The sequence below is a fragment of the Lagenorhynchus albirostris genome, chromosome 9, assembly GCF_949774975.1.
Source record: "Lagenorhynchus albirostris chromosome 9, mLagAlb1.1, whole genome shotgun sequence".
Taxonomy (NCBI): domain Eukaryota; kingdom Metazoa; phylum Chordata; class Mammalia; order Artiodactyla; family Delphinidae; genus Lagenorhynchus; species Lagenorhynchus albirostris.
The window spans coordinates 106,347,171-107,500,603 of record NC_083103.1 but is presented as its reverse complement, the minus strand read 5'-3'; the positions used below and the strand labels follow the sequence as shown (position 1 = coordinate 107,500,603).

Below are 1,153,433 nucleotides of genomic sequence, written 5' to 3'. Positions count from 1 at the left end.
AGCATGTGCTTCACTGTTCCAAAGTCTTAGTCTCCAGCAGGAACCCGGTCCGAGGAGCCAGCTGCATTCTGATGTCCGGATGGGACTGGAATGTTTACACGTGGATGGCGTAGCTGGAACACATGTCTCCTACGGGCCTGTCTGTACACAAGCCAGGGCATAGGGACAGGGAGCTTAAGCAATTAAGCACCTGCATTAAGTACCTTCTGTGTGCAAGGCAGGGAATTACATGTGACTGGAGAGGGTACTGCAGGGGGTAAAAAGACCAAAGCACTGCCTCTGTCCACTGAGGACCTCAGTGTCTAATGTGGAAGGACAGCACATAGGTGCTTGTAAAAATGTCAGTTTAGCAATAGAGACGTGAGCCGGGTCTACTGGGAGGAGAGATGGGGAAAACTCTCTGGAAGAGGTGACACGTGAGCTTGGTGGGATGAGTAGGAGTTTGCCAAAGGTTGGTGGTTGGTTGGGTGGAGGAGGTGTCATGCAGCTTTTATTTTATTTTTATGAATTTATTCATTCATTTATTTTTGGCTGAGTTGGGTCTTTTTTGCTGCGCGTGGGCTTTCTTTAGTTGCAGCGAGTGGAGGCCACTCTTCATTGCGGTGGGCAGGGCTCTAGGTGCGTGGGCTTCAGTAGTTGTGGCTCGCGGGCTCTAGAGCACAGGCTCAGTGGTTGTGGCGCACGGGCTTATTTGCTCCGCGACATGTGGGATCTTCCCGGACTAGGGTTCCAACCCATGTGCCCTGCATTGGCAGGTGGATTCTTAACTGCTGTGCCACCAGGGAAGCCCTGTCATGCAGCTTTTAGGCACACGGCCTAGCTTCAGCAAAGACATGATACTTAGTGTGTATACTACGTTGTGTGCATATATACATTAACAGGTACATATATACATACTAATATGCTGCATACTTACAGCAGTGTGTTCAGGATTTTTGTGGGTTATCTCATTTTTTGGACATTATATTCTTACAAAATGATTTATTAAACGGTTAAAAGTGATTTTGTTATGCTTTTCTGTGATCTCCCACATTGACCGTTTCAAATAGGGAAAAAAATACAATCCCTTGTCAGCTGACATGACCTAATTTGAGTTCAGATAACACGTGCACTGTAGTAACCATCACGTGTTGAATACCTTTTACGTGCCAGGCTCTTCACATTTAACTGTTGCAACAATTTAATGAATTATATATTATTATTGCCGTTTTATGTGTTAGGGCTCCGAGGCTCAGAAAGGTAAAGTGACTGTAAGTGGCCATGCAGCTTAGAGATCAAGTAAAAGAATGTTGAGTCCAAAAATAGATCCACATCCGTGTGGTCTTTTGATGGGGAAAGGAGTCTTTGAAACACGTGCTTTGATTCAACTGAGGATGCCTGGATGAGAAAGTATCGGTTTGAACTCTGTGTAAACAGGGTGACTGGACCTCCTGTCAGTTAGCACTAACGTGTGAGCTCCCATCTACGGAATGCTTTTAAGAGGAAAACCTGCTTTCTCTGTGATTGTTTACAGTAAACAGACCTGGACTCTGTGGGAGAACGTTTGCGTCACCTACGTAATTACCAGGCAATTCTGGAATGTAAAATGGTGATGATTCACGAGCAAACTCCCTCCCTTTGTGTAAGTGGTGCCCTGTGGGGTGTGCATCACTTACAGATCTCATATGTTAATCCTGGGATGGCACACATCCTAATGTAGCAAGAAAGGCACATGGATACATCCCACTATGTGTGTGTGTGTCTCCACAGAATTATCCTGAATGGAAAATGCCAATCTCAGAAGGGCACATCTGTACAATTACATGTATATAACATTTTTTAATGCTGACGTTTTAGAAATGGAGGGTAGATTAGTGGCTGCTAGAGATTAGAAAATGAGGGGAGGGAGCTGGCTGTGGTTATAAAAGGACAAGGCGGTGTAGTGATGGAAATGTTCTTTACCTTGAATGTTAATGGTGGATAGACAAACCTGCACATGCAATAAAGTTGGATAGAACTAAATACACACAGAAATGAGAACAAGTAAGATGAGGGAAATCTGAGTAACGTTGGTGGATTTTAGCAAAGTCAAGATCCTCGTGTGTACTGTAGTTTTGAAAGTTGTTACCCTCGGAGAAAATGGGTAAACAGTACAGGTATCTCTGTATTATTTCTTACAACTGCATGCAAATCCACAATTATCTCAATTAAAATTTCAATTAAGAGGTCCGATTTTTGAGTTAGTATTGTACCACATAACACTTCCCACACTTGTTACATCATTTCCAAACCATAGTGATTATGAAACAGTGCATCTCCATTTTACCCAGCACTAACTTGGTGCTGTTATTTAATACTTTTCACTTCTGCCTCCATATAAATCCTGCCCCGCAATGTAGTGTCTGCTTTCAACACAGATAACTCTCACTTTGCATAGTTTTTTTTTTTTTTTTTTTTTTTTTGCGGTATGCGGGCCTCTCACTGCTGCGGCCTCTCCCGTTGCGGAGCACAGGCTCCGGACGCGCAAGCTCAGTGGCCATGGATCACGGGCCCAGCCGCTCTGCGGCATGTGGGATCCTCCCGGACTGGGGCACAAACCCGTGTCCCCAACATCACCAGGCGGACTCTCAACCACTGCACCACCAGGGAAGCCCTGCATAGTTTTGATATACACAGATTTCCATTATCACATTTACTTAATTAATACTAGTCTTCCAACAACAAAATTTATATATCGGTTTCCAGTGTATTAACTGTGAATAACTGTATAAAATGCAAACTTTACTTCTAGCTTTCCCATTCATAAATCACAACATAAATAACAGATGTACCCCGGGTTAGATCCCCAAACATGTCACTTCTTGCACAGTCTGTCCCTGATTATGGCACCATGCATCTGTTACGTAGTTTATATACAGATAGCAAAGCAGGTAGGGGTGTCACCTCTTTGTCTCCCAGTGACAAACCCACACAACATTGTACAAAAATGGATAATCAAATGAGGAAGTTGTCCAACAAAGAAAAAGGAGCAAGAAAGAAATGAAAATGAAGAAGTAGTCGACCATGGGAATGTTGGCCCTGCCACCACTAGAGACTCTGGATATCCAGCCAAAGGACTTAGTGAAGACAAAACCACCACCGTAAATGAGGAAAGCTGTTGTGATGCAGAGGGGTAACAGTGTCTTAGAAGAAGTAAGGCCACCTAAGAAAATCACATTAAAAAACCTTGGAGATACTTCATGACACTGAAAGCACGAAGACTTAATCAGTTAGAAACTAATGCAAACTTTAAAAAGAGATTAGATTTTTTCCCAAGGCGTAGAAGAGATGCCTACTCTTTATCATAAGTTACGTGAAGAGAAAAAGGAAAGCACTCCTCAAACTAATCTTGGTAATTTGTATTTTTTAACAAAGAAAATACTTCAGTTCTCAATGTTTCTCATGTTTTAAACTACAGTGTACTAAATAGGTATTAATTTTACTATTTTTAAACTTTCCTGTACATTTCTGTAATCAACAGTAGGAGAGTTAGTATTTAGACAAATAATTTTAAAGGTCATGGAACTGTCTTTTTTTTTAAACATCTTTATTGGAGTATAATTGCTTTACAATGGTGTGTTAGTTTCTGCTGTATAACAAAGTGAATCAGCTATACGTATACATATATCCTCATATCCCCTCCCTCTTGCGTCTCCCTCCCACCCTCCCTATCCCACCCCTGTAGGTGGTCACAAAGCACCGAGCTGATCTCCCTGTGCTGTGCGGCTGCTTTCATTAGCTATCTGTTTTACATTTGATAGTGTGTATATGTCCATGCCACTCTCTCACTTCGTCCCAGCTTCCCCTTCCCCGTGTCCTCACGTCCATTCTCTACGTCTGCGTCTTTATTCCTGTCATGGAACTATCTTAATTATGTGCCATTGATTATGAATTTTGCACAGCTTCAGTGTGCTAATTTTTATGATCGTCTGTCTAGCACCGTGAAAAGAACGGGCTACCTGTAGTCACGTGGTTTTTAGGAAATAACGAAAAGGAAAAAGCCCAGTGTTTTATATTTCCTTATTGACCATGAGCTTCCGTCTGGCATTGTTCTTCAGCGCTCCTTGAATCTACGGGTGAAACGTTCTTGCAGCTTTAGTTTATTTAAGTATGTCTACATTTCACCCTGATTTCTGAGGGGTATTTTCACTGGGTACAGGGTTCTGGGTGGAGGGATGATGCTCTTTCAGCACTCTACAGATGTTCCATTGTCTTCTGGCTTCAGTTGGTTCTAAGTTGGAAATAAATCCGGTAATCCACATGGCTGTTTCCCTATATGTAATTTTCACCCCAGCCCCACAATAGCTCTTTCAAGATTTTCCCTTTTCTTTGTTTTTCTTTTAGCAGTTTTCCTATGTTGTGCCTAGCTATGATTTTCCTTGTATTTATCTAGCTTGGGTTAGTTGAACTTATTGGATTTGAAAGTTGATATTTTTCATCAAATCTGGTCAATATTCAGCTATTAATTTTTTTTCAAATATCTTTTCTGCATCATTCTCACTCTCTTCTCCTCTCTACATCTATTATGTGTGTGTGAGACTGTCTGGGTTTGTCCCTTGGATCCCTGAGGCTCTGCTCATTTTTCTCTAATCATTTTTTCTCTCTTTCTTCTTAATATTGGATACTTTCATTCATATATTTTCAAGTTTACTGACTCTGTTGCTACCTCCAATCTGCTGTTAAGACCCTCCAGTAATTTTTAAAATTCTAGCTATTGCCCTGTTTCCTTATAGAATTTGGTTCTTTTTATTTGGTTATTATTTATAATTCTCATTTCTCTGCTGAGAATCTCCTTCTGTTTTCTCGTTAGACCATCCTTTCCTTGAATTTTTAAAGTTCTTTGAGCATATTTATAGAAGTTGCTTTAAATCTTTGCTAAATCCAACATCTGGATCATTTGAGCATGTTTCTATTGACTACATTTTTTTCCTTTACTGTGGGTCATATTTTCCCATTTCTGAGCATATCTAAGATTTTTTATAGTTTAGTGGACATTGTTGATGGTACATTACAGAAATTGGATTCTGTAATTTTTCTCTGAAAAGTGATCATTGTTATTCTAGAAGGTAGTTCAGTTACTGACTGAGGGACTTGCGTTTACACAGAGTTCAGTTTGTGCTTTATTGGATGATCTGAAGAAAGCCCAGGGTGGTTCCAAAATCCCCCAGCCTGGCAATGCTCAACCTCCAGATTCTCTCGCCTGAGGACTTTGTCAGTGCTCGTGTGCAGACCCTGTTAGGGTGGGTCAGGATGCCTTATTCTAGGGCTTGGTCCTTGATCCTAAGGCATGGCCTCTCATGGTGTCTCAGCTGGATTCTTGGAAAATCAACAAGATGTGAATGAGGTCTCTCCACTCGAGTGGGGCAACATTTCCAATACTCCCCAGAACTGCTTTAACTTAACATCTCTCTTCTGTCCTCAGCCTGGAGGATTCGCTCTCTGGTAAGCCCTGTGTAGTCTTACCCTGGGCACATGCATCCCAGACTTTGGGTATGGATTTTCGGGGACCCACTGCATACACTCCTGGCAATCACCCCCCCGACAGATGTGCTACTTCCTCCTCTCTGGTTCTTTGCCTTAAGGATCCCAGCCTCTTCAACTACCTCAAAGTCTGAGCTCTGCATCTCTAGCCCAGTAGGGCTACTGTGTTGGAGTCCAACTTGTGTTGCTAATGTCAGGGAATTATCCACAGGCAGATCTGAAGTACTCGTGAGGCTCCCTTGTGAGTTTTTCTTCTCTCAGAGATTGCCTGTTGTCCAGTGCCTGAAAACAATTGCCTAATCAATTTCATTCAACTTGTATGGTTATTGAAGGTGGTCAGGATAGTCCATTACCAATGAATATGTCTTGTTCAGAGTTGTGGCCTCACATCCCAGTTTGAATTGATCAAAGTGCATGGGAGATGATCACTAATTTGCCATAATTGTGGTCCCTGGAACATCATCGACATGACAGCTCCTGATACCTGGTCGTTAATTTTATAGTTGGTCTGAGTTTTTCTAAGAACATCTTTTTTGTGTGTGAAAGTTATGAATCTATGTGAAATTCATCCCAGTGTTGAGTGGACCTAGGAAATAAAACTCAGTTTTCATGTTCCATATGGTCACTGCACAGTTTCATGAGAATATTAGGATGACAAACAATGAAGTAAACAAAAACATACAAAACCATATTCCCTGGGTTCTAAGGTGCACATTAGCTCGCTCTCTCTCTTTTTTTTTTTTTTTTGGTAGTACGCGGGCCTCTCACTGTTGTGGCCTCTCCCATTGTGGAGCACAGGCTCCGGACACGCAGGCTCAGCGGCCATGGCTCACAGGCCCAGCCGCTCCACGGGACGTGGGACCCGCCCGGACCAGGGCACAAATCTGCGTCCCCTGCATCGGCAGGTGGACTCTCAACCACTGCGCCACCAGGGAAGCCCTTAGCTCTCATTTTAACAGCTCTGAAATGTTGATGTATCTTACAATAGAAGTTAAAATTTATTTTGCCATCACAAAAAGCTAAAAGAAAACTGATGATTTGTCTTAAAACCAATGGAATTTATAATCAAGAAAAGATATTTGTAGGCATCTAGTAAATTATACTCTTCTCAGTTGCTATTTCGTTTGGCCCCAAATTTCCAAATACTTTCAAATACTTTTCCATATAGCGTCAGTAGACATTGCCTCTTTTCTTCACAGAAGATAAAACAATAGGAAATTGATTTTTTTGAACATCAGTGGGTTTAAGGAAAAATATCCTGACTTCAGCGTGGCTCTATGTTGAAATGCACCTGCATAGAAAAGGCTGAAAAAAACGTAAGTTTCTTTACATAAAGGACAACACGTGTTGATGAAGACGGTGATGATGGAAGATGGTGACTGTAGAGGGGTCTTAGCCGGGAATAAGGAAATTGATCCGAAGACCCCTGAGGGACTTACTTTTGAACTCCAGAATTCCATTTCCAAAGTCCTGATGTTAATTCCCCCATCACTAGGCATCTCCTGACCCACACAGATTAGCTCAAATTATGACAGTTCACTATGTAAGGTTGATTACAGGCATATCGTTCACCTTTCATGGAAGCCCATTTTTACCATGTCGTCATTTCTTGTTTAAGGAAAGAAATGCTTCTCCTATCTTGACATGTTTGTCATTGCGCGTCTGAGCTAATTATCTCTATGGGCTCAGCGTAGCTCCTAGAGCTGATAGATTATTATCATGTCCTCTGGAAATGATGCATGCCACACATGTGCAGCTGTGTGCCAAAAGGAAGCAGTGTTTGAAGACTTTATCTGCGAGGTTTACTGGCAATTGCATGTTGCGTTCGAAAGACCACTTGAGTGAATGACTGTGTGCTGAGTAAGACTATGTATATAAAGCCATGTATGTATAATATGTGGTATATACTATGTGTAATACATATGTGTGTGTGCATTGAGTTTGCTTTTTTATGTAGCTCAAGGTTCGTGATGATCTCATCAGCTTGATTTCTTATCTGAGATCTAAGATGTTCTATTTCTCATCTGTTTATCTCTAATTTTTCTCTGTGTCAGGTTCGGAATTTAATAACTCTTCTCTCCTTCTGCCTGTGTCGTCTAATCTAAACCGTTAAGGCGACTTAGCAGCTAACAGGAGAGATGAGGAACATTTCTTTCTGTAACTGGAAACTGAGGCTCCATTTTCATTACGACTTTAAATCTGCCCAAACCACCCTGCTGGCACAGAAACTCAGAACAGAACGTCACCAGGGATGCTTTTATCCGAACCACTAGCTTTGTTGCTCTTCTCTTTTGGGGAGAACCTACACCAGACTTTCAGAGTTGGAGTGAATACCTGGAAAACCACAGGGTTGGAACAAGCTTTCAATCTTCCCACAAGCGCCCCTCAGTCCCCAGGTCTCTGTGAGCACCATCTTTTTACCTGTCTCCAGGAATTATACCCACGGCTTTGTCCAGTTGATGTATTGAGCGATTGGTTGATGATGCTTCCAGGCTGGCGTGAATACCAGCTGGATGAATTGAGAACTATCTACATGGCAAACGGCCCTTCTGAACATGTTGTAAGCTCTCTTTCTCTAAAAAAATACTACCAGACCCAAAAACTGTAAGATTCTTGATACTTTAAAAAAGTGGAATGTGGTAGTTACAGCATATGAAAAATTGGTTGGATAAAGAGGGAGGCTACACAGGAGGCCTGCGTGGCCAGCTCCAATCCACGGTCTAGTCTGATAGCCCGTTGCTTAGAGTCCAAGTCCTGTGTGTTATTTTTTCAGTCTCAGAGACCTTTAGATCCCCATGGTTCCCCGTTGCTTATTTGCAGTGTGTTCTCTTAATTCCCCTGGCAGACATTTTTCTTCACACATTTGGAGGTTAAAAGGAAGGGGAGAAAAAAACCATCCAAAACATAAACCCCAAACTACAAAACATAAGTAGGAAATGTTGAAGCTGGGAGCCTGGTTACCGTGGCAACTCGGCTTTGCCAAGCCCCCCTCTCAGAAAGCCGGACCTTTGCTTGAATTGGTTGCTCCTCGGATGGGCCTCCACCACTAGGTATGTGGCTGTAGCCAAGCGCGTTGAAAGGGAAGGCTGGATTTGGAACTGTCTCGTCTCCTGGGAGCATCGAAGACATGAGAGCTACTGATCGCTTTGTTCAAATCCATCTCCAGCCCACATCCTTTCTCTGGGGGAGCTAGAGAAGGCCAGAAGCTTCCTGGCCATAGTAGCTGAGAAGAGACGTAAAAAAGGCGGGGAATTATCTGGTCTCTACAAGAACAAGACTCTATAGAGCCTCAGGAAGACAGTTTTGTTCTGCTGATACTCTTCTCAACAAACATGTCTGGCACCTTTTCCAGGGACAGGGAACCATACTAGTTGTGAGGAGTAAAAACAGCAGCTGTTAAGTGGACCTCGCCCTTAAGATTCTCGTGGTCTCCTTGAAAACCACGGCATACGTGAGGTAGCAAACGATGAGCACAGAGGATGTTTTCGGAGGAGCTGGAAGACGCTAAAGGCAGGCGACTTGACGCTCAGAGAAGAAGGGGCTAGAGCTCAGGGCGGCAGGAAACGGGGGGTGCACCCAGGTCCCAGCATCATGACGCGGTTGGAGTGACGGGCCTGCCGGGTGTCGGGGTGCTCACAGAGGAGCACGATGGAAACGGGCTGGGAGTGTCGGTTGCGCTCCTGTTCTGAGAGCCTTTGAACTAAGACTTCAGATTGAACGAAGCACCACCGAAGCTTTCTCAGCAAAGACGTAGGTTGATGTAAATGAACGTTTAGGAAATTTAATGTGGATGGAAAACTGCTACAAAGAAAGATGTTGGAAAGAGAAGAAGCAAAGGAGGGGCTCACATGATACTCCTCTGGTTTGATTTTATCTACTCTTTCATGAAAGCGTATTACATTCTGAATGCTTCGCAGAGAAGGCGGAACCATTTTTTGAGCCAGGTTTTTGTAACTCTTTCTTTCTCTTTTATGAAGCAAACTGGAGTCCACTGGCTATGTCCTCGGTTTGCAAGTCTCAGGGTCCACCATATATCTGTCAAAAACTAATTTTGACACTTACATCGACATTTATCTCAGAAAATGGAAGGTTGGCATTTTCTGTAGCAGGAAATTACATCTTTAATCCATTAAGCCCTGTCGTCTTACCAGTCCCCCGCCGCTCACTGGGAGATGGACCCCTTTGTGAAATACCTTTGCACGGGAGGTTGCAGGATCCCACTTTCATTATTCAAGATAAGCAATATGAGTTCTCCCATCACAAGCCTGTTAAGAGATTTTATGCAAAAGAAACACGTTATCATTTTATTCCTGTTACTACTAGTGAGAAAATTACATTTCAGTTCTATGATATTTTTTATTTTCCAAGTACATCTAAATAAATAATAAAACTCTGTAAACATCTACCAGTGGTGGTAAACACCAGTATGAATTAATGGAACATCTGAACTCTAAAATATATTTTGAAAAAAGAAATGCCATTAACAGGAAAAAGCCAACTCAAGCAGTCCTTGTCAGCGATGCTACCTGCTGGTGCAGAGCACCAGCCCTGCTCTTATTTTCAGAGAAGTGTTGATACAAGGCCACCCAAATAAGTAATAGTTTTCATGTCAACCGATACCATTGGCAGGAAGAGCCAGGGTCCATTCCAGGGCACGGCTGGCACTGAGCCACATCCAGTGTCCCAGTGGTGCCGTCCACACCGCAACTCCCGCTACCCTGCAGCCGACTTCCTGTGTCATGTGGACATGTTAGGTATTGCAGTGGAAGGAAAACAGAGATGTAGAGCGGGGGTACCAGGACGGGGCAGGAGAGGGAGTTTGTTGCTGAGCAGGAATCAGTACTGGCTCCTCGCATCGATCCCCAACTAAAGGGCATTGCTTTCAGATGTATACGCCTATGACTCAGCTCATAGGGATCCTTAGAGGGGGAAGGGTGCTTAAAATAATGATAATTTTTATGACCTCTATTTCTGTTCAGCATCATTAGAGCACAGTGAGGTAGCCATTATCATCCCAATATTACAGATGAAGGAACGGATGCTCAAAGACATCAAGAGACTTTCTGAGATCACACACCTGGTGGGCTCAGGATGCAAATGCACATCTGACGGTACACAGTGTGGCCTTGCGTATTCCGCGAGCAGGTCCGTAAAGAAGAATTTGCAGTGAACATAGAAGGTGAGCTTAAACTAATGCTTCCAAAGAGCCTGGTGAGACTCAGATATATTATGCTCCCATAGGAAGCAAAACATTTTCTCGGTGATCCTTAACACAGGGAATTGAAAATTCAAAGCCCATGGTGTCTCGACAGGAACTATAAATGTGCGAAAAGGGCCGGGTGAATGGTCATGAGAAGCTGCAGGGCTTGGGGGACTCCAGCGACCTGCCCTGCTAAAGATGGCAGAATCGATGCTTGTACAGACACTGTGTGGTTGAAGAAAAGAGTTCAGTTTACTATTCAGTACCCTAGCTTTTCAAATGTACAGAATTATCACATGTAGTGTTTTTCTTCCCATCGAATATATTAACAAGACCACAGCCTTGTCCAAGCATGAACTAGTTGGGACCAAATCAGAGAAGACTTTTTAAAAATTTAGGCCCAGAGCAATGAAACTAGATATCTTAGGAAAGCGCTGTAAGCCACCATGCAGCGCTGGGCTAACTTAGAGATGAGCCACTTCGTGCCAGGCTACACAGCCAGTTACTCATGAAGTTTGTGCCAAGGCTCAGAACGGATGGGGTCCAGACGGTGGTGGGCTAGGAGACAGCCTTGAGTGCAGGTCTGACAGGGTAGAAGCTGGATAAGCTTGGGCAGCTAAGGCCACACTAGGCCACATGTAAAAAGGAGAACAAACATGTATAATATTCTGAATAATGAAAAAAAGGGTTGTAAAGGATTCTAACATAAATACTTATAAATGTAAAAAGACGCTTACATCTTTATGAAATCAAAAAGACATTAGTCTGGTGGGAAAGTAAAATCATGCAGTCACCGCGTAAGGCCCAGCAGTTTTGCTCTCTCAAGTATATACCCCAAGGAATGATAAAAACAGCTGTTCAGATACAAACTTGTACTTGAATATTCACAGCAGCTCTATTCACAGTAGCAGAAAGGTGAACTCAACCCAAATGTCCATCTACAGAAGAATGAATAAACAAAATGCGATGTTTGCATACAAGGGATGTTAGGGATGGAAAGTTATGTGGCCACTGGAAGGTGTGGAGCGCTCGGCTGGCACCTGCTACAACAAGGAGAAAATGTGAAGACATTTCCTTGAGTGAAAGAAGCCAGTCACAAGAGACTACACATTATACGGCTCCATTCCTGTTCACTGTCCAGAAAAGGCAGGTCTATAGGGACGGAAGGCAGGTTAGTGGTCGCCCAGGGCTGGGGAGGTGGAATGGGAGGCGCGGCTAGAGGCTGCGGGGCTTCCCTTTGTCCTGACGAGAAGCGTGCTGGTGCAGACTGTGGATACACTAGAAACTATTCAGTCGTGCACTTTGAATGAGTGTGTTGTGTGGGCAGCGAACTACATCCCAATGAGGATTTTTTTTAAATTAATTTATTTAAAAAATTTTTATTGGTACATAGTTGATTTACAATGTTGTGTTAGTTTCAGGTGTACAGCAAAGTGTATCAGTTATACATATATCCACTCTTTTTTTAGATTCTTTTCCCATATAGGTCATTACAGAGTATTGAGTAGAGTTCCCTGTGCTGTGTGGTAGGTCCTTGTTAGTTAACTGTTTTATATATAGTAGCGTGTAAATGTCCATCCCAACCTCCCAGTTTATCCCAATTCCCCTTTTCCCCTTGGTAACCATAAGTATATTTTCTACACCTGTGACTCTACTTCTGTTTTGTAAATGAGTTCATTTGTACCCTTTGAATGAGTGTGTTGTGTGGTGAGTGAACTACATACCAGAAAAGATGCTTTTAAACTGGGCGTTGGTGCCATGTGGGCCTCCTGCTTCCTCTTCCCGGGCACCTGTGGCTTCCAGTTGATCACGATAACGGCCGGGCTCCGGTGGCACCTTTATTTCAAGGACGTCAGGCGGTTTGCAAACACTAATTAAGCCTGTGCTGCTGGCAGATGGGTAAACACTGTTTTGCTTCTCAGATAAACATTCCAGGAAAGCCGCTCGGGATTCCTGCCCCAGTGCCTCCTGCTGGCTGGCTCTAGAGCATTCTGAGGGATGTAGGAAGGGAAGCATCCTTACTGGAATGTCCACCAGGCACTTCCGGATGCTGGAGGACATCCTGTGAACCCCGTGTGTCACTTAGACCTCTCATGTCAGCTCAGGAAGTGAGGATCGTCCCAGCATTTCATGTGAGGAATTGAGCTCCAGAAAGGTTGAGAGCACCGGGCAGGGGTCTTGCTTCCAGGCAGTAGATACCCGCTCTGACTTGTAGCCACCAAGGGTTTAGAAGGACACCTGACAGCACCGAGAGGCACAAGGCAGGGGCCAAGGCGGGGGCGTGGAAGTCGCGAGCACAGCAGGCTGGACCACCGGCACCCCACCCTCACGGCCCTGGAGACGCCACTGCAGGCCCTGCCAACCCTGGGTGCTTGGGGTCAGGACCCCGGGGTCCTAATTAGACTCCGGCCCCTATGATGAATCTCTGGCTGTCCCTGTACTTTGTTAACACCTTTTCGTGTCAGAGTTCTAAGCCCACACATCCAGTTTGCTGAGCTTGTCACATGGCTCCCCTGCACGGCCGAGGGGCAGAGAGGGGGAACACCGCTTCAGCTTACCTTCCAAGAGGGGGAGGGCCTATCCTGGCCTCCCCAGAGCAGGGGAGGTTCAGGCGCTGGGTCGCCAAACGGCACAGGAGATGTGAGCGCAGGTCTTCTGGGTCCACGTCGAGGGCTCCTTCTGTCTCATGGCCTGAGCTCAAGCCTGTCTCATCCACTCTGGTCACTGACTAGGCCTTGGGCAGCTGTGGAACCTGTTGGCGAGAGGGAGAAAAAGGCCACACTGTGCCTCAAGTTCAGGCCAGTGGAGGAGATGGGGAGGAGAGGCACCTGAAAATGTGGCACGTCATGTGGAGGGACCTCCAGGGACTGCGGCACGGCGGGGAGGGGTCCACAACCCAGGCCCCGGGGCGTCAGGGAGGGCTTCCTGAAGGACGTGCGGACCAGCGTGCGGACCCACTGAGGTCCAGGTGTTAGCTTCTGATGGACTGTCTCCTGCACGTTGCACGGTTTCCTCTCTCCTGTTAGGCATTTGCTGAAAGCATAAATAACTCTCCTATTGTATTTATTACTCTTAACGGAAAGGATTCTTATTATAGCAAGAACACCGTACCTGACAGCGGAGATGGGTCCCTGATCACAGAGGCTTCCTCACCTGTCAGCGCCTCACCTGGACATGTCTTCATCCTTTCATTCGTTCATGTGTTCATTGGGCATCTGCTATGCCAAGGCCAGTTCCAGGCACTGAGGTTTCCCAGTGCATAAGACAGAGTCTGCCTTTATCCTGGCAGGAAAGGCATGCAGTAGACAAGTATATAGTCCCGTGTTGGGTCCTGGGTACTGAAGCAGGGTGAAGGCCCGAAATGAACATGGTGGGTGCCTGCTGCTTTAGACACAGGGGTCAGGGGACACATACATGGTCAGTGTCCTTAAGCCGAGACCAAAAAATCTTTCTTATATCTCAGTGGAGGGAGGGAGGCCAGAGTTTGGTGCCCTGGAGGGAGGGACATGCGGGGCTGTTCCTCTGACTGGGTCAGATTGACGGCTTCTCCAAGAGGGGAGGCTTTCTCTGCAAATGATATCTGGCCACTTACATGTTAGTTACTGCATGGAGTGTCCACGTGGTCCAGTGTGTAGGAAGCAGGCAGGTGAGAGTGAGAGGGAGGGAGGCAGAGGCCGACGATGGAGGCCTTGATCTCACCCTTGACCCTTGATGGCTGCCACGTGCTGGGCACACATACTGGTTGGATCATAAATACACATGTCAGGCCCTGGGAAACACCGAGTCTCTTGAGTGGAAGGGTGGAGATGGGGTCAGATTTGTGCCGTAAGAAGGTTTAATCTGGTGGCAGGATGGAGACACTGTCAGAGGTGAGGGCAAGCTTGGAGTTGGGAATACTGGTCAGCACGGTCCTGCAGAATCCAGGCGACAAGTGGTGGGGCCCGAGGGGAGGGTGGGACGCGGTCTTCTCTCTGGTGGTCATGCCAGGCGTGGCCCTGGGTGCAGAGAGAAAGGCCAGCAGTGCCACCAAATCTATACCATTTATTGAAAACTCCTGGGAGAAGCCAGTCTACTTTTTTTTTTATAGACTTTGTGAAGCCCTAAAATATACCAGTATACTCAGTAATAGTTGTTTTAAATAGATTTAAATTTTTAATTTTGCAAGTTTTTCGCCATGACTGTGTCCGAGGCAGGTCTACCCCCAACCTCAAAGAAGGATTTTTGCTTCTCAGTTTGCTCTCCTGTTGCTTGTTGGATTCTTACAGGAGTTCCGTTGGAGGACAGAGTCTTCATGAATACCTTCCTTTTTATTGTTACTTCTCTGAGGTTCCTTCGCCCCTGAGGTAGTAGCATCCAGCATCCCACCCAGTCACTCCACAGTGTTCTGTCCCCTTGGTGTCAGAGCTATTTCATGCAAAACTGTTTCCTCTCATGAAGCCACAGTGGGAGCCCGAGGGCAGTGGTTTGCTGGTCTTGGATGGTCCAGCCCTGCTGGAAAAGTAGCTGCTGCTGAGCTGCACGATACTCGTCACCCAAGACGGCTGGTGCTCTAGGTGGGCATCCTGCCCCCTTCCCCGGTTCCCATTAGGGACATCCAAGCACATTGGGGGACGGGGTCTTGCCTCCTTTCTGGGCTGGGCAGGGAATGTACTGCATTGTATTTGGGACCTCACAGCATCAGGAGACTCAGACTGGGGTCTTCTCCCGAGAATGAAAACTCTTTCAGACTCCATCTAACATAAAGCTTCTGGCTTTGGTAACTCTTTCCTTCTTCCCTGCCCTCCATAGATTATGGTCCACGACATGCTCTTGTTATAGACTCCGGTGTGCAAAGGAAAATTAACTTGGCTTCTGTCCTGAAATTGCTCAGTCTGTTGGTAAAGAATGATAAATAAACAGATGACTAAAATATAGAAAAATAAGAGCTCTGGTAGAGATTTATCTTTTCACTTTTAGGAAGTTTTTTTAAGAAAAAAATATCAGAGAGGCTTATAAATTTCCCTTTAATTTCCCGTTGGAGTGTTTACAGATATATTTTAATGCTTCGCCAACCCTACATCAAGAAACAAAATGTCACCTCAGTCTTCTTGTCTGTATTTCTCCGCAAGAGTCAATTGCCTAGTTCAGGAGTCACAGACACAAGTGTCTTCCAGGGCCAGGCAGGGATGTGAATGAGTGCGGGGCCTGGGGGTGCCGGGGGAGGGACCAGGGCAAGCTGAGGACTGAGTCTCTTACAACGCAGGCAGCTGCTCCTCAGAGCAGGCAGATTGTCGCCAGGCAGGAAGACGCTTCCAGTGAGTGATGCCAGCTCTTATAATTTTTCAAGAGAAGCTGGGTTGTATGTGAAATCCCTGATTTTTAAATGTTAGTAATGAACTCAAATTTTTAAAAAAATCATGCAACGCCAATGCCATTCTTCTTGGGCTGGATTGTCCAGAGTGATAGCACTTAGTGTCGTAGAAGAAGGTTTGCCTCATCTCCTACGGATGGGATGGATGGATGGGACGTGACAACCAGGGCAGAAATGCCTGGAGTTATCAACTAGCTCTCATCACAGATAATGCCTTTGTTTTGGAGAGACAGAAAGGGAAGCTCAAATGCTTGTCATTTGCTTTCTTCTCTTTGTCACTGAAAAGCACTTTGCAGTATTTGAAGAACAGCTCAACTAAACAACGCTATTTTTTCTCTGAAGATGAAACAAATCCAGAACACACCCAGTGGAGGCTTTGACAGAGGCCGACCGTTTTCCTGGTCCCCCTGCAACCACACCAAATGAGCCCCCCAGCGCCAGGCTCTTTGCAGAAGCGAGCAGAAGGCTGGGGCTCAGGGAGCTGGCTGTCCCGGGAGAGCGGGTTCCTTCTCACAGCAGGTCCACCCGACCGCCTGGTCCTTGGGCTCCGAGGACCCCTGCCTTCCTCCTACCCCGCTCTCTGTCCTCCGTGGATGCTGGAAGGAGCCCCTGGGGTCGGGGGTGGCCTTCAGAACTGTGCCCCTTCTGGGCCCAGTCCATGACCCTGGGCATCACTGAATGTCTGGCAGCTACAGCCTAAGGCGGGGAGACATGCTTGATCCTGGACGATTTGACATAAAACTGGTGTGACTCTTCTTGGAGGATGAGTAGGCCGTGAGCGCTGGGAGCAGCGGAGGCTTCTGGGGATGGGGTGTGCCGGGCAGGCCGCTCCTGACCCGGGCCCTGCTCCTCGGCCGGCTGCGTCCCCACGCTGTCGCTGGCGCCGGCTGCCCTTTCGCTTTCCACCAGCCAGTGGCTATAAATACAGTCACATTTCCCACATACTGTATTTATGTTTCAGAAAATGTCTGCGTTGCATACGTAATGGAGCAGATATAATTATAATATTTCAAAACTGGCCAAATTTCGTGAAATATAAAATAACAGATGGCACCAGACAATATTGGTGCGGTGCGCTTCACTTAAATCCTAACTCGAGCCTGAAAACCTTCCCAGTTGGTGCAGGGCAGTGATGACAGTGTGTGCTGGGAGGTGGGGGTGGCCTGGTCCCCTCCCCTGTCCCCTCCACGCTTTCCTTTCCAGGGAAAGCGGAGTTACAAAGATACACATTCCTAGGAGTCTCAAGTTTTGGTCTTGTCGCTCTACCAATTTTATGCTGCCTGGGTTTCCTTGCGCCGAAGAATAGAAAGCATGATGTCTGATCTTGAGCTTGGACACCAGACAGCCCACCAGACAGGGCACCTGGGTGTCAGGGCTGACCTGGACCCCTCACAGCCATCCGTTCTTATCTAACTACCAAGGAGCTGTTGCTGAAGTTTAAAACCTTCAGACACGTGTTTTGCACCCTCGGCTGCGGCTGCACTGGACCTTCCTGTGCTGGGCTGTGCACCTTGGAGGAGTAGCAGGTGGACCTGCTTTGTTTCGAGTCCATTGCTTGTTCCCACCTTCCCCCGAAGCGGACACGATCCGAGATCTCCCTGACCCTCCACAGGCCTGTGGGGCACTGGGGTAAGAGTAGGAAAGTTGGTTCGCTCTCAAGGGCACAGGCTTGTCTAGAAGGAAGGCTGGGTTGCCAGACACCCTCACTCAAATCTCCGCATGACTCAGATCAGGATTCCTATAAGCGTTTGTGTACAATCCACGTTCTCCAAGTGGTAGCATTTAGCTGCTGCTTTTTTTTTTTTTTTTTTTTTGCATCTCAACTGCTCTTCCCATCTCACTGAAGAAACCATAAAATTTAGCAATAAGGTTTCACACTCCCAAATTCATGAAAAAAAGAGGCCAAGGAGCCATGGATGTCTGTGGCCGGCCCTCCTGACCTGTACGTGAAGTCTTGTGTCTCAGCCTTTAGGGAATCAAAGGGCAGCTGGAAGAGCCACACCTGGACTCCCGCAGTGACTGGGACTTTGCTCCGGGCATCCGATCATTCTTTCCCTGTTCCGGTCTTTACTCAGGATGAGCTTCCAAAACCTTCTGAAGAAGTTAGAAGAACTTATGATGCCGCCTTCCCGTTAACAGCAGGAGGAGAGTCGAAAGGTAAAGGCGTTTCGTTTTCCCTCTCTGTCTGCAGAGAACAAGCTCACAGATGAGGTCCGGGTTAACTTGGAACCGTCTTCTCCGTACACTGGGACATTTCGGTCTGTTCTTGAGTTTTTTTCCCTAATGGGCCGTCTAGGCTGGAAACATGTGTCTATTCTGTTGTGCTGTGATAACGTGCAGGGAACACAGAAACCTCTCGATCCATGTGTGTCCTGGGATGTTTCCACCGTGGTGGAGTTGGGGGAAAGGCCAGGGCTGGGCACGGGCTGTGGAAGGAGGGGCTGACTTCCCTGTGAAAAGAGCTGTGGGGCTGTGGCTGTACTTTATGATGCGTCTGTATTTATCTGGGGAACCACCAAGGGACCACAACATAAAAACAATCAGCAGGTATGCTTCTGAATACTGCATTTACTCTTCTGAAGGGAATTATTTCCTACAGTTCCTACCCATCACAGATCCTTGGGAATCTGTAGGTCAGGAAGTTGACCTTGGACCTAGTGTGGTCACAGGTGTTACCTGAGAGAAGACCTCAGTGTCTTCCTGTGGCCCTAGTGGGTAGAACACATTTAATGGGTGAGGTGACAGATCTCAGCTCAACAGAAGGAAGTACATTCTGATAATCAAGGGGTCCAAGACTGAAGAAACTACCTTAGGAGTAGTGAGCTCCCCATCCGTGGAGGAACCCAAGGTAAGTCCAGGTGGCCCCTGGGTTTTGATGTGGCAGAAGGAACTTAGAGCCTTGTTTCTCAGACTGCGGTCCCAGAACCAGAAGCATCCGTGCCACCTGGAAGCTTGTTAAAAACGTGGACTCTTGGGCCCCACCTAAGACCTGCGACTCAGAATTAGCATCTCGGCAAGATTTCCCCCAGTAATTTGTATGTGCGGCAGAGTGTGAGAAGCACCGCTGTGTGGATTCCTTCTCAAGTTCGGATCTGCTTCTAAGTGAACTAGGCGAGATGCACGTGTTTACCACGAACGTAGACTTGCTTCACACTCAGCACCCACTCGACCAGAGAGACCATGTGTCAGGAGGATCTGGAGAGACTCCCAAAGACGCCTTCACTCAGAAGCATTTCTAAAACAGTGGGATTAGAGCGTTTAGTCCTCTTCTCCTGCCCTCCACGCCACCCTGACCTGCCATGTGTGCTGAGATGCACACAAGTTATTCCTTTCAGGCCGAACATTGAAGGACCCCATGAAAGCGATAATGTCTTAACGAGATGGGGTGATGCTTTAAGCCATTATTGCCAGTTAAGCTATTAATGTTAATTAGTGCATCAGTTTACTATCAGAGAGCAGGGCTTATCATCTTTGTATCCCTACCACTTAGCATGTTTCCTGACAAATATTAACCTGTAATTTATTTTCTATGACAGCTCTTTCCAAAAAAAAAAAAAAAAGATTTGGGGTGGCATTACCTGGACTGTTAAATCCTCATTGAAAGGGAATAGCTCAGACTCTGGGGGAATAAATCGTGTCTGCTGGTTGGAAGGATTCTTCCCAGTGGAATTCCTGAGGATAACGGGTCCCAGGAGATGTGGACAAGCGTGGGTGGTACCCAAGAGAAGCACACACATTGGAAGCTCAGTGATCCACATGGAGAAGGCATCCCAGGACATCCCTGCCTCTTGCCTTCCTCCCATGGGCTCTAGAACTTGGATTACATGCCAACGCTTGCAAGTTTAAGTGTGATGTAATGAAGTAGCTCAGATCATGGGCTCTGGAGCCAGAATATCTGTGTTCACGTCCTGGCTATGTAGCTTATTAGTTGAGTAATAGCCTTGGGCAAGTTACTCAACCTCTTTAATCCCCTGTGTCTAAATCTGTAAAATAAGGAAAAGAGTAGGACCAACCCAGAGCGTTTTTGTGAGGATGAAAGGGTATAACATCTGCGCTTTGCAGGGTGCCCAGCACAGAGTAAGTGGTGAGTGAATACTAAATGCTCTGGTCACTGGCATTGTTTTCGATGGCATGTTTCCCAGGCCATACAAACTTACATTTGAATATACTCATACACTTAGTAGCCTCAGAATGTCACAAGCCATATTATTTCTTAGTACCACTTAAGGTTTCCGAACCTGCCATTTCCACTGATGGGCCTGTGTGCTCCTGGCTACAGATGTCATTGTTCTTTTGTAAGTGCACACAGTTTCTTGGACAGCCTCCATTTGCGTAAGGCTATGGAAGACCCGCATTCCCTGATGAGAAAGGGGCAGGGCTGGCGGTATTTCATTTGATATTCATTGTCATATGGTTGTTAAATAGGCTCTCCAGGAAATCTTTGGGCATGAGAGCAAAATGCTAAAGATGGAACCAAGTGGAATAAGTTATGACCAAGTTTCCTGTACCTTTAAACAATCCTGCCTGAAGGAACTGGGTGGGGTCCTGGAAAGGAGGTTGACACCTTTCCCTTAATAAGAGATCTTTTTGTGAGGAAGGCTAACTTGTTTCTCAAGGAGGCATGAGTCTAATATCGTTTGACCTTTCCATACCCTTGTGCTCAACTGCTTCAAAGCAGAGAATTATACCTCTCAGCTCTTTCTAAGAAATGGAGAGCCCTGGGTACAAGTAATTAGGGTCCAGTGCCTCAGGCTAGGTGCCCTGAGGGCATTTACCAGTTTTCCCACTAATTTCCTTCTTTTGTTCCAGGATCCCATCCAGGACACCATATTGCACTTAGTCATCATGCCTCTTTAGTCTCTTCTGGTTCGTGTCCAACACAGAAATCCAATTTTGTCAACAAATATCACCACAGACGTGGAGCTGCCACTTCGCCATTACTTTACAGTCACTTATTGAGTTCCTACCACGTGAGACAAGTGAGAATTATTGAATCCCTGCCCTAGAGAAGTTTACCAGCTGGGGGTGGTTACATACAGATAGGTAAAGAAGTAATGACTGTACCTTGTGATACGTGCCGTAACAGGAAATACACCAGGCGCTATAACATCCCTGGCAGAGGGATGACTCTTGATCCTTGCCAGGAAAAGACAATGGCCCAATTCGTATATTTGGGGGGATGGACCTCACGGTCAAATGAATCCATTGAATTGGGATGTTCGTTTTTCTTTATAAATTTATTTATTTATTTTTGGCTGCCTTGGGTCTTTGTTGCTGCCTGTCGATTTTCTCTAGTTGTGGCGAGCGGAGGCTACTCTTCGTTGTCGTGTGGGGGCTTCTCATTGCGGTGGCCTCTCGGTGCGGAGCACGGGCTCTAGGCGCATGGGCCTCAGTAGTTGTGGCACGTGGGCTCAGTAGTTGTGGGCTCTAGAGCACAGGCTCAGCAGTTGTGGTGCACGGGCTTAGTTGCTCCGCGGCATGGGGGATCTTCCCGGCCCAGGGCTCAAACCCGTGTCCCCTGCATTGGCAGGCGGACTCCCAACCACTGTGCCACCAGAGAAGCCCCGGGATGTTCATTTTTATAAGTGATATGTTTCAACCCGGTCTTGAAAGAAAAAAAAAAAAATGCCTGTGAGCATTGTTCCTATGAAGCAATGATTAAACAGAGAGCGTAGGGTGGGGGGAATTACATACACAGAGCCGAGCTCCTCCAAACCAGCTGTGAAGTGCAGATTTGGGGTTTCCTGGGACGGAGAACTAGATGGGAGATCCATTTCCACTGTATCTTGCTCTGCCTTTTCAGAGCTACATTTCTTGAAAAGTTGTCATTATATGCTTTCTCTTTTTCCTTGCCTTCCACTCACGCCCCGACCCACAGTAGTCTGGCTTCTATCCCTTTGTTTTACAAAAGAATTTTCACCAAGGCAATTAACGACCGTCCTGAAAACAATCTAATAGAAAAATGTTGACAACCATGTGCTGCGTTTCCTGGTACCCTTCCGCGTTGCTGATCATGCCTTCTGCAGAGTCTTTCACCTCTTGGATTGATAACCTGTTTCCATCTTCATCCGCCTCCCCTTGTCCTCGGCTAGTCCTTTAGCCAGGACATTAAAAAGCATTTTTCAGACTCGGTTCTAGCTCCTCTTATCTCTGTCTGTTTTCCTGAGATTATCTCATAGACATCAGCAATGGCTTCAATTCCTGTTGGGATTAAAAGGTACAGTTGATCATTTCTGTCTTCCACGAAGGCCTGAACCAACTGAGAAATACAAAGTCAAGCAGGCATCAAACTCTCCATTTTATTGCGGGTGAAGCTGAGTTGCAGACTGCAGTCTTGAGTCAAGTCCAAAATGAGCTCCTCACTTTATACTCGTCTTTCTCCCAGTCAGTTTTATTCACTTAGCCACAGGCAGAATAATTTGTCAACTGGAGCTGTGGGCCTCCCCTTGCAGAGACAGGACCTGCCAGGGGGCTTGGCATGTAGAGGCTGAAGGAACAGAAAGGAAAACACACACAAACCACAAGTAGTCCTTTTAAGGCAAAAAAGGGAAAGAGAGAAACGGAGAGAGGGAGGAAAAACGAATGCATATAAGCAGAGGCCAGAAATACATTAACCCTGCCCAGTAAAGAAACAAGGACGCAGACGTGCCACACCTTTGTCTTCTCCCTAATCAGATAAATCAATCTTTGTTTTTTTGAAAGATTTATTTTTTATTTATTTAATTTATTTTTGGCAGCGTCGGGTCTTAGTTGTGGCACGTAGGATCTTTGTTGAGGCATGTGGGATCTTCATTGTGGTGCGTGGGCTTCTCTCTAGTTGTGGTGCACGGGTTCCAGAGTGCATGGGCTCTGTAGTTTGCGGCACGCGGGCTCTAGTTGAGGCGCGCGAGCTCAGTAGTTGTGGCACGTGAGCTAGGTTGCCCTGCGGCATGTGGGATCCTAGTTCCCCGACCAGGGATCGAACCTGCATCCCCTGCATTGGAAGGCGGATTCTTTACCATTGGACCACCAGGGAAGTCCCCAGATAGGTCAGTCGTATCCCTATATGGGTGAAAAACAAACAGCGAGAAGTGAAGCAAAGACGGAAGCTGCTTCTTCAATACTTTTCCTGGGCAGGCAGAAGTTTCCATTCCATGAGCCTGAAGAAACAGATACCACGAATCACCACCTGCACTGGGACATCCTTAGTCAAAAGCTCTGCTCTGAGCTTCAGGTTTGTGTATTTAATTTCTGAAGTGATGTCCCCTCTCGGACGTCTCACATGTAACTGCAACACAGCTTGCCCCAAATAATCACCCTAGTGACCAAGTATTGAGCTCTTACAGGTGCCGGGCTCTGTGCTAACAGCTTTATGTAGATTTTCTCATTTGAGCTTCTGGTCCACCGTATGAGGTGGGTGGGGCTGCTTCAGGCAATCGAGCAGAGAATTCTGATCACACTGCCGGTGAGCAGTGGATGTGGGATTAGAACCCAGGTTGTCTGGCTCTAGAACTACCCTCTGGGCCATTATTCCGCTTTCTCAGCTGAACCCATACCTCCTCTCTTAATCCACGCTGCTCCCCTACACCGGGTCTGAATCCAGTGAGTCCTGCCTCAGTCATTGTCATAATGTCCATCAAGAGACACAACTGGGAACCAAGGCATCGTCTTGAAAACTCCCCTTGGCTTGTCCCCGTCTCCACCAAGTCCTGTGGATCACGTCTCCTAAAAACCTCCACCACCCCCTTGGGGGCGTCCACGTCCATCACCGTCGTCTAGGACTGTAAACAAAGCTCCTCTCGTGCCCGCCTGGACCCCCTCTCCTTTCTTCTTTTTCTTAAAGAATTATTATTTATTTATTTTGGGCTGCATCAGGTCTTAGTTGCGGCACGCGGGATCTTTCGTTGTGTCGCATGGGTTCTCTCCGTGGTGGCATCCATGTTTTCTTTGTCTAGTTGTGATGTGCAGGCTCCAGCGTGTGTGGGCTCTGTAGTTTGCAGCACATGGGCTCTCTAGTTGAGACACGCAGGCTCTCTAGTTGTGGCGCGCGGGCTTAGTTGCCCTGTGACATGTGGGATCCTAGTTCCCCGACCAGGGGTAGAAGCCACATCCCCTGCATTGCAGGGTGGACTCTTGACCACTGGACCACCAGGGAAGTCCCTGAGCCCCTACTTTTAACTGTCCATGCCCATGCCTGGTGTCTTCCAACCCACTCTGAGTACCACGTGCAGAGTGGTCCTGCATGTCCCCTCCCCCAATCTAGAAATCTCCCATGGCCCCCACCACTCTGGGGATGAAGACAGGGCTGCTCTGCAGAGGCTCTAGGTCTCCACCTGATCTGGCCCCTCTCATCCCCCAGCTCCTCTGTTCCACAGGTCCACTCACTCTATGCTCTGGCCACCTGGGCTGTCTTCCAGTTCATTAAGTATGTGTGGTCATTTCCCACAGCTGCTGTTTCCTCTCCCTGGGACCCCCCTGCCCTAACTTGAAGGCTTTCTCATCCTTCAGGGCTCAGATGAAACGTCTGCTCCCCAGGGAAGCCCTCCCCAAGCTGTCTAGCCCGTCACACTCCCATCCGTCCTCTCTTAGTACAGAGCTCCTCATTCAAGGTAACCAGCGCTATTAATAATCAGCATCTCTGGCTGTGATCATTTGACAGACGTCTTTGCCTGCCTCCAGATTTTAGACTCAGGAGGCCCGAGGTTCTGCTTTCCATTGCGTGTCACATGCCCAGTATCGGGTGCAGCATGAGGGAGTTGGTCCATAAACGCCGACGGGAACCGCTCACTTTGCTATCGGAGTCAGAGCGCCAGCATCACGAGCCCCTGACACCCTGAGATCATGGCCAGAAAGTCACAGCCGGGAGACCAGGGCCGACGGGCCCTCCCGCATGTGTGGACCCCATGCTGCCCATCGTGTCTCACTCTGTGCCCCTCAGCGACGACCCTGGAGCTGGCGGTTCCCAGCCAAGGCTGCACTAGCTGAGTTCTACCTGAAAACACTGACATGCGGGGGTGGAAAGCAGCCTTTCGAGGACCTTGGAACCATCTAGGGTGGAGCTGTGACAGCGGGTGATTCCTAAAGGGACACGAGGAAGCCGTCCGTGAGTGAGCGTCTGGTGGCCCTGGGGAGTCCCGCGCAACTGCTGGGGGCTTGGGAACACTGTGCAGAGGCCACTGTGTGCAGTTAGCGGCAACAGCAGATCTTCTGACCCCTGATTCGGTGTTTTCCCACATATTAATGAAGTGAGTTTCTCCAGCCACACATTTCAGATAAGAACACGTGCATTTAAGGAGGCTCCGGACATATTAACGTCAGGCAATGAGAGATACATCCTGGAAGGAGGTCACTGAAATCTGTGGGCTGGATCATTCTCCGTGCTCCAGGGTTGCCGAGGCCACAGGCCTGATTTCCCTGGCGAATTCAAAACCTTTGTCGGTGGAAGTACAGAGGCGCCCGCCTAGTTTACGTGGAAGATGACGAAGGAGGCGCTAGCCAGGGAGACGCTGCGCCAGGTGCCCCAACAGAGTCCACGCGGCCTTCTCCTCAGCCCTGGCCTCTCACTTAGCAGCTCCACGTCCCAGGCACGGCAAAGATTTGGGGGAGAATCGTTCATTCCAGGGAATACTCGGCATGTCCCTCAGCAGAAAAAAAGCAAGAACGCTTAGTTCATGATCTGCCCTTGTGGGGACACAGCGCGGCCCTCGGAGCAGGGGCATCTACAGGTGAGCATCCTAGCGTGTGAGGCCTTGGTTCAACTGAACTTCCGGGGCCTCAGAGGCTCTTACCTCCTTCAAGGAAACGCTGAAAGCAGCATCGAGTGTGTCAAACACAGGTACCTAGTGAAGCTTGAAGAATCTAATTTTGCAGGAGGACATCTCCTAAGTGCTGCAGTTCTGCTGTAAAGTGAGTCAACCTTCTGCTGAGGAGGGAAATCAGATTCATTTCAGTCTCAGGCGATCCACAATTTCCAGGCCAAACAGACAGAGCTTGAGTTTGTTTTTCCCTGTCATTACTGCTCGGTCCGGTGTTTCCATTTTAAAAGGCGTGCGTGTGGACTGAACCAAAGCCGGGATTATTTAAAACACTGTGCCTGCTGATTCATTTAAATGGCCCCAACATCTCTGGCTAATAGTAAGTGCATTCTTAGTAAAGCACACAGATTTGGCCGGGCCTAGAGAATTTTATATCAGCTGCAGCAACAATAGCCCCGGGCATTTGTACGACTGGTTATCGTTTTCCGACGGTTTTCCCACATGTTCCTCATCCGCTCTTTCCCTTCCCTGGGAATGCAGGGCAGGATGGCAGGGCCACGGCCCCTTCCGCAGCGACTCAGTCTTCTGTTCAGACCCAGCTTCCTGTTGTGTGCACTGTTGTGCCAATTAAATGCTCAGTAAACGTCACTTGAAGATAAGCTAACATGGCCCACAGTGAGACGCTGACTTAATTTTCCACGTAGAAAGACACATTTTGAATTGAAATAATGCCCCACGGAGGACGAGCTCCCAGCCCCCAGCAGAGCCAACCCATGTCTCTGTGCAGCCGTGGACGGGTGCCGGGTGCTGGGTGTGGTCCCTTAGAGAACAGGCCTTCCCTGTGCCTGCCTGTTGTCTCCCAGAAGAGATGAACGTGGGATTGAGTGTCTCATGGCCAGAAATGTCAGAACCTAGCATGTCACCTAGGCGCATGGTTCCTAGCTGTGTGCTCTTTCATTACTTGGGCTTTATTTTAAAGTGGTTAAGAGCAGAGGCGTTGTCACGTGGTCTCCGGGCCAGCCTTTGCTAACCAGGCCTCCGGCCTCTTCTGAGCCCCTGTCCTGCAGGAACAGTTCCTTGGGCCTTGAGCCTCACACAAAGGGTCAGTGTCAGCCCCGCCTGAGCCCATCAGTGGAGGAGGGGTGATGCTGAGATGCAGTCTCTGTGCCGGACCCTCCAGCACCAGCACGTGGGCTCCGGGCTGGGCGGGGCCAGAGCAGCAGCTGGTGTGATGCAGAGGCGGGTGGAGCTGGGGGGTGGAAAGAGGCACAGTTAGAATTCTCCGCCGTCGCCTGAACATGGCCCCCTGGTAGCCTTGAAGTCAGGCAATGTGTGACTCTGTGTTTCTCTTTTCTAACCCCCCCCTTCTCTTTTTCTTCCTCCAAATGCAAATCAATAGACGAGTATTCACAGCCCAAAAAGATGTCAAGGAGAGAAGAGTAGCCTTTTTATCCAGAGAGGAGCACAGGCAGCCTCCCCTCCACACAGGGAGGGGAGGAGGACAGGAAATGGGAGGGGGAGAGAAAGGGGGCGGGGAGAAAGGGGGGCATATCTGGCGAGAAGACGATGGACATTTGGCCGTGGGCGTCCTCACATCTTCCTGTACTCCACTTCCGAAAGGGGTGATAACTTTTCTCCCTTACTGGCTAGAATATTTCCACTCTTGCTCAAAAGCTGTTTTGGGAAGAAAAAAAAATTCCTACTTAGGTGAAAATCGGATGCCATTTTCTTTAATAATTGGCTAACATTTGTTCAGTCACATCTAAGTAGAAGGCTTTATGATGATGTGAGATTGGGTAAGATATGCTCTTGAGCAAATCTAGCAGTTTCTGGGCTGTATATGAACTAGGGTGATGCTTATCTGATTGGAAACAGCAGCAAGAACAGTAGTAACCGTTGCACCGGACGTTCATTGTTGGATTGGCTGATGGGAGAGGCTACCTGTTAGGAGATGTGCCTTCTAGTCCTGGTGTCTCCCTTGACTTTCGGTCTCTTGGGACACATTGATGCTGTAAACAGCCCGATACGCCAGGTGTTGGAGAGTTGTGTGTGACCTTCCCTGAATCCAGGCACTAAGCGCAGTCCATCACAGAGGGCCAGCCTCCCTCTTGGCCTCCGATATCTTTCAAATCCCACAGAGATGGTAGCCAAGCGTAAACAAGGTATAAACCCCAAATACAAAAAATAAAAATTGGAAGAGGAAATAAAAATGGGTGTGAACTTTTCTTGGAAAAAGAATAAAACGAGTGGCAGGAGATTCAGTGGAGTAAAGAAAGCCTGAGGTGTGAGGATCTGCGGAGGGAAGCGGTAGCTAGAACCAGGCGGTGTGCCACTGAACCAGGAGGTCCAGGAAGGACAGCCATGGTTTCCGTGGGCGGCAGAAATGGGGAGGCGCCAGAGACAAAGGGTGGGTCAAAGTCTGTGTTAGACACTCCCACTCCAGAAATCTCTGCTTCCCCACTTCTGCATGAGTGGGAAGTCTATTTTCTGAAGGAACTGAAGAAGAAGGCTCCGGGCTCAGCCCCAGAAGAGAGCTGAGGGTCCCACTGCAAGCAGAGAGGCAGAGGGTCCCCACCCTGAGTGGAGAATCCCCCGGCCTTCCTCAGGACGCGGGAAGCCAGGACTTTACCCTCTGGCAGGAGAATGGGGAACGCCTCCAGCTCGAGACAAAAATAGCCCCATGACTAACACTTGGGGAAGTGGTCCCAAGGCCAGTTCCCAGCCTCGCCATCTTTAAAGGGTCCACAGGTAGATAAACTCCATTGATGAACACAGAGATTCCAGTCAGGCTTTTATTGCTTTGCTCTTAAATATGAAAGGAAGGCCAAAGATCACCAGACAGTTGAGGAGGCTTTCCTGCAGGAAAGACAAAGATGACAACAAATGAGCAGAATAAAAGGACTCTGAGGAAATGGAGCCTGAGCTGCCCCACAGGGGAACTTCGGAAGCTATGATTGACATCTTCAGAGAGATGCGAGAAGACACGGTACCCAGAGAACACAATCAGGCGCTATAAAAAATCAGACCACAAGAAGACAGAGGGAAACTAATAATTTGTAATAGAAGTTTTAAAAAAAGCAGTAGGAGTACTGGAAGTTAAAACCAAGGACATCTTGATAAATGAAAAGAGAAAATATAAGAAAATTAGGGAACTAATCCAGAAGATTAACATCCATTTAATAAGAATTCCACAAAGAATGAATAATATAGAGGAGAGAAAAATTTCAAAGGCACAATACAGAAAAATTTTAAAAATCCCAGAATTGCAGAACATGAATTTTCTATATTGAAATAGTATATTGAGTGCCTGACACAATTAAAGAAAAGAGACCCACATTAGGAAACATCTTTGTGAAATTTCGGGCAGCCATGGGTAAAGAGAACACCCTCAGTGTTTACTGAGAGAAAATAGAGCCATTTCACATACAAAAAATACAAATTGACATTCATCAGACTTTTCAGCAATTATGCTTAAGCTTAGAAGAAAACAGAGAAATGGCTTTGTAGCATTTGGAGACGATATTGATTTTAAACCTAGAATTCTATTTGCAGCTGAATTAACTATATATAAGTTGAGTGAGATTAGAATAAAGCCATTTTCAAATAAACAAGATCCCTGCCCGAATGACCACCTATGTATGCTTTCCCAGCAGACTGTTAAGAGATTTGTTATATTAAAACAAGGAGGAACACCAAGTGGAAGAAAACCTAGATCCAGACAACAGGAGAGAGACACGGGGTTCTGTGAACTCTTAGGAGAGGGAAGTCCCAGATGACAGCAGAGGACCAGGGAACAGAAGGGGCAGAAGGAATGCCTTTAAAACGTAGTGCCTATAAATTACTAGATGAATTTTAGAATTCTGCAGGGAGTTTGGGGAGATTTAACAATAGGTCCATAGAAAACTAAAGAAATGAAACAAAAAGGCAAATATTTCTGGGGAAAGCAAAATGTTGTACTGGAAAGACAAATAATCATAACAATATCAATGCTAACAATTGATATAGTTGAAAATCATGACATGTATACTGGGTTGGTGGAGGGAGGAGCAGGGTGGGGGTGGTGATCAGGGCTGAATCTTCACCTTCTGTAGTAGGAAGTTGCTGGATAATTGTTAAAATTGTTAAATCAAGAAATATCAGAATAAGCACATCTTTAAAAAGAAATAAGGAAGCAAATACCAGACAAAACAGCTAAAAGAGATGAAAAAGGTTGCTTCTGAGGAATGGCATTTGGAATGCAGTTTTTAATCATGAGCTTTTAGTCCTAGTAACTTGAAAAAACACGTATGTCACGTATTATTATTTTTTGTATTGAAGTGCAGTTGATTTACAATGTTGTGTTAGTTTCGAGTGTATATAGCACAGTGCTTTGGTTATACATACGTACATGTATGTATATATATTCTTTAAAAAATTCTTTTCCATTATAATTTATCACAAGATATTGAATATAGTTCCCTATGCTATACAATAAATCCTTGTTTATTGTCATGTATTATTTTGATTAAAGTTTTTTAAATGAAAAAAATACTGTGCGACACTGGCAGCCGCGTAGTAAATATTTTTTTTTTTTTTAGCGTAGGATTTTTTAAAAATTTAAATAATTAGTCTTATTTTTGGTTGCGTTGGGTCTTCGTTGCTGCACACGGGCTTCCTCTAGTTGCAGCGAGCTGTGGCTGCTCTTTGTTGCGGTGTGCGGGCTTCTCATCGTGGTGGCTTCTTCTGTCTTGGAGCACAGGCTCTTGGCGCGTGGACTTCAGTAGTTGTGGCATGCGGGCTTCAGTAGTTGTGGCTCGCGGGCTCTAGAGCACAGGCTCAGTAGTTGTGGCGCACGGGCTTAGTTGCTCTGCAGCACGTGGGATCTTCCCGGACCAGGGCTCGAACCCGTGTCCCCTGCATTGTCAGGTGGATTCCCAACCACTGCGCCACCAGGGAAGTCCCAAAATGGGATGTTTTTAAAACACAAATATAACTGATGGGAAATAGGGAAAGAACATAAACTTTGGAGTAAGAAAGACCTGGGTTCTCTGCCACTTCGTAGCTTTGGAGAAGGCACTTGGTTTTCTCTGCCCTGGTATGCGTCTGCACCTGTGGAGGGAGGAGAGCAGTGAAGGATGGGTGGGAATCAGAGAAAATACACACGGAGCGCCCAGCATTGTGTCGGGTCCAAGAGGCTGAAAAAGGTTGATTCCTGTCCCGCATCAGCTCACCGAGGGGTCGCGTGTGTGTCCTTCCCGAGAAGGGCCAGAGGCTGTGCCCTCGGAGCCTGTCGGGACACAGCACGCCCTTGGGGCTCAGGGAAGCGTGTTGAGTGCATGCTTGGGTGCAGGAGCTACGGATGCTTCCACCGAGGTACAGCCCTGGTGGGGACGGCAGGCCTGGGCTCAAACCGGGTCTCCGTGCATGCACCCTCTGCAGCACTGGGGAGTCATTTAAAGTCTTTGAGTACCACGTGGCTAGTAGTACCTACTACACTGGCTGGTTGAGAAGATAAATACGGGATCTGTAGGCCAAAGACAGAGGACCTGGCTCGTGGATAAAAGTGACAGTGCTTGACATTAATCATTTCTTTTTAGGGAGGCATTCACTTTGAAAAATAGAAAAACATGGGTTTGAATTTTGACTGTGTTACTAACTAGCTGTGTGACCTTGGATAAATCACCTAACTGCTCCGAATCTCAGTTTCCTTATCTCACAAAAAACGTGTAATTATACCTCTTGGGAGACAAGGCTAGGGATAAAATATGATATTTGAGAAAACCGTGGTCCCCAGAGGGTGCAGAAATGATGCCTGTTATTTGTATGAAGCTATCAGTCACCAAGCCCTACTAATTCTGCCCTTTCCCCCCCGGCCCCTGCTTTTCCTCTTCCACTGCTATGACCTTGTCCCAGGTCCGTCAAATCTGGAATGGCCCACCAACAAGTACTCCTGCCTCAACCCATGCTGTGCACTCTACACAGATTAAAATCAATAAATTATTTCCCGTTTGTTTGTAGCACTCCCTGCTTAAAATGAAATTATTTTTTTCCAGCAGCAATAGGGAATTTCTAAATATTGTTGGTTTAGAATTCAAGGCCTTTTCCACTGTGCCTTCCACCTACTCCCCCAAGTCCTCTCCCCATTTTTCACCAAAGGGTTTTGGCCTGTCTGTTCCGTTTCCCCTCCCTGGGGCATCCATCTCATTTCAGTGGCCCACCTGATCCTGCACCCACCCCAAGCTAGTTCTGTCCTGCAGATCTAGCCACCAGTGACAATTCTGATGAATAGGATTCTGGCTTTGTTCAAGAATTCACATGTGAATTTGCTTGTGAATGACATGTTTGCAACTACTGGCTCTGTAGAATCTGACCTTAATACTTAGTATGTACATGTCCTAGTATCTTTTATGTAGAGTCAAAAATATGTGAATTTTTCGATGGTGTCTGCAGATATCTTGTTTACCCTTTTCAGACAAGAGCAAAATACGTTCTTTATATTCCCAGCCTTTGAAAAAGGACTTTAAGTACTTTGTAAGTGCCAGGTGAGGATACTATCACCATAGTATAGAAAGCCTTTCAGACTTGTTAATAAGGAGGGAAGTATTGATTGTTTTACTTCTTCAAAAGGGAACAGTCTTAGTTTTGTAGAAATGGAGGCACTCAGACCAAAATAACCCACTGGCAATTGGCGGTAGGCATAGCTGCTTAATGGCAACTGTGAGGTGTTGGGTTTAGGACAGCTCTGGGTTTGAATGCTGACCTTCTTAACTGTGTGGCCTTTAGCCAGTTGCTGAACCTCTCTGAACTTGATTTTCAGCCTACTAAAGTCCAGCAGTAGTGTTGCTATGCGGTGGGACTACGGTGAGGATGAGCTAAGATGGGAACTGTGAATACGTGCCCATGCAGGCACTTGGGAAAACATTAGCGATCGTGGTGAAGGGGAGGGAATACTGTCTCCCATAGGGTCGGTCACTCACCTGCCCCTGTGGTGAGCTGCGCACACACTGAGCTGGGGGGGGAGTCCAAGCCACTGTGGGCTCTTGGGAGGACACCCTGGGACAGAAGTAGTTGCGCCCTGTGTGCCCAGCCCCTTCTGTAATACCCTCTGCTGTTCTTTTCACAGATCCTCAACACTGAGCGGATCCATCAGAGGGGCACCTCCTCAGCAAGCAGAAGGCGCAGCCCATGGCGGGCCGGGGGGCCTGGGGGTGGGTGCTGCAGGCCTTCCTTAGAGCAGGCGTGGAGCTGGAGGAAATCTGCCACACGGCACACCCAGAATACCATCCACGGGAGCTGCTCTTCCACGGGAAGGGCCGACTGGACTGTGAACAGGAGAAGCCAGGATGGAAGACGGAAAGCCACAGGTTCCTTCCGTGACCTTGTCACCTTGGAGATGCCCCATGACTTCAGCTGGTTCCTGCCTCCTTGCCGTCTAGTCTGAACGCACCCCGCCTGTGCTGCAGTCACAGCAGTTGTTCCGGCGTCTAGGGCATCTAGTCTAGGGAGAGCTTGAGGATGCTCTAATTGTGGGGAACTCGGCCAATTCTCTTTGCATCCTTGGTGGAAAAAACCCTAACGCACCCATCTTCCTGCTGGGCAAACTGAATTGCGTCTGATTTAAATGTCCGAATGACCCCGCCACGGGCCACGGCTCCTGCCCTCCCAGCCTGGAGACCAGGAGGAGGAAAGATGGTGAGGAATTGGCACAAGGTTTGGTCACACTGCCTTTCTTGTCCTGCTCTGAGCCCTGCTCTGTGAGGTCCCCACTGCCAGGCCCAGCCCCTCCCACCGCCCACGAAGGGGCTCCGGTGCCCACGGAAGGAAGCCCTGCATGCTGGCATCTCCCCCAGAGACCAGTGCACACGCGTGCTCCGGGCGGGGGCGAGCATGGGGCAGACCGAAGCTCCCCAGAGCCCAGCCTCCCAGCTGGAAAGTGCCCGCGTGTCGCTCAGGAGAGTGGAACCAATGCGAGCCTTGGAGGAGGTCTGCTCCGCGCCCCGCGCAGATTGGTGCTCATGGTGTTCACCAGTTGTGTGTCTGTGCAGCAAAAAACCCGAGACGCTGCCTGCCTGCTCCCTCTCTCTTCTGCTCTCTCCCTCCCTTTGCAAACATTGGATTTAAACCTGCTCAGAATTCAGCACAGAGGAAGGCGGCAGCGGCAGCAGCGGCAGCCGGCCCAGCCGCGGGGACACCGCAGCCTCAAGATGCACCACCCCGCCTGCTGGATTGTGTTCTCCGTGACAACCGCCCTGCTCTTCATCCCAGGTACCCAACAGTGGCTCTCGGCTCCCCCCGGGCGGTTCGGAGCAGAAGGGGAAGGGGAAGGGGAGCCCGAGAGGAAGAGGGAGTGTGAGCTGCGTGTGTGGGGAGAGGTGGGCTCGCCGCGCGCACACACTGCTTAGCTCGTCGCTCCTGCACACACGGGTGCTTGCAGCTTGGGTTTGGGGGTTCGCTCTCCTTTCAGGCAGTGGGTCTGGTGAGCTGGGTTCGAGATGTGCACCTGCTGTGAGGCACTGCAGTTGCTGTGCAAGGTGCTGGCTGGCTTTAACCAGTTGTGGTCCCAAGGGTAGGAGAAGAGGGGCTTCAACTCCCAGGGATAAATCCTTCTCGCCGCTTCTGTTGGGACCGGCAGGATAGAGGGGACATCCTGATTCCTCTCTGCATCTGCCGGCATCTCTTTTTCTGTCTCTCCCTCTTTTTCTCTCTCCCTCTCCCCCTCCTCCCTCCTCCCCCCCCACCTCACCACCCTCTCTCCTCACTCTCTCTCCAGCCCCTTCCTCTCCCCTTCCTCCTCCTTTGCTCCTGCATTTCTCATCTTAACACAGTCCTGCCACCTCCATCCTTTCTTTATCTTTCCACCAAATGGGCAGATTGTGCCTTTGAAATTCAGAATCCCGTTTCCCCTTCCTTCTCCCCGCATCTGAAACGTGAATGTCCCTGACAGAATTTGGAATGTTTGTATCGGGGGTAGGGTGGGAATCTGGGTTTACCTGGTCCTCCTCAGCGCCTTCCCTACCTTACCGAGCCATTTAAACGTGGTCCACCTATCGCAGCAGTTACTTGTTTGCAGTGACACAGGTAAGATGCTGCAATCCTGCCAGAATGGGCTTAGTGGAAGTGTTGCAAAACCCAACACGTTGTAATAGGTTTGATAATTGCATGCGTGTCTTCGCAAGCAGACAGCTGAATGCCTGCAGGCATCCTTCAAACAATGCTGAAGGGACGGGGTTATGCTTGCAAGGGTTTAGGCAGCATCCAGGGGTCTGTGGGGTTTCTACCCTAAACCCCAGCCCAGTGAGAATTTTCCTTTTTTTTCCCCCAAATTGAGACACATGCATTTGGTTAAACATGAGCTTAAACCTAAAATCCTGTGCATATATACACAGACATAAATAATAAGATTCTTAAGCCTTACATATCCTGTATGGGTAAAACACACAATTTTACATTTTTATATTCAGAATTCCTTGGTTTTTGTTTTTAAGAACATAAAGCCCAAAGTATTTCTAAGCTACCAAAGTGAAATCAGAAAAATGAAAAGTTTATTGGGAAGAAGGAAGAAGAGGATGGACTGAAAAAAAAAAAAGGAGTACATCCATCGTTGAACGTGTTGTAATGCTGTGTTAAAATTGCACTTTTCCTAGCAGACATGGGCGCTGCGTAAGCACGTTCCAGGCTGTCTTCTGTAGGCTGAGAAGTTAGAGTGGGTGGGGAGTGTTGCTCTTCTTCCAAATCCAAGCCTGGGAGGGGATTTCAGCAGGACCAGCTCAGAGGGGAAGGCCTGCAGGGCGCTCAGTACCTGCTCCAGCCTGGTAGAGGGAGCCAGGTGGGCGCTCTGGGTCTGAGTGAGGGTCCAAAGTTTCCCATGGGTGTGAGCCCTGGCCTGGGTGACAGCTCTGGGCCCCCAGCCCCCGTCCTCCCGCTGAGCTGAGGCACAGCTGGCAGAACAGCAGCACTCAACCCCTTGGGATGCTGGTGGTGGGTTTGGGCTCCTCTCGTGGAATCAGAACATTGCACTTCCGAAGGGGGGAGGGAGCGAGCCCCAGGAGCTGGAGCTGCATTGCGGTGCACCCTGAAGAGAGCTGGAGCCCGGGGATGCTTCCCTGTAGAGCTCCCAGGCTCATCTCCCCTGGTGGGGAAGCACCCCCACCTGAAGCGGGCTCTGCTCCAGGGCATGGCCTCCCCCAGCCCCCAGCCCCTTGGCCTCACCAGGATGAGCTCGGCAGAGGGAAGGCATTTCTGCTGGAGGGCTGCTCTTTCCTGCTAATTGTGCTGGAAGCTGGCCTGAGCATCTCAGCCGGAGGAGGAAAGTTGGCTTTGGAGGTACCCGGAGGAAAGGAAAGCATCACCTCGGGAGGGTCCCTGCGGGAAACGGGACCAGGCTGTGTCCTAAAGTTCTGACAAGCGAATGGCTTACTTGTGACTTCTTCCTCGCCTCTTTGACTTCCTTTATTATGTGTTTATAGACTTTTCCCCTTTGTTGCTAGTGATGCTTTTCCTCCCATCAGGGTTAATACCAGCTTGTTAGCCATTTACTTTTCCTGCTTCTAAAGACAGAGGCTAATGCAATCACGTAACCTTGACCTGGTTGGGCCTCCATGCCATTTCACTCTGCAGCCTATTTCTCAGTGAAACACGTTTCCATCCCAGAATAATTTTAAGGCTAATGTTGTTGTTGCCTGGTGCCTTCCAGGGGGGAGACCGATGGCCATGAATTGCTTTTCTAGGCAGAATCTCTGGGACAGCAAAGACAGTAACAAGTGGAAACCATAATGAGCCCACACCCGAGACGGGGAGAGGTCTCTGTTGACAATTTAATTGTCACTCCAGGCTTGAGATGTTCCTGAGACCCTGAGCGCCGAGAGTGGGGGGGGCTTTTGTGGTCCCGGGCAGGAGGAGAGATGGGCCTGTGCAGGGAGCCTTTCTGACCGTGGGTCTGGGGACTTTGTGAGGGAGGAGTGGGATGGGAAGCAAGCCTGCAGAAGCAGGAGGTGAAGAGTGCTGGGGTTGTAGATTAAAATGCAGAACCCCTACCCCACCTCAGACATGTGTTGCTAACAAACACCTCCGGTCCCTATCAGCCCACTTCGTGTGTACTTGAGAACCTGTCCACGGCCTGCAGCATTTGAGTCCAAACCCATCTGTGCCTGCCTTTTTCCTTCTAGCCTGAGACATGGCAGGGCAGCATGGAGGTGGGCACGGGGGCTGCTGTCTTTATGGCCAAGGCTCAGTTTCTGAAGCAGAGCATAGAGTCACGCCAGCTGGGGGCCCAGCTCGCTGATGGGAGGATTGGCTCTCTGATCTGGAGGGCTTCTGTTCCCACGTTGCAGTCATTACCTCCTGTTTATCCCCTTCTCCTCAGGTTGGTTTAGCCATCTCAGAGTGTCCTCTGGGCCTCAGTCTATCAATCTGTAGAAGGGATTCCAGCAGCATAGGCTGCTTATCTCCACCTGTGTGGAGTAGCCAAAAGCATAGGTTAGATGACAACAAGGTGAGTGTAAAAAACCCAACCTGGTCTCCTAGTCATAGGGCAGAAACAGGGGGGTGTCGCACAGGATGGGGGCGGGCATTCCTTCTGGTGGAGCAGGCTGAAGGCAAGGCTGACCATACTGTTCTGGGCACTGGGAACTAACGGTCCAATCTCCCCCTTCATTTATCCAACAAGACTTTATACAGGTTCTGATTAGACATAGTACAGTGAGTAAGTACTCTCCTGCCTCAAGAACAGAGGTCCATAAAACAGGGAGTGATTCAGTGTGTTCCTGCCCTTGGACCCTGATGCCATAGGCCCATGGACTTTGAGCTCCCTGGGCCTTGGTTTCTCTGCGTGGAAACTAGGGCAGCAGACACACACGGCCCCTTTGGTCCCGATGTTGCTCTGCGGTATTTTCGGGTGCTCTGCACATGGGCTTGTGCATCAGCTTCGGACAGTCGGTGCTCCAGGGGCGCTGTCACCTGCGGCCTCGGCTGTGGCTGTCCTGTCCCAGGCTTACTGGGTGGGGGCCCCTAGGCTGCTGCCTGGGCTGGGGGAGAGGAGACACGGATGGCCCAGCCTGGCTGTTCCTGTTGCTGATCTCAGGCATCAGCCCACAGAGGGCCAGTAGCTGCCAACAAGCCCGGCTGTCTGCAGGGGTGGCTGTTCGCACCTCCAGATGCTGGGTGGCACCTTCCAGACACGGGGGCCGGGCGGGCGATCAGAGGAAGGAGACAGGCTGGCATCGCCTTGGGACGGCACCTCTCTCCTCTGCCAATCCTTCTGACCCCGCTAAAGGTGCCGAGCTCCGGGCCCCGCGACATCTGCCCCTTGAGCCGTTTCATGCTCTTGATGGAAAACTAAGACTTTGCTTCTCAACCCAGGAGGCCTTGGCTGCCTCTGCCTTCCCTTAAGTGGGGAGGCACTAACACGGGGGGCAAGGATATAGTTCCATCTGCTAGATTTCTACACCACTCAAGTCTGCACCCTGAGATGGAGGTGCTTGTGGGGCCCGGGGCGGGACTGAAGGTAATTCTGAGAATGGGCAGGAATAAACCCTGTAACCAGAGATGAACTTGAAGACAAATGTGCTTGCTATTCCCTTCCTGTAGGTGTGAGAATACACATACCCCCCTCACTGTCCTCCCCTCGTGTCCACACACACACACACACACACGGATGCCTCCAAGTCAGAGCTTAGCCACCCTCACAGTCACATCCACAGCCCCTTCGGGAAAGTAGCCTCTTCCTCTGGACTTAGGTCTCTGCCCTTGCAGAGCTCCCTGCTGTAGCCACAAGCCTGGGTGCTCTCCCTGTGGGCGCCGTGGCAGCAGACCTACATGCTGCCTGTACCGCAGTCAGCCACGGCCGTGCGCATGGAGCGCTGCCCCAGCGATGCAGAGACCCCGTTCATCCTCCTGCCACATTTTGGCCCCGGAGCCTGGGCGAGGCTGGCCTTGCATTCCTTTCTCAGCACCTCTGTCTGTCTGCCTAGACCCCATGGTGCTGAGAGGCTGGGGACTCGCCTGCAGTCACTAGACTAAGTAAATTAAATGTTTGCCAAGGCTTTGAGACACCCCTGGGCAATGCGCTGGGTAAGTGCAAGGCATTATCATTATGATGCAGGCTCTTTCCTTTAATGAGCGGAGATGCTGTGCAGAGACACCCCCCAAAGGCCCAGACGGATCCGTGCCCGGGGACACAGGCCACTGATTGGAGTGGCTGCTCGCATGTTCCCAGGAAAGGGTAAGCGACAGGCAGGTGGCATGCTGACACCCAACTCCGGAGAACCAGCATATTCCACATCACAAGGTACAGACTCTGTGAAACAGCCTGAGTGGTCATTCGTGAACGTTTATCCGTAGGGAATTTACAAATGCTGTTTCACCACTCTTGGGAGTTGCTTAGTGGTTATACGAAGGATGATGAAAGTATCACGCTTTGTGGTCTACCTGGGAGAGTTATCTTTGGTCTCACTTGCTTCTCAAAGAGATCATGAGCTAGGCAGAGCTGAGCTTGTCTTTCCTTTGCTTAAAACCCTATGCAGACTTCGGGTTGCCTCTGGAATAGAGTCCAAAGCTCTCAACCCAGTCCCCGGGCCACAGCCTGGCCCGTGCTCCCTATCGCTCGGGAATGAGTCCCTCAAACACACCGTGCGCTCTCCTTCCTCAAGGGCTTCCCCTGTGAGGCCACCTGAGCTTGGAAAACTCTGATCCTCCTTTCATGTTTCTGGATAAATATCCTTTCCATCCTTCAGGGCTCAGCTTAAGTTCCTCTTTCCCAGGAGAGCATTCTCGATGCTCGTTTCCTTCGTTACTGCCAAGTCCAGGATGGCAGGTTCCTCCCGCCTAACACTGTGGGCCCATATATTTTACAGTGATTCTCTGTGTTATGCCTCGCTTTCCCCCCTGGACTGTGGTCCCTCAAGGTAGGGAACACATCCATTTTGTCCTCCCACATGACCTTGGTGCCCAGCACGGTGACGGACATAGAACACGTGCTCACAGAGCATTTGTGGAGTGAACGAGTGAGCAGATGAATGGATGGACACATGCACGGGTGGCCAGCCAAGCTCACACGAGTACTAAGGGTCAGCTCCTCTGTTCTGTCGTTCTGTTCCAGCCATTGAATCCTCAGGCATCTGGGCCCCTGGGCTGGCCTGCCCATCGGCTTCCCCATCTGCAGAGTGAGGGCGGACAGGCTTTGCTAATGGGAGGTGGAGAAATGTATGAAGGATGCGGTAGAGACTGCTCATTCCCGTGTTCATGCCTGTCAATAAACACCAGCCCCGAGCTCCCAACCAGATACGCACACGGCGGCTCAAAGCTGGAGATGGTGCTTTTGGATTTCCTGTCGCGTGTCGCCACAGACACGCCTGAGAGTGAGAGACTCTCCGTAAACACAGACGTGGGCCCCGATGTGGGCCAGCGGCTGCATAAGAAACAAAATCACTCACAAGTTTAAGCAACTCCGGGTACTGATGAAGCGGCCCGGTTATTAGAAATTTAGAGTCATGCCTGCCGTGCCAACAAGTACACGCTATAGCAATACGAGGAGGGATTGTGACCACAAGAGGACACTGATAGCATAGGGTGAGTCGTGCTTGAGCAAGTGACACTTACACGGGTTCATGTTCCTATGGACGAGGTCAGAAGGGCTCAGTAAATCCGAGGAAATGGAAACAGGGCTTCTCGTGTCTTATACCGAGTCACTTCTTATAGCTGAGCCGATTTCAGATGTGCTTGTTCGTGGCTGTGGGCTTCTGAGCAGCAGGGGTCTTGCCTTGCTCCTCTCTGACGACGATGCCACAGGTAGCAGGCAGGTTCACTTGTCTGACATGTTTATTGAGTGATTACTATGTGACAGGCACTGTTCTGGGCACTGGGAATGCAGTGCCTGAACAAAAGTCTCTGGTCCCTGCTTGCAGGAGGTTCATAGCCTCGGGACCTCCCTGGCGGTCCAGTGGTTAAGACTTCACCTTCCAATGCAGGGGGTGCGGGTTTGACCCCTGGTCGGGGAGCTAAGATCCTGCATACCTTGTGGCCAAAAAAAACCCAAAGCATAAAACAGAAGCAATATTGTAACAAATTCAATAAAGACTTTAAAAAAATGGTCCACATCAAAAAAAAAAAAAAAAGAGAATCATTCTAAAAAAAGAAAAGAGGCTCACAACCTCGCGGGAGAGACTGAGTGCCTCAAACATGTGTCCCTGTGGAGGGAAGTCAGAGCTGATACAAATCTACGGGAGGAGAGGTCTGTGCCGCCCATAGGAAGGGCTTGACTTGCCAGGGAGGTAAGATCACTTGCCCGAGAAAGTGACCGTTGAGCTGAGGTCTGAAGGATGAAGAGCAGAATTTATCCAAACCCCGGGAAGAGGCAGAGTGAAGAGGACGTGCAGAGGCCCCGGAGCAGAAAGGACCAGGGGACGTTCTCCTGCTTGGCTGGAGCGTAGAGGAAAGGGGTGTGCTACACGATGAGGCCAGCAGCCCTGGACGCTCACGTTCGTCATTTTGGTGTTTATTCTAGAAGTGACGGAACCCCAGTGATACGATGCACCTAAGTGGGGGTGAGGATCTCGCCTTACATAATTGAATCTTGTTCTTGTGCATTTTGAAGAATGAATTAGAGGTGAGCAAACTCGGAAGGGGTGAGGCCCCCAGAGTAGCTCAGGTGGGAAACTGCTGGTGGTGGTGGATTGGAGAGACACAGGTGATGTGGAGCCGCTGCAGGAAAGTCAGAGGTGCCCCAGATGTGTCTGAAGAATCTGAATCTAAAGGAAACCCACCGTGAGCACCAGCAGTGCCTTTGGGAACATAGAGAAGAGGATCTGTCCTCCGTGTCCTGCTTACAAACCATCCGTTCAGCTCAGGTGTAATTTGCCCAGAACCAGAAATAAGCTGTTTTGGAAATTCCATCATTCCTTGAAGTCTCATAATCTCAGTTCCTTCACTGGTGTCCTCTCGGGGTCCAATGTAGGAGCTTAAAATTGCATCATTCATTTCCCAATCTGTCAAAGAGATTGCAGAGAGCTCTAGCTGTGTTATCTGCTGGATCTTGCCCAGGGTTATTTGCTCCTAAAAGAAACCAGGCATTTTAGAGAAGCTTTGATTGGACTCTAGATTGATGTAAGGGCACCAAGATGCAACGTTTTCACAAATATTATTGTGATGTCACAAGAGCATGCATGACCTCCCTGTAACCACCACCACCTGGGTGAGTCATATTAATTTATGTAGAAAAGTAGAGCCCTCAGAACTGAAAGGGATGCTGGAGATCATCTATCCCTTCCTTTCATTCTACAGATGAGAAGACTGAGGCATAGGGAGTCCAGCATCTTAGCTAATGTCACATAGTCAGCAGGGACCCGACCAACATGTCGACACGGAGCTTCAATAACCTGTGTTCATAGCCCAGCTGGTGTCATTTCAGCGTACGCGGGGCTGAGCTGAGCTTTGCCTCCCTGTCGGATCCCCTGTTGGAAAATAGACTTGTAACCTCAGCTGCTCTGTTTCCCCGAAGCTCTCTCATCTTGGTGCACAAGGAGCGTGTGGAACAGGGTGACTCCCCGGTATCCGGTACCCAAGGATTAAGGTGACAGGTCAGAAACAAGAGAGAAGCCTGTCCTCCTCAGAGGCATCCTCATACTTTGAATGAGCTTTGTAAATGAACTGGGAGACTTCTAGAAATCAATTGATCCTTGATATGCAGAAGGAGATGCCCAGGGTGGTACAATATCCAATTCCAGGTACGTGTCAACCTGTCCTGTTTGGTCTACACACTGCAAAAGGCACCTGCTTTTATCATCACCAGACTATCAAACCCAAGAGAAAATACACACCGAAAATACCATAAATGTGACATTAACAATTCATGGTGAAACGGTAACTGACGGTGTACACAGCACCTCCCCGTACATCGTCGCTGCTCCGTGTGATAGTGGGTGAACGCCCGTCCTCCCCCTTCCCTGCTCTGCCCTCAGGGTGGACCATGCGAGCCTGGGCACGATTGAGAGGTCAGCTCAGAAGAGCCATGGACAGTGCAGAACAGGAAGCGGGGCTTCAGATTCAGAGCAGACAGGAATGCACTGGTGACTGTGCTTGGGCCAGGCTCCTATGGGCATTTCCCTGCTAGGAAGACAGGCCTGAGGAAGCCTTTGCTTCTCTGAATGAGCCAACCTGCTTCTTCCAAAGAGCCCAGTGCCAAGGGAGCCCCAGCTCCTTGAAGGGAGAAGAATGCTGGAAGAGAGAGTGTGGAGATGGAAATAGCCCGTCAGCCTCCAAGGGAAGCGGGAGTTGCCTTGGGAGTCCCCCTGGCTTCATCCCACGGAGACGACAGTGCCCAGTCTTACTTGGCACTGGGGTGGATGCCTCTTTGGGTGAAGCCCAGATGGGAAGGGATGGGGAAAACCACTCTGAGGATTCTGCATCTTTCCTGATGGGCCCTCCCCTCCTTTTGTTTAGGGTGAGATTTTTGGGAGTAAAAGGGCACTGCCTTACAACTGCCCCCAACAGTGTCCATGAAGATTGGACCACTTCTTTATTATGACCCGGACAACTGTTTTCTTTCTTCTTTCATTTATTTATTTTTACTGTTAGGTATAAAATGAGGTACAAGGATATATTGTACAACACGGGGAATAGAGCCAATATTTTATAATAACTATAAATGGAGTATAACCTTTATGAATTGTGAATCAGTGTATGGCACACCTGTAATTGTATAATATTATACATCAACTGTACTTAAATAAAATATGATTCATTTTTATGGTGGATGCCGAGCCCTTCTGCCATCCCCTGTGGGAGAGTGTGGAAGCGGGACCCGGCCTCTGCCTTTGCCTCTGCACTTGTGAACTGGGCGGCCTTGGGCAAACGGTTGGACCTCTCCGAGACTCTTCATCCAGTCTACCAAATAGGAGGAAATAACTTGTTTACCTACTTCCGGGGGCGGCTGGGAACTTCGTAAGGGATGCAGGCAGGCGTGCGGGGCTCGGCGGCTCCAGGCGGCGGGCCTGGGTCTCAGCGCGTCCCTTGGGTTGGCGTGTGTCTGGGCCTTTCCTGCTTCTCCTCCTGCGTCGGCCCCCTCACTGCTGACCCTGTCCTGCTCTGGCTGCCACAGGCCGTGGAGCACATGCCCGAGTGCCCGTGATGGTGGTTCAGGAGGAGGAGGCCCCTTTCCGCCCACTCCTGTGTTCACGCCCCTAGGCTTGGGGCCCTGTTTGCTTTGCTTCTTCTCCTTTTTCTGTGGAAAGTACTGGAAGTGGTTTGTGTTTCCCCACCTGAGCTGCTCTGGCCCCGTGGGTCTCTGTTTTTTGGGTTGAGATGAGAGAAACCCAGATGGGGCTGAGAAGAGCAAAGTTCGGGTGGAAAGTGCTCTGCAGCCCTGAGAACCGGGCTGCCCCGTGTGCCTGTCTGCTGAGCTCGCTGCCACCCCTGCAAGTAGACTTTCAGGGATCAGTGCGGGGCTGAGAGGCACCTTAGTGGGAGGGGGCCTGCTCGCTCCCCTGACACATGCTGCAGGGGACCGACCAGTTCCTCCCTCCGTGGGCTCAGCCGCGAGGCCCTAGTGACCCAAGTCCCTCTGTTCAGGCCCAGGGGACCACAGACCCTGCGCCTGTACCGGGCCGAGTCCAGCATGAGAGCCAGGGACGCAGCTGTGTGCTTGGCTGGTGAAAGGAGGTGAGGTCCAAGGTCACAGTCCTGTCTCGTGTCCTCCCTAACCCCACCTGCTCAGCTTCTCAGACGCCTCAGAAAGACCCAGCCTGAGTGGAGATGCCGAGCGGGCCCAGGGATCCAAGAAGGGCCCCACACACCAAGCACACCGCCCACAGTGAGAGGTGAGAGTCTTTCTGTCCATGTCCCCGGCTGCCTTCTGAGTAGCTCAGCCTGCGGGCCCCCCTGGAGGCCGGGTTCCCGCGGGAGAGTGGAGCCTGCTTGTACCTTCACCATGTCCTGAGTCTTCCTCTAGTCTGGGATCAGGGCGGGGGAGGGGTGCTCTAGCTTGGAACTAGAACACTGGTATTTCATCAGATTTTAGTTTCCAAAATCAGATTTTATGCTGCAGTTGAAGAGCGGAAGTGGTGGAAGAGCATTCAGAAGGATGTTGGGGGGAACCACAGTACACTGTAGGTTATTTTCCCCCGTGAAAGCATTCTATATTCTCCATCCCTCTTTCTTTTCAATTCTTCATGACAGTTTTTTTGTTCCGCTGCTTTGTGATGTGACATCTGGGAAGGCAGTGACTGTGGTAGGTTTTCAGTAAAGAGAAAGTTCTTCCGTTAGTTTGACTTGTCTTCTGTTAGGGTTCCTAGGTATCGGCTAAGGGCCTGGTTACCATCAGCAGTTCTCTTGCTCCTGTGTTTGGACCCAGGAACTGGGTACATAAGAAATATCTTCATATTCTCTTGAGATTTCCGAAGGCCCCTCTTCTGCGTCGCGCTGAACGTGGTGGAGGAGACAGGGTCAGCGTGAAGGCCGAGAGAGCAAAGGTTAGGGCTGGAGGGAAAGTCGGGGGCAAAGCGGAGCTGGGCTTGGCTGGAGGCCAAAGACAGGGAAGGGTGAAGGCCAAGCAGCAGGCCACTGGGCGACGGGGGCGTAGGGAGGAGACTGGGCAGAGGACGGGCCCACCCAGCACGTGGGCAGGGGAGCCGGGGTCTCAGCCCCGGGGACGCCCCCTCCTCAGAGCAGAGCCCCTGCCCAGTGCTGAGGTGGTGTGCAGACGCCTTCTGTGCCTATCACCCTCTGGGGCAGAATCCTCTGTGGGCAGAGCCCTGCCCAAGGCCCCAGAGGGCGAGCCCAGCAACCGAGAAACACCAGGGGCCCCAGGCGTGAGCACAGGGCATCCTGGTAGGTACAGTGACTGCCTGTCCCTGCTCCTGCCCCTCCCCCTGGGGGCCTTTAGCCCAGAGCCCCACAGGCTTGGGTGCAGTTGAGTGGGTGCAGTCTGTGCCCCACTCCCGGACCCCAGCTGTCTCTGATCAAGCAGAGTAGTTCCACTCTCACCTGTTTCATACCATCACTTTCTACTATTTACAAAAATGAAGACCTACTCTATGACCAGTGGTCTCCAAACTTCTTTGTTTTAGAGCCTATACACACAATGTATTTTTTTAAGCAGAAATAATCTATGTTGCTACACATATGTAGTGACCAAAAGGCTAAGATAAAAATAAATAAATAACAATAGGAATGCTGGTACTCCTTCCCTTCATTCCGTGTAACACTCAAAGCATCCCTGGAGACCAGCACCACTCAGGGGCTAGGGCACCGGCTCATGGGACTGGAGTCAAGACAGAAATGTCGCATCATGGTTGGCAGAAGGCTTCTAATGGCTCTGCTCTGGCTGCTTCTCTCTGGGACTTAGCATGAGATGTGTCCTTGGCCACAAATCACTCTGGGTGCTGGTACAACACAGTTGCTATGGCAGACCCCATCTTGGAGCAGCTGTCATGTCCTTCAACAATTCTGTCTTTGTGGTAAAAATGAGTAACATGTCAGTGGATACAGACCAGTATTACAGATGTTCTCTTGTTTATCAAAAAAGACCATTGAAGGGAAGTAAATGCAAAACAGTCTTTGGGAGAGAAAAAGCTAAACAGGGGGACCTTCCGTTCCAACTGCACGTGGTTCCTCACCCGAGTTCTTGCCCTCTTCTCCCTCTGTCCCAGCTCTTCTCCACGGACCACCTGCTGCAGAGACATCTCCCTGGGGGAAAGTCCAGCCAAGGGAGGGTTGGAATTTTGCGCATAGGTGTTAGGAGACCACAGAAAGGGAGATGCACAGGAAGGAGTAAAGTAGGAAACTTGGCGGCACTGGGTGCATTTTCCTGTGCGATGTCCCAGCATTGGTGGCAGCCCCCAGGATGGGGCTCTCGGGTCTTCAGCCCCTGCCTCTGCTCTCTGAAGCCCACAGGTGTGTTGGCTTTGCAGCCACGCTTCTCACGGCTGCTCTTGGCCAACGACCAAGCCAAGCTGAGGTGCTGGGTCGTGGCCGTTCTTGAGAGACATGGCTTCCTTGATGGTCGACTTTGGCCTGAGGCTCCCCAGGGGTCTGGCCACACTCCCCTTAGGAGGACACTGCGTCCCCACATCCACTCAGCCTTCCTGCGGCCTCGCTCTCACACTCCCCAGGTCAGAGGGCCTGGGTCTCCAGCTCTGTCCCTATCTTCTCTCCCAGGTGCTCCCCTGGCCCATGTCTTGACACTTCGTCCTACCTGACGTCTGGTTCTGGGGGATCCAGGCTGACATCGTGCTGGGCCCAAAGCAGGCCTGCAAGCCGAGGCTCTGCTCCCCAGTCCAGCCCTTCCCAGTTCGATGTTGCACAACCCAACCCGCTCTGCAAAGCTGAGCCAGGACTCACGGGCAGGCCTGGGAGAGCTGCGCAATTGTCAGTTCCAGGAAGAACTTGCTATTTTGGACTCTCCTGGCTCTGGCCCTTGGAAACCCTCCTCTGACCCAGAGTAAATGAGACATTTTTATAACAAGTCCCCCAGATTCTCGCCTGGGTTTCTGGCTTCTCTGGACTGATGATAAAGGTGCTTCCTTTCTCCCTCGACAGGACCTGAGTCCGTTTGGAGATGCAGCACACACCGTGCGTTCTTTCTGTGTTCCTGGTTTGTTACCTGGAGCACATTCACTGTGTAGCTCATAAAGCGGGTTCTGCCCTCCCGTGGTGCTTCCCTTGTTAATCGTTACGGTCACACGTTAGCTTCTGGAACGCGATTTCCCTAATGCCCCTCTGGCACCGGCACTCTTGACACTTGGCAGGACACTTCTCGGTTGTGGGGTCTGCCCGGCGCATTGCAGGACGTTTAGCAGCATCCCTGGCCTCTGTGCATCAGGTGCCAGCAGCACCTCGCCGGTTGCGAGAACCAGAATTGTCTCCAGGCGTAGACCGATGTCCCGTGGGGCAGAAAACTGCTCCTGGCTGAGAATCACTGTTCTTTGGTTGTAAATGGTCAGCACAGTATCCTAGCAACCCCCTAACTTATGTCAGTTGTCTTTCTCACAGCTAATGAAGGACAGCCATCTCTTTTTATCCCATAGGCCCGCACCTCTGAGCGGTTCTGGTTTCAAGCCTGTGAGAAGCTTCTAGTTCTCAGTGTATTTGTCCCACTGAAAATCGATTTATCCCAAGCCTGTAAATCAGGTCATCAACTCCCTCATCTGGGCCGGGTGCTCTCTGATGAATGCTTTGTAGGAATGGCTGACAAGAGGAACTCGTTTGATAAGAATACCACTAGGCATGATGGCGGGGCTGTTCTCTGGAAGACTACGCCTGGAATAAAACAGATGTGAGACGTCTTAAGGCATAACCGCGTTATTAGTTTCGCTGGACTGACTCTCTCAATGAGCGTGCCGTCTTTATTAGCCAAACGATTCCAGCACCTTTTCTTTAGGGCAGACTTAGATATTACTCTGTTAGCTCGCGGGTAGTCAGGAGTGTGCGTGACAGCCCAGATAAGATTCCTGTATACAAACACGTAAACCTAATCTGAAATGCAGTATCTAAGGTAGTGGGGGGTAAATAGTAGTGTAGACCTGCTTACGGTGACGGCAGCAGTTTTGAGATCAATTCAAAACACTGAGCCAGCTTGAAATGAACTTCCTGCAATCAGGAAGTGAGAATGGCGCTAAATATTTAAAAGGACCCTTGACTAAAGTGTTTGGGCTGCTTCTTGATGAAAAGGGGGCTCTCTGGCCAGATACTCAAGAGTGTCCTGAGCCTACCCTCAGTCACTTGGTGACAGGGACCGCCAGGAGCTCCAGGTGCGGAGGGCGGGAGCAGACACAGGTGAGCTGGAACGGAGGAGGCGAAAACCACGCAGGCGTGTTGCAGGAATTCCTTCCTCTTCAGTCCGTTTGGAAGTGGCCTGCAGGCCAAAGCACCAGGCCCGTGTTAGAGAGGTCAGTGTCTCAGGGCTCCAAACCTAAGGAGCGGTCAGACGCCTGCCTTGTAAATCACTACGGCAGAAGGCAGACCAGACTTTGTCTAGCCACCTCCCTGCACTGACTGCTTGTTGCCACGTGAGCCTCTTTGACATCCTGTAGACACCGACAGTACTGGAGCTCTAAGTCCTCACGGATGCCCAGGGATGTGATCTGTTACCGTGGTCCGGGATGCCTTTCTCATGGCCTTGACCAGTCCTGAGGCTCCTCTGCACCTCGCAGAAGTGTCCCCGGGTTCCTTGGCCATTGCAGAATCCTTTGTAGCCCTGGAGGGCCTTTGGTGTGTAAGGACTGACCCTATGGGGTTCTGAATCGTATTTCTTTTCTATACTCAGCTGGTCCTGTGGCCTGATTTCTCTGCTGCTGGGTTGTTGACAACACTAATTTTAGAAGCTACACTTAATTTCTGTGATCTAGCGCACTGATGAGGATCTTTTCGCGAGCCCCACTGTAAACGCCAGAGCTGGTTTAGGTGAAGGCTGCTTCGTGGTGCAACTCCACGTCGGACGATTATTCCGACAAGGTCCTGCGGGCAGTGGGCGTCTGGTGCGCACTCAGCCTCCGCCGGGCGCTGGAGGCTCGGGATAGGGGTCACTCGGGAAGGGGCAGCCCAGAAAGCCTGCAGGCACGTTGCAGTGTGCTCTCCTGCAACTGTCTGCGTAAACCTCCTCCTGGAAGCACGTAGAGGGAAGAACATGCTCTTGAAGCTTCACCAGGGAGGTTCCTGGGCAGGGGGGGCGGGCATTGGAGCCGAGTTTGTAAAGGGCTGGAAGGTCCCCTCGAGGAGAAGCCGGCCAAGACCTGCATGAGGCACGTGCAGGGTGCCCGGGGCTCGGCAGGAAGGTCAGAGGCCGGGGAGGCAGTGAGAGAGGTGGAGGGTAGTCTAAGGGGTCCTCCAGTCTGCAGCACAGAGAAGGTGCCATGCTCTGTAGCCCAACAGCCTCAGGCAGAGTAAATACAGGGGAAGGGGTAGGAGAAGCGGCTAGAGAGGTGGGGTCCCCATTCGATGAGCCTTGTCATCCTCTGTCAGGAGACTGGCTTCACTCTGAACTGGATATGGGGCTGCTTTAGGGATTTGAGCAGAGGAGTGCCATGACCTCACTGCTGAAGGTGGAGGCAGGGAGACTAGTTAGGGGACTACTGCCGTGGTCCAAGCAAAAGATGGGGGGGTGGACTAGGGTGACAGCAAAGGAGGTGATGGAAGTAGCTGACAGGCATCCAGTGAAGGCCGAGCTACTGGCCGATGGGATGTGAGAAGAGAACAGATTCACGGAGTCCTCCGGATTCTGTGACCAGAGCAACTGGAAGGATGGAGTTGATGCCAACTGCAGGGGGATCCGTGGGTTTGGGGCAGAATCAGGAGTTTACTTTGCACACAGTGAACTTGGTGCATCTACTGGGCGTGTAGAGCAGGCAGTTGGATGTAAAGAATTGGGAGTGTGTGTGTGCTTGTGCATGTGTGTATGTTTGTGTATGTGCACGTGCGTGTGTGTGCGTGTGTACATCCAGGCATCCTCGTCTGGATTTGTTGGCGCACAGGTAACATCTCCAGCCTCAGTGCTGACTGAGATTACAAGGGGAGGGAACACAGAAGGAAACGGGAAGGGGTCCAGACCCCGAGCTCCGGGAACTTGAACTTTGAAAGAGGTGGAGGAGATAATGACGTGGATGAGCATCCGTGGTAAGATGTCGCTGGGCTGGTAAAGGGCCGAGGCAGCAACCAGCAGGTGGGCGACCTGCAGTCCTGTTAGGTACAGAGCTCTTGTCCACATGTCACCCATCACTGCAGGATTTGACTCAAGGACCACAGATGGTGTTATTATTAGGAAAGTACAGGCCCTGTTCGTAATGTTTTCTTAAGTATTTAATGACAGGGCGAGAGGAGAAGCCGAAGGCTGGGGAGGCTACGTCTGTGCCCACAAATGGTCAGCATCATAAGGGACCTTAAAGTCACTGGAGCCCAGTGGGGAGACTTGTGTGGGTTCACACAGCGTCGTGCGGGACGATCAGGTACAGAAACGAGGTCTGATTTGTCCCAGTTCAGGGTGCTTTTCACGCTCTTCCCTCTTGGTGAGAGTTTACCGTGGATCACACCAGAGAAATAATACTGTGAAGATCTGAAGGCCTTTCTGCTCAGCCTGGAATGGCAAGACTTGGAAAGGGTCGTCCAGGTGTTGGTCCTAGGCTACTCAGACCCACATCTCGCGGCTGTGCACGACCTGCACCATGACCAGCCAGGGGCATCCGACGGCTGCACAGAGGCCCGTCTGCATTTCTAGAGGCGCAGAGCTACAAGCAAACCTTCAGCAGAATGACTTCTCCCTGTGGCCTCCGTGCTTCTGACGTCAGAGGTTTGGCTCCTGTGTCTGATTTAAGGGGGAAGTGTGGGCGTGAGATGTATCCCAGCCGCCTTCAGAGGAGCCGCCCAAGAGGCGGTGGTGTCTCACAGAAAAGGCGATCAGTAGCTGCTTCTTGAGTAATAGCCAGTGGGCGCCTCCACCAGGTGGGAGCGTCCCCCGCCAGCGGGTGAGCTGGAGGGGAGGGGCCTGAGCTGCTAAGCACCCGCACACCCTCGGCCACCGTCTCAGCCTCTCTGGGACTTGGATTGGAGCTGCTGGTGTAGATCAGGGCGAGAAGGCTAACGAGCAGTCAGAGCGTTAGAGGACATCAAGGCAGCCTCAGGGTAAACACTGAGCGGCGTGGCCACCCTGCTGCAGAGAGGGGCCACACGGGAGTCAGGAGCGGGTCTCGGGAAGCACAGCCCCTTCTGTCTGTGCCGTCCTCCTGACGGGGGCTGCTGATGCCAAGCACGAGGGGCGCCCAGCCAGCCTCCGCCCCGTGTTGGTGGCCCTGGGCTCTTTCCTGGCTGTCGGGTGTGCACCCGTTGGCATCTGGCTGCTGACACAGGCAGATGAGATCTGGGGTGCGGAGCCCGCCTGGGGGAGATGAACTTGAAAGAGCTCTCCATCGCCTCCCTATCTCCCCCTCCTCTGCGTGACCAGGGGCTGGGGCCGATTCCTCACTGGGCCAGAGAGCGCGGCACTTAGAGCAGCCCCTGACCCCTGGCTGATGGCTGTAGGTTGAACTTGCAGGTGGGCTGGGTCAGGGTCAGGGCTGTGGACCTGCAGTCCCGCTCCCAGACTTGGGGCCCTTACTAAGCCGGCCTCACCCCTCTGCATGGGAAACTGGGGGCAGAAATCACCCTGGGTCGCTACGCTGAGTGGACCAAAGGCTCAGGGAAAGAAGGTACCAACCAGTGTTTAACGGCTCTTGTGGTCTGTGCTCCTCGCAGTGTGCTTCCTGGGCTAGCAGCGTGGAAATGAAGACTCTCGGCGCCCCCAGGTCTAGCCCACTGCTCTGATCTCAGCCCAGAAACAGTTTCTTCCAAGCAGCCTTTTTTGGCAACTTCACCCAATAAGCACCCCTCTCCCTCTGAACTTCCAGAGGGATGGTTCTCAACCTTGCCGGCACATTGAGACCACTGGGGAGGGGGGAGCTCAAAACACCCAGACGCGCGCCTGGGTCCTACTCCCGGAGATTCTGATGGAATTGGTCAGGGTACAACGTCAGGATTTTAAAAAATCTCCCCTGGTGATCTTAATATTGTCCCTGGCTCATTTGGGATTTTCGTGATTTACTACCCTCAGGACAATCACTTCAAAAAACGTCTTTACCTTGTGCCTCTAATCAGAGACTGAACCACTTGGGCACAGGAACTCTCCTCCCACTCCCCGAGTGAGCACACGTGGTTTCGGAGGGAATGGTGGGAGTCAGGACCCCTGAACGCTGGTCTTTCACGGCCGTGCCTGGCTGCGTGACCTTGCGTGGGTCACTGGACTTTTCTCAGCCTCAGATTTCTTCTCTACAAAAGGAGGTTGCACTGAAGCATCCCTTAAGGTGCCTGCCGGCTCTGATGTTTTGTAATTCTAATGAGCACTTGGAAGACGATTGATTGCAGCCAGCCCACCGCCTTGCAGCCTGGTGTTTGACCCATTTTAGCGTGCTTCTGTCACCCTCCTGCTTCACGGGAGTAAGCTGCTTGTGTTTCTCACCTCTGAAGATGTGTCTTCTCAGCGGGATGTTCAGCCTTTCGTGAGCTCATTTCACCAAGCCTTCTCCTAGTCCACCGTGCTGTTTAGTCCGAGTTACAGCAGGGAATCCATCGGGCCCTCGGAACGGGCTGGCTTGGCCCTAGAAAAAGGTCTTCTCTGTCCTGATTCCCACCCCGTGGAGCAACGGGGAAAACGGGCGCACTTTTTAAACCGACACTCACAGGTTAGAAAAGGGATGTGGGAGAAAGATCAGAGTGCAGGAACTAAAAAGAAAACATAAATCGGAGAAGCCAGATGCCTGCTGGGTTTGGAAGGAAGAGAGTGGGCGAGCACGCACACTGGGAACTGCAGACTCAAGTGGAGAACGTGACGGCCCCAAGGACAGCGGCCTCCCCAGCCCTGCACAGAGGCCGCAGTGGAGACACGCACAGAACAGGGCCTCCGGCCGTCCCAGCACGGGGCACTCACACACGCTGATTGAATAGCAGCTCTCCTGCTTGGGGTTCCAGGGTAAAGCTTTTCTGCTGCTGTCCTTCAGGCAACGCCCTTAGTTGTCTCTCGCAGCAGTGCTGTCTCTGACTGGACCAGGGACGGCTCGCCCCACCTCCTGGCATCTTCTGTCTCCCCAGAAATTCACCTGGAACAAACCAAACCAAACCCACCTACGCATCTCCTGAGGGATCACGATGACAGAGCAGGTGCAGGAGCTCGCAACTTGGGGTCTGCGGGCTCCTGCAGCGAAGCCCCCTGAGGCCCTTGCTCATCCCCGCTGAGCACCTGGGGGCTCTTCTTAGGGGGTCAAGCTATTTGCAGGCCTTTGGGAATTAACCCTCTCACAGCTCTCCTGGGATCCTTTGTTCTGGTCCTTAAGACTTAGGCCAAGTAATTCAACAGTTTGGACTGAACCGAGGCTTCAGACGTGCGGCTTTTAGTCTCTTTGCTCTGGACTGTGGGAAATTGGATGAGACATTTTCTGTGCTGGGGCCTCAGTTTTTTTCAGATATGAGGAAGGAACTATAATATCTGCCTTAGTCGCAACACAGGACTTTTGTGTGGTCCAGGGTGCTGTTGGTAGAGATAATTTAGGAAACGGGAAGGACTGTCGTGCTAGCAGAAGGTGCTATGACTCTATCATGGTGCTTCCAGTTGTGTTGGTTCATACTGTTAGAGGCTTACTGTGTTTGGTGAAAACAGCCCTTGATCTCAAGGGGGAGAACTTGGTGCCAGCTTCCGATCAATGGGAAGTGGTCCCCCAGCCGGCTTGGGCTCAGCAGGGAAGAGGCCAGGACTGGTCATGGATGTCTGTGTGGAGAAGCAGGCTGAGGCAGGAATTCAGCCTACTCAGTCCTGGTTCCTGCAGGGAGGGGCTTCGTGTGGCTCTCGTGGGGGGGTGGGCAGGCATGGCGGAAGTTAGAATTAATGTCCTTCCTTGAAGGAGCCGAGGGAAGGATTGGTTCTCTTCCTTTTGGGGGCGCGGTTCACACCATTGCTTGTTCTGGTCAGCGTCCATAGACTAGGCATTAAGGGCAAACGTCCAGTGGTGGGCATGAGAGACGCAGGAGATGGGTATTATGTGCCTGGGGCCAGGTTTCTGGGGTCAAGTCTGAGGGGCCAAAGGAAGTAGGTGTAGGTGAAAGAGACAGGAAAGAGGGAGGGGTCAAAGGGCAGGTTGGGTGAAGCAGCAGAGAGTAAAGGGTCTGGGAGGCAGGGAGGGTGAGCCCCACAGATGGTAGGAGGTCAGGGAAAGGGCTGAGCTGACGTCAGACAGAGTCGCAGTCAGAACCCCTCTCGGTACCCCACACGGGGCCTCCTGGTGTAACCGAGCAGGACTGTATGGGGCCTTCCCGGGACAGACCCCTTGCCCGTATCCTCCCCTGGGCTCCCCTCTGAAGTAGCCAGATCATAGTACCTGATGCACACTTCCTGAGTTGCTTTACAGATGCTAAAACCACCACCAAATGGAAGATGTTAACTACCTGATGACCCAGGCCTCCTGGAGCCTCAGGATTGATAATGTTGACCTGTGACCTCACCATCAACCAACCAGAGAACTGCGCACGAGCTGCTCGCATGCCCTGCGACCCGCCCCCCTCACCTGGCCTCTAAAAATGCTTTCCTGAAACCCATCGGGGAGCTCGGGTCTTTTGAGCACTAGCCGCTCAGGGCTCCTTGCTTGGTCCTGCAGCGAATGCTCCAGTTTCCTTCACCACGACCCCATGTCGGTAGATTGGCTTTACTGCACTCGGGCAAGTGGACCCAAGTTTGGTTCTCTGCCTGTGGCCACCCTTCTTCAGAAAAGCTGGGGCTGTCCTGTGAGGACACCTCAGTTATCTCTCTGCCCAACGGGGCTACCTGCCCCCTTCTTTCAGGGGACCGTCTTCCAGACAGTCTCCAACTCATAAGACCATTTCTTTATTCCTTTTACTTAGACGTGAAGCTCTTCACAGACACGTGAGAAAGGTGAGGTCATTTTCTTAACTTCCCAGAGAAGGAATTCAGGGGTCAGTGAGGCCATGCACCCTTTCTAAGGCCCCTCGACGTGGGCGGTGGCCGAGTGCAGCAGCTTTGGCGCCCAAGCAGTGCCGTCCCGCCGCCCGCTGCCTGCCCACCATGCCGGCTCCATCCATCTCTCCTGCCTCCTTGGGGGCGTCTCAACCTTTCTTAGTCTGTCTCATGTAAGGTCCCTGTTGGCCATTTTCGCTTCTGTATTTTAATGGTTTGGACTAATTTCCACTTTATTTTTGTATTTATTTTAACACAATCACTTATAATGAGGCTAATGACATTTTGTCTCCATGGTGGTGCATTTTAATTTGGTCTCGGAAATGTCAAAGCGATCAGGCAATTTGGTATCTCGGAAACACAAAACGTGGCGGTGACAATAGGCCCGTCCATCATTGCATCTCCTTGTTATCTGCAAGCTCCCGGGGCCGCCCTGTCCCACTGGGCCACGTCGCAGCACTGCCATGGACGGGGACAGCGGTAAAACATCGCCAAGACAAAAGGCGAGGCTCCCGCAGATGGGCCCTTTCCAGAAAGCAGAGTGAACACAATCAGATCTCAGCACTCAGCAAAATTTGCCCCTTTGGAAGTGGGCGTTATCTTCCCGGTGGCATTTCTGTGTCAACCCTTATCCTTCCCTCCATCCCGCGGTTCTCCTCTGAGCTGCCTGCAGTCACCTTTCTCTGCACTTTCCCGTTCTTTCTTTAAGACAGCGCTGGCTGTTTCTGGTGAAGTGAATATTCTAGGCTTTGCGCCCCTGAGGTTTCTACCTCATATTCCTCTTCCTCTTTTCACAACCTTTTAAAAATGTAAGAAACATTCTTAGCTTGCATCCCGTATGGATGGTCAGGCAATCTTGAATTGGAGGGTGTTTAGGGAAGCGTTTACGGGTATTTGGTTGGCGAGTTGAGTCCCGTTGCTTTCAGCGAGGAGGTCATTGGAGTCTCTGTCCCGTGTAACAGGGCCCCGAGCAGCCAGCTGTGCTGAGGGTGGGGTGGGTGGACTCTCTGATGGTTAAGTGTCGGCAAGCGTCTGCACAGGTTGCTGACTGTGGCTTTGCTTTGACTGTGCGATCCCGTCTTGGCGGGTGTCCGTCAGGAGGCCTGCCTTGTCCCAAGTTTGTCTGAACTTGGAGCTCTCGCCCTAGACCTGCCCGTCGTGCTCTTGCATCCTTGCCGCCCAGCTCTCCTCTAGCCAGCCTCCTCTGCACCCTGCTCTGCCCTTGGCAGGAAGGAGATGTTGTTTCTGCAGACTGGCCGGTGCCGCTGTCTCGGCTGAGAGCACCAAGGCTTGCTCTCTGGATGCTGATCTTTGAGATGGAAGCAGAACAGTGCAGGGGAGAGTCTGTGGTGAAACCTTCAGGGCAGGGCAGGGCAGGGCAGGGCAGGGCAGGGCAGGGCAGGGCAGCTCCGGCCTAACCCAGACCCAGCCTGTGTCCTGGGAGGCGGCTGTTTAGAAGCCACTTTGTCAAATTCTTTGCCAGCTTTCCCATGCAGTAAAGATACTTTTATCTCTATAAAGCAGCAATAAGTGGACAGTATAATATATTTCACTTTTAATAAGGTGTTGCCAGTTGCACAGACTCTGTAGAGCAATTAGTGTCAGAAGCGCTAAGCAATGGCGAGAACCGCATTCGTGTTTACAGATGGGAAGGATTTACAGCTGCGTTTGGAGGAGCGAAGGGTGGGGGAGGAGATGCTGACCAGCTGAGGTTAGTTAAATCCACTGCCCGCCCCGCCCAGTGTATCTGAAACTCCCTGAAGGCAGGCCCTTGATGGTGCCTCGAGGTTCCTTCCTGGGGCTGGGAGGCTGTGCTGGTCCTCACAGGCTCCTGGCCCGGTAAAGAACATGGGTTTAGGGCTCCCACAGATCTGACTTTCAGAGTCAACTCTGCCACGTAAAGTTGACTCCTAGGCAGACATATTTCTATGAAGCTCATTTTCTATGTCTTTAGAAATGAGATGAGGAAATTATGGAGTTTAGAACATGGAGCCTCTTTGCAGTTCCGCCCTCAGACCAGCTGCTTCCTTTTACTCTGTGTCATTCCTGCCCCATCCTTGCTGCTAAGGATGGGGGCATTTTCAGAAATCATATCTAAGCTAGATTATTCAACTTGGCCCAGTTTGCTCAGAACTGTCCTGCTTTCAGAACTGGGAGCCCTGCACCCTGGGGACTGTCCGTCCCAGGCACCCCAGGATGGCCAGTCACCCTAAGTCTAGTCAAGAAGTATTTCTCCTCTCGCAGGGGATGGGCCCAAGTGTTGCTACAGCCTTTGAATCAGCAATCCTGGCCACGCGTTTCACTGCACACCAAACACAGGAGCAAACGCCCCTGAAGGAGAATGGCTGAGGGAAGCTTGTCTTGCAGTGAAGTGCTGCAGGATCTGGACAGAAAGTCAGAGGATCTGGCTAAAGGTTCTTAGATTAATTTCTTCCCTGAAGATGATGCTATGATTGATCCTTGGGAGGGAGAAGAGGCAGCTGTGTTTTTTTTCCTATGCTTCTGTGTGTTGAGGTTGTGTCCGTGGACTCACACACACCTGTGGATCCACTTCCCTGAATCTTGCACGAGACCCTTAGCCCAGCCCACCGAGGGCGGGCGGTGGGTGGAGTTGAAGACCTTGGACCTGCGAGGAAGGGCCTCAGCTTCTCGGAGGTCCTGGTGCCCGGCTGAGGGGTTCAGGTGACCCCGGGCCATGTTCTCAGGCTCCGACCTGTCTCAGTGTGGACCTGGCAGGAGGTCTGAGGCTCTGCTCCTGTTCGCAGTGAAGTAAGCACCCCCTTCAGTCCCTGGGAAGGGGGTGGGTGTGTAACGGAGAGTAACTCTCCCCCCGTTGTCCCTGGTCTGGGGGGTGGATGGGGGAAAGGTAGTCTCGTTGGTTTACTGTTCCAAGCTCATCCCATGATAATGTCGTCTTTCCTTAAATAACAAGACAGGCTTTATGGAGGGCAGAACACCTTATTTAAAACGTTAGTTCAAGTATTTGCTGGGTACCTACTCTATTTACGTTTTATAGGGGACAGGATGCCGATATAAAAAGGTCATGGAACCAATTAATTTCGACCACAGAAGCACAGACCAGCCCGAGACTTAATTTTCATCAGCGTTACTAGGACCCGCCGTGTGTTTGGACACCCCAGGCCGAGTGGCACAGGGTGGGGGGATCCTAGGAAACCTGCGGGAGGGTGAAGGCCCCCCAAGGTGTGCACGGTTGCCACGATCACGGGCTGCCCGTGGGAGCCAGGCGGGACGTCTGGGCTCTGCTTCTGCCCTTGGTCCCGCTCCCCCACTGCGGGTGAGGGTCTCCCCGCAGGGTGTGCGGCCCGTTGGGGGCACTGGGGCTCGGGGCTCTGTACAGGGAAGCGACCAGTGGGGTTGGGCTGGCGCTCACACAGGCCCACGAGGACCATCCCAGCTCCAGGTGCCCCGGCCCGCGTGCTTCCCTGGCTTGTTGCGGTTCCGGGGGCCCCTCTGGGTGGTCCCTGTCTGCAGCCTCCTCTTTGCCTGCCAGTCGCCTCCCCTCCCCCCCCCCCCCCCCCGGACTCCTCTCTTCTCTCCACCTTCCTGCTCAGTTCAGTTCAGTCCCGTCTCTGGGTTTGTTCTCCAAACGCGAAGGTTTCTATTTTCACACCTCGGTAATTGGTGCTATCTGTTGAAAGTAACTCTGGAACTCCAGCCTGCTGGGGTCAGGAGGAGTGGAATTGAATTAAAGGGAGTAGAAATTGGCTGGAAGCAGAAGGAAGACTTGAGCGGCATGATTTCTCTCCTCCAGGTGGCCAGCAGCCTCTGAGCCTTCGGAGCCCCCTGGCGCGCGGGCTCCCGGCTTTGTTCCCTCCCTTGATGGGAGCCCCTGGGGGTGGGGAGGTGGTGGGGTGAGGGAGGCTCCCCGCCTGGCCCTCCCCCGCCCAGGGACTGGCACCGAGGACCCAGACAATACTCGCCCAGAAAGAGCATCATGTCAGTGAAAGGACATTGGAGCGATTAAATACGCAAAAACACCCCCTGTTCTAGTAGTGCAACGGCTGGGAGAGAAGCTCACAGGAGCCAGGGGTGTCTTGGTGACAGCGGCTAATCCACCCAGATGACGCCGGAGTGGCCACCACAGTCCCGCCAGCCGGGTCCTGGTGGCGAGGCAGGTGTGGCCCCCGTTGGTGCTCACAGAGGCTGTCTCTGCCCACTTGAGAGGGAGCAGTGGTTTCTGCTTTTTCTCCTTTGATGTTACAAGTCGAGTTGATCCTTAGATTTTAAAACAATTGTTTTCTGCTGGTGTTGTTGATCATCTGTTTCTGATCTCCTGGAAGATTTTTCAGTTATTGGCAATATCTCTTCTACAACAGGCAGCAGATGAACGGCCCTTGCTTATGGCTGTGAGGTATCTGTTCTCACCCCAGTCCTTTGTCCATGGGTCTGCCTCCAGGACAGGGATGAACTTTGGGTGTGAATCTCAAAATATCTCAGGATCTCAAGGAATGCACTTCCCCTTGGGGCCCAGGAAAGGTCAAAACAGTGAATTTCCCTGTGGCCAAAGGGCTCCTGTTCCCTCCCCCGCACTTGGAGGAATGCACACACCCATTTGTGTGTTCTGGTTAGGACTGTATCACCTGTCGATGGTAGAGTATTTGAATAGCAGAAAATACGAAGAAAATAGAAGTTATGCTTCTCTACTGTTTGGGATGCCGATGGAGGTTTCACAGATGGAAACTCCCTGACCCTCCTTGTTGTTCCAAAAGCTTCTCCTCCCCACTTTCCACAAAGGCTGCTGTGGTTCCATTTGGGTGAAAAGGTTCAGGAGGTGTCAGGAGGGAGCTGGGCTGCTCTTCTTCAATGACTGGTGAGCAGAGCTGCCCGGAGCCGGTTTCCTCACCTGTGAACTGGCAGTGACACTGCCCCTCACCATGTGGGGCTCTTGCGAACCTGGACACACCGCCCACCCCAGAGTCCTTCAGGCTCCAGAGCCCCTCCACAGTGATGTCAGCTCCTTAGTTTAAAACTACCGCAGGCCAGGCCCCATCCTGCCTTTTTCCTAGAGCTTTAATTTCTAACCTTCCCCTTCTCCCCCCGCGTTTCTCCTTGGGACCCGAGCTAGTTACTTTTCTGATCCTTCGTATCAAGCTCGAGTCCGTGTGCTCTGTCTGCCTAGCATCTGAGATCCGCTGCACCTGGTCCTGGGGTGACTGTTAAGCTTCATCAGGTGTGTAAGTGGGTGGGAGGAGGACTGAGGGAGGTTGTCTCGGGGCTGGAGCAGCAGGGCAGGCTGCTGGGAAGGGGCCTTCGTGTTGCTGTGTGTGTTCTTGGTGTTGCTCTGGTCCCGACTGTCTCTCTGATTCTTTGGTCTGTGTGCGTTTCCCTGCCTGGTCTTTCTCCTTTTCTGTCTTTCTGTTGCTGGCCCTTCCGCATTTGGCTCGGGCATGGCCTCTGCTCCACGTACTGACGCAGAGCAGGGAGGGTTTCAGCTCTTCCCTGCGGGGGAGTCGGGCGGGTTGCTCTGAGGAGCCCCAAGTCCCTCCCCCGCCGACTCTGGACCGGACCCTCCCGAGCTCCTGGACCGGCTCAGGCGTTTGGAAGGAAGGGGGGCCGCTGGCCCACCTGACCTGCATTCTCCCCAACCCACGTGCAGAGTGCAATCCTGGCTGTGGCCTGAAATTTATACAGGTGCAGCTGGTGTTCTCTCTCACATTGACAGAGGCAGAGGCCAGAGCCTGAGAGGCCCTCTAACCTTGTGCCCTGGTCCCTGGAGATGGCAGACCACGTGCAGCGCGTCCCTGGATGCACTTGCGTGGGGAGGTGCTGGTTAGTGTCTCAGGACTCAGAGGTGACCCAGGTTTAATAAAGAGGATTAATGGATTCGAGCTAAAGGTCCTGGCTGTTCCGGGCAGAGAGCCTCTTCCTTCTGAGACAGAGACGGGCTCTCGGTCTGTGCCTCCTCTTTGGGGAAATGGCTCACATGCCACCTTAAAGGGGCCTCCTTTCCTTCCCTTCCCGCTAACCCGCCTGAGGTGGCAGTGTGCCCTGCAGCCCCCTCACAACCAAGGGGCTCCTGGTGACAAGAATAGCAACAAAAAGGACACTTTTATTCTGCTGGTGGCAGATAACCACCTTTCTGAAAAGCACTTTGGCCACGAGAATTGAAACCTTTAAAAATATCGCCTCTACCCTTTCCCATGGCAAGTCGACAGCCATGATTTTCTTGCAGGATAATTAAGGACGCTTGCAAAGATGTGTCCGCCAAAGAGGATGGGGACAGAGATGTGTAGCAGTGGGGACTGAGTTAAATGTATGACACTGCATTTGTGCATTGGAATCATGGGCATTAAGAAAAGATGCTATAGAAGCGTTTTTTGAAATATGTTCACAAGTTCTAAAACACCATGTGTAGTTAAACTCATTTTTGTAGATATGTCTGCCGCGTGTGTGTACAGGTGAAGGATGTGCGCCTGCATGACTGGACGGTGAAACTCAGCGGTTTTGTTGTAGTGTTTGACTGACTTACCTCACTTTCTAATTATTTCCGTAACTGTGTGTTACTTGTAATGGTAGCAGAGCAGAGTGGGATCTGTCGGGGGCCCGGCAGCTCCTCCGGATGCGCCCACCCGGGCCCAGCCTCTTCCCCAGGAAATACAGGTGCAGCTCCCGACAGGTGGGAGGGGTGCCTCTGGGTGACAAAACCACGAGCTGCTCAGGGTCACACTTGTGATGACTGGTTCCAGGCGGTGCTTCCGAGAGTCCTAGGAGAGTGGGGCCCTCTGCCAGGGACACCCTACCTGGGCCCCCGGGGACAGGGTGGCCCTTCCCAAGGGCGCAGGTCTTAATCGAGCCCTCTGCCTGCCCCAGGACGAGCCAGATGGCTTCCTAGGGTGCATCTCAAGTGCACTTTCCTCTCTGGCTCCCTTGCCCCACCCCTCATGTGGGTGATGCCACCATACCCCCCAGGAGTCTGTCCTGTGTCCAAGAGGAGATCCTGCGTCCCGGGGGCCTCACCCTTAGGACATGTCCCCTCAAGCCTCCGTCAGCCACGAGGCACTTACTCATTTCCTCTTAATATGTATTTACACTTTTCTGACTTTAATTGCCTGCTTGTGTCTTGTCTCTGGCGTTAGTGTCACGACTACTTTTCATTTTCCCTTGGGACAGTTTGGCATCATTGTCTCCGACTTAATTCCTGTGCAGCTCTGGGGTGTGTGTTTATCTATGGTCATGTCTTAGTTTGCTACTAAAACAGTGTTCTGAGCAGCTCATTTTACCAATGATTTTAGCCTCAGATCTTCCTGATGTTCTGGCTGTTGCTCCTTGCTTTTATATGCTAGCTGTTATCCGGAGTAGAGAAAGGGCAAAAAGCTGAAGTGGAAAGAGTTTGTGTCCTCAGGGACCAAGTTCTAAAAGGAAGGAAGAGAAAAGGCAGAAAGCACTATGCAAAGCTGTCCATCATCGGATGAATGGATAGAGCAGAGGCGGTACATGTGTACAGTGGAATATTACTCAGCCATGAAAAGAAACGAAATTGAGCTATTTGTAGTGAGGTGCATGGACCTAGAGTCTGTCATACAGAGTGAAGTAAGTCAGAAAGATACCGTATGCTAACACATATATGTGGAATCTAAGAAAAAAATAAATAAATAAAGAACCTAGGGGCAGGACGGGAATAAAGACACAGACCTACTAGAGAATGGACTTGAGGATACGGGGAGGGGGAAGGGTAAGCTGGGACGAAGTGAGAGAGTGGCATGGACATATATACACTACCAAACGTAAAATAGATAGCTAGTGGGAAGCAGCCGCATAGCACAGGGAGATCAGCTCGGTGCTTTGTGACCACCTAGAGGGGTGGGATAGGGAGGGTGGGAGGGAGGGAGACGCAAGAGGGAAGAGATATGGGAACATATGTATATGTATAACTGATTCACTTTGTTATAAAGCAGAAACTAACACACCATTGTAAAGCCATTATACTCCAATAAAGATTTAAAAAAAAAAAAAAAAGCAGGCCTTCAGCACCGGACACGTCTGTGAAAAGCAGCCTCTCTGGGAGGGTTGCAGCCGGCCCCGGGGGGAGGAGTCCACCAGCGGCGGCGCTCGGGGTGGAGCCCAGGCTGAATCCAGCCCTGCAGCTGCTGTGAGGTCCCCACCTCCTCCCTTGTGCCCACTGAGTGGCCTGGCTGGGTTTCCCCTTATAGCAGGACAGGCCTCATGAGACCCACCTGATGTAAAAACCAGGGTATCCAGGAATGACCTGGTTTCCCGAGTATCGGAATTGAATATATGATGCCATCCTGTGTGGTCCTAGTGCATTGTTTCTGCTGTAGTTACCTGAGCTCCTGGCCTGCTCCCAGGCTGTTAGGAGTTTTAATCAACCCGTGAAGCTCCCCGTGGGATCCCGGGATGGAAGGTGCGAGCGAGATGGTCATTCTGCTACTTCTGCGTTTTCCTGATCCTTTTACTCCTCTGGCCCCATTTTCTTTCTGGCATATCTGTTCTGCTAATCGCATTGTAGACCCTCAGTGTTTCCCCCTTTTTAAGCTATATCATCCGTTTGTAGCCAGAGAGAGGTTCTATCTCTAGAAGGAATATTTCAAAGCACTCAGTGCTGGGCCGCCTTCTGTCTCTGGGTGTCTTCTGGGTTCCTCGCCTGCCTTATGGGCACTTGTCTGTGTTCTGTCTATCCCAGTCTTCCTTCATGTCCTTAAGGAAATAGAAAGTAGGGATTCCTGGGCAGGGATTTATACACATGATAGTGGAATCTTGTTTATGATCAGGAACTAAGCTGTAACCAGGTAGTAGATATTTTCCCAGCCCATGGCAGTGATTCCGATCACATGAGCTGTTTTTCTCCCCTCACCTTGTGCAGTGGATCACGTGAGCTATTTTTCTCCCCTCACCTTGTGCAGTGGCGCCTTCCAAACATGAGGGAAGGAGGCACTTCTTAAGGTTGAGTGATGCTGAGGGCTAGGTGGTCCCGGGACCAGGACGGGCCGACACCAGCGGCTCCACCCAGGTGGCCAGCTGCCCGTGGGCCAGCCTAGCGTCCAGGCTGCCTCCTGCACCTTCGCTGCTCCCTTCCTTCTCCACTTCGTATCTTAACAAAGATCTAAAGGGGAGTAGGCAAGAAGCCATAAATGTCTCTGGGAAGCAGCCTGTCTGCTGCATGTGGGCACCTGTCTGGAATATAGCAGGGTGCCCTCCATGACCAGAAAGAAGCAGGACTGCACAGATGCTGGGTTTTATTCTGATCGAGATGGGAAACAATTAGATGCGAGGCTACTGGGACTTTTTCGGCAGGGAAGTGACGTGGGCTGACCCGGCTTTCAGGTGGGGACAGCACCTCCGTCCCTTCCGGGGATTTCCCCTCCTATTGGCGTCTGCGGTGCCTCTGGAGCCTCATTTTACTGCACTGATCCGCCATCCTATCCCCCATCTTATTTCCCCAATTGCTTTCTAAATCTATTAGAGAATGTGAGATGCAGAGATGAAATTGTAGGAATATAAAATATTCAAGTTTATTGGGATATGAACAGACTCACAACATGAGTAAAATACTGACCTATAAAAAAGCAGGTCCTTTTAGAGTTTTCTCGTCATTTGCTTGTGGGCCTGGTTGGAAATCAGTGGTGGGTGCCTGCTGGGAGTCACAACGTCATACCGTTTTATCTTTATTTTATTTAGTTCCGCTTGGAACTTTGCCTTGTATGGGTTCCTGGCGCGGGAGTGTGCTGTAACAACCAGCTTTCTGAAGGAGAAAAAAACAAACCCTTATATAAAATCTCCAAAACTTGGAGGCAACCAAGATATCCCTCAGTACGTGAATGAATAAACAAACTGGTCGATCCAGACAATGGAATGTTATTCAGCACTAAAAAGAAATGAGCTATTGAGCCATGAAAAGACATGGAGAAAACATGAATGCATATCACTGAGTGAAAGAAGCCAATCTGAAAAGGCCAAATACTGTATGATGCCAAGTCAGTGACATTCTGGAAAAGGCAAAACTGTGGAGACAATGAAAAGATCAGCGGGTGGGTGGGGGATGAACAGAGTGAGCACGGAGGGTTTTTCGGGCAGTGAAGATACTCTGTATGACGTGACGATGGATACGTGTCATTACGCATTCGTCCAGACCCACACAGTCTACAATGAACGGGTGAACCCTAATGTAAACTGTGGACCTGGGGTGATTATGATAAGTCCATGCGGGTTCAGTTGTGACAAACGTCCCACTCTGGGAGTGAGGGATATTGATATTGGGGGAGGCTCTGCATGTGTGGGGCAGGGGTTTTGGGGAAATCTCTGTATCCTTTCAATTTTGCCATAAATGTAAAACTGGTCTAAAAAATGCCTTGAAAATAATCCCTGCTTTGTAGCATTTGCTAATTCCAGGGTATAAAAACTCATCCATGGCTCATTTCCAGATACCAACACGCACAATGTGAGGTACCTAAATCCCCACGAATGTGGCGTACCACTTTGCCGTCTGCTTAGGTTCCCACATACATGAGTTTCTTTCTAGACTGTCACTTTGACACCATTGATCTATTTGTCTATCCCTGTGACTGAACCATACTACTTATAATTACCATGGCTTGGTTAGTTTAATAAATGTTCCTTTAAAATAATGTCTTATTGACTAGTCAAGCACCAACCTCACTGGGACTTTGATTGCGATTACTTTAAATGTATACACACACACATTTAGCATCTCTACAATATTGAGACCACACATCCATTCAATCAGTAGAGTCTGTTACGTGCCAGAGACCATCGTTGGCTCTGTGATAGACAAGATTGCCACATTTCCTGCTCTTACAGAAACATATATTCTGGGGGATGAGGTCGGGAAGATTGGTAATGAGCAGGTGAACAAAAGGAAAATGACGTAAATACTATGAAGGTTTATAAAATGGAACACAGCTAAGGGGGGGTCCACTTTGGATTGTATACTCAGGGCATCGTCTCTGAGGAGTGACATCTTAGCTGAGGCCTGATCACAGGGAGACAACGGAGGTAAAGTCTGAGAAGAGCATTCCAGACAGGACAGCCAAAGACCCTAAGATGGGAACCACCTTGTCAGCTTTGAGAGATTAAAAGAGGCCAGTGGGGAACACGGTGCAGTGTGAGGTGTCTTCCCAGCGATCAGAGATGGAGACAAAGATCCTCTCGGGTAGGGTCTTCCAGGCTGCGGTGAAAGGTTTGGATATTATTCTAAACACAATAGAAAGCCTTTGAAGGGATTTGTGTAAAGGGGAATGATTTGATTCACAAGTTAGCAGCCCATTCTCATTTCTGTGACAGGCATAGATTGTGTGTGTGCTGGGAGAGGAAAGAAAGGAGACTATTTAGAAAATTGTTGCTGTAATCAGGATGAAAGATGACGGGGCCCTGGATCACGGCGTTAACAGTGGAGCTGAGGGATGCTCGTGGGTTTTGCATATGTTTTGGAAGTAGTGCTGGAGAGCTTTCCGATGCACTGGTTGTGTGGAGGGAGAACCAAGAATGGAGTGGCTGCAAAGAGCTCAGGCTTGAGAAACTAATTGAATGGGAAGGTTACAGAGGGCAGAGCACATGGGTCCCTCCCGAGTCCTTGTGGACTGTGTTTTTACTCTAGACTATCATCCCAGTGGAGAGGTCAGGAAGGAGGTTGGAGTTGTGAATCCTGAGTTCTGGGAGAGTTCTGCCAGCGATAGTTATGTGAGAAACATCGGTGTGAGGCAGCAGGGGTTGAGAGAGGAAGACAGACCCGATGGTGCATTTCTGAGCAAGATAAAGAAGTGTTTCAAGAAGAGGTGGTTATTGTACGGAATGCTGTTGATGGTCAAGTTTGGAGGGCAGAGAACAGGTGCTTCAGACCTCAGGAACTGGTAATCGGTAAACTTAACCAGACTAATTAAAATGGAATGGTAATTTCAAAGCTTGACTGTCGTTGAAAGAATGGGGCTTGGAGAAATTGAAATACAGTTGGTGTTCGTTATTGCATTTGTTTCATTCTGCAGAATCACTTCAGACACTATATTAGTGATTGTGGAACCACTGCTCCCACGGGAAGAAGGGTCATGTTCCTGTGAGCCTCTGGGTACAGCCTTTCATCAGCTGATCGATACACAAACTTATGTGCATTTCTGTTTAAAGACACCTTGTTTAATATATTCTGTTGCTTCATCACCATTGAGCTTGTGGCCCAAAGCACTGTAATTTATACCTGGACGGAGCTTATCTACACACATTTCCGCCATAAGGCACATCTCAGCTTTCTTGCTGTTAGGGGCACTGCAAGGCGCTTCAGTACTACCCTTGGGGGCTGTTTTAAACAGTGAAATCACCAACAAAAAACACAAAAATGGGGAAACTGTGGCACTGAATAGACTAAGAAAAGGGCAGTCGTTCAGAGTGTGATTTGCTGAAACAAGGGCACGTGTGTCAGGGCGAATCACATTTTGTGCCGCTCGGCTCACGTCCAAGAATGGCGGCAAACATGCTGTGAGTATTGGTTTTGGGTTACAGATAAGTTTTAGCAGATAGGCGGATTTGCCTACCTGGAATCCGTGAGCAATGAGGGCTGACTGTATTAACTAACTATAGGTAACTCTTCGGAGATGTTTCTCTGCAAGGTTTGGTATGGCAATGGAGGTCTTATTTTGCTTTCACTATTTAAACATTTTTTTAATTTTATATTGGATTATAGTTGATTTACAACGTTGTGTTTCAGGTGTACAGCAAAGCGATTCAGTTATACATATACATGTATATAATATATAAATATATTATAATATATATTATATAATATATAATAACCTTCTTAGGTTATTACAGAATATTGAGCAGAGTTCCCTGTGCTGTACAGTAGGTCCTTGCTGATTATCTGTTTTATATAGTATGTATATGTCAATCCCAAACTCCCAATTTATCCCTTCCCCCCACCCCAACCTTTCCCCTCTGGTTAGAAAACTCTGTGTTTGCTCTTAAAAACATGGGTGATCCTAGAGTATGTTTTTAGGGTGGGAGGACTGACCCAGTACAGAGAGTAATTTGACGATGACCACTGACCAGCAAAGTCTTCAGGAATGGGAAGGGGAGAATCCAGGTCATCAGTGTAGGAGGAGGCTTTGATCAGAGCAGTAACATGGCGAATTCCCTGTCAGGGCTGTTTTTGTGTCCTTTTATAATTTTTTATAGTCTTATTCACATAGTTCATGTGTATTTATTATTAATTCCTACGCATGCTATAATTTTTGGTGTTTCGAATGGGTTTTCCTTATAATTGTACTTTATAACCACTTATTGCTGGTGTAAAGGAAAGCTATTGATGTTTGTATGTTTCTCTTATATCTAGTCACTTTTTAAACTCTTAGCTTTGATAATTTTTTAAAAATTTGTTTGCATTTGTTTCTAGGAAAACATATTGTTTTTAGATAACATATCTCCCCCCAGTGTTTATTTAAAATCTCTAGATGGATACTCTTTTCTTGTTCATAATTTTATAGAATTGCCTTCTGTGTTTCAAAATTTAACATGAACTTTGCTACTAGTTTTGCTATAAAACTTTGTGAGCTTTAAAATGTTTCCTTTTTTTGTATTTTGTCTAAAACATTCTTTTTTTTCATTATGAATGATTGTTAATTTTAACAAAAGCTCATTTGGCATCTAACAATATTATTACATGATTTCTCTCTCTCCTCTCTCTCTCTCTCTCTCTCTCTCTCTATATATATATATATATATATATATATATATATATTTTTTTTTTTTTTTTGCGGTACGCGGGCCTCTCACCGCTGTGGCCTCTCCCTTTGCGGAGCACAGGCTCCGGACGCGCAAGGCTCAGCGGCCATGGCTCACGGGCCCAGCCGCTCCGCGGCATGTGGGATCTTCCCGGACCGGGGCACGAACCCGTGTCCTCTACATCGGCAGGTGGACTCTCAACCACTGCGCCACCAGGGAAGCACCTTCCCTCTATATTTTAATGTAATGACTTATTGTTGATAGATATTCTGTAGTTGAAATCTACAGAATATCTACTTGGATGCGGTGCAATTTCAAATATGCTGCTGGATTTTATTTTATTATTGTTTTACATCACATTATTTAGTAAAATTCATCTAAATTTATTATTTTCTGTAGCTGGTTTTAGTATGAAGGTTGTAGCTTTCTTAAATGGGTTGGGAAAGTTCCCAATCGTCTTTTCCTGTGGTTTTCACCACCTCTTCTGTGTCGTCATCCCCTCTTGCTTACTTTTCTTGGGTTCATTCCTTGGCAACATATCTACTGCTTGAACATGGATTTGGGCATCACTTCTAGGTGTGCATTTGCCAATCTTCCTCTTCATTTTGATTCTCTGAGTTGTCAACTCAATTTTCAACTGCTGGTTGGAGAAGATCTGGTCTTTCATTCATGGGACATTACCATCATTGGACCATGTATTAAGTCCCCTTTCTTGTTTTATTTATGTAATTATTTCCTGTTATCTCCATTTTCCAAATGCCATTCCCCTCATAAAGAACCATTTAAGTGGATTTAATGTGTATCCTTTTAGACTCTTATGTATATATAGTTTACTTAACATAAATGGTATTGTGTTACATATTCTGTACTGTTTTCTTTTTTTCTTCACTGTCTTAAAACTCAATATTTCTGTGTGATGGTCTAACTCCTAACTACTCCTAACTCTCAGTGGGGCACATCTATCAAATGACATGTGTCTAGTACTCCAGTGTGGACATTAGACTACTTCCAATATAAGTGCTGAGATAAGTATCTTTCCAGGGTCTCTCTTAGAGACCCGTGTGAGAATTCTTTTGGTTTCTATTCTCAGGCGTAGAATGCGTGGTTGCAGGGTGTACATCACTTAATCTGCCCTCCACGATGGCAGCTGCGGTGTCCACCTCTCCCCCTGCAGGGCCATGGGGTGTCCTTCTCACCACTGCCTTCAGTATTTGGCTTTTCCAACTTTATAAATTTGGGCAGCAGGACAGGCATAAATGTATCATTTTTGTTTTACTTTGAAAATTTTCTGATTGCCAGTTTACGTATTTCTTCATATACTTGTAAACCCTCTGTGTTTCTCCTTTAAATTCCTCATTTGAATTCTTTGCCCACATTTTTGTTAGGGTAATTGTCTCCTCCTTATATGCATTCCTTTTATAGTCTAAATACTAGTCTTCTGTCAGTTTCAGGCACTTCAAATATTTTTTTCCTACTCTGTTGTTGCCTGTTAATTCTGTCCATCACGTGCTCAGAAGTAACTTCCTAATCTTGGTGTGATTACATTCGTAAACCTTTGTGGGCCACTCTAGGCTTTTGTTGAAGCAGTTCTCCACCTCTAGGACACGAAGGTATTCTTCCATATTTTCTTCTATTACATTTGTAGTTTTACCTTCTCATTTTTCCTTAAACTGTCTTGCATCTATCTTTGAATGTAGAGTTCAATAGATAACAGTTTTATTTTTTCCATATAATCTGATTTTCATAACATCATTTTTCTGTTCCCCAATTATTTATGTTGCCATCTTTATTGTATCTTAACGCGCTAGCAGCTCTTTTCAGTGGTGACAAGACCGACAAATTTTGCCTGCAGGTCACAGCAGACCGTGTATACCTTCATCCACATACCCTCTCACCCCATCTCCCCACCGTCCTCAATCCCTGGGGGTACTCCCTCCCTGCCCCCCACCCCCAGGACTGAGCCGCTCAACATCAAGGCAGAGCCTGAACACTCTAGGGGTTTCCTGTGGACGTTGTTGATATTTTTGTTGTGTAACTTGGTAAATCCCATGCTGTCCTCTAGTTTCCCCATGGTTAGGAGAGGGAGTCAGAGCCCAAGCGAGCTGGGTACCTTGATGAGGAACACCTTGCTGGATGCCAATGGCCACCTCAGACCTGGGACAGCTGTATTCAAAGTGACATTACCTCTCCTGACACCAGTGCTGGCATTGTCATCAACCCAAATACCTGCCCCCTGCCCCACTGGTTTCTGTAAATCTGGGAGGCTGGTTGTGGTTAGGTAGTACACAGCCTGGGGCCCTCGTGCTGGATCTGCCTGGAGAGCTGTGTGGCCATCGGCTGGTAACTTCCCCTCTCTGGGCTTTGCTGTTCTCAGAAAACGAGCTGGTTAGATTCCTATCCTCTAAGGACTTGTTAAGCCCTAATGTTACATTTGATTAGTGTGAGCCCATTGGGGACAGCCTGTTTCTGCGTATAGAAGGTGTCCAGTGATTGTCTCTTAAATTAGCCTCATGATGAAATCCTGGCCCGAAATTTGCGTTATACTTTTACATCCACACACACTTAACCTCTATGAAGTCATTTAGCATCATTGGGCCGTGTTAGCTTAGTAATAACCTTAGTTCTTCCTGTCACCTGTGTACGCACAGGCCTGGTAGAGCCCCATGTGTGCTTGTCCCCCCACCCTGCCCCCAGCGTGAGCACAAGCCCTTGCATTCTTTCTTTAATATGTTAATTTAAAAAAATTTTTTATTGGAGTATGGTTGCTTTACAATGTTGTGTTCGTTTCTGCTGTACAGCAAAATGAATCAGCTATATGTATACACATATCCCCTGTTTTTTGGATTTCCTTCCCATTTAGGTCACCACAGAGCATTGAGTAGAGTTCCCTGTGCTATACAGTAGGTTCTCATTCGTTATCTGTTTTATACATAGTAGTGTATATATGTCAATCCCAATGTCCCAATTCATCCCACCCCTCCTTCCCCTCTTGGTGTACATAAGTTTGTTCTCTACATCTGTGACTCCATTTCTGCTTTGCAAATAAGTTCATCTGTACCATTTATCTAGATTCCACATACAAGCGATATTATATGATATTTGTCTTTCTCTTTCTGACTTACTTCACTCTGTATGATAGTCTCTAGGTCCATCCATGTTGCTGCAAATCGCATTATTTCAAGGCCCTTGCATTCGTGATAATCCCAATAAGACAAGATGGTAAGACTTCTTGTTCATGCCCTGAGACTATGTAGTTCGTTTGGATAAAAGTTATTCAATCATCTCATTCATATTGTACCAGCTTTTGGTACAGCCCTATGGTAGATGCCTCCAAGCTTAAAGAAGACGTACATGATCCTCTGTAAGTAGTTTGAAGTCAACTTGGCAAAGTCAGGTACGGATGATACTGGCGCAGGTGCATAATAACAGCGTGGGGAATTAGTACAGGAATGATTTCAGGGGAAGGAGACGGTGTATTGAGGAAACATGGTCGGCAAGAGCTTCACGGGTGATGCGGGGTTTAACCTAGGCTTGAGGAGAATGGTTAGGATTTTATCCTCAGTAAAAGAGACTGAGAGATGCCACCTGAGGGTGTCTTGATGGGGGACGGAGCAGTGCACAACCTGGGACACACCGAGGACCGTGGGACCAACCAGTCAGGAGGCAGTGGGTCACCCAAGCCATCTGGGCCACAACACCAGTGGGATAAGGATGGTGCCCGTGCGTGGTGGCCTGGAGCTCAGGACGGGCAGAAGGCAGTCATTCCGGGTGAGGTTTCTAGACGGGTTGAGTGGGGCGCCTGGAGCCCTGTGTCTTGGGTCAGGGCACACAGCAAGCACACAGAAATCACTTAGGTCAGGAAGAGCCCCCTTTCGGAGCTTTCTTCCTTTTCGTGATGATGAAGTGAGAGGCATCCTGGGCTGGCTCCTTGGGTGGTGCCTGGAAGGGGAGCTCAGAGTTCAAGGCCAGGCCAGGCCAGAGCACTGTGGATGAGAGGGCTGGGGCTGGTTCTGAGCTGGGATGTGGCCTGATTGTGATGTGTAGAGAATACGGATCAGCCGCGGGGTGACGTTCACTGATGGCCATGTGGGAACTGCTGTGTGCGAGGCTGGTTCCCAGCACATCTCACTGGGATATGTGAATTGGTTGGGGTCCAAATGGGCAAGTACCACACTCAGCAGCTCAGGCCGGGGCAGGGCCGACCCTGCTACACTTCAGCTGAGTCAACATAGGGCGTGTCTAGAGCACTGCTTCCCAACCTCTGAACTCCCTCAGGGCTGTCGTGCAGGTACGCCTCCCCACATACCACCTGTGTACCGTAGGGGTTCAAGGCTGGGGCTGCGATTCTGCTATTGATGGTAACGCGAAACAGTGGGCATTTCCGGGTTCTTAACTCACCTGGCTTACCTCCTTTAACCTGCTCCCGTCATGACTTGGGCTGATGTAGGGGAAGCCTACCCAAGAATGTTCTTTGTATTTGGGACACCAGCACCGGTGCCCAAAGAGAACTGCATTTACTGCGGTGGCCCTGAAGGGTCACTGCACTCGGGAATCACCCGGGCTGTGCTCGTGGACAGTGGGACACCTGGCCATGGTCCCAGTTTCTGACCCAGTGGGTCTGGGGTGGGGGGCAGGCACGGGTACCCCGCGTGGTTCAGATGCAGGTAGTCCTGGCCTCCCCCACGTGGAGGAAGACTGATTGGCTGAGTCTTGCTGCGGGCCAAGCCCTGCCCTAAACTCTAAACAGCTTATTGTATTTAACCCTTATGCATCCTTTAAATTGAGCACTGTTATTATCTTTATTTTACAGATCAAAACAAAACAAAACAAAACAATATAGCCCTGAGGCTTAGGTAGATTGCATGATTTGCCCAAGATAACAGTGGCACAAAGTGACTGCGTGGGATCAGGTTGGTGGGTGGGGCTTTTTTCACTTAACTCTACCCCTCAGCTGCTCCAGCCCCGGGGGAGTTTATTAGATAGCAGGGAACAGAGTAACAAAATGAAAAATGGATACAGCTTCTGCTCTCAAGGAATTCAAAGCCTAACATTGGAGACCAGGCAGAAGCAAATGTTAAATGAGGAAACAGGTAATTGAAATGTCAAAATAGTGTATCAAATGGAAACACTGGGCAGAAATTATTTATTTTTTTAGTTGTCTGTAGCTTAGGTTAGTCTCCATGGCCTTTGAAGGTGGTTGAACCTGTACCCAATTATAGGTCTGTCGTTTGTCTTCTATCACTTCTGGAAGAAAGGTGCTCGAAGGAAATCAGTCATCTGCAATGATCCCCTTAAGCATTGCAAGCCATGCCCCGGGGCTGGGATGTAGGGGCAGCTGTGGGCTGCTTCTCCCCCACGTGGAATCACAGACCCATGGCAGGGTCCGCTCACTGAGAACACAGACACACTCTGTTCTCCCACGTTCAGCCTGGAAGACCCTTGGCCAGATTGCCGTGGTCTCTCAGTCAGTCAGCTTCTTCCTCAGCAGCACAAACTCCAAGTTCTGTGAGAAGGAAGGAGGGATGGGACTCTGGGGGGAAGAGCTGGGGAGAAGCAGAATGAAACCTGGTGGTTAATTCGGGGGGAGCAGGGAGGAGGCCAGGTCAGGAGGCCGTGTCCTCCACCCTCCTGCTCTTTCCAAAGCCCTGGATGCTCTCTGGGTGGATTGTGGATTCCGCCCTTTTACCCTGATCCACCCTATCCTGAGCAGAGTCACCCCTTTTTCAATAAAGGCAAACCAAAACTAAATCTATAATTATCACTACTAATTCCACTTAATTAGTCACAAGCCAGCCGCCAAATTGGCTTTCTCATAATTATCTGATAAGCAGTAAGCACATCTCATAGATTATAATTAACACTACTTAATTAAAATCTAATATTCATACACCCTTTCCTCAAAATACGTCTAATTGGTTGGGTTCATAACAGCAGCAGAGAAAAACTCTTCTTTGGTTGCCCCTCCGTAAGGACTTCACATATCTACTTTCTTTATTTTCAGTCCCCTGAGAGCGCTGAGAGGGAGTTACAGATACTGTTGCTGATTTATTCCTTCAGCAAGTTCTACATTTTCTCCCTGGGGGACTGAGGAGAGTTGCGGGTCTCTCCTCTCTCGGGGAGGCATCTCACCAAACGACACAGACCGCTGGGCATGGTGGCCGCTTCGCTGATGCATGCCTCATGCCAGGGAAATCTCAGCTTCCAACTTGGCTTTCTTTATATTCGTCCTGCTGCAGACAGTGTCAGAAGTTCCTGTCCACCTCTAAACTGGAAAAAAAAATCCTATCAAACTTCCTAGTGCAATTTTTGGAAATGAATGGGATTCAAAGCCGTTCTGAAGTTCGGAGTGGCTGTGATGTGTGTTTTTCAGCCACCGCGGTCTCTGGGTGGGCTGAGATCACAGGTGTCTGGTGTCTGATCCCTCGGGCGCCGGCTGGGTTGAGAAGCAGAGCCATCAGCATCTTGACAGTGAAGAGACTATTCTTGGTGAGGTTGCTGGCCGCCCATTCCTTAGATAGCTCAGAGAGCGGGTTAAGGAGGAGCACACAGAGGCTGTTTCCTGTCCTTTCCGAGCTCCAGCTAAACTGACCCGCTGGCAGAGAGTCCCAGCCCCGCTTCCCGTGCTGGAGCCGCTGGAGCGGGGACAGGAGGGTGGGGAGGGCGCCTGAAACAGAAGGGGCGGAGCTCGGCCCCAGGGGAGGGAGGACCTGGGGCAGAGGCGAGGCTGCGCTCAGGACCCCCTGTTCCTTGGCGGAGTAGAGGGAGGCTGAAGCTGCCAACGCTGTGTGTTTCCCGAGGGGCTGCTCTGTACGGTTCAGAGCGTTCTGTCCACCGTATCCTGTTCGTCTCACTCTCCTTAGTGCCTCGTCTAGTGCCAGGAAATGGAAGGAAATGGATAGATGGTTTCTGTGTTGACACCTAGGTGCAGGTGGTTTAATACTCACGTTTCAGAATCTCAAACAAGGCCTAGGAGAGTCAGTGGAGGTGTGGGAGGTTGTCACCGCTGCCTCTTCTCCAGGACACTGACGCTGCTGTGAATCAGGCCGTACGCATCTGCCCTCCCCACAAGGTTATGCTTCATGAGAGCGAGACCTGGGGTCAGTTTACTCACTGCTGGCTTCTCCACCACCTCTATAGAATCCAGCAGGTGATGAATATTCACTATATCCCTGTTAATGGTTAGATGGATGAATGTCCTGTGATTTCTTTCCTACTGGAAAAAAAAAAAAGGCAAATCCACTACCAATTATCAAATATTTAATCCTGAACTGTGAGGTTGCTCTCATTTTCATTGCTGCTGAATTTCTCCCATGCAGCCCATCTGGATCAGGAAAAACTCACCACCCACCGAGCGGGAGGGAAGATCTACCTGTGATGTGTCTTGGTATTCCTCTACGTGCTTCTTTCTCTGTACCCAATCAAAACATTTGGCCACCTGGTCCGTCTTTAGCAATTTAAACTGGCTTTGGGCAAGGAAATCTCTGTTGATCTGTCCATGTATTCATGGCCCACCAGGGAGCAGCTGTAAGTGCCTTGGAGCGTGATCCTGTGTGTTCAAAATTACTTTAGTGGATTTTTGGCCCAAATGCCACTGTCTCCTTGTATCATGGGTTCCTGTTGACATTGCCAGGTCGGTTGGGTGGTGACAGCTGCGTGGATACAGGGAGACCTCTGTCTGGGCCATCGTTTTGCTGGTGGCCCTGAGAAGTCTTTGAAGCTTCTCGTCTTTCATCCTCTCTCCACTCCCAGGGAGGCTCCGAATGAGCACAGCTTGCCGTCCGCCACCCATTAGCCGGCGGGGGGTTCTGCGGCCATCTTGCCTCTGTCATCCTGCCCCTCACCCGGCAAGGGCTTTTTAAAACTTCCGTGTCTTGGCTGAATGCATTTCCCTCCAGTAGGAAGGATCTCAGGGGAGACACTCTGTTTATCCTGTTCCTTTGACTGAAGCTGCCTTGGCCACCTAATCCCCCATGCATGCTGGGCTTTCTGTGATACCCTGGGCTTGAATAAATTATATTTTCAAAGGTTAAGACTGGATTTCAGCAGTCGACTCTCCCGCTGATGTCTTGGTTATTTTCTGAACGTAAGAAAAAGAGGGAGAGCTGGTGGGTTTACGAAGGGAAGAGCTGTCTTCTGCAGTGCGGTCACAGGATGGGGCCATTAGTTATTTTGCAGAATCTCAAATGCTGTCTTCTCTGGGCTACTGCAGCAGGACAGAGGGGGCTATTTCTGCCGGTGCTGCTTGTTCTGAAACCCCGTGAGCAAGGGCTGGCAGCTGGGGCTTTGTCTCTCTGCCTGTACCATCTAATGCCAGAGGGAGGAAATGGGTGGAAAAAGAAGTTGGGGAATGGTAGAGGAGGGTGTAAAAAAGAGGACGAGAAACAGGTGATCAATTCTCCCCTGGTCTGCAGCGTCCACGGAGCAGGTACCCGCTGCATTTGCATCTTATCTTGCTTGACATACTTGCCTTCTCTGGGACGTGGTATTAAGTGGCAAAAAGAAAAAGCCCACACACCAGAAAAAAGAAAACATTCCTGAAATGCCCAGTTGTGTAGCAGTGATATTAAGTAGCTACAGTGTCTGTGAACACACTGCTGTAGAGAAAGGCGGCGAGAGCAGGACTTGTTTCAGGGCCCGGGAGTGGAGGCGGAGTGTCGCAGACATCATCAGAAACTTCAGCAGCCTCAGTGGATACCCACGCATGTCGCAGGCTCTGGCTCCCGAGCAGACAGGAGCGTGCCCTCCCCTGGGCCTGCAGGTCCTCCCCCAATTCCTCAGCATCCTTTCTCTTCCACATCGTCCCTGAAGGAAGTAGGTGCTTGCTGTGCACACTCGAAGACCAGAGTCCCAGCACGCCCGAGGTCTCCCACCTTCCTCTCCCACATTCTCTCACCACGCCTGCCATCTGTCCTTTTGTGCGCAGAATGAGTCTGAAATACGTACGTTCAGGCCGAGTCTCAGAGGGCAGCCAGTCCTCTGAGTCCCGTGTGTTTACAGCCTACTGGTGTTTTGCCTTGAATGTCCTGAAGGGAATCCGTGGTTGTGTGGACGTGTGACCGCTCGAGGAGTAGTTAGGCTGCACAGATAGAAAAACCTTTCAGTCTGGAGTTCTCAAGAGTGGTGATGTGAGATGAAGATGCAAACGCAACATAGAGATCATTTCTCCTCACTCCCACCCACGCTTCTCCTTTCATCAAGTACTATTAATTGAATCTCTCGGGTTTCTGGAGCCTCTCCGCTTCCCTCCTTACCCACTGCCCGTATCCTGGTTCAGGTCAGCGTGGTCCTAACCCCTGGGCCCATCACCACTTGGGAGTGACTTGCCTATGATACAAAGCCGACAGTTGCCTGCTGTCCTCCTTCAAGGACCCCTGGCTGCCTTCGGGGAAAAATCAACTCCAGAGCTTGGCATTGGCTAGCTGCACCCCACCTCCCCCTGCCACCTTCACATCCTCATGTATCACTGGTTCCCCCCTCCCCCGTCCCCAGGACTCTGACTCTCCAGGAGTAATGACTGCCTTGCCCTGACCCCAGCCCGGCCTTGAGATACCCGTCCTGTGCTCCGTGGCACCTTTGATTTTACCTGTCCTTAGACTTACCACAGTGCAGCTTACTTGTCTTTCTTATTTCTTCCCTTGTATTAGGCTGTGATCTCTATGAGAATAGCCACGTTTACCTAGAACAGTTGCTGATTAATAAAAGCTTGCTGAATTCGTATGAATGGCATCTTGAGTTGCTCACTTCAGAAGTAGGTGGCAATCTGATAAAATTAGAGAAATGAATGACAGCCTGCGATTTCCAGTCTGTGCTGTCTGTGTTTTCTTATCTGGATGCTGCAGTTCTCTAGGAGACTGTGATACCCCTGGCTTGAACCACATCCATATACCCTAGTACAGGCCGGGACTGGCAAACTAAAGCTCCCGAGGAATATTAAATTAATGTTTACGTAGATAATGTAACAGTTTATTTATAATGACAAGGCAAACTGATTAACTTATCAAACAAAAATAGATAAAATAAATAAGAGCAAGTAGAACAAGGAAAACAGAATGTAAGAAAGGGGGAGACTTCTGTGTACCAAAGAGGAACCATCTTTCTTTTCTTAGCTAGTCAGTAATAGCGTTGACCTAACCATTTCTAGCTCAGCCCATTTTCAGTGATTTTAATCCATTCCAATTACAAAGATCATGTTACTGAAGTATTGCTTTCTAACACTTTGTGCTAAGGGCAGTAGGCATTTATAAATTCTCACAGCATCTCTTTCCTCTTCTGCCGGTCACCAGTGTACGCGTAGGGCTTGGGCAGCCTGTCCTCACACCAGCTCAGCCTGGGTGATTTGAAACACTGGCTACGGACCTGGCTCCAGAGATGGGCCAGTGACCCTGCGCACCTGAAAGCATTGACCCCTTCTCTGCCATGACCAGCTCAGAAATCAGCCTGGGCCCCATGTGCTACATCCCCTCAGCTACGCTCCACTAAGCAAAAGCGCCTCACAGGCAAGCACGGGAAGGGCCCCAGTGTGAGATCCAGCTCCCCAAAATGTGATAACCTTAAAAATACCTTCTTTCGATTAGATGAAAGGTGGCATTAGATTAACTAGTGGCATATATATGTATACATTTTTATTCATTGGTCTTTTTTTTAAGATTTATTATTTATTTTATTTATTTTTAGCTGCATAGGGTCTTAGTTGCGGCACGCAGGATCTTCATTGAGGCAGGCGGGATCTTACGATATGGTGTGCGGGCTTCTCTCTAGTTGCAGCGTGCAGGTTTTCTCTCTCTAGTTGTGGCGCGTGGGTTCCAGAGTGGGTGGGCTCTATAGTTTGCAGCACGTGGGCTCTCTAGTTGAGGCGTGCAAGCTCAGTAGTTGTGGCGCGTGGGCTTAGCTGGCCCGCACCATGTGGGATCTTAGTTCCCTGACCAGGGATTGAACCTGCGTCCCCTGCATTGTAAGGCGGATTATTCTTTACCACTGGACCACCAGGGAAGTCCCTATTTATTTGTCTTGAGTACTTGTAAGACTAAACAGTCTCCCCTAAAAGGAGCCAGGGTACTGTGGAGTGCTGGTTGGCTGATTCCAGAACTGGGGCCTTGGAAGTCCAAGGTGATCCTTGAATATCTTACACCAGAAAGCAAGTGTTCAGAAACTGATGAGAATGTGTGAAAACTACAGAGGCGGCAACTTGAAGAGGGTAAGAATGGCCTAAATTTGGTAAAAATTTGAGCACCAAAAAAAAAAAAAAAAAAAAAAAGTGGGTTATAATATGTCTAATGAAACAGAGTTCATAATATTACTACAAAGAATAGAGACAGGCTCTTCTTATAGAAGAATACCAGCCAATAGATATAGAAGGAGAGCTAGAATTATGAAGTAACTATTTCATAATCACCAAAATAATTTAGGCAAGTATCATCAATGGGTATAAAACTATTGGCTGAAAGTTATTGGAATAGGATATTCACATAGTCTCAAAGTATCACCCACAGATTGTATATTGATTACAAATGAAAACATGTGACATTTTGGAGAAAGCTGAAGGCACTTCTTCACCAGCCAAACATATTAGCATCCCCAGTAATGAGGCGAACTATACCCCGAGTCTCCTGATCCAGTGTACCGAGAGTTCACAACATCACCCACGTGGTATTCTTGGTCAAAGATGTGTAACCTGAATCTAATCATGAAACAGTCACATAAATCTAAATGGTGGGACAATCTGCAGAATAACAAGCCTGAACTCTTTAAAATGCCAACGTCATGAGAGATTAAAGAACAACAAAAGGCAGAGAAGACTGTTCTTGATTAATAGAGGTCATAGAGACATATCAGCTACATACGATGCACCATCTCTGATTAGGTTCTGGATCAAATAAAGGAAACTAGGTGAGACACTGGCAGAATTGAAACATTGCGTATGAGCCGTAGATGAGAAGCTCTTCTTGTATCGATGTCAACTTTCTTGAATTATTGTGGTGTTCTCAGGAGTCGCTGGAGTGTGTGGGGATAAGCTTTTATCACCGTGTCTGCAGTGTACTTTGAGCTGGTTTGGTGGGGGACAGAGGGCCGATGGGGACACGGAGAAAGCAAGCACACGAGGCAAAAGGTTAACAATGGGAGAATCTGCGTGAAACATAAATGAATCTTCATGGTAACATTTTTTTCAATTATTTTCTGGGTTTGGAATTTTTCAAAATAAAAAGTGAAGGGAAAAAAAATAAAAAGAAAAGAAAAGAAACAGAGCGGGCCCCCCACCAGTCCCATGAGCTGAGTTCTGAAGCTTGAGTAGAGCACTGGGAGATGCAGGTCACGTACCTCACAGGACTCCCTCGCCCGTCTGACTCTCTCTGGTTTCACGGGCCTTTGTCTTCTGTATTTTTTTGCAGGGACAAAACACAAAGTCACGTTGTTCACTAACCAGCTCCATTTCCTTGTCTCCCACTTAAGTGCATGACTCAGCCATCCAGCCTTTAAAGGAGTTCAGATTATTTGAAACCACAGATAACTCCAAGTCGGCCAGACTCGTCAGCATCCCCGTTTTAAAATTATAAAGAACATTTTCTCAGAGGCTTTTCTGCTCCTGGAGGAGGCTGGCCTCTTTTCATGAGAAAGACTCGGTGAGCTCTGTTGTCCGTGCAGCCCCTGGCCCTGGCTTTATTCAACCCTGGAGTCTGGGCCAGGTCTCTGTGCTGCTGTTTTCAGCTCTCAACCCTCCTGGACCCTTCTCCTGCCTGCAGTGATAGGTTAGCTGTTCAAAGAAGTCCGTGGTCAAGACCTAGAAGTGGTCCAGGTAGGACAGCCCATCCCCTCTGAGCTCCCAGGATGGACCAGAGGGAGAGACAGTCTTGGGCACAGAGAAAGCACCACCTTCCTGACTCTTCGGCCCTCGGTCAGCGGTGGCCCTTTGCACGCCGCTGGGGAGGCAGGTGGGCGAAGGGTGGGCAGGAAGGGTGAGGCCGTGCTCCTGGCCCTGTTGGTAGGATCAGGCTAATGTCCACACACCCGGGGAGGACACTGCCAGTCCTCAGGGCCGGCTCACAAGTATCTTTGGCCAATCTTGGACTTTCATTTGCCAGAAACACTGGAGGATTACTCCTCTCACGTGAGAAAAATAAAAGGATTCCTTGCAGTGGGAAGACAAAGTATAATTTCCACGGGCTACTTGTGGATGGACATCGGGACTGTGGGGACTCTGCCGGCTGTCTCAGTGTTGGTGCTCAGGCAGATGCCCTGCGGAGCCATGGCGATGTAGCCCCAGCTGTGTTCCCCGCCCTCCAAAAACTGAGCGGGTGGTGCGGTGTGGCGGGCTCCTGACCTAAGGCTGGGGCTTGGCCGACCTGGGGCTCATCATTACTGCAGGGAGAGCCTGTTCTCCACCTCTGCCCAGGGGGCCATGATGCTCTAAAGTCACTGTCGCCTAAATACTGTCTTGTGCCCGACTGGGGACGTGCAGGTTGTGTTGCTTCCTACAACAAGCATGGCCCATTGCCTCCTATTTCTCTGTAATCGTGAGTAGATAATGGCGAGAAGTGTGTCTCTATTGAAGAGACCACATTGTGCCATTCAGAGTGTCGCCAGGCAAAGGCTGGGCCTGGCTTCTGGCATTTGCGGAGGATTTGAGGATTAGTGCTAAGAGTTGTGTGCAGAAAAGAAGAGAAACTTAAGACCCTCATCTCTGAGAGCAAGTGCTAAAGTGTTCACTTGTCTTCTTGCCAGAGGCCAAGAAACAAAAAAATCCACCAACTTTCCATTCTCACTCCCTGCCGCCCCCTGACCCCAATCCAGACCCAGAGCCTCCTGCCCTCAGCATCACCCAGCGGCAGCCGGTCTTCCACGTCTGCGTGCGGATCCCTGACATGACCTGTCTGATCTCAGCCCCCCTGCCGGGGCACCCGTGACCTCTTTCTGTTTGCTACTCTCTTTCCCAGGTGTTTCTGGCAGAAACTGTGTTTCAGCTCGAGTAGCACATGAAATACACTGTGACTGTTTTTTTGCTCATCTCATTCCATATTTCCCTCTTTTTTAAATCACACTTGCCAAAATTTGAATGGCAGAGGGAGAGATATGACATCTCAGAAGTGGCCTTCCATTCCCATGCCACAGACAACAGTTCCTCTGTCCTAAACAGTTCTTTAGTGTCCTTCCCAAGCTCTTCTGTGCGCAAATATTCTCTATCTCTGTTCTCATCTCTCTCTCTCTCACCCCCCCCCACACACCCCCCCGCCCCACACACCCACAGCATATAATATACCATGTTCTGTATCTTGGCCTTTTACTTAACAATAGTTCTTGGAGGTCATTTCAGATCAGTGAACAGAGTGTCTTTACCCTTCATACATCTCCCTTTGGTTGCTTCTCCTGTCCGTTTTCTGTTTCTCTGAAATCTTTCTTTCAGATTCTGACTTCAACGCTGCTTCCTCTGAGAAGTCTTCCCCTGTCACTCCAGCCTCCAGTGAGCTCTTCCAAGACTGAGCTCTAGATGGTTTTTTTTCTGAATTACTCGTTTTCCATATTGCTGCCTGTCTTTAATGTGCTTGGGTCCTAGTTTCCCAGAGAGATGGTGGGTGATGTCCTTCAGGGCAGGGGCCGTGTCTTCTCCTGCTTCATATCTCCTACAGTACTCTGGCATCTAACACGGGGCCTTGTCCACCTCAGAGGTGCAGTTCGTTTGATTTGATGGACAGCTCAGGGGACAGAATTGGTCAGTTCTGCCTTGACAGAGAGTCTGTGTCCGGGACCAGGTTTGTTTGCACTGACCCCGAATGAGTTCTCCAGCCAACAAAACCTTCTCGGGCATCTCTGGGAATGAAATGTGCACGCATGCTGCGCAGGGTGTACAGGGCAGCCTTCCTGTGCTCGTTTTCCTTCCACCGCCAGTTGCTCTTTGCATTTTTCCTCCAGAAGTCAGCCAATGAGTAGCGTCTGCTGAAGCTCCACGTGCAGAACAGAAAGATCTGCTCTGGGTCAGACGTGCTTGGGGTCAGGCCCTCGTCCACGCAGGGCTGTTGGGTCCCCAGCATTTCTGCTGCGGTCAGGGCTGAGGACGAGGCAAAGCAGGGAGACCTCTTTCTGCCAGTGTCCTCACTGCCCTCGTCCAGGTGACGCCTGCACGGACCACGGGGTGGGGAGGCTCTGGGGCTCCGGCGGGAGTTGCTCCTCTGAGAGACCATCCCCGGGTGAAGTATTGCTACATCACTTCACGCCCGTCTAGTTACTGCTAATAGACTGATTAATTCAGACTTAGGACGCATTCCCAAAGGAGCCATGGTCAAAAGCTGTGCAGAGTGTTTCTTTTGTGAGACAATCATGTTGTTTTGTTCAAGTTGGGAATCCGCACTTGGCTCCTGGGACTTAAGAACAAATCTCCAGTTTCTGGGAGTTGTACGCGTCTGAGCCCGGGGGCAGAGTCAGCAGCTCTGGGAAGGCTGCCGTGGTGGCTCCAGGATCGCGGGGCCGTTGGATGGGTGCTCAGCGTGGCTTACTGTCATCTCATCTAGGAAGACGGAAAGCAAGCAATCAGAAAGATGACACACACAGAGTAGTACGGTCCAGGTGTCCCAGACAGTAAACGTTTTTAATTGTTTAGGGGCAGGAGAGATTATAGTGGACTGAGATGGTTCAGGGAAAGTTTCACTGACGTATTGGACTTGAAAGACCCCTTAGATATGTATAGGTATAACTGAGTCACTTTGCTGTACAGCAGAAATTAACACAACATTGTAAAGCAACTATATTTCAGTAAGTTAAAAAGAAAAAAGACCCCTTAGAAGGAGCCAGATTATTGAAAGAAGAAAGGCAGGAGAAGAGAAGGAACAGATGTGAGAGGCGAGATTCCAGAGCCTGAGTTCTTATCCTCCAACTACCAGGAGGGCGGTGTAGCTGCAAGGGGGCCTTTGTGCAGATTAGGACAGAGACAAGCTTCAAAAGGCCGTTGGGTTCAGACCTAGGAGAGTGAAGGGGAGTGAACTAGGGAGTGACCTAGGAGAGTGAAGGGGAGTGAACTCTTCCCGAAAGCCATGAAGACCTCCTGATGGGTTGTTTCTGGAGGGAAGCGACTGTTACGGAAAAGCAGAGAGACGTTGTAGAATGGATTGAAGTGGGCTGAGGTTGGAGAGAAGAGTTCAGGGTCACTTACATTGGTTACTTCAGGTGGTTTGTCTACAACCCAAGGGAGGTATTAGGGTACCAACATTTAGGAGAGAAATAGCTCTTATTTAGTCATTCATACTGTAGTGGGAATGAGCTGACCAGAGTCTTTATTTACGGGAGAGGAAGTACGTCAGCCAGTTAATTCTGTGCCAGGTCGGGGTGGGTCGGCACCTGGGGTCTGGGCCGGACGGGCCTTCTGCTGTGGTCCCACCAGGGGGCCCAGGATGCACATTCCTAGTTATCAGTGATGATTGTTTTTCTACAGCATCCTCTACTCTCACCCGAAGAGAGTCGTGAACACATTATACTGATTACCTCCACCCAGAAGGAGAGGCTGCAGCTGATTTCAGAATGCAGGGGAAGGGGCTGGGGAAGGATGAGCAGAGCTGTTGTGGAGAATTCTCCTGACTGCTGGTCAGAAGCTTTTCCTCCTGGTGTCTCAGTGGAACCCGTGGTACCTGGAAGGGCTGTCAGCCAAACATGATTTTGTCCTAATCCTGTTCGCTTTTTTTTTTTTAACTTCAAGTATAGTTGATTTACAGTGCTGTGTTTAAGGTGTACAGTGAAGTGATTCAGTTATACATATATTCTTTTTCAGATTCTTTTCCATTATAGGTTATTATAAGACATTGAATATAGTTTCATGTGCTATACAGTAGGACCTTGTTGTTTATTTTGTATATAGTGGTGCATATCTGCTAATCCTGAACTCCTAATTTATCCCCCTCCTTCCCTTTGGTAACTACAAATCTGTTTTCTATGTCTGTGAGTCTATTTCTGTTTTGTAAATAAGTTCATTTGTATCATTTTTTTAGATTCCACTATAAGTGATATCATGATATTTGTCTTTCTCTGTCTGGCTTACTTCACTTAGTATGATCTCTAATTACATCCCTGTTGCTGCAGATGGCAGTATTTCATTCTTTTCCACGGCGAATAATATTCCATTTTATATATATATATATATATATATATGCGCACGTACATACACATACATACACACATACCATATCTTCTTTATCCATCTGTCTGTCAGTGGACACTCAGGTTGCTTCCATGTCTCCTGTTTGCTCTTTGAACATTTTCTCCAGGGCTCTGCTGTCACTTTAAGTCTGGTGCTGGAAGCCCATGAGAGGTGGTTGTCCAGCTCTGAGCGACCTGGGACCCTGCAGCCAGACTGCCACGGGCTGAATCCTCCAGGGCTTGGGAGGCTCTGCCTGTGGCTCCTGCTCCAGGGCTGCAGAACTGCACTTGCAGGCGCCTGGGGAGGCCTGGGTGTGCTGGGAACGTGGGAGAGCAGCCTACAAGCAGCATCCTTCTACCTCCCGTGGGGAAGGAATGGTGGGGGCAGAGGTCTGGGGAGCACGCACATTTAGCCAACGGGAGATGCTGAACAGCAGAGTACTGCGACGGGACTGGGCTCTGAGGGACAGCGGGGAGGTGGCAGCAAGGGTCACGCGCAGTCTTGAGCCCTGCCATCAGTGATGGGCGAGGGGAAAAAGCCTTGAGTTTTGTCATTTGTTTTAAAATTTTTACATCTTTGGAAACTACAACACCACAATGTGCAGCTAGCCCTTATCACCTAATATGTCATTTATTGTGGGCATTTACTGTGTGCCGGGTACCAGGCATCCTACGTGAGAGGTTGTCTGCCATCCCCGCTGCAGGGCTGGCAGGTCACAGCCAAGTGGCAGAGGGAGTAGGTGACTGAGGGGGAGGAGACTGGATGTCTATTATTATACTATACAAATAACCTATTATGGAAACAAGCCTCCACTGTTTCCCGTCCTCCACGCTGCTTCCCAAGGTTCAGACACCAGATTGACTGATTCCATTGTAGTGGCCATTGTCTGTTTTCAGCTTAGAGGGTGGCAAGCACTGGACAACTGGCCAGTGGACTGGGGCATCGTGGATTGGGGGTGCAGATGGTGTGGGATGCTGTGGACTGGGGGTACAGCAAAAAGGGCTGGGGAGGCAGAGGCGTGGACACAGGGCCCTAAACGCAGTTCTTCCCTTCCCCTCAGTTGGTGAGATGAGAATGACCACCTGAACCACAGGTGTGTGAAAATATTGATCAGGTAAGCTGCCTGGAGTACCTGCCATGGGGGAGGGGAGGTACTCAATAATTCTTAGTTCCCTCTCTTGTCTTTTTCTTGTCTTTTTTGTTTTTGTTTTTTTTTGAGGATTTTCTCCCCCTCTTAAAGTACTATTAATCCAGTGCTTGGGCCATTATAGGCATTCAGTATATAACTTCAAAACAATAAATATGTAGAAGTATACGAATATGTTATTTTACTCAACTTGCTAGAGAACTTTCTTGAGAAAGTACTCAACTTGCTAGAGAACTTTCTTAGATCTGGGGATGCAGACGGGGTCGGGGAGTGATTTGTAAAAAACCAGGTGTGAAGATCCTGAAGGTGTCCAGCAGATCACGATGCTAACTTCCATCCATATCACAAATTGTGTCACATTTTGCACTTGAAAAGGAAGGGCATGTGTGCCTTCTCCAAGCTCTCGGAGGGAGGGCAGGGATCCTGTGTGCATTTGGCTGCGGTGGGCCTGGTGATGGCAGGAAACCAGGTCTTAGGGGTGCACTGGGCGCAGCCTTTTCCTCTTCCCAGAGCCCCCACACCCCATGGAGTAGCAGGGGGTGAATTCATGGTTCACAGATGTCTCACTGCGTAACGTGCAAAAACGCAACAACTTCCTCAAATGAATGTTTTTGGGAAGGGGAAAACAGCAGTAGTTGACTTTTTTTTTTTTTTTGAGCATTAAACTAAACATAAATATCTGTTTTAGCAAAACAAGAGCTCTTGAAGAGAATATGCCAGAAGCATCTGAAGCAGTGGGTTTCCATGTTCTTCCACGGGCTCTAAGGATGAAATGCTTCTTTGGGATTCTCGATGCCATCTGTCTTATCTGTTAGGTATCAGCTAGGCTACCCCGTCTTCCTCTCCCTTCCTCCTGTCCCCACCTTCTTGTCCCCTAATTACTGAATCTGAAGTATTAGTGCATTACAGTTGAAATTCATCTAAGTTTACTATTACATCTAAACAATGTTTTTGTACATTTTCTGAAGTGAAAACAGATGTGACTAGTATTTGTATTATAAATATGAGTTACGATTCCTTGGCCGGAGATCGGATATTCTCATAGTTCAATCCCAGACTATCTTGTTGGCCCCATTTCCCACGCTTCCCTAGAATAGCCTATTGCTTCAGTAAAACTGGTTTCCTTATTTCCTTGTCTTGTGCTTCCACTGGCCTCCTGCTATGAATCCTGTCCATGTGGGAAGGTCCTTGTTCAGGTTCTGCTTTTTCTGGAAGATCACTGATCAGTCAGTCGATAACCATAATGACCTCGCCTTCCTTGAATGCAGATTTAGCCTTGATTCCAGTTTCTGTGCCAGTCACTTGTCCTGGGTGGTCTTGTGACTTCTCTTTTATTTCAGTCTCAGTTTACATTGTTAAGCTTTTTAAGCATCTGCCTTGTCTTCTAGCAGATTTCGCTCTTAGAGCTCTGTCCCCTGCCCTTTCTGTCCAGCACACAAAGCAGAATGCTTTACGGGTTGAGGAGTTTGTTGTATACCCTTTGCAGCAGTGGTGCCATTGTTGATGGGTGAAGAGGGAGGGGCAGGGTTGTCTGACCTTTTCCTCTGAGATGTAGTGATTGGTTGAACGAAATAATGTGCAGAGTTGTGATTCAGATACCCCCATGTTTGAAGTCAAGTCTACTGATCAGATTAATTTCAGCAAACATTTTATTTTGCAAGACACTGCAAATAAACAATAGACTAAGATATTTTTAACCTCTGGAAACATTTAAGCTTGAACTCAGGAAATAAACAAGCACATTTATAACCAAAAAAAGACAAAAAAGTGAATATGACAATATGCTAACTTCCGTGTGCTGGGTTCAATGGCCTGTTTCTCATAGGTTATCTCCTTAATCCTCCCAGTATCCTTATGAAGTCGATGATAATATTATCTCCATTTTATAGTGTGGGAAACTGAACCTTTGAGAGGCTACGTAATCCACTCAAGGTCGAACAATTAATGGAGGAGCTGGAATTTGAACTTTCATCTGACCCCGGAGCCCAGAATCTAAATCACCAACTTTACATTTTCTCAGAATTCCATCATGAAACGAATGATATTATAAAATATATATATGCTTATTGACTTAAGACATGTGAGGTCCACAAAGGGAGGAAGCTTACTGTTATAACCCCACATCACCACCTGACATAGAGTTGATGCTCAGAAAAGTGTTTGTTGGACAAATGAACTAAAAATCTTGTATACAAATAGTGGTGGCCTGAATATGGTGCTCTGATGTTGCCCAAATCCAAATCCCCAGAACCCATGAATAAGTTACCTTCCATGGCAAAAGGGACTTTACAGATGTGATTAAGTCAAGAATCACGGGATGGGGGGTTGTCCTGGATTTCTTGGGTGGGTACAATATAACTATAAGCATCCTTATGAGAGGGAGGCAAGGGGCCAAAATCAGTAGCAGGAGATACCAGGACAGAAGCAAGAGGTTGGTGCGATCTGAGGAAGGGGCCGTGAGTTTGGGCTGCCTCTAGACTCTGGAAAGGCAAGGTAACACTCTCTCCTGTAGCCTCCAGAAGGAATTAGTTCTGCCAGCACCTTGGTTTTAGATGTCTGTCCTCCTGAACCATGAAAGAATAGGTTTGTGCCCTTTAAGTCGCCACCTTTGTGGTAAATTGTTACTGCAACAATAGGAATTCTCGTTCACTCTGGTCTTCCCTCTGCCCGCCCTCATCCACTGTCAAAGCAGCAGCCTTGGGACTTCCCTGGTGGTGCAGTGGTTAAGAATCTGCCTGCCAATGCAGGGGACACGGGTTCGATCCCTGGTCCGGGAAGATCCCACATGCGTCAGAGCAACTAAGCCTGTGAGCCACAACTGCTGAGCCTGCGCTCTAGAGCCCACGAGCCACAACTACTGAAGCCCACGTGCCATAACTACTGAAGCCCGCGTGCCTAGAGCCTGTGCTCTGCAACAAGAGAAGCCACCGCAATGAGAAGCCCGTGCACCACAATGAAGAGTAGCCCCCGCTCACTGCAACTAGAGAAAGCCTGCACGCAGCAATGAAGACCCAACGCAGGCAAAAATAAATAAGTCAAAAAAAAAAAAAAGCAGCAGCCTTTACAGAGCAAGAAGGGCTGAGTCCACGAACCTGAGGTCAAGGCTTCGGTTATCCTCACCCCATCCTCTCACTTGACCCAAAGTCAGGTCCTCCTGAACGTCCCTCAGATTCGCTGATCTCCACTCCTGTACCCTACCCCTAACCTTAGTTGATGCTATTTTTATCACCCCCTTAGATTTCTGGAAGCGTCCTAACATCTCCTGTCCCCAGTCTTCCTGATGAAATCTGTTTTCTGCTTGTGTCATACCAGCCACCCTGATCTTTCCTGGTTTAACACGTTTGAGAGCTAGAATTCAGTATAGGAACTTGTGTCCTCTTCAGAGATAACATCTGAAAGGTTTTACTTTAAAATTTATTTATTTAGATTACATTTTAAATAACACTGTTGTTGTCAGGTGGAGTTCTTACCCTGTTGCTAGGAGTATAAACGGCAAATCCTTTTGGAAGTGTAACGTGCATCAGACAGCTTTAAAATAATGCTTTAAAACTTTTCAGTCATTTTCGTTGTGGTAAAATATAAAATTTGTCACTTGCATCATTTTTGAGTGTGTACTTCAGTGGCATGCAGTATTTTCACTCTTGTGTGACCACCATCACCGTCCATCTCCAGACCTTTTATTATCTGTCCTCCCAAACTGAAACTCTGCACTCATGAAACAGTAATTCCCCATTTTCCCCAGCCCTCATCCCTGGCAATCATCATTTTCGTGTTCGTCTCTATGAATTTGGCTATTTTTAGTACCTCATCTAAATGATATTATACAGCATTTGTCCTTTTGTGACTGGCTTATTTCATTGAGCATAATGTCTTCAAGGTTCATCCATGTTGTAGTGTGTGATAGAATTTCCTTCCTTTTTAAAGATGGACAATATTTCATTGTGTGAATAGACCAAAGATGGACAGTATTTCATTGTGTGAATAGACCACATTTTGTTAATCCATTCATCCATCAATGGACACTTGGATTGTTTCCACATTTTGGCTGTTGTGAATAATGCTGCTATGAACATAGGTGTGTAGGTATCTGTTCCTGTCTCTGCTATCATTTCTTTGGGGTGTATATGCAGGAGTAATATTGCTAGATCACGCGGTAATTCTATGTTTAATTGTTCGAGGAATCACCAAACTTTTTTATGTAGTAGCTGCACCATTTCACATTCCAACCAGCAATACCCAAGTATTTGGGTATTGTTTCTAGTTTCTAGTATTGGCCGTCATTTGCACATCTTCTGTGAAGAAATGTCTATGAGGTCAGTTGCCCATCTTTTTAAAAAATTGGGTTGTCTGTTCTTTGGGTTGTTGACTTGTAGGGATTCTTTATATATTCTGGTTATTAGTCCATTATCAGATTTGTGACTTGAAAATATTTTTTCATATTCTGTAGATGACATTTTCATTGTTGATAAAAACTTCTGCATAGAAGTTTTAAATTTTGATGAAGTCCAATTTATCTATTTCTTCATATCCTAGAAACATGGCCAAATATGTTATCATGAAGATTTTTCTGTTTTTTTCCAAGAGTTTTATAATTCTAGCTCTTGCATTTAGCTCTTTGATCTATTTTCAGTTAATTTTCATATATGATGTAAGGTAAAGATTCAGTTTCATTTTTTTAAATATGTGGATATCTGGTTTACTCCAACGATTTATTGAATTGACTATCCTTAATTCATTGAATGGTCTTGGTACTGCTGTCAAAAATTATTTGACAATAAATGTAAGAGTTTATATCTGGACTCTCTATTGTATTTCATTGGTCAGTATGTCTGTCTTTATGTCAGAACCACACTGTTTTGATTCCTGTAGCTTTGTGGTAAGATATCTAGAAGTGTGAGACCTCCACCTTTGTTCTTTTTTTAAGATTGTTTTGGTTATTCAGGGTCCCTTAAGTTTCCATGAATTTTAGGATGTACTTCTCTGTTTCTATAAACAAAATCATTGAGATTTTGATATGGATTGTATTGAGTCTGTAGATTTCTCAGGGTTATATTGATATCTTAACAATAGTAAATCTTCCAATCCATGAACATGAGATATCCTTACAATTATTTAAATTTCTTTCAGCAACATTTTGTCATTTCCAGTGTACAAGTATTTTACCTCCTTGGTTCAGTTTTTCCTAAGTATTTTATTCTTTTTTATACTATTATAAATCTAATTGTTTTCTTAATTTCCTCTTCAAATTATTCATTGTTAATGTATAAAAATGCAGTTGATTTTTGCATGCGATTTTGTGTTCTGTAACTTTACTGAATTTATTTATTAGTTCTAATAGTGTTTGTGTGTGTGTGTTTAGAATGTTTATGGTTTTCTACATAAAAGATCATGTCATTTATGAACAGAGCTAATGTTACTTCTTTTTGAATTTGAATGCTTTCTATTTCTTTCCTAATTTGTTCTGACTACTACCTTTAGTACTATGTTGGATAGAAGTGGTGAAAGTGGTGTCCTTGTCTTGATCTTGGATGAAAAGTTTAATCTTTCATGATGGAGGGTGACTTTTACTCTAGGTTTCTCAGAAGTGGCCTTTCTTATGTTGAGGTAGTTTCCTTCTAGTTTGTTGAGTATTTTTATCATGAGAAGGTGTTAACTTTTGTCAAATGCTTTTTATATACTAATTAAAATGATCATGTATTTTTTCCCCTTCATTCTATTAATTGCTGGGTATTACACTGATGTTTTAAAAATATATTGATCCATTCTTGTATTCCAGGAATAAATCCTGCTATGTCATGGTATAGCAGGATGGTTAGTATGCTGTTGAGTTCTGTGTGCTGGTATTTTGTTGATGCTTTTTACATAAGTATTTATAAGGGATATTGCTTTGTAGTTTTCTCTTCTTGTGGTGTCTTTATCTGACTTTGTTATCATGGTAACATGGATCTCAAAGACTAAGTTAGGAAGCATTCCCTCTTCAATTTTGGGGAAGAATTTGAGGAGGATTGGTGTTAAGTCTTTTTTAAACGTTTGTGAAAATTGTGAAGCCATCTGGTTCTGGGATTTTCTTTGTTGGGAGTTTTGATTACTGATTTCATCTCCTTACTAGCCATAGGTTTTTCTATTTCTTCATAATTCAGTCTTGATAGGTTGTATATTTCTAGGAATTTGTCCATTTCATCTAGGTTATCCAATATGTTGGCATATAATTGTTCATAGTACTCTCTTAAAATCCTCTTTTATAAGTTCTCTATTTCTTTATTATACTTTATTATATCTTGGTTACTAATTTTGCAGAAATAATTGTAAAATGGGCAATAATTTCCCCTCTTTCATTTTTGATTTTAGTTATTTGTGTCTTCTTTTTCTTTTAGTCAGTCTAGCTAAAGATTTGTCCCCTTTTTTTAAGAAGAACCAACTCTTGATTTCACTAATATTCGTTACTGTTTTTTAATTTTATTTCTCGTTAATTTTTATTATTTCCTTTCTTCTGCTAGTTATGAGATTAGTTTGTTCTCTTTCCACTTTCTTAAGCCCTAAAGTTAGGTTGTTGATTTGAGACTTTCTTTGTTTTGTTTTGTTTGTTTTTTGAAAGGAGGTTTATATTTTATTTCTTAGAGAGCACAACTAAAGATTAGAAATAATGACATTTGTGTCTACTATCACCATAGTTGGAGTCACAATTACGAGTGGGAAGTTTTTTTCTTTTTTTAACATCTTTATTGGAGTATAATTGCTTTACAGTGGTGTGTTTCTGCTTTATAACAAAGTGAATCAGCTATACATATACATATATCCCCATATCTCTTCCCTCTTGCGTCTCCCTCCCACACTCCCTATCCCACCCCTCTAGGTGGTCACAAAGCACAGAGCTGATCTCCCTGTGCTATGCAGCTGCTTCCCGCTAGCTATCTGTTTTACGTTTGGTAGTACATATAAGTCCATGCCACTCTCACTTCACCCCAGCTTATCCTTACCCCTCCCCGTGTCTTCAAGTCCATTCTCCATGTCTGCGTCGAGACCTTCTTTTTTAATGTTGGATTTTACAGCTACAAATTTAACTCCTAACATCACTTTCGCTACATCCCATAAGTTTTGTATGTTGTGGTTTCAATTTAATTTGTCTCAAGATATTTTATAAATTTCCTTGTAATGTCTCTTTTGGTTGTTTAAGAGTATATTGTTTAACTTCCACATATTTGTGAATTTTCTAGTTTTCCCTCTGTTGATTTCTAGTTTTATAACATTGTGATTGGAAAAGATACTTTGCGTTATTTCAATCTTTTAAAAATTACAACTTATTTTGTGGTATAACATATAGTTTAATAACATGTAGTTTATTGTGGAGAATGTTCCTCGTGTACTTGAGAAAAGTTTGTTTTCTGTTATTGCTGGGTGAAGAGTTCTGTATGTATGTGTTAGGTCCGATTAGTCTATTGTGTTGTTCAAGTCCTCTCTTATTAATCTTCTGTCTGGTTTTTCTATGTATTATTTAAAGTAGGATATTGAAATATCCTCCTATTATTGTAGAGCTATTTATCCCTTCAATTCTGTCAATGGTTGCTTCACATGTTTTGGAGCTCTGATGTCTCATTCATATATGTTTATAATTGTTATATTTTATTTATTATTTTGTGGTGGTAAGAACACACGAGATCTACCCTCTTAACAGTATATTTGTTTTATCTTCCTGATGAATTGAACCTTTTATTATTATATAACGTCCTTACTTGTCTCTTGTAATAATTTTTGACTTAAAGTCTAATTTGCCTAATTTTAGTATAGCTGCCCCTACTCTCTTTTGGTTACAATTTGCATAGAGTATCTTTTTCCATCCTTTCACTTTCAACCTATGCATGTTCTTACATTTTATTTTTATTTTTTAAAATATTTATTTATTTTAAAAAATATTTATTTATTTAGGCTGCACTGGGACTTAGTTGCAGCATGCGGACTTCTTAGTTGCAGCATGCATGTGAGATCTAGTTCCCCAACAGGGATTGAACCCGGGAACATGGAGTCTTACCCACTGGACCACCAGGGAAGTCCGTGTTCTTACATTTTAAGTAACTCTGTTTCAGACAACATGTATTTGGATACTGAGAACATTCACTAGGTGCGAAGGAAACCCTCACGTTGCATCTGGTATATAACCCGGATGTGGACTATGTAGGAATCACAAGACTGAGGTTGGGGCTAGGAACCATGTAGCCTCTCAAAAGAAAAAGGGGGTTAAATAAAGAATAAAAGAAACCATGCTACCCTCTTTTGTTTTTTCCTGTTCTAAGAAGATTGACCCCGTATTCAGGATGGCCTGGTAGTAATATGTGAGACACTGCATTTTAAAATCTGCATGGACAAGAATGTTTTGTTGCAAACTTTCAAAATTCATTAGTTACCTTTTAAAATATGTTTGTAAGAAATGAGTGCTTTTCAGCTTAGTGAAGAGGGCAAGACAGGCTTGGGTTTTGATTAATGAGCTTTGGCTTTAGGGCTATGTATATTAAGTCAAAGGAGAACATCCTGTTAGTAATGTAAACTTCCAAGGGAAAAAATAAATAATCCTTTTGGGGGAAAAAAGGTAGATCCTCCTATTTGTTTTCTCTCTCTCTAAGTGATAGAAAACATTGAAACCTTAAGGACCATTAATTCCTTTTATCCAAGTCTGGACCATGCTGTCTCTTTTGGTAACATCAAAGGAGGAGATATTGGTGAGTGACAAGTGACATCTTTGCCGTCAAGATGTGTTTTTCTCAGTCCAGTCAAGATAAATGAGTGTTTGACTTACTCTTTTTTTTTTTTTTTTTTTTTTGTGGTACGCGGACCTCTCACTGTTGTGGCCTCTCCCGTTGCGGAGCCCAGGCTCCGGATGCACAGGCTCAGTGGCCATGGCTCACGGGCCCAGCCGCTCCGCGGCACGTGGGATTCTCCCGGACCGGGGCACGAACCCGTGTCCCGTGCATCGGCAGGCAGACTCTAAACCATTGCGCCACCAGGGAAGCCCTTGACTTACTCTTAAACCTCTTCAAAGAGGTCGTAATATCACTTCCCTCAAATAAGTAATCTCTCCCATCACATTTACAGTCAGGATATAATGTTTTGCTTTCTTTCCCTTTACATTTTTTTTCTTTTGTCCTCTGGAATTAAATTAATAATAATTGATCAGCATCTTAAGACAATTATAATATATTAGAAAATACTTGAATTCTACCCCAGGCTTCTCTTCACCCAGCTAAATAGTTCCAACGCTCTTTAACCTTTCCCAGCACAGTCAGTGCTCAATAAATATTGATCCCATTTTTCAGTATTGTAAGCACTTGGGACTGGAGGAAATTTTATCAGCATACCTGGGTTTGGCTGTATTTATTTTGTTGCTAACCTAAGATTATGAACCCCTTTAGGGCAGAAACCATGCATGCCTTTTAAACTCTTTCACAAACAACAGTGTGGGGATAGGAACACACTGGCCTGTGATAATCTTGCCACTGATGGGCCTAACTGATGAACGCAACATTTTTAATATCCCATATTGGTGACATGGCATCGACGAATATGTTAAAGATGAACGTTTAGAGCCCAGAATTCAAAACCCTGAGGCAGTAAAGATAAAAACAAAATGAAACTTGATCTCCAAAGTTCTGCAACTTTGATTACCTGGTAATCAAATCAAAGAGCCTTAGCCTGGCTCTTCCTAAGGAGAGAACTGCCAGCCCTCAGGATTCCTGCTTGGGGAACATAGCTGGATTCGACGGCCTCTGAAGTCCCTTCCACGCCTGAGATGATGCGATTCTGTGAGACCCCAGTGGATATAAATTCTGTTTTTCCTCCCACCAGATTCCTGTGTGAATGGATTTACTTTCATCTACACCCAAACATCTAATACCGTCACTTTAGACAACCGTGTGTTTGAATTCACTTGCAAGCTCTGTCCCCAAACATTCTTGTGTATTTTGGCTTTCTTTTATCTCCATCTGTGGAGAAATACGATCTATTTCTGTGTTACTTGTGGACATATAGGTCTCTTATCCGTGGCACAGCTTATGCTGTGTAAGGATACAGTCATCCAAAGACCATCTTGAGAATTCAGGGCTGGTGAGCGGTGCCCTGGACGGAAGTGAGAAGTTGGGTCTGAGCGGTGTGTGGAGCTGGGGCACCCACACCAGCCCACAGATACGCGCAGGACAGTGGGCTGTCAGCTCAGCCCGGTGCCGTGAAAAACAGCGACGTTTCAAAATACACATCCGTTTTTAAGCAGTCTATACATTTGGCTTGTCTTCGTTTTTGGCAGTTGTTTATCACAGGAGAAAAAACAAGCTTGTAGGGAAATTAAATCAATCATCTCTGTAAAAGGGAAAAGCAAAGTAATAAATTATATATACTTTTTTCCCATGTCAGAGTTTAACATTTCGATATCTGATCAAAAGTTTTAAAACTCCTTTTCTAGGCTTACAGTCCATTAGATAGATGGGTTTTTTTAAATGCACTGAGAACAGAACCTCGTTGTGATTAAATTTTCAGTTCAGTCACCACCCACGTTATTTTTTATGGGCTTCATAGGAGAAACTTTAAAAACATCATTCAGTGCTCCAAACATTGCTGGAACTTGGTGTACTGTGAATGGTTTTGGTTTCCAAATTCGATTCTGCTCCATCTAGATTGGGAGAGAAGTAATACCTAGGCTTCCTCTCAGTCGAAACATCCCGATCAAGGCTCCTCTCAGCCCTTACAAAGCGCACAACATGGCTTTGTGGAGTGAACTGGGATCTGGGGTTGGCCCTGTCCTGCATTTATCCTTAAAGAAATTACTGAAGGTAATAAGTGCTTGGTTAAGATTTCCTGGTTTTGTTCAGTTCAGGTGTTGGTGGTAAGTGGAAGACCTGTATGTTGATCTTTACTTTTACACTAACTAGTTTTGAGACGGTTAGCAAATCACACCTGGATCTTTCACAAAAAGGCTTGGAGATGATTTAGGACCAACCTCACGTGTGATAGAGGAACACGACACTGTCCACTGAGGTTCAGCGTCTCATTTAATGTCATAGAGAGATTTTGTACTTAAGATTTGGTTTTCTTGACTCCGTGTGCAATGCTCTCATCAGACTGTCTACTACCACACTATTTAAGCTGGTTAAGCTCCAAGGTGATACATGGTGACCAGCTTTACGTGATATTTGTTTTATTAAGAAGACAATAGAAGTGAAATTATTTTCAAAGATATGAAGTAAATTATTAAAATAAGACAATTATTTGTGCATCTTATAGTGTGTTATTTCTCTGCTGAGTTTCCTCTTTGTTGATACGTTTTCCTTTCTGTTCTTGAGCTTAGTTATAATAACTGCTTTCCAAATGCTTGTCCCCCAGTTCTGTCTTCTGGGTTGTCATAGATTTGGTTTTCACTGATTACCTTTTCTCTGGATTATGGGTCAGAGTTTTCTTTTTATTTTAGTCTAGGAATTCTTGTCATATTCTGGACATTGTGACCATTACCAAACTCTAGATTCTGTTTTGCTCTCTGAATATATTGAGTTTTTTGTTTTAGTAGGTAGTTAACTTGACAAGATTTAAATTCCAAACTGTCTTCTCTGTGGTGGGCGGCAATAAAAATTATTGTTCAGTCCTTTTAGCCTGAGGTGGGTGGCTTGTATTCTTCTCTGCCCATGAGTTCAGGGATTGGCTAGAGATTTAAACAGATTTTTTTTGTTTAATGCAGAATTTAGGACTTTGCTTTTGTAGGTATCTCTTTCATGGGATTTATCCTCTCAATTTGTAGCTGCGGTGATCACTTCAAACTCTTCTGGTTCTGCAAGACAGTAAGATCATAGATACTCTTTCAGTTTTAGTAACTCCATTTGGTGCTGACCAGAACTGCCTTCAGGCAAAAGTTTGTAACATATTGGAAATTTACCCAGTGCCATTCCATCCCCTTCTTTTAAGTGAACTCCCTTCAACTTTTTCCTAATTTCGTTTGCTTGCCATTGCCTTCAGGTAGTTTGTTGGGCTTTATTTCCCCCTTAATTTAATTGTGTGTGTGTGTGTGTGTGTCAGATTTGATAGCTATTATCTGTGTAAAGGTTAATCCATTAGAAGCTATTCCTCCATTACCAAAAAGAGTAGATTGTTTTTAAATGAATTTCTTTCAGGAGTAAATTTTATGAATTATTTTCAAGTTCTATAGTCTTCCTTCCCCCTTTACATACAAGATAAACACTCCTAGTATAAATATGGTAGAAAATCTTGTGTAACATACATTCTTATTGTATAGCTTGAATATCCATATATATGATATATTTAATGTTTATGCTGTATGTATACCTTAAGTATAGAGAACACATATATATCATACTTTTAAGAATATACACTATATATCCAATGCTTTCTTTTGTTACTTGGGCTGGTACACCAGACCTTTGATCTGCATATGTCTTTGTCAGCGTCGCTGGAACCTCACTGGATCACCCTGAGTGATTGGGGCAACTATTCTAACTTCAGTCTAACCACCGTCTCTCTGCTCTGCTGTCTCCACCTCTGCTTATAGCTGTGATCTTTTTATTTTTACCATGAAGCTACAACACAGACAGGAATTGCTGCCTACCCAGCCTAATCTTCAACATTAGCAGAGAAGGAATCAATCTCTTTTTTTATAATTTCCATTTTCCTCCCTTTCTTTTCTTTCTGGACAAGTCCCATTTTTCTCTGAGAATTGTTGCCATTCCCACAGGGTGTTCCAAGGCTCTTTCTGGCCTGTCTCCATTTTATATCCCTGAATTAAATTTGAAAGGTTAGTGATAGCCTTTTTGCTGAGTTGAGTCAGTGTCAAAGTAAGAAAATTTGAAAGAAAATGGATTTGTACTGGTGTGTCTTCTGTTGTCGGAGGGCAGGTCAACAATTCCTGAGTCACTACGGTTTCTAGTTGTTACCTTCTGAGGATACCTTGTGAAATAGTTAGGATGATTTGACTCCAAGTAATAGTGAACCTTAAATTAATGGCTTAATCAATAAGAGTTCGATTATCTCTTAAAACAAGGAACCCAGAGTTAGGAAATAGCCAATTCAGCATCTTCATGATGTGAAGATGTTCCCTGCCCTTCTCCTGGCTTTCCCTTTATGGCCACAGAGGATTGCTTCAACTCTTAGCATCACTTCTTCATGTGACAACATCCAGAGACAGGAGCATATAAAAGTTGTCCCTGTACTTTAAAAAAAATCAAATAGGAACACATTTTCCCCAGATCACCCAAAAAGCTCACCCAATAAGCCTTTTCAGGCTCATTAGCCAGAAGTGAGTTGTTTACTCTGTGTAGACAGTTAATGGGAAAGGAGAATGGAATTATTATCACTGCCTAGACTAGGTAGAGCAGGTTGAATAGCTCCCTACCCTGAATTTATGTCCACCTGGAATCTCAGAATGTTATCTTATTTAGAAAAAGGGTCTTTGCAGATGTACTTAGTGAAGAATATTGATAGGAAATTATCCTGGACTTAGGGAGAGTCTCACATCCAATGATAAGTGTCCTTATAGCAGGAAGGGGAGAGTACACAGGGACACAGAGAGGAAGGGTGAAGGTGAAGATGAAGGTAGAGATTGGATGGATGCAGCCACAAGCCAGGAACACCAGGGGACCGGAACCTGGCCGAGGCAAGAAACAATTCTTCTCTAGAACCTTTGCGAGAAAATGGCCCTATCAATGCCTCGATTTCAGACTTCTGGCCTCCAGAGCTGTGAGAGTATAAATTTCTGTTTTAAGCCATCCAGTTCATGGTATTTTGTCAAGACAGCCCTAGGAAACTAAGATACCAGAGGTTGGCAAACTAAGGCCATAGAGCAAATCCTGCCTATTACCTATTGATACAAATTAAATTTTATTAAAACATAGCCTCACCCATTCATTTATATATTGCCTATGGATGCTATTCTGCTGCAGTGAGAGAGTTGAATAGTTGTTACAGAGACCTTGTGGCCAGCAAAGCCTAAAATATTTACTCTGGCCTTATGCAGAAAACGTTTGCTGGCCTTTGGACTAGACCATTTGTGGTTCATCTTCTGGGGCTACAGAGAGGCTCATCTTCGTGAGAACACTGCTTCTTAACACCTGAACAAAATGATGTTTTGTTAGAAAGGAAGGAGAATGATTTACGGATAGACTACCAAATGCCTCATACCTTGATTAGTTCATGGGCATGTGACCACAAAATCTGGGTTATACACGATAATAAACTAATACTCGTTAATTATCCACACTTGTAGTTTTAATCTAGTATATTCAACAAATTCATAGGTTCCCATGTAGTTTTTGTTATTAATACAATTGGCAGTAGTACTATATTTTATGTGCTAATAGGTTTCAAATTTGGCAGTATAAATGAACTGTAATATTTACAGTGATCATCTTGATTTTGTAACTTGTGCATACAAAGTACAGACTACAAATGTTTCTTTTATATCTCTGGGTCTCCCGATGATGACATCCAAGATGTGGAGTTAAAAGCACTGAAGATGTCTAATAAAATAATCAAGAAAGGTGTGCAAGCTTAGTCATACAGCTCACGGACTAAAATAGAGTCCAGGAAAACATCCTTGTAGTAGATGGTCTGTAGATTTTTGGTAAAGGTGCCAAGGTAATTTAATGGGTGAAGGCTAAACTTTTCAACAAATGGTGTTGGGACCATTGGAGACCTACAGGCAAAAGGATTAATTTTTGTGTGTATGACCTTTGCCTCACACTCCACACAAAGATTAGTTAAAAATGAATTATAGACCTAGTGGTAATAGTTAAAACTATAAAAATGAAGAAAATCTTTGATCTTGGGTTGGGCAAAGAGTTCTTAGATATGTACCAAAACCGTGATTCGTAAGAGACAAAGATAATTTGAACTTTTTCAAAATTTAAAGCTTTTAAGCTGCTACACGTACCATTAAGAAAATGTAAAGACAAGCCACAGTCTGGGAGAAGTAGTTACAAATCACACATCCAGACATGTACACAGAGTATATAAAGAATACTTACAGCTCAGTAAGGTGAGCAACTGGTTTAAAACTAGGCAAATGATCTAGATAGAAACTTCCCCAGAGAAAATATCTGAATGACAAGAAGCACATGAAAAGATGACTAACATTATTACTCATTGGAAAAATGCAAAGTAAAACTACAATGAAATATCATTTCAGTCGAGAAAGACAGTAACAAAAGTTGGCAAAGATGTGGAGAGCCTGGAATGCCCATACATTGCTGGTGGGAATGGAAACAGTATGGCTACTTTGAAAAGAGTTTGGCAGTTTAATAGAAACTTCAACATTAACTTATTATGCCAGTAATTCTTCTCATAGGTATCTGCCCAAAAGAAATGAAAATATATGCCCATAAAAAGACGTGTACACAAAAGTTTATAGCAGTGCTATTCATACTGGAAAAAACTCCAGAAACAATGCAAATGTCCATCAGTGGGTGACTGGACAAAGAAAATGGTATTCCATCCATTTGAAAAAATTATGCTATAAAAGACAGCAGCCACAAATGACAAAGTGTTGTATGATTCCATTTTTACAAAATGTCCAGAAAAGGTAGATCTGTAGAGAAAAAGTAGATTAGGGTTGCTTGCAGCTGGGGTGGAAATGGAGAGAAAAAGCAACTGGGAACGTGAGATCTTTTAGGGTGTCGGGAAGGTTCTGAAACTGGATTGTGGTGATCACTACACAACTCTATAAATTTACTCAAAATCATTACTTTATACTTAAAGAGGGTCGATTTATTGTATGTAAGTTATACCTCAATAAAATGGTCTAAGAATACATAGCAAGGAAATAAAAAAATAAACCTGCAGATATCCAACAGACAACATGGATGCAAAGTAAAAAGTGTGTAAAGTTTATCAGTTGCTGTGTCAACTAGAAAACTGATTTTTCAAAAGGCTGAAAGGAGATCGGGAATTCTTGCTCTTGTTAAAGAGCTGTTTAAATCCCATCACCACTGTGTAGCTCGGAGCTGATGCCTGAGTTTCCTGGCCTCCCACTGACCCAGAAAGCAGAGTAAAAAGGTAAGAATCCCATTAGCTGAATGAGCCGAGCATACTTTTATAGCTTTTCTCTTTATTTCTTTTATCTTTATGCCATCCTGTGAGGTAGGTTGAATAGATATTTTGGGCCCCTTTTAGGTCATAAAATCGCAGACCTGTTACTAAGATGAAGTCCCATCTGACTTTTTAAGCAGCCTTTTGAGGCCCATCATCTTTTGCTCGCTCAACCCCATCTTTACGTCCCTCTAAGCGGCTTCATGGCACCAACGTCACATGTAACTCCTCCTTCACTTCTTCTCCTCCTCTCCTCAGAGACACAAAGCAAGGCTGTCATCCTGGAGCGAATCTCTGTTTAAAGCCAGCTTTAGGACAACCTTTTTAGCCAGGAGGGAAATTACACTTCAGAAAATGATTATTTTGAGAGTTTCCCTCTTTTTCCCAAGTTGAATCTAACTTAAATTGAATTTGACTACATTCTCCAGGGTATGAATGATGATAGAACTTAGTCACCAGGTATAACCACCCATGGCAATTTTTAACTATTTAGTAAATGCTAATTAGTAAGTCTAGTAAACTTACTAATTTATCTCTTTTACTCCTCACTCCAGTTCTCTGAGGAAGTTGCTATTATTATTTCCCCTTACACATGAGAAAATTGGGTCTTAGATTATATTTAGTCAAAGGTGGCACAGTGCAGACTTAACCCAGGTCTGCTGAGTTCTAAGTTCATGCCCTTGACCCGTACACGATCCTGACTTGTCATTTGACCTACACAGGTGTCGAGAGAGGGAATTGAACACCATCATCTCTTGGTGCCCCTTCTCACTCTGTCAGCTCATCTGCCACAACAAATGTCACAGATGGGTGGGGGCGTGGATGGTTAAACAACAGACATCGATTTCTCACAGTCTGGAGGCCGGGAAGTCAAGTCAAGGTGCTGGCAGATTCAGTGTCTGACGAGCCCTCTTCCTGGTTTGCAGGTGGCCACCGTCATGTGTCCTCACGTGGCCCGGGGAGGGGTAGAAATCTTTCTCTGTCTCTTCTTAGAATATCCCTGTTCCCATCATGGCACCTCTACCCTCACAACCTCATCTCAACCTAAGGCCCCGCTTCCAAATACCATCACATTGTGAATTTAGGCTTCAACATATGAATTTGGGGGGATTACAAACATTTAGGCCATAGCACTTTGTAATTCTGTAGATGGGTGTGGTCATTTCTGTCCACCATCCAAAGACTACCATGCACATAGCTGTGTAAGAAAAAAAAAATTGTTAAGTTAGAAATAGATCATATGTTAGGCCACAAATTAAGTCTCCCAAGATTTTAAAAGGTAGCTGTGATACAGAGTACCTGCTCCAACAGAATGAAGCTGGAAATCAATAACAGAAGTAAAACTTTAGTTCACTAATGTGTGGAAATTAAACAATACAATCTTAAACAACCAGGGGATCAATGAAGAAATCACAAGGGAAACTGCAGAACACTTAGAGACAAATAAAAATGAAAACACAACACACCAAAACTGCATGTTTTTTCAGTGTCATGACTGAACATTGACTATTAGGCTACCCAAGATTTAAATTTACCTAGTTCTCAAGGGGCATGATTCTTTGTTTGACTCACTACTTCTTATTGATTAGGCTGCTTTATCACTGTGTAAGGGTAAATATTAACTTTTATAAAACTGATATCAGTGAAAATTACTCTTGTCCAAACCAGGAAGAGATGACCCTAGAGGTTACAGTTTTATTGCTCTGTAGGACTTTAACCAGTTTTGTATCAAGTTGAGCAATTCTGTTCTAGCATTTGTTCAGTCTGTTATAACTGTTCTAACTCAGTCTCTCAAATCTTCTTTGAACTAGCTTTACCATTTTTTTGTTCCTCTCATTAATGAGTTAAATAAGTCTTTACATGGCCTCACTTAATATTTGTGTAAAGGCATGTTTAACATTTTGAATATTATTCTCTGAGAGCTTTAAACTTGAGAGCAGGAAAACTGATTTTTTTTTCCTGCGTCACCAAGTGACTAGTGTATTCCTTTCTCTCTCAAAACGTATCAAGTGCCGCCCTTTTTATTCCCTGCTTCTCTTGCTTGTACGGCTTGGAGAAGGCAGGAGGGAGGCAGCAGCCTGTGTGTCCTACTCCTCTCGGCCGCTACTTGAAGGGTGTGGAAGCATCTAGAAGAAGCTCAGTGTCTGGCTGTTCTCAGAGAGTCCCCACTGCGGACAGAGGAAAGCTGGCACCTGCGTGCTGCAGTCCTTCTGTTCTTCTGGGTTTCAGGCGTGCCACACGGAAACATGTTAATAGGACCCCCGAGGCTCCCTTTCTTAGTGCAGGTTGCCCGCTGTGGGTGATCCACACATGCAGCTCCTTGACCGGGGCGGAGGCTCAGCGGCCTTGAATTCCCGCTTCTGACAAAAGAAGTGTGGCATGCACACTTTGTAACACACTTCAGAGCTGAGTGATCGTGACTAGGAAGATTGGTGCCTCGAGGGAATAATAGGTGTCAGCTGCGGCAATGAAAGGGCAGTGCAAGGGGGCACGTTATTTTCACCCGGGATGGAATGTTGTGAGTCTGATTAACTGGAGTGAGGGATGCTGTGCATGTTTTAACAAGGAAGAGAGAACAGGAACCAAAAGTGATTTCTGCCCCAACTAACTCTGCATCTGTCTGTGAATTAATGCAGGATCAACCTCGTGTTAAGGATGCAGCTTCACGTTGGTAAAATGAGAGGGAATCTGAAAACTCCAGGCTGAATTGCCAACAGATCTTAGCAAACAATTTGACATGATGTAAAAAAAACCAAAAAAACCCAAAAACACCCCGGGTGGAGCCCAAGTCTCTCCTAAAATAGGAAGATGTTGTGAAGTTTGTATAAAAGATTGATTTGGGTTCTTTTAAAAAGAAAGCTAACTAACCCTGGACCTCTAGAGTGATTTGTCACATTTATATTCTAGATATTTTATTTCCCTGCCATGACCCTGAATTGGTCATGACACATGCAACTGTGGCAAATAATATGGTGCCCAAAGTTTTCCTCTTACTGTCTGGGTTTTCTGTGGATTGAGTTTCAATTTCATCACTTTCTTATTTAATTTTCTTTGTATTATTGTTTTTATTACATGAGCATCTTGTCATTGTAAAAGATTCAAGGAATAGCCATTATTATTAAGTGTAATGTTAAAGTTTATCTTTTCCCTCTCCCTGCCTTTCAACCCAACACATTTGTTCCTCTTTCCTGCAGGAACCATGGGTGAGGGTGAAAACAGCTGGGTGTGCATCTTTATAGTTCTTTTTCCAAACAATTATACTCATACATGCAAATCTCCCTCCCTCCCTCCCTCCCTCCCTCCCTCCCTCCCTCCCTCCCTCCCTCCTTCCTTCCTTCCTTCCTCCTTCCCTCCCTCCCTCCCTCCCTCCCTCCCTCCCTCCCTCCCTCCTTCCTCCCTCCTTCCTTCCCTCCTTCCTCTCTCCCTCCCTATCTCCCTCTCTCCCTCTCTCCCTCTCTCCCTCTCTGCCTCCCTCCCTTCCTTCCTTTCTAAAAAAATATAAAAGGGTTTGTTTTTGCAACTTGCTGTTTTTCAAGGAATAGTCAGATTCACAGTCATTCCATATCAGTTCATATAAACCTACTTCATTCTTATCAGAGGCTGAATCCTATTTTATTGTGTAGAGATATTCCCCAAAGTGTTTCACCAGAAGCCTATTTACTGACATATATGTTGATTCTGAGTTTCCACTCTTACAAATAATGCTGCCACGACATTCTTTTTCAAACATCTCTTGCATATGTCAACTGTTTCTTAATGATAGCTTCCTGGAGGTAGAATGCTTTGGAAGAGGCTGCCATATTGCCCTTCAAAAAGACTTTATCAATTTACACGTCCACCAAGAATGTTTGAGAATAAAGGTTTTCCCTCATTCTTACCAACACTGAATATTAACCTTTTAAAAGAATTATACCAATTCATCATTTTTTACTCGTCAGTGAAAAAAAATCATGGCAGAGAGATGAACTGGTTTGGGAGCCAGACTGACATGGTTTAAATTCAAATTGCCCCACCGCTAACTGTGTGCTGTTGGCAAGTTCCTTCAGTTCTCCTTGCTCCCCCTTCCTTTCTCTGCAGTGGGGAAAATACCCACCACAAAGCCTGGTGTAAGCCTTTGATAACTTGCACGTGTCAAACCCTAAGAGTCCCTGGCCAGAAGCAAGCACTTAACAAATATTAAGTATATTTATTATTATTATTAGCATTTTATAGATTTTGGTAGGGCTTTAAACATATTTATATATTTATTGGCCACTTGAAAATCTTATTAGAGATACTTTTTAATATAATTTGTGTTCTGTTAGGCTCTAACTTTTTCTTAAATTTGAAATACTGTATATACCCACACATAGATATATGCATGATACTAAATATTAAGCTTTCGTCTGATAATATGTTAAATATTTTTCGGAGATATTCATATGTCCTGTAATGTTGCATATACTGTTTTATAATGCTACGGAAGTTTAAAATTTTTCTGTCATCAAATTTGTTTGCCTTTTCCACTGTGATTTGTGCTGTTAATGACTATTTATTAACCAAGATTTTGGGTTAATCATAAAGTCTTATTGGTTGATTGACAATTTATCTCTAATCCTTTGGAAATTCTGAAACTTATTGTTTGCACTTAGTGTGAGATATCTAGCTTTCTCTTTTTAGAAACATTTACATGAATAGTCCATCTTTTCTGTACTTACTTGAAATGACACTTTCATACCTTATCATAAAGTGAATGCCTATATATTCATGGATCTGTTTCTCAGTTCTCAAATTGTTACTTTTTAATATCAATAATCCAATTGTTTTTACAAGTTTTTTTTCTTTTTAATATGGTAGATAGTAAACTGACAGAGCAACTGACTTCTAGTATTTTTTCTCCCCCCAAATTTTAGTGCAATTCTTGGGTATTTTTTTCCAACTGCTTTTTATAGTATATGGGTGTGAGTATGCAAGTATGATCAGGATTTATTTTTTCATTATGTTTTCTAATTTATACTATATGCTAACATATGAGACAGTTACTGATTTTTGTATGTGATGGTGTCTGTCACCTTATGGAACTCTCTTATCCTAACAGTTTGTCTTATTTTAATAGTTTATCTGTAGAGTCTGATTCTGCTAGAGAAGGGAGATCGTACTGTAGAAAATTATGACAGTTCTGTAGATGCCTTTACTTCTTTATACCGCTTATGTATTTACTTAGACATTTTTATTGGCTAAGCCTGCAGTGTAATGCTGAAAAGGACTGTTCCTTTTTTTCTTCTTACTAACTAATTAGGAGTGCTATCAGTGAGTCATCTCATGTATAGTTGTTGTAGACTTCTGCAAAAAGCCTTAATAGCACTGAAGACATTTCTGTCTCTTTCTAGCTGGCCAAAAAGTTTGTTTACTCCGACATGTCTGTCAGATTTCATCAAAATACTTTTCAGCCTTTATTAAGAAGATTATATTGGGTTTCTGTTTTAACCTGTTACCATACCCAGTTGCATTAATACCTTCTTGATGTTACACCATTTTGGTATTCCTGAGTTAAACTTGGTTTGCCATGACACAGTATTCTGTTAATTCACAGCTGGACTTGGTTTGTTCATATTTTATTTAAATATTTTATTTAATTACAAAAATGAAATTGCTCCTTTGATTTCTTCTTTGTGGCTTTTGCTTGGTTTTGGTATCAGCATTAGGCTGGTGTCATAATTTTCCATTCTCTGAAACGGTTGGAATTTTTCTTATAACTCATCTGGGTGTGTGATGGTGTGGTTTTCTGATTTATTTTATTTTTGTTAAGGGTAGCTCTATTTTAGAAAAAATTTGAAAACTTTTGAGAAAGTCATGAACAAATTTCTGTTTATTTTTTTTTACTCGGCTTTTCCAGTTCTTCTCGAGTCGCCTGTAGAACATCTTCTCTCGCCCTCAGTCACTCTCCTCCCCTCCCTCCGTTTCTGCCTCTCTGCCTGATCAGCTGATGAAAGGGGGCTCTGGATAAAGCTCCTCTCTGTCTGTGGATTTGCCAGTTTCTCCTTGTGATTTCATCAGATTTTGCTGCACACACACGCGGATACACATATGCGTATACACTGAGCTTTGTATTTAGATGCAGACAAGTTTGACTGTTGCATCTTACTGGGTTGCATGTTTCCGTAATCATAGATATCCACTTTATCCCATTTAATGCTATGTATCAATACTTTATTCTTTTTCCTGATGTTAATCTTGCTATGCTATACCGTTTTATAATCATTTTCGTTATTACCATTTGCCTAGTATATACTTTTACATCTTTAAAAAAAATCCATTTTGTCTTAATTTCAGTGGGCCTCTCTTATAGTCTACATATAGCTGAATTTTTTTGAGTTTAAAATGGACTTCTTTTGGTGATTGTGTTATACTTTGATTTTGCTATTCTTTCTATCTTGCCCTTTGAACTGATTATATATATAAAACTATATATATAAAACTATATATAACTATATATATATAAAACTATATATATAGTTCCATTAAATTTCCTCCCTAGTCATTTGGAACTTATATATCTATTTCTATTCTCCCAGTGATTATACTTATATTTTTTTTAACAATTTTAACAATTCTGTCAACAGCTATAGTATCTATATCTTACTCTTACATAGGAAAAAAAAATTGTAGTAGTCTTACACTTCCTATACCCTCTCTGGCAGATTCCACTGCTGAGAACATCTGGGATTTTAGTTCAAGATGGTTATTTTGTGCATTTTTAAAATATCATGCATTGACAGTTATTTAAACTTAACTGTAACTTTCTGTGTTTTCTCTGATCACTATTCTTTCTTGTATCCTTTTTCTTGGTTTTGTTATTTATTTTATTGGATTATCCTTTCATAAGTTTTTTCAAAAGTATTTGTGGGTGGCAAAATTTCCAATTCTTTGCACGTCCAAAGCCTTTATTTTGTCCCCAAACTTGAAAGCAAGTTTGACAGATAAGGAATCTGGGTTCAAAATAGCATTGAGCCTGGATTTTTCTAGCATCCAGTGTTGCTGTTGAGAAATGAATGGTAAATGTAATCCCCACATCTTTGTGAGTAATCCATCATTTTACCTTTGGAGTGCCTTAGGATTTTTCTCTGTGATGATCTGACATTCCACAATGACGATTAAAGTTTTGGGCCTTTTAAAACTTGTTCTTTGGCACAGAGTAGGTCCTTTTAATCTGATGAACTATGTATTTCTTCAGCTTTAAGTAAACTTCTTCAATTATTTTGATATTTCTGTTCATTCCTCTTTTTCAGAATTCTCCATGTCTCTTAAATTTTCTCTTATGCTTTCTATTTCTTAAGATTTTTCTAGGAGAAACCATTTGCTGCGTTTTCCAGCTCACCAATTGATTCAGCTGCATCTGTTATGGTATTGTTTTAACATTTATTTTACTTTGAAGAGCAGATGTTTTGTCTCAAGATCTAGTTGTTTCTGTTTTAAGATTCAGTGTTATATAAAGAACTCTTAGGATATTAACATGATTTACAGTCTTTATCGTTGTTCTATAAAGTACTTATTTTTTTAAAAAAGAATGTGTGTTAGCTCCCTTCAAATGGTGTGTGGGTCCTGATTTGTGTGTTTCCCTTTTTATTGGAGGTTTCTTCTCCTCTTGGGCTGGTGATTGCCGCCTGTGCTCTGCTCCCTGTGGCTATGGAAAGAGGCTCCTGGTGTGCCGCTGGGTGCAACGTGCCAGGTGGGGTTTGCCTTTGCGTATAAGTATCTCCTATCCTGGGAGAAACCATCTGCTAGGTCTTAATTTCTTGGTGTCTCTTTGGCTCAGTGCCCACACAAACGGCTTTATAAGTGGGACAAATACCAGGGACCCCTGCTGACTGGTCAAGTGGAGGATCAGGGCCAACAGCCCTAGAGACGTAAGCACAAGCTCAGGTCACCCTCTGCACACTTTTTGTATAAACGATGCACTCGGAACTCCTTGGGTTTCTCCGTCCACAAGTCTTCTCTTGAAGAGTAATGTATTTTGGATTCTTGGTTTAGCTGGTTTCACTTTTTCCATAACGCTGATCCTGTATTCTTTCTATTGTTTAGAGAATCATCAGCATTTCTTGTTCACTGGTACAGCTCTTGTTTCCAGTGCTCTTAGGAGCATCCTCTTTTTTTGCCCTACGTGTCTGACTTGTCACTTTGTAGGATTTGGGATGGGTGAAGGGACCCACGTGGCTCAGACTTATCTTCCTAATTAAACCTCAGTGTCATCTGTTTGAGGAACAGGGGCTTAGGTTTTCTAAGGCTTTCAAGGTAGAGGGTCTTCCATTTTTTCCATGCATTGACATTTACTGTTGTATCTATTATGTGACTGACACCTCCCTGGGTTAGGAGTATGGGGACACAAGAATGTGTAAGATTCAGAACATTTTCCTTTCTTGTTAGGCCCACCCCGTGTACACTTTGAAAAATGCTTCATAATGTGAAGAGTCATGGGTGAAAAGATGATGGAGCGACTAAACCTTCCATAGGGAAGGTGCAGGGGGAACTGCTCTATAGATAAGATGATATTTGAGTTGTTTCTTTAAGATAAGTGGAACTTGGCAGTCAGAGAAGGTGGGTGGGTGTCAGAAGTGGGAATGTGAAGGGATTCCAGGCAAGAATGAATAGCAGAGGGAGTTCAGTGCATGGTGTACTTAACAAATGTTCGATGATCTGCTCTGGTCATCGCGGGTGTTTGGAAAAAGGATGAGGGAGAAGCCACCTGCAGAGGTGTGACAGGTCTCTGAAGGAAATGTATAGCAGGCACTAATTGTCCCCCATGGGAGATCTCTATGGACGGACCCACAACTTCCCAGGTGCACATGACATTAAATCATTTACACTGTGAACCCCAATACCTCTTGATTCCCCTGGAAGGACCTAAAAGGGGTGTCCAGAGAGTGGGCGGAGGAAGGGGCTTCTGCTCTTCATCTCATTATAGACTCTGTGGACATAATTGGTGATGGCTTCTGTCTGTGGCAGATGGTATGAAGTCCATCCTTTTGTAGCTCTATAATGACATGCTGGGCTGGGCTGATGCCTAACGTACTAGGATCTGGGCCCTGGTCATTGAGCAACATTATCATCTAACAGCAAATAAATGTTGTTTTACTGTCAGAGAAATATAACATCATATAAATTAGACAGGTGTGCTAAAAACTTGCACAGTCATTAGACTTAGATAAAAAGAAACAAAGCCAAGAGTATGTGTAAACACTGAACCAAGACAGAAAAGCCTTCCAGCACACTGCTGTGTGACACCAGGGGAGCAGGGTTTAGGGCTATGTAGTCACGTAAGGGTTTTCGCATAAAGTATTACACTTGCTTCTCAGAAGAACTGTATGAGTGAGGTGCTACAATTATCCTCACTTTACACATGAAGAAACTCTGACGATTTTAGTAACCTGTTCAAGGTCACACAGCTAGTAAATGCTGGGACTGGGCCAGAGCCCATGTTTCTCTAATTTTACACTCTTTCATTTTCACAGCTATTCCTTGATACCGGACATTACTATGTCCTGGCGCTCACACACGAGTGTGGGAACTCCTACTATGGGATGATGGACTTTGAGTTGACATTTCTGAGCTTCATAGAGCAGAACCCTCAGAGCCTGAGAGAACTAACCTGCAGGAGAAAAGTGAATGGGATGAAACTGTTCATTCACTCAATGTGGGAATTTTGACTTTTAACTGCACTGCATGTTCAGCCTTCTTTCAGGGTAGGGGAGTTCTGTGAAAAGCCGGGGAGATAGGGGGCAAAAGACAGAAGATGGCCACACAGTTCCCTGCTCACCCTCCCTATATTCTGCCCTCCTTTGGGCTGAGTCAGAAGTACACTCAATGGAGGCTCCCAAACGCATCATCCTTTGCCATTCATCTACTGCCACTACCTGCTCGCGGGTTTGCCTTATTTCTTTACTGAATCTTTTCTTTCGAAAGTGACAATACAAGAAACGGACTGTTTCACTGTTGTTCTTGTTGCAGTAGGTACGCTAGCTTTTTTTTTTTAATTTTAAGAAATGAACACTATATTCCTCGTTCTAAAAGTCATTACCACTCAACTGTGGCTGCGCTTCGTGTATGTTTGTATGTGGCTGCACAGTGAGGTGAGAGTGTGCTTTGCGTTCTGGAAAATGCTATTTAGAGCTCTTAATTAGAATTTTTAAGAAGAACTGCACAGGCTCGCTACTTTGTTTTCAAATGTGAGTAGCTGAAATTAGCTCCCTCTTAAACCTTGTCTGAACAAAGCTGCCATGTGCATCACTCCCTCCTCCCCCCACCGGGAGAGGAGGGTAGAGTGGAAAGTGGTTAATCCTCTTCATGGGGGATGGAGTTGAAATTGAGCTTTGCAAGCAAAGTCAGAGATAATTTCCCATCTTCATTACTTATGGAAATCAGTTACTGTACTTTAATTATCCACTTGTTTGTATCGTCCACATGAAATGCCTTTTCTTTTATTTAAACTGCAGATAATTACCGGTAGACTTATTCATTGGAAATTGGAATCCACTCTGATCTCTAGAAAGCCTGTTACTAACGAATGAGGATGTTATGTATTTGTTGTGATTCCACAAATGGAAACTGAACAGGACTTTGTATTCCTGGCTTAATCCCTCTGACATTACTTAAATACGATCACCCCAGGAGAAATGCAAAGATGTGGAAAAGCAACATAAAGATCAGAACAACTTCCTTATTTTCTTCCTTTTTTCCCTTCTTCCCTTCTTTCAGCAAATACTGATGTGTGGTTACTTTGGGAAAAGCTCTATTAGGTGAAGTGAGGAAGAGGAGTTAAACGCCTTCTAGGACATAATAAACATTCATAAAATCCTTAACATTTGCAAGGGATACACCCTGAGACCTTCAAGAATCCCCATATTCATAAATCTTACTATAGCATATAACTTCCTGCATAAAATTCAATAAAATATAACTGAAAAACAATGATTCCATAAATACAGGACTCAAGTAATTTATAAAGCCATTAAAATAAATTTTTCTGTTAACATAAACTATCCACCATGCTTGTTCTCACTTGGGCAAATTTTACGCTCTCCAGAGCACTTGCTGAAATAGTTTCATGAATTGCTTTACCCAGTTTCCATACAGAACATGGGGTAGAATCATTCATGTCTCAGCAACAGTGGAATCTGAATCTTTGCTCTTAAATTTATTTTTAAAAGTCTATTTCCTGACCATAGCCATAACTTGATTGGATCTCCTCATTTTCTCATTGTGTTCACTGCCAACAGTAGACACCAGTTTTCCTCTTAGGAAACTTTTCCCCCTTGACAGAACCGAAGTTTTACCAGCTTTTTAGCGTGTATATGGAGATAAACATGGGTGAACTTGGAATGCGTGCCCAGGGCTCCCCAGTTGTTTCCAGGAGCTCCTGGAGTCACTTCTAACACTGCCTGCTTGCAGGTTTTCCTTATTTCTTTACTGAATCTTTTCTTTTGAAAGTGACAATATAAGAAATGGACTATTTCACTGTTGTTCTTGTTGCAATAGGTATGTTAGCTTTTTTTTAAATTTTAAGAAATGAACAATGTATTCCTTGAATACTGGATCCAAATTTTGGCCTCAGCAAAATTAAAGTATAATATCAACGATGAAACTTCGCACATGGTCAAAGCTTTATCTTCGATAATCACAAATGTGCAATGTCTGCTATATTTAGATGGTCCGATACGAGAAGAGAATAAATCCTCAAAGAAAGGTACAGATAAAACTCTGGAAGCCTTAGTGGAGGAGGCAGGATTGTCCCGGACTTTGTGTAAAACAGGAATGTGTCAAAGACAAAGACATTTCAGTAGAGGGATCAGAATGAGGGACCACATAGTTGAGGATCTAGGGAGCTCTTGTGGGAAAAATGATTGCGTTTCCACCTAATTACAAAGGTACTCTGTCCACGTTGTAGAAAGTACAGGAGATGCTTTCGCCCCTCCTTTTCTATAGTGATATGGCAGACTTGGCATACACAGAAACATTCCCAGTATAGAATATTTTAAAACACTGGGAGAATATATTTAAATAAATATTTAAAAATGCATGGTGACTTGGCAAGAAAGCAAGGAAAGTTCAAGGAGCACAAAGCAGTGAAAACATATTACTTCAAAAAGATAGGCTGGGGACTTCCCTGGTGGCGCAGTGGTTAAGAACCCACCTGCCAGTGCAGGGGACACGGGTTCGAGCCCTGGTCTGGGAAGATCCCACATGCCGCGGAGCAGCTAAGCCCGTGCGCCACAACTACTGAGCCTGTGCTCTAGAGCCCGTGAGCCACAACTACTGAGGCCTGCGTGCCTAGAGCCTGTGCTCCGCAACAAGAGAAGCAACCGCAATGAGAAGCCCACGCACCGCCACGAAGAGTAGCGCCCGCTCGCCTCAACCATAGAAAGCCTGCGTGCAGCAACGAAGACCCAACGCAGCCAAAAATAAATAAATTAAAAAAAAAAAAAAAGGCTGCACTGAAGCCAGTTTTGCTCTAGGATATTTTCCTATTGCTTGTTTCCCAGAGCTTGAATTTGAAAGACTGTGTGTAGATAGTGGAGAAAGACTGGGACCTGGACACACTGTGGGTGCGGGGATCATAGATTCTGTCCTGGAGCCACGGACTCCAAAGGCAAGACCCCCAAAGGAGAAAATGCGACAGTCTGCCTTGCAGATGGAGAGGGTGGGGATATGTGCCTAGTTGAAGGCCCCCCTGGATGGGAAGGGAAAGAGAGGCTTCTCTGACTATCCTTAACCACAAAACTGCCTTCACGGGAGTTTGAGTGTAATTCACAATTTCTGTGTGGCTCTCATAACTTGCAAGATAAAATTTTAAATTGAGCCCAGGTTGGTAAGACTCCACATAAGCAAATGCAATCTGCAGTGAAGGAGTGTAGTTTAGGTCCAGTCATCACTAGCATTTCCACAGATCTTTAAGAAGTGTAGCTCACCATACACCCGAGGAAACGCATCCTACGAACAAAAGTCAGCACATGTAATAAAGTGTAGGACAGAAACTGCAGATGGTACAACTTTTTCACATTTGGAATATAAACTATGTACGTATAATTATGCTAAAAGAAATAAAAGTGTCAGAAAGTAATTAAGGAACAAAAGAACATAAAAATTTACCAGTTGTATTTTTCAAATAACCAAATAGAATTTCTCAAAATGAAAAACATGATAATGGAAAGTAAAATTTCAATAAGTGGATGAAAAGTGCATTAGTTTCAGCTATACAAAGAATTAGTGACCTGGATGATACATCATAAGAAAATGCCGAGAAAGTAGAATAGTTTCCCAACCTACCTTATTTTATCAATACTTTTTAGTATCTCAGTACTTTTTTTCACAGCACCCCTAGATCAAAAGAACTACCTAACTTTTTTTTTTTCTCAGTAGTTACACCCAAACAACCTACTAGTAATATTTTGCACGGTATCCCACAGACATTGCTGTTTCCCTCAAAAATTTAAAAGTCCACAGTGTCCCTGTGAGATCACTCTGGTTCCCCAGCACTCTGTGACCAACAATTTGGGACCTGTGGATGTAAAATGAAGAAACCAGTACTGGACTTAAGAGACTTGAAGGACTGGTCTAACATGTGTCTAATTAGAGTCCAGAAGAAGGAAAGGAAAAAGACATTGCATGTCGCTTTTCCAGAATTAAAACAAAACCCTTAGATTCAGGAAGCACAGCAGATTGAAAGCAAGATAAATACAATACTTATCTAGACACGTTTTACCCACCTGCAGAACACCAAAGACAAAAGTAACACTGACGGCTGGCTTATCAGGAGGAGAAATGAATGCTCTTGCTCAGATTGAACCACAAATATTTTAAAATATTTTCTTTCAGTTTTGTCTGTGTATATATTATTTTTAAATGAAACTTCACATAATGCATAGTTTTGCATCCTACTTTTTTCATTTACTACAACACGAATATTTTATTCACTATTTGACAAAGTTTGGTTTTAAAATAAGTGATTAACATTTGCTAGGCACTGTTGTAAGCACTTTATGAATATCAGTTAATGTTCATACCAGTTCCATGAGGTAGTTATCCTTCCCATTGTGTATTTTCCCAAAATAATTTCCTCGAGGGCCCACAGTCAGTAAGCAGAGTCAGGATTTGAAACTAGGCAATGTGGCTCAGAGTCTGTGTTCTTAACCCTTACAGCATGTTACATTAAAATTTTTGACTACTATCTTAAACAATTCAAAGAAATGCAAGTTTTAATGTATATATATATATAAAATATCATCATTTGCATGTACGATAATTAAACAGTGCTTTCAATACAGTTTTTAAATTTCAAACACTATAAATAATACTTAATAAATATCCTTTTGTCCACATATTTGTCTAAGTGATTTGTTAAGATACATTTTTAGAAGTTTAAAAATGTTTAATGTTTAAAACTCATGAACAACCTAAAGGCACTGATAGAGCCAGTTTGCTTTCTGGTAAGATTTTATCTTTAACCTTGAGACCATACCCTCAGTAGAACCTTACCAACAGTGAATATAAGAACTTAAAGTTTAATGATTTTGATTATAATTTGAGAATGTTAAAAATTTATCTCGTTTTACTCTGATTGTAAGTTCTTGATTTACAAATGATTTTGAATGCTTTTCACATGTACTATAAGTCAGTTGTATTCTTTCTTTTTTTTTTAAACATTTTTATTGGAGTATAATTGCTTTACAATGGTGTGTTAGTTTCTGCTGTATAACAAAGTGAATCTGCTATACATATACATATATCCTCATATCCCCTCCCTTTTGCGTCTCCCTCCCACCCTCCCTATCCCACCCCTCTAGGTGGTCACAAAGCACCGAGCTGATCTCCCTGTGCTATGCGGCTGCTTCCCACTAGCTATCTATTTTACATTTGGTAGTATATATTAGTCCATGTCACTCAGTTGTATTCTTGTTTGACCTTTGCTGAGTTTTCCCTTGGTGTTTTCATGTTTTTTCTCTGAAGTTATTGGTCTGCGTGTCTCCCTGATACATAGCATGAGCGGTAATTTTGTAAGATGTATTTGCATCATGTATTCCTCAAGCATTTGACTTACTTATTTTGTGGTTCTCTGGCATTTTTGCAATCAAAAAATTGTGTGTATCTTTTTGTTGTGCTTACATTATCAGTCGTCACCCAAATGTTAGATATTCACCTCTATTGTCTTATAAATGCTTAGATATTTTATGTTACATTTAATTCTTTAAGCCATCTGGATTTTCTTTGCAGTATATACTAGTGTGAAGATCTATTTTTATTCTATTTTCCAAATGTTTCACCTTGCCAGGAGTTCCAGCTTCTTCCCACTTTCTCTGTTCCTCTTTACAAAGAGTTGTCCTACAGAGAGACATGTTTTCTTTTTTCCTTGAACCTGTTTACAGTCAGCCTTTATATCCTATCTTTCCATCCAAAAACGTCTTATCATTATCACCAGTGAGCTCTACGTCATGAAGTCCATTGGTCCCTGTTCAGTCTCAGACAGTCTGGCCCATCATCATCCTGCACCATCCACCCCTGTCTCTTCTGCCCCCATAACTCCTGCCTCTCTGGCAGTCCCCTTACTGTCCCCTTTGCTTGTTCCTCCTCGTGGTCCTGACTTTCAATGTTGACAGGCGCTAGGTCTCAGTCCAAGGACTCTGCTCACTCGTATCGTGGTGTAATCTAGACACGTGGCTTTGAATAAAATTCCTATGTTCTGACTCACAGATGTACACCTGTAGCCTAGATCTCTCCCCTGAACTCTCCTGTACACACCCTAGGTTTCTCAGTATTTCTGCCTGGATGTAAATTCTGGAGCTTCTCTTCCAGAGCTGCTGTCTGTGAGGTCATCCCAACGCAGCTGAGGACACTCCATCTTCCCATCTCAGGCCAGATACTTTAGGTCCCCATTGACCCCTCTCTCCTGCTCCCACCTGACTTTCACTGCAGGAAATCCTGTTGACTCTTCCTTCTCCAGAATCATCCTTACCATCGTCACTGTTTTTTGTTCCCCATATCTCGGGTGGGTTATTGCAATAGGCTTCAACTGACGGTGCCTTTTTCAACCTTGTTTCTTTTTTTGCTCTTCAATATACCAACATTTTTGTTTATAAAAAGAAAACATAGTATAGAGCCTACAGTCAATCAAATACATTAGTAATTGTTTTAATATTGGTTCCGGGGAGAGAAGAAAAAAAATAAGCCTGTCCATAATCTTCTTAGATAAGATATGCTGATGATTACAAGGGCATTAAAGCAAAAACAAATACGAGAGTATGTGTAAGACTGAAAACTGTAGACACTGGAAACAACTCTTCTCTGTTTCACCTCTGTTTCTTTACAGTCTATTTTTAAAAAAGTAATCAGAGTGAACACATAAAACTGACAGTCAGATCATACCATGCCTCTGCTCTGTACCTTTCAATGGCTTGCCATCTGACTTGGAATAAAAACTAAAATAATGGCCTAAAAGGACCGCGTGGTCCCCAGTACCTCTCGGGCCCCACTTCTGCTGCTTCTCTGCCTTGCTTTGCAGTTGCTGTTCCCTCCGGAAGGCTCTCCTCTGAGATACACAGGTGGGTTAGCCCTCACTCCATCGCCTTCAAATCTTTGCTCAGTTTACCTCCCCCGTGACCTTTCCTCTCCATCCTGTTTGAAATTCCAATCTTCCCCCACACTGCTATCCCCCTTCCACATCCATCATGTCACCCTTGTCATCTGATACATTGTTACATATATTAGGGTCTAATTCAAAGCAGAGTCATCGCTTTCACTGATCTTTCTGTCAATTATTGAACCAGTAGAATCCGATTTAATCATTACGATTTTGTCAAACATGGTTCATGTCTGGTGAGGAAAGTCTTCTTTATTATTACCCTTTCACAAAATTCTCTTGGTTTTTCTTAGCTTTTATTCCAGATTAACTTTAAAAGTACTTTGTCATGTTCTAAAAGGAAAAAAATTCAAATTGGGTGTTTTTATTGGGATTTCATAATATATGGACATCCATTTGGAAAGAATTAATATCTTTACATTATTCACTCTTCCTTTCCAGGAATGTGGTATGGTTTTCCATTTATCCAGGCCAGTTTTCTTTCTGGTATTCAAGTTTTGTGATTCTATATATTTTATAGTTCTCATATATTTCACAGTTAAGTTATTCCTATATGTTTTAGTCTGTATTTTTTCCTCCACTGTGTTTCTGTTGTTGAAATTGTTTCCATTATATATTTTCAAAAGATGATTTTCAGGTTTTCAAAAAATTTGTACCCACCATCATTGTTCAGCTCTCTCATTAGTTGCAGTAGATTTTCGTTTTGTTCTCTTGGGTTTTCTAAGTAGATGTGATGATAATCCTGTCACCTCTTCCTCCTATTTCATCTCACGCTGTAATGCCTTGGCTAGGCTTCACACGGGTGTTGAAGAATGACGGTAATAACTGGACTCTTCACCCTATTTACTCCTAAGTCTGTGGAGGCTGTCGGGTCAGGATGGATCTCTTTTATCATGCTAAGGAAGTATCTTTACCCGGTTTGCTTAAAGCTCTTTTGGAAAAAAAGGAAGAGTTGGGAAGTTTGTCTTGTGCTTTCGGTTTGCATCAAGTGAGTTAATATTACCTGTTGATTTGATTAACAGATTTCTCAATATTAAACCACAGAGATGGTTGTCCCAAGTGATTTTAAAAACACACTATTGAATTTAATTTATTGATATTTAAAGAGGATTTTGCATCTATATTCATAGGTGTCTCTAGTCTGTAGTTTTCATTTTAGTGCTGTCTTCTGTCATTTGTTGGATTCTATATTATGGTATTTTTATGAAATAACTTGGGAAGCAATTTATCTTGTTCCACACTTAGGATAGCAGTGTGTGTGCGTGCACATACATAGGCATTTTTGTGGTGAGTATCTCCTTCTAAGAAATTTCACAGAATTTATTCTTAAAAACTACTTGGTCTCAGAGCCTGAATCCTTTTGATAACTTACTGAATTTTTCCCATGGTTTTTGGCGTATTCCAGTGTTCTACTACTTTTAAAGGGGATCTTGATAGCTTTTTGCTCTTCTAGCAAATAGCTTATTTCAACTGAATTTTCAAATTATAACTATGGAATTGTACATAGCATTTTCCTATACTTAAAAAAATATGTTCTGAATCTGTTGTTGTGGCTCATTCTCATTTCTATTTCTGCTTGTTTTTATTTCCTCCGTTTTTCTTAGTTTTCCCAGAGGCTCATCTGTGTTAAATTTTTCTTTCTAATAGTAAAGCATTTAAGAGTGTACCCCACCATTTTGGTAAATCTTGAATTCAGTTTTCTTGTTCCCCCAAAACTGCTTCCATTTTAGTTTGTCTTTGATTCCATATTCATTTAAGAGTAATTTTTAATTTCCCACTGGTTACCTTTTCATTCATTTGTTTAAATTTTTGTTATTATCTCTTATTGGAGTGTGCTCAGAGAATATGGCTCATGTAATTTCTGTTTATTGGTACTTTTTTGTGATCCAGTAGATGATGTTTCATAATGGTCCACGGTCACCTGAAAATAAGGTGCTTCCCTAGTTGTAGTGAAGAAAATGTTATTAATTCAGTCTTTTAAATTATATGATCATATTCTCTATATCTTTTTATTTTGGGGGTCTATTTTATGTCTTAAGGTGTTACAGGCTCCTGCAGTAGTACGTCTGCTAATTTTTCTTCATACTGCTGACAGTTTATCTCTTTCACTTTATATATTCTTTTTTAAAACATTAATTTTTTTGCATAAACATTCATTACAAATACCTGTTTATTTAGAAGTGTACTTATTTTCACCGTACTACTTGGCTTATATGAAGTTGAATTCTCCTTTGAGTGACACTAATATTTCTAAGCCTGCTTTCTGCATATATTAACATATTTTTGGAAATGTGAAGATTAGGCTCCAGCATTTACTGACTCTGGGGCCCGTTTCCTTTCCACAGTGTATGAAGTGGTAGGCCAGGGGGCATCCGAGTCTATGGGAAGGTCACCTTGGCCTCCTGCTCCCCTCGCTGGTGCGTCTTTCCTGATAACAGCGCTTTCTGAGCACGTTTGTGGTGGGGACACCCTGGCTGCCTCATGTGGTTCTCAGGTCGTGTGAGCTTCCCATTTCCGCTTCATCTGTCAGGTCACACCCCGACTGTTTTATCACATGTGCTGCTTCAGCCTTACCCTGTGTGGAAGTTGGCTTCCAGGTTCCAGCAGTAACTGGAATTTACAGTAACTCCTGTCTGTCTGCTTTTAGGGATTTTGTATGTTTTCTTTTTCATCCTTTTCCCACCAGCATCTTAATAGGCATTTTGGTGTACAGTTGATAGAGGCCACGTCAGGAGGTGCTAGTCCAGTAAACAACAGAGAACAGAAACCTGCTCCCGGAATGTTCTACAGACCTGTGGTCTCTCCAGTCAGCACCGTATTTTAAGAACTCCCATCCGGTCGGAGTGTAACAGAACGCTCGGCTAGGAGACCGACATGCTGGTGGTGGGAAGGGGCGACAAGTAAGGACACAGAGATTTATAATTTGGCCGAGCCTGTAATATGGAAAATAAATAACTTTGTATGTATGTGTAAGACTGAACCAGGTGGGAGGAGGAGGGGTGCAGGAGGGTCACATCAGTGCTGACCTTGTGCGCGCGTGCGCGCGCGCGCACACACACACACACACACACACACACAATTAGTGAGAATATTCGGCTGGTTGCTGGTGGAAGAACAGCTTTGAGAGGAAATAATTATGGTTATTTTATTTTGTAAAGAAACGCATAGGGAGGAAACAAGATGAAACGCTATGAAAAAGATGAATTAAGGAAGAAAATATGTTTGAAATGGTGAAGTCAAGAAGATGGGTATGTTAATGTCAACTTTACTTCTGTGTAGGTAGAGAACGTTTTCATAACAAAAAGCATAAAGAAAAAGGAAAAAGATGACTCAGTGTGGGACATACTGTCTTGACACTAGCCAAGCCCCCTCCAGGTGATAATGTACAGCGGGTGGGAGGGTGCTGGGGATGGAGAAACACGATGTCCCGAGATCAAGTAGGGATGGGCCATCAGGACAGAAGTTGTGACTGAAGCTGCTAGACGCTGTGGTAGAATTCATAAGGCCACTTTCTCAATATGTAGTATTCGGCAACTTAAGCCACAGTGCTTGGTCCACCTGGGTGTTGTGAGGATGACATGAGACAACGCAGACAAAGGTCCTGTACACCTGCCTGCATCCCAGGGGCTCAGCAGGTGCTGCCCTCTCTTCCTACAGAGACCTCCAAAGTGACTTGTGGGCCCAGCAGAGCTGACTGTATTGGTTACTGCAGTACAGAAGACTGCTACCTTTTCAGTAGTGTTTCTAAGAAGGAAGGAAAAGGGGGGCACACTCATGTGAGTTGTGGGAGGCATGTCTGGTTTAAGGCAGGTGCTTCTATGAGGGGCTCCCACTGGGACTGAGCCAAGGTTGTGACACAGTCTATATTAGGATGTATTATTATAGGGTTGGTGGACTCAGAGATGAGGATTCTGAAGCAAGCCTCAAAGAGTAAACAATTTGATCATAGCCGAACAATCTATTTTTTTAAAAAGTGGTAGTTTACCCTAGTACAGGCAGGTAGAGTGGTCTATTATTGACATCAATGAATTTTCAAAATGTTCCTAAAACAAAGTTATTTGCAACTTAATTTTCTGGGTCAAGAATTTTCCGGAATAGTAAAGTTATGATAATGTAGAGCATCAAATAGTATAGTAACATTTTGTCAGCTCTAAGCTGTGTGGCTACAGACAGCCCCGGTTCACAGGGGCTATTATGGTGTGGATTCTTTCTGTTCGATTTTGGTGTTTGTGGTATATTGAGATACTCACAGCAGGTGCATGCATTGTTTGGAAAAGTTTAATGAGACTTATCCATTCGGCAATATCTATCAAAGGCCTTAAACTAATCTTTGAGCTAGTAGTTTAACTCCTAGGAAGCAGTCATTCAAAATCAGCAAAGACATGGATGAAGCTGTGAGCAAAGATGGTTATCATAGCACTTCTGGGATAGAAACAATAAAGCAAACAAAGTGATATTAAATAGGGCAAACAGAGTACAAATTATGATCTAGCCAGAGGGACACTGTATATAACTAGAACAAATCATGCTTTTCAGTAGTATTTAACAATGTGGGAAAATTCTCTCCAAAGTAAATTAAACCAGGATATAAAAGCATATGAAATTATAACATACATGACTGAATGGAAATGCAGCAGCATTTCACAAGTGGTTATCTCACAGTTGTGAGATGACAGATTAATTTCATTTTCCTATTTGTTCTTTTATTTTCTACAAATATTTAAAACAAACATTTTTCTTATCTGAAAACACTAAATACTAATGATGATGATGATGGCATGATGGAAGGGTGGTCCTCATGCCTTCCAAAGAGGAAAGGATCTGTCTTTCTTCGCTGCAGTGTCACTAATGACGTAACAGAGGCAGTAAAGACGAAGTGAGGGACGTCTAGACAGGGAGAGTTGGTTGGGTGTTCATCCTGCTTCTGAACATGGGCTGTAACCTGTGTTCATAAGGATTGGCATCCTATGATATAGGAAATGACTGTTGCCTTCAGATACACTGAATATCCCTTGGTGCCTTTCAGCCCCAGATAACATTGAAAATCCCACCAACTGCTCAGCAGATGTGCCTGTTCCTCATTGGTTCATCATCCTTGACCATGCCTATCAGGTGTGGTTTGAAACTCCTTGAGGACTTCTCATTAGTAACTCTTTTCTCCTCATTGGAAACTTCTATGACTCCTTGATGTCAGGACCCTTATTTAACTAGGGTGCACAGAATTTACATGATCTGCCTACAGATGTGTTGTTGGTTGAATTCTCTGGGTCAGCTGCCACAGAGGAAGAGATGCTTGCAGTTACTCTCCACTATCATTTCTATGTAGCTGAAGCCCAAATGGCCACCAGATGCTGAATGTTAGCTGGAAGTCCATCTAAACCTCATTTTCTTATCTAAAATTCTAATTGCTGAAATGAAGGAGAGAAAAAATTAGGTAGAGAAACTCCAAAAAGAGGCAGTTAACGTTCAGGGGGATGATTGGGTACTGAAGCAAAAGATAAAATTTTTTCAGAACGCAAAGACTAATGCTGAGAGAAGATGAATGTTTCTAACATTATGAAAGGCAAGTATAAGCCCACAGTTTGATTCTGGGTATGCACTGGAGGGTATTACTTGAAATCTGAAGGAGGTAAGAGGAAGAGTAGAGTAGGTTTGGCTTGAGTGATGGAGAAGGAAGAAAAAAGGAAGGCGTTTTATGCCTGTTGTCTCAGACCGGGGCACGAACCCATGTCCCCTGCATCAGCAGGCGGACTCTCAACCACTGCGCCACCAGGGAAGCCCCATTCCATTAATAATAATAATAAATAATAATGCCTCAAAATATTATAGAGACTCTAAGTGTAAGAAGTTTTGGGAAGTGTTTGTAAATATTTGAGGTCACCTGTGACATAATTAAAAGGAAGTTAGTGATTCCTAACAATACATGAAATAACGTGGCTGAATCTTCCTCTCCCACATTGGTCCCTAAGCAGTGACAGACACCTGGAGCACAGGATTGAACTGCTGTCTATGTGCATACTGGCTTTGGTCTGAGAGAAAAGCCACCTAGTATGGTTTTGGAGGGATGACATAGGAAAGTAATTTGAAATTCTTCTTGTACTCCTCCTACCCCGTATCTTTGTGCCTGACAGTGATTCCCACAACACACTTGCAGCAAGTGAGAGCCCTGGCCCAGGGTCCTCAGGTGTAAAACCCATGAGGAACCAAAGCCTTGGACTTATAGGAAGCTACAGTAACCCCCACCCCCATGCCTAAGGCCATGATACTCCACAATATAAGGAGTGTCTACCTCAAATGCTGCTGCTTCATGGGGCCAGAAGGTGAGGTCCTGACTCAAGAGTTGGCCTGCGCTGTTCTGAGTCATGGGCTGTTTCCTGGTTCCTAGTCTTCACCTCCTCTTGCCCCCAGAGCCATCGAGACTGAAGGCTAGAGTATGACCTTCTCGAGTGAGATTTGCCTGGCAATGAGCTCACTCCTAGAGGGAAATGAGCTTAAAAGGTATTTAAGAAGTATTACTATCTCAAATGAAATATAAAATACCAGATTATAAATTTCATCAGAGGCATAAATAGTAGAATGGCTGAACTAAAAAAAATTAAAATTAATTTGATAAACAAAAAAAGACAGATTAGCAGTTTGAATCAAGAACAAGAATATTAAATATAAAAATAGTCAAATTTTAAAGAAACAGTAGATGGATAAACAGAATGAATACTGAGGAACCAATTAAGTCTGGAAGACCACGTTTAGCAAATTTTCCGTGCAGAAAAAGGAAAGGCAGCTAATGGAATATACATGGCTAAGAAATATGAAGAAGGATAGAGAGAGCCATAGTAATATCTGAAAAATAGATCTCAAAAAGAGAATCTTTTTAATGGAGATGAGAGATTGTTTGAAATAACGAATTTCTTAAAAAAAAATTCTAGATGGACAGGGTTCAAGGAATGTCAAAGGGGAAGAGCAGGAAAGGTCCACTCCTGGAAATATAATAAAATTTAAAGACATTAAAGTCAGAGAAAGTTCCAAAAGTTGACAGATAAAATAGAATAAGAATCAAATTAACAACAGATTCTTTGGCAGCAACACTTGATGCAAGATGATAAGCATTTAAAACCTAGAAGCTTATATACAAAGTTTCACTCAAATATGATATGTATTGTATGATAACAATATTCTTCCAACTATAAAGTCTCAGAAACTTTATCAGAACTCACAGTCAATTGGATTAAAGTAGATTTTATAAACTATTCAAATAAAAGGCAAGACAAATCTAGGAGTCATCACAAAAGCTATATGAAATGAAGGTTATTAAATATCTTGTTAAGGTTTTATTGTAACCTAAAATAGCAAAGATACAATAGAAAAGAAATTGTAAGTCTAGATCTGTACTGATACAAGAGCCACCAGCTATTTGAAATGTGACCATTTTGAATTAAAGTTGCCCTCGGTATAAAGTACACACAAGATTTCAAAAACTTATTACTAAATAATGTAAAATATCACATTAGTATTTTATATTAATTACAATTTAAATATTTTGACTATATTGGGCTAAATAGAAACATAAAATTAATTCATCTATTTCTTTTTACTTTTATGTGTCTGCTACAAATATAAAATTTCACATGTGCTTTAAATTATATTTTAATTGGAGGGCACTGATATAGATTATCATGATCAGAGCTGGAGAAAAAGGAAACTGAAGTTCTAGACTTACCAGGTCTAGTTTTACAGGTCTCAAAACAAGAAGAAGTAAGGATAAAAGAAATATGCAAAAGTTTTAAAAATGATTATGATAAAAACAAAATAAGAATATAAATGAATTAATTTCGTAGTTGAAGATAAACTTTGACTAATTGGATTAAATATATACAGATATAGACTTTAAAATAGTCTATTTTGTCTGATATGAGAATTGTTACTCCAATTTTCTTTTGATTTCCATTTGCGTGGAATATCTTTTTCCATCCCCTCACTTTCAGTCTGTATGTGTCCCTAGGTCTGAAGTGGGTCTCTTGTAGACAGCATATAGACGGTCTTGCTTTTTATCCATTCAGCCAGTCTATGTGTTTTGGTTGGAGTCTATTATATATATAATCCATATATATTTAAGGTAATTATTGATATGTATGTTCCTATTACCATTTTCTCAATTGTTCTGGGTTTGTTATTGTAGGTCTTTTCCTTCTCTTGTGTTTCCTGCCTAGAGAAATTCCTTTAGCATTTGTTTTAAAGCTGGTTTGGTGGTGCTGAATTCTCTTAGCTTTTGCTTGTTTGTAAAGATTTTAATTTCTCCGTTGAATCTGAATGAGATCCTTGCTGGGTAGAGTAATCTTGGTTGTAGGTTTTTCCCTTTCATCACTTTAAATATGTCCTGCCACTCACTTCTGGCTTGTAGTGTTTCTGCTGAAGGATTAGCTGTTAATATTATGAGGATTCCCTTGTATGTTATTTGTTGCTTTTCCCTTGGTGCTTTTAGTATTTTTTCTTTGTATTTAATATTTGATAGTTTGATTAATATGTGTCTTTGTGTGTTTCTCCTTGGATTTATCCTGTATGGGACTCTCTGCACTTCCTAGACTTGATTCACGATTTCCTTTCCCAAAATAGGGAAGTTTTCAACTGTAATCTCTTTAAATATTTTCTCTGTCCCTCTCTTTTTCTCTTCTTCTAGGACCCCTATAATTCGAATATTGGTGCATTTAATGTTGTCCCAGAGGTCTCTCAGACTGTCCTCAATTCTTTTCATTCTTTTTTCTTTATTCTGCTCTGCGGTAGTTATTTCCACTATTTTATATTCCAGCTCACTTATCCGTTCTTCTGCCTCAGTTATTCTGCTGTTGATTCCTTCTAGAGAATTTTTAATCTCATTTATTGTATTGTCCATTATTGTTTTATTCTTTAGTTCTTCTAGGTCCTTGTTAAATGTTTCTTTTATTTTCTCCATTCTGTATCCAAGATTTTGGATGATCTTTACTGTCATTACTCTGAGTTCTTTTTCAGGTAGACTGCCTGTTTCCTCTTCATATGTTTGGTCTGGTGGGTTTTTATCTTGCTCCTTCATCTGCTGTGTTTTTCTGTCTTCTCATTTTGCTTATCTTACTGTGTTTGGGGTCTCCTTTTCACAAGCTGCAGGTGCGTAGTTCCCGTTGTTTTTGGTGTCTGCCCCCAGTGGGTGTGGTTGGTGCAGTGTAGGCTTCCTGGTGGAGAGGACTGGTGCCTGTGTTCTGGTGGATGAGGCTGGATGTTGTCTTTGTTGTGTGTAGGACTGCATCAGTGGTGTGATTTGGGGTGTATATGAACTTATTATGATTTTAGGCAGCCTGTCTGCTAATGGGTGGGGTTGTGTTCCTGTCTTGCTAGTTGTTTGGCATGGGGTGTCCAGTACTGTAGCTTGCCGGTCGTTGAGTGGAGCTGGGTCTTAGCGTTGAAATGGAGATCTCTGGGAGAGCTCTTATTGATTGATATCACGTGGGGCCAGGAGGTGTCTGGTGGTCCAGTGTCTTGAACTCAGTTCTCTCACCTGAGAGGCTCAGGCCTGACAGCCGGCTGGAGCACCAAGACCCTGTCAGCCACACGGCCAGGTATGTGGGGAGTTTCTTGCCTTTTGGGAAGTGTGACATCTTCTCCCAGCATTCAGTAGGTAGGTGTTTTGTAGGAGTTGTTCAACATGTAGATGTATTTCTGATGTATTTGTGGGGTGGAAGGTGATCTACACGTCTTACTCCTCTGCCATCTTGAAGATCCTCCTCTGATTTACAGTTTAATCTCATCTAAAACACCCTCACAAGTAACATTCAGAATAATGTTTGACCAAATATCAGGGCACACTTTATCCCAGCCATGCTGACGCATAGAAATTAACCATCACAGGGATATCTAAAATGTAAAGCAAATAAATGGAGCAACAAAAAACACAGCAAACATCATAGCAAATGGAAAATGTTAGAAGTGTTTGGTTAAAAATCCACGTGAGATGCAGAAGCTTTTAACACATATATTCAAAATTGGCAGTCCTTGCCAGTACGGTGAAACAAGGATAAATAAATTAGTGGCATTCAAATTAGAATTGAGGAAATAGTGTCAGTACTTTCATATAATATAATCATTCACATGGAAAACAAAGTAATCAGGCCAATTATTATAAATGTCAGGGGAGGGATTAGAAAAGTAGCTGTATATAAAAATAAAATACAAAAATCCAGTTGTCTTTTTGTACATCAGTGGCTAAAGTGTAGAAAACATAATTTACAAGATTCCATTTACAGTAGTATCACAGAATACCAAATACCTACAAATAAATATATCAAAAGATACGTAAGATCTCTAAGAAAAAAAAGCTGTAAGCTTTATTTAGAAATATTAAAGAAGACCTAAATAATTGGGAAAGTACACCATGTCCAAGGATAAAAAGGCAATATTACATAAATGTCAGTTCTCCCCAAACTCACCTAGAGATTCACCACAATTAAATTAAAATGTCAGCAGGGTATTTAATGGATCTTGATAAGATTTTTCTAAAAATCTGTATGTTTGAATAGAGAACATAACTGAAAGAGATTAGCTATAATGAGAAACTTGCCCTATATAATATCAACATTTATTAGAAAGGTGTAAAAATTAAAACAGTACAGTATTAGCATACTGATAGACTGAGCTGTGGAATTGAAGGGAACGTCCAGGAACAGACTCACGGATATGTGGAAATTTGATGTATGACAGATGTCATGTCAAATCAGTTCAAAACTTAAATTAAAATACTTGATAAGAAAAAATGTAAAACTTAAATCCCTACCTCACATGGTAAACAGAAATCAACCTCAGAATGATTAAGCATCTGGATATAAAAAGATAAAACTTTGAAACTGTAGAAAATATGGCTGAATATGATTTGGACCATAGGGTATTTTTTTTAAGACATAGAAAACATTTTTATGAAGACGCTGTTAAATTGACAGGGTGATTCTACACCCAGGTCTATACACAAGGAAACTCACGCATGTGCACAATAGCGGAAATGGTCCAAGTGTTTAGACAGCACTGTTCACAGTGGCAACGCCTGGAAATAAGCGCCCATTGTCAGGGAAAGAGCCCTGACACTATAAATACTATGGTTTATTCACCCAGTGGGGTAGTGTACAGCAGTCAAACAATGTGGTGGAGCACATGGATGAATTTTAGCAACATAACATCAACTGAAAAATGTAAATTCCCAATTGTAACATATAGCATGATATGTCCTATAACCATGTACAAAAAGGAAAGCAATGAAATGATTGATTTGGAATTCAGGATGTGGTTTCCTTGCATAATAAGGGAGAAGGGGATGGGCTGCTGTGTGGTTATGGATGGATTATTATAAAGGTCCTAACTTGTTTGGGTTCTGGGTTTATGTGTATTAACTATATTATTAAAAATTAATATCTTATGTGCTTAGTCAATCATGGCAATTTAGTCCTTCTGCCTAGGTCTACCACAGTCAACACTGCTGCAGACATAGCATATTTTGGGTTAGCAAGAGCTGTATTTGTTATCCTTTGCTGCATAAAAAACTACCCACTCCCCCCTCAAAAAAACCCAGTAATAATTATGATTCCTCACAGTTTCTGTGGGTCAGGAATGCAGACAGGTTATGGTGAGGACACTTGTGTCTGCTTCATGGTGCCTGGGGTCTCATCTGGAAGACCCCAAATCTATTGATATCTGGAGCATTAAGGACCGTTGTTATTGCTGTGGTCTGTTTGCCAGGATGTTTATCTGGGTTACTCCTTACTCCGCAAGAAGGTAGGCAAGTTTCAATAAACAAAGGGTTCATTTACATCTAAGAGAAACAAAGTAAGAGTGAATAACTGGGCCCTTACTTTCAGTGGTTGCTGAGGTTAAAACTCCCAGTTCTCAAATTGTCTTTCCGTCCACATAAAGTAGCTGAACCAACAATCCCAACCCTGTAGTTTGCAATAGTTGGTGCAGAGGCTGAGGCGAAAAAATAAAGGGTGTAGAAAGCCAGAAAATGGTAACTTCAGTTTTACCCCTGAGCCCCAAGAACAGCTGGTGGTGAATGGACACGATCAAGTCTCTGCTTTTCCTTCTGGTCCCTGGGTGGACCTTGATGCCTTCCTGTGTGTCTGTGATCTTTTCCTGTATGTCTTTAAATGCACTCCCTTAGGCTGGTCACACTCTGCAACCAGTGTTTCTCTACATAAGCTCAGCAGCATGGGCTGTCCTTGTGCAGCAGGACATGGCCCTTGCTTCCTGGGGCACCTCGTTCTTTCCTGTGTAACTAATGGCTATCGTTATATGTTTTCTCAACAGTTCATCCTTTATCAGTCTAGAGAAAACTCATAGAGTTGGTTTGGGAAACATTTGTGTAACACTGCTGTCTATATTGACCTGAGAGTTTGCTTACTCTCAGATAATCAGGCAAGATCTCAAGACAAAATCTAGACACTGTGATTCTCTCCTACTTTAGCTGGATTCTAGGCTTATGTAGCTCTTTTCCAACAGTGCACCCTCCTGGTTCAAAGGTCTCATTTTCAAGACTCATTATCAGCCACTGTGATCCTTTTTTACTGGTTTGCTTGAAGGCTCAGGGGACACTCACATAAATAGAACTTACTGTGGCTACCAGGAGGTACCAGTATTATCTTGGTGTGAAACCTCCCTGTGTTCCTTCTGGTATCAAGTAACGCTGTATGGGGGGATGTTGAATTTCACCTTGGATCCTGAGTTCAGTTACTTTATAAACTGAGTTGCCAAGCCCTTGGCATGCCCCTGACAATTCATGGTCTGCTCGGATTTCTCCTTTTTTCAACACGCCAATTAGATCCCAAACTTTCCAAGGCTTCCATACCCTTAACCCCACGGTCATTACCGAAGATGATGATAAATGACCATGTTTCGGTACTACTGAAGGAGTAAATGACGTGTTAATCACGTTTGCAGATGCATCTACATCAGGAGGAGCTGTTAACACCAGTGAGGCCAGAAAGAAAATACTAAACATCCTAAAGAAGAAGAAATATACAAAAGGAAAAACCAAAAATGAAAACAAACTGAGATTCAACTGATAAAATACACATTATTGTAAAGAACAAAGAGCTCAGTTTAAAAGAACCAACTACATAGTGTCCTGGACACCTAAAGACAGAAGGGAACAGCAAAATCTATCCAAAGGGGACCTTATCCATGGCTTGAATTAATTCTGAGGACATTATACCAACTACTTCCAAATGTATCCTTAGATCTGTGACCAGCGATGGGCTGGTAAATGTTTAACAAATAGACCTCTGACTACGCACCGCCTGCCCCCCCCACCAAAAAAGCATGTGCACACACATGATTATTGTAAAGTTATAACATAAAGGTTGTGTCTCACACTATTTACAAATTATGGGTATATAATACTCTTTATTGTAAATTCAGTGTAGACAGTTGATTCTCATGGAATACTTTTCTTGATTTTCACCAAACTCCTATATCCATAGCCCATCTATGATGAACAAGGATGATTCTAACATGGGTGTTGCTTGATATTTTCATTTGCATTGGATACAGTGAAAGTAAAACAGCAAAGATGCATGTCAGAACTTCTTTTGTTTGCCAGTGACTTAAACAACATCTTTGCTGAATCAGTTAATAGTCTTTGAATACTCAAAGAATATTTCCTCAATTACTCGTGCTATTCACAGTGTAATGGCTATAGACTTGATAGACTTTAATCTTTATTACTAACTTTTTCTCCATCATTTTCTTAAGTCTAGACAATCAAGAAAGCAGTTAATCAAAATCAAGCTTGTTTCGTTGCGTTTGCTGATTTTCATGGTGTGAATACTCTCCCCTTGACGGTTTCAAGCTACCAACTTGATGTCACTGAACACAGACTTGGAAGGGATGCACAGTAGCCTACCCTTGTGTAGTGTTTTCACCCTATGGAGACAATAGACATAAGAAACTTTATGAGTATAGATAATAGATAGAAAAATGTAGTCAATCATTAGGAAGTGATGGCATTTGAGCATTCGTTGCCTTCTGAAACATTATTTAGTTGAAAGTTTATATAATTTAATTAAAAATTAAAAAAAAAAATTTTTGGCCATACTGCGCAGCATATGGGATCTTAGTTCCCCAACTAGGGATCGAACCCGTGCTCCCTGCAGTGGAAGCGTGGAGTCTTAACTCCTGGACCGCCAGGGAAGTCCCTATAATTTAATTTTTAATAATGGCAGTCTTTACTAGCTGACTCGTAACATTTCTGAAAATTTGACAACTGGTCATCACGAGTAGGTACCAACGGCTGCAGCACACACTCTCAGTGACTTTACTCCTGATTTCCAGTTGATGCTGGTCATTGTAGGAGTCACAGACTCAACACGCTCAGAACCAAACTCAGCTCCCCTCCTCCAGGGATGACTGTTTCCCCTCATCCACGCCATCGCACAAGCGAGAAACACGGAAGGCTTTTAAGACACCATCTCCCTCAGCTCCGAAACCCCCCAGTCAATCACCAATACGTATGCATGTTGTTTCTGAGATAGCTCTTGAGGGTTTGTCCTTCCTGTTGAGTTCAGAAGCACATCTCCTCCTGATTAGGAGACCAGCCCCTCTTCCCTCATCCCCCCTGTCACTCTAGAGCCATGTGGGCCTTGCCCTTGGCCTGCTTAGAAGCTGGTACAGGTCTCTGTATTATTGGGTGGAAACCCTCTCACTCTGCTGTAGCAGGCAGCTGAGGCTGATTTCCTGGTCTTCCCTCCCAAGTGCTGACATTTCCCACCTCACTCCATGTCTGGTGACTTACTCATGGCCCTGATGGAAAATTTCAGAGGCTGGCTCTTCGTCCAAGAAGGTCTCTGCCTCATGTGTTCCTCCCTCTTCCATCAGAGCAAATGTATTTGTCTCTCAAGGAGCAAATCAAACGTAAAACTTTGCCGGACTTTCTGAAGAATTGCATATTCCCCCCCTGTACCCCCATTACCAATTGTTTACATTTTTTCTGAAAAAAACGTATAGAACATACCTTACATAAGGCACAGCATGGAATGAATATTCAATGGGTGGTCTCTCCCCTATTTCCTATTGGCAAGAGCATGAATTTTAGAGTCCAGGTCCCAGGGATTTGCTAGCTCTGTGATCTTGGGCAAATTATATGACCTCTTTACGTTTCAGTTTCTTCATCTGTAAAATGGAAATAGCAACGCTGCCTTTTGAGCTGCAGGGGAGACAAAATCAGATATTGCTTGTAAAGCACCGGGCGCATTTTGAGTACCCCCTCTAGCTCCGTGTCTCCAGCTATGTGTATATTTGTTCTTGTCTTTCCCATAACATCGTGGGTTTCTTGGAGGCTCAGACCATCCTTATTTTTTATGCTTCTTGCAGACCTAGTGTCGTCCTTGGTGGATGCTCCGTGGCTGTTTGTGGGACAAATAGAGGGGCCACGTCTTAGATTTCCCTGTGGTGCCTGGGTGTAGTATGGACAATCCAGACATCTGAGAGCAAGATGAGCCCATGAAATGAACTGATCACCTGGTAATAAGTGGGCATCTATTTCAGGTAGAATATAAAAGAAACCGAAGACATAGTCATTCTACTCTCTTGGCCAAAAAGTTCGTTCAGTTAGTGAATAAAGTTCTTCGTGAACATGAAAAATGTCTTATTTTTACTTAAAACCGAATGAACTTTTTGGCCAACCCTATAAGTGAGCTCTGTATGAAAATTTAGAAAATATGATGAGAATACTTGATAAGGTCCTCCATGTGCAGAATTCTTCACTGTGAACAGAAGGTCCAGTAGAATATGGGATATTTCCATGCTGGGCAAGAACATGCAGGCATTAGTGGAGGAGGTGGGATCTTAGGGGCCCCAAGTGCTAGATTAGGAAAGTGAATGGATCGTCAACAGCTAGTGATGGTTCTTAAATAGCAACATGGCATAATAAAAACCCTTTGAACAAATGAACATGTCCAAGTTTTGCACAGGAGTCTGAAGGAATTAGCTATTCAGGAGGTAGTTTTTATGAAACGAACAAACAAACAAACAAGCTTGAATGTTATGAACTGAATTGTGTGCCTCCAGAATTCATATGTTGAAGTCCTAACCCCCAGGACCTCAGAATGTGATTCTATTTAGAGACAGGCCTTTCAAGAGGTGATTAAGGTAAACTGAGGTCATATGGAGGGGGCCCTGATCACATATGACTGGTGCCCTCATAAGAAGAAGAGCTTGTGACACAGACACACACAGACTGAGGGAAGACCGAGTGAGGACACTGAGAGAAGGTCACAGCCCTGCTGACACCTTGATCTTGGACTTGCAGCCTCCAGACTGTGAGAAACACATTTCTGTTGCTTGAGCCACTGTGTCTGTGACACTTGATGTGGCAGCCTGAGCTGACACACTGCGCAAGGTTGACAGCGATAGGAGGGGGACGGGAGACGTGCATCTGAGGTTCCCTGCAGAGGAACAGTGAGACCCTGGGATTCAGGGGCAGGGTTTAGGGCTTAGGCCGAAGCAGATCCAGTGGGAGGCTGAGGCCCTCACAGACAGGCCTTTGTCCCTTGCAGTAGGTTGGGGTCGCTTCCTGACACCCTCCGGCATTCTGCTCCTTGCCTCCCCCCGCTCCTTGCTTCAGCCTCTTTCAGTGTCGGCTAAGCTTGTCCTGTGGCCCCCGTCTGCCCCGCTTGGTGTCGACTTCCCCACAGCTCTAGTCTGTGGGTCTGTCTGTCTCCTCGGGCTTTCGCCTGCTGCAGCCAGTGGCCTCCTGTCTCTTCCCCCTGGTTGACCTTCATTCCCTGCAGTGCTGTTGTGGCTCCTGGTACCTGTATCTTGATTGATCTCTAAATTCCTGCCCCTCAAAGGGTGATCAGAAACATGGAACCTTTGGACACCATCCTAAATCTAGAGAGTGAAGATGGGCATTTGAGTCCAGGCTATTCATACGGATGTTAAAGTTTGAGAAGCACTGCTGTAAGTAACTCACGTTCTCATCTCTTTCTTTAGACGGTTTAAATTCTTGTTGTCCTGTTGCCTTGAGTTGTTGAGGGGTTTGATTGGGCTGATCCCCCTGTGTTGAGCACCCAGTTGTCCTTTTGCCAATGATCCCCACCAACAACTGATGTCACTCTCTGGTCCCGTATCTATGTCTGCATCTCTAGAATCACAACATCTCCAAGGTCAGGATGTCACTGCCAGCAAGGGGTAGAAGGCACAGAGAATCTTGGGGGGTAAAGAAAGTGCTGTTAAATGACACAGTCTGTTCAAATCACCATGCTGATGAGGCAGCAAAGAGCAGGGAACTAGTGTTTGGTGAATCCAGGCTGTTAACTGGGTTTCACGGGGGGGTGGTTCTCAAAGCCCGGAGAATTGGCTTCCTCTGAAAGTCTATGGGGTTGGACGCATCCCTAAATTCACGGGCCAGATTGACCTGTCGGAGGCTTTGTGTAAAGCGGCTTTATTTTAGGGCAGTGATCTTTGGTTTGTTTCTGTCACTACCAAACTTGAGGACCCAGACACGTGTCTATAACCGACAGCAGCCCAGAGGCTCTCAGCTTGGTGTGTGGATGGCAGAACAGCTGAACGTGATGTAGCAACCTTGAGATTTTCCCCTGTGCGTCCTGCCACCCATCCCCCACCCCCTCCTCCTGCAAACCACAGGATGGTGTAGCAACATTTCTGAGAAGCTGGGGCTAAATTCCAAAGAGGCATCAACGTGATTTTGATAAATCCCTAGGAAGGTCATTCTTGCCAAGGATATTTTTAGATCCAGGTGTTAGGGTGAGAGGTCCCACTGTAAGTGCCAGAGGCTTTTGTAGGCCTGGGTCCCTTGTCCCTATGGTTCAGATGCTCAGCCCAGGGCCTGTGCCACCATTTGGTACAGAGTCGGCTCCCGGTGAGGAACTGCCGCAAGAAGGACACACAGACGAGAATGGCTGCGAACTGTTGTGTTTCTGCCGTCTTGCAGCCGCCATGCTTCTAAGCAGACACACGTTGAAGCGGCTCCGGGGAGAAGGAGAAGGAGGGGGCCCTTCCCTGTCCATTCATCTTCAGCTTAGAGGCAGCGTGGCTGAAGCCCCTCTTCCCGAGACCCGTTTCCCTCAGCAGCAAGTCCTTGGGCCTCCCTGGGGCTGGATGAAAGGACCTGTATTAGCTTTTCTTTCACACCCTGACAGGCGCCATCGCTCTTGTAGGTTTTAATTACAGTGTTTAATTAAGCACAGTCCTAGCAGAGAAAGTCAGCTCTCATCCTGGCCACATCCCCAGGCGCAAGTGGAAGAAGGTGGAGGTCCTGGTAGGGGCCCAGGAGGGACCTCCGGTTTCCTGCAGCCACGGGATGTTACGTGGTGCGGCGAGGAGAGATGGTTAGTTTGCTCTTCCCTTGAGCCTGGCTTCAGGTCAGCCTCAGAAAGAGTGAACTGTGGCTTCCATAGTCCTCTTTCCCTGCTTTTACCCCTCACCCCCTGTCCCTGTGGAATGGCCTCCGGTCTTCCCATGGTCTCCAGAGCCTCACCACTCCCCTGCCAACATCGTCCCAACCCAACGCACCATTCCACGTTCTCTAATTTCCCCAGAAATCGCGGCCCTCCCCAGGGCCACTGTCCTCAAAACGTGCCATCCTGGTCCTTTTCTCCCCAGTCCCTGCCTCTCTTTGTGGCCTGAGTGGTGGTCCTTCTAAGTCATGCCTCGATTTTAGTGAATAACACGTCTTCTGAAAGAACTCTTGCAGGTTCTCCAGGATAAACGAAAGGATTTTAACCTTAAGGGGACAGAGTTTTGATTGAAAACAGCCTTTTGGCACTCCTCAAATCAAGGCACATTTACTAGTTTTAGAATGTTGTGTCTTGCATACAGCAGTCACTCAATAAAAAGCTGCTCAGACTCTCCATCCCCCTTGCAGGCTACTTGACCCCACTCTCATTTACCTCCTTTCCTTCCCAAGATCAAGGCCGAAGCAACCATGAGACACAAACAGCAAACTACACAGGGAAATGTTGTTGGGTTATGGGGGACAGATGGAGAAAACCGGACTGTTTTCTCTCATTGTCTTATAAGCTGGGCTGCTGGTAATGAGACAGTTTCTTATTTTTAACAAATAGTTCTCAAATATAAAACCTCCAAAACGGTAGGGTCCCTCGATATAATGAACCGACATCACGGTATTGAAGATGGAGGTAAGGTGTTTCCAGGTACCAGTGGCCCGACCGCTGGCCTGCAGGAGCCGCGTCTTGCCGCTCCCTGACCCTCTGGTCTGCAGCTGGTTTGGCCAATGAGGGGCAGGAGGTAGGAGGGTGAGAGTCAGGTCTGGGTATTGATTCTTCTGGTTCCTTCTTCTGGCCCAGCTGTGGGATCACAGCTGCCCTTCGATGGGCCTTTCCAATCATTCCTTTTTTCTAGGTCACTTTCCAGTCATTTCCCCTGCTTCAGGGCTAGGGGTGGTGACAGTGTTTGGAGTGACGCGTTCAAGGGAGCTGCATGCACGACAGATTAGGGTTTCCTTACAACCAGCCCTTGCTTTTGCAGACAGTTCCTCCATTACATTCACCTCAAATTACCCCATTTGAATGTGCCACGTTTCCTCTTGGGGCCCTGAATGAGTCAGTGGTAAAAGGATAGAGCTGGAGGGATTGGTCACTGGGTAGCTGCTTAGATGAAGTTCCAGGCAACGGGTGTGATGACTCCGCTTACAGGCGATGTGAGAAGGTTTCGGTAAAGGTGGACGTGGGCTTTCGTTTATTTCCACCTCAAGCCACGTAGAAGCATAGACATGTCTGGGAGATGTTGAGCTGTATCTTGGACTCTACCAGCTGAGCCCAGTGTTTCCTTGTTGATAAGTTGAGATGATGATACTTGTCTGCCCTTCCTCTCAGGTTTGTTGTGAGAATCACATGAATAACGTCTAAGTTGTTGAGAAAGCCATTGTGGGTGCTCCTGAGACTGCGGGGTGACAGGCCCAGAGTCAAGGAGCAGCGTTAGACTGAAGTCAGGGAGCATCTCCCCTAAACTGGGAGCCAGCATTCTGGGCCTGGTGAGCTGCATCCTGTCTGGACCATGGCCTTCCTCTTCCTGTCTCGTCCTAGGCCCGGTGTCTGGGGAATGCACTATGGGACTGTGCTGACATGCCCGAGGCTGCTTTCAGAGGAGATCTCAGAATTACTCTGGTTCTCTCATCAAACCCCTTTTCAACGATTCCTTAAAAGAAGTGGTCAGGGCTAAGGAGTTGGTATGACTCTTGCTCCAAAAACTCAGATATGAAACAAGTATGGCCTATGCTTTAAAAAATTAAGTCACACTACATCCAAGTTTGAGGCTGTATCTTCCCAAGGTGATGGGAAATTCAATCACGGGCTTTCTCAACCCATCCTCCACCCTCTACCTCCAGTCCCCAGGGTCCCAAGGCGTCCGGAGTCTCAGGCAGGGCCACAGGGCTGTAGCGTGTATTCCACCTTGGTATCACTGAGGCCCCGTCACCCATGTCCTCTATGGCCTTTGAAGTCGACCAGCTCTGCAGCTTCCAGGCTGAGCTCGGGCAACTGAAGTCTGCCTGACCTCCCTCCATGGCCGCTCTGATATCTACCCAAGTCCCCGGGGCCCTGTGAGGGGGCTCCTCCTGGCCGTGGGTCTAACTACACGGGGAATTCGAAGCCATCCATCCTCTTGTTAGCTTTGGGCGATCTCCCACCCCCTTTGCTGCTCGTCACTCCCCTCCCCGCTCCTTGATGCCCCGTGAGCTTAGGCCTCTGAAGAGGAAGGGCAAGAGTTTGTCCTTGAATCACTGGGCCCAAATCACAAACGTCCTCTTCAGGCAAGGATGCAGAAGCTTGGTGGCCTTCCCGGAATACAGGTAAGAAGAAATACAGGGAGAATAAATCCTAAATAGTTTGCAAAACAGTTATCTTCTGGAGGCTGCTTGTCTTGAACCAAGGGAGGTCAAAATGCAAGGAAGCTTGGGGAAGGAATAGAAAGTGTTGGGATAACTTTTGGGGACCGTGCCTGGTCTGGGTGCCTCTGAGTCTGGGTCACTGGGATGGGCGGTCCTGCCGTTTCTAAGAGTTAAGCGTGATTCCTACATTACTTGCTTACTGGCCCAAGAGAGTCCTTCTCATGCAGGAGGAGGCGGATGAGAATGTACAGCCCATCGCCAAGTGATGCTTTCTGCTTGAAGGGTTTATTTAAAATATGTTTCTTCCATAAAGCCCATTTGGAGACTTGCTATTACTTGCTTTGTCTCCTGGCAACATCAAAAGAGCCGATGAGAATGGCATTTTTTTCCTTAATGTGTGCTTTCAGTCAAGGGAAAAAAAAAAGGCAACAAAAACCCTGCAACTTCTAAACCAGTTCCCAAAATAGAGCCCGGGAGAAAGAGAAACCAAAGCATACTCCACAACCCTCCTCGAGGGAACAATTATAACCTAGAGAGAAAGACACAGGACTACAGGGCTCCTGGAGACACAGGCTTTCTTGCCCGAAAAACGTGCTTCCCGGGACCCTAAGGAGGTGGGAGTCTTAGACCGATAGGAGAACTCTGGACACTCACGAGGCCAGGCCAGCCTGGGTGTAGGACTCGAGTCCAGATGTGGCCCAATGTCCGCCCACCCCACAGGGCTGGGAGCAGCTCTGCAGGCCCTGTGCTGGGTGCTCCTGATGTAACCAGAAATACTGTCAGCTTTGTACTGACCACTGCTGTCTCACCTCCCGTCACTTTCCTGTGTGTCGTAGGGGGTGTCCCTGTCACCCGGACTATTTCAGGTTCTGTGCTCTGCTTTGTCCTGAGGGGTCACAGGTGCTGTCCCCTCGACCTCATGCATTCTCCTCTCCTCCTTCACTGTCCAGGGCATCTTTTCTTTGCCTGTTACCTGGGCCAGGTCTGCAGGTGGACATCTGTCCTTGTATGTTCCCATAGCATACAGTATTTTTTCTGGGATGAAATCAGATGTTACTGAGTTTTCTCTTTTTCTCTCCCCACCCGCCTGGACTGTATGACCCACAAGGGCAGATGCTACTCTAGTTTCTTCGTCTGTGTCTGCAGCGCTTAGAAGGCACTCGGCAGTTTCTTGGTTAAGAAGTTAACTCCAGAAACAAGATTCCTTGTTCTGAACAGGCTGAGGAGACACTCAGACCTACGACTATCTCCGGGGCCTTGGACGACTGTCCAACTCAGTTTTATCAGCTGTAAATCAGGGATGAGAATATCTTTTATGATTGGCAGAAAAATCGAAGGGTAAAATATACACAAGGCACCAAGTATCTGTCACATGATAGGAGCTCTACGGTGTAATTATTATGATGCTTAGAGCTAATGTTAAAGAAAATGTTGATGTTGAAATCTTTATTCCTACTGGCAAACTAGGTGCTTTTAGTTTCTGTTTATGGAGTAAATACTTTCACTGACAGTTCTAAGCTCTTATCACCTTACCCCAAAGATTTTTAAAGTTTTCCTCTAATCATATCATTAGTTTCTCGATCAGGTTTTATAAACTTCCTACTTAGCCAGTAAACAGCACTGGGGTGAGAGCTGGGGGCAGTTCCTCTGTGACACAGGTTAGCACTCAGGTCTGGAATCACAGCTCCTAGATCTGTGAGCAGTCGTATTTCTCTGCCTCGGTTTCCTCGTCTGTGAAGCAGCGATCGTGATGTATTGATTGGTTCTTCTGGGGAGAGACCCGTGTTCTAACCTGTTACCGCTTCCTTTTTCTGCAACCCAGATTTGTCTTCAGAACTGCCTGTTCTTTGCTCAGGGACATACAAGTGGCTGCTTCTGTCTTCCAGGAGCGCCAGGGACATGCAGGGGGCCTGGTAGCCAAGTCTGGTCAAACACCAAGACATCAACAGAGGATGGATGATGGTTGGAAAGATGTACTAGAGGGTGTTCAGTCACCAGAGAGATGATTGAACTAAAGTTTCCAATCCTCTGACTCTGGTTATTTTCTAGGACAGCAGATTGCTAAGCACACAGTGAGTGTACGGCCTCTAGAAATGCCCAGAATAACACGGCTTTATACATGAAAGGGACCCTGGGCTTTATCCTGTCCAGTGGTTCCTCCCTGAGGGTGATTGAGAATTACCAGGAGCCTCAGGCCCTTGAGATCCTGGTTCAGGAGGTCTGAGGAGAATATTAGTTCACGGATTTTAAAAAGTACCCCAGATAATTGTGTTGGACACCCTCTGATCTAGGTCTCTTTCCCCTGTCTGAGGAAATCCTCCAACATGTAAAACTTCCTTACTCTAGGGAGCAGTTATAACCGAGAGAGAAAGGAGCTGAAAGCAGCAACCTTCCAGAATAGGTCTGGGCACGGGCCTGGTTGCATGTGTGTTAGAGGGCAGCCCATCTTTTGCAGTGGGGAGCTCACACCTGCAGATCCTGGGGCATGATGGCAGTTCTACACAGGGATGTAGACCCAGCCATGGCCCCCTGCACTGAGGACGGGAAGGAAGCTTCCTTCTACCAGCCCACATTACAGGCTGGGATAGGTCCCCATATAAAGCTCTCTCGAGCACAAAATGTGCCTCTAATGGAATGTCATCTTTCAGGGCAGCACATTCACACGTAAGCATAAAATCCTTACTTTCTTGCCTTCTATCATGAAATACAACTGTATCTGAAGGTTGGTGACTCTTGCTAACGCTCTTATCCTAATTCCTTGGATTCCTATTGGGCATTAACTGAAACTCTGTCTTTTGCTACTAATTCTAGATGTTGACTTCTTGAATGCTAATAGAAACCGTAAGTCCTAGAATTTATCTTGTGGCTTATTCTCGATGTTAGATCCATCCTTCTAAGACGGTTTGCATTATCTTGAAGCGGTCACAGGTGGATGGGTTGAACCTCAGACCTGATGGGGAGAAATAGATTGCTTAGTTGTCTGAAGGTGAGTGAAGGTAGGCAGGACCAACCTCAGTTTGGATTCCACTCCATTTTGAAATTGAGTGAAGGTTTTGGGGAATTGTGGCTGGAAAACCAGACTTCTCCAGGTTGTCTTCCACCAGGTGATCACTGATGTATTTATTTCTCTGATTAATGAACTTCGCAAATTAACCTCTACGCTACTCTGTAATTGTGATGAAGGTTTCGAAAAATCACTTCAGTGTTATGTTTCCGCCACTCCTGCGTCTATTCCAGCTGGATGGGCAGCTCGCTGTGCTGATTTCACAAAGATAGTGGCTGTCTCCTGACCTCTGAATTCACGATTAATTATTGCATTCAACACCCCAGTCACCCCCAGTGTCCATGGGCCCAGCTTTATCTCTCTGCACACACAAGCCTGGCTTTTAATTAAAGGCCCTCCAAATTAAATGAAAACAAATTCAATTATTACATCTCACTGGCACAGCTCACAGCATATCCTGACAGCATTTATCCAGTGGACAACCCAGGGAGAGCTCACCTCCCACAGCCTAAATTACTGTGCCCAGTAAATGATTTTTCTTATCTTTGCTTGAACAGGTTTTCTGCCATTGGGTCAGCCCTTGCGGTGGTCTTTGCCGTCTCTGAGAAAACTATAGTCTTAATACTGTTTCTCTTTCCTCGATCGTTTTAATCTCTACCCAGCTCTTATTCACTCTTTCTGCAGGGAGAGAGCATGGTCTCACGTCCTGATCCCTGTGAGGATAGAAGATAATTACCCTCCAATCTCTGCAGGTTTGGAGGTGCAGCTCAGATATGCATCCGTTAAACGTAGGTCCTTACCCTAAGCTCTTAGGGAGGTCCAGGGGACGGTGTGTGTGTGCCTGGCGCTCGAGGCTGCCGGACGTTAGAGGAATGTGCGCTGAATTGTGATTACTGTCATGATCTATCATAACAGTATGTTTATCGAGGGCTGTATGCGCCGGGCAGTGCAGACAGCACACAATTAAACAGAGGCCCTGCCCAGGGGACCTGTTACATAGCTAGGAAGCAAGACCAGACCCAAACGAAGGGAACAATAGAGCTGCCCTGAAAGGTGGAAACGTGGTTTCTTCTGATGGTGGAGGTCAGGTCTCTACCTTGACGGGGCTGCATTGCTTGGGTTGTGCTTCGACAAGGCCTTCTTTTCTGTGTGAAGCCCTTTAGCTGGTGGCAGGTTAGGCCTGGGGTTAGAGGGTTCGTAAGAAGAAGAGCATCAGGTGAAGAGGCAGGAAACTGGATCTTCACACCCCTGTAGGGACGGACACAATCTGGTCTAGGAAAGGCTCCTAGAAGGAGCCAATTCCTAAAGGAATTTGGGGGATGTCGGTACAAAACAGATGCTGTGGTCCCTGCCCGTGGCCCAAGGCAGCCCCCGGCAGCACCCTCGCTCTGCTGCCCCCAGCATGAGGGCCGGACCATGTGGAGGGCACACAGGTGAGGAGAGAGACTGGACGCAGAGTTCCGGGCCGTGGCAGGGGGGCGCCTGGACACGAGGAGGCCCCCGACCTTGTAGCCAGGGGTGTCTTTTTTGTCACGTTGCCTGGATTTGTCTCATACCCCATGTTGCTGAATAGGAAGCTCCAAATGCTGATGGAGACTGAAGGGAAACACGCAGGTCGTAAAACCTCCCCAGTCTGCTTACCCAGTCGGCCAGGGAAAAGCGAAGCAGGAGGAAGGAGCGTGGGCGCTGCCGTCCCCAGGCTGAGGCTTCTGGGCCATCTGCCTGGCATCTCCCGAGCCCCGAAGCGTAGCCCACACACCTCAGACCAGACAGGTTTGCCTGAGAGCTCTGCCGAGTATCTGAGACTCCAGGACAAATTGTGTCCCTGCGCTTCACACCTCCAGGCGCCACCCGTCTCTCTCAGGGGTGTCGGCAGCTGGGGCAGCAGAGTCCTTGGGGGACAACACAGTTGAGGCTCTGTCATCTTTTTTGCACCCTTGGTTGAGCAGGCAACCCTGATGAGCACCTTTCCTGAGTGTCCTGTGTGCAGCAAGCACCGTAAAAGCCTTTTAGGATGAGTGCAAGGGAACGGAAGAGATCGTCTCAAGGCGTTTGTAATCCGATTGGGGCGGGAAACACACACGTGCGTAGAGACTCTAAAATGGCAGGCTCCATCTCCCACGGTGATTTCCATAATTTCTGCATATGTTTACAGCTCATCTTAACACGTTGCATTGCTACTGTGTGTTTATATCTTATTATTCTGCTCTAGACTAGGCTTTATCAGAGCAGGGCCTGTGCCTTTGTTTTGTTTTGTTTTTAATTTTATATCTCCAAAAATTAATACTGCCTCTGGCATTTCACGGTATTTGTTTACCTTTGAATTGCATACAGTAAACGCCTAATCCCAGCGCACCCGACCAGAGCGGTGTGGGCCTGCACCGCTCCCTGCTCCCTGCTGCGGGACATGGGGCAGAGGAGTGAGCGGCTGAGGCCAGACCTCAAAACTAGGCTGCGCAGCCTTGACTGAGTTACTTCCTGTCTCGTCTTTCCTGCCTGTAAAGTGTGGAGGATGACAGTCATATTTACTTCCCAGAATCCTAACGAGGATGACATGAGTGACCCGCGAGCCAGAGTGGTGCCTGGCACACGGAGAGTGTTACATAAGTGCTGGCTTTTCTTGTTCTTATTACAGTCCTGAAGGGTATTTATCATGGGTTGAACTGTGTCCTCCGAAAACACGCGCCCACGTCCTGTCCTGACTTACAGTATGCGAGAACGTGACCCTATGTGGAAGTAGGGTCTTTGCGGAGTAATCAGGTTACGATGAGGCCATACTGGGTTACAGTGGGCCCTGATCAGTGACTGGTGTCTTTAGAAGAAGAGGGAAATTTGGACTCAGGGGCACACAGAGAGGGAAGATGTAAAGATGCAGACAGACACCCAGGAAGAACCAAGATGGCGGAGGCAGAGATTGGAGGGATGTGTCTATAAGCCAGGGAGCACCAGGGACTGCCAGCCACCCTCGGCAGCTCGCGAGCAGGGAACAGACCCTCCCTCAGAGCCTCCAGCAGGAACCATCCCTGCCAGAAACCAGATTCAGAGTTGAGCCTCCAGAATGGGGAGAGAAGAAACGTCTGTTGCTGTAAGACACCCAGTGTGTGGTCACTTACAGGAGGCTGCGCTTTATCTTCTGCGTATGCATCCAACACAGCACCTAGGAGAATGCTTGGAAAGCAGAAGATTTGGGCCGGTAAATATTTGTGGAAGTGGACAGAATCAGCCGTGGGATATCGTTAACGTGAGTCTAGAATTACAGAGTAGTTTTAGTGGAAGTAGTGTTTACCAGCTCATTCTAAGTATCACCTATTTGAAATTAATACAGGGTGCATATTCGTCCAATTCCACTTGTTATTGGTGTGATGATATTACATATAAAATTACCTTTGGAAATATAATAAAGGAAAGGGGGCTACCGTAAGAGGTTGATCTCCTATGGGGACCTGTCCTTAGTTTATTCCATCCAGTTCTGCCTACTGCAGATTCTGGTTTCTTTCAGTGACCTTAGGGGCCCCTTAAAAGATAACTGATAACTCCAAGTAGAAACATTTAAAACAAACCAATCAAGGTAATTTGTATGTATAGGATTATGTTGGTGTTGAACAGAGTTTCACTCGTAAACTTTTTTCAAACGGCTAATTGTGTGTCTGGCCCTGTGCTAGAGACAATACAGTGGAGGATGAGACAGATTGAGAACAGCACTGAGGAACATTTTTTGAGGTCTTTATTTTGGGCCAGGCAGCATACTAAGGGCACTATCTGGCTCAATCCTTCATATAACTGAGTTAGGTAAGTCCATTTCACAGATGATACAAATGCTTAGTGAGATTCAGACCATGGCCCAAGGTCACAGTAAATGGTAGAGACGCAGCTTTATGCCTTGGCGGTCTGGCACTTGAGCTCGCCAATCACCACACCAGAATCAGGCACCTCTCATCCCCACAGAGCTTCGAGTATAGCAGCAAAGACGGCAAGCAAAGACTTGCCGGAGTTGTGGGAAAGAGCGTGGATGAGAGCACTTGGGCTGGAGACCCGAACTCAGGATGTTCCCGGAGTCGAACCACACGCCAGCTTGGGTAGAGAGGGGAGGGGCTGGTTGATCCTTACAAATCCTACCCTGCTTTGGCCTCAGGTGTCCAGCCGGCGAGAGGCTCTGTGGTTCAGGGTTTCTGTGGACGCCTGCTGGGCGGGAGCCACGGGGCCGGGCGTCTCAGCAGTTTTCCTTTTATGAGCCAACGGTGGGGCAGGGCCCCGAGCTGCTGGGTCAGCACCCCCTGCGCATCCCAGGTCTGGCTGCTCTCTCTGGCTCACGCTGCCTTGTCAGACCCAGGAGATCTGGTGCTGACATAACTCCAGGCAAGTAGTGGTAAATGGGAAAATAGCTCTTGTCTTCGCAAGGAGATGGGGATCCAAGATGAGATGCAGTGTGTGCTATTGGAGAGACCGACCATCCACCCAGTGCAGCTGCCTGCCTGCTCTGGCTGTAGCTCTCGGGATGCTAAAACCCTTGTGACGTACTGTTTCCGGGATCTTTTCCCACCTTCATGGAGTCTGTGCCTTTGGCTTTCCTGTGGCCCTACTGACTTGGAGGCTGGGATTCAGCACTGACTCCAGCACAAAATCTGCTTGGCCGCCGCACGGAGAACTCACTGCTTGTGTGCAGCCTCGGTGCACTCCCCAGAGGTTGCCTTTGAAAACCTCGTGCTCACCGGTTTCCCACTCACTGAAGGCTTGAAAGAGGAGCCATCTGCAAGAGAAGGGCTGTTTTTGTAAGGAGATTCGTTGAGTGGGAGAGTCAGCCTGAGGGAGACTTGCATCTTCCCTTGGGCTTTTTCTTCTTGTTGTTGTTAATCTGTTGTTTGGAGTGAATCCTCCAAACCTCAGTCACATTAAGACCAATCCCATCAAAACGCAACTTGAATGAAGAGGGTTACTGTTGTTTACAGTAGCACCAGCCCAGCTTTTCACAACAGAAAGCCTGGCGCAGGACACAGCCCTGCCACTAGGGATTCGGTGACCTGGGGCCAAGATGCACACTCTCTGCACTTCTGTTCCCCCCATTATAAAATGAGAATAGTAACATTAATAATAGTTTATTTCACAGGTCAAATGAGATAATGTGTGTGAGAGTGGTTTGCAAATGGCAAAATACTGTACAAAGCTCAGCTCTTTTTACAGAAAATACATATGGATTTTCTGCCCTTTTGGATTATTCATTTTCTGTCTCTTTCTAGTGGTCTGAGCAGTGGGGTGTTTGATTTTTATCTTACTTCCTTGGAACTATATACTTTCACATCACTTATTTCATTTCACTCTCACACCATGTCTCTCTTCCCTACAAAATGCAGAGTGTGATTGAGTTGTCTAACGTTTAAAATAAGTTGGGCTCTGACTTCTAGAGCCCTTGGTATTTAGTTTTTAGTTAACTTTCTGATATGAACTCGGGAAAATTTTTAGGGTGGATAATTGGATTATTGCTTATTAGAGTGAATAGACTTATGGAATAACCTTTTCTCCAGATTCTGAATATTTGTACGTAGGCAAGCAGTTGGGTGCTGGATAGAAAAGTACCACATTGTCCTACGTGGCCACAGCTGGTTTTTTCTCTGAACTTGCGGCTTTTCCAGGCCATCCGACTAGCATCCTTATCAGGCAGCCTTGTTAGGAACTCGCTCCCTTTGGGGCCCAACCTGAGTGCTGGTGAGACCAGGCTTCGCCAGCGGGGCCATGTCAGGGTCCGAGGCCACGATGCTCAAGGGAAGAGCGTTGTACTCAGTATTTCCCAGCTGCCTCAAAGGGCCGTTTTATTTTTAATTAATATTTTTTATTGTGGTACAATATCCATAACATAGAATTGACCATTTCAGCCATTTTTAGCGCATTTCGGTGGCATTCAGTGCGTTCATGTTGTGCAGCTGTCGCCAGCAGCCATCTCCACAACTGCAAAGGGTTGTTTTTAGAGCAAAATAAGATCATTTCTGTAACAGCCCTTAGAGCGCAACACACCAGGGAAATGCAAAAAAACGTTGTGACTCCTTTTGCCCAGTAGTTCAGCAGGAGGGACAAAGTGAGCTCAAAAGGGTTGCTTAACTTATAACTGGTTCAAGGAGGCTGTGCCCGCATCTCCCTGGAGGCTTCAAGTGAGTGGAGATGCCCCGTGGTCAGGGTCGTGTGGACACAGTTTACTGCTAAGGGGAAGCTGGGACCACCTGTGCACATGGTTCATGTCCAGCTTGGACTTTCTCCAGGTTCGCGGCAATCGCTTCTTCACTCGAGTCCAGATGAGGTGTAGTCACTTCCCCTTGTGGGTCAGATAAGGGGCCCGTGGTGCCCAGTGCATAGGTCTAGAAATATCTGGGGAAAGAACTCTATAAACTGCAGAGTTTCCGTGGTCTTGTAGATGATAGACAGCCTTCTAACTTTATCCAAACCAGGTCTTTTGCCCTAAATTCACAGAAAGGTTTTTCTAGCTTGCCAAATGTAGTGCGAGGGAGACCTGTGCATTCATGAGTAGATAGATGCAGAAAAGCATTTATTCATTCAACAATAGAGATACTTTCCTAATCTGTTTAGCTTTAGAAAATTAGATTAAAGAGAAGACAAATCTAGAAATTACATGCCGCTTAAGGGAGTCAGAATCCAGAGGCGTGGGCCTCTGTCTGCTTGGGTTATTTTGGGAAGTGCCGTTCTCTTGTGGAAACTGAATTTGTAGAGAGAACAGGGCTAAAGGCCGTTTGCACCCAGCCACCGTGTCCTTTACTCATCCACACAAGGAGAGTGGAGGGGGGCTGTGTGCATCTGTGTTGATCGCTGGGCTTCTGTTGTCCTGAGGGTTCACCGCGTGGTTGGGTTAATACCAGTGGTGTTGGTTTGCAGATGCACGATGGGAGGAACCAGAGGAGGTGCTGGCGATGAGGATTATGAAGATGACAACTGGGGTTATTAAGAGCTTACTAGTACCCACCACTCTGCTAATCGTGTTAACTGTTTTACCACTTAATTATTGAGTTAACTGAAGCTTAAAGAAGTTAAGTAAAATGCCCAAGGTCATAGAACTGATGAGGAAAAGAGCGGACTCAAACTCAGACCCATTTTACTCCTAAGACCCAGTGCCACCACGTGCCACCAGTGGAGATGACAACTGAGAAATTTCACAAGTTTGAAGAACAGGGCAAGTGCCCTTCTGTCTTTTTCTCCTTTATATTATAGTCCCTTTCCTAAGCCTCTCCCTACCAGGAAGAGGGATTAAAAAAGTGAATCTGAAATTATTTCAGATATCAAAAAGAAGCAAAGAATTACATAATAGATACCAAGATTCCGAGTTTAGGGATGAGAATACCAGCACGGTGGCAGTTCCCAGTGGCGCCCTGACCCCGGCGTGGTCCACATAAGGAACGTGGCATCTCTTCTCTTGAGGAGGTTGTTCTTTGGCAGCAGTAAGTCCTATGCAGGATGGACTTAAGCTCTGTATTCTTTGGGAAGTTTCAGAACAGTGATTCCCAACTCACATGGGAAAGTAGGGCTAATAGCAACTTGGGTTTGGTGAGGGTGGGGTCACAGGAGGGAGAGCTGAGAAGGAATTGGTTAGCATTTGCTTTTCATGTAGTTGAAAGCGGGTGGCAAGGACCTGGATTGAGAAGTATTAGGTGAGGGTCTGAAGAAAGGGCCGTACCCTTGAGGGTGCCGGTATGTATGTCTTAGGATGTGTCGACAGAGACGTTGTAGTTGTTTAAAGCTCAGTTTTGAACGTGCATCTTTTCTGTTTGCATCTGTTTAGATTGTTTTATTTAGAAGACATTTATAGTCTTGTCCTTCCCGTTAGACAGAAAGAAGGAATATGTGTCTTGAGGTCCCACATTAGTAAATTGTTATTAAATTTCTTCCTGGGGGAACAGAGAAGAAGTGTCTTATTAATTGAACTAATATTAAGTGAGTCCTTCCTGTGGGCTAGGGTGTCAGGAAGACAGATATCCTCACTGCCTGTGAGGAGTGTGCACTCAAGCGATTCTTTGAGCTTGTCCTATCTTAAGCCAGGCAGGAAATGGTTAGCATGGACTTGACGAAGGAGCTCCTTTCAGAAACGGCCACACTGAACTGCACCGGGACATCCAGGAGACCCCTTCAAAGGTGAAGATCAGAGACAAAACTGGGAAATGTTGGTCAGATAAATCCTGCTTGCCATGAGGGAGGTCTGAGTTTTGTGCTGACCGATGTAGTTTTGTTAGGGGTCTGTGTTTCTCAGCCTGGGACCCCCAGGTTGGCAGGCTGGGCTCCCTTTGTTTCAGTGGCAGGAGGTGGGGTCTCTCGTCACACACAGGCTTCTGCAGAAGCTTGTCCTTGGCAACAAGGGGATTAGTTAAGAGTATGGGGCTGGCTAGGTTCAAATCCATCGCGACCACTGGAGAAACATTTCAGAGCGCATGCCATACTAATGACAGGTAAATGACATCATCTTCCATGAAGAAATGCCTTCCGCTCACCAGAAATGAATGGGATGTCCTCTGCCTTTATGTAGGGTCAATACGAGACCCGGCAATTGAACGGCATTTTTCTACCGCTTATAAAAATGGGGTCGAAGCCATTTTTCCTTTAGCGGTGGTGCCACTTGAAGTCTTTTTTGTAAATCCTGTAAATTGCAGCTCCACACTATCTCTCACAGTAAATTTCTGCTGAAGTTTGGTTCCAAGGAAAATGCTGTCTTGACGGACGAATTTGCATGCTTTCTGTTTTTAGAGAGCAAACGGCATAAGCCAGTGTCCTTTCCATTCACCTTAGCTGGCCCCAGCGTGGAGCCAAATGCGTTACCCAAGTGTTACCTGCTCGGTGCAGGTACCTGGGCACCCTTCCTTCTCCTGCCTCCAGATGACCTCTGCTTTGACCTCCCGCCCCAAAAGCCTTGCTTTACCCAGCCGGGCACCTGAGGTCCACTCACAGATCTAACAGTGATGATGAGTTTTTGGTATTTGACCTGTTTTTCTCTTCATCTCTCTATCTGAAGGGCAGCAAATAACAAAGGAAAATCAGTCTTTCTTGAGTGATTGGGCGATAGGGTGATATCTTTCTGATCCTTGAGGGTAAAAATTATAGTAAATGAAATGTTTTTGGATATTGGAGACTCCACATCTCCAGTCCAGGTATTGAAGAGGAGCCTAGAGGAGGGAAGAGATGGGGGCCTTGTGCTTGGAAGGTCCCCGACTGGGTGGGGGACCACATACACTCCATCCCCTCTCCATTCACAGTCACTTAGAACTGACCTCCCAACATTCACCACCGACCTGAAAATAAGCAGTCATTACAGTCACTCTTCAGTGACCAAGAAAACCCTCCAGAACCACTTCTTTAAACACATGGACATGTGGCCCTACTACGTGCTCACTATCGAGGAGTGAAGACAAGTCACACTCAGTTCTTATCCTCAAGGTCTGATGGTCCAGATAGGTGTTAAAACAATCCCGTACATTTCTGTATTAGGGCAGAATGTAAATTCCTCAGCAGAAGTAGGAACAGAGTTCAGTGGTGACCCAGGAGAGCAAGGCATCATTTTCTGTTGTTGTCACTGGGGCGTCAGGAAAGGCTTCAGAGAAGGAGGTGACAGGTTGAGCCAGCAGAGGTGTCAGGCGGGTGCTGAGTGTGCTCGGGGACGGAGGCAAGGCCGTTTGTCTAGTCGCTACCTGCAGGAAGCAGGGGAGGAGCCGTGAAAGGCCAGGGGATGTGGCCGCATCCCCTGACAAACGTGTACTTGATGTTGGGATCAAAGGGCAACGAGTGAGGGTTTTGGGCAGGAGTGGTGTTGCTAGGCTTGTGCTTCAGAAAAATTGAACTGAGCCTCGGGGTAGAGAAATGCCAGCAGTTGGGAGCCTGGGTGAAAGTTTATTCCAGTGGCATAGAGCGTAAACTGTACCCCTTGCTCAGGGTTTGTTCAGGGCAATGAGAAGGGATAAGAATGAAGGAGGCGGATGGAGAAGAGCGTGTCGACAACATAACTTGGCGACTGGTGACGTGTGGAGGAACGTGCCCGCTGCGTGAGCCGGGCGTGATGCCATCCAGGAGGGGTGAGGGGCCGGGCGGAAGTGGATGGAGGGGCCTGGAGAGGGGGGACTGCCTGGGCTGCAGAGGCAGGGCTGGAGGGGTTGTGGCAAGGATGAAGCGTGGGAAGGCGAGCTGAGCTGTGGGGGCAGGGGCGGGAGACAGGAGGGCGGGGCAGGGACCTTGTAGTTCTCAGCACGGGCCACCCCAGCCGGGGTGAAGTGGGGGAGGCAGAGGGCCTTCTCCTGGAGGTGATTCCAGGCTCTTCGGGGCCCCCGAGCCTGACGTGGGCTGGGGGGAGCCTGACAGAGCTGTAGCCGCGGCATCACCTGTGTTAACCACAGGACACAGTCCTCCGGAGCTTGGGTGGTTCCTGGAATTAGCCTGAGAGGGTGGAGGGGTCCTGACAGGCTTCGTGAGACGCCCTCCACCCAGCAAGGGGTGCTGGTGATGAGCACAGTGGCAGCAGCTCCCGTCCCTTGACCTTACGTACTGTGTGCCAAGCGTCATGCTACACACTTGGCCTCACCGGATTGTCACGTGAGGCAGAGGCTGTGGTGACCCTCATTCTCTAAAGAGCAAAAATGAGGCTTAAGTGGATTTCTCAATGGCATGTAGCTTCCAAAGCCAGGAAGCAGTAGACAGGCATTCTCTGGGCTGGAGACCAAATTACAGCCGATTCTTGTTATTTGTGGCAGTTCTGGCCTGCAGAAGCATCGCGATGCCTGAGTTGTGGGATCCCAAAGCGTCGCTCCTAAGGGAGATGAGGAGTTAGGTTCCTGGGAGCCCCTGGTCCCATCTCTGTCAGCTGATCAATATGTAAGCTTGTTTTCCATGTATTTCTGTTTAAAGACATCTTATTTAATCTGTACTGTGCACTCATTAGCCCTGAACTCACGGCCGACAGCCCTGTAACTCACGCCTGCAAGAAGTTCATCTAACACACGCACTTCCTCCGTAAGGGCACGTCACAGCTGTCCTGCACGTAGGACACCAGACGGCCCTTCAGCACTGCTTTTGGGGGGCATTTTACGCAGTGAAACCACCAACCAAAAGCAAAAAACGCAAAATCCGTGGCACCGAGTAGACCTCGAGAGGGACGCTTGTCCCCCTCAGCTGGGGCCATGTGTGGGTGACTCAGTGTTTGCTGCTCTGCTCGTGTCTGCGGCTGGCTCTGAGAGCACCACACATATTGATGTTGGGGGTCACGAGTGAATTTTTGGTGAGTAGGCAAACGCGTAGATGTCGACTCTGAATAACGAGGATCACGTGTATCTCAGGCCAAAGGCACGTGTCTCACAATTCGTGCATTTCTGGGAGAATCTGGGGAGGAGGGACTGGAATACATCTCGCTTGCTCTTGTGTTTTTTTCCCTTCAAGCTTGGGGTCGGCGTTTCCCTGCCACCCCCGTTCAAAGAGAACCCTCCTTGGAGGACGTCGGCAGCCCTAAATGAGAGTGGGTGGCCCTGGGCAGAGGGTCAGGCCGGGACCCAGGACCTCCTGAAGCCCGCTGTGTGAAGGATGGGGGCATCCAGCAGCCTCTGACCCCCTCCTGCGGTTTCCGGGCCCTTATTTACCTGCCTGATCTCTCATTGGGGCTTGACAGTAGTGCGAGTCAGGACAGCTATGCTCAGCTCACATTCGTGTTCATGTGGCTGCTCGTGACTCCTGGTCTGTTGCAGAACATTGCAGGTTTAAGTTCAAGTTCCTAGATCCACAGAGAGAGAAGTTCTCCCCAGGTTCTGGTCCTTAACCCACCGTGTGATCTTATGTAACTTAGTCTATTCAACTTTCAGTTTCTCCATCTGTGAAATGAGGGCAATAACTATATCTACTTAGATTTTTTTGTGAAGATTAAATGCATTCACTCATGTGAAGTGCTTAGCATGGTGTCTGCAGAATGAGAAATACTCAGTAAGCATTAGCTTTTAGGCTTTTATATGTAATTTAAAAAATTAGCCTCTGATTTTTTTCTGTATACCATCTCAGGATGAAGGATGGGCTTTGGAGTCAGATCATCTCAATTCTACTCCTGCCTTCTCCTTTCTTTTGTCTGAATAACTTTGGGCAAATTACTGATTCTTTGCATGTCAGCTTCATAATTTGTTAAAGAGGGGAAAAAGTCTAAGTCTCAGATTTTAAAAAAAATTAAAGTATAATTGACTTATAATATTATATTGGTTTCAGGTGTACCACATGGTGATTTGCTATTTCTGTACATTGTGAAATGATGACCAGGATAAGTCTAGTAAGCATCTCTCACCATACAAAGGTTATCACTCTGTTGTTGACTGTATTCCCCATGCTGTACATGACATCCGCAAGATGTAGTCATTTCATAACTGGGAGTTCTTTCCTCTTAATCCCCTTTACCTATTTCGCTCATCCCCCCACCCCACCTGGCTCCCCTCCGGCAACCATCCATTTGTTCTCAGGTTATTCAGAATGTTAAATAATACACTGTATTTAGGAGAACTCTAGCACTGGGTCTGACACACGGTGAGCCTTGATAGATCCTTGCTGTTGTGGAGATTATGATTATTAACAATAATACGGTAACTGCATTTCTGAGAGTGCATTGAAATTCGTTCTGTAGATTTGGGGCTCATCTCTTATCTTTGTGAACAGACTTTCTTCCAACCAGGTGCATCACTGGAACGCACCTGCTGTTTGATGGGGGGATTGCTGTGTGGTCCTGCAGAGGCTGTGGATGGGCGAGGGCTGAGGGTTCAATGGGTAGAGGATGGCTGGAGCTGCAAGTGAGGGTTCTGGTGAGACAGCAGGAGTTCTGCTGGGAGAAGACATTTTGCTCCTTAAAATTCCAGTTCTCCTGTGTCTGGGGCTTGTGGAGGAGGACAGCCACTGGGGAGGAGCCGTGTTTTTACATCACGTGTCTGTCACTGAGTAGTAAGGTGCCAGCTGTGATCACAGGAGTCCCTGGAAGCAGGCGGGTCTTCTGTGGGCTTGGAGAGAGTCAGTAGGTCTCTTTGTGGCCCGTCGTCCTGTGTCTCTGTGAGTACACCCCACTGTGGGATGCTTCGACCAGGCTGCCTTGTCCACGGCTGCTTGACGGGACAGCCTTGCTCACGCCGTGCCTTTGCGTTAAACCGTCCGTTGCAAAGTCATTGACATCATTCCACAGCTGACCTTTCTTTCCCCAAACCTCTCCTTCCATGGGTCCTGTAGGTGGGTAAATCTGCCTTTGCTACATCCCATGATGGGGAAATCAGCTGGCTCTGCTAAGTGTGATTGGAGCTGTTTGTTTTTAAGCTGCACATAAGCATCGGGTGAGATTTATAGCACTTTTCTTCTTGCCGAATCGACCCACTGGGAGCCATTAAAGTTTTATTGCTCTCTGCAGTTGCCTGGCCAGAGTGGAACTGAGGGGGCCTGCAGTTGGAAAAGCTTTTGCTTCTGTTGGCCTGTTCACAGGCAATACTGGGGCGGGGGAGGGAATAAAAGGGGTGCTTATTGTGTTCAGAACCCTCATTTTGGTCCCAATCCTTTTCCAAACTGCACTGAACTTTCGGGATGACTCCCCATATAATGTGCACTGCGTGCTAAGCCTTCCCCCTCGATCAAGACCTGCCCAAGGTCCCGCCTCTTCCAGGAAGTCTTGTAGTGATCCAGTGAAGGCCAAGAGTCTCCCTGATACTCCTCTCCCCTCTCTCTCGGCTGGACCCCAGTCTCTTTTTCATTGCCATGGTCTTGGTCCCAGAGTTTGAGATCCATTTTCCTCCAGACTTGTGGCTGCCTCATATTATTGGTCAGTGTACAGGTGCTCTGCTCCTGAATCTTAAAGTTGTAGAATCCTAAATCTGGAAGAAGTATTAGAAATTCTTCAGTTCAACTGAAGCCGTACATGAAGTTACTCAGGTTCACGCAGTGACTGAGGTCTTTTTATGCCTGTCCTCAAGAGAGCGTGTTGGTGAGGTGTCTTCTTATGGCAGGTTGAAAAAAGGAAAAGTATTCCAGCGATGACTTCACCTGGCTCCCGCTCTCTCGTTAGCCCTTTGGATGAAATGCTTACACATGGCTTGGTGTCTACAGGAGGGAGACATCCTCATTCACTGTCCATCAGTAACACGTACTGCATGTTTATCATGTGCCAGGCACCCTGGAAGGTCCTGGACAACAGACACGCAGGCGGCCGTGCATCAGAGACACCTTAAATACTGTCCCCTGAACAGCAGCTGGAATGAGGGGGCGGCCTGTGTCTTGTGGTCACTTATCGAGCCCTGAGGGCCAAGCCGCAAGCAAAACCGATCTTCAGTGTAGTACGATGCAGTGTAGCAGGATGACAACAGTGGCCATTTCTGAGCTATGTGCTCTCTATAAGAAAACCAGCATTGAAACAGGGTTCGTTGATGGACCCAAGGTGGCACAGCTGGCAGTGGGTAGAGCTGGGCCTGGCCGCCAGACAGGGGACCCACACCATCCCTGCACTCTGTCTCCCGTCTCACTCACACCCGTTGGCTCTGGGAAGGGTTCGTAGTCATTGTACTCGTGTCAAGCTGCTTCCCTCTTCCTTATGTATCTGCATTTCAAGAATAACCGTTTTAGATGGTTTTACCCTCAGGGGTAGGAATTTTGATGTGAGTGCCTTGTACGAGGTCACCCCCTCAGAGGCCTGCTCTACCAGCTGTGTCATCCCAGTGCTTACGGCACCAAGGACCCTCCGCTTTTACTGGGGGTTGTCAGCAATGTAGCAAAGTGGTTGAGAGCCATGCGCTGGGGTCAGAGTTCAGGGTTCCCTTCTTGCCCTGCAGCTTGTTACGTGTTAAGTGACCTTCACCTTCTGTGGGCCTCAGCTTCCTCATCTGTGTCATAGGAATGGAAAAAAAAAAAACAAAAAAAAACCCTACCACACATGCTTTCTAGGAGGCGGAATGAAAGCCAGTATGTCTAAAACACTTAGGATGATGCCTGGCACATAATAAAGTCTCAATAAATTTTAATTTTTGATATTTCTCTTTTCAAGCATCTAAAGCCATTCACACTTATTGTCACATTTAGCCTCGTAATCTAGGGTAAAAGCTATCATTATAAAATCAATTAAGGAGGTGCTCTTAGTAAGAAAGACACATGACAGGTACTGGAATTCAGTGAAATGAACCGAAGGCAAAGCAGAGGGTTCAAATTCCTCGATATAGATCTCTCTAGAAGAAACCCATCTTCTTATTACTACAGATGTCAGATGGTCAGCAGCCCTGGTTGAGTAGCCCTTCTGATTTCGGAGCTAAGTTGAAGCACAGTTTGGTTGTGTTGTGGCAGAGACACTTTCCCTCATCACCTAATCATCCCCAGAGTTGTTGGGACAAGGTTAACCATCCAGAACACCTGTGGGCCCAGAGCCCTGAGTACCCATCCTCTTTCTCCCCTCACACGTCCCACAGGCCAAGAGCAGGGGAGGTTGGCCCACTTTCCTGATAGCTCTCAAACTTTTATACTTTCTAGGTTTATTGACGAGGGTTAAACTGGCAAAATGAAACAAGTGGAGGGAATTCAAAATAGGTGCTTACACCTGTTGTGCCTCCGTGTGCTGAGCAAACCCATCTCTTTCTAGCCATTGTCACGACATAATGGTCTTAATTATAAATGCAATTCTTGTAGTTATAATAATTTATTGGAATTTGCTACGTGCCAGTCATAGTGTGAGGTGGGTTGATCCAGGGTCGGAAGCTTCCCAACCGTCTTATGAGGCAAGGACATCTGTGGCAGAGTTTCCTCAAGACTCAGAGTCAGGACCATGGACAGAGGCCACGGCCCCTGTGTATCTGTCCCTTGCTGGCCTCCTGCACCCACTCTGACCGCCACCTTCTTGCTGTCCTCCAACATACAGAGCTGTTCCAGCCTCAGGAGCTCTGCCCTGGGAATCCCTGTCATTGGAAAGGGTTCTCCCTGCCCATCAAATGTCTTACTTTCTTTTGAGAGTTGGGTCCTGGGGCAGGTCTGCCCTGACCAGACTTTGTGAATTAGCCCTTTCATTTTATTCCCAGCACTTTTCACTTTTTCATGTGTTTGTCTCATAATCTAACTTCTTTGTTAGGATCGCAAGCCCATGCAGACAGGGGTTGTGTGTGTCTTGTTCACCCTGCGTTTCTCTCTAGGGAAATGCTTGCAATAGAGCAAGCACTGGATAAATATTTACTGAATAAACACAAACCCTGAATGAAGGAATGAATCAACTAAGTGGATGGCTTAGAGGGATTGATTAACTTCCTAAGTTCACACTTCTGGTGTTGGTTGGGCAGCTTCTCCTGGGAGGAGCTGGCTGATGCGCCAGGAGGCTGTTTTGTCCGGTCCTCTTGTTGCAGAGGTGGAGGATGCAGGTTTCCTGACGCCCGGCCTGTGGTGGTTCCCCTCTCCTTCGGGTCTTTTCGTGAAGGGACCAGATGCTGATGCCAGCAGACAGGCTCGGGGGCGCGTCTTGCCTCTTCGTGGGGCTGGGCTGGTTCTGGATGGAGGGTGAGCGCAGGGTGGTGGGAGACCAGAAATCCTCGCCACGTGCTTGACAAGCATCTGATAGAAGGCCGTGCGAAGAGCACAGACTGAGGCCAGAATGTCTGAACTGAGGGGAGCCGCCTCCCTGGCCAAACTACGAGAAGTCCTTCATCTTCCTGAACCTCAGCTTCCTCAGCTGAGATGTGCTGGGCAGGCAGGACCGGACCGTCTGTGGTCTGCAAGAATGCCGTCAGCTCTGAGGGACCCTCGGGTGTCCACCTGGTTCTGCCCTTGTTCCTGCCGATGCTGCGGGCCGGTGCTGGCCCAGTGTGAGGTGGAGCCCAGTCGTTCTGCAAAGGGCCCTGGCCATGGTGGGGAGGGGTTGGTGCCTGTCCGCCAGCCACTGTTTCAGTCTGGTCTCTTGGGTTCCTTCCTTGGTCCAGTTAATTAAAAGGGGACATCTCAAAGGGAAAACAGAGCGGGGGGACTGGAAGCAATGTTTCTATCCTGCTGATTATCAGGAAATTGTAATGGTGGGAAACACCCAGTGAAGTCTTGTGAGACTCTTGTTTGTTCAGGGAGCGCGGAGACCCACCAGGGTGAGGGGAGAGAGAGGGGAGGGGGCCTTTCCGAGAGAGAAGGAGGAAAAATACTTCCTCGGAGCTGGGAGCTGGCCCGTGTGTCTTCTAATTTAATTACTTATCTTTCCCTCAAATTGTTTATGGTACGCTAAGCTATTAAATGCGCCATAAGCAGACTGCTCTTGAAAGAGGAAGTGGATTTGTTTTAGTTACCACTCCAACAAAAGTCTATTTCTTCCTCTAATTAAGATTCCATTCGCTAATTTAAATGTTATGCTAATTAAAGTATAATTCTGAAAATGTAAAAAGAGGTTAGAAATAAAAGGAAGAAAAAACTGGGTTGGCCTTTAGGAATCACATGGAATTTATTGCATTGTAATAACGGTAAGCTGGGTAATTATTTCATTTGTTGTGTTCATGCTTCTACTTATTCCTAGCCGTCCTCACACTTCAGCTTGTTAACACACACTTGCCCTCTCCCCCATGGGAGTTTTCTTGTGCTGGATTAAGATGAGGTGTGAGTTAGGTCCTTGAAGCAACGTTTAGAGTTTCTTCAGCTGTGGGTCACACAGAGTGCTGCAAGCTGCCGCTTGATTTGATGCTTAGAGAAAAAGGAAACATCTGGATTTCTGCTTCGTAACCAGTTTCTGGAGCCCAGTTGCTGCTACTCCAGCTTTTTCTCCATCCTCTCCAGAAGCCTGGGTATTTTATAGAAGACAGAGATTATGATATTTTACAAGAAAGAGGATGACTTTTCTTGGCCACATTTGTGCCTAATGCTTCTGGTCTGAGCTCGGGGATGGGACTCTGGTGACCCCTGTGCACTTCCGTGACGTGGGCTAAACGGGTCACCTCTCAAACCTCAGCTTCCTCATCAGCCACGTGGAGGTTGTTGGGAAGATTAAAGGCACTCAAGCTTATGAAAGCTCCCAGCGCATGGCTGGAGCGTAGCAGGCTGCCTAGGTGGCCCCTTTCTCCCCGTGTCCTAATTCTGAGGCTGCAGCCCCGACTGGAAAATAGGCCTGGAGTTTCCTTCTCAGCTTGGACTCTGGGCTTAGGGTGATCAAGGGAGAGAAGAGTTAGCTTCTGCCTCCTGTTACGGCAAACCACGTGGAGCTGCACGCGTCGGCTATTCACTGTGGCTTAACTCGTTACCCCCAAACGTAGTAGATTAAAGCAGCAAACACTTAGGATCTCACAGGTTCTGTGGGTCAGGAATCTGAGAGGCTTCTCCGGGCGTTTCTGGCTCAGAGGCCCTCGAGGGACCTGACCGTTAACACGCCAGCCATGGCTGCAGCCACGTCAGGCGTGAGGACCCAGGACCACACTCGCTCATGGGCTACTGGCGGGAAGCTTAGCTCCCCAGCACAGGGTGTCTGCACAGGCACTGGCTTCCCGAGCAAGTGGTCCAACGCAGAGGGGGCAGCACATTGCCTCTCACCCCCGTCTCCACTCCACACCCTCATCCCCTTCCTCTACCCACTGCCAGGCCCCAAGTCCTCTGGCCAGCGCAGGAGGGGGTGACACAGCAGGGAGGGAACCCCGGGAGGCCGACCACAGGACCCTGTCGGAGGCCTGCCTGCCTCTTGGGTTCACTTCCCGGCCTGACGGTGCTTAGCTCTGTCTCACCCTCCCCTCCTCAGAGCCTGGCTCTTCAGGCCCTTCCGTGACTGAGCTTCTGTCCCGCCCTTGACCTGCTGTCCTGCCAGGGCCGCCGGGGATGTGCTTGGACCCCGCTGTCCTGGGAGAGGCCCCACCCATTTCCATGACAGAAGGACTCGGAAGAGGGCTGGCAAAGGTGGGTGGAGAGAGGCGTCGTCTCCTGAGGATACTCGCGGCCTGGGCAGTTCCCAGTAGCATAGGGCTTCCTTTGGGGATAAGCCTCCGGAGCTGGGATTGATAGAAAGGGGCGGATGAGAACGAATGCACCTGCATCCCTGTTGGATTCTCAGTGCCAGGAAGGCAACGCAGAGCGCACGCAGCGTGGAATGAATAGCCTTTCATTCCTCATCTGCCTGGGTGGCCCCTTCTCTTTACTGGCATCTTCCTTGCCAACTGTTGACAGAGAGGTTAACACTATAAACACAAGGCCGAAGTCTCAGCTGACTCTTGACAATTCCTGCTCTCCGGCCTTAGGCTCGGGAGAGAGGAGAAGAAGATGGTGCCCGGGGAGCAGAGGGCGGGAAGCGGGGAGGTCAAGTTGGGTCCTTCGCTTCCTCAGCAGAATTGCCTTTGGCAGGTGCGTTACTCTTCGGGGCCGTGGGAAAAATTCCATCCGAAGTCTCTATGGAAATTGGATGTGGTGTGAACTGTCACGCGGCTGGGAAGAGGGGCTCTTACACTGGCCGCCCACAGGCTTACTCTGTGGCCCGCATGTGCCCCCTCTGCTCATGGGGTGCAGACCTGCCTCGCCCAGGGTCCCACACGGTGTAGAGGTCAGGACACAGCGGAGTCTCAGGTGACAGATGGATCCCGTGAGCTTTTATGGCTCAGGGATGAATAACTGATTCCGACCCTATTGAAGTTTACAGATTGCTCTCTAAGAGCCTCAGTCACTATAGTTTTTTGGATGCTGGATCCCAAAGAAATGCCCCAGAAGCACCGTGAAGATGGACTCGCTCACACCTGACGTCCTCTCAGGAGGGAGCTTGTGGTACCCTCTGTGAGCAAACGTTAACTGAACGTCAGCTGTCATGCCCCCCACTGGGTTATTCTGGAGACAGTGGTGATAACAACTCAAGACTGGATCGCTGCCTTCAGTCCATCTACACGGGAGGTTGGGACAGGGTGCGGCGTCTCAGGTGGGCGAGCAGCTGGTTACAGGTGGCCGGGCTGCACTCGCATCCCCCCTCAGATATCTGCCAGCTGTGTGACTTGCAGCACGTCACGCCCCCTTGAGAGTCAGGGAACAGTGTTTAGATGGGATTCGTGGTTTAGCAGGTGCGTCATCCCAGGGATTCAGGCGGTTGTTGAGGGGGAACTCGAGTGGCAGGGTCATGGATGAGCTCTTGCCCGGGTCTGGATGGGATGCGTCCAGAGTCTGGACCGAGATGATGGGGCGATGGAGGTGAGGCAGGTTTCACGGAGCGGCAGAGAGAGAAGGTTTGGGGGAGGAGGGGGAGGGAGGGAGATAGCTCAGGGCCAGCGCTTGGGCGACTGGACGCTGGCGTTACTAACTAGTGGGGGGAAAGTGGGAGAAAGAGCAGAAGATGGCAAAGAGAAGAAGTTTAGAACTCGCGTTCTGGCTGCGTTGTACTCAGGGCTCCCAAGTGTCTGTGGTTTTGCACTGTGACCTGGGTTCCCTGCCCCAAATTCAAGGTCACCTGAGCAGCTGAGGATCAGATAAACTGCCTAGGAGCGGGTCTCCCATGGTGGTTTTAAAAACTCCTTTCAGGCGCAATGAAATAAATGTGGAGAGATACTGTCCTGTCCCCTCAGGGGCCCCTCTTGTGTCGGGCTGGACGGAGAGGGGGGACAGGACATTGATCGGGTCGAGATAGATGGGAGGCGAAGCCCTCGCTGAATCAATGTTCCCTTAAAGACTGCAACAAATGGGATTAAAGGTTGAAAGACATTTATTGAGGGTGAATCTGAGTGTGTGTTTTATTAATGAGCCACGGCCCTGGGTTGATAGAAATGCCCAGCCTAGACACGGCCAGGAGCAATGAATCAGGGCTTTCTTCCTTGGCCGGCTGCCTGGGCAGTGATGTAGGGGTGCCCAGCCCCAGGACAGAAGGATGGAAGAGAACCTTGGCTGCAGTCCCTCTGGGGTGGGGGCGGGGTGCGCCGGGAGGGCGTCGCTGGGGCCACTCAGGCCTGCTTCCCCTCCTCCATCACTCACAGGTGAGATGACACGTGCTCACTGCAGGGGTGGCCGCTCCCAGGCGCTCTCAGGACTAGGATGCTCTCCGCCCCTCCCGCCAAGTTCATTTGCCCAAACTTTTGCCCAACTGACGCAGAAGCTGTTAAACGAGCGGCAGCCACACAGCGGGCTGTTAATTGGCAGCCAGCGCTTGATGAATGAGCCCCGTGCTAATGTCGGGTCGGGGCTGGGGGCTGGCAGCCCTGTGTAAAGGGTCAAAGCAGTGAGCCGAGTCAAAAGCAGTAATACCACCTCCCTGCCTCCCCGGCCTCCCAGAATCAGCTGGCGGCTGCAGGCACCTGAGGAAAGGCATCTCCGTGTGGTCGACGCATCAGCCAGGCGCTCACCCCGGCTCATGGCGTCCACGGGGACCGTCCGAGGGGCTCCGGGCCCAAGCTTGCTTCAGGGTTGGGCGGGCCACTCTGGGGTGTGCTCAGACTCACCATGAGCATGTCCACATAAAGCCTTGTGTCCAAACGCCGAAGTGAACTTGGACACACAAATCCAGAATCAACCCCTCCTTGGCAACCTCAGCTCATTCAGCAGGTGGGTTACCGCTCGCTCTGCCCCGGGCTTGCCCACATGTCCTGTGGCCTCTCCTCCGCTGGTCCCTCCTCCATCTTACCCCCTTGGATTGAGAAATTCGCTGCGTTCTGCCTTCTGCCCCTTCTCCTCCTGCGCGGCGCCTTCTCCACGTGGGAGGTCCCTCTGCACGGCGTCAGCCACCAGAGCCGCCTCCCCAAGGTGTGTGTCCAGGTACGGTTGTCCCCTGAGCTCCCACCTCCCCCGGGGCATGCCGCCCAGCACCTCCCCCTGTAGATTCCAGAGCGTCCCTCCTTCACTGTGCCAAGCGGAATGTTCCTCCCTGTCCCCTGGTTTGTGTGGGTCACAGCACACGCGCACCTGCTCCCCGATGATGCAGAGACACAGGCTTCTTTTTGAGTTTGCCCGTCGCTTCTTCACTTCCCTCCGGTGTTTCTCCGCGTCGTCTCTGCCGCTCCCACCTTCCCCTCCAGGCTGTTGCGCAGGCTTTCCTCCAGCACCCCTCCTTCCCCGATGAGCCTCCCCGACCCAGCCCAGGCCGCTCTCCCTTCGAGCTTCCGGCGCACGCCCCACCGTAGGCTCCCAAACGTCACCCACGACTCCCCAGATGGGCTTTGCTGATATTTCACCCCGTGTCCTGATCTGCTCCCCCCTTTCCTCCTTCCGCCCTGCACTGGCTGACAGGCCACTCCCATCCTCCTTCATGTCCTGGTCATGCCGTGGTCTTGCTGTTGAGTCTGCAGGGCTCAGGTTTCCATCCTCAGCCTCGTCCTGGAAACTGAAACTTTCACGGCTGACTCACGTGAGGATGTACGTAGTGACAGAGAAAGTAAACCTACAAGATCAGGAAGGGCAGGGATCTGCAGGGAGACGGAGTGTGTTGGATGTCAAAACCAGAATCACAAAGGAAGGCCTCAGTATTGAATTTAATAAGGATACATGCCAAATCACCTTTTGAGGTTTAAGAAAGAAATATCTAAAAGCTACTGAGTAGGAAAGGTATGGTTTAGCTAAAGTACCAACTAAAAAAATTCTACTCGTAAGTATAACTTAAGACACAGAATATAGTTATCAAAAAAGATAACAGAATCTCAGGCAGTGGTGAAATAATCTACCAGAAGGATGGTGAGAGTCCTCATTTTTCAGTTTTAGGCATTTTACAACTGGAATATGATATTGCAGTTTGAGTAACATGCTTCATAAAGAAATTAGACAGAAGGCCTGCTTAATGAATGTTAATTAGGAGAAGTTAAAGCCCTTAATGTATGTGAATTCTTTGTCTCAGTATCTCTTCCAAGATGAAGTTGTGTAAATGACCTTTCTAACCCCACACTGAGGCCCTTCGAAGTTTTATTTATTTTTGATCTAAATGAAATGTCACCTCTTTAAACCCTTCCTAATGCATGTCGTGTGAATTCACTGTATCCTCTTTGATTATCCCATTGAATTTCACTTGATTGTCTACTTATATTCTGGCCATTTGCTTACATTTCTGTCTTTTGCCACCAGATTTTAAGCAACATCAGGCCAAGGACTCTGTTGTACTCATCTTTGTATTTCAGACATTAGCACATAATCAGTAAATGTTGAACAAACTCGGATACAGAGACAAAACTGTCCTTTAAACCAGGATTACTCAAGCTGTGAGCTCTGTTCTAGCTGTTTCTGAAAGTTCTCAGAGAAGCCTGGTTTCAAAACTATTAACACATATTCCAGTAAGAGTTCTATGGCTAATTAAGTTGGGGAGATTTGGGGTTCAATATAGTGGAGCTGGCTTCTTTACTATAGGACATTTTGGAACCTTTAATACATTATGTACCCTGTGAATCACCAAAAGTTGGCTGTTATGTATAGGATATACCAAAATCATCTGACTATAGAACGCAGCTTTTATGTGTCACCATTTAATGTTTCATGGAGCATAGTTTGAGAAATGCTGAGCTAAGTCTTTTTTTTAGAGAAATGGCACGTAACCTGTCCAATAAGTGCTGGAAATTAAAGTAAAAGTCTAAGAACCAGAAACACCTTATAAGGCAAAAGAAGGAGATGCTAGACAAACACATGCTCTAGACTTGAAGAAAATATATATCGAAAAGTTGAGAGAAAAGTTTGCCATGATGACAGCTAGAAAAGATTGGGGTACAGTATAGGTCACAGAATTTCCTGAGGAGAAAAATAAGTGAAGCTGCTGAAGAAACCACAGTTTCTTCTGACCACAGAGGGAGCTCTCTGAGGAGCTTGGCTCAAAGGATGAAGTAGAGATGGAAATCTGTTGGGTGATACAGGAATGTCGAAGGGTAGCACCTTGGCACGCAAGACAGTGATAGCCAGGGGTGAAGGGGGGTGATTGGAACAAATCATTAGGGCGTGAACTAATTAGAAGGCACGGGGGACCCTTATGAGCCCATGAGGAACCTGTTTCGGATGACTGGTGTGGAAATGCATCATCCAGAGTTTGAATATAGCCTCTGTTTTTGGTTCTGCCTTTTTCAAAGACTTAAATGGCTACAAGCCAGGATTATCAAATTTGCATGTTGCATAAAGCAAAAATCTGGATAGTCAACACAAGAGACAAGGGAGTCAGGATTAGAAGGATGACAACTGCTGAGAATCACTGATCAAAACAACTGCAAAATGAAAGTAAGTGGAAGTAAAGAGGAATAGTTAAAATTACTTCATTTTCCTGGAAGTTTGTACTTTTGACTACCTTCATCCAATTTAAAATTGGATATTTAAAATTAATCTAAAATTTGCAGGGTTGTGGGGTCTGATTTCATTGCCTTTGGAGAGGAGAAAATTGCAAGAGTATTGGCAGCACAGTATGCCAGAAAAGTAGAAATATGCCCCGCCTACCGCTAATATATAAGTAAAAATATTAAATTTAATACCAGTGTAATATTCAGGTAAAGGAGGTGGTTATTTAACTGTCCTCCTTAAAGGCCATACAAACTGTGGAGTATTTTGTTCTGTTTTGGGCATGATTGGAGACACAAAACTTTGATTCAAAGGAGGTGGCTTAGGAAAGTGAAGGGAAAGATAAAAATCTCATCTGAAGAAAAATGGTTGGGAGCAGTGGCGATATTTAATTTGGAAAAGAACAGACTTTGGGGAGACATAGCTTCCTCCAAACATCTGAAACATAAGAAGGAAAATTGGGGAAACTGGATGGCTTCTGTTGTCAGAGTGGAGAGTAATGCCTAGGACTGCCGGGAGGGGGATTTCAGCTCCAAGTGGCACGTTAAACGTTTTAACAACCAGTGCTGCTCAGCAGGGAGCTGGCTCACCCTGAAGGCCTGGGTGAGTGACCTGTTCTCTCAGTGAAGTGATGTGCTCTTGGCTCTCAGCGAAGACCCAGGGCAGCAGGGCTCCCATCACTTCCCTCTCTCCCTCCCCACTAATCCGGGTCCACTCGGGAAACAGGAACCATACTAGGTGTTTCAAACAGAAAGGATTGAACACAAGGAATAGTGTCTGGGGACTAAACAGACCGGGAGAATCCCTGAGTGCCCAGAGGTAACTGTCCAGGGTGCCACCACCCCTGGAGATGGGGGATGAAGGGGACCAGGGGGACCCTCAGGGCGGAGGAGCTTGGGCAGAGATCTGGGGAGTCAGTGCTCAGATTTCTGAAAAGGGGACACCTCTGAGAGCCTGGCAGGACCAGCTCTGGGATTTCCAGACAGAAGGAAGAGGTGGGAGCCACCTCTGGGTTCCCCAGGCAGGAGCAGAAGAACAGAGGGGTGCGTCCTCCCCACACCACCCTTCACTTTTACTCTGGGCTCTTCGAGTGACAGGACATCTGGAAACGGGGTTCTCAGCATTGCGGCCTCAGAGCCGCAGGGCAGCACGTGGTCGATGAACTTGGAGTCCACCACAGCCGAACTCTCTGGCTCCCGGGAACCCGCACACACCCTTCTGCCTGCATGGGGACCCCAGCAGCAAGGACAGACCCCTGCTTCATCCACAGCCTCCACTCCTGCATTCACTGCCCATATCACACACCCTTTGCCCTCAGACAGCACCTGGGCCTGGTTAGTTTCCTACCTGCTGGGATGACTCACATCTTCACTCCTCAACGGCGTGTCCTGCTTTGGCCGGTGCTTGTTTCCCACTGACGTGAACTAGTGGACGTGGAAACACTGTGGCAGCTCCCCCCCGAACCCTGATACCATTTCTCTTTTCTTTTTCTCCCCCCTTTCTCCTATTACCCTGCAAAATACCCAGATGGGTGTTGTAGGGGGGTTCCTGTAGTGGGTGAGAGGTTAGACCAAACTATTTTTCATGCTCCTTCAAGGCAAAATGTTCAAAGTGTTAAATATAAGCAGATTGTTATTATTTTGCATTAGCTGGTTGTGTTGCATTAGGTCTTTTGTGCCACTGGATATCTTATATCTGGACTGATTTCCACGTATATCTCTTCTCAATTACTGTCTTTATCAAAGAGTTCATATCTAATGGAGAAAATTTAGAAAGTGCAGGTAAACAAAAAGACTACAAAGCTTATAACTCCGAGCAGTTGTCACTGATCAGATGTTGGTAAATATCCTTCTAGGCATTTTTCTTTACTCGTCAATTATATATAGAGGTATTTGTATTGTTAACTACAAGTAGTTTTATAATCTTCTTGGTGATTTGGGGGCCTTTTTTAATGTATTTGGGCATCCTTCCTTCCACAGATGATCCATGTACCATTTTTCCTGTCTGTCCAGGACTGCAGCATGTGGCTGTATCATATTTTATTTAACCAATCCTCCATCACTGGGCGTGGGTTGCTTAGGATGGTTGCAGTCTTAAGTATTTGTGCATATTTTCAATTATCATCATAGAATAAATTCTTTCTAGTTAATTCATTTATAACTTTTTAATTGCCAAAAATATTTACGTATCTGCTTATTGCAAAAGACACACTAAGACAACTCTTGTGATTTTTAATTCTTATGTAAACCTGATCTTTTGCTGAATCTGACCCTTTGCCCGCAGCCCGACCCAATGCCTTCCCTCTGCTCTTGAGTGATAGGAAGTCAGTCCAGCCTGTTCCCTTGTCCCTTCTTGCCTCCTTCACACACTCTCTGCTTGGCAAAGTCTTAGCATATGTCCCTGGCAATATACTTTCCCCTCCCCAGCACCAACTCTTGAATCAAAATATCCTTTTTAAAATGTGGAAGGGCCTGGAAATGAGCAACAAGGAGCCAAGACTTTGGTCTCAAGGTTCCCGAGGCTTCGTCTAGGGACCGCTGCCATGCCCCGCCCCAGCCAAGGGGAGCAGAGAGGTGCGGTGTCTGTCCTCAGAACTGACAACTCTGTACGCAGAAAACAGGCAGGAGACTTAAGACGTGACACGGATGTAATAGAGGTCAAGCCGCAGCAGCAGCTCAGAGGATGAGGCGGCGCTTACAGGGACATTTGGGAGACCCCGGGTCCTGTCCTGTTAGCCAGGCCACACAAGTGGTCACATTGGGGCATGGTCCCAGCGCCAGGCCAGTCCCTGTGCATGTCAGGTTTGCAAGTTCAGTTCTCAGGTCATCCCTAAAAATGGCTCCTGAGTTATTTTCTCCTCGGAAGCTGAGAAATGAAGCCTAAGTCATGATGACTCTTGCCCAAGGGCAGGACTCCCGGATTCCTCTTTCCCTCCACCCTGAACAAGAACTTGTGGCCCATTGTCTGCAGGGCAGGATGGAGAAGGCGTGGACAACCAGGAGGCCCTGCCGTTGTGCAGCTCACCGACTGGTGTAAGGGGAGCAAAGTGCGTGCTTACGGGGTGAGCAGACAGCTTGGTACCTGACAAGCTAATGGTTAAGTGTCTGTTCACCTGGCAGGCTGCAAGAATTCAGAGGAAGGCTCTGTGCAGGAGTTGGTCGTGAAGGGGGGGCAAAGTTGGGGTATAAAGACAGGGCAGGGACCAGCCTGGACAGAGGTCAGGGATGAGAGAGCATTGGTACCTGGAGAGAGTGATGTGGTGTGAACTGACAGTTTACGTTCTTCTCTGGAAACATTTGATTTTTGTAACAGCTTTCTAGGTAGATTATAATTATTGTCCCATTTTACAGATGAGGAAATTGAGTCTTGCACTTGAAGTGCTGTGCTTCAGGGCCATTTCTAGCTTGCATGTGACACACGAGCTCCAGTAGATAAAGAGCTTAGAAAGGGGCCAGAGAGGTGGCACCTGGATGCCAAGATGAGGAGTTTATGTGGAGAGTTGATGAAATAAAAATGCATGAGGAAATGATGGCCAAAGGAAAAGTTTTGATCAGAACTGTGCTTTAGGAGGACTAATCCAGCAAAAGCAACAGTCCGTAGGAAGGTCAGATTGGTAGCAGGGGGATCTGTTAAGAAGTTACTTTAACAGTTAGTACCCAAAGCAGAAAGATTCTAAGGAGGGAATTCCACCATTTTGCAGAGATGCATGAACAGAATGTTCCACACAGCATTTTTTCCCCATTTTTAAACAGTGTTATTGAGATACAGTTTACACACAGTAAACGATGCGTATTCAAACCGAACAAATTGGTAACTTTTGAGCTATGCACAAGATCACACAATCAATGTGTGAACATAACTGTGCCCCGCAAATGTTTCCTCCTGCACCTTGGTGATCCCTCCCCCCTCAGGAAACCATTAATCTACTTTCTGTTAGATTAGGTTGCATTTTCTAGAGTTTTGTGTAAAAGGAGTCATGAAGTACGTACTCCTCTTTGTTTGGCTTTTTTGTTGTCATTGATAATAATTACTCTGAGATTCATTCACGTTATCGTCTCCATGCCTTTGAATTCCGTTGTGTGGATGCACCACTGTTCATCTATCCGTCCACCTGTTGATGGACTTTGGGTTGCTTACAGTTTTGGATTTTACGACTAAAGATGCTGTGAACATCTGTGCACAAGTCTTTTTATAGAATATGCTTTTATTTCTCTTGGATAAACACCTAGGAGTAGAACGGCTGCATCATATAGTAGGCGTATGTTTAAATAACCTGCACAGCACTTTTTTTATTGAAAAAAATAAAGTAAAAAAAAATACTTCTGAAAAATCAGAAGTAATTTACATTAAATGGTTAAATGTATTCTGATACATTCATTTGATAGAAGAAGACTTTTAAAACTGATTATGGATTTGTATTTAACAAAAATACGACCACAGCATAAAAAAGACAGGCTGTCGACTTTCATATACATATTTACCAAAATATCAATAGCATTTGTTTTATTTTACTTAATTTTGATGTTTGTGTGTACTTTCGGATACTATTTATTTATTTAACATCTTTATTGGAGTATAATTGCTTTACAATGTTGTGTTAGTTGCTGTTGTATAACAAAGTGAATCCGCTATACGTATACATATATCCCCATATCCCTCCCTTTTTTTTTTTAAACATCTTTATTGGAGTATAATTGCTTTACAATGGTGTGTTAGTTTCTGCTGTATAACAAAGTGAATCAGCTATACATATACATATATCCCCATATCCCCTCCCTCTTGTGTCTCCCTCCCACCCTCTCTATCCAACCCCTCTAGGTGGTCACAAAGCACCGAGCTGATCTCCCTGTGCTATGCGGCTGCTTCCCACTAGCTAGCTATTTTACATTTGGTAGTGTCAGATACTATTTAATTTGTTTTCATTTTAAGCAAAAACATTTTTACAACCTTCCCCCCAAACTAATAAGGCTCTTCTAATATTCGAAATTGTAAAGGAAAGTTACATTGGTTCAAGCAATCAAATTGTCATAGGAAGTAGAGGCAGTTTTTGGAGTGTGGAATGGCAAGTGAACCATAACTGCATTATGTTGTTGTTGTTGTTGTTGTTGTTTTTTGTGGTACGCGGGCCTCTCACTGTTGTGGCCTCTCCCGTTGCAGAGCACAGGCTCCGGACGCGCAGGCTCAGCGGCCATGGCTCATGGGCCCAGCCGCTCTGCGGCATGTGGGATCTTCCCGGACCGGGGTACGAACCCGTGTCCTCTGCATCGGCAGGCGGACTCTCAACCACTGCTCCACCAGGGAAGCCCTATTGTTTTTGTTTTTACTTTTTATTGTGAACTATGTACTTTTCCCTGAAAGAGAAGAACATTTTATTTTTTGGTATAGAAGAAGAAAAAAAAAAAAGGAATGGGTGTTAGTAATAGCTTGATTATTTTCAACCCAAATGCCTAAGTAAAGCAACAATTGATGTATAACTTATGCAGATCTATGCAAACAATTATTTACATTGGAAGAGGAAGGATGGTTTGTTGAGAATGGCGATATTTGCGGGATTGCTGATGTGTCAGGCAGGCTCCTCGGTACAAGGCCACCGAAATGAGGAATGAAGGACCTTTCACTTTGAGAAGACCCAGCTCCTTGTGGTAGGTGATCCTGGGGATTTCAAGGTTAACCAAACATAGTGAGAGACATTCATGAGGTGCTTCGTTGTTTCCCAAACACATGATGTACGTTCTCTTGCTTAGTTAGTCCTGTGAAGCCCTGTCAGCAGGCCGGAGAGGAATTTTAATTTAATCCCCATTTCAGAAAGGAGGAGGGTCAGGTCCATAGAAGTCAAATACATTAACAATAAGTACTAGGATTGCTGCTTAAAGATGCTTCTAGAGGGCTTCCCTGGTGGCGCAGTGGTTGAGAGTCCGCCTGCCGATGCAGGGGACACGGGTTCGTGCCCTGGTCAGGGAAGATCCCACATGCCGCGGAGCGGCTGGTCCCTTGAGCCATGGCCGCTGAGCCTGCGCGTCCGGAGCCTGTGCTCCACAATGGGAGAGGCCACGACAGTGAGAGCCCTGCGTACCGCAAAAAAAAAAAAAAAAAAAAGATGCTTCTAGAGCTTGCATGTGCATCTGCTCATTTAATCCTCAGAACAGTCTCAGGAGGAAAGAGGTAAAGGGACAGTTTGCTTCCTCCTCACCCATTTTCCAGATGGAGAAATTGAGCTAAATTAGACTGAATCACGTGAACAAAGACACAGATGGGGAACTGGTTGATAGCAGATGTAAACCTAGACTTAAGTCCTACAGCCACCATTCTTCAGTTTACTCTGCAGCCTTGAGCTGTGTAAAATCCCATGCTAGCGAATAAGGAGCCAGTGCTTAACTTCTGACTAAATCGAGCGCTCCTTACCCAACACCACGTGGTCAGGTGACTGTTAGTGCATGTCTTCCTTACTTATCTTTATTCTGTTTACTGTGGCAAAAAGTTGAAGAAGTCAATAGGGTGTGTGTGTGTGTGTGTGTGTGTGTGTGTGTGTGTGTGTGTGTGTGTGTGTGTGTGTGTGTGTCTGTGTGTCTGTGTGTGTCTGTGTGTGTCTGTGTGTGTCTGTGTGTGTGTGTTGAATGGTGTAGAACTGGGGATTCTTTCCAAACCCATGGAGTTTGGAGTGCACGGCGTGGGGTTGTGAGATGATGTATTGCTCCATTACAGCTCATGACTCCCTATACTTTGTGGCAATATCTTATGTCATGATGAAATATGGTGTGTGTGTTTAGAAAAGTGTAGATATGCCAGCTGGCCCTGTGCTTTGATTCAATTGTTAACTTCTACCACTCTTATCCTGCTGAAAAGCTTCCTCTTCTATGGCATGTCTCAATAATGCTAACAACTTGCCTCTTCCTCCTTTGGGGGAGCTTCTCCACATTGACACGTTCGAGCCCCATGTTCATTGCCATATTACCTGCTAAGAGTAAAATTACTGGCTTAACATTAAGTGTTCAGTAAAAATTTCTCATTTGCATTTACTCCTAAGTATTCTTTTTCTATAAGGATAAGACATTTCTATGCTAACATGATAATCCATTTAAATTCTTGCACAACAAACTATTACTTTTGTTACAAGCTAAGCCAGGACTCATATGTTCCCCTTTTCTTGTAAACAAGAGGGCAGATGAGTGCCCTTGGAGTTAGTTTGTATTTTCAATCACTTGAGACTTGGTTGCACCAGATCTGATTGGACTGAATGCTCCTAGATGGGATTTCCTGGCCTTCTGCCCATGATTAAGAATGCCTCTGATTTCTAGCATCACCCTCCTTTCAAACATCTAAAAGGGATTCTTCGAGAAGTTCTAAATTCATTTAATTGTATAGCTATGTTTATCTGATGGAGAGAAGTCAAGTGAGGAATCAGATATCTAGGACAAAGTCTTGAGTCTTTGAATTCAGTTCTTTGCTCTGCCTAGCTGATAGCATGCTGGATGGTTACAGCAGTCTCCTAAAACCTTGTGTCATATCCAAACTGGGCACCCCATCACTGTATCTGTATCTGCATGTTGAGTTCTCCTAATGAATATCAAGGGTTCTGGATTTCTGAAGATTATAGACGTTCTGTGAGTCTTCTCTCTTGTGATTATGTAAGGACCCTTTGGAGATTACCAGGGGACTGGTGGTTGATTGCATGGTCTCAGTTTACCCATTGTTTTGCTTGGCTTTTTTTTTTAAATTAATGCCCGTTTTTATTTGTGCTCATTCTTTATAAATCACAGGTTGTCAGCAGCCTGAATATGGCCTTAAAACCAACACTAAAAAGAGATGGCAGTAAATAACCAGAAGCAATTGGTGTAGAGTAAGAGACAATGAATGGGCTCAATTCCTTGAACCTACTCACTCTTCACCTTTGGAGCCAGAGAGTCACACCTGGGAGCCCAGAAGATAAAATCTGTTGGTAGAGCCCCTCCTGATCCCAGGACCCCAGGGCTCCACATGGGCACAGCTGCCAGGGCACAGACCTATCATCTGGATGCAGGGCCATAGGAAAGGTCACGGGAAGATCGTTTGTTTTGATAGAAATGGGATCGTTATTGGAACGAGTGGGTAAAGAAGAGAAAAAGTCCAGCAAGGAGCTGGGTGGCGCTGTCCTATGGAGACTGCGTGTCTTGCCCTTCATGGCCCGCCTCAGAGTGTTAGAGCTGGTCATGAAGGTCCAGGGGCCTTTTCAGTTCTCTTCTGTCACTGGCTTGGGGAGACCAAAGTGGCTGGGCTGCAGGTCCTTCTACACCGTGGTGCCAGGTTCCCTGCGACCTTAATGGTTGATCCCGTCCCCTTGCTGCCATCCCCCAAATACCCAAATTATTTTTCCCCTCCCCCAGCCCCTCCCCTGCTCTCACTAATAAGTGAACTAATAAGAACCAACTGACTGTAGTGTGAGGATGCTGAACATCAGTTCCCCACTCACAGTAGCATCACAGAAATCAGGAGAGTCCTGAGGAGCAGCACGTTCCGCCAGGACTGCCCAGGGGCTTTGCACTAATTATCGCCTGGGCCGGGGAGGGCGGGGGCTGCAGAGACTGCATCTTCCCCTCTTCGTAGCTCGACAGAGAGGCAGGCTGCGGTGCTGCCGAGACACACGCTGAGTCAGGGAACAGGCCCATTTTCACACCCAAACATCCCCACGCTCTCGTGCTCAGAGGCTGGGCTGCTTTCTGCCGGAGAAGTGGCTAATGGGTGCTGAGTCAGGAAACAGAGGTCAGCCCCGAAGGGGACCGGCAAGTTCTCTGTGGGTGTTTGTGATGTGGAGGAAGGGCCCTGCACACAACTTAAAGGAACAGAAAATAACTAGTCTTCGGGTTCTGCAAAGCTCTTTGCACAGAAACAGATGGGATCCATGCCTTAATTGAACCCTCATTAGATGCTAAATTTGAACCACTGTTAACTCTGCTACCTTCCCTCCAAAGCACCGCTTTACTCAGAAAGCCCTGACTGTGTTTCTGTGGCTTTTGGCAGAGAAAAATTGAATGAGCCAAGATGTCTGATTTAATTGTCCTTCTTTATTTTAATGTCAGCTGCTGAAAGAGGAGCCACCTTCTCAAAGAGGCAGCAGCCGGCTCGGATGGCGGAGGTGGTTTTTCCTTCCTGTTTACAGAGTGGTGTCCGTGAGATTCTGGGTCTGGAAGAGTCATCTCCACCCTGAGTTCCCCCCATGAGCTGATGGCGTGTGTGTTTGTGTGTGTGTGTAGGGGTCGTGGAGTTGCAGGAGAGAGTAACGCCCATGCCATGTCTTTGGATACCTGGAGAACTTGCCTCCTGAATCAGAAAGTGCGTTTTGTGACAGGTGAGGTGGATGATGCAGACTCAGCGCATCCCCCTGGGGGTCTGGCACTGCTCGCTGTGTGGGGGGTGGGAGATGTGGCGGGTGGACCTTTGAGCGGGTTGTGGCATTATGCTCATCTCTGGCGTGGGCCGCTCCTACGTGTGGGTGGTGGGAGGCCCAAGCCATCTCAGTGGATGCCCAGTTGCTCCAGAAACTAAACATTGCAAACAGAGCAGACTTGGTTGTCGCTGACGCCGAGGAGTGGGGTCGGGTCTTCCTCAGGGGTCGGTAGGCTTGTTCCACGTGAGCCGGGGCAAGTGACGCCTGCGCTAGAGACGTGTCTGTGTCGTTGGAACCCCAGGTTCCCTGGATCCTCGTCGCCATTAGGCAGGTGTGGTTGTGGAGATGTACGTCTGCCTCCCGGACTCCAGCCCCGGGATCAGGATGACCTCAGCCTTGGTCCTGACACTTTCTATCCTGTTCTTCAGACACGCTGAGCACTGTCCTTCCCCACAGGGAAGGGGTGAAGAGTTCAGCCTCAGCTTGGGTCACGCTGCCCTTCTCAGGTCTCTGCTGCTGATGGCGCTTGGTCAGCCCCCTTTGTCCTCAGCGGACAGGGCGGCCTGGGCTCCCTGCCCTCCAGACTCTCCCGGTAGGGTTGGTGTCTGTGGCCTGATTGACACATTTTTCTTCCTGCCAATAATTTGTGAAGCATGTGTTGAGAGTGAAAGGGGGGGAGGTAACGCACCCCACGTCAGAGGTCAGCCCACTCCACGTGAAGTGAAGCTGAAGTGAAGAGGAGCCACGGCGTGTGCAGGGCTTCCTTGCTAACAGGACCCCTCGTCTGGGGCGGCCAGGGCCCGTCTGGGGTTGGCCGCTTCCCTGATTGCCCAGCATCCCTCCGCAGCTGTTCTTGGCCACGTGACCCGGTGCTGGGCAGTGGGATGTCAGTGGACGTTGGTTTCCAAGAAGGCTTTTCCAGCCCCATGAGAGCTCAGTTATCTCTGGCATCAGCCTTTCCCTCCTTTTTGCCTTGAATGTCAGCAGCCGTGTGCCGAGCACACACGCTGTGGGCAGGGAGCCGGGCTCGGACCCCAGGGGCCCTCTCTGAGCATCGCAACAGTGGTGACCCCTCCTCCTCTAGGCGCCCGCTCTGTGAGAAGAAATCTCTGCTCGTTTAACCCACTGTACCTGAGGGTGTTCCTTCCGGTTCCTTCCACAGGCGCTTCTGGGAGCGTGGGTGCAACCGAGTCTGAGAAGCTGTGCAGCCCAGGCGGGTCCTGCAGGCTCTGCATCCAGACACGTCCAGCCAATGCAAAGAAGTGGTTTCCACGGGCTCAGTGTGCCTGTGTGCATGTGTGTGTCTGTGTGTGCATGCGTGTGTATGCACGTGAGTGAGAGAGGCGTGGGGGAGGAGAGAGAGGGGAACAGACGGGTGGGGGAAGAAGCATGGCCATGAAGAAGAAGAAGAAAGATTCAAATCCTGGGAATATCTACCGAAACCACATATTGGGAAAAGATGTAGCTTAAGAGTAGGAGTCACAGTAACTTAGTCTCAATTCTATTGACTGCATTTAAGGCTCACAAGGCTCCCCTACCAGCCATTTTCTCCCTTCAGGAGGCCTCATCCACTTTAACAAAACGTATTCATTCCACAAAATTCAGAGTCGTCACTCAGCACGCCGTGTTATTCTAAGGATTGGGGGAGCAAAGGTAAAAAGGAGGACGACAGCTCGCGTCGTATGAGGCCCATGTATTTTGCAGTATTTAACTATTGTTGACTGTATTCTATTTATGCTTAAAATAATATGAAATAAGTTGTTCTTTAAACAACATCTTACAGATGGAAAAACTGAGACTTCGTTTGAGGTTAAGTAAGTTCCCCAAGAGCACACGACTCATCACTGTTGGAGCTGGTGTTGGCAACCACATCTAAGTCCGGAGTTGCTTGCTTTCCGCTAACTGAGCTATTAATGTCTGCTTTCTAGGTGTCCCCAGTCTAATGGGTGCGGTGGGGATAGGAAGCGTATTCAAGAAGAGCACGGCTTTGGAGTCACAGGGACCAGGGCTGGACGCCCAGCTCCACCACTGGTTGGCTGTGTGCACGAGCACAGCTTGGCCTGAGCTTCTTTTCTGGGAAGTGGGTATATGAGCATCTACTTCACTGGCTGGAATTTAGCAGAGGCTCCACGTGATAGCTGGTGGTACAGGGTGTGTGTGTGTGCGTGTGAAACAGACCTTTAAATGACTGAAATGAAATGTGATAGCCATATTATTGGCATTTATAAAGCACTGCTATTTACACATAGAAGTGGGCACTGAATAACTGAGGGAAATCGGTAACGTGATGGAAGAGTGGCCACGTGAGCTGGGACAGCCGGCCCTCACTAGTCAGAATCCGGAGGAGCGGGACGGCAGGCCCTCTGGGCAGGCGTTTGTGCACCTGGAGATGTGATGCAGCACAGGTGTTAGAGCCTCGGGCACCAGGAGACCTGGGTGTGGCTCGAGGAATGGGGAGGGGGTGGTGAGATGGGAAAGTGTGCTTGGGGTCGGCCTATGAAGGTTCTTGGGTTTGTATTAAAGCAACAGAGACAGTGAGGCTGCTGTCAGCTCTTCCTCAGGGGGAAGTGGAGAGCCTTCTGTTTGCCCCAGAACACAGCTTCCAGGAGCCAGTGGGCTCGGGGTGGGTGGGGGGGCGGCCGGAAGCCACAGCGTTCTGACTCCGCATGGCAAGGGTGATTCTGTTCCCTCCTTCTCTGCCACCTGCCACGCCTCCCTCCATAGCTCAGCTGCTTGAGGTGTAGCTTTTCTAAGCAAGTGTGAGAACACGCCTGGGTAGGAAGCGTGAGCCTCTGCTTCTCCCCGTCACAGTAGCATCTTTTAGGGAGGAAATAGCTCTGATGGGCTCCTCTATTACAGTGATAGCCAAAGGCTTTGCTTTCAAGAGGTATTAGAGAAGCAGAGAGAAGATGACCCAAAAATCCATGTGTGGAGGTGGGAAGGGCGACAGACCTTCTCCTAGAAGGAGAATTTACCCTAAACCAGGTGAGCCCGGGCACATCGGCACCTTTACTGAGAGGACTCCCCAGAATGGCATAATCCCACCCGACCCTCAGCCCTCCCTGATGGTTTGGGGTGTCTCTTTTCCATGATCCTATTTTGTTCAGCCCCGGAAGCCTCCTGAAGCAGGTGTGAGAAGAGCTCTCTCGCCCTGTCTGGTAGGAGCCCAGTGGAGCCCTGCTCACGGGCACGGCAGGGAGCCCAGTGTCTCTCGGGTCCCCTTCAGTCCTCGTTCAGCCACGAGAGATGCATGACTTGCCGCTTTCCCCACGGGCCACTTGACTAGCCTCATCTCTCCCCGAGAGGTCCTTCCCGGGGCAGAGTTTGCCCGCTCTTGGGATGCCCAGCTGGCCTAGTGCAGCATCCTCAGGCTCTTCCCTGAGGAATGGAGCTGCCACGTAACAGCTCAGCCCCATGTAAAGAAAGAGGGCAAGCTGCTTTCTCTCCATCCTCTTTTGCGCATCCTCAGAGCTCGGGCCATGTGCTGGGACCGCGGGCACTGTCACCGTCTCCCTGATAGGAAGTGGCTTTGTCGTGTGCAGCCTGGCTTGGGGGCTGGGGAGGGGAGTGAGGGGAGGCCTTGGGGAGGGGGTACGAAGCCTCGGGTCCTCAGTCTTCATGCTATCAGGCCCTGCGGGAGTCTGGAAACGTGCTCTTGGTATCCTGTCATCTTGGCCTGCTTTACTGCTCGGCTCTGGCTTCCTCGCCTAAGGCAGGGTTAACACGTGCAGCTAATCTCATATCCGCCCAAGACGTCTCTCATCCCGGTCCCTGCAGCCAGCACGTGCTCTTCGGCCCCATGGCTGCTGTTACGTTTGTCCCCATCAGGGAGAGGTGGGGTCTTCCCCCGCGACTGTGGCCGCTAGAGAAGCTTCTGCTTTTCTGAGTGAATAAGCCTGTCTGGGGGGCATCTAGGGAATGGTTCGCACCCCCTGAGCGGAACTTCCCTTGGTGTGATAGTACGGGCTCCGGTCCTATCTGATGGCAGGCGGGCTCCAGTCCTATCTGATGGCAGGCAGGCTCCGCGGGGAGATGGGAGCACCCAGCGTTCCCAGTGGGGGACAGGCCGTTTCTCCCAGCCGTGGGGGCACGGCTGTGGGCAGCACAGCTGCATCTCAAAGCACCTGCTCGGCTCGCTGAGCCCAGCACGCACAGCCCAGGGCCTTTCTCACCACCGTCAGTGTCTTTTTTTAGAATCCCAAGTAACTAACTGTGCCTTTTCCCAGAGACCCTGTTAGGTGGGCTCTATCCCTCCGGGGGATAATTGTGGACAGTGGGAGGAGGGTGCACTGGGGAGGGAGTAGATGATCTAAGTTCAAGACTCCGTTCCCCGGACCCCCTCCCGTGACCCCGCCTGTTCAGGCTGCGTGTGAACACGCTGTTGACCTGTCCAGAGGGGCCTTGTGCAGACAGTGCCCGACCCCCCAGCGGCTTCCCTGCCCGGAGAGCATCTTTGGGTTATTGTAGGAGCCGCGTGTGTCCCTCGAGAGCCAGGGCCCAGCCTCCTCATGCTTTGCCATCTCCCGTGTTGAACACGCTGTTCTTGTGTTGGATTCCCGTCAGCAGCGGTGAGAGGTTTGCAGGAGGAGTACAGTGTGCCCGTCAGCCTTCTACCAGCAGTGGTGCCGTCAGAGCCCTGTGCTGGGTGCGGGCTGCAAGGTGAGCGGACGAGGGGACGGCTCTCCAGGCGTCTGGCTGGGTGACCGGGAGTGATGTGCCCCCGCAGGGTGGACTGTGCACTTCGATCCGGGGGCACGGGGGCACCGGGCGCCTGGTAGATCCCAGTCTGACACCCTCGCGTGCACAGCGTGTGTGCGGTTTTCTGTAGATCACACTCACGTAGACTGACTCCTGAAGTGTGTGTCCACTCTTCTCTGGTCACAACCAGGACGGGGCAGGGGACTGGCTCTGGGTTCCTCCCCCATCCCCCCCGCCCTGTCCCCAAGTCCTCGGCGCCTCATTTGGCAGGGGTCCTGCCTGAGGGCCCAGCATGGTGACCGCAGCCTCGCGGTGCCGTCCGGGCTCTCGTCTGCCTGCCTGTGCAGGAGCTGGGACACGTCACCCTTGTTGCCGGTGGGCCAGTCACCTCCGCTGGTGGGCGTCACCCCGGAAGGGCCGTTCCTCTGAGTCACCGTCACCCCAGCATCCTGCCCTGTCTGGCTCAGGAAACTCCCAGCGTTTCAGGCTGACATAAGACCGTCTGTCTGGGGCAGATGCTGGGCGCTGACAGCCTGGTGGCCCAAATGGTTGGAGGCTGCAGGCTCCAGCCCCTATGATAAGTGGAGGCCACGGAAGCATCCTCTGAAGCCAGGGACCCGGGCAGCAGTGTGAATGGAACTCAACCAACCAGGGCAGAAAAGGAGAGTGAGGGGGTAGCAGTCTGCAGCTGGACGTGTAAGGTTTTAAGGCCACTGTTGTTTGAGCACTTCCTGTGTCACAGACACTGGAGCAAATCACTGGACCTGCACAATAGCCCTTAGAGCAGGGCTGCTATGATCCCCATTCTGCCGAGAAGGAATGGGAGTGCAGAGGTGTTCAGTTCTGGCCAAGCTAGATAAGAGCCGTAGCTGATACTTGAACCCAGGAGAGCCTGAGTATAGTGTTCAGGGCACTAAACATTCCCCTAGTGCAGCATGTGGGTAGGACAGACATAGCAAGTAATAGGAACGAAAAGGCATTGGCTAGACTGACGTCGTTGATCAGAATTCAGCATCACAGGTTGCCTGCCTCCCTCCCCCCTCCTCCCTCCCCCCATCTCCCTCCCCCTCCCTCCCCTCCCTCTCCCTCCCTCCCCCTCCCCTCCCCCTCCCCCGCCTTCCCTCCCCCTCCCTCCTTCCTCCCTCCCTCCCCCTCCCTCCCTCCCCTCCCTCCTCCCTCCCTCCCCCTCCTCCCCTCCCCTCCTCCCCTCCCCTCCCCTCCTCCCCTCCCCTCCCCTCCTCCCCTCCCCTCCCCTCCTCCCCTCCCCTCCCCTCCTCCCCTCCCCTCCCCTCCCCTCCTCCCCTCCCCCTCCCCCCCCACCAACATGTGTTAAAAGCCTCCTGTTTGTGTGCTTTCCACAATGACTGTCAAAATCATGTGCTCCCAGGCACCGAGGCCCTTTTCTCGCGCTCACAGCAGCAAGGCTGCCTGGGCCTCTCTGTTTATCCTCGTTCCCAAGCCCTCGCTCTGTGGGCTTCTGGAAAGCCTTCTGTGCCTTGCAGTGAAGTCTGGTTGTGCAGGTACCTCCTCGCGTGCTGTAATGGTGTGGGTAGAATGATGACATCTGGCCCCAGGTTGCTGTCATGGAAGGAGAAGGGGTTACGGAGTTGGCCAGACATACACTCACATCTCAGCTCTGCTGCTTCCTTACCGTGTGCTTTCAAGAACTCTGTTTACCTTCTTTGAGATTCAGTTTCCTGGTATTGATAATGCATCCTGATGCGTAATTAAATAAGAAAAGAGATGTTAAGTTTCTGGCAGAGTCCCTGGTACGTTATGCGTGGGAATAAATGTTGATTCCCATCTTTCATTTCCTGTAATTGGATTCTAAGCTCCTTGGGTTCAGTGCTTGTAGTTCAAGCACACAGTTTTACATGTTGGGGTCACATAGGGTTGTGGGCCAAATAGATACAGAAATGAGAAAATAAATAAAACGTGAGCAAATGAAAGATTTTTCAAGGAAGAAGCCTCTGAGCTATCCCCCTGGTTGTCATTTTCAAAGTTTCATTTATTGGCACGTAATCATTAAGCAACTACTCAAAGCCTGAGGCTAAAAAGATGAGTGAAATACAGTCCATGCAGTGAAGAGGCTTCAGTGGAGGAGACGTTACTCAGGAGCCTCCATCAATGGTACAAACGCATGAACGGCCTCGAGCATCTGAGCCACCTGGGCCTGACCTTGGCTGCTTGAGGTGCTTGGGATGCAGTCTTGGGAATTGCTTAACATAGCTGAGCCTTTCTATTCGCCTCTGCAAGATGGACGTGAGACGTTAATTACTCTACTTCATGGGATCTTTGCAAGAATTAAGTGAGAAGTGCCCAGCAGAGAGCCTGACCCATAGCAGATGCTAAATAAACAGTCGCTGATACGGTGATGTCCCAGATATAGTCATCAGTACTGTGTCGGGGGGACGTGACTTCCAAGAAGATGTTGCTCGTCGTGTGGCGCCCTAACGGTTGGGAACAGTTATGAAAGAGGATGGAAGCCTTTCCCGACGGCAGGAGGATCCGGCATGAGTCCACAGGCACAGGCGTCGAGAAGGAAGTGAGGAGATGGTGGGGAGGTGATGAAAGTCTGGATCACAGAGGAATTTAAATGCCAAGCAAAGGCATTTGGAAGTTACTTATTTACCTTAGAGGAAAGAGCAAGTAAATAAAAATTTTAATATGGGAGAAATGCGATCAGAACTGTGTTGGGACCTTAGTTTACTAACGGACCTTAGTAAACCAAGGTCCCTTTTCCAATTCCTCTGGTGCTTCCACTACAATTCAGAATAAACCCCACTGTTCTTGCCATGGCCCACCAGTCCCCTCCTCACATCATCCCCCATCCTGTCTCCCTGGTCCCCCCAGCACTGGTCTCCATGTTGTTTAGGAGCCCGTCAAGCGCTGGGGCCTTTGCCCTACTGTCCCCTCCGTGTGGGCTGCTTTCCCATCAGGCTTCTGGATAGCCCTTCTTCCTTCCACCCAGGTCTCTGCTCAGAGGTCAGTGAAGCAGGAAAACCTTTCCCGACCACCTGTCTGAATAGCATGGCCCCTCGAGAGCCCTGATCACCAGCTCACATGCACTTGTGTCTTACCTGGTTGTTGCTTCCCTCACCTGGAATATAAGCTACATGGGAGCAGAAAGCCTCTCTTTGTTTCTTCCCAGCACCCAGATCAGGGCCCAGCACAGAAAGATGCTCCATAGATACCTGTCGAATGAGTGAATCATCTAGATCGTGCTGAATAAATATGAGGGTCTTCCAGCAGCACAGAGAGAAGAAAAGGCCCTAACGCGGCAGCTGTGGGAGTGAAGATTGCTCAGCGTTTCAGCTTCTCATACATTAAACTCTGTTCTTGGGTATCTCGTCGAAGCCCCACAGAGAGTGCTGAGAAGACAAGACAGATGGGGTCCCTGCCTGACTCTCGAGGGGAGATGGGCCAACAGACCAGGTGATCACCAGACAGAACAATGAGAGGTCTGCAGGATTTCGGGTGTGGTGGAGGAGAGATTAACCTGATAAGCATTTTCATCCATTCGTTCATCATTCAGTTCATCAGTTGGGAAATGAAGGAGAAGGAAAAGGAAAACCCCTTTCCACCTGAGCCGCCTGTGAAGGTGGCGGTACTGTTATGTGAGATGAGTGTGACCCACAGAGAGGCTAGGGAAGAGGGAGCCCTCGTGTAGGAGTCCAGGGTGTGTGGCGGGCCGGGCATAGGGGAGAAGTAGCGGCAGGTGCGCTTTTTCCCCGAGGGTTGGCAGGGAATCAAGGGAGAGTGAGTGCAAGGCTGCTTACTGGGGAGGTTGTGGTTTAGTTCTGATTTGTGTTGGTTGTTATTTTCGGGGGGATTTGGGCATATTTGTAACCTGGCAGGAAAGGGGTGGAAAAAAGGATTCCAAAGAGTCACTAGATTTGATGGAAGATCATGGAGGATACAGGGCATTGTGGGGCTAATGTTTGTTAATGTTTCTTAAGGAGGAACGTTTATCCCCCCAAAAGGAGGAGGAACATTCCTTCTTAGGCTCAACACAGGGCATGATTTAAGTGGTGGACACGTCTTCATTTAAGGAAGAGCTCCGGGCCCTTGTAAAATCTTCTCAGTTTGCTTCTTGTCAAAGAACAGAAGATGGGATTTGAGAAGATTAGATTTGAAGAGAAATTGGGAGATGGTGTCTGAGGGGTGGTGTCCTTGAGGTGAGCATCTGCCATGAGTCTGCATCGCAGGAAGGGGTCCCCCACCTGCCACGCTCCCTTCTTAGAAGAGCTCAGGCTCGTCATCCACTTACTAGCCCAGCGTCTGCCATGGACTGTCCATGCGTTATTTCTGTGAATTCTCCCACAACCCTGTGAAGATGAGGGTCATGACCTACATCCTGCAGATGGACGAGGAAGCCCTAGAGACGTAGAGTAACGTGAGCAGAGTTAGGTGGCTACTGAGCAGGAGGATCAGTGCAGAGCTCACGTCCGGGCTTCTGATTCATCATCTTCCTCTCTCCCGTAAGGAGCCCACCTGAGGTGGCGGTTCTCCTAGCCAGGATCTTGTCCAGAGGAGTCTGTGGGTTCTTATAATTTAGAGATTATTTACAGTCAGCAAGTCTGCGCTGGTTCCAGGAGCCCTGCAAGGAGTGGCGGTGAGTTTATGTCCGTTTCTTAGGGCAAACTGTCGAATGACAGTTCCGGTAGATAACCCGAATTTCTCAACGTATCTCTGGATGGCCGTAGCGTGTCCTTTGTTTTGAGTAGAACTGGCCCCTGGTCTAGCTTTGATAGAACCAGCTCCTAAGATGACAAGGAAGTTTGTTGATTCCTTCTACAGGAGGCCCTTTAAGATGAACTGTCAGCCAAGTCTGGCCAGCTGACTGTTTGCACGGGTGTTTGCTTAAAAAAGAAAAAATCTGAACCTGACCTGAATGAGACCTTGAGGTTTCAGAATTAATACATGTCCTGTTCCTGCCACACCTGTGACACTGTGAAGCTGTAACCACAAACAAAACCTGGACAGGTTCCGTGCCAGCCGTGACTTTAATTAAAGCTGTTTGGAGGGCTGAAGGCTAATTTAAAGGTGATTGCCAGAGGGGTTTCTCAAGTCTAAAAGTGCTAGTTTGACAATTAATGATAGTGAAGGGCTTAATTGGCTTGAGTTAAAATAGCAGGGGAAGGTAAGCTGACGTCCCCTCTGTCCACATGGGGACGGTCACCTGAAAACCCCCCAAGGTCCTCCTCACCTGGTCGGAGCAGGAGAGAGCGAGCTAGCCCTGGGTGTGGGCAAGCAACAGTGTGGAGTCCTTCCCGTCCATCTCTCTGGTTTAAACGTGCTGTGGAAGCTGCTGCAGCACAACTTGTTGCCGACGTTCGGAAATTCAGTGCTTAGAGCACAAACCGTGGAGTGTAACCAGGAAACACAAACACCCTTCCTCCTGTACTGGGGTGTCAGGTCTGTGTCCTAACCCCAGCATTTAGAGGTGTCCAGTTATATTTCTTAATAAAAGAAACTTAATGGTGGTGAAGTCAGACATATAACGCAGTATTTTGTGTTTTTTTAAATTAATTAGTTTATTTGTTCTTTGGCTGCATCGGGCCTTAGTTGCAGCACGCGGGATCTTTTGTTGCAGCACGTGGGCTCTTTGCTTTGTTGCAGTGCGTGCACAGGCTTCTATCTAGTTGTGGCACCTGGGCTCCAGAGTGCGTGGGCTCTGTAGTTCAGGCGAGCGGGCTCAGTAGTTGTGGTGCGTGGGCTTAGTTGCCCCGAGGCATGTGGGATTTTAGTTCCCCGACCAAGGATCAAACTGGTGTCCCCTTCATTGCAAGACAGATTCTTAACCACTGGACCACCAGGGAAGTACCTATGACATAGTTTTAAGTTACTGGTGAGAGGAGAAATTCCACCTGATCCCAGTCATTTCTGTCATTACTAATGGCTCCCTTTTTGCCTAGTTCTACAAATGGACCTCCCCCTGACCCCCCACCTGCTTTCAGAAGGTGGCGGAGATGTTCTTTACTTACAGGCAAAACGAACCGCATCAGACGGAACAAACATTCCATTTAAATCCCCCTGGTCCCTCTTCTAACGCAGAGAAGAAGAAAGCTGATTTGTATGGCCATTAGGAACGTGGTTCCCATGTGCACAACCAGGGATTCTGTGAATTGCAGACTGACTTCAGCTACGTGTTTCTGTAACCTTTAGGGACCGGTACCGAATTTGACTGAACCGTATTTTAAATGACAGAAGAGTTAGCCACTTAACCACTTTTATCGGCTGCCATCTTGTTTTGCGGCGGCAGATCGAACCACTTCAAGTATTTCTTGGATTCCTTGAGCTAAGAGAAAGCATTAAAAGCATGCGGTGAGGCAGGGAGAGCGCTGGGCTGGGGATCAGGAGGGCTGACATTCCAGACCCAGCTGTGCCACCTATTCAGCCATGCGTCCTCAGGCTGAGCACTTCTCGGAGTGTCAGCCCTTCATCTGAGTGCTGGCTTTGCTCTGAATGGCCTAGCAGTTTCTTTCCAGCTCTATGTTTCTCTAACTCTAGTTCACAGTTACAAATTGAGTTCATGGATGGCTTGAGTATAGAATCCTGGACTTCTAACTCCTAATCCAGTGCTCTTTGCGTTCTGCCAGGTAGCCTTGAATTATGGCTCAGTGTCTGTGGTTAAAATGGGTGAACTGCATTAACAGTGCCTGGGGGCAGAAAAGCAGGAAGTGCTGGAAGGAAGCGCTGCAAGAGAGACCTCATTATGTTTGGTCAATTAGAAAATGGACCGAGGCTTCCGTATCTATTCCGTGTGGACAGCTGCTATTAGACCTAACTTGAAAAGTCACTGGCATTGACTTTGAGTTTGCAGAAGTGCTCTGTTGGTTAACTCAAAGTCCTTAACCTCGTGTTCAGCATTATTACCTTTGTTAGGCAGGGTAAACCTTACGACCTTTCTCTTACAGGTAAATGGAACCATGAGATTGGTCACGTATTTGTGCAGTGTTGTAGCTAGTCATCTTCTTTCCACTCCACACCCTGGTCCTTCTCTAACTCACTTGGGATTGTTTTCAGTTCTCTTTAAGAAGGCCTAAAAGTTTATCTACTTTTTAAACAACTTATTTGAGGAGACATTATCTTTCTACAGCTCCACGCTCTGTGTGCATGTCATCTCATTTTTATTGCTAAGGCATTTGCAAAGTCAGATTCTTAGAGTACCTTTCCTTCTGTAAATATGCATGTTGCCTCACTCTGCAAACACCGATCCTGGACTTAGAAACTGTTGCACTGTAATAATATATCCCTACTTACTCTGCATCTTTCTTCCATAGCTCTCAAAATATCCAGCACAGAAAGATACAGCAGGTAGGAGATGACAGTTATTACTACTTACGGTTAACGAATGACAAGTTAGAGGTACTTTTAAAAGTTGACCACAGTTTAAACAGTCTGTTAGTCAGGAGCTGGTATCCTGGAGTTCGACTGCATGGATTTGAATCCAGTGGAACTAAACTCCAGTCCTGCTGCTTACCAGCCAAGCAAGTCATAGAATATCTCTGTGCCGATCTCTACTGTGTCTGTAAAGTGTGGATGGTAATGCCTCCCTCATAGAGTTGTTGTAAGAATTATGTTTTATTCTAAGCATTCTGATGTGTTAGTTCTTCTTTTTTTCTTCCTTTTATCATTGTCACTGCTGCCTCCACCACCACCACCACATCATCACCACCATCACCGTCACCGTTGTCACCACCATCATCACCATCGTCATCATCACCACCATCACCACCATCACCACCATCATCACCATCACCACCATCACCATCATCACCATCACCACCATCACCACCATCACCACCATCACTCCCACCACTCCCACCATCACCATTATCATCCAGTCAGTGAATGGCAGCAGCACACAAAGGACATGAGTAGCTACTTAAATTTTGAAAACCTGGACTACAAGTCCTCCAGACGTAAATCTGGAGCACTGTATAGACGTGGCAGATGCAGACTTTGAAAACAGGTTTTGGGCTGCAGCAGAGAGAGACTTTGCTTACACTCAATGGGGAAAAAAGGAGACAGTCTGCTTCCACAGCCTATAGTAAACGGACAGGAATGTGATACAAGGTATAATTTTTTAAATCTTTGTGGGGAGCAGGTGGATGGAGGATGTCATCTAAGTCACCATGCCCACAGGAAGGGTAAAATTCTTACAGCTTGAGACTTTCCTAGGCTCCTTCCTGGGAAGTTGAGGAAACAACGGGCAGGAAGCCACTAATTTTGTTTTATCTACATCATCCAAAAGTTTGCACCCCTGGGACGCCCTGGGATAAAGTCAGTCTGGAAAGATTCTGGCTTGGTGGCAGAGGAGCTGGAAGCAGAGAGCAGGCTCCTGCCTGCCAAGCGAGGATCTTACCAGTTAGATGGTGGTGGTGAAGCAGATGACAGTGAGTTCGCTGATTTCCTTGGAGAGAAGAGACCAGAGGATTGGCACAGACTGATTTCTTCCCCATCATCTGTTTTTACCACCCCCATCCACATGGAGACTAAGCACTTAAAATATGCAATCAGGCCAGATGCTCCCTTCCATCCCTAATGAGAACTGACCAAAAGAGGGGCTCACAGTAAAAAGGCAGACTTTTGGACACATGTGATTCTGAGGCAGCTTCTAGGGAAGGGGATGAAGCTTCTGTCATTGGAAATGTTTGTAATATGGGAATAGATATTTAGACATACAGCCCATACATGAGACAAAAGCGTTTTAGCACCTCTTATAACTTAGAGACTGTGACAATGATTACTTAATTAATCTTCATGGTAACATTAGGGATTATTCTTCTCATTTAATAGTTGAGGAAACTGAAGCCCATTCTTTCCCACCATCAAACAATTTGACATGAACCTGGATCTACTGATTCCCAGTCCACCTTGACAGTGATCCCCATCCAGGCCGTTGGAAATATTCGTTTTGGGGGAGAGAAATGGAAACTGACTTTTCCCAGTCCTCCAGTCCTCACTGCTCTTGTGTCCAGGGAAACCTCATTCATTCATTCGTTCAGTCATTCACTCATTCATTTATTCATTCAGTAACTTGTGATCATCTACTGGTCTATGGGTATATTAAGTACAAGGACAGAGCAGTGAGTAAGACAAAGTCCTTGTCTTCAGAGATTCCCCGTTTCTATTCACGTGAAAGATACACATGCAAAACACATGAATAGATTTCTTCTATGAACAAGGCAGTGGTAGAAAAAGTGATTGGTGATGCGTTTGAGGGACTTCAGCTCAGGCAGTCAGAGGAGGCTCAGTGAAAGCTACTCTGAGAAGAAAAGTACTTGGTGCTTTTGGGGAAGAGCATCTTTGATGACAAGAGACAAGGGACAAGGGGCAGCAGCAGGGGTAACGTTGAGCATTGCCTGATTTGGAGGAACAGAAAGAGAGCCGGTGAAGTGGAAACATGGTGACGGTGGAAAAGTTTCGGGAGATGGGGCCCCCAAATTGACATGAACCAGGTCATCTAAGTCATTATAGGCATCATAGGAAATTTGAAGTTTATTCTAAATTCAATGGGAAGGCATTGAAGGTTTTAACCATTGGAATGCAGTGATCTGATTAGAATGTTAAAATGATCCTGACTGATTGATGGAGAATGGGTTTCAGGAGAGAAAGAGGGAAAGGGATTAGAATTTAGTCATCTAGGTGAGAGACAGCTGCATAAACTTGGGTGGTAGTCACTGAGATGGAAGGAATTGAAGAGCTGAGATATTTGTTGGCGGTGGAACAATGAAAACCAATGGTTTGAATATAGCATAAGAGGGAAAGGGAGATTAAGGATGACTCTTGGGTTTAGGTTCAACAAATAGGTAAGCGGTGGTACCCTTTGCTAAGACGGAAGCATCTCAAGGGAGGAAGTGTGTGTGTGATGGGTGTAGTGTGGCATGAAATTCTGTTTGTGTGTGTGTGTGTGTGTTAAGTCTGGGAAGCCTGCTGTGGGCACTTAGATGTACGAATTTTGTGCTCTGGAACTTGGGCTGGATTGAGGATGTAGGTTGGGGAGTAAGAAGGATATGGGTGGCGTTTGAAACCTTGCAATTGCACGAGGTCAAGCCAGGAGAGAGTGTGAGGAAGGGGGAGGGGAGGGTTGAGGACAGAGCCTGGATCCTCCTTTCAGAGGTCAGGGAGGTGACCCAGAAGGAGCAACTGTCCAGCAGATAACAAGAGTCTGCCTAGTAGGTGATCTAACTACCTAGTAGATGACAAATAAACAACAAAGGAACAGGAGAGTGCAGTGTCACAGAGGTGCGGAGACAGAGCATTTCTATTCAGTGCTGCAGGGAAGAGAGAAAGGCTCTTGGCACTTTGGTAAGATGGAGTCGTTGATGACCTTGATAAGACATTTTGTTGGAATGGATGAATTTGAAAGCTCAATTGTGGTGGGCTGAGAAGGGGATGGGAGGTGAGAAAGGGGGGAGATGGGGAACACAGACAACACCATCCTGAATCCAGTCCTAGTTACACTCAGCCCCGAACCACAAAAGCTAGATATTGACAAGACTTTGAAAGACCATTTGCTGTTCCTAAAATAGCCATGGCGAGTGGGGGAAAGCCAATTCTGTGGTCTCTCTTTGTGACTCAGTCCGTTTTTAAACAGCTTTCACTATCAGCAAATTATCCATCTATCGACCTGACAGGTTTTTATCCGTTTTGATTGGATGGAGATAGAGACACCCTCGGGGCATTCGTACACCACTCCTCACTCAGGCTTCCACAGCCCTTGCCTTTCTCCACTGGTCCCTCCACCCCCCAGCTCTCCCTGGCGACAGGCCCTCGAGACTCCCGTGCAGCTCCCAGATGGCGCTGTGTGCTCCTGCTCGTGCGCTGGACTCGCTCACTCACATGTGTCCTCCTAAAGAGAAGTGTCTGCTGTTAAGTGGGTGTGCCTCGTACATGGTAGATACTGAATTTTTTTAAATAACTGATTTTTGGTCATTTTAATCTACATTCATTTGCTTGGTTCTTAAGGTAGAATAATGGTCTAGGCCTCTAAGTATGGAGTCTGCAACGTTTCACAAAAAACAGTAGTTTGGGGCGGAGGGTGTGATGTTCTGTCCGTCCCCGTCCCCAGTTTCTCAGCCCAGCCCTTACTCTGCTGCTAAGGGTGGTGCTCCCATGCCCTCCTTTGTTCTGCTTTCACATCGCCGCCTCCGTTTCTGGAAAGAGCACAGATGCTAATTTCTTTACAAATACCTCGCGTGCTCACGTCCTACGGATGTTTTCAACCTAAAAAGAGTTGGGGGAAGGAGATCTGGATGGTTCTCCATTAGAAGTGTGCTATTAAAATTGTCAATTTCCTGAAATACATGGTTGAAAAACCATCATTTTTTTCCCTACTGTGTGTTACCCTAAACTATAGGCCTGTCACCAGTCAGCGTTCCAGCGTGTAGGTACAGAGAAGCTGTGGGAAGATCCGAGTGTCACTTAAATTACATTCTCCCTTTGATTTTGAAGACATTTAGTGCCATTTTGTAGAATTCCAAGGCCATTGGTTCCCTAGAGGAGGGGGCTGTCCCTTTTAGAAGCAGCACTGCTGCAGTGACTGAGGAGAAGAAATGAAGCCATCAACACAGGATCGGCTCTTCTCCGCAGATCTTCATGGAATTAAAAGGACAAGAAGGTTCTGTGGGCTCCACTGCTCTCTTGCTGTGGAGCGAACTTCTTCACTGCTGTACCTGAGCTGGGTAGACCAGATGGCCCACGTGGTGCGGCCCATGTAATGCAGCCCACTATCTGGGCACCACCTGTGTGTCAACAAAAGGGTGCTTCTTACGAGAAGGTCAGTGTCTAGGGAAGACATGGATTTTCCTGCAGAGAAATTGTTCTTTCTGTCTGCTCGCTTCCAGAGATGTATGCTCTGTGCATAAGTCAAAATATTTTTTTCTGACTACTTAGCATCTTCCATAATTTCCATTTGGGATTGGAAAGCACAGCTGTGTTCTTCCTGTCTCATTCCTCACCTTCAAAAAGAAAACTCCAAGGGGAATGTGGCCACAGATGGCACAAAATCTGTAGGGAAGGAAGGTGCCGTGTTTGGAGTGGCCCAGGCATCTTAAACAGATTCTACAAAGATCCTGGAGGTGTGGGTCTTCTTATCCCCGGACAGGAAGCGATCACACTGGTGCATCTCTGGCTGGTACCACTCTGCACTTGCAAGCAGGGTGTTCTCACACAGGGTAGCCAGGCTCAGAGTCCATCCTGTGAGTAGTCCTGTTTGCTTGCACTCTGAACGCCACTTACAGGTTGTGAAATGGAACCCCCTGGTTCGGGTACTTCCACTGTGATACCTGAAGGAGTTCTTTCCTTAGAACCGAAATAAGAGTTGAGGAGGAAGACACTGCTACACAAGGAACCAGCACTTAAAAAGTTAAAGATTTTGGGATTTCCCTGGTGGTGCAGTGGTTAAGAATGTGCCTGCCAATGCAGGGGACACGGGTTCGAGCCCTGGTCCAGGAAGATCCCACATGCCGCGGAGCAACTAAGCCCGTGCACCACAACTACAGAAGCCTGCGTGCCTGCAGCCCGTGCTCTGCAACAAGAGAAGCCACCACAATGAGAAGCCCGCGCACCGCAACGAAGAGTAGCCCCCGCTCGCCGCAACTAGAGAAAGCCCACACGCAACAACGAAGACCCAACGCGGTCAAAAATAAATGAATAAATTAATTAAAGAAAAAAGTTAAAGATTTCCTCAAAACTGCAGACAGCTAAGTGAACAGTTAACTGTCATAAATGGATAGCACAGTTTATGGACATGCTGGTGTTCATTTCCAGTCCGTACTCAAGAAGGAGACATCAAATATTCAGTCACTTTTAGTGAAGGGAATGCACTCTGTCCTGCCCTTCTGCCACCTTCTTAGCCTCTCATAGAAGTAAGAGCTTAGATTTATTGAGTGGTTACCATGTACATGGTCTGCCTAAAGCCTCAGTATTCACCGAGTATGAAGCGGATACAATCAATGCTGTTTTGGGTGTTAGAAAGTGGAGCTGGGAGAAGCCAGGCTACTGCTGAGGTATCTGGGTTACTGAGGTGCACGCGTGGGACCAGAACCTGAGCCCCTTGCCTTCAAGGTGCACGAGTTGAATTTTTCTGCCCCCTTGTCTCCTCCTGGTGCTGATTCTGTCTCACTAGACAGAATTCTTTGAAGGTCAAGGCCATGTCGTCTTCATCTTTGCATCCAGCTTGTGGTAGGTCCTTCTTACTTCCGGTTCAAACATGGATTGGATCTGTCCACATTGTGTGCTTCTCCTCGACATGGTTTGACTTCTCCTCTTGTATCAGGGCTGTTCTGCTAACAAAAAGGAGTTTGTGATTTCTTCATCAGGAAACACACACAGGTCAGATAAGGAAATAGCATCTTGCCATCAGTTGTTATCGCTATTAAGGCCGCATCAACCACGAAACCTTAGAACTTGGTAACGAAGTTCTACAGCCTCTCAGAAATGGTGTGCTTGTCTGCTTGTAAACGGTTCTTTTAGCAGCATGGAGGGGCAGGGGGAAGTTGACGCCTCTCCAGTGGGTTGAGCATCTCCTGAGTAAACCTTCTGTATGTTTCGCTGTGGTTAGTTCATGGATTGTGTGGCCAAACACCTCCCTTCAGTTAGGAAAGCGCCTCCTATCAGTTACCCAGCACCTGCCCTGGGCAAGGCGTCCCGCTGGGTGCCGTGGGGGATTGGAATTAGGCATGGCCCCTGCCCGCAAGCAGCTCACCGCTGAGAGGTGCTGGAGGAGACTCCGTGGGCATCTGGGCTCTGGGCAATCAGTGGCTCTCACTTGCAACAGAACTTATTCTACACAAGCACGGAACATTCCATGAATGGTCATTGAACACACACAGTTCAGTAGCAGAGACTTTAGTCAAACTGACTAATCAAAGAAGACACATTCTTTGCCCCGAGTCCTTTCTCCCTGCCCGAGAAGGAATAGCTTTCGTCAGCTGGGCAACAGAACACACGTACAACTGGCTCTTGGTCAGATGCAACAGGATGACATTTATCTGTGTATTATCAAGCTCTGTGCATTTGGCTTTTAATTTAGGTTCCCCCATCCTCCACCACATTCTTTTAGGATTCTCCTCTTGCTGCCTTTTCTCTCAGCTCATCGTTGTGTTTTATGGACACCCACACGCACTGGGATTACAATAATTCAAGCGCTTCGAGGATCCTTCTTTTCTTGCCTGATTCTGGATTTCTCCCCCAAGTACAGTTAATGTTGAAATAAATGCTATGCAACTTCCAGCCCCATCAGGGGAAGAGAAATTTGGCCAGCAGGAGCTTTCTTTTCCATGTCAAGATAATCTCTCTGCTAATTTGGAAATGAAATGAATAGCTTGTTGCTGTGTCCAAATGCAGATGGGGTCTTCCTCTACTAGAAGCCCCTGGTTTCCATCTTTAGCCTTAGTTTCAGAGGTCAGCCTCAGTGTAGAGCGAGTCACGTATCGGATGTAGAATGAAATTTTCATAAGAGCATTTGAACGTCTTATTGTTTTGCTGCTTTTAATTTAAGCCTGCGTTTGGTTTGCAATAACCATAGCCTCAGTTTGGAGTCCAGTTGGCCCTCTGGTCTTCAGAGGGTATGTCCAAGGAAATGCCACCTGGTTTAGTGGCCTCCAGAAAGCTTATCTTTGTAATTCTTGCACGTCAAAGCAAAGTAGGTGCAGCTCCCGGGAGAACTTCTGCAGTCGTGTAAGGCTGCCCTCGTGGGGGAGGAAACAGTGAGCCCAGCCATGGAGAGCCATAGCAGCCACCTGCCTTTCTCTGGCCACAGTTGCTTCCCAAGTGGCTTAAAAACAGAAGCTAAGGTACCAGTGAACCACTGAGTCCTGAAGAACACACAGACAAAATGGCACAAGCAGTTAGTTCTCTGGCAACAGCAGCGTCCAGAGTAAATAAACAGCAACACAACTTTGTGTTCGGCCCAAAATATAGGTCTTTAATTAAGTTCATCCTCTCCCTCACCCCCGAATATTATGAGTTCCAGTATCCTTTTAAAACAATGTGAAGCCATTCCTTCTGCAGGGCTACCAGAAGTAAGGAAAGATGGTCTTCTGTAGGATGGATCATGATAAATTATAGAACGTCGGCACCAAAAAGACCACAGCTAGCATCTAGTTCAAACTGTGATTTTATAGATGAGTTTTTAGAGAGATGAAGTGAATGATCAGAGCTCACATAGCTATTAAGTGGTGAAACACAGCCTGAAATCAGGTTTTTGGATGTACATTTTCACGTTCTTTCCACTGCCACCATTTTATTTTGAATCTTCTTTAACGCCGACTTGAAAACGGATGTGGTGAAGTTCCCATCTAATCTGCAATGGCCATTCTGTAAGGTGATGGGGTCCCACAGAGACTAGACACCCCGGTGGCTGCATTTCCTCCTCTAGGCCTTCATGTTTTCAGTGAGTCGTTTAGTAGGGTGTCCATTCTTCTGTATTCCTGCAGTACTATTCGCATATCTGAATATTGGCCTCTGTTCTCTCTTCTGCTTTTGGAAGGAACAATTACCCAGCAAAGTAACGGGTGTTGCCTGTTACACGCTGAGGCTTATTTTTCAGTGGGACTTTGGCTCACTGTGGAGCGTTCTGCTTGGCATTCGGGGCACTGTTCCTGCTGAGGGTAGAAGGGGAACCTCCCTGTGCCAGGCCTGTCAACTCCCATTAGGACCCTGACTCCTTGCCCACAACAATGGTAATGTTGACAACTAAAAGCCATCACAGCAGGGGGATCTAAGTCACAGTCTAGTTCTCTCTGGGTCTGTTCCAAAGTACCCAAGGTTTCAACACTTAGGTCATCATTCTCATGTAAATAACCAAATTTTATCTATCTGGATGAGCTAAATAACCTCAACTTTGGGTCAAGAACTACTTTAAAATAGATAAAATTCCAGCTTATTCTAGTAAAATCTCCTGGCTTCTTATTGGTGTACCAGTGTCCAGAGCCAGGAACACAGCCACCTTGCTTTCGTTTATATTGGTTGACCAGATGTAGAGTGTCTGTGTTCACGCAGCCACCGAGCTTTATGAGGTATGTTGGTAATTGAAGAGAATTAAGCAGAAGGGACCAGGCTGGTGCTAGAATGTGAAATGTCATCAGAGTAATCGTGGGAGGCCTGGCTGGATTTTAGCCTGGGGGGATGTAATTAGCAGAACCCTGAGAACTTTCTTCATGTGTTTGGAGAGTGATGAGGTTTGCTCCAGGTGGCCCTAGATGACAAATCTGAAAGTACAAGAAGGAAGTTATAAAGAAGCACGTTTTGGTTCCACGCCACAAAGCACACGGTGGTGGGGAAATTACACCAGCAGTACATTCTCTAGCGGTGGGATGAGCAAAGGGAAACCAGTTATGACCCCAGAAGTGATGCTGCAGCCGAGAATAGAGCATTCAGTGAAGGGCTGGGGCTGGGTGATTCTAGAGGAGCGTGCTTCACGGGGCACTACTGCTCCAGGGGGTGGGTGGCCAGGCAGATACGTTGGGGGAATAGTCACTCAGCAGTTATTCCTGGAGGTACGTTATTAACGTTGGGGTAAAAACAGTCAATACGTTTGTTTCAATTAGCTTAATCTCGCAAATGCATTTTGGTTATCGTGACTGCCTATTTTTAAAGTAATCCCTGTTTATATCCTTTGAACACTGTAAGGGTCCTTTGAATACCTTCCTGTAAGTTCTTTAATTACAGAATGGCCATTGCAGATTAGATGGGAACTTCACCACATCCGTTTTCAAGTCGGCGTTAAAGAAGATTCAAAACAAAATGGTGGCAGTGGAAAGAACGTGAAAATGTACATCCAAAAACCTGATTTCAGGCTGCTTTTTGCCACTTAATAGCTATGTGAGCTCTGATCATTCACTTCATCTCTAAAAACTCATCTATGCAATCACAGTTTGAACTAGATGCTAGCTGTGGTCTTTTCGGTGCCAACGTTCTATAATTTATCATGATCCATCCTACAGAAGACCATCTTTCCTTACTTCTGGTAGCCCTCCAGAAGGAATGGCTTCACATTGTTTTAAAAGGGTACTGGAATTCATAATATTCAGGGGTGAGGGAGAGGATAAACTGAATTAAATAATACCTACCCTGAGATTTGATGTATCCAGAAATTCCACGTTCTTTAGAACAGACATGACTTTGGTGTGATGACAACACTTCTAGATGTTGTGCTGTTATTCGAGGGTTCTGCGATGGGTGCCGGGCTGGCTGGTTTATGTTATTTGAAATAAATATGCTTGTCTAGATTAATGTGGAACAGATCCTGATGGTGAGGAGGGGCACAGGTTTGAAGAACTGATCTGCCTGAGGAAGTCTGTTGGGGGCACACCGGGCAAGTCTTCGGGTCCTCGGCGTCTCTGAGAGCTGACCAGAGGGTCGTGGTTCTCAGGGCGGCCCTCAGCGAGCATGCCACACACGGCTCCATTGCTGAGGTTGCAACTTGAGACTTAGACGAGACTCTCGTCAACAGAGGTAGCATCATTAGTGGTTTTTCTCTTCGCTGGACCTTCCATACTTTCACTAAGGCAAAGGACAGGAGAACTTCCAATTTGACAGTGAATTCTGATGTGTAGAGTTTGGCCTTTTAATACAGGCAGAGTGTAGAAGAGGGTTTGCAAAAAGAGAGAAGGAAGGTCAGGATTCTTGAGTCATTTGGGTCTCAGGTGATGGCCAGCACACCACGGGTGGCTTTGCTCAGTCTGAGCGGTACAGTGGGCAAGGTGCACAGTGACCCTGAGAGATGGGAGGGAAGGAAGGTCTTGACTATCCCCACGGACCGGGATTTGTCCCACTGGGTGAGGAAAGGGTGTGGTGGATAAAGGTGATTCCAGATGCCAGGTGGACAAGCGGAGGAGGTTAACAGAGCACAGAGAGCCAAGGCCGTTCCAGCAGGTACCGCAGCCAGCCTCCAAGTCAGAGACACTTGCTCCAGGGGCCGAGGGCCGAGTTGTGGCTCGAGGGCTCCAGGGGCCGGTCAGGGGACTCATTTTTCCCACGGTGACTCAGTAGGAGGTATGTCCCCAGGACTGCAGATCCTGTCCCTTGCCCCAGGCCCGCACCTGGGCTGCCATTGTGTCAGCGTGAGCCCCGCCCCGGGTTTGGGGTAGAACGAGCTGATGAAGGCGCAGACCTCTGCGGATCCTGACTGATAGAGAAGGAAGTGGGGTTTAAGGAAGTGTTTCCTTGCGGGGTTTAGTCTCTCACGGTGAAGGCTGTTAGGGAGGGGTAGAGCGAGCTGATGACGGCGCAGACCTCTGCGGATCCTGACTGATAGAGGAGGAAGTGGGGCTTAAGGAAGTGTTTCCTTGCGGGGTTTAGTCTTTCACGGTGAAGGCTATTAGGGATCTCATCCCATGCTGCTTTGGCAGTTCAGAATAAACTGAGAAAACTGCAGGGACATTGCTAAGGAGACTTTAGCCTCTGCGTTTACAGCACTTTTTTAAAAAAGTGAAATCATGACTGTGTAATTTAAATTGTACAGCGATATTTATAAAAGTGATGAATTTTCAAGCTGTTCCGAGGAGATGTGGTCCAGGAGGAGAGTAGGAAAAAACCCACCAGCCACCCAACAGTAGCTGGTCTTTAGTCCTCTTGTGAAGTTCCTGAGTTTGATTTCAAACCTGAGTGAGTTTTGTTAAATCCATTACAGTGCTAGGCAGAGAGCTGCAAATAAGTTAACTGAGTCTTAAATGTTAGTGAAGTGTAATCCGATGGCTCATCATTTTGAAGTAAATATCCTGGTCGCCAACAGTTGAGAAACTGCTCTAGCTCTGGGGAGATGAAACCCCTGTGTGCCCAGAAGGACACTGCAGCACAAGGCTTGGCCCCATCTCAGTGGGCCCTGTGGCCCCATCAGGGTACTTGATTTCCATTACTTTAATTAACAAAATTTAATTTTTTATCTAGTGAGGGACACTTGGGTGTGACCCGGGTAGCTGGCAAGATGGCAAGTGCTGGCCCTGTGGTTATGCGGTCTGGGGGAGCGAGGATGGCCCGGGCCCTGCAGAGGCTGGGGGTGGGGTGAGCACAGAGAACCCGCAAGCTGCAGTCCCCAGGGACAGGCGAAGACACCAATGACCACGGCACTCTTCCCTGGAGAGGGCTTGGGGTTCATCATCCCCTTGTAGTGCCGAATTTCAGGGATCCATCCTTCCTCCTCGTGAGGCCCCCAAATTAATGACTCAGCAAAAGTTTCAGGAAGGCCTAAGGTGCCACCAGCACCCCTCCAGGCTCCCCCTGCCACCTGAACTCTGGGTCCTCACCCCTCACAACACCAGCTGCCTTCTCACAAGCCAGCATCGTCCTGAGCCAGGGCAGGGCAGCTGAGGGGCCTCTGTCCTCGCGAACACAGGGCAGGGGGCCCTGCGCTGTCCTCTGCCCTGACCGCCCCTCCTGGGCCCTCCCCAAGCCCCGCACATCTTCCCCAGCCTCAGCTGCTCCTGGGGAATGGGGTGCAGCCCCCCTGGTGTACACATCTGGCACCAGAGGCGGCAGGGGGATTTGCTTCTCATTGGTTTGATCAGTCTTTCTGCTGTGGAAGCCTCTCCAGGAGTCGAAGGTGACTTTCCCTTCGCAGGCACGGGTAGCCATAGCCGCCTCAGTTCCCAGGGCCAGGCAGCGCTCTCCGCCAGTGGGGGGCTGCAGGAGCAGGCGTGGCTCGGGGGGCACACGTGGAGGCCGTGAGCACACTTGTTCTCTTCCCTCGGGGTCTCTGAGATACGGAGGCCTCGAGGGATGGTTGAAAGGACAACAGCCAAACCGAGGGATTAGTTTCTGGTGCCTCAGAAAGGCATTGCTCAGCCTGGAGAAGACACAGGAGCCTCAAAGCCATCCTCCTGCCTTCCCTGGAAACGCCTCTCCCTCTCCTTACGAGTTCTTCTCTGTGGGACCCAGGAGAGAGCCCCGACTCTCGGTTTGTCGGTATTAGTGGGTGGCTTCATTAGGAAAGGCAATCCGCCTTTCTCCTGCAAAACCAAAGGACGCAACCTGGGATTGTCTGCAAGCAGGCGTTCAGGCAGGCCTTTCTGTGGGAAGCTCCACGGAGGGTTGCGTTTCCACCCTGACTCCTGGGCACGGGAAACAGCATCACCCAGGGTCACCTGAAAGTCACTGGGAGGGTGGGCCCCCTGCATCGCCTGTTGACATCAAGGGGATTCAGGTAGACTTAGAAACAGACAGCGGTACTTTGCTTGTCTTGTCTCCGGATCCCGCTTTACAGACAAGAAGGGTGAGACCCACAGAGACGAAGTCATTTTCTGAGGTCCCAGATTTTGTTAGTATTAAATTAGGGTGAGACTCAGGACCTCTGTTTGTTAGAATTCACTCATGTGTTTATTTAACAATTTTTGATGAACAGTTGTGCATTCACCATGTTCTAGGCAGGCTGAGCTCTAGGCCCTGGGAATCCAGACATGAATTGAATAGACAGGATCTCTGCTCTCATGGAGCTTACACTCTGGGATCAGTCTGCAGACAGGAAATCAGTACGTAAATACCTTCGTAGTGTCAGCAGTGTTGGTGCTGTGAGGAAGATGGGGGTGGACAGACAGTGGTGGGAGGCCTATAGCACAGGAAGTGCTGGGGAGGCAGCTAACGACTGTGCTCGGCACGGCCAGGCGGGAGGCGAGGGGCAGCAGTGTGGGCCTCTGAGACGGAGGGATTGCAGCTGCAAAGGTCCCGAATTCATGATTTTTTTACCCTTCATCACAGAAACAAGTTTTTAGAATTTATATATTTTCTTATGCATGTATTTAAGCCTCTCTCTCTTTCTCTCTCACACATACAGACACACACACACACATATATACAAACACACTCTTAATTAGTGGGCTAGAGTGGTTATAGAGGGATCAGCTATGAAAAACTGGTGGTGGGTGGAAATGTACAGGATTTGCAGACGGTCAGTGGACCGGAGGGGGAGCTGATTCTAGCATCTGTCACTCAGCCCTCCATCCTTGGTCCGCTCGGGGTGGGGAGGCTGGTCAGGGAGCTGAGACATGCGTTTCTAATAGCTGGAGTTGGCCGGCATCCCACTGTGTGCATCTGGATTATCTGAAGGGTAAAATGACGCTCTTTGGGGCCTGAAAGTCGGTTCCCAGTTTCTCATATACCCGAAGATCAGTGCCAGCAGATCGGGGGGATGGTGTCCTGTTGCAACCCACAGAGGTCTCACTGCCACATAAACAAAGACAGTGTTGATTGGCACACCTGGGTATTCTGCAGAGTTAGAAAAGAAAACCATTTATTTCTAGATGCAAGCAGAGGACCAGAGATTCTAGGGAGGAGGGGTGCATGTGGATTGGCTCAGCTGTGTATGCATTAAAGGCACAGGAGACGGGCAGAGCAGCTGGAAACTCTGGCAAGTAGGAGAAAGAAAATGCCTCAGACGTTGGAGGGTCCGGAAGTGGCTGGTGGGGACTTGTGTGTGGACTCTGCAACTGCAGAAGAAAGCCTTGCTGTTTTTATCATCTTATATCGATTTAACACCCCCCTTTGTGTTTAAGGTCGGTGTTTGCAGGGTTCTGAAGGGATGTCGTGGATCTCTGTGCACTGGATTTTGCCCTGGGTTGAAACCCAGCCTGGGTGGACTTCCTTTGAGTTCTATTTGGAGGCCGCTTTGACATGGAATTTTTGGTGAAGAATGGCTGGAGAAGCTGAGGAGTGAGAGTTGGCAGGAATGGGAGCCGATTCCCTCCCTCAGAGGTCAGCTGGCTGTGGAATGTCCACGGCCTCTCCTCACGGCAGATAAAGGCACTGCGTGCTACTGATTTCCCCAGTAGCCCAGGAACCCACAGCGTGTGTCACAGGCTTAGGGCAGCTGGCCTTTCCACCCCTGTCACCTGGGCCCCAGAGGCACCTGCCAGCCTTGTGCATGGATCCCTGGTTCCCCAGGCAACTGGGCTATTGTTTCTGGTGCCTTGTAAGACCAGACCTGTTTTTATTTTTTTTTACATCTTTATTGGGGTATAATTGCTTCACAATGGTGTGTTAGTTTCTGCTTTATAATGAAGTGAATCAGTTATACATATACATATGTTCCCATATCTCTTCCCTCTTGCGTCTCCCTCCCTCCCACCCTCCCTATCCCACCCCTCCAGGAGGTCACAAAGCACCGAGCTGATCTCCCTGTGCTATGCAGCTGCTTCCCACTAGCTATCTACCTTATGTTTGGTAGTGTATATATGTCCATGCCTCTCTCTTTGTCCAGACCTGTTTTGAGGGTGTTTATCAACAGCAGTACAGTGTGGGAGTAGGCCAGCAGGGGGATTCAGAGACCACGGGAGTCTTTGCACCTCTGTGACTTGCAGAGAGGCCTGTGCTGGTGATGGGGGGACAGGAAAGCTCGCTAAATGGTGCCTGACCCCTAGGCCCCCCTTGCCTTAGGAAAAGTGAGGGGTTGCCCATACGTCCTGTCTTGTTCGTCATATCTTAGGAGAGTAGCCTCACTCCAGCTATTTCTGCTGTCACAGAACATCTTTCCAGGCACGAGGGCTGTGTGCACGTATGGCGGTTTTTCTGTTTTCCCCTCGAGGATGCTTTGCCCCATGTGAGGTAATTCTTCATTACACATTCATTCGGTCCTCTGTTGCCCTTTTGCAAGTTTAACCACCTTAAAAATTGGATGCTTCTCACTGGTTCCATAATGAAGAAGGAATTTGTCTCCCGATCCAAATCCAGGTGAAGCTGTGCTACCTTGAAGCCCTGCCTCGAGCACCTGGAGAATGTTAAATATCTCTGGGTGTAGGAAATCCTTGGATGTCACCAAAAGGTGGGGCAAAAGGTCTTTTAATAGCGTGTGGAGGTATGAGGAAGCGAGGAAGGAGGGGAGCGAACAGCAAGAAGGTTCACTAAAGTTAGAACCTCTGACAGCGAGGGCAGCTCGACCCCCCCGCAGGCTCCGTCCTCCCCTCCGAGCCAGCTAGATGCTGAGGTGGGGCTGGGAAGCCAGCTGTTCTCTTCTAAGCGGCTCTTCACTGAATTTTTACTGTCTCATGGAACAGGGCTTTCCTATTTCTACTATGTCATTTAAATTTCCCGACCCCGTGAAGAGATTCTGTATGGACTCCCATCTTAAACGCAATGACAATGTCTTAGCGACACTAAATACCTCTCCAGGGCCACACAGCTCTTCAGTACTTGAACCTGGATCCGTCTGATCCTGTCTCCTGTGCTCCGAGCCACTAGCTCCTCCTATGTGAGTTTATTTCTTTCTTTATTCCATTACAAAGAATTACAAATTCCGTGAGACCTAGCGAGGCTGAGGTGCTTTCTGAAGGTCCTCTTGGCTCTGGGCATCCGCATCTCATACCCGCTGGGGCCCCTGCTCTCTCCCTTTGCTCCTACAGTCAACGCTGCTCTGAGGCAGGCCCTACGCTCTGGGCACTCCATCAGGCGTGTTTGTATCTCACTTTGATGCGTACCTCAGTCCGGATAACAGGGCTCCCCTCTGTTCCAGCGTCCGTTTCCATAACAGTATTGATTCTGTTCCCTGAGCTGGTCCCCGGTTTCATCCTGGGGTCAGCATCCTTACTGGTCCCCTTAGGACCAGCATCTCTCCCCGGCTGGTCCTGCTACTTTCATACACAGCCCCTGGCTGGAGGGTCCTTTCTTTCGGGATCCCCATCATTGTTCTCTTCACTGGATAGCAGGCACGTCCTGCCCCTTCATTGGGCCACGCCAGCTATCAGCTTCCTGCTCGGGCGTCGGCAGATCATTAGCTGGATTCCTGGGAGCGGCGCTTGCATTTGGCGGGAGTGCCACGGTTAGCCTGCACCGCTGGCTGCGTTTGCGGCCTGGCTCCTGTGCTGGTCCAAGGTGCTCCCTCTTAAGGAGATTGAGAACGAGAGTGAGGACGGTGTTGAAGACTCGGAGGGTGCTATTCAGTGGTTGAATTCACTGCTCTTCTAATTAAAACTCAGCCCGCCCTCTAGTCCAGAGGCCCTTATTGGAGAGCCGACACTGCAGAGGCTGCAGACCCTGGACCTCCTCTCTTCCCCGTCACACCCAGCCCCACACATCTGTCAGCCCCAAGCGCAGCCTGTCCGCAGAGGCTCGGATGTCGCTGGGCATCCGGCAGGTGAGGAGCCTGGGATGAACGTTGCAAAGAAAAGTCCTGTTCTTTTTTTTTTCCTGGACCATATGGTAGTTTTATTTTTAATTTTTTGAGGAACCTCCATACTGTTAGCCATAGGGGCTGCATCATTTTACATTCCCACCAACAGTGCGCAAGGGTTTCAATTTCTCCACATTCTCATAACAGTTGTTATTTTCTGTATTTTTTTTAATATATAATGGCCATTCTGACACATGTGAGGTGATGTTTCATTGTGGTTTTGACTTGCACTTCACCAATAATTAGTGATGTTGAACATCTTCTCATATACCCGTTGGCCATTTATATGTCTTCTTTGAAGAAATGTCTGTTCAAGTATTTTGCCCATTTTTAATTGAGTTACTTGTTTTTTTTCTTTTTGCTATTGATTTGAAGGAGTTCCTTATATATTTTGGCTATTAACCCCTTATCAGATAACGGTTTTCAACATGCATATATGGCCAATTGATCTTTGACATGTTGCCATAAATACACAATGGGGAAAGAATAGCCTGTTCAAAAAAATGGTGTTTGGAAAATTGGATGTAACCACTTGCAAAACACAAAGTTCAATCTCTGTGTTACATCACACACAAAAAGAAACTCAAGTAGATTAAAGCCTTAAATGTAAAACCTGAAACTGTTAGATGCCTAGAAGAAAACATAGAGGAAAATCTTCATGACATTAATCTTATCAAGAATTTCCTAGATATGACACCAAAGCCACAGACAAGAGCAAAAAAAGACAAGTGGGACTACTTCAAACTAAACCAGTTTTGCACAGTAAAGAAAACGATCAACACATTGAAAAGGCAACAGAGTGAAAAGTCCCTGTTCCTTTTTAAAAAATTTTTTTAATTTTTAAATTTATTTTTATTTTTGGCTGCGTTGGGTCTTTGCTGCTGCGTGCGGGCTTTTCTCTAGTTGTGGCGAGCGGGGGCTACTCTTCATTGTGGTGCGCGACTTCTCATTGCGGTGGCTTCTCTCGTTGTGGAGCACGGGCTCTAGGCGTGTGGGCTTCAGTAGTTGTGGCACGCAGGCTCAGTAGTTGTGACTCGCGGGCTCTAGAGTGCAGACTCAGTAGTTGTGGTGCACGGGCTTAGTTGCTCCGTGGCATGTGGGATCTTCCTGGACCAGGGCTTGAACCCGTGTTACCTGCATTGGCAGGTGGATTCTTAACCACTGTGCCACCAGGGAAGCCCAAAGTTCCTTTTCTTTATCCGAGGGCCGTGTCCTGACCACTTGTCAGGTGTGAAGTGCAGACACAAAGTACTGAAAGGAGCATGGATTTGGAGTCGAGAAAGCGGGGTACCTAGGCCACTCTGCAGTCGGTGTGACTTTGCACAGATCACAGCGTCTTGGCCTGAGCTGCCTTTTTTGTAAAAGGAAGAGGATAATGGCTATCTTGCCCTTCAGGAAAGACGGCTCTAAGGATTAAATATTGTTGCTTCTCAACGGGGGTGATTTGCTGCAGGGACATTTCACAGCGTCTGGAGCCGTGCTTGGTTTTCACAGCCGGACACGGAGTTGCTACCGGCATCTGGAGGGTAGAGGTCAGAGCTGCCACCAAACGCAGCAGAACCTTCCAGCCCCACATGTCAGGAGTTCACGCTGAGAAGTGAATTCATTTAATGTGTCCCAGATGTTAGGGCCCAGCACTAAGCAGGCTGAACCCTGCTCAGAAGGGGCCCCCAGGAGGTAGGCACAGAGGCACAGAATCCACAGACCTGTTCCCGCCACTCCCGCACGGCCTCCACCCCAAGGTCACCCTAGACAGTGGAGGGGCGGCCTCACAGACCCTCTCCCTCAGAGGCTTGGAGGCCTGGGCAACCTTGACCGAAGCCCCAAGTCTCTGAAGGGCAGGCACGTGGGATTTACCAGCACGTGTGCTGCAGGCCTACCCTGGTCCCTGATGTCCACACCCACTGGACTGGGGGAAGCTGCTTTAGCCAGGAGGTTGAGGGTTAGATTTCGAGGCCCACGGACTTGAGCCTGAACCCTGCCTCTGCCTCTTACCACCCGACTGAACGTGGACAAGTTGTCTGATGCCGAGCCTCGGATTCCTGACCTGTAAATCAGAAGATGAGTCGTTCAGCGGGTCCCTGACACGAGTTAAGGCTGAATGGAAGTAGTAGTAGCTGTTGATGTAGTAATTGGTTTAATTATTATTATTATTACTGGTAATGCTAATATGGTTATTTTTTTTCACCATGCTACAAACTGGTATCTTTTTATCTGCTCAGACGGAGACCCTATTTCCAGAGATTCTCAACCCTTACGTGTAGTAGAGTCCTCTGAAAGTCTTTTTTAAAATATAGATGCCCAGCCCACGCCCATTCAAATGACTTCCCTGGAGGCCTGGCGAGGCACAGGCTGTTTTTGGTTTTGTTGCACTAAAGCCCTCCAGGTAATTCTAATAAGTAACCATGGTTGAAAATGGATTGTTTTATGCAGTACCCCTGGCCTAACCTTCCCGAGGACCCAGGTGGCGTTGCATATTCCGACGGACACGAGGGGAGAGGCAGCGTAGGGGTCTATTCCAAGTCCTGGAGCCTTTCTATGCCATTGTCTGGCCTCCTTCCTCAGCAGGCTCAGAGGAGACCCTCTGGGTGTGCAGCAGCTCTCGGCTTGCCCCCCAGTTATTAGAGGAAATTCAGAGCAGATGAAGCAGGAGAAGAGGCCCCGTCATTTGTCTGCTGGAGTCCATCTTAGTTGTTGGTGATGACCGTGACTTAACTTCCTGTGTACATTATACTTTATAGATTACATCACTTCATGCTAACCAATTTATTTAATGAATGAGTGAAGTCACCTGTTTCAGTAAATTAAAAGTACCGTCTGCAGAGGCTTAGGGCTTTCCTAAGGATTAAGCTGAGGCCTCCCAGTCTCTGTGGCAGAGGGTTTGTGGAAGCTGCTTTTCTGGTTTGGGTGGCCTTAGGGTGGGGCCCGAGAGCAGTAGGAAGAGTTCTGATCACATAGGTCACTCTCTGCCCTTGCCTCTTGGTTAGGCTCCATGGGAGCAGGGCTCCGTCTCTTTACTCCTGACCCTGACATCTGGAAGGAGACTGATGAAATTACCACCATGACCATGCTTCTTTTTGTTATTGTAAATACAAATCAAATATAGGAAAAATTCAGTAAACAAGCAAAGGGAAGATAATACGTGTGTGTGTAAATATATGTGTATATATGTATAATTTTTAAAACATATAATAATAATAAAAAGTAGAGGACTTCCCTGGTGGTGCAGTCGTTGAGAATCCGCCTGCCAATGCAGGGGACATGGGTTTGAGCCCTGGTCCGGGAAGATCCCACATGCTGCATAGCAACTAAGCCTGTGCACCACAACTACTGAACCTGCGCTCTAGAGCCCGCGAGCCACAACTACTGAGCTCACGCGCCACAACTACTGAAGCCCGCATGCCTAGAGCCCATGCTCCGCAGCAAGAGAAGCCACCGCAGTGAGAAGCCCGTGCAACGCAATGAAGAGTAGCCCCCCTCTCGCCACAACTAGACAAAGCCCGCGCGCAGCAACTAAGACCTAACGCAGCCAAAAATAAAATTTAAAAAAAAGTAGAAAGATAGGAGGGGATTCTTTACAGTTGCTAAAACTGCAACTAGAAATAAAGTAGAATTTTAAAATAACGGAGCTCTGGTCACAATAGAAATAGAAGGTTAAGAGTTATACAATGCTACATGAGATTTAAAGATATAAGCGCCTTGGAAGCCAATGCAGCAAAGGAGTAAAAAATTAAGACAAAAGGCTAAACTCATAAAAAGTCCTAAAACAGAGAAATATATGGGATTAAGAAGAGGAAACAACTAAAAAACAAATTTTAAAAAATTTAGAAACTATTGTACTTTTTTAAATGAGGAGGTTTTTGGTTTGGTTATCTTTTTTTTTTTTTTAAGGAAATAGGCTAGTACTTGAATATTAGAGAGAATGAGAAGGAAAAAAACATGCCACTCTACTGAGAAGTAGACATGAGGCAAAGGCTGACTAAGGCCTGGGGGGTTCTGACCCCCTCTTGGAGAAGCGTAGAAAGGGCAGCATCCCTCCTGGGTGGGAGACGGCAGGGGAGTGGTACGGGGCCCTGGTCTCTTGTGTGCACACCTGCAGGCCGTGCCCCACATCAGTCATCCTTATCAGGCCTGCCGGTGCGGGCCAGAGATGTGGGGTAACCCGGGCAGCTGGGTCAAGCCATACCCCGCAACCACCTCTCCTGTGGAACGTACCACCTTGCCAAGGGACAATGAGGTCATGGGATTTCAGGAGTTCTGATCCCACCTGCCCGGTTCTGCTTATCTATAACCTTCTGTAAGAATAAGATAGCAGAAAGGGTCCTGAGTGACCAGATCCCCTTTCTCTTTGGTTTTCACTCCTGGATCCTCACCTAACATGAATTGTCATGGAAAGCAGATAGAGGAAATGCTCTGTAACAACTTGGACTTGGGTTCACTCCTAGCTTTGTTCATTACTAGCTATGTAACTTTTAAACAAATGTATCAACTTCGTTGAACTCCAGTTGCCTCATTTGAAAAAAGAGGGAGATTAAAGAAAGTTTCTCTTTCAATTACGCAAATGAATTATTTTCTAGACTGTGAGCTAGTCAAGGCTGTGATCCGTTTCTGAAGTGCCTTTGTATCCTCAGTACTTGGTACACTGCCAAGCACGTGTGAAGTGTTCAATGCTTGTCTGATAATATAAAAGCTGATTTTTTTTAGCAGTGCATTACTCTATGCCAGGAATTATGCTGTGCATTTTACTTTGATTCTCTCAATTAAGCTTTATAACACACACACACACACACACACACACGTTTGTAATATTAATATCCCATTCCGCACCTTGAGCTTAGAAGTTAATTAAGTAACTTGCTCAGGGCCACCTACCTAGTTTTGAGTTTTTAACGATAACTTAATGAGTGTCCATGTTTTCAGTAGCATGGAGTGAAGATGGGGTAAGCGGGCACTTGTGCTGACTCCACAGTATTTCTTTCCGACCTCCCTGTCTAGGAGTCTGGCCCTGGAGAGCTGCTTTGAACTGCCACCACTCCAGATGGAAATATAAGGCCATGTTATCCCCGCAGTTAGCACAAATCGGAGCATAAGCACAGATCTCAGAGTCTAGGCAGAATCCTCATGCCAAGTGTACCAAACGGATCTTCTAGTACGTATAAGGACTTAGTAAAGTTAGACACGCTCTATCCCCCTCCCTCCTGGCAACACACATACACACACACACACACACACACACACACACACACACACACACACACACACACTTCTCTTCCTCTGTTTCCCACAGAAAGGAGGGACAAAATCTCTTAATTGTTTTTTGAGGGAAAGAAGATTTAGTTATGAAATGACAAGAAAATAAAGCTGTGAGAAAAACAGGCTCAGGATTGCATTCAGCTCTGCTGGGGAAAACAGGAAAAGATGAGATAGAAATGAGGCTTCACTTTAATGAAGGGAAATTTGCTGCCGAGTAGAGAGATTCTCAGGAAGTGGGGTTGCACGGCTTCCAAGGAGAGCAGGGCCTTGCGTTGTATGTGATGGACAAGGCTTGATTCCTTAGGAAACAGCCTCAGCACACAAAAGACTGAAGGACAGAAAATGCTGGATGCAGAGCGCAAAGCAGAAGTCGGCCATGCAGGCGCGAAAGGCCCCGCTTTCTTCCCAGACGAGCTCTGGGGAGGTGGGTTAAGGACATGCCTTTCTCGCTCAGTAATTCCTGTTTTTCTTGCATATGAGCACTGTGAGCACGTGAAAGATGCTGTGGATCTTGGCAAGGAACCTTCTCTCTCTTCCCTAGAGTAACTTGATAGACTTCCCAGTCACGGGTTTCTGGGACGTCTTAAAAATTTCATTACCATTTATTACCTATTAATATAATTTTTAAGATTATATATAAATACATACATTCTAATGTGCTAAAAGTAGGAAATATACATGTATATATGCATGTATATAATATATATGTCTAGCTATATATATATATATATAATCTCACTATTTTTGGTTCTTTCTGCATTTTGATAGGTGTTAAAATTACTTCAGTGGGAATGGAGTTTGGCTGGAGTAAAAAGGCAAAGCTAAGTCGTCTCATCCTGCTAGCTCAAGGTAATAAGCTAACGGGCAGAGTGCAGTTGGTCCTCCGTATCCACGGGTTCCACATCCCGGGTTTTGCATCTGTGGATGCAGCCCCTAGCGGATCTGTGCTGTGTTTACGATCTGTGGTTGGTTGAATCTGTGGGCTTGGAATCCAGAAGTATGGAGGGCCAACTGTAAGGCTTGAGCATCCGCGGATTTTGGTATGCATGTGGGGTCCTGGAAGCAGGCCTCTGCGGATACTAGGGATGACTGTAATTACATTTGTAGGTGTTTGAGCAGAACTGGGCTATTGAAAGGCAGGTGGGGCTGAGAATGACCCCAAATAACACAGTCTAACAATCTGATACGGGTGGGATGGGTGAACATAGAGGGCAAAACAGGATGCCTTGGTGTGTATTTACGCCAGGTCAGAACTTCTAATATTTCCTACCAGAACACAGTGCATCTGAAGCAGTGCATACTGGAAAATTCTGATGCTTTTAATACTAGAAATTCTAGGTGTGTAGAGGTATAGATGGGGAGTATATGTAATACTATATGTGGAATGTATCCATATGTATTTATATCTATAATACTATATACTATTCCACATCTACTTATAATATCAATATAATTCCCTCTATATATTGAACATATGTACATGTATAAATGTATATTTTAAAATATATAAAAATTTATTTCTAAGTTAAAATTTGGTGTTTTGTGAGCAAGAAAGGATTAGCCTTTAATGCCCTGTTGCAGAATAAAGCAATGCCCGCTTCGCTGTGCTTTGGGGCTGGTTGGTGAGGATTTGGCCGGCAGAGGCAGAGGAGTGAGGCCGTGGCGGTGGAGCTGTGCCTGAGCAGCTGTGACGGCCCCGGAGACAGGCTGGCTGGGGTGTGGCCGGACTGTGGGGCTTCTGAGCAGTTCCTTCTAGAAATCATTTCCTTCTCTTCCGTTTCCTGCAGTGTTTCATGCAGACCCAGAATTTCCTCATTTTCTTAGAAGTTCTGTAGAACTTTAGACAACAGAGTTTTTCTTCATCTTGATTCCAGCCCTGACTTTTTAGATAATTGATGTTTTCACTCTGGCTGAGCAGAGGCGGCATGGCTGTAATTATGGAGTGGTGGCATGCCATCCCTAAATTCCCTTTTTTTTTTTTTTTTAAATTCTCCCAGAAATGGCTCACACCTTGGACGTGAGTGGTGGAGAGGCAGTCTCCTCAGACTGTGGACCAGGTGGGGGTCAGACAGCATCTGCATTTTAAAAAGGGCAAAAAAAAGGACCCTCTTCAAATATTCAGAGAGAGCTACAAAATGCTGAAGTAAATCCTTATCAGGAATTTTAATGAGCAAAATAAAATATGAAATCTGTGTGATTAAAATCAAATCTTCCCCCTTCTGCTCCGCGAGAGCAGGCTGCCAGACACCAGCACAAGGAAGGCGCTAGGCGGCCTTTTGTGTTTAATTACTGCCAGGGCTGCTTCTGTGTTCAAAGTACTCCCTCCCCAATCCCCTACGGCGTGATGGAGAGCTTGAGAGAACACAGGGGCTCCCTTCTGAGGGATTTAGAATCCTGGACAACAAACAATACTCATTTTAACTGAATTGGAGAGATCCAAGCCAGTTTGGCTTCAAATACGTGTCCCTGATGGGATGGGGGGACAAGTTAGGGGGAAGCGGAAAGGTGGAACCACTGCCTACCATCCCAGGACCACCCCTCAGTGGCCCCTCCATCCTTGTTTCTCTGTCTCTCCCTTTAATTGCTCCTGTTCTCTCTTCATAGGTCTCAATGCCACAAGCTTGGGTGTTGGGTTGGGGAGGCATCCATCCATAATAAACCGGATGTCTGGAATGTGACGTCCACTTCTGTGCCTGGTGGCTTGGTTGGTGCCCCCACCCATTTGGAGAGGAGGCTGGTTCTCTTAGCTCATCTCCTGACCTCTGGTGCTGCCTGAAGGTCATAAGTCGCATCACCCAGAAGGATGTCCTCAACCCCGGAGCGTTTTCCTCTTGGTGGTCACAATGGTTGCTCTTCTTGGGTGCCTTTTGGGTGCTTGTGAACTTGAGATGCCTATTTATGCTGTGTCTGCCTTTCAGTTCAGTCCATATTATCTTTCCATTTACCTTCAGATTTATTTCACTTCAAGCAGTGGTTTCATCACCTTTGTCCTTTGCGAGCAGCCAAGGGTGTTTTGTGTTAGGATTCGAATTGAGTGGAGTGCAAGGGGGCCGTGGAGACCCTTCAGAAGTCCAGTTTTCTCCTTCTCAGATGAGGAGGCGATAATTGATGTTTTGCCACCGGATACCCCTGTGTGGATGGGGAAGCTGTACAGCTCCGTGCGTGCATTTGCCCAGCTGGTCTGTTGTGAGTGAGAGACACAGGAGACTTGCAGGCGTGGACCACGGTAGCCACGTCTCCGGGTGCTCAGGTGACCGACGCGCCAGTAGACTAGTTCTCTTGCCTGCCTTTTAGTCCAACCCATGCCATGTGCCTTATAGTTAGACATATCATCAGCCTTTTTAAAATTGAAGTATAATTAATTTACAGTATTGTGTTAGTTTCTAGCGTACAACAAAGTGATTCAGTTTCATACATATATATTATTTTTCATTATAAGTTATTACAAGATATCGAATAAAGTTCCCTGTGCCATACAGAAGGACCTTGTTGTTTATCTGTTTTATATATAATAGCTTGTATCTGCTGAACCCAAACTCCTTGTTTATCCCCCCCCTTTTCCCCTTGGTGACCGTAAGTTTGTTTTCTATGTCTGTGAGTCTATTTCTGTGTTGTAAATAAGTTCATTTGTATCATTTTTAGATTTCACATGTAAGTGATAGCATGTGATATTTGTCTTTCTCTGACTAGCTGCACTTTGTATAATAATCTCTAGGTCCGTCCATGTTGCTGCAAATGGCATTATTTCATTCTTTTTTATGGCTGAGTAATATTTCACTGTATATATGTGCCACATCTTCTTTATCCATTCCTCTTTCGATGGACATTTAGGTTGCTTCCATGTCTTGGCTATTGTAAATAGTGCTGCTGTGAACGCTGGGTTGCATGTATCTTTTCAAATTATAGTTTTCTTAGGATGTATGCCCAGGAGTGGGGTTGCTGGATCATGGGGTAACTCTATTTTTAATTTTTTAAGGAACCTCCGTAGTGTTTTCTATAGTGGCTGTATCAATTTACATTCCCACCAACAGTGTAGGAGGGTTCCCTTTTCTCCACACCCTCTGCAGCGTTTATTACTTGTAGATTTTTCAGTTCTGACTGGTGTGAGGTGCTCCACACCAGTTTTGACTTGCATTTCTCTAATGATTAGCAATGATGTGCATCTTCTCATATTCGTCAGCCTTCTTTTTAATGCAATGTCTGTTACTCTTTAATTCAGTTTGGTATATACCAGGTCTTGTGCAAGTAGTTGTTGAAAAATATATCATTTATAATTGCTCAATTGTTTATTCTTTCAACAAATTTTTATAGAGCAGGCATTACGTGTCTGGCACTGTGCTGATATCAAGAAATAAAAGCAGAGGGTAGGTGGGGAGGGTGACAGCTTGGACTAAGTTGATGGTGGTGAAGTAGAGAAAATACGGACATATCTGAGAAGTGTTTTGGAGATAGAGCCAGGAGCGCTGGGTGCTAGTTGGATGAGGAAAGTGGGGAGTCAAGGATTATTCCTGTCTTGTTGGGGTTAGCAGTTGGGTCAGCAGTGGTACCCAGTGACAGACGCAGCGGGCCTTGGGAAAGACAGGACTCTTCTCAAGTTCCTAAACAACTGACACTGTAAAAACATCTGATCTTTTTTTTTTTTTTTTTTTTTTTTTTTTTTTTTTTTTTTTGCGGTACGTGGGCCTCTCACTGTTGTGGCCTCTCCCATTGCAGAGCACAGGCTCCGGACACGCAGGCCCAGCGGCCGTGGCTCACAGGCCCAGCCGCCCCGCGGCATGTGGGATCTTCCCGGACCGGGGCACAAACCTGCGTCCCCTGCATTGGCAGGTGGACTCTCAACCGCTGCGCCACCAGGGAAGCCCAAACATCTGTTCTTTAATGCAGTTGCTAGTACCTATAAGAATTAATTTATAAGGTTAACAGATATTTTTTTAAATGCAATTGCATGGGGCCCATACCAGTCTTACTGAATCAGATTATTTGGATGGTGGGACCTAAGCATCTGTGTTTGAAAAAGACCCCTAGGTGACTTTTTGTATATTCCTGGTTTAAAAAAATACTGCTGAAAAGCATCACCATCAACAGATGTGGGTATTATGTGTTTGTGTATGGTTGTGCACGTGTGTCTATATAATTCAACTATGATATGTTTTAAATCCCAAAATGAGTTCTCCAAATACCTGTCTTTAATTAAACTCTTCCCAATTACCATCCGTCAGTGACTGTTTAGAGAATGAAAGTTGATTTCAATATTGGTCTTAAATATTGAAAAGCAATATTGGAGCATAAATAAGTGAGCCATGTGCTGAGTGAGAGACTGCAGGCCGCACCCACTAGCCATCAGCCGTCTTGAAATAATTTGGACGTATTTTCTCTTTCTTATTTTTTAAATTAGCAAGTACCTTTCATTCAAATAAATAACTGAAAGTTGATATGTGTTAATATAAAATCATATAAGAATGTTGAGTATTTTTCAACAGAAGCCTTCTGTTTGGTGCTACAGTTTTTTTTAAGACTACATGGTTTCTGAGATGCTGTGCTACTCACTTTGCACTGAGACGCTGCGATCATGAACACACACACCAACTCGCATGTTTGAAATAGGCAGACAGGTATGTTCCACAATCGATGCCACCCTGAACCCATGGAATCAGACTGGAGTCCCTAAGAGGCAGCGGGCACTTGGTGCATATATCTGTTATTATAGATTTCAGCTAAGTTAGCGTCAGTAGCTAATCTGCATGAATATAAGGTAATGAGACAAACAGGTATTCCTGCACAGGAAATCAGAAGCAGTGTTGAGAAGCCTGATTCTATGCTTTTGATGTAACCAGAATTGCAGTATACTACTTCCATCCTGAGTGGCCCACGCTGGGAAAATGTCTTTTCAGTCGCCTTAGAGGCCAAATCCCGCCAAACTATAAATAGAGGAAATGTTTAGGACCATACACATACGCGCGCACACACACACACACAGACACACACGCATGGATCTGCTCTCCCAGCCTCTATGTGCTGACAGCCTGATACAATCACCATCCAAACCAACTATGAAAAAAATCAATTTAACCAAAATTGATGCTCTTTTGTAGAGCTGTTTAAAATCTAAGTGGAAGTAAACCTTTGAAGCTGCCTTCCCTCTGTAAATGCAGCACTTAACTGAGCTTTTGATGGCCAAGGGAGCTGTGGAATCTTCCTCGTCCCCGGGAGCCCAGCACCTTCGTTCCAGGAGCTGGAAAGGGGTTAGAGGATGGGCAGAAAGTGAATAAATTGTGGGTTTTGTCTTTTACACAGTATTTCTTCCTGTCCAGTCCCAAGCCAGCCCAAGGTGGCTGCCCCTGTGCTCCGTGTACCTGGACAGGCTGCTAGGCCCCGTTAGAACAGTTTCCTTTACAGATTTAATATCCAGCAGAAACACTGAGAGAACGACGAGATGACACAGGGCCAGATACAGCTTCCAGTTCTAAATAGTGGGCTGACCAGTGCCGTTTCTTTACCCATTGGCAGAGTTAGTTGATTGTTTTCCAGAGAAGAGCATAATTTTTAAGAATTTTTATTCTAAACTATTAAATAAATACTTCATAAACAAACAGAAAGGTATTGATAAGATGCCAGCATTCTGGAATTGGTGAAAATACAGAATTTTTTAACTTATATGAAGGAGGAAGATGAGGATGAGAACTGACATTTACAGACATTTATTATGGACTCAGCACTCTGATACTAGCTGCACGCAAATTGTGTTATTTAATCACAGCAAGAATCTCTGAGTTAGCTGGGGCTGTTATCCCCATTTTATGTGCAAGAAATAGATAATTAGTGAACATCTCAAAAATCTCAGATCACGTGAGTGGAAAAAACAGAAATAACGCAGTTCCATTAAGTTGACCTCAAGTCCATGGGATCAAGAAAGAAAGAGCTGCTGTTAAAGAGATGGGAGCGGACAGATGGGAGAGGGGGAGGAGAATAAAGGAAGTAGTCCGAATTCTCTTTCAAGTAGGTTGTCTCTATTGATTAAATTAACCACACGCTCGGTCAAGTTATAAAAATGGTGTCATTCAGTGAGTTTCTGTACCTGTTAGGGGAGAGCCCAATTTGAGTCGTGTTAAACATCTAGAGCAACCAGCTGTAGTGGGAAGACAGGAAGTGGGGAGCACACGCGTTCGGGGTGCTGGGTGTCACCCCCAACCCCGGCATCATTCATTCAGTTCAAGGACAAGGCAAATGTTCAAAACCAGTCTCTGCGAGGCATTTCCTGGAAAGCTTTGACCGACCGTAAAAGAGTGTGGTTCCACCGACCTAATGCAAATGCCTCGGGAATTTCAGAACATGCAGTTTTCTCTGAACTGCTCAATTAAATACATCTGGCGGAAGACTTTTGTCAGCACCGAGGGGTCACAGGGTCACTTTGTCCCGGTCCTGCCTCTAGGGCTGAGCTCTCCGGTCAGGGACCCTTGTGACATTGGCGTCTGCGTTTCTTTCTGTGAACCTTTATTTTAAACTCCCCAGATGGTGGCATTTAATGCTCAGACAGGCTCAGACTTACAGTAATGGAAACTGTGGCAGAGATGAGTCCAGAGCGAATCCTGAAAAATAAATGTTGGAGTGACGTTGGTTGCTTTAATTCGTGGGTGATCTTCCCTTTTGGGAGATCACAGCGGGGTTGCCACCAAGTGCAACAAATTCCAAGTGGTTTTGAATAAAGAATTTTCACCCTGTCAGGAGCTCAAAAGAAGCCTCTTGCTGGTGTCAGGCCGGGTAAGCAGCCGCTGGGCACATGTGAAAGGGGCTGTGGGTCAGTTGTGAGGCGGGGCTGGTGAGAAAGGCTGCCCAGATTTCCCATTCACATGCCTCTCACCTGGGCGCACGACCAGACGGGCCGCCTGAATGTCTTGACTTGTCAACATGATGTGCTGTGAATTTTAAAGAGAAGGCTCTGCAAGGGACAGACTCTGATTACTGTTCTAGGTTAAAATGATCAGATTTGAAATAGAGGAGTCTCAGCATCTTAGACCGGTGGGGATCACTGAGGCGGTGACAAAGCAAGTTTGCATACCTGCAGCAGAGTCAGCTCGGCTGTCTAGTCTGTGAGCTTGCAGGCTCATGGGATGGGGCTGGTGAACAGCGTGCACTCAGTGAGGCAGGGTGGCCCGGCAGAGAGGGTATGTGTGTGCTGGTTCCACAATGTGACCTTCATAGAACAGCTAGAAAGGAGCATCTGATAGAAAGTGTGGCGCTGTTGACCACCACGACAGGTAGGCTCTTGCCATGGTTTTTGGTCCAATGACAAATAACACAACCTGTCTGTGCTTCAGTTTCCTCATCTGTAAATGGAAATAATAATCACAGAATCTCACTCACAGGTGAGTCCTGAAGCTTAAATACACACAAAGTGCTTATAAACAGGCCTATAACATCAGCAGTTGTTTTTATAAGAAAAAGTTACATGGAACTGTCTGTTCTCACCACGAACTTACAATTTTAGATGAACACACTGGCATTGACACACTGATGCATCACACATGCAAGAGAAGCAAATGACACAGAATTTGGATATTCTACTGAAACTACTAATGTGGATATGAAATAAAGCAGACATTGCAGGGACAATCACTTGCCATGCTGACTGTTGCCGACCTCGCTCACCCAGGTGCAAATGTACACGTGGAATGTGGTCAGGCAGAGGCAGTAGACAGAGAAACATAAATACTCCATAAATACGTGACAGATTCCATCACTATGACGTGCTCCTCATTTCTAGCTCTACCGCCACTACTACAGTTAAATTACTCCTCCTGCTTATAAGAATACAGACATCTGAGGCCGAGTAGTGCCCGGGATTAAAAGCCTTTTGTCTCTCAGCTGGTAGGCTCCAAAGAAAAGGAAGTACAAATGCAATTTCTTGCTTTGAGTTGAGGTTAACAAACAAGCCTTGTAAAAATAGTACATCAAAGTGAGTCAAAATTTATGCATTTTGTAGGTCAGGAGAGGGGTGAATGTACTATATCTTATTCATTCTACAACACACAAGTTTTCAAATTGAAAAGCATCTCTGAGATTGTGATATGTCCTTGATAGCATATTGTAGGTTAATTGGAAATTTTCATTATTTCTTAGAGGATTGTAAACTGTGGTATATTACTAAACAGTGACATTTTGATTCAATTAAATATAGTAATTGAACTGAGTTTAGGAAAAGTAGTCATTGAACACCGAAAAAATATTCTCGTGGGGCTTGGTGATGAGTCCTTACTTCTCTAATTTCTCTTGTTTTCCTAGTACTGAATCCTTGTATCTGTGCCATACATACATACACTTGTACCATATCATATACCCACACGTATTAATATAAACAGAAACGAAAAGCCAGGGGTTTAGGACCAGTGGTTAAATCGTAAAACTCAGTTGCTGATTCCTGTTCTATTATCCTCTGATCAGAATAAAAAGGGCCGATGCAGGTATTCTCTCAGCGACGTGTGTTGTCCATGGTGAGCACTTGCCTCGGCACTGCAAGGACGCTGTTGTGGCTGACGGTGCCTCTCCCCGCTCCTTTCTCTGCTCAGCCTCCTGGGTCTCCTCTCTCCTCTCCCCGCCCACGGAACAGGCCGCGGCCTCACCAACCTTGTACTTGTTCCCTCTGCCTGGAACGCTCTCCCCAGTCACGTTTTCATCCTCTCCCTTCATTTTCCATCACCCCACCCACACCCCAACTCTCCACTTAATTTTCTCCATGTAGCGTTTATTGCTATTGGGAACATCCTTAGTATCACCAAATTAGATGAGGGCTCAGATGAAAGCAAGACATTTTGAATATTTTCTTCTTACTATTTCCCCCGAACCGAAGACAGTACTGCCACACAGTATAAATTCAATACATATTTGTTGAATTAGCTCACTGATGAGTTTAGAGATTGGTTCTGTGGCTATTTATATTACAGAGGAAGGTGAGGAGAGAGATGAAGTGGTTTTGAAGTCGCTGCTCTAGCAGTGACCTCAGATGTGAGTTTCACCTTGGGGTGACTTTGGAAAGAAAGAGTTTCCTGGCTCGATGTTGGTGGGGCTTTGCCCGAGTGTCAATCCAGCATCTGTGGCAGTGTGTCCACTCTCAGTTTTTTCAGTAGTCGAGGCTATTGTATAAGCAAATGGGTTTAGCGGCACTTGAGTTAATGTAATATGACAAGAGTAATAGGTCCAGTACTGGCTGAGCCCATTGACTTTCATTGCCATTAGATTCCGCTTTAGAAACTGCACATGCATTAAGTTTCATATTTTAAAAGAGGAAAGGTAGATGCATGGCTTTTCTGGACTCATTTGAAACCTTCATTTTTTAAGGTTAAATAAATACTAAGTGAAATAGTGCTAGCAAAAGGTTTAGGAGACAGGCATCTAATTTATTTTTAATGAACCTGCAAGGCTCCCCATTTTACCTTATTCAGCTAGTTTCTACTTGACTCCATTTTTAATTCTATAGACTACCCAGCACACATGGTGTCTCTTCACACACACAAACACACATACACACAGAGGCTGAGGTGTGGTTTTCAAGGTCCTATCATGTTTAACAAATATTTCAGATATGTTCATCTGTTCCACCGATTGCCAAGATTACAGCATGACAACAAATTTTATTTGATGGATAGGAGCTAAAATTACAGCCCGCTCTGCCGTCTGCAGGGATGAATGGATACACGTTGATTTTCTGCGGCGATGCTCGTCACTCGGGAGCTGAGGGCTCCCAGGCACTGGTGTCAAGGACGCCAGGCAGATGGCTCCGCGTTGGGGACAGGAGACCCAGGGTGCTGCTGGAAGGACCACACACCTCCAGGGCCCTTGGCTAGGGAGGCTCTAACAATCAAAGTGTCAGGGAGGTACGGACCACATGGAATGGCGGCACCATGAACTTTTTTCTTTTTTCTTATAATGGAAGGCAGCGTGGAAAGCAGCAGCAAAGGAAGGTTTTGGCTCAGAAAAATAGTGCCCCCCCACCGCATAATGAGTAATATGTGGAAGCCAGCCCACATTTCTGGAACAAAGAAAATCAATGGAGGTTTCAAGGTTTTTCTTATGAGCGTTATGTCGAGAGAACTTTTACAGTTGGCCTCAAGTTTTAAATCTAATCTTGGCCTTAAGTTGGGGTTAGGGGGATGTTTAGAAGATAGTTTATCGAATCCAATTAATATTTTTCTTAATTTGAGTGGAAGTTTCTTTTGATGTCTAAAATCCAGTTCTGATAGCAAGCAAGCAGTGAACGTCCTCGAGCTGGCAGTGGTTTTCTATCGCTGCTGGAACACTTACCACAAACTTAGTGGCTTAAAACCACACAGATTTGCTCTCCTACGGTTCTGTAGGTCAGAAGTCTGGCCCGAGTCTCTGGCAGAAATCAGGGTGTTGGCAGGGTGCTCCTTTCTGGAATTCTAGGAGAAAACCCATTCCCATGCTTTTTCCATCTTCTAGAGGTGCCTGCATTTCTTCGTCCGTGGTCCCCTCCTCCATCTTCAGGGTCAGCATCACAGCATCCCTGACCCTGCCTCACTCTCACAACTCTTCTTCTGACCACGGCCTCAAAAAGTTCTCTGCTCTTAAGGACCCAAGAGAATGAATCAGGCAATCCAGCATGACCTCCCCGTATTTCTGTTCTAAACTTAATTACATCTACAATATCCTTTTTGCCATATAAGGAAACGTATTCACAGGTTCTGGGTATGACGATGTGGATGTGTTTGGGGGCGTTATTCTTCCTACCAAAGTTATGTGAGAAAGCCCCGGCATGGTGTTGAGTGAAATCTGCCTCCCTCATTTTTGGAGTTGATTCATTCATGAGCAGTTAGTTTAGCTTTGTGGTTAAGGGCACAGGCTTTGGAGTCAGGCAGGTCTGGGTTCAACACCCGACTGCCTCATTCATTCATTCATTCACGTAACACCTATTTACTGAATGTCTGCTAAATGCTAAGCTTTGTTCTGGTCACTGGGGAAATAGCAGTGAATAAGGCCAATCTGCTGCCCATAAGACATTTATATTTTAGTAGGGGAAGCAGGTAGTATGTAAATAAAGAAATATGTAATGTCAGATAGTGACAAACACTATAAAGATACATGGTAGTATAAACGCTTACGCTGTTCATGTATAGAAATTACTCAGTGACCGTAGCCGTGTGTGCAGTCATTCATTCATTCACTCACTTATGTCAACATCAGACTTGTCACTGGAACACTTTTATTGTGTATAAAGCATTACAAAAAGGGTTTGAATATACATCTGACCCTTTTATCATCCATATAAGCCTGAGAGGTTGTGTTTTCTGACTTGTTGATGAGAAAATATAGAATCAAAGAAGCTAAATGACTTGTTATCATGTGGCTGAGCAATAAAATGGACTCAGAGTTCTAGGATGTCGTCAGTCTTGAAGTTTGTTGAATTCTCCTTATTTTCTCCCTAAGCAGGTAGTGTCTCCTGCTTGTAGGTTGTAGACTGGAGAGGAAAGCCTGGGCTTGGGTTTGAAACACTTTGTTTTCCTCCAAACCTGAGATAATATGATTTCTTTGTGCTTCCCCTGGTTTTCTTTAGGTCATTATGTGACTATACCATCTTTGATCAATCACTTAAGTCTGTGTTTACACAGGCCGAGCAAAGGGAAGATCTAGACAATTACCCAGGCCTTGGAACTAATTTAAACAGCGTATTCAGGGCTCTGCTCATCCTCCGTTACTTCATTCTCTCTGCTCAGATACAGCTGCTGAGCACACACACATTGGGTGAGATGAGCAAGAGGAACGATCTGACAATCCTCACCAGAGTCTTTCCGTGGGGTGTTTTGTGGCTGTTGACGTCTTTGGTGGTGGTGGGTATGCTGTGGGGAGTCTTCTCTAGGTTAATTAGATGTGCCTCATTAGCTATGTACATTGATTACTTGAACACACCTGCCAGAGCATATTTTGGAGAGAATTTGGGTATAAATGCGCTCTCAGTCTCTGCGAGGAAAGGTAAACATACCGAGCAGGTGGGTGTCAAGTCAGCCTCCCCCTCCGGGTTCTCTCCTCCTGTGATCTGGTTTCTGTATTTCGGGGGTCACTCTGCCAGGCTGGGTCCCGAGCGCTGGGACAGGCTGCGGCGGGGAGTTAATGAACCCGCTGCAGTGAATAATGTGTACCAGCCCCGTTCTGCCTTCTGCCCAGACCTTGGAGGAGAAGCCCTGTGATGTTTGTCGCCAGCGTCCAGCTGTAACACTGTCCCCCATCTGCCCTGTCTGGTGTCTCTGCTTTAATGCCCCAGTTGCTCCGAAGCTTGGCCTTGGCCCTGACTTGCCCCCAGACACCGGACTCCAGTCCCGTGGTGTGGACCCTCGCATCTGCTGACAGACCACATTGCAGTCCTGTCCTAGCCTCCTGAACTCCGCAAAATTGCTCTTTCTGGAGCCCTATGAACCATACTTGGTTTTGTGACCTGTCTTCCTCCTTAGAGTACATTTCACCTCCTGCTGCTGGGTTTGGCCCAAACACCCGGCCCCACTGTCCCTGAGTTTCCGCTGAATACCAGCTGGGCCCATCGCTTTTAGAATCCTGACTCCACCACTAATGATGCGGTGTTCTTGTTTACAACTTCTAGAAAGTCTGGGCCAAATTCTCAGCACTTCCAACAAACTGAAGGAAAGGCAGCGCATTATATAACAAGAAGAATCACACTCTGCCTGGCATCCTTTCTTCTGGTTTTGTGTCTTTCCCCCTCGCAGCTAACCACCCTTCCCTCCCTGTGTCCAGCCCTGGAAGAGCTTCAGGGAAAGTGCCAGTAAGTGCAAAGAGTATAAACCAATAACCCGCAGTAATACTTTAAAATGATTGTTTTCCTTGAAATGTTAGCATGAGAAAATAAAACTGAAAGCGGGGAGGGAGAAACTAACCCAACAGTGACAGAACAGGATTGTGAGCACAATATCCTACTAAATGACACACAGAAGGAGTTGGAGCTCTGTAATACCTTTTATATTGCTGCCTGCCATCTGGCCGGCAATTCTTAAGCCTCAAATATTCAGGTAAACTCTATTTTTCCAAATAGTGCGAGGTTATGGGGATTTCAGCAGCCACTTGTCTTTTTAAATATCATTATATTCTACTGTTTTCCAGAACAAACTGTGTTAGCAGGATATTTGCATAGCACGCAGGGAGTTACGTGGCACGTACTGGGGACCCTGCACGCAGAGGACTTGCGGATGGGAGTGAGGTCCTGTTTCCTGTTAGAGCCTAGAGGTTGGGCTGGGAATTCTCATTTAACCTGGATTGAGTCATTCCACCTGGATCCTGGCTGGAAACAGTCCTCTCAGGGAAGAACGACCCTTGCACATTCAGCAAGGACAGTAGGAAGGAAGCGAGCTCCTCTTTGTTCTAGATGAGGTCCCCTGGCAGAGCATGGGGCCCCAAGCAATGCATCTCCTAATTTTTAAAAATTCTAGGGGTTTCCCTGGTGGCACAGTGGTTAAGAATCTGCCTGCCAGTGCAGGGGACACGGGTTCGAACCCTGGTCCAGGAAGATCCCACATACCTTGGAGCAACTAAGCCCATGCGCCACAACTACTGAAGCCTGTGTGCCTAGAGCCCGTGCTCTGCAACAAGAGAAGCCACCGGGTTGAGAAGCCCGCACACCGCAACGAAGAGTAGCCTCCGGTCACTGCAACTAGAGAAGGCCCGAGCACAGCAGCAAAGACCCAACGCAGCCAAAAGTAAATAAAAATGAAATAAATGTATAAAAAAAATTCTAAGACTATTTGTTGGTTGTTTTGCTATTCTCTTAGAAGTGGTGAGGGGAGTAATAGGTCAGCTATAACCTGATGTTATACCATATTTGAGGTCTCACTGCTATCAATTCCCTAGATTTTTAAACTAGGGGAAATACCTTTCAAATAAAACCTGAGATGTAGGGATGGTGAGTGAAATATGCTTAATGAGAGATGTAAACGCCTGTGGACTCCTGGTGTCCAAGGAGATGGAGTCACTTTGTCCTCCATCCACTTATGTGAACATTATTTGCCCAGCACGACTCTAAGTGGTGAGAACACGGAAGTGAGTAAGCCACATCCCCGATCCACAAAAATGTGTAGAATAAAAATGGCTAATGTGAACAGAGTTAAATATGGGTTTCATCCTCCCAACCCCTTTCTCTTCGTCCGTGGTCTTTCTCTATGACTCCGTCCTAGAGAGTCATGACTTTCTCTATGACTCACTTCCTAGAGGCGTGACGCCTCTGACAAACCTCTAGACGTTGACTGCTCTGCAGTTTATACGTCCAATTCATCTCTGTCTCTTAGACTCCAGACACGATCATCAAACTGCCCACGTTTTGTGTCCATCTGGATGTCCCGGAAGCACCTCACGCTCAGCATCTCACGAGGTGAAGTCCTCATTGCCCTCCAAGCCTGTGGCCCCAACTCGTTGCCCCGTTTGGTGGGTGGATGCCGCTCAGCCCAGTCCTGCCTCTCCTTGATGCTCTGCATCTCATTTATGCTGGTCTTGTCGACTCTGTTACCCTTCTTCCACCATCTCCAGTCCACTGCCGACAATCTGGCTTAACCTTTCTTTTAGAAATAAATTGAGACTTCAGAAAGTTTACCGAAGAAGTGCAGAGGGCTCCAAACACCCCTCTCCCAGTTTCCTCTCATACCAGCATCCTGCATCATCGCTAGGTAATTATCGAAACTGAGAAATTAACCTTGGTACAGTTCTACTGACTAATGTACAGAACACAGAGTTCACCGATTTTTCCACTAGCCCCTTATTTCTGCGCCAGGATCCAATCCAGGATCCTATGTTGCCTTTAGTGTCTTCTTAGTCTCCTCCAGTCCTTGACAGTTCCTCAGCCTTTCCTTGCCTTTTGTAACATTGACCCTTGGACGGAGCACTGTTCATTATTTTGTAAATATCCCACAGTTTAGGTTTTACTGATGTTTTCTCATGATTAGTATGAGAATTACTGCAGCAGATGCCAGAGAAGTTACGTGCCACTCACCGTTCATGATATTAGCAGGTACATGCTGTCACCATGTGTCAGTAACCCGTGACGTGATCAGTGTGTGGTGTTAACATAGTATCTGCTGGCAGTCCCTGTTGTAAGGTTACTTTTTTCCCTTTAAGCTTTTGGAGGGAGAGATGTACCCTGTTTCTGCTTAAACTTTTGCCCATTAATTTTAGCACCAATCGACAGTTCTTGTGGAAGCAGTTATTACTGTGGGCTTCTAACAGTGACTTTTCTGTTCCCTCATTTGTTCTCCTCCTCCTCCTCCATTGGTGGATGCGTTCAGTTATTTATTTATGTCGATATGTACTCATGGCTATTTATTTTAATCTTTGTTACTTATTCTGTTTCTCAGGTTGTTCCAGCTTTAGTCATTGGTTGTTGACAGGAGTCAGGTTGGCCCCTCTAACTTTTTAATATGGACACGTTCCCCTCTCTCTCTATTTGTAAGCCCTTTATTAGTTTCTGGTGCCAGAAAGTGCTGCAGACTCATCTTATGTTTTCTCTTCCCTGGAACCTAGCTGTTCTCTAGGGAGCCCAGATTATTCTCATTGGAGAATGGTGTTTAGAAACCAAGTCTCAGGGCTCAGTGTGCTCACTGCTGCTGAGGGGTGACGGCATCTGGTCCTGCGCAGTGGGTGGGGCTGGGGAATACAGGTGTGCACTGACTCCTGCGTGGGCTCAGCTCTCTCTCTCTCTCTCTCTGTGTATATGTTTTAGGATCCCATAAGTCCATATTGATACCTCTGATTCTAACCAATACCACAGGGTTTATTCTAGTCTCCCTCTTTCTTTCTTTGAGACTTCTTCCAACAGTGACAAACCTGGCTCTCATTACCTACAATATGTTTACTTATTCATTTAACCCTATTATGCAAATAAAATTATTTCAGAATTGAAATGATCCATTCCCCTATGAGGAAAAACAAGTACCAACTAGGCTATAATATTTAGGTATAGTTCTTTTGTTTTTATCCTCACCATAGGCTACTGCTTAAATTCCTCGTTTCTCTGTGGCTAGACCAGTGAAACTGGAGTTCCTGGATTTAGTTTTTCCACCTCTGATCCATTCTTCACAAGACAGTCAGACTGATTCACCTAAAATAAAGATCAGATTATAATTCTCTGCTGCTTAAAATTCTTCAGTATGTCCCTTGAGCTCATAAGAATAAGGCTCAAGGTTTTAGTATTGCATGTAAGTCCTTCCCAATACAGCTTTTATCTTGTCATCTGGTCATTAGTTCTGTAGCTCCTTGCATTGAACCTGACTCCAAATTCCCTGTGTGTTTATTGATTGAAAAAAGGATAAAGTCTTCTGATTAATAAAAATGCTGTGAGAGCAATAAGCCTATGATCGTTTTCCTGGGAGACAAAACAGAAAAGGGAACTTGGAAAAGAGAGAAAAGAGAGTTGAGGTTGAGTGTTTACCATGGTCCCAGCACTTTCTGAAGGCTGTCTCCTTCAGCCTTCCTGGTCACTCTGAAGGTGGCACAGTTCACGGTGCAGGTATTGGAATCAAAGCAGACCTGACTTCAATCCCAGTTGGCCACTTGCTAACTACCTGTGAAACCAAAGTTGGTGCTATTGCCCTTACCCCATGCTCTTTCCCTCAGAGGAGGTTAAGGTGGAGGGTCAGAGAAGGTGGCATTTGACCTGAGTCAGGAAGGATAACAAAGTCTCCACTGTGGGCACGTGAGCAGCTGAAAGAAATGCTCAGGAAAGGGCAAGGGGATTACCTATGAAACAAAGTCTGTATTTCAGTCTTTTCCCTGGCTACTCTTGTACATAGTTATTATGTACCTGTGCGCCATGTGGAAAGTGACTTTGCAATATAATGTAGCGGAAAGGAAGTAGAAATCAGAATTGGAATTTTCATTCTAGTCTCAGCTGCATCCCTGACAAGCTGTGTAATCTTGGTCATGCCGTTTCATCGCCTTGAATCTGATTCTTCCTACCCAAAAACCTAGCAGCAGGATTTGCTGATCTCACCCCACTTCCTTCTCCTTCCTTGGGGACCGTGATGCACTTTTTCCAGCCTCACCTACCACTGCTCATCCTGCTTTGCTGCCTCTGACATTTGTTTATTTTCATTTGCAAGTTGGACTTATAAATGCTGTGAGATGCTGTGCCGATTCGGAGATGGAGGAGGTGAAGGATGGTGGAGTGACACAGAGGCAGTCGCAGCTGTGGCCACTTGGCGATGGTGACCAACCACCCCAGCTTCAAGTCTGTATCCTTCCCAGGCCACCGAGTGTTCGGAGAGGCATCCCAGCTGATCCTTGGTGTGGCAGTGCACACAAATACTGCCCTGAAGTTGACCAGACACCTTTCAACTATAGGACTGCCTATTGTGTGGCCACCTGTATGTGCCTCTGTTAAGGATAAAACCAGAAGGAATAGAATGAAATTGTGGCAGGAAAAATCTGTGCTAATCATGGGGGGAAACTCTGATGTCAGGCAAATCATGAACCAGCATCAAATTGTGGGATATCCTTTTCTTTTTCCCTTTCATCGTTTAACTGAACTGCTAGGAGGCAAGACAGACTAGATCACCCCCTTAAGGCATGTTATCACATTTTATTAGATCAGATTTTTCTACAATTATATAACATTCGCAATTTTGCCATTTCGTGTTCATAAAAAACTCTCCTAAGCTCTCAGGGAAATAGGGACCCCAGCTCACACGTATTTACTACTGCCTCTTGTAACCTGTCCTGTATGTTCAAAACTTATATTTTATAGCCATTCCATGACAAAAAAATTATCATTATAAATTGAAGTCAAGGTCAGCTTTGGCTGAATCAAAATCGTCATTAAACTTAGGCACCATTGTCATTTTCTTAAAATAGCTGTGTTTAGGAATTGTCCTTGTTTTGATATTTTGCGTTGCTTCTTTTTTATTTAGGTCCAGGAAACTTCTGAATCATTTCCTGGTAGCATTTACAGCTTTCCTAGTATACTCAGATATACAGATACTGTTCTATTGACTTGTAATACAATCTGCAGACGTGATTTCAAGACCGAGGGCAGTTCCCCTACAGCTCTTTCCAATGCCTATGCCAGTTAAGGCCGTGTTATACTATAGTGCTGCCGATTCAGTTATGTTGCAATATTTGAGAGAGCAGAAAAATACTCCAACAGTGATAAACTTTAAAGCACCTTTTCGGCCCTAAAAGGCAGTGCGCTGATGCTCTTGCAGTTGAAGCGAAGATGTGAAGGTCCTTATTATTTAAGACTTCTAAAGAAGCCAGATTTACCAATGTCAAATTACTGGTGAGTTGTTTGACCCCATATTTATTTCTAATTTCCACAAGCCGTTGGTAAGAGCTGCTGTAAATCAGGTTGCCATTGATCTTGGCTGTGCTCATGTAATTCTAAGAGGAGCTGTTTATGATCAACAGAAAAGGACTGCAGCTCCAAGGAGCACACGTGCAGGAGTCCCCAGGATGCCCTGGAAGTGTGTGGGTACTAATTATCAGGGGGTAGGAGAGGCAGACACCAGTGCACACATGGCGGGAGGCACGAGGTCCGTCTACACATCAGGAAATCCAAGCGTGGAGAGTGGTGAAATTTGGCTGTAGAGGAGAGATGAGGGAAGATGATGAGCGTGGTGTAACAGACAATCACTTAAACGAGGGTCCCCAACCCCCGGTACTGGTCCGAGGCCTCTTAGGAATGGGCTGCACAGCAGGAGGTGAGCGGTGGGCGAGGGAGCGAAGCTTCGCCTGTATTTACAGCCGCTCCCCACCGCTCATATTACCACCTGAACAGTCTCCCCTGCCCCTGTCAGTGGAAACTTTCTCTTCCATCAAACCAGTCCTTGGTGCCAAAACGGTTGGGGACCACCGACTTAAATGATTGATTTAATTAAAAGTAACTGTGTGTCCGTGTGCAAAAGGCGCTTAAATGATTCTCACACTCAGCCTCCACACCTCCTGGCACTTCTCTTTGCGTTCTCTGCTTTCCCAGCTGAAGGGAAGGGAAGGCTCTGCACCTCCTGGAGGGCTTTGCCCATTTCACCTGCAGAGAAACTTTCTGAGCTGGTCATCGTCCCCACAGTCAGCATCTCCGCACCGTGTGGTCCTCTGTGAGGGCACGGGGGCCCACAGGTCCGGAGAACGATATGGTAATAAGTATTCCTTGAGTTCCCTCTAAGACAGTGACTGTTCATTTTGCTTCATGTCTCTTACTTAATTCTCACAAGGAGGACTTTTCTTTCTGGATGGGAACAGGAGGAAGAGGGAATGAGAGCAGAGTTAGGATTCGGGCTCTGCTTATTACCGTCCGCAGGAAGAGCTCCCGTTGGAGGCGGGTGTGAGTCCATTGGAGCTTCAGGGCCTGCAGGCTGTTACTGGCTGGCAATTCCTAGCCCAGGTCTCGGTGTAGGGGGTCTCCTTCCACATAAGACAGAGTGTAGGAAATTTGGTTGTAAAGCAAATTGTGAGAAGTGGATCCTATTTTTCTATCAGTTCCCATTACGTAATTTAAGATTCATTTTTATTAGGAAAGACCCCTCACAGGTCTTTGGATGAGGGCCGAGTTGGGTGAGGGTTCAGGAAGGTGCTTCAGGGAATTTGTTGTTCACCCTCATGGCGACGTCTGCGCCCTTCATCGATTCCACTATAGCAGTGGGTTCAGGGATTTCAGGTTGCTTTTCTTTCCAGAAAGCCTGGCATTGAACGGCTAAGTGAACGGTTCTGGAATCCAAGTGCAAGTTGTGGAGTTAGTTACACACTCTCTCTGGGTGCTGCTTCTGCTTCTGCTTCTGAAACATGAAAATCCTACCAGTTGCCAGTTCCCAGCCCACTGTGAATTGCTCTGTGTGGTGTCGGCTGTGTGCTGAGTTTATTCTGTGAGTTTTGTGGCTCGTCAGGTCTTTGGTGTTCTTCAAGGAAAGGGGCCAGGACACTGAGTTCCGTAAATACTAACGTGCTCATTTTCAGGTAGTTTGTTGCCCTCCTCTTATCTTAATGATGAAGGGGTTAGATTACAGAGCATATGGGCTTCATTTCCCAACAGACGTCTGCTGCATTTGTGAGTAAAATGTGTCATACCGGTGGGCTGCAGAGTCATACCTCACTTGTGGGCTCAGCTGTCCACACGCTGTGCCTCTTTGTGTGAACATCTCTAATTTTCAAAGAGTTTTGTAAACTGGAAATGACAGCCCTCAAATCTATCACCTCTATTAGTTAAAAATTTTACACCTAAACCTGGCTGAGAAAGACCCATCCTCACACTCGTTGTTCTCGTAGTTATCAGGATGGTAACAGTGATGTTTTCAGTCTCTTATTGTTCACTTTGACTCCAGGGATAACACAGAGAAACTTGCCACAGCGTTATCTTCTTTGGCGACTCTGTTCTGCAACTTTCCTTTTGCTCAACAGTGCCCTCTTCCTGTTTTGCATACCTTCTAGAGTTCTCCTTTTCCCCAAATTCCAAGCTGCTCTCTGACCAATAATTGATGCTAAACTGTGCGTGACTGATACCAGCTCATCAATATCAGGCAGAGTCAGTCTCAGAACACAAATGGTAGCATATTTTCTAAAAGTCTCATTCAGCATCCTGCGGGATTCACACATCCACTGTGATGCGATTATTTTTTAACATAAGAAATGCTTTATTTGCTAATAATTAATGTTTGCCATTTTAGACAAAGCAAATACCAATATATGTGAGCCAAAAGATATAAACAGAGTCCACAGGAGAAATTGCAGGGAAATACAACGTGTACCTTGGATTTAGTACAGATGGCATTTTCATCTTAACTGATTCACAAAGATTAAAGAAAACCGAACTTCCTTGTCAGTGATTATTTTTTTTCTTTCTTTATTGGGAAAACTTCTATCATAAAATGAAAGGGCTTTATTTTGTTTACTCTTCTTAATGGTTTTTCAAGGATTCAATATAGATTGAAAAATGCCACTCACCTCCATCCACACTTAAAATCTTTATTAATAGCTTGTGGGTCAAAGTGTTCTTGGTGAGGGAAAAATCATAATTATTGAGAAATTATTAAGAAAATGATATGATAGTGATGCAGTTATTAATAGGACCCAGGTGTTCTTTGCTTTCTTGGTAGATGGTCTAGTTCTTTGCTTTCTTGGTAGATGGTCTAGTTCTTTTATTTAGTGAAACTCTGAAGAACCAACAGGCCACCTGCAATGACACAGGTGACTGGCAGTCAGGAAACCCTCCAGCTCATCCTCTGCACTCTGGGTGCAGTAGGTCTTGGAGGCGGAGACCATGTGAGCACAGGCACATCTCTGTTCGTTTTGTCTTCTCATGCCGTATGTAGGATTGCCTCCTGATAAGGACGTCAGTTGTACTTGCTTAAACACTTTCCAAGAGCCACTTTCCCCTATGCCAGCTTCCACTTCTGTTTCTTAATTTCTTTCCTGTGTACCGAAGGGCCTCACGTCCATTCCCCTCTTTGCTCCAACTTCATTATCCAAAAATAGACATCAGTGTATTGGCTTCTGCATTGCATTTGCTTTATTTTTTATTTTTGCTTACTTCCAGTTGCTTACTTATTTGCAAATACTTCATAACCAAGATCAGACCAGGTCATCCAGTATTTAGGTACCTGGAACAGTAATCAGTGTGTAAGCACACTCCCTTCGTGAGGAGGAGTGTTCCTCCGCCGAGGAGCTGGAAATTCTCGTATGCTCGCAAATTGTCTAATCGTTCCTAAGCTGCTTACAGTTCAGTAGTAATAGAGAAGGGAAGGGCTTTGGGTGATCTTTCCTAATTAAATTTATTTAAATGAATTTCCAATGCTCCATCCCAGTGTGTAAACTCAGATCCCTTTAACTTGTGAGAATCTCATCTGCTCAGCTCAGCTCACAAGAATTTGCATTCAGAGGATAGGTGGACGTTTTCCTATTAGCCCAAGGAATAGAGTCAGGAGCTCTAAGTTCCATGGGATTTCAGAAATACTGTAACACATATTTTAAACCAAATTTAGCAGTTAACATGGAGTAAGGCAGAGGTGAGATGAGATCGTCCTTCAGCTGACACGGGAATGTTCCTGTCATGTCCTGTTCACCTGGTTGATCCCTGTGTATTCTCCCATCCTGCCCCTTTTAGGACCTGTGTGAACACTTCACTAGGTTCAAACTCCAGCTCAAATCCCATCTCTTTATGAAGCTGTTAACAATTAGCTCAGCTCACAATGGACTGTCCCTTCTCTTAATGTTTCTGGCACTTAGAGTCGGTATCATCCAACTCAGCACAAAAAAGCCTTGGTTTGTCCTTTGATGGGTTGAGGTCTTCCACAGCTTTCCAAGCCTTCTGTGTCCCCAACGAAATTCCACATGTGGAAGAGATCTCCATACATACTTGCGTAGTATGTACTGATTTATACTCAGGCACATTTGCTACTTGATTCATGTAACTGCCGGCTGTGAATCCTAAGGATATTATTGGCTGGAATGATTAACTTGTTTTTTTTCAAAACGCATCTTCCTGCTATTCCATTCATACTCAGCACCCGGATTGAATTGCTTCCTGATCGATTGTTTCCCTATCCACCCCCCAACCCCGGCAATATAAATGTGCACAAACAAGCAGTTATTTTCTCTAAAGGAACCCATGGACACTAAGCTGTGTGTCAAGAGATCGTTTTAAATGGGCCTCCAGCTTCCCTCTTCCAATCTCATCAAATAAGTTCAGGTAGATATTTCCTCTGAAATAAAACCTCATTTGAAACCTAAACATATGGAACATGCCCCTCATACCTACCAAAAGTTCTCAGTGTACCAATTTTGGAAATCTGGGCTGGGAATTAAGATCTTTGTTAATTTCAAGACAAGCCCCAGATCAGTATTTTGTGGGTGAGGCCAGATCGAAAACCTCATTTTTAAACAACATATGTCTCTGCACAAGTTCTCTGCTTCAGCCAACCGAAGCAGTTCCTTATTTCCCAAATTTGGACAAAAGATTGTGAGCAAATTATTTCTAAAATGACGGAGAATTTTTCTTCTCAACTTCAAATACTCTGTACTGCTTGCCTGCTGTAGGCGTGGCATTGTGTTAATTGTACTGAGTACGAAGGGACAGAGATTAAATACCATCCGATGAAGGGTGACTACATAACTTATGGCCAAACTAGAAGTTTTGAGAGTGAAAGGGGAACTGTTATAATTATGCCAGGATGATAGGCATAGACTGGGACTTGCAGGGAAATTCTGGATGTATGGTTACCCTATACATTTGTGTTAGTTTCTTATGGATGCTGTAACAAAGTACCATAAACCTGGTGACTTGAAACATCAGAAATATATTCTCCTACTATTCCAGAGGCGAGAAGTCCAAGATCAGTAATACTGGGCCGAGAGCTACATGTTGGACGGGCTGTGCTCTCTGGAGACAGTAGGGGAGGGGCTGTTTCTTCCTTGGCCACCTTCTGGTGACCACCAGCATTCCTTGGCTTGGGACGGTGTCCCTCCAGTCTCTGCATCTGTGGTCACAAGGCTTCCTCCTTTTGCTCTTTATGAAATCTCCCTCGGCCTTCCTCTGATGAAGGAAACTTGTGAGGGCATTTAGGGACCCTAGGATAATCTAAGATAATCGCTCCATCTCAGAATTGTACCTGGGTCACATCTGCAAAGACCCTTTTCCCTTATATCAAGTGATATTTATAAATTCCAGGCGTTAGGACCTGATATCTTTGGAGGCCGTTATTCTGTGTGCTCACCTTCTCTGCCCTTCCAGTCTTTATGATATTACTAAGAGTGAAAGTACACACTCGAGGAACTAGAACCATATCAGGGAGTACACACGACTCAGTGCCGCGTGAGGGCATGGGCAGTGCTGCGTGTGGAAGAGGCAGAAATCACATGAGCCTGGGGCAGCCTCACCGTAAAGCATAGACGGGATTTAGAAAGTGGTGGGAGAATGCGTTCCAGACAGACGCAGCCTGAGCAGAGGTTCGGGGGAGGGGACAATCGTCCAGGTCTGGGAAACACAAAGGAGAGGGGCGCTGGCTGGAAAGCAGAGTCCGTCTTTGGAGCAGTGGGGGTGCGTTTGGAGTTAGGCTGATGTCAGGATGGTGGTCCCGCCTTATGCCAAGCTCTCCACACTCCCCTATTGTATTCATCCTCTTTCCCTTCACCCTCTCAGTTCATCCTCTTTAAATCTCCATGATTCATCTTTTTGTTTCCCTTTGATCGTTTTTGCAACTTTGCTTCTGCGTCCTTTCCGAGTCCCGCCCATCCTGTCCTGCTGGGATGATGTCTGTATCTCTGCATGACTGTTCTTACTAGATTCACTTTGCAGGTCTTGTGTGTTCCACTGTGAGCTCTTGGAAGAAAGGGCCCTGGCGTGCGTCTGTGTCTCCAGTACCTCATGAGCCCAGGGAGTAACCTGCAGGAGGTGCATTTTGAGTGAAGAGACGTACAGATTTATACCAAGGACACGAGACTCCATCAAAGGTCTTTGGTGATTGCAATAGCAGTGGTGGTATTTGGTTTTTGTCAGGTAGTGATTCCCTCTCATCTATCAAATATGAGTTTGGAACTACTTAGACCCCATCTGGGGCCTAAGAGTTTTACCCCTTAATCTGCTTAGGAGCAAATACTGAAATCATCCTTATTAGAAGCTCTATACAGTACGTTCTTCCTAAAGGTATTCAGAGGTAATAGAGATGAGTTTCCCTCTGTCAGTCTCAAGCATATTTTTCTCACTTCTTCCTTCATATTAAGCCACTTCCATAATCTACCCATTTTCTCTCGTTCTGCCTTCAGGCAGTTGGGAAATAAGAGATCCGCTGCTTGGTCTCGATGGCCTGCAAGTGCTGTGGCTTCTGGTTGCCGTGACGAAAGGTGACTTCAGGAGAAGAAATGAGCTGTCTGCCCATTAATAAGCAAGGCGATGCACGTAAGCTGTGTTGCCTCTGTCAGGCGCCCAGATCCGACCCCAGCAGCTTCCATTAAAGCAGGGGATTAACCGCTGGTGCAGCGCCGTGGAAGGAACCAGAGACAGTTCCTTGGGTCCCAACAACAAATTACCTCTGAATCAAACCTCTGATTAACAGCCCCAGACTTGCCGCTCTGCTTTGCATAATTAAGTTTCATGGAGTGTTGAAATTAACAGCCGTGCCATCACTCAGGTAGAAACAGCCACCATTGATTTGGCCAGCAGAGCTGGAAAGTGCTGGGTGGTGAAAAAGCATTTATGAGGGGATTAGGTGCATTCTGGGTCATAAATTGAATAAGGCTGTAATTACCTTCTAATAAAAAGCTATAAACATGATGATCCCATGATACTACCCCAAAGTCGCATTCTATTTTTTTCTGCTGCTGCGGGTCAAAGCACTTCCTTCCCTGGTCAAATGCCCGCCGCGGCCTGAGACAGGTGTTGGTCTGCGTGGAGGTGGATGGCCCCCGCTTTCTGAGATCCCGTGGCCTTTCTGAACTCCCAAGGTGTAGCTTGTTTTGTGCCATTTATTTTAGCTGCGTTTGTTGTCACGCAAGGAGTCAGACGTGCAATGTACATGTCAGGTAAGCTTCAGACTCTTGGAATTACCCGGGAAGAAAGCCAAGGTGTCATTAGAAGTGCTGGGATGCGGCAGCATGCCGGGCACTTCATTGTGGGTGAGCAGGCCAGGAATTAACCATCCGTCAATACCGGGGGATTAAAATATTACACACGACCAGAAAATGCTCCTTTTAGAGTTTGTTTTTTTTTTCCTGTAAAATGACATTTCTCGAACACAGTTATTCCCCTGACCAATGTTATTTAGCTATTAAGGCAGACGGATCAACGGTATCCACCAAAGGGATGATGTCTGCCGTTCTAATCAAGTCTTCTTTGGATCAGCAGACGTAAAGGAATGAATAATAGCTGCTCCTTTTATGGAGTTTCTCGAGTGTCGGGTACTTTTCTATGCTCTCTCCTTGTACAAGTGTATTTAACGAGGAACTCGCTGCTGAATAAAGGTAAAGCTGTGGTCAGCTTTACCTTTTCCTGCCGTTCTTACCTCGTATTCCTCTTACTCTCTCCCTCTTCCTGCCTCCTTGTATTCCCCTTTCTCTGCAATTCTTCTTAGCTGCCCGTATGTTACGTCTGAGATTCAATCGAGTGCAAGCAATGGGAAACCAGGGAACATGAAGTCCAGTCCTGAAGCCGTCATTCTCCATGAGCGTGATTTGGGGCGAGCTGAGTAATTAAATTGGGCCCCAGGTTACTTATTGTAAAATGAGAGGAAGAAGAAGGATGTGGGAGGAGGGGTACAAGGGCGCAGGAGTGGGGAGGAGAGGAGGTGATCATACCTGTCCTTCCTACAATAAAGTGTTGCGCTGAGACTCTGAAGAGATAGTATCTACGAAAGCCTGTGCAAATGGTATAGAACTCTACAAATGTCACGTCACTTGTTTTTGCTAACCTCCTGATAAATATTTTCAGGAATTTTACTAGGCTTTAGAGCCAGGCACATTTGGAAGGAAAAAAAAAAAAGAAGGAACACAGAAGCCATGCTCTGGACAAATTGTGTTTCTCGTTCTGCACTTACCAGGAGGAAGATGATGCCATTCCTTGCTAAAAAGCCATTTGTCTTGCAAATTTCTATAATGAACAGATTTTGGAATAAATACCATGTAATCGGCAATGACAGTTCTCTCATTTCTTTTTTATTAGTTCAGTCTTCTCAGCATCTGAACCACATAGCTCCAGAACCTCCGTAATCATTAAGGCAGCTGGGTTGCCTGCATTTCCCCTGGCTTTTGGCACATAGCAGAGTCCCCAGCCAGTCTCTTGTTACCAGGCCCACATCTGGCTGCTAAATGCACCCGGCTAAGGACGCCAGGTTGGAAAAGAAAGCAAACAGCGAGCTGCTTGGCTTTTGCAACAGTATGCCCTTCTCCCCACCGACCTTTACCTGGGCGCATTGGAAATCCGAGTCCGACTTAGAGCTTGTGGGGAATTTGAGTTGTGTGAAACATCCCTTCGCTTAAAATAGATCATCTCTATGGAACACAGTGTGGTTGTCAACACTAACTCTTCTTTCTCTCTGCCCTTCTCCCTTTGTCTCTCCCTAGGTAAGTGCTGTTTGATTATTGTTTTGAGCATCTTCGAGAGAGAACTCAAGGCCGGCCCAGTTCTTGGTCTCATGGGAAGGAAGTCTTTGGCCAGCTTCTGGCCATCCTGCTTGGTGGCCCCTGCAGCACGTGGGGTGCACGGAGGTATGGCTGTTTGCTGTTGCTGGGTTTGCGTCTGCTCGTGGTAAAGGGAATGTGGGTGTTGGCTCAGCGTCAACGATACAATTAAAAGAAATTACTGGGGGCTGAGTGCCAAAAGATGGTCGTTTCACCTCTGGAAGTCATCTCGTTTTATGAGTGCTCGTGAATTCTATGATACTCTATTTTCTAAAAATGGACTTCATAAAATAAGTGAATTATAACAATTTCATTTCTACTAAGGGCTTCACAAATAATTTTTGTCTTTTGTTAAAAGAAGAACACAGGGTTGAAATATATTTTGTTGATATACCCGTTGGGTACATGACTGGGTTCCCAGATGATGGCATGTGGTGTGCTTGAACATATAGTTGAAATATCATATAAAATATTAAGAAAATAAAAGTACAGAGGGGCAGCGTTTGATGCAGTTCCGAGGACGAAAATTATACATATTCCTTGTGTCTGTAACTTTTGGTGCATTGAGTCATTGTTCCGTAAAATGTACTGCAGAGTTGTTCTATCAACTGTAGGGTCAGAATCGTTAGTGGAATTGTTGAGAGGGTCATTAGACTCGTCAGTCTCGGCTCAGAGCACCTGGAAGGGGTCTTTTCTTCAGGTTGTGAAGGTCAGACATGGGCTGATGGCACTGACTAACTCTGTACCAGGAATAACCATGATGGTATCATAACGCCTAACTACAGACCTCAGTCTACGTAGAATACAGATGTAATTGCAGTGTATTGAGTATTTCTACTAGAAATCCCCCTGGTCTGCTGAACTGATGGAAACTTTAGGTGTGGCTAAAGGAAATCGCTGACGCTGAATCAAGAAGGAGACATACTCTTTCTTTGTCTCACTAATTCTCGGTCAATGGAAGACGCTTTTTACATTCGCGATAGTCTGTTGTTCTCTTTATATGGAGCATCCCTGCCTACTTGTTAAAAGGCAGTTTTCAGAAAAGGTAAAATGATGGTTCATATACAGATACAAAATGAACAATATTTTATTTAACTTATTATTCATAAGGAAACCAGGCGATGTTATATATGTTTTGAAAGAGAAGTCGAAGACATACAAGTGTATGTAGGTTAAAGGAATATTGAAACCAGTTTCCAAATGGACGGGACACTGGCTTTTTCTGAGGTGTTGGGAAGGGGGCGTTGACTGAAACTGCAACAGACAATTTATTTCCATGTCTATAGACAGAATTATTTTGCTTGGCTATCAATTATCTATAATTTACAGAGTTGTAAAATAGCTCACAGGCAATGAAAGGCTGGGATGAGATAACCCAGTGGGGTGTGCTCGAGACGGTGCTCTGCTTTCCATTAGAGACACCTAGTGATCATTTCTGCTTATTTCTAATTTCCTTGAATACTCGAGTGTGGATTTTAAAATAGGAAGTCATCATCTACCCCATTTTCAGATTCTGACTATCTATGTTCCTATTTATTAAAGTTCAGATCTGTGCCGATTCTGGAACTTCAGATGGTACAGCCTGCCTTCGACTTTGGAAACATGCCTACCTTCATTTTCTGTGACTTACTTCCCTGAAATGCCTGGCTTTACCACTGCTATAAAAGAAGCTTTTAGTATTTCCCTAAAAAAAAAAGTACAGATTCTGAAGAAACATTTGCTCCATGAACTAGATCTTGAAAGTTATGCATTAGTTAGATGTTGTTTATTCTTTGGTTATTTATGAAGGGATGTCGTCAGAGTGCCCCTCCAGTGGAAGGAATTGGATTTGAAACTTTCCGTTTGCAATCCCTTTGCCCTTGAAGCACGTTTTGTCCATGTTAATTCTCCTTCCTAAGTGGTGGCATCCCGCGGATCTCACGTGGGGTTCATGTCGACTGGAGTATGATGTGGCCACTGCACATCATCTTAGCTAAGTGATGGCTTTCTCCAAGTGTGGACATGCTTCAAGGGGTCTCATTCACCCACCTGGGGGCACCTCCCAAAGCGAGCAGGGACCAGAGGGGGAAAGTGCTCAGTCTGACGGGGAGGAGAGGGCAGGCATCACCCAGGCGAGATTGGTTGGCGGGACGCCTCCTCCGTGGGGCACGATGGCTTCAGCCCCAGTCGCCAGCACCGGGGGAGTCGGCTGGTCTGCCCCAGTCCGCGGGTGGGGTCGCCTCCTGCAGATGCATGAGCGCTGTTTCCCTGCGAGCCCGTTTGCCTCTGCAGACCCTACCTCACGCTGTTGTCACTGATGAGAATCGCCCTCAGTGTCCAGAGCTGAGGCAGCACACGGACCCAGGCGGTGGCTTTTTCAGGAGAGGCGGTGCCTCTTTCCGCCACTTCCCAGAAAATCGTGTCATTTTCACTGTCAGCGGCGTTCACTGAGATTTCCCTAACTCCCGTCACATAGAAGATCCAGCTGTGCCCCTGAGAGAAGTTTGAAAGGGAAAGACCTGTTTCAATGTTTTTCTTGTGCACAAACCATCTGGATGTTTCTTTTTTTTTCTCTTTGAGATTTTTTTGAGGGTGTAAAGAGGAAGCTCCCAATGAGAGCGGACTCCTCAGCTGAGACGTCCCACTGGGCTCTACCCCAATGGGCACCTGTGTGCTGCAGGATGCCTCACGTGGGCTTCTGTTGGAGTGCTGGAGACCCGCCATGAAATGGATCTCAGCCGTGAGCTTTACTTCTTTGGCTAAAGTGGAACCAGAAGGTTTAGTTTACTTGACTAAGATGATAAAGATGGCCGTTGGTGCACTTTAACTCAGATCTGTTTACTCTTATTTCTTTGATTCTCCGTGGCACATGTGATGTGAAGGAAAGAATCTGAACATCAGTTGTTTATTGTTTAGTAGCTGATTTTTACTGCCAGTTGCATGATAGGCCCCAGATCTCTAAGAATTACCTATCAGACATCCTCAGGATGAGGGCCCATCAGCCTGAAATCTGTTCACTTTCTTAAGGGCTCATGGAGTTCTGAGATAATTAGCTTTCTGGCTTTAAATTATAAAGAACCAATACGTTTTGTAAATAAAAAAATATATGACCACAGTTGCTACCTTTTCCTCTCCCCTGTGCACCCACCTGGATCACAGAGGGTGTGTGTCTCCAGGATGATGGTAAAGAAGTAGGGGTTGAAAACAGGCAGCAAAGGAGAAAAGCACGGGGTGTTTATCGTGACTGTTGTTTGTGCATGTTTGCTGGGCCAAGTCAGTCATGCTGTGTCCTTCCTACCTTCCTGTCCCCAAAGACTACCCAGATCGAAAAACAGCTGAGTTTCAGAGCAGACTTCTCCGAGATCGAGACACAGGCTTTTCAGGGTGGCCGCTGTGTGCACCCGTCCCCGTGGCTCGCCTTCCTGTCTCCCTCTGCCCTCTCAGTATCCCCTCCTCCCCAGCCTGCAGTCCAGAGAAGAACAGCCCCGTGTGCAAGCTTTAGCTGCCCATTGATTCCTAGAACCGTGATGCGAAGTCGCACACAGTCTGCCAGCTGGTGGGGAGTGAGCCGGAGCTCCTTCTGTAACCCTCTGTGGCTCATTCACCGAATGGCCCTTTTCCTCGAGTCCACATATTAACTCTGTCCAGCAGGTGCAGTGAGGTAGAAATAAAACAGGGCATTTGGAAAGCAGTCTATTAAGTCGCATTTTGGAGCCAGTTGGAGGGGCCCTGGTGGAAATGAGCATCATAGTAACCGCGGCTGCGTGGCCCTGCTTCCTCTCCTCCTCAGCCCTGGGGAATTGGGGCAGGGCACTGGGCTGCTGTCATTCCAATTCAGGCTGTGATTACTATGATGATTTCCCTTCTGGCATATGTATCAAACTCTATCTTTTTATTTATTGCAAAAACAACAAAATAATATTGAAAGCATCACAGCATGGTCACTGTGTTGCACGTGGAGTGAAAAGACAGGGATTCTTAGAGGGAGGTGGGGCAATTTTGAACCTCTAGGAGATTTTCTGGGTGTTGGAAAGGAACGGAGAAGCCACAGTGGGAAAAAACGATATTGCATCTCTATCGCAATGAGCTTTTCTAGGAGCTGGAAGCGGCATTATTACTCTTGGAGAAAAGAGCTCTCTCTTTTTTCCCCTCCCTTTTGATTTAGACTTCTGTGAGCCAAAGTGTTCCGTGTTTTAATGGTCTGTTTTAAAGATGGAAAGGGCCCTTATGTGTCAGAACACAAGCCTGTCCCAGCCAGCACGGGGCTTCGTTTGATTAGGAGGCTTGTTTGGGATGGATGATATTTTTATAGCTTCTGCCTTGCTTCACCGATGGCCATATTGATGTGGCTCTCCAGGATGGGCCTAATAAATAGTTTCTAGAGCCTCAAGGCCATTCTCTGGGCCGATCCACCACTGAGCCTTCCCCGACTGAAAACCGAAAGTCCAGAGAGCTGGCTTCTCGCCCACAGCTGGCCACAGGCCAGGGGAGGAGACTGGGGGTGTGTGAGCTCGTGGGCCTTCAAAAGAGCCACCGGCACTTTCCTGTGAACATTTCAGAAGAGCAGCGGGAGTGAAATGCCGAGATGGGGCGTTTCATCCACGTTGTTCAATTTGCGCTCAGATGTCGTGGCCGCCAGGAGGGCTGGGGCTCAGGAGAGCAGGGGCAAACCCTCCCAGGGCGCTTGAAGCTGCTGTGATCTCACCATTTGCCAGAAGATCAAGAGGGAGCAGGGGGACGGTGGGAAGATGGTGAATGAGATGTGCTGGGGCAGAGGCGGTGGGCGGTGATGGAGAGGAGGGCCCCTCACGGGCAGGCGGGGCCTGGGTGCCTTTCAGGGCCCGGAGGCGGTGGATGCTGGCGCTCTGGGGAAGGACAGGCTATGCCCGTTGGGGATGCCCTATGGCAACATCCTGGCAGTGGTGTGGGGTGGGGGGGGGACCGGCGGGGGTGAGGACACTGAGACAGTTGATGAGTGCAGGCCTGGATAGGTAGAGTGCCTCTGGGGTCTGGGTGGAGCACGCCTCACCCCTGACCTTGGGAGCATCTTTGCTGGGACCGCAGCCATGCCAGTAGCTCTCCATGCAGCGTCTTGTTTAATGCTCACATAGTATCATGAGTTCGCAGATAAGGAAGTGGCCTCAGAGAGGTTTACAGAACAAACAAAACACAAACACGAGAGAACAACAGCAGCAAAACCCGAACACGTGCCTTGCAGCGCTGCAGCTGGTAAGGGGCAGGACCGGGCTGCGTCTGACCCCGTGTGGCTGTATTCCAGCTCGGTGTGCCGCTGCCGATGAGGCGTGAGTCTGCACACTTGGGGCAGCACCCTTGCCCTGGGTCCCCACCGCTCCAAACACCTGAGCGTTTCAGGCTGGTGGCAGAAAACACCTCGAGTTTGAGGGTTCGAGACTTATGAAAATTCAAGTGTCCCGAGAGAGAACAGGAAAGCTGCTGTTTATTCTGAAAAGTCCGTTCCTTAGTCACAGCAGTGGTTGAGAACAGTCTCTCTCAAACCCTGGTGAGAGTGGAAGCTCTTCGAAAGCCCTTGCGGAGGGTTCTGGGAACCCAAGGCGTGGTGCGTGTACACGCGTGGGGTAGCCTCCGTGGCCTCTTGGGGCTGTCCGTTAACGCTCTGCCCCTTCTGTTACCCCTGGTCACATGTCCTGGTGCCTCCACCGCAAACCGGCCACAGAAGCCCACCCGGCATGTGTGCTGGCATCTGCAGCTGCCTCAGCGAAGCCGCCGGGGAGCCGATGCAGAGGGCGGCCCTCACTGCCCATCACTCATCATCCGGTCGCCCCCGCAGCTGCTAAGACGCTGGCCTCCTCCTATTGGCAGTCTACACAGGGCAGGGTGAACTAGCTCTTGTAGTTTTTGTTTGTTGATTTATTGCAGTCAGAATCACCCTAGGCCGCAGGGACAGGCCAGCAGGTGGCTCGAGTCACAGGCTCCACCCTCCCTCCTCTGGCACTCACCACTCCCTCCCTTTGAACCCAGCTGTGGCAGTGCTCCCCGTCTGTCAGCAGGTGCTGCCCCTGCAGGTCTCCGGGGGTGCCCACGTGCACCTGCGCGCCGCGGTAGAACGCTGAGATGCTGCAGTCAGCAGGCTTTCCTGGGGCTTCTGTTCCAGGAGCGGCCTTTGTCACTGTGGCGGGAGAGCAGGTCGCCTTGGTGGGTCGGGAAGGGAAGGCTCTGGGAGCCGGAGTACCGGAACAGGGGGTCTCTGAGGTCTTCCCAGGTGACTCCCACACCTGCATGGCGGTCAGGTGGCCTGATCAGAACAGCACAGAGTGAGTGGGTGGAAACCTCCCCCCCCACCCCGAGCCCTTGGAGACCCAGCATTCCCACAGTTGTCTTTTGCGGGGAGAGTGGCCAGCAGGCTTCTGTGGGCCCTAGAATTTGGGAATGGCCAAGGGAGAGGGAACAAGGGCGTTAACTCACCGTGGGGACCTCGGGGAAGCCAGCCCCCATCACTAACTCCGGCTCCCTTTCTCTAACTATGAACAGAGGGTAGCAAAACTGACCCTGCTCGTTAAGATTGAATTGATGGTAAAAATGTGTAAATAAACATCACTTCAGGTCAAGTGAAGTTGCCATCCAAATGGAAAGAAGAAGCTTTGCAGCAATGCACATTGATCTAATCATTCACTGAAGTTTCTCTAGTCAGTGTCCATTACCTGAAACAAACGAACAGTGTCAACCTAATCCTCTATTTGTTATACCCTCATTTCAACAAAAGCAAACACCGCCAGCTAGGAAAATTCTGGTCCTCGTTATTCCTTATCCAGATTACTGCTGCGGTGTCCCGCCCATCCAGTGCATTTCCCACACATCGCTAATAGCGTCCTTGGGAAGAGTTCAGCCAAAGCAAAGTGCAACGTGACACGCCCGCCTGTTTGTGGGGTGATGCTTAGCTGACCTCCAGGTTCAGGGCATCCAGGGCTGACACTGCTCCCCGTGCCCACCCTTAAAACCCCCAAGAGAGATAGGCTAAGGGGCAGAGGGAGGCAGGTGCACACTCTTCATTTCCATGACTCTTTGGCTTGAACCCTGACACGGTCAGTCTCCTGTGAGCTGGCCGGATGGTCTAGAGCGGAAGTCTCAACTCTGGCTGCTCACGAGAATCACAGCAGAGATTTGAAAAATCAAAACCAAAGAAAAGGGCTTCCCTGGTGGCGCAGCAGTTGAGAGTCCGCCTGCCGATGCAGGGGACACGGGTTCGTGCCCCGGTCCAGGAGGATCCCACGTGCCGCGGAGCGGCTGGGCCCATGAGCCATGGCCGCTGAGCCTGCGCGTCCGGAGCCTGTGCTCCGCAACGGGGGAGGCCACAACAGTGAGAGGCCCGCGTACCGCAAAAAAAAAAAAAAAAAAAAACTTCAGTGGTGGGACTTCCCTGGCAGTCCAGTGGTTAAGACTTCGCCTTTCAATTCAGGGCATGCAGGTTCGATCCTTGGTCGGGCAGCTAAGATCCCACACGCCTCGCCGCCAAAAATCCAAAACGCAAAACAGAAGCAATATTGTAACCAATTCAATAAAAAAAACACAAGACTTCAGTGTCTCCTCAGTGCCTGTGTTGGGAAAGGCCCAGATCACCTAACTCGGCGTGCGGGGCCCTCTGTGCCTTGGCCTCTGTCCTGCTCCCCACAGACCCTCTGCTCAGCCGCAGATGTCTCAACTGGACAGACACATCCCGGTGGACTTGCCTCTCTGAGGTCACCCGTGCCCTTCCGTTTGCTGGATGCTCATGGGGAAGCCCATCCTTAGTGCCCTTCTCTGTGCTCGGGGAGCATTGCCCTTCACACTCCCCGTGGTCTCATCCGTTTGTTAGGCACCCCTCCAGCACTGAGTTGCAAGCAGGCGTCCCCCTCCCCGGGGACTCGGGGCTCTCCTCCAGCAGGGGCCTTGTCTCCCAGCTTACGTCTGGTGTGTGCCCGCTCTGTGCCGGGCCTGTTACCCTTGACGTCGCATTTACATCTCTCAGCTGTTTTCCTGGACCACGCTAATGTCCTTATTTTAGACACAACGACACTGAGCTCTGAGATCCTTGTCATTTCCCCAAATCACCACAAAAGCCACGAGTCGTTCTAAAGCCTGTGGCCATCCCCGCAAAGTGTTACCTTCCCTAATTCAAATTTATATCTCCCGTGCCGAACGAACGGAGAGTTGTTAGTCAGTGAGATGGTGGTTACATGGATGAGGCCGGCTTCCGGCTTTCGGCAGCCCCCGAGTGAAGGGAGCTGCCTGTCCTGCTCCTGGTCCCAGCTCTGTCTTCTGTCCCCCTTTCCCTCCCTTTCATCCTCTCCATCTTGCTCACCACACAGGCCATTTTTCCAGTTGGTCGTCGTTTGTTTTTACTGCAAACCTCATGACGCTCCCCGGCCCTCAGTGACATCCCTCAAACACCCCTTCTGCTTTCTGACATGTTCGTTGTCTGTTGCCAAGCCCTGATGTGATCCATGTGACACGCAGTCCTGTGTGTGGGCTTGACCCGCCAGAAGGGCCTCCGACGAGACGCCTTCACTGAGCCCGTCAGGACGCGGGGATGTAACGAGTTTGCCATTTGAAAGACCTGGATCGCAGGTTTTGAGCGGGTCCCTCCTCCCCCGTGGCCTCCCTCGCCATTTGATGTAGATTGGCACAGACCAGGTTTTTCTCGGTGTAAGAGCATAAAGACATGAAATACTCTCAGAACAGGAAGAGGCCACGCAGCTCAGTGTATTGACCTCTTCTGTGCACGTTTTCAGTGATTCTCCGCTTTGGGGGAAGAGCTCTGCTGCTTATTGATGGCAGGGGTTGAAGGGCTGAGGCGGTGCTTTCGGACTCAGCTTTGGGTGGGAGAGGTGGGAGAGGGCTGCGCGAGGGCCAGCCCCGACCCACTTTACAGACGAGGAAAGAATGCTCTGCAAAGCTGGGGAGCTTCCCGAGGCACACGGGGGTTTAGGGCTGGGATCAGATCTGAACCTGGACTTCCTAAGGCATCGGGCGGTGCCCACAGCACGGGCCCAAACCGCCGCCCCAGCAAAATGAACCTCGTACACAGCAAGCGGGTTCATTCCCCCAACTTCTATTTCAGGATGTTTGGGTGGAGTTAGCTGGAGTCTGAGACTCAGTGCTCTCCTTAGACCTGAACTAAAGGGCAGAGTCGTCAGGGTCCAAGAATGGTTGGAATGTGGCTGTGATGGTGACCATATGAAATGCACCTGTGGGCGCCGGTCCCTCCTGGCAGGCTCCCCCGACCCCCAGTTCCGAGCTTTCTGCAGGGATCTCCAGAGCTAGGAGTGACCCCAGGCAGGCAGGATCTGCAGGACAGTCAGTCCACAGTGGACAGGATTGTTCAGACAGTTGGTCTGCTGCCTCTGTAGAAAACCCTTCAGCTACCAGGCTGGGGTGAGCTTCCCTAACGGGTCATAACAACACCCAACATGCTCAGGAAGGCAGATTGAGTTTCCAAAGGGCAGCACCTGCCCATTTGCCTGTGGTGAGAGCTCAGATTACCAGTTGATCCCAAGTCACATGGAGTCCTGACTCTCTTGAAATACTTAGCACTCTTTGCACTATATCCCTGGTGGGTAGAGTGGATCACAAAAGATCTAAAACACCTCCTTGTTTTCTTGTAACTAGGGCTAAAAGGTTACATCAACAAACCTGTCTCCCATGTGCACTGTCATCCTTTTGCACCCCTCTTTCCTTCCTGAAATACGTATCGGTCACTTAACAGAGTGCAAGATACAGAGAAGGCAATTATTCAAGCATGGGCCCTCCAGCAGCTGTTGGCCAACAGAGCAGCTGTTGCGGGGGGGGGGCTGTAGAGGTGTGCCTGGATGTTGGGGGACTGACTTTGTCTTGAACATTGTGGTGGGGAGCAGAAGTGGCTTCCCCGATGAAGTGCTGCCACAAAGCCATCTGCTAACTGATGTTTTAGCTAAGGTGACAAGACCCCTTCGTTCCCTCAAGCTACTTTTTCCCTTTTCACGGGTGAAGGATATTCAGAGAAGTTTCTGCTCGACAATCTTGTCTACTGCAGCATCAGATGATGTTTATATTCTTAAATCACTGCTGCCATGGATACTTCTAACATTGTGAAAAGTTCTGAAGATGCTGTTTCTAAGGAGGGAGAAGGACAGGCTGGTAAAAAGGGGATTTATTTGCAGGGCTTAAGTAAACGGAAGGATGCAGTGAAACTGATAGGTGATTTCACATGCATATATGGGCGGGCGTACCTCTTTTGTCTGATGAGCATAAACTCATTTGGAACAGAGACCTTGTATGTCTATACCCTACACTCCCAATGCCTGCACACATCTCAACGGTTAAGGTTCGATAAATATTTCTGTCCTGTCAGAACCCACGTCTTATTCTGGTCTCTCCCCGTTATACCTGCTCTTTTATTTTTATCTGGGTTGAGGGATGGGAGAGTGGCTGGAAGAGAGAGACAGACCCCTGTTTCCTCCAAAATAAGCAATTAACACATCATGTACCAGAATGTACACAAACACTTTCAGCTTCTCTCCTGAAATCTGAGAGAAAATGAAATTCTGAAAAGATCTGGATTTCCTTTGTATTTTTCAGGAGCAGAGTTGTTTTTCATTTCTTTGCTTGAGAAAGGGAAGTGATTGAAATGGGGAAACATTTTCGTTTCTCTGCCTGCTGTGGAAGGACACTTTCCAGTAACAACGGGGGTTCTCTGAGGTGTTTTGTGGCCAGCTGGCGGGGGCAGCAGCAGAAGCGGCTGACTAAGTGGGGGGCGAGAGGGGCTTCCTTGTGAAAACCGCCCTGGGAGTCCCCCGAGCTCTAGGCGACAGCAGCTGGAGGGAGGAGCTGGGCAGGGGACCAAAGTAGCGGCTTGCCAGGACCAGGGCCTGCTTCTCCTCGGGCTCCTGGGCCCGACAGCTGCTTGTCAGGAGCCCTCAGACCGGAAGGCAGGGGATGGATCTGGACGACGGGGCCTTGTGCTCAGTGCCCAGAGCTGCTCCGGGGAGGCCACATCTCTGGGCTTGCAGTGAGCTGCACCAGGCTTTCTGGAGCAAGAATTTAGACCTGGCAGAGAAGTGGTCTGTCCTGAGTGGGTCAGAGCCTCGGGAATGGTTCAGCCATAATGTGATGCCTACTTTCAACAAGGAGAGATTCGTGACATGCGCGATTCTCTGTGTGCAGGGATTGAAGAGGGGGGGCTGTTGTTTCCTTACTGTCACATGACTGAGGCAAGGTTTGAACTGCTGAGGTTTTTGCTTCAGCCTCTCCTGTTGACCCCTGGCTACAGTGGCAAAGTCAGGAGAACTGACCTTGGTTCTGTGAAACCACCCAGGGCTGTGTGCCAAGCCCTGAGATTCAGTGGGTGAACGCACAGGCTTCGGGGTGGAACAGACGGGTTTAATTCCTGATTTGCTGTTAACTAGGCAGTGAAAGTAATAAGTTACTTCAAGGCTGAAGCCTCAGTTTTGTCACCTGAAACATGAAGATAATATAGATTGCAGGGGATTTCTGTGGGTTGAGTTTGGGACATTACAGTAAACATACCCCTTGATTCCTCCACAGTGAATTTGGAGTCAGCCAAGTAGATGATAGATTTTTAAAGAACTAGACCAGCAAAAAGATTAGTTTTCTTGCTGTTAGTGTTGAACTAGAGGACATAGCTTGGACCTACAGCTACAGGTGGGCTTCCTAATATCCTCAGAAGGAAACTGACCCACCTGGAACCACGGCCTCCTGTCTCAGATCTCCCTCGGTGCACACGCACACACACACGCACACGCACACACGCGCGCCCACACGCACACACACACCCTTTGTGGGTATTTCCCTCAGGAAGCAGGAATTCCTTCATGGGAACAGAACGAGAGGGAATACAGGTTCACAGTGATGAAGGTGAGTCAGTACCTACCGACCCCCAACATTTGTGGTCTGATTTTATTGATTTCTTTTCACCCACGTGTATCTCTAAAGCAATGGATTCATTAAACACTTTTTTGTTTCAGGGAAGGCAGAACAAAACAATAGCAATGAAACCTAGTCACTGCACACTTCCCTCCCTTCCTGCCGCCTTCGTGCTGGTTTTCATAGGGCCCTGAAAGCAGAAACAGATACTCACGGTTTCTATCTCTGTAGTCGTGGCATCTGCTGTGTTCTGTACTAAGAGGTCCAAGGCTGATACTTAAGCAGGCTTACAAGAGCTGCTTGGGGCAGGGCTGGGTGCGCATTACTGTCGGGCAACGGATATGAAGGCCGAGGTGTGGTGGGCTTCCTCTCAGGGCCCATAGAATCACACTTAGAAAGCTGCAGGATTTAAAAGACGCTCCAGACATAACCTGAAACCGGGATTCAGGATGGGGCTTGACTCCCACCTCTACCATGCCCCAGCTAAGTGAACTCTGACAATTGGTCACTTCCTCTCTCCTCATCTCATTTTCCCCGTGTATAAAGTGGGGACAACATATTCTATCCTATAGAGCTCTCGACAGGATCAAATAAGGTGATTATGTTGAAGGACTTGATAAACCAGGTGCTCAGATGCATATACTCTGGGTCCAGGAGGAAAACATACAACGAGGAATCATCCGATTTGCCTCCCGCTCTGCCCCATCCCCCCACCACGCTGGCCGACCCCCCGTAACTTGAAGGAGAGGGATTTGAGAACATCATAAGACAGGTCGTTTTCCAGGATCATATGGCTAGACAATATTTACGATGCATTTTCTTTTTTTGCATGATATTATAACTTTATTTAGAAGTGACCCAAATGCCTAAATGAATACCAAAATTAATGACTATATAAAATGTCTGTCTTCTCTTTTTACATCAGAAAGAAAGGGTGTGTCTTATTTGATACAAAATGTCTGACTGTCAGTTCCTCATGCACATTTTATTTCATGAAAACCAAACTATTAAGGAAACAAGGATTCTTGAACAGGGGAGCAAACTGATTGCATCTGTTCAGACCTGGTTAGGAGGCTGGCAGTGGGTTAAAGGAGCGGTCTGGACTCAAAGTCAGTCAAGGGCAGAGAAGGGTCAGGGATGAATAATAAGTGTTTGTGTGTCTTGGCCTGGGTTGTGGGGAGTTAGCGTTCTGCAGCAAATTACAATGAACAGAAGTGAGGATGTCAGGAAGCAGAATTTGTGGGTAAAGTAAAGGAATAGATGAATTTAAAATACCTATAAGACACCTACAGAAAGATGGACGATAGATGTAGATAGATATAGGTATAAATTATTGGAAATGTGTCTCGAACGTGAGATTTGGAAGTCTTCTGCACAGAGGAAACAAGGGACGCCATTGAAATGGACGAGGTCATTTAAAGTTCTTGGGTCATAGCCCAGATTACTAGGAGAGGGAGGAGATGGCAAGAGAGAGGCCTGTGAGAGAAGGTGAAACATAAACTGGGTGGCCTGAGGGCCTTGGTATCTGGGAGAGGGGCATTTCACAAAGACGGGGATCATCTGTTGTGTCAGATACTGTAGAGGCTGAGGAAACTGGGAGTTGAGAAAAGGTCTCCAGATTCGGTTAGGATTAGGGAGGCATCATGGATTAGGACATTTTCACATGCCGGTATGTTAGGGAGGAAGGAGAGGACGGATGTGGACATAGAGACGTTAATGCTCATTTAAAAAGACTGAGGTGGAAAATGAAAGAATGAGAAGGCTCTGGAGCTTTTTGTTTGTTTCTTCTTTATGAGGAAAAAATGTAGACTTGAGCATGTTTACAGGGAGAAGTGGAGAGTGGAAGAGGGTGAAGAGCTGTGAGTGGGAAAGGATCCAGGTCCTGATGGGTCTGGAAGGATGGCAGGAGGGGCAGGGGGACAGGTGTGGCAAGAGCTCACCTGAAGGGAATTTTCCCCTAGTAGCAGGAAGTGGGGCGTCTCTGAGACAGAGGGAGAGGAAAGGTGGTGTGGGCACAGCCATGCGGGGAGCGTATCTGGAGGCTCTGAGAATAGTCCCAGGAACACAAGCAGCGAGGGCTTGGTCGATGCTGGAGACAGGAGCGTCACCACTGCTGAGCTACCCTTACTCTTCTCTTCACTTTACGTGTGCAGCACGCTGGGCTTGCCCAGGCCAGGATTTGTTTTTTTTTTTTTTTTCCTTTCGGTACACGGGCTTCTCACCGTTGTGGCCTCTCCGCAAGGCATGTGGGATCTTCCTGGACCAGGGCACGAACCCGTGTCCCCTGCATCGGCAGGTGGACTCCAGGATTTGGTTTTCAGGGATACGCTTTGGGATGTGTAAGGAGCCACCTGCATTTTATTAATGAACAGGCTCCTAACCATGTGGACATTCCTGGGTGGGTTTTCTGATGTCATCATTGCCATGCCTAAAACTTGCTGTAACAGAGCTATAGTCTTGCTTCCAGGCTTTGTATTTTTCCAGAAACTCTTTCTTTTAGGGAGTCATTTCTTGTCCTGAATTGTGGGATTAATTTTATCTTTGAGGCTTTGCCACTACTCCCTCTCTGATCACCTCTCACCTTTTTTGTTTTCCATTTGGACATCCCTTGGTGGGGATATCTCGGGAATAAAAAATACGCCCTAGGGATAAAAAGGCAGTAGTTCGGCTGGTGTGACACTGATGTCAGGGAGGAGCAACCACGGGGTCAGTTTCTGTACATTGCCCGCTGCTTTCACCAGCAAACGTTTACCAAACGCCCGTGTGCTGGGCTGTGGCTATGGGAGAGAAACCTGGGGAATGGACAGAGCTTTGTCTCCCGACACTCGCAGTGTCCAGCAGGGGGAGGGGAGGGGCATCTCACATGGCCCCTCTCCAGCCAGGGGCTGGGTTCCATAACCAGGTTGTAGACGCAAAGCAAGGTAGACAGTGAGGACTTTCCTGAGGCCAAGGGTCTCTTAAGGGCTGACCCCTGAGCTGGCGCTGGTCCCCGACGAAGACCCCAGACTGTGCAGGGAAGAAAAATAAGGGGCTGCAAGTCCGGGGAAGTCTGCCAGCGTCCCATCATGTCAACAGCTGTCCTTCGAAGTGCGATGATACCCCCTGTCTTTGTGGAATAGAAATGGCCCCCTTATTTTTAAAATTTAATGATAAGAGATAATAGACATTTTACTTGGCAAAATGAAAGATTTTCCACCTAATTTCCGCCTTCTTTTTTCTTTTAAATTTTACTGATCTGTAAAATCCAGGAGTCTGGGGATTTTTGTCCAAAATGATCCAGGTTATGCAAGAAATATGTATTTTTTGATACAGATAAAATCCTCAGTTGGCAAAATCCAGGGTGGATCTTGACAATTGATTTGATTTCCCCAGTACTTATGCAGCTCCCCCCCCCACCCCGCTTCACTTCACCTGATAGTGTGGCTCTAGCCAGGCAAACTCACCAGGAGCTGGAGGGTGCTTTTCAGTAACTGAGTCTAACTGCTAATGTCGCCTGGGCCCAGAAATGTTCTTGAGGCATCTAAAATCGCAGATGCCTTTCTGACCCTAAGGGTGGGAGACGTAAGTTTGAAAGACACGATCTAAGCTAAGTGTCCCAGGGCAAATGAAAATAAACGATACCCAGGGTTTCTGGGAAAGAGAAGGTCGCTAGCTTTCCAGCCAAATTACATTTTCCCTTTATCGCTTTGTCTTTTGGTGTATTTGAAGTGGAAATTCCAAGGGGAAAGGGAAAGTTGGGGTTAAACTGGACAGATTCTTCTTGAAAAGCTTGATGACTCCATGTGTCATGGCAAGGTGGAGGCCACTGTAGGATGGACCCTGAGCTTCTGGAAACGGGGTTCGGGGGGTAATCATATTGATCACGTGTCCTCCCCAGCCTAGCATTTCAGTGCCGGATCCACTTCCTTGGCTGTCCTAACAAAGTGCCGTAATTGGATGGCCTAAACCCACGGAATTGTATTGCCTCGGTTCTGGAGGCTGGAAATCCAAGATGGAAGTGCTGGCAGGGCCATGTGCCTCTGGGGTCCGTAGAGGGGATTTCTTCTGAGCCTTTTCCTGGCACCTGGTGCTGGAAAATCCATGGTGTTCCTTGGCTCGCAGGTGACGTACTCCCATCCCCGCCTCCATCATCACGAGGCCCTCTTGCCTCTTGTGACTCTGTCCCTGTATCGCCTCTCTTTCTTATAAGGGCACCAGGCATGTGGATTAAGGACCCACCCCTCTCTTGTAGGACCTCAGCTTAACTACTTCTATCTGCCAGGATCCTGTAGCCAAAAAAGGTCCCCTTCCAAGGTACCGGGGGCTGGGACTTCAACACCTCTTTTGGGGAGATACGGTTCACCCCACCAAAGGTGCTCAGTAATGAACATGTGAATAAACAGTTCTTGGAACTGCCACCAGTTAGGACTTGGCCGTGGGCATGACAGTGAGCAGAGAAGTGTGTTCTTTCCTTTGTGCTGAATGTGGATGCGTGTCCGCGTGTGTGTACGTAAATGTACTTAGATGCATTTGTATAGCACCTGTGTATAATAGCTAACATTATACTAAAATGGGGGCAGGTGCTTTAGAAAGGCCCAGCACATGGATTCTGAAGTGGAAATGATTGAACCTGCAGATCTCACCCCTGGTCCGGCAATTTCTCTCACTCCTGAGATTATCCCTTATTGAAAGAGTCCATTTATACTGAGAGAAATCAGCGTGCAGTGGAACCCTTTCCTCCTAAAACAATCAAGCAGTCCTGAGGCGGGGGGGGGGCCTCCAGATAGGAAAGTGGTTCTTCTTCTAGGCAACAGGGCTCATTCTTCCTGCAGAAGGAGGAAAACAATCTCTTTGGCTTCTGGCTTAGCAGCTCCTTTGAGGGACTATTTAAAGCCCAAGAAGAATTTTTACTGATTAATTAAAAAAAAAAAAAAGTTTCTGCAAAAAAAATCTTCTGTCTCCTGAATGCCAGTTCTGCAAGAGAAAGAACAGCAGGTCCTCCCATGGTTACAACCCTGACCTTTCCCGGGACAGCTTAGGGAGGTGTGGTCAGGGGAGCTGATCCTCGGTCCCCAGACACACTGTCCCCCACTCTGGGACTCGCTCTGATGTTCATGCTTGCCCACGTGTCACTTTCCTCGTCCTCCCAGAGCCCGGGGGCCTGTTAGTCTTTCCAATTTGTTCTCAGGTCGCTTCCTCCCCTTTAACCCACCCCATCGTTGTTCACGTAGGCGCTGAAAGGGAGAAGATGCTGATTTGTGTCTGTTCTTTGGCTCCAGCTAGAATAAGATAAAGAGGATGGCCCTGCATATCAACAAGTTGTCGTTTCCTCGCGTGGCGACCCTCACTTCCAGGAGTCCACTCCTGGCTCTTGCTTTGCCTGGCTCTCCTTGAGACTCCTGACAGCCTTCTGAGAGTGAACGCCGAGCTCTTGAATCATCTAAGCCCAGCAAGGAGGCACTATCTCAGCGGCAGTCCTAGTGTTCCAGACTGTCATCTTATTAAGAGCAAAGGAAAATTTTGACTTACAGGAAGGCCCTTAATTTTCCAACAAGGAGTGGCAGTGATAACATTTCTCCTGCCCCCTGCTGACTCACCACTTTAGGGAAACTGGGCTTCGCCGAGTCCCGCTCACTCCTTTGTGCTCGAATATTTTGTCAAAGGCTTTCACGAAGAGATGTTCTTTAACAAGAAATACATTGAAGCTGTTGAAGGGAACAAATTGGTGGATGATTGTGAGTTTGGTAAAACAAGAAATAATGTGTTCTCAGCGTGTGATCACGCACGTTCAGACCTAGCTCACCTGCCACCCCTGCAAGCCACACCCGCCCCTCACCTCTCTTCCTCTGTACCAGAGCATCACCTTGCTGGGATGACAGGGAATGGCCGTGACTTTCATGTGACCACAGAAGGCAGGTGGGGTCAGAAACACCAGTACAATTCCATGACAAGGAATGCTGCTCCTAAGGAGTGCTCTGTGTGTGGAAAATCTACATCCTGATGGATGCCCCATAGATATAGTGCTTTGTGGTTCTGGTTGCGATATATTTTATTTAATCAATAATCCTATACAACACTGTCTGATAATAAATAACTGTAATTTGCATGACATTCTGGGATGTTAGGTCTTTTTCTTGTTGTTCTACTTAGCAAATTGCATTTATCTTTCACTCTTTTTTTTTTCCCCCAGCTCAAAGACCCTACAACTGCCTAAATCTAGACCAGTTCAAATTGCCATTTATCACTGATCCTAAATATCCTAGTAAGAGTATCAGAGCTAAGAGACAGGAGTCTGTAAGAGGAGGCTAATCTGTGGACAGGGTACCGTTGTGATGCAGGTGGGGACTGAATATGAAGCACCCCCCCCCCCCCAGGAGTGGTCCCTGGGCTCGGAGAGCTTGGACCTAGATAAACACCCACAATGGTGACCACGGATGGGACGTGGGTGGTTGTCCCACCCAAACCTGCCACATTCTTCTTTTTTTTTTTAATTTTTATTTATTTATTTATTTATGGCTGTATTGGGTCTTCGTTTCTCTGCGAGGGCTTTCTCTAGTTGTGGCAAGCGGGGGCCACTCTTCATTGCGGTGCGCGGGCCTCTCACTGTCGTGGCCACTCTTGTTGCGGAGCACAGGCTCCAGACGCGCAGGCTCAGTAGTTGTGGCACACGGGCCCAGCCGCTCCGCGGCATGTGGGATCTTCCCAGACCAGGGCACAAACCCGTGTCCCCTGCATTGGCAGGCGGACTCTCGACCACTGTGCCACCAGGGAAGGCCCACATTCTTCTTCTTGATTTGCTCTCTTGGTTTGCCTGAGCAACCCGGGTTCAGAGACTCTATGTTTCTATCTTCATAGCCCTTGCATCTAGCAAACCACTCAGTGCATAATGAGTGCTCACCTAATTTTGTAGAAAAATTGGTGCACAAACAAAGGAATTAGAAAGTCATTCTGGACTCAGGACCGTGTATCAGTGCATAATTGACTCAGGCATAAGGTGTTTAATTCTGGTGGCAGTTTTGTACTTGCAGTAGTTTCTGGAGCACTTCTGTAGAGTGGTAACATTACATAAGGGTAAGAATACCAGTTCTGGCAATTATAGTTTCTAATCTTCCGTGTCTGCCTCTGTAAAATGGGGGCTAGCTCTTTCATGGTGTTGTACATGTATGTAAAGTAGTCAGCAAAATGCCCCAGAGATAGTAGGTACCGCTCGAATGAAAGCTAACTGGAATTATGATAATTTTTGATGGTTGTGATGATATCCTCTATTCTTACCATTTAAACCTACTAATGTTTTTATCTTTAACATGTTTAGGGCCTATCTACCTTCATGTTTTGTTTTGTTTTGTTTTGTTGCGGTACACGGGCCTCTCACTGTTGCGGCCTCTCCCATTGCGGAGCACAGGCTCCGGACGCATAGGCTCAGTGGCCATGGCGCACGGGCCCAGCCGCTCCGCGGCATGTGGGATCTTCCCAGACTGGGGCACGAACCCATGTCCCCTGCGTTGGCAGGCGGACTCTCAACCACTGTGCCACCAGGGAAGCCCCTCCTTCATGTTTTTGGTTTAGATTCAGGCAATGTATATCAGTGTAAGGCAATGACCCAGGTTGTGAGAACTGAAGAGACAGGTGTGTACGTGTGTGTGTGTGATTCTTTAAAACCTTAATAATACCTTGATAAAACCTTAGAGAGGACTACTATTTATCAGGTGCCTACTCTGTGCTAGGCTCTGGGATAGTGAAATCCTTTATCTATGTCATCCTCTTTAATTTCTATAAAAATATTTTGAGGTAGGTATTACTATCCCCTTATTTTATAGGTTAGGAAATTTAGGCACAGAAAGCATACACAACTCATTACAACCTTAGATTAGGAAAAGGGTGAATTCAGGCACCCCTGGGTGCAGGATCACTCTCTCCATGCTGTGTGCTGTCAGCGCCCTTCCTCATCAGCCTCGGGGTGACTGGTGAATTGGTGCATCTGTCCCAGGAGGCAGCTTGGAACCGAAACCACAGATCTTAACCAGGACGCAGCAGCCCTGATTCTCGGGCATGCGCTCCTCAGGCTGGGGTTTCTGGTCCCCTCCCTGGGCCTCCTCTGCGTCCTCCGCAGGGTCAGTGTGCAATGCAGACTGAGTCCGGTGCACTCAGCATGTCCTCCCTGACCTGTGACTCCAGACTTGGGATGGGCACATTTGTGGGAAGAAGGTGGATGAACAGGAGCCATCCCATTGGGGGGAAGTGTTCTCTCTCCTTTTCCTGGCCATCGGAGTCTCTCTGAGCCCTGCATTATTTAAACCTAAACCACTGAAATCAGCCATTTACAATGTTTTCAGTCTCTCAGCCATGTTGAATTAAACAAGAAATTGCTATGGGGACGCACACGTCTGAAAGAATAAACAGATACCCAGATATCTTTTTTAAATGGAAGCCAAAAATATGTTGTTGGTACTCAGCATTTCTCTTCTAAAATGCTCCCTATGGTAGGTCTCTAGGAATCAGGGAAACAGCAGTTCAGACCCAGAGGAGACCTGAGGCATTTGTCCAGCCCTCTCATTTTCCAGATGAGCGAGGAGATTCTTTTCCCCAATTGTGTAATATTTTTAAGTTCCCTGGTGGCATCATTTTCCGTTGGGCTAACGCTCATGGTGGGGTCCACAAAGCTTTGAGAGCATCAGGCATTCCACAATGTACCAAGTTGTCTCAGAGGTGACGTTTGCATTCTCTCCTCTTTCAGTCAGTCCTTCCATTATCATCAATCAGTCACTCCAACAACAACAAAAAACCCCCATCAAAATAAAACCTCAAATTAGACACAAAAATGAACAAAGTAGCAAGTCTGTTCTGGGTGTCTTTCCTGTAATTCCTAGCACCTCTGCATTGAAAGGACCACGGGGTGAGTTGTGAGAAGTAGATTCCAGTGTCTGCATTCAGGAACCCCTAAGTACCATCTCTAGTTCAACTTCCCTGTATTTTTATATAGTTTCCAAAGCTGGATATAGTTATCCAGCTTTGGAAATAAAATGTACAGAATCACACCCCTTGAGGTACTTTCCTTTGATCTGTTCCTCTCATTATCAAGAACGTCCTGCAGGGGCTCCGAGGTCCGTCCAAACCCCTGCCCAGTGCTCTCTTCACCACCGAATGGCAGGATATTTTTCTTGCTCTTACAAAAAGGTAATCTTACCAACATGCTCCCCTTGCTGGTAATGGTTTGCTGGTCTGAGTGCATATTAACGACATCGTCCGCGCCTGGCATGGAATTCAGACCCGTGCGCACCTTCGTTTAGCCTGTTTATGCTAGTTTTGCCACCGCCTGAAACGGGTAGCAGGTGGGTTTAAAATGAAATTCTCAGTGTCCTTTATTTATTTTTAATCATCATCTTAAAAAAAAACTGGTAAAGAGAATCCAGTCTATAGCGTGGTGAAAGTCTGGAGTGGCTGTTGGGACATGGAATGCCTGCCAACCGTGAGCAGGTGAACCTGGACTAAGTACAAAGGAAAAAAAGAGCCCCAGAGTGGGGACTGCTGGTGAGGATGCTGGGTCCTGATGCCGTGTGGAGCCTCTCAGCAGGCATGCAGGAGAGCAGCTAAGACGGCAGAGTAGAAGGACCCTGAGCTCACCTCCTCTCGGGCACATCAAAGTCACAACCGTCTGCAGAACAACCATCATTGGAAAAGACTGAAACATACCAGAAAAGACCTTCTACAGCTGAAGACATGAGGAAGGAACCACAACAAGACCGGTAGGAGGGGTGCACTCACCATATAGTTAAATCCCGTACCCCCCAGGGTGGGTGACCCACAAGCTGGAGACTAATTATATTACACAGGTTCTCCCGCAAGAGTGAGAGTTCTGAACCCCACATCAGACCTCCAGCCCAGGAGTCGGGCACCAGGAGGAGGAGCCCCCAGAGCGTTTGACTTTGAAGACCAGTGGGGCTTGATTGCAGGAGCTCCACAGGATTGGGGGAAATAGAGACTCCACTCTTAAGGGTGCACACAAACTCCCACATGCACCAGGACCCAGGGCAAAAGCAGTGATTTCACAGGAGCCTGGACGAGACCTACCTGCTTGTCTTGGAGGGTCTCCTGGGGAGGCTGGGGACGGCTGTGGCCCACTCTGGGGACGTAGACGCCAGTGGCAGACACATCGGGGAGCATTCATCTATGTGAGCTCTCCTGGAAGCTGACATTTTGGCAACAAGACCTGGCCCCACCCAACAGCCTGTAGGCTCAAGTGCTGGGACACCTCAGGCCAAACAACAAACTGGGTGGGGATTCAGCCTCACCCATCAGCAGACAGACTGCCTATAGACTCTCTGAGACCACAGCCACCTCTAGATACCCCCCTAGACACGGCCCTGCCCACCAGTGGACAGAGATCCAGCCCCACCCACCAGTGGGCAGGCACCAGCCCCTCCTGCCAGGAAGCCTGCACAAGCCACCTCTAGATACCCCCCTAGACACAGCCCTGCCCACCAGAGGACAGAGACCAGTTCCACCCACCAGGGGGCAGACACCAGAAGCAAGAAAACTACAGTCCTGCAGCCTACAGAATGAGTCCCAAATGCAGGCCAGACACTACCCTGGGACCAGCTGGCCAATGACCTTGGGTGACGAGAGGGGAGTGTACTGCCAGGACACATAGGATGCCTCCTACAGAGGGCCACTTCTTCAAGGTCAAGAAATGAAACTAACCTTACAAATACATAAAAATTCAAATTTAGACTAAATGAGGTGGCAGAGGAGTATGTTCCAGATGAAGGAACAAGATAAAACCCCAGAAGAACAACTAAGTGATGTGGAGATAGGCAATCTACCCGAGAAAGAGGTCAGAATAATGAACATAAAGATGATTGCAGAACTCATGAGAATGGATGCACAGAGTGAGAAATTAGATGTTTTAAATAAAGAATTTGAAAATATAAAGAACAACGAAACAGAATTGAAGAATACAATAACTGAAATGAAAAATACACTAGAGGGAATCAGTAGTAGACTAAATGAGGCAGAAGAATGGATCAGTGAGCTGGAAGACAGAGTAGTGGAAATCACTGCCACCAAAAAGAAAAAAGAATGAAATGAGGACAGTTTAAGAGACCTCTGGGACAACATCAAGTGTGCTAATATTCACATTATAGGGGTCCCAGAAGGAGAAGAGAGAGAGAAAGGACCTGAGAAAATATTTGAAGAGATAGTAGCTGAAAACTTCCCTAACCTGGGACAGGAAACAGTCACCCAAGTCCAGGAAGCATGGAGAGTCCCATACAGGATTAACCCATAGAGGACCACACCAAGATACATTGTAATCAAAACAACAAAAATTAAAGATAAAGAGAGAACATTAAAAGCAACTAGGAAAAAACAGCGAATAACTTACAAGGGAACTCCCACAAGGCTATCAACTGATTTTTCAGCAGAAACTCTGCAGGCCAGAAAGGGGTGGCACAACATACTAAAAATGATGAAAGAGAAAAACCTACAACCAAGAATATTTGATCCAGCAAGGCTCTCATTCAGATTTGATGGAGGAATCCACAACTTTACAGACAAACAAAAGCTAAAAGAATTCAGCACAGTCAAACCAGCTTTACAACAGATGTTAAAGGAACCTTTTAGGTGGAAAAGAAAAGGTCACAAATAGAAAAAAGAAAATTTTAAAAATGGAAAAGCTCACTGGTAAAGGCAAATATACAATAAAGGTAGGAAATCATCCACACACAAAGCTAGTAGGGAGGTTAAAAGACAGAAGTAGTAAAATCATTTTTATCCACAAAAAAGCAGTTAAGGGACACCCAAAACAATTAGATGTAAAATATGATATCAAAAACAGTAATCATGAGGGGAGAAGAGTACAAAAGCAGGGTATCTAAGCTGCATTTGAAATTAAGAGATCAGCAACTTAAAACAAGCACAAATATGTGTAGACTGCTATACAAAAACCTCATGGTAACCACAAAAAAAAATCCATAATAGATATACACACAAACCAGAAAAAGGAATACAAACATAACACTAAAGATAATCGTCAAATCACAAGAGAAGAAAACAAAAGAAGAAAGTAACAAATCCAAAAAAATTAATAAATGGAAATAGGAACATACATATCTATAATTACTTTAAATGTAAATGGACTAAATGCTCCAACCTAAAGACACAGACTGGCTGAATGGATACAAAAACAGAACCCATATATATGCTGTCTGCAAGAGACTCACTTCAGATCTAGAGATGCATACAGACTGAAAGTGAGGGGTTGGAAAAGATATTACAGGAAAGCCAGAGCAGCAATACTTATATCAGAAAAAAATAGACATTAAAGACTATTTAAAATAAAGACTGTTACGAGAGACAAAGAAGGACACTACATAATGATCAAAGGACTAATCCAAGAAGATTTAACAATGGTAAATATATGTGCATTCAGCATAGGAGCACCTTAATATATAAGGCAAATGCTATCATCCATAAAAGAGAAGTTGACAGTAATACAATAATAGTAGGAGACTTTTTAACACCCCACTTACAGCACTGGACAGATCAGCAAGACATAATCGATAAGGAAACACATGACCAGATGGACATTAGACCAGATGAACTTAATTGATATTTATAGAGCATTCCACCTGAAAGCAGCAGAATACACATTCTTTTCAAGTGCACATGGAGCATTCTCCAGGATAGATCACATGCTGTGCCACAAAGCAAGCCTCAGTAAATATCAAAAAACAAACCGAAATCATATCAAACATCTTTTCCAACCACAACACTATGAGGCTAGAAATCAATTACAAGAAAAAAAAACCTGCAAAAAACACAAACATGTGGAGCCTAAACAATATGTTACTAAACAACCAATGGATCACTGAAGAAATCAAAGAGGGTATTAAAAAAAAAATACGTAGAGACAAATGAAAACAAAAACATGATGATCCAAAACCTATGGGATGCAGCAAAAGCAGTTCTAAGAGGGAAGTTTATAGTGGTACAGGCGTATCTCAGGAAACAAGAAAAATCTTAAACAACCAAACCATATACCTAATGCAACTAGTGAAAGAAGAACAAACAAAACCCAAAGTTAGTAGAAGAAAAGAAATCCTAAACATCAGAGCAGAACTAAATGTAATAGAGACAAAAAAAAAAAAATCAATGGAACTAAAAATGGTTCTTTGAAAAGGTAAACAAAATTGATAAACATTTAGCCAGACTCATCAAGAAAAAAAGGGAGAAGGGCCCAAATCAATAAAATCAGAAATGAAAAAGAAGTTACAACTGACATAACAGAAATACAAAGGACAATAAAAGGCTACTACAAGCAGCTATACACCAATAAAATGGACAGCCTAGAAGAAATGAACAAATTCTTAGATAGGGTCAATTTCCCAAGACTGAACCAGGAAGAAATAGAAAATGTGAACAGACTGATTACCAGTACTGAAATTGAATTAGTAATTTAAAAACTCCCAACAAACAAAAGGCTAGGACCAAGATGGCATCACAGGTGAATTCTACCAAACATTTAGAGAAGAGTTAACACCTATTGTTCTGAAACTATTCCAAAAATTGCAGAGGAAGGAACACTTCCAAACTCATTCTATGAGGCCACCATCACCCTGATAACAAAACCAGACAAAGATATCACAAAAAGAGAAAGTTACCGGTCAATATCACTGATAACATAGATGTAGAAATCCTCAGCAAGATACTAGCAAGCCAACTCCTACAGTACATTAAAAAAATCATACACTGTGATCAAGTGGGATTTATTCACAAATCAATATCTTCAAATTTCAATATCCACAAATCAATCAATGTGATACACCACATTAACAAATTGAGGAATAAAAATCATATGATCATCTCAACAGATGCAGGAAAAGCTTTTGATAAAATTCAGCATCCATTTATGATAAAAAATACTCTTCAGAAAGTGGGCACAGAGGGAACAAACCTCAGCAAAGTAAAGGGGATATGTGATAAGCTTACAAGTAACATTATATTCAGTGGTGAAAAGCTGAAACTATTTTCTCTAAGATCAAGAACAAGACAGGGATGCCCATTCTCACTGCTTTTATTCACCATAGTTTTGGAAGTCCTAGCCACGGCAATCAGAGAAGAAAAAGAAATAAAAGGAATCCAAATCAGAAAAGAAGAAGTAAAGCCGTCACTGTTTGCAGATGAGATATACTATGCATAGAAAGTCCTAAAGAAGCTACCAGAAAACTACTAGAGCTCATCAATGAATTTGGTAAAGTTGCAGGATACAAAATTAATACCCAGAAATCTGTTGCATTTCTATACACTAAAAATGAAAGATCAGAAGGAGAAAGTAAGGAAACAATCCCATTTACCATTGCATCGAAAAGACTAAAATACCTAGGAATAAACCTACCTAAGGAGGCAAAAGACCTGTACACCCAAAAGTATAAGACGCTGATGAAAGAAATTGAAGATGACATAAACAGATGGAAATATACACCATGTTCTTGGATTGGAAGGACCAATATTGTTTAAATGACCATGCTACCCAAGGCAATCTACACATTCAATGCAATCCCTATCAAATTGCCAATGGCATTTTTCAAAGAACTAGAACAAAATTTTTAAATTTTTATAGAAAGACAAAAGATTTCGAGCAGCCAAAACAATCTTGAGAAGGAAGAACGGAACTGGAGGAATCTTGATCCGTGTCTTCAGACTGTATGTACTACAAAGCTACAGTAATCAAAACAGTATGGTACCGGCACAAAAACAGAGATACAGATCAATAGAACAGGATAGAAAGTCCAGGAATAAACCCGCACACCTGTGGTCAATTAATCTATAGCAAAATAGGCAAGAATATACAATGGAGAAAAGACAGTCTCTTCAATAAGTGGTGCTGGGAAAAGTGGACAGCTACATGTAAAACAATGAAATTTGAATATTCTCTAATGCCATATACAGAAATAAACTCAAAATGGATGAAAGACCTAGATATAAGATTGGATACTATAAAAGTCTTAGAGGAAAACAAAGGCAGAACACTCTTTGACATAAATTGCAGCAATAATTTCTTTAGATCCATCTCCTAGAGTAATAGAAATAAAAACAAAAATAAACAAATGGGACCTAATTAAACTTCAAAGCTCTTGCACAGTAAAGGAAACCATAAACAAAACGAAAAGACAACCTGTGGACTGCGAGAAATTATTTGCAAACAGTGTGACTGACAAGGGATTAATTTCCAAAATATACAAGCAGCTTATACGGCTTAATATCAAAAAACAAAAAACCCAATCAAAAAATGAGTGAATACCTAAATAGACGTTTCTCCAAAGAAGACATACAGATGGCCAACAAACACATGAAAAGATGCTCAACATCACTAATTATTAGAGAAATGGAAATCAAAACTACAATGAGATATCACCTCATACCAGTCAGAATGGCCATCATCAAAAAGTCTACAAACAATAAATGCTGGAGAGGGTGTGGAGAAAAGGGAGCCCTCCTACGCTGTTAGTGGGAATGTAAATTGGTGCAGCCACTAGGGAGAACAGTATGGAGGTTCCTTAAAAAAACGAAAAGTAGAGTTACCATATAATCTTGCAATCCCACTCCTGGGCATATATCTGGGGAAAACTCTAATTAGAAAAGATACATGCTTCCCTTACCCTCCTTTAAAAGGATTTCCTGTGCTGAGATTTTTAATTGGTTTCCCACTGGGCCCATTTTGTTTGTTTTTGCCCTTTATCTATCTATCTATCTATCTATCTATCTATCTATCTATCTGTCTATCATCTATCTATCTAATTTATCATCTGTCTGTATTAACTGAAGTCATCTGGTGATCTCTCTGTATAATGTTTTGTGATGGAGAGTAGTCTAAGAAATAAGTTTAGATAAGTAGGATGAGTTCAGAGGGGCTTGGAACTGAAATTTTTCCACTGGTACAAAATTCTCTCTCACTGTCTTCACACATGTAAATTCAACTCTTTCTTTAATGCCTTTCCAGTACAGGACTTGAAAGATGGGACTTGATAGCTTAGAAATAATAGTAAAAAGTCATGAGAGTGAAAAAGCTTGCATATGGAGTGAGGAGCCATGGAAAAACCAAACAATGACGTTCACTATATTACCAAAATGAAAAAAAAAATCATGATCGTATTAATAGATACTGTAGCAATTGGCAAAACAAAATTTCAGTTCCTGTTTTTTAAAACTCACAGGAAAATAAGAATAAAAAGGAAATTCCTCAACTTGATAAAGGACATCTTCAAAAAGTCTACAGTTATAGTGAAGTGTCAGAGAAAGACAAATACTATATGTTATCACTTACATGTGGAATCTGAAAAATAAAACAAGTGAATGAGTATAGCAAAACAGAAACACGGGCTTCCCTGGTGGCGCAGTGGTTGAGAGTCCGCCTGCCGATGCAGGGGACACGGGTTCGTGCCCCGGTCCGGGAGGATCCCACATGCCGCAGAGTGCCTGGGCCAGTGAGCCAAGGCCGCTGAGCCTGCGCGTCCGTCCGGAGCCTGTGCCCCGCAACCGGAGAGGCCACAACAGTGAGAGGCCCTTGTACCACAAAAAAAAAAAAACCCAAAAAACAAAACAGAAACACACTCACAGATATAGAGAACAAACTAGTGGTTATCAGTGCACAGAGGGGAGGGGTGAGATAGTAGTAAGGGATTAAGAGATACAAACTACTAAGCATAAAATAAATAAGTAACAAGGATACATTGTACAACACAGGGAAATACAGCCATTATTTTGTAACAACTTTAAATGGAGTATGATCTATAATAATATTGAATCACTATGTTGTATACCTAAAGCTAACATAATATTGTAAATCAAGTATACCTCAATAAAAATTAAAAAAAAAAAGATACAAGCGCCCCAATGTTCATAGCAGCACTATTTACAGTAGCCAAGACATGGAAGCAAGCTTAATGTCCATCAGCAGATGAATGGACAAAGGAGATGTGAGAGATACATGTATGTATATATATGTATATATTAAATGGAATATTACTTCATCATAAAAAATGAAATAACGCCATTTGCAGCAAATGGATGGACCTAGAGATTATCCTATTAAGTAAAGAAAGTTAGAGAAAGACAAACATCGTATGATGTCACTTATATGTGGAATCTAAAAATTGATACAAATGAACTTATTTACAAAACAGAAATAAGCTCACAGACATAGAAAACAAACTTATGGTTACCAAAGGTGATAGCTGGGTTGGGGAGGGGGGCCCAGGGTGGAGATAAATTAGGAGTCTGGGATTTACGTATACACACTACTATATGTAAAACAGATAAACAACAAGGACCTACTGTAAAGCACAGGGAACTATATTCAGTATCTTGTTATAACCTATAATGGAAAAGAATATGAAAAATTATATACACACACACACACACGCACACATATATAACTGACTCACTTTGCTGTATATCTGAAACTAACACAACATTGTAAATTAACTCTACTTCAATTTAAAAAATGGTTTAAAAAAATAAGAAACCCATAGGTCTTTTCTGAGCCTCAGACTTCTTGCATCCGAGTCCATAGATCTTAACTGTCTCTATGAAGAGGCAGAGTATTGCTGGGTCCAGGGCCACCAGCTTCCCTGGAGCACCCACATAGAGATGCCACGTACATGTACTGCCGTGTAAATAGCATCTTCCAGATTGTGCAAAGTTGCAGTACCAGTTGGTTCTGCATTTTGTATTGAATGCATGTCATTAGGGCCAACACTTCCTACTATGAATCCTGAACAGCGTGGTGGGCAACATTTGCCTTTAGAGAAATGCATGCATTACTTAGCAGTTTCATTTCTTTCCTTGTTATAGGAGACATTATCTAATCATATCATACTCCAAGCTCTTCTATCTCTATTCATGCCAAGTTATTATATTTGGAATCTAAAATTCTCTTTTATAAAGATGATGAATTCAACCTGCTTAATACTAATTACAGTTTTGGAAACACATTTTTTAACATATGCATTATCTAAAAATTATAAATCTATGGTTTTGCGCTTCTTCCTATCTATAATTAAATCACATGAAAACACTGATTTTACATCATTATAATAAAGGTGTGTTCTGATATCTCTGATGACTGTGGCTTCCTGACATTCATTATTTAATTGCTAGACACTTTACTACCAGCTCACATGATGTTATCTAAATTAATTGTGAACTTTAATACACTTGGATCGGAAAACGAAATTGGCTGTCTCCTCCATAAAGAAGGCTCAGAAAGCTGAAAAGACCAATTTTATGTTAACAACTTAATATCCTCCTACAGTTAGGAACAAAATCTGAATGTTTAGGGAAATGCCCCTTTCAGTTTATAAGAGCTTCTACATTGTAACACTATTCCATCAGTTGAATGGAGAAAGAAGTATTTTATTCAACTGTTTGGTGATTGTGTTCTGAATTAATTTCAAGACTGCAAAGTCAGTGGACCTAAGCCATTACCTTAAATATGGTCTGAATATCCAGGGCTCTCACTCTGGCCTAAAGTGCTTGCTGGAAACCCTTGGCTGGTCTCGGAGGGGACACAGTCCAGGGAAAATGCCAGGGTCATTCATCATCTCATCAGTGGTTGGAGGAGCTGCAGACCACATGAAAGCCAGTACATCTACTGGATGGACCAGAGAGGGAGATAAATGTCAAAAGGCAGAAAACAGTCACGTTCTTCCATGGGTCAGGGCAAAAAAATATTTGACAAAATCTCAGTATAGTCAGTACAAAAAATAAATGATAAAGATTTCTATTTGTTAAGTGTCTGTTATGATGGAGGCACCAAATATGGAGCTTAATAAACATACGTCATTTAATCATTACATTATGTGTGCAAAGAAGGTTTGATTGCCTCCATTTTATAGATGAGAAAACCGAGGCTTGGAGTGATCAGAACACTTACTCGGGAGCCCACAGCTAGAAAGTGGTAGAGATAGGGTGTGGGATCTTTATTTTATACACTGTTGATAAAAATGGTTGAGGCTTAAGTCTGTAATGTAATATTAATCTGTACAGCTCTATAGCAATGCTAAGTGTAAGGCTCAGAGGGACTGGAACTGGGTCCAAATCACACTGCTAGTAAACTGCAGAGCTGGGACAGGAGCCAAGGTCATTTTAATTCTAAAACTTATGCTCTTTCCAACACATGGCGTTCCACCACCCACGATGTCCTTTCTGTTACACTAAACAGCCTCTCTAGGGAAACAAACAATTATTTTTCTGCCCAAGGTGCAGAATCCTAGTTCTGCTTTTAAGATAGGCAACACGGTAGATGTATCTTCAAGGTCTTCATCTATCCAAAGATTGACAGGCAGGTCTCGGAATTTAAAAGGGGCTCTGCATTGAGCATCTTGGCTGCCCCGGCACCTGGGGACGCTCTCCGGCCTGAAAGGTTCTACTGGAAGAGATTCTCAGCTAAAAGCAGCAGCGTGTGCCGTGGCAGCAACCCGGAGGTTCCCGTTTGGAATGTTAAAGCTTGCTCCTTCTATTCTTCCTTTACATTCAACACTTTCTCATTCCTTTGGGCTGTGTGTCTGTACACCCATGGGATGGAAAGCTTCCTCTAGGTCAGGAGCGTGTGTCCAGTTAGCCCTTCCACACGTACTTGTTGAGATTCTCCTACAGGCCAGGTATTGTGTTTCTTCCTGAGCCAAACAGACGCGGTCCCTGCTTGCACGTTTTAGTGGAGGCACCAACAGGCAATGACAACAACCTGGTGTGATAAAGATAGTGACGGGACAGCGCAGCGTGTTGTGGGAACGCATCTAATCCATATTTAGAGACCAGGGGCGGGTTCTTGAGGGGATGTCCAAGAGAAGCCCCAAAGGATGGGCCAAAGTCAGCTGTGAAGTCTGGGGGTCCCGGCAGTTGGCGAGGGCTCAGGACAGGAAGAACACACTGTTTGAAGGGGTGGAAGTGAGGAAGCGAGTCGGGTATTTGATTGAAAGTTCGGTGTGGACGGATCCAGAGTGCTTGGGCCGGGAGGGGTTGGAGGAGGGGCACTGTGTGGGCCGGCCTGGTGCCCTCCTCGTGGGGCATGCGGAAGGACCCATGTGTGCGTTTGCACGTTGGTTTTCTTTGTTGGTTGGTTTTTAAAGGCTTTAGATTCATTCCTCCCGTCTGGTGTTTGGTGTCTGCTCTCTTGGCTTTTTTTTTCTTTTCTTTTTTGTGCTGCTGTCAAATTGTGATTTTGATCCTTGGCCAGGTTGCCTCGTTTTGCTCCACTCTCTGCTGGTCTTGTAAACGGAGTTCTATTAATACTTTATTCACAGTGAAGTTGTTGGGACTCATTATCTGATGCCTGTAAAGCCGCGTGAGATGATTGGCTGAGAGACAAGCCAAGGAGGCGCGTTGCCTCTCAAGAGCCCTGATTGCTTCCGGCAAGCTTCCCTTCTGTTTCTGTGGGACTGCAGCAGCAATTTACCCCCGCGCCTGTTTTCCCAGTCTGTGACTCAGGGATCATCTGGCAGCTGGGAGGAGCGCTGGCCGCATCTCTGACTCCAGCCCAAGTCCTTCAGGCAGATCTGCACCTGCGGACGGGAGGGGGGAACCTGACCCCCCTCCCCACCAGGAGGGGGATGCAGCCCCACATTGGGATTCTTGTGTAAGAACAGAATCACCTCCCCTCCTCCCCAACCCTGGCTTCCCTGTCCTGTTTCCAAGTCATCAGATCCTGCTTTCTCTTGCTCTCTGGGATATTACATCCTTCAATACCTGTCAGAAACAATTAGCAGTGAGTTTTTTTCCCCTACCTGTTTTCAGAGGAGAAATTAATGGTTGATATTCAGACCTTTCTCCTGACATTTTCTGCAAAGATGGAAAACAGAAAGTGGCAGCCTCAGAGATAGGCAAATGCCTGTCAGACTTTGAAGACACACTGCGCTCAGTGGTGAGGGATGGGGGATGTCAGTGCAAACGACAGGAGAGTCAGAAACTTGAGGAGCTGGACCAGGAAGGAAGGAAGTGTCTGTTCGTCCCCCGAATGCCCATCCTCTCCACTCCTGTTCATCTGCTGGTCGCAGAATGGCAGCGTGTTGCGCATCTCTTCCAGACGTCCTCTTGAGTCGTGTCATTCAGTCCCTCCCCACCCCCTAGTGTACTTTGTACAGTGGATGGATTGCAAAGAGCATACCTGAGCCCAGCTGTCAGCCCTCCAATGGCTCTCTCTGTACAGGGCCCTGGGCAGCGTAAAATCTCTGAGCTTTGCTTCGCTCCCACACAAAATGAAGATAAGAGCAGTAAACCTATGAAGGTGGGGGAGGAATTCTAAGGTATACTTAACTTAAACAGTCTGTTACATGTGCAAATATTAGAATCTTATCCCTTTTAAGTGCTTAGTTTGCTGAACGCTTTATGCATTATTTATAATTAATTATGGTGTATCAATGACAGTTATATAGCTGTGTACATTTTTATAAAAAGGCATCACGTGTGTTTTTCCTGTTGATTTGCAGAAAGTCTTGTGATTTAGGAGAAGGTATTATTATCATCTTGATTTTAAAGTTGAAGAATCTGAGGCTTGCGCTTTATTTCCAAAATGCCCTTACCTGTTTGTCGCATGGGGTGTTAGCTCACCTGCGGTGCCCAGGAGGTTGGGTGTGCAGTGACCACGTGTGCCTTGCCCGGTTAGATCAGACAAGGACCCTTCCATTCCAGGAGCCCACGATTTGATATTGGTGCACGGGGACAGGTGGAAATTCTCAGGTTGGCCTCACTTGTAAGACAGAGAAAACCTTCTGAACACTTCCCTCGTGAGGATTCACTGAGAACGGCTTTGATTGGGTTTGTCAGCTTCATCAAGTCCTGGAGATGAGAATGTGCTTTCGTTCTTGAAATGATAAGATCCTGACGCACGCGCAAGAACCTGCGGTGTGGCGCTTGCGTCTCTGGGAAGGAGTCCTTTTCCCTCAGCACCAGCGCTTATGCGGATTCTTGCCCTTCGGGTGTGGCTCCTCCTTGGTCTTTGCCTTCGTCCTCCTTCCTCCCGTTTCCTCCACTTTCCATTCTCAACAGCTCACATGGTGGATTTTCGGTCTGGTTTTAGTGTCAAAATATTCATTTTCAGTGGAATGTTGTATTGTGATGCCTTCCAGAGTCTAGGAGGGAATCCGGGATAAAACAGCATCTCTTCCGCGTTCTGTTCTGAACGTGATGCTGGGTCTCGAGGCGGCCCGGGTGAGGCAGCTGTTGCCGTGTCCTCCCAAACCAAATCCTGTCACACTTTCAGAAAATGACTCCAGTGCAGCTCGGAGAGCACCAGCTCTAAAATATCTGTCAGCCTTTTGGTCTCTGTGTGAGAAGTAGAAGGGAATACGCACCGTTATGTATTTCTGGTTTCTGGTTTGTCCTCCTGGGTAGATCTTTCTCTCGCCCCAGGAAGGTCTGAAAGCATATATTCTGTCTCCAAGCCACGTCCTCGGCTTGCCGTCCACTCGCGATGGGAACCGCATAGGTGGTGAGGAACACCCGCCCGGCCCATCACAAAAAAGAAATGATGATCTGTACCTCCGGGGGTGTTGGCTGCCTTATGTAAATTGTTCATTGAGTCCCTGCAAAAACCTCCCTCCCCGCAAACCCAGCAGCGAATCCAAGTGGCTCTCCCTCCAAAACCTTTCCAGGATACGGGCCCTTCTCAGCGCCGACACCGTTACCGCTGGGGTCCTCGCCTCTGCTGCCTGGATTCCGGCGCAGCCGCCCCGCTGCCCAGTCTCGCCCCGTCCGGACTCTAGTCTAGTCTCAACACAGCGGCAGAGAGAGCTCTTCCAAACGTGCCCCCAACTCGTCCCCCGGCTGCCATTCAGAGTAAACTCCCCAGTCTTGACATCTGCCTCCAGGACCTCTCTGACTGCTTCCTACTGCTTCCAGCTGCACCCCCGGGGCCCCCAGCCTCCAGCTTTCTCTGAAGCTGCCAAAGGTGCTTCCGTGACCCGGCCTTTGCCGTGCTCTTCCCTCCGCTGGTCTTCACCCCGGAGCCTCGGCTCACTCCGTGTTTGCCCGATGACATCACCCCCATCACGCCCCCGTCCGCTTTGCCTGGCTTTATCACTGTCCAGTATACTATATATTCTGATTTCTTTCTTTCTTTGCTTATTGCCTGTCATTTTTTATTAAAATATAGCCTCTGTGAAGGTGGGAACTCTCTGTCCACTACTCCATTCCCAGAATGGAGAAGATGCTTCATAAAGAATAATAAGTGGGTTAATAAAGGAATTTAATAACTAATTAATCAATATTTGTTCCTTGAGTAAATACAAAGGCGTTTTCTAGGGTGTAAGGAGTTGTTTTGGCCTCTTCATCTCATCCCTAACTGCCCTTCTCTTTTGGTTTTCTCTCAGGCAAGATAAATTTTGCTTGATAATTAACATTCTATTTTTTAAATGTAATTCTTGCATTTCAAAGCTATGATTTCCTTTCATCTTTCTTCCTCTCACGTTTGCATCAAAGATTGAGGAGAATTAGCTTGTTTCTAGCAAACAGATGGACACGCTTGTGCTTAGATGGAGATACATGAGGTTTTTTGACACTAAGTGTTCTCGCATCTCAGATTTCCAGGATTAGCCTTACTGTGAAGGGCAGAACATCACATGGAGGAATACAGGAGTCTGGTCAGAAGCCTGGTAGTGGTGAAAAGCACTGACTTTGTAACCTCATGACTGAGGTTCAAGTCCCAATTTGGATGGTTATAAGCTGTGTGACATTGAACATGTTGCTTAGCCTCTCTGTGCTTCAGTTTCCACTTCTGGAAACTAGAGAAGGTAATGATGATATCAATTATATAAGCCTATAAATTTGGACTGAGAACTAAATGTGTTCATACTTGAAAAGTATTTAGAGCCAGGCCTAGCAAATGAAGATGTTTGTCGAAAAAACAAAAACATCACAGGGCACTTCCTCTTCCTGTCTCTGGGATGGGCAGATCATGTCCTGTCACTGGGCCTCCAGCTATAAAATGGAAGGGATAGTAGAGATTGAATTATTTTTAATCGTGATTTTTATCTGCTCTAAAATGTGAAATCGAAGGTGAGGTTGTCTCAGTGCCAGGAAGACAGATTTCATGCTTCTGTTTTAATTTAATTTTTACATTACTTCTGTCCGGGTCTTCAGGTTTCAAATGGATTATCCAGATTTCAAATCCAAGGGCTGCCAAGCCCTTCTGTTCCCCCAGAAGTTTCTTTCCTGATACGCAGGGTGGACACCTAGTAAGTGTTCTTAGGGACCTTGAAGGGCCAAGATGGAGCCACGGGCTTGCCCAGCACCCTGGCCCCTGTGGCTGGGGGCATCCTGGCGTGGCTGCATCACCAGAACTGTGCATGTGAGGGGGACAGGGCGGGCTGGGCCTCAGCAGGACTTCGTAGAAGTCATGCCAGAAGTGACCTGTCCGCTGTCTCCAGGACCCCTGAGCGAAGGTGAGGAGGAACAGAGCCCGAAGGTCTGTCTCTGTGACCTCCTCGGGAGGACATTGAAACACGGGGTGGGCCTCCTCCTCAAGGTGACAGGAATTAATCGTCCCTCCCCGCGGTGATGAAAAGGGAGTTGTGCCTATAACTCAGGTGCCCACAGGCGTGACCGTAACTTCCTACCCTGGCTCCCAGGAGCCCCTACCCACAAAGTGTTGAAACGTGTGCTTGTCTACACAGCTGGCCTCGGCCAGCCAGTCCCTCCTCCTTAGAGAACGCATGTGTTCCTTCCTCCGTGCCCCATGCACGGGGATACCAGGATCTCTGTGACTCTGCTGAGTGTGACGTGTGTGGCCTTCCCAGGCTGGAGGTATTCCAATGCAGGGACCGGAGCTGCCAGGCTGTGCTGGTGACCAGCATGTGTGCACTAAGGCCTGAGGACCCCGGAGAGGGGTTCGAGGACATGGGGCTCTTGGAGGCTGTCATGCTAGTAGGAGAACAGAGACCCGTGGGCCAGGCTGATCCACCTGAAGCTCTCAGCAGCTGACTCCATCTCAACTCAGCCCAGATACGATCCTACAGCAAATCTAAAGGCCGAGGAGCTTTCCCAGTAATCAGTGGGTTTAACAGTCCTGGTTTTGTATTTTCCAGAAGTTGCCCCAAAGGTGTTCAGGTAGATTGATCTCCACAAGGAAAGTAAAGAAGAAAAAAGGGAAGTAGCGAAGAAGGAAGGAGAGAAAGAGGAAAGGATAGACCATCTGGTGGAGAATAGGTGCCCGGAGATCACGGTGGTTGGATGGCTGAGCGCACACATGGCACAAGTCACAGCAAGGTTGTCACTGACACAGGAGCGGGAGCTCGTTGGCCCTCCTTGGTCACAAAGTAGAAACAAGCCCTACATTGTAACCAGTGGGAGAAAAGACACTGAGAATTGGACGTCCGGGTTCTGGTCTCTGCTGCTGTCTGATGGGGTGGAACGCCTGGGAACATCGCCACCTGCGTCGGAACTCAGGTTTCTCGTCTGCTATATTAGGGAGTCAAACGAGCATCTCTTCAGTCCCGTTAAGTAAAGAGGCAGCGGTTTATGCGTCCACCTCGCAAGCATCTGCTGAGTGTGTACGTCTTCCAGACCCTGGGCTTCGAGGAGAGAGGCGTTGAGGAGTGGAAGGAACTTCAGCCACGTGGACACTGCAGCTGAGGGCGCAAGGGCTCAGCTGGCATCAGAGCAGAGAGGACTGGGCTTCCGAGAATGGGTCTCACACACACCTGGCACGGGTTACACGTACCAAACCCCTGATGATAATGCATGCCATTCCTGGTATCAGAAAGGTGTGTTTCCACGAAACTCTGGCTTTGCTTCAAAGCACAGTAAAGCAGGAATCATCTCATGGGGTGATCTTTACCCAGAGTTCTTTCATTAAGAACCCTCACTCCTTCCTAAACACTTGGGCCCCTATTCAGGACTAATCACTTCTGGCACGTTTTTGAAATTGTAGATCACTGAGATAGAAGTGCAACTTACAGAATTCTGAATGGTTTTTGTTTTTTGGCTGTATGCGGGCCTCTCCCTGCTGTGGCCTCTCCCGTTGCGGAGCACAGGCTCCAGACGCGCAGGCTTAGCGGCCATGGCTCACGGGCCCAGCCGCTCCGCGGCATGTGGGATCTTCCCGGACCGGGGCACGAACCCGCGTCCCCTGCATCGGCAGGCGGACTCTCAACCACTGCGCCACCAGGGAAGCCCCTGAATGCTCTTTTCATAGCCGGTTCTGTCCACTTCAGTTACCCAAATCTTGGCTTTAGCAGCAAAGCCCGCCAGGGTGCTGAGGGGCTGGCTGGTAGGAGTGTGTGGGGAGCTGAGTGTTAGACATTCACGGATTTTGCAGGTCAGTTTACAGCACTGGTAACTTCAAGTTGGCCCTGGTGAGCGTATTTACCTCACAGAAATCAGCAAACTGTACACATCAGAGCGTTTTTTGTTTTTTTTTTCAGAGAGCTGGTGGACCAGCCTACCACTGGGTGGAACCCACCTGGTGCAGGTACTAGTTGATAGAATTTACCCAGAGGAATTTTTCACAACAAATATATGGAGAATAATTGAAGCAATACATGATAATAATACAGAATACTAGAACCCAGAGGTCAACCATGTGCATGAGGTCAACTACTGTTTGACAAGGGAGCTGAGCGTATTCACCGGAGAAAAGACGGTCTCTTTAATGAATGATGCTGGGAAATTGGATATCCACATATAAAAGAATGAAACTAGACCCCTATCTTACACCACTCACAAAGATTAACTTGACGTGGGTTAAAGACTTAATCTAAGACCTGGAACCATAAGACTCCTAGAGGGAATCATAGGAAGAAAGCCCCTTGACACAGGTCTCGGCAGTGATGTCTTTGGATATGGCACCTAAAGCACAAACAGCCAAATCAAAAATAAACAAGTGAGATTACACGAGACTAAAAAGCTTCTGCACAGCAAACGAAATAATCAGCAAAATGAAAAGACAGCTTACAGAATGGGAAAAAATATTTGCAAACCATGTATCTGATAAGGGCTTAATATTCAGAATATATAAAGAACTAATACAACTCAATAGCAAAAAAAAAAAAAAACCCCAAAAAGAAATAATCCAATTAAAAATGAGCAAAGGATCCGAACTGACGTTTTTTCCAAAGAAGATGTATGAAGGGACAACGGGTTGATGAAAAGGTGCTCAGCATAGCTAATCATCAGGGAAATACAGATCAAAATCACAATGAGAAGTCGCCTCTCACCTGTCAGAATGGCTGTTATCAAAAAGACATGAAATAACAAGTGTCGGTGAGGATGTGGTGAAAAGGGAACACTTGTGCACTGTTGGTGGGAATATAAGTTGGTGCAGGCACTATGGAAAAGAGTATGGAGTTTCTCAAAAAATTAAAAATAGAACTACCATGTGATCTAGCAGTTCCACTTCTGGGAATATATTCAAAGGAAACAAAAACATGTCGCAGAGATATCTGCACGCCCATGTTCACTGCAGCACTATTCACAATAGTTAATATATGGAAACAACCTAAGCGTCCATTGACAGCTAAATGGATAAACAAGTTGTGATAAAGAATTCTATATTATAGAAAAAAATATATGTCATTCAGACATAAAAAGAAGGAAATCCTGTCATTTGCAACAAGGTGGATAGATTTTGAAGGCATTATGCTAAGTGAACTCAGAGGCAAATACCATGTGATCTCACTTATATGTAGAAGCTTTGAAGAAAAAACTCACAGAAAAAGAGATAAGATTTGTGGTTACCAGAGGCAGGGAGTAGGTTGAAGGGGAACTGGATGAAAACGGTCAATAGCAACAAACTCCCAGTTATAATTCGTCCTAGAGATGTAATGTACAGCCTGATAGCTATAGATAACACTCCTGTGGGATATATTTGAAGATTGTTAAGAGAGTAGATCGAGTTCTTACCACACACAAAAAACAAACTTTTTTTTTTGTATCTACATGAGATGATGAATGTTAACTAACTTATTGTGGTAATCATTTCACAAGAGATTTAAGTTAAATCATTATGCTGTACACTTTAAACTTGTAGTCACTTTTATCTCAATAATACTGGAAAAATATATGAAAAAAATACAGAATAACAGTCATTCCTAACCTTCACATTTTTTGCCATATTTGTGTATAACCTATATCAGTACACTTATTTTCTAATTTAATGCTATTCATGTTTTTACTTAAATAAACTTATTTTAAAAGGAATTTATATTGCTGCTGTAAATGGAAATACGTATCTTTTGCTCTAATATGTTGTAACAAATGAATAACATTAAAATAATCTCATCTAGATATTACTCAGAATCATTCCACATACTGCCAGAGGTGTATACAATGGACAGCAAGAAGGGTATAAAATGAGTTCTCATGGTAGTTTCCAGTGTCTTTTCTTTACGGAATAATAATTGCGAAGATTATGCTACATTTACTAGAATGAGGCATCACTATATCATGTATACATTGCATACATATAATTACATATACAAGTGCATTAGTTATGTACGCTATCTCACTTGATCATTGTAAAAATATCCTATGAGGAAGGTGTTATCATAGTCCAATGTTACAGAGAAGGAAACCAAAGCACAGAAAGTTTAAATGACTTGCCCAGGATGAGGGGCAAACCCAGGATGGAGCCCAGGCAGCTCTGCTCTTCTCAGCTATAAGTCACACCTCTAACCAGCAACTCCTGTTAAAACTAAAAATACATAAATACTGGGATTGCTCCAGTAATCCTAAACCTTGAAAGACCTTGAAAGCTATTCCGTAGATATAAAAGCCATATACTTAAGAGTATATATTTGTGATTAAGTTATTACAGCTTTGGTAGCAAAAAGTAAGACTGCCTGCTGGTGGGTGAATGGTAGAATAAATTTGGTTATATTACACTGGGAATTTGTGCAGTCTTCAAAAAGAATAATTCAGACTACGTCAGGTAATTTGGAGGAATTTCCACTGGGTTTCCTTGAATAAGAAAAGGAAGATATGGACAAAAAAATGTGCAGTCATCCTAGTTTTATAAAGTACACGTTAAAATGATCTGTTCTCCTGGCAGCCATAGGTGATGGCAGGCTTGAAAGTGTCTGCCTTGTAATGAGTGTGGAGCTGCAGCTGTGTAATTTTTATTTCCCCACAACTGCTGAGATGAACACCATTCCATGTCTGCTTGCCATTTGTATTCTGTGAATAATCCTTTGCACGTTTTCATTTGTTTATTAATCATCTCTTTTTATATTGCAGGAGTTCCAGATTTTTAGGTTTGTTTGTTTGTTTGCTTTTTGCTTTTTTGAAGTGTGGCCTCTTCATTGTAAACGTCTTTTCTTTCTTTCTTTCTTTTTTAAACAAATCTTTTATTTGTGTTTGGTCTTACGGAAGTTTCCGATTTTTAAGTAGTCAGATATATTTATTGTCTTTTTTATAAGCTTCTGTTTTGTTCCGTCTCAAGTCAAAAGTGGGGGAAAGGAAAACCAAGCAGATCCAAATAAAACCTTGGCTGGAAGGAGCCTCTTCTCCTGAACAAGACTCAGAACCTAAAGTGAGTCCCCTACCTGCGCCGTTGGTGCAGTGTCCTGCCTCCCCCTGTGTAACACCACCACGCCCCTCACCCCAGGGCAGGAGATGAAGACTTCACTGTTGAAGCGTTTTCCGCCCCAACTGTGTGCTTCACTTTTCCATCCAGGCTGGAAACCTGGATGGTTAGTAACCAGCGCAGGCCCTCACAGATAAGCTTCAGAATTGGAGCGAGGAGAGGAGGTAGCAGAGTTGAGTTCCATTAGCATACTGGTGGCACAGCCACTCCTCGTATTTCATTACCCTAATTAGATGGGTGTTAGGTTATATTTAAAGCTTAAATCTTCGTTATATCCCATTACTACTGTGGATTTTAAAAAATCCAGCATGGCTTTGAATCAAGGTAGATTTTTAATTTGGCTTTCCTGCCCATTGTTTTATCTGTGAGCTGGAGTCTTCTCTTTTTTGAACTCCATGCAGTATTTAAGGGGCTTGTCAGACATATAGTTAATTTCATATTTCTCATGAAGATCCTCTGGGGCCCCTGGGGCAGCGGAAGATGACTGCGTCCCCTCTGCTTATGGCTGTCTCCGGGCAAATCTGCCTCCCTCCAGCGTCCCCAGATGCCCACGTGCACAAGCTGAAGCCATCAGGTCACTCAGACTCCTGTCCCTCCCGCCCCGACAGGACTTAGGCGTCATACAGTCTAAGGAACATGTGTAAGCCGTCTCCCCGCCCCATCCTCCCTGTGAGGATCCCTCATTCTCACCCTCATCTCCTTTGACCCCAGTATCAGAAAGGCACCAGCGCCCGGACAGTTCTCCCTCGCACCCAGACAATTCTCTCTCCTAGTCTCTCTCTGCTGCCAAAGCATCTTTTCTGGAGAACACATCTTTGTCTTTCCCCTTTGAAGAATCTTGAATGCTTAGGAGATGAGACCCAGATTCCTTGGCGTGGCACCCAGATACCTTTGTTTCCTGACCCCAACCTGCCCATACAGTCTTACCCTCATCGACACCATCCTCCATAAACAACCAAAAATACCCCAGTGCGATGAGTGTAGGTTGAGGCGTGGAATGGACCAAACTCAGGCCCTGCTCTCGCCGTTCTGGTTTGAATGGGCCGCACTTGCCCTCCCGTGGCCTCAACTGTCCTTCCCCCTTCTCTGTCACCTCCTGTCTGAAGCTTCCCTAATAGCCTAGTGAAAATTAATCCCCCCCCCTTCTTTGATGCTCCTTGGTAATTTTTAATACCCTAATTCTTAGTGATGAAGGTCTTGCTGTCGCTGGCCTGATCACATGTCTTGGTAGGCAGAGCCAACATCATGTTCATCTTGGTGACTTTTGCCCACAGCACATGGAGCGCAGTTGTTCCTCAATGCAAGTTTGTGGGAAGGATGGAGGGCAGAAAGGAAGGAAGCAAACATGTTGTGACCTTAAATAAGTACCTCCCTGGGCCACCATTAGCTCCTTTGCTTCTTGCTCCCCTGCTTTGTTTTACTTGTTTGTTTATTTTCTTATTATTTGAAATGATACAACTAGCTAACAAGCTTTGCTTGTTGTGAGGATTCGAGAAGTGACTTGCACTATATCAGACACATAGCAGGCGTCCCCAAAGATTACATATCGTTATGTTCATCTTTAATCACGTTATCACTTCTACCTGTGTGAATTCCAGCTCCGATTCTAATGTGCACTAAATATAGGAGGAAGGAAGGACCCTTGCATAGAATCCAGGTTAGCATGCTCTCTGTTTCTTTTGCTTCACTACGAAATCCACCACCTCCTTCCTACCTGGTCTCCTTCCCAGGAATCAGGGAAAGGGTTAAGGGAAAGGAGAAAAGGCTGAGCCCCCAGCATGTGCAGGGTGGGCAGAAGCCACATGGGAGGCTTGGTGGAGCAAAGCCCAATAGCTAATACTAACGAGATTCCTGGAAGAAATCCCTGGGACTGTAAACATTGGGGGCCATGCCGAGGTCCTTCTGAAAGAACAGAGTTAATGAGAAACAGCACCTCCAGAGGTTTTCCCGCCTCCAGCTCAGCATTCCAGCCCCTGATCAGGTGACTTTGTTGCTGATGGGTGACAGCTTAATTTACAAGAATGCCGAGCAACAGCAAATTTGAAAATAAACCACGTATACACATTATAAGAAAAGGGAAATGTGATTCTGAGCTCCACTGCATAGTTCCCCTGAAGCGTCACCAACCCGTAATTAGATGCTACCTAAACTGTCTGAAACGTTAATATTAAATATTATGAGAAGTTTACTGGCGATGGTACCATACCTCCTATTTATATTTCTGGTCTATCTTGTCTCTCTTATTTTCATAGAGAATATATATGTACATATGTGTGTGTGTACTTGAAAATTTTCCATTGGGAATGAATTCTGATGTCTTCATAGATTAACCTTGCTGGTACCTAATATAATTAATTTTAAAAAAATGAAATTCCTACCACTGCGCAGATTTTAATGGGTAGGCGTTCTTGGTTTCCCTCTAGAAACCTCCCTGCCTGAGGCTGCAGTTTTCCTGAAGGCGCTCTCCCCACAGAGTCAGGTGGGAAGCTTGCCCGCACAACAGCTGTGAGCACAGGCCAGTGCTTCTGAGCAGAATCTCTCTCCAAGGATGGGACTGGCGTCTACCTGACCCCCTTGCAGAGTCTGAAATGACTTAGTCTTTTAATAGCACAGCCTTGCAAACATCCTGGGGCAACCAAGAGGCATGTTGCTATTCTAGGCAGGCAGACAGGCATCACCTCCATGCCAAGGAGACACAAGGAACCAGGAGCTTAGCACCTCCAATGCCCTGTGCGTTTAGATTCTTCGAGAGAGGAGTTCAGCAGACTCTTCAATACTGATTTTTCTGGGAAGTTGTGAGTCCAGTCATCACATTGCCTTCTTGGCACAAATTTCCTAAGAAAACTCTTCCAAGGTTCCAAAAATATAAAACCAGGTCCGGTTCTTGTGGGCACTTGAAGGGTGGAGGGTGGAGGAAGACGATCAGAGCTGGGGCTCTTTGCCTTCATCTGTCACCCTCCCACCTTGCAGAGGGGGGACGTGCTCCTCTCATCAGGAGTGTCCTGCTGTTTTCTAACAGATTCTGAAAGGCCGTGCTCCTCTCTGTACATCTAAAAAGTGCCAGGAAAGAAGTGGTGGCCAGGAGTTCACGTCATGTAACATTGAAAGCGCACAGTTGGCCTCTATTTCAGTACCTACAGATGCTCGTCTGTTTGGGATGCAGGGGGCTCTGCTGTATCCCTAACTCTGCCTCCCGACCCTCCTCTTCTGCCCTGCAGAGCGGCTCGTGTTCAAATTCGGGGCGTCTTAAGCCATCTCTACTGAGGGTCTTCTGTTGGGGCCCAGTCTCTGGAAACATGTTTTATTGTGTGCCCTTGAAAGTTCCTGCCTTTGGTGAGGAAATTCCTTGCCCATCACCTTTTAGCAACAAACATTTGAATATAGAATTCCTCATATAAACCTGGTAGGGTCACAGAGTGCCAGTGGGTCCTCTGCTTGAAGGACAAAGACCCCCCCTAATTCCCAGTGGCGTCTCAGTCAGCAGCGGCAGGTGTGCTGCAGGAATCCGGCCCGCTCCTGCCCAGTGCTGCTGTGGTGGCCAGGGTGCCAGGGATGGAGAATGGAAGGGAGTCCTTCCAGGGCCCCTGGTCCTTCTGAATCTCAGAGGTCCGTTGCTAATGAGAGTCGTAGAGATTAAATTAAAGAAGACCTGTCAACTACCGTTCTTTCTTTGCTCTTTGAAAAATGTTTTTCCTCCTTTTTGGTGCCCTTTTATGAGCTTGAAAAAGTTCTAATTAAGGAAATCTCTCCTTGGTAAACACTGTATTCTTTCAGTCTAATGAAGCTAAGGTTAGGGTGATTCTTTTTCTTTCTCTCTTCCTTTACCGTCACAATGAGCTATGTTAAAAAATGCATTTTCCAAAATACTTTTTGTTTAATTCCTTCCTTCCTTCTTTGCCTTTCTTCTTTCCTACTTCCATTGACTGAAAATTTCTTTCTTTCCCCGAAACCCAAGACTGCTCCTTTGGTTGACAGAGAATTATGGGTTATTGTACAAAACATGGAAAGCGTCGCTGTTTTGTAAACCTCTTCTTCAGAAAAACTTTTTATTGAACTGTAACAGAGACACAGAAAAGGGCACACATTATGAGTGTAAAACTTAAAGAAATTTTTAAAAAAAAAATAAACATATCAACTCAGAGGGACTTGGGGTTACGTGGGTGTGCTCGCTACTTTGCTACGTTTTTGAGCACCTGTTATATGCAGGAAAAATTGTGCTGTATGAGGATGCTCTTTAAGCCAAATTGGGAGACTTGGTTGGTTCCTCTGTTGGCTCTGACAAGGGAAGCTGGGGGTGGTAGGGTTGGTAGCCTCATCCACCCATCCCTCATTCTACTTATAGGGGACCCTCACCCCATTCATGAATCCAATCATAATGAACCCATGATTTTATTTTCAAAATCATCTCTTCAGACATTTTCTTTAAAAAAAGAAAAGACAGAACATGCTCAAGTCTCTCCCATCTTTGCAGAAGTCTCCTCCTCCCAAGCCCATGGTTGGGAGGCCGGTTTGCGCTGCTGCTTCTTGGCTTGGTCCTGAGCTAGCCTCTCCCCGTGGTCCATGTCCTCTTCATCGCCCTTACGACGCTTCGTGCTTAGACGGTTGGGCTACCTCCTGGCATTGTTACATGGAAAAATTAATAAGCACAGTCCTAAAGTGCTTTGACATTCTAAAGTGCTATAGAGCTGCTTAATGATGAGCGAATCACCATGGAGCTGTCTGGTTGCCGTCACATCTTCAGAGGGAGTCTGCATTGAATTGACAGCTCTGGGAGGTGAAGTTTAAAATATATGAAAATAGAAAGATCAGAAGTGGGTGGTGACATTGTCGGCTCGTCCTCCTCTGCCTTTGTCTGGGTTACCTCAACCCTGTTGTAAAATGTCTCTTCCAGAGCGTGGAGGACACCGTAAAGGTCTGTCTGTTCCAGGGTCTGGTGGGGACCAGCCGGCAGTTACGCCTGCTGTGGTCTGGCTGCCTAGACTCCAGGTGGCTCCACAAAAGGAACTCGAAGGTATCATTGATTTTATGCCCAAACAACACTATAGCATTAGGTAATGAGACCCTGCCATTTCCCAAGATACATTCACACCCAAGCAGGTGACAGAGCACCTGAATGATGTCTCCTGGATTCCAGAGACCTTCACCTTCCCTCTCCTGGCCACACCCCGGGGTTTAAAATTGCTGGAAGCTTCTGCAACCTTCAGCTCCTTCTCTCTGATACTGTCATTCCCTCCTTCTAGGGCCCTTGATCTTCTATCAAACCTAAAACTCCCATCCTATCCAATCTGTGGGTTTCCTCTTAGCTTCACTTAATTCTCCATCTGTCTCAGAACATCTCGGCTGACCTACCACTGGTCCCTTTTCACAGATGGCTTGAAAAGCCTTGTCTCTGAGCTCCCCATCGTCAAGCTTCCTTACAGCCAGGACTGAGCACCGCTGCAGGGAGATTATTCACCCACGGAGACTGGTTTTAGGTTAAACGTGCCCTTGGTATTTCTTGGTATTTCTCTGCGTTGACTATTTGGACTTTTCCACTCCCTTCAAGCTTCCTACGTATCCTTTTTCATTCTAAACGTGGCCCGCCCCACGGTTACAGATGAAATAATCAGGTATGAATTCTCTCCAATTTTGTACTTACCTCCTACTTACAAATGTGTCTGTAACCTCATCCACCCATCCCTCATTCTGCTTACAGGGGACCCTCACCCCATTCATGAATCCAATCATAATGAACCCATGATTTTATTTTCAAAATCATCTCTTCAGACATTTTCTTGAAAAAAAGAAAAAAAGACTATGCTCAGGTCTCTCCCATCTTTGCAAAAGTCTCCTCCTCCAACTGTCCATTCCTGTTCCTTCATAACCGACTGAAGAGAGAGGAGTCTCCCCCCACATCTCAGGGGCTCCTCAAGACACAGCCCTTTCACTGCCTTATGCCCCGTTCACTCATTCCTCTCACCAAAATCAGAATGGGCTCTCGGTGCCCAGCCTATCACCTGCGCGACTTTACATCTCTCCGGCATGGAGATTATCAACCATTCCTTCTGTTTTCTCTTCAAAGCTCCACAGTCTTCTTCATAACTTTGTTAGCAAAAAGTTGTACATTCATGTAATTATTTGATAAATTTTCCTCTCCTCACTTGTACTGTATACTCAGTGGAAGGAGAAATCATGTCTTTGTGCTAAACATTTTAACCCTGGCGCTGAGCACACGTACTAGGTGTACAATTTATATTGACTAAATGAGTGCTTCCATGGGAAATGTAGCACCAGTCTTTCTCCTAGTGTTTCTCTTACTTTGCTAGGCTCTCCTTCCTGGTGTTTTCCAGAGTGTCATTCAGCCTCTCTTTTCTCGCTCTTGATGGCAAGCTTGTAGAATCTGTTCTGTGACTGTGGTTTCAAGTGCCTGCTCTGTCCTCAGCTCTAAACTTACATAACCATCTTTCTACTAGATGTTTCCATTTGAATGTCCGTAGGTACCTTAAATACATGTCTACAGAAGCTGATGTCATCATCTCCTAGTCTAGTTTCGTTCTAGTCTTATGTTTTGGTCCAAATCGTTGCCGTTGGCACAGTATGCAGTGTCCCACCCAAGACCCCTGGTAGTCACTTCAAATTACTACCTGTTGCCGTCCTCCGCATCAACCACTGCTATGCCGACTACTGTACCCCAGCGATGCTACCTGCTTCCTGGATTTTTAACTTGTCCTCTCCTGACCATCCCCAGTGGCACCATCATTATAACTTCTTGCTTGGAAAATACCTTCCTAACTGGTCTTTCTCCTGTTTTCAAACTTACCACTGTCAGTCTATTTTCTATCATGCCGTTAAGTGTTTTTTTTTTTTTATGTAACAAAATTATAATATTATAATTACTTGCTTTGAAACCTTGAAAAAAAAATGGGAAGACTTCTGAGTAGTTTGTGTAAGAAATATCGAACACTTCATCACTCTCAAGGCCAGCATGAATCTCCCTGCCCGACTCTGCACTGTGTCCTCTCCCTGCCCTGGGCTGCTCACAGGCCCTCGTGTGTCCTTGCCTTGCACGGAAGGTTTCATTAACCTGAAGTGTGCCCCCTACCATCCCCACCCAGCTTTCCTACTGGAACATTTCTCTTGCTTCATAGTTTGGTTCCTGCATCATCAACTCAGGGGACACTTTTCTGAACCACTGCATGTTAAGTGCCCTCCTCTGAGCTTGCAGAGACGCCTGCTACCCTCTGCTTTAGTGACAATCATGTTGTCTAAGCGTGTTTGCCCTTCTGTCCTTCACTAGACTGTCAGCAGTGTGAAGGCAGTGACTGCATATCCCCCGCATGGTACACATGGTATCCATCATATAATAAGGGTTTCATGAATCTACCTTAAATGAATGTTGAACCCTTCACATTAATGTTCCTGTTGTAAAAGAATTGGGCTATTTTCCCACTAAGCTCTGAATCCTGGAACTACTGCTGTGGTTTGGAGGAAAAGAATGAATGCATATTCTGCCGCCGCTGAGTTGTGGGGAGGGAGTGCTGTCAGTCTGCACATGGGCCTCGGGGAGGCCGCCACTCAGGCCTGGGGCCCTTGTTCTTTCCTGGGACCTACATGCTGCACTGGGTCCTCATGTGGGTTTTTCTGCACTGGTGGCAGGAGTGTCATTCCAGACGGTTTCCTTTACCATCCAGAGGCTTCGACCTGTCTTCTCCAGCTGCCAGGGGGCATGTGCTTAGGGATGGAGACCCATTTCAACACTGACCTGAGATAGCCTGCGGTGCCTGAGACTACCTGGGAGGGAACAGTCAAGGCTTCCAAATTATCCAGAAGTGTGTGCATTCCTAGCTTGAGTCTTTGCCTGGGGTGCAGCCAGTTGAGAATTGGCTGAGATTCAAAGCCAAGTACTCCAAAGAGCGGCAGGAGGGGTGCGTCCTGAAGCTGTGACACAGCTTTTCAGTGTCACCTTTTACACAACAGCAGATCCACTTAGGATCAACCACGTAAAATCATGAGGAGAGGCATGTGGGCAAGTCCCACGTCCTCATGAATCACTGCAGATCAGAGTCCCCAGCTGACAGGCTTCGTGATCTCTTCCCTCAGACCTTCACAGAGCACATTTATCCCAGGACATACCTGTTCTAGGTGCCATGCGTTCAGGAGCACACTTTGCTACCTTAGTAGGTTAACTCATTGGTCCTGACGACGTTGGTGGTTAACGGAACTGGTAGCTGACATTGCCGTGCGCCTGGCAGATAACTCAGAGCAGCGCACAAATGGTGTCACTCAGTCCTGCCTCGACCCTTTCAGGCATGTCTTGCATCGCCGTTTCTGTTTTTTCAAATGAAGCAATTGAGATATGAAGGATTCAGTACCTGGGCTCAGGGCACTCCACAACTCAGCTGGAACTCCAAGCCCAGCAGTCTCCTCCCGAAGCCCATCCTCTCTGTCCGTCGGGCTGTGATGGGCTAGCAGACACCTGCCCTCATCCCCTGACTTCCCACCGCCAGCCCTGGCTGTCTCCGCGTGGAGACGGCCCGCCCTCTTACCCCTGGAGCCCGCTCTGTGCCCAGGAGGCAGGTCAGAAGGGCCGTGGTTGATGCACCCTCGCTGTCTCCAGAGCAGCCTTCCTCCAAGGGTTACGGGAGTCGGTGTGCGCACCCGTCCTTGCCCTGCCCCGCCTCCAGAGGGTTAACCTCCAGAGGTGTATGTCTACACGGGATCCTGAGTCCCCAGTGAGACGTAGCCCCACTGGCCAGGAGCAGTCACGCAGAGGCCGACGGGGGGCTCTGAAGCCTGTGGGAGGGTCCGGCTTTCCTGCGGACCTGGAGGCCTGGCTGTGTCTTTCCCCACCTCTCAACATCCCCTGCTTTCCTCCTTCCTCAGCAGGTGTCTGGTCCTTGCCGAGGCCTTCTCACATCCGCAGTAAGACGCTGCCCCCCTCCCGCCCCCGCCACGCTCCACTGCCGATGGGAGGATAAACGATTCTCACCTCTCGTCCCCTGGACCGAGTCATTTGCCAGCTGGTTATTGCAGCAAAAGTAACTGCAGGTGAAAGTGGCAAATCAGCCCCCTCGGTTAAGTGCAGACGGCCTGGCAGCCCAGCCCACACATTTCCAAGGGAGGCTCGCTCCACTCTGCAGGAGAGACCCCCTCAACTCATGCCAGGTCGCATAGTTATTGAGCCCCTCGGGTTTGGTTGCTATTCTAGACACTCTGACCTGCAACTACCGTTAGAAATCAGCTACTCTCAAGAATGTCTTATTTGCCCTGAGCTCAGGACTCCTGCAAGTTCATTGCACCCTGGAGTTTCGCAGGAATCTCCCTGCTCCAAGCAGTTGCCTTCAGCAAACGCAAGGTGCCCTCCCCATTCCCAGAGCAAGGGGAGGCCAGGGACAAAGACAAAGGAAAGAAAAAGCAAAGGCAGTGGTATGAAATTTTTGATCATACTGCCAGACTTTGTTTGACATTTTTTTCTTTTACTCTTTTTTCTTCATCTCTTTATTGGAGTATAATTGCTTTACAATGGTGTGTTAGTTTCCGCTTTATAACAAAGTGCATCAGCTATACATATACATATATCCCCATATCTCCTCCCTCTTGCATCTCCCTCCCACCCTCCCTATCCCACCCCTCTAGGTGGTCACAAAGCACCGAGCTGATCTCCCTGTGCTATGCAGCTGCTTCCCACTACATATTTTACATTTGGTAGTGTATATATGTCAACACCACACTCTCACTTTGTCCCAGTTTACCTTTCCCCCTCCCCGTGTCAAGTCCATTCTCTACGTCTATGTCCTTATTCCTGTCCTGCCCCTAGGTTCTTCAGAACAATTTCTCTTTTTTTTTTTTTAGATTCCATATATATGTGTTAGCATATGGTATTTGTTTTTCTCTTTCTGACTTCACTCTGTATGACAGACTCTAGATCCATCCACCTCACTACAAATAACTCAATTTCATTTCTTTTTATGGCTGAGTAATATTCCATTGTATATATGTGCCACATCTTCTTTATCCATTCATCTGTTGTTGGACACTTAGGTTGCTTCCATGTCCTGGCTGTTGTAAATAGAGCTGCAATGAACATTGTGGTGCGTGATCTTTTTAAATTATGGTTTTGTTAGGGTATATGCCCAGTAGTGGGATTGCTGGGTCATATGGTAGTTCTGATTTTAGTTTTTTGAGGAACCTCCATACTGTTCTCCACAGTGGCTGTCAATTTACATTCCCACCAACAGTACAAGAGGGTTCCTTTTTCTCCACACCCTCTCCAGCATTTACTGTTTGTAGATTTTTTGATGATGGCCATTCTGATCTCTGTGAGGTGATATCTCATTGTAGTTTTGATTTGCATTGCTCTTATGATTAGTGATGTTAAACCTCCTTTCACATGTTTGTTGGCAATCTATATATCTTCTTTGGAGAAATGTCTAGTTAGGTCTTCTGCGCATTTTTGGATTGGGTTGTTTGTTTTTTTCATATTGAGCTGCATGAGCTGCTTGTAAATTTTAGAGATTAATCCTTTGTCAGTTGCTTCATTTGCAAATATTTTCTCCCATTCTGAGGGTTGTCTTTTTGTCCTATTTATGATTTCCTTTGCTGTGCAAAAGCTTTTAAATTTCATTAGGTACCATTTGTTTATTTTTGTTTTGATTTCCATTTCTCTAGGAGGTGGGTCAAAGAGCATCTTACTGTGATTTATGCCATAGAGTGTTCTGCCTATGTTCTCCTTGAAGAGTTTTATAGTGTCTGGCTTTACATTTAGGTCTCTAATCCATTTTGAGTTTATTTTTGTGTATGGTGTTAGGGAGTGTTCTAATTTCATTCTTTTACATGTAGCTGTCCAGTTTTCCTAGCACCACTTATTGAAGAGGCTATCTTTTCTCCAATGTATATTCTTGCCTCCTTTATCAAAAATAAGGTGACCATATGTTTGTGGGTTTATCTCTGGGCTTTCTGCCCTGTTCCATTGATCTATATTTCTGTGTTTGTGCAAGGACCATATTATCTTGATTACTGTAGCTTTGTAGTATAGTCGGAAGTCCAGGAGCCTGATTCCTCCAGCTCCATTTTTCTTTCTCAAGATTGGTTTGGCTATTTGAGGTCTTTTGTGTTTCCATATAAATTGTGAAATTTTTTGTTCTAGTTCTGTGAAAAATGCCATTGGTACTTTGATAGGGATTGCATTGAATCTGTAGATTGCTTTGGGTAGTAGAGTCATTTTCACAGTGTTGATTCTTCCAATCCAAGAACATGGTATATCTCTCGATCTGTTTGTATCATCTTTAATTTCTTTCATCAGTGTCGTATAGTTTTCTTTATACGGGTCTTTTGTCTCCTTAGATGGGTTTATTCCTTGGTATTTTATTCTTTTTGTTGCAGTGGTAAACGGGAGTGTTTCCTTAATTTCTCTTTCAGATTTTTCATCATTAGTGTATAGGAATGCCAGAGATTTCTGTGCATTAATTTTGTATCCTGCTACTTTACCAAATTCATTGATTAGTCCTAGTTTTCTGGTAGCATCTTTAGGATTCTCTGTGTAAAGTACCATGTCATCTGCAAACAGTGACAGCTTTACTTCTTCTTTTCCTATTTGGATTCCTTCTATTTCCTTTTCTTCTCTTTTAGCTGTGGCTAAAACTTCCAAAACTATGTTGAATAACTGTGGTGAGAGTAGGCAACCTTGTCTTGTTCCTGATCTTAGAGGAAATGGTTTTAGTTTTTCACAATTGAGAACGATGTTGGCTGTGGGTTTGTCATAAACAGCCTTTATTATGTTGAGGTAAGTTCCCTCTATGCCTGCTTTCTGGAGAGTTTTTTTTTTTTTATCACAAATGGATGTTGAACTTTTTTGAAAGCTTTTTCTGCATCTATTGAGATGATTATATAGTTTTTCTCCTTCAGTTTGTTGATATGGTGTATCACATTGATTGATTTGCGTATATTGAAGAATCCTTGCATTCCTGAGATAAACCCCCCTTGATCATGGTGGATGATCCTTTTAATGTGCTGTTGGATTCAGCTTGCTAGTATTTTCTTGAGGATTTTTGCTTTTGTGTTCATCAGTGATATTAACCTGTACTTTTCTTTCTTTGTGATATCTTTGTCTGGTTTTGGTATCAGGGTGATGGTGGCCTCATAGAATGAGTTTCGGAGTGTTCCTCCCTCTGCTCTATTTTGGAAGAGTTTGAGAAGAATAAGTGTTAGCTCTTCTGTAAGTGTTTGATAGAATGTGGCCTGTGAAGCCATGTGGTCCTGGGCTTTTGTTTGTTGGAAGATTTTTAATCACTGTCTCAATTCCAGTGCTTGTGATTGGTCTGTTTATATTTTCTGTTTCTGCTTGGTTCAGTCTCAGAAGGTTGTGCATTTCTAAGAATTTGTCCATAATCTTCCAGGTTGTCCAATTTATTGGCATATAGTTGCTTGTAGTAATCTCTCATGAACCTTTGTATTTCTGCAGTGTCACTCGTTACTTCTCCTTTTTCATTTCTAATTCTGTTGATTTAAGTCTTCTCCCTTTTTTTTCTTCATGAGTCTGGGTAATGGTTTATCAATTTGTTTATCTTCTCAAAGAACCAGCTTTTAGTTTATTGATCTTTGATATTGTTTCCTTCATTTCTTTTTCATTTATTTCTGATCTGATCTTTATGATTTCCTTCCTTCTGCTAACTTTGGGGTTTTTTGTTCTTCTTTCTCTACTTGCTTTAGGCATAAAGTTAGGTTGTTTATTTGAGATGTCTCTTGTTTCTTGAGGTAGGATCGTATTGCTATAAACTTCCCTCTTAGAACTGCTTTCGCTGCATCCCATAGATTTTGGTACCTCGTGTTTTCATGGTCATTGTTTCTAGGTATTTTTTTATTTCGTCTTTGATTTCCTCAGTGATCTGTTGGTTATTTAGTAGTGTATTGTTTAGCTTCCACATGTTTGTATTTTTTACAGACTTTTTCCTGTAATTGATATCTAGTCTCATAGCGTTGTGGTCAGAAAAGATACCTGATACAATTTCAAATTTCTTAAATTTACCAAGGCTTGATTTATGACCCACAGTATGATCTGTCCTGGAGAATGTTCCATGAGTACTTGCGAAGAAAGTGTATTCTGTTGTTTTTGGATGGAATGTCCTATAAATTTCAGTTAAGTCCATCTTGTTTAATGTATCATTTAAAGCTTGTGTTTCCTTTTATTTTTTTCATTTTGGATGATCTGTCCACTGGTGAAAGTGGTGTGTTAAAGTCCCCTACTATGATTGTGTTACTGTCGATTTCCCCTTTTATAGCTGTTAGCATTTGCCTTATATATTGAGGTGCTCCTATGTTGGGTGCAGAAATATTTACAATTGTTATATCTTCTTCTTGTACTGATCATTGTGTAGTGTCCTTCTTTGTCTCTTGTAATAATCTTTATTTTAAAGTCTATTTTGTCTGATATGAGGATTGCTACTCCAGCTTTCCTTTGATTTCCATTTGCATGGAATATCTTTTTCCATCCCCTCACTTTCAGTCTGTATGTGTCCCTAGGTCTGAAGTGGATCTCTTGTAGAAAGCATATTTATGGGTCTCATTTTTGTATCCATTCAGCCAGTCTGTGTCTTTTGGTTGGAGCATTTAATCCATTTACATTTAAGGTAATTATCGATATGTATGTTCCTATTACCATTTTCTTAATTGTTTGGGGTTTGTTATTGTAGGTCTTTTCCTTCTCTTGTGTTTCCTGCCTAGAGAAGTTCCTTTAACATTTGTTGTAAAGCTCGTTTTGTGGTGCTGAATTCTCTTAGCTTTTGCTTGCCTCTAAAGGTTTTAATTTCTCCATCGAACCTGAATGAGATCCTTGCTGGGTACAGTAATCATGGTTGTAGGTTTTTCCCTTTCATCACTTTAAATATGTCCTGCCACTCCCTTCTGGCTTGCAGAGTTTCTGCAGAAAGATCAGCTGTTAACCTTATGGGGGTTCCCTTGTATGTTATTTTTGCTTTTTCCTTTCTACTTTTAATATTTTTTCTTTGTATTTAATATTTGATAGTTTGATTAATATGTGTCTTGGCATGTTTCTCCTTGGATTTATCCTGTATGGGACTGTGCTTCCTGGACTTGATTGACTATTTCCTTTCCCATATTAGGGAAGTTTTCAACTATAATCTCTTCAAATATTTTCTCAGTCCCTTTCTTTTCCTCTTCTTCTTCTGGGACCCCTATAATTTGAATGTTGGTGCATTTAATGTTGTCCCAGAGGTCTCTGAGACTGTCCTCAATTTGTTTCATTCTTTTTTCTTTGTTCTGCTCTGTGATAGCTGTTTCCACTATTTTATCTTCCAGCTCACTTATCCGTTTTTCTGCCTCAGTTATTCTGCTATTGATTACTTCTAGAGAATTTTTAATTTCATTTATTGTGTTGTTCATTATTGTTTGTTTGGTCTTTAGTTCTTCTAGGTCCTTGTTAAACGTTTCCATTGTTTTCTCCTTTCTAAGATTTTGGATCATCTTTCCTATCATTCCTCTGAATTCTTTTTCAGGTAGACTGCCTATTTCCTCTTCATTTGTTAGGTCTGGTGGGTTTTTGCCTTGCTTCTTCACCTGCTGTGTGTTTCTCTTCTCATTTTGTTTAACATACTGTGTTTGGGGTCTCCTTTTCGCAGCCTGCACGTTCGTAGTTCCTGTTGTTTTTGGTGTCTGCTCCCAGTGGGTAAGGTTGGTTCAGTGGGTTGTATAGGCTTCCTGGTGGAGGGGACTGGTGCCTGTGTTCTGGTGGATGAGGCTGGATCTTGTCTTTCTGTTGGGCAGGACCACATTGGTGGTGTGTTTTGGTGTGTCTGTGACCTTATTTTGATTTTAGGCAGCCTCTCTGCTAATGGGTGAGGTTGTGTTCCTGTCTTTCTAGTTTTTTGGCATAAGGTGTCCAGCACTGTAGCTTGCTCGTTGTTGAGTGGGGCTGGGTCTTGGTGTTGAGATGGAGATCTCTGGGAGAGCTTTTGCTGTTTGATATTACGTGGAGCCAGGAGTTCTCTGGTGGGCCAGTGTCCTGAACTCGGCTCTCCCACCTCAGAGGCTCAGGCCTGACACCTGGCCAGAGCACCAAGCCCCTGTCAGCTACACAGCTCAGAAAAATGGGAGACAAAAAAGAAAGAAGTAACACAAAATAAAGTTATTAAAATAAAAAATAAAAAAAAATTATTAAAAATAAAAAAGGTGAAAAGTAATTTAAAAGAAAGAAGGAAAGAAGAGGGCAACCAAACCAAAACATAAATCCACCAATGATAACAAGTGCTACAAACTATACTAAAAAAAAAAAAAAAAGGCAGAACCCTAGGACAAATGGTAAAAGCCAAGCTATATAGACAAAATCACACAAGGAAGCATACACATACATACTCACAAAAAGGGAAAAAGGAAAAAAAATATACTATATATATTAAAAATAAAAAGGAAGAGAGCAACCCAATCAATAAACAAATCTACGAATGATAATTAACTCTAAATACTAAACTCAGATAAACATAAATCCAGAAACAAATTAGATGCAGAAAGCAAACCTCAAGTCTACAGTTGCTCCCGTAGTCCACCCCCTTAATTTGGGGATGACTTATTGTCTATTCAGGTATTCCAGAGATGCAGGTACATCAAGTTGATTGTGGAGATTTAATCCTCTGCCCCTGAGGCTGCTGGGAGAGATTTCCATTTCTCTTCTTTGTTCGCACAGCTCCTGGGGTTCAGTTTTGGATTTGGCCCCGCCTCTGCGTGTAGGTCGCCAGAGAGCGCCTGTTCTTCGCTCAGACAGGACGGGGTTAAAGGAGCCACTGATTCGCGGGTTCTGGCTCACTCAGGCCGGGGGCGGGGGGAGGGGCACGGAGTACAGGGCGGGCCGGTGGCGTCAGAGGCAGCGTGACGTTGCGGCAGAGGGCGTGACGTTGCACGAGCCTGAGGCGCGCCGTGCGTTCTCCCGGGGAAGTTGTCCTTGGATCCCGGGACCCTGGCAGTGGCGGGCTGCACAGGCTCCCCGGAAGGGGGGTGTGGAGAGTGACCTGTGCTCGCACACAGGCTTCTTGGTGGCGGTAGCAGCAGACTTAGTGTCTCAGTCCCGTCTCTGGGGTCCGCGCTTTTAGCCGCGGCTCGCGCCCGTCTCTGGAGCTCGTTTAGGCAGTGCTCTGAATCCCCTCTCCTCGCGTACCTCGAAACAGTGGTTTCTTGCCTCTTCAGTAGGTCCAGGCTTTTCCCTGGACTCCCTCCTGGCCAGCCATGGCGCACTAGCCCCTTTCAGGCTGTGTTCACGCTGCCAACCCCAGTCCTCTCCCCGCGCTCCGACCGAAGCCCGAGCCTCAACTCCAGGCCCTGCCCGCCCCGGCGGGTGGGCAGACAAGCCTCTGGCTGGTGAGTGCCGGTCGGCCCTGATCCTCTGTGCGGGAATCTCCCCGCTTTGCCCTCCACACCCCTGTTGCTGTGCTCTCCTCCGCGGCGCCAAAGCTCCCCCCTCCGCCACCCGCAGTCTCCACCCACGAAGGGGCAGCCTAGTGTGTGGAAACATTTCCTCCTTCATGGCTCCCTCCCACTGGTGCAGGTCCCATCCCTATTCTTTTGTCTCTGTTTTTTCTTTTTCCTTTTGCCCTACCCAGGTACGTGGGGAGTTTCTTGCCTTTTGGGAGGTCTGAGGTCTTCTGCCAGCGTTCAGTGGGTGTTCTATAGGAGTTGTTCCACATGTAGATGTATTTCTGATGTAATTGTGGGGAGAAAGGTGATCTCCACGTCTTACTCCTCTGCCATCTTGAAGTTCCCCCCTTTTTTTTTTTACTTTTTAAAGAAATGTATTCTTATTTCTTTTGAGTCTGGAACTTGGGAGAAGTTCAAATGTTTGTTGTCACTTCAAGATTGGGCAAGAAAATACAAAAACAAATAAATAAATAATGAAAAAAATAGAACATTGTATGAAAAGTATGCACTGTATTCTCTCTCCAAACTTAGTAGGTCAGGCTTCAACTACACTTAGCTGGTATTTATTGTACATACAGTGCGGTTATGTACAAAGAGCAGTGAGAATTCTGTTATAGGATGGCTGTGTCCCCTCCAGAATCAAATGTTGAAGCCCTAACCCCCAGCTCCTCAGAGTGTGACTGTGTTTGGAGGTGGGGTCTTTAAAGAGGTCAATAAAGGATATGTAGGTTGGGCTTCCATCTAACACGGCTAATGCCCTTATAAGAAGAGGGAGAAACACCAGGGACACACCCAGAGGAAAGGCCACATGCAGATGCAGAGAGAAGGTGGCCATCTGCACCCCAAAGAAGGAGGCGTCAGAGGAAAACATCCCCGTTGACCCGTTGATTTTGGACGTCCGTCCTCTGGAACGGTGAGGAGATAAATCCCTGCTCTTGAGTCACTCAGTCTGTGGTACTTTGTTGGGCAGCCCTGCAGGATAACATAGATGTCTAGTGTGAACCAGGGCCCCTGGGTTAGAACCACAGCTGTGTCCTTTCACCCACTCTCCAGTCTTAGGAGCATCACTTAGTCTCTCAGGATCTGATTCCTAAACCCTGGTGAAATGACATATTTACCAAACGCCCACAAAGATACCCAGCACACAGGGTTTACACATGGGTGCTTAATATATATTTGGTGATTTATTTTCAGAGCGTGGGAGGGGGAGACAGGATCCATTTTTTATAACTTAGCCACCACATAAGTCATAAACATTTATTAGGACTAACTAAAAAGGTATGACTGTGTGTGTGAAAGTGGTGATAGATAGATCTCTGCCAATCGCCAGGAAGGATGCTGGTGGATGGTGTTCTCTGGGGCACCAGGGAGAGGCCTTCTGGAGCTGAGCCTTAAGCTGGACCCTGTAGGGCAGGTGGGTTGAGAGACTACGTGAGGAGTGAACAGACTCAGAGCTGCAGGCATGGCAACCCATTAGCGGGTGGCCACGAGGGGTCCTGGTCAGAGGATGGCCATGTCCCAGGGCGTGAAGATGCTCCACAGGGCCAGTGGGAAGGGTCAGTGCTCTTCTCTTTGGATTTTGGGAAAAGTGTGGCCCAGAGGAGAATTTTTCATTGGGAAGGAAGTTGCGCTACATTATCCATGACCTCTTTCAAATCTCAGATTCCTGAACAGGGCTGAAAACTGAGGGCTAGTTTGGTATGTGAAAAGCTCAGAGTATACCTGTTGTGTAATTGGGATCAAGTGAAGATATTTTTATTATGGTATGATATATGATAATGAAACATGCTCTGAAACAGTTAACCTGACATTATGCTAGGAGCATCTGTCAAGGAAACTAGTTAAGAACACAGTAGGAAAAAAAAGCCTTGGTTCTTGTCTCTGGCTCCACCGTTTACTAGCTGTGTGATCGTGGGAACGAGATCTCATTCATTTATTCTCATGCATCCATTCTTTGAGGATAACGTACTATGTGCTTCCTGTCTCCCAGGTGTGGTGTTGAGCAACATGGGAGTGATGGCCAATAGTTACTGATCTCAAACACATGACGGTCCAGTGTTAACGATGGATAAAGTATTGAGTGATACAGGAGTTGGAGGAGGCACAAAACCAGTCTTCAGGGTTCAGGGAAGGCATCCTTGGGATGCCTTGCGGATATCAAGGCTTCCCAGAAAAATGATGTCAAATGTGCACCTGTACATGAACTTTATTTCCCCACCTATTGGAAAAAAGGAGGGGGTGTATTTCACCTGCTGCTTCATCAGTTTCCTAAGAGAGCAAATAAGATGAATGTCTGGGAAACATCTAGATGCTCTAAGTGCTACATAAAAACAGGTTCTTCTGCTTTAAGGAAAGAGGTTGATAGATTGGATGCCAAAGGTAAAGACATAGGTACAAGGCTTTAGTTTTCAACCTGGAGAAATTAAAGATTTGGGGTACCTTCAAATTTTGTGAAATTAAGTGTAATGGTTTGGGATGTGATGCTTGTTGGGTGAGGAGAAGGGGATGGGGGTAAGGGCGATGTGAGTTTTGAGATGCTCTGTGAATATAAAATGGGGGCAATTGAAAACAGAGACCCACAAGGTAGGGCTTGGCTGGAGCAAGAGGAATTGTCTGTATAAAGGGGAGTCTTGGAGCCAGGTCGATGTTGCAATGAAGAAATGCAAGGGAACTCTCCCCATCCCATTTTTAGAAAGAATGCTGGGGTGCTGAACTTTTGTGTGTCCAGTTCCGTCCTGGCGGGCTGGCTGCTGGCCGTTTGGTCTGTAACGGTGCTCTTCTGAGCTGCAGAGTTGAGGCCAGGTAGGGAAGGGAGGCACCATAACGCTGATGCCTGGTCTAGGGAACCGACGGGGGAGGCTTTGCGACCTAACAGCTGAAGAGTGGTGGGTGAGGATAAGAAAGTAGGTGACTGGGCCTGGGGAGAGCCCACCCCTGGGGGGCAGGATTAAAAACAGTCGAGGGATGAGGAATAAAACATTATGGAGAGATACCCATAGCATGAGACAGGTGCGCACGAGTAAGCCTGGTTTTCTGGCCCCTCCGCGTCAGAGGGTGAGGGGGCCCTACCCCTTCAGGCCAGACTCATCTCCGGGAAGGAGGCGCACAAGGCAGAGGCTGTAGAGGCAAAGGCAGGGCTTCTCCGGAGGCCTGGGTGGGGTGCACGGTCCAGTGCTTTTGTTGCAGCCATTTCCAATTTCATGTTTGAATCTAATCATTTCCTTGATTTAGCAAATCAAAGATCTTTTTTCCCTCCAGGGCAAACTACCTTCATTTTATTTTCCTCTCCATAATTAGTAGTTTCTTAATTAGTAATGTTCAACTTACCCAGTCTGAAATGGCGCACTCGCTTCCTTCTATAAAAGCCTACACGCACACAGCCGGCCCCCGCCAGTGGTGAGGTGCCCGTCACTCCGGGCTCCCCTGTGTCCCGAGCTCTCTCTCCGCATGGCCCGCTTTCTCCCTTGGTGGGAGGGATTAGGCATCTCCAGCAGCCCTTCCTGAGCGGGGGACTCCAGCTGTGTCATCTCATACTGTCTGACTTCCTGGTGGCTTTAATTAGCATAAAGGAACTTCTCCTCAGAGGTGGTGTCACACTGGGGCACCACCCGGTGGGCAACCCTCTTTTACACTTGGGGGGGGCTCTGCTGGAGGGGACCCTGAGCATCCTTGGCTGTGACACTGCCCGGGGCACCGAGGCACCGTGCACCTGAGGCCAGGCTGCAGGGACAGCCCCTCTCTTCTGCAGCTCTCCGGCTCTGCTTGGCTAAGCACAGGGTCACATGCCACTGTCCTCATGTCAGCCTGCAGAGATGGCAGGGGGCCCAGCGAGGGCTGCTCTGGATTGCACTGAACCCCGCATCCAAGCGCTGTGGTCGGTCCCAGCCCAGACTGTGGCGTCCACTGTCAATGCTGGCGATTCAGGACAGACCCCTCCTCCACCAAACTGCTCTGTTCACCAGCACGTACTGAGAGCCTGGAGTGTGCTCGGCTCTGTGGAAATCCCGCGGGGAGGGCAGAGAGTGCGGGGGCAGGGCTCTATGGAAATCCCGCAGGGAGGGCAGAGTGCAGGGGCAGGTGTGGAATAGGGCAGTGTGCAGGGTCTCTCCTGCAGGACGCCCCCTCTCTGTGCCTCTTTGAGCCCAGCCCCTGAGACCTGGCCTGGGGCCCGGGACAGGAGCTCTCCGTCCCCGTGGCTGCCACTCTTCCCTGACCACAGGCCACAGGCCACTCTCTCTCCACCCAGCTTCCCTGTGCCTGATGGCAGGAAAGATAATGACCCAGTGCCCCGACGAGGCACAATTAATGTTAAAGTAATAGAACAATACTGTCTGCCTGTGATGGGGACTTTGAAATCTCCAGATGAAAGGCCCACAGCGGTGCACGGCCATTATTAGCATTTATGTACTGTATTTCATCTTCAAAGCACTTTGCAAATATTAACTAATGAACACAGAGTACTGTCTTTTTCCCCTTCTAGGACTGGGAGGGGGAGACGCAGATGAGAGTCTCCACTTAAATAGAAACATTGCTCCTTGATGTGGAGCAAAGAAAACCCCATCTCTCGGCAGCATCTGTAGTCCCTCAGGGAGGGCCCTCGGACCAGCCAGTCATAGGCAGCCTGCGAGCCTGCATGTTCCAGCCAGGCCAGTGCAGCCCAGTAGAAGTATAATGTGAGGCAGATACATGATCCCGAATTTTCTAGAGCCACGTTTTTAAAGGGGAAATAGCTGAAATTAGTTTTAATAATTTATTTAACTCAGTATATCCAAGATATTATGATTTCAACAAGTGACATAAATTTACTGAGATACTTTACATTCTTTTGTACAAAGTCTTTGAAATTAGAGTATGTCTCACACTGAGAGCACATCTCAATGTGCACTGGCCACATTTCATGGGCTCTGTGGCCACATGTGGATAGTGGCCACAACAGAGAACAGCACTGATCAAGATGGTCTTTGCATGGCTATGAATGGATAAAGAAGATGTGGTACATATACGCAATGGAATATTACTCAGCCATAAAAAAGAATGAAATCATGCCATTTGCAGCCACATGGATGAACCTAAAGACTGTCATACTAAGTGAAGTCAGTCAGACAGAGAAAGACAAATATCACATGATGTCACTTACATGTGGCCTCTTTAAAAAATGATACAAATGAACTTAGTTACAAAACAGATAGGCTCCTAGACATAGAAAATAAACTTATTGTTACCAGAGGGAATAGAGAGGGTGGGGTGGGAGAGAGAAAAATTAGGAGTTTAGGCTTAACATATACACACTACTATATATAAAATAGATAAACAAGAGGGACCTCCTGATGGTACAGATGAACCGGTTTGCAAGGCAGAAATAGAGACACAGATGTAGAGAACAATGTATGGACACCAAGTGGGGAAAGCAGCGGGGGGCGGCGGTGGTGGTGTGATGAATTGGGAGATTGGGATTGATATGTATACACTAATATGTATAAAATAGATAACTAATAAGAACCTGCTGTATAGAATAAAATTCAAAAATAAAGAAGGACCTACTGTATAGCACAGGGAGCTATACTGAATATCTTGTAAAAACCTATAATGGAAAAGAGTCTGAAAAAGAATACATGTATGTATGCATAACTGAGTCACTTTGCTGTACACCTGAAACTAACAGAACATTGTAAATTAACTCTACTCCAATAAAGGAATTGCTAAAAGGACGGTCTTTGAGAAGGAAAGCCCAGGACACGGTAGCTCACAGGGCAGAGTGGGGCAGTCGTCAAGTATGAGCCCTAGTCTGACCGAACCAAGCTCACATCCTGATCAGAAACTCACTCTCTGCGACACTGGACCTGTTGTTTAACCCATTCGGGCTTCTGTTTCCTCGTGTGTCATGCAGGAGTGTTACTAGGCCCACTGTAGGTTTTATAAGGACTCAATCAAGCTGTTCTGTGAAGCACAGAGCACAGGACCTAGCGTAGCGCGATGAAGGGTGGCTCTTCTCACCAGAAAGCATGAGCTCCTGTCTCCGGGCCCTGCTTCCATCCCATTCCGTCCTCCAGCGTCAGATACCGCCTGGTTCCTCATGCGTCTGGTTGGGTTTGGCAGTGGGGTTGATAGATGCGTTCTCTCAGCCTCACCCATGTATGACCCCTGTTCTCCCTGCACGGAGGCTCACAGCTCTGTGTGCCCAGGGCCAGGGGCCCTTGTAGGGTCACGTGGTTGTAGGAGGGAAAGGACAAAGGGGTCTAGAATCGGAAGGTTGCTTCTGCAAGTGCCTTGGTCCTTCAGTTACTTTCCTGTCTATGTAACAGGAACTATGAACCCCATCCCACCCCAGTAACACTTGCCTACCTGGAGCCTAGCCTCCCTCCAAGGATGCCATCCTCCAAACAAGTTACAATGCCTTCATCCCCGGGCCTTTGCTCACCCCAGTCCCTCTGTCGAGAACCCTCTCGTTCCCCCTCAACCCTCAACCCAGAGGCCCTGTGTCAGCTTTAATCTCGGCACTTGTACGGGTTCATTTGTCTTAGTCGTTCACGGCACGGCAGCTGGAGTGTACCAGCTCCTCAGTTAATGCTCCCGCGCCTTTGTAAGTCACGGAGGAGGGAGTTGGTGACCCGGATACAGCGGCTGGGGGCCTCTGGGCACCCCCCCCCAACAGACCCAGGACACGCAGATCCTGGGTGGTGTCGACTCTCCATCCTGAAGCGCAGCGACTCCAAAGGTTATTGACACCAACAATTCCTTCACTTTATGCCATTTTAATTAAGAAGCAACAGTGGAAGCGTAAACCATCTTATCTTTAAATGCATCACTTCTGGAGACATCTTTTCGGGCGAGCAGCTTTCCTCCGGACGTGCTATATGGCATTCCTCAGAGCTTCTCACCTCGAGGAGTGGGCTCCTTCCTTGTAACCCGAGATAGTCTAGTGCAGCAGGTATCCTGATGCGGGTCTGTGTGACAACCCCATTCCCCAGTCATCGGCCCCTCCAGCCTGAGCTGGTGCCGCACCCCTGCCTGGCTCCCGACTCCCCCCGGGCTTGGCATCCTTCTCTGAAGGATGCACCGAAAAGACCGTGGCCGGACCATCCGGTCGTGGGTGAGGGAGGGGGTCCTTCTGGGCCCCCAGTGGGTGTCATTATTCCTGCAGAAGCACAAGCATGAGACCGTGAGGGGCAGCTGAGCCTGGGCTGGCGCCCTCACAGAGCTGTCTGTCTCGGCGCTTCTGAGCGCCGCACGCCGGCTGTTCTCGTGCTGGTGCTGACACGGGGCCCCTGTTCCGCATCGGGTTTGAGTGAACACGTTGGATTCCTTCCCCTCCTTGCTCCTCCTCTTCCCTTCTTGCATCTTATTTCCCTGTCTTGGTTCTCACTTCCCTCCCCCTGTGTAAATGTCGGGTGCTAGGGTGACATAAATAAGTCACCTGCCTCAGTTTTTGTGAGGTCAGCGGCCCAAGTTGGTCTCTTACTGAGGGTTCCTTGCCTCCAGGAATTTCCTTTGGGGGCCTTTTCAGAGGAAAACACAAAAGCACGACATGCAGCTGCCCCACTGTGCAGAACTCTGTGCAGGAAAGATAGTGTGGTGGGGAGGGGAGAAGGATTCTTCGGGAGCCCTGAGGTGGCCAGCTAAAGCTGCGAGCCCCTGAAGCATGAAATTTGATGACTCTTATCTTGGTGCACAGCTCCTGATAGCTGCTGCCGGTCATTCAATTACCCAGCAACCTCTACAGATGTCAGCAGCGGCCCCTAGCACGGCGTCAGGGTGGAAGGCAGCCTTCCTTGAGCAGGACCTCTGAAACGGCAGCGGACATCCGTCCTGGGAACTGGCCCTGCTGGGACCACTGGGTGCTCTGATTGCTCCCATCAGATGATTGATGTCTCCCTCTACTGTCAGGTTTTGTGGGCCCCCTCCTCAGGGCAGAGAGTTAAGAATGGCTTGGAGAGAGTCCAAGGTGATTAAGGAGTTTGGAGAATAAAACCAGCAAAGAAAGGCTAAAGAAGTAGCATCATTTAGCTTGGAGGAGATAAGGCTGAGGGCGATTTAATGACTGTCTCCAAATGTGCAGAAGACTTAGGAGGAGGGAGACAGTCAGCTGCTCTGTGCACCCCGAGTGCAGCAGACAACGGCTGGGCTGGGTGATCCAGACACCAGTTCCGTCCCTTCCCTTAAGTGATCTGTGTGACCTTGGGTACGTCCCTTAGCTTTCAGGGCTTCACACCAGGTGGGCTGCTTCACACCAGGTGGGCTGCTTCACTTCCTGCATTTTTTATGATTCCGTGAGTCATTAGGTTAAAATGCTGGGTAGATTGCAAAAGGGCAAGTTTTCACGAGCTGGTGTAATTTTGCCTGGAGACAGGAGAAGCTGCTGAGTTCTCCTCCAAAGGGGCTTTTAGGGCAAGTTCCAAAGATTTTGGTTAGTCATAAAAAGTTGGAAATTGGGATATTTTTGAGGAAACTGAGGAACTGGAGTCTTCAAAGAATTGGATTTTAGGAGTGATATCCGCTTCCATTAAGAAGGACAGGCAGCCAACAATTCTGAGCTCTTATGACAATATTCCCATTGACTTCTTGCCATCAGGGAGCATTTATCAGGGAACGTGGCCCATCACCAGGTCAATGCTGATGGCAGTTGAGCTCTGCAATCATTTAAATTATCCAACATGTGGCCGGGACTGGACAGCAGGGTGTCCAGGCTCTGATGCTTGTCTAAAGTGGGCAGGCCAGTGGGCTGGGTAGGTGACACCCCAGGCATTCTGGTTCTTATCTGCCGGGGAGGAAAGACTTCCACTGTCTCTTAAGTGTGGTGACTAGGGCCTGTGAATTAAGCTGACAAGAGACAGGTTAACAAGAGAAAAGCATACGCATTTTACTTGATGTTAATACTTTTATGTGACACTGGGGGGCTTCATAGAAGTGAAAACTCCAAAAAACTGGTTAGACTCAGGGGCTTATATACCATTTTAACAAAGAATGATAAATTGTGGAGACATGATAAAACGAAGTAATAGGGGACTTGGGCTAGGGACAATAAGTTGTGGGACAGGGACAAGGAAGCTAACATTTGGGGGAAACTAATGGAAGATCAAGGTGGTTTTAGTGGGTCTGTTTGTACAGGTCATTTCGGTGCCCACTCCCAGACTCTGGTGATAAGAATATTCTTCCCCTCCTAGTACATGGAAATTTTCTCAGGGAAATGTCATGTCCTGCTTTTAGGTAGAAACAGGGAGGGCAGAGATCCCTGCCTGCACCTGCTGTTTCTCAAGTGCCTTCAGCTCAAAATAGCTGATATACCAAAGTGGCATATTTGGGGGTGGCATGTCCTGAACCCCTTCACATTCTTCCTACAAAGGATGGTGCAGCAGCTGGGGGACACAGCTGCACCTCCCCCCTCCCCACCCTGTCTCCCCAGTCCAGAAGGAAGTTCAGCATCTCTTTCGGTCCACAGTTTCTCTAAATATATTTCCACAAAGGTTGCTGTTGGTCTTTTGTAAAAGAATCTCAGCTGCTACGTAGTCCAAGGTGGCATTGCCCATGGTCTCCTGCAAGACCAGGCCAGGGGTGGGCACAAAGAATGGCCCACGTACCCAGGTGCCCTGACAGTAGAAGCAGGTGTTAGTTAGAGGAGTCAACAGCCTCCCTGATGAGTCCCAACTACAAAGGCAATATATCCTAATTAACTGCAAATGCCTTGCTCATCAAGCTGTCAGCACTGGGCTCTAATGTCTGTACTTCTAATGATGCATTTGATTAGAAGGTAATTTTATTCACCGGGTGGCAGTTGGACCTGTTTGGTGAGGGTTTCTTTCCCTTCCTCTTTCCCTACATTTTCTCTCCCATCGGAAACATTTCTAAAATTATGGTGTCCCAAACTGTCTAATGAGTAAGGAAATAAATCTACAAAGCAATGTCACCATGTCTCCTCGACACCAGCCTGCGTGTGTATTTGTGCATGTGTTGTGTATGTGATGGAACCAAGTGAAGAGTTTTTCTAATTTCTCATCTTTCTCATTGGGGTCCACAGCTGGAATCTCTTCTTTCACAGCCTAATATTCTCTTCATTCCAAGTCCTAATTATTGACGTGACTTCACACACGTCACATTTTGCAAATGGGTTCCATGTTCTTTTATTTCATTTACATCTCACAGTCAGCCCATGAGACAACCATGCCTCTGCTGAAGGACCTGAAACTAAGAGATTAGGCACCGGTCCTGGGGACCCGTCCCTCATCAGTAAACCAGGAATTCAAAAGCAAATCTCAGAGTAAGTCCTGGGCTTTGTCTACCAGGCTGTATGCACCTTTTCAAAGAGGAGTCTTATCTTTTCTCCTTGGAAACCAAGCATGGGGCTGCCTGGCACTGGTGACTTGCTTCTGCTGGAGGACATCCAGGGAACAGCCAAGTTCCTGGACCTCCTGGGTCACGTGTTCTGCTGTGGCAGCAGAAGGTGATGAAGGTGACTAAGAGTCCAGACTCCCGGGTGAATCCAGGCACCCAGTGAGCTGTGCTTTGTCTCCATCTCCCGCTCCTACACCCTATTCTTCGTGACGGTGCTGCCTGGTCTCCTCTCACCGGGTCTGGAGCCTCGTGCCTTGTGTGTCCCGCAGATCTGATTCCATTGCCCTCTTCTTACTTTTACTAACAGTAGCACTAGCTAATCTCCAATGAGGGCTTACTGCTTGCATGGTCTTTACATGTACCATTTCATTTAACCTACACGTAGTGGAGGCACAGTACTACCTGAGGGAAGCCGTCCTGTCAGCCAGTTACAAGCATCCCCCAAGGTCACAGGGTGGTCAGTAGAGGGGCTGCAAATCCCACTTCAGGGCCTGAGGTCTCTGTCGCCACCTGAGTTAATCAGCTTATTGCTGGTAGGTATGTGCCATGCTCTGCACTGAGCTAGGTGCTATGAGAGACGCCGAAAGAGAAATACACAAGTTTTAACTTGAGATCCCGGAAGGAGAGCGCTTTTCTAAATTACAATGTAATGTTTGCATGTCAAGACATCACACATTTTCACTGGGGAATCTCAAAACCCGGCCTGAGCGAGGAGTGATCTCAGCTCTCAGACCTTCTCTTTTTTTGTTTTTTAATATTTTTTAATTAAAAAAAAATTTTTGGCTGCGTTGGGTCTTTGTTACTGTGCGCGGGCTTTCTCTAGTTGCGGCGAGCGGGGGCTACTCTTCGTTGCGGTGCACGGGCTTCTCATTGCCATGGCTTCTCTTGTTGCGGAGCACAGGCTCTAGGTGCGTGGGCTTCGGTAGTTGTGGCGCATGGGCTCAGTAGTTGCGGCTTGCGGGCTGTAGAGTGCAGTCTCAGTAGTCACGGCTTGCGGGCTCTAGGGCGCAGGCTCAGTAGTGGTGGTTCATGGGCTTAGTTGCTCCGCGGCATGTGGGATCTTCCCGGACCAGGGATCAAACCCACGTCCCCTGCATTGGCAGGCGGATTCTTAACCAGTGCGCCACCAGGGAGGTCCCTCAGACCTTCTTTTTTAGCTGAAGGTCAGGAAGGTTAAGTGGCTTTGACTTGTGTGGTGTGTGGATTTGGTCCCATGTCTTGGGGCTCCTGGGGCCAATCTACTCCCCACTTCACTACTCCTGCTGTCTGTAGTCATCAAGACAGGGGGACAGCTTGCTATACCCATCTCCTGGGAGCTTCTTTATCTCAGATGTTCCATCCCTAACTACCCTCTATGTGGTCCATTATCCTTCCACGAAACCTCCATTTAAAGGAAAACCATCTAAAGTGTTAGGACCTCGAGGAGAAAGCCCGTGACCTTGCCTTGCTTCGCACTGCGCTGCCTTCCTGATATCCTCTTGTGCAGGGAGTCTGTGGCGTCGAGGCAGACAGCCCCGTATTAGTAACTCCATTAACAAAGGTGTGAACGCAGCCTGCACACCCACCCTCCGAGCAGAGGCAGATCGCAGATATGAATCGGAGGCTCCTAGACTTACTTCTCCCTTTCCTCTCTCTTTTCTTAACTTTTCAACATTTCAGAAACAGTAATGATAATGATCCCAGATCATCAGAGCCGTGGAGCGGTGCCCTGCAGCCCCGGGACATGCCACCGTGAAGAAGGGGGCACGCTGTGAAAGGGGCTCCACCTCCTCTGGGTGCACTGAGACAGGCGGTTGGGCTGAGGTGGGGCGATTGTGTGCACACCATCCACTTTTATGATGCCCTTGATCGTGTGGAATTAACTTACAGAGTTAATGCCAAGCATTCTAGACAGGCCGAGTGCTTGTTAAATTCATGATCTCATACCCTAAGCAGGTTTGAGTGGGGTGGGTGCCCAGTGGGGTCAGCCTCTTGCTCCAGTTCTGGTTCAGAGTCTGTGCTTCGTGCTTGGGTCAGCACCCTCCCACCCCGGAGACCTCAGGGAGGAGGGAGGGGATGCGGCCCAGTAGCCGCCCTGAGGGACCAACCCAGTACACGCCAGGCCTCGGGCTGGGATGACACTGAGAACCCGTGTGTCTCCAGGCCCCGCCAGCTCCGTGCCACATCTGCACCAGGACGAGGGTCTCTCTTTCCATCCTTCCGCCAACATCCACTGCGTTCCTCATTCCGCCATCCCCCCCTGCAAAGACTGTGTGTTCTCAGCACCTGCTGGACCCCACGACCCTGTGAGTGGCACTGCAGGTCACATGCATCTTCTAATCCTATGAATTGACCTTTTCCCCCCCATTTTGGGTAAAAATCTTAGCAGGGAATTTTTATGAAATATCGAATATAGCCAAGGCACTGCCCTGGGGACTCAAGTGAGAATCCACGCAGTGGCTGTGCACATTAGGTGAGGAAATTGTGTATTCACACAACAAAACTGGCGATGCAGGGTACGTGCACTGCACGCAGAAAAGGGTTTTGGGGGTTTATTAACAGGATTGAGCATGCGAGGTGGGCTGGTCTGGGAAGACTGCTTGGAGGAAGTGAGACCAAGGAGGAGCCTTAGGGATGTGAAAACCTCTATTCACCATCTCCCAGGCTTTAGGGTCAGAACAGTCTTCTGAAAGTGAAGGTAGTGAATAATTTTAACTGATGCTGAGTGTCATGACCTTGCCCAGGCACAATGGTAACAGCAACTTTTCTTTTTCTTTTTTAAAAGAAAAGGGAAGAGACATGGGAATATATGTATATGTATAACTGATTCACTTGGTTATAAAGCAGAAACTAACACACCATTGTAAAGCAATTATACTCCAATAAAGATGTTAAAAAAAAAAAAAAAGAAAAGCAATTAAACAGGCCCAGTCAGAGTCCCTGGGGTACCGTTTGCTGCCCCGTTAGTCCCCTGGGCTCGCTCCCAGCTCGCCGGGGATGAAGCCTCTTCTGGCTTTCTGGATTTTTCTCTCAGAGGAAGATATCTGGGGATGAGGTGCAGAAACTTACTGAGAGTTATGGGGTGTCCCCAGGACACTTTGGCTTTCAATTGAGACCCCTGCACATAAAAGTCTGCTGAAATGTGGAGGTTTGGCTTCAGAAATTAAGGGCTGTCACTTTACCCTGATTTCTTCCTCCTGAGCCTGTTCTTGTGGCTCGGCCAGAGGAAGAGGAGAAGGGATATTTCATGGGGACGGGTTTAAACAGCCTCTACACGTGCGCCGCTATCATTTTTCATGGGAAGCCTCCCGAGTGCGTGCTGAGGGCCCCCGCAGGATCCAGTCTCCCTCCATAAATTCTTGAGAAGCCTGGTGCAGCGGGCAGCAGGAGGGGCTGCCCGACGGGGTGAGGGAGCGAGACAGTGGCTGGAGCACCCAGAAAGGGAGGCCCCGCTGGGCAGGGCACCCTGGGGCTCCATGCACACCCGCCTGGGTGCTGCTGGGCGCCAGTGGGCGGATCGGGGCCCGCCCACCCCAGGAGCAGGGCGGACCCTGTGAATGTAGAGCAAAGTAGTGTCAGAGATCCCGTTTCCGTGAGGTGCGGTGGGAAGAACTGGAATTAGAAGCAGAAAGCCTGGGATCTAGTCCCATTTCCCGAAGTGCTTCTGCTGCGTGACCCTCCAAGTTTAACCTTTGCAGCCTTACCAGATCTCGCCCGGGCTGTTTCTGCTTGTAGACTGGGGGCGACGATGCCACGATCACCTCCTAGCGTTCTCGGGAAGGACAAGCCAGCGGCTGGTCTGAAAGTGTTTTGTACAATGCAGGGCCGTACAAATGAGCGGCATTTATTGCAGTGTCACCACAGCAACTGTAGAAGTGGAAGCCGGTGATGGGGTCATACTCAGCTAATTTGCTCCCCTCACAGCAGAACAGTGAGTGCCAGACTCCTCAGCGCTTACCCAGAGCCGTGACCATAATTAATGAATGGGGTTCCTCCCATCCCGAGGGCAAAGGCCCCCTAATAATGATGAGAGCCTCAGCTAAGGAGCTGAGTAACCCCCAGCCCAGCTCTGCAGGCGCGGTCCCCCGGGTCCTGGCAGGAAATGGACCCTGGGCATTGGGCTCCGACCCAACCTCCCTTTGCAGTGGTTGCAGATCCCAGCTCCTGCACCTCGGGAAGCCGTAGATGGAGGGATTAAGTCCAGTTCGTTGCCTGGATCCCGATGAAACTGTCCTCACTGCTCCCCGTGGTGAGAAGAAAGCTGTCTGGGGGAGGCAGGCGGCTTCCTGGCTACTGTCTGGCTTTGCTCCGCTGGTGGGCACAGACATCCAGACAAGGCCACGGGGATTCTGGCCTACGGTGAGAGGGGAGGTGGGGTGGAGAACTGCTTTGTCTTCTCCCCTTGCTTTAAAATCCTGTGCTTTTCTGAGCAGTTCTTAGCTTGCTGGCCAAGCTGCACAGCCACCGATATATTTAAACTTTCGATATTAAAAATCTCGGCAGCGTCTCCCAGGAGGGAATTACCTCCGTGATCCAAGTAAGGCAGGTGCCCGCTCGAGATGTGTGCGATTCCTGTCCCAGCAAAGACCCCTCTCTTTTCCAACTGGGAGCTGGCAGTACAGAGGCCTATCACTGGAAATAGACGCATTTATGAATTTCAACATCCTATTAGCGGTGATGATCTGACAAAATCACAAGAATGGAGATATTTGGGTGCACAGCTGACAGGTGATTTATGTGCTGAAATGTCACGAGGAAGAGTGTGTCTCTTCCAGGTGCAGCCGGGGGGTGGGCGATCCCGGCACCGTGACCCAGGGCTGCCCCCCGACCCCCAGGTCATGGGAACCCTTCGGGGCATCTGTCAGGCAACGACACAGACAGCAAGCGGGCTCGGGGCTGGGGAGAGCTTATGAGGACGCCCCCAAACCCCTACCGCTGCTCACGCCGCAGCCTCCTTGACACGGGTTTGGGCCGACGCAGGCGGAGTAGCCAAGGTAAATTTCCTTTGCCTCCAATGTAATAGTTTAACTGGAATTGATAAAATGAAATATATTTGGAACCACTGTCCATCCTGGTGAGGTGGCATCACGACAAGAATGTATTGAGATATGAATGTCTAAGTGTGGAGGCTGGGGACCCTCGGGGCGTCCCCAGACCCAGGCCCTGTTCACTGCCTGATGGGATGTGGGCTCCCCGGGCCCTGGTGACTATGCATCCAGCCTCTTCTTCCCTCACTTCCCCCCAGAGCAGACAGTTTCTTCGCTTGTTATTGGCTCTGATGCCTTCCCAAGCTCCATCCATAAGAGGAAAATTGAATTGGTCCCATTAGCTTGATTTTAGTAGCCATGGAGAAGGTAATGGACTCCAGCCTCGCTGCATTTAATCTAGACGTTAAAATATTGCGTATGGTTGACCTACATCACTGCCACGAGTAGGAAGCATGCAGCTAGGGGCATGGGCAGCCTTGCAGGTCACTGGAGGCCCTGTTTGTGAAATAGCTGGTTAATTAAGGGGAGATGGTCACCAAGTCCAGATGGAATTCCCTCAGGGGTATAAGGAAAAGGTTGGGAAGAGAGTTTGTCACAGCTGGCTCTTTTCAACCATCACTGTTGAAGAATAAACAGAAGGGAGCTTAGTCCTGGCTGGAATGGAGTAAACAGATCGCAGCATTTTAGATCCAAAGCCTCCAGCTCTGTGGGGCAAGACCCATGCCTGCCCGGTTGACTACCTACCCTCAGGGTCCATTCCAGTGGCTGTCGGACAGGCAGCGGGTGGGAGTGGGCTGGAGAGTTGGAAGTGTTTGTTGAAGGAACCATAGGGTTGGTAGAGAATTTTAGGTATATCCAGTCTATCTGTTCCTCAGCTTTATTATCCTACTTGTAGAGGGCTCTGCAGAAAACCCACAAAGTTTCAAATCCAAGCTTTGCCGCTTAACTGCTGTGTAACCTGGTGCAAGTAACTTAAGCTCTCTGTGCAGTTCCTCATCTGGAAAATGTCCTAATAATACATACGTCATAGGGCTGATTGTGGAGTAAATGACTTTTTGCATGAAAGCTCTTTGAAGATTATTTAATATCTATTTAGTTATAGACACAAGAGTATTTAATATCTATCTAGCTGTAGAATATTTAGTTATAGACTCCAGTGTTAATTGTTGTTATTAAGTGATGTTTCCATCTTGCTTTTCATTATTCTAACCTCACACCTAATAAAGATGTGAAACTCTACCTTATAAAGTGTTATTTGCTATGACTTAAGGTACTTTTTCTTATACTGAACTCCATCAGTTACTCCATCAAAACTGCCCTGGTGGCCGTGGATAGGTGTCTGTCCTCCGTGGACCGAGGTTTGCTTTGTTGTGTACAACGCAGAGGCTGAACTAGGCCATCTCTAGAGGGCTCTCAGCTCCTGCAGCAGTTGTGTCCACGGTGGCTGCAGTCACATCACAGGACATGTATTTTGTTGCTAGGCACTGGTTTACCTGCTTTACTTGCGTTAACTCATTTAATTCATACAATAATCCCATTAAGGAAGTTAATATTCATGTCTTCACCCTAACGATGAGGAAACTGAGGCCCAGAGAGGTCAACTTGCCAAGGTCGCCCAGCCAGTAAGTGGAGCAGCCAGTGTTTGGACCTAGAGGAGACCCCCTGAGCCTATGGAGCAGAATCAGAACTTCTGCGGTTTTCTGTTACTATGGTTTTACGAATCTTCCTGAACGCAGGGTGAATCTAGAAATCAGAGTATCTCTTCTCTATTGGCTTTATTCAGTGATCTGACCTTGGTATCAAATAATATTTTCCAGCCATAAATAGCAAAGCACATGACTGCCAAATAAAGGGGGGAATATTTGCTCCTGGGAAGATGCCATGATGATAACAAGAATAATGTTCGTTTACAGAGCACTCATGTCCCGCAAGCTCTTCATAGCCGTCCTAATTAGGCCGCCTGTTGACAGCATCCCAGAGAGATGACTGCAGACGTTTGTTTCAATGCCTCGCTGCCATGAAACTTAGAAGTACCTTGAGCCTGGGACGGAGGGTCGGGGAAGAGGTACAGGAAAGCTGCAAGGCCGAGCCCAGGAGACTGGCTGATAGGGACGAGCACCTCGTGAGCCGGAAAGGCAGCACTTGGTCCAGTTCTGTCTGGAATGTGTAAATCAACAGCTAATTACTGGGAGGGCTCCGTTTGTATTTTTACTGCTATATTTACATTTTATGAAACCATCTGGTATCATTAATATGCTCAAAGTCAGTTTGGTTTTATTTGTAGTTTTACAGCAAAAGGAAAAAGCTCTTTCTTCCTCGAGTGGGAGAGACCAGGCCTGGGGGAGGAAGGTGTCCGGCGTGGGTGCTCCCTGGGCTGGAACAGTGACCTTGGACCAGCTCCTCGGGCAGGCGGGATCCGGGCCGGCTCCCGGGGTTGCTGGCGGCTCCCTGGCAGGCTTGGTCACTCGGAGGGCAGCGAGGCGCTCTGAGCTGAGGGATAATCTGTGTCTCTGGGACATGGCGACGTGCTCGGAGTGGTGCAGTAACAGGTTGAGGAACAGGAGAACGAGCTCACCAGCTGCCCTTTTCGGGCACGGAGCTGCGGTGAGTTGGCCGAGATGTTGCTGCCTCCAGTCAGGCCCACCTGTGGGCCTCCCAGGGGCCACACACACAGAGGGGACCTACCAGCCCCTTGTCCTTTTCCTCTTGTCCAGCTTCCCTAGGACACAGCCCAGTGGCCCGCTCGGCGGTGCCCTGGGAGACCAGAAGCCACCTCCGGCCACTCTTGGCTCAGGGACTGATAGCAAAAGGCTGCTTCCCCGTCTCAACCCAAAGTAGCAGCTGCTGGAGGATTACAAAGCCTTGGACCTTCTCGTGTTCATTGTAAATGTTATCTCAGCTGGGCAGTTCTTGCAAATGAGCTCTTCACCCTCGCCTTCCCCCCCACCGTCCCCACTGCCGCCACCCTACCCTCTACCCAAATGAGCGTGGGCCAAGACCAGGGCCTACGAGTGGAGCACGTTATCTAGACTGCAGCTTACTAGCCACGACGGTGGTGTTCCCAGACTGACTTCCTCTGGCTTAACGCTTGGATGCTAATGGCAGGAACTGGTGGGTCAGATGTGGCAGAGGGACAGCCTTCCAAATCGACATGGCACGAGTTAGCAGCCTGGAGCTCCAGTTTTAGGTGGGCTCCTGGCTCTGTAAGTAAGTACAGGCGATCCTGTTTTTTTTTTGGACAATGGAAACATCTTTCTGCTGCAGAAAAACTTGTACTTCATAACTGTCTACAATCGTACCCTGCAGGTTTCAGAAACACAAAACCAAACCTTTCATTGATTCCGTTGAAAAATAACCGTCGTTTCTTTCTCTAAGTGCTCCCTGGTGCCGTTTCTTCCCTCTGACCCCTGTCTCCGTGGTTTCCTGACTCTGCATCCTTCTCCCACCCAGTAGTTTTCTCTGCGTCAAGATGTGAATGGGGGAAGGATCAGAGGCTTTGAGCAGGAGAAAGAGACAAATGAGCACAACAGAACAGAAGTACTGCGCCTTCTCCCAAGTATTGCCATTTCTTGGAACCTAGACGGAGTGTTTTGTCCTTCCTTTCCTGCTGCCGGTCCTACTCCTTTCGGCGCCCCCTGGTGCCCCAGAACTAGTCCTAGAGACCTTCTTGCACAAAGCAGGCTGCTGCCTGAAGTAACTCCCACATCTGAAGCCCTTGCACCAGGCGGGTGGGGACCAAGGACAGTGGTTAGGCTACCAAGCTCATTGAACAGGCGTTGGAGGGTCGAGAACCTCCTTCAGGGGCCGGGCCTGGTCTGGTGCTCCCTGAAGACGACCCTGCGAGGTGCCGTCACTCACTCCCACCTGAGCTGGTTCGGGCCGCGCTGCCCACCTCTTGGCAGGACACTGCCCTCTGCTCCGACGCTTGTGGTCTCGAGGGGGGGGGAGGTCTGGCATTCCCCAGGGGACAGGACACTGGGGCCCGGGGAGGGCCAATCTGGTGCTCTGACCCCCACACAATCCTGAGTCCTTCCCACCCCGCGCTGTGGTCCCTCCTGTCACCACGCAGGTGTCACCGCACAGCCCGCATTTGACGAATGATGCGCATTCGTTCATCCCCGGCCCTCCACACCTCCATGCATGTCCATTTTAATTCTCTCCTCCTCCTTTTGGCATCTAGTTTATTTTGTATATAAACTGCTGATGCAAATGTCCAAAATAAATTATGCTGAATAATAGATGAAGACAGCTACATAATTTATAACGCTGAAGCCAGACAGAGCAGGGGGGCTGTGCTGAAGCCCGTGGCCCCCCTCAGCCGCTTACGGCTGCCGGCCGGCCGGTGTTCACAGCCTTCAGGCTAGAAACCACCAGGTTCAGGGGTCCGTGGTGCAGAGGCTCTTCCTGGAGGTGTATACTCGCCCCTGGCGTGGACCCCGGCCCCCTGCCCAGCAGCAGCCCGAGGGGGTCACAACCACAGAAGCAGTAAATGGTGTGCCAACTACCCCCCATCAGGAGGCCCCCAGCCCCTGCCCTTATGGCCACCCTGCTGCTCGTTTTCTCCTTCGCACCTGGGCTCCAGCTGTTTCAGCTTCTCCTCAATCATCTCTTCTCAGACTCCACTGCTGGCTTCAACTTGCCAGCGTGGGACAGTCTCAGGGAAGAAGAAATGCATGAGCGTTCTAATACTTGGTCAAGGAATAAGGCCACAGCATGCCAAGGTGCAGGGTGACACCGAATAGAAATGCTGTCACTGCAGCCACTTTTGTGGCCAGAACATGACTGGTTTGTGCAGGATCTAAAACTAGACAGCAGTTTCAGGCCATGCCAGCAGTTGCTGGACGCGTTCAGATTCTCATTTGACTCCCAGCCCTGGCACGCTTGGAATTCTGAGCTGTGTCATTTTTTGCTGGGGGTGGGAGGCTGTCCCATGCATGGGATGTTAGCAACATCCCTGATCTCTGCCCAGTAGGTGCCGGTAGAGCCCCAGCCCCCAACTGTTACTGCCAGTGATCGATTTCTCCAGGCGCCACCCCTGTCCTGCATGAGCACGGTTGTCCCGAGTTGCTGACCGCTGAGCCATGTAACCTCAGGTGTCTCCATCAGGGTGACTTAGAGCCAGATCTTCATATATGCCACAGCGGGGTCATCTGGGGGCTGTGAGAAATGCAGGTTTTCACATCAGACCCAGACCGACTGAATCAGAACGTCTGGCTGTGGGACCCGGGGGTTTATTTTTGGGCAGGTGATCCTTACTTGGGCTGGAATATGAGAAACACTACACGGTAGCCACTTGCCGTGTGGCCACTTGAATCGTTTTAGTTAATTGAACTAACGTCAGTTTCTCAGCCTCTGCAGCCATGTTTCACGTGCTCCGTAGCCACATACAACTGGTGGCCATTAATCCCAGCTGGGACATTTCTAGAACATGCTCATCACTGCCGAAAGTTCGGTGGGACTCACTGTTTTCTACCACAGTGAGGTGCTGCCAAAATGGGGACGCCTCCAAGAATCATAAGCCGTCACTTTTGCTATCAGCCAAGTCTCCTGGAGTGTGCGCTCGCTACCTTATGGCTATGCAGCTACATATAGAAGCAGATTGAGGGAAGCACATTTCTTGCTTTAGACTTGCAAATAAGATAGGCTCTGGGAGCTAAGCGCTTTAATCTATCTATGGAAACAGTCAAGGCAACTGGGTAGAGAAACGTAACGTTTGGGGCAAAATGCATAACACAGAACAGGCCTAAATCTTACTTTAAGGCAATACATTAGGTGGGGAAATAAAAGCTATCACAGGTTCACTCCTACTGCATGGATAATAAAGAGATACAGGCTGGGGCGTCAGGTACTTCGCTGGGGGCACCGGGCTTTATGGTGGGATGATGGAGGCTTGCTCCTTCTGTGGCCTCTACTAAGAGCCCATGGACAACTGATGAACTCAGATGGAAGACCCCTGAGGACCTCTTTGCAGGCTTCTTACTCTGTCAAACTCTTTGAGTTCAGCAGCTCCAGAGAAAAACATAATGACCCTGATAGCACCGAGATTCCAGGCCGTCCTTGGAGTAGGGCAGGCCGTTCCACACGTGCTACTACTTCTCTGCCCTCTGCTATGCCAGCTGCAGATATCACTAGTTAATCCTCCTACTGCTTCCCTTGGATCTTTTCGCTTGGAGGCAGACAGTGCCAGTCACTCTAGTTTACACCCACAGGAGGACACCAGCTCACTGTTGTCTTCAGATTCTCTTCCTGGCCTCTGTTTCTTTTGGACACCTTTTCCATACAGTAGCAGTTCTTTAGTGACTCAGGCAGTGTTTCTTGGCTTCCTGAGGCAGTCACTTAATGTCTACTGTCCTTGCTCCTTCTCACTCATCAAACCCTGTATTACTTCAGCACAAATGTAATTTGCCCTTCCTGAGAAGTCATCAGTCACAAGTCACCGTCAGAAGTGCTCCTGGACTTGCTTCCAATTTGGATTATACCAAACCTGGAATCGTCTAGAATGTATTCTCAACTAAAAATAAAATAAAACATAAGAAAAACACACTTCCACCCCAGCCTGCTGTGGTTTCAGCAAAACCTCCTTGGCAGGTACACAGTCCTGGGTGAAACTGGCATGGTGAGGAAAAGCTTAAGCCTCTGCCAGAAAGCCCGGCAGGTGCAGGGATTTGTCCTGGCCTCGCTCATCTCCCCGAGACACGCTGGGCAAAGACTTCACTGAACAAGAAGATGCAAGAGTGCTGACCCTCTTGGCCTGCCCGGCCAGCTAGCCCAGCACCCACCCACCGGGATGATGCCTCCTGCTGCTGTCGGCACTCGAGCTGGGCCGGCGAGGTGACTGCAGTCTGACTCCTTCCCCTGGTCAGTTCTCGGGTTCCCCGGTCCTGTGAAAAACATCCTCCTCTCGACACCCCTCTTCCCCTGCCACCCCATGCTCCATTGCGCTTAAATTAGAAGTATTTGAAAGCATAAGAACAGGGAGTGAACTTCCGGTATGCTCCTTTGCAGGGGCCCTCGGGGTCCACGGGTTGAGAACTAGATACTGGGCCCCTAATTCTACCCGTGGGAAGGGGAGAAAAGATGAGTAATTTAAAAGATGAGGTTCACTAACCGGTTATTTGTTTATGGGGGAGGTCAGGGGGCAGCAAGGGACCTGGGGCAGCAGACCGGGCCCTGGAAAAGTATAGGCAGGAGAGATTGTCAAGGTTGACTAGAATCCAGAGGGACAGCGTATTTGGTGAAAGTGGGCTACAGACCTAAAGGTGAGGGGCTGTTCCTGTTCTCTGAAAGAAAATGACCAAGTTCCTGCGAAGAGGAGGGATGTGTGTAATCAGCTCATTTGGGTGAAAAAGTGAGTCTTCAACAAAATCTGCAGATTAAACTGGCTTAAGCCACGTGCCCTGGTTAGCTTTATTTCTGAGACACACACAGTATTTACTTCTAGCTATATACATATTTATACAATTATTTATTTGTACAATATGTATTTATACATAGACGACGTATTTATTTGTATATCAATTACCTATATACACACGTCTATGCATATGAGCACATATGTTTATTTGTATATAAATTCATATATTAATAACACAATAAAAAGGCTTGACTGTAAAATATATACGTATACATATTTGTACATATAAATAAGCATATGTACAAATTGTTACGTGATAATCAAAAAGGCACAGTCTTTGTATTCAAATAGTTCTCTTGAATTCCAGTTCTGTCACTTAGGGAAGGTGTTCCCTTGGGTGGATTATTTAGTTGAGCCTTAATTTTCTTACTGAAATTAGGAGTAATAATACATATAAATTTCATACAGTTATGAGGAATAAGGTAGCGAATATAAAACATGCCAAGTAGGTGATAAGTGGTAGACACAGCTGTTTATTTCACTACCATCCCCGCTACCACAGCTGGGTGGAGAGCTCATCTCTCGTTCTCTTGGGCGGATGGTGGACATCAGGGCAGAGTAGGCGGCCTTTCCGTGTGCGTCGTTCCTACCAAATCCGTCCGTCTTCTACCATCCACAGGGTGCATAAGGGATTTTTTTTCTTTTAATCAAGTTGCTTCTGTTGCAGGAATGACTCATTTCTGTGTCCTACCAGGAAACACGGGGTGTAGGTGACAGCTTGTAGAACCGTTTCAGGGAGGTGTTGATGACAGACAAAGGAGACCTTCCTAAGAAAGCCACCCCCGGAGGGGGTGAGTCCCCCGTGACGAAAGGTGCTTCCGCAGAGGCTGGGCGAGGCTGTGTGGGAGTTCACGCGTCCCACGAGGACACTGCGTGTTTTCTGAGGTCCCCTTGCAGCAGGAAAGCCCAATGCTCTGGATTTTTAAGACGCTGCCTTCTGCACGTGGTGTGCTCTGGTTTCTGTGTTACCTGCCACCTCCCCCGGCGACACGCTCCGCGCCGGCTCTGTTCCTCGTATTCCTCAGTTACAAGGCCCTGGAGGGACCCAGTAGTGAGGAGGTGAGATTGCATTCTGAGGAAATGGGTGAGCCGAAATGGAGCTGGGATTGCACTCAACAGGGCAGCCGGCTTCATTTAGCGGCCTGAGCAGAGTCTGATTAGGAAAAGGCAGCGATCCAGAACCGAGGCTGGGCTGCTCTCCTGGTGACAGCGGGGGCGGGCGGCTGCCACAGGAGGCCAAGGGGACCTCTGCGCTCAGGCCCGGCCCCCCCTGCCAGGCTAGCTCCCCGGGTGAGCAGAGCGGACGGGCCGATGCCATTCGGCCCCGCAGTCTGTTCTCTGGAAGCTTCCTTCCAGGTGAATTTCTCCTCTCGCCCCTCTAAGCCTCACCCGGGCCATTTCTGACAGATATGTCTCTTAACCAGCCTGGAGATAGAAAAGCGTGTTCCGAGGGCCCTGGGAACAGAACACGGGCTACACTGAGCATTGAGCCTAGAGCCGATGGTGGTGAAGGGACATTAGGAAAGTGACGTATGATGTACATTTGGAACATCCCCAAGACCATGTCTGCCGCCTGCGAGGACAGACAGTGAGTGACCTAGGAGAGGGGGATACAGCACAAGCAGCAGCTGGAAGTTGATCTTGGGGTCCTGAGATTCCAGCCTGGCTCCCAGGGACCTCACCACCCCAAAGAGATGGTGCCAATGGAGTTCTTAAAGCCTCCGTCACTGTACCTCCCTGTCCCTGTCCCTGTCTCTCTTTCTGTCCCTGTCACTCTGTCTCTTTATCTCCCCGTCACACACACACACACACACACACACACACACACACACACACACACACTCTCAAAATATGACCTTTTCTTGAACTCCTTTGTGCTTCAGAACCATCAGCCTGGAAGGAAGATCCTGATGGCAGCTGAAGCCTTTCCCATCTGTAAAAAAAAGGTAGAAATATTTAGAGAGAGAACTAGGTGTTTTTGTGTCTACGGCAGGTTCAAAGATATATGCTTATGCCTTTCTAAAGGCAGCCTTGGCAATTTTCACATGAAAAATGTCACAGGAGTTTGAGATTCTGTAATTATCTATTTATGCGCTGTGGAGGCTGGATGAGGAGGCCAGAGATTGCCTCATTTGCAGGCGGGACTGCTGTTCATAAGTAAGTGTAATGTGACACACACCCTAGATTGGTTCACAGGGATGGGAAAATTAGTTATGTCACATCTGAAAGCCACTTTACATTCATAGGTCATAAACCGAGAGGAAAAATAACCAAAAGTTTCAGTATTCAATTTGTTTACTCCGAACCAAATGCAGCCTCTTAAGCTGATGAGAGCAGGGTGGAAGGGAGAGAAAAGGCTTTTAGAAGCTCACTTTAAAAGCTCAAAAGTGTCTGGGACATTAAATAGCTGTTAAAAGCTCTAGATGGATAATTTAAGTGTAAATGAGTATGAACTCTATGGATTAAATTTGCCTTAAAATACCAGTCTGAAAAATTAAGGAAAGACTATTTGAGACAAACACAGTTTGCCTTTTTTCAAAACCTGAGCATTTTGAAAAAATTATTTCGAAGTCTCAACGAAAGCTAAATGCAGCTGGATTTAACTGCCCCTCATGATTTCCCCATTAAAAGCTACAATTCAGTAATACCTATACCCACATTGAAATAAGTACATGTGTTTATACACACACCACATAAAGTGTACGGATATAGTCTAAGCTTTAAAAACCTTTTTCTGTCAGAAATGATAAGAAATATGTATATATTTATATGCAAAATATATATATATATTTACATATATATATATGCAAAAGTTCAGCCTGTGAATCTGAAACTGTAGATTAGAAAAAACTTTATAGTTTGATATACTGGTTCATTTTATCCTTTTGCGTACTGTTATTCTTGTGATTAAAATTGTAATATTATACCCTCATAGTATATTTTGCCCCAAAATTATGACTGAAGTTCCTCACTTTGCCAAATTAATTTGTGAAGAATATCTGTGCTTCCTTCTAAGTATACTCATATTGGAAATAATGTTACTCTGAAATACCAAGTTTTCAACCCTAATTATAACCTGTGTCTTTCTACATTGTGTTCATCATGCAGAGAAGTTACACATGAAAACGTATCTTTTTAATTATTCATCATTATTATTATCATTATTCTATTAAAGCCATTTTTTCTTGATTTTAATGTGATTTTCTCTTGAATTCAAACATTATGAGCAACATTTGGCAAAAAGAAAGTTTATCATGAATATCACGTGCTCTCTATTGCTCTGGTTTTTAGAATATGGTGACTTTTCTTTTTTCTTAACTCATCGGGGTGCTGTGGGTTCAAAAGGAAAGGGAACTGAGTTTGAGAGATTAGAAAATTGGGGCACAGAAATGCCCAAGACCTTGGCCTAGGTTGCAGAGGCAGCTAGGGGAGGTCTTTGGCTAAAGAATGATTTCCTACTCTTTGCATTTCCAGTGTTCCATTGTAGTATGCCACTAAAATTTAAGTTTTCCAGCCCAATATTATTGATATGATTTTTGGAGATATCATCAGAGTAGCAGTTTGAGGTGAGGTTGAAAAGAATGATACGGATATGCACATGGAATCTTAGAGTGTGGAAACCCACACTGAGGATACTGTGTCATGAGATCACTGTCTCTTAACACCTGTGGGGCCAGGTTCAGTCCCAAAGGGTCTGAAACCTGCTCGGTATCCCTGAACCTCAGGCCGATGGATCAGGGGACCTGTGTAGATTACTATGGCGGCACTAAGTTAAGCCATCCTAAACCATAATTTCTATGAAATCATGGACTTAATGTGCAAGTTACACCTTTAAAAATATTCATTAAATCAATATATGATATGGTTTAAGAATCAGCATTGTGAAAATGACTACACTACCCAAAGCAATCTACAGATTCAGTGCAGTCCCTATCAAGCTACCAATGGCATTGTTCAAAGAACTAGAACAAAAAGTTTTACAATTTGTATGGAAAAACAGAAGATGCGGAATAGCCAAAGCAATCTTGAGAAGGAAAAACGGAGCTGGAGGAATCAGGTTCCCTGACTTCAGACTACATTACAAAGCTACAGTAATCAAGACATTATGGTACTGGCACAAAAACAGAAATGTAGATCAATGGAACAGGATAGAAAGGCCAGAGATAAACCCACAAACATATGGTCACCTTCCCTTTGACAGAGGAGGCAAGAATATACAATGGAGAAAAGACAGCCTCTTCAATAAGTGGTGCTAGGAAAACTGCAGAGCTACATGTAAAAGAATGAAGTTAGAACACTTCCTAACACCTTACACAGAAATAAAATCAAAATGGATTAAAGACCTACATGTAAGGCCAGACACTATAAAACTCTTCGAGGAAAACATAGACAGAACACTCTATGACACAAGTCACAGCAAGGTCCTTTTTGACCCACCTCCGAGAGAAATGGAAATCAAAACAAAAATAAATGGGACCTAGTGAAACTTCAAAGCTTTTGCACAACAAAGGAAACCATAAACAAGATGAAAAGCCAACCCTGAGAATGGGAGAAAATATTTGCAAATGAAGCAACTAACAAAGGATTAATCTCCAAAATATACAAGCAGCTCATGCAGCTCAATATCAAAAAAACAAACAACCCAATCCAAAAATGGGCAGAAGACCTAAATAGACATTTTTCCAAAGAAGATACACAGATTGCCAACAAACACATGAAAGGATGCTCAACATCACTAATCATGAGAGAAATGCAAATCAAAACTACAATGAGGTATCGCCTCACACCAGTCAGAATGGCCATCATCAAAAAATCTACAAACAATAAATGCTGGAGAGGGTGTGGAGAAAAGGGAATCCTCTTGCACTATTGGTGGGAATGTAAATTGATACAGCCACTATGGAGAATAGTATGGAGGTTCCTTCAAAACCTATAAATAGAGCTACCAGATGACCCAGCAATCCCACTACTGGACGTATACCCTGAGAAAACCATAATTCAAAAAGAGATACGTACCACAAGGTTCATTGCAGCACTATTTACAATAGCCAGGACATGGAAGCAACCTAAGTGTCCATCAACAGAGGAAGGGATAAAAAAGATGTGACACATATATACAATGGAATATTACTCGGCCATAAAAAGAAATGAAATTGAGTTATTTGTAGTGAGGTCTGTCATACAGAGTGAGGTAAGAGTCTGTCATACAGAGTGAGGTAAGTCAGAAAGAGGAAAACAAATACCATATGCTAACACATATATATGGGATCTAAAACAATAATACGGTTCTGATGTACATAGGGACAGGAATAAAGACACAGAGGTAGAGAATGGACTTGAGGACATAGGGAGGGGGAAGGGTAAGCTGGGATGAAGTGAGAGAGTGACATGGACATATATACACTACCAAGCGTAAAAGAGATAGCTAGTGGGAAGCAGCTGCATAGCACAGGGAGATCAACTTGATGCTTTGTGTCCACATAGAGGAGTGGGATAGGGAGGGTGGGAGGGAGGGAGCCGCAAGAGGGAGGGGATATGGGGATATATGTATATGTATGGCTGATTCAATTTGTTATACAGCCAAAACTAACACACCATTGTAAAGCAATTATACTCCAATAAAGATGTTAAAAAAATATATATATATATGATATGGTTTAAATTTCCCTTCATGCATATACCATCTAAAATTATTGTGCATGGTAAGTACCCCATATTTTTTTTTTATGTGCCTAACATAACAGTAATTGGGCCTAGCGACGGGGCGTACCTAAAAAGTAGTAGTGGGTATGCTTTTGACATCATGGAGTTGTCTGGAAGCAAATACATAGAAAACCCATAAAGTTTTTTTTTTGCTTTTGAATTTTATTTTATTTATTTATTTTATACAACAGGTTCTTATTAGTCATCCATTTTGTACACATCAGGGTATACATGTCAATCCTAATCTCCCAATTCATCCCACCACCGCCCCCACCCCCTGCTGCTTTCCCCCCTTGGTGTCCATACATTTGTTCTCTATATCTGTGTCTCTATTTCTGCCCTGCAAACCACTTAAACTGTACCATTTTTCTAGGTTCCACATATATACGTTAATATACGATATTTGTTTTTCTCTTTCTGACTTACTTCACTCTGTATGACAGACTCTATATTCATCCACGTCTCTACAAATGACCCAATTTCATTCCTTTTTATGGCTGAGTAATATTCCATTGTATATATGTACCACATCTTCTTTATCCATTCATCTGCCTGTGGGCATTTATGTTGCTTCCACGACCTGGCTGTTGTAAATGGTGCTGCAATGAACATTGGGGTGCATGTGTCTTTTTTTTTTTTTGAGTTATGTGGGCCTCTCACCATCGCAGCCTCTCCCACTGCAGGTCACAGGCTCCGGACGCACAGGCCCAGTGGCCACGGCCCACGGGCCCATCAGCTCCGCAGCACGCGGAATCCTCCCGGACCGAGGCACAAACCTGTGTCCCCCGCGTCGGCAGGCGAACCCCCAACCACTGCACCACCAGGGAAGCCCGCATGTGTCTTTTTGAATTGTGATTTTCTCTGGGTATATGCCCAGTTGTGGGATTGCTGGGTTATATGGTAATTATATTTTTAGTTTTTTAAGGAACCTCCATACTGTTCTCCATAGTGGCTGTGTCAATTTACATTCCCACCAACAGTGCAGGAGGGTTCCCTTTTCTCCACACCCTCTCCAGCATTTATTGTTTGTAGATTTTCTGATGATGCCCATTCTGACTGGTGTGAGGTGATACCTCATTGTAGTTTTGATTTGCATTTCTCTAATAATTAGTGATGCTGAGCAGCTTCTCATGTGCTTCTTGGCCATCTGTATGTCTTCTTTGGAGAAATGTCTATTTAGGTCTTCTGCCCATTTTTGGATTGGGTTGTTTGTTTTTTTAATACTGAACTGCATGAGCTGTTTATATATTTTGGAGATTAATCCTTTGTCCATTGATTCATTTGCAAATATTTTCTCCCATTCTGAGGGTTGTCTTTCCGGCTTGTTTATGGTTTCTTTGCTGTGCAAAAGCTGTGAAGTTTCATTAGGTCCCATTTGTTTCTTTGTGTTTTTATTTCCATTACTCTAGGAGATGGATCAAAAAAGATCTTGCTGTGATTTATGCCAAAGAGTGTTCTTCCTATGTTTTCCTCTAAGAGTTTGATAGTGTCCAGTCTTACATTTAGGTCTCTACTCCATTTTGAGTTTATTTTTGTGTCTGGTGTTCTAATGTCACTCTTTTACATGTAGCTGACCAGTTTTCCCAGCACCACTTATTGAAGAGACTGTCTTTTCTCCATTGTATATCCTTGCCTCCTTTGTCATAGGTTAGTTGACCATAGGTGTGTGGGTTTATCTCTGGGATTTCTATCTTGTTCCATTGATCTATGTTTCTATTTTTGTGCCAGTCTCATACTCTCTTGTTTACTGTAGCTTTGTAGTATAGTCTGAAGTCCGGGAGTCTGATTCCTCCAGCTCTGTTTTTTTCCCTCAAGACTGCTTTGGCTATTTGGGGTCTTTTGTGTCTCCATACAAATTTTAAGAGTTTTTTTTCTAGTTCCTTAAAAAATGCCATTGGTAGCTTGATAGGGACTGCATTGAGTCTGTTGCTTTGGGTAGTATAGTCATTTTCACAATATTGATTCTTCCAGTCCAAGAACATGATATATCTCTCCATCTGTTGGTATCATCTTTAATTTCTTTCATCAGTGACTTCTAGTTTTCTGCATACAGCTTTTTGTTTCCCTAGGTAGGTTTATTCCTAGGTATTTTATTCTTTTTGTTGCAGTGGCAAATGGGAGGGTTTCCTTAATTTCTCGTTCAGATTTTTCATCATTAGTGTATAGGAAGGCAAGAGATTTCTTGCATTAATTTTGTATCCTGCAACTTTACCAAATTCATTAATTAGCTCTAGTAGTTTTCTGGTGGCATCTTTAGGATTCTCTATGTGTGGTATCATGTCATCTGCAAACAGTGACAGTTTTACTTCTTTTCCAATTTGTATTCCTTTTATTTCTTTTTCTTCTCTGATTGCCATGGCTAGTACTTCCAAAACTGTGTTGAATAATAGTGGCAAGAGTGGACATCCTTGTCTTGTTCCTGATCTTAGAGGAAATGCTTTCAATTTTTCACCATTGAGAATGCTGTTTGCTGTGGGTTTGTCATGTATGGCCTTTATTATGTTGAGGTAGGTTCCCTCTATGCCCACTTTCTGGAGAGGTTTTATCATAAATCGGTGTTGAATTTTGTCAAAAGCTTTCTCTGCATCTATTGAGATGACCATATGGTTTTTATCCTTCAGTTTGTTAATATGGTGTATCACATTGATTGATTTGCATATATTGAAGAATCCTTGCATCCCAGGGATAAATCCCACTTGATCATGGTGTATGATACTTTTAAGGTGTTGTTGGATTCTGTTTGCTAGTATTTTGTTGAGGATTTTTGCATCTATATTCATCAGTGATATTGGTCTGTAATTTTCTTTTTTTGTAGTACTTTGTCTGGTTTTGGTATCAGGGTGAGGGTGGCCTCATAGAATGAGTTTGGGAGTGTTCCTTCCTCTGCAGTTTTTTGGAAGAGTTTGAGAAGGATGGGTGTTAGCTCTTCTCTAAATGTTTGATAGAATTCACCTGTGAAGCCATCTTGTCCTGGACTGTTGTTTGTTGGAAGATTTTTAATCACAGTTTCCATTTCATTACTTGTGGTTGGTCTGTTCATACTTTCTATTTCTTCCTGGTTCAGTCTTGGAAGGTTATACCTTTCTAAGAATTTGTCTATTTTTTCCAGGTTATCCATTTTATTGGCATAGAGTTGCTTGTAGTAGTCTCTTAGGATGCTTTGTATTTCTGCGGTGTCTGTTGTAACTTCTCCTTTTTCATTTCTAATTTTATTGATTTGAGTCCTCTCCCTCTTTTTCTTGATGAACCTGTCTAATGGTTTATCAATCTTGTTTATCTTCTCAAAGAGCCAGCTTTTAGTTTTATTGATCTTTGCTATTGTTTTCTTTGTTTCTATTTCATTTATTTCTGCTCTGATCTTTATGATTTCTTTCCTTGTGCTAACTTTGGGTTTTGTTTGTTCTTCTTCCTCTAGTTCCTTTAGGTGTAAGGTTAGATTGTTTATTTGAGATTTTTCTTGTTTCTTGAGGTAGGTTTGTATAGCTATAAACTTGCCTCTTAAAACTGCTTTTGCTGCATCTCATAGGTTTTGGATCATCGTGTTTTCATTGTCATTTGTCTCTAGGTATTTTTCGATTTCCTCTTTGATTTCTTCAGTGATCTCTTGGTTATTTAGTAACGTATTGTTTAGCCTCCATGTGTTTGTGTTTTTTACGTTTTTTTCCCTGTAATTGATTTCTAATCTCATAGCGTTGTGGTCGGAAAAGATGCTTGATATGATTTCAATTTTCTTAAATTTACTGAGGCTTGATTTGTGTCCCAAGATGTGATGTATTCTGGAGAATGTTCTGTGCTCACTTGAGAAGAAACTGTAATCTGCTGTTTTTCGATGGAATGTCCTATAAATACCGATTAAATCTATCTGGTCTACTGTGTCATTTAAAGCTTGTGTTTCCTTACTAATTTTCTGTTTGGATGATCTGTCCATTGGTGTAAGTGAGGTGTTAAAGTCCCCCACTATTATTGTGTTACTGTCTCTTTCCTCTTTTATAACTGTTAGTAGTTGCCTTATGTATTGAGGTGCTCCTATGTTGGGTGCATATATATTTATAATTGTTATATCTTCTTCTTGGATTGATCCCTTGATCATTATGTAGTGTCCTTCCTTGCCTCTTGTAACATTCTTTATTTTAAAGTCTATTTTTACTGATATGAGTATTGCTACTCCAGCTTTCTTTTGATTTCCATTTGCATGGAATATCTTTCTCCATCCCCTCACTTTCAGTCTGTATGTGTCCCTTGGTCTGAAGTGGGTCTCTTATAGACAGTGTGTATAGGTGTCTTGTTTTTGTATCCATTCAGCAAGGCTCTGTCTTTTGGTTGGAGCATTTAATCCATTCACGTTTAAGGTAATTATCGACATGTATGTTCCTATTACCATTTTCTTAATTGTTTTGGGTTTGTTTTTGTAGGTCCTTTTTTTCTCTTGTGTTTCCCACTTAGAGAAGTTCCTTTACTGTTTGTTATACAACTGGTTTGGTGGTGCTGAATTCTCTTATCTTTTGCTTGTCTGTAAAGCTTTTGATTTCTGCATCAGATATGAATTAGATCCTTGCCGGGTAGAGTAATCTTGGTGGTAGGTTCTTCCCTTTCATCACTTTAAGTATATCATGCCACTCCCTTCTGGCTTGTAGAGTTTCTGCTGAGAAATCAGCTGTTAACCTCATGGGAGTTCCCTTGAATGTTATTTGTCATTTTTCCCTTGCTGCATTCAATAATTTTTCTTTGTCTTTAATTTTTGCCAATTTGATTATTATGTTTCTCGGCATGTTTCTTCTTGGGTTTATGCTGTCTGGGACTCTCTGCGCTTCCTGGACTTGGGTGTTCTCCTTCTGGGACCCCTATAACGTGAATGTTGTTGCATTTAATGTTGTCCCAGAGGTCTCTTAGGCAGTCTTCAGTTCTTTTCATTTTTTTTTCTTAATTCTGTTCTGCAGCAGTGAATTCCACCATTCTGTCTTCCAGGACACTTATCCGTTCTTCTGCCTCAGTTATTCTGCTATTCATTCCCTCTAGTGTATTTTTCATTTCAGTTATTGTGTTGTTCATATCTGTTTGTTTGTTCATTAATTCCTCTAAATCTTTGTTAAACATTTCTTGCATCTTCTCAGTCTTTGCCTCCATTGTTTTTCCGAGGTCCTTTATCATCTTCACTATCATTATTCTGAATTCTTTTTCTGGAAGATTTCCTATCTCCACTTCATTTAGTTGTTTTTCTGGGGTTTTATCTTGTTCCTTCATCAGGTACATAGCCCTCTGCCTTTTCATCTTGTCTTTCTTTCTGTGAATGTGGTTTTTGTTCCACAGGCTGCACGATTGTAGTTCTTCTTGCTTCTGCTGTCTGCCCTCTGGTGGATGAGGCTACCTAAGAGGCTTGTGCAAGCTTCCTGATGGGAGGGACTGGTGGTGGGTAGAGCTGGCTTTTGCCGTGGTGGGCAGAGCTCAGTAAAACTTTAATCCACTTGACTGTTGATGGGTGGGGTGGGTTCCCTCCCTGTTGGTTGTTTGCCCTGAGGTGACCCAACACTGGAGCCTACCTGGGCTCTTCGGTGGGGCTAATAGTGGTCTCTGGGAGGGCTCACACCAAGGAGTACTTCCCAGAACTTCTGCTGCCAGTGTCCTTGTTCTCACGGTGAGACAGAGCCACCCCCCGCCTCTGCAGGAGACCCTCTAACACTAGCAAATAGGTCTGGTTCAATCTCCTATGGGGTCACTGTTCCTTCCCCTGGGTCCCGATGCACACATCATTTTTGTGTCCTCCAAGAGTGGAGTCTCTGTTTCCCCCAGTCCTGTCAAAGTCCTGCAATCAAATCCTGCTAGCCTTCAAAGTCTGATTCTCTAGAAATTCCTCCTACCAATGCTGGACCCCCAGGTTGGGAAGCCTGATGTGGGGCTCACAACCTTCACTCCAGTGGCTGGGCTTCTGTGGTGTAAGTGTTCTAGGCCATAATTTTTAAGACACTGATCTAGCCTATTTGTGTGATAGAATATCTTTGATTAAATTAAATTAAAATCAACAGACATTGGTCTGCCGTGGGGTAAGATCCCAATAGCCCCTGGGGATTCAAAGGTGAAAAATACCCATTTTCTGTACTGGAGGTGCTCAGTGCCTCCTTATATCCTGGTAGTAGCAACTATCTTGTATATCATTTGGCTTTTCGTGCATAATAAATAACCTCCAAAGCTTAGTGGTCTTAAGCAGCAAATGTTTATTATTTCTTGAGGAATCTGTGGATGGGCTGAGTGGTGTTTCTAGTCCGGGCCGGGCCAGCTGATCTCTGAGCTCCACTGGAGGCTTAGCTGGGCTGGACAGATTCACTCATATCTGGCCATCAGCTTAGTGTCAGCTGGGGTGATTGGGAGACTTGGCCCTACATCTCTCGTTGTCCCACTGTCTAGCAGGGCTCATTCCCATGGTGATAGCCACAGGCGTCCCAAGGGCAGTAAGACCATGAGCCCCAGTGAACAGTGAATAGGAGCCTCTCTAGGGCCTGGTTTACTAACATCTCATCGTCCAAAGCGAGTCACGCAGCCAAGCTGAGTTTCAGGGAGTGAAGAAACAGACCACACCTTTTCTCCGGAGGGGAGAAGAGTCACATTACAAAGTTGCTTGCCTACAGGGGTGTGAGGAATTTGTGGCCACTTTTGTAATCTACCACATCACCTTAACCTTACCACATAGTACATCTTTGAACACGTCAGAGACGTAATCAGTACAAGGACTTAAAAAGGGAATCAGACTTGATGGACTGAGGAAGACTTGGTGGAGCTGATGAGCTGTGCATAATATTTCAGAGGATAAATGTGAGCTCTTTGAGTTTAAGAAATCTGATTAGAAGAACTAGGTCAGGAAGGACACACATGGAGAATCAGGGCTCAAGAGCACAGAGGAGAGAAAAAAACAGACTCCGTTGCCCCGGTTAGAGGCCAAGCCTGCGCCATAGCCGGCATTCCTGGAATCACACATCAACTACTGCATCTTTAAGATTGCTCCTAATTTTATTATTACAGCATTGTTTTTCAGTTTTAGATTTTCTTTCAACTCAAATAAAAACGAACTATCTTTTTTTTTTGATAGTGTAAATTTATCTTTTTTTATTTTCTAAGGTGTTTTTGTTTTTCCAAGCCGTCTTTTGCAAATTAACTGTAAACATTTCTTTTGAGAAGGATGCTTTAGAAAATGTATACAATCAAACCAAGACCTGGATGTTTTCTAGACTATAGATTCTCAGAGCCCAGTTTTCCCAAGTTCCTTTTAGTCATCTCTTTCTATTTATTAAAACATTCAAATGCTCCCTGAACTGCAACTTCAGACTCATTTCAAATCGCAGTTGGATTTTTCGTTTTATTATTTAGAGCCCCGAATCTTTCAAAAAAATGTTAAGCAAGATTCCTTAGTCCATTCATCCAGACGCTGCCCTAGACATGTGGATAAAATAGACATAGAGCCATAAGGTCATGGAGCTTCTGGACTAGCAAGAGACGGACAGAAAACAATGTTTATAGTAAGGAAGTAAATCATAGGGATTGTTTGGTGACAAGAGCTTTGGAAAAACCAAACAAGTAAAACAGATTAAGATTAAGGGGGATCAAGAGTGCAGTGGGGTAGGGAGTGTGGGTTGCAGTCTCACCACGGTGCTCAGGGAGGAGCTTCCTGGGAAAGGAGACAGCTGAGCAAAGGCTTGAAGAAGGTGAGGGGTTGGCCACGCATGGCGAAAGCAGAGACAGGGTGTGCAGAGGTCTCGGTGGAGAAACGCAGCTGACACACTTGCTGAAGAGCAGAGCAGTCAGAGCAGCTGGACTGAAGAAGCGTTGAAGGAGGTGAGATGCGAGACGTGGTAGGGGAAAAGGCAGGGTATTCCCAGCCTCGTGGTCCATGGGAAGAGTGTCACACAGCTCCCTGACTTGGGGCAGGCGGAGCGCAAGGCAGAGTTGTTTTCTTGTTGTCCTTGCTGCTTCGCCTGATGGTGATTGGTGGCGTGGCTGTTGTCATGCGGGGTTGGAGCATGTGAAGAACCCCGACCCCCGTCCTGCTGGGCCGGCAGGCTCCACTCCTCTGAAAACCTCTGCTTACAGTGACGTGTATTGTAAAGGTGACAGTGGGCACGGCCAGGTGTACATCGTCAGTCTGCTTGTCATCTGAGGCCCCAGAGTCCATGGCTCGGATTGGGTACCTGGACTACTTTACAGTATTTGTCATCACAGGTCTTAGACTTACTCTGCGTTCTTTCACTCCCTTCCTGGGTGAGTTTGGGTCAGATGCCTACACGCTTTAAGCTTTAGCTTTGTCTGCTTCATTGGGTTTTTGTGAGACTTAGAAGAGATTTTGTGTGAAAAGCATGATGTGATGATGCTGATGATCATGATTTAATCCACATAGTCTGTTCTTCTGCAAAGCTTGGTGGTGCCATCCCCGGGGATGCCTTTCGGTGCAAGATTCACAGTTGCCGCTATAGGGAGGGACCTCTGAGCCCCTCAGCTTCCTCCTGGGAAACTGCTTTCCACTCTGTTGATGGCAAATCCGGGCATGGTCACAAAATCCTTGAAACAGTTCAAGGTTTTCGCAGCCCCTGACACACACAATACACTCACATCTCTTCTGGCTTATAGGCAGGTTACGTGTGAAGAAAACATTACCTGTAGGGCCCAAGGCTGGTTATGGAGAATGTCTCGCTGCAGCATGGGAAGTGCAACCATCACAGGTGAAAAGTGTTGAGGTTCCGTTGCTCCGTGTGACAGAGGACTCGGCACTTGCGAGGGTTCAGTCACCAAAGAAGCCAAAGGGACACCAGGCTTGGAGAGTGGAGTTGTGGACACTAGGTGCTGTGGTCTCACAAGTCCTCAGAATAATAAATAACAACCACCCTGCTCCCCGGGCTCCAGAAAACCATCATCAGAAGGCAGAACCTGAAGGGATCTTCGCTGAATTCTCAGAACCTACAGGGGTATTTGACTCCTTCTGGGAAGCTCATCAACCAGTCAGTGACTAGAAAGCTGAGGTTGCAGTGGGCAGGTCTCCATTCAGAACAGAACTTCATTTCATCTCCGATAGGAGGTAGTTGTAGTGCATAGAGAGACTTCTCCCGTATATCTTCTTCTATTATTGCTTTTAGCGACATCCGCTCTTCTTACGGGAATAAAGAGGTTATGGTGATGATTCACAGTGTGGGAGAGGGACGTGCAATTAGAGGACACCAACAGCGTGAGAAACCAAAACCGTATCACTGTGCACCTGTTCTGTACCAGGGCCTTCGGTTCATCTTCAGAAGTTTCACAAAAGTGGTATATCCAGGAAAGTACGTTCAGAGAACTTACCTTACCGAGATCATACATCTATTAGGAAGTAGAAGTGGAATTTGAATTCTAATCTTTCTGAGTTAGGGTCCTGGTTGATTTTTAGGAAGAAAGCTTCATTCCACCCCACATTCCCCCCCCCCCAAAGGAAAAGAAATTATAATACATATAGAAACCCCAGCTCCTCTGAAGACATTTCCTTCTGCGCTCTCGCTATGGTGGAGCTGGGAATGAAGAAAGTGGCAAAGAGGAAACGTCCCTTTGAGCTGAGTTTCCATGGCTTCACTAGTCAGAAAAGGGGGTCAGTCAAAGCAGCATCAATGCACACAGGCTTTCCCAGCACAAGGCTCGGAGGGAAGTTCAGCAGAGAGAGACGACAGCCAGCAGAGGAGGCTTATCCGTGGAGCTCTGCTGTGTCAGTGATGGTAGAGCCTCAAGAGCCCCCAGTGGGAAACACCTGGAAAGAGGGAGAGAGAGGGAGGGGCTGGCGGAAGAGGAAGTCGGGAGGAGAACGGGGGAGCTACCTCATTTCTGTATTATCCTGTCCATTTGCCTTCGTTTTTCTGATGTTCTGTCCATCAGCTGATAACACCTAATTCTCTCAAAAACAAATACGACTTGAGCAAATTAAGGGAAAAGGCTTTGGAGAGCCCAATTACTGTGTCCCCCCCAGTTGCTTGGAAATGGACTTCATTTCCCATAATGAACCAAATGGTGAGTGGCAGCCTGGCCATACGAGGCGCATCACGCTCTCTTCATCTGTAGGCACGTGAGGAGAGAGGGAGGCTGTGTGGACTGTCGCTGCGGCACCCCCAACTGTGTGTGTGCACGGGCACGCGTGTGCATGCATGCTTAGACCAAATTGAGAGACACCTGTTCCTGGGAAAGCTGCTACTTTTTTTCTCCCCAATTTGTCACAGAAGTCGCTGCCACTTGAAAATCTAGTAGGTTTCTGAGAAAAGTTATGTTTATTATGGAAGTCATGTATTAATAATAAATAGAGGTGAAACTCAGAAACAGGCATACTTTGTTTCCCCACAACTAATGTGAAGGCACCAGTGGACAACTGACTTCACAGTCTGGGATCGTTTCTTTAGTTACTTCTCTATATATCTTTGGTTCACTCATTCATTCATTCAACAAGTACTTCATGAAAGTCTGCTCTCTGCCATGCACTGTGGTAGGTGTAGGTTGTTTGCAAAGCTGGGTCGTCAGTGTTCCCTCTACAAGAACTCCTGATCTGGGGAAGACAGACACACCAAAAGTCAACTATATAGAAGATAGTTTGTATTATATTCTACTAGAACATTCCCTTTGAAGAATAAGATGGTGTCTTCCCACTTTAGATTGTTAATATTTGCCCCATATATTTTTTGGTGGGTGTGCTATTTGTCAAGCTCTATCCCAAAGTATACACACTCACATTTCTATTTTAATCCTAAAATGTAGATTAGGTTACCTGACAACTGTGCGTTTTCTTATGTGTGATGTGAGCCTTTAATCCTGAAACCTCTCAACACTGAAAAATTATATCATTTCATACTTAACCACTCAACAAATAATTGTTGGACGTCTCTTCCATTCCAGGTGTCATGCTAGATGCTGGGATTCTAGGGATAAACATGTTTTATACAGTCCCTACCCTCGTATAGATTTTAATCCATCAAGGGAAATAGGCATTAAACCAAGAATTGCACTGTAATTGTTTAATTACAGCTGTAATTAAGTGATATGATGGAAAAGGGCAGAATGCTGTAAGGGTGTGTAGTGAGGACCTGGCATAGTTTGTAGGAAGACAGTGTTCAAGAATGGCATTCTTGATAAATGAAACCTATAATATGAGTTAGTCATGTGGAGAGGACATAGGACAGCTTTTCAGGTAAAAAATATTTTATTGCTGTAAGTGTGTCTTGTTCCGAGTGTGGGTGGGTTTGTTTCTTAGACATCCATGCGAGATGTGAAAGCAGGGCTTCTGTGGGAGCGGTTAGAACAGGTAACCACAAGGTGGCATGATTTGTAGGGGACGGGAAGCCCCATCCTTTGAACTTTAACCTGCTCCAGCCCTTGCTATACACCTTTGGTCCTAGAAAAAGCCAATGATTTATATAAAACGTTTTTTTTCAGTCGTATAGTATCCTTTATTCACATGGGCATTCTTCTGGGATGGCCAGCACTCACAAGCTCCTGCAGTAAAGAAACAGGGTGCCTGGAGCTTAGCAGCAGGAAAAGGGGGAATAGCAGGTGAGATGCGCATCAGGTGTGCGTCAAAGACAGGCTTCTCCTACTTCACGTTCATTAGTATGGATGTACGGATAGCCAGCGCGAGGGTTCTATTCATGAGACCCTACCAACGTACTTCACTTAACTTTATCATCCCAATCTATTCATGCACAAATGGAGTGGTTAAGGGAGGCTTAATGAGTTGCACTGTTCCACATCCTATGCCTAGAGTTGACTCCAGAGAGATGCACAGCTCTCTCTGCTGTGGCCTGGTTGCACCTACACAATGATACTGACTGTAGCAAGATACGTACGGTACAGGTACAGATCCTCCCTACGTTAATTCACCCACTCATGTATTGACGCTTGACGGTATAATGCAACACAAAATGCAACTCAGAATGCAATGCAACATGACACAACACAACAGAGTACAGTAATCGCTTGTTGAGCGCCTCCCGAGTGCCAACCAATGTGCTGAGAACTTGGGATACAGGACTGAGCAAGACGGGCAGGGTTCCTTCCCCAGTGGAGTTTACAATCGAGTCAGCAAGAGCAGCCACCAGACGAGCCCTTAGGATACAGGGTGGTGGGTGCTCCCTGCACAGAGAAAGTAGAGCACGCGGGAGAGCAGAATCGGGGGCCCTGCACCTGCCCGGGGTGGTTAAATGCGGCTGAGGTGTTACTTACACGGCTGAGAGGTATGAAGCAGACGGGTAAGAAGCCAAGGAAATAGTTTCCAAGGCCAAAGAACAGCGTGAGTGCAGACCTGATGGCCGGCCAGGGCCGAGTGCATCGCGAGGTTCAATATGGCTGCAGTGGAGCGCGAAGAGGGTAACGACAAGAGGCGGGGACGTCCCTGGGTGTGTCTGGCTTTCTCGCGTTACACGATAATCACAGTGACAGTGATGCGTCCAGACACCTGGGCCTGGAAATTGCATTTGAGAGTCTACCTGCTTTCCGTGCTGGGATCGTCTTCCGAGAGGGTGCCTGTGGCGCCACACACCTCTGCTGCCTCTGCCTCTCAGAGATTGCTTTCTTTGAGTGAATATATGGTTGGAGTGTCAGAAGCCAGCTAGTTCTACTGACCCCACCCCAGCCCCTGCCATTTTACAGGTGAGAAAACTGAGGTCTAGTGATGAATTATGCGAGGTTGCAGAGCTACAGGCAGATCTAAAGTTGGAAGCACAGTTGTACGGTCCAAAGCCTTTACGCTGGGCGATCATCATTATTCATTGCTAGGAGGAGTGTCTAAAATGTGGGTACTCGGTTGCTGATGTCTGACTGAAGGCCTGTTAATTTGTTCAGTAGCACAGCCGCCGTCTCGTCTGAGATGCCTCACGGCTTTCCCCGGCAGCCCTTCTGGAGGAGGCGGTGGGCCCCCTGCAGGGGCGCCGTTTTGGACCGTTGGGTCCCAGGCTCCATTCCCGCCCTCCCTAACCCCAGCTTTCCCGTCCTCGACCCTGTGAAGAGGTCCCCGCGGCTGTGGGAACACAAAGGGGAGCAGAGAGGGTCAAAACGTGTGCCTCTGTTCACTCACAAATTTGCTGACCAGAAGAATCTTCTGAGTTAGTGCGTGTCTTGTTTCCTTTTGGCCCAGAGGATGACGGCTGGTGAATAAGGACACAAGGTGCATAAGGTACGAGAATTCGGGATCCTTGTCAGCTCTGGTGACCACGCAGAGTGATACTAGGCCCTTGCTTTGGGGCGGCCTCTAAGTGGCCTTCCAAACCCACCAGCCCTTACTGACTTAATGGCTTAGCATTGGAAGTGTTTCCAGGAGCATGAAATGTCCCCGAAGGAGTGATGGAGAACATAAGTTCTCTTTGTTCTCTTCCTCTCTTAACACACCCTCAGCGCTCTGAAGAATCATAGCACCCAGCTGCTTCACAGGTGAAAGGGCCTTTGATCATCTAGTTTTTATATTTTATAGCTCAGGAAACTGAGGACCCCAGAAGTTACGCAGTTTCCTGAAAGGGCAGCACAGGCAGACAGAAGTGTGGCCAGCTGTACTCGTTGTCTTTAGTTGTCTTGATCTTTAATAATAATAAGACCTTCTCCCCATTCCCTGAGCACATATGCTGTGTGTGTTGGGTACTATATGAAGCATTCTTTGTGCATTGTCTCCTTTAAGCCTTGAAACAACATTGTGAAGTGTAGCTAATATCATTGCCATCCCTGTTTTACAGAGTAAGAGGTGACAGTTTGGGGATGATTCCTGTAGACACTGGCCACTTTGAAATCCTTTATTCCTTGTATTCCTCGCAACAGTACTAGGATCTCCATCTCACAGACAGGAAATGGAAGCAAAGCAAATGTATGTAACTTGTCCAAGATTATACAGCTAGTAGGCATTTGGAGGCAGGGTCTGTACTAGAGCCCTCACTTAATCTCACTTCACACCATGACAGCATGAGGCAGAATTTGAACTCAAATCTTGCTGGAAGTCTGTTAGAATCCAGACCCCTTGCTCTACCTCACAGTGCTTTACTCTTTCTAAGTTGCATGAACACAAAATATGACTTGTACCACAGGGCATCTTCTTGGGATTCGTAATCACAAAAGATAATACAGTGATATTTCTTTATTCTCAACTAATCTAAAGTCAAAATCAACTGACAGGGGGCTTCCCTGATGGCGCAGTGGTTGGGAGTCCGCCTGCCGATGCAGGGGACACGGGTTTGTGCCCCGGTCCGGGAAGATCCCACATGCTGCGGAGCGGCTGGGCCCGTGAGCCATGGCCGCTGAGCCTGCGCGTCCGGAGCCTGTGCTCCGCAACGGGAGAGGCCACAACAGTGAGAGGCCCGCGTACCGACCAAAAAAAAAAAAAAAAAAAAATCAACTGACAAACTTTGATTTTCACAATTCTGAGAAACAACAGCTATAGGACATCAAGCGTTCTCTCTGGTCGCTAGGGCTTCACTGTCCTGTCCTTTGGAAAACTAAGATTGCTTTTGTTCTTTAGGAAGTTACTGCAATCCTAAAGAATCATGAAACTGATTATATCATTGTATTACCAAGCCACCAAATATCACCCCTACAAAAATTATATATATGATATGATGAAGTGTCAGCCCATTGGCAGCCTGTACATCTTCCTTGGTGCCCAGATGTCATAATACCCTTCTGTATGAAGGCTTCTACATCACATGATTTGAAAGCCGTATAATCCAGGCCTTGTTCGTGGGTTAGAGGAACAGAGAATGGAGAGTGAGGATGGGCTTCAGAGGTTGGGGAAAAGCCACCCACTTGTGTCAGTATCAAAACAGGCATTTCAAGTTTGGGTTTACAAACATTTTCATGGTAAATCAAGTGACCAGTTTATCATTTTTCTTTTTTTTTTTATCATCTTTATTGGAGTATAATTACTTTACAATGGTGTGTTAGTTTCTGCTTTATAACAAAGTGAGTCAGCTATACATATACATATATCCCCATATCTCTTCCCTTTTGCGTCTCCCTCCCACCCTCCCTGTCCCACCCCTCTAGGTGGTCACAAAGCACAGAGCTGATCTCCCTGTGCTATGCAGCTGCTTCCCGCTAGCTATCTATTTTACATTTGGTAGTGTGCATACGTCCATGCCACTCTCTCACTTCGTCCCAGCTTACCCTTCCCCCTCCCCGTGTCCTCAAGTCCATTCTCTACGTCTGTGTCTTTGTTCCCGTCCTGTCCCTAGGATCATCAGAACCATTATGACATTCAGATAATTACCTTGCCTTAATTCTGCTTGTCCTTTTATTTTCAGAATATGTACTTTTGCATAGTTGAAATACTTCTTAATTGATGATGCCAATTCTGTTATGATGAAAAGAGTTCCTTTTCCATGGCATCTTTTTAAATTGTGCTGCGGTAAATAGAAGTCATGTTATTTAAAAACACGTGGTACAGTCTGACAGTTGTACATGTACTATGCCAACATGGCCTCCAGGAATTCAGAGTTTCCTAAATAATTCACAGACAGGTCCAGCCCGAGGTTGGACGATTTACCCCTCCTGGTAGTTCATGTCCCAATCCCACATCTTCATCTGTGTAATTCACAACTACCTATCAGCTGTATCTTGAGAGAGAGAAGTCTTGTGCAGAACTTCTGTGAACTGAGTAACTACTGACATCTTCTCCCTACCTAGCCCTCCAGGCCCCTCGTGGCCTTCACCTGAAGGCGAGAACACTCACTCTTGGCCAAGGAGACACTCCCAGGCGGTGGTTGAGGGAGGAAAGAGCAGCGAAGGGAACTCACCTCCAGCTCCTCTTCCTGTCACAGCAAGTTTACAGTCTGTTGAGAACCCACCAGTGCTCTGTGCATTTCTTCTCAGTACTGAAGGTATTTGTATCCTGTTTTACAGATGAGGAAACTGAGGTCCAAAGAGGTTGCGTAACTTGCTTAGACAGTGTGTAATTGAAAGCATGAGGTTTGGAGTTAGACCTGGGGTTGAATTCTGACTCCATCAGCAGTTTACCACCTGGCTTGTGGTCTTGAGCAGGTTACTTACCATCTTTCTTGGAGCCTCATTTTCTGCATTTATAAAATGGCTTCCCTGGTGGTGCAGTGGTTAAGAATCGCCTGCCAGTGCAGGGGACATGGGTTTGAGCTCTGGTCTGGGAAGATCCCACATGCCGCAGAGCAACTAGGTCCGTGTGCCACAACTACTGAGCCTGCTCTCTAGAGCCTGCAAGCCACAACTACTGAGCCCGTGCACCACAACTACTGAAGCCCGTGCGCCTAGAGCCTGTTCTCCGCAACAAGAGGAGCCACCGCAGTGAGAAGCCTGCTCACTGCAACAAAGAGTAGCCACCGCTCGCTGCAACTAGAGAAAGCCCGTGTGTAGCAACGACCCAACACAGCCCAAAATAAATTAATTAATAAAATAAAACAAAATAAAATGGGGACATAGTAGGACCTCATATGTAATAGTAGACCCTCCTGTGATAAAACATACATAAATTCGGGTCCCAGGCTCGGCACTGGCGCATAGGGAGTACTTAATGATGGCAGTGATCTGTAATTATTGTTCAAGATCATACTGCTAGTAAGAGAAGGAGGCAGGGTGGAAGACCAGGAGGGAAGTTCCAGAGCCTGTATCTCTCCCCTCCCAACCTCCCCCTGACCCACACACACTTACCCCCAGGCTCTAAGGCTTTCCAGTGAAATAAAGCAGTGCTCAGTAAGGCCGGGTCCTGGCAGAATCCCTCGGGAGGTGTTACAGAGCATCTGCGTTTCCACATGGATTATAGCGCCCTAACTCAGAGGAGGAACCGAGCGGGTTGTTACTGGAAGACGTTCCTCTGCAAGGAACGTTCCCTTGAGGCCATCAAAACAGATGATGAGGCTGCTGGACCATTGTTCCCTGTTTCAGGCACTTGGGCAAAACAAGAGGTAACAGAGTCCCTTATACCTTCTTCTGCTGCTGAGTGGTCCGCGTGACTCTTTTTATGTTAGAAAGGGGTGCATGGAGGGGTAGATTGTAAAGATAGTGAAGTCCCTCTGACAGCACTCTTGCTGTGCAGAAACATGACACCGTAGATTATTGTTATTGGTGGAGGGACCCTAGAAGCCTCTGGTTCAATTCCTTATGGTACAGATAATGAAAACAAGACACAGAGTAGAAACAGTTGCCCAAGATGATACATCTAATTGGTGTCAGAGAGGAGAGAATGGTGGAGGGGTTCTGTTGACGGAGATGGGGGCAGGCAAAATCCCAGCGGTCTCTGCACCCAGCTACCGAGTGAAGGAAGAGGGCTTCTTCCAGATACTAGCACAGCCAACCTCCTCACTGCATTCACATCTCTGGGCACATGTCCCCTCCCACAGAACCCTTTCCTGATTGTTCTACCGAAATGATTCCCCCCTATTTCCTTACATTTCTGTATTTTTTCATAGCATAGGCATTTTTTCATGCTATTTCATAGTAGCTGACAGTGGATTACGTATTTTATTATGTATGGATCACCTGCTGTTTCCCTCAAGTGTAAGAGCCATCACGGTAGAGGCTTTGTTTGATAACAGCTGTATCCCCAGCACATAGAATGGTATCATAGTGTAGTAATTAACATACATTCACCAGATGTTTCTTGAATCAATGAATGATGTGAAACACCGACCTGTAAATATAATAATAGGTCTGCATCGCCATTTTATTGATGGTGTGTAAGGTCCCATAGATAAGGGGAGTTAAGTTTGGGGGCAGCAATGAGAAGGCAGGAGAGACTTGCATCCTTGTCGCCCTGGAGTAATGGCTTTAGAAAATGGGCTTTTCTGAGCTGCAGACACAGCACAGCAGTGAAGTTTTCCAAATCACTCCTCTCCTGCTACTCTGCAATCTCAACTTTCTGGAAATCCAGAAAGACCTGTCTTTCCCTGGTCTCCCTCATTTGCTCCTGTACTGTCACCTTCCTTGCTGTCTGCTCTTGGATGAGAACTCAACAACTTCCAGATAATGTATCTTCTGGGTCATCAGCAGCCTGCTCACATGCTACTTACCTGCTCACCTGTGATAAACTAGAATGAGAAAGCTTGGAGTACATGGAGAGAAATATTCATCAAAATGTTCACCCACCTTGAATTCTAGGTAGGACCTGGCCACGTATTAGGTATCAAGCATTGCGCTAAGTCCCAAGAATGCGAAGTAGATTAAATTGCATAAAATATATGTCCTTGCTATGGAATCCTGTGGATCTGTAAAGAAGCCTGTGCTATTTTCTATATACACTGACATGGGGGATATCCAGGACACATAGTTAAGTGGAAAATATAAGTAGCAATTTGGTATACATATACTAAGAACTTAAAAAAAATCACAATATATCTATATCCATATCTGTTTGTCCATGTCCGTATCTATGTCTCTATCTATAAACTAGTATATACCCAGGGATTTTTGACTGATTGCACATACAGAAAAATAGCTCTGAAAGAAAACACTGATTTGATACAATCCCTCTAAAAGAATGGGATTGCTGAGGGTGGATTTCTGTACTTTGGTATTTTTTCCAATCATTTTACGTAATGATAAAATCATTTATAATTTTAAAACAAGAGATAGCAGCAGGAAAAAGTTTGTACAGTGAACATCTATAAAATTGCTCCCGTGTGCCTCCAAATAAGCCATGGCCTCTCCTTAGGGAGACAGGCACTTGAGAGTAACTACGTACAAACCAGTGCATGTGCAAACCAGTGCACGCACGACGCACCTAGAGTCGTATGGGGTTAGGAAGAGGGAGGGGTTTTCCTTGCAGTAGTCATGGACGATGTCTCAGAGGGGTTCTCGAGCTGGTCTTGAGGCATGAGTAGGAGTCAGCAGGCATGTCGGGCTTTCCACACAGCTGGGAGCACGTGTACAGGCTGTGGGTGGTGGAGCTTGTCTGAGCAGCAAGGAGGAACTCAGCATGGAGGGAGGGCAAGTTGTGAACTGGACAGAGCACCAAGGAGGCCGGAAAGGTGGGCTGGGTCCAGACTGGACAGGACTCATCTTTTCAGGGGGCCCTCCAGAGTCAGGGCAGAGATGGAGTCTCTTTATTTTTTAATTTCAGAAAAAAATTTTATTTATAAAAATATAGGTTTATTTATAAATCTACTGGATGTTAGATTTTTACTAAGTGTGGGGATTTAATGATAAACAAGAAATATAGGGACCTTGCCTTCTTGGAAACTGTTTTCCTAGCTAGAGCATTTTTTTCCTTCTCAAAAAAGACAAGAGATAAATTGGTTAGTAGTCAGCATTAATTAAGAACTGAGGACTTCAGGTGAAATTAAGGTGTTGGTAAAAACCAGTGTTTCAAACCTGCAATTAAAAGCAGCTTGGACTATGTGAGTCTCTTTCTGTTTTGTAAGTAAGTTCATTTGTATCATTTTTTAAGATTCTGCATATAAGTGATATCATATATTTGTCTCTTTCAGACTTACTTCACTTAGTATGATAATCTCTAGGTCCATCCAAGTTGCTACAAATGGCATTATTTCATTCTTTTTTATGGCTAAGTAGTATTCCATTGTATATATATATATATATATATATATATATATATATATATATATACCACATATTTTTTATCTGTTCATCTGTTGATGGACATTTCAGTTGCTTCCATGTCTTGGCTACTATGAATAGTACTGCAATGAATATATATATATATATATATATATTCAAAACTGAATCACTGTGCGGTACACCTGAAACTAACACAATATTGTAAATCAACAATACTTCAATTTAAAAATATTTAAAATAAAAAAAAAATTTTAATTTTTAAAGGAAAAAGTATGCCTTAGAAGTGATGGATGTTAATTTTTTAAAAAAGCAGCTTAGACTTTCTGTACTTTGTGAGATACTTGGGAAGGATGAACATGTGTAAGGAGAGCCAGGGTTTCTTGAAATCAACTTGAAATTGCTGTGGCATTTATTTTCTCTACTGTCTTAGAGGCAGAGTCAATTTGTTGAGCTCGTGTGTCTGGCTAGCTGTTTCCCTCTCCTCTGTGTTATCGTATTTCCATCACTAGGTGACAGGAGAGTCATGGGTCTGTGTTGGAGCAATGACCTGTGAACCTTCCTATTGTAAAAAAGAATTCTCTTAAAACTAAAAATAAGAAAACAATTGATTCTTTGTAAAACAATAATGGAAGCAAAGATAATGTCTAAAGGCAACAAAGAAATAAACTCTTCTCTTTTTGTTTTCCCCCAGAGCTAATTTTAAGTAAGAAACTGCCCTCAGATCTTCTAAAGAATTCTGCTAAAAATACTGTCTCTCACCGCCCCCCTCACAACCTCCTGCACAAGGTCAAGCTACTCTCATTCTTTTCCTGAATTTCTTCTGTGCTTGAAGACTTAGGTGTGCCCCGAACTGTATGAACTAGAGCCTCCTGTTCTTTTCAAGTAGCCAGCTTAAGATTTTTTTCTCTTCTCCATTTTTAGATGCATCATTTTTTTCTCTGAGAAAGACATCCTGCTGTTTTCCTATCCATCATGTTGTTTGTACATTGTGTATGGGGGAGTAGTTTCTTTATTTAAATGCCTTGAGTTTAAATAAGCATATAAGCGATTTTAAGATAAAAAGAGATGAATTTCAGAGATTCACACTCTGTTGTTATTAGAATAAAACTTACAGCTCATCTTTGATGTGCCCCAGATCCAACGTGCATGTCTTCTGCAGCCGTCCCATCAAGTCCTCCAGTGGCCTCTGTCCGAACGTCCCTGAGGACATCTCTGCTGCTCTAGTAGCCATGGCTTTGGGAATGGGCCTCCTTCTGTTGCAATTCCACCATCTCCCAGGGAAGACCACCTACTAATGTTAGCTCTACCCTGGAGGCCACGTAAAATAAATGTGATTCCACATTTACATGAGACCTCTGCACTTACTCGAGGGCAACTGTGCTGTCTTTCTTGACACTGCGCATCTTTGCCTCCGTCCAGAACCTGGGGTGGGGCCCTTCGCGGCTCTGCGTGTTCTGTGCCCAGCATTCCTGGTGTGCACAGGCCTCTCTGATGCGCTGTCCGCAGATCCAGTCTCAAAGGAGTGCAAGGTTTATTTGTTTTCACACTTCACTTTCATACTTAGCTTTTTTTTTTTAACATCTTTATTGGAGTATAATTGCTTTACAATGGTGTGTTAGTTTCAGCTGTATAACAAAGTGAATCAGCTATACATATACATATATCCCCATATATCCTTCCTCTTGCGTCTCCTTCCCTCCCACCCTCCCTATACCACCCCTCTAGGTGGTCACAAAACACCGAGCTAATCTCCCTGTGCTATGCGACTGCTTCCCACTAGCTATCTATTTTACGTTTGATAGTGTATATATCTACATGCCACTCTCTCACTTCATCCCGGCTTACCCTTCCCCCTCCCCATGTCCTCAAGTCCGTTCTCTACGTCTGCGACTTTATTCCTGTCCTGCCCCTAAGTTCTTCAGAACCATTTTTTTTTCGATTCCATATATATGTGTTAGCATACGGTATTTGTTTTTCTCTTTCTAACTTACTTCACTCTGTATGACAGGCTCTAGGTCCATCCACCTCACTACAAATAACTCAATTTTGTTTCTCTTTATGGCTGAGTAATATTCCATTGTATATATGAGCCACATCTGCTTTATCCATTCATCTGTTCATAGACACTTAGGTTGTTTCCATGTCCTGGCTATTGTAAATAGAGCTGCAATGAACATTGTGGTACATGACACTTTTTGGATTATGGTTTTCTCAGGGTATATGCCCAGTTGTGGGATTGCTGGGTCATATGGTAGCTCTATTTTTAGGTTTTTAAGGAACCTCCATACTGTTCTCCATAGTGGCTATATCAATTTACATTCCCACCAATAGTGCAACAGGGATCCCTTTTCTCCACACCCTCTCCAGCATTTACTGTTTATAGGTTTTTCTGATGATGGCCATTCTGGCCAGTGTGAGGTGATACCTCATTGTAGTTTTGATTTGCATTTCTCTAATGATTAGTGATGTTGAGCATCCTTTCATGTGTTTGTTGGTGATCCATATATCATCTTTGGAGAAATGTTTATCTAGGTCTTCTGCCCATTTGTGGATTGGGTTGTTTGTTTTTTTTGATATTGAGCTGCTTGTAAATTTTGGAGATTAATCCTTTGTCAGTTGCTTCATTTGCAAATATTTTCTCCCATTCAGAGGGTTGTCTTTTTGTCTTTTTTATGGTTTCCTTTGCTGTGCAAAAGCTTTGAAATTTCATTAGGTCTCATTTGTTTATTTTTGTTTTTATCTCCATTCCTCTAGGAGGTGGGTCAAAAAGGATCTTGCTGTGATTTATGTCATAGAGTCTTCTGCCTATGTTTTCCTCTAAGAGTTTGATAGTTTCTGGCCTTACATTTAGGTCTTTAATCCATTTTGAGCTTATTTTTGTGTATGGTGTTAGGGGGTGATCTACTCTCATACTTTTACATGTACCTGTCCGGTTTTCCCAGCACCACTTATTGAAGACGCTGTCCTTTCTCTACTGTACATTTCTGCCTCCTTTATCAAAGATAAGGTGACCATATGTGCCTGGGTTTATCTCTGGGCTTTCTAGCCTGTTCCATTGATCTATCTTTCTGTTTTTGTGCCAGTACCATACTGTCATGATTACTGAAGCTTTGTAGTATAGTCTGAAGTCAGGGAGCCTGATTCCTCCAGCTCCGTTTTTCATTCTCAAGATTGCTTTGGCTATTTGGGGTCTTTTGTGTTTCCATACAAATTGTGAAATTTTTTTTCTAGTTCTGTGAAAAATGCCAGTAGTAGTTTGATAGGGATTGCATTGAATCTGTAGATTGCTTTGGGTAGTAGAGTCATTTTCACAATGTTGATTCTTCCAATCCAAGAACATGGTATATCTCTCCATCTGTTGGTATCATCTTTAATTTCTTTCATCAGTGTCTTATAATTTTCTGCATACAGGTCTTTTGTCTCCTTAGGTAGGTTTATTCCTAGATATTTTATTCTTTTGTTGCAACGGTAAATGGGAGTGTTTTCTTGATTTCACTTTCAGATTTTTCATCATTTGTGTGTAGCAATGCTAGAGATATCTGTGCATTAATTTTGTATCCTGCTACTTTACCAAATTCATTGATTAGCTCTAGTAGTTTTCTGGTAGCATCTTTAGGATTCTGTATGTATAGTATCATGTCATCTGCAAATAAAGACAGCTTTACTTCTTCATTTCCAATTTGGATTCCTTTTATTTCCTTTTCTTCTCTGATTGCTGTGGCTAAAACTTCCAAAACTATGTTGAATTAAGAGTGGTGAGAGTGGGCAACCTTGTCTTGTTCCTGATCTTAGTGGAAATGCTTTCAGTTTTTCACCATTGAGGACGAGGTTGGCTGTGGGTTTGTCATATATGGCCATTTTTATGTTGAGGAAAGTTCCCTCTATGCCTACTTTCTGCAGGGCTTTTATCATAAATGGGTGTTGAATTTTGTCAAAAGCTTTCTCTGCATCTATTGAGATGACCATATGGTTTTTCTCCTTCAATTTGTTAATATGGTGTATCACGTTGATTGATTTGCATATACTGAAGAATCCTTGCATTCCTGGAATAAACCCCACTTGATCATGGTGTATGATCCTTTTAATGTGCTGTTGGATTCTGTTTGCTAGTATTTTGTTGAGGATTTTTGCATCTACGTTCATCATTGATATTGGCCTGTAGTTTTCTTTCTTTGTGACATCCTTGTCTGGTTTTGGTATCAGGGTGATGGTGGCCTCGTAGGATGAGTTTGGGAGTGTTCCTACCTCTGCTATATTTTGGAAGAGTTTGAGAAGGATAGGTGTTAGCTCTTCTCTAAATGTTTGATAGAATTGGCCTGTGAAGCCATCTGGTCCTGGGCTTTTGCTTGTTGGAAGATTTTTAATCACAGTTTCAATTTCAGTGCTTGCGATTGGTCTGTTCATATTGTCTATTTCTTCCTGATTCAGCCTTGGCAGGTTGTGCATTTCTAAGAATTTGTCCATTTCTTCCAGGTTGTCCATTTTATTGGCATAGAATTGCTTGTAGTAATCTCTCGTGATCTTTTGTATTTCTGCAGTGTCAGTTGTTGCTTCTCCTTTTTCATTTCTAATTCTATTGATTTGAGTCTTCTCCCTTTTTTTCTTGATGAGTCTGGCTAATGGTTTATCAATTTTTTTTTTATCTTCTCAAAAAACCAGCTTTTAGTTTTATTGATCTTTGCTATCGTTTCCTTCTTTCTTTTTCATTTATTTCTGATCTGATTTTTATGATTTCTTTTCTTCTGCTAACTTTGGGGTTTTTTTGTTCTTCTTTCTCTAATTGCTTTAGGTGCAAGGTTAGGTTGTTTATTCGAGATGTTTCCTGTTTCTTAAGGTAGGATTGTATTGCTATAAACTTCCCTCTTAGAACTGCTTTCGCTGCATCTCATAGGTTTTGGGTCGTCGTGTCTCCATTGTCATTTGTTTCTAGGTATTTTTTAATTTCCTCTTTGATTTCTTCAGTGATCACTTCGTTATTAAGTAGTGTATTGTTGAGCCTCCATGTGTTTGTATTTTTTACAGATCTTTTCCTGTAGTTGATATCTAGTCTCATAGCGTTGTGGTCAGAAAAGATACTTGATACAATTTCAGTTTTCTTAAATTTACCAAGGTTTGATTTGTGACCCAAGATATGATCTATCCTGGAGAATGTTCCATGAGCACTTGAGAGGAAAGTGTATTCTGTTGTTTTTGGATGGAATGTCCTATAGATATCAATTAAGTCCATCTTGTTTAATGTATCATTTAAAGCTTGTGTTTCCTAATTTATTTTCATTTTGGATGATCTGTCCATTGGTGAAAGTGGGGTGTTAAAGTCCCTACTATGAATGTGTTACTGTCGATTTCCCCATTTATGGCTGTTAGTTATTTGCCTTATGTATTGAGGTGCTCCTATGTTGGGTGCATAAATATTTACAATTTTTATATCTTCTTCTTGGATCGATCCCTTGATCATTATGTAGTGTCCTTCTTTGTCTCTTCTAATAGTCTTTATTTTAAAGTCTATTTTGTCTGATATGAGAATTGCTACTCCAGCTTTCTTTTGGTTTCCATTTGCATGGAATATCTTTTTCCATCCCCTCACTTTCAGTCTGTATGTGTCTCTAGGTCTGAAGTGGATCTCTGGTAGACAGCATATATATGGGTCTTGTTTTTGTATCCATTCAGCCAATCTGTGTCTTTTGGTGGGAGCATTTAGTCCATTTACATTTAAGGTAATTATCGATATGTACGTTCCTATTCCCATTTTCTTAATTATTTTGGGTTTGTTATTGTAGGTCTTTTCCTTCTCTTGTGTTTCTTGCCTAGAGAAGTTCCTTTAGCATTTGTTGTAAAGCTGGTTTGGTGGTGCTGAACTCTCTCAGCTTTTGCTTGTCTGTACAGATTTTAATTTCTGCATCAAATCTGAATGAGATCCTTGCTTGGTAGAGTAATCTTGGTTGCAGGTTTTTCTCCTTCATCACTTTACATATGTCCTGCCAGTCCCTTCTGGCTTGCAGAGTTTCTGCTGAAAGATCAGCTTTTAACCTTACGGAGATTCCCTTGTGTGTTATTTGTTGTTTTTCCCTTGCTGCTTTTAATATGTTTTCTTTGTATTTAATTTTTGACAGTTTGATTAATATGTATCTTGGCATATTCCTCCTTGGATTTATCCTGTATGGGACTCTCTGTGCTTCCTGGACTTGATTAACTGTTTCCTTTCCCATATTTGGGACGTTTTCAACTATAATCTTTTCAAATATTTTCTCAGTCCCTTTCTTTTTCTCTTCTTCTTCTGGAACCCCTATAATTCAAATGTTGGTGCATTTAATGTTGTCCCAGAGGTCTCTCAGACTGTCCTCAGTTCTTTTCATTCTTTTTTCTTTATTCTGCTCTGCAGTAGTTCTTTGCACTATTTTATCTTCCAGGTCACTTATCCATTCTTCTGCCTCAGTTATTCTGCTACTGATCCCATCTAGAGTATTTTTAATTTCATTTATTGTGTTGTTCATCATTGCTTGTTTCATCTTTAGTTCTTCTGGGTCCTTGTTAAATGTTTCTTGCATTTTCTCTATTCTATTTCCAAGATTTTGGATCAGCTTTACTATCATTATTCTGAATTCTTTTTCAGGTAGACTGCCTATTTCCTCCTCATTTGTTAGGTCTGGTGGGTTGCTCCTTCATCTGCAGTGTGCTTTTCTGTCTTCTCATTTTGCTTATCTTACTGTGTTTGGGGTCTCGTTTTTGCAGGCTGCAGTTTCGTAGTTCCCGTTGTTTTTGGTGTCTGTCCCCAGTGGCTAAAGTTGGTTCAGTGGGTTGTGTAGGCTTCCTGGTGGAGGGGACTAGTGCCTGTGTTCTGGTGGATGAGGCTGGATCTTGTCCTTCTGGTGGGCAGGTCCACATCTGGTGGTGTGTTTTGGGGTGTCCGTGGACTTAGTATGATTTTAGGCAGCCTCTCAGCTAATGGGTAGGGTTATGTTCCTGTCTTGCTAGTTGTTTGGCATAGGGTGTCCAGCACTGTAGCTTGCTGGTCATTGAGTGAAGCTGGGTGCTGGTGTTGAGATGGAGATCTCTGGGAGATTTTTGCCATTTGATATTATGTGGAGCTGGGAGTCCTTTTGTGGACCAGTGTCCTGAAGTTGGCTCTCCCACCTCAGAGGCACAGCACTGACTCCTGGCGGCAGCACCAAGAGCCTTTCGTCCACACGGCTCAGAATAAAAGGGAGAAAAATTAGAAAGAAAGAAGGAAGGAAGGAAGGAAGGAAGGGAGGGAGGGAGGGAGGGAGGGAGGGAGGGAAAGGAAGGAATGAGGGAAGAAAGGAGGGAGGGAGGGAAGGAAGGAAAGAAAGAAAGAAGATAAAATAAAATAAAGTAAGATAAGATAAATTTATTAAAATAAAATAATTATTAAGAAAAAACTTTTTTACTTTGTTTTTTTAAAAAGAAAACTAAAAACGGACAGATAGAACCCTAGGACAAATGGTGGAAGCAAAGCTATACAGAGAAAACCTCACACAGAAGCATACACATACACACTCACAAAAAGAGGAAAAGGGGAAAAAATCATAAATCTTGCTCTCAAAGTCCACCTCCTCAATTTGGGATGATTCGTTGTCTATTCATGTATTGCACAGATGCAGGGTACATCAAGTTGATTGTGTAGCTTTAATCCGCTGCTCCTGAGGCTGCTGGGAGAGATTTTCCTTTCTCTTCTTTGTTCTCACAGCTCCCAGGGGATCAGCTTTGGATTTGGCCCCGCCTGTGTGTGTAGGTCACCGGAGGTGTCTGTTCTTCGCTCAGACAGGACGGGGTTAAAGGAGCCGCTGATTCGGGGACTCTGGCTCACTCAGGCCGGGGGTGGGGGGTGGGGGGTGGGGGGTAGGGAGGGAGGGGTACGGATGCGGGGCGAGACTGTGGCGGCAGAGGCCGGCGTGACGTTGCACCAGCCTGAAGCACGCCGTGCGTCCTCCCGGGGAAGTTGTCCCTGGATCCCGGGACCCTGGCAGTGGCGGGCTGCACAGGCTCCCCGGGAGGGGCGTGTGGATAGTGACCTGTGCTCGCACACAGGCTTCTTGGTGGCGGCAGCAGCAGCCTTAGCGTCTCATGCCCGTCTCTGGCGTCCGCGCTTTTAGCTGCGGCTCGCGCCCGTCTCTGGAGTTCCTTTAAGCAGCGCTCTGAATCCCCTCTCCTCGCGCACCAGGAAACAAAGAGGTAAGAAAAAGTCTCTTGCCTCTTCGGCAGCTCCTGACTTTTCCCCGGACTCCCTCCCGGCTAGCCGTGGTGCACTAACCCCCTGCAGGCTGTGTTCATGCCGCCAACCCCAGTCCTCTCCCTGCGCTCCGACTGAAGCCCGAGCCTCAGCTCGCAGCCCCGCCTGCCCCGGCGGGTGAGCAGACAAGCCTCTCGGACTGGTGAGTGCCGGTCGGCCCTGATCCTCTGTGCCGGAATCTCCCCGCTTTGCTCTCCGCACCCCTGTTGCTGTGCTCTCCTCCGCGGCTCCGAAGCTTCCCCCTCAGCCACCCGCAGTCTCCGCCCGCGAAGGGGCTGCCTAGTGTGTGGAAACCTTTCCTCCTTCACAGCTCCCTCCCACTGGTGCAGGTCCCGTCCCTATTCTTTTGTCTCTGTTTATTCTTTTTTCTTTTGCCCTACCCTGGTACATGGGGACTTTCTTGCCTTTTGGGAGGTCTGAGGTCTTCTGCCAGCATTCAGTAGGTGTTCTGTAGGAGTTGTTCCACGTGTAGATGTATTTCTGGTGTATCTGTGGGGAGGAAGGTGATCTCCGCACCTTACTCTTCCACCATCTTCCCTCTTCCCTCTCATATATTTCTGATCTGATTTTTATGATTTCTTTCCTTCTGCTAACTATGGGGCTTTGTTGTTGTTCTTTCTCTAATTGCTAGAGGCATAAGGTTATGTTGTTTATTTGAGATATTTCTTGTTTCTTGAGGTAGGATTGTATTGCTGTAAATTTCCCTCTTAGAACTGATTTTGCTGCGTCCCACAGGTTTTGGGTCATTGTATTTTCATTGTCCTTTCTTTCTAGGTATTTTTTGATTTCCTCTTTGATTTCTTCAGTGATCTCTTGGTTATTTAGCAGCATATTTTTTAGCCTCCATGTGTTTGTATTTTTTTGCAGTTGTTTTCCTGTAGTTGATATCTAGTCTCATAGCATTGTGGTCAGAAAAGATACTTGACACGATTTCAATTTTCTTAAATTTCCCAAGGCTTTATTTGTGACCCAAGGTATGATCTATCCTGGAGAATGTTCCATGAGTACTTGAGAAGAAAGTGTATTCTGTTGTTTTTGGATGGAATGTCCTATAAATATCAATTAAGTCCATCTTGTTTAATGTAGCATTTAAAGCTTGTGTTTCCTTATTTATTTTCATTTTGGATGATCTGTCCATTGCTGAAAGGGGGTGTCAAAGTCCCCTACTATGATTGTGTTACTGTCGATTTCCCCTTTTATGGCTGGTAACATTTGCCTTATGTATTGAAGTGCTCCTATGTTGGGTGCATAAATATTTACAATTGTTATATCTTCTTCTTGTACTGATCATTATGTAGTGTCCTTCTTTGTCTCTTCTAATAGTCTTTATTTTAAAGTCTATTTTGTCTGATATGAGAATTGCTACTCCAGCTTTCTTTTGATTTCCATTTGCATGGAATATCTTTTTCCATCCCCTCACTTTCAGTCTGTATGTCTCTAGGTCTGAAGTTGGTCTCTTGTAGACAGCATATATACGGGTCTAGTTTTTGTATCCATTCAGCCAGTCTTTGTCTTTTGGTTAGAGCCTTTAATCCATTTACATTTGAAGTAATTATCGATATGTATGTTCCTATTATCTTAATTGTTTTGGGTTTGTTATTGTAGGTCTTTTCCTTCTCTTGTGTTTCCTGCCTAGAGAAGTTCCTTTAGCATTTGTTGTAAAGTGGTTTTGTGGTGCTGAATTCTCTTAGCTTTTGCTTGCCTGTAAAGGTTTTAATTTCTCCATCAAATCTGAAGGAGATCCTTGCTGGGTAGAGTAATCATGGTTGTAGGTTTTTCCCTTGAATCACTTTAAGTATGTCCTGCCACTCCCTTCTGACTTACAGAGTTTCTGCTTGAAGGATCAGTTGTTAACCTTATGGGGATTCCCTTGTATGTTATTCATTGCTTTTCCCTTGCTGCTTTTAATATTTTTTCCTTGTATTTAATTTTTGATCGTTTGATTAATATGCGTCTTTGCATGGTTCTCCTTGGATTTATCCTGTATGGGACTCTCTGCTCTTCCTGGACTTGATTGACTATTTCTTTTCCCTTATTAGGGATGTTTTCAACTCTTATCTCTTCAAATATTTTCTCAGTCCCTTTCTTTTCCTCCTCTTCTTCTGGGACCCCTATAATTCGAATATTGGTGCATTTAATGTTGTCCCAGAAGTCTCGGAGACTCTCCTCAATTCTTTTCATTCTTTTTTCTTTATTCTGATCTGCAGTAGTTATTTCCACTATTTTATCTTCCAACTCACTTATCCGTTCTTATGCCTCAGTTATTCTGCTATTGATTCCTTCTAGAGATTTTTTATTTCATTTATTTTGTTGTTCATCATTGTTTGTTTGCTCTTTCGTTCTTCTAGGTCCTTGTTAAACGTCTCTTGTATTTTCCCCATTCTATTTCCAAGATTTTGGATCATCTTTACTACCATTACTCTGAATTGTTTTTCAGGTAGACTGCCTGTTTCCTGTTCCTTTGTTTGGTCTGGTGGGCTTTTACCTTGCTCCTTCATCTCCTGCATATTTCTCTGTCTTCTCATTTTGCTGAACTTACTGTGTTTGGGGTCTCCTTTTCGCAGGCTGCAGGTACACTGTTCCTGTTGTTTTTGGTGTCTGTCCCCAGTGTGTAAGGTCGGTTCAGTGGCTTGGGTATGCTTCCTTGTGGAGGGGACTGGTGCCTGTGTTTCTGTGGGTTGGGCTGCATCTTGTCTTTCCAGTGCGCAGTGCTGCATCTGGTGGTGTGTTTTGGGGTGTCTGTGCCCTTATTATGATTTTAGGCAGCCTGTCTGCTAATGGGTGGGGTTGTGTTCCTGTCTTGCTAGTTGTTTGGATGGGGTGTCCAGCATTGGAGCTTGTTGGTCCTTGAGTGGAGCTGGGTCTTAGTGTTGAGATGGAGATCTCTGGGAGAGCTTTCACTGATTGATGTTACGTGGGGCCGGGAGGTCTTTGGTGTTCCATGTCTTGAACTCAGCCTTCCCACCTCAGAGGCTCAGGCCTGCCACCCACCTGCACCAAGAAGACCCTGTCAGCCAAACGCCTCAGAAGAATAGGGAGGATAAAGAAGAAAGGAAGAATAAAATAAAGTTATTAAAATAAAAAATATATTAAATTTTTTAAAAAAGTAATTAATAAAAAAGACAGCAACCAAACCAATAAACAAATCCACCACTGATAACAAGTGCTAAAAACTATACTAAAATAAACATAAATATCAGAAACTAGTCAGTTCCATACAGCAAACCCCAAGTCTACAGTTGCTCCCAAAGTCCACTGTCTCAATTTTGGGATGATTCGTTGTCTATTCAGGTATTCCACAGATGCAGTACATCTGGTGCTTGTGGAGATTTAATCCGCTGCTCCTGAGGCTACATGGAGAAATTTCCCTTTCTCTTCTTTGTTCGCACAGCTCCTGGGGTTCAGCTTTGGATCTGGCCCCGCCTCTGTATGGAGGTCACCCTCTTGCGTTTGTTCTTCGCCCAGACAGGAGGGGGTTAAAGAAGCGGCTGATTAAGGGTCTCTGGCTCACTCAGGCCTGGGGGAGGGAGGGGTACGGATGCGGGGTGAGCCTGAGGTGGCGAGGCCAGCGTGACGTTGCACCAGCCTGAGGTGTGCCATGCGTTCTCCCAGGGAAGTTGTCCCTGGATCCCAGGACCCTGGCAGTGGCGGGCTGCACAGGCTCCCCGGAAGGGGGGTGTGGATAGTGACCTGTGCTCGCACACAGGCTTCTTAGGGGCGGCAGCAGCAGCCTTAGCGTCTCATGCCCGTCTCTGGCGTCCGCTCTGTTAGCCGTGGCTCACGCCCGTCTCTGGAGCTCGTTTAGGCGGTGCTCTGAATCCCCTCTCCTCATGCACCCCGAAATAATGGTCTCTTGCCTCTTCGGCAGGTCCAGACTTTTCCCTGGACTCCCTCCCGGCCAGCCGTGGTGCACTAACCCCCTGCAGGCTGTGTTCACGCCGCCAACCCCAGTCCTCTCCCTGTGCTCCGACCGAAGCCTGAGCCTCAGCTCGCAGCCCCGCCCGCCCCGGCGGGTGAGCAGACAAGCCTCTCGGGCTGGTGAGTGCCGGTCGGCCCTGATCCTCTGTGCCGGAATCTCCCCGCTTTGCCCTCCGCACCCCTGTTGCTGTGCTCTCCTCCGCGGCTCCGAAGCTTCCCCCTCCGCCACCCTCAGTCTCCACCCGCGAAGGGGTTTCCTAGTGTGTGGAAACCTTTCCTCCTTCATGGCTCCCTCCCACTGGTGCAGGTCCCATCCCTGTTCTTTTGTCTCTGTTTTTTCTTTTTCCTTTTCCCTACCCAGGTACATGTGGGAGTTTCTAGCTTTTTGGGAGGTCTGAAGTCTTCTGCCAGCGTTCAGTGGGTGTTCTATAGGGGTTGTTCCATATGTAGATGTATTTCTGATGTATTTGTGGGGAGGAAGGTGATGTTCGCGTCTCACTCCTCTGCCATCTTGAAGGTCCTCCCATACTGTCTTACCCCTACTAGGTAAACTAAAGTAAAGCTGTGATCAGATTTACCTTTTAAACAGTCATTTCATTTCTTAAACTCAGGGCTTGGGAGAACGCTATAAAACTCTTGAGGATTTTGCACACATATTGCTTTTACAACACACCTCCCTGCTGAGTTTTTAAGTTATCATCCAAGGATCTGTAACAATCAAAAGAGAATAGGGGTTAAACAGTTTCATCATTCCCATCAATATACAGATTATTGAATGAGACAGAAATCTTTTGAACTCATTTTGGAAAGGTACTCAAGTGATTTTTCATTTGTTCCAGGAAAGTTGAAAAATGCCAATTTCCTTCATTTTTCTACTGGTATAAAAAGTGTGGCTCCCTTCTCGGGAGGGGAAGTAGCCGCTGACGTGTGCTGTATGTGGGGTGAAAAGGGTGTTTTGGTGTAGGCCCTGCAGCTGTGCCCCGAAGCCTATAGGAGGAAATCCCTTCAGGGTCTGGTGCGCGTGCCTCTGTAGGCTATGCTAAGGCCTTGGCTTCTTAGCTGTTCTCATCTAATTGCAGCGAATGGCTTATTTTCTTGTCATTTCCAGACTGGAGTCACTCCCAGGAAGCAGCAAGGTGTGGAGGTTAGTCTGCACTAGTGGGCTTGGTATTAACGGTGGCTGTCCTATCCCAGTGTCACGTTTGTTAGGCAGGTACCAGGCACCGAATGTGGCACAGAACTCTGAAATGTCAGTGAACAGGTGAAAGTCTAATGACCTTTTACCAAAGAGCTGATCCTTTCCTAGATAAAGGACCAATATATCATCACTTTAGAAGTTATAGTTTTTTTTCACCTCTAAACCCTTTCAGCTCTCATGGAACAAGATTCCAAGGATCCCTTATACCCCGATGGCATCACTTTGGAGGCTAGTAAGGGGAAAGGTCCTCTGGCGGGGGCAAATCCTTCTGTCAAAATGCTATCTTGTTTGTAATGAGTGTAAAGTATTGTGTGGAAGATGGATTCCAACTTCCACTGTGGGAAAAACTGAACTCAATTTAATGTAAGACAGCACATTTCTAGTAGCATCTGATTTGCATCAAGCTGACACACTCAACACAAGTCATCACCAGTTGACTGGCTTCCTTGGCTGTGTGGTCCCTGCAGCCTGTCTTGATCAGAAAGGGCGAGATTCCATGTCTCTGAGTAATGTCACATTGCACACAGAATCATGCCTGCTTCCAGGAAGCCTTCGGGGTCACTGCAGTTACAGGCCTTAGGCCTCAGGCGTGTAAATAAATAGTCCTTTAGTATTTCAGAAGCTCCTCAGTTATGAGTCCCTCCCCACCCTAGTGTAACTGGGCGAGTGACCATGCGTCTTGGCTCACAAACTTGTTTTTCTTTTATTTGCTGCAGCCCTGGAAGGGACCCCATTGTTCTTCACTCTCCTTGCCAGCATTGCCCTCTTCTTCCATTACTGTATTCTGGGTTTTTCATGAATAGGAGGAAGTGATATTTGATTGTCAATAAATGTTTCAGTGAGCAGTGCTACTAAGGGGCAAAGTATTTTTACCTGAAAGTCTGGTTCCAGGCAATGGAGGCTTTTCAGAGTTGGTGCTTAGGTTACTGTGCTCTCCCCTCTGGCTCAAGAAACAGTCTGCTTAGCAAGAAAGTTAGAAAATAGCCTTCACCAAGGATTAGATTCTGCCTTGCCATCTTTGCAAAGATTAGCATGCAAGAGTATTTCCAGGAGCCTCTGGAAGAATTGTTGGGTGGAGGGTGGAAGCCCAGTCATTGGAGTCCCCACGGAGGAGAGATAAGGAGTCAGAGTGAGAAGTTGCCTGAGTGGATGCATTAGGCTGATATTAAAACCATGAGGTGGTTAAGAAATCCGTGAATCACACCCTGTGAGGCTCAGGGGCAGAATCGATTTGGGGAATTCAGGAAGTTCCACACATGGTGCAGTAAACCCCAAAGTCATTACGAAGAATTAGTCAAATCCCCTTGTTCCTCATACGATTATTTTCCCTGATCCTATTTAGTTCTTTCTTCAATTTGCTAAGACACAGGTGTACGCTGATAAAAGCAGCCCATGAATATTTAATAACTAAACTTTCTAGCAAGTACATTTAAAGTCACAGATCACTGCCTTAAATTTATATGGTCTGATCACTGAAGCTCAAGGAAGTCTTCGGGATTGCTTCAACTTAGAGAGCTAAAAGAAGTATTTTGGCCTATAATTGTGCCACCCCTAGGGGGCCATTGCTAATTTAATGTGACAGTATACTTCATTCATGTAACATATCTATTGAGCGTGTACTATGTGTCAAGACTCGGCTTGGTGCTGAAAAATATGACGGTGCAGACAACAGATGTAGCCCCTGTCCTCATAGAGTTTACAATCTAGAGGGAAGATAAAGATGCATGAGTAGGCAATTTTAATAGATGGTAGAAAATGTCATCCTTTTGGAGGTGAAGACCGTTTTCATGATCGCTTTTAATCCTATACTTCTTCTTCCCATACTAATTTAATCCTATATGGATACGTTGGAGATGTGTTGTTAACTGTGTGATTGATGACAGAACATAACCATTGATTTTGTCAGTGACACTCGATTGGGCTCAGTGATGAGTGCTGGCAGTAGAATCCAGAAGAGCTTCAGTGCATCACAGAAGAGTTTGTCAAGGTGAGGGTGGGGTGAGTGAGGACAGACAGATTCTGCAGAGGGCACAGGTGGTATGTGTTGATACCAGCATCTTTGCCAGCATCTTTGCTCAGGGGCGCTCACCCCACTTTACTGATGGCCTTTCAAAGGAGCATTTATTGATCACCTACAACGTGCCATGAACAATTCATGAGGAGACTTTTACATATTTGAGAAATGATTGTTGATTAACAGGATGAAACTACATAATAACATGTTCAGGATTTTTCTAAAAGACATCATCATAAAATTTCAAGATACTAGCATTTTTCCTTACGGGTGTCCTCCTCACTGTAGCCATGGAATTCAGTAAGTCTGTACGAAGCGCCTACTACATGCAGAACACATGCACGCTGGAGTCTTACCAACCTCTAGGGGAGAACTGTGTATACATTTAATTTTATACAAAGAAAAACCAAAACATGTTATAAAAATGCTACAATTACGATTCCACTGGGATACAAAGGAGTCAGGAAGCAACACTAAATAAAGGAACAATGAAAGGCTTCATGAAGGAGCAGGCATTTGAACCTCACCTTAAAGACGCATCTGTCTGAGCAGGTAGCGAAGTGAATTCCCCACGGGAACCAGCCTGAGCCAAGCCACAGGCACAGGTGAGCTGTGGAGTGTGGGGTTGTTATAAGTGAGTCGGTGGAAGAAGATTCCGCGAGAAAATGCATTGGGATGTGAAGCTGGCAAGCTAATGTGGGGACAGGTCATCGGTACAGATTTTGAATTTCATTCCATAGCCGGGACTATGTAATCACTGAAGGATCTTGAGAGGGGACCTTTTGTGTTTTCTGAACCTACTTGAGGAGGCAAAATGAAGTCTGGATTAATGTGGAGGAGTCAGAAGGTTCTAACTCATTATAATCTCGTCATTCTGGGAAGATGTGGCCGGAAGTAAATCCAGGGTGGTCACTATTGATAACAGTGGACATGAGCTTCAACTGGCGGAAGGTGTTAGGTGTGGATGGACCAAGAGAGCTGGATGAAGGTGTATTAGCTCCTCTCCTCACTGAGCTGGGCAACCTACCTCCTCAAGGAGCAAACAGAAGTAGATATTTATACCTGGGACAAATCTTGTTTCTGAATCTAGTAGTTTAAAAGTACTCATGAAATCTTCCTCTTTTCCTAGAATCATAACTTTTATTATTCTGGGTGTTGTTTTATTTTTCTTTCTTTCTTTCTTTTTGTTATGGGCCATATAGAACATTGATTACTGTTGTTATTATGGTAATTCTTAAAATTACATTTTCTTTGAACCATAAATCAATAGATTATCTTTACCTCAAGGTACTTCTATTTAAAGAGGCAGATCGATTTTCACAGGATCTGCCAACAGTAAACCTTTGGGGCTCATTCTTCCTCCTGAAGACTTTGGATCAGGATTATTATTATCATTATTTATTATTTAATGAGTGCTGTCAGTGAGGTCAGCAGTATACAAATATAAATGGATAAACATCGTCATTAAGTCCGTTTCCAAAAGGAGCAGGTGTTTATCATGAAAGAAAGTATTTGAATTACCAAAATAATTCCCATCAGTGGTTTTCATTTCCTGGAAAATGTGGTCTTTGTGGTCATTCAGCTCCTGTGGCATTTCTAGTGGAATGAATAGAAGCAGTCTCTCTCTTCTGGCTTGTTTCCAAGTTGGGAATTACTTCCTGCTTTTTGAAAGTTATCTTTGATTTAATTGGGTCATTTGGCCTGATAGCGTCTAAGATTTTCTCTTCATTAGTGACTTAAACAAAGCCCAGATCACTTCTTCAAGACAAAACATTTCACTTATCTCTTGGCTTTCTTCTCTTGGCCAGCTAACAAGGAACCCAGCCCATTCAGGAGCTGCCTTTTTTTATTCCATTTACAACGGTGAGGAGAGGGAGTCCGGCCTGAAAAAAACAGGTTCAGAATTCTTGGTTCCACCCACTGGAAGTTGGAAAGAGACAGGTTCTATCATGTGCCTCCTAGAGGATGCTGAAGTAGGTCCTTTATCTTGCCACCTCCTCAAGGACCACCATCAGCAAGAACATTTTCCTCCATTCTTTTGGGTCAGGTTAAGCAATAGCTATGTATCCATAGAGTCATGTTCCCTCAAATTTTCTTATGTTCTGTGTTAACAGTAAAGAAATCAGGACAGGGCTTCCCTGGTGGCGCAGTGGTTGACCGTCCGCCTGCCGATGCAGGGGACACAGGTTCATGCCCCAGTCCGGGAAGATCCCACATGCCACGGAGCAACTGGACCCGTGAGCCATGGCCGCTGAGCCTGCGCGTCCAGAGCCTGTGCTCCACAACAAGAGAGGCCACGACAGTGAGAGGCCCACACACTGCAATGAAGAGTGGCCCCCGCTCGCCACAACTAGAGAAAGCCCTCGCACAGAAACGAAGACCCAACACAGCCAAAAATACAAATAAATAAATAAATGTTAAAAAAAAAGAAATAGTCATTTAAAAAAGAAAGAAATCAGAACAAAAAAATGCAATTTATCTCCAACTTTTATTTTAGTTATTTGTTTAAAATTCTTAACAAATGTCATTTTATCAAGAGCTATGAAGAAAAAAATAAAAAGCAGAATCAACTAGTCTGTTGATTTGAGGTCACACAACAGTTAGAACAGCCACAACTAATATTTGTTTTGAGTTTTGCACTTTGAAAGGAACTTTGTCTGTCATCTGCATTGAGATTCACAACAACACTGGGCCGGAGGGGAACAGCATGTTATCGTTAGCATCTCAGATCTATACAAGACTAAGTAGACTCAGAGAGGTTAAATAACTTGCCTGCAATTAAACAACGAATATGTTGCATAAACTGAAGACTTGTCCCTTTTTAATATTTATAATTGAATATAACCAAGAAAGGACCACAGATCAGGCAACAGGGAGCAGAAACAAAAGGAATGCAAGGAATGAGTTAATCTTCAGAGAGTTCCTGCTAAAGGCAAGGGCAATGGAATTGCTGTCTGAATGACTTTAAACATCCTTCTAGATCTATGAGTAAGCAGTTGGTCTGATAATCACAAACAACTCAGGTCTGTTTATCTTCCCAGAACTAGATAAAAACCATCTCATGTATATATTATGACCTGCCCTGGGAAATGGACCCATTTGTAGATAGGGTTATCAATCTGCAAATGAGCTTCCGTCCCTGTCCAAATTTGGAAAAGCATCAGGGCCATTAAGACATTAGGGTTATTGGCTTTGGCTTCAGATGATCGACAGCTCTTTGACCAAGAAGGAATTAAGTCTTTCCCTTCACCTTCTTTTCTAAATAAACAAAGCCAAGCACTTAAAACCCAATGCTCTACAAAGGCCTTATGTGTGTTGTATTCCTTCAGCCAACATTCAATGAGCACTTGCTACAGGCAGTGATGTTTATTGCTCTTTTTTACTGTACCTGTCTCAAATGGATATGACTTCAAATTTGCCTCAGGACTAATTAGTGGACACTTCAGATGGTTCTGTACAGTTCTAATATTTTCTATTCTTTGGATTAGTGGAGTTAAACAAATGGACCATTCACCCAAAGCCTTGCCCATTTACTAATATGACAAATGACCATGCACAGGATTCAATGTGCGATATACATATGGGCCAGTAGGAATCTGTGAGGTTGTAGGAGATGAGAAATGTTATAAATAGATGCTTTCATTTTCTTGTAGAAAGTGGAATTTATTTTGTTCCAATGATTTTTAATGTTGTGAAATACACATTTAACTTTCTAAATGGCCATCTAAAATCATTAGCAAGAAAACTCAGGGAAAGAATTCTCATAATTCTTCGTGTCAAGACACAGAACCCAATTTTTAGATGACCAAAGAATCTGAACAGACATTTCTCCAAAGAAGATATACAAATAAATGGTCAATAAGCAAAGGAAAAGATGCTCAACATTACTGATCATTCAGGAAATGCAAACCAAAACCATAATGAGATATCACATCATACCCACTAGGATGGCTATAACAAAAAGAGAGCTAATGACCACTGTTGGCGAGGAAGTAGAGCAGTTGGAATCCTCATATAAATGAGAAAGTAAAATGGTGCAACTGCTTTCAAAAAAGAAGTCTGGCAGTTCCTCAAAAGTTTAAGCACAGTTATCATATAACTCAGCAATTCCACTCCTATGCATATTCTCAAGAGAAATAAAAACTTACGTCCACACAAAAACTTATACAACAGTGTTTACAGCAGCATTCTCCCTAATAGCTAAAATGTGTAAACTACCCAAATGTACACCTGATGAATGGATACATATATAAACGGATGAATGCATAAATAAAATGTGGTGAATCCATCCAATGGAATAGTATTCAGAAACAAAAAGAGATGAAGTGCTGATACACGCTACAACATGGATGGGCCTTGAAAACATGGTGCTGAAAGAAAGAAGCCAGTTATAAAACATGACATATTGTCTGATTTCATTTATCTGAAATGTCCAGAATAGGCATACCTATAGAGAAAGAAAGTGGATTAGTGATTATATAGGGCTGGGGGAAGGGAGTTTGTGGAGACTGGAGGATGACTGCTAAAGGGTACAGGATTTCTTTTGGATGGGGGTGATTAAAATGTTCTAAAATGGATTGAGATGATGATTGGACAACTCTGTGAATATACTAAACTCCACTGACTAATACACTTGTAATAGATGAATATGTTATGTGAATTATATCTCAACAAAGTTGTTATGAAAATAATTAAAGAGGAAAGCAACAAGAATTAAGGGCAGTGGTCATTCCAAGCATCACCAGAATATTTGTGATGCACGTTGGTTCCCTTCTTCCTCCTCTTTCCTGTCTTAGATCGGCTCTGGCAAAGGCAGCAGTTATGTCTGCACGTGCCCCCTGGCAAGATGGAACCAAGCTCCCGTACAGCTGCCCCATCTCTTGTGTCCGTGGGGAAGTTGTAGATGGCGGGGCCTGATGATAGCTTACAGCCAATTCCCAGTTGGTCACAACATGCTTGGACTCTGGCTTTCGGGATTGGAATTCATCAGGAACTTTTGTGTTTGCTTCTGTCTGTACGATTATATCTTTATTGATCTTGCCTGTCTGTGAGCAGTGGAAACTATGTGGAAATGATGAAGCCCTTTGGAATGAAAATTCAGAATCTGGTGAAAACATAAACAGGTCTCACTAGGGAAGGGTGAAGCATGTGTGCAGAGTCCGTTCAACACAAGACAGCAACCCCCCTGCTTGTTTCTGCTGTTCAATTAGAAGAATGTTCAACTGCCCTCACTGCAAGCAGCCCCCAGGGACAGATGTGAAGAAATGATGGCTTTTTCCCAATTACTTAGAAAACTGGTTCATTCGGGAATCAGCCATGAGTTGATTGTAGCCCTACCTGGTGAATATCCTCTAATTTATATTAAGAAGTTGGGCTTCTTAATATAAGGGCTTCCCTGGTGGCGCAGTGGTTGAGAGTCCGCCTGCCGATGCAGGGGACACGGGTTCGTGCCCCGGTCCGGGAGGATCCCACATGCCGCGGGTCGGCTGGGCCCGTGAGCCATGGCCACTGAGCCTGCGCGTCCGGAGCCTGTGCTCCTCAACGGGAGAGGCCACAACAGTGAGAGGCCTGTGTACCGCAAAAAAAAAAACAAAACAAACATAAAACGGTAAAAAGATATAATGGGTGAGGGAGGCAGAGGGGACATGGGACTGTGAAACCCAGCACAGCCTCAGAAGGACCAGATACCTGAGATGCTGGGATATTCTGAAGGACTCTTGTTTATAAGAAAGAAAAGAAAAAAGAGAAGGGGACCACAGGACTTTTCAATAGTCCAGTGTTTGTAATAATAGATACCGTATTTATTAATCAGGTGAGATTTAGCTAGTATTATGTAGACAGTACTTTCTAATTAAGAGTCCACTTAATTAGAAACACTAGGCAAGTGAAAATACAAGAGAAGAATATCAGAGGGTCATTAGGTGCCAGAGGTCGCCAGTATATATGTAGCCTAGAGCTTTCTTCCTTGATCTTCAGTTTTCCCATCTATTAAAACATGAGGATTTAGGCCAGATAATCTTTGAGGTCAATTACACACCTAATATTCAGAAGTTAATGTAAGTCTATGGAAAACCATAGTATCTTTTATTTCTTTATTCGGGTCTTGATCCATTCATTTATTTAGCGATACACAATGAACACTTCCTACATGTTGGTCACAGAGCCAGGACCTGGGGTCACAGAAATAAAAATGATAGATAAAGTCCCTGCCCTCATGACATAGACACTAGTGAATAAGTAGGCAGACAAATACACAGACTGTTTATAGAGAGCCTGATTATCGCACCAAAGGGAATAAGCAGGGTGATGTTACGGAGTGGAACTGAGGTGTAGTTAAGGCCCTACTTTAGGACAGGTTAGTAAGGGGAGGCTTCTCCGGACAGGTGACGTCTGAATCAACACTGAAGAAAGAACAAGGCTGTTGTTCAGAGCTTTGAGGGATGCAAAAGGCAGAGGGAAGCAAGTTCACAGGCCCCAGGGTGGAAGAGAACTTCAAGGAGCAGGAAGAAGACGTGTGACATGGGCCTGGTCACCGTGTCAGAGGGATGGGAGGAGGTGGGAGGTGCAGGCAGTAGTGACTCTTGGGTACCATGGTAGGCAGGTAGACCCTTATTCCAGGAGAGTGATGTGAACTGACTTACAGTGAAGAGGGATTCCCCAGGCTATTTTGTGGATGATGAATTTGGAAGGTGAAACTGGGGCAGAGAGACCAGCTGGGAGGCTGTGGCATCAGTCAGGGTGACAAAGGGTGGTGGCTTGGACAATGGCGGTGACAGCAGAGTTGGGAGGAGGCAGATTGAAAACATGTTGATAGGAGAACAAATGGGATATGGTGCCCTTGACCTGGGCGACGGGGTGGATGGAAGAGACCCGGGAGAAGCCTGTTATTTGAAAGGTGAGGAATGTGGGGACCAGAGGCCAAGAGCTCATTTTGGATGTACTGAGTTTGTGCTGGGACAGCACTAGAATTACAAGTGTGGTATCACATGGGTAGTTCTATATGCAAGTCCCCTGTTAAAATGGCTTTCTACTGATGCCAGAGTACAGAATCAGGCCTGAGTAAGGAGTGAGAGATGGATAGGTAATGCCTGCAGGGTAGGTACGCTAAGTCACATCTAGATGCCACAAACAACCTCACTAGTGAGGGTAATTTAGAGACTTTCCCTCTATGGTTTTGGAGAAGATCAAGTACCTACAGTTAAAAATAGAAAGTAAAAAGATTCTCATTACTTCCCAATTATTACATTTTTTCCCAAACTCTGAATGCTCAATATTCCATATTTTAAAAATGTGTTCTTAGAAGCACATTGTACAACAGTACAATTTTTTTCTATCCCCTGCCTCGGTAACGTTTTCCTCTTATCTTTCACATAAGACAAATCTTAAATGATTTTTCAAATTCAATCTTCTGTTTTCTATGGAAGAAGAAATGAAGATTTCTTTCCCTTATTTTGTTTTTCCTTTTTGAGTGAACCTGGCGGCAGTAAGGATAACTATGGACTTGAGAACAGGAAGGCAGACTTGAACACCTTTTCCACTGTTCCATAGAGTAAATGGTGAAATCATTTTCTCCTGACCAGTGACTTTCAGGAAAGAATCAGTGACAAAGACAGACATGAAGAGAGGCTTGCTCAAAGATATGGTCCAAACGTTTGCTCCTGGAGGTGGGTGAGGCTCGTGTAACCCTTGTAGTGTGCGACAGCACCCAGAAAGGAACTCAATAAGTTCCTAATGGAAACGGTGATGCCGGTTTCTGGGGAGCTAACTTCACTCTTTGCCACTTAGTTAATCCTGGCCAGAAATAAACCTTCTGTTATTTTTTGGGTTTTTTTTTAACATCTTTATTGGAGTATAATTGCTTTACAATGGTGTGTTAGTTTCTGCTTTATAACAAAGTGAATCAGTTATACATATACATATATCCCCATATCTCTTCCCTCCTGCTTCTCCCTCCCACCCTCCCTATCCCACCCCTCTAGGTGGTCACAAAGCACCGAGCTGATCTCCCTGTGCTATGCAGCTGCTTCCCACTACATATTTTACATTTGGTAGTGTATATATGTCCATGCCACTCTCTCACTTTGTCCCAGCTTACCCTTCCCCCTCCCCATATCCTCAAGTCCATTCTCTAGTAGGTCTGCATCTTTACTCCCGTCTTGCCCCTAGGTTCTTCATGGCCTTTTTTTTTTTTTTAGATTCCATATTTATGTGTTAACATATGGTATTTGTTTTTCTCTTTCTGACTTCACTCTGTATGACAGACTCTAGGTCCATCCACCTCACTACAAATAACTCAATTTCGTTTCTTTTTATGGCTGAGTAATATTCCATTGTATATATGTGCCACATCTTCTTTATCCATTCTTCTGTCGATGGACACTTAGGTTGCTTCCATGTCCTGGCTATTGTAAATAGTGCTGCAGTGAACATTGTGGTACATGACTCTTTTTGAATTATGGTTTTCTCAGGGTATATACCCAGTAGTGGGATTGCTGGGTCGTATGGTAGTTCTATTTTTAGATTTTTAAGGAACCTCCATACTGTTCTCCATAGTGACTGTATCAATTTACATTCCCACCTATAGTGCAAGAGTGTTCCCTTTTCTCCACACCCTCTCCAGCATTTATTGTTTGTAGATTTTTTGATGATGGCCATTCTGACTTGTGTGAGGAGATACCTCATTGTAGTTTTGATTCGCATTTCTCTCATGATTAGTGATGTTGAGCATCCTTTCACGTGTTTGTTGGCAATCTGTATTTCTTCTTTGGAGAAATCTCTATTTAGGTCTTCTGCCCATTTTTGGATTCGGTTGTTTGTTTTTTTGATATTGAGCTGCACGAGCTGCTTGTAAATTTTGGAGATTAATCCTTTGTCAGTTGCTTCATTTGCAAATATTTTCTCCCATTCTGAGGGTTGTCTTTTGGTCTTGTTTATGGTTTTCTTTGCTGTGCAAAAACGTTTAAGTTTCATTAGATCCCATTTGTTTATTTTTATTTTTACTTCCATTTCTCTAGGAGGTGGGTCAGAAAGGATCTTGGTGTGATTTATGTCATAGAGTGTTCTGCCTATGTTTTCCTGTAAGAGTTTAAGTGTCTGGCCTTACCTTTAGGTCTCTAATGCATTTTGAGTTTATTTTTGTGTATGGTGTTAGGGAGCGTTCTAATTTCATTCTTTTACATGTAGCTGTCCAGTTTAAAACCTTCTGTTTGTTGACTGGTGTCCTTTCCTCTTGAGAACAAAGGGGTAGTAAGATTTAGAGGTTGGAAGCTAGGTAAGATATTCTTGAACCTCCAGCTGGGACAGACATTTTGAAAACCTGTTTTCTCTTGTCACCAGAGCTGACTCAGATTCTGGGGCATCGTGCACCAGGAGTAAAACGTCTCAGAACCGTGTCCTGACTCCATCACTTGTCAGCTGTGTGGTCTGAGACAGTTTATTTCATCCGTTTTATCTCCAGTTTCTTCTTTATAAGTTGGGAAAAATATAAAAACCCATGACAGTTCCATCTGTACAAGTTACTTCACAGGGACATTACAAAAATCATGTGAAATAAAGGATAGTACAGCCCTTGGAAGTTGTTGTACACAATATATGCACAATAGTGTACCTAACACTGGGGAAGGAGATGACCTTTCAAATTTTCTGTACACCAGCAGACCACACTGGATAGTTGGTAGCTCACTTCCTGAGAGAGTGTGAAGTCCCAATTTCTCTTACCTCCGGTGTTCCTGGCACCTGCCCACGCCCCTCTCTTGCTGAAGCAGAAACGGAGTGTGGCTTGGGGGAGAAGCTGAGTATCTGAGTAGAGGAAACAGCCAGATCAGGCAAACATAAGTGACTGCGGGTGTATCTAATTTGGGCAGACAGCTGGCTGGGACAGCATTTGATGACCAGAACTCTCAACAGAAAGTACCAGGGCGGAAACCAACACACAGCAGAGCTCTTCCTGAAACTTGGCTGCGGTCCATCCGGGAACTTGTTCTGGAATCCCTGCTCGCCATCCAAGTAGAGGCAACCTTGGAGAGACTTACACCTGAGTGGAAAGATGAGGGACGGGTATTTTAGGGGAGAACCTGAGCACCAGTGTGTAAATGCGGCGTTGGGTACAGGTCAGAGGGCAGGGCCAGCCACCACGCCTGCCTGCACCGTCACCTGCCCGCACAGTTACCGCAGACACTTCCTCACTGGCTCCCTGCTCCTAACCTGGTTCCTACAGTCTGTTCTCAAAACAGAGCCCTTTACAGGAGGAATCAGGTCTCGTCACTCCTCTGCTGGCAATGCTGCTACGCTCCAGGTTCTACTCAGAGTTAACGCCCAGGTCCTACCGGGCTCTGCATCATCTGAAATCTGAATAGCCACGCACGCACCCCCCCCGCCACGCACGCACCCCCCCCCCCCGCCACACACGCATCCCCCGCCACGCGCGCACCCCTCCGCCACCGCCACGCACACACACCCTGCCACACATGCACCCCCCGCCACGCACGCACCCCCTGCCACGCACGCAACCCCCCGCCACCGCCACACATACACCCCCTGCCACGCACGCACCCCCCCCGCCACGCACGCAACCCCCGCCACCCACGCACCCCCCGCCACGCATGCACCCCCCACCACCTCCGCACCCCCCGCCACCCACGCACTGCCCGCCATGCACGCACCCCCCGCCACGCACTCACCCCCCCCACCAGGCACACACCTCCTCCTGACCCCCACACGCACTCCACCACCACTGTCACCACCATGGCCATCACCAAGTCCTCTTTGACTCCCTTCCCTGTTCCGCCCTCTTCACTGCTCCAGCCACACTGACTGCCTTGCTCTTCTCTGGCCTCAGGGCATTTTCTGTGACCGGCCTGGAATATTTTTTCTTAGATACTTGCAGGGTAATGCCCTCACCTGCCTCAGATCCTTGCCTAATTGTCACCTTCTCGAAAAAGCCAACCCTGACAACCATGTTTAAAATCGTAGCCTTCCTTCCAGCCCTGGTCCCTGATATATTCCAATATGTGAAAATTTTCTCCAGCACTTAACACCATCTAAGACGCTGTATAATTGACTGTTACGTTATTGATTATTGCTCGCCTGCACCTTTTAGCATAGACTCTATGAGGACGAGGATCCTTGTCTGGGTTGTTCAGGGATGTGCCCCAAGCCTCTAGGACACCTGGGCATCGTAGACACAACAAATATTTGCTGAATGACGGAGAGCAGAATAACTGGCAAAGAGGTGAGGGTGGCGAGGAGGCACGTGGGTGACAAGGCCCTTCTCCTTTGTCCTCCTTTCCTGTTCTCCATTTCCCTGTTTCTTCTTCTTCCTCCATTTTTTCTACTCTCCCTCCCTGTCCCGTATCCTACTTTCCCCATCTGATGTGAGCACCCACTTCAGCTGAGGCAGGCAGTGAGCCTCAACTTACGTAACTTCACTGTTGGGTCACATAAGTGATATTTATAAAGAAATAAGCATCCCAAACTGGTGCAGGCAAACCAGCTGCGTGCCATTGAAGAGCGACCCTCTGCGAGGCCGGGTGCTTCCTCTTCGCTGTGTCACTCTTAGAAAACTCCTCTCTTGGAATTACATGCACAGCCCTCGGCCCATTCTTTGCGCGTGGTCTGCGGTGACGAAGCCGATTTCCCGCAGAGTGGGACCACTTTTGCGAATCAAATAAATGCCACGGAAATTCAAGTCTGATGAATGAGCTAAATGATCAACCTGCATGGTATCTGTTTGGATCAGAACCAAAATCACTACAAAGCCTCGGGGCTAGATTTCTGGTTTTAAAAATAAAGTGGCAATCCTCAAAGATACACTATAAATGCCCAGAACCGTGGTCATGTCATCCTGGCAGTAAGTACAAATGCTCTCAAAGTGACTACTTTGAAAAACAGTACTCATGTCTGTCTTCTGAGAATTTTATTTAAAAATCATTATTCTATCATCGCGCCTCACGCATTTTATAGGATTCATAAGCTGTATTTAAGTCACTACATCTGTAGAATGGGAGTTGAGACTGTCTTCTCTCCTTGTTATTCTGGAGGATAGGAGGACAAGGAAGGGAAGGAAGGTGTAAACTGATCAGAGTTCCACCAAGGAAAGGCATCGTATCAGCCATGAGCCAGAGTGTTAATCCTGAAATAAAATAGTCATGGGGCCAGAGAACCACAAGACACTATTTGTCTTGCTTTTCTTTCCTCTGTGCATCCTCTGCCTCCCCCTTTCTCACCGAGTTTTCTTAGATTTAACCTTCAGGGTTGTTCTCTAGGCACCGTCATTTCCCTAGTTCCTCCCAACTGCCCATCTCCACCGTGCAACCATTCCCTCCTTGCTCTGGGACCCGTTGTGGACGCATCTGCTTTTCCTGCCATTGGCTGAAGCCTGCAGTGTCTCTCAGGGAGGCCCTGCCTACACAGTGAAATAAAGTCAGAAACCTGGATTAATTTGAGTGTCTTTTCTTCACATTTAGGACTGCTCTTATGGTGTTGATGGCTGGTAATAAAATACCTTTTAGTGTGAGAAATCAAATCATCTTATACAAACATAAATGGGTCCAGACTATGATTATCTCAATGTAATTGCACAAAGAACTCCGATTATGGGTGTCAGTTCTTGCCTTTCCTAAGGTATTGTAGGGCTAATCTAGCGATTGCCGGACTGACACTCTTTGTAAGGTATGCAGTTTATCATTAATATGCTGCATTTCTTATATTTGGCTTCTCTATACCCAAGACTTTTTGAGTGTGAGGTTTGAAAGCTCTGCAGCATTGGCTTTGCAGATGTTTCCAGAAATTTTCTGCAGTGAAACATGATAGAGTCAAAATTGGGGGAAAAAAATCAAGCTGGTCATCAAACAGAATTGCCATATGCAAAGTCTGCTTATCCCTCACTCTGGCTCCCGAGAGAAGTGAAGGAATCCACATTCATGAAGGAACTGTTCAGGCTGAGATGGAAATGTGCTGTAGGAAACAATCTCTGCTTGTCAGTAGGAAATAATTTACCTGCTTAGGTAAAGATGCCCATTTATCCTGGAAAATGTCATTGCTCTATGTATATTAAATAACATATGATTGAAAACATATTTGTGAAGATTTAATAACCTTGCAATCAGTGTCTTCTGGGAGTAGCCGCCTCCTTGGTAACGAAAATCTGCTGCCCTACTGAACTGAAGTCCCCTGTCTTAATTACTTTAACTAGATAGTTAATTTAATGGGCCTGGCTTTTGTAGATCTGCCGATGGCGATTTTTGTGTGTGCCTAGCATAACACACTTCTGTCTGAGGGGCAAGTACCTGCCCTGCCCAGTCTTGCCTTTGCTCACCTGCTCCCCTCCTCATGGGAAGCCTGCTGTCCTTCCGCCTCCCTTCCAGACTGTATCGCATTCGCAACCTCCTCATCCTTCAAGGCAGAGAGCCCAAAGGCCACGTCCTCCAGGAAGCCTCATCTGACCTCCGTAAGAAGTCAAACCCTCCTCTGAAGGTGCTCATCCCATTTTCTTGTCCTCTGTTACAGCAGTCGTCCCGTCTTCCCATTCTGCATCGTATTCATCATTGTATCTCCCCAAACATCTCTCTAGTGATGTCTTGTTACAAAGAGGGCACTCAGTAAAGGTTGAATGAGTGAGTAAACAGACTAATGAATGAACCTCAGACCACAGTCTCTGGTTGCTCTTGACGTAAAGCATCTGTCTTATTAACCTCTTCCTTCTGCTCCAGGATTAGAGTCAATAGCTGAGACCCTACTTCCTCCCCTTATTTCTTCAATCTCAGATCACCTCTGCTGAGCTAGACAACCAGACTGAATTTTATCAAATGCAGCAATGGTTTGTGCTGCATAATAAGTGGGCCCTGGTGACAGTTAACCATTTTGCAATGTGTGTAGAAGTGGGCTTGAGGGTAATTGAAAACCAAGCCATTTGCTCAGAGGGTGAGATGTGCAGGAAGTGCTTTGCAGCCCTTTGGAATCTTTAAGGGTTGATTTTCTCTTCAGGGTACAGGTTTCTCTGAGGTCCCATATGCTGAGGAGTTCGTTTTGGCACTAACTATACACTGCCTTTCACTTCTATTTATGTGTTTTGAATACTTGTCTGGTATCTCCAAATAATTATAAGCACGTTGAAGGCAAAAAACTCAAGCCATATGACTCTTTGTATCCCTTAAAATAATATGACCATGGTCTCATATATGATATAGTCTCAAAAAATTAAGGTGGGATTTTGCCAGGATAATAGATCTTTAATAAATGAGTACAAGAGTGAGGTTGGGATTTTTTTTAATGGAGGTGATACTTATCTCACAGTAGTTGGAAGAAAATATTTTGCAGTCATGAGACTGTAATTCAGTAATACTAGCAGAGTCTTATTTCTCAGCTCAGAATGTTGCCATCAACCAGAATGTTTTGTTCTTTAGGAAATTCTACAGGTTTCCAGACTCTCCCAGGTGGAGTAAAGGTTTTCCTGGATGGTGAGATGTGGCTTTGCAGGATGAGATTGGATTCAGGACACAGTTTGAGATTATCATGAGTTTTCCCTCTGTCTGCTTTATCCAGCAGAAACCGTACAGCAAGTGGATGCTTCCTGTTGACTTTTGGCAGAGTTCAGAAAGATTTAGCTCGAAACAGGTTTTATTTCTTAGAGTTTCCTGTCTACCTAGTGGTCCCATGAGATCGGGACTCCTGAGGTTTTCTTTTCTGTAGATACCTATGATCAGAGATATAGACCCACAGTAAGTTATAACAAGACCTTATTTTGAGCTAAAAAGGGTACCATATGGCCTCTTTACCAGCCCTCCTCATCTGGTGGGGTGGACATAACTAGCAACTTTTCAATTTCCTGGACACACTTGGGTCCTCACCTTGGCAGTTTGTGGGCGAGGCCAGCTAACTGAGTCGAGAGTATACTCCCCCACGGTCCTCTAGGAAGAAGGGGTTGCTTTCTGCTTCAAGACAACAGGGGTCTCGGTATCCGCCACGCACCTTCTTCTGCTTCAGTTCCACCAACTTCCTGGACACTTGCAATGGGAACTCTTATTGACCACTTCTTTGTACGCACTTAATCAGGAACTTGGGTTTTTATTTTGTTTGCTCTTCTTGAAGGCGATGCCTTTGGCATCTTGGCTCGGGCTTCCTCCCTTTCTGACACGTGGCTTTGCCACTCTTGGCCTTCCTGGGAAATTCCTAGGACCTGGCACCTCTGGCTGGAGGTTCACATACCTCCTCCGAGCATTCAGTTGGCCGCCTTCTTTAGCAAAAGGATTGTCTCTTCCTTTCTTCCTGCTTTGTCATCCTTGGAGGGCATGACTGCCAGTCAGCTGGCAGCTGTGCTAGCCTCGGGCTGGTGTTAATAAGAAAGAATAAGAGATCTGTTCAGCTTAGATAACCACACAGATTGCATTGCTGTATTTTTTCTTTACCTTTTAGAAAGGTTAAGATGTTTTCCTATCACCCAAATAATAAGAAATCAAGGGACCGGCTCATCTTGTGGTCCCTCTTTAGCGTGGATTTCAGGTACAGGAGATTAGCCATCTCTCAGAAGATTGGCATCTTGCAGAGGAAGCCTTCTTTTCTTTCCTGCTCCGCGGATTTTCCTTTGTGAGTCATGGAAGACGTGCCATCAGCTGAGAGCAGTAAAATCATTGAGCGTGAGGGGTGACTCCACATTCTGTCTGGAAAGGCTCCAGGTGTCAAACAACTAAAGGAAAGATACAGAAGAGCAGGAACAGCACTTTTCAAGGAGTGTATTTCGGAGCGTCTCTGCTGGGAAAACCTGTTTCTTGGTTGCAGGCCTCTTGAAGGTAGATCGCAGGAGTGGCCACGCCGGGGAGGAGGGTGTTGTGAGAGAGCGTAGCCAGCCATGAAGGGAGCCTGGGCCTCGGGGCTGCCCTCCGGTTGCCATGCCGAGGAATCAGTATCACGCTCTGCCTTTTGAAGTTGGGGCTTTGAGGAAGTGGCCAGTGAAGAGAGTGTGAAATACGTCTAATTTATGTAAAGCCCTGCCAGCCACGGGAGCTCACGGGTTAGTAATTTGTCTGATGGCAGCTTTTCGCCAGTTACATCTTTTCTCCAGACTGGAGACTGAAGGCACCTTGGCCGACTCCAAGGGGGATACGTGTGCAGCGTCGGTAGCTGATTCCAAACCAGGGGAGAGTTATTTCTGACGAGGAAGGACCACCTGGAGTGTAGTTTTGACTCATGATTTAGGACCCCAATGAGCATTGCTTCTCCTGAACAATGGTGTAAGTGATGAAGGGTTTTCTCTCCCATATCATTTTCTTATTACACTTTTTACGAAGCTAATTATAGATTCACATGCAGTTGTAAGAAATAATGCAGAGACATGCTACGTACCCTTTACCGAGTTTCCTCCGTGGTAAACACCTCGTAAAGCTGTAGTGTGGTATCACAGCCAAGAAATTGACAAACATGCAATCCAGCGATCTCATCCAGATTGCCCTCGTTTCACTTGTACACCGCTGTGCGTGCGTGTTTAGTTTTATGCAGTTTGAACACATGGGTGGGTTCCTATATCCACCACCACCGTCAAGATTCTGAGCCATTCTGACAACATCAGCACCTTCCCATTGCCCTTTTATAACCATGCCCAGCTCCCTCCTGCCCCCGCCCTTCATCCCTAACCCCTGTCAAACACTATAGTGGGTTCTTCACATCTATAATTTTGTCATTTTGAGAACATGACATAAACAGAATCATACCGTATATAACCTTTTGAGGTGGACTTTTTTTTCACAGCATAATGTTTTGAGATTCATCCAGGTTGTAGCTTGTCAATAATTCATCCCCTCCCAATGCTGAGTAGTCTTCCAGGATGTGGTTGTATCACAGTCTGGTTAACCGTCCACCTACTGAGAGACACCTGTGTTGCTTCCTGTTATTGGCTATTATGAATAAAGCTGCTATAGATATTTGTGTACAGGTGGTGTGGACAGAATAACCTCTGGGAAGGAAAGGTTTTTAAGTCCTACCTTCCCTCACACATTTTTGCTTCTCTGAACACTACTTGTGTCCACAATCACAGCTCACAGATGCAGCACACAACTTCCGAGGTTAATTACGATGCATTAACAGAAAGTTGTCAGGACTTTCCTGGAGCAACGAGGGTGAGCAAGGTCATGCTTACATCATAAGAAGGAAAGGAGGGAACGAGTCATTCCCCCCCACAACCCCAGCCATTCCTCCTATCAGATCCAGCCTGAGCTCCATCGTCCTTGGGGAGACACTGCCTCTCCTCTCAGGGGTCTTCTCCCTTCCCGTTCTTTGGGTTAAACGCGCCCACCTGCAGAGAGCGGAGGGGATGTGGTCCTCGTGTCCTTGCAATGACATTGCTCCTCTTGTGGGTGGTTTACATGCAGCCCATACTTATTTGTTCTGATTTTAGTGGGGTTGACACTGAGCAGGGATGTGGGGCAGTGGAAGGGAGGGAGGTTCTGGGATGAAGCAAGAGCAGTTCATTGATGGCATTTGTCATCAACTTCCGAGGGGACATGCTCACCTCCCCTCGACAGGAGCTGCCTGTCTCTTCCTCCCACCAGCAGCCAAGAGGGTAGCCCAGGGACTGGCAGGTGTGAGGACCCACCTGCTCAGGGTGTACAAAACCCTGGCCCTGGCTCCCTGATTCACACGACCCTTCTCATTCAGAGTGAGGCCAGGAGGGATGACTTGGCCTGAGGGCCGTGCCAGGTTGCGATGCTCAGATAGGCATGGGGACACCTTGCTCATCACTGCTGTCCTACTCCCCTCCCCTCTTGTTCTTGCTGCCTTTCCCAAGCAGGGATACAGGTCATGGTCTGTCCTCCAGTCACCATCTGTGGGCTTCCAGTGGCCTAGACAACTGTTCTACTGTCCAAGGCCCTCCATCTCCCGCACCTTCCACCCTTCACGGCCCCCGACAGGCACCTGCAATCCTGCTGCCAAACTCCCCACAGCTGCCGGCACGTCTTGTTCTTTCTCTGCCTGCAACGCCCCTTTCTCTGCTCTTCCTGGCAAATCTCTAGGTCATCTTCAAGGCACAGTTTCAACCTCCTGTTCTGTGACTTGCCCGGGCAGGGTCAGACCTTGTGTCCCACACACTGCTTGTGGCCCATATCCATGGTCACCGTCTCTCTGTGGGTCTCAGTCCCCAAGGATGCTGAGCTCTCTGACAGTAGAACCATGCCCCCTTTGACCTACTGGTGTCCAGTGTCCCTTCACCACCTAATACATGTCACAACTACTGCTGCATGAAGGGTGGGGATGGAAGAGAACGTTTGCTGGTCTGCCTGGTGGGTCTCCCTGGACTTGGGAGACCCGGTCTTCGCTCACTGTTTCCTCTGAACAGCAGCAGGGAGCCCTCTTCCCTGCAAGGCCATGTGGACATCTGCACGGAGAAAAGGCTTTGTCCCACCCATGGGGCTCAGCTCAGTGGTACCTTCCAACCCCCTGAAATGCCACCCAAGCCCTGGAGTGTCTGTTGTCACGATTCTTATTAGTACAGTGACTTCTAATCGTCTTATTTATGTATCTTAACCTCACATTTGTATCTTTCAGGTGTCTACGTATTTCTCAAACACATCACTAAGCCAATGCCCCAGGGACAAAAATTAGACATTTGCTCCAGGGTTTCTGTTTATGTGAGGGGTGGGGGACTCGAGCCTACACACCCCCAGGACAGTAAATGAAATGGGTGTGGCCCAGAGCAAAAGAGGTAGAAATAGATCGACAGCCATTTAGAAAAACACCTTTTGTCACTCAAGGGGACTTAGGTGAGTCTTTCCCCTCTTCAGAGACAGCAAGGCAAAACAGGTAAAAAATCCGAAATAGAAATAGTTTATCTTTAAAACACCTGCATATCGTGCATGTGTGTGTGAAGGCCATGTGTGCTTACATGAGTCTCCTTTGCTCAGAATTTGAACAATAATTATGTCACTTATGCTTATTAAACTCCCCCCAAATGATTAATCCAGGTCTCTGTAGAAAAGCTGCTTTGGCTGAATATTCTTCTAACTTGATCTCTCTCTGAAACTCTTGGCCTCTTCATGTCTGTCTCGCTTGTTCGTCCTCTGACTTTTGCTCAGAGCACACTGCTCTGTGTGTGTGACATTGTGCTTGCAGTGTGCTGGCCTCCAAGCCAAGTACTAGACTTTCGTGCTTTTCTTTGATTTCAGGGAGTGTATCTTATGTCTCCCAACCGTGAGTGTGTCTGATCTCTGGGCAATAGGAAAGCCGAGTCCACTATGCACTTTGCACCCAGCAAGTATCTAATATATATATTAGATGATATTCATGTTAAGAGAACAGCCTTCTGGGTTGCAGAAGGTCCCAGAGGCTGGGTCAGGCCACTTGGGAAGGCCACCGGGACCCACGTCACTCAGCTGGCAGCCTGCCTATGGCCATAGAGCCATCTTCGTATCTGAGGCATCACGCACACGTACTAGCAACCCTGCAGCCCCTGCCTGAACCAAGGGCGGAGAGGCTGTGCTTCCAGAGGCCGTTTCCCACCACCACCTGCACAGTCCAGGCCGTGATTCCCATTTTGCGTTGGAGGCCAGTGAGGCTCAGAAACATTTCGTGGCCTTGGTGCATTAGTATTGAATCAGGATTTGTATTGATAAGAGTGAACGAATTTGTTCATGTGCTGTCATCTGTCCCTGGAAAATAACACCACCCGGGTGATCCAAAGGCGTCCTAAAGCGTGCGTGTGAACAAAGCTGCAAAGCGGCCTTAAGTCGGCCTGGAACCTTGGCCCTGCCCTCGTTTACCCCACGCGGCTCAGAAGCACAGGGGCGTCTGGAAGACGGCCCGAGAGCCCCACGCCCGTCTTCCCTCCGCTCTCCCTTCCTCCCACGGTGAATGCGAGTCGGCCGGCAGTGATTCTGAGCGTGGAATTCGGTGCTTTGATATCAAATTCTGGGGCCACTTCTGTGGCGTGAGGCTCCGATTCGATCACGCAGCTCTGTGTTGACTGGGGTAGCTGGGAGAATCCCGGGCGGTAGTGGGGTGCCCCCCGCCCCCCGAAACTGAGATGCCAGTGGGCAGCTCTGAGACGTGCTCCCCGGGAGAGCTGAGTCACGGACGTGCTGGCCAGCGGGGAGGGACTGGAGCTGTGTTCACTTCTCCCTTTGCTACCTCAATGTGGAGGTTCTGGAGTTTCTCTCCCCGTGAGAGCTGGGCTCTCGTGTCGTCTTTCTTGGCCAAAGGTAGCAGGGTTTTGATTTGTTTATTTGCTCATTCATTTCTGTGGATTAGTTAAGCTTAATAAAGTTCAAGCAACCTGTCCAAAACATAAATTAGCATCAGTGATTCAAGATGACTGATTTCCTCGGGTTCTGGCAGAATTAACAGACATCTTCCCTCCTTCTCTCATATTACGGAATCTTCAAAAGGCCCCGGGAGTCAGGCAGGCTCCCTGCCCGCCCTTGGTAGATATGCAGCAGGCCTGCGTTCCGCTCTGCTTGGAGCAGTGGCTCTCAGCAGCTGCACAGACGCAGCCGTGTTCCCGGGGCCCTTCACAGCTGCGCCCCTAAATATTAATAAAGGAGGGAACTTTGTTTTCACAAAACCCGGCTTGTGCAGGGCTGTGGTGATGCCTGAAACGGGAAGGTGTGATGCCACCTCTTTTTGGAGGAACACAGGAGAACGAGAAGACGGCCGTGGACACGGACTTTCTCCTCCATCGCCTCCAGAAGATGCCAAGGCTCTGGAGGGCGGGGTCCTGAGGCGGCCAACTCTGTTCACCCGGGGGGCCAGGGCTGCAAGGTGGCCAAGGAGGCTGTGAGGCAACCGTGGACCCTCTTGTGGACGGGGCGACTTATTTTTAGACCACAGTAGAGAGTGTGTGGTGAGTGTTGCTGACTTGCCTGATGCTCTCTTGAAGGTTTCATGTTAAAATAATGCCATGAATACAAAATCGTTGAGGACTAGTGTGTTGGCCCTTTTCAGGCTGGAGGCTCATTCCCCATTGAGCAGTCTGTTCCAGTCTGTTCCAGTCTGTTCCAGTCTGTTCTAGTTTTGCACAGCTTCAGTCTTGGACAGACTATATTAAGATACTTGCTTATACCAACCTGGCTCTCGGTACCTTCCACCCAAGAGTTTGTGTTCTGTTTTTGGAATAGAAAGAAATGTATCAAACTCGGTGTCTACCAGAATTGGCTGTCCACCGGATCGTATGGCAAGATCGTCCGCCCGCAGAAGTTCCCAGATGATGTGTATCTTTATAACCTTCATAGGTATTGCTGGTGGGCAGCCAGGGTTGGGACATTTCCCATAATCTTCAGCTGGTAGTTAACTCTTCTAGCTTAATTGAACATTTATTAATAACCTAAGGACCAGGCCTCCAGTATGCACATCTCATTCATTGCACCTTCTCACTGGCCTTGTGTGTCGATTCACAGGTTTCATCTACAAAGGAAGACAGAGTTCAGACTCTGGGTGTATCTATTTACATCCTTTATACCTGTCCTGAGGGGGGGTGGTCATACCTAACAGTGACCATCTAGATACACTTTAAATCCAGACTCCCTTAAAAGAGCACACACAGGTAGGCACAGTCAGTGAATTACAGAATTTTCTTTTAGGGCTCATCATCGTTTCCTTTCCATTTCAAGTTGCCTAATTAAATGTATGAACAGAGAAACTGTATTTTTAATAGATGTTACCTGTCATGGTTTGTAGTCCATAATGGAAAACCTGGTTGTTCTGTTTTATTTTTTTCCCTCCTGTTATACTTGTAAACCTATATAACAGAGAAAGTAAGGTATAAACACTTTTTTTTTTTCTTTTTTCTTTTGCGGTACGCGGGCCTCTCACTGTTGTGGCCTCTCCCGTTGCGGAGCACAGGCTCCGGACGCGCGGGCTCAGCGGCCATGGCTCAGGGGCCCAGCCGCTCCGCGGCATGTGGGATCTTCCCGGACCGGGGCACGAACCCGCGTCCCCTGCATCGGCAGGCGGACTCTCAACCACTGCGCCACCAGGGAAGCCCCTAAATGCTTTTAATAACAAGAATAAATAAGCAACAGAGGAGATGAGTCATCGGGCTTTGAGAGAACTTGATCACCATCAGCCCTGAAATAGAATGACTCCTCTGGTCCCGAGCAGGCAAGAGCCCTTCCTCCCAGCCGCATCCTTTCTGGCCATCGCCTCTTCTGTTTGAATCGAGCTGTGGTCTTCTTCTGTCTGCCCACAGAGATCCTGGCCCTCTCAGGTACAACCCGGTCTCCTTTTACACCTGCTCAGACTGATCCTATAAAACCAAGTCAAGGTTTTATAATGCTAGCAAGCTCGTGACAAACATCTAAATTCTTCTTCCAGGGTTTTGGAATTCTACTTTCCCATCTTTGTTAAGGCTATTCTCAAAGTACTTTTTTCTAGTGCACGAGAAATAGGTATTTATCATAAATACTTAGAACATAGAGTTTAATAGACTAAAATGATAGAGAAAAATATAGAAGACATACATATTTCTTCTAGAAAGCAACAGAAACACAAAAATTCAGTTATTTAACTTTTTTCCCACCAAACAGCACTGCATGAGCATTTCTCGCATATAAATAAATTACTTTCCATACAAGTGAACACCTCTATTTATATACTGTATTGACACAGCATAATTACTTTTGCTGTTCTTGGGTATCCGGGTTGTTGCTAGCTCTCCACTATTGTACGTGGTAATGTTCATGATAACTTTTGCATCATGAGAATTATGCACTGATGTATTTTTCTGATGTCACTAAGAAAACCATTCTCTCTCTCTCACTGGGGTGACGGTCTGTTACCTTCTTTCACTGTGAAGTAAAGGGAATCGTGCTTCCGGGAACCGGAAAGCGGCTATTTCCGGAACCTGGGACCCCTGTCCCCATTTTTCTCCCTGAGTTGGGGAGAAGACGGTGCCCGTCATTGTGCTCATTCTTCTAGAATCTTCGCTCGTGCTCCATTTCCTTCTTCCTTCCGTGGTGGTAGGCAGGGGCCCTTCTCTGTGCCAGAGAAGGTGGAGAATGAGGCGAGGGGGAGGTTCCAGGGACGGAGCCTGACGACGCTGAAAATGCTGACATAAATTAATCAAGAGTCATCTCACAGGATTGAATTAGCTGCTGATTTATGGCTGCGGCGCCTCGGCTGCGAGCCCGTTTCTTCATGCTCATCCGTTGTTGCCCCTGATTTATGTCAGAGTCTCAGTGCATTGGCTCACTAGGGATCCTTGCAGGATGGACGGAGGGCCGAGGGCCGCTCCCGTGCCGGTCGCCCTGATCCAGTCTTCATCCCACCCCTCAGAGTGCAGCCCCATCTATCAGCCCCAGTATTTGCCTCATAAACTCTATGTCTGCATCCTTAGGCTCTGTTATATCACGGTGGAAGATGGGCTGGTGACAGAAGAAAAAAATCTTTTCTTTCTTTTCTTGCTCATTCTTAGAGATTCTCCCACCCAGGTGGGATGAAGCTAAGGCCGTGCGTGTGTGCCTCGTGGTGACCTGCAGGAAGTGCCCCCCGCCCCATGTTAGCCTCCTCGAGTCACTGTTATTTTTTGTAATGAGAGGGCCTGGGGGTGATTTGTGCGCTGGTGGCTTCCTCCTTGGGGAACCTATTTAATACCGCTGCAACATTTCTTTGTAGGAAAAAGTTTGTTGTGAACACTTGGCTGCTCATTCTAGAAAGCTCTGCCCTAGAGGATGTTCATTTTTCTCATGGGCTTATTCTTTTTTTTCTCTCTCTCAAGTTCTTTCTCTGTGTCATGTACTGATTCCTGTGCTTCTGTCTATGTTTTCTCTCTGAGTCCCAGTCTTCAAGGGTTTTGTGGAGATAAAGACATAAAATGTATTATCAAATAAATAACCATATGGTTATAGATGTGTGGTTGCTAATGATGACAGCTCTGATAAGTGAATTCACAGTTACACAGAGCATATCTATTTTTTTAAGCAAACATGGAAAGGTTATTATCTTTGGAATTCATGTGAAACATTCTTTTAAATGTATTTAGAGGAGACGACTTTTTAAAACATAGACTTGATTATTGGATATGACTAATGTTACTTAGAAACAAGCTTCATGGTAAGGTGAAAAATCACATTCACTAATAATAGCTTTGGTTTGAAATTGTCTAAACGATGTTTGATTATCAAAGCGTAGAAGTCTTTTTCTTTTTTTAATTAACCTTTAAGTGTTATAATTTCCAAATCTGTATCTCAGGAAAACAGACAACATCTCTAAAACTCATTTTTGTTATTTTTAAATAATATCTACCTCATGAAGTTATTATTAAAATGAAATAGTATATTTAATATGTTTAGTACAATACCTGGCCTCTAGTAAGTATTTGACATGTCCATTATTATTTTATTCGTCATTGGTTACCTGTTATTATTTTAGTTCTAGCACCCATCTGTGTTTCGGATTCACGTAGCATTAGACATCACCAATTGGATAGCCTGTTAACTTCAAAATCAGAAAATTAAACAAACCTTCTGCTCCCACTGCTTGCCCTAGATTAACACACAGCCACCACCTTCTACATAGATGGCCAAGTCAGAAGTTTGGTGCAGTCTCTCACCCACCCCATCCCCGGCATCTGGGCTCCAGTGACACTGAGCTCTCCCTCCTTCCACCCCGCCATGCTCTCCCTCCCTCGAGCCTTTACCCACATAGTTCCCTCTGCCTGAATCAGTCTGTCTTCCCTCATTTCAGCTATTTATTTCCTATGCATCCTTCAGGTCTCAAGTAGAAGTCACTTCTTCCAAGAAGTCTTCTTAACCCTCCATATCTCTCTCACAGGCTCCTTCTAAGTGCCCCATAATGTCTTGTGTTACTGCATCATAGCGCTTGGCATATTATACAGTAAGTAACTATTTTTTGTACTGGTCCACGATCTCTACGATTGGTTGACTGTCATACTCATCCCACTGAATCCCCGTGCCTTCCACAGATGGAGGAGGAAGTGCTTGGCACTGCTGCTGGATGCATGAGTCTGTCTTCAAAGTCAATTCTAACAGAGTGGCGTTTTGAAAATAATTTAAAGGATGTTTTAAACGAAGGGAGAGGTGATCTTCCATTTGAGTTCAAAGCCTCTGCCTGTACATGCTGTTTCCACACAGGGGCTGATGCTATGCATTCAGATAAGTCCCAGGACTCACATTTTACAGAGGAGCAGACCAACATTAAATCAATTTCCATGAATTTTTCCAAGAACGATAAAATAAGCCAACTATATTGGTAGTACTCTATCCTAGCCCCTGGCCTTCTCCTCGGTATTATGCCTCCTCCACCTCTTCTCTCCTGAGGTGGTTCTTAAAGGGAGGGAAGAACAAAGATTCCTCATGGTCCCCAACCTTTGCTATTTCTTGGACATCTTTCAAGAATTTCAAGTGGCAAAGGGCGCTTTAAAATGATGACCTCTTTCCCTGGGAGACCAGATCTTCAGAAGGATTCTTCACTAAGCCTTTGGGAGAAGATAAGCAGTCTTAGACTTTGCAGAATCTTCCCTACACAACCTGGCATCAGACACAAGAGCAAGCAGAGCATTTGGCTTCCTGTGGGATAGTGATTTCCCCCCTCTGCTGCAGCATTCTCCTCATCCTCTTGGCATCCTCCGCAAAAATAAAACATGAGATTTGCAAAACTAAAAATACTGGAAGTGACGGTTGTTCCAGCATCGTGGGTGTGTGAGTTCCAGTGGAGAGAGGACCGACGTAGCACCGTTGCCCTTCAGGGGTCACCAAGTGCACTTCTAGACTGTGGAGCAAATTGAGATAAATAACAGGTATTAGGAATGGCAAGATTAAAGCCTCTTGGAAAACTGGGCTGGGAGAGTGTAAAGAAGCAGAGCTAGGGAGATAATGGAAGACCAGGATTATGGCCCCACGAGGCGGACAGGCAATGCCTTCCTGGGTTCGTCTTGTAGCAGCAGTGTAGGTGACCACATACAGGTGAGAAGGTGAGTTTGGATGATTGGTCCGTAAAACAATGAGCGAGATGACCCATTGTGTTCCCCGAAAATCTGCTTATCAGTTTAGCCTGTGCCGTCAATGACATTGAGCTCTCCATGGTCAAGGCTGATTGACTGTGGCCACGGTTCAGCTCCATCCCTGTTGTCCATGTTCAACCCTACCTCATGGAGGGAGGGATTCAGGGAGCGTTTCCTGAGTGCTCAGGAACTCTGTCTGCAGTCCCGTTTGCCGCCCACCTGGCTTTAGTTTAGCATCCACTTCAATTAACAAAGAGAACTCTTGGGAATTCCCCAGTGGTCCAGTGGTTTGCACCCTGAGCTTCCACTGCAGGGAGTCTGGGTTCGACCCCTGGTCAGGGAACTGAGATCCATCAAGGTGCATGGCTTGGCCAAAAAAAAAAAAAAAGAAAACCAAAAAAGCAAAGAGAAGTCTTGTTTCAGACACCACTCCTCACCCTACCCTCCAGTTCTGAGGACTGAATTGGATTCTTACTTTTGGCAACTGAATCTCTACATTGAAAACTTCCCCTAATGCTTTAGCTTCTCCTAGATTTTATTTCCCTTCTTGGTTGTACATTCTTCCTACTGGTTGACATTTTTGGACTACTTTTTGTGGTCCTAACCTCCAACTCCATTGCCTGCAACTTACCTGAGCCAACAACTTGCTTGCTGTTGTATTCCATAGATAGTTGTCTTTAGGTCGTACCAGACTCCCAACCAGTGCATGGTCACTTCAGTGGAGGATTTAATCCGAGATTTTATTCTCTTCTTGCTCTAAGTAGATGTACCTGGACATTTTGACATTGGTCTTCTCTGCTTTTCCAGCTGATCCTTTAGTCTAGCTGCACGTTATCTTCTGACCTGTGTTTTAAACTGTCCACTGGACACCTCTATCTGCATTTATTAAAGGCAACTCAGACTCCACGTTTGTAAGTCTGACTGTGTCACTTTCCTTCAACATGGGCTTCTCCTCCTCCATCCCCTTTTGGTTCATGAATTCACCATCTGACCACTTAACACAAGCTAGAAATTTGGGCGTCAAATTGGACTCACCTTTTCCCTTCATCCCCCTTTATCCTCTGTTCTCTATGCCTGTATGTCTGTGTACTGACCATCGGTGAGCTCAGGGAATCCCGCAGCTTTAAATATTATCCATATTTTAACGAGATGAAAAACACAATGAAAAAGAATGTGTGTGTGTCTACCTGACACTCCACACCTGACGTGGATATCTGCCCAACAGGCATCTCAGACTTAACATATTCAAAACAGAGCCCTCGCTCTCAACCCCAACACCCACCTGCTCTCCCCACAGTCTCCTCCCATCTCAAATGGCATCACCACATTGCCTAAAACCAAACCTCTTAGAGTTACCTTTAATTCTGCCTAAAAATACCCCTCTCTCCCCCATCCAATCCAAGCGAGTCCCCTTGATTCTTCTCCTGGATATATCCAGCACCCGCTCTCTTCTTTCCATCTCCACTGCTACAACCCAAACCCAAATACCAATACAACCTGGACTATTGAAATAGCTTCCTGACGCGTGCCTTTGTTTTGTTTTTGCTTGTCCACCATCCATTCTGCATTCAGCAGCTAGAATAGCCTATTAGAAATGAAATACTATCAGTCTTTGCCTTAAAGCCTCCTATTACCTTGAAGTATACTTTAAATGAAGTCTGGCCAGCAGTGTCCAGTTTTGTCTCAGACCCACCTCCTCACTAGGCTCTAGTCACCCTGGTCTTCTTCTCCTATTCATGCCATATGGGTGCCCACCTAGGGCTTTTGCACTTGCTCTGCTCCCTGCCTGGAATACCTGCACCCAGGCCTCCCCCGTTGCAATGCACCATCCCAGTAAGCGCTGATGAACCAACCTGAATCCATAGCCTTTCTCTGAGCAACATCTTTCTCATCAACCTAGTTTATTTTCTTTGTAGAATGCCTTGCTCTCTGAAAAGATCTTGCTTCGTTATTTATTTTTGAATTGCCTGCTTCTTTTCACTGAAATGTAGGCTCCAAGGGAACAGGGCCTTCGACAGCCTGGCTGAGCACTGTACTCCCAGTGCCTACACGTAGCAGGTACTTAATAAATAGCTGGACAGTTAATTGATTGGTTAGTTAACCAGTCCCTATACCTTTGCTTGTTAAATTACCGTTATTTTGCCTCTTCCTGTAAACAGTAGATCAGCTGTGTTTATAATTCTTAGTTTATCTGTGTTTAAAATTCTCAGATAATAGTTAAAAGCCCTAAGTGCTTTCTATTTCCCACTTATCCCTTGCAATAACCCTAATGAGATGGGTGCCAATATTTCCTGATGACAGATGAAGACACAGAGCAGAGAGGTATTAAGCTAACTGTCAAGGTCACTCAGCCGCCCAGCAACCACGCCAGGATCCCCCCCAGGGGAGTCTGTGTCCAAGTCCCTTTCACTCCGGCACTGCTCCTGGGGGCAGCTGACTGTTGCTCTTTTCAGGGCAAGCTGTCTGGCCGCGACCTCCAAGTTTTCACTGGGATCTCGCTCCTTCTAGATGTGGCGGGGGTGGAGGCTTGTGGCCCCAGGGACCCCTGCTGCTGTTCCCAGTTTCAGAGTTTCGTCAGACTGTGGCTTCCACCCCCTCTAGGCTGCAAGGTAAAATACATGACACCTGGTTAAATCTGAATTTCAGGTAGACAGCAAATCATTTTCTAGTGTAAGCATGTCCCACACATTTAATCTCAAGTTTAATTGTATGTCTCAAGTTTAAACTCAAGTTAAACTCAATTAAACTCAAGTTTAATTGTATGTCTCATATATTCATTTGCTAAATGGGGAGACCATATCCCCACACACACTCACTGGTGTATTTGTGTTCCTTTCTGATCCCACAGGATATCTGGCTTGTTTTCAAGAGTAATTATATATATATATATATATATATATGTGTATTATTGCTGGGTCTTCAGAGTAGAGGCAGGGGTCACAGTGTGGATTCACTGTACTGCTTTAATTAGAAGTTCACTTCATTTTCATAAAAAGTGTTTCCTCAACCTTTTGTAACTCTTTCCCTCTTTATAAACAGAAAAACTCATACAGTGTTCCTAATCTTCTTCATGTCCCACCAGCAAAAGTGATTTTATTTTGTTTTAATGTTTGGTGCCAAAGTAAAAATAGTATTTGTTTTGCTTTCCAAATATAAAATTATTACGGCATAGTTTTCTTCAATTTACATATCTACCATTCTACCAAGATGAACCTCAAACTTATTCTTTAAAAATAAATCTTAACGGTACCTTCTCCAAGAAACCGTCCCGGGCTCCCTCCGGGAGAGTTCATCTCCATCCTCTGGGCCACAGGGCACCTTCTGTCCCACTCGTCACCCCACCTATTGAAATATTCCACCTATGCGTCTGGGGACCAACTGGGCACTGAGATGCTCATGGCAGAATGTTTTGTTTTCACTTCTATGTTTCCAGTCCTTTGAAAATCCAGTAAATAAGTGCGTTCAACGACCTTACTAATAAAGCATTACGAGGACAGTGGAGAGTGATATTACAGCAGCTAAACTTGCATCCAGAGCAAGAAACAAGCGACTCTCCAAAGAGAGGTTTTTTGACTGAAAGGTGGCAGAAAGTAGTGCCAAAGAGTCACCCAGACTTGTCTCATCCCTGCTTGTTATGCGTTTGTTTCCTTTTTAAACTCCAGAAAAGGAGGATTTACTGTTCCCTCTTTCATGTAGTTTTTGTGAACTAATGTGACAAAGTGATAAAGTGATTAGCCTCTGACCCAGACTGGTTAAGTTCAAATCCACACTCTGTCACTTTCTAGCTGAGTGGCTTGGGAAAGTTGCTAGATGTATCTGTGTCTCGGTTTCCTTATCTGTAAAGATGGAATAGTCATAGTTACTTTCCCATGGGGTCAGACAGTAAGGAGACGGATTAGGAAGTGTGAGGAATGTACCACAATTCCTAGAACGTAAAGTGAACATGGTGCATGAGATGAGGGTGGACAGGTCTGTGTGGTCCAACTCACGTTTGCACCATTGAGTTTTACTTTTAGAAGAGCTGTTGGTTCCTGGAGGCCTCTGGAAAGATGAGGTCCGTGTGTTCTTGTGCAAAATGGAACAAACCAAAGTTTGCTATCAAGCAATTCCCCATAACTTTCCTCAACTGTACCACATTTTATATTTCCTTATTTTATTATTTAAAGCTCTGTCAGCTTGACCTCAGTTTTGTTCTTGGCTTTCAGCTTCCTTTGTTCTCAGGACACAGTTTTCTGTCACTTGCTGTTGGCCTCTGGCCAACCCCAAACTTGGACCCCATGAAAACCATCGTGCCTGGCTCTTTCCAACCAACTAGTTGGAAGACACAGGACCATGCTGCCAGAGTTATCTTCTCCGCTTCCCTTTTCACTCACTGACTCTCCTCCCATCCCCAGTTTTCCTGCATCTGACCTTTTGGAGGCCATTTTGCTAACAGCTCTTTCTCCAACTTCAAAGCCTCCTCATTCCAGGGGGAACGGACAGCCCTGGCATTTCTCACTAGTGTCATCGCTGCTGCCGTGCAAGCCAGGGAGGTGATTCACCTGCTGGCTCAGGGACACTAAAAGTGACCTAGAACATTCTGGCTCCCACCCCCAGTCGAGTGAGGTCTCTTCCTGTTTTCCTTACTGGGAAGCGCTGCATAGCTGAAGCACTTCTGTCCCTTTTCCATGGGAATTGGTTGGCATGCCTTCTAGTTTGCATATAGTCTTTTAAAAGTACAGAAAGATAAGTGAATGTAATACCCTAAGGGGGGAACTCTTTTCTGTAATTTCCGTGGATAAAGGATCAAGAACAGTATCTACCCAGATAGACGGGGTGTGAAAGAAAAGACAATTTCCGTCTGAGGTGACTGTGTGAATGGTGTAGATGTCAACTGAGATGGGAAAACTGGGAAAGAGCTGGTCAGGTGAGGAGTTAAGAGGGAGACTTACTGTGTTCGGTTCACTGTGGCAGAAAGGTCTGTGCTGAGATGGGATTGGGGTCTCCAGTGTGTGGGTGATCGCTGAGAACCCCAGAGTGGATGCTGTCCTCCTGCAGGTTATGCAGAAGGACATCTAGGAAATGTTAACACTGAACTGGGATTTTGTTAGGAATGGAAACTCTCAGGCATGTTTATAGCGTGAGGAGAAAGGTAGAGAAAGAACCTTGTTGCAAGAAATGCCCCAAAACAAATGTAAGTTGGCGCAGCCACAGTGGAGAACAGTATGAAGGGACCTCAGAAAACTAAAAATAGAGCTACCATGTGATCCAGCAATCCCACTCCTGCACATATATCCAGACGAAAAGATACATGCACCCCTATGTTCATAGCAGCACTATTTACAATGCCAAGGCATAGAAACAACCTAAATGTCCATCGACAGATGAATGGATAGAGAAGATGTGGTACATATACACAATGGAATATTACTCAGCCATAAAAAAGAATGAAATAATGCCATTTGCAGCAACATGGATGGACCTAGAGATTATTATACTAAGTGAAGTAAGTCAGACAGAGAAAGACAAATACCATATGATATCACTTACATGTGGAATCTAAAATATGATACAAATGAACTTATCTATGAAACAGAAACAGAATCAGGGACATAGAGAACAGACTGGTGGTTGCCAAGGGGGAGGGAGGTGGGAGAGGGATGGATTGGGAGTTTGGGATTAGCAGATGCAAACTGGTATATATAGAATGGGTAAAAACAACAAGGTCCTACTGTATAGCACCAGGAAATAAACTCAATATCCTGTGATAAACCATAATGGAAAAGAAGATGAAAAAGAATTTATATATGTGTGTGTGTATATATATATATATATATATATATATGTATCTATGTATAACTGAGTCACTTTGCTGTACAGTGGAGATGGGCACAACATTGTGAATCAACTATACTTCTATAAAAAATAAATTAAAAAAAAAGAAATTCCCCAAAACATTGTGAGCCTGTAGAATGGGCCTTATACAAGGTTTACTGTAGTTGGACCTCTTGACCCAAATTAGAAAGCCACCAGCTTTTAGATCTGCTTGGAATTTCACAAAGTTCAGCATGAAAATAGGATGGTGTTTACCAGTAACCCCCAACACGGTTTCCCTTATATTATTTATTTTGCATTTCTCATTAACTCTACAATTTAGGTATTATGAATCCATTGTTACGAAAGAGGGAAACAAACAAACAAAGCCCCAGTGGGAGAGGACACATGCCCAGTTAGTGCCCAGGCAGGCTTCCGGCTTTAACCACCCAGCTGTAAATCTTATCACTTTTAAAGAAGACACTGTATTTTTCTGCTTTTTCAGCACCTCTCCTAAATCGTTTTGTGGCTATTTAGTATAACTCTTTTTACCTCTTGCTTCTATATGCTGCTATTTCACTATTCTGATGAGAATCCTAGTAAGAGGGCAGGGACAACTAAACACGGGGGGGGGAAAATGCAAGTTCATTTGCCATTAATCACACACTGTCCTTCTAGATAACATGCAGACGATGCAAAGGCAGTGATCCAAAACAATGCTGATAAGCACTGAACGGGATTACTAAAAGGTTTGCATGCTCCCCCCAAAGAGAGCAGTTCTGGTAATTGCAAATGAGTTTAATCTGTTTCACATCTGAATTATCCTGGGCTTAGTATCCAAATTGGTTTGTTTCTCGAGTTTGTCAGGTCAGCCTCCTGCACACTCTCCCTTGTCAAGGGAGAGTAGGTCCGATGAAGAGCAGGCACAACTTGGAGCCAGTCTGCTCATAAAGCCGGGGTATATTGCACACCTACGCTCTCAACTCAAATACCATCTTTCTCCCAAATCTCCTGTCACCCCCATTTCTGCTCCCAGCAGAAGTCATTGATTTTCCTCTGTACTCCCATTGCATATGCCAATATTATACTAGTAACTATACCACACACACAGTAGTCTGAAGAGTTAAAAGTGCAAACCCGTCCTGGGTTGACTCAGATCAGCCATTGTTAGCTGTATGACCTTGGAAAGGTCACTTAATCTCTTTGTCCTAGTTCCATCACTTGTAAAATGGGATGTTAATAATACCTACCTCATACGATTCTTTCATGGATTAAACAACTTAATACACGTAGGGAACATATAGCAGCTCCTGGTACCTAGGAATTACTATATAAATGTTAGTTATTATCATTCATTTCTTTAAAACACTCCCTGTTTCACTGACCTGTGAGAATCTTTTAGGCAGTGGTCAGTCCTGAATTATTTTATATTTTCCCCCATAGCACTCTGTGAAAAAGAGAATTACCACTGGTTGGAAGAAGAGAGAGACTCATCTAATTGTCAGTGTCTGACGATTAATGAATTCAGTGATGAGAGAGAGAACATAAAGCTTGTGGGCTAGTAGCTGATGCAGAGTGGGCACTCAGTAAATCTCTCAAGATTCCTTGTCGCTATCATCAAGGCATCCACCTGCTTTATGGATGGATTCCATCGTCTTCCAACTCCTTTTGTCTAGGTGGTACGTAGCTGGGGAACAATGGGTCAGAGGCTCTGATGTTGGATCTCAGGATCCAGGGACCATTGTGGTCCACAGCTATCTAAGAATCATCTTGGAGGAAACTGTGGAGGGGAACCTTGAGGGATAGACAAGTATCAGATACATAAGGAGGGGAGGGGCCCGCCATGAAGCTTCTGTCCTTCACTTGGTGCTGTGTGGTAAAACAAGCATGAAACCCAAGGAACAAAGACCTGAGGGCACAACCTCCACCCTCACTGAAAAGGCCATTGCATTAATTAGGCAGGAAATTGGAGGAAGTTTATTCCAATGGATTCTTTAAAAATGAGAAATTAGACAATATTTTAAAACTCTGCAAGTGTGAAGCTCCAGGTTCAGAGACAAAGAGGGAATGAGAACAGTTGTCCCTCAGTATCTCTGGGGGATTGGTTCCAGGACCTCCATGGATACTCACATCCACAGACACTCAAGTCCTGTATATAGAATGGTATAGTATTTGTATATAACCTAGTCACATACTCCCAGGTACTTTATCTTATTTTTCAATTGAGGTATAGGTGATTTATAATATATTCATTTCAGGTATACAAAATAGTGATTCAAAACGTTTATAGACTATACTCCATTTATAGTTATTATAAAATATTGGCTATATTCCCTGTACTGTATAATATATCCTTGTAGTTTACTTATTTTATACATAGTAATTTGTACCTCTTAGTCCTCTACCCCTGTATTCCCCCTCCCCCCTTCCCTCTCACCACTGGTAACCACTAGTTTGTTCTCTACATCTATGAGTCTGTTTCTTTTTTGTTATATTCACTAGTTTGTTTCCTTTTATAGATTCCACATATAAGTGATATCATACAGTATTTGTCTTTGACTTATTTCACTAAGCACAGTACTACCCAGGTCAATCCATATAATTGCAAATGTCAAAATTTTATTCTTTTTTTAAGACTGAGTAGTATTCCACTGCATATATATATCACATTTTCTTCATTCATTTGTTGGTGGACATTTAGGGTGCTTCCATAATTTGGCAATTGTAGGTAATGCTGCTATGAACATTGGGATGCATGTATCTTTTCAAATTAGTGTTTTTGCTTTTTCTGGATTTATACCCAGGAGTGGAATTGCTGGGTCATATGCTAGTTCTATTTTTAGTTTTTAAAGAAACCTCCATATAGTTTTCCATAGTGTCTACACCAATTTATATTTCCACCAGTAGTGTACAAATGTTCCCTTTTCTCCACATCCTCGCCAGTATTTGTTAGTTGTGGGCTTTTTGATGATAGCCATTCTGACAGGTGTAAGGTTATATCTCATTGTGGTCTTGATTTGCATTTCTCTGATAATTAGCAATGTTGAACATCTTTTCATGTAACTGTTGGCCATCTGTATGTCTTCTTTGGAAAAATGGTCTTCTGGCCATTTATTAATCAGGTTGTTTTTGATACTGAGTTCTATATTTATATATTTTGGATATTAACCCCTTGTTGGTCATATCATTTGCAAATATTTTCTCCCATTCAGTTGTACAAAAGCTTTTAAGGTTAATTATTAACTTTTTCTTTGTACCTTTGACTTAGGAGAAAAATCCAAAAAAAATATCGCTGCAATTTATGTCAGAGTGTTCTGCCTATATTTTCTTCTAGGAGTTTTATGGCTTCCAGTCTTAAATTCAGGTCTTTAATCCTTTGTGGTTTCTTTTTGTTTATGATGTTAGAGAATGTTCTAATTTCATTCTTTTTACATGTAGCTGTCCAGTTTTCCCAGCACCACTTATTGAGAAGGCTGTCTTTTCTTAATTGTATATTCTTGTCTCTTTTGTCCTGGGTTCATTGACCATAAGTAAGTGGGTTTATTTATGGGCTCTCTATTCTGTTCCATTGACCTATTTGTCTGTTTTTGAGCCAGTACCATACTGTTTTGATTACCATAGCTTTGTAGTTTAGTCTGAAGTCAGGGAGTGTGATACTTCCAGCTCAGCTCTGTTCTTCTTTCTCAAGATTGTTTTGGTTATTCAAGGTCTTTTCTGTTTTCAAAGAAATTTTTAAAATTGTTTGCTCTATGTTTGTGAAAAATGCACTGGCATTTTTATAGGGATTTCATTGACTCTATAGATTGCATTGGGTAGTATGGCTATTTTAACAATATTAATTCTTCCAATCCATGAACACAGCATATCTTTCCATCTGTTTAGGTGGTCCTCAATTTCTTTCATCAGTGTCTTACAGTTTTCTGAGTACAGGTATTTTACCTCCTTAGGTAGGTTTATTCCTAGGTATTTTATTCTCTTTGATGCAATGGTAAATGGGATTGTTTCCTTAATTTCTCTTTCCAATAGTTTGTTAGTGTATAGAAATGCAACAGATTTCTGTATATTAATTTTGTATCCTGCAACTTTACCAAATTCATTGATGAGCTCCAGTAGTTTGTTGGGGGTGTCTTTAGGATTTTCTATGTATAGTATCATGTTATCTGCAAACAATGACAGTTTTACTTCTTTTCCAATTTGGGTTCCATTTTTTTTCTTTTTCTTGTCTGATTGCTGAGGCTAGAACTTCCAATACTATGTCGAGTGAAAGTAGCAAGAATGGGCACCCTTGTCTTGTTCCTGATCTTAGAGAAAATGCTTTCAGCTTTCCGCCATTGGGTATTATGTTACCTGTAGGCTTATCATATATTCCCTTTATTATGTTGAGGTATGTTCCCTCTATACACACTTTCTGAAGAGTTTCTATCATAAATTGATATTGAATTTTGTCAAAAGCTTTTTCTGAATCAATTGAGATGATCATATGGGGTTTTTTTAATTGTTAATGTGGTGTATCACATTGATTGACTTGCAGATATTGAATCATCCTTGCATCCCAGGGATAAATCTCACTTGATCATGGTGTATGATCCTTTTAATGTATTACTGGATTTGGTTTGCTAATGTTTTGTTGAGGATTTTGAATCTATTCATCATTGATATTGGCCTCTAATTTTCTTCTTTTGTGGTATCTTTATCTGGTTTTGGTATCAGGGTGATGCTTGCCTTGTAGAATGAGTTCAGTAGCATTCCTTTCTCTGCAACTCTTTTGGAATAGTTTGAGAAGGATAGCTCTTAACTTTTCTCTAAATGTTTGGTAAAATTCACCGTGAAGCCATCTGATCATTGACTTTGTTTGTTAGGAGGTTTCTTGTTATTGTTGTAGTTGTTGTTGTTGTTACTGATTCAATTTCATTACTGGTAATTGGTCTGTTCATATATTCTATTCTTCCTGGCTCAGTTTTGGGAGATTGTACATTTCTAGGGATTTGTCCATTTCTTCTAGGTTGTCCATTTTATTGGCGTGTTGTTGTTCACAGTAATGTCTTGTGCTCCTTTGTATTTCTGTGTTGTCAGTTGTAACTTCTTTTTTAATTTCTAATTTTATTGATTTGGCTTCTCTTTTTTTCTTGATGAGCCTGCCTAAAGGTTTATCAATTTTATTTATCTTTTCAAATAGTCAGATCTTAATTTCATTGATTTTTAAAATTTTTTTCTCTATTTTATTTATTTTTGCTCTGATATTTATGATTTCTTCCTTTCTACTAATATTGGGTTTTGTTTGTTCTTCTTTTGCTAGTTCCATTAGGTGTAAGGTAGATCGTTTATTTGAGATTTTTCTTGTTTCCTGAGGTGAAATTTCATCAACAAAAACTTCCCTCTTAGAACTGCTTTTGATGCATCCCATTGATTTTGGATCATTGTGGTTTTGTTTTTACTTGTCTCTAGGTTACCTCTTTGATTCTTTTCAGTGATCTTTCGGTTATTTAGTAGCTTATTGTCTAGCCTCCACGTGTTTGTGTTTTTTGCAGTGATTTTTCTTGTAGTCAATGTCTAGTCTTGTTGTATTTTGGTCGGAAAAAAAATGCTTGATATTATTTCAGTTTTCTTAAATTTATCCAGGCTTGTTTTGTGACCTAGCATGTTATCTATCCTGGAGAATGTTCCAGGTGCACTTGAAAAGAATGTGTGTTCTGCTGCTTTCAGATGGAATGCTCTGTAACTATCTAGAAAGTTCATCTGTTCTAATGTGCCATTTAAGGCCAGTGTTTCCTTATTGATTTTCTTCCTGGATGATCTGTTGATTGATGTAAATGGCGTGTTAAAGACCCTTAGTATTACTATGTCACTGTCAGTTTCTACCTTTCTGTTTCTTAATATTTGCTTTATGTATTCAGATATACCTATGTTGGGTGCATATATATATTTACAATTGTTACATCTTCCTCTTGGTTTGATCCCTTGATTATTATGTATGTACTTTTTCTCTCTTGTAACAGTCTGTTTTAAAGTCTATTTTGTCTTATATAAGTATTGCTACCCTAGCTTTCTTTTGCTTTTCATTTGCATGGGATACCTTTTTTCATCACCTCACTTTCAGTCTGTGTGTGTCTTTAGATCGGAAGTGAGTCTCTTGTAGGCAGGGTATATACGGGTCTTGGTTTTGTATCTATTCAGCCACTATAGAGTGGCTTTTGATTGGAGCATTTTGTCCATTTATTTTTAAAGTAATTTTGATATGTATGTAATTATTGCCATTTAAAAAAAAATTAAGCTTGTTTTTGTAGTTATTTTCGTTCCTTTTTCTTCAAATCAATTCCTTCTGATTTGATGACTATCTTGTATTACGTTTGGATTCCTTTTTCTTTTTTGTATGTGTATCTATTATAGATTTTTGGTTTGTGGTTACCATGTGGTCTCGATGTAGCAATCTTCATATGTACGTGATTATTTTAAGTTGCTGATCTCTTAATTTTAAACTGCATTTTAACAACCCTGCATTTCTACTCTCCTCCCCTCACGATTACTGTTTTGACATCATATTTTGCCCCTATTTGTTTTGTGTATCCCTTAACTGCTTATTCTGGATGTAGTTGATTTTGCTACTTTTATCTTTTAACCTTCCTACTAGCTTTGTACATGATTGACTTATTGCCTTTACTGTATATTTGCCTTTACCAATGAGCTTTTTCCTTTCATAATTTTCATGTTTCTAGTTTGACCTCTTCTTTTTCACTTAGAGAAGTCCCTTTAACATTTCCTGTAAAGCTGATTTGATAATGCTGAACTCTTTTAGCTTTTTCTTGTCTGTAAAACTTTAGAACTCTACAACAAACCTGAATGAGAAACTTTCCAGGTAGTGTATTCTTGGCTGTAGGTTTTTCCCTTTCATCACTTTAAATATATTGTTCCAATCCCTTCTGGCCTGCAGAATTTCTGCTGAAAAGTCTGCTGGTAGCCTTACACACCCTTGTATGTATCTCGTTGTTTTTCCCTTACTGCTTTAAATATTCTCTCTTTAGCTTTAATTTTTGCCATTTTAATTACAGTGTGCCTTAGTATGTTCCTCTCTGGGTTGATCCTATTTAGGACTCTGTGCTTCCTGGCCTTGGATGGCTGTTTCCTTTCCCAGGTTACAGAAATTTTCAGCTATTTATTCTTCAAATATGAGTTTTGCCCCTTTCTCTCTCTCTTTTCCTTCTGAGACCCCTATAATATGAATGCTAGTATGCACAGAGTTGCTAGTTGTCTCAAAGTCTTTTATACTGTCCTCCTTTCTTTTTATTCTTTTCTTTTCTTCTGTTCAGCTTCAGTGATTTTCACGACTCTGTCTTTAAGCTTGCTGATCCGCTCCTCTGTATCATTTAGTCTACGGTTGATTTCTTCTGGTGCACTTTGCATTTTAGTTATTGTATTCCTCATCTCTGGTTGTTCTTTATATCTTCTATCTCTTTATTAAAAACTTCTGACTTCTCACTCTGTTCATCTGTTCTTCTGAGTTCTCTGATCATCTTTATGATCATTGTCTTGAAATCTTTCTTGAGTAGATTGCCTGTCTCCACTTCACTTAGTTCTGGGTTATATCTTGTTCCTTCATTTGGAATATGTTCATCTGTTGCCTCATTTTGCCTAACTTGCTGGGGGGTTTTGTTTGTTTTGTTTTGTTTTTTTATGTATCTGGTATCTGATAGGTTGGTTACATTTCCTGACCATGGAGAAGTGGCCTTTTTTTAGGATATGTCCTATGTGTCCCAGCAGTGCACTCCCCTCTTGTCACCAGGGCTATATGGTCTAGGGCAGGGGTCTCTAACCCCCAGGCCATGGGCCGGTACCGGTCCACAGCCTGTTAGGAACTGGGCCGCACAGCAGGAGATGAGCGGCGGGCGAGTGAGCGAAGCTGCATCTGCCGCTCCCCATCTCTCCCCATTGCTTGCATTACCACCTAAACTACTGCTCATGCTACCACCTGAACCATCCCCCGCATCGCTTGCATTATGCCCAAACCAGCCCCACTGCCGGTCCATGGAGAAATGGCCTCCCATGAAACCGGTCCCTGGTGCCAGAAACCCCTAGACCACTGCTCTAGGGGCTCCCCTTATGAGGGCTGTTGGGGTCTTTCTGTTGTGATGGGCTGGCTATGTGGGTGGTCTGCTAGGTGTGGCTGGTACTTGTTCTGGTTAGTCGCCAGGTCCTGCCTTGTACTGAGGCTGCGGCTACTGCTTGGTGGGACTGGGTCACAAGGTGGTTGGCTGCAGAAGCCGTGGGGGCCCTGGGGCTAGTTCTGGCTTACTGGTGGGTAGAGTCAGTGTCCAGGAGACCTGTTGGCTGAAGCCAGCCCCTGGGTCTATTGCTAGTTTACTGGTTAGCAGAGCTGGGTCCTGGGACCTGGCTGCAGGGCCCTGGTGTTCCTGGGTCTAGTGCCTGTGCAGTGGTGTTTGGGGCAGGGTCCTGGGCCCTCTGGTGGGCAGGGCTGTGTCCAGGGGAAGCTATGGGCTCAGAGTATCTTAAGGCAGCCTGTCTGCTGGTGGGTGGGGCTGTGTCCACGCTCAGTTAGCTGCTTGGCCTGATGCGTCCCAGCACTGGCAGCTACAGGCTGTTTGACGGAGATGGGGCTGGGTCCGGGGCTAATAACCGAGAGGGAGGATTCCACAATGACACTCGCCAGCACCAGTGTCCATGTGGTAGGAGGAGCTCCCATAAATGGCTGCTGTCAGTGCCTGTGTCCCAGGGGAGCTGCAGTGGCCTCCTGCCTCTCTGGGAGCCTCTCTAAGATCAGCGTTGGGTCTGACCCAGGCTCCTTTCAAATTACTGCTTCTGCCCTGGGTCCCAGAGCACGTGGGCTTTTGTGTGTGCCCTTTGAGAGTGGGGTCTCTATTTCCCACTGCCCTCTGGGTCTCTGCTGCCCTTCAAAGCCAAACGTTCTGGGGGCTCATCTTCCCTGAGCAGGACCCCTGGGCTGGGAGCCCGATGTGGGGCTCCGACCCTACATTCCTTGGGCAGAACCTTTGCAATTGTGATTATTCTCCTGTTTATGGCTCACCCACCCGGGGTTATGGGACTTGACTACAGCACAACTCTGCCCCCCTACCCATCTCATTTTGTTGTGGTCCCTTCTTTATATCTTTAGTTGTAGATGATCTTTTCTGGTAGGTTCTGGTCTTCTTCATCAGTGGTTCTGCAAATAGTTGTAACTTTGGGGTGCCTGTGAGAGGAGGTGAGCTTAGGGTCTTCCTACTTCTCCGTCTTCCTCACAGCCCCTCCCATGCACTTTAACTCCTCTCTAGATTATTTACAGTACCCAGTACAGTGTAAACACTTTGTAAATAGTTTCCGCAGCAGGGTAAATTCGAGTTTTGCTCCCTGGAGCTTTCTGGAGTTCGGGGGAAATATATTACCTCCGTTGTTGGTGGAATCTGTGTAACAAAACCTCTGTACTGTACTTGTGAAAACCCAGGTGAGCACCAGGAATCCGGTTAAACAAGACTCCTCATGCGGGGAGCCTTTTGCTCCAGGCTGTGGCCACCACGCTGGACATCAGGGCTTCTGGCTGAACAGTAGGGCCTCCCCTGAGCTCACCGTAACCTGGCCCTTGTGGTCTGAGCAGGCAGACCCTCATGCAGAGCCTCAGTAGCACAGCCTTGGGATGGCAAATCCCTGTCCTCCAGCAGCTGGAGGACGGACACCCATGTCAGAAGCCTCTGCCAGCTTTGCTGAGAGTCAGACTGCATGGCTGCAGCGGGCCTGCTGGACTGGACTCAGTTCACTCCGAATGCTCCGGCTGCCACCAAACCACAAATAGGTTTTGCTCCGAGTATGTTCCCCCTTAATTTGTAAATGTAAATGTATTTCAAGGGAAATTAAATCCATGGGTTTTTAGTTCATTTATCCTTAAATCATTAAAATGCTGTTTAAGAACATTACAAGACCAAAAGACAACGCTCAGAATGGGAGAAAATATTTGCAAATGAAGCAACTGACAAAGGATTAATCTCCAAAATTTACAAGCAGCTCATGCGGCTCAATAACAAAAAAACAAACAACCCAATCCAAAAATGGGCAGAAGACCTAAATAGACATTTCTCCAAAGAAGATATACAGATTGCCAACAAACACATGAAAGAATGCCCAACATGGGCTTCCCTGGTGGCACAGTGGTTGAGAGTCTGCCTGCCGATGCAGGGGACATGGGTTCGTGTCCCGGTCCGGGAAGATCCCACATGCCGTGGAGCGGTTAGGCTCATGAGCCATGGCCGCTGAGCCTGCGCATCCGGAGCCTGTGCTCTGCAACGGGAGAGGCCACAGCAGTGAGAGGCCCGCGTACTGCCAAAAAAAAAAAAAAAAAAAAGAAAAGAATGCTCAACATAATTAATCATTAGAGAAATGCAAATCAAAACTACAATGAGATATCATCTCACACCAGTCAGAATGGCCATCATCAAAAAATCTAGAAACAATAAATTCTGGAGAGGGTGTGGAGAAAAGGGAACACTGTTGGTGGGAATGTAAATTGATACAGCCACTATGGAGAACAGTATGGAGGTTCCTTAAAAAACTAAAAATAGAATTACCATATGACCCAGCAATCCCACTACTGGTCATATACCCTGAGAAAACCATAATTCAAAAAGAGTCATGTACCAAAATGTTCATTGCAGCTCTATTTACAACAGCCAGGAGATGGAAACAACCTAAGTGTCCATCATCGGATGAATGGATAAAGAAGATGTGGCACATATATGCAATGGAATATTACTCAGCCATAAAAAGAAATGAAATTGAGCTATTTGTAATGAGGTGGATGGACCTAGAGTCTGTCATACAGAGTGAAGTAAGTCAGAAAGAGAAAACAAATACCATATGCTGACACATATATATGGAATCTAAGAAAAAGAAAGAAAAGGTCATGAATCTAGGGGTAAGGTGGGAATAAAGACACAGACCTACTAGAGCATGGACTTGAGGATATGGGGAGGGGGAAGGGTAAGCTGGGACAAAGTGAGAGAGTGGCATGGACATATATACACTACCAAACGTAAAATAGACAGCTAGTGGGAAGCAGCCGCATAGCACAGGGAGATCAGCTCGGTGCTTTGTGACCACCTAGAGGGGTGGGATAGGGAGGGTGGGAGGCAGGGAGATGCAAGAGGGAAGAGATATGGGAACATGTATATGTATAACTGATTCACTTTGTTATAAAGCAGAAACTAACACACCATTGTAAAGCAATTATACTCCAATAAAGATGTTAAAAAAAAAAAAAGAACACTAGGCATCCAAGGAGCTTTGCAAGCCAGTTCTCATAAGCATTTGAAAGACTCTTTTCTCTGCTTAGCAACAGTTTCATCTGCAGCAAATGGATGCCTGCACATGGGGTTCCTTCCGTAGGATGTGAGTCTGCCTTGGAATTCTGAATCAACATTTTATGTAAGGGTAGGGACCCTAAAGCCAGTGAAATATACACGCCTCTCAGTACAGGGGGATGTAAACATAATTGCACTCCTTCTACCAACTGGGAGTCAAGGAAAGGGTCTTGTATTTACCCCTGAAATCTTGAGCCACTGAATGTCCCTCACCCCTGTAGCACTGCAAGGGAGCAATTGTCCCCTTATTCAAATGAAGCTTAGAGAAATGGGTCCTGTCACCCTAGATCTCAGCTGGTGGCCCTGAGTCAACCATTTCACCTGTGAGGTTCTTTCTCATTCTGCCCATCTTGGACATTTTCCTTGGATGAGAGCTCCAGCTGGCTTTTTAAAGCACTTACAAATAATGGAACTTTACCAAATAATGGATTCAATATTTATTCATTCATTCGAGGAATATTTGTCACAGGCCTCGGTTCCAGACACTAAGTGAATACTTAGCATAATCTGCAAGATAGGCATTAAGATTTTCGTTCCATAAATGAGGAAGGGGCATGGGGCTTGGGAAGACAGGCAGGTTGAGTTACTTGTCTAACCTGGAAAGCCCCTGTCACTGTGCCGGTGGCTCCCAGGCAAGGGGCTGCCTGTATTACCACACTGCAGCCGCTGATTTGGGGGACTTCTTTTTAGTAGCAACTTGGCTAACACAGGGCATGTTGGCTCATGGGTTAGCGGCTTGAAGCCCTGCCCTTTACGGAACCAGCACAATGGCTGCTGTGTTGAGTAGAGATGTTGGTATAAAACAGGCAATCATAGAAGGGGGGAAACCTTATTCGGTTCACTAACAGAAGAGAATTTATCCATATCCCACAGACATTAAGTTGAAAGCCATACGATAGTTTTTGGTTTTTTTTGGTTTTTTTTTTTGCGGTACATGGGCCTCTCACTGCTGTGGCCTCTCCCGTTGCGGAGCACAGGCTCCGGACGCGCAGGTTCAGCGGCCATGGCTCACGGGCCCAGCCGCTTCGCAACATGTGGGATCTTCCCAGACCGGGGCACGAACCCACGTCCCCTGCATCGGCAGGCGGACTCTCAACCACTGCGCCACCAGGGAAGCCCCATATGATAGGTTTTTAATGCAAGTCTGGCTGAAATGCCTGTGGTAGCAAAAGCAGAATGAAATTTGGGATCGGGCATGGTGCCTACTCATTTGAACTGGAGCTGTTACTTTTCTGCTAATATAAGTATAACAGAGTTAAAGGATTCAGAGGCACTTCCCTGGACCACTGAGGAGGAAAATCGGGTGGGAAATGAAATCCCATCTTTCCTTCCACACCTGTGCGGAAATGTTTGGAGAAGGAGGAGCCACTAGAGGGCGCAGTCCGGGCAGCCAGAGAGATGGAGGGAAGGGACCCTGCGCTGAGATCCACCGGAAGAAGCTCATCCTCCAGATACAGTGCGATGATCGTCTGTAACCTGCAAACAAACTGTTACTCCTTAATCACGCCGGCCTTGTTAACATTCCCTGACGTGCCCTGAGCGCTGATAGGATGAACCTTTTGCTTCCTTCGTGGGACTGAAGGGAGAGAATTTTCATTCCTGAGCACTGGGTCACATTCCGTCAGCAGGTGCTCTGGGATCAGTAGCTTTCAGGCTTATTGCATTTTCTATCTACCCAAATTTTACCCTATAGTGGTCACATTATGGGCTTAACCTTGGCCTTAACAGTGTTTCCAGAATGTCCTATAAACTGGTCTTCCAGGAACATGTGCTGAGTAGCTTCTGACATCTGTACCGTGTTGTAAAAGGAGACCCCAAATTAAGCATAGCCTGGCTTTTGGCCAGGGTGCTCTAAAGTAACAAGAATAGCAAGACACATAAAAGAAACACGCGAAGAAGTAGCGTACAGATAAATACAATGAGTATTACTGCGTGGGTAATACGCAGTATTACCACACTTGGTATTACCACAAGTGTCTCACACTTGGAGAGCAGTTTTCAAAGAGTTATCACGGACGTAGCTCACATTATCAGTTTATCTTCCTCACAACCTCGGGATCTGGGAGGGCCTTTATCAACATGCCTATTTCCTAAAACTGTAAACAGAGGCTCAAGGTGGTACAGCCGAGATCACAAGGCTAGTTATTAACAGGGTCGGGACTCAAACTCGGCTTTCTTTTTTTCAGTCGAAAACGCTTTCACGACTGGGAGATGCTTCTTGGTTTTTAGTATACGTATCAGTGAAACAGATTAATTCCTGATTTTACACAAAGAAACAAGGGCATGTGCATTAAGCAAATTAAGTCCCTGGCAGAACAGAGAAGGTAGCCAGCCTCTGGGATATCTTCCCAGCTGACCCGACCACTGACCCTTTCCTTATCCCCTTTGGGCTGTAGCTGTAAAGGTTCCGCATGTGGATACTGTCAGAACGAGAGTGGCAGCTATCATTTACCATCGGATCGGGCTTCGTATAGCTGGTGTGAGGATTCCTACATAAGCCAGCAGTGGCACAATCCCCAGACCCATGGCCTCTCTGGCTGCTGAATTTCCGTTAGGCTCGTGCACCTGGGCCAGGCGGTGCCCAGGGCAGCCCCCAGGTCTGCACAGCTGGTCAGCCTGCATCACCCAGGGGCCAGGCGGTGCCCAGGGCAGGCCCCAGGTCTGCACAGCTGGTCAGCCTGTGTCAGCCAGAGCTCTACACGTTCCCTGCGCTCTCTTCCTGTGCTTCATCCGACTTCTCCAGACCTCTTCCAGGAACGAATGCGGTCTATGCTTCTCGTGGCCTCAGCACATCCTGCCAAGATCAAGGTGGGGCTAAGTCCTGGCGAGGCTTGAAGGGTCCTAAACCAAGTCTGGGAGGGTCCATGGCGACACAGCACCAGGTCAGGAAAACGTAGAGCTGGGAATCGGGGGAGAAGGTCAGGAGGAAATGCATAAGGTGGACCACCCGTCAGGCTGGTGGGCCTCGGGGACCGGGAGGGGACAGACACAACGAGAGGAGGCAGCCTTGTGCTAATGGGCGGCGATCTGTGCATTCTTGGGGCAGGAAGTGGGGCCGGACATGAGTGCCTGGTTTACAGTAAGTGCTGGGTTATTATGTATTGTTTCTTCTCCTCCTACCAAGGGCACCAAGGCTGGGGAGTGTCTGCTCCCCTTGGGCTGACCGCCTCAGCTCATTTTCCCAGATTGGCTGGGCAGGATCAGTTCCGTTTATCATAAATCCAGAGATCTGGGGACAAGACATGAGGTGTGGCTGACATTTCATTGTAGAGGTTCCTAGAAGGTCTTTGGTGAGGGTACTTTTGAATTCCTGAAGAAAATAAAACATAATAGAACACATCCTCCCTCCTGTTGGGTTTGTTTCATAAAGATAAAATGCAGCAAACCCATGTCCTCCAGCCTTCACTCGGCCAAGATGGGCTTATGATAGCGGTTCTTTCTCCATAGTTTGTGGCCCCTGCCTTTGACTCTCTATTCCCAAGACCAGGCTGAAACCACAGGGTACCAAGAAGAAGGCCAGGTAGCAAGTGTTTCACAGAAACAAGAACCCTCTGATGATAACCCGGCTGGCGTGGGGCACTGTGGCTGGAGTGGTCATGGTGGGGACACGGTCTTGAGCTCGTTTTGTGACTGGACTGGAGGACAGTGCTTTTGTGCGAGATCCCACAACAGTGGGGACGTTTCTTATCCCAAAAGTGACAAAGCACTGACTAGCATTGGAGGAGATTGCAGCTGTGTTTGCAGACATTTGCCTGCCTTCCCTGTGGGAGGATGGATTGTGGCTTCCCTGTAGAACTTGCTTTAGCCAAGGTCGGGGGCAGGGCAGGTCAAGGGCAGAAACAATGGTGTCAATTCCAAGGAGAAATTTTAATTCACCAGACCTTTCCTCTCCCTGGAATGGGAGACAGGCACTAGACCAACAAGGGGCTGCCTTACCAGTCTTGGTGCAGAGGAAGTGCCAAGTGTGCTCAAGAGTTGGGGTCATCTGTTATTGCAGCTTCACTTTTCCCATCCTGACTGCCTTGAACCCCAGAGATCTCCGACCACAGGAGCCAGCAACGTGCAGAGCGCTTGCCGGAACATAGAGAATGGGCCAGTTGTGTTTTCAAGTGACTGGATGGGTGAAGATTGTTAAAAATATCCCCCGTGGCCTCGGTCTCACCCGCGATCAGGCAGATACCTTAATTCGCCTTTGGTCAGCTGGGGAGTGTTTTCAGAAGACAGAAGGCAAAGGCCAGCAGGACTTGCTGGGTCACTTCAGGACCTAGGCGATAAGGCCACTATTTTTAACAAGTCTGTGATGAGTGGCACGTGGCAGTCGGTGTGTCACATGGGTGGCATCGTTTCCTGGTGCAAATCAGGTGGGCAGTCTTCCTGGCTCTCACAGGCCCTGGGAGAGACCTGCTGTCCAGATGGAGTGAGCGGCATGCCTGCCGGTGCTGGGTTCTTTGGGACTTTCCTCCCTTTCTAATTAGGGACTTTCACACCTCTTGGAGCTTGCTTTCAGAAATGAATCTGAGACACTTAGGAATATGGTATTTGTATTCTTGACACCTTCCTTATCATTATCATTTGCTGATGAGGTTTGGTTTTGGTTTCGGTTTTCTCATCTAAGCCTCTCATTTATATTTTGTTCTGAAACACAAACATCTTTGGGTACCAGGGAAGGCCCTCATTTCAAGAGAAATTGAAACATGAGAACAGACTTGTCCCACCTTTTCAAACTAAGCGTGCAGGACACAAGACTCTGATACTCCAGGCCCTGTTGGCAAATTCCAAACCAGACCCAGAATCCTGCCCCTGCTTGGAAGGGCTGATCTCCACCTTTATCTTTCTCCCGAGTTCCAAATGTACACTTAAGACAAAGCAGAAGTGTTTGTTTCTCCTCTCCTCTATTATTTTTCAGTTTCCTGGGCTCTGCACTTCCTGCTGGCCCTCACTGGAGACCTGATTACGGATCCTGGATGTGCAGCCTCCTGCAGGACCAGTGCCCGTGGGGCTGGCAGTATGAGTTGGCTTTGGACATATGTTTTTCTCTTTTCTCAGTTTCTTGGATCAGTTCAGAGGAGGCACACTGGGTCTCAGGTTTTTAGAAAATAAAATTAAATTAGCGAGCTAGGTGGACACACCAAAATTGCAATTTAGGTCCCGTTTTCCTTGGGTTGTTTAGACAGATTGGTGCAATCTGAGTTTGCAGTTTGATCCAGAAGGGGAGTTGATTACTGGCTCTGAAATGAGCTTCCTTCACCCCCTGCGTGAGTTGGTTGAGACGCTGCATCTAGCAGCAGCCAGGAAAGGCCTGCTAACCAGGGAGGGAGGAGAGATGGGGGAGGCGGGAAGAGGGGCCTCGAGAAAAGGCGGGAAGGTCGGGAGTTGCTAAGGACTGCCCTGCCAGGCCTGCTGCTGGTCTACCAGGTGATAAAAGTCAGCTCCATGAGGCAGGTCTGGAGATGAACAGGGAGCCCAAAGTGGATATAAAACATCCTCCCTTTGCTTAGAAGTGGACAGCTGACGCTTCTCCAGGAGCCTGTGGAAGGGCTGGGCCGGCGACAGTCCCCTGGTCCCCGTGGCCTGTGAGATGCTTCCTGCACACCCGATAAGGCAGAAGTTTCTTCTGCAGCTTTTCCTCCGTAAGGTTGTGTGCTAGTTCTCCGCAGTGATGACAGGCTGCCGGTGGTGTCTGCGGCATGCCGCGCACGCCCCGGCGTTCTTATCCTTCAGCAAGAGCTATTTTGCTCATCAGCTTCAGTACGAGGGAAGAATTGCCGGCTCCTGTGAAGATCTTGCCATTGGGTGACCTGATAAGCAGAATGCAAATGTGCACGTGTAGCTGGAGACCGGCATCTGAAACCTCCACACGGCTGTGGGAGTGCATTTGCTAAGTGGTTTCACAGACAGAGATGCAGGGGTGAAGAGGGAACAGGCTAGAGGTGAGGGCTGCTGAAGGGGATGGAGAGACATGGAGTTTCCCGATTTCTTGGTCTGGGCTCCAGGGTGACATCAATTGCTTGATGTCTGGGTCAGATCTTTTGGGCAAAATATTCATAACAACAACAACAAAAAACTCATTCTAGTTTTGGTTTGGTTTTGTGTATGTGTGTCTTTTAAATTAGATATTAGATTTTTTTTTTCCTTTGGGAATTAAAATAACCATTTACCCAAGGAATATTATTTGGAAGACATCTTTTAAAATAAACATTGGATTTCTTCATAATTCTTTATAGGTAGTTTTGTGGTACACCACTACATATTGTTTTTATTTTGTAAACAGTTCAGCAAACTTTTTATTAGCTCCTGTGATGTGGCAGACATGCTACTAAGGGATACAGAAGCAGGGGTCTTGTTCCCAAGAACCTCTCAGCCTAGTGGGACAGTCAGATGAGCAGACAGGGGTGTCTGAATACACATGGCAAGTGCTGTCCTAGAGCTAGTTTCTGGGAACTACAGGGACATGGAGAAGGAGAACCAAAGGAGCTATCCCTTCCCACAGACAGTGATGGGAGAGCTGGTCTGTGCAGGCTGGAAAGGGGGCTCCTGGAAGAATATATGCCTTCAGGTTGCTGCCAGGATCTTGAGATGGCTAGAGCGAAGGGTCCAGGTAAGAGGGGGAGCAAAGAGACGAGGATGGACATTAGTTGGGATATTATAAATGTGGAGTCCTGTCTACCATGCTAAGGAATTAGGATTTTATCCTCAAAAACAAAGGGAGACAGAAAAATATTTAAGCAGCAGAGTGAAATGATCAGATATGCATTTTGTAAAGATGCTTTGATAGCCAAGAAAATGAACTGGCAAGAGATGAATACTGGTGGTACAGTGTGTTAGTAGCCATTCTGATAAATTAAATAAGAAATGATGAGAGGGGGCGTCCCTGGCAGTCCAGTGGTTAAGACTCCGTGCTACTGCTGCAGGGGGTGCAGGTTGGATCCCTGGTCAGGGAACTAAGATCCCACATGCTGCATGGTGCAGCTGAATTTAAGGGAAAAAAAGAAAAGAAAAAAGAAATGATGAGGGCCTGACCTTAAGACCATGGGATCATAGAAAAGGGAGGTTTGAGAGAATCTCAACAAGTAGAAAGGTCAGGATCTGTTAATACCTGAGACTTGGGAGATGGGAGGGAGGGAGGGAGGGAGGGAGGGAGATGTAGGCAGAGGTGGTCCCCAGGATTATGGTTCTAGAAGCTGGGTGGATGAAGAGCCATGCTCAAAATGGGGACTGGGGTAAGAGGAACAAGCTGAGAGCAGGCTCTGGGGGAAGATGTAGTTTAAATTTGGATCTGTGGTGATGTCTAGTAGGCAGCTGAATAAATCTGAATTCAGAGAAGACCTCCGGCCCAGATATAGATGTATAGATTATATATAGTAGACTGGTCCATGCAGTTGGTGACAAGGGTGTGGAGCAGGTAATGAACAGTGATGTGTGAAGTGAGCAGAGTTGAGGGTAGGGCAGGGCATGTTGGGGACCACACACACAGACACACACAGACACACACACACACACACACACACACACACACACAAGAAACTGTACAAGTCCAGGGAGATGAAAGGAAGGACGTGGCCAAAGAACTGGGAGACATTTTAGGAGATGGTTTCATGGAAACCAAAGTAGGAAAGGGTTTCAAGGACAGAGGGGTCAAAATGATCACTAAGAAGAAGACAGGTCGTAAAAATTTATCTTTTAAACTTTACAAACCAGAGCTCCTTGAAGGTTAGTGTTGTGTAGGAATGGAATCTGGACGGCAGTGGGATGGAGTGAAGGGTGAGGGAGGGAAGAAAAGATAGCACTGAATGTAGAAACTGAGAAATGTCTCTGTCCAGGGAAGGAGGAAGGTGATGCATTTGAGATGATAGAACAAAGGAAAACGCAGAAGGAGGCAGAGCCTGGCTCTCAGCCTCTTGGTCTTTACTCAAAGTAAAAATTTCCTCATTCTCATCCAATCCTCTACTCTGTCTTTAAGAGGCCTTCCCAGTAGTAAAAGAGGCAAATTTCTCCTCAAGGGCACATTCACAACAGGCCTTTTTAAAATAGAAACCCGTAGCAACCTATGCTAAGCAAATAGTGGGATAAACAGAGTAAGATCTGATCTCATCTTGTATCAATCTTCTGGAAAGACCCAAGAAACGGTGCTGGTGCAAAGCTCTCTGAGATGAGAAAATCACGATTCAAGGCAATGCAATGCCTGTGTCGTCTACTCCCAGAAACCTAGGTTCTTTCTTTTGCAAAGTTTAGCATTTTACTATCCTTCTGGCTCTTCTTCCTTCCTCAGACTTCCCTTCTCTTCCTTCTTGTCTGTCCATCGCCCATCTCTCAAACTGGATTCGTCCTCAGTTCTCCATTGTGAATTCTTCATTCTGCTCCGTACATTTTCAATAGTACTTTTTTTCTCTGACGTGTTGGAGTAGCTTCCCTGACAAATGTTTTTTCTCTTTAATTTTCAGGCAGCCTTTTAAGATCTTTTCATGCTGATAATTAAAAACAACAGTAGGTGAAAGACACCTTTTCCCCAATGGATGAAATTTCCCAAATATTTGGACATGAAAAATTAAATCTAAATTCTATGTGGGAGAATAGTCATAATTGCATAATCTGTTATAAAAATAAAAGTATACTCTGGTTTCTCTTCAGATCGTATAAATCTTTCACTATTTACTAAAGATTTCCGTGGAGAGGAACAATTCTGAGTCTTTACCCAATTTTTTGAGGCCTTACTCTTGTGAGGCAAAAAAAGAAAAAAAAAAATTAAAAGTTCCCAGTGACATGAGGAAGCAGAGAAGGGCTAAAACCACTAAAACACACAATTTTATAAAATTTAGAGAAAAAATTCATGATTAGGAGACATTTATCAGATCACTTATTTTGTCACATTTTTTGGCAGATCAACCTGCACATGGCAACATCTTTAGACAAATAAAAATGAACTACATGGGGCACGAACACACTTGTGACGATGGTGACAATGACACCCATCTCCCTTCTGGTCTCAGTCTGCTCAGCCTCTTCTCCCATGGAGAAGGAACCTGTCGGATGGGGACCTGAAATGTTGCTAGCGTGGAGCACGGACCTTGGATCCGAGCTCTCTGGATGAGATGCTTCTAGGCATCCTCTCTGCAGGGCCCTAATCAACCCCCTGCCTCTTAAGACCCCCTCCTTCTCCCCCAGGGTCCTCCAACCAAAGAGTAGGCACTTCATCTTCTCTGTGAGTGCAGGAGAGTGTCAGCTGGTGCAAACGTGTCTCCTGGGCTTACTTGTATGTATGTGCTCTTCTTAAAGGGACTCTAACTTCAGAATCTAGATGGAACCAGGTGTGTGATACTGGACATCCCTGGGGCAGTCACCTCACTGTACCAGCAGGGAGAAACCAGTGTTCTCCCCTTTGGCTTCCTGCTTCTAACCTGGGCAATAAGGAGAGGAAAAGATGAAGGCTTAAGAAGAAAGGTACCCGGGGTACAGCCTAGAGATGCTTCCATCAGGCATCTGCCTCCCGCTGTTAGACCAACGCTGGGGGGAAAAGAACTGAGTCAGGTGGTTTTGGATCCTTCAGTGGATGGTCTAGCAGAGGGCCAGCTTCCCAGGAAGAAAGAGACCCACACGTGGGCAGGCCTGGGTGTTGAGAGCTTTCTAGAAAACCACCAGGAAGCGATGCCGCGGGTGGTTTGGAATGTGATCTAAGCACCGAGGGACGTTGGCTGTGGAAAGGCTCTGCGCCCTGGGAGCCCCCAGCCCTCGCTTCAGTGTAATTGCAAAACGCCAGGTAATAGCTGAGCCTGCCATTTGGGCAGCTGGGTCCTCTCTCTCCCTGAGGGGTTGGCTCCCCTGCAGAGAAGTCTTCTGCCATAAGCCCTCCCTGCAGCTCACACTGGAGCTCAGAGCCATGGCCTTTCCCTGCCCCTCTTCAGAAAGTGGCTCCTGGCTGTGGGCTGGCTGGCTCTCCCACGGCCCAGAAGCTGCAGGAGTTCTCCGTGCTTTTCTCCAAGCTACAGCAGGAAGTGGGAGACTTGATGCCATCCCGATTCAGCTGCCAACACGGAACCTCCCCCCGAGCTGCCCGCATCACCCTCTCGCTGCCCTTTCAGGGTCTGACTGCAGGGCCTGCCAAGAAAGGTCACCCCGTGATGCCACAGCTCTCGGCATCCTGCTTCCCCGCCAACGGCTGCTAAGGTTTTCAGGCTGTGAAATGAATATTTCATTACCTTAGGAAGGGGAAAAAGATTAAATTAGTAAAATGATGATAAAAAAAGGATAACCTGACTTCAACCCTTTTATTATGCTTCCCAACTAGACAGCAAATTGCGTTCTGGGGCTTCTGCTTAGATGGCTGTAAAGAATCTCACTTTTGCTTTCAAATTAACCTGTCAAATCATATATTTATAAAGGAATGAAGGGAAGAAAATGAGGGGCCTAGGTAGTCCTACGCATCAATTAGAGGGAAATTAATTACAATTTACCTGCGTTAGCGCATTCACACCCTCAGATTACTGAAGGGATGTCTCTGTAACAGGAAGGGAGTCAAAACAGACCACTCGGTGGGGGATGGAGAGGGAGGGGTACCCTGGGTCCGCAGTTGGGGGGAAGGGGGGGCTGCTGGCAATGTAAAAGATGCTGGCAAGTAGATGTCCTGTATGTTGATGCAGAAGCGTCTAATGATGACATATTTTGATGAAGCAACTTCTGAAAGGACCTCCATGCTCTGCAGTAATGAAGTGGGCATTCGCGTGCAATAATACTGCAAAGCTGCAGATAAGGATAGAGCCTCTGGCTGTCAACAAGAATCACAGAACAAAAGGCAAACACGCGTTTCCTCTTCCTGTGTGGCGCTGATAGGAAAGGATCACAGCAGAGGAGGTGAGGAAGGGATCGGAAGGGGAGTCTGAGCCCCCTTTTAAGTAGCTCCTCAAATGTGCAGAATGGCATCGGATTCTGAAGAAAGTTCGGGAAAGTCACGTAGCACAGGACTCCTGAACACAGAGGTAGAAACAACGCGTGGGAAAAAAGTCTAAGTATAAGTATAACTTAGCAGGTTATACTTTCAATCTTTGTCTCTGTTTCTCGTAACTGCGAACAAGGATGCCGTTTTGCTTCATGCAAGAATTCCTGAGGCCCTCTGGAAGGTCAAGAGTAGATGCAATCTGTTCCCTGGGGACCTCACAGCTGCTTCTAGTCCTGGTGGGAAAGGAGAGGTTTCAATGGCTCTGTGGTCTTTCTTCAACCCTGGGAAGCTCAGCTGAGATGTGTGCTGAGATCCAGAGAACTCCAGACCAGAGCTCCCTGCTTGGTCTCCCAGCTCTTCTCTCTGGACGTCCTGGCACCTCCTGTGATGGAGCAGACACAGGGGCACGAGGGGCGTCTGCACCGCCTGCTGGGTGAGGGGCCGAAGACTGGGTTTGGGTGGTTGGCAGACCCTTGAGCGCTTGAAGACTCAGTTTCCTCATCTGAAAACTTAGGTTAATTGAAACTGCAGTGTTCTCCCCCCATTCTTCTTTTAAAGGTCACAGTGTATGTGTGAAAGCTCTTGGTAAACTCTGAAGAGCCGTACCGATTCAGGGTGTACAGATGTGCTGCTGCAGGCTGCTCTCCCTTTAAAAGGTGTGCTTTTCTTTTTCAAGCCAATACATCCTTCCTCCCTCCCCCCGTCTCCCATCTTCCTGCACTCCAGCAGCTGAATGCAAAAACAACTTAGCCAATCATGTGGGAGTCTCTGAGGCCCATTAGATCTTTGTTTTCCTCTTTACAAAACTGTTTTCTCTCCCCTCTGGGGTTGATGAATTATTGATGTCTTTGAAATAGCTTCAGAAGCCACTGTCTGCGAGACATCTCCCTTTCAGGGGACCGCGTGGCTTCCCGATGGCATGCCCCGTTGTCCTCCGCAGCCGCTGGCCCAGCTCTGCCCCCATCTGGCACAAATGCTTCCAGTGGAAGCGCCCATTTCACTTCCATGACTAGGACCCTGGGGTCCATTGGAGGCTCCTGTGGCCCTGCAAGAACTGGGGGGGGGAGGGAGAGAGCCAGGTGCCCAGACATCACATGGCTTCACGTTTTAAAGAGGGCGCTTTAAACCGTTGCCGCACACATCAAGTGACAGAGCTTAACGAGCAAGAAATTTAAAAAGCACAGCTATGGGTTCAAGTAACTGAAGCCCTGGTGTTTACTGACGCGGCAGCTGACGGCACAGGCTCTGCAGTCCCGGGCTTAAACCCCGCCACTTAGTATCTGTGTCAACGTGGGCAGGTTTCACAACCTCCGTGAGCCTGGGCTTCCTCCCCTGTAAACCGAAGCTGATGATAGAGCATCTCGGGGTTGTTGGAGGGTCAGGTGACATCCACACAGAGGGTTAGCACAGCGCCGGGCAGACGGCGAGGGTCCAGTCCGCTTTAGCGGGTGTCATTACTGCCCTTGTGCCTCCAACGTGAAGTTGATAGATCTGTGAAGCTATTTCCTCATTTGTGAAGCGGGGGCGGGTGAGGAGGGTGAAAATGTCCGTTTCCCGAGGCCACCTTGAAGGTCTGGTGAGATGACCAAGGGGGCTGCTCCCCCGGGGCCCAGACTGAGGCGAGAGCAGGGTGAGCAGGTGGGCAGCCTCAGTCCTTCCTGGAGGCGCGGGCTGCAGGGCCACGTGCTGGCATCCCTCTGTGGGCAGGGGCAGGTTCTCTTAGCAGACGGGCTCTGGGTGGTCCCCTTCCCCATGCTGAGTGGAAGCGCCTCGGTCCCTTTAAGCATTACTGTTAGTTACTCACCGTCCACGTCTCCACCTTCCCTAGCATCACCATCCCCACTGCCCCCGTGGTGACTCTGTTTTGATCTCACCACAGGAGCCTCCTCTGACCTGGGGGTCTGCCGTCCAGACCGCAGGCTCACCGAGCTAAGGGATGTGTTCAGGGCAGCCTCAGGGGTCACCTGTGCAGCCCCAGGAAGCAGACAGGGGCTTTGGGAGCCTGCAGGACGCTCTGACAACGAAAGGGACAAGGCGTCCGCAGCTGACTGTTAAACCGAAAACTGGCGTTTATTCTCTCAGTGACGGCGACAGATGTGGCGGTGGGGACTGAGGGCATCTGGAGGGGGCAACTGGTTTATCGGTAAAATATGGAATAGTAGAGGGGAGAAAAGAGGAAACTTAAATTTTGTGTCTTTTTTTGCAATGAAATTTGCATTGCTGTAGGTGGAGCGGGGAGGACAGGAGATGGCCTGGGGCTCCCATTGCCTTCCCTCACAGGTAGGCTGGGAAGAGTAAGAAATGGGATTTGTGGTGGGAAAATACACGTGTTTTATTCTGCAGTGTCGAATTGGAAGATTTTCTCATATCCACACATCAGGGTTCACCTTAGTCTCTCGTAGGACCTGCTGCAAATGTTGTCGTTGCCAATTCTTAATTTCTGTGACCCCATTTGCAAGTATCATGGTGCATGGCGGAGTTAGGGTGAACAGAAAACCTACATAACAGGCCTTCGCCGGGGAAGAGGGGGGCCGTCGATTTAGATATTTCAACTGCTCAGTAGAATTGAGGTAGCCGTCTGGGTGCTTTGGTTTCCCCAGTTCAGAGAACAGGTGGATTGTGGTGTTCCGACAGGAGAACAGGCTGGCAGTGGGGAGGGACTTTTCTCCCCACCCCTCTTGGCCTCACCCTCTCTCGCCACCCAGGACGGAGGCAGCAGGCCCCCTGGGAGTCAGAACCCTGATCCTGAATCTCGGCGGTTACTCTGCCGCGTCAGCCTCTAAGAACTCCCTCCTTTCCTTTGTCACCTGTCAACTTGGGCAGCCGCCCCCCGACCGGGTGCCAGGTGTTTTCCACACTTGGAGTCAGGATCTGAGCTGTGTCCTTGTCCAAGCCGATGCTTCCTGCCTATCTGACCTCGAACAGATCACTTAAACTCCGGGCCTTGTCTCTGCCATTTGTAGGGTTGGGGCACCAGGACCGCCCCCGATTTCCACCTCTGGGGGTGGTGGGAACAGAATGAGGACTGCTGTGGTCTCCTTGGCCGTACCAGCCCTCTGTCCTGCAGGCCTGGAGGCCAGTCTCAGGAGACGTGGGCAGAGCTTCCAAACCAGTGCCCCTGGGCTATGAAAACCAATGCCCCGTGATGATTCCCCTCCTCCTCTGGGGGAGGTTGGAGTGAAACAGCCATTTCCATTTCCTGATTGCAGTAAAGGGCAGGGTCCAGAGGTGGGGGCATCCACAGGCTTCACTCCCAGCGCCCCCCCCCCGGGACGTTCCCTGTACAACTTACCTGACCCACATCATTGGGCCACAAGGTCCATCAGAGATGGAGTGAGGCAGTGGGCAAACCTCACTTCACAGCACCTGGACCACAGAGGGGACCTTCAGTTGGCAGAGAAGGAGAGGCAATCGTATCTTCCTGTGCATCTCCCCAAGGGAAGAGGGAAATGAGACCCCTGGTTCTAAAGGGTGACTAAATGCCTCTAAAAGGCAGTTACTCTGGGGAAGGACCGTGGCAGAGCCCTGGTCCCATAGGATGAAATCCTCGCCTTCGACACCACGTGTGTGCCTCCTGCTTCCATCAGATGGGTAACTAGGGAGGGAGCAGGTGAGCAGATGGGAGAAAGCACTTGCTGAGTGGCCACTTGCGGACAGGCAGTGAGCTGGGGGATTTGAGTCAAATGGGACCATCATTCCATTTTTGCAGATGAAGGAATGGAGGTTATCAACTAGCTGAGTCTGCACACCTGATACATACGGGGAGTCAGACTGTGAATTCCTCAAGGACAGGGGTTTTTCCTCCACAGTTTCATACAGCCAGGGCCTGCCTGCTCTGGTGCCTGGCGCTCGGTAGCACTGATTTAAAAATAAATAAATGAGAGAAGCAAGACGTGGAGTGCTGGCGTCTGGTGCACCGCATAGCATTTGATGAGACTTAAGGAAGTGTCGGGCAAACCACCTGATCGCATGTGTATATCCCTTCATTTAATTCCCACAGACCCATCCCAGGCAAGCTTTGTCATGGCGTTTCACAAACCACACTCACTTGCTACTGTCCAAGTAAATGGTGTTTATAATCAGAATTGGCTTTCATTCTGCTCGGGTGGTGGGTTCTCTATATTGTGAAGCAGGCGGGCGTTTCTCATCTACCTGTCTGCTCAGATGGTACTTCCCTCCTCCCAGGTGCTGCCCCTGCCAGTGGCTGGTCAGCCTAGATCTAGCCCATCTCAGCCTTGTCCTCCAGCCTATCAAAATCTCATAGCTCCTCAAAGCCCTCATGTCCTACTGCCACCCTGGTCTTGGCCATCAGCCCTCCCTTCTGAATGGTCTGCAGACTCGCTTGGCCTTCTGTGCTCTGTCCGAGGTGCTGAAGCCAGAGCCTGCTTATGGAAAATGGCACAGCAAGTCAGGCAAAGAGTTACAACCTCAGAAACAAAAAGCATGCCTCGGACAAGCTGTTGGAAGTGCATGTGGGGGGGAGGCTGGGAGTCCTGACACTCAGGGATTGGGTCCTGTGCCCTGTTGCTGACTGAGGGAGTCTGTTCTTTCAGTATTTGATGGGGCTGCCGTGGAGACGTTTAGTTAAGTATGCTCCGTCCATCCCGCTCCTGCCGAGGAAAAACATGCCGGGGGAGGTACTGCTGCCTCTCAGCACTCCACAGGGGTCAGGAGGGGAACGGCTGACAAATCTGACAGCTCTTTTTAGAAAGAGTTTAATTTAGTTTAGATTTAGTTTAATCTCAAGTGTGATTCCCCCCCTTGTCCATACGGCACCAGCCCTGTCACGTTAGGAGGTCTGGACAGTGAGTCCTCCGGGTTAGTAGAGACAGCCCAGGGTGGGGGATGGAGCTGCGGTGGGGAACGTCTCTGCATCCTCATTGGTCGTGGCCCCTCCTCCCGGAGCCCAAGGGGTCTTACCTAGAGGCCAGCACATTCATCATCCCCACGACCTTATCAAGTGGGCCATTACTGGCCATCATTAGCCCCATTTCTGTCAAGCAGTCAGAGTCCCAGAAAGGCTGAGGGATGTTTCTGGCAGTGCATGGCCAGTGAACGGTCAGCCTGGAGTGAAGCTCGCAGACTTTTAGTCCACTGCACCAGTCGTGGGTCCATGCTAGCACCTGCAGATGGGGATAATAAAACCTCTTCACAGAGCTGACATCGTTAGAATTGTATATCAGCATCCTTAACACCTTGTAAGGTATTTATTAGTGTCACATGGTCCTGGTCTTCTCCTTACCACATACATTAGAAGTTTAGTGCCGAGGCCTCTAACTTCTTGGGGTCTAGGAAACCAACTCCTTGACATATATAAAGGTCAGGAAATTAAGGTGTTGACCTTGGTACTGAATCTTTTCATTCTTTCAATTGCCCGTATCCTAAACCTAGCTTTACAAATTGAAAGGAGTTATGTGGGAAGCTGCAAACTCTGGGGAGGCTGTACCCAGTGAGGTACAGTTGGTGAGGCTATCTGAGATGGGCCATGATGCGCTCGGATGCTGGAGGAGAGAGGGCGTATCTCCAGGGATCAACATTCTCCTGGTAGGGTACCAGCCAACCGTTGGAGGGAAGGTCCATCAGCAAATGTAGATCACTATCAATAATTGAAATTCAGACTTAACCAGGTCTTTTAGAGTAGAGGACAACACTTCATTATCTTTTCTTCTCTAATTAATCCCCTATTAAACTCACAATAGCTCCTTCAGATATTTGCCATTTTTAATACTCCCAAATCCATCTCTGTCTCCCTTTTTTTCGCTCAAGACTCCTGCCTTACTTTATATAGAAAAATTGAGTCCATCTAGTGCAACCTCACTCCTTCTTCTCCCCCGACTTTCTTTTGTTGTTGTTGAATTTTTGAATTTTGTGTTATTTATTTTTTTATACAGCAGGTTCTTATTAGTTATTCATTTTATACATATTAGTGTATACATGTCAGTCCCGATCTCCCAATTCATCCCCCCACCCCCCCACCACTTTCACCACTTGGTGTCCATACATTTGTTCTCTACGTCCCCCGACTTTCTTGACACCATCCTCCTCCTCCTTGTCACTGTGGCTCCAACTCCTAGAATGTTCCTCTGCTTCTCTTCTCCTCACATTCGGTCAGCAGCCACAGCCTGCCCATCTGGTCTGCCCTTCAGCCCGGACCCCTTCTGACACACAGCTACCAGCGCTGCACTGTCTCAGAGCCTCCTGGTCCTGCCTCACCTTCAGTGTGGTTTTCTGATGTCCAGACCCTTCTTTACACACTGCAGCTTGCCCTTTGCCTTCAGCATTATCTTCCTAAAATACAGGTTTTGTCCATTCCCTCTTTAAGTTTTATCGGATTATAGTTGAGTTACAATGTTGTGTTAGTTTCAGGTATACAGCTAAATGAATCTTTTATACATATACATATATCCACTCTTTTTCAGATTCTTTTCCCATTTAGGCCTTGCAGAGTACTAAGTAGAGTTCCCTGTACTGTACAGTAGATCCTTAGTAGTTACCTATCTTATATATAGCAATGTGTATGTGTCAGTCCCAGTCTTCCAATTTATCCCTCCCCTGACCTTACGCCCTGGTAACCATAAGTTTATTTTCTACATCTGTAACTCTATTTCTGTTTTGTAGATAAGTTCATTTGTAGCCTTTTTTCAGATTCCACATACAAGCAGTATCATATGATATTTATCTTTCTCTGTCTGACTTCACTCAGCATGAAAATCTCTAGGGCCATCCATGTTGCTGCAAATGGCATCATTTTATTCTTTTTTATGACTGAGTAATATTCCATTGTATATATGTACCACGTCTTCTTAAAAAACTAAGAATAGAGCTACCATATGATCCAGCAATCCCACTCCTGGGCATATATCCGGAGAAAACCATAATTCGAAAAGATACATGCACCCCAGTGTTCATTGCAGTGTTATTTACAATAGCCAGGACGTGGACGCAACCTAAATGTCCATCGACAGATGAATGGCTGAAGAAGATGTGTTCATTCACTCTTATGCTCACAAGCTTTCCACGGCTCCTTGCTGCGTTCAGAACAAAGCATAAACGCTTAAGCCGCGCACTTAAAGCCCTCAACAACGTGAGCCTACCAACCTTTCCAGTATTCTTTTCAGCAAAACTTTTTCTCTCCTTCTATACCTACTTCTCTTACTGACCAATTTAATAATTACCTTTCTCTGGTTTACCATTAAAACATTCCTTCTTGCTGTAATTTCCTTTCCTAGCTTCATCTGCTTCCATAATTGCCAGCCAACATGATAAATAACTTACAAAGCTTAAGTAAATTCTGCCTCTCTTAACTGTCCTGTCATATACACCACCATCCCTACCTTGACAAAATATGTCTTTCCCTTCCAATTCCAGTGCAGTCTGTAATTGTAGTGGACCACTCATCATGAATCACAGTCAGCCTTAGATTAATTAGTGGTAGATACCTCTATTTCTCCCATTTCTTTCACAGCAATTGGTGAACAAGCTCTGATCACTCTTTGTTTTTCCCCCCAAAGAATCAGGCAAGCATAATTTAGGAGCCCAAAACATATTTGTTGAAATGAATTCTCATTTGAGCTCACCTCCATTTCCTACCAGTCTCCTAGACCACCTGAAGACTCAGTTCCCATCTGGTCCTGTTTTTTCTAAAGAGTCCAGGATTTTTCTTGCTTAGATACCCAAGAAGGAGTGGTTTCCTGCTTCCCAGAAACTTGAATTAATTCACTTCTCCTTTTGCTAATGTCCCTTTGTCTCTCACCCAGATGTCTGAGTATTGTCTTTGAGTTATTGCTTGAATTAAGACCCATAGCTCCTTTTTTTCCCCACTAGAAAATGATAGAAGCATCTCTTACTTGCCTGTTAACAAAGAACATGTAAACTTAGTTGCAGTTGTTAGAATATAGACATTTGTCCAATCTATTTGTAGTGTGATTGGATATCAGCTGCTAAATACACATTTATAGGAAGTAAGACCATAATCACATCATCCGTTCACTCAGTGAACATTTGTGGAGTGCCGACTGTGTACCAGCCGCCATGTCGAAGGCCGTTGGTGGATGGGAAGGCAGAGCAAGGGCTTCCCTGAGCTCACGGGAGGATGCTCTTCGTAGGTCCACTCATATCAGGTCCATTCAAGTTGCCATCGCTTCTGGCTTTGGAGGAATTTGAAACAGATACACCCTCCAACTGAAGAAGTAAAACTCATAATTGCTGAGAAAGGTAAAAAGGAAAGAAAGAGGGACAGAAAGAAAGGCACCGTGTCTCTGGATGGCGTTGGCGTGTTTTATCCCTTTGGGCACGAGCCAGGCTCAACTCAGGATTTGTGTCAGGCAGGTGGGAGGGAGAGGGGTGAGGAGGGCGGAGACTGGACCCTCGTTAATCCCTGGCAACCACCCCGAGGAGCAGCACAGCCCAACAGAGGTGAGCTGCTGTTTCTCCCCTGTTCTTCCAGCAACTGAAGGGTCCTTCGTGCAAGGAAAAGGAGGTCACTCCTCCACTCATCCGCTTCTTGAAATTCCCCTTAAAGTCCTCTCATCAGGAGAGAGAGGAGGACAGGATACAAGGAGGCAGGCAGACCCTGACTAAGTAGTCGTATCTTCACTCTGAGATAGAAAACAAGAACCAGACAAAACAGCATGCGCTCAAGGGCCAGCCGAGCCCTCCTCCATTTTCACGTGGCAGGGTCTCAAGAGTCCTCTGCCTCCCTCCTCTCCTGCCGCTTCCTGCCTCTTAAGAAGAGCGACGTGGTCTATAAACCCGAGTTGCAGGTACCGCTACAGAGATGGAATATGTAGGTCTGTGGGAGAAAATTACAGCAACAGTATTCAGCAGCAGTTTTGACACTTATGAGAGTGTGGCAAAGTGGAAAGATAAGTACACAATTTCTCCAAGAGTCCTAGCTTCCGATTGTGAGATTCAGGACAGACCAAGGAAACATTCCTTTCCTCACAAAGCAAAGGGCACAGACGGATTCATCCTTCCTTTATCCCACATTTGCTCTGGGGTTCAGCCGAGATGAGACTTGGGGACGTGCTTTGAACGGTGTATCTGTTACGCTAATAATTTCTACGTGTTACAGTCGACAACCCACAGATCTTAGTACTTAATGCAGAAAGAGTCATCTTTTCCCTCTCTCAGGTCACAGTCCTCTGTAGATTATCCTGGGACTCAGATCTCCCCATGCTGTGGCTCTGCCGTCTTCAGACAGCTTGCTTCAAGGCCATGCTGGCCGTTCTGACCACAGAGGGTGAGAGAGAGCTTGCCCTCAGCCTGGAACTGCACGTTACCTTGCCCACATTCCACTCAGGAGAAACACTGACAGTGTCCATTCTAAATGTAAGGCAGCTTTGCAATGTGGTCTGTGTGAGCCCCACAGGGAGAAATGGGCCTGCTGACCAGCTAGCCCCTGCCTGGCTCAGCCACTATAGGTTAGTGCTCAAATGCCACCTGTCATTCTGTCTAGCAAACAGATAGTCCAGGGTCTTCTTCCTCCAGGCATCCCTCCAAGATCAGCTGTGCTCTGCAGTCAGACTCATCTGCTAAGGGCACCCCATGGAGCAGATATTCAGCACACATGTGGCTGACACGTGGTCCCTGGCCATGTCTGAGGTGCACAATTATATTCATGTTGAAGGATGGGTGGTCCAGGAGTGTGAACAGGTCCCTGGCAGTTTCTGCCCAGGTTGTGTCATACAGACAGTCATGGAGGGAAAGGGCTCAGATGTTGGCCTGAAGCCATCGGAATGGCCGTTATCAACAGCTCTGTCTCTGCCTACCATGCTCACCCATGCACGGAGAGCCCCTGCTTCTCCTGTCCATGCCCCCTCCACAGCTTTGCCTGACTCATCAACCACTTAGGTTTTCAGCAGAGATAAGCATCACTTACATTCAACACAAATCACTGAGAACCTAGTGTTTGCTGTGTACGGACAGGACGACAGCTGTGAGTAAAGTCAAATCTCAGAGCTCTAAGGTTTTAGAGTCTAGAGATAAAAATAATAAACAAGAGACAGTGTGTAGTTAGTATTGAGTCAGCAGTACCCGCAAAAACGCAAAACGGGGGCAGAGGAGGTTAAGGAGCTGGGACTCTGGCTGCAGTGCTTTGAGTGGGCTCTAGGCTCCCATCCGAAGCTGCACAGACTTGCAGACAGCAAAGATGGCACGGACACAGGTCCTGCGAGCCACAGACCAATTGTTCTGACCAGAGTAGAAGAAAGATTCTTAGATTAGGGGACAAACCAAGAAGACACTGAGTGCCAGGCTACAGAGTTTTGATTTTATTTATTAACCGTTTTGGAAACTTGCGTGGTTTAACTTAGTGAAGTTGTACTGTCAGAACATCATGTTGAGAAATTATTCTTTTGGTAGAGGACGTGATGGATTGGAACAGAGGTGAACCTAGAGAAAAGTTACATTAATAATAACTACTACTTATCGAGAATTTACTCAATATGTGACTATTTGCTTGATCTTATCAACCACTCTGTGTGGCCTGTACTATTATTATGTTATTTAATTGCCCTAACAAAAGCCAGAGTGTGGGCTCTCACCCACCAAACCCTTAAATACCAGGGACTTGGTGTAGTGATTGGAAGAGCTGGGAAGTCGACGGGGTGTGATGAGAAGCCGGGAAGAGGGATGAGGCAGAGATGGCGAAGATGGTCAGATGTGCCGATGGCTCGGATTCAGGGGATAAAGGAAATGTGGAATGTTTATCCACCTTTTCATCCTGGATGATTCTAGAAAAGGGATACTGTTAGGGAAATTAGGAAGAGAAGATTTTAAGGAGGGCGAGAAGGTCATTTTGGCTTCAGATACGTTGAGGTTCAGGTGACAGTGGATGAAGGGGGCAGCTGTGCTATGGTCCAGGAGTTTATCCTCCTCCAGCAGAGAAAGCAGATTTCAGTTCTCAGCTGGGAAGACCCCGGAGCAGTGCCCAGGAGGCAGGGGAGCATGGGATCAGGGAAAGATATGGAGTCACCATGTCGAGGCAACCCTTAGGAAGTACAACAGTCTACAGACATGAAGACATGAGGGCGAGCGACAGAGGGTTAGGGCTTCAGGAGAGCAGAAGAGAGCTGGGGGGGACCTTGTCAAGAGAGCACCAAGGGACCCAGTGAGAGGACGGCCGTTGTCTCCAGTAGCATCTGAATACTTGTTGGGTCCAGTTCTGTACACACAGAGGTTCTGGTCCAGACGATGAGGGAGAGCGAGAGAGAGAGAGAAGAACATGTGTGTTTTGTGCGGCTGGGTCTACAGGCAGGAGTGGAGGATGCCAGTGGAGAAATGGAGAGCGGACAGTGCAACTCCAGGGAAAAGCCCAGCCCTGGATGGAGACCATCCTTCCTGCTGCCCCCGCCTGTCCCCTCCAGCAGTCACGGGATCTCACTTCCCAGGGCAGCCTCTCTCCAGTTCACACACTCTCATTTTATGTTTTATTTTATATTCATGTTTCCTCCTTTCCTTCTTGCTAAGACTCCCCAGTCACCTCAGGAAAATCACACTAGTCTTTATTTCCATTTGTCGGGAAAATGTAAAAGACCTATCCTAACTGAGCAGTGAGAAGAGCCTTCGCCCTTCTCATCTCCCTGCAAACTCAAGCCAACATTCACATGGGAGATCAGACCAATAGCAATAACATCCCCGCTCCTACAGCCTCTGAAGTATCAGAGGCTCCCGTTAGAGAATCAGCCTAACACACCTAGCCTCTTCTGATTAATCGTCCGCATCTCTTTACACCTCTGTCTTCAGCAAGCACCTCTGCAGGGCTCTTTCAGAAGAGGGTGTGTTTGGAGGCCGACACACTGGGTTCAAATTCCAGCCCCACCTCTTACCAGTTAACACCAGGTGACCTCAGCCGTATGGTGGGAATAGCACCAGAGCCCGTACCTCACTTGGTTCGTGTGGGGATTCCGTTAGTTACTGTATTGAAACCCTTAGAAGAGTATCTGGCACACGGTAGGTCCCGTGAGTGCTGGCAGGGACCACTGATGCTGGTGAGCCATGCAAGGATGGATAGGACGCCATCTCTATCCTCAGTGAGCTCTCATGAGGTCCCGTGAGTGCTGGCAGGGACCACTGATGCTGGTGAGCCATGCAAGGAGGGATACGACGCCATCTCTATCCTCAGTGAGCTCTCATGAGGTCCCGTGAGTGCTGGCAGGGACCACTGATGCTGGTGAGCCATGCAAGGATGGATAGGACGCCATCTCTATCCTCAGTGAGCTCTCATGAGGTCCCGTGAGTGCTGGCAGGGACCACTGATGCTGGTGAGCCATGCAAGGATGGATAGGACGCCATCTCTATCCTCAGTGAGCTCTCATGAGGTCCCGTGAGTGCTGGCAGGGACCACTGATGCTGGTGAGCCATGCAAGGAGGGATACGACGCCATCTCTATCCTCAGTGAGCTCTCATGAGGTCCCGTGAGTGCTGGCAGGGACCACTGATGCTGGTGAGCCATGCAAGGAGGGATACGACGCCATCTCTATCCTCAGTGAGCTCTCATGAGGTCCCGTGAGTGCTGGCAGGGACCACTGATGCTGGTGAGCCATGCAAGGATGGATAGGACGCCATCTCTATCCTCAGTGAGCTCTCATGAGGTCCCGTGAGTGCTGGCAGGGACCACTGATGCTGGTGAGCCATGCAAGGAGGGATAGGACGCCATCTCTATCCTCAGTGAGCTCTCATGAGGTCCCGTGAGTGCTGGCAGGGACCACTGATGCTGGTGAGCCATGCAAGGAGGGATAGGACGCCATCTCTATCCTCAGTGAGCTCTCATGAGGTCCCGTGAGTGCTGGCAGGGACCACTGATGCTGGTGAGCCATGCAAGGATGGATAGGACGCCATCTCTATCCTCAGTGAGCTCTCATGAGGTCCCGTGAGTGCTGGCAGGGACCACTGATGCTGGTGAGCCATGCAAGGAGGGATACGACGCCATCTCTATCCTCAGTGAGCTCTCATGAGGTCCCGTGAGTGCTGGCAGGGACCACTGATGCTGGTGAGCCATGCAAGGATGGATACGACGCCATCTCTATCCTCAGTGAGCTCTCATGAGGTCCCGTGAGTGCTGGCAGGGACCACTGATGCTGGTGAGCCATGCAAGGATGGATAGGACGCCATCTCTATCCTCAGTGAGCTCTCATGAGGTCCCGTGAGTGCTGGCAGGGACCACTGATGCTGGTGAGCCATGCAAGGATGGATAGGACGCCATCTCTATCCTCAGTGAGCTCTCATGAGGTCCCGTGAGTGCTGGCAGGGACCACTGATGCTGGTGAGCCATGCAAGGAGGGATACGACGCCATCTCTATCCTCAGTGAGCTCTCATGAGGTCCCGTGAGTGCTGGCAGGGACCACTGATGCTGGTGAGCCATGCAAGGATGGATACGACGCCATCTCTATCCTCAGTGAGCTCTCATGAGGTCCCGTGAGTGCTGGCAGGGACCACTGATGCTGGTGAGCCATGCAAGGAGGGATAGGACGCCATCTCTATCCTCAGTGAGCTCTCATGAGGTCCCGTGAGTGCTGGCAGGGACCACTGATGCTGGTGAGCCATGCAAGGAGGGATACGACGCCATCTCTATCCTCAGTGAGCTCTCATGAGGTCCCGTGAGTGCTGGCAGGGACCACTGATGCTGGTGAGCCATGCAAGGATGGATAGGACGCCATCTCTATCCTCAGTGAGCTCTCATGAGGTCCCGTGAGTGCTGGCAGGGACCACTGATGCTGGTGAGCCATGCAAGGAGGGATACGACGCCATCTCTATCCTCAGTGAGCTCTCATGAGGTCCCGTGAGTGCTGGCAGGGACCACTGATGCTGGTGAGCCATGCAAGGATGGATACGACGCCATCTCTATCCTCAGTGAGCTCTCATGAGGTCCCGTGAGTGCTGGCAGGGACCACTGATGCTGGTGAGCCATGCAAGGATGGATAGGACGCCATCTCTATCCTCAGTGAGCTCTCATGAGGTCCCGTGAGTGCTGGCAGGGACCACTGATGCTGGTGAGCCATGCAAGGAGGGATACGACGCCATCTCTATCCTCAGTGAGCTCTCATGAGGTCCCGTGAGTGCTGGCAGGGACCACTGATGCTGGTGAGCCATGCAAGGATGGATAGGACGCCATCTCTATCCTCAGTGAGCTCTCATGAGGTCCCGTGAGTGCTGGCAGGGACCACTGATGCTGGTGAGCCATGCAAGGATGGATAGGACGCCATCTCTATCCTCAGTGAGCTCTCATGAGGTCCCGTGAGTGCTGGCAGGGACCACTGATGCTGGTGAGCCATGCAAGGATGGATAGGACGCCATCTCTATCCTCAGTGAGCTCTCATGAGGTCCCGTGAGTGCTGGCAGGGACCACTGATGCTGGTGAGCCATGCAAGGAGGGATACGACGCCATCTCTATCCTCAGTGAGCTCTCATGAGGTCCCGTGAGTGCTGGCAGGGACCACTGATGCTGGTGAGCCATGCAAGGAGGGATACGACGCCATCTCTATCCTCAGTGAGCTCTCATGAGGTCCCGTGAGTGCTGGCAGGGACCACTGATGCTGGTGAGCCATGCAAGGAGGGATACGACGCCATCTCTATCCTCAGTGAGCTCTCATGAGGTCCCGTGAGTGCTGGCAGGGACCACTGATGCTGGTGAGCCATGCAAGGAGGGATACGACGCCATCTCTATCCTCAGTGAGCTCTCATGAGGTCCCGTGAGTGCTGGCAGGGACCACTGATGCTGGTGAGCCATGCAAGGAGGGATACGACGCCATCTCTATCCTCAGTGAGCTCTCATGAGGTCCCGTGAGTGCTGGCAGGGACCACTGATGCTGGTGAGCCATGCAAGGATGGATAGGACGCCATCTCTATCCTCAGTGAGCTCTCATGAGGTCCCGTGAGTGCTGGCAGGGACCACTGATGCTGGTGAGCCATGCAAGGATGGATAGGACGCCATCTCTATCCTCAGTGAGCTCTCATGAGGTCCCGTGAGTGCTGGCAGGGACCAGTGATGCTGGTGAGCCATGCAAGGATGGATACGACGCCATCTCTATCCTCAGTGAGCTCTCATGAGGTCCCGTGAGTGCTGGCAGGGACCACTGATGCTGGTGAGCCATGCAAGGATGGATACGACGCCATCTCTATCCTCAGTGAGCTCTCATGAAAGGGAGAATGTTTTGTTTCATTGTTTTCATATGTTGCTTAATTATTAGTGTAGCAGGACCATAGGAGAGGAATTTAGTTACATGAAGGGGTAAAGTTATTTTTGTGAGCCCGCCCGTGGAGGACACTGCCAACCATTAACAGCATTATATCTGCACGAACCCATGCTGAGCTCCACACAATCAAATGAACAAATCCCTAGGAGATGCGTCCTCCTGTGAGCTGGGGAACACATCATGCACTTAACATTCAGGGTCTGTGCCTTTGGCCGGAGAGGAGATTCATATGTCCTGTGACACTCTGTGGGTTTATGAATGAGAAGGGACTTCCTACCATTGGAACATCCCTGGAGATGGTGGGGAGCCCAGGAAAGGCAAGTCCCTTACAAGGCATCTCAAGGGAGGCTGTGCAGGAGGGGACAAGAAGGGATCCCCTAAGACATGGCTTTGGAGCCATTACAACCGATAGCACCACTGGGTGGGAGAGAGCTACCCCTTCCACCTGTGGGAGGGGGAGTCTCTCTTGTAGGATGTGGTGATCCAGGACGAGGAGGAATGGTGATGCAAGACGAGTTTTGTGCCGTGGAGTCACGAGCAGAGAACTCAGCAGATCGTCCTACTTTTCAGATGAAGAAACTTGATTTTGAGAGGTTAGGAGACTGTCTTCAAATTAGAAGCAAATTCTGGCTGTCCAGCCACCCTAGAGGATCCACGATGAGGCTTCCCAAATCTCCCCTTCCCCACATAGCTACCTCCATTGAACAGTGGCTCTGCCAACAAAGGGTTCTTCAAAAGAACCTGTGATTTAACTTCTTGGTGCATTTAGTTTGCTGTCTGCAAACCTCTCTAGACTGTCCCCACTTTGACTGGAGTTCGATTTTTCTGGCCTGCTAAGAGCTTCTGATGTTCCTAGAAAGTGCAATTTGCTGCTAAAGTGTGAAACTTCACCCTCAACGGAAAGGGGAGGAATAGGAAACAAGCACACGCTTGTTTTCCGGGCAGGAGAAAGGATGCAAAGTTGCAGTGGGCCTCACTGCAGGCCAGGACCGGCACCTGTTTCGTGCCCCCTTGGCATTCAGAGAGGGTCACAAAGCGGCATGAAATGGGAGCTGGGGACACACCAAGCTCGGTGCTAGGAATCCGGCAGGTATCAGAAGCCAGCACCGTATTCACTCCTACAAAGCGCCTAACCGGTGAAAGACATCTGGAACTCCTGACACACTCTTTATGTATCCGTCAACCCTCCTTATTTAAAACAAACAAAAAAGCAAAACATGTCAGAATATTTAATAGCAAAAGTGTTGAATTACTGTTCTTCTCTGTGCCTAAGTAAGATTCCAGAATAATGTAAACCTCAGTTTTAAGTAGAGTTTAAAACAATAACTGAATACACAGTGTAAGAACACCATTTATCCCAAAGAAGCTTCCTTACCTTCCCAAAAGAATGAATGCTTTTTCCAGACAGAATAGTTGATCAAGCTTGAACTCATTAGGAAAAACCAAGAATTAGAAACATTTTCCAAAAGAGGCTCAGAAAAATGCTCTGTAAAAAATAATTCTCTCTCTCCTTTTTTTTGGACTATTTCCACATAAAAGCTCCCTGTTGTTAAATGAGCCCTGTGTACCAGTGATGACAAAATCATCCTTCACATTAATGGTACTTTTGGCCTTTTTTGGTCCTGGAAATATGCAAATTTTTGAGGGCATCAGTTACAATTGTTTTCCCAAAATAGTTTGCCTTTTTAAAGGCAGATTTCTGATGACCATTGCCTTTTGCTAAAAAATGATATCGGCTAAAACACCCCCGCAAAATATTAGCCTCTGCACCAAATGCGCGCGCACACACACACACACACACACACACACACACACACACACACACACACACACACACACACACACACACACACACACTGCACTGGCTTTCCTTAACGAATACCTAAAGGCTACACATTCCAGATCCTTCAAAATCCAGCCACACCCTAAATTTCCAATTTATTTTCCAGTGGAGCATGTCCTCCCACCCCTCCCTCCATTATCCTCTCTTTCCCTCTCCCCTGAGAGCTCCTACCCTTTCCAGCCTATGTGCCACTCCTCCTTCAATATGTTGAAAGCCCACCTGGCCCACAAGGAAACAGCTCTATTTTCAGTGTTGGAAGATTCCACAGTTGTGCTGCAAAGCCTTGCGTAGCGATCTGGATCCTGCTTGCGGGGCCCTTTCCCCAGTTGGCCCCTGCAGTGCTTGCAAACTACCCTCTGGAAGCTTGAGGACAGAGTGATGAGCCTGCCCAGCGCCGAGAGCTCAGCCTGTCTTGTTTGAGGGTGGGTTTGGGTTTGGCACTTGATCCCTTCCTGCTGTTGCCCTGTTTCTCCCCAGCACCCTTCCGCCCAGAGAGAAACCAGACTCATCTTATTGCATGCAGGACTAATTCTTCTCACCTGTGTCCTCCTCTCAGCCTCAGACACCGCATCTCCGAGCATCTGCAGGTGCCAGGAATGAGTTTCTCATCCTAAGTGGATAGACTCTTAGGTCTTCTGAATAAATATGGGTGAGAAGCAGAGTATCACAGTGGTCCTGCGAAGGGTAATGATATTTCTTGGTCAATATTGCTTTTTTTTAAAATCCCAATCTCTCAACACACACACACACACACACACACACACACACACACACACACACACACACACACACACACACACACACACACACACACACACACACACACACACACACACACACACACACACACACACACACACACACACACACACACACACACGCCACTTTCCACCATGGAATTCTGCAGCTGTTAGACGGCAAGCCTCCAGCCTGGGTGATTACATTCTGCTTACCTTTGTTTCTCTTGTAGTTTGAAGATAACTTATTCTTCATGGTTTTTTCCTAAATAAAACAAAGAAGCCTGATTTTGGTGTTGCTATTTGCAGTGGCAACAGGGGCGGGGCAAGGCAGCAGAGCAGAGAAAGAGGAAGACCACCTTAGGAGGCACGCCCGCCGCGTTCTAGGCGGGGCCCTTAGCTCCACAGGGCCTCAGTGGTTCTGCATCCATCTTTTGGGAATCTTATTCTCTACCCTGAGTTGTTGCCAGAATTACATAGGATAGTGCTGGTGATCTGCCACATGGAAAATGTGACTGGGTGACTGGGTAGGGACCACCTTAGCAGAGTGTTCCATGCAAGAGAGGAATCCCTCCTTCCCTCTGGAAGCTGAGCCGGTCTCTACCAGCTGTTAGAAAAGAGCACCGCTGTGGAGGGCGAGGGGGTGACCTCATGACCGCCTCCTGCTCCAAGATGGGGGTGAAAACTATGGAAGGGAAACAGCACAGGAATAGGGGTCTTGGGGTGGGCTTCTGGTCAACCGGCTACCAACCAGCCAACCACTCTCTGGTCATAAGGTCATTGTGCCCGTCCTAAGGCCCTCAGTAACAAGCAGGAGTAAATAGTACTTCAGCTGGTATTTGTTATTATGAGTAGCGTGTGGACAACTATTAAACACGGGTCTCGTATGCCGTTCCATAACCAGGAGGAGGGCCAGCCACAGCAAGTCAGGCTAGCTAGCAAGAGCAATCCCTTTCAGAGCAGTTCTTCCAGAAGTTTCCTTCTAGTGATTGTGCAATTCTGTACATTTCACTTGTTTCTAAAGTGAACAGGGGGCTGTTATTCAATAAAGGAAGAGAACTGGTGCATTTAGGTAAAATGTGCAGTAGAACTATATGCAAGAAACCAAGGTGGGTCTGGAAACAGAAAAAACACTCCAGAAAATACGGGTAAAGGAAAGCGACTCTGAAAGCACAGAGCTCTGAGCCAAAGACCCTGGTTGGTATCCTCTACCCCGTCCGAGCGCTGGGGGCTCCCTGAACCCTCCCAGCCCGGGTGACCTGGGGCCGTGCTGGCAGCAGGATGCCCTCTCGTCCCCCTTTGTCTTGGTGAGGGTCCCCCCGGGTTCCCAGTGAAGCAGAGAAGGCAGAGGACCGGAGCTGGAGCAAATGTGGAGGACATGTCAGGACAGGAGCTTAAGGGCTGGTGGGACAGAGCAGGAAGACAGGGCTAAGAGTGGATGCCCAGGGGGGACCGCCCAGCCCTTCTCTTCCTCCTGCTTCCGCTGCCCTGAGGCCACCCACCCAAGACTCCGGGGGGAGGCCTCCCTGAAGGACCACAGCTCCCCACAGAAGAGCATCCTTGTATTTTATGTGAATTGTATTTCCTAGACCCTCAGGCCGACCCGCGCCCCTTTCCTAGTCGAGTCTGCATGCGGGAGGTTAAGTGGGCTGAGTGGAAGAGGGGCGTGGGGAGGCCGCAGCGGGGCGAGGAGAGGCCTGGGGAGCCTTATTAATAGTTAAGTGGACAAGGCTGTTAATGGGGTAGCTTTTTATTGGCCCAACAGATCAGTTGTAATATACAAGCTCGCAGGCAGCGCCTGTGATTTGCGTTGATACAATTCAGGCTGAGGTTTTCATTATACGGCGGGGATGATACAGGAGCCTGTGTTATCAAAGGCAGCTGAAAAGGGTTGGGAGCCATCTCGTATTCTGTGTATACCTATTCGTTAGCGGTGAGTAAGGTGCTTTGTCCCGGGTGGTATTGGATGTTTCACAGAGAATCATTAACAACTCAAACAGCTTCATACATAGGTCTTATGTGCAAAGTCATTACAGCCCAGGCTTTTTTCCCTCTTTCTCTCTCTTTTTTTTTCTGAATGAGTGAGTTCTGCTTTGCTTAGGATTCTGCAGAAATCCTAGTGACATTTTCAGTGATTCAGGGATCTTGGGGCTCAGACAGGAGCTGCTGTAAGGCTAGCCCCCAGGAAGCTGACCGTCTGATTTAGGAGAAAACAGGGTGATAGATTTTTAAAGAAATAGTCTGGAGCAGGAGGTGCTCTGGAGCTGCCCCTCAAGGGAAACAGAAGGGGAGCCAGTGCATGGCCCAGGGACAGCAGAAGGGGCAACAGTCTCCAAGGGTGACCAGCAGCCCATCTGGAAGGGGGCACTTCGAGAACATGCTGTCCATGGCGAGGCAGAGGGCCAGGCAGGGAAACTGGACGGTCAGCAGCCCTGAGCTGAGTGAAGGGCTATGTGAAGTCGGGGAGGGAAGAGGCAAGGGGACAGGAGGAGACGAAAATGTGCCGCAGCTGACAGTGAGGGAATGTGGGGCTAGAAACAAAGGAGGCAGCTTTTCCTAGCAGGGCCGGAGGAGAAACAGATCAGAGCTAGAAGCCAATTATCTCTGATTGCGCAATCAGGATCCTGCTTCCAAACCAGCCTCCCCGCCAGCCCCAGGGCTGGGGCCACCTGAGAATGATGTCAGATCTGGGAGCGGATACATAGAGAGGACTCAGCCCTGATTAGCACAGGCAACATTTGGGGGCAGTGCCTTCTGAGTGCTAACAAGGCAGAGAACTTCCTGGCCTGGCGTGTTGGACCTACTTTGCCAGCAGAATTTCAATGTCTGAGTTGCTAGCTGCCAAACCCGAAATAAACTTTCTGACTTCCCTGACTTTTGTTCTCAGCCTCACAGAGCCTCTTCAAAGCTCTCGTCCTTCCTGCTGGCGCCAGAGGCGCCAGCCCCGCTACCCAGGGCCCTGTCACTGGCCCCTGAGCACCCTCGTGTCTAGTCTATACAGCTTTGTCTCCCCCTACGCACCTCCACAGCTAACCCAGTGCAAATCCCATGGGGTTGCTTCGTGGTCTGTTTTTGTTTTTATGTTTTATTTTTTTTTACAGTTTTATTGAAATATAATTGATGTACAAGAAACCACACATATTTAAAGGGTACAGTTGTATACCCACCAACCATCACCATCAAGATAATGGCCATAGGGCTTCCCTGGTGGCGCAGTGGTTGAGAGTCCGCCTGCCGATGCAGGGGACACGGGTTCGCGACCCGGTCCGGGAGGATCCCGTATGCCGCGGAGCGTCTGGGCCCGTGAGCCATGGCTGCTGAGCCTGCGCATCCGGAGCCTGTGCTCCGCAACGGGAGAGGCCACAACAGTGAGAGGCTCGCGTACCGCAAAAAAAAAAAAAAAAAAAAAAAAAAGATAATGGCCATAGAACCCCCAAAAGTTTTGTCATTTCACTTTGTAATCCTCCTCTCGATCTTAAAGAACCTCTGGTCAGCTTTCTATCAAAGTAGATTACTTTATACTTTCAATATTTTTTATAAATGGTATCATGGAGAATATACTGCCTTTTTTCTGGCTTCTGTCATTCATCATAATTATTTTGAGATTCAGCCGAATGTGTGTATCTGTATGTTCCTCTTTTTACTGCCAAATAGTATTCCATTGCAAGGATATAGCACAGTCGGGCTATCTGTTCACTAGTTGGTCAATATTTGGGCTGCTTTCCATTTGGAGCTGTTATAAATAAAGTTGAGATGAACATTTGAGTACAGGTCTTTATAAACATACACCTTCATTTATCTTGGGCAAATACCTAGAAGAAGAATAGCTGGATCACTTGCTATCCTGGTGTATGTGTAACCTTTGAAGGAACTGCCAAAGTGCTTCCCAAGGTTGCATCATTTTACATTTGAACCAGCAGCGTGGGAGAGCCTGGTCCCTCTGCATCCTTGCAGACACCAGATATAACCAGTGTCTTTAATTTTATATATTTGAATAAGTGTAGAGTGGTTTCTCATTGTGGTTTTAATTTGCATTTTCCCTAACAACTAATGATGTTAGGTATCTGCTCATGTGCTTGTTTGCCATCAGTGTATCTTCTTTGGTGAAGTGCTTTACAAATCTTTTGCCAACTTTTAAATTGGGTTTTTGTTCCCTTACAATTGAATTATGGGTGTTTTTGTATATTATGGGTAAAAGCCCGCTGGTAACTATGTGATATTTGCAAATAGTTTCTACCAGTATTTAGCTGTCTTTTCAATGTCTAAACAGTGTCTGTCAAAGAACAGTTTTAATTTTAATAAAGTCCAATTTATCAGTTTTTCTCTATGGATCCTTCTAAAAGTTTATAGTTTTAGGTTTTGTTTTTAGGTCTACAGTCCATTTTAATTTTTGTATGTCTTATGAGATAGGGTTTGAAGTCCATTATTTTGCATACAGATGTGCAATTTTTTCAGCGCCATTTGTTGAAAAGAGTAGCCCTTCTCCACTGAATTTCCTTAGCACATTTGTCAAAAACCAGTTGTTCATATATGTGTTGGTCTACTTCTAGATTCTCTCTTCTGTCCCGTGGATGCATTTCTCTGTCTTTACACCAAGACCACAGTCCTGATGGCAGTCACTTTACTATAGTCTTGGAATTAGATAGAGTTAGTTCTCTAACTTCATTACAGTCTAGAAATTAGATAGAGTTAGTTCTCTAACTTCATTACAGTCTTGGAGTTAGATAGAGTTAGTTCTCTAACTTCATTACAGTCTTGGAGTTAGATAGAGTTAGTTCTCTAACTTCATTACAGTCTTGGAGTTAGAGTTAGTTCTCTAACTTCATTACAGTCTTGGAGTTAGATAGAGTTAGTTCTCTAACTTCATTACAGTCTTGGAGTTAGATAGAGTTAGTTCTCTAACTTCATTACAGTCTTGGAGTTAGATAGAGTTAGTTCTCTAACTTCATTACAGTCTTGGAGTTAGATAGAGTTAGTTCTCTAACTTCATTACAGTCTTGGAGTTAGATAGAGTTAGTTCTCTAACTTCATTACAGTCTAGAAATTAGGTAGTTCTGTAACTTCATTACAGTCTTGGAGTTAGATAGAGTTAGTTCTCTAACTTCATTACAGTCTAGAAATTAGGTAGTTCTGTAACTTCATTACAGTCTTGGAATTAGATAGAGTTCTCTAACTTCATTACAGCCTTAGAATTAGATAGTGTTAATTCTGTAACTTTGCTCTCGTTTCTCAAAGTTCTTTGGCTATGCAAGGTCTTGCATTTCCATGTGAATTTTAAAATCAGTTTGTCAGTTTCTGCTAAAAAACCTGCCAGAAGTTTCGTTGGGGTTCCATGGAATCTGTAGATCAGTCTGGGGAGAACTGGCGTCTTTGATTAGTTTTGGTGTTGGGCTTGACTCATGACTTGAGTTGGGAAATATTCTCTCCTCTTCAAATTTCTGAAAAAATTTCATATAGAATTGGCATTATTTCCTTCTTAAATATTTGATATATTTTACTAAGGAAGTCATCTGAGACTGCAATTTTCTTTGTGGAAAGATTTATAACTACAGTTTCAATTTCTTTAATAGATATAGTACGTATTCAAGTTCCCTATTTCTTCATGAGAGTCCTGTGATGGTTTGTGTCTTTGAGGATTTTTTTTTTTTCATTTAAGGTGTCAACTTTATTGGCATAAACTTGTTGATAATATTTCTTTGTTATCCTTTAACTATCTGTAAAAACTGTAGTGACGTCACTTCTTATAATGTGTGCCATCTCTCTCTTTCTTGTTTTATATTCATCAATTTGAATTTGATTCTTTTGGGTCTTGCCTTTAAAATTTGTTGGGCTGGGCTTCCCTGGTGGCGCAGTGGCTGAGAGTCCGCCTGCCGATGCAGGGGACGCGGGTTCGTGCCCCGGTCCGGGAGGATCCCACATGCCGCGGAGCGGCTGGGCCCGTGAGCCATGGCCGCTGAGCCTGTGCGTCCGGAGCCTGTGCTCCGCAACGGGAGAGGCCACAGCAGTGAGAGGCCCATGTACCGCAAAAAAAAAAAAAAAAATTGTTAGGCTGACCCGCAGTCCTGCTCACTCTAGGACTAATTACTCCCTAGCACTAAATATTGTCCTGTGTCCTCTGCCCCGTAACCTGTGAATCAGTCTGGAATAGGAAGAGGCACTTTTCCTGCCCGATCCCCCCGCCGTGTGGTTACTGCTAACCTCTCAGTAATTCTTCCCCGAGACTTGGGTTCCTTACATGTATGGTTTCCTGTGTTCAGCTGAGACCCTGAGGAGAGCCCTGCAGATCTCTGAAATTCTGTCTCCATGTAGCTGGCTGTCTCCTCTCTAGTTCTCTGTTCTTCATCTCTAGCTGCTGGGGTCTCCCAAACTCTCAACTTCAACTCTTCAACTCAGAGAGACCCGAAGGCTCCATCTGTTTCCGTAGCCCGGGTACTCTTCTAAGGTAGCAAACCGCAGTAACTGCACAGATTGCGATCTTTGTTCCCCATCCCTCACGGATCACTGTCTCTCGTTTCCTGATGTTCAGAGCCTTGGCAATCATTGTTTCATACATCCCGTCTGTTATTGGTTGTCTTGGTCAGGAGGGCAGAACTGGTCCCTGCTACTCCACTGTGTCCAGAAGCAGAGATCCTCTGGTCCAGAAAAGACTGCTTGGGGCCCTCCAGAAAAAGGTGGGCTGTGCCACTTCATCTTGGTTGGCTCTGCTTGTCCACTCTCTTGGCCCTCCTGACAGCTCCCCGTCTCCTGTGTCAATGAAAAGCTGGATCCAAAGATGCAGATTCTCCCAGGAGCTGTGTGGATAGACTCAGGATTTATATCTTTTCCACCCTGGAGTTGGCAGTCAGTTGGCAAAGAACCCCGCACCTGGGAAGTCTGCTCAGAAGTGGAGCCGGGGTGAGGCCGTTCCTCGACCCCTCTGAGAGACCTTCCTCGGTGGTTCTCTTTTCTGCTGGGATGACAGCATTGGAGAGTCTGAGCCATGCCCTCTGCAGGAGGGAGAAGCTCATTTTGTGTAGCAGAGAGCTTAGTCTAGACAACTACACGGGAAAATTGACTTTCAAAGGAACAAAAGGAGGCATTCTCTAGGGAATATTTCCCTTCCTTTTCCTCTCTTCTACTTTTTATATTTGAAAGAGATGGGGAGGCCAAGAAAGGTCTCTGCTGAATCCTTCAGGCAGATTCTGCAAGGCCAGAGTTAGGACAGCTGTCGGAACAGCAGGACATCTGGAGTCCATCTCCGTGGGGTTGTCTGCTGACACCCTCAGGTACAAGGAGGGAGGGCGCCCTGTCCACTGACCTTCTTCATTCATTTCTTCATTCTATCAGTTTTCATGATACTTTGACATCCTGCCGTCACTGTGAGATGCTGGAGATAAAGAAATGAGAAAACCTGGTGCAAAAGAAAGTATCAGGAGTCAGGGCACAAAAGGGCAGAGTTGACAGGGTTTCTGGAAAAATTCAAGGGGAATGAGTCCTTTTGTGCTCATGTGGACCCACAGTTCTTCGCATTGCAGGCACAGCATGTCCTAGGAGTCGCACTGTTGTCCAGTTTGGAGCAGAGCCCAAAGGCATCCCTTTCTCTCCTGGCCAACTCCCCCCGTTCCCGAGGGCTCAGTCTGGAGGCTTCTGTCTTGGGTCTCCATTAGGTGCCTTTCCTTGGTGCTTGCATAGAACCTATATTTCCACTTTGTTTGGCTCTTCTTTTTTATTTCTTGAATAGATTATAAGTGTTATGAAGACAGCAGTTTTTTTGTGCACAGCTGCATCTCCACTATGAGCACAGGTCTGCCCATTGCCGTTAACTGGTAAATATTCCTTAAATGAATGCATGTGACTCATCGTTTCCTTCAAAGAAGGTATGACTCTGTGACAGAGGCAGAGGACCTGTAATATCATCGTTTGACAGATAGGCAAAAAAGGCCCCGAATGGCTGGGTCCTGAAACCTTGGAATAATAATGTTTGAAATTACTGGTGATTTTGAAGAATGTTCAGTGCAGGACATGCCAAGACCCCTTTTGAGCTTAGCAGTACAAGAAACTTGATAGAAAGCGAGAAAGAGCATCTAAGGACAGCTCGGGGTGATCCTTCTTTCCTAGTTTCGCTGATACTGTCGTATTCTAAGGCAAGTCTGGAGATGGGAAAGACGTGCCAGTCGGGTCAGAAGTCCTGTGAAGATGTGGAGGCTCAGTCCGGTCACTTCCCTGCCTGAGTGCTGATTGCGAATGAACCATGTCTTTCCTTACCTGCTTCTCTCTGAGAGACGTTTTTAATGATAATTCTGCATCAGAAGTCCTGTGAAGATGTGGAGGCTCAGTCCGGTCACTCCCCTGCCTGAGTGCTGATTGCGAATGAACCATGTCTTTCCTTACCTGCTTCTCTCTGAGAGACGTTTTTAATGATAATTCTGCATCTTCTCCTTTCCCACCTTCTGTGAACCTCCTGCATGTGTCTGCAGCTCAGAAATCCAGGAGGGAGCTGGCCTCCCAGTGCCAGTTCCTCCATTTCACTGGGTGAACCCTGGGGAAGGTACTCAGCTGCTCACAGCCTCACTGTTCCCTGAAAAAAATATATATGCGTATATACGTGAAGGATGCATACCACCTTCAGCATAGCGGCTGCCTCTATAGGATTAGGGGGTGAAATTCAAAGAAAATTTCTAATCTATCTGTAAGATTTTCATTGTTAAAAAAACATGAAGTAGAAGGGGCAAAATATAAAACATTAATTTTACATGGTGGGTACATGAGTATTTATCCGTTGCCCTGTGTACTTTTTTGTATGTAATTATACATACAAACATTAAGGGAGTGGTGATAGGGTGATAATATAAATACCTTGCAGAGCTTGGTGGAAATGAGGGTTAACACGTGAATACCTAGCTGACACAGTAGGTGTCAGTATTTATGTAGCGTTGGTGGGATAGGGAGCTGGAGAAAGAGATTGAGTGATGAAAAGTTCAGGTGGGTAAAACTCAAGAGATCCTGGGGACAGCTTTGCTCCCTTAACCTCAGATAAACCCAGGGGCAGGGCTTGTTTCACTCAGGGACAGTGGATACATCGTGTATCTTTAAAATGTATAAAGAAAACCTTGTGACGGCCTGAGCCTTAGACCTCCGGGCTGGGATGCTCTCTACACACATCCTGAGCATTAAGAGAGACGCTGCTGCTCGGACTTCCCTGGCAGTCCAGTGGTTCCCACTGGGTGCTTCTACTGCAGGGGACGCCAGCTGCATCCCTGGACGGGGGAAGTTCCATGTGCTGCGCGCCGTGCGGCCAAACCAGCCAACCAAAAGAAGCTGATCCCCACTGTGCTTCTGGTAACCACGGACGTAACCAGAGGCTGTAATCCCAGAGGTTGTAATCCCAGAGGTTACCACCTCCCCTCCCCGGAGGCTGCTTAGACAACAGAGAACGGAGCCCTCTGGGCATAGTTGCTCTTGTTTGCATCACTTCCCGGCCCACAGGGGCGGGTCTAGGCAGAGACGCCTGCCCAGTACGTCCAGGTGCGTCCAGGTATGCGATGGCTCTCACTGGGTGTCCTCGGGGATGACCTTGCTTCCTCTGGTGTCGCCTGGCTCGTAGGGGCGGCCAGGGCAACAGGAATTGAATGGGAGGATTTCTCAGGTTTCCATGCTGGACTCAGACAGACTGTGGGCGAAGTTACTGTTGTGCAGGAGATGCTGGGGAGGAAGGCGGTGGGGAGGACAGAGGTGAGGGGAGGATTCCAGGCCCCGGGATGGGACGGCTCCGTGGAGGCGCACGCACCCTGCAGGGCTGCAGGAGGTGGTGGGGCCGCGTGACGCTGAGGATGGCGGCTCAGCCTCAGGGCCACCAGACTGCCCGCCGGGCCTGCGGTGGGATGCTGTAATTGGAATGGGGACCTTTGCCCCCTGGGGATGCTCAGCAAATGTCAGGCCTTAATGAGATTCCCGCTCAGTCGAGGGATGCTCGTGCGGCGCTCGCCTCTTGCAGCAAGTCGCCAGCCGGAGGCTCCAGCACCTGCCACTCGGCGCAGGCGCACTGACCCCGCGACGAGGCCGATCAGCCGTGGAGAGGCCCGGGGCCCCTGGGCACAGGAGCCGCGGGACTCCAGGCTTCGTACTGGGCCGTCCCTGGCATCTGCTGAGGGCTTTGCAGAGAGCCCGGGAGTGGGAACTGGGGCCGAGGGAGGTGTGAGTGACCGAGGCTTAACCTTCGCCTTCATGAAATGCGGCGCTTTAAGAGAACCCGAGGAGCCATGCACTGCCTTCAAATGTCCTCTTTATTCCTTGAGGGTGACTTAAGTATGGGGGAGAAATGACTAATTCTCCCTCTGATTTGCACTCTTCTTTTTGCATTTCCTCCCCTCTGAGTCCCTTAAGCCTTTGGGTTACTCGCCTGTAGAGCAGAGATAAGACCACTCTCTGTGTGTTGATCAGCCTGGCAGCCGTCACAGGCATCTCTGCTGGAGGTCAGGGGCCACACTGGGCACCTTGGATGGGAACCGTCTGAGCCTCGGGAGCTGCTCTGCTTTCCTCTGGCACAGACCACCCAGCATGGTCCACCCCGCCTCTCAGTTTTGTTTTCTAAAACCTCAGATGAGGTAGCAAGGCTGCTATCAAAGATGTTAGTATTTAGAGTGATGATAATAACGCAGTCATTAAAACCCACAACCCCAGAAGGCACCAGGGTGCTGACTCCAAATGAAAGGCCACAGAGAGAAAACCAGGAAGGCTGCCACGCGGGTCAAGGTGACCTTTTAGCAGATGGCGACTCAGGGGTTGGATGCATGGATTTTTAAAGAACTCTCCAAGAACCCATCCCTCTGTATCCTTGTGCTGCTTCTCCACGTGCGCCGCACTGACCGGATGGCCCTTGATAAGGTGGCTTTGGAGGGGGAGGCAGGGAGCCTATCCACGACGGCTCCTGTTCACAGAGGCGGCCGTCCTCGGCTGAAGCACAAACCTTGTTTAAATCTCAAAAGCAAAGCTCTTCTTTCGTTTTAGTTTGGTGTTTGTGTGTGTGTGTGTGTGTTGTCATTTCCACCCGGGCAAACAATAAGAAGAGCGCCCAGCAAATACACGTCTGAGTAAAACACAAAGAGACAAGGCTGAACAAGGCTGTGGTCTCTAGCATGAGAATTTCTCCCTGCTGGTCTCTGTCTGTTTAATATTCAGGATCTTTCCAAAATCTTTTAAAGCCTGCAAAATGCAAGGGTAATGCAAGGACAAGAATCGTCTGTCACCTAAACGAGCCGGCTAATCCCACACCATATAATCAATAGAGTATCTGGAATTGAGGGAATTTCTTACCAAATGATGTCCTGGGAGAAGGTTCTTCAAACCCATGTCCTTGGGGTTGTCACAGTGTGCTCAGTGGTCTGAGAGGAAATTGATTGTACGGATTGAAATACTTTTTCCAGGTCACTTCTTAGGAAGAGGTCATGGAGAAACAATGTCTGCTTTACGAAGCCTCTAGGAAAATTGTCAAACATCTCCTTCACAGTATTCTAGATGCACTTTGCTAGTGATTTACAAATGAAAGGACGATTTAAATACCTTATAGGGAAGAAAGCAGGTGGAAAATGGAAAAGCCTCTTGCTGGTCAGTGGTTAGAAAACCACAGCCATGTCGAGCCTTCTGTCAAGTCGTCACTGTGGAAAACACTGATTTCCCATTTACCTTTGGAGGCAGGTCTGTTGGAGGTCCTAGCTGGGCTTCTTTAAGGTGTGACTGAGAGATGCCAGAATCATCTGAGAATTACCAGGTGACTGGTTGGGTGAATCAGGGCTGCATCAAGCTGGGGCGAAGGTGAGGGTGGAGGAAAGCAAGTCCCATGGGCTGAAACCACCTGACTCTGGTGGGCTGTCTGCCCCTATCTCCACTCCATGAGAACCACCGCCCAGTTACGCTAAATGCACAGGAGTGTGATAGACCTAGTAAGTCAACAACAGCAAAAAAGAGACCTCCTGCCCAGAAATGCAGGAGGAACTCAGCGCTAATATTTTGGAGCTCGAGAATCGAATCAGAAGTCAGGACTCCTGCTCTGTAGCTGTTACTAACCAGCAGCATGACCCTGCAAAGCCCATTTTGTGCAGAGATGACATCCTCCTGCCCTCCTACTGTGGACAGGAACCGAGATCCCAAGAGGATGGACGCCAAGGTCAGGCAGCCAGTCCGCAGCACAGCCGGCACCGAACTCCGTTCGTGCTGAGACTATGACCGCTGTACAGACTCTCATCAAGGACGGCTGCCTATAATCCGCTAGGATTATCTCGACTTTTACCAGGAATAATAGCTGTGCTAGTCCCCAGTTGCTTTTGCAGATGTTATATGGATAAATATGAGGGTACCAGGAGCCTTGGCAATAGGGATCTTCAATAAGCGTTTGACCAGGCCCTACGTCAAGAAAGAGCTTTAAAATAATTGTAAGGAAATGACACTAGTATTTTGTAATTTCTAAGGGTCAAAACAAAACATAATTATACATGGTCCCATGTCCCTGGAAACAAAAATGTTAGTGTTAGAAGTTCCTTGGGGCATTTTTCTGAGACTACTTTTATTAAATATTTATACTCCCATAAAAGATTATTTTTTAATCTCGAAAATTTTAGGTCTTAAGGATTGTCAAGGAATGAAATGGTATTCATCTGGAAAATATACTGGCAGATTTCAAGGGCCTGGAATGAATGGGTAGGCAAGAAAGAAACTTGACTGTGATTAAGTGTAAATTAATAGATGTAATGAACGGACCTAGAGATTATCATACTGAGTGAAGTAAGTCAGACAGAGAAAGACAGATATCAGATGATATGGCTTTATGTGGAATCTAAAGAAATGGTACAGATGAACCTATTTACAAAGCAGAAGTTGACTCACAGACAAAGAGAACAAACTTGTGGTTACCGGGGGGGGGGGGGGGAAGGGAGCAAGAGGGATAAATTGGGAGATTGGGATTGACATATACACACTACCATATGTAAAATAGATAACTAATAAGGACCTACTGTATAGCACAGGGAACTCTACTCAATACTCTGTAACGTCCTATATGGGAATAGAATCTAAAAAAGGGTGGATACATGCATATGTATAACTGACTCACTTTGCTGAACAGCAGAAAGTAACACAACATTGTAAATCACCTAAACTCCAATAAAAAAAGTTAATTAAAAAATAAAGTGTAAATTAATAGATTTAGGTGAGTGCAATCTAATATATGTGAACCGTTCCCCCAGATCTCACCAGCCTTGGGGGTAAGAATGCGATTATGTGAGTGGCGATAAACAGACACAACAGATAACTGCTTCTTGTTGACTTTGCCCCAGCATCCCTACCACAGCCCTCCCCGCCCAGGTATTTCAGGGCAACCTAAGGACCATTAACCCCTGCCAGGCTCTCACTGAAGGGGAAGATGAGTGAAGAGCCCAGGATTTGATGATTTAACAAAGTGGAGAGCCTTTCTAGAAAGTGTCTTGCCAGCCAGAGGAAATGCTCTGTAATTACAGACTAATTGAAATGCTGTGGTGTGGTCCTTAAATCCCGCATATAGATGAATATAGGGGGGTGTTTGGTGGATGACAGTAAATAAGTGAAATTGTGGGCAGTCGTGGGAGTAAGTGATGGTGGTTAGAATCTATCTGGTAGTTGGAAGCTCTGGTCCTGGGATAGACCATCTCGCGCCCACTGGGACAACTTCTAGGGTGTAGGTGGCTACAGTAGAATGGCCAAAGCATGAGAGTCTGAGACCGATCAGAGTTACTGAGTGATGCTAACACAACGATTCAAGCTTCTCTGAACTTTGATTTCATCCTTTGTGAGACAGACTCTCTTCCTGCTTAAAATGCATTGGGTGGGTGTCCTTGTGTACCTTTATTGACCTGTGCACACTTCAGCTTATCTAGTGTGGAGGCGATAATGTTTACCTTCTAGAATGGTGAGGATCAAGTTAGTCGATTCATGTAAACTGCTTAGAACTGTGCCTGCGTCCCGTAGGAAGTGCTCAGAAAGGTTTGGTTGGCTCTTGTTTTGCTGAGGTAACACCTGAGTGCAGTGATGGTTGCCCCTTTAGTGCCCTAGCCAGTCCGGTTCCTAACATCGTTTCCTACACATCAGGAGGAGTACATAATTCTGGGTTTCTCTTCGAGGACATGGAGATGTAGAGACGGGGGCCCCTGCTGGCTGAGCAAAGGAACAGGGACCTCCGAGGAAGGGCCGAGCCTGAACACCCGGGCCTCAGCTCTGGAGTCCACTGTCCATCTGGGCTTCTCAGGCTTGGCGGGAGCCACCAGCCGTTTTTCCAGGGCCTGGGGCACAGCAGTGCTAGAGGTTGCCCGAGTTGATGCTGATAGAAACTTGCAAGCCGAGGTATGATGTGTGATGTTTATCTGCCAGGTTGGCCTCTAAGAAAGGGATTATCTGAGGGAGGGAATTGCTTAGAGCCTCACGTTGAACTCCAGGCTCCTCTGGCCCGCGAGGCGAGCGCCGCTGCTTGTGACCAAATGACAGCTGTTTTCATACTTGAATTGAAAACAAGACCAGCCATTTGCTCGGCAGAGGGTCTTTACTGGACCACGTCCACGCCTGGGAGGCCACTTTGCTGGATTCCTGGTTGCAGCGAGCACTCTGCTGGGGGGAGAGGCAGGGCTAGGATCACCCAGCCGCCTCCCATCTCCCCCTTCTCAGTTCTCCAGGGACAGAGCTGCCGGCAGGGAGAGGAGAGGTCCAGTGCTCAGAAACGGAGTTGACTGGGGATGAAGACTGTTCATGTGAGAAGGGAGCAGCTCGTGAAGACAGAGGCCATGAGGGCTGCTCCCCCCACCCCTGCGTCCCAGCTCTTCTGATTCTTGCAGCCGAGCTCTCCTCTCTCCATCCTGGTTCTTTGGCCACGAGATGGTATAAGGGGACGTCCCTTCCAGTCTCTTCTCCGGTCCCCTTTTGGCTTCAGTCAGGGCCACCGGGTAAACGCCCTGGAAGAAAATCCACCTGATGCTGATGAAGACTCTCGTTTATTTCTCTCACTATTAAGCAAACTAAATGCCGTGGCTCCAGCCCTGGACCCTGAGTCCTGAGAGGACAGACTTTCCCTCGGAGGAGCCTCCCTTCAGCTCTGATGATGTGGACCAAGCCCACGACAGAGGCATCTCCCGGATATGGCAGATGTGGTCTTCGGGAGGAACAGGCATCTTAAACAAGGAGACAGAGGCCACGGCCCACTTTCAGAGACATACTCAAAAGCAGGCATGGGTTGTAATCCAGGGCTGTCACCTGAGTCCCAGGTAGCTAACGGGAGCTGGGACTCAGATTGCGACGTGATTCTTTCTGAGGAGTGTTTTCACCTGTGCCCACACAGGCTCAGGCGGAGAACAAAAGCCACTATCTGACGTTCAGTCCACTTCAGCTCTCCAGGGACGGGAAAACATGGACGACGCCAGTTCCCTTCTGGAAACGCTTATATCTTGCATATTATTTGGAGACTTGACTTGATAAAGTCCTGGAAAACTTTCCAGTGATGCTTTTACGATCCATTATCATCGCTGTTATTACAGTTACTCAAGAGTCAGAGCACAGCCTGCTTCTGAGCTGAGCACTTTCCCTAGCTTAGTATCACATTGCTTCCATTTTTATTTTCTGCAATTGATAGTAGTCACATTTGATTTTGAAACTGATTATCAGTCTGGTCACTCTGAGCCCAACGACAAGGTAAATTATCTAGTGTGTGCCCACATGCTAGGTTTACAGTCAGGCTCTCACCTGAGCAATTATCTGTTTAAACTACTTTTCATGGGAGCATAACATGAAAAAGCAATCTGTGCTAGAAACGGGCATATAGAAAGGGAGGGGGGAGAGAATAAAGGAAATAAAACAAAAATGGAAGTACTATAACTAAGCTACAGAAATTGCTTAAATTAGAAGCAGACTGTGCTGCAACCGGATGGAAGGAAGGAAGGAAGGAAGGGGGAAGAAAGGAAGGAAGGGAGGGAGGGAAAGAGGAAGGAGGAAGGAAGGAGGAAGGAAGGAAGGAAGGAAGAAAGAAAAAGAAAGGATGGGAAAGATCAGTGACAACTCTGTTTCATCCTAGGCTCTCTTTAAAAGAAAGCAGAACTCTAAAACTCTCAAGTTAATGAGATATACGAGGTGGAAAAGAGCTTATACAAGCTACTCAAAAGCACCCCAAACTCCTTGCTGTTGGGGATGGTCCAGGACTGGGGTATAGGGTCTGCAAAATGAGCCTAGAGCGTTTTCATGGGCTACAAGATAAAGAAGGACTCCAAAAACAATGGGAACAGTTAAAATGACACTGGAGCTAGCTTGAAGGGACACCCATTGGATGATCTGGGACAATTTGAACATCAGAATAACAAAGGGTACTTAACAAATTATAACAGAACTAATAGATTATAATCCACTGAGTAAAATAAAGTCAGTGAGTCTGTATGGAATGTAATAGATTAATGAATAAGTTAATGCATGAATGAGTGGGGAAAATCTCTCCCACAGTATAATTCTAACCAGTAATGTAGAATAAAAGAAAAACGTGCACCCCCATGTTCATAGCAGCACTATTTACAATAGGCAAGGTATGGAAGCAACCCAAGTGTCCATCAACAGACAGATTGATAAAGATGTGATGTGTGTGTGTGTGTGTGTGTGTGTGTGTGTGTGTGTGTGTGTGTGTGTAAAATGGAATATCACTCAGCCATAAGAAGGAATGAAATTCTGCCACTTTCAGCAATGCAGATGGACCTAGAGAATACTTCGCCTGGTGAAATGTCGGACAAAGACAATACTACATAATATCACTTATTTGTGGAATCTAAAAAAAAATACAACAAACAAATGTATACGCAAAACAGGCTCACAGAAATAGAAAACAAACTAGTGGTTACCAGTGAGGAGAGGAAAGTGGGAGGTGCAAGATAGGGGATTAAGAAGTAGAAACTACTATGTATAAAATAAATAAGCAACAAGGATATATTGTACAGGACAGGGAAATATAGCCATTATTTTGTAATAACTTTTAATGGAGTATAAGAATACTGAATCACTATACTGTATACCTGAATCTAATATAATATTGTAAATCAACTATATTTCAATAAAAAAGTTAAAAATCAATATAGCCAAGAGAAAGTCAAAACAAAAAGGAAATTGGAATATCAGCATTTTGCAACCACCCTAGCAATAATTGATGCAGGCAGTGATCATCAGTGGGTACTGAACCTAGCAGACGAATGTTTGATGAAGAATAGGCTGTGTACGTAGTTTTAAAACATCTTCCCACAAATCACTTATGAATTACAAAGAAAAGAGAATAGTAACCTGGCATAATAGAAACCTGCCAGACAACACCTTAACCAAGTAACCAAATAGTGAAAGTTAACCAGGAGTGAGCCAGACCTGTATCTCACATACCTTCATGCTGAGATGCCCTGAGCAGGATACAGGACCACTGCTGTGTATTCCTGCACCAGATGCATCACCTGAATATAAAATGAGAACGCATCCAGATGTCTAAATTACGCACCCTTCTACAAGTTAACTGGCCTGCATCTTGAAAATCATTAAGGATTGGAAGAAAGAAAGCAGACTATAGCAGACTGAAGGCACTTGACAACTAAATGTGATGAATGCTTGTGGATTGGCTCCTAAGAACCAGGAGGCTAGAAAGCCGTAAGGATATTATTGAAAAAACTGATTAAATTTGCATGTAAATTATAAATTAGACAGCACTATGTTAATGCTAAAATTTTGATTTTGAAAGTTGTACTGTGGTTAAGTAAAGAACATTCTCATTAAAAAAAAAGAACATTCTCTCTTTTAGGAAATAAGCACTGAAGTATTTTAGGGGTAAATGGGCACAGTAACTCACATTTATTCTCAAATATTAATAAAAATATAAGAAAGTAAGTATGTGAGCACAAATAGTAAAGAAAATTAGGCAAAATGTTAACAACTGGTGAATCTGGGTAAATGCATATGGGAGATTCTGTAATTTTTTCTCTAAATTCAAAATTATATAAAAATATACTTCGAAATATTGGAATACTATGACAATTCAGCTGAATGTGGAGTCCTTTAATTTTCAGCCACCATAAAGGGCTGCTTTCATCACTGAATTTTTGTGGGAAATGGAATATTTCTCAAAGTGTTGCAAAGAAGGGAGTTTCTGAGGCCTCATAGATGCATGTGGACATGTACAAAACTCTGCTCACTTTTTACCGCCTTAGACCCCGGCTGGCTCTGTTCCCTTCTCAGGATGGCTGCAGAATAGCACGTTGCAAGTCTATCCCAGGGGAGGTCACCCTCTGAGGCCCCTTCAGTTGCTTCGTTCTCTATTACTATTGGCTGGATCTGCAGAGGGCTCAGAGCAGACCCCGGGAGGCACTGCTGCCAGCCAGGCAGGGTGCACCTGCCCGCCCAGCCCCGTGACCTGACGGGCAGTGAGCTTTCATGATCTTAGACCGAGACAGTCAATCCGCTCATGACCGGGGTCAGGACAGCATGTGACCTGGCTGGGAGGCCTCCGAGCTGGGCTGTAGACTGAATAGCTGCAAACAAGCAGGTGACAGGTATACGGGCACAGGTCAGGGTGGCCTTCCGGTATCTTCTTTGGCTGCCCCCACCCAATGACATATAAACAATCTGTAACCAGAGATTAACTGGGACCCTCCATAATTCAGCCTTTGAAGAAACTCAGGTCAAAGGCACAGGGACTGACAGAAAAAAAACAGAACTGAAAGCAATTTCAAGTTTTATTCAGTTCCAAGAAATCATGAAAGAAAAGAGAGTATCTTTTTTAGTGTGCCACAGAGCACCTTAACTTCTTCACCCCTAGCCACCTCTCTCTCTAACACTCCCTCTCTAGTCTTTGAGGCTCCTGGCCCCACCTCCTTGTTCATTCATCCCGCAAGTGTTTATTTAGCTCCGACTTCATGTCCAGTATGATTCTTTGCCCTGGAGATACAGTGGTGAAAGAAATAGAAGCAATTTTCTGTCCTTGTGGATTTTATATCTTGTAAAAAGACAGGTGTTATGTAGAGGGTGGCAGAGAGCAGGCAGACCATGTATTACTGAGAAGGAAATGAGGAACTGTTTTAAGTGTTGAGGTGATACGGCTCACACCTTTAAAAGATCACACTGGTCTTGGGTTAAGAACGGACTTGCACCAGAGTGATCTCTTAAACATGTGAGCCAGGTCACGTCAACTCTAGACTTGGAGAGAATTCCCCGGCAGTCCGCTGGTTAGGATCCGGCGCTTTCCACTGCCGAGGGCTTGGGTTCAATCCCTGGTTCAATCCCTGGTTGGGGAACTAAGATCAATAAGCCTCTCGTCATGGCAAAAAAAAAAAGAATAGGAGGCAAAGCAAGAAGAGAGCTGGGAGACCATGTTTTGGTCCAGGACAGTAGCAGTGGAGGTAACAAGTGTGGAGTCTAGATAAATCTTGAAGGTAGAGCTGGCAGGAATTGCTATGGATATGGAATGAGATGTGAAAAAAGAAAGTCATCAGAACCCCAAGAGTTCAGTCAGAGCAACTAGAAGGATCCTATTTCCACTGAATGAGGTTGGGGAGGTGATGGTAGGAGCTGGGGCACGGGTGGGCAGGAGCCCCGCTGGGGTGCCTTTGACTCATGCAAGTCCAGTGAGCAGTTCACGCTGGAGCTGACATTGTGTGCACAGCCGGTGTGAGCCTGTCCCACGAGTTCTGTGAACTGCAGGGTGTGAAGCACGTGGAAATTCTTCAACATCTGCCAGGATCAGGAATTACTATTCTTTTTATCTGATGAAAGCAGAGGGGAGCTTGTGTAGACAGCAGGGTATATCATGGTCTCTTCCCAAGCATGGGTCCAAATTCCCACAAACGTCACAACTTGGTCTAAAATGCTCATACTGTTTTTTATAAAAATAGGTATTTTAGAAAGGGGTAATGTATTTAGTTTTATGCTGATGAGGAAAGACTCCAATATGTACCTGAAGCTCAGAGGTCAGAGCAATAAACTGGATAATAATATTCACACTGCAGGGGAGAGAGTCACAAATACTTGTTATCTGAGGTGAGGCAACTGAGAAATACCCTCAGGTTTATTTAGGGTTGGTTTACTCTTTGCCCTTAGTCATTAGTGAAATCACCTTCCCTTTAAGAGAACAAGGGATCAGTGAGCTGTTGTCAGTATTCGGCTTGAGCCTCAGTTAAGGTTTCCTGTTTCTTCTTCAGCGACGTTTCTATCCCATTGTGAAAAGAGCCATGAACCGTGAGTCAGAAAATCCAGGTTTATGTCCTGGCTCTGAAGGACCTCTGAGCTTCACTTTCTTGGGTAGGATAAAATCTAATGTGCCTACCCCCAAGTGGTTTTGAAAGAATTAAATAAGGATGCACATAGAATGAAAATAGTTCTGTTATTTTTCTCTCCTTCTTCCTTGGTCCTCCCTCTCCTGCTCAAGTGTCAAAATCCTCAGGTCTAAAATGATGCTCTAGGCCAATAAAAGAGAGTGTGATAATTGATCGATTTAAGCGATTCTTTCAATGAGCTCCATGTTCTGAAAAATCTCCATTCCACTTAAAGGGTAATTCCAAGAACAAAAGATGGCAAAACAGATCCAAAATAAGGCAAATGAAAGAGCTATAAAAAATTTTATACCCATCCAGTTTAGCTCTGGGCAGACAGAGTAAATGGACTTCTTTTCTGTGTGGTGACTGGGAGCAGACTCTGCACTGTCATTGGGCTTTAAATGAGGTTTACAGATACATTTGGTGTGTTTTTCAATTTAGCCAGGAGATCTAGAGGATGAAACAGGCATATATATTCTGTAATTGCAGATAAGCCGCCAGTGGGAATTGTAAATCCCAGGCTCTGCCCGGGTCTGGCATGGAGGAAGGAAGACATATGTCACAGCATCTTTCCTCAGGGGCTGCTGGCTGAGGCAGGCACAGTGAAGTCCCCCAAAGGGCAGGCGGATGACAGTTCTCTATTCCTCGAGCCTTGAATAATTAAGGAGTTCCTTAGTGTCCTGTAACTCGCTTGCCCTTGGATCTCCTAGACACTTGCCCTTCTCCCGAGATGCTGGTGATGGGGTAATATACTGTGTAGGAGAGCAGGAGGTGATGCTGAACTAGTCAGCAGGAGAGGAAAATGCACTTTTTCTCCTCCCTAGCTAGGACGCACTACACCTGGGGACCTTGATCTATCAAAAAAAAGAAAATAAGGCAAATACCCCTCATCTCAGGTCTGCTCTTGGGATATCTTTTATTCTAAGAAAAAAGCCAATCTCCTTTTTCCTCTAAGAAAATAAGATACCATTTGACAGCTAAATGACAGCTCTTTTGGCCCACGTCGAGAAAATTGTTTGAAGATTTTCTGATTTAGGAAAAAACAAGACTGATTCTGTTGTATTCTTTTTTGTACTTTTAATTATTTTCTCTTGATTTTACTCATTTTGAATTCATTTCTTATGTGTTACATACTCAGCATCATAGTAACTGATTTTTAAGATCAAGATTCATTTTTGTAGATTTACATTCCACTTGCTTTTCTAAGGGATATGAAACACTTTGTTTTAGGAATATTTCCCCTTTCTTAGCCACGAGTCCATGAACTAGAATGTCAAAAGGTCTGATACTTACTCAGTTTTTTTAAAGAGTACAAAGTATAATTGTAAAAAATAGTGGAATGAAGCCATACTCCTAGGATTAAGGTAAGGAATAAATAGCTTTGTCACAAAGCTGCCTGTCACCATATGGAAACTAGGGTAGTAAAAGTTCATAAATGCGTTATTTGAATATTACCTGCAAGCTTGGCAATATATTTCCTAAGAACCAGCATGAAGGTGGATGTGCAGGACAATTTCCCCCACCCAGTGTCTGTAGATCTATAACATCTTAAGAAAAAAAATAGTATCCTTCACTACTGCCCTTGAGTGACAAAGCTGATGAAAAACAAAGTCATAGGTAACTCTGGCTGGCAGCATAAGCATCCTCTCCCCTTCCTGCAGGTTATTAACAGGTGTCAGTCACAGGTGGGAATCTAATCAAATATCAGTGTATTTTCGTAAGAAGTGATAGACCCAGTATCACCTATGAAGGATCAGCTCTTCCCTCTCTCCAAAAAACAAGCATGAAAACAAAAGCAAAAACCCTTTCCTGGCACTAACTGGGTTTTACGGGAGCCCTGTCAGCACAGGAAAGGAAAGTCACCTAAGTTCATTGTTTGCCCAGGCAGGCGGTGCCCCCTGAGTTTAAAGGGAGCTCCAGATGGGCAGAGATGATGAGAGAACCACCCGAGTAAAGCCCTTCCCCCCTGGGCGTGAAATGGTGCGTCTGCTGTGTCTTGGGGCTGCTGAAACCAAGAGGGCTAATGGGAGGGCTGGCATCTGAGAAAGCCCTGCCCCAACTAACACAGGGACACACGCCAAGTGACCTCTGGGAGGGTGGGGACGTGGGGAGTACGATCTTGGAAAGCCTTGCTGCCCAGCCACGAGCAAAGAAAGGGAACGAGATTTATTCAGGGATGGTGAGCTTTCATCTAAATCACAGTGAAGGGACGCTTTGGAACTAGAATAGACAGAGGCACAGCCACTGTACCAGTGGGTAAGTGATTTGTTTCACTCTCATGTTGTAAATGGCACAACGGTATTCTGCTGAGCTTAGAGCATATTTGTGTATTTTTTTTCTCACTCGCATAGACTTAAATATATTACCCCAAACAATGTTGAGCATTCTCTTTTCTACGGAGAGCAGACTGACTTAGGGAGGAAAATAATATCCCTAACCTTTGACCCAGAAACCAAGTCACATTGGTGGGCCCATGATGTATGTCCTAAACACTCTTTGCATTACTGCATGATCTCAGTTTTTCCTGACAATAAACATGTGGGTAGGTATTATGATGATTCCCACCGCACAGATGAGAAAACGGAGGGCTTGAGAGGGTCCATAACTACGTAATAGCGTGAAGTTGATGAGTGGCAGCATTCGAGAGTCTATCCTAGCAGGACTGGAGAGTGCAGGGTCTATACCACTGCACCAGATTTCCCCCAATCGGTTTCTGCATTCCACCCTGCCTCTGCCCCTCTTACTTAGCCTTACTGGCAATACCCCAGTTCATAAAGGGAAATGCTGTAACACAGCTTGTTTCCCACCTAAGTCAGAGCTGGGAGAGGGGCATCAGGGAAGGAAAAAAAATCCTATAGCTTATCAGAGCCGGAAGCCACTACATTTGAAGTCAAAGATCACCATCACATCCAACAGACCAAGAAGAATCTGAGCCCAAGGGTGGAGAAGACATAGGTTATCCCAGGCCACGTGAAGAACTTGCAGCTGAGCTGGAGTAGAAGCCAGACGTCCTGACTTCAAGTCAAGACCCTTCTCAAAACACTGCGCTTCTTCCTAATACGGCAAAACCCAGTTTATGGTCTCAGGATTAACGTAGGATCACCCACGAGGGCCTGTCGCCTCTGCTATGTACTCAGAGCCTGACTGAACTCATGCCGTGGCAATGCCAGGCAGAGGCAAAAGCTGGTGAGTGGGGGCCACATCTTTTCAGTGCCTGGTGAATAGAAGGTTTCCTCGGCATCCCGTAAGCTCAGTCACATAGTGCACACTACTGAGGACACCCATTATCCTAAGTTTCCTGCTCTGTGGAGGATACTTATGTCAGAACCCAACATGCAAAATTTCCCTTTTTTATCCGATCCTTGCCTATTGGCTTTATGTTGCCTTAATGGACCAGAACAGGGTTTTCCAACTTTAGCACCCTTGGCTTTTGGATGGAATAATTCTTCTCAGGTGTGGGCTGCCCTGTGCCTTGTAGAGTGTTATGACCTCCCTGGCCTCTGCTCATTAGTGGCAAGCCCTGCCCAGTCTTGATGGTTCTGAGTTGTCTCTAGACATTTCCAGATGTTCCACAGAGGGCAGGTTGCTCTTGGTTGAGCACCACCGGGCTAGAGGCTTCCTGAGGTTAAGTACTGTGCGTCCCATTTGTTCTCTGTTCCTGTCTCTGTTCTTGCTTCAGTTGTAAAGTAGAAGGGCTGGGTGACATAAACTCTGACTTGCCTTCCCACTCTCCCTTGGGAGAGTCCCTGTGATGACATATCTCCCTTTCTTGGTCTGATATTCTAGTGTTCCCCAGTGCTTCTTGCCAGAGCAGACTCAGAGGAGAGTCCTAGGCGATTCCAAGGAGGTCCATTTACTGGGTGTACTAACACAAAGCCCTCTTTTGCAGCTAAGAGGGTAGGAGATAAGGAATTGACCAGAGCACAAGAAGGGAGATTTTATGAGCTAAAGGAACCAGTTAATGCAGACAAAAGACAGGAAGAATGATCCGAAATTCAGAGGAAGGAACAGATGAGTCACAGGCTTGCGAAGAGTCAGCTTGGGTGTGAGTCTCCACGAGGCCTCAAGGGTTGTGGAGGGTCTAAGCAGCACAACCACAAGACTTCCTACGTGCAGACACACGTGCAGGAAAGGCTTGGTAGAAGCTTTTCCCCGCCTGGTGATTAACAGGATGTGTTGCATTGTGTATTTAACACACATTTTCATTCACTACAGCTTGCAAAGTGCTGGCTTTGATAACATGGGAGATATGAAGATGAATGAAATACCGTCTTTGTCTCATAGGGTCTTCAGATCTAGTGAAGGTGATACATTTGTATTCAGTCCATAGAAGAGTTAAGTGGAGGCGTGAGGAAGGGCTGGCAGGTGCTTAGTGTAGGTTCGTTACGGGGAGCCAGTCATACACGTAAAGCCAGAACACCAGTGTTTCAATTCTGCCCAGCTGGAAGGCTCTAGTGCAGAATATTCTGACCCAGCCTTGGGGCAGGAGACTCCTTGAGGTGTGATAGATCTTTGACTGCAATTTTAGTAGGAAGGATTGAATTTTCGTTATGGATTCTTAGACCAAAAGTCTGACAATAGCCCATCAAGTAAATGTGCGGCCACATGTCTGTGTACTGTTAATCTTACAACTTAGTGATATATGACCACCTAGAAGAATTAACGACCTTCTCAGGCCTAAGTCTGGAGAGAGAGGTGCATGTTAACTCACAGCAAATCTGCCTCTTGGCCCAACCTGAAAATATACCTCGACGCTGATCAACAAATGTATACCAGTATTTTCTCTGAAATTCAAAGGCAAAAAAAAAAAGAAAGATTTTTCAGGGCTTATTTCTCTGTCAATGTATTTCCGTCTTGATCTGAAGTGAGCCCTCTCCTGCCATAAACAAGGACAATTTGGCTGCTGTGCTTCTGCGCATCCCGCACCTCTTCCTTGAACAATCTTGATGAGCATGTGGGGTTGTCTGCTGCATACCAATAGCCACTCCAAGCCTGCAAAGGAGGTAGTCAAGCCAGCCCACACCATCTGTGGTCTCAGCTAGATTTGTGGCATGTCTCCCTGAGCTGAAGCAAACCTCCCTCTGTCTCGAGTACATCGAGAATCAGAAATAAAAAATAAATTAAGACAAGTAGGCAAACATTAAAATGAGTTGTTACAGAACATTTGTGTAGATTCCAGTCTTCAATGTCAAGAGAGCATCGTTCTGCTATAATGGCATCTTTTCCTGAAAGCACTCCCTTGCAGTTAGTCATAAATAAGCAGCCAGTGAAAGAAATGATAACATGAAAATGGAAACTGAGTCACTGAGAATAATCTTTATTATCATTTAAACAAAGCATCTGAGACTTTGAAGAGCGAAGGGTGAGCAATGACAATGAGGAAAAGGGGTTCCCGCCGTTGTGTTGCTGTCTTGTCTACATCAACAGAAAGCCTAGCTCTAGTCGGCTGACAGGTTGTCTGCATAAATAGGTTAGGGCCAGAAATGTTCATTTGTGATGAGAAGTTTCTTACAGCCTGAATCAGGAGTTCCAGAAACACTGACAAGGACAGCAGTGGTTGTAGAATTCGATGAGGGCATTTTGTCTGTTTGAAGAGCCTTATCTCAGCTTTTGTCCAGACAATATTGAAGGGCTGCCTCCCTCCCCTTTATCAGAGAGCAACAGCTCTAAATGCAGATAGATACCCTCTAATAAAAATGCAAGCAGAAGTCTTCAATCCTTGTAAGTTCTGGCTAATAATTTACTTGTATGTACCTTGGCATTTCTATCCAAATTTAGAGCCATTTGTGTACCACCGACATTCCAAAAGTGGTCACAGTTCTACCATGGGGTAGGTGTCCATCACAACCCACCTCTCCAGTGGAGAAAAGAGGGATGCCCGAGGCTACAGGGAGTTCTAAGTCTTGATCCAAGCATGACTCACCTGGAGACACTTCACCTGCTTTCCCCTCATTTGTAAACAGGATGCCTAAGACTGGAACATATCACAAGGATTTTATTACCTACTAGTTAAAGGTAACTGTTCTTGGGAGAGTTTTCTCTTCAGGGCAATGGATAAAGAGCCCGTGTCTTCCTCTAGTGCAGAGGGTGGTCTGTCGGCTTTTGCCTGTTGAGTGAGCTCAGGCCAAGGGAGGTCTGGAGGCAAGAGTGGGGAACGGAGGCTGATCTGCGAAGCATTGAGTGCTTCTGAAGTAGTGTCATGCATTTGTATTTATGTTTATGGAGGGCATATTTACTTTTTATTTTTGTCTCCTCCTCCCCCATCCCAAGCAGCTGACTTTGACATGTGCTCCATTGTCTGGTCCTGGGTATGTCATTTGTGCTTGCATTTGCTTTGCGGTTTGCTATTTGAAGTATCATTAGTTGCTTCCTCATCCTGGCTTTGCCATCATCCCATTTGCCATCTGGATGGAGCACATTGCTATAAGCGCTGTAGCCCCATATACACAATTATGTAGTTCCTTACACTGCTGGGGGGTTCGTTATTTCTTTAGAAAACAAGGATGTGATGTGCATAAAAGCTTTCGCTTTGATTTTACCATCTAAGGCATTTGATGAATTCTTTGAGACTATTTCTAGTTGCCATCATCATTTCTTGCAGAAAGTCGGTTATGTATCTCCGTGGCGCTCTACGGGCTGTGACAGAATTTTCTAAATGGGTGCAATGCTGGCCTTCTAGAAACCTGTAGTCCCAAATGGATGGTCTGAGCACATGCTGGTAATGATACCCAATTGCACAAAACATCTTTTTCTCCAATGAGTTTTTGTCTGAAGTAAATTGGTAAAATTAGTGTTAAATTGGTGTAAGAGAATATAGGCGCTGTTTAGCAATTGGAGCAAATGTTAGAATGGGGAAATAAGGAATTTAAGACATTAAAATAGTTCAGACTGGCCAGACCCATGTGGATCTAGAAAAAGTATTATGCTATTTGAAAGTAGTGTCATTGAACACGTTGATTTTTCTACAGAACTATCCCTTTTCTATTTATGACCCAATAATTCCAGTTGCCCTGGCTAAAAATCTCCAAATCCTCTTTGAGTCTTGCTTCTTTTTCTTCTACTAAATCAAATCTGTCATCAAGTCTCAATATTTCCATTTACAGTATGTCTTAACATTCGTATTCTTTTCATCTCTATTTTGGACCTGTTTCTGAACTTGGGCAGCTGTCTTTTAAGAGACCTCCTTGCCTTTGGTTCCTGATCGTTTCAATCCCTCTGCCCATTGACACTAAAGAATGGCTCTGACATGCAAGTGTCATCAATGATTATATGCATCCCCATCCTTTCTTCACTTCCTGAACCTGAAATTCCCTTTTTTTTAACATTCAATGATATAAATCATATTTACGCCTCATGACCCCTTCGATCAAGCCCTCAGCAGCTACACTTGGTCTGAACAAGACTTTCTCTGCCTTGATTTGAGCTTCTAGTCAGCACCACAGTTACATAATTAATTGCTTTCTCGATGATTTCAGATATGCATTTCCCCCTATATTTTAGCTCCAGGTCTTATATTTCATTTTTAGTTACCACCTCACCAAGCATAGAGTTGACTGAACACACGTAGTAGGTGGGCCACAAATCTTTGATTGTTTTTCCAGGCATATCTCTAAACCATAAATTCTGAGGATACACAGAAAATTCTTAATGTGCCCAACAACCTACTATATATCTATAGCATATAATTTGTTAAAAATTGTGTTGGCCTATTAATATTTTGCTTTACATGACGTCTTCGGTTAACTGGCATTAATGGCTGAGTTCTGACTGAGAGTGACCTTTGTGGGAGAATCATGCTCACAGTTCCTGGTTTTGATTTGGAACTTTAATATTTTTCTCTATACCTTGGTTGTGAACCGTGATCCATTTAATTAAAATCCACTTTTAGATACAAAAGAAGTCAACAATCTGAAGAAGAGTGAAATGTCACATTCTTCAGCTCTCTCCCTTGAGTGCTCTGAATGTCTTCCTGAAGCATTTGCTGAAGGCATTTATAGGGCCTTTTCACCAGAAATAAAACCTAACAGCAGCTGAGTCAGACTGGAGATTAGTTCAGATCTTGGACTTGTTTTATTTTCAGTGTCTCTCCATCTTAGCAGCACTATGAGAGCATGTTTTAAGTACCATGGGCATCTAGGATGTATACTTTCCAAAGCATAGAGAGGCAGAATATCGAACCACCACCAAATGGACAAACACCCAAGAAATTGGAAAGTATTGCTAAAGAACTTGTTTTATGAAAATGTCCTTCTTTTGCCAGGATCCTCTGAGGTTAGGGTAAGTTTACTGTAAGTCACTAAACATTTGGATGCATTGGAGAACTAGACTCTCTCAGGCAGCCCCAGCCCTCCGTCTAATGAAGGGAAAGGGGAGGAATTTATGATGACTCTTCAGTACCCTGGACAGCTCCTGCTGCCTGCCTGCCTGCCTGCCTTGGAAAAGCTTCATCAACAGATCGCTAATTTCCCTCCTTTCTCCCTGAATAGCATTATGCCTTCTGGCAAGAAGCAGTGTGTGGCATCCATCCCGAGGTCTCACCTGTGGACACATGAAGCTGTCTAACGGCTTCCTGCTTTTTGCCCCACTGGGCTGCAACTGAGCAAGGAGCTAGAGCTGCCCAAGTTGCTAATTGTCTCAGCCTGTAACTGTTGAATGATGAAAAAGATTAAAAGGGAAGGAAAACAGCTATTATAGCTCTTTCTTGAAAAAACTTGCACCGTGAAAGGCTCATTAACATCATTAGTGTTCCATTAACCTCTAGCCAGACAAATAGGCTGGAGGTAATTTCATAGCATGGGGAGAGAGAAAGAAAAAAAAAAGGAATTTAAAAATTATCCAGGTGTAGATGACATTTTCCAGCTACCTCGATTGAACAGTTGGACAGCCGGCAACTTTACTTACTTCAATGCCAGCCTGGTGTTGGAGTCTAGCCAGAACCCTGGCTGCTAGGAAGGGCTTTAGGTAATAGCAAGTGGGGGGATTCGTTGATTGGGACAAAATGAAATTCATTTTAACACGACACATGAAATCTTTCAAAGGAACACTGTGTGATACAATACAAGCTTAAAAAATGTCTACCACAAAATTATGTTCCATTGTATGAACAAAGGGCATTTTCACCTTATAATTTTTCCCTGTCACATTTTGTTTTATTCTAATCCACCCCTCCCTACCTGGCTCTCCTTTGATCCCCACTTTCACAAAGTTGGCTGCAAATCTAGAAGTTGAATGCAAAGTATTGTTAAGGTGATTAACCTTTAGGTTTCCTGATAAGAGAGGGCAATTCTTAGACGGAGACATCCTAGATTTTTTTCTTGACTCAATCTCCAAATACAACATGAATTTTGGTGACTTGGTTTTTCCTTCAATAAAAAGAAGGTGCTTTCAGTTTCCTCAAGTACTCTGTGTGATACACAGTAGACGTGTAAAGTTTGATCAAGTAGAATAAGTAGTAAAACTATAGTTTCATGATTATCTAATATAAGCCTAAGCAAATATCAATACATAAGAAAATGACTATTCATTTTAACTTATGTATCCTCAAAATAGGAATCCCCAGATCACTATCGGAATAAAGCAGTGCTGTGGTTTTTAATTAATCTTAGATAGAGCAAGAATTTGCATGGTGTCCTTGTTTTTTTATCCAAGTATGAGAAGTTTATGGCAGTGATTAAGGCACCTTCACGGGGACAGTCTCCCCAGAGGTCACTGATCATTCGCTCTTCTACCCCCCCAAGAGAGCGGATGCTGGCTCTTTGCTGAGAACTTGACAAATGGCACCTGGGGCTCTACCCCTGCTCCACAGCCCATGGGTCATACACTTACCTCATTTGGAGAGATTTCAGAGTTTCCACCTGTACAGACACTTAGCCTCAGATAGTCCAAATCAAAATCGGCTTAACCATAGAGCACACACTTCTCTACATAGTGCATATTTGAGTCTTTATCACTCTCTGAACAATTCTCTTGGCTTTGATGCAGTGGTTTAGCCTATTTGGTTATAATTCAAGGCCACTGCGTTATTAGTTACAAAGTAAATGCCAGATACATTGTATCCCTGCCCCTGGATCCAGGAAGTAAACTTTGAACTTTTCTCTGCCTCAGGAGACTTAGGGCAAGGTCAGATGCATAAACAGATGAACTTTTCTGAATTCTCCTTTGATGCTATTAAGCCCTTCATTTTACCACACAAGTGCTTACTCATTTGCTCCCTCCCTAAAAAATGCCTACTCACTACTAGATATTTTGTAAGACACTAATGATATAACCATCATGAGTCCCCCACTAAGTCCTCCCCATAACCCAATTCTGAGACAATCTCACCCCTTCCTTCCCTCTGCCTTCTTTGGTCCCCTGGTCTTTCTTCTGCCCTGTTCCCCCTGGTGAGAAATAGATGTGAAGTTTCAAGTACGATTTACATTGAAAAATCCTCTTAGCCTCAGCAAATTGGGTGAAAGGGGCTGTTTTATGGGAATGCGTGGCTAGGAAACATCTGACTGACTAGAGGAAGAAATGTATACCACTCATTATATATTGATTCAGTGAGATGCTGTCTGGCCCCAGGGGAACAGCTGGATGAGCAGGGTGCCAACTGGAACATTGACACAGCATCACATGTAGATCGCCAGTAGCTATGACACTGTTGGTTTTCCCCTGGGAATATAATGCATTGTATGAGCTTTGTACTACATACTAGCAACCAGATAAAGAAATATTTGCACGAACCTGGTAGTATTTGAATGCCTAGCATCACTAAGGTAAAATATTCATGTGACATCCCAATATTCTTTTATATTTATGTTCTCATGAAATCCCCTTCCCAAGCTCAAACATCTGCTAGGTACTTGCTTCAAGACCCTGCTGTTGCTAACTCATTTCCAGCATCTCAAGAGAACTTTAAGGCAGGTGTTTGAGTGTGTAAGCATATAGTTCATTCCAGACATTGATTCCCTAATATGTTGTCATTTGGTACCATCTTGCTCTCTCTTGAGATTCGAACAAACAAGGAATCATCCTTAGATCTTGTGATTTGAGCATTCATCCAGACCCTTGCATCACGATAAAAAGAGCAGAACATCATTACTAGCAAGATAAACAACTCCAAAAATGCTTCTGAGAAACTTGCATTTGTAGAAGCATCAACAATGCTGTGTGTCATCTGCTGTAGGTCATGGAGATGGAGGCATTGCAAGGGCCAGCAAACGAGGGTGATTTGCAGACTGGAAAAGTTGTCTTGAGCTTCTTGGGGGAATTAGCACCTGTTGTACACCTGAAACTAATATCTGAACATTTGCCCCTAGTTTCGTGGATTTTTATTCTGGAGTTTTCAGCCTCCTAAACCTCGTGTTGGCACATTTGGCCTATAAGCAAACGGACTTCCGCCAAGGGCATTTATTGTTGCCTGGGTGCTTGGTGTTCGGTGTTCTCCTGTGACTGGCCTCCTTGATGGAGACAAGTACCACTTCTCCATTTAAAGAAACTTTGATCTGAAAGCCTCAAAGGCAAAGCAGTTAACAACAGTTCTCACATCACCAAGTCCATGAAGGTAATTATAGCAGCACCTGTATTTTTTCCAAAACAGTTTATCCCAGATCCAGGTAAGTAGAATGATGTTATTCTAAAAGAAATGAATCTAATATGTAGACACACTAGGGCTCCTGACTTTTATCACTCAGATCACACCAGCAGAAATGAAGACCACCTGGCAGCCACCAGACTTATTCCTCCGCCCATATTCTTTTTTTTTAAATTAATTAATTAATTATTTTTTGGCTGCGTTGGGTCTTCGTGGCTACGCACAGGCTTTCTCTAGTTGTGGCGAGCGGGGGCTACTCTTCATTGTGGTGCGCGGGCTTCTCATTGTGGTGGCTTCTCTTGTTGCAGAGCACAGGCTCTAGGCACACACGCTTCAGTAGTTGTGCCTCATGGGCTCTAGAGCACAGGCTCAGCAGTTGTGGCGCACGGGCTTTGTTGCTCCGCGGCATGTGGAATCTTCCCAGACCAGGGCTCGAACCTGTGTCCCCTGCATTGGCAGGCGGATTCTTAACCACTGCACCACCAGGGAAGCCCTGCACCCATATTTTTGACTTTGACTTAATTTTATATTTCCCATAAGAGAAAACTTAAGATTTGTCTATCCTGTTGTTGGAAGTGAATTGAATTTACTGAAGCTAATGCTGAGATGGCATTTGCCTTGAGTCTTTCTTCGACACCACATTCAAGAATTCTAATGGCCGTTGTTAAGAAAGTTAAGTGCAGATTCCTAACTTTGGCCTAAAAGACCCTACTCGACATCAGTTTACCACTTTCTCTGGAAATAATCCCTCTGCTCCAGTAAATCTGTATGTTTTAAAACTATATTAAATGCATGCGGAATATTCACTGGCTTTTGAGATATATAGATAGATAGAATTGGATTTGAATTCAGGCCCCATCATTTTCTGAGAAGAATAATAATCTCATAGATCACTGTGAGGATTAAATAAGGTCCTAATCATAGATTATCTAAGATTCTACTGGATACATAACAGGTAATAAATGAGTCGTTAGTTACTATGCATGCATCAAAGAATTTTGGTTGCAAGTTATGGAATCCAATTCAAACTAGCTTAGAAAAATAGTGGGATTTATTAGAAGGATATCTCTTATAACCAAACTATAAGATGGGAAAGTATGCATCTAGATCTCAGAAGTAACTGGCATTAGGAACGTAAGTGCTGTTACTAGAACACACAGAACTCTCGCTCTCTCTTTCCTTCTCCCTCTCCCTGGTTTTTGCTTTTGCTCTCTTGCTCTCACACCTTCTCTTTCCTTTATTACTTCCTGCATGTTGGATTTCTTTTTAATCTTGTGTTGTAGACTAACCTCCTCCACGTGGAAAGAACACAATAGTTGATGGCTGTTGAGCTTTATTTCGTAATTGACTTACATTCTCTGTGAATCTCAGTGGTAAAGTTTCAGGGAAGGTTTCCGTTTTGTCCACTTGTATTAGATACCCACCCCTGTACCGGTGAACCGCGGCCAGGTGGCAGAGTCATGGAGTATACACAGGGGCAGTAAGACACAACTGTGTATTGAGAGTCCATCCCGCAGAGAAAAGGATTGTCGTTGGATGGGACATGCCAAGGTTTATCCATTATAATGATTTTAGAACCTGAGCATGTAAAAATAGCAAAGTTAAATCCCTGCCCTCAAATTACTTAAAGTTATGTGTTGAGGGTTGTGTTTGAGAAAGGTAAAAAGTTGAAAGTGTAGACAAAGGAACTCCTCACTCTGTGGGGTCGGAGAAGGCGGAGGGGTCATGACTCATGGGACGTGAGCGGAATGCTGAAAGATACGGTGCGTGTATGCATGTGCGCGTGCGAGCGCACACAGCTGTGCAGGAGGGAGGTATCAGGGATGGTGATATTCCAGGCAGAAAGAGCTCCATTTGCAAAAGTACAGAAACATGGGAAAGCCTGCGAAACTCCTGGGCAGTTTCTGTGGCCATTTATACGATCTCTTAGGCCCTACGGACGTGGAAGAATCTCAGCCTGAAAAGCACAGGAGGGTGCACACCTTGAAATGCCTTTTATGAGACATGATGATGCTAGATGCTGGATGATAGATGCTGGGATCCATTCCAGGATCTCAACTGGGAGAACGACACAATCAGATGTACTTTTTAGAAAGATCATTTTGAAAGCGTGGAGAATAGGTCAGAGGGGAGCAGGCGGAGAGACCTAGCGTCATCTTATTAACTCAGGTGGAATAAAATGAGAATCTGAACTATGAAAAGTGATTCCAGGGGCAGTAATGAAGCAGAAATGATAAGGCTTGTTGATAAGACTTCAGGGGGAAGACAGAAGCGAAGTGTGGCTCAGGCGTGGGCTGCATGGAATAGGAAATGAGAAGAAGAGCCAGGTTTAGGAGAGAAGGCTGTGGAGCCCATATTTGAATGTGTTGACTTTGGGATGTTTGTGGAACATGGCTTCAGCCCACCCACACCTCTCTTTGCTCCCCTACCGTAGATGACGCTTCCTCCATTAGTTCTCTAGACTTGCCGTGGAGTCGCGCACAGACACTGCTTCCTCTGACTGCAGGGCTCTTTCCCCTATTTCTCACCAAGTCAAGGACAACTCATCCATCCCTGAATTGCAATTTGATCATTTGCAGTTCCCTCCAGAAATTCCTTCTTGTTTCTCCTTATCCTATGGTGTTCCGCCCACAGGTACCTCTTCCTTGCAAGAGTATCACAGTTATGATTTTTAGATTTTGCTAAATGCTTGTTAAAAACAGCAAAGGGAAGACTTGATTCAAGATGACTGAAACAGGGGTCAAGACCGTCGGAACAGGAGAGAGACTGAACTCAGCTCTGAACACAGGCAGGGCCAGGTGGGGATTTGGAGCCAATGGGCAGCTCAGGGAGTGGATGGAAATGACTAAGAGGAACTTGGTTTAGGTATCAAGGGTGGAAGAAGAGGAGCTTGGTTAGGTGTCCAAGGGGGGGATTCCTGACAAACTGGCTCAACAGGACACTTTGCTACAACTGGATGTAGCAGGTCAAGGGCAGGGGCCAAAAATGAGGGCTATTTGAGAAGGGGCTCCGCGGAGCCTAAGGAGGGGTTCTTGCCACTTTATATGGGTGATTTTTGACGATTATTACATCCCCTACTAGAATGTCAGCTCCATAAGCGTAGAGATTCTGTCAGCAGTACGGGTGCAATAAACATGCTTTTTAAAACCGTGGAACATGATATCAGATTTGGGGCCTTAATCAAAACTTTCTATCACAGTATCCTTCTTCAGTCCCCTTCCCCTGTGTCTCTGTCCAACCATAAGCCACTGGGCTTTTTTTAGGGGTTGCTTGAAGCCCCCTTCTCCACAGAGCCTTCTCTGATAGCTTTTGTGGAAACTGTATTCCGTTTTTCCTGAGCTTCTGTAAGTATAAGTAGTTATTTTTACTTCATTTATCAGGCATTAAATCCTATTCTTCCTTATTTCTTAAGTACTTCAAATAGGTGATTCCAAAACAACTGGGTTATGTATCCTCAGAGAAAAGACTCTTGTGAGAAGTCTTGTGTTTTGCATTTAGGGCCGAGAGTGTTGCTGTCACCTGGTAGTGATCAGTCAGTATCTTCAAACAAGTACGTGAATTCATTAATTAATACAATTGATGCTTAGCCTTAAAGAAGTTTATAATTGATAAAGAGCATAGGATAAATCCTCATTTTATTTACAAAAAATAATATAGCTTATCTCTCTAGGTAAGTAAAATTCCCTTCAAAGAAATTATGTTGGGAGACAATACCACTGTTGTTAGAACATATCCATTGCTCAGGATGTACTGAGAATCCCTCTTTAGATCGGAACGCCTGCCTGCTTGACATATTCCCAGATGCTGTCTCTGTATCTGTACTTGTCACATAGCAGCAATGATCTCAACAGGCAATTGATCCTACTCCCTTACTATTATCAGAAAAAAATGGCTCAAGATCACCTATTCATTTTTTTTTTGGCACTTGTCCTTCAAAATTTAATTGGCTTAGATCCAACTGTTCTATATAGTGGGTCACATCATTCCATTACATCATGATACATTTGGCAATCAGTGTATATCAGCAGGTTCGCCCAGAAAACACGTTACTTGATATTAGCTTTCTTATGGGAACTTTCAGAGATTTTTTTTATTGTTGTGATGGATGATTGATATCACTTGCTTGAAAATGTTTCTAGTATAAAATGATAGTAGCTCTGCTATACATATTCAAACATGGGGACCTGATCTTCTATCCTCCCTGTTTTATAAGAGTTGGCGATTGTACCCTTCACTCAAATGGTGGTCAAAGCATCTGGATCATTCCGGGGAGGTATATAGACTACCTGCATTCCAGGTGTTTGCCACAAACATATTCTGTCATTTTCTGTTGTTCCACTCTCATTAAAAACCAGTTGTTTATCCCGGTTATGTAATTAACCCATTACTTGAATTAAACTAAGGCAACTGCACATTTTAGCTTGTTATCAAATTATCTGTATAGTAACCCCCTTTGGTATTATTACCTAGTTCGCCGTAAGCCATCAGCAAGAGAAACAGATGATAACAGTTGTCGTTTCTCATTGAAGGGTATCGTCGAGGGAGTGTGCACTGTAACTCCCATCCACTCTGGGCACAGTTTTCAGGGAAGTTTCATGTACTCTCCCACCTCAGGGACACAGCATTCTGTTCGTGGGCACCTGTAACCTGCCCATTGTGTGGAAGAGGAAATTATGGCTTGTAGAAGTTACGTCATTAGCTAAAGTAACCAAGTAAGAGGCAAAGGTGGGTCTCCAGCCCAGGTCTGTGCTCCTGAGAATTGATGGAAAAATATGGAGTTTTATGCTGGGTTTCAGTATTGAGAAAAGCTGTGGTTCTCCTGGGAAATGGACTCACTTTTACCTTACCAGCTGCTTGCCTATAGGAAGTGAGAGCTCTCTTCTCTTAGGCTGACAGCACAGAGTCCAATTCTCTTCCCACTGTTCACGTAAGACTTTAAAACACATATCTTTGCACTTTCTCTGTAGTTGTGTTTTATTTCTCACTTTTAACTTCACATACATTTTCTCATATGTTTATTTTGTTATGCTGGATCATGGATACTTTTGCAAGCTGTCACAAACCCAATTTGATAATTTTGGTTTACACATTTTACTGACCTATGCCATTTCCTAAAACCTAGTAAGATAGGTGAGTTCCCATTTTACAAATGAGAATTCAGGCTCACAGAGTGAAATCTGCATATGCAAGATTACCCAGCTAGGAAGCATGGGAAAGAGCTTGTGACATCAGTCTGTCAAACCTAGTCCTACTTGTGCAGTATTCTAGCAGAAGGAGGCATTTCCCAAACACTGTTCTCTGGTGCACTGGGGCCTGAGATGTAGTAGTAGTTGCTCATAAAAATAATTTTAAAAGGTCTGTAGTCAAATAGGTTGACCAAATTGTGTATAGCATATCTGTCTTGGGGGGGTTGCAAAACAATGAACATTTAAAACTCTCTATGAAGCCCTGCAGTAAATAAAGCTATTAAACAAATTTTTAAAACACCAGGTTAAACTGATGCTCTATAAGTTTATTTGGCCCAGAACATTTTTTTCTTTTCATTTGAAACATGTATTAACATTTTCCTGGAGATGGCTATTTTAAAAAGCACGGCTTGGAAGATGTTGGTAAATGAAATAAAAATGTCAAGACAGAAATCCAAGCAGCATCTAAATGCTAGCCCGAGCGCTCTGCTAACCAGTACACGACCTTCCTCCACTCACTTACCCTCTTTGGGTCGTAAGTTTATCCTGTGTTAATTTATGAGCCTGGACTAGATGCTCTGCATTGCCCTTCTCAGCACTAACGTTTTTGATGTCTGACTCTGACTGCAATCTCATTTGAGGCAGGTTCAAGTGTGTACTTAGGCTTGAGGGTTCATGTGGCATGCAGAAGTAAGCTCGAAAACAGCAAAGATTTAGCTCATCGAAATATACTAAGGCAGTGCTTCAACAGCAAAAGGCAACAACGGTCATAGACCAGTTACAGGGACAAAACAAAAAGAAAAGAACAAAAAGAAAACGGTCATAGACCAGTTACAGGGACAGTGAGGGGTGGGGCAGAAAGAACACAAGGGACAGTGTCGAATCCTCCTCTCCCAAATGGAAAGGGAAGCACAGGTCCTTGGGCAGAATTTCCAGCTGCAAGAAGAAGATGGAGTAAAGAGGAAGATCTTTATCAGACACTAAATTGACTTTTTATTTTAGACGGGAAAAATGGAACTTATCTGCATTTCTTTTCCTGTTTATAATGTTCTCCAAATTGTAGGCAGCTCAGAGGGGGAAAAAAAGACAAGAAAAAGCTGATGTCCCTTGCAAAGTTGAAAAAGGAAAGTCACAGCACATTTTATGTTAGGCTTCTAAAATGGGGGAACAATAATTACACCTTGAACTGAGAACAGTGTTTGACTGTAATATCTCTTTTCAAGTAGATTCTACTAATTCCAGATTGAGAAAATGAAAATGTGTTCACAGAAACCATCAGAGCAAGACAGATGGAATAAGGTATTTGAAAAATCTTAAAGCTGCACTTGAATTATCACCTTTGGATCTGCATATTTGAAATATATTATTAAAAGCCTTTTCCTAGCACGGTTTTACACCATCTTCTCAAGTGCACAGAGGAGCATCATTAACTGTCCTCTGTTTTCTGTGAGGACTGAATAAAGAGAAGAGAGATTTCAACAACAGCAGCAAGGATCTGTGTTAGATGTTAGATGGACCTCCAGGTTAATTAGACAGTGCATCAATGCAACCAGCTTCCAAGGGTGCCTTGACTACTGCACATGTAACGTGTACCTGATTTCCTAGATCCAAACAGGACCCAATGAGTCTCTTTTTCCTTCTCCCTTCCCAACCTGGAATACCTATTTATGTCTTTGCCCAAATCCCAACAATTCTTTGAGGTGTCCATAGAGCTTTCTCTTTTTTTAAATGTTTTTTATACAGAGGGTTCTCTACTTTATGTAACTGTTACATATGGCTCTTTCTTCTACTCATCAATAACATATGTTTTGGAACTTTATTGTGTATGTAAATAGAGTTAAGTAGGCTGGCAGTCACTGAATTCTTGGTTAATTGCTGGGCATGGTTTGTCTTGTCGGATGGATTGAGAGCTCTTCCAAACCTGCTTAACAAAGAGAGTGTCTGCTTTTGTGCTAGGTACTGAAGGGATCATACAGATAAAGGAAACCCCATTCCTGATCTCAAGGAGCTTATTATCAGTGGGGAACGGCACTCGTGCAGCTGGGGAGAACTCAGAGCAACCTGGAACGTGGGCAGTGGAGAGAGAGGGGGAGATATTTTATGTGGGAGAAAACAAGGGAAAGCTTCGTGAAGGCAGATTAATAGCCCTACTATGCGGCACAACGCCTGGCACATAGTAGGTACTCATGAAATACATTTGGTTGCAGGAACAAATGAAGAGATGAATATATTTTGACAGACAGTGTCATAAGGGGAGTGGAATTTAAAAGCAGGGATGAACATGAACGTTCAAAAACAAGGAGTCTGTTTAATTGGCCTTTACCTGAAGGGAAGGTAAAGGAGATAAACTGGGAAACGTGGGTAGAAACAAGCTATTTGAGTCCTTGATGACACAGTATGTCGTTTAATCTCTAGTCTTCACTAATAAAAGCACAGGTGGATGTTGAGCAGAGAAATGATGTGATGGAGGTTTTGATCTCAGCGTTTTTATACCACGATTCTTCAGTAAATCTGTTGTGCATGGTATGGGCTCACTAGGGCCTGAATTGCTGTTTGACTTCTAACAAAAAATGACAATGATTTAAGTAGAAAATATAAGACCCATGTTTATAAAAAACACTGACAGAAGAGGTAATCTCACACTCACCGTGTGGAACTCCGAGGAAGCAGGTGGGGCTCAGCAGGAGAGCTGGGATCAGGACCCGCGTCTCCTGCTTCCAGGCCAAGCACCATCCCCCGACTGCCCCGACACCCCATCGTCCTTCTACAGTGATGTTCCACCCAGCCCCACGCAGGCTTCCCAGCAGAGCCTCATCTTCTATTTCATCCTGAAGGTGAACAGCGTGCTTCAAGTTTTCAAGCTCAGACATTCTCAAGCAATGCCTGGGTCGATATTTGCCTCCCAGGCATGAAGTTCTCTGTGTCTAAGCTGAGTTCTCAGCTGAAGCTTAAGGCCAATTTATGGGAAACCACAACATGAATGTGAAGATTGACCTTCATCAAATCTTAACTGTGCATCTTAAAACATTGATGGCTAAGAAGGATGAGACTTGAAGGGTGTCTATTGAGTGCCTTGCGTGTGCTTGTCAGTGTGCCGGGCTCTGGATTAGAACCATCCAGGTGTGAGTCCTGGTTCTGCCACTTATTAGCTGTTTGTTCTAGACCAGCTATTCCCCTCAGTTAGCCACCTTCCTTGCCTATAAAGTGAGAACAATAAAATAATAATATGTAATAAAATAATAAAACCTCCTCTCCAGGTTTCTTCTGCATTGGACGCAACATGGAATCTGGCCTTCCTGCCAGTTGAAAATAACCAAAGCAGGTCTCTGCTCTCAAAGAATTTGCCATCTAGTTAGGGAGACAAGGCAGGAGCATGAAAAAGTTAATTAGTAACAAAGATTAAAATAACAGTTCTGGACAGCAATAGAAAAGATGTCACAAGGCTGTATAAGATTAATTGCCGAAGGAATTCTTTACACAATAGGAGCTCAAAGAAAGGAGGAATCCTTTAAGATTGGGAATTCTACCAAGTTCATCAGCCCCTCCTTCCTCCCCGCATGTGAGGGAACCCTGCCTGCACACCAGCAGGCCCGCCCGGCCTCTCACGGCCCATGTGGACCGCCAGCCTCCTCCTGGAGCACCGGGCAGCGACCTGGGCTTCCCCTTTGTTGGTTCATGATCTCATCTCCCACAGCGACAAGAGCACGTTCAGGCTAATATCCTCCAGAACACCTAGAATCTAAGACATCTGTTCCATTAATAGTGCGTCACCAGGTCGTTTTTGATTACAAGTGTCAAAGGTACAGCTAAACTCAATCCAGCTTTTTAAAATGTGAATTTATCAGCACAATGGCGGAAAATATCCAGGGGTGCACCTCCTGGCTGCAGGCCCCCCTGGCTCCATGGGGCCAAGTGACCCCATCAGGACTCTGCCTTTCCCCGCCCCTTTGGCCTGCCTTCCTCATGGACGGGGGGGGGGGGTGTTTTGGTCTCTGCACAAAGCAGAGTGGCCTCAGTTTCCCCAAGGGCGACAGCTGATGACCGCCGGGAACCAGTACAGGCTGTTTCCCCGGCCTCAGGACAGTCCCTTCCAGGATGGTGTGGCTGGGTGAGTAGCGCCACGTGAATGACTGTCCTTTCAGTGTATGGGGAGGGGGTTCCCCAAAGGAGAAGATCCAGGGCAGACAAAGTAGCAGTACAAGTCCAGGTCTGGTAAATTCTAAGCATCTTAATATTGTCTGTATCAACAGAGAGAGAGGAAAAGCTGCAGAGAAAGTTGTGCTTTAATGACTGTGCACACCAGCTCACTGGGGTGTGCATGCACGTGTGTGAGCATTTGGTACGTGTGCACATGTGTGTGGCGTGCGACAGTGTGTGTACTGTGTGGTGTGTGTCCATATGCGTGAGTGTGCATGTATGAGTGAACGTGCGTGAGTGCGTACAGCAGGCGGGAGCGGGATGGGCCCCAGCGCTTGTGGGTAACTTCCCCCCTGAGGCACAGACTCCCCTCAGGCTTCAAAGTCCTAAAAGGAAGAGATGCCATCAACGCATGGAGGCGTTTTTCTATCATTTCTTCAATCCCTGCCGTGTCGTAAAGAAATGCTGGGCTTGAATTTTCCAGGTTAGGAGCAGTCTGGGTGGCCGGGCAGGTTGGAGCAGACCCAGCTGCGTGAAGGGAGGGGCGCGGGCACGGGAGCCCCCAGCCTAATTGGCATTCCCCCCTCGGGCATCTGCTTGATGACTGTCCAGGCAGGGCTGTCCTTAAACTCCTTGACCACGGTCGTGTTGTGCTCTGGCCAGATTCTCATTTATAAAAGGAAAGGCTGGTCCAGGATGAGCTCAAGGCCAATATGGAGACTTTCTGGGTCACTGGCCAGAAGAGGGTACCTGGGGAGGCGCCCAGGCCGGGGGAGGATGGCGGACGTGTAGACGGGACAGCAAGGCCCTCAGCCACAGCCCGTGACGGGCTGGCGGGAGGCTGTCACCCACGGAGGTCTCACAGGTGTAAGGCGGCCCTTCCCACTCCCGCAGGCCTGGTTGGACACGCGGTAACTGAGGCTTTGGCGGAGGGACTGTGCTCTCTCCAGCTACACAGTCGGAGTAGGAGGGAGGGGCCCTCCAGACCAGGGGACAGTCTGGCAGGAGGATGCAGGGCTGTGCAGGACTCAGCATGCAGCATCCCCAGGGCAAGAGCTGGAGCTGAGGAGGGGCTGGCAGTGCTGCATCACGGACCCCTTCAGGGCCCAAGCGCCTTCTCTCGGAACCCGCAGACAGAGGACTGGCTCCCAGCTGCCCCTGGGACTCTGCGGGTGCTCTGACCTCCTGCTCTGGGAGAACTTCTTGCATTCCGTGGGTGGAGAGGTCCTGGGCACCACTGGCCGAGCGGAGGCGCAGGCATCCCTCTAGGGGCGGGAGCTGAGTGCTGCGCGCTGAGCGGAAGCCAGGCTGGCCACTCCCCTGGCCTGTCCCGGAAGCACTGCGCTAGGCCTGGGCATTCCAGGACTGACCAGACTTAAGCCCTAGACCTCCAGGTGCTCTCAGCAGGGCAATGAGCTCCAGTAAGTAACTGGGCACAGCACGTCAGAGCCAAGTGGAGGTCTCTGTGACACTCAGGAGGAGGGGCCCGAACTTCTCCTTGGAGGCACTGGGGGTGGCACTCCAGTTGGGGTGGAGGACGGACATTAGGACATTCCAGTGGGGGGGAATGACGGCTACAAAGATATAGGGGGTGTGTGGGGGCCAGTGGGAGGTGGGCTCGGCCGCTGACAGGATGTGTGTGCAGTGGGGGGGTGGCCCCGGGTGTGTCGGAGGGCAGCCCATGATGGCTGCATCATATTCGGGATTTGACCTCAGTTCTCTTCCTGGGAATGAGATTCTTGACTGGGTGCTCAGCACATCGAGGTACCTTCAGGGCCTGTGGTCCCCACACTCTGCCTCCCCTTGGGGCTAAGAGGATTCTTAGGCAGGTCCCATAGCAGGAATGCACTGCATAACTTCTCACTCTACCTGGGAGATTCTGATAGAAGCTACCTTCTGTGACCTCAAGAGGAGAGGCAAATCTACCCAACCCGTGAACGTGGAATGCATGACTGTGCACAAAACACTTCATTCCCTCCCTCACTCACTCAGCCAACCTTCACCAAGCCTGTACTTCACAGCAGACACTCGGTCAGGGACTGAGAAAGCGCAGAAAAGCAGACTCGGTTCCTCAGTCGTCGAACTTGCAATCTAGCGGAGAGTCATTCACTTAAATAAACAGAACGCAGCATCCACAGAGATGTCTGTTAGGGGTCTACCCGGTGTGACGGAATCCCAGAGGAAAAAGGGGGATTAACTCTTCATAGAACGCCAGGGAGTTTTGGAGGAAGGCTTTCATGGAGAGATAGTACCTTGGGTAGGCTTGCTCTTTCCAGGTGGAAGTTCTCTAAAGTATGCTTTTTGCCATCTCTTCCCCTCCTGTGTATGGTTCCTCCTTCCCCACCAGTGAGTCCTGAAATCATGAACACGAATGAGGACACTGCAGGAGGGTCCTGCAAAGGACACCCACATTGGACTTCAGTTTCTCCTAGTTGCTCTATCATGGGGTGGCTTAGACAATGGACATTGATTTCTCACAGTTCTGGAGGCTGGGAAGTTCCGAGGTGGAGGCGCCAGTATGGTCAGGTTATGGGCGAGTTCTCTTCCTGGCTTGCAGATGGCCACCTTCTCACTGCATCCTCACGTGGCATCCTCACGTGGCAGAGTGAGCTGGAGAGAGCGAGCTCTCTGGTCTGTTCCTAGAAGGGCACTAATCCCATCATGGGGGCCGCACCCTCATGACCTCATTGAAACCTCATCCCCCCCAAAAGGCCCCACCTCCAAAGACCATCATATTAGGGGTTAGAACTTCAACATGAATCTGGGAGAGACATGAACTTTCAGTGGTCCCCTCCAGTGCTAAAACTTCTGATTTATATTTCTTTGAATGTAATGTTGCAAATGTTACCCAGAAGCTGGGTAAGGCCTGGAGCTGTGTGCCTCTCTCTGCTCCGTGGGCCCATGCACTTCCCCTTCACCTCTGTCTCCCCTGAACTCAGAGGTGAACAAGTCCTGTTTGTGTCGACACCTCAGATTCTAGGGCAGAGTTTGATGTGCAGTAGAAGCCCCCAATGAGAAAGAAAGAAATGAACAAATAAGCAAGTGAGTACCTGCAAGGCGTTCAAGGGTTAGAAGCGTGACACACCAGCTCCTTCATGACAACATGGGCTTTGGTGCTAATGTTCTCTCCGTCTTCCAGGCATGCAGGGGCTCCTCAGTGGCCTGGGTGAAGACCCCAGCAAAGTGGGTTCAGTACGTTGCTGGTGTGTGGGCAGGGAGGCAACTGTTTCATGAAATATATGACTGGAACCCCAGGTCCTGTCAGACAAGACCCTGGTGTCAGGCAGCCTTGCACCCGAAACATTCCACAGAGGAGGGTGAAGCCTGTTCTAAGGAAAGCAGTTTCCACAAGAAGAGGGAAAAGGCGTTCAGGAGTCCCCCGTGCGTGTGGACTCGTGGGCATCCTGCTTCGTCTCCCCCCAGGCCCTGCCAACGATGTGTGCTGTGTGGTCCGCACACCAGCTGCAGACACTCTGCTCAGGGCACTGTTAGAAGTGAAGGGTCTCAGACCCACCGAAGCAGAGCCTGCATTTGGACAAGCCCCCTGTGGGCGGGTGGTGGGCACCTCATCATGTTAGAGGCACTGCCCTGTGGCCGCGTTTTTGTAGATTCAAGGTCAGCTCTGCACATCTGGCTGTCTGTAGGTCTGGCTGGGGTGCTGTAGTTCTGCCTACAGACTGGTCAGTGGGTCTTGGTGCGGGGAGCGGGTGAGTGGAGGCCCTGTTCATATCCCTGGGATGAGTTTTCCTTTCCCTTACACCCTTGGTAAGATGCTCGTCCTCGTGTCGAATTAATTCTATCAGATTGTATTGCTAATGTGGTTGAAGTTCCAAGGCTTTGCCTGTGAGCCGTTCATTTAGGGGGGAGAGCAGAGCCCGCTCTTGGTCCCCTTGGAGAGGCGGCCCGGCTGGCCCCCGACGTCTTCAAGTAGCGCCAGCAGTCCCCGCAGCAGGCTGGAGAGGGTCAGCGGGCCGATGGTGCCTGGGGCCTTGGCGAGCGATCTGGTAGATTCCCAACAGAGGGTGGTGACCGCATTTAGGAGATCACACGATGGCCTGGTCCAGGAGATGAGACGTGAACCCAGATTTGCCCATCCGGGGCCGCCCTCAGTCCTGGTCATTCGAGGTCGCCCCCGCTGTGCTCTCACACGGTCCCCACAGTCACCTTCCTGTCACCCCAGGGCAAGGTTGGAGTATTCCAGGTAGATGTTTTCTTTCTCCCCATGTATAGAGGGAACTTAAAGGTATTTTAAAGATTTTTTTTAATGTGGTCCATTTTTTAAAGTCTTCATTGAGTTTGTTACAGTATTGCTCCTGTTTTATGTTTGGGTTTTTTGGCCGCGAGGCAGGTGGGATCTTAGTTCCCTGACCGGGGATCGAACCCATACCCGCCTGCATTGGAAGGCGAGGTCTTAACCGCTGGACTGCCAGGGAAGTCCCTAAATGTATTTTAAAAGAAATCAGATTGGAGATCACAAATTGAATTCACAAAAATGAAAAATTAATAGTTAGAAATGATCTTCAGTACCATCTATCCCAGCTACCCGTCCAAAAGGTGGGCTTCTCTAGAGCATCCCTGCACTGTGGATGTCTGGCCTCGAGCACTGCCGGAAAAGGGGGCTCTTCTGTCGTGAGATAACCCCGCGATGAACTCTGATGGGTCATTCTTCCTTCTCTTGGGCAGAAACATGACTCCTTTGGGTGTTACTCTGGCATAAAGTGTGTATCAAAGAAAGGTATCTGCAGTGACGTAAAATACACTCGTCAACAGCGGATGTCTTTACGGGAGGCACAGTTCAGGAAAGCTGGGTGAGGCAGGGGTGGGGCTGTGCCTGGGCAGACAGAGCGCTAGCCGGGGGGAGCGGATGAACCCCAGGGAGGATGGACAGGGGCCGTCTGAAGAACCCAGGGGGCCGGCCCACCAGGTAAGAGGCTTTTCTCTCTGGACTTCTCTACAACCTGCCATCCACACCCCCAAAATGTGTGTGCTTCCTATTTCTCAAGCAGTGGAAGAAGAGCATGGAATGAAGGATGTGGGGTGTTGTGGTGGAGCTCAGGCTCCCGTGAGAGATCCTGGTTTCACGCTTCCAGTTTGGAGGGACCGCCAGGATTATTAAAATCCACGGGCAGGGAGCGCCCTCTGGTGTCTGAGCAGCGCCAGTGCAGTTCCGGGAGAGGAGGCGGCACCAAAGAAACCGCTCAGGGGACCAGGGCTCCTTAGCAGAGGCAGCTTCCAGGGCCGCCTACTTCCTTCTCCGGATGGAAGAGGAGCTGGGGGCCTGGACAGGATAGTGGAAGGCCCTCAACTTCCAAATCCCACTGCCTGTTACTTTCTCCGGCACAGGCCAGAGAGTGAATCTTATGCCCGTTTCACAGTGGGTTGGTTATCCTTGCTGGTTTTCACAGGACGCTCCCTTCCTCCATCCGTGTCCTGTGATGTCACTCCCCACCCCGGTCACTGCACACGGGCCATGAGTCTTGTTACCACTCCGGTCACGCGTCGCGTGGAAACTGTGTGCAGTCGTGGGCTGTTGTCACTTGAGGTCAGTGATGCTCTGACCCCTCCTTGTTCCCGTTTACCACCGGCCTCTGGTTCTGAGGTTGTGCGCCTCGCCCTGTGCCCTGTGCGCCGAGTCTGTGGCTTTTCATCCCTGCAGTGTCTCCACCCGTGTGCCCACCACCTGTGGGCTTGCCATCGCCCAGCTGACGTGCTGCTTGAACGTTTCCAGTCCCCTTCACTACAACAGCCCTGCAGGGGACATCCCTGCCAATGTCCCTTAAGGACTGGGGGCTGACATAGACCCAGAAGTGAAAATGTTGGATTGTAGGACTATTAAATTTATTCCTTCCTGAACCTAAGTGCTACCCGATCCCTCACTAGACTTCCTGTGTCCCCTACAACCCTTGATATCTCCAGCTGTCCAATCTTTGCCAGTCAATTATGTGTAAAGTGACCTGATTCCACCTTCTCATCATTTTAATCTGCATTTATTTGATCACCTGTGAGATAGGGCTGTCTTTCGGTGGCAGATCGCCATTTGAGTGTGTAATATAGCTAGCTAATGGGAACCTGCTGTATAGCACAGGGAGCTCAGCTCAGTGCTCTGTGATGACCTAGATGGGTGGGATGGGCGTGGTGGAGGGAGGGAGGTCCAAGAGAGAGGGGCTATATGTGTACATATAGTTGATTCACTTCGTCGGACAACAGAAAACACAATGTTGTAAAGCTGTAAAGCAACTATACTCCAATAAAAAAAATTGTCCATTCATATATTTTTGCCTATATTCCATTAAAATTCTTTTCTTTTCTTTTCTTTTTTTTTTTTTTTTTTTGCGGTATGCGGGCCTCTCCCATTACGGAGCACAGGCTCCGGACGCGCAGGCTCAGCGGCCATGGCTCATGGGCCCAGCCGCTCCGTGGCATGTGGGATCTTCCCGGACCGGGGCACGAACCCGTGTCCCTTGCATCGGCAGGTGGACTCTCAACCACTGTGCCACCAGGGAAGCCCAGTTTTCTTTTTCTCTTGATGATTTGAAAATTTTCTTTGCAGAAACAAAGTCATATTCCTTGGTGTTTTATACATTGCAAATATTTTCTCCCAATAAGTCAACTGTGTTTAAACCATATACTGTTTCCTTCATTTCACAGAAAGTCTTAATTCTGACATACTCAGAGTCATCACATTTTCCTTGTGCTTTTTGCCTTTGAAGTTATTTATAGAAATTCAGGAAGTTCTTCGCAGTCCTAGTTCAGAGACTTGCTTTGACATTTCCCTCTATTGATTATATAATTTCACAATTTAGCTTTTAAATCATACAGAATCCAGCTTTGCAAATAACATGAGGTAGGGATCTTGCTTTATTTTATTTTTGAGTTCAGACCTCTACTTCTCAGTTACACAAGGTATCACACCAAGCCCCCAAGGAAACTTGGGGCAGATCGGCAAAGCTTGAACCTCATTCCTTGTGCTTAGCTTTTTGAGTCCTGGGAACTATCCCAGTGGCTTTTCCTCAGGATGGACAGGGCACAGGATCTCTTCCAAACATTCCAGGGGGTTCCCAGCCTTCCTGATTTCAGCACAGGTTAGGGTCTTTAAAAAGTTCACCGAGCTGTTTAAGAAGCTTGGAAGATGGCCTTGTTGGATTTCCTCAGTGTCACACTAGGGAACCCAGGACTCAGAAACTAGGTCCAGGTGTCCATAAACCAGTGATTCTGTCTGTTGTAGAATTCCTTCAAGGAAAAGGTCTCAACCACCTGCTGTAGCTAGGTTGATAGGAAAGAGCAAAGTAAGTCACACGTGCTAACTTCAGTCCAGCAGTGACCATCGCTGATTGATCACCAAGCTGTGTCCCCACACTACGTTTTACATGTTGTGCCACTAGAGCTGGTGTAAGAATTGAAGTCTACTTGTTCGGCCTTCACCTGCTGGAAGGGGAATCAGGTGAATTTTGTGCCAGAACCCCAACAGTTGAGTCAGGAGGTAGGTTTTCATCAGCTCTAATCCACCCTGAGGGCTGCCTGTCAGGGCCACTTAGTTTCTCTAAGCTTCAGTATTTTCATGACGATGATGATGATGGTGATGATGTGATGGTGGTGATGGTGGTGGTGAGGATGATGATGGTGATGATGTGATGGTGGTGGTGATGACGATGCTGATGATATCATGGCTGTGATGGTGGTGGTGATGGTGGTGACGATGTGACGGTGGTGATGGTGGTTCTGATGGTGATGGTGAGGATGATGATGGTGAGGATGGTGATGATGGTGATGGTGGTGGTGATGAAGCCAAGTTTCTGCAAAGACTGAGCCTGAGAAGAGGGTCCTTGGATCTCAGAGCCTTCTCCTTAATAAAGACATAGACGGAGACAAGGCTGTGTAGCAGGTGAATCCCTTCATTCTTCCTGTGCCTCTCTAAAGAAAGGATGACATTTCCCCTGCTGGAGGGATTAAGAGGAAGGTGTGGGATGGTGCTGAACTGTGTGGGACGTTCAGAGGCTGCATGGAAGGCCTTAGTGTGCTGCTGTTTGCTGCAGGTCCTTCAGCTCTGAGGCTGGACGCTCCCGTTTGCACATACAGACCACTTTATTGCTGCCTCTCACACCTGAGGCGCATAAGGAAGGTCTGGCCAAGAAAAAATGCAACCTGTCTGTCTGGGGACTCTCAGCACATAATCGGGATGAGAAGATTCTTTAGGGCAAGCCCAGGACACCGGGATACTCCCAGTTCCCCTGGGTCTGAGACATTCTTTACCTTGGGGAGAGCTGGGCCCTCGCAAAGCATGGACACTTCTGGAACCAGAAAGGAACACCAGTGATCAAATCTGCCTCCAAATCCCAATCATCGTTTAGTTTCTTTGTCTATTTCTTCAGTTATTTGAATTATAAAGTTATGCACGTTCTTTGAAATATCTTGAAATATATAAAACACCTCTTGTCAAATCCATAGTTTCTGCCTCTCCCACCTACATTACTAATTTTTAGAATTTTAGAAATACACTGTGTATTCTTCCATGGTTTATTTTGGAAGAGTACATGAATAAATGTCTATAAAATCTGTGCAGATTTCTTTTTTATAGACATGTTAATGGAACATATAACATTTTATACTTTACTTAATATTTTGTATATATCTCTTCAAGTCAATACATGCATATATTTGGTGAACAATTAGCTACTTCTAATTATACATTTACTTTTCCAAATAATTTGCCCCCCTTCCCCAATTCCAAAAATGTTTCTACCTGAATGATTCAGGTTTTTGAGGAAAAGGTCATTTCTGGGATGAATTATTGTAACTCTCCACTTCCTTGTGCTCTGTAGACCTCCAAGCTATCATCTTCAGTGGCTCACCCTTTTAAAACCATGTGTGAATGCAGGCTACCATCACCATCATCACCATCACCACCACTATCATCACCATCACCATCACCATCATCACCATCACCACCATCATCACCATCACCACCATCGTCACCATCATCACCATCATAACCATCACCATCATCATCACCACCATCACCATCATCATCACCACCATCACCATCATAATCACCACCATCACCATCACCACCATCGTCACCATCATCACCATCATAACCATCACCATCATAATCACCATCATCACCATCACCACCATCGTCACCATCATCACCATCACCACCATCGTCACCATCATCATCACCACCATCACCATCATCACCATCACCATCACCATCATCATCATCATAACCATCAGCATCATCACCATCATCACCATCACCATCACCATCATCATCACCATCACCATCACCATCATTATCATCATAACCATCACCATCACCATCATCATCATCACCATCATCATCATCACCATCATCATCATCACCATCATCATCATCACCTGGCTTCTGCACGTCCCAGTGATGAAAGGCTGGTGAGCATGTACCAGATTGCCAAAGCAGTCCTTACAATGTCACAGAAATATGGATCCTACAGTCATCTCTGATATCTGTCAGTGCCAACATTTTTCATCCTTGCAGCTACTTTAGGGGAGAGAGAGCGAGAGAGTCCACATTCTACTTTTCTGACAAAATGCAGCTGAGGCTGATGGAAGTGGGGGGCACGTGAGTGGTTCACATCTGCTCCACTCACTGTCTTCCCTCTGTTGTGACTCCCCAGCCCTGAAGTGTAGACACCATTTCCTCACGAGCTGAGGATGCCTGAGAGAGAGTGTGATCATGGGTGCCCAGGAATGGCCGGGTTCTGTGCGTGGCTGTTCAACTCTGTGACTCGCTGTGGACAGTTTTTGAAATGGGCTGAAAGATGGCTCTCTTTCCACCTATTCTTAAGCATTTTAAGTGCTCAGTAGCTCGCATTGCAAAGGGATTAGATAATGATGAATGACCATGGATATGGCCAGATTCATTGCTACTCATATTTTTGCAAAAGTAAATAGGCAAATTAGATTAGCACCAGCAAGTCCTGCTTCTCAGCATCTGTGAGCCATCTGTCTTGTTAACTTCATCAGGGATCCTGGAGTTGAGGGTCCAGACTGACGCTTGGGTATTATTTTCTTCCTCCAGGTTTCAGCTTCCTTCCTCCTGGGAGCTGGACTAAAGTTTCTCTAAAGTCTGATGGTGAAAGTCTGTGTGTGCTCTCGTCAGCTTTCTTCTCCACCTAAAAGGGAAGTGGAACACACAGGATATATTATAACAAACCAACACCAGAAATATGGTTAAGAGAACTACTAGAACTCTGAGCCTCCTAGTGGACAGAGTAAAGAGAGGGGCCGCCGTTATACCAGCACCGGAAGAATGAAACCTCTGACCTGGTTTTCTAGTTTAGTTCAAACAATATGCACGATTCCATCATATAACCTCTGAGGCAAGACATCAGGGAAGCCAAGTAGCTCCTTTACTTGGTGGTCTTAGAAAAATGAAAGATTATCCTTTGAAATGAATCCTATGTAGATGTTCCAAGTAGATTTGCATACTGAGGGAAAGAAATGTGGATGGGCTCGTTCTGTACAGCCCCAAGAGCGCTCTAAAGATTGAACAAGCTCTCTCGGCAAATAACGAATGAGATTCCCGTTACTGGAGTCATTCGTGTAGAGCATGGATGGCGTGGGATGGAGGGTAGATTCATAGTTAAGAATATACGTTTTGAATAAGTCAGATGGGCTTTGAATTCTGGCTGTGCTGTATACCACCTGTGTGACCTTGGGCCACTATTCTGAGCCTGTTTCTTTATTTATGAAATAGATGTGGTAAGTCATTGCTCTTCCTTTAAGGGATTTGGTGACTTTTCAGTGAGATAATGTATATAATTGTTTGGCTGCTTATACTTGGTTGGCGGTAGCATTGCTGAGGATAAAGATGCCAAGACCAGAAGGTGGTTTAGTTTTGTGGCAGTGCTGTGACTCCACGCTCACTAGGTGTTAGCTGAGAACCTGCTCTGTGGCCAACACTGATACGCCCACTGAGGACACAGGTAAATGGAGTTGACGTCACCCGCACCTTCATGGCATCCAGATTCTGTGAGGGGTTAAGTGGCAGGAGAGGTACTGACTTCACTTTAGGGTCAAACACTGAATGGAGCTGGAACTCCCCTCGCTGCATACCGCTCCCGTGAGGTCTTGGGTCTCCACTGTTGGAACCTTGCTAGTAATACTCTACCCTGGCATTACTGTTTTTGGGTTCCCTAAGGACTATGAAAAGGTACCGTACCTCACACCTGCTGTGTCCCCGCTCGCCTCCTTTCTGCCCAACTTTTATTCCAGCCAGTGCTGCAGTGAGGAGCTTCTCATAGATGTGAATGGGGAGCATCTCACCTCAGCTGCGCCTGTCTTCCCTGCCCCGGGGCTTGGCAGGTGGCTGCAGGAAACTTCTAGGCGCTCAGGCACTAACCTGAGTGTGAGACACTTGACAGCCACGGTGCAGCCCGGCAGGTGGGGAAGCAGAGGTGGAGGATGTGTTCTTTCCGCCCCAGCCCTCGGGCAGGTGATGCGGATGTGTACTTACATGGCTCTTTGGAAGGGCTCTGCAGGATTGAGCTCACCTGGTCGGCTTGGGTCTGCAGGCCCACTCGAGATCTCCCCTCTCTACCGGCTCTTCCTCCTGCCACGGTGCACCCCTCCCAGGCTCCTGGGGTCACTTCCACAAATAACTGTCTTTGCACAAACCCTGTCTCGGGCTCTGCTCTCCTGGCTGAGACACCTCATCGGCAAGTCTGTAGCACAAGGCTCAGTCAGCATCTCTGCTAAGTCTCTGTAACTAGCCCTCTGGTCCTGAGAACCCAGATATTTGTTGAGGGGGGTGGGTGTGTCAGTGGTTGTCCCACAGTGGAGATTTGTCGTGTGACTTCAGTGCAGGCTTCTCTGTGACCTTGTCAGACCAGGGCTGTGCTCAGAGTTCTCTCCTGTCTAATACACAGGGAATATACTTTTCCGATGGGTCATAACATAGCAGTTCCAAAATACAGCTTATGCTTTGTACACTGATGTCATCTGTGATGATCAGGCAGTCCCAGTCCCTAGAGTTAAGTAGGGTCAGTATGAGAGTGAGTGGTCCTTCGGGTGATACCCCATAGCTGTAACTCGTGATAGGCTCCTTGTGGTGTCCTTAACCACGTCCACTTTTCTGTTTTCTCGTTCTAAACGCTTTTACCCCCCCTAAAGCCCACAGGTGGTTATGCTGCCGTTACCTTTGAATTACTTTGAATATTTCGTCTCTCATTTATGTCCTTCCATATAAAGTTCTTTAATAGCATTTTGAATGATTATCATAGTAGGTTTTTTAAAATGAAGCTATAACTCACATACCATAAACTGTATCACTTTGAAGTACGTGGTTTCTAGCATATTCACAAGGTTGTGCGTCATCACTCTTAGTTAATTCTGAAACAGTTTTGTCACCATTGAAGAAGTCCACACCCTTAATCGTTATACTCCACCCCGCCCCCCCCCACATCAATAGTTTTTGTCTTCCTGCTTCTTTACTTACTTTGCCTGTTCCGGTCTAAGTGCTGTGGATCAGCACATCAGCTCTTCTAGGAATATAGAGGAGGGTGACGCAGGGCTGTCCTGGATACACCATTCTGGCTTAACTACTTACCTACTCTGTGACTTTGGACGAGCATTTTATCCTTTCTGAGCCTGTTTCCCATTTATGAAAGGAGAGGATTGGGCTCTTTCAGGAAGATTTACTCTTGGATTTGCAGGATCTTAGGAATAGAAGGCTTTACAGGAGGCCCATGAATGCTAAGTCTTCAGAATTTTGAATGAATGTTGATTGGTGCCTTTTTCTGGAGAAGAGTCCAAAACATTTAGCAAGACTATAAAAGAGCCTGGCACCGTCCCCGTCACTTAAAAAATGAGCAACTGACGGAAGTGACAACAGAGCACTGTTACAGCTCTGGCGTCTCATTTTTGTCCACTTTTCCCATTTGAGGAAACAGTTTGGGGGCATGACTTGCCCACATCACAGGGCAGGGAGCAGCGGCACACAGCAGACGTCTGATTCCCGGGCCAGCGATGCGTCTTTAAGCCCCTGATATGGCTTTGAAAGAACGTGTGTTTTGGAATCAGAAAGGTCTTCAAGTCTCATGTACACATCAAAATATTCAGCTCATAATACTAATGGCTTGGGACAATGAGGATTTTCCAGAGGGGTCCCAGATACAGTAAACACTCAGTAAATCACATTTTTATCCTCACTCGACTTGTGAGAAGGGATCATGGCTAAGTCTTTTACAAAATACACAGTACAAATATTTATATGTGTGTACATATATAGATAGGTAGAGAGAGAGAGATAGAGAGAGAGAGATCTATATATATATATATATATATATATCACTTTTTTCTGGCTGAGTAGAATTGCCCGCATGTCTCAGCTCTACTTACCTCCGTCTCCTTGAAGCACAGCAAAACCTTTGGTTGTCCTGATTCATCTCACTGCTTGGACTGGGTAAACCCATGCCCTTCGGTGAGATCTGAGGGGCTGTGGATGTGCTGCCTGTCTTCATGCCTCACACACACCAACACGGTGTATTTTCTTTTGGCAGATGAAACGTGTCTGGGGCTTGTGTACAAACATTCTCTGTCATTTGGCCCTTTGAGAAGGTGCGCTGAGAACCCACGTTCTTTCTTCTGAGCTCCCTTTTCGGGTGAACTTCCATATTCATCTTGATGGGTGGTGTCGGCTACAAATTGGCATTTGCCATCTCCCTCTACAAGGATTAAACCAGGTGCTGCTGCAGCTGCTGACTTTCAACACCCCCTGAAAGGAGTTCAGGGTGGAGAGTAGGAATGAGGCACTGTGCTCTGTGGGGGGAAAACTGGCAGAACAGGCCGTCAGATGGTTCAGATATTTTCAGGAGCTGATTTCACGAGCCCAATTCTCGTACCTCCTCATACCTAGAAAAGCACTAAAATCCTTCGTGGTGACGTCTGCTCCTTGTGACGAGTAACCGTCACGAGACTAGCAGAAACCTTTTGCAAAAAATATGTGCTTGATTGCATGGACTCCCCACTCACCAGAATCACATACATACTGACCTCCCCCCGCCCCACTTCTTTGGAGCAGTTTCTCAGAGCTGTCTGAGATGCTGCCTCCCAGGCTATAGTCCTCATTTTGCCCCAAATAAAACTTAACTGACAACTCTCACATGGTGCATTTTTTTTTTAAGTTGACAGTGCAGAGGAGCTCAGTTTACCAGGGAAGGATGTGGTGCATCTCAGGAGGCTGGTGGCTGCCCCTAATTTTGCAGAAACATCTCGAAGTTCAGGGTGTGACCTCACCTGCCCGCCTGGTCCTGACAGAGTCCAAAAAACCAACATCAGTCAACCCTCAGCCCACGCACCCTTAGCATCATCCCACACAGTTTTCAGCCTTGTGCTTTCAGCTACCTGCCCTGACCACCCAGACAGCAGGAGCCCAGGCAGTGGGAGATAATTATAATATTAGCTTAGACACAACCTAATTATAAAGGAAACTGTTGATAAACAACATGGATTTATGCATTCCCAAAATCAACTGACTATTACTTGGGTTGTATCCTCTTTAGGGGTTAACCATACTGCTGTTCTGTCCCTAGGGTTTGACATCTGAGAGTGGAGATTGCGTAACCTTGTCCCTTTGTCCACACACAGGAGAACCCCCCGCTGGGCTTCTTGTCACCTACATCCCCAGGTGGAGACCTGCATCCACTTTCTCCCCAGGGGAGCTGGGTTGAGGTTGTAAAAACTTGAGCCTAAATGGACCCATAGGAGAGAATTTAGCAACTAGCAAAAGCAGGGCCAGGGGTTCCAGGAGCTTTAGACAAACAGGGACGACAAGGAACAGCAAAACACAGAAAATTGACATTGAAAGTTGCATGTTTGAAAGACACGACAGCCTTTGCTTGTTGTAGAGCTAATTATTATGCAAATTTATGCTAATACACTCAGCCTCAAATGTTGTTGAGAAGCTGCATTTTCCCCGTTAACATAGCTGTAATGAGAGGTAAATTTGTAATGCAGATGCCCGAGGTAATATATCCTAAATCACTTTATGGTGTAAAGGACTCTCTCTCACCCCACCCGACACAAACGTCAATTTAAATTAGTTTTTGCTTTGCATATTTATTGAAGCTTTATTTATTGTTACTATGTACTAAGGATACCAACTAAACAGACCCCACTACTTGTTAGAAGTGGAATTGAGCAGAGAGCTGGGATTGGCGCTTGCTCATCAGGAGAGGGTGGAATTTTCTCTTCTCCCAGCTAGAGCCGCCATCAGCTTGGGTGATGCCAGCACCGCTCCTGGGTCTCCCTTCTCCTCTGAGCCTGCTGTCAAGTCAGGCTCTGCCGTGAGCGGGTTGTCCGATGACGGTACTTATTGTAGGGCATCTCTGGAGGTAAGAGTCTTTGTCACCTCTGCATCTGCGTGTGTGGTACTGCCCAGAGCTGCAGGAGCTCGCTCCTGCCCACAGGGAAGGGCGTGGGGTTCAGGCGGCACCAGCTGTCGCGTTGGGAAGCTCACACACACCCTCACCCACATCTTCACGCCCTCCCCAGGCAGGCTCACACACGTGCGTGCACTCCGGCACTTTTTCTTCTGATAGTCTTTAGTCTGACCGCCTTGTACACGTCCTCTCTCAGTGTTTACACTCAGCTCAAACACACACAAACCTCCACTCGCCCTGCGCCTCCAGCTATGGTCCTGCAGTACCCCCGACTCTTTTAGGAACGGAAGGGGACAGCGTATGCTTGAAAAGTTTCCTGCAGGTAATTCCACCGCTGGGCAAGGAAACAATGGCACTTAACCATGAGTGATCCTCTAGTTCTGGTTCTGTCACATTTTAAAAAATAAAGTGCCTACTGTGTGTCAGGATACAGTGTGAAGCATTTCGCTTGCACTGTCCCTTACTCGGCAGTGACCGGTATGTTGGTATGGCGATGCTGTTGGGTTGGCCAAAAAGTGATGTTACGGAAAAAACCAGAACGAACATTTTGGCCAACCCGATATTTTGGAGACCAGGAGACTGAGGCTTCATAGGCTTAAATACCTGCCCACAGTGGTTCAGTGGCTACACACAGCAGACAAAATTCAAATGTATGTGTATCAGGCTCCAAAGCTCATGGTCTTTTCATGGCCCTGTTCTGTTTCCTAGCTACTATCTCAGCAAATTTGAGTTTTTGTTTCCTCTGTAGCTTAAGAAGTTGGATTTGATGGTCTCAAAAGTTCCCTGATCCCTCTAGCTCCCAATTATATGATTCTGCGGTGATGTAAGTGATCATCTCCTGATCGTGATTGTCTCCTTCCGTCTTTTCTCGTGAACTAAGCTTAAGCTAGTGACTTGTGCAAGGATCCATGGCTGAGGCCGCCGACCTCTTCAGTTACCGTGTGTTGATTCGAGGGCCCCTGAACCTCAGTTGTTCTGTCTGACCCCAGCGTGGACAAATGGGCCTGTAAAGAATCTGGGCTGACCGAACACAGGAAGGTGCAGACCAGATGTGTTAGCTCAGGTATACATAGATTCAGGGCTTGCCAAGGTGTCCACCTGTTACAAAATGTCAGGGACCTAAAATTTTCCTCATTAGCGTAACTCCTGTGAATCAGTTTATCCTGGCAGGCCCCCCTGTGAACATGTGAATTCACAGGACGCGGGGCAGTATGTCAGCTGTTTGTGCAGGTAATTCAGAGACATGTACCTAGCAGACACCAGAGCCTAAAAGCACCAGGAGAACAGAGCCGTGGATTCTGATGAAGAAACAGGCTGAGAACTGGCTTTGTTTTGTACCATTTGGACATAGAACAAGATTGCTGCTGCTGTACATTTCCCATATGGAAATAAAAACCCAACCAATAAGGATTTTTTGGTTCAGATCTATTAAGGGAAACAGTCATTTTGTGGCAATTTAAGGGAAAATTTTCCAAGCAGATTTCAGGGGCTTCCTCACCTCCCTGTACCCGACCCGGCCCCAACCCTAAGTCTGTCCCCAGTAAACCAGAACGTCTTGATTCCACTTTAGAGGTTCAAACTTCGGCTTAAGGAACTAAACTAGGTTATAATGTTGAGTCTGGAACCAAAACACAGTCTGTGCATATCCGTCTCTGATACTTTAATATAAATAAGCTTATCAGATCAATTTTAGTTGTGACAGTGTGCTGAGAAAAGGCTTTGAAAAGGTGTATTGTTTCATGTTTAGAAAGGAAATATATTTCTGTGTTAAAAGTTTTAAAAATGCGAAAATAGTGAACAATATGAAGAAGGGAATAGCAATTACGTATAACTCCACCCTCGAAGATAACCATCCTTCAAACCTTGCTATGGCCCATGGGACAGAGTGAGGAGGATTTTGTCTGAATGTATCAGGAACATTTCCCAAAGCAGGATGGACAGCATGTCACTCTGGAAGTGAGTGGACCTGGATATGAGCCACACAGGGGTCAGGGGTGGCCGTGCTGACCCCGGGGGAAGAGGCCACAGGACAGCAGGACAGGACAGTGACAGAGGCAGTGAGGGTGTGGTCCCAGATTGCCCCTGTTCTCCACCTCGCCACTCTGCAAGCTGTGCTCAGGCACAGAAACGTGTTTGTACGACTGACTCAAATCCCTTCTCCTCTCTGCGTCTTCCTTTGCTCCTTGGTAAACTGGCAGACTAGTACACCTCGTAAGCTTCCCTTCCGTCTGTGGTTTGTTCCGCTTGAGAAAGGAATTGAAATTCTACTGGCCCTGAGTTCTTTCAAGGGTTTGGTCAGAGTCAAGCATGAGAGTGCCCAGACTCAAGAGTTCTTCATTCCAAACCCCAGGGAGTCTCCCCACATAGATGAGTATTTGTCATCTATGAGCGATGATTTACAAGAGGAAGAGCCTGGCCTCTGGACCCAGACAGCTCTATTCAAGTTCAAGGTCACCCTTTCCTGCTGTAGATCTCTGAGCAAACAGCAATGGCTTCAGTTCTGTGAGCCTCAGATTCCTGGTAAATAGCACCAATTATACATACTTCAAATTATTGTTATAGAAATGTATAAGTACATCCACACAGCGTGTTCCACAGTTTCTAAAGCACTTTATGCCATAAGTGAGTAACAAGGTAAAGGATAAGAACTGATTTCTTAGAAACAAGTGTAATGGCTTCTTTTAGTAATTTCTTTACTTTGTTTGGTGGTTTTACTTTTCAGATAACTTTCACTTGTATTATCTCCATACAGCTTTACAAGGGTGGGGGGTGGTACACAGAACCGGAAGTGGCAGGCTTATCTGATGGATGAAGGGGCCCGGGGTATCTCGACGGTTTGCACAGGGTTACCTAGTGCCTCCCTTCCATATGGTTCTGCCATCAGATCCCAGAACTGGATTTATCCTGTTGTATTGTAAACACTGCAAAAGGCTCAAAGCAGGCTCTGAGTTTGGTTCCTTGAACTGACGAGAACCTCAGTCAAGTCTCAGATACTCTGGCCCGGGGGCCTCTTCTGTAAATGATGCAGTGGGCCCGGAACTGGCATTTTTCAGAGGCTCTTTTCAGCGCTGTTTTTTTGAGTGTTCTCAGAACATTTCTACATTTGGGAGGTGGCTGTAGTTGAGAGTCCTGGTGTGTTCACCGGCTGTAGGATTGGCTTCCGCCCAGGACGAAGGCCACCAGCATGCGTGGAGGTGGGGCGAGCAGGGCGCCCTCTCAGCCACTCACTCCCCTGTACATGGTGCCCTCCTTGGTGGGCAGTGGTATAGACAGAGCCGCGGGCACCACGGTCCCAAGACGGCAGGTCTTCTTCCAGCCCCCGAGGGATGGGGCGCAGGGCCTTTCTGGCCCTTGTGCCCGGAGAGGATGGCTTTTCCTGCCAGGAGGTGAGGACTAGGTAAAGGAGGCTCCCCTCGGGCTGCACACGCAGTGTGGGGAGCATGCAGCCACAGGGAAGGGAATACCCAGTACAGGACGGCACGGCGCCCGGCTGTGAGTGTGGGACACAGCCTGAGCCTTACCCCTCAGGGGAGAGTCAGGAAGGCTTGATCTAGAATTTGAGGGGTGCGAGTTTAGGTGGTTGGAGGGGAGAGAGCAGGGCTCTCAGTGAAACAGCACGGCTGTGAGCACCCGCGGGAGGGGCTCAGCTGGGCTGAGACCCTGGCATCCCAGCCCGGGTGACCACGCCGTGGCTGGACTTCAGCTCTGCCGTCGTCCATATCGGTCCTTGTGTCCACACACGGGGGACCTCCAGGGAGAGGCTGGCAGGGGGCCTTTGTGATCTAGCTGCCTGTCTGGAGAGATGGCAGACAAGAGCCGCACTGTCAGGGACCCCAGGGCCCGTGGTGAGGTGCGTCCCACGTGCCTGGCTGTGGCCGCTGTGCTCAGAGGACGCATGACAGCATCCCTCCGCGGGAGGAACGATACGCGCATACACACCGCCTGTTTCCATCACTGCGCACACCCCGGGCCCTCGGAGCTGTGCGCAGGCCCCGGAGGTGGCCCATCTCGGGAAGAAGGCCTGGCCGGAGGGCAGGTCGGTGCCCCTGGGACACAGCACGCCCTCCACCTCCGTGGGCCCCTCTTTAATGCCGCTTCTCCCGCTGACCATGTTCACCTCGTGGGCGTCACATACACTGTTTAGAAGTGCAGTTTCCCGATTTGTCCTGCATCCGTGTTCCCAGTTAAGCTGCGTGTCCTGGGGCGAGGCACAAGGACCACCTCCCTTCCCAGCAAGGACCCTTCTCCCCAGGGGGCCCTCACGGCTCCTTAGCTCGCGCATCCTGCCCTCGTCCACGTGGCGCCTCCTGGTGTGCCCATCACCTCTGACCCCTGGCCACGCCCCTCTCCCTCCCTGGTTTAATTTTCTTCTTTGTTCTTGTCACTCTTGGACACGTGGCACATGTTAGGTAGGGGTCGTGGTATTCGTGGGCCTCGGGATGGAATATAGGCTCCATGGCGGAGACCTGTATCTGTCGTGTTCAATGTTGTGTTTTCAGCTTCCGATAATGGCTTTGTAGTAGATAAACACACCCTTTCTTACACCCACTACATACCGCACGTCAGGCCACACGGTCACAGGGGCAGAGGAGCTCCCTGCCCTGCATGCTGGGGGCCGGGGTCTCCTCCACGTTCCAGCGCAGCCCTGAGGCCCACCCACCGGCTCTTAGGAAAGGACCAGCTTTGGTGCCGGCCCACCCGGGAGCAGGGTTTCTGGAGGCTCATCATGGCTGGCAGTGCATTTCCCTCCACGACCCATCTAGAACCGAGGCGGGGGGCTGGGGACTAAGGAGAAGCGGCCTCTGATGGCCGCACAGGGACTCCCAGGAGAGAGACACGGGCCCTGCTTGGCCCAGCGTACGGCTTCCTCTCCCCGTCGGGCCTGCACACAGGCCACGCCGTCCACTGTGATGCAGCCACAGGACACAGGGGACCCTGCCCTTCTGAGGGGCCAGCCTGCCGCTCGCTGTTCAGCTGATGCCACTGGCTTCTCCTCCCACAGAGGAAGGCCGTCTACACCTGGGCCTCAGCTGGGAGCCTGCGGGGTGACGTGCAGTGCTGACAACTGCCCACTGAGTGGAGACAGTGTTCCATGAGCGAGCTGAGACTGGGTGCTGAGACAGCATCACTTATTCGGCCCCCAGACTTCCTCACAGGAGTCCCTGCTTTCCTGGTCCCTGTCCCTGGTCCCCTCCACCCTCTCCGGGGCTGTCTGTCCTCGCCCTCCTTTGGATCAGAGCCGCTTCTTTCCTTTGCCTCAGGCCTGCTCCCTGCAATAGTCCCAGAGACGAGGGGCTTCAGGAAACAGGTTTTTGTTTTTCTTTTGTTTTAAGATTTGAAAGCAGTATTTCCCAGCCCATCTACAACTGACACATCAAGCGATCAAATCCTGTTCACAGTTACCAGTTTGACAAAAACATCCAGGAAATTTTTCTCAGCTCAGAAGCTGCTTTGAAAATCTGTCTTGTATTAATGATCACAACGGCTCTGTAAATGACCTTTCTGGAGCATGTGGCTGAGGAAAACCTTACAGCATATATATAGGACCCAGTCATCATACAAATTCTATTAAAACGAGCACTAGTGCAGACATGCTTCCCAGTGAGGACGCACGGACGGCACAGAGAATCTCGCGGAGCCTGGGGAATGTGCTCCAAAGACCTTTTATGAGAGTACAGTGTACCTTTCCTTTTTTTGACACCACGGGAGGCTGTCTCGCCGGCTGGACTTGACAAAGAGACCTGAAAGGTGGAAAGAGCCCCTGGGGGTAGCGGGGGCCCCAGAGGAGCAGCCACTTGGTTATTTCTCTCTCCCTTTTTGTATGATGCGAACCATCTGTCCTGGCTCAGAGCCATCCCGTTCTGCTTGCCTGTTACAGACGGAATGGCCAGGAAGGGGCAGGAAGGATGGACCTGCCCACTGGCCTGGCTAGTGTCTGGATGAACAGATCTCACGCTGTGAGCTGAGTGAGTGACTCGGATTAAAAAAAGGACAGCGCAATCCCTACAAACCCAGACAGGTGCAGTGCAGTGACAGGCAGTAGGCAGATAAAGGCTGGTGAGATTGTCTGTACAGACAGCGGGTCCTGCAGGGGCGCTGCGAGCCCCTGGGCTGCCGGCGGGCTGCACGGGGTGGTGACGGGAGCACAGCAGAAGTCCACTCCTAGAGCCCATGCGATGGATGGATTGCAGCCAAGCAAGGCAGCGTCTAGGGCACGGGAGCAACACCTGGTACCGTTCTCAGAATTGGTGCCAATGGCACGGCTGCTAAGACAGCCCCCACTCAGAACTGGGCCGGGCCATCCGAGCTGAAGCAGCCACGAGGGGGGCGTGGCGCTTCCTCCTGGGATGCCGTGGTCAGTCCTGGGCTTAGTGACGTGCGAATATATGCGAGGGGTCAGGAGACCTCATCTGTTGGGAAGGAAGGGACGCAGGGCAGGAAACCCGGCAAGGCAGAACAACCTGGCCAAGAGCTTTACATGAACCTCTACGTGGAAATCCTCAACTGGAAACTGACGTGTTCTAAGGAAGGACGACTCTCAGCCCCCACTTTCTTAGGTCCTCGTGTTTGCAGGCTAACTGTTCTGGTAAACTTCTTGGGCCTGTTGGCAATAGCGGCGGCATCCTTCAGGGTAGGAGAGAAGGCTCTAGACACAGCTGGTGTTGACTCTGCCTCCACCTACACACAAGGACCCGTGGGACCCAAGACAGTGATGGCTCAGCGGGTGACCACGGATCCCCTTTCAACAGGGTGTGGGCAGTGTGGGAGGACCGAGGTCAGGCAGCTGGGTGGGCTGAGGGCAAGGTGCGGGTGGGGTCTGGACTGAGGGGTTTTCCTGCATCCTGATGGGGCTCTGAGTGGAGACTTGGGGCCCGAGCACCACTGAGGTTAGCACAACACACACCCTGGAGGTTACACTGAGCACAGGCCAGACTGAAGGGCCTCCTCTAAAAATCATCTTTACACCCATTTCTAAGAAATTTATTCTAAAATTCTTGTTAGCATCCCTTCTTGCTGCCAAAGGAGACCCCATGTCCCCTTTCACTGAGCTTCTCAAAGTTTCCACCAACCTTCTCAAATTTTCTAGCTCCCACCTCCCTTCCTGATTTTACTTTCTTGTGCCATTTATGGACGTGCCCAAGTGTCCATGGATGAAAAAAAGAAAGGAAATAAAATCAAGAGTCCTGCCTAATTATACTTGCAGAAAAGTTTGGGCAGGAGAGGTGAGAAGGTTTCTTTTGCATAGAGCACATTAAAATAACATATGGAGAACCTCTCCCTTCCAGCTAAGGAAGTGGTCAAGATGAGAGGATCAATCTTTAAAAGAATAATGTTTTCAAAATCAGGTTCCTTGCCCTTAGATCCTTTGATGTATGAGTGTAATAGTGGGTAGGACACACAGTGAAATATACATGAGCTTGCCTGAGAAGAGCTGAGTAGACGGAATATTAGTGTTTACATCAAAACTCAATTGGAGCACTCCTTTCAAGATGATAGTTTGTTAGGCCGAGTGCAGTTTAGTCCCACAAGGCTGCTTCCTTCCTGTGTCTGGGGAGCCCCCCATCCCTGCCAGGACCCCACTGTCCATCCACTGCCCGCTTCCTTCCTCCCGAGATCCAGGTATAAGGATGCAAACACATCCACAGCGTGATTCCTTCTTTGTGGCTGTAAATGTGTCCATTTTACAGGCTGTAAAGGAAAAAATAGGAGGAGGTAGAACGCTCTGGACACTGCCAGCAATGCCTTCGCTTTCTGGAGACTTAATCAGACAATTTTAAACAGACAAGACATTAGGACAGAGAGCGCCTTTTTTTTTTTTTTTGCAGAAAATCAACCAAAGAGCTAAGCAAGCAGGAATATCTTCCTCCTCTGTCTCCTCAGCCTTTATTTCTCTTACACATGCCTGACGGGAATTCAGCCACAGTGAAAGACAAGCGGCGGCAAAACTGACCTTGCTGGGGAGACCCAGCTTGGTACAAGCAGCTTCTGCTCCCAGATGCACACTGGCAGATTCAAGCTCGGAGGCAGGCAGTTTGGCATATGCCAACTCTGCAAGCAGCAAGTCCCCCTCGACAAGCGTTTAGCAGCACACGGCTGCGTGCAGATGCCCAGGCCTCTGTGTGGGACCCGAAGAGGGGCGCTTTTAAGTGTCGTGGGGCGTCCTTCAGCATCGTCAATGGGGAGGCTTCCTCCCAGCAGGATGCCTGCTTTTCTCGCCCAGCCGCTCCTCTCAAGCTGTACCACAGGATGGCTGCAGGTGCCTTGGCCCGGCGGGACCAGGGGGCTACAGCAGGCTGACCCCCTCCTCGCCTCCACACCTGCTGTCACCCAGCATCCCCTCCTCTCTCAGGGTGATGGGCACAGAGCGGGCAGTTCCGAGCACGAACCTGCACACAGGTGCTAGGTTCTATTTCAGGAGTGGAGGGGAGCGCCTTCCATGCGCGGCTCTGACAACACGTGGCTATTGTGATGTGTCAGAATCGTTGCTTCCAGACTCAGGTGACACAGAGCCCAGTGTAGGGAGTGGAGGGATGGTTCCCGTCTAACAGCTTTGTGGTCTCTCTTTATCCCAGTAGTGGATGTCCTTGCTTCTTTCTTAGAAGCTGTGAAGCCTGAGAGGATGGGAGGCTGGAGTTAGCAGATGCAAACTATGACATTCAGGATGGATAAACAGCAAGGTCCTACTGTAGAGCACAGGGAGCTATATTCAATATCCTGGGATAAACCATCGCGGAAAAGAATACAAAAAATAATGTATATATGTGCGTAACTGAGTCAGTTTGCTGTACAGCAGTAATTAACAACATAGTAAATCAACTATACTTCCGTTAATAAAAAAAAAAAAGAAAAGAAAAAATGAAACCTAAGAAGAGAGTAGAAAAGGAGAAAAGAGAGGAGGGAGTGGAGAGAAATGGAAGAACTGAAAGTGACCTCAAAAATCCTTTATCCTAATTCAGATTTTTTTGAAGTTTAGGATGTGAGAGACCCAAAGAGAGGAATAGCTTAACAGAGGTTTTATAGAATGTTGGTGGCAAATCTAAGATTCAAAGTCATGTCTCTTGACTGTGAATATCCCCAAAGTTCTCATCAGAAGAGTCGGTATATTAGAAGCTGTAAAGACAGTAGTGGCTGATGCAAGTTTCCCCCAAATGATCGTTTTTACCTGAAAGCTCAAATTTTAGCATTGACAGCAGATACTGGCAGGTGTTTTCCATGAGGTGATGCTTTGGAGAAGGTGACTGTCAAGGACCCACGTCTGAATAACCGTAGGTGATCTGTGCTTCATTTAAGTACAGATCACGCCCCAGGAAGGCAGCCGCTGGCATGGCTGGCAACGCGCACACAAGGGCAGGTCCCTAAGGCGCCCACAGCCCAGGGTCAGGGAATGTCCCCGCTCACCACTCCTAACATTGTGAACTTTGTACTCGAGAGCTGAGATTTAGTATATTTTTTCCTGTTTAGTGAAGGATGCTCGTAAGTGCCACAGGCTTTGTCTGGGGTGCGGCGCAGTGGCAGCCGGCGCGCTCCACGGCAGATGCTTCGATCTGTGCCGAGGCGCTGGCGGTTTTGCCCACCGTTGCTTTCGCGTCATCAGTGTAAATATCAACACAGTGAAAAATAAAGCATATCTTAATATTATTCCGAAAATAGTCTGACCTCACAAGAACCCGAGAAGTCCTTGGAGACCCTGGGAAATCTAGGGCTCAGGCTTTGAGAACCACTAAATTAAAGAATCCCAGGATCCTCTGGGGACCAAGGCTCTGGGCCCAGAAACTCTTAGGTGTCTTTTGTCGGAAAACAAGAGGTTTTAGTGCGGCAATACAAATTCCAGACAGGTCCGTAGTATTCACCTATGATATTACTGTGCTGATCTCTGAATGATATAACATAGAAGCACTAGTGCCTACCGTTGAGTCATTCACCCAGAAAGCCACCAGACCGTCCTGGAGGAGAATCTGGTTAGTTTCAATGACAAACAATACAGGTCTTTGCAAAATTACCGCAGGCCAGACGCCTACAGCACAGCTCCCCTGGCGCCCTCGTTCCTGGTTCAGCCGTGGCCCCAGGTGACCCCGGTCAGTGAGGCTGCCACCAGTTTGGAACCCACCCCGGGGGGTGTCTTTAAGCACCAGGCTTCCTTTTCTCCTGAAGTGCGATTAATTATTTATGTCTATTGAATGTGAAGACATCTTGCCATTTTATTTTCATTTTTAGCTTTTAAAATGCTTAGGTCGTATGTCAACAGCTCTCAGAAATCTGCATCAACTTGGGCTAAAAGTGGGCATGGGTGTGCTGCTGCCCCCTCCTGGTAGATACTGAGAAGCACAGACGGGGTGGGGCTGGGTGCTGGCACTGGGTAAGTGCAGTGACTGTGGGGTAGGGGACTGGCTTCTTCCTGCTGAGATGGGAAGGCCCAGGCACTGTACCATAAGACAGAAATGGAGGCAAGAGGAGGTTCCCTGACTTGTTACCCAGCGTACCGTGTTCTCCGTGGAGTGTGGCTTTGCCACCTTCCTGGCTTCTACTCTTCAGTTTCAGGTACATTAGGACGCTCCACGTCATTCATCCTCCTGTCCAAGCCCTTCCCTCTGTCTGGAACACGCTCTCCCGTTGCCTCTTTCTTTCTGAGAAGCTCGTACTCATCCTTTTACACCTCATGCCATGTCACCACCTGTCAGAGGTCCCTTATCATAGCCCTCATCCTACCTGAGCAACTCAGAATCAAGCCCTTCCTCCTTTATGTTTTGATAACTTCAGTCATACTGTGTTTAATCATTTATCCCATTATGTTATACTTAGTTATTTACCTAGGTTCACTACTCAGCTTAAAATTCTTCGAGAACATTCCCAAATGGAAGTGAGCTTTGGGTCGGGTATGGGCCAGATGTTGGGTCAATACTGAGTAAAACAGATGTACTGCCAGCACTCGAGATAGTCCCAGTGGAAAGGAAATCAGATAGTAACCAGTAAACGTAAAGTGTACTCTGATGTGTTATAAAAGGTAACAGGCGTACAGTGTTAGAGAAGATAGGCGTTTGTGTATTACAGACATTGGGAACATTACCGTATACAAGGTAGGAGTTCAACACATTTTGCTTCATGAATATATCCTACTTGTTCACTTGAAGGCTTGACAGGGCCCTACGGAACCCAAGTTCAGGAAGGAGACATGATGATGAGGCTGGTGTGGTCGGTGGCTTTGGAACAGCAACTACCCAACAGGAGCTGGGCTGTGGGTCCCCGGCTTCTCCCTCCACCACCTCCCATCTCCTGCTGGGGCATCCACTGGCCAAACCCAACCAGAAGCTGAGGGCAAGGGAACCTGGCTGATTTGTCAGTAGAGGTTGGTCTCCGAGGGCGCAGAACGGGTCGGGTCAGGAAGAGTGGGGAAGGGCTGGAGAGGGAGTCTAACCGGAAGCAGAGCAACCAGCACGCGTGATTAGGTGAGCGTGCATCACATCTAGGCAGCCCTCAGCCTTGCATAATTCCGGATCAAACTCCACGCCACCTTGGGGTCTGCACTGGTCCTCCTGGTGGCAGCGTTTGTACAAGGGGATTCCCTTAGGACCTGGGACCAAGTACTTGACATAGGATTGTGGCTACCTGTGTGCAGGCTATAGAACCCTGGTCACGTACAATTAAAGACAAAGAGTGAAAGAACATGAGACCTCATGTCTCTCCCCTGGAGGCATTGCCAATCTGTTTTAGGAAGAAAGCAATGTCCATGAGTGAGATTTCACAGTATGTCATATATGACAGAGATTAACATACAGTTATCTGAATACTGCACATGCCTGAGGGCTTGGCAGAGATTAGGGGCGATCAGAACCAGGTTAAGTTAATCAGGTATTAACGTCTTAGCTGTAAGATAAAGTCCACTTAAACTGAGTTTGAAGGAATGTTGCCGCGCCGTAAGAACAGACATCTTCCCCAAACATTTAATATTTGGGGGAATCCTTCAAATTACAAGATAATTTCATAGTAGGTTTATTCTTTAATGTGTCCTCGTTCATTTCCATTTTTACTGGAAGAGATATTCTCTCTACTCTCAGAAATTTACTGAGTCTGGGGGAAGATTTGGCATTGATCTGGCTTACCCCATCGATTTCCAATTCGTCAGAGACTCTCAACATGTATTGATTGAGATGTTTATGCAGCTAATCATTCTGTCGTCATGTTTGCTCTGCCTGTCTTTTTTCCTATTAGGACATGAGTTAGTTTATGAAATGACAATTTTATATCAGATGTTCAAGAATGACCACATGACTTTTTAGTAGATACCAAATATAGCATGAAATTATTTCTAACTCATCCTCTGCTCCCCTCACCTGCCAGCCTCCCCGCTCAGTCCATGATAGTTGGGCTTATTGAGTAGTTTGAATGCCAAGTTTTAAAAAATTATTATTTCTTCTACAATAAAGGCAGCTTACCCCAGGGTAGTCACCACCGGGAAGTACGTTCCTCCACTCCAAGCTCCAAGAGCCGACTGAAGGGGCTGGTGGGACTCTCCAAGGTGTGATGAGTAGAGGGGAGACTCTGGCGTCCCCACTGACGTCCCCTGCTGATGGGCAGGTGAGAACAGTCCATGCCTGTTCCTTTAAATCCCCGCACATCTTCCACCTGCACTGATGGGATGTGCACCCAGCCCACGAAGGCAGCCAGCCAGTAGGTGAACATGAAAAACAAGGAATCTAAAGAAAATAAGGCAGAATACAAGAAAGGGAGTGAACGGGGGTGGGAAAGACACTTCTTTGGGTGGTACTGTCAGGCAAGGCCTCTCTGGGGAGGTGACGATGGAGCACAGGCTTAACTGATGGGAAGCCAGCCTTGGGAAGACCCAGGAGAGCCGTGCTCCAGGCGGAAGGAGATGCAGGAGGCAGGGTGGTGTGTGTGAGGATGCCCGAGCGCGTGCGGTGTGACCGGAGCCCCGATGGAGGGGCAGAGGAACGCAGCGTGCCAGTGGTGGTCAGAGCAGCATGGAGACACCCACAAACCAGGGTCGCATGGGGCATTTATAAGAAGTTTGGATTTTAGGCATAACGGGAAGCCCTTGGGAGCTTTGCAGTGGCAGAGGTGTGACCTGATCTCTCAGTGTTAAGGGGCAGATGTGAGCGTGAGGGCCCGTGGGAGGCCGCTACAAAGTCCTGTGCTGGGACTCATGTGGAAGGCGTGGAGAAGATGAGATAGAATCAGATTCAGGATAAGTTTAAGTCAGAGACTGCACCTGCCAATGGGTTGGATGTGCAGATAAGGAAGGGAGGAACCAACGATGCCGTTTAGGGTTTTGCCCCGAGAGAGCAGGAATGGAAATGCCCTTTACCAAGGTGGAGGCTCCCCGAGGAGAAGCAGATTTCGGGGTGGAGGAGGATGGGTAATGAGCAGGTCGGTTTTGTTGATGGAAGAGCCCTTTAGACATCTGGGCCACATTGTCCTACAATGGACGATGGAGCAATCGACCCCCAGGGAGAGTCTGCGACTAGAGGCACACATTTCAAAGGCATTTTCCCAGCTATAGACTCAACAGGAAGACCCAGGAGTGGATGTAGAGATAGATGAGCCACAAAAAGGAGGAAGAGCCAGCGGAGGCCTCTTCTTCCAGGGAGAAGAAGACGCAAGTGAGGTGACGGCTTCAGGTGAAAGATCGCGTCCACCGTGATGCAGGTACTGAAGGGCTGAGGAAGATGAGAGAAATTGTAATCATTGTTTTTGGCACAAAGCAGTTCATGGGCGACCTTGACAATAGCAATTTCAAGAATATAACGGGAACAAAGCTGATTGGAGTGTGTGGAAATCAGGGGCTAGAAAGTGAAAAGTGCAAAAGACAGCATACGTGATTTTTTAAAAAGAGTTTTATCGTGAAGGGGGGCAGGGAACCGGGGTGATCGCGAGGGGGATGGGTGTGGAGCCCAGGAAAGATGGTCATGTTTATGGTGATCACCGTGATGATAGCCATTACCATTGCGATCACAAGGACCACCGTTTATTGTGTAGCTAACATGTGCCGGGCCCGTGCCAAGCGCTTCCCATGTGTAATCTTATTGCATCTTTCAGCAAACCTGTGGAGAAGGCTCTGCTACTGTTATCAGTTTAGAGGTGTGAGAACAGAGGAACCAGGTCCTAAGTCTGCTGATAGACCTGAGAGCTCAACCTAGCTGTGTCTGACACCAAATCAGAGTGTCTTAAACACAGCAGATGGGTATATTCCCTCTAAGAGATCAGCTGAAAATGAGTGAAGTTCTTAACTGGACTTAGTCAAGGGGATAGAAGCCCAACTCAAACTGGCTTAAGAGAGAGAAGTGAAGGAGATTAATTCATGTATCCCAGAAATCCAGAAGTAGAGCTCACTTCAGGTATAGCAGGATCCAGAGGCACACACAGGGTAATTAGAATTTAGTCTCTATCTCTGAACCACTGGGCTCTGCTTTCCTTTCAAGATTCCCAAGCAGGTTTCTCCATGTGTTGGTCTCTAGCAGCTCGAGGCTGACTTCCAACAGTCTGGAAAATCCAGGGTCAAAGTCACAGGTAGGGGTGGTTCTTAGTGCACGACCTGTGTCACTGTCACCTGCCCATCTCAAACAGTATCTATCCTGAGGGCACCTGATGACCTCATGCCTGCCTCCAGAGCCACAAGGACTGTCGTGGATGTAGAGCTTACTCTCCAAGGGAAACAGCTAGGCACTATTAACCAAGAAATGGATACTGGGCAGGCAGCAAAGGGCAGATGTCCACTATACCATCGTGTGTTCAGATGTTCACTCTTACAGCATCAGGGTATGCTTCCAAATCCTCTACCAGAAGATGAGTTCTGTGAGGACAGAGGCCTTTCCAGGCTTGTTCACCAAATACAGTTCCGAGCGCAGCGAATGACACATCATAGGCTTGGGTTTAAACGTGCATTAACTGAATGAATGAGTGACCTTAAGTGATTCATCTGTAATGCCGCCCCCTTTCATTTGACTTGTTTACATTATTTTATTTTTAGTTGGAGAGCTCTTCATTGTATTTGAAACTCATTACGTTTCTCACCTGTAGTTCTCCAACTCTCCCGAGCTCTTAGTTTATATGGAAATAGTGTATTCAATTAATGTCCTACTCTTCAGCACAGTGTTTTTAATGTTATTTTTTTCAAAGGGGAAAAACTACCTTGGTACAAAAACCCCAGCACTCTCTCTGATGTCCCTTGAGGGTAAGAACCTGATGGTTTAGCCAGAACTGAAATCCCGACAAATTCTAATGAAGCTCTGCTTTGTCTGACCCTCCCGGGGTTTATTTCCTCCCCACTGACTCTGGAGGGTAGAGCTCTTGGGAAAGACAGGTACATGACAAAAAGCTGTTTGGGTGTATTTGCTTCTGACGGCAGTGCCTGTGGCAGAACTGTCTATCTGGAAAGCTCTCAAGTGGGTGGAGAGAGGAACATTGCACTATCCTCATAGACTATGTGAAATTTTGCATGTACGGAGTGCCTAGGTGAGGATGCTGAAGGGCCTTTAATTGCATAAAAAGAAATTTGAATTTTGTGTAATGATTGTGAGGGAAAGGCTTATAATAAAAAAAAAAAAAAATCAGGAAGGTCGGTTTTGTCCTGCATGAACTTAATGCCTTCTTCCCAGTCGTTTAGAGACTTTTTTTCATGGTAAAACCTTATGAAAGGGACATGGAAGAGAAGCATGACACAGTACATAGAACCTGGATGGAAAGGGACAGTTTGCTGTAAAGATAGAGAGTGTGGGCTGCAGAGCATCACTGCCTGGGTGCAAACCCTGACTCTCCCCTTCCTTAGATGCCTGCAGGCAAGGTGCTAATCGCCTGCTTCTCAGTTCCCTTACTGGTAAAATACAGATAACAAAATAGTGCTACTTCCGAGGTGCTAGACATTAGTTCATGTGTTTAAAGCATTTAAAACTGTGCTTGGCACATAGAAATCAATATGTGTGTGTTTATTTCTATTGTTATTATTTTGAATGGGAAAAAGATGGGAATGTAAATATGAGTGTGGAGGAAATGATGAGTTTGGTCCAAATCAGCCACGGTGTGTGTGTGTGGTGTGTGTCTGTGTGTCTGTGTGTGTGTATTGATGTATGTGTGTGTCTTTGTGTCTGTGTATGTGTCCATGTATGTGTGTGTGCAGTGTGTGTGTGTGGTGTGTGTTTCTGTGTGTCTTTGTGTATCCATGCATGTGTATGTGGTGTGAATGTGTGTGTGGTGTGTGTCTGTGTGTGTGTCCATGTATGTGTGGTGTGTCTGTGTGTGTCCATGTTTGTGTGTGGTGTGTGTCTTTGTGTGTGTCCTTGTATGTGTGTGTGGTGTGTGTCTGTGTGTCTTTGTATGTGTCCTTGTATGTGTGTGTGTCTATGTGTGTGGTGTGTGTGTCTGTGTGTCCATGTTTTTGTGTGTGCTGTGTGTGTGTCCATGTATGTGTATGTGGTGTGTGTCTGTGTATGTCCATGTATGTGTGTGTGTTTGTGTCCATGTATGTGTGTGTGTCTGTGTGTGTGCAGTGTGTGAGTGTTGTGTGGTGTGTCTGTGTCTATGTGTGTGTGTGTGTCTGTGTGTGGTGTGTGTCCATGTATGTGCGTGGTGTGTGTCTGTGTGTGTCCATGTGTGTGTGTCTGTGTGTCCATGTATGTGTGCAGTGTGTGTGTGTCCATGTTTGTGTGTGTGTCTATGTATTGTGTGTATGGTGTGTGTCTGTGTGTCCGTGTGTGTGTGTGTGTGTGTGTGTGCGGTGTGTGTCTGTGTGTGTCCATGTATGTGTGTGCGCGGTGTGTCTCCATGTGTGTGTGCAGTGTGTGTGTCCATGTATGTGTGTGTGTCCATGTATGTGTGTGTATGGTGTGTGTCTGTGTGTGTCCATGTATGTGTGTGTCTGTGTGTGTCCATGTATGTGTGTGTGCAGTGTGTCTGTGTGTCCATGTATGTGTGTGCAGTGTGTGTCCATGTTTTGTGTGTGTGTCTCCATGTATATGTGTGTCTGTGTGTGTCCATGTATGTGTGTGTCCATATATGTGTGTGTATGGTGTGTGTCTCCATGTATGTGTGTGTGTCTGTCTGTGTGTGTGCAGTGTGTGTATCCATGTATGTGTGTGTGTCCATGTTTTTGTGCATGTGGGGTGTGTGTGTCTCCATGTATGTGTGTGTCTGTGTGTTCATGTATGTGTGTGTGCAGTGTGAGTGTGTGTGTGTGTGTGTGTGTGTGTGTGTGCGCGCGCGCCTGTGGAGGGAGTTGGGGGAGAGCTGGTTCTGAGACCGTCTCTCCAGGCTCTGGGCAGAATAGTTTAACACTCCAGGAACCGAGAGCACCTGTTGGGTGTCTCGCAAGTTTGAGAAGGGCAATTGCTCTGAAGTCAGAAATGGAATTAATGTCCTGGAAAAACCAGAGGCTGATGTGAATAATTAAGCCTCCTAATGAAAGCATTAATATTCCCCCCAATAGATTGATTTAGTGTTTCTCTTGCTGGGATTGCTGTATAAACTCACCTGAGCTGGCCATCTGTCTTGATTGTTCAGGACAAACTGCACGGGCAAAAATAAATAAATAAATAAAGCTGGTGGACCCCCTAATTTCACACTGAAAAGCCTTGGCAGGTAAAGGGAGCACAGCACCTAGGAAACCACGAGCCCGTGGAAGGGTCCTCAGTGGTAGAGATTTCTAAGGAAGGCATCTTCGGTCTTGGCCTTTGTTGTGTTTATTAATTCTCATGTGAAGATGGGCTTCGTTGCTCAGCTCATTCCTCCAGCACGTGATGTGCAGCAATCAGAGGCAGCTGGGCCTCCCAAGTTCACTGACGCCAACTTTTCTTCAAGTATAAGGACACCCATGGGTGGAAGTGATGTTGGCATTGCAGGCAAACCGCTAGACAGGCCGGCAGGATGGAGTGTCCGTGAGGATTCGCCAGAGCAGCGGTACCAGGAGGAGAAAGCTACGTCCAGTGATGGATTTTTGCAAGGAGTGGTTTGCCCCATGGTGGGTGCTGGCTAAGTCCAGAGTCCTTAGGGAAGGCATCCCAGTAGGAAAAGTCATGAATGGATGGGAACCCCACTGGCATGAGCTCAGGCTGGTCGTCAGACGTGGCTAGCAGAAGGGCGGGAGCACACTGCTCTCAAGAAGCCTTCCTTTGAAGCCTTCCTACCGGACAGGTCAGGCCCACAGGGATAGCCTCCCTTTGACTAACTTACATCACTGATTGGGAACTTCAGTCATATCTGCAAAATCTCTGCACTGCAGCACCAGGATGATGGTGTGATTGGGTAGCCAGGCGAGGATGCACGTGAGCTACGACACGCAGCTCTTCCCTCTGTCCCCCGGTTCTCCTGAGGTCATCTGCCCTGCAGCCCAGCTAACAGGAGACACACCAGCAGGGGATCTCGGGAGCTGGAGTTCCACCTCCCGAGCTGACCCATCAAACAGCTCCCCCCGGATGGAGAGCAAAGGGCAGGGTGAAATGAGCTCCCGGGATTACTTAGACCTGCAGGTTGTCAAAGAAGCAGACCAGGTTACAAGATGGCCTATGCACATCTCAGTCAGCATGATTTTAGTGATATCAACACTTCCCATTTACATGCCAGTTCATGGATTCCAAGCATTTTCACATGTGCAATCCACTTCCACTTTGTTTTGTTTTGCTTCGAGCTGTAAACCACCCTTTCAAACAGGGGCTCTGGGTCCTACCTGCCCTTATTTCACACCGAGGTGCCAGGGAAGTCAAGTCCAGGGTCAGGGTGTGGTAGGTGTGCCCACATCTTCTGACCCCAAGTCCAGGGCTCACACCGCTGCCCGAGTCTGGCCGGACGACACCAGCTCCTCAGCGTCTGGAGCACCACCTCTGCGATGACACGTCACGTCACCACTGAGTCTTTGCAGCAACAGGAGATGATCCTAGGGGCCTGTGTCCAGATTTCGGCTGCAGGCCTCCTGCCTGCAGATAAATCCTGCTCCCTGTAACTGACAGCCTCGGAAATTTGGAAATCACACAGAATCCAATGTTGTTCTCACGGAAGGCTCTGTATCCAAGCAAAAGCCTCTGGATGACAAGCCCCACGAGGGCAGCAGCCTTTACCCGTGCTGTTCACCACGGTACCCAGGACGCTCAGAGTAGAAGCTGTCACATCGCAGGCTTCCATATATACTTCTGTATAAAGATGAATTTTTAATGAAGCTACGAATCCTGAATCAATGGGGAACACTTATCTCTTCTTGAGTTTTTGTGAAGTCAGATCATCTAAACTTTTAAACTGACTGGGTTATCAGGCATACTAGCTTACTTGCCACTTCATGGGCAAAATGCACATTATTGATGCTGGGAGTCCTGGGAAATGGGTTCTAAACCTTCAAAGACCAGGGCCTGGATGAATCCAGGAGAAGACAGAGTGCCCTCCCTTGATCTTGAGAGACAGTGTGGCATCATAGGAAGGCTCTCAGCCCCAGCGTGCTAGAAAATTCCTTTTTCTGGGGTCTCTTTTTGGTAGGAGCCATGAGCCCATCAGAAGAATGTTTTTTTCTCAAATAAGTAAATGCCGGACAAAGGAGGACTTTCACTTCTGAAGGCACAAGATGAATTAACCTGCAGTAAATGGAGGACTGCCCTGTCTCCAGCAGGCTCTGTCTGTCCACAGTGGGTAGTTTCTGGCTCTAAGTGGTATGCGTCGGCTGCTATCTTTTAGGGGATTTTAGGACCCTCTCTTGAGTGGTGACTCGTGCTGTGATGGCCGAGAGAGGCTGGTGGTTAATGAGATCTGCTCTGCCATCACTCTGCTTGCCTTTGAAACTTATTTCACCATTTATCAGTGGATGGAGTTAGTCTACCTGCCTGGGTCTCTGTGTCTTTCCTGATAAAATGGGGATGGTAAGAGTGTTTGCCTCATAGAATTGTCGTGAGAATTAAAATGAGTTAATCATGCGAAGCACCTGGAACAGGGCCTGGCGGGGAGGACGCTCGGGGGATTATGTGCAGTGTTGGTATGGTGCTGGTATCCCTCACTGAATCAGCAGGACATCCTACTGGGGGAAGAGGTGAGTCTCCACCTCTTTCCGAAGCCTGGGGTCTCAAGCCCGGGAGAAGTCTGGGGGTGCTGGGGGCGTACGGGGAGGGCAGCCACCCGGTGGCCTTGGTCCAGCAGAGGTGTTGGGGTTTCCGAACAAGAACAAAGATGGCAGGACCACCCTGCCTCCCCCCATCCCGACACGCACACAGAGCCCCCGGGTAGCAAGTTATACCATGGAGATGGAACACCTCCTGTTCTCAGAGGAAGCTGGCTAATACCTCCCAGGGGATCCTTCACATTCAGAATTCGGACAAATTACTGCTTTTTAATTAAAAGAGCCCAACAATTCTGTTATCTGTCTTCTCATGAATCTATTTTCCTCGAATCCCTTCCCGTTTTCCCACCTGGTCTGCTTCCGAGCTGTAATCTGCCAGGAGTGGGCGCAGCGGGGGAGGAGAAGAAGGGGAGGCGGCCACGGGGAGCCCAGTGACCACTGAGGTCGGTGGCTGGCAGGCACCCAGCTCTCTGTCTGCGGCCACAGAGGCTTGTGGCCAAGACCCCAAGTGAAGCACGTGGCTGGGGAGTCATCCACAAGCCAGGGGTTGTTAAGGATGTGGCAGGTCTCCCTTGACAGAAGCGAGTGGAAGCAGCATTCAGGGCTGTCTCCAAATACCCCATTAATTTAAGTTTAGCAGGACAGTTATTGAATAATAAATAAAAAACAAACCGAGGAAACATATTTATCAAGGACTCGTGCCCAGATAACGCAGTTGTGGCTGCACCAGTTGAGAAGCCAGAGTATTAATAGCTGCATCTCTGTGAAAAAAATCCTCCAGTGATGGTAAGAAGGGCCCTACCTCATGCTGCCGACGCCCCAGGGTTCCCCTAAAAGAGGCATGTTTTGTTCAGGCTGAGGCTGCGCTTTGGCGGAGTAGGTGGACACACGTCTTCACGTTGGGCCAGGTGAAGCCGTGATTGGGTTTTGTTTCCCAAGCATCCTCCGTGTGATGGAGATGGGAGATTGGGGCCGCCTGTCTCAATCACCATTCCAGATCCCACCTAGGACTCCGGAGCATCCTCAATTGCTAGCAAACGGTTTCTTTCCAGCTCTGTTCCCAACAGGGCACATCAAGAAAAATAATGAAAGTTTTTGAGAAAAAACATGAAGTTAAAAATATCCCCTTCCACTTGCCTGTTCCTGACTTATTAGAACAATGCCTAAGGCAGCAGGGGTGTCATTGGCAGTTCTATTTGTGATGGGTCCGGAAGAGTTGATATATTTATGAATATTTACATCTCCCAGAGGAGAGTGCTGTTAAGTAGAACTTTTTAAAAAAAATTCTTTAAATCTTCTCTCGTGATGTTAAAGTGCTGTGGACCACAAATAGGCAGGGGGGGAATGCAAAAAGGAAAAGGAAGAGGGACCCCTGTGTGGGCCCCCCAGAGCCTGCACTGCAGACCCCCAAATGCCAGTGGGTGAGAGGGATGGGTGAGGTGTTGGCTCTAGACCCCTGGGGTCGTGCTGCCTTCCCTCAGCTTCCTTTTCATCCGACACTTTCCTGCGTTAGATTAAATGTTCCAGGCGTCGGAATCCATCAGCAGAGGATGGGGCAGGGGGGAGGCTCATTCAAACGGGAGCGGAGCGTGAGGCAGGAAGGCAGCCGCCTGAGTGTCGGGTGGAAAGGGTGTTAGGACGTGATGTTCTTTAGGCAACCAGCTACTCTGGAATTGAATGATCAGTCTTTTTCAGGCTGTCAAACATGAACTACTGCTCCGTACTGCACATACACACCGTCTCCTTCCAAGGAACTTGAACATTTACATTTTTGGAAACACGTCAAAGGTACTGACCTGGTACAAAGTAGGGCCGACGCCCTGCTCTTAGTTTTCCCTGAGAATCTAAGTAAGTCGCTTGAGAACACACAGCAAGTCGGGAACGAAAGGGCGGTGCGATCCCCGAGTCGTCTCCGGGCCAGCCTCGGGGCTGCGTCTCCAAAGTGTGACCATGACAGAAGCCTTGGTTCCTGTGCCTCGTCCAGCAGGAGGGCGGGGGCAGCTGTCTTCCCTGTCGTAGCCCCTTGCAGGCGAGCGTCTTGACGCTCGTCTGTTGGGGGAGCGGCTGCCACCGACCATCAGGGATTTGGCCCGCCTCCTGCTTGGCTACGGGGCCATGGAGGCAGGTGACATTTTTTTTTTTTTTGCGGTACGCGGGCCTCTCACTGCTGTGGCCTCTCCCGTTGCGGAGCACAGGCTCCGGACGCGCAGGCTCAGCGGCCATGGCTCACGGGCCCAGCCGCTCCGCGGCACGTGGGATCTTCCCGGACTGGGGCATGAACCCGTGTCCCCTGCATCAGCAGGCGGACTCTCAACCACTGCGCCACCAGGGAAGCCCTGAAGCAGGTGACTCTTGAGCCATTACTGTGCCCCCATTTTCAAGTTTCTTTGCAAAGAAGCCTTCCCCCCGGCAGGCTGTCTGCCATTAGGAAGCTGTGTTGCAGTAGCACCCGTGTGCTCGTCTCTCAGCTGACTTACGGAAGCCCAGAGTAACTGACGCTCTCACCTTCAGGAGGATGCTGGATGTGCCTTGTTCAGAAAATGTGGTGCCTGATTACAGGCGATGCTTCTGACTGGGGAAAGGGAAGAAGCGGCAGAGGCCGACTCACAGGGCACAGCTCTCGTGGGGAGGCTGTGTCGTGCCCTGGCTGAGCGCTGGGACCCTGGCTCCTTAGCGACTGTAGGAACAGGGAATTCCCCTGCTGGCCCCCATGAGGACTGTCCGCTTCACTGAGCAGCTGCTACCCCGTTTCAGGGAACCAGCCCAGCAGCCACTGGGTTTTAGGAAGGAATGAGGTGAAGCCACCTGTGACTGTCCCTCTGAGGTGGGTGGGTCCTTTGTTCATTCAACAAATGCTAAGTTCCTGCTGGAATGCAGGGCCATAGGAAGAACCAACCACTGAGTGGAGGAGATGCACGTGGGAAATGATGGGCAGAGAATCAGAATCCAACCTGTAGGCAGGTACAGAACACAGCGCAGAATTGACGACGTAATTTCATGAGGGACCCCAGTCCACCAGCCAAGAGAGACGGGGTGTTGAGAGGTGGGGTGGGATCTGCTGGTGGGCTTTCTGCCGGGGGGCTGAGTGGGATCAGCCCTTGAACCGTGGCAAGTGTTTTCCTTAGAGACAACGTATGTGGATTCCTAAATCCATGATGGTTATTTTGTTCACAAAAGGGTGGAGAAGCCCTGAGACAGGAGAGGTTCCTTTTCCGATCATCGTCTGAGATTCAGGGCTGGTCTCCAGTGTCCTCGTTTTGAAGTGAGAGGCTTATTTCTAAGGCCCTTCTTTGACTAGTGCTTTGTGATTTTGTGACTATTCCGTTCCTTAGGACTTTAAAGTTTCCTTCCTCTGTGGAGGCTTCCTCTGTGACTTTGTGCAAGTTACTTAACCTCTCTGTGCCTCAGTCCCCCATCTATAAAATAAGGCTAGCAATGGCACCCACTCCTAGTATAGAACGTGGATTAAAGGAGGTAACACATAAGAAGCCTGGAAGGGAGTGAATGCTGAACAGACAGGCTCCATCTCAGCTCCCTCTGTGGGCTCCTCCTCGGATGGGCTTCTCATCGCTGGTGTGACTCTGTCCCCTGAACGAGTTTGCCGATTTCCCCTCCCTCCTGCCTCCTGTTCCAACCTGACTGTGATGTTATCTACCCTCACATTCTCAGTTTGCCCCCCATACTAGGGTCCCAACACTTGACCTTCAGCCAGTGGTGTGCTGAGTGGCGGCGTGAGGCCAGATGTGCCCACCGTACTCACTGACCGCGCGTTGGCAGCTTGAAGTGGGCCATGGTGGGAGGATACCCACCACAGAAGTGGGCCAACCCTGAAACCCAGGCTTTTCTCCTTCTCCCAGAGGCACTTGCTAAACACTTACCAGCTCTGCATCCCCGGAGCTGCAGACCCACATATCCAGCTGCTTAAATGATGTGTCCACTAGGTGTTCTATGGACACTTAGAGCTCAGTATATTTAGTCCTAATTTATTTGTTTTCTTTATCTGTTCCTCCTTTGAGTCCCTTCTTCGAAAATGGCGCCCAGACGCTCCTATGGCCGCCTGGCTCACCCGTGGCCATTCCTTCCCCCTCACCTCCCGCCAGCCCCCAATCCTACTGATGTTCATCCTGTATTTCTCTTTGTCTTCTTCCCTTCCACTGCCCCCACCCGAGTTCGGGATGCCCTCATCTATTGCCAGGCTGACGTTATCAACCTCCGAGAAGGTCTCCCTGCCTCCCTGCCGACCCACCTCTGATCAGGGCTACACTCTGAAGCTGGTGTGACGCTTTCAGGACCACACACCCCAGCGTGGCACTCCTTGCTCACCACTCCTCCCCCAGAGACTCCTCACGTATTCGTTAGACGCAGATAGCTTTTTACAGACTCTCTCACAGCTTATAAAGCATTGCTTGTCTCACTTCTTAGTGTCTTTCTACACATATTTCTCACCCTTTTTCTCCAGCTCCCACCCCAAGCGGGAGGGTCCCTATGGGTGTGCACCCATGTGTCCACATCCACACCCACCTGTACACACGCACCTGCACACACACCCCCGCTTCCCCGACCTGCTTCTGCTGATCTTCCTAGTTTCAGCTTAGACTCGGCTTCCTTGTGGCAGCCTTTCCCGATCCCCTCCATGGGGCGGCAGAAGTCTGGGTCTTTGCCATCACATCATGTAAACCCCCCTGCAGAAGCCTAGCCATGCTTCTGCATTTCCCACAGGAGGGCAAGCGTGAGGGGGAGACGCACCCTGTATCCCCTGCCCAGCACAGTGCCCGGCGTCCCGAAGGTGACCAACAAGTGTTTCCTTATTAATTGAACGCAGGCCCAAATGAATGAAGAGACAAAGGTGTCGGCAGATGAATTCACTCTCAGATATGCTTGCTTTGTTCCCAGTGTTAACTGGCTTGCAATTATGCCAGATCTATCTGCTAGGAACGATTTGTCTGCATGTCTCCCATTGTTGTTCTGCCCCTTTTTTCTCTGTCCCTTTCGTGATGCATAATACAGACAACCGCATGCAATCACTCACAATGGGAGCATCAATGGATGGATGAGAATGCATGAGAGAAAGGTCTCTGCACAGGCTGAGACCGATTCCGTCAGAAGGCATGTTGTCAGAACCCACACACCAGCGCTGTGGACCAGGGCTCGGGTCCTCCTGAAGCCATATCACGGCCGAGCCGGAAATCTATTTTCCTGGGTGTGCACAGCTGTCGCCTCACATTTTGGGGAACGGCGGGGGGTTCAGGAAGCAGGCAGGAAGGGAAGGCCGAGGAACAGCAGGCCCAGCGAGGTGGAGGCTTGGCCGCCTTGGCCTCCTCAGAGGAGGAAGTAATGAGGAGAACGGCTCCTCGAGGATGCCTGGCGGGGGTTCATCTGTGTTCTCTCATGATCAATTCCAAGGGAAATTTAGGCAGGTTTCAAGTCAAGATACGGTTTCTCAGCAGCCAGAACGGAACACTGCACCTGGACCCACAGTCCCAGCCCCTTGCGTCCTTCCCGGTAATAAAGATTTCCGGGTAAGAAGAGGGTTGAGATGATGTGCAAGATGAAAGGGAATCCATCTGGGGTTTGCTGGAGCCGTCCTGGCTGTTCAGGGGTCCGGCTGGTCTGTGCTGGGTGGGCTGGGAGGGGGTCGAGGCTGTGCGGGGCTGTCCGCCCAGGGAAAAGGCCAGGTGACCGCACGTGCTCTGCAGGCAGCCTTCTCCTTGTGATGCGGTGCTCAGGATGGGAGGGGGTCGAGGCTGTGCGGGGCTGTCCCCCCAGGGAAAGGCCAGGTGGCCGCATGTGCTCTGCAGGAAGCCTTCTCCTGTGATGCGGTGCTTGGGAGGGGCTTTCTTTGCTCTCTGAACCTCATCCTCTAATTTTTTCCCTTGATAATTAAATTACAGTAACAGGTTGACACCGAAAATAGAGGGGGTGGATTGAATGTCTTCAAAATTAAACTCATCCTGGGCCAGAAGCACGCTTGGGCGAGACCCAGGCTTTCTGCTCCGGCAAGTCGCTGAGGTGCCCAGCGTGACCTCGGCAGCGGAAGGGCCCTCGGACGGGATGGGAAAGGAGCCCAGGTCCCACCGCTTGGGTCCCCGAAAGGTTGAACGGCACGGCTGGCCCCAGGCAAAATGGCCAAGGGACGGGGTGGGGCTCGCGCTAAGGAGACGGCTCGGGGATGGCGTTCCCCTGAGCCTCACTGGACCCACGTGGTGGGTCGCTGCCAGGGGCTCCTGTGGCTCTGGTCCTCCTGGCAGCTCTGTTGCCACGTCCCTGAGGCGGTGACATGATGGCCTGCCTGGCAGAGTTGTCGGAAAGATGGAGAACGTGCCTGTCAAAGGGTTTCCTGTTCCTTCTGAGCTGGGCGCACGGTGGCAGCATGTGTATTTGTCTGCTCTGTACACAGGAGGCCATTCCTCCCCGTCGGGCTCCTGGGGCCTCTCTGACGAACACTGGAAGGGACGGTCCCGTCGCCGTGACCCTGGGCACTCCTGGAGCCGCACAGACCGCCAGCCCCGGGAGCCTGCCTTCACTAAGCAGGCGCGGGGGCCTCTCTGGGTCCCCGTGTCACCGTGAACGTGGGCCTAACGGTGGCGATTCATCGGTGCCCCGTGAGGGAACGAGGGGGTCCCCTGCTCCCACGCTAGCACAGCATGCCGAGCAATGCATCCAATGAGAGGGTGCAAGGTCATTGGCCAGCAGGACTGGGTATCGATCCAGAAGTGAGGTCCTGGGGTTCAGAGGCGAGTCACAGCTCCTTGTGCAATTCGAGCAGTTGTGCCTTCTTGGAGGGCTCTGCCTACCCAGGGGGCCAGGAGGACCACTGTCCTTTGCGGGGTGGAGAGGCCCCAAGAAAACCTCCGAACCCAGCCCAAATCAGCCTGTGTCTGTATAGTGTGATGCCACAGATGCCACAGGGTCCAGAGTGTTTTGGCTTTTTAATATCTCCTTCCACTTTTCCATTCTTCACCCATGCCGCTGCATTCCCAGGAGACGCCCTCCCACTGTGCAGACAGAAGAGCGTGTCCATCAAACCATCCGAGCGAGGCACTGTTTTCTTTGGATAACACTGAAATGGCAGCATCGAGTTAATAGCAGAGGGTATACGGGGCCCACTTCGTGGAAGAGGGCAGGTGAGGGTGCTTGAAGACACAGGACAGGATGTCGTTCACCTTTCCCAGAAGCTGTTCCTCGTCTGCTTCTTGACTAAACGGTTTAAAGGCAGTTTAAGCACAAAAGGGAGCTGCAGATGGTGGAGAGGTTGTCGGAGCCCGTGGAGGTGGCAAGCACAGGGGAAAGAAAAGGGTACAGAATGGGAGGCAGAGCCCAACCGTAGGGCTCACCGCTATCGGAGAGTCGGCTCAGTCGATGATAGTAACACCGTGTCATCACCTAAGGGTTATTGATATATTGAGCCTTTGACCAGGTGCCAAAAAAAAAAAAAAAAAGCCATGCCAAGTGCTTTGGATGCATTATCTAATTTTATCCTCACACCTGCCCTAGGAAGTAGTGCCATTGTTCCTTCCCATCCCACAGATTTATAAAACCACACACACACATGAATAAGTCACTGCAATATAGAAAGGCTAAGTAACTTCCCCGAGGTCACCAGCTAACAAAGTCTTGTGGCTTAAGTAAGAAGCTGGGATTTGAACTCAAACTGTCTCCGGTAGTTAATACTTTCATCTGGCTTTTTTCCAGCTAACTCGCAGTATTTCTCAGGCGTTTATAACCCAAGCCCTCCCCCCCGCCCCCCTGCAAAGTGTGGTGTTTTACTGCACAAATCCCGCCCCAGGCTGTTGGCTGGGCCTCCCTCCCCCTCCCCCGTTCTGCAGTATTTACCTGTGTATTAATATGACAGCATCTCCTGAGTTCCTACAGTTTCTGTGGGGAGAGAGCATCACATCAGTGATGCTCAGGGTGACTCCCTGCCCCACCACCAAGCAGGCGAGGCCCCCCTTCGTGCACTGGGCATTGCTCCTGGTGGGGCAGGTCTGCACGTCACCCGCAGCGTCTACACGGGGGGGCATTCCACCCCGCGTCTCTCCACACTCATCCCAAAGCCAGCTCCTCTCTCCACACACGCATAGGAATTAAATGAAACATCCCTGCAGGGGAGGACTCAAAAGTCAATTTAGAAAGGCAGGTGGCACTGGATGGGGAAGAGCTTCAACTGATGGACGGAACAGTTTGGCCTGGAAGCAACGGGCAGTAGAAGCAGGTTGAGGACCTTTGAGGAAGAGAGCAGCGCGCCAGGGGGACGGGCTGAGGCTCCAGATTGTGGGGCAGGTTGGGTGAATGTTAGGGATGGATGACTTGAGGAAGAAGCAGACCAGACCGGGGATGGGGGGCTGAGGTGTGAGGATGAGGTGATGTGGAGCACATCCTCGGAGAGGAGACTAACATGGGGGAGGGTGTCAAACAGCACGTTAAGGAAACAGGGAAACACACCTTTTTAGCCACCTTTCAGGAGTAAGCAGTTGAGAGTGTCGATAAATCTGGACATGTTTTCATTTGGGCAGATGACGAGGTGAGGAAAGGGAAGCTCTTCCCTTCCAGATCCTCAAGTGACTGACAAGCCTCCCTTTCGGTCTGTGACGTCCGCCCTCCAGCAGTTCAGACGCACCACCCAGCTCGCCGAGGATGACCTGACTGGTGGCCTGGACTCCGCCAGCCGAGGATCGCTTCCCGCAGAGCCCGGCGCCGGTGCTCCGAGCTCTTCCTGTACCGAGAGCAAGCCCCCTCCACCCTTTCATGCTCCTGGCCGGTCAGCGCCTGGGTGGTATAGTCCCGCCTCTCACGTGACTCTGCATGAGAGGGCAGTGAGTGTAGACGTATCACTTTAATGGTCAGGGTTCCCCTGACCTGAACACCTCTAAGAAGCGCTGTAGGGCTTTGAAGGCCTGAGGGGTCCGTGGGAAAATGTAGTGAGCATGGAAACTATTCCTTCATTCCCTCTGTCCCTCCCGAGAACCCCCGTTGAGGTTGCCTTGGACACGATGGTGCCACAGGGCAGGAGGTGGCATCTGCCAGCTGGTGCGGGGGTGGCGTTGCCCGCTACACTCACCTGCTCAGGTGCGTGGAGTGCACATGAGGCTGTGGAGACAATAGAGTCTGTTCTCTGGCCCCCTCCCTGACGTCTCCCTTCTGATCTGCTGCCTATGAAGGCACTGAAGAGGCTTGCAATTCTGAAATCCCTGAACATGGGGATGAGAAAAGGAACACCAGCCAGTGAGGAAGTGGCGGGTCACTTGCTACTTTCCTGCTCACTGCTTTGAAAGGAGAAGGACGGGTGTGGGTCCTGCCGATTCCGACCCTGTCACAGATGACAAGGAGCATGAAATGGCAGGACAGCTTTGGAGAGCGCAGTCTGGCACCCTTGCCAAGATCACAGAGACCTGGAGGAAGGGCTGTTTCAGCCAAAAACAGCAGTGTTTTTTGTTTTTGTTTCTTTTTTTTTTTTTTTTTTTGGCAACTTAGAGGCAACAGTGAGTCAGAAGAATAAGAAGGAGACCAGCCCTAACTATTACAACCAATTTTTTTTTAAACTTGGTCTGCACTCACTTCTTCAGACAGCAGCAGAAGGATGTGGGATCCTATCCCAGCTCTGCCACTGGCTGGCTGTGTGACCTTGGGGATCATGCTTAACCTCTCTGGGCTACAGTTGCTTCATCTGTAATGAGAGGTAATAATAGTACCTCCCACACAGGGATTTTCAAGAAAGTTAAGTTAGACTCTGGCCAGAGTGCCTGGCAATATAGAATAGCTCAATTTTAGTTGCCATTATTTAGAAAAAAAAATCTTTAAGTTACAAATCTTTTTATAAAGGTAAAAGTGTATATGTCGATAACCGTGGTCTACTGATAATAACCCATGTTGGTTAAACAACCACCTTGAGGCAGGGAAGTTATTATTTTCCCCTCATTTTATAGATGGAGAAGCCAAAGCCCAAAGATGTTGTGTAGGAGGGTGAGAGATGGAGACAGGCAAGGCTGGGAGACAGGTGTCCTACCTGCACTGGGACGGACCTCGGGAGAAATGCCACCCCGGAGAAACTGACTCAGCCCCTTGCATGTGCAGGCCACGTGGCCAGTGCTCGGGCCCCTACCTCTCCTCCCAGAGCTCTTCCTACTTCCTCTGCTCCTTCACATCGGGCCATGAAAGCATCAGATGTGAAAATGAGAGGCAGCCACAGCCTTGATTTGCAGGGACAATGGGCTGACGGTGATATCCCTCTGCTGACACATGAAATGTGCTATGGAGGAAGAGTTCACGCCCCCATACCAGTAGTCTGCATTCACTTGGTGCTGAAGGGGGCTAGTGAACTGCTGTCCACGGCGGGGGCTTGTTCTCAAGGGGCTGCCCCCCAGGAAGCTGGACTGGGTACCAGCACGGTGGACCCTCAGTTAGAATCCCCCGTGAAGGCCAAAGTTTGTCTGAATTCACCCAAATTGCAGCCCCTTCAGAGCCATGGCCCTTTTCCTGCCCACTGGGAGTTCCAGCCTGCACAGCGCAGATGCCAGCTTGCTTTCCTTTAAGGTCAGGCCTAATTGCAAGGTGACAGAAACCTTGACAACATGAGAGAGTGATGAGTGAAAGACAGCTGGGGCTCCTTTTTCTTCAGCAGGATCTGAATTTCCTACCCAGCAGCTGTGGGAGCCTAAAATTGACATTTGCGCTAAGTATAAATTTCACTAGCTCTCAACAAAGGTGGCAAAATGAGCCCATTTATAGGAGCTGCACTTTCCACCCCAGCCCGGCTCCTGATAAAAGAGAGTCCAACGGGGTTAGAAGAAAATATAGAATGCAGACTCAACATTAGAGGTCATTCCAACCTGCGTCCCACCCAGTGCAAGGGTCCCCTTTGCAAGACCCCACAGAAGGCCCTGCAGCCTCTGCTTGACCACTTCCGGGAACAGAGAGCTCAGGAACCGAAAAGATCACCAAATCCAGTTTTGAGCGTTTGTTTTTTTTGGCTTAAACTGGATCTCATCTTTGATTTCCTGTAGCTCTTACCTGTTGGCGTAGCTTCCCAGGACGAATATATCTTCATCCTCAGGGTGGCACTCTGACTTATTTTGAGGTTAACTCTCTTGTCTTCACTTTTGTTCATTTTTCATTTGTTTAGTCATTCCTTAAAATGTTTGGCCTTTTGTTCTCTATCGTCAGTGCCTTGTTCTAGGGCGCTGGGTAAACCTTGTCTGAATGTTTTCCATCAGGGCATGCACAGCGGTCAGTTCTAACCCTCTGTTCCCTAAGGCAGGGTGCCCAGGACAAACCTTACACGCAGGAAGGGAGCACTTGGGTCATGGCCACAAAGATCACTCAGACTGTCAGCACCCAGAGGAAGCAAGCAAAGAAGCACGAGGGAGAAAGTGTAGCAAATGGACAGAAAGAGGAGGAGTCATAGGATGACTCAGAGATCTAGGTTTGGGGCTTCCCTGGTGGCGCAGTGGTTGAGAGTCCGCCTGCCGATGCAGGGGACACGGGTTCGTGCCCCGGTCCGGGAAGATCCCACGTGCTGCGGAGCGGCTGGGCCCGTGAGCCATGGCCGCTGAGCCTGCGCGTCCGGAGCCTGTGCTCCGCAGCGGGAGAGGCCACAGCAGTGAGAGGCCCGCGTACCGCAAAAAAAAAAAAAAAAAAAAAAAAAATCTAGGTTTGTTCTCATGCTGGTAAATGAGGCCCCTCCTCTACATAGACTTAAGCTGCTGGTTCTTTATCCTGAATCAATTTCACCAAATTAATCCTGGACCATACTTCCCAGAGGTCAAGATCTTTTTGACTCCTGATTCTGCCTCTTTGGGTGTTAACTACTTTTCTCAGCTTGGTATGGTCCATAGAAGACATTAGGATGCATTCATATCTTTTCTCAGGTCATGGCTTAAATTAAATATCCAGTAAGACAGGGCCGTGCACAGAACCCTGAAACACGCCCCTGTGTTTGGCATGCATTGGACATGCTGAAATGTACCTGTTGTAATGTTTAGTGAGTGGACATGGGTTAAAGGAAGGAGAACAACGTAAAGGAAATATCAGATCATCTAACTACAGCATGTGGGCATGGAGAGAAATGTGAACAATAAAAGTTAACACTTCTCTCGCTAGACCATGGAGGATATTTCACTGATCTTCTGCAGTCTTGGTAGCTGACCAGTGCCTGGCACATCATAAGAATTCGTTGCGTGCTTATTTCCTTTTAATGAACACACAGTGTTGCATTATCCTGGGAGAGAATGGGGACCATACACGTTCTCAACTCTGTTTCACTGCATTTCAGCAGCGAGTCTGCAAAGCCACCCTGATTCATTGTCTCTCAACCAGCCCTGGTGATGGGCCTCTCCTCTTTCCAATCTGACCTTGTCAGTAGATTTTGAATTTTCTGTTTATCAAGATCTCAACTTCCTTGAGCACATCTGCTCTTCATGCTAGGTGTGTTAGTCTGCTCAAACAATAACAAAATGCTACAGAATGGGTGGCTTCAACATCAGAAATTTACTGTCTCACAGCTTGGAGGCTGGAAGTCCGAGACCGAGGCGTTGGCGGAGTTGGTACCTCCCGAGACCTCTCTCCTTGGCGTGCAGATGGACGTCTTCTTGCCGTTTTCCTCATGTGGCCTTTTCTCTGTGTGTGTGCTCCAGTGGCTCTCTTATGAGGACACAAGTCAGTTTCGATCAGGACCTACCGTAACAGACTCATTTTAACTCCATCACCTCTTTAAAGACCTTATCTCCAAATGCAGTCATATTGTGAGATACTGGGGTTGTAACTTCGACAGATGAATTTCGGGCGGACACAGCACGATCCACAACGGGAGGGTACATAAGCGAAATAGCACACGTGAGCGGAGAGGTCCGGGTTGGCGCTGATGTCTGTGAAGCGGCATTAACATTGGAAAAGCTAAATGATGCGGCCTAGACCTATTCTGGTACGTTTCCTGACTTTTCACCACTGGCCTTTTTTGTAGGAGGGTCACTGGTCTCCGTTTCCTCCATCAGCCTGAGCCGGGAAGTACTGTAGGGCCCATTTTCTTTTTCTCGGTACCCTTGATCCAAAGATTAAGTCTGCAAATGAGATTTTCTGGAGAGATCTATGAACATGCACCTGCAATATGATTTTTGTAGTTGATGGAGTAGATACTTTCTCTAGGAAGAGGAAGCTTTGCTGCCAGCTCTGGGACCTTGAGAGATAGGGTGCCAGGCTGCCCTGCGCGCTCCTGTCCTGTGGGACTGACGGCAGGTTGGGTGCAGATACCCTATGAGCAGAAGTGCGTGTCAGTATCACCCTCCCTCCATATAAATCACAAGGGGTGTAATGCTTATGAAAGCAAGGCTTCCGGTGCATCCCTGCTTCCGACTGGGGCGTTATCCATCTGGAGTTGAAGGTCACATCAACCTGATGGGGGCGGGGCGCGGGGTTGGCAGGGGAGGGCGGAAGGGATAATCCTCCTTGCAAAGCGTCCCTCCCCCAACCCTGCTTCATCACACCCACACCGGGTAGAGAACCTGCCTCTGCTGGTGCTGGTGGGAACTCACACTGTCCCAGTGTGAGTGACAGGTGCACAAAAACACAGGATCCCGGGTCCAGCATGGAGTGTTTCCAAGTTAAACATTCAGGCTATACCTCTCCTAGGCTCAGCCCTCATGCCTTAGTGACGATAAGAACACACAACTCTTCCCCCCAACTTCATCAAGCACTTACTCTAGCTCAGCCTGGGCTCTAGATGCTCTTTGCATCTCATTTAACGCTCCCGACTCTCCACATGGCATCACTCTTCCTTGGAGGCTGCAGAGGCACGGAGAGGTTACACAATATGCTCAAGCTCACGGAGTCAGAAGGAGATAAAGCCGGCATTGATCCCAAGGAATCTGACTCCAGATCCTGTGCTCCTTCAAGGCTGCACCCCACGCAGATGGAAGCTCGCATCTACTAAGCACTGGATGTGTGGCAAGCAGTGGTCTAAGGTCTTGTAGCTAGTAACTGCTGCTTCCTCTCTGTTTCTCTCTCTCACTCTCGCTCTCACTCCCTTATACACACGCACACACACGCTCTGCTGCTCTTCTAGCTAGAATGATGCTACTGGTCTTGGGGTAGCTGCTTGGGATCTACTCCTCCAAAGAGAACCCCAGACTTAGGGGGAGTGAGTGACATAGACATGCTAGGCCCCCAGGACTGACCAAAGGGGGCTTCCGTCCTGGAAGAGCATCTTCTCCATCCTTCTCTCAAAATACCACTGTTCAATCAAACATTGGCAAGAATGCCTTTTCACACCCATTGGATAGGATCTATGCCTAAATGAACAGCTATACTTGTTTCAATCACAACTAAGTCATTTTCTTTTTCTGCATCAAGGAAGCAATAAAAGATGACAATTAAGACTACTGTTTTCAAGGACAAACAGATTTGGCCATCCTGCATTTCGCATGTATCAACGAGCCGGCCCTATGCAAATTAGATAATTTAATTATTTTCTGAACTACAGTCTCCTGATCTTAAAGTGGGAATATCATGTCTGCTTCAGTATCGCTGTGAAGTTGATCCCATGATGACCACACAGCTAGGAAGATGCAGAGATAGGATTCAAATCCAGATTTGTCTGTTTCCATATCCGTGACCACCAACTGAGTATGTTCTTCTACCTGTTCTTAGGCTCAGTGTTCCTTTTTATACTTACTCTTATTCATACTTATTCTCACCTCACTTATTTGTGATAATGAAGTGAAATGACGTACATAAAAAATAACGCAGTGCTGGGCACATGGGGTTCAACACGGCAGCTATTACGGAAAGATAAGTACAGGCTACAAGGAAAGCTTTATTCCCTACAAGTGGTAAAGAAGAAGATATTTATATGCAATTATCTTCTTGTATCTACTTTTGTTTTTAATTTCAGAATATATGGATATGAATGGTGGTTGTACTTTCTGGTGTCTGAGGCTTCACAGTAGCTGGAGGAGCTAGGCTGGTAGAGAAGATGTAAGAAGTGAAAGCTGCTGAGTCAGCGCCTTTCTTCTCCAACGTGGCCCTGCCCTTTACCAAGGATGGGTCCCCGGTGGTGCTGTGGAGATGGAGTTGTCGGCTTTAAAACAGCCAAAGCACTTTGTCTTGTCAGCTTGCTGGTAATTCATCAAAGAGAATAAGTGGACAGAGTGCCTTGTGTGAATCTCATCTCCCCTAAGCTACCAGACTCAGTTCCCAAGAAGGCAGGAGGTGGGCCCCGGACGGGAACAATGGGATGGAAAAGATGAAAGGACCTTTCTGTCCTAACATCTCTGCTTTCTTTTTTTATGAATCCATTTTTAGTCCTTGAACAAATGCACATAAATAATTCCAACCATTAGCAGCTAAAAATGGACAACCATTTCTGGATCAGGAGAGGGACAGGCTAATTATATTAATGTAGAGTAATTATATATATTTATGCACCGTATCGCCACTGCAGTTCTGAGATAAATGTTTCTTCAGGAGGGACTTGGTGAGGTGAGTGAAGATGTAGGCTACAAGGTGGGTGTTTAGGAAATTGCAGCTGTCTGAAAATCAAAGAAATACCCGCATTTGAGCCTCTGACTTGTACCACATGCTGTGGGAAAAGGGCCCTGGCCACTAAGGAGCCTGCAGCAGCGGATAACTACCAGCTGCTGGCAGAGTCCAGGGGGAGCACTTTTAATTCATATCTTGCATTAGGTTCTTGGTTCCACTCCCACCAGGGACCTGTGTGAGGGTCGTTGCCGGAAGAAGATGCTTCAGTAGAATCTCTGGCCATTTATTGCAGTGAGTTCCGGACTGGCTGCCCCAGATTCTCACACAGACTTGAGAGTTCAGCCACCAAATGATGACCCCCAAGCTTCTGCAATCACGGCCAACAGGAGTATGTGACAACTTCAGTTCTTTCCCGAGTCCCCTGTTGATTTGCAGGGGGAACGTGTGTGCTGAGCTGGGCTCAGCTACAGTCTGCACAAGGACTATGTGTGTCTGAGGACAGGTGCACTGATCTGCACCTCACTGCCCTGGTGCAGGTGCAGGATGGGCCCCCCCAGCTGGGGCTCTACAGACGGGGAAAATTATGGGAGTTGTCCGATGTGTCAGACTTGGGTCAGTCACTGGAGCCAAAGCAACTGGTGCTATGACTCACTAGTTCTAGGTCACATGCTAACGAGGTCCGATCTGTCTGGAGGAGGACCAGCCCCACCAGCACCCAAGGAGCAGGGAAGGGCAAGAAGAAGTCCATTTCAGAGCAGCTTGAAGGAAGGAATGTCGGGCAAATACAGCCACTAGGCACCACTCTCGCCGTCTTTCACCGTGTGATGTGGGCAGCGAATGTAGTGTCTTTTAGCTCAAGATAAATGGCGATCATAATTTCTCCGTCATGAGGTTGAAGATTAAATGAGCTAGCATACATAAAAAACAAAGTACTGTGTCTGGCATAGAGTAGACACCCAATAAATGTTCATTCTCTGTGTACTAAATGAATACCTGCATTTGAATTCTTTTTTAGAGGTCTTGGAGTGCTAATTTGAAAGCTTGGTTCTAATGTTTCTGACAGGGCTGGGAATCAGGGAGGCAACAAGGAGGAGAAATATTTCTTCTGCCACATTGCCCTATAGAAGTCCCAGTAATTCCAGAATTTTCCTGTGCCCTTCAGCAACCATCTCTGGGGCAAAAACGATGGCTACCCCTTCCTTTACATGCATGCTGTCTGGTTGCTTCTTATCCATCTGTCTGTCCATCCATCCTTCCTTCCTTTCCTTCATGAGGTATTTTTGAGCACCTATGAAAAGCCAGATGCTGAGCTAAGAACTGACTATACAGCCGTGTTTTAAATAAAGTCCCTGCCTTGTGGAGCTATATTCTGAGTAGCCTTTCCGATCTCAAATCCTATTTCAGCGATCTTGTAGACTGGGGGGGTGGAGAGGGGAGAAACAGGCAAAAGACCCTCCCTAATGGAAGTCAGTGAAACTTTTCCATGTGTAGTTGCTATAATGCCTTCTTTGGAAAAAAGAAGAAGTCCCAACTCTGAGCACAGGGCAAAGGTTAATGGAACGATTTTGGATTCCTCTGCTTGGTAGAGAGAAATTCATGAAGGGAAAAAAAGACAGGAGTTCAGACTTTCCTGGATAGATTTGTAAGAGGCCCTGACCATTGAAATCATCTCCAAATAACCCTTTTAAATCTAAAAAGAACAGTCTTGTTAATTAAATGTTTAGTGAATATTATAGCTGGCATATCAGTTTTAGGTAAAATTTATGAAGCACTGGGCTGCATTTTATATGCTGCGTTATTTTATGACGGTCGTGACTATTAATAACAGCGTGCACTCTGTGGTCTCAACGTGGGCTCTTTTCCCGGAGCCTATGATGATTCTGTTAACTGGACAGGGCAGAGCGGCCTGTCTTTATGTTACACATTAGGGAACCAGACTCAGATACCTGGGGCAGAGGTGGTGGGCGAGGAGTTGCAGGGCCAGAACCTTTTCGGCTTAAAATCCACATTGTTCCTTTCTTTCTTTTTTTTTTTTTTTGAATTTTACTTTATTTTTTTTATACAGCAGGTTCTTATTAGTCATCAGTTTTATACACATCAGTGTATACATGTCAATCCCAATCTCCCAATTCATCACACCACCACCACCACCACCACCCGCCGCTCTTCCCCCTTGGTGTCCATACGTTTGTTCTCTACATCTGTGTCTCTATTTCTGCCCTGCAAACCGGTTCATCTGTACCATTTTTCTAGGTTCCACATATATGCATTAATATATGGTATTTGTTTCTCTCTTTCTGACTTACTTCACTCTGTATGACAGTCTCTCGATTCATACACGTCACTACAAATGACCCAATTTTGTTCCTTTTCATGGCTGAGTAATATTCCATTGTACATGTGTACCACATCTTCTTTATCCATTCCTCTGTTAATGGGCATTTAGGTTGATTCCATGACCTGGCTATTCTAAATAGCACAGCAGTGAACACTGGGGTGCATGTGTCTTTGTGAATTATGGTTTTCTCTAGGTATATGCCCAGTAGTGGGATTGCTGGGTCATATGGTAGTTCTATTTTTAGTTTTTTAAGGAACCTCCATACTGTTCTCCATAGTGGCTGTATCAATTTACATTCCCACCAACAGTGCAGGAGGGTTCCCTTTTCTCCACACCCTCTCCAGCATTTGTTGTTTGTAGATTTTCTGATGATGCCCATTCTAACTGGTGTGAGGTGATACCTCATTGTAGTTTTGATTTGCATTTCTCTAATAATTAGTGATGTTGAAAAGCTTTTCATATGCTTCTTGGCCATCTGTATGTCTTCTTTGGGGAAATGTCTATTTAGGTCTTCTGCCCATTTTTGGATTGGGTTGTTTGTTTTTTTAATATTGAGCTGCATGAGCTGTTTATATATTTGGGAGATTAATCCTTTGTCCGTTGATTCGTTTGCAAATATTTTCTCCCATTCTGAGGGTTGTCTTTTCATCTTGTTTGTAGTTTCCTTTGCTGTGCAAAAGCTTTTAAGTTTCATTAGGTCCCATTTGTTTATTTTTGTTTTGATTTACATTACTCTAGGAGGTGGATCAAAAAAGATCTTGCTGTGATTTATGTCAAAGAGTGTTCCTCCTATGTTTTCCTCTAAGAGTTTTCCTCTAATAGTGTCCGGTCTTACATTTAGGTCTCTAATCCATGTTGAGTTTATTTTTGTGTATGGTGTTAGGGAGTGTTCTAATTTCATTCTTCTACATGTAGCTGTCCGGTTTTCCCAGCACCACTTATTGAAGAGACTGTCTTTTCTCCATTGTATATCCTTGCCTCTTTTGTCATAGATTAGTTGACCATAGGTGCATGGGTTTAACTCTGGCCTGTCTATCCTGTTCCATTGATCTATATTTCTGTTTCTGTGCCAGTACCATATTGTCTTGATTACTGTAGCTTTGTAGTATAGTCTGAAGTCAAGGAGTCTGATTCCTCCAGCTCCTTTTTTTTTCCTTGAGACTGCTTCAGCAAGTCTCAGGGTGTTTTGTGTCTCCATACAAATTTTAAGATTTTTTGTTCCAGTTCTGTTAAAAATGCCATTTATAGTTTGATAGGGATTGCATTGAATCTGTAGATTGCTATGGGTAGTATAGTCATTTTCACAATATTGATTCTTCCAATCCAAGAACATGGTATATCTCTCCATCTGTTGGTATCATCTTTAACTTCTTTCAAAGGTGTCTTATATTTTTCTGCATACAGGTGTTTTGTCTCCCTAGGTAGGTTTATTCCTAGGTATTTTATTCTTTTTGTTGCAATGGTAAATGGGAGGGTTTCCTTAATTTCTCTTTCAGATTTTTCATCATTAGTGTATAGGCATGCAAGATATTTCTGTACATTAATTTTGTATCCTGCAACTTTACCAAATTCATTGATTAGCTCTAGTAGTTTTCTGGTGGCATCTTTAGGATTCTCTATGTATAGTATCATGTCATCTGCAAACAGTGACAGTTTTACTTCTTCTTTTACAATTTGTATTCCTTTTATTTCTTTTTCTTCTCTGATTGCCGTGGCTAGGACTTCCAAAACTATGTTAAATAAGAGAGGTGAGAGTGGACATCCTTGTCTTGTTCCTGATCTTAGAGGAAATGCTTTCAGTTTTTCACCATTGAGAATGATGTTTGCTGTGGGTTTGTCATATATGGCCTTCATCATGTTGAGGTAGGTTCCCTCAATGCCCACTTTCTGGAGAGTTTTTTTTATCATAAATGGGTGTTGAATTTTGTCAGAAGCTTTTTCTGCATCTATTGAGATGATCATATGGTTTTTATTCTTCAGTTTGTTAATATGGTGTATCACATTGATTGATTTACGTATATTGAAGAATCCTTGCATCCCTGGGATAAATCCCACCTGATCATGGTGTATGATCCTTTTAACATGTTGTTGGATTCTGTTTGCTAGTATTTTGTTGAGGATTTTTGCATCTATATCCATCGATGATATTGGTCTGTAACTTTCTGTTTTTGTCGTATCTTTGTCTGGTTTTGGTATCAGGGTGATGGTGGCCTCATAGAATGAGTTTGAGAGTGTTCCTTCCTCTGCAATTTTTTGGAAGAGTTTGAGAAGGATGGGTGTTAGCTCTTCTCAATGTTTGTTAGGATTCACCTGTGAAGCCATCTGGTCTTGGACTTTTGTTTGTTGGAAAATTTTAAATCACAGTTTCATTACTTGTGATTGGTCTGTTCATATTTTCTATTTCTTCCTGGTTCAGTCTTGGAAGGTTATACCTTTCTAAGAATTTGTCCATTTTTTCCAGGTTGTCCATTTCATTAGCACAGAGTTACTTGTAGTAGGCTCTTAGGATGCTTTGTATTTCTGTGGTAACTGTTGTAACTTCTCCTTTTTCATTTCTAATTTTATTGATTTGAGTCTTCTCCCTCTTTTTCTTGATAAGTCTGGCTAATGGATTGTTAATTTTGTTTATCTTCTCAAAGTACCAGCTTTTAGTTTTATTGATCTTTGCTATTGTTTTCTTTGTTTCTATTTCATTTATTTCTGCCCTGATCTTTATGATTTCTTTTCTTCTGCTAGATTTGGAGTTTGATTGTTCTTCTTTCTCTAGTTTCTTTAGGTGTAATGTTAGATTGTTTATTTGAGATGTTTCTTGTTTCTTGAGATAGGCTTGTATAGCTATAAACTTGCCGCTTACAACTGCTTTTGCTGCATCCTATAGGTTTTGGATCGTTGTGTTTTTGTTGTCATTTGTCTCTAGGTATTTTTTGATTTCCTCTTTGATTTCTTCAGTGATCTCTTGGTTATTTAGTAATGTATTTTTTAGCCTCCATGTGTTTGTGTTTTTTACGTTTTTTTCCCTGTAATTGATTTCTAATCTCATAGCGTTGTGGTCAGAAAAGATGCTTGATATGATTGCAATTTTCTTAAATTTACTGAGGCTTTATTTGTGACTCAAGATGTGATCTATCCTAGGAATGTTCCATGTGTACTTGAGGAGAAAGTGTAATCTGCTGTTTTTGGATGGAATGTCCTATAAATATGAATTAAATCTATCTGGTCTGTTGTGTCATTTAAAGCTTGTGTTTCCTTATTAATTTTCTGTTTGGATGATCTGTCCTTTTTGTAAGTGAAGTGTTAAAGTCCCCCACTATTATTGTGTTACTGTCAATTTCCTATTTTAGAGCTGTTAGCAGTTGCCTTATGTACTGAGGTGTCCCTATGTTGGGTGCCTATATATTTATAACTGTTATATCTTCTTCTTGGATTGATCCCTTGATCATTATGTAGTGTCCTTCCTTGTCTCTTGTAACATTCTTTATTTTAAAGTCTGTTTTATCTGCTATGAGTATTGCTACTGCAGCTTTCTTTTGATTTCCATTTGCATGGAATATCTTTTTCCATCCCCTCACTTTCAGTCTGTATGTGTCTCTAGGTCTGAAGTGGGTCTCTTGTAGACAGCGTATATATGGGTCCTGTTTTTGTATCCATTCAGCAAGCCTGTGTCTTTTGGTTGGAGCATTTAATCCATTCACGTTTAAGGTAATTATCGATATGTATGTTCCTATCACCATATTCTAAATTGTTTTGGGTTTGTTTTTGTAGGTCCTTTTCTTCTCTCATGTTTCCCAGTTAGAGAAGTTCCTTTAGCCTTTGTTGTAGAGCTGGTTTGGTGGTGCTGAATTCTCTTAGCTTCTGTTTGTCTGTAAAGCTTTTGATTTCTCCATTGAATCTGAATGAGATCCTTGCGGGTAGAGTAATCTTGGTTGTAGGTTCTTCCCTTTCATCACTTTAAGTATATCATGCCACTCCCTTCTGGCCTTTAGAGGTTCTGCTGAGAAATCAGCTGTTAACCTTATGGGAGTTTCCTTGTATATTATTTGTTGTTTTTCCCTTGCTGCTTTCAATAATTTTTCTTTGTCTTGAATTTTTGCCAGTTTGATCACTACATGTCTCAGTGTGTTTCTCCTTGGGTTTATCCTCTACGGGACTCTCTGTACTTTCTGGACTTGGGTGGCTATTTCCTTTCCCGTGTTAGGGAAATTTTTGACTATAATCTTGTCAAATATTTTCTTGGGTCCTTAATCTCTCTCTCCTCTCCTTCTGGGACCCCGATAATGCGAATGCTGTTGCATTTAGTGTTGTCCCAGAGGTCTCTTAGGCTGTCTTCATCTTTTCATTCGTTTTTCTTTATTCTGTTCCGCAGCAGTGAATTCCACCATTCTGTCTTCCAGGTCACTTATCTGTTCTTCTGCCTCAGTTATTCTGCTATTGATTCCTTCTAGTGTATTTTTCATTTCAGTTATTATGTTGTTCATCTCTGTTTGTTTGTTCTTTAATTCCTTTAGATCTTTGTTAAACATTTCTTGCATCTTCTCGATCTTTACCTTCATTCTTTTTCCGAGGTCCGGGATCATCTTCACTATCATTATTCTGAATTCTTTTTCTGGAAGGTTGCCTATCTCCACTTCATTTAGTTTTTTTTTCTGGGGTTTTATCTTGTTCCTTCATCTGGTACATAGCCCTCTGCCTTTTCATCTTGTCTCTCTTTCTGTGAATGTGGTTTTTGTTCCACGGGCTGCAGCATTGTAGTTCTTCTTGCTTCTGCTGTCTGCCTTCTGGTGGATGAGGCTACCTAAGAGGCTTGTGCAAGTTTCCTGATGGGCAGCACTGGTGGTGGGTAGAGCTGGCTGTTGCTCTGGTGGGCAGAGCTCAGTAAAAGTTTAATCTGCTTGTCTGCTGATGGGTGGGGCTGAGTTCCCTCCTTGTTGGTTATTTGGCCTGAGGCAACCCAACACTGGAGCCTACCTGGGCTCTTTGGTGGTGCTGATGGCAAACTCTGGGAGAGCTCACGCCAAGGAGTACTTCCCAGAACTTCTGCTGCCAGTGTCCTTGTCCTCAAGGTGACACACAGCCACCCCCCGCCTCTGCAGGAGACCCTCCAACACTAGCAGGTCAGTCTGGTTCAGTCTCCCCTGGGGTCACTGCTCCTTCCCCTGGGTCCCGATGCGCACACTACTTTGTGTGTGCCCTGCAAGAGTGGAGTGTCTGTTTCCCCCAGTCCTGTCAAAGTCCTGCAATCAAATCCCACTAGGCTTCAAAGTCTGATTCTCTAGGAATTCCTCCTCCTGTTGCCAGATCCCCAGATTCGGAAGCCTGACGTGGGGCCCAGAACCTTCACTCCAGTGGATGGACTTCTGTGGTATAAGTGTTCTCCAGTCTGTGAGTCACCCACCCAGCAGTTATGGGATTTGATTTTACTGTGATTGCGCCCCTCCTACTGTCTCATTGTGGCTTCTCCTTTGTCCTTGGTTGTGGGGTATCTTTTTTGGCGAGTTCCAGTGTCTTCCTGTTGATGATTGTTCAGCAGTTAGTTGTGATTCTGGTGTTCTTGCAAGACGGAGTGAGAGCACGTCCTTCTACTCTGTCATCTTGAACCAGTCTCCTCCACATTGTTTCTAATCTGCCATTGTTGCACCTGGGGGTCGGGAGTGGACAGCAGGATACATGCGTTGGGAGCACACATTTCCACGCACTTCGTGGACCTTTGAATGTGCTGCTCTAACCCAGTGTTTCAAAGATTTGCCTTTGCCTTTGTAGCATCTTGTCAGTGGTGTCTCAGCCGTCTTTAGGGTTGAGACCTTCGTGATAGCCTTAACCTGGTGTCACGTTGCTGTAATAACCAGGAAGTTGGTCTACCCGGGCAGGACTGAGGAAGCCCCACCCCCCAAATTTGCTCCTTCTGTGATGGGGACTGTGGAGCAGAGGTCAGGAATCCAGACCAGATCCCAGTGCCTCCTCCTAAGATTACGAGGAAACTGACCAAGGGATTCCTACCGCCCCACCATATTTCACCTCCTTCCTCTGCAGCAGGAAGGGAATGGTACCCCCTGCTTAGGCTGCTACGGATGCTGGATGAGCCTTATCCGCTATGTGGGGAGTGGGCGGTGAAGGTGTTCATTCAAGAATGAACACACACACACACACACACACACACACACACACACACCAAATAACTCACACGTGTATACATATTACAAACAAGCTGTAAACTTTTGTGTCACAAGAAGTGATGGGTGCACTTGTCAGAATGAATCAAATGATGGAATTTGGATAATTATCTCGGGAAGTTTCACATGAGCAGAGGAGAGGAGAGCTAGTACCTTGAGGAGTGAGCAGTGTGGAAATTCGTCCTCCCAAATTTGTCTTTGCCAGCCTAGCCAGTGCTGGAGATTCCATCACTGGTCCACTGTTCCTTGTGTCTTAGAACTGTTTTCTCTAAAGGACACTTGAGGTGCAATGCTTCTGAGAAACCGATTCTCCACAAGTGAACGGTGCTGAAATTCAGAGATACGAGTTGCAATGTCACTGGTTGAGGAAAGATGCGGGAGATTTCACACTCAAAGATCCATTCTTCAAATTTCACTTTTGTACCTGAAGGAGGGGCTAAATCCTCAAGTACCTCAAAAGTAGCTTTTTCTTTTTTTCTTTCTTTTTTAAATTCATGCCCTGAATGTAGGATTTGTAAAAGCATGTTGACACTCGGTTGAGTTCTGAGTCAGGCTTTATCCATCTCCCATCAACCTCCTTCACACAGGAAAGCTCTCATGGGGATTGAGATGAGACACACACCCCCACACCCACACACCCCACACACCATACACCTCACACACACACGATATACCACACATACACCGTGCATACATACACCATGCACCACTCCCACACTCACACTCTCTACACTGTGTACTACACACACATGCCCCACACACACATACACACAGAGGAAGGAACCCCGCCTCTGTAGACCCTGACTGCACACTGTCACTTGCTGTGACACCGCACAAGCCATTGGACCCTCTGAGCCTTGGTTTCGTCCTTGAGACTTTAGTGTGTTATCCCCTTTCCTGCCTCTGACACAGAATCCATGTAGGGGCGGTTGCCACGTGGGAAGATGCTCTGTGGGCGGGGGGGCTCCTCACTGAACGGCGGGCAGGTCTTCCCCTCAGACCCCCACTGGGGTGTCCAGGCCCCTGCCATCTCCCCCCGGGCCGTCTACACCAAAGGCACCTGTGAGTTAGACGCCGTCTAGTCTGCATCGTGCTTCCACCAGCAGGTCTGTGCCAGTGCCTTCTCTTAACCTGCACTGAACCCCAGTCACGTGATGAGAGAGACGCTACTCAGCTCTTCTCCCGAATTATTTCATAACAGCCACACATGGAATATACCTTTACTATATCTCCCGCATTCAGTACAGGAGAGAAAATGGCTAGGGTAACCCCGGCTTGCCGGGGACCGAGATCGTTCTAGGAGCACGAGACTTGCCGTCTTAAAACCGTGACACCGTAAAAGTGAGGCACAGAGACGCTATGTCACTTTCTCAGGGTCACACAGCTAGGAAGTGTGGCAGAGCTGGGATTTGAATCTACCCGAGCATGTCAGCTAGACATCCCTCAGCTTCAAGTGCCCATCTGAGCTCCGTAACCTGGCTCAGCTCTCACCATCCCCACTATGGGGAAAATTTTTTCAAGGTTAACGATATGCAAATAAAATAAAAATGTGTCAAGGTTAATGATGTATCTCATAAATTACGTACATCAGGACATTCTCATATATTTGTCCAAACTACATGTAAAGTAAGAATAGGAAACAGCAAGGTATTAAAAATCTAACAAAAAATTTAAATACAAAGCATAAATACTACATATGCAGGCATAATAGTTCTGAAAAGATAAAACTGATCAGACTACTTAAAATTAATGACCGCTAAACACACAGGGAACAGGCAAAGCGGCGAGGGGCAGGTTAGAGAGAGAGCACCGTGAATGTGGGACCTGAGCTGGAAGGAACCTCAGTTTTTCCCAGATCAGATTTAGAAAATTGGGAAGGAGAGATTTCTAGGTAGAAAAGCAGCAGGAGAAAAAGCAGGCAGGCAGGCAGGCAGGACAAAACCTACTGGTCCAGGTGTTCCAGGGGAGCCTGGGAAAGGCTGGGAAAGGGGATGAGAGCAGGCGTGCAGGGCGCCCGTGCACATCATTTGTCAGACACCCACATGCAGGGTGTGGGTTACCCCTCAGACAAGCCAGAACTCCAAGTCCATTTTGACCCCCTTTTTTTTCTTGGAGTATAGTAGCTTTACAATGGTGTTAGTTTCTGCTGTACAACAAAGTGAGTCTGCTCTATGTACACCTATATCCCCTCCCTCTTGGACCTCCCTCCCACCCCCTCCCCCATCCCACCCATCTAGGTCATCACAGAGCACCAGGTGAGTTCCCTGTGCTATACAGCAGGTTCCCGCTAGCTATCTATTTTACACATGGTAGAGTATTTATGTCAAACCTAATCTCCCAATTCATCCCACCCTCCCTTTCCCCCCGTGTCCACATTTTTCACATGTATGTATTTGAGTGTTTGGGGGGAGTCTCTACAGTCCACTTCCATAAACTTTATAAATTATAATTTTTCACCATTATAAAGGCTACTAAAAAATAACAATATTCAGATAGGCAGTATTTCCTGTACGTTACTACGTGCAGCAGACAATTTGAACACATTTGCCCAAACCACTCAAGTCGTGATGAGGGAAATAATAATACACAATAATAAAAATCGAATTCAAATAGCACACAAATACCCAAACAACCCCCTCTTTTCCGATTTCCAGTCTTGCTTTCAACTGAGAATCCGTGTTCCTGAGAGCCCCTCCTGACTGACATGCCAAAGAGTTAAGGCCTATAAGGTTTGAGTCTCTTAAATGCAGTTATCCAGACTCCACTGGAGCCTCCAGTTGTGGGCGTGCTTCTGCCCAGCAGCGTTTCAAGCCAAGAGACACCACACTGTATAATCAAGGACTTAATCACAGCCATAGTCACCCAAGGAAATGCCGGCCTTAAAAACAGACAGTCCTGATACTCGGAGGTGCAATTCACAGGTGAGAAGACTGCATACATTTGCACAAAGAAAAATAATTTACACCTCTGTGAACTATAGAGTAAGTTGCCCCATATTTATGTATTTACGTTTACCGCTGGGCTGTACACTGCAGCCTGATATGCTAATTACTCCCGAATCAATCCCACTTTCCTCTCTATGGAGGGGAAAGAGCTATAGGCTCCTCTGTGCATATTCTTTAGAGAGATCTCAGCTCTTTAGCCTCCAAGTGTATCTTATAGTTGGAGGCTATCCTTCTTCAGAATCATCGGGGTTGTGCATCAAAATGCAGATTCACAGGACCTGAGCAGTGCATAAGTTCAGGGATTCATGCACGTAAGATCTGTTCTCCGGGGGTCTTCATGCAGTCTGGTTGGGAGGATCACTGGTATACAGGTGCAAGAAAACAGGTCCTTTTTCTCAGCAGCTCACCCATGGCAGTGCTAGAACTGAGTCCTGGAAGACTCGTTTTGCACTCTAGATCTTTGGCAACACGGCCTCACCAACCCAAGTTCCAATGCAAGAGGGAAGGCAAAAATGCAACATACAAGCACTGTCCCCCCCCAATCTTTTATTGATGAATCTCTTCACCACTACCAGAATCGTCCAGGGAAAGTACGTGACTTGCTTGACATGTTTTGCAAGTTGCGATTAAATAGTCACAGGGCAAAAATTCATACGTAGTTCTTTGTTGTACACGAATTAACGTGCAAAGGGTCTATTATCGCCGGCAAACAGTGTTTCTTAAACTGTACGTCTTCTTGACTGTGAAATCAAACCCATTCTGCCCCGTGAGTGTTTGCTTCTCTTCGTTGCATGCATCCTTTACCTGCATTTGCTCCATTTTTACACGTTTCCAGACGCTTCACCTGCTAATGAGTTAAGACCAGCCGGTGGGTATATTGCTTCACTCTCTCAAAGCAGCTCCTAACTTCCATCAGAAGTTCTCAGCATGGGCTTCCCTGGCGGCGCAGTGGTTGGGAGTCCGCCTGCCGATGCAGGGAACATGGGTTCGTGCCCCAGTCCGGGAGGATCCCATGTGCCGCGGAGCGGCTGGGCCCGTGAGCCATGGCCGCTGAGCCTGCGCGTCCAGAGCCTGTGCTCCACAGCGGTAGAGGCCACGACAGTGAGAGGCCCGCGTACTGCAAAAAAAAAAAAAAAGCTCTCAGCACACTTGCTCCAGTAGCCTTCTCTTACTTTCTCCTCCTCCACCCAGCCTCCTGGAGTCTCTGGCGGGTCATCTGATTCTCCCTATCCCCTGTCTTCTGTAACACAGCCTGGGATGCTGCCAGCTTATGCGTACAGATTTCTGTAACACGTGCTGCTGTGCGTTGGTGTTTGTCTTGGCTTCCCCATGGACCACGCGATCCCAAGGCATGAGGGTATCTACCACTTCTTTCCTGAACCCTGATGCTGTCCACTCAACATTCTGCACACTTAACGCCAGGCCTCTGTTCAGAGCCTGTGCACCATCAATGCTGCCAAAGGCCAGGCTCTGTGACCCTTCTTCTTCTTTGACTTCCTGATGGGTAGACCTGAAGTGCTTCCTGCCACCCACAGAATGGAACTCGGTTTCCCCAAGTGTTAATTGTATAAACCCAGGAGAACCAAGCTGCCGTGAGTCCATCAGTGTGAGCTAGCCTCTTCGCTCCCACCGCGCAAACTCATGCAGGCTTTCTGTTTTCCCTTTTTCCCCCCTCACAGCCTATATTTCAAAAGCCTCGGTAAAGACATTTAATAATCAAGTTGGTGGATTAGCATATAAAACCAGTCTTAACTGAATTTGAATTCAATCTTTATTTGAGGCGGTGATGGCTCATATTGACTATTGCAGAGAATTATGAGAAAGCCCTGAGCAGTCAGCTCCCGTGGAGCCCGGATCTATTTTTTAAACTAGTTATTGATTTCTGCAAATGGGCTTTCCTGGAGCGTCCCGCAGACCATGCTCCGTAGGTGAAGTGTGGAAGGTGATGGATAGGGAGGGCGCGTACATTTTCCCTTTGTTCATCTACATTCTTATTAATAATAATATCTTTCATTTATAACTCCTTTCATCCTCGAGCATCGTGAAGTGCTTTGCAGACATAATAACGCTGTGTGGAGCCATCCATCCCCGAGCCCGGGGAGAAACACAGCTGCTGTCTGGCTGCACTGCTCGGCTGGACCACAGCTCGCGACCCCGCAGCTGTTTCAGGGAGACAGTTACAGGTGCTGAGACTGGAGTGGGGCTGAGCCCTTTGACCAAACAGCCACCTGTGTGGTGATGGGCTCTGCACCTTCTAGTGGCCCTGAGTCCCCGACCACTGCACCAGGTCTGGGTGGCAACGGATCCTGTTTTCTCCACGAGACGACCCGTCTAAGAACAGTGTCTACTTTCCCCCTTCCAAAAAAATCGGAGGTAAAACATTAACTAGGCAAGTCTGCTGGGTTGTGCTGTGTCTACAAGCGTGTGCTCCCCCTTCATCCCTGGGCAGCGGGGAAAGTGATAGCGTTTTATGTGGTGCTGTGATCAGGCAGGCTTTGTAAGCATCTCCTCTGCAAAGCTCTCGCTTTGTGTCTCTTAATTGCAAAGAGTCAATATGGAAGAATAACTATTTGGGCTCACTAGGTCAACCTCTAAGAGGGGGCTGAGGTCAGATGGTCACTTGTCATTTATCAGTTGTGTGACCTTGGGCAAGTGGCTTCACCTCTGAGCCTCAGTTCCCCCATCTGTATGAGGAGAATGACAATAGTACCCATCTCTCAGGGCTGTTGGACCACTGAACAGGAGAGTGCAAGCCATGTTTATCATGGCACCTGCCTCACAGGAAGCCCTGAAGGCCAGCAGTACCGTTACTCTTCTATAGATGAGGTTACAAGCCCATCCAGAAGTCGGAGAGCCATCTTTGAACCCCTTAGGATTAATTCTTATCAGGCTCTTTTCCTCCTCATTGGTGGATAGCACCTTATAGGTATTAAAAACATGTTGGTTGGTTAAAAAGCAAAGTAAGAGAGCAGAGGAAAGCATGAGAGGGAAAGAATGCTAAGCTCAGTTTCCCTTCCCAGGCGTTTGCCGTCAGGATTTACAAGCGATTTCTTGTAAGTGTGTATTGTATAAAGTAATTTTTCAGATCATTGGGACGTTCCAAAATCTACCTTCTCCAGGAAAACTTTCCGTCTCCATCAGCCAGGAAATCGCCGGCCCTTCCAAACCATATCGGGAGGTTCCATGATGAGTCTCGCAGGTCCCACTTCTAATTAGCAGCCCAGGTTCCTCCCACCCCAAGCAGCCCATCCACTGTGTCCTGTGCAGGGTGTCAATGCTCCCCTCTCATTTATGGCTTCGTTCAGTGACTTTACTTCACTGTGCTTTGAACTATCTGTGTGTATTCAGATCACTGCCTGTGCTTAGAAAGCAGACTCTCAAAGCGTAAGCATTCTGCCTGCTTTTTTCCCGAGCACCAGGCCCAGCACGCTGTCCTGTCATGGGCGAGCGGATGCTCACATGTCCCCTGGTGCCCGTGGTTCAGGGTGTGCTATTTTGTTGTGTGCACTGGGTGTAGGTTACGTTCCACGAGCTCAGTGGCGGTTGTATGAGCAGGACGCTGGCTTAATTACCTCTCCTAATAGCTGATGAGGGTCAGAGGACAGGTGAGCTGGAATGCTGAGTGGCACCAGCTGCCAGTTCCCATTTCCTTACTGTCCCCAGCCTTGTCCACGAGAGGCAAGGTTAGAAATGACATCCAGTTATCACCGCTTTTCTCCAGTGACATGTGGCTCATACCTGTGAGTGGGCAAGTGTCTTTCCTTCCTCCACGTGACAGAGGGAGAAAGCTCTGTGGTCCCCATTCCCCTGGTGACCCTCCGTCCAGCTGAGACACAGGAACCCGACTGCTGTTGAGCAAATCTTATCTGCAACTGTGTCCTCAGCTCGTGACCCAGGATCTATTACAGAAATTCTGGACTAGGAACTAACAGATCTTCTTGAACAGAGGGGTATACTGAAGGCTCTCGCTTGGAGTCCCCATTTGCCTCTTGAGGTCATTAATAAAGTGCCTTCATCCCTGGAGTCACGGGCACAACTCGGAGATGTTGAAGGTTCGATTCCTGACCTCCTCAATAAGGCCAATATCACAATAAAGTGAGTCTCATGAACTTTTTGGTTCCCCAATGCATATGAAAGCTATGTTTACACTGCACTGTAGTCTATTAAGTGTGCAATAGCATATGTCTAAGAAAACAATGTCTATACCTTAATTAAAAATACATTATTCCTAAAAAATGCTAACTATCATCTGAGACTTCAGCAAGTCGTAATGTTTCTGCAGTAGAAACATCGAAGACCACCAATCACTAATCACCGTAACAAATATAATAATAATGAAAAAGTTTGAAATATTGCGAGAATTACCGAAGTTTGACACGGAAACACGAAGTGAGCAAAAGCTGTTGGAAGATAGCGCCCACAGACTTGCTAGACACAGGGTTGCCACAAACCTTCAATTTGTAAAAAATGCAGTATCTGTGAAGTGTGAGCAATCCATGCACAACAAAGCGAGGTGTGCCTGTGTGATGCCTGTGTGATTATGTCTAAGAAAATATTCTGGCCTAAAAATTCAGGAAAATAATGTATTTCAGCGTCAAAAGTCAGGGGCCTGCTCGCTCTTTTGCAGTCGTTCATTTACGCGGACGTGCCCTCTTACTAGACTGTAAGGGCCGTGTATTCCCAATGCCTAGCCTCTGGTCCATGACAGCTGCTGGACGGCTGTTTGTAGGAAGACTGCAGCGGGGTAGTAAGGAGGGGGGTGAGTCCACAGCGTGACTCCCTCAGTGAGGCTGCAAGGGTGCGGTTGTTGTAGGCTAAGTGTCTGTGATGTCGGTTAGAACAATCCACACAAGAAACATGTGAAGCAGAGGGGAAGGGATTGGGGGAAAAGAGATTAAAATCCATTCCTTGCTCAGGTCCACTAATGCAAAATTTTCTGAAAGATGTAGGAAAAAAGAAAAGAAAAGGTAAAAGAAGACAGTTTCTCAATGGGATTTCTTGAAGTTGGCGTGCATGAACCCAAATCTTAACAGGAGAGCCTTGCCTCTCCGTACTATGAACTACTTTTTAACTCTGCAGTTGTTTGGTCTCATTCCCTTGGCTCAGAAAAAACACCCGCTAACATTCCCAGCGGCCAGGCAAGAGCTTTGGGCGCTGGTTTGTTTCTATCGGTCGGTCTTGAACGCCACCCTCTGCCCACCCTCTAACGCTGAGTTCCCAGGAAGGAGAGGAGGAGAAAGAACCCCAGCTGCTTGCTCCACGATGCAGACAGCTCAGGGCAGAGGAAATACTTGCTGGGGCGCTCCCAGGGCTCTGAGCCCCCAGCCCCTCGTGGGGATGCGGGCTCCTTCTCAGGAGACTCTGATGGGACGGGGCTCTTGAATTAGGACTAAAGCGTAGGAACGAGTCAGGTTAGAGGCAGCCAAAGGGCTTTAAGGGCTTTTCCAGGCAGCCATGTGCAGAGTTTGTGGGTGAGACGATGGGAAGTCATATGGGGAAGAAGGAAAGGCAGGTGGGGCTCAACCCAGGGGGACTGGCCCCCTATCTACCCATCCATCTCCCACCTGGCCTGACTCATTGAGATGGACAGGCCGTTTGTGAGACCCCCTTCCTGTGTCTGTTTACGTGGAACACCCAGCATCCCTGCCAGGCGCTACGGCTTGTTATTTTGACTGATTGCAGGCCAGTGATTATGTTGCAGTGGCTGCGACCACTCATTAGCTCGGGCGGGCCAGACAGAAACTACCAGCTCATTCCGACCACATCCGCCCCTGGAGGTGAATATTCAACAGGAATTGATCTCCTTAATGAGAACACAGCCCGCACCACTTCGATGAACAACAGTGGAATTTTAAACAGTTAATGATGACAGAGTTCAGCATGTGCCCACGTGCGCACCGGGGGGCACGTGGGTGTGTGAGGACGTTGACACACAGATGGCGGGGGGCGGCGCTAGGCCAGTGCTGGGCCACGAGCCTTGTGGCACGTCCCGGAGAGCAGCCCTGAGCCGCTGGTGGCTGGAGCAAGAGTGGCCCTGCTGTCAAGGAAATCCCGTAAGGGAAGCGCTGGAGGATGTGCCCTTCACTCCATGCCCGTAGGGCTGCCTGGGATGCTGTCCAGGACACTCTGTCCAGAGGCTGCCCAGTGCCCCTTGGCTGCGGCAGACAGCCGTGGGACACCCCCCCTCCCCGGGATGATGAAGATGAATGCTGCGGTCCAGGAGGGCAGATCTGCCTTCCAAACAAAAGAGCTGATCTTTTCTAAAACTTGGCGGGAAGACCTCCTTCCCCAAACCCAAGGAACATAATTAAGAATAGGCTGAAATGGACAAGAAGGCGTGGTAATGATTGTGGCCTTTGTGCCTATGGCAGCTGCACTTAATTAACCTTTAGATTCAAATGTCAAGTGGTGTCTGCATGGGGCGGCTGGGCAGGGGCTGTCCGACCACACTCACCTCCGCTCAGCCAGGGGCTGGTTCAGAGGCCACCTTGGGACTGGGCCATCCCCATTCCCACCCAAACGTTGCTCATGTACGTAGAGTTTCTCCTCAGATCCTCAGGGTCACGAGAGCGTCCAGCACAGGGTGACACTGTTGCAGTCCTCTCTGTAGCTTTGAGTACTAGCGCTGGCCTATGGGAGTCCATCCTTGGGGTCTTCTCAGCCGCGCTTTCAGAAGGCAACCAAGGCACAGGCCCGATGCCCATGTCCAGACAACAAAGGTGGGATAGCCCTCGCTGGTCCTTCTGTCTCACGAGCCTGTGGGTCATAATCGCTCCGAGGAACATCTTTGAGAACAAAGCCCGGCGAACGTGGGGCCTGCAGGGGGGCACAGGGGTTGGGGTGCCGCGCACTCTTACTCAGCAAGCCGCAGAGGCCGAGGGCCAGGCTGGGGCTCCCGGGAGCTGGACGCAGTGTGGCTTTGTCAGTCCTCCTTCAAGGCCTGGCGCCGGCGGCATGACTTCAGCTGCCCTGTCTTTGAGGCTTGTTGCTGGGGCACAGAGCGGTGTGCCTCGGGCATACAGGGCCGGGCGATGCCCTGTGTCCCCGGACGCGCCCGCCCTTTGGGATCCGGCAGGGGCTGTTACTGGCACAAGCCCAGCTGGGGCTCTTTACTGTCTGGCTTCTCAGGGGCTGGTGTGGAGCCAGCAGCAGCACCATGGACTGTCTGACCTCTGGATACAGTTCGGAGCACAATTTCTGTCTCTCTTCCTCCGATCTCACTGGTAGTCTGGCTTCAAAAGAGGGTCGGACTTTTCTGACCTGCAGAAGGGCATGTCTGAGTCGACATGGGTTTTGAAGGTTGGTTGTAGTGTTTCTGGCTATGCTCTGTCTACATATCAAAACAAGAAAAGAGAGAGAAGAAAGGAAAGACAGGCAAAAAAAGAAAGAAAAGGGGAAAGCACAGAAAAGAAAGAATACCATTATTCACATTTTTTCCTTATTCCCTGCATGTTCTATTCCTTTTAGAATTTTTTCAAAAGCAACCCTAGTTATTAGACTCTTCAATAAGAGAGTAATTACTTTTACCAAAGACAGTTTTAGCAGGAATGCAGTGGGTCCCAAGGAAGCGAGATCTCAGGGCCAGCTGGCTCCCCTCCTGTCACAGCTACAGTTGTCAAGAGTCCGGCACCCTTCTCTCCTTTTCTTTGGACCAGTCTTATAGTTTCTGGGAAACGGAAGACTGTTCTTCAAGAAGACTCCTGGCCCGTCGTTCATCCATCGCTCCAAGAGTGGGCATGTCATTCCTCCTTCTGCTGGCAGTGCTGAGACTGGTGGGGTCAGCCATCTGCGGTGGTCCAGGGATAAAGAAAAGTGGGACGACGACTGCCCAACTGAAACTGACTGGTATCATAAATAAGGACTAAAGGACAAAAGTATCCTCTAAGAGGAGAGGGACCCAGAGTGTGGTTCTCAGATACTGAATTCCCTATGAATCACCTGGGAAGCTTATTAAAAACGCCTATCGGGCTTCCCTGGTGGCGCAGTGGTTGGGAGTCCGCCTGCCGATGCAGGGGACACGGGTTCGTGCCCCGGTCTGGGAAGATCCCACATGCCGCAGAGCGTCTGGGCCCGTGAGCCATGGCCGCTGAGCCTGCGCGTCCGGAGCCTGTGCTCCGCAACGGGAGGGGCCACAGCAGTGAGAGGCCTGCGTACCGCAAAAAAACAAAAAAACCCGCCTATCGCCAGGCGCCACGCTCAGAGATTCTCAGTGATTAGCTCTGAAGTGGAGCCCAGACATCTGCACTTGCACAAGGACACTGCGGTGACTCTTCTCTAAGTGGTTCCCGGGTCTTACCTGGACAGACGTTAGCAACACTCTTCTGAGGACATTTCTCCCATATAGGCCAGCGTGAACCACGACTGCAGGCCCAAGTATAAAGGATCAGAATGGGCTGTGCTTGCCAGTGTGTCTCAGTGTGTGTCGTCGTACGTGACGTGTCTGTGTGTACAGGCGTGGGGCACACGGGGCGTGCAGAAATAGGTTTTAGAGGCTTCCTCTTTCTCCCTTTCCTTTTTATTCACTGTGGCAGATACTGCAGGTGGCAGGGAAAATCTCTAAAACGGCCTCCGTGTGAGGTTTCATCCTAATTCCAGGTACCCGTGCATATGAGGACACACCTGGCACTCCAGTGGTTGTGTTAATGTGACATGGCACAGCTGACCTAAGATAGGACCAGCAGCCTGGGTTTTCCAGGTGGGTCCAGTGTTATTGCATAAACCCTTAAAGCAGAAAACTTCCTCCAGCTGGTCAGAAAGAGAGGTCAGGGAGATTAGAGGCACCAGGGGAGACTGGCTTTGAGGACGGAGGGTACCGCGTGCCAAGGAATGCAGGTGGTCTTTTGGAGCCAGGAGCCCGAGGAATCAGGGACCTCGGTCTCACCTGGACCTGAACTCAGACAACAGCTGAAGTGAGCATAGTTGCAGATTCTTCCCCAGAGCCTCCAGGTAAGAACCCAGCCTGGTCGACACCTTGACTTGAACCTTGTGAGACCCTGAGCAGAGAAGCTCACCAGCCCACCTGGACTTCTGACCCTCACGACTGTGAGATGACAAACAGCTCTGAGCCGCCACATTTTTGGTAATTTGTCAGCAATAGAAAATTACTATACGCAGGGAATATGAAATGAAGAAAATACTGCCTGTGCTTCCGGATCTCATCAAACCCAAGAGGCCAGCGATACACAACCAACTGAAATACGATGTACTGAGCATTTAGGAAGGAGGAGCCCCGAGAACTACGGAACGCAGGAAGGGGTCCTACGTGCTCAGTGTGGCAGGAGTGAGTCAGGCAGGGAGGCAGTGTCACAGAGAAGGTGGTGTAGGGCCTGGGTCTTGGAGGACATTAGTGGGGAAGGACACAGACAGAGGAGACACAGGACCAAAGGCAGAGTGGTCTGAAAGTACCTGTGAGGGGTGGGAAGGAAGACAGAGCCACCTGCGGCGATAGCCTGGAACAGGTGGAGAATCACACAGGTGCCCTTGGAAGTTAGGCAGTGGTCGGTGGAGAGGATTTACACATCCTGCCAAAGAGATCAGGCAGTACCCTGCATTGGCTGCGGGGAGCTGGAAGTTGGGAAGCACAGAGTGACTGATAGGTGTGTCTACTTGGAACTCAGGCACCAGAATTAATTATAATTGTGACCCCTGCCACACTCTCGCAACTGTTAGGACCATGGCTTTGTCCTCATTCTCCCTCCCTCCCTCCTTCTTTCCCCTTCTTGATACAATGCAAACTTTTGAGCATCTCCCCAACACAGAAGCCAGAACATTGACCTTGGTCTACCTGTGTGTATCCTCTCCTATCTTCCAACTTCTATCTGTTGATCAATTGATTAATCCATTACTCTATCAATCTATCAATTGATCTATCTTGCAACATATCTACATGGTTTTGTCCTGTCTGTGCATGTTTTTCAACTGTATAATATGGTTTAGATTTTTTTCTAATTTAGAAGATGGCATCATCCTCTTTGTCATCTTTTGTGTCTGTAATTGCCATGCTCAGTTTCATCCCATGTGTTGTCTGTAGCTATATACCCCATTCATTTTGATCGCTGCCTGTTATTCCATTAAGTGAATGCACTTTTATTCTGCAAGTTCTGGGGATTTGGGAGGTTTGGGCAAGTGTTTTCTTAGTAGAAAACATGGCACCAGAACTGGGTTGGGGAAGAGGTCAGGCTGGAAACGGACAGATAAATTGGTCGTGATCAGCGTTCAGAATGGCTGGCGTAGGAGAGTTTCCTTCAACTCAGGTTGAAATATTAGACTCTTTTCTCCCACCGGACTTCCTGTGCCCACGCAGAAGGAAGCCTCATCTCCCTGAGCCATGCGGTCCGAGAGAACAGAGCAGGGCCGAAATCTCAAAGTGCAAGTGCATTCCATGCATCACAGAAGGAAAGCAATGATCTCCTGCATAGAAATACAGACGCCCTCAGCATCCTGCTGGTGGACCGACGGTGGCATTCGGATTCACTGTGAGCCTCCCAGCGCTGCTTCACACCCCCCTCCATGGGAAAGAGGCCTGTGATGGGATAACCGTCTTGAGATGGAGAAGCGGCAGGAACGGAAAATTTTGCAGCCTAACGGGCAAGAATTGAATACAGCACTGGGTTTTTCTGACACCGTACGACCAGCTCATCAACTGCTGCAGGTGCAGATACCCCCTTGCGGTTTCAGAAGGGTACAGGGCACCTCACTGACTCCGGAGGGATGCTGCAGAGGCTGACCACGCGCTGCTACGTGAATTTATGAGGTAGACCAGGGGGCATTTCTGAACATCTCTCTTTAAAAATATGTTACAAAAAAGGGTGGTAGAAGAGAGGTTTTTAATTTTTATTAGAAGTTATCCATACATTTAATTTCTTCTGTCAAGTGGACCGTTATGCTTACAATGAGTAATTATCTTTGTCCTCCTAAAATACCTCATCTTCAAAGAAAATGTTTAAATAAAGCTTTGTTAGAATGCTTAGAGATGCTGGGCCATACTGAGTTTCTTTTTAATGAAATGTGGCCTTCTTGTGGGGCTGGCCTGAATTGGATGTGTAGCTCATTTAAACTAGGTTTTTGTAATCCATTGCATTATTTTAAACATTTAATTTTTGAGGCATTGTACACTCACCAAAAAGTGATTTAGGTCATGACAAAAGGGAAGGTTCTTGTATTTTTTCCCAAATTCAAGAGAGGTTTTATCTTGCATAACTGACTGCCTTTTTCTTTGTGCAGCAGGGCTCAAACAGTGTGGGGGAAGCAAAGTCAGCTTCGCTGGGAAAAATGGTTCTAGTGTCAGCCCTACCACCAAATAGCTATGTGACCAGGAGCCATGTGCCTGTTCCCTTGTTTGTACAATGAGGGGGTGGGTTACGTAACACTGGTGCAAATTCCTGTGGGAGCTGCCAGCCCAGTTCAGATGCAGATAAACATGCTAGCCAACCAGAAGTGAGCCATCTGTGAGTCTCGGTCAGGATGCTGAGATGCCCACGATGCTATGGGAAAGCCCGACTGCAAAATTTCAGGATTAGAAGATCTCTCAATTCCGTCTTTATTTTTAATTTAACTAATTTAAACTATGAGTTAGTTTCTGCCATGTGCAACATGCAGTTTTATTAAAGAAAACTCTTCTTTGAGAGATGTTTACATTGAATTGTTTTACATTGAATTGAATAAACAGACAGATTCACATTTCCCCTCTTTGTCTTACAAGTGCTTCCACCCCAAATCTTCTAGGGTTCTGTAGTCGTGTGGGCTCTAGAAGTCAAGCAGGAGGTTGAGGTTGATGCTGAAGGCCTGAGATAAACACAGAGGAGGATGATGATGGTGATGATGGTGATGATGGTGATGATGATTTTGTCTAGACCAGGGTTTCTCAAGCATGACACTATTGTTATTTTGATGCAGATAATTCTCTATTGTCGAGGGCTGTCCTGTGTACTGTGGGATGTTTAACAGCATCCCTGATCTCTACCCTCTAGATGCCAGAGAAATTATACCTCTACTCCCAGTTGTAATAACCAAAAATGTCTCCAGACGTTGCCTAGTGTCCCCTGTGGGTCAAAATTGCTCCCAGCAGAGAACCATTTGTCCAAGACCAGGTGTCAACCAACTATTAGCTTGTGTTCCAGATCCGGCCAGCTCTATTGGAACATGGTCATGCCCATTTGTTTACAGATTGTCTCCGGCTGCTTTTATGCTACAATAGCAGAGCTGAGTAGTTGTAACAGAGATTGCATCACCCACAGAGCCTGTATATTTACCATCCAGCCCTTACAGAAAGGCTCATCAGCCCCTGCTCAGAGCAATACAAGGAGGCAAGTGCTTTCCCTACCTGGCAGGAATAAAGTATAGCTCCTTAGGGGGCAGTGAGGGATGCAGGGGATGGAGGTGAGTGGAGGAGCAAGGAGATCCCTGGCAGCACGAACAACGATGCGACGAACACATCAATCTTGTACGGAACTTGGTCAACTTCTCTAGAAGCTTTCAGGACATACTATTTTTTAAAAAAATATTTATTTATTCATTATTTTATTTTTATTTTTTTTATTTATTTATTTTCTTGCGGTACGCGGGCCTCTCGCTGCTGTGGCCTCTCCCGTTGCGGAGCACAGGCTCCGGACGCGCAGGCTCAGCGGCCATGGCTCACGGGCCCAGCCGCTCCGCGGCACGCGGGATCCCCCAGGACTGGGGCATGAACCCGCGTTCCCTGCATCGGCAGGCGGACTCCCAGCCACTGCGCCACCAGGGAAGCCCTATTTTTATTTTTTACTGAGTGTAGTTGATGTACAATATTATAGAAGTTTCATGTATACAACCTAATGATTCAAAATTTTCAAAGGTTATACTCCATTTATAGTCATTATAAAACATTGGCTACGTTCCCTGTGTTGGACAATACATCCTTGTAGCTTATACAGGGGAGGGTAACATTCACATGGGAGACTCATTTCTGCTTTCTTGGGAACAAAGGACAGTCAGAGTGTCTTTCTTGCACTGACTATTCTTTAAGTCACTTTAATTCAAAATAATCACTATGCCAAAGTGGCGCCTTCTCGGGTGGCCTGTTCTGCTTTCCTTCATCTCCATACTCACTCTGCCAGACTCCGGTTTCCTTTAACAGCATGGTTTCAAGAACTCTCTCCATGTTTGGCTGCTCTGTTCTGAACACAACCCGTAGCAGTTTATCTAAAACTTAGATATTTCTAAATTCTAAAATTGTCCAGATACAGCACTACCATTCATGTTTCCTAAATTTGCATTGACTTTCTTTAAGTCAGTTCAGGATGTGACCTCACTATGAACTTATACTGCACCAAACCCCCCGTGGATTTTTACAAAAGCTGCAGCTTAGCTACTGGTTTCTCTTCTTCTATTTTGCAGTTGCTTTGGATCCTAGGGCTTGGCTTTCTGTTGCCCTCTCTTTCATGTCAACTTAGTAAACTCAGCACATCATTCTAGCCTCTTGAGACATTTTTGGTTCCTGTTTTTGTCTTCCTATTTATTTACTCTTCCACCCAGCTTTGTGTCATCCACAAATTTTGACAAGTGTGTTTTTTGTATCTTTGTTCAAGACACTAAGGAAAGTATTGAATAGGATAAGGCTAGAATCAGAGTCATCACTGGAGACCTCCTTCCAGATTGCCAGTAATTCAATCATCAGAAACTTTTGGTCACAGTTATTAAATTAATAACAGACTCATGCCATTAAATGATGATCCAGTCTGTATTTCTTTATTGTGTTACAAGGATACTTTAATGACTCTTTAAATATTTGAAGGCTCTTCCACCTCTTACACATCTGCCTAGAATCTGCTTCTTCTTTGTTTGAATCAGTCACTCGTCTAATCCATTTAGCAAGTATCCAAGAATACTTACCCTACATCAGATGCTCCTCTAGATGTGGACCTACAACACGGTGCACTGGCAGCTCTCCTGTCAGTTAGCGTCCCGAGGGGTAGAAAAGGCGTGAGGAAGACTGTGATGGGGGCCCGGAGAGGGGAACTGCTAAGCCCCAGGAGGGGGGGAATTGGAGGTAACTTTCAAACTGTCTCTTGCAGAGTGAAAAAGAGTATTCCAGGTAGAAAGGGTGGAGTAAATATACAAGAACACTGAAGCAGGGGCAAGGCCATGTGACGCGGTAGTGTGCATTGCAGGATATGAAAAGGGGCTGGTGGGCATTAGCTCTCAAGCACCTGAGTGTCTGGACCTTTTGCCATTCTGGGCATGCTGCTCTCAGTGTCCTCGGATGCTGGCATCCGGCCCTGAACCAGCACTTCGTATTGTCCGCCTGGTACAGGACAGAGTGGGCTGATACCTTTCTGGGGCTGGACGTTACTTGGCTGAAATCAGTCAACTGGGTTTTTTGCACTTTGACTGTTAAACCCAGTTCACCGACCTTGTATCAGCATAGTTGACTTTTAGTTTAAGTACCAGACTTCCTTCGTGTGCTGCTGGTAATAGCAAATGGTTACATTTGGACAGACAGTGAGCATCTTTTTTTTTTTTTTTTTTTTTTTTGCGGTACACGGGCCTCTCACCACTGTGGCCTCTCCCGTTGGGAGCACAGGCTCCGGACGCGCAGGCTCAGCGGCCATGGCTCACGGGCCCAGCCGCTCCGCGGCATGTGGGATCTTCCTGGACCGGGGCACGAACCCGTGTCCCCTGCATCGACAGGCGGACTCTCAACAACTGCGCCACCAGGAAAGCCCAGTGAGCATCTTTTTTACTCTAGTATCTAGTGTTTCTCACCTTAACCAGCTCTTCCAAATGTGTATGTACTGTTACATTTTTGACAAGTACGTCTCTTCTGTTTACTTACAAAATTTGAAGTTTTGTGAGATCAGGGATTATATCTATATATGGTAGACACAATGTTCCTTTTTTTGTAAAAGGGTAAAAAGTAAATAAATAGTAATCTAAATCATTGTTCTGTATTAAATAGAACACATCAGAGCATGCTTTTAATCTCATCAGAAACTTCCAGACATGCTGACTCTGGTTAAATAACCAGAACTTTTGATGGAGATGTCCAGATAGCCATCAGTCCATGTCAGTAAATAATCCATACCAGTGTACTTAGCAATGAGGAAAATTCATCTAGTCTTCTTGCTGTGACTCCTTAATCAGGCACGTTTGTGTACAGATCATTCGTGTTGCGGATATCTTAGGGTGGGTTCTGTGGAACTCTGCAGAAAGTTTATTTGAGAGCGCTCCCTGGAGCAAAACCTGCAGGAAGGGAGGGAATCGGGAATGGCTGAAGAGAAGGATGGATTTTACTGCATTTCTACAGAGACCCCCATCAATCCTGAAGGAGACCCTGGAGCTGAGATGGCCCTTTGGAGTCCCCCGCAGATGAGGGAAGTGTGACAGATGTTTGTGTTCCCACACAGCCCAGGCCCTGGGAGTGGGCCACCCCCTTGAAGGGAGGTGACCTTAGATGAGACAGCATGACCTCAGATGAAGCAAAGCGACCTTGGATGGACAAAGGTGGCTCCGTTCCCCTGGGGCAGTGCCTAGGCAGGGGGCAGCAGGTGGGAGCCTCTACAGCCAGTACTTCTGGCATCTGGGAAATGGCTGTCTGTGTCCTGAAGGGAGACTAACACTTCCTGGCATCCACACACCAGGAAAGGAAAGCAGAAAGGGGATATCCTCAGAGCAAGAGCTCACGGAGCTCTTCTGAAATCCTGCTCTGCTTTTGATTGGAATGTTTTTTCACCACCCATTTCCCGTTTCCATCCTAATTTTTCACCAGGCAGCAGAGACGGAAGGTAATCAATTGTCAACTCCCTGTGATGCACCCACTCTCTCACCGTGAGTTACAAATGGCTGATCTATAATCTGACCTTAATTCTGAAGCCAGTGGGATGGCCCAGGTCTTCCTTGGACACTGGTGCTGTTTTTGAGCTGTATTCCTTCCCAAAGACTGGGAAACTGAAGAGCTTCAGTAGTTGGTGAACTCAAGACCAGAGAGCATGTGGCCATACTATGGGATCCCAGTGATGTGATAATGAAACCATGCAACTCAGATTGGGACTTGAACCTTTTAACTGAGGTCACACACCTGGTGTCAGGACTTAATGAAGCTCAGCTTCTTGTGTCTCAGTGCAGAAAGAATTCAGGGAGAGACAAAGTGATAGATAAGAAGTGGATTTATTCAGAGAGACGCACATTCCATAGACAGAGCGTGGGCCATCTCAGAAGGCTAGAGGCCTGGAAATACTATGCCTGGTTAGTTTTTATGGGCTGGGTAATTTTATAGGCTAATGCGTGGGAGGATTATTCCAACTATTTCAGGGGGAAAGGGTGGGGATTTCCAGGACTTGGGCCACTGCCCACTTTTGGCCTTTTATGGTTAGCTCTGAACAGTCATGGCACTGGTAGGCGTGTCATTTAGCATGCTAATATATTACCAGGAGTGTGTAATGAGGCTCAAGGTCTACTGGAAGTCGAGTCTTTTGCCATCTTGGATCTAGTTAGTTCTAACCAGTTTTTGTCATGTCCTATGGCCATGTCATTCTTTTAAAGCTTGTGCCCTGCCCCTTTCCCTCCTGTTTCAATAACTCTATTGATACAGTGCCCTGTGCACTTGAGGTACACATGGGCACCTGTCTGCCCTCGTGGAACGCTCTGCGTTGCCACGGAGCTCAAAAAACATACAACTGAAGTAGCTCCCAAGTATAGGACAACGTCTGCAAAAAACTATAACCCATTTTCCCCAGAATCCTTTGTTCTTGGATAGAATTGCCGTCCGTGTACCAATAGGTAAAAATCCAAGAGAAGATCTGGACCTGAGAAGACCTGCTGTGAGTGCTAAAATGTCCATGCCCAGCACCTCTGCTTCACTCTGCACGGGCGTGAGTCTGTTTCTATCAGACACTGACATTTTTTCCAGCCTAATTTCTGTGTCTTTCTGTGTGCCTTTTATTTCAGTAAAAGATGAAAAACACAGAACGAAACAAGCATGTGTGTTGCAGCTTCCCCCAGCAGTTCCGAAATTCTAAGCTTTAGCGATACCAGGGCTCCAACCCCTTCCTTTAAATGCTAAGTCCCCTACTTTGCCTTCCAAAGGAGCAGAGAATCTGTCTGCCGGACAGGTTCATTAGCAAATTAATAGAATAATCAGCAGGGCTTTGTGTGCATTTTAGAGATAAAAAACTGGTAACAGCATTCTTTGACTCTTTAATGGGCTGATAAGCGCCAAGTATCTGCTCCACGGCTGAGCTAATCACGCAGATAACGGAGGTGAAATCAATCCAGAGTTCTGCTGAGGTCACTTACAGCTGGAGCTGTGCTCTGCGGAGGCTAGAGGATGCAGGCCTTTCGAATATAATAACAGGGATGAGCTCAAAGAAAGGGAGGAAGGCAGGGCAGGCAGCCCCAAACTCTAAAATAAGCTGCGCTGTGCTGTGCGGGGTAAAATCCACAAGGCCCCCATCTGCGGGGCTGCGCCCTTAGAGGCGCTTTATAATTTCGGGAGAAATGCTTTTGGGATATGTCTGGTCTTGAACTGGTGTGACATCTGATCTGAAAGTTGGGAAAGTGAAGGACTTTCCTTCCCCTGCCTTGCCTCCTCCTGTTTGAAATTAAGTGAATATGACTGCTTTTGAGAGTGAAGGATTAATAGTTGAGCTATTTTGCAGACAATTATTAGGCAGGTCTCCTGCTCAGCCTGCAAGCCCCGCCCCACCCCGGGCGGCCCCTTGACAGGTAAACGCATGTGCCTGGGGTCCTCCCCTCCCCTCCCCTGTCCAGCAATGTTGACCCACTTTGTGTTTGGCCACCTGCAGGGCACTGCCCAGGCCTGGGTGGAAGGAAGGACCTGGGGACACGAGTAGCCCCCGTGTTGTGCTCTCAGGACAATGCGTAGGCTTTCACACCTCATAGTGCAAAGAGGTATAGGGATGATTCTAGTAGGATAAGTGACGGCGGGTGTGTGATTTCATTCTAAGCTTAACGGGAAACCATTGAGGGTTTTAAGCAAGGGGAAAGCATATGTGGAAGGCAGCTCTGCACGTCATGGATGAAAGAGGAAGGGGGGCAGAAGAAGGCAGTGGAGAAGCACAGCAGTCCAGGCAGGGGGTGAGGGCAGAGTTAGATGGATTCAGAGCAGTGGAGGGAATGGGAAGGACCAGGCATTGCAGAGAGAGCCCATAGACGTTAGTGAGGGCAGAAAGGAGACAGAAACATCACAGCCCCATGATTCCTGCCTCGGGGATGGAATTCAGTCCATCTTTACTCCCAGACAAAGGACGGGTGCAGTGGAACGAAGGAGATGTGGTCTAGGTTCCGGGTGCCTGTCCACTCGAGGGTCCAGTGTGGACCAAATCCATGGAAGGCTAACGTCAGCTAACATCAAGGGGGCCTTGAAGCAAGGTGGGAGCACAGGTGCCCTCACCCGCTGACGGGTGGAGCAGAGCTGACCCTCCGTCCGGCATGCACCATGCCTGTGTCGCTCCCACGGGAAGGTCCTAGAGGAGCTGCGAGGTGCAGGCAGCATGACACAGTCAGGCATCCGTAGCCACAGAGGGCAATTCCATCCTGGCCGCTGCCTCTCCTCTCTACCTGGCTGTCAATTGCAAATGATGGACAGGATTCCAACTGCCTCTGAGGAGAGCGCAGAGCCATTAATAAAACATCAACACCTCAGGAATCCGAAGGAGCCAACAACTAAAATAAAAATTAAATAACAAGTCAGAGCTACAGCAAAATCACACTTTCTTGCCTCCCTGGGGTCTCTAAGGAGACAGTTATGTCCCAAGAGGTGTTGACTACAGGGAATGACTTTCAGTAGCGGCAGATGGAGGAGGCTTCAGATTAGACAACAGAGGAGAAGGACCCCCTCTGGGGGACGCCTGCTCTATGGAAATGCGTGGGCGCCCAACTTCCTTCCAAACCGGAACACCGCTGAGCGCCCCTGGTCTTTTGCCCCTTTCTCTTTTCCTCTCCAGCTGGCTCTTCCGCCCAACCTCAGTGGGGTGAGGGTTGTATGCCAGCTTCATCAGGAGGTGAAAGGGCATGGAGTGATCTACTTCCTATGGGGCAGATAACGGGTGCCACCCACCTGTACATCCAGAATGATGCTGACGCCTGTCAAAGGTGGGGGGCAGGGACACGAGGCGCCTGCAGAGGTCTGCTGTGTTCGTTTGTCCATCTCTCGCAGAACTTCTGTTTTGTAAGCAGAGCAAAGGACACTCTCTGTTGACCCCCTACTCAGACTTCAGTCTATGCTGTGGCCTCCAGAAACATTGTCAAGAGTTAGAGACCTTAATTCTCTATAAGAAGCAAGAGTGTTCAGTGTTTTCCAAGTTTGCCCCTGAGAAACAAGAGAAGACAGTCGTAGGCTGAAAATGCCCCCCAGAGATATTCACACCCTAATCCCAGGGACCCAGGGACCTTAGTTTACATGGTAAAGAAGTGTTGCACAAATGTGACTGGAGATTAACCTGGATGAAGTGGGCCCTAAACAGGACCACACATCCTTATAAGAGGGAGCAGAGAGAGATTTTAACAACACAGAGGGGAAGGTGATCTGAAGACAGAGCAGAGAGATTTGAAGACGCTACTCTTGAAGGTTGCAGTGATGTGGCAGTGTGTGCGGTTATTTCATCTGGAGTTTTATGAACTCAGGACAGCACCTCTCAAATTTTGCTAAATAATGCAATGGATTGATTCATTGGTTCTGGGATGGGTCTAGAAATCTGCATTTTTTTAACATGTTTATTGGAGTATAATTGCTTTACAAAGGTGTGTTAGTTTCTGCTGTATAACAAAGTGAATCAGCTATACATATACATATATCCCCATATCTCGACCCTCTTGCGTCTCCCTCCCTCCCTCCCACCCTCGCTATCCGACCCCTCTAGGTGGTCACAAAGCACCGAGTTGATCTCCCTGTGCTATGCGGCTGCTTCCCACTAGCTATCCATTTTACATTTGGTACTGTGTTTATGTCCATGCCACTCTCTAACTTCGTCCCAGCTTACACTTCCCCCTCCCCGTGTCCTCAAGTCCCGTGTCCTCAAGTCCATTCTCTATGTCTGCATCTTTATTCCTGTCCTGCCCCTAGCTTCATCAGAACTTTTTTTTTTAATTCCATATTTATGTGTTCGCATATGGTATTTGTTTTTCTCTTTCTGACTTACTTCACTCTGTATGACAGACTCTAGGTCCATCCACCTCACTACAAATAGTTCAATTTCGTTTCTTTTTATGGCTGAGTAATATTCCATTGTATATATGTGCCACATCTTCTTTATCCATTCTTCTGTCGATGGACACTTAGGTTGCTTCCATGTCCTGGCTATTGTAAATAGTGCTGCAATGAACATTGTGGTACATGACTCTTTTTGAATTATGGTTTTCTCAGGGTATATGCCCAGTGGTGGGATTGCTGGGTCGTATGGTAGTTATACTTTTAGTTTTTTAAGGAACCTCCATACTGTTCTCCGTAGTGGCTGTATCAATTTACATTCACACCAACAGTGCAAGAGGGTTCCCTTTTCTCCACACCCTCTCCAGCATTTATCGTTTCTAGATTTTTTCAAGATGGCCATGCTTACGGGTGTGAAGTGGTACCTCATTGTGGTTTTGATTTGCATTTCTCTAATAATTAGCAATGTTGAGCATCTTTTCCTGGGGCTGGCCAACTTCAGTTTTCATTCATCTGGCTTCGTGCAGTACCCACACAGGGAAGGTGGCTCCCCAAGCTGGTGGACCGAGTACAGTCAGGCTTCCCAAATGGTTGCATGTGAGGTAGGTGTTCTGTTCTAGGAGGTCAGGATACTTTGGAAGAAGGAGGGAGGGGCTTAGACTTCCCTTATGTCTGCCCAGATATGGACCCCTGTCTCCTTTCCACTGTGTTGCCAAGGGAACCACCCTCAAGCTCCACTTCTGCTATCTGGTAGCTCTTTCTTTGGGGGACACTCAAGCTGTTTAAAGCCAAGCTGACAGCCTCCTTGGCTCCCGAGTTCCTGCCGTTTCTGATGCCCACCTCTGGCTGCACCGCACTGGCAGGCTCATGGCAGCGTGCAGAGCTATAAGAAAAACCTAAATTTAAATGTTAAAGAACTTTTGTTTATTACCGGTGGCATTTCCCCCCCCCCCCATTTGTCACTTGGAGCAGAGCTGTGACTCTTTTAATATCAAACAAATAATAAGCTCCCTGTAAAGTGATTTTTCTGACAAGGAGCTCAATATATTAAACTTTATCTATATTTTAATAGCCAATTTCACACCAAACTGCCTTCTTAATAATGTATTTACCACCTGGGGATATTATTCCAACCCATCTGGAAAGAACTGGAAATTAAGCGTCCCTAAACTGAGTCTGTGTGTGCTTTACGCTTGCCGTAGAAAACAGCGGTGCCACTGCTGGCTGCGGGGAGGATGAGAGGGGTCCTCCCACCTGGGGAGGGTGTGATCTGGAAGAGGAACGATAGTAGGTTTAGAGCCATGCGTTCCTTCTCCAGAGGCAAAGCTCATTCCTGGGATGAACCGAGAAGAGCTGCTGCCTGGTGAGGCAGGGCTGGTGGGAACAAGAAGCTATCCCACGGCATTTTAGAGAAATATGGACTTCCTTCACTGCCAACTGGCGGCTAGCTGGCTTGGGACAAGTTTCTTACGGGTTAACCTGTAGTTTCCTCTTCTGTAGAAGGAGGGGGATGGCTGGATGCCTTCAGAGGTCTTTCGTGTGTATAAAACTTGTACGCACATGGGCGGCTCGGGGCTGTGTCCTGAAAGTGCTTTATCCTTCCTCACCGTAAAGTGCACTGTTTGGAGGACTGTTGCTTTGCTCTGATGGTTATTAATACCCATGGAAATTGACAAAGACTGAGAGGCTGTGTAGACACTAAGGTGAATGAAGAACCCTTGGAGTAGACAGAAAATCTCCACTGGGGGGCTGTGAACAGGTGGCCATATGGACCAGTAAACACAGGCTCCCTCCCGTGATGAGAGGGAGAAATGACCAACCTGTGTCTAAGGTACCGTTGAGTGAGTGCCCTCAAGTCATTTAGAGTTAGCAAGCACTTCCTGACTTGCAGCCCGCTGGGGAAGGCATCAGCAGCCTGCCCCGTGATGGTGAGAGAGTTCCGAAAGGGAAGGAAAGTGGCAGAGCAGGGGTGGGGCCTCCTCCTTGGGGACACAGGGAGGATCACCAAGGAGAGTGGGTATTGTACCCATGTCGTGAAGGATAGACATGTGGCCACAGGACATTCGGGTCAGAGAATGGACCTGTGCCCAAGCCCAGCTCTGTGGACTCACAGTGAAGCAGGAGGAAGGGGCTAACTAGAGGTCACGGGCACGCTAGTTCTGGGTCCCAATTTGAATAGAAGGCGGAGTTCTGGTGTGCGCTAAAACCAGCTAGGTTTCAAAGGGACCGTGGAGAGAAGAACTGTTTTGTTTCGTTGTGAATCTGAAGACACAACATTTGTGGGCAGGGTCACCCTGGAAAAAGTATCTGTGGTGGATACAGGGCAAGATTTCAAGAGTGAGAGAAGCAAAGACTTCCCGGGCAGGCCAGTGGTTAAGATGCCACACTTCCAATGCAAGGGACACAAGCTTGATCCCTGGTTGGGGAACTAAGATCCCCCATGCCTTGCGGTGCGGCCAAAAAAGAAAAAAAAAAAAGAGTGGGAGAAGGAGGCAACTTTGTGAGGGATGAATTGAAACTTGTGGGGAACACACAGGCTCTTTGAAGCAAACAAAACAGGAGGAACCGGATGTGCCTCCTGTGGGCCAGACTGGCCAGGAGCCTTCTCTCCTGAGATCCCAGGGTGGGATGGTGAGGCGGGTCCCCCCACCCCTCCTGCTGACATCCTGCCTGGCTCCCTGCTGTCTGAGAAGCAGAGGGCCTGGAGGGTCCCTTGCGGATGCCACGTGCACGAGCCCAGCACCGGAGTCCCCAGTCAAGTCCGGGCTGTGCTGAGCAGAAGCGGATGAGAAGAACAACCTTTCCCAGGAGGACAGCCATTCACTGGTGTTCGCCTTAGAGGGAAATGCATTGATTCACCAGGACAGAACAAAAGGCTTCCACCGGAAGGGAGAGTCTGATGGGATGTTTGTTGGCTTGGGCTGATAGCAAAGCCACAGAAAAGCCAGAAAGTGGTGGTATCAGGGGACTGCCCTGCCTCGTCTTGTGTCTGTCGCCTTCCTGGGGCCCTGGGGTCACTCAGGTGCCGGCATGTGTGTGGTGAGAGTGCAGGAGTGATAGCTATCTCCCAGGTCCTGGGGACCCAGAGTCCCAAATTAATCAGCAAACAGGAAGACTAACCGTGACAGGCAGGTCAAGGAGGAGAGGGGTGAAAGGCTCCTTTAATCCTGCCATTGGAGGACGTGTCCTGCTGACAGTTACCTGGGGACCCTGAGACACCAGATTCCCTAACTTAATCAGACAGATAAAGGCGGCGCCACGGCTGAGGCCACACCAGGAGCCGAGGGATAATAGGAGCCGGCCCTCCGGCTGCTGCAAAGATAATAAACTATATAAAAATCCGTCACCGAGCGATAAGTGATGAATTAGAATCAATTACATGTTTAAAATAATAGACATCCCGGCTTCTCTACTGCCAGTGTGATTGCCTGAACTGGCCTCAGCGGTAGTAACAGAAGGATGACTCCGTGATGCCATCTACACGGGTGGATGGCAAGCACAGCCGAGACAGACCTTTCTGGCCAGATTGTCTGCTTTTTGGTGAAAGGGAAGGAAAATACACTGAGCGTCGCAAGCCGAGTTTTCATCTTACGCCCCCTCCCCCCGGTGAGTTGAGTTTGTCTTCCCATCCCGTGTGCTGGGACCGAACCAGTTGGATAAGGAGGTCTTGGGCAAGGCATTTCTCCATGCCTTTCTTTTTCCAGGAGTACAACACGCGTAGTTGCCTAATCTATGATGAGGATTGATGTTTGTTAGAAATACGCCAAGGTCCAGGTAGAATCATCCAGAATGAATGTGTAGCAGTGAAGGGAGATTTGGGGTGTTGGTTGAAGGAACAAACCTAATCCCATTCTTCCGTCTTGTCCCCTCTACTCCCCTACCCCCTTTCTTAATCATATGAACACAGCCAATATTTGAAAAAGAGAAAAAAAAACCCAAGAGCTTTTAGCTTTTTTAGCATTTTGGATTCTAATTCTGACTTTCCACATTCTCTTGTATTATTATTACTGCTACTGCTACCATTTGGTAAGAGCTTTAGCCCCTAGATCCAAGTTCTCTCTATAAACGTGACGGTCACAGCGCATCTGGGTTGCCATTTCCTCCTTCCCCCTACTGTCTACCTAGCAAACTCCTCTTCATGCCTCAATACCCAACTCATCCTTGGTCGCCTTGGCAAAGCTCCCTCTGACCACAATTTCCTGCAGGCATCACGTGCACCAGTAGACAGTAAAGCGATGGTTACTTAGGGGCTTGGGTCTCATAGGCAGCTACTTACTAACTGTGTGATCTACAGAGAATTGTCTTTTCAAAGTCAGTTTTCTCAGCTGAAAATTGGTATTAAATTAACAGCATTCAACTCCCCTGTTTATTGTGCATGGTAAATGGAATAAGGCATGTAAAGTGCCCGTGTCTATTACGTGCTCAATGGATAGTGGTTGTTGATGTTATTAAAGCTCTTTCTTACTCTGCTCTCTTGGTTTGATCACGTGTCTGTATCATTTACAATAACGTGAGTGTCCCGAGGGCAGGGACCCTGTTCCATTCAGCTGCTACCATTCCAGCACAGAGTACAGAGGCTGATGTCAGGTCTCCTCCTTATTTCCCTTGGGACCATCAGGGATTGCAAGTGCACCTTGACGCAAGAAAATCCCTGCCCCGCCTTTACCGCATGGGGACCACCCCCTCGTGCACACCCTTCTCCCAAGCAGGGCTCCGGCCCTTCCCTCTTCTCTCCTTTGTTCCTCCTCCAGTGCACTCGGGCTGACCTGTTAGATTTAGTCTTTTGTGTGGTTCTGTATCAAAAGTTTAATTAGAAAATCGCGCCTGGGCTTTTTAATAGCCTGAGTTCTGGCCGCACAGCCCTGGCCACAGTCCCGGGTGCGTGCCGGCTGTTCGTGCAGGAGCGCGCCAGCCGCTGGGACGCACTGGGACTCCCGCCCTGAATCTTATTTACATTCGGACTAACAATAGCTCTGGAGCCTGGCTATAAATAATTTCTGGGGAAGAGTTGTCTAATTAAACGTGTAGCAGCAAGGAAAGTGCTTTAACCACAAGGCTGGTGTCCTAATGAACGTAATCACTGGATGGGGACAGCTTAGGAATCACATCTAGACCTGTCCCTGTGGCGGCAGAGAGATGGAGGGAAAAATACTTGGAGAGAACTTCCAATCAATATTTAATTGCGGAGTGTGTTAAACTCATTAGAAGACCTCTTTTTCCTTCTGTTTTCCCACACCCAGAGGTAGAAAGGATTTCCAAACGCAGCTTTGCGGGTTGGCCTCAGCCTCAGATCCAGTGCAAAAGTTGTCTGCAGGCTGTCAGTACTGAATAAAAATGATCCGAACGTAAAGGTATGACTTAATAAGTCGTGGCATGCGGTCTTGATAGGTGCTGACTTTAAAGAAAAAGTTGGGTGCGAAGTTATATTTCAGTCTTTTTCTGCTGGTCTGCTGTATTTCTAGACTCTAGTCTCTTGGAGAGCAGGGGCTGTATGTGGGGTGTTCAGCCCTTTCCTAGTAAGGAGTCGGGACAGGGTGTCTTCTCCCCAGAGTGAATGATGGCAATGGAAGGGCAGCTTCCTGATGGCTGTCTTCCTGGAGGACAGTCCTCCTGGTGGCACCCAAGCTGCCGTTAGCCACCCCAACCAGGAAGGAAGCAAGCCCAAGGCAGCCACGCTTGCCCTGCGTCGTTAGAAACAGACAATGGAGCGTCAGCCTGATGGAAAAGGACAGAATCAGGACATAGGGTCGTTCTCTCTCCACCTTCCTGGTAGCATGCTTCTGAGGACAGAAACAGTTCCATGCCAGGTAGAACAGCACAGCGTCAGACTCCTGTGTAGGGAACAGAAGAAATGCATGTACACACAGATTCTCATAGACACCTATAAACATGCACATCTAGAGGACAGATACGCATGCACACTCACTCTGGGTAACATGCATGTTGTTGAAACCCAGTCACACCAGTGTCCTGACTGTGTACATGGAGCTGGTGAGGGTGGGTGCCTGCAGAGGAACCCCGCTGAACCCAACCGTGCTGACAGGCCAGTCCTCATACCCCACTGTCCTTCCCATGCACCGGGTTTAAAAAACAAGTGTGGGCACCAGTGATTAATCTAATTCGCCACTGGATGTCAACGTTGCTCTAGCCAATTAGGGAACAAATAGAAATCCCGATATCCTCTGTCTGGTAAAAGAAAAGGTTGATGTGCTGAGAGTGTGAGTATACCTGGGGCGGGGGGTGAGAATGGGGGTGGGTGTTGGACACCCATTCTCTGATACAGCCCGAAAGGGAAAATGATCAGATTCTAAATTCGTCGTCTTCTCATCACAAACACCAACTTCTTCAACGCTCCCTATTCCCTTTCCCCATTTATTATTCCCCTCAATTAACACTTCCTAATCAGCCACATAATGTGCTCATTTGTTTTACTTACTGCCTGCCTCTCCCGCCGGCTAGAACATAAACCCCATGAGGACAGGGAGCTTTTATCTTTGTTTCTCGTATGGTACCCCTGATGCTTAAAAAACCGCTTGGCGTAAAGTAGGTATTGGATAAATATTGGTTTGGAATACATACATGAATAAGTGAATTAATGAAATTCGTTCAATAAATACGAATGCAGACAGAGACATCATCTCAATACCAATGGATGTTCTGTTTTCTTTTCTGAGTGATGTCTCTATGGCTAGAGAAAGGGGCACAGAGGCAGATGCCTGAACCCACAGAATAGCAGGTTTGGCAGAGACTTCGAGGCAAGCCTGTGCGGGTTCATCTAGTTTAATCATAGCTCTGTTTCTACCTTGTTTTGTGGACTTGGAAGAAAGGCAGCTCCCCAACCCCTGCCCCGAGCCGCAGCTTCCTTGTCAACACAGTGGGATAATCGTGATAATTTTGGCCTCACCCACCCTTTGAGAATTGTGTCAGATGGAATGTCAGTGTTAGTTCAAAATGTGTTTTTCCCTAACTCATATATACCAGGTCCTCCCCAGCCCTCCACATACATGCTAGAAACCGAAGCTCTATAACCTACTATTGATAATAGAGATATTATAATCCTTTTTCAAATATGAATATGGAATTTATAAACCTTTCCCAAATAATTCACTTAACACAAAGGCCTTAACTGTCAAGGTAAACTACAATGAAAATGGGATCAGAAATCAGTCTTGGGGTAGGAAATAAACAGTTTGTCCATCCCAAGACGTGAAGGGATTATAAAAAGAGCCTTTGCTTCAGAGGCGTGAGCCTCTGCTGCTGTTTTCTCTTTCTCCTATTTTAGGCAAATATCGAAGGACCGGGCTGCCAGAGCAGCTGAGCTAGCATCCTTCCAAATCCATATGTTTAATTGTTAATAAATAAATTAAGCAAAAAATAGGTCTGCAGTATAAAACCCTTTCAAATTATTTACTGTGCTGTCACTTTGGGCTCACTGATGCTTGCTAATATTTCAAATTTAATGATAAGCCCCATTTATAAGCTAACTAAGACATTATTAGCACTCTACTGGCAGGAAGGTACAGGGACACCGCTAAGGTAAGGTGAAAAATGCATTATTGAATGAAATTGAATTAGTAGATTTTGTTCTATTAGTAGCTTATATATTGCATTTATGAAAATGAATACAAATATGATCCCGGCAATCTTTCCACTGAGAAAATGTCACTGATAATCTGACTTCACTCCAACTCTTTAAAGCAGATGCCGGACGGAAATTGATGTCTTAGTCTCTTGCCAGTCAAAATATTTTCTCATCTGTGGTTCTAATAATAACCAAGTTGTGGAGAGATGACTTCTCTGGAGCTCTGGCAGGTGTGAAAAAGGGCGTCTGGTGTGAATTACTTGTGGCCTTTTCTCTTATGGCAGTACTTTGAGCAGTGGGTCTCAGAATTGGGTGGCACTGTGCTCTGCTTAGCTGTCTGCATTATGTGTTCCGAGAAAGGGCAGGACTTGGGATCATATACCCATGGGTTCAATCATACTTACACCATTGATAAACTTCGTGCAGTCTATTTTTTTAAACACACCTCATCTCATTATTTCTCCCAATAACTCCATGCTGTTCATTACTCTTATAGTTTTCATTTTTTAGACAAGGAAATAGAGCTTCAGAGTGCCTGAGCTGGTTGCTCTCGTTCACACAGCTAATAACGTGGGTTCTCTGAATTCTCCATCTTCCTATCCTTACAAGGGAGATGATGACACTGCCTACCTCCTAGGGGTGTTGTAAATATTAAATGAGGTAAAGATTTCAGTGCGCAGACATGTATTCAATACATGTGAGTCTGAGCTCCCTGTTTCAGCCTCTGCCTTTCTGGATAGAATCTTGGAAAGGACATGGCAGGCTGGTGAACAGAATTTTCTTTTCTGGGTCGCCCAAGTAATGTCTCTCCAGACTGCAGCTGTTTCCTATGACAATAAGGAGAGGGAAGCAAGCCCGCCCTTGCCCCTGAGGCTGTCGAGAGACTCCTGTGAGCAGCACACAGGTGCCGTACAAATAGAAAGTGTGGTCCTTAGTACAGGGGATTGTTCCCTGGATTCTGTGCTGAGTTGCACTGACAGAAACACGAAGACAGGAGGTGCCTGAGACCACTGCCGCCAGGGCGTTTCTTTATGGTGAGTTAGGACTTAACGATGAATGCAGGTGCCTGCACCTACGCTACCCATCCACCCAGCAAGCGGTGCCTGAGATTCTTGGACAACATCTCTCTGGAATCCCCCAGCCTGCTTTCAGAGTCTCTTATCTCCAGAGATCCTTAGCCTCAGCTGCTCTAATTCACACACATCCTTTCCTGCTCTTCCTCCTTCTGCCTTTCTTCACTCGCTACGACCTTGGTAAATCAGGAAAGTCATCCAAGGGTAATAAAATGAAGACATTTGTTAAGGAGCGACCTAGAGTAATGATAGAGTGGAAGGATTTTTTTTTTTCTTTAAAAACGAACCATGTCAAGAAAAAGATGTTTGACGGCTGAAGTTTTACCTTCTCTAAACGAAACTCAGGTGCACAGAGTCGCATTATTTATCACCATTGGTCCCCGAAACCCTCTCATCAGCATTCTGTGAGTGACCAACCTCTTATTTTTCTCTTTTAAAAATAATATAATAAGCAAACACATACTCACAACCCTTCCAAAAAACGCAAAGGCTAAGACCTTGTCATCAACCACATGACCCCCTCAAAATTCCTCCTCCCGCCTCCCTCGAGAGGTAACCAGCATCGAGGATTTTGTGTCCATCTCACGCTTTCATTTTTATACAGTCTCATCGTGTGTGTGTGGGTATAAAATGAATTTTTTGTTTTGGTTTTTCATCTTCATGAAAAGGACATATATTCTGATATGTGCAATGTTGAAGAAACTTTTTCACTTCTTGTACTCCTAAGATCATATTTTTTGTGCTTTGTTGTGGTTCGTTTGCTTTGACTGCTGTATATTATTCCAACTTGTGAATATACCTCTGTTCATTTACCCACTTAATGCTGATGAGTTTTTATGCTTAATCCATGATTTTTTTCCTATTCATAAACAAGGCTACTAGGAACAGATATGCCAAGGAGAGAAATTTCTGGGCCACAGAGTTTGGGAATGTTTAAATATAGAAGGTATTGCCAACCTGCCTACTGAAACACCAGCTTGTACTCCCACCAGCAATGTCTAAAGAGCTTGAGGAATCACATCTTCCCCAAGTACCGAGTAGGGACAGACATTTTCATTTTTGCAGATTGATTCTGTATAAAAAGCTATGTCATTTTAATCTTCATTTATAATTTCTTCATATGTGTTTTCTCCTCTCTACTATGCCTGTTCATTTATTTTGCCCATTTTTCTATTGGTTTGCTGTACTCTTCTCATTGACTTATTGTTAGGAATTTGTTAAAGGTTCTTGACGTTAATTTTGTCAGTTTTATGAATAGCTCCATTTCCAGTCCAATTGAGATAACTAGTCCAGAGAACAAAGGAAGCATGAATTTCTTTTATTCTTTGATCAAATAAACCCACTATTCTTGATCTACCTCATCGCCTTCAATCTTCTTCCCCGTGACACGAGCAGATTGAACCGAGTTGAATCTGAGCTGGGAAGGAGTCGACATTCATTAGCACATTCCAAGAGGAAATGACAGAGCTGGTCAAACCCAGAACAAAGGCTTCATTTTATTTATCCTAAAAGAAAGGCAGGGCTGCCCTCCCAACGTCTCTCCAGCTTTAAGCAATGGTCCTTCTCGATGGCTTTACCATCTTCTCAGAAAGCAGGCTGTCTTTCTCCAAGATGAGCAAAGCATTACGGATGAGCGTTTCTTCCTTCCGTGCTTCCCTTGGCAGAGACAAGGCAGACACTGGAAAAGGCATGTGGGGATTCGTTATTCATGCAGATGAGCCTCACAATTCAATGAGCTAATTAGGAAAATGATGGAGTAAATTAGCACTTTATGCAAGTGTATTAATATGAATAAAATTGCCATTTTACCCTGAGGTTAAAACAGAAGTGGCGGAGAGCACAGGTCTGACCGGAGTGGGGACTATGGACGTGGTTGCTTGCTGGGACCATGGCCAGCCTCACCCACCCTGGAGGATCCTGTTCCTTTTCTGCTATCAAAAGTTTCTTAATAGAAAGAGAGGGCGACACATTTCATTGTCATGGGGGAGCACTCTTTGCTTTATTATTTGGACTTCTCGAAAGAAAATTCCATACTTTCCCACATTGTTGATAATAATAACATGGTTGTTCGTATTGCAGTTTCAAATCCGTTATCTTATTCAGGTTTTACAACAAGCCTGTGGGGTGAAGTGTTAGTATTGTCCCATTCTTCATTGAATCCTTTGCCCCTATGTCCTCCCATCATTCGTTTCTCTCCATGTCCATTCCATGACCACTGGCTTAGCTCCAGCCACCATCCTCATCTCGACTCTAGGCCCCTAAGATTCATCCTCCAAACTGTGGCCAGAGCAATCACTTGAAATCACACGTCTGCTTGGGCTGCCCCAACCCAGCTATAAACCTTTTGGTAGTTCAACCTTGCTTTCAGACTTGACCCAAACTGTCTAGCACACAGGACTCTTTCCCAAACCAACCTCATGGGTCTCTGCATCCTGTCTCAGATCAGCCCCATTTTGACTTTCTATTTCTCCGCATTCCAGCTACAGGGAACTACCGGCTGTTCCAGGTGCGTGCAAGGACCTCTGTGCTCCATCACCTGGCTCCTTGGTGTATTTGTGCAGAAGCCGTTCTTTCCCAGATGCCTTCCTTTGACCCTCTCCCCCACAAAAACAGCTTTCAAAAAACTCTCTAATTTTCTTCCCAGAGCCCTCCCAGTATGCTATTGTCCCTCATTTACTAGCCAGTCTTCTACCAGGACATAGAATTCCTAGAGGACAGGGGTCAGTCCTTGTTGACCGTAAGGTTCCCACTCTCGCACATTAATCGGAATAAAGTGTTGTCAAAAGGATGAATGAACGAGTGAGAGGATGAATGAATGAGTGTGGGTGGATCACACAGTCACTTAGAGAAGGAAGACTTAGAAACCCATCTTGAAATCCTGTTCTCTCAAATATTCACGTGGTCGTCTGGATTCATGTTTGGTTCATTACTTTAAGGGTGCTGGTTTGGATGACCTGTAAGATTATTCATTAGATAGAGCTTAAGAGGTTCAAATTTTACATGGCTTGTTATTGGAATTCTTTCTACATCTTCAGTAGATTTGCTTAATTTGCCTCCAGAAGGTCATGGGCTCTATAGGGAATTTTCTATTGTAGTTTACTGGACTTTTCTTTTTCCCTGATCGCAATTAACTCTCTATTGCCCATTCTTGTTTTGATATTCCAAATCCTAAACAGATTCCATTTCCATGTAATAGGAGAAAAACTTCCTAAAGCTATATAGATCCAGAACCCTTATAAGCCTAATTACCTATATGATTTCCCAATTCAATTTTTTTTTTAACAATCCTTGACTTCATTCAAAAACTTTTATCACATGGACACCTTATTGTGACCCAGGCAAAATGCTAGGTATTTGTTCTTATTTGGGGATTGGATTTGGTAATAGTCATGCCAGATTCCTAAATGCATGATCTCCAATGTGCAGTTCTGAATGGCTAGACAGTCCCGAAGTCTGTTGGAGATGTGCTTCTCTTCCCTACTCTGACTCTTACTGAATGCACGATGTTCAGTGGCTTAATTAACCTTAATTATCCTCAGTTTCTCCGTCTGTAGAATGATTATTATACTTGAATTCATGTAGAAAGTGTGTAACTCCTGAGGTAGTGCGTTTTTTTTTCAATATCAAATAAAATATAGTCTGTGATCTCAAAGAATTGAGCCACAGTGATAGGTGAGTCAATCCATGATTATTTTACAGTGAAAGAAGGGCTGCGTTGGAATTTGCAAGGAATGCTATGGGAAAAACAGAGGCCAGGAATCTCCATTAGATGGAGGGGAAGTGGAGTCCAAAAGAGTTTCCAGGAAGAGTTGGCGTTTAATGAGATTTCTGGAGGATGAATGAAAGTTGACTAGAGGATGAAGAGAGCATGGGAAGGACGTTCCAGGCAGCAATGAACATATGTGTAAATAGTCTGAGGTGTGATGTACAATGATCCTTTTGGAAAAAATGGGTAGCTCAGGATTGACCACCAAAAAGCAAAACCTGTGAAGAAGGTAGAAAAGAAAAGCCAGGGAGATAACTGGGAAAAGAAAAGAAAGCATGGTCAGACTAGCAAGGCAAGGTTTTTATTTTGATGAAGAGAGAAGAACAGGCCTATTAGGAGAAGCCTTTGGACATATGGAGGGTGGTAGTCAGAATTCTAATAGTTCCTCCTGCGCATGCCCCATATAAACCCCTCCTCCAGAGGGTGGGTAAGGCCTGTTAATAGGACAGGATTTTATGCTCAGGTTCAGGTTACAGTAAATGGAAAAGGGAAGGGATTTTGTGTATGTAATTAGGGTCCTTAGAATCTGTTGATTTTGAGTGAATCAAATGGGAGATTACTGTGGATGAGTCTGACCTACTCAAGTGAACCCTTTGCAAGGGGATTCAAAGTGAGAGGTGTCTCCCGCTGGCCTTGAAGAAGCAACCCTCCCCCTTGTGAGCTGCATAGGGAGGCTCCTCTCATAGTCAGCATCCACATGGTGGGGACCTGAGAGCGTCCTCTAGTGGCTGAGAGGGGTGCCTTGCCCACAGCCTGCAGGAAAATGGGAGCTGCAGTCCCACAACCACAAGGAACTGAATTCTTCTCCTTACAGCCAGTGAGCTTGGAAGAAGACAGAGGCTCACGTGAGACTACAGCCCTGGCCGATGCATGCCTTGATTTCAGCTTGGTGTGGCCCTGAGCAGGGGACACAAATAACTTGTAACAGGACCCCCTGATTCGCAGGAATTGTGAGAAAACATACGTGTGTTGTTTGAAGTTGCTAAATGTGTGCTTGTTTGTTACACGGCAATAGGAGTCTCATATGGGCGGCCATGGGCGGCCTGTGCCAAGGGGCATTTCGTGGGATGGTGAGAATGGAAACCAGATGTTATGTAACGTGGAGTAAGTGGAAGATGATGAACTTACGGTGGGTGGAGAAGAATAAAAACAAACAGCTTTCCCTGGATGGGATGGAAAGAGCAGTTGTCTAATTGGAAGTACCAGCGACAGGAAGGTGGGGAGATACTCGTAATTAGGTCAAGCCTATTGGGAGAGTGTTTATTACAGATGCACCATGTACAGAACAAGGGAACAGTGGTTCAGAGGAGTAGAGGGAATGGGTGGCAGGGTGTACAGAACACTACGGGGTTGAGACTGTGAAAAAGTATAGATAAAAGGGGTTTTGAAAGTCAGCAATGATGCAAGGTGGCAGAGGTTAGATACTCGATGATATTAACGGGACTCTTATTGCAAATGTTACGTAATGTTTTCAAGCCAGGGTAGGCAGAGGCAATAGGTGATGGCTGAAGTTGGCTCCTGTTCACTGTTTGGGGTCCAGCCTGTGGTCACTGGCCTAAGAAGCCCACTGGTGTAGTTGGAAGGCAGAATACCTAGTGATGGAGCACCTGGGGCTACGTACTTAGACCACCAGAGTGCCTATTCTGGCTCTAACCAGCTGGTCCCTTTACTCTGGACAACTCACTTGACATTTTAAAGCCATATTTTTCTTATCTATCTATAAAAGGAGACAATAATGGTTAACAATGGCTAAATATTGTGAGGATTAAATAGGATCATAAATCTTGTGAAGTTTTGTAATACAATTATTTATTAGTATGTATTATTCAGTTTGCCCATTAATAAGTGTTACATCTTCGTTCCCCAAGGTTCCCACACTGAGGGCCGTAACGGATTTATCGAGATTATATCATAAGTACTTAATAAACATCTGTGAAATGTATCTTGAATGAATTATAACTGAGTAGCTGTAAGGACTCTAAGAGCTCCATTTCTGAAGAATAGTAAGTGCTCATTAAAACTTGGCTGTCGCGGGCTTCCCTGGGGGGGCAGTGGTTGAGAGTCCGCCTGCCGATGCAGGGGACACGGGTTCGTGCCCCGGTCCGGGAAGATCCCACATGCCGCGGAGCGGCTGGGCCCGTGAGCCATGCCCGCTGGGCCTGAGCGTCCGGAGCCTGTACTCCTTAACGGAAGAGGCCACAGCAGTGAGAGGCCCGTGTACCACAAAAAAAAAAAAAAAAAAAAAAACTTGGCTGTCGCGGGCTTCCCTGGTGGGGCAGTGGTTGAGAGTCCGCCTGCCGATGCAGGGGATATGGGTTCGTGCCCCGGTCCGGGAAGATCCCACATGCTGCGGAGCGGCTGGGCCCGTGAGCCATGGCCGCTGAGCCTGCGCGTCCGGAGCCTGTGCTCCGCAACGGGAGAGGCCACAGCAGTGAGAGGCCCGCATACCGCAAAACAAACAAACAAACAAAAACTTGGCTGTCACTTCGAGTTGTTTTGGTGGCTCAGCAGATCTAAGCCGAAGGTGGCGATGGTGGCATCATCCCACCAGAATCCAGGACAATGCAATAGTACTCAGTTTTCTGCCCATGACACGGGTCACCTAGAGGGCGGCGTTAGACCCACTGGAAGAACGGCGCTTTCCTGAATTTCAGGTCTCTGCAAAACTCAGCTCTGAGTGACGCTTTAGTGTCAATGCAGGGCCAGGGCCCTCCAGGAAATGTCTGAGGAATCCAAAGAATTCCAAGTGCAATGGACAGGAACCCAGGAAGGTGGCTGGTACACAGTAGTCATACTTCTTAAGAAAGCAATTTCTCAGTGCTCACTTTAATCCCTTTCTTTGTTTTCCTTCAGACTGACCAATAGAACAGCAATGGGCAATCAACATAATTGACTTAGCCTTAGAAATACAGCTATGTGTGGGCAAGAGATGCTATTTTTGTTTTAAAAAATATGTGTAGATATATATAGTGCTTTGTGGAACACTTGGTGTAAACAAAGAATCTTGTTGGTAATACGGGGGGACCAGGAAGAAGAAATATAAGACACGGGCTTCGCTCTCCAAGTGCTTGAGCTGGTCAGCTGTTGCTTGGCGATGAGGTGGTAGAGAACTATGACGTGATCTCTGCTCTCCAGGGGCTCACACGGTAAATAGGACAGTACAGAGTTACCGGACACGCCGCGCACAGGGCAAGGGCAACGTGTGGCGGGCATCACTGGCATCGCCCATCCGATCGCCAGATGAGGCAGGAACTTTTGAGTTTTGCGGAGACCTGAAATTCGGGAAAGGCAGGAATCCTGGCTTTTTCATCCAGGGTAGTTGCTGCCTGGTGCAAAGCTGGCGCAGTGAGAACTCAAAGCTTATTTCTTGAGTAGCTGAGTGACTTCTGTTAAAGTGAAAACTCGACCCAGCAGGCAGCAGGTCTCCCTCAACCCAGAAGGCATCTACCCGGCATCGTTCCAGGTTGCCAGCGCTGGCTGTTTTGCCTCCAAGACTGTGGTGCTGTCGGAATCTTTGCTGCGCTGCCTGGAAAGGTCCCTTGGCAGTGACTTAGCAGAGATTCTGACACGGGGAGATGCCGCCGGATGACTCTCCTTCTTGGAAAAGCAACTTTGGAAGCTGGAGGGAGCTGGTGCCATTCTTCTGGTGGTGATGGAAGACTGAGCAGGACACCAGCAGCTGTTCAGAGACAAGAAAGGCAGCTTCATTCAGAAAGCTATCAGGGTTTGGCAAGGAGCACGCCAATCAGTAGCCTTCCTAATGCGTGTAATTGTTATGCAGATAAGCCACAGAGTTCCCCAGGCTGGGAACAGGAATATCAGCACTGGGGGCCCAGGAGAGCACTGGCGCAGATCCTGCCCTGGGGGTTGGCTGTGCTGTCTTGATGCTGGGCTTCTGGTGAACTGGTTTATTAAAGTTGACCGTTGGAGGGAAGCTGATTCTTTAAAAAGTAAAAATATTTGAGTTTAATAAGATGGTCCAGGCCTGGATTTTTGCTTCCTGCCTGCAAATATGGGAAACGGAATGATAAAATCGGACACGGTTCAGGGATTGCTAGGTGTCCAAATGCCTCACATTCTGGAGGAGAAGTGGGTCCAGGGTGGGAAAGCGATTTGTCCAAAGAACCCAGCGTTCCGGCCTCCAAGTTCAGGGTCATGTTACACCCGCCCGCCACCCCTTAAACCTGTGTAGCTGCAACACCGTCTGCTTCTTCTCCAGCCCTACGCCTTGTCTTTTGTCCTTTGTCACCTTCTCTCTTTTCCTGTCCAACAAATTTCTATTCTAAAGGAATCACGAAGATCCCTGGACAGATAAGAGGTCTTATTTTATTCTCAAGAAGCCACAGTCTGTTACTATGGACAAGACAGATACCTGCAGTAATAAGTGGAAGGTAGAGGAAGTTGAGGGGAGAGCGATCACGTACCTGTGGGAGAAATGGAAAACTTCAGAGGGTGGAGGATGTTAGGAAACAGGCTTTAAATCTTAAGAGGAAGGGAGCAGAGATACGGGAGCTGGTGGGGATGGTAGCAGCAGTGCAGACCGGGCTTGTGGGAGGAGCTGCAGCGTCTGGATGTGCCTGGGATACAGGGAAGGTGGAGGAGAGGCAGGCAAGTATGAAAGTGTGTACAGAGCAGTGAAATCAGGGCTGAGTCTAGGCAGTACTTCTTGTCATGGAAAGAACCCCCTCCACCAACGCCTGGATAAGTGATCTTGCACAAGTAACTTAAACCTCTAAACCTTCATTTTTGTTTTTCGTCTTTATAAGGGTATTGTGAAGATAAAATAAGGTAAAAATGCAAAACTCCTAACACAGTACCTACACCTGACATGTCCTAAATAAGAGTTTCCAGTTGTTCCTTCTTTACCTTGGCTTGGAAATTAGAGTTAGCTATCATGGTTTTCTGTTGGTTCTTATGTGCCGGTGTCACTTATTTTTACCTTTAACCCTCTTTCTAGAATTGGCCAAGTCCAAGTGCACCTCGGAAACCAAGACCGTAATAATTACTGTCTTTTTGGTTCCTTTTGTAAAAATCTCTCTTCTCTAATTATTCTTACGTGTAACTGTCAGATTAATTTTCCTGAAGCAGTTCTTCAGCAAATAGTCAATTGTCAACTGTTTATAAATGGGGGAGGGGGGTGGTCCCTGTCTGTGCTCCTTGCACCAAACCCACACTCTTCCCTCAGGGCCCTGTCCCCACTCCCACCAGCCCACCACATCCCTCCCAGCTCCCTCAAATGTGTCCTCTAGTGTATGTCAGACATTTTCAGTTTGTCCTCAGATGTAGTGGACACCTGTGTATCTGTTATCCTCTGCGATCCAGGTAGGACTCAGCCATTCAGGACAGGCCATCTCCATCATTTTGGGCGTTGCCATGACCACAGCATGGCCTATCTGTGTCGCAGCTTTACACCGTTGGGTATAGCAAACCATGTCCTGAGCATTCCACTACATTGTGTCTGTCTCAGCGCTGCTATGGGACTGAACATACTTTACAGACTAAAACCTTTTCAGTTCCCTGTGCAGCCTCCCTGTGCCTGGCACTGTGCAAGGCACTAGATAAATGCCGAATAAATGCTTGTGAAATAAAGTCACTGTTGACCTCAACATTCACAGCAGACTCTCCTTTCTTGCCCACAGGGACGTGGTAAATTGCGGGGAAACCCTTGGGCCTGTGTTCCCAGCTCCTGGCAGAGTTTGGGGATGTGTCCTTTACCAGATTCTCTCTTGCCTGTGAACTGAGCAGAGATGACCCAGACCTCACCGAGGGAGAATAGAGAGGAAAACGTACATTCTTCTTTTAGAATCAATTTTCTGACCATATTATGCGCTTAAACATTAAATTTGCTAAAGGCACTTCAAGTGCATTCCTTGCTAGCACTTCATTATAAGGTACTTATCACTAATAAATCCACAGGGCCCACGTGTTTTAAAGAAAACAAGAAATACTTAGAACAAATAAATACACCCTGCTTTGTTCTCATCCTGGAACTATTTCTGTTCCAGATGAAGTATGTCATTTCTAATCGAATTGATTAAAGATGTCAGACTATTATAAATATAGTATTTTTATTAATCACACAAAATGCCAAACTTTTCTCTAATTCCTCTTACAGGAATTTAATATAAACTGGTAATTAAGAGAAGAAGGGGAGTTTCTTGCTGACCTTCTGTGTCAACTTTTGATTATCCCGGTAGGAGCTCTCTCTGGCTTTCTCTTCCTACTTCTGGATCATCGCTAATGGTTGGTGAGACGTCAGGAAATAACGCGTCTGCTCATGGAGCTAATCTCTACTCAGCCTCCATACTGTTCTCCTTTGTCCTTTCGGAAAGTTCAGGAAAGAGAAGGGCTGTCTTTGCCATCCGTATTTCTTTATCTCTCACTCTCATTTCAAGCCTCTCTAATGGGCCCTCTCTGCTCAGCTGAAACACGTTTCCTTAAGGTCGCCAACCTCTTCCCCAAGTCCAGACTCAGTGTTTCATGTTTGACTTTTATCTTACTTAGCCTCTTAATGACATTTGACGAAAGGGCTAAGTCTTATGTTTCAAAATTTCACGCTTTCACTCTCAGTGGCCAGTCTTCCTCCCAGCTTTCTAATTGTTCAATCTCCTTCTCCCTTCCCATTTCTCTTCAACGTTGGTTTCTCCATCCCTAAGCTTCTCCTGATGAAACACATCCAGTCCCACGGCCTCAAATGTTACTTGCATTCTGATCGAGTCTCCATTTCCAACTCCCCCATTTTTCTGAGTGCAGTGACCTCAAACAAACATTTGTCCTAGTGGAAGAGACAATACATGCATCAATTCATAAATACATAAAGGAAAACACAGTATGCTAGGTGGCGATATGCACCAGGAAGCTAAGGCGGGGAAGGGGTGGGAGACCGGGTGGGTGCTTCCCAGTGAGAGAAGCTGACGTGGCCTGGAAACCTCATGACAGCCAGCCACGTGGATGTTTGGAGGACGAGCTTCTCGTGCAGGTGAAGCTGCAGCCTTGAGGTAGGAGTGTGCCCAGCGGCCCAGGAACGAGAGGGTGTGTCTAGTCTGGACACATGATGAGAGGAAAGGTCAGGGGGAGGAGGAGACAGACCACTGGAGGCTCTGCTTTCAGAGTGGAGGGTCTGGGGCAGAGTTGTGACATCACCTGGCTTGTTTTCAACAGACCGTCCCTGTTGCTGTCCTGAGAGTCTGACGTAGGGCAGACAGTGCCACAGCAGGGGGACCACCCAGAGGATTTCATAGTGACCAAGTGAGAGATGCAGGTGGTTTAGTGCGGGTTGGCATGCGTGGAGGTGGGCAGACGGGATGGGATTCTGAATGTATTTTGAAGGTAGATCTGGCATTATTTTCTGATGGGTGGGATGTGAGGTGTGAAAGGATGGGAATCAGGATGATTCCAAAGTTTTGGTTCTGAACAACTGAAAAGATCAAGTTGACATTTGCCGAGATGTGGAACGTGGGAGATACAAGTTTGAAATGCGAGAAGATAAGGAGTTTGGGTTTGGACTCTTCAAATTTGAGATGTTTACTTGAAATCCAAATTGAGAGGGTAAGTGGGCAGCAGAATATTCAATTCTGGGATTCAGAGAAAGATATAGAGGTGTAATCTGAGTTATTAGCATGGCAATGATACTTAAAGCCAGAGGTCAAGATGAGGTCTCCAGGGGAGAGCAGGTACGTAGAGAATGGAAGTTCAAGGACTGAATCCTTCTCCCTCACCCTGAAAATGTCCGTAGTTACAAAGCCTTGTCAATTCCGTCCCAGAAATATCTTTTATTAACCCTTCTTCAGAGCTACACGCTTCACACCTCCAGGGGACACCACTCACATAGCCTATGTAAAGGGAGCCTCCCTGGAGCACAACTGCAGGAAGGGTATCTATTTTGCAAATGGCTGTGCCTGCCTTACAGCTGGTTTAGTTTAAGCTCTCGTCATTTTAATGGCAAAAGCCTCCTGACTGGTCTCCCTGCTACCAGTCCCTCCTCTCTGCTGTGATATCAGAGTGACGATTTTAACCCAAATCTCATCACACCCACCTCTGCTTTCTTAAAAACTACAGGGGCTTCTTGCTTAGTAGATGTTGAAGGTCTCATCCTGTTAAAGCCTTCCCAGGCTTGGCCCTTCGTGAAGGCCTACCTTCCTCTCCGGCCTGACCACTCACGTTCACCAGCTACTGCATTTCGTCGTACCGCCTTTGCTGAGTGTGATGGTCCTGCCTGCCGGGTCAGCCAGGAGCCCCAGTTATGCGTCCTGCATCCGGCATTCGTTTCTGCCGCCACCAGCCTGGCAAAGCCATTTCTCCATCCCTTCTCTCTCCTCTGAGACCCTCCGTGTCCACCGAGCATTTGTGGCTCAGCTCAGCTCCCACGTCTTCTGCCAGGACTCCCATGGGTACCCTGGTCCATTTCAACTCTTAACCGTGTATCATCTCACGATTCCTCCGGTGATCTCCTGTGTGCATCTGTTATCTCTCCAATGCGATTATAAACTCCTTTAGGGCAAGAAACTGTACCATATTTCTTTCTAGGCACCATAGCACTAAGCAGTGGAGAGACATCTTAATAAATACTTCTTTGAACTGAATTACGTACATTGAAACGGCTTCCTATGTTAACAAGTTCATAGATCAGGTAGGTCACCAAAGACTCCTATATATGCACTAAATAATTATGTCTGCTATTGTTGGGTACAACAGTTCCCATGGCTCCTAAATATCTCTTTTAATACTTACAATTCAAGGACTAGATGGCATAGGTTCTGCCAAGGTGTATTTATAAGAATATGAAAAAATATGGCCACGTGAGTGTGAGTGTGTGACTTCACGATAGTGAGAGTGACACGTGATTTCTTGTGATCTGGAAAATGCAGATGAATAGATAGCTGTCTAGGAGCTAAACTGAGAAGGAAGCTGGCTCATTTCCAGACTGGGTATTCTGGGGGTATTATTTCGTTGTTATTGACACAGTGGAGAATTCGGCTCAGAGATCCAACAGAGAAAGAGATAGATCTTCCTTAGGAGCCTAGGGCAGGGAGAACAAACAGCCGTAAATAGCTTAGCAATCGGTGCTCCCTATTTTGAATAAGTGTTTCCAACAAGCAAAAAAAAACCCCAAAAACCAAAACAAAGCTCTTCATAAACGGAAATAACTAACATCCATCAAGCCTGATAATTTCCGAAACACTTTCACATTTACTGTTTTATTAGACACGCCAACTACCATGCAAATAGATAAAGGGGAGAGATGAAAATCCCAGTTCTACCAATAAGGCAATGAAAACGCTTAGATACTGAAAGATTGGTCCAGCGTCACCCAGGCAGGTTGCAGAAGAGCAGGGATACAGAACAAGTGTCTTCAGACACAACGTCCAGCAGCTTTCCACGATGCATGACCCTGCTCCCAAACAATGAAGGTTTCAGAAAGCTTAGATGGCTTCATGTAAAGATTCTACCTCTTTTCTCCCTACTCCCTTTTGCAATAGGCATACCATGGAGACACTCAGTCACTCATATATTTGACAGCAAAGTGAGAACAATGCTTTATTTTTCCCCTTGAACTTTAAAAGGTAATTTAGTAAATAAATGAAAAATAAACTGAGAAGAGTAGCTGAACCAGGTCTTCGGTTTCTAATAGAATCATAAATGCCAGAAAGTACTGGGGATGATTTATTATCCTGTTATTGTAAGTGACTGGGAAGCTTTCAGTGGAGTCCTTGCTAATTTCTAGCAGCTGCATTAAATCAGAAGCTCTATTAGCTGTTATAAAACCATCATCCCATTTTCCTGCAAATCAACTTGAACACCTGATGGGAATTTGGAGCCGCTTGTTACTCTCCGTGCTAACCTCATCCTTGGCCTCCAGAAAGGAAATAAACACAAGTCAGAGGTGGCATGCCATTGGCCACATCAACTGTTAGGGATTAATAAATGACTGTCTACTTTTTATAGGAGGTATTCTTGATGGGAGAAATAGCTTCCCTCATGAACACCACCTCATTAAGAGACTACAGACTGAGACATCATCAAATCCCATGTTCTGAATTTGAGCACCCCCCTCACTCATTCTACCCAGCCTGACGCCTGAATCCAGTACCCATCCCCCCTTGGAAGAGCAGAGCAGAGAAGCAGCTGCATATAAATCAGCTGGAAATTGCTGGCAGCTCTTCCCTGCGTCCTGATGTTCACAACGGAATTTACCTCCAAGGATTCACTCTCCCGTGACCAGATCAGTAACATCTTATGTTGGACAAGTAGTCGATATCACTAACTCATGTTTCAGGAGCCAGCTGGGCAGGCATGGCTTAGGTGCAGTCTGATGGGGAAGCCAGGAGAGGCCACCACGTAGAAGATAAGCCTACTGTGTTTGTGCAGATGCTGGAGTCTGGGAAGCAGAGCAGGCTGCTGGGAACAGGAAATCTCACCAGGTAGAATAGAGGAGAATTCTCAGAGAAGTATACGTTATAGGACTTAGTAGTGGATTGGATCTGGAAAGTGTGGTTTCTTGCCTGAAAACTCAGGTAGACATCCAGGCTGGAGGAGTTGAATAAATCAGGGGACTCCTACAGGTTTCATTTTTATGATGTTTATATTCCTATATACTTACCTCATATGCTCCCACCTGGTTGTCTTCGTTCTCGCTATTTTCTCTGCCCAAAATTATTTTCCACCGAAACGTCACGTGGTTCATCCCCTCACTTTGAGTTTTTGATTGGATGTCTCTTCATCAGAGAGGACTTCCATAAGGGCACAATTTAAAATAGGATTTCTATTGCTTGTTATCCTCTTACCCGGCTTTAGTTTTCTTCAGAGCACTTATCACTTGTTATCACTGTATTTTGTTTTTATCTTTTATGTATTGTTTTGTATGCCACACTAGGTTTGATGTGGCAATGCCATTGTGTATTTTGTCCCCTTCTGTATAAACAATAACTAGAACAGCTCCCGTCTCCTGCTGAGTGCTTGTAACTGTTTGAGAAAATGAGCAGGTTTGTCCCAGAAGCAATGGAGAGAGAGAGAGAGAGAGAACTGTAGGCTTAAGAAACCAATTAGTGAGTTATCTTCATATAAGTAACCATTGAAGCCATAGGCTCTGGAGGAAGTATGGAATCAAAAGATAAGAGGGCCTTGAAGAGCTCCAACCTTCAAAAGCCAGGTAGAAGAACTCGCAGTGAAAACAAAGAAGGAACAGACTTAGAGGAAGAAAGGAAATCAAGGCAAAGTAGAGTGTGTACGAGGAGAAAGTGTTGAAAGATACAGAGATATCAAGAGGATGGTTTAAGAGTATCCAGTGGAAATAGTGTTTTTGATGTTCCCAGAGGCCACAGGAAGGACTGTGTGGTGGAGATATCGGTGTGTGTAGAAGTGTGACTGGGAGATGAGAGCTGAGAACGAGCATGATTTAAGATACTTGTCTAAAATGGGGCGAGAATAATAGAGAAATAGCTAGAAGATGAAGGCCCAAATAATTTTTTTTTTACGTTTAACTTTTCATGTATTTAAAAGCCAGTGGGGAAGATAAACTCGAGATGGTGAGACGGAATGTACAGTAAATTCAGGGAGTGTTCATTAGGATTATTTGCCTGGGAAACCAAGAGGGATGGATCGAAAGCATGGGCAGAGCTATCAGGCAAGACAGGAAGAGGGATAGCACCTCGTCATAACCGGGGGAAGGAGAGCCCGGCCGTGGATGGGCTTGTGTGCTCAGGTGGCGAAGGTCCCACCAGGGCCTCTCACTGTCTCTAAGGTGGAAGCCCTGTGCACTGAGAGCAAGAGGATGTGAGTGGGACTCGAGGATGGAGATGGACGGAGAGGTGAAAAGGCGCCCTGGGGTGGCAGGATGAATGGTAGAAAACATGTAGGACAGGCTTGTGAGTCCCCTTAGCTTGGGCGAGCGTGAGTTTATGGAGAAATCAGCCTATGCTGTTGTGCTGTGCTTCTCAGCTGGGGCTCGGAGGAGCTGGGTTCTTCTTCCAGGCTTGGAATTTGGCGACAAGCTTGTGACAAAAAGAGTAAAAGGAGCAAGGGAGTTTAAGGCGTTGGACCAAGCGGACCACAGACCACGAAATCCAAGCTGGTTCAGGGGGATGTGAAGACAGTAGAGGTCTTTCTTGAGGAAGTAGAGGAGCCCATGGTGAGGGCCCCAGAGTTGTCGAAGAGATGCTAGTAGTTAGATGAGCGCCTGGAAGCAGAGGGTGTGGTTTCCTGAGAGCAGGCGTATTTGAGTTAGTGATTTGCAGGGAGGTGGGCGATTCTACTTGCTGACGAGGCTCACCCGCTCAGAGCCAGGCTGGCATCATGCACAAAATGCATGAAATCCCTTAGAGTGAGGACAACATTTGTCTTTAAATCTAGGCCAGAACTGAGCCCAAAGCGTGGCTGAAGAAGCCTCTTGCAGGAGTAAAAAGCCGTCGCCAAGGCAGGCACTGGCTCTGGCGGACAAGCTGATTAAAAACAAACAAGCAGCAGACACAGAATGGTCATCCTGTGGCACTGCTCGGGCAGAGGGTCAGCTGAGGGGTGAGTGCCGGGCAAGGGCTGGGAGAGGCTCTCCGTAGACCTGGGGACACCCAGAGGTTCCCGATCCCTGGTTCCAGGTGGCAGGACGCTCTGGGGAGTGAAAGGCGCTCTTGCCCATCATCAAAATGACGTGCAAACGTGACCGACCTCTAACCTGTGATGTGAGTACTTGGGGCCTTGAGCAGAGGGAGCAGAGGGCCACGGTTTCCACGAAGACTGCAGAGCCACGAGGAAGGGCCTGTTTCTGCTTCTGTTTTTGCTCAGCAGCAAACAGAGCCTCTTGTCTGTTGGGCTGCCCGTGGCCACTGCAGCCGTAGTTTGAGAGAGGTTGGAGGGAAACGGAGGAAAAAGACATTAAGAGGAAAGTGTCACCGTTTCCACACGTCATATCACTTGACAGTTTCTCTTCGTGGGGCAACAGCTGCTTACCATGACAAACAATGGCTTTAATAAAAACGCACACAAGGAGATGCAGCAGCAGAAAATGAATAATGGAGATTTCTCCCCGACATGTCGTGGGGCGGGGGGCATACACCCAGCGATGAATAGGACCTTGGGAATTGTGCACTGCCAGTGCCTTTCAGACAGTCCCTGGTAGGTGGCCAGCCCTGGTGTCAGGCAGGTTCCGGCTGCAAAGAGCATCTGGTTTGAACAGAGGTACTTAGCGTGGGACGTGAAACGGCATGCCCGTTCATTGAGAGGGATGGCAGAGCAGGTTGAGCGCTCAGAAAGGCACGCTGCAGGGCTGGGGCCACCAACGGATTCTGTTTTACACACAAGAAGCTGTCCCCACCCCCAATCAAAGCCACCAAAATTGGAAAGCCACTGCTGCCAGGAAACTACTGCCTTGAACAGGAAGCCACAGCAGCCCTGCCTAGGGGACCAGCGCCAACGGGCATGCCCTCTCCCTGTCTCTGGGTACCTGGGGAAGCAAGTACTTGGGCCCTCGAACCCCAGAAAAAGCAAGTTCCTCCCCGATAATGCTCACCGGGAGGAATGGCAGCTGTGGCGGCAGCAGCGCTGGTGGCCCCTGTGCGAGAAGTACAGTGAGTCACACGCGGGGTGCCGTTTGGTGGCTTTAGGATCCCACAAATCCGAATTTGGGGACAGATGGCAGTGACTCTTCTATGGGTGTACTTTAGAGGAGGGAGGACACAGAGTAAAAGAGAGGGCTGGGAAAGTGAGAGGACGGTGACAGAGCAGCCTGTGCTCAGCCTGGGGCTGCAGTGGACACAGCCTCCCTGGAGTCTCCACAGCCTTGTGTCCTTACGCTTCACTCACTACCTGTCACCTCTGCACAGACACGTAAGGGGGGAAGCTCTTAGCCACTGAAAAGTCCACAGAGGGGCCGTTTCAAGTCAGAGATAGAAGTGGAAAATGAAGGCACATAAAAATATTTTATTCATATTATAAAGAGATAGAAGTGGCGAGTGAAGAAAAGCCCAAAGCAACATGAATGCACAGAAGCAGCAGGAATGGCGGCTGGGGGTGAACATATGAAGTCATGTGAAGAAAGGCAGTGTCTGCAGGGGGCTTCAAGGACCGCCTAGACACCAATAAAGTCATGAAGGGCTGCTCCCGTTTGTTTCAGCACACTAAGGACATGAGCGGTAGTTAGTGGAAAGGAACAAAATAAAGGGAGAATGGCACGGCAAACTGCATTTCAGCCATTGGGGAGTTTTACCCAATATACTCTGATCACCTGCCATGTGCAAGTTATCAAAATGAGGGAAATAATAGTTTGTCTGTGTCCTCAAGGGAATTGAGACATCCGCTGATCTTGTCAGAGCCATTACCAGGAGGAATCTAAAAGATAGAGGTTTTTTAGCTTGCCTCCTTTCTCAACCTCTGGAAGAAAAGACTTCTTTATTATAGCTGGTCACTATGTGTAAAGGGTTAAAAACCCTATAGCACTGTGCTGTAAGGAATAGAAAGAAAAATAAAGACTGTGTCCCTGCACCCAAGGAGCTGAGAGTCAATTTGAGGAGCTAGAATACACCAAGGAAATAACAGTACACATTTTGATTGGCAAAGACTTAGTAGAATATAGGACACAAAGAAGTGCGTTCCTAACTGCCAAAGGAAAGGTACACAGAGTAAAAGCTACAGCAGCTCAGAGAAATGAAGGATCCCTTCAGTTTGGAGTGCTGGAGGAAGTTTTTATAGTGGAGGTAAGATTTGAGCTAAATCTTACAGGAAAACGCATATATGGGAGACATGTGTGATGTTTGAAGTGAGGGTTTATAGGATACTCATGGGAAAAATGATTTCATTAAAAAGAAAACATTTAATAGCTGGCGGGGGAGGAAAAAGTTGGGTTTTTATTGTAAAGAGCCATGACTGCCAAGATAATTTGAAATATGTTCTGTAGGCATTCCAAAGGAGATCAGCTTGATACTGTCCAGAATCAAGTGTATATGACTGTGGACTTTTCAGGACCATGGTAACCACTTGATCTCTTTTTAAACTGAAGTAAGAGCTAGTTTTTGTTTGTTTTTGCTTTTGCTTTAAATTTCCTCCCCTTTGTATTTTTAACTGTATGATTCTCTATATTAATATTATATTAATTCTCTATTTTAATATTAAAATTAATAAAGTATGCAGTATACTTGACAATAATATTATATATTATATATAATATTATATAATAATATTATATATTATTATAAACACCCCCACCCCAAATAGTGCTTCTGTTTTAGGCAAGTCACCTCCAAATATGAATAAAATATTTTTATGTGCCTATATAAACATAAATCTTGAGAATTTTTCAAAGATAAGATAAATTTGAAAGGAAAAATGTCTTGGAACCATGATGGATGTGAAGACAAGGTGCTTTGGTACACCTGCCCCTTTAGGATGGAAGGTGAGGGGCACAAAGAACTAGAAACTATAAAGAGGGAAATGGACAACTCACAGACAAGCAAACAAGAAAATAAAACATGTCCTCGGGGAAATCAGTATCTAAAGTTGCCACAGTGTATTATCTAAAATATCCAGTTATCACCAAAAAAAACCATGAGACATGAAAAGGATCAGCAAAGAGTGGCCCATACAAGGAAAAGAACATAGGCAACAGAAACTACCTGTGAGTGGGCCCAGATGTTATACTTAAACAAAGACTTCAAAGCAGCCATTATAAATATGTTCAAAGAACTAAAGAAAACCAGGCAAAAAGAAGTAAAGGAAGGTGTTATCACAATGCCTCATCAAATAGAGAAGATAAAATAAAAAATTGTAAAAAAGAGGGCTTACCTGTGATTAAGAATCTGTCTGCCAATGCAGGGGACATGGGTTCGATCCCTGGTCCAGGAAGATCCCACATGCCATGGAGCAAATAAGCCCGTGTGCCACAACTACTGAGCCTGTGCTCTAGAGCCTGCAAGCCACAACTACTGAGCCCGCGTGCCACAACTACTGAAGCCCACGTGCTTAGAGTGCGCTCTCCACAACAAAGAGTAGCCCCAGATCACCGCAACTAGAGAAAGCCCATGCTCAGCAACAAAGACCCAATGCAGCCAAAAAAATAAATAAAAATTAAAATTAAAAAAGAACCTAATGGTAATTCTGTTGTTGAAAACTATAATAACTGACATTTTTTTTAAAAATTACTAAAAAAACTCAACAGTAGATTTCAAGTAGAAAAAAGGAAAAAGAAATCATTGCACTTGGACATAGATTGATAAAAATTATGCAATCTGAAAAACAGAGAAAAAGGAATAAAGAAAAATGAACAGAACCTTAAAAATGCCTGGGATACCATGAGGCACACCAACATACATGAAGTGGGAGTCCCAGCAGAGGAGAGAGGAAAAGGAGCAGAACAAAATATTGGAAGAAATAGTGGCTTAAACGTTTTAAAAATGATGAGAACATTTATCTACATACCCAGTAAGCTCAACAAACTCCAAGTACAAAAAAATACAAAGAGATCCACACCCATACACACCATAGTAAAAATGTCAAAAGACAGAGAAAAGAGCAAGAGAAAAATGACTTATCACATGGCTTTTCATTACAAATAATGAAGGTCATGAGGCAGTAGGGTGACATACTCAAAATGCTTTTTTTTTTAAAAAAAGAAAATAAAGTCAACCCAAACAATTATATCCAGCAAAACTAACATTCAAAAAATAAAGGTGAAATAAAGACAGTGCTGGATATAAAAACTGAGAGACTCCATTGCTTGCAGATGAATGTTCTTCAGACTGAAAGCAGGAGACTCCAGGCAGTGAGGCAAATCTACACCAAGAAGCAAACATCACTGATAAAGGTAGTTATATAATTATAAAAGAGTGTACAAATGCCTATTCCTCCTTTCTTCTGGTAACTGATTTTAAAAAAATAAAACACTTGTATAAAACAATATGTATGTAATTAAAATGTTGTGCCCATACATATAGAAATGTAATATACTTGAAAATAATAGCATAAGAGGTGAGTGGGAGCAAAGGTGTATTGGAGTAAGAAAATGACCCCAGACAGTGACTCAAATCCACAAGAACATAGAAGCAAAACCAGAAATAGTAACTTAAATGGTTAATACAACAAAATTTATAAATATACCTGTGCTCTTTTTCCTCAGCTCTATAAAAGTCATAAAGTTAATTAAAATTATGATTTGTGACAATATGTTGTTAGGTTGTAACATACACAGAAGTAATATGTATAAGACTAATAGCACAAAAAGTGGGAAGAGGGGCTAGATCTATATAGAAGTAAAGTTTCTATATCTCACTGGAATTAAGTTAGTATAAATGTGAAGTAGATTCTGATAAGTTAAGGTGTATATGATAAGCTTAGAGCAACCACTAATATCTAAAAAAACAGTAGAGTGGAACTTATTAAAGAAATTGTTATACTAAAAATTATTCACTTAATGTGGAAGAAAGCAGTAAAGGCAAAGTAGAAGAGCAAAAAGACATGAGAGACGTAAAAAACAAAAAATCTAAATCTAAATATATCCATAATAACATTAAATGTGAATAGGTTAAACAATCCAATCAAAGGGCAAAGATTGTTAGACTGAATAAAAAACAAGATCCAACTATATGCTCTCTGTGGGAGACACACATTAGAAACAAATGGACTGAAAGTAAAGACATGGAAAAGATATATAATACAAACAGGAATAAAAAAGCTAGACTGGCTTTACCACAAAATAGACTTTAAAAGAAAACAAATAGTCCAAAAATATAGATTGAGAGACATTTTATGATGATAAAAGGCCAATCCATTAGGAAGATATAAAACTTATAAACATATGTGCATCTAACAACAGAGCCACAAAATACATGAAGAAAAACTGACATAACTGTTGGAGAAACCAACAATTCAACAATAATAGTTGGAGACTTCACAACCCACTTTCAATAACAGATATAAAAGTAGGCAGAAGATCAACAAAGAGAAGACGTGAACAACACTATAAACCAACTAGAACCAACAGGTATTTATGGAACACTCAGCTTAGCAACAGAGGAGTACAGGTTACTCCCAAATATACCCAGAACATTCTCCAGGATAGATCATATGTGAGCCAGAAAACAAGCCTGTACAGTTTCTAAAGGATTGAAATCATACAAAGTGCGGCATCCACCCATAATGAAATGAAAATAACGATCAACATGAAGACATAACCAAGAAAAACATACGGGATGCAGCTGAGAAAAATGTATAGGTGTAAAAGCCTATGTGTAAAAAGAGGAAAAACATCAAATCAAAAATCTAACCTTCCACCTTAGGACAATGGAAATGAATAGTAAACTTAACCTCAAGCAAGCAGAAAAAGGAAATAATAAAGATTATAGTAGGGGCTTCCCTGGTGGTGCAGTGGTTGAGAGTCCGCCTGCCGATGCAGGGGACACGGGCTCGTGCCCCGGTCCGGGAAGATCCCACATGCTGCGGAGCGGCTGGGCCCGTGAGCCACGGCCGCTGAGCCTGCGCATCCGGAGCCTGTGCTCCGCAATGGGAGAGGCCACAACAGTGAGAGGCCCGCGTACCACCAAAAAAAAAAAAAAAAAAAAAAAAAAAAGATTATAGTAGAAGTTAGTAAGGCTAAAAAAGAGAAAAATCAATGAGACTAAAAGTTGGTTCTTTAAAAACATTGACAAACCTTCAGGTAGAGTAAACAAGATAAAAGTAGAGAATACTAAACTCAGAAATAAAAAAGGGATATAACGAATGGCCTCATAGAAATAAGAATTGTAAGAGAATATTATTAACAATTGTATGCTGATAAATTCGGTAACTCAGATGAAATAGACAGCTCCCAGACTGTGTAACTGAACTTTGGGAGATGGTGCGGTGTATGTGCTTGTGAATTATTCCCAACAAAGATTAGGAGCTGGTTTACTTATATAGTCATTTCTGTCAATTTTTGATTGAAGGTTGCCCTTGGCACTTTTGACCTGCTACATGCATTGTGGGAATGGCTTCCTGTCATCCTACAAAGGCCCTCAGGCACAGAGATGCAGAAACTAGAAGCAGGAAGTCATTTAGGTCACACTGAAATGGTAGGTGTATGGGTGGGGCAGTAACAATTTCTGCTATGAGGTGAGAGGAAAGGTGAGGACATAAAATAATTAACACATGGTTTTCTTTTATCATGGATTTGGACCCTGTATTGAGAACATACGTCTTTTTTTTTTTTTTTTTTTTTTTTTGCGGTACGCGGGCCTCTCACTGTTGTGGCCTCTCCCGTTGCGGAGCACAGGCTGCGGACGTGCAGGCTCAGCGGCCATGGCTCATGGGCCCAGCCGCTCCGCGGCATGTGGGATCTTCCCGGACCGGGGCACGAACCCATGTCCCCTGCATCGGCAGGCGGACTCTCAACCACTGCGCCACCAGGGAAGCCCCACATACGTCTTTTGATGTGAGCACTTCATGAAGCTGTTAAAGTTCTGGTGATCTCCATGGTTGCTGTTTAGAGATTTCTTCTTCTATTAACCATTTTGTACAATTGACAAATACACTTAAATGGAAACACAAACATGCATGGAGCACAAACTCTCATCCCTGTCATGTGGCCATCTCCCACTCATATTCCCCAGAGCGGCTCCTCCAAACATGGATTTCCCTTCCCAAGCCCCCTGTGCTTTCTCACATTCTTCAAAAATGACCTGGATTCCCATAACTCCAAAAACAGTCGGAGCCGCCAGATGTGAATCATTTCGATTTCCACCAGCCTATTTACACGCTCCCTTAATATCAAAGTTTTGAGTTTGTTGGATGTTTGTTTATTAAGGAGTGTCCTTTAGAGGGAAAAAAAGGAAAGGAAGCCGTATTGGGCAGAAGAAACTGAGCTGCAGTGTGGAAGCAGGAGCTTCAGCTGACCTCACCAGGCATTCTAGAGCCTAAACGGCCTGGTACATGTCCCACGTTGGGCCAAAATGACTTGGCCTTTAAACGCTACCTCAACACTCATTGGTTCAGGGCCTCCCTAAGAAGGGCAAGACTTCAGACAAGGCAGTTCCCTGTAGCCGCGTTGTCCCGGCAGGGGTTGCTAACACTCCCCGTAGCAGGACAACCCTACTACATCCTCCTTTTAAAGGAGATTTGCACAGCACGTCTCCAAATCCACCATAGCTCACCTTGTGCCACCCAGACCCATTTCTTCCTGTGTCTCCAGGATTCTACAGGGGTGTTCTTCCCAGAGGAGACTTAGTAGAGGAATGTTAGCGGGATGAACTACTGCCCCCAGCTCTGCAGCTGGTTTGGGGATCGCAACTGAAACTCAGCCTCTTTTTCCTCCACTCTCCATCTGGATACCCTGCAGCACGCCCCTCTGCTGCTCCCCATGGCGTACCTGGGGGTGTGAGCAAGGCTGTCATCCCTCCGAGCTTTTCTCAGGCGAGGGCTGCTGCACAGGCATCCGTCCGTCATCACCACTGGGCAGGGGCGTGCGAGAGGCACCCAGTGGGTCACCTGGGTGCCATGTACGGCTCCCCTGCCCCGCTGCGTCACAGCAGTATTAGTTCATCTTTTTTGTTAACTTCCTTCCTGCAAGTCCCAAAATACATTAATATCCAAACACGCAGCCGTGATAGCAGTCACAAACTTCTCCCAGCATCCCTCACTTTCATGTGCTTCTATTTGTTTGTTTCTTTTGTTGTAAAGCCCTTGAGCGTGTAGTCTAGATGATATTCTGTGCTCCACCTCCTGACTTCTTAGCTCATTTGAGGCTGGCTTCTCCCTCCAGCACTATCTCCTCTTTCCAAGGTCACAAATCTGGCCTAACTGCCAACACTCCTTCAGATCTGATTCTGCATCGTGGGGCAGAGCTGCCCACGTGTCTTCGACTTTCCCTTCCTCACTGGTTCCTGTCTTTGCCTCACTCCCTGGATCCAGCTGCCCTCCAGGGCTTTGTCTCCTACCTCCTCTCTCCCTGCACGTTATTATTAGCAAGGGTGTCATTCATCAGCTACCAGCTCTAATCCCGGCATCTCCAGATGACCTCTCTGTCTTCACTTCCCTCCTGTTGAAGACAGTTCAGACTCAAGGTACCATGAACAACCCGCTAAACTCTTTTAAAACCAACTCCTGCCACGACTGCCTCCACTCTCCTGTCTGACAGCATCGTCAGCCTTGAACATGGAAGCAATGGACGAGTCGTACTTCCCTCTCTCCCCCTTGTTGATGATGGAGTCACCTGTCTCCTGTCTCGCTCCTTCCCTTGGTTCCCACAGTCTCCGACCCAAGCCCGCTGCATCTTGACTGAGCTCCCATGCTTGACGCTGACCGGGCTTCCATCTGGCTGCTTCGGCCCTGGCAGTGGCTGTGGGGTCGTTTCCATTAGGCAGAGCTCAGAGTCAGCTCAGTCTGTGTGTAGGATCTGGTGGAGTTCTTGCCTTTCCCTTTCATTGTGAAGGTGAGCAGACCTTAAAGGGGCTATATTTCTCTCTAGGGGAGACAGGAGGGTTGAGACAAATTGTGAAAAGCTGTCAGGTAAAGTGGGGTGAAGTTTGGGTAGGTGTGCACGCCGGGAAATGGGTTTTGCAGATGTGATGTCCTGCTCTCCCTTTGAACGCACAGGGTTAGGAGGGTCCTGGCAGGGCCGAAATCAGATAGACACACGTGACAACTGTCACCCAAACCAAGGACCAAGGACCTATTCTGGCTCAATGATTCATTTCCATTCATTTATTTCTGTGCTTCCTCTTTTCACTAAAGCTTTTAGGAAGTATTTAAAACATTGTTCTTGGGATGAAGATATAGTAATAATAGTTTAAAAAAAGCAAACATTTCGGCCATTATTATACTATTACTATTTATTGTTTACTATATTATCACATATCATATTCCATAATAATATGTAGTAAAGATTTAAAACCCACGTATGTGAAATAGTTTCAGGATCTTTACAAATATCAATGTACTGCTCGGGGCATTGAGAGCAAGGAGGCTGCTGTCAAGTGTGGCTTTAAGAGCAAGGATTCCCGGATGATGAGTCCGCTGTTGTGGCATCTAGAAAGGCTGGCCATCACGTGGTCCGTCCCTCAGAGCATCCGAGAGCATCACTGCTGCCCGCTGCTTTCTCTAGCCCGTAAGGGTCAACAGACTGTCAAGCATGCGCAGAACTCTCTGCGAGATGTCCACAGCTGTGTCAGCCCCGTCCCAGTTGTGGGGTGCTCTGCCAGGGACCCACACACACCATTTAAAAAATTCTCACAACAACCCTGTGAGGCAAGTTTACACGTCAGTAAGAAGAGGCTGGGAAAAGTGGATAACGGTCTTGGTGGTGATGATTATAGCTGTCCTAAGCTGGGCCCCCTGAGCCGGTGTTTGGGGCACAAGTTGTTTATTACGGAAGTCCCTGGGAATCAACAGCTGTGGTGGGGGGAGGAGCGGGAACAGGAGTGTCGGAGGTCAAGGTCAAAGTCAAGGGGGTGACACAGCTCAGTCAGGATCCTCTCTCGCTGGGTGGAAATGACTAGGCCTTTACTCTGAGCCTTGATCGGTCACTGGAGGTGGGCCATACTGGGGAGGGATTTCCCTGCCTTGCAAATGAGGGATCCCAGAGGCCGTCGTCTGTCAGCCCTGCCAGCAGCTGCACCAGCGAGCATTCCCTTGAAGAAGAACCGGGGCAGTTCATCTCTGCATCCACCACAATCGTGGGAATTAAAATGTATTAAGTGCTTAACAAAGATTAATGAACTTAATCGTGATAGCAACCCTATAAGGTTGGACGGCTAGTCCTTCTGGGTGAGCAAAATGAGGCTGGTGAAGATAAGGAACTCGCCTAGTCACACAGGGTCCAAATCTGAACTGCGATATCTCCCCTTGCCTGTACTGTCAGCCATGCACGAGCAGTGACAGAGAAAAGTATAGGAAATGCTCATATCCTGAACAAATTATTTGTACAGGTAGGAATAACACCTGGGAAAGAAGAATGCAAAACAGAGCACGTTGCCATGTAAAGAGAGCAGGGACTGGAAGGACGTCGACCTGAGTTTGGATCCACCGCTGTCTGGCTGTGAGGCTCCTACCAAGCTACACACACCTGCCAGGCCTCAGTCTTCTCATCAAGATAGCCTGAGCATACCCTCCTCTCTGGCCTTCAGAAAAGGGGCAGTGGAGTCTGCCTAGCAGATGGTCACGTCACATGACGTTCCTGTTAAACTGTGTTGTCCGCAGTGTCTTCTGGGGTGTCCCAGGGGAGCCTGGTGAGGACGGTGACATCATGGAAGCATGGGAGCTTGGCTGAGCTTTGAAAGTACTGATGGGGGTGAGGAAGGAGGAGCGTGGGGAACAGGGAGGGCTGGCGAGAAGGGCACAGGCACGGAAGGGACAGCGGTACTCTTAACAAAGACCCTGATGTTCCCCGCACCGTTTCATGACGTCCTCCCACCTCCAAACGGACAGGTACCATCACCCCCTCAATTTCCAGATGAGAGACGTGGGCTCTGAGGGTCTGTGAGACATGCCTTCAGGGGATATCCTTACTCAGTGGTGGGACCATGATTTGGACCCAATCTGCAGGATTCAGAGTCCATGCTCTGACCGTGATGGCGTGCTCATGTCTGCTGCACGTGTGTCCATAACGTGCCTCTGTCGAAGGAGATGGGGAATCAGGTGTTTCCAGTGATTCTCTTCTTGTTCAAGTCATAGCTTCATGTGTGTTTGGAGTCAGCATTATTCAGACAAGGTCTATGCAGAAAGGGTTCTTTCCTTATACCTGTGTTCCCACGTTCTCCAGCTTCATCTGCCATTTGCTGCCCGCCCCAGGGTGTTTCCTGGACTGTACCTTTCCTCTCACAGCTGTATGCATGTGTCTTGCCCTCTGGGCTCAGCGCAGAAAGATTCCTCCGCCAGTTTCTGAAGGCTTCCCCTCCCAATAACTGCTGCTCACGGGATGGGCAGAGCCCCGATCCTGCCATGTATGTTCACTGGCCTGAGCCGACATCCAGGGGGGAAATAACTCATAACTCAGGTGCAGGTGTGTAACGCCAGAGGAGGTCAACACACAGCTGGTGGCCCTGTAGCTAGGATGGGGACAATGCTCAGGTGGAAAATAATAATAAATAATGATAAAACAGCAACAACAACCATGGCAACAATTAGTAATAATAATATTGTTGTTATGATAGGAAGAAGAACTAATATTTACTGACACCCTTGACCTTGGCATCCTCTCCTGCCTCCCATTTCTCTTCTGCTAGGTCAGAAATTTGAATGAATGGAAATAGGAAGAACATTCTAACAGCAAGAGCTGCCTGTCGATATTGCAAGGCCATCTGTGATGTAGTGATAACTCGTGTGCATGGAAGTGCCCCCCAAAAACCTGGGTACCACGAACCAGGGGTCGCACACAGGATTCTAGCGTTAGCTACAGGTTAGCACAAACGATGTCTGAGATTCTTCCCTAGTCCAAAATTCTAGGACACAGGGATCAGGCATTTCCCAAGGAACCTGAAGCTGCCCTGTCGTGCCTGTGAGGTCCTGAGTGTGGGTGGGTGATGGCCCGCCAAGGTCCCATGCTTTTGGCTGGGGGTCAGGTGAAGTGTCACAGCTGCACGCCCACATTCGTGGTTCCCTGGGCGCTCTGCCGAGCAGGGCTGCTGTTCCGTCTGGCAGATAAGACGGTCTCTGTCTTTGTTTCTTGTCTACTCAGGGAAGGCAGACTGGTGGGGACTTGATGTTCTGAGGTTGGAGGTGCTGCAGTGAAAACCTACGTTGGGGGACAGCTCCTGATTAAAGCAAATCTAGCACAAAATAAGGCAAAGGCTCAAATAGCGAACGCAGTTACGTGATTGCCGGTGATCGGATCCACGCAGCAGCTCCCCAGGCTCCCCATGCGCCCCAATCCCCGCTGGCCGGGTCTTCTCCGGAAGGTGGGCTGTCTTTAAATTTAGGACCATACAAGCGTAACAGCCCAAGCGAGAGCCAGTGTGAAAAGCCGTTTTCAAGGTGGATTTGCACATTGAAGGAGCATCTCTAAAGAAACAAACAGGCAAATCCTTAACTTGGTGCCCCCTCTATGACAAATATAAGAATAACAGTCAGGTTTTCCTCTGAGCCACCATCTTCCACTCACTCACACTGTGGTCTAGACTCAAAATCTTTTCCTCCAGATCTGAGTGGAAATCACTGATTAGGCAAACTGCTGATGTACAAGCAAAATGAGCCTGTTTACCATGTGGGAGGTTGCTAATTGCAAAGAAACGTGAGTTCCAGGCTCGCTCCTTTGTCTGGGAAAAGCTGTCTTTGCCGTGACAGAGGAGGGTGTGCAGGCGTGGGGAGCCCAGACCTGGAATCGGGATGATAACTGGACTAGTTTTTGTGGTTGGCTTTTCTCTTATTGGGTTTTCTTCCTGAGACAATTCATCAAGAAGCATCCTTGGCCGTCTGCTGTGCAGTGCTGCACAGTCCAGTTAAAGACAAAGGCTGCTAGGAAGATGACCCTCCTGCGGAAAAGTGTCATACCCGTTCACTTAGTAGACATTTATTGAGCACCTACTTTTTGCCAAGCTTTGTGCTTGGTGCTGAGGAGAGAGACTGACTGATCCTCCATCAGACAGAAGAGAGAAAGTGTCCTGTACTTACCTAGGCCAAAGCCACTGCAGTAAGATGACAGTAAGAAAGGATATGGTTCTGAGGAGGTGCCGAGGAGGCAGGAATACTCATGCCGGGAAACTGGGGACGTAGCCAGAGAAGGTGACTTGTGAGCTGGGTGTAGAGGTGAGCTTGGGAACTGGATGTGCGGAGGAGGGCACTTTGGAAAGGACAAACAGCACGGGCTGAAGCCGAAAGAGATGTGAGTGGAAAGGCCCGTGTTCCCACAGTGGGCATGGATCCATGGGCTGTTACCTCTGAAACAGGATTTGCAGATCATCTGGTTCAGTGACTTAGTTTTCAGGTGAGGACCTCGAAGGCAGGAGAGTGGGAGTAACTTCTCCGGAGTCTGGAGCTCTGACCTCTTCAGCGCCTTCGCACCAGCCCCCCGTGTGTGTCTGTATCTGCTGTTCTTGGGGCATATTTGTGCTCTGGAGTTACTTGCATCTCATATCCCTGTGCCTGGCGCTGGCTTTCTTCCCCTCGCCAAGTCTGCAAATAGCATTCTCTTCGCTCTTCCCCTTAAATGCATCCATCCATGCACCAGTCAATCAGCCTATCTATCAAACATATATATATATATATATATATATATATATATATATATATATATATATATATATACAGACTACCATGTCTGGCCCTTTCTACGCTGTTTCTTTCTTTTGCTCTTTAGAGCTACCCATCTCTTTGTGTTGTTCATCTTTAAAATGAACTTGTTCTTGATTGATTTAAGATATGAAGATCTCAGAATCTCTTCTTTAGTGGTTTCAACATGCCTAGAAGCATAGGTATTTCAGAGCTGAAAAGACACCAGGATGTAACTTGGCGTGCTGATGTGTCTGTCTTAGTTTCTACACTTCCAAGAAAACTATTTTTAGAACCCCCTGCCCAGCACCATTGGTTTGTGCTAATTAAAATGAGTATGATGAGGTTCATTTCTGACAGACCCTGCCTCTTGCAGAAGACAGTCACCTGTGCCCTATTTCAGAGTCTGGGCAGGTTATCAAATTCTCCTGCTTCTCTTCCCCGCAGGCCCCCGGTGTCCTCAGCCTCACTCTCGTTCAGCCTCACCGCCTGATGACAAGGTTTTCTAGCTGCAGACCTGGTCTCTCTTCTCTGCAGACCCTCAGTGACTGGGGTGGGTGTCAGAGCAAATGACTAAGTCCAGGAGTTGTCAGAAAAACCGTCTGTGGAACAAAATGCACACTTTGCCAGAGGGTGGGGAGGTTAGAAAGCAGCATATCTTGACACAGAGAGAGAAGTGTTGGAATTAATTCATAAACGTGTTGGATGGAAATTAGCAGATGAAGATTTGCAAGGGGAGAAGAGACAGAGGGGGAGAGAAATGGGAAGAGACAGACAGATGGAGAGGGGGAGGGAGAGGGTGGAAAATAGAGCAGAAGATGCAGCTTTATTTCTCAGTCTTGCTTTACCCTCCGTTGAAGCAGCCTGTGCTTTTGCAGCGATCCTGCCTCGCCTGTGTTTTCTCCCCTTTTTAACCTCCGCCATCCTCAACCCCTGATCCTGGCCTCACCCCAGCTTCCTGCCTCCACAGCAGTTGTGCTTTTCACACACACGGGATTCCTGGCTTTTGATGAGGGGACTCTCTCTCTCTGCAGAGAGCACCAAACTTCTGATGTCCCCATGCTAAGAGGAAACGACTGGGCCTTTAGGGGGAGATCTTCACTCCTGATGCTCTGAACTTGTTCAGGTCACCCTCTTTCAACCTCGGTTTTCCACCTGTAAAATCAGGATTCTTGGGCAGGCTAAATGCAATTATGTGTATAAGTCATTTACCTTAGAATCGGGTGTGCTGTATGCATTCAGTTATTATTATTGTTATTATTATTATTCATAGCAGCAGTACAAGTACCAGATTCTAAATTCTCTCTCTGGTGTCCTATACCTAGTAGCTCAGTCTTTCTAGTAGAGGTAAGAGGTCCAAGTGCTGTGTTTAAGTTCAGCTTTAGGGCCAGGACAGACACACATCACTCTGTTTCCATTCCTTAATTGACGGTTGGAGTCTTGCCACGTGACACAGCGTCTGTTCGATGATGTTCCTTTCTGGAACAGACTACAGGCCATCACCCAATCCCATTTTGAGAGAACGCTTGAGATCACCGCGTGTGAGACCAGACACGGTTGGGTTCATTTTCTTCCCTCTATAACAAGGGTTTGCCCTGAAGTATCTCCTCCCCTCAAGCCCCTTTCTGCCTCTCCAGATTCAAGGTACCGTCTCTAAATCAGCACCTGCCTGTAGTCTTACTGTGGGGAGATCCTGAGTTTTTTCCAAAGTAGATCTAGATAAACTGAAGTGTGTGCACTCTTAGGATTCTTGCAAGGTTATTTCAGCCTCTCTGCATCCTGATTTCTTTCCCGTTCTCAATGACATCTAACCCCGGGTTTCTGTACCACTGCTTTAGGACCTCTTCCCCCACCTATGAACGGGAACAACAAAACAAACTTTCCATAAAATCCACTCACGCCAATGTACGCACTCTTCCCGAGTGTTTTACAATTTGAATTCTTTAAGCACGAATTGGACTTTGTCTTTTGAGAAGGAAACATCAGGTATTAGCTTGCTTGTGATAAACTACCTTGGGAGAGGGTACAGAGGTTTTCCTCCCTTCCCTTTTCTAGGATGTTCCTGAGGAAACCAGTACCAGTTTAAACTCTTTTAGGAGGATTGCTGCAAAGGGGAATTGAGATAGGTGGGGGTTAATTTTATGTGTCAAAGTGGCGGGGCCACAGCAGGCAGGTATTCGGGATCAATTATTCTAGATGTTCCTGTGGAGGTATTTTTAGATGAAAGTAACATTTAAAATAGTAGACTTTTGGGGCTCTCCTGGTGGCGCAGTGGTTGAGAGTCCGCCTGCCGATGCAGGGGACACGGGTTCGTGTCCCGGTCCGGGAAGATCCTACATGCCACGGAGCGGCTGGGCCCGTGAGCCATGGCCGCTGGGTCTGCGCGTCCGGAGCCAACAGGATAGGCCACAACAGTGAGAGGCCCGTGTACCGCAAAATAAAATAAAATAAAATAAAATAAAAAATAAAATAAAATAGTAGACTTTGAGTGAAGCTGATTAACTTACATCATGTGGGTGGGCTTTATCCAAGCAGTTGAAAGTTTTCTTAATGGAAAACCACTGACTTCCCAGAGGAGGAGGGAATTCTGCCAGCACACAGCCTTCAGATGTGAACTGCAGCATGAACTCTCCCCGGGTCTCCTGTCTTCAGGTCTGCCCCGCAGACATGGCACACCACAACTGCAGAGGCCAGGTACTGGAAATAAATCTATCTAGCTAGATAGGTTAGGTAGGGAGATGGATAGGTAGGTAGATACTGGATTATATATCTTCTCCCTATATATGCTGTCTAGCTTCTATCTTCATATATATACCTGTCTGTCTGTTTCTCTGATCCTGCTGGCTCCTTTTATCTGGAGAATTCTAATATAAGATGCTTGGATGCATCTTTCTCTCTCCTGTAATGCTCCCTTCCTTCCTTTTCTTCTACTTGCTTGTTGCCATTTCCTCTGGCCCAAGACTTCCTGATGCTTGGAGGGGGAAGTGTCAGGAGTGTATTCTATTTCCCCCCTTCCCAGTCCTCGGCCTGCATTTCCTGCCAGCACGGGCAGTGGAGAGCTCATGACCCAGAGTGTGTGTGGTTTTTTTTTCGTTCATTTGTTTTGTTTTGTTCTGTTCTGTTTCCCTGTATTGATCTCTGTAATATTGAATCCATCCAGCAAGGTGACTGGGAGCTCAAGCAGCTGGGAGGAGATGAGAGTGAACTTTTGGGATCACATCAGAGAGAAAAATGGGTGTTCAGTTGAGAGGTGGGGGGTCGGCATTAGTGGTGAGGAAAAGAGATTGCTCAGAGACAAATCCCAGATGTCAGTGTGGTGGTGGTGATGATGCTTAGAGGCTAGCAGAATTTTAGAGACTGTCCAGGCCAACGCACCTCAAACTTTTTGGCCAAAACCCACAATAAAAAGACATGTTAAAATGTGACCAGAGCACAAGTGCATGTGTGAGAGCTTGAGAACATGTGTAAATAAACACATAAGAGCTGGATTCTGTGATGTGATAACATTTTATGAGAGGCTTCCTCTTTACATCACAATGATCATGTCCATCACAAGCTATGCTTCTGATTAGTGTGGTTATATCTCATTAATTAGAATACTAATATCTAGAGCCCATACACAGTGTGTGTTAACCCAGCCACCTGCTCTCCCACCATGAGGAACTTCCTCCAGGATAAATACCGGTGTGGTCCAGTGTCAGTGCTGTGTGGGCACAGGGAGTCTGGACTGACACACACTGAACTACTTTAATTCTTCTCCACCTCAAGCTAAATTGCTACCAATGAAATATCATCCAATGTCCAAATGAAACCAAATTTCTTCAATTATCTAATATTTGGAATGTGTATCTTGAATAGCTCTAATATCTGTGAAATTGGAGGCTATGAAATGGAGATACATAACTGGTCTTCATTATTAATTGAGTAAATATTTATTGAGAATGTGCTATTCGCCAGGAACTGTTATGGTTGTTATTGATATAGCAGTGAACCGTGATGGGGACAGGAAAAGATACAGCATTTTCTACTTTGAGTTCTTAGAAATGACTAGAAACAATCTTTCTTCTCTATGCACTGGTTTCTTAATCTAATAATAATGATACCTTTCTCACAGAGATATTAAAAGGATGACACGAGGTGATACCTGTGAGGCGTGTACCCTAGCATCTGGCACATAGTGGGATGATGATGGTGGTGATGATGGTAGTGATGATGATGATGGTGGTGGTGGTGATGATGATGATGATGATGGTGATGATGGTGATGGTGGTGATGGTGGTGATGGTGGTGATGGTGGTGATGATGATGGTGGTGATGATGATGACGGTGATGATGGTGATGATGATGGTGATGGTGATGATGATGGTGATGATGGTGATGATGATGGTGATGGTGATGATGATGGTGATGATGGTGATGATGATGGTGATGATGGTGATGATGATGGTGATGATGATGGTGGTGATGATGGTGATGATGGTGGTGATGATGGTGATGATGGTGATGATGGTGATGATGATGGTGATGATGGTGATGATGATGGTGATGATGATGATGGTGATGATGGTGATGGTGATGGTGATGGTGATGATGATGGTGATGATGGTGATGATAATGGTGATGATGGTGATGGTGATGATGATTATGGTGATGATGGTGATGGTGATGATGGTGATGATGATGGTGATGATGGTGATGATAATGGTGATGATGGTGATGATAATGGTGATGATGGTGATGATGATGATTATGGTGGTGATGATGGTGATGACAATGGTCACTGTAATGGTTCTTTAAATGTTGGTTGGTTGGTCTGTCCCTGAGTGGGTCCAGAGATGGAACTTCTGACCTGAAACAATTCATTTGACATGTACTCGTTACTCATCAGCCACATACAAAATGCTGTGATTAGCACATGCAGGTCTCTGACAAGTCCACGAAACTCTTATCTTCAGACACCATATATCAGTATTGAGGGCTGTCAGGCTACAGATGAAATAAAATAAAACCCAATGCCAGCCTCCCTCATACCCACACCTCTGTGCAGTTAGAGCCTCACTTTCTCCCTTCTTATTCTGTCACACTCAGCTGGAAAGCCTGGGCACCGTTTGCTCTCTCCATCATCCCTCAGCTCACCAACTGACTTCTGCTGCCCCCACAGTGAAACTTCTTCTGCCAAAGCCACCTTTGTTCCCACTGGGAAGACTGAACACATGGCAGACCATCCTTCACTGTCCTGAATTCCCTAGCAGCAGACACCGTTAACCACTCTCTTCTTAATAGTCTAGGAGGTCACTGATCCCTGATTTCCCTTCTAATTTTCTGGCCACTGCACAGACTCCTTCATGAGATCTCCCCACACCCCTTCAGCATTTCTGTTGCCCAGACCTCACATCTAAGGCTTCATTCCCCTCCCTGAATCTTGTGCTGAACAACTGCCACAGGACCCGGGGCTTCAGCTCCACCTAAACAAAGATGGTTACAGAATCCATAGCTGTAAACATTGTGTCCTTCTCAGACTCAAAACCTAAACATCCAAATGCCAACAGAAAGCTCTCCTTGGAGGTTTCACTGGCCTTACCTTCCACATTGACCATTTATGCCCCTCCACTCAGTATCCACTCTCCTTACCATTTCTCTGCGATTGGTTACATCAATCATCCACTCAGTAGCCAACATCAGAAACCCAGCAGCAGCCTAAATCACTCTCAGTCTTTAAAAATGCTCTTAAGATTCACTTCCTTTGAGTAGCTTTCCAAGAATCCTCACCTAATTTAGATGGTCCAACTCTGAGATGTTGTAGCATCCTTGCATGTTTTAATTTTAAATCTTACCATATTGTATTCCAATATCTGATTCATTTGCCCTACTAAATTATAAACGCCTTGTAGGCAGGTGATATATCATGTTCTCTGTATCCCCCAGCCCAGCAAACTGCCTATATGTTCAATTAGTCTTCGTCAAAAAAAAAAGAGAAAGATTGAACGAATTAGTCAACAAAATAAGTGAACGATATATTTTTTAAAGCTTGGCAAACGAGATAAGATTTCAAGTAATCAACATATAATATAAAATGCAAGTCCTAGATCCTCTCTAAGACCTAGGGAGTTCAGATTTACTTTAGCAGGAAGGGGAGAGAGGGCAGGTGAAGCATCAGAGCACACGTCCTGTGTGCTGAGCCCTCTGCTGGGGTCTCACATACAACTTGTTCAGTTCTTCAAAGGAAGAAAAAGTACAGTGTTGCTAATGTAACCAATGAGTAAACTTGGGCTCAGAGAAGTCTGGTCCATTGGCCACATGGTCCTGGGTGGCAAGTCCAGATTTAGAGCCAGGCAGGTTGGCTCCTGACGGGCATTCTCTCCTCCACACCCTGGTTCTCGGGTGGAATGATCCACTTTCCGCCTGTCATAATGGAAGCTGTAATGAGACTCTGGAGGGGTAGACTGTAATAACTCCTACCGAGCATTTAAGAAAACACATTTTATGGCTTGTAGGTTTCAATATAAAGGTTTTTTTGTCATTTGATTTATAGAACTATATGTGGTGTGGCTATAAAGCAATGAGGCGGATTTTATTGTATGGTTTGTGGAAACTGGCCTCTTTGCAGGAGTCTCCAGGTTTTCTAGAAGGAGATGTTCAGTGCAGTTGATGTTGGTGCCTCATGATGTTCCACCATTGAGGAGTTTGGGGGCCAGGGAGGAAATGAGAATGGGAAGAAGCACATTCTCGGCTGCCGGCTTAACTGACATTCTACAGACCATGGAGAGTGGACATCAGTTCTCTCGTGCAGCAAATATTTTCTGGTATTTACTCCATGCCAGGCTCTAGACCATGGCAGAGGAATCAGGGATGAGCAGAAGAAGTACCTGCTCTCAGGGACCCTGCAATACTAACGCGAGAGAGACAGTTACATGCAGGCACGTGCACGACGCTTTGAAGGGCAGGGTGTGGGGTAAGGAGGCTGATGTTACAGCAACTGGGTCGTATGGCCATCGGTGGATCACTTCTTTGGTCTTGGGGAATATCTCCTCTGTATTTTTTTACAAAGCGAATCTTGTGTGCCTTATGTTTTGTTTCCTTTCTAATGCAGTTTTGTTTGTTTTGGTCAATTTCAGTTATTTTGGAATAGAGCAGAGAAGAGGAATTTTATACTCATTGATAGCGGTCACTGTGCCAGGCATGGCAAGAGGCGTGAGCTGTCTTAATTCTCAGGGCAGACTTGCCAAGATGCCCCTGTTAACCCTGTTTACAGATGAGAACATACAGACTCAGAGAAGATAAGAAATGTGCCCCAGATCACAGAGTTACAAGAGGCAGGGCTGAGATGCAAAGCATGGATTTTAATTGCTGCCCCCTATCGGTGCTTCTCACTGGCCCGAGCACATGGGGCCTGACAGAGAGGGTGTGATTTGGTCAATGATGGAAGGGGTGGGCAGAGCAAGATTCCACTGACCTGAAGTCTGGCCTCAGGTCAGCAGTGGACTAGGAAAACCACTGAACATCTATTTGCCTCAAAAGTCCTCATCATAAGAAAAAACATGGTAACTATGTAGGGACAGATGTTAACCAGACTTACTGTGGTGATCATTTTGCAATATATACAAATATCAAATCATTATGTGTACACCTGAAACTAACATAGCTTTATATGTCGATTATACCTCAATTTTAAAAAAAACATATATATTTGGCTCGGTTATCAAGAGTGCAGAAAGACAAAGAGAAATGAAGTCTCTCATTCCTTTTTAGCACTGATCTTGTAGGCAGTTATTATACAGGGATGGCTTTGAGTTTTATTTTGAACAGAACTTGTGTCTCATCTCAAGTATTACATTCTGGTATGTGTTTCCATGTCTTGGAACTTCCTTGAGCCTAAAAACTGAAGGCTTTTGGTTCAGTTCATTTTGAATTCTTACCTCTCTATTCACTAGCAAACATCTCTAGCTGGTAATACCTGCATGTCCTGAGGGCCCAAGACAGACAATATCCCCCAGCTAAACCACGATGCCTACTCAATCGTCCCGCCCCACTGGGTCCTCCTGATTTAGGTCGGTTTCTGGAATATAAATATGCATCATGCACAGACTTCTTATTTTATTTCTTTCTAATGCACACACAGAGCAGCTGGGTACAATCTTCTCTCAGATAAACACAAGCTGTAAGTTTTCCTTATTTATAAATAACACACAGTTTGAAATTGCTTTTACAACTGGATATAAATTTCATTAGATAAATTCAGATATTTCTGTTGGATCCAGAGTTCCCATAGCCAACCTCATCTAGGCAGCCTCTCCATGGTACAAGGAAACCATTTTAAGAACCACTTTGATCCTTAGGTGACTCTGGTTCTAAAATTGGCTCTTTAAAATTAGAGAGAGACCTGTTCAGTTTCCCATATTGCACGCGCGCGCACACACACACACACACACACACACACACACAGAAAACCTCTGGACAACTTGGAAATTTGCCTGCCCTGCTCTGTACAGCTTATCTGCTCCCAGAGCCACTTCAGAGAAAAAAACCTATGATGGTGGGGGGAATTAGGTCTCTTCCTCTAGGTAATCAGAAAACATTTATTGGGTCCTTACGGAGGGCCCAGCAGGGTGCTGACAACTTGTATTTCATTTAACACTCAAAAATACTGTACACATTCATTACTATCATTGCCTCTATTTACAGATGGGGAAACTAAGGATTATCAAAGTTAAGGATATTGTATAAAATCACCCTGAAGTAGGTTTTAGAGGTGGGATTCAGGTGGACTCCAGTGTCCAAGTTCTGGTCTGACCCACTACCCAATAAAACAAGGGCTTTTGATTGAACTATATCATAGCTGGTAAGTTACAGCAGAAACAGGGACTTAAACCTGGGCCCCCTGGATTCATTAAGGGTAAGTGAGTAGCATTTTTTAAAAACCATACCGATATAATTCACAGTCTCATCCCCAAACAATTTTAGAATCTACTGTCAAAAGCTAAGATACGGACAAGCAGAGGAAGTATATTAAGAGACAAACTGAAAACAGTGGAATCACTAAACTTCAGAACAGCTTAGGTTCTAAAGTTTATACTGATGGGGTTTATTTCTAATTTACAAACAAAGGCAGAGGGGCCTCTAGATCTGGAGGGAGGGTTCCATGGATAACATCTCCTCGCCACACACACAGAGCAGAAAGAGAAAGACGTTTATCACCGTTTTTTCCCTTTAACAGTGAGCCTAGGTGAGCTGCTAGGGCTGTCTTCAGTGCTCTGCTGCGGCTTCAGCCTGCTTCCTCCTGCTGCCAGCCCACGGCTCCACTTGACGGTCTCCTACAGCGCTTCACTCACTCCTTCAACCTCTGCCTCTCTAAACCTATTTCTTCTGGACTCAGCCTCATCACAGGGTATTGTGCCACCCCAAACTCAACCCCTTCTTTTTCTCAATCCCAGCATCCAGACCCTCAGGAAGCCCTGACTCCTGTACTTCCACAATACGCCCCTTACCTTTCCCTGTTTCCATCACCATTGTCACCGACATCATTTCTTCCCTCTTCTGCTCCCAACGCTCTCCCTGCATCCCACTCTGTGCCCTTGCAACTCCTTCTCTTCACGACAAAGTGATGTTTTAAAGCTCATCAGATCAGGTAACCTCCCTGCTTTACGTTTCCTAAAACTACTACATTGCACTGGATCCAACTTGCATTTTCTATTACAAATCGCCCTAAATATCTAGACGTCTGTAGGTCTGGATCGGAGCCTTAGTTGGCACGTAGGGCATTTACATCCTTTCATTTGTAACTTTTTACACGTCACAAGTTGTAATCACTGGAAAGTGGGGGTTTTGCTGTATAGTCATAATTTACGATTACTAAGCGCTTCCACTGTGCCGAGTCCTTTGGCAATTATCTCATTAATTGTCACCCTGTATTAATCAAGTTTTGAGGTTTTCTACTCTGTATTTTAAGATGCTTTGACATCTTGGAGGCTTGCAAATTCTGGAGAGACTGTCTCTCCCAGGGCTATAGCTAATTTCTAGAGATAGCAAACAACTTGCCTTCAGCACGTCCTTCATATGCAGACCAACACAGTAAGAGCCCACATCCCTAACCATTTCCTCTACCCAATTGTCACGCGCCAAGCCAATGTGTCCCCTGCCCTGAGTCACCCCAGGGCCAGGTACTGGACAACCAGAGACCACATCCAGAGTCTGGGCCTGCCACAGTTATTCAAAAACTCCAACCCTAAGTCTGCTCAAGCTTGCCCTCCCCACCTTGCCAATTCCTTCTCCTGGAAACCACCATCAGCTCTCTGGACCTTGCTTTCTCCTTGTCCTTTCTGCTTCCTGTCTCATGTGGCCCTGCATAGTGTGGTGTGCCCCCTCCTCTGGGGAACGCCAAGGAATGAACTCTTCTTTCAAGACAGTTTTTTCCATGTCTGCCATCTTACCAGACCTTACAACATAATCTTGGGGACGTTTCACAAAACCCCAAAACCCTAAGAAATAGGTGAGACGGGTATTATTAGATACCAGTCACACAGCTGAAGGATCAAGGAGTCGGTATCTGATTGGACAATCCAACTGCAGAAGCAATACGCTTAGTGCTCTAATCCGTCCTCATTTAATTTGTCTTCATATGTGTCATCAAATACCCAAAAGAGGTTTAACCGGGGGTTTCCCTATCATAGTACTCAGTCAAGAATTTCACAGAAACCTCCTGCTATAAACTACTTGTTCATTGTTCATTGCAAAGCTCACCCCCTTTTAACTTTCCCATTTCAATCTGGTTTGGCCTTCCAGTCTCTAAATGGATATACTGGTCCCTAGCAATGCCTTACAGATGAATGAAATCTCCCCCACCAAACTGTAGACAGGCATAGATTCACACAAAAATCAGACCTCTGTAGTTATTTCTCTGATTCCCTAGCCCTTAAGTTCGTGTATTCACCCACAAATATTGAACCAGGAAGCCGACTTACAGAAGAGAAAGATAACGGCCCCATTCTCTAGGACTCCGGATACCTAGAGGGCGGGGGGAGTCAGCCCTGCAAAAATAAAAAGTTTATCCTTTTCCCAAGGGCAGGATTTGTTACATGTTATTAAGAATATATAATGCCTCGCTTCATCCTATCTCTGCCTCTCTTCTTGCCCTGCCTGTTCTCCTCCCACCCGGAATCTCATGTTCTTCCCTGCTTTCCTTTCTTCTCCAGTAACTCCTTGCATCTCAAGTAATCCTTCATGGGCTGATTCAGCCTTTGGCCACAGCCCACCTGCACCTCCTGAGAAGCCCTAGAACCAGCAGGTGCGTGAGTCGGCCGTGTCACCCGTGTGCCCGGCAACCAAGCAGCAGGAGCCGCGTGGCTTGTACGGCAGCCTGACCCATCCCCACGGCTCCCATCCTTGGTGTTCACGAGACAGACTCTGTCGTTGAAGAAATTCATAAGCCCAGCCCCAGTTCTCAGCTTTGCACAGATTAAAGCACTAAAAAAGTCCTTCCAGGCTGTTGATGGTGGACAGGAGCATCTCGGAGTTTAGAGGATTATGTACAATGTGTATACAGAAAACCCAGGTCTTAAGGAAAGATGTGTGTCCTGAAAACTGGTGGGTGATCCCAAAATAAGTTGTCTGGCTGCTCTCTGAGGCCTTGCCTCTCCTCCCAGCATCATGACCCCTCTCAGGCAGAAGCTCACTGGAGAGTGTGCTGCTCGTCCCTGCATTATTAATGTCTGCATTCTGGGAAGGAGAGGCCACATACTTTCACTCTATTTATAAAACTTATAAAACATAGGTGGCGTAACTAGTGACAAGTACTCTTTCTTCCTGAGGTACGATGCTCTAATTAAAAACTTTAGACCTAAGATGTATGTGGTTCTCTTTTTACAGGGGGCAGGGGATGGGCGGTATTTATTTATATTACAGTATTTATCATAGTATAGTATATAGTAGTACAGTATTTATTTGTGCCCAGCTTTTATAACTGAGAACAGGTAGCACACTTTTGTGCCCTTCAGCAACGAACACAATTAATGGTATAAGTTTAAATCTTATTTTTGAATTACACTTCATTGCAACAGTTGCTCAGAGCCCAGGCTAATTTTACAAAAGGATTTGAGAAGGAATGCAGTAAAGCAAATGCATGTAGCAACTATTAAATTATGATACAAGGACAGAAGCCACATAATAAGGGGTGGCTTTTGTCAGGGGGAGCAGAAAGAAAGCCTCTTGACGGGCCCAAGGAAAGCCTGAGATTTTCAGTTCTTAACCAAAGGAAATGCCTCCATACTCCAAACTGACAGGCTGGGCTCTAAGAATGCCTTATCACCAGATCCCCTCCGGACACGGCGATGGTGCCACTTTATGTCGTGATCATAAAGCCTCAGATGGATTTTATAAGAATCAGTCTTATTATTTTTTAGGATCTCTACGTGTTTTTCCCAGTTTTTGCATTTTTACAATAAGATACTTGGGTAATAAGCGTGGAGTAGGACAGGGACGATTTTGCTCGTGGCGCAGTAGGAAGAAATTCTGATTTGCCAGCTGGAGAGCGAGAGCGCGCAACTCAAGGGCCAGGAGTATTTCCAAGGTGGGTCACCGGAAGAGAAAGCGCTCCACCTTCTCGCCAAGGCCTAGGAGAGCTCTGCCTGGGATGGGGCTGTAGCTCGGCCACGTGGAGAGGGCGCTGCCGAGCGGTGGGCGCGCACACGGGTCAGAATCCCGGCGTGGGAAACCTAGTTGAGCTCTCCAGGGCGGGGTTTGGCAACTTCTGCCTTGGCATCCGGCATCCGGGGAAGGAAGGTGCGAGTCAGTTTCCAATTTGCTGCGGTCCAGAGCTCCCTCTCGTGCCCTCCCCTCCCGCCCGCACGCAGGGAAGCCGCCGAGAGGGGCGCGGCTTTCCCGGGCAGGCGCCGTGTCGGGGGAGAGAGGAGCGGGGGACGTGGCGGCCCGACACGCGCGGCTCCCGGCGCGAGTGGGCGGCGCGATTGGGGTTACGGTGTGCGCCCGCGCCCAGCGCCCGCCGCGTGCCGCGCGGTCCGCCAGCTCGCTCTGCGCCGGCCTAGCGGAGAGCTGCGGTCAGTGATGGAGCTGCTGCCATGACAACCGCGGCGGTCCGGGCCCGCGCGTGTTGGAGCTGCTCCCGGGAGGCCGGCGGCGCGGAGGCCGGGGGCGGCCGCTGAGCGTGGCGTCCGCGCGTCCCCGCGCCCCGCGCCGCGTCCCCGGAGAGGCGGGCGCGGCGTCCGCCAGCTCCCCGTGGGCCCCGAGCCTGCGCCGCCGGCGCTCCGCGGGCCGGGCTGGCCGCCAGTCGCCGCGCGGGCTGCGGCGAGGACGCCAGGCACCCACCGCACAGGAGGATCCTCGGGCTCGGCGGCGGCCGCGGGTCCCCGCGGTGGAACTTTTTACCGCCTTTGCGTTCCAGATTGGAGACTCGGGCTGGTTTCTAAATACAACTGTACATATGTGTGATCTAATAAAACATTCTCTCCTCTCCTTGAAGCGGCAGCTTTTTATGACATCTCCTTTATGTCAGACACTTGCCTGGCTTCTTTGGGTTATAAACTTTTGATGCCAGACCTCGGCAGGACGTGCCCAACTGAATGTTAAAGTAGCATCTCGGAGAGAGGCAGAGAAAGAGCAATCCGTGACCTTCATCCCTGCACCTTCCTCCTTCCTCTCCCTTCCCGGCCGCCTCCCTCCTCCCCAGGGGAGCGTCGAGAAAGCTCTTTTTGGATGCAGGAGGGGGCTTCTGGTTCTGCCAGGCTGGAAAGCTGAGGCAGGATTTGAGGAAGAATCATTAGAGTCGGGAGAGCCTGGACTCCGCTTCTGCTTCCCCCTCTCTGCTTCTGGCTGGTTCCAGCCCTTTCCTCCCTCCCCACGCGGCTGCCTGAGACCCGCCGGTGTGCGGGGCGGGGGACGAGGACCGAGCGGCTGCCGGAGTTCTGGGAAGTTGTGGCCGTCGAGGATGGGGGTCTGTGGGTACCTGTTCCTGCCCTGGAAGTGCCTCGTGGTCGTGTCTCTCAGGCTGCTGTTCCTTGTACCCACAGGAGTGCCCGTGCGCAGCGGAGATGCCACCTTCCCCAAAGCGATGGACAACGTGACGGTCCGGCAGGGGGAGAGCGCCACCCTCAGGTAGGGAACTGTTCTTCGGCGGGGGCCTGAGCCCCTCTGATGTGATTCCGTGGGAAGGGGCGAGCGGGAGAACCGGAGACTTGCGTGGGGGATTGGAGCGTGGGAGAGGGCCTTTTGCAGGCCCAAGAGGTGCCCACTTGGCGTTCTGTGGCAGCTGGCACCCATTCTCCTGGACAGCTTTGTCATTTGCTGTGGCTTTTCTGGTTCCGGATCTTAGGAGTGAGCCCTGAGTCCATGCTTGGGGCTCCATGTATCTGTGAGGCCATGACGTGGCTAGACTCACTTTTGCCTTGGCCCCGGGATGAGAGCCCTGGCATTGAAATATACTGGGGGTTTTTAGCCCAGGATCACTGGTACCCTGGTGGCTGTCTTACAGTCCGGAAGGTATGTGATGAGGCAGGGTAGTCCTCCCAATGGGCTGGCTGGTCTCTGTCGGAGAGATACCTGAAATTTCAGGCTCTGGAATTGCTGTTGCTGGGCCGCGTGGCCTTTTATGGGTTTGCTTAAGAGGCAGGCATCCTCGCCAACCCGGTGTGGTGCTCCTGGGGCCCCAATTATAAATCATGAGGGCAGTTTTATCTTTGCAGGCTCAGGCCAGGGAGAGGAAACATGTCGCTTTTATGCAACAACACTCCTATGTGAAAAGCACAGTACGGAAAGCTTTTTGTTTTACCTTAATGAGTTACAGAGAATCACTTACATGCTCCAGGCGGAGGGGTGGAGCTTCTCGGAATATGAACCTTTGGGGACCAGGCCTGCTGCGGCAGAGACTTTAATAAAAATGCAGCCATCACTTTCCACCAGCTCAGCACATACCATCTTTTATCCCTTTAATGAGGCAGTTCTGGCCCTCGGAGACCGATTCAGGGACATCCCAGCTTAACTCTGCTCACAGTGTACACTGGGTGAATGCATTTGCCCTGTCTGTGACTTTGATGGTTACGGTGGAAATAAAACGTCGTGCCCTGGGTTCTGCAGCCAAGAAGCCTGGCTTCTCCAACGAATGCATGAGGGTGGGGCTGCCTTCCTGTTCGTCCCTTGACTTCCTTGGTTGAACCCTCTCCATCTGGACAAGCCTCTCCCTGGGGAAGGAAAGAAAGGCTCCTGCCTCCTGCGCTTCCTAGCTAAGCCCAGGCATTAGGGTTGATTCTTGCCACTTGGAAGGTGGTCTTCAGTTGAGTCTTCTTTTGAGCTTGAGGACAAGAGCCTTGTCTGTCTGCTGGTGCATGGGGCACCCAGGAGGAGAGAGAGAACAGAGGATGGAGACAGACCTCCTCTCTAGACAGCAGGAGGGAAACCCTCTGGGCATGTGGGCACCCCTCAGCCGGTCCCAGACTAGAGGGAAGGTAAAATGCCTACTTCCTTGCCTTAGAGAAATCCTGGGGGTCCATGCCCTGAGCGGCACATGTGCAGAGGGCCAGTGTGCTCAAAGAGAGGAGTAGCAGCCTGGCTACAGTGCATGTTAACTAAGGAAATGTGGGGAAATGGTGGTAGGTGTGAAGGGGTTTTGATGCTGCCACGCACCTCTCTTCATCCTCCAAACTATTACCAGGGACAGAGAGGCCCAGCATTGAATAAGGCCTCAGTGCTGAACTTTCCAAAATCCTCTGTCCTCTTCTTGCCTCTGAAAGTTAAACCAGAAACTTAAAACCTGGCGCTTTCTGCTGTGCGGGATGCAATAAGATAGTTCCACCAGCAGAGGGCCAGCTTCGAGCTGCCTTTTTTTTATTAGCTGCTGGCCTGTTTTCACGGTCTTCAGTTCTCATGTGTAGCAGCTGGGCTTCATAATGGGAATGGGAATAAAAAAGGGAAAGCTGAATAGTTGCTTTTTTGTCCTCTGTGGAGAAAAAAAAGAGCCTTACGTATTTGAGGACAACTGTTATCTGTTACCTGACGGCATGCTTTATTTTTAAAAAAGTAAGCGCGTCTTATGTTGATTTTGCCTCTCAACTTCTGTATAATTTGCCCCGAAATAGAGAAATTCAGTGCATTGTTCCCGTTTTGATCCTTCTTTATCCTCTTTCTTTTACCTCTCATGTTCTCTTTTATTACGTTTTGCTTTGTTTTCATCAGATACCTCCATTTTATATGTTTCCATGCTGTTCATTCTCATCTTTCTGCCTTTGCTTTCATCGCTTAATTCTTACTATTTCCTGATTTTTTAAGGTCCTGGTTTCACTACTATCACAGTGTTTCTTAAAATAACATAACTAGCTCCTGCAGATCTCTGGGGGTCTCCATCTCTCCCCTTCTGTTTTCCCTGCCCCTTTGGTTTCCTGGTTCCACAGCTGTGTGCCCGTCTCAATGAAAACCTTGTTCGTCAGGACTCAGAGGGGGCGTCCGCTGCTTCCCGTCTCTGGAAGTCCATGACCTCAACCCCAGTTAGATGTATCATTTTGGGTTCTTTTTTTGCTTCTAAAATTGTAATCCTTAACGGTGGCCACTCTTCAGTCTCCCGAAAGGTACACGTTTGGGCATTCAGCGTTCGGGAGTTCAGTGTTCTGAATGCATCAAACGTTCAGAAGGCGTTGAAAAACCTGAATGATCGCCAGGCTCGTCAGCCACAGAAAGTCTTTTCAAACGTGGCTGCCCTGGATCCAAGTATCCCGAGCCTGTTTCGAAATCTTGAATGAAGTCGCGTAGGAGGCCGGAGACCGACTAGGAGAAGCAAAAGAATGGAGGAAGCTGGGTCCTCCTTTGAAATTCACAGTGAGACGTTGCCCGGCCTAGGGAAGGATGCTCTCCTTCCTCGGAGGCGTGATGTGTGGTGCTGGGTCCTTGACTGCACTGAGGGATGCTGGGAAGTGAGGTGCAAGAGACGACGCTGAAGTTCTGAATGTGGATGAAACTCAGTTTATGTAAATGAGGCCATGTTATCTTCCTCATAACTACAAGGGCCACTTGAAAAGTAGAAATGATTACGTGACTCTGGAATTGTTTGCCTTCTTGGAAGAGAGATGATGTGGAAAATGAAGGTGATAGTCACAGTGTCTGAATTATAGCTCCTGTGAATCGGGTTTGAATTCATTATTATAAACGGGCCCTCTTGGCCAGAATCATTTCATGAGTTATCTGCTGTTGGGTTAAAAATGTTCTGTGCCTTTCCATTAGATTAGATCTGACAAGTATCTAGAAGTCCTGTGTCTGAATCATTGCCCGCGTCAGGAAAGGAGCCCGGAGTGTTCAGTGTGGTCAGCTGGTGTCTATTAGGCTATTTCAGTTACATGACGATCTCACCAGATGTGTTTCCTTCCTGGACCTCAATCTTTTCTAAATGGGCTTTGGTTCCTCAGTGGGACCACATCATGCGTGTCCACAAGCATTCTGAGGGGGGTGCAGTAGCGTGGAGGTGAGAGTTGTTGTTCTAATTGTTCCAGTAAATGGGAAAAGTTTCCACCAGCAGCCTGGGTGGGTTTTTTTTTGCTTTTAATTTTTTTAGTATGGCAGGATAATCAGTTTTGCTGATCCAGGTTTGCTGATCTGGGCTTATGCTTAGGGACTCTGTTCTAAAATACCCGTGCGTTTTCATTTGGAATTGTGAGCTAATCCCTTTGGAACCAAGTATTTGAGGGTTAACTACTACCAAGAAAGAAGCTGAGCAGCAGGGTGTTGCCAAAGCTACCGGGGTCGTCAGGCTCCCAGGGGCGGCGTCCTGTCATTGGCCGGGTGTTTTTCTGTCTTTTGCACTCACCATCGGCAGCTTTTCTTTTAGTGTAAATTAGAAAATTCAGACTAGCCGCCAGGTTATCCTAACAAGGCCACAGCATGTGCATTTCAGCGTTTAAGTTGCCTAACCTGAATACGGACTTGCATTAGTGCAAAGGCTTCGCTCTTGGCCTGGAAAGATGGAGACACGGACACCGAACCAGGCGCAAGTCCTTGCAGGGCCCCTCCAGCTGCACTGTTAACCCAGGCTGCACTGGAGTTACCTGAGATGCTTTTTAGACGTTCTAGTCAGGATCCCAGACCAATGAAAGCAAAATGTCTGGAGTTGGGCATAGGTGTGGACGTATTAAAGATCTCTTCCGCTATTTCTCATGCTAAGAACCACTGCCCCAGAGTCCTTTCCTGACCCAGAGCATCTGAGCTGGTCTCCAGTGGCCCTGCCCACACTTACGTGTTCCCTACTTGCGTGCGTGGACCTTACCACTCACAGCTGCCGTAGTGCCCGAGAAAGAACAACGGGCTCAGGGGCCTGAATACTCACCTGGGTCTGATTCTTACTCCATCCCTCACTAGCTACATGATTTTGAGCACTTCACTTCCTTTGTGTACACTTGGGAACAGTATCTGCTCCGTCTGTGGCATCTGGGAGATGGAGTGGAATGGCATTATTCTGCTGGCTATAAAGCAAAACACACGTGCAGGTTGTTACAGGAGCTAAAGAGAACCCCAGTGACAACCCGTAATACTCTCCATTCTTTCCAGTTTCCTCTCTCATCCCCACTCCCCCCGCCCCCATATGGACCTTTAGAATTCTTAGTCCTTTCCCAGTTCCATTCAGCATCCCGCTTCCTGCTCTGGTCAGGATTCACCCTCATCTGAGTCCCGGTAACCCCTGCTGTAGATCTTTGTTCTGACGGGTACACACCGTGGACTTGTGACCTACGAGTGGGCGTGGCTGGACTGTGAGTTTCTGGGGGTCAGCGGCCACGTCCTAGGTGTGGGTACAGACGTCATCACGCCTACTGAGGACTCAGGTAACAAGTCTCGGCTGAATGCCTTAATCCATCAAAAAGGGGCTCAGTCTCTTACAATGGAGTTACCTCTGCAGTGAGGAAGTGCTCACAGCTACAGGGTTTCATTTTCTTCAAAATATGGTGCCGGCCATTGAGGCAGGTGGTCGCTTAGAGCCCTTGGAGGCCTGAGGGGCTTGAATTCTGCTGAAATCACTTGTCACGGGGAACAGTTGAGCCCACCAGCGGTCCCCATCTGATCTGAAACTATGCAGAAGGTTTCACCGTCCCTGAGGGCACGGCAGGAGTGGGGCAGCAGAGCCAAGGGAGTCTTCTTAGCAGCAGCAGAGTAACGGACTTGGAAGTGAGGGTGTTCCTGCAGAGACCTGCCTCCTGTAGACGAGAGGAGACACAGAGCAAGGAACGAGTGGGGCAGACCGGGAAGTTGGCGTGTCCTGGATTGGGAACGGCGGGGGTCAGCAGGCCTGACTGGCTCGACTGACACTGTCAAGTCACTGATTGGTAGGAATGTGTTTGCCTCCCCGGCACACATGCCACCCGCCACGTGCCGGAGCCAGGGATGGGAGGAGGAGTTTTAAAGCAGTCAGGATACATGCTCATTGACTTTCTGCATTGCTCTAGACCAGCGGTCCCCAGCCTTTTTGGCACCAGGGACCAGTTTCATGGAAGACAATTATTCCACAGACTGGGGGGGGGGATGTTTTCGGGATGATTCAAGCTCATTACATTTATTGTGCACTTTATTTCTATTATTATTACATTGTAATATATAATGAAATAATTATACAACTCGCCATATACATACTGCTGACAGGAGGCGGAGCTCAGGCGGTAATGCAAGCGATGGGGAGCGGCTGTGAATACAGATGAAGCTTCCCTCGCTCGCCTGCCGCTCACCTCCTGCCATGCGGCCCGGTTCCTAACGGGCCATGGACCCGTACCTGTCTGTGGTCTGGAGGTTGCGGACTCCTGCTCTAGGCAACTTAACAGCCCTTATGTAAGCCCTTTTGTTCATTTTTTGGCCTTTAAGCAAATTTGGCCCTTGGGTTCAGTTTAGTCCTGTCATTCTAAAAAGGGACCGTGCCCTTGGTCTTCCTACTGTGCTCGCTGTGAAGCTGCCTCTGGCGGTGTGTGTGTGGGGGGGGGATTGGAATGAGCAGGACTGAGCAGCGTGTGTCCCAGACCTGATGGGGTCCAGTGGTGAGATGCAGTGGACAGGAGGGGCCACCTAGGTCCCACCTGACCTTCCCAAGGGAGGACTTTTAACGTTGTTATTAATGGGAAGCATCTTCACAGTCCTGAGGTAAGAAGAGGGAATTATGGAGTGACACGCTTAGGGCTGGCAGAAATGTGCGTTGCCCGTTAAGTTAGGAACTAAGTGTTAACCTTTCTTGAATTTTCTTTTTTTTTCAGTCTGCTCAAGACAGCCCCAGACTATTTCGGGTTCATTCATTTATTTATTATTTTCCCTGCAGGAAGATGCTTTTGCTGATGTTGGGTCCAGATGAGTTGGGGAGGAAGGTGGCATGGCTGTGGGGGGAGGCTGCCCGCTAAGTCCCTCCCCACCCCCAGCAATGACACCTTCCTGGAACTTCTGGTACCACCTGGTGCATCTTTTTTAAGATGTGAAAACTGAAGTTGTGATGTTCCTGCAGCTCAGCACTTACCCTGCCTCTGTCTGTGTGCCATTTCCTTGGTAGAGAAGGTTAGAGAAAGGAGGTGTTTGAGCCTGGTGCCACCTTTCCTACCGGATCACACCACAGACCCTTCGATAAAATCTGCGGGGCGGCGGGATTGGGGCAGAGGTTTAAACACATAAACTCTATTATCCGTGATTGACTGTGTGTCAGGTTCCAGGACAGTTACTTATTGTTTCATGTAATTTTCAGAATATTATGGTCCTGTCAGGGAGGAAGGCATTTTCTTCTACCCTTCCAGGGTCTTCTGGCTGGTCTAAGAATTAAATTTAACTGAGACAGATGAACAGGATGAAATCAAACAAAAGTTTAATAACTTGTATATATGGAAGAGACCCAGGAGAACTGAATAACTCAACAAAATGGCCAAAACCCTCACCCTAAATACCATCTTCAGCTGAAGAGAAAAGAGGGTGTTGGGGGTAGAGGTTTGGGACTTCTAAGTGGAGGAATGCAATTCACATGGAGATGGCAAAGCAAATGTTTGGTAAACAAATGTTTGCTGGGCCAGGCAGAGATGGACACAGAATGGGCTCTGATCTCTGGGAGTTTCCCCACCACACCTGGCAGACATCTCTTGTGATGCTCTATTCCTGTAACAGGCCCTCTATCTGTAGATTCTTCAGGCAGTTTGGCAGAATGGCAGAGTTTCTTCCTGAGTCTTTTGGGCCTTGACTGTTTTCAGCTTGACATAATCCACATGCCAGAAACATTGTGGGGTGGCGAATTTTGTTCCCATGTGATCCCCAGCTAATAGACTAGGAGACTGCGGTTTAGAAAGTTAAGACGCTTGCCTTTTGATCACGTGGTTATTATGTGTCAGAGTCTGCATTTGTCCTTAGAATGCCTGTTTTTCTTCTTCCGACTTTTCTAGTACCCCCTCCCAGACAGAGAGTACAGAGAAAGTTTCCATGAGCTGCAAGCAGAAAAAACAAACGCCCCCTCTCTGTTCCTGGGACCTGTATTTGAGCAAAGGTCAGGAAATCCGCAGTGGGTTGAGGGCTGTAGCTGTCTGCTGTCCTGCCCTGAGCAGTGCTTCACTCCCCCCACTTGCACGCCAGCAAATGCTGCTCTGTCTCTTGGGGCCAGAAATCATGCACCTGCGAACCTCGAACAAAGTGAAGCCTCAGGAGGGTCCCGCCCACCGTGTGCGCTGTCGGAAGATCACAATGCCCCTAGCTTTGACCCTGTCCTAAATGCTGCGCCCTCCGGGTGTGTGCGTGACCTCTCACAGCAGTGCAGTATCTCCAAGGACCCTGCAGACAAGACAAAGCCAGCAGGTAGATGATGACAAGGACACCAGCGCCAAAACGTTTCTCCGAGAGCCGTAAGGCATCAAGTGATCCGCACGGAAGGATGGAAAGATGAGAAGCCGTGTGTTCTTAAATCCTAAAATCCAAGTCGTTCCGTAATCCCCTCTCCCCATCTTTATGCTTATGTTTTAGTTTAAACTGTCAAGCTTGTGGCAACGGCGGGCACAGACCCTCTTGCTTACCTTGCGGTTGCCTCCTACTCTACAGGAAGCTGCCTGACCCCTTGTGGCTTCCTCTTCCCTGGAGATGGTACATTTTGCTTAAATCAAAGATATGCTGAAGGACTTGACCTGGCTTCCGTAAGAGTGCTGATCAATACAATGTTTAAAACTTAGTTTTGAATATTAAACATTTCCGCTGGGTCTGAAGATTTATGGCATCTCGATTAATCAAGTTTCCATTGCATAATAGAAATACAGCATGTTTTAAGTGGTTGTTACGTTTTCTGGCTAGCCTACAGAAGATAATTTAACTCATAATTACCCAAAATGCTATAGACCGGCAATGAAGAATAATAGAAAACAATGTTGTTGTAGAAGAAGTAATTACGCAAAAGAGGGAAAAAAACGAATACTATAATTTTCTATTTATCGCAAATTCCGGTGCTAAAGAAAAGTAGGCATAATTACAGGAAGATAATATGGAAACATTTTCCCAAAGACATTTCTGAGTACTTTCAAAAGTTTTAGAGTTTATTGTTTCTGTTGTTGCCAAGTTTAATTTTAAGATGCAGGGCTTCCCTTTTATTTGATTCAAGTGTGCATTTGCCTCCTTGCTAATGATTCGGGATAGTTTCATAAGTATTAATAAGCAAGGAAGACAGATTAAGGAAACGAAAGACAAAAACTGAAAGCAAAGAGGAGAGAGACTTTCCCAAGGCATCAGGAAGAGTTGAAGGAAGACAAAGGCTCTGCACAGGTGAGGACAAAGTAGCCTAAGGTGGCGTCCCTGACTCCAAGGTAGAGGAAGGAGAGGGGGAAGGAAGTGACCGTGTCCCACCCGCCAGGCTCTGCTGTGCAGATGTCTTCTCCACCCTGACTGTCTGGATCACGGGACCGCACACGCACAGGCTTGCAGCACCCACCCTAAGTCAAGCAGTCTGGGGCTCAGGTTCTGTCTTGCTGCTGGAACTAGGCTCTTTCTGACCCTTGGTTCCCACCTTCCCTGCAGCCGGAGACCCCCCTTCTTGTCACTGAACCCTAGTCCCTGTCCTGCCCCTCTGTGTTGGACCTGGGTGATCCGGAGTCCCACCTTGTTCTGTAAGAACCTCTTCTCCAAGAGCCCAGCTCCACCCTTTACGCCACTCCTCTCGACCTCCGGGTTCATGGACTTTCCAGAGCTCACTCTTTGCCTGCCCACCGGAATGTCCCTTTAGGAGACCGCCTCATGTGCAGGCAGCAGCTGAGGGCTCATCCAAGTCACACTTGCTCCTCTGCCATTAAACCATTTATTCTTCGTCATTAGGTATCTGGGCTGCCCAGTCAGATATCGTCCACCTTGACTGGGCTTGATCACAACTGAAGCCATCACAACATAGGGATTCTTACTTGCTGTTTGGAACTCACCATGATGGATTAAAAAAAAAAAAAAGCCAGCATGTGTTTCACAAGGAAATGTGTCAGGTGTGTTATTGGAGAGGCCATGCTCACGTTCACATACGTGACCGTGAGGCACCTGTGTAGGAGGAGGGAATAATGGGATTCATATTTGTGCTGTCCTGTGCTTTCTGGGCCATCCCTAAAAATACCCCTCTCCCTGCTGTTGTTTGCACTCCTTCCATGCCTTTTGTTAAATGCATTAATGCCTTCTCTCCATCTTTGTGTCCCAGCGTCCAGTACAACACCTAACACGTGGTGGGCGCTCCAAATTTGTTGAAGAGATAGATGTGTGTCCTTTATCTCTGTCTCTCTGTGTGTCCCCCTCTTTCTCTCTCACACACATAAGCACACACATGCACACGCACACACACCCCTGCTTTTTCTAATGAAGATATTCTCACCCATTTTTAAGCAGTTGGGAAGTCACTGACATTACAGCCAGAGATTCTGGCATTTGAGTCCTAGTTGAGATAATGATCTCTCCCTAGATAGTTAGTATTTAACTTGTCCTGTCTCCTCCCGCTTATTATAATTGCAGTATTTGTGAATTTCACACTATTCTTAAAGCCACTGTCAGGAGATGCTGAGCAGTGCCAAGGGAGGTATACCAGCCTCCTCCCTTTTTATTAAGGTTACAAAATAGGGGATGGCATATTCTGCAAGTACATCTGCAAACTCTAGGGAATGGAAACAAATCAATGAGAGCAGTCTTCTAAAATTGCAGAGGGCATCTCAGGATGAAGGGATTTGTGGACTCGTTTCCTTGGCCATGTGAAATGCGGTGGTTTCTGTGATGAGCCCTCACTGTGAGGTCGTTGAGTACATCTTGGGGGCGTGTATCATGCTGTACCTGTGCGGTGGGAACAGTTTACAGGAGCCTCTTGATTACATGCTTAGTTTACAATTGGCTCTTCAATGGATGCTTAGTGAAATGTAAGATAAAGTATAACCCCCGTCAAGGGATTGAGACACAGACTTTGCAGTCAAGAAGACTGTTCAAATCCCAGCTCTGGTACTTACTGGCTGAACGTGGTCAGACAAGTGAGCAAGTTTCTCTAAGCCTCAATTTCCTGATTTAGAAAGAAAGGGTTGGGTCGCTATACGCTCACTTCGCTGGGTTGTTGGGGAGGAATACATGGCATCAAGTCTGTAAGAGCTTAAAGTCCGATGTAGCAAGTTCATGATAAACAGTAGCATTAATGTTTTAAAAAATGTAAGTTACTGAATTCACAATTTGAACAACCAGCTTTTATTGACTTCTCTATGCCAAGCCCTGTTCTAAGTGGCGCAGAAATTATAAAGTTGAATTAATACCAGAGTCTCCTCTTTAAACAGTCACATCTAGTGAATATATTAGCAGAATAAAGGGCCCATAGATCAGGAAGTGGGGGAGAAAGGAGAGAGAGGGAGAAGAGGGAGGAGAGGAGGAGGGCATTTACATAGAATGCACTATATTCTGTGTGCTCTTAGACTGGGGCATTCACATTCAACCATGTAACCACCGCTCTGAAAGGTATAGAATATTTTTTATCACCCTCAAAGAGTTCCTCTATGCCCTTTCTTTTTTTGTGGTCAAATGTGCATGACATGAAATTTACCATTTTCACCACTTTTAAGTATACAGTTCTGTGCCATTAAATACGTTCACGTTATGTGCAGCAGCCGTCCGTCTCCAGACCCTTTATCATTTTTTCTAAACTGAAACTCTGTTCCCATTAAACACTAACACCCCATCCTTCCCCTCCCCATTGCCTCTGGCAACCACCATTCTACTTTCTGTCTCTATGAATTTGAATGCACTAGAGACCTCATAAACGTGAGATCATACAGTATTTGTCCTTTTATGGCTACCCTATTTCACTTAGCTTAATGACTTCAAGGTTCATCAGTGTAGCATGTATCAGGATTTCCTTCCTTCTTAAGGCTGAAACATATTCCACTGTAAGCTTATACCACCATTTATTCATTTATTTGTCAATGGACACTTGGGTTGCTACTATGAATAACACTGCTATGAACATGGATGTACAAATATCTGTTCAAGTACCTGCTTTCAATTCTTTTGGTATATTCCCAGAAATGGGATTTTGTATACCTAGAAATGGATCATGTGGTAATTCTGTATAATTTTGAGGAACCACCATACCATTTTCCATAGTGGCTGCACCATTTTACATCCCCTTCAGCAATGCATAAGGGTTCCAATTTCTCTACATCCTTGCCAACGCTTGTTATTTTCAAATTTTTTTATAATAGCCATATTAATGGATGTGAAGTGTTTTATCTCATTGTGGTTTTGATTTGCATTTTCCTAATGATTAGTGATGTGCTTTAATGCCTGTTTATGTATGTTCTTTAGAGAAATGTCTATTCAATTGATTGTCCATATTTAATCAGGCTGTTAGTCTTTTGTGTTGTTGTTGAGTTATAAGAATTCTTGATATATTCTGAATATTAATATTTTATTAGATATGATTTGCGCATGTGTTCTATCTGTGGATTGCCTTTTCACTCTGGTGATAATGTCTTTTGAGGCACACACATTTTTAATTGTGAGGTAGTCCATTTTATCAGTTTTTTCTTTTGTTGTTTATGCTTTTGGTGTCCTATCCAAGAAATCACTGCCAAATCCAATGTCATGAAGCTTCTTCCCTATTTTTTCTTTGAAGAGTTTTATGTTTTAACCCTTATGTTTAGGTCTTTGTTCCTTTTTGAGTTAGTTTTTGTATATGGTGTAAGGAAAGAGTCCAAGTTAATTTTATTGCATGTGGATATGCAGTTTTCCCAGCACCGTTTGTTGAAAAGATTATCTTTTCCTCATTGGGCTTCTCACTCGTTTTGAAATTCATTTGAACATATATACCTGGTTGATTTCTGTGATCTCTATTCTATTCCATTGGTCTATGTCTGTCTTTATGCCAGAACCATACTGTTTTGATTACTGCAGCTTTATAGCAGGCTTTGAAATCAGGAGTGTGAGACTTTTTACTTTATTTTTCAAGATTGTTTTAGCTATTTGGGATCCCTTGAGATTTCATATGCATTTTAGGATGAAGTTTTCTATTTCTGCAAAAAAAAAATCACTGGAGTGTTAATAAGGGTTGCACTGAAGGTGTAGATAGCTTAAAGTAATATTGACAGCTTAATAATATTAAGCCTTTCAATCCATCAACATGGGATGTCTTTCCATTAATTTTTGTCTTTAATTTCTTTCAGAAACATTTTGTAGTTTCCAGTGTACAAGTCTTTCACCTTGTTTAAGTTTACTCCTAGTATTTTTAATGTTATTATAAATTGAATTGCCTCTCAATTTCCTTTTTGGACTGTTCATTGCTAGTGCATAGAAATACAACTGATTTTTATGTATTGATTTTTTTATTCTATAATTTTGCTGAATTCATTTATTAGTTCTAACAATTTCTTGTGGAAACTTTAGGAGTTCTTGAATTTAAGATTATGTCATATGCAAACAGAGATGATTTTACTTCTTCCAATTTTCTTTTACTTCTTTCCAATTTGGATACCTTTTAGATTTTTTTTTTTGCCTAATTACCCTGGCTAGGACTTCTAGTACTGTATAAATAGAAGTGATGAAAGCAGGCATCCTTGCCTTGTTCCTGACATTAGAATGAAATATTTAGTTTTTCAACACTGAGTATGATATTAGATATGGGTATTTCATATATGGCCTTTATCACATTGATGTAGTTTGTTTCTATTCCTAGTTTATTGAGTTTTTATCACAAAAGGGTGTTGAATTTTGTCAAAAGCTTTTTCTCCATCAATTAACTAATTAAAAAAAAATTCATCCTGCTAATATGGTATATTCATTGATAGATTTTTATGTATTCAACCATCCTTGTATTCCAGTAATACATTCCACTTGTTTATGCTATATAATCTTTTAATATCGTGTTGAATTCAGTTCGTTAGTACAATTGACCCTTAAACAACACCGGTTTGAACTGCACAAGTCTACTCATATGTAGATTTATTTTCAATAGTAAATGCTACAGTTACGACATGATTTTTTGTGGGTGGTTGAATCCACAGATGCAAACCACAGGTACAGAGGAATCAAACCTTACATGTGGAGGGCTGACTATAAATTATATGCAGATTTTCAGCTTCACAGAGGGTCAGCACCCTTAACCCCCTGTTGTTCAAGAGTCAACTGTATATCCTTGAGGGTTGTTGCATCAATGGTCCTAAAGGATATTGTGTGTAGTTTCCTTTTCTTGTGGTGTCTTTCTCTGGCTTTGGTATTAGGATAATGCTGGCTTCATAGGATGAATTTAGAAGTGTTCCCAGCTCTTCAATTTTTTTGAAAGGGTTTGAGGATGACTGTTGTTAATTCTTTAAATGCTTGGTAGAATTCACTAGTGAAGCCAGCTGCTCATTTGGCTTTTCATTGTTGGAAGGTTTTTGATTACTGAATCAATCTCCTTACTAGTTATCTATCACTTTCAGATTTGCTGTTTCTTCATGATTTAGTTTAAATAGGTTGTGTTTTTCTAGGAATTTATCTCTTTTACCTTGATTATCCAATTTACTTACATACTATTGTTCATAGTACTCTCTTATAATCTTTTCAGTTTCTATAGTGTCCCTTCTTTCATTTTTATTTTGAGTCTTCTTTCTTTTTTCTTTTTCTTTTTTTCTTAGTAAACCTAGCTAAAGGTTTGTTAATTTTATTAATTTGTTCTAAACACTTACTTTTGGTTTTGTTGATTTTATTTTTTTCTATTTTCAATATCATTGATCTCTGCTCTAATCTTTGTAATTTTCTTCCTTCTGTTGATTTTGTGTCTGGTTTCGTTAGAGGTCGAGGCTACTGCTGCCCCAAACTGCACTGCACTGCAGGTGGGTGGAGTAAAAATACCATGAAATTTATTGTCATTTTAAATGATGCGTTTTTCTTTTTTTGGATTGGGCATTTGTTCAGGTTCTGTAATCTTTGATTGATTTACAGAGCCCCTGTAAAGTTATTATTTTCAGTTTCTAGTTGTTTGTTAAGTGTTTCTATGGGTAAACAAAGGCTTTGAGCTTCCTAGGCTGTCATCTTGCTGACATTTCTGCTGTGCCCTCTTGAAGTCAAGCCTCCAGCCCTAGGCAGACATCTGTCTCCTTTCTGACACCATAGATTAATGTTGTTTGTTCTATAATTTCATATAAATGGAATAATACCTTATTGCAGAGTAATTCTTTATATATGACTTTTTTTTCTTCAGGATAATGTATTTGAGATACATGCAGGTCATTTCTTGTAGTTCATTCCTTTTGATTGCTCTGTAGTATTCCATTTTATGGATATACCACAGTTTCTTTTCCCATTTATTTGTTGATGGATATTAAGATAGTTTCTCGTTTAATGAATATTTGAGTATAAGTCTTGATAAGGAAATGTATTTTCATTTTTTTAGGAAATACCTAGGAATAGAACTATTGAGTGACAAGATATGTGTAGGTTTAACTTTAATGAAACAGCCAGACCATTTTCCAGCACTATTATACCAATTTACATCCACCAATGACGTCTCAGAGCTCCAGCTGCTCCACAGTCCCAGCACTTGTCATTGTAGGTCTTTTTAGTTTTTTTGTTTTGTTTTTGTTTCTGTTTTTTGCCATTTTAGTGTGTATATGAAGTAGTGTATCATTGTGAAATTTTCATTTGCATTTCTGTGGGGATTAACATTCAGCATCTTTTAATTTTTTAATTTTTTTAATTTTTTTACATTAGCCAGTTATATATCTTCCCCCAGACCATGGCTGATTGATGTGTTTATCCATCCATTTATTCAACAATTGTTTGTTGGACACTATATGCCATGTGCTATTTTCCCGGGAGTGATATAGAAGCAGGTTTACAGTGGTGAGCAAAAGAGACCAAGCCTCCGACATCGTAGAGCTTACATTTCAAGGCAGAAAGACAAATATCAAACATGATAAGCATGTTAAGATAGGATGTAATGTTATATCATGATATGTGCTTTGAAGAATGATGAAGTAAATAAATGAATCAAGACAGACAGGTGGCTCTGTTTCTCCTTACTGTGGTTGAGAACTGCTTATATGATGAAGTGGCATTTGAGCAGAAAACTGATTACAGAGTGGAGTGATCCAGGCAAATGTCTGGGGGAAGAGTTCCAGGGAAAGGGAACAGTGAGGGCAGAGGGCAAGCATGTGCCCAAGAACAGTAAGGAGGGGCTGCAGCAGAGAAAGCAAGAGAGTGGTGGTAAAGGACAAGAGAGTCATGGACGAAGATTCAGGTTTCTGGTCCAGCACATAAGGAGCTTGGGATATCAGTCTCCTCCCAGAAGAAAAGCTGAGCAAACTGAAAATCAACAGTGCTTCTTCCATCCGTCAGAGAATTGAGACCACAAGCTAAACCACCAGCCTGAAAACTGGAGGCAGGTGAAATACAAAGAATCACAGTTTATTGTGAGCAGAAACCACAGCCATCATCAGACTCTGCTGGCAACATTTAAAGGGAAATTGATCCCTAGAGATTGAGTGTGGACTAACTTGATAAATAAGTCCGGATGGCCGAGCCTTGGGGGTTGGGGGGCTCACGCTTCTGTGTTTCTCGTCCAGGAGCCCTAGCAGATTCTCAGGGTGAAAATACGAGAACTGGCAGCAGGAGGTAACCATTCTGAGATATACCAGAGCATTCTCCTCTGTTTAACAGAAGGCTGCCCTCAAGGAAAGTATTTTACCAAAGTCAAACCACGGTGGATTTTGCTGGAGCCTGAACTGCTGGGGCAAGTGAAATGCCCAGCTGCAGCCTCCTTTAGCTGAAAGGCATGAAACGCAGTTTGAAGAGAAACTGAGAATCAGAATCAGACTCAGATATGGCAGGAATCTGGAATTATCAGACCAGAAATTTAAAATAACTGTGATTCATATGCTAAGAGCTTTAATGGATAAAAGGGACAACATGCCAGAACAGATGGTAATGTAAACGTAGAAATGGAATTTCTAAGAGAAAATACAAAAAGAAATGCTACGAAAATTGTTACAGAAATGAAGAATGACTTTGATGTGTTCATTAGTAGACTGGACACCACTGAGAAAAGAATCAGTGAGCTTGATGACATGTCAATGCAAACTTCCCAAACTGAAAAGACAAAGAGAAAAAAGGCTGTGAAAAGAAAAGAACAGAATATTCAAGAACTATGGGAAAATTATAAAAGGTATAATGCACATATAGTGGGAATTACCAGAAGGAAAAGAGAGAAAGGAAGAAAAAAAGCAATTGAAACAGTAATGACAGAAAGTCTCAAAATTGTCAGGCACCAAACCACAGATCCAGAAGGCTCACAGATTCCCAAGAAGGATAAATACCCAAACGACTACACCTAGGCATGTGATATTCAAATGAGGAAAGCCAAAGGCAAAGATCGTTGAAAGAAGCTGGGGTGAGTTGGGAGAGAGGAGCAAGGATAAGAATTATACAGACTTCAGATATGCAAGCAAGAAGACAGTGGAATGAAATAGTTACTCCAACCACCAGTCTTTACAGGTATAGCTGACTCTTTGGTACGCAATTGATTTGTTCACTATTGCACTCTCTCTCTCTCTCTCTCTGTCTCTCTGTCTCTCTCTCTCTCACACACACACACACACACACACACACACACACACACACTTATTTTCAATTGGATGTTAGTTCCTTGAGAACAGGAATAGGATTTCAATTTAATTGTCTCAAGTACCTCCTGTGACACTCTACAAACAGAGCATGTTAATAAATTCTGCTTGACAGGGGGCAGGTAGATTGCATCTATCTCTCTGTCCTCATCTCCTTCCTGAGTGTAGATGCAATCAGACATTTATATATCTGTGATCATAGCAAAGGTGACAGTAATAATGAACACAAGCAACTTTTATTTGTGTAGTGATTTGCAATTTGCTCTTTCTCCTCCTGAGAAGTTCTTTTCCAACCTCTTTGTACACATAGCAGATCTTATGTATCTTCCAAGCCCCACTCAAATGTTACTTCCTCTATCAATCTTTCCCAGTTTTCCTTGGTCCCATTTATCTTAACAGTTTCTAAGCTTGGCAAACCTGGCTGGGGATCATAGTTAGCCTAGAAGATTGTTTAGAATACAGATTCCTGTTCCCAGCCACAGACATACAGAGTTAAGAATGCTGAGACATATACTCAGGAATCTGATTCTCATGCAACCAAAACTAGTTCTTTGCCCCATTCTTTGGAAATATTGCATCTGATTTTTGCAGATGTTTCCTGCAAAACATGCAGAGGGAGTAGACTGGCCCTCTCCTTACTCTCCCATCACTGCTACATCACTAACTGTAACATAATCTGTCAAGTTCCCTAATAGGGTTTACGTGGATCTCCATTCACAGGACTTAAGTTTCAAGGAGGCAGTGAAAATATTTCCTTCATCTCTGTATCTCTAATTCTGAATACAACCTAATTTTTTGCCTTAGTTTTTGTGTTGGTTGTTGTTGTTGTTAAGACTTATAAAAACCCACTCAAACTGTTGAACAAAGAAGTAGGCTGTGTTCTAAGGACCATGGAACCCAAGAGGAGTGGAGACGTTGGCTTCTGTAAGGAGGGGAACTAGGCATCCACTGTGTCATCTGCCTCTTTCCATGTGGCCACATGGTCTTTTATTCTAAAAGTAGGAACCTTTCCAGCACATCTGCTTTCTTTGTCTTTTTACCAATCAGCTCTCTCCATTTCCACAGGGTATAAGAGCCATCCTGAGTCTTCTGAGCTCACTGGTTCTCAGCTCAAGCTAGTTCCCACAGATTTTTTCCATCACTATTTCCCATTTCCAAATTTATTTCTAGGAGATAAATATGAGTGTCCCACTTGGGTTGAATGTCTACCCCTAGTCCAATCAAGCCACGGTTGGGAGGAAAAATCGTGTATCAGATAGGATGGTTTTAGTTCCAAGTAATGAAATACAACAGTTAAAGTGATGTAAACAGTGGTAACATTTATAGTCTCACTTAATGACCATGCTAGAGGGGTGCAGTTTCAGGGTTGGTTTCCATCAGTGAAAGTGCTGAGATCATCACCTGTCATGGCTGCAGCAGGTCCAGACATCAAATCCTCACACAACAAAGTCTAAAAGTAGTCATTAAGGGCTGGTGGGTGTCTCTTTTGAAAATACTTTCCAGAAGCTCTCTTGCAGCGATTTCCCCGTTGTGTATTGTCCAGGAGCGCATTATATGCCCAGTCTCTGGATGGAAGAGTGGGCTTAGAAAGTGGGTTTCTGGCTTTTTTAGCCCCTCTAGTGGGAGGCAGGCTCCATCAGCAAGGTCCTGGTGGGCAGTTGCTGCTGGGTCGACAGCTAATACTGTACACAGTACCCGTGGAATAAGCATGGCTTCCTGACGGGGCTGGAGGGACGGTGCTGGTGGAGTGGTCAGAGTTCTCCGAGAATAGTAGGTGTGGCCTGAGCAGGTCCCTCAGGTGCTTTTCTACAGAAGTTAACACACGTGGATTAGGGAGTCAGACCAGACAGTGTGCGTCTGATTTGCCCACTGTGGTCGTCCAGCCTGACGAGAAGGAAAGTACCTTGAAAGGAGCTGACTTTATACGAACACTCATGATGTTTGAATCCGTCCCTGCTTGAAAAACAAAAGCCAAAAGGATGAGAAACAGGAAGAGTCAAAGGAAGTTTAAACAGCTCCACACCCTAGAAACAAAACAGCCTCGGTGGAAGGAGCTGGGGGAAAGGAAAGAGTGATGGAGAGAGAGAACCGAGTCACGGGGAGAAGAAAACCTCCGGGAAAATAATGCACAGCGGGAAGCTTCTGGAACTGAAGGGGTCAGAGCGGTAACTTCTTAAATCAAGCCAGGGTGGACCAGGAACCCAGCTGGAGGACAGGAGGGAAGGGTGCTGGGAGGAGAGAGCAGAGATTAATGAGGATGGGCCACGCGGCTCCCCTCTCTTTTGAGGTCAGTTATTTATTTATTTTGTAATGGAACCTAACAAATTCTAAAACCGGATAAATCCAATTACCCGTGTTTTGCCTTCAGGGAGTGCGAGAGATTAATGGTGGTATTTTGGCAGCGGCATAAAAAGAAATAGGTGGCAATAACAAGGAGACTCATAAAAGGAGCTGCATTCCAGAAAGGCCCAGCTCGCAGGTAGCTCTGCCCTGGGCCAGGCTGCTGCCTGCGCTGGGGCCCTGCTTGCAGCCTCCAGGTTTGGAGGGAGTGGGGTGGACCTCCCTGTTCCTCCCCCAGCAATCCTGGAACCAAGAGAGCTGACCGGGAGCGCACACCCACCTTAGCCCGGCTCCTTTTCATGCTGTCTCTCCTTCTCCCTTTAACAACTTGGATTGCTTACATTTTAGAATTAACAAAGCATTTCCCCAAGAGCCGCTCCATGGATCTGCACACAACTCCTGGGGGAGGGGTTTGACAGGGATTATTTTCTCCCGTTTCCATACAAGGAGCCTGAGTTGGGGGGGAGGTCCTATAACCACTTCTCCTGACAGCATCTTTGGTCTTGTGCCCTTTTCTGGGCTGCTGGTAGGGTAACCATTTTTTTTTTTTAAAGATTTTTTGGTTTTTTTGATGTGGACCATTTTTAAAGTCTTTTTGTTGAATTTGTTATAGTGTTGTCTCTGTTCTGTGCCTTGGTTTTCTGGCCCCGAGGCATGGGGGAATCCCAGCTCCCCGACCAGGGATGGAACCCACAGCCCCTGCACTGGAAGGCGAAGTCCCTACCACTGGACCACCAGGGAAGTCCCCTAGGATAACCATTTTCGTAAACATGAACTTGGGAACAATAATGCATCTGGTGCGCTTGCCGCAAACCTGCCAGGAGCGTGGTTGCAGCTGATGTCTGGGTGCAGTGACTCCTGCATATGGGAGGTGGGGCAGTCTAACTGCTTGTGTCTGCAGTTTTGTCTCCTTAAGTTTCATTGTATGAAACTCCTGATGTCTTCCCAGAATGGATTTTGTGAAATGTTTCTTCCAAAATGCTTTGTTTGATATTCACACATTTGGCTTTTTAAAAAAATGTAATTATTGGCCTTCCCTGGTGGCGCAGTGGTTGAGAGTCCGCCTGCCGATGCAGGGGACACGGGTTCGTGCCCCGGTCCGGGAAGATCCCACATGCCGCGGAGCGGCTGGGCCCCTGAGCCATGGCCGCTGAGCCTGCGCGTCCGGAGCCTGTGCTCCGCAACGGGAGAGGCCACAACAGTGAGAGGCCCGTGTACCGCAAAAAAATAAAATTAAATAAATTAAAAATTAAAAAAAATGTTAAAAATAAAAATGTAATTACTTTTATTGAAGTATGAGTCACATACCATAAAATGCACCCTTTAAAAGTGTACAATTCAGTCATTTTAGTATATTCACAGGGTTGTGCAGCCGTGACCACTATATAATTCCAGAACATTTGCATCCCCCCCAAACCTCATGCCCGTTAGCACCCTCCCCACGCCCTCCACCAGCCCCCAGCAGGTCCAGTCTACTATCCGTCTCCGTGAATCTGCCCATTCTGGACATTTCACATACATGGGTTCATTCAATATACAGGCTCCACGCTTAACTTCTCCTTTTCTTATTTTCTCTCGCTCCCTCACTCCCTTCCTCATTCATTCCAAAATCATCTTTTGCACTTTTGTCTTTTGTTAGGAACTGTGGGTGGAGATGAGTGAGCTTTTAGAAGCTTGGACTTTTGGAACGGGGGAGGTAGAAGCAAGCAGTTCAGCACGTCCTGTCCCCGTGTCCTCTGAGATGGTGCATGTGTTGTCAGGCTCTGCTGGATCCTGTGAGTTCTGTCCGAGCGGTGTCTTCACGCCCAGGGCCGGCCTATACCCTGTGGAGACTGACTTTGTTGAAGCAGCTTCTTGCCCTGGGACTCAGCGCTGTTCTTCATAATTGCAGCCCAGCTCTGACACTGCTCCCCAATGCCAGAGAAGCAGGCTCTGCTTAGAACCCTCATGCTCACCTCTGAGACCGCTGGTTCCCACACTTTAGCCAGTATCAGGATCATCCAGAGGGTTTTTTGTTTTGTTTTAATTTTACTCAAGTCTAGTTGAGTTACAATGTTGTGTTAATTTCTGCTGTACAGCAAAGTGATTGTCACACATATATACACTCTTTTTCATATTCTTTTGCATTATGGTTTATCACAGGATATTGAATATGGTTCCCTGTGCTACATGGTAGGACCTCTTTTTTATCCATTCTATATATAATAGTTTGCATCTGCTAACTCCTAACTCCCAATCCATCCCTCCCCTACCCCTCCCCTTTGGCAACCACAAGTCTGTTCTCTGTGTCTGTGAGTCTGTTTCTGTTTCATAGATAGGTTCATTTGTGTCATATTTTAGAGTCCACATATAAGATATATCACCTAGTATTTGTCTTTCTCTTTCTGACTTACTTCACTTAGTACGATAATCTCTAGGTCCATCCATGTTGCTGCAAATGGCTTTATTTCATTCTTTTATGGCTGAGTAGTATTCCATTTTATATATGTACCACATCTTCTTTATCCATTTACCTGCCGATGGACATTTAGGTTGCTTCCATGTCTTGGCTATTGTGAATAGTGCTGCTGTGAACATTGGGGTGCATGTATGCTTTTGAATTAGAGTTTTGTCCAAATATATGCCCAGGAGTGCGATTGCTGGATCATATGGTAACTCTTTTCAGTTTTTTGAGGAACCTCCATACTGTTCTCCACAATGGCTGCACCAGTTTACATTCCCACCAACAGTGTAGGAGGGCTCCTTTTTTTTCCACACCAGAGGGTTTGTTAAAACATATTCCTGGGCCTCATTCCAGAGTTTCTGATTCAGTAGGTGTGGGGAGAGGTCTGAGAATTTGCACTTCTTACAGGTTCCCTGGTGGTGCTGATGATGTCACACTCTGATAACCTGGTCCTAGAACAGTCCTTTTCCTTGTTGGTCTCTGTGCTGGTAGCCTGGCTAGTAAATTAATCCTTCCAGGGCTAAGCCTCTTCGTTTCTCTTGCTCATCTCTTACCAAGGACCCACACCATGCAGTTAAATCCAGGCTCAAGGCTTAAGGCTCTAAGTCCTACCTGCCCACTTATAGTCTCAAACGTTGCCTACTTCCAGGTTTCATGGTCTTCCCCTGTGCCAGTTACATCAACTCCGAGGTACTGAGTCTTGCCACCGTCCACGTCTACCGAGTCTGTCTATTGTGCATCTTACCGACCTCACCATCACCATCACCATCACCATCACCAACATCACCACCACCACCATCAGCAACATCATCACCAACATCACCACCATCAGCAGCAACATCATCACCAACATCAGCAGCAGCAACATCACCACCACCACCATCATCACCAACATCACCACAACCACCATCAGCAGCAACATCATCATCACCATCACTGCCACCACCATCAGCAGCAACATCACCACCACCATCAGCAGCAACATCACCACCACCATCAGCAGCAACATCACCACCACCATCAGCAGCAACATCATCACCGTCACCACCACAACCACCACACAAAACCTGCTCAGTGTGGCAGAGGTTGATGAGAGTAGCCTTGTTCTCCTGCATGGTAAGGAAGTTAGATGGCTCCAGGGCAGAGAGGTAAGCTCTTCACTCACATTCCAGGGAAGGATTATGGCTAACCCAGTCCCAGGTACCATGGCAACACGGGAATCCACAGCTTCTAGACTTAGAAGGTGTTTAGAGGAAACCAGGCATCTCACGTCACTGATGGTGGTTTGTTCTTTCCCACACACCCCCTGGAAGCAGCTCCCCGCTCCGGACTCCATCAGCTGTGATGTTCTTGGTCCAGCCTCACCTGCAGGAGCAGAAAGATGCTCCTTTGTAGCACAGAGAGGAAGGAGAAGTCAGGCTGAGCAGGGAGACATGCTAATTACCCTGTAGTTAACCGGCAGCACACATGTCTGAGGCCCAGCCTTAAACTTTAATCGATAGTTATTAATTAACAGAGAATAATAACTGTCTTATTAAATCAGCAGTGATAAAACAGGTCTGAGCTGCTACTGAATGCTAACTGTCAGCTGATGACTCCGCGCAGTTTCCGAGGGTAAGCAGGCACGAACCAGGTGTAACACAGCACTTCCACTCCACGCCGTGATGTCAAATCCTCGTTATGGCGTCTTAATAATCATTTGGACTTTAGTGTACAATATTTGTCTAATTAACTCCACGTCGGCACTTGGGAGCCAGACTTGCTGGCCACAGATGATGGATTGGTTATGGTACCTTAGACTTGACTATGGGGGTGGGAGTACGTTCTTTGTGCACTGGGGACCCATCTCCAGAGTCCAGGGTCAGCAAAACAACTCCAGGGCCTGATGTGCTGCTCGCAACACATTTACAATAAGATATAAGTGAGAAGAATCACGCTGCCTTAGTCACAATCCAATTTCCCACCTACTGGAAGGGCCTGGTGTCTGGTCTCCCTTGCTGACCACCTCACCCTGAACCTGGATGTGAAGGGCAGAGGCAGGTGGAGGGAGCAGCTCTGCTGTCCCCCCCGCTGCCCTCGGATGCCCCTACACAGTCTCAGGCAGCACTCGGCCTGCACAGGGTGTATTTCCCCTTCTCTTCTACCAGTTCCCACCTCTTCATGCATCCCTTTCCTTCAGCTCCCGAAGGCCTAAGCAGAGGCTCTTCATCCTCACGGTACACCTTTCTTCTGCTTTCTTTTCAGATGTGTTGTCTTGGGTGCTTAGCTGGTGTGTTCAAGGTTAGGGACTGAATTTGATTTGCCTTTCCCTGTCTTGACAACTATTCATAGATTCAGTGATGTCCACAACGGTCCAGAATGTTGGCATGTGCACAGTTGAAGGGGAGCAGCTACGTGATTCTGGTTTTCCTGGTTCACGTCGGCACGACTGCGTCGGCCCTAGAAACCCAGAGTTGCGGAGAACAGGGGCCCTGGGGGGTTGTGAGCACGAACATTTGATAAGGGGCTGTTTTTCTTGGCAGTGATAACATTGGTAAAGATGATTATAGTATCCTTTCTTCAAAAAAGATTCAGGAGTCTTATAAGGATATAAGAATATCATGTTATCATAAATTAAAAGTTGGTAAGACTACACCTCATACTGCAATAAAAAATAAATGGCAGGTGGGTCAGGGAGCTGAGTATTAATATAAATATAAATATCCTGACAGCGTCAGGAAAATAAAGAGTTTTCCACATACACATAAGCTTGAGAGCGGGGAAACTTTTTGTAATTAAGATGGGAAATCCAAAAGCAATGAAGGAAAAGATAGATATGTTGATAGATTGGTCTCATTAAGCCCAAAAGTTCCAAACAGGAAAGAAAAGATAACATAAGCAGTTAAAAGGCAAGTCGTAGAGTGGGGGAAACAATATTTATGACATTAATATCTGGATTTATGACATTATTATTTATGACATTATTATTTATGACGTTAATATCTGGATTAAATAAGGAACAGCTACAGATCACCAACAAAAAAGATAAGTAACCCGACAGAAAATACACAAAGAATATGAACCAATGTATTGAAATAAAGTAGTGCATACATTTGGGAAAAGGTGCTGAACCTTGTGAGTAATCAGGGAAACACAAATTAAAGCACAAAATACAAATTACCTCTCGAAATCTAATAAAAAAAATATAGCAGTTTATGTCAGTGAGGACTTAAGGAAAAGGTAAGTCGTGGACATTATTGGTGAGGGTACGAATTTGTGACTCTTTGGTAGAAGGCCATTGAAAATTAGAAAGTGAAAAAGCAACAGTCCCAGCCTGTGGAGGAGGGATTTAGAAAACTCTTCCAGAGGTAACCCTGATGAGCCAACCCCATGTCGAACGAACGGTGGCTGGATGCAAATTCGGACACGAGCTAAATGGCTACGTAGGCGGAAGCCTTGCCGGCCGTTCTATAACCTGCCTTGCAGCTCTCACAAAGAACGAGGTATCACGGCTCATTAGACATCATTAACTTACCCGCCTTACTGGGAGGTAAAAAAGCAGAGTGTAGAACACTGCATGTAATACATTTACAAAAGAGGTACCTGTGTAGACACACTCACATCTATAATGTCGGAATATGGGTTAGGGAGGTCCCCTGAGGAGGGGGAGGTAAGGGAAAGTCAGGTCCCTGTGTCCTGCATGCTTCTCTATTGTGTGACTCTCCTAGATTTCATCTAGCGATGTCTTTAGAAAGAAAGGTGAATGGATAGTCACAGAAAGAGAAGGTAAGAACAAAGCCGACATACAGGCCATGTGCTTGTCCAGCCCAGAGGGCCACGTGAGCAGCTGTGTCCTTCTTCGCAGCGTCTGGCTCATAAAGAGACATCAGTCTCTGGGGAGAAGCTCACTGTTTCTCAGACCACGACCACAGCTCAGGCCGGTGGGTGCTCTGGGTTTGCACAGGGATCAGACAGACCACAAGCACTTAGTTCTCCTGCTTTTGCAGGGACTCTGGGTGAGGTAGGACCCGGCTGGCAGTCCCCTGAGACCCAGCGGGGCACCCACCTTCCCGAGCAGCAGCTCCTGCTCTCAAGTTCAAAGATCAGGACGATGGGATACAGACATTGAGGCCGTGGTGATTACTGAGTTGAATTTCATTTCATTCTTCCACACACAGAAGCAAAAAATTGAGTAGCATTTAGTATAGTTAAACAGTAACATGAACATTATACTGGAACAGGAGACTTATGGTCACGTAAATTATGTGGTAAACAGCCAATGTTTTGTTCAGAAGAATTTCAGAAATTATGAGGATGTGCAGTCAGACGTGCACACTTAGCCACATCGAAGTGTCACCAAGTTCAGAAGGGATAAAACGGTGTTTCCTTATACCTGGGAGGACACTAAGGGTGTGGAAGTGTGGACGAGCCCCCGTGTGGACCTGGAGCAGGGTCCAGGGTGCCTGCAGGTTGCCCAGGGTCGTCCCTCTCACCTGCTTGCAGGAGAGACTGTTGGGAACTTGCTTCCTGGGAGCAGTGAGATGCTTGCTATGGCCTCGGGCTCTTAGAGACAATCAGGTCGTCCTTCACACTCCAAGTGGATGTAATTAACTGCACTGATAGGATGTTATGCCAATAGCAATGCAGAAAACACCGGAAAATGAGTCCAAAGGATGCCTGGTGAAATGGAGGGGAGGTGGGGTGGGGGACTGGCAGAGCGTGCTTGGTGACTCACCCTCTGGTGTAGCTTAGAGAATGGCTCAGGTCCCATGACTTTCTAAAGCAGCCGTGGGTTTCTGCTGTCGCCAAAGATGAAAAGAGAAGACACGTGTCCTTGGGTCTTCTCTCTAAGTTGTGGGTTATTTCAAGAGGGAACCATGGTCAGAGAAGGATGCCAGGAGCTTTGGGATTCTTGCCTCAGGGCCACCTGCTATCATCTGGGCAGCCCGAGACAGCCCCTTAACCACACTGAGCCGGAAAGGCTCCCCCATGGGGTGAGGAGGGGACCACCGGCACCCTCAGCCCATCTTTCAGTTCTCAAGGTCTCTGGTTCTTCACAATAGTAACTCAGAGGGCGACAGAAAGTGGGGGATGGGAAGTGAACCAAATTACTTTCAACGATATAACGTTAGTCATTCTGTTTCCTGATGCACCATAATCAGAAGTGATATTTGTAAGCAAAATGTACAAATGTTTACTAACGGATCATCATTTTAAGTAATTAAATACAAGTTAATTGATTTCCTGAATAATAAATTTACTTTCCAGTAATTGTCCTCCATTAATGGATGTGCTCCTATAAGTGTTTTTACTATAATAAGTCATTAAGATTTCCTGAATAATTTCTCTCCAAACCATTGATTTTAAGTTACTTTTGCTAACACAAATGCATAAAGTCTCATAATGTTGCCATGTATCAATTTCAATCAATGTAGCTATGACAATTGGTAACGTGTATGTTTTACTTTTAAATAATTAAAGAAAGGATAGAAAAAAAAAAGAGAGATTACAGTAATAGGTAGAACATTTTCCAAGTTGCATAAAGCATTTTTCAAATTGTATCTTTAGACAACTCTAACTGCATTGGTACCTCTTCTAAAGGATTACTCTAAAAGGATCGGTTAAGATTATAAACATGAAATCATCCAACAGTCCCTGACATGTATTTGGCATGTGGTGAAATGATGTCTAATTTATTCGTTTCCAGGAGGCCCTAGGAAGATGTGGCATGGATTTTATCCTCTGGGGAGTCACTGAAAGGTTTTAAGCAAAGTCACGATGTTTTAGCAGATCACTCTGGCAGCAGCATAAGGAAGACAGAGTGATGTGGGCTGAGAGGAGAGTGAAAAGCAAAAGAAACAACCCACCCCAGCAGGGCTGTCCAAATAGACGATGCAAGAGATAAAGGCGTAAACTTGAGGAACGTCTTAGTGCGTATAAGTAAAGGATGATTGTTTTGAAAGCTGTCCTAGGGGTTGATTTACCACCCTGGCTCTCAGACTGGATCTACCCGTAAAGAGAGAACCCAACCCTTCTTGTGGCCAGCAACTGGTCTGATACTGGTTGTGATACTTAACCTCCGAAGTGTCTGTAATACAATTCAGGAGAACCTCTTCTCTTGATTTTTCTTCTCTCCATCTCCCTCACCATTCCCAGAAATCACTTCTTGCATTTCAGCTTTAGGAATGATATACACAATGGAAGTTATTCAAGTAAATGAAGAAGGATGGAGGGAGGGAGAGAAGGCAAGAGAGAAGGAAGCAGGGAGGGAGGTTGTGGAGACAAATAAGCACCCTGGACAAGATTATGATGAAGGAATATTGGCTTCACTGAGTCTTAGAGGATCCAAACACAATATTTAAAGAGTGATGGGGCTTCCCTGGTGGCGCAGTGGTGGAGAGTCCGCCTGCCGATGCAGGGGATGCGGGTTCGTGCCCCGGTCCGGGAAGATCCCACATGCCGCAGAGCGGCTGGGCCCGTGAGCCATGGCCGCTGAGCCTGCGCGTCCGGAGCCTGTGCTCCGCAACGGGAGAGGCCACAACAGTGAGAGGCCCATGTACCGCAAAAAACTAAAATAAAATAAAGAGTGATGGAATAAGTTTTTTTTTCTCTTGGCAGTACCTGAAAATACTAATCCAGCTGACTTATTGTCTTGGAGATGACTTTTTAAATCAACTTTAGTTTTTGGGTTTTTAAAAAATTTTTTAAAGTATATTGATTACTAGTTTCCAAAGATTAATTTGTTTTGTGGAAGTGCTTTATAAAAATATACATTTTTCATAATAATGACATTGATAATGGTGTTGAAGATGAAGTGAATTACTACTTGTGCTTCGCTGATCTCATAACCAAGCTGTGGAAGGAAGTTCATCACATCCTAGTGACTTAGGTATATTGGTCTAAAGGTAATGATTCCGTTATTAGTCGAAACTATATTGCTCATCTGCTGAGTTCATGGCTCACCATATTATGTAAATATTTTCCTACTGGTACTTTACCATTGTAGTTTTGAGCTTTGTGAAATAAAGTCAGAATCTTATTTTACAGCTGAGAACCCTGCAGGCTTACCCATTTGCCCTTCTGTTTATTTGCTGTAGCTTTGGGGACCTCTGTTTCTTCTATGTGTGAAAAAGACTCCTTGGCTTTGGGGGGGATGGTGAAGACCCCAAGGGTTCTAAGGGTCCTCAGAGCCTGATCCGTGGTGCCTAACTGGTGCGTCTCAGTGTGTTCTAGCTTTTCAAGCTGATTCAGCTCTACAACCTCCATTTACTGTGTGTCCCAAAGAGGAACAAAGGATAGCTCACCAGATGCCTTCAGCTCTGTACATTCTGAGCCCAAGATCCTGTGTGGTGAGAGGGTAGACTGCTTACCTTCTAAAAAAGAACAGAAATATTAAACACGCTCAATATTTAAGTGAACAGAGACAACTGCTCCCGTTATCCTTCTTGGACACTGGGAGGAGAAAGGAGAAGGCTTTCTGTCAACAGTCTTTGTGCCGTAGTTCTGCCCTTTGGATGGCCTTGTGGCTAGGAGGCCATTGAGTGTGAGCACGGAGGTGGTGGGTCCCACGTCGTACACAGGACCCCCAGGCTCCTGGCCCCTTGTATGGCTGGACAGTCACTTGACCTGGTGTCTTTGCTGCCCGGTGGCATCCACTCATCTCTGGGTTTGGCTCTCTTTGTGTATCATGTCTGCTTACTCTTAGGAGAGGTACCAAAATAATCAGGAGAACTCTCCTGGATGTCTTGCTGAATGTGTGAATCATCAGGACACTTTGCCCACTGTGCCTTGGTGAGGAGGTCCTAGGTTCCAACCTCCTTCTGTCGCGTCCCTTCCTGCACCGTCTCCTGGTCAAGTGTTGGACAAGAGAGGAGACACATATCGTTGCTCAAGTGACTGATGCCCAGCTGGGCTGGAGGGGGGTGGTCATCAGAATTCCCCTGTAATTGTCCGCGAAGGCTGAGCCCTTTCATGATCGATGGTGCTGGTTTCAGAATGAGGGTAGAAGTGAGGATGTTTCTGTTTCCATGCGGACTTCTGTAAGAACTGGTGGAAGACTGTTAGAGAGAAATGTGGGGTTTCTGGAGTCAGAGATACAGGTTCCTGGTGCAGCTCTATATCCAGATGTATAATCTTGGATAGTTGCTTAACATTCTTGGCTTCAATTTTATCATCTTTGAAATTAGGGAGGGGTTTGCCCTGGATGATCTCCACCTTTACGTTGCTGCATCCTTCTGTGTTTCCCGGAGCTAGCCTGGCTTTTTGTCCATTTCCTACTGTTATCAGCTGCTGCCATGCAGCTACAGTAGTCCTGAGGTGCATGGAGATAGCGGGTGATAGAATATATGGTAGGAACGGCAATGAACTGCAGATATAAAGCCGTCAGTTTCCCATTAAGCTCCATCATAGTAAAATTGAGCTTTGTCTTCTCCATGTGTGCATATATTTATATTTAAAGCTGTCGTCATCATCATACCCAATTCCGACTTCATTAAATACCTCTAAAAGGAGATCATGTGATGAGATAATCTCTCACACAGGAGGGCTTGGTCCCCTAGAGACATGCTTAAAGGGTAGTGATGGAGGAATTTGAATAAAAAGGAGGGAAGTGACATCATCCCTGCCACACCAGGGGGCGGCTCAGGGCGACCCACTGCCTGCTCTCTCTCCTGAGGGTGGACATTTTGGAATCTCCAAGTTTTATTCTGTAATATCCTTGCACTTGGCTTGGCCTCCAGTGGTGTGAAATTCCAAGACCGCAGGCCGTGTAATTAACGTTATACCTGAAAAGTCGCAGCTCTGTAGAGCTCAGGTCCCTGCCATTGCTTCAGGCAGCTCGGGGGCCAGGCCTGCCCACATGGAGCAGAATGGCCAGGAGACCGTTCCAAGGCCCCAGCGGCCTGTCCTCCTGCCAGGCCCAGCGCCCGCAGGCTGCATCAGGAATGCAGCTGAGGCTTACCTTTGTCCTGTGGTTGCTTTAATTGCAGTGAAAAGAGCTCATTGAAAGCACTGCTCCAAGAAGGAGGGCCATCTCCATCAGGATTTCACGGGCAGGACTGTTTCTATTTTCAGAAGCAACTCTCTGTCTCACTGGAAATCTTTCTCCCTTGCTCACTCCCTGTCTGCTGCATAAAAATCCTCCACACAGTGATGGTTAAAAACATCAATTAACTCTAAAACAATTATTATTTTTTGAAATGCCATTTTATAAATGTAATAACACGACACAATAATCCAGGGTTATTTAACAGAGCATTTACCCTGAAAACAGTCATTACGCTTTAAACGCAGTAGACTCTAGAAGCCTCTTAACATTAGATGGCAAGTGAGGCAGAAGCGATGTTGTCACAAACGCCACATCTGCTGCATACATTAGTGCGAGAAGGCTGGCGATGGCCCTGCCCACTGGCCGCCATCTCCCTGGCATTCCTTGGGCCCCAAGGCTTTCCTGTCCCCAGTGACAATAGGCAACCCTGATGTGACAAGCTGACGGTTGAAAGGAATGTCCTGTGAAGCATTTCCCTCCTAGGGTCACCCCTCACTGTCCCACGAGGGATTGAAGTGGGACTAGGTCGTCAGCAGGGAGGCGCTTCCTGCGAATTCCGTGGAACAAACGTTGGTCGGCAATGATGGAGGGCTGGTGACCTTGCTGCCAGATGTCCTGAGGGGTTACAGGGATGCTGCTATATCCATTAACCTTTGGGGTGCAGAGGTGCAGGTACTCTGCTGGCCCAATACTCTTCTTTCTTAACACATGCCTCCTCCTAGATTTTTTTTTTTAATTTATGTTTTGGCTGTGTTGGGTCTTTGTTGCTGCATGCGGGCCCTCTCCAGTTGCAGCGAGCAGGGGCCACTCTTCATTGTGGTGGGCGGGCTTCTCATTGCAGTGACTTCTCCCGTGGAGCACGGGCTCTAGGCGCACGGGCTTCAGTCGCTGTGGCTCGCGGGCTCAGTAGTTGTGGCTCGCGGGCTCTAGTGTGCAGGCTCAGTAGTTTTGGCGCACGGGCTTAGTTGCTCCGCGGCATGTGGGATCTTCCCGGACCAGGGCTCGAACCCGTGTCCTCTGCAGGCGGATTGGCAGGCGGATTCTTAACCACTGCGTCACCAGGGAAGCCCCTCCTCCTAGATTTTTAACTAAACCTGAACTTCACTTCTATTTTGGACCTAAAGAACACAGGGAAGGGCTTTGACCTCCATGAAGTTTCTATGACACTCAGCACTTGGGGTCTAGGGTGGCACCCAGAATCGTTAACAAACTGGCTCTTTCTTAAAAAGCATAGGTGTGTGAGAGGTGGGGAGACGTGCCCCCAAGTAGGGCTCCCTGCTGTGATAGGTCGCATGGTGCAGCCGGGAGGGGCTCCAAAGGGTTTCAGCTAAGGGGTGCGTGTCTGGACTCTGGTGTGTGGCTGGCAGGCGTCTTGCACGACCTTTCTCTCGCTGAGGCGAGTTTGCTCTTTTGAAGAACGTCTTACGGTGACACCAGAGTGATATTCTAATGGGGTGATGGGCTCAGGAAACCCGCGATTCCCGTGGCAGGGAGTGCGTGAGGCTGGGATTCTGCAGGTTGGCCCCCATGGTGGGCGTCAGGCACCAGGCCTCTTCCCTCCTGAGGCTGACCTTTCTTAGCTGCGTCCCCAAAGTGTGATGTCGAGACCGTCCAAGCAGATCCCGGTCTAAGAGGCTCCACTATCTTCGTTTATTGATATGAATGTGCAAAATGAGGTGCAATGTTACTGTATGTACAGAGCAATGAGTTAAGTCTTTCAAACCCAGAGCAGCATCCTGTGTCTGTGTTACAGTAAAGAAAACAGACTGGCTGGTGGGACTGGATGGGACTGTGGTCAAACGAGGGACGGTGAGCACACTGGTCATTGTGACCCTCAGTCTACGTAAACTGAAGCAGCACAGGGGCTTTTATTGAAGAGTCTAGAAGGCTGACGGGGAAACCTTGGGAGAGGGACTACAAGCATAGACTTTTACAGCAAGAATGAAACTGAGATCCGTATACACTTAGTTTTTTGAACTCTGAAATAATGTATATACAAGGGCCCAGAGGGGTCAAGTGACTTTCCCAAGGTTAAACAGCTTATTAGTGTCAGGGAGCCCCAGATGTGTATGGGGCTTCTGGCCTCAGGCTGCGTGTCTGTGTGTCTGTCTCTGTGTGTGTGTGTCTGTGTAACTGTATGTTTCTTGGGAGAGGGTTACTTTCTTTCATTTTGGTTTTTGGTAGCACCAGGCCCCTCTTGTCATCTCCTGGTTACACTTGAAGGACAGGCCTCCATCCTCTTTCTAAAAGTCCTCTTAATTTTCCTCCCATGGTTGCTTTTTTTTTTTTTTTTTACTTACTTAATTATTTATTTGTGTTTCCCTGTATTGCTGTTTTTTTTTTTTTTAATTTTTATCTTATATTGGAGCATAGCTGATGAACAATGTTGTGTTAGTTTCAGGTGTACAGCAAAGCGATTCAGTTCTACATATATATGTAGCTATTCTTTTTCAGATTCTTTTCCCATTTAGGTTGTTACAGGATATTTTCGTTGCTCTTTTTGTCACCACTGCTGAGGGCTGTAACCGCCAGCCTCTTTTTGGAAAATAGCTAATCCTGGTATCAGAACCTTGACCACAGAAGATTTCAAGAGAAACTTAAAGTTCCACACAAAATAGCTTCTAGGAGCACTGCGTGTTTTGGAACTTATTTCTTCAAGCTTGTTTTTTCACTGGTTCATTGGTTCATTCCACATCTTTTAGCTGCCTCCCATGGGCCAGCAGACGTGCTGGGAACGGAAATACTAAGGGAACTCAGACGAGGCCTCCACACGCAGGGGTGTCACAGTTTAACGGGAGAGGCAGCCACGTAAACTACTGATTAGGCTGCAGTGTGCTGCTGGTGTAGTGAAGAAATAGGCAGAGAGCAGCCAGAGTGTGGCCGAGCCAGTGGTTTATTCTTCCAGAGTCGGGGCAGGGCTAAGGCAGGAGGTCCTTTGGGGAGATCACGCAGATGGAGTCAAAGTTACAAGAAGTTGCATTTCTTGACAAGGAACACAGCGGCAGGAAGAGCATTCCAGGAAAAGGTAGCAGCAGAAGGAAATACATAACAGGAAGGAAAACCCACAGCATGGCCCGAGAATGGGAAAATGCTTTCACTGGTTAGAGAGAGTAATAAAATACGGAACTAAAAGCATGTCGGGATAGTATTGCAAAAGGAACCATGTGCCCCTGTGGAGAGCCAGTGACGTGAATAGAGAACAGCTCTTGAAGTAAAATGGGTGGCAGTTCCTAAGACATGTTAGAGGCCTGTGAGATGATAAACAGGAAAATCTGGTTAGTAGGAGACCATTGTATTCCGGATGGATTTTTAAAAAAAAATTGTGTTGGAGTATAGGTGATTTGCAATGTTGTGTTAAGTTTCAGGTGTACAGCAAAGTGAATCAGTTATACGTATACATGTATCCATGCCTTTTTAGATCCTTTTCCCATATAGGCCATTACAGAGTACTGAGTCGAGTTCCCTGTGCTCTACAGTAGGTCCTCATTAGTTATCTGTTTTATATACAGTAGCGTATGTGTCAATCCCAATGGCTGGGATGGGAAATGGTCATTAGTTCTAGGAAGTGGGTATATTCAAGGTGTCATATATAGAACTGTTATTGTTGTTATTGCTTAAGTAAATGTGAGTATCTTTTAACATCCTGTCCATTTGCTTCAGTCCTCACTCCTCCCTATTGCATGATGCCAGTCTCACTCTGGCTCCTGGGTTTCAACCAAGGAGATTTTAGTGTGGATGCCTAGGAAAGCAATCTTTGCCACCACAAGAGGCATTTATAAAGGAGGCAGCATGCTCCTTTCTGGAAATATCTGGCTCAGTTTTTAGCCTTCCCCGAGTCCTCCCAGCCTTATAACCAGGGCCCTGCCTTACCGTCTTTACTGTAGACTCACTGACCTTTGTGATGGTGTTTGGAGGCTAGTGCTTGCCCCTCAAGGGCTGCTTCCTGACGCGATTCCTAATGGTACATGAGCCTGATGCAATGGTATTCCTTCCCCTCGTCCTGTGCTGCCACCAAACAAAGCACTCACGTCACCCAGACTGGACTTCAGCAACACAGAGACCCCCCAGGAAGCCGTGCGCTGAGGCAGGCTTTCCTAGAAAGCACTTTCGGGGCTGCACTTGGGGGAACCATGACCCCAAGGCTGACTGAACACAGAGCCTAAAGATAAAACAAAATAGCTTTATTTAAAGATTTATTTAAGATGTTTTAAAAATTCAGTAGAACATACATTTTTAATACTGATTGATATTATTGCGAAGCATTCTAATGCAAGTCTGCCCTATGGGCCCTTGCAGGCTACACGGACAGCATATCCCTTTTCATTGCTTAACATGAGTCATATTTCATCCATGGATGGATTTGTTGATGAAAGGTGCCCCTGCTGTGGGAGGGGCAGAGGGAAAGATCGTGTGGAAAGGCAGCAGGAAGGAGAAAGAGTGGAACGGTGGTGTGAAAATGTCATGCTTTAGGTCGCATTGCAAGAACCCTCCCCAAATACAGAGGCCCCTCTCTGAGACATATCTTGTAGTTGAGAAAATGTGTGCCCTTGAGGAGCTGTTGAAGCCTGTGAATGCTTTCATCAAAGCATACTTCCCTTTTATTGAGCACCGGCTCTGTACCAGGCGACGACTTCCTGCTTTTACACACATTGATTGATTGAATTCTCAAAACAACCATGATATTATTCCCATCATACAGGTGTCACAAATAAGGCTTAGAAACATTTGCTAGCTTATCCAAGCTTATATTACAAGAAAGTGCTGGAACTAGGATTTATCAAAAGTCATTTTGACCCAAGGACGCACTTATTTTTTTTTAACCTCGAGGTTATCTTGCCTCTATTCAAGTCTTCCTAAAACAAAATCAGTCTCCTATTTTTTTTCTGTGTTCTCCCACTGTACCTTTGTATATATACATACACACACCTTTTTTTTTTTTTTTTTTTTTTTGCCGCACGTGGGCCTCTCACTGTTGCGGCCTCTCCCGTCGCAGAGCACAGGCTCCGGACACGCAGGCCCAGCGGCCATGGCTCACGGGCCCAGCCGCTCCGCAGGATGTGGGATCCTCCCGGACCGGGGCACGAACCCGTGTCCCCTGCATCGGCAGGCGGGCTCTCAACCACTGCGCCACCAGGGAAGCCCCACACACATTTTTATTGGAGTACAGTTGATTTCCAATGTTGTGTTAGTTTCAGGTGTACAGCAAAGTGTATCAGTTATACGTACACGTGTATCCATTCTGTTTTAGATTCTTTCCCATATAGGCCATGACAGAATACTGAGTAGAGTTCCCTGTGCTCTACGGTAGGGCCTTAGTAGCAGTCTCCTCATTTTGCATCACGAAGGTCCGTATGTCTCATTGATCCTCAACCTTCCATCTCTGGAAGCTATTTACATAGCATGATGGTTAAACTTTGGGCTTAGGAGTCCAGTCCCAGCTCTGCCCTGGGCTCTGTGAGACACTGGGCAAGTTAGATCATGTCTCTGGGCCTCAAGGATTATAAACTGGGTGTGGCATTATCACTGGCTCCATAGCAGTGTTGTTAAAACTAGGAGAAATGGTCCACCTAGCACTCACCCGGTGCAAAGCAGCACGGCTCAGTAAATGCACATGAAGCCGTAGCTGAAGTTCTGAACAGAAAGGGAACCGGCTTGATACAGCACATGCCCTGTGTTTCTGAATGCACCTGGAGCTCTGTCGGGTCTCCAGAAGGCTTTGTCTGATTGTTGAACCTTTTGGCAAACTCAGTCTAAGTTTTAGGTCCACAGAAAAACTCCAAAGAAATGTGCCACCTCCGAAGGGGTTCATTAGACAAGTTTCCCACACGCAGCTCTAATTGCCGGCTCTTAGATGGCCCGGGGGAGCAGCCTGCTAAGTGGGTCAGGGTCCTCGGAGTCGTGCCAGCTGTGTGCGGGCAGCTGCCGCCCAGGGGTCTGCGGCTCCCGAGTGCACAGCCTGCTGCGGACTTTTGTGGGATTTCTTGCTTTTGAATTTATAGAACCATTAGCCTGCGATCCAAGCAAAACACCTAGTGTTAATAGCTTAGGCAGTAGGTGGTTCCACAACCACTTCAAAAACTAGAAGCAATAGTAAGTTCCTAGAGGAGCAGCAGTTGTTTGGAAATAATTCTCCAAATTGCCTTTATCTCACCGTGGTCTGAGGTCACCGATTCAAGAGCGATGAGAACGCTATTCAATTAGACCCCTTGATCAAAAGAGATCTATCAGGATGACATTCCATCTGAAGCATCAGTTGGGATGGAGAAATCATTTAGCTGTGGCTGTTGTTAGTCAGGTTTTTTTATTATTATTTCACCATTGGTTGGAGTCAGGGAGCTGGCTGTGGAATGCTGGGCAGTTCAAGGCATTTGTCACTCAATCCAATAGAAATGCATCCTCCTTGGTCAGATGTCCGTGATGTATTAATGGCCAAATGGCTGAAAAATGTTTCCCGAATGCGTGGGTAGATAGATTTCTGCTGGGCTCAGCTGTCCAAGATTTTGTCCAACTGTGTGTGGGCCCACCTCTTCTCCCTTCTCCTCCCTCCCCACCCTGTTCAGGAGGCCCAATCTGTGTTTGCCAGCCCAGGGCAGGACTTCCAAGGCTCACTGGGCTATACTGGCCCCTGGTCCAGTCACCTAGGATTATAGATTGGCGTTGGAGTGTTATAAGGTACAATATTTCCTGAAGCCACACAACCAATTTCTGATTTCAGATGGAGGATACCATCTATCAGAGACACATCTTTGAGCTGCAGTTCAACACCGCCTTCATTAACCACTGCCACTGGAAACTACACACACACACACACACACACACACACACACACGCACGCACACCCTCTGTGTCCCTTCCATCACAGAAGGAGGAGGTAGAGTAGCAGTGATGGAGAGGTGAGGAACGCTGTCTCTAAGGTGTTTCCTGATTCACTGCGGTAACGTTCCATTATTTTCATCTTGGCTGGGAGAGCAATGATGGGTTGACCTTAAAGCCCCAGTTTATCCCTTACCTCCTCTCTTATTTTTCTCAATAGTAAGAAATCATCACTCATTTTGAAATAAAATGTCCGTGGTGCTGGGCAGTGTGTCTGAAATGCCTAAAATTCTTAGAGCTGGAAAATGCATTTGCAGTCTGTTTTGGGAGTCCATCTAGCTGGAGAGAACTGTGGCCCGGAGACCAAGGGCACTCTGGTGTTGACGGCCAGGCCTACCTCTGACCCAGGGTGTGTTTTCTAGCCGGTTCTTCTTTCCACCGCTGACACTGCCTTTGAGAAGCCACATATCATTTGACTGCAATGTCAGGCTGCTTAGAGTATTCGATAAATAAGAAGAGGGAAATGACAGCTACTCAGTGTAGTTATGGAGATCAGCCCGGTCTAGTTTGCAGTGTAAACGTGGTCTAAAGAGAGCCTGTTCTCTAGTCACATGTGAAACGTCTGATGACTGGTCTTCTCTTTGCAGCCCAATAAAATGTCTATTATCTGTTTGCAAATTCCTGTTTTCTTCCCCCTGCCCTGGGTGAGAGCCTTTGCCTGGTCCTCTGGTCTCTGCATCTTGCTTCATTCCTGCATCGCAGCAGCTGAGCAGCTGAGTCACAGGAATGGCCCTGGTGCCCCCCCCCCCCGCCACAAGTGCCAGCCACTCTGCAAAGCGCTCACACGGAGCTTCTCACCCACACAGGCCCTCATGAAGAAATCCTTTATTTTGTACTTCCTACCAGCCAGTTGAGCTGTTAACCAGCTCCTTCCCCAGCCCTGGCTTCTTAGCCTGATCCCCTCTAGGACAACTGCTTCTCTTCTGATTCAGTTTACAGTGAAGAAGGCTCACAGATATTGGGGCTGCAGCTGTGACTGAACGCTTCCTCTGAGCTGGCGTCCCGGTTGATGGCTTTCCATCGGAAATTAACATTTAAAAGTATCCTCACTTATGTAAGTCATACATAAAGTCGCCCCAGACTGGAGCAAAAAAGGATTACACAATGCCCATGATACTTACACAAGGGGGAGAGGTTAGTCTTCATGCTGGAGATTCTTTTTCCAAGAGGATTCAATAGTGGGTTCCTTGAAATACCAAGATTCCCTTGTGAATTCAAAGTATGATTCGGTTTGCACGTGTTTTTCAGGAACACATCTGTCACGTGTACATCAAGCTGCATTTGAATAGTCCACTGCCCTCCTGAAAACTGTCGTTTCTTGTTCTTTTTTGTCTCTTCCTCTTTCCGCTTTCTCTGCTCCTGATGGCTCTTCTGCTGTCACAGAGAAATAGGAAGGCAAGGTAGAAACTGAGGATGCACAGTGCCCATCACTGAGAAAGGCTTTCCTGGGGAAAATGGAGTGACCGCTAAGTCAGTGTAGCGTAGTAGTGGGGAGTCTGCTTGCCAGACGTGTTGCCCTTGTTTCAAACCATGGCTACTGCTACCTTACCACCTGGCTCCATGCCATTACGTGTGTTTATTTTGCAGAGAAATAAGGTAATCTCACCTCTGTTGAGAGTCTGTTACATGACAAGCACTAAGCTGGGCTATTTGAATATAGTATTTTATTTAGGCCTTAAAATAGCTCTGTGAAAGTTTCCTCTCATATATTTTAGAAAACTGAGGCTCAGAGAAGCAAAACGAATTTACTCGGTCATTTATTTACAGTACTTTAATAAGACATTGTGTTGTTCGTTTACTTGGGTGAGGTTTTCGTTGTTTACCTCACATTCGTTTTACTTCCTCTGTGTCTCATGTACTGTGCTGTCCGCTGGGCGGGCGATAAGGATCTCCAAGGACTGAAGACAGACTTTAAGCATTCACACAGACCAAGGTGAACTTGCAGTGGCACAGGTGGATCCAGTGGAGAGGGACCTGGTGCTAGGGGAGAGGGATTTGAGAGGAAGACTTGGCCTAGTTAGGGATGCTAGGAGAAGATCCTTTCAACACAGAGCTGGAGGAGGTGGAGCTAATGTCTCGGGATGGCTTTCTACAGGAGAAATAGAATGTGCAGCAGGGCATAAAGCAGGCAGTATAGATGCAGCAGAGGACAGGTAGACCATGGCCCGTATGATGGGCATACCTCAGAGCTTCAATGAGTAGGAGTAGGGTAGGGGTGAGGTTGATTTCTTTACAGATCATTCTGATGCAGTGTGGAGAATGGGTGTGAGGGGGCCTGACTGCACCTGGGGAGCCCTTTGGGACGCAATGCCAATGTTTGGTTGAGAGATGATGGTGGCGTAGACTAGAGCAATGGGGAGAGAGAGTGAGTTTTGAGCACTTTGGAGGTAAAGATCAGTAAGACTTCGGAGTAGACCAGATACCAGAGAGGATGAAAAGGGAGATATCAAAACTAGCACCCAGTGTTTCAACTGCCTATTGAATGGCTCGTGGCCATTCACTGAAATAGCACAGAAGTAAGACCCCGTTGGGGGAGAACATCGCGGGCCTGTCATGAGCTTCCTGGGACATGGCTACTTCGAATCGTTGCTTCAAGGCAAGCAGGGCCTGTGGTCTGCTGGTCAGAAGTGGTGAGGGACGTGTGCATGGATGGAAGAGCTCGTCGGAGGAGAAGGGAGAAATTAAGGACACAAGAGTGCCTTGGACAGAGCCTGGTAGAGCTTCGGTGCTTAGTGGCTTGAGATTTGATGAAAGAAAGGCAAGGATCAACCAGAAAATTTACAGGAAAGCCAGACTCCTCATAGATGAGAGAAGCCTGAGAAAGACTGTTTCAAGAAGGAGAAAACTGTTCAAAGAACCAAATGCTTGCTGGTAAGTAGAGACCAAAGACCTATTGGATTTAATAACATCATTGGTGACGTTAATGAAAAGTATTTCAGTCCAAGGTGAGACTGGAACTTAGATTTGAATAAATGGAACACCAAGTGGCAGGTGGAAAAATGGAGACAGGAAACAGACCGTTCTTATGAAACACTTGGCCTTTTATGTTAGGGGAACCGCTGACTGAAACTGCGCGTCCTGGCCAGGCTCCGCAGTAACCATTTGCATGAGTTATCTTACGACAGGAGGTCCTGGTAAGGAACGCAGAACAAGCTACCGCCAACCGGAAGAATTCGGGAAAGGTCAAAAGGAGAGAGGAGAGGCCAGTCCATAAGTCCTGCCCACCTCCCAGAATCCTCGCTGGAATGCATCTTGGCTGAGTGACGCGTGTGCCACCAGGAAGGACCCTGAGTCAGAATGATTGGCCAGAGACAAACTGGAAACGAATCCCATCACCGTCAACCCTGAGATTGCAAGCCACATGGCAGAGCAGTCCTCCTGGGTTCCCATACCCTGCTGCTCTCCGCCCGGCCGCCCCTTCCCAATAAACTGTCTTGCTTTGGCAGCACGTGTGTCTCCTCGAACAAGTCATTTTCAAGTGTTAGACCAGAGCCCACTCTCGGGCCCTGGAAGGGGTCCCCCTTCCTGCAACATTTAGAGGAGGAAAGAACAGAACTCTGATGGAGAGAATATGAATAGGGGACCAAGTTGTTGTTGTAATTGTGTGTGTGATAAACACAAAGACCTTATTACCTTCTAGGCACTTGCAAGTTAATGGAGAAAGCCAGGCACAGAAACAAGTGTGTCACACTTTGATAAATGGGGGTATGTAAAGGTGGCCTCTCGCTGTGCCTGGAATGTATGGAGCCAGGAGGCAGGACACAGGCTGCAGCGCCTTTGGAAACTGTCGTTTATCGTGGGATTTTCTTTCAGTTTTGACTGAGGCCCCAAAGCAATGGGTGCCAACTCTGTTCATACTGCAAAGCGAGATGCTGGACTTGTGGCAGTACTTGCAAAAGAGTTGACTAAGCCAGTGTAAAACTGGCTTTACAATCTTGCTAACTGCTCACCTCTAGCCTCTGAAAGCTAGACCTTGGTGAAAAGAGAGCTGAAAATTAGGGAGATGTCTCTGACAGGGCTTCTCTGACAGGGAGCTCATGGGGGTTTGTGAGTTGCACCCTTCCCCGGGGGAGGTGTTGTGGAAAGTACTTTTCTCACCTCAAGATAGAGCACCTGCAAAGAAGCCACACACAAAGCTCGATGGTCCCAGAGGACCAAACAGGAACACAGGTCCCTAGCTGGATGAGTCCTCCGTGGCAACAGATAATAGGCCCAATTTTGGGGGTAACTGCCCTCCTAGCAGTGGTGGTTCAAAGATCTGTGTTTCCTGAACATGATATATGGGCTATGCTAAAATGCTTAAGTCGGGGGTTTTTCCTAGATCCTGTCCAAGGGGATGGCCACATGATTCAGTACTTCAAAAAAAAATAAAGGTCCAGAAGTAGCCAGTGGAATTAGCCAACACGATCGGTGATCTTAAGAAGAGTGGATTAGTGGGGTGGTTTGTTGATGGCAGAAGAGTGAAATGTGAGTGCAAATTGAGGAATTGTATGCACCGGATGAGGGCAACCTTTCACAGAAGTGGGGAAAAGGAGAGAGGTACATGATGTCAGCTACAGGAAAGGTTTTTTGTTTGTTTTGTTCTGTTTTATTTTCAAGAATGTAAAACTTAGAGTGTAACCCAGATAAGGTTGGGTTTTCTTGCCTCCAGTTTATGCCCTGCCCTTATATTATATCCCATCTAAATAAACGGCTGTCCTGCCAAAACAATAACATGTATCAATATTATTGAAAAGCTAATGAATCTTTACTTTTGAAAACCAGAAAGGGCGCCTCTCTTTATGACACACGTCAAAGTATCTTAATTTTTTCCACATTTCTCTTAATATCTTCCATGCCCAGTATCTGTTCCTCACCCCAAACAGCTTCCTCTTCTTCTCAACCAGGTCAGAATAAGATCTTGATTCTCCACTCTCCTCCGTATGCCGTTAGGATCTAGTCTGTTCTTCCGCAAGGGGAATCTGCCTTTTCCACTGTAAATTTAGCTCTTTCTAGCCTCTCCACCTCTTCAGCTTCCTTTTAGCCCATTACTACTCCATGGAATGATGGATCCTTTGTGGGTGATGATCTGGTGACAAATGCTCCTACCTCTTAGGGGGGATGGAGGAGAAGCCTTGAACATCTGTGTTTTATTAGATTTGGACATAAGCAGATAGGCAAATCTGTGTTTTTAGAGTTGCTTTGGATGTAAATATTCTTAAATGTTGCTGGAAAAGAGTCAGAGGAGATGGCACTAGCAGGGTTGATACAGCAGGTCCTTGAGAAGAAGGAAGGTTTGACTCAAAACATGGATGAAGATGAGAGGAGGACCCTCAAACAGGAGGAGGACACTTCCTTCATTGCAGCAGGGATGGCAGCTGGAGGGGCGGGGAGGGACAGAGAGAAGATCTTTGCAGGTCAAAGTTGAAGAGTCTGGATTATAAGGGACTTTCTTTCACACAGCTGATTTACTCATCTAGCTAATAAAAGTTGTGAAGACGATGTTTGAACCGAATTAGTGGAAATAAGATTTTACCCCAAATAGTCATTCATTCATTCATTCATTTTTTTATTACTTCAGCAAATTTTCATTGAGCACCTTACTCTGTTCCAGGCCATGTTCTAGACACCAGAGGCATAAAAGTAAATAAGAGTGACAAAGTCTCTGCTTTCATGGAGCTCATAGCCTCTGAGTGTGGGGTAGAAGGAGACCACTTGCCCATAAACAAAGTCGGTTTTAATAGTGGTGCACATTTTAAGGAAAATAATACAAGGTGATGGGAGGAGAGAGGTCATGGTGGGAATGAGAGCAGGTTATTCAGCTCCTGTGTCAGAGAACACCTCCCTCAGATGATCTGAGCTAGAAGAGGAATATCCACCATTTCTGTGCCCCTAAGATGTAAAGACAATTGTCCTTGAAGCTGACAGTTGAACCAAGAGGCCTAGACGCTTTGGGAAACTAAAATAATTTTGATAACACAGACTTCCCAAAAAGTAACCAACAGACACCTAGAACTACCTTACCTGATTCATTTAAATGTTCTAAATTATGTATGCTGATTTCTCTTAAGACACTTAACTTTGGATGTTGCTTATAAATTGCATAATCCTACCAAGTGGGGCAAAACACAGGTAATATTACGCTGCCTTGTCTTTAGGGAGAAGGTGAGGGGTGGAGATGTAAAGAACGTTAGTATTATGCTGAGATGATCACCAAGTTCTGAATCCATCTTTCCTGTGTCTTATCCTAGGGACATTTTTCTTTCTTATTTTTAAGTCATTGTGTCTTGCCCTTTTGTATGCATCTTTTCTAACCCCCTTAAATTCTTTAGGGTAAAAAATTGTGTGTGTAAATAAATAAATAGCATACGCTAGAAACTCAACTGTCTTTCTCTTCTGCCTCTTCACTTCTGTGATCTCCAAATACTGATGTGGAGGTCTGCATCTATCCTGTTGAATTAAAATGAAAGAACCATGGCTTTCTAAAAGGTTGGCTCTTTTGTAACTTGATTTCCCCAGAAGCTGAGCGTGAGATTGGAAGGATGAAGAAAGGTGTTGTTAGTAGAGATGGTTCTAGCATTATAGGACTTCTTTGAAGTGCAAGATAAAATACTTTAATCAAAACTCAGATGCTTCCAAGAATACCGCTGACTTTAGAATTTCCTTAAGATAGATTTCAGAGCATTAAAATTTTTAGATTATAAAATAAAGAGGGGGTATAAGGTAGAAAAAAATAATACAAAAGCCCTCAAAGATAAAAATATTGCCTTGTTAATGAGGAAGGAAACTTCATCCAGAATCCCTTGCCTAAAATGTGAAATTTCAGGTTTTGCCAGTCTGAAATAAAAAAAAAAAAAAAGTCCATTTCTGCCTATTAAAATGGTATGTAGCTCAGTGTCTACTCCCATTTTGCATACATGAGGTGAGACTTTTTCTTTCTCTTTTCTTTTTTTTTTTTGCGGTACGCGGGCCTCTCACTGCCGTGGCCTCTCCCGTTGCGGAGCGCAGGCTCGGTGGCCATGGCTCACGGGCCCAGCCGCTCCGCAGCATGTGGGATCTTCCCGGACCGGGGCATGAACCCGCGTCCCCTGCATCGGCAGGCGGACTCTCAACCACTGCGCCACCAGGGAAGCCCGAGGCTAGACTTTTGACTTATGCCTACAGTTTCTACCAGCATCATATTAGGCCTCTATTTATGTATTCAGATGAGCCTCATCCCCATCTTAATTGAAGTGTGGCATCTTAAAGGCTCCCTACAAGACTGCCACCCCCTCTAAGCTCCAGCAGAGCAGAAAGTAACCATGGAGTTGGAGGGCAAATGTATTGATGACAAAATGTAATAATGCCCATTACATCCTGGTCACTGGCTACAGGAAGGAAACTTCTCTCCTAGGAAACATCAGGAAAGAAAACCTACGAGTTTTCCTCTGCCCTTCGCTATTGATCACTTGAACCTGTCAGTAACCACATGTTCCTAATGAGAAGGGGGCTGCTGGCACAGATCCAAGGGTCCTCAGCTGGAAGGTGATGGTGTTGGTGGAGCCTCGTTACCATCCTGGGTACAGATTTAAAAGTCTCTTCTCGTGGAGTCAGAAGCACCTGCTTGCTGAGCGTCTAAAGGTAGTGCCAGATGGACATTTCACAACAGGCCACCTTCTCGTCCTTGACCATCCTGGGGAGGAGGGTGCGGGGGTTAGAACTCAAGGGCATCAAGAGCTAGCATCGCTGCAACCTCCTCCTCTGCCCAGAACTTAATGTGAATCGTCTTGAATGGATAGCTTTCTTCATTCGTCCACCCTTGAGGATTTCTCTGAAATGGTGCTTAAAGATGGAGTCCTGAGGCAGACAGGGAGATGGTCTCCACAGACCCCCTGCAACCACCTTCTTTCGTTCTTATATTGTCATCCTCCCTTCGTGCCCGGACATACTTCCTGAAAAGCCCTCGCTAGCTGCCAGGTGCCCTACAAACCGTGGCACTGCTCTCAGATAAAGAAGTAAAATGTATGATTTCTAAGAGTTTAGGACTGATTTGTCCTTTTCATCTATTCTGACATGATTTAATGTTCCAGAACTTGTAAAGGGAACAGATTTTTTTCTTTTTTGTTGTAAAATTTGTGAATAATTTATCAAGTAACTGCAAGAGCTGCAGCTTTAAATTATTAAAATGCATTTTGGTTTTGAAAGAAGACATTAGAGAGGTTTGCCTTGGCCCGTGCTTATGCCTCTGTGCAGCAGCGAGAGACTCCAAATTCAAGGAATGCTAAGGTGATTTTCAGTGATTTATGGGGTGACTGAGAAGGAGCAGAAAAAAAAAAGCACCAAACAAACAAATGAACAGTATAGACAACTTTCATTTATTTAAGACAGAGCCTCTTTCAGAAGCAAATAACCCTTTGTCGCATCTCCGGAGAAATGACATTTCCTTTCCTCGCTCCTGCTTTGCAAGGACAGCAGCTGGGTGCGGGTAGAAGCTGAAGTAAATGAAAAGAAAGGCATTCCCAGACCCCTCCTCATTCCTTGTCACTGTCCATCCTTCACCGAGCAAGCTGAAGGGCATGGCTGTGCTTCCTTCCATCCGTCACACGTCAGAGACGGAGCATAGCCACCGATCTCCGGAGAATATTATCCGTTCCACTTACTCTGACCTAGATAATAAATTTACTCTGGGCCAGGAAAATAAGGAGAAGCCTCGAATATTTCCCATCTGGCCAAGGGCCCTGGTCTGGCTCATCTGCCCCTGTGTTGGGGGCGTGGCCTTTTCAGGGCAGATCTGGTAGCAGAGACAAAAAAGAGGACAGGTACCCAGGCCGCTCTGCCTGTGCTCAGAGTCATCGGCTCCAACACCTTGCTTTTCCTTCTTCCCTCTTTCCTTTATCCGCCCTTCTATCTCTGCCAGCAGTTTCTCTTCTATGGTGCTATGCAAGGGCTATATTTTCCTCTAAATGTCCCCCCAGTCCTACTCTGCGGGGGAAGAGACCATTCCATCCTGGTCGTAGGATCAATAAAGTCCAGCCCTAAATCCCTAAGAGAAATTGATCGTGGGATTGGAACTCTATCTTAGATGATACAACTTAGGCAGAGTAAGTACAAAGCTGAGGCTTAGCAGACAATGCGGTGGAGGTGTGGCATGTGGGCAGGGCCTTAAGACAACAGGACCTTAGGATTGTAGCCTTCTTCCTTAGGGGGAAAGCATCTCTTATCCCACCAGCCCTACCTGTTTCTCTCATTTGCCATCCCTTGTTCTGAAAGGAGGGGGGACATAAGGACTCTCTACCCCTTTTTCTCCCTTGGACATACCCTGCATGGGCATCATCATCTCGTGTACAAGTTTAGAAAAGTGACAGCACCCTTCACCTTATAAGGTGGCAGTGGGTGGGTTAGAGTCACATTCAGGTTGTGCGATGTTCACTGCGGTTCACTCTTCTCAGTTTGGCTTCGTCTTTGGAGTGAAGGCAACAAAGTCTGGGAAACTGGAGTTGAGTTCTATCCATTCTACCCTTTGTTTCTTCTTCTCAGAATAAGGAATTGTAAGATGAAATATATAGGTAGAGTCTTAGATGGATACAGTTTTATAATCGAGGAGGCTTGGATCTAATCTAGTTCAGTCCCTTCCTTTTAATGATAAAACTGGGGCTCTGAGAAGTTCGGCGCCGTGAACCCATGTCCATTCACCATGGAGCCAGTACTCTTTCCACTATGTCTATGTTCTCTAACAGGGCCTGACGACATTCTGGGATGCTTACGGGAGAAATCGGGAAACATTTTCATGGGAGACCTTATTTGTGATGGCAGGAAGGGTTTTGCAAGAGGCAAAGGCATGTGCTTTTCAGACAATTGTGGCAGATTGATTTCTAAAGATGCTGCACCAACATCTTCCATCCAATATGCTCCTATACAAGCTGACCTGGCTGCTACTCCCTGAGCAAACGGAAGGGGTCTCCTTCCCCTCTTTGTGGACCTGGTCTGGCCTATGACCTGCTCATAACCAGTGGAATGTGGTAGGAGTGACTGCATGACTCTGAGGCCAGGTCCAGAAGGGCCGTCAGCCACCCAGAGGGGCCACCCACCCTGGAATAAGTTTGCTGACTCAGAACAGGGACCTGCTGGAGGCTCCCAGGTGGAGCCAATCCTTCCAGCCACCTGCCAAGATGCCAGACAAGTGAACGGTGACACCTCTGGGACAGTCCAGGCCCAGGTGTGTTAGTCACCTCATCATCTGAGCTCCTCAGACATCATGGAGCAGAGACAAGCTGTCCCCGTCCTGTCCCTTTTCCTGACCCATAGAGTTCATGCACAGAATAGCATGGTTGTTGGTTAAGTTCACTAAATTTGAGGGGGCTTCTTCTGTAGCAATAGAATGGACAGTAATACATGTTTACAATAAAAAAATTAAAATTGTTTATAAATACAAATAATTTTCAAAAGTTCCATCAATACGGGACTGGCTGGTTATGTAAATTATTATAGTCCACATAATGGGATACTCTGTAAGCCTTATAGAAATGTGATAGATTTATACCTGTTGTGAAAGGATGTCTTAAGACATATTAAAAGGTGAAAAAGCTTCTTGCCAAGCAGTGTGTATACTATGTCATTGTTTGTATGAAGAAGGAAGAGGAAATTGTGTGTGTGTGTGTGTGTGTGTGTGTGGATATCTGAGTGAGGCTTACAGATGCACAAGAACATTCTGGAAGGATATTCAAGAAACTCTTGAGCTGTTAATTCTGGACAGTGGGAATGAGGAGTCAGGGTCAGGGGAGTGTTAAGTGCCAAGATAAATTTTCTTTTCATGTTACCCTGTTCTCTACTGTTTGATTTTCTACCATAAATTTCTACTGAAATTGACACTTCCCCAAATTTTAAGGCCATGAAAATTCTATGTATCTCCTCCAAAGAGAAAAAATATATATATTTATTGCAGGTACCAGCTGAAATTGCATATTTTCAACTACCGCGCAAAGATGATAAAGAAGAATTGAATTATTTTGCAATATTTCAGAAAGACCTTTTAACCCTAATACTGACTTTATTTTTTGGTTAGCTCAGCCCTAGGTGTCACGCATAGAATAATATAAAATGTGATGTCTGTGAAACAGACGATATTATTAAAGAATTAATTGCATTTTCTTTCTACACTTCCTGACCCCCAACTAAAGCAGTATAAACAGCATGTTTAACCACAGGCAGAAATGAACTCAGTCACCCAAAGAGAATGGTAATTAGCAAGATGTGGTTTTAGATTACTGGACGCACCAGCTCGTTTCTAGTAGGAATCCACATGTGTTTTGCAGCCATTGGAATGTAGACCTCCCCAGTCCCTCCTATTTTAGACATCTCGTTCAAGCGGCACACACGGTAGTGCCCTGCAGATAATGTCAGAGGCCATTTAGGAAATGATCTTATGCCATGGCTCACCTGGGGATCCATGGCATTTGGGGGTGGGGTGCATTTGTGGCTCTTTGATAAGTTGATTTATATGGTGGGAGGGAAGATGGGGAAGAGAGGGGCAGCCTGTGATCTGGTAGTTTGCTGTCCATTGCCCACAGCAAACGCCCGGGGTAGGCTTGGGACTTCTCTGTCATTTCACCAGTGATTAGCTGGGCATAGATTTCTGTAGCTCAACTTTTTCCCTTAGGAAATGATCTCCACTGGAAACCACAATTTTTTAACTAATGTGTCAACACTGATCTGAGCAACTATTTCTTAGTGCCCTGAAAAAGCACCTTTGGGTATTCCATCTATATAATTTTAGTAGAAATAATTTTGTAATGCTCCTGAATTATTTGTATGTGTGCGTGTAGGTACGTGTGGCAACTATGGTAGACCTTTAGTTGTAGCCACTATTGAAATCTTGCACAAAAATATGAGGATTGCTCTGAATTTGTACGTAGCTGTCAGCAGTTTTTCCTCTCAACAAAGCCCAAGTGATTTTGTATCATGTGATATCCTCTCTAAACCACAGCAAACCAAAATACATTTTCACAGAATCCCCACTTTACATGGCTCCCCATAAACTGTATCTTCTCCTCTAAGACCGAGTCAAAGAAAGAAACCCAGGCAGTCTTTCTCACGCCTGGTATTTGTCACCTTTTATATTATTTTCCTTGTTTCTTTGGCAGGTTCTCTCTAAGGCAACCAAGGAACTATGAACAGCCATTGACAATAACCTTGTTTTCTTTGACTTCTCTAAAATATCTAGCAGTTTTGATTACCCATTTTTTTCCTAACAGTCTGCCAGTCCCGACGTGAGAGCTACCTTGACTATCTCCTCCCTTTTCAAGAAGCCTCTGCTCTGTTGTCAGTAAGCCTCATTCCTTCCCTCTGTCCCAGAAAGGTGGGCACAGCCAAAGGACAGTCAGTAGGCTTCTAACATACACTTTCCCTCCTGTAGTGATTTCACGCGTGCCCTAGCGTGTTAATTTTCCCAAGTGGAGAGCCTCGGCTCTAATCTCTTTGGGGAATTTAGGTTCCATGATTATGTAATTTTAAAGATTCCTTCCAGCCTTATAAATCTGTGATCCTATTATGGCTAACTGCTTGCTAGATATTTCCTCCCAGATGTTCCACTAGCATCTCAAACTCACCATGCCTAAGTCTAAACACACCACGCTTCTCTTCAGAACACATGCAACATATTGATAAGAGCCGAGACGGAACTTGGAGCCCGGTAGATCCAGGATTCACTTTGGGCTCTCCAGTTTATTTGGGAAATTTGCACAACCTCCTTGATTTGCAATTTCTTTATCTGGAAGAATGTTTTTTATCTTATAAAGGTTTCATAAAGATTAAATGAGCTAAAGAATGTAAAATTGATAGGTCGATACTAGAAATGCAAGTTGGTATGTAATAAAAGTTAGTTCTCTCCCCGCTGTGTTCCCCCATCTCGTTGATTCCCCTGTGCCTGTCATTATCCTAGTTAGTCAGAGTCAGAACTTGAGCACCATTCTTTTTTTTTTTTTTTAAGATTTTTTTGATGTAGACCATTTTACATTTTTAAAGTTTTTAATTGAATTTGTTACAATATTGCTTCTGTTTTATGTGTTTTGGTTTTTTGGCCACGAGGCATGTGGGATCTTAGTTCCCCAACTAGAGATCAAACCCACATCCCCTGCATTGGAAGGCGAAGTTTTAACCACTGGACTGCCAGGGAAGTCCCAAGTACCATTCTTGTGTGTTACCTGAATCAAATCCAACCTGAGTCAAATCATGTGATGTCAGTCTCCCTTCAAAATGCCATTATGCCCACCCTTTCTAGTTATCCCATTAGAATCCACCTACCTGTGAGCTTCTTCCATTCACATCTGTAACATTACAAAGGCTCTGTAACAGCCTCTACACCAGCCTCCTAGTTTACAGGGCTGATTAACCCTGTATACCTTTCAGGCATCTTCCTAACTCACCTGTCTGTACTTTCTACAAAGAACCACCAAATGTGTGTGCCAAACACAGTGCCTGACCTAAAAAAGAATTAATGCGATTGCTGCCTCCTCTTTATTTAAAATAAATAAATAATGGCCCCCATCACGTATAAAACGTTTCTCTTAGACACCTTGGTCTGTATTTTACTGCTGCCTTCCCATGGCTGTAGTTAAAGAGGTACGCTCGTTTCTAGCATAAGACACACTCAGCCCATGGTCAGGGCTCTGTATGTGCCGGCTCTTCCTTCTGAAGGCAGCTAGTCCTCACACCTGACCTTTCTGGCTTTAACAGGGAGGTCTCACCTTCCCTGTGCCCTCTGTCCCAACCATCACGGCCGAGCTCCTTTCTCTTTGTTTCCATAAACACATGGACTATTTTTGGACCCATTCACTGGACACTCAGACTTGTGGTTGTAAATGCTTTTAAATGTGTAATCCCCACTGCCTACAAGTCCTCCTCCCACTTGTACTAGTGAATTCCTTACTTCTTTAGTCTGAGCAAGGTGAGACATTCTCTCCTTCTGGAAACCTCTAATGGCCTACTCACCCCTGCTTTGTCACTCCTCAAGCAGGTCTGGGCATTTGGTTTTGTGTGCACTCGTTACATTTTGCACTTTTAGAACTTACTATATTGTAATTACTTTGTCTCTCAGTTTTCCATGTGTCTCCCTAGCAATCTGGGTCTGTATTTCTTGTTCATTTTTATACCCTCCCCCCAGGTGGGCTTCCTACCGTGATCGGGTAAAGGAGTGGGGTGGAAGAGTTAGTGAGGTACGATGGGCATGTTAATAAATGTCAAGATTCCAGAATGATCTAGAAATATCAAGTATGTCTCCAAGGGGATATGAAGACCACTCAAAGTCAGAGAGCGTGGGATGAAAACGAAAGGCCGGAGGGCAGAGACAACCTTCGCTGGCCACTGGCTACCTTCCTTCAAGGCTCCTGCTGCCGTCTGGGCCAGCTTCCCGTCTACAAACACATCATTTCCACCCTGATAGGAATCTGCACGCCTCTAAAAGCATGATGCACTGGATTTGGTTTTCTATTACTTTTTGTTTTGTTTAAAAGCAATTTGCCTTATATTTACTTGTAAAAATATTTACGTGGTTCATTTTTTATTTCCTATTTTATCAAGTTGGCACTTAAAGGTACTTGAAGGTAGGAAACGCACAACCCTATTTCTGTATATGGCTGGTGGTTCCTTTTTTCGTGCTCTCTTTCCCCCCACCCCCGCCCACTATAGTTGGGGGTTTTCCTTGAAATGTCTCCAGCCTGAACACCAAATGACTTCAGATCCCAAAGGGAATAAGCCAGAAGGAGGAGGAAGAAGCTGGGTTAAGTCTCTTTAGCCCCTAACCGCAGGGCTGGAATGCAATGACAGTAAAATGCACGATTATTTTACATAATTAGAGTTAGGGGCTATTGAACACAGAAATGCAAATGTATGCTAAATACGCAAATGAGCCACATTTCCCAGATTCTGGGAAGGGGGAAATGTGGTAGCCTTATGTCAGATGGTTCTCTCTTAACTGTGAACACGACTTTTCAGCACTCTGAATGCAAGTAACTGCACAGTCACAGTTGGGGCTGCTAATTTGGAAATCCAGTTTAGGCTGATTTGAAAAGACAACAACATTTTTGCAGTCACTGGTGTATCTTTTATGATAGAGCTGGTCGTGTCATTTCTCATTTTCTGAAGATAGCGTTTTTATTTTTATGTATTTTTTAGGTTGGGATCTTGCCCAGCTCTATAGTACAAGGTCTGGGACCAGCCAGAACTGCGGAGTAGACGTTTATGGGGGATCCCTCCATCTGGCTGTGGTTTACTTGCCCAGATAGGTCCCTGCCCTGCTGGTCACCCCCATCCGCGTCCTCCCAGCTTCAGTGAAACTGCTCCTTTGTGGCTTCTCGTCCCCCTTCCCAGGGCAGCTCATATCAATGACCAAGGCAGGTTGGGGGTATCAACCTCAGGCTGTTTTGACACCTGGTGAGATAACCGTGATGGGATGGGCATTACTGTCTCCGAGCTCCCACCAGGCAGCTGAGCCTGCATCCCAGCTGAGCTGCGCTGGGCCGGCAGCCCTGGTCCAGTTCCTCCTCTCCCTGATCCTGCTTCCTTCTGCTTCCTGTCCCGGGTGTGGGTTCCTCATAAACATCTTGAACTCCAGACTTCAATTCAGCATCTGCTTCCCAAAACCAAGTCTGTTTTGAAGACCTTCCTCCCTTACCTATTTTCCCCCATTTTAGAAGTTTTGTTTTCTAGAGCTAGGGATCTCCTTTTCTTGAAAATGTCCATGTAGGTGGATCCAGTAGATTCTTCCTAATACTTCATCCTAGCTTCAGTTTAAATGGTGACATTTCAGGTGGTCATGACCCCCAAGTGGCAAGGACAGCTTATGTGAGCCCCTCTCAAGTCAGGTCATGTGAATGACCACACAGTGGTAAGGTCAGACTTATAACAAGGCTATTTTTATGTAGCCTTGTATCCCATCCTGATATTACTTTGGCCAAAAGTGGCAAGAAGCTGGGGATGGCTCGCGGGGACAGGGAGTGTTGTGTGCAGGTTAAAGCAAAATCCAGCTCCATCTCAGAGGTGGGGAAGGTGGTATGGAGACCCTGAATGGGTATCAGTTTCAAATTACTGTCTGGACTCTGGCAAGGAAATGATGTACAATTACTTGAAATTGGTATGTAACGTTCTTAGAAGGAGTAGAATAATATGACCATTCTACCAGTAATTTGGCTAGTAATTTGGTAGTAATCTCTAGTAATTACTGTGAATGCTAATCAGTTCATTTCCTCAATCACATTTCCTTTGAGGTGTTCACTTTATTTTGTACATTTCAATTGACTTTTTGTAAAATGTGCTCACAGTGTTTTTACATTCTATGGCCTTACCTAGGGCTGAGAGAGAACTGGTAAGCCAGTATTCTGAGTTCTATTTTGAGCATCTGTAGAGTTGCTGCTTAATTCAAATTAATCCCTGTGTGTCTCAATTATGGTTATAATCAACTAAGGCTTTTTTTGAACATTGAATATCTTTGTGATATTATAATGGGGGAAAATAAGATACCAAGTTAATCAAAAGATAAGGTCAACTGGGTTTGCAATCAGAAGAGAGACATAGGCACAGACACACTTAGATTTGTAAGAGTTTTCACAATAGGTGATACACTCTCAAAAGAGAGTCTGTGTTTGTTTTGTATGTACGTGCATGCACAGGTCCCAATTACTTAATGTCATGTCCTTTACAGATTGATTAGAGAAAGCTCAAGGGGCTGAAGGAGAGAACTAAAGAAACAATCAAAAGTTTAAGGGATAAATTGAGATGGTGAGTTAGGATTTGGAAGTAAAGGAGGCACGGAAGAGCAAAAGGTACTTGATACCACCTGGGAATGAGCTGGATTTTAACTCTGCAGGTTAGGGATGCAAATTAATTCTGGAGAGGAGAAATCATGTAATTTGCATGTGATTTGATTTGAAATCTTACATTATCTTTCTATGAAAAAGATCTCAGGATACCCCAAATGCCAGAGTTACCATAAGGAAGGTATGATGGGACCGTGTGTGTTTCTATTTGTTTATTTGCTTGTTTGTTTCCCCAAAACGATCCATGCATGCAATAGGCTCTTAGAATATTTTCCACTATTATTACAAATGCATAATGAAGAAGAATCTACTCATTAACCCTGAACTAGTCTTTTATTCATCTCGTTCAGGATAGCGGTTACCTGGGGCTTGCTGTATAGCTCCTCAGTGCAGGAGTTTTAATAAATGTTCAGCATGACTTCACACTGAAGTTTGTTATTCTCATCCATCATGTTTTTATCACAAAAATGTCACTCCGGAGGCAGGAGCTAACTTTCCCAGTATCTTTCCCACTTTAATTCTTGCAAAATGTAATTTGGTTCATGGGCTGCTACTAAGAACTTGCAAAGTCTGAATTCTATTTTAAATCTTCCTTTCTAATATCACCTCACTTTGTTTTCTGAAACCTAGAGAAACTTTTGTGTCTCTTTGCCTATGTTTAATTTGTTGATTTCTGAAAAGCTATGAGTGGAGAAGCTCAGTGGTCTTTAGTTCGTTCACCCTATGCCGTGTTGGTCTTTGGGTTCGTTGAGGGCTTTGTAGCGTTGGCTGTGCACTTTCCATACTTTCACTACCAGCGTTTCATGTTTTTCTTATCTAGCTGCACAGTACAATGTCCAATCTGTAGCAGAAGCTCCATAAATATCTATAAAACAGTAGTAAAAACAGAACCAGCAAGGTCCATTTTGTTTGTTTTAGACTCTTGACGTCAATGAGGAGAGTAGCTCTCTTATGCTAATTTTATTTGTATAAGGTTCCTGCCACTGAGCCATGTGAAGTGAGGTATGTTGAAGAATGTGATTCTGACACCCCCTGTCGTAACTGTTAAGCAGTGATCACAGCCCAGTGCAGGGGTCACTCATTGCCTGTGAGCCTTTGGTGAGTTTACCTCTTAAGCAGAGTTTGCAAGATGGAATGTGCAGACTTAGGGACCAGATCCTTGAATTTCAATCATGTTCTACTGTGTCCTCGTCACGATACCTGTACAGAATGTCAGAACATTCCAGCTCTGAAGGTGATGGTCAGTGCTTCCTATGTCAGCCATCATCACAGAACTACCACCAGCCAGTAAAAATGATTGTATGGAAATGGTGCATGAGTTAGTGTCATTATTTATATTTGTCAGAGAAACAAAGAATAAGATAAAATGCAAACAGTTAAAAATAGGACCTTCTAGGTGATGTTCCTGTGGCTGGATGTCCACACTTGATAATCATTCACATTAGTCTGGTCACTAGTGTTTACATTCTCAGCCTTCTTGAGGAAGAGCTTCTTTGCATGACCGTAGCTTTGAGGCTGGGTAAGGAGTGAAATCTGGGGTAGAATATTAGGGAAGATGCTGACCGTCCACCCTGAGTCTGGTGAAGGAAACAGGTCATGGCTCCCTTCCAGCCAAATTCCCTCCAGACTGAGATCACCAGCTAGGGGGCCCCTGGGGGATTGTGAGAGTGAAGGGTCCTTCCTTGTTCTTAGCTGTTTACATGTTATCTATCAAGACTCTTAGAGCAAGGCCTGAAATAAGCAGGACAGCCACTGATGCCCCTTTCTACAAATAAGGAATTCAGAACTGGGAAGTCAGATGAAGTCCTGGCGTTAACGTGGTTAATGGGTGGCCGAGCTGGGTCCAGGCTCCGGTGGGTCTGGTTTACGGGCTGCTCTTTGCTCATGGTTTTGTACCAGGCTTGAATCCTTCATTTCCTGAAGACGTCACATTTTCTTTCACCCTTATTCAAGGGAAGATTTCATCACCTTTTAGAAAAACCACCTTTTCAGTGAAGCCTTTCTGTTCTAAGAGTTTGTTTTGGTCTCTGCTGGTCGGCTCAGTTCCCGTCAACGACTGTCATCAGAAACGCTGACCACGGGTTTCAGAACGGAATGGTTCAAACCTTCTCTGCAGGTTGAAAAGATGGATCTCACACGTTGCACGTCCATGTCTGCAGAATACAGCTGCTGCTTCTCACTTCGTGGGACATACCTCACTTTTAAGAGGCTACTGCTGCCTCTTGGCACACTGAGAAGTGAGTGGGTCGTTCACTCGGCTCCCAGCGCGTGTGGAGTCAGAAATTGGACGCAAAGCCCTGTTTCTCTTCTCCCGGGAACAACCACGCCAGTCACGTCTCCTTATGTAAAATCACACCCTGGAGAATATTGAGCATCTTTGTGTTTCACTTTAACAGTCTGTGATTCAGACGCCTCCCCAACCTTACCTGTCTTGAAAAGCAAAACCCACATCCTCTACCCTCAAAGATCCAGACCGGCAGTACAAGCACCCTTCCTGAAGCTGGTGTATCTGATTCCTTAGAAAGCGCCAGGCGTGTGTACCCTTTCTTTTCATCTTCAACCTCCCCCTTCCATTCTGCACAGGGCAAGATAAAACGGGGGCACTAGTTCACTCCCAGCCTTTCCAAATATCCTACCGTCGGCACATTTATATTAGATATTGATTTCTGTTTAATAGAATAAGCCAGGAAAAATCACACTCTTGGTTGGCGTTCAAAGGATAGACCATAAAAGCCATTAAGAAGTCCTGTAAGCGTGAGGATGATTAATGGAACTGGAGGTACCATCCACCGACTATTTCCAGATAATGTCTTTGAGAGATTCCATTGCTCTGGCTGCGGTTCAGAGCTATTTATTTGCAAGGTGAAACCCTGAGTGATGATGTTTCCCTTGTAGTCCTGACTGACGGTATTAAAGGGACAGAACTAGATGGCCCTGAACTCAGATCATAAAGGATTTGTGCCAAGGAGTTGCTGGGATCCTTCAGAGGTCCTGCTTTGAAAGACATTCTATCTGCCCTCAAAACGCCTCTCCCTCTGTGAGCCGTGAGTCTCCACTCCGTGAGGACCTGCTGGGCTTAAGCTTTTTTGGGAAGAAGTGATTGTCAAGTATGTCAATTCCCAACTTCTGTGAAACCAGTGTGAATTTTTGCCTCCCTTGCACTGGACCTTGTTTGGACTTGGACAGTGGTAAACATCTGAGAGCTACAACCTCCCTACCAGGACCTGCCAGGACTGCGTGTTTGCCTTTTTTTTTTTTTTTTTTTTTTGGACTTAACAGAATCTTACACAAAGCCCTTCAAACTCTACATCATTTCTCAGGTTTTTTTTATTTGTTAAAATTAATCTCATCTGTGTTCATGAGTGCAACTCCCAACAATTATTTATTGACACCCGGGCTGCAGTACCGTGGCACATATATCAATTTGAGTTTTGGCGCTTGAAAATCTAACCCACTCCCTCCAGCAAAGCAATCAGAGGAGCCCAGCTGTCTTGATAAATGGTGACTCCCTACCACACAGAGTGGTGTCTGCGAGGTCACTTCAGTAAATATTTATTAGCTGAATGGATAAATGGCTGGATGGCTGGATGAATGGAAGTTACCATTTTCTGAGCACCCATAATGTTGCCTGGGTCACTGACTTATGTAACAAAGGACAAGTTTGATATTATTATTCCTATTGTGCAGAAGAGAAAATCAAGACTCAGAAGTGACTTGACCAAGATGATAGACACAGGGTTTAAATGCAAGACTTGATCATTTTTCAGTGTAGCCCAGAGAAGGAATGGGTTCAACAGTGTGTAGCGTGGGTACATTGCATTTTCCACTTTACATAAAGTGAATAATTATACATTTTTGCAAAAATGGAAAGTTTCGTGGATTTCACAGTACATGTCCTCTGTTCTTTGGGAATATTCAAATTATAATACTTGGCACGCTGAAAAGCTTACGTAGATTCTATGTCAGATGATCCTAACATTCCATTAGGATCTGAGACTGTTCCTTAAATATTTGCTTGGGTTGCAATTTATCTTAGGTCTTTTCTGGTAGTTGGTGAGGGGGAGGTTGGTTCTATGTCGACTGAGAAAGGTGTTTTTAGTTGTGCTAAGAGTTGAACCCGTATTTGTCCACTTTTGTTTGCACTGTGACTCACTGGCCAAGTAAGCATTCCCGGGCTCCTCGCGGACCCCTGCTCCCCAGACCTACGTAGCGCCAGGTACTTCACCTGAACACAGATTGTCAGAGCAGCTTTTTTCATTCATCCGCCTTAGGGCTTCATTTATAAAGCTTCTTTCAGGTCCATGTTGCTTAACCAGGGCCCATCTATTGGTTTCACCTGTCTATTCTGATCAGTAGTGACAACTGGACTCAGGTCCCTCCCAAGACCCAGCGGCAAGAGCCAGGGTGGGGTGCTATTTCCTAAGAACCATCCGGCAGTCACCCTGGGAGTCTTCCCAAACAGCCTGCACTTGAAATGCATTTTCCCAAGGAAGCTAGCTTGTTCTTTAGGAAGATTAGGAGAACAAAAAAAAAGATTTTTCTTAGTTGCTCCTTTGGATCATTTCAGTGATAATTTTCTCTCAACATTGCTGCAGTTTTCTTCAGAGTAATTACCAATTACTGCTGCCCTGACACCCAGAATGCAATAGATTTTCTATCAACGCAGCCAGGCTTGGATAGTTTGTCATTGAACATAATAATGATGATAATAGTAATAATAATAACAAAACACCCACCTGATGATGATTGGTAAAACGTCCTACAGAGAAAGGGAGGGTATAATTGATTGTAGTCATTTACTACAGCTAAGGATGTGGGAGGGGAGCAGTACCCTGAAAGGACACACCCCTCTATTAATGGAAACAACCAGAAACCTGACCCTGGGCTGGTGTGCAAACCAGGGCCTGATCCAGAGAGTGGCAGGGCAATTACTTATTTCTTCAGCTACCAGTTTGTTAAAACACCAAGGGGGCAAGCAGGAGAGGTAGATTTGCTGTATCTGGGCACCGTTTTATTTTTTTAAACAAACATACAAAACCAAGTGACAAATGCTTGGACTACATTTCAGTCTTTCAGTCACCTTCTCCTTTCACTTAAGAAAATTTTTACTTGCTTTAGTCACTTTCCACCTCTTTTCACATTTCTTTGTTACTTTTCACTGGCTTTTTAAAAATACATATCACCCTTCCTCCCTCTGTTTTCCCTTTGCAACTGTCCCCCCAGCCTCCAGGTTAATTTCCTGTCTCCCTTCTGTTGTTTTTCTTGCTCTTGATTCCTCTTGTGGTTTCTTTCTCCTTGGCCTTGGCCTCCACATCCCCTGCCCTTTCCCAGCGCTACACCCTCTACACTGGTGATAAGGAAGCCTTTGTCCCAGGATTTTCATTTCAAGAAGGAAGCGTGGACTTGTAACAGATTCCTCTGTCCAAAGGGGAGGCCGTCAGTGTGGAGCAGGCGGCCCTGGAGGCACGGCTACACCCGCAGCTGCAGGATCCTTGGACTCAGAAGAAAGTAAAATGGTTTACTCGAGGGAAAGCATGCCCTCCAACGCGGTTCCACACTCATCTTCAGAATATTATTTAAATCTACTAGGGTGCTTCATTTTAATCTGCATGTACGGAAACATCGATCAAACGGAGAAGAGACGGAAACTAAGAAGTCGAATCACAAAGTGGTTAACATGGAATTTTCATGAAATCTAAATTCAGCTCAGCTCGCAAAAGGATCCTCAGAGGCTATTGGTTGGACTTCTGACTACTCCTAGAAGGAAGAGTGAGTCTCCTTCCTGACAGGGGAAGAAGCACCCCAGCCTGCAGGGTGGTCCCAGCTTCCGCAAGACAACAAGGTGGAAGGTTATACAGGGGGTCCCTCTGCTCTGCAGGGTGTGGTTTTGAGGACGACCAGCAGAGCTTGCATTTTCTTGCAGGAAGATGCCTGTGGGCTAATTGCCTCTGCACTGCCGGCCACAGGACTTCTCAGACATCAGAGCTCTTCCTGGTAGGGAGAGGTCTGTCCTGTGGTGTGACAAACGGCACTGGCAGATGGGAGCAGGCACGGTGGCACGGCAAGAGGAAAAACTGAGTAAGGTAGGATGGTGGCAAAATCAGGAACGTGGAGCCCTCTTCATGCGTTCCTTTATTCACTCGTTATCCTCTTACAGATGTAACTTTAGCTCCCAGGAAGAGCAGTTTAGACTAACGGGGATCTCCTGTCTTTTGCACCTGACTAGTGGCAAGTTCGCTAGCAGTTCTGGGCCTCAGATTCCTGCCTATAAACTGGGAATGAGCACGATGCCTCCTCAGGGGTTGCGTGACAGGATTGCATATCTCTGCCCAGCCAGGCTCCAGCTTTGCAGACTGGGCCAGATGGACCTGCTGAGTCTCAGCTCGTCCCGTGTAGAGGGTGTGACGTGGTGCCCGGCCTCCTCCGCACAGCTCGCCAGGTGGGCAGGGGCTGCAGAGATGAGTATGTACCTGGCAGCCTTTTAGACCCGTGATTGGTTTGCCCACATGCAGACACAAAGCAGCTCAGAGTGTCTAGGCTTCCAGCCGTCACCTTCAGAAGGCTGAATTCGTGGCGTAGCAGAATAGTAAGGAAAAACAATTCCTCTTTCAAAATGCTTTTAGAGTACAGGTTACATTCATTCTTTAAAGGTAAAAAGAATTGAACCTTCTGTTCATCCTCTCAACAAATAATTTTGAACACAAACTAAATGCCAGGCACTGTTGTAGGAGCTCAGGAATAAAGAGCAAACCAACCAGTGAAATCCCTGCCCTTGAAGGAAGCAAGTAATTTAAAACCATGTAATACGTTAGAAAGTAAACAATGCTCATGAGGGAAAATAAAGTGTTGAAGGGGGGCAGAAAGTTCCAGAAAGAGGAGATGAAATTTGAGTTTGGATGAGATTGCATTTGGAAACCACAGCCAGAACCAGGTTTGGCAAAGGGAGTTGATAATCACCCCCGGGGGAAGCAGGTTTTGTTTACCAGTAAACAGCCAAGCAAAACACAGACACACGTGCATTAATGAGATGTGTCTGCAAAGTAAGGAGAATCGTCACTCATCTGGAATGCTCTGCCGTGCCGAAGGGGACTCCAGCAATGGCAGCGGGGTTCATTCGATCCAAAGACGCTGTTGGGCGTGTGTTCTGATCCAGGAGCTGCTGAGGTAATCCAAGCAATAAGCACCCTGCGTTCCTGGTGCTTATTCCCTTGGAGGGAGACAGACACTGAACACTGGACATAGCAAATAAGTAAATGACAGAGTATTTATGGGCTTCATTTCATTGCCCTCAAGGATGGAGGCAGTGTTGTCACATTGGGTGGAAGGAGTTACCGTGGGCTCTGAGACCAGGCTGACTCCTGGTAGCTACTTACTAGTTCTCCATCCTGGAGCAGGTTACTAACACTCTCCCGTGGCAGCTCTCTTATTAAAATGGCGTTAATAATGTCATTAATGATGGCTCTCTTATGTAGTTGCTGGAATACTGTCATGTGTTTGAAGCGTCTCGCACGCAGTAGGTAGGAGAGAGGGGGCCGCAGGGGAGAGGGGGCCATTCACACATATTGTTCAACTTAATAACATAGAATGGTCATAGTGATGATTTCTACAGTACTTTAAACATACAGTGCTCGATTGTTATTTCCTCAGACATTTATCATTGCTTTTTGGACACACTTTGGAACTGGACGTAAAGAACATATGAGAAGTATGTCTGTGCTCAGACTTGCTGACATTGTCTAGTACTTCTCTGACTCTTTGAGGCAGTCGAGTCACCCGTATGCATGGTGGCCTCCTTTATGCCAAGTATGCTCCGGACACTACAAGGGATGCGCAAAACTAGCCAAACAGTTCTGCCCGTAAAGAACTTACCAGAGAGAATGTCAGTCCTCCTAAGAGCGCTGATACAAGGCAGTGCACTTTATCAAGTAAGGGCTAGAGATACACGCACAGGATTCCTTCTTTTTATGGTAATGAAGGTGCTATTACTAGCAAATTACCAAATTTATTTAAAGAAGAAAGGCGCATTGTCCTACCACCCCGTTTTTACCATTTCTGGGTCATTCCTCTCCGGTATGTGCAAAGGTGCATGTATAGATTTATACATGCATTGTTCAGAGGTTTTGGTGTCTGCTCCTGGGCACACGGTTACATGCCCTGTGTTACCCACACACACCCCAAGTCCTTCTCTTCCTCTCTGTCCCTCCCCTGGGCCTGCTTTCAACGCCCGCTCCTTGGGCAGCACGGGGCCAGGCCTGGGTCCCCTTCCTGTGACAGTGGACATGTCTAGTTTAGGCCTTTGCCTTGCCGAGCAGTCATCGTCTCCCGGCCTCCAGGACACAAATTTTTTACTTTTTCCATCACAAGGCTGGACAGATATGAAGGACTTAACTGAGAGTCTGGGGAGGCCTCCATGGAAAAGAGACAGGGAGCCGCCAGCACAAGGTCAAATACTGTGATCCAGAGCCCAGTCCGCAGGAAAAGAAGTTCAAACGCACTGGGGCACGTGGGAGGGGCGTGTCCCCTCATCCCTTCTTCCTCAGAGGGAGCTGTCCTTCAGGCGTCTGTGCCCTGTGCCCACAGCCTGTTAGGAGCACCCCCTCTGGTCCCACAGACACGGTGCCCTTCCACACCAAGGTCACGCCCACCGATGCCCCCAAGATCCTCTGCAGATGCCCTCAACCACAGCTGCCCCTTTAGGTGAGGGCAGCTAAACTGATATATAGAAAGGTTAGTAACTTACCCAGAGCCACGTGGTGCCTCTAAGACTGGCAGTGTTGTGTCCAAATTATCTGATCATTCATACACTTCTTTTTCACTGAATTGGATGCGTTCCATGACCCTAAGCATGTATAACGCCTTCTTCTTTTCTAAAATCGCCACAGCAGGGAAAACACTGGAGAAAATAAGCATGATCTCATTGGCTAAAAATACCCTTCCCTCCACTGTGTGTATCCTTGGCCTTATAGCCCAATTTTGAGAGAATGAGAAGACACCGTTGTTGGTGCCTCAGTTCCTCCACTTGTGAAACAGAAAATAACACGACACCTCCCGGTTTCCCACAGCAGCGGGGAGGCTTAGTAGGTCAAGCCTAGCAAAGCATTCTGCTCTCCTCGAGTCCTTTTCACTGGGGATGTCGAAGTGGGACTGTGCCTCTTATTGGCTTGAGCCTGGAGCCCCCAGAGAAGCCCTTGTCACCCGCATGCCTGCGGAGTGGGTTCATTCTCCATGACCACGTTCACTTCGCCGCCAGCAACGTGCTCCACAACCTAGAGAATGACACCACTCTGTACTGTGCCTCTCATTGAGGGAACTCCAGATGCCTGAGTGGCGCTGTTGAGTCAAGCATCCTTACCCGGAGGTGAGGTGTTACAAGTGCCGTCAACTTAGCAGGTGGGTGGGGAGGGGGGTCAGAGGGATGGAAAGGTGGGAGGTCTGCTCTCCTGAGCCGACACCACCCCACCGACTGGGTTCACATCCTGCCCCCGAAGCTATAATCCCTCCTCAGCTCTGTGGGCCTCCCCATCCTTGCTTCCTGAAATCTCCGTCTAAAAGGTAAGAAAATTGCAGTGGGTTCCCGGGGACACTCTGTTCTCAGCTACTTCCATAAAGAAATCAATTAAGTTTGTCTGACAGTCTGCTTTTCCTAAAGGTTTGCTGGCAGAGGGTTTAACTTTATATCATCTTGCACAGCTCCAAAACAAAACAACCATTTTATTTCATCTTCCATCAGAGTCCTTTCTGTTTATCTTGGTATGGTTCCCATCCTAGCTAATCTACGGTCCCCAGTTGGACCACCTTTGTTCTCAGCACTTTTTGACAATTGCCTCTTGTGCGTGACTCTGAGTCCACGACAGAGGAAGCTGTTGTCATTTTAATGAATGGGCGTCTCTTCCAACTCCACTCTTCCCACAGACAGTCCATTTCCATAACCATCAAGGTGTCAGATGCAAAATAAAGCCAGTTGCAATATTGCACAGTGCAAAAGGCCATTCAGATTATCATTGAATCGTGTGGCTGGAAAGACTTTGCAGGATCGTTTTGTTCATCTCTAACTTTTGGAGATTTCCCTCTAATTGGAACAACGTTATCACCAATTACTACAGGGCCTTTAAACCTCAAAGGACCTAAGCGAGTGGAAGGAAATAGGATGTGTGTGGCATTGTGTGAAGGAGATATGGAAGCCTGGGCTCCAGCTTCGGCTCCTACCTCGCACCTTTAGAAGCTGATCAGTGAATACAAATGAGCAGTAGCAAAATATGGCAGTAAGAACAAGGGATTTGAAGTCCCAAAGCATAGATTCAGGCTCAGAGCTGTGTGACTGGGAGAAAGTTGCTTAAGGCCCCCAAACCTTGTTTTACTCACCTTTGAATTGAGGATAATGAAATTGACTCACCTGCCTCACAGTGTGGAAGTGATAACTTGTAAGACAACATTTGAAAGGCCTCTGCATATTCTAATATGCAAATATTCATTAACATTGTTATTCAAAACCGAACTTAACCACAAAGGAAAATCCGCAGTGAAAAATGTGGAAGGCGGCCAGAGCACCAACAGAAACGACATTTTTGGCAATCCACAATTGTCCCTTGTCCATCATGATGGCTCTCTTCTCTTGGTACAATTTGAAGTGAAACAGTTGAAAATTGGCAGGAAAAGTAGGAAGACCTCTAGGTGACCAATCGGGACTACTCCTTGACACAAGGCTTTAGCAGGGATGCCTGCGGCGCTTAGAAAGCGCTATCTGAGTGACAGCAAAGGTGAATCCAAAGCTTCACACCATGAGAATTAGCGTTTGATAATTTAGTGATGAACTTTATAGCATCCCCTCCGGTCTTGCAGAATTCCCAGCTTGACAGCGACTTTATGCGGACAAGTGGCTTTAACCTTTTCCTGCCTCAGTTTCTTCATGAATAAAACAGTTTATACCCTTTGGTATCTTTACTGCATAATGTGGTAAGGATCAAAAGCAATTATACATGCAAGCATTTGGAAATGCTCACTGTAATTTAGGGTCTCGTTAAGGTTGATTCTTGCTTTTTACGTGCTATCATTTTAGGCTACATTTTCTTCCTGCAGGGCAGAGAGAAGGATGGCTAGGGCTGAACCTAAGAGTACTCCAAGGACACAAAATTTCTAAGAGTAACAGGATGAAGTGAAATATGAAAAATGTCAGCTGACCACCAGGAATAAACAGATTCCTGGCAATAGCCATTATTAGATTGTGGAATTGCCTCTCTCAGGAAGTGGTAGAAACATTTACTGCCCAACTGGATAAAGTACTCTCAGGGGCCAGATGACTTGCCGTTTCCTTCTACATTATCGATGAGTTTTTCTAATAATAATAAAACGGCTGAAATTGGCTACAAGGCTATAATCACTCATGTATATAGGTTTCTAGCTGCACCATCATCGCGGCTGGCCATGTCCTCAAATAATTACTCTCCATTTGGCCTTGGTCTTGGCAACTCCTGCAGACTATTTGCGGCTAGGTCTGCATCTACAGAGGGCTACATTAAGAGTCTGAACGAGAGCATTACACGCTTTTAACAGTGTTGAGTCACTGTGATTTTTAAACAATGAACTGGGTTCAGGCAGCTTCAGAAACACCAGGAAGGCTGTTTAAATGTTAATGCTGCAGCCCAGAAGGGATGGTGCCTGACTGGAGCCCTAGTGCCTCTGCTGAGTTGAGCATATGATTCAGTTTCTCCTATTTGTTCAATTGTAGTAAACATTTTTCACGGACTTTTCACAGTGTTTGCAAAAATGCCTCCTAAGCAAAAATAGGAAAAATACACTTTCTTCTTTGTACGGCTTTCAGAAATATACCTATTGAATTGAAAAAAAAGAAAAGAAAACTTATGGAAGAATGATGAACTTCTCCCAAAACAAACCATATTTGATATTTGCAAATGTGTTTTTTTTTAACTGGTTTTTAAATTCTGTTTGTAAGAAGATATATGCATATAAATATATACATGTTTTTTTTTCTTTCTTTCTAAAGCTAAATTCTGGGGCTGGGCTCTAGGAAGATGTTAGAAATTCCCGTGTGGTGTTTTTTAAGATAGAAATACCATGTGTAGAATTATATCCCATTCTTTGACTTGCCAAAAAAAAACGCTCACTTTCAGAATTACAAATATTATGATTATTATCTTTAAAAAAGTAACTATGCCTATTTTACTAAAATGATGAATCATGCGAGAAGGAGGTAGTGACTGGCCTGTTCTGTGCCCTCCTCGTGTTTCCGTAGCAGCCGGGCACGCTGCCCATCCCCACTGGCGTGTGACTCTCGGAGGCCGGGCCTGGCTTCACCCATCCTGGTACTTCTGGCTCTTGGCATAGTGGCTGGCACACAGCAGAGGTTCAGTAATTGTCTATTAAAGTAATAAGCTCTGAGGGCTTTTCCAACTATTTTTTAAAAAAGCATGCTAGGAGAGAATCTCACAGAGCCTTCTGTAGAGTTTTTAAACCAGACAACCATTTTGAATTGAGATGTGAAATCTGGGGTTCATTCTTACCTTGAGACTTAGGATTTATGTCTTTACGTCCTTTTAATCCGAAGTACACTTCCCTATTTTGCATCATGATCATACTTTCGTTCAAATTTATTGAATTCCTGTTTGTAATTTCTGTTAGATCCTACGATTTATAGACTGCTGAAGGCAGAGAATTTTCAGACCTGATCTTTACATAATACTTTCCATTAGAAGTGCCTTTATTTACATCATGCACAGCATCACCTGGACCCTGTGAGGTGGAAGCCCAGGTACTGTGACTTTTACTTTACAGATGAGGAAACCGAGGTTCAGAGATGTTTAGGTGATTTGACTTAAGTTACATGTGAGCTGGTGACAGATAGGAGCCTGAAACACATATTCTGACTCCAAATCCAGTCCTGTTTCTGCAACACCACAATTGCTGCAGGGCAGTTTCTGACTCTTAGATGTCACCCAGTATTTATACGTGGGCCACCAGCTGGCCAAAGTCTGGATGGCAGAGAGCTCAGTATCTCTTGAAGTTCTCTTGCACTGCTCTGACTTAGACGGGCCCCCAGCTCAAAATGTGTGAAATTACCTTTCAGTCAATAAGCCAATTCAGAAATGTTATTGGACACCCACTAGGTGCTGGGGTCTTTCTGCTCTTTGTCAGTGAATATAATCTAGATATCAGGGGCTCCTGTGATGGTCAGTGGGCTTGAATCCAGGAGCTATAAATGCTGTGTCCTCTGAACACTGAGAAAAAGAGCCCGGGGGCCTTAGGAGGGACTAAGCAAAGGAGGGATGGACGAGGGAAAGGGACACAGGGAATATCCAGATGGAGGGAACCAAACTCGAGTGAGTGAGGATCCCTGGGAGATCACAGAGGCGCCATGCAGAAATGGGGACAGGGGGACAGGAGAGGCCTGAGACGGATGAAGGAAAACTGACAGGTGTGGAGGAAGGTTAGAGTTCACTTCTGCATGGATATAGGAAACACATTCACTAGAACGGGATCCACTCAACAAAAAGGGTATAATCAAAGATGCGTGGTGCTTAAAATGTGGAAACAGCTGAAGAGTGTTAATTAACTGAAGTTGCTTCTGGTGTCGTTATTGTTGTTTAGTACAGAAGGGTGGCCCACAATTCCATTTTCTGTTTCCTGTGTTTGGACATGAAATCCAAGGTCACAGGTCCCCCAGCCTCTGGATACAGGAGACCATGTTCTATCAGAGTCCGTGTACAGGTGTCAGGTTCCTGGGAACCAGCCCAGGGCAGTGGAAGCACTTGCTCTGGAGCAGAGCTGGGCCTGTACTTCTGTTGGCCCATCTCACTAACGCATCAACATGTTGCCGTATTGATCCCATGGCCACAGCCATTCTCTGCTAGTGGTTGATTGTCGCTCCAGAGTGCCAAGGTCCCCCCTCTCCTATGAGGGCAAAAATTGGGGAGATGGGAAAGAAGGACCTTTACCCCACTTTATCACCTGGGCCCCAAGCACACCTCTAGTGCCAGAACATTATACAGCTTCTCATAAACGTGATTCATTCAAACCTAACACCGCTCTCTGTCGGGACCCAAAACCACTTCCAGGATAGATGTGAACAAACACCCACTGCTGCATCCTCACCACCGATCTCTAATTTCCACCGAATAGGATGTGTTCATTTGTTCCTCTTTCGAAAGCTCATGTGCACCGTTGACCCTTGAAGAACACGGCTTGAACTGCGTGGGTCCACTTATACGTGGATGTTTTCAAATCAATATACGTTTGGTCCTCCTTATCTGTGGATTCAACCAACAACAACTTGCATGCTGTTTCCATCTGCAGTTGGTTGAATCCCAGGATGCAGAACCCAAGTGTAAGGAGTGTCAGCTATGCAACTTTGAGCATCTGCAGATTTTGGTGTCTGTGGTGGGTCCTGGAACCAACCCACCACGGATACTTAGGGACGACTTTATTAATTTATGCAACTGTATTTCCGGTCATCACCAACAACCAGACTGGCTGCAAGAATAAGCCCAGTGAATTCAGGATTACCTGCTGCAAACATATTAAAGGCCCAAGAATACCCCTTGCAGCCTAACAACATGTATAGGTTCTGACCTACAGTGAGTATCCTGTGAAACAGATACTGATCCTGCCCCCAGCAGAAGTGCATGTATCATATGCTGGGAGTCATCTTAAAAGCAGTAAGAGGAATGCTTTCTATAGAGAAAATACGTTCTTAACCTCAAAGAAATATCTTAGTGTTAACCATGCAAGATAAGGTTTTGCATAAAAGGTTAGCTTTAGGATGTATAATCCTCTTTTATAAAAGAATAGCCTGGAACATTTAGGTCACTCATGTCTAAGGATTTGAAATATTTTAATCCAAAGAGAAAAGCTTTCAGGAAGAGTTTAGCTGTCAGGGGATTTTTTTTTTTTCTTTTTTTTCCATACCTGTCAGGGATGAGGTAAGGGAAGGATAGCATTGTCCAGGAGATGGACCCCATTAAAATCTTATTAACATGCTTTGAGGTCACAGTATCACCATGTCCAAAATGTCCTCCCAGTCCACTGCCTTCTTCAGCCATCTCTGCCCGAACTGGAGTACTTGGACACAGCAATGGAAAGAGCCCTGAACTCGGCACTTGTTTCTGAATGTATCCCAACTAGCAATTTGACCTTTGAGAAGCCATTGTCTCTCTCTCTCTCTTTCTCTCTCTCTCTCACTCTCACTCTCACTCTCACTCTCACTCTCACTCTCTCACTCTCAGTTTCTTTATGTGTAGATAAAGCAGTTAGATGTAATGGGCTTTCAGATCTTCCTCAGCCCTTCCCTGTGTGAAGCTACGAGGAATTTGCTACTCTGCTTTCATTGGTAGGAAACCCAGATCCGGGGGATATTTCAAAACAAAGCCAGAGGAGAAACTGACAATGAGCTGGATTATCCAACCTTCAGCTTCCGTCTGTGTGCAAATGTAGACAAACAAGCATCTTACATGGATAAGTGCTAAAAATCGTTGGGTGCTTTAAAAAATGCTATTATTAAAAGTAGGATTTCCAGAATTTCAAGATGGTGGAGGATTAAGATGAGGAGGTCACCTTCCTCCCCACAAATACATCAAAAATACATCTACATATGGAACAACTCCTACAGGACACCTACCGAACGCTGGCAGAAGACCTCAGACTTCCCAAAAGGCAAGAAACTCCCCATGTACCTGGCCTTGTGAATGACACAGTCTTGGTGCTGCGGCTGGGTTTCAGGACTGAGCCTCTGAGGTGGGAGAGCCGAGTTCAGGACACTGGTCCTCCAGAGACCTCCTGGCCCCACATAATATCAAATGGCGAAAGCTCTCACAGAGATCTCCATCTCAACACTAAGATCCAGCTCCACTCAACGACCAGCAAGCTACGGTGCTGGACACCCTATGCCAAACAACTAGCAAGACAGGAACACAAGCCCACCCATTAGCAGAAGAGGCTACCTAAAATCATAATAAGTTCACAGACACCCCAAAACATGCCACCAGACGCAGTCCTGCCCACCAGAAAGACAAGATCCAGCCTCTTCCACCAGAACACAGGCACTAGTCCCCTCCACCAGGAAGCCTACACAACCCACTGAACCAACCTTACCCACGGGGGGCAGACACCAAAAACAATGGGAACTATGAACCTGTAGTCTGTGAAAAGGAGACCCCAAACACAGTAAGTTAAGCAAAATGAGAAGATGGAAAAATAATGCAGCAGATGAAGCAGCAAGGTAAAAACCCACCAGACCAAACAAAGGAACAGGAAACAGGCAGTCTACCTGAAAAACAATTCAGAGTACTGGTAGTAAAGATGATCCAAAATCTTGGAAATAGAATGGGGAAAATACAAGAGACGTTTAACAAGCACCTAGAAGAACGAAAGAGCAGACAAACAATGATGAACAACACAATAAATGAAATTAAAAATTCGCTAGAAGGAATCAATAGCAGAATAACTGAAACTGAAGAATGGATGAGTGACCTGGAAGGTAAAATAGTGGAAATAACTACTGCAGAGCAGAATAAAGAAAAAGGAATGAAAAGAACTGAGGACAGTCTCAGAGACCTCTGGGACAACATTAAATGCACCAACATTTGAATTATAGGGGTTCCAGAAGAAGAAGAGGAAAAGAAAGGGACAGAGAAAATATTTGAAGAGATTATAGTTGAAAACTTCCCTAATATGGGAAAGGAAATAGTTAATCAAGTCCAGGAAGCACAGAGAGTCCCATACAGGATAAATCCAAGGAGAAACATGCCAAGACACATATTAATCGAACTATCAAAAATTAAATACAAAGAAAAAATATTAAAAGCAGCAAGGGAAAAACAACAAAAAACATACAAGGGAATCCCTGTAAGGTTAACAGCTGATCTTTCAGCAGAAGTTCTGCAAGCCAGAAGGGAGTGGCAGGACATACTTAAAGTGATGAAAGGGAAAAACCTACAACCAAGATTACTCTACCCAGCAAGGATCTCATTCAGATTCGACAGAGAAATTAAAACTTTTACAGGCAAGCAAAAGCTAAGAGAATTCAGCACCACCAAACCCGCCTTACAACAAATGCTAAAGGAACTTCAATAGGCAGGAAACACAAGAGAAGGAAAAGACCTACAATAACAAACCCAAAACAAGTAAGAAAATGGTAATAGAAACATACATATCGATGACTACTTTAATGTAAATGGATTAAATGCTCCAACCAAAAGACGTAGACTGGCAGAATGGATACAAAAACAAGACCCGTATATATGCTTTCTACAAGAGACCCACTTCAGACCTAGGGACACATACAGACTGAAAGTGAGGGGATGGAAAAAGATATTCCATGCAAATGGAAATCAAAAGAAAGCTGGAGTAGCAATTTTCATATCAGACAAAATAGACTTTAAAATAAAGACTATTACAAGAGACAAAGAAGGATGCTACATAATGATCAAGGGATCAATCTAAGAAGATATAACAGTTGTAAATATTTATGCACCCAACATAGGAGCACCTCAATACATAAGGCAAATACTAACAGCCGTAAAAGGGGAAATCGTCAGTAACACAATCAAAGTAGGGGACTTTAACACCCCACTGTCACCAATGGACAGATCATCCAAAATGAAAATCAATAAGGAAACACAAACTTTAAATGATACATTAACCAGGATGGACTTAATTGATATTTATACGACATTCCATCCTAAAACAACAGAATACACTTTCTTCTCAAATACGCATGGAACATTCTCCAGGATAGATCATATCTTTAGTCGCAAATCAAACCTTGGTAAATGTAAGAAGATAGAAATCATATCAAATATCTTTTCCTACCACAACTCTATGAGACTTGATATCAATCACAGGAAAAAATATGTAAAAAATACAAACATGTGGAGGCTAAACAATACACTACTAAATAACGAAGTGATCACTGAAGAAATCAAAGAGGAAATCAAAAAATACCTAGAAGCAAATGGCAATGAAAACACGACGACCCAAAACCTATGGGATGCAGCAAAAGCAGTTCTAAGGGGGAAGTTTATAGCAATACAATCCTAGCTCAAGAAACAAGAACCATCTGAAATAAACAACCTAACCTTACACCTAAAGCAATCAGAGAAAGAAGAACAAAAATACCTGAAGTTAGCAGAAGGAAAGAAATCATAAAGATCAGATCAGAAATAAATGAAAAAGAAATGAAGGAAGCGATAGCAAAGATGAATAAAACTAAAAGCTTGTTCTTTGAGAAGATAAACAAAATTGATAAACCATTAACCAGACTCATCAAGAAGAAAAAAGGGGAAGAGTCAAATCAACAGAATTAGAAATGAAAAAGGAGAAGTAACAACTGACACTGCAGAAATACAAAGGATCATGAGAGATTACTACAAGCAACTCTATGCCAATAAAATGGACAACCTGGAAGAAATGGACAAATTCTTAGAAAAGCACAACCTTCTGACTGAACCAGGAAGAAACAGAAAATATAAACAGACCAACCACAAGCACTGAAATTGAATATATGATTAAAAATCTTCCAACAAAACAAAGCCCAGGACCAGATGGCTCCACGGGTGAATTCTATCAAACATTTAGAGAAGAGGTAACACCCATCCTTCTCAAACTCTTCCAAAATATAGCAGGGGAAGGAACACTCCCAAGTTCATTCTACGAGGCCACCATCACCCTGACACCAAAACCAGACAAAGGTGTCACAAAGAAAGAAAACTACAGGCCAATATCACTGATGAACATAGATGCAAGTATCCTCAACAAAATATTAACAAACAGAATCCAACAGCACATTAAAGGGATCATACACCATGATATAGTGGGGTTTCTCCCAGGAATGCAAGCATTCTTCAATATACGCAAATCAATCAATGTGATAAACCATATTAACAAATTGAAGGATAAAAACCATATGATCATCTCAATAGATGGAGAAAAAGCTTTCAACAAAATTCAACACCCATTTATGATAAAAACCCTCTGGAAAGTAGGCATAGAGGGAACTTTCCTCAACATACTAAAGGCCATATATGACAAACCCACAGCCAACATCATTCTCAATGGTGAAAAACTGAAAGCATTTCCACTAAGGTCAGGACAAGACAAGGTTGCCCACTGTCACCACTACTATGCAACATAGTTTTGGAAGTTTTAGCCACAGCAATTAGAGAAGAAAAAGAAATAAAAGGAATCCAAATCAGAAAAGAAGAAGTAAAGCTGTCACTGTTTGCAGATGACATGATACTATACATAGAGAATCCTAAAGATGCTACCAGAAAACTACTAGAGCTAATCAATGAATTTGGTAAAGTAGCAGGATACAAAATTAATGCACAGAAATCTCTGGCATTCCTATACACTAATGATGAAAAATCTGAAAGTGAAATCAAGAAAACACTCCCATTTACCACTGCAACAAAAAGAATAAAATATCTAGGAATAAACCTACCTAAGGAGACAAAAGACCTGTATGCAGAAAACTATAAGACTCTGATGAAAGAAATTAAAGATGATACAAACAGATGGAGAGGTATACCATGTTCTTGGATTGGAAGAATCAGCATTGTGAAAATGACTCTACTACCCAAAGCAATCTACACATTCAATGCAATCCCTATCAAACTACCACTGGCATTTTTCACAGAACTAGAACATAAAATTTCACAATTTGTATGGAAACACAAAAGACCCTGAATAGCCAAAACAATCTTAAGAAAGAAAAATGGAGCTGGAGGAATCAGGCTCCCTGACTTCAGGCTATACTACAAAGCTACAGCAATCAAGACAGTATGGTATTGGCACAAAAACACAAGTATAGATCAATGGAACAGGATAGAAAGCCCAGAGTTAAACCGACAGACATATAGTTACCTTATCTTTGATAAAGGAGGCAAGAATATGCAATGGAGAAAAGACAACCTCTTCAATAAATGATGCTGGGGAAACTGGACAGCTACATGTAAAAGAATGAAATTAGAACACTCCCTAACACCATCCACAAACATAAACTCAAAATGGATTAAAGGCCTAAATGTAAGGCCAGATACTATAAAACTCTTAGAGGAAAACATAGGCAGAACACTCTATGACATAAATTACAGCAAGATCCTTTTTGACCCACCTCCTAGAGAAATGGAAATCAAAATAAACAAATGGGACCTAGTGAAACTTAAAAGCTTTTGCACAACAAAGGAAACCATAGACAAGACAAAAAAACAACCCTCAGAATGGGAGAAAATATTTGCAAACGAAGCAACTGACAAAGGATTAATCTCCAAAATATACAAGCAGCTTATGCAGCTCAATATCCAAAAAACAGATAACGAAATCCAAAAATAGGCAGAAGACCTAAACAGACATTTCTCCAAAGAAGATATACAGTTGCCAACAAGCACATGAAAGGATGCTCAACATCACTAATCATTAGAGAAAATGATTCTCTAATGAGAAATAGAGAAAACTACAATGAGGTGTCATCTCACACCTGTCAGAATGGCCATCACCAAAAAAATCTACAAACAATAAATGCTGGAGAGGGTGTGGAGAAAAGGAACCCTCTTGCACTGTTGGTGGGAATGTAAATTGATACAGCCACTCTGGAGAACAGTATGGAGGTTCCTTAAAAAACTAAAAATAGAAGTACCATACGACCCAGAAATCCCACTACTGGGCATATACCCTGAAAAAAGCATAATTCAAAAAGACTCACATACAACAGTGCTCACTACAGCTCTATTTACAATAGCCAGGACATGGAAGCAACCTAAGTGTCCATCGACAGACGAATGGATAAAGAAGATGTTGCACATATACACAGCGGAATATTACTCAGCCATAAAAAAAAACAAAATTGAGTTATCTGTAGTGAGGTGGATGGACCTAGAGGCTGTCATACAGAGTGAAGTAAGTCAAAAAGAGAAAAAACTAATACTGTATGCTAACATATATATGGAATCTAAAAAAAAAAAGTTCTGAAGAACCTAGGGGCAGGACAGGAGTAAAGACGCAATCGTAGAGAATGGACTTGAGGACACGGGGAGGGGAAAGGGTATGCTGGGACGAAGTGAGAGAGTGGCATGGACATATGTCCACTACCAAATGTAAAATAGATAGCTAGTGGGAAGCAGCCGCATAGCACAGGGAGATCAGCTTGGTGCTTTGTGTCCATCTAAAGAGCTGGGATAGGGAGGGTGGGAGGGAGACGCAAGAGGGAGGAGATATGGGGATATATGTATACATATAGCTGATTCACTTTGTTATACAGCAGCAACTAACACAACATTGTAAAGCAATTATACTCCAATAAAGATGTTAAAAAAGAAAAGTAGGGACTTCCCTGGTGGTGCAGTGGTTAAGAATCCAGTTGCCAAGGCAAGGGACTCGGGTTGAATCCCTGGTCCGGGAAGATCCCACATGCTGCAGAGCAGCTAAGCCTGAGCACCACAACTACTGAACCTGCGCTCTAGAACCCGTGAGCCACAACTACTGAGCCCAGGTGCCACAATTACTGAAGGTCATGTACCTAGAGCCCGTTCTCCGCAACAAGAGAAGCCACCACACTGAAAAGCTCGTGCACCGCAATGAAGAGTAGCCCCCAATTGCCACAACTAGAGAAAGCCCGTGCATCAGTGAAGACCCAGTGCCTCAAAAAAATAAAATAAAACAAAATAATTAATTTTAAAAATGTAATAATTAGTACCTAGAAAAGTTATCATGTCTGAGGTGCATTATTACTTCCTGAAATCACAATGCCCCTTGCCAGCTCTGTAAAGACTGGATTCTTCTGGTTTCTTGGCTGCCTTTGTTTTTCATTCTAAGTTTCAAAATAGGTAAGAATATCAACTAGAAATGATTACTCATCCAGGTTAAGAGTATATAAGTAAGTCCCCTACATACGAACCTTCAAGTTGCGAACTTTCATAGATGTGAACGTGGAGCGTACTAATGAAGACCTGAGGAGGCCCAGAGAAAGGACGAAGAGAGACAAGAGGAAGAAGTAACTGAGGAAGCGAAGAGATTTATGACGCAGGAAATGGCAAGGGGGTTTTCTTTGTTTGAGCAGGCACTGTTAGTTTTAGAGGCACAGGACCTGAACACAGAAGGTTGCAGCAGCCGTTCAGAATGCAGTCCAGTGCTATCGTGTCATCTATGATGAGAAAAAAAGAGCTACTACCTAAATGTCACTGGATCGTTTTTTCAAGCGGGTAGATGGAATTGAATCCAACAAAGAACCAGAACCTGTGCCATCAGCGTCAGGCGTGAGTGACATTGCAGCTTGCCCTCCCTCTCCTATTGCTGACAATCCTTCAGCTCTACCGCCTTCCACCTCCTCTCCCTCCTTCAGTCAGTAGCTCTTCTTTCCTGTTCACTCGATGCCAGCCCCTGGATGCCAGCTACTGTACTGTACTACTGCCCTTTTCAAAGTACTGTACTGTAAGATTAAAAATGTTTTCTTTATTTTTTATGTTTTTTTTAATATATTATTTGTGTGCAGAGTATTATAAACCTATTACAGTGCAGTACTATATAGCCAGTTGTGTTAGTTGGGTACCAACCTTACAAACACATTGAACTTATGAAAGCACTCTCAGAACAGAACTCATTCGTATGTAGGGGACTTACTGTATTCAGATTAATATAATTTACCTTGAAGACACTATTTAAAGAAAAAAATAGATAAACACATCGTAGTATCTAGAAGGATTAAACTCATTTTCAAAACCAACTTAGCTAGCTTAGGGAGAGTGTAAGATTAGCAAAATAGTTTTAATTGGCAGATCGATTGCTCTGCCAGATTCCGTGCTACACATACAAACGTGTGTGTGTGAGTGTGTGAGTGTGAGAGTGTATGTTTGTGTTTATATGTATATAAATAAGAATATATGAATACTTTGCGTAGTCAATACAATCTTAACATATGGGAGTTACTTTCCTATTTTTCAATTAAAGAAACAGATTCAGAAGTGATCATCAGGTGCCCCTAAACTAGTAAAGGAAGCAGCCAGTTCATTACTTTTACATTACAGCCCATTTTCTGACGGAAGAGCCTGTTTGTAAAACGTCCTGGAGGCCTGATGTTTATAAACAGCTAAATTTAACTTAAATAGGCTACACAAGTTACTTACCATCTTCAGCTTTGATTTCTTCATCTGTAAAAGGAGGAATAAAAGGAGCTCCCTCAGGGGGCTGTCATCAGGATTCAGTGCCGTTCAGGAGTGACAACATTTTCTGCCAAAGTTCCCGGCGGGTCATCGGCTGGTGCAGTGTATCAGCTGCACCTTCTCCAACTCCCTTTGGACTTGGATCTTTTTTTTCATGTTGGAAAAAAATGTGCTTACTACCTCAAAGAAGTAAGAAAATACTTACTGAATGCCTTCTATTGTGTTATGACTTTTTATGTATCAAACTTCAAAGTTGGTTGAGATAATCATTGTGAAATCTTCCCTGTGGGACTGTGATGGTTAACTGTCCAGTTCAGTGATGTGGATCCCGGGGCTTTTAATGCTCCCAGGAGTTCAAAGTGCTTTGTTGTTAAATTGAACTCTTGGAAACTAAAAATATCCCTAACCCTTGCCTTGCCCGAGGCCTTCATCCCCCTAGTTTAAGAGTCTGTCTTGCTCCAGGGGCTTTGAAAGCGAAAGTTTTCCTCTGGTCAGACCCACCTTGAATCTAGACAAAATAGATGGTGGTTGCTTTTGCCAGGAGTCCTGTCTCCGTCCAGGCCTTCGGGGGACAGGCCTGTCACATTACCCTGTCTACAAGGGCAGGGGATTTAATAAGGTTATTATGTTTTGCCTCTATAAAATGACTCAAGAACACTATTTTATAAAAGGCATGTCAGATACTGTTCCATTTAAAATTCAGCTACCAAACAAGGCAAGTGAGTCATGAATCAGTGGACATTTAGTTTAACCCAGGTTTGCAGGTGGACACCAGGCCTGCAGGTCTTTGCTCTGAGTCAGGTTCAGGAATGGAAGCCTCTCATGTATGTCTGCATGTGACTAAGGTCTCTGAAGTAGGATGACATCATCAGACAACCCTGGTGAGGCCCCTCCTACTCTCCTAGAGTTCGCTCTTTAAAATATTTACTTACATGATCAAGTGTTGACTCCCCTACACCGCCCTGCATATGCCAAATTCAGACTTTTCTGAGTTCATGCAACTGATGAATGAACCTTTCAAGGAGTCTTACGAAGTGCTGTCTGGCAGCCAGCGGTCTTTCCGTCTTCGTATAGCAGTGTTTGCTGGTACAGTTATTTGAGTGTTTTATTGCATTTTCCCCTTATTTTTTTAAATGAATGGAATGTGGAAAATGAAAGCATCTGGTTTAGTGTCAGGAGGCTGAGACATAGTTATGTGCACCTGAGCTCACAGTTCAGCTGAGAGTTGGGGGCGGGAATGAACAGGCATGCAAGAAATAGCAAACTTTACAAAATTAAGAATGTGAAATACTGGAAATAAAATGTTGAAAATTGTCTCTGAAGTGTGACGTGTAATTAGGAACATGATCATATTTGTGTTGCTTTCTCTTGTAATCACCTCTTACTAAAAGTAAGCCTGTTTCTGACCCTTAACCTTAGAACTTCCTGGGGATGTTCAAGAAGCTCTGTCTGGCAAGTAGGGATCAATCCATAATTGTCAAAGCCCTGCTTGCTCTGGTCCAGTCCAGCTATTTCTTGGGACACAGATGCTACCCGAGGAGCTTTCTTGGATGGTGAAGATTTCTCTCACTTCTGAAGAAGTCCAAACAAGTTTCCTCAATTACTAAAGAATGTGTGTCAGGATATAAAATCTAATCTGCACAGCTGTGTATGGTTTGAGACCTGGTTAACTTAGAAACTGATTCTCTTCCTCTGCACAGTCCAGACAATTGAAATAAGTTGAAGGTTTTCTTCCAAATACAGTTACCCACTTTTAAGGCATGGTGACCTAAATTCTTCCCTTAAGAAGTCACATTTCTGAAAATCTGCTACCTTTAGTCCTTAATGCTTGCTCCAGGGGCATATGGAGAAGAGCATAGCATTCAAGGTCTGCTTGTTTATTGTGGCTGCCTGGGGTGTTTCTCCCCTTCTTTTCCTTCGTCCAGGCTGCTTTTCCCCAAAGGAATATGAGCTTTCATTTATCATCATCATCATCATCAGTATTTTACTTTATTCTTCTTGTTTTATTTTATTTTTTATTGAAATATAGTTGACATACAATACGATGTTAGTGTCAGGTGTACAACGTAGTGATTTGACATTTAAATACATTTCAAAATGATCTCCACGATAAGTCTAATAACCATCTGTCCCCACACAAAGTTAATACATTATTATTGCTCATATTCCTTATGGTGCATAGTACATCCCAAGACTTATTTCTTATATACCTGGAAGTTTGTACTTCTTAATCCCCTTCACCTATTTCATCCATCCCCCACTCCCTCCTCTCTGGCAACCACCTATTTGTTCTCTGTTTCTATGAGTCTGTTTCTGTTTTGTTTAATTTGTTCATTTGTTTTGATTTTTATATTCTACATATAATTGAGATCATACAGTATTTGTCTTTCTTTGTCTGACTTATTTCTCTTAGCAGAATGCCTTCTAGGTCCATCCATGTTTTCACAAATGACAAGACTTCATTCTTTTATGGCTGTGTAACTGTCCATTGTGTGTGTGTGTGTGTGTGTGTGTGTGTGTGTGTGTGTGTGTGTGTGTGTGTATACCAATTCTTCTTTTATCCATTCATCTACTGATGGACTTTTAGGTTGCTTCCAAATCTTGGCTATTGTAAATAATGCTGCGATGAACATGGAGGTGCACATATCTTTTACAATTAGTGTTTTTCTTTTATTAGGATAAATCCCCACAACTGAGATAGCTTGATAGTATGGTAGTTCTGCTCTTAATTTTTTGATGAACCAGCTTATTGTTTTCCACAGTGGCTGCACCAATTTACATTCTTACCAACAGTGCATGAGGAGTCCCTTTTCTCCACATCCTTGACAACACTTGCTATCTCTTGTCTTTTTGTTAATAGCCATACTGATATTTTTTTAACATCTTTATTGGAGTATAATTGCTTTACAATGGTGTGTTGATTTCTGCTTTATAACAGAGTGAATCAGTTATACAGATACATATGTTCCCATATCTCTTCCCTCTTGCATCTCCCTGCCTCCCACCCTCCCTATCCCACCCCTCCAGGCGGCCACAAAGCACCGAGCTGATCTCCCTGTGCTATGCGGCTGCTTCCCACTAGCTGTCTACCTTACGTTTGGTAGTGTATATATGTCCATGCCTCTCTCTCGCTTTGTCACAGCTTACCCTGATAGGAGTAAGGTGATTTGGACTTGCATTTCCCAGAGACTTAGTGAATTAAGTATCTTTTCATGATCTTGTTGGCTATCTGTATGTCTTATTTGGAAAAAATGTCTATTCAGCTCCTCTACCCTTTTTAGATTGGGTTGTTTGTTTCTTTGATATTGAGTTGTATGAGTTCTTTGTATATTTTGGATATTGGCCCCTTACCAGAGACATTGTTTTCAAATATCTTCTCCCATTCAGTAGATGACCTTTTCATTTTGTTGATAGTTTCCTTCACTGTGACAAAACTTTTTAGTTTGATGTAGTCCCATTTGTTTATTTTTGTTTTTGTTTCCTTCCCTGAAGAGACAGATCCAAAAAAATATTGCTAAGATGTCAAAGAGCATACTGCTTATGTTTTCTTCTAGGAGTTTTATAGTTTCAGGTCTTATATTTAAGGCTTTTATCCATTTTGAGCTTATTTTTTGTGCATTATTGGAGAAGTTGGTATAGTTTCATTCTTTTGAATGTAGCTGTCCAGTTTTCCCAATACCATTTACTGAAGAGTCTCTCTTTTCCCCATTGTACATTCTTGCCTCCTTTGCTGTAGATTAATTGCCCATATAAGTGTGGGTCCATTTCTGGGTTCTATATTCTGTTCCATTGATCTGTGTATCTGTTTTTGTGCCAGTATCATACTGTTCTGATGACAGTAGCTTTGTAGTAGAGTTTGATATCAGGGAGCATGATACCTCCAGTTACGTTCTTCATTCATAAGATTTTTTTCAGCTATTCAAGGTCTTTTATGTTTCCATACAAATTTTAGGTTTATTTGTTCTAGTTCTGTGAAAAATGCCACTGGTATTTTGATAGGGACTGCATTGAATCTCTAGATTGCCTTGAGTGGTATGGACATTTTAACAATATTAATTCTTCCAATCCAAGAGCAAAGTACAGGCAGAGCTTGGAGATATTTCAGGTTTGGTTTTAGATTACCACAATAAAACAAATGTCACAATAAAGCAAGCCACACCGATTTTTTTATTTCCCAGTGCACATAAAAGTTATGCTTACATTATCCTATAGTCTATTAAGTGTCTAATAACATCATGTCTAAAAAACAATGTATATACTTTAATTTAAAAATGCTTTATTGATAGAAAATGCTAAGTATCAATTGGCAAGGCAGGGTTGACACAAACCTTCAATTTGTAAAAAAAAACAACAAAAAACACAGTATCTGTGAGACATGATAAAGCAAAGTATGATAAAATGTGGTATGTCTTTATATCTTTCCATTTGTTTATGTTTTCTTCCATTCCTTTCATCAGTGTCTTATAGTTTTCAGAACACAGGGCTTCTATCTCCTTGGTTAGATTTATTCCTATGTATTTTATTCTTTTTGGTGCTATTGTAAAGGGTATTACTTTCTTAATTTTTTTTCTGATAGTTCATTATTTGTGTATAGAAACACAACAGATTTCCATACTTCAATTTTGTACCCTGCAACTTTACTGAATTTGTTTATTATTTCTAATAGATTTTTGGTGGAGTCTTTAGGGTTTTCTATGTACAGTATCATGTATCTGCAAGCAGTGACAGTTTTACTTCTACCTTTCCAATTTGGATGCCTTTTTTTCTTTTTCTTCTCTGATTTTGCTCTGACTAGGATTTCCAGTTCTATGCTGAATAAAAGTAGCATCCTTGTTTTGTTCCTCATCTTCTAGGAAATGTTTTTAGCTTTTCACCATTGAGTATGATGTTAGCTGTAGGTTTGTCATATATGGCCTTTATTATGTTGAGGTATGTTCCCTCTATGCCCACTTTGTGTAGAGTTTTTATCATAAATGATGGTGAATTTTCTCAAGCTTTTGCTTCGTCTATTGAGATGATCATATGGTTTTCATTCTTTAGTTTGTTAATGTGATGTATCACGTTGATTGATTTGTGGATATTGAGCCATCCGTATATCCCTGGGATAAATCCTACTTGATCATGGTGTATGATCCTTTTAATGTATTGTTAATTTGGTTTGCTAATATTTTCTTAAGGATTATTGCATCTATGTTTATCAGTGATATTGACCTGATTTTCTCTTTTGTGTGGTATCTTCTTCTGGTTTTGGTATCAGGGTGATGCTGGCCTTGTAGAATGAGATCAAAAGCATACTCTTCAATCATTTTTTTCTTTTCTTTTTCTTTTTCTTTTTTTTTTTTTTTACATCTTTATTGGAGTATATTTGCTTTACAATGGTGTGTTAGTTTCTGCTTTATAACAAAGTGAATCAGTTATACATACACATATGTTCCCATATCTCCTCCCTCTTGTGGCTCCCTCCCTCCCACCCTCCCTATCCCACCCATCCAGGTGGTCACAAACCACCGAGCTGATCTCCCTGTGCTATGCAGCTGCTTCCCACTAGCTATTTTACGTTTGGTAGTGTATATATATCCATGCCACTCTCTCACTTTGTCACAACTTACCCATCCCCTTCCCCATATCCTCAAGTCCATTCTCTAGTAGGTCTGTGTCTTTATTCCCATCTTAACCCTAGGTTCTTCATGACATTTTTTTTTCTTAGATTCCATATATATGTGTTAGTATACGGTATTTGTCTTTCTCTTTCTGACGTACTTCACTCTGTATGACAGACTCTAGGTCCATCCACCTCACTACCAATAACTCAATTTCATTCCTTTTTATGGCTGAGTAATATTCCATTGTATATATGTGCCACATCGTCTTTATCCATTCATCCGATGATGGACACTTAGGTTGTTTCCATCTCCTGGCTGTTGTAAATAGAGCTGCAATGAACATTTTGGTACATGACTCTTTTTGAATTATGGTTTTCTCAGGATATATGCCCAATAGTGGGATTGCTGGGTCATATGGTAGTTCTATTTGTAGTTTTTGAAGGAACCTCCATACTGTTCTCCATAGTGGCTGTACCAATTCACATTCTCACTAGCAGTGCAAGAGTATTCCCTTTTCTCCACACCCTCTCCAGCATTTATTTTTTCTAGATTTTTTGATGATGGCCATACTGACTGGCATGAATGATATCTCATTGTAGTTTTGATTTGCATTTCTCTAATGATTAATGATGTTGAGCATTCTTTCATGTGTTGGCAATATGTATATCTTCTTTGGAGAAATGTCTGTAAAGGTCTTTTGCCCATTTTTGGATTGGGTTGTTTGTTTTTTTGTTATTGAGCTGCATGAGCTGCTTGTAAATTTTGGAGATTAATCCTTTGTCAGTTGCTTCATTTGCAAATATTTTCTCCCATTCTCAGGGTTGGCTTTTGGTCTTGTTTATGGTTTCCTTTGCTGTGCAAAAGCTTTGAAGTTTCATTAGGTCCCATTTGTTTATTTTTGGTTTTATTTCCATTTCTCTAGGAGGTGGGTCAAAAAGGATCTTGCTGTGATTTATGTCATAGAGTGTTCTGCCTATGTTTTCCTCTGAGTTTGATAGTTTCTGGCCTTACATTTAGGTCTTTAATCCATTTTGAGCTTATTTTTGTGTATGCTGTTAGGGAGTGTTCTAATCTCATACTTTTACATGTACCTGTCCAGTTTTCCCAGCACCACTTATTGAAGACACTGTCCTTTCTCCACTGTACATTCCTGCCACCTTTATCAAAGATAAGGTGACCATATGTGCGTGGGTTTATCTCTGGGATTTCTATCCTGTTCCATTGATCTATCTTTCTGTTTTTGTGCCAGTACCATACTGTCTTGATTACTGTAGCTTTGTAGTATAGCCTGAAGTCAGGGAGCCTGATTCCTCCAGCTCCCTTTTTCGTTCTCAAGATTGCTTTGGCTATTTGGGGTCTTTTGTGTTTCCATACAAATTGTGAAATTTTTTGTTCTAGTTCTGTGAAAAATGCCAGTGGTAGTTTGATAGGGATTGCATTGAATCTGTAGATTGCTTTGGGTAGTAGAGTCATTTTCACAATGTTGATTCTTCCAATCCATGAACATGGTATATCTCTCCATCTATTTGTATCATCTTTACTTTCTTTCATCAATGTTTTATAATTTTCTGCATACATGTCTTTTGTCTCCTTAGGTAGGTTTATTCCTAGATATTTTATTCTTTTTGTTGCAGTGGTAAATGGGAGTGTTTTCTTGATTTCACTTTCAGATTTTTCATCATTAGTGTATAGGAATGCCAGAGATTTCTGTGCATTAATTTTGTATCCTGCTACTTTACCAAATTCATTGATTAGCTCTAGTAGTTTTCTGGTAGCATCTTTAGGATTCTCTATGTATAGTATCATGTCATCTGCAAACAGTGACAGCTTTACTTCTCCTTTTCTGATTTGGATTCCTTTTATTTCCTTTTCTTCTCTGATTTCTGTGGCTAATACTTTCAAAACTATGTTGAATAAGAGTGGTGAGAGTGGGCAACCTTGTCTTGTTCCTGATCTTAGTGGAAATGCTTTCAGTTTTTCACCATGGAGGACGATGTTGGCTGTGGGTTTGTCATATATGACCTTTAGTATGTTGAGGAAAGTTCCCTCTGTGCCTACTTTCTGCAGGGCTTTTATCATAAGTGGGTGTTGAATTTTGTCAAAAGCTTTCTCTGCATCTATTGAGGTGATCATATGGTTTTTCTCCTTCAATTTTTTAATATGGTGTATCACATTGATTGATTTGCGTATATTGAAGAATCCTTGAATTCCAGGGGTAAACACCACTTTATCATGGTGTATGATCCTTTTAATGTGCTGTTGGATTCTGTTTGGTAGTATTTTGTTGAGAATTTTTGCATCTATATGCACCAGTGATATTGGCCTGTGGTTTTCTTTCTTTGTGACATCCTTGTCTGGTTTTGGTATCAGGGTGATGGTGGCCTCGTAAAATGAGTTTGGGAGTGTTCCTCCCTCTGCTATATTTTGGAAGAGTTTGAGAAGGATAGGTGTTAGCTCTTCTCTAAATGTTTGAGAGAATTCGCCTGTGAAGCCATCTGGTCCTGGGCTTTTGTTTGTTGGAAGATTTTTAATCACAGTTTCAATTTCAGTGCTTGTGATTGGTCTGTTCATCTTTTCTATTTCTTCCTGATTCAGTCTTGGCAGGTTGTGCATTTCTAAGAATTTGTCCATTTTATTGGCATAGAGTTGCTTGTGGTAATCTCTCATGATCTTTTGTATTTCTGCAGTGTCAATTGTTATTTCTCCTTTTTCATTTCTAATTCTATTGATTTGAGTCTTCTCCCTTTTTTTCTTGATGAGTCTGATTAATGGTTTATCAATTTTGTTTATCTTCTCAAAGAACCAGCTTTTAGTTTTATTGATCTCTGCTATCGTTTCCTTCATTTCTTTTTCATTTATTTCTGATCTGATCTTTATGGTTTCTTTCCTTCTGCTAACTTTGGGGGTTTTTTGTTCTTCTTTCTCTAATTGCTTTAGGTGCAAGGTTAGGTTGTTTATTCGAGATGTTCACTGTTTCTTAAGGTAGGATTGTATTGCTATAAACTTCCCTCTTAGAAACTGCTTTTGCTGCATCCCATAGGTTTTGGGTCGTCGTGTCTCCATTGTCATTTGTTTCTAGGTATCTTTTGATTTCCTCTTTGATTTCTTCAGTGACCACTTCGTTATTAATTAGTGTATTGTTTAACCTCCATGTGTTTGTATTTCTTACAGACCTTTTCCCGTAATTGACATCTAGTCTCATAGCGTTGTGGTCGGAAAAGATACTTGATACAATTTCAGTTTTCTTAAATTTACCAAGGCTTGATTTGTGCCCCAAGATATGATGTATCCTGGAGAATGTTCCATGAACACTTGAGAAAAATGTGTATTCTGTTGTTTTTGGATGGAATGTCGTATAAATATCAATTAAGTCCGTCTTGTTTAATGTATCATTTAAAGCTTGTGTTTCCTTATTGATTTTCATTTTGGATGATCTGTCCATTGGTGAAAGTGGGGTGTTAAAGTCCCTTACTCTGAATGTGTTACGTTAATTTCCCCTTTTATGGCTGTTAGTATTTGCCTTATGTATTGAGGTGCTCCTATGTTGGGTGCATAAATATTTACAATTGTTATATCTTCTTCTTGGATCAATCCCTTGATCATTATGTAGTGTCCTTCTTTGTCTCTTCCAATAGTCTTTATTTTAAAGTCTATTTTGTCTGATATGAGAATTGCTACTTCAGCTTTCTTTTGGTTTCCATTTGCATGGAATATCTTTTTCCATCCCCTCACTATCAGTCTGTTTGTGTCTCTAGGTCTGAAGTGCGTCTCTTGTAGACAGCATATATATGGGTCTTGTTTTTGTATCCATTCAGCCAGTCTGTGTCTTTTGGTGGGAGCATTTAATCCATTAACATTTAAGGTGATTACCGTTATGTATGTTCCTATTCCCATTTTCTTAATTGTTTTGGGTTTGTTATTGTAGGTCTTTTCCTTCTCTTGTGTTTCTTGCCTAGAGAAGTTCCTTTAGCAGTTGTTGTAAAGCTGGTTTGGTGGTGCTGAATTCTCCTAGCTTTTGCTTGCCTGTAAAGGTTTTAATTTCTCCATCAAATTTGAATGAGATCCTTGCTGGGTAGAGTAATCTTGGTTGTAGGTTTTTCCCTTTCATCACTTTAAGTATGTCCTGCCACTCCCTTCTGGATTGCAGAACTTCTGCTGAAAGATCAGCTGTTAAGCTTATGGGGATTCCCTTGTGTGTTATTTGTTGTTTTTCCTTTGCTACTTTTAATATTTTTTCTTTGTATTTAATTTTTGACAGTTTGATTAATATGTGTCTTGGCATGTTTCTCCTTGGATTTATCCTGTATGGGACTCTCTGTGCTTCCTGGACTGGATTAACTATTTCCTTTCCCATATTAGGGAAGTTTTCAACTATAATCTCTTCAAATATTTTCTCAGTCCCTTTCTTTTTCTCTTTTTCTTCTGGAACCCCTATAATTCGAATGTTGTTGCGTTTACTGTTGTCCCAGAGGTCTCTGAGACTGTCCTCAATTCTTTTCATTCTTTTTTCTTTATTCTGCTCTGCAGTAGTTATTTCCACTATTTTATCTTCCAGATCACTTATCCGTTCTTCTGCCTCAGTTATTCTGCTATTGATCCCATCTAGAGTATTTTTAATTTCATTTATTGTGTTGTTCTTCGTTGGTTGTTTCATCTTTAGTTCTTCTAGGTCCTTGTTAAATGTTTCTTGCATTTTGTCCATTCTATTTCCAAGATTTTGGAATATCTTTACTATCATTATTCTGAATCCTTTTTCAGGTAGACTGCCTATTTCCTCTTCATTTGTTAGGTCTGGTGGGTTTTTATCTTGCTCCTTCATCTGCTGTGTGTTTTTCTGTCTTCTATTTTGCTTATCTTACTGTGTTTGGGGTCTCCTCTTTGCAGGCTGCAGGTTTGTAGTTCCCGTTGTTTTTGGTGTCTGTCCCCAGTGGCTAAAGTTGGTTCAGTGGGTTGTGTAGGCTTCCTGGTGGAGGGGACTAGTGCCTGTGTTCTGGTGGATGAGGCTGGATCTTGTCTTTCTGGGGGTAGGTCCTCGTCTGGCGGTGTGTTTTGGGGTGTCTGTGGACTTATTATGATTTTAGGCAGCCTCTCTGCTAATGGGTGTGGTTGTGTTCCTGTCTTGCTAGTTGTTTGGCATAGGGTGTCCAGCACTGTAGCTTGCTGGTCGTTGAGTGAAACTGGGTGCTGGTGTTGAGATGGAGATCTCTGGGAGATTTTCACCATTTGATATTACGTGGAGCTGGGAAATCTCTTGTGGACCAGTGTCCTGAAGTTGGCTCTCCCACCTCAGAGGCACAGCACTGACTCCTGGCTGTAGCACCAAGGGCCTTTCATCCACACGGTTCAGAATAAAAGGGAGAAAAAGTAGAAAGAAAGAAAAAAAGAAAGAGGGTATAATAAAATAAAGTAAGGTAAAATAAAGTTATTAAAATTCTTCTATCTTTTGGAATAGTTTGAGAAAGATAAGTGTTAACTCTTCTTTAAAGGTTTGGTAGAATTTACCTGGGAAGCCATCTGGTCTTGGACTTTTGGGTTATTTTAGGAATTTTTTTTGATGACTGATTTAATTTCATTACTGGTAATTGGTCTGTCCAGATTTTCTACTTCTTCCTGATTCAGTCTTGAAAGATTGTATTTTTTTAGGAATATATTCATTTCTTCTAGCATGTCCAATTGGTTGGTACATAACTGTACTACTGGCTTATGATCCTTTGTATTTCTGTGGTGTCAAATTGTAATCTGTCCTCTTTCATTTATAGTTTTATTTATTAGGGTTTGCTCTCTTTATTCTTGATGAGTCTGATCAGAGGTTTATTAATTTTGTTTATCTTTTTACAGAAACAGCTGTTAGTTTCATTGATCTTTTTTTTTTTTTAGTGTCTATTTAATTTATTCCCACTGTGACTTTTATTATTTCCTTCCTTCTACTAACTTTGGGTTTTCTTTGTTCTTCTTTTTCTAGCTCCTTTAGGTGTAAGGTAAGGTTGTGTATTTGAATTTTTTGTTTCCTGTGGTAGACGTGAACCACTATCAATTACAAGTTAGAACTTCCCTTGCTCCTTCTGATAGATTTTGGAACAAAGTGTTTCCATTCTCATGTGTCTCCAGGTATTTTTTATTCCCTCCCTGATTTGTTTAGTGAGCCATTGGTTAGTTGTTCAGTAGCATATTATTTAGCCTCCATGTGTTTGTGATTTTTGCAGTTTTTTTGTATAGTTGATTTATAGTATACTGTTCTGGTTTGGGAGGTGCTTGATATGATTTTAATATTCCTAAATTTACTTGTTTTGTGGTATAGCATGTTATCTATTCTGGAGAATGTTCCACATGTACTTGAAAAGAATATGTATTTTGCTGTTTGGGCATGGAATGTTCTGTATATATCTATTAAGTCACTCTGGCTGAATGTGGCATTTAAAGCCAATGCTTCCATATTCATTTTCTGTCTGGATGATCTTATGTAAGTCAGGTGTTAGAGTCCCTCATCATGATTATATTGCTTTCAGTTTCTCCCTTTAGATTTGTTAATAATTGCTCTATGTTTTAGGTGCTCCCATTTTGGGTGCACATATATTTACAAGTGTTATATCTTCTGGTTGGATTTATCCCTTCATCAGTGCTCTCCTTTGTCTCTTTTTACACTATTTTTTTAACGTCTTTTATGTCTGATATAAGTATTGCTACTCTAGATATCTTTTTCCACCCCTCACTTTCAATCTGTGTGTATCTTTAAATCTGAAGTGAGTCTATTGTGGGCAGCAGGTATATGGGTCTTGATTTTTTACCCATTAGCCACTCCGTGTCTTTGATTGGAGCATTTAGTCCATTTATGTTTTAACTAATATTGATAGGTATGTTCTTAATGCCATTTTGTTAATTGCTTTCTGGTTGTTTTTGTAGTTCTTGGTTCTTTTCTTCTTCTTTTGGTCTCTTCCCTTGTGATTTGCTGACTATCATTAGTGTTATGTTTGGATTCCTTTCTCTTTACTTTTTGTTTATCTATTATAGGTTTTTGTTTTGTGGTTACCATGAAGTTCATACATAACAACATATATATCTATATGTGTATATAGATATTCTTTGAGTTGATCTCTCAAGGTGGAACAAATTTCAACAACCCTACATTTTCACTCTCCCCCAAATATTTTATGTTTTTGACACCATATATCACGTTTTAATTTCGTGTATCTCTTTAACTTCTTATTGCAAGTTTAGATGATTTTACTACTTTTGTCTTTTAACCTTCCTACTAGTGAGATTTTTCCTTGCATAATTTTCTTGTTTCTAGTTGTGGCCTTTTCTTTTTTGCTTAGAGAAGTCCTTTTAACATTTCTTGTAAGGCTGGTTTAGTGATATGAACTTTTTTAGCTTTTGTTGTAAAACTTTTTATCACTTCTCCTTATGGGACCCCTATAATGCAAATGTGGCTGTGCTTGATATTGTCCTAGAGATCTCTTAAACTGGCCCTTACAAATTTTTTTTCCTTTTTTTATTTTTAGCTTGGGTGGTTTCCACTACTTTGTCTTTCATATCTCTAATCTATTTTTCTGTATCATTTAATCTACTGGATTTTTTCCAGTTATTTTATTCTTCAGCTCTGACTGGTTCTTCTTTCTATTTTCTAACTCTTTGTTAAACCTATCACTGTGTTCATACATTTCTCTCCTGAGTTCATTGAACATTGTTGGTATCGTTACCTTGAACTCTTTATCAGGCTGATTGCTTATCTCCACTCTGTTTAGTTCTTTTTCTGAGGTTTTGTCTTGTTCTTACATTTGGAACATATTCCTCTGTCTCTTCCTGTTGCCTAATTCTCTGTGTTTATTTTTATGTTTAGGGAAGCACATTACTTCTACTGAGCTTGGAGAAGTGGCCTTGTTTAGGAGACTTCCTATGGGCCCAGCAGCCTGCTCCAAGCTGGCCACCAGAGCTGCTTGCTGCAGGAATGTCCCCTATATCAGGGCCAAATTCTGTGGGCATGCTGGTAGGTGAGGCTGCTGGCATGGAGTCTGTTTCCTATAGCCCTCTGGCTCTCCCAAGTGTAAGCCCCACTGGTCTTCAAAACCCAAGTTTCTGGTGTCTCATTTTCACAGAGCAGGACTCCAGGCAGGGGAGCCTAATATGGGGCTCAGACCCCTCACTCTTTGGGCAGGACCTCTGCGGTTGGGATTTCCCTCCTGTTTGTGGGTTGCTGACCCAGGGATATGGGTCCTGACGAAAGCACATCTCCAACCCTCCTATCCGTCTCATTTATACACTTCTTTATATCTTTAGTTGTGGAGACTCTTTTCTGCTGGTCTTCAAGTCATTCTCATAGATAGTTGCTCTGCAGGTTGTAATTCTGCTGTGTCCCAGGAGGCGGTGAGTTTAGGGTCTTCCTAATCTGCCATCTTGATGCCCCTCTCATCACTATTATTTTAAATCACAAGAATGTCAGCTCCTTTATTTAATTTTTTTTTCCTATTCTGGTTCTACACAAATTGAAAAATGAAATAGAGACAGTAAATATTCATATTTCAGAGAGAAATCCAACCCAATAGAGGGGAAAAAAGGAACACATACAATATTTAAATTAATCAAAGTCAAGTATTCTCAGCTCAGAAAATAAAGAGGATATAGAATGTTCTCTTTTGAATTGCAAGTATATATGTGTTAACAGTGCTACTTACAGTCTTTTGCATTTCTATGCTGCATTAACCCATAGTCAAATAGATTTATGTTAGTTTATGAAATACTCACAATGACCCATTGAGTCAGGTATGAGTGCTTTTAGATTTACATTGATGAGAGTTTTGTATTGAAAAAGCACTCGTGTATGGATTTCTTCAATAAATATGAAAAGACTCCATAACCCCCATAGAGTAGACGATAAAAATGAGATTCTGAATGGCTAAGTGAAGGTGACAGAGTCAGGGCTTGGATTCAGATTTCTGATACCCAAGCCAATATTCTTTCTTTCATTGTGAAGAAAGGCTCTACAGGAAATCCTTCTGGGTTGGGTGGGGCCTCTCAGCCCTGAGTGGAGGCTCACAACCTGTGAGTCCCTATTCTCCCTTCCCTATTTCCTAGGAGTGTTTAGCAAAAAGCCATCACTTTCAAGGGCACCTGTGCTTCCTTTAGGCAGGAGAAGGAAGGGATGGCTGAGGAGGCTGCATACATCTGCTGTCAGATGGAGGAGACCGTGCAGGTGTTTCAAGAGAAGAAGAAGAAGGCCCAGTGTCTGGGGCCACTGTAGATGAGGAGAAGGAGATCCGGGGACACAGACCGAGCTGGGAAGGGACATCAGAATAGCTGGAGAAGGACCCTAGTGAGGCAGTTCAGTGACAAGCCCAGAGCCTGAGTGTTGCGTGGGTAAGTTATGGATGTGAATGTTCACAGTGTGTGCTGCTCTGCATTTAATGCACAGAAAAGAAGACACACATGCCCTTCCTTCCAGCTCCCCTCAGTGAATGGCTGTCTGTATACATGTGTACATATGCACACAAAGACATCAGGCTCTGTCTCACTTCACATAACCCACACCCTCTCCTCAGAAGGGTAGCACTGTCCTCACCTCCTCAGGGGCCTGGGCCCACCCACCTTGCCTTCCCAGGGCTTAGATCAGCAACTTTCACACTTTCTGGTCTCAGGACCCCTTTACACGTTTAAGATGTCTGAGAATCCTGAAGACCTTTTGTTCACGTGGGTTATATCTGTCAATACTTCCATACTGGAGAGCTGAGAAAAAATTAATGGTTATGCATTCTTTTAAAATTAAAAATAAGAGCCCATTCCATGTTAATTTAACATATTTTTACGGAAACCTGTTTTATTTTCCCCTGATAAATTAATGAGAAAAGCAACATTACATTTTTGAAAATCTCTTAGCTAAGAGCTGCATTCCCATATCTGCTTCGATGATCATTCTGTTGTAATATATCATTTTATTTGAAGTATTTAAAGACAGTCCGGCTTCACATAGATTGTACTTGTGAGGGAAAGAGCATTTGAGTAGACTTTAAAGAAAATTGTGGATTTTCTTCTTTGATGCTGTACCAGAACTCAACAAGTGGTAATTTCTGAAAGAGTAGTTACGATGTGAGATCTGAAACCATATCAACTACATAATCTTACCCTGTTACATTAAAATCTACTGGTCTTTTCTGTACCATCTTTGCAACTTCCTGTGAATCTGTAAGTACTTCAAAATAGTTTTTTAATTAGGCAAATAATTTAAGCAGACTTTTCTCCATAGAAGATATATGAATGGTGAATAAGCAAATGAAGAATGCTCAACATACAATAGCCAGGACATGGAAACAATCTAAATGTCCACTGACAGATGAATGGATAAAGAAGATGTGGCACATATATACAATGGAATATTACTTAGCCATAAAAAGAAACGAAATTGAGTTATTTGTAGTGAGGTGGATGGACCTCTGTCATACAGAGTGAAGTTAAGTCAGAAAGAGAAAAACAAATACCATATGCTAATGCATATATATGGAATCTAAAAAAAAAAAAAATGGTACTGATGAACCTAGTGGCAGGGCAGGAATAAAGACATAGACATAGAGAATGGACTTGAGGACACGGGGAGGGGGAAGGGTAAGCTGGGACAAAGTGAGAGAGTGGCATGGACATATATACACTACCAAATGTAAAATAGATAGCTAGTGGGAAGCAGCTACATAGCACAGGGGGATCAGCTCGGTGCTTTGTGATGACCTAGAGAGTTGGAATAGGGAGGGTGGGAGGGAGACTCAAGAGGGAGGGGATATGGGGATAATATGTATGCATACAGCTGATTCACTTTGTTGTACAAGAGAAACTAACATAGCATTGTGAAGCAATTATACTCCAATAAAGGTGTAGTACAAAAAAAGTGCTCAACATCATTAATCATTAGGGAAATGTAAATCAAAATCACTGTGAGATAATACTTCATAACCACTAGTATAGCTATAATAACTTGAACAATAACAGGTGTTGGGGAGAATGTAGAGAAATTGAACCCTCACTTATTGCTGATGGGAATGTAACATGGTGTAGTTACTTTGGCTGTTTCTCAAAATGTTAAACATAGTTACCATATGACCCAGCAAGTCTACTCCTGTCCAATCACTCAGGAGAAATGAAAGCATCTGTCAACAAAGACTTGTGTGCAAATGTTCACAGCAGCATTATTCACAATAGCCTGAAGGGGAAACAACCCAAATGTCTGTTGACTAGTGAATAGATAAACAAAATGTGGTCTATCCATGTAAGAATACTATTTGACAAGAAAAAGGAATGGAGTACTGATACATGCTACAATAAATATGAACCTTGAAAACATTATAAGAAGTGGAAGAAACCAATCACAAAAGTACACATGCTACATAATTCTATTTGAAGGAGATACCCAGAGAAGGCCACCCCACAGACAGTAAGTAGATTCGTGGCTACCCAGCACTGGGATAGAGAGTCACTTTGAACAGGAAAGAGGTTTCATTTTGGGGTAATAGAAATGTTCTAAAATGAGGTTTTGGTCATAATCGCTTTAACTCTGCATATCTACTTAAATGCATTGAATTGTACACTTTAAAAGGGTGAATTTTGTAATAAGTAAATTTTATCTCACAATCCATCCACTGATCTATCTTGCACTTGGATATTTTATCATGCCCAATTTTATAAAATTGCACAGTGGTCATTTGGAAAACATTGATTCAAAAGTTATGCAGATCTCACAAGTATTGACACATTTCATTACACAGTATAAAAAGTAACACTTGTTTGAACACCACCAATCTCATAAAAGTCTCTTTAAATATTTGAAAGCTGTCAAGCTCAAGGTGACAAATTCAAGTTTTCCAAAATCCTCATTTTCCCCATGAAAGCTCAAATTGTATCACTGGCAATAAATAATACCAATTGTTTTCCTTGAAGTGACACTTCATTCATTTTTGAGAAGATGTCTGCAAGATAGCAATTCTGAATAACCATCATTTGTCTGTCTCTAGACCATTCAAGGAAAAATAGTGTGTCTTGAAAAATGCAGTAAGTTCAGCTCACAGTTCAAGCAATCACACAGTTTCTTTGCTCCTGGTGGCAGGTTTTTGTTTGCTAAGGGCCAGTGAGTAAGTGTTTTAGGCTTGCTGGGCCACATAAGGTCAGGCCAGATGTGGCCCAGGGCCATAGCCTGCCAACACCTATGCCTAGACAGTCATAATTCTTGGGTGTGCAGAAGTGCTGTATGTATGCTTCCTCTTTTCCACACAGACTAATAAAAATACATACAGTTGAGGATCAGAATATATTAAAATTATTAACTTTCACTGCTTTATCAATGATATTCTTAAGTGAAATGGACTTTTTTTTTCTTTTTCCTTTTCTTTTTCTCTTTTTTTTTTCTTTTTTTTCTTTTTTTTTACCGTGCAGGCATGTTGGGTGCCAGTGCTTTGCTTCTTGCCAAGGCACAGAAGTTTTAGCCACCATTGCTTTTTTTTTTTTTTAATTTATTTATTTATTTTTGGCTGTGTTGGGTGTTCGTTTCTGTGTGAGGGCTTTCTCTAGTTGCGGCAGGCAGGGACCACTCTTCATCGCGGTGCGCGGGCCTCTCACTGTCGCGGCCTCTCTTGTTGCGGAGCACAGGCTCCAGACATGCAGGCTCAGTAGTTGTGGCTCACGGAGCTAGTTGCTCCGCGGCATGTGGGATCTTCCCAGACCAGGGCTCGAACCCGTGTCCCCCGCATTGGCAGGCAGATTCTCAACCACTGCGCCACCAGGGAAGCCCCGCCACCATTGCTTTATCACCTTTGGTGCAAATGTAACACAATGAAAAAGAGAAAGAATGTCATAGAATTATTCTGAGAAGAGCTGTGACCTCACAGACCCTCTGAAAAAGCCTAAGGGACCTCCAGGGGCCTGCAGACCACCCTGGAAAACTGCTTGTCTAGATGTTTTTTTCCATCCTTCCTTCCCATCATGTTCCTAGTGTGAAACAGCATCACATAAAAGTAACTCACAGCATCTATTGACTTTAGTTCAGAAAGGATCTGGCTGGGTGTTCTTGGGCAAGGTACTTAACCTTTCTGAATTTCAGTCTCCTCACCCATCAAATGGGGAAAATAACAGTACCCACTCATGGGTTTGTTTGTTTGTTTGTTTGTTTAAGATTAAATGAGATTTTAAACAAAATACTTAGCAGAATGCTGGGATAGTAACTACTTTATTGTCGGTTGTAATTTTTTCTTTTTATGTTACGAATGAATTTCCTTCATGCTGTTACTTATGTGCACAGAGGAAATATTGTATTCAACGTGAACTCTCTTGTTGGTGTACTTTTAGGCACTGTGCACCCAAGGCCAGGGAGGTCTGTTGAATTGGAGCCTGTCCACACTGGACCCTCCAACAGAGCTCCTTAGGAACAGCAGCTCCACGTCCCTCGAGACCTGGGCACCTCCATTGTATTTTAAGCTCTAGACCCCTTTGACATATACTTAGGATTACAAAGGAAACCAAGTGTGTTAGGATGCAGCTGTCAAAATATTTTAACATGTGATGGAGCACATGCTTCATGATTAATGCATTAAATAAAATCTAGGAGTGAGTCCAACATAAGTTTGAAGAAGTGTGGAGTGATAAAGGCTATTTCAAGATATTGGTAACAAGTATAACATATGAGAGTAATTGTGATTTCTCTTAGTGATAGACACACAGGCACTACTGACACTGCTGGGACAGGTTCTGAATATTCATAATAAATAAAGGATATGCTGCATTGCAATTAGAGGGCAGGGAAATAAAGATGTACATTTCCTCCCCACTGGAATTGATGGACCTCCCTGAATTCTATACACAGACCTCTCGGGGGTGAGGAGAGGATCCTAGATTAATAACCTTTATAATATCTCCTTTAGCTTTTTATTTGTTTGTTTTGTTTATTTACTTATTTGTTTGCCTATAGTTAGACAAAATATTAAAGGCAGGAGGGGAAAAGCGCTGGAGAATTGTCAGTTGTCTGGTGAAATTGGGAGCAGAGGCAACTAACTAGCCAGGTCTATGTTTTTACCTGGATTATGAATATTTAGATGCAAAGCCTGTTTGCAAAATAATTATTCATCTCCCCTATAACTACCACCGCCCCAGATTTAGAATATGGGAGAGCTACAAAATGCTTACTTACAAATGACAAAGTTACAAATACAAGGCTTCTCTGACTCTTCAAACAATAACCTCTCGCTCTATGGGTAGTTTCCGCTCCAATCATGGATTGAATTATACTATACACATGAGTGATTTTAAATCTGAACTGAAATGTAAACACACATGCACACCCTTTCCACGGTGCAGAATCATAAGACAGACAAATTGCTTAGCTTCCAACACCCTGTCTGGCCCTAATTGATTCTTCTTACTCAACTGTGCATTTTAACCGTGTTCTAAGTTGGAGAAATCTACCAGCACTAATTCCTTGCTGCAACTGTTTATGAGCCTTTTAATGGGCAAAGGGGGATCGATCTAATTTCTCAAGATGGCTGGGGAATATGTTAAGTGGCACCTGATTGGTGTACTGGGATGAAGTAGGAACAGTCATCTATAACCGTTGGGGGGAAGAAGGGCTTATTTTTATTCCGTGAGAAGCAGACCCTGATGGAGAAGGGAGCTTTCCTATAAGGACTTGAGACTTTATTAATGAGGATGCCTCTTTGGAGAATAATTTCACTGAAAAAGGGAGGAGGGTTAAATACAAGATTTTAGATGAAATGCACACAGTCTAGTTTGAACTTCCTAGTAGGGACAGAAAAAGTTGTCCTTCCCATTAACTTTAAGATTAAAGATGAACGTGTTTAGGGAAATGATTACAATGCACAGGTTAAAACTGGAAGATGGGATGGAGCCAGCATCTCACCTGCTCAAGTGAAAACAGCAGATACCTCCCGAGATTCCTGAAGCATCATTCAGCATCAAATTTTAGGCCAACAAAGATCTACATAATCTGTGTCTCCATTTATGTGCTGCCTCACTTGCACCAGCAGTGACCGTGTTCGGTCAGGTGACCCATGTCGGCCACCCTGTCGTCCCTGCCGGTCCTGAGACAGGCCTGCTTGGTCTCCCTGAGGGCTGTGCACTTGCCCTGAGCCTGCCGGTCCCTCTGCTGAGGACATCCTTCCCTCAGACGTTCGCATGGCTCAATCTCTGACCTCATCCAGGTGTCTGCACACATGTCACCTCCTCACATAGTACTCCCCTGGTACATGGATTGAATAATAGCATTGTCACTCTTCACGGCCATCCCTATTCCCCTTCCTCTGCTCGGTTCTTCTCAGAGCACTAACAAGTGTTTGGCACATGTGTTTGTTTATGGTCACCATCCTCTAGAACAGAGGTCCCCAACCTTTTTGGCACCAGGGACCAGTTTTGTGGAAGACAGTTATTCCACAGACTGGGCGGGGCGTGGGGGGGGGAGATGGTTTTGGGATGATTCAAGCACATTACGTTTACTGTGCACTTTATTTCTATTATTATTACATTGTAATATATAATGAAATAATTATACAACTCACCATAATGCAGACAGGACGCAGAGCTCAGGCGGTAATGCAAGCGATGGGGAGCAGCTATAAATGCAGATGAAGCTTCCCTCGCTCGCCCGCCGCTCACCTCCTGCCGTGCGGCCCGGTTCCTAACAGGCCATGGACGGGTAGCTGTCAGTGGCCTGGGGGTCGGGGACCCCTGCTCTAGAAGATAACTTCACGAAGGCAAAAGCTTTGCCTCTTTTAGTCATTGGCGTATCTGCATCTCCTAGAAGAGCCCCATGGCATAGAGTGGGTGCTCAATACCTACATGCTGCTTATATAGATGAATCAGATAGACAGTTGGTAGCTTGATACGATAGTGCTACCTCCAGTGAAACCTTGCCCTTATCCCTCAGTTCTTCTCATGACCCATGCTGAGGTTGAGCAAGTTTCTTAACCTCTTTCAACATCAGTTTGGCTATCAAATGGTGAAAGTAGTATTGATGCCTTGAGATAGAGGATAATGCAAGTCAAAGAGCATTGCTAATTCTTTAGCACTTTGCCAGCTGTAGTTTAGTAGACAAGCACCAAAGCCCAAGAGGCTCTGATCCTATTTGCTTGGTCGCCATTGTGTGCGGCCCCAGGGAGCAGGATCATTGCCGAGGTCATGATTGCGTGTGAGGACTACGCGCGGTGCCTGGGGCTCATCTTTACCGGGTTTGCCAGTTGCAGCCCCCCCTTACCTTGTAGAGGACGCTATAAAGTTTATTGCTGGCGTGATCTAGTTTGATTTTCACAATTACTCTGTAAAAAAAAGGAAGTGTCTTTATTATCATTTTATAGGAAATGGAAGACAGAGAAGCTAAGAGATTTGCTGATCACGTAGCTGATAAGAGGCAGAGTAAGGACAATACTTTGGATTTCCTAAGTCCATCCCAATATTTTATTTACTATATCTTATTACCTTAAATTGGGAAATGTCTCATGTCCAGGTCACTGTATATTATACTCACAGAATTCCATACCTCATCCAAATCTGCGCCCATCACAATGTCCTCCTCTTCTGGTCTTCACAGAAATCACAGGAAGGTCAGGGAAATGTTCACGAAAATCACAGGAAGGCCGGGGGAATGCCTGCAGCTCTCACAGCTTCTCAGGGACTCTGCTGGCAGAGCACAGGCCCACAGTAACCTCAACACCAGAAGCACACACCACGTGCTCCACACACGCGAAGCAGAGAATCTCGGGTGGGGAGCTTACTTGGAAGGTCTTGAGGGATGACTGTTCCTTTCCAAGGTGAGTGGAAAGGTGTGTGAGTATGTAAAATGCCGCAGTGGAGAGCATATCACCTCTGCAGGACCATATAAGCCGCGTTTCCCACAGGGAGGCTATCCCTTAAAGGTGGCATCACACCTGTGAGATAGCGGTGCAGTCACAGGAGTGAGTGCAAGCTCCCCCAGAAGGCCTGGAGTCAGTGCTTTCCCTTGGAAGAGACGACCTCACCTGGCAATATTTACAAAGTTTTTGCAATGTCCTACTGCCTATTTGCTACTGATGCCCACGGATCCTGGTGTTGGCGACTCGGTGCTGTGTGTTTTTACCATTTTCCTTCTCAACACAACACGTGCGTGATCGACACCACGCAGGACAGTCTGGTTTGTTCTCTGAGGAGCCTGCCCTGGGTTGGGGCAGGGGCGCTGCGGATTCCTCAGTCTGTCTGCCGATAGCCTGCACTTCTGCTACAGAACTCTTCCTGACGGATTGAGTTCAGCTGGAAGTCGGAGCATCTGGTGATTATGTACAAAACAAACATAAATAAGAAATCATGTACAGACGTGGCTCCAGCAAATCCCCAGCAACGAGAAAAGAAGTAACATCAGCTAGTGAGAGGAGAGAAATCAGTACCAAAGGGGAGACGGAAGGAGAAGAATCCTCTGAAGACTACACTTCAGAAGTTTAATTTCAGGCTCAAATACCTGACGAAAACAACAGCATGTTTAGTGGTACCTGAGATTCCTGAAAAAGAGTGAAAAAGAGTTTTGAATTCCCTATGTTACTCTCCCGTCTCCCTCTAAGAATTAGGAGAAATACTTACTGAGAACAGTGGATGCACATAGAAGAAAAGATAAGTGTTAGAAATCAGCAACGCTAACATTTACTATCATTTAAGAAGCCGGGGCCCAGGCATTCTCTTAGGTCCAAGTTAAGAAATGTGAGTTGCATCATTTTAGCTGGTTTTAATCCTAATAACAATGTACAAATTAGCACAATTCTGGAGTCTTACACCAAGAAGACTTGTTCATATCTCTTGATAAGAAGATATACTTCTTATTCTAATGTAATGGATATACTTTTGGCTAGCCAAAGAAACATTTTAATAAGAAAGACATACAATATTTAACAAAATAATGAGGAGCTCGAGCTTGCTGGCTCTGGAAGGGTCTTTCTACCCTACGCTTGCCCAGGAGAACACACCTGTTCACCTGTTCACCTTCAGCCATAGGGTTTACCCTCAGTTCCCAGAGACAGTTCAGGGTGATGAGTGGCCAGACTCTCCGAGATGGGCCACATTATCTGTGACCCATCAAGAAGGGTATCATCTCATGCTTTTATTGGCGTTGGGGGATGCAGTTATATATTCTAACTTTTCTGCTCAGTCATTTATGAAGAAGGAGAATGAGACCTTTGCGGGGAGGCTTATATTACAATTAGAGAAAGTGCACCACGTGAATCTCAAGGGATGGAATTAGGGTCATGAGTAGCGTAAATAAAAACTTTAGACACACTGAGCTATTCCAGGTAAGAGTGGAGTATGTGGGAAGGTCCCCATCACTAGAAGTTTTCAAAGTAAAAGGAAGGGGCTGCTGGGAGTCTCATTCCTGTACCCCTAGTGTTTCACACAGTGCCTGGCAAATGGCAACTTCTCAACAATCAGCTATGGCCCAATGACAGGTGTCCCCTTGGTAGGTTAGGAGAGTATGCTAAGCTGTTGAACTAGACTGACACTAAGGCTCCTGTAGTCCTCAGATTCTATAATTTACTATTTTTTGTCCAATGTGAATCATGTGGTGGTAGAATTAGAAAGTCTTTGCTCTTAGTAAAGTCTTAGTCTTTGCTCTATTTCTGGATTATTTGAGAGATTTTACAAAATTATTCTTTCCTCTTAGTGGCCATGAGCAAGCACGGATTTATGAGAGGGAAGTAAAAAGTACTTGGTACTCAGCAGCTGAAAGAAGTTCTTCCCAAACACTTCTGACTTTATTTCCCTACTGCTGGTAGAGTTGACTAGTAGACCTCGGGAACCATTTTAACCTTAGCGTTTTCAGGCCCCAGTGAGAAAGGCTTAGGAGAACAATCCCAAGTGTGGGGTTTATCTTTTGCAGCTGGTTAAATTTTGTCTGGCCTTGTCTCTGTACGTTGAGACAATGAAACCCTTGGCTGTAAATCTTAGACTCTTGGACCCTATTTCAAGGAAGTTGACTGAAACCCGGTGAAGATAACCCTGATCAACAGTAGCTCTAGAGGATTCTATAAGTGGATTTGCCCTTAAGTGTTGTGATGCTTAATGAAAATGTGTTCTGTCCTTTTCTTTAATTAATTTTTAATTTCTGTGACACTGTGAAGGAGTGATAGTGACAGAGCTACTGCTCTCAGCGTTGTGAAGCATAAAACAGAAGGAATCAAAGTTAAGTGTCCATATTGAGCCAGGTGGCTTGGCTTCATCCAGTCTGCCGCGTTGAATGTGAGCCAGTCATCAGGAAGGTGTTCATGACATGGAAGGCTGTGCGAGGAATGGGGTGTGTGGACCCAAATCATTACTAGGTCTAGAAGAAACAGTAAGGCAGAAGGGCAGAGGGAGGGAGAGGGGAGGGGGCGAGGAGCTTTCAGTGTGTCTACCAGTGGTGCACAGAGGAACTCTATGGAACAGAACATACGAAGAAGTTTCAAGAAGGCTCTGTCGAAATGAGAGGGTGCAGGGCCCACTAGGAAACATGAGTATTACCCACCTCCTGGAGACCCCACCCCGAGAGCCAGAGGGCACTTGGCTACTTCAAGCTAATCCCTTCTAAGTCTACAGGAAAGAGAAGAGTCAGGACTGTGACCCTGTCCTGCAATCTTCCACACACTTTTAAAGGCTGTGTGGGTTTGAAATGTGATGCTTTGCTCCATATTTTCTTTCCTAACTATATTTCCTTAAGCTGTTGTTAAAAGGAGTGTGCTTTGTCAGTTCCAGATAACCGAGGTGGCCTCAGCATATGGTGAGCGGTGGTGAAGGTCTATCCTATTTGTAGAAATTCAAGTGCTAACTTTATCAAGAGAAAGAAATTACTAATGAATTTAGCATGAGAATGAGGTACTGATGACTAAGAGGAAATCATGCCAAGCAGTGATTCTCAAGTCTATTTACAGTGACCTACCTCCTGGTTTCTCAGCAATGGCCTTTGAAGAGTCCCCTCACCCTTGCCCTGGTCCTACAGCACTGAGCAAAGGAGTCAGGAGGGGGGAGTGTGGAAGTGGACATAGGGTTGTTGTCTATACAGGGAAATGTCTTTTTGATATTCTTTCCAAAACTATAGTGAACTTGTTTTTTTTTTTAACATTTCCTTTTTATTCGTCACACCTTTCTTACATCTCTTAATGGGGGTAGCAGTTAATCAACTATGTAGGCCCACCCTCTTGTGAGTAATGTAGTTTATAAATGGTGATCCAGACAGATAATTTCCTTGATCCAGACCACGGGTAGCCAACTACAGCCCAGAGACCAAATCTGGCTCCACATGTGTTTTTGAAACTAGAGTTTTATAGGAACAAAGCCTTGCTCAATTAAAAAAAATCCATGGGGTCTTTCCAGCAACAACAGCGGAGCTGAGCAGCTGTGCTAAAGGTGGCAGAGTCCTGCAAACCCTAAAGTATTTCCTGTCTAACGCTTTCCAGAAAACATGTGTCAGCACCTGATCTAGCCTCGCCATTCTCATCTGGATTAATTACAGAAGTTCCCAAATTGGTCTGGTCTCTCATCTTTCTGACCTACATATATATTTTGCAGGGATCTTCCTAAAACTTAAATATGAATCTGCCACTCCCCTTCCCTTTCTTCCCACAAGGGAAATCTAGCTCCCTCCCACGGCGGCCTTTCTAAAGCCATTTCTCATTGCTTCCCTTCCAGTCAACTCTCTCCTCTCCCTAGAGGGGCTACGTTCCCTTTGCCCAAACCTGTGCTATCACAAGCAGGGATTCATTTGTTTGGAATGACTCCTTCTTCCTTTCCTTGGGTCATCCCATCTGTGAAACCCAGTCCAGGTACAAGCCTGCCAGGGACGTTTCCTAAGCACCGTATTTCACTGTCTCTGTTCCCATCGCCCCGTGTATATCTGCACAATAGTGTTCATCATTATGACACCATGTTGTAATTTGTCTGCTTACTTGTTTTTCGACCAGTAGATAAGTTCTTGAAAACTGGATCCCTGCCGTATTTTCCTACCACAGTTCCTGCCGCTGGCCAAAGAAATATGTATGAAATCAATCAGTTAATGACTGTTCGTCCCAATATGCCAGGTGTGTCCCTGAGGAAACTCTGTCCATAGTTACATCATACGTGAAGATTTCCATGCAGTGGTTTAGTCTTCAGATACTGAGCAGCCCTTCTTTAATCCTTCCATATATATGTATTTCTAAAACTATATGTTTTTCTAAAACTATATGTTTTTCTAAAACTAAACGCGACCAGGAGGTAGGTTGCGTTGTAAATAGACTTGAGAATTATTGCTTGGCATGATTTCATTTTAGTCATCAGTACCTCACGCTCATGTTAAATTCATGAGTTCAGCAAAGCCTAAACAAGAGTGGTCAGGTACAACGTAATCTAGAACGACACCTCTGTCCTTAACATCTGTGGGAGATTTTTTTCTCATTCATACAGACCCGTCCACTACAATCTGAATGACTGTGCTCAACATTTCATAAAGTATTTCTCTGAAGTCATTGCTCATTCTTTAACAAGTATCACTTGAGCATCTGTTTTGTGCCAGGGCCTGTTCTAAGTGCCCAGCAAACGTGTTCTACGTGGACACACATGCACACGTGCATTTAAAATCATGTCAGTGCTGTGTCTTACACAGAGTTCTCCTTCTGGGGTGTGCGTCAGCTTCATTAAAATATCCTGTAATAGTTCTGTGCCATCAGAATCTTGCTGGTAGAACTTATTTTTCTTGGAAAAAAAGATTCTCAGTTGCGTTTGATGCCCACTCCTGATTTAAAATCACAGTTTACAACGTTAGAAGTCTAAGAGAGTAGGGCTGGTCTTTGGTAAGTTATTTCTACAAATCAGTGTAATGTCTTAGATTAACTGATCAACAGATTTTGAAAAGCCAAGAGCCAGCCACGTGTGAGTGAGTAGCTGGGAAATCCAGTACCTTTGGCTGATGAATGTGAGCAGATCGTGCAGCTTTTCTAACCCTCCGTGTCTCAACATCACCTAACGGTTCAGGGTGGGTATAAGGCTTCTGTATCGACTGAGAGGGTTGAAGGAGGAACATCTAAGGAGGGTTTGGTTTTGAGCCTGTCTGCTTTTCACAGGAAGTTGTGGCGATGTGTCCAGGTGGATGCCTGGGACCCTTGAATGGGTTTGGAGGGAGGAATCCTTTCTGTTTATAAGACCAGGAGTTGGAGACAGACCCTAGAGGTGGAAAAACTCTAAGGGGCAAACATGAAATCCCTGAACTATCCATCCCTCGGTTAGGAGTCTTCCTTACCTTCCGTGATGATCAGGGTTTCCCCCTTGGGTTGAGAGGGCTACTACTGTCTTCCTAAATCCCTTGGTTAGCAGTGACAGAGAGTCAAATTGCTTCAGTTCCCTGGTCCTCAAACCAAGTTTGTTTAGCCCTGAAGCTACTGTGAATATTGCTGGGAAGAAGGAAAGCTGTGGTCAGAGCTGCCGAGTAATGCTTGACAGCTTCCCTGAGATCCTGCGAACACAGATAGCACCTCGTCAGCATGAGGCTTGGAGACCTCTTGCAAAGATCAATAATGGGGAGTAATTCACTCGAGGGAAATGTTGGCCCACGTGAGAGGGAAGCCTGGCAATGGGCAATGGGAGCTCTAGGCCACTACGCTGCTTGTAGGGGGAGAAGAAAGGGAAAGATAGTAAATAGGGCTACAGAAAAACACAGGACATTCTAGGGGCCCTGGCTCAGGGGATGAAGCTGACTTCCCGAATAGGAAAGCAGAAGTTGCCTTGATTCTTAGACTTCCACCCCATTACCATGGCTCTTCAAATTTTTTCTGTATCAGTGAGAGGCTGTCTCCTTAAAATTTCCCCTGACGATGTCATTGCAAATGTCATTTTCTTTCTACCGGATGTAGATAGATTGGCCTGGGTGTCTTGTCCTCTGTTGAGACTGTTGGGTAAAAACATAGTTTTTATAAATTGTTAATGCAGAGTGCATCTCCTCCTCCACAGGTGTATTGTATTTTTGAGGGACAGTCTTTTCCTAAGGTACTCAAGCCCCTCTCCCGACCTGGGGGGATTTTTGAATGCTTTCGAGGACAGTTATAAAAAAAGCTTTGTCCTCACTTGAATGAAACCCCTCTGGGCCAGGCAGCTCCCTGCCACAGGCTGCAGGAGTAGTGATGGGTCCAGCCAGCCCATCGCGTCAGATCCTTTAGTTCACATTTTTATTTATACTCAGGGTCCCCACTGGACCTCTTCTGCCCATTTTCTTTAGTGAAGGGCATCGTTAGTGGTGCTGTTTGGGCAGGGCCAAGGGGTCAGCAGGTGCTGGGTAGATGAATTCAAATTTCTGCCTTAGATTTAAAAAGGGACAAGAATATGGCACTATGGTTTGCCAAAAAAAAGAAAATCCCTCTCCCCGTAATGCAGTGTGTAATCTTAGATAATTGCATGCAGCATTCGTTAATGGCTAGTTTAATGGCTGATGCTTGGGGAGCCCTTACTTTGCCAGGTAATTTATGGGAGATTTTCTCCCTCCATTTTCAAACAGCCCTATGGAATAGGTTTTATTTCCCCCTTTTAAAGGTGAAGAGTCTGAGGTCCGAGAGATTGGAGAACGAGGACCACACAGCCTGTGAGGGGCAGCCGTGGGCTTCCTGCTGCATCTCCACACTTCCCTCCTTCCCCTGTGGCTGTCCTATACTCCGTCACTGCCCTTTTCCTAATCAGCCTTTTCCAGCCCCTACTTTCTCTTTATATTTTCTACTGTCCGCCTTAGAAAGAACTCTTCTTGTTTATTAGAAGAAAGGTACAATTGTAAAAACACATATGAATAACATTTTACAGTGTCCTGAGCATTTAAAGACAGATGAGTGCTTTTGATTTGAGCAGCCCCATGACAACAATTTTATTCCACCCTTTCTTACAGGTGAGGGAAATGAGGTTTGGGGACATTAAAGTACAGAGGTGCAGCGCATGCCTATATCCTTGGGCTCTGCTGGGCATTCACTCACCAGGAAATTTCAAAACCAAAGTCCTGTGGGACCAACGGCCATGAGAAAGAGCACAAGGCGCCCATAGGGAACTGGGAACCTGGGACGTGGACCTTCCCCAGTCCGCGCTGGCCACGCAGGAAGGAGACAGGGTTGCAGGGTTTTTCTAATGTTTCCAGGGAGGCCAGAAATCTGAATGTTTAAATGAAATGTCCTGGCCTTTCAGTGACTCCACGTATCTGAATAAGACCCCAAGGGTCCCACGTAACACTTGTGCTTGCTGGATGCTGTCCCCTGGCCCCAGCTCCCAAGCCTTCCACCGGACCCTAGACCCCCACCTCCCTTTACTGTCCCTTCTCCTCCTAAGTGTCTGGTGACTGCTCTGACTATTGTCATTTCCCTTTCTTGTCTCATCTGTACCCTCCTCTTGGTGGCCATTTTCATGGTAAACACCCGCTTCTAATTTCTCAGGGGCTCCCCCATCCCTGCCAGCGTCTCCTCCCAGCAGCCAGGATGCCCTGGGATGAATCACGAATGGCTGTTTACAAAGCAGGAGGAAGGAATAGGACGGAGGAGCCTCTGTCCACAAAGCAAGGAGCCCTCTACTCAGGCAGTTCGATGGAGGGAAGCAGAATGGGAAATGATTTTATTTCAATTAGGTTTTAATTAGCTTCTGTCTTGGAACCATTGGATCGGTTGCCAAATAATTGAAAAAGCAACCATATTTGCATCTGTTCCTCCTAAGAATAGCGATTGTGCAGCATCTGATCCATATTTTATTCAGAGGGTGAGAGGGAGGAAGCGAGCTTGGTGGGGGGAGGGGAGATTTCAGATGAAATAATCAGAGTCAACAAAAGCAGCATGGGTCTGTGGAGGAACTAGGAAGAGCCCTGTGTAGCCTCGCCCCGCCCCCACTTCACGTGGAATTAACATGGGAGGGGTGGCAGGAAGCATTTAATTAGCAGCCTGCACAGACTTGTTACAGAGCTCTAGCAACTGTAACGCAAGCATTGGACCATTAGGGAAAGCAGCCACTGCAGCCCTGGGAGGGTGGAGGGAGACGCCTTAGGGAGAGTCAAGAGGGGCACTAGGTCCTGGAGCTCAGAGTTGAGAGCTCCCGGGTCCCAGCCTCTGTGCTTCTACTGAGGAGCATCCCTCTGGGGTCCTTCCCGTGACCTGCTGCTGAGAAAAAACGTCAGGCGGACCCCGAGGGGGACTCACCTGCCTCCCACCTGATTTCCCAGGGCCGTTCAAGATCTCTTTTTTTTTTTTTTCTGACAAGACAAAACAGGTTTTCCAAGGCTATGAAGTTGATGAAAATGCTCTCCCCGTGGGGAAATACAAGTGGACGTCTCCGTGCATTTTCTCTTGAGGAAAATGTGGTGTTTGGGAAGCTAAGGAGCTCATGCCTCCGTTCCCTCCAGAGACCCATTTTCTGTTCACGGAATAGTGTGTCACAGAAAATCTCTCAGCAACATTTTTCTCTGTTTGTATGTGGTCGGGAATGTCTTTGAATCAATTCTCAAGGATCCCCTTCCTGTCAAATTAACAGCCGTGTGCTGGACTAGACTTCTTTCCCCGTCTTAGAGGATGCTGAAGAGGTGATTATTCTGCATCCTGGAACCAAGTCACTTCTTCAGATGCTCTGCACAGCAAGGCAGCTTCCCCAGGGCCCCCAAAGCGAGGTCACCCTGTTAATGACTCTAATCTCTAAAGCTTCTCTCTCTTTCTCTCTTGCTCTGTGTGTACGTCTATGGCGTCTGAATCTCTTGCAGGCGGAATGCATTAATGCAATACTTGCATAATACAAAAAGAAATGTTAAGAAGTCTGCTGCCTGAAAATAAATCTAATCGAGCAGATCATGATCGTGTTATATGCCATCAGAAATAAAATTATGCTAATCATACTTTCAAGAGTCTTATATAATATAGTTATTAGTCCAGGATCACAACTGGTACCTATGTCTCCAGCATTGCCACTGGACAGGCGGTTGTTCTATAACAGAGTCAATTCCCTGTAAGCAGAATCTGGCCATTCATTCAGGACCAATGCCAGCACAGCATACATTCTCTTAGGGCTGTTTTCCTTAACTACCCTGTGTAATTTAGTCCCCACCACCCCTGTCCCTTTTACCGCATTAGTTTTATTTTCTTCATGGAATGTATTACTGTTTAAAATCGTCATGCATTTTATTTGCTTGTTAGCTGCCTTGTCCCTCTTGAAGGTCAGAGGCAGGGGCCGTATCCCCAGTGCTGGGCTCACGGTAGGCTTTTAATAAATGCTTGTTTAGTCATTTGACAAGTATTTCTAGAGACTGCCCATTTGGCCAGACTGCTCTAGGCATGAACATGCCAGACGAGGCCCCTTCTCTCATCAGGTGCATGAGTTGGCAGGGCAAGGGGGCAGCATGCAGTCAGGTGAGTGAAGAAACAGGAAATAAACCAGAGACACATCAAAAAACAACATGCATCCTGAGGACAGAATAAAAGAGGGCCATGTGACGGTGGCCCCTCACTGCGCTTGGGGTGCTCCAGGTTGGGGAGGTTGAGCCTTCCCAGAAGACCAAGGTGAGGAGAGCCGAAGGAGGCACGTGCTAGGAGCCTCTGGGGTTCATAGCCCTGACCTCCATCCACACGGCCCCTCTCCCTGGAATGCACTTTCCCTCCTGGTGGATGCCTGTTTGTCCTCAAGACTTAGGTCAGGAATCATCTCCTCGGTGAAGTCTTCCCTGGGTCCCGTCTCCCCAAGGGAACTGACTGATGTCCTTTTGTGATATACACACTGTCCCCTTCACATATTTATATTAGTATCCGTCACCTAACCTTTCTCTCTCTCGTTTGTTCACGTGTTTCCTCTGTTGAGCAATAAGTCCCTTGAAGGCAGGTACTGTGATTTCCCCCTTTACGTCTAAAGTTTAGCACAGACCCCGACCTTAGCTTCTTGGTGGTTATTTATTAGATGAATGGCCAGGTGGGTACCTGTGACAATGGGTAAATGTATAAATGAGGAGAATAGAAGGCCACTGAAAGGTTTTTTTTCCGTTTTTAGGATTTCATGATTCCTATTTTAAAAACCTGGCCTTCTCTGTTTGTCCGTCGCACAGACTCTCCTTCCGTAAGCATTTTTATTTTCTGTGGTTCCTTTTGTGTTTGTGTCTGTGACAACTGGTCCACAGTCCTCATCAAGTGAGTTTTAAAAATGCCTCGAATCCATTTCCGCCTTCGACTGTTCTATAGAGTCCCCATCCCTGCCCCCAACACACACACGCATGCACCGCTGTGTTCCGTACGATGGTCTAGATTTTCCTTCCCCATTGATTTTCCTGCTAGGGCTTAAATACATTTCAAGTCTTATTCAGTCCTGGCATGCACATCCCTGCTTCCAGCTCTCAGTGGTAAACCTATCTGTCTTTTGATGTCTGTATTAATATAGAACAAATATTAGCAGATAATGTATTGGTGGCCAAAAGATGAAAAGAGGTCTCACGCTTGGGTAATATTCGTAAAACTCTTGATTTGAACTGTCAAAATCCCATGAGGCTAAATTTATCCTCAAATAGATGGAGTAACATCAGAGGTTCCCTTAAGTTATAATATCTTAATTACTGCCATTAAAATCTCATATACACACATCATACGTATCTTGAACTTCAGAGCCTTGAAACAGATCTGTTACTTCTCAGAGAATCCCGAGGGGACAGGGTCACGTGGTGCTGCCTCCGCGTCTCCCCTCCTGCACAAATAGTCCTCGGCCGGGATCTGACCCCGCCGACGGCGCTGAGCAGACAGGGTATTCCTTCTCCTAACACTGATGAGATTCTATACAGCGTTCTCCTGTGTGTATTTTTCATTATTTGGGAAAGGCCAACACAGTGTTTATTTGCGAATGAGACACCATGTATACAGGTGATAAGCCTTTTAGATCTTCCTGCCTAAGTTTCCTATTAAAAATATAAACAGTTAGTGTTCTCCCTGCTTCGTTTTGCATTTTGAAATACACCCCTTATGACCCACCCGGGTGTAGGAGCCTGCGTACAGACTCATATATGAGTGTGTTAGGGCCCAGTTATATAGAATGGATTCCTTCAACGTATGCTCCCAACCAATGAGGGCGGAGGATTGGAACAGAAGGATGAGTGCGTGCACGTAGACAGTGCGTGTTAAAGTCCTCCCGCTTCTTGATAGGCAAAGAAGAGGGATGAAGGAGAATGTTTGAGACTTTTTTAGGATGGGTGCTTTAGTCTGTAAGTGGTGTCACCTCTGAGAGAGTGAGCACAGAGACGGAGGAGGTGTAGGGAGGACCACAGCTCGCTTGGATGTCAACATCCTGCATTGGAGTTGGATGCAGCCCCCAGGGGCAAGGTGGCACAGATGTTTTCTGTGTGTCTGGGCCTCTTCTCGGGTCTGGGTCTGACAAATGAGCATAATACACGGGCATCTCACAGGGGGTTAAAATCTGTCAGAGGTACGTAAACTTCCAGCTATTATGCAAACAAGTGCAAACAGAGAGTGCTGTTTGGAATCTACAAAAAGTAAGCCCAGAACAGGAGCGCGTTACCAATTCCCTGGTTCTGTCCAGGGAGAAACAGACTCTGGTTCGAGATCACGGGTCTCTGTCTGATTAGCTGATTAAGCTAATCAGCGGCATCATTAAGTACTTCTTTTGCACCCAGTACTTAGGTGTTTAATTATCATATTCCTGAAATGGGGAACGGCAACTTCTGATACTTTATAATGCAGTTGTGTTCTTTAAGGCCATTTCTACTTCCTTCGGTACTACTCCCACACTTAACTGCTAGTTTGCTCACCTGTAATATGCATCCTCCCAAGTGGATTTGCCCAGGGAAGGGGCACGGCCAGAGCGTGTGCCCTTCCTACTCTCCTGCCGGGGACATTCTTCATTAGTAATAAATGCTGTCATGGTGGTTTACAAATCCGTCTTCTCCCGGTTAGGTGGGCATGAAGCAGTCCTTCACAGCCTGATCGCCTTTGGTTGAGCTGATGAAGTTGACGTTATGATCCTGCAGCCTGGGCACCCTGGCTCTGGAAAGGCGGTTGTGTCCTGGTGGCCCCCTTTCCAAGAGCTGCCAGCCAGGGGACCCTGCCTCAAATGGCTAATTGACTTCTTCTCATAATTTCCAACATCCCTGCAGCACATTTCCACTTCAGATTTCTTGTTTTAATATTAATGTCATTGCACTGGTAAAATTTCAAGCTAATAAGATGTTATGGGTTGAATTTCATCCCTCCCCCCAAAACATACGGAAGTCCTAACCACTGTTGTCTGTGAATGTGACCTAATTTGGAAATAAGGTCTTTGCAGATGTAATCATGTTAAGATGAGGTCATTAGGGTGTGTCCTAGCCCAAAATGACTGGTGCCCTTATAAGAAGACAGAAATCTGAACACAAACCCACAGAGAGGTAACACGATCTGAACACACAGACACAGAAGGGAGACGACTCCATGAGGACAGAGGAGGAAACTGGAGGTCTGCTGCCACAAGTCAAAGAATGGCTAGGGCTACCAGAAGCTGGAGGAGGCAAAGAGAGACCCTCCCCAAGATGCTTTGGAGGAAGCAGGGTCCTGCCAAAACCTCGATTTCGAGCTTCTAGTCTCCAGAACTGCGAGAAGGTCAACTTCTCTTCCTTGGAGCCCCAGGCTATGGTACTTTGTTGTAGCACACTTGGGAAACTGGTCCAAAGGTTCTGGCTAGCTTTCACCGGGACTTAGAGTTCACTTAGGGTTTGATTGGACCTAGAGTTTTTACCCCACGTGTGTTTTCTGAAGAAGGCAGAGGTTAAAGTTGAATCCTACAGACCCAAAGGCATTTGGATCTAACTCCTGTAATTTTCATTATCGTCCTACCATCCTTCGCCTGTTTACGAAGAAGGGCTGTTGTTTATTGAGTGGAATGTAACCCAACATCAGATAACTTCTCAGAAAAGGGAGCTATGAGCTAGGAATTAATGACCTAGAAATGTAAAATAACAATTCACTTAATCTCATGAGTTGACTCAAACGTGATCTGGAATCAAGGCACCAATAGGTCAAGAGTGAGCAACTCTGTTTTGTTCTAAGCTGTTGACTGTGCCAGGATAAATAGGCAGTTTTGCCTTATATTCCTCGTTTATTTTTTGTATTTGATGCTTTTTCTCCAAACTATATAGTTCATCCTAAGTACTCTTATAGGGTTGCCTTTAAATATTTGAAAATTCCTATTCATTACAAATTGTTAAAACCATTCATGAAGGAGTAGGTATGAATCACTAATTCTCAGGGTGTTGTTTGATTTTTTTTAAGTGTTGACTCCTTTGAGAATCTGATTAATGCTGATTTATATATATATATATATGTAACATATATGTGTATATATATATGTGTGTTTTTTGTGTGAGAGGTATGTGTGTGTGTGTATGTGTATGTAAGTGTAAGTTGTGTACCATTTCAGGAGGTTAACAAATATTGTCTGAAGCCTGTCCATGGTCTATATGGGCTGAATGCTTGTCCATCCGTGGAGGGTATCTATTCTTTGACTGGGATAAATAATTCAGCGAGAAATCATACATTACATTTTAACATGGTCTGGGTCTCTTCCAGTTTTGTTTTGAAGTTTGCATCTCCAGCTTTGAAGAATGTTGGTTTGATTTTCCCTTCTTTTATTTTGGATTGTTCTTTCTGGAACTTTAAGTAGTATGATCTTTTTTTTCATCGCAAGCAAAAAAGAGGTTGGCAATGAACATGCAATTAGATGCTTAATTGCCTTTTGATGAGGCTAAGGGTTGTAGAGTTGGGGCGTGTGACTAGGGATTCTTTAGCTGCTTAGAGCCTTGCAGAAGGAGGCTCTGGTTCACCAGGACCACTAGATCCATGGTCATGCCTTGAGACGGTGTTGTCAGGCTGTCACGGTCCCACAGGAGAGGTAAGCTTCATGGGAAGGATTGAGGCAAGCCTGCTTCTCCTTGAATGGAGACAAGAGATGGCAGAAGCAAGAAAGGAAAATGAAGAGTGCAGACAGGAGGCGCACTTGGAGAGAAAACAGTTGCTGTTCGGTGGCCATATTTTGTAGGACAGGACAAGAAAGTAAAACAGCCATGAAGGTCTCCATTGCCACAAGGTTTGTGCAGGGCTTCTGGTACCTACACAGATTTGACAACCTGACTTTGAAGTGTTGAGGATGTGAAGGGCGGAAAGCAGAGAGGGAGCGGCTGTGTAGGGGATGTTGCCTGGTGGGGGCGGGGGGGAGTTGGGAGAGAAGGTCAAGAGAAAATGACTAGAGTGGTCATTTCTGGCCCTATTACCAATGATGATGGATGGCTTAGGAGAGGCAAGAGGAACAGTGTCTATTTAAAGGTGGCAATTAAGAAAATATGTCGAAGTCGAGGGAGAATGGCAGTTCCGATTCTGGCTGTTGATGTATCTGATGAAGCAGGACTGATTCACCTACAAACTGACACAGCTGCATTAATGTGGCTGAAAATAGCAGTTCTCCGCCGCCCGTCATGGAGCTGTGGTAGCGCGTCATCACCTGTGTGCTCATGAATGTAGATTATTCCCCTTTGACTGAAAATCATTTCTATCTGGTTTCTTCCAAGGGTGTTGAATCATTGCCTTCCGTTGTCCGCTAAATGAGTATTTGAACACCAATTTGTTGTTTGGAGTTTGGACCTCTGTTCACTGGGTGATAGTGAGGTGTATTAACCTTATGCTTTCAAAATTTCCTCTTGTATTTTGTGCGGGTCTTTTTTTTTAATGCCGAATGTAATTGCTATGATTTGCCCAATTGAGTTCATGTACAAGTAGTAAGGCTGGATTATGATACTGGGATATACGAGTCAGTGAGCAAAATTAAGCCTTCATTATCTGAGTCTATGACTGTAGCTCAATGATAAAAAAATTGCAGGTGGAATAAATTTGATTCTGAACTTAAAGAGACATTGCCTCACACAGACATATTCTAAATATATACTATTGCATCAAAACTATCGAATTTAGTTATGCTTCCTCTGCCCCTTCTTTCACCAATACTGCTGAATATCAGGATTGCTGGGTGTAAAGAGGTGCATTCCCTTGTAGTTTTAAATTAAAACGTATTTCCACTTTTTGCTGAGAAGATAACGCCCATGTATGGTTCTTGTCCTTAGAAAGGCAAGACACACATGCAGTTTAAGGGAAAAGGAAGAGAGGCAGAATCCATCAGAGAAAGGTAACCCCAGCCTTCTGTTTCTCGTGGGTCATGCCCTACAGACGCATCTTCTTAGAAATCTGTCTGGGTTCCGTCCACAAGCCAGCACCCCTGGCATTGTCTGTAGTTGGGCATTATGATTTGGGATCTGATATTCTTTGAGGGGAGAGCACGGATAAAGGGGCTGGTGATAAAGTGAGAATTTCAGGGGATTCTGGTGAACCGGCATTCCAGGGCAGACAGCGCGGATGCAGGAAAGGCTTGAGCTGCGAGCTGGTTAATCAAATCAAGGCTCCTGTCTGGTACTTCACGTGTTCTCCCAGTCCCAGCCTCACAGGTCACGGTAGAGGTGATTCCAGTTAAGTAGATGATACAGTCCAAACCAGCTTTGTGGATCTGTTGAGATGAAATTACAAATCACATGCTTGCCATTTTGGGGAAGACTAAAAGCTCACAGAGGTTTGTGAAGCTCAGGCCAGCCCTGCCGTAATTGGAAGGAACACCAGATGTGCAGTTGCCTCACAGGCAATTGACGGAAAGCATTACACAGGCTAAATTAGTGAATAAAGAAGAAGATCAGCGCGTGAGCCAGTATAAATGCAACGTACGCATATGAAAATAGTGCGGATTGGGAAAAAAGGCATTTAATACATTCTCTTCTGCTATTTCAGACCAGAGGGTTACACACACCCTGACATCTCCAGAATCATTATGCCCTTTTAAATGTTAATAGAGGGTGTTTTATTTCTCTACCTATATTCCCTGGACTGAAGTCTGGATTATCAATACACAGTTAATATTATACTTAATATTAAATGTATATTATCGGTATATAGTTAATGTTAACAGGTGTAGACCGGCAGGGACCCAGAATGCAGGGATTGCGAGCATTTGTGAGACATACATGAGAACAATGAAGTTTGTGAGCCCTGATACCGGGCAGGAAGGTCTCTACCAGGCAGATGTGAAGCATGTCATGAGGGCTGAGCGGTAAGGCTCTGAACGTTGACCGTCACTGGACAGCAGGTGAGAGGCAGGGTCCGATGCTGTCATACCTCTCTGATCTTTTTGCCTCTCCTTAGGAAAACTAGTCAACAAGGGAGAGCAGAGGGCTTCCTCAAATACGACCTGCACAGGGTAGCTCTTTTGTATGTGAGTTTCCAGTCTCGTGCTTTTCTCGGGGCCTGTCCCACTTTCCCATCATTCGTTCACTGATGCATTCAGTAATATTCACTCATTTATTCATAATCAAAGCCGCCGTTTACTACACATTCTACCCCGTCATTGGACTTTACAAATATGCTTTCTAACCCTTACTAGATACATACACTTTGTTAAGTGCTCCTCTTTTTGCGTCAGTTTCCTTACCTGCCAAATAGAGATAACAGTCCTATCTACCTCAGAGTGTCCCAGTAAGGGTTAGATGAGCTAATTCATATAAGGCATGTAGCACATGAGAAACAGCCAGTGTAGACCAGCTGCTATTACTTTTTTTATTGAAGTATAGTTGCTTCACAATGTTGTGTGAATTTCTGCTGTACAGCAAAGTGACTCAGTTATACATATATATTATATATATATATATAATATATATATATTCCTTTTTATATTCTTTTCCATTCTGGTTTATTTCAGGATGTTGAACAGAGTTCCCTGTGCTATACAGGAGGACCTTGTTGTTTATCCATCCTATAGGTAATAGTTTCCAGCTGCTATTATTTTTAAACCAAATTTCCATCGGTGTAGCTCAGTGTAATCACCCTTTGGGGCTAATGCTACCCCTCCGGAAATGTCAAATTATACTTAGGCTAGCAGGAACAGGTATAGCTTGACCTAATTATTTGGAAACCAGAACAAATAATGTCCTAACTAAAACCTTCTGATGAAAGTAATTAAGTTTCAAAATGGGATTAATCTGGATTTTGAATGTCAGTCATTCCAGTTCCTTGCTATGATGTTGGGAAAGTTATTTGAACTCCCAGTGCCTCTGTTTCCCTGTCTTTAAAGGAGGGCGCTCTCGTCAGGGTAGTCTGATGGCGGCAAGGCCACCTGCTCCATTCCGCGTCTGGCCAGGGGTCCAGCATATGGCCAGCCACTGAAATCTGGTTCTCTGTCCAGAATTTCCTGCCTACTTAGTCATTTGTTAGGGAATTCAGCACTCTATCGGTAATAAATAGTCAGATATTCTAGATAACGTCAAACTTAACACTAGCTTTCTTTGGGGCAAGACAGAGTTTTTCCCAGCCTAGATATTATGTCTAAAGTTTCCCATTTGCGCATGACATGAGGAAAAGCTGGTACACCGTAGAGAAATTTTACTTTTTCTTCTCTTGGTAAACAATAAAATAATTTTAGTTTCTTGTTCATAGAACTTTTTTTAATTAATAGACATTATATTTTAGAGCAGTTTTAGGTTTACCTATGTCGACACATCATTAGTAACCAAAGTCCACGGTTTACAGTAAGGTTCATGCTCTGTATTGTACATTCCATGGATTTTAACAAATGAATAATGGTGTATGTCCACAATTATAGTAGCGCACAGCATAGTTTCCCTGCCCTAAAAATCCTCTGTGCCCCACCCACTCACCCTTCCCTCCCCCGTCCCCTGGCAACCACTGATCTTTTTACTGTCTCCGTAATTTTGCCTTTTCCGGAATGTGTTACAGTTGAAATTGTACAGCAATGTAGCCTTTTCAGATGAGGCTTGATGGCTCATTTCTTTTTAGCACTGAATAATATGCCGTTTTATGGATATACAAGTTATTTATCCAATCAGCTATTGAAGAACATTTGATTGCCTCCAAGTTTTGGCAATTATGAATAAAGCTGATATAAACATTGTGTGCAGGTTTTTGTGTGCACATAACTTTTCAACTCATTTGGGCAAGTACCCAAGTACCAGATCGTATAGAAAGAATAAGCTTAGTTTTGTGCGAGACAGCCAAACTGTCTTCCAGAGCGGCTGTACCGTTTTGCATTCCCACCAGCAATGAATCAGAGCTTCTGTTGCCCCACGTCCCTGTCAGTATTTAGTGCTGTCAGCGTTCCGGGTTTTAGCGATTGTAATAGGTATGCAGTGTTATCTCGTCGTCTTAATTTGCAATCCCCTAATGAGAAATGATGTTGAACATCTTTTCATATCCTTATTTGCCATCTGTATGTCATATTTGATGAGCTGTCTGATCTTTTGCCCATTTTTAATTGGGTTGTTGATTTCTCATTGTTGAGTTTTCAGAGTTGTTTTTGTAGTTTGGGAAGCGGCACTTTATCAGATGTGTCTTTGGCGGATGTTTTCTACCCCTCTGTGTGGCTTGTCTTATTCTCTGGGTGGTCCGTGGAACTTTCAAAAGTAATTTTCCATCCTTAAAAAGGAAATAAAAGTGGAACAAGAAGAAATTTTTTTATTAACTTAAGTTACAAAATGTTGAGATGAATCTGATGCTGAACAGGTCAATACCTGGAGACTTACCGGTTTGTTCCTCACGTCTTTCTTCTCCTCTGGCCTGCATCTCTCCTTAGAAGCTCCGCTTCAAGCATGGTGATTCCTGGTATAGGTTATTTACTGTTACTGATAAGTCCTCTTTGTGTGTGTTCATACAAGGGAATCTTGCCTCACCCTACCTCTTATTCGAGAGAGAGTAACCACAAATACCACCTTTCCTATGGCTACCAACCTTCTTATCTATAACCAGGACTCAGAGCAATGAGGCCTGAGTAAGATAAGTTCTGTGGGTATAATGCAGTAAGGGGTAAGTTAAGAGAAATATCTTCTTACCAGACAAACGGACAATTGATAATTAAAACAACTGAGACCATTCGGGGAAATGCTCTGGCCATGCTTTATAAACCAGCCTTTTCTGTTCTTTGCAATAATCATGGGACAAAGGTCGCGTGGGTGTTTGTCATGTCTGTGAAGGCAAACACAGATGCCTCTTGTGTTCTCCCCCAAGTCCGCATTTTCCCTCTGCGGTTGCCATTCTCTGGGGCTTCCTTCGCTACCTGTGTTCAAAGGGAAGTGTCACCTCTCCACTCAGCCTGGCAAACTGGAATTTCAGAAGATTAGAAACCCTTCTCTGCATGAAATGCACTGTGAAATGTGTTCAAAAATAAAGTTGTTAATGACAATTGTCATCAAAAACTTGCTCTTTCAAATGCATTTTTCATAGTTTCCAGGCCCGAAAGAGCTTGCTTGTATTGAAATTTCGGACGGTTGGCTGACGGTGTGACAGACAATCACGCATATTTAAGTGTCTGCAGGCACATGGAAAGCACACCTGTGCATCTAATTGCTCATCTATCACCTACATCCACACCTACCGTTCCCAGAAGGAGACAGGTTTACACCCCATGGAGCTGCTCCAGACACACGACAGCCACATCTCTGGGCATTTGTAGAAACTTCCTTTCGGAGAGGATGAAAAAATACTCTAAGAATAAAACCAACAAATAAAAAACCTGAGTGCTCCAGGAGGTGGTAGGTTCATTATGGACGAAGAGGAGAAAAAATAACATGAAAAGGATGAACAGTCCGTGGGAGGAGACCCCCTTGGCCCAGAGGTGTATCCCGTCTGCTGGCCCACCATCCTAGCCGAAAGGTATATGCCTTGTCTGCCTGAACGTTCCCTTCACTCTATTAAACTAACAGAGGTTCTACCAATTAGTAATGCATTTAGGTTAATAAGCTTCCTCTGGAATGGCTGAAGGGCTAAGCGTCATTCACACATTGGTGTAAATTAGTTTAATTAGACTCGTCTTTTCCAACCCCCTTTCCCGGGGGCAAGTCGAACTCATGTACACTGAGGGCAGAGGAAAGGAATGACCATTTACTGAGAGCAAAGCCTGGTCATTCTAGGAACTTTATCTCATTAACCTTCACGTAGTTTTTCAAAGTAGGAACTCTTATCTCATTTTACTGTGGAGAAAGTGGAGGCGTTACACGGGTGTAAACTTGTCCAATGATACCCATCAGGTGGAGGACGTGGGATTTAAATCCAGGTCTGTGCTGGTCATGAGTGGGAGCGTTGATGGGGGAGAAGGAAGAAGGAGCTGCTCCTGAAGGTACGCAGGAAGGGCACTGTTGAGGTTGGGTTACGGGCATCCTTAGATGTCAGGGTATCTAGAGGCCCATTATAGTCCTAGTGGTAGACTCTAAGCAACTTATTCATTCATTAAATAAATCAATATGTCTTAAATTAGACGGTACACCAGGTACTTTTAAATTGTTGGGGTTGTGGAGATAGATGGAACGGGCTGGTGGCTACTGTTATGGGGCTCAGGGTCTAATAGGGGGAGACAGATAATCACCAAGTGTATAAATAAGAGGTGAAATCAAATAACGATAAAGGCAGAGAAGAGTGGAAACAATAGCAACGTGGTAGAGCCTAAGGGGGTGGGGTGAGCTGTGTCTTTGGATGACATATCTGAGGAGCCCTCTCTGACCTGAGACCTGGAAGACAGAGCATCCTCCTGTGCAAAGGTCTGCAGGAGAAGCCTTCCCGATACAGGGCTGAGAAAGTACACCAGCTTTAGACGGATGGGACCACCTGGGCCAGCGTGATGGCAGCACAGTGAGCAGGGGGCTCCAGAGGGAGGCTCGGCAAACATAGAAATGTGATTGAGTTTTTTCCCCAGTTGAAGTTTAAAGCCATTGGTAGATGTGTTGAAGGCAGGTGCTCTCTGATTTTCAGATTAGAAAGGAGGCTGCTGGGTAGGGAATGTATGTTCAGAGGTGAGTAGAAGCAGTGAGGCTGGTGGTCCCTTTACAGTGTCCAGGGAAGACCTGAGAGTGACTTGGCCTGGGAAGGAGGGCAGAGGGGATGGAGAAAGTGGGCAGACGCTAGATATATGTTGGAGCCAGAATGGACAGAGGCAGCCGATGGGTTGGATGTGAAAAAAAATAGAGAGAGCAATCAAGGGTGATGATTGGGTTTTTATCTAGAACAGCTACATGAACGGTCGTTGTGTTCATGAGAAAGTGAAAGCCAGAGAAAGAAGACTAGTTATTCTTGGAGGAAGGTGGGTGATGGTACAGAGAGCACGTCTTTAGCTAGAACTGGTGATTCCTATTAGATATCAAACGGGGGAGGTCCAGGAAGTGGTCAGCATCCCGGCCAAGATTTAAGCTGGGGGTCTCCCGCATACAGAATGTCCACTAAGAGTACTGATGAGATCAAGGAGGGAAGGGTACAAGTAGAGAGGAACATGAAGACTTAATCCTAAGACTCTCCAGGTCGTATCCAACAGGACGACACAGGGTAGGAACAGTGAATGAGGCAGAAGCCAGTGTCACAGGAAACACAGGGCGTTTTTCAAGAAGACAGTGGTTGTCTGTGTGGGAAGCTACTAACCCATCATGGACCAGTTTCAACAATGTGGAGGTCATCTGAGACCTCAAAGGGCAATTTCAGAGGAATGGTAAAGATGAGAGCCTGATGGGGTGTGTTCAGGAGAAAATGAACAGAGAGTAAGTGAAGGCTGGGAGTGTATAACATCCCTCTGTGACATTTTGCTGTGACGGGGCAAAGAACTGAGGTGGTCAAGGAGAGAGCAGAGAGGTAAGTAGAGAGCCTCTGTCTCTTCTGTTGGCTTCTTTGTAAGGTGAGACATCCTAGGTAGTGTTTGGATGCTGACAGGGATGACCCAGGAGAGAAGCACATGGATGATGCAGTAGAGTGGCAGAGACCATGTCATGAAGACCTTGAACACCAGGCAAGGGGTTTGGAACCTAGGGCATCTAGATTCTAGGAATCTCGGAAGAAGGGGTCGGCCACTGAGAGTGGCTGAGACACGATGTCCCTTTCGAGAAGTAGAGGGGAGAGAGCTTGGGGACAGGTGTTCAGAGTTTCTTAAATATGCTGAAGGGAAGAAAAGGTTTGTCCCCATGCCAGTGTTCCTGTGTTCTCATTAGCTTCTGAAGTTGAGGGCCTGTTGGGAGGGGAGGGATGGCAGGGTGCGTGGAGGTGCGAAGATTTGAGGAACCCAGGAAGAAAGATGGTGTGGAGACTGGGTGAGCAAATGAGCAAACAGACTAGAGAAACGGAGAAGGATGAGCCGGCAGAGCTGGGTGCCCATCAGAGTCCTAAAAGTAAGATATGACGTTCTCTCAAGATCATTGGCAAGGTGTATCATCTATGAAGAAATACATTCAGAGATTAAAAGCCGACAACTTATATACATCGTGGTACAATGATAATGAATATTCACTAGGTGCAGTTGGCGTGCATTATTTCATATAATCCTTTCAAATTCATGAGATGGAGACTGTTACAGTCTTCATTTACAAATGAGGTGATTGAGACTTGGAGAAGTGAACTGAGCTACAGAAAGTCCCCTGACAGGGAACGTGGACAGGCAGGGTAGAAACGGTCTCCTCAGGGACAGAGGTGTGCCCTGCCTCTCCCTGCTGCATCCTAGAGCACAGCGAAGCTGCTGATGGGTGAGGCTTGCACATAGATGGGAACACACATATGTAGTACTTTTCTCTTATTAAAAATCTCAGCTGTGTACCACAAATTGGCATTAGGGGAAGAGAAGGGCTTGGGTCTGGTTGTTGTGTGTTTCACTCTGCCAGCAGTGATCTGGAACCAGGGGTCATCAGGAAATGGGAGGCGGCCGGCTGGGCCCTTGGAACTGCTTTTGCACCGGGCATCCTGCACAGACACACACCCGGTCTCTCTGTTGCAGATGAAAAGTCTTTCTCTGGTTTCTCCTTGTAATCCATCCGCTGCCTCGGAGAGTCCTGATTTCTCAGGGGAATGTCCCAGATCTGCTTGGTGTCCCTGAGAGCAGAGTTCCCATCCGTTGCAAGAAACTGTCCAAGGTATTTACAAAAGGCAGGAAGAAATATGGAACCTCTTCATCCAGTGGGGAAATTTAGGGATACCCGTGACTCCGGCAGGTGGCAGGGGTGAGGGTGGGGGTGATCCCTGAGACCCTGGAAGGCCGAGGGGTCCTCGGGTCTGTGCAGCTGTGAACTGGCTCTCCAGACCTCCCACGCCCTGCCCACCATCTGTGCAGTGCAGGGCCAGTGGAGTCCCAGGGGGCTGTGCAAAATACTGTCCTGGGGTCTCTGATCCCTCCCTGAGCCAGGCTTTGGCCTGAGGATGGAAAGTAAGCAAGAAAAGGTGAATAAGAGATAAGTCTTCGGGGCTTCCCTGGTGGTGCAGTGGTTGAGAGTCCACCTGCCGATGCAGGGGACGCAGATTCGTGCCCCGGTCCGGGAGGATACCACATGCCGCGGAGCGGCTGGGCCTGTGAGCCATGGCCGCTGAGCCTGCGCGTCCGGAACGGGAGAGGCCACGGTGGTGAGAGGCCCGGGTACCGCAAAAAAAAAAAAAAAGAGAGAGATAAGTCTTCGTTTGTTTACTCTGCATTCTAATAATTGGCTGATTATGGTCCATTTTCATTTGGTTTCACTGACAATCAGATAGAGAGCTGTAATACCCAATCACACCTTGTAATTACCATTAATTTCTTCCCTTTCCTCTGCGCAGAGTCAGGACGAAGTTGGCAGAGAAGCCATGAGAAGTTGAATCAGGCTGAAGTCAGATGCATATGCATGAGGCTGGACCAGCCAGGCTCTGAGGAGATGCTTGGAGATGGGGGTGAGGGAAGGGGAGGATTGGAAGAAGGCTGCAAGGTTGTAAGACGGAAAGAGAGGGAAATACCTTGAATTGGAGACAAAGGCAAAGGGAGGAAAGTGTTGAAGTCAGCACAACAGACTCGAGAGCTTAATTACCATAATGATGTAAAACAGGCCAATCAGCAGTCTGGGGCTAATCTTCCATGTATTACAGGTCTCTCCTTCGTAGAACTTCACAGCTTAAATGCATTTTTAATGAAGATATTCGAGGCAAGCAGATAATTTCCCCGTCTTTACAGGAGGGATTCAGAGCACGTTAAATCGGCTGTTCTTCATGCCTGTCGCTGTCTAAAGGCCTTGCTCTGTCTGGCACGGGGGAGCAGATCCTCTTCCAGAACCGACATCGAGGCAGAGCAGGGGCCTCTGCTCTGCCTTACTGGGTGCTGAGGGATGTCTGCATCTCCTCCCAGGGGAGGAGAGAAGCGACTCCAGGGCCCCCCACCAGCCCCTGTGTTACGCTAACGGTCTAGATGCCACTAGAAATCACTGGAAAAGGACTCTTGCCCTGAAAAATGCATGTGAAGCACCTACCTGTGACCCTGATGGGTTTGCATGTCAGCTTGGGCAAAAGAGCAGTGCGAAGCAGCAGCCCTGAGCCCTTTCTAGCCCATGCAGCTGGGTCATCCCCGTATCCAGGGGCTCGTGGCTCACAATAAGTTTAAGTGACCTGAAAGTTGATTGATTTGATTAGTGTAGGCTTTTCTATTCAGTGTTTAATGCTGTTTGGTCCAGAAGCCTAAAAGGTCTGGGCTGAACATACGTGCTAAGTATCTGTAATAGGACCCGCTCAGAAGGACAGGTCGGGGGAAGAGAGGAGGGGAAAGAACTCACCGGCTACAGATCGTGAATGTCCTGGTAAGGCAAGGACAGGCCAAAAGGGAGCTCTTTATAATTTGGGGAAAGCTTTAACTGGCCTATTGTTAGCCTCACCTCCTTTCACCAACTGGTCTGAGATAGAACTTTAACTATTTAGATGTATATAGTGAGTTCAGCAGAGTTTCTGGAACCCTGCCCCATCCCCACCCTGCCATATCCCATTAAACTCCCTGGTTTCCAAGGAACTCATCCCAGTGAATTAGTGTAGGGCAAAGGAGAGTGCAACACTGATCAGCATGTTCTCAAACCAGACCCTATGTATGTATGTACATATCTGTCTATCTGTCTATCTATCTATCTATCTTTTGATCATCTATTCATCTACCTGTCTAAATATCTAACATCTATCATCTATCGCTCTATCATCTATCTACAGTATCTATCTACCTATCTACCATCTAAAATTTATCATCTATCTATTTATCTATCTATCTATCTATCTCATCTAACATCTATCTATCATCTCTCTATCTCTCATTTTTTAAGTCTTTTGCTTCCTTGAAGTAGGATCTTAAATGTCTGGCTAGGTATTTGTAAGACACTGGATGACCTGATTAGATTCAACCTCAAATATCCGTAAGTGGAATAAGAAATGCTTTGCTACTTCTCTCACTTTTGTGGTTCATGGCAATGATGACAAGGAAGGTAGTACAGAACTTGCATGTGAAAGCGGGGTCCTCACTATCTAGAGGTTAATGGTCCTGCCTATTATTGGCCCCTGAGAATTCAAGACAGCAGGAAGGAAATTCATACTCCACACTTCCTTTTCCTTATTTCTTCCTTTGTTTGATTCACCTATTTATTCAGGTTTTACTGTGTGCAGGCTCTGTGTAAGACCCCCTAATATTTCCATAGGTGGGGAGGCCAGCAGGGATATCCCTGGAATGAGAAGAGGAGTGTAAGCATTCAGAATAATCCCCACATTGGGCTTCCCTGGTGGCGCAGTGGTTGAGAGTCCGCCTGGCGGTGCAGGGGACGCGGGTTCGTGCCCCGGTCCGGGAAGATCCCACATGCCGCGGAGCGGCTGGGCCCGTGAGCCATGGCTGCTGAGCCTGCGCGTCCGGAGCCTGTGCTCCGCAACGGGAGAGGCCACAACAGTGAGACGCCCGTGTACCGCAAAAAAAAAAAAAGAATAATCCCCACACTCCGCAGGCTGTGGGTTAACAAAGGGCATTAAAGGAAGTTGGACCCTGTTCTTCCTCTAGACCATTATGAACAGCACAGCAGAGGCCGCAGTTACAAACATGCTATGTTATGTAAGTTGTTTGGTCGGTTATTTGGAAATTAAAATACATTTAACATAACTCACTGATGATGTCCCTTATTATATTTCTTGAGGAAAGTATAGATAATTAAAAGAAGAAAAGTACAACTCATTCATCCCATGACTCGAACTAATCTCTGATATCTTAATTACAAACATACATATATTGTGTCTTCTTAGCAAAAATGGAGACTATCATGTACAACTGTTTGTAATCAGCTTACTTACTTTATAGATCATATATATTTGGAGGTCATTTAAATATTCTTCTACCAAGTAATTTGCAATGGGTAGTTCACCATATGCTGTACTGTATTTCATTTAATTAATTCCTAAGTATTTTTTTCTACAAGAAACAGCCTTATGACTAACATCAAATTACATGTTGCATATCCAAAAGCCTACTCAACACATAAATAGGTGGAATGTACATTTGTAATGAAAGTTTCAGAATTTTTTTTTCAAATGCATATTTTAAAGCATTCTTATCGATTACATTATTCTACAAATGTTGATTTTGTGCCTACACTGCCCTATTATTCTGGGAATGTCATAAATAAGTAGAGTGGGAAAGTCTCTGTTCTCTAAATCACTTAATAACTTCGTTTTATCCAAATATAACTTTCTCATTATTTTTCTTTCTTCTAAGAGATAAAAAATTTTCAAGATTAATCTGAAGTGTATCATATGGGCCTGTTTTAGTATGGCAAAGCTGCAGGTACATGTCTGTACTGCTTCTAACACTCCCTAATACAGTACATCTCTCTTTCTCTGTCTCTGTCTCTTTAAATACCTGTCATGCTTATAATTGCCTTTTTAATGCCTGTTTCTCTTCTGGGGGTCAGGGACCTGCTTACCTTTTTCACCTCTGTCTTTTAGGCGTTTCAGATAGTGTCTGGCACATGATAGGTACCTAGTAAATATTTGTTGAGTTAATGGTTGAATGAATGAACCAGCGCCAGTTTGTCAACTTGTTTTAGCAAAATATCATACACAGGCTGTGTCAGTGTGGGTGACGTTAGTCTTCATCCACAAAGCTACCACTTTTGTTTTCTCTCCTAACGGTTTCATTATCCTGTCCTCCTTAATTTTCTTAAGGGCCCTTTCCCTCCTCTAACAAAGTACATCAGCTTTTTTTGCTTGTTTATTACTTTTACCTTATAGTTGCATTTTACTTCAATAGACAGTAGAGTAAAAGTTCAAAAGGAACACAGTGAAAATAGTGAAACGACTGTCTCCCACCTCTGTCTTTCAGCAACCTAGTTCCTGGAGACAATCTATGTTCCTAGTTTTTGGTCTGGTGTGTATTAACAGGGATATTTTAGTCCTAGAAAGAAATTTATATCTTTCTTTTTATATGCCCAAATGGTAGCATGCTATATAACACTCTTCTTTCATATCAGTTCTTCAATTTGGATATTTTCTATTGGCCTATATTCTATTTTGCTAATTCTGTGCCAACCACCATTAAATCCATCTATTGTATTAATGATTTTGGATATTGTATCTTTCAGTCCTAGAATTTCCATGTGATGTTTTTCTAGTAGATCAAAATACTTTGTTAAAATTCTCAATTCTTCCACCTATTTTATCCAGTTTTCTATATTTTCTTTACTAGCCATAGTTATTAAACTCTTTGTTTGCTAGTGCCAATATAAGTATTCTCTGTAGGTCCGTTTCTATGCCTTCTTCTTTTCTCTATTGATTATCAGTCATGTTTTCTTGCCTCGAGTGACTTTGTACTGAATAACTGACATGACACATAAAGGAACTATGGAGGCTACAGATGTCATTTTCCTCTAGAGAAGTTTTCTATATCCTCTGTTATGTATAAAATATCTGGCATTATACATATATCTATTGTATATACTATATATGATGTGTGAAAAGGTGAGGACATATGACTGATAGTAAAGAGAAAACAAGATAATAGAAATAGACCAATATATGATTTAGTAGACAAGTAGTTTTAAATAACTGTAATTAACATGTGTACAGTCAGTGCTTTACAGAGAAACAGAAACAATATGATGTGTATCATCATATATATATATATATATATATATATATATATGAGAGAAAGAGAGAGAGAGAAAGATTCATTTTAATCAATTGGCTCACACAATTATGGAGGCTGGCTAGTACAAAATCTGCAGGGTGGGCAGGCAGACTAGATACTCAGAGAAGAGCCAGTATTACAATTCAAGTGCAAAGATCATCAGCCACAGAGTTCCCTCTGGCTTGGGGGAGGTGAGTTTTTTGTTCTATTCTGACCTTCAGCTGATTGGATGAAGCCCAGTTACATGATGGAGGGCAATCTGCTTTAGTCAAAGTCCACTGATTTTAATGTTAATCTTATCCAAAACACACCCCCATAGAAACATCCAGAATGTTTGACCAAATAACTGCACATTATGGCCCAGCCGAGTTGACATAAAATCAACCAACACGTGTTTAAGAATTAGATTAAACAGATGAAAGGATGGAGAAGCTCAATGGAAAATTAAATCCATAAAATGAATCCAGGACCTTGAGGGAGATGTTTTATTGGTGGGCACCACAAGACTGCACATCATTTCACTTGGTTAGTGCCCCAACCTCCTGTGCAGCCCGAGGACACAGCAGATATCTCATAGTGAAAGCTAGCCATGCATTTCAGGTGTCTGAAGGTTTCAGTTTGTCATTCCAGCCTTACACTACTGGTAAAAGCTTTGTTGAGTCTCTTTTTTTTTTGCATAAAGTTCTGCCTGAACCAAACCCAATTTCCAGCCCAGTTGCAGGTGGGGATAGCAAGGAGACGGAAGCTGAGGAGCCCTGAATGGTCTTTCCTTTCTGGAATTGAGTTTATCTCGTCTTTATGTCTGCAGCTCTCTGATTACCTTTAAAAGTGTTATTTTTGTGATTTATACAGCTTTTAAAATTATGTTAGGAAGAACATTAGTCCATTATGACTATTATATTGTACACAGAAACAGGAGTTTTATGCATTTTTTATTCATCTAGTTTAATGATTCTTGAATATGACTGCTCATCAAAACCATGTACGTGAAACATAGGAAAAATGCAAGGGGCTTCACATACGCAATTTACCCAATTTAGAGCCCTCAGCTTACCTGACCAATGACTTACTATTTCCAACTTCTTTTCTCTATATGCATCCATTTCATGTATAAATTCATGTCCTGTCTTACCTACTCTCCTTTCCCTACATCCACATTCTGTGGGCTGCTCTAGCAACAAAGGAGAGAGCCAAAAAGTATTTACTGTTGCATTTCACCAATGCTTTATGTTTCCCAAAATTTTGATGCACAAATCAGTGCTTTCTTATTTCCAGCTTGGCTCTGTTTCTTAGTCCATTCCTTTCCCTTGTCCGTTTGTCTAACACACATTTATGAATACTTTTTACAAATGTCCTTGACAATTGGTTTAAGGGAACAAAATAATAATAAGACATGTAACTCAGTCTAGCTAAGGAGATGGCTGTTTAACTAGTGATCGCAAAATAGAGTGTTAAAATAGAGTACTAGTTGGATGTATAAGATAGAACAGCAATGCAGGAGAACATGCTAAATCTAGCCATGGGTGAAGATGGGAAATGAAAAGAAAGTTTTGCAGAGAATACATGTTTTTAGATTGATTTTGGTGGTATTTTTCCAGGCTCAGAGTTTTCATAGTTTTCATCTGTTAATGTTTGGGTCCTTGGCCCTCTTCTCCTAGTTCTCAGCATGGTCCAAACCTGCTAAAGGGGCTCCAATAATCATGAAATAGCTGTTCTCAAGTTGATGCTTTCTTAATATAAAATGCCTCTTTCTACCTCTTCAGAGGTTACTTTAGGATGAGTTCCTCACTTGTACCGCTATGTTATGGTCACTATTTCATCATGTCTTGGTGATACTTAAATTATTTTAGTTTAACTCTTTAGAGTAAATTTTAAAGTTCATTTTGTGTTTTACAAATACTCCCCACATTGATATATAGACTTCAGTAGCCGTTAAGTATTTTCTCCTGATAATTACTAGGCACTTCCTTTCTTACAATTTTTTTTTGTTAGATTGCACTTATCTTCTAAAAATATAGTTATATCTAATTTCACCTCTGCCTTTGCCCCTGAAATTTAAATTCGAAGCCCTCCTGGTAAAGCTGAGTTGTCTCCTGCCAGATTCATTATTGTATTTCAGAGAATTATGAGATATTCTCTGCCCTTGTCATGAGATCACCTATGTGAGAGCATAGGCATCTTTCCAGAAAAAGCAAATGTTATTTTCCTTTAGTATCATGTACCTATCCAGCTGTCTGCTCTACAAATCCTATTTTCTAAAGACAAAAAGAAGGAAGAGATGAAAATACCACCTGTGGTCCCAAGTCCTTCAGTTTCCTACCAAGGACTTCAGGGCCAATTAAGAGACAAAGTAAGTTTCTTTGGGAATTCTGCATTAATACAATTATATATACTGGCCTCTACTGGCTTGGTGGATTTGGGTTTTAGATAAACATTATTTTTTTATAGTGAGTCATCTTCAAAAGCAAAGCAATAGCCCAGCTCCCACCCCCACCCCAGTCATCTGAAACTTCCATTGTATGATGACATGATTTTTTTTTCTTTAAGATTGACCATTGCATCAAGCCACAGATCAGTCATAGCTGCCACACAGAGAAAATTACCATTTGGCAACATCCATCATCTTTACAAGTGGTACCCACATCTTATACCACCTGAGCCAGTATCCGCTGTTGCTTATTCCCATCTTCAGTGAGTTTGCAGGTCAACTAAAGGGTCTTAGTCCCTTTATTGGGAGAGAACAGGAGCACAGAAATGTGTTTGTGAGGGGAAACTATTTCTTTCCAATCTCGGAGTCTCCTGATGCCAGATCCCTACTCACCTATGATTTTTATAACATCAATAAAGACCTGAAACTCTCCTACTTTATTTGTTGACTCACTACACCGATCTACCCCAGTCCCACTGATTTTGAAAACGAGGGCTATGGCTCTGGAGGGAGGAGATTGTAGCTGAGGATGAAGGAAAATGCAGGCTGTGTATCTGTGTTCTATCTGGGTCGTGGAAATGCTATAATGCAGTCTCACAATGGACCAAAAACTCTCTCAAGGCTCTCGAACTCACTTTGTGATTTTTAGTTTTCTTCGTCTCCTATGAGTGGTACCCTTGCTCCCTGAACACCAGGCACCAGGTATCTCTTCCTGTTGTAAATAAGAAGTCTTATCTGCAGGTGGAGGTAAATGCACGTAGCTCTTATTTGAAAGTTCAGCCGTGAGAACTGAATGAGAAATGATATAATGCACAGTGACTAAATACATGTGACGGTAGAAGTGTGTGAACGAATAGGAAAATCATTGGTCAGATTCCTGAGAAAAGTGAGCAATCTGTGGCCCGTGGGCCAAATCCTGCCCACTCCCTGTTTTTGTATCACACATGAGTAAAGAATGTTTTTTTTATATTTGTAAAGGATTGAAAACAAATCAAAAGAAGAAGGATACTTCATAATACATGAAAATCATATGAAATTCGTATTTCAGTGTCTGTAAATAAAATTTGGTTGATACATGCACACTCATTTATATTGTCTATGGATGCTTTCACATGGCAGAATGGAGTATTTGCAGCACAGACCGTATGTTCTGCAAAGCCTAAAGACTTATCTATGGCCCTTTCCGTAAACAGTTTGCCAAGCCCTGCTCTAGAGCAGAACTGACCTAGGAGAGACTGCTTGTCTGTGGTCATGTTAAGTCATAATACCGTGAAGACTGAATCAATACCATCCTGTGTGATTTCTCATGATGTTTGGAAACCCTCTGGATCCTTAGTCTGATCTCTCTCATTTGACAGTGCAGCTCTCCCAAACCTTTTCATTTTCCTCCAGATTCCACACTCCCTGGCCACCCTTCATACTCTTACCAGCTGACCTCATTTGCTGCTCCTCAGAGTGGACAATTAGGCCATCAGGTGTGACCTAACTCAAGCTGCTTCTTCCTCTCCTTCTTTTATTTGCATCTAGTACCCATCTTGTCTCCCTTCCATACATCTTAGGTGAGCATTTAACACATATCCCTTTACTTACATATATTTCTTTCTCCTCCAGGATTTTATTCCATCAAATATTGTTTTCCTCCTCTAGACATCCACGCTCAACTAGGTCACAACATAGAAACATAGAAACGTGTATTGTCAACTCCGTGTCTTCCTTTAACCACCATCATCTCTCTCATTCTCCTCACAACTAAGCTACTGGAAAGAGGGCCCTATATTCACTCTTGTTAACCATCCCCTAGTCAACCTGTGAAATCTTAGAGAGACATAAAAAAACATGAAATATTTGGGGGAAAAGAATCTAAGATAAGGGCAGGAGTCGGGTTTAAAAGGACGTTAAATTTCATTGCTAAGGACTTTGAACTTGATCCTAAGAGTGAAGGGAGTCATTGGAACATTTCAATCTTCATCTCTTATCTATTTTTTTTCTGATGGATTCCATGTTTGTGTACCCTCCTCACATCCTCACATACTTCATAAGGAGTCCCTTTCATCTGAAGTATAATACAGGATCCTGCAGATACTCAGTGAACCAGGAGGTCAAGATGATGAGCCTTGTATTCTCCTAGAATGACTTGAAAATCCTGGTGGGTCCTCAAAAGGAAAAACATAATCTGATAGGATGTTTTAGAAAACTGACTCATGAAAGAATGAGGCATAAATTTAACTTGGTGAACCTGGAAGCAAAGAGATAAGTGAGGAAACTATTACTATAGTCCAGCTGGACAGTAATGATAGCTTGGGTCAAGGGCTTCTGCTTACAGCAGAGGTTTTATGAGAGTCACTAAAATCAGGCAAGAAATGAAACTGAGCACCCTGGGGAACGATGCCTGTTTTAAGTTTACAATAAAGGCTTCACAGTGATTAAGTATAACCTTTTCGCTTCTAAAGGTGCACATTCCATTCAGTTCGGAACATATATGAGTAACTCTGTGGTCTTGTAGGCAGTGTCTTCAGCTCCTTCCGCATCACTCCAGTGAGAATCCTTGCCCCTTGTGGAGCTGTGGCCACAAGGATCCTCTATTCCACTGGATTCTGAAGTCTAAAATCCTGATTTTCCCGTAACACCCCATAGCAAGTTCCGATCGTGATAAACTCTGTTAGGGCAGGCAACGGATCCAACTCATCACTCTCCAGTGCCTGGTACACACCACTCCGGGGCCTAGCATCACTTGGTACGTAGTAAACATTCAAAAATATTTTGAGTGAGTGAATGAACAAAGGAAGCTGTGAACTTGGAAATGACTGTGGTCATTTATCTAACGTGTATTAATTATCAATTAAACAGGTACGTGGTAGTCAGAACTGTTCTTACACTGGGATTTGAGTGTGACGAAGACAAACTTGCTAACTTGCTGGTTTTAAAGTCTCTTTTGCAGGTTTAAAGTCTAGTTTGTGGAGGGGACTACCAGAGATGCAATGCCAATACAGCGGAGACATTCTTTGAAAGGGTGTTATTGGTTCACATAAAGCAAGAACCTACTTCAGAGGAGGGAGGGAATGCTGGCTTCCAGAATGCGATTATGTTTAAGGCGAAGCTGAGGACAAATGTGAATTAGCCACGGGAAGGTAGGATGGGGGAGAGCAATGAAAGGGGGGAAGCCATAGAGAAAACGGGGGCAGTTAACAAGTGTAAGTATTAATAGTTCAGTGTTGCTGGAAGGAAGGGTTCAAAGGTGAGAGATGAAGCTGGAGAAGAAACAGGTCATGAAAAGTTTCTATACTGAGGTGTCTGGACTTGATACTGAGGACCCATAGTAGTGAATCTTTAAAGAGGTTCCCTCCAATTCAGACAGGATTCAGATAAGAGTGAGGTTTAGGGTAAGGATCCAGAAGAGGAGGGAGAGCTCCTACTGCAGACTGTGGTACTGTGATACTGACGGTGTGGGCTTCTGACGATGGTGGTCGGATTTTTAGTGTATAATATGCAGTAAAGTTATTATGGCATGTGGTTAGTGTCTATCAATGTCCTGATAATTCTGCAGGATTAAAGAAGCTTTTATAGGTTCACCTGGTAAATCCATCAAGTCTCTTGATAATCTTTCTATGGGAAAATATGTTCAAGAGTTCTAATTACCACCTTAAGAAGGGATTTCAGAAATGGTAGCATGGAATTGTAATTCAGAATTCACGCATTATTTCTAGGTATGTTATAGGCTTAAAAAATAAATATACAGATGGGCATGATCTTTGAACTCTATAAAGTCAGAACCAATATTTCCTTAAGACATCAACAAAATGTACAGTTATCTAAAATGAACCATATATCAAATTCACAGAAATTAAATCCAAAAGCAATGAAATTATAAAAAAAGAGAACCAATATGAGTCAAAAAGGGAATATTTTATTGATTTTCATAAAAGTTTTATATTAACTTGAGAGTTAATATCTTACATAGAACAGCTTAGTATTTTCAGGGAGGTCTCATTTATTAACTGACAGGCGACTTCTAACTATAGAGGTTCCCTGAAGATCGAATCTATCTTGCTTTCAACAAACATTTTTTTGAGCACATACTGTGTGCAAGTCACTATATTAAGTGCTAGAGAAACATAGAAAAGTATTAGTGAAAATGGACTACTGCCCTCAAGAAAAATTTAAGTTAGTGAGGGAGCTATACTCAAAAAGATAACTGTAACACAATCTTTGTAATAACAGAGTAGGAAATGAATGAGTGATAAGATAGTCAAGATCATTGTAGTTCTGAGGAGTGAGCAATTTAATTTGGCTTGAAGTGGAATATTAGTTGACTTCTAAATCTTGGGTTTACTTTTAATAGTCAGAGGAAAGGAGGGAGACCATCTGGTTTTCTACTTCATCATGCTGTTGAAATGATACTCTGGAACAATTCTAATAACCCACTAACTGCTGGCTCTAATGATCTTTCCTCAGCTTTCAGTTCATACCCTTTCTGCAGAATTTGATTTTAAAAGTTCCTCCCTCCCTGGCTTCTGTGATGTTAATTTTCTGAGTGCCAATGGAATGGTGTATTTTTTGGTTGGACTTTTTCCGCCTGTACAGTGGTCAGGACCATTTAGTGCAGCAGATCTGTATTATGGCTTATTCTTTTTCTTGTCTTCTGCAGCTCAGGTTGACCTCCCAGACACAGGTAGTAAAACTGAGGAAACCAACCTGCAATTTGCAATGGCCAGTGTAAAGACTGTCCTACTAGGGTGCTGGAGGATGGAGCAGAGCAGGGGTCCTCCGTCCTGGCCGCTCAGGGGAATGGCACAAATTCAGATATGCTTCTTCCCAATCCCCTTCACTTATTACGATTCCGAATCCATAAGGCTGAGTTAAAAGGGCCACCAGTGAAGATGATATACAGCTAGCAATGAAGAATGTTAGGGTCAATTTGGGGATCCATTCTAGTGCAGGTATTCTTTGCTGAAAACCAGTGCATCTAAGTTGGAGAAATGAACTAAAATGTAGACGAGATGGCAGCATCACTGCGTAAGCATCAGCAACGAATTGTTCTGCGATTACGTTCCTTTAGTCCTGTGACCAGGTTGATGCTTTCATCCACCTGCGTGTCGAGAGACTGTCTTACTCTTTAAACCCATGGGTTCTTGTTGTGATGCTTGTAAAATAGGAGATGACTGTGCTGCCATCTCTGAGTTTGAACCCTCGGTGGGCACTGACCCTTCCAGCCACTGGGTCATTAAAGCTCTTATTAATTTCCTGTAGGGATGCTGGCACTCCAAGACAGTGGAGTGGTGGGAGCTCATTAACATGTAGGGCTCTAATTGGCTGGTACAGGATTCGTTTCTGTCTTCATTCCAATATCTAACGAAGCTATACATATAGACATATAAGAACAAACATAAAACCGTAACTGGAAGAAAGAGGTGTTGACATGTCCAGGGAAGATCTTTAAGTCAAAATAACCACCCTGTTTTTTTTTTCCCTCACCCTCTCCAGGGGCCCAATCAGACTTTTCTAGAAAACTGCATGTGGATGGGATGGATGGCACAGAGTGGGAGAAAGTCTGAGGGGGTCTAGATCAGCGCTGGAAAGAATTACTGATTGGTTTATATTGTGAAGTCCCTTCTGAACCTGCAGTTCTGTGAATAGCAAGTCTAAGGAGAGGTGAAAAGACCTGAAGTTCCTAGGTGTTGAAAACAGGAGGAAGAAAATGTAATAATTGTCATTGTGTCTGGGTAGGATTTTAATAGAATAATGACCACATTCTCCGTTTCCCAAACTACAGAGGAAATGCATTTAGATTACAGCTGGGAGCAGTCTGATTGCCTAATTAATATTTGGGGGGGTGTTACAAGATACTAAACCTCGTTCAAAGAGTCGGTAGGTAGTTAGTACACAACTCTTGGGGGTACCTAAAACCGTGCCAGATGTTGCTATGGAATCCCTTCCCACTGATGCCAAATCGATCAGTTGAGGTTCCAGGAAGTACTCTGAAGATTTTTAATTGCTGGACTGAATTCCCAAGTAAGCTACATAATTCCCTCCCCATTCAAGGTCTTTATAAACAAGAAAGAAATCTACCCAACGGAGGTTAAGGATCTGGCTTGCTGAGATGGATAACTGGCTGTATAGAGTCAACCCCTAGGAAGGGTGGCCCTCCATCACCAGATGCTATGCATTTGAGGTACCAGGGCCAGACATTCTGAAAGTCCAGCCACCCAGTTCTCCATTCAACGTTGCTCTCTGGTCTTTTCTTCCGACCTGAGTCCAGACATGCTGGTGTTCAGAAATCTCCATTGCTAGAGCCCTTCCTTTCTTTCCACACCTGGATCCACCTGGGCCAGGTTTCCTGGGAGCAGGAATTCTGAATATCTAACAGAAAGGGTTCCCAGGGCAAAACCATTCTTGAGGTCTGACATGCCATTGTCCTTCCATGATTTCCTGATTTCTCTTCCTTCACGTCGGGCAGCCCACACAAAGGAATGGCCTTCAGAAGCCCATCTGAGAAAATGGAGGTGAGGGCTGTGTACCTGCTACCAGAGCTGAAGGAACTCAGCACTTGAAGAACTGGCTTCTTGGCCGGAATCAGTGTGCATTAAATGGGGACGAGTTTGCACCACTCAGAGACCAGTTTTCGTAGAATTGAACTATAAATCATAAACAGATACCCAGAGATGGCATTTTCTTTAATTAAAGTTTTTATTTTTTAAGACGACATTTCAAATAAAAGGGCTATCAGTGTATTAACCCTAGGGAACATTTAGGAACATAATATTAAAATGTTGTTAAGATTTACAATCTGTAGCAAGGAAAACTGAAAAAAAAAAAAAAAACAGGAATAAGCTCACACGAACTTAAATGAAATAATCCTGGTAAAGCATTTAGGGCAGTGCCTGGCACACAGAGAATATGACTTAAGTGTTAATTATTGCAGGTACCTGCTTTGTCCACATGAGGTTCCTAAGTCATCCCTGGACCGTGGGGTTGGAGTGGGTGACTAGTGCTGGGTTACCGGGTCCCTTCACATGCATGCTTTTCCCCCTCCCCCTATCTCATTTGGATATTTACTGCCTGTTAACAACACAACCAGTGGACCTGGGAAAATGACTGATTAGTCATTTTTGTGGCTTCTTAGCTTCAGTGAATAGTTTAGTCAAGAAAATGGTTAACATTATTGACTAAAATCATTTCAGCACTCATTTTTGCTTCTTCTGTGTTTCCTTTGAAATCCCAAGAGTGAGTACCACTTCCTCTTTAAGCTCTCTGGAGAGCTTCTTCTGGTGTGGCCTTCCCGAGGCTACCAGTTGGTGGCGCGGGCAAAGAGAGACTTTTCTCCTTGGACTTCTAGAAGAACGAGGTATTGGCAGCTGAATTATATTCATAACTGAAAGTGTGCACTTTGGACAGCTCAGTACCCTGGTTTGGCCAGAGGCCCTGGCATCACTCAGAGACCTTCTCAATGCGGGATCGAAAGCATATTAATAGGATAATCAATGACATGTTAGTGGGTGTTAGGAGAGTTCCTTTCGGCTCTGTGTTTCTGTGTGCTTTGCCAAGAGAAATTCTGTGCCTCTCAAATTGCTTCAAATCTGTTTCAATAATTATTCAGCAGCAAGTGTGTTGAAACAGAGAACAAAGTAAGAAAAGAAGACGATCATGCCATTCACCGTCCTGTCTGGTTTTTACTGACTAGTGAAGTGCGTACGTTGTTGCTTGGGTTTTACCGAAATAGGGATCGTAAGATCAAAAACTTATCATTAAAATTCTTTGAAAAAAGAAAGTGGTAACCTTCCGGATCCAGTCTCCAGTTTTACCACATGTGTCATGATGCCATCACCGTTCTTGGTCATCTCCATTGTATTTGTTTATTTCTGTGTATATTTATTGGTCTTTTCAAATGTCTTTCCTCTTGGCCTACTGAATGCCCACTCACATTTCACGTCCAGACAGCAAGGAGGGATTCCTCATCCACGCGCCCACGGTGCCATTATAGCACCTCATCCCGCTAGAGTCAGAGCATGACTCGCCTTCTTGTGAGAAGCATCTCACCTTCTTGTAAACGTCTCTGTAGATGTCTGTCTACCTTCTCTGAGTTGTGAACGTCCTTAGGTAGAGAACTTCATTTGGCTTGTTACTGTACTAAAGTTCCAACTGAGGCTTTGGAATTTATTCAGACTTATTTTATGGCCAAGAAGATGGTCTATTTGGTGAACATGCCACAGACACTTGAAAAGAAAGCATATTCTGCTGCTGTTGGGTGTAGTGTTTGTAAACGTCAATTACATCGAGTTGCTTGTCCTTTATACTCCATTTCCTTCCTCATTTTTGCCTACTCTTTTGTAGTGATTACCAAGTGAGTAGAATTAAAACATTCAATTTTAGTTGTGCATTTGTTCATTTCTCCCTTTCAGTTTTCTCAGTTTTTCCTTTATGTATTTAAATACTCTGGTACTGGATGAATTCCTATTGACAGTTGGGGTGCCCCGCAGGTAAGTTGCTCTTTTTTTTTTTTTTTTTTTTTTTTCGGTACGCGGGCCTCTCACTGTCGTGGCCTCTCCCGTTGCGGAGCACAGGCTCCGGACGCACAGGCTCAGCGGCCACGGCTCACGGGCCCAGCCGCTCTGCGGCATGTGGGATCTTCCCGGACCGGGGCACGAACCCGTGTCCCCTGCATCGGCAGGCGGACTCTCAGCCACTGCGCCACCAGGGAAGCCCAAGTTGCTCTTTTTTATCATATAATATGTCTCAGGATTTCTTGTAACATAGTTTTTTCTGATGTCTATTTGTACAACAGTGATAGAGCCACACCAGCCTTCTTATGCTTGTTTCTGCATGGCATGTCTTCTTCATCCACTTACTTTCAACTTGTCTATATCTTTCTATTTAAAAATGCATATTTTGTAGATACCTTATAATTGGCTTTGCTTTTCTAGTCATTCTGATAATCTCTGCCTTATAATTGAGATTTTTTAATCCATTTATATTTGCTGTAATTATTGTTGGGGTTCAACTTAAGTCTACCCTTCTGCTATTTGTTTTTCATTTGTACATTCTGTTTTGTTTTGTTTGCTATTTTTTTCTTTCTAAGCCTTCTTTTATGTTAATTCAGTACTTTTAGAGTTTCAGTTTATTTCTTCTATTAACTTCTTAGCTATAACTCTTTTTGTTATTATTTATTATTGTTCTTCTTTTACTTTAAACATTTGGTGGTTTTGAAAGCACATTATGAGAAGTAAGCAAACATAGTCCTTTATGTCTGCTTACACATTTGTCCTTTGAATTGAAAAATATCTTTTAACACTTATTGTAGGGCAAGTCTTCTGGCAACAAATTTTTTGAGGTTTCATTTATAGAAAAGGTCTTATTCACTCTAGCTTGTGGACTGTTCTCTAGACATGGGATTCTGGGTAGATGTTTCCCTTCTGTTTAGCGACTTGGAGAGTTTGTGCCACTGTCTTCCACACACTAGTTTTCTGATAAGTCAGAGTATTTTTATTCAATGTTTTAATTAATTAATTAGTTTGTTTATTTATTTATTTTGGTTTTCAACAGTTTGACTATGATCTGTCTAGTGTGGTTGCTTTTATATTTGTCCTTTTTGATGCTTGCTGTACTTCTTGAATCTATATATTGGCAGGGATTTTAAAATACATTTTGAGAAGTTCTCTGCCATGATATTTTCAAACATTTGCCCACTATCACTGTCTTGTTTTTTGGGACACTGATTACACATAAATTAGCCTATTTAACAGTGTTCTCTGTGTCCCAGAAGCTCTATTTACTTTTATTAATATGTATTTTTAAATTTCTGTCCTTAAAATTAGATAATTTCTATTTATCAGACCAACGATTCACTGACTTGCTTGCCATCTGGAATCTGGTATTGAGTCCATCCAGTGAGCCTTTCATTTTGGTGGTAACTTTTTAGTGCTAGAATATCCATTTTGTTCTTTTTTTTTTAATGGTTCCATTTGTACATTGAGATTCCCTGTCTGCTTACTCATTTAGACCATGTTTTCCTATAATTTTGTGAACACATTTTGTTTAATTCTGTGAATATATTTATAAGAGCTGCTTTAAATATGGCTGATGAGCCCAACATCTGGGTATCTTGAATTCAGTTTTTTTTTTTTGTTTTTTATTCTTAAGTATAGATCACTTTTTTTTTCCTGCTTTTTAATGCCTATTGATTTAACATTGGAATAATGGCTAATACACTGTAGAGTCTTTAGATTCCGTAACCTTGCTCTGAAGACTATTAGTTCTTGTTTTGGCAGGCAGTTCATTCACTGGATGATCACACTGATATAATTTGCCAAGACTCAACCTCCAAACTCTGAGTCCACTTTGGACCTCGCTAGGGCTTCATTTCAGGCTTTGCTGAAAGGGCTGAGGGTTGGTCATGTATATGTGGTCACTACTCCTCAGGGCAACCTTTTGCTGTCTTGGCTGGAGCCTGGTGTCTTAAGGAGTGCTAATTATTCTGGCAGGGTCCAAACTTCATAATCCCTGGGCACTGCTCTTCCCCCAGCAGTGCCTGTGTTACCCATGTTCTATTCTTAAGTCTGCTGCAGCTGCTATCCACAGACCTCTGGCTCTCTTTCTCACTGGAGGGTCCCCTCAGCCACAAACTTGTAAGGGACTCCCAGAGGCACTTCTGAGGCTCCCTCTTTGCACAATTTGCTCCTTTTCAATTTCCCACCCTGTAGACCCCAGCATCTCCAGCTGCCCCAAACTGTGATCTCTGCCACCTCAGCTCAGCAGGAACAGGGTTCTCTGCTGTGATACTGTCTTTATGCAATGAGCTTGGGAAATTGCCTTGAGATAGAAACCTGGCCGCCTTTGGGACTCACTCCCGCTCAGCCCTCTCAGCAGTCTTATGCTGCCTGTTCTTCATTGTCTGAAAACAGCTGTGTCATGTATTTTATAGCTGTTTATAGCCATAGTGCTTGTCTAATACAGTGACTCCACTATGGCTGGAAGTGGAACTTAATTGTATAATCTGTAGCAAGTATCCGTATTAGAAATGGTAATTTTTCTTCTTAATAAACATACTAAATAACAACAGTTAGTAGTTAAGGCGGTTTACTGTATGCAAAGGCATTGCTTTGAACGCTTGACCTCTTAAACTCGTTTAATCCCTACCGCAGCTCTCTCAGTTAGGTAATATTATTGTCCCTATTTCTAAGCAAAGAAAATGAAACACAGATATATTAAATAAACTGCCAAAATTCATACATTTTCAAAATTATTGAGTCACTCCCCTGGTTTTAGCTCCTGTACCTTAACAACTGTACATTTTGTCTCCTGGTAGAAAGTGGGTCATGACTAAACAGGGGAAAAGGATCATAATGAAAAGCACGTTCAAATTCATGACTAGGGGGTGAGTATTACCAGTTGAGTCATAGCATGTTTGAGCTTAGGGCTTTAGCTAATCCTACCACGTGCCGCCACTTTTACCCCATCCTACCATTTTGTTCTGTGTTCACCACTGAGGACCACACACATCCAGAAAAAGTGCATGGAGTAATAGTGAGACTCATTTGTATTCCTGCCCACACTCTCTCTCATTGCTTTTCTTTTTCTGAGTATAGATGTGGGCTTATAAATGTGCCACCCAAAGAAGCTCGTTTAAAATGTAAACCTTTGGGTGGAAAAATATATGTTAGATTGGTCGTTTGATCTGTCTGTGACAAGTGTTAAAACACATGTGCATTGATTTTTCTTTGAGGAGCGTATTTCTAAGGGTAACTTAATAGTAGTATTGAGCATAGCTTTTACTGGTGGGAAGGAGGAGGGGAGAACAGATGAAGAAAGGGAGCTGCTAATGGCATCTTCCTAATGTAATGGCTTAGGTCAGTGGAAAGCTGTCACAGCTGAATGCACGTGCTGTTTGAGGATGTTATTATGAACAGGATCAAGCTAGTGCAAAACATGAAAACAGCAGCTTTGTTAGAGTGGGAGCTTGTTAAATACCTTCTATCCAGCAGTTACGATCATTTGAAGAGAGAAGTTATGGTTCGTATTCTTCCACCTTTATTTCTAAGTCATGTCTAAGTGCTAGGAAGTAAAAGCATTTAACTATCAAAAGAAAGTAGGGGATGGCACAATAAATTGCTTCAGAGACCACTCTCTTCCCTTCCCATCCACCTGTGGAGAGCAGACTTTATTTCTAGAGGGAGTTGAGGGATTTGGCTCTAATTGTTTCTGGAACCGGGAGAACGTTTAATTTCCGAAATGTCTTTGATCTGATGTACTGCTCTAGTATTCGGGACAGGAAGGTACACCCTTTGTTGAAACCGCATCTTCTGGTGTTGAGAATAACCCAATTCTGGGATATATCCTAAATTCATATTTATTTTCTGCCATTGGTTTTTATGATGTTCAGGGTATACGGTTCAGAAAATCCCTCTAATGGGGAGATAAAAATTAAGGTTTTGTAATTGGATCACAAAGATTTTAGAAGTCATTTCTAAGAAATTCTTAAGGATCAGTTCTTCATACGTTCCTTGAACAAAGGTGCACAGCCTACAGAAGGCTAGTGAGCACAGATCATATTGAGGAGGTAAGGGGCTGACTCGTGATGAAGCTGCAGAGGCAACAAAAGGACCTAGCAAACAAGACTTTAGATTTAACTTCACATACAATAGGAGGGTGGCGGAGGGGTGGGTGGTGAGGAGAGACATGCTCTTCTTTATAAACTAAAGATCACTCTGGGTTCTGAGTACAGAATGGACTTTGAGCAAGAGAGGGAGGAAGGAAGAGTTAAGACATCAGAGAAGGTGGAGATTTGGACTAGTGAAGGTGCAGTTAAGTGGACCTATTCCAGATATAAATCCGAGTCAGAAGTGAAAAGATTCTCTGATGGTCACGGGGGAAAGGGAATAATCAAAAATGGCTTCTAGGATTTTGGCTTGAATTTGGTGATTGGTGGTGCTATTTATTGAGATGGTGAAAGCTGGGTTCAGGGCAGCAGGGGTGGTGGTGGTGAGGAGATAGGCTTGGACACAGAGAAATCAAGGGTAGAATTGGGGATATGTTACTTTTAAAGCGCCTTTGAACAAAGAAGGGGAGTTTCCAAAGTTGGAAATTTGATTCAGAGCAAAATGTAATTGATTTGAGGGCAGGGAGTACTGGGTGGCAAATAAGAACACACAATAAATGTTCCCTGAAATAGTGAGTCCAGAGCTGAGACAAGAGGCTGGGATCTGAATGTGAGTGACATCGGCATGTATTCTAAACACAGGAAAAAGGAAGCTCAAGATAAGAGAAAATTATCTATTTGTCTCTGTTCCTTCCCTTTAAAAAGCAGTTTCAAATTATAATCTCAGAGTTTTCTTAAATGCTCATATTCAATGCAATTTATTTATTTGGATTAGGAAGTTTCCTAGAATTTTAAAAAGGAACAACTTAATTAGTGTTCCTCTGGTTGTACTAGGGATTGGTTATACATCATTCTGGCGTATAATGAGAGTAAAGAGAACTGGCATTCTCATTCTGGAAGACCTAATGTTCTCTACAAGCATGAATCGTTAGGAGTTTTCTCAGTTCTGGTTTAAAAAAAAGATCAAGTGGAAATCTTTGTCAAAAATCTTTCTAAAGCAGGACTATCAGTTAGTTCTTTAAAAAGTTAAACAAATTGACAAAACTTTAGCTAGACTGATCAAGAGAAAAAAAGAGAAGACTCAAATTACTAAAATCAGAAATGAAAAAGTGTACATTACTACAGACCTTACAGTAATAAAAAGGAGTATAAGGGAATATAATAAACAATTGTATGTCTACAAATTAGATAACTTAGATTAAGTGGGAAAATTCTTAGAAAGGAACACTCCACTAAAACTGACTCAAGAAGAAATTGAAAATCTGAGTAAACCTATGACAAGTAAATAAATGTAATTTGTAATGAAAAAAACTATCCACAGAGAAAATCTAAGGCCCAGATGGCTTTATGGTGAATTATACCACACATTTAAAGAAGAAATAACATCATTTCTTCACAAACTTTTCCAAAAAATGGAAGATCAGGGAATACTATTCAACTTACTCTGTGATGCCATTATTTTTCTAATCCAAAATCAGAGACATCATATGCAAAAAAGTTACAGGACAATATGTCTTAGAATATAGATTCAAAAATCCTCAACAAAATACAAGCAAACCAAATACAATGATATATAAAAAGGATATACCATGACCAAGAAAGTAAAGTTTGTTTAACATCTGAGAATCAATTAATACAGTCCATCATATTAATGGAATAATGGGCAAAAACTACATGGACATCTTATTGAGACGGAAAAACATTTGACAAAATCCAACACCACTTTTTGATAAAAACACTGAAATAATTAGAATAGAAGGGAACATACTCAATTTGTTAAAAGACATCTACAAAAAACTATAGCTTATATCATACTGAATGATGAAAGGCTGGAGGCTTTTCCTGTAAATCACAAACAAGACAAGTCTGTCCACTCTCACCTCTTCTACTCAACATTGTACTGTGCGTTCTGGCTAAGGAAGTTCATCAAGAAAAACAAATGAAGACATTCACATTAGAAAGTAATAAGAATGAACTCTATTTGCAAAAAGCATGATCCTTAGAAAATCCTAAGGAACCCACTAAAAACTCTATTATAACTACTATATAGCAGGATAAGTCAATATATAAAAACATCAACATACACTATCAATGAACAATTCAAAATGAAATCAAAGTAAACAGTTCCATATCTAGTAACATCAAAAAATTAAATACTTAGGAAAAAATTTAAAAGTACAAAACTTATACTCTGATAACTACAAAACATTGTCGAAAGAAATTAAAGAACACCTAAATAAATAGAAAGATATCCAACGTTCCTGTATTTGGAGACTTAGCGTTGCAAAGAAGGCAGTCTTTTCCAAATTGATCAACCAATGCCAAACAATTCTTATCAAAATCCCAGCAGGCTTTTCTTTGAATTGGATAAGCTCAAGATAAAGTTTATAGGGAAATATAAGGGACCCCAACGTAGCCTAAATAATCTTTAAAAGTAACTAAGTGGGAGAAATTACAATTCCCAATTTTGAAACTGACTCCAAAGCTGCAATAATCAGGAAAGTGTGATACTGACTTAAGGATAGGCAGTAGGTCAATAGAATATAACTGAGAGTCCAGAAGGAGAGCATCACGTTTACACTCAATTGATTTTTGACGAGGATGCCAAGACAGCTCACTGGGGGAAAGAAGAGTCTTTACAACAAATGGGGCAGGCACAGCTGGATATGCAAATGGCAATAATGAAGTCGAAGCACTTTCTCACATCACACGCAACAATTAAGTAAAAATGGATCATAAACCTAGATCTAGTAGCTAAAATTATAAAACTGTTAGAAGAAAATGGGGAATAAATCTTCACAGCCCTGGGTAGTGAGAGAGAAATTCACTTTCTTCTCTACTTACCACTGTATTCATACCCGACACTTTCTGGAGCGCTTCTGACATCACATGTGTGGGTGTTTCCCATACCAACCAATTCTCCCTTACCAGCTGCATATCCTACACTTTAAATTCAATTCTGACACTAAACTGTCTGGAATTAGTACAGACACCACAGGGTAAGGAGTCCACCCCACAAATCTGCCCCCCACTTCAGAGCCACGTGCGAGTGGTGGGTCACCAGGTTAATCCCAACTTCCGTCCAACTTAGCTACCAATTGCAGGTTCCCGTGACCCCCCTCTGCAGGTTTGATCATTTCTAGAACCGCTCACAGAACTCAGGAAAACAGTTTACTTACTAGATTTACCAGTTTATTACAATGGATATATTAAAGACTACAAAAGGGGAAGTCTGGAAGGGTCCCAAGAACAGGAGCTGCTGAACCCTGTACTTCAGAGATTTTACGGAGGCTTTCTTATATAGGCACGACTGATTAATTCATTAGCCATTGGGTATTAATTCACCTCTAGCCCCTCTCCCCTCCCTCGAGGTAGGCAGTGGGGACTGAAAGTTCTAATCCTCTAATCAATGTGTTGGTTCCCCTGGTGACCAGCCCTCCATCCAGTGGTTATCTAGGGGCTTTCCAGAAATCACCTCATTGACATAAACTCAGGTGTGACTGAAAGGGGCTTGCTATGAATAACAAAGGACACTCTTTTTACCTTTATCCTCTGGAGCTATTTCAGGAGCTGGGAACAAAAACTAAGGTATAACAAAAGATGTTCTCCAGCTCTTATCACTTGGGAAATTACACGGGTTTTAGGAGCTGTGTGCCAGGAGGAGCCATGTACGAAGAAAAAAATACATATATTTCTTATTCTATCGCAATATCATATGTAGACAAAACCTTCCTATATATGACACCAAAAGCACAAGTGACAAAAGAAAAAAGTAAGTTGGGTTTTTATTAACTTTATAAACTTTTGTGCTTCAAAGGATACCATCACGAAAGTTCAAAGAAAACCCACAAAAAGGGAGAAAATATTTGCAAATCAAAAGGTATTGGTAATGAACATTTATCTAGAATATATTAAAAAACTCTTACTTCTCAATATCAATCAGACAAATAACCAATTAAAAAAATGGTCAAACAACTTGAGTAGATATTTCTCCAAAGAAGATATACAAATGGCCGATAAGCTCGTGAAAAGATCCTTGAGTTAGCTGTTAGGGAAAAACAAATCGAAACCACAATGAGATACCACTTCACACCCACTAGGATGACTATAATCATAAAGACAGGTCATAACAAATGTTGGCGAGGACGTGGAGAAATTGGAACACCCATACGGTGCTGATGGTAGAGCGGTTTAACCTGTTTTGGAAACCAGTCTGGCAGTTGCTCAAAAGGTTAAGCATAGAGTTACCATATCACGTACCAATTTCACTACTAGGTATATATTTAAGAGAACCAAAAACACATATCCATACAAAAACTTGTACATTAATGTTCATAGCAACACTATTCATAATAGGCAAAAAGTGGGGCAGCCTAACTGACCATCAAATGATGAATGGATAAAAAATTTGATTTAGGTATACGATTCAATATTATTTAACCTTGAAAGGAAATTGAGTACTGATGCATGCTACAGCATGGATGACCTTGAAACAGCATGATAAGTGAAAGAAACCAGTCACATAAAAAAGCCCACGTCTTTGTATTATTTTATTTATTATATATGGAATATATGTAATAGAGAAGGAGAGAGAGAATGAGAGAGGGAGAGAGAGAGGGAGATTTTAAGACATTGGCTCACATAATTGTCCAAACTCTGCAGGGTAGGCTGGCGGGCTGGAGACCCAGGGAAGGGTTGCATTTTGAGTGCAAAGGCTGTCTCCTGGCAGAACTGCCTCTTCTGCAGGGGAGGTCAGTCCTTTTCTTAAGGTCTCCAACTGATTGGACGAGGCCCATCCGTATTATGGAGGGTAATCTGCTGTATGCAAAATCTACCGATTTAAGTATTAATCTTTTGCAAAAATTCACTTTATGAAAACATCTAGAATATTGTTTGATGAAAATATCTGGTTAATGTGGCCTAGCCAAGTTGACACATAAAATTAATTATCTCATATGTTCTCTGAGAATTTTTATGTTATTATCCATATGACTATAATTAATGAAATTGCATTTAAAATTTTCTTATACCCCCATTTATCTTGGTGTTTTTATTGTACAGGCTTTATTCTTAAGTTTAATGACAGAAGTGATGGCAATCATAGTTTTCTTGTCCTTACTTTGAAAAACACCTTGCATTTAATATTTCACCACCATGTAGGACATTTACCGTAGATTCTTGATAGAGATGCTTTTATTGAGGGTGGAGGGTCATTTAAGGATGACTCTTTGTATTTCTAAGTGGCTGAAGTGTATTTTTATTTTTAATAAATAATTGGAATTTATTCTTATTGAATTATCTTCCTGTACCACTTGGGATTTTTATGTTTTTCTTTGATAACTATGTGAATATAGTGAAATACATAAAAAAAAGATTTCCTGCTATTTAATTATCTTTGCATTCCCCAAATAAAACCTCTTTTATTTATGACTGGTTTTACTTATACATGCACGCACATACATATATATTGCTGAATTTGATGCACTGATTCTTTACTTAGGATTCTTTCATTTTTGTTTGTAAAGATGACCTATATGATTAATTTTTCTGTGTTGTCCTTTATGAGTTCGCGTATCAAGCATATACTAATTCATTTGTTGTCTATTGCTGCGTATGTTACTCAGCAAAACCAAGTGTCTTAAAAGAACATAAACTTTTTTTTTAATCTCTCTAAACTTCTGTAAGTCAGAAATTGGGGAGGGACTTGGCTGGACAGTCTGGCTTGAGGCTTCTCACGAGGTTGCCATCAGGACGTTGGCTGGGGCTGCGGTCATCTGAAGGCTCGAGTGGGCCTGGAGGGCCGCTGTCACTGCTGGCTGTGACAGTGTTAGCCTGTGTTAGCAGGGAGTGTCAGCGCCTCTCTGCAGGAGCCCCTCTTCGGATGGCTCAAGTGTCCTCATGACGGCTTTTGGCTTCCACCAGAAGAACTAATCCAAGGCCGAAGCTCAGTGTGTTTTATGGCCTTCCTGAGAAGTCAGTGAACAGTGACACTTCCATGCTGGTCGATTGGCCACAGACCAGCCATGACTCATGTGGGAGGGGCCTGAGCACCGGGAGATGAGGGACCGCAGGCCATCTTGGAGGCTAGGTTGGTGCCTTGGTGACCACATGCAATGCACGTGCCCCTTTCTCATCACCTGGAAGAGCTGGCATTACATGGGAGTTGTTGATGTTTGAAGAGTCCCTAAAACTCACCAGGCAAATCATCTGGTGCTTTACTGTGAAAACGATGTGTCTTTTTAGTCAATGTTTTAGCGCTGATAAGGCTAATCAGGTTTTAAATTTTTCCTTGAGTCAATATTGATCATTTAATATTTACATAAAATTTGCTTATTATATGTTTTGCATCATAGGCATCAAACATGGTATTTTCTTATGATTTGAAAAATCAATACTGAATTTCTACTATAGACAATCTTTAGTTACTAATTTGCTTACCTTCACTTTATCTTTAGTATTGATCAGTCTTGTAAAAGGCATATCCTTTTTATTCTCTTCAAATAAATGGTTTATTTGAAGAGAATAAAAAGGATATGCCTTTTACATCAAAGGATATGCCTTTGATCCTCTAGTTTATTACTTTTTATTATATAAATAATAATTATATATTTCTAGAAATATGCATTATATAGTATGATACATATAATAATATTATATTATATTAACATATTAATTTAATAATAATATATTATTACAATAGTATATTAACATGATAATATATTATCATATTATAATATGTATAATATTCATATTATGTTATATGATGTGTATAATATACATATAATATTATTATAATATATTAAATATAAGTTAATATAAATATAATATACATTATTATATTAAGTAACTACATAATATATAAATAAATTCATAATATATTTATTATGTATTTATAATATGAATGACATATAAATAAATCATGTTCTTACCTTAATTTCCTTCCTTCTGCTTTCTTCAAGTTTACTATACTGTTTTTCTCCTAATTTCTTGAATTGAACATTTATCATTAATTTTCTTTCTTCTTTTCTAATGCATACATTTAAGGCTATACCTTTCATTTTATACAGTGCGCATGTAGTTTTATATGTATAATTTCTATTGTCATTTGGGCCTATGCATTTTATACCTTTTATTATAATTATTTTGACCCATAGATTATTCAAAGTTCTGTAATATTCAAACATAAGCGTGTGGTTGATTTTCCTCACCAGTTTTTACTTATTGATTAGAAATTTTATTTCATTTTGTTTACACTATATGGTCTGTATGATAGTGATTCTGTAGTGGTTTTTGAGATTAAGCTTATGCCCTAGGATATGGTCAGTCTTTTTAAATGCGTCAGATGTGTAGGAGTAAAGTAAGCAATTTCTACACTTGGGGTGTGGGGTTTAAGATATGTTTGTTTGGTCAAATCTTCATTATATTTTGTCTGCCTGATGCAATGGTTTCTGGGAGAGATGAACTAAAAACTCACACTGCAATTTTGAACTTTTTCAATTTCATCCTGCAGTTCTGCTAGGATGTACCTCATAAGGGTGCCTTGAGTTAATGAGTTAGTTACCTGACTAAATGTTATGTCTGACACACAGTCAACACGCAGAAATGTTAGCTGTTTTAGCTGGTTTAGTTATTTTACTTAGATTAACATTTCTGTACCAGATTACCTTTTAAAACTTATCTGTTTCCATGCTTAAAAAAAAACTTTAATATCTCTTTTTCATATACATCTCTTGTAAAAGCTTATTACTGGATGTGTATGTGGGTGTTTATGTGCATGTAAAATATTTTTCTACTGAACATATTTAAGATCTTCTACCCAAAATTTAGATAATGTATATTCTCTTCAAGCATATCTAACACATTTTTAAATGCTAACCACATTCTTGACCACAAGGTGTTCTTATATATATGTATTATTAATTATATTAAATAATAATTACTGTGAATATTTGACTGAAATTCTGAAGTTAATTGATGTCCTCCTTCTTTTCCTAAACAATTTTAGGACCACAGAACATTTCAATTCTCATCATCCTTTTTTTTTTCTTTTGTAATCAATCCTTATCTATAGATACCAGCATGGTTACAGATTTTTTTCTTTGATTACTGCTTCCTACATTCTATCTTGTATGTATTCAATCTACATTCTGGGTTCAATTTCCATTTTTTTTAAGTATAACATTTAGTAATGGTCTAAAAGTAACAAATGTATTTATTTTTATTTTTTAAGCAACATTTTTTGTGACATAATTCACATATATGATTCATTTATTTAAAATTTAAAAACAATTCACTGGTTTTTTTAGCCTACCCACAGTTATGTGTGCAACCTTTACCACAGTCAATTATAGAACATTACCTATCAAAAAAACCCTGTATCCCTCTTTTCTCAGTCCCTCCACCATCACCCCCGCAACCCTGAACAACCGTTAATCTGTACTCTGTCTCTATAGATTTCCCTGCTCTGAATTTTGAATATGGATAGAATCATGTAATATTATTCTGTATGATATGTTCTGTCATACAATATATAGTTTTTTGTGACTAGCCTCTTGGAGCATATATCAGTACTTTATTTCATTTTATAATAGTCCATTGTATGGATTTAAAATTTTGTTTCTCCATTCATCAGTTGATGGACATCAGGGTTGTTTCTACCTTTTCGCTATTATGAATAATGCTGCCAAGAACATTCACGCACACATTTTTGTGTGGACATATATTTTCATCTTTCTTGCATTTATACCTAAGAGTGGAGTTTTGGGGTCACATGGTAACTTTATGTTTAACTCTTTAAGGGATTGCCAGAATGCTTTCCAAAGCAGCGGAATCAGTTAACGTTTCCACTAGCAGTGTATACGCGCTTCAGTTCTTTCACACGCTCTCCAACAATTGTTATTATCTTCTGATGACAGCCACCTTTACAATCGTAAAGTGGTATATCATTGTGGTTTTGACTTTCATTTCCCCGATGATTAATGATGTTTAGCATCCTTTCTAATGCTATTGGCCCGTGATATATCTTCTTTGGAGAAATGTCTATTGAAATCCTGTGCCTATTTTTTTAATTGGGTTCCCTTTGATTATTGAGTTGTAAGTGTTCTTTGTATATTTCAGATGCAAGCTTATTATCAAAAATACGATTTGTAGATATTTTCTCTCATCCTGTAGGGTTTCTTTTTTCACTTTCTTGATGGTGTCCTTTGAAGTACAAACATTTTACATTTGATAAAGTTCAATTTAGCTATTTTTTCTTTTGTTTGTACTTTTGGTGTCATGCCTAAAAATTAATTTGCCAAATTCAAGGTCATGAAAATATACCCTTATGTTTTCTTCTAAGAGTTTTATAGTTTTATCTCTTACATTTAGGTTTATGATCCATTTTGAGTTAATTTTTGTATATGATATGAGGTAGGAGTTCAACTTCATTCGTTTACGTGTAGCTATTCAGTTTTCCCAGAACAGTTTGTTGAAAAGACTGTGATCAGTTAACTGTAAGTGTAGGGGTTTATTTCTGTCCTCCGAATTCTATTTTATTTATCTGTATATCTGTCCTTGTACCAGTACTGTACTCTCTTGGTTGCTGCTGCTTTGTAGTTAGTTTTGAAATCGAGGAGTGTGAGCCCTCCTACTCTGTTCTTATTCTTTTTTTTTTTTTTTTTTTAATATTGCCTGTGTCTCTTGAAATTCCATATGTGAATTTTAGAATAACCCTTAAATTTCACCAGTTTATTCTTTGGCTGGATAATGGGAACTTTATTCAGGCTTCTCTCATGTATATAGCTCACTGACTGTAAAAATCCTAGGTTGACAATTTTACTTTGTTTTTAAATTATCTTACTATTTTGGCAATATTATTTGATGGTTTTCTGCCCTCTGTTTTTGCTGATAGGAAATCTGCTGTTATCAGTCTAACTTTTGTTCTTTAAGATATTTTATATTTTTTTCTCTTGCTACTTTTAAGGTAAACACCATGTCTTTGGTGTAATGTAGTTTCATTATGATATATCCATGTTTAGATTTTCTTTTTCTACTTGGATTGAGTATCCTTCATGGGTCTAAGGTCTCATGCTTAAATTCTGAAAATTCCTGTTGGTAATATGTTTGATATTTTAATTTCATTCATTAATGCCTTTAATATCCAGTATGATTTATTTATATTTACTGTATCTTTATCTCTTCATGATGCAGTCTAGATGAATTTCTCAAATGCATTTTCCATTTCCTTACTGTTCTCTTCATCTGTATCTAATCTTCTGCTTAACCATGGAGTTTTAATTTTCATGACTCTCCCTTTTTATTTCTGAAATTCCATTGCTGCTAATGGGGATGAAAGGAACACTGTCAGGAGCAAGACAGCCTGCTTTCAAATTCTGACTTCTTTGCTTAAAAGCTGTATAATCTTGAGCAATATCTAATCTCTCTGTGTCCTTGTTTCCTCATCTGAAAAAAAGCAGGATAGTATGTATATCAGAGAATTGCTATAAATGTTAAAATGATTAGATGAAATGCTTACCACAGTGCCTAGCATTTAATAAATGCTCAACTATTTTTTTAACAAAGCGCTCTGTATTCTTTTTAAAATAGCCTGCCATTCTTCCTATTTCTTCTTTTGTTGTCTTAATTGTGTTAAACCTAACAACTGTATTGTCTTTCATCTCTGGTTATGGTATGCCAGTACTCCCTTTTGTTTCTTCCATTGGTTCGTGGCAGGGTGGGTTGTTTCATACACGGTTGTAATTTTCCCTGGTATGCTCATTTTGATGCTTCAATGGGTTTTTCTTATTTTCTTGTTTCTCTGTATCCCATGGGAGTCTCACTCATGCACCCTGGGTTGTGTCTATTCCTAAAAGACATATTTCACATTTGTTTTATGGGAGCCTCAGGTGTTTCAAAGTTCCTGGACCAGAGTTTATGTGAGATTTTAGCACCATGTGATTTCAGACACTACATCTACATGTGACATGTTTTTAAGGATATGATTTCTCAGTTACTTTTACACAGAGTCCAGGGCAGACAGATTCTATTCTCTGGGTTCAGAGGTAGAGTTTTTTAATTCTTTTTTTTCCCTATGACATTGATGGATGTTTGAGAGTAGTATCTTCTTACAAGTCTCTGAGTTCCAGCTTCCAGTTTTATATGAACCCTTGGCCCCAGCTGTTTCTGTGTAGATCCTTAAACCTTATTGTCCAGCCCCAGTGTCAGTATCTAGACTTAATAACCTCCCACAGTATCAGCTCACTGGAGTGCTCTGGTGTTGAGTTCCCTCTTGGTTTGTTTTCCTGGGACTAGGGGATTATTTTCTCCTTTGGAATCAGGAATATATTTAATTATTTTTGTCGTACTGTATTGTATTGTATCTGACGTTTCTATGGCTTTGACGAAAGAGGACCCGAGTCTGTATGGTCTGAGTTTGCCATGTTGCCGAACCACATATCTTCCATCCTTTCATGTTTGTGTTTCAGTTTACTGAAGTTCAACGAACACTGGGGTGTCTGCTCAACTAGCCCTACAGCTTTCTGCAACTCATGAAATTGTTCTCCGAGGTTCAGAAGAATGGGGAAACGAGAACAAAATTCACCTGCCAGGCCCAGTGCTAGATGCTCTACTTATCGTTTTAATAAATAATATTAGGAATATTCCCGCCAAGTCGGGAAACAAAGGCCCATAAAGATGAAGCCTGACTTAGACTCTGTGCTCTTCCCATTGTCATTCTGTATCACCTTAGTGCAAAATGAACTCTCGGTCCAAATAAGATATCTAACAATCCAACTAAACTTAAAAAGTAAAGTCTGTGATGATGTTGAAATACACATTCTTTTCCAAGCTCAGAGCCCATTCTCATTGTCCTTAAATGGTGCAGTTGGCTTTGCATTACCTGTTGGTGTCCAGCAAGGTACAACTTTATATATACTTGTAGAAAAGGATTTATTCAATCTTTCATTTGTTCATTCATCCAATAATTATTGAGCGTGTCTTGGCTGCTAGCAGGGGGCTAGGATTAGAGACAGCATTGCCCTTGCCTGGGCAAGAGGGCCACCAGCCCTGAGCCCCCAGCTGTGCTCCCTCTAGTTGTATCATTTCCTTTGAAGGGATGAATATATGGATCCGAGGTCACCTGGATCTTGAGGTCTCCCTTTATAAAGTACCCCAAGCACTGAGATCACAGGTTCCCCGCCAAAATTATTTCCTGCCCGTCCCCCAGGGCTGTCCTTCCTAGACAGACACACCAGCCATGTGTGCACCTCCAGGCTCAAGCAGTGATTGGTTGCAGAGCAAACCAATCTGTAGGCAGAGCCTCTAGGTGTGGCCTCAGGTGTCCCCATACGTGTACACAGGTCCTTCTCAGATCCAGGCGAGGCAGATTAGATCCAGTGGAGGGGGGTTAGGAGAGCTCCAGGAACCACGACAGCTCTCCTGGTGGGTCCACGTTCTGGCTAAGAGCCGTGAGGAATTGCGAGAGTCTAAATCTGGACCTGGCCTTGGATGCCATTATGAAGGAATATTTTTCAAGGTCTGAATATAGACTATATATTTAATTAACAATTTGATCCCTTGATTTATAACCTTAAAATATTTAGAGCTGGCATGTGGACCTCCATGTGAATTCTTGCCCTGGGCTCTGCAGCTGTTAGGAGTACACAGAATTCAGTTCTAGTATCAGAAACAGACTCTTAATGAAAGCGTTAGAATAAAACACGGTGAGTGCCATGTGGAAAGCACTTACTCTACAGAGGTAGAATGCTAATTCAGCAGCACCTTCCACATCAGGACGTTTTCCTGGAGGTGGGGTGGGGCGGGGATGAGGACCGCAGATGCAGTGGTGCAGACAACAGCCTGTCATTGGAAGCGGCGCAGGGGAAGTGAGGGGATTTCAAGAGGAGTTGCATGGTTAAGGCTAAATACGTAAGTAAGAAGTTCGGAATCAGTTAGAGAGGAGGCTGCAGTGGGAGGTGGTCCCACCTGAGGGGCTTTGGCGGCCTTGGTCCCGTAGCTGACCATTCCCTGTGGGCAGAGGAAGCCACTGCAGCCCCTGTGTCACCTGATGCTGTCGGGCAGCAGGAGGCAGACTGTGATGGGCAAGACCTGAGGCCAGGAGGTTTGTCTAGAAAGTCGTCGTTGAACAAGGGTGGTAGGGGATGGAGGCCTGACCTGGGGATGGAGAGGCGGGAACAGAGCTGAGAAGCACAATGAGGTGACCCCGCATCACCAGCGTGCGCTTCCCTCATCGGGCGGAAAGCTGTACGTGCCCTCAGAGGTGCTCACCTTTCAGGCCGCACCGAAGTTAGAAAAAGAGAATTGACATCAGCCCCAAAGAGCAGTCAACACCCTCAACTCATCAGATCTGCTATGAGCATGTTGGTGGGTGCTAACCCTGCTTCTTCCACGAACGAGGTTGAACCGTTCACAGATGCCTGAGCCTCGTTCCCTTTGGGTTTCAGGACACAGGGACAGAATCAGAGGCCTCAAGAGGCTCCTGCCCTAGGGCATCTTTTAATATTTGGTGAGGAAGCCATATCACTATTTTCTTGGGCAAGAAAACATGCAAATACAGGACTATGAATTGGGAGTAAAGGGCTGGTTATGCCCCTGGATGGATGCTGACCTGGGGGAAGGCACAGGGGCCGCCTCTATTCCCTCTGACTTGGGGCCACTGCAGTCTCTGGGCCTGTGGGGCTGCTTCGCCTATTGAGGATCTCAGGTGAGAGGGGCTGGGTCAGGGCAGGCGGGGCTCGGTCCCCCTCGTGCCAACACTCAGGGCGTCTCGTGGCCCCTGTGCTTGGGATACAGGAGTGATGGAGCCAGGGACGCCCCCAGACTCTGGTCGATAACACCCCCCCCAGTCCCGTGCAGCTCAGCCCTGAGTCCCCCCACCCCCGCCCTTATCTCCTGATCTAAATTCACAGTGCCTGCGTCATGTAACTGGCACTGTATCCAGCTGGAAATGTGAGTCCTGTCAGGTGCACTGAGCTCCGTCATGCTTATCAGAAATACATTATCAAGTGGGGATTAGACAGAGGCTGGTGCTACTGCGCTGTCCATAGCCCACGAGAGATGAATAATGGAAATTCAATGGGCCAGAGACAAACACAACTGGCAAGGTAGCTGGAGTCACCCTTCTGCTCAGCTCAGTGGGACGCATCCACTGGGCTCCTGGAAGGCACTCTGCTTCAGTCGCCAGGGCTGCGGTCTGGGGGCCAGGGGCAGAGGTAATCCCCTCCTCTCCTCCCTTTCCTCCCTTCCATCCTGGCCCGCTTTTCTCTCCAACTTCCCCTGCCCAGCAAAGGTGGCATTTAATAGAACCTGTGGAACCATAACAGCAGAAAGAAAAGCGTGGACAAATGCCCAAACCCTTTCTCATGGAAATGGGTGGCTGGCCGGTGGAGGGTCAGCCATCTCCCTCCTCTGGGGAGAGCCGGGGTGGGAACCACTAAAGAAAGGCCTTAATTATACCAAGCTTTAAATTCATCACTTTTTCTCGGACCTGAGTTGGCTTTGAAAGAGGTGGTTAAAGTTCTCAGCATGATGACGTGTTCACAATAAATAGATCAAAGTTTATTTTAATCGCCCCCCCCTTTTTTGGGGTAGTGAAGACCGAAGTAGTGGAGTAAGTAGTTTTGGCAAAGAAAACAGCAATAATTGCAATAATAGCAAATCACTGTCTCTTGCTCCACAAAACCAATACCCTTCATTCTTACACTGTAAAGGTGGAATAAGCAAAAGTCACAAAGCCTGATTTTAAAGAAAATGCAAAGAGAAAGCCAGAGGAGATAATGAGGCTTCCCACCCTCCAGCTTTTATAACCTCGACTGCGGCTCCCGGAGAGGTGGTGCTCTCTCATGGAGAGACTCGGGATCGAGGTCTGGCTTTTGTTCATGACTCATTTGCTCATTCATCCCTTTATTTAGCAAAAATGGGTGCTATTATGTGATAATGATTGCACTGCGCACAGGAAGGGGGCATGAGTACACGCATCGCCTCGTCGCCTGCCGGGGAGCTCAGACCCCAACAGGTGAGGGCATCTCAGGAAGACACGTAACGCAGGCGGTATGTAGAGCAGCAAGTACACTCAGGCACAGGTGCACTGCCCAAAGAAAGCGTAGCACAGCTGCAATTGCGTGACCTCCACAAGTTAATCTAGCCCAGCCCTGCTTCTCTTGTCTGCAAAATGTCATTGTCACCAGCTCAGGGTCCATGAGAGCCCCAATCCCTCCCCATAGGCTGGAGCTTTCCAACGCCTCTCAGTCAATCCCAGAAAGTGCTGGGTTTTGAGAACCATAATATACCAAGTAAACATAAGGAGATGTGAATAATTATTACTACTGCACTGCCTCTACGATGTAGGTACTAATTACTGTTTTAGGGTTATGGCTGTGGGATTTTCAGGATGTCCTCACAGCAGCTGCAGGAGCTCAGTCTCTTTTCTCCCCGACCCTGGTTTGGTGTCCTTTCTATGGTGGGTGACTCTGTTCTCCTCCAGTAGAACCACCATATTCGAAGGTAGCTCTCCACTCAGCCATCCAAGTTGGTCCTTGACTGAATGGCGTGTAGTGGGCTGTGTGTGGGTGAGCCTTAGATTGAAGACGTGGGGACAGAGCTCTCCTAGCCTGTGCTGCCCACAGCAGGCCTTTCCCACTGAGGCTTTCCTGCAGATCGATGCCCCACGGGGCTTCCCGCGAGGCAGAGATCAGCTCTCACAGGTGCCGCCGCACTGGCCCATCAAGGCCGGGATGCCAGGATCTCTTAAGGAACCAGTGAGGCCCCAGCAAACATGAACACACCCCTGGTGCTCCACGGCCTTTAGGTTGACTGCTTTCCTGTTCTTCACACTTAGGAAGGCCTCTGAACCCTGTGGTCTGGATTGCTTGCAAGCCCACTGAGGTGTTTTACGAGGTAGCAGAGGCAACCCCCGGGGAAATGGCTGCTGTGGGCCAACACAGCTACTGAAGAAGGCAGTGCTCAGACGGGTGCTTTGTGGACAACATGCCTGCGGCCGCGCCAACCCTCACCAGACCAGGAGGGCTGACGCCACTGCTGGCTGAGAACACACGGGCTGCAGCTGCCAGCCGCGCTTCGAACAGCACAGAAGAGGCGTTTCAGGTTCCTTGTGTGTGTGTCATTTCAGACTCCCTCCTTCCCCGCAGTTTTCATTCTTTCTTTCCCTCCCCACGGAAAATATTGTTTGGTTGTCAAAGTACTGTCTCTAGGGTTGGGCCTAGACGCGTCTGTGGGACCATCTGTTCCTCCTGGGCCATTGGTCCAGAAATAGCTTCTGTGGCTCCCTTTCCCTAGGCCCCCAGCTGAGGTCAGTATCAAATTCTGTCCTCATCATATTTCATCTAAACCAACTAGATGGATTCTGCTGTCAGGTCAGCCTCTTCTCATTTCCAACTTTTTCTGGGCCTCCATTGCCTTTCATATCTCCTTACTTCCCAGTATATTGGCAGCCTGTTTTTCTGTTTTCATAGTCGTTGTTTTTGCTAGGACATTGGTTCTCATATTGTGCTGGGTTTGTTAGACGCTGTCTAGACTGTGGTGGATGAGGCAGTCTTGGCCATGTACTCCTGAAGCCAGACATGCAATAAACCGTTGCACACATAACTGCTCAGCCGGCGTATTGAGTGCTATTGAAGAAGGGACGGGATGTGGTAAACAGAACGAGGAAAGCCTAATCTAGATTCATAGGGTCAGAGAAAGCTTCTCCGAAGCAATGAGATCCAGCTAAGGGAACGGCGTGTTCAAGACCCTGGAGAACACCTGATGTGCACAGGTGTGCACACAGATGAATAAAGCCGGCCGTGGCCGGCTCAGCCCGTGGAGGACAGGATGTGTGAAGGTGAAGCTACTGAAGAGTGCCAAGGCCAGGCTGGATAAAGCCCCAGAGTTCCTGGTTAAGTCCACAGGCTTGATCCCAAAGGTAATGGGAAGCCATCCAGAGTTCAATTCAGGGAGTGACCTGAGAGGAAGTATCATACAACCTGGATTCAGTCAACTATCTGGGTTTGAATCACAGCTCTGCCACTTCCAAGCTGTGCGACCTTGGACAAGTTACTCAACCTCTCTGTGCTTTCATTCCTTCATCTCTGAAAAGCATGATGACGATACTTCAGAGGTTGTAGCTCTGTAGGTTAATAGATATAATGTTCTTTGTGTGTGTCCTGGAGAAATTGTTTTGTAAATGTTGGATGACAGTGATGATGGTGATGACGATGATATTTCAAGGAGAGCCGACTCTCTGCTGTGCGGAGGAGGTGAGATTGTAAGGGCAGGTTTGTGGGGAAGAGGGGAAGTCAGGAGACCAATTAGGGGAAGTCTGCAGACAGACGGGGTGGTCCTACATCAGAGTGGCAGTAACAGGGATGGAGAGAGAAGTGCATAGATTAAAAATACATTTGAGAGGCAGACTCAGTGGACTTGATGGATTGAATGTGACGGTGACGGTGAGGGAGCTGTTGAGGGTGATTCCCAAGCTCCTGGTGAGATTACCTGGATGGATGGAAGCCCTGTTTCCTGGAAAGAGAGTAGATTTCAGAGAAAAGAGCAAGCGGTCAGTCTGGGACATATTCAGTTAGAGATGCCTTTGGAATCTCTAAGTGGAAGTGTGAAGGACCTTGTTAGATAGACAGGTCAGGCACACAAGGAGAGTCCTGGGCTGGGGAAGCACACTTGGGCTTTTAGCAAGGACACTGGATTGGCTAAGTTCACCTATGATGAGACTATAATCAGAGGAGCAGAGCCATAAACCAGGACGAAGCTCTGAAGAACTTTCGCATTTGGGGGCTGACTACAAGAGTCTGCAAGGGTAGGGATGTCTTTGGTCAGCTGTAAAGAGGCGCATAACACAGCATCACCAGGGACCCTAGGAAGCTTGGTCAGTGCTTGCAATGTTCAGATGACTCTTAGCACAGCTGACTCATCCTCATAATGACCTTGTGGTGAGCCCAGTCTCTCCTCATTTTACCGAATTTGGCTGTGTGATTTGCCCTCAGTAAAGACGTTAAATTGTTTGTAAAAAGTATTCATGAAGTGTTTTTTGTTTGCATCCGAAAGGATTCTCATCCTTTGTTTATTATTCATAAAATAAACAAATTCTGTGGTTATGTACATTTATTAACTAGGTGTATGTTTTTGTTTCGGATAAAGACGTGTTAGCTCAGAGAAGTTGCTCACAGTCAAACAGCCAGTGAAACAGTGAGCATTTTTATGGCTGACACTCGTGTTGAATTTGAAGCAATCTGTAGATAGCATAATGTAAGCTAGAGTAAATATCCCTAGTTACCAGGGAATGCTGGAGCTTTATTTTCATCTAGATCCCTGGTTCTCAAAGTCCGGTCCTCAGACCAGCAGCATCAGTATTACCTGGGCACCTCTCAGAATTGCAAATCCCCAGGCCCCGCCCCAGACCTAATGAGTCAGAAACTCTGCAGTGAGGCCCAGCGACGTGTGTTTAGCAAGCCTTCCAGGTGGTCCTGATGCTGGCTGACATGGGAGGCTAGACTAGTCTGGACCAGAGGAACTTCCACTCTGCAGGCTCCATCCACCCTCTCCCTCCGTCGACTCACCACACCCCATGGGACAAGCCCAGACACGCTCTGAGGAGCTTGGGATTCAAAGGCTTTAAGGCTTGTCCGTGTAATTCTACGTGGTGGGGAGCCACTTTTGAAGAATGATAGACAAACTGTTCGTATGTAAGAAGTGAAGTATGTTCAGTCTAGCAGACACTCTTGAATACCTACTGTACGCACGTCTAGTGACTAAATACAGAAACACCTATGTGTCACAACTTAAGTCCACAAGTGATAGCACTGAAATCTGCCTCATAATAGTGTGAGCATGTCTGCTTCTTAATACAGCTTTCTCATAGTGATCTGAAAGTCCTTCTGAAATATTAATATCCCTGAGAGGCACAAAGGTAAACGCTATTATCTTTACCTTCCAGGTGGGTAAGAAAAGGTAAAGGGATCACACTGGGAAATGGCCAGGTGTCAGAGTCAAAGCTGTTCATTTTCTCTGGAAGTGACCATGAAATCACTTATTGTATTTGAGTTATCCAAACGATATCTCTGGCTTTAATATCATTTCCCCATTTCTTTTCATTTTAGTTATTACCTTAGATTTGTACTATTGTGTGCAATTTAAAATTAATTATTACACTCTAATGCCTAACTTTGGTTAGCACTTTAATTATGAGGTTATTTTAGTTTTTAGATGAGTTACAGCTGAAGTGAATGAACAGTATTTACCTCCATTAATGACAATTTTCATTACTGTTCCCTTCCATGGCCACCACATAGTGAAAGCTTTCAGAGCTACAGGAAAAATCCAATAAAGGAAAGATTCTACGGGTCCTGCCGGTCTGAGGAGAGCAGACGGAGATGGAATGGGACAAATCCCATTTCAGGGATTTGAGGATGGGAGGTTTAATTGCGTTTAATATCGTTTCCAGTGTTTACATCCTCTTCCATCAGCCATGTGAGCAGTGATCGCCACCCTAAACCCAGGATTCTATCAGACATGACACTTGAGCTGGGAACCCTGTGTCTGTACAACTCCGAACTCCCCGGCTGAAATAGTTTTTACAATTTCTATCAACCCACTCTATGCTTTCTTTATATGGTCAGGAACTTCGGGCTATTTGGAACATTTAGATCTGAGCCCCCCCACCCCCCGTCCCTAGGTGCACGTCAGAATCATCTATGGAACTTTTCCTCAGATTGTACCCACCTGAAACATACTCCACGGGAGAAGCTAAACCCTGGAGGTCAAGGCACAGGCAGGCGTGGTTTGTGCTTACAGAGCAGCGGTGTGTTTCTGCGGCCAGATTTGGTCGTACTAGAATACTGCCACGACCTTTCTTTTTACCCTTTAAAAAAACATCCTGTATCCTGTAGATGTTTCGTTGCTTATTATATATTTAATGGGGAATATTATATTGTGTCTGGCTTTTGTTGTTATTGTTTAATAGGAAAAAGAGGTATTTGCTTCTAATTTATGGAAACGTTTCTGCAAAGTTTCTCCTCCTCTGGGCTTCTCATAATTGAAACCATGACAAGCCTCCTGGATTTGCTGCTAGAAGCCTGGGTCTGCCCTGGTGAGACGGAGCACCGCACGGGTCCCGCCTGTGTTAAATGGAGCCAATAGGAGCTCCTGTCCTGGGCTGCCCTGGGGAAGTAAATGAATGAATATGTGTGAAGTGCTCTGATTGGTCCTTGGCACGCGTGGGTCAAGATGGCTTTTGTGTTGCTGGGTGGCCGTCACCATTATGACATCAGCGTCACCATAGTTATTTATGAAAATAAAATAACAAATCGTTTCTTTGGGCACGCTATAAGAAGAAATGCTTTTCTAAGCAAAGAAATTATGTGTACATGATATTAAGGATACGGTGTAACCCACTTAAAAGAAAACAAACTTTTTAAAAGAAATCATTGTGGAAATAAAGACAGCCAAATGAGAGCAAACAAAGGCTGTTTATTCAGAGCCTGGTGTAGCGGGGGAGTCCCCTTCTATCACTTGAAGTTGACGGAGACTGAAAGCAAGCAGAGGCGTGGGAAAGCTTTACGATGGAAAAAAGGGAAGGCTTCAAACAGGGGCCGATTGGAGGCTGCTGGTGGGGGGAGGCTGTAGGTGGGCGAGCCAGAAGTGGGGCATTTATGCCATTGGTTAGGGGTACATGTTTGGTTTTCTCTGGTTGGTCCAAAGTTGGAAGCAGGAGTGAGAATTCGGGGAGCTGTCAATTATGAATCTAGTTCTGGCCACATGGGGCCGATTGCGGCAGGGGTTCCTGCGTTGTTGGCGGGGAGAGTAGTTTGACTTCTTACGCGTCTGACTTACAGCGCTCTGATCCCCGGGCTGTTCCTGGACATGACAGGCTGGTTCCCCAGGCAGGTGGCTGCAGGTTGTGGGTTCTCCTTTCATACACAGTCCGGATATTATCTCCCACCATATTCAGTTAGTATGCAAATGATTTTTGCTTCACAGGCTTAACTGACCCTTAAGTCAGAGTGGCTAAAACGTCTAGTTAGAAGTTCTGTAAGATTTTTTAAAAAAGTAATAAAGTTGTATTGATTTTTAAAAACATATTCCCATAGCAGTTGCTAAATGAATAAGTATTTCAGGCTGATTTCAGAGCCTATTTTTAATGCATGGTGGTCTATCCCCCACTGGGTTTCAAGTTTTACTTAGGCTCACTTGGATTTTTTAATAAATTTAGCCAACACGTCTGTACTCTTAAAGTGGGGGAATGGTGGTAAAAATAGATCATATGAAAGGATATATTTTTAGGAAATAATTTCTAATGCTTTTGGGGAATCTTGTATCTTTATTTATTTGTTTTTCACCTAGATTTTCTGTTCAGGTTGCATTTACAGGATAATTTTATGGTTGAATTGTATTCCTGGAGAACTTGGGTAGAAAGAGAATTTCAAAATGTATTAATTGATAAGGGCTTCCCTGAAGGCGCCATGTTAAGAATCTGCCTGCCAATGCAGGGGACACGGGTTCGAGCCCCGGTCCCGGAAGATCCCACATGACGTGGAGCAACTAAGCCTGTGCGCCACGACTACTGAGCCTGTGCTCTAGAGTCTGCGAGCCACAACTACTGAGCCCATGTGCTGCAACTACTGAAGCCCATGCACCCTAGAGCCCGTGCCCCTCAACAAGAGAAACCACCGCAATAAGGCCACGCACCACAACGAAGAGTAGCCCCCATTCACCACAACTAGAGAAAGCCTGCGCGCAGTCATGAAGACCCAACGCAGCCAAAAATAAGTAAATAAAATAAATAAATTTATTTTAAAAAATGTATTAATTGATAGAGATTAACTTGTTTAGGAGTAAAATTTAGCAAGATACAAGCCACCTAGGAAAATCAAGAGTTAGTTGTTTTGATACTGTGATCCGTCATGGAATTGTTATGATATGATATTTCAATGTGGCTTCTAGTGTTACGAAGTGTTGCCTTTGGGGTATGAGTCTGTTATGCATATGGCTTAACTCCAATAAGGCAGAAGGCTTGATATGCTGAAGGCATGAAGAAGTAGGTCACGTGGAAAGTTTATGGCTCTGGTCATCATGAGGACAAACAAGGCTGGGCTAAGTGACCTGTTGTCATAGGGTATTAAGCTCTGCATTCCCCTGTCTGGCTCTGTCCCTCTAACTTGCATTATATAAGAAGGGACTTTGAGACATTTGGAAAGGAAAGAGATTGCAAGGACAAATTCTTCCAAAATGCTGAAGTTGAAGATAAATGAACTTCATGTAGTAAATATGTGTACACACACACGTACACACACACACATACACACACGTACACACACGCATGCACACACACCCCAATGAAATTATTCCCTTGACCCTTTGTTTCAGCCTACCTATTATTATACAGACAAGAAAAGAAGCATTTTCCCCCATCCTTAAGGGAAAAATCTTCAGGAGAAAGTGATTTTTCCTTCTGAGAAGAAGCTAGGGGGGAATTTGACAAGGCATTTTGCTCTTTATATCTCTTGAGTCTCACCACTAACTGCCCCGGCCCCTCAAAAGACAAAGAGTGAAGAAGCCAGAACCGTGATCTCATGTATAAGTGATGTCACATCTTAGTCTAATTAAATGCCTTTCCAGAATTAGCACTTCTCTGGGCAACTCATTGCTGAGCACTCACGTTACTAAGAAACATCCATCCTGGAGCAAGGAGAGGAAAAATTGAACCTGTGAGAACTGCCGAAAAGTCAGCCCTCATTGGCATAATCCATCTCCACTGGTGAGTATGGAGATGCCAGAAGAGGGGCTGATGGACTGGCCTGGGTACCAGTGTGCAGAGCCGTCTCCATGGAAACTCGGCTGGCAACAGGGAACCAGGACTTCACAAGGAGACACACCTGCAGCTCTTAAGTCTCAGTGCATTTATTTCCTCCCCCTTACTTCACTCACATCTTTTTATTAAACGAGTCGATTTGTCACCACCAACTCTCTCAGACAGCAGCCCAAGGTTCTGATCTAAGGGAAAAATAAAACTTCCAGTTCAAAAATTTGCAGAGACACAGAGTAGTGAGGAGCTGCTGTAGATGAAACTAGAGATGTGGCTGCCCTCTCTGAATTGAATGACTTGATAATTCCGCCTGTTCCTTCCCTGGAAAAAATATAGCAGAAACAGCAAGCTAACTTGACTATTTCTGTCATTTAAGTCACTGATGGAAGAAACCCTTGGACACTTCAGTTGTGGGTTTGTGGTCTCTGGGGTGTGTTAAATCTGTACTGAGGGCCGGCTTTAAAATTTATTTAACCTAAAGATTATTTTCCTGCTGGTTTCAAACAAATTTCCCAGATGCCGTATTTTCTGTCAAACCTTCCTATATTATGTTCTGAAGAAATACCTGCTGCTCGAGCCCAGACCCCACTGGGGGTGAAGACCCCATGGTTACTTTCCCTATTCTTCTTGGGCACCTTTTAGTTTTAACTTCTAAAATAATCCCAATTAGTAGATAGTGGCTGATAAACTGCCTCAAATCCTTTATGTGAAGGGACAGAGCATAAATAAATAAATGGAAAAAATATATATATTTTTATATGTTTATATATATATATATATATATATATATATATATATAATATGTACGGCTTGTGTATATAATTTGCCGAATGAGTCTTTGTCTACAAGCCCCATAGTCAGGAGCACCTAGAGTAGGTAGCTCTTTCCTTGTTTCCCAGCTAAGAGAATGTCATTTGCAATTAACCAGTTCTTAAGAGTTTCCAAAATGAAATCAGTAAAATGATCCAGCCCCTTCCACACTTGCCAGCATGCAGTAAAAACCAAAATGGGGCTAAACACATACGTACACACATCTTCTACATGGAGTTGGACAGCTTGTAGATTTTCATCAAAATCCTTACCTGCTTGCAATCTGATACGGCTCAGGCCCATCCTGAGTCCATTGAAATCTGGGACGAATGAATTTGTGGTGGACACTAATGATTTTTAATCCATATTTTTCCTGTCATTTGCTTTAAAAATCCCACAGCGTCAAGCCCTGGTTCTAACACTTTTCCAGATATCAAGCTTAGAAAGGGGTATGAAAGGGGCATTTAGCAAAAAACAATGTGAAAGGAAGGAAAACAACCCACTATTTAGAGTGAAAAGCCCCGAACGTCCTATCAAAAAGCTTCTGTACTTGGTCTTCCTCCTCCTGGCACCTGCTGATCCTACTTAAACCCCCTCATTCATCAGAGCAAATGCTGCCCAGTGTCTCGCAGACAATGTGGGGCAGAGATCTTACCACTAATTAACGTGGCGATCAACGAGCTCACGGCCACGGTGCCGGCGGCCTGGAGAAGCGCACGCCCCTCTGTTGTTCACAGAGCTTCACGGTGTTTGCTTAAGGCCTGACAATGCTTTTTGAAGAGTGTTGGGTAACAGGCTTGGGTTTTAGAAGCATTTGGACTTCTCTTGGGAAACACACACACACACACACACGCATTCTATTTTTTTCATACACCACGTGATCTACACCAGAATCAGAGTAGCGGTTACTGAATATTAAATTAAACTCCAAAAAAAAGAAGGAAGAAGAAGAAGAGAGGAAAGCCGGCATGCATGAAAACAAGCTGAAAAGGTTAGGAGCAAAAGGAGAATCCTTGAACAGTTTTGGTCCGTTTGGAATGAATTAATCAGGCCATTAAACAGATCTTTTAATCTAAAACATCCCTTTCATTTCTGTACCCTGTAAAACGAAGTGATGGAAAGTTGACGGCGGGATCTGCCGTTGCTCCCTATTTGTATTACACAGATGGGTGTTCTGGCCTCATTAACATTCTGCTGCAGTCAGAGACCACACATTCAGGCTGAACACTGGAGTGGGAGAGTCTGGGGGCCCTTTCCCAGCTTGATATAAACCACCAAGAGGAGTCTTCCCCTTTATCTATCAATTTCCACCCATAACTTGGAGAATGTGATACAACCTCTGAAGAGCTTCTTACCCCCCCACACAAAAAAAAGTACCATTCAAATTTTGAGCACAGTTTCAGGGTGTGCAGGGAACCCCAGAATCCCATCCGTGGACTCTGAGGTTAAGGGTAAGGGAAAGTCAGTGTCATCTCAATAGCCATATTAATGTTGTAGGAAATTCCTATCTTCAGATCCTTTCAGTGGGATTTGGTAAATTTCAATTTAAAGAAAGATACAATTTAAGTGCAATTCACAGTGTTACTAATTGTATAACAGAATTAGATGAAAAAAAGATACAATTAAAAATCATTTCTATTTTTTACCAAAATATACACTGATGACAAAAGCCTTAAGTCGGGGACTTGGGGAGCCTAAATCTAATCCCATTCTTCTAATAACTGAGACTTTGACGCTGGACACATGTGGTTCCTCTGGGCCTTGGTTTTCGTATCTGTGAGGTTACTTGGTGGGGCTGGAGGACCGCAAAGATCCATTTCACTTTTCCTTCCCACCTTCTTATTTGCTGGGGGCGCCATAGAGAGAATTACAGTGACAGTAAGAATGGATATAGAAATAAAAGGCACAACAAAAATGTAATTACCACAGTGAGACTGTAACATTCCACAGAAGCACGAGGATGCAAAATGCATCTGAAGTCTTCTTGCTGTACGAATAATTTTGTTATCTGTGTAAGAGTTGCTGCTCTTCATGATTTATCTTTGCACTAAATTTGAGTTCTTTGAGGGTATGATTTGCATTGGATTCTTTTTTTTTTTTTTTTTAATTTCCTGTGTCTCTTAGTATGGTTCCTACCGCCAAGGAGATGCTCAAGAAGTATTCCTTGGATGACTTATGGTTGCCTAGAAGGAAAGGTGGGAGAGGGTTGAGTGAGCTCCCATGCAGTGTAGGAATCCTGGGGCCAACAGTGGCTCCTGGAAGGCCAATTCAGTAGAGTTCTTGGAAACTGTAAGGTTTTAGTGTTTGTGATGAACACAGACAGGGATCATCTGGCAAGCAGAATGGAAAAGGACACTTCGTGTAAAGCTGTAATGGTATAACATGATTCTCTCCTTGGTTTATCTAGTCACAGCCGCATTTCAGTGCCACTGTTGTCCTGCTGAATCTCGCCAACAATTACCGGTCAGCCTTCCAGGAGCACACAGATGTCTCTCCTTTCAGGAAGCAGAGAGGACGGTTGGCTTAGGTCTCCCCCTGAAAGTTACTGCTCAGTCCACCCAGAGGAGAGGGATGCCACATGGAAAGACAAGAGCTTTCTGTCCCTTGAGTAAAAATAAAAAAAGAGAAAAGGTTTATCTCATTACTTGGGAATTAAAGAACTCAGCTGGCTTCAAAGTGGTGTGCCTTTAAACACCCATATGAAACCGTCAAGCGTGAGGCCAGATTCAGATCAGGAAGCCCCCCTTCCCAATGAGCTTGCCCTTCTCCTCTCCCACCCTTACCTCCCCTCTTCTGAATCTAGGAAGATTATGTGGCCGATTTATCTCCTCAGTGCTGAATTGTAAAGGGAACAGCTCACCGTGTGATCATATTATTAATATTTATACCGTATCACTGAATGTTGACAGATTAATTATGCAACATAGTATAAAAATCAGCAGGCAGCGTGGGTGAGCGGTGGCAAAGTTCATATATTAATAACTCAGCGGGGTGGCTGGCACGTGCCCCAGGATGACCGCACGCTCCTTGAGCTGCAGGTCCCAGTCTCTCTCAGGGCAATGACCTGCTGGTTTTATTCCACTCTCCTTACAGGTCAGTGTACCATCTTTTTGGACATCAAAAACTGGTGTTCATTAAGCCTTCCTTGTATGCATTCTGGCTCCATCTCTGGGAGGTGACCACCTGAGCCAGAAAACCCGGAAACAGGGTTTTCTGAAACATAAATGGGACCCGTGATGGAGCAGAGCCAGCTGAGGTCTGTAGGGGACACTTTCTGGACCGAGCTCTCTCAATGAATGGGTCTCCTTTTCTTAGAGTGTAAATAACCCATGGTTGATTGGTGAGTGTTTTTGCACATGACGCTCTGCTAGGTACTTAGAGCGTACAGCACAGCAAAGTGGCTTCCAGTCCTTAGGGAGCTTCTAATTCAGTTGGGAAAGCAAGGCTTCAGTTCAGCAAAGGAACATGGTTGAGGGTAATGTGAGAAGTCTTCCCAGCTTCCCAGCTAATCGTTGTTGCTTTGCCTGCCTGGACCACAGGTCCCTCTGTTGATGATGTTGAATCCGCAGGACTCAATGAAGTGCAGTAGGAGGCACTTTGCTGTCCCAGACCTGGGATCCAGTGCTGTCAAATAGCCGTTTGGTCTTGGGTGGTTTATGTAACATTTCTCAGCCATAGTCTGTGGGGACTAGAACAATAACCCCGCCGGGGTTTATTATATAGGAGGTATGCATATGCATAAAGGACTCGAGTGTGCTGTTTACAGCTATATCATAAAATGCTAAATAACACTATAAGAGCTGTTCCTGAAAGACACAGGATGAGGTCACCTTCAGCCTCTACTGTCTTCCGTTTTTCTGTTTTGTACTTGTTTCTCCCTGAAGAAATCTGTGTACTTAAAAGAGCAGCATACTGTGGTGAACGATTCTGGTACATCCAGATGCCATATTCCGTCGCTTTGTGGAACCACGTACTGGCAACTTTGGACAAAAGCCAAGCAGCTTTACTGTACTCCGTGGGCCTCTGCAAGATACACAAGCCCCCACTCTGCGGCATTTCGGTGAATGCTGGCAAGCAGCCGCCTTAGCAGCGATGGGGATCTTGGTGGCGGGATTCTCCACACACACCATGGGAGATTCTGCAGTGGCACTTGGCTGGTGGCCTGCTCCTGAGGGTGGCGATGCCGTCTCATCTCAGAGAGCTAGGGATGCCTGGGGGACAGATGTTGCTTGTGTACACTTTGTCACTGTTCCTCTGGGTGAGTCTGAATGTGTGCTTTTGGTGGTTGTTGAAGGAAGATGAGTAGATAATTCTGCAGAGTTCACTTGAACCCATCGGTTATCAGGTCACATAACAAAAAGCTGGTGCAATCCCAACACATCAGATCAAGTCTGGGAGTGATACACCTTATAATCACGCAATGCAAATATTCAAATCCAATAAGCAAGCAGAGCTTCACTGTCGTCAAGCAAAACTCCAACTTACAAGTAGCTCTGATAGCCTTAAATCAGCTCTTAAACTCTTGTGCTCAGCGACAGTAGCCTTGGATGTGCTCTCCACACTGAGGTGGGTCAGTCAGCATCTGCAGAGATGCTGCTCCAGTTAACTACTGTCTTTACTTAGCAAGTCAGTTGATTACATTAGCCGCTTAGTAATATTCCAAGATCATCTGTGAATGAGAAGAAAAACTACCAATTGTATGTGTAAATGAAATGCTCTCATATCCATTCTGCCGATAATTCTTCACATGTACCAGAAACCACATTAGTGGGGTTAGATTGGAGGAAACACAAGAACTATAGGATATGTCTCTGCATATGCTAAAGTGAATGGGAGGATAAATGCCATGCCAAAAGCAAACAGAAATGCGGTGCGGTCAACGTGATGCCGTGTATACATTAATCAGTAGGCATTTGTTAATTACCTTACAATGCACGCAGTCACGGAGGCAGAACAGAAAACAACCACCCCTGTCCCAAAGGAACCCGAGCCTGCTGGAGAAGTAGGACAGTGGAGAGCAAGGTGGTGAGGCGACGAGGAAGGGAACACAGGTGAAGTCTAGGAAAGGGGGGGCCAGTTAATTCTGAATCCCGGAAATCCATCTCTGAAAAGCTGGAATTGTGTGCAACGTGCTTGTGCAACCGATTTCCATCGGTAATCTCCCTGCCCCTTGGAGTTGTCCCTGGTGAAACTGAACTCCCTTTGGCCAGCAGACTTAGAATCCAGGGGAAAAGAGGAGCTGCAGAGGCAGCTAGGCTTTGGAATTTCCAGCACAAATGTCCCTCCGCATCATCTATCTGTTACATTCTCCATTCCTATTGGCCAGAGCCTGTAGGATGAAACGCCAGCCCCCATCCAGGAGGTTGACATAAGGTATTTGGAGAGGTAGTTTAGTGCTTTTAAGCCGTTGGAATCTCGCTTAGTGCATTTGTAATAGATTAGTAAAGTTAAGCAGAGTGGGGGATTATTTCAGCACGTGGACCGTAACAGCGGGGAATAGTAGAGGAGACTCCATATTCGGGACCCGTGAGCACTGCATTTGCATGCGTCAAGTGACCTTCTGGACGGTGCGACCCAAGATTCATCCAGACTGTTTGTGCGGTAGGACACGATTTGGGACCAGAAATCTTTGAAAGTCAAATCCTTACTATTCTAGTATGACTCCAGACTAGTGGCTGCTAAGAACAGAGCTTTTGCTCTCTACAAAACTCATTTAAAATGTGCATGTGCAATCCTCTCGCCCGTTCAGAGTTCCCGTGGTGATTGATAGAGTTATCTCCAAGCATGTTTAGGTGCAGTGGAAGCGCTTAACTCATTGTGGGACAGCGCAGATGAGAAAGGAGAGGCGATAAAAAGTAAAAAGCCAGAGGAGGCAGGTGACTTCCCGAAGACAGGGGGTGCAGGGAAATATCCTGCATGTGGCCTGCAAGAATGGGAGAGGACGCAAGTGGGTCCTTGGGACCCTGCATGGCGCCCGTTGTCCAAAGTGAAGAAACCCTGCGCAGGGGGTGAGGAATAGTTTTTGATGCAAAGCTCGTGGCGTGTTTACCAACGTGAAGGTTAATTGTGAGGCAAGAAAATGCCACCAGGAGGCCGGGGCTTTTCAATCGCCGCTTTTTGTCGGGTCTCCAGGATCCTGCAAGTACAGAAAAGGTCCTCTGATAGCCGAGCTGGCAGCCCACCTCCCTCGCCGGGACCCGGCAGGTTAATACAGCACTGCCAGCCCTCCAGACTGAGACAATCAGAAGCGCTGCTTGATAGAAATAAAATGAAATGTTCCGGGGAGGAGGGGCAGGGCCTGAGGTGGGCATTTCAGCTGCTGGCAGAGCCCTCTGCAGATCAGACCGTCACGGAAGGTGGGTATTAGCGGCGAGGCTGAGGGGCACCTGCAATGCCGAGATTAATCCCCTTTTTGTTTTCTTTCGGGTCTATCCAGGCACTGCTGAGTGGAAGAATTTATGTTGGCCTCCTTCCTAGAAGGGAGCAGCAGGCTGAGAAAAAAGGACGTGTCATCATATGTCACTTCTCTCTGCGTCTCCGCCACTGTCTGTCTGTCGCTCTGCGCTCCCTGCCCATCAGGGCTGCCTGCCATCCTGCTCCACGATGGGCTTTTGTGCCCTGAATCCCCAACCCCCATCAGAGCGAGACAGCCACAGTCTCTGATGACAGAGCCCTTCTCAGATGCCAGTCAGGTCCGACTCCAAGACCGGCATTCAGTGACTAAGGGGGACTAAGCTGAGCTTTGATCACGCCCCGGCTTTGAGCCCAGGCTCTGCCCAGGTGTTGCAGATGTCTTTCTCAAATTAGCTCATGCTGCGGGGAATAGCCCTCGGGGATCAATTTGAAACGTAGGACAACCGGATCGCTCACCGTGGACCTCCATGATTTTATTTAAGCAGCAGAGTCATTTCTTGGAAAAGAAAATGTCATGTATAATGTCGAGACATAAAACAGAAGTGGAGCTGCTGGGGTTGTGATGGGGGTGGCAGGGAGGCGAGGGGAAGAGTGGCCTCAGCTCAGTGAGCTGCTCTACCTCCCGGGACCCCGGGGCCCGCCACGCACTTACGCTTGTGCATGTGGTGTGTCAGGTGCCCTGGGGTCCCTGAAACTCATGTTGGTTCCACTAGGACTGTTGCAGCCCCATATTCTAAAGGTAGGGTTGTACTAAGTGCTCATGGACTGGGAGTGTGGGATCAGCAGAGGCAAAGCATTACATACAGGATGTAACTAAACAACAGGGTCCTGCTGTACAGCACAGGGAACTATATTCAGTATCCTGTGATGAACCATACGGAAAAGAATATGAAAAAGAATGTGTGTATATCTATATATATGTATATGTAAGTGAGTCACTTTGCTGTACAGCAGAAATTAACATTGTAAAGCAACCATACTTCAATAAAAAAATAAATTAAAAAAAACATTCAAACAAACAAAAAAAGAGCCACTCACTCTCCTAGTAAACATTTATTAGTCACCAGGATGGGCCAGGCACTGCTCTGTTGTGTATATTTTACATGAATTTTCCAGGCAGGCCATAACTAGGACCCAGTTTTAGATCTCAGAGCTTTCATACCTGGGTTCATACTATTCTAGATAAGGATTTTGGCAAACAAAGTAGTTGCTAGTGAGCAATATCGTCTTGTTGCTACATCAGATGGCAGAAAAGGTGAGTTGATCCCAGTATCCTCAGCGGTATTTCATCTCCCAGCAATGGGAAGAGTGGAAGCATTTTGCCCTAAGGATCCCTGTTCAGGAAGATGGCATGTGCCCTCCCATGGCCGAGCCCTGGGTAGAATCGTGGGCTTCAGGCTGCTTGGCTTACGTCCAGAGGACAGGGCGGGTTGGGGGTGAGGGCTGTTTGGGCTCAGGCTCCAGCAGCGCCGACATCCTGCCCAGCTGAGCATAGCAATGCTTCATTCACAAGAAGAGGGCAGTGCGGTCTCCTCTTTCCTGGGGCGTTAAATAGACAACGAGGTGTAACCCTGTCTCCTAACATCACCAGGCTCCTTCCCGAGGAGGGTCACCTTGAGGAGGCATGGTCTCTAGTAGAATCACTGGCTGCCTAGTTAAGTCAGAGAACCATACGACCAAACCCTTGAGTTTCCATTCCGTGCATTGGCACAGGCTCGACTTTCTCCATGGCTTTTTGGAGAATTGCATTTCCTTGGTGTTACTGTTAATTGAAGTCTCACAGAGAGTACTGTGTGCGTGAAAGATGCCAGACACACATCAATAGCTACCAACATGTCCCTTGGGGACGTCAGTCAGGAACCCAGGGAGCCTCAGCGTAAAGAAGAAACACTAAAGATGGGGTTCATTTCCCACCTTCCACATCTCACCTGTTGCCTTTGGAGTCCATAGTAAGAACCACCAGTCTCTTTAACTGTATTTCTCTTCTGATGCACAGTCGGCTCATTGATTTATTGCAGGTGTGGCCTTTGTGCCCTCTGTTCTGTCCTGCATCCTTACATGCAGTGATTTTTGTTACCTTCTCAGCCCTATTTATTGCGTCCGCATCACGCAGGTAACTGGAAACTTGGCACTAAGCAGGCGGGGAAAAAATGCATTCTATAGATATCAAAGCTTCGTGGGTAAATGTTGGTCCCTTCTCAGGTGGATGGCTCCCAAGCCCCTGATGCTTTCTGAAATGTGCTCTAAATAACCTATTTTCCATGTGAACACAGGGCTCGGTGGATGAAGGTTATTTTCAAGTAGCCCTCAAGGTTAAAGTTGGTTGCCCTTCCAGATGGTTTCTATCTGATGCTTTGCATTATGATATTGAACCCACTTGTGATCAGAACTCCTAGTGTCAAGAATAACAAGAAGTGGAAGCCAGCCGCAGCAAGGGCTGCTGCTCGGAGGGTGTGCCGAGATGTAAGGGTCAAGGCCAGACCATATGGTCTATCAAGGCCCTGCTGCCATAACCCCAGGAAATACGGATCAACCCGCAGCCCCGCGCGTCACCTCCCTTTCCTGTTGCGTCCGTCACTGTACCTCAGAGCCCCCCCCCTCCCCACTCCTTCTTCCACGAACGTTTACCAGAGGCTTCTTTCTGCAGTCACTGGTTTGATTCTAGCAGCCGCAGTTTCTAGCAAGCTCCTCGGGAATGTGGCTGAGAATGGCCACATGGGCAGAGAGGGCTCCCAGGTCACAGATTCAAGGGTGAAGCATTAGCCTAACGTGAAAGCAGGTGATGTGCACAGTGGGGCCTCAGCCACCCTGGCAGGAAAGTCTGGTGTGCAGTAGTTCACCAATGAAAACCTTACCGTTTCCGGGTGCTTGGCAATCTCGTAAACCTCTTCCACAATACGGGGAACTTGAGCGCGGAGCCCCTGAGCGGGTAGAGACTTATTTCAGTATCTATTATTCTTGTCTTTTTTCTTTCTTCCTTTTTTCATTTCTTATCCTGAAGGCAGTTATTCTAGCACAAAGCTAACTGACTTCAAATACTTGGGGTTTTTTGGTTTGTTTTTTTTTCCCACAAAGCTATAATGAGGTTCTATGCACTCAGCTAAAACGTAAGTTCTGGGAAGGCAGGAATGTGTATCTGTGTTGTACTGCAGTACCTCCAGTATCTAAGATAGTGCCTGGAACATAATGTGTGTTCAGTAAATGTCTCTGGGTGTCTGAATGACTGCCTACGGTTTGATAACAAAAGCTCAGATTCTGAATGTTTTCCTTTCTCTAATGCTCTCCCAAAAATCAAGTCTGAAGGATCTTGCTTCAAAATCATCTAAAACTGCTGTAATTTCCTTACCTTAACTCTCAATACCACACCTGCCCGGCATGAGACACGTATTCAAGGTTTATTCTAGTCTTCTCCCTGCCTTCCCTTTGCAAACTTCTTCAGAAACACATCAGCCAGGTGCTGTGGTCACACGGGCAGCGTTTCCACAGGCTGGAATCTTGTAAATGTCCACAAACCCAATTCCACTTACGTTCTTTCTCTGTAGATGATGGGGAAATGGGATGAAAGTAGTGTCTGTCCCTGGCATAGGGACAAGATAAGAGGGGATCCAACACTCTGACCTTTCACTGTCAGTTTTGGGGTGTGCTTGTTCAATTTGCATGTGCACACATGCACACTGTCATTGGCTTTCCCCCATTGAGATGCTGAGGACTTATGTTGCTTGGTCAGACTACGTGACTTTAACAACCAGAGGCAATGTCTGCTTTGGGGGTAGGGGCAGATGCTGAAACGAGAACTCCATCTAGGTGACGGGTAGCAGGTTTGCTATGAGAGATGCCACAGCCTGACGCCAGGAGGGTATTTTCTCATGTCGAGACAGTGTGGTTCTCGCCTTAGCTGGCCACTTGCGCCGCTCCACTCACAGACTGTAGTTTGTACGGATGCCTGGATGTCTTCCTTTATGAAAACCACCAGGCTTATTCATCGCTTCTTTCACTGCAGACCCCAGTCACAAGACGCACAGACCCAGCGCCCCTGCATCCCCTTCTTGTCCTCAGCAGCACAGCGGCTGCCACAGACCCACTCGTCAGAACAGTCTGGCTCCCCAAGGGAGCACTTATGGGGCTGGCCTTAAAGAGCAATTCCAGGCAGGAGTAGAGAGGCGCACTTGCTCATCAGCCTGACATTTATTACTCGAGATTCTTTCCACAGTACAAGCTGCTCTTTACAATTTTATCAAATAAAGTGCTTCTTTCATCAGCGCCCCACTTTCTCCTCCGGGCTTCCTCACGCCGCCTGCTGCTCCCATCTACCTGTGGCTTTGCATGGGGCAGAGCACAAAACTCAGGGGCCATCACCCGGAAAGCCCGTGATCCCCTTGGTGAGGGCCAGGCTGGGGTCCAGAGCGGAGGGTGTGCCCTCCTTTCTTCTCCCTTTGCTTGGGCAGCAGTGAGTGAGAGGGAAGATGGATGATGAAGCTTCCTCCACCTTGAGCTGCATCAACTTTACCTGGCATTTTCTAGGTCACCAGCTCAGACCAACACTTCGAGTAAATCTAGTACAAGTCTTCAGAGCCCCCAAATCGTTAACAAACGATAGCAACACACATAAGCAACACACATAAGGCTGGAGAATGAGAGGACCTACGGTAAATCTGTCTAGTTATATGATTTTAATGAACAGAGACCCAAATTGTAGAGATCTCAGTGCTTCCCAGCTTGATTTAATGGAACTCATAGTTTGGGACAGGGATGGTTCAGGGGTCTGGAAGCAGGAGAGGAGGAGAATGGATCACATCGAGTCCTACTACGTATTAGTCAATAGCATCATATGTGATAGATTTGGGACCTGGCCTTTCCCAATTCCGAACCATAGGTGGTCTCTTATGTAATCTAGACCCATGAGAGTGGACCTGTGGGGAATGGGAATTGTCCAGCCCTGTTGATCTCAGGTAGGAAGAGCAGGTGGTTTGTAATCAGGAAAAGCTGTGCACAGTGTGATTCATAAATGAAGACATAGAAATATTGCAAATACACCGAAACATGTCAGTGTCCCTTCATTTGACTTTTGACGGAGCTCATCCTTTTCTTTGAGAGTGAGTTGGCTGATGGGAAACCGGTGTCTTCTTCCCAAGACAATATTCATGCGTCATCGTTGCTCATGATTCCTACTCTGGGTTTATTCAAGAGCAGGCGTGAGGGCGGAGGTTCTTGTGAAACATCTGAGTACAAAACACTTTCAGTCTTTTATAATTTTTCCCCTAATCAATTACAGTTTGTTCCCACATTTAATGCAGTTTTTTTAAATCTACTTGCAGTTATTGAATCTTTCTACAATATTCTACTTACTTTTCATAGAAACAGCAGTTCTCTTTTCCCACTCATATTGTATCAGTTTATGAAGAATTTAGGGAAATTATGTAATTATACGAAAAAGTACATCTGCTAAGAACAGATTTGGGAAAAGACGCAACTGACTCTTGGTAAGCATGTGTCTTAGCTCGTGAGCTGGTGGGAGCCTGGGTAATTCAGAGGGGAGGGCGGGGATTCAGCTGGACATCAGAAGGCATGACCTGCATAGAATGGACAGGGCCGGTTAACTCAGCGTGCCGGCTAAGGGACATTAAGCAGAAATTAGTTAAGAGCACTTTCATTGTGTGCTTCACTTGGACTCCAGATTTCTGAATTCATGTGCTAATATTAGTTATTGACCTCAGACAAATCACATAACCTCTCTGACCTCAGCTTATTCATGTGTAAAAAGAGGATATTGTTAACTTGTTTGAGTGTGTACACACACACACACACACTCCACCAAGGGCTCCTTTGAGATCACATTAATATGTATGATTGCTCTGGTAACTATACCTACTCTACAAATATAAACTTTTTTCACTCTTTTACTTTGAAATAATTTCACACGTACTGAAAAATTACAAGAAAAAACAAAAACTCTAACTTAGCAAACGATTTGCCTACTGTTAACATTTTGACACATTCATTTTACCATCTTCTATGTGGGTGTATAGATAGATAGATAGGTGATAGATAGATGATAGAGAGAGATGATAGAAAGATTGATAGATAGATGATAGATACATAGATAGATAGATGATAGATAGATAGGTGACAGAGATAGATAGATAGATAGTAGAGACAGATGATAGATAGATAAATGATAGATGGAAAGGTGATAGAGATGATAGATAGATGATAGAGACAGAGATAGATAGGTGATAGATAGATAGGTAGAGAGAAAGAGAGATAGATAATAGAGAGATAGATAGAAAGGTGATAGATAGAGACAGAGATGATAGCTAGCTAGCTAGCTAGCTAGGGTACATATATGTGAATTAACATTTTTTTGACCATTTTAGAGTAAGCTACAGACATCATGCTCTTTTACCCCAACACTTCAGTGCGTATTTCCAAAGAACACAATGTTCTCATACGATTATAAAAATTAGGATATTTAACCTTGATACTATATTATTATTTGACACACTGTTATTTTCCAATTTTTCCAATAATGTCCTTTATAACATTTTTTTCCCTATCCAGGAACCAGTACAGGATCACACAATGCATTTAGTTGTCATATTTCTTTAGTCTGTTTAGTTTATCTTTCTGTTTCAAGGCATTGACATTTTTGTAGAATGTCCCTCAATTAGAGGGTGTGATGTGTCCTTATGCCCAGATTCAGGTGATGCAATTTTTGGCAAGAACGTCACATATATGATGTGTTTTTCTTGTGTTGGGAAGCACGTGATGTTGGTGCTTCTCTTTATTAGTGTAATCATCTGGTTAAGGCTGTATCTGCCAGGATTTTCCACCGAAATGTTGTTATTTTTCAAATTTGTTTCAAATTGTTTTTAAAATTAGTAAGTAATATCCGGCAAGATATTTTGAGACTGTGTCAGTAATTTGCCCTCATCAAATGTTTACCCACTGGTTTTCACGTCCATTGATGATTCCCACTTAAGTTAATTGTTACTAGTGTGGGTGCAAAGTGGTGATTTTTTTAAAATTCCATCCATTTTTATGTTTATTAGTTGGTGTTCTAGTACAAGGAAGAGCTTTCCCTTCCCCATTTCTTTGTTTGCTTGTCAATTATTAGTATAGTCATGGTGTTTTATTCAACGGATTATAAGGGTTTGTTTTTTATTTCGGTACACGGGCCCCTCACTGTTGTGGCCTCTCCCGTTGCGGAGCACAGGCTCCGGACATGCAGGCTCAGCGGCCATGGCTCATGGGCCCAGCCGCTCCGCGGCATGTGGGATCTTCCGGGACCGGGGCACGAACCCGCGTCCCCTGCATCGGCAGGCGGACTCTCAACCACTGCGCCACCAGGGAAGGCCCAAGGATTATAAGGTTTATTGTTTGTTTTGATGTTCAAATCATCCTAGATTTGGCCAGTTTGTGTCCATCAAGCTGTCCCTGTGTCCTTTGACATGTCCTTTTCGTTCTTTGTACACATCCTTTCCTTCAGGAACAGGACATTTTGGGCTCATCTTCTGTTTTCCCTGCCCCAGTCCTGAAGTCAGACATGTCTCCAAGGAACCCTGCTTCTGTTGAGTGGGGTGTGGTGTTTAGAAACCCAAATCAGGGTAATAGTTGTGCTTGATGCCAGTGGGGCATCACTGTTTCTAGAAAGTGAAAAGCGGGAAATACAGGATATCCTTTAAAATCTCTCTCTGGCATATTTTTCTTCTTTTATAAGCCTGCTTTTGCACTCATATTCCTCATTTATAAGAAAGCTTGTTGTAAATTTGGACTCTGCTCCAATCTAAGCCTAGAAAGAAAACTCCACTGTTCTGACTCTTCTGAGAGGTCAGAAGAAAAGACTGACCCAAGGACACAGGAGCAATCAGGGTAAGAGGGTGCTCATGCCAGGAGCAATGTGGAGGAGCTAAGCAGGGAGCCTTGACAGAAAGTGTTTATAACCATCATCGGTTCCTGTGAGCTGTGGTCCATCTGATTTCCCAGGTTTAGAGATCCCACATTGATGTTCAAAAGTTCCTGGAGGACTCTTTAGGAAACATTTTGGTTAATAAAAACATCATTGTTAGATATTGATATTAATAATTACATGGAAGGCTGCACTCACCCATTGCTTTCTGTTCCATTTATTGCTCATTTCAGCCCTCCTCTGTGACAGCTGAGAACAGATGCAAGACTGGGTATGCATCAACGTACAGTCACGGCTGCGTGACACTGGAACCCAGGGCTCCTGGCAAACTCTTGGAAGTACATCTTAGGCCCTGTGCCACCTCCATTGTATTTAGATCCTAGATCCTTTGGCCCTCCTTGGGGAGAAGCTGGGCCAGTAAAGCAATGATTAGGCGCCCTCACTCCTGCCTCTGAATATAGGGTTGTGTCCTGTTTCACAGGCCATCAAGTGCAAAGGAGAGAGTGGGCACAAAGGCAAAGGAGGCTTCCCAACCAGCGTTAGAAGGCGGGTGTTGGGCCCTGCCCTGCAGTGTTGGCCAAGCAGAAGCCCTGGTGGAATGTGGACTTGGCAGAGCGAGGGGGAAGCACCAGGCCACATTGGAGCTTTACTGCCTTTAAATGTAGCCCGAGGAATGCCAGACTCTTACCAGGCAGTGAGGTCACTCCTTCATTAGAGAGGACTGAGCGAGGGACTGGGCAGAGGTACCATATGTGTGATCGAATCCGCTTTCTCCTGCTAAGTGGAACAGAAGTCCTCTGTGGGAAGAAGGGGTAGAATTAGAGAAAAAGTATTTCTCCTAAATACTTACTATGCCCTCAATTCTATGATAAGAGCTTTATATACATTACTTGGTATACTTTTCATGATACTTGTATAAAGTATAATCTCATGAATGAATATCCCCACTTTACAGGTGGGGAACCTGACCCCTGGAGGTTAAAGCACATCCTAGGGCTCACACATTGAAAATAATGTCTAAACTCAGGTGTGTCTGCAAAGTCCTGTATTAGTCCTGGTGTCTATTTTAGGGAAGATTACTTCCCTAGTAGGTAGGATGAGGTGACCCAGTGAGGAGAGGGTCACAGGCAGTGCTATTAGGACACCACAGTCCCTTAGTTGATTCATGCAATCGATTCTCGAGCCATAAGCCCTGCCCACCATGGTCATGGGGGATCGGTCACGACCTGCATTTGGACCCCAGCATCTGACTGAAGCTAATGCCCCAAGCAGGGCTTCTAACAGACCATTTATAGGACCCCGAAGGCAGAGAGTTGGCTTCTCAACTGAGTGGTTGGACTGGGGGCAAGGTATCCCCTGCATTTGCCTGGCAGCTGGGCAGACTTCCAGGCCACTCGTTTCCAGTGGAAAGGTCGTGGGTTCCTCATCAGGAGCACCTATGCTCCAGAGATGTATGAATGACTGTCTTTTGACAGTACCTTATATACCGATCTCGTTGTTTTGTTGGTGGTGGTTGTGGTTTTAATTTAATTGTGCCAAAGACCTATAAAGTATTGACGCCTTACTGACCAACTTGTGTGGCCTAGGACAATCAAGGAACCTTCCATATCTCAGTTCATCTAACTGAAAATAAGGGTAGATTTAGACTATGTGCGATTCTTATTTCATGAATGAATCCATTAATCATACGAATTATTTGGTCATTTAGAATACACCAAGATCCTTATTATATAAATAAAATGTAGTGGCCCAAAAGGCTTCACCTGAAACTACTGTTTTTAAAGCCCTATTTACTCAAGAAATATAATAATCAAATACACGCTGGTTGTTGAGAAGATCCAAGTTTGAATAACTCACGTGTATACTGTGTTTGAGGCGACTGGAGACATTTGAATATGGACTGAGTGTTAGGTGGTGTGGCCATGGGTTGATTTATACTGGGCATGATAAGTGTATTGTGTTTATGTAGACACATAGCCATGTTTTAGGGATGCACACGAAGTATGGGAGAGGCGCCATATGGCTGGAATGCAAACATATTTCTGGGAAAAATGATGAAACAAATATGGTACAGTATTAGTAACCGCTAGACCAATGTGATGGATATAGGCGTATTCATTGTGTTTCAGCTGAACCATATGAAATTGCCTGTATTAGATCATTTTTGACCCCAAAACAACAATTTCATATGGTTTCGAGTTTTACTCGTCTCTAATTTTATGTGCATTTTAATTTTTTGTTAATAACAAAAAGTTTCCGTGCGTCTATAGGAGAAACTCCAGGTACCTCAGTATGGTACAGAAGACCGTCATCGCCCTGGTCTCCACCCTAATTGTCCCACACACCTCTTTTCCTGCCACCCGCTCCCCCTCCAGCACAATCCGATGAAACTTTGGTAGAACCGCCTGATTCCGGACGGCTTGGTTTTCCTAAGCGCGCCAAGTCTGCTCCTGTGTCTTTCCTTAAAGTGTTCCCTTTGCCCAGAACAACACACTTCCACTTACCCCTCTGCCAGCTCCTCACGTTCCAGACTCAGCTCACGGGTCACGTTAACTGTGAAGCCTCTTTTGAGCCTGCCACTGCTCTTCTGTCCTGCCTCTCCTCACCCGGTCACCCCTCAGCCTCTCCCGCAGTCAGTCCCCCAGGTCCTGAGAGGCAGCCTTTCAGGAATGTCTTCAAGACTAAGTCCCCCAGAGGCAAGTGCAGCCCTCATCAGTATCCGTGTCCTAGGGAAAGGCCACTTACTGTCCTCGGTCAGGAGGCTGAAGGGCTGAGTCTCCACCTGCCGGGAGCCGGCCGGCTGCCCTCCGTGGAGCTGGCATGCCCAGCAGCAGGCATGGGATTGGGCCCTGATGGGGGCCTGCTTGTCGGGTGAGTATGGACAGGCTGGGCTCTGACTCCAGCGAGGTCTCCTTTCCACTTGCTTCTTAAGAAGTCTCTTTTATTTCTGCTAGGAAGTAAAGTTAAAACCAGCAGTCACCATGGGGACAAAGGCCAGGAGGACAGAGAGGTAAACGTGTAATCAAAGGCCCCTGGGGATTAAAGACCTCTCCTTCCCTGTTGTGTCTGAGCTGTGTCAGCACTCAGTGGACGTAACCCTGGTGGGTTGACAGTTAAGCAATAGAGTTCTTGAGTCCTTCTTCAACTTCCCCTTCCTCGATCGGAGGGATAGGAGTTTTCACTAATCACACCACCCGAAACGACTTGACCTTCTGAGATACAGAGCTGTGCGTGCCAAGCACACACAGCACATTCAACTTACAAATGTGCTGGGCACTGGTGTCTACACTCTTTGTTACCTACTGGACTGCACGCTCCCTGAGGGCAGGGCTTACAATTTGCTAAATTTCATTTCTCGTGGTGCCTAGTGCATTGTCTGTCTCGAGTAGTGATCATTGTAAAGGTAACAAGAGCAGCCGGTACTTACGTGGCACTTCCATGTACCAGGTACCCTTGTTCATGTCTTACGATGGTGATGGTGATGGTGGTGGTGGTGATGATGGTGATGTGATGATGGTCATGGTGATGTTCACCTAATCTTCATATTCCTTATGGGTCAGTCACTATTATTAGCTACAGTTTACAGATGAGGATATTAAGGAGGTAAAAAAAACAAAAAGATTAGCAACTTGCCCCAAATTGTGATTCAGTTAGAAAGGGGTAGAGGTGGAGTTAAAAGCCAGACAGGTTTATTAGACGTGTATATATTTCACTGAACAGTATTTGTGTACAATGGACGCTAAATTTATATGGGCCAGAAAAGGAGATGAATGAAGACGATACATTATATTTTCAACAGCACTCTTCTAGTATATTGTACTGCATCTCTCATAATATTCAGGAATACATTATGAAAATGAGTGGGAATGAGGGAAATAGACTTTAAATTAAATGAATTAAAATAATTATTTAATTGCTCACTGTGATAAGTGCTCTGAAATAGAAGTATGGAGAGCTGGGAGGGTATACCAGCAGGGTCCCGGAGGCAGACTGGAAGCCGGAAAAGGGGAAGAGGGTGACCTCTAAGTGGAGTGTGAGAAGGGCCAAGAGTGAGGTGGGGGATGAGGAAGGGCAGGTGGGACACAGGATGGAGAGACTGGTAAGGAGGGTGACATGCCATTTATTATACAAGCTAGTCTCACATCATATAAATGGGATTTGGGTGCTATAAGTTATGACACTGGAACACAAGTCAAGAATAGATGCAGGGAGCAGATGAGGCAGCTTGTACAGTGGTCCCTGAGGGAGATGATGAGTGGCCATGATTGCAGAGGCAGTGATGGGACCAGGGAGAAGCAGACACATGTGATACATGTCAGAAGGTCACATCAACAAGGCACAGTAAAGAGACCCGAACAAAATTCCCAGGTACTTCTCAGGAAGGTGGGTATCTGTCCACCCATCTACTGGTCTAATCTCTGTCTTCCTGTAAAAGCTGTGATTATGACACAAATTATTTCATATATACCAGGAAAAAGACAAAATCCCATCCGAACTTTACAGTGAAGCTGATTTTTTTAATGCATTCAGTAGGTTGGGAGCTAAACTCTTTGTAAGGAATTCGAGAGAATGCTAATGAATCTCTTACCCAAGGTTCTAGAGGATCAGGTCGTACAGATTCTCTATTTTCTCTGGATTTTAGTGGGGGACTTTTCAGTTCCATGGCAGTGAATTGAGTCTCTCTAAGGCTCCTCAACGAACAATTTACAGTGTAAATATATTTGTTGGCATGCAAATCACTCTGCATTATGAGTCTTGATTAATATTATAATGTGTTGATGAAAGACTGTAAGTGGTTCTGGAACTAAGGTTTCAGACAAAGATGTGCTGTTTGGGTGCAGAATGTTTGTTGAATATTAGATTAGGTTTTTTGTTTTGCTTCTCTCTCTTTTATTTTAAGGAGCTGCTTGGTGTGAAGTGGTAACAAACTTCAAAATGCAGAATTAATTAACACAGCCAATCTATCACCCAAACTGCACAGAAACACGCCTCCCCCAAGCACAAGTAATCCTTGATCACACAGAGACTGCTTGGAGGCTGCGGCCCTTCGCTTCAGCTGTTCAGCCCCTCGCTCGTTGCCAATATCCTGTCCCTAGAGGGGTACTGTTCTGCAGCGTCGTGGGCCTTTTCAATCCTGTGCACGCGTGCAGGTTGTTTAGACCGTGTGCCCAATTCCCACTCTGCCCACTGCAGTGCAGAGATGGTATCACCAGGCTTTGCTTCTATGACAGTTGGCTTCTCCTCTTAACAGTTGTCAGCACAGATGCTGAGAAACAGGATTGGGGGACCCTCCACCTCCAGCAATTCAGGTATTGACCAGAGCTCCTGTTTCACACACCAGCTTGAATCAACAACATTCAGGGGAAGGCGCACAGACTCAGAAGGTGGGCTGTGACTCAGAGCGTAGGGCTTCCAGTGCGGACCAAACCTGGTCTAATTCCAGCTCTGCCACTTCACAGCTGCGTGACATTGGCCGAGTTATACCACCTCTCCAAGTTTCAGCTTCCCCATTTGGAAAATGGGGTTAATAATTGCTGTTTCTGGAGTTTGGGGTGAAAAATTAAATGAGATCATGGATTTGAAGTGCTTTCCTGGCAAAAGGAAAAAGGGCAAAAAAGGAGTGCTCAATAAAGAGGCTCGTGCTATAAGCAGCTCCTCAGCCCATGGTCCACAGATAACAAGACAATGAATCTCATATCTGACTGACCTCTCCCTGAGTTTTGCGGATTGTATTAGATCCTACCATCTCTAAGTGCTCACCACCGAGAATGTGGACTCTCATCTGTACTGTGCCCCCTTTTCCAGATGCATAGCTGCGGTTTTGTGTCAGAGAGCCTTAGGGAACATGCCAAGCATCTCAGGAACCACTCCGTGAATGGTACCCAGACATGCAGAAAGGGAACTGCAAACACAGCCAGAAAAGGGGGCCCCAGAAGGAGATGAGGTAGAGGAGCTGTGCTTGGTAAAGGAAGGCACATGCGGGTTGGATTTTGGCCCCAACTGGACAAATAGGCTCTGGTTCTGTTCTTGCCTTGGGACCCCCAGCAAAGAGATGGCACTTGAGAACGTGTGCTCTATCTTCTAAGCAACTGGTGGGTTGCTAAAGCCGCTTGGTCCATTATGTTGCCCTCAGAAGGGATGTGAACTATCCCCTCAGAAGCTTAGGATATACTGTGTTAACACTCCTAGGGCCAGCCTGGGAGGATGGGAGGGAGAACGGGCTCAGACTTTTCCTTGCAAAGAACGTTCTGTATTGCGAAGGTGGGTATCCGTCAGCGAGGCAGAATTATTGTTTCAGCAGGTTCACATCTCTTATTTTCCTTTTTTTCATTAAAACATTGTACCTGGATTTGTACAGAATATTCAAATCCATTGCTAGACAAATAGGCGTGTATGCATAAGTGGAATTCAATGAAGTGATGCTCAGATCACCAATAATCCCTTTCCCTCCTCATTCTTGGCTTGTTGCTGTTTCCCTGAGAATGTGGCTGCCGTGACAAAAGAGTGTGCACGCACCCTTGCCACCAAACCTTCCAGCCCAGTCCTCTGCCTTCCTTTCTTTTGAATCGATGATCCCCAAAAGGCTTTGGTTTTAATCATTGGCTGAGCCGTCACCTGTGCTCTGGATCCTGTCTCCTGCCCCTCCGACATCATCAGTATCCCTTCTGTACTGGATTATTCCCTTCAGCAGACACATGTGCTAATATCTTCCATCTTGCAACACCTTTCCTGATCTCATAACTGTCTTCCAGCTACCACTCCACATCTCAGCTCCACGTTATAGAAAAACTCCTAAAGAGAATTTTCTGTCTTTGCTATTTACAATTCTTTCTTCCAGTTTTCTCTAAAACATACTCAGATCCAGCTTCCATATTATAGTAGTCAGCTCAGGCTTCCATAACAAAATACCAGTGACCGGGCAGCTCAAACACAGAAATTTACTTTCTCAAGGTTCTGGAGGCTGGAAGTCCCAGATGAAGGTGCTGGCTGAGTTTGTTCCTGGTGAGACCTCTCTTCCTGGCTTGTGGACGGCCACCTTCTTGCTGTGTCCTCACATGCACCCCACCATCTCTTCAAAGAGCACTAATCCCATCATGAGGACCCCACCCTTGTGACCTCACCTAATTCTAATTACCTCCCAAAAGCCCCATCTGCTAACACCTCCATCACGGGGTGGGGGATTAGGGTTTCAGCATATGAATTTCTGGGGGACACAAGCATCAGCCCATAACACATTTCTGTCATTTTCCCAAAGTTGCACTTGACAATGACACTAATGACTCCCACTTTACCAAACCCCATGGTCCCATTTTACATGATTTCCCTACTCAGTTTTTTTAAACTTTCATGACTTGGTCTCTGGAACATCAACCACAAGCCCCTGCTCTTCCTCCTTCTGGCTTTTCTTTCCTGAATTCTCACCTCCCAGAGTCCTCCGACATGGGGTTCTCAGAGCTCAGTTCTGATTCTCTTCACTTGTCTTCTCTGCAAGCCCCCAGGGGGCTTCATCCAGTGTCGTGAGTTTAAATGCCATTGGTATGCTGAGGATATCCGCATTTATAGATTTAGCCCTGAAGTACCTCCTGAAATCCAGACTTGTATATTCAGCTGCCTCCACCACTTTCTGTGTGAATGTCTAACGGGTTTTCCCAGCTTGTCAAAAGCTAACCTCTGGGGTGTCTAGATTTTCATACCTCTACCACCCAGTCAAATACCCTGTCAGCCTGCTTCTCCTTCCGTCTCCCTGTCTCCTTCAACAGAAACTCTGTTCATCTTATGTCTCAGGTCCGGAGGGCTTGTTCTATCTCTGACCCCTCTTTTATATCGTATATCCAAATATCTAATCCATCAAGTCCTTCCAGTTCTACTTCCAGAATTCATCCAGCATCTTTACACGTCTTGGCTCTCTCACCTCAGCTACCCTGGTCCAAGGTCCCATAGTCTCACCCCTGGAGTGTGTGGTCATCTCCTATCTGGCCTCCCTGCTTCCACTCATAATCCCCTTCAGCATAGATCCTCCCAACAGAGCAGGGGAGAAATCCTGGTAGAACACAGAGCTGCTCGTTATTTCTCCTTTGTTCAAAACTCTCCAATGGTTTTCCATTTCCCTCAAAGTAAAAGCCAGAGTTACAGCACTGGGCTGCCAGGCCCTACAGCCCTTCTTTCCTTACTCTTTGATGCACCTTCACCTCCCCTCTCTCTCGGCAATGTTCTCTCTCCTTCGGCCACCTGGTCTCTGCTTTGACCCGAGCACCGTCCGAACTCAGGCCCTTGGCATCACTCTATTTTGTTCCCCTGCTTTATTTGTCTCCAGAGCCCGACAAACACATTTTCATTTTATTGTTTTTAACCTCAGTCCCCCAGAAGAAGGAAGTTTTCCACGAAGCTGGGGAGTTTGTTGTAGTCATTGCCATGTCTCTAACCCCTAGAATAGTACCCTGTAGATATCAGGCATTTGAAAATATTTGAGATGATTGAGGGTATAGAAAGAGAAGGAGATGCAATAAACCAAACAGAATTCCATAAAGCCAGCCAGGAGCTGGAGCTACGGGGTTCATTGAAATAAACAGAATTCCAAAACCTTGTGTTAGTGTTTTAACAGTTCCCTAAGTATTAATCCCATCCTAACACCATTCTGTACTGATAACACTTTTGGAAGAAACAGTGTTGAATAATCTCAGGTTCGCTTTTTCTTTCAGTCTCTTCTTTAAAAAAAACAAAACCCCAAAAAATGGGCAGTTGGAGGGGGGAAAATACTGATAGGATGGCTACAATAGAACCTCTTGGAATAAGGTAAGGGCTTGGTGCAGAAAGGCACACACTCTTGAAGCACTTGCTTACTAATCTTATTGAAATATCACTAAGTCATCAAGACAGCATGTTGTAGCCTCAATTAGTCTGACCAAAATCTACTTCTGAGAAGGAATTCTTCTTGACAGAATACCTCTTTATTATCTAGGTTGATCTAGTTATCTTTTTATCTCTTTATAACGCCCCTCCCTCCCAGACTCCTGTCTTCTGAGGTCCTGTTGGTCTTTCGCTGTGTCACTGAGTAAAAGATGTCATCAAACGTAGAAGTTTGAGGACCGAAGATGCATCAGGTTGACTGCACACGCCTGCATCGGCTCCCGTGGGGCGCTCGTGGTCCCAACATCTTCTGTAACTGGGAGTGCTGACTTCCTCGGATCACTAGAGTCACCAAGGGTCCTCCCTATTGGGATCCAACTGACAAAGAAGCTACAGTGACTAACCTTGTCTATGGGAACAAGTGCCACCTGTAAGACCTCCCAAGACCAGCCCGTCTTCCCAGTACAGCGTGTTTTCCTTCCACTGTCCCACGGGGCCACTCTCCTTTGACCAAACTGGCATCTCTAAACCTACTTATTCTTAGCTTCACCCTTTTGCTCATGAATTCCATAGTCACCTGGAATACCTTTCTTTTCTACCTCTAAACATCCCAGGTCAAACTCAATGCCTTTATGAATTTGTCCTGAACCCCAGCCCACATTCATCTCTCTTTCGCTGCTGGTTTTGTTAAATAAGCCTCTTACTGTAGAACTTCATCATATCGTGTCTTGCCTTTTTAATTATTACCACCACAATTACAATATAAGCTAATAATAGTGGCTACTTTATTATCTGACATTCATTGTGCTTATCTTGTCTCACTTAATCGTCACAGTAAATTAAGGAAGGATTTACTGTTACTTGCATTTCATACGTGTGGCAACTAAAGCTCAGAGGAGCGGTCCAAGGTCACAAGTGCCCTACTTAAGAGCAGATACGCATTCCCAGGCCTGAGACTTGCAGGGAGAGTCCACAGGGCTTGATCGACACCTGCCCTGAAGGGCAGCACTTTATCTCATGTTCCTTTTTTATTTCTTAGGGTGCCAAGCATTCGGAAGACCTTAATACATAGTCGTGAATCAAACATTTTAAAAACCTGCTTCTGTGATGCTACATAATTGAAATAAAATCAGTCAGAAGGAGGTTCTGTGGGATCCCCTTTCTTAGGTCAGTACTGCTGAGATGGGTGGGTTTCAGAGGACTTACTAATCCAGATCTGTCTCACATGAGAGACCTCATCCCAATCCCTGGGCGTCTCTGCCGTGTCAGCTCTTTGATGGGGATGCCAGGGACTTAGACAGACCTGGGATTGGAAGCAGCTCCAGGAAGCTGATGGACCCGGCCGAAAAACTTACCTCTGAGAGTCGGGGGTGTGTGGGTGGAGTAAACGCAAGTACAGCTAGGAAGGATACCTACTCACAGAGTTGTCTGTGGATCAAATGCTATGCCTGTGACGCCTTTTGACACAATTCCTGACACACTGTTGCTGCCTCTTAGCTGCCTGTCCTTCCGTAGAAAAGGGTCTTTGGTGATCAGTTCAAGAATGGCAAACGCTGGGACTTCCCTCGCGGCCCAGTGGTTAAGACTTTGCCTTCCAATGCAGGGCGTGCAGGTTCGATCCCTGGTCGGGGAGCTAAGATCCCACATGCCTCGGGGCCAAAACACAAAACAGAAGCAGTATTGTAATAAATTCAATAAAGACTTTAAAAATGGTCCACATCAAAAAAAAAATTCTTAAAAAAAAAAAAAAAGAACGACAAATGCTCTGACCTTTGTTAGCTGCGCTTTGTTCCGAGTGTGACAGGGATTCCTGTAAAACATCACTTTTCTCCTGTATGCTTCCTGGAGCTGAGAAGCATGGCTTTGGTGAGACAATGACATTTTCTGTTAGTAAAACACTTCACGGAAGGTGCGGGGGAGGCAGGACAAACGTGAAGGTGCTGGGCTCCGTGGCCCCTCAGAACAGCTACCCGTGCTTGGTTTATGCGGACGTCCCCGGGGCCAGAGCCTCTTCATCCTCTATCTCCAGGAGCTGGCTCCCTTATCCCGGCAGCTGGCCGCCAGCATCACTGCCTTTACCCAGGTTTCTTCCTGAGATGAGCGGTTTGAAGGCAGTCTGGGAGCCTTACTGAAAGCGTCTGTGGCTGTACGTCTGCTTTAAGTACTGTTGCACCGCAGCCACAGGGCCTTTGAGCTGACCCTGACCTATCGTCTCAAAGAAGCGGCTTCTAGCAGGCTGGCCGGCACCCACCTCCTTTATTACCCCACAGCTGCGCATCTGAGGGGAGCCGGCTCTGGAGCCTGCAAAGCCTCCGAGAGCCAGGAAAGTGGTTGGGAAGATGGAGGAAAACCCTGAAGAAAGAGAGAAAGCTGCAGACCATTGTCCTTTTCTTTTCAAGACAGCAGTGCCTTTTGCAGACTTCTAAATGGTTGCCAGGGAAACAGAGCGCAGGAGATGGGAAAGGTTATATGGGCACCGGATAAAGCTAATGCACTTTTTAAAAACATCAGCTCACAAGTGCTCAAGACTCTGGAGGGTCTGGGAAGATCTCATGTTCAAGGTTCCCCTTCAGAGCCTCAAGTACCTGGCTATCATCATTAACCATATTTTATTCATTTGTCAACTATGATTCATCTCCATCAAAGACCTGTGCTGATGGGTTTCATGGAGCGTGGTCCGTGAGTCAGCTCTTATGGCTCCTGGGAATGAAGTGTCTGCTACGCTGGGCCCGGGGTCCAGAGGCCTTGGCTTAAAAGGAGTTTGAGTCCAAATCTCTAGCTTCTTTCTCCTGTAAGCAAGTGTGCAGTCCCTAAAGTACAGCAACACTCCACGAAGTCTGGGTTTACTGGTCAACCTCAGAAGGTGTGCATGGCCTTGTGAGTGTGAGTGTGTGAAGACAGTTGGTGGAAAGAAACGCTCTGTGTGTACACCTGCCGGTCATCCCAAGAACACTTATCCGGGAGGTTGTGATTCCTCTGGGAATCACTGTTCTGTTTGCACTGAATATTTATGAGGGCTCCTTCACTCCAGTGAGCTCGCTTGTGACTTCTCCTTCCAGCTTAGTTTCTCCACTGTGGCCTCTAGTGAGTGTTTATAGCTCCCACTCTCTGGAGGATTGCCCCACTTTATATTTTCTGTGTCCCCACATTTATTTGTTAAAGTTGTACTGTGTTAACTTGCACATGCTTGTTTATTGTCTTGGGCCCTTAAACCTCCATATATTTCCCAGAGCGAGTCACATGTGGCTCTCCCCAGCAGTGTCTCACGCAGCTCAGCTTCCAGCAATGAGCAGCAGTGCTTGCTGTGTGCCATCCACCGACCGTAGGTGCTCGCTGCTGCCTCAGAAATAGCAAAAAGAAAGTCAACCTAACTGACTGGCATTGCAACCTCCCACACAATCATGCTGCCCCTGTACTCATGGCCTGGCTGCCGTCAGGCCTGGCTTAGAAGGGAGACACAGGAGAAGGCTGAGTCCAAGTACTAGGATGAACAAGTTTAAGAAGCTGCAGGTGGACAGAGGGTTGATGTTCTCGAAGTTCAAAGCAGGGAGGCCAAAGCCTCTAAACAAACGTAACAAGGGGCAACTTTAGTGACTTCTGGAAAACTCCAGCTGTAATTCTTGGATTGACAAGAAAGTTTTAAGAGATGGGCCAGGAGCCCATTGGACTGGCAGAGAGAGGAGACCCATCACAGGTACACATTTTCCATCATTAAATTATCTGTTTATATGCTCTACGACCTCTGCAGACCCACACTGTTTTAAAAAGTAGTGAATATTAACAATGGACAGACTAGACAAATGAAGTTTCAGTCCCCAGACCAGAGCAGATACTGAGTTACAAAGATCACTTAGTGTGAGGTGATCACAGTGGGAGAACATAACACAAAAACAGTATCTGCATTGTACACTATGTTGCAAAGACCTTCTGCCTAAAGAAGAGTCTTTTCTTGTCTCCTGGAATATGAGCTGACCTTGTGGCAAGATAGAAGTGACACACAAACATCTTGTGTCCCTATATGTCATGTAGGTGCTCCTGTGGCACAGTGGGGCATTTTTAAGGCTGCTTCTAATATGAACATGGAGGGATACCTCCGTGGGCAGCAATTATGATTTAACTTCAGGAAGACTCCCCCATTCTGAGGAATGTGGAGTAAGATGTTAGACCAACATGTGTGATCAATGCATGTCATATTTTGTTTTCTAGTACAGAAATTTGAGTTTTCCTTTTGATTCCAGGAAGAAAAGTATTTATGTCCTTCTAACCTGAGCAAGGAGATGGGAAGGATAATCTACTTTTGAAAAACATTTTCAGGAAAGAAAATTCTGTGACGCCACTAATAATTTTTGTGCAATTTCTGAAAATATTTTCAGGTGGAAAGATCTGGCTGTGATCTTGAATTGCAAATCGAGTGATAACCTTTCTGTTCCATCATTAGTACAATAAATGTTCTGTTCTAGGATCTGGCTCCTTGTCTGAGGCCCAGTTTTGCTATTCGAAAGGTCAGAACAACCCACAAGATGAACAGTGATGTCGTAAGTAAAAGTAGGGTAAGACGGGATGAACCCAGAAATGCCCAATTTTACCCTTCCTATAATCGCTCCTTGGAGAGAGATGTCAGAGGATTGATAGTAGGGCATGAAGTGGGAAGTATCACTCTATTATTGGCTGTTCCAATTCCCAGTGAATCCCAAGCAGAATCGGGTAGGGTTAAGCTGGGGTGTGCACGTTCTTAATGGGGTCTCCTTCCTCCTTTTGAACGTAAATCTTGAGTATTTGCTATTTGCCATATGGTTCAGCAACTGGAAGTAATAACCAGCATTATCAAGCAGGGAGAGACAGAGCCTGAAAAAAAAAAAAAAGAAAAGCACAAGGCTCAGCTTACCAAGTCCTGAACACAGAGTGGGAGAAATCCCATTCACGTGCATGACATCTGAATGTACCAGAACCCTGCCCATTAGAAACATGACCCATCAGTGTTTTGCAATCTGATCAGTCACACTGGTGACTCCATTTGGATTAACGATGGAAATATGTGTCTTACTGCATAATATTCTTGCAATATTGCATTTTACTTCAATTTTGTCAAAGAATTATGTTTAAATATATATGCATATACATATATATGCATATATATGTATATATACATATGTCTATAAAACATATGACTGACAGTCATGACAGCCTCTGCACTACCAGTAAGATCACTGTCTTCTCTCTGCAATGATCTGTTGGGATCTACGCCTGCAGGTAGCGCTCTGGTAGTATCACTGGCCAGGCATTCACAGCCCAGAGAATCACACCATTATCTTGCACCATTCACTAAAGCAAGTCATTTTTTAATTATTATCATGGCATGATTTTTAAGCGGATGATCATCTTAAAATATATGAAGAACAATGCCATTGTTTGCATACTTTTAGTGAGTAAAGTCAAAATCATAATATTATCATAATGGCTTACATTATTATACGAATGGAGGAAAGAACATTTATTGAATAACTTCACTGTCTTTGGCACTATTTTAAGAGCCTCCTATGTGTTCTCATTTAATTCTCATAACACTTCTAAGAGGTTAGCACTATCCTTTTACGGGAGGAGAAATCTAGCCACATTACTCAGTGTACACCAGTAGCAGAGCTGGGATTTGAATTCACATCTTTATGACTTCAAGGATTATGCTTTTTCTGATATCCTAAAGCATCACAAATATTTCCAGATTTTTGACCTAGGTGTGCTTGGGAGAAATAAAAGTATTCAGGTGAAGAACTTGGTTCACTGATGGGGATGCTCAGTTGGGCTTTTAAGTACCTGATTCTGAGGTATGCAAAGAGTCAGAAGCTTCAGGTACCTAACCAAAGGTTGACTGGTCTGGTCACCTGAATTTCAGAGTCTTTGCTACAGAACAGAATCCATGGGTCAGGGCAAGTTCTTTAAGACTCAGGAGGTACAGGGTTGCTTATATCAGAGTCTTCCTTAGGTTTTGTTCATTATGAGGAATAAAGCCATCAGGAAAAGGTAAGAAATATAGGATAACACACTCTATATAACTTACGTTGACATCCGGGAAATGCTGGATTGGAATATTTGGATTTGATACCCTATTGTATCCCCATCACACTGCCCTTTAAACAAGCTCCTTTAAGTAGGGCGAGGACTAGGGCTGTACATCGTTATAGCTCAGGAGCCTGGTATAATGGCTGACACAAAGTAAGTATTTAATAAATATTTGTTGGAAAGATGAACAAATAAATGAATTGGTAATTACCTTGGAATGAACATAGGTCTCTGGTTGCCAACTTCCCAGGTAATATTGTATTTTTGAATTATATTCTTGGTATTATAAGGCTTTCCCTTCATGGGCCATGTTTATTTTTAAAAATTAAGTGGTATGAAACTTAATTTTATTTAGAGACTATTTTAAGACATTATGGCCCCAGAGAGATACTCCCGGATATTATGAAACAAACTTTAGGAAATTGCTGACCTAGATACAGTACCAAGGTGATAGGTGCAACATAAATATAATAAATGATACTGAGAGGGTCCCTAGGCCTTTCTTTCCTACTAGTGCAGATGGTACAGAAATAGTCTGAAGAAACATTGAAGAAAATCTCAGGGCAGACAAAATTTAACACCTTGGGCTGCTTTTTCTACCCATATTCAAGTTATTTTATTTAATGCAAAATTTATTTATTCGACAAAAATATGCTGATGGAATGTGTATATGTATGATGTGCCAGACACAAGGTAAGGTTTGGGGGAAGTAACAGTGAACCAAGCTTATCTGGTCCTCCCCGCGTGGAGCCCATAGTGAAGGGGCAGGGGCGTAACAGACACTAATTGGGCAGACACCTACCTAAGTATATAGTACATGTGTTATTACTCTTTTTACTTCTTCAGTTAACATGCAGGTAGTGCAGTGTCTGTCCTACTTATAGCCTCTTTCCCTTTGACACATCTTTCATCTCTTTCTACGTCTGACTCTTCTAAACACGATTAAAATGTAGGAGTGAAACCTTATATCCAAACACTTATCCTTTTTTTTTTTTTTTTTTTTTTTTTGCGGGGCAACAAATAAAAATCAAATAAAAATACCTGCCTTCTTCAGGATTGTACCCCTGTAGTGAAAGCTGAATCACTATTTGTTGAGATCAGTTGAAGAAGCAGAGAAGAGCCGCAATGACTGGGTTGCATCATCACTCAATAGCAAAGCTAATGGCACACACAGGACCTCTGATTTTCTTTTTTTTTTTTTTTTGCATCTTTATTGGAGTATAATTGCTTTACAATGGTATGTTAGTTTCAGCTTCACAACAAAATGAATCAGTTTTATATATATATATATATATATATATATGTTCCCATATCTCTTCCCACTTGCGTCTCCCTCCCTCCCACCCTCCCTATCCCACCCCTCCAGGTGGTCACAAAGCACCAAGCTGATCTCTCTGTGCTATGCGGCTGCTTCCCACTAGCTATCTACCTTACGCTTGGTAGTGTATATATGTCCATGCCTCCCTCTCGCTTTCTCACAGCTTACCCTTCCCCCTCCCCATATCCTCAAGTCCATTCTCTAGTAGGTCTGTGTCTTTATTCCTGTCTTACCCCTAGGTTCTTCATGACATTTTTTTTTCTTAAATTCCATATATAGGGGTTAGCATACGGTATTTGTCTGTCTCTTTCTGACTTACTTCACTCTGTATGACAGACGCTAAGTCCATCTACCTCATTACAAATAGCTCAATTTCATTCCTTTTTATGGCTGAGTAATATTCCATTGTATATATGTGCCACATCTTCTTTATCCATTCATCCGATGATGGACACTTAGGTTGTTTCCATATTCTGGCTGTTGTAAATAGAGCTGCAATGAACATCTTGGTACATGACTCTTTTTGAATTATGGTTTTCTCAGGGTATATGCCCAGTAGTGGGATTGCTGGGTCATATGGTAGTTCTATTTGTAGTTTTTTAAGGAACCTCCATACTGTTCTCCATAGTGGCTGTATCAATTTACATTCCCACCAACAGTGCAAAAGGGTTCCCTTTTCTCCACACCCTCTCCAGCATTTATTGTTTCTAGATTTTTTGATGATGGCCATTCTGACTGGTGTGAGATGATATCTCATTGTAGTTTTGATTTGCATTTCTCTAATGATTAATGATGTTGAGCATTCTTTCATGTGTTTGTTGGCAGTCGGTATGTCTTCTTTGGAGAAATGTCTATGTGCATGGAATATCTTTGTCCATCCCCTTACTTTCAGTCTGTATGTGTCTCTAGGTCTGAAGTGGGTCTCTTGTAGACAGCAAATATATGGGTCTTGTTTTTGTATCCATTCAGCCAGTCTGTGTCTTTTGGTGGGAGCATTTAGTCCATTTACATTTAAGGTAATTATCGATATGTATGTTCCTGTTCCCATTTTCTTAATTGTTTTGGGTTCGTTATGTAGGTCTTTTCCTTCTCTTGTGTTTCTTGCCTAGAGAAGTTCCTTTAGCAGTTGTTGTAAAGCTGGTTTGGTGGTGCTGAACTCTCTCAGCTTTTGCTTGTCTGTAAAGGTTTTAATTTCTCCATCAAATCTGAATGAGATCCTTGCTGGCTGGGCAGAGTAATCTTGGTTGTAGGTTTTTCTCCTTCATCACTTTAAACATGTCCTGCCAGTCCCTTCTAGCTTGCAGAGTTTCTGCTGAAAGATCAGCTGTTAAGCTTATGGGGATTCCCTTGTGTGTTATTTGTTGTTTTTCCCTTGCTGCTTTTAATATTTTTTCTTTGTATTTAATTTTTGACAGTTTGATTAATATGTGTCTTGGCGTATTTCTCCTTGGATTTATCCTGTATGGGACTCTCTGTGCTTCCTGGACTTGATTAACTATTTCCTTTCCCATATTAGGGAAGTTTTCAACTATAATCTCTTCAAATATTTTCTCAGTCCCTTTCTTTTTCTCTTCTTCTTTTGGAACACCTATAATTCGAATGTTGGTGTGTTTAATGTTGTCCCAGAGGTCTCTGAGACTGTCCTCAGTTCTTTTCATTCTTTTTTCTTTATTCTGCTCTGCAGTAGTTATTTCCACTATTTTATCTTCCAGGTCACTTATCCGTTCTTCTGCCTCAGTTATTCTGCTATTGATCCCATCTAGAGTATTCTTCATTTCATTTATTGTGTTGTTCATCATTGTTTGTTTCATCTTTAGTTCTCCTAGGTCCTTGTTAAATGTTTCTTGCATTTTCTCTATTCTATTTCCAAGATTTTGGATCATCTTTACTATCATTATTCTGAATTATTTTTCAGGTAGACTTTCCTCTTCATTTGTTAGTTCTGGTGGGTTTTTATCTTGCTCCTTCATCTGCTGTGTGTTTTTCTGTCTTCTCATTTTGCTTATCTTACTGTGTTTGGGGTCTCCTCTTTGCAGGCTGCAGGTTCGTAGTTCCCATTGTTTTTGGTGTCTGTCCCCAGTGGCTAAGGTTGGTTCAGTGGGTTGTGTAGGCTTCCTGGTGGAGGGGACTAGTGCCTGTGTTCTGGTGGAAGAGGCTGGATCTTGTCTTTCTGGTGGGCAGGTCCACGTCTGGTGGTGTGTTTTGGGGTGTCTGTGGGCTTATTATGATTTTAGGCAGCCTCTCTGCTAATGGGTGGGGTTGTGTTCCTGTCTTGCTAGTTGTTTGGTATAGGGTGTCCAGCACTGTAGCTTGCTGGTCGTTGAGTGAAGCTGGGTGCTGGTGTTGAGATGGAGATCTCTGGGAGATTTTTGCCATTTGATATTATGTGGAGCTGGGAGTCCTCTTGTGGACCAGTGTCCTGAAGTTGGCTCTCCCACCTTAGAGGCACAGCACTGACTCCTGGCTGCAGCACCAAGAGCCTTTCATCCACACGGCTCAGAATAAAAGGGAGATAAAGTAGAAAGAAAGAATTAGTAGAAGTAGAAAGAAAGAAAGGAGGGAGGGTGGGAGGAAGGAAGGAAAAAAAGAAAGAAAGAAGATAAAGTAAGATAAAATATAATAAATTTATCAAAATAAAAAGATAATTATTAAGAGAAAAAATTTAAAAAAAAAACAACAACAAAAAACGCACGGATAGAACCCTAGGACAAATGGTGGAAGCAAAACTATAGAGACAAAATCTCACACAGAAGCATACACATACACACTCCCCAAAAGAGGAAAAGGGAAAAAAATCATAAATCTTGCTCTCAAAGTCCACCTCCTCAATTTGGGATGATTCGTTGTCTCAAGGAGGGAAGGAAGGAAGGAAAGAAAGAAAGAAAGAAAGAAGATAAAGTAAAATGGAATAATTAAAATATAATTATTAAAAAAAAATAAAACAAACAAAAAGAAACAGACGGACAGAACCCTAGGACAAACGGTGGAAGCAAAGCTATACAGACAAAATCTCACACAGAAGCATACACATACACAGTCACAAAAAGAGGAAAAGGGGAAAAAATCATAAATCTTGCTTTCAAAGTCCACCTCCTCAATTTGGGATGATCCGTTGTCTATTCAGGTATTCCACAGGTGCAGGTGCAGCAAGTTGATTGTGGAGCTTTAATCCGCTGCTCCTGAGGCTGCTGGGAGAGATTTCCCTTTCTCTTCTTTGTTCGCACAGCTGCCGGGTTTCAGCTTTGGATTTGGCCCCGCCTCTGCGTGTAGGTCGCAGGAGGGCGTCTGTTCTTCGCTCAGACAGGACGGGGTTAAAGGAGCAGCTGATTCGCATTTTCTGGCTCACTCAGGCCGGGGGCGGGGGGAGGGGCACGGAGTGCGGGGCGGGCCTGCGGCGTCAGAGGCGGCGTGACGTTGCGGCAGAGGCTGGCGTGACGTTGCACGAGCCTGAGGTGCGCCGTGCGTTCTCCCGGGGAAGTTGTCTCTGGGTCCCGGGACCCTGGCAGTGGCGGGCTGCACAGACTCCCCGGAAGGGGGCTGTGGAGAATGACCTGTGCTCGCACACAGGCTTCTTGGTGGCGGCAGCAGCAGCCTTAGCGTCTCATGCCCGTCTCTGGCGTCCGCGCTGTTAGCCGCGGCTCGCGCCCGCCTCTGGAGCTCCTTTAAGCAGCGCTCTGAATCCCCTCTCCTGGCGCACCAGGAAACAAAGAGGGAAGAAAAAGTCTCTTGCCTCTTCGGCAGCTCCTGACTTTTCCCGGACTCCCTCCCGGCCAGCCGTGGTGCACTAACCCCCTGCAGGCTGTGTTCATGCCGCCAGCCCCAGTCCTCTCCCTGCGCTCCGACCGAAGCCCGAGCCTCAACTCCAGGCCCCACCCGGCCCGGCGGGTGAGCAGACAAGCCTCTCGGACAGGTGAGTACTGGTCGGCACCGATCCTCTGTGCGGGAATCTCCCCGCTTTGCCCTCCGCACCCCTATTGCTGTGCTCTCCTCCGCGGCTCCGAAGCTTCCCCCTCCGCCACCCGCAGTCTCCGCCCGCGAAGGGGCTGCCTAGTGTGTGCAAACCTTTCCTTCACAGCTCCCTCCCACTGGCGCGGGTCCCGTCCCTATTCTTTTGTCTCTGTTGTTTCTTTTTTCTTTTGCCCTACCCAGGTACGTGGGGGGTTTCTTGCCTTTTGGGAGGTCTGAGGTCTTCTGCCACCTTCTGTTCAGTAGGTGTTCTGTAGGAGTTGTTCCACGTGTAGATGTATTTCTGATGTGTCTGTGGGGAGGAAGGTGATCTCCGCGTCTTACTCTTCCGCCATCCAGGACCTCTGATTTTGATGGTACCACACAGCTTACAGAGACTCAGTAGACGTTCTTGGTTTTGATGATAATCCAGCTTCGCGCTCTGGTACACTTGAGAGGGAGCATCCTTCAGTCTCCTTACCACACGACCATTTCCCCTTGCCCTACCGCTGGTACACATGCGCATGCCCCACGTCTGTGTCCTCTGGCTACAAGTTCCTGGGATTTTCCAGGAGATGCTGTTAGGTTTGTATTATTTCCAACCATAGCATTTTCTGCATCCACGGCAGCATTTTTCTTGGCAGTAGCTGGTGCATCCGTGCCTGTGGGAAGTTCGCTTCTAGACCATCACAGCTGTTTGTGATGATTGCAGGATAGCAGTAACCCTTCTCAGCATTTTCACCTTTCTGAGAGTTTACAGCACAAGACTGAGGCGCCACGTGCCATGGTAGTGTGTGTGTGTGTGTGTGTGTGTGTGTGTTTTAATTAATGTAAAATAGCTGATCCAACTGAAAAATAATTAAGGGGCTTAAAACCAGACCACTTTCAATAAAGGACACATCTGTTATTTTCAAAACACTGGAAGCAGTAAACAACTACAGTAGAACAAATGAGCTCATAATCTGTGGGAAGCACACTGGAGGGCGTAGCACAGCCCAAGAGGGGGCTTCACCAGGCTGGCGGAGGGCAGGCTGCGTGCTTCTCTCTGTGGGTCACACGCCCTTCACATGTGACATAGGTCACACGCCAAGCTGCGAACCCCTTCATGGATTGGGGAGCATCCTCTACAGAATCTGAATAGTCATTCGAAGTACTCTTTGGGCACCTGTAGTCTGAAGGACAAAATGAGAAGAAGACTTCTTATTTAGTGGAGAGGGTTGGGGCAAAGGGCGTTTAATCTTCTGAGACCAAAGACTGAGATCTATACGTCAGCAAACCAGCTTGTAACCTCTGACACTTAGGAATTTTCTGGTCCTAAGCATGAGATAAGAGGTGCTAACGTATACTTAAAATCATACTCGCTAGAAAGATGGGAAAATTGACCCAACGTTAAATAATCGACACTAGAAACAAACTTGACATGAAACATTTACTTTTCTTTTTAATTTGGAAAGGAGTCAGTAAGTGATGTGGATTAGTTTTGATTATAAGGCATTAAGCCCCACAAACTTGATGGGCGCTGAAAGGACAGACATGAATTTTGAGGTCTGCATCTGACTTCGCTAGTTCTTTAATATGCAAAATAGGCTACCTGCTACACTCCTCAGCTCATGTCCTCTTCTTTACAGGCAGGATGATAACAGGTATCACTGCAGCATGATGCCTGTGTGATGCTAAGTGCAAGCTCTCTTCTTCTAAATTGTGTCCAGTACAGGTATCCTGTAGGATGTGGCTTAAGTTCTGATTAATGCTAACCAATCAGATGATGGGAGGGGCAGTGGAAGGGTGGAGACAGTTTATAGAGATGAAATATAAGAAGGCTCCCCAACTACATACTGAGCATAGAGACACTAATGGCTTTGGTCCAACAAAGGTCACATGGTTTCTACCTTTGATCTGTGGGATAGCAGTTTAGCAGGTAGTCATTTTCTGATGCCCAGCTCTCTTTTTCTTCTTTCCCATTTTAGTTAATCCCCATAGCATCTCATAGTTCATTCTTAGTCTAGACTGAGAGGAATAAACTTGCTTTGTTACTGTTTAAAATGGCCAAGGGCCTTTGACCCAGTAATTTCACCCAAGAAAAATTTCACGAAGAATTAACTCAAAATTAAGAGGGTGATCTCTACACGGCATGATTTTTAATTGGGTAAAAAGTCAAAGTCAAAGTCAGCCATATGAGGAGAACTAAGCGAATTATTCTACATTCATTCAAGGAATTACTTTAAATAAAAATTATGAAGAACATATTATGTAAATGATTACAGCAGAGTAATCAGTTCAAGCAAGAAAATGTAAGTGTTGCTGATGCTGTAACTAGGTGATTATTCCATTCACGTATCCACAAATACTAAACTATGTCAGATCTAAAAGAGTACACGATGTGTTAAAAAGTTGAGCTTGTGTGACTTTTTATCCTTATTGTCTTTATGATTGCTGTTATATTTGTGAAGGAGCAAAACTTGAAGTGAATAAGTAGGAGACACAAAATTTCATTAATGGAATTAACCTTTTGCCCTTGTAAAATAAAAGGGGGGGGTCAATATTGTTTGAAGTTTATTTCACTGTGCTTTTTATCCCCATTTTTACTAACCTTGACCTCCTTGCGGCCAGCCAGCCAGACTGACTGAAGAATTTGTGGACTTAGCAAGTGTAATCTCCTATTCCAGGTCATACCGCCATCCAGGAGACCTCAGCATCCACGTGGAAACCATGCCACACTCTTGACTTTGCCATATTGTCTTCAATTCCAAGGAACAAAATCCATTTCACTTTTATCATTCATTATCTATCGCTGAACAATAATTACTATGAAAGTTATCATCTTAAAGTGACAGTAAACATTGATCATTTCAGTCAATTTCTGTGAGAGAGGCACTTAGAAGTGGCTTAGCTGGGTGGCTCTGGCTCAGAGTCTCTCAAGAGGTTGTAGTCATGATATTGGTTAGAGCAGGAATCATAAAGGCTCAACTGGGCCTGGTGGATCTGCTCACTAGGGATCTGGAGGGTTGCTGGTGGCTATGGGCAGAAGAACTCATTGCCTTACCATGTGGAGCTCTCTGCAAGGCTGTTTATGTGTCCTCACAACGTGGCAACCATCCAAGAGAGAGCTCGTGGTGGAAACTGCAGCGTCTTTTATGATCTAGCCTCAGGAGTCACGCAGTGTCACTTCTGCTGCATCCCACTGGACCCACGGCCAACCGTAATTCAGTTTGGGAGGGTTCTATCTAAGGGCATAATTACCAGGAGGCAAGAATGGTTGGGGACATTTCAGAGGTTTGCTACACAGTTCACCCTCCGGCCCTTTAATGATGCACATCCCTCCAAGATGTAAAATATACTCACCACAAAGCACTGAACAGTGTCACCCAATTACAGCATCAGCTGGAAATCCAGAATCTCATCATCCACATCCCACAGATACACGTGGGGATGACGATCCTCTGGTGTGTTTCTTTGTGGTTAACTCCTTGAGTAAGCTCCTCTCAACCTGAAGACCTGTGAGCTAAAGAGAGAGTTATCTGCTCCCCGCCAACCGTACGCACACACACGCTCACATACCTTCCACAGATGGGCTTAGGCATAGCATGATGGTCATAGCTTGCCCTTTTCAATCAGGGTATGCATAGGAGTTACTGGTTCACAGCAATTCTGAATTTAGCAGAGTACATGTTGACAGATCCTGGATTTGGACTCATGGCCTAGGAATCATTCTCTGGTTCTTGGCTGTGCCCTTGAGGCTCTTGGTTTTGCCTTCTGAGTTATCCTTCCTTTTTCCATAAAGGTAGCTTATGTTGGCAGCTGAGTATTGTTTTGCTGCCTGCTTCTTGCCTGTAGACGTTTAGGCATCCAAAGGCCTCTTTCATTTTGTACCGTCTCTGTCCTTTACAATCCAACCTGGCAGGGGTCCTGTCAATACAATTCTTTTGAAAACGTGTGGGTCCCTGTGAATGTTGTTGGGCTCATTCTGTTGGACAAAAGTAATGCTCAGAAATCTCTTTTAGACAAGGCTCTGTCAACCTTGGGCTTTTGATGGAGAGCTGCACCTTCAAGCTTCATGGAAGCCCTGTGGTTCCACTGAATGGTTCTCTAAGGCGCCAACATAGATGTTTCTGCGATCTGAACAAAGGTTTTCACAGCTACACCCTCTGTTGCATCTTTACCGTCAAATTTTCCTATTTCTTAGGTTTCATTTCCTTTTTTAATTTTTTATTTTATATTGGAGTATAGTTGATTTACGATGTTGTGTTAGTTTCAGGTGTACAGCAAGGTGATGCAGTGATACTTATACATATATCCATTCTTTTTCAGATTCTTTTCCCATATAGGCTATTACAGAATATTGACTAGAGCTCCCTGTGCTGTACAGTAGGTCCTTGTTGATTATCTATTTTATATATAGTAGTGTATATATAAATCCCAAACTCCTAATTTATCCCTCCCCACCTTCCCCTTTCCTTTTTAAAAAAAACTTTTTAAAATTTAGTTAAATTAATTAATTCATTAATTTGGTTGTGCTGGGTCTTAGTTGTGGCAGATAGGCTCCTTAGTTGTGACTCGCAGTTTCCTTAGTTGCGGCATTCAAACTCTTAGTTGCAGCATGCATGTGGGATCTGGTTCCCTGCCCAGGGATTGAACCCAGGCCCCCTTCATTGGGAGCATGGAGTCTTAACCACTGCACCACCAGGGAAGTCCCCCCTTTCCCTTTTGGTAACCATAAGTTTCTTACATTTGATTTTCAATCTGTCAGCCTGTCCTGGGCTCATTTCTTTTTCCTGCTTAGGCTGATCCACTGGTTGGTCACCTCAGCTATTTCTCAACATCCCTCTCTCCCTTTGTAACCTTCTCCTGTTGCTTCATTAACCACAGTGCTTCAATATGACAGTCAAATTATCTGACCTAATGCAGATCACTGATCGCAGCTGAAGAAAATCCCCTAGCACTCTGGATTCGTGCCACTACAAATGTGTGGCCTTCACAATTCTTTCTTACCCTGGGCCAGATCTCCTTCCCACTCTTCAGTTTACCATCACAAACCTTCACTTCACTCCTAGGACCTCCAATCTCAGCAAGCGGAATCATCTTCTAATTCCTTTCACCTGCATACCCATGCCAAGAAATTTATGTCCATCCACCTTCTCTCCTCCAGTCTCTGAAAATGATGTATATCTCACCATGCAGGACCAGTGCTTCCACTTGTTCTTTTCATCTTCTTCCTGCTCGTCCACAGTGGGCCACTGCACTGTCAGTCACCTGCCCTGCTTTTCTCTGTCCATCTTGTCACCTTCTTACTCTCTGTTATCCCTGAGGCTCGTGTCCTGTGCCTCTTGTGACTTCAAGTCGCTCTTTCAAAGAAGTTCTACCAGAGGCTTCTATTTTCTTTCTTAGTCATCTGTCCATCTCAAGTGTGTGCTCCCAGAACCATTTTATCTTTGTGGTGATTCTTAACCTTATTTATGCTTATCTTTATTTGTGTTTTTAATTATAAAGTACAACGTGTTATTGAGATACTGTGGGAAAAAGTGAAAAGCTTATACTGAATGAAAGCCTTCTACTCACTCCTTCCTATGGCCCCATCTCATTTTCCAGAGAAACTACCTTCTATAACGCAGGGTGTCTCCCTGCAGCCATGCTCCAGTCAGTACTTTCACTTTTTCTACTTCCCTTGCCTCCTAAGCCCTTTGCTATTATAACATGAAGACATATAACCCTATCATGGCCTCATACTCTGCCTGGTACATGGCAGCTGTATCAAATAAACATGCTGATTTTAGTGAATGAGTTCACATGTATAAAGGTAACTCAACTTTCAATCTTAGACTGGCTTGTCTTTTGTAGTGTATGGGTCATACACTGTGTTGCATCCTTTGTCTTGGGTGTTTCTAAGAAAACCAAGATTCTTAGATCTTTAGACTGAGGGTGACTTGGATTGGTGTCACTGCTGGATTTATTAGGAGTATTAGACTCTTCTAGAATTGTTCGTGCCTATTTGTGTTTGGTCCATGTTTATCTCTAAACCCCTAGTTGTCCTGAATTTCCTGGATACTGTGCTGGTTCTTGAGCCTCTACGTGTGCGAATACAGTGGCTTTGAGACATGGGTGACTCTAAATTTAAATTAATTAAAATTATGAATTCAATTCTTTGGACACACTGTCCCTATTTCAGGTACCCAACATCCACATGGCCCAATGTAGACTACAGAGCATCTCATCATCACGGACAGCACAGCTCGAAATGTGAACAACAACAAAGCAAACACAACAAACCAAAAATCACACCTGTGTCTTCCACCAAACACTCTTTCCCTAGGTTTCAACTATCCTGAGTTAATCCTTCCAAACTCTTCCTTGACCTGTTGGGTTTTCCAGACTCGTACTCACCAACTGATCCTCTCTTTTGGCCAATATGGGCTTCTTGGGATGCTCTCAGCCAGCTTTAGGTGCTCCATCTTCCTGGTGGACCTTGGTGTCTGGGTCCTGAGGCTCTCATTTGTTGGTCCAACAGATTTTCAGCCACCTTCTGTCTGTGCCTGACTCGCAGTTTGGACCAAGGGACGCTCATTTCTAGCTTAATTTAGAAGCAAAGATAACATCAGCTCTCAATCCCAGAAAACATCCCTCCTTCCCTGGTCCCGTTTCCCAGATAGGCTCTTCTCTGCAGATTCTCTGTGACAATTCATCACGCAGGTGCTTCTGCAGGGAGTGATCTTCCTGAGTACCGTTACCACATTTTCATACTATCAAAATTACATTTCACAGAGGAGAAAGCAATTGACATAATGTCTATCCAGGGAGGATCAAAGCCATTTTCCCATAGCTGCTATACTGTGTGTGCTTTTAGAGCATGTTAGTCAATGTATGCTTTTTTATTGACAGATTATTTGTTTTGGTTTTATTTAGTCGTTTCCACCCTTGTCAAGGTAATTAACATTAAAGCATAGTTGTAAATTGTGTTTATTATGTGGGTATTATTAACATGTATTTAAGATTTGTCAAATGTCAACACAGGAAAAATTTGAAAAGAGGTACCTAGGTGGGCATGAGGTGTGGTTGCTTTTACCTGAGCTGGGTGAAAATACTGTTATTTAAAATTCACTACGTGCAATGTATAGTAACAAACAGGTCGAGTGGGTCAGCAGAACGCTCACCCGTCTTTACTCGTGTTTTCTCTGAGACCGTTCTTGTCTCTTTCACCAGCGGCATTTGAGAAGAATGGCCTCCTTTAATTCCCTAATCAGCTGCTCCTTTCACGTTGACCTTGGTCCCTTTCCTTCTGCTTGTCTTTTATCTCCTCGCCATCCTCCACCATCACCCCTGCCTTGTTAGTCTTTCTCTTTGTTTCACTGGGGCACAGCACTGGGCTGGTGGAAAGAGCACAGGCTGGGTGGCTGACGAAAGTGAATTGAGATCCCTACTCTGCTTCGTAGTCCTGTGTGTTTTGGATTTGGGGGGAATTTACCTAACTTTCTAAGCATGTTTCCTCATCTCTCAGTGGCATTAGTAATGTCTACCTTTCAGGGTTATTATGAGGATTAAATGAATTAAAGTGAGCTAAATGTATGGTGCTAAATGAAATTAATATTTCATTTAATTAACTCAGCAAATATTTATTAGCACCTACCCTATGCCTGGTACTATTCTAGGCACTGGGGTTACAGTGGGACACATCTCACCCCTGTCACCATGGATGTTGTGCTCCGGTGGGGAGAGAAAAAATCATGTTGTCAGGTTGATGAAAAGTGCGAGTTAGAAAAGTAATCAGTGGTGGTTGTTTTCAGTTATCTTCGTGCTGGTCCCTCTCTCACTTTCCTGGTTCATCCTTCTGTTTCTTCTTATAGCACTGCGTGCCCACACCTGGTCTTCACACTGATTCCAGGGAACCGGGTCCCCCAGTGAGTTGACATCACTCCACTTGAAAGTGAGATCAAGTACCTGGAAGGAATGACTTATGAGGCTCTATCACCCAAGCAGGACACCCTCAGCATGTTCCCGAATGATTCTCGCTCCCTTTTCTGCCCAGGGCTCAAGGAGCCTAGCTGGGGGCCGGGAATGCAGGGCGCGACAGGGGGGCTGCTACAGCCCTGGGGTCTCTGAAGGAGCCTGGGGTGGGGGGCGTCTGTTAGGTCACATGCTTTAGTCTTTCACCAGTTTTCCCTGAAAATCAAACTTTGGTCCTGTTCCTGAAGATCCCAGGCAAGCCATGTGGTGAACTTGTTTCTTCCTCCTTCTGAGTCCTGGCAGGAAGGCTCTGAAGAACGAACTCCGTCCCGCTTCAGCTCAGAGGTCCTGTCTCCCCGTCAGAAACGAGGGACCAGGCTGCGTGCGCAGGGGGGCTGATTCTGGACCCTCCCTTGGTCCGCAGACTCCTGCTCCCAGCCTCGGCACTCCTTATTTCAGCACAGCATCTATCTTTCTTCTTAAGGGGTGAGATCTTTCAAAAAAGGGAACCTCCTCAGGAAATAATTTTATGTGGATGTCAAAGAATATTTCATTTTATGAAGTATTTTCCAGATTGGATTTCTAGAGGAGAGGCTTTAAACCCCAGTGCCTGAGACACACTCCGCCAATGAAGTCATAGCTCTTGGGTGTGGACTCACTGTCAGCATTCGTTAAAGATGCCCAGGTGATTCCTGGGTCGAGGTCAAGGTTGAGGACAAGTGTCGTGGGCTTTAAGGCCTGGGGTCAGCCTGTGGCATCATAAGGATGACAAGGGAGGTCTTTCCTCTGAGGACAGTGTTTGGCACCTACTAGAACTCGATGATTCCTGTGTGTTGAGTGAATGGACAGATCAACAAAGGAGCTCACACGTCCCTGGGAGCCACAGAATGGGGAAAGTCTAGGAGAACAGAGCCCTAAGTGCAGGTGGGAGGTTGAGGCACCTGGAGGTGAACAGCGGGCTCCGGACTCGGGCTGCCTGGGCTTGCGGTCCACTGACCTAGCTGTGTGACCTCAGGGGACTGACTCCACCGCTCTGTGCCTATTGCCTCGCCTGCCAAAGGAGCTCTCATAGCAGCTCCCTCAGGAGGATGAGTGTATCAGTTGACCGATGTGCGTATAAAGCGCTCAGGACCGTCCGGCATAAGGTGAGTCCCAGGAGATGTGAGCCGTCAGTGTCGTGATGAGTCCTGATAAATGAGAGGCATGTCCGAGGGCCTTCAGGAGGCCTGGGGAGAATGGGGCTAATTCCACCAGTGTTCCCGGCGAATTTGAGCGTCTTTCTTCGTCGCGAAAAAATTCGGAGACGAAGTAATAGGTAAGAATGAGATTTATTGAGTGAGAAACGCACTGCACAGACAGAGTGCCTGCCATCTCGGAAGGCGAGAGGCAAGAGGCTTCGAAATATGGCGTGGTTAGTTTTTATGGGCTGGTGATTTCATAGGCTAATGAGTGGGCGGGTTATACCAATTACTTTGGGGAAGGGGCAGGGATTTCCGGGAATTGGGCCACCGCCCACTTTTTGGCCTTTTAGGTTAGCCTGAGAACGGTCATGGCGCTGGTGGGTGTATCATTTAGCTAATATATTACCATGAGCATATAATGAGGCTCAAGGGCCACTGGAAGTCAGATCTTCCGTCATCGTGGACCTAGTTGGTTCTCACTAGTTTTTTTTTTTTTAACATCTTTATTGGAGTATAATTGCTTTACAATGGTGTGTTAGTTTCTGCCTTATAACAAAGTGAATCAGCTATACATATACATATATCCCCATATCTCCTCCCTCTTGCGTCTCCCTCCCACCCTCCCTATCCCACCCCTCTAGGGGGTCACAAAGCACAGAGCTGATCTCCCTGTGCTATGCAGCTGCTTCCCACTACTTATCTGTTTTACATTTGGTAGTGTATGTAAGTCCATGCCACTCTCTCACTTCATCCCAGCTTACCCTTCCCCCTCCCCATGTCCTCAAGTCCATTCTCTACGTCTGTGTCTTTATTCCTGTCCTGCCCCTAGGTTCTTCAGAACCTTTCTTCTTAGATTCCATATATATGTGTTAGCATATGGTATTTGTTTTTCTCTTTCTGACTTACTTCACTCTGTATGACAGACTCTAGGTCCATCCACCTCACTACAAATAAGTCAATTTCATTTCTTTTATGGCTGAGTAATATTCCATTGTATATATGTGCCGCATCTTCTTTATCCATTCATCTGTTGATGGACACTTAGGTTGCTTCCATGTCCTGGCTATTGTAAATAGAGCTGCAATGAACATTGTGGTACATGACTGTTTTTGAATTATGGTTTTCTCAGGGTATATGCCCAGTAGTGGGATTGCTGGGTCATATGGTAGTTCTATTTTTAGTTTTTGAAGGAACCTCCATACTGTTCTCCATAGTGGCTGTATTCTCACTAGTTTTTGTCATGTACCATGGCCATGTCATTCTTTTAAAGGTTGTGCCCTGCCCCCTCCCCTGCTGTTTCACCAGTAGTCAGGAAGGTTCCTGGATAAGGAGCATGAAGACTGAATGAGTGTAGGATTCTTTTATACTGAAGACCTAGGGGAGGAAAGGAGTGGGGAGGGAACTAAGGCATCCAGGCCCTGGAAGTTGGCTTAAAGAGGCAGGAGTGGCCACTTCCTTGCGCGTGACTCTGCTTCTGGGTCCCACAGTTGATTCTTCCAGCCGGCCGGCCGGCCCACACTCATACTCAACCCAGCCAGGAATCGACTCAGTATTTCTTTTGTCGCTGGGAAGAATCTCATAGGCCACAACTTGGGCTAAGCCTGCAAACATGTCACTTCGTTATTACTACTTTTTTAGTAACTGGACATAATGTCTCCACTTTGTCTGGAGCACGAACACAGTCCATTCAGAGTTGACTCTGTCCTCTCAGGATTCTCACACTTCCAGGGTGACCTTGAAGTTCTGAGGCATTTCCTGGGCGTTGGGGAGGGTGGGCTTGGGAGGAGCCTTCTGTTCCTGGACGTCTGCTGCCCTGGAAGGACGCCCTGAAGTGTCCTTGTGCTGGCGTGCCCTTCACTTGTGGACCCGTCATGTCCTGGAGGCTGGCTGCAGGCCAGGATGAAGGGGCAGGTCTGGGCAGCCCTGTGTGACTGTCTCACCCCATCTGCCTAAATCCACACACAGCCGAATCCCTGAGCCTCCCACATCCCACGGCCTGGGGAGCCATGACTCCGTTCTCTGCCGCTTCCCCACCGGCCGCTCTCCAGCCAACGGAATTTTCACTTCCTCTGGAACTGGAGGAAAGGGCTGGGAGCATCCCCTGTGCCGCAGGTGGTCTTACAAATATTTTATGCAGTCTGTCCACTTCAGAAACTCTAAAGCATGAATTAGCTTATGGTATTTCTCTTGGCGTTTCTGCTGGTAGCAAGCCTCCCCTGAGGGCAGGGAACCTGGAAGGCCTTTGCTGCCTCAGGAAGAGCCTGGTGAGGAAGAAAGAGGAAGGAGAAGGGCAGGTAAAGTTGCCTGGTTTAATATGGAAGAAAGAGAGGTAAATATCCTAAAACGCTATCCTGCCGTAACTTTCATAACAAAAACAGCACCAAAATTATTGAATGTGAATGACAAAGCCAGTCTGTGCTAAATGTTTTTTATAATTTCTATTTTTTATGAACATCGTAAGAGGCAGGTACATTATGGAGAGGTTTAGAAGAAGACTGCTTTGTCCTAGGTTATATAGTAGTAAGTGACAGGGCCTGCATCCCATCCCACATCTCTTTGGCTAGAAGCCCACGTTCTTGACTGCTCTGCTATAAACATGTGATGTGTTCACAGAGAAAGCAGAGGAAAGTTCTCAAAGTATCGTCGAGCAGTTTGGCATTAATACATATTCCTGGTAAATAAATGCATATTTTAAGTGTGCTGTGGTCATTCTTTACATAAAAGCGTCCTGTGATGGGTTCCTTTGAAGGGCAAAGAACCATTTCCTAATTACCTGGCTGTTTGATCTGTTGTTGGTTCGGTGGACTTTGTGTATGAGATTTTCTTTAGAAGAGGTGCATTTCCAGGCTCCCTCTTTGGTCTAGAACGTTCTGATTTCTGTACTGTAGTGGCAGCGGCTCCAGAACATCATCCCTGGGGGCAGGTTGATGTGATCCAATGAGCCTCTGTCCCTCCTGGTCCTCTTGATGCGTTTTCATGTAATTTCAGGATATTGAGAGCAAGCTGTGAAATCTGCAAGAAGAGACCGGTAGTAAATAAAAGGATAGAACATTTTAGTGACACCAGAAGAGTGGTGTTAAAACTCTCCACCTTGGATGCGAGGGGAAGGCTTGGGGTCTGCACTGGGGACTTGCCTCCCGTTTCTGCTCTTGCTGAAGAGCAGAACCAACTCGCCGGTCTCCCTCTTGGCTAATGATGACTCCTGAGGAGTAGGCAGTGGTGTGCTGGATAGCTGCCATAAAAGGCAAGTGCGTCAGTTAGCTATGATGCTGCAATAAACCAGTGGGCTCTGCACCAGGAACTCTATTTCTTCTTGAGTCTGGACCTCTCCAGGGCTGGCCTGTTGTTGTCCTCCACCAGCTCCGCTGTCATTGTGTGGCTCTCCCTACGTTTCAGACACGAGAGCCTACTAGGCGAATGGAATCGTTTCTTGAAATGCTTGTGTTTTTATCTTTTGAGATTTTTTTTTTAAACAAGAGAAGAAAAACCCAACCATTGTAGATTAGCATGCCTTTTTAAAATGCAGAAAGTTTCTTCACCGGTATGTACCCCCTCTGAAAAACAGCTTTATAAAATGGATGTGATATGCCTTTAGATACTTGTTAGAAAGATGAAAGGGAAGATGCATTCTCTTTGCTTCCGTACATAAATGTCTCTCATCTTAAAAATAAATAAATCCCCAAATTGCTTCAAACAGGTACCCTTTTTCAGTCACTGGTCTCTCTCTCCTTCCCTTTACCTCTTGAGAGCCTAGGCTGTTTTTCTTGCCTCCACTTTCTTATTTCCTATTCAGTCTTCATTTACTGCAACCCGGACTCCAACCCCTCCCCGCCCCAGCCAAGGAACAGGCTGGCTAAGGGCTCCTCGTTCCATCGCAAAGGGGGGTTTCCCTGTTCCAGTCCCCACATTTCTCCTGTGTGGCCACCCTCCTTCCTACCTCCAGAGGAATCCTTCCAAAATGCAAACTGGGTCATGCTACTTCTCTGCTGGAAATTCCGCGTGGGGTGCCTGGCACCCAGGGATGTGTTTGCTGCCCTTGACTTGGCATCTGAGGTACCTGCCCCTCTCTGCAAGCGTCCCCATCCTGCTCGTTCTGCCATCACCTGCCAGTGCCTGAGCTGCAGTAACTCCCTTCGGAAGCTGGTCTCCTTCGCCCCCTCCAGGCCTCGCCCTGCTTTCTGACTCCGCGTGGTGTTCTCTTGCTCCGCTCCGTTGCCGGTGAGCTTAAGCCACCTGAACCACCACCTTTTCTGTGAAGTTTCCCAACCTCACCCACCACCCATTGACATACGGACCTTGAACATGTATCCACTATACAATCTCATTGCACTAAGTGTCCCGCCAGACACACACTCCAGTTGGCTGTGGCGTCCATGAGAGTCTAGACAGTGTTCATTTTTACTTTTGTGTCTCCAGGGCTGAACCAAGTCCCTGGCATATAATGTTCAACAAAGGAGTGGATGTGTAAATGGATGAGCAATCAAACCACATTTTATTTGTTCGTTTATTTTTGGCTGCATTGGGTGTTTGTTGCTGTGCGCCGGCTTTTCTCTAGTTGCGGCGAGTGGGGGCTGTTCTTTGTTGTGGAGCACGGGCTCTAGGCACGTGGGCTTCAGTAGTTGTGGCATGTGGCCTCAATAGTTGTGGCGCACAGGCTCAGTTGTTCCACATGGCATGTGGGATCTTCCCGGACCAGGGCTTGAACCCGTGTCCCCTGCATTGGCAGGAGGATTCTTAACCACTGCGCCACCAGAGAAGTGCCCAAACCACAGTTTAGATCCTAAGGTGTTAATCTGTGTGGGATAATGTCAAAGAAATAGGGATTATACGGGACGGATTTGGAATTTTTTAAATGATTGCTGAGTAAATTATCCACGAAGATGACTTTGATTAATTTATCCAGAATTATGTTATGTTGCCTTATGTTTAAAAATTGTACATAATGCTGTTAGGAAAAAAAAGACGTGTTGAATTGTAGTTATAAAATAGGTCACATATACAAGGTAATAATACCATTGTGTGACATTTTATGAAGGATTTTATAAGTAATTCACCTCTGCCTATGCTGTATCTCCAGCTCATTTTCTTACCAGTTATTTCAATAATTGGATCCTAGGTCAGTCTTCAGCCATAAGAACAGCTGCAATAAAATGGACGTTTAGAAAGCTGTATCTCCGTAATTCCATCCAGAATGAATTCCCAGGTAAACAGTGAGCCAATTAGAGAGGTATGTGTGCTCATGAGCTTTGAATGCCTCAGCAGTGAACTAGTGGAGACTCTTAAATGCCTGGATCCATCAGTGACTTTGAATTGACAGCTCTTTTCGGCAAATCCAACTTTCAACTGTAGATAGCTTCTTCCAGAGATTTTAAGAAGAATTTTTAGAGAAATCAGTTCAGAGTTTACAATGGATGATCATTTATCTTTTTCTGGCACTAAGTAAAAATAACAAACAGAGGCAGGCCGGAGGAAGGCTTGTTAGAGCTCCCAGGAAGACAGTCCACAGCCCACTTTGGAGAAGGGGTCGTGGGCAGAGTTGGCTAACAGGCTAGCTTCCGGGATATGGGACCGGATCATGCATTTTGACCATGGACTTGGCTCAGGGTCTGATCTTTAGCCTTTTGGGGCCAAAACCTGATTTTAACAATACGACTCAAGAGCTAATCAGTGTCTCTCACATGGTCTGAACTCACAAAGGGCTAATTCATTTATTTATCTTGGGATATCTTTCCCAGTCACATTTAGCATAGAATGTTTTGTCCACCCCTGCCCCCCATGATGTCTTCTCTCTGTGCTATGCCTTGTCCTTGGTGATGTCCACATAATTCCAGCCAGTCCCATCCATTTGACCACAGAAGACGTGTGTATGTACCCCGAGTCTTTCTAGAGCTGCCTGTGAAAGAGAGTACCGTTCCAGTCCAAAGCCTGCTCTGGGGGATGGGACTCGTTTTATAGCAGCTGGTAGAACCCTGTTCCTGTCTATTCTGTCCCATCTGGCAAAGTTTGATGAGATTTTTTTTTTAAGTTTTGTTGAAGTATAGTTGATTTACAATGTTGCGTTAGTTTCAGGTGTACAGCAAAGTGAATCAGTTATACGCAAACATATATCCACTCTTTTTTTCTTTTAAAGATTCTTTTCCATATAGGCCATTACAGAGTACTGAGTAGAGTGCCCTGTGCTATACAGCAGGTTCTTATTAGTTATCTCTTTTATATATAGTAGTGTGTTGATGAGCTTTTATTAGGAGAAGACTCCCATTTTCTGGCTTTTTATGTCAATGGAAAAGGATTTCTGAGAGAACCTCACTGCACGCCTTGCTCCCTATGCCGTTCTTACTTCTCCCCATGGAAAACGGTGCTGTTCTGTTCACAGTAAACTGGTGAGAGGGAATCTTTTGTGTGAAAATGTAACACTTCCTGGTTCTGGTGTGCAGCAGCCTGATCTCGGCTACACCACGAGAGGCCTGCCTGTAACTGCATACATGACACAGATACTATTTCAAGTCTGGGGTAAGGTAAGAGAAGGCCCCTTGTAGCTACAGCCAAACGACCTGCTCTTATATCAGGAATACTGTTGACACAGTCATCTCTGGCCTCTCTGTCAATCTCTCAATTAATTCTAAACTCGGGAGAGGAGGATGTTACTTATACATCCCCACCTACCCAGGCCACACACACATACACACTGACCAAAAACAAAGCATTTATGCCCAGGATATACCCTGACAACACACAGAGTGTGGCCTGTTCCTCTGTCTCGTTAAAAAGGTAGAGAAGAATTCTGCTCCCAGACCTACTAGAGAATGGACTTGAGGACACGGGGAGGGGGAAGGGTTAAGCTGGGATGAAGTGAGAGAGCGGCCTGGACGTATATACACTACCAGATGTAAAGTAGATAGCTAGTGGGAAGCAGCCGTATAGCACAGGGAGATCAGCTCGGTGCTTTGTGTCCACCTAGAGGGGTGGGATAGGGAGGGTGGGAGGGAGGGAGATGCAAGAGGGAGGGGATATGGGGATATATGTATATGTGTAGCTGATTCACTCTGTTATACAGCAGAAACTAACACACCACTGTAAAGCAATTATACTCCAATAAAGATGTTAAAAAAAAAAAATTCTCCCTCTGAGGACCCGAGAGTATGCAGATGGAGGGTCTGGCAGAGCCCCCAGGACAGCGAGCCCACGAGTCACCCAGGACCCTCTGCCCTACACTCTGGGGTCTCTGCCTGCAGGGCTGCTCGTTCCCATGACCTCAGGGTTGAGAAGACCCTCAGGACCCCCCAGGGCATCACCTCCCCGTGCTTCCGCAGAGCCCCTCTCTCCCCTCCTGCTTCCTGCCCATCAGGAGTGGACCAGGATAGGGGAAGCTGAGTGAGGAAAACGGAGCTTCACTTAATAAGCAGGCGCTTCCGTGGTCCCCATGCCCTTCTGCCCACGGCAAGGTCACCACTGTCCTGTGAAGGGATGACCCCGAGGAGTGTCCTCCCCCATCCTGCTGGAGGAGGGGGTAGGAGAAACAGGCCAGTCTGTGGAAAATTCACCCAGTCTTCATGAGCATAAATTTATGAGTGGAGGAACCCGCTTTCACAGACACTTAGTCAAAATGAAATTTCTTTCCTGTTGGGAATTTACGTGATAATGCAGCATGTAAAAATATAAACACACCTTACAGTGCTTTAACATTTTTGACATATGGTGGTTTATTTTTTTATTCTCAATACCAATTTCGTACTTCATTTAGGACTCATAATTTTCCATTCTGTTTCCTTTTTTTAATTTTTATTTTATATTGGAGTAGTATAGTTGATTTGCAATGTTGTGTTAATTTCAGGTGTACAGTAAAGTGGTTCAGTTATATATATATATATATATTCCTTTTTACATTCTCTTCCCTTATAGGTTATTAGAGAATATTGAGTAGAGTTCCCTGTGCTATATAGGAGGTCCTTATTAGTTATCTGTTTTATATGTAGTGTGTATATCTGTTAATCAAAAACTAATTTATCCCTCCCCTCCCCACCTTTCCCCTTTGGTAACCATAAGTTTGTTTTTTATGTCTGTGAGTCTGTTTCTGTTTTGTAAATAAGTTCATTTGTATCATTTTTTAGATTTCACATATAACTGATATCATATGATATTTACCTTTCTCAGACTTACTTCTCTTAGTATGATAATCCCTAGGTCCGTTCATTTTGCTGCAAATGGCATTATTTCATTCTTTTTTATGGCAAGGAGTATTCCATTGTATATATGTACCACATCTTCTTTATCTAGTCCTCTGTTGATGGACATTTAAGTTGCCTCCATGTCTTGGCTATTGTAAGTAGTGCTGTTATGAACATTGGGGTGCACGTATCTTTTTGAATTATGGATTTCTCTGGATATATGCCCAGGAGTGGGATTGCTGGGTCGTATGGTAGTTCTATTTTTAGTTTTTTAAGGAACCGCCATACTGTCCTCCGTAGTGGCTGCACCAGTTTACATTCCCACCAGCAGTGAAGGAGGGTTCCCTTTTCTCCACACCCTCTCCAGCATTTGTTGTTTGTAGACTTTTTGATTCTCTTTTCTTGAAAGAACTCCCCCCAAATTTCAAACATGTCAGACATCATAAAACTTGATCCCACCTTTGGCATTAGGGATTATAGTTGACAAACTCTGGCCTGTTCCTTTCCTCGAGGTAAAGGACTCTGTTTCTGAGTTAACAGAGACTCAGCACTAAGCCACGTCCAGGGACCCAGGGAGGAGCAGATAAAGTGTGTCACCAAATTAGAGTGAAACCATAAAGCCCTCAGAAATGGTGGACTTGGAAACATCCCTGAGCCTGAAGTGATCTTTGTGTCTCATTTCTCTGTCTCTCCAGTTAGGCTAAGAGATGAGACCTGCTGTCACTCTCCCTTCTGGGGGGCACAGAGAGGTGAATTTTCTCCCTGCAGTTCAGAAGGCAGGGGGACCTTGGGATGTGGCATCTTTGGGGACTGCATCCACCTGTTCTTTGTAAACTTGATCCATTAAAGGTGCTCAGCCAGCACCCTCCTCGCTCTTCACACACCACAGCTCATAGACTTTGGTCTTTATCATCCTTTGAAAGTTCCAGACTTCCACACTTCGAACTTTGTTTCCCTCACACAGAGGCAGGCAAACATTTGTTGAGGAAATAATCCATTTTGTGGAGCTATCTCTTTCAAAGTGTTATATTTTCTAAGACCTCTCCCTTCCTATTTATTTTCTGAGTTTGTTATTTGTTTTGGATGAGGGAGGATTTATAAGATTTTAACATGATTTTAAAATTATATTGTGATGCATATTACTTTTGCAGAATTTGGAAAACATTCAAAATGTAAAGAAGAAAAAATTTTCCAATAATTCCACCTCCCAGAAACAAACCACTATTAAAATTTTTATATATATCCTGCCAGTCTTGTTTTATGCACGTTTATTTCTTTTGCAAGGTGTCATGGATATTTCTATACCATTTTATATCCTGCTTTTTTCACTCTTAATTCTGTGAACATTTCTCAGGTCATAAGATATTCTTAGAACCCTGACTTGTAATGGCTGTGTGATATTCTGTAACAGTGCCGTGATTTCTTTAGTGTCTATTGTTGAATAGTGGCTTGTTTCCTTTTTTTTTCACGATTAGAAATTATATTCCAATATCATCCTTGAATATAAATCTATATCTTCATCTCTGAATATTTCCTTATAATAGGTTTCAAAACCTAAGACCATTGTATCAAAAGCATCCGGTAAGGCTTATACTAGTCCTGACTGTGTGTCTGCCAGCCATGCAGGCTGGTGCCAATTTCATAGAACCCTTCTGAATATTGTCCAGGATTATGATTTGTGTGTGTGTGTGTGTGATTTGTACATCTTTATTTATTATTATAACATGATAGATACCCAAAGTATCTTAATGTTTTCATTTCGGTTATTTACTCACATGTGATGGTTTTAGGTATGTTTACTAGTTGTAAATCCTTTTTGTGAAGTTTTTTCATGCCATAAATTTATCCATTTTGTATTGAGGTAGCTTAAAAACTATAAGAGATAACTCTTCCTATATATTGGGGACATTTTAAATGTTGTTTAGGCAAGGGACTCACCTTGTAATTACCAATGCCAAGCCTGTACTAGGTACTTGATAAATGAGCACTTGATTTTATATCTACCTGAAAAATTTATTTTAAATCATGGAATTAAACTTCAGAATGCTGGAGTTTTGTTTCGTTTTGTTTAATAGAAATTACATCTACCTCTGTGTTTTAAAAAACTAGGTATTAAATGTCAATTAAGAAGAGTGAGCATTTTGTAGGGAAAGTCTATTAAATTGGATTTTCTAGAGAAGTGATTTAAATTAAAATTTCCTGATAAAATTTTTATCCACCTACAACTCTTTGTGGGGCTTACTTTTCCAGGGACTTTCAGAATTGGTATTAAAGCCATTACAGACAGGTAGCTGATTGATAGATAGATGATTGATAGATAACAGGTAGGTGATAGATAGGTGATAGATGATAGAGATGTGATAGATGATAGATATCATAGCTAGATAGATGATAGATAGATGATTGATAGATAATAGATAGATAATGGATAGGTGACAGGTGATAGATGATAGAGATATGATAGATATAGGTGACAGATATCATAGATGATAGATGGATAGATAGATGATAGGTTGTATATAGGTGACAGATGATAGAGATTATGAAAGATGGACAGCTAGATAGATGACAGATATTGTAGATAGATAAATGTATGGATAGATAGAGGTAGATGATAGATAATAGATAGATGGTAGGTAGGTAGGTAGGTAGGTAGATAGATAGATAGTTTTCATCTCCCCACCCTTCCACTGAAGCACAGGGTCATGTAAGTCTGCAGCCCACTCCCAGGACGGACAGGACTCGTGAGCCTTTGGGACTAGCAGGTTAGGGACACTAGGGCCAGGGAGCAGTTAGAGAGAGGTTTCTGCCATGGCCCCTGCACAGGGGAGGGTGGCTGCAGAGACCTGGCACGCCCCTCCCCTCGCTCGTTATGTCCATCCCTAGGTACATTTGGTGTGATAAACTACATCAGGGCCAAACCTCCTAGAAGATAGATATCTGGAAATTAATTGGCACCGACTTTTCTTCTAAGAAACATGAATCTCTTTGAGGAGTCAGAGGGGTCTGTCCTTTTGAAAAAATGCTTTCTGTGGAGAACCAGCCATGTGTCATCCGCCTTACATACACTGACCTCTGTTGCTCTCACTAGTATGTAAAGCAGGTTTCATTATCCCAGTGTTGTAGATGGGAAAATGCAGGGTTAATTGTTCAAGCTCCCCAGGCTAAGTGGCAGAGCCAGGAATAAAGTGTAAATCTCCGCAGCGGCAAAGTCTGTGTTGTGTCACCCCAGCAGACTGCCACTGGGTGAACAGCTCGCAGGTAGGGATTGTGTATAATTCCCCCACTTGCCTGTAGCATTTAACATGGTGCTGGGTGCATAATAGATGCACAGTAAGTATGTGCTGACTGGATCAGTGGGTGTGAGTAAATTCAACTAGTTGTTGAGCCAGACTCTGTCTTACTGTTTTGTGATCAAGAGGACTGCGGTGGAGGGGGGAATAAGAGAGAGGGGTTGGTGGGAGTAAAGGGCCAGGTGTCTGCTGGCTGCCCGCCCCTCCCTCCCCAGGGGCAGGGAGACTGGACCCCATTCAGCAGCGTCACTAGGGTGGGAGCAGCCTCCCTGCCCCACTTCCTAGCCCAGGAACAGCACCTTCCTTTGCTCTGAGAGCTGTTTTCTGCTCCATTTCCTCTCCAAGCCCTCAGATCACCCCCAGAGCGCTTTGCTATCCTCACATCATCCTAGCTGAAATAAAATATAACTGTGTCTGAAAAGTACAGCAATCAAAGCTCCCCTTGGGGATTTTTTTCTGTATCACCTGTCGAATTGAAAGCCGGTGTGTCCTTGAAAAGATACGTATTTCGGGCCGCAGGGGTGCTAATTTGCAAAGGCCCATTACTCAAATAAAACATTAAAACAGTCTTTGATAAGCCAGTACTCTGGGCCTGTTTCCATTGCAGCACCAGCATCGCCAGCATTTCCTGTCAAGCTTCAGAGCCCAAAGTCAAGATTTATCAATTGATGTTTGGACTTAACTAACACAGTTTGATTGGGTGGCTGCACTGTGAGCCCAGCTGCAGTGTTGCACTGTTTGCAGGTGTCTTATTCCTGTGCTTGGAGCTAACGGAGAGGAAGGTGGGGTCTTGAAGCATCTTCCCGGGTCTTCAGTGTGAAAACTGCTATGTGGCTAGCACACTGTTCACATATAGACTAATTTATAGGCGGATAGCCTTTCAGCAGGTGTGATATTCGGTGTGGACAGCTTTGCAATGCTTTCTATTCAGATTTTTTAAAAATTAGAAATGTCTTCAATTGATATGTTTTAATGTCTTCAACAAAGGACAGAAAAAGCATAGAAAAAAAGAGATGTCACTGTTAGCCATACCAGCTAGAGAGAGAGAGAAAACATTCCGCTGGATATTCTTTCAGTCAAAATTTGGACTTTTATAGGCTTCGAATTTATGCTTTATGCTGTAACTTAACTATTCACATATAATCTGTAGCTTTGGTAAACATTTCCAAATAACTTACATAATATTGTGTCCTGAGGATATAACGTGAGTTAACTAACCAGTCTCCTGTTACCATTTACGTAGATTGTTTACATTGCAATGAGTAATGCTTTAACAATGATTTTTCTGTAAGATCTTTGCAGGGGGGTAGGAGAGAGGACCACTTCCATAGGCGATCTCCCCTGCCGTGGAATCACTGGCTCAGCAGTCGTGTTTTGATCGCTGTTGTGAAACAGCTTTTCAAAGCTGGAGCACATACACAAAGGGGCACCTGAATGACTCTTTTTCCTGCCTGATGTTCATATTGGTAACTTATGGACTCAGCTGTTGACCCTAAAAGAGATGGGATAGCCACCAGTTCTCCAGTCAATTCCAGATTTCTGGCTAAGGCCATCTAGGGTCTGAGGTCTGAGGTTTGAATACATCAAAGAATACCACTTCGCTTTAGGACAGGAGATTTGGAGCACTTCCCCCCTGTGTTTTAAGTTTTCTGTAATGGTGTAAGATAATTTAAAATATTTTTAAAGGAAAAGCTGCACATTAGGTCTTCGCAAAACAATGAGAAAGCATATTTATTTTGTTAATTCTTAGAGTTTCTTATGGCATACTGGTTAAAAGAGTATAAGAACATCCACCTTACCGATAACCGGGCTGATTCCTTACCAAACCCTTCTGGGAAACCGGGAAAGGTAATTATAATTTAGAGTAATTACCACATACTGTTGCACCTGTAGAATTAGAGGCCATTATCCCGGAATCTTGGATGGGTTCATTAATGAATCGGCAAATAAAACGCATGATGAATTACGAAGCACAGTGTCATGATCATTTTATGATAAGCATCTTGTTCTGGGCGACGTTACATTTTCAGAATGAAATAGTGACTGACTTTCTCCAAGCCTTAAAGGAACTCCCAGTCTCTTTCAGATGGAAGAGAGAACAAAGGGGGTGGGAGTGCGGGAGGGACAGAGGAGAAGCACAGGCCTCTTTAAGGGAGAACACACTGGGGTGTGGGAAGCACATGAGGACCTAGTCCGGCCCAGGACAACCCTGGGTGGATGCAGAGATGAGCTGTTCAAAGCCTGCACCTTGAGAGACTAGCTTCCCCTACACCAGTAGTGGAGAGAGGTGTGCTTTGAGCTGATTTGGGCCAGTAGGATCTACAATTTTGTTTTATATCATTTATTTATTTATTTTTGTAAATTGCATGACATTTCTCATCTCATTCCCTGACTGCCAGGCTGCCCAGTGCCAGGGCTCCCCATCACATCTGGAAGCCCTGCGAGAACAGGAGCTGAAATTGCTTTTTGGGGGGGCCCAATTTCATGCTGCATGGGAAGCGGCAGCTCGGAGATGAGCTGGAAGGCCACGCTTGTGAGGAATGAAATGTGATGAACCTCAGACTTTTATTGACATACGGCGCAGAGCTGGCAAGAGCAGCTGGTGTGGCATCTTCTTAATCCTATGTTCTCGGGGTGGGAGTCTGACCCAGTCCTTTCCGTTAGAAATGATAACATATTTATTAGATGATGCAGCTTAAAAGAGAGAGAAGAGTGTGCCCAGCATCAGACACTATCACAACCGGACCTTTCTTTTTATTAAAATGAATACAGATCATTTCACTATGACAGCTCATCCACCAAAAGGGAGCTTTATTAAGTGGTGACCTTCGTTCTCTCCATGAAAACAGGCAGGCTCATGCCTGACCACTTGGGGAGGAGAGGTGCGGGCACCTGTGGAACATGTTACGGGTTTTGAGAAAACCACCCTGAAGTCCTGAGTTGTCTGCAGGTCCACTAATTAGATTCATCCTCCCATTCTCCTCCACAAAATCAATTGCAAACAACATCCAGTCTCATTTTCCGTGGTACATTTCTGTGAGATGGAGCTGCCCTCCCAACCCTTTCCTCCACTCCACCACCTTATGGGCCGAGGGCTTTAAGAGTGAGGGAATACTCAGGGTAGTTACATTATAAGCAATATAATTCTTCCAGATTTTTTCCAGTAGGCTCTGCCACTTGTGAGAGTCAGAGGGATCTTGTGTATTTAAGGCAGACTGTTGTTGCTATTTTGGTTGAATATTTGTTCTTTAAGCTACTCCTTATGTAAACCACTGTTGTATATGTATTCTGTTACTTTAGGGGAGAAGTGGTGACAAAGAAGGGAAGATCTCTTTGCTTGTGAACACGTGTATACAATGTGGTCTACCTACACATTCACGTATATACCTATACATCATCTCTCTCTCTCTCTCTCTCTCCCTCTCTCTCTCTCTCTCTCTCTCTCTCTCTCTCTCTCTCTCTGTGTGTGTGTGTGTGTCTCACACACACACACACACACACACACACACAGAGTCATGCTACGTGGTTCATTGATTCCCACTGGATATGACCTCAAAAAACCTGATTCTACCAATTGTTTGTTCTGTTTTTTCTGGAGTCACTGATATTCTCTGAGCCTAAATTTCCTAAAAGGTAAAACAAACATAATATCTAGTTCAAGGGACTTATGTGAGAATCAAAATCCAGTGAATCATTTTGAATTGATTTATAAATTTATGTCAAGATCTAGAACCCTTTCTAATGCTCATATGCAAGGATCAATCCCCATTATGTGTTTGGGGCACTTTTATCAATCCTTGAACTGAGCTTGCTTGTCTTTGTCCTATTTGAGTGTCATTCTTTTGGGTTCTTTCCATTTTTTCCATTTGCCGAGATCATTTTGAGTCGTCACGTGAGTTCATCGTCAATATTAACTGCATGTCCTCATCTGCAGAGAAACATTTGAGGGTTTGTTGAGATGAGAACAGTAAAAGATGGACTGGCCTTCCTAAAACACCCCTGGTCAGCAGGCTGTCCCTTTGATGCTCTCCTGTCTTATCCACATCAAATTAGATTTTGTTGTCTGGCTTTCTGTGTCCTCCCAGGCGTCTGCCCACGCCTCTGTCCCTGGTGCTGACCACGTCTTGACCCTTTAACTCAGGCTCTTTCCTCTTCAACCTCTGTCTACTCCCCACCCTCTACCACACTTAGGGTCCATCTTCAATTGTGTGTCCTTCATGAAGCCTCCTCTTGTCTCTCCCTCTTGGTTCTTCAGTTACTTTTAAAATTGACCGTTTGACAACTATTAAACAATTAATGAGCTAACTGTTTTACCAACCAGACTGTATGCACCTCTGGGCAGAGCCAAGTCTTAACTAGCTCCCTATCTCCTTTATAACGTCCGCCACTGCACGAAGCATAGTACAGGTGTTTTACTTATTATTTGAGTGATAGACAGCTCCTACCTTCAGGAAGTTTGTATGCAAATAAATATCATAAACCCTATACTATAAGCACTGTACTACTTTATATTCTGTCACTGATTAATTTTTAACTGATAAAAAGTGGGCTCTTTCTAATAGAAAACTGCTTTTCACTCTTGGTCTACATCAGATACTAATCCACTTGAGTATGTTCTACATGGAGTACATGTTCCGTAAAAATATTTGTAGCGCAGGTCTTCACATTTTTAATAAGCTCCACATGTGACACCAGTGGACACGCCAGAGTTAGAGAACCACGACAGTCTGTTCATTATGTCCTAGGTTGCAAGTAGGGGTGTTTGAGAGATTACTGGTTCTATTACAGATATTTAGTAAACACTAAGCATTTGTTTCTTCACTGACATAATATATGATAAGTTATTTTAAAAGTGCCTATGTATCACGTTAAAGTAAACTTATGTTAAAAATAATTCCTGCTTGAGCCAAGGTCCACTGATGAAAGCTCAAATCAAGACTTTAAGAGCAAAACTTTAAGGGGAAACAGGATATTTGCATAGGCTCAATGCATCCTTCCCCAATGTATATTAACCACTGTGTTAGTTTTAACAAATCACAAATTCTGTGCTATTCCTCTCTCCAAGAAGTGGAGCTTAATACGCCTCCCTTTGAGTGTGGTCTGGTCATGGGGACTATCTTATAAAGGTAAACATTGTAACTTTACAGTTACAGTAAAGTAACTGGAGAAATCTGACAGATACCACCTTACCAAGTGACCAAAGTTGACATCACAAGTAATATCATGTGGATTTCATGTTCCCCCTGATACAATGCAATAAAAAGGACCATCAGCTCTGTGGTGTCCTTACTCAGTCTAATCATGAGGAAATATCAGACAAACCCAAATGCAGGGACATTCTACAAAATATCCGGCCACTATAGTCCCAAGTCATGAAAGACGAGGAAAGACCAAAGTACCATCACAGATTAGAGGAGACAGGACAGCTAAATGCAGGGGGGCAGGGAGGGGATGGTGTCCTGGACATCAGTGGGAAAGCTGGGGAAATGGGAGCACAGTCTATAGGTCAGTTAGTGACATTGTACCAACGCTGTGTCTTAGTTTTGATTATGGTACCATGGTTATAAAGGATGGTAAAGCGAAAGGTTTATAGGAGCACTCTGTACTATCCTTGCCACTCTTAGTTTCATTCCATCTTCCAATAATGAACTTTCAATGTTACCTGTGGAGCAAAAACATATTCATCTTCTCTAACCCTTTTCTATGGATAAAATCTGAGTAAATCACTTGTACCCCAATGCCACTAAGAGAATCTAACTAAGAGATTAGATTAGTTAGATTAAACTAAGAGAGATCCAGGTGAGTTTTAGCTCTGTCACCTACTGTGTCCAATTTTCAGTTCTCTGGCTAATTGTTAATTTTGCCTTTTGGGCATATCTGAGTACAAGGAAGTCATGATGATTGTTTTAGCATTCCAAATTACGTCCTAAATAGAGAAATCTGCACCGACTGAAGTGAAGTTGATTCCAAGAAGGGTTTTTTCCCCTATTTTTCATGGTACTCATGTGCAAATGGGGCACTCTGCTGTCCCACTATATTAAAGGGATTTGAGTTACAAAGGGAAGAAAGATGGCATGTTTGGCAAAAACAGAAAATGTTAATTTCTCTAAGCGAAACTGTTAGCCTTGTGATTGTGAGGATTGGGGGTCATGGAATTATAACCTATGAGTCAGAAGGAACTAGAGGAGTTCTTCAGTCTGCCCATTCAGCCTAGAAATCTGTTTTTCAGTATTTTTTGCCCAAACATTCATTTAGCACCCCCTTTAAATATTCACTGTGACAGGAGCACACTATAAATAATAGTGTCTCGAAATATGAGGCACATTCCGTCAAGACACATCTCAACAGTTAGATGTTGGCTGTGCCTAAATCTGTAAGTTCTGTCATCCTGGAAGCGCTACCTACTGGTTTTACTTACTTGCTTGGAAAGAGTCTTCTATTTGAAGAGAACTGTGGTACCTGCCCCAGGTTGAAGCGCAGGCTCAACATCTCCAGTCCCTTTCTGCTTCCTTCTATAACACGGTTTCTTGAAAGAGTGTTTATTGACATCCCCCTTTGAAAGTGCTACCCAGAACTGAACGTGATCTGGATCATCGTCAGTCAGTGTGCCATACATCTGTACATATCAGAATCGAGGGATAGATACACACTCGGGGCACCTATAAGGAAAAGACCTGTAAGGTGTGCTGCAGGTGGCTGTATCAGGACAGCTGATCTCACTTCGTTAAATAATTCTGAAGACTGGTTGAAACAATCCCCCTTTGAACCATTTCTCAGCCTTATACCTAAATAATGCAATAATGTAGCTATACAGGGAGTCCTCATCAGCATAGGGAGACTAGGGAGATATTACTTGGTGCATTTAAGTACAACTAAAATTGCTCTATGAGACTCTGCCCCGAAAGTGCAGAAAAGAATGCTGGCAGATTGTAGCTAGTCAGTAACAGTAAGTCTGTCCACCTCCTTAAGCTCTCTGTCTTGAGCAGTAGTACCATTCATTCCTTCATCTCCTGCAGTCTGCCGGAGCATATGTGTCTGTTGCTGCCTGGTGCTGACGTTCCAGGGGCCTTGGCTCTGAAGAGCACTGATACAGTTGCATATGTTGTTGAGCCCAAGTTCTCCCTCAGACGATGCATCATCTGTTCCATTAGCTGTGTCAACTTGCCGCTCGTGTCTCCCTCAAAACCCCCTTGATCTTTTTACCTGTGGAAACAGTATCTGACTATTTTATCATCTGGCTATTTCAATTAAATTACATTAAAAAAGCATACAGTAGGTTAAAAATGATCACTATATCATTCCAACTTTCTTCCATCCCCAGAAGGTTAATTGAAAGGCAGCCATCTTGGTGACGTTTAGACAAATGAGGATAATTATGTGTTCTCCAGCTCTTTGAGAGGTTAATTGCTTAGATGTACGAAGTCTTGAAGAACAAAGAAGGAATAAATCAGAAGCAGGGCTATGATCTGATAGTGTAATTTGGTATATTCATGTACAACTCAAACAAATAAACCTCTAATTAGATGAACTCATTCAGCTGCATGGACACACTGCCGGTGTACCAGGGTTGGCACCCCAAATCTACACACTTCATTCAGAGGTCCCTGAGAGGGAGGGTGAGCGCTAAGGCTATGCAGAATTAAAGAGGGGGCTCCCAGGGTATGGGGACTTGCATGATGGAATTTTACTATGTTATTAAATATAAACACCTCTAAGTAGATTTACATCTTTTACCTCTTAATCAGAGACTTGACTTCTGCTGGCCTTCTCAAGTACAATATCTCTTCTTAAGGAGGTATCATTTTCGACATCTAGGGAGAAGGCAAGGAAGTAGCATGAAAAACTCACTCTAGGGGGCTTCCCTGGTGGCGCAGTGGTTGAGAGTCCGCCTGCCGATGCAGGGGACGCGGGTTCGTGTCCCGGTCCGGGAAGATCCCACATGCTGCGGAGCGGCTGGGCCCGTGAACCATGGCCGCTGAGCCTGCGCGTCCGGAGCCTGTGCTCCGCAACGGGAGAGGCCACAACAGTGAGAGGCCCGTGTACCACACAAAAAAAAACACTCACTCTAAAAAGCAGGAAAGGGCACCTGTGCCTGGTGCGGGGAAGAGGGCTGAGAGCCCAGGAGCTCTGCTATTCCAATCCTTTACTGGATTTTCATCCATTCTTATTCTGGGTGCTGGAAAGACTGGGAGTGCAGATGGGGGTCAAGTGATCGACTCTAACAAGATATGTACAATGTGCTCCACATTTTTTTTTTTTTTTTTTTGCGGTACGCGGGCCTCTCTCAGTGTTGCGGCCTCTCCCGTTGCGGAGCACAGGCTCCGGACGCGCAGGCTCAGCGGCCATGGTTCACGAGCCCAGCCGCCCTGCAGCACGTGGGATCTTCCCAGACCGGGGCACGAACCCGTGTCCCCTGCGTTGGCAGGCAGACTCTCAACCACTGCGCCACCAGGGAAGCCCCTTTTTTTCCTTTTTATCAAAGCAATCCATGCACAAGGTAAAATAAACGGTCTGTTTACTCCCGACTTATAAGATGGAACTGCAAGCACCTGGTCAGCCTTTTAGCATCCTTCTCTCCTTCCCTTTCCCAACCTCTATCGGTGAATATTAACCTCACTGACTTTGCCTTCCATTTTGTAACCGCATTTCGCGTTATGTGCTTTGTCTCTAAGTTGATTCTAAAGATTTCAAGCCAATAGAGAGTATCTTCCTTATAGTTTTGTAAATGGTGTTTTTCTTTAGGGTGACTTTCCTTCTTGATGGCTTCAGTGTGATAGTCTCTGGCCGCTTGAAATGTTTTTATCAAACGGTCAAATGGATTGTCTTTTCCTACTCTTTGTCAACTGCTAAGTTTATTCCACATTTCAGTTTGTTCGGTATTTGAACCTTTTCAGTTTTGCTTGTGTATTGTTGAGTTTCTAAATGACTTTCTTCTTTTCTTTCTAAGAAAATAAATACATGCATTTTCAGCAGATCCTTAATGCCTTCCATTTGTCTACATATTCCATTCAAATGTTGGAATCCACTTATTCTTCTTAAAGGCATTTTTGGGGACCCACTGGCTTCTGGCTTTTATTTGGACTACCTGTTTTCTAAGCCTCTCATACTGCTGTTAATTTAAGACTTATCTCCATTAGTTCCTAGTTTAATTACAGCATTTTTTTCATCCCACATTATCCTTTTTCTTTGTTTTCATCTTTATTTAGTTCTAGGCAGGCTTTCTTTGTTTCAACCCTAAGTTGGCTTTAGTACATACTCAAGTAACTTCCTCAAGAAATGTATATGTGAGTTAAATTTTCTGGGTCCTTGAATGTATATCTGTTTTTTTTACCCTCTCATTGCATGTAGAAATTTAGTTTTAAAAATCATTTTGCCACCTTTAGCTTCTTTCATCCTGGATTCAAAATAAGAAAACTGCCGTCAGCCAAGTGTTGATGTTTTGTAGAGGACCTATATATGCGAGCAGGCAAAGATGTTTACTTTTCTTTAGAAGACCTCAGAGTATTGCTTTAGTCTTGATCTTTGACATACATGATTTATCTATTTATAAGTCATTTTTTATTTGTCCTGCTGGGTAGTTAGCCAATTAACTTTTTGGAAAATTTTCTTCCATTATTTGTAGAATAATTTCCTTTTATATACTTTCTCCCTTAATTCTGTAACTTTCATGAGTCAGTGTTGGACTCTTGGGTTGACTCTGTGTGTGTGTGTGTGAAAATTTTACAGTACTCGCTACATAAAAGGAACTATTCTAACCAAACCACGTATAGTAACTCATTCATCTTTACAATAATCCTAATTCAAAGGTAAGGCAATTGAGGCACAAGAGCTACAGAGAATATTCTAGGTCTCAGCTGTTAAATGGTGGGTAGAATTCTGTCTGTTCTCTTAACCCCTTCAGGGTCCTGCCACCCCACACACATTTTTTTTCTTTTCTGTTTATTTTTTTACTCTCTCACTTCATCCCAGCTTACCCTTCCCCCTCTCCATGTCCTCAAGTCCATTCTCTCTGTCTACGTCTTTATTCCTGTCCTGCTCCTAGGTTCTTCAGAACCTTTTTTTTTTTAGATTCCATGTATATGTATTAGCATACAGTATTTATTTTTCTCTTTCTGACTTACTTCACTCTGTATGACAGTCTCTAGGTCCATCCACCTCACTACAAATAACTCAATTTCATTCCTTTTTATGGCTGAGTAATATTCCATTGTATATATGTGCCACATCGTCTTTATCCATTCATCTGTCAGTGGACACTTAGGTTGCTTCCATGTCCTGACTATTGCAAATAGAGCTGCAATGAACATTGTGGTACATGACTCTTTTTGAATTATGGTTTTCTCAGGATATATGCCCAGTAGTGGGATTGCTGGGTCATATGGTAGTTCTATTTTTAGTTTTTGAAGGAACCTCCATACTGTTCTCCATAGTGGCTGTATCAATTTGGATTCCCACCAACAGTGCGAGAGGGTTCCCTTTTCTCCACACCCTCTCCAGCATTTACTGTTTGTAGATTTTTTGATGATGGCCATTCTGACCGGTGTGAGGCGATACCTCATTGTAGTTTTGATTTGCATTTCTCGAATGATTAGTGATGTTGAGCGTCCTTTCATGTATTTGTTGGCAATCTGTATGTCTTCTCTGGAGAAATGTCTATTAGGTCTTCTGCCCATTTTTGGATTGGGTTGTTTGTTTTTTTTGATATTGAGCTGCATGAGCTGCTTTATTTTTATTGCTCTATGTTCTGAAAGATTCTATCTCATACCTTATTAACTTCGTTTTAATGCAACAATAATATTTTAATTTCCATGTGTCTGTTATTGTTCCTGATTAGTTTTTCATAGTATCTTAATTTTATTAGTATAGTATCTTAAATCTTAACTCTCTGAGATTACAAATTAGAGTTGCTTAGAAACATACTTTCTCTTTTATTCCCTGTTTTTTTCTGAAGCCAGTTCTCTTTATTTATCTTGGCATTTGTGTTTTTTAATTATATTGATTTTCTTTTTGTAATTGTCATATACACTTAACGGGACATACATGGTTATGAGGGACTGGATTGATATCGCAGGATAACAAGAGTGGGTTTTCTCTGCTACTGCAAAGGTAGATTTCTTTCCCATTAGCTTTCTCCACGAAATCCAAAGTTCAGGTGCTGCATGTGATTAAGCTAATTTACTGGCAGGTCACACATTTGTTAATACAGATATGGAACTGACCTTTAGTGTTAGGACTCCCACTACCAGAATAGGGCAAGCTCCCTGGCAGCTTGTTTAATTTTTTTTTTTTTTTTTTTGCGGTACGCGGGCCTCTCACTGCTGTGGCCTCTCCCGTTGTGGAGCACAGGCTCCGGACGCGCAGGCTCAGCGGCCATGGCTCACGGGCCCAGCCGCTCCGCGGCATGTGGGATCTTCCCGGACCGGGGCACAAACGTGTGTCCCCTGCATCGGCAGGCGGACTCTCAACCACTGCGCCACCAGGGAAGCCCGCTTGTTTAATTTTTTTAAAGAGAAGCAATTTGTTCTATTTGCCGGGCCTAATATCAAGATGCTTGCATTCTGTGTGCACAGGGAAGTGCGGGAGAGGTTCGGGAAACAATTAGCACAGTTGCTTTGCGGGTGAAAAAGTTACTTTCTCTGTTTTCAGCCCCATTTCTATCCAGCCCTCCATAACTCTGCCTTCAATCCCACACCACTCTGGAATTCTGCTCAACAAGCTCACACATCTGCCGAATCCCCTGAGGTGTGGCTTCTGCTCTTGGGTTCATCCTCCCTGCTTCCAGGAATGTGCTGACATCCCTGCTCTGCTGATGAGCCCTCTCCTGTTTTCTTTGATCTGGTGTGACTATTGCTTTTATGTTTTCTTCATTATCATTTTAATGGGGTGTCAGGAAGGAGAAGTAACCAACGCTTGTGCTCTAGTGAGATCACCTGGATTCAGAAGCGCCTAGGTCAGGTTCTCCTAGCTTGTCCAAGAGATCGATCCCTCTCATTCTATATGTTATTAAATAAATGTGCTCTGGACACAGGTCTTAGAAGTGCTTTTCCCGTGCATCAGCTAAGCCTGGATTCAGCCAGTGAAGTTATTAAGCCCCTGCATGAAAACCTTTCTGCATCTCACTGTCTGCTCCAACATAAAGCCCAGTCTTGGTGTGTGACACAAGCTCTTCTCACTCCAAGCCCCACCCCTCCATCTTTTCCCGCGTCGACATCCGTGGTCCACCTTGAATTGCATGGTTTCCCAAGACTACGCTTGCCTCCGTGTCTCTGATCGTATGCCTAGAGCACACCGACCCTTCCCCACCTCTTCCCACGACTAACAGGGTCATCCTTCGTGGATCAGGCAGCAAATCATATTTCAGGAAAACCGGCGTGACTGCCACACCCAGGAAGGGCAGGCAAAGTGCTCGAGTCTGTGCTTCTGAAGAGCACAGACTCTTTTTCTGTCTGTCTGTCTCTCAGTCTCTCTTTTTCTCTACGTTTTTAGATCAGTCACCACATTTATTTTAGTCAATCTGTGTGTGTCTGTCATTCCCTAAGCAGGTCAGGTCGTGGACTCACTGCATCCGTCGAGGTTGTATCTGGCTGCAAGTAACGAAGCCCAAATACTGTATGGCTGAATCAGATTGGAGTTGATTTTTCTCAAAAACAGATTCTGAGGGTGTGCTTTGTGCAGAGCTAGGCAGAGCCTTTTTTTTTTTTTTTTTTTTTGGTCATTAATGTCCCAGATACCATCCTATTTTCCTCTATGCCACCTAGAGTCTATAGGTTTTTTTTACTAACTCTTGTAATTTTGCGGTCTCAAAATGCCTGCTCCAAATCCAACCTTTATCTTCCCTCTAGATCAGAACAAAAGCAAGGAAGGAAGGCAGAGAGTGGTAGCATCTATGTCCGGAAAGTAGAAGTTCATATAAAATTCAGATACATTGAGCAAGAATGCCAGAATTCCTTGGCTGACTTCTATCTACTTCTCATTAAACAGAATTGAGTTATGTGGTCATCTCTGGCTGCCAGAAAGTCTGGGCAGATGAGTGCTTTAGCTAGGCACATCACCAGCTGGGGTAGCACTGGGATTCTCTCAGGAAGAAAGGGGTAGGGATATTAGGAAACAGTTAGCAGAACCTAGCACAGTGGTTGCTTATTTTTATACCTTCTTTACTTAGCACAGCATCTGGCACGTAGCAGGCACTCATTCAATATTTATAGAAAAAGATGTTGATTTTAAGTCATGGAACGAACCTGGTTCTGCAGGAGAGGGAAGTCGAGCTCCGAAGAGCTTAAATGACCTCCCAAAAATCCACTGTTATGTGTGGCAGAGCTCTGAGAATTTCTAGGGAGAAAACGAACCTGACCCTCCAGCATCCTTCTTGCAGGGAGTTTGGTTTGCATTCTAATTTATGAAACTAATATGGTATGATAAGTTAGAATAATGAATCCTGTGGGCTTTCTAGCTTGAAGTTAAGATTCTTATTATTGGGTCACAACAATTTCCAACCAGATGCACATGACTCCTATTTTCACACTGAAAACAAATCACTCAGAGACTACCCTTCAGATGTGTCTGGCTCCCTCCCTGCTGGCCTTTCATTATTTCTAGCCCAATAAAAGAGAATGAAATTCCCATTTCTGAAGGAAAATAAAAACAAATTACAGTAAACCTTAACAAGAAGAAGAAGGTGGTGGCCTGTCGCCACCCCACTTCCTCAGATGGGTTATTTGATTTTGCTTAATTGTTGGTGAAATTTTCTCAAATTGGCAATTATAATCTGGAGCCGATTGCTTACCCAGGTAATTTACAGATACCTCATTTGGCAAGGACGCTTCATAACACTTCCCATGAAGTATGGTTTCATCGTCTTTCTGCCGAATTTTCCTTTTTGTGTATAGTCTTCATTTGGAGGATGTTATTACTTTTGCCCACAGGAAGTTCAGGTGCTAATTCTGTTAGCTGCATGTTTCTGATGAAATCAAGTGGTTGTTTTTTTTACAATCTGTTTTAATCACTTAGGGTCCCAGTAGAATTGATTAGGTGTTCCCTGAAGCAAACTGAATAATCAGGTTGAGAGAGAAATTTATCAAAATTAGTTGCAGAATAGTAACAATAAGTTATACTTTTTTGGTCCCGATGAGGGATTTTATGAGGTACCTGCTAGGCTGTCTCCCTCTGCCTTCTACTTTTAACACAGTTTCCCTACCCACTCTCCTTGTCAACTTCATCTGAAATCAAAGTTTAATTATCCTGATCTGTTCTTGTACTCTGCATTAGGATAGAGTTTATCCAGTAGTCCAGCTGTTTTCAAGATAATTAGTCAAGAATTCAACCTGCTGTAAAATAATCCTTCTGGGCAAAGATCTGGGAACTGAGGACATATTCTCCAGGGAAACCAAATTCTCCACCACTTGTAAGAGTCACAGATTTTCTACCTCAAGTCAGACACTGTGAATTGAACTATCAAGTCAAGGGTGTGAATTATAAGGCACAGTTTCCATTGTTGCTAAGTATCTGCTTTAGGAAATTTTTATTATTTCCATTTGAGGGGACCTTTAAAGTCTATGGGAAAAAGTTGATTCAAAGTCAATTTTAATGCCGTAGTCAATGGGCATTTTTGTTTAATTTAAAAACTTAATTCATTTGAGTAGTAGAAGGCATCTTTGTGCATAAATGTTGATGGTGTCTGCTTTGTTTAATAATTCATTCAGCAAACATTCATGGAGCCCCTATTATGAGCCAGCAGCCATCCTAGCCATCTGGGATGAAGTTGTGAATAAGACTTATGCATTCAGGAAGTTTACAATTTAGGAGGGATGATGTTTCTGTGGTTTCTTTCCTGTAGCAGTGAAAACATTTTCCTCGGGTGAATGGTTTACTAATTTTCTGGTGAGGTGTCCAGCTGGCTCTGGGTCTCAGCCTGAATAGGGAGTGACACGGTCAGGCCCTTTTTAATACATCCTATGAGTCTCATCTGTCCTTTGGGCTCTGTGCTGTAGCTTAGAGGGAACCCAGCCAAGCCCCCAAGACAGCTAATCTTATAGATGCAGCAGATGAGGGGCAATGAATACTGATCACCAGCACCTAATTACTGCACTCATTTTCTGTAGAGTAACTGTAGTTCTGGACGTGTCCAAACCTTCACCCACTTTCTTGGACAACAGCAGCTCCCTCCTTCGGTAGCATCCCGGCCAGGGGAGGAGGAGCAAAGTGCGAACCTGATCTTCCTGTTGAACTTCAGGTTCTTGAATTTTCAGGTCTGCTCACATTGCTTTGCAGTAAGTGATGCTTTTCTTCTGCTGCTTTTGATTGAAGAACACTAGAAATCAGTCGGGGAGCAGGTGCTGCATTGTGTTAGATTAACGCTGATTGAATTCTTATGCAGCCAGCTGATTGAAGCACGTGTTCTGCAAGCTTATGATTCTGCCAACACTAGGTTGCAACCAGGAGGGTAGTTTGCCATATCATGTCGCTTAATCAACACCCGCCAATCCATCAATACTGCCAGTGGGAACTGAGATGCCTCGGCCCACTCTGTGCAGTGACACCCTAGGCTGGCCACCAAACACAAAAATGGGTCTCTGGAGGAAGGGGAGAGTCGGTTTCAGATTCTGTTTCCTTGTCATGCTGAGTAGATGAACATTTAAATCCTGAAAATAATCAGTTGCTCATCGGAGTTGGTAATGACACTGGATGGACGTGGGCTTTCTTCTCCATTTCACAGCATCCAGTTTGCTAACAGGATAAAAAAAATCTGAGTTATTGGCACAAAAGGCTTGAAACTCCCCTTGGATGTGCACCACGTGCTGCCCTGGCATGGTCTGGCCAGCACCAAACGGACATGGAGGAGACACTAAATGACCATTACCTGATATTTTCAACATGCACCTTATGTCAGCTCTGTGACACTTCACAGGCTGTGCTGCTGCGAAAGGAATGGAGTTGGTGGCTGGGAGAAGTAACTCGGAGGTGGGCGCGATTGCACAAAGGACTCAGATAATCCTGTGAAAACCAACAGACCATTTTCCGCAAGGAATCACTTAGTCTTAAATTGGCTCAGAGGGTCCCCAGCAGGCTTATGAGCAGTTCTGGCTGGGGAACAGCTACATGAGGGATAATTACTGGTGAGAAAAATAGCTTCCCGCCATGGAATCCATGCTGGTCCTTCCCTCCTTCCCTCCTTCCTTCCCTCCTTCCTTCCTTCCTTCCTTCCTTCCTTCCTTCCCTCCTTCCCTCCCTCCCTCTCTCCCTCCTTCCTTCCTTCCTTCCTTCCTTCCTTCCTTCCTTCCCTCCTTCCCTCCCTCCCTCTCTCCCTCCTTCCTTCCTTCCTTCCTTCCTTCCTTCCCTCCCTCCCTCCTTCCTTCCTTCCTTCCTTCCTTCCTTCCCTCCCTCCCTCCTTCCTTCCTTCCTTCCCTCCTTCGTATTTCACATATTCACGTGTTCTTCATCAATTATATATTGTGTAGCATATAAAATCACCTCAGCAGTAAAGAATTATTTGTGCCTCAGTTTCCTTATATTTAAATGGAGATTTGATAGCACCTTTCACAGGGTTGCTGTGAGGCTCAAAGGACTAATCTGTGCAGAATGGTATCTGCCGCCTGGTGGGCCCTGTACAGATGTTCAACCTTATTAGTGCTCTGAAGAGAGAATGGGTCAACCTGAGAGGTTCTGTAATGCCGACTCCCCGTGTTGTCTTTGTACAGATGTATCAGTACTTCTCCACACGGAGGCCTCATGACTTCCTATGGCATGTCCCTCTAAACTAACAGTTGCTCTCCAGCTGTCTTACAGCAGAGACCAAACTCCTGCCGGGCAGGGCTTGAGATGAAGCTAGACCCATCATCACCCCCATGCCACGGCCCTTGTCTCTCTTTCTCCATGCTATAGCCCAGAATCCAGCACTGTGCCTGGTATACACACACACACACACACACACACACACACACACACAATCAAACATGCCATGCACACGTCGTGTTTGAATGAATGATTGAGTAGATATGTGCATAACCAGTAGAAGGAGGAAAGAATGGCCTGGTCTACTGCTCACTCCATTTCTCTCCCTCTGCCTCAAGCACTGCTGCTCAGAGAATAAGGAAGTCAATCCTTCCACAGGAGGATCTCTCTCTTATCTGTCCTCTGACACACCCCTGCAGTGATGCTATTACACTCAGGCATTGGGAGAGCCCAGTGCGTTGTCTAAAGCACTGGTCCTCAAGTTGTGTCCATCACAGCAGCACCAGTATTACTTGGGAACTTGCTAGAAATAGTCCTCAGGCCTTACTCCAGTCCTGCCGACCCAGAAACTCTGGAGGTGGACCCAGCAGTCTTGTGTTAACAGGTCCTCCAGACGGTTCTGATGCTCACTGAGCCTTGAGAACCACTGGCTTAAGTGGAATCTAACCCCACATTTTGACTGATATTCTGAGCCCTGGGCCAGTGTGATCCAGTGTTGTTGCCTGGAAGGCCCAGGAAACGTGCTTAGAAGGCTGCTTCTGTTTATAAACCCGTCACACATCACAGGACACATCCTTTTCTCTCAGCAGTGGATATGAACACTCCCACAAGTAACTCATTTTCCCTCAAATGTTTCCTGGAGGCACTCTGCAAATTTTAATTCTCCCCTAACTTCTCTATCAAGTTAGCTGAGCAAAAGGCAAGTGCCCCCTTCCATTGAGGGAATGTACATAGCTTCTCTCATGAGCTAAAAATCCCTTTAAGTTTGAAACTTGCACAAGGTCTCATAGGTAAGTAAATGGATGAGCTGAGTTTCATTGTAGGTCTTCTGACCCCATAGACTGTGTTCTCAAATTCTGTGTGATTCTGCTCCCCATGCCTCGTGATACCCACTTGCTACCTTCCAGAATCTGGTGGTTAAATGACAGTTTATGAAATTGAACCATCTCGGTCACATAGAGCTGAGAAAATTTTCCCCTGAGCTGTCCCTGGCTCTGAGTCTACTTTTGAATAAGGAAAGTTGCACGCGTTTGTTTTTCTCTTCCGATACCCCTAGCTAGGGAGAGGATTGTAGGTTTGCCTTCTAGAATCACACTTGTATCAATACAAAAACGTCTTTGCCCCACTCTGCAGAACCAAACCATTGCTGTTAACTCCCAGATTTGGACTGTCAGTCATCCAGACATCTTTGCTCTTCATAAACTCATCATTCCAAATCAATGAGAAAAACAAAGGGGTCTGAACCCAAGTGAGAAGCCTCACCACATAATCCAGTGAAAATCCCAAAGTAACAGTCAAACTACCCTTCACAGTTTAAACGCCTTTATTGAGTACTTTCTTTGTATATTCTGAAAATAGGCCTAGAAATGTATTAAAAAATAATTATGGAGACCTACCTTACTGCAGCCTCAGCATTTATTACACGTTGTGTACAATCCGTGGGACAACTCAAGAGCTCAGAGAAGAGCTGACTCATTTTACTAACACTTTCGTTTTCAAATGTATGAAAAGGAACTCTTTTTCACATATCAAATCTATTAGACGATCTGTTCTTTTGCTGAGAATGAAGCCTGGTTGTAATTGATGTAAGGCTCTTCACTACCAAGTCCATCAAAATAGTGATACTATCATTATATTCAGGCTGCATGAAATATAGTATTGTGTCTTGAAAGAGGTCAAAAAGACAAATTCTAAATTAAAGCCTCTAATTCAAAAGGCCTTGGCGATCATGGCATCTAACCCCCTGATAGTTCAGATTGGATATCTGAGGCCCAGAGAGGCTGTTTGGTCTCCCAAGGGCACACAGCTCATTTGGGCAAAGTCAGGACCAGATTATGGCCAACAGTTCAGTGGTCTGGTCTCAGTTCATCACTTACTGCTGGTCAGAGAGGATGAGTAATGAGAAATATGCTTATCCATTCAGCCTTTTTTCTTGGTAAAAAAGTTTATGTTGTATCTTTAATGGAGGTTTTTTTTAAGTTTAGATTTTAATAAGAGCTATGGAAAAAATTATATGATTCCTCAAGAGAAAAGCAATAACGATAATCATTGTATATGTTCTGTATAGAAGAAGGGCAACATTTTCAGACTTTTTTTAGGAACCCTCATGAACTTCCCTTCTGCCGAAGAAATAGATGGTAGAATCATCATTTCCCAGATGGGGAAAGCACACACCAGAATGGTTAAGTGATTTTGTTTGAACGGCACAGCAAGTTATCCCTAGATCTTTAAAGTCTCTTACAGTGCATTACACATTAAATCACAGAGAACTCAATTTGCAAAGCAAATTAGTAGAATATCTGTTTTCTATCAAACATTTAACTTGAAAAAGTCCAGCCTTCTGCTTTTCAGAGAGTGCGGAAACAGTGGAATGCAAAGGAAAGTGACTCATGTAAATTAGACCGAAGATATTGCAAGAACCAAATCACTTTCTAAACACTTGGTACTTAGTGCTTCAATTTGGAAGTTGATTTTGTGACAAACAGGAGAGTTGCTTTCAGATGGAAAACACTATGATATGACATAAAATGGTGAGATTAAGACGGGGGAAGCTGATTTAAATATGAGTTTGACTTTTAATTCCCTGAGTAGTTGAGAGATTAAAAAGAAAAGAATAGAAAAGAAAGGAATTTAAATAATTAGTTTTTTATGCCAAAGAAAGGGTGTGATTTAAGTTTTGCAGAAGAACATAGGATTTGTGTCAGGAATCGCAAATCGCAAATCAATGCGACGGTACTTCTCGCTATCAGGATTTAAAAAAAGTATCTATATATGTAGCTTAAGGCAGAGCAGTTTATAAGAACTACAGATTTTGAGAAATAGAAGACTAAGCCTTTAGCAGAGCATTCAAATCAACATAATGCTTAGTATAGCAAAACTGGCCTTAATGGAATAAAGCTAAATGAAGAAAAATGTGTCTCATAGTGGGGGGGGGGGAATTCTTAACAGTGATACGTATGAGACAAGAAAATAATTTCCTAAGGAAATTGTTATTCTTCCTATTATTCAGTGTTTATCAAGTGCCTACAACTTTTGCCGTAGATCCTGCTTAAAATAGAATTAGTCACAGTCTCTGCCCAACGAACCCACAATATTTGTGTGATTGTTGAACCTAAAATATAGGCTTCAGCTAGCTAGAAAATCTTGGGGGACAACTTAGTAGTGTTAAAAAAAAAATACCCCCAGTATCCAGAATGGGTATCTGAGTATTCAGCAAACCTGCATGTAGGTCTGATTTCCACAGCCTTTTGACTTTAATCTCCTTCAAGAGGTGTTTCCCTCCGAGATGAGGTTTCAGTGGGAAGGAAACATTTCTGATGGACCTGTGGGTGATGTGTCCAGGTTAGTGTCCTAAACATAAATAGATGAGAATAAAATATACAGTGAAACAAATATAAACTGGTAACGGTCTTAGAAATTTAGGATAAATGGACAACTTAAATAACCTTGCGACACCAGGGAATAGCAATGGGAAATGCTGTTCCTGGAGTGTCTTGCATAGCAAAGGAATTGGAATAGTAAGAGGTATCTACATTTTCGTTCTAGAGAATTCCTGTGCTAGCCATAGACTGAAACTCTCTGTATAAAGAGTTTGGTGTCTGCAACAACTTCACAGCTGGAGTAGGGGTTGTAACAGTGGAGGACTATTTGTTCAGTGAAGTCCATGATATCCCATCATTGCAAAGCTAACATGGAGTCAGTTTCTATAGCCTAGAGTGTGTTTTTCTCCACCTTCCTCATCAGTTCTTTGGGTGAGGACAGATCAGACCTTCTCCGGCTGGGAAAGCCTGGCAGATCACTGCTAAAACTCCATTTTCCAGTGCAAGGCCTTGAGAGTTCTGTCATTTTCAGTGTTGTTGTATTTGGAGCTGCCCTGTTCCCCAAAGGCAAGTTGCACAGTCTGAGTTAGAATTGATGATGTGCACACATCTGCTTCAGGGAACCTGGGGCCAACACCTGAAGGACAGCCTGATGCTGATCGACTGGAAATAGACCAGAAGGTTTGGAGAGAGATCGCAGATGGGCCAGGATAAAGGAATGGACTGCTCTATAGGTTAGGTAGCTGACAAAATGACGGCAGGCGGGAACGGTCCTTCAGTGACCATGCCCCGTGCCCAAGATTCAAAATAAATACCAACTAGAACAATGAGAGGGGCCCAAAGGAAGTTGCTAAGCTCCTTTTGGGATCCCTTGTATAAAACCCAAAGATGCACACTGCAGATGCCATGGAACCCAGGGCTAATTTAATGACTTACATTGTTTAAAAAGGATTAGCAAAACCTCCCGTTTTGATGGTCTGTTGCTAATTTGCATCTTTAACGAGGTGGGATCCAAGCCAGGTTCTGTCCCTTCGTGTTTATTTTGTAGGACTGTGTTTATTTCTGATAATTACAAATAAATCTTCCTTCCTTTTCTGAAACTGACTGAATAAAAGATGTTGGGAGTATCTTAACTCCATGGCTGGAATAATTATCAAAACAGAGAGAAGTAAAATCCAATTATAACTCCTTCAAAAATATAATTAATGTTTTCTTCCCAAAGAGCATGGTTGCCACGTTTCATTTTGAAGCATTTGTCTTCTTCTTTGTAACTTCTTGCAGCTTGTTTAAGAGAAACTTACACCACAGGGAGCAGTGACTCCAAATCAGGAGGTCATGACTGGGGTGTCATGAAAGATGATGGAACCAAGGAAATGTAGGTCAGAAAGACCTAAAGCCTAGACTTGAAATTTGATAAGGAAGTTTTCTGATTTATCTTCAAAGAGCTCAGAAAACCAAAGCAAAACTCTCAAAGTTGACTAATTTTAAAGGTTTGTCAAAGAAGCAAGGGAGAGATGTCAAATGTATTTCACTGACACCATTCAGAAGTACTACAGAGCCATTTCAATGACCACAGAAGCTGAAAGGGGAAGCCTGCTTCTCATCTGTTCCCGTGGACTCCTGTATGGGGGTGGCAGGACCAGGTGAAACCTCCCTGGGAGGGTTTTGGGAACAAGTGTCACCCCAAAGCACTCATTTTAAAGTTCCATTGAGAATAGGTGATTCAATCAGATTTGGGCATTAATCCTGATATAGAATTAAAAATAACCCCATATAAGCAATTATTAGGAACGTAAGTTCTTTATCTTTTGCTAGGATAAGACAGACTAAATAAGAGAGTTATTACTGAGTACAGGCGAGCCTATGGCTCTTAAATATTTATTATCTGAACCAATCTTGAGCCCAAACTTAGTTTTTCCCTATTGCTTTAAGACGAATGAGAAATTCCAGTGAAGAAAATCAACCCGTGGGAGGCATTCATCATCCTATACGAGCGGCCACAAAGTTATTTATTTGTCTGTCTGTTGGCAGGTTTTGAGAAAATACTAACAGCAAAGTGCCACAAGAGCAGAGATTTCTGCCCATTTTTCCTTTGGTGATCCTCTGTGCGTACATGGTATGTAGTACGTAGTAGGCGCTCAAAAAATGTCTGTTGAATTAATGAATCCATTGGTTTTCTAAATATAATCTTTATTTTCATAACAGGACTAGGGTTTTGTTTTTCTGTTGAGGTGGAAAAATATGAATTAAAGTCCATGGAAGCCGAAGAGGAAAGTTAATTAGGTTGACTATCTTTGTCCCCTGTGGAAATGGCTTTATATTCTTGTGTGTCAACATATTTTGCTTTATATTAAAGTTATGAGATGTAATATGAATCAGGGATAAAAGCATGAGTTTTCTAGTCAAACCAGCTCTACCACTTACTAACTGTATGACCTGGGCAACACAACTGACGGTTCAGAGACTCTATTTATTATTCTGTCACATGGGAGTCATGTCACCTGTCTCATAGATGTTGAGAGAATAGAAGTGAAGGATCCGAACACTGTGTCTGGCATATACATACGAAACAAATAATGACAGTCGCTACCTTGATTTTTATTATCGTCAGTATTAAGCAGCTGGTCTCCTCCCCTAGTTTATAAATTCATTAAAAGACAGGTTCGGTAAGTTCTTTATTTTCAGTCTCTCAGCTCACAGGTCGTTGCTCTGCATTCTACAGCTACTGAGCACATATTTATTTACAAAAGTGGTTTTGAAAAATAGAGATAAACAGCATTGAATTAGTTGCGCTTTAATTAAAGTTGATGAAAATATAATGGTACGGATGAACCTGTTTCCAGGGCAGGAATAGAGACACAGACGTAGAGAACAGACATGTGGACACAGGGTGGGAAGGGGAGAGTGGGATGAATTGGGAGGTTGGGATTGACATATATACACCACCCTGTGTAAAACAGATGGCCAGTGGGACCCTGCTGTATAGCACAGGGAGCTCAGCTCGGTGCTCTGTGGTGACCTAGAAGGGTGGGATGTGGAGGGGGTGGTGGGAGGGAGGTCCAAGAGGGAGGGGATGTATGTGTACGTATAGCTGATTCACGTCGTCGTACAGCAGAAACCAACACGACATTGTAAAGCAACTATGCTCCAATAGAAACATAAAATTAAAACATAGAATATTAAAAAGGGTTAATGCTAGTATGAAATTAGAGACACACGTTCAGAAAGGAGCAACTCAGGAAGGCAAATTATGAAGGACCAGTAAATAGGCCCCAGAGGCACAGACGGTTTAGACTGAGAGCGGCCTTTGATTCACTGTGACGCCGTCACATCCTTTCAAGACGGTGGCCCCCCCAGGACCCCTCAGAGATCTGCCTCGTGTTTTCACAGGGCCAGCTGGGCAGCCAGAGCCGCGAGCTGGCACGAGCCTGCTGATTTTCACCCTGGGAGACCGATGCTGTGCTCTGCCTCCTAAAGACGGAACGAGAATGACAGGGACATTGGGCCACAGTAATAAGCCAGTTGGATTCACGAGTTATGGCTCCCACACCTCTTCTACAGACTCCTCATTTTATCCTCACAACAGTCCAAGGTGGAGTCATCACGATTTTAAGGGTGAGGAAGTTGAGGTTCGAAGTTAATTCAATCACCCTGAGTGGTGCGCCCGGTGAGTAACCGGCCCTGCACTGGATACCAGGTTCTGTGACTCCGAATGGCCTGCTTTTCCCAGTATAGACTGTGTTTCAGGAGATACGGGCTCTCTTCAGCTTTACAGAGCAGTCAGACTTCTCTTTCTAAGACAGTAGCAGACCGATCCACTTGTGTTTTTCTTACAAGTCGTGCAGTTGAAGCTTAGCGTAAGGTCAATAGAAGCTCCTCAGCTACTTAGCTCTAAGCTGTTTGTTAAACTGATAAGAACATCCTGTCTGGAACCAGAAGAAATGTTTGAGGCTTAGCTCTCCTGAGTGAACTTGAAGGCATCTTTTTTCCTCTGCTCCCCGGTGTGTAGGATGGGGAACCTCTGAGGATAGTGTAAGTCAGTGAGGCGTGGAAGAGGTAAGTGGCCTCCACGTGCCAGGGAAGGACACCTTCAGGGCACAGTGGGAAAGAGGTCCCCTCGTCCTGAGGGCCTTGGAACAGAAATGAGCATCTAACATTCATTTGCTGTATCCATAAGGGGAAGAAGGTCTTGCTGGGGAGAGATCAGCTTTTCCTTTTACTTACGGCCCATTTAGGTTCTCTCCATAGGTCCCGTCCCAGAAAGCTCCCTTCTCTTCTGGTTTCTCTCTAGGAAGGATAATTGCCTTCTCGGCACTGTCTGTGGCTCTGTGAGCAGGACCGCATGGACCGGCCTTGGCTCGGGACACACTTCCTCAATGTGCAGGTGCTGGTGCTTAATTATATCCCAAAGATGATTGCTTTCGCTTAACCAGTGTTTAAAGAGGCTGGCCGTTTTTATACCTCACAAATGTGAAAAAAGGGAGGAAAAATTTTTAGGAAAAAAAAGATACGTGATGAACTCTACATGAGATGCTGGGTTCTCCTCCTGGCCACTTGCTCTGGGTAGCGTGAGCTCCTGTGGTCTCCGCCGTCCCGTTAGTGATTCTGTCGGCTCAGGCAGGAAGCATCACCAGAGGATGAGACGTTGGGAGCAAGTCCTTCAACATCAAAACTTGATGGACCGTCCTTCAGCCTCTCTTCGGGTTGCGTTGTCCTTCGGGCTTGGGAAGGACCTGCTGACTGCCTTGCCTTTCTGGCAAGGAATCCCGATAGTTTGGGAGATCATTTAGTAGAATCGTGGGCCATCTACGGTCACTAACAGCAGGCTGGCTCAGGGCTGGCCTGAGAGCAGGGGCCGCAGGGCCTGGAGAAGGAGGAAGCAGAGTGCGCGCGAGAGAAAGCAGGCCGTCTCTGCTGCTGACTCGTCCACGTCCGGGAAGCTTGTCAATATCATTAAGGAAGCTGGGCACACCTGCCAGAGTGATTCAGGTGGGGGCCTGGCTAACAGTGCCCCAGAGCTGATGCGGGCCACCTTCTCTCCTGGAGTATAAAGAGCCTATCAGCCGTGCTATCTGTATTGTTGACACTAAGTAAAATAATTCCTTGGAAAACTTGAAAATTAGCATTTAAGAATGAAGAATCGTTACAATTAGAGCAGAGGTAGTGTGGCCTCGTCCTTCATGCATCTTCTCACCTAAATGCGCCTGGAGCCACAGCCCTTGTCTCTTTAAGGCTCCTGAACCTGAAATTTTTGTCCTTTGGCCCCGAGGGAGATGCATGAGGCCTGTCTTTATATGGACAAAGGGAGCAGCTGCCTCCACGGTAGGGTGTTTTTTTAGCACCTCTCCAAGGGGCTGATTTCTCCTCCTACTTGGGAGGAAATCCCGCCCGTTAGTAACATTCTTTTACACTAGGTGATGCTGATAACTGCCCAGAGAAGATCACGACTGGAATATACAGGTTCTCTGGGAGGAGGCGGGTTAATGAGAGAGCCCCGTACTAGGGTGAGCATTAGCTTGGATTGGGGTCATTGGAGGATTTGCAACCCAGCCCTAGGAGAATGGGTGAGAGGCGTGTCCACTGCGCGATGCCTTGACCGTGACCATTCAGCTCCAGGGATAAAGCATAGTGGTTCACAGCACTCCAGATTTACCATGGATGGCTTTGAGATTGCAGCCCACAGACCCAGTACATTCTGTAATGCACATGGGTTTACACAGCATTTTGAATCCACGAAAGAAAAGAAAAATTGGAAGAATTGGAATTTCAGATAAACTCTACTGTCATGTCTACTAAAATAATCTTCCTCCAAGGATGTAAGTCACCTCCCCCTGCCCTCCCCCGCCCGCCTGCACCTCCACTGCATCCCCAAACAGTTCCCTGGGGTAAGACTCTTACATGTTCACAAGCACAGCATGGATTCTGATTACCTAAAGATCAAATTTTTTTTTTTACGTTTTTATTGGAGTATAATTGCTTTACAATGGTGTGTTAGTTTCTGCTGTACAACGAAGTGCATCAGCTATACGTACACATATATCCCCGTATCTCCTCCCTCTTGCATCTCCCTCCCTCCCACCCTCCCTATCCCACCCCTCTAGGTGGTCACAAAGCACCGAGCTGATCTCCCTGTGCTATGCGGCTGCTTCCCACTAGCTAGCTATTTTACATTTGGTAGTGTGTATATGTCCATATATAAACTACCACTCTCTCACCTAAAGATCAAATTTAAGAAGCAATGAGGATATCTCTTTCAGTAATCCCTCCTTCATGGTTTAAGCATGCCCCCCTTTTTAAATAACAGCTTTATTGAGATACAGTCCACACACCATGCAGTTCACCCATTTAAAATGTACACATTAATGCTTTTCAGTGTATTTACAGAATTAAGCAGCTACCTCCATAATCAATTTTAGAACATTTTCATCACCCCAAAATCAATGCCGTACCTATTAGCAGACATTCCACCTGTCTCCCTAAACTCCCCTCCCAACTCTAGATTTGCCGATTGTGGACATTTTATGTAAATGAAGTTATACAGTAAGTGAGCTTCAGAGACTGGCTTCTTTCACTTAGAACCTTCTCTTAATTTGCAAGGTTCGTCTGTGTTAGAGCAGGCGCCAGAACTTCCTTCTTTTATGTTGCTCAGTGACATGCGTTGTATTATATCTAATGGGCATTTAGGCCGTTTCTGCTTTTTCTCTATGATGAGGAATGCTGCATGAACATTCATGTACAAGGTTCCGTGTGGACAGATGTTTGCATTTCTCTTGGGTGTATACCTAGTGGAATTGCTGGGTCATATGTTAACTCACGCTTAACCTTCTGAGAAGCTGCCATGCTGTTTCCCAAAGCAGCTGCCTCATTTTACATCCCCACCAGCGGTGCGTGAGGGCTCCAGTTTCTCCACATCCTAGCCAGCACTAGTTATTTTCTTTTTCCTTTTTCTTTTTTTCAAATTATAGCCACCGTAGGGGGTATAAAGTAATATCTCATTATGGTTTTGATTTGCATTTATTTAATGACTAATGACGCCCAGCTGCTTTTCATGTGCCTATTGGCTATTAGTATATCTTCTTTGGAGAACTGTCTCTTCAGGTAATTTTTTAAATTGAGTTGTTTGTCTTTACATATTCTAGAAACAAGTCACTTATCAGATATATGATTTGAAAATATCTTCTCATATCCTGTGGACTTTCTTTTGCCTTTCTTGATTGTGTTCTTTAAAGTACAAAAGTTTTTAATTCTGATGAAGTCCAGTTTATCTTTTTGTTGTTGCTGTTGTTTGTGCTTTCAATGTCATGTCTAAGAAACCATTGCCTATTCCAAGGTCACAAAATTTTACACCTGTGTTTTCTTCTAAGCATTTTATAACATTAACTCATATTTAAGTATTTGATTCATTTTGAGTTAATTTTTATGTTTGGTGTGAGGTAGAGGCCCAGTGTTATTCAGTTGCATGAGGATGTCCAGTTGTTCCAGCATCATTTGTTGCAATGAGTCTTCTTTTCCCATTCAGTTGTCTTGGTATTCTTGTCAAAAATCGATTGATTTTTGAGTTTATTTCTGACTTCTCAATTCTATTGCATTTAACCATATATTTATCCCTATGCCAGTATTGCACTGTCTTGACTACCATAGCTTTGTAGGAAGTTTTGAAGTTGGGAGGTGTGAGTCCTCAAACTTTTTTCTCCTCTTTTCAAGATATTTTGACTATGTGGGGTCCCTTGAATTTCCATGTGAACTTAAGGACTGGCTTGTCAGTTTCTGCAAAGAGGCCAGCTAGAATTTTGATAGGGATTTAATTGAATCTGTAGATCAATTTGGAGAATATTACCATCTTAACAGTATTAAATCTTCTAATCCATGAACATTGCCTTTTTTTTTTCTATTTATTTAGGTCTTCTTTTAACTTCTTTCAACAACATTTTAGTTTGTAGAGTATAAGTTTCACACTTCTTTTGTTAAATTTAGTTTACAGTATTTTATTCTTTTTGGTGCTATTGTAAATAGAATTGTTTTCTTAATTTCACGTTTAGATTTTTTATTAGTGTATAGAAATGCAGTTGATTTTTCTATATTGACCTTGTACCCTGAAATCTGGCTGAACTTTACTCATTCTAATTGTGTTTTAGTGGATTCCTTAGAATTGTCTATGTACAAGGTCTCGTCACCTCTAGAGATAGTTTTAATTCTTCCTTTCTTGCTTTCCAATCTGTATGCATTTTTTGTCATTTTCTTGCATAGTTGCCCTGGCGACAACCTCTGCTGTTGAAGAGAACTCCTGAAGCATCCATTTTAGCCATAATGCACTTAACTACGCAACTAAACTTAGTACTGGGGGTGAGAGTGTAATTCGAGGTGTACATTATACACATGTGGTTTGTGTGTGTGTGTGTACCACCAAGCTTTTTGTAAATCGTCAGGGTGAAATCTTCTATGTAGGTAGCTAAGTTTGTGTCTTGGCTACACGTATGGTAGAGCACGTGTGACATACAGCACATGTACGTGCTGTCATATTTCTAGTCATGGCAAAAATTAAACCACTGAGCTGTACCTGCTAGTCTTGTCCTAATGTGACTCACCTTCCAAGTCTCAGCTGTCTTCTTGGAGAGGGTTGTTTGTAACCACACATAGGAATGGATAGATTAAAAGTAGATTATATAAAGATGCTAAACAGAAAAGCCCAACCTCAAAATGAGATAACTTAAAGCGAATAATACAATTTTCTTCATCTTCATGAAGGATTACCATGGGGGAAAACCACTGGATTTATCTGTGTTCCAAGGGGAAGAGCTAGTACCAGTGGGTGGGTTTTACTTTTTTTTTTTTTTTTGGCCGCACAGCCTTCTTGCGGGATCTTAGTTCCCTGACCAGGGATCAAACCCACACCCTCAGGAGTGAAAGCGCAGAGTCCTAACCACTGGACCACCAGGGAATTCCCCGTACCAGTGGGCAGGCTTTAAAGGTAGACTGCAATTCAGCGTAAGAAGTTCTTACAAAAACCCAACTACTACTCCACGTTAGAACAGACTTCTTGTTGGTTTAATAAACTACTTTTCGTAAGCTTCCAAAATCATCTATAGGAAGTAAAAAATTTCACTCAGAAGTATTATGATCTTAAGAATTTATTAAACTCTAATGAAAAAAGCAGCCATTATCACCCCTCAAAGTTACCAAAAGGTGTCTTTGAAAGTAATTTAATTTTATAAGGCGACCCCACCTTGGGTCTCTCAAAGAGTACACATGGATTTGGGGTGACATTTCCTCTTTGTCAAGAGATCAGCAACTCAAACTGGCCTATTTTCCATTTAAACAACACAAAACACAGTAAATCTGATTATTCACTGGGGCCATCCCCCTGCCAAAAAAGTTCAGCCCTGAACGATGATGCCAGGTTTCCTCCCAAGCCATCTGCCAGGCCTGGTGTAGCTTCCCGCAAATTCTAATACTTCCTGTTTCAGGTGCTTTTGAGTATCTGCTCTTTCCACTCCCTAGGCAGCCCTTCCACCCACACGGAAATCACAAGCTTCTCTAAGCCATCTCTGTCTTTTCTCTCCCTCTCTGCTCTGACACTAAGGTTTCTCTTTTGGATTTGCAACAATAAAATTTCTTCAGAGGTGAATGCAGTGCCCTGAGGAGAATGTTAATGTGCATTTGCCTTTGTTCTTAATTAGATTCCTTCAGGGGAAAACCTCTTGCCCTGGTTTATTATCTAGCTTTGTAAGAGCTTGTCTGCTTTATCTAAACACTTTGAAGAAGTGTTTTCCCCCTTACACCGCCTGTATGCTTACAATATAGATTTTCATAATACTGGCCAATTGGAAAAGGGTAGAATGTAGGCAGTGCAGATAAGGGTAAATTGCTAATGAAAGAGAGAGAGAGAGAGAGAGAGAGAGAGAGAGAGAAGCTGGGGAGGGAGGGAAGGAGAGGAGTGGGGAGGAAGAGAGAGGGAAACTTTACCAAACTGCAGAGACCGCTACCCTTGGGGTCTTGCCCTACCTAGTTACTATTCAGTGTTTGGCCCCAATTCAGCTTCTGGGAAAATTTAAGATTGCTGTTTTGACAAGTCATCACAAGATGAGAAAATATAGGTGGAAAAATTCTCACTGTGGAGTTCTAAATAGTTGGGGACAAATGTTCCTTCCTGTCTGAAGCCCAGGCCCCAATAACCAATGGCCACAGCCGAATGTGATTTTCCTAGGAAACCCTGAGGACCCCCGCCTTGTAAAACAGGGCTCCCCTTCTTTTCCCTCACCTCTGTCAGAGTGTGCATGGAGCTGGTAATCCTGGATTTAGTGGATTAGCTGAAATTTTTTTTTTTTTTTTTTACTTTTATTTTCTTTGCAGTACGCGGGCCTCTCACTGTTGTGGCCTCTCCCATTGCGGAGCACAGGCTCCGGACGCACAGGCTCAGCGGCCACGGCTCGCGGGCCTAGCCGCTCCGCGGCATGTGGGATCTTCCCGGACCGGGGCACGAACCCGCGTCCCCTGCATTGGCAGGCGGACTCTCAACCACTGTGCCACCAGGGAAGCCCCGGCTTAGCTGAATATTGGCTCTTGTTCAAGAGGGGCATCTAGAACTCGGGTTTGTGATTCCTGCTGTTTGCAAAGTACTCTCGGTTGGTATCTTTCCTGGGTTTTGAGATCCGTTATATAGACATTTTCAGACATCCAAGGGCTCACCCACCCCCATCTCTCTGCTCTTTTTTTCTGACTATATGCTCTACTTTTTCATCACCATCACCATCCATTCCCTTGTTTTGTTTTGTTCTGTTTTCTTCATGAGCCTCAGTTCTGAGGCTTGTCCCCGTTCTCTAAGGTCAGGCCAAACACGTGAGCAGACAGTTAACTGTGCCGCATGTAAGGAAGGACAGCACGGCTCACCAGGAAAGAGGGGTGAGTGTGTTGTGCAAAACGTCATATTTAAGGTGAATAACATCAACCTTATTGCCAGTGGATGTGAATGATTAGAAGTAGCAACAGGAAAATGGCAATTAGGACTTTTTATTTTTTTAAACTTGACAAGTACAGGCCTAGAAAGGACAAAACTCTCCTGTTTCTCGAAGGGGTGAAATCTAAGGCCACGGGCTCTCTCATTCCCGTGTTTGTTTGCCTGGGCACACACGTGATGGTAAGACTCCCGGTGAGGGTTTTCAGAATGTCGCAGTGGGTTTCATCCTGAGCATGAGCAATGACCGTGAAACCTGGCGGGAGGCAGTGAGGACCAAGCTAAGTGTGCTGTCCCTTCGGGTCCACCTTTAGTGCAGCGGGATCAGGCACAGTGAACGTGGTGGTGGGGTCGTGGAGGGGCTTTGGAAGCGAGTCTCACTGTCTTCTTTACCTCCTGAGGACATGGCAGAAGCCAAGTGGAGGTCCCGCTGAGCTCTTCAGGTTGCATAAGTGACTTGGAGCTGCAATAAAATAACAAATATGCTAGAAACAGCCTCCGCTTTACAGGGAGCTGCACACACACAGAGCGAAGGGGGGCGGTGCCAATGTCTATCTGAGCCTCTTCTTTCCAAGACCGCCCCCCCAACCACTTCAGTCTTTAATGAGGGGAGGGGATGGGTCTTTGGAAACGCTCGGGTGTGAGTATTTATAGGCACCCAGATGCACCAGCTGTCTCTCTTACGTATTACTGCCCTGATTCTTCAGCGCACAAGATGAATAATTTACCCAAAAGCACATGTAAGTATCTCTATATTATTCATTACAATGAACTGAGACAGTTCATTATAACTTATCCAGACTCGGCGTGCTCTCCCACAGTTAATTTGGGTGGAAGGAGCCTTTTCCTCCTGGACATGTGGCCTAACCAGGGCTTGCGTTGGTTGAGGTGCACGTGGGAAAAGGAGATGGGGAGGCCCAAACCGACAGACGGATGGCAAGGACAGTGCAGAGGCAAGTGCTAAGAGCACTGGCAGCAGGTCTGTTGGGTGCCAGGTAACGAAGTATTAAAAAGGAATCGTCAAAGGATAACAGGAATTGGTAGTCAGTGTGTGCTCGGGAAGTGCGCGATTATTGTCCATGTTCACCTGCATAGAGCACAATTAAGAAAGCGCAGACATCCGCTGAAATGTATGAATTATACATTTTCACCCAAGCTAAAGGTTTATTTTCTTTCTCTTTTTCTTTCTTTTTTAATCTTTTCTTTCCTTCCTTCCTTCCTTCCATCTCTCTCTCTCTCTCCCCCACTCCTTTCTTACTCTGTCCATTTATTTCTTTAAAATGCATAATTCAGTACTCTGTAATGGTCTATATGGGAAAAGAATCTAAAAAACAAAAACAAATGGATGTATGTATTACTGATTCACTTTGCTGTACACCTGAGGCTTACACAACAGTGTAAATCAACTCTACTCCAATAAGAATTTTTTTAAATGTTTTTTAAAAGTTAAATGCATGATAAGGAAACCCAGCCTTCCCATGTTATGATGAATAATTGGGTTTTCATGGTGTGTCTTCTCAAACCTCTCAGTGACAAGTTCTATGAGGAGATCACCTCTGATCAGAGCCACACATGCTCAACCGCACGCTGGGAGTACTGAACGGTATCGCCATGTTTCTGCCCTCACTCAAGCACAATGAGATGGGAGAGCTGGAGAAATGCAGGCTTCCAGGCAGACTTCCTGTTCCTTGGTCCCCCCAGGAGACGGAGAATCCAGGAGCAGAGAAAGCCCTGTCCTCTCAGACACAGGTGGCCAGGACTCCAGATGACATAAATCAAAAGTAGCAACTCCCTGGGCCTGAAGTAGAAACATTTGCAAAACTTACCCTGTGACTTTCTTGCCCCCAGGGAATATCCCCCTCTAGGCCTCTTATGACCCAAGGTCAGAGTTTTCCCTGCCTTCTATTTTATTTTTTTAAGGGGAGATAGTTTGCATAATCTATGTAAAATAAGCCGCTATTCTGGAAAAGATGATTGGTTTATTAAAAATATATAACGTATATTTTTAAACAGGTCAGGTTGACATTCTGCAAGAGCAGTGCTTGTAGGAGCTGGGGAGCATTCCTGCAAGTATCACTTCCCATCTCTCGCCCTCCATCTGTCCCTGACCATCTGTCTGCTTAATGAGGGCTTTATTTTTAAAACTCAGATAAGGGACTTCCGTGGTGGTCCAGTGGTTAAGAATCCGCCTTCCAATGCAGGGGATGCGGGTTTGATGCCTGGTTGGGGAACTACGATCCCACATACCGCAGGCCAACTAAGCCTGTGTGCCACAACCAGAGAGCCTGTGTGCTGCAACTACAGAGCCCATGCACTCTGGAACCTATATTCCACAATTAGAGAGAAGCCTGCTGGCCGCAACGAAGGATCCCCCATGCTGCAACTAAGACCCGAAGCAGCCAAAAATAAATATTTTTTTAAAATTAAAAAAAAAATAAATAAAACTCAGATAAGGTTTAGTTCAGTTGTGTAGTCTGTTCTGGAGGGGTACAGGAAGAATCAAGCCGAATTATCAGCCTCCGAATCCCCCATGAAGCCACGATCATGTGAACACACACATTCTCTATTCCAAACTGGAGACAGCGTGGTCTATGGGTTGGATCCACCAAAAGGTGGATTCCTTACTTAATTTTCCAAACTTTATAACTGGTATATGCACACATGGGAAAATGAGCACGAAGGGAAGGTCAACATTGTTATAATGTTTGGGTTATCATTATTCTTTAGTTTTGGATAATTACAGAAATATGATAGCAAACATTTACTGACTGTTGACTGTGCTCTCAGATTGTGATGATAATAGTATTAAAAGTATTATTTGTTTAATAATCACCACAGTCTATGATTTTTCCTAAACTTAATTTATTTTTCTATACAGCAGGTTCTTATTAGTCATCCATTTTATACACATCAGTGTATACATGTCATTGCCAATCGCACAATTCATCACACCACCACCACCCTCAACCCCCACCACTTTCCCCCCTCGGTGTCCATACGTTTGTTCTCTACATCTGTATCTCAATTTCTGCCCTGCAAACCGGTTCATCTGTACCATTTTTCTAGGTTCCACATATATGCGTTAATATACGATATTTGTTTTTCTCTTTCTGACTTACTTCACTCTGTATGACAATCTCTAGATGCATCCACGTCTCTACATATGACCCAATTTCATTCCTTTTATGGCTGAGTAATATTCCATTGTATATATGTACCACATCTTCTTTATCCATTCGTCTGTCGATGGGCATTTAGGTTGCTTCCATGACCTGGCTGTTGTAAATAGTGCCGCAATGAACAGTGGGGTGCATGTGTCTTTTTGAATGAATGATGGTTTTCTCTGGGTATATGCCCAGTAGTGGGATTGCTGGGTCATATGGTAATTCTATTTTTAGTTTTTTAAGGAACCTCCATACTGTTCTCCATAGTGGCTGTATCAATTTACATTCCCACCATCAGTGCAAAAGGATTCCCTTTTCTCCACACTCTCTCCAGCATTTGTTGTTTGTAGATTTTCTCATGATACCCATTCTAACCAGTGTGTGGTGATACCTCATTGTAGTTTTGATTTGCATTTCTCTAACAATTAGTGATGTTGAGCAGCTTTTCATGTGCCTCTTGGCCATCTGTATGTCTTCTTTGGAGAAATGTCTATTTAGGTCTTCTGTCCATTTTTGGATTGGGTTGTTTGTTTTTTTAATATTGAGCTGCATGAGCTGTATATATATTTTGGAGATTAATCCTTTGTCCGTTGATTCGTTTGCAAATATTTTCTCCCATTCTCAGGGTTGTATTTTCGTCTTGTTTATGGTTTCATTTGCTGTGCAAAAGCTTTGAAGTTTCATTAGGTCCCATTTGTTTATTTTTGTTTTTATTTCCATTACTCTAGGAGATGGATCAAAAAGGATCTTGCTGTGATTTATGTCAAAGAGTGTTCTTCCTATGTTTTCCTCTAAGAGTTTTATAGTGCCCGGTCTTACATTTAGGTCTCTAATCCATTTTGAATTTATTTTTGTGTATGGTGTTAGGGAGTGTTCTAATTTCATTCTTTTACATGTAGCTGTCCAGTTTTCCCAGCACCACTTATTGAAGAGACTGTCTTTTCTCCATTATATATCCTTGCCTCCTTTGTCATAGATTAGTTGACCATAGGTGCATAGGTTTATCTCTGGGCTTGCTATCCTGTTCCATTGATCTATATTTCTGTTTTTGTGCCAGTACCATATTGTCTTGATTACTGTAGCTTTGTAGTATAGTCTGAAGTAAGGGAGTCTGATTGCTCCAGCTCCGTTTTTTTTCCCTCAAGACTGCTTCAGCTATTCGGGGTCTTTTGTGTCTCCATACAAATTTTAAGATTTCTTGTTCTAGTTCTGTAAAAAATGCCATTGGTAATTTGATAGGGATTGCATTGAATCTGTAGATTGCTTTGAGTAGTATAGTCATTTTCACAATATTGATTCTTCCAATCCAAGAGCATGGTATATCTCTCCATCTGTTGGGATCATCTTTAATTTCTTTCAAAGGTGTCTTATAGTTTTCTGCATACAGGTCTTTTGTCTCCCTAGGTAGGTTTATCCCTAGGTATTTTATTCTTTTTTGTTGCAATGGTAAATGGGAGGGTTTCCTTAATATCTCTTTCAGATTTTTCATCATTAGTGTATAGGCATGCAAGATATTTCTGTACATTAATTTTGTATCCTGTAACTTTACCAAATTCATTGATTAGCTCTAATAGTTTTCTGGTGGCATCTTTAGGATTCTCTACATATAGTATCATGTCATCTGCAAACAGTGACAGTTTTGCTTCTTCTTTTCCAATTTGTATTCCTTTTATTTCTTTTTCTTCTCTGATTGCCACGGCTAGGACTTCCAAAACTATGTTGAATAATAGTGATGAGAGTGGACAACCTTGTCTTGTTCCTGATCTTAGAGGAAATGCTTTCAGTTTTTCACCATTGAGAATGATGTTTGCTGTGGGTTTGTCATATATGGCCTTAATTATGTTGAGGTAGGTTCCCTCTATGCCCACTTTCTGGAGAGTTTTTATCATAAATGGGTGTTGAATTTTGTTAAAAGCTTTTTCTGCATCTATTGAGATGATCATATGTTTTTTCTTCTTCAGTTTGTTAATATGGTGTGTCACATGGATTGATTTGCATACATTGAAGAATCCTTGCATCCCTGGGATAAATCCCACTTGATCATGGTGTATGATCCTTTTAATGTGTTGTTGAATTCTGTTTGCTAGTATTTTGTTGAGGGTTTTTGCATCTATATTCATCAGCGATATTGGTCTGTAATTTTCTTTTTTTGTAGTATCTTTGGTTTTGGTATCAGGGTGATGGTGGCCTCATAGAATGAGTTTGGGAGTGTTCCTTCCTCTACAATTTTTTGGAAGAGTTTGAGAAAGATGGGTGTTAGCTCTTCTGTAAATGATACAATTCACCTGTGAAGCCATCTGTTCCTGGACTTTTGTTTGTTGGAAGATTTTTAATCACAGTTTCCATTTCATTTCTTGTGATTGGTCTGTTCATATTTTCTGTTTCTCCCTGGTTCAGTCTTGGAAGGTTATGCCTTTCTAAGAATTTGTCCATTACTTCCAGATTGTCCATTTTATTGGCATAGAGTTGCTTGTAGTCTCTTAGGATGCTTTGTATTTCTGCGGTGTCTGTTGTAACTTCTCCTTTTTCATTTCTAATTTTATTGATTTGAGTCTTCTCCCTCTTGATCAGTCTGGCTAATGGTTTATCAATTTTGTTTATCTTCTCAAAGAACCAGCTTTTAGTTTTATTGATCTTTGCTATTGTTTTCTTTGTTTCTATTTCATTTATTTCTGCCCTGATCTTTATGATTTCTTTCCTTCTGCTAAATTTAGAGTTTGATTGTTCTTCTTTCTCTAGTTTCTTTAGGTGTAATGTTAGATTGTTTATTTGAGATGTTTCTTGTTTCTTGATATAGGCTTGTATAGCTATAAACTTGCCTCTTACAACTGCTTTTGCTGCATCCCATAGGTTTTGGATCGTTGTGTTTTTGTTGTCATTTGTCTCTAGGTATTTTTTGATTTCCTCTTTGATTTCTTCAGTGATCTCTAGGTTATTTAGTAACGTATTTTTTAGCCTCCATCTGTTTGTGTTTTTTACGTTTTTTTCCCTGTAATTGATTTCTAATCTCATAGTGTTGTGGTCAGAAAAGATGCTTGATATGATTTCAGTTTTCTTAAATTTACTGAGGCTTTATTTGTGACTCAAGATGTGATCTATCCTAGGAATGTTCCATGCGTACTTGAGGAGAAAGTGTAATCTGCTGTTTTTGGATGGAATGTCCTATAAATATGAATTAAATCTATCTGGTCTATTGTGTCATTTAAAGCTTGTATTTCCTTATTAATTTTCTGTTTGGATGATCTGTCCATTTGTGTAAGTGAAGTGTTAAAGTCTCCCACTATTATTGTGTTACTGTCAATTTCCTATTTTAGAGCTGTTAGCAGTTGCCTTATGTACTGAGGTGTCCCTATGTTGGGTGCCTATATATTTATAACTGTTATATCTTCTTCTTGGATTGATCCCTTGATCATTATGTAGTGTCCTTCCTTGTCTCTTGTAACATTCTTTATTTTAAAGTCTGTTTTATCTGCTATGAGTATTGCTACTGCAGCTTTCTTTTGATTTCCATTTGCATGGAATATCTTTTTCCATCCCCTCAGTTTCAGTCAGTATGTGTCCCTAGGTCTGAAGTGGGTCTCTTGTAGACAGCGTATATATGGGTCTTGTTTTTGTATCCATTCAGCAAGCCTGTGTCTTTTGGTTGGAGCATTTAATCCATTCACGTTTAAGGTAATTATCGATATGTATGTTCCTATCACCATATTCTTAATTGTTTTGGGTTTGTTTTTGTAGGTCCTTTTCTTCTCTTGTGTTTCCCAGTTAGAGAAGTTCCTTTAGCCTTTGTTGTAGAGCTGGTTTGGTGGTGCTGAATTCTCTTAGCTTCTGTTTGTCTGTAAAGCTTTTGATTTCTCCATTGAATCTGAATGAGATCCTTGCGGGTAGAGTAATCTTGGTTGTAGGTTCTTCCCTTTCATCACTTTAAGTATATCATGCCACTCCCTTCTGGCTTGTAGAGTTTCTGCTGAGAAATCAGCTGTTAACCTTATGGGAGTTCCCTTGTATGCTATTTGTCATTTTTCCCTTGCTGCTTTCAATAATTTTTCTTTGTCTTTAATTTTTGCCAATTTGATGACTATGTGTTTTGGCATGTTTCTCCTTGGGTTTGTGCTGTCTGGGACTCTCTGCACTTCCTGGACTTGGGTGGCTATTTCCTTTCCCATGTTAGGGAAGTTTTCGACTATAATCTATTCTAATGTTTTCTCGGGTCCTTTCTCTTCTCCTTCTGGGACCCCTATAACGCCAATGTTGTTGCGTTTAATGTTGTCCCAGAAGTCTCTTAGGCTGTCTTCATATCTTTTCATTCTTTTTTCTTAATTCTGTTCCTCAGCAGTGAATTCCACCATTCTGTCTTCCAGGTCACTTATCCGTTCTTCTGCCTCAGTTATTTTGCTATTGATTCCTTCTAGTGTATTTTTCATTTCAGTTATTGTATTGTTCATCTCTGTTTCTTTGTTCTTTAATTCCTCTAGATGTTTGTTAACTATTTCTTGCATCTTCCCGATCTTTACCTCCATTCTTTTTCCGAGGTCCTGGATCATCTTCACTATCATTATTCTGAATTCTTTTTCTGGAAGGTTGCCTATCTCCACTTCATTTAGTTGTGTTTCCTGGGTTCTATCTTGTCCTTCATCTGGTACATAGCCCTTTGCCTTTTCATCTTGTCTATCTTTCTGTGAATGTGGTTTTTGTTCCACAGGCTGCAGGATTGTAGTTCTTCTTGCTTCTGCTGTCTGCCCTGTGGTGGATGAGGCTATCTAAGAGGCTTGTGCAAGTTTCCTGATGGGCGGCACTGGTGGTAGGTAGAGCTGGCTGTTGCTCTGGTGGGCAGAGCTCAGTAAAAGTTTAATCTGCTTGTCTGCTGATGGGTGGGGCTGGGCTCCCTCCCTGTTGGTTGTTTGGCCTGAGGCGACCCAACACTGGAGTCTACTTGGGCTCTTTGGTGGGGCTAATGGCAGACACTGGGAGAGCTCACGACAAGGGGTACTTCCCAGAACTTCTGCTGCCAGTGTCCTTGTCTTTTCGGTGAGGCACAGCCACCCCCCACCTCTGCAGGAGACCCTCCAAAACTAGCAGGTAGGTCTGGTTCAGTCTTCTATGGGGTCACTTCCCCTGGGTCCCGATGCACACACTACTTTGTGTGTGACCTTCAAGAGTGGAGTCTCTGTTTCCCCCAGTCCTGTCAAAGTCCTGCAATCAAATCCCGCTAGGCTTCAAAGTCTGATTCTCTAGGAATTCCTCCTCCTGTTGCCGGGCCCCCAGGTTGGGAAGCCTGACGTGGGGCTCAGAACCTTCACTCCAGTGGGTGGATTTCTGTGGTTTAAGTGTTCTCCAGTTTGTGAGTTCTCCCACCCAGCAGTTATGGGATTTGATTTTATTGTGATTGCGCCCCTCCTACCATCTCACTGCAGCTCCTCCTTTGCCTTTGCCTGTGGGGTATCTTTTTTGGTGAGTTCCAGTGTCTTCCTGTTGATGATTGTTCTGCAGTTAGTTGTGATTCCGGTGTTCTCGAAAGAGGGAGTGAGCACATGTCTTTCTACTCTGCCATCTTGAACCAGTCTCCCAGTCTATGATTTTTAAAATATTGTTTCTATTTTATAAATGTGAAAAACTAGTGCTCACAAAGGATCAGGAGTATAGTAAATGACAGATCTGTGACTGGAACTGGTGTACCCCTTATTAAAATATTTATTCTCTTAACCCGAATATTACACAGAAATTCTACAGATAGGTTAAAAGCTCATCAACTTTCAGCATATTTTTTGTTTCATAAATAAATCAGTGCTTTACCAGTTTCTGATAAGTTTCACCTGAACCCAGAAGGAGCCGGGTTTGTTTATACCTAATTCTGCAGGAAGAAGAATGACTTTTGAGGGTTTGCCTGACTTTGGGATTCCATGATTTCTCATGTTATATGTGGGAAGGTATTTGTAGGGAAATCCGTGGGCTGTAATTTCTGTACTGCCAGAGTCTTTGCTCCCATGATACTCATGCTGGGAGCCCGTGGCTGACTTTCTCCATTCTTCAGAAAGATATCAAGCTCCCCAGACTCTTTGCTTTTAATTTAAAATTTTAATTTATACTTTTCCGTGGATGATACGGAGACAGACATGGCCGTGAGTAAATATGTCAGGATAATGTATTGAATGGAATGAAAATGGTGTGTGCTTGGGAAACACTTTAATTTCATCTTGCTCACTTCTTTGCCAACTATAATGAACAAATTGGGAGGCTGGGTTTTAAAGCTGTTGAGGATGTAGTGGTAGGGACGGTGGAGTGGGAGCCAGGGACAAATAAATAATGTGAACCGTTTGGGGTGACTTCTCAAGGCGTTCCCGACCAGCCGCTGAGCAGCTTCTGCGACAGCTGTTGTCTGAGACAAGGAGTCAGGGCTGAGAGGAAAAGCCTGCCCGCCTTTCACAACCCCCTGGAGTTCCACACCACTGGCCTGCACCAGAAGGGCAAGGAATTGGGCCTGGATGACGGGAGAGGAGAAGCTTTCATCATTCTTATCTTTAAAAGATGCTTTTCTTCTTTCCCCAAGGGCTCACTGCTTCTGAAATGGCTTTGCCTTATGCTATACCTTTCAAGAGGAAGTTGCAAGGAAGAAAGTGGAGAAAAGGTGGCTTCCAAAGCCACCTGTAATTCCAGATGTGAGGGGACCATCCACCAGTGACTAACCTGGGCATTGTTCTGTGGGGAGACCCTCGGCTAAATTCTATGCTTCTCCTTCACCTGCCCTGAGATGTACCCTTACCACTGCCTCACCAGCTAACGGTGTCTCCTTGGGTTGGGAGTGAGACTCCTGGAATAATTTTCCCTTCTCCTTGGTGCCCTGCAGCACGTGTGCAGTAAACATCTCTTAGAACTGAACATGCTGCTCTGAAACTCCTGACCTGAAGTAATCCCTTCGACTGTGATCCTGTCCCCATTGTCCCATTTCTCTTTAGCACTTACACGGTTAGTGTTTGCTTTGAGCAATGCCTCTATCTGCTTGAGGATGAAATGTTCTGAGTATCTGGTCTAGGGTGAGGGTTGTCCTATGTGTACACGGAAACTGCCCAAGACAAGGACACCACTGCATAAGCTGTCGGGCCTGCGGGCCAACGGGGATTCGCCTTCAGGTGCGCACAGCTGTACTGATTGATCTCTCAATTATGTATTTTAAGAAATACGGCATTTTACCAGCCACCGGCCACCAATCTAGAAACCAGCCCGTCAACCACTGTGCCAACACGCTGTGATCGAAGCCTGATACAAATACAAACTTAAAGCTGTCTCAGTGGCTTTAGCTGAGAAAATAAACCTTAGGTGGAAGTGAAATCCTACTGCAGAGCTCTGCATAGGTGAAGTACAGAATGCTTCTCAAGAGTGAGAAGATCTTAGACGCGAAAGAGTCTATAGGTGGACTGAGAAAGCCTTGAACCAGTGTTCTGGGTTTTGGTAAAAATGTAAATCTCACCTTCTTTCTGAGCTATTAGTGAGTGGAATAACCTGTCTTGAAACCGGGCTCAAACAACCCTCAGTGGAACTCCATTCTGTATATATCTGAAAATACAGAAAGAGAAGGCTTCAGAAGTCCTTGGGAAATGATAAACCAATGGATTCAGTCTCACTTGGTTAAACTAACATACACTCCCATGTAACAGCAGTTGAATTATGTTTCTCCAAATGCAGCAACAAGCTCTCTGACAATAGTAATAGAGCAGGTTCTGTTTAAGGAATGTTTGCTATGTGCAGGTACAATTCTGACTCTGGTTCATGTATCAGTATTATTTCATTCAGCTTCATAATAGCCCTGGGAGGTAGGTGAGTGTGTACATCCAACTTCACAGACGGGGAAAGGGAGGCTCTGAGGGGGTAAACAAAGAGCCTGTCCTGAGGCCGTCTGTTGGTCAATAGCAGAGCCCTTGCCAGTCTGAGCCAAGGCCCTCTCCTCAGCACCGCAACATACTGTCTCTTTAGTGTCCAGTTTACATATGTCATCAAAGCTCATAAAGAACTCTAGACTCCCCTGCGTCATTCTCAGTGTTGTCAAGAGTCATCTGGATGACCCATCTGGCCTGAGATGGGTTTAATCCTTTGTGGACGAGGGCCACCACTGTGTGGTCACCATGTATCCTACTTCCCATCACGTCCAGCCTCTTTCGTGCCAACTCATTTGCTCAAGGACCTCATTCCAGTGCATGGAACCCACCGGGTTCTCTCTATCCATCAGGGTCCCTGTCATCATGTCTCCTTTCACTCATCTGTTTTCCAGTTTCTTTAAAGCTTGGCTTCTTTTCCCTTGCCCACCTGGCACTCTTTAACACTGGATGAACCCAGCCATCCACGCTGTCTCCACCTGCAGCTCAGCAGCTCAGCAGATATTCTTGGTTGGAGAATATCCTCACAGCTGGCAGAGTAGTGTCGCTGTAAATTCTTGGTCATCAGCTGTAAGTGGGGCCTCAGCACTGCCTGTGAATCCTAGTGTAGTTCCCTAGCAATTTTGCTGTCATTTTCTGTAGCAGCTATTTCACTTTTTCTTGCATCTACCTTCCCCTCTTTCTTACATTCCCATTTACCCTCAACTGATAACTTTGCCGTCTACTTAGGAAAAGATAGAAACCATCACTCGGGAGCCTCCTTGCTTTCCCCTAGCCAGATCCACAAATCGAGGTGGGTTGCTATTATTTTTTCCTTCTCTTATGACACAACAGCTGAAGCACCCTTCCTTCATGTGCTTTAGATCCCACACTCTTTCACCTTCACTGTAATTTTTCCTTGTGAGTCATCTGCTTTCTCCTACGTCATCAGTTGCTCCTATTCAATAAGATTGATCCCATCAGTATATGCTTATATATTAAGTATCACAGTGTGTAAGTATCATAATGTAAGAAGGCTGGTCCTTGTCTTATTGACAGTTGCATCTCTGGTTCACAGTAACATTGGGCTACTCAAAGTGTAGCTCCCCGCTCCCCATCAGCATGGTAGGAATGCAGAATGTTGGTTCCCACCCAGACCTAGTGAATTAATGACGTGCACAGGTAACTTGTGGGCATTTAAAAGTTTGAAAAGCCCTAGCACCCAGTAGGTATTCAGTAAATATTTACAAAATGAATAAATAAATTCCCAGTGTTTCCAATCCTAATATAAACAAACAAAAACACTCTGGAGAGCCCGGTGACCTTTCTGGACTGCTTCCAATGACACTGTTTTCAGGATACCCCACACCTTCCTTGGTTTTGTTTAAATACTTTATGTCCTCCAGGACGCTCATCCTGCATGCCTTGGTATATGTTTCCTACTTTTCTCTGGATAACATCCCTCCCCCAACTACACATGTACACATGTGCACATAACACATACACACCCTTCCTGTGTATTAATGTGACTCCACACTCCAGCTGCTGTGAGCAAGGCACCATCCCCCAATTAGGAACAATGTGAGGATGCCGTGTATCTGGCAGCCTTCAAAGTCAATCTCTTGCACTCCTGAAGACCCTCTAAGCAGCTCTGACCCCGCCCATCCTCTGCAGAGGCTCTCCTATATATTCTCCACCAGGACCCTATCCCTACATATTAGCTCTAGCAGAGTTATTACTCTCTCTGAATCGTAAAATTTCCCCTTATGTAACTTAGGGTTCTTCTTGATGTTCTAGACTTGGCTGTATTTGTAACTCAGGAAATAACTGAGTCATTAAAGCTTCCCAGGAGAACAGCTTGGTGCAATTTAGCATACCTTAGGAATTGGTCTAAAATTTTTTCATTTTTTCTTCCCTCCTCTCCTTGCCTTTAAAACGTTCCTTTATTATTGGTCCTTGAATTCTCTAAAGCAAGATCGCCTTCTTCCCATTTTTTGAACTAGCATTATTAATATATTTTGATACATGTAAGGTTTTTAAATGAAAATCAGTTAACTCTCAATTTATTTAAAAAAAGGCAATTGACAAAAGCAAAAAAACCACAAAACTAATATTGTGTGTAAATTTAAAAATGAAATTCAAAGAAATGCATTTTGGGGTTTTACCATTCATCCCTTTTACGTTTTTCAGCATTTCTTAACTTGAAAACTTTCTGGAAGATCATTTTCTCAGGCAGGGGACAGGGGTGGGCAGAGACAAGGTGACCAGGGATTCCCAGTGGTAATACTATTTTTAATATGTTAAGTACCTAAAATCATGAAACTAGGTATAAATGCCTTAACCTTATACCCTTCTGTGACTCAAAAATCTAAAATTATAGATCACACACATATAAACTAATACAATTAAAGTCTTCAGCGTCAGTGGGGCAGGTGATGCTTTATTCAAATCAGTTTCCAAGTTGCGTGTGGATATGGTGCTGACTGCTGTAAGGACCCCTCTGACTTCACCATGTGCCCTTGATGCCTGAGGTCTCCTCCACTTGGGTTCACTGAAACTTTGGGGGCCCCCACTGCTCTGGCATCACGCAGCTTTCCTTGGCAGGGACGCCTTGCTGACACTCTGAGTCTACCTCATACGCTTCTCATTAGCCTCAGACAATGAAAGAAGTACTCACTGATGCCCTTGTACTGACAGACATGAGGCCAAACACTGAAATCTAACTGTGGTCAGACCACATCCACAACATGCATACGTGATATTTGTACAGAGTATTATAAAAATGAAAACAGTGAATTAAAAACTACAGCAGAGGACCTGTGGACCTTGTGTGTGTGTTTGTGTGTATAAATGACTCATAGACCAAGGGATAAGGGGGGGAGGGATAAATTGAGAGATGGGACTGACATATACACACTACTATATATAAAATAAATAACTAATAAGAACCTGCTGTATAGCACAAGGAACTCTACTCAGTGCTCTATAATGGCCTATATGGGAAAAGAATCTAAAAAAAAAGAGTGGATATATATGCATGTATAACTGATTTACTTTGCTGTACACCTGAAGCTAACACAACATTATAAATCAACTATACTCCAATAAAAAATTTTTTACAAAGACTTGTAGAGAGATACACACATACATGTATCTCCAAGGACATCTACTTCACCTATGTGGGTCCTTTTTTCCCAGCTTTATTGAAATAGAATTTACATATAACACCGTGTAAGTTTAAGGTGTACAGCATGTTGATTTGATGCATTTATTTATTGCCAGATGATTACCTTTATAGAGTAAGCTGTCACCTCCATCCCATCACGTAGCGTTTCTTTTTTGTGGTGAAAACATTTAAGATCTACTCTCGCAGCAAATTTCAAGGATATGATACAGTATCATTAGCTATAATCCTATGTGGGTTCTTTTTATGTCAGTTTGAAACACATTATCTTACATCTTTTTTTTAAATTATTTAATTAATTATGTATTTATTTTTGGCTGCGTTGGGTCCTTGTTGCTGCGTGTGGGCTTTCTCTAGTTGCGGCGAGCGGGGGCTGCTCTTCATTGTGTTGCGCGGGCTTCTCATTGCGGTGGCTTCTCTTGTTGCAGGGCATGGGCTCTAGGCATGCGGCCTTCAGTAGTTGTGGTTCGCGGCCCCTAGAGCGTAGGCTCAGTAGTTGTGGCACACAGGCTTCATTGCTCTGCATCATGTGGTATCTTCCCGGACCAGGGCTCGAACCCCTGTCCCCTGCTTTGGCAGGTGGATTCTTAACCACCAGGGAAGTCCCAACATCTTTTAATCATTATAAGTATATGCTGATCACCTCCTAGCTGCCAGGTGGACCGTTGGGAAGTGCTGGTGATACAAAGTGAAGACCACTGAGACAGTTATTTACAGCCTAACGAATAAGTACGTATATGATTAAATCCAGTGTTGGAAATTCTGTGAAGAAGACCGTCACATTACAAAGAGGTATAGACCAATGTGTCTGTATTAGTGATTAAATTCTATCTGCCACTGTGTACTATGCATGAAGGCAGAGGGGCAATGCGATATAATTTAGGTATTATCCCAATACCAAGGCATTTTCTAGTTAACTTCAGTTTCTCAAAATGCCAATTGTCAGTTCTTTGAACACAGAATCTGTAAAGTTATCTGTAAAGGAGACACACCATTTGTTAGGCTGGTTTCCAAGACTTGTTCTCCAGCTCTGCAGATTATCTAAGTGTTCCTGCAGCTATCTGTACGTGTAAGTGAGATTTATTTTTAATCTGTGTATGTGACATTTATTTTTAATGCAGACTTGATCTTCAGACACGCGTCATATTGCGTTCAGATTTCGGATGATAAAGACATGAGCATCTAGCAAGCAGGCGCAGTGGGGCATTCTGGAGTACTCTCTCTCCGTCAAGGATGCTCCCAATCCCCACGGCCCTCTCCGTTCCTTGCCCTGCTTTCGGTTTCACCGGTTACCATTTTCCGAAAGCAACATACCTATTTACTGAGGTGCTTTTATTGTAGCCTCAAAGGGCATGACCTTTGTCTGCCTCTTTCAGGCATCTCAGCTCCTACAGCGTCGCCTGGTACACATGAGACACTCATTAAATACTGTTGTGTGAATCGTGGCACTTTTTAGTTTTGTATTTTCAGAGGCAAAATATAAAAATGAGAACAAAATAACGACCACAAACAAAACCAAGAAAGCCGGCCAAGTTCACTTTTCAGGAAGACTTTGTTATCTTGATTGAATTCCTGCGTGTCTTTTGTCTTGTTTCTTTGAGGCAGTGGTTCTCAAAGGGCAGTCCCCAGACCAGCATCTCTGACCTTACCTGGAAACTGGTTAGGAAGGCAAATCCTCAGCCCACCTCCAGCTCACTGAACGGAAGGTCTTGGGAGGTGGGCTGAGCGATCTGTGTTCTAAAAATCTCTCTAGGTGATTTTGATGCACAGCAAAGTTTGAAAACCACTGCTTTAAGGCATGGGTTTCCCCTAACTGTGAAACCAATCCGGGCACCTTAATCCCACGTTGCATATTCAGCGGAGCTGGACATGACGCTTTGCAAGCAGGACCCCTTTCCTCCACTGTCTTTCAGGTGTTCCTTTGCTCTTTCTGATTCTTATCTCCACACCTCTCCTCACACATAGCTAGAGGTGGTTTACGGATGTGAAAAAATCACTTCCAAATGTTCTTCCTGTTCCCCAAAGCTGTTTTATCACTTATGAGAAGATTAAATAAGTACCATAACTTTGAGGGAAACTCTGGCTGGCCTAATAACTTGGGTTCTCAAACCACAAGCACTTTTTTTTATTATTATTATTAAGAAGAAGCCCTGAAGTACAGGGACCCCCTGTGCCAGGCTGCCCAGGTTTGAATCCCCTGCCTGATGGTGTTAACGCAAGTTTGTGGGCCCACCACACAGTGAGGCCAAACAAACTGAAACTTCGGAGTTTGGAGCAGAGAAACGTTTATGATCAGCTTGTGCACAATTCTCCGACTGTCTGATGGTGAGGCAGCAGGGTGGTGTCACAGGGGTTAACATTGTCAGTCCTTAGGCAACAGGAGGCCTGGGGCTATGTGCTCAAGGTCCCCGAGGAGTTAACATCTTCCATTTGTTGGAGGGGGGAAGGTTTACATCTGCAAAACAACTCAGGAAATGTGCATCAAACACTATTATCTAGGTACTTCAGAGAGGAGCAAAGCAGAGGATGGGGGAAGGCCTGTCCTGGGAAGGCCCCATGGGGTCCTGCTCGGTTACAATGGTGCCAGGCTTGGACGTCAGGAGTCCTGAACGTCTCTGTCTGTTCCTCATTGTACAATGTGGACAGTGATAGAGTGTCTCTCAGAGGGTAGCTGTGGGATCAAGTGATTTAATATACGGAAGGTTCTTAAACTGTGCTGGGCACAGAACACTCACTGTGTAATTGTAGACGTTCCAGTAGAGGTGCCTTGAGTTCTGTCGTATTTGGGCCAGTAGGCAGGGTTAGCTTGGAATGTAAGAATTTTAAATACCTGAAAGGGCTTTCAAGAAATTGGAAAGCTGTCATTAATATTCCTTAACTTTCCTCTTGGCTCCCCCTTATTTAACATTAAAAACCCTCCTTCGTGGGCTTCCGGTTAAAGGGAGTCCAAGACGTAGCCACAGCCAGCAGGGCAGGAGCGGGGTTTGGAACAATACTTAAGCATAATGTTAAGTCCTTTTCTGAGCTCTTCTTCCTGCTGTTCAGAGGATGGTGAAAGGACCCTGTAGTGATGGAGGAAAGCTGGAAGCACTGAAAGGACGCGTTCTTCTGGGGCACAGAAGCATTAAGAGGCAGATAACTGTCCTCTACCGACAGAATCCTTCTGCTAAGTGTCTTTGTCATCTGTTAGGTCCTAGGGCTGTGTAGACTCAGCGAAGCAGCTCTGCCCCATTAGAGAGATGGACTTACTTCCCTCTGTGTGTTTTCCATGCCCACTAATGAGGCCCAGGCTTGAGAGCAGGTGCATTGGACCTTAGTCATCCATCCGGGGTACGTCCACCGAGAGGTACACAAGGCTTTCCAAGGGCTGTGTGGCAGGGCACTGAGAGTGTGTGCTGACCAGAGGGTGGATTTGGACTGCCCTGCCTCAAAGTCAGCCCCTACCAGACCCTGCGGCAATTTGAACCGGTGCGATTCACCCCCAACCTGCAGTTGTAGGTCTTAACACAAGGAAATGTATCTAAAGAAGTACATTTTCAAGGTCTAAAATGTCCTAAAATGCATCTGCCTGAGAAAGACCTGTGTGTGAGTTGTAGTTCTGTTTGTCCTTTCTGAGTGCTCCCACTTTAATTGTCCGGGAGAGAATGTTCCTTTACTTTCGTTGTGACCTCCACCGCTATTACCGATCTGTCATCACACAGAGTATCAGTCCTGAGGGAGAATCCCACCAAAGTAAAGCAGAGAAGTCCTCGAGGAAATGGCACAGTTTTTCGTCAGTAATGAATTCATGGCAAAACTGGTACCTTCTCTGTCTTGGAATTAGAATCCAGAGAGATAGAGATGTTTTCTGACAGAGGGCAGGGTGATTTGGCATATTAAAATAAACAGTATTTCAATTTTCCCCACCTTTCTCAGCGTATTGGGTTAAACAAAGTGCCTCTAAGTGACAGAATAACACATCTTTAACAGTCATTTGATAAGGCCTAGTAAAATGTTAGCAATATACTGTCCAGATACTGAGAAATTGAATGAATTTAATACTGGGTTACAAAGCCCTTTGCAAGTCAGGTATTTTCCAATTCATTGCTTTAAAAGAAATTGAAGGAGGAATTAATTGAATTGTCAGCTGTGAGATCATTAAAATAATTTTTGAAGCTATATTACTATGTGGTTTTTGGCATATATCTTGGAAGAGGTTCAAAGAATTGAGTGACATTGCTATACAAGGTTTTCATTTCTATCTCCTTGCTTATGTGAACTTGTTTTTTTTTCAAAGCAAAATAGGAATAGAATTGATCCTGAGCTCTCATTCTAGTATAATGATATTTATCGATGGTATAATAAACAGAAAAGCCTCATCTATCCCATTGAGAGCTATATTTCCAGTAAAAGTTTACTTCTTATGTTTAATTATTACTTAACCACATGTATAATATATTTATGTTGTTTTATCAGTATTATCCTTGTAATGATAACTCATTCTAAAAGAAAATATTATTCAGAGCTTTACGGTCACAGAACATGAAAGAAATTTAAATTTCAATCTCTATACTATATATATATTGTTGCAAATAAATATGATAGCTGATCAATAAAAGATTTTCAAGCATAAAATATGCTTGAAGTATTATATCAGGATAAAATCCTGCAGAGGATATATAATAGATACACAAGTTCAAGTTTAGAAAAGGAACAATGCACATTTTATGGCTGTTAAAAAAGAGCTTGTTCATGAATTTTGAAAGTAGACAACCATGAGTATCAAATTGCTATGGTATTTAAATTCGTATAGAGATATATATAAAGGGACATTATGACATTTTATTTATTTATTTATTTATTTATTTATTTTTGCGGTACGCGGCCTCTCACTGTTGTGGCCTCTCCCGTTGCGGAGCACAGGCTCCGGACGCACAGGCTCCGGACGCGCAGGCTCAGCGGCCATGGCTCATGGGCCCAGCCGCTCCGCGGTATGTGGGATCCCCCCGGACCGGGGCACGAACCCACGTCCCCTGCACCGGCAGGCGGACTCTCAACCACTGCGCCACCAGGGAAGCCCCATTATGACATTTTAATTTTAAAATGTGAATAATCTCCACAGACCAAAAATGCATCCTTTGCAACTATTACCTAAACTTTAAAAATATTATGTCAACTTAAAATGTGCAAAGAATTGACCAAAATAAAAGCAAGCATATTGTCTGCACTGTCACCTGGGTGTGTGTGGTTCCAGGGTCTGGGAGACAACACCCTTTACTCTGTCTAGTTTACCATCTACTTCCAGGCTGGCCAAACTGTACAGTAGGAATTTAACCTTTAGGAGTCATTCAAACAGGGATTCAATCTTCATGGAAATACAGCTGTTATTAAGAAAGTTGGCACGTTAATTCTTATCAGTGATTTGCAACTGAGAGTGAATGAATGTGTTTAATCATATTTTTTTTTCCTAAGAAATGCTTTTGAAAGTGGGGAGCAGAGAGGGTCCATTAGGGCTTTAGTCCTCATAAGGGAAATGGACAGTTGCTGTATAAGGAACAAAAATGCACAGAAAGTGAAGCTAGGGCCCTAAGGATGTGGAGGAGACAACATGACCTTAGTTTTTCTTTTTTTTTTTAGTTAATTTATTCCTTATTGAAGTGAAGTTGATTTACAATGTTGTTTTAGTTTCGGGCATACAGCAAAATGATTCAGTTATACATACATATATATAATTTTCAGATTCTTTTCCCTTATAGGTTACTACAAAATACTGAGTATAGTTCCCTGTGCTATACAGTAGGTCCTTGTAGTTTATATATTTTATATATAATAGCATGTATATGTTACATGCAAATTCCTAATTTATCTCCCCCCCTTTCCCCTTTGGTAACCATAAGTTTATTTTCTGTGAGTCTGTTTCTGTTTTGTAAATTAGTTCATTTGTATCATTTTTTTAGATTCCACATATAAGTGATATCTTATATTTGCCTTTCCCTGTCTGGCTTACTTCACTTGGTATTGGTTTCGCCAAAAAGTTCATTCGGTTTTAAGTAAAAATAAAAGATATATTTTTCATTTTCACCAAGAATTTCATCGAACAATGTAAATTCACTGACCGAATGAACTTTTTGGCCAATCCAATATGATAATCTCTAGGTCCATCCATGTTGCTGCAAATGGCATTATATCATTCTTTTTTATGGCTGAGTAATATTCCATTGTATGTGCATACCACATCTTCTTTATTCATTCCTCTGTCAATGGACATTTAGGTTGCTTGCATGTCCTGGCTATTGTAAACAGTGCTGCAGTGAACATTGGGGTGCATGTATCTTTTCAAATTCGTGTTTTCTCTGGGTATATGCTCAGGAGTGGGATTGCTAAGTCATATGGTAACTCTATTTTTAGTTTTCTAAGGAACCTGCATACTGTTCTCCATAGTGGCTGCACCAGTGTACATTCCCACCAACACTGTAGAAGGGTTCCCTTTTTTCCACACCCTCTCCAGCATTTATGATTTGTAGACTTTTTGATGACTTCAGTTTTTCTTTATGCCAAATAGGCATCCGTGAAGGTGGGAAGGAGTCATTGAATGATACCTGAATACAGGGACCATTAGGTAAATGCAGCTGGGTCCCCAGAACTCACCTCACTGATCTTAGACGCATCTGCAAAATAATTACAGAATTAGATGTATAAGTACAGGTATGCAGGGATGCCTGTGGCCAAGTTAAAATAAAAGCTTTGTAAGAATATTAGAGTATGATTCTGTTTTAGGTAAAACCAAATCAACACAACCTTTCCGTATGTGAATATATGTCTGTAAGGAGTAAGGTGAGGAAGACATAACAGGCTGTCACTGAAATGACGACATCCAGGCAGGGAGTTGGGTGGAGAGAAAGATTAGCTCGGCCTTTAGGCTTCTTTGTGTTGTATTCGTTTACATGTTTATACATGTTTATTTTACTTCTGTGGTTGTAAAAAATAAAGAACATATAGAAGAGAAAAATCTCTTCCTTCCTGCACCCAGTGGTCACCCCACCCCTACCTCGAGGCTGCCCGCACCTGCTGAATGACAGGTGGACGTGTGCATAGCAGACCCCTCTGATCGGAAGCTAGTTTTACTGTTATCCCTCCTGCCCATCAGGGAGAGGGCCTCTCGAGACTGGGCGCTCACCCCTTTCAGTGGCAGCTGTCATTTTGGTGCTCCAGTATCCTTCTGTTCCCTGGACCATTCAGGCTATGTCAGGCTGTTCACTTTGCCAAGGGAAACACACGTGTCTCCCCATGGCCGGTGTCCTTGGTGCTCCCACCTCCTGAGCCCTGGTCCAGGTCGAGGTGGGAGCAGACCTGGTGAGGTGTGGCCATGTTTATTCCCTGTGTCCCTACCTGAAGGTGCTGACTTCACGTTCCCGGTCCTCAGGAGGCACTGCTCATACCCCCTCTGGTGGGACATCTCGGGGAAGCAGGTGTCATTTCACCTTTTCATTTGCCAAGATACTGAAACTCAGGTTCTGACTAGAGCACTGAGTACTGGGGTAGACACACCTGGGGCCCTTTAACCATGCCCTTCATTGAACAGCTCCGATTTCTCAAGGATTTCCTTTTCTCAGTTTTCCACCCACACGTTCTAAGTTCCTGGGACACATTTGCAAATTTTCTTCCTGACCAGCAGGCACATTTATTTCTGCATTAAACCCGATAACCTGCAGGTCATACACACCGACAAGCAAATTCCATTTGCTCGTAGCCTCCATTCATAGCCTCTGACTGTTGGGAAGAGTAGGTTAGGGTATGTGGGGTAGTGGTCTGCTTGGCCACTTTCTCCTTCCCTCTCCTGAAATCTTAAGAGGTAGCCGTGACTGCCTCAAAGACTGCTGGCATTGTACCGTGACTTTCAAGACTCTGTTATCAGTTGCAGTTGGAGGGCTTTGGGCGGCTTAGGGGTACAGGAGATGATGAACACGAGGGAGGTCTGGAGGTAAATATGTCCCATTTTTGACCTAACAACAAGTTAAGCATTTGCTGTGTGGATTATTGGTGACCTACTTGAAATACTGATGCACTCTCTCTCCCCTCTGGCCCTGGGCCACTTCTCCCACAAGGTGGTAACTGTGCTCGAGAAATATAAACTAATTTTCATAGAAGCCTAAGGGAAAAAATAAGATGGAAAGCAAATATACAGCAAAGATATTCACATAACATGTTCCTAAATGAAATAGAAATGATTTTGTAGCATCGGTTCTTCAGGAGGATTCAGGCCACTGTTGCCCTCTATTTAGGAAGTTTTATCAATAATTCGTTCCCTTTAGCACTGGGCTATGTTATTTCATTTACCCTTTGAGTGACAGCAGCTGTGTTTATAACAGAATCTCTGAACACTTTCTCCCTCCCTCCCCTCCCCGACCCTCACTCACAGGTGTACCATAGATGACCGGGTCACCCGGGTGGCCTGGCTGAACCGTAGCACCATCCTCTACGCCGGGAACGACAAGTGGTCCATAGACCCTCGTGTGATCATCCTGGTTAACACGCCAACCCAGTACAGCATCATGATCCAGAACGTGGACGTGTACGACGAGGGCCCGTACACCTGCTCCGTGCAGACGGACAACCACCCCAAGACCTCCCGGGTGCACCTCATCGTGCAAGGTAGGCGGCCCGGCCAGCGGGCTCATGTTCCCCTCAGTGAGGCAGGGGAAGCATGATCTCAGCTTGTCCTTCTACTCCTGTAGAAAGACACAAAAGGCCGTTTCCTCTGTAGAATCCAGAGACTGAGTGTCTGTCCTGGATTCCTTCCACCTGCTGGGGTCTTGACTAAGTGCTGAGTATCTTTACGGAGTTTCTCCGTTTTCTCTCTGGTCCTTCTGCCATTAATGGGTTGTTCGGCATGTTTGAGCTTTCTGGAGTTGGGAAAAGATATATTAGAAATATATATTATGTTGTACGATGTTATATGATGTTATGTTATACTATGTTATATAGATATTAGTTACTTAGCACTCTGTAGTTGGGAAAAGATACATTAGGAAATGGATACGGTACTACTCTCCGCGCCTCTTGTTGTTCAGAGGCTTATTTCATGATAAAGCGTTAATAATATTGATGTGAAATCGTGTGACATGACTGTTCTTGCATAGCTGGTGGTTGTGTCTGTACCAGAAGGGGTTCTGTGCGCCATTTGGCATTGCTGCTGAGTCCGTGTACACCCTTTTAGCCCCACAATGGAGTTGAAGTCAAGAGGGATATTAGTCAAAATGTTATCTCCAGGTCTATGTTGGAAATAAGTATATATAATTAAAAGGGGGAATCCCTAACATTCTCTCCCATTCTCCCTTAAAAGTCTGAATTACTATAACCCAGGCATAGTAGTTAAGAGTGTTTCATTTGAATTTTACTTTGTAGGAGAAAAATGGGGTTGAAGAAATGTCAGAATCTCAGATACCAACTATTAAGTGTTAAGAATTAAAAACTTGTGCAGAGAGCAGTCAAGAGAATTGAGGAACCGTCTTAAGACAAGGCAGCTCTGCAAATGACCTTATGTCGAACTGCCCCCATCACTATGTAAAGCAAGTCCTATCAGGTATCCACTCATGGTAGCAATGAGGTGCTGAGCAGACTAGCTCCCATCCCCCTATGACATATCCTTCCTCCACCAAAGGAGAGGTTTGAGTGGACCTTTCTCAGTGTCCCCTGTGCTGATGTCTTGTGGCCATGCCTTGAGCTCAGAAAGAGTCCCTGTGTGTGACTTAGTGTCAGTAACTGCCTTTCATCAGATCCCACCTGCAGTTGATCCAGTGGGTTTTATATTTTTTCAGTTTCTGAAATGTGTATGTCATTGTCGCTTAGCTAATATGGATTCCCTCATCCCTGCCTTTCTAAAAAATATAGCTTTGCTCATTTCAGATGGTTACATGGGAAGTCTGAGTAGGGGTTAGAGTCTTTTCGTGCTTTGGTCACGTGTGCAAATCAAGGCGGCCGTTCTTTTCTTTTGTCTGGAACAGTTCTTTGCTAGCAGAGCATCAGGGGCCTTGGCTCTGCACAGCGTGGTAATGGCCTGAGCTGGGCCAGAGGTCTGTCTGCTACAGCCCTGGCTCCCGGCAGGCCCTGGTGCTGCCATAGTGCTGAAACATTGCCTCCGTTCAGCCTCTAAGCCCTTCTCTCACCCACACGCTCCCAGACTCCCACATCTGCCTGCTCCGCTGTGTCTGTTCTCCATCCATGTCCCACTAGGGGTATGGCTTGGGGGTGATCTGCTTGGGAGCTACAAGACGGGCTGCCATCTGGAGATAAAGACAAGTGTCACAGCTGATGCTTCTCCTCAGAGGCTGGTGGAGGCCCTCGCTGAGATCAGTCGTCTGAGATGAGCGGGGATGTCTGCAGAAAACAAGGGAGCTCAAGCTCTCACCACCCGCCTGCCACCTGGGCTTGGCTCCAGAGGAGCAGAAATTCTCGGCATGGGAAGTGACGCCTCCGTGGCACCTCCGTGGCCTTGACAACAACGTTATCTTCAAATTCAGGAAATTCGTCACTGAAAGAAAAAAAGAACTGTCAGGCTCTGTACAGAAACAGACTCAAGCAGAACAGGGCTGTCACTTTTCAGGGAAGAAGACAGACGGTGTAAGCCTGTCAAAGCCAATACAGGCCATAAAGGGCTTGTGGTACAGAGCTTCAGGGATAATGCTCTTCGTAAGAAGCTTGGAGTAATTCCTGGGGCTGGATGTGAAAGCCAGTGGGGTCTCAGAGCTTTGGGACAGAAGACTCTAGGAAAAGGCAAGAAGCAGGGCAGTGGAGTCCCTCATTCCAGAGGTGACGTCCTCAAGTCTCCACGCTTTAGGCCAAGCAACTTCTGTAGCTCCAGGCAATCCAGTGCAGAGATCAGGAGGGCAAAGGAGGAAGGGGAGCAGCTCCTCCTGGAAATCTTAGCGGACTGGGCTTTCCATTTACTGAGAGGCTAAAATAAGGAGCTCAGGGAGCTGTTCTTCCTTTGGGAATCGGTTGAGTTTCCAGTGGGTGGAAGCCGAGACCCTGCGGCTCAATTAGAAGAAAGCCCAGAAGTCTCCTCTTTCCCAGCAGCTGTCGGCTTTTGTCCAGTCTATAGATTAATTTTTCAGACTTAGTGTTAGTTCAGGTTAAAGATAATGAAAGTTTCCTAATCCTCTTAAAGAAGATTTATCTGACCGAGTAGAAAGCTTTTGGAATACAATAAGGCATGTATAAAACTGAGGTCTAATCCTGCCTTTAATTTCAAACTGCTGATGGGTATTGATTTTGCAATGAGAAAAACTGAAAAATTTCCAAGCTGCAACTTGTCTATCTGCATATGCGTGTGCGTGTGTGTGTGTGTGTATGGTATTTATTTATCTTCTGTCCATTTGAGAATGTTACAACCTCATCACCTCTGCCAGACAAGTGTCATTAGCAGAAGGGCAATCCCATGGGGTCTAGGCTTTGTTGCTCCCTCTTCCTGCAAAGTGAGTGAGAGCTGCTCTAACACTACCTCAAAGCCTGTCCTTTCCTGGTGTATAAGGTGGCCTTTCCACGTATCTGATGGGATTAGTTTCCTAGTCCTTCTCTTTGAGGGAAGAAGCTGCTTTGGTTAAAATAGCATCACTGGTCCCTAAGGTACATCTTGGCCACTGAAGGGATAACTTTAAGGTGCCACGTGACGGTGAGGCTGTGACTGTGGCCCTGGTGCCACGTGACGGCAAGGCTGTGACTGTGTCCCTGGTGCATGACGGCGAGGCTGTGACTGTGTCCCTGGTGCGTGACGGCGAGCCTGTGACTGTGTCCCTGGTGCGTGACGGCGAGCCTGTGACTGTGTCCCTGGTGCGTGACGGCGAGCCTGTGACTGTGTCCCTGGTGCGTGATGGCGAGCCTGTGACTGTGTACCGAGGTGTTAAGGAAATCCAGAACAAGGGGCTCAGGTTAGTCAGGGCAGGAAAACCAATCTGGCAGCCCTGTGTGGGAGGGAGTGCCATAAAGGAGATGGAGGCATGGGCTGGGCAAGAGGTCATGCCCGTCACTCGGAAGGTGTGAGGACAGCAGATTGTGGGTCTCCCTGTAGGAATGGAGAAGCTTCCTTCAAGAGGTATCATCCAAGGGACATTGAGAGGATTAATCCCCATATCTTGAAATAGGAAGAATTAAAAGGATATCACCTCCCTTTTTGAGTTTGGGGAAATGTTAGATGTTCCCACTAGTGATTGCAGAGCTAGGATCCTGAGCCGCTGGGAGAGGAACGTGTTAGGCTTGTGAGCTTTAGGGATAAAGAAGACACAGACATTACACACGTGTTATAGAACTAAGAAACAGGTGTAACTCAAGACAAGAAGGGGTTTGTTTGAGATTAATCATGAATTTACTAGCATGAGAGGAGGTAAGTTTTGTGAGATTAACTCTTCCTACTTGAGACCAGCAGGAGCCCCACACAGCACGCTGTCTGAGGGATCCTAGGCATTCAGCAAATGTTTGTCAAAGGAACGTAGGACAGATGGATACAGCAAGTGAAGCGGCATAAGAAGGCAGTGATCATAAAGTCCCTTCAGGCAGATAGGGGCAGGGGATGCGTCAGGCTGGCCAGATGACTTGGAGTGGCCAGTAATTGGGAAAAGGTCCTTAGAGGGATGAGGTCTTCCATGTGACAAGCCAAGAGATATGTTCTAACAGCGATCACATGACTTCCGTGTGTTTATTTAGTACTTTACAGCACTGGTCACACTCTCTGGCTCATGTGACCCTCACAACAAGCCCTGGGAGGCTTCAGGGCAGTGACTGTTATCTCCATTTTGCATGAGATCACTGCAGCTCACAGAGGTTAAGAGACTGGCCAGGGTGCCCTGTGAGTCAGCAGCTGTGCTGGGTCTGTACCCCAGCCGTGCGACTCCACCACAGGCCACCCCCCACTGCCAACCACGTCCAAGGTGGTTTCTCTAATCTAGATCCATGGGAATTTGCCAGTTATCCTTTCTTACTTCCCTCTTTTTCCTGCTACTGATGTTTCATTGTACTAGCAGAAATTGTGGACAAAACTCAAGGAAGAAAATGAGCAGCGGGGGAGCAGGAATGGGGTGCCAGAGCCCCACGAGATGATGTAGAGAGGCTGAGGGAGAGGCAAAGAAGAAGATAATTAACTTACCAGTAGCTCATCCCTCCAGGGACACACATTCCAAATGTTACCTCTTTCCCCTAAGAGGTAACTGAGAACGCTGGGCCCTTTGAGAATCCAGGATCTCATCGTCACTCTGATTGTCATGAACTCCTCAGCATTCTGGAATGTATGGGTATCGTCGTGTCACAGTAGTTGTCACTGTCAGGGAGCGATAGACAGGAAGATCTGGCATCCTTTCTCCTTGGCTGTTGGTATCTCTATCTGCTCTCTTGGCTAGTCCAAAAATCTGTTTACTGCCAGACACTTCCTTTCATGGAGCAAACTACTCTTGCTGAGCCCAATTTTAGGCAAAGGGCTAGAAAGGATGAATGCTGTGAACAAGGCTACGCAATTTCTACGTCTTCAAAGACTTTGGGACTTTGAGCCTGGAGTCAGTTCAGGTGAGATTACTTGGTACCCAAGGTTTAGTTTAGCAGGTAGAGAAGTCTGATTCTCCACCCAGTCCAGCCCTAGGTTTCGCTGAGTGTCAGCCAACCTCTGCACTGGGCACATTGAGTGTAAACTGATCTCAGTTGATCCTCACAACATCCCTGAAAGGTTTGCTCCACAGTCACATCTTACAAATAAGAAAACTGAACCTCAGGAAGAGTGAAAGCTTGCCCAGAGATGGTAGAGCCACGAAAAGCTTTAAATTCCCTTCACTGGGCTTATCTCTAGGAAAAGCTATCAAAACACGCACAGTTGAAGCCCTCTGAGTGCATGGTCTCTCCTGATTGTTCTTCACTGAAGCCCTGGGAGACAGAACAGAAAATCACCACATTCCAAGAAAGGAACCTGAGATTCAGAGAGCTCACATGATTTGTCCAAGTTACACTGGCTAGCAAGTGGTGAAGCACCCCTTAACACCAGGAGTTTTATTTTAACTTGAATAGTTGACTTACAATGTTGTGTTCGCTTCAGGTGTATAGCTAAGTGATTCAGTTATACATATATATTTTTTTCCCTTACAGGTTATTACAAAATATTGAGTTCCTTGTGCTATGTAAAAGGTCCTTTTTGGTTATCTGTTTTATAGATAGGAGTGTGGATGTTAATCCCAAACCCCTGATTTATTCCCCCCCCTTTCCCCTTTGGTAACCATAAGTTTGTTTTCTATGTCTGTGCGTCTATTTTTGTTTGTTTATAAGTTCATCTGTATCATTCTTTTAAGATTTCACATATAAATGATACCATATGATATTTGTCTTTCTCTGTGTCTGGCTTACTTCACTTAGTATGATAATCTCTAGGTCCATCCATGTTGCTGCAAATGGCATTATTTCATTCTTTTTTATGGCTAATATTCCATTGTATGTATGTACCACATCTTCTTTAACCATTCATCTGCTGATAGACATTTAGGTTGCTTCCATGTCTTGGTGATTGTCAGTAGTGCTGCAGTGAAGGGGTTTTAATTCTAGACCCAGTGTTGGGTTCACAGGCCAGATTGCTAACTCATAGCTAAGTAAAAGGGCAGGTGGATGTTACTATTTGTGAAAAAAATATAGAAGTTCTGAGCTGCTACTGAGAAGGGTGGTTCCTGAGAAGATGGTTGAGGAGTAGAGGGGGCCTGGCTAAGGCTGGTTGGGGCGGATGGGGGCCGGGCACCTGGTGGAGCATCCCAACAGGTAAGGGAGGCACACCTGCCCACGTGTCACACTTTTGCAAGGACCTACCTATTTCTTTTTTTTTTTTAAATAAATTTATTTATTTTATTTACTTGTTTTTGGCTGCGTTAGGTCTTCGTTGCTGCACGCGGGCTTTTTCTAGTTGTGGTGAGCGCGGGCTACTCTTTGTTGAGGTGCGCTGGCTTCTCATTGCGGTGGCTTCTCTTGTCATGGAGCATGGGCTCTAGGCGCGTGGGCTTCAGTAGTTGTGGTGCACGGGCTCAGTAGTTGTGGCTCGCGGGCTCTAGAGCGCAGGCTCAGTAGTTGTGGCGCACGGGCTCAGTAGTTGTGGCTCGCGAGCTCTATAAAGTGCAGTCTCAGTAGTTGTGGTGCATGGGCTTAGTTGCTCCGTGGCATGTGGGATCTTCCCGGACCAGGGTCAAAGCCGTGTCCCCTGCATTGGCAGGTGGATTCCCAACCACTGCGCCACCAGGGAAGCCCGGACCTACCTATTTCTAACCCTTCCTTTGTTACTCAGCTCTTTTTCTCTGCTGTTTTCCCCCCTTTTCCCAAATATTCTTTAAATAATTATTTAACTTAACATGCATAATTGTAGGCCTAAAGAAAAGCAGGCAGTCAACCTGAAATAAATTTCATTTATTCGGCCTCTATTTTAAATTATAATCACACTTGCTCTTCACAGAGGCAGGGTGGGAATGTGGAAAAGAACAAGACTGTGCGTCAAAACACTCCCTCCGCAGCCTGAGCTCTGCTCCTCACATCCGGACCTGTGTCTCTGGGACGTTCCCTTCCTGGCTTCTTATTCTGGGGTGAAGAATACAATTGAATGTAATTGATTTCCTTCAGGTACACACATGCACACCTTAATCTTAATCCTGTGTGTGTGTGTATGTGTGTTTATTAACAGATATATATGAAAGACATCCTTTCCTTTCCTGCTTCACGTGATATTTGTAAACTCCACAACCCACATCCGATGGTGTATATATCATACTAAGATTCCTAATTTCAGGGTTGGGTAAACTAAGAAAGCAATTACAGCTTAGAAGGAATCAGGATTGAAGTCGGTGCCCTCAGAATGCCCTCTGTACCCAGCCGAGGAAAGCACTTCATGAGTCGCCCTTCCCAAGAAGGGTGTCCCCCTGCAGGCTCCCTCTAGCCCAGCCTCGGGTTTGGAATGAGACCCACACTCATACTCACACTCTCCGTGCAACTGTCCTGTCCCTTCCCTCAGATTGTGTTACTCAGACATTGTCTGAATTTGACATGTCCTGTAGCTGAAATCGGATTGGTCTTCACCTCTCCCCAGTCCCCTAGGTTATCATGTCTTTCATGACATCCTGTGTAGTTAGCTGCTGACAACACAGTACGAAACACATTTTGTAGAAAGAATATTTCTCCTTTTATCAAGCCTCTACTCCCATTATTGTGAGGAGAGATATGGGGCTTTGTTCTGCTCTGCTTAGAAACTAATAACACACACACACACACACACACACACACACACACACACTCACTCACACACACACACACACACACACAGCTTTTGCAGTTTCCATAACTCCTTCTTTTGTGGCCCCTGGAATTCCATCCTTCTCTCCATTGAATATGCAGGTCCATCCTCCCTCTAGTAAGGGGCTGTGTGAGGGTCCTGGCTTTGAGTGGGTGCATCAAAGTGCCTGAGCTTGCTTGGAGGCCACAGCAGAGACTCTTGGCATGATCCAAGATGGTGCTGTCAGTCCTGGCACCCGGTTTGGGATACATACAGGAGCCAGAAAGAGAAGTGGTGGGGTCTGGAGCTGTCATTTGCCTTATTTGCAATAGAACTAAATAAACAGAACAGTCATGGAGTCTGTTCTCAAAACCATAACTGATGTGGAGATGCAGGAGGAAATGAAATGCCTGTTACGTTCTAGTCAATTTGCATGGTGATCTCAGCTTGTGTCCTAAGAGCCTCATCTGTCAACAGCGCAAGTAAATACAAAGAGAGCTTTCCCAGTGCTGTCAGCAGGGGAAGCAGTCACACTTCTGAAGAAGGGTAAGTTAGTAAATGTTCATAAATTCTCCCAGTAGTTTAAAGTTCATCATGACCCTCATGTAGTCAGAATCCCACCTAAGATTTCAGCCTTCACCACCCACAGGTTTAGTTATAGCCATGGCTTAGCATCAGAGTAATCTGCGAGTTTAGAGTGGTGCTCTTTTCCTACATGCAACATGTAGACACATACTTGAAGAGTCTGACTTGCATTCCAAAGCCTGGTTGTGAGCCCCTCGTTAACAAGTTTTACCTGAAACACAGTGTCTTAGCACCAATACCTATCATTGGTACTTATTCCTACTTTGGCTTCTCATCAGGGTATCAAAAAGCCTTTGACTGTTCTCTTCACTAATCATTCTCTTCACTAATCATTCTCCTCTGTAGGTTCAGAAATTGAAGAGCAATAGAAGTGAAGTAAGCTAATCACAAGGAAAGCAGTCAGAGATGTGTCTTAGAATAATTATAAACCGTGGTCGTCATGCCTGAGTACCACGCATAGCAGTCACTTTACAGACACGATCTAATTCTATTTCCCAATCAACCCAAGAGGGTGAGATGCATTTTACTAATTTTTTGAATGGGGAAACTGAGGCTCAGAGCGGCTGAGGAACTTGCCCTAGGTCACAAGCTGAGAGGTACAGAGCCGTGATTCGAGCTCTGCTTAGTCAATAGGGAAAGCCAGCACTTAACCTCTACGTGGAATGTCCTCTTCATTCCCTCCATATTAAATAAGTCTCAGGCCAGACTGACACACCTGTTCATTTACAAGGCGCATGCTTGCCTTGTCAGGTTATCTCTGTTTAAAGGACTTCAGTCTAATATCTCTGCAGTCAGGATCTGTCCTCCTTAAACCTTTTCCTCTCCTCCTACTTTATGTATCTTTGTGATTATGACTTCCTCCTTGGAGTTAATATCAAGTCTGTATCAGTGACTCTGAAATCTACATTTCTACTTCTTAATTTCTTCCCTAATTCTAGTCTCTTCTTTCCGATTCTTTCCTGAACTCTTCAAGGTGGGTGTCCCATACATATTTCACGTGTCCCACACTGGACTTTTCTTCTCTCCAAAACCCATTCCTCCTCTTTTAATTCACATTTATATTCATGGACACACCAGCCTTGTATAAAATGATGGCTTAAGCGTTGACTTTCTTTCTCTCTTGCTTCTCTGTCAAAGCAGATGTCATGTCCAGTAAGTCATTCTCTTTCTGTTCCCACAACCACAACCATAAAAGTGCGACATCTTACACTCTGGTGACTTTTCACTGCCACGTCCTAATTGCTACCCCGTCCTCAGTCTCTGGCTCCTTATAATTCATTTTAACACTGTTGTCTAAATATTCCTGATGCACGCACCAGATCATATCACTTCCCCCTGCTTGTAATTTTAATGACTCCCTTTTGACAACACAGTAAAGTCAAAACTTCTTAGATCACTTTTCCAAGTGCTCAACAATTCAAGGTCAGACCTCCTTTTTCACTCTTACTTTCTGTTCTTCCATTTTTATATCCTACACAGAACTTAGCCAAACTTGTCCTTGTAAAACCTCTGCCCCCAGTGCCCTGCATTCTTTTCCATTTCTCAAACAATCTGTCTTGAATGTTCTTTCCTCTGGATATCCAAGTTCTATGGACCCTTTAGAGCAGGGCTGTCCCATGGACCTTTCTGTGATGATGGAAGTGTCCTATATCTGCATTGTCCAACATGGTAGCCATTAGCCATAAGGGGCTATTAAGAACTAGAAATGTGGGCTTCCCTGGTGGCGCAGTGGTTGAGAGTCCGCCTGCCGATGCAGGGGACACGGGTTCGTGCCTCGATCCGGGAAGATCCCACATGCCGCGGGGTGGCTGGGCCCATGAGCCATGGCCGCTGAGCCTGCGTGTCCGGAGCCTGTGCTCCGCAACGGGAGAGGCCACAGCAGTGAGAGGCCTGCGTACCGCAAAAAAAAAAAAAAGAAGAACTAGAGATGTGGCTAGTGAATTGTCAGTATTATTTCATTTTAATTAATTTAATTAAAAATAGCCACACTTGCTAGTGGCCATCATATTGAACAGTACAGTTTTAGAGTGGCTAAATCCCCAAAGCCAAAGGCTTTCTTTGGAATTCCAAACCTTTACCTGCACTTCCTTACGCTACCTGTAACTTCTCATTTCATATTTCAGCTATTGGTGGATCTAACTTTTTCCCACACCTAGATTTTTCCTTGAAAGCAAGAGCCAGAGCTGGCTCTATCATTCTTAATATGGTCACAGTTTAGGGATTGCAATCTGAATTGGCAAGACCATGTAGATAGCTCTTTAACACATTTATATTAAGTGTTACTAATCCATGACAATAATGGTAAATGTCCTAATTTGGAGGTTATTGGAGACCGTACCACAAAGTGTGTCATCCACCTTGGATTTATTGCCTTCTCCCCATGCTTAGGACAGATCACTGTATAGGCAGGCACCAAAAGCATTTATTTCTACTGAATAAAGAAGTTCTTAGTGAAACCTTTTTTAAAATTCTGTAATTTAGAGCCTCAGGGGAAAGATCCGACACAGCCACGTTTTTTAGTGACATTGGAAATCACCCCAAACAGGATGGCCCAGAGGACAGCCTTGGCAGGCAGCTAGAAGGGCACCCCCCAGCCCGCTGCAATCAACATGATGGCATCAATGACACACCCTGATTGGCCAGCAAGCACACATTAATGACCAGTTAGCAACTGTGTTCAGGTCAATTAATTTATATTTGTATTTTGCAAACGAAAAGTTGCCCTGTTAGATTATTGATTCTTTGTCCTTGTATTCAGTTTGTTTTTAATTGCACCGTTGCTGGGCCAGGCCCTCCCTCCTGGCACGCTGGCAATAAATCTGCCACCATCTCAACAATCAACAATAAATGTGTCTCTTCATGTCATTATTAATATGCCTCTTGGACTGGTTCATTACCATGGCTAACAGTTTATAAGAGCGGGATGGCACGCTGCCAGGAGGATTCCTTTTCCCGAGGGCTATTTTGTCATGATAGGATTGATGTTCTCAGGCCTGTGTGTGTCTGAGGAAAGGGGCCTGGGATTTAATTTAATATAGCTGGAATGTGAGCTGCCTAATCCTCTCCTAATCATCAACAGCTTTAGAAGAAGATTCTGTTGGAATAGAGATTTTTACCCTCTCTTCCAATTCTTCCTCTTCTTCTCACTTTTTTTCTTTGTTATCTTCTTAATTCCTTCTTAGTTTCTGTTCAGATAGGTTTTCTTCCCCTCTCAAAAACAACATAACAGCTACCTGGGTGATCTAAAATCCCTAGGTAAGGGAGCCATGTGTCCCCCAGGAGCTGGAGTTTTATTATTGGTTTATTGGTAGCTGAAAGCAGAGGGGAGTTCCCTGTGCTTGATGTGTGAATGGTGATTAACAGAGCTGCAGAAAGGCTGCCCTCGTAATGTCACCTTAATTGAGGTCAGTATTGAAAAAGAATAAGCCCTATCTTATAATAGAGATAATCGTGAATTACAGTATTGTTATCGGCTCTTTCAGTCATTAGAATTTTTCAGGGAGAAGCACAGATTTTAGGTGAATTTATAGGTTGGCAGAAGAGACCCTGTGTGTCTCAGATATGCCAAAGGGGACATCTAAATGGGACGGAGTGTTTACAAGGGTCCTGCTTGGCCTGAGATCTAATAATAGTCCAGATGTTGGCCATTTTCAAGGCGCAGGTTGCTCCAGGACAAGAAATTTGGCGTCCCTCCCTCAGATACAGAGTGAACAGTCAATTTTTGGTTCAGGATAGAGACTTTTATACTTAATTTACTATGAACAGTGCCCCTTGCACTTCTTGGTACAGAGCTCTCCAAAGCAGGTTACACTGAGCTTATTGAAAGAGAGGGGCATGGCGGTGGTGTGACACCTGCTGTTTCTCTTGATAGGAGCCTAAGTGGCCCAGGGAAGTGGAGGGAAGGAGCCTGGGGCTTGGGCCAGGACGATTTAGAAGAAAAGGCGGCAAGGGAAAGCTGGCAGAAGACTGAAGATGCCTGCAGAAGGGCAGAGCTACAGATGGAGGATGTGATGGGAGGCAAGGGAGCAGAGGAGGTGGGGAGGGGTTGAAAGGAAGGGGAAGAAGAGACAGGGAAGCCCAGCCCAGGGCTCAGTGCACGGAGGACGCCTCCCCTCAGGGACGTGGGGAACCATGGCCAGGCTGCTCCCATGCAAGCACCTCTGTGCCCATGACACCCTGGGGTTCTCTCCACTGCTCCCCTGCTGCTTTGCTGCATCTCGCTCAGCCTGGCGTCTATGCGAGGCCGGGAGACACTGATGCAGTCACTGGTGTGGAACTCAGACTCTGGAAGGTTCCTGATCCCCACTCTCTCCCGCCTCCCCCCTCCCCCCTTACCAGTGAGAACTGATCCCATCTCTGCAGACTCATGGTTGGGCTTGTGTTTTCCCGGTGCCGTCGTATCCAGGCTAATCCAACAGAAAAGGCAGTGTTATTGATAAGCAAAGCCTTAATTCAAACACATACAGAACAAAATGCATTTACCAGGCTGCCTCTAGGTAAGAGGCATGAAAAATTCAACTCCTGGTTTGGCTACTTGCTGTATGATCTTAAATGAGTTACTTAGTTTCAAAGTCTTCATCTGTAAATTTTGGGAAATAAAGGCTGTCCTACCTCCCTCTTATGGTTGTTCTACATTAAGCGGACAGCACTCTAAACTAGGTCCTGTACAATAGAAAATACTAAAATCGTTTGTTGTTTTAAGCTGCTAGGTTAACTTTAGAAATTAACCGACCCTCTGAGTTTGCGTGACGGGTGTTATGCTGGAGTGATTCATTAATACTTAGAACTCTGAACTGTCTACTCATCCTAGTACAGTTTTCACATTAAAATATAGCCACTGGCCCCTTATATTCTAATAAATTTTATTGGATTTTATGGATAATAATGGAAGAACCATGGCAACTTCTGAACATATCTGAATGTGTGCGATATCCCCATCCTTGAAGTTTTATGTCACTCTTATTATTTTTAAATATTCTTCTATTTTTATATTGTCGTCATAATTTTATAGTCTCACGTCCAAAAGGTACTTGTGAAAAATATCTATAGTTATGTTTATTGATGGAGAATTGAGGTTAAGCAGACAACTTTGAGTCAAAAGAGAAATAGCACTAAATCATCATCAAAGGTTTGTTTTCTTTAAGAACCTTACATCCTCACATAAATACGCGAATCTTAGAGACATTTCTAAAACCACATCTTTAAGGGGCCACTACCGTACACTGAAAGGCATAGCTTCGTTTCAAATGAATCCCCCTGACTGCAATCACATCCAAAATAAAAGAAGAAAAGCCTGTGCTCCAGTTTCAAAAGGAAAAAGAAAAGAAATGTCAGGCTGACGCGCACACATCCCCAAGTGCCCGCTTTAAGTGCCCCACCGACGGGAGTGCGAAACGAAGGGCCCTGAGCCCTGGCCGTGGTTAATCTAGAGCACCAGCAACGCACAACAGAAGCAGAGAGTGCAAAATAGCTGCCTGAGGAATAAAGCTGCCCAGCCCCTTGGTTCAGCAACAGCGGGGTGGAAAGTGAGGGGACAGGAAAATCAAAGTCCCTTCAGAAACAGTGATCACACATCGAGACAAAATGTCCCCACAGCAGGAAAGAAAGTGGAAAACACACCAAATCAATCACCTGAAAAATGAGGCTTAAAATCTTCTGCTACATGAGAGGCAGGTGGGGAGGGAAGAACGGGTCCGGCAGCTTGAAAGTCCTTTATTAAACTGCACACTGACTGCCATGGCACACACAAGAAAATGCAATTAAGGTCAGGCCATTAAAAAGGTGCCCAAGGATAGCTCTGTGCAAGACCAGGGGGCAGTCTGCAGGAGCTCAGGGTACTCACTTCGAGAAAGTGCCAGGCGGGGCGAAGGGCCTCTGATGGGACAGCCCTGAAGTGAGGTCCCAGTAGAGGCAGGAGGAAAGCGGAGGTGGGAATTCTTGCCTCGTCTCCCCAGCGCCCGCTGCAGTGGCCCCAGCCCAGTCCTTCCCAGTCCTGTCTTCCTTCAGCCCCAGTGCCCTCAGCACCATTTAGGATAATGTGTCTCCAAAGGACATTCATGGTCAGCAGGGGATGACACCGCAGGTACACCATCACGTGGCATCACTCTGGCCCGCGGTCACCCTTCCTCTCCTTAGACAGGCCCAGGTCCACATCTTCCGGCTGACTGAGAAGGGCAGGTGGTGAGCCCGGATGGGGCGCATGCCCCCGCCTCCGCTTGGTCGGAGGGACCAGGCTGGGCTGAATTGATCCGCGAATGAAGAGCTTGGCCTCCCATTGGAAGCTCCAGAGACACCGTGTACTTCAGAGCTGTCTCTGGGTTCGGGCTTTGCTGGGCATGCGGTGTGGCCGGCTGCTCACAGAAAGCACAGAGTGATGGTGACTGGCCCTGCTCCCTCCCTCTCAGAGCACCCCCAGGGCCCCACCCACGCCTGCCCTGTTCAGGGGACCTCCACTCCAAAGACCTGGAGGTGTTACAGGAGCTCGGACCTTCCAAGGGTCACACCGCCTGGGTATAGCTCTGTGGCACTGTGCTGTCTTCACTGGTCACACATCTGATTTCCCCACCGAAATATAAGCACCGTGAAGTCAGGGACAAAGTTTTCACCTCCCTGCTGACACAGACGTTTACCTCTCATGGAAGCAGGGCCTCACATAGATTAGACGCTAAAAATATTTATTAAATGCATCTGGCATGTAATGAGCAATCAAATAAGTATCAGGTGATAAGACGGATGGGAATGTTCAGTGGAGGGGAGCAAAGTGGTGTTGGCACGTGTGTGCACAGATCAACTCCAGTCTCACACTGAACAGAGGCAGCTTCCCTGCGGGGCCGGTGCTCACCAGCAGCTCTTCCTTCCTCCATAGCCCGGAAGTGAATCCCTGAGTCAAGAGTGGGTGAGACAGTGCTCATCTCCCCTGCAGCCTGGCGCATCTCTCTTGTGTGCTGGGGCCGCAGGTTCCTTCTTGCATCGCACGCCACCGTCCCACACCGCGTTCTCATTGCCTTTTGCTGGAGGTGGCCTGCTCATTGCCGAAGGTTTCCAGGGTGCTCGGGGCGCTTAGGCTCCAGGCCTTTCTATTTCCCATCTGCTGGAGTCCGGGAAGCCATGACCCGGCCACCTGAGCAAGTTCCTGGAAGCTTTCTAGCAGAAACATGAGCTACAAAGTGCCCATGATGGCTGCAACAAGAGGGGTTTACAGACTCCTCCGACGTTAGGAAAGGGAAAATCATTTCTGGGTATAATACAGTTTGTAACATGCTCCCATTTTCTTCAGAAACTATTGCCCTGCAGTGATTTTCTGTCTCTGGCAGTGAATGTTCCCTGGGCTGCAACTACCGTGAATCAAAGCCACTCCAGTGCTGGCTGAGCAGGGTTTGTGGCTGGGTCATTTCTCCCCTCCTTCCATGCTTACGTCTCCTTTCCCCACTTTACCGCTTTCTAAAGTTGTCCCTTGTTCCCCCTCCTCTCTTCTGCTGCTTTTGTCCTCCCCCTCCAGGCAGGGCTGCTCACCTGCTTCCAGCAGCAGGGAGGGCCTGAGGACCAGCCAGCCTAGCCAGTACATCTACATACATTTACATCTCATTGGCCTGCAAACATGATGATTATGCAAAGTTCTCCTCCTCCTCCAAGCAGTGAAAGGATTCTGTTTGGATTCAGGAACTTTGGGTCGCCTTTGCACTTCCGCAGAGGAGGGTGTGGGTGTAACGCATGGGGGTGACTGATGGACCAGGTGTCAGTGGCACAGCTCCAAGGACAGCGGTCCTCCAGCCGGGCCCCTGCTTTGACTTGTCCACATCTCCGGGAATGCCACCTTGCCCCCAGTTAGGGGAAGAGGTAGAGAGCATGCCCTCTGGCCAGCTGTCTGAGCAGTCTCCCACTCAGCCCACTTTCCTGTCCTCAGCTTCTCTCTTTTGGCAAATTCAGCACATCTCTTTGCTGAAATAAGTGTTCAGGCCAGCCTGCTCTTTCATCACGTGTTGAAAGCTGTACTGGGGCCCTGATCTATCCTGTTTCTTCTGAGCCAGGTAGGACCTTCAGGTAGGGCCACGTTGCCAGCATCCATTTGTAGAAAATAATCCTGTGATCATAAGAACACCATGTGGTGAGTCAAAAGATCTAGAAAACAACCTCAGTGTCCATGACTTATGCTCTGAGGCGCATGGATTACCTCCCTGGATCTGTTTCTCGTTCTGTAAAGTAGGGGAGTAGAAGTAAACGGTCTCTGAAGTTCATTCCCACTCTAAAATTCTAGGTTTTTATTTCCGGGATGACGTATTTTTCTATATATATATATATTTTATTCTTCCACAGATGGTTTTATGTTGTAGTCTATCCACTGTTTCACTTGTTCACACACTGAATATTTAACACCTGCCATGTGAAACCGTACTCAGTGATGTCTCGAGGATCATACCTGTATTAGGCACTTTGCTTCAGATGGAGGATAACATAAGTCTGCCTTTGGTAGGGTTATGTTTATACTTCCTCCCACTGTATTCTAAGTTCTTGGGATTAGACATTGCTTGTGCCAACCTGAACACCCAAAAAGTGTGATGGGGTTGCTAGCACTCAACGATGTTTGCTGAATAGAATTAAATCGAATCCCTCTTTCATTCTGAAGTTTTCCCTACTTTTATGTTTTTAGTGGAGAAAGAAGACACTGACCGCTAAGAATAGTCACCATTAAATTATGGAGTTTTCTTTTTTATTAATTAAAAGAATATTCTGGGGAATGTTGAGGCCGGTGAATGGCTAAACCACTAGTCCGGTCTTACCCTAAGTATTCTAAGATGATTGGGTGGGTCTGCATCCCCTGGAAACCAACAGTCACTCCTTAAAAAAAAAATCAGTAAACCTACCTAATCATTTATTGAATGTCGGTTATATTCATGATACATTAGGAACTATTCAGAGGAGGAAAAAACTCCAAGGAAGGTTTCATTCTTGAGGGGAGACAGAATGTACACCTTTAAAGCAATTAGAGACAACTATTTAAATTGAGCACCAGGGAAAGCGTATTTCAGTTTGGCTGGTCAGTGTTTCATCACTTTGCCGATAGACTGACCCGATGTTTTCTCCAGCATGTCATAGGGGCACCTCAAAGTCAACCATGTCCAGAATTGAACTCACATCGTCCTACACCAGGGTCCCCTCTCTTGGGGTTTGGCACTACCGTGATCTAGTTCCATGGACCAGAAACATGACCATCCTTCTAGAGACCTCTCTCCTCAGTCGCTTTAGCCAACAGTGCTGCCTTAGTCTCCTCAAGCTGCCTCACGAAATACCACAGGCTGGGAGGGTTAAACAGCAGACATTCATTTTCACGCAGTTCTGGAGGCTGGAAGTCTGAGATCAAGGTGCCTGCAGGGTTGGTTTTGGCAAGAGCTCTCCTCCTGGCCTGTAGAAAAATGGCCTTCCAGCTGTGTCCTCACATGGCCCTTTGTGTGTGTGTTTGTGTTTGTGTGTAGAGAGTGATCTCTGGTGTCCCCTCCTCTTCCTATAAGGGTACCAGTCCTATCAGATCAGGGCCCTACACAATGACCTCATGTAACCTTAACTACCTCCTTAAAGGCCCCACTTCCAAACAGTCACATGGGGCGTGGTAGAGCTTCAACACATGAATTGGGGGGGAGCATAATGAATTCCATTACAGGTACCAACTAGGGTAATCCCAGCTTCTCAGACCTCAATATCTTAGTGGCTTAACACAATAAAATGGTACTGCTTGTTCAGAAATTCCAATTACCTGGGAGGTAGGGGAGGGCAAGTGCCAGGTTCCATGCCATCGTTCAGGAATAAAAGTTGACTGAGGCTCTGCCCCCTTCAGAACATGGTGACAGTGTCAACTCTGGCTGTAGACATCCAGCCGGCTGCCTGGAGGAGAGGGTAAAGATGGGCATAAAAAGATGAGGGTTTTTGCGGGGGAGGGGCTTGTATTTATTTGCTTGCTTGTTTGTTGTATGGGCCAGGCTTCGTGGAAGTGTGCACAGTACTTACACTCACTTCTATTCCTTTGGCTGGAAATACAGTCCAGCTGTGTGTCCAGAAAGAGAAGAATAGATTTGGTGAATAGCTAGCCCATCTCTGAGATACCAAGTCCCATTCACCAGTCACCAAAAGTACATCTTAGATCTGTCCACCTCCTTCTACCTCCACAATCCAACAATCTAAGACAAGATACCATTGTCACTCACTTGAATCATTACAAAATCCTATTAGGTTTTTATCCACATAGTCTCTTTAACTTTTTTAGAGTAATAAAATACATGTAAGCTAAAATTGACTATTTTAACCATTTTAACGTGTATAAAGGCATTTATACACGTTAAAATGAGGCATTAAATACATTGGCAGTGTTGTGCAACCAGCACCACCGTCAACCTCTAGAACATTTTTATCGTCCCAAACTCTGTACCCGTTAAACAATAACTCCCCATCCCTTCCTCCCCGCCAGCCTCTGTAACCCCCTCCACTTCTACTCTGCATCATGCTCAGTTGCCCCTGCAGCCAGAATGATCTCCTAAGAGAGTCTAATCATCACACACACACACTCTTTAGACTCTTACATGACTTTCCACTGTTTCCAGCAAGATTACAAACGTCCCTACGGTGGCCCGCATACCCTGGGAGCTCGTGTCTGTAGCTGCCTCCCTGGCTGGTGGGAGAACACACTCCCCTCCGATTCTGTTCTCCAGGCACCCACAGTACTCTTCATGCAGCCCACGTGTTTCCCACGTTCCCTCCTTCCTCGGGATCTCTGCATCGGCTGTTTTCTCTCGGTGTTCTCCCCTCCCCATTCCTCCATCATCCATCAGATTTCCTCTCGTCCGTCACTCCCTCTGTCTTCTCTCACCCTCCTGACCATGCCATGCATGCCCCTTCCAGAACACTTCTTGCATTGTTACACATATTTTTCTCTTAATTTTATAATAAATATATATCTTCCCACTGGGCCTTAAATTCCATAAGGGTGGAGACTGTACTGTTTATGTTCACTGTTTCATTCCTGGTTCCAAATGCAGTGCCTCGCATGTAATAGTCACTTGATGAATAAATGATGAATGAACAGACAAATGCTATCGGCATCAGGAAGGGTTGAACCAGAGTTATACAGAAGGTGGCTTGGAAGAAAGGAGCATGAAAGCATTGGCAAAATCAGCCTAAGACAAAGAGGAAGACATTCCCCACTGAATGAAACAGCCTAATTAGTTTACTATTTTATAATTTATTCATTTCCCATTAAATCTCTTTTAGGATGTCACTTCTTTCTAAATGTTAGTGATGATGGTATGATGATCAGGATAATGAAAAAGAAGAATATTTCTTAATTCTAGAGTTATGTCCTTGTTTGCAGGAAATGGGAAGAAAAAACAATATTGTTGAGTAATAAGTACCGGGCAAACAATTTCACATGATACTATATTTGATATTCAAGTTCCCTAAATAGAGTATCTTTGACATCTATACTACATCCTTGGGAGCTTAAGAAGACAGGAAACTGTGCCTCAGAGCCATGGAGTAAATGCACTGAAATCGCAGCTGGGAAAGCCAGGGCTGGGCTTAGTCATCCAGACTCTCAGCTAAGTGTTGTTTCCTTTTTTTTGCCTTTGTTCTGTTTCTTGTCTCACTCTTGGTCCTGGTTTCCCGGCTAATACCCTCATACTTCAGTGCTCTAGAAATTGGATGGATTGAGAATGTCAACCAAACCCATTTAAAATCTTTGGAAATGTTGTAACCAAGCTACCTTAGTTCTGGGTTCCTAGGGAACAGATCCTAGGACAGAGAATAAACACTGATGTTTGATTTTGTGGCGAAATCCTAGGGCGGAGAGAATCAAGGCAAAGGGAATGAGGAAGAAAAGTATGGGAAGCAGTACAAGGTGGTGCCTGATCAATGTCGGATACAGATCGATGATGAGCAGTTCAGAGGCAGAGCTGGAGACTCGGCAGGTCTTTCTGCTGAGCGGCACAGGAAGCCTACAGACCAGCTCCAGAAAGAGCCTGTGCCTTGAAACTATCCATCATTAGGAAGGTTGGAGAGGGATTTCCTGACCTGACTTCCTCCCTGTCTCAACCACTGCCGTCCTTTGGTGCAAGTTTACTCTGAAGGGAGTGAGCTCCCCAGACTTCAGGATTGCATTGCGTGTCCCCTGCAGCCACCACCAGGGAAGCAGACCCCATGCCCTGAAGGCCGGCATTTCATCTGAGGTTGGAAGTGGCAGAGGATCCAGAGACCTCGAGGGCTCAGCTGGTCAGCTGCAGGTGTAGATATGCAAGGGTACACGTGCTGGTCAGCCAGGACAGCAGGGGAGGTGAGTTAACCAGCTGAAGGTGTAGGAGTTAAGGAGGCCACGAGAATTTGAGGGGCAGTGGAAGGTGCCTAATAGGCACAGCTTTTGAAAGATTGGAGTATTTGTTATAGTTACCTTTTCAATTCTAACCTGGCCAGAAGGCGACAATTGAAGAAGACTGAGGACACTAGACGGGTATCAGCTGAAACAATCGCTATGGCTGGAAGTTGGCTCAACTATGTTGGAAAATTGCTTAAGATGATTTCTCTTAAATCTAAACAGGCATCTATTGGGACTTACCTGGTGGCACAGTGGTTAAGACTCCATGCTCCGAATGCAAGGGGCCCAGGTTCAATCCCTGGTCAGGTAACTAGATCCCACATGCATGCCGCAACTAAGAGTTTGCATGCCACAACTAAGGAGCCAGAGAGCCACAACTAGAGAGCCCGTGAGCCACAACTATGGAGCCTACCTGCGACAACTAAGACCAGGCACAACCAAATAAATAAAATATTAAAAAAATAAACATGCATCTATTGTATGGCCCCCAAAATAAACATCTTGGTATTTTCCCAATGGAGATTTGTATATGTGTACATTAAAAGACATGAATAAGAGTGTTCACAGCACTTCAGAATACCCCCAAAACTGGAAACCACTCAGTGTTGACCAAGAGAATGGATAAACAGATTATGGAACAAATATAATGAAAAGCTGCATAGCAATAAAGAAAACAAACTCCTAAGACCTCCCAAAACATGGAGGAATCTCAAAGGTACTATGTTGAATGAAGGAAGCCATGCACAAACGGTACCTATTATAGAATTCCATTTGTGTGGAATTCAAGAGTCATAATAGTGGCAGTCTTTGGAGAGGTACTGAATAGGAAAGGGCAAGATGGAAGTTTCTGGAATGAGGCCATGTTTTATGTCTCGTTCTGTATGGTGACTACATGGTTGAATACACATGTACAGGTTCACCTACCTGTGCATTTCAAATCTCTCTTCTCTGCTTTATCTAAGTTATACTTTAATTACGCACACGCCAAACCTCTCCCTTCCTGAGATTTTATGAAGCAAATCTCGACTGCTCTGAAAACATATGGATCTAGAGCATTAAAACCCACAGCTTTGGGATTTGTCCAATAAAACCTTTTGTTTAGGAATAAGTTTGTCCTCCATGGAATTTATAGACACTACAAGAAAGCATTTTCAGTTACTGGAAAAGGGACAACCCATTGTCTCCTCCTAGCCCTAGAGCCCTAACAGCTACAATTAAAATAATGAATTATCAAAGGGAGAGCAAACATTTAGGTCAAAACACAAGCGACTGAATGGATCAGTCGCTTAGACGGCTAAGAGAGATTTTATTTTTGCACCAAGAAAAATGATGAGGGAAAAATACTGACTCACAAAGAAAACACAAAGAAGGATGACAAAGCTTTAGTCCAGCAGAAAAGATCAAAATTCGCGTCCCTGGAGTGACAAGAGAAGGATCTAGGGGAGAATAGCAATGAATAGAGGGAAAGGCAGCCTAGAAAGAGGAGGCAGACAAACAAAGACGAGGAAGAAAGAGGGCCTCTTACAAAAGGGCCAAACGTGAAAAGAGGAGAGAGAAGCACGTAACCTGTAACAAGCCACTGAGAGAGGGAAAGCACGAGAAGGGAAGGACTTGAGATGGAAAATAAAAATGAAGAAGATGAAAAGGAAGGGGTGAAATAGAAGGAAATGGACTAACCGTTGTTCTGAAGAGAAATGAGGCTGTACTGGGAAATGGATGTTTTCACGGGCAGAGGGTCAGTGGGCTGAGCCACCCCCTGCTCAGCTGCGGCCGGGACGGCTCTGGCAGGTCCAGCCCAGGACGTCCACAGAGGTGACCAAAGTGCTTCTCAGATTCTGGGGCCCTGGGATGAGCCCTCTCTCTCTCTCCAAGGTACCATGTTTTGGTTTGGGGTCTGCAATGCCCTGTCTGCTGTCGATCAAGGTTGAAAGAGTGAATCTGATTGAATTGGTGTTGGGAGAGTCTCTTCATACCATGGAGCAAGGAGCAGAGTCAGAAACCCAGGCGTGATGTCTCGTCCTGCGGAGGCGCAGGCAACCCATTGTCTCACCTTGAGCCTCGACTTCCTCGGCTGTAAATTGGAGATAATGCTCACTCTGACAATCCTTTGAATGGACTAATATAGAAGAAAGACTTTTCCTCCAACACAAAGCACTATAGACATTTCAGGTGTTATTATGACCAGGTTTGTTACTGGAGGACATGGGATGGAGACCTCAGGTCACTTGTGAATAAAGTCAAAGGGGAAAAGCACATGCATTGTGTAGGGATGTCTTGGGCTTAATGTTTGCTCCACAGGGAAGACGCTGGCATCTGTGTCTGAGTGGTAAAACCCCGGAGACAGCGGACATAAACCCTGGTTTATTGAGAGGCGTGGCTGCCTGTGGAAAGCTTGCTCCAAGCTTCCCATCATCGTCTGGAGATGCTAAACGGCTCCTTCGGCACCTGCAGTTGTGCCTGCCTGGTGCATTCTGAACAACAGAAACATTAAAAACAACAACAAAACAGAACCGATTAATTACTGCAAAAGCTGTTTTTGGGTGGGGGGAGAGAAAAGTTGTTGTTCTATTATATTTCTGAAAAGTGAGCATTTTATTGTTTCTACAAATTGCTCCCTGGAAAGTACTTTCATTTTCTAATTGTTCATAAATTTACTGACAGGTGGCGACACAGGTGTAACATCATTATTTCATTTTATTGTATACATTGTTTTAACGAGAAAATCTGGAAGGGCTGGGTACCATACATCACTGAATGTACCCTGAAAATGCGTGGGTGGGTAGGCATAGCCCAAGTCTGCCGCTTCCTCACATGCGCCTGGGCCTGGTTTCCCTCAACTCGGGGTCAATCTGGACAGCTGTGACTGGTTAGAATACGTTAAGACGGGACAGCAAAAACAAATCACTTTTTTATAGTTATTCTTTTGCTTAAAAAAAAAAAAAGATTTAAGGTTTCTTTTCACTGAATGATCTGTCCCAGTGTTCCTTGCCAAGGACAAAACAAATTTCAGAGTTTATATAGACACTAAAATGTTGGTATTTGCTGAACATTAGTTGTGCTGGACAGATTGCTCTTTTCAGTTTAACATATATTGGTACTTGCACTATAATAGATCCCTAACTCTGTAAAGCTAGGAATTATTTCAGCATTGTTTAGCATAATTGTAACACTTAGCATTTTGGCTAGATTATAGCAGGAGCTCAATAAATATTTGCAACTTACCATTCCAACTGTTATTCATAATTTATGTGCAAGGCTGAGCATATCAATTAAGAAAACTACCCTGTCATGGAAATAATAACCTTATTTACATAAAGGCAACTACAGGCAGTTGAGTTTAGCAAGTAGGTTCACGTGTTTAGGAGAACTGAGGAGGTGGAAAGAGCAGGTAGAACTGGCTTCTGCCCCACCTTGTAGGAGCCGCTCATGTCAAGGTTACCATCAACATCCAAGTAGCTGGCCCTGTTTCTTCCCACACTTCACCCCTCAATAGGTTTTGAAGCTGGTTGCCACTCTCTCCTGACAGAAACTCTCTTGTTTCTGTGAGGTCACTCACTCCCCGTTGTCTGCATAACCCTACTCACTCCTTCTTGACACCAGAAGGTAGGTTCTTGTCTCTTTGAAGAAAGAATTCAGAAACAAGATAGGCAGGTCAAGAAAGTAAAGTGAGGATCTATTTAAGCAATAGTACACTCTCAAGGGGAGAACGGCTAGTCTCACATGAGTAGCTGCCCTGAGTTTCTTTGGCAAGTTGGTTATGTGGGGCACGGAAATGAAGGGGCAGAATGTTCACTGGGGAAGGAGGGGTTTGGGGTCATATTCCCTGATTTTCATCCCAGCTCCATCTTCCTGAGGGGAGGAGGGATTTGTGTCCTCATTTAGCCTTGATGGGAAGTGTCATGGCCTCAGCGCATGGTGGGTACTTCTTATCTACAAAGCTAATTTTATTGTAATGAGGGCGTAATGAACAACGGGTTACATTCAGATGCCAGAGATTCCTGCCCTTTCCCACCTTTCTTTGTCTGTCTCCATGACGCTTATTGCCCCCAAAATGCGTGGTTTCCTGTCAATCTGGAGGCCCCTACTTTTCTTTGTCTGCCCATGGACCCCCGTCATTTGAAAGATGTGTGGCTTCTTGCCCTTTGGCCTGTGACCCCCCTTCTCTGCTCATCTCTAGCTACCTGCCTGCTCTAACATTCTCATTCTCTCTCAAGGATGCCTTGCCTCTGTATAACCTGCATGGAGATTCCATCCAGGGTCCACCTTTGTGCAGTCTACACGGCCCCAGGTCGATCTCACTAATCCAACTTTTAGTCATAGCTCCACAGTCTGCACGTTTCTGTTGAACTCCTCAGTGACTGTCTCAGACACACACCCCTGAGTGTCCATCAGCTGGCTCTCAACAGCCCACCGTGACCCCCTTAGCTCTCCCACCCTCCACCCTCCTCCTCTTTCTGGTCCGTATTATCATTCAAGCTCCAAGTACAGCTGCAGGATTTAGCAACAGAAACAACAGGACACCAGTTACATTTAAATTCCAGATGAGTAACAGATCATTTTTTTAGTATAAGTATGTCTGCTCAGTGCTTTTTGTTTTTGTCTTTTTATTTTTTTCCTGCTTTATTGAGGTATAATTGACAAATAAAAATTGTGTGTATTCAGGGAGTTCAATGTGATGATTTGATATACATAACACATCCTCACATGGTTACTATTTCTCTTCTTGTGGTGAGAACACTTAAGATCTACTCTCTTAGCAAATTTTGAGCATACAATATAGTTTTATTACAATGCAGAATTGTTAACTATAGTCACCATGCTGTACATTAGATTCTCAGAACTTCTTTATTTATAAATAACTGAAAATTTTATAACTGAAAATTATATCCGTTGACCAACACTATTTGACATTTAAATTCAGATTTAATAGGTAATTTATCTGATAGTCATAACCCCTACTGAAACCAGGGGACCATCTTTCACACGTCCCTCTCTCTCTTGTTCCTCCAAATACAATCACCTAGGTATTTAAGTCCATGTTTCTAGTATTTTTAATTACCTGAGTACTTTTTTAAATAATTGAAACCAGTGCTTCAAGACAAGTTATTTCTTCTTACCCGGATTCCCCCAATTTCCGTGTTTTTTCCCTCGTGCCTCACCTTTTTCAGTCTCTGCCTCACAAGACGTCAGTGACCTTTCACTATGGTGCTAAGTTGTATGAACGCTGATGGCCACGGGAGAGCTCATGTAGCCTTTTACAGAGAGCAGGGGTGTGAAAAGATGTGCGTTTTAGAAAGTCCTCTGTGATCTGAGTGGGGCTTGATGACTTCCATCGGCTCCCGTGATTCCTCTTCCACCAGCTCTAAGATCAGCCAGCTCCTGTACTGCCTCTGAATCACCACCGTGATCTTCACACCTCTGAGCTGTGGCAGGCACTTGTGCCTTTTGCAGAAACACCCCTGCTCGCCCCCTCAGAATGCAGATCAGGTGTCATCTCTTCAGGAGAGCCTTTCTGAAACTGGAAGTTTAAATAAGGTGCCTTTCCTGTGTGCTGCCGCGTCGCATACATACGCCACTATTCCAGAGCCCCTGTGTGCCATTGTCTGCTTAGTATTCTGTCTGGTCTGATTTTGGAGTCAGACACAGGGCCTTTCATTTCCTTAAGCCCAGCACCTAGCATGGTGCCTGGCATCGGGGAGCTCGAACACGTGTGTGTGGCGTGAATACTAAACGGGGCATCTTGCACAACTCCTAACTGTTGCCAACCTTAGGAGTCCTCATGGCCATTTAAAGTGCCCCGAACAGGGCCGCTGGAGCTGTAGGCTATCTTCTCCCTGCAAATCAGGAACAATTCTCTTGTAGCACTTACTACATTGTATTGTATTTAGATGTTTAATTACCTGTCTGCATTTGTTTTCTTCAGCAAACATTCATTGAGCTCCTCCTATGAGGTAGGCACCAGGCCCTATGCATTTCCTTTCTTTGAGGACCGTATAGTCTTTGGTATAAATCAAATAAAGATGTCAATAGACAATGAATCTCAGGCATCTTGATACGTGTATGAACAGGGTGTAACAGAGCCTAGAAAAGGAAATAGTCATCCCCTTATAGGGACAGCTGGGAACATTTTAGAGAAGGGTTGACACTAAGATTCTGGAAGGATGACTAAAACTAAACCCAACTGACAAGGGAGAACAGGCGTGGCAGGCTTGGACCTGTGGAATAGCATGGCCTATTCGAGAAAATCTAAGGAGCTTTGCATGGCAGGAACATATGGAGGGAGATAAAGCCGGACGGAAAAGCAAAGTCAGGTGCTATGGGAACTTCAATACAAAAATAAGGAATTTGGAAACCACAGAAGGACTTTCTGCCGGGAGAGAAATATGATTAATGTCACTAGATTTTGATTTTAAAAAATATACGTGCCTTATCGTGAATGCAGGTAAAGTGTACAGAAGATATGGGAAAGGCCTGGTAAAGAATGAAAAATCCACTTCTCTGTATGAATAGGTTTTCCTCTTGGGAATAATGATCTACTAAGGGCATCTTGACATGGCCTAAATAAATGACTCTACCAGAAGAAGTAGGAGTAGGTCTAGGATTCAAATAAACTGGTTCAGTGCTGTGAGATATATATATATATTAAAAAAGGATTACTGATCAAGCTGCCTGGGTTCTGGATTATGTACTCTTTCACATTTGTTCTTTGGCTGAAAATATCTCTCATATACAGAACATTTTAAAGGGAACATTCTATATATAGATACAGTCACTCTTTTAAAAACAACTCTTTTTACAATATATTCAGATGATGAAACATCACACCTGCCAACACTGAAAGGCTATAAATAGAGAGTGAAGCATAAATCTAGAAAGAAAAATAAGCAGATCCATTATATATCTGTTGCAATTAGGAGAGTATTTTGGTGTCAGACTACAGGGAAATGGTTGTTGAATTACTCAAATAACTTAGCAACAGGAAATATGATACACAATGACCAGAAAAAACTATATTATCTACTGAAAGGATTATTATGGCGGCAATGTGAATTATCTAATAACTCCACCATCCCAGATGAATTGATTGGATTTACTCAGTCTGTAGGTAAAATGTTAAGTGTCCTCTAAGGGGGGGGAAAAAAAAGAATTCAAACCCAATTACTTACAGCAGTCTTTACAGCAGGGGTGTTGGGGGCAGGTGTTGTATTCAGGATTCCTAGTCTTAAATGTTCATGCTTCAACTATAGAGCACCTCCTGTATACTCACTATCTAAATATTCATGCTTCGGGTAAAGGGCACCTGCTGTATACACATGAGCTGCCTGGCTGTGGAGACGTGCCTGTGTGTAAGTTGTGGTCTCCGTCCTTCCACAGTTCACACTGTGGTAGTGGAGGCAGACGTGGGAAGTAAACAGCTATAATCAAATGCTAAAATACAGATGTGTTCAAGCAAACATCGTGGCTTCATAGAGGAGAGAGTGCCTGTCTGGTATGGTCACGGAGGTCTTTACTGAGCTGAGTTTCTGATGATGAACAGATGATTTCCCTGTGGATAAGTCCTGGGAACAGCATTCTCTGTAGAGAGGAAAGTGTGCAAAATCACAGCAGTGGGGAAGTGCTGTACTAGCCCAGGAGTAGGTGCAAAACGAAACGTTTGCCCTCAGGGAACATCCAGTTGGAATAGGAGGCTGATGCATTTAAAATGAACAGTCCTAGATCAAATCCAATCAGAATTCATTTTTATAACTGTCCCTGGGAAGAGAAGTTAGATAAGAGTAAGATAGTGCTTTGAAATAGAGATGGAGCCTTGAATAATGGCTAGTATTTGGAAAGATGATGGTAATTAAGGAAAAGGGAATTACAGAGAAAGACTATTTTAATCTAGGTTGGAGACTTTGACTTGATACGGAGGAAAATAGGAGGCCACTTAAATGAGTGGCCTGAGAAATGCAGTATTTAAAGATTACGCTGTCCCAGATATGCAGATGAGCTGGGGGAGAAAAGACAAGAGTTGGGAAGGTCTCCTGGGAGGGCATTGCTGTCACTGTGACAAAAGTAAGGAGAGATTGAAAGAGAGGTGAGCAGAGAAGGGAAGGAGAGAGAAGAAATGTAGGGTACATTCCGAAGGGAAGAAGATTGGAGTGTACAATTGTTTGGATAAGAAGTTTAGGAGAAAAAAATAATTATAGTATTTGGAAATTGTGTGGAAAAGAATATTTTTCAAATTCTATTTGCAATATAAAGAAATTTGACAAGTTTTTTTTTAAATTTTGTTGAAATATAGTTTATTTACAATGCTGTGTTAATTTCTGCTGTACAGCAAAGAGACTCAGTTATACATAGATATATACACACACACACACACATATATATATATATATATATATATACTTTTTTTTTTTTTTTTTTTGCGGTACGCTGGCCTCTCACTGTTGTGGCCTCTCCCGTTGCGGAGCACAGGCTCCGGACGTGCAGGCTCAGCGGCCATGGCTCACGGGCCCAGCCGCTCCGTGGCATGCGGGATCTTCCCGGACCGGGGCACGAACCCGTGTCCCCTGCATCAGCAGGCGGACTCTCAACCACTGTGCCACCAGGGAAGCCCCTATATATATATATTCTTTTTCATTCTTTTCCATTATGGTTTATCACAGGGTATTGAATATAGTTCCCTGTGCTATACAGTAGGATTGTGGTTTATCCATCCTTTATATAATAGTTTGCTCTGCTAATCCCAAACTCCCAAGAGAAGGGTGTTTCTGTTAACATATGTATTAACTCTGTCTATATTTTCTGTGTTCTGATGCTTGGCATCTAGAGCCTTGCTGGCCCTGGAGGGACTGCCCTTCCCAAGATTAACCATTTTCCAGGATAATAACCAACTGGCCAGCAAGCAAGCATACCTTTCATATGCAAACAAACCTATCCAGAGCCCAAGCTCCCTACCACTTCCTTTACGTAGGGCCACTCTGTACCTGCCCTGCTCACCTCAGGGCCAGGGACCAGGCAACTAGGACAGCATCTACACTCCAGATCCTACAGAAATTATTTAAACTAGCCAGTCCTAAACCTGCATGCCCTGCTTGCCTTGACCTTCCCATGGAAACCACTACAAAGGCTCTTGCCCACATTTTCCCCATGCGCTCTGCTCCTGAGCTGCCCTGGTCCTGCCCCATGTGGCCTCTGTGCTGTGCTCTGCCCCCTGTTTCTAAGGATCTGTAAGTAGAAGAAACTTCTTCCCTCAAGACAGCCATTTTCACGTCTCTGTGTGTTACCATACCTGATCAAAACAGGTCCCAGGTACCTGCCTGAAACAACACACTGAATGCAGTTGATAACCCTTGGCTTGTCTGTGTAACCTAACTGACCAGAAGAAGGTCATGAACACCTGTGAGAATCTACATGTCTAAATCATTGCTTTCACTTGCCACTTGTAATGCAGGCAACCTTGGAGATGTTAGGGGGTTTGATTCCACACCACCAAAAAGCAAATATTGCAATAAAGCGAGTCACACAAATGTTTTTGTGTCCCAGTGCACATGAAAGTTATGCTTGCACCATACTGTAGTCTATTAAGTATAGTTTCATAGCATTATGTCTAAAAAAGTACATACCTTAATTTAAAATATTTGATTGCTAAAAAATGCTAACCATCATCTGAGCCTTCAGTGAGTCATAGGGGTAACATCAAAGGTCACTGATCACAGATCCCATAACAAATATAATAATCATGAAAAATAATCATGAAAAAGTTTGAAATGTGAGAATTACCAAAATGTGACACAGAGACGTGAAGTGAGCAGATGCTGTTTGGAAAAATGGCACCAGAGCAGGGTTGCCACAGACCTTCAGTTTGTAAAAAACACAGTATCTGCAAATCAGAATAAAGTGAAGTGCAGTAACGTGAGTTATGCCTGTATACGGACATGCCCTTAAACAGGATCAGCTAACTTATATTTAAGCCCTAGTATAGCTTTATCTGCATTAGTGATGTCTTAAAAACGGGGATTACTCTGAAGATAATTTAAGAATTAGTAACAAAGCACTGCTACATAACCACATTTTTTTAAATTATACCAACAAAATCCTTTTTAAATGTCAGAAACACCTAAAAATGATTATTATTTTTTGCACTTTCTTTTGCTTTTTCTTAATTGGCCCCAGGTGCAGCATTGGGTTCATCACATCCTTCAGTTCATGTCATCTTGTCATCTTTGCTCTGTAGAAAGTTGTTCTATTTAAAGCAAAATCAAACAGTTAAGAAAACTGGAAAAATTATTGACTGCATCTATGTCAAGCATAGGGTTAATATCATTATTCTCTAAATAGGCAATGATAATTGATTTAAGGAAAATAAAAGGCACTAAGAGATAAAAAAGAATAGATATTTTAAGAGGATATGAAATTATTAACACAAGTTTGTACACAAAAATAAACTAATTCACTTAGGAAGATATTACACAGTAAAATGCCATTTTTCAATTATTACATTGACATTAAAAACTTGTGGGACCGTTATGGTAAAAAAGTCACTGTCAAAGGTTATCAGGGTGTAAATTAATTTAGAAAGCAATTTGCAGTTTGTACCCAAGACCTCTGAAACAGTTTTGTTCTTTAAGGTGGTGATTACACACCTGTGAATTTTGACTAAAGCCCAAATGTCAACGTTGAAAGATGTTCATCATGCTGTTATTTATGATAGTAGAAAACGTGTTATTCTGATTAGTAGAGAGATGATGGCTTACGTATAGTCCTTGTGCTTGTAAAGAACATTTGTAATATGAGAGAATGTGTGTGTTACAACGATAAGTAAAAAGGACACGTGTGTGTATGTACGCGTGCGTGTGTTCTCTGAGTTGAGGGAACACACCACTAGACACCTACTCGCTTGGCAGAGAGTAAAGAGACTAGCAACACCAAGTATTGGTGAGGATGTAGAGGTATTGCAATGCTCATGCATTGCTGGTGAGAGTAGATAAAAGTACAGTGCTTTTTAAAACATTTGGTAGTTTCTTATAAATTTCAGCATGCATCTCTTTCATGACCCAGCATTTCCACTCCTTGGTATTTACCCAAGAGAAATGAAAACATACGTCTGCAAAGAGACTTGCATGAAAATGTTTATAACAGCTTCATTCATTATAACAAAAATCTGGAAACAAACCAAATATACATTAATTGGAGAATGGATAAACAAATTGTGATATGTTCATCCAGTGAAATACTACTCAGCAAAAAATTTAAAAAGAATGAACTAGCAGTATATGCATCATCTAGGAAGATTTCAGAAGCATTAGGTTAAGCAAAAGAAATCAGACTCAATAGGCACATTTTCTATGAGGCCATATAGATGACACTGAAATGGGTAAAACTAGTCTATGGTGATAGAAATCAAAATACTGACTGCTAAGGCAAGAACGTTATGAGGGAACTTTATAAGGAAATATCCATTACTTGTTTTAGATGGTTGTCACCTAAGAATATAACTTTTTCAAAATGCATCAAGTTATACACTTAAGGTCTATGATATGTAATTTTTATCTCCATAAAGTAATCCAGCTAAATTTTAAAAATGGATTAAATACTTAAATGTTAAAATAACAAAATAACCTCAAAGGAAAATGTATGAATATGTATGCCTAGACTATATATCTCTGTAGTTTTAGGGTGCATATTGTTTAACCCAAGAGAAGAAACCTAAAAACTAGTTTAAAAAGGAAATAAATATTCATATTTTACTCTGTTTATTAAATAATTACCCTATGGCAAAAGTATTAAAAAGTCAGTAGACTAAGAAGGGAAAGAACTGTATTTAAAAGTATAAAACATAATGTCTAGCATTAAAACATAGGGAAATCTATCATAGAATGTCTGTTAAGAGCACAGGTCGAATCAGTACTGTTGCTGTTGTTGCTGTTTTTCTGTTAACACCAGGTCATCTCTGAGCTGCTGAAGGTCTGTTTACAGAAGGGCACTCAATCGTAATGTTTGTTCAGGTTTACGGCTTGGTGCCAAAGCACGTCTCTGGAAATGAACATGGGAGGGTCATGCTTATCTCTCTGGGCTGGGCTGTTAGAATGATTTCCACCCAGAATGAGTCCCTCCTGTAAACATCCCCAGGATAGGGAATCTGGGTCCAGCTGAACACAACAGAAGGGAATCCTGGCATGATCGTGCCAGGTAGAGATGTGGACGGTTTCTTGGAGGCCCCTGAGGGACACTCCGAGTCCCATTCCAGCAGCTTTGCTGGTAGGGTTTGGGGAGAGGGTGAAGAAAGGGTGGGATGAGATCATAAATTTGTGGACCTGCCATCAAAGCAATCTATGACATTTATATACTTCTTTATGATTATAAATTTTCCTTTGCATTCATTAACTCATTAGACCTTCACAACTCTGCAACCTAAGAAGAGCAGGTAATAAATACCATGTCCATGTAAAAGATGGAGAACACTGATATTCAGAAAGACAAAGTCATCTTTGTAAGGTCAGATATCATTTAAGTAATAGAGCTGGGACTTAAATGGAGGTCTGTCTCTCTCTGAGGCTGTATTATTTTCAGTGCGCCATTCTATCTCTAGGACAAGACAGCCTAGCCTCAGAGAAGTCTCCTCCTGAACAAGTCCATGATATTCAGCCTGAATGTGTCTCTTTCTTTCTGTCTCTTTCTGCTTCCCCCCTTCAGCAGGCCTGCGTAATCATTCTTCTTAGTATGTGAAACATATATCTACTGTTGTAACTGCCTCTCAGCTGTCACTTAGCCAAACTATGCAGATCTCACCATCTCCCTCCCTCCGTGTAAGTCTTTCCTTTAGCGGAGCTATTGTTCAACTCTGGACGCCTTCCAACTGTTCAGATGGGCAGCGGCGGTGGGGGGGGAGTTTCACCACCAGAGGATATAAAGAAGCATAACTATTCAGCCTTCTTCATACATCTACCAAATACCTAACGAATGATGTTCTCACCATATTAGAAAAACATCTGAGACGTTGAATTGATTTCCAGAGCCTTCGTGACAAGTAAGTCAGTTCATCAGCAACTAGAATTATGTGTGAGCTGAGCTCTGAGCTCAGATGACAGGAAGACCTAAGGAAGTGGCCTTGTCCCAGCTATAAAGTTGGTCCTAATCTAATCAGAAAATCTGTATAAACAGCATAAATTGTTTTCTGCTGTAAGTAACAAAACACCTACTCCTGGTGTTTAAGGAGGGCTATTAGTAATGTCTCTTTGCCCTGCCCAACTTCAGGAAAACTTAAAAGTCAGACAAGGAGAAAATAGAGATAAAAATAGCACCTTCGTTTCTGATATTTCTGATAAAAATTGACCACAGGTAATGTGGTTTATATCTTCAGGCAAATGGGCGTTCCGGTACTGAATGTTAAGTATTAGCGGTCCATATCCACATTTGCAGGGAATACTGGGAAACTCCAGCCCCCCCACCCCCACCCCGGGCCAGGCCTGGCCTCTCCTATTGCACAGTGCAGGACCTCTGTGCGAAGGTCCACTCCCAAAAGAAAGGAAAAGGCTGATATGTCCTACTTTATCTTTCCAAAAATCACTCATCAGATTAAGATATTCCTCCTTCCCTGGTGGTGACAGGTGTTTTGGAAGCTCTGAGAAAGGCCAACAGGGTCACTCAGATAAAAGGGAAATCTGTAATGGTGAAGAAGCCTCTCCTCCCCCACATCAGTTCAAAGGGACGTAAACAATAAAGACATGTATTATCTCCCAGGAGCAGTCAGAAGATGCATGGAAATCAGGACTACGATTGTAGTCTCAGCACCCAGACTCTGTCTTTTCTCAGTATGTGGGTTTGGTCGTCAGGTTTGAACCATCAGAATTAAAAAGTGGTGTTGGGATTTGCAGACAAACATGGAGACACAGCAATATTTAGGAGAAGAAAAAAGAAGGAGGGTTTTCTCTTATGTCCATTTTCATTAAGGAGGGAAGCTTCTCTAGATATACTCCCTCGAACTTACCCTCAGACCCCGCTAATTAAAATGAAGATTTGACGGTCTGCCACATACTGCTCGCTGCAAGAGAGGCTCAGAAAATGAGCTTCTGGTACTTGAGGCTCTTTAGAGGAAGGTGGTCTCTGTCATACAGGAAGAAGGTTGTTAACAGTCAGTGGTGGTTGGAAGAGCTATCGAGTCGGTAAGCAGCAATGCCAATCTTAATTACACGTGAACGTTATGCAGAGAGCATCCGCAAACATGAAAGTCACTGCATGATGGACATACAGAGCTCCTAATAACTTAATATGCTTTTGAGTTCTCATTACCTTTCTAAAATGAAACAAGACACAAGGAGATCCAGACTTAAATATTATTGTCATTCTTGGACCTGTACCCTGTTGCTCGATTCAAGAGTGGGATCATACTTGGAACAGGCTGATGGAGTATTCGATCCGGACCTCGATGATTAGTTAGTCCTGCTTCTTCATCACTAAAGATGTCCAAACCAGTTTCCAGAGAACTAAATCATTCTTCTCTACTGTCACCCAGCTTCTTAGTGAGGATTAACCAGGGCCATACACTCAGGGCCAGAACATAAAATTCTAATTCAGGTTTATGTGCAAGTTAAGCATATAATACCTTCTTACACGTATATAAGATTTTCTGCAGAGAAGCTCGTGTTCAAAGATGAACATTTTGCTGGAGATCGCAGTGGTTTTTAAGATCCAAAAGGTTGTATTTATCCAGCATCATTTTTAACTCTGAGAGAGAAACACTGCGCACAAGTACTGCAGTATGGAGCCCTCTTTCAGATCAGTATTTGAGTGTAGGATAGTGATGAACGATTGATTAGAAGTCCTCCTACCTCTAAACATCTGTAGTTACAGAAAACCCAGATTCCCCTGTCTAAAACCATGGGGTCTACTTATTTTACAAATGGAATAAAACAGCTCCTGTCATTGCAAAATGAAAACTAGTGTAGATTTGCAAAGTCCTAAGAACACTTAATTTATTTCCAATCCATTCTCACATCCCTTGTTCTTGAGGAGGGAAGACACACACACACACACACACACACACGCAAACTTTAGTTAAATGCTGATAAGGCTCAGGAATGATTAATGGTTCATGTGAAAAGTCTTCTCTGAAGCGCATGATTTGGAAAGAAAAGTGACACATTTTTTTCTTCCAGTATATTTTTTCATGATTTTTTTTCTTTCTAAAATGGAGTTTTATTTAAAAGAATAGAAGCAAGACTTCACAATGTAGGTCTTGCCTAGCAGAGAAATTGACAAAAAAATTAAATGTGTTGACCAAAATCTAGCTGTCAGACATAATCTATTATCTTGATAATATCAACTTCAAGAAAGATCTCAGACTGTGCTGTCATCCAAATTGATTTTATCCAGCAAGATCATCTTTGCCGTCAACCAGCGGCACTTTCTTGAGACTCCTATAACATTTCTTCTAGTCACCCCACCCTACTGCCCTTGGAAGCCAAAGCAAAGTCTACAAGACAATTAAGATGCTAGGTCGTCACTTAGAATCTCCCCAAACAGAAACAGAACTGGAGCTAGCAGCTTTCAGACCACATTCACATTTAAGGAAAAGGAAGCCAAAATGGTGCATTTAGAAAAAGCTGCATGTTGAAAACAGACCCCCAGGAGGCAGGTGTCCCCAAATGAAACCTTCCTTTGCATGCACAATTGGGCATATTCTCCCATCAATGCCTGATTGTGTATGCAAATGAGTGCGCACCCAGTTACCTGTTTGTCATATTCATACTTTAGGGTCGATGTAAGTGCTTTTATTATTATTTTTTAATAAAATTTTTCTAAATTGTCTGCGGATGAGTGATGCTTCGGAAAATTGTTGTTTCCTTTGAAATCCAGACGTAAACAAGCCCCTCCAAAACCTTTCCACGAATAGATCTGTGTTAGGGAAGTGAAATGCAGAATTAAAGCAATTATCTGGGTGATTCAAGGTAACCGTACCACCAGGCATATGCTTGCCACGCTCTTCTGGTTTTTAGGTAGAAGAAAGTCTCTCGATTGTCCAGGGCGTGAGACTTCAGGCCAGCCACCCCCAACCAGGGCCTGGGAATACAAGGCAGCTTGAGCCTCTCCTTAGAATATATTCTGGCAAAGAGAAGTGGATCCACAGCCTCACCATGATCATACGTCCAAACAAATAAGCTTTCCATACAATGCTTCCTGACTTGCATTTATTCCGGCTTTTCTCGGAAAAGAAATAGCAGACGTGAGGATACACTAAATTAAGGCTACTGTGAGTGGAGAAGAAAAATCTCTGAATAATTTTCTTGACACTGCATTCAACCCCTTCAGGGCCCGTGGTGATAAAGCACTGAAGATTTATTTTAATGTGTAAAAACGCTGTTCTGTTCCTCTGGGAGATAGTAAAGGAGACCCTGGGAGGCTCGGGAATAGTTTATATTTATCAGGTAAAGTGCTGTCTGCTCGCTAATAAGCTTCATAAATATTTCTCCCTTCTCCTGAAAGGAACTAAAAAAAGATCCAATTTTGCAATCTAAAAAAAAAGGAAAGAGCAGAACCAATTTCCAAAGGTTCTAATACCTCAGTAGAAAAATGTAGCTGAGTTACTAGCCGCCTTCTTGGCAAGATTGTTTGAACATCCCTTATATCAAACCCTGGCTTTGTCAACATACCACCCACCAGCAAGCACTCCGGCGCCCAGACAGATGACTAGGTCAGGCTCGTGCTCTACAGCCATAGATTTCTTATCTCTGTAGTTGTTAAACCTAGAAAAAGAATCAGCTTTTTTTTTTTTTTTTTTTTGCGGTACGCGGGCCTCTCACTGTGTGGCGTCTCCCGTTGCGGAGCACAGGCTCCGGACGCGCAGGCTCAGCGGCCATGGCTCACGGGCCCAGCCGCTCCACGGCACGTGGGATCTTCCCAGACCGGGGCACGAACCCGCGTCCCCTGCATCGGCAGGCGGACTCTCAACCACCGCACCACCAGGGAAGCCCAAGAATCAGCTTTTTAAACTGCATTTGAAGCTGATTTCTTCTATCTGGGTGGACCTCTCCGTTTACAAGATGTACAAAATAGTCCCTTTAATGATGTTCCTGCTTCCCTCTTATTTCTGCTTTTTTCCTAATCCTAGCAGATATGTCCTCCTTCAGCCACATTTTTGAGAACAGTCCACCTCCATATTTTATGCCCAGTTCTAACATTAAGTGGAAGAAATATCTGGAATCGCGTGCCAGGCTGTATCTGAGACAGTGTCAAACCAGCCTTGCTGAGGGTATTCAGGGCTGGGGAACCTCAATCTAGTGGCTGTAGATACTGCCCTTGAACCTCAGCTTCAAAGAGAGTTTAGGCTGCAGCCTTAGTTGCCCATGTTCAGCAGATTTGCATCCCTGGCACCTGCTGCCAGGTCTTCCCACTGCTCAATTGTGGTATTTCACCTGTTACTTCTAGACTGACAGCTTACATTGGGCCTTTGCTCAGATCCTTGTTTATGGCATTTAAGTTCCACTTGCCGTTTTTCCTCTTAAGTAAGTTACTCGTTTGCTTGTTTCCTCACATTTCCACGAGCATTTATGGAGTGCCTGTTATGTTCCAGGCACATATTTGGTGGCAGCAGCACACAGGACAGACCAGCACTGCCTGCATCTAGATCCACAGTGATGGGTCAGGTACCTGTGTTTAGAATCAAGGATCTGATCTGTAAGTTGGTCTGGTCTGACTGGCCTTCTCTGCCATATCCTGTCCTTGTTGCGTCCAGCTTAGGAAAGCCCACTTGAGGAGATAATAATCTGGCTTGGAGACTGGGAAAGCTCTCTGTCCCACCCACCTCATTGGACATGATGCTGGCGAAGGGCCTGGGTCTTGGGTGCTGATAATCTGGGACCCTAGGGTGCAACGTGTCATGAAGGAGCATGAATTTCCACATTCATGTAAAATTGGATACGAACCATTCGTGTTGAGAAACAAGCAGAGCGATGTAGAGTTAAGCATCAACCTGGACCACTTTTCTTAAGAAAATGGAATAGCTGTACAATGCAGAGTGTGACATGGGCTAGAGGATGTTTGGTCGCTCAGCAAACATTTGTAGAGTGTCTCCTGATGGCCTGGCATGGACTAGGTGGTTAGGAATGCAGAAATTACAAAGAAAACTATGTTCGAGTTACTAACAGTGTAGTGAGGGAGATAGTTTTGTGTAGCTATAGGACCGCATTCAAAGGCTACAAGGGGTATACCTGTGATGCATGTGAGTGGCCCCTGTCTACACAATTTTTTCTAAATTGAGGGAAATACAGTGAGCAGGCAAGTTATAAGCCGCTTTTTTATATTGTAGGACTACAAATTGCTCAAGCAGATCTTTAGTATATTATTAATCATTTAATATATTAATTAATATAGATGTACCTTCTGTGTTCAGATCCCTGCATTTAGTAGATATAGCAGAAATCATCATGGCTGGTCACAGAGAGAAAAGTTATGTTCTGTGACCTTAGGTCAAGACCGAGCTGTATTTCAGTAGTGGAAGCTATGAACTGTCTTATCAATCTGTGCATCCACTTGGCCAATGTGTACGCATAAGGATCCGGTCAACTGGATAATGATTGGGTGAGCTTCCTTTTGCTGCTTACGGCCTTTTCTCAATAAGAATGGTTCATATCCAATTTTAAAGCATGTTGGAAGTCATGTCTCCAAAGGTGCAGGTAGAGACATGGTAAGTAACACAAAGCATCTTTATGAAGCATAAATGGAATTATTCTGCGTTGGTCAATGTCCCAGAAGTAATTTGCTAAGTGATCTCTTTATTTCTAACCAGCTGGGCGTAACAGACCTGCTCCTTCAAGTGTGGCCTGTATTCTTTCTCTCCGTCCTCACAGCTCTGGGCTTTTACGCTGCTGTTGTGGCTTTTCTTGTCACCGATCCTTTTTTTTTTTTTCTTATCTTGGCTGCTCATCTTCCCATTTCTGAAACATAGATTTGGCCTAAAGTTTGTTTTCTCTGTAGTCTCTAGTCCTAAAACTAATAACAGCTTACTTCTCTGTAGTCGCTAGTCCTAAAACTAGTAACAGCTTAGAGGTACTGAGTTTTTACAATGAACTTTGCTAAACCTTTTGTGTGCAGTACCTCATTTAATCCTCACATCAATTCTTTGAGGACAATACCATTATTAGCCCTATTTTACAGATGAACAAACCAGGGCTTAGAGAGATGAAGCAATCTTCCCATGATTTCACCACTAATAAGATGGCAGAGGAAGGATATGTGCAAATTCCAACACACCCTATTACTTGTGATCTTTTCCCCTTTGCTATAATGATTCACTCAGAGCCCACAGATATCAACTTCCTAGAACCTTAGCAGAAGGCAGTAGTCCTCTTACTCTTTTTAAAATGTTATTTTTGGCCTATCTCATCTACTCTGTCCCATATCATAAACGGTCCAAAAAAGAAAGAAAGAAAAAAAAGGGTAAGCTCCTTGAAACTCAAAGTCTGTTTTTTTTCCCCCATTTTTTTAATTCCTTGTAGAGTCTAGGGGTTATTTGAATAAAATATATGAACATTATTCATATGTGCAATAAATGTGTCATATTTAATTTGAATTGAACACTCCAGTTAATCAGCCCCTTGGCAATAAAAACTGTCAAACACTCAGTATAGTGGTGAAAATTAGGAAATGCTTGTTAAAGTAATCAGATTTAAAATAGAGATAAAAATATAAATCTCAATACATAATTGGACTTTCCAGCTTCTGAAAATGAACAAATAGTTTCCATATGCCTAATTTCTCTTAGACCTAACCTCTAGCTTTGAAGATCTTGAATCAGATTGTATTCGGAGAAATGCCTGTCTTATTATCCATGCCATTTTAAAGCTTTCACCTTTAACTCTAGATTGAATTTGAGGGAAAGATCTTTTTTTCTCTCTCTCTCTATTCATCTCAATTAAATAGATTCAAATGTGTAAAACCTTCCTCTAAGTTTCTCAAGAATTCAACATTTCCGGTAGACCCTGTCCTAAAAGAGCACATCATTTGTGGTGAGAAAACACTGCCTGTGAAAATCATGAGGCAAATATGCAAACAGGCATAAAGTAAGAACGCATCAGTGCAAAGGACCAGGGAGGGTCAGAAGAGGAAACTGTCGCCACTGCTAGCTACTTGGGTCACCTTGAGCAAATCCAGTTTCTCTGGGCTTTAGTTTTTAAAGATAAATGAGGGGTATGGTTAGGAGTCACTCAGAATGCTTTTATCTCAAAAGCAGTATGACTCTGATGATGACAGAGCTTCATCCAGGAAGCAGAGCTCGAATTGGAAAAAGTCTAGTGGGAGGACACGGAGAGAGGATGGGTGTTCATGGAAAGAAGAACAGAGAGTAAGTCAGGCGGGTAGAAAAGCAGGAACTGCCTGGAAGCACACACAGGTCAGCTTAGCCACGTGAACAGAGGGTCTCTGAGGAGGGCAGTGTGGGGCGAGGAAGGGGGAAGTTGCTTGGGGTCATATTTTGGAGGCTTCAATGCCTTTTTTTGTTTGTTTTTAACTTGGTCACAGTCAATGGAATACAACCTCGATTCTTATCAGGTCAGTTTTAAAGAGCATTGACTTTGTTGACTGCTAATCTGGACACCGGGTGGAAACCTTGTGTTTGGTAACAGGCTTGACTTCTAAACATAAGCGACTGAGAATTCAACAAAGACATCAGTGCACCCACAGAAGAGATTTCCGGAGACTTCTGGCTCTCACATTCCATGCAAGCATCCCCACATACCATACGCCACCCGGAATTTCTCCAGCATCCATCATCTGGTTTCCCAGAGTCTTTCTTTGACCAGCTCTTCAGCAGGCTTTGATACTATTAACTATTTCTGTTTCTCGAAAGTGAAAAATAGGTCTGTTCTCTAAATTCAGTGCAAGGCGTTATCTGCTGCGCCCTCTCCAGCCCCCTAAAAGGCCATTTATCTTTATCTTTCAACAATTGCAGGTATCCCTAAGATTTGTTATACAAAGAAGTGGGAGAAACACCCAGGATTCCAATGTCTATTTCCTTGACTTTCTTTAGGGTGTTTAGGGACAGTTTCAACAGTTCCGCAGAGAGGGTTCCCAAGAGAATGCCCGCGTAGGAGAATGCCCGCGTAGGAGAATGCCCGCGTAGGAGAATGCCCGCGTAGGAGAATGCTTAGGTGCGTAAGAGTCAGGGAGCCGTGTTGTCTTGTTTGTTGCCTGTGTTGAGTTACTGCGCTTCTTGCCACACCCTGAAAATGCAACCTTCTTTGAGGTTCGCTGGACTTGATTCAAGGCACAAGGAAGATGCTCCGATTTAGATTTGAACTCTGAGCTCCTCCTCCTGTAAAAGGGTTTGTATCCCGTATGTAAGTGGTAGAGGTTTACCTAATGTGCCGTATTTTTAAAGAGAGGGAGTTCGATGTTTTTTGCTTTTCTCCGGGATGATAGCCATTGGCCGGGGCTTGCACACCTCTTTGGGAGGCCTAGATGTGCACAGAGTGACGCACCCGGGGGCAGCAGCCCACCCCATGCCATTTCCTCGGCAAGAAAAGGGGCTTATTTTTCTCCAATTTCTTTTCCTCTGTTCTGCCCCTTGGGAAATGGGGTATGGCCCAGGAGTAAGCTTCTCAGTGCATTGCTTAGTCACAGATCCCTCTGGCCATCTTCTGGTGCGCCGTCTGGGATGAGCTGAGGCTGATCCTTGAAACCTTGAAGTGAGAAGCAACTTCAGGCACATATGCGGCTCTGCAGGGGCAGGGGGTTTCCCACACAAGGAAGAACAAACAATGGGCAACCAGACAGCAGAACCCAACCACCTACCTACTAGGACTGCACCGGGCCCTGTGCAACCCCGGCTGCTCTGGCTGTGATCTGGATTGCTGCAGCCCTCAGCCCTCCCAGGGCTCCTGTGTTTCTGGCTCTACTTACTTTGGCTTCTGAAGTCTCTGCTTTTGCTGTGACCAGTCATTCCCACCGTGACTCATTTTATCTCCCAAGCATTTGTCTTCTGCCCTTGCCTGTTAGCATCTCCCAGCTTCTATCTAGTCTCTGTTACAACCTCCCCTCCCAAATCTCCCCAGTTCCAGTGCATGCAGCATGACTGAATTAGCACATTGAGGAGATTCCCAGGATAAATCAGGTCTCAGAATCTGCTAGTCACTCAAAGCTCGAGAAAAATGAGATGAGGGAGGTTGGCTCAGTTTGTGACTTGATTTGGAGCACAAAACTAAAAGCTGTATTAAGTTCTCTGGCTACTATCAGTTATTTAGATTACAAACTTGTACTTAATAAGTGTGTGTTCATTAGTGAGAACACAATGAATTTATGTAGAAAGTTAATACCACAAGGCTTAAAGAAAAAGATTTGGGAATGTGGATGACATATTTTCTTTTCTAGAAAATGTAATGTCAGTTTTTCTGAACTGCAGCCTAAATACTTCTTGATGGAATATAAATCAATCCAATTAATTCTTCTTTTGCCCTCAGTAAACACATAAACAGCTGGCTACCGTATCCTCTAATGCCATAGAGAAACTTGGAAGAAATAATTATACACTTTTTCAACAGTATAAATAATCAAATGTCAAGGTCAGAAGCGCTTCCATGAAAGGGTACTCTTCACTCTGCATAAGCAATACTTCCCGCTTCCTGTCCAGCCCCCCCAGACTCCCTGGGTAGCCCTCACGTTAGGGACCCTGGCCTCCTAAATAGCAGGCCTGTGGTGTATTCAGAGGTGCCCTTTTGGAAAGCAGCCAAGTAGGATGAATGAGGGCCATTTACAATGGACCCCAGGCTACTGGGTTTCCAAACAATGTGCTTCCTATGAGATCTACTGTCATCCTCAAGGTCTCTTACCTCCTGGTCATGACAAATTACTTAGTGGACTGGAAACTTTTGTGAACAGGAAGGGAAGCCAGTTTCACTGACAACTTACAGTGAACCACTGCCGCTCTCGGGAAACTGTTTAGAGGACGGGTCCGGAGTGGGCATCACGAGGGTAGTGAAACCAAGTGGCAGAGGCTGCAGACATACCCAGACCAAGTGTTTATGGGAGTCTCCCATTTCGGATCCACGCTCTGCCAGGTTCTCACCCTGACCCCTCCCTACAAAGCCCCTGTCCTCCTTTCTAGCCCGTGCCCCACTACACTCCTGAATAAATTTCATGCCAGTGACGCTAGGCTACTGGATCCTTCCTCAAAGGAGCCCTGGCTTTGTGCGGACTGTTTCTCCACCTCCCATCGCTGTTGGAAGTAAGCGGCAGCCTTGAGTTGGCTGACCGGCTCTCAAGGTTTGTCCGAGACTTTCCTAGCTTTAACACAAAAATCCCCTGTCCTGGAAATCCTTTAGCCCCAGACAGTTGTCCCCCCCCACCAAGCCTTGACATGGTCCTGGTCCTCCAATTAAATTACCACCTTCCTCTCATTTGTATCTGTGGAGCACTTGGCTCTTACCTTGTAAAACTGATCATTCCCCACTTCAAGTTGTAGCCCTGCCTTTACCTATACACACTCCCATCACAATATAAACACCTTGAGGGAATTGTTATCAATATAACACGTGGGTTTCAAGTGCCTGCTGCATGCTTTATCGTAAGAAACTTGTCCTCAAATGACTTAAAGTCTATTTGGGCAGAGAAGACAAAAGCGATGACATGGTCATTAGCCATACATGTTACAAGAACATTCTGGAAAAAGGACTTTAGGAAATTCAGTGGGGGGCATGATTATTTCCAGTTACGGGTATCATGGGAGACGGTGTAGAGAAGCGGGGATTTGAGCTGAAACACAGCGGATTTGGGTGAGGGAAATAAGTATTTTGGTGGGGAGAGACCGGCAAAGTCAGAGCAGCAGGGATTTCACCACACTCACTTTGGGGTCCTCTCTGTGGCTCAATCAAGGGCCCCAAATTACTCAGTTATATTTGTCAAATTAAAATGAACACATGGCATTTCTAGAAATTACAACCACCACCACTAAAAATGACTGTAGCTTCAAACTTCACATATGAAAATCAAATGAGCTAGGTCTTCGAAGAAGCCCAGAGAAACACCATAGAGGCCTCTTTTAATTAAAATGAGAGCCTAATTTTCAGGTGATTTCCTAGCTATGCACCTGGAACTAAAATCAATCTTGCATCCCTCGCGTGAGAGACCCAGGAAGAGAGAAGCCAGCTCTCACGGAGCCATGGGTCTGACACTGGGAAATCTCCCTGGAGGTAGAGATGAGGTCAGAGAGCAAAGCCACGGGGAAGGCAGAAATACCATTTTAAATGCAAAGTGATCAAACCACTTTAATTTTCTACGTACAATGTTTTTCTTGCCAGTGACTCAAGGAGGTTAAGGTTGATAGCTTCTTACAGGACAGATCGCACATTTGCAGTCATCCTTTGCATTTGAGAAGTAATTAAACATATGTAAAATGACAGTTTTCAAATGAAATGCCTGGCCAGAGTCTCCTTTAGGAATAACGATGTGGTTTCTTTGGCTTCAAGTAATGACACAGACGACAGAGCCGAGAGGCTGTCCTGCTCGCCCTGTCCTCCACTCCCAAGCCGCAGCCTTCAGCAAACAGCAAACGCTGCTCGAGTTCATTTGCCCCAGAGCCCTTTGGGAGCTGACTATCTCTTGAGCTAGTGTGGTACAAACACCGGCGTTTTGCCATGGTTCCACCCCCTCCTCTTCAGAGTCCTTTGCTATAAATTATGGCATCAGTGAGAAGAGGAGTCCAAGTTGTGCAACGGAAGGGTGAAACTGGCAGAACTTTTGTCTGTCACTTTGTTTGGGGAAAACTTGGCTTAAAAGTACCTGACAAGGGAGTTGCAACCAGATATCTGTATAGAAATGTGACCTTCTTCAGTGCTTTTGGCAGATTGGGCCTGACTGATCTAAGAAAGAGCTAAGACATCCCCTGAGTGCTGGTACTTTGTTATATTATTGAGCAGATGCTTGAGGATGTGGTCATAGGTGTACCCAAGATGGTTTAGAATTTAGCTGGGTGCCAGGACAAATATTATCCCTTGAAACTGAGATGTCAAGTAATTGATTGTCATGCATATGTATGGATGCCTGGTTCATACAGAGCTGATTTAGCATTTTCCTTGTTAAATTTATTTTTTACATGTTACCCTAACCTGAATTCATAAGATGAAAAAGCATTTTTTGTGATGTTTACTACAGAGATAGACAAATGTCAGTACAAGGAGAAGAAGAATTTCTGGTGTTAATATTTTATTTTTTGTTTGTTCTCATTCCGTGAGGTGGCTTTGAACACCTTCTGTGTAGCCGGTACTGTGCCCGGCAGCAGAGGTACACGTAAGCATTAGACAGTCCTAGGCATTGAATAGATGAGGGCAGACTGTATGTAAACAAAGGCAGTGATGATGCAGTATTAATACAGAAGAATGAAGGGAAGGGTGGTCTCCACTGTAAAACAGCACAGAGGAGGGAAGGATGAAATATGCCCAAGACAAAAGGAAGGTGGCATTCCAGCTGCTCCTTTAAAGGAAGAAGGAAGTTGGATGAGGAGTTGGGGTTGTGGTGTGCTGGGCGGCCAAGGCGGGAAGCTTGACTGTTTGTGTCCTGGGCATCTGTGGGTGGTTTGGGACGGCTCCCTCACGGGGGTTGAGAGGGTCGGCAGAGGCAGCCCTGAGGCTGGACGTGGCACCCGGTGCCTGCCGTGGGTAGTCTGTGATGGTCTAGTGGAAAAAGGATGGTCTTGGAAGTCAGACAGTATGAGTTCAGATAATTGCTTTAAGGCCCATGACAAGTTGCCACATGCTTCTGATTCTGTTTCTGTAACATGGATGGGAGAACAATAATGAAACTTGTTTTGCTACCTCACTGGATTCAATTCTCGACCCAGGAGACAGTCCTCGGTGTGGGTTCTCTCCGGGACCCTCCTGTCCTGCGCCTCCGCATCCGGGTTTGCAGCTCATTCCGCACAGCAGCAAGGCCCTGATTCAGAGAGGTCCCAGGGTTAGCACTCGGGTCCTAAAAAGATCACCTGCACACAGGTGTGAAGGAAGGCTTGCGTTATCACGAGACCAGAGACGAGGGAGACCACTGTAAGCCTGCTGCGATATTGCAGAAAAATAACTGATACGGGCTTAGAGCAAGGCCCTGGTGGTGGTAACAAGAAAAAAAAAAAAGATTTCAGACTTCTTAGCATTCATGACAAAATGGGGAGCTATGATGGAGCAGGAAGGATCATGGAAGATGGGCTTATTCTGCAATGATCCAGGGACCTCCCTGCAGTAATGGTGCACATTCCCTTGGAATGCCTGGACATCTACTGAACACGGGCCGCCCTTAGGAGGGCCCAGGAGGGGCTGCTTTCCAGGAGCACACCCATGGGTAAGGGGTGGGGGACTCCCCAGGGGCCCTGCTCCTCCGTTATTGTCATTGATTATTTCTGCTGCGAATCATATTTGCAAAGAGCAGCATAATCATTTTTTTAAATTAATTCTCCTCCACAACAAGACGCCAAGCTAGACTGCCCAGCATCTTCGGCAAGGCTGGGATTAACACCCTGGGGTCTGGGTTCATCCAGCTAACCTCCTCTCTATTACCTGGGCTTTACTGAAGCAAGTACCATAAAGCCTTACTTAATTAAAATCAAGAAAACAGGCACCACTGGCAGGGTTGGTTCCAATGTTAAGGCGAAATAAAAATAGCAGTCCCTCATCCCTGGACTGGTCAGAATTAGAAAAAAGAGATGCGGCATTGTGTGTCAGAGCAGAATGCAGATCTGAAGACGCGAGGACCCGGCTCCTTACTCAGAGGGCGTGTGGACCCCCGATGGTGTCTACAAGCCAAACAAACAATGTATTGGAACATGTGCTGCCTGCCAGGCACTGTGGCCCATGTTTTATATACAGTTGGTTTATTTAAGCCTTCTGATAAGTCTTTAATGTTTCCGGTAATACCATCAGTGTGTTGATTTACATAGAAGGAGATTGGAATTTAGAGAGATTTGATAAGTTACCTGAGATCACACAGCTAATGAGATCCTGGATCCAGAGCTGGAACCCAGGTCTGAATCCAGAACCAAGTTCTTCACCGCTGTGCAGCGTGTTCTCTGTTTAGAGAAGCAGGTTGTTCAAGGCTATGTCTCTATTCTTTGTGTGAGTAAAGCAGGTAATGGTGAATTTCTATTACCAGTTCCTTATAATGAGCACCAGAGACAGAACACTCGGATGGAGAGACCATGGACCTGCCCCAGTTCAGTTCAGCTCAGTCAGTATCCATCGAGTCCTTCCTGCTGCTCGTAAGACAGCGTTTGGCCCTTCAGGGAGAGCAGCTCTTTGGGAAACATTCTGAGCCCCATACTTTGTGCATCAGCAACCTAACAACCTAGGAATGGATTAGCCCTAGAAGTACCCCCCGAGGTCACACGATGACCAGCCTTTACGGCCTGGGTGCCACCTCATTCCAGAGAGCATTCTCCTCCCTGGCAGCAACGGAGGAAGACGAGGGGCCAAGTTGACTTTTGAGATATTCCATTCCTGGTCATGCTATAATCTTCAAAATAATAACAATCACAGTAGCACAATATTAATAATAACAATTAGTATTTGTTGGGCATCTTCTGGTGACTCAGGCACTCTGCCGGTAACTTTAGTCACATAATTAGTGATGGAAGTGGAATTAAAATTCAGGTCTGCCTGAAAATAAAATTCCATCACAAGTCAAAAAGTAACCCTTGTCTTCCAGGTTACGCCACAGTTCCTTATGGAGCTAAAGCCCGATAGGTAGAAACCCCTAGCAGCAATTTCTGCAGAACTGGCTCTAAAGGTATTAACAGAAAGAACTAATAAAAGGGAGGGCTGCTCATTCACTTACTGAGGCCACTTCCAAGTCCAAGGGATCTTCCCTTACTTCACTTGCAGAATTGCTTTTCATTTCAGTTCTCATTGTATCTTTCTGCCTTCCTTTTCTTCAACTCCTAAGTTCAGGAATGTCTCCTAATTGTCCCCTGAATGGAATCACATCATTCCAGAAACGGGAAAAAGGGAAAGACTTGTAGGTTGCTGTGATGACACTTGTAGGGTGGCTTTACTTATGTAGGTACAGAAGGGGGTTGGTGAGGGCAGGCCTCCTGGGGTCAGCCTTTCCGGCAAAAGCCTTTGACTCTGTACCTTATCCCCCAAATTACAAAGCCAAATCAGCCAGACACTGGCCTGTGAAAGGAGATGCTCAGACAAACGCAGGGAAAGTAGGCGGCAAAGGTCTGGACAGAGCAGGGTGGAGGTCAGAGAAGTCAGAGCCCGTCTGGGAGGTCTGGGACAGCTGCCAGCATCGGCGCAGGAAGAGTGGCTCCCCAGCCGGCGGTTTGTAGGGCTGCCAATTGCCCATTTCTATACGTATATCCAGCTTGAGCAAGGGCAACACTGTCCAGAGAGAAACCCAAAGAGAGGAAGATGGATGTAGGAAGGCACAACAGGTCCATCAAAGTAGATGAATAAAGACATTAACTTTCTTCTTTTATTATTTTTTATTTATTTATTTTTGGCTGTGTTGGGTCTTCGTTTCTGTGCGAGGGCTTTCTCTAGTTGCGGCGAGCGGGGGCCACTCTTCATCGCAGTGCGCGGGCCTCTCACTGTCGCGGTCTCTCTTGTTGCGGAGCGCAGGCTCCAGACGCGCAGGCTCAGTAGCTGTGGCTCACGGGCCTAGTTGCTCCGTGGCATGTGGGATCCTCCCAGACCAGGGCTCGAACCCATGTCCCCTGCATTGGCAGGCAGATTCTCAACCACTGCGCCACCAGGGAAGCCCAAAGACGTTAACTTTTAATGTCAGTGGGACTGAAGCTTTCTTATTATACCTTATTTCTTGAAGATATAAGAGGAAATTCCTTCTGTCAATTTCAACAGCTTCAAAGTGTACTTGAGAGTACTTGGAGGAAGAAAAAGGACCCAAGTACCTGATAATATCACTTACAGGTGCCAAGGGTAAATCAAAAGTGTTCATCGACCTGAGAAAGATGCTGTTGTTCAAATAGCTGGGAACCTCACTCGAGTTGAAGGAAAGCTAATCACTATGGACTCTGGTTCGTTCGTTAACTGATTCATCCATTCAACACTGTTGAGATCTTCCTATGTGTAGGTGATGTAGAGATGAACTAGCCATGGCTGTGCTCCCAGGGAGCGTGTGGTCTAAAGGATGCTAGGACACAGGTCCCTACAGGGGGTTGATTGAAGGTGTCCAGGAACAGTCTCCACATTCTTTGGGATTGAGCTAAGTCCCAGCCGAGAAGTCAAGGAAGTCCCCTGCCTAGTCGCAATCACTCTGGAAACCATGTCAGCAAGTCGGTCAACGCCTCACATGTGCTGGCATGATTATTTGTGCTTTTGTGTGCATTATCTCTAACCCACAAAACGCTCCTATGATAGATATTATTAAACTTCTTTTCTAGGGAGGATACTTAGCTCAGAGAATCTCAGCACCTTAACGGTCACACAGCTGGTGTGTAACTGAGCGATGCTCCTTTGTGTTTTAATTTAAATAGCATCCCCACCACCACCATTCTAACGTCCCAGATGTCAAGACCAGATTAATGTTTGCCAAAACTCATTTCTTATACTATATACTCACCACCTTCCAAGTGTTCTTTTAAGTGAATTCCCAGTTCCTTAGCTTAGAATGCAAGGCCCCACAGCATCAGGCTCTACGCTATCATTTTGGTCTTACGTTCCACTGATGCTGTAATATACCCTCTACATCAATTAGACCAAACTACTTGTCATATCTGAAAACTTCGTTAATTTCCCCACATCCATATTAATTAAAAAGGCTGTTGTTACTGATTAAATGTGGGAGGTATAGAAGAAGAAGATGACAAAGTTGATTCTGCATTTTCAAGGCTGAGTGATTTAGAAGGTTGGTGCTGTCAAATAAAACAGGAGAGTCATGGGGAGGGGTGGTTTCAGGGGGAAGGATGAATCTCGTTTTAATGCCTTCTTTGAATTGACAGAAGATCATTCAGGAGAGCAGACTGGCCTCCAGTTAGAAAACTGGCCCAAAGTTCAGAAGGGCAGTCAGTACAGGACATGGAGATTTGGGCATCTTCCGCGAGGAAGTGATGGGGCAGCTTTGGGGATGAAGGAAGTGACCCAGGAGAAATCAGTGAATTGGGAAGAACAGAGAACCCCAGACTGAATCTTGAAGGGAGCTCAAGAGCCTGCTGTGAGTAAAGGTGGATAGATAGATGCAGGGGAATGAAAGGAAAACTCAAAGCAAAGGCACAGATTCCTTCCAACATTTCTAAGAAAAGAAGAACAAAGAAGCAAGAGAATAATTTTGCTCCCCAACCAAGGCTCCTCAATTTGCCCTCTTACTTTTAGGGACTTTCCTTAACTCTTGAGGATAGAAGCATGGAGCAGACACCCTACCTGAATCTGAGCTTTTGCTTATCTTCATATGGTGGACCTTACTTTTTAAATGAATATTTGGAAACATTGGCAAACAAAAATGGACACCAACCAGTGTTCCAGACTCTGGGTACACCAGGGTGAACAAGATAATGTCCTTGCCCTGGTGGAGTTTGCTCCCTAGTGGATTGTATCACTGGCAAGTGCAGTGATAGAGTGAGCACAAAGCATGGTGGGTGTTAGGGGAACTCTACCAGGGAAGGATCTGGAGCTGTGTCTTAAAGGATAAGGAGAGTTGCTTAAATCTGGCATGGAAGTTGTTATGGAGTTAATTAAGGAGGCATGGTCCAACTAAAGAGGAGATAAAAGCAACACATTTTTGCATAGCAGAAACCAAAACAAACAAAAAAACCAAAAAACCTACAGAATCGGAGACAATATTTGCAAATTGATGCAAACAATAAGGGGCTAATATCCAAAATATACAAAGAGCTCATACAACTCAATATTGAAAAAAAAAACAATCTAATCAACAAATGGGCAGAAGACCTAAATATATTTCTCCAAAGAAGATTAGCAGATGGCCAGCAGGCACATGTAAAGATGCTCAACATCACTAATTATTAGAGAAATGCAAATCAGAACTACAATGAGGTATCACCTCACACCAGTCAGAACGGCCATCGTCAAAAAGTCTATAAATAGGGGCTTCCCTGATGGTCCAGTGGCTAAGACTCCACACTCCCAATGCAGGGTTCCCGGGTTCGATCCCTGGTCAGGGAACTGGATCCCATATGCCGCAACTAAAGATCCCGCATGCCAGAAAACTAAGACCTGGTGCAGCCAAATAAATAAATAAATATTAAAAAAAAAGTCTACAAATAATAAATGCTGGAGAGGGTGTGGAGAAAAGGGAGCCCTCTTGCACTGTTGGTGGGAATGTAAATTGATACAGCCACTATGGAGAACAGTATGGAGGTTCCTTTTAAAAACTAAAAATACAGTTATCATATGATCTAGCAATCCCAATCCTGGGTATATATCCAGAGAAAACTATAATTAGAAAAGATACATGTACCCCAATGTTCATAACAGCACTATTTACAATAGCCAAAAACATGAACACAGCCTAAGTGTCCATCAGCAGATGAATGGATAAAGAAGATGTGGTATATATATTGTACACACACACACACAGACAAAAATTAGTCAGTCATAAAAAATAATGAAATAAGAGAATATAATACTTAGTGAAGTCAGTCAGACAAAGACAAATACCATACGATATCACTTATATGTGGAATCTAAAATATAATACAAATTAATCTATATACAAAACAGAAACAGACTCAAACAGACATAGAAGACAAACTTACTGTTATCAAAGGGGAAAGGGAGAAGGGGAGGGATAAATTAGGAGTATGGGATTAAGAGATACAAACTACTATACATAAAATAGATAAGCAACAAGGATTTACTGTATAATACAGGGAACTGTATTCAATATCTTGTAAGGGAAATAATCTGAAAATATACATATATACAAACATATGTAACTGAATCACTTTGCTGTACACCTGAAACTAACACAATATTGTAAATCAACTATACTTCAATTTTAAAAAACAACACATACGAGAACACCTTCAAAGAGCTCAGTGTGCTAGACTGCTGAATTTCAGGCAGGATGGCAGTCTCTAGGCATACACGAGATTAGGGACGAAAGCAGGGACCAGGTGTTACACCACTGTATGGAGTTTTGATTTTATCCTGCAGATGCTAAAGAAATAACTGAAAGGTTTTAAGGCGGGCAATCTCATAGTTCTGAGGATGTTTTGGAAAGATCTCCCTGGTAGATGGAGGATGAATTTGAGAATGTGGAAAAAGGGAGACCCTTCAGGAAGCTGCCATGGTTGTCCAGGCAAGTGAGGATGAGGGCTTGCACCAGGGTAACAATGGCAGAGGTAAAGAAGAGTGCATGGATTCCAGAACTCTTTTGGAGACGATATTGCAGGAACTTATGATAGACTGGTTATGGAGGAAAAGAGCCAGTGGCCGTGGAAGACACACACGTGCAGGCCAATCGGGTGACTGAGGGGGCCACAGCCCCAGTGATGAGATGCAGGCATAGGAGACGGGACTGGCTTAGAGGGTAACGTACTAAGGCCACTTTGGATGTGGTGAATTTGAGATTTCTGTGACATCAGTAGGAGCTACCTGGAAAACATGTGAATCCATGAGTGTAAATCCTGACAGAGACTGGGCTGGACATTTAGATTTGGGAAGGTGTGTGGATCTCTGTGCAATGCCAACATTTCTGGGGCGGCCAGAAGGAAAGCAGGCTGTGATGGAAACGGAGGGGAAGCTGTCAGGAAAAGACCAAACTTTGTGCAACATTCACAGAAGTGAGGAGAGCAGATTTCCAAGGAGAGGATGCATAGAGCAGAGAGGTTCATTAAAAAGAGAACTCGATTCAGAAATCAAAGTCAGGGACTTCCCTGGTGGCGCAGTGGTTAAGAATCCGCCTGCCAATGCAGGGGACATGGGTTCGAGCCCTTTTCCGGGAGGATCCCACATGCCGCGGAGCAACTAAGCCTGTGCACCACAACTACTGAGCCTGTATGCGGCAACTACTGAAACCCACATGCCTAGAGCCCGTGCTCTGTAACAAGAGAGAAGCCACTGCAATGAGAAGCCTGCACATCGCAACGAAGAGTAACTTCCGCTTGCTGCAGCTAGAGAAAGCCCGAGTGCAGCAACAAAGACCCAATGCAGCAAAAAAAAAATTTTTTTAATAAATAAATAATATTAAAAAAACAGTCAAAGTCATCTGTGGTTCTCTGTGATGCAGCTCCCCCCTCCCCACCTCCAGGACCTCAGCCCTGAGCCGTGGGTTTAGGGAAAGTGAGCATGGCCGTGCTTGCAGAGGAAACATTGTCTGAGTGTGATGAGGTGGCTGCCACCCCCTTCACTGTGTCTCTGGACTCTGAGGGACCCTACGTTGTGCTGTATTTCATCACGGACTGGGTTTCATGCAGGTGGAGCAAAAGTGCCCTTATTTAACAGATGTGGATGAATCCACAGACAATGCGGAAGTCTTCACAGACAAGACCAATTTCCACGAAGTCATAACGGAGTGGGAAAATGTCTTAAAAATCAGATACTGGGGACTTGGTGCAAAGGAGTATGAAGGCATCGCCAGCTTTTGTTGAAACTGCTGATCATGATTATTCGGCGTGTGCGAGGGATGCAAATTCTTGCTTTCTGGGACTTCCAAACAAACATCTTTTTTTGTAGTAGTAAAATCCACACTGGTATAACACTTGCTGCATATATTAACCTATGAGTCCAAGCTCTTTCTAGAATTCTGAAGGGGAAGATTTAAATGTCTACTTCATGGGAGGTGTAGTTGAAAAATCTGTAGGTTTGGGAAAGGTTTCTCTATTTCTTTGAAAATAGCACATCTTGTAGGTGAGAATATGTGACATAAATGGTAATTGCTTTTCTGCTGGAGCTACATTTTCATCCTCCTCCCTTTCTCCTCCAACATTAATTATCAGGACTAAAAATAGGCCATTGTGGGATCTGTATGCCTCTGGGAGGAGTCTACGGAAATCTGACATCTGTGCAGAAGGCTCTTCTGAGATGTGTGTTTCTGCGAAGCCGTTTCCTGTTTGAGAATTCAGTAAACACTTGCGGAGGGAACGCTGAAGTGTCTTCCTCTCACGATGGCTGTGAGGGGCAGCCTGTGAGAACTGTGTCTTTCTGAGCAGACATGACTCACAGTGCCTGGAGGGAACAGGGAGTGCATGGAATATTTATGATTAAGGGAATTAACGAAGACAGGAAAACACTGATACAGTAACATCCCACGAGGTAACTATCATTTGCCACCAGAAAGCCGTGGCCTTTTGCGGCTTCTGTTCTCGTAGGTACCGATCAACAGGTGTATCCCTTCCACCTTGTTCAGAGAAAGATAATATAAGGAAACTTACAAAACAGAAAAATGAGTAAGCTGTTTGCATCCATGGTTCGTTAAGGTGTAGTTAGGCGGTAATAGAAAAGTCCTCATGGACGAATATGTATCTGCTAGAATTAGAGACTCATGGCTTTGCAGTAAGCCTCTTCCTAAAAAACAGCTATCACTGCTAGTCAAGTTATTTCCCACTTTAATTGCATCAGATATTCTTCAGTTGTCTTTTTGGAATGAATGGTAGTTTTGATGGGATGTAAAGTAATGTGAAGGAGGGAGGGATAACTTCGTAGCATCAATATAATGGCCGTATTTCCTAATCAAGACATGTGTTTTGACAAACGAGTGTATTCGTGGAGAAAGTAAGATTGATTACTTTAAAATTGGCAGTTCTTGAAAATCTGAGATATATGTTCACATAACCATGAGGCGTGTCTTATTAAGAAGTCTTAGGCAGAGTTTCAAAGTGGGGAGTTTTATACTGATATTTGAGGATGCGGATGAGAGCAGAGCAGGCAGCTCTGGGAGGCCGGGGTGAGGGGATCAGTGGTACAGAAGAGGGAAGAGGATGGTCTGAGCGGAAAGAATGCTTTCACAGTTGTGCTCACGTGGGGGACGGGTTTACAGACAGTTGCTGGCGCCGCAGAACGTTTTGTTTTAATTTCTAACCCCAAATGGTCATTTCACAATCAGCTCTTTTGATTACTTTTCTGCGTGTGATTTAATTCCCTTCTATTCTTTTGATATGCATATACATTATATACTGACAACTGAAAAACAAATTTCATTAAAAGTTAACTGAGTCAACAGATATTTTCTGAGTCCCTGAGAATTACAGAGTATGATCTGCATTTGTGTCGAGGAATTGACCTGTTGTCGAAAACAATAACCTGGATGTTTACCTACTCATAATTTCTCATTTAACAGAATATGAATTATCCGCTTTGAGTTAAAGATACATTTTGGTCCCAAATTATTTTGTTGCTGTTTTATGTCAGGGCTGCCGGCTCTTCTTTTCAGTGGATGTACATAGGAGCCGAAAATGCACTTTATTTTTAGCCCACAGAAGGCATCATTTGGAAGACAAATTTGTTGCAATAAAAAATGTCTTACAGTCCATCTCATACCCCATGAACTCCAGCCACTCATCACCCTAAGTAATAAGAGAGGAAACTCCACGTGGAGGGGCCAGGGGACTTGCCTTGACCCTCAGTCCTCCCACGTTTATGCACATGTGAAGTCTGTTTCCTGTCGCGCACACACATTATGTTGTCACATACATAATCTTCAGGATTGCAAATATCTCAAATTGGAAGCTGGAAGATACCCACTGCAGTAGTGCCTTCTCAGATCTCTGGGCCAGTGGATCAGATCATTTTATTGTTTAGAACAGAGAATCATTAGGCATTTGTCCTGGCCCTTTAGGTTTTCCAAACCACATTGTGAGAGCAGCAGGTTTGATCCGGGTGGCTCAGAGGGCACTGCGGTAGCATGTGGGGGCAGAGCAGCTCAGCAAGAGACCCCGAAGCTGCACAGGTGGCCTCCAGACCCTACACACGCCCCTTCCCTGAATCTAACTTTGACTAGAGGAAGCCTTTGGTTTACGGTGTTCTGTATTTTGGAGAGCTCTATAAAATTTCATTTGAACATAAAAAATGATTACAATTGTCCCGTGGTATCTGCAGAAGATTGGTTCCAAAACCCCCGCGGATACCAAAATCTGTGATGTTCAAGTCCCATATATAAAACTGTGGAATGTCAGAGCCTTCTGCTTTCAGTTATGTAAATTTGGAAACCAGTGATTGAGATTTGCCGTAAACGTCTCTGAGAACAACCTGAATGTTCACCTAAAGAGGAATGTTTAAATATATCGTGGCTCGGAATTACTGTGGATACTTTGCAGCAGATAAAAAGGATGAAATAGATCAATATGCTCCTGTCTAGGGAGACATAGTAATAGTGTTACATTTGAAAAGCTGAGTTGCAGAACAAGACTTGTAGTATGATCCCATTTGTGTAAGAATGCATATAAATGAAGACCGCGGATGCCTTTACATACAACCAAGTGCAGGCACTCGGTGGCTTCTTTCAAGTTGATGTTTTGGTAACAGAATGAGTGGAACCCAACAAAGCCTGTCTGGAAAAGTGACACAGGATCCTGTCACTTTGGGTTTTTTTCTGGGTCAGAGATCTTTGGTTTGTGCTGGGCTCAGGGTTTTTATTGCTAACAATAAGACTGATCACAAAACTAGTAAAGCCCCTTCCTTAAAACTTGTTTCTGAGCTAAAGGAGAGAGAACAACCTCCCCAGGACAAGCCAAGTTATATTGAAGAAAATCTTTTAAAAGGTTGGCTTTAGTATAAAAAGAAACATTAACTAGAAAATGCACATGAATATTGACCAGACTATGAGAGAAAGAATATTAAGTGGCTCAAATTTCAATGTATATAAAGGCTGATCAACTGGGGAGTTATTCGTATTAAATTCGGAGGCAGACCATTTTCCCTGCACTTCTCTCCATGGCCTGAGAAACAAATGGTAGTGCAAATGTACTTTTGGGCACATCAAACATTGTGTATCAACTTATTCTTGATTAATATTACAATGTATTGATGAAATTTTCTAAGTAGTGCTTAGAGACAAAATGAGAGGAGTTTTTTTCTTAGACAAAATGTGTTGATACTTGTTTTCATGGTGACTGTTGCATATTCAGTTCCATGTTCATAGAAATGGTGCACTGGCAAATTATTTTAGTAGTCAGAAATATTGAGCTTCTACGTGTCTGCCATGCCTCAGCTTTCCTTTTTAAACTTTCATTTTATTTCAACAAATTTGTTGAGCACCTACTATGTTCCAGGTGGCCTGCAAGGCCTAGAATGCAGTGGTCATGTTTTTAAAAGCTGTTCCCCAGATCAAGAAGTTGCCTGTCTAGTAGGTGACACAGACACACACACTACAAGTTGCAATAAAAAGTGACAGGTATTATAGGAGAAATTGGCACAGTGTGATAGGGGAAAGAGGAGCAGACTGTGGCCGGGGTCTTGTTCTCTCTTGCATCTCTAAACCCCTAGCATGTGCCTGATACCTGGTATACGCTTACTAATCATTTGTTGGACGGGAGGATGAAAGAAACCATGACTGAAGTAAGACTTGTTAGAGCCATTTCATGGAAGACACGACCTGTAAGCTTGGTCTTGAAAGAAAACAAGAAGTGAATAAAGTGGTTAAGGAACAAGAAGGTATTTCAGGTAGAGGCTTGAGTCCATTAAAAAAAGCTCATACCAAATGTATGGAATGAAAGAAAACTATGTGACATTAAAGTGCATGTATTTAACCTGTTAAATAAAAACACACATATGCATACATAGAAAGCATATTTATATTTGTTGTACCCTTGTATGTTTTATACAAATACACTGTAACCTATACACACAAACTCAAAAATTCTGTAGCAGTGAAGCCATAATTGACAGCGGTCACATGCCGTCTGCTCACAGCATTTCCCTTCTCACTGTGTTCTACGTAAACCTCATGCTTTTCAGGCCTCGCCGTTAATCATTTATCTCTATAGTCAGTGTCAAGCCTCACCACAGAATCTTTTAGGAGCTCAAAGCCCTGATTGGAATGAAATTTTTCCTTGGCTTTGTCTTGGTTTTGACAAAGTTTGGGGTGATTTTGAAGCTTGTTAGCAGGAAGGAATCAAGACTAGGAGGCCAGTAGAAGCCCTTGAATCATCACAGGGCAAACAGATGTGAGCCGTATCTGTTGGTATATGAGCCAGACTTTGAAAGCCCTTAGAGAGGAGGTTAAATATAGTCTCTTGTAAATGCCTGGATGTTATCCTCTTTTATTTCAGCTTTATTCATATTCAACAAAGAAAAAACGTGCCTCTGTTATTAAATATCTTTGCATATGGCATATTATGAAAAGACATAGTACTAATAAGTCCACATCAAGCTGTTTTAAAGCTAGGGTGGCTGGGAAACGTTGCTGGAAGAATAGAAGGAATAACAGGTTAGACTTCACAGACTAAATAGCATATTGGTTCTTTTTCCTTCTTTGATTTTTCTATATTATCAAACACTTTGATTAGACATTTCTTGTGTTCTATATTTAACCAAAAGGATGATGCTTCAATAAATACTAAATGCTGTCGACATACATCAGAGAGAAGCAGCAGAGGTAGCTTCAGTAGTGATACTATCCGAATTTAGATGATGCAAGGGGGTTTGCTGGAGACACCTGTGGGAGCAAAACTACCACCTGTAACTGCCACTGGGAGGGGGCAGCACAGCCTCCAGATACCTCTTAAGCATATCCTAGTCCATTTACGACCCAGTGATTTCAATGGGAAGCCAAGTCCCATGGGTTCATTTTGCTACACTTTTTAAACCAAACGCCATTTCCACACACTTTGGGAAACATATGGTGATTAGCACTTCAGAGTAAAGGAGATAGTTTCCCCAAGACCAGGAGCCCTGTTCAGTCTGCGTGACATGTCTGCCAATCACAGGAGCAAGAACCCTTCCTCACCTCGTAGCCATGGTGACCCACAACCTGGCTCACACATCTCTCCGGGGGCCACACGACGCACACCATCCTTCACCCTTAGGGGCTGTTACTCTGCCCCTTGAGGACTGAAGGATACGATGGGCATGGAAAGTTCCTCTGCTTCTTTGTCATTTCCTCTCTTGCTAGGTTGCTTTCTTACTGGCCCCAACACACAAGTTGGGAGATGTTTTGCTTTCATAGAATCACCGTTGTCTAAGAACAAACCGTAATGCAGGCTCAAGCTGGTAGTTCTTGTAAAAGAAAGACAAGGAAGAGAGAGACACAAAGAAAGAAGGATATAGACAGAGGCAGGCATACGTTTCTAGTCTCTTAGGCATTTTTGCAATTAATACTTTGTCCAAGTGTAATAATAATAATAATACCTAAACCTTGTTGATCACGTAACTATTTGTTAGGCTCTGTGATAAGCACTTTACAATCATTTTCTCATATAATCTACACAAAAACTCAGGGGCACGTGTGACACATATGAAAATCTGGTCTCAAGAGGCTGAATCACTTCCTTGCTGTCACACTGCCAAATGGGTGAGGCAGGACCATCTCCAGATCCAACTGATTCCAAACCCACTTCTCTTCACTATAACAATGTACCCACCTATTCCCTAAAATTGTAGCCAAACACAACAGGGGGTCAGTGCCTGTTAGGAAAAGCTGTATTTGACCCACAGCCAAATCAAATGATGTATCGTTATCCACGGCCCTTGGCTGACCTGACCTTGGGAGAAACAGCCTAGGTGCAGGGTAGACAGAGCCCCAGAAAGCAAGCCAGCTCCAGAATTCTAAGGCCGATTCCTCCGCTCCATCCAATCGAAGCTCAAAGCCTAAAGAGCCTAAGCGCTAGTGTTGATTTTCTCCAAGACCTTTAAATGACATGGAAGGAAATTTCCATTTTATTCTGTACGCACAGGTCCTAATTCTATGGGGCTCTGAGAGTTCTGTGGTGCCCAGGAAGTAAGCCCAGGCCCCATCTCCCCCAAATGCCTTTACCTCTTTAATGCTGTAGTTGCTTTTCTGTAGGCAGCTTCCAGAGCTGAAATAGGTTTTAGAATCTTCAGAGTTTTCATTAATGGAAACCTGCAATTCAGCAAAAAAAAGAAAAAGAAGTAAAAGTGTTGTGATAGAGACAGGTGTGAGGGAGAACCATCTGCTTGTTAATAAGTTGCCCACAGATTTTCATGCAGCAGGATGGGGACACATTTATTATGTGATGCTGGGCCCCATTCCATTTCACTATCACTTTTGTAGAAATATTATTGCTTGCTCAACGTGCTATACTTTTTAATTTACTTTTTAAAATCCTCCTTTCCCTGGATCACGCTCTCAGTATACTTTTCTCCTTCCCCCGCCCCCCCTCCTCCCTTTTCCTGACGCAGCTCCACTCTCCCAGGCCTCCTACAAACTACTGCTCAAGCCACACGTGGACGCCGTCACCAAGAACAGCTCCTCCGTTCCCTGAGACACAAAATTCTGATTATACATTGAAAATGGTATTTTCCAATGCAGGTCAAATTTATCCCAGTCATCTCAAGGGAAGGAATTATTTTTTCAATCTTTATTTAATTTTGTATTATGCATACATGCTTGAAATAGACACCACAGCTGCTGTAAACTGGGGGTTGGGAAATCTGAGAGATAAGAAACATCACGTGTAGTCCTGGCTCTGCCGTTAACTAGCAGTGTGGGCTTAGGTTTTATCTGTAAAGTGAGTGCACTGGACTGGATGGATGGATTTATTGATTTACTCATTAAACAAATGCTTAGTGCTCTGTCAGGAGCCATGCTCTGTGCTAGGTAGTAGGTGATAAAGGTCAAAGGTGTGAGTCCTGTTCTCAAGGGTTTCATTCACCAGGGGAAGAAGAGACAATTACAAAAGTGATGTATGAAGTGTTGTGATGAAAATGTATAAAAAGGGCACAAAGCAGAATGGTTCAGAAATTCTTAGAGCTGTCCTTTTGTGCTGGGATTTGCTGTGATGAGATTTATCCAACAGCAGGGCAGCAGAACCAAAGTTTGTTTTCTTTGCTGACATGCTGACAATAGTGAAAGGACAGTTCTTTTTAGGATCCCCGTCATTTGATTAAAGAATGCCCTCTCGAAGGTATGTTGCAGTCCATCTGAAATGAAGGGTAGTTCAGGAAATCAGATCATGCATTATTTTCTCCAGACCTGACCACCTTAGACTTTCATACCTTTTTTGGACTTGGTGATATAATTTGATACTCACCCGTGAGCAACAGAATCTCTTGAGTTAAGTCAGCCCATCCCTTTGGAAGTTGACACTTTTCTCTCCCTGGTCCACACTGTGCTATGCAGTATCTATTCCACATCTTATGTTCATTAGATTTTCTGAAAGAAATATGATACTCATGATTCGACAAAGAATTCTTTGAATTGGAAATTTGTAGATGTGAAAGTTCTTATAAATGTGTTAGGTAAATTAATATAAATGGTAATTTTTAAATTATGAAAGCATATATCTCAATATGGTTTAAAAATATACAAATATTATTACCCGATCAGTTCAGTCGTCTATTAGAACTTCTGCTGAATTTCTTCTTGATGTTTTCTCTTATGCATATATATTTTAAGGAGTTCAGTAATTACTAGTATCATAGGACAGTTACAGTAGTCTCATGTCTGTGCCAAGAGGGAATGGTATTACAAAATTGTTTTGACAGATCAGTAAGTGAAAACTGTTACCTCAAAATTATTTAACTTCCATTTATTTGAGTATTTATGACACTGTCTCTTTTAATAAGCCTTTTTTTGTGTCAAGGGTGAAAAATATTAAGTCTCATCTAAGTATGCACTTACTCATGTCACCGTCTGGGTGTTCAGCAGCCTTGTAGACCAATAGGTGGTAGGTGAGAGACAGTATAGAATCATGCTTAAGAACAGGTTGGAGTTACCCATCCTTGCTCTCCTTCTTAACTATTTGTGTGGCTTTAACAAAGCTTGTTAATTTCTGTAAGCTTGCAGAGGTGGAGTGACATACAACTTTCTTCATTAGTGTTATGGAAAATTGGATGAGAATATATTTACACAGTTGGCACACTGTTTAACACTGGCAAATCCTCTTAAAATGTTAACTATTATGATCATCATATTTTTTTTCTTTAATCTAATAAAGCTGTCTTTCTCCAAGAATTGATTTTTCATGGTTCCAAGACAAGCAACATTAATGAATCAATTAGATAGTGTAATGGTTAACCAATGAGTTCATTCTTTTGGTTCCTAGAAGTCATCTGGATTCTCCTCCCCAAGCCCCGAACCCCAGCACCCAATCAGTGGTTGGTCTTTCTGGCTGTACCTCTGAATTTTATCTCAAACCCGACCTGTTCTCTCCCATGTCTGTCCTTATGATTATCTCGCCCTTGACCTACCCAGCCTCCTGGCTGGCCTTTCTTTCTCTGCACCTCCTCCTGCCCAGCCCCTACTTCAGTGCCTCCCGGATACTACAGGTAGATCTCTTCTTTAGATATGAACCAGGCTGTAGATCAAAGACGTGAATGTGGTCTCATTCATTGCACTTGAAACAAAATGCAAAGTCCTTGTCACGGTCTGCAAGACGCCAGTGATACCTTCATCTTCTACTGCTCTCCTCCAGTGATTTCCAACAGACACACGGTGTTCTTGCTGGTCCTTAGACCCACCAAGCTCTTTCCTTCTGCAGGGCTTTTGACCTCGCTCTTTACTCTGCCTGGAATGCACTTCTCCCCGATCTTCACGCAGGCTTCTGCCCAATGCCATTCTTCCCGGAGACCTTCCCTGACCCTCCCACTAAGCCTTCAGACACACCATGCTCCTTGAGACCTGTACTTTCTTAATTGCCCCCTTATTATCTAAAATGATTGCATTTTTATGCATTTCTTCGTGTTCTCCTTGTCTCCTGCTTCCCATTCTCCAGAACTCCACCAGCAGGTTATCTTCTGGAAGGGAAAGACTATGCTCTGTTTTTCGCTGTATGCCTGACACCTACGACAGAGCAGGTGGCTGATAACAGTTAGATTAAAAAGATGAGCAAATATTTTGTGCTGTATGCCGAACACATCAGAATGACTACGTCCTGGACCAGTTGTTTGATGTGTGATCTTGGTCTACCTTCCCTTGGTCTATGTACCTTCTGGGCCACTTCTTTGTTTTGAGAAGCATGAAACGAATGCAGGTAGTTGTGTAATGAAGAAGGAGGTTTGGTCTAAGAATCCAGGCTATATCCAGAAGGTTTCAGCAAAGCCCATGAGGCGGGTCACAGGGTGGAAGACTGAGAGGGGCAGCCAGCGTGCAGGGGTCTTGTGACCAGGATATGCTCACTCAGCTGAAGACTCACTTACCCGCCGAGGGAAACCTCAGTTTCTATGCATCAGGTAGCTCAGGGCCTCCGCAAGGCCTGGGCCTGATGGTAACAGGCATCTCAGCAGCACAGGGCCCTGCCTTTGTGCACGTCTCCCATGGGACGGGTAACTTGGGCCCTCATGCTCTTGTCTTCTCTCCCGATGCCCACGAGGCCCCTGGCTCATCCTGGGCCGGGGTCTTTCCCCACAGCCCTGTGCCCACCCCCCTCCCCTCCACCAGCCCCACCAGGCAGCAGTGTGCTGGCCCAGGTAGCTCTGATCTCTCCTGACTGCTCCCCACACTGTGGGAATATGCACAAAGGAAATGCAGGCGGTTAAAAGCAGCACAGGGCTCCCGCTGCATTTGGAAAACATCCCTTCCTTAGACAAAGCCTGGAGGGAGGCTCCGCTCTCACTGTAGTTTGATGAGTTGGTATTGCTCCTCGTACAGCTTCTATTTGGAAACAACGCTGTTTATATAACACACATTTTCTGTACTTCTACTCTCTCATTTTTTAGTATTAAGGACACTTGCCTAGAAACAGAATCTGTATTATTTTCAAGTGTTCATCTTCTCCTGCTGCCTGCTTCCCACCTGAGTGTATCACATTTGATTGCTGTGCCACAGCGTCCTGCACATTCATCCCACACTGTAGAGCATCAATCTGTTGGACCATCTATCTTTCTTCCTATCTTGATACTCACATGAACACATAAATGTTTCCAGCGAAACGTATGTGTGCTAACATTTCTCGGAAATGCAGGAACAATGTTTCCTTTTTTTTTTCTGATAATACAGTCAATGATACTTACCAGTTATGCAACATCTCATATACTTAAAGTAATGAATCCTCAAAATACCCATAGAGACACGGTCCTTACTGGTCCCATTTCAAAGCCGAGGAGACTGAGACAGAGAGATGAACTGACCAGCTTCAGGCAGCATGGAAACTCAGCACAGTGGAGGATTAAAATTCAGAATGGCAAGCTCCCTTCATCCGGTGATTAGATCATCAGACCACGATGCCATGTATCAGACCTCTTTTAGAACTTGGAGAATCAGGTGTTTAATATTGCTAAAGGAAACTGATAGAAAGGTCAAACACAAAAAGTACAAAGAGCAGGCCCTCTCTTACTCTGCAAGTAATGAAACAGATTTTTCAGTGTTTAATTTAAGACCCATTCAGTACATGAAATACATTTCTCAAAGGGGAGAGAGAGAGAGAAAATGACTCCGTGTCTGGGCTCCCACTCTTTGGGATTAAGGGCACCTGCCTGGCTGGAGGACCTGCCCTTCTCCGAGAGCCTCATCCCCTGCCGCCGCTCCCCCTGCTTCCCAAATGCACCCCGTTGAGTTGCTGTGGAAATGATTACGGCACCACAGACGGGAGATTATATAACCTGTGATCAGGGATAACTAGCGGAGAAGGATTCCTACTGAACTACAGTCCTGCTTTGTGCAGATATGAATAGGAGAGAAGAGGGAAGGGAGGGGACAGGCAGGCAATCTGTGATCTAAGGAAATTGGTTTTAAATAGGTTGTTTTTTAAAGGTTTCCGGGAGATATCGGTTCTTCCAGAGAATGACGGAAAGCACCGAGATAATTTCCTTAGCCTTATAAACGTAAAAAAAAATATATATTTTTTAAGTGTGTTTAGTGTTCAGCAAGCTGTCTGATACATTACCAAGGAAACCAGAGTCTCTGGGAGGCCCCAAAGGACGGGCACCCTGCCAGCAGAGCAGAGAAAGGAACACGCTCTCCTGGGCAGTGACCACGCGGTGGTCCAGCCATGGCCCAACTGCTTTGTCCTTGGTGCTGGAATCGCGTGTGCAGAGAAAGCAGCTGCCGTCTGGGCACGTCATGCAGAGTCGGCTCAAGCACGGGGCTTTGGAGGCCGGGAGGCCGGGTTCCACCACAGCAACAGGAAGCCTTCTGAGTTCCTTTCCCTCATCTGTAAAACAGGAATGGTGCCAACCTCAGGGGTCCTCGTGAAGTTTCAATGAGACAGTGCGTGTGAACCAGTTACCATGTTGCCTGGTGAACCGTGGGTATCAAAAAATACTGATCGCTCTGGTTCTTGCTAGGGTTCCTACCAAAATGAAAACCGTAGAAGGTCCAGCAGTCTGCCTCGGACGCTCACACCTCTTCATCACATCCTGCCATCAGACCCACCGTGCTGTGGACATTGTCTCCAGAGAGAGACTTTGTTTCACTCTTAGAATCGTCCCTTCATCCGTAGATCATTATCTGTGTGCCCTGCATTCCAAGAATATTGGTTATAGCTTACAAAAAGATGTCAGGTAAATTAGATCTTTTTTTAAAGATGAAGAGATCAAGAGGTCAAGAAAAAATAAAATTTGAATAGTAATACCATTCACAGTTCATACATTAAAATACATTTATAAGACTCTTCACAGCTAACCAAGTGAGACACAGTTCAGCTACGAGCATCCTGACTGCCAAGGCAAAGAGGGAAAGTGAATGGTTAGAAAATCTATTTCCCATAAATAGAAACATACCAGTCGGTCAGGTCAGGGGTCAGCAAACCAAGCCTGGCACCAGGTCCAGCTGCTGCTTGTGAGTCGAGAGGCCTTTTACATTTTCAAAGTGTTGTTTTAAAAAATGAAGAAGTAGAATGTGCAACAGAGACTTTGTGGTCCTCAAAGACGACAATATTTATTTTCCGGTTTTTGACAGAAAAATGTGCCCTTCGCTGGTTTAGAAGAAGCATAGCTTTTCCTGGTGAAAACGCCTAAGAAAAATTCCTTTCGAAGAAAGAGAATTCCTCTCCACCTCATCTTGCCCGCTTTTCCTTTCCTGTGCCTCGGTCACTCTCACCTTTCTCCCTGACCTCTCCTCGGGGTTAAGCTCCTTCCCCTTGGATCACACAGAGAAGTTTTTCTTGAAGATGCTCCACTGGGCTGAATGGCACACACCCGTCCTACCTGGCTGCCCTCCCTCATCCTCCAGGTCTCAGCAGGAAGGTACTCCCCTCACAGAACCCCTGGATCCTCTGGCCTCTCATAGCAACCTGTTCTTTTCCATCGAAGCAAAGATGAGAGTCTGGAAGCCCACACTCACCCACTCACTCGCTTCCTTAATTCTTCATGAGACAGGGACAATGGCTAACTTATCCAGTGTCTAGCCCAGTATTTGTCACAAAATGAACAGTAGACACGCATTTGTTGAACGCAAAGATGAGAGGTACAATTGGCCATGTTTTGTGGCGTCTCAATGCAGGCTGAGGGCAAATGTTCTTTGTTCAAGTGGTCTCGGGGAGGGGACGAGAGTGTGGAGGAGAGTTGTAGTCTGGAGGTTAAATCAGTGGGTCCTATGCCTTCTCCTCTGACTGGTTCTAAAATCTAGAAGGTCTACAATAGTGGATGGACTGCACATCCCTCAGACTGTCTCTTATTACCAACTTTTGGTAACTGTTGGAGATATATTCACTTCCAGCGGTCCACAGATGTTCCTCCTTGTGGATAAAAGGCAAGCCAGATAGGTCGTGCTAAGGAACAGCTCCCACATTATAGCAGTTTAATGCAACAAAGGCTGATTTCTCAGCTCTGAGAAATTATGGCCATCATGCAGGGGCTGGGATTGGGCTGCTTGGAAACACTCTGAGACAGAACTGCATGTAGAGGGCCACTGGGGAGTGTTTTCAGGAGATGTGTCAATAAAGAAGAGAAAAGGCTGGGAGTGGGCAGAAAGAGAAGCTGCCCCAGGCTCTGGTTGCCACTGAGGGCTCCATCCATCCATGGTGAGACCTTTGTTTCCTGCGTCACCTGGCTGGTGACCGAGGGCTCCTCCTGAGTGTACACAGCATTGGGCAGACAGTCCCACATCCAACAGCAGCTCCCAGAGAGGGACTCAGTTCTGCGCTGCCCTCAGTGGGGACTCCCAGCAGCCGAAAGAGGGTAACTGGGCAGAGCAGCAGGGCCACCTCTGTGTTGCTGACATCCCCTTGCTTCTTTTTTTTTTTTTTTTTTTTTTGCGGTACGCAGGCCTCTCACTGCCGTGGCCTCTCCCGTTGCAGAGCACAGGCTCCGGACGCGCAGGTTCAGCGGCCGTGGCTCATGGGCCCAGCTGCTCCGCGGCATGTGGGATCTTCCCGGACCGGGGCGCGAACCCGTGTCCCCTGCATCGGCAGGCGGACTCTCAACCACTGCGCCACCAGGGAAACCTCCTTGCTTCTTAATGTCCTCCCTCTGGGGACAGCTATTCCAGGTTTTGGGTGGATTTCTTGCCTGAGTTAGAGGGACTACAGCACCCACTGCTGCAGTGACATGAGGCTGTAATTGCTACTCATCATTTCCCTCCACCAACACCCACCTCTGCTGGGCCAGACACTTGGCCTCGTGGGATGACTCACACCCTCAGGAAAGTCTCTGAACTCTGGTTTCTGTGATCCTCTAAGGCTGTGGCTGCTGTCACTGTCCACCTACCGTGAACACTGGACATGAAGCGTCCAGAGATGCCCCAGTAGACCACTGGACCCCATCAGTGTTCCCTGATCTCCCTGTAGGGTAGCAGCAGTCCTGTCCCTTCCTGGTGGTCAGAATCAACGCCACAGTCAATATGCTGACTTCTTCTCTTGTTGGCTGCTGTCCTGGCATGGGGAGCCCAAAGTGACCTGGAGGCAACCTTAGCTTCAAGTACCAGGGGACTCCTGTATTCCCAGGTAGAAACACTCCACCTCTGGGAATCAGGGCTTCGCACCTCCACACACCTAAAGTTGCAAGAATCAGAACCGATTCCCCAAGGCTGTCGCAGGAGATGGTGGTAAGCGGGGTCACTCCTGCTTGGTTTCTGTACCCCTGCACTCCACCTCTGGAGAAACCAACTCCATAAAACGGTCTCCTTACAGTGTTACAAAGATATCAACACTCAGCTGCAATTTTAAGAAGCCATTCACCATTGCATGCAATGGGGAGCTTCAGGAAAGTGCAGAATATGATAGAAGGTAGGGTTCCCAGGGCCTTGTGCCCTTGGCTGCAGCCCCTTTTGTGGTACCGTGGGTCCAAGGCAAGGTTTTGTAGGATCTCTATCAGGGGAACGAATACTCACATTCATCTGTGAACCAAGCAAGCCCATCATCTTCCTCCAGCGGCTGGTACCATCCTCATCATCACTGGTGTGAGCTGACGGGCAAGGATATGATAGAATGGTAGGGTTCTATCACGGTAGGAGGAGGGATGACCTGTGGCTCTATGCCACCAGACTGTGCACCTTTCCTGTCCCCCCTGACCCTTCCCTGACCTTAAGATGGATTGTGGTTGGGCTGCCCAACTTCATAACTTGGTATGTCTGCAGAGCCCAGATTATGATAGATAGCTCTGACCACGTGGTCATGTGCTGTCCTATGAGCAGATGTTCTGTCTCTTCTAGGACCAAATAGCATTCCTGAAGTTGCTTTGTGAATGGTGTATAGTTCTGTCTCAAAATGGCCTGGCCTTTCCCCAAACCCTAAGTGTCTTAGTGGTGATTCTCCTTGGGACTTTCCATAAGCTCCACATGGTGTCTTTCCCCATGTTAGCTTAATCCCGTAAGACCTGTCAGTCTTACAGCCCCTGCAGGGATGCTTGCATACACCCTGGGCTTGCTAGTTTGCCCAAGTGCCGAATATACACCTGCAGAGGGCTCCCAAGACTTGTGCTTCTCTATTAGTGGTGGAAGACCGGAGATGCAATAATTTGTCCGTTACCTTTGAGAGGCTGTCTCACCATGTTCAACTACTAAGTCCCTAAAAATGTCAGTGATGTTGAAGATCTCTGAAGTTTTGCAGAGTTTACTCTTTCTCTATGGAATAGATGCATCTTTCCAGAGCCTCTGATATTCTTGCCAGTCCTTGCTCTTCTGTTCTCATGAGCATGGTGTCATAGTGATGTGATATTCTACAGAATGTTCAGGAAGTCCAGCCCCTTTGGAATATGTTGGTGTCTGGAGAGTTATCATAGCCCTGGACAAACCATAAATGTATATATACTGTTGTTCTTCCCACAAGAATACAAATACTTCCGATTTGCCTTTCCAACAGGAAAGGGAAATAATGCATTTACTAGGTCCCTGACCATATACCAAGCCCGACAGTCTGTTTAAAGTTGCTCTAGCAAAGATACCACATCTGGTACAGCGGCTGGGAGGGAGGTTGTGACTCGATTAGCTGTGTGGCAGTCCACTCTGATCTGATCCATCTGGCTTTTGTAAGGGAAAGTCTTCTAAATAAATGGAGATACGGTAAGGAACACTCATCTATTCTTTAAGTCTCTGGAACTGAGAATCTCTTGTTAGCACCTGGGATGCAGTTTCACTTGCTCTTTGAGGTGGGGAGGTACAGAGATTTCTACCTGGCCTTTTCCACTACGGTAACTCCTAGTAAATAAAAGACCAAATGTGAGGCCTCTGCCAGCTACCAGGTGTTCATCCTGTTATACTCATGTGGGGTCTGGTGAAATGACCATCGTGTGGGTGTGTGGATTCAGTGTACCCCTCGGAGCTGGGCATGGTATGGGGGACACTTACCCCCCTTACCTCTGCTCTGAGACTCAGGCGTAATGCTGCTTTGGATCCTGAGTATCATTTTTAATTCAGACTCTGTGTCCAACAGCTCACTTTGCTCCAAACGTGTGGATGTGTGAGCAAATGGCTGTAGGTCCTTTGCGGAAAGACCCAGGGAATTACTTGCCCACATGTAGCAGGGACCCTTCTCACTGGAAGCCAGATCGCTTTGCTTCAATGGATTCTGAGTCTGAATTCATTCAAGTTCCAGAAACTGGGCAAGAGATAATGCCTTTATGATGGTAACTGGCCTTAGACGTCTGATCATTTGTAATGGACTTCTTTAAAGTGTACAAGCGAAGCAATACCTCCCTGTCTTGCCTGCAAGGGCATCAGGGTTCAGTTCACATCTCCATGGCTCTTGCAAAACTGGACCCCCCCCACCGATTGCCACTTAAATCTTGTCACTCACTGTAATAATTGTCCCCATTTTTCTGTTGATGTTTAATCACTGTTCCTTGGCTTCTCTTATCTGGGAATCTCATCATCTGGGATCTGATCATCTTCCCTGTTATCAAGGAGCCCATGTCTGTAACAGCATTTTCTCCAGTCACCCCTGGTCTACAGAGAGCAGTGTGCATGCATAAACAGAAGCTAGCCCTATAGATTGATCACTATTGTACTTTACAGAATTGGAACCATATTTTAGTTTTAGTAACAGTATTAATGCACTTCTCATTTGAATTTATCAAAAAAGAAAGAAAAAGAAATTTAAGTGCAAATGAATATATATATATATATTTAAATAAATATATATAAGTTCTTAAAATATCCCTCTGCTGTTAAGGAGATACGATTATGGAAATCATGAAGGAGCTGGCTTCACCGTATCCCGTTCAGTTTTCTCTTTATTAGGGTTATGCACGAGGACTCTCTGGAATTTGTCAGGCCCAGGTTCAAGTGTAAGGGCTGGGGAGGTCGGACAGGGTTAGATGCCAAGCCTCTCTTCTCTGCTTTAGTTTACAGCCCCACCTCCACTGCTTCGCCATCAGAGTCCAGAAAAATAGTTTACTTTTCAAACTAATCTTTGTTCCCTTACATGTGAACCACGTTGGTGGGATACACTTCTTTTTTTCCTGGGAGGCTGTCATCCAGTTGGCGGTAACTTCATACATAACCACAGATAAACCAAAGCACAGGAGAGGGCTTGGCCTGCCGTCTTTGTGATCTGGCCAGACCTTTGCCCTCGTTGGAGTGGAGCACGTGTAGACCAAGGGGACAGGATGTGGGGAGCACAGTTGATGTGTTTTGTTCTTTTGAAGCTTGACTATTTTTGATATTAAAATATAGATGGGCATACATCAGAAATAATACAGTAAATAACTCAACTCCACAGCTATGTAAATGAATGATTGTGGCTCTGTAATGATCTATAGGAAGCAATATATAACTTCTTGGCTTGAGGACCAACATTTTCCTGAATTTGGGCAAGTCACACCTCATCCCTTCTTTCTAATTAGATCTCAGTAAAGTCTTTTTCTTTTAGAGACTTCAAATGTCATCACCCTGAAAGTGGTGTCCATCACAGCTATCTTCCAAAGTATGTATAGAACCACCTGGATTCATCTTGAATCCCCTGGACCCCTGCCTGCTAGAATTATTCAATCAAAACTTACCCTTGTGATAGTTGTTTTTAGAGCATTATTTGAAGCAAAACCAAAATAAAATAAAACAGCATGATGGAAAGGTCCCCTACAGAGCTGACTCTCAGCCAGAACAATGTAATTGACTCGGTTGATGTAACCTTATGTTGCACAAGGCCCAGGTTTATTTCTTAAGTCACTGAGAAGTGAGCAAATTCATGGTGAAAGTGAGTGAATCTTGAAATAAAGGGCCTTCCCTCTCCAGGTGTATTTGGGCTGTAGCTTTGGGGAAGGAAATTAAGCATGTGCTAAAAATATTAGTATTAGATAATGACTAAGCAAAAAAGGCAAAAGGTGTTAGTAAATTAAGTTAGCTCCTGGTGCCTGTGGTTTGTTAAAAATATATGCCTTAAGAATATAATGTTACAACAATTAAATTTGTTAAAGCAAATTTGCAAAATGAAAAAAAAAAAAACTGCATTATCTCTTTCTTCTAGCATAACTAGTTCCATCCTCACATATTACTTTCCAGTCCTGAGCACTGTTAATTCCACAGTTTTACATCTATTCTGATGGTGTTATGGTCTACATGTTCCTTGAACATTGAATATAAATATTCCCTATGTTTCTTTCTATTTGGTATTCATAATGATCACTGCAATGGAGTCATCATATTTCGTCCTGTGGACATTCTGTAATTTACAAAACCATCTCCCTGTTATTGAATAATTGACTTGTTTTCTGTGGAGTCCTACAGAAATGTGCTCCAAGCAGCTATGGTGGGACAGATACAGTGGAAACATAGCTTCAGAAAAACAGAGCCTGTGTGGTCCCCCGGGACCACACATGGATATCCGAGCTGGCTTTGCTTCCCCGGGCTGCAGGCACGGTTCTGAGGACCTGGCTCAGCAGATGTGGATGTTCTGGACTCTGTGGCGTCCAGCAGGGGCCGAGTCTGCCCTTGAAGAGAACTCCACAGGGAAGATGTGAAGCCCTGCTCCCCAGCTCTCAGTGTTAACTACATTTTTCGCAAATCACCAGCGCACACTTTTCATTTTTGGATTGCCAGTGTCCCCTTAAGGACTCAGACAATCTACCTTTGATATAACAGACTGTACTTCTGTATTCATGTGTCAAGTTGCTGTGAAATTTACTGCCTCACTGGGCCCATTAGACTGCGGAGATCCAGTGATGTCCTCTGCGTCTCAGCAATCAGAGCTCCATTGTCTCTCTCAGAACAGCTCGTCCCCAAGTGCCACCGTACTGAGCAGGAGCTCTTCATGGGATGAGTGCGATGAACCTTCAGGCCCCGGGAATCTTTGGGGACAAGAGGGTGCTGTCTCTCCGAGACCCTGGGCAAGCAAGGTCTCTGGCCTCCAAGGGGCTTTCGGTCAAGGGTTTTGCCAGGAGCCTCCGGGTACTGCCAGCTATACTGTCACTTGCCCATAGGCTATTTATCACCACCACGTCTGGGAATTACACAGAGACTCTTGATTGGAAGGGGAGACAGACACCCTGGAAACGCTGAGGGCACCCACACCACTGTGATTTGTACTTAAACTAACAGCTTTGCTTAGTTTATCCAGGAACCCACTCCATCCTTGCCATCTGCCAGAGAAAAACGGCAGAGGTAAAGTCATGGTGCGTTTTAGGTTCTTTGATCTCCTTTCAGGAATAAGTAGCTAATTTTGTTACTTAGAATCTGGCTCTTTTAATTCCCTTTCAGTGTGGCAGGGTGCGGGCAGGGGCTTGTTGACAGAGGGAGGAACAGGAATCCAGTCTGCAGAGTGATTTCCACAGGGTAAAGCCCACGTGTGACTGCCCTAGCTTATTTTTCCCAGCCATGCATCAGTTGTCAGGCCCTGAATATGTAATAGTGTGTGTGATGATGCTCCCTAATGGGTGTTCCAGACAGAGTCAGGATAATGTACAGCAGCCCGTGTCACTGGGTGTTGTTAGCAAGCTCAGATGAACACTGTTGTTTTCTTTATTCAAAAATCATCTGTATTGCTTTGGCACAAAGACGGGCAGAGCTACTGGTACAATTTTACTTTTAACATTCTGAACCTTGTAAGCCTACTGAACTGTTTAATATGTTGCATTCAGCAAGGCTGGCTTGTATATTACCAAGGCTTTGGAACTGACATACCCCAAAATGAATACAAGCGGGGGACAAAAGCTTTTTGTTACAAAGCTTCACAAATGCAGACCAGTTACCATTAGGACTTAAGAATGAACCAGGAGGTATTTGTCGTTCGTTTGTATTTTTCAGTTTTCTGCTTGCTGGTGGCTATGGAATATCTTTTTCTGCCTCTAGTAGAATTTACTGCTGCTGTTTTCCAGCGGCCTCTTTGCTGCAAATGAGTTCCTGTTTTATGTGGTTCCTCCAACCCTCAGCCCCCGCCCTGGAATGTGATTTGCAGGCTCAGAAGCATTGCTTGAAGGCTGCAGTTTGAACTTGGCACACTCAAGTTGGAGAATCACATTCTCTAATTGCACGTGTAAACACGTGTGTGGGGGGATCACAGCAAAAGCTGAGTGGGCTGGGCACTCACAGGTGGAAACAGTGTAATTAATTAATTCTGGAAAGTCCAGAAATGCAAACTCAAGAGGAATTCATGCATGCATAAGACTTAGATACTAGATAAAGACTGGATAAAATACCAATATTAAGGTACATATTCATCTTTTCAGTGGATCTTTTATACTTGCTTCTACATACAGAGCAATCTGCTGGGCTGTCGGGACATTACCTGTTCAGTCACCTGCTATATGCTGGTATCTCTGTACCCACGAACATGGCTAACTCACCAAAGAATGTCCCTTCCTAAACGTTAAGAGGGACAAAATGGTCAAACCTTAAATTCAGAACTTTGGGGGAAAAGGGGAGTTACAAGGAAACAGAACTCTAGCATAGGTTGACGATAGAACAGGCTTCGTGAGCAGTTACTGAGGCCACTTACACAGCTAATTGCAGCCTGAACAGCAGAGATGGCATTTACTGAGCTCTTACCAAACGGTGGCCCCTATGGGGAAAGTCTCATTTCTGGTCCTGTCCTTTGACATCATCACCCATTTTCTAGAGGGAATTAACGGACCTGTAAGTTACCAATCTGGGCATTTATGTTCCCTCTTGGTAGGATATCCATCGCTGTGGCTGAGTTTTACTTGCTAGGGGTGTGGAAGGATCACTGTTAAAGTTGGATGTTGACTCTTCCAGTCTGTTGTGTGTGTACGTATGTGAGTGTGTGGGCACACAGAGCTAGCTGAATTACAATCACACTATTCTGTAATTTTTAAGTCTTATTATTTACTTTTGAGAAGTTAAAAAGTATATAAAACTAAAGATAACCTTAAGACAAAAACATTAATCCCTATGCCTAGAATTGACAATGGCTGACATTTTGCTTAATCTTTCCCGAATATAAGCAACTGAAATTGTGTAGGAAAAGATTATAAAAAAAAGATGACGACACCTCTGTTTCCTCTCCTACCATGCCCCATCCCTTCCCCTCAACACTTTCAGTATATTTTTAAAATACTTTAAATGTACATACATCCATGAATCATATCCTTATGCATTTTCTATTCACTCTTACTTTCCCTGCTTCCTTTTTTTGACTTTCTACTAATTTGTAAAGTTTTAAAAAGTTAATTCTTCTCCTACATTGAATTTACACACTTTTATTCCTGTTGTTTTAATGTTTAAATTTAAGATTCTAATATGCGTGCATACTTAAATTTATAGCTTTCAATTAAATTAAAGAAAAACAGCATGTGATACCTCTTCCAAAAATGAGGACTTCAGTAAACTTTCATGCCCATACATACTCTCTCCTCAGAGTGTCACCTCCCATCATCTCCTCAAATATTTCCATTGCATTGTGATCTAGAACTTACTCTCTAAAGGGCAAATGGTAACTTAAGCTTTAAAGGCCATATGATGTTTGTTGCAAATAATCAGCTCTGCTGTTACAGTATGAAAAAAGCCATAGGCAATTCGTAAAGGGATGAGTGTGACCATGTTTCAATAAAACTTTATTATGAAAACAGAAGGAAGGCCAGATTTGGCCTGTGGGCTGTAATTTGCTAACTCCTTATTTACAAGTTTAGATTCAGGTATTTTTAATGTGAAAGTTATAATTATGAGTGCAATCAATATTGAGATTAGCCTTATTTTACTGATTTATTTCTTTAACCTCTGCTTAAATACCAGTCGCTTTCATTGGAATTCATTATTTTTGTTTGGGGTTTGTTTTTTCTTTCACTGACTACATCCTTTAGGACCGAGGTCTCTGGGTGGTAAAATCTATCCTTCCTTTTATGTCTTAAAACAATTTTATTTTCGTCTCTCTCTTGAATGGCACCTAAGCTGATACACAGTTGTGCATGGGCTGTGACTCTTTCCTGAGCTGGGTCTGCAGTAGCCCATTGTCTCAGGATATCTGTCGCTGCTGCTGAGAAATCTGCTCATTGCCGCTTCTCAGCAGGGAATCTAACTTCTCTGTCTGAAGGTTTTTAATATTGCTTGTTTAGCTTTGCTCTGTATTCTGAATATTTGTGTCTCTTCAGAAATCACATGTTGAAACCTAATCCCCAGTGGGATGGTATTAGAAGGTGGGGTCTTTGGGAGGTGATTGGTGCCCTTATAAAAAGAGACCCCAGAGAGCTCCCTCATCCTTTCTGCCAAGGGAGGACACAGCATCTATGGCTTAAACAACAGACATTTATTTTCTCACAGTTCTAGAGGGGAGAAGCCCAAGATCAAGGTGTCGACTGGTTGGTTTCTCCCAAGGCCTCTCTCTTCGCTTTGTAGTCAGCCGTTTTCTTCCTGTGTCTTCACATGGTCTCCTCTGTGTGTGTGTCTGTGTTCTAATTTCTTCTTACAAGGATACCAGTCATATTCAATTTGGGCCCACACTACTTACTTCATTTTTCCTTAATTACCCTCTGTAAATACCCTATTCTCCAAATACAGTCACTTTCTGAGGTCCTGGTGGTTAGGAAATCAACATGTAAATTTTGGGAGGATACAGTTCACCCTTCGCACTTTTCTTTATATTTTCTATCTCTTTTTCTGTTGCCGTCTGATTGTCTCAGTTGTGTCTTCTGATTTGCTCATCGTTTCTCTAGCGCCTCTTATAAGAGTTTACGTTTCCCCCACACCGTGCCCCTCCCTGGCTCTGGGGTTCCCTAGGCCTGGCCCTTTGGGTGGCACTGCCCTCTTGGGTCCTGCGTGTGGGATGGTGGTCACCCATGTGGGTCTCTCAGCTCTGGATGAATCCCCTACTCACTGAGGTCTGGTTCTGGGTCTCACATAGATACTCGGACTCCTTCCTTAAGTGCGAAGCAGAGGCCCTTCAGCCCAGGTCATGGATCAGTATCTCGTACTACCTTAAGCTTCCTGCGGGGAACCCAGTTCTAGTTGCTAAAAAGTGTGGGCACAGCCGGCACCCAATCCTGTGATAGCGTGCACCGCATCCCTACTAGCCTGCCCTGCTCCTTCCCGGGGGCACAATGCATTCCCTATGTCCATATGTTTCCTGTTCCCCCATAATTGTTTTCTTTCTATTTTTCAGTGTAGTTATATATTTCTTTTCTTTTCTTTTTAATTTTTATTGATTTTTTGGCTGCACTGGGTCTTCGTTGCTGTGTGGGCTTTCTCTAGTTGTGGCGAGCAGGGGCTACTCTTCGTTGCGGTGCGTGGGCTTCTCATTGCAGTGGCTTCTCTTGTTGCAGAGCATGGGCTCTAGGCTCCCAGGCTTCAGTAGTTGCAGCACGTGTGCTCAGTAGTTGCGGCACGTGGGCTCTAGGGCATGCGGGCGTCAGTAGCTGTGGCTCGCAGGCTCAGTAGTTGTGGTGCGTGGGCTTAGTTGCTCTGCGGCATGTGGGATCTTCCCAGACCAGGGATCGAACCTGTGTCCCGTGCATTGGCAGGCAGATTCTTAACCACTGTGCCACCAGGGAAGTCCCTGTAGTTACATATTTCTTAATGTTAATAAAATTTTTATGTATCATCTTTGTCACACTGCCATGAATGAAAATCTGTAACCTTTTTTCAATTAACATATAATTTTTGTATTTTGCGAATTTTTTAAGTAAATTAATTGTAATGCTTGCACTATTAGTTGGGAAAAATCACCACCAACTGGGTGGCTTAAAACAACAGAAATATATTCTCTCATCGTTCTGGAGTCTGGAAGTATGAAAACTAGGTGTTGGTAAGGCCATGCTCTCTCTGGAGGTTCTAGGAAAGAATCCTTCCTTGCCTCTTTGTCTGGTGGTTGTTGGCAAGCCTTGGCATCCTTTGACGTAGAGCTGCATCACTCCAGTCTCTGCCTCCCTCTTCACTTGGCCTTCTTTCCTCTGAATGTGTCTACTGTGTCCAAATTTCCCTTTCTTAATCAGACCACCAAGTCATTGGATTAGGACCCACCCTAATCCAGTATTACCATATATGTAAAGACCCTATTTACAAACAAGGTCATATGCTGAGGTTCTGGGATGGACAGGAATTTGGGTGGGATCCTATTTAACCCAGTACAGCTGTATAGCATTCTGTCTTATGGAAATGATTCATTTAACCAATCCTAAGCATTGGAAGTATAGATTGCTCCTAGGGCGTTTGTTGGTTGGTTGGTTCTTTCTATTCATGATATGATAATAAGCAACCTTTTTCAAGGAACTTCATGCATGTCACTGATTATTTCCTTAGGATAAATCCGTGACAATGAAAGTACTTGATTAATGCTGTTACTTTTAGGTTTTATATCCGTATATATCTCTTGGCATTTGTACAGATATGCATTACATTTCAGTTCTAAATAGGAAAGTTTGTATTTTTCCCCCTTGACTAATCAAAACAAAAGAGATAGAGATAGACAGAGACATGGAAGAAAAAAATTAAGAAAGGAAGGTGGAAATGAAGTAACCCTCCTTTATTCTGTCCTGGGCTCCATTTCCGAGTGCTGCATGAGTGGCCGAGTAACCCTCATCCACATTTCCTAATTCTGCTGCCATTTGCTGAGGTGTTTACCTGTGGGTCGCACATACACGACCAGAATCAAACAATATGCCCTGCTATGTACAACTCCAGGCCCAGTGCCTGTTTCTTAGTTACCAGAACTATCATTTCAGACCAAAGCTTTTTAACTGCCTCTAACCTACCCTTTGAACTACAGCAGGAAAGATCTTTCTAAAGACCAAACCAGATTTTGTCTACTTCTGAATCCAACTCAAAATAAATAAAAACAAAACATTACCTAACTGCCTCCTACATTGGAATGATTTCTCATTGCCTTAAGGGAGGAAAAAATCTACTCATTTAAACATAATTTTCAGTGCTTTTATGACCTGGCCTACCCTCTAGTAATGTAAAAAGCTTCATGATACAAATCATAACCGGATTTGACAACTTGAAGTTCCCTGTGGCGGAAACCACCTGGTGGTCACTCTAGCTCACGATGTTTTCCACTTTTGTAACAAACTAACCCCAACTGCACATCGTCCCCAGCCCACCCCTGCCCCCAACCCTGTGGCAAGGTTACAATGGGAGAACCATGTTGGTTCAATAGAACTCTATCCCACTTCTATAGTTTTTGCACCACAGGCACTGCCCAACCTGGGTTAAGCCAAGTGACCTCTTTTCTCAAAGAATTTGAAATCAGAGCGAAAATGTACCTGAGCTGTATTTAATGACGGTGATGGCAACCCAGTGGCTGCTGGCAGTGGTGCTTTCTCACTGTGTCAACTGGGAAGTCGTATAACCTGTTTCATCACTAGAGAGAAGAGTTGTGAGGTGAGAAGCAGAGGCAAGAGATGGTGAGAGAGAGGACCTCCTGGGTTGCTGCTGTACTCTTGATCCCACGCATCCCTGAGGCCATCATTCTGTTTCTGCCCTTGGGATCTGTGAAATTACCCTCTGTCCTTATTTTAAAGTTCTGCTTTTGCTTAAACCTGCTCCACTCATTATATAGCATCCCCTCTCCCCCCAAAAAAATCCTAGTGGGTACAATCGCCACGTGCACCAGTCTCTTCTTTTCCTCTGAGCTTTGCACACGCTGGTCTCTGTACCTGGGATGCTGTCTTCATCCAATACCCTTCATCACTAACCTAGTTTTGTTCCTGTAGTAACTACTTATCTTTGCATTCCACTTAGATGCGGTTTTATTTCCAGGAGATCTTCCTTTTGTTACCAAACCAAACTTGGGTCTGCTCGCCCATGCACAGTAAAGCCAATCTACTGACACCGGGTTGTGGTGAAGGAAAATACAACATTTACTGCAGGGAGCCAAGCAAGGAGAACGGGCAGCTCGTGCTCAAAAGAGCTGAACTCCCAGATGGCTTTCAGGGCGGGGGTTTCAAAGGCAGTGTGAGGGCGAGGGCCGCAGGTGTGTGATCAGCTCGGGCACAGTTTGCGGATTGGTTGGCATCAAGGTGAAGTTTGGAGCATCACCAACCTGCTGGTTTCAGCCAGTCTAGGGTCTATGTTCCTGGGGTCAGCAGTTTTCCTCTGGTGGAGGTCTGCTTCCTGTACAAACAATTTAGGAATGTGTGTCAGGTCATTATCTGTATCTTTCAGGGAAGTGGGAGGTTGGTGTTTCTGCTGTGGGCAGATTTATAGTCTAATCATTCCCAGTTCATCAGCCCAACAGCTCTTCTTTGTCTCCACATCTTCATATTTCGCATCATTCACTCTGGAGTCAGCCTTTTGCTTCAAGAGACAAGGATGCAGGGGCTCATACACGGTTTCACTTTGACATCCCAAGACTGGCTGGGTTTTGCCCCACTGAGCTTCCATAGCACTGTCTTCACACCCTATCAGAATGCCTTACAGCAATAAACAGAAAATGATAATGCAGTGGGATGCTTGCCCAGCAGCACATAAGCTTTTTGTGGGTTCTTTCTCACCATTGTTTCACCCAGCAGTAGTATCGTGCCTGGAACAAGGTGATCCCCCCACAAAAATTGTTGACTTAAATTGAATAACTCATTTGTGAACAGTTGGCACATTTCCAAGTGACCGAACCTTAGATCTCTGTGATAATCTGAAACATTTTAACCCAGTGAGTTAGTCTATTAACAAGTAGCATTTTCTAGCTGTCTACTTCTCTTGATGTACCATTGGGGTGATTCAGGACAAAACACCTATAAAAAGAGCTATGCTGAGGGAACAGAGGTTGTAACAGATAAGTGTTCAGGCACCTTTCCTGTCTATGCTATGCTCACAGAGATGAACTAATTCAGATTTCAAATCCTATGTTAGGCAGCTTGAGTCTGTTTAATTTTACATTAACATAGGTATTGTCTGAATTGGGACCCAGTTTTTTCACCTAAGGATTAAACAAAGAAACAGAAACATTTTTTAGTTTCTTGCTCCAAATTATTTGCACATATCTCTGTTCCCATACCCCCCCCCAGGTTATACTCCCTGCAATACCTAGCACCATGCTTTGTAAATATTGGGGGTTTACAGAGATAAACCCACACACCTGTGGTCCGCTAATCTATGACAAAGGAGGCAAGGATATACAATGGAGAAAAGACAATCTCTTCAATAAGTGGTGCTGGTAAAAGTGGACGGCTACCTATAAAATAATGAAATTAGAACATTCTCTAACATCATACACAAAAATAAACTCAAAATGGATTAAAGACCTAAATGTAAGACCAGACACTATAAAACTCTTAGGGGAAGACATAGGAAGAACACTCTTTGACACACATCACAGCAAGATCCTTTTTGGCCCACCTCCTAGAGTAATGGAAATAGAAAGAAAAATAAACAAATGGGACCTAATGAAACTTAAAAGCTTTTGCACAGCAAATGAAATCATAAACAAGACAGAAAAGACAACCCTCAGAATGGGAGAAAATATTTGCAAACGAATCAATGGACAAAGGATTAATCTCCAAAATATATAAACAGCTCATGCAGCTCAATATTAAAAAAACAAACAACCCAGTCAAAAAATGGGCAGAAGGCCCTAAATAGACATTTCTCCAAAGAAGGCATACAGATGGCTAAGAGGCACATGAAAATATGCTCAACATCACTAATTATTAGAGAAGTGCAAATCAAAACTACAATGAGGTGTCACCTCACACCTGTTAGAATGGGCGTCATCAGAAAATCTACAAACAACAAATGCTGGAGAGGGTGTGGAGAAAAGGGAACCCTCCTGCCCTGTTGGTGGGAATGTAAATTGATACAGCCACTATGGAGAACAGTATGGAGGTTCCTTAAAAAACTAAAAATAGAATTACCATATGACCCAGCAATCCCACTACTGGGCATATACCCAGAGAAAAACCATAATTCAAAAAGACACATGCACCCCAGTGTTCATTGCAGCACTATTTACAATAGCCAGGTCATGGAAGCAACCTAAATGCCCATCGACAGACAAATGAATAAAGAAGATGTGCTACATGTATACAATGGAATATTACTCAGCCATAAAAAGGAATGAAATTGGGTCATTTGCAGAGACATGGATGGACCTAGAGACTGTCATACAGAGTGAAGTAAGTCAGAAAGAGAAAAACAAATATTTATTAACGCATATATGTGGAATCTAGAAAAATGGTACAGATGAACCAGTTTGCAAGGCAGAAATAGAGACACAGATGTAAAGAACAAATGTATGGACACCAAGGGGGGAAAGGGTAGATGGTGAGATGAACTGGGAGATTGAGATTGACATATATACACTAATATATATAAAATAGATAACTAATAAGAACCTGCTGTATAAAAAATAAAGAAAAAAAATTTAAATATTGGGTGTTTAATAGGCATAGGAAACAGTAGTTAAACATGTCTGGGCAATGTGATAAAGTAATAAAAGTGAAGGGCACCCTGGTGTTCTAAGTACCTAGAGAGTTAAATGCAAGGAAGTCTTGTTTATATAACTGAGAAATGCCAGTCATAGGCATTTGGGTGGGTGGGGGCCACCAGAGAATTCTGTTATGCACTAGTCAGTGTCCAGAGCTTGAGTCCAGTTGAGGGTCTGGGCAGGGACGCAGCCCAGGCAGGAGTCTGAGCAGACCTTGGGATGCTGGTTCCTGTGAGCCCCTGTAAGGTGAGTGGGGTCATGGGAGAGCTAACGGTTTGAAGAAGGTCAAATATGGGGATGAGAGCAAGTATATATGATTCCTGAGTTAACATTCAAGAGTGGTATGTAGCCAGAACGTGGTCCACATGTGGGACTTGCTGGGAGGTCACCAGTAGACCGTAATGGCACATATCATGGATACAAGCCAGAGGTAACCCGAGTGTGAGCATATATGTTTTGGAAATATTGACCATGTGCAAAAAAAAAAAAAAAAAAGGATACTGGGGTTGAAGTAAGATCTGGTGAGTAAAAGAGAAGATAACCTACAGAGGATTCCAGGGGGGGCAGAAAGCTTAGTTTCTACACTTTCTAAGGGACACTTCCCACTTCTGATTTTTAATGGTACAAGTTCCAACAGATTGTGGAGAGCTGCGTTGTACAATTTACAGATTGTTATTTTTTAAACAGCAGAATAGCTTTACAGCTCTCAAAGCGACTCCATTTACATCTGCTTTTTGGAATCCCATCACAACATTACGAGGTCAGATGTACTACCGTTACTCCTTTTTCACAGATGGAGGGAAAGGTTCTACAGTACTAAGCGCTGTGCCCAGGATTTCATTAATAAGAAGTGGAGGAGTCAGGAGTCTCTGAGTTATATGTATTTTGTCTACTCCACCCCACTGGCTCTTCACTAGGACTGTGTAACCTACCGAGCTTAGCATGTTTAACCCTGCACGTAAAACACAGTCATGGAGACCAGAATCTCTGCTTTTTTTTTTTACACTGTGGAGTACATAATGTATAAATGCATGCACACAGGGGAAAGACCTCTTAGGAGGAGTGCAAATGAATTCCTTCACATCACATCGTTTAGGTAGCCTACTTTCTAAGTGCCTGTCACACTCATTCTGGAACCTTATGGGGTACAGTGGGATTGCTTCCTCAGTGTCATCAGTTGATGCTGTGCTCCTGCATGGCAGCCTCCACTGTCCGTTGTGAACCATATTTTCTGAGCCCTTCTTGCACAGAAGAAAAAAAAAAAACTATGCAGAGATTTAGAAGAAATAAGATATAAGATCTCTGTATGCAGAGGAACAGACAATATGGGATGAATCATTAGAACATGACCACTCTTAGAAGGTGACACTAAAGCAAACCCTGAGCCTGGGCCTCCCAGGGAGCTCACAGGTGCCAGGGCAGCAAGGGCTGTGTCTTGCAGGAGATTTATTTCAGTCAAGAGTCAAGGAAGAGAGGGAGGGCATCTTGACCCTTGGAGACTCTATTGGTTAGAAGCCAGAGGCCATGGCAACCAGCATCGTCAGATCAAGAGAGCCCAGATAGGGATCCATCAGGAGATCTGGCTTCAGGGACCTGGAATATCTTCAACTTTCTGTGTGATTTTGGCCAAGTTGCCTCATATCCCTCACCCTTGGTTTCATCCATAAAATGAATCAGTGGATTGATGTTCCTCAAGAACTCATGTTGTAAATCTCCCTCTTTAGATGGTAGTAGTTGACGACAGTGTGGTCATCTAAACTTGCCCACCTAAGGCATTTCTATCTGGAGGTAGCAGCATTTTTCATTGCTATCAACATTTTGGAGGTAAATCCTGCACCCACTACCCCACCTGTTACAGAACACAAGTTCCTGTGCCCAACGCACAGTGAGGCCAAACAACCCAAAATGTCAGAGTCTGGAGCAGAGGAAGGTTTATTGCAGGGCCATGCAAGGAGACAGGTGGCTCGTGCCCCAAACACCCCAAACTCCCCAAAGAGTTTCAGCAAAGCACTTTTAAAGGCAAGATGAGAGAGGGGTGAGATTGGTTGATGCAAACTCCTTTGTGTCGGAATCCTCTGTTTTTACAGCTCTCCATGTAGGTCAGGTCATGATGTTCCTGTAAACCTCCAACAAGACAAATGTTATTCTCTGTTCTGCAACTTTTTATCTGTATATGAATGGAAAAGTGTCATATCCTTAAAGGTCAGAGCCTTGAGAATGGGTTAACCTGTATATATTTCAGGCTATAGGCAACATTCTTTTACAAAAGGTGCAGAGCCAGCACAGGCAACAGAGGACAAAGGTTACAGTAAAAGGAACAGATCCAATATGGAGTCAGATTTGTTCTTCCTTATTACACCTCCACCCAGAAAAGCTTTCACTTACTTTGAAACTGCAAATCAGTGAAGTTTTATTACAATGCAAAAGCTGACAATAGCACTTCAGTGCTTTAAAATAAACGTGTAAAATTGGCTTCTGCAGATTGCCTTCAGAAGGGATTAAGTGGGCACTGAAAATAAAATACCTTAATCAAGTGACTTTAATTATGGAAGGATTGTGGAGAAAGTGAGTTTAAAAAATAATTTATTGAGGTGATATTCACATAACATGAAATTAGCTATTTTAAAGTGAACAACTCAGTGGCGTTTAGAGCATTCACAGTGTTGTGCAACCACCACCTCTAACCAGGTCCAAAACATTTCCAACCCTCCAGGGTAAGACCCCTTAGCCATTAAGCAGAATCTTCAAGGAGAAGGTCAGTTTTGTAAAACCCAGCAACGGACCCAGAGGCAGTGGGGGATGGGTATGCCCCCTCCCCCAGTGCACACATGCTTCCTCTCCCTCTCCCTCTCCCTCTCCCCCCTCCTTCCCTCCCTCCCTCCCTCCCTTCCCCTCTCTCTCTCTCTCTCTCTCTCTCTCTCTCTCTCTCTCTCTTTCTCTCTCTCTCTTTCTCCTCATTTCTCACTTACAGCTACAAATTTACGGACCTAACACGGATTCTTTAAACTCTAAGCATCACAGCAGAGTGTTGTCCCAGGGCATAGCAGAGTGCTAACGAGCACAGGCTTTGAGGTCAAACTCAAATCTTCAAATCCTAAATCTGCTATTGACTGGCCACATAAGCCTCATCTCTAGGGAGGGGGTAGTACCACGTATCTCAGAAGGGTAGGACCGCTAAACTGATAACGTGTCGGCAAGTATCTTAGTGAATCGGAAACAATTGGTCATGCCCAACCAGAGGAGGTCTGTTTGCCAGTGAGGAGCACAGACGGGCACTTTCTGTACACTCTGTATACGCGTGCAAAGCAGCAAAGTGAATACCGCACAGACCGTGCTTCAGGGGCTGATCGTGCCTATTAACGTGTCATCTCATCTCTGTCCACTCACCGAGCTCAGCATTTGCCTGAAGGCATTTCCAGTGTTGGAGGCCACCTTGATGGCATTTGTGCTTTGCCAGTTTCCAGTTTTAGTGTTAGCCAATTTTTAAAAATTTGCTCAGTCTGAGTCAAATAATTAGCGCTATGCTGAAATGAGAAACCCAACCCAAAGGTCTTCTAGACAGCATCACTCCTCTCTGGATAACTTCCTGCCAGGACTCATCCAGCTTGAAAGTTTCTGCTTCGCAGACCATAGTTTTCCCTCCTCACATCTCCTCGTTATTTCTCCCTTATCATGTACTCAGGCACACTGGGCTATTAAATGGACCAGTCTTGGAAGTCATCTATAAATTGGATATAGTACGGGCATGTAGTTCTGGTTTTTACCATCGTTTCCAGTTCCATTTTTCAGCTCTGACCAGAGCTTGCCTTTAGTTGTTCTGGATGATTAGGAAGGGCAGTTCTTCAGTGTGGCCTGCAGATTCCCTCTTAGTCACAGAAATGTCAACAGCCACCTAAACGCCAACAAAATTACTCTCCTGGGCACTAACTGATTTTTTTTTTTTTCATACTGGCCGTTCTTTTTTCCTGAGAGTCCTAGTCTCCAAATAGTGCTTCATGAAATATCTATGTGTCTCTACTTTCTTAATCCATCATTTCTCTCCAAGCTCTAAGTAACTACGGACCATGCCCTGAAAACATCAATTTCGGTTCTTTAAATTTGAGGGACCTGTGTTGCCAGGCCCTCATTTTGGAGCACTAATCATCTGTTTTCAAGCAAGAGCCCACATTACAACCCAGATACATGCTTCTCTGACTCTTTCCCAGTCAGTGCTTTTGGTTCATGCATGACTGGGGGAAACAGTTTACTACAAACTCCTCCAAGCATCCTTTTTAACCCTGGAAGCCTTCAGTTTTGCCCACGCCAAGTGTGACCCTTCTGAACTCCATTGGTGTCCAAGAATTGCTGAGGATGTAGCTGTATGGGCACGAGACTAGTAGCTCTGCAGCCCAGTAATTTCAATTGCAAAGGGAAATCTGCTGCAAAATGGATCGTAATTTGTTTTAAATTTGAGCGTCAGTACATTTACTTAGCTGCCCATGGCCTTGCTCACCCATGCTGTCATTGGCCATTGAGTCACATGGGGTGTTTAGTGGTTATGTCTCTTTCTAAGTGAGCTCATGATTCAGAATTTAAATTCACAGAACTGATTAAGAAAGGCATGCATTCATTTTACCGTGATGCCTTGAATAATTTTCACAGTGGATTGGAACACGAGCTATATGATGGCTTCCATTAGGCAGTGAGGTAATGAATCCCCCCCACCAGCAGTCAACAAGCATTTAGGGAGAGCCTGTTTTTTCAGGCACTGACCCAGGTCCTGGGGAGACCCAGATGAACAGGCTACAGCTCTTGCCATCAAGGAACATATATCTAGTGAGGATGACACACAAACTTGGAACCCAGGGCACATGCAGGAGTAGAGCATCTGCTAAGTCTGTAGAGATGGCAGGGGCTAGGGTCTCACCATCCCAAGGAGTTCATGGGGGCCATGGGGAACCTATGAAGGATTTTAGGAAGTGGAGCCAGGTGGTCAGATTTGCATCTTAGAAATATAGCTTCCTCAGCAAAGTGGAGGATGGAAGTGAGGCCCTGAAGCAGGCAGGCAAAGCAGTTAGGAGGTAGTTGGGGAAGGTCAAATAAGAAGGGATAAGAGCCCCAATTAGATCATTGTTATGGACAGATGGATGGATAAAGAAGATGTGGTACCTATATACGCCATGGAATACTACACAGCCATGAAAAAGAATGAAATAATGCCATTTGCAGCAACATGGATAGACCTGGAGATTATCATACTAAGTGAAGTTAGTCAGACAGAGAAAGACAAATACCATATAGTATCACTTATATGTGGAATCTAAAATATGACCCAAATGAACTTATGTACGAAACAGAAACAAACTCACAGACAGAGAGAACAGAATTGTGGGTGCCAAGGTGGGGGAGTAGGGGAGGGAAGGACTGGGAGTTTGGGATTAGCAGAGGCCAACTATGATATACAGAATGGATAAACAACAAGGTCCTACTGTATAGCATAGCGTTAGGGTTAGGGTATTCAGTATCCTGTCATAAACCAAATGGAAAAGAATATGAAAAAGAATGTATATATATGTATAACTGAATCACTTTGCTGTAGAGTAAAAATTAACACAACATTGTAAATCAACTATCCTTCAATAAAGTAAATTGAAAACAATAAAAAAAGATCATGGTCATGGAGATGAAAAAGAATGAAGAAATACAAGTCATTTTAGACAATGAATATTGCCGGATGCAGTGGCCTATTGGCTGTTGGAATGAAGACGTGAGGAGGAGACTAAATGGACTTCTAGGTTGCAGGGATACACATGAATGATCAGGTATTGGGGTGGGTGGAAAGAGGTATTACATTGTGAGTTTTGATAATTACTAAGAATTTGATATAACTGTGAGACCATCACTTTATAGGCAAATGGAAAAAAGATAACCAAGTTCTGCATGTTGTCTGTGTGGAGTCACAGGTACTGACCCCAAATCACGGCAGAAATTTCTGTTACCCAGGAAATGGTGAGGAGGGAAGACTGCGTGGGCGGGAAGGTCGTGGGATAATAACGGGAATGTTAGCATCGTTGGCACTTCCCACAAATATGCACATTTAAAGCATCTGTTGATTAAAACCTGTATTTCAGACACGCATATTGTGGGAAATGACACTGGCTTTACATAAATTGGCTTCAGAGTTAGCCCATAGCTAAATCACAGCTTTTATGTGAAATGAAGGATGCTTGTAAAATGGCTTCTGCCGATTCTTTCCTGAAGCTTCAAAGCCTCTTAAATGGCTGCAGTCAAGGGTCACAGTCTGGGTGTAAACCGGGAGGCATACGCTGCCTTCTGTGGCACAAACAAGAGATGCGGCCAAGGATGTGAGTGGCTCTAGGAGGAACAGGACGTTTATCCCTCCAGGTGTTCATATATTGTTGTTTTTTCCCCGTCTTATCTTCTTGAAATAATCTCTCTCTTTACGAGTTGACACATGGGGTGAAGTTTCCCTCGTGTGTTAATATAATCTCTGAGGGAGTCAAATTCCCTTTTCTTCAGCTTTTATTAATTTGTTTCTCATAATTCCAGTGATGTGTTCAGACAGGGGGAAAAATAATAGAGGGAGAGAAAAGAAAAAGAAATAATCATAAAATGAAGAATGCCCCCCAGCGGCGAGCTGGTGGCATCCAGAGGTTGCAGATAACCGATTAGCTTTTACCTATTTCCATAGCAACAGCTTAGCTGCTCTTAAACACTTCTTTAAAAGCTTCTGATAAATGTATCCTGTGACCCTGAAAACTCTTCCATCTCCCTCCTGACTTCTTTCATCCTCAACCCCTCCTTTTTCCTTTTGCCCCACAGAAACATCTGTTATTACCCGTAACCTTGTAGCACTTGTCTTGGTTTTCTGCAGACCTGCTTCCTTTAAGGGCCTGAGATGGATTTGGGAGACCGTGCTGCTTCTCTCTCCTCCCTCTTGTTTGTCCTTCTCCCCCTGTCTGCTGTCTCCCTCCTGCTTCTCTTTCCCCATCCCTTCTTTCCTCTGTGTCCCTTTTTCTCTCTCCTCCTTTCTCATATTATTTTAGCTCTCATCTTTCTCTCTCCCATCTCCTAAAATAAATACATGGAAATCATCGTTGTATGAATCACTGATTGAAACTTAATTGGTGATTCTCAAACAGTTGGAAGGATTAATTGAGCATGTACTTGTGATAACCCGTGAGTTGGGCTTTGTGGTGGGAGATGGGGGTGCCTGAGCGGGATAACATCAAGAGTCCAAAAGATTATCCTTATCTGTATCAGCCACACCGAAATCAAGGCTCTGGTTGAAGAGACAGGACACTCAGCAATTCAACAGTGGGAAAATGGATTAGGAATCTAAAGACAGGACTTCAGCTCCTGGCTGCACCTCTTCTGTGTGATTTCGAGCCCTTGCTTATGGCTGGCTTTCTATCTGTTCTTAGCTGCTCTGCATGTATTAACCTGTAAAGGAGGTTTCCTAATAACCAAAAAGAGGTATTAGGAAAATTAAACAGGATGATTCCTATAAGCATACTTATCTCTTGCAGAGGTCAGTTTCATGTTGTTCTTATTGTCGATGTCACTGGCTTAATAGTCATTGAAAAAATAATAATATAAATGAGACATAAATATGGGACAGAATCATCACAAAAGTTTTAATGGACAAGAGAGGAATTTAAGTTGGGAGTGAAAAGGTGAGGAGAGTTTGCACATGTGGGATGGAGGAGAAAAAGTCAAGTCAAAGCAAAACGTATCAGAGCAAGGGAGCCAGGTAGGTGAGAGAACCCCATTCTCTGCTGCACGCCCAGCACATAGTGGGACGAGAAGATACTCCGTGTGTGTGTTTTCCTTTAGTTCCATTCCTTCCACCCAATCAGAAGACCAATATAAATATTCAGAAGAGAAATAAGAGTGGATAGTTTAAAGTAATGAATTGAACCTAGTTATCTATAGCTACCTCCCAGAAAGCCATGATGTCATCTTCCTCGTGAAATCTTTGTGGACTCGCTGGGTACACATCACACCCGTGTATCACATCGGACGCTTGTCACATCACTCTCTCAGGAGTAACGCGGTGCAGGGATTGGGTCTTGTGTGTCTTTGCTACCTCAGTGCCTGGCTCAGGGCTGGAATGTGGGAGGGTTCTCCGTATTTGTTGATTAAAGACACACTTTAAGGAGAGCCCTGAGTCAGGTGAGGTTAACGAGAAAGGTTTTCTTGAAGAGCTGCTGTCTGAGTCGGATTTTTGACAAAGGGTATGGGTTGAAACAGGCATTGCTCAGCTACCAAAAGACACATGAAGTGCCCAGGGGCTGTCAAGCTCTGGCGATTCCTCAGAGCAGGGGGCTTGGCAGCCAGAGAAAACAGCCTCTGACCAGGGATGACTCTTCACAGGGAACTAGGGGGTCTTTTCTCTCTCTCTGCCTGCAGAGTTAATAGGGGAAGAAGGAAAACCAGGCGTCCTCGACTCCTGAGTTTGCTTGGCTTAGTTCGTATGGGTGCCCGTCTGGCTTATTTCCGAGGGACACAATGCTTCTTCTGTCTCCACAATTGAGGGAAGAAGACCCTGGAGTCCACCGCTGCCCAGTGGCCTCTGGGCAGAATCTCAATTGGCTTCTCGCTCTCTCAGATCTCACCTGGCACTTTCCCCAAGCATCGTATTTAATAACCGCTGTAAAGACAATAAAAAGGGTAAGAATGGTGTTATTTATTGTATCGTTATTTAGTCCCCATTCTTTTCATAGATAGCCATTCCAGAAGGGTAAGAATAGGCTTTTGTTTGGAATATCCTTTTCCATAAAATTAATTTCACCAATGAAATGAGGAGCTCATTCTCAGCCAGGAACTCACAGGGGCCTCATCAGTTTCACGACATATTTGTGAGAAGGAGTCAGACCTCCCCTCCTCCTGGGGTTTTTCCAGTGGGTAACATTCCAGGTTGAGGGGAGTTCAGTCCAGAGGACAAAGTGGAGTCTGACGTCCACCCGGGGGGGTCTGGGCCCAGCACACATCACACCTCTTTCCTGCCGTGCTTTGTGCAGGGAAGGCTCACATGGGGAGCAGCTCTGGAAGGAGATGGGTGCGTGGAGATAGCATCACAAGGCTTACCGTGGGCCAGCAGAGGGTGGGATGGTGGGAGGAGAGAGGGCGGGCCTCCTCACGTTGTCTCGGTGGTGGTGGGAGAGGTGACGTTTGTGGGTTTTGATCTGTCTCCATATCCTAGGCAGTTTCCATTCAGCTGCCAGAAGTGGTGAATGACACGAAATTCCACACACTCTCCTGTTTCTGTGACCTTGGGCAAAGTTGTGGTCTGAATGCGTGTCCCCCCCAAATTTCCGCATGTTGAATTTTGAGCCCCAAAGGAGACGCTCTTAGCGAGTGAGGCTCTGATAAGTGGGTCAGTGCTGAAGGCCGAGCCCTCCTGAGTGGGGTGAGTGATCCTATAAAGGAGACCCCAGAGAGCTCCCTCGCCCCTTCTGCCACGTGAGGACACACGGCAAGCAGCCTACACGCTGGATGAGGGCCCTGACCCCACCACCCTGGCATCCCAGGCTCACACTAAAGCCTCTGGACCGGGAGAGACACATTGCTGTTACTTGCAAGGCACCTCGTCTGCAGTGTTTCGTTACAGCAGCTCAGACGGGCTAAGACAGGCCCGCATCCCCATCCTGGACCCCAGGGTCCTCATTTGTGGGATAGGAGATTGGATCCCTCGGAGATTTGTAAAGTCTCTTTTAGCTCTAAAATTTCATGATTCCATAAATCAAAGCAAAGGCCCAGATAGTCCTCAGTGCTTTGGAAGAACATTGAGTAGGGTTATAATCCCAGGAGAAAAATCAAGAGAGATCCGTGTTCCTTGTAAAAAATCTTAAGCCCATTTTAGAATGAATATGTTCTGATCCTTTATTATTGATAACTGTATTTTTTATTGGAACGAGGGATGTTTTTATATAGTCCTTTAAAGTTCTTTATATTCTCTTTGGAAAGAGACTGTCTTTTGTTGATCTCACATGACAACAGCTGGTATGCAGCCTTACATGCGACAGATATAGAACGGACGTTAAGAAGATCATAGACACTATTATTTGTTCAGACTGATGCGTACAGGGGCCCAGGATTCAGAATGACAAGGACCAGATGGTTGAGGAGGTTCTCTGGCTGTTCCCTGTCTTCCCTTTGGAAGTTTCTGTACCTTCCTCTCCCTTCTTCAGGCTTGTGGGTTTGTCAACCATGAGACTTGTACAAGCCTTTCTAGAAATCAAACCACTTCTCAAGATAAATCTAAATTAATTTAAATTTGCTGGTTCCCCCTAATCAACAAATTACGTCTTTTCTCTCAAGGGTTAGCTGATTTATCAAACACGGTGTTTCCTTACGGTCCATCTCTGGCCTCTCACAGGGGTCTTGCTGGTATAAATGAATCAGTGATCCTACCATTTTGCCATGGATCAGTAGGCATTTATGGACTCACCAGAGTGTGCCCCTGAAGGGTCTCTGTTAGGAATAATGTTCTCACCAGGTGCATCTCAAGTGGTTCACAGAAAACTCCCAAACAGATAGAAATACCCTTAGGGGTGTCTTAGCTGTAGCGTTTGAGGCAAAAAAAGAATACTTTCGCCCATGCCTCCTCCCCTTTTTAGTTTGTATTTAGTTTTAGTGAAAATCATTTGCAATCAGAGATAAACTCCATGACTTAGTAATATAAGCGCGTGGAAAGAGACGTCAGTGTTCTTTTTACCAAACTCCTCAGCTAGGGCTCAGAGTGTTGGGACTTGCAGTGAATCACAAAGCTCAGGTTGAAAACTCAGGCCTGGCAGGTGGCGAAGGGCCCTGAGGCTGAGATCCTCAGTCCCTTGAGGATGGACCTGGTGGGCCTTGTCCTCGGCACAGCACGGCCAGGTCAGCACTTCGTGAGCGGCCCCTGCCCCCGTCCTTTCTGGATGCATCCGAGGTTCTCAGGGGTGAGCTGGCTTCCGACGCCTTTGGCAAAAACTGGCTGGACATGGTTTATTTGCTCTCGGCCCCGGCACTCGTTCTGTCCCTGAGAATCTTTGATTTGACCCAGTATTGAAGAATAAATACCAGGTTCAAGCCGGGATCTGATGCCTTTGAGATGAAGCAAGACCCAAGAAAAGGTTTTGTAGCTTTGGCCTAGAGTTTTGCCCAAATTGAAACCAGACACACTTTACAAACACAGTGGGATGACTGTGGAACAGCCGTCGGACTTGGAACCAAGGAAAGCAGAACTTGGCTGATACGTGTCAGTCAGCTGGGAAGGAGGGCAGTTTCATCCTCTAGTTTGATACCTGAATTTCAGGTCCCAGTGTGCTCTCCTCTGCACTAACATCCACAGGCCCCAGGAAGATACACGGGGCAGGATATTCCCACAAAGCTCCCTGGCAGGCCTGCCTTCCACAAGGCCAGTTGTCCATTGTCCTGGGCGCTCCACCAAAGGTGCAGGGGAGCGAGGAACCTGGGGAGAGGATGTGAGGGAGAAGAGGTGCTCTTTCCAAAGTAACACCCTTCCTCTTCTCGTTCTGCATTTGAACCAAACACAGGAGACCCAGTTCCGCCCTAGGCACTTTCATCTGTGGCGGTAGATCATCAGAAGACAGTTTGGGAAGGGGAGAATATGGCGGATCCCGGGAAAATGTATAGGAGTGCGTTATTCATGCTGCATCGTCAGATAATGAGATGCCCAGATGAGCGAATCTTCTAGACAACCGAAGCTTCCTTGCGGAACAGTAACACTTCCTACATTGTAAACTATTTATATGTATTTTGTTAAAAGTGTATTATAAGCATCTTTGTCTTGAAATAGAATGTCTTTATTATGAGTTAACCATATCTTGCTTACTTATCATCATATTTTCAACAGAAGTTGATTGTATTTCTTTACCTCCCAGAGATGCCACCTGGATGTGCCCTCAGCAGCCCCACGTTTTGAGCTCTTTTTGCTGGCGAATCTATCACGTTCTTCCCTGTGGGTGTCACTTGTCAGTTCATCCGCTTAGGGCACTCTTTCCACTTCCGCTAATCTTTGGTCCACAGTGACTCAGGAATAAATGGATGTCTTTTGGAAAGGCAAACAGCCAAGCCTGTTAAGTCGCCAGCTTTATTTTCTGCTTGATTCTATGTCCACCATTCAGTTCAGATCAACAATTATTGTGTCTGTTAAGTGAGGTTGCTGTGTTTGGAACTAGGGATGATAAAAAATTGCCCTTGAGTGGTTACCATCCATTAGAGGGGGCAAGCAGAAGCTCCCTGTTTATCAGGAATGCCACATAAGTGAGGACCGTACATCCAATTCATTGTGTGACGTGCATCAACAGAAGAAGGCACAGGTGGGGAAGGAGAATGGCGGGTTTAATTCATTTTGGTTAAAGAGGGTCCAGGAAGGCTTTAGAGTGGAAGTGCTACCTTAAAAAAAGGTTTTATAGGATGAGTAGGAGTTCTGTAAGTGGAGAAAAAGTAGATAAATATGTTCTAGACACAAGGAACAAGAGCTGTATCCATACATTTGGGAATGCTGAATCCATCTTCAGATCTCTCAGAGAATTAAACACCTGGGTTGGGTGACAGCACTGTTTATTGTATTTAGGGTGCTTTTAAAAATAAACCTCTTCCTTGTTTTGTGAACGAAATGTCAAGCGATTGCAGTTGCTATTAGCTAGGAACGGACTTGCAGATAAATACAGGGGATATTGGAGAATGAGACAGGGTTCAACTTCATAAAGGAGGGACGTTTCCATTTCCTCCCAAAGTGGCAAAATCTCTCATGTGAATGGGGGAATGGTCTCAGGCTCTCTCCAACCAATTTTAAGAAGGGGGCGTCGTGGGTCTCCAAAATGCAGTCTCCAGAACCTTGGCATCCGCATCACCTGGGGGCTTGTTAGCAATGAAAACACTATTAAGTATTAAAATATTTAAAAACTCAAGAGATCTCAAGGGATCTCCACGTTTAGGAGGGATATCTAATTCCGAAAGAACTGGTGAGACCTGCTGAGTTGGACACTGGGAGGGTCCCTGCCCGCTGTGCTTTCCCAGCCCTCCAGGAATGGAAACGAGGATGCCTCACTGCCCGGAGAGGACAGGTCAGCGGGCCCAGGCTCAGAGGGAACCTTGACCAATCAAGATCTGACCAGCCGCATGGGACAGAGCAGCTTCTTAGGTAGCCCTGTGTGCCCCTTGGTTCCCAAGGCTCAGAACTTTGTTCTGTAGGGCGCTGAGAAGGGCCCCGCCTCTGAGGGAGGCTCACAGTCAGGCACTCAAAAGCACTTTATTGATTTGCAAATGAGCCAAGCCTACAGCCTAGTCTAGCCCAAGGAATCTCTCCATTAGCCCTTTTTCTTATACAAAGTCTAAATGGGAAACTACATTTAAATTAGAAGGTGACAGAATCATGTAGATGGGACATAATTGCCCTGTTCAAATGTTTAATAGCATCCAGTTATTCTGGCATAATCCACACGATTTACAGAAACCATTTCTGCTACAGAAACCACACAGGTGGATTCTACCAGTCAGGGCTCTCCCTTCCCTTGGGCAGCAATGGGTGAAACTGACACAGCCCTTCTCTCAGACTCATTCTGTTTGCATCCAGATTTAGAGGTGCTAGCATCATAGATCAGTTTCAGATCTCATTCTGCCCGGGGAGCCATTCTGTGTATGTAATATGAGCTTGTTTTTATATGAGCTCACCTGTTGTGTATGGGAGTTATTATCAAGTTCATGGGGGGAGAGGGCTGATACCATCCTCTATATACAATCTACGTGTATTTAATAACATGTCTTTATTCCAGTTAGACATCTTATGAGGACAGAGGGCTGAGGGAGGAGAGAGAAAACAAAAGAAGAAGTTGACATGGCTAAAGACATATTTTGGAAAACAGATAAGGGATAAAACTAAAACCTTGCTGACTGATTTTAGCTTTTAATTTAACAGAATTCAAGCCTTTAAATACTTTACTTTGTCCTCTGGGAGTTAGCTGTTCCTCTTAAACCAGGAGATCCCTTGAGATTGATGCTGAGTCCAGCCTCTGTACCCCGACACCAAATTGAATCTAGGAGACAGAGTTTTGGGTGAAGTAGAAAAGAACAGCTTTATTGCCTTGACAGGCAAAGGGGGCCACAGCGGGCTAATGCCCTCAAAACTGTGTGTCCCGACCTGGAGTGGGTAGTGAGGAGTTTTATAGTAATGGTTCAAACAGGAGGGCGTGATCAGCTGGTGGACATTCTTCTGACTGGTTGGTGGGGAGGTAAGTGGGAGTCAGCCTCATCAACCTGGTTCTAACTGGTCTGGGGTCTACGTGCCTGTGGGCAGCAGACAGTTAACTTCTTCCACCTGGTGGGAGTTTCAGTATCTGTAAAACAGCTCAAACACATTGTGATGTGTGTCCCCTGAGGGGGCACCAGGACCTGCCCCAAGGCTGCACTATTGTTTCCTTTGAGCATTCCTCCCTTGTCTCTGCAGCCCCTCCCTTCTCCTGATTAGCAACTGTTTGAACCTGCCCATTGCAGCTCAGGGAAGGTCGTGGAGGCGGTATGAAGCCTATTTCTTACAAACAAGAAACTTGGGACACAGAAAGGCTTTTTTTTTAAAAACTAATTTATTTATTTATGTTGTGTTGGGTCTTTGTTTCTGTGCCAGGGCTTTCTCTCGTTGCAGCAAGCGGGGGGGCCACTCTTCATCGCACTGCGCGGGCCCTTCACTGTCGTGGCCTCTCTTGTTTCGGGGCACAGGCTCCAGATGCACAGGCTCAGTAGTTGTGGCTCATGGGCCCAGTTGCTCCAAGGCATGTGGGATCTTCCCAGACCAGGGCTCGAACCTGTGTCCCCTGCATTGGCAGGCAGATTCTCAACCACTGTACCACCAGGGAAGCCCCACAGAGACTTTTGTGCCCAGGAGCCCCCCAGGGTCCTGCTCAATTTCAGGATATCTTGACTTTTTAAAAATATTTTAAGGGAGTTGGATAGGGGAGAGTCTCTTCTTTGCCTGGCTCCACACTTAACCACTGTGGAAATATTGCTGCTTGATACATGATTATGAATACTTGTTTGTTGCCTTATCTAGCTTTGAAATGGCACTGAATTCAGGGGTAAAATGAGCAAATGAATGTAAATGACTTTGTGTGTGTGTGTGTCTGGACCTCTGCCCGAAGCATGCCCTTTGAGGTACACCCTGGAGCCCACTCCAGTCTCCTTTGTTTTTAGAGCAGGTGTGTGTGTGTGTGTATGTGTGTGTGTTGGGGGTAGGAATTCTGCACCTGTTTTTAAGCTAGGACCAATTCTTCAAAATACCCACTTTCCTTTTGTCCTATTTCCTCTCAAGCCTGCTGTCCGTCTTCCAATCTTCCACACCCACATACTTCATTTACGCTGTGGCCCAGCCCCCAGCTCCTGTACCCACCCCAGCCAGCTTGGCAGGTGGATCATCTTGGTCAGAGTTGGAGGGAGGAAGCAGGATAACCTTTGTGAGTCTCTGTCAATGCACGTGGCCATTTATAAGCTCGACTCTCTTTGCTCTGAATCCTCCCAAATGCTCTGTGTTTCTGCTTCTGGCATATTTAGTAGTATAGGCTCGAACTGTAATGAGTTTTTATCACCTTGAGAAGTACCCCAGCAGGTTCCGGGTCTAAGCTTTCATTTTTACACCCTTAGGAGAAATGAAATCCATTGGAAATTAATCATCTGTGGTTTGAGAGCTCCTTTGCATCTCCCTCCTCCTTCCATCAAAACATATTGCTGGGCACGGTCGGCGCTCAGTGTCTAAACAGGGGGTCCTCTTTAGGGGTGATGGCTGTGTCAGAAAGCTCTCTCCATAGGGGTTTTAACTTCCCAATTCAAAAAAATTAGGAGAGATCTAATCTACGGATTAACAAAAAATTCCAATAAAAAGGATGGCATAGTATTACACTGACTTTTTCCCTGAGGGAATAAATATGATGAAGGCTGTCATTATGCTTAGAAGGAGATTTTTATTTTCTCCAGAAGTTACATGCTGTCTCTATTGGATTGGGAACCTAGCTGTTCACTTTGCAAAATTCCCTGCCTCTGCCATTGCTAAGAATCTCTGGCCATAGCCTTCTTCTCTGCGTACCACCCTAACACACCTAAAAGCAAGGCCTTGGATTCCTCATATTTCCTTTCTGTAAGATGCCTACCGGCCACTTACTCTCTGACTCACCGCCCCACCCCGTCTTATCTGATAGACAGATGGATAGTTTGGGGTGCGGTAGACACCTGTGTGTCCAGATCAATGTTGCCATCCCCACCCCGCCCTTTTCTGCCCTTAACGATCACGTCTCCCCTAGATGCATTTTAGCATTTCTTCTCTTGCATTTTCCAAAGAGGAAAGGAGGTATTTTATCCGTTTGAGATCAAGTGAGGGTCCCACTGCCCCACTGAGCATGTGCAGGGGTGCTTCTTCCCTCCTCATCTCCCTGTGCCCCCAAGCCTGACATTTCTCTGGTGACATATGCCTAAAGCGGCGTTTCTCTTGGGCACGCAGCTTTATGCCAGTCCACAGATGTGTTTGTTTACAGAGACTGATCATCAGCCTGACTCTTAGGATGTGCCTCTGGTCCCCAGTCAAACCTCTCCCTCCCTGTGACGTGGCAGGTAGGACCACCCAGCCAATTCCTTCAGTGATGACCTAGACCAATGTGCCCCAGGCCATGAGAGCAGGGAACACCTTTGGGAAGCGTGAAATGAGCAGTAACGGGACCAGGAGGGCCTGACTACCCAGCCGGCACTGTCCTGAGCACTTGACACGCACTGACTCATCCAAACCTTACGACACTCCTGCCTTTTAGGTACTCATTGTGTCCCTATTTTATAGATAAAAAAGTGAGGCGCAAATGAGTTGATAAACCCCCTAAGGTCACACAGCCAGGAAATGGTAGCACCAGGAAGCAGGCCAGGTCCTCTGTCTTCAGAGGCCAAGCTCTAACTACTACAGTGAATTAACTCTAGTTGACGGACGTAGAAAGATGATTTATTACAGAGGACCCTGGGAAGCCCAACCAGCCCAGGCAAAGAGCATGGAGAGAAAGTCCACAGAAAACGGTGCACACCATCCTAACATATGTGAAAGGATGCAGTCAAACCACACAGAGATGCCATCTCTCCCTTATCGTACTGGCAGAAATCCAGAAGCTTAGTTGCTGCTGACAAGACTGTTGGGGAGACAGGTAGCCTCATAAGAAATCTGTCAGTAACCATCAAAATGACAGGTGCATTTACACTTTAAACCAGCACCTGTTCCTGGAGCTCTGTCCCATACAGACACATTCACAAGCCTAAAACACACACACACACACACACACACACACACACAGTATGAGTGACATTGTAATAGCAGATTGAAATAGATTTTAAGCCACGTAATTGTGAATAGGACACTAGCTCAATAAACTATAATATGTGAGAATACAAAGGAATACAACACATCTCTGAAAATGTATAAGGGATATTTTAATAAATGTGGAACAACAGTGTATATACTCTGCTACTTTTTGTTTTAGGAAAAGGGTGATGATAAGATCTATTCTTGTTTGCTTGTCTTGCACAAGTAAACGCTGGATGGATAAACAAAGTACAGATGAATTAGAGGAGCCAGTAAGCTAGTGGGGCCTGAGAGTAAAGATGGGACTCACAATTATCTGTGTTTCAAAATAGGTTGTTGTTTCGACTATGTCAGTGTAGTAACATTTCAGAAGATGGCATTAAATAGCTTGGAAATGGGACACTATGTAGCTTGCAGAATCCCGTGGAGCTCTGAGCATCTGGTGGTAACATATCTCTTGCTTACAAGGATTGTGAAATAAATGTAAATATTCTTGATGCAAAAATAAATCTTCTCCATCACCTCCCTCACCATGTTACTTAGATCTTCTGACATCTGTATCCCTCCTTGATGTGCCTGGAGAGAGAAGACATGTAAGTAGGGTGTTACTAGGCTCCTTGAAATTATAGAAGGCAATTGCTCCCCTCTCCCAACAATCCATTTGTGACCATTATCTGGGAAGTGAGGGACATAAAAATAGACAATGTTTAATAAAATCATGGAAAACATTATTAGAAGACACATCAAATTAAGCTGACTTGAAGCCTGCAAGATTCTGAAGTTTACGTTGAGTAGGCCGTGGACTCACTGGGATTGTAATTTGGAGAATCCCCGTAAAACCTGGACTGGGGCCATCCTTTACTATTCAAGACAATGGTTCCTATAAGCGTCCCTGAGTATAAGAAGTGTCTGGGTGTGACTGTTTTCTCTCCTACCCGGGTGCCGTTGTGTTGAATGCAATGCAGAGCATAGTCATTGATATAAGTAGAAAGTAAGGACCCAGATTTTTCTCCTTCATACACCCCTGGAGGTTTAGGGAAGGCCAGAGAAGAGGCGTTTTGTTTTGTTTTGTTTTGTTTTCAGAAAAAGAGGCCTCCTTTTACTGCTAAAAGTACTGAACTTGAAGCCACTGTTGTAAATATCCATGACTTTTTACTGGTATGCTGGTTGAAGCTTATTAACCTGAAAGATTTTCTGGGCTAGTGACACCGGAGCCTCTAATACTTAATGCATTTTCAACATTTTTGTCACAACTGCTTTCCCAAAAGGTTTTGCACAATATTTTCGGCCTAAACTGTCTAAAATATTGTAGAACACTTGTTGCTGGGAATACTATTTTCATGTTAAAACACCTGCATCATTATGACATTTTAAACATTTTAAGAGAGTTTGGGATGTGTTCTGTTTGAAGACAGCAGGAATGTAAATTTCTGGTGGGTGAGTGGTGAGCACAGGAGATGTGACCCCCTCAATAAATGGCATGAATTATTCCACTGGGAGCGTCCAATGGCACTGAAGTCTGGAGTACTGGGAAGCCACATTCTTTTGTTTCTTTCCTAACATGCTTTAATTGCTTTTTGCTGAGACCAGGGATATTTATGGGTTAGGAGATTGCCAGGTTATTTATTAGATGTAGTATCTAGGGATAGACTAATATAAATCACTTAAGCCAGTATTGAGTATACCAGACACTCAGTAATTTAAAAAGCTTTAATAAAAATGCTAAAATATGAGACTTGTCTTTGGCTGTAATGAGACTCAGTTATCATGTTTTTATCAGTGATGTTCAGTCATGGACCCCTCCCCCTTCCCCGGTGTATGAAAACATGAAAGCAAAGCATCCTTATTTCCAGACTCTCCAGATTTGTTGGAATTGAGAGAGATTTTAAAGATTTGCAGAAATACTCATGAAGAATTATGTTGGGGCCCTGCTGGTGGACTTCCTCACACTTAGAAATCAAGCATGCTCTTTCACATTAGAAATCTTGTCTTTTGTGGATCTAGTAGTGGATTTTTTAAAAGGGGTATATAAGCTTATATTTGGACTAAGGAAAGCTTCCACGTTGTACCTTCTATGTGCTAGGGATCAAAGTACTGTGAATGCTGAGGCCAACCCCTGCTCTGCAGCGGACGGAGTAAAAACTCATCGAATTTAGAACCAGTGGAATCCCAGAGAACCAAGAGCATGGCTTTTCTCTTCTTTCATGGGAATAACGAATTGGAAGTACATGCCATTGGGCTTCCCTGGTGGCGCAGTGGTTGAGAGTCCGCCTGCCGATGCAGGGGACACGGGTTCGTGCCCCTGTCCGGGAAGATCCCACATGCCGCGGAGCGGCTGGGCCCGTGAGCCATGGCCGCTGAATCTGCGCATCTGGAGCCTGTGCTCTGCGACGGGAGAGGCCACGACAGTGAGAGGCCCGCATATCGCAAAAAAAAAAAAAAAAAGTACATAGCAGTTTTTAAAGTATACTTACTTTTATGATCTCATTTATTCATAACTAGATCCTTTTTTAGGAAAGTTTTATCATCTGCACATTACAAAATACTGAAGCAGGGGTCATGGAGAGGAAGAGGCTGCCCTTTCCCTACAGTTACTGTATGGGAGAGAGAAACCCTGCCCTCTTTCTTCCTACGGCAGCATCCAGCCGTGGGCATTATTATGGGCAAGGACCTGTTCCTTCAAGATTTTCCAAGTCCCCCTTTCCTCCGAAGATGCAGGGTTTCTATGTCTGATACCAGCAAATTTCTTCTTCAGTTCTATCTCAGAGCTGGGCACAGACGACTACGTCTGCAGCACAGGGCTGAGGGGTAGCGGCCTACTCATGGCATCACAGAGCAGGTCGAGAAGAGGAGAGGGTTGTCCAGTCGACGGGCAGGGGAGTGCCTGGGGAGAATCCAGACGGATTCCTGATGGACAGTCTGGGGGTGAGGCTGTGTGGGAAGGGGCGGCAGCTCAGGTGAGGTCCCACCCAGGCTCCGAGGTTGCTGTGCAGGTGGGTAGAGCACTGTAGGGACACACAGCGCACCCTGTTCATTGGGGAGTGGGTGGCGCAGAGCAGGGCGTGAGCCCATCAACACTCCTGAGTCACAGGTGCCAGGTGGGGATGGAGCAGGCCAGGGAGGGCTCAGAGGGCTGGGGATCTGCCCCTGCTGCCGGGCCTTCCAAAGCTCCAGACCCGGGAGACTGGGTACTGGGCGGATTACTGGACAAACTCTGAAGAAGGTCATAGAAGAAGCCCATTTCTCCCACCCCCTCCCCATTCAAGATAAGACCTCTTGAATGGAAAACTGATGAATTTATAAAAGTGCTAACAAAAGATCCAGATAAAAAAAAATAATTACATGGGACTGAGTGAACTGATGAGGATGATTATAATTTTTGTGATTTTCTGTTTGAATAATAAAAAAAAAAATCCCACAAGGACTCAGAGGCAAAAAATATACAAATCAATTTTCACTGCAAAGTAAAGGAGCTGTTACAGTGGAGGATTCCTGGACTGAATGTCAATATTATGACGTAGTGTGAGTGTGTTTCGTGTTTGGTAATTGCAATCATTGTTGCTTTTGTTGCGGTCATCCATTTACAATGCTTGGTGTCAATTTATTTATCCCTTGTAAAAATAAATTACTGTGTGTGTGGGGGGGGGAATAAATAAATAAAAATTTTAAAAAGACCTTTAATACTGGGGACAGGGAGAAAGATGGACACACAAATGTAAAATCAGAGAGCACCTGCTGACAGGTTGTTGGGCAGAAAAAGCATCAGGCAGGCCAGGGGCTGATGGCAGGGCTGGAGGTGGCAGTCGTGAATCCCTCAGTGTGGACACATGTGGCCTAATCTTCAGCCCAGGCGTCCTCCTCTGAGCTGTAGCCCCCAGACCGGGCTTCGGTCCAGAAGAACCGAGGCTGAAGACTGGAGCCTCGGCGACTCTGCTGAGAGCGCAGGGCCAGGCAAACCCTGGGCGGGACCGTCCCTCCTCCAACTCCCTTCTGCGCCGACATCCTCTGACCCGGGAGGACAAAATGAGCGGCCCAGGAATCTGAGGCAGAAAATGAGAAGAGGCCAGTGATTAGGAAGATGCTGGAACATCCTCCGGGCCACCTCATTTGGTCCTGCCACCGCTCAGTGTCGTTGGTATTACCTCCTGTTCCAGATACTCAAAGGAGGGCAGCTTCTGCTCCAAAGCCGACATGAGTCCCCCGTGACCAGCATGCTGTGTGCAGCTGAAGGCCCTGAGCTGGGGTGCCGGGCGCATGGCTTTGGGAACCAGCAGACGGGCTGTTTCTGGATGTGGCTTTGCAGTGCTGAGACCTGGGGTTCGGAAGTCAGTGGGAACTGGGTGCACGTGTCAGCTTCTCCTCCATTGCTGTATGACATTCGGCCGCTTGTTTGACCTCTCTCTGCCTTTACTTCCTGATTGTTAAAATGTGAAATAGTAAACCTTCCCGGTAAGGTTTCCACAGGATGAAATAAGTGATGTGTGGGAAATTATTAGTATGGTGCCTCCTGACACCTATGAAGTTTTCAAAAAATGAGAGTCGCTGGCAAAAAAAAAAATCTACAAGTAGAATTAAAGTGATATTGACATTTATCATGTGACAGGCACTGTGATTAAAGCATTTTATATTCCTTTACCATTTATTCCTCCCAAGGCCCCTGTGAGTGACTGACATCACCACCTTGCTTTGCAGTTTGGGAAATGGGAATTACAGACATTTAGTGACTTGTTCAAGGTCATGCCATGAATAAGAGGGATCGCACAACAAAAGATAACTGAGACCAAGTAAAGGGGGAGAGAAGAGAAGGAGAGAGGCCTGAGACCAGGGCCTGGGGGTCCTGAAGTGGTAGAGAGACTTGAGTGAAGAGATGTCATGGGACTCACCCGTCACCTCACAACACATACTTGACAGAACTGGAACTAGGACGTGAGTGTTTCCTTAGCTGCAAAACGAGGAGGTTGAACTAGGTGATCCCTAAGGCCCCTTTTTGACTTGAAAATTGTATGATGTAAATTAAACCCTGAGCTTCTGAGTGTATGTGTGGCAAGCAGAAGCCTCAGGGCGAGGTGGGGAGTTGGAGAGGAAGGAACAAAAGGAGGCCCCAGAGGGAGGCGTCTCCCTGCCCCAGAAAGAGCAGGCAGAGGAGAGGGACCCTTAACGGAGTTTCTCTGATCATGGTCAGTTGCTTGAATTGTGCAAATTAAAAATAGGAGATGTGTGTCTGTGTCTATAAATAGATTCCATAAGAGAGAGTGGAGATGGCCATCACAGACAGCCTCTGTGGAGCCTGGGGGGTTGGTGATGTCCTGGTCCCTGGCGTGTATTCATGTGTAGTTCAGAACCATTTGTTCTCCTTCCCTGTGTTCCTCGCATCGAAATAGATCCAAGAAGAGAAAAGCATTCGGAGCCCCGCAGGTCTAATCTTATGCAGGAAAACATAAAACCGCATCACACCAGGGCACAAAGGGAGTCCATGTTCACACTCAGAGTCTAAAACCGTGTAAACTCGTCCTGCGTCTTAACTTAGGATGTGACCTCAAGCGAGTTGACCCAGTCCCAGCTCCCTGGCTGCCCTCCTGGATCCTGAGAGCTTGTGTTTTCTAGAAGCCTCTTTGTACTATTAGTTAAATCCAGCACACGTGTTGAGCATCTATTGGATATCAGACATTGAGAGGCCCTAAGGATGCTGAAATGAACAAATAGCTGTCCTTGATTATGAAGACCCCTTCCCAGCCTAGTGGGTAAGAGAGACATAGATGACAACAGAACACTGTGAGAAGTGTTTTAACACAAATCCCGTCCATCCCCAAGCTTTGCTTGTTCTAACTCCTAAATGTCTCTCACACCTCTCCCTCTCTGCCCATCTCTCCTGCTACCACGCTTGTCCAAGGTACCACCACCTTCCTGCTGGGCAACATCCGAGCCAGTTCTCCCGTTCGCACTTCTGCCCTATTCCCAGTGTAATCTGTCCTTCCCCCAGCACCCATCACCATCACCATCATCATCATCATCATCATCATCATCATCATCACCATCACCATAATCATCATCACCATCAGCCTCATCATCACCATCATTATCACCATCACCATCATCATCACTATCACCACCATCATCATCATCACCACCATCACCATCATCACCATCACCATCATCACCATCATCATCATCCTCACCATCCTCACCATCACCATCATCACCATCATCACCATCATCAACATCACCATCATCACCATCCTCACTATCACCATCACCATCATCATCACCATCATCATCATCACCATCCTCACCATCACCATCATCACCATCATCACCACCATCCTCACCATCACCATCATCACCATCATCACCATCCTCATCACTGTCATCATCATCCTCACCATCCTCATCATCACCATCATTATCACCATCATCATCACCATCGTCATCATCATCATCACACATTTTAATGTCCCCCTATTTCTCTTATAAAAAAGATAAAAATCTTAGCATTTCCTCCAAGAGCCTATGAGTTCTTCCCCCCTGCCTATGCAGCCTCAGCTTGTATGGTTTTACTCTTTTCACTTCAGCCACAGTCCCCCAAGCTCACCCTGCTTCCTGTCTCTGCAAAGCCTTTGCATATGCTGATCCCTCTGCCCAGCTCTGCTCAGAGCAAATCCCTCACCCAGACCCACCGGCCAGGACAGACCCCCATCATGGGCTCCCCTGGTCTCTTGCACACCCACAGCTTCATCACACATTGATTCATGTGTCAATGATAATGTGTCAGTGTCACATGTGTCTCCTCTAGACACTAAGCTCCACCATTAACATGAGGCAGGGACTTGTCTGTCCACTCTTCTGCCACCAAAGTAATTCTAGGACATGTTAGGCACTCAGCTAATGTTGTAGAATGAATAAAGTACATCGTTATGCACAGGGAGCCCTGAAGCACCTCCCCATACTCACCTCTAGGATGGGGAGAGGTGATGGAGGGAGGCTATTATATCTCAATTTCAGTTTTCCAGCATGAGTAGGAGTACAACAGACAGAGGAGGGGGGAAGAAGAAGGCACATGAGCAGAGGACACAGCATAGATAAAAGTGTGGAATGATGAGCGAGTACAGGGCGCTTTGAGCATTGCAGAGAGACTGACATGGCTGGGCACGGCTAGTTGTCTTGAAAAGGGAAGGGAAACAGTAGGCAAGCAATGAGAAATGGAGAGTTAAGCAGATGCATGGAACTGTCCATAAATGAGGAAGATATTTTCTGAGAACCCTATGTGGTGGGAGGTTGCCTTCTCTCCTTAGTGCAAGAACATCTGGTTCTACCTCTCAGGAGCTGACAAACCTTGTTTGTTTGTTTGTTTAACAACATCTTTATAGGGTTGTAATTCACTCACCAGAAAATTCATCCTTTTAAAGTGTACAATCCAGTCGCTTTTGTATATGCACAAGGCTGTAGAACAATCACTGCTGTCCAGTTCTGGAGGATCTTCATCACACCAAAAGAAACCCAGGCCCATTAACGGTCACTCCCTATTTGCCCCTCTCCCCACCTCTGGCAACTAATATACTTTTTGTCTCTATGGATTTGCCCCTTTTGAACATTTCATGTAAGTAGAAACCATGTAATATGTCGCCTTTTGTGTTTAGTTTCTTCCACTTAATGTTTTCAAGGCTCACCCATGTTAAAGCATCAGTACTTTGTTTCTTTTTATAGGTGAATTGTATTCCATTGTACGGATGCGCTACATTTTGCTTATCCATTCGGCTGTTGATGACTGTTCGGGTTGTGTCCGATCTTTGTCTACTATGAAAAATGCTGTCATGAGCATTTGTGTAAAAGTTGTGTGGACATGTTTTCATTCCTCCTGAGTATGTACCTAGGAGTTGAATTGGTGAGTCACATGATACCTCTATCTTTAATCTTCTGAGGATCTGCCAGACTGTCTTTTAAGGTGGCTGCACCATTTTACAATTCCACTAGCAATGCGTGAGGGTTCCAATTTCTCCACGTCCTCACTAACTCTTGTTATTTTCTGTCTTTTTGATTATAGCCATTCTAGTGGATGTGAAGCGGAAACTCATTGTGTTTTGATTTGCATTTTCTTAATGAATAATGATGCTAAACATCTTTTCATGTACATACTGGCTATTTCTGTATCTTCATTGGATAAATGTCTATTCAGATCCCTTTGTCCACATTTTAATTGGGTTATTTGTATTTTTTTGTTGAGTTGCATGCGTTTTCATATATTTTAGATTTAGTTCCTTATCAGATATTATCATTTGTAAAAATGTTCTCCCATTCTGTGGGGATTTTTTCTTTCTCAATAGGGGCATTTGAAGCACAAACTTTGCTTCAAATTGCACAGAACTAAAAGTTTTTAAAATTTCAATGCTGTACAGCTTATCTCTTTCTTTTCTTTTGTTGCTTGTGCTTTTGGTGTCATGTCTAAGAAATCATTTCCTGATCCAAGATCACAAAGAGTCACACCTTTGTCTTCTTCTAAGATTTAGTTCTTACATTTAGGTATGTGATGCATTTTGAGTTAATTTTTTTATATGATGTGACGTAGGGGTTCAACTTTATTCTTTTTCCTGTGGATATACAGTTACCCCAGCACCATTTGTTGAAAAGACTTTTCTTTCTTCATTGCATTGTTTTTGCATCCTGTTGAAAATTAATTGGTCATAAAAGTATGGATATATTTCTGGACACTTAATTCTATTTAACTGATGTAGATGTCTACCCTTATGTTGACTTTTTAACAGGGAATATTTACTAGGGTTGTGTTAAGGATTAAAGGAAATAATGTATATAGAGCACTTAATACCAGTCTCAAGTAAGTAAACACTAGCTATTTTGTTGTTGCTCCTGGTGGTGGTAGCACTTTGTTCCCAGGAGTAGCCCCCTTGAACTTGCACTGTGGCTAGAAGATCATTAACTCACAGAATTTAGACCAGAAGGGACCTGAAAATTCACAATCTAACTTCTTCACTCAAAACTAACCAAATAAACAATCAGACACCATCACCACCACACACACATACACACACACTCTCACACAAATACACATACACACACAACACATACACATACAAACACAACACACACACCCCAAAGCCAGAGGAGTTAACTGATTTACAAAAGATCACACAGCTATGGAGAAACCAAGATTCGAACCTATGACTCCTGACATTTGGTGTAGTGCTTTTTGCACCATAAAATAATACTTAGTATGGAAAATACGGCATGACCAAGCCTAGCATGCATACTGTCATTCCCAGATTAGTCTTAACTCTAGTTTATGAAATAAGCTTCCTTGTTAAAACACAAAACAAAAGGTAATCCTAGAATAAAACAATGAGTCTTTAAAAGTCTTTACTGTATTTTTTTTTTTTTTAAAGAAGATGTTGGGGGTAGGAGTTTATTAATTAATTACTTTATTTTTGCTGTGTTGCGTCTTCGTTTCTGTGCGAGGGCTTTCTCTAGTTGCGGCAAGCGGGGGCCACTCTTCATCGCGGTGCCCGGGCCTCTCACTATCGCGGCCTCTCTTGTTGTGGAGCACAGGCTCCAGATGCGCGGGCTCAGTAGTTGTGGCTCACGGGCCTAGTTGCTCCGTGGCATGTGGGATCCTCCCAGACCATGGCTCGAACCCGTGTCCCCTGCATTAGCAGGCAGATTCTCAACCACTGCGCCACCAGGGAAGCCTTTTACTGCATTTTTTTAATAAACAAGCCTTGAGTGTTTAAAAATGTAGTAGAAAGCAGTTCATATTTATATTAGTTTTCTCATGGTCTCTTGACATATTGTTATTCTCTGGGGATAATAATGATAATAATGTGAAAACAACAATAATAACTATTTAAATCTCTTTAAAATCATTATCTCTAATCTCACATCCCTTTGTGGCAAATATTTTTACGCCCATTTTATGGTAGAGGAAGCTTAAGGGCTTAATCACACAGAAAGTAGTTGGAAAAAAAATGGTATTCAGACTTCAGCCTCTATGACTCCAAATTATAAGATTCTCTTTTCTGTTTGTTTTAACTGTGCCATTCAGTCTTAAATAAAACACTTAAAACGTGACTGTCAAACACTGTGCCTGGACAGAGAGAGGGTATAGTTGCAATGGGTGGAATTACTGCCCTTGAAATAAGAGGGCATGGTGCTGAAGTTTTTACCCTGTTCTTTCTAGAAACAGAAACAGAGGCCCCTAAAAGAAAATAGGTAAGGAAGAGCCAGGTAATTTCTTTATATAAACATGTGCGATTTGCCCTACGCATTCACTTGGGTTTGATAGCTCAGATTAAGAGGCAGAAATTAACAATTAGTTACCAAATATTTACTTTTTACTCTGGAATTGTCCCAGCTATCCAAGGCAAACGTCATTTATGAGTGCTGACTTAAAATGGAAGGAATTGAGATTTAGAAAATGAGCAGTTAGGCACAGATTAGCCATTTATCAGATTTTAAATGGCATGTATATTAACAATCATATATAAACATGAACAATAACAGATACCATTTATTAAGTACTTACTTATTTCCAGGCACTGTACTAGCATGCTATACACATTTACACTTAATTCTTATAACAACTTAGAGAGATAAATTCTGTCATCTTCATTCTACAAATGAAGAACCAGAGCTCAGAGGGGCTAAGCCAGCGTTGCCCAGGGTTACACAAGTCTACTGGACTCTAGAACCTAAGCTGCGGTGCACGGCCTCTCGTACACTGTTTCAACCTTGTCATATCAGCTTTGTGTAGGGTGGTGCTGGTATGTCCAGAGTTCAGTCCCCAGTTACCTTTGCACAAAGAAACATTTCTCCTTTAGAAAAGATTTTCCTATCTCAGGCTTGCTCTCTCACAAGTATACAATAACGTGTATACACAGTCTTGATAATAGGCCCTTATTCATATAATACATTTTTATTAAACACCTATGTGCCAAGCATAGTTCAGTACACTGGGAGTATAGTGGTTTTTAAAGCTTATAGTCCAGTGCCAGAGAGACTTTAAACAAATAATCATACAAGTGTATATAAAAGCACAAAAGTATATAAGAATTCTTGAAGACAATTTAAAGGTTGAGAAGAGACTGTAAGAAGAAGACATGAATTTGATGGGTGGGAGAGGACCGGGGTCATCAACGAAGACTTCTCTGAGGAAATAATATTAAAACTGAACCCAGAAGGAAACAAATACGAAAAGAATAAGGTGGAGAGTATTTCAGGGAGAGGAAAGGGCAAATGTCAAATGTCTGGAGTGGCGAACACTTGCCAGATTGCAACACACACACTTTAAAAACTTACACATAAATGCACTACATTTGGGAGGAAGGATGCTACTTCATGTCAGGCTTGGTGTTATATAATAGGAATACAAGGATAAATAGAGCAGGACTTCCCTGGTGGCACAGTAGTTAAGAATCCTCCTGCAAACACAGGGGACATGGGTTTGAGCCCTGGTCCGGGAAGATCCCACATGCTGTGGAGCAACTAAAGCCGTGCACCACAACTACTGAGCCTGCGCTCTGGAGCCCGTGAGCAACAATTACTGAGCCTGCATGCCACAGCTGCTGAAGCCCATGCGCCTAGAGCCCGTGCTCCACAACAAGAGAAGCCACTGCAAGGAGAAGCCCAAGCACCGCAATGAAGAGTGGCCCCCACTCGCTGCAACTAGAGAAAGCCCACGTGCAGCAACGAAAACCCAATGCAGCCCAAAAATAAATTAATTAAAAGGTTTTTTTAAAAAAGGGTAAATATAGCAGATCCCGTCCGTGGAATAGCTCAATTTTAAAGATAAATGGTATGATGAAGACATAAACAAGAATTCCTTGGGAGTGGAAGAAGGAAGAGTGAAGGCGTCATAAACGAGGTCTTATTCAAGTTGAGTATTGAAGGGTGAGCAGCTCATAGGGCACACTAGTGGGAGTGTTTCTGCAGCAGAAGGAATATGGTGTGTAAAGGCATGGGCAAGAGAGAACGATGTAGCCCCAGAGAGAGATGTGGGACTCCTTGTCAGAGGAGGGGCTGGCGCTGAGGCTATGGCCAGGCTGGGAATGGTTTTGTAGATCCTGTGCAGAAGTTTGGGCTTCACAGTCTCAGCCAGTGGCAAAGGTTGAGGGTGTTAGGCAGAAGCAAAATATTTAAGATGTAACTGTGGGGGGCATATGGGGTCTGAGTTATGAAATGGTGGTGGGTAGAGAAATGAGGAGACTTGTAATATTCCGAGGAAGAGATGATGAGCTTCTCAACTAAGCCAGTGGCAGCGAGATTGGAGAGGAAGGGCCATGGGTAAGACACACTGGTATGTTTAAGAGCCCTCGGCCATGCTGAGGGTAAAGAGAACGTGTAAATACCTCATGGCAACCCCGAGCCCAAAGAGACCTTCCTTCCTCAAGACACTGATTGCAATCTGATAAAACTGTGTTTGTCTGTCTCTCTGTATGTGTATGGAGAGACGATATTTTATCTATGTCTATATCTATATCTGTTTAGGTATAGATGTGTATCTGTATGTCTATATCTATCTATCGATCGATCAGTCGATCAATCTACCTATCCATCCATCTAAAATGACTACACTCTGGGACTTCCCTAGTGGTCCAGTGGTAAAGAATCTGCTTTCCAACACAGGGGACGCGGTTTTGATCCCTGGTCAGGGAACTAAGATCCCACATGCCACGGGACAACTAAGCCCGTGTGCCACAACTACTGAGCCCACACTCTGGAGCCAGCGCACCACAACTAGAAGGAAGCCCACACACCACAACTAGAAAGAAGCCTGTGTGCCACAACGAAGAGCCTGTGTGCCACAATGAAAGAGCCCACATGCCACAACGAAGATCCCGCATGTCACAGCTAAGACCCGACACAGCCAAAAATAAAATAAATAAATAAAATAAAATAAAATATACTTAAAAAAAATAAAATGACCACAATCTGAAGTCCTTGTAGTTGTGCGGTGATCAATCTGCCCAGCCATGTTAGGACACATTATAGCCCACCACTGTCAATGAGAAGATAACCAGATGCATGCGTGACCTGCAGGGGAGGGTCCCCAGTGTCTGTAGATGCGACTGGGAACACACTGTGCTATTTGTAATCCTTTAATTAGACTCTTGTGGGTCCTGCCATTTTCTTTAAGTAATTTCAGCATTTCTGGTAAGATTGTTATACATGTTTCATGTTTATCTGTATATTCATAAACACTAGCGATAGATAGATGATAGGTAGGTAGATAGATAATAGATAGGTAGATAGATGATAGATAGATAGATAGACTCATTTGCCACAGATATGTGTCTGAAAATTGAACAAAGCTCTCTTGTCAAAATACGTAGAAGCATTTAAATTTATTTCCAAGTGCTCCTTTGTTCAAAGGTTATCACAGAAACAAGGGGAGGATCATGATGCTATTGCCAAATTCAAATCAGATTTAAATGAATTACAAGTGTTGAGTACCCCCCTTGGCAAGCTCAGCGCGGGAGAAACCAGGATGACTGCGCCGCCCCACACTCAGCGGCAGGCGCTGCGCTGGGGAAGCCGGCTGACCAGTGGCACCGCCGTGAGGGAAGATGCAGGAGGGAGGACCTTCGAAGCAGAGGAGACAGAAAATGCAAATACAAATATCGTGTTTAGGGCATATGATGGGAGGTTAAACAAGGAGGCGATATAATATAATGGAAAGAATTCTGCCCTTTACTGACCATGTGACTTTCGGCAGTTTACTTAACCCTCCCCATGCCTCAGTTTCTTAATTTTTAATAGTGAGAATATTTGTTCTGTTTATCTCATAATTTGTGAAGAATCCATGAGATAATGCATGTGTAAGGAAGTTGAAAGTCATCAAGTCATATGTTAATAAGTAATACATATTATTACCTATTACACACTAATAATGATGTCATAATTGAGAACAGAAAGAACTTTCCTTTCTCCCACGTCACTCTCTGTGTTTCCTGTCTTACTGGCGACCCTCACCTTTGACACTGTCCTTACCTTTCCTCCTTTGGGAAAGTGACAGAGGACAGTGTGGGCCTGCAGAAGATGGAGGGGTTCACTGCCTGAGGCTTGGTGAAACGTTTACATCAACCTTCACTATCCCCCTCCAGGAAACTCCCTCCTAATGGGGGTAAATCACCTGGGGAATGAGGATGTCCCTCAAATATCTGTAGAATTTTACAAATATCTCCTAATTCAGGACCTTTTAAACTATCTGATGAGACATAACATACATGGAACTGATAGCCCTGAATCGGGAGCCGTATTGAGCAATCTGTCCCTGGGCGTCAAAGCTGCAATGTCCTAAATTCTCCTCCACTGACTAGCTATGCCCCCAACCCTCCCACCGCAACTGTGTCCACCTTACAAACAGAGAGACTCTTGGGTCTAGAGAAAGAGAGCTGATGGCCTAACACATCTGGCTAAAGCAGACATTATTCTGAGAATATTCTGGGAGGTTCACTGAAGTTGTTGCTTTATAAAAAAGTGAGAAAAAGTATTGACATTTCTAAGCCCAGAACAATTTTTTAACAAGCTGGAAAATACTGAAAAACGAGTAGTACAGTTTTCTCAAGAGAATGCAGTGTAGTTAGAAAGTACACTATTTTTTCCCACTGTGTATTTCGGTAAAAAATGTGCAAAGAAATTTCAGGCCAATTCCTAATGCAGAAATAATCCAAAATGGGCAGATTTATAAGCCAGGTAATTTTTATTTATTTGCTCATGTGGATTCCCTTAAGATCGCAAGTGTTCTCCATGTTACTTACGGCTTCTCCTTGAAAAGACTTTCCTCTAAGATCTCAGCAGCATAAAACTCCAGACTGCAGAGTTGTCTGAATCAAGCATCAGTCCCAATTCTCCTCTGCCACTGACTCAGGGTAGTTTGGAATCCACTAGCACTCTACCTGTTTGGTAATTAACAATTCATAATTAAACTGGCAGTTGGAATAAATCAGCATAACTATAAGCTTGGAGCCTCCTCTCTCTGTTGTCCACCCTTCCTTTTGTTTTGAGAATCTGAAAGAAAATTGAGAAGAAAGTTTTAGGTATCAGAAATCCTCCGTTAAAAGCTTTGCCCTCCTTAGTTTGGGGATGGGTTCGATCTGTTCTTTGGATCTTTCTTTCAAAGAGGAATTAAGCAGGTACCCGTGTCAGCCTTGTGCCAGACACTGAGGGAAAGAGAGGTGGGTGTCATTCCATCCTTTTCCTCCAGCAGCTCACTCTCTAGGTAAAGAGACAGGCATAAAATAATCAGCTGTAAGTACAACACATTCAGTCCCCTCCCCAGGTGGGGAGGTGGGAGATTCTCTTTACAGGATTTGGGGAGAGGTTAGGGAAAGCTGCAAAGGGGAGGTGACCTTTGATGTCCCTTGAAAGATGAGCCGTGTCTTTTCAGGTAGGAAATGAAAAGAAGAAGAAGAAAAGCAAAGTTTTGGAAGGGCCTGTGCCTCTGCCGTGTTCCCAGGGGAGCTGGGTCCAGAGTGTTCAGTGAGCGGCCTTAGTGAGGACGCTGCCAGGAAGAGGCTGGTCGCTGGGTTGGGGTTAGACGCAGAGGGCTCAGGTCAGGGAAAATAGGCTTGTGCGAAGCCTGGGGGGCACGGTGAGCTAAGGGAGCAAGTAGCGGGGCTAACAGTTTGATGAGATTATTGCCTGAAAAGATCACTCTGGTCACGTGGAGGGGGCAGGTTGGAGGATCCAAAATTGGAAAGAGACCAGGTGGGATGGTCCAGGTGGGAGGTTGTTGCAGTTGACCATGTGGAAATTGGAGAGAAACCCAACTAGGTTGAGGGCGATGAGAAGTAAGATTAGAGAAGGAATCTAGGTATTTTCCGATGCCCAGCTTCAAATTGAATTAAAAATCAGGCCTGGAGGTAGGACAAGGTAGACAGCAAGACCAGGGGTCACGTCAGCCTTTGTGATGCTGACAGGTAAATGGACGTGGACCTGGCCCATGAGAGGACAACAGTCTGTTCTGAAAGATGACATCATTGCTGTTGTCATCCTTGTCACCACTGTCATCTTAGCAGCTACCAGTGATTGCTTCCTTTCTACCAGGTGCCCTGGTCAGCCATGGTTTAATTGAAACCTCATAACATGAGTTTAGCTACTGCTATCATCTGTTTCACAGGTGAGGAAAACAAAGCCTGAAGAGATGAAGACAATTCACCTTGCCCAGATCACTCAGCAGGTGAGGAGCTGGGCTCCAGAGCTCTGCTCCTAACTACTCGGACATGATACCATTAAAAATAAATTGTATAATGTGATCTTAGCGTAACAGTAGTAGCCGGGGCTACTATCGCTGGTGGAGTCTAGGGGAGAAAGCAATTAATGCTGAGTGGGAGAGTCAGTGAAAATTTAACCGAGTTGTAAAGGATACATTTTAAGGAAGGAGCAAGAATTTCCAGGAAAAGAAATGTGATTTCCAGGAAGAGAAATGTGAAAGAAAATAATTCCCGGACCGCACAACCTGTGTGAGGTCAAAGAATTCAATAGTCTGGAGTGCTCAGGAAATGGTAACTAATCCAGTGCGGTTGAGGCTTTGTGAATGAGTCGTTGGAAACAAAGGCTGAGCTGGGGATTACGTGTGTGGTTCCTGCATAAGCCAGGGGTTCCACTACGAGGAATGAACACACGGGTCCGATAGGAACTCTTAGAAAACTTTGTATTTTCCCTTTGGTTCTGCTTTTCCATCAACCATCAGTAATGCCTGTCTCTTCAGTTACTGTTTCCCCAGCACCCCACACACACACCTGCATCCTGGTACATCCAGACATTATGTAGAGCTGCTTCCATGAGTGCCCTATACATGTTGTGTTAATGGTCACATCCTTGGCGAATCAAGCATAAAACTCTAAAATTTATTATTGAGAATAATATTTATTTTTAAAAACATGCTGTATGAATATTTATAGGCTAACACCTCCTTTTGTGCCAAGAATCGTTCTCATATATTTCTTTTCCCCTCTGTCTCCTTACAGTTCCTCCCCAGATCATGAATATCTCCTCAGACGTCACCGTGAATGAGGGGAGTAGTGTGACCCTGCTGTGTCTTGCTATCGGCAGACCTGAACCAACGGTGACATGGAGACACCTGTCAGTCAAGGGTAAGTCATTTACTTGGAGGAAGTTTTCAGAGTTGGTATATTGAAGACTTGCTTCTAATGCACAACAAAAGTTCAAGACTCAGAAAGCAATGCTGTATTTGTAACATAGTGATGGAAGAACAAATAGATTACATGCATCAGTCACCGGGTATTCCGTTCTAAAGAAGGGTTTGTAGAGAACATTTACTGAGTTATTTTCTCTGTCCTTTTTATGACCTTAGAAGACTTGTGTTTTCCCAACTATGAAGGACAGAGATGCCATAAGAATAACTTCCAACAAAGATACTAATATCTCAAGGTGGGGATGCATGGGTCAGTGGGTTGTCTGTCCTTTCTTGAAGTAGAGGGCTAGAAAGCTAGACTGTGCACTGAAAATGTTGGTGTTATTTTGTGCATCCAGGAGAAAAAGGATCTCCTTCTCAGTGCTTTCAGGACACTTACCCAGAGTGGAAGAAGGATGCTGGAAATGGTCAAGTGCCTGTGCTGGGCGCTCAGTGATTGGTATTAAAGCATTAGTTATGATCATCTCCAACTTAATAGGAAGGGAACCAAAAGGACAGTGGACCTTATCCCTTTGGAAATAAAACTTACTCTAAGTTGAACTTGAGAGATGGGCAAAGAGCCACCTGATGTATTTACCCTGTTAACAGAAACTGATTAATTCTATAAATTATACAAGAAACAAGTGCTTTCTCAGGCATTAGAAAATATAAACGTGAAACCCAATGAAAAGGAAAATGTGTGGAGTATGCCTGTGTGTGATATATAAAATAATATAAATCTAGAGGAAAACTAGGAGTAAATCTTAGTAATGTTGAGCTAGACAAGGACTTGCTAGTTCACTCAAAGCTCTAAGCCTAAGAGAAAAATGATAACTTTGCTTTTGTATTATTTTCCTGTGATTGCCATAACAAAGTACTACAGACCTCATGGCTTAAACAACAGAAATGTATTTTCTTATTGCTCTGGTTGCTAGGTGCCCATGATCAAGGTGTAGGCAGGATTGGTTCCTTTTTTTTTTTTTAAGAAGATGTTGGGGGTAGGAGTTTATTAATTAATTTATTATTTATTTTTGCTGTGTTGCATCTTCGTTTCTGTGCGAGGGCTTTCTCTAGTTGTGGCAAGCGGGGGCCACTCTTCATCACGGTGCGCGGGCCTCTCTTGCTGCGGAGCACAGGCTCCAGACGCGCAGGCTCAGTAGTTGTGGCTCACAGGCCCAGTCGCTCCGCGGCATGTGGGATCCTCCCAGACCAGAGCTCGAACCCGTGTCCCCCGCATTAGCAGGCAGACTCTCGACCACTGCGCCACCAGGGAAGCCCAGGATTGGTTCCTTTTGAGACCAGTGAGGGAAACTCTGTTCCAGGCCTCTCCCCGAGCTTCTGCTGGTGTTTCCTGGCTTGTAGGTACATCACCCCAATCCCTGCCTTCATTGTCACATGGCCTTCTTCCTGTGTGCATCTCTCTGTGTCAAATTTTCCCTTGTTATAAGGGTAGCAAACACATTGGATTGGAGCCCACATTTATGACCTCATATTACCTTAATTACCTCTATAAAGACCCTATGTCCAAATAAGGTCACATTCTGAAGCACTGGGGTTAGAACTTCAAGGTATCTTTTGGGGGCGTCGGGGTGGAGGATGAAATTCAACTCATAACTGGCCTCATCAATATTGAAAATACCATTAATAGTAAATGAAAAGACAAGCCACAGATTGGGAGCAAATATTTGCCATGCATATACCTGACAAAGAATTTACATCTGTGCTGTATGAAGAATTCTTACAACATGATTCTAACCACCTACCTTGAAGTGAACCAAACACTGAAACAGACAACTCACAAAAAATATATATATGAATGGAATAAGAACATGAAAATATGCTCAACATATCTATCATAGAAATGAAAATTAAACTGTAATCAGATTCCACTACACAACTACTAGAATGACAAAAATTTAAAAGACTGACAATATCAAGTGTTGATGAGGATGTGAAGCAACTGAAACTCATACATTAACTGTGGGACCACAGAATGGTATTGTCACTGAACTTAGTTTCAGTAGCTTGCCACTCAAAAGCTAATAATTCGAGAGGCAAGTGTCGGTAGAAAGGAAAGTGCTTTAATCATGAAAGCCAGCAATGTAGGGAGATGGTGGACTCATGTCCAAAGACCAACTCTGAAGATTCTGCTCAGCCAGGACAGTTTTTAAAGGGAAAAAGGGGGGAAGAATCTCAGTGAATCATTTAGGCAGGAGGTTGGGTTCTGCATCATTCTCCGTTGCATGCAGACTGGCTGACTCTCTCCTCAGATGTCATCTGCCTTCAGGGTTGCTTGGGGGGGCTATTGGGGTAAAGAGCTAGTCTTACTTCTTTTTATCTAGGAAAAGAACCAACAGGTTAGACTAGGCATGGTGTGCATTCAGGAGAGCATAGGTCAGGAGTTAGTTTAAATTGCCTAGTGATCTCATTCCTATAATTAGGGTCTTTTAAGGTTAGAGGGGAACGGAAATGGACAAACAGGAAAGGGGCAAAAGTGTTGCTATCAGTATAAGTACTATGGAAAACAGTTTAACACTTTGTTAATAAAGTTAAACATACACTCAGCATATGACCCAGCAATTCCACTTCTAGGAATTTACCGAAGATAAATGAAAACATATGTCCACAGATATACATTGTACACAAATGTTCATAGCAGCTTCATTTATGATAGCCTCAAACTATAAATAAACCAAAACCCTCAACAGGTAAATAGTTAAATTGTGGTAAATTTAAGCAACAGATGGTTTCTCAGAAATTAGAAAGAACAAACCACTGATACATGTAACAAAATGGATGAATCTCGAAAGCATTCTGCTAAATAAGAGAAGCGGAAAAAAAAAACCCCAGGTACTTTATGATTTCATTTATATGAAATTCTACAACAGGCAAAAACTAATCTAGAGTGACTAAAATCACGTCAGTAGTTACATAGGGTTGGGGTGTTTGGATAATTGACTACAAAGGGTACAAGGGACTTTTTGGGGTGATGGAAATCTCGAGCACCGTGGTCGTTATATTGGTGCTTAAATTAGTGAAAACGAATCAACGCTGCACTAAAAATGGGTGCATTTTGTTGTCTTTGAATTAAATCTCAATAAAATTTGAAAACTATACCTACAGAGATATAGGAAATAATGACCTGAAAATGTGCCCCTAATGTGGAACATTAATTATGTGAGAAGCATTCACCACATGAAAGACTGGATGTGCTACTAGGAGCGTTATTCAGACTTTCACTATCTCATGTTCCCTATGTACATTGAGAATACATATTTCAGCCCCTGCCTTGTTAATGATAATAAATCCACCAGACATCCTTTGTGTAAAGACCTCAGGTTTGAAATCCAAAATGTCAGCATTATAAAGTAATATTAACAAGAATATTAAAAGAGGTATAAGAGATATCACAAAGCTCAACTTTAATATAAACACAGCCGTAGCTTGTGTTCCCAAAGATACAAGTTCCATCCGTGGAAATTTTGCTTAAAGTCAGGGGGAATTTTGGTTTACATTATACACAGAAATATGTCTAACCATCAGACTAATTTCAGTGCATTTATGTGATCCTAAACACATAGTTTTCTCAGCCTAGGAATCTTTTGGAAGGTGCCTTGACTTTGTGGAACTGTTTTAAAGCAATTCTTTATAATGGTTCCATGGTAAGGGTTCCCTCTTAAAATAAGAAAGATTCAGACATATTCCTAATCTTTTATATAACATAATAGTTGCAATGCAGCCTCCAAAAAAAATCCCAAATTGACATTCCTCTCTCCTCTTTAAGTCTCCCAGCCTGTGTGCAGCTTTCAAGTTCCCGTTTGTGTTTTCATCGCTCTGGCCTTCACTTTGCCGTCTCTGATTTCCCCTTTTGTCTTTCTTCCCCGCCTCTCAGTGACATTTAAACATTTAAACTCAAAGCATCATTTCCCGAGTTTGAAAAGCACTAGAACCTGGAGGATTTGCACGTTTAAAATTTGTACCTGCAGGGTGACCACTAATATTTATTTTTAAAAGGACACACCTTCTCACTTGGAGTTGGGGCGACTTTGGGAAGTTGCTTTCAAAGGTTTAGAAGAGCAGCCAATATAACTTGAACAACAAATAGCATTTTTAAAACAATTGACTGTTTAGTTCAGCAAGCAAGAGTAAGAAATAGAAGTTGTAATGACATTTCCTTTGAAATTCCAACAAAATTACATCAGAGAACATAGCCCCCTAGACAGCTGTGTTCTGATAATGTTAATACAACGTTTGAAAACTATTGTTTAAATTTGGGGATCTATATAGCAGGAATGAATAAATAAGCTTCCATTTAGAAAAATAATATTTTAATGGGCAGATTATTAAAGATTAAGAATAGTGGTTATGGTTTAAAATGACAGACTAAGCACATGACAATTTCTATAAATTATAGAAAAAGGTAAAGATGAACTCATAAATCCATGATCGCACTAGAAAATAGTAATCATTTGTGGATTAGAAACAATGAGGAATCTCTGAAATACAAAAAGTACATAGACATAATGAAGGAAAAAATGCAGCTCTAAAGAAAAAACAAAACAAAACAGGAGTACGATCTATGGCTGAAATGGTAGTTGAAAAAGGAAGCATTTTAGGTCATGGTAAAATGTTAAAAACTGATTGGAGCTGAGGGTAGGCAGGGAAGGGAGCCCTGAGGGCATTTTCCGATTTCCATGATGTCAGTAGTCCCATCCTTGCCACTTTCCTTGGAGCCCCCTTGAAGTAACTTGGTTTTTTAGGTATCTTTAGGTTTTTATTTCCTCTTAAAAACAAGCAACATTGTAAATCAACTATGCTTCAATTTAAAAAAGAAAAGAAGGGCTTCCCTGGTGGCGCAGTGGTTGAGAGTCCGCCTGACGATGCAGGGGACACGGGTTCGTGCCCCGGTCCGGGAAGATCCCACATGCCGCGGAGCAGCTGGGCCAGTGAGCCATGGCTGCTGAGCCTGTGCGTCCGGAGCCTGTGCTCCGCAATGGGAGAGGCCACAACAGTGAGAGGCCCGTGTACCCCAAAGAAAAAAAAAAAAAAAGAAAGAAAACAAACAAGCAAACCCCAAGCAAGTCCTTCTTATGAAAGCAGGGTGAAAAGTTTGAACAAAAAAATCATCGTGACTCCAGTTGTGGATATAAAGACTCCTAGTGTTTCTGTCCAGACTAGATGTGCAGCTGGTGTCCTCTGACCCCCAGTTCCCTTGGCAATACTGACAGGCGCACCAGGATTCCCAGAAACTAGGAAGGCATCCCCACAGCACATCTGCCTCACTTCTGAGGAAAGCTGGAGGTTTTTACAGGATCATGATTAGTAACACTGGGGACATCTCAAAGCAAAGTGCTAAGTACACACACATTCGGGGGGGGGGGGCAGGGGTTGCATTTGACCAAGTATCTGTTCTTTAGCTTTAGATATAAAAGTTGTATCTAATCTATTTTCAGCAGCAGATGATGGGCTCTTTAAAGTGTGTATATATATATTCACATGGATTTGCTGGAGAATACGGCTCTTGTTTAGTAGACTTCACACATAGGATCTGCTCTGACTGACCTACAGCTTAGAAACTAGGATCATGATGGAATCCCAGGCCAGGGAAAAGTGGGCAGTCCCCACACAGGCAGCCAAAGTGGACTGGCAAGGAGCCAGTGTGTTGGGGATACACTGTGACACAGGTGGGTTCCAAGAATGATTTTCTCTTCCCTTCCTGAAGGACAGGAGAAGCAGCTCTGGGTCAGCATTCGTTGAATGCAAAAGTATGAATAATGTGAAAACCATGTTGGAAGAGGGAGTAGCGGAGGACACAGCCCAGGCCGTTGGGTTGGAAGGAGGGTCTTCTTTCCTTCTTAAGGCGCCGTAATAATCCACTGCAATGCTTGCACACCTGGCCCCATTTCCAATGACATATTTGGAAAGACCAGATGTTTGGGGAGAATAATAAAGTCTTCTTTCCTGTTTCCTCTCCATGGAGATTTTAAGATGACAGCTACTCACCTGTGAGTGAGTTGCTGCTACAATCGACTCCTATACAGTAATACCTCAGGGAGCAAGAGAATGAGTTATTTCACAGAAGTGAATTTTCCAGGTAACCAAAGCTGATTCCTTTATGCATTGACTTGAGTCATCTTTAATGGAAGCAGGTTAAAAATGGATTACGCTCATCTCTGTTGCCTTGAGGAGAGTGGATGGCATTTGGCCTCATTTTTAAAATGTAATATCAACATCGTGCATACCAATTGTTTGTGTCTCACTGTTTGAGGTCTGGATAACAAAGAACATGGCCCTAAAATACTGCTCAAATTCTTGTTTCAGTTTTTTATAGTTCCTCTACCTTTTCTTCCTTCTCTCAAATCAGAGGATTGTCAATGCTTCCTAAAGAACGCGTGTGCCTTTTACGCGTGTTTCTTCTATCTACTTCTAATTTGTCGTGAGCAACAATCCATGTAACCAAGGGGATGCGTCCTAAGTGAGAACGTAGTATGGGGGAGAGCCTTCTCTGAGGAAAGGCCGTGAGCTTTCAGGAATAAGTGATAAGTGGCGCATATGCTGGGGGGAGTGTGGGCAGCTTTGTTCTACACGTATGAGGTTGCTAGACCAGTGAATTCCATAGAAGAGAAGAGGGATAACTCCAACAAAATCATCATCCTTGGTTCTGACCTAGCTGAGCAGGTCTTTCTCTCCTGCTCACTGTGCTAGGTATTGAGGTTAGGAGATGTACTGGTCCCAGAATGTTTCTACCGCAGCTCTTATTTTTCGTGCTAGAAATTCTTGAGAGGAAAGTCTTAAAAGAAATTGCCAGGTCCTTAACATTACACATAAAGGAATTGCTAACTCTCCCTCGTATGAAGGTGTCGGTTCCTCATGGCTGGCAGAAGCGCTAACTCTCCCTCACGTGAAGGTGTCGGTTCCTCATGGCTGGCAGGGTCAGCTTCTAGATGGAACTAGACTTCAGGCCCTTATGACCTGGGATTGAAATCTGGCCTGAGCCTTGACAATCTGAGTGACTTTAGAAAAATCATGTCATCTCCAGGATCCCCAATCTCCTGGACTGCAGACTGGGGCTATTTATGCCAACTTCCTCAGATATTATAAGGACCAAAAGAAAAAATGAATGGAAGGCTTGTAATTGCACTGGACACACATATATGAGTTGCCCAGCAGTTTTCTAAATTGCTGTTGTGCCATGCTTTAATTAAATTACTTCTCAGAATCCTTGTAGCTTATAGTCAGCCTGAGAACTCATTATGTTAGCATCATGCTTATTGCGTGTCAAGACCCGTTATACACTTTACATGTTTTAACTAATTTAATGTCCCAGCAGCCCTGAAAGGAAAGTGCTAATATTTATAATTGTGCTTTTCTTTTTATGTATTATTATGCCCATCATTATGCTTATTCCTATCTCTGTCTTTGTCTCTTGTTCCTCAACGTCTTGGGTCATTCATTAGTGATTCAGTACCTCTCTGGTACGTCTAAATATTCAGAATGACATAGCAGTTTTATTTGTAATAGACAAACTTGGAAACAGTCCAAGGGGTGACTTGTTAGACAAACTATGTCACATCTACACCTTGAAATGCATTTCAGAAATAAAAAGAAGTGAACTGTTGGGGCACTTGACATCCTGGGTGGGCCTTAGGGCATTATACAAACGCAAAGAGTCAGTCTCAAAGGGTGGGGATACTGTATGATTCCACTTTTATAACATTCCCCAAATGGGAAAATTGCAAAGATGCACAGCATATCAGTGATTGCCAGCAGTTGGGGCGGGGAGGGAAAGGGGCTGCACGAAGCAGTTGCTTTGCAGTGAAAGACTGGCTCCATGTCCTGATTATTGTGGTAGTTAGATGAATTGACAATGTGTGATGAAGTGTTCAAATTCTACACAAAGACATAAAAAATGAGTACATGGGGCTTCCCTGGTGGCGCAGTGGTTGGGAGTCCGCCTGCCGATGCAGGGAACGCGGGTTCGTGCCCCGGTCCGGGAGGATCCCACATGCTGTGGAGCGGCTGGGCCCATAAGCCATGGCCTCTGAGCCTGTGCGTCCGGAGCCTGTGCTCCCGCAACGGGAGAGGCCACAACAGTGAGAGCCCCACGTACTGGGAAAAAAAAAAAAAAAATGAGTACATGCAACAACTGGTGGGATCTAATCCCCATCATGGGGTTAATTGCTTCGTGCCCTTATCAGTTACCTGGTTTTGACAATGTGCTTTAGTTACATAAGATGCCGGCCACTGGGAGAGCTGGGGATGAGTACTGGGACCCCTCTCTACTATTTTTGCATCTTCTTGGGAATCAATAATTATTTCAAAATAAAAAGTTCAAACTAGGAATCATACATACAATGAACCTCTAGGTTTCCACTAATAACAGCTTACGTAAAAATGTACTGTTTATGAAATATTTTCACATGCATCGTTTCAAGTGACTTTATAGCAACTTTCTAAATAGATCCAAGAAGAAATATTCTACCTATTTCCCAGGCAAAGAAACAGACTTGAAAAAGTTAATGGCGAATGACTCACAGTAACTAAGGTTACTGTGAAAGGACCTGTGAAAGGACCCTCATCCCTGTTTTTCAAGTCTCGAGTTCTGTCCGCTGTACAAAGATGGCTCCCATCCCTTGAGGGTGGAACAGGTACAATATAAGGTGATACATTTTATCAAATTCTGCTTGTTATCTGGGGCACCCAAGGGTGCCCATGTGCTTACATTCTCCTCTCTAATTCCACACCTACCTTCCTGTGTCTGGACAGTTTCTAGCCACCACTCAGTACTGTGCTAAGAAAAAAGCCTCCAAATGAAAAACACTTCGCTGCCATTGTCTGCGGCAGGTCTCTGTTGTTACTCTGCTTCAATTAAAATAAACCCACTGAGACCTACCAACCTCATTTCTCTTCTAAGCCATCCCAGGTGCGAGTTCCGGCCACTAACAGGAATTGCCTATTAGTTGACCCGTTGCCTCACCCACTCCTGCTCCTACTTCTTTGTCTCCCTGCGAGGCAGCCAGAATCCTTGTTTCTAATCTGAAGTTGTGTTTAGAGCCTAATTAATCCCCAGAGTGTGAGAAAGAGGTGTCTGAGATGAGAAATCAAGGTTATCCATATCTTGTTCAGTGGAACAGTTATGGGCAAACAAGCTGTTCCTCTCATATTTTTGCAAAGCAAATTTATGTTCACTAACTTTGGTTCTTGTTGTAAATGAGAAGTGTGTGAAGGTCTAGCAATGCGCTTTTCACCATATGGGTGCCCATATGTTTTCCTCTTTTGCTTGCGTACATTTTCGCTTTGGCATGCACATATGCCTGTATTTTTGCAACTTAACAATATTAAAACTAATCCCATTTATGCTCCTTTTGGGTGAGTTGATTGAGTCATAAATTCCTGAGAATCTCTTCTTTGGGAGGCTGAAGTTGTTTTGTGTGAGCAGGGGGAGGGCAGAGCGAGCCATCCTGGCAGAGGGATGCAGGCAGCCAGCATCCCTGTGGAGCTGATGGAGCTGATGACCCTGACCCTGGCTCCAAAGTGGGGAATCAAACCCTGGGACACTAGGAATGTGGGCTCATGTGCCTTGGTAGTCTCTTCCTCCCTGGGAAGAAGCCCTCACTAAGAAACAGAAAATAATCCCCCAGGGGTCTCTCTCTGAGGGTCCAGGCGAAATAACTTACCTTAGCGCAAGCAGTCATGATGTCTTGAGCTGTTATTCTTTTTCTTTTTCTTTTTTTTTTTTTTTTTGTGGTACGCGGGCCTCTCACTGTTGTGGCCTCTCCCATTGCAGAGCACAGGCTCCGGACGCGCAGGCTCAGCGGCCATGGCTCACGGGCCCAGCCGCTCCGTGGCATGTGGGATCTTCCCGGACCAGGGCACGAACCCGTGTCCCCTGCATCAGCAGGCAGACTCTCGACCACTGCGCCACCAGGGAAGCCCTTGAACTGTTATTCTTGATGTGCGACTGTACTTAATGCTACTCACATTCCTTACACAGAGTTGATCAACCATGTATATCAGAAATGGGGAAGCTAGAAATTAGGGCTGCCCTGAAGGAAACTTAGCTTCTTCCCTCGGTTTTTTAGATACTAAAAATAAGAATGGATATTAACATGTCCTATACCAAGTGAAAAGCGCAACTAACTCAAATGTAAAGTTGGAATTGGAAATGCTGCCTGATGTTTGTTGTAAGATGGTGTTGATATTTCTCTCTTTTGCATGAATTCATTCATTCCTTTGATGCATTGAGAATATTTGCTTGCCTCTGTAGCAACCCTGGTGTGTAAAACAGACAGGATTCTTGCCCTCATGGAGCTTAGAGTCTAGTCAGGGAGATAGTCATTATTCAGATCACCAAGAATATGTAATTTCTGAGTGTGGTAACTGCTATAAGGACGGGTGGCCGGGCAGTATGAGCTAGACAAGCGTAAGTCTTTCCTGAGACAGTGATGCTTTAACTGACATAGTAGATGAACAGGAGGGACTTCTCTGGCAGTCCAGAGGTAGGACCTGTGCTTCCACTGCTGGGGGCCCAACTTTGATCCCTGGTCAGGAAACTAAGACCCCACAAGCCATGTGGTGCAGCAGGAAAAAGAAAAAAAAAAAAAGATGAACAGGAGTTAAGTAGGGACAGGGATGGGGATATGGTCATGCGCTGGGGCCAGATTACGTGGAAACCTTCCAGGTGAGGGGAAGCAGCATGTGCAAATGACCTGAGGTGAGGGGGTGTGTGCTTCTTCAAGAAAAAAAAGAACTGCATCTTTTTATTCCTAAGTCAATTTTAGTTTTATTAGAGGAAAAATCATTTTAAGTTTATTTTCACATGACAGAGAAAGATCAGAAATATTTCAGTTGCATTTTACCCAAATTAATTGCTTATTCAGAGAACTTGCATTTTCCCCTATGACAAAGTAATTCTTTTTTTTTTTTTCAATTTTTAAAAATTGAAGTATAGTTGATTTACAATACTGACCAAAGGGGAAAGCCATAGGAGGGGCGAGGGCTGGGGAAGGATAAATTAGGAGTTTGGGATTAACATATACACACTACTATATATAAAATAGATAACCAACAAGGACCTACTGTATAGCACAGGATACTCAATAGTTTGTAAAACCTATAAGGGAAAAGAATCTGAAAAGAAAAAAAAAAAATATATATATATATGTATGTATAACTGAATCACTTTTCTGTACACCTGAAAGAACCGTGTCTTGAATGTGTAGAAAGCAGGAGAGACCATGGGCTGGGGTCGGGGAGTCAGGGGCCAGGTCGCACAGAGCCCTTTACAGAATTTGGTGTTTATTCTAAAGTCACTAGAAAATGCAAAGACAGTTGCGAGTAAGAGGGCTTGGAAATGTGATGTTCTTATGTCTGGCTTTAACCAGGAACAATGCATGTCTGATCTACTCATTATCTATGTAAATCTGGCAGATCACTAAACCTCTGTCTCAATTTCACACAATCAACCAGGAAGGAGTTAGTAATAATATGTACCCTTGTGGAGGAAGGGAGAATGGAATTATCTATTCCAAATGCTTTTTAGATTATAATGTAAAAGGGGATATTAACATGTATCACAGCAAGTGAAAAGCCCAACTAACTCAAAAGTAAAATCAGAATTGGAAAGGCATCCAGAGCTGCCTGTCTTCTGTTGTAAATCCTTCTCTTTGCTATTGCCATGTCAGATTATGCCATTGAAATCAGTTGGACACTGATAAAATTGAGACCAGCTTTACAAGTACTGTAGATCTAACTGGCCTCAGCAGTGGGTCCACAGTGACTTTTGCTTCTGAACAAAATCGTAGGCTTCAGTAGAAAATAAGCAGCCTGGCTCCATGCTCACGCACTGCAGCCGCCTCTGGAGATGATGCACTTTAATTTAGACATGGAGCTCCTTCATCTGGACAGATGTTGAAGGAGCGTCAGAGAAGTTTGTTTCCTCCCTACCTCCTGGACGAGCCCCCTTGATGGTGGATTGAAAGGACCTCAGGGCCAGCTGTGAGCACCTGCAGTTCTTGGTGTTGCTTTTCACAGCCGTTTACATCTCTTTCTGAAAACCTCTGCATCTCTAAAAGGAACCAAAGTTCCTATAAATCATCTTTTCTTGCTCAAGCTATTTTAAATTGGGTTTCTGTCACTTACAGACACAGTAGTTCTGGTTAAATTCACCATGTGATGGACAAGCTGCAGGTAAATGAGTTGAACAGAGCATGGTCCCTGCTCTGAGCCCAGAGCGGAGCAGGGGAAGGACTCATAAACCTGACATTGCTATATGGTGTGGATGGTGCCACGCCACCTGAGATAGCCTCTTTCTCATAGAAACGAGACAGGGAAGGGGATGCCTGGGGTCCTGGTTCTCCATCATGGGTCAGGGAAGACCCTGGAAGTTGACTAGGGAGCTCTGGGTGGGTTGCTGAGGGGCTTCCATGTCTAAATCAGCTAGAATCAGGCCGAGACAGACACACGCCAGTACATCGGGTGCACAGCATTCATCCAGGTGACCACAGGGGCTGTGGAGCAGGCTGACCAAGGTGGAGGCACCGAGGATACAAGGGTGGCCACACCTAGCCTCTGTGCTCGCCCAGCTCTCTCGCTGCTCCGGGACCAAACACCTGGTTTGTCTTAATGTATTCACTCACTGGTTCACTAACTTTTCCTTGAGATGGTGTGCTCCATCCCAGCCAGAGGAGATACCTCTCCCCTCCCTGCACATAAGAGTACAGGTACCCGGCTTAAACGTTTGTGATGTTCTCTGGCACCTAGCGCAGTGCCTTGTGACCAGAAGGTACCTACTGAATGACTGCATGCTTATCTGTCAGTCTTGCACCTATCTTACAGAAGCCAGAGGAAAATAAAGCAGAGGGCTGTAGGGGTCTGCCTAGAGTAGCCTCCAGATCTGGGAAGCATTGTCTGGGGGATAAAGGGGGAGTTTGGTGTGTGAGTGAAGCTGTTTGGGGAAGGTGAAGCCAAATCCGACCTTTGTACCCTGACACCAAATTAAGTCTCGGAGACGGAGTTTTGGGTGAAGGAGAAAAGAATGGCTTTATTGCTTTGCCAGGCAAAGGGGACCACAGTGGGCTAATGCCCTCAAAACTGTGTGTTCCGACCTGGAGGTGGTAGTGAGGAGTTTTATAGTAATGGTTCAAAGAGGGCGTGATCAGCTGGTGGACATTCTTCTGACTGGTTGGTGGGGAGGTAAGTGGGAGTCAGCATCATAAACTTTCTGGTTCCAACTTGTCTGGGGTCTGTGTGCTTGTGGGCAGCAGACAGTTAACTTCTTCCACCTGGTGGGAGTTTCAGTATCTGCAAAACAGCTCCAAGACATTGTGATGTGCATCCCCTGAGGGAGAACCAGGACCTGCCCCAAGGCTGCAGTATTATTTCTTGACTGTTCCTCCCTTGTTTCTGCATCGCCTCCCTTTCCTAATTAGCATCTGTTTGAACCTGAACCTGTCCATTGGAACTCAGGGAAGGTCAAGGAGGCTGAATGAAGCCTATTTCCTGTAATCAGGAAATGGGGGACACAGGAAGGCTTTTGTGCCGCAGAGCCCCGCAGGGTCCTGCTCAGTTTCAAAGGCACTCAAGTTTGATCTGCATTAGGCGGTTGGGGGCACTTCCAGTTTCATCCCTAAAGTGCTTTTTTTCCGGTTTTCCCCACCATCTCTCCTAGTCCATCCTTCTTTAAAAATTGGCCACCATGCCGGGGACCAGATAGTCTTACTGCCGAGGTTTCTTTCTATCAGATTTTTACCTAATAGTGAGGCTCTCACCAGCCTGGGTCTCCAGAGGGTGGTGATCTGTGATCTGGAAGGTGTTCCTCGATTCCTGACCCATCCTGTCCTTGTGGAAAACCTATGACTTGTGCTGGAAAACTCATTAGCTTTATAAAGGGGATGTACGTCAAGAGTTGGGCTGACTCGCCTTCACCATGCTGTTCAGTTTGGACGAATTGTGTGAGCGACTTTACCATCTTACGCTCATGGATTTATGTGTGTGATGCTGCAGTTTGGGGCTTCCCTCTTGCTCTGGTCCGAATGGGGGTTGGAAAAGAATTGCCAGACACAAGGCAAAATGTAAAGAAGGTCGAATTAGAGGGAAGGGTGGCTGCCAGAACAGCGGGCTGACTTCCTAGTAGTCTGGGAGAGTTGAGCCCGAACATGTGCTATTGATCAGTTTTTATAGCCAGAAAACAAAGGAGTCGTCTGAGGTGCAAATTTCGTTTACTGATTGGTCGAGGCACATATACCTTCCTTCTATAGGGTGGGAGAGGGACAGGCCAGATGCCTTTCCTTATTTGGGACAGGTCCCTTTGCCTAGGTGGGCGTTGCCTAGGTGGGCTCAGGAATTTCGTAACCGTCACAACATGGTGGGGTAGGCCAGTAAGAGTCCAGTAGGGGGCTTCCCTGGTGGCACAGTGGCTGAGAGTCTGCGCAGGGGATGCTGGTTCGTGCCCCGGTCCGGGAAGATCCCACAGGCCGCGGAGCGGCTGGGCCCGTGAGCCATGGCCGCTGAGCCTGCGCGTCCGGAGCCTGTGCTCCGCAACGGGAGAGGCCACAGCAGTGAGAGGCCCGTGTACCAGGAGGAAAAAAAAAAAAAAAAAAGAGTCCACTAGGGGGTGTAACGCTGAAACTTTTTCAGGCAGGGTTGTCCTTTGTCCTTGGAGCACCACATTCCCCCTCTCTTTATTTATAGGGCCAATCCAATTCCTTGGCCCTATTGGATACACTGTTCATAGCTACCTAACTGCCTGATTCCCTCTCAGGCATTCGGGAACCTCTTTGTGAAAAGAAGGGGCAACGAACTCTCTCTGGCTGCCTCCTGCTGAGCCAGGGCCTCGTGGGGCCCTGGGTTCTTGTTGCCTGGTCTCTGTCAGGGTGTATATAGGGAGGAGCGCAGGCCCCATGGAAAGTGATAGCAGCTTGTTCAAGGGTTGTACAAGGGTTGTCTAGCCGGTATTCTTGTTGCATCGCCATTTGGAGGTTTATTTGTTGTATTCTGGAAGAGACAAACTTAACAAGGAGGTTAAAAATACATGGCCCGAAGATTAGTAGAAGTAGAAAAGCCACTATAGGGCCTAGGAAAGGGGTTAGCCAAGAGAACCAGAACCAGATATTAGTCTTGAAGTCCCACCAGTCAAATCCCCCGAGACTCCTTCCTTGTAAACTCCATTAGCTCTTTCAGTAATGGCTCGAAGATCAGTCTGGACCTTTCTCGATTGGTTGACAAAAAAACAGCAATCCTCCTTTAACGTTGCACAGGTCCCTCCCTGATTAGCTGTTAAGAGGTCAAGAGCTCTTCTATTTTGTAAAACCACTCCTGCTAGAGAATTTATTTGTTCTTGTAGCGTGTTAATTTGAGCTGCTAGGTTGACAATCTGTTGTGTGAGTTCAAGAGAGAGCTGTCGGGCAGTGAAAATGGAGTTTAAAAGTCCAGCTGAGCCTGTTTCTATCCCAATGAGATACCTAGGACTGATTATAGTGAGAGTTGCCCGTCTCTGTTTATGAGGTTGAGAGTATAAGGGAAGCGGGATAGTGTCATTTACAAGAGTAAGGTTAGGAATAATGTATGTAAGAGTACAGGTCCCCTTCCAGTTCGCTGGAAGACATAAATAAGCATTAGACCCACATAAGAAATAGGAGCAATCTGTAGGATCTAAGCATACATTCAACGTGATGTTGAAGTATGGTTTCCCTAAATGAGTGTGGGAATGTTCTCTTCCCTCATAAGTAGTAGCTAAGGTCATTCTGGCTAAAGGGGAAAGGAAGCCACTTTTGAGGGATGAGTAAAAAAATTATAGGCCTGGTTACAAGAGGGAATAGTGGGGTACCAGCCTACGTCATAGTCTTCAGGTGTCCTAAGTGTCTTACATTCTTCTTGCTTAATATTCAAGGGTTAGAACCCAAAATTGTGGTTTTTGTAGGGACAACTTGGAGACGGGGTAGGGCAGATGGAAGTTCCAAAATAGCTAGCTTGAGTCCAATCGGTAGTTATATTGGGGGGTTTGGGGAAGTAAATTTTGTAAAAAGGGGAATCATAATAATAAGAATGGGGGTAGTTAGTTCTGTTGGTTAGGAGGGGAACCCACGTTCGAGTAGGGGAAAGAGTGAACGTATGATTGCAGTACTAGGAGATACTGAGGAATCTACCTACTGAGGTTCCTGGATGAGAGGGGGAGGACACACATAGAGGGGCTGATCATACCATAGAAACTGAAGGGAATATGGGTCCTCGAAGGTTATAGTGAGGTTTTTGATGTATGTGGTTGAGGAGTATATGATCTAGAGTTGGTTTTACTCTGGGGTCTATTGAAATACGAGGGGGCTAGATAGGATTCAGGTTGGCTCCATTCAGCTGGTGGAATGGGGAGTGCCACGAGGCCATATCAGGGGGAAACCATGGCACAAATCCAGCAGTTCCTGTATAAACCCAGAGACGGCCGATTAAGAAGTTGAAGGGCTTCCTGAACTGTCGGTAAATATGGATGTGGTTATATGTATGAGCGAAGATAGAAAAAGAAAGAAGAATCAGAACAGTTCTTGGGAAGTTATATTTAAATATTGATAGAGTTGATCCGGGGTATAATCTTGAAAGTCTCCCTGGAGGGTTTTGTCCCGTGTTAACTGATATACGTATTGTTGTTGCTGGGAAGGGGCTAGGATGGATAGGTGGGATTTTGAAGGTCTATATCTTGTAATAAAAAGTAGTAAAAGTGGAGTGTTGAGGTGGTAATAGGGGGTGGTCTACCAGAGAGAGATGATGGAGACGACAAAAAAAGTAGACCAGGGAGCTGATTAATCGTATACATCTAAATGAGGAGGTGGCAGGGTGTGAGAAATTATGATTGTGTCACCTTAGGGATGCCTGAGTCAAGCAAGAACGCCAGGAGGTAGTTCCACAGGAGTGGCATAAAACTACGCAGGGGAGAGAGAGAACCCATGAAAAGAAAACACGGTGATAAGACTGAAAATCAGGCTGTCGAGACTCGGGGGTTGGAGAGGCATCACCTGATTGTCTTTTGAAGAGGAGGTGGAGGCCGTCCAGAGGCTCACAACTGTAGGGGGCGTCGGGTGAACCTTCAACTAGCTGAGGATTTTCGTCCTCTGGAGGAGCGGCAGTCTTTAGTCGCGGCACATGAATCCAAGGAGTGAAGCCTTGTATTTTGGCAGCTTTGGGGGTGGTCAGTAGGACTCGATATGGTCCTGTCCACAGTGCTGTGAATGGCCTCTGATCCTGTGGAAGGGTCTTAGCGTATACCAAGTGGCCTGGAGTTAAGTGGGGAGGGGTTTCTGTGAAATTGGGGTCAGGCTTGGGACTGTTTTGATCCCGGTATTCCCAGATACTTTTAAGGGTCAGTCCTAACGTTGGGAGATATTGTGCAGAGGGTGAGTTTCTGGATCCACCAGAAGGTCCATATTTAAGAATCGTCTTCCACAGAGGATTTCATAAGGACTTGAATGAGTCCTGGCCTTTGGAGTGATCCGGACTCTTAGGAGAGCAATGGGAAGGAAGGTGACCCATGTCTGGTGTGTCTCGATGGCAAGGGTGCCATGCCGAATGAAGATAATGATTGATTTGGAGGGGCCTCGCTAACCCCTTGGGTCCGGCTTGAAATAAACGCGGGGCCGTTATCTGATTGTAATGAGCGTGGCAGCCCAAACCGAGGTATGATATGCTCCGCAAGGGTAGTGGTAACCTCGGATGCTCTCTCAGTCTCAGTAGGGAAGGCCTCTATCCATCCCGTGAAGGTGTCTGTCATTACTAGGAGACATTTAAAGCCTTTACAAGGGGGCAGTGGGCAAAATCTATCTGCCAATCTTCTCCTGGTTGGTTCCCCCGGCCTTGGACCGGGTGAAACAGTGGGGCGGGGGGTTTTATAGCCCCTTCTGGGTTGGCCTGGCAACAGACTGGGCAGGCCTGGGATATAGATTGGAGGGTTGAGAGAATTCCTTTCCCTGTGAAAATTGGCCCTACCAGTTTAAAGAGGGATTTAGCTTCTAAGTGAGTAGCCTGATGAAAGCGGTTTAGAACCTTGCGCTGGGAGGCTTCTGGTAGAAGGAGCTCGGCATCCGGGCTCTGTAACCACCCCTCTGGGGCTAGAGTGAATCCACGGGTTTGTCCCTCTTTTAGTTCTGACTGTGAGTTTTGTGGGGTTGAAGAGTCTAAACTTGGGATCAAGGGGGCCTGTAGGACATTTTGGGCGGCTCTCTTGGCCTCTCTATCTGCCGTATTATTTCCTTTAGTCATATCTGACCGGTCCTTTTGGTGTGCCCTGCAGTGGGTAATGGCTACCTCCTCAGGGGCCTTTATGGCCTCTAACAGGCCCAGAATCTCTGGCCCATGTTTGATTGGAGTGTTATGCATGGTCAACAGGCCCCTTTCCTTCCAGATTGCCGCACGGGCATGGACTGCATGAAAAGCGTATGCTGAGTCTGTGTAAATGTTAATTCATGGTCCTTTTCCCAACTGCAGTGCTCTAGTTTGTGCTCTGATCTCTGTTTTCTGGGCAGAAGTAGCTGCCCCATGAAGTGGGCCTGATACCATTACTTCTGTTAAACTGACTATTGCATATCCTGACATGCTTTGGCTCTCTCGAATAAAGCTGAGGCCATCTGTAAACCATTCTGCATCAGGGTTAGGCAAGGTGGTGTCTTGTCGGCCTGGCCTGGCACTGCAGGTATGATCAGTTACTTCTAGGCAGGAATGTAGCAGAGGGGTGTCGGGGTTTCGGCTGGGCAAGAGAGTGGCAGGGTTTAGAGCGGTACATGGCTTAATCGATACTTCTGATCCCTCCAAGAATAAAGCTTGATATTTTTGGATTCTACTGTCCGAAATCTAATGAAATGCTTTGGAGTTAAGGATATCCATGACCTGATGTGGAGTATAAAAACGGTAAGCAGGGCTTCCCTGGTGGCGCAGTGGTTGAGAGTCCGCCTGCCGATGCAGGGGACACGGGTTCGTGCCTTGGTCCAGGAAGATCCCACATGCCGCGGAGTGGCTGGGCCTGTGAGCCATGGCCACTGAGCCTGCGCATCTGCAGCCTGTGCTCCGCGACGGGAGAGGCCACAACAGTGAGAGGCCCGCGTACGGCAAAAAAAAAAAAAAAATGGTAAGCAGCTGACCCATTGTTAGTTTGGGAGCTTCCCCTGTTAGTACAGCTGCAGCAGCTAGTGCCCTAAGGCAGGGGGGCCACACTTGAGATGTCACGTCTAGGGTTTTAGACAGGTAGGCTACTGGGCGCTAAGATGGTCCCAAGGGTTGGGTTAATACTCCCAGGGCTACTCCCTTTTTCTCATGAACAAAGAGAGAGAACGGTTTTGTCAGATCTGGTAGACCTAGGGCTGGGGCCGTGACTAGGGCTTTTTTTTATTTGTTTAAAGGCTGCTTCCATGTCAGGAGTCCATTCAAGGGTGAGATCCTCTGGTCCCTTGAGGGCCTCATAAAGAGGCTTAACTAACAGTCCACAAGTAGGAATCCGAACTCGGCAGAAGCCTGCCATTCCTGAAAAGCTTCTAAGCTGTTGTTTAGCGGCTGGCTGGTCCATATCCAAGATTAGTGTTCTACGGTCAGGAGCAATATGCCTCTTCCCAGGGCTAACACTAGTCCTGAGAAGGTAACCTGTTGGGAGGTGATCTGTGCCTTAGCTGGGGAGCCCTGGTACCCTTGTTCTGCTAAATGTTTGAGAACAAGTATAGTATTACTCTCTGAAGTTAGTCCTTCTGGGCTACAAGTGAAGAGATCATCAAAGTACTGAAGTAGGCAGCCTCTGTTTTTCTAATGTCAGTGATGAGAGGTCTTGGTAGTAGTGCTTGGCCTAACAAATGGGGGCTGTCCCGAAAACCCGGGGGTAGGACTGTCCAAGTAAGCTGCTGGGCATACTTGGTATTAGGGTCTCTCCATTCAAAGGCAAACAGGAATTGAGAGTTAGAATAGACTGGGATGCAAAAGAAGGCACCCTTTAGATCCAGGACAGAGTACCATTGGGTTTGTATTGGAATCTGGCTCAAAGGTTATATGGGTTAGGAACTATCAGGTGAATAGGGACCACAGCCTGATTAATGGCCCTTAGGTCTTGAACTAAACGGTAGGAACCATCAAGTTTCTTTACTGCGAAGATCGGGGTATTACATGAGGAGTTACAGGGGACGAGTAGTCCTGTTTGAAGAAATTTAGAAATCAGAGGTTGTAGGTCCCCTCAAGGCTTCTTCCTTAAGTGGGTATTGCAGTTCCCTAGGGAAAGAGTTAGGGTTCTTACATGGATGGCTACTGGGGCGGCGGTGGTGGACCTGCCAGGAGTGGAGGTGTCCCTTATCTCCGGGGCAACTTGGTGGAGGATATGGGGTGGGACCTAATCTAGAGTAGGCTTCGCGGTAGCTATTAAAGCCCGTATTTACTGGCGTAAATGATAAAGTGGCTTTAAATTTTGTTAAAAGGTCCTGGCCTCCCGGAGGTATTGGACAGGCTGGGAGAACTAGGGAAGAATGGGTGCCTAGAGTATTTCCAAGGGAACAGGATAAGGGAGGTGCAAAATGGCCATGGGAGGGCTTTCCGTCTATCCCCGTTAAGAGGACTGAGGAACAGCGAGTGGGACCAGAGAAGGAGGTCAGGGCTCAGTAAGTAGCCCCTGTGTCAGTTAGGGAGGCTATAACAGCCCCTGCCACATCCAGGGTTACCCAGGGCTCCTCTGGTCTTATGGGGAACATAGACGCCTGTAGACTGAGCCCCGGGCACCGTCAGTCATCCACATCCAGGAGCCCCAGATCTAGACCGCAATCTGGTTCTTGCCCCTGCTAGTCAATTACCACCGACAGGGGCAGTTGGCCTTGACCTCGGCCCAGGGGGCTGGGACCTGAAATACGCCTGGTGTTGAGAGGTTGTGGCGTTGGCCTCCCCGCTTGAGGGCGGCAGGGACAACTCCTCTTCCAATGACCCTTTGGGCGACAGTAAGGGCACGGGGGGATAGGGTGGTGGGGTGCGGCCGTTCCTGACACTGTGCCCCTGCTGACTGCACTGGTAGCAGCTCAGCGGTGGTCTCCGAGACGGGAGAGGGGCTCCCGTGGGTCCCTGTCGTGGGGGCACTGGGCGATGGCAAGAGCCGTATACTGAGCGTGCCGTTTTAATTTTCCCTCCTCTCGGTTCTCGTCTGTTCCTAGAAGCCTCCTCCCTATTGTTGAGGACCTTAAAGGCCGTGTCAACAGGGCAGGAAATGGGGTCTGTGGCCCTTGCTCTAGTTTCTGTAATTTCTGTCTTATGCTTGGGGACGCCTGGCTTATAAAGTGAACTGCAAGTATAGCCTGACCTTCAGGGGTCTCAGGGTCTAGGTTAGTGTATTTCCTCATAGCCTCTGCTCATTGGGTCTGAAAAAGGGCCGGCTTCTCCGAGTGTTCCTGTGTGACTTCTCTGAGTTTATTATAATTGACAGCTTTGATGATTGCCTTTTTCATACCTTCTAGTAGGCAGGTAATCGCGTAATTTCTCCTAGTGAGCCCTCCTGCTGGTCCATCTTCATTTGCCTGGTGTCTCCATCCTGGGTCTGCCCGTGGGACTGCCTCTGCCCCCGCCCGGTTCTCATTAGGATTTTGGCATGTGCCTCACCTACCCAGGCCTGAGCCAAGGCCCAGATCCTGGCCTTTTCCTCATGATGCAGCAGGTAGTTAGGACCACAGGAATATCTGGCCAGGTTAAGTCAAAGGCTATAGTTAGGGCCTGGAATTCCCTGATAAACCTGGAGGGGTCCTGGCTAAAGGAGCCCAGTTTCCCTTGAATATGAGAGAGATCAGACACGGGTAAGGGGACAGAAACTCTGATAGTACCTAGGTCTCCATTAGCGACATCTTGTAAGGGAAGCATATTGGGAGTCGATTCAGAGCATTGGGCTGCTCATGACAGAGTGTGGGGAAGGGAGGGAAGGTCTGCTTCCAGGTGTGGTGGGCGTTGGGATGCAGAAGGTTGAGGGGGAGACTGGTGAGATCGGGGACAAGAAGGGTCATCCAAGATATCTGGTGGAGGGGGAGATGGGGAGGGACGAGGTAGTGAAGCTGAAGGAGGAGAGGGGGGAGGACAAGGCATTAAAGCAGCAATGGAGAGACACACGTGACAGGAGTCCCTCAGGCTCAGATTCTGACTGAGGGCCATGAAGGCCTGCATGTATGGCACCTCGGAATCCTTTCCTAGTTTCCGACAATAGAGATCAAGTTGGAGGATCGTGTTGTAATTTAGTGTCCCATTAAGAGCTCATTGTTCTTGGTCCCCCAGTTTGTATTGGAAGCAAGCCATATTTCAAAAGAAAATGAGCCTCTTTTTGAGATTGTCTGGGTCAAATTCCTTCCAATTCCTGAAAATAAAACCAAGAGGTGAGTCTAAGGGAATAGACGTACCTGAACCCATTCTTAGCCTCAATGCAGCAGAATGGGGGCACTGAGAATCATTGACGGGCAGAAAAGTTGTCCCTCTTTGTCTCAGTGGCCTCTCCGTCCGACTAAGGCACCAGTGACCATAGAGGGGAATCCCCGGAAGCCAGCTGGAAATTGACTCAGTGTCAGAAGACTCTCAGGGATGGGAAGGAGCTCCTGGTACGATCCAGAGGCGGTGAGGTCCTTTGCAGTCAGTCTGAGCCAAGGAGAAAGAAGCGGAAGCGACAGAAAAGAGGACTGAGGATTCCGCCTTCTGACCCTACTGAGGAGGTGGTGGCCAAGGGGCTGTGGGCTTCTTGTTTTGCTTCATCCACGATGTGCCTCACGTTGCTAGGAAGCTGTCTTGCTGGGGGCAGACGCTCTAAGAGCCTGGTCCATTCCGTGACTCCCTTATCCTTTCATGGGAGTCTTCAAGCGGCAGGTGCCCTAATGGCTTTTAAATGCCAGACCCGTGCCCACACGATACCAATCGGCCCAGTCCTCGGGCGGAAGGAAGACAGAGGGACCCTCACCCGTTCTGGGCGGCAGTTACTGGGGCAAAGTGAGCCGTGGAGCCTTCAGAACACACCAGGGTGTGGCCCTGGCCAGAGTTCCTCTGCTGCTTCCACAGCAACTTGCCTGTTCACAGAGAGTCCCAAGGAATGAGGAGAGGAGGTGGGGAAAGAGGTCCCCCTGGAGATCCCCGTAGGGGCCACCAAATGTTGTGGTCTGAACGCGGGCTGGAAAAGAATTTCCAGACACAAGGCAGAATGTAAAGAAGATAGAACTTATTAGAGGAAAGGGTGGCTGCCAGAACAGCGGGCTGACTTCCTAGTGGTCTGGGAGAGTCGAGGCCAAACATGTGCTATTGATCAGTTTCTATAGCCAGAAAACAAAGGAGTGGTCTGAGGTGCAAATTTCATTTACTGATTGGTTGAGGCACATATACCCTTCCTTCAATAGGGTGGGAGTGGGAGAGGCCAGATGCCTTTCCTTATTTGGGACAGGTCCCATTGCCCAGGTGGGCATCGCCCAGGTGGGCTCAGGAATTTTGTAACCATCTCAACATGGCAGGGAGGGCGAGTAAGAGTCCGGTAGGGGGTGGAACGCTGAAACTTTTTCAGGCAGGGTCGTCCTTTGTCCTTGAAGCACCATTGTCCTTGGATCACCACGCCTCTCTGCATGCATCTCCATCCTGTCTTGTTCCTCAGAGCACCTGCCATCCTAGGCTTCCACGGTGCCCGGTCTTAGCTCCTCAGGAAGGAGGTCAGGGTGTGACTCTAGAAAAGGTGGCGGAGGGGGCAAATCCTTTTCTCCTTAAAGGTAGTGCCCATGCTTAATTGGCTGCCTCTCTTCATATGGGATGCAGAGGAGGGAGGGCAAGAAGGAGACAGGAAGTCACTTGGAGGATTTAATTGGAGTGGGGCACTCCAGTCTTCCCAATGGTCCAGCCTCTGAGAGGGAACCCCCGCTGGATGTGAGTGGGATCAAGGGGAACTGAAATCATTAAGAAAAAAGAGTTGTCACTTTGAATCTGGGCTTCCCAGCTGGAGGCTGTGATTGACTCACACACACAGGAGATGGAGTGGGGAGGAGGTGAGGGAATCTGATCTCCCCTGGACCGCCTAAAGCATAGCCCAAGGGCTCCCCAACCCATCCCTGCAAAACCTCATTAGTGAGAGGAGGTGGCCACTGAAGCCCTTCCTGCCTTTTCTTTTTGTTTTTCCCTTTTTTCCTTCTCTCTCTCTTTTTTTTTCTTTCTTGTATTATCAACAGTTTCCCCACTCCAGAATCACTTATTGGTGAGTCACCCCTCAGGGGTGCTGGAAATCGTTTCCTTTAATGATACTCTGGATGATTTTGCTTCCTAAGAGTAATGTTTAGTAAAGTAACTGATGTAGTCAGAGCTGCCTGTCCTCTCCTTCCAGCCGTCTTTCCCCTACCCTCCCTCCGCTCAGTTCACCTCCCCTCTCCACACCATTGCCGTCTGGAAGTGCTTTCTTCTCTCCTCGGGACTCCCTTGGGCCTCGTCCTGCTCTACGGAGCCCCTGCTTATGTGTCCCTGCACCATTGGAACCGGATGCAGTCATTACAGCTGCAGGGAAAGCCTATGTCTCCCTTGTGAGCAGTGAGGATGCTGCCAGCACAGCTAACGGAAGAAGGAGTCTTATTTTCAGAGTGTCATTGGCTTCAGGGGTCCCGGAACATCACTTGGCAGGATATCTGGAGCTTCCTCCTCCCGGGCCAGGCTGCACCCCAATCCACTCCTTCTCCCCCTCCCAGCACCCCTCTCCTAATCTTACTCCTGCCTCGGCTTCAGGCTGCCCACAACCCTCTGGATACCTTTCCAGGAGCACTTCCCGTCCCCGAGGGCAGGAAAGCAGCTGGAACACTTCGAGTTGTAGTTTAAGAATCTCCTGATATTTCCAGCACCTCTGATGGCAGCTAAGGTGAAATGGACCTGGAAGCCTCAGAGGCCACCTCCAGCTGGAATTGCGCTCCTGAGAACTCAGGCACCCCAGTTCCCAGCAGGAGTTCATAAAAAGGACCAGGAGACAGCCTCTGTGCTGAAGCATCTAGCTGGACCGCCTGCCTATCCCTGTCTCGTGGCATTGCTGCCCCAAATCACCCGACCTGTGCGCTCACAACTCACCTGCCTTCACTCTTTTTTTTTACTTAAAGATCAAATTACCTTCTATTTTTTCTTTAGAGAATATTACAAAAGCATTGTCATAGAAACACACGATCAAATAAAGCTAAAAGAAGAAATATCTAAGGAGAAAATTATTGCAGAAATATGTGAGAAAATTAATTCTTTTTGTATTTATTTGCTTGTTTTTCCTTTTCTCATATATTTATTTATTTACTTATTTATTTGTTTAATTTTTTGCCTTTGCTCTTAAGATCTGTTGATCCTTCCAGCTTTGTCTCTCTGGACGTCTCCCAGACTATGTCTGTCCTTTGGTACCTGCCAAGACTTCCCTTCTTTCTGGACTCTCTGGACTTCTCCTTGTTTGTGTGCTTTGACTACACATTGGATCCTATAAAACACTGCAGTGACATCGTCATCATTGTCACAACTCCAGCTCCAACTCCCCGTTATCACCAAGATCATCCCTCAAATGTAGCCACTTGCCATTCTGACTTATTCTCATATGTTCACAAAGGTCTTCTGTCAAAATGCAGACAGAAAAATATATAAAATAAATTAAAACAGGGACAACCCTATGCATTTTACAGAGGGAGCCTAGACTGGTTAAATTGATGGCAGCTAGAAACAAAATTCTTTCAATTATTTATTTATTTATGCACTTGTTCAATTATTCAAGAAAGAATTAGTGAGCGCCTATTACGTGTCAGGTACTGTGCGTGATGCCGGGGTTAGAAGATAAATAGCCGGATACTTTTCCTCAAGGAGCTCACATTTAGTGAGAGACACAGGCATAGTGATAATCTAATTATAGCACAGTGAGATACATGCATAGTCACAGGAGAGATCATTTCACTCCAACTGGGAAGCATGGGAGAATCAGGGCTGGCTTCCTGGAAGAGGTGACTACTAATATGACTCAAAAATCGGTTTGGGTTTAGTCAAAGGAAAGGGAAGAATATGAGTGAGGGAGAGGAGAAGAGGAATATCCTGGGCAATAGAGACAGAAAGATAAAAGATGTAGAAATAAGAAACAACATGGTGTATTTGGAAATATATGAGCAGTTTAGTGTTGCTGGGGCATAGAGTGTGAAATTGTTGTAACACAAAATCGTAGGACCACTTGTAACTGGTCCAACTATAATGTCGCATTACAAGGAATCAGGTTTGGTCACAAGGAGAAAACGTATTTTAACATAAGCTAACTCTTTACCAAAATCTTTCAAAGTGGCCCCAATATATGTTACATAACAGATAGTAAAATAGTTGAGTGACACTTTTTACCAGTCTTTTCTCTGTATTTAACTCCATGAAAACTCTAGGTGATGAGATCTCTACTTTCTCACCTAAACTATCTACCTGGTCTCTCCGTGCAGTGGTAACTTTCTTAGCTTTCTAAGGTAAATTGACTTAGCTTGTTAACTCTTCATTCTGCAGCTCTACTCAGTCTCCGGATCAACACAAAGCCTCAGAACCAAGACAGCATCTCTACTTCATTACACATATATATGTATTTCTGTCCCCATGAAACTGATATGAGATGAGGTTTACATAGGGTATGGGAAGCAAGTCATAAACTGTTAAATAGTGAATAGAAGGAAGGTAAGAACATGGTCTTTTTAAAAAAATCCACTTTTATGTCTTCATAACTTACATAAAATAAAATGCACCTATTTTCAGTGTAGACTGGTGAGGGTTTTTTCTCCCAGTTTTATTGAGACATGATTAACATAAAGCACTGATTAATTTTAAGGTGGACAGCAGAAAGACATATATATATGTATATGTGTATATATATATATATATATATATATATAGCAATATATATATTGCAAAATGATCACCACAATAAGTGTAGTTAACACCATCCCCTCATAAAGTTACAGATTTTTTTTCCTCATAAAGAAAACTTACAGGATCTACTCTCTTAGCAACTTTCAAACATACCTTACAGTAGTCTCAGCTATAGTCACCAGGTTGTACATTAGATCCCCAGGACTTATCTTATAACTGGAAGTTTGTACCTTTTGACATCCAATTTCCCCCACCCTTCTCCACCTCTGGTAACCACAAATCTGCTAACTTTCTTTGAGGTGGTTTTTGTTGTTGTTGTTGTTGTTGTTAGATTCCGCTTATGAGTGAGATCATATAGTATTTCTCTTTCTCTTTCTGACCTGTTTCATTTAGCATAATACCCTCTATGTCCATCCGTAACTGGTGAGTTTTGACAAATGCATGCATCTCTGTAACCACGACCCTAATGAAGGTACAGCGTATTCCCATCAATTCAACAAGTCTCCTTATTTTCATACCCAAATCTTATCCCCACTCCAACCTGAGACAAACAGTGATCTTTCTTCTGCTGCTCTACAGTAGACTTTTTTCTAGAGCTTCATATGCACACATACACACAACATATTTATACTCTAGAACAATACACAAAATGTATGTAATCTGAGAATCCGTACTCTTTAGTTTCTGGCTTCTTTCACTCAGCTTGTAAGTCTCATTCGTGGTACCGTGTGTGCTTCTTTCCTTTCTATTGCTGAGCGGTATTGCATTACGTGAATGTGCCCACGTTTGCCTACTCATTTGCCAGCTAATGCACAATGGTTGTTTCTACTTTTTGACTGTTATGAAGAAAGCTGCTGTGGACATTTCTGTGGCTGGTCTTGTCATGGACGTATGTTTCTCTTGGGTAAATACTTAGGGATAGAATTGGTGAGCCATAGAGTAAGTTTATACTTAAATTTACAAGAAGCTGCCGAACCGTTTTCCGGGGTGATTGTATCATTTTCCATTCTGTCAGCATTGTAGTCACTACACATGTTTGCTAACATGTGGTTTCTGCTTTTCAAATGTTATCCCTTCTAATAGGTATGTAGGGCAAAACACATTTTGATTTTAAATTGCATTTCTCTGATGATTAAAGACATGTGCTTATTGGCCATTTGTGTATCTTTTGTGAAGTGTTGTTTGAAATCCTTGACTATTCTTTTTTTTTTTTTTTTTTGCGGTATGCGGGCCTCTCACTGTTGTGGCCCCTCCCGTTTGCGGAGCATAGGCTCCGGACGCGCAGGCTCAGCGGCCATGGCTCACGGGCCCAGCCACTCTGCGGCATGTGGGATCTTCCTGGACTGGGGCACGAACCCATGTCCCCTGAATCGACAGGCGGACTCTCAACCACTGTGCCACCAGGGAAGCCCCTTGACTATTCTTAATTGGTTTGTTTACCTTCTAATTATTGTGTTGTAATAATTATTAATATATTCTACATACCAGTCCTAAATCATATATATGCGTTGGGAATACTTTCTCTCAGCCTGTGTCTTGCCTTCTCATTTATTTTAATGGTGCTTCCTTTTTATGTCTTATCTAAAAAATAAGATGTGACCCAAGGTTACAAAGGTTGTCTGTGTTTTCTTCTAGCAGTTTTAAAACCTGAGGTTTTTTGTTTAGGTACAGAATCCACATGAGTTAATTTATGTGCAGGGTGGGAGATCAGTCTCAAAAAATGAGACTCATTTTTTTCTATATGGTTATCCAGTTAATCCAACACCATCTGTTGGAAGCACTATTCTTTTCCAAATGAATTACCGTGGTTTCTTTGTCAAAAATCAATTGACTGTTATTGAGTCTCTTTTTGGACTTTTTTTTTCTATTAATCTATATGTCTATCTTTATGCCAATACCATACTGTTTTGATCACTGTAGATTTATAGTAAGACTTAAAATAAGATAGTATAAGTCACCAACTTTGTTCTTTTTTAAAGTAACAGTCTAGGCCCTTCATATTTTTATATTACTTTAGAATCAGTTTGATAATATCTAGCCCCCAAATGCTGGGACTTTGATTGGAAATACAGTACATCAAAATTATACATCAGTTTGAGAATAATTAATATCTTAACAGTATTGATTTTCCAATCTATAAAATATATTCTTCCATTTATTTAGGTCTTGTTTAATTTTTGGCATCAATGCTTTATAGCTTTCAGTGTATAGTTCCAAAATGTTTCATGTTTTTGAATGCTACTATAAAGGGTATTTTAAAAATTTCAGTTGCTCATTGAAAATATATAAAAATCCGACTGACTTTTATATATTGACCTTGCATCCCGTGACATTGTCAAATTTATTCATTGGTTCTAGTAAATATTTTTAGATTATTTAAGACTTTTTATATAAATTGCTTTGTCTTATGTGAATGACAGTTGTAGTTCTTCCTTACCAATCAATATGCCTCACTTCTTTTTCTTGCCTTATTGCCCTGGCTTGGTCCTTCACCAATATAATGTTAAGTATAAATGATGTTGGCTGACTTCTTGGTTAGAAGAAAACCAGAAAAGGATTTTATGTTTCTCCATTGAGTATAATGTTATCTCTAGGTTTTTCATGGGTGCCCTTCATCAGATTGAAGAAGTTCTCTTCTATAGCTGCTGAGAGGAGTTTTGCTTTTGTCTGTCTCATTGTGTGTGAACTGATGTTGCGCTTTGTCAGTTGTTTTGTTTGGCATCTGTTGAGATGATCACATGATCATTAGACTGAATTATTTTTAATGTTAAACCAACCTTGCACTCCTGGGAATAACTTCATTTGTTCATAATCTATTATCCTTTGTTGTATCACTAGGTTGAATTTGCCAATATTTTGTTAAAAATTTTGCATCTCTGTTCATAAGTGCTATTGGTCTGTAATATTATTGTCTAGTTTTGGTATCTGGGTAATTCTGGCCTTATAAAATTTGTTGGGAAATGTTTTTCCCTAATTTATTTTTAGAAAGAGTTGGAGTATGATTGTCATTATTGGCATTTCAAAGCAATATTTAATAATAGTAATGAGCAATGGGATCAATGTTCTTTTCATCTTGGCAGTAGAAATATTTCAAGTGCTTTTCTGTTAGGCATGATGCTTGCTTCAAAGAGCCCTCTATCACATTAAAGAATACTCTCTTTTGGGGCTTCCCTGGTGGCGCAGTGGTTGAGAGTCCGCCTGCTGATGCAGGGGACGCGGGTTCGTGCCCCGGTCCGCGAAGATCCCATATGCCGCGGAGCGGCTGGGCCCGTGGCCCATGGCCGCTGAGCCTGCGCGTCCGGAGCCTGTGCGCCGCAACGGGAGAGGCCACAGCAGTGAGAGGCCCGCGTACCTCAAAAAAAAAAAGAATACTCTCTATTTCAATAAAAATGCTTAGTTCCCACAAGAATAGGCTTTATCAAATTAGCTTTTCTGACAAGTTACGGAAATAATTATATGTATTGTCCTTTGATCAACATGTATATAAACAATATTATATTTTGTTATATTGAAACACTCCAAGTGAAACACACTTGATATAGCTGTCAAGTTTATAAATATATATGTTAATGTATAAGTACACAATAATAGGTATCATATAAATATGATAACACAAATATAATTGGATATATATATACACACACACACACCTAGTTATATATAATTATATAGTATAAAAATACTCCATTAATACCATATACTATACCTTTATATCCACACACAGAGATAATTCTATTGTTGAGATTGTATATAGCCATGTTGAATTGTTGGCTTCCTCAAACTTTATAAAACCAAAAGTGGATAATAGCAGATTTTCATATCGTGTTTTCATGCATTTCTAATATTTTTGGCTTCATATATTTCATGCATGAAGTTTAAAAATAATTAAAGCTTCACTATGAATTGTTCCCTTTATCTATAGAAATGACCCTTTTTTTTAGAATTTAATTTTTTAATCTTGCATTTAACATTATCTGACATTAATATTGTATTCCTTGCTTTGCTTTTGTTAATATTAAAAGTACTTTGCTCATCTTTAAAAAAAATACTTGTATTATTCTGATTAGGTGTATCTTTTATAAACAGAGCAGAAATATATTCTGTTTTCTTCTTTTTTTAAATCCACTCTGAGCCTCTCTTTCTTCTTTATAGGGAGTTTAACCCACTTGCAGGTGTTATTAAAGCTGATGTGTTTGTTCCTTGTCATCTTTTTGTTTTCTGCTTTTGTTCTGTCTAGTAGTCTCCATGTTTTATACCTTGTACTATTTGGAATAGATTTTTTTTCCCTTTTATCATCTATAGTTTTTTTGAAATGAATCTATCCTGTTTCTGTTCATCCTGGTACTTACATGTAAGTTTCTCCGAAACATTTTTAACCTTTGTGAATCTAATTATTCAGGCTGAGTGAAATGCTTCGTCCTGGACTCCTGTTTGAGACAGGAATTGCAGGGGCCTCCCCTCTAACCTCATCCCGCCTCAACACTCTCAGGCTTGATCAAAATCACAGTTTGAACTTGTAACCCAAGACTTTGTATATTGAGACGTTTGTACATCCATTCAGCTTAATTGTCCGATTTACAGCAATTCCTTAGCCTTGTCTCTCTAAGTCCATTTCTCACTAGGCCTTTCATAAATCCCTCATAGGTGCCATTTGTCAGTCTGTCCCTTTGTTTCTTCTCAGAGTTGTTTAGAATACATTTTAACAAGCATATACCAAAAAGACGTGTGAGTGCCGTCTTTTCCGATTCTTGAGATACTTCTTCTTTCATGTGATAAATGTTTATCGAAAACCCGTTTTGCAACAACAGCTGTGGTAGGTGCTGGAAATACAATAATAAACATGGACACCATCCTTCAAGGGGTGAATATCTAGGAAGACCTTTCTGTTGCCACCACATGTGATTTGGCATCTTTCCTGAGTATGGACTCCAAAGGTCACAATCTTTACCCTCAAAACTCCTGTAGTTGCTGTCCCTTTGGATTTGGCATTTAGTGAGGAAGGAGAGCACTCTGAAGCCTTTTCTGATTCTCGTAATTTTATGACTAATTCATTCGCTGCTTAAAGGTATGAAGAAATTCCTTTCTTTATCTTCGGGTTTAAACCTCTTCCCTGGAGGTGTGGACTGTGTCTTGTGATTGATTATTCCTCTTTGAGGGGCTCCCTTTCTCAGGCACACACAGCCTCGCCTCAGCACAAGGAAGTGAGTATTCACTAAAAACCCTATTGCTGGTTCTGGGTAGCTTGTTCTGAGGAACCCTAATTATACCCAAGTGGACTCTCCAGTGCCTTCCTTCATATCAGTCATCTTTTTATTTTCTCTCTCTCTCTCTCATTAAATTCTTCTATTTGTCTTTTTCTATGTGTCCTGGGAGAATTTCTCAGCGTTGGACTTTATGTCATAGATTTGGTGTTTTGAAGCTTCACATTCGTGTGTTCTAAATCCAGAGTAGATTTTAAATTTCACTGTTGTTTTACGACCCCTTGCTTGTTCCCCTTATCTACCTACTTGGGCTCTTGGGTTCACCTTGTGAACTTTTCTTCTCAGACCTTATGGAATTATTTTTCAGCTTTGCCTCCTTAAGTTATTTCATGAGGCCATCTTTTGAGGTTGCCAGATAGTTTTCTAAAATTTTTATTAGTGTCCTGGGTGTCAATTTTTTTATTATAATGAAATATACATAGCATAAAACTTAACAATGCTAGTCATTTTAAGTGTATACTTCAGTAGGATTAAGTGCATTCACAATATTGTGCAATGGAAGTGATTTTTTTAAGTACAGTCTTCCTGGAATTCTTGTGAGTGTCTTTCTTTTCCTTTTTTCTGCAATATTCTTTCAATACATATTCTCAAAAATGGAACAGTCTTGTGGTAAGTGGATACCTCCTTGCCCTGACTCTCTTTCTTTGTGTAATGTTTGGATGCGCTATTAGTTCTGTTCCTGAAATATATACTGAGGTGTCGAGCTCTTGGTTCATTTCCTAGCATCTAACTGGCTTCTCCCTGTTATGCTTCTGCTTATTGAAATGGTGCTTTTTTTCATTGTCCTCTGGAATTTCTGATACACAGTCATGATGGAAGAAATTGAATAAATGAAGGTTCAGGAATAGTTATTTGCTGATCTGCTCTGAAGCTGCATTGGTATTGCAAGTCATTGTGCTTCCTTAGATAATCTATTATGATAACTAGCCTCCTAGAGGCCCTGATGTTCTCCTCCTTCTAATATTCATGTCCTTATGTAGATCTTCACCACACTGCGTCAGCATTGGTCTGTGTGACCTCAGCATACAGCCGAGTGGTGGCATGTGGCTCCCAAGGCTAAGTCATAAAGACGTCCTTGCCCTGTTCCTTGCCCTCTTTCTTGGACAGCTCACTCTTATGGATCCCAGCTGCCATGAATGAGGTCATGGAGGGTCCTGCCTCAACAAGCACTGACTTGCCAAGCATGTGACTCAGCCACCTTGGGAGTGGGTCCTCCTGCCCCAGGTAGCCTGCAACTGACGCAGCCCCAAGTGATGCCCTGACCTCACCTTTGTAAAAAACAGAGTGGGAACCACCTAGTTAAGCGGTTCCTAAATTCCTGACTTACAAAAATGGTGTGAGTTTATAAATATTTATTGTTTTAAGCCACTGAGTTTTAAGGTAACTTGTTACTGAGCAGTAGATAACTAACCAATGCATCCTTTCATTTAAGTTAGCTCTTATATTACTAATGGATACTCAGTCCTGCCTTGGTTGAAGCCTTTTTATCTGAGTGAGGAGATAGGTAGTAATGGGGATATACACTTCCTTCTTGCCTCCTTTGCAATCTTTGTTTCATTAAGATAAGTTTTGTCATGATTGGAAAATGTCTCTATTTATTCAATCCAATTCAGTTTCCCTTATAAGCAGTATCATTTCTAGTTAATTTTAGGAAATAGATTGTTCCTCAATCTTTGTTTTCCTAAAATATATAAGTATCATTTTTTTCTAAATTTTTATAAGTAATTTTAGCAAGAAGTTAAGGAAGATGCATTTGGGTCTTCTACTCTTGTACAATTATTTTCTAAATTAAAAAAAAAACAAACTTTGATATAGTTTTGAACCAGATATCTCTCCTTGCACTTAGCAAGGGTATATAAGCGATACCTTTATATCTTTAACATGCTTGGATACTTTAAAAAAATATCCAACATATCTGTGTATCCTTCAGTTTTTCAAATAAGGTAAAATATGTACAATCCTTTGGTTATTGAAATAGAAAATCAGTTTTCAGTAAAGATGGTTCTTGTCTTATTCTTTATGTAGTTCTTTTATTTATTTTCCTGTCTCATTGCATTGTCTAGAATTTCAAGAACATGTTGAATGTTGACAATTATAACTGGCATCCTGTGTCTTATTTCTGCTTTTATACAGTTGCCTCTAGGTTTTTCCATTAAGTGTGATGCTCACTTCTATTTTCAGAGATATCTCACTTATTGAGAGATCATAAATAAATGTTCAATTTTTATTCATTCTTTTAAGAATTTCTGTAACTTCACACATGATCTTGTCACATCTTTTATTCTTAGAATTAATCTCAGGAACATTTTATCTGTTTAATGCATTGCTAGATTCTATTTGCTAATAGATTTGTGCTCTTATAATTAAAACGCTATATGCAGTAGTGGAGACTATGTGAAATGCACATTTCCTGACAATACATAGATGATCAGTACATCCTAGCAGTAGAAGTAATGATAATTATTACCACAGTGAGTGCTGCAGATTATAGTTTTTCAAGTCCTACAGCGGTTCAAAGCACTAATAATGACACAAAGAAGAGCCTTTGAGGTAGGGTAGCAATTTTCCTGCCACCAGGCTTATTCCCCAAGGTTACAATTAAAAGTCATCAGCAAATGGAGGTACAAACATTACTTTTTATAGCTCAGGTTCTTTACATTGTCTCTGTAACCCAGCCTTTTTCATTAGTGCTGAAATCCCAATTCTGGACACGTAGAATAGGAGAAAGGGCCCCAGGCGACTCTACTGTTTACCAGCTAGGAGATCCTGAATAAGTCACTACAACTTTTAAGCCTCCTCTGTAAAATGGAGCCAGTCAGTCAGCCCGACATTCCTTAGAATATTTCTCTGAGGGTCAGATATAAGGTGAGTGAGGTACTTTTGAACCAGCGTCCACTGCGCACACATACACATGCATCAGCAGCAGCAGCAGCATCTCTGGAGTTGTATTAAGCTGTGGCTCTCTACTCCCTACATAGAGCCAGATCCTTTTGCTTTAATGTGTTATTACAGGCCTCGTGAAACACAGGTTTGCATTTCAGTGCTACTTAATTACCCTTCCTCATCTCCCAGCCATTTTTACATTTAAATAAAACTCTCATCTCACTTAACGGTAAAAGGGCGAAAATTTGCATATTAAGTGTGAGTCAGTGGCACGAATATCTAATTAAAACCTGCTATTTTTTTTTCCCTTTTTCCCCTTTTCATTTTTCTCCCCTTTTCATTTTTCTCCCCTGAGCTGCTGACATTACTGTAACTGTATTCAGTGTCCCCATTCTGTCAGCCCTGTGTGTTCTGAGGAAAGCAACCAAGAAGGATATCAGGGAAAGCAAGAGCTTAAGAGAAGCAAGAGGAGGGTGGGGCAGGAGGGCAAGGGGACGAGTAACAGAGGAAGAGGATGCAAACACAGGAGGGATTGTAATGGAGAAATCCTGCAGAAGAAGAGGGACTTAGGTAGTGGCTGGGGAGGCTATTGTTTTTAAAAAGAGGGCAGGGTGAGGAAGGGCATGTTGGAAAAATGGAAATTTACCAGAAAGAAGAGAGTAAGAACCAATGACAAAGTGATGGGTGGAAAGGAGCCTATGACAGGATGGAGAAAGGAGCAAGTGGTTCAAGGGGGTTAGAACAACTGGGTATCAGCCAAGAAAGGCAGTAGTTCAAGGTAATAGATCGCTTGTTCCACAAAGAGTGTCCAACAAAAAGGCAATCTGTTGGTCTGCTTTGAATATTTGTCCTCTCCTCTGCCTAAGCTCCTGTGGTCTCCTATAATAGTCTACATCCTCTCTCCTAGATTTTCTTTGTTTTTCCTCCCTAGGGTCCAGACAAAAGACTCAGAAACAGATTTCTTGAAATTGTGTGTGTATCTTCAAGATAAAACCAGATATGAGCACCTTCTCCCTCTTTTCCCTTCCCTGAACACCAAGACCAGGCTAGTATAATTAAGGCATCTGCCCAGTATCTTCCTTTGCCCACTCTGTTCATGTAAACAGATGACCTGTTTCTGAAATTACAGTGTTTACGGGGAAACTCATTCGTGGATAATGGTGCACGTGAGAAGCATGGTTCACGGTAGGCATCAGTGCAATCGTGTGGCACTGTGATCCTTTCTACTGTAGTTAATCATGGCAGCCCTGCCCCTGGGCATGCGAGACTGTCCATCTGCTTGTGTCCAGATGCTTGGGCAGATACAGACTAAAAGCGCCGGGAGATCTGACTGAATTTAGACCATTTGGCAAGCGATAGGTCCAAAAGGGAGAGGTAAGGAAGACATTATGCTGCTGAAGCACAGGCCCCCGCACTGTGGCACCAGGGAACTGGAATCCAGTTCGGTAAAGAAAACCACGTCAAACTACAGTTTGTAAAGGGACTGGGCAGCGAGACCAAAGCCACACTTGGTCAACTTTTTCGAAGCCCTTTGGCCCTTGTTGGAGGTTGATTTGGAAAACACTCCCCTGGACTCGTATGGAAGGGCAGGGTTACCTCTCCTCCTGGTGTGGTGTTTTCCGAATTGCCTGACCATGAGGATTTTGCAGGCTCTTGTCAAATTACGCACTTCCGGCCCCACCCCAGACCTCTCAAATCATATTTTTCAGGAGCTGGCCCTGAAGAATCTATGTTTCATAAACAGCCCAGCGAGATTGGTAAATACCAGTTTTTGGAGGAGCTGAACAATCTTAGGCGTGGAGGTAGGGGCATGATAAGACCAAAACAGGATCTCCCCTGAAGGCAGTATAGAATGAGTAGACAGTTTTCATAAACTCCCCAAACAACCTCTTGGTCTTCCCATGTGTAGTCACTTCAACATCAACACAGTCATAACAACATCGTGTTATGACTCAATCTTTTCTTTTCATGTTTTAAAAACTTTATTTATTTTTATTTATTTATTTTTGGCTGTGTTGGGTCTTTGTTGCTGCGCCCGGGCTTTCTCTAGTTGCGGCGAGCGGGGGGCTCCTCTTCGTTGCGGTGCGCGGGCTTCTCATTGCGGTGGCTTCTCTCATTGCGGAGCACGGCCTCTAGGGGCGCAAGCTTCAATAGTTGTGGCACATGGGCTCAGTAGTTGTGGCGCATGGGTTTAGTTGCTCTGCGGCACGTGAGATCTTCCCGGACCAGGGCTTGAACCCGTGCCGCCTGCACTGGCAGGCAGGTTCTTAACCACTGAGCCACCAGGGGAGTCCTTGATGTGATGTGTGAGGTAATTAAGCGAGTCTAGATCTGCATTTCCCACCTTAAGACCTTCACCTCCACTGCTTTTCCAAACATGGCTTTAAGACAACACAGGATGAATAGACCTGTGCTTTGGCTCTTTTGGTCCCTGAACCGAAGACCATGCCTGATTCTTTCCATTCTGCTTCCCAGGAATTAGAATACTGTCCCTGAATGCTGGTTTAGGGTTTTAATGTTGCTGCCTATTGACAGAGTATACCTTGACGCTGACTGCCTGCAGTTAAAACAAAAGTTAACAGGAATTGAGCTCGCCCTGAGTGCCAGCATGTCCTCGAGAATAATAACCCACTTTGTCCTCAGGACAGCCCTGTAGCATACTCACTGTTCGGATGCGGTGCTTTGCTTAAGGATGCCGAGGTACTGAGAGGTAAGTCAGGGACCCCTAGATCACCCAGGTAGTAAGTGGCCCAGCAGGATTCAGATCCGAGAATTCAAGCTTCCGGTTTGAGCTTTTAAACCTGAAATTATTCTGCCTCACCTGACGTTTCCCACCCCTGTGCTCACCTCACTTGTGTGAGATGAATGGTTTCAGCGTGAGCTGGTTCAGCCCTCCATGGACAGCTGGTGGACTTTTGATTTGTGGTGTCATCATATTGTGCCAGGCTTAGCAAGGGTGACCGCGGCACGGTACCCAGGCAAGACCCCTGGGCCCCCGACAAGCTGCCCGTCTCACCTTCTCTGAGGGAAAGCAGACGACTGTCTTAAGCAGCCATGCCTTGTCCTGGTGACTGTCGATTCACCCATCCACTGAACTTGAACTGCTTTCGTAGATGGCCCATCTCCTCTTTGCTTGGGCACTGCTTTTGCTCCTGTACCATGTTATGCCTGGAAGAGGGAAAGATTCCTCTTCCCTTCACACCTGGGAGCCACCCATACCCACCGTTAGCCCATGGCAGCCTTGTCTAGTTCTGCTTCTTGTCCTTTCCTGACCCTCCTGCTCTAAGTCCCCGGCTGCAGTTCAAGACGTGCTGCCGTCAAGAGGGAAGCAGACTCACAGAATTCTGGAGGATGGCTTTTGCTTAAGACGCCAGAAGGACCAAGATAGTATCACCATCAGAATTGTCCTCACGTTTGAATTCACATCTATTTGTGTAGCATGTACTCACCTCTCCTGGCTTTCATTTTTTCTAAGATTTGGAACAACTAACTTTCCCAAAATGTGAATTTTCATTCCTTCTCAAATCTGGAGGGTGTCCCATTACCAATAAAAGAATGCACTGCATCTTGGTTCACACCATTTTAAAACATCATGACCCTGTTCAGATTCTTTCCCAAAGTACTAAAAATGAACATTCTAACCTCCTTTGCAGAGTATGAATATAGCCAAGTAATCTGGACAGGTGCAGCGTCCTTAGATGTTGTTAGACACTCTCTTGGGTAAAAATCATCTGATTCTTCTGTCTTAAATTGAATAGACAAATTGTGAACCTGAAGCTGTGTGGCAAAAATTCATGTCCTGATTGGTGGTTCTTCGAATATAATGAATGCACGGTGAGAGTCCACTTATGATGGGATGGAAGATACAGACACCTATGGATGTAGATCATGGCTGTGAGATTTAAGAGAAAGAATCTAAGCTGATTGGTGGCCTTTGTTCTTGATGTCTAGGATTTCAGTTTTATTGTTAACTCTGTGTACAAAAATCTCCTAGTTTATTTCTCCTTGAACCTCTAAGTATCGTAACGTCAGTTTAAGACGTTGTTTAAGTAATGCTACCAATGTTTTTCTTTTGATTTGAAATGGAATTATTGAAATAAAAATACTTTTCTATCTCTGAGGTGGCAGCTACACATCCTTCTCATGGCTTCTTACCTCACTGTTGTTAGGATGGCCACTACCCTTCCAGCTACCATGCCCACATTCAAGACAAGAAAAAGGGGAGAGGGGAACAAAGAGAAAGGATCTTTTCCCCTGGATTTTGTCATTTTATTCAAGGAGGAAGGGTCTCCCTGGCCCACTGGCCATGCCCAGTGTTTGCCCTCCTGGAGCACAATTTGTGAAAAGGGATCGGATTGCAAGTTGAGGAAGCCCATGCATATAGCATCGGTGTTAGGCTTCAACGGACCAATGCATACAAGATATCTGCACATAATAATAATTGAGGGAATGATAGGTAACTCGTTATCATTAGGGAAGGCTCTGTAAGGCACTGTCAAATCTATCCAGAGATCTTCTCTTTGCTTTTTCCTATAGTGAATACTTTAGTTTCCTATATCCATCTGAGATATCATGGTAACATTTTATGCCATTATACTGAGACTCTCTTAGTCTTAGAAATGTACAGCTTTCAACTATACTCTTCGTTTTACTTGGTTTCCTAAATTAACAAATTCTAAATGTAGCAAAGCCTGCAATTCTTTTCCTGATTTTATCTTCGTGATTCTGAACTCATTAAGTGATGTAAGGCTCTGTTAGAATCTGATTTGGGAACTACTTGGCCCAAGTTGATAAGAAAGACTCTCTAATTGGTCAGATTCAGAGTTTTCAGAGTTTTCACAGTTTTCAAAAATGCTGTGACTCAGCTGACTCTCTTCATAGCTCAAGAGGAAAAGACAGGGGTCTCAGGAGGCGCCAACTTATTTCCCAATAAGAAGAATCAGGAAGAATTTTCAGAAAGTAAAATACATATTTTCCACAATTCTGACACTTCTCAGAAGTACTGCTATAAATAAAGACACATTTATAGCTGATGTGCCATATCTAGTGTGCTCTGTGGTGCTTCCAGAACTGACTGTAGTGAGCCTTCCCCTGCAGGCGTTTCACATCTCCTGGTTGACATGCCCTTACACAATCTGGCGGGAGGCGAGGCTCCACACAGAGGCCCCAGGGAGCCTAGCAGTCACTGCCTGGGGGGCGGGGCTGGGAGGGGCACTCAGGTACTTCTTTTTTTTTTTTAACATCTTTATTGAAGTATAATTGGTTTACAATGGTGTGTTAGTTTCTGCTGTATAACAAAGTGAATCAGCTATACGTATACATATATCCCCATATCTCCTCCCTCTTGCATCTCCCTCCCTCCCACCCTCCCTATCCCACCCCTCTAGGTAGTCACAAAGCACCGAGCTGATCTCCCTGTGCAATGTGGCTGCTTCCCAGTAGCTATCTATTTTACATTTGGTAGTGTGTATATGTCCATGCCACTCTCTCACATTGTCCCAGCTTACCCTTCCCCCTCCAGATATCCTCAAGTCCATTCTCTAGTAGTTCTGTCTTTATTTCCATCTTACCCCTAGGTTCTTCATGACTTTTTTTTTCTTAGATTCCATATATATGTGTTAGCATACGATATTTGTTTTTCTCTTTCTGACTTACTTCACTCCGTATGACAGACTCTAGGTCCATCCACCTCACTACAAATAACTCAATTTTGTTTCTTTTTATGGCTGAGTAATATTCCATTGTATATATGTGCCACATCTTCTTTATCCATTCATCCAATGATGGACACTTAGGTTGCTTCCATGTCCTGGCTATTGTAAATAGAGCTGCAGTGAACATTTTGGTACATGACTCTTTTTGAATTCTGGTTTTCTCAGGGTATATGCCCAGTAGTGGGATTGCTGGGTCGTATGGTAGTTCTATTTGTAGTTTTTTAAGGAACCTCCACACTGTTCTCCATAGTGGCTGTATCAATTAACATTCCCACCAGCAATGCAAGAGTGTTCCCTTTTCTCCACACCCTGTCCAGCATTTATTGTTTCTAGATTTTTTGATGATGGTCATTCTGACCGGTGTGAGATGATATCTCATTGTAGTTTTGATTTGTATTTCTCTAATGATTAATGATGTTGAGCATTCTTAAAAAGACATTTATCCTCAGGGAAAGAGACTGCCTTCAAGTCTTCCTGGCTCTGCCTCTAGTGCCTGTCATAGTACCTGGCACAAAACTGAGGCTCAATGAAAGGAGATACAGGTGGTGTCACTCAGCTTAACTGATCACTTAGAACACTTACTTCAAACCAGCCTATCCAATACCCATCCCATATACACCATCGCGAATTTCATAATCCTGTGTGAGTGTGTCCTTGCAAAGTGTGAGTGTGTGAGGCTTACCTCCCCCGAGCTGTCTTGAAGGGGGTTGATAAACGTAAGCTGCTTTGGTGCACTCTTGGATTAAAGCTTCACGTTTGTGGGTTTGATTTCTGAGCAAAAATCTGTATTCTGATTCCCTGCACAGCTTTACCCACAGCTGTTTTGACTTCCTCCTCTCCCCAGAGTACGTTGCACATTTCTTTTAAAGCATTCATGTTCTGTTTGGTGTTGTCATCACCTCGTGACAGCCATCCACATCAGTGTTATTGCCCCTGTCCCTCTGACTGCATTGAGAACCCCTAAAAGTCAGAGGCAGGTCCTGATGGATGCATGCTCAGTTCACGTCTGCTGAGAGAAATGGAACAGAATGGAAAAAAATAGAAGAAACAGAGCGCATTGGAATAAACCAAATGCAAATTGCTTATCCAGATAAGTTGCCCAGGAGACTCCAAGGAGGTGACAGTGACAGTGACATAGGACAGCAGAGAAGCACTCTCAATGAGAAAAAAAAAAAAAGGTGCCCACAATCACTGAGCTTGAGAGGGAAAATTCTTTTCAGTAGAAATGTTTTCCCTATATAGTTTGGGTTCCATCTTCAGATCACAGGTTATTTGAAGTTGAGTCCGAGCCAATTAAGAGCTTCCTCTTGTTTCTCCTAAAGGAAAATACTCAAGGCTCTTGGAGAGCTTAGGGTATCATGTTCTGCTCCCCATGGGGCACCTCGAAGTCTGGTGTTTGTCTAGCGAGAGAGGAAGTGTGTTTCTGCAACAAATGCTTTTGTAAAAAACAAGATGGTTTGGTCTTTGGCTGGGACCCTTGCATAGAATGGCCACATCAGCGACAATGGATTTAAATTCCTCTCCAGAAAAAGCATGGATCTCTTCTAAAATGGAAATGCTGGCGTTTGTCTTCCCTTCTGCTGACAGAAGACATGAGCTGTTGAGCTTTTTGTCTCCTCTTCATGCAGAACCAGCTTCTTAGAAAATTATTAGGGTTTCGCTGACATCGATCCAAAAGGAGACAGGAAGGGAAAGAACATGGGGAGTGAGGGGGAAAAAAAATCCCTGTTTCTCTTCTGCTGTCAAAAAGAAATACACTAAAATCAGTTTTTACTTGAACTCACTCTATGTAAAAATACAAAGTTTATTTCATACTTCTGCAAAATCCCCAACCCCATGAGGGCTACTGGAAACAGGAGAAAAGTGTCTATTTTAAAGACATAATTGTTGCAGTTTTACTGTAAGTAGCAGCTCATGGGAGTGCGCAGGATTCATGGCTGGATGGAGAGGCAAACTCAGCACACGTCAGCTCACAGTTTCCTTCTCGCCTCTATAGAACTCTGACTGAGGGCATCTTCTCAGCTCTGGAAGAAAGCTGGCAAGAGCCACTTCCACTTCTAGCGACCAAGGTGGCCAGAGGGAGCAATGGGGGTGAAGTGGGCGGCGAGTCAGGATGCCTGGCCAGCAGCCAAGGGCCTCACCAGGCTGGGAGGGCTCGTGCGGTGAGCACAGCTGGCGGCAGCTGGGACTTCACTCAGGAAGCTGAAGCTGAGGTTGCCGGCTGCTCCCACAACCAGCTGAAACTATTTTGCACCCAGAAAACAAAACAGATGAGAAAAGAGGCACACGGGAGCATCATCTCGCTCTTTGTGAAGCAGGGGATAAACCAGCGCCTATGCCTTGCATTCCAAGCCCTTTGGATCAGGGTAAAATTGACTCCAACAAAGCAAACGATGTATTATTAATGTTGCTGTTTCCTTTAAAGATTTGATACGGCAGGCATTGCAATAGAAAGGGAAAGGCTCTTCGAAATTGGCAATTCTTTTACTTCAGTTCTCTCAGTGGGATGCTATATGCCTCTTTTCTCCCGTTTTACTTTTTTGGGTTTTTTTTTTTTTGAACAAAGAAATGGGAATCCAGGAAGGAGAGGAAAGAGGATGCAGCAAGGCATGCCGGGGAAGGGAAAGGGAACCATAAAAACTGTAGAAGGAGGTGGACAGGGGAGCAGAAGGTGAAAGGCGAAAGCAGTTTGCATTAAAAATCAGAGAGAAGGGAAGAGTACCAGGAGGAGGCATTGTCACGCTTCCAGAACACTGATCTTGCACCCTGGTGGTCAGTGTAGACATTGCAGTACCTTTGGGGAGACATGCACATTTCCTCATGTCTGCCCATAGGGAAGAGCATCTATCTCCCTGGTGGTCTGGGTCTGGGGGAGAGATTGACTCCCTTGTCCCAGCTCTGTCTTGTGCCCATCCTACCAGAGGGTGGACCCTGGCATCTGCCATCACCCCCATGGTTCTGCAGAAAGTGTCATGACCGGCATGGTCCAGCATCTTTTCTGCCGAGGTTCACACAGAGGCCGCACAACCAGACTCACAGTAACCTCAAAGAGAAAGGTAGACATCCAAACGTGACATTTTGTAGTGTCTGTTCTCAAACAGGGTCCAGACAACAGGAAATCCCGTTCTTTCCCGGATCACATTTAATCTGTCCGTCATCCAGCTAGGATTTAGGGAGTGCCTGTTCCTGTCTGCCAGGCACCATGCAAGCCCCCCAGAGAGCATCGTTCATCCCGTCATTCATACCATTATTGAGCAATAACTGTGTGCCAGGCACTTTTCTGGGAACTGGAGATAGAGCAGCCCCAAATGAAGTCCCTGCCCTCATGGTGGGCCCAAAGACAAGGCATCAGCCCAGTGTTGTGGGCTTGCATATTACTTATACCCTCAAGGCACCCAAAACCCTCCCCCCAAATCCCGAATCATACATTCAAAGGCTTACTTGGCATTTCCACTTGGAGGTCAAATTGGGTGTCTCAAGCTTGACGTGTTCTAAATCACACTGTTGATGTCCTGGTCCCCCTCCACCCGTTCCCCCTGATTCTTCTCCATCTTAGAAAAAGACAACCCCATCTTCCAGGTTTTCACACCAAAATAAGTAATGAAAGGAGTGATCCTTGATCCCGCTCCTGCTCACACCCTTACACCCAGGGTGTTGGACATTCCTGCTGATTCTATTCCAAATATATCTAGAATTTGAACATTTTTCTCTACATTTACGCCCAGTTTTCAGTGCAAGCTTCGATCACCTCTAACTGTTATCCTTGTACGCACTGCTGGGTCACTCCACAGCCAAGTGAACCTTTTCAGATAGAAGTCTGGTCATGCCACCCTCTGTGCAGAGCCCTCCAGGGACCCCTTTCTCCCCCAGAGGAAAGGCCAGGGGCTTCACAATGGACATAAGGTCCCACACCACCTGCCCACTGTTCCCCTCTCCCCTCCCCTCCCACCACTGTCCCCTAGTTTCCCTGCTCGAGATGCAGCATCTAAGAGCATCTAAAAGAGGGGAGTCCAAGAGAGTACCCTCTTCAGAGCATGAAAATCACGTCATGATAAGGAGGGATGCTGCCGAGTAGGGCATGAACGTATCCTCACTAAGGTGCTCTTACACGTGGCAGAAAGGACCAAAGTCTAGAAGGAGAAACTCTACAAGAGACGTGAGAAGAAAGCACTGTGGTGCCCCAGTTCTTGATTAAGTTTGCCTGTAGGGTGGGACGGGATCAAAGGATGTTTCACACAAGGTGTGGTATTTTAGGAATACCCACAGGAAGGGTAGATAGTTTCTGGGTAAAGAAGCCCTAGGCTTTCCTGGCAGAGAGAGAAGCTTGAGCATGTGCAGAGGCACATGGTTGGGAAGGTCCGGGAGGCTGAGGCATCAGAGTCAGTGAGCGACGTAGCAGGAGGTGAGGCTTGAGAAATAGGTTTGAGCCAGTTTGCCAAGACCCCCTACACATCAAGCTGAGAAGCTTAAATTTTATCCTGGAAGCAGTGAAGAGACAATAGAGTGAAATAAATATATCGACGTGGATAGGCGTGTTCAAAGCATTGAAGTCATCTAAATGAGAAGGCTGAACTACTAAAATGTATATTATTAGAAAACAGGAATGCACGTTACTGTATATTCAGGTAAGAGTCACGACAATTCCTGGTGATGTCCCTAGGCCACCCCTAATTGCTCCAAGTGCGTGTCCTCGGCTGTAAGGCAAGGATGCTGAACTGGGAGATTTCTGAGATCTCTTGCAACTCAAAAACATTCCTGTCTCTATCTGGTGAGCTCATGCGATCAGGGAATATTTCCTGGAAGAAATAAACCCAAAACTGGCTCCTGAGGGAAGAGTGGAGCTTGCATAGGCCAAGAGGAAGGGAAGGGGAGTCTACCGAGGGAGGCATGGTGAGAAAAGGAAGAATGAGGTTAACAGTGCAGGAAACAGTAAGCCCTTTGGAGACAGGAGACACGTCTATCATCACAGCTGCTTAGTACCTTGTAGTCCAGGGCCTGACAAATGGTTCTGCAGAACAGGTGAATGAAGGAAAGGGGGTGCCCGGTGGTATGTGGGAAAGTGCAGCAGGCGATGCCCCCAGGTCTGGCAGGACCCCCTCGTGGAGGACCTGTGGGTCCATGTCCATGAGCAAACATGCCGTGGGGACTCCTATGAGACGGCCGTGAAGTTGACCATTGCAGGCAGACTTTAGGAAACGCCCCCTGTGGGATTTGTCTCTAATGCTGAGCAGTAGTCTCTCAATGGCCCAAGACAAACTGATTTGCTGTACGTAGCAACCGTTATTTGTTTCATGGTGAAACATCCCCACTGGAGACAAGAGAGCCCAGCTGTGTTTGGGTTTTACGGGCTGTCTCAAGATTCCTCTCAGATGTTTCGGTTTATGGCAAAGTTGAAAATACTGCATTATCATTATTGCCATTTTCATTTATTCAGCTCCCACTAATAATTAATGTTTACTGAGTACCAATCGTGTGCAGTGAGATTCAATGAGCACAGAATTAGACTTGGCCTCTGTCCAGTGGGCTCGTGGTAAAGAAGAAAAATACAAACAAGTTGTTGCCCAAATTGTAATCTCTTTAAGATATGTTTGCTTCAGAGGCTCCCTTTGGTAAAACTTTGCTAAACTGACTAAAACCAAGAAATCTGACTTTAAGCTTGCCATTACTGTTTTATACCAATATTTCCCAAAATATGTTTTATGGGAAGGATGTTGATAGATGATATATATTAAAAAAAGAAGGATGCCCAGACAACCGAATTTGTAAGCAATGGTTTCAGCAGAAGTAGATATGCTCACTGCTGCAGGATCTGGCCGAGATTTTAATGGGTTAATGTGCCTTGTAAGCACCAAGAAAGAGAAATAGTACACAGATTTTTTAAAAAGTTATTTGGGCATGGAATCATTCTCGAATAGACTATAAAAATGCAGTTTTGCAAATCTGTTCTAAAATTCAGAATGATTTTTTTTTAACCATTGAAATGATTTTATTTCTCAGACCCCTTTGCTATCCTCTCAATTCACCAAAACCTTGGTAACACCTCCTTATTACTGTCGAGGAAGGATTCTGGGTCAATGGTGGATCCAGGAAAAACCCTTCCTGGAATCCCCACAGCATTGGGGCTACCCAGGCAAAGGTCTGATACAAGAAGGCAGTCTTTTCCACTGCAGTAGAAAGATGTGAGGACCATGCTTTTATGAGTATTAAAGCAACTGGAATCCTTGAGGCACACTGCAATGGCTAAAATAACTAAGATGACAATGCCAAGTGTCAGTGAGCATGTGAAGCATCTGGAGCCTTGTATGCTGAGCCACTGCTAGGAGTGTCCGCAGGGCAGATGCTTCGGAAAACTAGCACTTTCCTAGGAAGCTAAACGCTGTACTGTGACAGAGCGGTTTCACTCCGAGGCATGAGTTCAAGAGGGGTGAGTAAAAATGGCCACAGGAACACTTAAACAAGAATATTTCGTTTGTAATATCCATAAGTAGAGGGTGTGAATGCCCCTCAGGAAAAAAATTAGGTTAAGCAAAAGAAGCCAGATATGAAAGATTAGGTTATCATTTCATTCCATTAATTTAAAGTTCTCAAACTGGCAAATTCATGGTAACAGAAATCAGGTCAGTGGTCACCTTGGGTTAAGGCATGGGGGCAGAAGTAAGGGGAAATTGACTGGAAGAGTCTTGAAGGAATTATCCTGGGTGAAGGAAATGTGCTGTTTCTCGATTGGAGTGGTAGTTCCATGAGTGTTTACAGTTGTCACAACTCATCAAACAAAACACTTAAGATCCGTGCATTTGATTGTAAATTCAACCTCAATAAAAACATGGAAACAAAATAATTGGAGCCCTTTCCTCACATAGCAGCTTTGAGAGATCTGTTGGCACATCCCGGTCGTGAATTCCCACGAGCGCTTGCCTACGGAAAGGACAGGAAATGCCAAATGACCCATCTGTCATGTCTCAGGGGACAGTGTTCATTGTAATCTTTTGGAATGAAAGTGGTCAATCCCCAGATGCTTAGTTGTGGATCAGCTTGGACAGCTCTCCTGAAGGGTCATATTGGGAACCAATTCCATGTATGTTGTTTCCATGTGCTCCTGCATAGCCTCTTATGAAAGGACACATTTCTGATACATGATCAGCTGATGAGTTGCCCTTTAGTTTTAAATTAAGGTCATCACTGACTCTTGTATTTCTCCCCAATCATATTTTCTTTATCTCAGCATGGCATTTTGCTTATTTGTTGCTGGTTGCTGGCCTTAGACTCTTAAAGCATCCCCTTGATATTATGAGCAACACCAATTAACCATAGACATCAAGGACTAAACACAAGTAAAATTAATAGCTTTCCTGGTCTCTGCCAGTATCATTTTGATGAGAAAGGCAGCAGTGATCAATTATTATTTAACAAGTCATTAAACTGAGAGAAGGATGAGCACAATTTACAATTGATGAATAATTATCTATTTTTTTTTTCAAAGAACTGTATTCCCTCAGTGTTGCCCTTAGATTCTCAACTTGGACCAACAAAAGCTTTGACCAGATTGTCCTTTGGGGAGGAAGTGTCCAGGAGGCATTCGTACATCCACCCTGTCTCTCTGTCTCTCTCCACTCTTCCTCCTCCTGCCCTCCTTCCCCTCCTCATCTTCCTCTTCCTCCTGCCATCACCTCAATTCGCACGTACAGAGCACTTCCTGTGTACCCAATGCTCAGTGTCTGTACTCTCTTTTGTATTATTTCATTTAATCATGTCTTAACGCAGACATAGAGAATGGACTTGAGGACACGGGGAAGGGGAAGGGTAAACTGGGACGAAGTGAGAAAGTAGCATGGACATATATACACTACCAAATGTAAAATAGATAGCTAGTGGGAAGCAGCCGCATAGCACAGGGAGATCAGCTCGGTGCTTTGTGACCACCTAGAGGGCTGGGATAGGGAGGGAGGGAGGGAGGGAGACGCAAGAGGGAGGGGATATGGGGATATATGTATATGTATAGCTGATTCGCTTTGTTATACAGCAGCAACTAACACAACATTGTAAAGCCATTATAGTCCAATAAAGATGTTAAAAAGAAATGGTATTATGAACCCATTTCACAGGTTGCAAGTTGAGAATTAGAAACTCATGTAACTTATGGAAGAACACAGAGTTTAGACTTAGAAGATGGTGTTTGCTTCTTCACTGCACATGCTTTGTCCACTTTAATATAGGCAGTGTTTCAGTGTATATGTTAGCGTGCTCTCTACTTGCTGGATTTTGAGCTGGCTGAACTTGTAAATATCTGACATTATTATTTTGGGGGTTTTTTTCTACTTAAAAGTTCTCTATACATTTAAAAATGAATAAAATGGTGTCTCAGCAAATCATTTTATGTCACCTCAGATATAAATGTATACTTCATTTGCTACAGTATTTGCATTTTAGAAATGTTTTCAGGGAGTCCTCATTTGTAAATCAAAACTTTTTCAAGTTAATTACTCTATGCATCCGAAGAGAATTCACAATTAAAAGGGAAAAAAATAGAATCCTCTTTCCTAAAGCTAGTGATTGCTTGAATTCACCAGCCCGTGCTTCCCATCTCTTTGCATTCCACCCACCACACCGGGCCCCTGAGAACAAAAACAGGAGCACGCTGCAGACACGTGTGCGCCTCATTCCCACGGGCTTCCTCCAGTCTTGACCCCCTGCCCCGTTTCCTGTGTTGGAGGTTATAGGAGATCTGCGTATCTATCTGAGTATTTGTAATGCGTATTGGAATGAGTGTCAGTATCTGTGTGTGAGATAGAAAGATAGCACGTGAATGCAGTATGCATACAACGTACCGACAGCACCGCATGGTGCCGTTTCCTGTGCTAAGAGGGAGATGCTCAGGCCACTGTGGCAAAGTTCCACAGGCTGCGGGGCTTCAGCAACAGACATCTGTCTTCTCACAGTTTTGGAGAGTAGAGGTCCGAGATGAAGGTGCAGGCAGGGCTGGTTTCCTTTGAGGTCTCTCTCATCGACGTGCAGGCGGCTGCCCTCTTGCTGCCTCTTCTCTGTTCACCTTCATTCCTGGTGTCTCTGTGTGTCCTAATCTCCTCTTACAAGGGCACCATTCAGATTGGATTAGGGCCCACCCTAGAGGCCTCCTTTTAGAGTAATTACCTTGTTAAGGGCCCCGTCTCCAAATGCAGTCACATTCTGGGGTAACTGAGGTTAGGGTTTCAACATTTGAAGTTGGGGCGGGGGCACAGTTCAGTCCATCACAGGAGGTTAATAAATTTCTCAAGCTGGCTCTTCAGAGCTTCATGTATAATACGAATTTCAAAATCCCTCCAAGGAACAGCTTTGTTTCTATAAACTCAGTGACCCACTTAGTACAATGCAATAGGAGACATAGGAGAAACAGACATCTTACAGCTCTGGGATTCAGGGCAGTCCTAAGACCTCCTGAGCTTTCACACACACTCCTCCAAACTCCATTGTGTGTTCTTATCACACAGGCTCTGCTGGGACTCAGGCAGGGACCCCAGGGGTGGGTGGACAGAAGGGAATAAGAGCTCCAGTGGTCCAGGGCCGGTTAAATTAACCACCAGTGTGGCAAGTGGGAGCAGTGCCTCCAGCCATGGCAAGGGATGGGGTTCAGCAGGCAACCGTGGACCAGGACAGACTGATGCTGGGACCCAAGGAGGACAGTCACTGTGCACTTAGGGCAGCACAAGCTCCTTAACCAGGTGGGCCAGAGCTGAGGTGCCAGGAACAGCTGTTCCTTTCACCCTCAGGGACCACAGCTGAGGGCTTTGGAGGAGGGACCCACAGGAGCTAGGTAGGCGTCCTGGTCCCAGTAAAACCTGCTGAGGTTCAGAGTGGAGCTCCACCCCGGTGAGGATATAAGGTTTGAGACAGAAGAGCATCATCTGAATGGAGGATACCAACAGCGAGCTTGGAAAGGAGGCTAGAGCCGGTTCTTTATATGGGGGGAGGGTAAGGGTGTGTCCAGGAGTCGGGCCCAGGGGGCGGCTTAGGTGGTCTGCCCACCCCTTTGGTGGTGTTGAGGGCGGTGGGCATGCACAGTACCCTGCTTTTGCTCCCTGGCTCTTCAGAAGTGGCAGCTGGGGTGGGTTTTTTTTTTTTTGGTCTTTTTGTATCTTGTTGTCCAGAATTTGCCCCAACTGCACATGCACACAATTATTTTTAGTCCCTTATAGTTTCTTTGTATTTTGTTGCTCAAGGAGATGTTTGTCTAGGTGCAAGCATTGCAGCACTGCAGAGCAAGGTCCCAGACCCCAGGCCCCAGCCTGTCTCAAGGCTTGATCAGGACAGGGTGGGGCTGGGCTAGGCAGAGTCCGAGGGTGCAGTTCTTTGCTACCAAGTGCAGCGGGGGCCGAGGAGGACGAGCCGCAGGGACACTGAGAACAAATTGGTATTTGGCCTTGCGCTTTCCTCTGTTCCCCTGGGATTTTCCTCTCCTTTGTGAAGAGGTCCACTTCCTCTTCCTTCTATCTCTCCTTGACCGCATGTTTCAGAATTCATTCTAGTGCCTTCTCACTGCAAATTATAAACAATAAAATCTAGGCCAAGGCATTTACCCTGGGGGGCAAAGCTGGAGAGGCAGAAGGTGGACTACCTGACCCAGTGGTCTGTTTCCATCTCTAACGTTTCTGACTCTGTGATTATGGTTCTAGGAATGTGATTGCTGCTACACACTTGGTCTGCCCACTGGAAAACGCCCCTCCCGAGGGCACCAGCGGGCTCCTCTCCCTCACCTGAGGTCATCCGTCTCTCCGTCCTTCCTGCTGCTCATTCCATGGATGAGTCAGCCGCACGTGTGAGGCCTGATGCACGCACTGATGGCTCCTGCTAATGAATCGGCCTCGGGTTGCCATGTCGGCAGCCTCTCAAAGTAGAGGGTCTGGTGTGAAGCTCTTTCCTGCTTTTAGAGCCACTGGCATTTTTTTTTCTTTTGGCCATGCTGTGTGACATGAGGGATCTTAGTTCCCTGACCAGGGATTAAACCTGTGCCCCCTTCAGTGGAAGCTCGGAGTCTTTTTTTTTTTTAATATAAATCTATTTATTTAGTTTTGGCTGTATTGGGTCTTTGTTGCTTCGCGTGAGCTTTCTCTAGTTGCAGTGAGTGGAGGCTACTCTTCCTTGCAGTGCACAGGCTTCTCATTGCGGTGGCTTCTCTTGTTGCGGAGCATGGGCTCTAGGTGTGTGGGCTTCAGTAGTTGTGGCACATAGGCTCAGTAGTTGTGGCTCGCGGGCTCTAGAGCACAGGCTTAGCAGTTGTGGCGCACGGGCTTAGTTGCTCTGCGGCATGTGGGATCTTCCCAGACCAGGGCTCGAACCCATGTCCCCTGCATTGGCAGGCAAATTCTTAACCACTGTGCCACCAGGGAAGTCCCAAGCTCGGAGTCTTCAGTGCTGGACTGCCAGGGGGGTCCCGAATTTATTTTTTAATATAGTTCTAGATTATGGATCTTGACTTAAGTGATGGTGGAGAAGCACGTAGTCTACCATTAGGAAACTCCTCGCTGTCAAGATGCGGTCTCCTAGTCAGTGCCATGATTTGGTGCCGAGCACCAGAGTACATGGTCAAGTCTTCCTCAGCAGCACCCGTAGGGAGGGAGTGGGGTCACTGACCCAGCTGGGTTCCTTTAGGGGCAGCCCTTTAATCTGTATGGGTCTATGAGGCTGTCTCACTCACAGGGTGGGGCTTTCCTGTAAGAGAGGGCTCTGAGCAGGTGGCCTCTGCATCCGGAGTTGCCCTGGGGCTCTTTCCTGGCCTCCAGTTGATTTCTCCCTCTGTGTGAGTTTCTAGGAATGCCCTGCACTGGCTGAGGACCCTGCACTGGCTGAGGACCCTGACGGTGGCTTTGCCAAAGGTCCTTCCCTGGTGTGCCGCTGTTTGGCGTCTCTTGTCCTTGATGGGGAGGTTGACTGGTGTGACTGGGAGGTTTTCATGGCCCTGCATTCAGCAGCTGTTCCCTCTAACCAGGTGCTGCATCTGGTTCCCCTTCCAAGCCGAGAGAGGGGACCAGGCTCTAGCTGGCAGTGAAAGAAATGCTCTGAGAGCCTGAGGATACATGGAAAGGGCTCCCTGGTGGTTTGGGGTAATGTTCTGGCTTTAATGTTCAGAACTTGAGGTTTTGTTTTTTTGATGGGTGTGGGAACAGTGGATTGACTGGTGGCCTGTTGGTTTGCTGAGACTGAGCTGCGAACGCAGCCCTTGGCGGTAGTAAGAAGGATGCTATGGGCCTCCGCTGCCCCACGCAGCAACGACGCGCCGAGCCCTGGCACTGTGGGCTGTGGCGTTCCAGTGGGGAGAGAAGGCTCAGCGCCGGCCCGCCGCAAGTCTCCTGCCGCTGCTGGAAGCTCACCTCCACTTGCGCCATTTATCTGAAACCCTGGCACAGGCTGCCTGCTGCTGTGACCCAGTTGCCATGGAGAACTTGTATAGTCTTGGCTTCCTTGCTGCTTCTACAGGCAGTATTACAGAGGAGAATGTCTTTGCTGCTAGGAAATATAACTATTACACAGAGATGCTCATTTTCTCCCTCTATGATGATTATTACCGAGGATATGCAAGAAGCCTTCATTACAGAGCATTGTCCTTTGTAACGAGCCCTCCGTAGCTGTTGCGAGGATGGATAAGGCTGACTTGAGTGGATCGTGTTAACCCTCAACTATCTACTGGATAGATGTCTACTAGACAGACAGATATGAAGCAGGACTGTTTATACATTTAACAGGTTTTTGTGGAGCGCTGACTATGTGTGAGGCCCTGGGGATACAGAGACAAATACGATACTGTCCTGCCTTCAGAGGTCTTATGTTCTAGTAAAGGAAAAAAGAACTGCAAACAGAATGTAAAAAAAACACATGTTGCAGTAGATTCCCTTACCAAGGGCAAAGAGGCCAACAGGAGGGAAGGAAAAATATACACACATACATACGCTTGCTGGCATTTTGTCAGGAAGCCACCCTGGAAGAGGCGTCCCTTGAGCTGAGGATGGCGTGTGGGATATTTGCCAGCCAGGATGGGGAGGCACTTCACGTTCCTCTTTAGCACGTAGGTTTGCCCCCAGCGTGTAGAGGCACTGCTCCTCCAAACACCGCGTACAGATTCCAGGCAGGGAGAAGGGGGAAGACGAAGGCAAAAGCCAGGGCACGCGTCTGCTGAGCTGCTCTCAAGCTTGCCTGGAATCCTCATTCAGCGGCATGACGGCCCCAGCTGCGGGACCGCCTGGATTGCTCAGTGTTTCCAGCTGAGCACATGGCTGTTCTGAATAAAATTGAGTTTGGTTAGGAAGGTGTAGTAATCACAGGACTGCCTAGATGGTCCCCAATGATCTTCAGCTCCCATTATCATGCCCTCGTGCAGTCTTCTCCCACACTGACCGGTAGGATGCAGCAGCTGGGGTGGTGTGTACATTTCAGGGCTGGCTCACGTAAGGCATTCGGTCTTGGTCTTTTGCTGTGAGGACAACTGAGCAGCCCTCTGGAGAGACCCACATACAGGGTCATGCCCGTGAGCCACTTTGTAGCACATCTTCCGCCACGGGCAGACCTCTGGCGAGTGCACTCCGGTTGACGTTTGTTACAGTGTCAACCATGAAAGACCCCTGAGCCAGAAACACTCACCCAAGACACCCCCAAACTCCTGACCATGGAAGCCACGGGACAAGACAAGGTTATTGTCACTGTAAGTCCCTAAGCTCGGGGTTACGCTGCGATGGATAACTGAATGGTAAGAACAGGAACAGGAGCTAACACGCAGGCACCTCGACGGGCCGACCACCATCCAGCTGGCCCCTACACCCAGGCACTCTGCCTTCCCCTGTTACCTGCTCCCAGCACCTCCTCCCCCAACCTGTTTCTGGGCCTCCTCCCCTGCTGAAATGACATTTATCAAGGTCAATGTTGAATAATGGGTTACCAAATCCACTGGCCACTTTCCAGTTCTCTGTTTATCTGAACTAGTCAACCATCACCTTCCTTTTGAATCATTCTTTTCCTGACTCTTAGGACCTCCACATTTTCATGGGTTCCTCCCTAGCTTCCCAGAAGCTCTTTTTCAGTTCTGTCTGAGGTTCTTTTTGTTCTGTTCAATTGCCGGGTGTTGGCATATTAGAGATCTAGGTCCTGGGGTAACTTTCCTTCTCTATCTATATACCTTTTTATAAATAATTCCAACCAGTCTTCTGGCTTTAAACATCACCGATATGATGATTCCCACATTCATAGAGGGAGTTTAGTATAATTGCTAAGCGCACGAACTGGATAACGAGACAACCTGGCTTTCAGTCCTAAGTCTGTCCTTTGATACCTGGGTGAGCAAATTACTTCATCTCAATGTCCTCATGTCTGAGTCGGGATAATTCTAGTGTCTATTATCAGACAGGACCTTCTCCTACTGCTACTATTACTAGTACTTTTACTGCTGGGCATCTCTACTGGGTGTCCAGTAGATGTTTAAATTTATTGAAGTCCAGAACAGAAGGCTTGGCTTCTACGGACCCCACACCCTCCTCTCCTGGTTCGCTCTGTCTCAGTGAATGGCACAGCCATCCGTCTAGTCGTATAGAAGACATAGGAGTCTTCCTCAATTTTTTACGTTCCTTCATGTAAATAGCTACACTGTCAGGAAGGCCTGGTGTCCCTATCTCTAGACAACGCCCTCAGTCTACCCGTGTCTCCATCATTCAAGCCGTCCCCTTCATCTTAGTCGCTAGCATTTTCTGCCTGAGCTGTGGAAGCACCCTCTGCCCTGGTCTTCTTGCTTCCACTTTAGCATCCCTTCCCCAATAATATAGTCTCTATACAGTAGAATTAGCTTTTTAAAAACATAAACCAGGTCACATCACTTACCTGTACAGAATCCTGAAATGTCATCTGATTAGCACTTAGCATAAAATCCAAGCATCTCCTCTGTAATTGCACCCTCATCTGGCCTCACCTAATAGGCAGTGCCCCACCACACACACACACACACACACACACACACACGCACGCACGCACACACGCACGCGCGCCCTGCCCTGCCCTTTGCTGACTCTGCTCTGGTCTCACAGCCTCTTTCCTGGTCTTTGTCATACCCATCCCCATACCAGGGCCTTTGCACATGCTCTTGTTCTGCAGTGTTCTTCCCCTGTATCTGTACTTGCTTAACCCCCTCCTTGGTATTCAGGTTCCACTTCTCTGACCTTCTGATCTAAAGCACAATCTAGTCATTCTCTAATGCATCATCTTGTTTCATTTTCATCATCATATATTTTATTTTCATTTTCCTACACTCTTTTCTTGGTGTTTTCTCTTTATTTTGTTTCTAACTCCCCTTACTAGACCGTACCTTCCATAATAACATGTGTCTTATGTCTCTGATTGACTGATGTATCCCTAGCACTGAAAACAGAGCTGAGAACAGAGTAGATGCTCATAGAAGTTCGTTTAAAGAATACATGCCAGTGAGACAAGTGCAGTAGTCTACGAAGATCTCCAGAGTTCTGCTGGCTAACTGGTTTTGGTAGTGGTTGCTTTCAATAAGATATAGAAGACGAGTTAACTGGATGTGAAGTAATGAGGATAATTCTAGATATCTTGAGTTTGGGGTGGCGTGGGGTGTCTGGACGTGACTGGCTCGGTGTGACCCATGATTCTGGAGTGCAGGAGGGTTCTGGGACGTATGTGTAGTTTAGGGATCCATTGCATTTACCGTACATGATCTAATTCAGTGTGAGACTTCCCTTAAAATAGGTCCCCAGGAAAAGGAAGCGCTTTTTTGCCTTGCGGTCCTTATGGAACATTCCATAATCCAAAATGTTCTCTTGATTACTGATTTAGAGTAACGAAGTAATGTTTGGGCAGACACATTAACCTGAAACTACCTCAATCAATGCTACTTTGGGATACTTAGGAGGTTGTCTGAGAGAATCAATTAAAAAAAAAAACAGTTAAAGATTTTTAACACTGATTTAAGTAATTTTTTATAGCTAGTGGAATTCATACATACAGTACAACTCTATGAAAAACAAAACAACCAACATTCTATGGAAACAGGTACTGGTGATTCAGGGCTTAATTTCCATTGATGGCCTCATAAGATGATTCAAAAGGCCAGAACGTGCTCTAGCTCCAACACTGGAATGAACATGCCAGGCTTTGCAAAGGTGTGTTGGGTGACTGAGGGATATTTAAGAGTCTGATGTCATGATCCATGGGAAGAGTTGGATTGACCCCTGGTGGGGGAAAAGCAAAATTTCTAAATTAGTATATTGGTTGATATAGTATGTTCTTTTAAATGTGTGTGCTCATTTAAGTTTAATAATTTAATATGATATATAAGCATTGGATTATTTTATCTTTATTCCTAAAGTTTTTTCAGAATTCTGTTTAGATTCTCCTCATTAGAGAAATGTAGGGTTATCTTATGCTCAGGGCTGCCTTATTCTGATCTATATAGCGGGTGGTAGTTGAAACACCAAGAGAACTTCATGTGGCAGGAGACAGACGGGCTGAGGACAGAGTAGGTTACCACACTGAGGAAAGGAGGGGAGGAAAAGGAGTCTGTTTAGAAGACTAACAGGAAGGAGAATTTTAGGAAGTAGGAGAACTAGGAAAAAGTAATGAGGTTGAGCCCAAGAGAAAAGATCATGTCAAAACTAGGATTGGGCTTCCCTGGTGGCGCAGTGGTTGAGAGTCCGCCTGCCGATGCAGGGGACACGGGTTCGTGCCCCGGTCCGGGAAGATGCCACATGCTGCGGAGCGGCTGGGCCCGTGAGCCATGGCCGCTGAGCCTGCGCGTCCGGAGCCTGTGTTCGGCAACAGTGAGAGGCCCGCGTACCACAAAAAAAAAAAAAAAAAAAAAAGGGATTTTATAATTCAAAAAGAGTCATGTACCACAATGTTCATTGCAGCTCTATTTACCATAGCCAGGACATGGAAGCAACCTAAGTGTCCACCAACAGATGAATGGATAAAGAAGATGTGGCACATATATACAATGGAATACTACTCAGCCATAAAAAGAAACAAAATTGAGTTATTTGTAGTGAGGTGGATGGACCTAGAGTCTGTCATACAGAGTGAAGTAAGTCAGAAAGAGAAAAACAAATACCATATGCTAACACATATATATGGAATCTAAAAAAAAAAAGGTTCTGAGGAACTTAGGGGCAGGACAGGAATAAAGACACAGACGTAGAGAATGGACTTGAGGATACGGGGAGGGGGAAGGGTAAGCTGGGACGAAGTGAGAGAGTGGCATGGACATATATACACTACCAAACGTAAAATAGACAGCTAGTGGGAAGCAGCCGCATAGCACAGGGAGATCAGCTCGGTGCTTTGTGTCCACCTAGAGGGGTGGGATAGGGAGGGTGGGAGGGAGACGCAAGAGGGAGGGGATATGGGGATATATGTATATGTATAGCTGATTCACTTTGTTATAAAGCAGAAACTAACACACCATTGGAAAGCAATTATACTCCAATAAAGATGTTAAAAAAAGTAAGGGATTTTAATAATAATAATAGTAGTAATTATAATAATAATGGATCCGTCTGTGGTGTTCCAGACCTTTCCCTGGAGAGGGCAAGAGAAGCAAGGCTGAAGAGAGTCCACTGCATTTATATAGCAAACTACTGGTCACCTTGGCCCAGGCAGTTTAATGGGATGGTAAGGTCAGAAGCCTGTTGGCAAAGGTGTGAAGAATAGAAGCAGGGGAAGCATAGGCAGAAAATGGACATTTTTTTACGATTAGTTTGACTGTAGGGGCAGGAAAGGTATGTGCTTTGCCTTAGCGGTGATTTACAGTTTAAGGAATTGTTTCTAATGAGAGGAAAGCCTTGGGCATCTATGCAGGTTGAAGAAAAAGAGCCAGAACAATGTAGAGAGTAAAGAGAGCTGATGGGATGAGCAGGGTCCCAACAGAGAGGGTGTGACACCAGGTCAGAGGCCCAATGGGGAGATTAGTTTTGTCCAGATGAAGGAGTGCTTCTTCCTTGGGACCAAGAGGTTAGGAGATTAGGGACAAATATAAGTTTGTGAGCACAGAGGTCACAAAGCAGAGCACTGCCCTGACCTTGGCAAACACCTTGAGGCCAGGTACCTCCTTCTGAAATCATCAGCACGCCTGCCTTTAGAAGCAGGTTGAACGGTGGGTGGAAGGGTCTGAACTCGGAGTTTAGAATCCTTGGCTCCCATTTCGCTGCATTATAAGACTTGAGAGAGGCTGTGATCTCCGTGATTTTGTAGCACTTGGCCCTCTTTCCACCTGACCCAGAAACCCCTTTCTCGCAGTGCTGCCATGGGAGCAGAAGGAGGAAGTTCATTTCCACACTCAGTATTCTCTGATGAGCACGCTCTCCACGGCTTTCTGGGCTGCAGAGCGCCAGCCCGTTAAACGAGAACGTTAAACCGCATCTCCAAATGCACTTCCAGTGCCAACGTGTGACATACCTATAAACACTCAACTCACACCGTGCCTGTAAATAATAAAACAAGGTGCAGTATAATGAAGGGGCCCCACGAATCGTACAGACAATTTGTGCTGTGAGCGAGTCTTTTTAAGTTGACGAATGTGACACTGTTTTCAAGTAAAAGAAAACTTCAGCATTTTATTTTCAGACTTACCCTGATCCAAACTAGGTCATGGCAGTGTGATGGGGGGAGGTTTGGAAAAGTCTCAGAGCAGCTCTCAGCTGATACAGACTCTTGACTTGCTTTGTAAGCCCAGCGAAGACAGAGGAATGGCCAGGGCAGCCTGTCTGGCTGGGAACAAGCTGGCTTCCGTCTGAGGCACTTTTTCTACCTGAAGAACAGTGAGGCTTCAGGCCAGTGCTCAGGTCTGTTATCAGCCGGCGGCAGGCTGAGAAATCGTCTCCATCCACTAGCGACAGTGGGAGCCGTTATCTCAGGCCAGGTAATGAACAGTCTTTAAACTGCATCAGCTGGATTTTATTATCCTTTAGTTTTACACCTCTCAGCCTAGAACTGGCTTATCTTTTCCACAAAGGAAAAGATATTAGTTGACCTTTTTCCTTTCCTTCCTTTTTTCAAGTTTGAAGCCCCAGCATTATAATAAGCCTCTATACAAATACACATAGGTGCCTGCGTAATTAAAATTACCTGCCTCAAGTTTCTTTTGTTCAATATGGGATCTGGAATAGCCAAATGTGTATCTGCTGCATATTTACGGTACAGACTCGAGGTCCCAGCTCTGGTGCTTCTTGGGGTTGTGCTCTCTGAGCAGGGAAAGGATTCATCTACATCTCAGCAAACCCCACGGACCCTCTGTTGGAGCTACTTCCTACACGAGCTCAGAGACATTTAGTACAAATAAGATCCCAGCCCCCAAAGCCGATGATTTACATGTTGCTGATTCAGTTCAAACCATCAATTGGTCCTTTCAGTTTTTTCCACTGAAAAGTCAATTGTTATTCCAACAGGAGTTGGCCAGGCTGGACGAAGGTTTTATTTTCTCATATTAAAGTCACCTTGACTTTCTCCATGACATTGCCCTCTGCTGTTGTCTCCCGTCTATGAGGCGTCCTCTAGACATGGGTGGTCCTCGATGGGAAGGCAAGTGGGCATTCTTGGGATGATCAGAGTTCATCTCTCTAGATGAGTGTGTGTTGGTGGAGGCCAAGTCAAAATTATCCCTAATTCACAAGAAAGAAAAAGAAATGTGGAACAGTGACCCAGATATTTGAAATTAGTCTATAGTCAACCTCATTTTCTCATTATTAAGGATATGTATAGGTTAGTGTTGAAAAATAATAATACATTATGAAAGACATGTATAGCTTAGTGGTGAATAAAACAAAGAATTTTGTTTTATTAAAGTGTTTGGAAGAGTTCAAAATGATTTCCAAAAGGAGTTAAACATGAAAATGAAAACGCATTAAATAATACACAAGGTATTTTTATGACCTTGAGTTTGGGAATAACTTCTTAAGCAAGACTCAAAGTACAGAAGTTATAAAAGACAAGGTGGACAGATTTGGTGATGTTAAGAAGTATTACAATGAAAGACAGACTCATAAGTGAAAAGATAAATAGCAAACTTGAAGAAAATATTCTTAATAGCTGTAAGAAAAAAGTGAACCATACACAGATTATGTGTAGATTTCTTATAAGTCTAATAAAAGAAAAAAACAAAATCCAATAGAAAAAATTAATAAATAAATAGGAAATATATTGTAGAACAATGTAAATAGATAATCAATGTTAAAAGAGTGATTTATTTCACTAGAAATCAACTCATTACAAATTATGACAAGGAGCTATTTTAAAACAATGGGACAGGCAAAATGTAAGGAGATAAATAACATTTGATTTTGGTGAGGACCAGAGAGGGGGGCACCTCATGAACCATAGGTGACAGTGAAAGCTGGTGAGCCCAGAACAGACCAGGGTGGGAGCAATGAGCAAATTTTAATTGAGAATTTCTAAGAATCTTATATAAATAAATTCTCGTAGAGGTGGAGAGGGATGTTCATAGCAACATAGCTAATGGAGGAAAAAACAGAAAGAACCTGAATGCCCACTAACAGGGGAGCATGTAAAGAAATTCTGGCATATCTTTTTATGCAGCCAATAAAAAGAATAAGGAAGGGGCATACAGACATGGAAGGGTATGTCATGAAAAAGTTGCAGAATAAGAAGTATACTATTATCCCATTTACATAAAAAGATCATTGTGTGTACACAAACTTGTATATGCGTGACTGCACCAACAGTGTAACATCAGGTTGAATCGCAGGTCGTGGACCATGTTTTCCTCTGGGGAAGGGACTGGGGAGAGGGTAGTTGTGATTAGGGACTATTTTATATCTTCTACAACATACTTCTTCACTGTTTTACCAGTGAATCTACTTATCTATTGATTGTGTAAGAGGAAAGAGAGGGGAAAAAATGCAGATCCCAGCCATACGGTTAATTTGTTATTAGTAAACATAGGGGTTGACTCTGTATGGAGTTAATTTGAAAAACCCTGAGAAGCATTAGTGATCCTTTAATTTTCCCAGATAAAAGTTAGGTAAGGCAAGGGCCATCGAAACAAGAGATAACTAGTGAAAATAGAGATATTTGACTAATGGAAAATCTATTCGTTAATTTAACAAATAAGTGGAGAGCAGCGTTCTAAGAACTAGGGTCCAGCAATGAAGAAAGCCAAGCTCGTGCCCTCATGGAGTGTAAATTCTAGTATCCAGGTGGGAGGCATTGGGGGATGGGGTCAGACAATAAGCAAGGAAATGATACACATCTACTGCCAGATGGTGTGAAGCCCACTGAAAAAGTCATGCGCAAGGTGAGGAGGCTGGCTGGGGTCTGATGGGGAGATCGTTTGTGATTTTCTGTGGGGTGGTCAGCAAAGGCCTCCTGTCTGAAGCCAGCACCTTCTGAAAGAAGAACTTCCCAGCCCAGGGACAGTGAGTGCAGAGACCTCAAAAGCAGAACCTTCTGGATGTGTTGAAGAGGCCGAGTAGGAAAGAGGGTGAGGAGTTCAGGCAAATGAGAGGGAGGTTGGGAAAAGGAAATGCATTTTGTTTATGTGTTAAGTGATTTTTACAAATTACATAAATTATTTGACCTTTCAAATTCCAGGGAGTTGATGATAATATTTCTGTGTTCAGGATGAAGAAACTGGGATTCAAAGCAGTTAAGACACTTGCCCAAGGCTACTTAGGCTATCGGTGGCCAAGCTAGATTTGAACCTAGGTCTCCGAATTTGGGAAATATGCACAGTTCTAGAGCCGTAGGACCCAAAACTGTCTGCACTTCAGAAACTGTAGAATCAGAATCCGCAGGAGAAGGGCCCAATTATGTGTATTTTTAGAATTTACTTGAATGATACAGATGATTGATCAGCCAACTCTAGGATCTGAGTATATAGTGTAAGCCCTGTCCTTGGCAGATGAGGAAGTGGGCGTCTTCCGTGGTTGAATGCCCTGGGAGCTGTTCCACAGGGTGGCAGAGCAGACCTGAACCCAGATGCCCTGACCCTCGAAGTTTCTCAAGCTTTGAAGTGCAGTAGAGCAGGGCTTCTCAAAGGGTAAGTTGCCTGGGAGCCACCTGGGGTCTTGTTAAACTTCAGATGCTGTTCAATGCAGCCGGTATTGGGCTCCAGGGTCAGCTAATGCCGCCACTGGTCAGGGACCACACTTTCAGAGCAAGAACTTAGAGTTTCCTGGATGGTTTGCTAGAGCTGCCTGAGCCTCAACCCCAGGCTTAGAGATTAGAAAACTACGTGCTTTCGTGGGACAGTGAGCATAAGATGCTATTTTCTGTGCCCAGGGATGGTGTTACGGAAAGAGATGGTGGTGAAGGGGACGAAATGGGAAGGGAGGGAAGTGGATGAATTGAAGTGAGTTGAAGGTGTAATGAGTTCACCAGCGTACAACTCCCCGACGATATTTACACAGAAGCTATGAGGAGAAAGTTGAGGGGCAATTGTGCTCATAAGTCAAATGCCCCAAAGTTCTGGCTTCATCGATCTTGATGAGTGGATTTTTTTTTAACCTGATTAATCCAGATAATTGATATGGGGGAGGTTCTTTAACCACTTCTTACACTCATCCCACTGGACGGACATTGCAGGAGGTGGTGAGAAGGGTGTCCGTGGTCTTGCTGAAACCGTGGGTCCTCTTTGCTGGAGGTCTGGAAATCCTGCCATCTTTGTTACGCCAGTCCCTCCTGCTGTGGGACCGACCTTCAGGGATCATTTCCAGCTGTAAACTTCAACACTGATTTCCAGCAAAGCCTAAATACCCGGGCCCGGTCACCAGCTACCCTCTCTCCATGGAAATTCACTTCACTGCGTTAATTACATGTTTGCCTAAGAGATGGGTCAGGCGGGTTGAGATATAGTGTCTTGATTGTTGGATGCCCCGTTCCTTCTTCCCTCCCAGAGAGGTTAGGTTGCCATGTAATTGAATCTGTGTTCTCCTGCATCTCATAGTAGAGGAACCTGCTGTCAGGACCCCTAACAAGGAAGCTCTGGCCAGGAAGGAAACCCAGCTGCATTAGTTAGATGTTATAAATCACCTTCTCTCCTTCAGTGCCCCTAGCTCCTGGCTCAGCATGACTGATGGACAGAGTTCATATTCAATGTCCCTGAACAGCCCGCTTCCTGGGCCCTCCTGGGCAGGGCTCAAGTTCTCAGAGATGCTGAGTTGTTTTAATTTCGCAGGTGGTGGTGGACAGTCCCCTGGGTGGCCTCAGGAGAGGGGAGGGGTGTGGAGTAGCACCTGTGTGGGACTCGAGATCTTCTATCCATCATCAGAAATGAGCTAGTCCACACAAGTAGACGTCTACATGAAGCCCCAAAGCAATTTTTAAATTTCAAAAACTGCTATGGAAATATTTCCAAGGGATTCTGTTAAAGAGACATCTTTCCTTTCCTCGGCTTCTTAAATATAGTAGAGCTGATATTTCTTACTCTTGTTTTAATGACTCAAGGTCATCATCATGAACAATGTTTATTGAGCAGGGCTGAGTTTCTCGGCAATACTCTTCAGAGCTATTGAAGCCTATGGCTGTTTGCTCCCCCAGGTGCTATGCTTTTGAGTTCATGTGTCCACCTTTTATAGTATTTCCTTATTCTTCCTTGCTGTCAGGTTACCAGTCATCAGCACTGCAGACCCTGTGCTGTCTGCTGCATCACGTCTAAGTGTCTATTATAGCGATCGTTCCCAAAGTGTGATCCATTGACCCTGTGATCCATTGATTCCCCAAGACCCCTTCAGGGGGGTTGTAAGGACAAAACTATTCTCATAGCATTACTAAGACAGGATTTGCTTTTTCCTATATATGGGCGTTTGTCCTAATGGTACCAAGGCCGTGGTGGGTGTACATGCTGGATCTTAGTGCTAATCCAAGTCTGCTCGTCTTCATTGTATCCCTCACCACTACACACTCGCAGTCAAAACAATAAAACTAAAAGAATGAAAAGCCAGTTTAATGTAAGGATTCTTGCTGGGGCAGCAAGATTTAATTTTATTACATCGCATCACCGAACACCTGCCTTTTCAGTACTCTGTGAAATGAAATAGAAGCACACCTGAAGCACAAAGTACTTCTCAAGGGAAAAAATCACTTGTTAGACAGTTGGAGTTGCAAGCTAAAGTAGCCCCTTCTTTTTGTAGAGGACAACATTTTTACTTGAAAAGAACAAGTGACAGGCACCCCGTGGTCATCCAGACTTGGTTATCCGACAGACATTGCCTTGAAAATGAATAGCGCAAGCCTGTTACTGAGGAAACAACTGATAGCGCTTGTTACCAAAAATGGAGTTTGAATTTTCCCGAATTTGGGAAACTTGTATTCACTTCATGACCTTAGTGGGTTCCCAATGCCTAAAGACTTTTCTGATGAGATTGACAGTGATATTAACAGCTGTGTGGTTTCAAAATTATATAATGAAGTATATTAGAATTTGGAAGATCTACACAAATCAGTGAAGGAAGATTTTCTAAATAATCAATAAACAATGTTCCAGAATGATGCATGGATGAAAAAGCCATTCAAAGGGAAAGATAGGACAGTGGACTATAAAGTAACAGAATACAGAATGTTCCCTGATGCATGTGGTTTCAGATTCCACATTGAAATTAAGCTTTAAGAAAGTACCACTTGTTGGGACTTCCCTGGTGGTCCAGTGGTAAAGAATCTGCCTTACAATGCAGGGGACATGGGTTCAGTCCTCGGTGAGGGAACTAAGATTCCCACATGCCGCGGGGCAACTAAGCCCTCATGCCACTGCTACTGAGCTCACGCGCCTCAACTAGAGAGAAGCCCTCGTGCCACAATGAAAGATCCTGCATGCCTCAATGAAGATCCCACGTGCCGCAACTAAGACCCAACGCAGCCAAAAATGAATAAAATCAATCAATAAATAATAAAATAAATCTTCAAAAAAAAGTACCACTGGTTAAATTTTGGTGTATATCAAAGAAAACTATTTTTCAACTATCTGAAAAGACTACTAAAATAGTTTGTTTTGTGACTGTATCTCTGTGTGGAGCTGCATTTTCTTCACATACTTCAACCACAACAAACAATTAGCACAGATTGAATGCAGAAGCAGATACAGGAGGGAATCTAACTGTGTCTGTTAAGGGAAACATTAAAGATAGTTGCCAAAATGTAAAAACTCTTGTCATTAACATCTCTTTTGGAAAATATCTGTTTTCCATAGAAATGTTACTTATGTTCAAATGTAATGAGTTTATTATTGTTATTTAAATAAATAAGTAAAAATGTTTTTCAGCTTAGTTTTAGTATGGTAAATATTGGTAAGTGTAACACAATAAAGCGAGTTCTTTGTGGTCCTCAGTAAATTTTTAGGTATCAATGAGTCCTGAGACCCAAAAGCTTGTATATTGTGGTGATGAATGAGCTCTTACTCCTTATATAGCTTTGCCCCCTCAGAACCTCACAACGACCATGCAAGGTAAGCTGATAAGGAATTACCGTCATCACTTGCTGCAGGGGACACGGAGGCATGATTAATTATGACAAGTCTAGAGTAGAATCCACACCTTCTAGCCCCTGGTCGGGGTGTGCTATGCTCTCATTAGCCCGGAGAACAGGGTGTAACCAGATTCACGCCACTTGTGTGTGATACGAGTGTAAGGCAGGCCTCAGTGGCCTCCAGAGGTGGTCTTGGGCTGTGCCTGCCCCTTGTTGCTTAGATGGTACGTCACCCGTCTCTTTGCTGCTCCATCTCATCTGTCTTTCCCCGACCCGCACATCCTTCTGTCTCATTTCCTCATTCCCTTCAGGTCTCTGCTTAATGGCTGCCATACCAAAGAGGCTTCTCTGCCCACCCAGGACAGAGCAGCCCACTCCGGGAGCCCCACCCCCTCAGCCCATTTTGCTTGTTTTCCCTGCGCCGCTGGCCCATTGGTGTGTTGACGGGCTCTCCTCGCTGGAAGCTCTTAAGTGTCTGTGCGGTTCCCTGTGTGTTCCAAGCATAGGACTGCCTGGCACAAAGGAGGTGGTCGAATAAACAACAGGGTCCTACTGTATAGCACAGGAAACTATATTCAATATCTTGTAATAGGCTATAATGGAAAATAATTCAAAAAAGAATATATATATATATACTTGAATCACTTTGCTGTGCACCAGAAATTAAACCATTCTAAATCAACTATACTTCAGTTAAAAAAAAGGAGGTGGTCGATATTTGTTGAGTAAAAGAATGCATGCCTTGAGATGTTTGGGATGTTTTTTGGAAGCAGTGGTCTGGCCAGATAAGTCCGCTCCAGGAGATGTTCTGGGTATCACTGTATTGTCTGTGGCACAGGCATCACCACAGACCTCCTCCAAGCAACAGTAGCAGTAACTTCCCTTCCTCCTTAGGAGGACTAAATTGTGGGGTAAGAGCTGCACTTCCTTCTGGTCAAGAAACATTCTGAGCCTCAGTTTGTTGAGCTATTGCAACAGTGTCTTAGGTTGCCCTCCCCTAGTAAGTCATCTCTGTGACTGAGGTATGAGCTCAGGGGGGAGATCTCTTGGAAACAGTGCTGTAAGGGTGTGAGGAGGTGGGTCAGGGGGCTGGAGAAGTTGAGCTGAACAGCTGCTGTAACGTAAGCCCGGCTCATCCTACAAGGAGCTCTGGTGCTGAGAAGGCCTTTGCAGCTGTCCTTGGTGGAGGCGAGGGGCCCAACCAGTCCCTGAGCAAGTGCTGCCCTGGGATGGGACCTAACGTTGCTCAGGGGCAGCCTGTCACCCAAATTCCGAGGGGGGACTCAGCACACAGCATCCAGACAGCTTGGAAGATGAGTGTTTCAGGGGGAAGAGGGACTCTGAGTGGGCATGCGTGGCCTTCACCATAGAACAGGAAACGAGAAAACTCACAGCAAGTGTATGCTGCCCTGTAATTACCTGATACGTTTTAGTTGCTATTATTATTATCATCATCATTATTAGTGTTGCTGTTTTGACATTTCTTTATAGCCCTTATTGCTATCTGGTGTTATGTGTGTTATTTATTGGTTATTTCTTTATGATCTGTCCCTCCACTAGAAGACAGGACTTTGATCATTCAGTGCAGTGTTACCCGTCATTAATCAATCCCTGGAACATAGCAGGCACTCAGTTAAATAGCTGTTGATGGAATGGATCATTTCCTGTTTAATTCCATCTGAGGGTGTGTGTGTGTGTGTGTGTGTGTGTGTGTGTGTGTGTGTGTGTGTGTGTGTGTGTGTGTGTGTGTGTGTGTGTGTGTGTGTGTGTGTGTGTGTGTGTGTGTGTGTGTGTGTGTGTGTGTGTGTAGCCGTACTCAACGGCTGTGCTGTACGCTTCCTAAGATCAGGGTATGTGTCTTACATCTCTTGTTATTTTCCTTGCTGCCTTTTGGAAGTGACCATTCCTTTGGAAGTTATTCAAGGCTGTTCCCACCTGGCCCACCCGTGTCTCAGCCTCACCTCTGCTCCTGTGCTTTGTGGAGCATTCGGACGCCCTCCTGTCTCTGCACCCCAAACAGGGCAGCCCTCTGCCTGGAATGCCCATCCTGAACTTCCTGGCTGTGCTGATTCCTCCCGTCCAGTCTCAGCTTCTGGTTCTGTGCACTCTGCCTGGTTCCGTCCACCCCCCTGTTTCCCCCTTTAAGGCACTTACATTACTCTTCCTTGTACTTGTCCTTATGACCCCAAGACTCCCACTAGGATTGTCTTATACATCTGTATTCCTACTGCCTGACACAGGCATCGGTGGACTAACAATCTTGCATAATACACTTTCCTATAACCAGGGAATTGTAAAAAGAGTATTAGAAAAGGTATTGTTTAAACGGTTAAGTAATTTTCAGCGGCCTGTGTTGAACAGTACAACAATAATAGCACACGTTTATTCAGTAACTTTCCCCTGACAAGTTCAAAGCACTTTGCATGTTCAGTATTGTTCTGTCCTTCACCCTTGATGACTTGGGTGAATCAGCGTTGCTTCTTGATGGATGTCATTTGGGCCTCCACCCTCACCACCCTCTGCATGAAACCTGGGTAGAATCATTTATCATTTGTTGAATAAATGGGTGAATGATGTGGCTATGGGCTAATGGGAAAACGTACAGTCCTCTCTGTTCTTTTCTTTTGCTACTGACAACAGTGCAGTTGGGAATGAACCAGAGGCGACATGAGGATATTCAACCAGATATACAGAATTTTCTTCCAATTAAAATCCACAAACGCTAAAATAATTGACTAAAAATAAATTTTAAAAAGATTCCAGCCGAGGGTGACCTCTCCTGCTTTAAAATTCCTCTAGCAATGATTGGAATTCATAGCTATTTAATTCTAACAGCCTTGGACATCTTTTCTTTTGATTGACTTGCTTCTTAAAACTGTTCATTGTTATTTAATATTGTATATTTTTTATGTATTGTTTCCCCATTGCATTGTGTTCTCCTTAGCAGTGGGAACCTGTTTATTCCTAGCTGCAATTCATAAAAGGCCTAGGAGTTCCTGGGAACCTCTACTCATGCCTCTGTGAGGGTTAAGGAATGGAGGGAGGGAACAGAAGAAGGAGAGGCTGGGAGCACGACCCCTGGACTCCATCCTGGGCTTCTATACATGCTCTCACTCCCACCCCAGAAAAGCAGCCCACATTTTATAACTTAGTGAATTTTCAGTGTAGAATTTCATTGGCAGAGAGGGTTCCACTACTTGAGAAAAAGTTTGATAGGCACTAACTACTAAGGTACATGATCTGTGATATCATCTGATGTCTATTCTTTCTTCACTAAAATACAAACTCCATGTGAGACAGGGGTATAGTGAGTATTGTAGGTAATATTTCATATGTAGGAGGAATGAACTAATTAATTTGAGAAAGAAGGAGTTATACAGAGATGGTCTTGATGGATATCTGATTGGCTTAAGGTGTTTAAACAGAGAGAACTTTTGAGTTTGGGATGATTTAAATGTAGTGTTACCGTATACTGTATTACCTGCACAGAGACCCTTTTAAAAATGAAAGGTGTGACACTGACTGTTAGGTCAACAGTTGTAGTCAATGACTTCCTCTGGCAGAGCAGGACATATATTCACTTACTGAGTGACACACGTCTCAACAGGATGTTGCTTGAGGGCAAATTTGAAGATTGAACCTCTGGCAAAGAGGATTTCAGGTCCTATTTGTTTGTGCCCCATTAGAAGAGATCGTTACTCGCAGGAAACCATCCAGCCGTGGTCTTATTGCAGGGTACTTTACTCGCTTCTCCCAGTGTTGGGGTGACTAAAGATTGGGGCCATAACCAGAAGGGGTAAATGTTCCTTTGGGGCTGGAATGAAATATGCTATCAACAGCACCAGTTCAGGCTCTCTGACACCGTGTGATGCAGAGATGAATTTGCTTCTCCGCTGGCAGACGCCTCTTCTGCTAACTGCCCCTCCCAAGCCCTTGATTGAGTTCTATCCACGAGAGGATATTCAGTTATTCGAAGGGCACCACCAAAGGTGGGAACACAGATGGGGAAGAACCATCACCAGTTGGGGACTCTCCTCTGGGAACAAGGTGACTGAGTTAGAGGACCCCCAGCTGTTCACTGGACCCTCCAGCTTTATTTTCCTGCATCTCCAAGGCACCCACCTGATGAGTTCGATCGTTTGCAGCATAAAGGGATGTTGTGGTCCTGGGAATTTAAAATAAAGTAGAGGGACTTCCCTGGTGGTGCAGTGGTTAAGAATCCACCTGCCAATGCAGGGGACATGGGTTTGGTCCTTGGTCCAGGAAGATCCCACATGCCGCGGAGCAGCTAAGCCCGTGCACCACAACTACTGAGCCTGTGCTCTAGAGCCTGTGAGCCACAACTGCTGAGCCCTCGTGCCACAACTACTGAAGCCCACGTGCCTAGAGCCCGTGCTCCACAGCAAGAGAAGCCACTGCAATGAGAAGCCTGTGCATCGCAATGAAGAGTAGCCCCTGCTCGCCACAACTAGAGAAAGCCCACGTGCAGCAACAAAGACCCAAAGCAGCCAAAGAAAAGAAAAAAAGTAGAAATGAAATGAGGAAACCGAGAGAAACTCCTTTTCAGAGGCGGTATCAGGAGCATAGGATTAGATCAGGCCGTTTAAGAATGTCCCTGTTATGTTTTAGGAGAAGGGTTCGACCTGTAATATATCCAAGTTTATATGATACATTCTATTATAATGGTGTTACACTCTGTTCGTAAAATTACGAGTGTCTCCCAGGAAGAGGGTGAATCAGCCATTATACCAGCACTGCCCCTGACATGTTTATTCGGTCCGGGTCAGGGCATGATGATTATACCCTACCGGGAAAAAAAAAAAAAACTAAATTGATATTTTAGACTGAAAATCACATCGTTTGTAGGTGGTGTGCACGCCGGTGGTGTGCAGATATTACATGGCCCTGCAGTCGTGAAGCAGTTTATGTGCTGGTGTGGGTTTTCCACAGGTGAGTCCATCCTGCTTCCCATAGAGCCTCTTGATTGGGTGTGAAAGCAGCCCCCCTCACCTCTCTGCAACTGGCCCGTAGAATTGGTTACCCAGAAACACGGACCCCCTTCCATCCCAGGGGCAGGGCTGCTCCCGCCACATCCCTCAGAAGCCCTGGGCGCTAGTGCCCTGCTGTCTGAGCTCTGTCCTCAGCCCTGAGCCCCTCTGAGGGGCCTCAGTGTGAGCAGCCCCGGCAGAGGCAGGGGAGTATCCCCATCGTGGAGGGACTGCCCGGCGGCTCCTGATGGGGTATCAGCCTGCTGAAGCCTGGCCTCAGGAAGGTGGCCCCCGGCTCACTGCATGCCGGTCCTCGACCTCCTGGATCAGAGGCTCACGGTCAGACTTCTAAGATGAGTTCTGTTGCTGGCCTCCCCAGGGACTCGTGAGCAAATGCTGAGCTCCTCAGACCTTATTCACCAAGAGCAGGTTACGGCCTGGAAGAAGCTGGGTCTGGTAATAAAAGCAGAAGTGAGAAGTGGCTCTTCAGTCATGTAGAGTCTAAAACCAGAGACCGTGCAAATGAGACCCGGGTGACACAGTGTGCTTAGGAGGGGTCAAGCCGATAGATGTCCACTGAGTGGACACCTTAACTGCCCCCCACTCCTCCCCCCAAAAGGCCCCAGACTCTGCTCCTGTCATGTGCTTCGCACACAGTGAGCACCTTTTCTTGCTCATCACGTCAGTGAGAAGTGTGATGGGAAAGCACAGCATGAAAGTATCTGCTGGCTCGTGACTGCAATTCCCCGAGGTGATGTAGGTGGGCAGGGTTTTCCCCTGCAGCCAGCACTCACTAACCAAGAGCCACCAGTAACTTTCCTCAGCAGAGCTGTGGTGAACTGACTCACACCCTCCAGAATCCTCCCGCCTCCCCACCTCACCCTGCTGTTCCCCCTTGTGTGCTGTTCCAAGTCTGCCTGTTGAAGTGGGAGCATCTCAAGGCCTGTGTCCAGCACTGCTTGAGCTGCAAGCCCAGCGGCATCTCCTTGCACCATTGCCCCCAGCTAACCAGTATCCAACCTTTCCTTTCCACCGGATGCGCGGTGTAGATGGCATGCATTTATTGCGTTATTTCTGGCTGGGTTTATATTTAGGTGTGAATAAATCAGTCTTCTCCCCAGCTCTGGACAGTGAGACGAGGGAAAACTAGGAGTGGGTCTCATTCGTGAATTCACTTCTTTCGCTTGCACGTTTTCCAGCAGCTCCCTGTGAGCCCGTATCACTCGCCAGGACTGGCACGGGGATGCCGCTGGGGACGTGGCGGACGGTCCTTGTCTTCACCGGGCTTCCTCTGAGTGGGACATGCCGGCGACAGAACAGGCATTTACGTTCTGAGGCACAGTTCTCGAAGTGGCGCGCTGACATCTTGGGACAGATAATTCTTTGTTGTGGGAGGCTGTCCTGTGCACAGTAGGGCCTTTAGCCTCGTCCTGACCTTTACTTCCTGGGTGTCAGTAGCACCTCCTCCCCAAACCCTAGTTTTGGCAACAGAAGTGTCCTCAGAGGTTGCTAAGTGTCCCCTTTGGGGTAAAGTCACCAGGTTGGGAAACACTCCGCTAAAGTGATAAATGTAAGGATCAAAACAGGCTCTACTGGAGCCCAGGGCAGGGCCCCCCCGGCAGGAAACAGATGGTTCAGACTGTTAACTTAGAACAATTGTAGGCAGGTTAATAAGGAGCTTATTACGAGGTGTGGAGACGGTGTGGGGAGGCCCACGGGTAGCGCTCTACCCAAGGCTGAAACAGGCAGCAGATGAGGGACACAGTTACCGGTGCACTTTACCCAGGTGACCCAGGCGTGAGAGGGGACCTGCTGGGAACACACACCTGAGCTCCTTTCCTCCCTCTGACCACTCGCTGGGCTTCCCCTTGGCCACCCCAAGTAGACCAGTTCATGTATGTCAGACAGCCCAAGAAAGCAGGACAAAGAAGGGGCAGTGCGTCTGGAAGGTTGAAGAGGAAACATCTAGTATAACAGGCTTCCCTAAATGTGGAAAATCTAAGTTGAGCCCCAAAGGATAAATCAGTTACTCAGGGGAAAGAGGAGGGGAGACAGCGTGTGAATAACCCATGTGATTTCTGTTCCATGAAACTCAGTTACAAGAATCGTCGTTACACGTACAGTTCATTTGTCGAGCGTTCACCAGCCCGGCTGGTGAGGAATTCAGTGGAAGTCGTGTTTGGGGGGCTGTCTCTTCTCTCTAGAGGATCCCGAAGGCTGAGAAAACAATCTCTGGATCTCAGTCCTCAGTGGTGGGAACAATTCAATCCCCTGCATGAAGGAACAAAGGGCGGGAAGCGGGGCGAGTGCATCTCCGCTTCTGGATCCAGCTTCGTTGTCACCTGTCTGAGGTGCTGCTGTCACTTACTGGCTTTGGGGTGGGAAATGCGCAGGTAGCCACCCTCCGCAACAGGCTGGTGGCAGATGCCTCCACACGCCCCACCCCCAGGTTGGCCCACTTCCCCCTCCGCAGCCTGACAGTTTGTTTTCCTGTTTCTTTTAAACAAAAGCCTGCATGGTAATCATCTTCTGGGTGCCTAGCAACTGCTCTAGACCCCAAGACACAAAAGTCATTAACAATCCTGAGGTGAGCTCAGAATCCAGGACTCACAGAGCCTGGCTTCGGGGGATGAGGCGGAGAAGACGCCCTCACTCCTTCTGGTTTCCTACAGCTTGGAGAATAAAGCACACCCCGATTTCTCAGCAGAACAGCCTGCCATGTTACAAAGCAGGGACCGAACCCATGGCCATTTAGGCGGATGGAAGCCTGCTCTGTAGGGCATAGAAATCCCGTGGGGCTGGATTTTAACAAGTGGATGGTAGAGGAAGATAGAAAACAGAGGGCCGGAGAACCTGCTCAGGCACCAGCTCGACAGAACTTTCTACTGAGACCCATGCTGTCACCCCAGCACATCGGAGGAGCACACAGGACGGTCTGTGCCTTCTTATACCCCACAGATCTACTTGCGGTTCTGATGAGACAGTCGGTCAGTACTTTCCACCAAGACTGAAAGCCCCCATTCACGTAGGGATGTAAGTGGAGGGCCCAGCAGAGCCAGTAGACAGAGGTGTGCCCCAAAGCTGGGGCACCCGCATAGCTAGGAGTCGTCACAGCCCTCCGGCGGCAGCCACTAGCCAGCTGGTAAAGGATGCAGTGTTGACTTACTGTCGCTTGTTCCCATGCTGAGTCTCTGGAGTGAAAACCCCAGAGCCAAGTGCTTTCTTCAGCAGGGCGGGGGCACTGCGAGGACAGGTGCTGACCGTGGGTCTTCTCCAGGGCTCTGCGCCTGGTCTCAGGAGTTAACCTGGATGCCTCTTCCCGGCTCCCTGTGTCCTACTTCCCCACCGTCTCATCAGTGTCCTTGCTAATTCGACAAAGTTATTACCTGATTAATAACTCCTATGATAGAAGAGTTCCTGGATGAGTGTAGCCCAATTTACAATCTGCAGGTGATGGAAAAATTATGTTCAGTTCAGTAATAATTGATGGAAATGGTTTCTCCTCTTCTGCAGCTGATTGGTTTTGTAATTGTGATTTAATAATGGAAATATCACTTGTTTTCTTCTCAAGATGAATTGGCTTCTGATTTGCTAAGCTCAAGGCTCTTTGGGCTTGTTTATATCTTTGTCTTTCCTCATGAGACTGAGGTGTATTTCTTATTTTGCTATATTTTTCTTTGCACACATGCGCACACAGGGTTTGAATCAGTGGTTGAAAGAAACATTATTGGTGCTGGAATGAATTGGGAGATTGGGATTGACATATACGTATTAATATGTATAAAAGAGATAACTAATAAGAACCTGCTGTATAAAAAAAATAAATAAAGTAAAATTCAAAAAGAAGAAACAGGGCTTCCCTGGTGGTGCAGTGGTTGAGAGTCCGCCTGCCGATGCAGGGGACACGGGTTCGTGCCCCGGTCCGGGAGGATCCCACATGCCGCGGAGCGGCTGGGCCCGTGAGCCATGGCCGCTGAGCCTGCGGGTCCGGAGCCTGTGCTCTGCAACGGGAGAGGCCACAGCAGTGAGAGGCCCGCGTACCGCAAAAAAAAAAAAAAAAAAAAAGTGTTAGCTCTAATATTTGATAATCAATAGCTGGTTGAAAAATTAATGTTTCTTCTTCTTTTTTTTTTTTTTTTTTGTGGTACGCAGGCCTCTCACCATTTTGGCCTCTCCTGTTGCGGAGCACAGGCTCCGGACGCGCAGGCTCAGCGGCCACGGCTCACGGGCCCAGCCGCTCCGCGGCATGTGGGATCCTCCCGGACCGGGGCACGAACCCATGTCCCCTGCATCGGCAGGCGGACTCTCAACCACTGCACCACCAGGGAAACCCCTAGAGCTAACACTTTTTTAGAAATAATCTAATCTAATCCCTAATTTTTACCGGTGATAAAACAGGAAGCCCAAGGTGGTTAAGTAAGTAACTTACACAGAGAGTTAGAGATTGCTTTTGGACCCAGTAGAGTGCTATTTCCTAAGTAATGATGAAAGTTTGAAAAGGATGGCTGTGGTACTGTGATTTATAACAACAAATATTTATTTGGCCTTTGTCCAGTTCCTAGCACGGAGCTTCTCAGGCCCTTGGAATTTCCTTTGATGGGAGGAAAGGTGTCTCTTGTGATGTGTATGAGGTGATTTCTGGATGACACTAAAGGTGGAGGCTGCTTGCCAGGGGAGCCAGTCCTGTGATTAGAGGGTTGGAACGTTCAGTCTTCGCCCCCAGGCCCCATGACTGGCTGGGAGGGGCCAGGGCTGGAGATTGAGTTCAGTCACCAACTGCCAATGTTTCAACCATGCCTACATGACGGGGCCTCCATGAAAAGCAAACAAACAAGAGAAGGAGGCCCGGGGAGCTTCCAGGTTGGTGAACAGGTGGAGATTCAGGGACAGCGGTGACTCAGAGGGCACGGAGGCTCCTTTCTCTGCACCTTGTTCTCGTGTGTCTCCCAGCTGGCAGCTTCTAAATTATATCCTTTTATACTAAACCGGTGATCAAGTCGGTAAAATGTTTCCCTGAGTTCTCTGAGCCGCTCTAGCAAATTAATCAAACCCGAGGAGGGGGTCGTGAGACCCTCCGCTCTAGAGCCAGTCGGTCAGAAGCACAGATCACAACCTGGACCTGCATTTGGCATCTGAAGTTGGGGGTTGGGGGACAGTCCTGCAGGGGCTCCAGGCAGAGAGCGTCAGAAGCGGGCTGGACTGCAGGACACCCAGCTGGTGCTGAGCTGCTCGGTGTCAGGACCTGGTGTCAGAATTGGAAGGGCTCCGTATTTTACTTTCCCAATTGACTGTTGCTCTGCTGTTATGCACGCATATCATACGTGTATCTGTGTGTTTATGTGTGTATAATATGTGAACCAAGTACATACCAAACTGTTACTTACATCAATTCCAGGACTTACCATCAGGGTACAATATTCTGTAACTGAAAGAACCTCTAATGCTGCATATAAGTAGGATAAGTCAGGGTCACATTACAGGGTAGCTGACACTCCATCCTGACCCGTTCTCAGAATCTCCCTCTCAGGGTGGTCCTGGAAACCTACATGCACCACCTGTCCAGCTACTTGTCACCTACAGGCTCCAGGCCCTGCCCACTGTGGAGGGACACAAAAGACCACCTCCCAACCTCTCCATTTCTGTCCAGGATCCTTCGGTCCAGTCCTGCCCCTGGATCCCAGTCACCCTTACAATCCTCCCTACTTCTTTTTCTTTCAGTATTTATTTGTTTGGCTGCGTTGGGTCTTAGCTGCGGCCCGTGGGATTTTTTTAGTTGCGGCATGTGAACTCTTAGTTGCGGCACGTGGGATCTAGTTCCCTGACCAGGGATCAAACCCGGGCCCCCTGCACTGGGAATGTAGAGTCTTAGCCCCTGGACCATCAGGGAAGTCCACAGGCCTCCCTGGTTTTATCTCCTGAACTGACATTGTTAGTCAAGAAGGCAGAGGCTCCATGCCCCCTAAGGTCACAAAAACAAAACTAACACAGGAATCTGAGCCAGTAGGAAAAACATCTAGGAATTCTCAGGACTCTCCTTCCTTCCCAGGTAAGAGGCGTTAAACTTGAAACAGTTTAACATATGTGACCACATATGTGACCACAAAGTGTGAGGAAATCCAACAAAGGCAGGCAGGGCGAGGGCACAGCCGGGGCCTGGGGAGGGGCCTGCCGGGGCTTGGGAGCCCGTGCCTGAGCCTTCAGGTCCCAAGCCTTCCAGATCCAGAGGCAGCCCCAGCTTTCATGGGTAGAAAGAGGATCCATGCGTTCACCCAGAAGGCATGACCCAGAATCGTCAGGCTGTCCAGAGACTGACGTTAAGAGCACAGCAACCCTACTTAGAAAGACTGCCACAAATAAAGTCAGGAACGGCGCAGTGACCTAGGACCTACGATGCCAGTTTCCTTTGCAGATGAGGGAATGGAGGCTGCGTGAAGCGAAGTGGGTTCCCTGAGCTCGGGGCTAATTAGTAGCAGAGCCAAGACCAGAACCTCAGCCTCTGGCTTCCCCTAGGCCTGCATTCATCAGGTTCTGCAGAGAAACAGAACCGATTAAATATAGAGGCGGATAAGACCAGATTGACTGTACGATCTGGCGTGGATAGTTAGAAGCCGAGACGACCCATGTCTCGAGTCTATAAGCTCGGGGAGCAGGGAAGCCGGTGATGGAGGCCGGTCTGGGATTCAGAGGTCTGGGAAGCAGGGCAGCGGACGGTGTAACTCCCTATCCTGGGGCCCTCAGCTGGGGCAGGTGGGAGACACTGCTGGTGTGAGTCCCAGAGCCTGAGGCTGCAGGCCTGGGGACCAGGAGTGCAGCTGTCTGAGGGCAGGAGAAGATGGACAGAGAATGTGCCCTCCTCCGCCCTTCTGTTCCTTTCAGGTCCTCCAAGGCCTGGATGAGGTGGCCACATTGGTGAGGGCGTCTGCCTCACTCAGTCTTCAGATTCAAATGCTAATCTCCCCGGAAACACCCTTGCAGACACACCCAGCAATAGTTACCAGTTATCCGGGCAGCCCGGAGCCATGTCAAGGTGCCACGTACACTAACCATCGTGGGGCCCCTCAGATCCCGTGGCTGTGTCTGTCTGGTGTAGCCGTCGCTGGTTCTGGCTCTGCAGGTGCAGGGGAGGGGTGGTCCCGAGCACGGGGTCCTCCCCGCGCCTGCTGCCCAGCATCTGTTCCCTGGTTGGGAAGTATCAGGAGGTGAGCCACGTAGCAAGGAGGGATATTCGTTGCGAACGCGGGGAGGACAGAAAGCAGAGAGCGCGTCGCTGTCCTGCATTTGGAGTGCACTTTTGCAAATGGGCCACAAATCATCTAAGGGGATTATTAGTTATACCTGTAAGACATTATTCCAATCCGCCCATCTAGAGGAGGGAAAAAGAATAGATACTTGTCAAAATTGGCGTGAATAGGAGTCTTGGCAGGGAAAGGAAATTATTAATTTTCTCCATTAATTCGAGACATTACCCCCAGACACACACAGCCCTTCATAACTGTCAGAACCTCTCTCCTCCCCATCACGGAGCAGCCGCACCATGGTGACAGATGAGGGCCACCTTGAAGTCACACGGCGTCTCTGTCCTTGGGTCTGCGTCGTCAAGACCCCAGACGGAGCGCGGGCGGCTAGGTCGGTTCCCCAGCACGCGTGCCCGGCCGCAGGGACCTTCTAATGTTTCCTTAGGGGCCAATGGCCCTGAGCTCCTGGGGTTGGAGTTCTGTCCATCAACACCGTGGTCATCAGTTTCAGGAACTAAAGAATTATTTAGGGTTCCTTGTCATAGCCCATATCGATAAGTTATGAGATTTACAAATGGCCTTAGAGGTCATCTGGTGCTATTTTTTATTTGATAGAAAAAAAAAAAAAAAACCCAAACACCTGGGACTTGGAATGGTAAAAACAGTTCCTCAAAATCACAGCCCATTAGTGGCAACACAGAGGGTAGACCCCAGGTCTTCTGATGTCTGATTCAGTGGTTTTCAGCCTTTATTCCTATGATTGTCCCAGAGTCATAGAAGGTCACGTGTAATGTGACCTCTATGGTGATGAGGCTAAAAAGGGAGGCCAAGGAGACCGATGCCTTTGGTGAGAGGTCAGCTTGATAAAGAGTCCAGCCTGGATGGCAGGTGGGAGACAGACTTGCCTAGAAGTAGCTCGAGGTGCAGATACGGAGAGTCCTTGACAAGAAAGTTTCCAAAGGGCCCCCGCATCACGGGAAGCGCTCCTGCCTCGCCCGGGCAGAGGCGTTGCCCTCTGAGCGCAGGGCTCCTAGCCCTCCCCTTCCAGCTCCCGCCATAGCTGAGCGGCACTGTGTCCCCTGATGCTGAAGAACCAGGCCCTGCTCTGCAACGTGGGCACTGACTCCGGCGTGGCCTGCACGCCGAGGGCTGCTTGGTTTCGTGGGCATTTTGCCTGGAAGCGAATATAAGGATTTCACAAATATTAATAATGAACAGTGATAATTAGCATCACTGCCATGCAGCCGTGCCCTTGGGGGCTAACATAGGGAGAGGACAAAGGAGAGAAGAAAAGAGAAGAAAGGGAACAAGGAGGAAAAGTCAGGCTGCATCAGGACCTCATCTGCGGAAATACGGCTGTGCTCTTCCTCCAAAAAGCCTGGAAATGACCACACTGAAATAAACCCGTTGGTTCAGAGTGCAAATAATAGGGCTGCTTTCAGTGCCCTGGGCCGTCCACAGCATTTCAGAAGGTGCACGTCCTGTCTCTGACCCACCGGGACTTCGGCCCCTTGAGCCCCTGCTGGGTTTCCCCGCCGGGGGCTGCAGTGCTCACCCCTCACTCGGCCTCTCACCCTGTTCTCCCAGAGAAGACACAGCTGGTGCGCCTGGAGCTCCAGGAGAGCAGAGCCCAGGGACCACTCTTGACCTTCGTCCAGGAGGGTCCTACAGCCAAGGGACCTTGTTTGGGACCCAATCACCGCCTCTTTGCTGGATGTACAGGCGTGAGTGTGGGCACAGCCCTGGGGCCTGATGCGGGCCTTTCTGTGGGCGGGGCGTACCGGCCGCAGGGCTTATCATCCAGACCAGCACACTACCGAGAACAGAGGGTGACTGTCGGTAATTACCCTGGGAAGACAGGTGTCAACGGGGACTGTTAGGTCAATCTAACAATACAGTCGCCCACCTATAAAAATAACAAAGGCGTGTTTGGCATTACTGTGCAAATACATCAATCCCCGGGGAACTGAGCCGTTGCAGGTGGTGTGGAAGGAAAGTTTTAACTCCCCCCAAAGCAAGCGAGAGGTAAAGCATTCGCTCTTATGTTGCTCTATTATTAGAAATAATTTCCAAGAGGGAGGGGGTGGGGAAGGAATGGTTGGGAGTTTGGGGTTAGCAGATGAAAACTGTTATATACAGGATGCATAAACAACAAGGTCCTGCTATATAGCACAGGGAGCTGTATTCGCTATCCTCTCATAAACTGTAATGGAAAAGAAAAAATAGAAATAATTTTGAAGATTTTGGACTCCACCTGTCCCCCCCCAGATTCTGACCCTGGAGGGTTTGCCATGGGCTCAAAAAGTCAGGTGGCTAAAGTGTCCTCAGGGAACTGGTGTTGGATGCCCACTGGCTGTATCGGCCCCGGGGCATTTCCATTTCTCCAAAATATGGTTTTCTTTGGGAAACGGGGTCTGGGTTACTAGTGGTGCCCGCGTAGGCTGATGCCGGCAAGGTCAGGTCAAGCTGTCTGAAGACATACATACATGGAAGAAGCACTATCTCACGCATCTCCTTATCAGCTTTTTTTTTTTTTTTAAAGCAGTAGTTTATTTAGAATAAAGCACAGAACTCATTTCACTATGTAGTTGTTAACACGGAAATAACCCTGTTGGTTCAGAGTGCAAATAATAGTAATAAAAGTGGAAAACATGTAACAGAAATTTTTCAAATGTCCTTAACATTTTGTCAATAACATAGCTGTGTAAGCTCTGCTTTTGAAAGTGATGGATTTTTTTTTTTCTTCAACCTCTACATTTTGGTCTGAACTATTTATGTCTGTTTATATTTAGATACTTTTTAGAATATAAATGTTAGCTACGTTTTTAATCCAAGTCAGCCAACCTGTTCTCCAAATGGATTCAAGCTTCTGTCCTCAGCCATTTGTCTGCCTGTGCATGAAATCCCAGCTCTCTGCCTTCTGCATCCTCTTTCTCTCTGTATCTCTGTCTGTCTGTCTGTGTCCACCTCCTCTCTTCTCTCTCCGGCACACATTCTGAACTTTCATTTAAAGAGCACGGGCCGCATCCCCGCTGGTACCCTGGCTGTTTCTCTGGCGCTCACTCGGGTCCCTTCCCTCTGGGTCAACAGTATCATCTAGATTCCAAAAATCTCTGATTTGTGCTGATTTTTCCTACACCTCATGAACCCATCTCAGAGAGAGAACATAAGGAAGACCAAGCCGAGGGACCTCCCTGGCGGTCCAGTGGTTAGAAGGTTGCCGGGGGTCTGATGCAGAGCCCCGCCCACAGGAGTGCAGTCACTCTGTGAGCACGAGCCCAACAGCCTGTCTTTCACGTGCTGCCTGGTCATCCTGATGGGCCCTTGTGACCCTGGATACCTCCAGGCCCCCTCCCTCCCAGACCTCCCTGCAGAGAGGCTCTCCACACCCCCTTCTCCTGCCCGCCCCGCCGTCGTATCCTCTGCATCTTGGCTTTGGTCCTCCTGGTAAGGAGAGCCCGGTGTCAGAGTCTGTGCTTCTGGACAGTCCCACTGCACGAGTCACTAGAGTCCTTCCCTCCTCGTGTTATCCCCCGCTGTCCCATCAGAACATGGGAACCATCTAGGAAACTCACCCCTGCCAGGGCCCCGTCTGAGCCCCAGCTCCGGGAGCATTACTAAGGGACTCCTTCCCCCGCTAGACGCCCAGTTAACTGGGACAGGGACTCGCGGATCCCGTCATTAGCCAGCAGACTGTCAGCCTCCCTCGGGGAAGGTCCCTGAGGCCACAGGCAGAGAAAAGTCGTCAGACCCCAACACAAAGAGCTTCCGTCACTGCCAGCAAATGAGACATTGACCCAGCGGCTCTGTCTCCAAACCAGAATGGCGTTAGCACAGTTCAGTTGCTCATATTAATTAAGGGAAAATGAGACAGTGGGTTCATCATCACGCTTTTCGTGAAGTCCAGTGTGGGGAAGGGATGTGTCTGGGAGTTGGCGGCAGCCAAGGATGGCTAGAGCCATGTCCACACTCGCTGCATTAATGGTGGGGAGCCCAGAGTTGCTTATTGCCCGCGGTGTTGTAGGGAGAGGCTGGGGATGGGGAGGACGGAGAGTGTGCAGAGGAGACCAGCAGAGACAGGAGACTGAGAGGAGAGAGGGAAAGCTGGGGGCGTTCTGGGATCCAACCCCCCAGCCATCACGTACTGAGTGGACAGATGCTGCGTGTTCAGCCTGAGCAGATGCAGAAACAAAGAGGTCAGAGAAGCGAGGGGTGTCATTCCCTCTCGGTGTGCCTGCAGCTGAGAGCGGACGACACCACACGGGCAGCGAGTGCTGAGGTTCGCGGCTGAGGTCCTGTGAGCCCAGCTATCCCCGGTGTTGGACCTCACCCCGGTTCCCACCTCGAGCATGTTCTGAGGTTTCTGTCCTTTGAAAGAAGGAGGCTCCTGTGTCAGGTGTGTGATGGAGAAGGACGCCAGGGGACCCCTAGGAAGCAGGGGGAGGCAGCTCCCACCTCCTCTCCCATGCCATCAGTCCTGGCCCCCTCACTGTGGGAGACGGGGGACCCGGGTAATGGGCGAGGTTATCTGCTCCGACAGTTAAGCAGGGACAAGGCCATGGCCTACGAGTGAGGGCTGCACTGCGGATCCCATCACCTTCCCCAGACACTCCGCTTGGTTCTAGGGGGCCTCCTCACCCCGGACTCTCCATTTCAAGGCAGCCCTGGCACTCAGGCCCAGCTTGGGGCCTGTGGTCAGCACCTACTCAGGCTGAGGCCTCGCACTGCACCAGTCCAGCTGTCTTGGGTTCACAGGGAGAAGGGCAAGACCTGGGTCAGCCTAGGATGCCAAGCCCAGATTGCAGGCCACCTTGACAGCCATGAAGCTGAGGTTTTTTGTTTTTGTTTTTATTTGCGGTACGCGGGCCTCTCACCGTCGTGGCCTCTCCCGTTGCGGAGCACAGGCTCCGGACGCGCAGGCTCAGCAGCCATGGCTCACGGGCCCAGCCGCTCCGTGGCATGTGGGATCTTCCCGGACCGGGGCACGAACCCGTGTCCCCTGCATCGGCAGGCGGACTCTCAACCACTGCGCCACCAGGGAAGCCCGAAGCTGAGGTTTTGATCTGCCTGCGGCTCATTTTCTGCAATTATGTTCCATGGGCCAGCATCCTGGAGAGAGAGGGACGAGGGACAGGACTTGGGCGCCCACCCCCATGTGCACTCCTGACAACGTCTGTCTTGTCCCTCACACCTTAAGGGACAGCAGCAGAGGGAGAGGGCGGCTTCAGACACTCCCCTCCCTTGGCGTCATCTGGCTCCGGACCCCGGGGGCAGGGTTTCCGGCAAATACACAGCCTTCCAGTGAACCCCCCCGTTTTCCTAAGCCTCGTGCACTCTTCACAGGAGTAGTTTCAGCTCCTGGATCACTCGGATGGCTGCCCTGCTTGCTGAGTGGGTGAGAGGCTGTTTAATGTCCCAGGGTCGACCAGAAAGCCCAGGTGTGGTCTAGCAGGGTAGCGGCATGCATGTGGTCGCTGAGGTGTTTGAGTCCAAGTTTCCAAGGTCGGCATCAGTAGGAATCGTCTGTAATAGCCCCTCTTGCTGGGCAGCAGGGAAGCGGATTTCTGGCTTTTCCAGAAGCCCTGCCGTGTGAGTCCATTGCCCCCTGGGGCCTCCGTCCCCCCCCCTCCGCCCACTGCCTTCCTTCTGGCCGCGTCTCCTCTACCCCCGCTTTCTTGCTCATCTGTGTTCTCCTTCTGTGGCCGTTCCTCCCCGATGCTCTTGCCTCCCTGAACTGATGCCTCTTTCCATCCATGGTCCCCCCACCCCGCTCGTTTCCTCTAGGGCGCTCGCCCCCAGGCATGTGCCATTGTGAGTCACCTCCTGACAGGTCTCATGGCAAAAGCTGTGACAGGTGCTGACATTTAACCTCAAAGCATCTTCCCCAGACAGAGCGGCAGCTTTTCCGTGGCTGATGAGGAAGGGCAGAGGGGATGGGGCACCTCCCTAGCAACTTATGATCATTTCAAAGGGAGAAGCCGGGCAGGGTTTGCCTCCAACTGGGGAGGATTTGTTGAATGATGTGAACAGTCAGGCAAAGGAACAGGCCACCCCCGGAATCATCCCTGGGGACATCCCCGCGGAGGGGCAGATACTCTGTCAGGGACAGTCATCCAGGAAAGTGGGAGGCTAACTTCTCTGACCCCCCTGGTACTTCCAGCTCTGTAATTCTAAGGAATTGGCTGAGGAAAAAAGAAGGGAAAATTGGGCCAAGAGTGAAGGCTGAGAAACAGCTGGCTCAGAAGGATGAGGATGAAAAGGGAGAAAGAAGAAGTGGGTCAGGAAGCATCCGGGTTTTACTGTGGACTTCCTCTTCGAGCTCTTCATCCCTGAATGCTTAGTTTTTTTCCGTCTCTAATAAATCTTTCTGACCCACCATACCTTACTTAAGGGGTCTAAAAGCAATTAAGGATGGAAAAATTGAGCCTGGGGAGAAAAAACATAAAGCACTGCAGGTCTGGGCTCATGAGATCGTGGACCACCCAAAGTCAAGGGCTTTGCCTTCTACATCCTCTCCGCCCACGGCATCTAGCCCATCACCTCTCTCACTGTCAGGGATGAGTAAGATAGCCGCCGGTCTCATCGGGGACAGCTGGCCGGGCCAGGGACCCTTCTTCCCAGGGGTGGCCTGCTCCCCCGTTTCTGAGATGGCCCAGACCCTGCTCGTGGACACTCTGCTCATTCCTTGTGCTCCGTGACTGTTAGGTCGGAATATGTGTCCCTGCAGAAGAGGCCGCCCTGTGCCCACGGAATTATGGGGCCGGCTCAGCCCTTCCCCAAGCACGAGACCTGCGTCTGTGGGGTCCGAGTCCAGGGACCTCCCCCATCCCTGATAAATGGCCCCATTTGTATCCTTGCAGATCTTAATCTTCCTAATCCAGTGGATTGAACTTATCTTCTTCAAAGCGCTCCTCCGTGGAAAGAAAGAACCCGCATTTTTTAATATATTTCAGCCAGTGATGCAGAGCCCACTTGCTTTGGCTTCCAGTCATGTTATATTGGGCTGTCCGAATGCACAGGGCAGGGTGACATGCCTCTGGGTTACTGGCTTATTACAGGACCTCTTACCATTAAGCAAAACTGCGGGGCAGACTTGAAGCTTTCTTTTCTTTCAAGTCCCTTTTGAATGTGTCTTCAGAACCTTTCCCACGGCACCCAGAGCACCCCGTCTGCCTTTCTTTCCTTCCTTGCACCAGTGCATCCTTCGTCGTCCTCCTCCCTCCTTTCCTGTCCCCCCTCTTGTGGTCCCCCCCTGCCTCCCCCGCCCAGTCAGCAGTCTTGCCTTCCTAGCAAACAGGATTCAAACATTTGTTCCCTCCTGCCCTTTTCTCCGCAGCATGGAATCAGGATTTTACATCGCAACCAGAACTGGAGAGGGCAGGGAAAGCATTCCACCTTGCAGTTTCCTAGGTCTCCAGGCCTTTAGCAACCTAGATTGTTTGTGCTTTACAAATCTCACCCAGTATTCAAAGCAATTAAGAAAATAGCATCTCCGTCTCCTTCCATGGACTTGAGGTGAGGACAGGTGTCAACATCTTCCCTTTCTTAGCAAAGAAAGCTGGGTTCGAGTGGGCGCGTGTTTTGCAGTAAGATCACAAAGACTCAGTGGAAAAGTAGCTTCAGGGGTCCACATCCTCAGCGCCAGCGTGCCCGGCAAAGGGCAGGCAGGAAACGTCGCTGACCCCCTCACAGACCCAGACGCACGTGTGAGTAAGAACGGGCTGAGAACAGCGCTTGGTGGAGAGCGTGGGCCCCAGGCCAGCAGCACGGAAATCCTAGGACACTTGGTAGAAATGCAAAACCCTAGGCCCACCCTAGACCTACCGCATCAGAATCTATCTATAGATATAGATGTAAAAACTTGGAGGAATTTATATGCAAATTAAAACCCGAGAACCACTTACTTTATAGAACTAACTTGACAAAATTCATTTTCTCACTTAATGAGGTAGTATTATCGTAACGATCCCCATTTTATGTGAGACACTGTTCCTTCCTCCCTCCCTTTTTTTGCTGTCACATAACAGTCCATAAAAACAGCAGTACAGATAGTGAAGATAAATTCCCGCATTGCAGAGGGTGGCCTTGTTGTCCAGCAATTCCCCCCAACTCCCCCAATTCAAAGAACTTTGAAAGTTTTGAGGAAGATGCTCTAGAGCAGGTGCTTCCTGGGGTCTGGGGTGTGCCCTGCTGGCCCCACTAGGTACAGCTAGTGACCTGCCAGCCCCACTAGGTATAGCTAGTGCCCTGCCAGCCCCACTAGGTACAGCTAGTGCCCTGCCGGCCCCACTAGGTACAGCTAGTGCCCTGCCGGCCCCCCTGTAGGTACAGCTCATTTGTTTGGTTAAGTGCAGGGGGTTTAATTACCTGTGGCAAATACACTGCGGTACATTTTGAAAGAATGATGGAGTCTTAGTAGGAGAGAGCCATCCTTTCCATCCTGCTGTATTTATTTACCGCAAGAAAGGCACACTGAATCTGGAAAGTCGTTTTGGTCTGTCTGATTTTATTGTTGTTTAATCCTTAAAACCACTTAGATTGGTCAACCAGCATCATTTCAATGAGCGAGGCAATTTTTGTCTTTATTAGACGTCCTGAAATAAGTGATTTCAGAATCCCCTTCAACTCTGAGATTCTTTAAGTCTAAGAGAAATAAGGAAAAAAGGGTGAGAGGATGTTGACATCCTTCCTTTGAGAGGAAGCTCTGAGGAATTAGATATGAACCAGCCTGGGTGATTAAATGTCTGCTGGGGTCGAGCGTCATGACCAGCACCACCACCCTGAGACCCCAACAGGCAAGGGCCCCAGGAGGCACCCACTCTGGAGCATCTTCCTCAGAATTTTCAAAGTTCCCATCCGGTGCCTGGGACCAGCACAGGCCAGCAGTGCCATTCAGGAGTGACACTCAGATCTCAGGCTGGGAAGTGTGGACTTGTCCCAAATCCCACTTCCCCCCTTCGCCTCGACTTCCAGCCAGTCCTCACATGGGTTCAACCAGATTCCCAGGATCCTGAAATTCTCACCTGTGGGCTTGTCCTGGGGCCTGTCAACCGGCCTAAGTTCCAGGAGGGTGCCCTGGTAAGTGGACTGCTTGGCTGGCCGACGGACGCACGATTTCCTTCAAAGAATAGCGTGAGATTGGGCTCCTAGCTGACTCTGAGTGACTCGGTTTGTTACCTATTTGCCTGGAGCCCCACACCTTCTGGGGTTGGGCCTTGATCACCAACATCCAGACACTGAAGGTAGAGCCTGGGTGACCTCGGTGACCTTGGTGGGGCTGGGTGATGGGGGCAAGAGAGGCCCCGGGAGCTGAAAAGCCAGTGTCCTGGGAAAGGGGCAGGGTGGTAGGGATACCCCAGTGCTTCCACGTGGAGCAGAGTCAGGATGCCACAGCAGTGGCCTCATGTCTGCCCATCAGCCCACCCCCATGACACCCCACTTCCTGCGCCAAACCCATTGTGGGCCCAGACTTCAACCATTGGATCAGCTATGCTTCTACGGGGTGTGAGAAAAGTTACAATGTGTTTTTATCATCCTGAAAACTAATTTTGCTCTCTTGTCGGGAGCATAAAAAGGAATCAGGTATCAGGCTTAAAAGAAATGCAAATGGTTGTACCTTCTCCTCGGCCTTTGGGTGGGCTGGGTTTTCACAGGAGCCTGGTGCTTTGACTGCCTCAGGACGTCTGTGTTTTAAGCCAGAAGGTCTGTCCTCTTTGCAAGCAGAGGGGTCAGATTGTGAAGGAGCACGTAACGGTGACTGCAAGAAATGCCAATTCTGCAGCCCCAGAGTATTCAGGATCATGAATTGCAGGCTTCCCAAAAGCCTGAGAATGACGCCTCCAGAATGTCCTACAAAGCCGGGTATTACACCCACTGAGCTCCCTCACCCCAGGTTCTGGGGATCTCGGGGTTATTTTATGTTGGCAGATGTTTATTGAGCACCTACTACATAGCAGGCAAGAAGGGCTTCCTCATTCATTCATTCTCCACTTTATCTTCTCCAGGACAGTTTGAAACCAACCGGCTGCTTTGTGTCTGTCTGTATCAAACTGTTAAATGGTCACTTATTCATTCTACGAGTAGTTAGTAGTTTGTACTCTGTGTACAAAGGCATCTCTACATTGTGAAAAATGAAGATGTCCATACTCACATACCCTAAAGTTATTCCCACATTTTTGATCATGACAATTCTAAGAATATCAGAGCTTACTAATGTGCTACAGTATTTCATATGTACTCTTAATTATCATGTAAGAAAAATAATAATATGCCCTTCTTATCAAATGGTCTGAAAAGTTAAAGTGACTTGGACAAAAATCCATTGATCCAAGACTCAAGCAGAGAATTTCTTCAGATACTTTGGGGCCGGGCTTCCCTGGTGGCGCAGTGGTTGAGAGTCCGCCTGCCGGTGCAGGGGACACGGGTTTGTGCCCCGGTCCGGGAGGATCCCATATGCCGCGGAGTGGCTGGGCCCGTGAGCCATGGCCGCTGAGCCTGCGCGTCCGGAGCCTGTGCTCCGCAACGGGAGAGGCCACGACAGTGAGAGGCCCGCGTACCGCAAAAAAAAAAAAAAATTACTTTGGGGCCAACATAATGTCCAGAATCTTTGACTTGATATTCAAACCCCCATTTTATGGCTTTTTGTAGTCCTTCTCTTCCAAGCTCTGTGAGTACAGTTACGCCCCTGGTTTCACAGTTTCTTGATTGTCTCTGTTTCTTTGCTCCCAGACGGCCAGGGCTTTGTGAGTGAGGACGAATACCTGGAAATCTCTGACATCAAACGTGACCAGTCTGGGGAGTATGAATGCAGCGCCTTGAACGATGTTGCTGCCCCTGATGTGCGGAAAGTAAAAATCACTGTCAACTGTGAGTAGCCCCACTGTCAGAGAGTTCCAGGGGAAAGGAGGGCATGGGGACTGAGGGGACGAAGAGGTAATGGCAATGTCATTTTCTGATAGACCCAAGTTGTTTCCAGCAGGAAAATACAGTATCAGATTGCTGTGCTTGTCACCACCTCCAGGGCCATGGACTGTCAGGACTTTTAGCTAATGGGGAGACTCATGAACTCTGGGTTAGTGTGAAGGCTTGAAGAGATGCTGGGGTAAATGCAGTATCTTCAAGCAAGAAGTCCTCTTCCTAAAATACATGGTCGTTTAGCTGGGAAGGGGGACGTGCACGGCACGTGAGGACGTGCGTCTCACCTTCTCACGGACTCGCTCTGCATCTCCCTGCAGACCCTCCCTACATCTCCAAAGCCAGGAACACGGGTGTCTCTGTGGGCCAGAAGGGCATCCTGAGCTGTGAAGCCTCTGCAGTGCCCATGGCTGAGTTCCAGTGGTTCAAGGAAGATACCAGGTACCTTGAAAGCGGAAACAGGGCATGTCCGAAGCAGAGCTGATGGATCGTTCCCCACGTGCAAGGAGGGTGATGAAGTCCAGGGGGAAGGTTCGGCAAAAGCAAACTGATTACAGCCTCCGCTATAACAGAGTCTCCTTTTAGAACCAGAAACAAAACACAGAGGGGGCTGGGAAGTGGACAAAACTGATGGACCTTGTTTCAGAATCAGATTAGCTGTAGACACGGTGGTCTTCAAGGACTAGGGGAATGCGGCCCTGGAGCGTGGGCACCCTTCCCTTTCGGCCCCTGATGGCGGCCGCGGTGCTTACAGCTGGAGGGTAGACGGGCCGGCTTAGTCCGAGGGAAGGGCTTTGTGAGGAGGAGAGTGTGTGCGTGGATCCCTCTGCGCCGTCTGGACTTCCCGGGGCCCTCCTGTCTGCTGCCTCACTGTGTGTGTGCAACCAAACCCGTCGCTCCTCCTCTTTTTTTGCAGGCTGGCCACCGGCCTGGACGGCCTGAGGATTGAGAACAGAGGCCACATATCCACACTGACCTTCTTCAACGTCTCAGAGAAGGATTATGGGAACTATACTTGTGTGGCCACGAACAAGCTTGGGAATACCAACGCCAGCATCACACTGTATGGTGAGTGCAGGAGGCCTGGACGTGGGGCTTGGCGGGGCCGGGGGTTGCAGGGACTCGGGAGGGAGGAGGGCGCACCCTGCTTGGCCTGTGTCCATCCATAGGGCTCAACCCCCCCCCTTAGATGCAAACGCACCTCTACCTCATTCTCCTGGCACATGGTACGTGGTGTTTGCAAGGTAACTGATAGCTCCTGGTCTCGTGCAAGGTGAGCTGTGCACCTCAGCAAAGGAATAAACCTAACTCTGAACCAGGTTGCACAGTGGTTACCGTAAACACGACGGAACCGTGGAGCAGGTCGATTGTAGTACTGTCTACTGGTCGGAGGGCAAATTAGATATAGTTTTAAGATACCCTCTACAGTAAGAGTCGATGACTCCAGGGATCATATTAAAAATCTTAAACCAAGTTACCTGCTGCCATCATGATTCTCATGTTGACTGCATGTCACGTTCTCATTCATTGAAATGAACGGAGCAGGGGGGCTTGAGTCCTCATCGGGACGACTGCTCTGTCCACAGCTGAGACAGCCATCCCTTCTCTGCAGGTCTCTCCCTCCCACACGGCGGGAGGGGCCTCCAGAGTGGCCTTCGGGAGACCTCACCCTCCCTCCCTCAGCTCTCGCGCTGCTGTGTCCATCTCCTCGTGCCACATTTCACCCCACGGGCCAGGCCCAGCTTGTGGCGATCGTCCGTGTGTGTACGTGCATGTTTATTTGCTGAGATTTGGTTAGAGGGAAGCGTCTGGTGAATAGGACGGAAGGGTATTCATTTTTCACGTGGACCTCAGACCCAGAACAAGCTTTCAGCATTGACATGAACTGAACTTTGTCCACCAGCCATCTGAAATGTGTGATCTATGTCTTTTGTTTTCTCTCTGCATTGTGTGTGCATTTTGCTGTGTGTGTCTTAGAACTAAGCCCCTCATCAGCAGTGGCAGGTGGGTACAGCACGTTCCTTCCCTCCTCTGCCTGCCTGAATGCCTGTGCTTTTGATTCCCACCCTCCTTCAGAGACAGGCTCGCCAGCTCCACCGCCTTGGTGTATTTCTCCTCAGTGGCTAGACTTCAGGGGGTTGGTCTGCACAGGTTAGGTAGCAAGCATGTAGAATATGATGGCTTTCACACACGTGCATATGAAATATCGTTATATGTTTCCGAAGAAGGGCTTCCCCCCCTCCCACCCAAACAAACAAACAATAAACTTCTACTTGGTGGCCTCAGCAGCAGCGAGGGGAACCCAGCCTAGACGCCAAGTGGATTACCAGATGATTTTCTCCACGGGGAAATCACACTAGCATGAATGTATAATTTCTCCAGCCCAAGGCAGAAAGGGCTAATGACTTAATTCTGAAAGCTTCATTTTCAAATGGAAGTACTTGGGCCATATTCATAATGATCATAATATCATCTACCGTTTACCAAGTATTTATTGGTTTCCAGGCATCATGCTAGTTCCGTGCAAGACAGGTTACTAGCCCCATTTTAAAGATGGGTAAGAGGAGGACCCAGGAGGCTAAGTGACACTGAAGTACGCATAGCTAGTGAAGAGGTGCTGGCGAGTTTGCCCAGCGGATGAGGGTGTGAACCATGGGCGCACACACTCCCTCACGTGCCATATGGGGCCTCAGCTCTGCAGCTGCCCTTCCCACAGCTCTGGATCCGAGACAGTCACGGGCCACTGGCTCTGCCCACACCTCGGTGTCTGTGAATGTCCATCCCTAGGTCTTGATAAAACTTAGAAGAGGTGTGGCTGGGTTGCTGCTCTGCCACTGACCCTGCCGTCACCCCTGAGTCGGTGGGGTTGCCCGTGGCGGGATGTGGCCGACAGTGGGGTTCCAGGACTGACAACGAGGTGATCCGGGCGCTTGTCCCTCTGTACCATTGACTCAGGAGAGAAGTGTGTCACAGCCGAGAACAACAGTGTGTGGAGATGAATGTACATTCGCCGGCTAGGGCTGCCGTAACTGAATAGCATAGGCTGGGGGCTGAAACAACCAAAACTTGTTTTCTCACAGCTCTGGAGGCCAGAGGGCCGAGATCAAGCCAGGAAGAGCTGTCAGCTGATTTTGATGAGGGCTCTCGTCCTGGCTTGTAGACGACCATCGTTCTCACATGGCCTTTCCCCTGAGCATGTGAGGAGAGGGAGAGGAAGAAGAGGGAGAGGGGGAGGGAGTGGGAGAGGGAGGATGGAGAGGGACAGGAGGGTGAGGGAGAGAAGGAAGAGGGAGGAGAGGGAGACGGAGAGGAGGGAGTGGGAGAGAGAGAGGAGGGAGAGAGTCGGGAGAGGGAGAGTGAGGAGTGGGAGAGGGAGTGGGAGAATGAGAGGGAGAGGAATAGGAGGGTGAGGGAGAGGAGGGAGGAAGGAGAGGGAGGGAGTGGGACAGGAGGGAGAATGAGAGGAGGGAGTGGAAGAATGAGAGGGAGTGGGACAGGGAGAGGGGGGAGAAGGAGAGGGAGGGAGAGGGACAGGAGGGTGAGGGAGAGGCAGAAGAGGGAGAGAAGGAAGAGGGAGGAGGAAGAGGAGGGAGTGGGAGAGAGAGTGGAAGAATGAGAGGGAGAGGAAGAAGAGGGAGTTGGAGAGGGACAGGAGGGTGAGGGAGAGGGAGAATGAGAGGGAGAAGACGGAGTGGGAGAGGAGGGAGGAAGGGGAAGGAGAGGGGGAGAGAGGATGGAGAGGGACAGGAGAGGATGGAGAGGGACAGGAGGGTGAGGGGGAGGAGAGGTAGAGGGAGTGGGAGAGAGAGAGGAAGGAGAGGGAGTGGGACAGGAGGGAGAGGAGGGATGGAGAGGGAGGAGTGGGAGAGGAGGGAGCAGGAGAGGAGGGAGGAAGGAGAAGGAGAGGGAAGGAGAGAGAGGATGGAGAGGGACAGGAGGGAGTGGGAGAGGAGGAAGAGGGAGGGTGAGAGGGAGAGAGGAAGAGGGAGAGAAGAAAGAGGGAGGAGAGGGAGAAAGAATGAGAGGAGAGGGGGAGGATGGAGAGGGACAGGAGGGAGAGGGAGGAGGGAGAGGCAGAAGAGGGAGAGAAGGAAGAGGGAGGAGGAGAATGAGAGGGAGGAGGGAGAGGAGGGAGTGGGAGAGGAGGGACAGGGAAAGGAAGGAGAGGGAGTGGAAGAATGAGAGGGAGAGAGAGTGGGAGAGAGAGAGGGAGAGGGACAGGAGGGTGAGGGAGAGGGGGAGGACGGAGTGGGAGAGAGAGGAAGGAGACGGAGTGGGACAGGAGGGAGAGTGAGAGGAGGGACAGGGAAAGGAAGGAGAGGGACAGGAGGGAGTGGGGGAGAGAGAGGGAGAGGAGGGAGGAAGGAGAGGGAGGGAGAGGGAGAGGAGGGAGAGAGAGGATGGAGAGGGACAGAAGGGTAAGGGGGAGGATGGAGTGGGAGAGGAAGAGGGAGAGAGAGGAAGGAGTGGGAGAAGAGGGACAGGGAAAGGAAGAGGAGGGAGTGGGAGAGAGAGGATGGAGAGGGACAGAAGGGTGAGGGAGAGAAGAAAGAGGGAGGAGAGGGACAGGAGGAGAGGAGGGAGAGGAAGGAGAGGGGGAGAGAGGACGGAGAGGGAGAGAGGGACAGGAGAGGAGGGAGTGGGAGAGAGAGAGGATGGAAGAGGGACAGGAGGGAGAAGAACAGGAGGGTGAGGGGGAGGCAGAGGAGGGAGAGGGAGGGTGTGAGGGAGAGAGAGGAGGGAGACGGAGAGGGAGAAGAGGGTGAGGGGGAGTGAGAGGAGGGAGACGGAGAGGGAGAAGAGGGTGAGGGGGAGTGAGAGGAGGGAGAGGGACACAGGAGAGAGAGAGAGGAGGGAGAGGGACAGGAGGGTGAGGGAGAGGTGGAAGAGTGAGGAGAGGGAGAATGAGAGGAGAGAGGGAGAGTGAGGAGTGGGAGAGTGAGAGGAGGGAGTGGGAGAATGAGAGGGAGAGGGACACAGGAGGGAGTGGGAGAGGAGAGGTGAGAGGAGGGACAGAGAGGGACACAGGAGGGAGTGGGAGAGGAGAGGTGAGAGGAGGGACAGGGAAAGGAAGGAGAGGGACAGGAGGGAGTGGGAGAGGCAGAAGAGGGAGAGAAGGAGAATGAGAGGAGGGAGTGGGAGAGGAGGGGGGAAGGAGAGGGAGGAGGGAGTGGGAGAGGAGGGGGGAAGGAGAGGGAGGGGAAGGAGAGGGAGGGGAAGGAGAGGGAGGGGAAGGAGTGGAAGGGAAGGGAGAGGGAGGGAGTGGGAGAGGACGGACAGGGAGAGGGACAGGAGGGTGAGGGAGAGGTGGAAGAGGGAGGAGAGGGAGAATGAGAGGAGGGAGTGGGAGAGGAGGGGGGAAGGAGAGGGAGGGGAAGGAGAGGGAGGGGAAGGTGTGGAAGGGAGGGGAAGGAGAGGGAGGGGAAGGTGTGGAAGGGAAGGGAGAGGGAGGGAGTGGGAGAGGACGGACAGGGAGAGGGACAGGAGGGTGAGGGAGAGGTGGAAGAGGGAGGAGAGGGAGAATGAGAGGAGGGAGTGGGACGGGAGGGAGGAGAGGGAGTTGAAGAATGAGAGGGACACAGGAGGGAGTGGGAGAGGGATGGAGAGGAAGGACAAGGAGAGGGAGAGAGAGGATGGAGAGAGGGACAGGAGGGTGAGCGAGAGGCAGAAGAGGGAGAGAAGGAAAGAGGAGAGGGAGAAGGAGAATGAGAGGAGGGAGTGGGAAAAGGGAGAATGAGAGGAGGGAGGATGGAGAGGGACAGGAGGGAGAGAAGGAAGAGGAGGGAGTGGGAGAGGGAGAGAGAGTGGAAGAATGAGAGGGAGTGGGAGAGGAGAGACAGGGAGAGGAAGAAGAGGGAGTGGGAGAGGGAGAAGACGGAGTGGGGGAGGGAGAAGGAGAATGAGAGGAGGGAGTGGGAGAGGGACAGGAGAGGGAGTGGGAAAAGGAGAGGAGGGAGTGGGAGAGAGAGAGAGGAGGGAGAGTGAGAGGGGGGAGAGGGAGGAGAGGGAGAGGGGGAGGAGGGAGAGGGACAGCAGGGTGAGGGAGAGGCGGAAGAGGGAGAATGAGAGGATGGAGTGGGAGAGGAGGGAGAGGGAGAGAGAGGACGGAGAGGGACAGGAGGGAGAAGAACAGGAGGGTGAGGGGGAGGCAGAGGAGGGAGTGGGAGAGGAGGGAGTGGAAGAATGAGAGAGGAGGGACAGGGAGAGGAAGGAGAGTGAGTGGGGGAGGGAGTGGGAGAATGAGAGGGGGAGGAGGAAGTGGGAGAGGCGGGAGAGGGACAGGAGGGTGAGGGAGGATGAGAGGGAGTGGGAGAGGATGGAGAGGGACAGGAGGGAGAGGGAGTGGGAGAGGGAGAGGGAGAGCACTGGGGGGGTGGAGAAGGGCTTCCTGGTGTGTCTTCTTATTAGGACACTAATCCTAGCCAATCAGGCCCTACCATTATAACCTCATTTGACCTTAATCACTTCCTTATAGGCTGCATCTCCAAATACACATGGGGGGTTAGGGCTCCAGCATATATGCGCTTGGAGGACACAATTGAGCTCCTAGGAAAGGCGCAGCCTCATGTCCCCACGCAGCCAGCAACACAAAGCCCGTGTGAACAATTAGCTTGTTGGAACCCATTTTCCACTTCTGTCTCCCCTCTCCACCTAACCTGAATGCATTCTATTAAAGGACCATTCGAACATTTATAACCGATCTGCTTAATCTCCCCAAAGCCACACAGACAGACACCCTGCATCCCAGGCACGCATTTGGGTTTGCCGTCAAAGACTGGAAGCTTGGTCTTTGGAGACCCTTTGGACTCTGCACCGTGAACCCATCCCAACATACACTCATGACAGGCCTCTCGCACAAACATGTCTTTCCTATGTTTCCTACCTCCACACACAGAACAAAGGGAAATGAGATGAAAGCAATGTCGAAAGGAAGCAGAAGACACAGGCCATGAGGACAGCGGGCTGAGCCGGGAAGTGCTTAGAGACAGCATGGGGGTGGGTGACGCGCAAAGCTGAGTCAGTGGCTGACCTTGATGTGGGGTGTTTCTTCCTCACCCGTCACCACTTGCTGCCCCTCCAGAAGCCGCACAGACAGAGCAGGTCACCCAGCTGCGTGCCAACTCTAAGTGCCCTTTCACACTGTGCACTCTTCTTAGCCCCGGGCCACTGCCGGCACTGGAGAGGCACCGGAAGGTAGAGAACAGACCAGCACGGGGATGCGGAAAACTGAGTTCCAGTCCTGACTGGCACAAAGCATGCTGCTCTCTGTTCCGTGGTTGCCTGTAAAATATAAGAACAGAACAAAACAGACTCCAGGCTCTTGCCAGCTTTCTAAGTCTCTGTTCTGAATTTGAAAAACAAAGGGAAACTAGGCTAAGAGGCAGATCTCCAGAACCTGGCATCCCAGGTGCTGTGCCTATTGCAAGCGACTTGCTCGAAGTATCCGTAAGCTTTCTTGAGCGGGTGAGGCACTCAGAGGCCACCTGGGCCCTGGCATCCTGGAGCCCGGCCAGGTCCGCACGCAGCAGGGGCGGGCGGGCTCAGCTGCCTCTTGCGGAAGCCGCTCACGTTCTCCCGACTTGCCAGCCCATTCTGCTTCCACTGGGTCTTGAGCAAGAGGCCCCATCCCCCTGTCCTTAGGGTGCAAGGAGGGAACGTTCTGAACCTGATTACATCCAGCACTGCAGAGAGTGTGGGGCAGTAATGAGCCGTGTAAACGGCTGTATTTCTGTATTACTGGAACCGGCAGGGGAGAGGGACAGAGAAGGCAAACAAAACCAGAACGCAGGGGGATGCTGCCGAGAGACAAACAGATTTCTCACACGTCATCTGTGCAGTTGCAGCAGCGACACAAATAAGTTACATCAAGAGTTAAGTATCGGGAATGGGCACCGCTCCTAGGAATCTTGTCGTTGCTAATGCAACAGCTGGGCTCAGGACTGTTTCCTCAAGGCAAAGCCTCAGCCCCTCAGAGCAGCCAGGAAGAAGGCCTGCCTCTTGGCCCCTGGAAACTATGAGGACAGAATCTATATTTCCTTTTGCTAATGGCCATTCCTCCAGAGTAAGTATACATACCAGGCTGGCTCTTCAGACAGGATTTTCATCAACTAAAGGCAGCCGGACCAGCTCTTCTCATCCTGCACCCTGGGCTTCCCTCACCCAGGGTCCCCCACGGAAAGCTGGTTCACGCCCTGCCCCCCACCTGCACTCCTCTATAAAGGCTCCCAACAGCCCCACCTTTCCCCCAGGTGGCTCCAGGTGAGACCTGAGGGCTGGGTGCAGGAGTTGAATCTCCCCTCCCTTCACCTCCAATCCAGCCCAATCCATGCCTCAGTCTCACGGCCTGCGTCCCCCCGAACACCCAGCCTCCCCTCAGCCCCAGCCCTCCCTGGCCCCCAACGCCCGGCTTCCGCTTCTAGGATGTGACTCGCTGTGCCTTTCTCTTCCCTCTCGGCCTCAATCTGCCTCGAGCCCCTCCACCTTCTGCCCCGGGGGTGGCATTACAGCAAGAGGAGAAGGGTCTTCTGTGTCTTCAGGCATCTGCAAGAGTTGTATCTTAGCCCACCGCTTTGGGTGCTTTAAAATGCAGATTCCTGGGCCTGGTCCCAGACCCATTTCATGAAAACCTCCCGGGATGGTCCTGAGTATGTGCTTTGCAGGCAAGCTCTCCCAGGGAAGTAGGCACCCGGGAGCCAGACAGTCTCCGAGCAACAGTCTGGGGGCTCCCCGGTCCGTGTCCCCAGCACTTGCCTCAATTCTGAGCCACAAGACGCTCTGCTACCTGAATGTCCCAGGGGAATCTCCATCTTTCTCTCCCTGGCATCCCTTCCCTCCTCAAACGTGCACCTTATCTTCTCACCCACCGCCTCACTACAGCCTCCACGGCCTAACGGTTCTAACCCTTTCCTCTCCCTCACCCCACACCTGTCAGCCAGCAGGTCGGAGCAAGCAGGCACCAGCCCTCCCGCCTCTGCTGGGGCAGGGGCCTTGTCTGGCTACGACATTCTCTTACCGGTGGGTGGTCCCCTTGTCTTTGATAATCTCTCTTCAATCTGCCACTTCAGGGCCAGGTGGCCCTTCCCAAACTCAGAATGAACCTGTTCACATCCTGCTGAAAAGAAAACCAAAAAGTTCATTGCAGCTCTGTCATACAGAGTGAAGTCAGAAAGAGAAAGACAAATACCGTATGCTAACACATATATATGGAACCTAAGAAAAAGAAATGTCATGAAGAACCTAGGGGTAAGACAGGAATAAAGACACAGACCTACTGGAGAACAGACTTGAGGATATGGGGAGGGGGAAGGGTGAGCTGTGACAAAGCGAGAGAGAGGCATGGACATGTATACACTACCAAACGTAAGGTAGACAGCTAGTGGGAAGCAGCCGCATAGCACAGGGAGATCAGCTCGGTGCTTTGTGACCGCCTAGAGGGGTGGGATAGGGAGGGTGGGAGGGAGGGAGACGCAAGAGGGAAGAGATATGGGAACATATGTATATGCATAACTGATTCACTTTGTTATAAAGCAGAAACTAACACACCATTGTAAAGCAATTATACCCCAATAAAGATGTTAAAAAAAGAAAACCCTCGAAGGCCTTTCCTGCCTTGAGATCAACCTCCCTCGTGGCCCCAGGTTCCCCACTGCCTTCTCTGCATCCACCATGCTGAACACCCGCCCCGCCCTGCCCGGGATGCCCGATCCTATTGCACAGTCCAGCCTCGACTATGCTGCTTCTGTCCATCAATTCACTGATTCAGTGAATGTTTGTTTCGAGCCTACTGTGTGCCAGGAGTTAGATTTAGGATTTAGGTACCCAGAGGAGGAGGAGGGAGAGGAGGGAGTGGGGGAGGGAGAGGGGGAGGAGGGAGAGGGAGAGGAGACTTCCCAACCTCCTACAAGCAAGTAAATAGACATTTACAATAGAACACAGAATATAAGTGCTGCACTAGAGCAGAGAAGAAGCTACTAGCTAACAGGTGTCAGCCAGAAGGGGCTTCAGACAGCTCAGAACCCTTTGAGGTAAGTACGCCTGGAGCTCAGAGAATTTAAGCCATGTGACTGAATCCTTCCCGCAGATAGGAATTCCACCGTAGAAGGACACGTTAACATCCGGTTTTGCACCCAGGTCTGTCTTACCTTAAACCCATGTTTCTTTCTAACCCATAGGTATATACTGTCTCTTCCAGTGTGTTGAAGGGTCACAGAGGGAGGCGTTTGCCCTCTTCTCTGCCTGATAAAATTGTACTTACCCTTTAAGCTTCCACTCAACGGTACCCCATCCATTAAGTGTTTCTGAACCCCACTGAAGAATCACTCACCCATCTTTTGGACTCTCTTGGTAGTTTACCCTTAGGCTTATATTTTGTTTGTATTTGTTTCTGCACTAAAGGATGTAGCCCTGTATCTCGCAATAGTTATTGACCAGTAAGCACTGGTTGGATTAATAAATATATCTTCCAGTCAATGCGGCATCCGTTAACAGCCTCTTACAGGGTAAAACTCCTCACTAACCAAAGGAAGGTCAAATACTCAAAAGGTCTTTAGTCTTCTCCACTGCCCCACAGGGAAGCCAAGTCAACACTGCTGACACTTTCCCTTGCATTCCAGCCCCCCTTACGTCCCACTTCTAATTTGAAATTTAGGGTCCCCTCCCGCAGGGTCTTTCTCCCTTGTGAGAAACATCCTGACAGACTGTTTAGGAAGGCGTTCATCAAATGATTTCTTCTTGCAGAGACATCAAAAGCTGCATGTGCCTGTCCATTTCCTGCTGATAACGTGTATGATTTTTATTTTCCAAATCCACAATTTAAATCCAGGTGGGAGGGAATGAGTCAGAGAGAAACACCATCGTTTCTGGCTGATGGCAGCAGCCTCATCATTTGTGTTTTCCCCAACCTGCGAAATGCCAACATATTAGGAAGAAATATGCAGACATTTCACATTTCGTTCCTGATGCGGCTCCTTGTCACTGCCTCGCGCCCCTACCCTGCTCCGTCTGAATCACTGACATCTGGCCGTTAGCCTGAGCATTTAGACTTTAACACAGAGCACTCGGGCTGTGCTGATGTCAGCACACGCCCCAGCTTCTGGTTTGGCGCAGACCAAAGCCCTGCTTTTTTCAGGGTTGTGATGAGCTGACTGGTTTGAATTAACTTCTGATGTGAACTTCCCAGGCCTTGGGCTTTGTGGGAGCACAAAGCAGACATGGCTGCCTTCTTGGCTTCTCTGTCCACCTGCCTTCCTGGAGCTGCGAAGCCCCGTTCATCTTCCTTGTAGAACACCACAGGGCCCTGTTTTCTGCTGTAATTAAAGACAATGAAGGAAAAGCTCCCTTTGAAGGGGAATGATGCACCTTCATCAGCCGGCGCTGCTGAAAATAGGTTTACGTTTCCCCAACAAGTGTAACACACACATCCTCTAATTAGATTTCCTCGCTCCTCTTTTAATCACCAAAAACATCATTATCCTTTTGGTTCCTCATTAGGAAGGTCACATAGTTCACATTCATATTTATAAAACCCATACAAATTTCAGAACAAAACTGTATCTTAGACTCCAGATGCCTCCTTGATCTCACTGCACTATCACCAAGTTCAACTCAGCTGCGGGTTTTTATTTTTCTCTTTTCTTTCCTTCATGTGATCACCCTACCGCCTGCTATTTTAGTAGGATTACAGCAACACTCTGCTTTCGAACTTCTTGCTGAAGAACTGTGCATGCCTTATTTTCGTTGCAATCATGGAAAGGAAAAGGGTGACATTTCAATACCTTTCTCGCTTGTTATGGACCCTCCTTTTTTAAGCTTCACAATCTCTTGTGAGGCAGGAGCCTCATCAGTAAACTTACATAGTTTTCTGGGAGTTCTGCGCTGAGTTTGGGTACTTTGATTTTCAAAATCTGTTCTTCCAGAGGGTGACCAGCCAGCCCATGAGCGCAGCAGCAAACCCTTGCTTCCTGGAGAGCTAGGCCTGCAGGTTAATTCTATGCTAAACCCTCAACCAAATTTGCTTTTTAAAAATGGGTAGTATATTTAATTTAACAAAGTAGTAGCTTCTACAAAGCGGACTTTATTTTACTCATTTGTCTGTTTGCCTCTTTCTTTATTTACTGTCTTACGGCTGCTGGGCCTCACATGTGGCCATACCATAAAATCTTCCTTCCGGCCCAGAGTACACATACTGATTGATTGACCTTTGTGACATTTACCATTTCTGGAATTTATCTCTTGATCATTTCTGTCTCTTTATCTCTTCTTTCTGTGTGCTGAGGGCTAACTTATTTTGGTCTGCATAGGTCCTCAAGGTATTTAGTTGTCATTGTTGTCATTCACAGTTGGTTTCGTGGCTTTGTGTCATCATATGAGCTTTTCAAAGATGCTCCACTTCAGGAAAGAAGGAAGCAATACGTTTTTAGCGTTGAGGAAGGGCAAAGGAGCGGCTGGAATGAGGGGAAAGGGCATAATTACACATTCTCACTTTTAGTTTATCCCTGAAAAATACTTAATTAAGGCTGATGTTTGTAAGAGCTGTTCTTTTAGACTGAGTCACTGTTAACCATAATTAAAGATTCCTTGAATGTGGTGCTTGCCCACAGAAAGAGCCGGGCTTCTACATGCACTTCCTCAGAATAACTGGTCTTCTCTGGGAAGCCTTTACCTGTGGTAGGAGCCACATCAGGTCTTGTCAGGAGAGACCCGTCACTTGCTAAGCCAGAGTCACGTTTGCTTTCAGTGGGTGTTTGGCAATTATCTTTAAGAATTCAGTATACACAGGGTCTCTTTATTTAGAGCAGGAGCCCCACAAAAGGTACGATTTTAGAGACTAGCAGTTATAGTCCTGGTTCTAATCCACCCAACTGTTATTCATCCTTTACTTATACTCAGTGATTTTATGTATCATCTTCACTCATCCTCAGAGAACCCTGCAAGTGTACAGAAAACCACCTCCGCACATATTTTATACATTAAAAAAAAAAAATGTTTGAGAGCAGTTAACCGTCTCATCTGAAGTCATCCTGCGAGTGACTACCGGAGCCAGAATTCACATTCAGTTCTCCTTGATTCCTGAATTCACTCCTCTTAGACAGGCAGGGTGCTCCTGAGATGAAAGGGAGGTTGGATTATTTTATTCCAAAGGACTTTCTTCTCAGAGTCTGTGAGGGCTTAAAACATATTTGTGTTTCTTTATTGATTTAGACTAGGACAGAGGAATTCTAGGTCCTAATGGAGGATAGGGGGACTTCCCTGGTGGTCTAGTGGTTAATTCTCCGAGCTTCCACTTCAAGGGCCACGGGTTCGATCCCTGGTCGGGGAACTAAGATCCTGCAGGCAGTGTAGCGCAGCCAAAATAAAAAAAAAAAAAACTAATGGAAGATAGGGTGTGTGCAGGCAGAGGCTGTGCCTGTCTTCCTCTTTGGAACAGAGCCTGACACGTGAAAGCACCAGCACACGTTTGTTGAGTGGGCGGCATGGCTTCCGAGGCCAGCGTGGGGTCTGCTTCCCTCGCAGACTGGTCCTTTGCGCTTGGCCTTGCCACAGAGCATGGCTTTGGACTCTCTCATTGCCCTGCCCAGTGCCCCACACCCTCCTCCTAGGCCCTAATGGCCGGAGGTCTCTCTCACCCATCTCACCTCTTCATTCTCACCTACCAAAACCCAGCTCAGGTTCAACGTATTTGGAAAAGGTCGAAACAAGCCAGTATTAGCCTCAACTAACAAGTGGAAGGTAGGGGGTATGGACCCACCAGAGCAGCCCTTCCCACGATCACATGACTTCTTCCTACCAGACACTGTCCTAATCCCTCCAGTCCTTCATCCTGAAAACTCCACGTTATTACCCCCATTTCCAAGGAGAAAACTGCAGGTGCTTTGTCTGAGATCACAGAGCTGGCAAGCCGCAGAGTCGGGATTTAAGCCCAAATTGGTCTGAAGCCGAAGTCCCAAGCGTCGGCTGCACGTTTACATTGGTCAGAGGCTTTACCCCCAAAGGGTTTAGGGCTGCAAAGACAGAGCGGCGAGGCCAAGGCAGGGCAGATGCATACAAGTAATCATGGGACCACACCAGGTCACTACAGCAGCAGTCCACTGCTGCTTCTGTATTAAAGCACAAAGAACATTTGCATAATCAGGTGAGTGGCCTTAGCATACAGAAAGCCTATGGGAGAGACCCAACCCAGATTCTTTTTTTCCCCTCATCTCCAGTAGGATCAGGCTTACCTTGAAGATGCCATTAAAGAATCAGTTCAGGGCTTCCCTGGTGGCGCAGTGGTTGGGAGTCCGCCTGCCGATGCAGGGGACACGGGTTCGTGCCCCGGTCCGGGAAGATCCCACATGCCGCAGAGCGGCTGGGCCCGTGAGCCATGGCCGCTGAGCCTGCGCGTCCGGAGCCTGTGCTCCGCAACGGGAGAAGCCACAGCAGTGAGAGGCCCGCATACTGCAAAAAAAAAAAAAAGAATCAGTTCATCGCTGATGGCCTTTGTCTTACATTCCTCCAACATGCAATATGGTACACGGACGTGAGCCACTCTCTCCCGGCTTTGAACAAAGCCCGAGAGCCTTCCTGTAGGCCCCTCGCTTCCTGTAGACCCCTCGCTTCCTGTAGACCCAACTGCCAAATCCTCAAGTGTGTCCAGGGTCCACAGGAGGAGAGCACAGCTAGTTTAATCTCTGTCCTAGTAGATGAGGTAAACGCTTTGGCCAGAATAGCTCAGCCCTTTCTCATACACTGATTGGCCAAAGGCCACTGACGATAAATTGCCGTGTCATCTGATGCTTAAAGCAGGGCTTATAATACCTGCTAAGGAGTAAAATTTCCTGAAAATGCATAGAAAATGAGGCTGCAGAAAAGGAAACTTTAGGGTCCAGGAATGTTTGGGGCCCTCCTGCTGTCTCAGGAGATGGCATGCTGGGTGCAGAAGGCAGGAGTGTGATGGCTTTGCACCACTGGAAAAGGCCATCTGGCTGCTCCCCAGCTGTCCCTTCTGGGACCAGATGCAGAGTTTGCAGCCATTCAGTAACTCAGGCTACTAAGGAGAAGAGCTCAGGTCATCCCTCCCAGCCTCCTCTCACTGCAGGTGGGAGAACCAAGGCCAGAGAGGAGCTGGCACTCAGCTAGGAAGCAGCAGAGGCACACGGAGAAACTGGGTCTCCAGATCCCCAGGCCGTTATTCCACGATGCCGTGGCCTCTGAAAAACATGCGCAAAGGACTGTTCTCCACAGAGAGGAAGTAAGAGTTGTGATACTCAAGGGCACCAACCCTGCAGACAGAGTGACTCGGTTCTAACCCAGCTCTGGGTGTACTGTCTCATGTGGCCACAGGCAGGGTACTTACCTGCTCTGCTTCTCAATTCCCCATCTGTAAAATAGGAACGCCATAGGGTTTCATAAGGATAAAATGGATTAGATGTTCAGCATTTAGAGTCATGTTTGGCACACAGAAAGCACCATCTAAGTATGCCTTATCTCACCCCCCCAAGCGGGCTGAGCAGGCTCTATGCCTACCGAGGCCCCTCAGAGTTCCACTCCTTGGAGAACTCAGCTGAAGCAAGCTGAGGCTGTAACACCCCTGCCTAAGCAGCATGAACATCTTCCTGGCACTGCGACCTCCCATCTTGATGATTCTTCCTCCTTCTTTCCCTGCAGCTCGCACTGCTTTGTCTTCCTAATACTCCTAATACTTCCGCATACTCCACGTGCTGGTAGCATGACATCCCCAGAAATGCTAAGCCCACTGGTAGAACTTGGAAGAAAGTGATTCCTAAACTAAAGGCCTCTGTCTGTCTAGAATGGAGCCCATTCAGTTGTTTCCTAAGTTGATATCAATATAATGAATTAGACACACACACATGCATACATATATATATATATATATAACTAGTGAATATATATCATATATATAATATATACTTTAAATATTCTTTACAAAAACATATGGGTCTCATACATCTGTGTTGCCCATTTCCTTTTAAACTCACTTAAAAATCTAAATCACTCATCTTTTGCAGAAGACAACATAGGGAATTACCTCGGGCTTCAAACTGGGCCTTTTCCAACTCAGCACATTCCGTAGGCCAGTACAGTTCCTAGGATATATGCCTGGACTGAGGGGCCTCAGAGTCAGGCTACTTTCTATAAATATTTATGAAGCTGTCGTGGGGACCACAGCAATGGGCTAAGGACTGGACTCTGCCCTTATCTGCAAATACTCTATAACAAAAGTACAGAAAACTATGAACAAGACTCTCGACCTATCGAGTAAATATGAATTTTTAGTAAACAGAGAATTGTACTGTAAATCAGAGGAAGAAAAGGAATCCTGTTGAGATCCCTGGGGTGGGAACAGGTGGATGCCAGCTGCTGGCGTGAGAGGACCATCCATCCCCAGGCTGACAGCATCACCGCCCGCCCAGCAAGCCACATGACCTGGCTCCTGTCTGAGGAGACCCTGCACCACTGAGGCTTTTTTCAGTAGTAAAGTTATTTCCAACAAGCCAATTTACTAGTAAAGGAGGTGGTGAAGCCCTGTTTCTTGCCTGTCACTCCATCCCTTTGTCACTGGCCCTACAGGGTTGCTTCTAATCCCTTGACTAACACTTAGTTTTGCTTTCCCCGGAATACTCTCTGCTCCCTGCTCGCTGGCTACTCTGGTCTTGCTTATGACCCTAAATTCTGATGCTGGTAAATAAAGGTGATGGAGGAATACAGGGGCAGAGGTGGACACTCAGCCTTCCACCCTGGGCCCTCGGAACAGGCAAGGCGATCCCAGTGCACGTGGTTTGTCTTCTCAAGGATGCAGATGAAGGGAAAGGAATCGCACCTGTGATTCTGTGGTCTTATTTCACAGCGGAACGTGAGGGTTTCACGAGGGCTGTGTAAAAGGGCCAGAGAGAGGGAAGAAGAAAGAAAGAGGTTGAGGGAGAGCCCTGCCAGGCAGGGGCGTAAGGTGGCCGTTGGGTCTGAGAACGGGGGTCGTCTTTGTCACCTCTGGAGACGCATCTCTGACTGCTGGGATAAACCCAACCATAGTCTTTCAAACTCTGGGTGTACGTATTCATTCTTCCTCAGCGGCTTTGGGAGACGCCGCCCCAGTATCCCAGTCACACCAGATGAAAAGCCAGCCACATCAACACCTAGACTCCTGTGTTTCACAAAATCTTCTCTTCCTCTCCTTCCTCCTCCCACCTCTTCCCTCCACTCTGAGCCTCATCCCTCTCCCTGCCCTCCCAGCCCTGTCTGTTCTGGACACGATTTCCAAGGAGAGCACAGAGGTAGAGGCGCTGCTTACAAAGACCCTGCCCCGCCCTGTCGGCCCGCACGTGTAACCACTCCCTCCGTCTGCCTCTTTCAGTTTTAAAGCCCAGTCTGAGAGCAGGCTGTGGTCCGGGCACCCCAGCAACAAGTCCCTTTGTGTTTCTCCCGGCGGGTGCTTTCCATTTACGCAGACTCGGAAGGGTCACTGGTGGGTGGGAGCTGCCCACGGAGAAGCATGTTTATGCGGTGCTTGTCGCGGGATAAGGATGGTGCCCTCTGGGTGTGCGCTAATGGGTCTGTCTCTCTTTCTCCCACACAGGGCCTGGAGCTGTCATTGATGGTGTAAACTCGGCCTCTAGAGCACTGGCTTGCCTCTGGCTATCAGGGACCCTCTTTGCCCACTTCTTCATCAAGTTTTGATAAGAAACCTTAGGTCTTCTGAGCAACGCCTGCTTCTCCATATCACAGACTTTACCTACACTGCGGAGAGCAAACCAGTTTGGGCTTCTTTTTGTTTGTTTCTGTTCTTCTTGATTTGATTTTCTCTTTGGTTGGTTGGTCTGTTTGTTTGATTTTTCTATCCAGTTTGAATGAGTGGGGTTGGGGGGGAGGGGTGTGCAGGGTTCTACCATGTGTAGGATGATCATTCATTGGTGTGTCCAAAAATGGAATCTGTTCCTCTCCCTTGGCCCTTCCCTTTCCTCTGCCTTCCCAACACCATCACCACCAGCCCTGCCCCCCCCCAGTACACCATAAGCTCCATCTGGGCAGAAAATGTGCCTCGTGATAAACACCCTGAAGACACAACTTCACGTATAATGTAGTGCACAGCGAGAATTACATCCAAGTGTCCTATTAGCTGCATCTTCTAAGCTTTGGACCATTTTCCTGACTATAATGTACATATCACTCCTTCCATGTTTATTATTGTCTAACTACACGAGGGTTCACATCCTTTCTTTCTGGGAAGGTCTCTCTCTAAATATATATGAAACATTGCCATCTTTTCAGCCATTCTGCCCTATCTGCTTTCTCTACCAGCTACAGGGATTTGTAGTTTAGGGATAGGCACACAACCCAAAACTAAACATTCAGAAGTCATGTGACCGAATAAAGGGGGAAGCATTCTGAGGATGGTACTTCTCTCAAAAACATGCTGTCCAGGTCATAAACAATGATCTGTAGATGGCTGATAATTTAGGTTTTATCAAGCTCTCTATGAAAGTAATCATATGGTTATCCATCTACTCAACTGTCCGATTGATCGTTCCATCCACTTATCTACCCACCCATCTTCTTCTCTAGCAATCTATTTACTTTATCAGTCTGTCAATGTAATTATCTAGCACGTCTATGTCTTTGTTTCTTTCCCCACTCTTCACTCTCAATCCATCACCACATTAATCTCTAACCATATTGTGTCTATTCCACTGGATTCATGTCTCCTCTACCTTCTGCAGATATTGGCATCTTCAAAATGACCTATATCAGCTTCTCATGCGAAAGCCAATGATCTCACAGGCTAACAACATAGAAAGGCAACATGTCATGGACTGTCTGGAATGTGCTAGCCCATCTACCCAAAGTAGATACTGGTAAGAGATGGACAAAAGTAGCAATCGAATGGTCGGTCACTCACTCTTCCCAGCAGAGACTGTGTATTGAGAAACACCTTCTTGGGAAGCAGATAAGCCTTGGCAAAGCCTCGATGAGTATCGTGTTTTTTCTTTCTTACTGGAAGGACGAGGTGCCAAAATTCATGTTTCTCTCAGCCTTTCAAGAAAGTGCATGTCAGGAAGCTATGGGACTGTGCTTAATAGCAAGAAAGCGAGAGAGAAAACACAGCTCCGTCTCTGCAGTGTGAAGAGAGCCGTCCACCTGAGTGGGGTGACTTCTGCTATTGTCTCCTCTCTGCTCCAGTTTTGGTTTCATCTGTTTGAAAACTATCCAGTAAAAAGCTGATGGAAGCCAATTACATGGCGGGTGTGTTGACAACGCTGGTATATGTTTCAGGAAGCTCTTCTGAGCTGAGGGCACTTGAGCAACTGACAGTTTCCAAGCACTTGATTAACACAACCCTGCAAACAGAAGGGGAAAGTGACACACAATTTCCTCGGATACAGACTGCTTCTCCAGGAGCTTTGGGGAAGGATGCCCTCAGCTCTCCATGTTCAGAGCAGATCTTTCCAGAACACAAAGAAGAGCTGACCTGGTCTTTCTGTATTGTCTCCTGGGACGAGGAGGACTCAGCCGGCAAGTGTGCCAGGGCTCGAGAGAATGGCATTGCAGACCTGCGGGGCTGTGCCCTTGCCCCGTGCTGCAGGGAGTGGCCTGCTGAGGGTAGGAAGGGACATCGCCAGTGACTGCCCCACAGACCGCTGGAAAACTTTCAGCTCCACAGTCTAAAACATGAGAGATACCAGCTCCACAGAGTTCCGTTCCTTCGATGCTTAATTGATCTGCTTCCTCTGAAATGTGACCTCTTTGTTTTTGTCCGTTATCACATGCACATGACGTACACAGTGAAGAAACACACACACACACACACACGTAGGCTGTCTTGGCGTACAAAAAGCTGGGCGCTTCCGTAAGAGAGCTGGCGTGAATGAAATTAATATTACACTTTCCAGCTGTAAACAGACATCTGCATTTCCCACGGAGTTGCCAGGAGCCAGACTGCGGGAACGTTAAATGATGTGCCAAAAGCAGTGTGTGGATTTCAAGTTCCAGGGACAGTCGAGAACAGGCGTGGAGTCAGAATTACAGGTCGGACATCAGCGTTTCAGACCTGTCACCACACGGGGCTCCTGGAGCGGGGCTGGTGTCAGACGCTGAAGGAGCGTTTAACGTGTCATTTGAATGTTCTGTTGGTAATACGCTTGTTCCTTTGGAGTAACAAGTGTGGAGGCTGTGGAGACGTACCGTCTTGGAGAACGCGGTGCTTGAAATGGACAAGCTGGGCATATTCCTCACTCCGGGACTTGATCTAGAGGAAGGCGCCCGTCCTCCTTCAGCCAGGAGGACCCAGAACCTTCCCAGCACAATGAGCCTGGGTCTCAGACTCACTGTGGAACTCCGTGCAGCCTCTTCCACTGGCTACTGGGAAGCGTGTCTGGTAGTTACTGGTTCCAGCCCTGTTTCAGAGGGAAAAACGCCTGCCGTTAATCCTCACCTGTCTGGGATAAAGGCGGCCAAGGAAACAAGACCCAAGGAAACGGGCCAGTGGGAAAGAAAACCCTTCTGCACAACAGACGTGCCCCAGCTGCTGGGTTGTTTGGGCTCCTTTGATAGGACAGGAGCTGTTACCCAGCATCTTGAAGCATAGAGAGCAGCAAACGCTTACTAAAGACAGTATCCATGCTCACTGTACGCACGGCAGGCGGATAGATAAGGCCTGCTGGAGAGATTTTTTTCGAGATGCCGGTGATGGGGCCGGGGCTTAGGGGAGAGGAGGAAAAAATGAGTTATCAAGTCTCTGAGGACGTGTGGCTCTTCATAGGTTTTGCACGTGGGAAGGAAACCGAATAAGGCTTATCAGGAAATCAGGTGAGAGGAACTCAGCTATGTAGGTACTCTGAAACCCTCCCCCTTCCAAGACCAAGTTAATATGTATTCCCACCAAAGTAATTCCAGTGCCAGCGCTAGTTAAGGCCTGGCCAAGCTTGTTTCTCAGTAGTTTGATGTCAAGTGCCTGATACAGTCTTCTGCAAGTTGAAGAAAATGCGTTTAGTTTTTCTCATTCTTGTTTTAACTGGGGGAGGGAGGCCATACAGGCGAGTGGTGGTCAAAACGTGCACCTATTTTATACAGAGAGATGACGTGTGGCTGTTCTGCTGTAGCTGTACTCAACTGAACAGAAGGGAAGTGCAGGCTGTGTATCACAGAGAGGCCTGGGGCTCTTTCTTCTGAAACCCATGCCTCACGCTAGACAATCCATTTCACGGGTTGGTCAGTTAGTTCTCAGAACCTGGGTGGGAAGTGTCCTCTGGGAGTCGGGACAAGTCCACAGCCAAGGATGAGTTCAAGGATGTGTCTCTGCACCAATCCAGCAACTTGCTCTCCACATGGAGGAGTTGGTGACCTCTGCTTATGCCGGGAAAAGTCACGTGAGAAGAGTAGAGCACCTTAAAGTGGGCGGCCCGTCTCCAGGAGAGCTTGTCAACCGCGGTGCATCAGGCGTGGCTGTAGATTGGTGGGTACTTCCAGTGCCAAGGGAAGGTTTTCTCCTCCGTGGCTGCCTGTGGATGCTGTCAGTAGGAGGGGAGGAATGGGGTGAGGGTTGGGGCCGTGTCATCTTTTCCAATCTGACCCTGAGTCCTCACCAGAGAAAAACTGGCTTTGTCATACCTGGAACCAGCCCCCCTTCCCCCCCAAAAAAAACCTCCACAGGATTAAAAACAAAAAAAAAAACAAAAACAAAATTTAATCTCTTTGGAATTCAAGAAAGTAGGGGAAGCAGCATAAAATGTTTCGAGTTGGCAAATTTCATTTTTTTTCTTTTTCTCCAAAAATGAGGATCGCTTGCTTTCGTTTTGCATGAGCCCTCGTCCTAGAAACTTACGCCCAACTGCCTCCCCGCCTACTCTTCAAAACTACCTTGTTTATTTTATTTTAAGACAAATAAGTTGGAGCAGTTGCAGTAAAACTTCACAGGTGTGTAGCTGGGAAGGCAGCATTTTCAAAAAATACCGTATGATGAGAACTCCTCATCATCACTAACAGCCAACAATAAAGATGCCAGTCTCATTTCCCTCATTTCTTGAGAGAAGAGAAGTAAATGAAAGGAGGAAGAAATAGATATGCAATTAAAAGATGTGGCAAAAAGAGAGAGCTGAACCAGTGCAATGTAGCCTTCAGGTGCAGAACACTGGCGGTCCACGAGGATGCAGAGTGGACCCAATTAGACACGACTGTCATCAGCCTGAAAGTAGCCAGCGAAGCCTAATTTCCCATATTTTAAAAGACATTCCACTTTGTTTCTTTCAACAGTGCCCTTTTAAAGGCACAGGGTTGTTTCAGTTGTTCCATGACCCTGAGTGGGGAAGGAAAGATGGTGAACCCTCTACTCTTTTTCTGGGGGGCCACATTCTATGCTATTGGCAGATTTATAATGATATCGATCACAGCAATGATAAGTAATAAAAGCTGCCCTGTGTTAATTAAAGGGAGCTTTTTTAATCATTCAGAACCTTTTGTGACATGTAAAGTGCAGTTGTGAGGAATGTGTGGGTGTACGAACATGTATCTGTCAAGTTCAGAGTCCTCTAGATTAAAAAAAAAATTATGACTTATCAATGGTGCCGTTATAGATGTGTCAGACCATGGGTGTGCCCATTTTCACAATTATCCTTAAAACAAATCTATGTTCAAATGCTTTAAAATTTTATCACATGATACAAGAGTATAACTTTGTCAGCCTTCTAGAGTTTTTTCTCCTTCTATTTTCTTTCTTATTTTTTCTTTCAAAAATCAATGAAGACTTGATTTCTGTCAATAATTGTATTAAGGGTGAATATGCTACCTGAATTCTGTGCATGTTACATTGTAGTTGTAACCTTTTCTAATTCAGGATGAATATGAGATGGTTGTGATTGTGCAGTGTATCAATAAAGTTCAAAGAAATTTGTAACTTTTGGGGGGCTGTTTATTAGGACACCTCACTGGGTATCCAGGATTGGAGAAAACTAGGCAGGCTATGCTTCTCCCGTGCGTGTGTTTTAGGCTTTGGGAAGCAGATGCAACCAGAAAACTGAGTAGCATTTCTCTCTCTCTCTCTCTCTCTCTCTCTCTCATGCATGTATGTACCCACATGCGCAGAGAATACTATGAAGCCTAGGCAATTTCATATTACAAGTGTATGTCACATATCTATTTATATCATATACTTACAAATAATATAAAATACAATATTATAAAATGCAGCTGTAGCCTCAAAGTCTAAATTATTTATTGACCTAGGCTAAAATGAAATCACAAGAGAAGTTTCAGAAAAAGAGTGACCAGACAGACACTGCTCGGACTGAGCGCTCCTTAAGAGTTCCTGCAGGTTGAGTCCACTCGATCAAGCACCACTTTGACAGGAGTCAGTAAAAGAAAATACGGTGACTGTGATAACACATTTATTCCTAAAAGCACGTGCCATTGGAGGAACTGTTCTCTGTCGTAGGTTTACTGTAGCATCTATAGGGTAATAGCATGAGAAAGAGATCTGGAGAACGAGCTCCCTTCCTCTGTCTTTCCTAAAACATCTTTCTCTTTCAGTAAAGCTCCCACCACTTGGTCGCACATTCATCTGCTCTTCCGAAGGAACAGGTATTAACCTCTTTCTTGCAACCCAGATTCTCACCAACCATTTATACGTCAACCAACCCTTCTGAGCTCTGCCGTTGACTACCTGTGTGATCTTGGACTGGACTCATCTTGGACTCATCTTTGTTTCCTCAGCTGCACCACTGGTGAATTTACCCCCCTCAGTGTGTTCTATCAAAATTCCCTGGACAGTTTTTGTTTCCCTTTCAACCACTGGATTCCTAAGACTGCCCCCAAATAAAGCTTAGGTCAGTGGCCGATGATTATTTGGGCACGCAGCAGAAAGTGGGGGAAGATTCTTCAGCTATACAACTTCTCTGGCCAAGACCTCAAGCTGGAGTTACGAGGCTTGTTTCTCAAGGCTTCCTAGACAGACAAGGGCTAATCCTGACCTTTCATGACTCTGTTTCCCCTACAGGGGATGGAACACAGATAACTTGATAGACTCGATCATGTTCCTTATAAATTAAAATACGGAGGACATGGTGGGTACCAGTGATGGAGCGTTTCTAATTTCCTCAGACTCATTGTAAAATCATGACTTGTCGAGGAAATGAATTTCCAGTTCTAACGTCTTAATGCCTTTTGTGCTCCCCGCCACCCTCTCCTCCTTCTTCTTCCTTTTAATCATCCTCTCCCCATCCTCTCCTGCTCCTGTTCATACCACAGCATTTACCCATCCATCTGCTTGCCTGCTTGCATAGACATTTATCGGTCTTTCACTTCATCTGGCCACTCAGCTCCATCAATCATCGATGTACCAATTTATTTCTCCATCAGCTAACCGTTCACCTATTCACTCACATATTATTCCCCCATTTTTCTAACCCTTATTCCATCTATTCACTCATGCACCTCCCTAATATGACAGTTCCCCACCTATTTATTTAAACTGTCTAGCCATTCTTCACCTGTCAGTCCATCCAGCAAGCATCCTCCAACCAGCCTTTGGCAGACGTACCTATTTACCAACCCACTTGAAGTGGGTAATGAAAATCTTTGCTGTTACCTTTCCATTCTGCAAGGGAGGCCTTATCTAGTTATTCTTCAGCATGGCAGCTAAACGATAGGATGCATTTTCATTATCTTTGCCTGCAATGCATCCTGTTAAAAACATATACGTAGAGAAGGGCTTTAGGGTATTTATTAAGGGCATACTTCCTCCTATCAGGATTATGACAGCAGGCAGAAGGTGGAGAGCTGGGAGTGTGGTGGAAACACCCAGAGGAGCAGATGTTAATGTATAACTTTCTAACACTAGGAAGGCAGGCAAGCCATGAACATGAGAATTGACTGAGGAAACAGACAGGAGAGACCTCAACTGGCAGCTGTTCCTTCTTTTCTGTTTGGTTTTCTGTTAAATAAATGACCTATTTTGATGGAGACCAGGGGATGGGACTGATTGGTAGCAAATCCTATGATCAGTTTTAAAAACCAACACCCTCAAGCTACAGATGATGCTACCTTTCTTTAACATGTTCATCTGTCCATTAGGAAGTCTCTTTTTTTCCTTAAATGTTTTTCCGTGTATTCATTTATTCATCCATGCATTGAATTTAGAGAGGAACTCCCTTAAGGAGCTCACATCTAAGATGTGAAAACAGCTGTATTCAAAGAAAACATACAGGGTCATATTGCAGCTCTTAGGATAGAGATATGAGAAGGGGGCTGCAGAGGGAGCAAATATTGGGAGATAATTAGGAGGCTTCTTCCCTCTGCCCCTGTCCCAGGGATGCAGTCAGCTGACTGAGGCAGGGGATATTGTGAACAGGTAGATCACTACGCAAATAAACGGGGCACCAGGACCACAGCACATACCATCTAGAGAACGTCAAATCTGCTTGCAATAGAAGGGTTTTTTTTGGCGGGGGGTGTTGAGAGTCTTTCCTTGGATCTCAAAACTCCGTAAACCTTTCTGATGAGGGTAAGAGGAAGCAGAGACTGGGGAGCACAGGCAGAGCTGAGAGTGGAAGGGTGAGCGGCAGAGAGTATGGTCTTGCTGAATGGTGTCCTGTAAACCGAGTTTGTTCAGATAAGACATTTATATATATATATATATATATATGATGTGAACCACTTTTAAAGTCTTTATTGAATTTGTTACAATATTGCTTCTGTTTTATGTTTTGGTTTTTTGGCCATGAGGCATGTGGGATCTTAGCTCCCCGACCAGGGATTGAACCTGTACCCCCTGCCCTGGAAGGTGAAGTCTTAACCACTGGAACCGCCACTTGCCTAAAACTCCACGATTTAAGATGAAAGACATGGCTTATTTGCATTTAAGTGTTTAACAGCATCTCTTATTTCAAAATAAGAATATTTACAGTTCTTATCTATTCATTATGTGCTTTGTCCTATGAGACATATTTCCTTCTATTTAGTTTAAGTTCTCTATTTTCTCTTCAGAGACATAGTGTGATACCCAGTCTCATCTTCATTAATAAGGTGCTAATAACACCCACCTCAGAAGACTGACCGTGAGAATTATTAGGTGTTGAGTAGGTAAGGATGTTTAACATTGTACCTGTTACATATTAGTTGCAAAATAAACGTTAGTCGTTTTATTTTCTCTTCTTCCCTCAGCCTTCCCTCCATGTTCTCACTTAACTGATCCTCTATATGGCAGAATCTCAACTGTGTTTGCTTCTTTCAAAAAAATGAAAACAAAATATTTTATAAGTTATTTAAGTTTAAAAGGAAGAAAGGAATCTCTGAGTATTGGATGATTCAAGGACACAAGCTTGGAAAGTGAGAAGATTTTTGGTAGAAACCCCCAGGAATGTTGAAAAAATAGAGTAGAATTTCATTTCAACTTAATACACATGTATCGACAGCTAGTATGTGACAAGTACGGAGGATAAAAATGTGAGAAGCAGAGTGACTGTCCAGGAAATCCCAGGCCAGAGGAGGATTCAGAATTACATCACGACACGGTAGGTGGTGTCAAGGCCAGAGGAGCCCAGGAGAGGACACGCAGCCAGATGGCAGGGCTCAGTGCTCACCTCCAGAAGAGGAGATGTCTGAGCTGGGTCTTGCAGAGACAGAAGGAATTAGCTGGGAAAAGGGAGGGGAAGAGCTAAGTAATGGTAGATGCTCACACTTGATGAACCCACACGGTCATGAGAAGCATAGCAAGGTCAAGAACTTCCAAGTGCTGATCATCCCAAGATGGGTGAGGGCAGAGGCGGCACGGCAGGTAGAAGGGGTAAACAGGGACAAGATCCTTAAATCTTGACAAGAAATGCTGAGATGTTGGGACTTGTCTTAAAAGAGATAGGGGAGTTGTAGAAGGATTTAACCATAAGAGTGGCTAGAGTGTATTTGCAATTTAGAAATATCACCACAGAAGGAGGGCAGATTAATGGGCATTGGTCAGACTGGCAAAGGAGAAACTACCTTTAGAAGTAATTAAAATAATTCAGATGAGGAATGATAAGGAGTAATAACCAAGCAAGTTGGGGTGAGTTTTAGGAGGTAAATCAAGAAAGAAGGACTAGATGCCTGGGGTGATGGAGAATGTGAAGTATGAGGAATATTCCAGGTTTCTCAGCCAACTGGGTAGGAGATGCTATCATTCTACAATTCTGAAAACTTAGGAGGATGATGAGGTCCCACCCAATTTTTGATTTATTCATTTTGAAACATGCTTAGAACTTCCAGGTGGAGAGGTTTAGCACTATCAGTATTTTCCTGAGTCATCTAATTATACCATCATCCTCTACAAAGGATCCTGATTTCCTTCCTCTGCCTCCCACTTTAATTCCATAGGAACTCTAGCTCCTTGGATCCTCTGCGATTCACTTATCATCCCCCATTTCCTCTGCATCTTAATTTTGTTTTACAAAGGTGTTGCCTTCATTGCTTGTCGTGATGAAGGGGTAGAGAGCAGCTCCCTGATTAGACAGTCGAGATACTGAAGGATTTAAGCGGGAAGGGGAGAAACTTCCGCAGCTGTCCCCACTCCAGGATGGGATTTGGCACTGCCTGTGTCTAGGGCAAGGGGCCCAGCCTCTATTCAGTGGGTGATGGGGGAATGACCGGGCACTGAGAATTCATCTGTTACATGTATTAGAGTCAGGCAAGTCCTCTTTGTCTTGTTACCGCATTGCTTGATGCTCATTTGCTCGTGAACAAATTTCAGGAAGGTTTGTAGGCTGCCAAACCTCCTCAGAGAGCTACTTCTAAGAGGAATACATTCCACTTGAATGACTCAAGAATATGGGTGTACTTCTGGCTCTGTTAATTTTTTTCCCCAATGATCCCAGAGACTCTCCTAAAACTAGGGAAGGCTGCATCTCAGCAGAAAGCATGGTGTCTACTGCATCTCCCAGCAACATGGTTGTCCAGGTGGCCCTACAGGTGCATGTCAACACATGGCCACGTGAGTCTGAGCCCAGGTGTGTGTGCTGCTCTGAGATGAGGGAGCAGAATCTGCATGCGGGGGATCAAAGTCCCGATTCTACCATAGGCGAGTTGTGTGCCTGTGAGCTGACGGCAGGTTCTCTTACAGCCTCGGTTTCCTCGACTGTAGGGTAGTCTCTGTAATTGCCATGGCGCTAGCCCGAGGTGGATGAGGGAAGATGCGGCGGGAGGGACGGGCAAGCTCCTGGCCTGGATGCCGGGCACAAGGAGGTGGCCACTCAGTGGGTTTCTTTTCTCTACCCTCTTCTCTGTCTCTTCCCTTTTCCAACCACCCCACACCTACCCCACATGATGGTCCAGAAGACGTCGTGGGAGGAATGGCTCTGCTTAAATATCATATTCTCAGAGTGGTCCTCGGGGTCACAGGAAACAAAACGTGTAGAGCGCCTGGCAAAATATTAGCCCCTACGTGTCAAATGAAACCCTCCTTCTTCTCCCCTTTTCGTTTCCCTCCATGCAGTCCGGGGCGAATCAGCAGACCGACTCCAACAGCACAGAGGATATCCCTGGATCCGCCGGCGCCTGGACCCCGTGGGGTAGGGGGTGCTTTCTGCGCTGTCTAAGGAGGAACGCAGCCTGGGCGCTACCCATGGAGCCTGCTTCCTTGTTCGCTCCTGGCCTCGTTCCCTGCAAGGCGGATTTGCAAGGACGGTTGCTGTGGTTACAAGACCAAATCACTGCAGTTTCTGTGTCTTCCTCGGTAAAGGTCTCGGGGGAAATCAGCTTATTAGAGAACTAGCGGCTGCATGGTAGAGTCAGCTAGGACAGTAAAGGGACTCATCGGAGGCCCTCGGGTACAAAGGCCCTGTTCTCTTGATGAAGCCAAAGTCTCCGTCTCAGTGCTGCGCGGGCAGCGTGGACAACCCTGTCTGTGATTCCTCCCGGCTCACATCTTCCACTGTGTGACGGTGCTCCGGTACCCGAGCTGATCCGCTTGTTTGAATGTGCCCACTTTGATGTCAATTCCTTGTGGAGTTACTGGAAGAACCTCCATTGTCCCTGCCCAGCTCTTCCCTGTACTGATCTCTGTTCTGTGGACAGTTTCGTCACTCTTCGACCTGCCCCTCTCCTTCCTCTCAATTCTTACCTTAAGAAACTGGAAATTGCTGAGGAAGAGAGTAAGACACGAGGAGGCCCGCGCCCGGCGGGGGGAAGAATCCTGTCTCTTGAGTGTGACGTGCGTTCACAGTGATGTGCACAGGTGGATGTGACCCTGCCGCCGGCCCATCTCTTGCCCAGCAGCAGCGTGAAGACTTCGGACCACGATGTGTGTACGGGGGAGGGGGCAGGCGGGCTGGGAGTCGCAGAGCAAGGGCCGAGCGCTGCTAACATTTATCTTTATTGAAATCACGTGTGGAGCTAGGGGGCTCTCACATGTACTAATTCATACAACATCCGAACTGCCTCAAGCATGATGCGCTATCCCCCTGGAGCCCAGAGGCAGGTGGCTAGAGGTCCTCACGCGGCCAGAGGTCGGCAGGGTTGGAATCCACCTCCATGGCGGGTTCCTCTGATTCCATACTCTAGCTCTTCCCAGTGCAGCACCCATGGCCCCCTGCTCTCAGGGCTCTGTCTACTGACCCAAGGGCAGCCACTTCAGCCTGTGTATGCCTACCTTCTGTGTGAGCTTCCAGAGGCAAGGTGGGGTCTCCACCTCTGGAAAGAAAATGGTACCCTCCAACTCTGAGAATATATTCAAGCAGAGCCGCTCTGAAAACGGCTCCAAGGGTTGGGTCTAGAAGATGCCTGTGCTCTGCAGCCTGGCCCCTTCTGCTTTGCCATCGAGAAACAAGCCCCTGGTAGGGCTGGCTTACGTGTGTCTGACCCTAAGACGGGCACAAGTCTGAGAGCTTTGGAGAAGCAACACACAGGAGGGAACTCTGATCCTACAAAGAACTAAAGAGAGGAGAGAATTTAATTCCAGGCCGCAGTACACAAAAAACAATCCTATAATAGGAGGGAATAGCTTTTCTCTGTTTCCTAGCTTGGATAAAACAAGACAGGTCACCAAAACTCACAGCCTAGGAAGACAGACTGTGGACAATGGAAATTCAGACTCTGTTCGGTCCAACATGACTCTATTCAGGCAAATGGGGACAACTGACTTTACATAAACGGCAGTGTCTACGTCTGTGAAAGTGCCTCTCTTCCTCCGCTGACTTCCCTGTCCGTCACCCTGTATGCCCCTAGCTCACTGCTGCTGTGCCTGTGTCCCAAACACCTACAACCGTGCCCAGCACACTGTAAACCTCAGTAACTACTGCATAAGTGAATCCATGGCTTTTGAGCTGAGAAGCATGATCAAAACGGCCCTTGAGCAGAGGCCTTGTAGAGATGCAGTGGGCAGAGTGAAAGGGGGGAGTCAACACCAGTAGGGTGGGAAGGGGGAGGCAGGGGGCTCTGAGTGGCCCATGCCTGTGGTCCCCAGTGCTCACTTCTTTGTCTAAAAGGGAGCGGCTCTGGACAGAACAGGGTGTCTGTTTGCTTCTTCATTTGCTTTGCTTGTCTGTTTGCTTCCCTTTGGCAGGAGTGCTCATCTTGCATTTTTATAAGTGTCTGTCTTCTAAAGATCTTGGGTTTCACTGTTCATGTTTTTCAGACAAAGCACCTACAACCCAGAGCCCGACGGCAAGCCCCAGTTCTCCCAGCTGGTTAGCACCCAGACGAGAACGGGGCCCGGGCTCCGGCTGCTGGCCCTTCACTGGCCATCTTTCCTCTCTTGACTTGGTCTGTTCTCACTCTAGAACCAAAGCATCCTAGGCCCCTACCTGCTGCCCTGAGGAGGCCAAATTTCCTCATCCTATTTTCCTCTTACTCATAGGCAAGTGCTGTGACCACCAAAGGGTCACCTGTACCCCACCCTGCTTACATGGTACCTTCCTATCTTAGCTCACAGGGAGAACTCAACGGGAGTGAAACATTAACCCAGCCTCACTTCCCAAGAACAACCATGAGTAAGGGCTGAGAGTGTAGGGTGCTGGGGAGTGAATTAGATCCAGGCCTTTGGACCGGCGGGCTCCCCACATCCATGGCCCCCCTTATAGGAGTACATACTACATGCCTGCATCATACTAAGTCCAATAGAGAATCCAGTGACATTAAATGGGGTCCCTGCCCTCCAGGCAACGGACAGAATTAAGAGGACAACACACACACACACACACACACACACACACACACACACACATTCGTATGATTAACATGTTAAATGGTGAGACACAGTCCTCAGAGGTCACATCCCACTGGGGGAAACTTTGGAGGTGATGAAACCCCAGAGGTTACTTCATACCCACAAATGCCTCCCTTTGCTACACAGGCTTTCCTCCCAGGCAGCCAGGAAAGCTACCCCCGGGAGTGACGGCCAGGCCCCCACAGCTCCAGACCCAGGCCCACCGGCAGCCCCCATGGCTCCAGTACCCTCTCCTCCCAACAAGAAGCATCCCTCCCGGAGGAGCAGGCGGTCTACGTGCAAGTGGGGAGCCTCCGCTGCCGCTGCCCCCATGGTCACGTCAGTACACAGCACCACCGCAATCAATTTGCCTTTTTTGAAGAAGACAAAACCATAGAGGAAAACCATTAGAAGAGGTAATAAAGGCCCTTCTTGTACAGTTAATAGAGAGCCTCCTGGATGGAACAAGCCCAGCTGTTGCTGCTGAAAATTTACTTCTGTTTTCAAGTTCCAATAGAGACTAAAATATTATCTTCGCGGGAATTGATTTTATGTCTCCCAAACACATATGCCACCTTAATTGTGATTTGTGTGATAGTTCAGCTGCTGAAAGCTTTCGTTTATCTCTACCTGGTTAAACAACTTTAAATAATAACAAGTCAATATATCTGTCTATTGACCAGGGCTCCTCTCACATCCCCAGAGCATGCCGCGCAAGAAGAAAAAGGCGTTTAACCCTTCTCAGCCCCAGACCCCAACTCACATCCATTTCCCTGGGCTTGGTTTTAATGGGCAGATAAGTTGCTCAGAAAATGAAATGAATAGAAACGTGCAGGGCCTTCTCTGATGTACTTTATCCTGCAGAGGCTGTTTTGTTGTTTGTTTTGTCTTATTTTAACCTCAATACATTTTTTTTTTTTTTTTTTTTTTTTTGCGGTACGCGGGCCTCTCACTGTTGTGGGCTCTCCCGTTGCGGAGCACAGGCTCCGGACGCGCAGGCTCAGCGGCCATGGCTCACGGGCCCAGCCACTCCGCGGCATGTGGGATCTTCCCGGACAGGGGCACGAACCCGTGTCCCCTGCATCGGCAGGCGGACTCTCAACCACTGCGCCACCAGGGAAGCCCTCAATGCATTCTTGAAAGGGAAAAAAGTCTGATCTCTGTCAAGTTCTTCTGCAGTAAATCTCCTCATTCACTTTAGCTACAGGAACTTTGCTTTCGGATGGAGCTTGAGAAAAGAATATTAAAGATGGTAGCTTGCTTTGAAAGGTCCACATAAACAAAATATCCACGGGCTTTCCATAATGTTCCTTAGGAGACATACTTTTGTTTTTCTAGGAGGCTTAATGTCACGTTAAGTATGGCAGGGGGAGAGGCGAGGGCAAAGGGGGTTACTTTATTCGTACGAACATAAGCCTAGAGTGCTTTGGAGAGGGAACATTTTGGTGGTAATGATAATGGTCATGGGGTAAAGTTTGGGGATACTGTTTGTTTTTTGATGAACCAAACCATTCATCAGCCAGTAGGAAGCCTAACAGGCCAGGAACTCAAGAGTTCATGTGGCCCCCACCCAGTCCTGGAAGACTGGCCCATGAGGCAGAGGGTGCTGGCCAGCAAGGGGCTGGCCCCCTTGGCAAGGGTGAGTCCACCCTCCTCTGTCCAGTGGGGCCCACTCCTGCAGTGAACTTTCCCGTGGTGTCAGGGGTCAGTAATGCAGATAAGGGTTGGGGTCTGTCTCCTCCCACGCTACCCCCTGGTACTGCCTGCTCTGATCGCCAGCTGTCCCTCCATGGGACCTAGCTCCTAGGCACCTAGCTCCTTCCCCTGCTCCATGTTGACCTTGCTTCTGTATCGCCAGCAAAGAGGGTGTGTCTGTGGGAGGTGAAGAGGTCTCCCCTGCATCTGGCCACTGGGTAGACGCTGCCTGGGGTCAGCGCAGCTCAGGGCACAGAGGGGACCAGCGTGCAGTCCTCGTTGCTGGAAGGAAGGTAATTCAAAGAACACATCACACTTCTTTAGGCTGCCACGGCGATGGGAGTGAGCCGGAGAGGCTGCTGCTGTTGCGGGTGAGCTCAGGACTACTTCATATGCTAAGGGTTTTCTTCAAGTTTTCCCAAACTTTATTTCAGAGCTCTGTTTTCTAATCGATAGCATCTCAATCCATTGAAAATGTACGTCTCCCTGCCATGTCCTCACTTTCTTTGCTCCCTCCCATTTCTCCCAGAAAGCTCCACAGACACAGGGTAAATAATAATGTCAATAATAATAATACTCATGACTGACAGATTGCTTATGGATAGCGAGCTGTGAAGATGGGGAGGTATCATTAGTTGCTAGTTGAGAACACACTTCTCTTGGGCTTGTGTTCACCTGACGACCAGCATTTCTTAACTCTTTCCTGTTTGTTCTCCTGCAGGGCACGAAATGTGTATTAATTATCTGTATATTCTCAGCTGTGCATGACTGACTGACTGATGGAATGAATGAATCTATTTATTTTTATTCCGTAGCTGTTTCACTTGGGTGTGTGAGCGTCCTCCTTTAAGGCTGATGTTGACGTGGCATCTGTGCCAGGACGTTCTAGCCGCCGTCGTGAGTGACTCTGTTCCGCCTCCAGTGTCATGGCCCCTGTGTCTGCGCACCCTTGTGATGCTGTGTTTTATAAACAACATTATAGCAGTACAAGCTGCCCATTCCCACCTTCCGACACACCATCAACTCTTGTCTTATTTTTTGAGTTTCTATTCCTCTCCAAATCTTGTCCTCATACAAAGGCAATTTTACAGAGATGTAAATTCTGTTACAGCCACCAGGATGCAAGTTTGTATCCTCTCCAGATCATTAGTTAGGCAGCAGGGGGCAGGGGGCAGCACTTTGCTTAGCATATAATAGTCACTAAACTAATATGCGTCGACTGAATTATTAAAGGAACAGAACTGCTGCTCGTCTCCTGGACAGGAGTGGACATTCTCACATGGAATCTACGGCTGCAACCAGAGGAATCTCAGTAACCCTAGCCTTCGTTTTCTAATCTAAATAGACTATCTACCCCTTTAAACCATCCACATTCCTTGTGACTGGTTCCAAGGGTGGGGGGGAAGGAGGGGCCACGGGGAGAGGCCAGGAAGGACCCAGGAGGGGGCAACCAACACTTGATTCCCCAATATGATCCCCCCAATATGATCCAGTACTTGTTTTTCAGGTGGAGCAACTGAAATCCAGAGAAAAAAAATTGCCCAATTAAACAAAGGGAGGCAAACCGGCTGACACCCAGAGCCCACGCTCCCTGAGTCCCAGCCTGGGGCCCTTCACTCAGACCTGCCCCCTTGCAGATATCCCGGGCCGGGTAAAACCCTGCTCTCCTCTAGAGGATGCACCAGCTCACCTGTCCACTGCACAGCCCCAGGAGGAACCCCGGAGACGCTGGGAGCGGGCCCAGGGCCAGAGGCTCCTCTGCAGCAGGAAAGGCAGAAGGGAAGGCCTCACCCGCTCAGGGCCTGGAGACCCGCTTGGTTATTTGGTCCTGGGACTGAAGGAGTGGTTTTCCAATTTGGGCAGGAAGAGCAATGCGTGCTCCTGGCTCAGGGCTCAGCGGCCGCGGGACCACCCCTGTCCTGTGGGCCGAGTGGCTCCAGTTCTCCCTGTGTGCACAAGGGGGCGCTGGCGACCCATCCAGCTGCCGGGGAGACAGTTGCACCCACTTCCCAGGTAGCAGAGATGGCGCACTGCAGGCAAACGCCACCGCCTTCAGGAAGCCTGCCTGGTCTGACCAGCCCCTCTCAGCGCCGCCTCCCAATCCCGTGTCCCCCGGTGTGCTGGCCAGCTGGCCCTTGAGCTGTACATGGCTCTTGCTGCTTTCTGAAGACTCCCCAGGTCTTTCTCTTTCTTGTTTTCCCTGAAGCTCCTTCGTGCAACGGCCCTGGTGGTGCTGCCAGAGTGCCGTGTCCACAGAGGGGCCTCCGGGGAGCCTGGGGCGAGGGAAACATCACAGGCCATGCTCAGGCCCTACCATCCTCCACTGCTGGGTAACCTCAGGCAAGCTGGTTCACCGCTCCGAGCCTCAGTTTCCTTCTCTTTGGAATTACGAATCACAGCCTTGGCACGTGGTGGTTTTGAGGATTAACAAATGTCAGTTTTGGTTAAGTGCCTGGCAAGGTGCCGGAGCACAGAGGGCACTGATAACTGTCCCCAGATCCAAGTACTGTCAGGACTGTGCCCTCACTGGGCACTGGTTTCCGGGCCGTTTATGTATAACCCGCCTGTGCGGGGCACTGGTCAAGCAACCTAAGTAAGACACAGCTTCTGCTCTCAGGAAGCCCAGGGACAGGTGGGCGTGGGGAGATCAGTGTAAGGGGGCCGCACTCAGCTCGGTGCTGGGGGAACACAGGAGGGGCCCAGCCCACCCTGAAGAGGCAGCAGGAGCTGGAAGGGAAGTGTAAGGACTGCTTCTCCTGCACCTGAGGCAGCCGAGATGCAGGTAAGGAACCCGTGGCCACATCCCAGCCCGCAGAACTCTCCTGACATTGGAAGTAAAAGAAACCAGCGTTGGACATCCTGCCCCCTCTGGCTCTAAACACTGTCACCCTGAGGGTCTCCCTTATATTTGTGAAGCGAGACAGCCCTATCACCCACAGGGCCGTGGAGGAAATTTAAACGAGAGATGATAGATGGCCATATTCTCCACACACCTCTGAGTTTCCCTTCCCCTCCCTAAGGCTGACCACAGCTCACTGCCCTAACGTCTCCTTGGGTTTCCCCTTCTTGGGTTGGGGGGGGGGTCCCTCAAGTTTCACCTGCCTCCACTTTTCCTCCAAATTCCTCAAAATAAGTTTAAAAATTTAATGTCATTCCTGAGACTGGAGCACAAAAAAGGCAAGGGATGAGTTCACAGAAGATATTCACACTGAGGTCTGTAATGACCCAGGTGTTTTTTCTTTCTGTGTTTGCATTTTAAAAAGATGGGCTCGGCTAACCTTGTGAGTCTATCAGGGGTAGAAGGTACCCCCAGATCACGTTGCGCTGGGAGTGTGGGGTTTTCTCTCACCCTTTCCATCATTAGAAGAAAGGCGATCAGTTATTTGGATCCTCACAGCTAAGCGGAAGCTTGCCTAGTCTTTATGTTGAATCTCAAGGAGCTTTAATGCACGTGTGGAACAATTCCTGTCTTCTCTCTGACCTCCTCTGGCTTCAGGGGACACTCCTGTTGTGTTTAATTTTGAAGAGAGAAACAGCACTCGGACTCTAACTTGACACGCGTGACCTCTAATAGTTTTTCTCCCGACCCAGATGGACTTCTTAGTCTGTTGAACTCTGTGCGGCTCCACCCTTCTTTTGACGTGACACCTGTAGGCCAAGGGTCTTCCCCTCTCCCCTTCCCCAGATTTAGGAAATATACTCTTCCTGTAGAACATGCTTCAATTTATTCTGAGGGACTTTTCGTTGCCCTTCGGTTGACCCTGGTGAACTTGAAATGAATGTACTGATCTGTCTGACCCATCCCTCACGATCCACGTGCTTCTCATGCTCCTGGAATCTGAAGAAGTAAAGCGTAACATCACACGTTTACGGTTTCATTCCATCAGCCATTCATAGCCATGTGAACTGCTGTGATTCCAAAGGAAATTCTGTTGCCTAAAAATCACCTGAGCTACAGAGAACCCGGGGGTGTCAAAGGCAGCTCCACCATCTTGTTCTCAGTCCTCCCTAGGTTTCCCCACGGAACAGAGTCCTCTGCAACAGTCGCCTCTCTGCCATGCATCCGCACTTGTGACTGGGTTCACCTCCTTTCCCGCTTCCTCTCTACAAATCAGTTCTCCTGGTCATGCTTTCTATCATTTCTGCCCCTCCTGCTGAAATTGTTCCTTTAGGATGCTGGGAGCAAAGGGACTACTTTTCTTGTTTATAGTTATCATCACCATCTGTGGCGGATGGAAAAGCGGTCCCCTAAACCATATAAATGATGCCCACCCTCCTATTCCTACGATCTGTAAATCTGCCCTTATACAGAAACAGAACAAAATGAAAACAAAAACAAAAAAAACAAAAGCAAAACAGGAACAGACCTTTACAGTTAAGAACCTCGAGATGGGAAGATTATACTGGATTATCCAGTGGACTCTAAATGCCATCACATGCATCCTTGTGAGAAAGAGGCAGAGGAACATCTGATACATACAGAGAAGGTGTGTGAAGACAGGACAGAGAAGGATTTGAAGATGTCAACTTCGAAGACTGCAGTGATGCAGCTGCAAAGCAAGGAAACTGACCTCCAGCAGAGGCTGGAAGGGGCGAGTCTGTGGAAGGAGCAGGGCCCTGACGATCCCTTGATTTCAGCCCAGGGACACTGAAGTCTGACGTCTGGCCTCCAGAATTGTAAGAGAATAACTATGTGCTATTTTTTTTAATCTGTATTTTATTTTATGTATTTATTTTTGGCTGTGTTGGGTCTTCGTTTCTGTGCGAGGGCTTTCTCTAGTTGTGGCAAGCGGGGTCCACTCTTCACCGCGGTGTGTGGGCCTCTCACTATCGCGGCCTCTCTTGTTGCAAAGCACAAGCTCCAGACGTGCAGGCTCAGTAGTTGTGGCTCACGGGCCTAGTTGCTCCATGGCATGTGGGATCCTCCCCGACCAGGGCTCGAACCCATGTCTTCTGCATTAGCAGGCAGATTCGCAACCACTGCGCCACCAGGGAAGCCCTAACTATGTGCTATTTTAAGTGGCCAAGTGTGTGATAGTTTGTTATAGCAAACACAGGAAATCAATCCAGCATCTATGACTTCTTTTCAGACAATTGGATGTGCTCCCCAATACTAACTGCCTCTTTATTCATTTATTTTTCTTTTCCATGATGGTTTATTATAGGATAATGAATATAGACTAATGGCCTCTTTCAAGTCTCACTGCAACTCCACAGGATCCATCACAGGGTCACCACCACACCCATCACTGTGAACTCTGAGCCTGCGATGTTACCCTAGGCGTGTGTCAATGACCTCAGAGATTTCTAGTCTAGGCTGTACTGAACTATGATGGGAAGCCATCTTTCACTTCAAACACAGAAAACACTACATAAAATATATTTTTTAAAGAAATCAAATATGTAGCAAAGCTTGGAAATCAAAAAGGGACTAACTCCATTTTCCAGAGGAAAGATGGAACATGTGGTAGAAAGAAGGTTGTGAGACCACAGGACGTGTGAAGGAAGATGCCCAGGACATACACCTGAGGGGCCTAATGTCTCTGTGGGATGGACGATGGTTGCCAGTCCCATGCAGGGGTTGGGGTGGGAGAGGGGCATGGCTGAAAGAGCCAGGAGCCTGGAAAACGTCTCTGAAGTAAACAGGGAAGGGGCTCCCCTGGTGGCACAGTGGTTAAGATCCGCCTGCCATTGCAGGGGACACGGGTTTGAGCCCTGGTCCGGGAAGATCCCACATGCCGCAGAGCAACTAAACCCATGCACCACAACTACCGAGCCTATGCTCTAGAGCCCGCACGCCATAACAACTGAGCCCGCGTGCCACAACTACTGAAGCCCACGTGCCTAGAGCCCGTGCTCTGCAACAAGAGAAACCACAGCAATGAGAAGCCCACACACCGTAACAAAGAGTAACCCCCGCTCGCTGCAACTAGAGAAAGCCCACGCGCAGCAACGAAGACCCAACGCAGTCAAAAAAAAAAAAAAAAAAAAAAGAAAATGTCTGGGAAATGAGCTCACGATCCAAACTGCTAAAATATAGACGGAAATCCAGTATCACAATATTTAAAATAAAAAACACAACAATTGGGAGAAACCTGAAATTCCTAAAGTAAGAAGACACTATAAGCACACAAAAAAACAGAGGCTTAAGTAAATAAATAAATCTAAAGATGAACGTATATGTGAGTATTTACGGTAAAGGGCACTTAAGTCATTTTATTGACTCACCTATTCCTTCAACAGATATATATTAAATACCAACAATGAGACAAGTACTCTCTTAAGAGCTGGGATGCAATGATAAATAACATGTCTCAGCTTTGTGGACCTCATTTTCTAGTGGGAAAGACAAAAATATTAAAGTTAACATGTAATAAGTTGTCAGTTAGTGATAAGTGCTATGAAGAAATATAAAGTAGCCTAAAGGAGACAGACCTTTAGACATCAGCAGAGATCTGAATGTTGTGAAGGAACAAGCTATAAAGGTCCTAGAAAAGAGCATTCCAGACAGCTGAAGTAGCAGGGGCAGAGGTCCTGGGGTAAGCTTGTGCTTGGATGTTGAAGACGTAGCAAGGACATCAAGCTAGATCTGAATAAGGAAGACGGGGAGTTGGCAAGTGAAATCAGAGAGGTAGCCAGCGGCCTGCTCATGTAGACCTTGTAAGCCTGATAAAAATTTTTTGATTTTCTTTTTTCCCCTAAGTGAGTTGGGAAAATCACTGGAAGCTTGTGAACTAGGAAAAACAGGATGCGATTTATGTATTTTTAAAGTAATATTCCTGGTTGCTGTGTGAAGAGGAGATTAGAAGAGGGAAAGAAGAGAGGACTGATGGAAGACTATTGCAGTCATGCTGCCTAGACATTCGGGTAGCTTCTCTCAGGTGCTTTCCATGGAGAGCACGAGAAACATCTGGGTCTAGGATTTGTTTTTAAGTGAATGCTAATAGCATTTGTGTTGACAGGAGAGTATGACAGAGAAAGAGAAAGCAAGGAATCCAGGATGCCTCCCATTTTTTCCTGAACAAGCGGAAGAAAGGGGTGCACTGCATGGGGTGTAGGTGGAAGAGTGGCGGTGTGGGTGTCCCTGTCTGTGTGTCCCTGTGTGTGTCCGTGTGTGTGCATCCATGTGTGTGTTCACGAGTGTCCATATTCATGTGTTTCCATGTATGTGTCCCTATGTGTCCATGTGTATCTGTGTATGTCCATGGATGTGTCCGTGTGTGTGTGTGCCTGTGTGTCCATGTGTGTATGTGTGTTCATCTGTGTGTCCATGTGTGTGTCTATGTGTGTGTCCATATGTGTATGTGTCCGTGTGTGTGTCCACGTGTGGCTGTGTATGTGTCCGTGTGTGTGCATGACACCTTTGAGGTTTCTCTCTGCTGTCCAGGTGTCAAATAGTTGAACACATCATCAGGGGAGGAGTTGGAATGGAAGACACGGATTTGGCATCCATCAGGACATAGGTGGGATTTAAAGCCAGCGGCTGGAAAAATCACCTGGGAAGAAATTATAGGTGGAGAAGAGAAGAGGTCTGAAATCCAATATGTAAAGATGAGAAACAGGAGCACAATCAATGAAAGAATGAAAAAGTGCTTCACGGAGGCAGGAAGGGAAAGGAGAGGCGACACCTGGATACCAAACAAAAAATATATTTGAAAGCGGCAGCCGTCAAGGGGATCAAATTCCACCAAAAAGTGTAACAAGTGTAACAAGGTCAAGATTGAGACTTGACAGATATATTTGGGCGAAAATATTTTTTGAGATGCAGTTTTCATGAGTGAAGTAATGAGGACAAAATCCTGGCACATATAAAGAAATGATAGATGATCAGGGTGTTGGAGACAAAGTTACTTAAAGGACTTTGTCAGAAAGGGTATCTGGAACATTAAGTAGTAGCTGCAGGAAGGGGTGAGGGCACAGGATATATTTTAAAGATGGGGAATATTGATATGTTTGTTACCTGGTGGGGATGATCCAGTAGAGAGGGAACAAATGCAGGAGACAGTGGACATAATGAGAAGACAGGGACTTGAACCTAAGTGGGCAAAGAGGGGATGGGTTTTCCTGTGCAAGGAGGGCTGGCAGGTGCCCCAAGGAGCAGGGCCACGTGTCCTTTCTGCTGGTGTCATAGGCACTCGCTAGATAGGCCACCGTGAAGACACTCTCGGATGGTTGGGTCCATTCATAGCCTCCCTCTCTGCCACCAGACGCATGGGCCGTGCATCCGGGTAGCTAAGGAAAGAGGCTGCCTGACGTGCACTGGAGAAATCACACTCCCACCTGGTTACTGAGCTGCTATTCTGCAGTGGGTGCTTCCTACTGGGCACTGATACAGGACAAAAAGATGCCCACACTCTATTCTCCTCTCGGAGGTCCGCCCACATCACTCTCCTTCTCTGTCTCCTTCTGGTCGTATTCCTGCAGGGCTCTGATGAATCAGGCAAAAGCCATCCTGTCAGAAGTCTGTCCGTAGCTTACCTGCCGGCCCCTCCCTGTGTAGAAGATGGAGGATTTGCTCTATCCTAAAGGATTTTCTTTTACTCCTGTCCATCATGCCTCCAAGACCGTGAGGCAGTAGCTCCTTTCAGGAGAGTGCTAATATTTTGTACTGACACATCAGGTCAAATTCCTTTCCTCTGCAGTCAACTGGTCATAGGAACCTTCTCACGTGACAATGCGGTCATAAGAATGGCTGAGGGAATAGAGGCAGGATGTCAAATGCAGATGACATCTGTTCATATAACACATCCGTGCTTCTTGGGTATGTTTGAGGCTGGTCCCAAAGGTACCATTTCCCGGATGGACTTCTGATCAGCCTGCCTGACTTTATAATTTGGTAGGTACGCTAGATTATGCTATTGTTCATATATATTCACTCTCCTGCTTCCCTCCGTAGGAGGAGTATATGTCCCAATTCCACTGATGACTTTCTTTGACCTCAGAGTGGCCAGAACGTGCTTTCCTGCCCCTTGACACTAGATTACATTTGTGACTTTCTGTGGCCAGTGGAATGTTAGAAGGTGCAGGCAACGCAGGCAGAGCTTGCCATGCGCCTCTATGTTTGGGCGTTGCCCTCACTCCTTGGCTATCGCAGGTTACAATGATTTGGTTTTCTATGGGCAGGAGCTCAGTATCTACTATACCCCAGTATCTCACTAGAAGCTGTTTTTCAAGTGGAAAGTAGTTCTCTGATAGGTAAGCCATGTCTTTGTGGCAGAACCTGAGATGTTTTCTCTGTGACTTCTACTAGAGTGCAACAAAAATTTCATCTGGCATCCTCATCCACGACGGGTCTTCTATCACCTGAATTATATGGCCCAGGGAGCAGAACAGCATGGAGTGCAGTCTGAACCTACAGAAAACCCTCGTATGGAAGTCTCTGGATGGCTCAATACGTTCTGTGAAGCAATACTCTGAAAAGGAACGCATTTTACCTCAAAAATCCTAAGAGGGCAGCCAAGTGCTATGCCTCTAGCTTACCTGAAGTAGGTACAGAATGCAGCAAGTTGTACTTTACAACGGCACAGCACATTTCAGACCACAGGATAAATGTGCCATGTGTTTTAATTTCTTTAACTTTTTTTTTTTTTTTTTTTTTTGCGGTACGCGGGCCTCTCACTGTTGCGGCCTCTCCCGTTGCGGAGCACAGGCTCCGGACGCGCAGGCTCAGCGGCCATGGCTCACGGGCCCAGCCGCTCCGCGGCATGTGGGATCCTCCCGGACCGGGGCACGAACCCGCGTCCCCTGCATCGGCAGGCAGACTCTCAACCACTGCACCACCAGGGAAGCCCCTAATTTCTTTAACTTTTAAATTTCTTATTCTACGGTTGGTATGTGTGCTTGTGTGTGTATACATAGACATAGACATGCATGTATATGTAAATAAAGAAAACACACACATATGTTTGTATGTACCTACATACATGTGTACATGTCTTATTAAGGCATTTAGAGCAGTGCTGCTCAGAATTTGATACTCAAAGGGCTGCTGATCTGTGAACTATTTATTATCACCAAAAGATAAATAAACCTGTCCTAGAGATAAGAAGTACAGAAAGTGAGAACAATTAAACACTTTCATATACTATTTTGATATTTCCACTGCAGCTAAGCTTTTAGCTCCGTAGTTTATACCAGTATTAGTTTGTGGATGATTGGGAATTAAAATAAAACAAAACAAAAACACAACAAAAACTATTTAAACTGACTTTCAACACAGACAGCACACGTGGCATATCTCTGGGGTTCTACGTGTGGCTCTCTGCTCACCAACTTGATATTCCAGGGAATGTCAATACCACGAAAGTCTCTGAGAACTGACTACACTATGATATAAAGCATAGTATTTAACATGTCTTAAAGCAGGATATTAAAGTATACTGCTTTCCTTGCCATGCAAAGGCACACTATTTTTGACCCTTTTTTATTATCGGATATTAAGACAACAGACAATAGCATTTTCCAAATTATTAGCCACTTACCCAGTGGCAGAAATTGTGTTAATCTTCTCAGTAAAGGTGACACTTGAAACAGCAGCTGTGATTTAGAAAACCATCTCATTAAGTTATCTTGTATTCCACAACCATCTGCCATGGTCCATTTTTGTAAGGGTCAGACAGATAAATTAAAGAGATATGATAGAGACCATACACCCTTTCATCTTTTTATGTCTTTAGTTGTAATATGAATATATACATTTTCTCAAGAAATACAATATTTCTTCTTGGCAATGGGAAGGGAAGGGCTGATGGGGAAGGCATTTCAGAAGTTTTCACTAATTAGTATAATATCCACAGATCAGGAAACCAAAGCCAATATTTCACTAGATGCTAAAAATATTTATCCCAATTATACATTTGGGATCCAGGGAAACAACCACAGGGTGAGTCTGCTGACTCAGTGAAACCACAACTGAGATAATCTCAGGCCAGAACCTATTTATCAACTGACTTCCACAAGCCCTCACCCTAATTATGGAGGACCTGGTGGTATTTTCCATCCCATAAGTATAAGTTCAGACTCAATAGCTAACAATTATAGAACTATCTCTTTACCCACTGCATAGTGAGGACTCTTCTTAAATTCTTTTTGGAAAGGACTGGAGAAATATTTACTGTGAATACGTATAGCGGAGGAGCAGGGCAATTCCTGACAGGGACATTTCTTCCTCTTCAATCAGTAGGTTCTGAGTCCATGAACTGGCTTAGATCTGATCACCAGGTGAGGTGCTGTGATTTACTACTGTACCAGTTAATATCAGCCTGCTACTTCTCCTGATTATATAAGCTGAGTAGTACCCTAGTCTTCGGTCCTTCTGTCTTGTCCTTGAAAACACCACGACCATTAGCTACCACCATATATTCTTTTTGGTTAAGGCAGCCTTACTGCCTATCCCAGTAACCACATTCACCTCACCTGTGATGGTTATGTGATGCTACCTGGCTTCTGTCATTTCATGATCCCATTATTGATACTGACATGAAAAAGACCAGTTCAAACACAGCAACACCCCAATCTCCCTTGGCTTTCAGAAGCTAGCTATGCAGCTTCTCATCAGTGCCCACACACCCGTTACCAACACACTTCTTCCTGCTCTAGGGAGGTATGTGCCTCTTCTGGAGCTTCCTGGGGAAATCAGCAGATGGTAGGGTCCCAGGTTATACATAATCAGTTCACGCTAACACGCCCATATCCTTAACTCTTCTCATCCCTTTTCCAAAACCGACACATCTACTTATTTTAGTGTAGGTCATGGTTGAGTCCGGGTTTCAGGAAGCTCTCCAAGCTAGTTATTTCAGGATTTACTCCACAGGTCCTTGCTGAAGTATTGACTCCTGCGTGGTGGGAGAGTAGCCCCAGCTGCGTGAGTGCTCGACTATCCAATTCGTCTAACGTAAGGGTTGAACGTAAGGGTTGAACGTAAGGGTTTGCCTTTAAAGCTATCAGAGAGACCCCCGAATTTTAGCTGTCCTCAGCTTACTATTTTTTTTCAAAGTGCCTAGGGGCATCACAACCACCCACCTACTCCACAAGCCTTACAGTGTCCATGGTTTCCAAACTGAGTGACGCTGACACCTGCTGTTCAGTTAACCACCAAGGAAAGCTTAGATCCACTTCACTGCTACTTTGCAACTACCAGCAACAAAGTCTACATTGCTTCCAGACAGAAGACCACCCACCTCAAAAAAACATGTTTACGGGTATGCTTTCCAGATCTCACTTGTAATATCTATTTGCCTCAGTCTGGGATTCCGAGACAACAGAACTTGAATTAAGCATTAAAGCATTCACCTTCTATTTAAGTGGTGCAAACCCAAGCCAGTAAAGGTGACACAAAGGAAAGTGAACCAGGGAGAGATGCAAAGCAATGCAAATAATGCTTTACTGAGCTGGCTTCCCTGTGGCAAAGAGGCAGGAGAAAGATACAACCTATCACTTAGCAGGTGAATTGGCTCGACATTTGGGGCTTCTTGGATTGCCTACAAGGATGAATAATACATAGAGGAGCCCCAGGGAGAGAAGAAAGGGAACTGAAACGAGAGGACTCGCTAGGAGGCCACAGCTGTACAGTCCAAATCCAACTAAGTCCCAGCTTCATTTTTGAGCCGCCTGATAGCAGTTGTCAGCTCTGCTTGAAATTTCCGTGGAAACAACACTAGACTCTGTGCCTAGCAGAGATGTCCAGAACAGGAACAGTAATTCCAAGGTACTCCAGGTTTGTTGTCACCCATTTCACTGGTCTTATAGGGATAGATTGGTCAGGGAGGATTCTGAGATCTGAGGCCTACTCACCATCCCCCTGTATTCCCCAGTGGATTTCATGTTGCCTTTCATTCCCCCTCCACAGCTCTTATAAGAAAACATCTAGGTAGAGGCCAGGAGCAAATAAGTAAATTTTTTAGAGCTAAAGCCACGTTATAGCAAGCTCTTACTGTCATGCATATTTATATCACAAATTCAGAAGAAAAGAAATCATGCAGACTGAGTTCATTGATCTCAATGCAATATTACCAATAAAAACACAATTTCAATGACCTTTACCCATATACGTGGCAACGCAAAAACATATTTCTAAGTAACTCATGAATTAAAGAAATCTCAGTAGGCTTATAAAATATCTAGATAGGAATGACAAAGAATATATATATATATAAAATATATAAAAATATATAATATACATATAAATATATTTCTATATATTATCCAAATTGCAGTTTGCAGCTAAAGTAGTAATTGCAGGAAAGTTTACAGATTTAAATGTACAAAATAAAAAAGAAGAAAATCTGAAACTTGAGTTATTCAGTAATGACTTATACACTCAATCACAAATCCAGACTAAGAAAAATAAACAACATAATGAATGAAGGAAATAATAAAAATAAAAGTAAAGATGACTAACACAGAAATACACTAAATGAGTCTATAGGGATTTTTAACAAAACCAAAAGCTAATTCTATAAATTAAAACAACACAATAGAAAATATATGGCAAAACTTCAAGAAAGAGAGAGAAGTGGGAATAGAAAATTGTTAGTCTCTAACACATTGATTCAGCCTTGGTTAAAATTAGAATAAATCATAGTCTACTCATTTCAATGTTAAATAATGAGAAAGTTCAATTAGAGTGTTTGTGGATACAAGTGCTTTTTAGCCAGGTGGTGAAAAGTCTTTTTTAAAAATTGTATCTATTTTTCACCTGTACTTTACCATAAAATTGCTTTTTTAGCTAGTTTATTTAAAAGAAATTCTCCTAAGAGGTTCTAACCGAGATGGTTTACGTTTGTCTCATAAACTATAACTCTAAAGTTCAAGGTTATGATTGGTACAATGTATGTTTAAGTTGTGGTTTGTGGGAAATTATATTTATTCATTTAGTATTTGTTACAGAAAGTTAAATTTACTTATAAACCTTGTAATGTATGTCACTCAGTAAGCCTTCAAAGACCTTTTCAGAATTAAACTCAAGTGCATAGGTTATCTTGGAATTAGAAAATTGAGTATTTTTTATTGCATATATCTATGTAAGTAAAAATAAATCCTCATGATAAGATTATTTTTTTAAATATTCTATGCAATGAAGATTGGAAAAGGAACATACTTACAGGTACAGTTAAAACAATATTATGAACAATTTTGTTCCCACAATTAAAAAAAAATATATATATATAACCACATATACATAAATCACAAAACTGACTCCAGAAGAAGTAGAAAATCTGAGTATACCAATAATTATGAAGGAATTAAATCATTAGTCTCAATCTTCTCCCTAGGAAAGCATCAGCTCTAGATAGTTTTGCAGATTTCACCAAATCCTCAGGAAAGAGAAAGAGAATTCCTGTCTTACAAAACTGTTTTAGGGAGAGGGGGAAAATGGCGGAAGAGTAAGACGTGGAGATCACCTTCCTCCCCACAGACACATCAGAAATATATCTACACGTGGAACAACTCCTACACAACACCTACTGAACGCTGGCAGAAGACCTCAGACCTCCCAAAAGGCAAGAACCGCCCCCCCCCCCCACGTACCTGGGTAGGGCAAAAGAAAAAAAAAAACCGAGACAAAAGAATAGGGACGGGACTCGCACCAGTGGGAGGGAGCCATGAAGGAGGAAATGTTTCCACACACTAGGCAGCCCCTTCGCGGGCGGAGACTGCGGGTGGCGGAGGGGGGAAGCTTCGGAGCCGCGGAGGAGAGCACAGCAACGGGATGCGGAGGGCAAAGCGGGGAGATTCCCGCACAGAGGATCAGGGCCGACCGGCACTCACCAGCCCGAGAGGCTTGTCTGCCCACCCGCCGGGGCGGGCGGGGCTGCGAGCTGAGGCTCGGGCTTCGGTCGGAGCGCAGGGAGAGGACTGGGGTTGGAGGCGTGAACACAGCCTGCAAGGGGTTAGTGCACCACGGCTAGCCGGGAGGGAGTCCGGGGAAAAGTCTGGACCTGCCGAAGAGGCAAGAGACTTTTTCTTACCTCTTTGTTTCCTGGTGCGCGAGGAGAGGGGATTCAGAGCGCTGCTTAAAGGAGCTCCAGAGGCGGGCGCGAGCCGCGGCTAAAAGCGCGGACGCCAGAGACGGGTATGAGACGCTAAGGCTGCTGCTGCCGCCACCAAGAAGCCTGTGTGCGAGCACAGGTCACTCTCCACACCCCCTTTACGGGGAGCCTGTGCAGCCCGCCACTGCCAGGGTCCCGGGACCCAGAGACAACTTCCCCGGGAGAACGCTCGGCGTGCCTCAGGCTCGTGCAACGTCACGCCAGCCTCTGCCGCAACGTCACGCCGCCTCTGACGCCGCAGGCCCGCCCTGCACTCCGTGCCCCTCCCCCCGCCCCCGGCCTGAGTGAGCCAGAAACCACGAATCAGCTGCTCCTTTAACCCCGTCCTGTCTGAGCGAAGAACAGACGCCCTCCAGCGACCTACACACAGAGGCGGGGCCAAATCCAAAGCTGAAACCCGGCAGCTGTGCGAACAAAGAAGAGAAAGGGAAATCTCTCCCAGCAGCCTCAGGAGCAGCGGATTAAAGCTCCACAATCAACTTGATGCACCTGCACCTGTGGAATACCTGAATAGACAACGGATCATCCCAAATTGAGGAGGTGGACTTCGAGAGCAAGATTTATTATTTTTTCCTCTTTTCCTCTTTTTGTGAGTGTGCATGTGTATCCTTCTGTGTGAAATTTTGTCTGTAAAGCTTTGCTTTCACCATTTGTCCTAGGGTTCTATCCGTCCGTTTTTGTTTTACTTAAATTTTTTTTAATAATTTTTTTATTTTAATAACTTTATTTTACCTTACTTTATTTTATTTTCTTTTATCCTCTTTCTTTCTTTTTTTTTCTCCCTTTTATTCTGAGCCGTGTGGATGAAAGGCTCTTGGTGCTGCAGCCAGGAGTCAGTGCTGTGCCTCTGAGGTGGGAGAGCCAAAATCAGGACACTGGTCCACAAGAGACCTCCCAGCTCCACGTAATATCAAACGGCAAAAATCTCCCAGAGATCTCCATCTCAACACCAGCACCCAGCTTCACTCAACGACCAGCAAGCTACAGTGCTGGACAACCTATACCAAACAACTAGCAAAAGAGGAACACAACCCCACCCATTAGCAGAGAGGCTGCCTAAAATCATAATAAGCCCACAGACACCCCAAAACACACCACCAGACGTTGACCTGCCCACCAGAAAGACAAGATTCAGCCTCATCCACCAGAACACAGGCACTAGTCCCCTCCAGCAGGAAGCCTACACAACCCACTGAACCAACTTTAGCCACTGGGGACAGACACCAAAAACAACGGGAACTACAAACCTGCAGCCTGCAAAAAGGAGACCCCAAACACAGTAAGATAAGCAAAATGAGAAGACAGAAAAACACACAGCAGATGAAGGAGCAAGATAAAAACCCACCAGACCTAACGAATGAAGAGGAAATAGGCAGTCTACCTGAAAAATAATTCAGAGTAATGATAGTAAAGATGATCCAAAATCTTGGAAATAGAATAGAGAAAATGCAAGAAACATTTAACAAGGACCTAGAAGAACTGAAGATGAAACAAGCAACAATGAACAACTCAATAAATGAAAAATACTCTAGATGGGATCAATAGCAGAATAACTGAGGCAGAAGAACAGATAAGTGACCTGGAAGATAAAATAGTGGAAATAACTACTGCAGAGCAGAATAAAGAAAAAAGAATGAAAAGAACTGAGGACAGTCTGAGAGACCTCTGGGACAACATTAAATGCACCAACATTCGAATTATAGGGGTTCCAGAAGAAGAAGAGAAAAAGAAAGGGACTGAGAAAATATTTGAAGAGATTATAGTTGAAAACTTCCCTAATATGGGAAAGGAAATAGTTAATCAAGTCCAGGAAGCACAGAGAGTCCTATACAGGATAAATCCAAGGAGAAACACTCTAATACACATATTAATCAAACTGTCAAAAATTAAATACAAAGAAAACATATTAAAAGCAGCAAGGGAAAAACAACAAATAACACACAAGGGAATCCCCATAAGGTTAACAGCTGATCTTTCAGCAGAAACTCTGCAAGCCAGAAGCGACTGGCAGGACATATTTAAAGTGATGAAGGAGAAAATCCTACAACCAAGATTACTCTACCAAGCAAGGATCTCATTCAGATTTGATGGAGAAATTAAAACCTTTACAGACAAGCAAAAGCTGAGAGAGTTCAGCACCACCAAACCAGCTTTACAACAAATGCTAAAGGATCTTCTCTAGGCAAGAAACACAAGAGAAGGAAAAAACCTATAATAACAAACCCAAAACAATTAAGAAAATGGAAATAGGAACATACATATCGATAATTACCTTAAATGTAAATGGATTAAATGCTCCCACCAAAAGACACAACTGGCTGAATGGATACAAAAACAAGACCCATATATATGCTGTCTACAAGAGACCCACTTCAGACTCAGAGACACATATAGACAGAAAGTGAGGGGATGGAAAAAGATATTCCATGCAAATGGAAACCCAAAGAAAGCTGGAGTAGCAATTCTCATATCAGACAAAATAAACTTTAAACTAAAGACTATTGGGCTTCCCTGGTGGCGGAGTGGTTGGGAGTCCGCCTGCCAATGCAGGGGACTCGGGTTCGTGTCCCGGTCCTGGAGGATCCCACATGCCGTGGAGTGGCTGGGCCCGTGCGCCATGGCCGCTGAGCCTGCGGTCCGGAGCCTGTGCTCCGCAACGGGAGAGGCCACAACAGTGAGAGGTCTGCGTACCGCGCAAAAAAAAAAAAAAAAAAAAAAAAATATATATATATATATATATATATATATAAAATTCTTCCAATTTGATCTTTAAATGCAATGAAATTCTAATCATAATCTCAAAGGACTTTTTGTGAAACTTAAAACATCATGTCTAAAATAAAATAGTAAATGAATAAGAATAGCCAAGACAGTTCTATAAAATAAGAACAAAGAGGAGAGGCATTACCATTTGTCAACATTCACTTTAAAGTTACAATAATTAAAATAATGTGGTATAGGTGTAAGAATAGACCAAAAAACCCCCCAAAAAATCAGAGCAGAATAGAAGACCCAGAACCAGAGCCAAGCATTTAAAAAGTCTGATTAATAATTTAATAAAGATGTTTTTAAAATCAATATGGAGAGTGAAAGGGTTAAAAATGCATAATTCTTTAAATGCTAAATTTCTTAAAGGAAATTCCTTAAAAGAAATTGAAAGACTCATTTCCTTTTCCTATGGAATAACGTACGGTCTCTTCTTCATCTACCCAAAACTCAATTCCACATGGATTTAATGCAAAACCATAAAATTATTTAAAGAACATATATGTAAATATCTTATGAACTTGAAAGAGGAAATAATTTTTTAAACAAAAAGTGAAACAAAAAAGAAGTCCACATGATAAATTAAAAGATGGATTACATTAATTTATATCACAGTGAAATTTTCTGTATGGCTAAGATACTAGGACAAAGTAAAATGCAAAAACCAGCTGGAGGAAATATTTGCAACATTTATAAAGGAGAAGAGGTAAATATCCATAGAAAGAACTTTTAAAAAACAATAACAAAATGACAAGCACAATAAAAAAATGTGCCAACGATTCATGCAGTAAATTCACGGAAAAGAAAGTCTGCATGACTAATAAACATATAAAGAAATGCTATATCTTATCAGTAATCAGTAAAATGCAAATAAAACAAGACACTATTTTCACCTATCTTATTAAAATATATTAACATGTATTATAATTAAATCTTTTGTGCACATTTCTCTTTATGTAATTTTCTGACTTTTTAAAATGTTTGCTTTACTCCTTAACCCTACCCTTGGCTGAAAAAAATATCAAGTATTTGTTTCAGGTGAGGAAATTGAAACTCATGCATCGCTAATAAAAGTTTAAATTATCATTGCTATTTTGGAGAGTTGGCAATTTCTTGTAAAATTGAGAGAGTGCACGCTAAGTGGTTATTAAATAATAACTGATTCTAGCTAATACCCTCATATGTGCACAAGGACATAAGCACAGGAATCTTTATAGACACATGTTTTCTAATGTGGGAAGCCACCCCAAATGTCTGTTAGCGGGGAATGGAAAAATAAATTCAGGTTTACATACATGAAGGAATTTTATATATAATTTAATATATGTTAGTCTCACTGAATAAAGAAAACTTTCCTATCTGAAGAAAATATGGACTCACATATGTATAGTACAAGTGGAAAAGCTTGGACAGGGGAAATACATACCAAATTCATGAAAATAATTGCTAAAAGGAAGTAAAAAGGAGAATAGGTTTGTAGAGAGGTTGACCTCATTTGTAATTCTCTCTGTATTATTAAATGATCGGAAACAAAAACAACATTAAAGTCTTGGTGTTGTGTCCATGGGTTTTGGATGGGTTAGTGTCTGTAAGTATATTTAGTTTTTTGTTTTTTTCTGAAATAAAGCAAACCTAAAATGGAAGAGATTAGAAACAACTTCTGCCATTTCTAAGTTTACAGACTCTGTAGTTATCTAGAACTGGGTAACACACCATCTAAAAGCTGAGTAGTTTCAACCAACCGCTTATTTAGGTAACGATCAGCCGGTGGTTCTTTGGCTGTAGGCTTAGTCTTGGTTAATCTCTGTTGGACTCTGATGAGACTGAGGTGAGCTGGCTAGGGGCTGGGTGATACAGGGTGGACTGCTGACATCGCAAAGGCAAAGGAGTCCCGAGGCCCAGCCCCTAATCAACGTGGAGGATGTCTCAGAGTCATGCATCTCAAGGGGATGTGGATGCAGGGAGGGGCAGAATCCTGTTATTTTTGAAACCTCTCCCACACACCCTAACAATAGTGTGTAATGATGTAAGAAGAAAATCATTAAAGAACTATAAATATACATTCCTCCAAACATATCAGTATATATTTTAAACAAAAAGACAGACAGATATAATTATTTTGGGTCATCTGGGGAAGAGTGCAGAATAAGGCAATTGGTAAAGAGTGAAAAGAATCACTAATACCCTTTTTAGACATGTTGTGTTGCTTCTAACATGGTTACGGGTTTGGTGAGGACAAGATAAGAAAAAGACAGATGGTTTGATTTCTTTCTTTTTTTCTGTTTTCACCTCTGCTATCATCCGAGGGCTGGACTTTTCAGACAGCAGATTTTTCTTGGGAATGGACACCTAGATCATACTTCACATGTTTAATAAAAAACAAAGAGAGGAAAACACATTTACTTGTCTTAAGCAAACTACACAGTAACATAACATGGGAGGGGAGCTGAATGAAAATCAAACATTCAGGGCAAGACCCGAGGGTACCTTTGCCACATCTCCCCCTGGATGTAAAGCAGAGCTAGTTATATATATCTTTCAGCTTCCAGGCTTTTCAACATACTCTGTACAGAATCTCTCCTATTCTTAAAATCTGTAGTGATAGAGATTTCATATCCTGCTTTGAGAACATTCTCTGCACCTCACAGCCCTCACAATCAGTAATTTTTTTCTTGGGTCTAACCTATATTTGTATTGCTGCAACTTGCTAATTTCCTGTGAGGCTATGCCCTCTGTGGAGAGGGTGACCATAATCCTCCCTATAATATTCTTTCATGGATCAGATAGAATAGACTGAATCCCTTTTACATTTCTGCACATCTCTCTTGAAAGACTGAGATTCAGGCCAGACATAATACAAGGGTCTGACCAATGGCATAAGCAGTGAAAGGATGAAAGTATTGCCAGTTTTTGTAGGCAATTCACACACTTATTAGCACAGATGGCTTTCACCTGTTTTTTTGTTTTCATTTTTTACAGCAGTTCCAGAGGACAACCTCACTGGTAACCCACACTCTCTCCAATGTCAGGCATCCTCACTGTAATCCGGGGGCAGTGCAAAGCAATGGAGGGATCATGTACTTGGAACCAAATATCCCAGTTTGAGTTCAGACTCTATCACTTATTGGTTGTATGACCTGGGACAAGTGGCTTAAAATATCTGCCTTACTTTCTCGCAAGGATAATAAGACCTGCCTTCTACTCTCTCACTCCTGATGGAGAGGATTTAATAAAATAATGTTCCTGAAAAGCACTTTGCAGACTGTAAACCGATAAAGCCATGTAAAGTATCAGCTGCATTCACAAACTCCTCGACACAAAGTTGCTTGATCCCAGTTCTCTAGAGTATGTTTGAAAAAATGTCAAAGTCACAAAAATATTATCCCAGTGGAGTGTACACTGTGGATTGGCTGGGTTTCTAAAGTTTGTCTCTAAGGCTGCCATTCATAACTTGGAATACACTTTTCATTATATGTTTCTTTGTAAATAATTCTATGAACAGGCAATGCTGAGGCATCTCACAAAGTTTACTGTTTCATTCAGTGAACACAGAGCCCCTACTCTGTGTTCAATAAAGGAGATAGAAAGATGGGGAGAAGGTCTCCATCCTCGGAAGTCCTCAGTGGAAGGAGAGAGCCTAAGAAGCAAATTATCGCAAATCAATTGCAAAATACTGTGACCAAGACGTGCACTGCTAAACTACTCAGCTGCTCTTTATTGTAAAAACAGGAGAAAGGTGGGCCTCCTTAAAGACGGCAGAGGCAGCCCTCCAAATGTTCCTTTTCGTCTGCTCCCTCAGCCTCTGCACTTTCCCCTCCACTGTGTCCTGCCCAGGAGAAATCACGTCCAGACTTTGACATGAATGGGGCTGTTTCTCATCCCCGTGAGGCTGCTCACACTGGTCTTCCCCTGACACGCCCTTCCCTGCACCCCATCTAGAGTGATCACATGTAACTCAAGGTGGAGCTGAGGCCCCACTTTTTTTTTAAATTACATTTTCCTTCTCTGTTGCTCTCTGCAGCCCCTTGGGTCCCCACTGGCCCAAATATAATGCAAATATAACAGCAGGATTTTGGATGAATTGTCTCCACAGAAATGGAAGATGGGGTAGAAAGGATGATGGTAATAAGGCAAGTTCTCAAACTTGAATGAGCAAGGGGAAATGATCAGGAGGTCAGTGATGAGGTGAACAGAGAGGACGGGGGCAGGTACAGTTTAACCACCTGGTTCCTAAGCCTTGGCGATTTTGAGGAATAAAAAGTGATTTTGTGGAAGCAACAGAGAGCAAGGAGTATAGAGCTGGAGGTTTGGGGGGGCAGGGAAAGAGAAGATTCAGCCTCCACTTGAGAGAAGAACTCAAGAGGTAATATCTTCCAGAAAAGCACATGAATGTCACTTTTAGAGAAGGAACTGAGGATGCAGGGGGATTTCTACTGACAGACTCTAAGTTCTAGACCAGAACATAAAGGGTGTTGGAGAGAGATGGAAGATTGGACCAGAGTAACAGCTATTAAAGGGATTTGGAGATTGGGTCTGGGTGACAGAGGTGGGGGACCTCTGGGAGGTGGGGACCTGGGTTGGAGTCAGGTGATCAGGAATGTGACACACCTTGTTTGGGCAGTGGCTGCAAGACACACCCATGGGAATCCTTCATCCCTTTGAGATGTTCAAATTGAAACCTGGAGCAGAGATGCAGGATGCTGGGCTGGCAACACGTGTGACGTGAAGCTTGTGAACTGTTTGCTGCTGCGCCTCCTGCCGTGTCGAGGAGACTGTCCTGCAGGGAAAATAAATCCAACGTGCAAAGAAAAGCAGGTTTGAAAGGTGAGAGAAGCCTGCCCTGGGGACACTGGATTCCCGGTCCCAGGCTGACAGCCAGCTGTAGCCCTGCTCTTGGAGTGACACAGAGCTTGCAATAAGTTCCTCTTCTTGTCCAAAGTAATTCAATATGCCTATCTCTCCATTACAACCAAAGGAGTCTTAACGCATTAATCTAATATACAAAGAAAGGAATCACTGGCAAAATTTGCTCCTTTATTATTACCCACAAATTACTTGTGACATGCCTCAAAACCAACTGTGACAGGGCTAATTAGTACAGACTGTTGGAAACCACTTGCCTGCAAACACAGAAGAGGGGACTCCAGCCATGTCCCCAGAGCTGAGAGCCCATGCCATTTTCTTACTGTCTCCTCCAGGGAACACAGGGCTCCCGGGAGAAAGAGCAGCCTTCCTGTGGTCTGTGCCACGTTAGTGTGGGGCTTGTGTGATCGGTGCCCACCTGGATGCGGTGAATTTGGTGTCTCACTGCGTCTGAATCACTTCCTGGTGAGGTGCCTTGACCTGCACTCTCCTGCGGACTCTTTTTCCAGTTGAAGTCTAGCTGATTGATTTAATACAATGTTGTGTTAATTTCTACTGTACAGCAAAGTGGTTCAATTATACATATACATATATATAATATATATAATATATATATATACACATTCTTTTTTATATGCTTTTCCATTATGGTTTATCACAGGATATTGAATATAGTTAGTTCCCTGTGCTATACAGTAGAACTTTGCTGTTTATCCATTCTCCTTATAATAGTTCGCATCTACTAATCCCAAACTCCCAATCCATCCCTCCCTCCATCCCCTCCCCCTTGGTTACCAGAAGTCCTTTCTCTATGTCTGTGAGTCTGTTTTTGTTTTGTAGATAGGTTCATTTGTACCATATTTTAGATTCCACATATAAGTGATATCATGCGGTATTTGTCTTTCTGACTTACTTCACTTGGTATGATAATCTCTAGTTGCATCCATGTTGCTGCAAATGGCATTATTTCATTCTTTTTTATGGCTGAGTAGTATTCCATTGTATATATGTACCACATCTTTTCTATCCATTCCTCTGCTGATGGACATTTAGGTTGTTTTCATCTCTTGGCTATTGTAGATAGTGCTGTTATGAATATGGGCGCATGTATCTTTTTGAATTATAGTTTTCTCAGGGTATATGCCCAGGACTGGGATTGCTGGATCATATGGTAACTCTATTTTTAGTTTTTTAAGGAACCTCCATACTCTTCTCCATAGTGGCTGCACCAACTTACATTCCCACCAACAGTGTTGGAGGGTTCCCTTTTCTCCACACCGTCTCCAGCATTTGTTATTTGTAGACTTTTGATAATAGCTATTCTGACCAGAGTGAGGTGATACCTCATTGCAGTTTTGATTCAGAGTCTCCTAAATCCTAAGTCCATCTCACAGCCACAGCTTCCGTGGAAACATCCCCAAACACCAACTTCATGGAGAAACACACTTCTTGAGGCCCCATCTTAGGGGGATAATATTAAAAGTACCCCATCTTAGAGGGATAATATTAAAAGTAATCACCATGACTTTCACATTGTGTTAGGTGCCCAGTGGTGCAGGCTCATGACACATAATCTTCCTCAGAAGATTGATTAACAACAACTTGTGAGGGAGAGTAGTGGACAGCACAGAGTCTCTGAGCTCCCATAGTTATTCCGTGGTCTTGTGTAATCAACCTGCTTCTGGGACAAAGGGGAGGAGGGAACAGGGGCCTCCAGAGTCCTTCATCCGAAGCCCAAGGTCTGTCTTCCCTCAGTGTTCTGTGCTCTTTTCTGGAGAAGACATTCAAGTCCGATCTGTTCCCTGCCCCACTCTGCATACTTACGTCTTCTATCTTTGAACCTCTCTCATACTGAGAGAAATACCTACTTTTCTTCCACACGTGGGAAATGGAAGTCCCGGTGTTAGCACTGCGTTGGTGTCACGCATTAGTGGTGGCGCCAATCTGAACATCTAAATGACGTCCTTAGGACCTGCTCTACCAGTTTTGGTTGCAAATACATCCATATCTCTTTTCTATTTGCAGTTAGTGACCCTCAGCCCCACGTTAATGGGAGGTAGTGCCTCCCTCTCTACAGAGCATCCCACCCTGAATTACCCAAGATCCCAGGCACCTACTCGGCCCAATAGAAAGTGAGGGGAGGAAACTCTTCTCTCAGTGCCATGCCAGGAAAGGACACGAGTCCCCTGCCGGCCTGCCACCTCCTCGGCCTGGCCTCACTGCTAAGATCCACAACACTCGTCCGTGCCACAGAAAGGCCTTCACCAGGCACAACACCTGCCTGCCCTGCAGCGGGGCCGCACGCATGGCCTCTGAAGTTACTGCTTCCTTGGTCCCGGGCACCCGCCCAGGTGCTTTCCTGCAGAGCACTGCCACTGCCAGCTCCTCCCGGGACGCCTGGTTCTGAGCAAGCATCCCCTGTCCAGATTTCTCTCCTCTCAGGACATTGCTCGTCCTGGCCACCAAGTCCTGCCCAGGCCCATCTGTGCTCCCAACCTCCTGTGTGATAGAGCTGCTCGTGCTTCTCTGATGCAAGGTGACTTCTACTTAAAGACCAAACTGGGTACTAGGGATCGATGCTTGTTACGGGAAGGGAGAGGAATGGCGCATGGGGAGAGGTTCCAATGAGACAGTCTGGGACCTGAGACCCTTTGCTGCAGTGCTTGCACCTAGACACACCTCTCCTTCAGCAACAAAATACACAGAAACTGTAAGGGACTAAAAATAACTGCATGCATGCACAGCTGAGGCAAATTCTGGATACAAGATACAAAACAACTAAAAAGAAAAAAAACCCAACTGCTAATTTTGAAGAGCTGGGAGCAAAAGCGGGTACTGCACATGCCACCTGCACTCAGCACCACCAGAGGGGTGGGCGAAACACCCAAGCCACCCCTCCGGCCCGACCCCTGGACGCGCCCCTACCCTCACCGCATGTAAGGAACCGGCTCCCCTCCCCCACCCAGGGAGCAAGCAAGCGTGGGAACCTGTTGTCTGTTCGCCCGCCACGCTGCTGTGCAGCAGGGGCCCCAGTAAAGCCTTGCCTGAATTTCTTGCCTGGCCTCTAGTCAGTTTCCGTTCACTGGGGAAGGCCAGGAACCCTGGTCGGTATCGACAAGCAGGATTCAGGCCGCAGAAAGCCTGGTCGCGGCTCTAGAGAGAGTACTGCCCTCAGAGGGCTCCGCTTCCATCCTGCTTCACTGCTGGCCACATGTGGGCTGTTCCTGGTGAGGCGTGGCCCGCAGCAGGCGGCTCTGAGCCCTGGAGGTGGAGCCCGCGGGAGCTCTGGGCTGTCCGCTGCCCGCACTGCCCACTGGGCAGCCGGTCTTGTTGTGAAGGGGCTTTGGGTGACGCTTCGCCTTGCCCGCCACTCCCAGAACCACTGAGCATTCCTCCGGGCTCTAGCACAGCTTTGGACTTCCAGAGCCAGCCACCCAGGCCGGGCCCCACCAGCCTGGCGCTGGATTTCTGGCATGGATGCCACAGTCTCTGCCCACGAGTCCCACCCCAGAGAAGCTCTTCCCAAGCCCTCTTGGCTGGCAGCTCTCTCTGCATCAAAGAGAGTGAGCGTGGAAATGTTTGGGGCCGGCTGGGTGGGCATCGTTTCCAGGCCGGCTCTCGAGCCCCAGTTCCCTTTATTCACAGTTCCGGGTTTTACGCCAGCATCACTGTCTACCACAGAGCAGAGAGAGCCTCTCGCCCCATACTCAGGCTTTAGGGGTTCCCTAGTAAACATCATCACAATAAACAAACAACAACTCCGCCCTGAGTATACACTGGACACTTGTGCCTGGTCCAGGCCGCGAGGGCCCTTCCCTCTCCCTGGTGCTTCCATGGTTCTCATTCCCTCTCCAGGGTCCCATCATCCCTGAAGAGAAAACATCTCTCCAGGAAGGGATTTCGGAGCTCCTTTACTTGAAAGTAACGTAGTGGCTTCTGCCCCGGCCCTTCTGCTTTATCATCATCCTTCCAGGAGGACGTGTGCTTCAGAGTCAGGGGGGCATTTGGTCCACATGGTTCTGTTCCACCACAAAGAGCCAATCACGGCCGGCTGTGCAAGGCCACCAGCCAGTCCCCAAACATTTCCATGTCCTAATCCCCAGACCTCGTAAACAGGTTACCTTAGTGACAAAAAGGACTCTGCTGGTGTGACTAAATTAAAGAACTTGAGATGGAGAGCTCATCCCAATTGTTTGTGGTGTGCAGTGTAATCACAGAGGCCTTATAAGAGGAAGGCGGGAAGATCAGGGACAGAGAAGGTAATGTGTCAACGAGGCCAGGGTCTGAGGCTCAGAGCTGGAGGATCGAGGACGGACCAGAAGCCAGGTATGCAGGTGTCCTGAGGAAGCTGGAAAGGACACGGAAAAGGATGCATCCCCTGGGCCTCCAGAAGGAACCAGCCCTGCGGACACCTGGGCTTTAGCCCAGTGAGACTCATTTTGGACTTCTGACCTCCTGAACTCTATGATAAATGTGTAATGTTTTAAGTCACCAGGCATGTGTTCATCTGTTACCGCGGCAACAGGAAACGAATACACCTGCCTTACTCAACAGAGAAGCTTGTTTACCTGCAGAATCTTAGGGCTTTCTGGACGTATTCCCTTTGGGGGCTGACAGCCTCCTCTCAACGTATTCCCTTTGGGGGCTGAGGCAGCAGCTGCACGACACCCCCCGAAAGGGCTGAATACCTGTCTCTGAGACTCCTTATCAGAGACTAGAGGCTGCCCTGCTTATGTCCTGTTCCCCAGGATAGCAGAAGAGCGGGCCCATTTATACCCAGACAGCCTTGCCTGGAGGACAGGTCGGGGACAAGACTGGCTGTGCTCCCTCCCGATGCCTTGGCGGTGACGGGCTGACCCCAGCACCCTCTGATAGCCACACCCATCCCTACCCCTTGGCCGGAGCCGGGCCTCCCGTTGCTACCTCTCCTGACCGGTCCTGCTGCCTGAGACCCTGTGTCACTGGCTCTGCTTCCTCGTCCTCTACCCTGAGCACCAGCTCCAGGGTCACTGGAGTTGAAAAGGCATCTAAGGGACACAGGTGCCCTTGAGCCCCTGGTCCTGCCCCCATGCGCCCTTCAACACGGCCTCCTGCAGCGGCCTCTCTGATTTCAACCCTTGTGCAAGGTCTTCTCTGGCCTGTGCTTCAGGGTGAAGAAGATTGATCTGCAGGTCCCTATGGCCTCCACGTGACCAGCTGCTGTTTAAGGGCAGCTAAGCCCTTGGTGACAGGTCTCGAGGCAGCCGTAGGGTTGAGGTCACAGATGACCTTTGGCGCCGGGCCTTGTAGGCATGTAACATCATTATCCTGCTTTGCCTCAGGGACCTGATCCAAGCTGGAGGCCTTGCCAGGGCTTCGGGTGTGCCAGGCGCAGACACGCTCAGGTGGTCGGTGTCGGGGGAAGACACCTTGGGGGGCCGTGTGTAGCTTTCTTCTCTCAGGGCTCTCCCTGTGAACCCCAGCTGCTTCAGGAGACTGCCAGGCCCCCTGCTGGGCCCTGCTCCCTGCACTGATGCCGGGAAACTCCTTCTGAACAGTGATCTGGGGCAACCACTGACCACATTCATTTGTTTCCCTTCTCTAAGGGATGGCCGTTCCATGCTGCCTTGGTTATGTTATCCAGTGAGTGAAATCCGGGCTCCTGTATTCAGTTTGCGTCCCAGACACATCAGGCGGGAGAATAAACCCCGTCACTCCACCAGGGCTAAAAGTGCAGGTCCTTAAGTAGTACAGTCTCATAAAACTAGTTTCCTGGACCATGACGGTCCTAAAAGCTTTTCAGCAGGGTCCGCCATTGAGATGAAACATACGCATTCATTTGTTTCTTCTTTGTTGAGGTAGTGCCAGCTACTTTGGGTGAATTCAGACATGTCTCCTTAGAATTACTGGGTGGGCTCCCCTAGACACCCAAGAAGTGCCCGGTGAGTCCCCTAGAGGGGAGGCCACACCGGTCCCCACAGTGTTAATCCCTCCCATCTCGCATCTGGGAGGTGACAGTCCTGGGGTCTCAACTGTGAGGTCTCTGGGACCTCCTTCTCCAGGTGTTGGAAATAAAGGAGTCGGAGGTGATGCAGAGCTCCAGAGAGGCAGACCCTTGCTGCCTGGGCTGGACTCCAGCCCACCCCCTTCCCAGCCTGCAGGGCTGCGCCTGACCTGCTCCCTGAGGGCCAAGGCAGCTGCCTCCCTCACTTTTCCTTTCTTCTTCACCTGTGCTTCAGCTGGCCTGTCCCAAACTCTTTGCTCCACGGCGTCTGCAGGGCGCTGGATCCGCTGCCGGGGGGCTTTCTCCCAGCCTTCACCCCGACCCAAGCTTATATGGCGTGTCCTCCAGGAGGCCTTTTCTGATCCCCGAGAGCAGGTTAGGCCCCTAGATTTCTCTCAACTCACACCGTAGCTCTCCTTTGTGACCCTCATACACTGCTTACTCTATAGGCCAGGCACTGGTCAAAGTGCTTTATACATATTAACTCATTGAATCTTCTCAAAACCTGATGTCACGGGTACGAGGGTGCTTAAATAACCGTCAGAACCAGTTATTGCGTAACTCTAGCGCGCTGCTGGAAGGGAAGTATCTGAAGCTCTCTTGTTCACATCTCAGGCTCCTGGAACTTGAATGTGGGAAGGAATAAGCCACAAACTATGCTACCGTTTTCTACTTTTCATCCTTTTTCAACAGAATACTCCTCGGGGTCAGGATTCATCCCTGTGTCCTATTTTTATGTCCCTATTTATTCCTATAACCTTAGGGCCTAATACACTGCCTGAAACACAGGAGAGGCTCAGCAGCTGTCCCTTTGGGAGGGGGCACACATGACCGCCCCCCAAAAATCTCATCCTTTTGCTTTCGACATGGGAGGAATGAGACCCCTG

At 45.5% G+C, this 1,153,433-nt stretch overlaps 1 protein-coding gene and 1 non-coding gene across 3 annotated transcripts; both read left to right on the top strand.

Moving 5' to 3' along the window:
* Positions 1–412,196: 412,196 nt before the first annotated feature.
* LOC132526630 (U5 spliceosomal RNA) lies at positions 412,197–412,312 on the top strand. The gene has a single exon (XR_009542621.1). It is a non-coding gene; the product is annotated as a U5 spliceosomal RNA (small nuclear RNA).
* Positions 412,313–608,529: 196,217 nt separating this feature from the next.
* Positions 608,530–1,108,709, top strand: OPCML (opioid binding protein/cell adhesion molecule like). Of its 2 annotated transcripts, XM_060158021.1 has the most exons (8): positions 608,530–608,696; positions 884,322–884,554; positions 1,001,585–1,001,710; positions 1,090,851–1,090,988; positions 1,091,357–1,091,477; positions 1,091,953–1,092,104; positions 1,093,014–1,093,040; positions 1,108,609–1,108,709. In XM_060158021.1, exons 1-8 carry the CDS (start codon positions 608,530–608,532, stop codon positions 1,108,707–1,108,709), a joined length of 1,065 nt encoding a protein of 354 aa, XP_060014004.1. The 2 variants fall into 2 exon arrangements, with proteins under 2 accessions (XP_060014004.1, XP_060014005.1); XM_060158022.1 differs by lacking the exon at positions 1,093,014–1,093,040.
* The last annotated feature ends 44,724 nt before the right edge of the window (positions 1,108,710–1,153,433 follow it).

Coding starts and splice junctions, on each gene's coding strand:
- OPCML (XM_060158021.1), top strand. CDS start 608,530: ATGGGGGTCTGTGGGTACCTGTTCCTGCCCTGGAAGTGCCTCGTGGTC. Junction 884,555..1,001,584: donor GGTGCACCTCATCGTGCAAG/GTAGGCGGCCCG, acceptor GTCTCCTTACAG/TTCCTCCCCAGATCATGAAT. Junction 1,092,105..1,093,013: donor CGCCAGCATCACACTGTATG/GTGAGTGCAGGA, acceptor TGTGTGTCTTAG/AACTAAGCCCCTCATCAGCA.